At 40.6% G+C, this 902,500-nt stretch overlaps 32 protein-coding genes, 4 non-coding genes and 1 pseudogene across 56 annotated transcripts in view; 20 read left to right on the plus strand and 17 right to left on the minus strand.

Annotated features, from left to right (window-relative positions):
• The window catches only part of sesn1 (sestrin 1), a 52,517-nt gene extending 35,571 nt beyond the window's left edge, over positions 1 to 16,946 (minus strand). The window contains exons 1-2 of the mRNA XM_078274019.1: positions 16,850 to 16,946; positions 15,521 to 15,834 (exon numbers count right to left, since the gene is read on the minus strand). Of these exons, the coding sequence (XP_078130145.1) occupies positions 15,521 to 15,793 (273 nt within the window). The 5' untranslated portion in view covers positions 15,794 to 15,834; positions 16,850 to 16,946. The remainder of the gene's footprint in view (positions 1 to 15,520; positions 15,835 to 16,849) is intronic.
• A 1,642-nt stretch (positions 16,947 to 18,588) lies between these two features.
• Positions 18,589 to 22,424, plus strand: cep57l1 (centrosomal protein 57, like 1). The gene is made up of 11 exons (XM_078274022.1): positions 18,589 to 18,790; positions 19,525 to 19,693; positions 19,800 to 19,988; positions 20,080 to 20,201; positions 20,387 to 20,500; positions 20,595 to 20,672; positions 20,855 to 20,944; positions 21,032 to 21,106; positions 21,192 to 21,454; positions 21,561 to 21,705; positions 21,876 to 22,424. Exons 1-11 carry the CDS (start codon positions 18,770 to 18,772, stop codon positions 22,080 to 22,082), a joined length of 1,473 nt encoding a protein of 490 aa, XP_078130148.1. The 5' UTR covers positions 18,589 to 18,769; the 3' UTR covers positions 22,083 to 22,424.
• Positions 22,425 to 29,905: 7,481 nt separating this feature from the next.
• On the minus strand, positions 29,906 to 40,046 carry cd164 (CD164 molecule, sialomucin). 2 transcript variants are annotated; one of them, XM_078274003.1, is made up of 6 exons: positions 39,774 to 40,042; positions 39,052 to 39,123; positions 32,846 to 32,911; positions 32,404 to 32,502; positions 30,919 to 30,999; positions 29,906 to 30,805 (listed from the first exon to the last, which is right to left on the minus strand). In XM_078274003.1, the coding sequence occupies exons 1-6, from the start codon at positions 39,841 to 39,843 to the stop codon at positions 30,633 to 30,635; spliced, it is 561 nt and encodes a 186-aa protein (XP_078130129.1). In that variant the 5' UTR covers positions 39,844 to 40,042; the 3' UTR covers positions 29,906 to 30,632. The 2 variants fall into 2 exon arrangements, with proteins under 2 accessions (XP_078130129.1, XP_078130130.1); XM_078274004.1 differs by lacking the exon at positions 32,404 to 32,502 and having other exon boundaries at positions 39,774 to 40,046.
• A 790-nt stretch (positions 40,047 to 40,836) lies between these two features.
• On the minus strand, positions 40,837 to 44,096 carry ppil6 (peptidylprolyl isomerase (cyclophilin)-like 6). Its single transcript, XM_078274902.1, has 8 exons — positions 43,948 to 44,096; positions 43,743 to 43,838; positions 42,477 to 42,665; positions 42,132 to 42,194; positions 41,797 to 41,944; positions 41,336 to 41,395; positions 41,087 to 41,222; positions 40,837 to 40,992 (listed from the first exon to the last, which is right to left on the minus strand). Exons 1-8 carry the CDS (start codon positions 44,023 to 44,025, stop codon positions 40,881 to 40,883), a joined length of 882 nt encoding a protein of 293 aa, XP_078131028.1. The 5' UTR covers positions 44,026 to 44,096; the 3' UTR covers positions 40,837 to 40,880.
• An 85-nt stretch (positions 44,097 to 44,181) lies between these two features.
• On the plus strand, positions 44,182 to 52,796 carry gen1 (GEN1 Holliday junction 5' flap endonuclease). Its single transcript, XM_078275215.1, has 13 exons — positions 44,182 to 44,676; positions 44,767 to 44,965; positions 45,064 to 45,240; positions 46,367 to 46,477; positions 46,563 to 46,636; positions 46,784 to 46,869; positions 47,080 to 47,230; positions 47,793 to 47,829; positions 47,923 to 48,003; positions 48,084 to 48,214; positions 48,319 to 48,380; positions 49,251 to 49,400; positions 50,485 to 52,796. The coding sequence occupies exons 1-13, from the start codon at positions 44,516 to 44,518 to the stop codon at positions 51,804 to 51,806; spliced, it is 2,742 nt and encodes a 913-aa protein (XP_078131341.1). The 5' UTR covers positions 44,182 to 44,515; the 3' UTR covers positions 51,807 to 52,796.
• Positions 52,797 to 52,804: 8 nt separating this feature from the next.
• msgn1 (mesogenin 1) lies at positions 52,805 to 54,500 on the plus strand. The gene has a single exon (XM_078275217.1). The coding sequence runs from the start codon at positions 53,628 to 53,630 to the stop codon at positions 54,057 to 54,059; it is 432 nt and encodes a 143-aa protein (XP_078131343.1). The 5' UTR covers positions 52,805 to 53,627; the 3' UTR covers positions 54,060 to 54,500.
• Positions 54,501 to 54,908: 408 nt separating this feature from the next.
• On the plus strand, positions 54,909 to 65,086 carry LOC144533462 (uncharacterized). 4 transcript variants are annotated; one of them, XM_078274821.1, is made up of 6 exons: positions 54,909 to 54,994; positions 57,153 to 57,241; positions 58,001 to 58,186; positions 58,419 to 58,550; positions 59,561 to 59,686; positions 60,254 to 62,058. In XM_078274821.1, the coding sequence occupies exons 2-6, from the start codon at positions 57,153 to 57,155 to the stop codon at positions 60,342 to 60,344; spliced, it is 624 nt and encodes a 207-aa protein (XP_078130947.1). In that variant the 5' UTR covers positions 54,909 to 54,994; the 3' UTR covers positions 60,345 to 62,058. The 4 variants fall into 4 exon arrangements, with proteins under 4 accessions (XP_078130947.1, XP_078130948.1, XP_078130945.1 ...); XM_078274822.1 differs by lacking the exon at positions 60,254 to 62,058 and adding an exon at positions 62,609 to 65,086 and having other exon boundaries at positions 54,926 to 55,102; XM_078274819.1 differs by having other exon boundaries at positions 54,926 to 55,102.
• A 61-nt stretch (positions 65,087 to 65,147) lies between these two features.
• Positions 65,148 to 67,364, minus strand: mrps10 (mitochondrial ribosomal protein S10). Its single transcript, XM_078274824.1, has 7 exons — positions 67,254 to 67,364; positions 67,025 to 67,077; positions 66,294 to 66,363; positions 66,027 to 66,166; positions 65,819 to 65,927; positions 65,629 to 65,718; positions 65,148 to 65,527 (listed from the first exon to the last, which is right to left on the minus strand). Exons 1-7 carry the CDS (start codon positions 67,323 to 67,325, stop codon positions 65,447 to 65,449), a joined length of 615 nt encoding a protein of 204 aa, XP_078130950.1. The 5' UTR covers positions 67,326 to 67,364; the 3' UTR covers positions 65,148 to 65,446.
• A 6,248-nt stretch (positions 67,365 to 73,612) lies between these two features.
• On the plus strand, positions 73,613 to 110,788 carry tulp4a (TUB like protein 4a). Of its 3 annotated transcripts, none has more exons than XM_078274165.1 (14): positions 73,613 to 73,672; positions 75,946 to 76,938; positions 92,845 to 92,973; positions 94,422 to 94,583; positions 95,113 to 95,293; positions 98,058 to 98,165; positions 98,328 to 98,494; positions 99,041 to 99,265; positions 99,515 to 99,749; positions 101,266 to 101,410; positions 102,006 to 102,177; positions 102,464 to 102,557; positions 102,678 to 106,132; positions 107,886 to 110,788. In XM_078274165.1, exons 2-14 carry the CDS (start codon positions 76,687 to 76,689, stop codon positions 108,000 to 108,002), a joined length of 5,442 nt encoding a protein of 1,813 aa, XP_078130291.1. In that variant the 5' UTR covers positions 73,613 to 73,672; positions 75,946 to 76,686; the 3' UTR covers positions 108,003 to 110,788. The 3 variants fall into 3 exon arrangements, with proteins under 3 accessions (XP_078130291.1, XP_078130293.1, XP_078130292.1); XM_078274167.1 differs by having other exon boundaries at positions 102,033 to 102,177; XM_078274166.1 differs by lacking the exon at positions 73,613 to 73,672 and adding an exon at positions 73,678 to 73,721.
• A 900-nt stretch (positions 110,789 to 111,688) lies between these two features.
• tmem181 (transmembrane protein 181) lies at positions 111,689 to 117,654 on the plus strand. 2 transcript variants are annotated; one of them, XM_078274841.1, is made up of 17 exons: positions 111,689 to 111,938; positions 113,251 to 113,354; positions 113,614 to 113,681; positions 114,370 to 114,460; positions 114,593 to 114,711; positions 114,983 to 115,099; positions 115,276 to 115,356; positions 115,531 to 115,630; positions 115,786 to 115,916; positions 116,012 to 116,103; positions 116,197 to 116,254; positions 116,370 to 116,472; positions 116,560 to 116,611; positions 116,745 to 116,827; positions 116,943 to 117,032; positions 117,121 to 117,187; positions 117,303 to 117,654. In XM_078274841.1, exons 1-17 carry the CDS (start codon positions 111,805 to 111,807, stop codon positions 117,385 to 117,387), a joined length of 1,575 nt encoding a protein of 524 aa, XP_078130967.1. In that variant the 5' UTR covers positions 111,689 to 111,804; the 3' UTR covers positions 117,388 to 117,654. The 2 variants fall into 2 exon arrangements, with proteins under 2 accessions (XP_078130967.1, XP_078130968.1); XM_078274842.1 differs by lacking the exon at positions 111,689 to 111,938 and adding an exon at positions 112,803 to 112,923.
• Positions 117,655 to 118,533: 879 nt separating this feature from the next.
• dynlt1b (dynein light chain Tctex-type 1b) lies at positions 118,534 to 119,906 on the minus strand. The gene is made up of 5 exons (XM_078274844.1): positions 119,842 to 119,906; positions 119,576 to 119,617; positions 119,096 to 119,219; positions 118,933 to 119,010; positions 118,534 to 118,753 (listed from the first exon to the last, which is right to left on the minus strand). The coding sequence occupies exons 1-5, from the start codon at positions 119,866 to 119,868 to the stop codon at positions 118,683 to 118,685; spliced, it is 342 nt and encodes a 113-aa protein (XP_078130970.1). The 5' UTR covers positions 119,869 to 119,906; the 3' UTR covers positions 118,534 to 118,682.
• Positions 119,907 to 121,959: 2,053 nt separating this feature from the next.
• LOC144533907 (U2 spliceosomal RNA) lies at positions 121,960 to 122,150 on the plus strand. Its single transcript, XR_013503492.1, has one exon. It is a non-coding gene; the product is annotated as a U2 spliceosomal RNA (small nuclear RNA).
• A 2,288-nt stretch (positions 122,151 to 124,438) lies between these two features.
• LOC144533905 (U1 spliceosomal RNA) lies at positions 124,439 to 124,603 on the plus strand. The gene has a single exon (XR_013503490.1). It is a non-coding gene; the product is annotated as a U1 spliceosomal RNA (small nuclear RNA).
• An 836-nt stretch (positions 124,604 to 125,439) lies between these two features.
• LOC144533908 (U2 spliceosomal RNA) lies at positions 125,440 to 125,630 on the plus strand. Its single transcript, XR_013503493.1, has one exon. It is a non-coding gene; the product is annotated as a U2 spliceosomal RNA (small nuclear RNA).
• An 850-nt stretch (positions 125,631 to 126,480) lies between these two features.
• Positions 126,481 to 127,584, minus strand: gtf2h5 (general transcription factor IIH, polypeptide 5). The gene is made up of 3 exons (XM_078275266.1): positions 127,504 to 127,584; positions 126,995 to 127,080; positions 126,481 to 126,827 (listed from the first exon to the last, which is right to left on the minus strand). The coding sequence occupies exons 2-3, from the start codon at positions 127,027 to 127,029 to the stop codon at positions 126,647 to 126,649; spliced, it is 216 nt and encodes a 71-aa protein (XP_078131392.1). The 5' UTR covers positions 127,030 to 127,080; positions 127,504 to 127,584; the 3' UTR covers positions 126,481 to 126,646.
• Positions 127,585 to 128,881: 1,297 nt separating this feature from the next.
• On the minus strand, positions 128,882 to 136,671 carry serac1 (serine active site containing 1). Of its 3 annotated transcripts, none has more exons than XM_078275098.1 (17): positions 136,510 to 136,671; positions 135,780 to 135,880; positions 135,572 to 135,608; positions 135,323 to 135,465; positions 134,796 to 134,885; positions 132,711 to 132,842; positions 132,494 to 132,615; positions 132,135 to 132,263; positions 131,894 to 132,007; positions 131,308 to 131,470; positions 130,788 to 130,938; positions 130,543 to 130,684; positions 130,177 to 130,277; positions 129,805 to 129,902; positions 129,470 to 129,652; positions 129,240 to 129,383; positions 128,882 to 129,078 (listed from the first exon to the last, which is right to left on the minus strand). In XM_078275098.1, exons 2-17 carry the CDS (start codon positions 135,871 to 135,873, stop codon positions 128,942 to 128,944), a joined length of 1,980 nt encoding a protein of 659 aa, XP_078131224.1. In that variant the 5' UTR covers positions 135,874 to 135,880; positions 136,510 to 136,671; the 3' UTR covers positions 128,882 to 128,941. The 3 variants fall into 3 exon arrangements, with proteins under 3 accessions (XP_078131224.1, XP_078131225.1, XP_078131223.1); XM_078275099.1 differs by having other exon boundaries at positions 135,780 to 135,908; XM_078275097.1 differs by lacking the exon at positions 136,510 to 136,671 and adding an exon at positions 135,967 to 136,320.
• Positions 136,672 to 136,907: 236 nt separating this feature from the next.
• Positions 136,908 to 139,823, minus strand: myct1a (myc target 1a). Its single transcript, XM_078275246.1, has 2 exons — positions 139,473 to 139,823; positions 136,908 to 138,547 (listed from the first exon to the last, which is right to left on the minus strand). The coding sequence occupies exons 1-2, from the start codon at positions 139,525 to 139,527 to the stop codon at positions 138,000 to 138,002; spliced, it is 603 nt and encodes a 200-aa protein (XP_078131372.1). The 5' UTR covers positions 139,528 to 139,823; the 3' UTR covers positions 136,908 to 137,999.
• A 16,353-nt stretch (positions 139,824 to 156,176) lies between these two features.
• LOC144533844 (nesprin-1-like) lies at positions 156,177 to 191,311 on the plus strand. The gene is made up of 46 exons (XM_078275409.1): positions 156,177 to 156,261; positions 157,198 to 157,269; positions 158,675 to 158,736; positions 163,703 to 163,798; positions 164,475 to 164,558; positions 166,769 to 166,861; positions 168,074 to 168,255; positions 168,350 to 168,546; positions 169,192 to 169,304; positions 171,155 to 171,262; positions 171,707 to 171,844; positions 172,253 to 172,417; positions 172,659 to 172,771; positions 172,919 to 173,087; positions 173,373 to 173,469; positions 175,454 to 175,659; positions 176,146 to 176,310; positions 176,505 to 176,657; positions 177,081 to 177,224; positions 177,399 to 177,575; positions 178,063 to 178,221; positions 178,454 to 178,618; positions 178,800 to 178,934; positions 179,032 to 179,193; positions 179,333 to 179,541; positions 179,645 to 179,753; positions 179,861 to 180,025; positions 180,113 to 180,280; positions 180,781 to 180,945; positions 181,514 to 181,654; positions 182,063 to 182,223; positions 182,436 to 182,592; positions 183,392 to 183,619; positions 183,737 to 183,835; positions 184,157 to 184,344; positions 185,326 to 185,449; positions 185,629 to 185,795; positions 185,961 to 186,114; positions 186,252 to 186,907; positions 187,244 to 187,423; positions 187,797 to 187,950; positions 188,390 to 188,548; positions 189,297 to 189,479; positions 189,587 to 189,688; positions 189,899 to 190,102; positions 191,195 to 191,311. Exons 1-46 carry the CDS (start codon positions 156,177 to 156,179, stop codon positions 191,309 to 191,311), a joined length of 7,230 nt encoding a protein of 2,409 aa, XP_078131535.1.
• Positions 191,312 to 191,370: 59 nt separating this feature from the next.
• Positions 191,371 to 276,141, plus strand: LOC144533110 (nesprin-1-like). The gene is made up of 101 exons (XM_078274264.1): positions 191,371 to 191,574; positions 192,226 to 192,338; positions 192,795 to 193,000; positions 193,081 to 193,242; positions 193,341 to 193,620; positions 193,909 to 194,081; positions 195,325 to 195,634; positions 195,786 to 195,950; positions 198,060 to 198,419; positions 200,762 to 200,898; positions 203,640 to 203,817; positions 206,184 to 206,366; positions 206,505 to 206,648; positions 207,956 to 208,111; positions 208,969 to 209,133; positions 209,521 to 209,693; positions 209,884 to 210,037; positions 210,341 to 210,484; positions 210,924 to 211,088; positions 211,278 to 211,595; positions 212,364 to 212,519; positions 214,616 to 214,786; positions 218,112 to 218,438; positions 218,809 to 218,961; positions 219,243 to 219,410; positions 220,397 to 220,573; positions 221,757 to 221,903; positions 222,118 to 222,243; positions 222,343 to 222,519; positions 222,677 to 222,942; positions 223,184 to 223,340; positions 223,451 to 223,849; positions 224,090 to 225,697; positions 226,358 to 226,695; positions 226,825 to 226,969; positions 227,258 to 227,476; positions 228,823 to 229,103; positions 229,351 to 229,516; positions 229,703 to 229,858; positions 230,214 to 230,366; positions 231,169 to 231,351; positions 231,557 to 231,694; positions 231,996 to 232,181; positions 232,849 to 232,971; positions 233,199 to 233,381; positions 234,189 to 234,332; positions 236,528 to 236,758; positions 238,545 to 238,685; positions 239,612 to 239,725; positions 240,209 to 240,370; positions 240,826 to 241,020; positions 241,177 to 241,350; positions 243,994 to 244,185; positions 245,060 to 245,191; positions 245,442 to 245,542; positions 245,797 to 245,947; positions 246,169 to 246,297; positions 246,409 to 246,582; positions 246,716 to 246,931; positions 247,045 to 247,146; positions 247,268 to 247,387; positions 247,746 to 247,946; positions 248,064 to 248,237; positions 248,325 to 248,456; positions 248,613 to 248,809; positions 249,000 to 249,132; positions 249,254 to 249,436; positions 249,573 to 249,722; positions 249,860 to 250,036; positions 251,067 to 251,222; positions 251,329 to 251,484; positions 251,569 to 251,739; positions 251,910 to 252,043; positions 252,148 to 252,352; positions 253,165 to 253,347; positions 253,480 to 253,626; positions 253,852 to 254,006; positions 254,221 to 254,368; positions 254,458 to 254,552; positions 254,659 to 254,893; positions 255,378 to 255,572; positions 256,966 to 257,091; positions 258,384 to 258,539; positions 258,930 to 259,088; positions 259,395 to 259,561; positions 262,270 to 262,432; positions 263,158 to 263,345; positions 263,720 to 263,870; positions 264,582 to 264,764; positions 265,049 to 265,186; positions 265,398 to 265,589; positions 266,053 to 266,371; positions 267,783 to 267,916; positions 268,041 to 268,167; positions 268,261 to 268,472; positions 269,048 to 269,254; positions 270,474 to 270,602; positions 271,245 to 271,508; positions 271,643 to 271,732; positions 272,526 to 272,584; positions 274,644 to 276,141. The coding sequence occupies exons 1-101, from the start codon at positions 191,403 to 191,405 to the stop codon at positions 274,921 to 274,923; spliced, it is 19,410 nt and encodes a 6,469-aa protein (XP_078130390.1). The 5' UTR covers positions 191,371 to 191,402; the 3' UTR covers positions 274,924 to 276,141.
• A 69-nt stretch (positions 276,142 to 276,210) lies between these two features.
• On the minus strand, positions 276,211 to 287,427 carry esr1 (estrogen receptor 1). Its single transcript, XM_078274265.1, has 9 exons — positions 286,877 to 287,427; positions 285,579 to 285,811; positions 284,274 to 284,390; positions 283,466 to 283,647; positions 283,085 to 283,238; positions 280,814 to 280,952; positions 279,511 to 279,644; positions 278,700 to 278,883; positions 276,211 to 277,710 (listed from the first exon to the last, which is right to left on the minus strand). The coding sequence occupies exons 1-9, from the start codon at positions 287,308 to 287,310 to the stop codon at positions 277,407 to 277,409; spliced, it is 1,881 nt and encodes a 626-aa protein (XP_078130391.1). The 5' UTR covers positions 287,311 to 287,427; the 3' UTR covers positions 276,211 to 277,406.
• Positions 287,428 to 289,542: 2,115 nt separating this feature from the next.
• On the minus strand, positions 289,543 to 296,954 carry dcph1 (damage control phosphatase 1). 2 transcript variants are annotated; one of them, XM_078273951.1, is made up of 5 exons: positions 296,852 to 296,954; positions 292,565 to 292,670; positions 292,207 to 292,448; positions 291,610 to 291,775; positions 289,543 to 291,188 (listed from the first exon to the last, which is right to left on the minus strand). In XM_078273951.1, exons 3-5 carry the CDS (start codon positions 292,401 to 292,403, stop codon positions 290,400 to 290,402), a joined length of 1,152 nt encoding a protein of 383 aa, XP_078130077.1. In that variant the 5' UTR covers positions 292,404 to 292,448; positions 292,565 to 292,670; positions 296,852 to 296,954; the 3' UTR covers positions 289,543 to 290,399. The 2 variants fall into 2 exon arrangements, with proteins under 2 accessions (XP_078130077.1, XP_078130075.1); XM_078273949.1 differs by lacking the exon at positions 296,852 to 296,954 and adding an exon at positions 293,074 to 293,480.
• A 127-nt stretch (positions 296,955 to 297,081) lies between these two features.
• zbtb2b (zinc finger and BTB domain containing 2b) lies at positions 297,082 to 303,710 on the plus strand. The gene is made up of 3 exons (XM_078273948.1): positions 297,082 to 297,172; positions 299,253 to 299,433; positions 300,002 to 303,710. The coding sequence occupies exons 2-3, from the start codon at positions 299,261 to 299,263 to the stop codon at positions 301,419 to 301,421; spliced, it is 1,593 nt and encodes a 530-aa protein (XP_078130074.1). The 5' UTR covers positions 297,082 to 297,172; positions 299,253 to 299,260; the 3' UTR covers positions 301,422 to 303,710.
• A 2,059-nt stretch (positions 303,711 to 305,769) lies between these two features.
• Positions 305,770 to 349,818, minus strand: akap12b (A kinase (PRKA) anchor protein 12b). The gene is given in 5 exon segments (XM_078274089.1): positions 305,770 to 308,074; positions 309,304 to 310,597; positions 310,599 to 313,483; positions 326,456 to 326,531; positions 349,527 to 349,818. Coding segments are annotated over 4 exon segments (4,386 nt in total). The 5' UTR covers positions 349,662 to 349,818; the 3' UTR covers positions 305,770 to 308,074; positions 309,304 to 309,307.
• Positions 349,819 to 353,730: 3,912 nt separating this feature from the next.
• mthfd1l (methylenetetrahydrofolate dehydrogenase (NADP+ dependent) 1 like) lies at positions 353,731 to 391,321 on the minus strand. The gene is made up of 28 exons (XM_078274000.1): positions 390,885 to 391,321; positions 389,101 to 389,185; positions 388,937 to 388,987; positions 388,776 to 388,829; positions 388,380 to 388,504; positions 387,419 to 387,519; positions 386,281 to 386,417; positions 385,451 to 385,562; positions 384,680 to 384,747; positions 384,481 to 384,578; positions 384,145 to 384,318; positions 383,497 to 383,633; positions 382,904 to 382,950; positions 382,273 to 382,380; positions 381,788 to 381,862; positions 380,905 to 381,007; positions 379,516 to 379,592; positions 378,160 to 378,300; positions 377,295 to 377,363; positions 373,208 to 373,319; positions 366,578 to 366,717; positions 366,072 to 366,113; positions 365,063 to 365,166; positions 364,769 to 364,946; positions 363,083 to 363,190; positions 362,764 to 362,916; positions 355,776 to 355,894; positions 353,731 to 355,532 (listed from the first exon to the last, which is right to left on the minus strand). Exons 1-27 carry the CDS (start codon positions 391,118 to 391,120, stop codon positions 355,805 to 355,807), a joined length of 2,925 nt encoding a protein of 974 aa, XP_078130126.1. The 5' UTR covers positions 391,121 to 391,321; the 3' UTR covers positions 353,731 to 355,532; positions 355,776 to 355,804.
• stx11b.1 (syntaxin 11b, tandem duplicate 1) lies at positions 390,691 to 396,443 on the plus strand. 2 transcript variants are annotated; one of them, XM_078274002.1, is made up of 2 exons: positions 390,691 to 390,752; positions 394,775 to 396,443. In XM_078274002.1, exon 2 carries the CDS (start codon positions 394,897 to 394,899, stop codon positions 395,791 to 395,793), a length of 897 nt encoding a protein of 298 aa, XP_078130128.1. In that variant the 5' UTR covers positions 390,691 to 390,752; positions 394,775 to 394,896; the 3' UTR covers positions 395,794 to 396,443. The 2 variants fall into 2 exon arrangements, with proteins under 2 accessions (XP_078130128.1, XP_078130127.1); XM_078274001.1 differs by lacking the exon at positions 390,691 to 390,752 and adding an exon at positions 393,521 to 393,761.
• A 2,682-nt stretch (positions 396,444 to 399,125) lies between these two features.
• On the plus strand, positions 399,126 to 401,771 carry LOC144533647 (syntaxin-11-like). The gene has a single exon (XM_078275166.1). It carries the CDS (start codon positions 399,126 to 399,128, stop codon positions 400,026 to 400,028), a length of 903 nt encoding a protein of 300 aa, XP_078131292.1. The 3' UTR covers positions 400,029 to 401,771.
• On the minus strand, positions 400,998 to 403,662 carry LOC144533649 (uncharacterized). Its single transcript, XM_078275167.1, has 4 exons — positions 403,436 to 403,662; positions 402,139 to 402,294; positions 401,438 to 401,607; positions 400,998 to 401,350 (listed from the first exon to the last, which is right to left on the minus strand). The coding sequence occupies exons 1-4, from the start codon at positions 403,483 to 403,485 to the stop codon at positions 400,998 to 401,000; spliced, it is 729 nt and encodes a 242-aa protein (XP_078131293.1). The 5' UTR covers positions 403,486 to 403,662.
• A 1,277-nt stretch (positions 403,663 to 404,939) lies between these two features.
• Positions 404,940 to 405,022, plus strand: trnal-uaa (transfer RNA leucine (anticodon UAA)). Its single transcript has one exon. It is a non-coding gene; the product is annotated as a tRNA-Leu (tRNA).
• A 2,993-nt stretch (positions 405,023 to 408,015) lies between these two features.
• Positions 408,016 to 598,907, plus strand: utrn (utrophin). Of its 6 annotated transcripts, XM_078274047.1 has the most exons (79): positions 408,016 to 408,435; positions 410,069 to 410,225; positions 426,904 to 426,965; positions 428,082 to 428,174; positions 429,497 to 429,574; positions 431,333 to 431,425; positions 432,004 to 432,176; positions 433,318 to 433,433; positions 434,109 to 434,272; positions 437,886 to 438,116; positions 446,082 to 446,263; positions 446,464 to 446,614; positions 446,890 to 447,009; positions 447,379 to 447,480; positions 447,984 to 448,091; positions 448,234 to 448,413; positions 448,915 to 449,078; positions 449,208 to 449,331; positions 449,430 to 449,517; positions 450,274 to 450,518; positions 451,268 to 451,436; positions 452,649 to 452,776; positions 454,643 to 454,780; positions 454,874 to 454,987; positions 455,206 to 455,361; positions 455,558 to 455,728; positions 455,908 to 456,099; positions 456,826 to 456,960; positions 458,526 to 458,675; positions 459,304 to 459,465; positions 459,852 to 459,983; positions 460,200 to 460,373; positions 460,584 to 460,739; positions 460,850 to 461,020; positions 461,684 to 461,863; positions 462,925 to 463,053; positions 463,837 to 464,007; positions 464,159 to 464,215; positions 464,385 to 464,546; positions 465,231 to 465,371; positions 465,556 to 465,651; positions 465,872 to 466,042; positions 466,325 to 466,497; positions 468,004 to 468,154; positions 469,432 to 469,607; positions 469,978 to 470,113; positions 470,601 to 470,750; positions 470,990 to 471,142; positions 471,250 to 471,351; positions 471,538 to 471,658; positions 472,242 to 472,459; positions 472,638 to 472,755; positions 473,010 to 473,215; positions 474,120 to 474,274; positions 474,429 to 474,618; positions 525,332 to 525,504; positions 527,040 to 527,196; positions 538,564 to 538,693; positions 540,644 to 540,912; positions 541,928 to 542,074; positions 546,911 to 546,989; positions 548,324 to 548,384; positions 554,698 to 554,759; positions 555,613 to 555,687; positions 558,757 to 558,958; positions 559,170 to 559,255; positions 560,661 to 560,818; positions 564,783 to 564,949; positions 567,387 to 567,498; positions 571,273 to 571,409; positions 577,374 to 577,412; positions 577,951 to 578,016; positions 580,029 to 580,094; positions 586,967 to 587,128; positions 589,032 to 589,269; positions 593,512 to 593,587; positions 593,863 to 593,946; positions 596,341 to 596,366; positions 597,543 to 598,907. In XM_078274047.1, the coding sequence occupies exons 2-79, from the start codon at positions 410,153 to 410,155 to the stop codon at positions 597,549 to 597,551; spliced, it is 10,632 nt and encodes a 3,543-aa protein (XP_078130173.1). In that variant the 5' UTR covers positions 408,016 to 408,435; positions 410,069 to 410,152; the 3' UTR covers positions 597,552 to 598,907. The 6 variants fall into 6 exon arrangements, with proteins under 6 accessions (XP_078130173.1, XP_078130174.1, XP_078130172.1 ...); XM_078274046.1 differs by lacking the exons at positions 408,016 to 408,435; positions 410,069 to 410,225 and adding an exon at positions 418,804 to 418,981; XM_078274050.1 differs by lacking the exons at positions 408,016 to 408,435; positions 410,069 to 410,225 and adding an exon at positions 420,561 to 420,747.
• A 44,419-nt stretch (positions 598,908 to 643,326) lies between these two features.
• Positions 643,327 to 655,705, minus strand: epm2a (EPM2A glucan phosphatase, laforin). Its single transcript, XM_078275305.1, has 4 exons — positions 655,337 to 655,705; positions 654,012 to 654,186; positions 651,063 to 651,307; positions 643,327 to 648,159 (listed from the first exon to the last, which is right to left on the minus strand). Exons 1-4 carry the CDS (start codon positions 655,581 to 655,583, stop codon positions 647,876 to 647,878), a joined length of 951 nt encoding a protein of 316 aa, XP_078131431.1. The 5' UTR covers positions 655,584 to 655,705; the 3' UTR covers positions 643,327 to 647,875.
• Positions 655,706 to 656,736: 1,031 nt separating this feature from the next.
• Positions 656,737 to 664,050, minus strand: LOC144533845 (hydroperoxide isomerase ALOXE3). Its single transcript, XM_078275411.1, has 14 exons — positions 663,379 to 664,050; positions 662,569 to 662,773; positions 662,365 to 662,446; positions 662,130 to 662,252; positions 661,883 to 661,986; positions 660,523 to 660,695; positions 660,215 to 660,358; positions 659,849 to 660,052; positions 658,853 to 658,939; positions 658,518 to 658,684; positions 658,208 to 658,329; positions 657,965 to 658,065; positions 657,535 to 657,705; positions 656,737 to 657,415 (listed from the first exon to the last, which is right to left on the minus strand). Exons 1-14 carry the CDS (start codon positions 663,523 to 663,525, stop codon positions 657,236 to 657,238), a joined length of 2,010 nt encoding a protein of 669 aa, XP_078131537.1. The 5' UTR covers positions 663,526 to 664,050; the 3' UTR covers positions 656,737 to 657,235.
• A 133-nt stretch (positions 664,051 to 664,183) lies between these two features.
• On the minus strand, positions 664,184 to 671,621 carry LOC144533441 (polyunsaturated fatty acid lipoxygenase ALOX15B-like; annotated as a pseudogene). The gene is made up of 14 exons (XR_013503434.1): positions 671,475 to 671,621; positions 670,930 to 671,131; positions 670,652 to 670,733; positions 670,420 to 670,542; positions 670,218 to 670,321; positions 669,986 to 670,160; positions 669,756 to 669,899; positions 669,484 to 669,685; positions 668,693 to 668,773; positions 668,424 to 668,587; positions 666,967 to 667,088; positions 666,509 to 666,606; positions 665,479 to 665,646; positions 664,184 to 665,367 (listed from the first exon to the last, which is right to left on the minus strand). The product of XR_013503434.1 is annotated as a polyunsaturated fatty acid lipoxygenase ALOX15B-like (transcript).
• Positions 671,622 to 674,440: 2,819 nt separating this feature from the next.
• On the minus strand, positions 674,441 to 679,766 carry LOC144533440 (F-box only protein 30-like). 2 transcript variants are annotated; one of them, XM_078274794.1, is made up of 4 exons: positions 679,625 to 679,766; positions 678,499 to 678,587; positions 675,730 to 677,857; positions 674,441 to 675,229 (listed from the first exon to the last, which is right to left on the minus strand). In XM_078274794.1, the coding sequence occupies exons 3-4, from the start codon at positions 677,797 to 677,799 to the stop codon at positions 675,035 to 675,037; spliced, it is 2,265 nt and encodes a 754-aa protein (XP_078130920.1). In that variant the 5' UTR covers positions 677,800 to 677,857; positions 678,499 to 678,587; positions 679,625 to 679,766; the 3' UTR covers positions 674,441 to 675,034. The 2 variants fall into 2 exon arrangements, with proteins under 2 accessions (XP_078130920.1, XP_078130921.1); XM_078274795.1 differs by lacking the exon at positions 679,625 to 679,766 and adding an exon at positions 679,373 to 679,467.
• A 4,551-nt stretch (positions 679,767 to 684,317) lies between these two features.
• Positions 684,318 to 714,764, plus strand: grm1a (glutamate receptor, metabotropic 1a). The gene is made up of 9 exons (XM_078274766.1): positions 684,318 to 685,047; positions 688,327 to 688,576; positions 704,358 to 704,593; positions 704,788 to 704,796; positions 706,005 to 706,251; positions 706,885 to 707,053; positions 709,560 to 709,686; positions 711,358 to 712,291; positions 713,948 to 714,764. The coding sequence occupies exons 1-9, from the start codon at positions 684,318 to 684,320 to the stop codon at positions 714,762 to 714,764; spliced, it is 3,519 nt and encodes a 1,172-aa protein (XP_078130892.1).
• A 1,944-nt stretch (positions 714,765 to 716,708) lies between these two features.
• On the plus strand, positions 716,709 to 736,088 carry rab32a (RAB32a, member RAS oncogene family). The gene is made up of 3 exons (XM_078274045.1): positions 716,709 to 717,117; positions 730,413 to 730,690; positions 734,622 to 736,088. Exons 1-3 carry the CDS (start codon positions 716,904 to 716,906, stop codon positions 734,769 to 734,771), a joined length of 642 nt encoding a protein of 213 aa, XP_078130171.1. The 5' UTR covers positions 716,709 to 716,903; the 3' UTR covers positions 734,772 to 736,088.
• A 103-nt stretch (positions 736,089 to 736,191) lies between these two features.
• On the plus strand, positions 736,192 to 777,596 carry adgb (androglobin). Of its 2 annotated transcripts, XM_078274043.1 has the most exons (35): positions 736,192 to 736,963; positions 737,473 to 737,632; positions 737,805 to 737,897; positions 738,954 to 739,025; positions 739,269 to 739,445; positions 742,001 to 742,140; positions 743,923 to 744,012; positions 744,884 to 745,044; positions 746,875 to 746,951; positions 747,692 to 747,866; positions 748,280 to 748,373; positions 749,008 to 749,161; positions 751,575 to 751,617; positions 752,644 to 752,755; positions 752,908 to 752,971; positions 753,721 to 753,816; positions 755,087 to 755,195; positions 755,483 to 755,621; positions 757,256 to 757,370; positions 758,216 to 758,383; positions 759,796 to 759,934; positions 760,081 to 760,215; positions 762,247 to 762,340; positions 763,738 to 763,869; positions 764,135 to 764,288; positions 764,621 to 764,808; positions 765,131 to 765,297; positions 766,878 to 766,978; positions 768,599 to 768,710; positions 772,072 to 772,229; positions 773,222 to 773,377; positions 773,548 to 773,638; positions 773,735 to 773,837; positions 775,985 to 776,168; positions 776,760 to 777,596. In XM_078274043.1, exons 1-35 carry the CDS (start codon positions 736,893 to 736,895, stop codon positions 776,961 to 776,963), a joined length of 4,428 nt encoding a protein of 1,475 aa, XP_078130169.1. In that variant the 5' UTR covers positions 736,192 to 736,892; the 3' UTR covers positions 776,964 to 777,596. The 2 variants fall into 2 exon arrangements, with proteins under 2 accessions (XP_078130169.1, XP_078130170.1); XM_078274044.1 differs by lacking the exons at positions 736,192 to 736,963; positions 737,473 to 737,632; positions 737,805 to 737,897; positions 738,954 to 739,025; positions 739,269 to 739,445 and adding an exon at positions 740,338 to 740,559.
• Positions 777,597 to 788,100: 10,504 nt separating this feature from the next.
• stxbp5a (syntaxin binding protein 5a (tomosyn)) lies at positions 788,101 to 886,554 on the plus strand. 2 transcript variants are annotated; one of them, XM_078275083.1, is made up of 26 exons: positions 788,101 to 788,625; positions 790,994 to 791,091; positions 823,194 to 823,275; positions 824,537 to 824,637; positions 835,012 to 835,146; positions 843,613 to 843,676; positions 844,518 to 844,601; positions 858,294 to 858,417; positions 860,361 to 860,439; positions 861,066 to 861,220; positions 863,409 to 863,481; positions 863,725 to 863,872; positions 866,271 to 866,338; positions 868,252 to 868,292; positions 868,615 to 868,835; positions 870,351 to 870,532; positions 870,883 to 871,008; positions 871,379 to 871,530; positions 873,014 to 873,076; positions 877,057 to 877,106; positions 878,177 to 878,459; positions 878,621 to 878,990; positions 881,522 to 881,687; positions 882,039 to 882,150; positions 882,256 to 882,476; positions 883,606 to 886,554. In XM_078275083.1, exons 1-26 carry the CDS (start codon positions 788,488 to 788,490, stop codon positions 883,645 to 883,647), a joined length of 3,378 nt encoding a protein of 1,125 aa, XP_078131209.1. In that variant the 5' UTR covers positions 788,101 to 788,487; the 3' UTR covers positions 883,648 to 886,554. The 2 variants fall into 2 exon arrangements, with proteins under 2 accessions (XP_078131209.1, XP_078131208.1); XM_078275082.1 differs by lacking the exon at positions 877,057 to 877,106 and having other exon boundaries at positions 788,102 to 788,625; positions 878,220 to 878,459.
• Positions 886,555 to 902,500: the final 15,946 nt, after the last annotated feature.

A 902,500-nucleotide genomic window follows, 5' to 3' on the forward strand; every position in this document is an offset into this window, starting at 1 on the left:
AATGGGCCACTGACACTCCCTTGAAACAAGCCAATAAACAACAGAGCATGTCGCTGATTAATGTCCTGAGGGGAGCTCTTGAATAAGCTCATATGGGTCATGAGCGGATCTGTTCTTACAGCAGATATGGACTCCTTCTCTCCATTCCTGAGATTAAGGTTTGATGTTGGGGAAAGCTGATATAAGTTTAGGGCTTAGAGATATTTACCAGAATGTTAACCTCAGCGGTAAAAAGGAGGGAGAGAGGAAAAAATAAATAAAAAAAACTGACTCAAGGGTTTGTGTATATTTTGTGTTGGTTGGTTGCCAACCTTTAGATGCCTGGTTTTTCTACTGTAAGGGCCTCCGAGTGTTTACTGCAACATGACTAGAAATCTACAGAGGAACGAACAAGGTTATCTGCCAGCTTAGACTATACAGGAACCAGATGGAGAAGTTGTTTTTGTCTCTCTCACAATCGATCTCCCTATGGCTTCAAGACACTTCTGTTCTCTCAAGAGTTTAGCTCAGCTTGGCCTCTACTATTCTTGTACTTCTAAGCTCCCTAAAAGTCAGTCAAAAATCGGTGCTTTTCTTCCCTACATTTCCTTCTACTAGAGCCTGATGTGTAAACTATTGCTTTGTTTTGTCAAGATTCTTTTTCGCAGACCGACATATATATCTTCTTTTTCCAACTTTCTTTGCAAGTTTCCCTCCACCTCATTCCTTTCCCCTGTTTACGGTTTCTTCTCAGCATTCTTTTTGCTATATCTCACTGTACCCGCTCATTCACCCCCAGTCCAACCTCTCATTTTCTCTATCCTGCTCATTAAACAATGGATTGCATTGTTTCCAAATATTTCTACTTGTAAGAGCTCTCTCTAATGTGCTCTTTGGCCTCAGAGAATATACTTGGTACTTTCAAAGAGGGGCTCATTCTTACTTTCTAATCACCATGGCATTGGCAGAGACATACTGCACACTCACAGTAAGCCTACACACCCTTGGTGAAGGCTTTGTGCACTGTTATGCATTATCTGATGTATTAGAACCTGCAAGACCACACAAATGAATAATGATAAAGAATATCTATATTTTTGTTAGCTGGGCCTCCAAATAGACTTACACAGACCCTTATAAGTGAAATATTAATCTTCAGAAAAGTCCACAATGTCCATTTTCCCTGTTGTTGACCTTCGAGTCCAGCAGTTAATTGTAATCATCCTGTAATTGGGCTGTATGAACTTCATCTTCACTAAACAAATATAGGAATCAAAGAAGAAAAACAAATAGAACGGAAAAACTAGCCCCGATTTCCCTAAATAAGACTAAATGCATAAAACATTATATAGCACATCACATGTATTAACATTATAGATCAATAAAAGGAAATAGCATTAAACAAATCATGTCAAAACAGAATGAAAATATATATTTTAAATTTTTTTTTATTTTATTTTTTATTTTTTTTCCCTTCCAAAACAGAATGAAGAAGAATAGATGCCAGACAAAATATTATAATTAGAACAGCCACTAACTAAAAGCAAAGTTAACACATTTTTCTGAATGCATGAAAATATTCATTAAGGCCTGATGAAAAGTCTTAGAGTTAAGGAGCTTATTCACACCGTATGGTTCATGGTTTAAGGAAACTGACTGCAAAAAAAGAGTCTGCAAAACAAAGCTTTATTAGTCTAGCCAGCTGATTTTCCAGATTTTCTGAGTCATCCAAAGGGAGAGAAACAACCTGACTTTTGCAATGTTCTTCAGGCGGTAAAATGTATTTATAAGTTGCATTTCATGTGTGTGATTTAAAGTTAAAATCTCAAAACATCCAAATTTCTTCACTGAGAATGAACAATTTCTGAAACTGCAGTTACTTATAACATATAAAGCCTGCTTCTTTATGCCGATTACTTAAACTGACTTATCTCAGCTCAGCGGGACGAATGAGACATCCACTTCATTTCATTTATCTGAAATCTAAATTCATGTTGTAGGTCAAGGTGGCTAAAGCCAACATCTGGAATAATTCAAAAGGAGAGGACAACCTGAATTATTGGTGCAAACAACAAAACACCAGTATTTTCCCATGCTCATGGGTCAAAAAGGCTCAGCTTACAAAGGCCACATTTACATGATGCGTTCAGGGACTAGCTTCCTGCTTATATCCAACCTGATTTCAAAAGTGTGGAGTTGTTAGGTAATGTGCTATCAGAACATTCCAGTGTGCTTAGTGTAGGGTGTATGTGAGTGTGGGAGCAAGCGTGTGTGTGTGTGTGTGTGTGTGTGTGTGTATCGGGGGACAGATAAACCCTCAAGATGTGATAGATGACATCATGATGTAATGGTATCTCTTTGAATTACTATGTTGGGACATGTAGTACAAGCGTGGGTAAACAACTTTGCACTTGACCTTTAAAACCGTTGAACTGTTAAAACAAAAAAAGGGAACAAAAAGCATTTCCTCTTTGATACGCACACACACGCACGCACACACACACACACCTTCTGAGGGAAATATCTGGCTCTCTAGCTGCTAAATGCACCACTAGATTCACAAGCAAGTCGCTAACATTATCTGCCGTTTGATGCTGTAGAGTGTTTTTTTAGGTGAGAGTGAACTAAAACAGTAAAGTTGTGGGTCGGGCAGCTAAACAATGAGCTGAATATACTGTAAAAGCTCCGTAAAGCCAATGGGAGCTGCAGATTCAGGTGATAATTCACTGTAGGTTCATCAATACAAGTGATACATTGTAATGACTTTTGCTTTAAGTGATTTTTTTTTGGATTATTTAACTGTGTAATCACCAAATAACCTCCACCCAGATTTAGGGTAGACACACTGGTCAATGTGAGGGAGTGTTTTCCTACCCTAAGTAAACGCTGAAGTAAATTTTACAAACACTGCATGTCAATCACACACATTGACACACCCTCACTCAAACTTTGGCCTGATTTTGGAGCAAAAGTGCCAAGGTCAGAGGTGAACGACTGTGGGAACGTGGAGGTCCTGTAGCGTGAAACTGTCACCGTCCTGACAAACTGGCCTGTAACATAAACAAGCTCACACTCAGCTCGGGACAATACCCCCGAGAAGAGAGCACAATGCCACTCCACCACTCCACACTGGGCCTGGAACAATACCATACACGCTGAAACAACATCATAGCCGGGCCTCGGCTAAGCCAACATGGCACTGGGTGAACTGAAGCAACACTATTCGGTGAGCAGCACCATACAATGCCTGCAATGGGAAACGATCCATCATGTGCTGACCACAGCTAAATTCATGTCTCAAAGTGTGGGGTCTTTACAAGATCGGATGAGGTTGACAAGCCCTTGTGAGCACTGTGTGTGTACTGTTGCATGTCCACTGTTCTCCTTCAAGACGGAAGGCAGTTAGGGGCCTTTAAACTCACAGAGAAGCCTACACAATCAAATATACTGGAATGGCACAGGAAAAAAGCATTGGCGTAAAAATTAAATACGTCTTGATTTTTACATTTTGCCCTATTATTTCTGACGTACACATCCATTATGGCAGAACTCTCAAAACCTTAAACCTGTGTTGTTTAGGTGTACAACAATCTAATCTGTTAACAAGTATTTCAATAAACCAATACACCATCAAGGTGAGGCCTTCAAATTGTTTATTTTGTCCAATCAATGGTCCAAAACCAAAAGTTAAATCGATAAAGAATTGCAGATTATCAACTTAATTTTAGTGGTTACACAATATTTCCTGTTCAGAACAGGGCCGATTGTCCCTAATATTTTGTTTGTGTATTCCAGCTGGTTAAGCCTGGTGTTGAGCCTGTGTGGTTTGTATCCTAATAGGGGCTACCTCAGACTGAGGCCTGGACCGCAGCCACTGGGCTATTCATGCTTTGTGACCTGAGTCGCAGATGCCTCTAAATCCTGCATGCTCACTGCTATAAATCTCTCAAGACTTGTAAACACACAACACACATTCACACTCAAAGGCAGACAGACCAACACACACACACACACAGACAGACAATAGCACATAGAAAAAGACACACACTGGATGAATGCCCAGTGACTAGGGCAGAAGGAAACAATTAAAATCATGTGCAGCATTGCATGCATTCAGCCCAGTACATGGAAAATTCCCATCCAGCATCTTGAGGAGAGGAAAAGCAGGCTACAGACTGGTACAGAGCGCCATCTGGTGTTCAGATAGGTGAACTGAAGCTGCTTCAGTCCCTGTATGCTGTGTGAATGATGAAATCATTCAATTGGCGATTCTTTTTCATCAAGTAAAAAGCCGAGCATTAAAGAGCAAGAGGGTGGAGGATAAAAGGCATATATTGATTTTTTTCGAATACTGCTTCCACTGGACAATAAGCTTCATCATTCATTTATGAATTCGATCAAATTAATCCTGAACAGATGGCATGCAAGTCGATAGATGAAAGTGCCCAATACCACGGGCTGAGTGTATGAGACAAGCAGGGTGATATGCAGCCACTTCTATATCAGCAAGATTTATTTTGTGTGTGTGTGTGTGTGTGTGTGTTTGTTCCCTCATGATATCATAAGCCTACAGAAATATACAAAGGCTTTGGTTTGGTTTCAGACATAGGAGGGGCACAATAAAGTCAGCTTCTCAACAAAATATATTTACACATAAGTATAAGTAATATATTGCACTAACTCCACAAAACCCTACTGTTTAGTTTACTTGATAGAGACGTCATACTTTATAATAAATAATCTTATAATTGAATATTGTGTTGGGTGAGGGGTTTATAGTATAGAGTATACTGGTACCTTGAAGCTTATTTCTGTGAGGGCATAATGATAATTGAAGCCAATCAACTACATTATGGAAGCTGGATAGTAAGGACAATGTTCATAAATATTTAACTAATCAAACTGAAACTATAAATGTTTAATTCCACGCCCAATAGAAACTTCAGCTTTCAAAATATACATGGCATTTGGAACCCATTGAACGTTGCCCCTGTGGACGCTTCAGTTTCTACTGGGCTGGCAATATTAAACCAACAAAAAGAAAAGTTGAACACAATATTGTTAGAGACGTGCTGGGTAAAGAAATGATAATAAGAGCTAACAAAGCAGCAGAAGGCTTAACTTAAAAGGTGCACTATGCGTTCCTGCATGATTTCAGTGCGATTTCATTTTTATCTCAAATCATAGGCATCTGTCCTTGATCCATTAGCTGCCTGCCCCCTGAATACACTGTGAAAAAGCCCAGTCTCGGGAGACAACACAGGGGTCGTAAACTTCAAACAAACACTAGGGAGACAGGATCATGGATGTATTAAGATAACTGGATACAGTGTTCGGCGGGATACCCTGTACATTCCAATGAGAGTGCTCAAAAGCGCATAAAGCAAACATGGAGCTCAGCTCTTCCGCGTTGACTGGCCCATGACGTCACAATGGACATGCGCACCAACAACAGTTTGTTTATGTTGTCATAGAAACCGGTAGCAACATGCTCGTTCATGTCTTTCATGTCTCTTACAAGTGGCAAACTCATGAACTCGCCGTTTTCATTGTCTAAAATATTCACTAACGTTAAACATTGTGTTTTCGTTGTTCCTGATCGTTTACATGCTTATCTAAATAAACAATGGATGTATTTAGACAACCAAGGAGATTTAATCATTGTGTCGTGCTACTAGCTAGCGCTAGCTATTACGGTTAGCCTGCAGTTTCGTGAACAGAGCTCATCCATGGCTTCATCCCTCATCCACGTTACAAGCTTTACAGCATACAGCCCTCGGATGTATCATAAGAGAGAACCAAGGTGATGTAATCACTAGCTATGTCTGTAGTAACGTTATGTAGGCATATAGCTAATTATGGTATTACCGTTCTCTTAATACATCCATGCTAGCTACCGCTAATAGCTACTAGCCGATAGCCCCGCCAGCTTGGGAAACGCTTCATACATGACGTTACAAGCATACATACATCCCTCGGGTGTATCATAAGATAATACCATAAATGTATTAATAGAACACATGGTGAATTACAACCATTAGCGCTATCCATTATTACAGCTACAGGACCTCGGGAGAACAGTCACAGTCCCGCGGGTCTGCTTGCGTCCATTATGCACGTTCGTCATATTTAGTTTAATAACTCTGGATTCGGCTACTAGTGGATGTTAAAAATGTGACGTTTTAAACAAGGACCCTTCAATTGTTTGGGCTGGTAAGTTGATGTACCCCCAAACAAATTATCCGCTGAAATATAGAGGTTTCTTTCGCCATGCAAAGTCTATGTGAAAAGTCTTTCTGGGCCATGGGGTGCAGTACCACCGTTATCTGCTAAGCCCATAGTAGCTTTTAGACAAAAATAAAACAAACACGTTCCAGCCAATCACTGACAAGATGGTTGGGGGAGGGGGTGGGGGTTAGTGACAGTCAGTTAGTCATGACAGTTACGGAAACCTGGGTGGAGGGGCCAAGCCCCCAGGAAGAGCGTCAAGTCTAAAAGCCACCATGGGCTTAGCGGATAACGGTGGTACTGCACCCCATGGCCCAGAAAGACTTTTCACATAGACTTTGTATGGCGAAAGAAACCTCTATATTTCAGCGGATAATTTGTTTCTGGGTATATCAACTTACCAGCCCGAACACTGAAAGGGTCCTTGTTTAAAACATCATGTTTTTAACATTTTGAACATGCACTAGAAGCAAATCCAGAATTATTAAATTTGGCATGATGAACGCGCATAGTGGATGCGAGCAGAGCCGCGGGACTGCGCCCGCCCGCTCACATGACTGTTCTCACGAGCTCATGTAGCTAGCTGTAATAATGGATATAGCTAATGGTTGTAATTCACCATGTGTTCTATTAATACGTCCATGGTATTATCTTATGAAGTTATGATACATCCGAGGGATATATGTATGCTGTAAAGCCTGTTACGTGGATGTAACGTCATTAGCGTTACCCAAACTGGCGGGCTATTGGCTAGCTAGCTAGTTGCTAACATCAAGGGTAGCTAGCATGGCTGTATTAAGAGCTATACATAGCTAGTTATATGCCTAGCTACATAACGTTACTACAGACATAGTGATTACATCGCCTTGGTTCTCTCTTATGATACATCCGAGGGCTGTATGCTGTGAAGCTTGTAACATGGATGAGGGATGAAGCCATGGATGAGCTCTGTTCATGAAACTGCAGGCTAACTGCTAGCGCTAGTTATTAGCTAGCTAGCTAGCTAGCTAGCTAGTTGCCCAACATAATAATTAAATCTCCTTGGTTGTCTAGCTAAATACATTTATCGTTTATTTAGCTAAGCATGTAAACGATCGGGAACAACGAAAACACAATGTTTAACGTTAGTGAATATTTTAGACAATAAAAACGGCGAGTTCATGAGTTCGCCACTTGTACGAGACACGAGAGAGGAGCTCATGAACGCGCATGTTGCTACCGGTTGCTTCAACAACACAAACAAAATTGTTGCTAGTGCTCATGCCCATCGTGAGCCAACCAGCGTTATGGGCCAACAATGCGGAAGAGCCGAGCTCCATGTTTGCTTTATGCGCTTTTGAGCACTCTCATTGGAACGTACGGGGCTTCTCGCCGAACACTGTATCCAGTTCTCTTAATACATCCATGGGAGGGGCAAGCTTGCTCTGTTTTGTTTTAAATTTACTTGCAGGAATGCATAGTGCACCTTTAAATAATTAGGGAATTTAAATTCCATATGCAAGTTTTTAAATATCACATGGCAATGAAAGAGAATGAGGCTTGTTCGTTCCACAGCACCATGTGATCACCCTATCTCTATCCTTGAATCTCTTGATAGGAGCAACACAGCAAATCCTGCTCTACCTGAGGTTGAAACATGCACGCAGAGCAGACACATGGCTATTATTATTTTCGTGCACTGAACCTGGCCTGGGAACACCTCGGGATCCCCCAGTCAGAGCTGGTTTATGTGGCTCGGGAAAGGGAAGTTTGGGGTCCCCTGCTGCCCCCGCGTCGGATAAGCGGACAAAGACGGATGGATGGACTGAACCGATAACCTGGGCCTACAACTCTTTATTTATGTTCATTTTCTGTGTGCGAGTTTCTCTCCTTCAAAGAGTTTGTTATTCCTTTCCCACCTCCTGATACAGCACTTAGTTACTGTTGTCCACAGCCTTGCCTTCTCTCTCCTCCCCCTCATCCTCCTTCCACAGTCTAGGGGTATGTGGGTGAGACAAAACTACATGATCTATTCAACCGCTGTTACTTCCCCCCATCTGTTGCTCAACCTTCAGCGCATAGATATGTTTTGCAACATTTCCACTTTCTTTGGACAGAGCAGCTCTCCCACCCCTAAGTGGGATACCTGCTGGTTGCTATATAACCTATATAAATTAAAGTGCTATATAAATACATTTTGATTGATTGATAAGTAATGGTGTCTGTCACTACTCGATGTGAGTCGAGTGCAGATGTGAGTTGTGCATGCTCAGATTTAAACGGTTTAAAATAACGCATAAGGCATAACGCCAAGGGATCCGGATCTGGGCTGCAAGTAAGGTAGGTGTGAGTTCTCTTAATACATCCATGGCGCGAGGTGGTCGCGTCTGTGTCATGCTGAAATCCATAAAATAATAAACTTTTCTCATTACAAACAATAACAGAAGATGGAAATAATTTCAAAAACGTTTAAGCCATCTATGATTGATTGCTAACGATCCAGGTATTTTTTCCAAGTGACAGCCTTTGTCGTGTTTGATTGCTAACTTGTAGCCAGCAGTGAACGAACTTCGTCTTGTAGGTACATTTATTGTATTGACATTACAGAAGTCTCTCGTTAGCAAGTTCTTGTAGGCTACTTCAGCCTCTAATCTAGAACTGACATCAGGGATTATTGTCGCAAAGTGACGCAAGCACAACTCACATCTGCACTCGACTCACATCGGTTAGTGACAGTGTCAACCAACCCACCCGATTATTGCACCTCATGCCACTGGTACCATGACGACTGCTTAGGCTCTGCTAAAGCCCAGACCCACTAGCCCACCCTCCCTCATTGCCCGGATAATACAGCTTTTACATGTTTTTAGTGGAACAGCCGTTCCAATGAATACTGATGATTCTTACAGTGAACAAATTAGCAGATTCTTCTTTTTCCTGTCTACAGGAAAATGTTTGAGATTTTTTTACATATGTTATAATGGCTAAAAACAGAAAATTGTGCTTTTTTACCATTTACTCAACAGGATTGACAGTGACCTAGTTGCACACTTCCCTCATGCCCCCTCCTCACTAGTCTTCCCGGGTCTACAGCAGCCAGCAGCATGCAGCACTGGCTGGAAGGTGGGGGTCTGTCTGTGTTGTAGGATCAAAGTGGGGGCTTGTGTGTTGGCATGCTTTCCCAGCATGTTAGAAATGGTCTCTAATACCCTGGCTAAACAGGCATTTGGTGCTGGAAAGAGATATTGTATGAATCCTCTGATTCTTGCACAGTTTATTTTCCCGTGCAGTAAACTAGACACACTTTATAAATAAATTCAATTTGTACATTGAGAAAGCCGCTCAGTGTTTTTAGCCACAGACATTTGTGCCATAAGGATATGGTTCAACACCGTTCCCAGGATAAAAATGCCTTCAAATATCTCGATTTGTGCGGCCAACAGTCCCACACCCAAAAGATATTCAGTTCTCCTCACAGTGGAGAAGCTGGAGAAAATGGCTGAAATGATTAACCAATAATCATAACTGTTGATAGATTTTCTGTTGATTGAATCATTCATTATAGCTCTAAATTGCACCAAAACTTTGAAAAGCAACAGAAAAGAAGCTAAAATGCATCAAAGAAGCAGAGCTACGTCATTGTGCCACTATCATCGCCAGTATCAGCATCACCAGGGACAAAACAATCATATTAAGAGGCTTGAAGGAGTGTAGAAAAGCCTTAAGTGGCCACAATATGATTGCAACATAAAGCTTCATGTAGCTTAGCTAGATTAAACATCCCACAGATTGTACACAGTGCACACACCCACCCCAGCTCCTATCAACACTGTCCCATCATTCTGTCCAGCTGGCTGGCAGCTGTAATTCCACAGCTTTATTTCTCTAACACATCCTCCATGGAGCACTGTACAGTTACTGTACCAAAGGTCATTGCCTGCTGCTGCTTTCTCTCCCCCCTCAACATGCAATTTGTCTGACCTGGTTTGAAGCTGAGATCACCCATAATCCAGCAGATCTGTCCAGACCACAAGACTCTATATCCATGGTTTCTCACTATTTATAGAGGAAGCACAAGTAGCTGAGAGAAGACTGGAGTCATGCACACAAACACGCCGACACATACAGTACAGTTACAAAGACACAAGCAGGTACATTTACCCACACACATGCACAAAAGCATTTAAAAAAAGGTGACAATAAGCAAAACAACTTTAACAACTCCAAACTAATGTTACGGTCTACGAGTGGACTTCGACTCAGCCTTCTCTGAAGAGCAATGTTGCATCGGTCAACACACTCCTGTCTGTCAAGGTTGACAAGTCAAGTTTGTTTATATAGTCTTACCAGCATGGCACCTTTGAGACAGAAAATAAGCATTCCAAGACCAAACCGGATCTACAATCAATAACAAATGATGCAACAATATCTCAAAGGATTAAACCACTGCACAAGCAACAACGCAACACCAACCTCAAACAATAATGGATGAAACATTTTAGGGCCAATGCAAACAAGGACTTTATTACCATAAGTGTCCATTCATATATTTCAGTCTTGACAGATTTAAAAAGCAGTGCACAAGCTTTACAACCTGTATAACAGAGACCTTATGCACCTCCCATGAATAAATTAAATCCTGAACAAGCAATGTGATCTATATCTGATGTCATCAACGAGGGCCTGGAGACACTCCCAAGCTTTCCATGTGGAGACAGAAATGGGTTTGGGTTATTCTGGGAGGAGGCCAGATCCAGGAAGCCATTTCACTTAATTAATCACACATAAGTGTTTATTACAGGGGCTGCAGAGTCATCCTTAATGTCCATAATTAGCTAAGTAAGTAGGTGTAAAAAAATTAGGAGCAGCATAAAACATCCACAGCCCTTTGCCTTCCTCAGAGAAAAACAAGTTAGCTTAAGTTTCGTAACTACAAAAGCTCTCTCTCATTTCTTTAAAGCAGTCAAAGCTGCACAATCTGGATCAAAAAAATATTCTGTCTGCTGCACAGTGAAAAATATATTTAACCCATTTCCCAAGTTGCAATTCCACTTTCCTAAACCAAAACGAGATGGTTGCTCATTTTGTAGAATGAGAGGCTGGAAAAATAAAAATGCAGTATTATGTATGAAAATATCAAATTTTCTGAGAAAATAACATTAACTAATAGATAGTCTATATCCTTGATGTTCCACTTCCGGGATTGTTCTGGTGCCGCAGGAAATTCCGCCGGATGCATGTCTTTTTGCTGATGTCTGTTTCCTTACGCTTTCTTTGCATTGGAAGTTTAAACTCCAGTGGATTTATGAGGACTATGGTTAACTGCTCCTCAGGAGGGCTGGGCATCGTACAAAATCTTATGATCTGGTGCCAATTCCGATACCTCAGTTTCGATGCCGGTTCCTTAATACTTTTTTCGTTACCATATGTTTTAAAATCCATTTCAACGTCAACAAAAATACATTAAACACAAAACTTTCATTGTCTACCTTAATTGTGAATAAAAACAGTTATCAAAATAAAAAAATTCTGGTAACACTGCTCACTCAAGAGTAACATTAATAAAACAGGTTGTGTTTTTCGATACTTAGAATTGGTATCAATCCGAACTTTAAAAATTAACAAAAAAAAGAGAAACCTTTTTGCCACAACGTTAACATATTATAAATAATTAATAAACAAATGACATTGTGTACAGGCTAATATTGAACCAACTAAAATGCAAAGGAATGTAAAGAACAGACTTTTTAGGTCAAACTGCATAATGACACAAAAACCTTTAACAATAAACTTGGTGACTGCCCTGTTGTCAACATTGAACTAATGAAGAACTAACTTAAGTGCAAAGGAATGTAAATGAATTGCCTTGTTGCTGAAAGGTGCTGTAGAAGTTGCCTGTCCTTACAACCTCAGCCTGTCAGTCAGTCATCAGGGTACAGAAACCACTGTTGTGCCTGCTTGTCTCAGAGGAAGTGTAAAACAGCACGCAACCGCTTTCGGCTCGCCATTAATATCATATCGCAGCAAACGCTGTCTGCGTGAAGTTTTGAAAAACTGTAACCACTTTATCGACATTGCCGTGACACACTGTGACTTCAACAAAACTGCAGAGCCGACGTAGTTTGCTCCGTCCGCACCTCTGCACGCGGGTGTGTGTCGGTCAGAGCTCCACTCTGTGTCAATATGCAGAGAGAACAGATAAGCTTGCACTTAAGCGCTCAGACGCTTGTGGAACCGAAATTTGGCACCGAAAGATGAATTATTTTTCGATACGCATAGGATCCAGGTATTTTTTTCGGTGCCATAAAAGTATCGATGTTCGTGCCCAGCCCTACTCCTCAGATCGATGCACGGTAAATTAAGATTGTGATTGGTTTAAAGAAATGCCAATAAACCAGAGCATGTTTTTCTCCCATCCTGGAATGCTGTGTGGAGTAGCCAGACCCTCGTCCGCAGCGTGTGGAGAATGGTCTGGCAAAGCGAGACTAACTAATAGATAACTAAACCTGATAATTAAACATAGAAAACAAATCACTTACCATCTCTGTTTACATTTAGAAAAACACAGTCACAATTTGGAAAATGGGTTAAAAAAATATTTACTGCACAGCAAATATTTATTTTAATCTTCATGGACAAAGGAGTCTTTGAGGATTCGGGAAATATCTTGAAATATGCAGTTAATGTTCATTTGGCATTTACTGTACATTCTTTACTACATCATTTCATCCCTGTAGGCCGTAGATGTGGACAAAATCTCTGGAATCTGCGCAGCACCAGCCTGCATGACAAGAATATGTTGATCTTTTGAGAGTAACGCTTAATTCAAGTTAGGGTAGAGGGCTAACACAATGGACTAATTACATAACACAAAGAAATCCCTCTCTGTCTTTATCCAGCTGCCCAAGACTGCGCTCCTTTCATCCAGTGAGGGAACATGGTGACGAGAGAGAGAGAGAGAGAGAGAGAGAGAGAGAGAGAGAGAGAGAGAGAGAGAGAGAGAGAGAGAGAGAGAGAGAGAGAGCTCTATGGAGTTTGCCCACCTCTTTAGCTCTCTTGGTATGTGTGCATGTGTGTGCATTTGCAGGGTTTTCCCTGCCATTATAAGGCTTAGGCGCAGCACCCAAGCCGTTTTTGGTAGCACCTAAGCCAAATGAATGTAAAATCTTGTGAGCATCAAAACTAATTAAATGACTTGATTAAATGACTCAGATCGAATGATTGTAGCTGGTCCCCAATGGACTTCTTTAGCTTAAGTTTTGTCTTTAATTATCTGCTCCAGGAAGGACCGCTTTACTTCCCACAAAATACATGCACCTACAGTACGTCTTTCACAAACCTAGGGAAAACTGTTATGGGAGCCCAACCCCTCCCTGCAGACATAGAACCCTATTTTCAGCCGTGACCCCATAACCTCAGAAATATTGGGGCAACGTAACACAGAAAAACATTCAAGCCCACTCCTTTAACTGTGATCACAGCTTGACCTGCATATTCAGGGTGCCTTGAAAAACAAATGAGGTAACTGCTAGGGACATAAAAAGGTTCTGTGGCCTTTGATGAGAGATGCACATAAATCCCCAGTTAAACCAGAATTTGTGTTTTTTAAAGGATTAAACCAACTTTAGAGGTGTTGGTAGGTTGACAGCCGGTAACTGGTAGTTCTAGGGAATAAGCGTTTTTCCCAAAATGTCAAACTATAGCTTTAAGTGTGTGTGCCAATAGGCATTAGCATTTATTTTTTTAATGTACTAGCACATACTATTAAAGGCTTTTTATTTTCAACCATCTACTGTATATAAGTGTCTGGGATTAGATTTGTTTCATGCCACACAATGGACGAGGTTATTCCTCCTTTTTAAAGTTATTATTGGATTTACTTTCACATAAAATAAAGTGTACAAAATATACTGTGGATATGCACATTGGGGCAATAAACTAGCAAAATATTGTTCAAGGCAAACATTTTGCAAGCCCTGAGGGTATTGAGAGATGTTATTCTCTCCAAGCAGGAGGCCTTCCTCTTCTAGAGGAGGGGGGTGGCAATGAGGAAAGGACTGTCTGCGCTTTCAAAGATTTTGTCTTAAATCAGTGGATCTGCTGGAATTAGAGGTCTGTCTGAGCCCAAGCCCCTCCTCCCCCATCCCTGACGTGAGAAAGGTGTGTGTGTGTGTGTGTGTGTGTGTGTGTGCGTGCGTGTGTGTGTGTGTTGATCAGAGGGGGTCTTCAACTGTGGGACCAGAACAAAAGGAGCTGCCACATTGGGCTCATAAACACACCCTTTGGCAAGTCAACCGCAAATTCAGTTTAGCATAAATCAAAAATACCAGGCAGTGTGTACTGCTAAACCTGCAAAGCAGCTTTCTCCCTCTCTCATCTCTCTCTCTGTCCCTCTCCTCCACCTTCCAAAAACACTTCACACAAACAGGAATTAATACCACTGCTAAACAGTCCATTTCCTCAGAATAACAACATGGCAGGTCATCAAAAGTGGTTAGGCTTAGTTGTTTTGTTTGTTATTAGAGGACTCATTAAGTGGTACAGGCCACAGCTAACACCACGCTAAAGCCAGGATAAAACCAATATTTTGGTCACTGCAAATAAATTAGGACAATTTTAACTGACAAAATATAATTAATCCAAAATGCCTAAGCACCGAGATTAATCATCAAAACATATTAACCATGAATATAGATTTTTAAGTCCTGACCACTTCTTATACTAAGGCTGGTTCAGAAAGAATTGACAATAACATGAATACTGAATCAAATTGAGCTACATGCTGTGACCTGAATCCAAATCACACCGCACCACATTAGCAATAACAACAAAAACTGCATGGCATACTGATAGTGCTGACACTGATTTTAGCTAATATAAGAAGATGATGTTTATGTCAGCAGATGGTTGTGACAGACCACTGGTCTGTGTGAGGTCTCCCCTTTAGCCAGCCCCATTCCTTGTGATATTCCTATGGTGATATTATTAAATTGTTTATACAAATTCTTGACTTGCTCTTCTCTGTGCATGTATGCATGTGGTTGAAGGGCTGGATTGGTGAATACTTGGCTATTGTTATGTTTAAGTGTTAATGAGTTCAGGGTGTTTCATTGTGCCATTAAATGTAATCCACTTGATTAAACATGCATTGGATCTCGACGACGTTCTGACTCAACCACAATGTTTGCAATGCTTATGAAGAGGTGGAGAGGAGCAGATGGCAGTAGAACAATACCATAAGCACTAGTATGGGAGGACATATGACAGCACGCAGCTCAACGCAGCATAGAAAAAGAAGCTCGCTGGGGTCTCATAAGCTGTATGAATGTCCTACCTGGACTCCCTGTAGAAGCCGAACACATCGCTCCTTGACATCGTCATAGGGACACCGTTTGGACAGCATGAGGAGGTGAGCCAGGATGTCATTTAGGTCACTCTTGGGAGGGCTTCCTGAGGCTGGGGGGGCCAATAATGGTATGGGCCTGATGGCCTCCACTTTCCTCATGACGTCCTGGCAGATGTTCTCCATGGCTTTAGTTCTGGAGATGGCATCCCGGCTGCCCAGCCGGTCCCATCTCCCCAGAGACTCCTGGTCCTGCACTTCCATCTTTTGATGTAGGACTAATGTTTGTGCTGTCTTACAACAGGCTATGCAACAAATAACACATGAAACAGTCTATGTTTTACATCACAGCATAAAAAAAACAAGCTTTAACAATATGTTTTATGTTATTCTAATGGGGAACTGGGTAAATATTTCTTGAAATCACATGTGAAACTGTTAACAGATCAAAATGACAGGAGGGTCTGTTTTTAAGTAATCCAGCAAATTAAATACCCAATAAATCAAGGTGTTTCATCACAATGATGCAAAAGATCATATAAAAATTCAATATTGCTTCAAAGATGTATTGATTTGCAACACTGCCCACAATAGCCTAACGTTAACACACTGATATCACATCGATATTAAATGCATAGGTATAAATGGTTGACAAATATGCTGTATATTGTCACAGGGTATTGAATATTGACCGACCCTATACTCAGTAAATGTCTTGTTCACAAGAAAAATAATGTGATGATGAATTACATTTTTATGAATGATTTTTATCAATTGTTATGAGTTTATGTAAAGACTAAAACAAAAACAAATATCAGCCGATATATCTGTTATTTGATTTCTAAACTCTCAAATATCGATATCAGTACTGGCCTCAAAAAGCCAGTATCCATCGGGCTGTGGCAATGATACAGGGATTTAAACACAGATCATGCTGATAACAATAGGATTTTTGGTCGGTTACCAACTTCTAAGAAAAAAGCCTGGTTAACGTACTGAGAATAGTACTGATGTCTCAAGCCACCATAATCTGCCAATCAAAGTGTCATATAGCTTTTGCAAACGAAAATGAACCCACGTTGGTTTATGGTTAATGACTTTATAACCTAAATTTTAGACATATCATGACTGAAAATGTACACGCAAGTGGTCAGTATAGTGAGTCCATCAATCCCTGGCTTCTTTCGTGTCAAGGCTTTCAAGCTGCCCGTTAACAAAGACACGAGTAAAGTACAACAGAACCACGGTCAAAACAACATTCTTACACACAAACCTATCACTGTGGACCAAAAACAAAGAGTGTCATTCTGAAATACTCACTTTATCCACATTATTTGGTGCAGGTCTTCCGCCACGGGACGCCTTACCACAGCACTGACCAGTAACGTCAGTCCCAGAGTAGAAAAGATAGGAGGCAACAATTTGATGGTAAACATTTGATTGGCAGAAGGAGCCGGCCAATGAGAGGAGTCCCTGGGCATTCTCGGGCGGTGCCGTGTGGATTCTGACAAATTTTAGTTGTCATGCTCGCGGGGGAAGGTTTTATGGGAGTTGAATGCTCTTCGTTCTGTGTGTGCTCTTGGAGGGTAGCTCTTAAGAACTACAACTCCCATTATGCACTCCGTGGGCAGCAGCCCCCCCCCCTTCTCTTGTTTATCAGAAATAGCTAAGACTGGCCGAGGAGAGAGGAAGATGTTGTACATTTGATCCGCTTTAAACCTCATTTGTATTTAACTAAACTGCCAAACTTGCCACATAAACGGCCAATATCAGTTAAACAATATAGTACACAACTATCAATGTCAACATGTCAAATTGAAAGAAGTTAAAATTGGATTCTGGTGTGCCATGTAATGCAAGTCTGTTTTGGGGACAAAGGTGTTTTGCTAAATGAGAAGAAAAAAAACTAAATCTACATAAGATGCCTTAATCTGCAAAAGAAACACAAATACCAATGCAGGTTTTACAGAAAATAGCCTGTTTCCTTTCTTTCAGTGCAGCACACCTGCCACACTGTAGGCATGTTGCCTTTAGCTGCAGTAGGCTATTTGCATACTGCTGTGCAAATGTTTACAGGCTGATTGATTGATTACTGGCTAAAGACACTTTACTAACCCCTAAGTGATCAAAAAAATGGCATCATCTGTGTTTTGTTGTTGTTGAAAGTGGGCATATCTCAGCATAATATATATACTCCAACTTCCCATGTTGCAGACTAAGGGGTTCTTTCTTTATCACATCAAGTCAAGGCTATAGCTACTACTGAGGTCACATATATATATTTTTGGAGATGTATGTGTGGTTAATTCAAGAAAAGTGGTCACAGGGTGTATAATATGTGTTTTTTTGGGGGGGAGGGACTGTTTTCTTCACTTACATGCAAAAATTCTTTGTAAAATGTTACATTCTAAAAAATAAGGCCTTTAGTTAAATTTTCATCAATATGTCTGGAAATTATCACATACTATAAATGTCTAAATGCCTACATTTGCTTAGTCATTATTCTAACCAAACCAGGCAAAATACTTTCAATCTATAAAAGCTGCATGTAGGACTTGTGACCCTTAAATCCTGCTATAGCCCTGCTTTACATTTTTGCCGACAATTTTGCAAGGTTTTAGATTTTTGACTGGTTGTAGATTTTCTTGAAAGGTGAGCGTATTACAAACAGTGAACATTCACAGAACTTAATGTAACACAGATCACTTTTGTAAGCATCCTTATGGGAAGTAGCCAGCTTGCCAACATGTAGGCTACACTTGTATCAAATATGAAATGTCTTTGAACATTTAATCTGGATGTTATTCGTTTTCAATATTTCAACATTTTTATTTTATCTTGCTAAAATGTGTGTGTAGGCTTAGATTGTTTTTGGCTACTATTCTGATCAATTTCACTTTTTCCTTCTATCTAAAGTATATACAAGTGTCAGTTGGTGTCTCTGTGACAGAACCTTCATCAGATATAAGAATTCCTTGAAACATTGAGCGTACATTATTAATACATTGACAAGTCTGGAACACTATGGAGGGGGAGGATGAAACAGTGCGCAGGCGGAACCACTGTGATGAGAGCGGCGATGGCGAAGAGGAGGGAAATTTAAAAAGGCCGGACTGGTGACAGGCTCGAAGAAATCAGTTAGCTAACGTTACATAAAAACACAAGCAGCCTCAGAATATTAGCTAGCTACATACAAACATATGATTCGTTTCGAAACGAGTATCAACCTCAGCATCACAAATGGAGACCTATAACGACCAGGTAATGTTCGCAAATCAGCCGTTAGTTACGAATGTGGCTAACACGTAGCCAAGCTTTAGCAATGTTTACTTTCGCTAAATTGTCGTTAGCTGCTAGTTATCTGCAGCTGCTTTTCTACTGGTTTTGTTACGCACGTTTATCTACAGTAACTTAAGCGAGGGCGGTTGCAAAGGGCGTTACTGCTTTATGCTAAGATAACTAATTATGTCAACGTTATTTGTAACGTTAAACAAAACGGGTTGTTTTCGATTGCGTAACGTTAGCATTTTTTAAATTCCTAAAGCTTTAAGGAGCAAAACGGTGGGCTTGTTTGGAAGACAGCCCTCTTGATGCAGAAGGCTGGTGTAACGTTACAGTAGTTGATCGTCAGATATTTTACCAATAGCAATGTTGATCAGTTAACGTTAGTAATTTAGCGTTAAGTCTTTTACACAGGAAACATACTGAACTTGTCTGGTAACGTTACCAGCTCCACACATGTAGCTAGCTAAGAATTGTAAATTGAATATATTTATTATATTGGTATTGGGCTAGTCAAACAAAACAACACAACCAAGACCTCACCTTGGGCTGTGGGGACTTTTTTCTTATTAAAATATATATATATATATATATATATTTTTTTTTTTTAACTGTATGGACTAAACAATTAATCGATAATACTCATGCGTTGCAACCTTACAGTGTCTAAAAACAAAATTAAATGAAAGCAACCATCTCCTTTTTGTCTGTAGACTTTAGACTCACCCTCCAAAAACAGCTACATTGGGAGCTATTACCAGCCTCCAGACCGGATAGCAATAGCAAGACAGCTGGAGTTCCCTGCCCACTCATCCATCAGCATGGAGCCGCGGATGACCAGCCCTCGGGTGTCTCAAACCAAACTTAATATTGACAGCACAGGTATGCACCCATGATGTCAAGCTTCTTGTCTAACATAATGTTTTTTATGGCCACCTTCTGCTGGAATTATTAGGTATGCCTTTCTGTTCTTTTAACTCCTCTTCAGCTGTTGTTGATGCACTGAAGACCCTCCAGGAGAAAATCAGACGATTGGAGCTGGAAAGGAAGCAAGCAGAGAAGAGCTATAGTCAGTTCTCCCATGATGCTCAGAGACATCAACAGGTCACAGCATCTTACATGGTGCCCAGTCAACCTGCTGCCAGCCTGCCTGAGGCAGATAAGCCTAGCAGGAAAGGTATGTGATGAAGTGTCCAAAGGGAGAAGCCAATGCAAAAGTATTTTCTGTAGATGTTTTTTGATTGTTATATCTGTGTTTATGATAACAGAGCTGGACTCAAAGCTGCAGTCTGCAGAGTCTCGCTGTAAGGTTCTTGAGAAGCAGCTGGACTACATGAGGAAGATGGTTGAAAATGCTAAGAAGGAGAGGAAAGCCCTCATGGAGAATCAGGTAGTCCAAAAGGCTACAAACTCACAATTATTAAATGTAGACCCTATAAGACTATACGCCTAATATGATATAGAGAAATTATTTTCTGGGAAACATTCCATTACTTCCTAGTTTTGGAGGTACTGTAAGTGGCATAAATGCATGTTACTAAACTGCAATATAATCTCTGTTTACCTCCCCACTAGGCTTCACTACAGAAACAGCAGCCAAGTAGCTCAAACACCCAACCTCAGCAGGAGAAGCTGGAGAAACTTGAATCAGAGTGTCTCAAATTGAGTAGGACTCAAACTCTGGCAGAGGTATTTTACTATAAATTAATTTAACTTAAGTCTAAACACTTATCATCTTCACAAGCTGAACGATAAGATTATTTCAATGCAATTTTGCTTTCAGACAAAACTTGCCATTCTGGAGCAAAAACTACTGAAAGAAGAGCATGAGCGTAAACTTGTGCAGGAGAAAGCAGAAGAGGTCAGTCCATACACACTTCATCAGCTCAACAATGACACAAGAATCCACATTTTCACTTTGTATTTAATCAAAATATAAAAATGGTTACATAAAACTCAATGTCTAATAATGGTTAAATGCCAAAAAAGAATCTTGAAAAAAAGAGACAGAATTTAACCATGCTATTATTGCCATGTCCACAGCTGCAGAAGGAGTTGGAAATCAACTTTCGATTGTCGGGGCCAACTACTGAAGAAACAAAGCCAAAGAAGAAAACAAAAAAGACCACCAAGGTGTTTTTCTTACTGATTAAGCTAATTAACTGCCTGTATTTAGTTGATGAGTGATGATGAGTTGATAACAGCTGTCTTCTACCTCAGAAAACCTCCAGACTGAATGAAGTGGCATCACCAAGCGGCCCAAGGCACACAAAAATGCCCTTTGTTGCAGGAACGGTAAGTCAGCACTAACTCTCAAAACATGTAATATTAACTCTTTCCCTTTTTGTTGATTCCTTTTGATTTTCCCTACCTGTCACAGTCGACAAGCCCGAGCCATTCGGTCCACGCTAACGTACAAGGTATACTTCACATGATGAAGCACCATCAGCCCCAGCTGTGTGAACGAGTGAGCGCTCTGCACAGGTCTGGTTGTGCAGCCAAGAAAAGCCTCCAAAAGGACTTTGCTACATCTTCCACCACTTTTCACAACCCTGACAAGGAGCCCAACCGAGCAGATCAGTCACTGGGCTCGCTGTCGGACCTGCTCATGGCTCTGCAGGATGAGCTAGGACAAATGAGCTTGTGAGTAAGCTTTTTCTATTGTTTTGTTATGAGTTATTGTTTTACACATTTAGTAATGTGTGTGTGTGTGTGTGTGTGTGTGTGTGTGTGTGTGTGTGTGTGTCAGTGAACATCAAGAGTTGGCGCATCAGATAGATGCAACCCAACATCATGAGCAGAGGCGGGATCTGCAGAGAGAACTGGAGAGGTTGGTTGCCAGGATGGAGGAGAAGGGAGCTCAGATCACTAAGCTCCGCAAACACCAGCAGACGGTATGTGAACCATCACTCAGTACAATGCAGAGGCAGGCTTTGTAGATGTGTGAAAGTGTTGTATGCCAACAGAAATGTAAGTATGTCCAGTGTCTGTTTGTAGTGTCAGTTGATCTCCATCCCTAATTGTGTAGGTGTCTTATGTTTTCATGTCTTCGACTCTTGCACAGGTTCATAAATGGACCCAGAGTCAGCCGTGTGCTGAGGAACACGCAGCAAAGAAGTTGAGTGGGATCAAGCCACCTGTTCCCTCTCTTGTTAAGGCTAAGAAGAAAGGAAAGAAAGGTGGGATCACTCACAACAACCTGCAGCTTCTTAGAGAGACCCAGAAATTCAGAAACAGCCTAAAACAGGACGACCTCTCCTGGGAAACATGAGGTACTCTGAAAGACCTTTCTGTGTGCAGGCTTTGATGCTACAGCTGGTTGAACCACAAGACTCCCCTTGCTTCCTGGCAGCCTGTTTTTTTTTTCCCTCTCTTCAAATGGCCTCTGGGACATTTTCAGTAACAAATGTAAAGAGGGAATAAAGTGTTTTTGTGTTTCACACAGGACTTGATTATGTGTTACTCATAAAACCTCTTAAGCACTGGGTGATTAACTTTAAATCTTGCACATACAGGGTTATTCTAGGTAGAGGGTGTATAGTGTATGAATCATGACCTTAACCTGTCTTATCTGAAATTAATTTTTTATTTTTAATAAAGCTTAATCTCATTACATATTGTAAATAACATTTTTTCTTCACATTTTACTTCTGCCAACACAAATGTTTTTCTCTCTGTCATTGACTCCATACTGAGAACCACTAGGTGGCAGTGCTCATCCTGTCTATTTTACAAATGTGAAGGCTTTTACCCAACACACCGTACAGTTGCAAGTATAATAAAAGGACATAACTTTATAATGTTAAAGTATGAGCATCAAGCTCATACTGTCTGTCTGTAATAGAGATGGTCCAAATGCTTTGTGAACTCTGTTACAGCAGCTGGCTGGACAGCTGCGTAAATGTAGCCCTGACCACAGGACCAACGGATGTGGTTTTCATCGCTGTGCACAAGTGGGAGGAGCGGCTTTTTGCCAAAGGACTTTGCTATTTTACACTGCCAAAACACCTCAATTCTCTTTAAATTCAACTATGATGGCTATTACTCTTCTTAATTGTAGGCTTTTTGCTCTCGTTTATTCGAGTCAGCCACCTTTTTATGGGATGAATAACCACGTGAAACTGCCTCATAACATTCTTGCATTATCATGTGTGTTATCAGGTCTCAGTTAACATTTGTATTGTCTCATCAGGTCACATTTTTGATGCACAAGAAGCATTTTTTACCTTAAAAGCTAATCTCAGTCACTCCCTGTAGCACCAACTCTACAGTGATTGTTTGCACAGAAATGGTTGCGATAACAACTAAAATTAAAACTGCAACATCCCAAACTGCCCTGTCTAAGGTTCTGGGTCATGTGGGTCAAAAACGGCCGATTGTTATCCGCCCTCTGCATTCAGCCTTTCCAGTTTATTATCTAGCTAAAATTGCTTGGTCCTGGTATTCCTGGCATGACTCGGAGTTCACGACATGGTTGAATGGATTGAGGTGGCATATATGAGTGAGAGAGAGAGAGAGAGAGACTAAACCTATTGCATTGTTTCTATGTGCTCCCATATTAGATTACAGAGCATGACTGGACACAGCAATCAGGTTAGCTGAGGCAAGTCAAGACTCCTCCATGCCCACATACAACATCTCTCCTGACCCTGCAGTTCTGATACCTTGTGACAGCACACCCACCTTTTTGCTTGGTGTTGAATAGCAGCGGTGTGTTCGGAAAGCAGTGTATGTAGGAGGGGTGGGGAGATGTGAGTCTGTGTAAAGGGGTTTGTTGTGGATGTGTGAAAGGATTGCGTATAAAGAGCTATCATCATGTAACTATAACGATATGTCGACCCATTCATTTGCCTACAGTAATTCTTTGAGGTGTTACAAGTTTACATGAAGAAAAATTGAAAAGTAACATTCTCAGTGTGAATACAAGTTTATTGGTTATTAAAATGTTGGCTGGCTGAAGGATTTTCCACCTTAGTGAAAGACCCCATAGGAGATGTTCTTGATAGAGCAGCACAAGCTTTTCTATTTCTGTCCATTAACAGCAGATACTGTGAACTAGGGTTGCAGATTGTTTTTAATGGACACATGAGAGAAATAATGGTGTGGTTGTCAAAAAAAAAAGCATTCTCTCCTGAAACTCTCTTTGGTTCTAGGAAACTGGGCCACTGGAAGAATAACAGTCTGCTTAGCACAAACATACTGTATTGTACTGAACTATACGGACCCTGTTTCTTGAGTGTACACACGCACACTACATTTTCCTTTAGAGCTACCAGTTTGTGCTACATAAGCAGAATCTTGCTGTGACCTTGGAAACTGACCATGTGTCCTGTCAGGAGCATGAAAAACAAATAAGTTGTTTTGAACAGAGGGGTGTTTTTTTTTTTTTTTTGTTTTTTTTGTTTGCACATGGCTGCAATAAACTTTGCACCTCTATGCTTTACAAAAACATGTTGATTTCTATCATACACAGAAAGTAGTCAACATCAAGACAAAGCTAGAAATGATGTGTACAGTGATTATCATAACCAAAATAGGAGATCAGTTCAAGTGTTAGTCCACTCCTTAAACTTTATTATATACAAGAAAATATATGTAGACTTTATGAAAGGCTGTGGCCATACAGTTGATTGTAGGGCTATTAGTTTGTGTATGGCCAAAACTTCCCTCTATATTTTCAGGTAGAGCAGCACAACCTTTTTGGGCTTGTGACCCCTTAAAATAAAGCAATGTCTTCTTGTCACCCTTCATCACAGGTTATGGGATTGTGTGAAGGATTTGTAGAGGCCTAAAGAGGTGAAAGTGTGAAGTATTTCTCCTAAAAAACATGCTTATATCTAACAAATACAGTTATTCTGTTTTATCCCTTCAGTCATCTAGTGACCCCTCAGATTTATTTTGGGGGCCCATGGTGTGTCACAAACCCACGGTTGGGAACCACTACACTAGATCATCAGATGGAGATGGCAGGTATTGATGGAGTTGGTGTGGATACAGCATGTACAACATCAGAAATATATGTCAAAAACAATCTGATGGGCGCCTGGGTAGCTCACCTGGTAGAGCGCACACCCATATACCGAGGTTTACTCCTCAATGCAGGTTCGACTCCAACCTGCGGCCCTTAGCTGCATGTCATTCCCCCTCTCTGTCCCCTTTCATGTCTAAGCTGTGCTATAAAAATAAAAGCCTAAAATGCCCAAAAATAATCTTACAAAGAAAAATAATCTGATGCCTGTAAATTATATTGGTGTTTTTTCCAATAGACCTCAAGCATATTGAACAAACACACTCAGGCAGAGGAGCAGGTGAAGCAGAAAATGGAGTGAAACCATAGAAATAGAATGAATGTAGAACAAAAATTGTTTGCCATGGTCATTTGACTAGTTCAAATGAAATGACACTTAGCACTGTGCATTGACCATAGAAAACGAATGAGTTTGCCTGCTTCGATGGTCACTGTTCTTTGCAATGGCAGCTGTGCGTTATTATGAATCCCACTGCTTTTCTTGGCAAGCTTCGCCCAGCATAGCAGCTGAGTGGTTAGGCAGATGGTTGAGGTTAGGCACTGACCTTGAGTGGTTAGGGTTAGGATAGCCCACTGGTCAGGGGTTAGGGCCTGAACACGCAAGCATGGACGCGTGGCCAATCCTAGCGCTTGAGTGCTACGCAGGGCTTGTCTTGCCAAGTAAAGCAGTGAGATTCATAATAACGAGGCAACGGTACACATAAAGACATACCTCTCAAGTCTCACGCATTGAGCGTGAGACACACGCATTTCAACCCGTTCACACGCTCACACGCCATACCTTGTATTTCTCACGCAGAGAAATTACCAGGATAACGCCCACCAAGTTGCGCCGCTATTTTTTAAGCAGTGGAACTGGTAGAGGAATCAAGTGAGTTCCCCATAGAGTTCAGAACGCCCTGCCACGCACCAGCTGAGTGAGTGCGGATTTCAAGTTGCTGCTTTCGTCGCTGTTTGTGACTTTGCCTAAGATTGAGTGACAAGTGTACTCGCCCTGTTGTTTATTTGGTTGCCATGACTTCGTGAGTGATGACGTCCTGTCACTGTTCCAGTTGAGGGGAGAGAGATCGGATGACAGTTCGCTTGAGTTCAGTAGAGCACACGGCTCTGTAGAGTCGTGTAATTATGACTTTATATACTACATGGACATAGCGGAAACCCTGTTGTGCGACTGCCCTATTTCTGATACTGTGGCGGCAGAAATCAACAGAGGAAACACTGGGTAGCTTTTGCGCCTATTATTATTATTATTATTATTATTATTATTATTATTATAGCTACATGTTGAATCGGCTGCAGGGCTACTCTGACAGATTTATATTTTTATAAAGATACCCATTTTATAATAGGCCTACCCATAATACTTTTATAACAATACCCATAATAATTTGGAATATTTTTTCTTTCCTTTTATTGTTACTGCACAACCTCCCGGCCCCCATTGTGAAAACCTTTGGCCTAGGCTATTTCATTATATTTTATCCAGACAATGCATAGTATTAATTATTGCACACACACACACACACACACACACACACAAAGAAATACTGAATTAAATAAAAAAATATATATTTGTACGAATTGATGTGTCATTTATCAGATCAGACTCCGTTGTTTGGCATTTTGGTAATTAGGCTCATTTGCTTTCTTGCCAGAGTTAAATGAGATACCACTCTCTGTATACTAAATATGTAGCTACCAGCAGCCATTTAGCTTAGCCTAGCATAATGAATGGAAACACCTAGCTAGCGGTAAGCCTGGTCCTGTCCAAAATTAACAAAATACGCCTAAAAATATATTTACTGCCAAATCCAGATTACATGGGTAAATGCTGAATTTGGAGAAAATGTTTAGATACTGTAAATATGATTTGATGAAATGGTTTGTTCAGCACCACTTTTCTTCTGTAACAAGAGAACTTGTAGCATTAGCTACACACAGGGCAAGACAAAGCAAAGCCCGAACTTGATATCTTTTGTTGTCTAGGCAACTAGCTGTTCAATTGTAACCATGGCGATGGAGCCTGAGAGCTGAGATCTGGCTGTGCGTATCATAGTCCCACTTGTGATTTGTCATGTAAATTACCAGCTCCAAGAAACTTCAGCCCAATGAAAAGTAAATACAGTGATTTGTTTAACAATATTCAAACTTTATTGGCTTTACACTGTGAAACTAAAGGCAACACTAGAAAACAAGGCACAAAATAAAAAGGTTTGAGAGAGAAAAATAAGAAGCACAAAATAAGCACAAAACATTTCAGGAGGCTTTGTGGCACCTGCAAGTGTCTACATATGGTTGTGTGTGTGTCAAAGTAGGGTGGAAGCAAAGCCAAAAAAATATCGTACCTACGAGCCCGATGGCCTCTAACACAAAAGGTTAAAACAATATGGCAAAATGTGTGCACATAGAAATAATGCTGGGGAAAAGGAGGGAATCAAAAAGGTTTTTACTCTTGGAACTGAACACTGCAAGGCTGAAAACTAAGTCCTCCATGCAAATTGAAAATCCTATTGGACAGAAAACAAGTCATTCAATGCAACACTGCGAAATTACAACCAAAGTGGACTTCAAGTCATCCAATAACTGTTAACATTATGGAGGAAATGTTGCAGTAAAGAACACTAGAGATATGTGGCTGTGGTTACAACATTACTGGTAAGTTATTCTATTACAATGTGCTGCTGAGAAGTTGTCCAGGCTACATCCAGGCTTCATCTAGTTGAAAACTGTGACATTCATTAGCTGGTTATAGCCATTTCACCAGCATTTAAACAACTATAGTTCTATTGTGTGATTGGTTGAAATGTAGGCACTTAAATGCTAATGAAATGTACAACATAGCATCTAACAAACACACTTTTCAAACAAAAGCAGGAAAATATTTGCCTGGACAGCTTGTCAATAGCAAACGCTCTGTGGGTTTGATCAAGAAGTTAAGGCTGAGAATGACAAAAAAGACAAAGTAGAAAACCATACAGAAAACCACTTTGCAGGGGTCTGAAAGTGCTGAGTCACATTGAAATTGAATAGGTGTGGCATATCGTTGCATAAACTACAACTATATATGGATTAACTGAATAAGGCACTTTTCCTTAAGAGGTGCACGGACTGAGTTAGTAACTTGTAGGAGAAGCTGCAGAGAGGCAACACAATGGACATCTATTGGTATCAACACCACGATATCAACACGGGATGCTGTGTTCTTAAGGAATGCAGCTACCATGTCGAAAGCAGAAAGCACTCTGACTGGATTCAGTGGTTACACAGCATGCCACTCAACAGCTGTGAATAAAACTCAAATATTTCTCAAAATTTAGGCGAAGGGTCTCCACATGCAGAGAATGCACAAATTAATGCAGCTAAGGCAAAACTCTGGAGCCTTCTCGCCATAGTTGGGTCTTTGGGCTGTAGCCTAATGCCACCAGGTGACTAGGTTAAAAGGCGTGTTAATGGTAAGCAGCAGGAAACCTGTAATCCTAAATTATGAAAGCCAAAGCAGTAAGAAGAAAAAACCTCTGCACTCATGAATTTCTTACTGTTCGTGGTCATAAAAACAAGATTATTCATCCATTATCTAGTAAATATTCAAGACTGAGTATTTATACAAGCATCGGATTGTTTTTTTGGCTAAACCATGAAAACATTTACAAAGACAAAGTTACAAAACAAAGCTTGTCAATGCAATGCTCAATTACCATGCCAAAATGAGGACTTTGGCTCAATGCACACAGTTTCAAGGCATTCTTTCAACTAGCATATGGGCTAATTACAAATAATCAAGTGGTTTTTAAGTATCTAAATCCTTAAGAGCATATGCAATGGGAGGAAAAATCACAACTCCAAGCATCCAGCATGCAATAAGAAAAAAAAAGGCATTTAACAAAACATCCTTGACACCGAACAAGCCGCTACGAGCAAAATCTACTGATAAACACTCCTTCATTTAGCCTTTCCTCAAGTCAAAACCTAGAAGATGAAGAAAAACAGGATATGGCTATGTACAGGAAGGACAAAATGGAAAAAGAAATAACCTCACACAGTTAGCAGCAAGCTAATTAGAGAACTTCACGTGAGCTCTAGCACAGCCGCTTCGTTGTTGCAGTTCCGCACTTCATTCACAATCCTCTCATTTACACTTCAGTCAGAAATCAGAGGAGCAATGCTCATTTGACCAAACCAGCACTCAAACAGTCCTAACATTTTTAACTCAAAGCACTCTCCCCAATACTCAGTTTTTAAATTAAGCCCAATATTTTTGCCATTTCTTTAAAGTTACATTCCCTGATTTATAGCACCTAACAGTGGTCCAAAATTTCCTGCCAGCTCATTGTTGTTTTTATAATTCAACACAATTTACAACTGAGTTCTGAAACATAAATAGTGAGGGTGGGAGGAAATTTAGGGGTAATATTGGGCGCTGCAAAAGGGACAGCCCCTTTAAATTATTCATTTAGACAAAGTTACCAGTGAGAAGACCTCTACTTATAGGGAAAACTTCAATCTTGACTGATCAAGGCCCTCGAGTGACAACTATCTACTGTATTTTTCACAATAAAAGGCTATTCAGTCCAGCTGGGATACTACGGTTCTCACCAATATCAGCACAGCGATACCGTTTCTTTCTTACAAACAAACTAATGATAACACTTGGGCCTCAACTAGGAAGAAAAAACTTGTCCTCTTCCGTTTCACCATTCTCTCTTTAAGTCAAACTGGACATTAAAGGCACTTCACTGCTATCACTGTCCACATCAAGAAAGTGCATGTCATTTTCTTTTCTACCCCCCCCCAATTCTCTATATTATACACTATTAAAACAATTGAATTATTAATATTTTTGAAATATTCTACAATCTTTAATTTTGACCCACAGGCCTTTTTTTGACTTCCTCAGATAAATGGGTGGCAAATGGCCAGCTGATCAAATGAACTTGATACTGTATTTATTGCATTTAGCTGCTCTACTAGGAGTTGATTCTTTACAACTAGTATTGATTGAAGGATTTCCCCAGTAAAGTCAACAGCAGAAATCGCATCGCACTGCCAAGGGAGATACCAAAAATGGCTTCTTTTCCCCAAGTCTGACATCAGATGATTGGGCGTTGCTTTTATTCTCTCGTAAGTAACCCCACCACTTTTACATCATCTATGAACACATATACATGGTACAGCTGCATGGGGGAAGAGGGAACCTGCCCACGATTGAACAGGCTAAAAGCAATACTGAATCATCACGTTTAAGAATAGCTGTGAACTCAAACAGTGTTTCCAAATCAAATCAATGATGTAAATGCTACCAGTTTGCAGCTGTACTACTCCCAAGCATAAACAGGAAAGCTACTCTGTTTACATGACTAATTCTTAAACTCTCATGTGGTGTATTTAATTGAGCAAGCCACGAGGAGAGGGGCTGTAAATAACACGTTCCACCTCAATTCGCAGCGGTTTTCGCAAAATGACTAATGGCATGATGGAGGTGGGAGTAGCTTCCAGATGATTTAATACATATGCTCAAGGCTTAAAATGCCATATTACAGGAGATCTGTTTAGTTGTTCTAGTGGAATCATCATGCACAACAGGCCTGCGTGTGTGCCTGCCTAATACAGACTTCAACAGCAGAGCTAATGCAGGTCTAAACCACAAGTGGCACAAACATCAAAGATCTAGAAAACCTGCTTGAAAACAGTGTTTGAGTCTGTCGTGATGAGTGTGTGCCAAGTGGGGAGTCCTCTCTGGAAGGTTCTAGTTGGTGGGGATAGGTTGAGTGATGTGGATCAAAACGTTTGGCTGCTTCAAAGGGTGTGGTAGTTGCGGTCCTTGGACTTGCAGAACTTGTAGAGGAAGAAGATCACAGCCTGCAGGCCCAGGACCAGCACTATTCCACCAATGAAGCTTGCAGCGTCAAAGGTGTTCTTGTGAGGGGCAGGAGAAGGGGAAGTTGGTGTGGTACTTGTGCTGTTTCCAACTGTGACAAAAGACAGAGTAAAAGGAAAATGGAGATACATTATTCTTGTTTATGTACATGACAGGGCAGATTAAAAATGTTCTTGCTCCATCACAATGTCAGGTTGACAGTACCTGAAGTAGAGGATGGCGCTGTAGGGATGGAGCTGTTTCCACTGTGAGTGGGGGCAGGGGTGGGAATAATGGTTGAATTGTCTGTAGTAGGGTCACAGTAGGAACACATCCATTAGCCTTTACACTGGTTAACTTGTTTAAAGTTGTAATCCCTATGTAATCCCCATGTTGTGTTCACACCGGCTGCACAAATTTGTTTCATGTCGCATTTTTATTTAGGTTTTATTGCTTGAGTTCAAATATTTTAACTCACGCGGATATGAGAATGACCAAAATGTTGCGTGTTCACGTAGCGCCATTTGCATCATTTGCTTCGCCCACCTCAAATTGGACTGTGTGAACACACTTTCAAGAGATCATCTCTGGTTGATTTGCAGACACCTGCGGTTAATCATGGCATCAGTATGCATGGTTTAATACTAAAGCAAACACTCCTTGAGCAGATACTTTGTCAGGAATACAGATGCCGGTGTATCAGTTTACAGTACAGCCAAAGAAACATGTTTCAATAAAGAAGTCAGTCAATAATAATTGTGACCACTATCTGATTTCATGCTGCACACAGGCGGCTAAGCACAGCAGGGGACAGTAAAGTTGGTTGTCTTGCTTGCTGAGGAGTTGGAGGTGTGCAGCCTGTTGCCTGTAACTCTTCATCTAACAGCTCACTGTGGCTGCTCCCTCTTGTTTCATTAGTCCCTTGCCAAAAGAAAAAAAATATCCACCTACTTTACAATAAAAGCCTCCCTGTGTTTGAAGTCTTTTAATGTGAAGCAGCAGCAGTAGAAAGTGTTGGGTTTGCATTAACAGTAAAATTACATGCTGCATTGTTTCCTGTGAATCCCTCGCAGACTCTGCTACTAACAATGAAAACTATATGGAGAGGTAATTACTAGGGTTGGGCAACGAGAACCGATTCCTACATGGAATCGGTTCAAAAATTACGATTCCAGTAGAATCGTTTTTTTATTGGAATCATTTAGAGGATTTGGTTTCAAATCCGATCATTGCTTCCTAATTTAACATGCGCAAGGTTTGGTTTCCGAAGCGGCCAAACGCTTCTTGTGTTGCAGCCATGGAGCGCAGTAAGTGGCGCTCCAGTGTGGCTTTATTTTACATTGAAAAAGCCCGGTAAAACTGCAAACTACCATTGACTCAAAATAAAACTTTCCTCTTATTTGTGAAAATAGGCATGTGACTCGTTTCAACTCCACCCCTCAAAGAATCGGAATCGAAAGGAAGAATCGGAATTGGAATCAGAATCGTTAAAATCCAAACGATGCCCAACCCTAGTAATTACTGAATGGCTCCTGCTGAAAAAAAACGCAAACAATAAATACTGTAGTATCAAAAACAGGGTTTGATATCATGAAATTCTTAAAGATTACAACTTTAAGAGATCCCAAAACTATTAACAAGACCACTTCAAACCGTATATGCTGGACAACACAGACTAAGCAGTAGCAGAGGTTTTTCAGGACTGGTTACCTGGGGTGGGCTGAGGGCTGCTGTCGTTAGTGGAGGTGCTGGTGATAACAGGGGTAGGGGAGGCTGTAGCGGGAAGGGGTGGAACTGTGGGTCCAACAGCTGGACAGGGAACGAACATCAAGACAGGGTGAAAGGGGGAAAGCAGAAGAGATACAATGCCAACAACAATGGCCAGAAAGACCACAACTCATCCTATCTCTTGGGCAGGTGAGATTGATGTTTTACACCTAGCCAAGTCTTTTGGACACAAACAAAGGTGACAGAGACAAAGTGCTGAGACTGATACCTCAGTTAGAGCATAGCTAAACCCAAACAGAATCTGCAGATTATTTCATGTTTTTCTTTGTATACAAATATGGAGTCTAATGGCCTAAAAGAACATATCAATATAAAATGTTAATTTCCAGCGTGATATTTAGAACTACTAGGCTGTTTGACTTACCTGGGCAGCTAGCATTGGTGCAGGTCTCGTTTTCTGCCAGAGAGTAGTTGCGACAGCCAAAAGTTGCTGAAAGAGACAGAAGCATCATGAATTAAATGCCTGGTTTGTGCTTTATATGAATGAAGTTTCACCAAGCAATCAGAGTAGATTTTAGTGTGTTATGTTGGCAAGAGCAAAAAGCACTTCAATCCTGAGCATGTTATTTTGAGGTGAGAATGGCAATAATTATTTCTCTCTCACTGAAGTCTCATAGCAGCCTCATTATCCTGCTCACAAAGAAGAAGAATCACCAATGTTACTGCGGGTTTCCAGAACATAATGGCCTACAGTCTCTCAAGTTTTTATTCATAGAGCACACTCAGCTGAATCTGATTATCTGTCTCACACATGATCTGCAGTGGGGAAATTCTCTTATCTCGTCTTTTACACAGCAAGATCAGAGCATTTGCTCACAAAGGCCCACATCCTGCTGTCCCCATCATACCACTTGCTTATTTCACGTTGGGTATGTCTAAAATGCATTCGCATGTATGTTCAGTATGCATTTGTTTTTCATTTTTACCACACCAGCAGTCTATCTGGCAATACAAGATCAGGACTCAATGAATCATTTATTTATAACTAAAATAGTCACCAGTAAGAAAAAAGAAAAGTAACTTTAAGGGCGTTTTCACACATACCTCATTTGGTCCGGACTTTCTGACTTTTCAGTTTGATCTGAACCAAAATTACAGGTGTGAAACCTCCCAAAGACCACGGTCCGGATCAAAAGACCACATTTTGGTCCAATAAAAAGAGGTGGTCTCGGTCCGGACCAAACTGAACCATGGTCCGGTTCGTTTATAGTGTGAAAGTATTTTTTGGATGGGTCGGACTTTCAGACCAAATACAAGAAGCTCTGGCAGGCTCTCCTTGTGTTACAAGACCGGGGAAGCTCCTTTAAGGAATAGCTCGGTGCTTAGCCTGTACGTGAGAGAGTGTGTGACGGTGAATGCGCTCAGAGCAGACAGCTGTCGGCTATCGGAGCAGAGAATACATCAGCAGTTTATTTGTTAAGTGGTAGTAAATGTACAGTGTAGGTTTCCGTTTGTCTCTGAATAAATGCTCCAGAAAGAAAGTTCCCGTGGCTCGCTTCTCAACATCACAACAAAACAAAAAGAGGCGCGGCAGTAGGGGAGAGCAGCAGTCAGCTGAAAAAACTCCGACACAGAGAGAGGATACGAGAGGACAGGGAAGCCCGTCTACAAACCAATCAATTTTAAGTATCTGGAGACACAGCTCACGTATGTGATGACGGCAGGACGTAGTTTTGTCACATATAGATCTTTAGTGCGCTTGCTTAACTGCAGTGTGAAACCAAAACTTACCTGATCAAATGTATACAATGTAACAAAAACATGAACCTTGGTTCAGACTTTCAGGTGTGAAAACGCCCTAAATCAGTATTCAGATCACATACTTAAGTAAAAGTAGCAATACAACAATGTAAAAATACTCCATTACAAGTAAAAGCATGCATTACCAGCAAAATATACTTAAAGCGTCAAAAGTAAAAGTATTTAATATGCAACAGAAGAGCCCATGTCAGATTTATATTACTATAGGAATCTAATTAAATATGTTGTTGGTGAAATGTTTATCTGCCAAGTAACTAATGAATAAAAATGTCAAATAAATGTATTTTCTGTCTGTAATATAGTATAGTAGAAGTATAAAGTACCAGAAATTCATGAATTACAAGTACTTTATAACTGTTTTTGCGTACACAATTTAAGTACATTTTTTTTTTTAAAGATTTTTTTGGGGCATTTCAGGCCTTTTATTTGGATAGGACAGCTTAGAGTTGGAAGGGGAGAGAGAAGGAGAATGACATGCAGCAAAGGTTGGAGTCGAACCCGCGGCCGCTGCGTCAAGAAGTAAACCTCTATATATGGGCGCCCGCCCTACCAGGTGAGCTAACCAGGTGCCCAACTTAAGTAAATTTACTTAATTTCATTCCACCACTGTTTAAGACTGACGACATTTGTATTCTATTTTTGTATGTTTGCTGACTCATGGTTTGATCATCTAGGTGTATTCGCTTATATTGGAAAATCAGATTACTAATTAACCAGGACAGAAAGGGACTTTGCACCTTTAAGTCTTGCCTGTCCAAAATACTTTACAAGAAGTCAAAATAGAGATGTAGCATTGATTTAGTGATTTACCTAATGAACTAAATTTTACTAATTTACTGACATGATTAACTAAAGCAAGATCAAATTCCATAAATTAAACAACCAACACAGACTATCAATTTATGCTAGTTTCCTTTAATGGTACAACTCGGCCGGTGTCACAGTGAGGAAACCATGAGTCACGACAGATGACACCTTGTGACTAGAGATTCTTTTCACACCCAGTTCTACTGTGTGGTCTTCACTTTACTGCTACTGTACAAGCTAAACACGTCAGAAACTATTTTGAGAAATTATTTTTTTCAAGCAAAACGCCCCAAAAGATGCTGGTTCTAGCTTCTCAATGTTATGAGTAGATGCTTTTCTTTGTCTTACATGATAGTAAATTAAATATGTTTTGGGCTGTTTCGAATTGTTTTTAGTCACCTTGTGTTGGCTGTGTGAAATTGGAATGGGTATTTTCACTGTTGTTCACATGTTATAAACTAAAAACCATCATTTAAAAACCTTACTTATGGGCACCTGGGTAGCTCACCTGGTAGAGCAGGCGCCCACATATAGAGGTTTACTCCTCGACGCAGTGGCCATCAGTTTGATTCCGACCTGCGGCCCTTTGCTGCATGTCATTCCCCATCTCTCTCCCCTTTCATGTCTTCAGCTTAAAAAAAAAACGTACTTATTCCATGAATTACTAGCTGCTAAACAATGCTTTGATTTTTAGGATCCAACCTGCTGGACATGGATACAGTAACAGTGTACAATTATCCAGCATGGCCATACTTTGCCTTCACTTGTCTCAGTCCTCTCTGAAATGCCATTTTAAAACTAATCGTCTCAAGTGATACAGAAGTGGAAAACATTTCCCATAAAGGTTTAATAATGGTAAAATATAGTGATGGGGGAGGCCATTCAAAAGGCCTTTAACCTCGTCTTTGTGTTGATATAAAAACAAATGCTCTTGAATTTGTTTATATGAGCATATGGGGGCATTATCGCCCTGGAATACAGGAACATCGTAAAAGGGAACTGTGTCTACTCAATGTTTTACACCTGGTGCTGTAAAATGCCTTTCTACACCTTCCTAGCTTGTAATACCATAATCCACAGCAACCAAACCTAATGACTCCCAACAGATGGCTGCCCATAAATTACAGATACAGCAACAGCTTTAACAGTAAGGCTGCAGCCATTGTTGAAAGCATCTTTTGGCTTTCTCCAAATAGGGTCAAAAATGACTCAGCAGCCTTTCTTACATACTCCACAGCTCACAGGGCTACATTTTGTATCAGGTTATGCATCCCTGTACACTGGCCTTTGAGACAAGCAACTACCAAATGGCCTTCCTGTCGTAATTATTAGTTTGTGCGTCGATCTCGTGAAGATAATAGCAGGGCCGGTATGTGTGCGCGCGTGGGAAGTGTGTGGTAAAGCGAGTAAGAGAGTGACAGCAATTAGCTTCAGAGCGAATACTGACTTTAGAGTCATAGTGGGAGAAACAAAGTGTCTCCCCTGTGCTTTCTGACCACGAAAATCTGTATCCCGGGATACTGTGTGGACTAGCCACCCTAGGAGGGTCTGGCAAAGCGAGACTATGTTACAACTGACCAGGAAAGAAAGTGAAATCTAAAATCTAAAATAAGCTTTAAGTTTTAAACTGAAAGAGTGAAACGTTTTAAAGCTTGAATCTTAAATGTCTCACTGCACTTTGGTCACAGATCAAGTAATTTCATGTTGGCTGCATTATTTTTCACACTCTTTGTGTGATCCGACACTGCGATCTATTTATGTCGAAGCATGTGGAAGGAATTTGATTTTTGTTCACTCTCCATTATGTCTGAGGGCTGTTATCTCGCAGGCAGCTGTGAAAGGTAGGACTGACTCTCACCCTTTTTCAAGATGGTGACATCCTCATCACCACGAGGTACATCCCCAGCTTGCTCAAGCTAGAGTTGTGAATGAAAGCCTCACATCTTACCACAGAAAACTCTTGGCTAGAAGCACTCAACAAGCTTTGCCACAGACTACGACCTGTACTACTACCGAGCTTGCGTGTACACGTGTAAAGTTTTTAAGGGTTTAAACACTGGGCTGCAGGGAAATGTAGCTCTGACGCCAAAGGCTTGTTTACACAAATTCCCTTAACCAAAGATAAATCTAGCAATGACAATGTGGTAGGTTTTAGCCTGCTGCAGTAGTGTGGTTATGCTGTGCTTCACCAAAGCCATCTTGACTGGCCAGAGCTGACTTTCTGTTTTTTTTGCTGAGTTCATATGAAATGCATAATCCATTTTTGGGATTTATCTATAAAGATTTTACTTGGTGGGTGTGTGTGTGTGTGTTCAGCACTGTTGAGCCTGCTTGTATCCTGTGTCTCAATATAAGGAACAGAGCTCGATACATTTGTGTTTCTTTGTGTCTGTGGGTGGTGGGTTTGTTATTTCCTCATGTGTATGTAGTAATACAACAAGCCTAACTAGCCTGTCTCCCTTGGCTCTGAAAAGACGTACATAACTGTCATCTCACCTGTCCTGTTTAACCACTTAAGGAATCATTAAGAAATGTATCATTAGGAGGACCATTTAACAGAGACAAAGCAGAAAGAGGGTGTGGATCACCAAATCTCTACACACTCTTTTCTGGAGAGAATCAAAGCTCCTCTTTGGCAAAGTTGTTAAACAGGTTAACTCCCATGAGACCTAAAATACCTTGTGTGCTTGTCCTACTTACATTAACTGTTGTAGGAGCTAGGCTTAATGGTTTTGCATATACTAGACCAACTAGTAATACAGTTGAGATACAGAAGAGTTATATTCCATTCTTTGAGCCTAATGACAACTGAAATGTACGACGAGATCATGGTACACCCTGTCCTGAAGGCATAAATTATGAGAACAAAAAGGCACATGAAACTGATCTTTTATCCTCTCCTTCCTTCTGTTCCCCAGCGTGAGGATATTGCAGATTTCCTGCCACACATCCCCTCGCTTCCTCTCCTGTTCATCTTCTTCACAATCACTAGAGACCTGCGTGTGTCTGTCTGATTACACACACTGAACTCCCGCCAACATTGGAGTACGGCCCTCGAGAGCGATGTGGTCAATAATAACAAATACTCAAGAGGATTTTTTTTTTTTCACCTACAAGTTTCAGGTTTTGGCCAGAGGTCTACTGTAGCATTTACCTTACAATAAACTTAGCCAGAATTGTGCTTTCAAGCCAGTAAGCACAAGGGTTTATCACATAATCTTATTCATATTTTAAAATACTTTTGACACTTTACCGATAAAACCTGTAACCTCATTTCCTGACACTGATAACAACAAGTTCCTCTCCTACTTAAACCACAAACCGTATAGGGCCCACATAGCGAGCGGAAAGCCGTTGGTTGACTCAGGAAACAATCTCTCATGCAGTTTTGTTATGGCAGCTCATTTTTACTGAATGATGCTTATTTCTAAAATGCAACCAGTGGACTTCCTAATTAGGTTGAGAAATACCACTGCAGCATTTTTTTCCGCATCCTCCACTCTATAGTGCAGAAGTCAGAGAGAGTTCTCATACTCGGAGCCCTCATGTTTAGACAGACATTACCATTAACATAATGAAATTACAGGATGGCAAAAAAGAGATGTAGTCAAAGGGCAGCAAAATCACAATCAGAACAAAAGTGAGAATGAAATGTCCAAAAGACAATGTCCTCTCAATCCTCTATGATGAATTTATTGTGGTAAAAAATAGTGAGTCTATGCAATCACCAAGATAGAGCAATGTGCCAGTAATTGACTCCCAAACCAGCCTATCCAGATCCACAGCCTTTCCTGGTGTTGCCAGATGATTACGATACAGCTCGGGCTTTAGGGAAATTGGGATGACATCATCTAAAAGTCAGCATCCACTGCCATACATTCTCTCCATACCATAGGAATCATGTGTCCAATCAGTTCAGCTATCTGGACAATTTAGGACACACAAAGACCAACCTGTGCCTCTGGATCCACAACCTGCCACACATTTAGGACAGATACTCACATTCTGTGCAGTTAACCCACAGGCAGCCGCTAGTGGCTTCACATGAAGCACACGACAGAGAGGAACAATCATCTGTAAAGAAGTCATAAATCAGATTTAGTTGTGGTAGTTTTTAAGAAAGGTAAGGTCCTGCAAGTTATAGAAAATTAAACGGGTCTAACTTACAATTACAATGTCAAATATTTTAGTACAACCAAAGCAGGGTATTACAATGTTATGAATTGTATTACAATGTATTGAATTGTAAAATGTGACACAGCAAGGCAAAATGTAAGCAGTTACATAACAAGCTGATCTGGTTCCTGATTAACTGGATCTGACAATTAGAATTACACAAGGCTCCATGATTCAGCCTTTTGCCCTCTGATAATTGACATTATGAGAGGTATATTGCAGCTACACCATTTAAATTTAATTTGCAGGTCACATATCTTTCCAGCAGGCTAAAGCGTTAGCTGGTCCTGACAACTTCAGCGTGGAAATAAAACTGACAAGTTGCCAAAAGGATATTTTGTACATACATATTTTGTAAATAAAAAAAGGGATGAGTGACAACTATCAAACTAAGAAGCTATGCGTCTAATGGACGCTGTATTGACCAAAAATGGAGGCAGAGAAGTAGATTACAATCAGTTTACTGGTAGATGTCTTCACCGAGCTAAGGAGGGACAAGGCTGGTTGTAGCTAGCCGCTAGCTCAGCAGTGAGAGGTCGCAAACTTACCTGAGTCTGTTGCGGCTGATGCGCCAATCAGAGCCAGAACTACAGTGAAAAACACCACCTTCAAGTACATGACTGCTGCCAACTTATTGCTCTTTCTGGTCCGACAGGGAAAACGTATCTGCTGAGAAACGTCGAGAATGACACTTCAGAGATTTCACAGCTTCCTCGCCGTTTTGCGTCTGGTCGCTGCTATGCTGCTGTTGCTGCTCGCTAACTCGCTACTTCCTACTAGACAGGTCATGTGGCACTTTTTACTGGGAGGAGAAGTGTACGTGAACTGTTACCACGTCAAAGGCAAGAAGGAGAGGCGTTTCTTCATATTATCATTAAACAAACTGCGAGGTGTCGCTTCTGTTTGGCTGAGGGAGATGTCGCTAAAAAATACACTTGACGCGTCACGTCACTTGACGTGACGCAAAACATTGAATATTATTACGCTAAAAATAACTTCTCACAGTCACCTCCGTGGCATTGTTGACTCAATATAGGGCTCTGGGGCACAAATGAACCATGGCCCCCTGACACCTACTGCCCACCACCCAAAGTGGACTTTTAGGGAACATTTTTAGGGGATACAATTTGCACAGTATCAAGTGAAATAATGTCAGGAGTGTCCTATGTTAGCCTGCTTAGCACTCCCGAATAGTTTTCCCAATTGGTTTAGCCTACATAGAATAAATAGCAATTCAATCTGATATCCTATCTCTAGAGCCCCTTTGCCACTGGACAACAAAACACTAACATCTAGCTTTTGTCTGCAGTGGAAAGGTTACAATCTGTAAAATCTCTGCAAAAAACAAAACAAACTCTGCAGTATCACAGGTATTTAACAAAAATACCTGTGATTTTGAAGATTGATCCATTGACTTTAATGTAAAATAATTGATATTTCAATGTTTTTTGTAGCTGAACGTAAGCAGAAGTTAGAGGCGACCAAAGAAAGTTGAAGAATTAAGAATTGGATAACAATACTGTGAATGATGCTGAATCAGCATTCACACAAAAATATATTTTGAAGAAAAGCAAATGTAAATTGTATGTTACATGTATTCCAGGTTTATTTGATTACATGAAAAACATTGGGAAAAAATAATTTAAACACTAAGCTTAAAACTTAAACACTCCACAATCCTTAACTTTACATTCATACTTGGGTCTTTCATTGCAAGTCAGAGCTCCTTCTAATCTCTTGAGGACGTCGACACCCTCAACCACACGGCTAGAATGGAAAAAAAGACATTAGGCTTGAGCAAAACTGTATAAGAGATCTAAGATTATGCAGAATTGGGAAATTAAATAGGTGTGCTACAAACCCAAAGGCAACATAGGTCCTGTCCATCCAGGGTGTGGGCTGCAGGGTGATGTAGAACTGGGATCCATTGCTGTGGGGACCCTTATTGGCCATTCCTAGAGTGCCCCGTCTAATGTGGGACACGGCAAAGCTCTCATCTAAAAGGAGAAAGGACAGACAGTACAATTAAATCTACAAATATACATGCATGCACAGTGGGTTCTCATTGTAATACTGTAGATGTCTTGCACTGTTTATATGTTTTTTTTACCTTCAAAAGTTGGTCCATAGATGGACTCCCCTCCATCACCTCTCCTCTCTGGAGAAATATCTGCAAAATTGATTGATATAGCTACTGTTAAACTAGACTACAGTGTTACTGTAAAAAACTAATTCACTTCCTCAATCTGTGTTTTTATAATCTAAACAAGAGTTGGGCTGTAATAAGTAATGCAGATAGGAAGTTAGAGGAGCTCAATGCATATTCACTTACTTTAAATAGAGTCAGATAAGTTGTAACTAGTTTCAAATTCCAGCACTGATAATGTATTGATATATTCCCATTTCTACAAGTGCAATGTATACATCCCAGATGTATATCAAATGAACTGCACTGATGCTAAAGTTGGATGGGAGATTATGTAATTCTACTCTAATTGTATGTAATTTGTATGTGAAAACCAAGTAAATATTATCAACATTGCTACAGGTCTTGTGTGGACCATACTGTACCTCCTCCTTGCACCCAGCCATTGGGCACCACACGATGAAACACAGAGCCCTTGTAGGATAGTGGGAAGCCGCTCTGTGACGGACCACGTTCTCCTGTGCACAGAGCCTCAAAGTTCTCTGATGTCTTTGGACAAACATCTGAGAACAGCTGAGGGGAGGGAGGACAATGTGGATTTTAACATGGAGCTACTCTGTAATGGCCATCTAGTTTCTTATATCAGCAATTTTAACAATATCTATCTAAAATTTGACTATGAAGATTAAGCTTACATGGAGTTGAGATAACACAGGTGGTATCTGCAAGCAATGTGAAACTACATGGATTTGTGCCTCACCTCAAACAATAACCTCCCTACTGCCTCTCCTGCTATCTCAATATCCATGAAGACAAACTGATGCTATAATGAAAGGACACAGATATGTATTCTTTTAATTCAGATTTTTCATGGTCAAACAAATATAATAAATATTTCATAAAATACATTTTTACAGAGCAATATTCATCTAGAAAAGCCACTGATGATGACTGTAAGTATGACTGGTAGTTTGAAAAGCTTCCTATCATGTACAGATGTCAATGACCTGCTTCCTGATACACACCACAAACTTACATACTTTCCATCTACATTTTTTTTTTTATACCTATATTTGTTATTTATGTGACTGTGGTGTTGACTTGCCCCAGTGTTCCGCAGGTGTTTGGTGTAGTAGTCCTCAGTGAGAGCCATATAGAAAGCCTGCGGCCGAGTGAAAGAGAAACTCCACTTATTCTTAGCCCAGCTGGCGAGATCCTTCTCATTCCCAAGGAGAATGCCGTTCAGAAAGCACATCAGGCTGCTGGAGTACTGCCACGCTTCACCACGCAGCTCCTTTAATCACGTGTTGAACAACAGATGTGTTGTGATTGAGCCTTTCAGAATAACCATAACGTCAAACTACAGCAGTGTAGGTGTGTTTAGCTGTATCGTAGAGCATCGCAAACCTCAGCAACTGCTGCAGCTCATACAATCTAGAGCATTGGTGAAAAGGAACAAGAATATTTCCTCAAGGACTGTACAATTGTGATGTGCTTGTACTTTCCAATATTGTACTGTATTTCAGAGGCAAGCATTGTTTGTCACTCTTTACTCCACTGTGTTCATATGCAAGCTTTACTGAGAAGTTACTTTGCAGATCAAGATAATACATACAAGAGCTATGATCATTTATAAAATGCAATGCCCAGCAGTATACAATTTAGTTAAAATGAGCTGCAATTCAACCAGTTACAGTATTTTAATGTCTACACAGTCATGCACCACTAATAATAATATAATGTATTAATAATAATAATATAACAACAACAACAACAACAACAACCCAGTAGTAGTAATATAACACTGACATTGGCCATAATTCTGCCTAATGAGTACATTTTGTACTTGATACTTCAAGTAGGCTTTATTTTACTTCTAATACTACTTTTACTTAAAGCCTCTACACCTCCATGGTACACACAGGTGTTTTTTTATTTGGTCTGATTAGGCCTGTCTGTTTGATTGACATCTGTGTCACTTCCCTAATAGTGTTGTTGACCTAAGTTGTTAGGTTGGGACAACACAACTTACATCTTTATAATTCTTATAAGTAACGTTACATAATGAGTGGTGGTACCGTGTGTTTCCCAGCATAGGTCAGAACTTTAACCTGAGCAGTGGTCAAATTTGTAGGCAAATTGTTGTGAAGGCCTTTAAATCTGACTGCCTGAGTTGTACTTCTAATGGGGGTATTTTGTTTTTACTTACATTGCTACTTTCACTTAAGTAAAATATCTGAATACTTCTTCCACCACTGATGTAGCTCAGCACTCCTAACAACTCTCTATCCCTGAATGGACAGCAGTTTTGCTCTTTATGAATAATTTGCTTGAGAGTTGGACTTCAAACATATATAATCAGACGACTTACCATTTTCTTGTGGCACAGATATGTGTGCCAGTCACATTCGAGTAGTGGTTGAATTTTTGGATCCAGAAATGCGTCAGGAAACTTCTGTTTTAATCCCTGTTGTGCATAACGTTAGTCAAACGATGCAAGTATTGTTAACGTTCAGCTGAAAACATATGAATTAATTATGCTACATAAAACTGCAAACAAACGTTAAGAAATTAACCTCGGCAATACTTTTGGCAACATGGAAATTACAGTCTTTAATTAAACCGACAATTTCTATGTGTATTTTTGAGTCCATGGTTGAAAATAAAAACGTGAAGAAAAAAACAGTCGTCAGTCTGTAAACACGAGCCTCGTCTCCATAGCAACAAGCGTTTAGCGCATAGACTGTTACAGTCTATGGTTTAGAGGCGCTTTAATATGACGTTTGTGGTAAAAAAAAAAAAATCAGGCGTCGATCGATTTTGTGAGACTGTTCCCTTTCTTTCCACCTTGTTTTTTAATAATCATGTTAACTGAAACCATAAGTGCTATATTTACTACATAGAAAACCTAGTGATTACGTATATTCAATCAAAACGTCGAATTTACTTTCTTTTTCCACGTCGTGACGACTAATACAGCAACAAGGCAGCGTAGTACGGAGATGTTCAACGAATTGGGACACAGCCCAACGGCGCCACTATTTGAAAACTCCGCGTCGTTGTCCTGTTTAGTGTTGTTTATGTTTCACGTTTTCTACAAACTTCCTTTTTGTCAAATCAGTTTAAACGCATTTTGGGGACGTTATGGGTGTTCACGATTTGTGGTCCATCGTCGAGCCGGTTTGTGAGTCGGTGCCGCTGTACAGTTTGAGCGGAAAGACGCTGGCAGTGGACCTGAGTTTATGGGTGTGCGAGGCCCAGCATGTCCAAGCAATGATGGGGAGAGTTACCAAGCCCCACCTGAGGTATGTGTCACGTATTGTTCTTTAATTAATTCCTCATAATGTCAGCTTCGATTCTAATATTTAAAGCCTTATTGTATCTTTTGTGTCCAGGAATTTATTTTTTAGAGTGTCATCCCTCACGCTTATGGGGGTAAAGCTTGTCTTTGTAATGGAAGGAGAAGCCCCTCAACTTAAAGCAGAAACCATGAGCAAGAGGACGGAAACGAGATATGGAGGATTCAAAAAGGCTTCTGTCCCGAAGTCTACAACAAACACCAGCAGAGGGCGCTTTAAAGCTGTACTTAGAGAGGTTGGTTGGTCCTCCACTCTCCTGCATCTCTAATCATAGTCCGTCATAATAAATCCATTTTGTATTAAAGCACTCTTGTCCTTCTCTTACCTCTGTAGTGTGCAGACATGTTGGACTCTCTGGGTGTGCCCTGGGTGACAGCTGCCGGGGAGGCTGAGGCTATGTGTGCCTACCTGGACTCACAGGGCCTGGTAGATGGCTGCATCACTAATGATGGAGACGCCTTCTTGTATGGTGCCCGGACTGTCTACAGGAACTTCAATATGAACAGTAAAGTATGTTTGTCAAAGTGCATTTCAATCATTCACAGTTGACAACATTTTGAGAAAGTTGAACTCAAATCACTGGACTGGGGTTTGATAGAATGTGCTTCACTGTTCATTCGAAAGGCTTCTTCATTTCAAACTGTTCTGGGGATTAGTACTTCATTTATGCCTGGGATCAAAACTCGAATGAATGATTTAGACTAAACTTTCTCCAGACCACCAAAGTAACACTTGGGCACCTGTCAGAGCTGTGATTTTATTTTTTCAGGATTGTGTTTAAATACAAGTTCCCTGTTTGTTTTCACAAGTAAATACAATATTCCAGGGTTTTCCCTACTATTATAAGGCTCCCAGCCGTTTTGGGCACCACCTTGACCCGCATGAATGTAAAGTCAATGTCAGCATCACAACTAACTAAATGGCTTTTCTTAGATCAAATGATTTGTAGTATTATCTGCTCTAGCTTTTCCAACGTTTTATACAGAGATACAGTAATAATAATGGTAAAAAATGATGTGAAATTGCATTTATTTATTGAAAAACATCACATTTTCTTGAGGGAGGACCCCCCCCCACCATGCCAAATACGTGTACCTTAGTCTTCCACAAACCTAGCGAAAAAACACTTAATGTTTTTGCTCCTAATAGCATCACTAAAACTCAAATAAGCAATAGGGGTTATATACAGTATACTGTTTTACTTTAAATACTTCACTTATTTTAAGGAGAACACTTGTAACAATTTTAGTTTAGCCTGGCTATAGTTTTAGACTAATTCATTTCATTATAGATTAAACTCATTAATCATTCATCATTAGTAGTAATTAATGCAGTTCAATTTTGATCATCAGTGTTTTAATATAGTATTTATCAAGTAAAAATACAAACCGTTTGCTAATCAGCAAACAGGAAATGTGAGTAGAAGGTTGCTTTCTCATCCTTTTGGCTGTTGTCAAAACCAAAGAGGAAACTTTAAGGCACATGTTATGATTACTTTTAACATTTAACATGTATTTAGTCAATTACATAATAAAAAAACCATACATTCAATTCTGTCTATTATTCTACCGATGCCTTGATTGTAAAAAAAAAATCATCAAATCTGTATAATGTTGTTTCTCACTTTTCCCTCCAGGACCCTCAGGTGGACTGTTACAGGACCTCCAGGGTACAAACAGAGTTACATCTCTCCAGAGAGAATCTAGTTGGTCTGGCCATCCTCCTTGGCTGTGATTATATTCCTAAGGTATGGAGGGCAGTTGACATTTTTATCCTCAAAATCACTAACATGAATGACTTATGTTAACTGTACATTGTAATATTTCCATAAGGGCATACCAGGTGTTGGTAAAGAGCAAGCACTAAGGCTTATCCAGATGCTGAAGGGACAAACACTTTTGCAGAGGTATGAAACTCTCTCTCTGTGGATTATGTTCTTGGCTTTTTAATTGCAGATAAACAGTATTTTTCTTTCTGTATACTTCTTCCTCGCATAAAGAGCGTATATAGTGTTTGTGTTTTTGCACTTGTGACCTTTCTCTGGTCACCTCAGGTTCATCCAGTGGAAGGAGGAGAATGCAGATGTGTCTAAGGGAGTTATAAAGAAGGTTTCTCACTGCAACGTATGTCGACATCCTGGTGAGTGGTACCCTGCTTTGAACTTTGACCCGTGATCCTGAGAGGACATGGCTGATTTAAAGCCATTAAGTCATTTAGTCAGTTTTATAGTAATGTTAAAACATACACGTATGCTTTACACCCAAAAGTGTTTTAGATTTTAAAGTTGTTTGTCTTGACTTCTCCTGTTTTATCAAATATTGATTCTGATTCCTCTCCTTCCTTTTTCAGGCTCAGCAAAGGCACATGAACGTGGCGGCTGTGTGCTTTGCAACAGTAAACATTTCTGTCAACCCCGGGACTTTGACTACCAGTGTCCCTGTGACTGGCACCGCTATGAACAGACCCACCAGGCCTTGTCTTTTGAGGCAAATATCAGAAAGTGCGTGACTTTCTGTAAAATAATGAACAAAACAAAATGTAGTAAATGCTAGGCCTGCACAATTCGGGGAAAATATGAATCACGTTTTTTATTTTTATTTTTTTTTATTTAATTTTAATTTAATAACGGTTTAATAACTATTTATCGTGCAGGCCTAGTAAATGCAGAAGATGAAAAAGTGAAATGGCAAGCAGGAAAATAAAGGCAACATATTAAAAAGGAGATCAAGACTAGTTGATACTATACTTTTATCAATGATCATCCTCACTGTCTGAGGAGGTGAAATAGCTGATAATGCTACTTAAGCACTGGAGTTATTAATTGATTAGATAATTATAGATTTTGCTACTTTTTTATTTATTAATCAAAATGGCATACAGTTTAAATGGTTGTAGCTACTCAAATGTGAATATTTTCTGTTTGTATGATAGTAAACCTGATATCTTTCGGTTTTCGACTATTGGTCGGACAAAACGAGAGTTAAAGACATTCACATGGGCTTTGGAACTCGTAATGGCTGTAATGATTTTAAAGGATGGTTTGCTTTTCATTTACTTTTTAGGAAAACACTGGCAAGTCAACAGTTCCCCTTTACAGAGGTACATCTCTTTTCATCGGTTTTGTTTTTTAGTAAGTGGTATAATAATCTACAGTATCTGTTTGGGTTTTTATACTTAAATTGTATTTTGCAGATCATTCGTGAGTTCCTGATTTCCAAGGATAATCCAGTGTCCCATTTCAAGAGGAGACAGCCAAATATGCTGTTGATGCAGGTAATGGGTTTATTTTAATTACTTGTTCAGTTAATTATCTCTTTAAATTCATTTCATGTAAAAATGTGTTTTTTTTCCAGAAATTTGCCTATAACAAGATGGAATGGCCAAAGCACTACACCAGTGAAAAGGTTTTAGTCTTGATGACCTACGCAGAGTTGATGAACAGAAAATATGGAAGAGAAATGTCCTCCCAAATCAAGCCCCTTAGGTAGTCCTAAAAAAAAGTCTCTTTAGTGGCATTGTTGTTATAAATAATAATAAATAATTTCAGTACATGCATAATGAATAACACTTTTTTTTTTCTTACAAAAGAATATTGAAACCAAGGGTGAGGAATGCTGTTGCTTGCTTTGAGATCATCTGGAGAACACCAGGTCAGTGTAAATCTCATGAACATTTCTTGCAGCCTTCTTTTTCTCATGTTAGAAGTTCAGAGGGGGGGGGGGGGAAGCGATATTTAAGAAAACATCCTCTGTGTTGAATGAAGGGACTCCTGCATTAAGTAGAGGTTGGGGTGCGGGGTGCTCGTCACCGGGTTGTCTGTTGGTGACTTGCTGTGAGGTGGGTTCAGAGGTGACAGATCAGTCACAACAGCCACCAGGCGCTAAAACTGGCTTCCTCCCCAAGCTGGGAAATCTGTCATATCAAAGTCCACGTCACTAACAAGCCCGCCTGAAACTCTCAATCAACTAATCCAGAATGTGGTTTCTCCTATGTAATTTATATTTGTTACACATCAAAATGATTACATAATGAATTTAAAATGGTATATACCATAGAGATGACTTAATATTCTAAAGTAACAATACCTGAAACCACTGATTATAAATGTATAGTTATAAAATGGAAACATATTGTCTCTTGCACTTTAATGAGTGTTACTGTGAACTGCAGTCCCCTGGTTAAATATCCCTGATCATCCTTTCTTGGGTCCAAACATGCAGATATTCCTGAATTGGGTGGAAATTGAGGTTTATTTGTGATACATGTAGATTTGCAAAAGCTCATTTTATCTCACTACACTCATATGTACACCTGTATGTATTCCAAAATCAATAATCAAGAATAACAAAGAAAAGTTATTTGCAGCCCTAATGAAACGTGGTGCACCACAAGTCGCAATTCTCGTCTCTGGTTTAACCTTTTTCTTTTCTTCAGTAAAGAACCACATTTTTAAGATATAAGGTAAACGAGAAACTTATCAAGACCAATTTGGATCTGACCTTAATGTTTTTTTTCGGCAGAACATTACGTGTTTCCTGAGGATCGGCCTGCAGAGGATCAACATGAGGTGAGGACGGTGGAGGAAGAGTCTCTCTTCCGTGTGGCCTACCCAGAGGTGGTGGAGAGCTACCTGAGAGACAAAGCTCTGGCCGAAGAGAAAAAGACTAAGAGTAAGACAATAATATTCACTTAAATAAATACATATTGGTACATTTAAGTACCATATAATGTTTTTTTCTGTGAAGAGTTTTGTCAAATAAACCAGTTAATATAGCTACATTTTTCACAACAAAAATGGGAGCCCCAGACTTGACAAGCTCACAGTCAGTGTGAATATTACACAGATGAGCAGTTCAAAAACTACATAAAAATGAATGGCACAATATTAATAATACATTCTATTAGCAGGAGCCTTATCTCAAACCTTTCAAAAATCAAACGGCACCTAAAACAACTGGGGGGGGGGGAATTCACAGCAATTGCAATAACAGAGACTTGGCTCACAGTAGAACATCATGATTTGGTTAAGATTGAGAGATATGAACTGTTTTTTTTTTTGTTTTTTTTTATAGGGCTCAACCAAAGGGTGGGGGAGTTATATATTGAGAAAAGATATTGTGAAATGGTAAATAAAATGTATTTTGTTTTGGATACAATCATGGAATGCATCACAGTACAAATTGAAAGGGAGAAATAGAAAAAAAAATGTATTTCTTCCTACTCCTTTTCGAACATGGGAATCCTTATTTGAATCATTTACAATAATGTTGGAAGATTGTGCTGAAATGTACATTTTCTTATTTATGTGTTATTTTTTTTCATTTATTGACATTTTCAAAATAAACTAAACTGGAAAATAAAAGCTTCCCACACTGTTCTGACAACGCTGTCCTGATCAAAGGCACCTGGAACTTTGACTTGTTTTTCAAGGCCGTCTATTGCAGCAGCTCTGACACCTGAAAATGTAGAGTTTGGCAGCTCGACTGGTTCACACCAAAGGCTTTGATGCAGCCAAGAGGTGTCTGTCTCACAGGCTTCGCTGTCACTTTATGCAAGTTGTACTTTGCTCCCCCCTGGTCATAACTGCTTTAGAGCTTCACTTCCTTATGTGTAGGGAAACTAGCTACTGAGATTGAATTAGCTTTACAGTCAATAGATACCAGAGTGAATATGTTGCCATCATGTAGCCATTAACTCATGAAATCCTTGTTTGAGGTTTTGAACACTGACATCCGCTCTCAATCTTCTTTACAGAGAAAAAGCCAAAGAGTAAAAAGGACAAGCCATCTGATGGCTCCGATGGTATTTCTGACCTCTTGGCTCAGATGACCCTTCAGAGTGCCTCTAACACTCAACCAAAAACGCTGCTCGCTACCATTTCAAACTCCGATGAACCAGAAGTGGTGGTTTTGGACACTCCAGTGAACCATAAACAGCATCGAAAGTCAAAGAAAGACCACAGCAGTCTGGGCGATTGCCCCAATACTCCTCTGTCTCATGCAGAATCAGAGACTGCTGCTTCACCGTCTGTCTCTGCTGTTATCAATGCTCTACACCTGAGTGATATTGACTGGGATGCTTTGTCCTTCACATCCTCTCCGACTCCACAATCGGCTACAAACCACACCACTGAGCCACCCGAGCAGAGCAAAATCACAGACACTGATGTCAGAGAAAGGGAGGGCGTAAACACAAAGCAGAAAACCTCAGGTGACGTCAAAGAAGCTGACTCCATACCTATTCCACTGTTATGCTACACAGAGTGTCCTCTAAGGGACAGGCTGCTCATGAGGAACACAGCTAAAGCTATGAACCAGAAAGAGATCAACAACGGCATGGTCTCAAAACAACTAAACTATGAGTTGACCTCTTTCAAACACATTTCTTCTCATAACTCAAAACCAAGTGGACACGTCCCCAGTAAAGGTAGCAGTGGCAGTAAATGGTCAGGAATGGAATCTGCTGTTAACAAAAAAGAACCACTCACTGAGAAAAGGCCGTGTGCAACAAATAAGGCAGAAGCTGCAGCTCAAAGTAAGACAAAGGACAAATGTAATGAAAAGCCTCCTCAGAAATACAAATTTGTCCGAAAAGCCATTTCGTCATCGGCTGTCCCACCACAGAGATGCCACTCTGACCCAGGTCAAAGTGACAAGGACAGGAACGGGCCGCCGACCACCAAGAAGAAGAGCGTGTGTATGAGCATGTGTTCATCCAGCGAGGAAAGTGATGCAGAGAACCAGCAGTCTGGACCTCAAAGAAGAACTAAGATCAAGCCTGTGAACAATATCAAGGCCAACTTCCTTTCAGACTTCCCCCTGAAACCAAAAACATCCAAACCAACAGCGAAAACGGCTCTGACCGTTCATTTATTACGACCAATTTCTCAGAGCTACAGTGCAGACATCGAGATAAACGGCATACGTGTATTAACTAAAAGCAAATGCCAGGATGTCTCACCAGCTCATGTGGAGACTCCAGCATCACCTGTCGTGTTAGATAGTGATGATTCAGTTATTTGTAGTGAGAGTCCATTGCCACTGGCAGAGAGACTGAGACTGAAGTTCCTGAAGTGAGCAGCAAGATTATAGGATGATGGGCAAGAACATGTAAGCTATTTCATTTTGAATATGAAAATTTATTCTTGACATTTAGAAATGGAGGTTGACCACAAAAAAAAATCTTCTCTCAAGGTCCACACGCAGCAACAGTTAGTCGATCTGTCAATTGAAGGAAAATGAATCAGCAACTCTTGATAATCCAATAATCCTTTAATTTTTCAAGCAAATAAGTTAAACTTTCTATGGTTATAGCTTATTTTGCTGCTTTTCCTTGTCTTAACATTATTATTGCTTGAATATTTTTGGGTTTGGGACTGTTGACCAAGACATTTGATGATATTTAATGAAATTATGAAGAATTATCAATAAAATAATGTAAAACACAGCCTGTTACTGTGATCCTAAATAGAATGGTTTCTGTAAAACGGTGGAAAAGTTTAAACACTTTACACAAACAAGTTTAAACACAGTATTACAGTATTGCAGTATACACAAGTATGACATGCTGACTATTAGTGAGATGTGGTTTGAAAGCTCCAGAAAAAGCTACTGATTGGACCTTGAGTCAAACCTTTTTTTCACATTTCTTTTTGCAATATATGTTGTCAGATTGAAAAGCTTGACTGATTCATGGCAATGAACAAAATGTGAAATTGATTAAATACATATTTTTGTAATTGTTTTGTTGCACCAAAGTTCGCCTGTTCCTCTGATTCTGAAAGGAACAGTTTATGTAAATCAGAGGAAAAGGTTGTGGATTAGCAGTTTTCTCGATGTAATACCATTTAACAGCACCACATGTGCTTATTTTCTCCCACTGCTGTTTGACAAGCTACATGTCACTTCACATAGAAGGCACTGCCGCTGAGGGGGACACAGAGGACGCTGAGCCATTGGTTTTACAACCTGCCAGTGTTGGTCCCCTTGATCATGAGTGAGGCCTTACACACCTTTTCAGACATGAAAGGTCTGGCAGGAGCTTGGTGACAGCTGCATCCTCTGCCCAAATAACAACTCAGTCCTAGCGCTGGGTCTTAAATCTTATTTTTTCCTAAAGCAAGTGCTGAAAATGTAACAGTTTGTCAAGATAATTCAGCTGTTTTTTTCCGGTGTAAATCTACTTGTAAGTATATTTAAGTCGTTTTACTTTCTTGTGAAGAACATTTGCACTTGATGGAAACAGGAAAAACTGCATTACTCAAGGTGGCAAGTAGCAAAAGGTAAAACAGGATTTTAAGGTGAAGTAATCATAATATAGTAATATATAATATAAATGGTAATATATTATGTTGGCCTTTAATCAATTATTGTTGCTTATTCTGAACCTTTAGATGCTTTACTCTCTATAAGTTAAAAATAGTATTGACTTATGTTTTTTTATTATGTTTGCAAGATATTTATAGTATATATCTTGCAGACTGAAGACACACGCAGGCCTGAGTTGCCAGAGAGGTGTGATGATCTCAGGTGAAACAGCATCCTCTCATTCCTTCATTAGACGGATCACATCAAACTGATAATTGTCGTCGTGCAGACTTTAAAGAGTAATTTCCCACAAAAGGAATCTAATTATTTTTCTTTCTATCACATTATCCGTCTATTTAGCCTTATTCACACCCCAGTGATAACGAACGACGTCCTTCGGGAAGGTCGCATTTTGGCACTTGAGGTTTTCTTTGAACTTTTTCGCCTGAGCTGTGAACCCATAAACATCCGGAGATCTGCTTCTATATAAAAACGCTTTTGGCAAAATCACCTTCTCAGAATCTGTCTGTCATTCACCCCTGATGTCATCCTCGCTGCGTAAACGTCTGGACGTCTCGGGATATTTCTAACATGGACCTGGAGGTTGTTACAGCTAAAATACTGTCTGAGTGGAAGAGTCATGAGAGTCCGTTTGGAGAAGATCAGGACTCACTTCTGTCTACGTCACCGGAGTCCTCGATTGACTCCATGTGCTCTTCCCCGGAGATGTGCTACTCCAGCGGGCATCAGGAGATGAAGGACTTCGCTTTTGCTTTCGCGGGACGCAGGGCGACTCCAGCAACGCAGAGGCTGAGCAAGCCCAAAATGTCTACCAGAAGACGCATGAAGGCCAGCGAGAGGGAGAAGATGCGGATGAGGAGTCTTGCAGAGGCTCTGCACCAGCTCCGCGACTACCTGCCGCCGGACTACAGCAAGAGAGGCCAGCCCCTGACCAAGATACAAACCCTCAAATACACAATTGAATACATCAACAAGCTTTCAGACACCCTGAGCCGCGCGTAACGGACGCAGATGGACATTTTACGCATCAGGTTTACGCTCATCTGGACATTTATGGAGTTAGTTTTATATATGGGATGCGTTATACAACATCTTTAAGATAACTTAATCATTCAATTTCATTTAATATTTCTTTTCTTTGCCCTTCTCCTGATGTAAATATTTTTTAACGGGCACTTGGCAATTATTTTGTATATGAGGCTGCCTTTGATGGAGTTATGAATTCATTGTTTGGAAATAGAGTTTGTTGTTTGTTATGTTTACCTCATGATATCTTAATGAGTATGAAATACAGCTTTACTGATGAAGAATCTCTCCTATATTCCATGTTTGTGTGTTAACAGAGAACTTAATACCTTATCATACTTGTTGTTGTATGTTGCTGTATGTAGAGTTTAAGTAGCTGTATATTTTAAAGTGTTGTTGTATCTGAAATCTATTAAATAATTAGTCCTTTTCATTCTATTTCTATGGTCCTGTTGCTTTTTGTAACTGTCGAGTTTGTCTATCTAATTATTCGTATATTTTCCCCAGCTGTAAAATATATCGGGCTTGTTTATCATGTTTACACTGTTAATCTATTGGATACACCGTGTGTCAGAATCAGGTTATATACACAAACATGTTTTCTACTTACACATCTACAATAAATTAGTGATGTGTTGAACTTGTGGGTGGCCCAGTTAATTAATGAACCGTCTTCAGGATGAGCGGTACAATTAGAACGCCGTCAGCAGATTCCTCCAATCAGAATATCGAGATAAAGAACGCAGACTGACTGGCTTAATGAGTAGCCAATCAGACATCAGCATACTTTCTGGTGGGCGTAACCAAAGATCCTCTAAACCGTCTCTGGCGTAAGTCAGAAATTTTAAAAAACCTGGGCTGTCTAGTCTGACGAAGCCGCCATTTCAAAGCGCAAAGGAGCCACAGAAGCAGTAGGACATTTTGTAATTTATATTTTTCAAATATATATATTTATTTTATTACCAAGTAGGAAAACTATATTACTTTTAGAATCTACCTCGCCTGCATCACCAACTGAAGTAAGTCCCTTCTCTAACGTTGTATTTTCACCGGAGCACCAAAGCAGGAACGCCCCTTTTATACATGACTAGTTTAGCTACATTTAAATAAACACTTGTTATTAGCCTTATTTATTTCGTAATTTCAATTAGAAAAGTTCCTGTACAAACGTTGAATGACTAACATTATTTGAATAGTATTTATAACGTCTGTTTTGGACACAATAATGTGTGTCAACTCGTCTCTGCGATGTTTACTCCAGGAATTAGACAGAGGCCCTCTAGCCCTTTGCATTTAGCCAGCTATGCACAACATTAGCTCCTGTATGCTAAACATTATTAAGGAGTATTATTAAAGACTTAAAGTGTATTTGCTGCACAGGGCCCCTCTGATGGTGCTAGCTTAATATAAGAGCTCACACAGCTCCAACCGCCTCTCAGGATCAGGATAGAAATGTTTCCATTACGCTCGACGTCCCTGTGGCTCTGCCGGCTTATTTACTTTAAAATAACACTGTGTTATATGTAATTGACAGTCCTCCATGGCAGGGTTACTGTATTTAAAGTTTTACGTTTATTGGCATTGCCATATGCATTAGAACTAGTGCATTGCAAGCAATAACACTGCTCCATAAGTGTCTAGATATCTGTGAAAAGATATATATATATATATATATATATATATATATATATATATATATAGGGAGAGAGAGTATACCCTCATTGGTATAATGGGATGAACAAAATATTATAAACTGCGGAGATTAGTAGCTGCATACATTAAAACTGTGTATAAAGGTGCTGAAACTCATAGTTTACCTTATCCTTGAAGGATGGTAAATGATTCCAAATCTTAAAATGTTAGTGTTTTCATACTTGCATAGACCTTTTTTTGCTTGCTGAAAAGACTATAATGAAGAAATAATGTTCTGAGGTCTAAATAGAAAGCTCATGGTGACCTCATCCTTCCTTTGCCATGCATTTTTCATTTCATATCATTCATATCATTTCATTTTCATATCATCTGTAATATTGTTTATAATATGTGTTTCCTATGCTATATGTTTATGGTATCCTTTATAGAGCTTAGAATGTTGCTTCTTTTAAGAGGGTATTTGGCCATGGTATGTGTGCACCTCTTAAGCTCATTGGATTTGCTCGATCTTAAGCCAAAGTATCAGACACTCTGGAAGGAAAAAGAAGTTACAGATGCCTTTTTCAGGTCTTGGTATTCTGGGGCAGTTGGTCCTTCAGGCAAAATTTTGAATGTCACTACAAAAATTCCCCTTTTATTTATTTAAATTAAACTTATCACCAAGTTCTACTCTCCACACTCCACTGTCATGCAGCATCCCAGATGCTGCATTTTACAGTACTGATCCGGGCTTTGTGACTATTAATAATTTTCCCGCTATCAGCTTTGACTTGCAGTTGTCCGTGCTTAACTTGCAAACTTGTCACCTGCTTTAGTATGAGGCATGCACAATATGTCACACCCAGTGATGATGAAACAATGCAGGGAACGCAACACTGAGGTTTCATGTTTCCAAGATCTGCTGAGTGACATTTTAACAGCCTTGTGTGTGTCCCATTGTAGAAACGCATACCTAAATGTTGTTTTGTCAGTCAGTAGTATTATCATACATGATCTCATAAAACATCAAAGAGATATTGCAGGAAAGCAAAAAGTGGTAGAGATGGCTATTTCTATGCTATGTTGTCAAGATAACCACCATGTGAAACGTATCAAACTAAGTGGCCATGACTATCGAGTCTGTTGCTGGAGAATCTACTCATCATTTTTTTTCTTCATATCTTCGAATCTACACTTTATTTCTGCATTAAACTGTTTTTATTATTATTATTTTTTTCCCATTCGACATAGGTTGAGTGATTTATTTTTCATGTGGAAGGAAAATGCATTTTCACATGTAGAAATCTTTTTAATGTCAAGGCAGGTGTTGCAAATGTCTTTTATGGTTTGTGTGTATGAAACATGTTATTTTTATTAAATTATAATGTTAGAATAAGGCATTGTACTGTATATTAATATTACGCTGCATTATTTCAGATGGATGCAGACACAGAAGAAAAGGTGACAAGAACGTCAAAGATTTCCAAGGATGAATCTCAAAAACCCTTAATAGACAACAAATCTAGGTCAGTCTGAAGGTTGCAGCCTATACTGTATTTATGGATACTGGTTTTAATGCTGTATTTATGGATACTGGTTTTTAACTGCATGTGAATGGGAAGTAGAGATGTTCCGATACCAGTATCGATATCGGCTCCGATACTGCCTAAAATGCTGGTATCGGGAAGTACTGGAGTTCATGCACCGATCCGATACCACGTAATAAAGCCCTAAAGAAAATCTACATTAAAGTAGTTTATTGATGTTCATCTTCCGTTATAACTGACTGTCAAACTGGATAATAAAAGAAAGTTCTGTGTCATTCATGTTTCACAAATAGTTTAACCTGAGCCAGACCGATAACAAAGATAGAAATCACATCCATACAGGGATAGTAGTATACAGTTGTTAAAACATAATAAAATATATGACACATTGGTATCGGATTAGTACTCGGTATCGGCCGATACGCAAGTTCAGGTATCGGAATCGGGATCGGAAAGCAAAAAATGGTATCGGGCCATCTCTAATGGGAAGTGCCTCCGAAACAGCAGACAACAAACACGCCTTTCCAATGAAAACTGGAGTTGCCCATGTTGGGTCTTTTTCCTGTCTCATCTTACTAATATCTATTTATACGAAGCAGTCATGGAGAGGTTGGATTAGTAAACACAAGGATACTATATACAGTTCACTGTTGCATCGCAGGATTTCTGGGTTGAGTGAAGCTTATGTGCCAGTGTTAGCCAGCCAGCTAATTTTCAACTGTACTGAACTTGGACTAGTGGCATAGAGCCAGTTTTCCACTTTTTTCTCCTCAGGGGTCGTGGGTTTAAAAGCCGCGGTCGAGGGGGTCGGATGAGTCGAGGCGGCATGCGTGGTGGGCGGGGCATGATGAAAGGGTTTGGTCCACCTGGATATGGGAGGGGTCAAGCAAAAGATGGAATCTTGAATGGATTTGCACCCATGAGGTATGGACATTTGAAATATACATGGTATTAAGTATAAATAACAAAGTTTCTGCTTTTATTAATTGGTTAGTATGCAAACAAATAGTGCGGTTATTAATCATATAAGGGAAATGCATTTTAATTAAATAAATGTTTTGAATTATAAGATAAAAAACAACCTTTGTGTGTTGTATTTAAGATTAAAATGCTTAACTTTTATGGGTAACTTGCACTTCCTGCCCTTCCCTTGCAGAGCAATGAGGAGGATGCGACCTTACCCAGACCTAAGAGGTCATCGAGGTAGGGGTGGACCAATGGGCATGGGCCCTCCTCCTCCCCCACCACCTCCCATGCACCTCAGAGGCCCCTTTCCACCCATGCCCAGGTAACCACCACACACAATCATATGCACAGCCATGGGAGCCAAATGGACTGGATACAGGTTTTTTTTTTTTTTTGAATCTAAGATTTAAGAACGATCCTCCTTAAAGCTGTTTCATGCTTCTGCGTCGAATCGACGGCGTACCCCCGCAGATTGCCGCGATCCCCTCTCTGAGCCCTCCGCTGTAGCTCGACGTGCACCTTCAAAAATTTATAAATTTGCGTCGAGGCGATGCAGACCGCAAGGACTGTGATTGGTCAACTCGTCCTGTGTGTCGATAGTCGGTGTTTCAAGCAGCCTGCTGTGGGGAGTAGAAACATGCTAGTTCACTGACATAAGCTTTGCAAATACACTGACGACATATTTTGGTTACAATGACGGGGTTATCCATTTGTAAAGTGTCTACATGTCAGTAACGTTTTGAAATTAGCACTTCGCCAGCAAGCAGTACTTTGTGGGCAGTTGTGCTAAAGTTTGCTAACATAACAAACTGGCTGGCAGACACCTCGCAAATAACCTCAGACTTATTTTCTGGTTACAGTAACTAGGTCAACGGATTTTACTGTGTCTATTTCTCGATACTTTTTACAAAATCTAAGCAAGAAAAGGCCAAACAAATAAGATCAATATTTTAGCACGACAGTCTATGGGGTTTGCCATTCTGAGTACCGTTTCGGTGGTGAGCGACACAGACATAGGCGACACCCCCTAGCGTTATGGCGGTGAAATGCACCGCGATGCAAAGCTACCCGACGCAGAACTCTGAAATGGTCACGACGCTGTAGGAGCGGCGGCGTAGCTACGGTGTGGAGTTGACGCAGAAGCATAAAACAGCCTTTAGTTTAAAAGCTTTTGTTTGTCCTTAAAAGTAGATTGTTTTTATGTACGGTACAGACTACCATACATTTGAGCCATACCTTTTTTATGAAGCAATATGTCTTGCTTACATTTGCATTGACACTGACTGAAAATGTAGATAAGTGTATCGCTGTGACGCTTCTCCCTGTCTGTAGGCACGGCCCCCCTCCACCCCCTCCTCTAGGTCATCCTGGTTTCAGAGGGTGTCCACCACACCCTCGAGGCCGTGGCATGCTACCCCCAGGACCTCCACGCCACTTCCACCCCCGCAGTCCAAGAGGGTAAGAGCTGTTTGAATATTAATATCACGCTTAAGTTTTGCAAGTAACAATTCTCGGCGCTTCCTTGCACGCTTTTAAGATTCCTAAATAGATTTAAAATATATCTGGTGAGCATTTGAGACGTGCTTACACCAGTTATATTCCTTTAATTCTGTGATGCAGTAAACTGCGAGCCAAAAGACTGAGGGTTGTGACACAATGCACAGTCTTTTCTGTCCCTTATCTCTTATCTATAGCTCAATTTCTTTCACTTTAACTTGTCCTCTAATTACACATTTCTTTCTCAGTTTTCTATCAAATAGAATAAATAATATAGCTTGTTGCTTACTACAACAAATAGTGAGTCAAAAAATGTTAACTTAGTTTGTAAATATGCCAGACTCTTAAACAGTGCATGGAATATTAAAAAACAATACATTACACTGTATTTTGCCTTTTATAGGTACACGGTAACTACAATGGGATGACATCCCTGACTGGAATAGTTTAGATGGCTACTCTTATTAGAGTGTGCCCCCTATTGGCCATTGCCAAGAATCCAATGTGTGATTTTATCCTTTTACACAGCTACCACAATGGACCGGTCTCTCCTCCACCTCACCCCCCACCTGGCAGAGGCCAGAGGTGGCCAGGGCCCCCTGGTGGCCGACGCTTTTAACACAGCCTGCCCTAAAAACAATAACCAAACACTTGTTAATGTAGAAGGGGCCTAAAGTGGTGGAGTAAATGAAACACCCCTTAATCATGTGTTACACAAAGTCTCTTAATATCTTCATGACATACTCTGTGGCCAAATGTCTGCTTATTGATATTGTCTACTGGCAAAGAAGTAATGTGAACATGACTAATAACAACATAAAATGCCTCACAACTTTAACAATGTAAAGGCATTCTGTTGTCTATGTTACAAAAATACTGTTGGCACTGTAGGAACTATTTGACATTGTTGAGAAAAAACTCTTTGAAATAGCTGTTCTCAAAGGGAGGAAAATTATTGTCAAAGTTCATTAAATGTTCTGTGGTTCTTGTTACAGTCACCCTGTGAGCCTTAGGAATTGTTTCTGATCCCTGATAAAGAATTTAAAAAAAAATGGGAGACACTGTATATTTGAAGGTGGGGAAAGATGGCTGATGAAAGAGTGCACAGTAGCCCTCGAGCACCACTGTTAGTTAACTAGCTTAGTACACCTTGGACCACTCTAACCTTTCCTTTTGTTACATGGAAATAGTTATGTATTATAACCAAGCAGTGCAGTAAATATTGTTTAACACTTACACATTTTCAAGTGAAAAGACAATATTGTCAAGTATTGAAGTTTGAGTATTTAATTTGATATTTTTAATGTGCAACTATGTTAAGTTACCAGTATTGCTGTTTGGAACATTCATGTTTGTCTTCAGCAATCTATCTTGTAATGACAAAATGAAGAAGGCATTATAAATGAATAGTATATTGAAATATATATTTAGTAGATTTTATAAAGCAAATTTCATTAATATTTGCTCCAGTTAAGAACAACTCTTTACTGTGTTTAGTTTTTTTGAAGTGTTATAAATACTGTAATTAACATAACTTTTGTGAACATGTAAATGTGTTTGATGGAAACCGTCAAGACATAGGACATAGTCGTGGATAAAAAAATAAAATTAAAAATAAACTTAACTTCTCTTTTTTTGTGTATTCACAAACAAGTCTGAGAGTTTCCAACATATCTGTAATATATATGGAAGAGAATTAATTGTGTCAAAAGTAGTAATGTACACAGTGGCACAGTCAGTGTTTCATATTTGAAAGTGAACATTTGATCCATGTAAAGACCACTGCAAAAACGCACATAATTATTATATATGTTTTGAATGAGTCTGAAGGACCAAGAGCCCTTAATGATCATTCAGCTAGCTGACCACTGAAACTTACTGCAGATAAGAAAAGGCTTGGAAAAGTAATCCATGAATTGCACTTTTAGTAACTTGAAAGATGAACTTCACTCAATCCGCATCACTCATTACCATTTATGGTACCATGTCAATTTGACTGGAGGACTAAGAACCGCTCCACTTGAAAAGCATTTAAATGTTTTTGACTGAACGTCAAGTCACCGTTCAAATTCAGTGGTAGCATGTCTAAAAGGAGGACATCATCTGCAAAGGATAAACACTCTGATATGACCAATATTTCATGTTTTCACACTGCTATACTAAGATATTGTCAGAAATTTCAATCTGACTTCAACAAAAGGAATTTGAAGAATCTCACTGTTTTACGTATGTGTTTTTCTTTTATAATTCTTATAATTTAATATTCTATATAATTTCTCCCATACTCCTGTACATTTTTAATCTTTATAAAAATAAAAGTTGCTATGCATGTATGTATGTGCATATGAAGTTGCTGTACCTTTTATAGCAAAGAGGAGTAACAGATCATCAAATGAATGATTTACTCCAGAATCTGATTTACAGACACCATCTCATGGGACATGAATAAAGTTGACCCCAATTAAAAAACATTTTAGCTCTTCATTTTGTGAATGCATGTAGCTTTTTTTCCATAATGTGGTGCTAATTTAGGCCTACAGACTTTATAAAGATGTAACAAAACCCTGCTGTAATGCTTACACACAGTCTTAAGAAAAGGCATTTGTTAATACTGTATGTTGTATTTACTGCTGGCACGAACAAGGATTTGGCATTATTTCTGGATGAAAGAGCATTTTCTTCTCAGGGCCACTCACAAGTTATTGGTATTGCTATCACAGCTAATCTGTTTCATAAATTAGCCACATTAGTCTCTTTCCTCCTCTGTCCTTTTCCATCTCTTTAGCACTTTCAGTACATTGTGCTGCCCCTCAGTCTCTGCAGTCCCTTCTTGTTTCTCCCGTTGGTTGATTATAACAGACTGACTGTTGTTGTCTCCTGAAGGGGGGCACACAGTACAGTTAACATCCCGGGCCCCAGGAACCCAGGCCCTCCCTTACATCTCTCCCCTCCTTCATCAGCAGCGTAAAACCGGAGGTCTGGCACTTCACTTGAAAAGGTGAGCTTCCTCTTGTATCTTAATCCCTAAACCCCTCCCTCTCTGGAGATTCTCTCTTTCAGGATGGAAGTTGGAATGACTATGGAATCTTACCAAACTCGGTAAGACACAGAGGACTACTGGTTAATGGGTTATAGTACTTCATCTTTTACATCTGCACTGTGAAATCTTAACAAGAACAGACATCATTACCACAAGTACACCTTGTGGTAATGCAAGGAATATGCAGGGAAAGACCTATAAATCAGTATTATTGCACTACTAACTGGAATGATGACATTTTGACATGTCAGTTGGGAAAGCGCAGGTGTAAATAATAAAATGAATGGTGGCTGAATTCCATTTAGCTGCTCCAGTTCCAGGGCCCTGGTATTGTGCTTGCTGGCTCACAATCACGGCTTACTTAATTGTTGCATAGACTTAGGAAGTCTAGTTGTATCTTACACAATAGTCATGTATGAATCTCAGATGAACTTAAAAAAATAAGCTTAAATAAACAAATGTGAACAAGCTTTATAATAACTGTCTAGTGGACAGAACATCTTTAGGATTTAGGTGGTCAGGCATATTTGCGTAAGCGTGGACCACAAAAGGAAGGCCAATTTCTGCGTTAAAGTTTCAAACCTGCACTATCCAAACTAAACCAGGTGGAAATGTACTCAGGTCAGGTTTAGAATTTTGGTACAGTCATTGCTTTCACAGTATGGTGTTATAAATACCTACGTAACCCTGGTAGGTACATGGTAAAGTACGGAACAAAATTGATAATTACTGAAGAGAAAAGTTTATTATATGATTTTTGAGTGACATCTCTCCAAAAAGCTTAGGTACTTTCCCCATTTTCTAGTGTAGACATTCAATCTGGCAAACTGTTTTATATGAATTTTTTTCAAATTCCTCCAACCTAGCCATCTCACAAGGCCACTCCTGGATTGATCTTGAATCTGTCTGGCTATCATTAAACTAGTCTGGAGCCAGCTTCTTATGTTTATCCATCCCGCTTAGGACTGACCCATCTCCCAGAACAAGTCTTGGGCCGAATGGAACCTGGGTCCCTGCAATCTGAAATAGGTTATCATGTATCCCGGTCCAAAATTCCTGGACCTTATCACAGGACCATAGGACATGAAGTAATTGGCTGTCCTCTGTCTTACATTTCCAACAATTTGGTGTGTCTTTCAAACCAAGTCTAAACAATCTGGAGGGAGTCCAATAGAAGCATAATCTTGAACTGAATGAGGCGCACCCTCCCATCGCGTGACATAGTTTTAATATTCCTACAGATTCTGTCCCACTCCTCATCCAGTGTAATACTCAAATCTCTTTCCCATGTCTTCTTGAGGGCTGACCAGGCTCCATCCCCCAGGTTCTACATAAGCATAGAAAGATACCCAGAAGCCTCATGACCATTTCCATATTTCAACACATTATCTAAACATTCTGGTGCCTTCGGGGCTGAAGAACTGGATCCAAAAATCCCCACTAACAGATAGCGAAGTTGCAAATATCTAAAAACTGAGACCTATGGATTCCAAATTGGTATTCCAAAAAAGGGGAGATCCACCGATAGATGACTTTGGATTTTGCCAAATACTTGATGAAGTATTTAGATATGGATCCAGTTCAAACATGACCGCTCATTTTAATACAGGAAGCGAGGGGGGGCAGTCCTCAGCAGTCTTTAAATAGAGCAGTGGAGCAAAGTGTCTATGATGATAAATACTAGGGGTGGGGGAAAAAAATCAGCACAGCATAGTATCGTGATATTTTCTGTGGCAATACTGTATCGATACACAGACGCTAAGTATCGATCCATTATTATATATATGTTGGTCAGTTTGTCTGCTTGACAATCCCATTTTGCAGCAATAAGATGAGATGAACAAACAAATTATTTTTTAGATAAAACAGATGTTGAAAAAAGTTTCCTTTTGGGGACATAATTTGAAATTGGGAAAAAATTAGAAGTTGGAAAAAGGTAATAAATTGCAATATATTACAGAATATTGTGGATGTGACATAAGTATCGTGATGATATCGTATCGCGAGGACTCTGGTGATTCCCACCCCTAATAAATACGGGGACTTTTACCAGAAAATCTCCTTAAAATGACATGAAGTATTAGCCTTCAATCACAGAATAAGTACGCCGTGTTGTTTTCACTGTCACTGCACAGAGGGTGAATGTTAAATTCAGTGATTTTCTGTCTATGTTTTGCCCTACAGATTTTTGAACACTAATAATTCAATAAATGCAACAAAAAAAATGTCTTGTGTGCTGGTCTTGTGTTCTACAGACTCTGTGTTCATCATACAGAATACCAAAACAATGTCACTGGAGATAGTAAAACAAACCTTATCATATTAATGTAGAGTATAATTAGAATCACAATTCTGTTTAACTAACTGCACAAAAAGGATGAATTAAATTCTGAATATTTTAATGAAAAAATGTATTCCACAATGTTTTGCCACAGAAAAGACAATGAAAACGCACATTGATAGTAAATGAAGACTGGTACACATGGACATAATAAATGCAAATTCAACAGCTGGCCCTTTTTCTGTGGTGTGTTCAACTTCATCGATGATAATGTTGAAATCTATGTGATGAGTCCATGACAAACATATGTTACTATTGCGGTTTTTCCACGTCTTCCCATTTACCAAACATATTCTCTAAGAAAACGCATCCAATAAGCATCTGTTGCTCATCACTGACTTCACTGGCTGGGCTTGTCATCAGTGGGGTGGTCCTCCCACATGGGTTCAAGGATGTGATCTGGAACCTTCTCGATGGCGGTCTGATAACATGAACAAATGCAAACAAAAAAATATATATATATATTTATATTGAGTTAGGTGGAATTGTTACTGGTGTATGACTGGCTCTGCAGTAACTAACCTTTGTCACCTCCATGGCTACCCCTTCAGGGAGGTTCCTCTGGATGTATTCAAGGTAAACCTGCACTGTGCAGCCTGTTACATGAGACAGCTACAAAACCAGAGAAGAGACATCTTAGACTCATAACCGAATCATCACAAACCATTGTGAGGCTTAAATAACAACTACTTGAATTGTTCAGGCTCATTACTTCGATGCACCGGTAGTGTGTCCTCATCTCATACTGGACCCTGTGGTTTTTAAAGATGTGAACCGACTTCAGGAGTGTAAACCTCTCCATGTCCTTGGGAAGTTCATGACTGTGGCAGAGAAAAAAATATCAAAATAATGTCTGAGAAAAATATGTTATAATGTATGGCTAACATTTCTACTGTCTTGTGTGGCAGCTTAGTACTCACACTTTGTTGATGTTGATGCCCAGCTCTTTAGCTGCCATGGTGGCAAAGAACTCATAGCTGTCCAACACAGCCCTGTCATGGCCTTTGACCAACAGTGACACCTTTTGAAACAGTGTGTCGGGCTCTTCTGTTACAGTGATCTGCAAGGAAACAAATGTAAACCAGAAACAAGATACATGCACATGAGCGAACAACTCACTTTTTAGTGTTATTGTAATATTGAGCTGTTAAAAAGGCTGAGATGAATAAATTGTACTGAAAACTTACTGATGAAGGTGTTGATAAAAACACTGTTGCTGTGTGGAAGGAAGTGCTGGACACCAATGGGAGATGGGACCTGCAGGGATAAATAACAAATGATTCTGTAACTTTACTGTACAGGACTTGGCTTCACACTCAATCCTGTTTTAGTCCATTTAATATATCTGTTGGAAATTTAAACTTGGTGCATGCTGCATTGAGTAAAATGTTGACTAAAGCAGGACCATAACAAAAGCTCACAACACTCTTTGCCTTCCTTTAGTTTCAGGGCAGATTTTAGGATCAATAGCCACATACACTGACATATCAAAAGGTTAGACAGATACCTATGTTTCACCCTTTTGCACTTTTGAATGCCTAACTGGAATAATCTCCTTCATTACATACCATTCTTATTACTACTATTATATTATAATTACATATTTTGTCTTGATTTATTTTCCATTTTTTAAAAGCCCTTATGGGTTTGATTTTCTTCAACTTTTACCAATAAAATAGATAAACAGAGATGAAATCGATGTATGCTCTTTGTATATACATTTACTTATTTACTTACTAATGATAAACAACATGTGCAATGCTGCTTACACAATTTGACAACCTAATTGATAATAGGTAGATTTAATTGTCAAAAGGTTGTGATGAATCTGCTGCTGCAGAACCGAACGAGCACTGATGTTTATTACCGTTATTAATAAAATACTTAAAACGAGCGGAGAAGAAAAACTGTAGCCTACCTGATTATATTACATTTCCTGTGACCTGAACAGGCTCCCAAAGCTCTCGTTGTCTGTAAATAAACTTACATTAGTAGACATTTAGAGATGACATTTACTGCATAACCACCATGCAACAACCTGCTGTCAGTCACCAAATTATGAGATTTCCTGATTACTTCTCAAACTGTCACGTTAGTTAATTGTTCGCGGATGTTGTACAAATAAAAAAGCATGTTAGTTACTGTACCAAATGTGAGATTCCACTAATTTTCCTTGCCAGAGAAAACAATTCTCGTCTGAGAGCCATGGGAGCAGCCATGTTTTTGGAGAAGGTGGTAGGACAAAAGTCAAATTAACTCTTCAGTGCTGCCCTCGTGTGTACTGGAGTGTAAACTACTGTGGCAACTGGATGCTTTGGAAACCTAACCTAACGTTATAGTCTATGTGGGAAACTGGGAACCAGATTAAACTGCTGGATGAGCGAGGAGGACCACCTTCATTACTAAACAGATTTTTACATATATCTATAAATGGGCAAATAATTGTTTAGAGCTGAATAGTGACATTTTGATATTCATATGAAAGTGAATTTAAGTAAAAACCAGTGCCTGAAATGGGCCGGTACTCTGCAGCCTACTGGTGAGTACCGGCCCATTTCAGGCACTTCTGATGACTGTGATCACCTGGCCGGTCCTCCCTGACTATTTAACCCCGCCTGCCCCGAGACCAGGCGGCTGCATTCTCCCGACTGAGCACCAACGTGTTTTCTCTCTGTTTGAGTTTTCTCTTTGTTAACTACTGACGACATGCACCTCACATTCTCCATTACATCCATACACCTTCATTCATCACTGATACTGACAATCACACCTCATCGTTCTCGTTTGCATCATTATTTAATAAATGTCATTTTATTATTTACGTTGCTGTGCATCTCCCTCTTTTGTTGTGGCCTGTGAGCAGGTCGTAACAAGTTGGGGGCTCGTTTGCCGTGAGTATAAAACCAGGACCTTGTTTGTGGTTTTCTTTAATTAATCTTAGTTAGTTGCTGTTGAGGTAATTTAGTTAAGTTGAGCTAGTCTATTGTTGTTTAAATGTTAAGTTGCACTACAGTCATGTGTAATATAGTTTGATGTATAAATCAGGGGACAAACGCTCATTTGCATCCTAAACCCCCAAAATATAAGTTAGCTCAAATTATTTTATATGTTAAATATAATATACTAAATATAGGTTTTTGTCTGAAGGTACATGTTGGTCATCCAAAGAAAATAACTCAACAACATGGGAGCATTTCTTTCAGGGACATTTTGTAGGTTTACTACGACACCAAATCCCAGAATGCACTTGCTTCGCTGCTTTAGACTCCACTCCCAAGCCACGCCTACCGTTACAGACAGACAGTGAGGCAGCATGCAACTCTAATGTGTTTTATTGTCATTTCAACCATATAGCTACACGAAACAACGTTTCACCGTGGCTCTAGTGGTGTTACACATTTAAAATATATAAAAACGACATACGAAACAGGCTACATTTAGCTAGTGCACACACATATGCTCCATAAAGTTCAGCTAACGCATACTAGCATTAGCGCTTGGTAGACTGTAAACACGATTATAAACACAGTCGTAAATTTGCGTGGAATGTAGAATGGTCAGCATGTAATAGTCACAAACTCCACCAGCAGTTAGCATTTAGTTGGATACAAGCAGCTAATTTCTGCACAAGTCCGTGTTAGCACAGCCCATCTCCATTCGGCGACCCGGCGACAGAGAAACAGGCTGGATAGTCCGGTACACTGTTGTTTCCACAACAACAAAAACACAGCAGTCTCTGTTGGGGCGTTGGGAGTTTCGTTGAAGTTGGATGTAGTCCAGTTTGTTGTCTAATGAGCGGACAACAAACACGAGTTTGCCACCCGCAAACTCGTTCAACGTTCCCCGCTGATGATGTCCCTTTACCGGCCAGAGGCATCGAGCAACACCGCTGGTCTCCATAGCCGCCGGGCGAAGCTGTGTCAAGTATTCCGTCTGTAATAAAGTGTCCTGCATATTCTCCGATCTGTACCAATGTATCCCGTTGGTACACGTGTGCGGTAGTTTGAATGCACATAATTGTTGTTCTAAAATTTCCTTCGGGATGAATAAATCTATCTATCTAAAGTTTTCTACGCGAGGATTCAAGATGGCTGACACTCGTTTTGTTTCGTGAAATTTCGGAGAATGTCGGCAGCCCAACCCTCTATGGGCGGGTTGACAACATGCAGAAGTAGGTCCTACTACTGGCTGTAGTCCATAGCCTCTGGGCAAAAAAGCCTCTTATGACGCAAAATGACGATTTTTGCGTCATAAGAGGCTTTTTTCCAGATACACAATACAGAGATCTCTCGTCTCAGGGGGACATGAGGGAGGGAAGCATGGTCATTCAAAAATACTACCCGGTTTCTACTGATACAAAGCTTAATGCTAAACCCAAGGGTGAAGTATCCCTTTAATAATACAAAATATTGATCAGTGCAGCTTTAAGGATTTATTTTATTTGAGAAAGTCATTGGCCAGAGTATCTTAGATTAATTGAATCTGGCCTAAGTGTCCTTACAGTTTTTTAAATCACTTTTTTATATTCAGGTTTATCCGTTACTGCATGCTGTATATATGCTGCCTATAATAACGTGTAGGACAGCATAAAGCCTTTCTGCATACCTTTTTAATGCATAAAATATTAAGCTATTAAAATAGCCTAATAATTGTTGGCATGATTTTATAAATCATGTTTTAATGTTAAACATACTTGCTATTAAATTCAAACAAGACAAGAGAAAATAAGTCAAAATAGATTTTTATATAAGAAAAATCTATTTATATATTTATATATATATATATATATATATATAAATGATGAACTACACACTGAATCAAAGTACATCACCCAGCACCTCAGCTCATTCTCTGGAGCTATAGCAAAATGAAAACTGGACTTTTGAGATGCAGACTGATTGTAAACATGAAACTCTTCTGTCACTCATATCATATCTGCCTTACAAAACAAGGTAGGTTCTGCAACATTAGTGTTTACTCAAAAAAATATGTATTTATGTCTTCAGTTCACTAACTTTTCCATTTTAACCCTTGTGTTGTCTTCCCGTCGACCACGCAGCTTTTTATCATTCTGGGTCAAAAAAAACTTTTTTTCCCCCCAATGTTTTAGTCGTCTTTTTCTACACTTTTGTGGCTTTTGATGTTTTGAAGCTTTTTTTCCCCCAAGTTTTTGTCACTTTTATCAAGTTTGTCACTTTTTCTGATGTCTTTCTATTGAAGAAAAAGTTTTTCTTGTTTTTTTCCCCACGTTTTTGAAGCATTTTTGTCACTTTTTTCAACCTTCTTTCAACCAAATGCTATAAAATCTGATAAAATACCCAAATTAATTGAAAGTATTGAACTGACCATTTAGCTATTTTACACAAAAGAACGTTATATGGAACCATCCACGTTATTTTTTTTTGACAATTTGTTGAAAGAAACCCACATTTTTTATACAGACTTTTTGAAAATGGGTCAAATTTCACCCGAGGACAACAAGGAGGGTTAAACAGATTACGTGTCTGCCCTTTGGACTTCTGCGTTTTCTTATTAAAAAAATGTGCGATTGAAATGTGGCACAGAAAACGTCTTATCTGTTGTAATGTTTTATGTTTTGTGTGGACCCCAGGAAGAGTAGCTGATGTTCTGCACCAGCTAATGGGGATCCTAATAACATCAAAAATCAAACAAAGTATATGTCTCTAAATGTCACACTGATCCTTTAAAGCACTTGAAAACATAAATATTCATGACTAAATAAGTAACAAAGGTCTAAGTGAAAAAAAAACTCAAACAACATACAAAAACAGAAATCTGTCATGTGAAACAACCCAAACTGTTATAAAGTGTGTAGAAAATGTGTGCTCATGTAAAACCCCATCGCCAACAGTAAGTAGCTAATTGAGAAAATACATATTTAGCTGTGAAAGTACCAAAATCCCATAATTTGCTCCATAGTAAACTACTTTATCATAAATAACCACCAGATGGTAGAAAAGCTGCACATTTAAAGTCTTTGGCTGAGGAGTTTAATACTTAACTGACTTGAACTGAAACCAGAGCTGTTTTGTTTGAATCTGTCTTATTACTACCATTTAGTCTGAGTGGAGCATCAGGACATTAGGTACTTCGTGAGTCGGAGCCTTCAAAACAAATCCTTCAAAGCATATTGTGTTGTAGAAACAGTTTAGTACAGAGCATCACAGTTTGGGTGCAAAGTGTCCTTCATCAGCCATCAGATGTGTGTCCAAAACAGACTCAAAGGTTTTGTTCACTAGGCTTTCTATAGATGAAAGTTCACCCTTACTTTAGCTGATAACAAACTTCAAATTATTTCAATTTAAGTCTGGTCTATTATTTGGACTTTGCTATTTTGTTGTTCTTTAAGGTTCCAGTAAGGAGAAGCCACAGGATCTGATGAATAAGTTATAGTAACTGTTTTCTATAATTTACCTCCACTTAAAGGTGCAGTAGGTAAGACTTATAAAACTAACTTTCTGTCATATTTGCTGAAACTGACCCTATGTTCCAGTAGAACTACATGAAACAGGTAATTTAAAAACAAATCTGGCTCCTCTGACACCACCTACAGCCTGTAGTGTGATTTGCAAAAATCCACAGCTCCCTGTTCAGATGCACCAATCAGGGCCAGGGGGGGGTGTCTAACTGCATGTCAATCATCATTCTCCTTTGTGGGGGGAGGGGCTTAGGAGATCGTTTTGGGCTTTAGCAGAAAGGGGGAGGGACTGAGAAGTTTTTTGATGTTCAAATGTGTTGGCTAAGTCCTGGATCTTCCCAATCCTACCTACAGCACCTTTAACATAATGAGTTATGAAATTTCGACTTAATTTCATGAGTTATTACTATTCCAACTCAAATTTGTAAGCCAGTTCAGTGAAATGTAAATTTCAATGTGTCAACTTAACTTGGACCTTTTTTTTTTTTTTTTACTAGGGGGGCCAAGGAGGGGCCAGTGTTTAACCAGAGGGGCACATAAAAAAATAGCAACAAATGATATTTAAAGATTATAAACTTTATTTTACTTTAAAATCATATAAACATTTATTTTGTACAAGCGTGAGTGCAGGTGCAAGAGAGGTAGGGCAATAAAAAATAAAAAATTAAAAACGTCTACATGCATAGCAATATGTAGAGTCCATCATGACAGAATACTCAAGCCATGGATGAAGATTATACCAGTTTGGCCTGAAGCTCCGTCTTCTGTCCCCCATCAAAATGGTTGGGAATATATTCAAGTTGGGCTGTAGTGGTACATCATTCTTGGACTTGTTGATATCTGTAGAAAGATGTACAGTAAACATGAGCACAACCACAATATTTATTTACTTATGCATGTATATCTGCATGTATTTCAAAATGTAGGCCAAGTATTTACTTAAAAAAACAAAAAACAAAAACATTAGAGCTATATTGACACAAAAAAGAATTTACAGCAGAAAGCACCATTTTAAAGATTTTTGCACTGCTTTGCAAATAGTAAGAACCTTCTTCATCACAAACCTGATGGTGGATTACTTGATCCACATGGATCCACTTGCTGTCCCTCTGGCCGTTCCTCTCTCTGTCCCTGTATGCTTTATTCCTCCTCACCCTCTTCTTCATCCTCCTCACCCTCTGGAATTTCCCTCTTTGTGTCAGAGCCCTCACTTTCATCACATGCCCTCTCTCCAACCTCCACCGACTCCTCTGGCTCTCCCTCTTCCTGCTCCTCAACTCTCTCACTGCTGTTTTTCTGACTTCTTGGTTTACTGGGGCAAAAAAGGATGCTAAAAACGTAGGGGCATGCATTACATTTCGTTGCCTAACCATCCCTCCCTACTTAACGGGCAGATAGCCTGTTGATTACTTTACTCAAATGTATTTGTTATCGCAATGCAACAGCCAAGACGGATGAAGTTATGTGATAAATATTAGTTTATAAATAAATATTAGAAAAAGGAGAGACAAAAAAAGTATGCTATTCTTTAGCGAGTTTATCATAGCCTTGCAAGTTACATTACGTGTAAGGGTATCTATACAGTGCCATTGAATACATTGAAGTCCGTTTTTGTGGTCTAAGAATGTGTTGGTGGGGATATGGTACTTCCCAAAAATCAAAAGCAGGTTAACAATGTATAAGATATACACATATCACAGACTTTAAAATTGTCCTTCCCCATTCCAAACAGCACAAATGTAGTTATGCGTCTTCTATTGAAGAAAGTCCATCATGAGATACTAACTCATTATTTTGGAATAGTAAGTCATTATTTTGAGATGTTATCTAACTATTTTTCAGATACTAATTCATTATTTTTGAGATATTATTTTTAAGAAACGTAGCCTACTCTTTGTATTGACTTACGGGATCTTTTTTTTTTTTATCACATTTGCTGATATGGGCTTGGCTTTTATACATCCTCATTTGCGAGAAGATGAAATTATAGATAAAACACTTCAGTTATTGAACTGTGATAATTTAATTGGTCTTCACGTGCCTGTCACGTGACACCGTATCGGGCCCTGCCAGTGTACGGCAGCGAGCTGCAGGCAGAGGATCAAGCAGCAGCAGTACAGAGCAGAGGTAAGCACTTCACTGGCCATTGATGTTTCTCCGGCTTTGTTGACGACAGGTCTGATATTATTTTTCCACTTTATCCACTAGCCCACTGACACATGAACATTATGAACAGCTACGTGCTAATATGAAGGAAAAAAACGTTAGAATAAACAAGCGGCTAACGTGCTAGCCATAGCACGTTAGCGACGAGTGCCAGCGGCGAATGTACGAAGCCAGTCTCCGCTGATGGTGGCTCAGGTTCAGCTAGCTGGTCTGTTAGCCGTTTAACCATCACTGGCTGCTCTTTGTGGAGGGAACAACACAGGCAGCAAACGTTAGCATCTCGGTTAGCTAGATTAGCTTTACTGCACCCCGCTGCTGAAATGTTTTGATCCGTGGAGCCCACCCAGCTCTCTGTCTCGATCCAACATCCAGGATCCAGCTAGCTCTAGCACGGTGATGGGTATTTGGCTATCTTAGCATCATTTGACGGGCTTCAGCAGTATTTGAGTGTCAGTAATGTTAGTATCACTGGGTCTTTATTTAAATTAACGGTACAACAAACTGGCACATTATAGGCTACTCTATTTTTTTTGCTGGAGGTAACGTTAGGTTGAATGGGATGCTCTTATACCGTCACCTGTCTATAATGTAGTCTTTGTGGAATTGATGTGGACGCTATTTTTTCTCATTATGATAATTGACTTAATCCAAATGTCGATTATATTCTTATACACCAGTTGTGCATCGGATGTCATTTTATTGCCCGATGACAGTCAACAGCATCCGTTGGTGCCCACTGGTCTGTCTGTCTGTCTGTCTGTCTGTCTGCCTGCCTGCCTGCCTGCCTGCCTGCCTGCCTGTCTGTCTGTCGGACCTCGTTGGATTTCTTTTATAATTGTCACTGTCTAATTTTGTTTTCTCCCTGGTCATTTATCACATTGGTTCTCGAAACATTTTTCTATAATGTAGACTACCCTCTTTGAAATAATTTGTCAGCCATGTACCACTTGACCAGGGCAAAACATTTTTATATAAAGACATTACAGCACTGCACCATCAGTATCCAATTTATTAAACAACAACCTTGTAACTGGAAAAAACATTTAAATGCTATTTCAAATGTTTACAATCTGTCACCAAATTAATTCATTATTAGTATCATTATTTTTGGAATTATACATGACTGACATTTTTAAATTAACTAAACAAATATCTCTCGTACCCTCTGTAAGTACCCATAGCAGTATGCATACCCCTATTTGAGAAACACTTTATGACATTGTTTAGTTGTTGTCCTCTTTTACTGTTTATTTAACAGTTTTGCTGTGAGACGCTGCTTCGGTACATCAGTGTAGTAAAGCCTAATGAAACAGGAGCTAAAATTATACATGGTTCGTCTAAATAATTTAGCAGTTAGTTAAATATCCTTCCGCTGAGCAGGATAGTCCTCGAACTAAAGTGATTGCTCAGTTAGAGATAATAAGTAACAGTAAGTAAGGGGTAATTTTAGGCTTGCGCATTAATATTTAAATTTCCGGCTGTTTGCGGCAGGTGAGGGCTTCCAGCGCTTTTACACTGCTTGTACCCTGACACTGTCCTCTTGTCCGCTTCATAAAACAATTCAAACAAACAAATTAAAACACATTGCACAGCTCCTCTTCAGTACATCATTTTTTATTCACCAAATGTTCTTGACTGCCTTGCCTTCATCATCATCATGTTTGATGTGTAAGGTATTTGCACTCAAACTCACACTGGTCTGCACCTCGCTGTTTGTGCGTTCTCAAAGTTAGAAATCACCCCATACAGCTTTGTGTCTCTGACTTTACTGTAACGCTTATACTATTTACGAACCTAGGGGTTTATTAACAGATGTGTACCCACTCGATCGTTCTCTGGGACATGTTTTCATGCTAATCGAATGTGTTTGTAGCTTGAAAGACGCTAGTGCAGACCGCTGATTAGCTTACAACTAGAGGTGTGAATCTTTACTATTATATATTTTTTGTAATTTTTTGCATCTATCAAGATGCTTTTCACATTAGACACATATGCAACTGGGAGAGAAATGCCCATTTCCCCACTCTGACCTCATCCCAGCACTAGTAATGAAAGTAGTAATGTCCTCTACACTTCCACTCTAGATTTAATAATCAATAAATAAATGCTTTGGGAAATGAGAAATCCATCACTCGTCTACCCTGTGCATCATTTGGGTTTTTTTCAAATATTATATTAATCGGTAGCGACAATTTATATATGATAATGACATCCTCTTTTTTTGTATTATCCAGCCAGTCCTCAATGGGATCCCTAAGGCTGGTTGAAAAGGCAGATTGGCTGACGTGATGACGTTACCGGGAGAAGCAGCTCTCCTGCAGGCTGACAGCTGATGGAGTCCCTGCTCCTCCTCTCACACACACGGCCGGGGTCGTATGAGGAGGACACGGAGCCCTGAAATGACACACTGAACTGGACAGAAACGTTACAAACCTCAACTGGAAGCACTGGGACGTGTTGAGTGGAATGGATGCATCGCCTATTGATAAGTTTACAAGATAAAGCTTTCTTTTTTTTGGATCAGCAGACCGGAGTCTAGAATCATCTGCCACAGTTGATTTCTAAATAATCTTCCGGTACTCTCATCTGTTGCCTTGTCATTGAAACATCATCAACAAGGCAGCTCACTGATCAAATGCATCACAATGACTTGAATGAGTGCCTTTTGTTATGTATGCAGCCTATTCGGCTCTTCAATCCAGCATCGCTAAAGTCCACAGTTTTGTGACCCCATTTGTACTTTTGGGGAAGTGTTCACTGATCAACTTTTAATAATCAGTATTGCAAATCACAGAGATAGCCTAGGGAAAGGGCAAATACTATGCACCGTTGTCGCGGTCTCACATCCGACACCGAACCAGTAACCTCAGTGGAGGAGAGGCGCTCATAACAGTACCGACCCCTCCGAAGAACCCCCTACCTCCCTCTGGGTATTTTTTTTTTTTTTATCCACGGGGGTGTAGAGAGCTGCAGAGATGTTCGCCGCCGTAGAGCATGGCCCAGTCCTCTGCAGTGACTCCAACATCCTGTGTCTGTCCTGGAAGGGCCGGGTGCCCAAGAGCGAGAAGGAGAAGCCGGTGTGCAGGAAGCGCTACTACGAGGAGGGCTGGCTCGCTACCGGGAATGGTCGAGGAGTTGTCGGGGTCACGTTCACGTCCAGCCACTGCAGACGGGACCGGCCCACACCACAGAGAGTAAACTTCAACCTCAGAGGACACAACAGCGAGGTAAGAGGAGTTTCATGGATAAAACGCACGTAATTCCTACTCAATTAAAAATACTAATATTTGTGTTAAGGTAAAGAACAAACGACTAATCTGAGTAAAAAGTCAAGTCATTTTATTTATATAGCACATTTAAACGAACAACAGTTGACCCAAAGTGCTTTACAGATAGAGCAGGGAAGGCAAAACAGTATGCCATAAAGATACATAATCAATTGTGCAAGCTACCATGAGTTAGGCAAAGGTAGAATTAAATAATGTAACATAGAATAAAACAATGGAACAACGTTTGTAAATTACAAAAAGATAAGAAAAAGTTGAGTTCAGTTCATACCCCTGAATCTTAAAAAAAAACAAACATTAGGAATCAAAGGGAGTTAAAAGCAAGAGAGTAAAAATGCGTCTTCAAATTTGATTTAAAACTAGCAATTGTATTACATGATTTGATATGGGGTGGGAGGGAATTCCAGAGTTTGGGGGCTACTACAGAGAAGGCTCGGTCCCCTCTGGTTTTTAGGCGTGTCCGGGGGATGAGAAGGAGTTGTTGGGTTGTGGACCTGAGTGCCCTGGCGGCAGAGTAAGTGGACAGGAGATCGGAAATATACGGAGGGGCTTGACCATGGAGTGCTTTAAAAACAAAAAGTAAAACTTTAAAATCGATTCTGAATTTCACTGGCAACCAATGAAGCTCAGCTAAAACGGGAGTTTGTAAATCATTGTAAAAGTTGCAATGTGGCATCCTGACTATTTGTCTATTTATTATTGGTAGAATGAGCTCCCTATTGACATCAGGACGGCTGAAAGCCTGCTCATCTTCCGCCGAAGGCTAAAACACATCTCTTCCGACTGCACCTCGGGGGGGAATAAATAAATAAATGTGTGTATGTATGTATGTATGTGTATATCTATCTATCTATCTATCTATCTATCTATCTATCTATCTATCTATCTATATATATATCTCTTGAAGCTGCACTTTCATATGGTTCTTTGTAGTTTTGCTTATTTAAAGCTAATGTACTTGCACTTACTACTTGTTGTCTGGAGTTTGCACCTTCAGGGTTGAAAGCACTTAATTGAAAGTCGCTTTGGATAAAAGTGTCAGCTAAATGACATGTAATGTTATTTCAATATATACATACCCCACCAAGCAGTAATTGTCCATTTTCATGATGCTCTTAAGAGTGGCGATCCTATTTTGCTTACAAGAAACCTTTTTTCACACTCATTACATTGAATATTCTCCCAAGTGTGTTATAAGTGTACGCTACTCTGTTAATCATGAGTCTCCAAAAGTAGTTTAGAAATATGAATTAAGAAAAAGCAGATTTTTTTTAATAAATTTGTTCGATTAAAGAAATAACATAGTACAATAAAAAGCTTATTAATAATACAGAGGTAGAGGACTTGTAATTAGTAACTAGATTATTGTTCCCCTTCAAACTGGCTGCTCAAACCTCAATTCCATACACCTGCGATGCAGGGGAATGCAAATGACTGCAAAATATTATCTTTTCATTAGTAGCACTCTTGGCTCCCATAAATATGATTTAAGAGTAGAGCAGATTTCATGTTACTTTTTTCTTTACCCAGCTGCAGGGCCAGGTGCAGAACGATGTCCTTGAAGCTGCTAGGCTTACTTATTTAGGGCAGGTTGCAAGTATATGGTTTAGCACAAAGAGGGTTCACTTTAGTTGAAGGGTGTCTGACCCTGTGCCTTGGCACGCTGAGAGTTTTAAGTCTTTCTACAGCGTGTGATTTCACTGTTTTAACTAGAACAGTGGTGTAATTGGTGAAATCAACTTTTGTAGTGTTTGGATGGAAGTAAGACCTCCATACTCTCATGGTTTGACATCCCTGCATAAGAGCTCCCTGCTGCTCATAGTCAAAACATTTCTGTGCTCCACCCTCTGGTATTGCTCTTATCTCTCACCATGGTTATACCCTCCAAGGTTTCCCACCAGTAGTGTACTCAGTACATTTATTTTGTCATTGGAAAGATCAGCTAAATAATGTCGAGGTTTATGCCGGCCATGTATATGAATATTCCTGGCAGTATATAACAGAGCTGGCACAAGTGGAGATTGCACACAGGTTGTGTTTTCTCTTTCAGTGGGTGTAGCTGTTGGTCAGATGGAGCAAGGTGCTGTGTCAGCATTCCATAGGGCAGCTGAGGGGAGAGTGGATGAATCCCTACAGAGAGTGACTGAAGAGCAGCAGAAATGTCATTTAACTCTGCCCACTTGAATTCGGTCCAAATACTGACATTTCCCTTTTATTGTTTTGGTGCATGCAGTATGGAGGAGGTCAAACCTACATAACTCTAATTTCCCCACTTTTTTCATATGTGAATTTGACTTCATCCATCTATTGGGCAGATAAAAATTCATTATGACACATACAGTGGTGTGAAAAAGTGTTTGCCCCTTCCTCATTTCCTGTTCCTTTGCATGTTTGTCACACTTAAGTGTTTCGAACATCAAACCAATTTAAACAAAAAGTCAAGGACAACACAAGTAAACACAAAATGCAATTTGTAAATGAAGGTGTTTATTATTAAAGGAGAAAAAAAATCCAAACCATCATGGCCCTGTGTGAAAAAGTGATTGCCCCCCTTGTTAAAACATACTATAACTGTGGTTGTCCACACCTGAGTTCAATTTCTCTAGCCACACCCAGGCCTGATTATTGCCACACCTGTTCACAATCAAGGCATCACTTAAATAGGAGCTGCTTGACACAGTAAGGTCCACCAGAAGATCCTTAAAAGCTACACATCATGCCGAGACCCAAAGAAATTCAGGAACAATTGAGAAAGAAAGTAATTGAGATCTATCAGTCTGGAAAGGGTTATAAAGCCATTTCCAAAGCTTTGGGAATCCAGCGAACCACAGTGAGAGCCATTATCCACAAATGGCGAAGACATGGAACAGTGGTGAACCTTCCCAGGAGTGGCCGGCCGCCCAAAAATTACCCCAAGAGCGCAGCGACGACTCATCAGAGGTCACAAAGACCCCACAACAACGTCCAAAGAACTGCAGGCCTCACTTGCCTCAGTTAAGGTCAGCGTTCATGCCTCCACCATCAGGAAAAGACTGGGCAAAAAATGGCCTGCATGGCAGAGTTCCAGGAGAAAACCACTGCTGAGCAAAAGAACATCAAAGCTTGTCTCAATTTCTCCAGAACACATCTTGATGATCCCCCAAGACTTTTGGGACAACATTCTGTGGACCGATGAGACAAAAGTGGAACTCTTTGGAAGGTGTGTGTCCAAGTATATCTGGCGTAGAAGGAACACTGCATTTCATAAAAAGAACATTATACCAACTGTAAAATATGGTGGTGGTAGTGTGATGGTCTGGGGCTGTTTTGCTGCTTCAGGACCTGGAAGACTTGCCGTGATAAAAGGAACTATGAATTCTGCTGTCTGCCAAGAGATCCTGAAGGAGAATGTCCGACCATCTGTTCGTGTACTCAAGCTGAAAGCGAACTTGGGTTCTGCAGCAGGACAATGATCCTAAACACACCAGCAAGTCCACCACCGAATGGCTGAAGAAAAAAAGCTAAATGAAGACTTTGGAGTGGCCTAGCCAAAGTCGTGACCTGAATCCTATTGAGATGTTGTGGTATGACCTTAAAAAAGGCCGTTCATGCTCGAAAACCCTCTAATGTAACTGAATTAGGACAATTCTGCAAAGATGAGTGGGCCAAAATTCCTCCAGGACGCTGTAAAAGCCTCATTGCATGTTATCGCAAACGCTTGGTTGCAGTTGTTGCTGCTAAGGGTGGCCCAACCAGTTATTAGGTTTAGGGGGGCAATCACTTTTTCACACAGGGCCATGATGGTTTTGGATTTTTTTTCACCTTTAATAATTAACACCTTCATTTACAAATTGCATTTTGTGTTTACTTGTGTTGTCCTTGACTATTGTTTAAATTGGTTTGATGTTCGAAACACTTAAGTGTGACAAACATGCAAAGGAACAGGAAATGAGGAAGGGGGCAAACACTTTTTCACACCACTGTATATTTTGTGTATTAAAGTTACCAGCATCGCTGTGATGGAAGTTGTATGATATTGGTGTTTGTTGCATTTTAACTAAATCCCAATTTGGTGCTGCAAATGCAACAGCTATCCATCACAATTAAAACACATTGCATAGCTCCTCTTTTATACACCATGCATTATTCACCAAATGTTTTTGACTGTCTTGCCTTCATTATTATCATTATCTTGTTTGATAGGTAAAGCATGGTGTACTGGAGGAGAGATGTTTTAATTTGATGGACTTGCATTGAAGCTCACACTGGTCTGCACCTTGCTGTTGGTGCATTCTCAAAGTCAGAAATGGCACCATTCAGCTGCTTCCCTAAATCACCTGATATAGCTGTGTGTCTCTGACTTTACTGTAATGCTGTTGAGATAAATAATGCAAGTCTCCCCACTGCCCTCTGACCTCATCCCAGCACCAGTAATGAAAGTAGTAATGTCCTATCCACTTCCACTCTAGATTTCATATAAAGCAATAAATAAATGCTTTGGGAAATGCGAAATCCATCACTCGTCCACCCTATGCATAATTTGGGGTTTCTGACAGTGGTGGAAATCGCACTGCTTAATGAATTTTTAAGTTATGACCGATCTGTTCACTCGCCCACGACATTTTATATACCAGAGGAGAGAATGCTGTTTGCACTATACAGTCCAACCACCACCAAGGAAAATGACCCCCAGACCTTGGTATATAGTGTCCACTGTCAAGTCCTCACTAGGTATTAAAATATGTTTTTAGAATAAGCAAAACCTCTCCTCAAGCCAAGATGATTTCATTTTTTAAATTTAGTTTTTAAAGACCTATGTCAATGCATTTGGGTAACCTTTCCTTGTCTTCGAAAGCTGCATGCTCAGCAGTCACGTCCCCTGACAACCCTGTCCTTTAAACGTCAGCACCGCCATTGAACACTTGTAGTCATTGGTGACGAGTGTCCTTTCACGTAAATTAGCCCAAGTCATGTTGTGAATGACTACACAAACAAAAATGCAACATGAACTCATCCTGTCCAGTCCTGCCAAGATCAATACTCATGCCAGCATCCTTTAGTTTGGCCATTATTCCTGTTGATGTATCAGACCCGAGTGTCCTGTGATCATTCTAATGTAAGCGAGCGTCGGAATGGATGTGTCTTTTGGACTCTGCCCAATACAGGCAATGTAGTAAAGTACAGGGCGGATCTTAAGCTGTCAGACATCTGTTAAGAAGAGGACAGACGGGTAGAGGACTGTATTTTTCTCTCTCTCTCTCTCTCTGGAAAAAAAAAAAAGGTTTGCACTAAAAGATACTTTGGATAAAAGCATCTTGTGTTGTGGTGAAGCTCATTAGTTGTCCTGCTGGAGCACCTGTTTGTAGGCTCTCATGATCTTTTTCAGATAAAGAAAATGTTTTGCAGGTCCAAGGTCTGTAGTACATCTCTGATGAAGGTTTGTTCTCCTATGTGTCTATTCCCCTTCAGCCAGGGTGAGAGATGATAACACGGTAACAGCTTCAAAGGGAGCAAGGTGTGTGGGGCCATGCTCCTTTTGTTCTCTCCCACAGCCATCTTTTCACAGTGGGTGTCTGTAGAAAACTACTTTGTATTCAGTGCTTTGTGTTTTTCATGGAGCTTGGTTGCTTAGCAGAAATGCTGAGACCCATATTAGACTGTCAAGTCAGCATTCTAATGTTCTTGTTATACTCCATATCAACTTAGAAGTACACGGTCAAATATCTCAAAACAAAATTGTGATGTGTTTTTGTGTTCATGCTTACTACTATTATACTCCATGTCCACCCTTAATTCTCTTTCATTATTATTATTATTATTATTATTATTATTATTATTATTATAGATGTGGGCCTATTATATGTTTTTATTGTTACTTGTTAAGTTAAATATTGGTCTTATCTATGGCTGTATGATTATTTTCATTTCATCGATTTATTGCTTAGTCATTTGTTTAATCTTTGGAATGCTCATCACAACGTCTCAGAACCCAATGTGGGTTCCAATGTCTTCAAATTTCTTTTTTTTTTTACCAGCAGTCCAAAAAACCCCCCAATATTTAGTTTACAATAATGTAAAACCGAGAAAAGCAAATTGGTACATTGGAGTACTTGAACCAGTGAATGTTTGCCATTTTTATTTGAAATAGTTGCTGATTAGTTTTCTGTTGATCGATTAATCAACTAATCATTTTAGCACTAGTCTTGTCATTGATTTATTTACCATGGCCAATTTTTTGTTTTAAAATGATTTGGTTGATTGGATTGATGTTAAAGGACAATTCTGGCACAAAACGAACCTAGGGGTTTATTAACAGATGTATGTATGTGTACCCACTCGATCGTTCTCTGGGACATGTTTTCATGCTAATCGAATGTGTTTGTAGCTTGAAAGAAGCTAGTGCGGACCGCTGATTAGCTTACAACTAGAGGTGTGAATCTTTACTGATCTCCCGATTCGATTACGATTATCAGGTCTTCGATTCGATATCTCGATGCATCACGATGCTTCAAAATACATTTTTTCTATTAAAGCCATATAGGATATTTGACTTGACAAACTTGTCAAGTGCAATGCCCAAGCTGCAGTACATAACTTCAGACTGGAATGATGAAGTGTTTGGGTTAATTTCTTTAAGGTAGCTACCACTAAGGTTTACCTATTTTGGATTAGTCATATACCGGTACCACCCTACTTTTAACCAGCAAATCTATTGTGTTGTATTGGAATAACTGACCCCAGACAACTCTTTAACAAAAAAGGTATTGTTTACTGAACAATAACTTAAATGTACAAATAATATTTAGCTGTTAGATTGAATAACAAAAAAAAAACATAACACAAATCACACCCTTCAAATATGCTAACTGCAATATTTCTTCAAATGATATTACACACAACTACCCCTTTACCCGTTTCTCTATCAGTTTCCACTTAAAACACTCCAGCTACACAAAATTATTCCTCCTTACAGCAGTTTCAATGTAAAACTTACTCAAACCCTATTAAACCATTGTGTTACCACACACCCACCCACACACGCAGAGAGGAAAATAAAAAAAGTTGCGGGCCTGACGGTTAGGGGTGGGCGATACTGGGAATTTTGGTATTGATCCGATACCAAGTAAATACAGGGCTAGTATCGCCGATACCGATACTTTTTACTTGTAATGTCACGATCATTGAATAATTTTGTGATTTTGCCTTTAGTTAGTTGATTATGATAAAACACAGGAGAATGTGTCTAAATGTTTTTATTTACTAACTAGAACAATATAAAACAATGTAACGGTATAAACAGTCCAAAATTAGCATCCTCCGAATCAGCAACTCTCCGCCATTAGCTCCAACTTTAGCTAGTCCGTTAGCTTAAACTTTAGCCAGGCACACTAGCACAACGTTTGTTCTAAACCACTGCTGTTAGACAGGAAAAGTGCCGTAGTGTAGCTACACCTCTTCAGCTTCGTTATTCCACTTAGATCTTCTCCAAGCTAACTAGTGTCTCTCGATGTTTCTCAGTGTTTTCTTTCCTCTTCTTGATTTGTGATTCTCTCCACTCTCCCGTGTCTCCGCTCAGCCGTTTTGCGTGTGTGTGTGTGTGTGTGTGTGTGTGTGTGTGTGTGTGTGTGTGTGTGAGTGAAACGGGTTAGGCTACTGAGAATGTTATTTTTCATTTGAATGTTTATGCCGCGGCCGGAAAATTAACGAGCGACATCATTGCGTTATAATCGATTATGGTGGGCCACTGCATCGATGCAGCATCGTCCATGTCCGCATCCCGATGCATTGATTATTTGATTAATTTCAACACCTCTACTTACAACTCTAGTATTCAGGGCACAGGGAAAGTAAAAACAAATCGCTATTTTGTACTACTAAAAAGGCTCAAAATATCACACTTCAACGGTAGCAGAATGAGGGTTCCTAAATATTTACCGAAGCATTGAGAACTTTGTAAGTGTACAGAAAACATGTCCCAGAGAACGATCGAGTGCGTACACATCTGTTAATAACCTCTAGGTTTGTTTTGCGTCAGAATTGTCCTTTAACTCTCTTTTGTTCTATAGGAGTTTTTCACATTATGGCTATCACACAACTTTGTCTTACATCACAAAATAACAGTTAAAGTCTGTTTGAGTAAACTTTCTTTTTAGACTAAAAATAAATCAACCAGACAAAAATGTTGTATTGAAACAAAATGTGGCCCCGATTGTCTTAATACTATTTTTATGTTTTGTTTTTAGAATTTTTTAAACCAAGCTACTGACCTTTTAGCAGCGGGCGTGTCAGTTACACTACACTTAAAATAAAATTGAAAATAGATGAAAGCAAAAGGTTTTGCATCTTTTAATGTCACTATTCTGATGCTGCAGCGTAATTCCTCTGGGACAGGCATCGGAATAGATCAACGCCTCTTGACAATCCAGTGCTTTTTATTCCATTACAGTGCACTCAAATGCTTAACAGACTGAGCAGATAGTCACTAGGAGTCCATTCATTCTCCATGAGAGCTGAACATCCGAGACAGGCTTGAAATGTTGGCCCCAACGCAGGGTTTGGGTAAATTGTCTGTCAGAATCCCGTCAACTTCTAGCTTTGCTATTTGTCTTATGGTACAATTGTACATACATGCTTTACTAGAGGCCCTTTCACACATGCACTGCGAAACCTGAAATTATCTAGACATTACCTGGCAGAGCTGTATGTGAGAACACAAATGTCCGAAACAGTTGGATCGGACCTCAAACAGAGTTTACCCGGCCAGCTCTCTAGTACAAAGACTGTGTAATCTCCAATTGAGCCCATTTGTGAATAGAGGTGCTCATTGTGGGGAGTATTCACGGCGAGCGAGTGGGCGTGTTGACGTTTCTATTATGCGACTTGTGAAACCGGAAGAAAACAAACACGTAATCCACGTAATGTCCTGTCTCCTGTGTGCTCTACCCAGGCACCACCCCTCATCTAAACTAAACAGAGTATTTCCAGTAAGTGAGAATGCATCTGACACATAGAATCTCCTGTTGTGTGCTACATGTGTGAAAGGGAAACTCCAGACAATGTCTGCACCTGATTCTCCTGACATTGTCCGGAGTGAAAATATCTGCTGCTCCAATACTGTTCCATTGTAGATTCAGTGTGCTGTAGTCAGGTGGTTGTATAATGTTTCATTGTATTAGTTTTAATAATTTAGTTATTCTTTAACTAATTTTTTTAAGGTTTTTATAACTATAAAATCTTAATATATTGGTTATTTTGAAGATTAAAAGCCTCCTTAGTGCTGCAACGTCATGGCTCATTAGGTGTATCTTTGCTGCAGTAGGTATTAGTTGTTTTCAGTTAGAAAGTAAAGAGCAACTACAATTTCTTCAGCATGTACGCTGGGAGAGAAAGTAGAACATTAAGAGATTATCTCAAGGCAGGATGTTGCTCAAAATATGCATCCTTTTAATGTCCTTAGCACAATGTAATTGTGTTTATGTAATGTGACTAAAACCCCTTTTTAGTGATGGATTTAAAGTTTTGTGACTGCTGAAACAGTTGTACATACATGGTAGTTAAAAACACGTGTTCATACACACCTCGCTACCACTCCCATGAGTCTTATGGGTGTATTATTGCCCAAAGACAGGAGTCCCGTCTGTTGGTTTTCCCTTTGAGGCCAGATCCAGGCTCTTTACTCAGACAAAAAAAGGACTAAGTCTCTAAGGCGCTAATCCAAAAGAGACCAGTGACCCCAGGACACCAGCTCATGTATACCTCAGCTCATGTTTCGTTGCGCTGAAAAATGTTTGACTTTCATACATCGTGGGGTCTGTACACTCTTTTCCTAATGCTGCTCATCATGATAGATCAGAGGGAATTAACCACTCGCTTACCTGAACCCCACCACTAGGTTTTCCTCTCTGCCTTTCATTTTTCACTTGTGATGTTTTAATGCGTTTAAAGTTGTTTCCTGGCGAAGCCTCATAAATAAATCGGTGATCTCTGGTAGATGGCCGTGCAAGAACCAGCACTGACCTGGGACCTGTACAGTTCTTCTAAATGGCAGGAGGAGGAGGAAAAGCATATTAGATGACTTCTGTGGTGCAGTACAACTAACTTGTCTGTTCAGACTTAATGGGGACCATAATAATGGATTGCAAGACGGGCAAAATGCTGCATAAATGTCCCTGCTATACAAGCTAAGGAAAGTCGGAGTAAAGTCATCACTTTTTATGGACTGGGCTGCATTTCTGCCTCCGATATTTCCTTAGTGTCACTCACCTCCGCCCATCACCACCTGTGTACTGACACTTTTCCGTGTACACTGGTCTTGTTATATTGTCTAATTAGTTCCTATTTCTGCACCACAGCTCTCCTTCCTCCTCCTCTTCTATCATGATCTCCTCCCCTGTCCTGGTCACTGTCATGCCTTTATACATCTTCCTTCAGAGCACTATCTTCTGCTCTTTCCTTGTCTGGCCTTTTGACATTAAAAGCCCTGCTCGGGATTGAAGAGTACACAACCCATTCACTGCATTAAAATGGTCTCACCAAATGTGCTTATTGGAAATGGCCTTAGTGTGCTAATCCATCCTTGGAGAGGACAGGTTGCATAATACTAAGGCTTGGCTGCTTCTTCGGATCCAGGTGTACTTGTCTGCTCGCTAGAAATCTTCCAAGAGGGACGGTGTGGCCTGTACACTGCTGGTGCTCTTTGCTATGAGCGTTGTTTGTAGTCAGGGATCAGATGGACATATCTACACACTTGAGTTCACTTTGTGAACCAGACTGCTCTTCTTATGTATGTCGTTTTGTTTGCTACTTTGTTTTTTGTTTCAGATAGGTTCAGTATTTGCCTAACACAAACTGACACATTTCTCTACTTGTCAGTTTGATTCAGCTTAACCCATTGCTTTGACATTTTTATAAATTAATACAGTCCAGAAACACATCTCAGGAATGGCAAAAACTATTAAATACAACATAGTGAACTGTAGACAAATTGTCTTGTGATGCGACACATTTAGTTATGCATGTCATGTCTTAACGCACAATGTCCTTTTGCATTTCACATCACAACATATTTCAGTTTTTATAAATTTAATATAAAGAGCCAATTAAGTATCAATAACATCCTTGTGGCTACCATGTGAGCAGGGACATACAGTAAACTGAATATAATTATTTTATTAATCTTTTGACATTAAGTCTGATGTAAAGTCAGTCATATCAGCCATGTACTCAACAACTGTCAAAGACCAGTGTAGGGAGGAAATATGACCAAACGATCTGCATACATTAAATAATATTACATTTTACAAGATTTTTAAAAAACACTGTTGTACAAACTAGAGATGGCCCGATACCATTTTTTGCTTCCCAATACCGATTCTCATACCTGAACTTGCGTATCGGCCGATACCGAGTACTGATCCGATACCAGTGTGTCATATATTTTATTATGTTTTAACAACTGTATACTACTATCCCTGTATGGATGTGATATGATTTCTATCTTTGTTGACAGTCTGGCTCAGGTTAAACTCTTTGTGAAACATGAACAAACACAAACAATGAACGCCCCAGAACTTTCTTTTATTATCCAGTTTGACAATCGGTTATAACGGAAAAAGAACATAAATAAACTACTTTTAATGTAGATTTTCTTTAGGGCTTTCTTACGTGGTATCGGATTGGTGCATTAACTCCAGTACTTCCCGATACCGATACCAACGTTTTAGGCAGTATCGGAGCCGATACCGATGCTGGTATCGGTATCGGAACATCTCTAGTACAAACATTTAACTGCACAGACAAGTCAGTGTGTCTACCTTGCCAACACCCAGAGTACACAGTTTGCCTGCAGCTACTTTCCTCCACCCAGTAATAAGCAATGTAAATGCTATTATCAGATATTGATATCGAAGGTTTTATCACTTGTAAACATTTCAGATTCTACATCCCCTGAAGGTCCCGTCCCATTGCCCTTTCTGTCATTCTGTAAATCACTCCGGCCCTACTTTGCCCATTCTGTCTTACTTGCTTTTATATCAACGCAGCGCTTCTCTTTAATTGAGTTTTGCGTCTGATTTAATATCATGTCAGACCCAGAATCAGAGGAGAGGTTAAAGGCGGTTGTGGAGGGGAAGGGTAGAGTCTTTTCTTTCTCGCTTGCTCACACTATCAGCTTTTACTCTCTGCCAGGTGGTCTTGACTTTCAAATGATTCTTCTCTCATTAGTCAAGTGTGGGACTGCATTTTTCAATTAGTCTTTTTTATAACTGCCTTTACATGTTCTAATTTGTTTTTTTATTCTGTTCTGTTTATTCTTACTGATGGATAAGTCTGTTTGATGTGTCTATTATTGCCGTGCTGCAATCCAAATTTCCCATGTGTGACAAAAAAGACTAACTGAACTAGGTTTTTTGTATATGTGTAACTATGACTTTTTCTAGCTTATTTAGGATATAAACCCTTGAGAAGTGCATGTGTACCTAACTTTCATCTTGCAGTGTGTAGTGTCATTTAGGTATATGCAGGTATAGATGTGAGCAAAAAACAACAACACAATGGATTTGTAAAAATGTGACAAAACAATCTTCAGCTATACTTGAAGACATTGAGGTCCTATTCTACCACTCCAGCCTACTCATTTGTAACCTTCTTGCAAAAAAGAAAGGAAAAGAAGGTGCCAGAGACAAGTGTTGCCATGGACCCATGTGCTCCCGACTGCACCACTGTGACACTGCACTGTCACAGTGTCCTCTCACTTCTGCTGACTCCAATGCAACCCAAAGCTGTCCCTTGATTTGGTCTCCTCTGTTAAGTTGCTATGGTCAGCTCAGCTCCCAGTCTCCAAGTCCCAGCAAGAGGCCAGGGCTGCAATGGCAACAGCAAGGCACTGCAGGAGTAAAGACAGTGCCAACTTTCCAAAGAGAAGTTGTCAATGGCCGTGCACTGGCCAAAGGGCAGGATTAAAGGGATTGTAAACCTGTAGTCTTTTCTTCTCTTGCTAAGTATTGGTTTGCCTGGCTTAACAACATCTGGCTTTAGGCTTTTTTAGTCGTGCTGCATTTTTAAAATGTCAAATTGTGTTTATTCTAAGGTACTTTTTAATGGGTATTTGAGCACATGGGCACTCATTTCCTTGTGCATAGTGATTCTTTATGTCTGCATTTGTGCTTGTTTTTACCCATGATCCCTTAGGCCCTCGCTGTCCAGTGGCTTCCCTCTCTTATTCTGTCTGTCTCCATGTGACGTCTGAGCTCCCACATCACTGTGTAACAGAGAGGTGCTCAGCTGTCCCCATTGCAGGATGCCTGACCAGCTCACACTAATCTACACGCTGAGCTAAATTTACACACATACACACATTTTCTCACCTCCACAAGGCTGCAGATGCGAAACACAGCATGTGTAAACCTTATGCTAATTCCTTCTTTTTTTGTTTTTAGATTGGACCTTCTTTGTTAGTTTATGTACTGTGTAATTGATGTTAGAATTATGCAAACTGGTGCTCCTACCTAAAATAAAGTCTCATGTCTACACTGGCTGGAGCTGAATTAGGTTGTATAATGCCATCCGGAAAATTCATTTTGCTCACCAGAGGTTGCAGACAGTGCACAAGTGGAGTAACAAGACAGATTTGTATTCCCCCAATGAGATTCTTGAGCATGGAAATTTGTTATCTTTGACAATACTACTGCCGAAGCTTGTCAGCTTCACGTCCACTGAGCCTTGCTGCATCGGATGACTGCTGTTGCTGAATGATAGATGGCAGGCCTTTTTTAATGGTCCGTGAATATGGTCAACTCAGTCAGAATGATAGAGAGACCTTAGCTGCAGACCTGCAACTGGCCAGGTCTCATTGTGTCCTCTTTCCTGCGATTTGGCAGCTGAGACACACCTATAGAGCAACATTAGGATTTATACCACTGGGAGTGGGAGTAAAAACATGGTAAATCTGGCTCACAGGACACCTTATTGCTGAGGGAGCAGAGCCAGGAGAGTGATAACTCCTACTGTTCACTCATTACACTGGAGGGCTGCACATGGTGGATTCATATAAACATGTTTTTGTGAGTTACTTTTAAGTTCCCCTAGGATAACCCTGTGTTTTATCACTTCAGACATTTAACAATACACAGAAAGTGACTAATAGAGAATTGTTGGGAAACCCTGCAGAATAAATGTAATTGGTAATTGGAGTTACTTCGATATTGCTGCTGTAATTGTATAGGAACATCTACTGGAAAATGTTAAAATCATTTTCTTTATTTATAGGAGCATTACTCATGGACACTAAAAATTTACCGTAGAACTTGGACAAAAGCTCCATAATCTGTTGATTGTTATACAGCTGGTTAGAGTTTTTACTGCGAAGCGAAAGAATGATGTTATCGATCAATTAAGCACCTGCTAAGCTTAACTTGTTATTAATGTAGTTACAGATGATGGTTTCAACAATCGCCTCCCTCACTGTGTTATGTATCTTCAGTGTTCGTTTTCCCTGAAGCTTAAGCAGCTTAATGTTGACGTTGAAGATGTAGAGTATACAGCTGAAGAATGATTGCTTACTTTGGTTTTCTTTAACTTTTCTGTAACTTTCTCTTCTCAGAAGAATATACAAATGTTGTATGAACACATTATTATTAACACCTGTTCCACTGCACCATGGCTATTGGATTGGACTGTGTATTTGGTGTGCGGGGTGAGGAGGGGGGATGCTGTTGTTTTGGGTTGGGAAAGAACAAGACTGGCTGGGTTATCCAACTGTCAGCCACTGATCTATTGGATGTGCACTCGGAGAGCGTAAGCCCCACTAAAACCTGCCCTGTGTTGTGTGTTTGAACGTGTACAGTCCACGTGCTTCACTCAGCAAGAGCAGAGCTGCTCCCTGCTTAGGATTATTCTTCTGGGAATAGGCTGAGTCATGCTACAGAAGACCAGACAGATAGACGCGCAGTGAGAGGAGGAGGCTGGATGGAGATTGTAATGGGTGCCTTCGAGATGGGTGACACTGACAAAGAAAGAGATTATGAACAGTTTGACCTATGCATATGTCTGATCTTTAAACCACAATATATTATTTTCTGTTGGGACGTTTATGCATCGGTGCCCCTTTTTGCATCTTTTGCTGTCACTGTCTCTTTGAGATTAGATTTCCCTTTAATTCCAAAATGTATATTTAGACAAACTAAATGCTCTCCATAAAATAAAAATAGAAACATAACCTGTGCATTGAAACATACGCAACATCGGCTATCCGTTATTGACACTATAAAGTCCCAAACAAGGAGGAACGCTCATGTTTGAAGAGAAGTGTGGCATGGTTGGACAACAGTCTGATAAGAGATTCAATAATTGAATCTCATTGTCTGTAATATTCAGGATATAAGCAGCTCCTTTTGCAACTTTTTCAAAATGAGGTTAACCCACTTTGTGATATATTTTCATCTGGTTCGCTGCTAAATTTAGCTCATTGAAATGTGGGAACTTGGATTTTACTTTCTGGGTTTTAGCTGGCGCCCCAATTTATTACAGTGACTTGCAGTAAGTGTGCAGACAAGAGCTCAGCGTTTTGATCAAGGACATTCTGACAATGCATTGTGGTGTTGTTCATGATCATGTTGTGTTGTCATCTCACATTATCTGTTGTAGTTAAGGGGGCAAAGCTGTTTCATAGAAAGGCCACTGCTAAATCCTTTGCTTGTCATACTACACACAACACAATCTGGAATTATTGAATTTGCATAGCTCTCTGAAAATGCTTATCTTACTAGAGAACACTGACATGGTCACAGACAATGGCCATCATAAGGACACAGGACAGTCTCTAATAATAGTTTTTGTCCCTTTCCTCCCCTCTTTTTCTGCGTCTTTAAGGTGGTCTTGGTGCGGTGGAATGAGCCCTTCCAGAAACTGGCTACCTGTGATACAGATGGAGGGATATTTGTTTGGATCCAGTATGAGGGCCGCTGGTCCGTGGAGCTGGTCAATGACCGCGGAGCGCAGGTAAAATACATTACACAGAAATGGGACATAATTTAAATCCGTAATTAAAATGCAATTATACTTCGCACTGAGACAGAATATGGAAAGCATGTACAGAAATAAAATTTGTATTCATAAAAATGTAATGGCGTGCATATAGCAAGTATAAGCACAATATAAAACAGTAATGGGAGCAAAACAAGTACGTATCTGCAACAACAAGTATTTCAACAGAAAAAGTAGGGCTAAACAAATCAACCAGTATGGAGAGTTAAGATAACACTTGCTTGCACATTCCCACCATGTTGTGACTGACTGAGCCATTTGCTTCCAACATTTTCCCATTGGAAAAAAATAAAAACTCCCTGTCATAGCACGTGCTGATTTTAATAATCACTGCCAAGCAATGTACGATGGGTAGGCCTGATCCATCAATCACTATCATCTGCTAAGATGAGTCTGACACATCCTGATGACATTTTATCTTTTGTGATCAATTTAGTTAGTAGATGACAGTATAAACAATAGTCTCTCCCTTTTAAATACATGGCCTATACAGTTTTTAATTGCGCCTCTGCTCTTTTCCCCCAGAATGGTGAAAAGTGTATTCATTTATACTGATAATATATTATACCCTTTCGGTATTAACAGTCTGCAGGAGGGCTTTTTTTATTTAATTCTTTATTTTTTTTAAAACCATATTCTGTTGTATTCTGACAGTGCTGGTCATACTGGGAAAGACTCTTATCATCAACCTGCCATAAACCTGCTAGGGACTGCAGATGAAAATTAGCCTGCTTGGCTAAATCTGGCACATTTACATTTTTTGGACTTTGTGCTCATGTTGATTAATGTGCGTTGTCCCTTTTTAAATAAAGAAATCTAAATCTCAAAGTGTTTTGAAATTCTTATCTTTGCCATCATTACAGTTCAGCAAGTGAGAGTACTCAGGCACCTAAAACACTTGAACATTGATAATAAAGACCAGACCACCTCATTCTTGCTGGACAGATATTGCATTTTACATTGTTTACTTTCTTGAAAAAATGCCCATTATAATTCTCCAGAGCACAGGAAGGCATCCTCAAATTCCTTGTTTTATCTGACCAACAGTCCAAGGATAGTCAATTTACTATCATAAGACAAAGAAAGGCAGCCAATTAGTAATAATTTCACTATTGAAATTAGAGAATGTTGAATAAAAAATAGCTTATAAAATGAATTGATTATCAAAATAATGGCCAATTCCTTTTCTGCTGATCAACATATTAGTAAATCCAGTAATTATTTCAGTTCTTTACTAGAAAATAACAGTTAAAATGACGTCAGAGCAGCTGATGGTGTACACAACAGTTAAGGTGTATAAAAAGTTGGATTTGTTGGATAACTACTAGCTGTTTTTTTTATAATCCAGCTAGCATCTTGTTCTCATCATTTCATCCTTAACTAATGTGCCTGGTGCCCTGTAGGTGAGTGACTTCACCTGGTCCCATGATGGCACCCAGGCTCTTATTTCCTACCGTGATGGCTTTGTACTGGTGGGATCAGTCAGCGGGCAGAGACACTGGTCCTCCGAGATCAACCTGGAAAGCCAGATTACCTGTGGTATCTGGACCCCCGATGACCAGCAGGTAACGCACACATCCCACAGAATTGTGACGGGTACGATGCTTCCACCTACAGTAGCACTATGCCAGTCATTGAATGCTAATAGACGTAGTTTTAGGTTGTCATTTGCCACTTTTAGTATGTGGACTTGTCATCCCTCAGAGACAAGCCCTGAGGGAGGTTATCTGTGAGTGACAGCAACCGTCCTCCGTCTTGAATGTGATGTGGTTTGTTAGGCATTTGTTTTTGCCTTCATGCTGTTAAATTGTCAGCTCAGGTTGGACATCATCAAACTTTCAGTCTGTATATGTGTCTCTGTCTTTGTTCATTGCCTTCATCCCATTTATGTCTATTTCTAAGTTGTTTTGTTCGTAATATGCATTTCTTTTGGCTTTCTTTTCTGTCAGTCTTTATCTGTCACCTCCTTGTTTATTTTTAAGTGTGCCTCCCTTTCCATCTTTTTTCTTTGTCTTTGTGTCCAAGTTAAATGTCTGTGATTTTTTTTTCTTCCCTTTTTTGTCTCCCTAAAAACTATTCACTATTTCTCTCTAGGTGTTGTTTGGTACTGCAGATGGACAGGTGATAGTGATGGACTGCCATGGGCGCATGCTGGCCCACATTCTGCTGCATGAGTCGGATGGCATCGTCAGCATGTCCTGGAACTACCCCAGTTTCCTGGTGGAGGACAGCAGTGAGAGCGACACAGACTCTGACGACTACTCCCCACTGCAAGGTGAGCTGCTCAGGGTTTGATTTGAATAAACGGAAAAATGCATGACATTAAAACATGTCCATCGTAGACATGATGTAAGACTATAATCTGCTGTAGAATTGGAGAGTAATACAGGTTTATCTAGTAAGCAGTTGTGCCTATAGGGAGTGTAGTGCAGGGGTAGAGTAGTCCAGCTGTTTCTTGCGTAGACACCTCTGTGTAGAAGAAAGCAGATGTGGGACCATCTCTTAGCTTCAAACTCCTCCCACCTTTTACCTCTACCCTTTACTGCTCCATCAATTCTTTCGCATGCTCTTAGTCTAAGGGGAAAGATTTCCACCTGGAGGCACCAGGTGGTGACACAATTTATCGCTGGTAGGTCTGCACTATTTTGTCATTAGTAGCTCAGTCCCTCTGGTTTTCTGATGAATATTTTAGAATCGGGTACAGGTGGACATAAACTGTGCCTGGGTTCCCTGTCTAGTCATTAGATTAATATGAAAATCATATTATCTATGAATGAGATGTAAAAGAAAAAAATAATCATGAATAGCTGTGGCGATCAAAACCGTGTGGTTGTGTTGCTTTTCTTTTCATGCCATTTTGCCTGTGAAAATACGTTTTGTTTGGAGTATACTTGTGGGCTGAAGTGCAAAATGTATTACCATAATTGAAGCTTATAGTTGGAAGGATAAGTCATTTGTGATGCTGATCTCACAGGGGATTCGAGCCATTTAATGAAGCTTCAGAAGTGAAAAGGTGACTATTCAACTATTTTCCACTTCTCTGCCAGTTGTGGAGACGGGGAGGGAGAGGCGCAATAAAACAAAAGAGTGTGACCAAATGGAAGGTGGGTGGGGGGGCTGCGGTGAAAGATGGAGGGCAGGAGGTGGAGGAGGGGCATAGTGAAACAGCTCTCCTGACATTGGGCTGACGTTGCCACTGGACCTCCTGTTTGCTCTCAATGCTGCAGTAGCTGTTGTCATAACAGCAGCAGATGTCACAGTGTAAGGGTGTACATTACTAGATTCTTCATGTACAACACACTTACAGTATACTCAAGTGGACAATTAGGTGTGTAGAGAGAGAGAGAGACTCCACTTGTAGATTCTCCTCCAACTAAATTATTTTCATGTGCTGACAGCCTACAGATATATACAATGGTAGTAATTAAGAACAGTCACCAGTGAGCGCGTCAGTTCACTGTCCAATGCAAATACCTAGATGGCCAATGTGTAATGTATCCTGTGCACTTGGACATAAGCAGTCACATGAGAAGAGTTGCATGTGTTTAGCTTTCCCCACCTTTTGGCTAATCTCACTGTGTACACCAGTCCATGTAACAGCCTCATTTTTGCCTTCTTTTTCTCCTGAGCTTAATTAGTCCCTGTTGCTAAGGCTGTACTGGTAAGGGTCTGTCCTCCTCCTGCTGTGCCCCCCCCCTTCACTGTGGGTCAAGTGGTAAAGCTGAAAAGTGCTTGCCTTAGCTGGAACACTGATTATGCTCTAACTCACTAATTAAACCAGTCAATAGTAATTGATTGGCCCCGATAGAAATTATCTCACAAGTCGACAACCCTACTGAGACACCAGGCCGCCTCTTCCTCCGCCTGCCAGATCTCTCTATCATGATATATGATGATGACCCATTATCACTGCACTGCACTTCACAACACAAAACACTACATTTACAGCATCATATATCTCGTTTAATGCAAAACCCATTGTGAACTGATTACTAACCAGACATCAGAAGTACATCCGTAGTATCTACAGTATATTGGGCTGAAAGTCAAAAGCAGAGGTGTATATTTCATTTGTGTTGGTATTTGGGTCACTGCAGGACTATGTTAGAGGACAGACTCGAGGATGTTTTAATGGAAAACCTATGGGTGTTTCTTTTTTTTAAGGTGTTTTATTTATAGCGGTATGAATGAGAATGCCACTTGTTTGCAGCTATAAACTCAGCAGTGAGATGTGCTGGGCGTATGTTTGAGAAATTGTGTATTCTCATGAATAGGACACAATGGAAACTTACTGAAAATGAAATATAGCTGTCAAGGATGTAGAACTTTCCTTGTGTCTCTCATAACAACCCCCAACTACCTCTACACTAAACACAGACAGCCTCACAAATTAACACGCACACACACACACACACACACACACACACACACACACACACACAGTATTTTTACGTCCCACTTTTAAAGATGCATATTAATTATCTCATCCTCTGTAAAATGTCAGAAAAATGCTCATCATTGCTTTGTCCAACTAACACTCCAAAACACTTAATCACATAAGACAAATAAAAGGAGAACATTTCTCACAATTGAAAAGCTGGAACTGGGCCATGTTTGGCAACTTTGCTTTAAAAAAGAGTCAATCGTTAAAATGGTTGCTGAATGATTTTCTGTCATTTGACTAATCAGTTCATTGACTTATCTATTCAGCCCTTCCCTTATTTCATGTCAGGCTAGCTCGTGACTGTAATAAGTAATGTTACTTACTCTTTATGTTTCGCCGTATGAAGTTAAACCACCCGATAACATTGATGTAGAATTAATTATTGCATTTTATTTAGTGTACTGTATTTTGTGTGTAATTTCAGTTCTAGTCCTCCCTTGATAGATGTTGAATGACATCCATTATACTTAAATTTAAAAACATGCAAGTTATAGTTTTTGTTTATTTGCAGTTGATACTGTGTGTCTCACACCTCATTGTGTTGCTCTCACAGTGCCTGTTTAAGATGTTTGTGTTGTCGTTTGTCTCTTTCCAGTGCACAGCCAGAAACCACTGCTGACAGTCAGCTTCACCTCTGGAGACATCAGCCTGATGAACAACTATGATGATCTCTCTCCCACCCTCATCCGCACCGGTCTGAAAGGTGTGCGGATTGTTCCAGCAACTTCATCTGTTACTTTGTTTCATTGCTTCTCTCACTAATATTCTCAAATTAGGTCTCAAAGATCTTTTTTATCAAAATTGGCTGTAAATGTTAGTCTGCATAACATTATGGTTACTTTTTCTCCTGTGACTTGTGCTGTAGATGTGGTGGTCCTGTGGTGCTCGCAGGGGGACCTCCTTGCAGTGGCAGGGATGGAGAGGACCCTCCTCTCCCCCGACCCCTCCTGTCCTCCCCCCACCAGGAGCGCCCTTGTTAAGTTCTACAACGTTCGGGGTGAACACATCTACACACTGGACACACTAGCACAGGTGATCAACTTTAACAGGGCCAAACCTGGCTAATGATTAGTCTGAGTCACAGTACTCAGAATGTTATGTATTTTATTTCCTTCCCCATGATTTGACTCTACCTAAATATGTATTTGAAGGCCTAAGATGTTACTAGCTGGAGAAAATCCCGGGAAAAATACTTAAATTAGGCTCTTTGTAAAGTAAGTTGTAAAGTAATAAACTAACATCAAGTAAAAAGTGTAGTTACTAATATAAAATGTTGTTTAAAGTTAGAAACTTTACTGCTGTAAACAACACTGCCGTCTAGCATCTGTAAGTGTATTTAAACTTACAGATGCTTCCTTCTATTACAGAAACTGCCGTTTTCAGAACTCTCCAAGAAATATACTTTAACAAGGATGCTATGTTCAAGAAATACTTTTATCTCAGACAACCTTAACAATCACCCATCTTTCATGCAGGAGTCTGGACATTAACATTTTAAAAGGATGTAGTGCAGTATGTACTTAATACGACAAAACAAGCTTACCCTCTCTCAAATGTATCTCCTCCATCACCCTGCAGCGCCCCATCACTACGCTGTGTTGGGGTCACCGGGACTCTCGTCTGTTCTTGGCCTGTGGCCCGGCGCTTTACGTAGTGCGAGTGGAGCACCGCATTGCCAACCTGCAGCTACTCTGCCAGCAGGGCATTGCCACAGCAGTGAAGGAGGAAAAAGATGTTGCCAAGCTCACCATGCCTTCCCGACTCTGTTCTTACGTCACTACTGCTTTCATTCCCACCATCAAGGTAACACAGCCATAAAAATAAATGCGAAGAGCTTCCTGGAAATTTACTTGATGCATAGCATTGCTGTCGAAGATGTCACCTTCTGAGACAGCAAGTCATAATTTGACTGAGATGAACCTCCTCTACAAATAACCCGATGCAAAGTGTAGCTGAGCATACCAAACTTTAATGGCATTACACTTTAAATAAAATTGTTTTGGTAGCAGGAGTTTTTAAAACAACACTACAACCCCATGTTTTCTCTTTCAGCCCCCCATTCCTGATCCCAACAACATGCGTGATTTTGTGAGCTATCCAACAGCTGGAAACGAGCGTCTGCACTGTACCATGAAGCGTACAGAGGATAACCCTGAGGTGGGGGGGCCCTGCTACACTCTGTACCTGGAGTACCTAGGAGGTCTGGTGCCTATCCTCAAAGGCCGACGGATAAGTAAACTGCGTCCAGAGTTTGTCATTATGGACCCCAAGACAGATGGGAAAACAGGTGAAACGGAACTTCCTTTATATTGGCAACCTAACAAAACAATTAACATGTTTCCTGATTTATAGTGTATGATCGAAACAGTAAGACCTGAAACATTTAAGTCAAGTGTTTAACATAAAAACATTTTTATATACAGTAGGTATAAGAAGTGTGGGAATGATGGACAGTACATCCAGTGTAAGATTGTTTTCTTTCCATTTAACAACAGTAAAGTATATTAGAATTTGTTACTCCCATGTCCTTCAGTGAGCTGTTACTGCCCTCTGTGAAACTGACCTGGATTCTAATGGCTGTTCATGAACCATATTTCCTTTTGTTTTTGATAATACCAATTATAAGTGTTTTTTTTGTAATCAGTAGTTTGGGTTTTTTGAAAAAGAAGAAAAGACAAAACATCAAATAGCTTTCAACATAAGGCTATAACAAAACGGAAACAAGATACACAGAATGGACGGTTAAGTGGCACATAATAAGTATGTGTTTTAATCATAACATACATGTTTTACAGTTTGTAGAAATTCAAACAGAATTGCTAAATGTATTCCTCCCAGATATATTTGCCTGCTCCAGTACTTGCTACCAGTATTTGAGTTTCTTGAGTTGGCACTCAGAGTGAGTATGTTTTAGTCACATAGGGCAGACTGGACCCATGTTAATTAAAAGCTGCTTAATGGGGGCTCTGATGGCCCCTGGGTTTCTCATAAATCAACCTGCACCCTCCTCACATAGTGATAAATGAAGCCAGTCATGAAATGGTTCCAGCCCATTCACACTTTAATGTCCATCAAATAAATTAGCTTGACCTCAACTGGAGCAGCAGTGGTTCACAGACTCCATATGAATGAGGAAAAAGATCTGAAACAATGATTTGGACTGAATTGGTCTAAATGTTTATTTAAAGAAATAATGGAACATTGATGCTGCCAACATGTTAATATAAAAAAAAAAAAATATGAAGGTGCCGCCTGCCTCCAGGTTGTTAAAAGTAGATTTCCTGCAATGCCAACTTTATTGTAATAATTGCCAAAGACATCTCTTTTTTTTTTTTTTTTTAGCGTCAAGGTGGTAGAGGTTTGCTGCGTCATTGTAAATGAGAGAACAGAAAATGCCACATATTAGTTGTTTAGTTTAGCAAAGTTTTTTTTTTTTTTTTTTTTTATTTTTTATTTGTCGTAGACAGTCAGCACAGACATACATAGTAACATAGAGAGGTATCTGATCGGACCAAAAATTAGAAATAAATAAAATAAAGATAAAAATTAAGAAAATGTATTAAAAAAGGTTAGGGTGGGGGTGATCGCTGTCCTCTTCAAAACATTTTAAGCAAGACAGGGGTCCATCTCTTCAAAAATTTGTCCCTCTGGAGCCTCAAGTTGTGAGTTATTTCTTCCATTCTGTAAAGCTCCCACACCCGCTTGTTCCACCGCTGCAGCAAGTTGAGATCTACACATTTACAGTATATTTACTCAAAATTGACAACATTCTTTCTGTCCTCTATCTTGTTTTCTCTCCGCAGATGAGATATACAGCAACAGTCTGATATCTGCCATGATTGACAGCTGTAACTGCTCAGACTCCAGTGACATTGAGCTGAGTGATGACTGGGTTGGCAAGAAATCTCCAAAGATATCCAGGGGTAGCAAATCCCCCAAACTGCCCAGGTAACCAAACACCTGACCTGTGTATACTGTAGCATGCCAGATTTAACTACTATATTAACTACTACTTATATATATTTTTTTTAAACTTTACCATATTTCCTGTTTTTTATCATTTTAATATGGTTCTTTGACCCTTCAGCAGCCAATGGTTCATGTAAAATGGACAACAGGTTGTTTAGTTCTCTCCACACAATGTTACATAAATCACATCAAAGTGGTTTGGTTTACATATTACATCATTCAGAAGCAACAAGCTATTGTACCAATTTCGATTTTAACAAAAACATTTTCTCACATGATACCCAGTTATTGAGTGATAGTTAGACAGCAGAGAGCCAAAGGATGCATTCAGATGTCTTAGATTGCTGTCACTCCATCTTCCAACAGCATGAAAACATAAGTTAACCTTTCAATACATGTGTATTAATAGTTTTGATTAATATGTGTGCCAAATACACTTTTATAAGATTTGTTTGTAAATCTTAACCTTCCTTCCTGCACTTTACATAAACGTCTAATGAAATGTTCTACACCTGTTTGTTTTCATGGTTAACTGCATGCCTAAACCTTTTTTTATTTGCTACCTTCTCTGTAGAGACTTAGTTTGTCCCTTTACCAACAGGATCAACATTGATCCCAGAAAATCGCCCAAACTTTCCCGCGCTACACAAGAGATCTCCAGGTCACCACGGTTACCAATACGGAAACCCTCAATTGGGTCACCCAGTCTAACACGGAGGGAATTTCCTCTAGATGACATCACTCAGGTAACAGTCAAATTATTTGAGCTGAATTTGTTATTTTCCTCTGGATTTGTTGTGCTTAATAATAATAATACGAATAAGAATAATAAGTACATTATACACGGATCCATGTCCTTGCTGCTACACTGCTGTCACCTATGGATTGGTCAGGTCGCTTGTGTTTCCAGGGGTGGGGGTAGTGTTTTGTTTGAGGATAAGCTCACACATTTCACTTTTAGAAATGTATTTATTCTGTAGATTTTTTTCTGTTCTCATAGAAAATATGATTCTCTTTGTTCCTGCCTTGCAGCAAAATTACCTAGCTCAGGTCACATCCAATATTTGGGGAACGAAGTTCAAGATTGTGGGGCTCGCCACATTCTTGCCAACTAATCTTGGTGCAGGTAACAAATAAACAACTTTGCTAGTAGCATTTAGCAGTGAATTAATGAATCAATAAAGTAATTTTAATTAGTCACATTTATCTTTTTTTATTTTTCTCATTCTTACCCCTCTGCCCTCAGTCATCTATAAGACAAGCCTCCTCCATCTGCAGCCCAGGCAGATGACCATCTACTTGCCAGAGGTGCGTAAAATCTCCATGGACTACATCAATCTGCCCGTCTTCAGCCCCAACGTCTTCAGTGAGGATGAAGATGACCTGCCTGTCACAGGTCCTGCTGGTGGCACCGATGACAACCCGCCCTGCACTGTCAACATCCCTATTGCCCCCATCCATAGTCCCGCCCAGGCTATGTCCCCCGCCCAAAGCATTGGTCTGGTCCAGTCACTCCTAGCCAATCAAAATGTTCAGCTGGATGTCCTAACGAATCCCACAGCAACCACTACTGGGGCCACTGCTGCTGGGTCAGACCAAAGCCAGGACACCATGCTGACAGCCCAGTACACAGTTCCCACCAGGTACTCCAGTCCTGGTCAGGTCATCTTTGGGGGACTAGAAATGAGTCGCCTAATGGTGGGACCTCCACCTTCTCATCATCCTTCACAACAACAGCAACAACAACCACCAAGCCACCATCAACAGCAGCAACACCAACAACAACTGCAACACCACCACCAACAAATTCAACAGCAGCAGCACCAACAACAACAAATACAACACCACCAACAGCTTCAGCAGCAACAGCAACTCCAACTCCAACAGCAGCACCAACTCCAACATCAGCAGCAGCAGATGCTCCAGCACCAACACTTACAACAGCAGCAGCAGCTTCAGCAACAGCACATTCAGCAGCAGCTTCAACACATGCAGCAACAGCATCAACATCAGTTCCAGCAGCACATACAACAACAGCAACAACTACAACAGCAGCATCAACAAATTCAGCAGCAACTGCAGCAACAAATGCATCATCAACAGCAAACACAGCATCCGCATCCGATGCAACAACAGCAGCAACACCATCAACTTCAGCTCCAAATTCAAATCCCTGTTCCCTCTATGTCATCAGGACAGCCTTCAGGTGCAGCTGTGCACCAGCTCCAGCCGGGTGCGCTGCAGATACAGATCCCTCATTCACCTGCTGATTTAGTGGTTGAGAGAGCAATGGGGGGTGAACACGAGCACCTACTGAAAATCAAAACCACTCGGTCAACCCCACAGCTGGCTGAGGGTGATACAGTGGTGTTTAGTGCCCCTCTAGAGCTCAGCAAGATGAACCCCCCGCCCCCCTACCCTGGCACAGTGGCTGCCGCTGTGGCTGCTGCTGCTGCTGCAGCTGCTGCTGCCTCCGCACAAGCCTCCAATGCGGCATCTGGAACAGGAGGGGGCATCAGTGGGACTCCTCCCCCTAGCGACCTTTGTCTGAAGAAGGGAGAGTTCTCACTTTATCCTTCAGGTCAGCAACAAGCGCAGTTCTCCACACCACTGGGATATGAGAGGATAACAACATTTGACAGCAGTGGGAATGTGGAGGAAGTATGTCGTCCTCGAACGCGCCTTGTCTGCAACCAGAATGTCCACACACTCCAGGGACCTGGCAGCTCTGCCACTCTCAGGGTCACCTCCACATCATCCTCCTCCTCAGCTGACAAGAAGATCCAGTTACCCTACACCTCTGCCACACTCAACAGACTCACTGCACCTCGCTATTCCATACCCAGCGGAGACCCGCCCCCATACCCTGACTCAGCCAATCAGAACAGTGCTGTTGGCAGGAACCCTGGACAGAGGCTTGACAGCAGTTTGATCCATGCCACTCTCAGGAGGAACAGCCGAGAGGCCGCTCTCAAAGTTTCCCAGATGCTGGAGCCGCCCAGACCACTGCCTCCTAAGGCTAAAAATAGCGGTGCACTAGCAGCCTCGTTCCAGCAAAGGGTTCCAACAGCCTTATATACCTGCAGTCAGTGTAGCAGTGGATCCAGTGTTGGAAGCACTGCTCCAGGAAGCACTAATGGAATAGCAGGAGGAACTATTATCAGACAGGATTTCCCTGCAGGGAATGGGGCACCACACAGCACAGTTATTGTTCACTCCAACAGCACTACTCCTCTGGCCTCCCAGTCCTCTTACAGCCTGCTGAGCTCTCTTGAAGGATCTGGGACGGCATCAGCAGGAGGAGGAAGTAACCGAGACAGGGCTGATTATGTTAATTCAGCATTTACTGAGGATGAAACACTGAACCAGTCACTGAGGCATCTGGCGCTAGGAGGAAATGATGCATCAGGGCTGGTTGTCAAACGTCCACCTCCCTATCAGTGGGACCCAGCTGCCACAGAGGAGGTGTGGGTTCCTCAGGAACAGACAGCAACACTTAATCCCACTGGCCCCCCTGGACCCCATAAACCACCCCCACTTATTCTTAGCCCAGCTCAGCACTTGGATGTATCCAGGCTCCCTTTTGTCCTTTCTCCAAAGTCCCCCACCAGCCCCAGTGCTGCATCATTTCAAGCTGCTGCAGCAGCTGCAGGCTACCAAATCTCTCTCCAGTACCCTCCAACAACTGCCTATTCTGGAGCCCAGCTTCAGCCCATCCCAGGGTCACCACGCCCCTGCTCCTCCCCAAAGGAGATGGTGGCACCAGTACCCTTCTCACAGCAGGATGCAACCCTTGTCTTACCGCCTGGTTACCCTGCAAACCTGGCAAACCTAGCCTGCTGCCCTCTCCCACCCATGTATCCAGGAGGAAGTGCTTGTGCCGGGCTCCCCATTCCCCCCATTCCTCCCATTGCCCTTCACACTCCTTGGGGTACCTATAATTCTTGCCCGCCTATGCCTAGTCCTGCAGTGCCACTACCACCCAAAGCCTCCCACATGGCAGTAGACAAAAATGTTCTCTCTCCGCCTCCACCACCCCCTCCACCACCAGCAGCAGATCTGCAGAGCCATGGAGGATTACAAGAGACCATGGCAGAGTCTGGGGAAAGTTTTCAAGAGGTTCTCTCCTTGACTGAGAGCCCTGTCCCACAGCGGTCTGAGAAGTTCAGCAAGAAGAACCGCAAGCGGGTGGATGGGCGCGCCGAGGAGGCTAACGTACCACCGTTGGCTGAAGGGAGCAAGTCGAAAAAGGAGGGCAGGGCTTTGGGTGACTTTAACTCACTCATCTCCAGTCCGCGGCTGGGAGGAAGGGATAAGAAGAAGCTGAAGGGACAGAAAGAGCAGCAGTTAAAGGCCAAGAAGCTGAGTAAGGCCACTGCCAATAGTGAGTTCCAAGATAGTTCAGAAAGTGAGCCAGAGCTGTTCATCAGTGGGGATGAGCTGCTCAATCAGTGCCAGAGTGGTAAGAAGGGCTGGAAGAGTAAGAGGAACTTAAGAGCTGCCAGTGAACTGGATGAGATCAAGTGTCGAAAAGCAAATGAGAAGGAGGACCGAGGGCTGGGCAGCCAGGGGTTTGTGTATGTCATGGCCAACAAGCAACCACTGTGGAATGAAGCTACGCAGGTCTACCAGCTGGACTTTGGTGGGCGTGTCACACAGGAGTCTGCCAAGAACTTTCAAATTGAATTGGAGGGCAGACAGGTAAGAGAGCTCTTGTTCAAGAAATATCACTCACTGCATGTTATCTGTATACTGAAAAGATCATTACAAGTATGTAAGTGTTTTTACCTTCAGGGATAGATGCTAATAATTTTTAGCACGGGTCACTAAGCCCCTAAATTTGGAGGCCAAAGTACATTTTTGGTGGCCCAAATGTAAACCTCCCTAGTTCAGTCAATCTTTTTCGCCCCCCTTCCCCTTCATGCCTCTGCATCATACAAGCTGTTCCTTCCTTTCTTCACTTTTCTCATTCTTTTCTGTATTTCTTTTGTTAACGCTGAAATAACAATCATCTTTAAGGTTATTAAACTTCCACGGAAAGGGGGTCGATTTTTCTTTTAAGTATCTCACACCCAGTGTGGGAAAGATTGAGAACACACAAGTACTATTTTGTTTTGACAAGGTAAAAGGTTATATATTTAATCTGCAGCTGTGTATTCAAACTCCAAATTAAAGTAACGTGCCTTTTGCTTTTGGCCAGGCAAAGCGGCCTAAATGTATTTTTTTTTCATAAGCGGTCCACTCTCTGCGGTCACATTACTACCTCTCTCATCTAAGTAAGGGAGCGGTACTGTAGCGTGTGGCAAGCTGACATTAGCGTTGATGTAAAAATCTATCTATAAATTGCAGGAACGTTTTTCTGTCTGTCTGTCTGGGTGTTATGCGCATATCTCTCGAACCGTTAGTCCGATGGATTTCAAACTTGACAGGTTTCTTGCTACGGGCATGAGTAAGTGCAGTGCCAAGTTGTCAATGTTGACATTGTTTGGATTAGAAATGCAAAAGACATCGTCGGTAAAAGAAGCACACATTGGCTTTTGCCGCTCTAGCCGCTGGCCACTCTCTGGCCCCTCTCACACTGCTCACTGACTGAGCTCAGCGCAGGACCAGACACAGAGAGGGTCATAGAAAGCAGCGGAGCTTTGGCAGCTAAAATGTGACATACACCTCAGACCCACAAAAATGTGCAAAGTAGCACTGCTTTGGGGTGGGGGGTGGCGGGTGTTACAGCCTTTTGACTCTTTTCCTGCATTTATTATTATGCATTAATATCTATTAAATTGCTGTGAGCAGGCAAAACATAACGTAATCTTGGAGATTATTCCTTCACATCTCAGAGTTGAACCAGGCAGACACATCACCCTGGGTCGGGTTAATTAGGTCCACTGCTAACTTACAACACTAATAACATTACCGTTCGGGTCCGACACCCGGTCCTTTGCTGCATGTCGTCCCCCCCCCCTCTGTCCCCTTTCCTGTCTTCAAGCTGTTCTGTCAATAAAGGCCATAAAAGCCCCAAATTATGCGGTCGATTTCGTGACAAGACTGCGTAATACAACACTGACGGGGTCTACCAACATGACTCCGCATCCCGTAAGTACTGGCAGGCGGGATTAAGATTGTAAACCAAGACGGTGTAAGAGAGGAGGGCTAACGTTAGGCTCAAGCTAACTCTTTAGCAGTCATCACTATGCAGCATTTTCCTCGGCAATGTAAGGTCTCTGGTGAACCAAACAACATCATGATTTTTCCCAAAACAACATGGTTACAACAGCGGCGTTCCCGATAGCGCCATTGAGATTAAAGGGACGCTAGGTCCTCCAGTGTCATTCTTCGTGGCCACAGGGGCCACCTACTGTGGATATTTGGTGGCCACAGGCTAAAGGGCTATGCTTAATGTCAAACACTGACCTTCTACAATCTGTATTAACTTTTTGTTTGTTTTTCTACACAGGTGATGCAGTTTGGCAGGATTGATGGCAATGCCTATATCCTGGATTTCCAGTATCCCTTCTCTGCTGTGCAGGCCTTTGCAGTGGCTTTAGCCAATGTTACTCAACGCCTCAAATGAGATGTCCCCTCCTTTCTTACCCTGAGTTATATCTGGGATTAAAATGCAATCTGTTGAAGGGGCACAGTTGTTTCATTTGAGATTAATAAACTTTGATTTTAGAGAAAAGACTTAAATTAGCCCTGGTCATAGAGAGAGATACAATCATGCTGCACTACACAATGCTGCCACTAGAATTGGTGCAATAAGCATTGGCTGCATTTGCCAAGGATGCCCTCAGATATGCTCCGTTTGGCAGTCAGTGGCACCTTGTAATGCATGTAGGGCCAAAGAGCTGAGCTTTGGTAATCATCATGCAAATAAATGCTGCTTTAGCTAGAAGAAGCTTATAGACATGATAACCAATCGTTAAACTGAGAGAGAGGAACTGTCACGATGCAGTTTTCAAAAGAAGCAGCAGTAATACTTGAAAACCACACTCTGGAGATCACAGTTGTTTTTTCCCAGGGCACACAGGTACTACTGGGCACTGAAATCCATTGCTGTACAAACTTCAGTGAAACAGTTACCACTTTATTATACTGCTTTTGCTTATAGGATTTTATTAAATGACTAAACATGGTGGAGGGTAGGAGGGTCTTTTGTTTTTGCTCTCTGCCATTCCTTTTGTTACTTTCTCAACCTATCATGGCTGGAATTGAGGCTTAGATATATGCATCATTTAGGTGAACAACTAAAAGGTCACACTTGTCCCTGTAGTAAAGGGAAGGTCAAGGAGTAAATCTAGATGAGGTGAACTGCAGTCTTTTCCACATAGTTTCCTGGGACTTTGAAGGAAGAAGAAATGTTACTCTGCTACATGGATTAATTTATATGTACATTTTGTTCTTTATTCAGATATGAATTTTAACATTAATGTTATTGTTTGTGATATACAATCTTCATACCCTGTCAACATGGTTTCAACTTTCCTGCTTTAATTGGGAGAAGTGGTGGCTGAATTTGAATATTGCTGTGTAGTCTGGAGTAATTCAGTTGGGAGGGTTATACTGAATAGCTTTGACTGATATATCCTGTACTTAGTGAATTATCTATGGTGACATGGGCGCAAAAGAAGTCGCCAAGGCCTGGATTGAACAATTTAACCTCTGGCACGAAGTGATTTGTCACCTGCTGTCACTTCTGTGAAGTGAGTGTAGTTGGATGGGGCTGTCCTTGCTCTTTAAGACCACACTAAACATGTAAGGTACAGGAAATATTTTTGTATATTTCACCTATGCCATTTCATGCTCTTTTCAGAAGTCATGTAAATACATATCAGTCATATGTAAATGTTGTTAAGAAACTTTGACAGATGTCTGTTTACACCTGTCTCCACTGTGTTTTAAATGTAATTTCAGGTGTGGAGCAACGCTGTACTGTTTTAAACAACAAAAGTTAACAATTAAGCTGAAATCATTGTCACTGAAACTTTGAAGTCAGAACTCCAATGAATAATGAAGCTATTGAAATCTGTTTATTTAGCAAGCTGACACTGAAATCTGAAAAGCTATTTTATTTTTTTAATTTTTTTTCAGGCAGTAAACCTTGTGTGGGCAGGCATAAATTAATAATTAAGGTTTTATCTGTTTAAGACAGTAGCCAAAAATCAATACAAAGGGCAGTAATATTAGGTAGGTGTGATTAGGGTCACCTCTAACCTATGTGCCAAAATATGCATTTGCTAAAATTTGTTGTTGAAAAATATGGGCCTAGAGAGAAGTGTCACTTAATTCTTGATGTAAAAAAAAAAAAAAAGCTTTCACTTCGGACCTGCTCTAGTGGTCCAGTTTTGTTCTCTGAATTGATGAGATTATTAAATTCTTTAGTGTGATCTTTCCATATCGCAACAAGATGCATGTCTGTCAGATGGGGGTTGTTGGGATGGGGATTGAAAAAGAATGTCAAAAAGAATTTTGATCCTAAAGAATGAACAGAACATGAGCATGTCATAAAGAAAATATCCATCTTTTTGTTTTAGTTGTGCAATATTTTCTTAGGTGATAAAAAAAATCCTTTGTCATCACTTTTGACCACCATTTGATACCATTTATTTTAGTTCAGCATCTCAGTTTGCTGGTCTGTACATTTTTATTTATGAAATTATTTCCTGAAGGAGATATAGTATCTATACATACTGTATATTGTGGAGCTTTCTGAACATTTCTTTGTGTTGATAAAAATGTGTTACAAGTGTAGCCCAAATTGTGAGATGGGAAAATGGGGTTATGGGGGAGGGGGTTGGGAACATGCAGATTTTCTGTGTTTTGTGAAGTTTTCATTGGATGGAAAAGATGTGAATGAATAAGTGCCCAGTTTAGTGTAGTTGGTAGACTAGTTATGTAGAGTGTAACTGTCAAGTCAAGGTGTGTCTGTATTCAACTGTGCAGTCTACCAATCCCATCAGTGTTAAATCTAGTATCTTTAAACGTGTGGTCATGGCTTCTTACACACATACACACACACACACACACACACATACACACACACACCCCATCCACATAAGTTCACAAGTGTAAGCCACTGAGTTCATGTTCAGAATTGCCTATGGACTTTAGTTAAGGATTCACTTTAAACTGATTTCATGAGATGACCTGTTGTAGATATTGTAGGATTTGGCTTTTCTTTAGAAAAGGTATGTGCTTTGTATTTGTAGATGTAGACTTAAATGACAAAAACACTTGAAAAGAATTAGAGTCTGATTTGGTGACTGAACGTTTATAGTGAATGGATAGTAAGGCATGCCATGTAAATTATTTTATAATTGTATATGTCACGCATCTTTTGAATAAAATGTCATTGTTTCAGAAAAATGCTGTCTTGTCTCCTAAATATATCCAGTATTCAATTCAGAGATGGCATCAAACCTAACCAGCTATTGGATTACAGTTTACACAAGGTGGCTCTATTATCTCAAACAGCAAACATAACTTGTCATAGCAGGAAACGTAAATGGGTAGAATTCTTACTTCAAACAATGGCCCAATTCAGTTGTCCCAGTAAGGCAGGCATGTGAATGAACATGCACAATACCAGGACCCTGAAAATCCATAACGTAGGCCTACTGTCTCAATTATGAGATTCTTTCTCATGATTTTAAAATGATATATCGCCAATACCGGTGTTACACCGAAATCTGTGACCCATCAAGATCGGTGTCCCCCTACCTCAACCTGAACCAAACCCTTGTCCCTAACCTTAACTATGGAGGGATATTTGTGGATATTTAACAGGAGGGACACAGATCATGACGGGTCACAGATTTCGGTGCAACACCGAGGTCATACTTGTGAGAAGGTTTCTTAGGGTAGGCCTATAACAATATTGACTTACTATAGTCACATTTATACTCATTTATAAGAAGAATTACCATAATTATTAGGGATTCTCCACACCACTAGACTTTTATTCGGGTTTAGGTATTTAGAAAAGGCTTTATATGTGCTTACATTTTAATGTAAAGGTAGTCACTGATGGGTTGTTATAAGCAAAATACAGTTTGTGAGTGGAAGACTAATATAATATATAGCCGCACATCCACGTTGATGTCTGTGGTATCCCTGCTGTCATTAAAAGGCAGCTGTCTGTCTCTGTCCGTGGTGCTGAACTCTGATTACGTGCCCCTCCTCCCGTGTGTTGCCTATGTGCTTCCGCCCCCTCTTCGTTTTTTTTTTCTTTCTTTGAACCTACACAAACAAAACAGCTTCGGCTGCATTTTCAATTAAACGACGTAACAATACAGATAGATCATTGTGCTGTATTCTATAGGCAGCGGACTGTTTCCCCATCGCCATTTTCAGCCGCCAGACGGCCCGGTGTAATAATGGACACCGACTACTCGTCCGGCTTGGAAAACCCTCTGTACAGCGAGCTGAAATACTTCTGTAGGAAGATAAAGGAGGCCTATAACGAGCTGAAGGAGGACCTGACACCTTACCGGGATGATCGCTTTTACAGGTGGGTCTCCTGTAACACAATGGCAGATTCAATTTGCCGCAGCGTTACAATATCATGGCTATTTTGGCGTTGTAGCCTATGCTGTGAATTATAATTTAGCAATCTGCACCTTGAGGCAGAACAGTTGTATATTTATGAGCCTGTTATGTTATGATGGTAGATGCAAACGAAAGTTATTAATCATATGTGGAATTATACTCGTTTATATCATATGTTGTTGCTTTATATTTTAGATGATGCCAGACTAGAAGGGGTAGAGCAGTCCTAAAATAGATACATTTAAGAAAATATCAGTGGAAATGGGAAAAATTGGTTAATATTTTGCATTTAAAATATTATCAGTAAATGCATTTATATGCACAATTTTAGTAATCTCACAATTTAAATAAACAAGGTAGAGGCCTCTTGATTCCTATGGAAGGCAACAAGTGCTGTCTTGTGGAAGGGAATTTAACCATTGGCTAACTACATCTGCATTAAAAGGTGGTGAATCACCATATGCCTACTTTAAAATGTCAATGTTGTCGTTCAAATTTGAAGAAATTAACTAAAATCGTTTTTATAGCTCATTCGACTTTTTTATTTTTATCTCATTACAAATGAAAAGTTGACGTATGACGTAGTAGTGCTACGCATGCGAACCTTCTTGTAGAGGACGTTCAGCCGTTCAGATAGCAGTTACCATCGAAGATTTTTTTTGCAAAATAAAATAAGTCTCAGCCACAAATTATATCTATAGACCTAATGTCTGACATTGAAACACGACAGCTTCATAGACAACAACAAACACGTAACGTCCTATATAAAAAGGGGGACTTATTTAGGAGGAAAGCCCCGTTGGCGTCACGTAACCAAAGTCCCTCCCTTTCGATGACGTTGCACCCCAGTTGTCGCAGACTGATGTTGATACACGGATGTGGATTCACTGCAAAATTGTAACGTTTTTTTCTCGGCACCGAGACTGCGAACCGAAAGAAATGGAGCTGTAAGTGTAGCGGATACGCCCGAGATATGTCACCGATGTTTAAATGTGTGAGGGACAGTGATAGAACCACTGTTTAGCTCTTTTCTGCCATCTGTTACTGCTAGCATAAACTAGCATGAAGCTAGCAGTGTTGACATTAGTAGGCTAACATTAACCACAAAAACTTTCGTTCGTTTCGCTCACTTTCTGCTTGCGTCTCTCGCGCTTTCCCTGTGTGTGTGTGTGTGTGTGTGTGTGTGTGTGTGTGTGTGTGTGTGTGTGTGTGTGTGTGTGTGTGTGTGTGTGTGTGTGTGTGTGTGTGTGTGTGTGTGTGTGTGTGTGAGACAGATTGGCCCCTATGCGGCTCTACACCCTGTCCAAAAGACATTTTGTCTTGGTCTTCGTGTTTTTCCTGATCTGTTTTGGCCTCACAGTCTTCATTGGGATTGCAGGTATGGCTGATAAACATTTCTGTGACACCGGCCAAGCTGGGTGTTTGGCCACAAGTCATTTTAACACAGACTTTAGGTTTTAAGATACAGAGAAAGTGAGGAAGTCATTCTGCTGACTCCATCACTTACTGTTATCAAGCACTGATAAAAGAATACTTAAAGAATGTCAGCTGTTTTTTGTCACTATGCTGCTCCTTTCTGGATAGGAGTGGTTCAGTTTGTGAAAAATGTATTCATTGTGTTTTCTTAATTTCTGTAGGTCCTAGGATTATTGCTGAGCAGGAGCACAATGGTGATCAGTTACTTCTCAAAAACCTCTCAGTTAAGGTAAGATTAAATGGTGTGTGTCACTGTAATAGAAAGCAGTGAACATCAGTGATATTTAATGTCAGGGATATATGTAATGAATGCAAACACTAAACGTTAAAAAAAATTATGGGTGGGTATTGTTAAAATTGTTTTGATACCGTGAAGTCTATACTGGTTCCTGAACTATACTTTTTCAATATCAATTTTATCAAAATCCATTTTAACAAAAATAAATTACAACTTTACACATCACTGTCCTGACAATTCAGAATTTTTTACGTGTGTGTGTGTGTGTGTGTGTGTGTGTGTGTGTGTGTGTGTGTGTGTGTGTGTGAGAGAGACATTGCATCATCTCATCAAAATCTGTACTGAAGCCATTTCTTATTGAAGGGAATGAATAGCAAATAATTGATTTTAAGTGTTTTACTATTTTATTTATTATATTTGCTCAAATTTAATATAATTGTAATGTTAATATTTTGTTAGTATCACATTGTTCTTTACCCTGTGATTCCAACCCTTCCCTTCCACTCATAATTTAATGCACCGTCTTGTGTCAGGAGAATATCGTTGGGTTTTGTGTTATGATCTATTAGAGATGCCTTCTTACTGGAAAATCATCTTGTATGTTTTATGTGCTTCCATTAATAAGTATCTCTTATAATGATTAGTAAATTAATTATGTCATTCATTGTATGTTTTTCAGACTGGGCCCTTCAATCTAGTTTCTCCTCCTCTCACCACCTACAACCAGCAGCTATGGCTCACCTGTGTGATGCAGGCTGAACACAGCAATAGTAAGAGCACAGAATGAGCTACAGATAACAACTGTTTACTATGACAGTTGAATGTTGAGGGTGTATGACATTAACCTGACAATTTTGCAAACATGCTTTTTAATAACATGTTTTTACTGCTTTTTGTATCAGTGGGAGACTTCCAGCAGCCCTTCGAAATCAATGTTGAACTAAAGGGAGTGATGCAGGACGCCAGCGTGATGCACATCAACAACATACACCAGAAATCACGAACACTACATTGCGGGGCTGTAAGTGTAAATCAGCGAACCCAGCCACCTTCTGCGCTCACAGTATGCTGGATTGCCATTAATCATTTAGTCAGGCAGCATCAACCAGCACAGCAGTGTGAGTTTATGAAATGTCATTTAAGATATGAAATGAGGTTGCAGTATAGCGAGTGCCGAATTGAATTTGATCATTATCTATAGTAACATCCTCAGAGCAGTTTATTTATGCACAGTACAGTTGGATTGTTTAATGAACCGACAGTGACGCAATGTTTCTTGGCTCTACTTGCAGAAATGTGATGAGATCATTGTGCTCCACCTTGGCTATCTAAACTACACCCAGTACCAGGTCATGGTCAGCTTCAAAGGCCTTGAAAACATCACATATGAAATCAAGATCAAGTTTGTGGTAAGTGACAAACACTGGCAGAATATTTCTCCCAGCTCATAAAACCAACTCTGTCATTCGGTCTTTTCGTTGCTGCATTGGATGTATTTTAATTTTTTTTCAAAAAAAGCTTGAGCTCGCAGGTGAGCACAGCCTTTTCACTCTTTTTGTTTCTTTCCATTTTTTCTCGTTTTTAGTGGAAAACCTACAACCCCACCTTCTCGCAAGTGGAGATCTGGTTTCGTTTTGTCTTTGTGGTGTTGACCTTTTTGGTGACGGTAAGAGCACGGATAACTTTTTACGGTTCTTTATCTTCATTAATATCACATAACCAGTATTCCAATCTGACCAAAACCTGACAGTGAACAAAAGATAACTAGTGTAAATCAGTGACTAAAAATCTATATTTACCAAATGCAGGATTAACATTTGTTTTTCTCTGCATGTCCAAGTGTATGTTTGCACACTCACTGAGGAAGTTTTCTATGAGGGATTGGGGCATAGAACAGAAGTGGATGTCTATCCTGCTCCCTTTGCTGCTACTCTACAATGGTGAGCTTCAGCATTTTTTACCCCTAAAACACAACCTGTACAATCTGGCATCCCCATTATAGCACCCTTTTTTTTTAACCGTTACAGCTACACCTTTTTTATGTTCATAGTCAAAGAGCTGTGGTTTTATGTGTCAACTGCAACTGTTTTTCCAGATCCATTTTTCCCACTGTCATTCCTGGTGAACAGCTGGTTTCCAGGCACCTTGGACACTTTCTTCCAGGCTCTGTTCCTGTGTGCCCTGCTGCTCTTCTGGCTCTGTGTTTATCATGGCATCAGGGTTCAGGTGGGTTCTTTACTAGACCTACACTTTAATGGTCTTTCTTTTAATTTATAGCGCATTACGAATCTTGTTTCTTGTGTTTAATGTTGTTTCTATAGGGTGAGAGGAAATGTCTGACGTTCTACCTGCCTAAGCTGATCATTGTAGGTCTTCTGTGGCTTTCAGCAGTTACACTGGGCATATGGCAAACGTAAGTCTGACCCCACTGGCCACTAGCAGCCTGATTCAAATTTTGAATTACAACATGACTGAAAATATCTACTCTCTGTTTCTGAATTCACAGGGTTAATGAACTCCAAGACCCTACGTATCAGTATAAAGTCGACATAGTGAACTTTCAGGTGAGACTGCTATTTTTATGGTACAGGTGGTTGGACAGTATTGTTATATTTAGTATGTCAGTGTTTGTTTTCATTTGCACAGCAGTTTAATGAAGCCCCATGTTATTTTTTCCAGGGCATGAAGGTCTTCTTCCTGATTGTAGTTGCCCTCTACATCCTCTACCTGATCTTCCTGGTGGTCAGAGCTTGTTCTGAACTCAAGAACATGCCTTACTCAGGTATCACAGCATACCACACCTCTCTGCATTTGATTCAAGTCAAATGCTTTTACTAATATTGATGTGCTGTGTGTTTTCAATCACTAGATCTCCGGCTCAGGTTTTTGACAGCGTTGACGTTTGTGGTCCTTGTTATAAGGTGTGTTCTTAAGGAAAATCCAAAACCTAAAAGGGGAAACTTTGTGTGTGTTTTATTTAATTTATGTAAGAGTTTGATAAGGCCCTTTGTGGTTAATTTGATCATGTCGTTGTTGTTGCTCTTTCTTCTCTAGCATGGTCATTCTCTACCTGAGGTTTGGTGCCAAGGCTCTCCAAGACAATTTTGTCGCTGAACTGTCTACTCATTACCAAAACTATATCCTTTCAAACAATATTTCTTTTCGACCATGATTTCACTTAAATATGTACCATGTGAGATGCCATGTTTATGTGTTAAATAGTGAGAAATGATTCCTTAACTCTAGACATACCAGCTGAATTTTTATCCTTCTATGGCCTACTCAACTTTTACTTGTACACATTGGCATTTGTGTATTCCCCCTCCAAAAATGCACTTTTTGGTAGGTAATACACTACAGTTTCAATTCAGTAGATAATTAAGATGATGAATTAATGTATAAACCCAACTGGCTTTGTTTAATTTCTCAGACTCCCAGTTGAAGGATAATCCTGCTTTTTCCATGCTGAATGACTCAGATGATGAAGTAATATACGGGTAAGCGTTTGTTTACTTAATTGCTTTTGTGAATTCTTACTCGTTGGTTTGGGAGGTAGTGTTCAGTGTGAACTTGCATAACTAACGAGCTTATGTTTTCTTTGTCTTTGTAAAGGAGTGATTATGAAGATATGCCTTTACAAAACGGACGCGCTATCAAAGCAACCACGAAGTACCAGGATGAGAGTGACAGTGACTGATGAGATCTCTGACTGGCTTGTTGGCCCTCTTTTGTGTCCTGGTTGAAAACTATGAGAATACAATACAACACACTATCATGTGTATGTTTAAATAAGAAGTACCTGCATTGGCATTAGGAAATGATATACTGTAAGTGTACATAACTATATTTTTAAAAAAAAAAAAGTTCAATGTCTACTGAATGTACTGTACTTTTACTGGAAGTTGGGGGATGTTGCCCCTCAAACTTTTTTCTTCATTCTTTATGCTTTCAGTCTCATTGAAAACAAGACACAAAACTCTGATGTAAAACAATACAATTTTTACCTGTTTGTAAACTATTTTCCTCCAAATAACCAGTATTTCTTCACAACGTGCTAGTTAGAAATGATCGGGAAAAGTGCTAATATTAATTGGGGATTTTTGTTGTGTGAAGTCAATTTTTTTATTTTTAATGCTTTGCGTTGAACCACTGAAAATACAGAGAGCCTTAGCTGGAATAGGTACCACTTCTTTCTTACCACTCCTTTTTCCAGTTCTTTTCTTGAAAAGCAGCTTTGTAATTGCTCTTGTTTAAGAATTTAATTTATTTAGCTGAAAACACATTTGATACTGTATTATCTGACTACATGGATGAATGGCTTTTGATGAATTGTGTGGATTTTACACAACTTTATGTAAATGGTCTACTGATTTATCATGTAACACATTTCTAATCTCTGCATATACAGTAGTTATACCATTGGCCAAATATACTGTATTTTGCCTTATGTAGAACATATTATTTTAAGTAATTTTTTTTTTTTTTTCTTCTTCTGTAACTTTCCTATATTGCTTACAATGTGTGACTTGCTGTCCTTTCAGTTATTTTATAAAATGGGAGTTATGGACAAAAATGGCAAAAACAAATGTGTTTCCATTCTCAACAAATATCTCAACATGTATTCTAATCAAGATGGTGCCTTGTCTTTAAATTTCTTCTTAACAGGCTGCAGTCTCAAATGTATAAATGCTTTGACATAAATGTACATTTTTTTATTATTTCAGTGTGAATGTAGTTTACAATGGTTTAAGGTGTTTAAATGAGATTGATTTTTGTCACTTCATGCGATGAAAGCTGTACATGTAGCACTCTGTCCTGTCACATGTAAATAAAGCAAAGTATATAAAGCATAATATTGTTTTAATTAATTGCACTTACTATAAAAACAAAATGTATTAAAATATAGGCAACATGACCAAACATAACATGCTGGTTCTGGAAAATACACAAAATCCTAAATAATGCAAACACTTCAGGTACATTGTAGTTGGTTCAGAGGGCCAGTCCAAAAACATTGACGATACAGTACATGGACTTGTTCTCCCATCTCACGGCACAGCTTCCTGTTGGGTGTAATACACAATACATTTAGTATCACATCTGCATTAAAATATTTAAAGTCAGTGACAAAATATTACCAGTTTCTGAAAGCTGACCACTCGAAAGCTCAAGAACACACTGATAGTTGCTGACAGAAGAGAAAACATTCTATTAAATGAACAACATTACTACTGTATTTTACCATCACTTGAGTTGTCCCAGAAGCATGTGCTGGCTGTTTGCAGACCTGCTCCATTTTTCTGCATGATGATACAGGTTACTGTGGGAAAACACACTATCTTTTAATACCAACTTCATAGCTTATGAACCCTGAGGATATTATTGTACTGTAGCAGCGCATGTACCAATATATTTGAAAGGCTTTCCCAGCTTGCTGAGTTGACTGAGGCACTGCTCCACTACACTGGTGCTCCACTGGTTAACTCTGCTGTGCTGGTAGGCATTTCCTCCTATGGCTGCTTCTACTGACTACAGAGACAATTTAAACAAAGTGGTATTAAACATAAACTGATCAACACGTCATTCATTTAATAGCCTTACAATTATACTGTAATACAGGTAGCTAGTATATGTTACCGCGTATATGTAGTCCGCATCATATAATACATCTTAACTAGCAAAATATTACATTAAATTGCTCTAAATAAGCGTTAACCAATATTGTATAAAATTCTACAAGTACACTGACAGTGCCTAGCAACCGTTACAGTGTCCTTAGCAACCAACAGGTCACTCAACATAAAGTTGCAAGCTAGCGGTAGCAATGAGCTGATAAAATCTAAACTTTGTGGATAAACCGAAAGGCATCAAATCTTTTTGCTTACCTCTTTTATGATTTTGCTCACTTCTTCAACGACAAACGCAGTCTGGTGGGATACAAACAGTTCAGTTTAAGCTAGCCAGTCGACAACAAACATTAACGCTGTAGCTAATACATCCATGGTCGACATGGCTGCTTGTCTTCTCATTAACGTGAACTTACTTTCTTGCCAAACGATTATAAACCTTCAAAGGAATTCTTAGGTAATATCTGAGCGTTGTTTCTAGGTGACAAAAAACAGCAATAACTAGTTTCAAGTATGAAACCTACCTCCTCTTCTGTCTGATACTCGTCCATTGCTACTGCCTCCGATGTGAAAGTTACCCTGAAATAAGACTTCCGGTCGTTTTCCTTCAGAATAAGTGAACCGACTCTTTTTTTTCTTCTTTGTTGTTGCAGAAACACGAAATAATAAGTGATCTTCGGCAATGTGAAGTCATACAGCAGCCTTTTGTAAAACAGGGAAAACGTGAAATGTTTTTTTTAAATTTATTTATTTATTTATTTTTACCTATGATTACCTATGATTTTTACTTGATAAATTATATCATTATTTTTTCATTTGATCAATAGTAAACCATTGGATCAGTGCTACACATGACTGGTAACGTTATACTGAAAAAATGGCGGCACTCCAGCCAAAAACCTGTTATCTAGGTCAAGGTATTATACATCCATGGGTTAACTGCATGTCACATTGATTGCACTACTGTAGCCACTCTAAAAAAAATAACACACACAAAAACAGATACTTGGATGTAACTGTATTTGAGTTGCCAGTAAATGTCTTGATAAGAAATTTCCTAAACATATATTACAAAAAAACGTAAACAGGGAAGACACCGCCCCCTGCTGGTCATTTACCGAAAACGTTATTTAACATCAAAGTGAGACATATTTTTCACTTGCTCGCTGGCTAAGGTTAGATAATCGGTTGTCCTCGCCTTCTAGAGGACAATTTCAGGTATGTTAATGCTTTTAAAAAAACAGCTACTTTTAGATAGCGACCTTTAACATGATTCTCACAGTCTCTTGCATTAAATGTAATGTTCAGGATAACATTATAGCGTTTGCTAGTCGAGTTAATATGTTAACATTACGACGCTAACTGCTAGCTAGCTTCACTCGGCTGGGTTATATGGTAACGTTAGCTAAAGTTGCATGGGACAACGTTAACAGAAGGTGTGAGATGTGTATTAGGAGTAGATATTTACACTCGTTCTGCTAAAGTTAAGCAAACTTAAGTTAAGTTTATGCAAACTAACTAAATCAATTGCTATCTTAACCAGGAAGGAAGCGCCCACTTGTAAAGTGTCAGAATTGTCTCAGTGAACTTGGACCAGGTAACTGCGGTATAGTTACGCATTTACTCCTAACATTGCCCTCTACGTAATGCTATTGCTACTAACTAACGCGTAATATTAACATAAGAAAACTTAACCTTGTATTAACGTTAACGAGGTTCTCCTGAAATAACGTTACAGTGCGCTTTTTAATTGTGCAGTTTAGTTTGTGCATGTTTAAGTTCGCGTTAAAAGTCCAAATCAAAATCGGTTGTAATTTGCGTAGTTTGGCATTACATGTCTCACAATTTAAACTTGTTTTAAATCCAGAAACGTTTAACTTATTAATGAATACCATTTGCCATCAGCTTCCAAATTGAGACTTCAATTACTGACAGTACATTTATTTTGACAACAAAAAGACCGGAAGTTGAAACGGTTCTGTTGCTAGCTTGATACACTATGTCTGGTGTCCACATATCGATGGTTTTATTGTAACGTTACTGCTAACATTGTGATATTTTGATGGATTTTACACATTTTCTTAGATTTCCATGGGCTCTAAGTTGCCAATATTGAAATATGTACTTGAGTACAATGCAAAGTGTATGGCGTACATGAGCTGCAGAAGTTTTAGACTGATTAGTTTCCATCACCAGAGGGAGACAAAGCTTAATGTATCTTTGTGAAAGGGATAACTTTAGCTCTCGAAGGTAAACTTCTGTATTATGTTCATTTTCATCCATACACATAATCCCGTAATTAGACATATTTATACTAAATCTCAATTATATATTTAACTGAATAAACAAACAAGTCTGGCTCCATTAAAGCTATAAAGAGGATTTTAAGGTACTCTTTCGTAGTGATAGCTTATTGGGCAGTAGCACGTCACGTGATCAGAAATAGCTTTAACCTGCATTCACTAAAATAACGTTTCTAACAGAAGTCTGCGATGCAATATGTATTTCTTGTAGGTGCAGCCGATTAGTCATTGTTTGCAATTTGTTGGTATATTTTTGTAGTTGTTGACATTATCATGTTGAACCGTGAGTGAGAGTAACCGTGCGGCGAACTACTCCTTTACAGCCGACTCATTCACGGTATCGCTTCTCGGCCTTTTGGCTAAGATCAAGTGTAGTATCTGTTCTTATCAGTTTAATATCTGATACGTCCCCTACCCGGGGACCATATATTAAATTGATTTTTGGAACTGGGAGATGGAATAGGGGCTTGCTCCGTCCACTCCACGCATCGACCTGGTATTGCAGTATCTCCAGGAACGGTGCACCCCCCTCTAAATGTTTAAGATTAAAATACTATGTCAGTTAGCGAAGGCAAGATAAAGCTTTAGTAGAGCATTGATATTTTTCTAGGAATACGTTCTTCGACATGGTTTTTTATTCGCGGTTAATTTGTCGAGTTGTTTAAAGAGTGTAATCAGGCATATAGTATAAAAAGCTATATTGCAGATGATCTCAAACATCTATGATAGTATTTTGCGCCAGAAAGGGCTGAATGAAATACATTTAGATGTAATCCATTTATAGCCTGTGTATGTATATATATGTATATATGTATATATATATATATATATATATAGATAGATAGATAGATAAGTAGGCCTATGATTGTATAGCATAACTGTATCTTTCTTGTGAGTAATGCATCAAATGTGTGTAATCAATCCTTTGGTAAATAATTGTATCATAATAATGGCAGGAGGGGCAATGTTAGTGTTCTAAAACTGGAAAGTAGCATCTGTTTAACCGGGAAAAGTGCAGTGAATGAGCTTGTGTAATTAGGAAAATGATGTAGAGGGGAGACTTTATTTGTTTTATCAGGAACAATAATTTCTCAACTGTGTTAGGGCTTCGGGCAATAGTATGTTCCTGCAGTACTGGAGACTGCATTTTCAGGACCGCATTTCTAGGACTGCATTTCAATGAACCTAGTTTTACGTTTTAAAGGTTGATTCCACCCAAATTCTACTTTCTGTCCAAGTTCTTATAGTTGTAAAGGTATATTTTACCCAAATACTAGGCCTACTTTCTGTCCAAGTTCTTATAGTTTTAAAGGTTTAATTCACCCAAATTACTAAGTAATTCTATACTGTATACTGTAAGTACTTAATACTAAGTATTAAGTACTTACAGTTTTTCAAGCTTTTATCATCTTTTGAAGTTTAATGTGCTGGCTATGATCAATTATTATAGTCATTAAATCAACAAATAATATAATACACCTAGTTGAGCTTACCAAAATAGCTATACAGTTTCATTAAAGCAATAAACAAATAGCCTACAGAGGGCTATCACTTAGCAATATATCATAAGCTAATGTCAACAGATGATTGTATGTAACGTCAGTGCCTTTAAGACTATCAAAGTTAACGTTAGTTAACTTACTCACACTCTGGCTAGCTAGCTAACGTTAACTTTGCTGTTCATTTCAAGACACCAGAATTGTTTTCAACAGTAGGTCATGTGGTCACCCACTTCAGTAGTTTGCGCAGTCGCAAAAGTCCTAGAAATGCGGTCCTAGGATTGCATTCCTGAAAGTGCAGCCTCCAGTACTGCAGCTTTATGCTACTTGCTTCGGACAAAATCAATGACGTCATTGGTCTAAAAAGATACTGCCCTTTACCCCAAACTTCCTGGATTATTGATACACGCTCCGAAGCCTTAGCACACCACGTAACATCACTAGTGATAACATGTATTTTATATTTTTTTACTGACATGAGTCCGTGCAAAATAGTAAGTGCAGTGTTTATAGTCCTTGATTTGAGAATGCATATGACTGATAAAAAAGGACGACATTTTAAAACATGCTGAGTTCACTGTCCTTTCCACGTGTAAGAAAAACTAAAAACATCAATTTATTCTTAAATCCTCACACTGATAGATTGGATTGAATCTGTTGTTAGGCGTCATTGCCGTAGTTCTGCTCATTCCCCAACAGTTTTGTTTACTGTGGTTTCACAGCCTGAGAGCACTGTATATATGTGTGTTTATTCAACTGCATGATCATTTTGGAGGCTACAGTTGCTGTTTAACTAGATTGCGTTTGTATTTGCAAAACAACCAGGGTTGTTCTCACTCCAGACCAATAGGTGGCAGTAGCAGGAATGTCCGTAGCCTACCAGAAGTAAACAAAGAACCCGAAAGTGGTTGTAATGTGAGAAACAAAAGTGTGATGTGTGTTTTTATTCTTTTCCACAGATTTCAAATGTGGATCAAAGCACTTTTGATTGCAGCTTTATTTAGCTTTGTCTCGTTTGAACATGCTGTTGGACTGTTACTCATTTGTGGGAGGTAAAATAGATATAACTGGTGAGCTTAGGTTGGATTTTGATATGGAAATACAGCATTGCATGATGGGAAATATAACCATTATATATCAAGTAAAATGTAAGTAATCTTTGTAAGCCTTAGAACAAACGTGTTTCTTCTATATTAAACTCCTGTAGATTATCAGACCCTTTATAGACTCTGATTCTGGTCATTTTTGGATGGTCAGCTCCATCAGTCAGCATGGTGTGTGTGTGTGAAAGACTCCCCTGCCTCTGAGCTGTACAACTCATACTTACCTGGCAGGGGAGATACCATGATCAACAAGGTGGTTCACCCAGGTTGAGGCTTAGCCATTGCACTCCGGCTTGAGCTGACATCTGCGAATTCCCCAAATGTGGGAATCTCGACTGCATAATTTATGGTAGTGGGGGACTGCGTTCGCGCTCTCCCCTGATAACATGTGAAATGAAAATACAAATTACTTTACACATAAACCTAAGGAAAACACTAATATAACTCTCCCACATATTTAGTTTAAGTTAATTCAGAGTCAGTGAATCATGCTGCAATAAATGTGAAATCACAGTCACCACGGCTCTCCGTTGTTAATAGGACAGCCATGGACGTAAACTGTAAGTCAGTGAAGAAGAGAAGAATCAGACAGTTCACATTGTTCTGATGAAACGTCAATGTCTTGAACTAATCTGAAAGTTGACAATTTGCTGAAAAAAATCAGCGAATGAACGCATTGTGTAGTACGAGATAACATTAGGAAAGTCCGTTCTAGCTCAAATGTTCAGTATAGGGTTGAATCATGCTGTCAGCTCTGTTCTACACTAGAGGCTACCAAAGCTCTTTAGTTGTTGTTGTGTAGCCTAGTTTGTCGCCAGACCGTAAAAAACACATTATATTCTCCCACAGAGAACTCAGTTCGGATGTCTCAGTTGCATGTTTTAACATTTGCAAATGTTTCCGACATTTGTTCTCGGTCTTTTTATGCTGCAACTTTGTTTAGCTGTAAGTTAGATCCATGTTTCTGATGATTTATATTGTCGTTGGACCAGAGCATGCCACGTGACCAAGACGATTCCCACGCGCCGCATTATGAATCCCCCCGTTTATAAGTTTACTTATTTTGTGCGTTTTGCATGGTATTTAACTGGTAACACGTTTATTGAGCTTGTTTTCAGTTTTACCGAGTGTCGCTTAAACACATCATTCACTGCCAGACCTCTCAGTGAGAGTAACCGTGCAGCGAACTACTCCTTTACAGCCGACCCATTCACGGTATCGCTTCTCAGACTTTTGGCTAAGATCAAGTGTAGTATCTGTTCTTATCAGATTAATATCTGATACGTCCCCTACCCGGGGACCATATATTAAATAGATTTTTGAAACTGAGAGATGGAATAGGGGCTTGATCTGTCCACTCCACGCATCGACCTGGTATTGCAGCACCTCCGGGAACGATGCACCCCCCTATAACTGTAAAAATAATGAGGCATCGGTAAATTCAACGGAAACTCCGAGCAGACAATAAAAGGTATTTTGTGTTATTTACAGAGCCATCAACATGTTATACACGACTCATACCTGAGCTTGATAGCAGCACTACAAGGGAGCATTCTTTAGCATTAATGTCACAATACAGTCTGCATGGATCGGTAATCGTTGTAGAATTTTTTTTCTTCTTTTGAACGTAACTTTTATAACTTACTAGCCAAGAGATATTAAAGGCATTTTATCATTACCCTCAAGTGCCTAAGATTCCTTCCACAGTATTAATGTGACTGTTTCAGGCAAATAACATTTAAAACAAAACAGAAGCGCTTCTCCTCAAGAATTACTGTATCCTGGCAGTGTGTGTGTGTTACATTAAGATCATCATGTAGAAAGAAAACAAATGATTGGTGAAATAAACTAAGATAATGTGGAAACAAATTCTGGGCAATGGCCCTGAACAATGAGATTTATTTATTTCGTCCTGCTTGTATTTTTCAGTCTTTTACTCAAACATGACATTTCTTGTGGTCATCAAACATTAAGTGATGTTTTGGGGTTAAATGTTAAACAAAATGACTTTAAATTTGAAAAGGTCACAGTTATTGCCAAATCCACTGAAAGCTAACACCCAACCTGTCTCATTATAGCTCTTTATTTTGGTTCTCTGTGCTTTCATCAACCCTCCATAAAAAAAGATGTATGTAAAAAATTTAATGTAAAAATGGCAACTCAAAATAGCTATTTAAACTAATAAAGTAAAAAGCAATGAAAATGTATTCAACGAATTTCATAATGGACATAATCACAATAATCACAAATTAAGCCAACACAGTACACACATTTTTTACTTACGTTTTTTCACATTATTGTAACAAAAAGAGCAATTGCTCCATTTCAGTCTGCAGTTAAAACATTGCAAACCATGTTCATCTAAAGACAAGTCTTAAACTGTCCTAAGTCCAAGAAGCAAGACTTCTTTGAAACAGTTGAGTATTATTTCTGCGTGACGGTGAATGAGTTCTGGTCCATTAACTCGCCAACTCTCTCCTGGAGGGTCTGAACCACCTCTGCCAGGATGAAGAGGTGTGTGTCGTCAAGGTCCTTGAGGATGAACTTCTTTCCCAGGGCCATTTTTTCATCCAAGTAGAGGAGGAACTGTTTCATGGCAGGATCACTGGTCCAGTGACCAGAGGGGAGCAAGGGGAAACAACTATAAGTTCTGCACAAATAAACCGTATACCGTACTTAGCTTGATAGTACATTTCATCATACGAGTTTTATTTGCGTGTAGCAGCATCAGTAGGGGCATATCATTTTCATCAGATTTACAATTTCCCTTACCATTCAACAAGAACACCTTTGTGTACGTTGACCATGTTGACAGGTGCAGAGAAATCAGCAGTCAATCAAATGTAAATGCTCAAAACCTGCAGCACAATAAATTATGTGTTAACGTTACTTTCCTGACCGTAAACATGATAAGCTAACTAAGCAATAGGTAAAGCCAGGACTGTAAATTGCAGTCAAGAAACATAAGCCAAAAATAACAGAGTTGGCCTGTTTGGGTCTCGCTTTTTAATGAGACAGTTTTCTTAACATAACGTAACCTCAGAAAAAAAACAAAAATAATGGCGGTGTTTAAGAACACATCTGCTAGCGTTAGCTTTTGATTTGATCCCGGCTAGCTTGTTAGCCCTAACGTTAGTTCAAAAGTACATTACCCTGGGGATATTCTGCTAAGTACAGCGATTTTTACATATTAAACAGAACACGCTACCATTAAAGAGTTAGATACCTAGCTAGTACATTCAAAATGAGTTAAGAAGGACGAGAGACGGACTTTCACCAACCTGATAGCTGGCTGCGGCTGTTTGCTAACCAGTTTCAAAGCATTGTGGTGACGTACGGTCTGTACGGAGGGACAATCTTCTGCAATCCAAATATGCGCATGTGCCATAAAACTAGTATATTAAAGTATCGTCAGAGACGGTTAAGAAAGAGGATCTATCGTAAGTTATTTTTATGGTTCCCACTTGCTTGGAGAAAGCTTTGTGCTTTCATTTTAGTACCACTTATCATAGTTACACTGTATTTATCAATGATGATACAGGTTAATTTTGTGGTGGGTAATATGGATAACATTTCTATCACAATGATGTAATAATTACATATCTTTGTATCGTTATATAACATTATAGAGTACATTTGTATGAGCATCCATTGTAAAGCTGTTGATAAATAAAATAAAATTGGTCAATCCAGTGTATTAAATAATTGACAAACAAAGGTACATCATCACATTGATGCAAAAATTATATAAAAGTCCAATATTGCCATAAAGCAGTAATGCTAAATGACTTACATGTCCAACAACAGTCTAAGGGTGTAATAGTGTGCACTATATACAGGGTGTAATAGTGCACAATAATATAAGTGTAGTATTAATTTTGTTTAAAAAAAAATGAGAGAGAGGGATATGCACTGCAAAGTGGCTTGGAGATGAAAATGATGCAGCGCATAGACAAGTCCGACTCCAACTTCATACATTTATTCATTGCCAGCATTGCTATTGGCAATTTGGACTAAAAATCCATGGATATTTAAAACCAATTGCTTGATTAGTCCCATACAAATAATTCAAGCAACCTAAACTAATATCAATACAGGTCCATTTGAGGTAAAGTTCAGGAAGGAATATGTTTTGGCAGACAATAGGACTGTGATACGGTAGTTATAATAAAATACATATATTTAAAAAATAAAATCTTAAACCACTGTGGTCAAAAATACTCGAGTGGCAAAGACATGTCAGTGCATCTGTAAGTAAATATTGTATGAGCAATATGTGTCATATGGTAAAACAGTAAATCAAAGATGAAATGGAAAAAGTGACAGAAGATTAAAATCTAGAAAAAGAAATTCAATTATTTGAAGGTCAGAGTAGTAATTATGTTCTTTAAAAATGTGAACGATCTTAAAAAATCTGACTCACTAGAGAGAGACCAATCTAGGAGGATGGTTCTTTTTCATCACAACTTACAACTCTTCACAGAAATCCACCATTGAGTAAAATACAATTAATTTTCCTAATTATACTAACTATGATCAAATTAGTGGTTGTGTTTTTTGTGATCACATTTTTTTATTTTCTGAAAGGAGCAAGGACATGTTTATGTTAATGTAAACAAGGAGAGGCAGTTATGTTTCCATTTGGGGTTTTTTTGGGGGGATCAGTGCTCTCCCCCATTTCAAGTGTTTTATCAGTGTGTTTGTGTTCATATATTTCAGTCAGTGGCTGATATAGCTCTGCAGTGCTTCTAGGATGAACTGGAGGCTGCGCTTGTACAGAAACGAGTCCTTCTTCTCCGGCTTGCAGATGTTAAGATGATCTACGTCTACCTCGATGAGCTCCCCGATGCCGAGATCTGAAACCAAACCAGAGCAGGCTCAAGGTAACAGCTAAAAGGACAATATTACTGTCATATCTATCTCAGATCTATGCTCTTTTTGCTAATGCATTCATATTTAAGCTATACATCATATGTATACACATGTCTTATTTCCCATGTGCTTTAATGTTACATACTTGCTGACTGTGTTGGCACCACTAGTATCTTGATCATGGGACCAATGTTTGTCGGCAGCGTCTCTGCAAAGCTCAGCACCTTGATTTCCTTTTCTTTTGCCATGTTCAGGAAGTTCTCATTCAGGTTGCGCAGTGCTGGTGAGTCTTAAAAACACATGGACAACGTCTCACAATAGATATTGAACAATTTCTAACAGTCTTTGACCTCAGAATGAATTTTATTCACTTACCTTTACAAAGTTCTCTGACTTCTACAGAGGGAAAGAGGAGATATCTGACATTGACTGAGTACTCTGCCATAAAGGTGCCATGGTGTGGAACACTATAGAACATAATGCCCTTGGTGTTTTTTAAAAGTCCCTGCATATCTGGGTCCTCTGAGGCATCCAGCAGCATTTTCTTCACGAGCAATCCTGATGGAAAAACACAAGAGGATACAAACAGACAGTGAGCACAACTTTTGTGAGGTATGAAATAAAACTGAGCCATTTGTTTTTCATGATGCATTCAAGGGATTTGAGTACAAATCTAACATGCTTGTGGAAAGAAAGTTCCGACAGAATACCTCCCATGCTGTGGGCTACCCAGACCACAGGCCTCTCTCCAACTCCTGCCAGCTTTAACTTCTTTAGCAGCTCTCGACTTCTGTAGGCCAAGGACTTCCTGAAGAGACCAAAGCAAAGAATGAATCAACAGTTCATTTATTGAGAGTCTGTTGGAATTGTGCATAATGAATACTAGAACATTTGAGATAACAAAACATTTAATTTGACTAAGAATTGTAGCCTAATTAGCTTTAAATAGTCCTGATGTTGGATGAGCTGTGCAAAATATGAAGGTTATTACTACTAGTAAGGAACCAAAGTCACTTGCACAATCCTATAATATTTTATACCGAATCACCAGTGGACACATGAAGAAACCCCTGATTCCTCACCTCTGGTTCTCAGCGGGACATTTGGCCATCCAGTCACTGAGATGACTGTCATACTCAACAGATAGTACTCTCAGATTTGGACAATCAGCAGCCAACCATGACTGTCAATAAAAGAGGACACAATAACAGAGAACAACAACAGTTAGAGATGATTAATACCCTCAACATTATTCAAAATCTTTGTGAGACCTCACATTTTATTGAGCAAAAACTATTGAGTCTCCCCTAAAGCCAGACAGACCAATCCATAGTTGTTCCAAAGATTTCATTTAATTGTACATGTAGGGGGGAAAAAAACATGAAAAGACACTTCATGGTGATCCGTAATACTCCACAGTAATTAGAGGAATTAGGTGGATTTATCACCTTTGGCCAGCACTCTGTGTAGTCGTCCCTGCTTTCTGCTTCCTTCTCTTCCTCTAACATATTGCGGTCCTTCTGCCTCCATGTCTTAAAAGCTGCCCCGAGAATCCCATGGATGAAGAGTACGTCTGCTTTGATTGGCTGGCTGGAAATCAATACATAGTCAAATATTATTGTTGGTGTACATATGAAACGAAATTAATACTTTATAAATAATAATGTAACAGTAGAATTAATCGTTTTCCTACTTGCAACGTGTTTGTGGGTGGAGGATATAGACACCGTCTTGATATTTCTCTTTTACCATCTCCCTATCCAGGTTGGCCAGAGCGCGGGCTGCATGAGATGCCTGCATAACATGAGGAGACTGCATCATCTCAGCCAGGACAGATACCCAGCCTGAAGGTGTTACATAGTTAATGAAGAAAGAAAAAAAATAATATTGGATGTATTATAATCTGTTCTGTTTTTAATTAATACAATTGGGACAGAAAGTATTAAAAACAGAGAAAAAACAAACAACTGTGAACGAGTATGAATACTGTAAAGCATGTTTTGGTTGACTAACAGTTGATAGCTGTGTGGACAACATTAAAACATTTTTTTCCAAGACATTTGGATGATGAAGTCTTTGGAATAGTGAATATGTAATCTGTGGATGAAATAACATTGTATCCACACATACATTACATCATTGTCATTAAACCCAGTCAAGATTACACATAACCAGAACCCTCTATGGAATAATCAGATGAGTTGCAGACTTACCAGACTGGGTTATGGCCTGGTGAACACCTTCATTGAGTGCCAAATTTCCTATGATACGAACAATGTTCCTCTGAATCTTCAGGGAGTCTCTACGAAGCTGATAAACCCTCTGGAGGAGCTGCAGACCCCCGTTGGCAACTATGTGGTCACAGTGGCTCTGGACCTGCAGACATGATGTGTTTCAGTAAGTTCAGAACATTTATTCACCTTACTTAGCAATCAAAATCAACCGCAGTCCCCGCAGGAGTTATTCCACTGAGATTGTTGTTCAGGTATTCACCAAATTAACTGTTGAGATAAAAGTTGTTTGTGTTCAGAAAACTATGAAATTCAATTCAGTTCAGTGTGCAGTGGACACAATTAAAGCACTGTTCTATAAATACTTGCATGCTGCCAAGAGTGCCTCCAACCATGAAACCATGAAGAATCCACTGAATTTACTGAACTAAACAAAAGGTGGTTTGTGTTTTTATTGAGCGTGTTGGGGGACGATGCACAATATGTGCTGTTAAATGCACTTCTGTGTTGTGTTTAACAGATAATTGGAGTTAGATCATGTTTAGATGCGTCATATGGCCATCATTACCTTTGAGTGCTGTACCAATGCCTGTAGGCAGAAGGATTCCACCTTCTCAGAGGGAACAGAGGTGAGGCTCTGGGCGTAAGGCAGCCCATTACCTCCAAAACACCACAGACCACCCTGTGACATAGGAAGGTGTATGCATTAGTAAGAGGATTTAAATATTTGAATTTTCAACCTTTTTTTAACACTTCACAAAAGACTATGTAGAAGTGCATATGTGAGTCCATGTTTCCGTCTCAATTACCCGTTGTGCTGCCAAGGACTGAGTGCTCTCTCTGAGGGCCAGTGAGGTGAAGTACTGAACACATTTGTCCACCTCAGACTGAGGCAGAGATGCCAGCAGCTGCCTCAGTCCATCCTCTGCTGACAAACCCTGTGAAGAAGTCAACACACCTAGTTATCATCTTATATACCTGTGAGATTTAATTTAAAGCTAAGGTAAAGGATCAATAGTGATGAATATCTTGTGCAGAAAATATAAATATAAAAATGTATATCCCATTATGTTTAGTATAGAAACAAAGTCTGTGAATAAGTGTGCTTTGCAAGTAATAGAGATATCGAGGCATTCTACATAATAGACAGATCAACAGAGATACTTACATCCTCAAGGTCAGGCAGTGCAGGTGAGCGCAAGAAGAATCTAAGGTCTACCTGAGGAGTCCGGGCCAGGCCCACTGCTGTTCCTTGGTCTATAACCTGGGCTGCTGTCTGGTACTGGTAGTCTGAGTTATTGACAACAGGTATGAACAAATCCCACTTTACTTGTTGTATATACTGTAAGCCTGAAGTGATGCGCAACAATTTCTATGTATTTTACCGTGCCAGTGGTGATTTTCTGCAAGTTCCTGAATAGCTTGTAGTCTGATGGCTTTGTTGGCTGACCGTGTCCTCTTTAGTAAAACCCATAATGCCACCTCATGTGGGTCTGCATCTACGTGGCTGAAGTGCTCTAAGACATACAAATAGAGAGCATACTGACTGGCTGAACATTTCACAGAACAAAGTGGATACAGGGTACTACAAATACTCCTAAAAGGCACTGTGAAATTGCATTCCAACTATATCTACCATGACTAACTACTAGTATCTTTACAGCACCAATTTCATATTATTACAACAGCCAGGAAGTTACAAACCTTGTGGTCTCAAACCTTGTGTCATCAACTTGGCAGCTATTTATTTTTAAAAAGTCAAAAGTTAATTTATTAGATGTCTTACAGGTCTCGTATTTCTATAATGTTAAAGGGATACTTCACCGATTTAGCATTAAGCTTTGCATCAGTAGAAACACGGTAGTATTTTTGAATGCCCGTGCTTCCCTCCCTCATGTCCCCCTGACACCAGAGATCTCTGTATTGTGGGTCTGGAAAAAAATCTTCTGATGATGTAAAACGACGATTTTTACGTCATCGGAAGATTTTTTTTTTTGTCAGTCATCTTGAATCTTCGCTACTGGCTTCTCAGCAGAAAACTTTAGATAGATAGATAGATTTATTCATCCTGAAGGGAATTTTACAACAACAATTATGTGCATTCAAACTACCGCACACGTGTAGCACCGGGATACATTGGTACAGATCGGAGAATATGCAGGACACTTTATTACAGACGGAATACTTGACACAGCTTCGCCCGCCTGCTATGGAGATCAGCGGTGTTGCTCGATGCCTCTGGCCGGTAAAGGGACATCAACAGCGGGGAACGTTGAACGAGTGGAAAGCTAACGCTAGCCGGACACCCATTCCATCAATCCTGCTTGCAAGTGTCCGCTCATTAGACAACAAACTGGACTACATGCAACTTCAACGAAACTCCCAATGCGAGTTCAGAGACTGCTGTGTTTTTGTTGTTGTGGAAACATTGCTGTATCGGACTATCCAGCTACTAGGCCAGCTGCTCTGTTGCCGGGTAAGACTAGCTAATGGAGGTGGGCTGTGTTAACACGGACTGCCTGGTGCAGAAATGGGGTGCTTGTATCTTGTAACTAACTGCTGGTGGAGTTTGTGACCGTTAAATGCCAACCATTCTACATTCCACGCAAATTTACGGCTGTGTTTATACTCTATACTTTATACTATACTGTGTTTACAGCCCACCAAGCGCTAATGCTAGTAGCTATGTGTTAGCTGAACTTTACGGAGCCTATAATGTGTGTGCACTAAATGTAGCCTGTTTCGTATGTCGTTTTTATATAATGTTTTTATATATTTTAATTGTATAACCACTTGAGCCACGGTGAAACGTTGTTTCGTGTATATCGTTGAAATGACAATAAAACACATTTGAGTTGAGTTGACTGTCTCACTGTCTGTAAACGGTAGGCGTGGCTTGGGAGTAGACGCTAAAGCAGCGAAGCGAGTGCATTCTGGGATTTGGTGTCTTTCATCCACATGAGCCAAAAACATATTTTCTGGCTTTTCTCAGCCTAGAAGCCACCAATTTAAAAAAAAATAAAATAAAAAAAAATAAATCACATTTCTACTACATAAGTGACCCAATTTAAAGATATATTCATCTTTCCAATGGTGAAATATCCCTTTAAACAAGCTGTGTATTTACAATTAGAGTGATTAATACAGAGCTAATATAAGGTGGACAAAGTATTCATGTATATTACAGACAATTGCCAATATGCACATTAGTGCACAAACTATGAGACATTCAAAACAGGATGTGAATGTACAAGGCAGGTGTTTCCTTTTGCCTTAATGTGCACACCCCACATAAAAATGAGTGGGCAACTGTAGTTTTCTGAGAATAAATGTTTGTGCTTCTATTAGCAGCAACTTCTGCTTTCCAATCTTAGAAACATGAGGGCCAGTACTACGATCACACACTGTGCACTTTTAGTGTGATTTTCAGGTGAACTGGTACAGTATAATGATAACCTTTGGTTTCTTACCGTCTAGTGTTTGCAGGAAAACCCTAGATGATATTTCCAGAAACCGCTTTGCTGCTTTATGAAGTTCCCTCCTTGCTTTGTGTGTGAGCCCTAGACACATAGTGTAAAAAAAGTCAACCAAGGTAACAGAAGCCATTTAGTAATGGTTGCTAGTAGGCATCTCAGTATATAGGTTGGTAGTTGATCGTTTCCATTAAATAAGAGAAACTTGACCAGTGGAAGTGAGATCACCCAACAGACTGACCCGATTATTCAAGCAGGAAAGATAGTAGAGAGGGGAAGGAAGGAAAGACAGTTATGATAACAGACAAACTGGTCACCTGGACATGGCAAACTCAGTACGACTTTGTGCTCATACAAGAAAAAAGAAAAAAAGAAAGCCACTCAGCATATTCCTGATGTCACCCAGCTGTTCTGGGAAGTCCAAAAACAAAACATCTAAAACTAAAACGAAATCTCAAAATGGTCTTAATTCTTTTCAGTTTCCCCAGTTTAGCAATAAAGTCTAGATGGAAGACATTCAGTACCTGCAGTAAGGTTTTCCTTTTCATCTGAGGGAGTGGCTCTCAGATAGATGTAAGACTTGTATTTCTCCTGAAGAATGGCACTAGTGTCAATGGTCACAGCCTTGTTCAAGGCCACCACTTCATATGTGATCAAAAGACAGCCTCTGTAGAAAGGGAATGGATAAGATGAGGCCGTCTTTTCGCACATTGTTTTTACCATTGAAGACGACAAGGATTAAAATCTGTATGCGAAATACTGTAACGACTTACCCCGAGACAACGGCACCAGTTACTTTAGCAACCTTCCCTAAATGTCAGCAGAAAAATGAATCTATATTAGATAAAATTGGATAACGTTAAGGGTTTTAAGCTGTAACTTTACTCACAGAAGCATTAAGGTGGAATCCATGTAATTAGATATCGGAGATTGCAGACAATAAGCAGTATACACGTAGGCCAGTTATGTCTAATAACTTACTTAAATCTTTCCACTGAAGCACTTTCCTCACTCCAGGCGGCCCAGCTGTGCTCAGTCTCCGACAGCGGATTAAGCGTAGAGCTGCACCAGACATCCTCCGCCTGCATGTCACCCAGTATGTTTAGGATACTATAATCAGTCCACCACAGAGGAATAACAACTTATTTCAAGCACACTAGAAACTTACATATCATAGGGCCAGACGTGAGACCAATTATACTTTTGCTAAAACTAATTTAACGCAACGCACGTATAAACAGCGGTCTAGCAGTTAACACTACGTTACCTGGTGCACAATTACCCTGGTAATCCAGCTACAAGGCTCTAGCTAATTACCAAACAAGCAGCAGTATCAACATTAAACCAATGTGTGAACCAACTAACGTTAGAGTAAACTAACTAATGTAAGACATAAACTCATTCACAAGTCCTCTTACTAACTGCTGTTCACTTGGAATAACTGCCACCTCAACTGTCAGTCATTCAGTTTGATGTCACACTAAAGCAAGCTGTGTGACACTCATAAACACTAAAAGAACACTAAAGTTATACTGTAACAACGGGTCAAGCTACGTTACCCGTTAGCTAACACTAACTAACTAAGATTAGCTTTTGGCTAACGTTTCACTTTTAGGGCTTTCCGCCAGTTTACTAACAGTTAACTACCCAGCTAGCCGATTACGGTAACCATTTTCGTGCCGTTTCATTTTCATTATTAAACAGACATTACCTTATTTATAGAGGACTACCGTGATGTTCTTGACTGCAGCGCCCGGCCCGGACCGTTGTTCATAAACACTTGTCTCACAAATAACACGTCATCAAACGCGAGCAGATTTTTAAATAGTAACAGAAAGATACTGAACGTATGCAGTAATAATTTGTGTGTTGCGTTATTATTTAGATGTACTCAACATGCAATAAAATATCTGTGAGGATGTGTTTTTGCTGTTAGGAGGGCGGGTCATCTTTTTGTCCTGTACCAAACTTTATTGTGGTTTACCATTTCCCCCATCAGGAAATAGTAGTCAGACTGGACATAAAAATAATCTGTCAAATATCTGTCAGTAAAAACACCTGCAGTCCATTACAACAATCATACAACAAATACAAACTATTGTAAAGATTATGATGTTCAAAGAAAGATGTTGATGCCAGATGCTAGTTTGTAGTGTTTTTTAAAATAAGGTAGTTCCTTTATTGTCCCCACAAATGGACACCACAATCTCACCACAATCTCAAAATACAATCAAAATTTTGTCTAGCACAGTCAACTAAAACTGCACTGGTTGACTTGGGTTGTAATATTTTACAGGTGTGCATGTTATTATGTCCATATACTGTGTAGCATTGCCCAGCAAACACCCTACAGACCACAGTTGTTATGCTTTTGATTCTAGCTTTTATTGCATTCATTTATGAGCAAAGTTCAGTAAATTACACTCAAATATAAAATACAAAAACTTCTGACACATAATGCCAAACTTTCTCAAGCTCACACATACTGTACTTGCAAACTCAGGCACACTAAATGCCACACACCCCCACATACCACAGCTCTGTAAAAACATGTGTGAGACAGCAATTAAAACATCAAATGAGATAAAGGCTGTCCCCACCAGGTTTTGCATAGAAACACAATTATTAAATACAAGTTAACAAACACACACACACACACACACACACACACACACACACACACACACACACATTGTCTTCCTTTGGGGTACACATACACAACCATGCTCTCTTTTGCATAGTGATTATGATCAGCAGGGACAAAGGAGAAATGCCCAGTCATCAGTATGTATTTGTAGATTTTTGCCTTGTCTAAACTAAACAAAGATTCTGTGCAAGCATACATTAGTGTCAATCACCACTAATTACAGACTGCTAATTTTCAAGACAAATCATCTCTGTTCATAAGCAGCCATTGCCACATTGCTGAGCGTGTGAACGGACTGTTTTAAAATATTTTTCCTCAATATTTATTAATAAAGGATGAAAGGCAATTATGCTTATGTGAACACTAGATATATATTAACAAACCAAAAGACATACAAAACTGATGGCTGCAGGACACATAATTGACCTTGATGTCTTTGCTGGCTCCACTCTGCTCCACCTGGTCATATAAAGCAGTACAGATTTAGTCCAATATCATTTGTAAATCCATTTACAACTCTCTCTCATCTAGTTAGAGTCAGCCTGGTGCTCTGTTCAGGTGCATGTTTCCTGATAAGCTCTAATAATGCTCTCATAAGCTGGAGGTGGGGTCTGTGTAGCATGGAAACCCCTCAGGCCATTGTTCCCCCAAAACGACTCCGGTCTGGGTGGGGTGGCAGCTGGCTGGGCTGCTGTTTGAGCTGATCTAGTTGACGTGGTCAGAGTTGGTGTACGGGGCAGCGTTGTCTGGCTCCCCTCCTCTGCCTCCCTTGCGATTTGGCTGCACTGGAGGAGAGGGTGGAAGGTGGAAGCCCTGAAGCTGGATTTGTGCCCCAGTGGGTCGAGGTGATCTGGGGAGGAAGTCTGGCGGTGGAAGCTGAAAGCAGCACTGACCAAACTGTTGTTGCTGCGCCGGTCATAGCTGCTGTTGCGGTTAAAGCCTGGGCGGTTGCGGGAAGACGTGCGTGATTGGCGAGGAGGGCGGTGGGTGATGCTGGCCGAGCCTGCTCTGCGTCGGGACATCCAGGTCAAGATCACGTAAACCAAGGCCCCCAAGACCAGGCCCACCGCCATGGACACACAGAAAGCAATGATCAAAGGGACTGTGAAGAGAGAAACGTATCCAAATTATATTTTAACATCTGTGCTTCAATGTATTTTTGATGGATCCTTCACAAACACCTTCCATATATTTGGGTTCTACTTCTACTTTTATCTCCTCTGCTCAATTCACTTATTTACTCTTCAGGTTCACTGTGAGGGACAAGAGTTTAATAATAGTTATGTACAGTACATGCAGTACAATCTAAATACACTTTAAAAGCAGTCTTTTTTTATCATTATTCTCTGAGAATGGAAGGAATTTTAATTAGAATATATGCGTTTATCAAGATAACAAAAAACATTTGTTTGTTAGAAATGGAGGATTGCTAACAGTGTCCTGCAAGATGATGCCCCTTTGACAAAATTTCTTCTTTCATGTTTACCAGAGCAACACACTGACTGAATTTCATTTCCACAAAAAAAGCACTGACTTTTTGCTCATTGCTTCTTTGCCTTGGAAGCAGTAGTAGTGCCCATATAAGCGTGCTTGAGAGAAGAGAGAGAATGCAGTGGCTAAGACAATTCACGTTGGACTTCTGCCAGGTAAAACGAATCAATTTCCTTTCAATACAGTTCAGCATTAAAAAGACTGAACCCACTTTGCTACTAGCCCATTTTTCCATGGCAGTTTTTTTTTCTCTAACTTTGGGGAAAGGAGACACTGGTCAAAAGTCATCTGGAAATGACATTTGGGAAAACTGAGGAAAGAAACACTACGAAAACATGTCCAGAACTTATAGATTTGGAGTGAGACGCAAAAGGTAATTTGTTAGATGAAATAATCTACAAAAGGAATCAAGTCCACATATTGAATCTATCCCAGAGGTGATTAAAGCTTGAATTCCTGAGGGAACAACAGTGCCGATCAGAGAGACCACATGAAAAAGACCAGCTAAAAGAGAAGGGAAGTTAAAAAAAACTCACCAGCATCAAAAGATTGAAGTATTTCCAGAAAGAGATTTGTGTTGTTCTCTGCCATGACTTCTTGGAGAAGAAGAGAGACTGATACTCAATTCAGTCTGTCTTTTACTCTCTCTTCTTTTCCCTTCTTCTCTTCTTCTGTCAATTCTTGCCTGTCTCTCTTTTCTTCTGATGGGTTTTCCTGTCTTTCTGTCTCCCCTCTTTCCTGTTTCTCACTTTCTCCCCCTCTCGTCCCTTGCTCACTTTTTCTCAGTCAGTATGTCTGTCTCCCTCAGAGGGAGACTCAGCCCAGAGGCACACAGAACTGGCGGCTAACTCTGGCAGTCGTCTTGTTTATGGAAGCGGAAAACTACACTGTCGCGTTTCCTGCTTTCCTGCTTGAAATTAGCAACAGGAGTGGCTTATCTATCTGGGACAGAGATCCTGGAGGTGGGGAGACGGGGTGTTGCTATAATCACTTCCTCTCCCATCATTTCCTTCAGGTTGATTAATGTAAAATGGTATCACCCCAGCGCCGTAAGACTCAGTACTCCACCATAGGAAAGTCCACCACATTCACCAATATGTTTGTTTCTTTCAGAAATGATAAATATTTCAATATCTCTCATATTTTTTCTTACACCGCAGAGACCACAGGCGACAGTTTTGCCGTAAGCCGCACTGGCAGTTACAGGCCTGAAATGTGTGTTGAAGACAAAACCACAGCTGGAATGGATGGTGGCAATACTGTAAGTGCTTTTAATACTTGGTTGTAATGATGCAAAACAATTATACTTCTCTGATGTATTTTTAAACTGTGTGATATCTGCCTTTTCTATTTCCCAGTGTATTTGTTAGTAAGCTCAGTCTTTCCACAGTGTCTGCCAGGTCAGCGGTGCCTACATTGGACGTCTGTTTTTTTCAGTTGGAGAGAACCAGTAAAAACATTGTAAGTTTGATAAGATAGAAAAGCAGCACATCTACTCTTTCAATGCACCAACATATTTTCTTACTTTCACAAAACGGGATACAGTGAATGAAAATGAAGCTCTTCATTTTACTCGTGCTTGATCCCACATGCAGCATTGTTTTATTCCCCTCCAAGCCAAATCTGCAAGGTCATCATTACAGTCAAAGGGAAGGATGCTAGTAGTAGTATTGGTATGCATCTAATGTAGACCAGCCTCATTTTCCCCATCAGCTTTGCAGAGTTAATTAATAAACCATCCTTCACCTTAAATTCAACCTTAACATGAATCAACTCAAGCTGTTAATCCTGTCCAGTAAAAAAGAAAAATGCTTAGATTTTGACACATAATCTTTGCGTGTATTATGCTAGGAAGTTGACAACCTTCAGCCTTCAGAGAGAGAGAGAGAGAGAGAGAATAGCACGACCAAAGTCTGAACTTCCTTTAATTGTTGGCTCTTCTGTAAAACCTGTCCAAAATAACAAGCAAACACCCCTGTGAAATAGTATCCGTGGCCATTGTGTTCTGTTGTAGAGTAATGGGAGCATAATGGGCTCAAAGGTGGAGACATTCTTTGAGTTTTACAGCTAAAGTTCATGGCCTTTTTAAAATGTCATTGGGCAGGGGGGTGGGGGGGTGGGGGGGGGATGTGTAATGAAGCTTTCTTTAAGGAATTCAAGGATGTAGGCAGCACAGAAGGATATATTTAGGAGTTTCTAAATTTGTAGATTTGATGAATCAATATTTTATTATAATCTCTTAAACAGTAGCTTTTATTAATGTGCCATTCCAGGACAGCACTTATATACCACTTATAAGTGATATATTATGGAGTGTTTATTTTCTACAGTTAATACCACCCTGGTCATTAATATTTGGATGTAAAGAGACTATCCCGACCACCAGGGAGTGGTAGTCTCCATTATGTGTTCCTTCTATTCCCTCCTTGACCAGTAGATGGAGTAATACTCCAGGAAACCTCATCTCATGTGTCCTGAAAGCATCAGGGACTAAAGACGTAGACTAGCCTGTTTAAATAGTCCAAATGAAAAAAACATCCAGCTTATCTAATCAAACTGTACTTTTCCACAGAAATAATGTAGGAGCTAAGGTAACATCTCATACACTCATCCCACAGTTTTGACTTCACATACATTCTGCATTGAGGCATGGCCTGCTATGACACAAGACAGTGATTCAACATCTAGTTTTTGCAAGATTCGCAGTTTTTCTCATAGAAAACAATGGAAAGGAAATTGGAGAGTTATACAAGCGCTACACACATCAGTGTAACTAATTTAACATCGTAAGTATAAAGAATTGATCCCTTTGTTTGAGGGGAAAATCTACATTAAATTGCTTATTTAAACAGATAGTTTTGCAGTACGTAAAAATAGAGTAACAGAACAGTATTTCTTACTTGCATTATGTTGATTATGACATGCAGGTTGACAACAAACTTTCTAATGAGATTTTACAAAACTGCTGACAATGCATGAAAGAGATTACCACACTGGCGGTCTTGGTCCCAGCTCTCTGCCTGTGCAATGATTAGATAAGAAAACGGATAATAACTGGGAAGACTCTGGCTATACTATAGGAAGATTTCCTATTGAACCCTGTGCTTTGTCTGTGCTCTCTGCTCCCCTCTGTTGCAGCAGAGTCTGCTCTCTCTTTTGCTGAATCTCTTTGGTCCTGAGGGGCTCTGGACGGTAGAGGTCACCCCCAGCGTAAAAATTTAGGAATCAGCAGTCCGTCCCTGCCGCAGAGGAGCCGGCCAATCCAACTAAATCCCACAATTTATCACACTGGCAAGTCAAACAGCTGATTCTGACAACGTAACTATAAAATGGTTAGAGTTTTATATATATTTATTAGGATGAAGTACTGATTTAGTTGTTACTGATTGGGTTGAGGTTAGATAACCAAGGTAATTGATTTTCCCCTGGACAGTTGCTATTGGGTAGGCATTTAATTTAGATGGGTTATATTTATTTCTGTCCTGTACATGGCATATTCTGGCCATAACATGTTGTCATTTTATATTGACAACAGATAAACTTGAGTATAGAATTTATTATTTAGCTTTGCCAATAATACCCTATAAACACAGTTTCCTGCTTTTGGGAATGAGAGTTTTTCACGTTCAACAATTCCACAATCCCCCCCCCCATCATGTTTACTTAGTCACTGTAGACAGGCGGTACACAGCAGAGCTTCAAAGGGGAGACTAGACAGTACAGAGATCAAGAAATCTGGACTCACAGACAGACTGTGGAGAGATGATCTGTTGTCCTGCAGATTCACGTCCATAAAACTAACCTCCTTCACCTGCTCCTAATGCCACCAGTTTATTAATAAAAACCCATTCAATAAATTAATCCTAGAAGCAGATTGCACTACACTGTCATCAAAGCAGATTGAATTCAACATGCACTACATTTGTGCATTTCATTCATTTGCCACAATTGAGCTGAGGATCTGCAATCAATAATAATTGATCATCTTTTACATTATTTTATCCCAGTCCTCTATCTCTCACTTTGTTCAATGAGGCTGTGGCCAGAGCAGTGTAGCTCCCCTTTCAGCTCCTCTAAGAGCTCTCCTGAGATGATGATGAAAGGACTTGTCTAATGGGATTACACATCGCGATAAGTGCTCAGAGCCTAGTGGTTCATCACACCTCCCTCCTACATTTCAAAGAGTGGCACTGATCTGCTGTGCAGTATATCAGATATAGAGTTTTGGAGAGGTATTTTATTTTAAAGGAAAAATCCACTCTTGTACAAAAATTGTCATTAGTTTTAGAGAAGTTGTTTCCCAGGTTTTGATTTGTGGATTGGAATAAATCCCCCTTAAACCCGAGCAGCAGTAGGACAGACAGAAATGATGAGGTCATGAGATAAATCGTGGAGCGGCTCAATAAGCATTAAATAATGAAGCAACCCATAACAAAAGCACACATGGTTACTTCTTTAAAATACAAGGACATTTTCCGAGTTACAGCTGGAAGCCCTACATCCAAGTGAAACTATTTAAAAAAAAATCTGTATACTTAATTACTTATTCATCATCAGTTTAGTACATTAATTATGTCATGATTGGGGTCAAGACCCCATATTCCTCATAACTGTACAGTTTCAAAAATTCAAATAATAAAAAAGGAATATAGAATAGAACAGAAAAAGTGGAAGAAAGGAAGAAAAAGCATCTTAAAGAAGCCAAGTAAACATTCACATTAACCCATCAAAATAGATATACTTTGTGTATTTTTATACATACTGTACATATTTATGCACACATACATAGTACCTAAATTACATACATATTTATACATGTATACATATATACTGTATACTGTATACATCCACCAATCTACATCTACCTTTACACATTAATTGCCTCCATGATTCAAATTTACATAGCACAGCCATTTAGCCAATCTTGTATTGAATTGTATGTGATTTTTTTCCTATCCTTTTTATTTGTCTCTACCTGGTTGTTCTCCACTATTTCTTTCCATTTGTCTATACTCAGGCCTCTCTTGTGCCTCCAACTTCTTGTCATGACTTTTCAAGCAGTTATTCTCTCAATATTCTAAGTAATAAAAAACTCACCCATTTTTTCAGGTGGCATTACACCTAATAAAATGATTTAGATGAGATAAGATTTTCATGTTTTGCTTCAACTACCCTGTCAAATAAAACAAATGTTTGATATTATAGTTCTAATAGCTCACAAAATCATAATTAATAATTTCAATCAATCAATAAGTCAATTATCAGTCAATAATTAATTTGCAACAACCCTAGAAGGTAAGTATCACATGATATCATCAATTCAATTCCTGATGCTCTGATTTAGTCGCACGAAAGATACAATGTCAATTCTGTTTTAGGGTGGATTTTTCCTTCGACAATTTTTTTCAAGTAAGAAATGTGTTGTTGCCATCAGAAGCAAGGTTTGCTGCAGAAAATTCGGTCCTCTCTTCTTCCCTTGTTGTGTCACTTACTTGCTGATGAACACTTTCTCTCCCACACTCACAAACATAACACACATCTCTTACAGTGGCACCAGTTGGCATGCGAAGAAACCTGGCACGCTATTGGTCATGATGTCTCCGTGAGAAGGAAGAGTCATCCCTTATGATTGGACAGCAGGTGGCAGTGCATGCAGACCAGGAAGCTGTCTTGTCTGTAGAAGTAAAAGGCTCAGGAATACTGTATGTGATTGCTGGCATACACATACAGTATGCACTTACATCATCGTCAGGGGAGGAGCTTCTCTGAGTGTGAGGATTGCACACTGCTACTGCAACAGGGATGACTTGAAAATAGAAACACAGCAACATGGACAGGATTCAGCCTTGATAACCTGCAGTCAGTGTGAAAACAATATATACTACTATATATATATAATCTGAGTCCTGATCACAGCATGAGAGCCATGCCAGGGTGACGCACAGGAGTTGGGAGTTGACCTCGGGACAGCAGCATGGCATCACCCAGACACTATGGACACTCTGCTCAGGATATTACCAATGTGATGCAGAGGCTGCAAGGTAGGTGCAAAATGCTTACTCACTCACACTGCTCCACCTCGGTTTGCAGCGTTTTTAGAGGTGACCTAATGCTTAGCATGACACAGCAAAACAGTATGAGCTAGAGACACTTTCTCTTACTCAAAAATGCCTTATATCTTATCCCTTCTGCTCATGACCCTGTAAGTCTTATCTGAGGAGTGTTGTTCAAGTTCATATGGCTTATAAATGTGTGTTATGGGATGGACATACCTGAATTGGATATGCAATATCACAGCATGCAGTTTTCAAGTACATTGGACATTTTTAGGTTATAATCAGTTATGTTTTGTCTAACATTCAGTTGCTATCAGTTTTTCCTCATGATTGAGAATAGAGATGGAGATGCATGCAGGTGTTAGTCTGCATAGAACAATACAGTATGGCAGATTTAATGCCATAAAGCTTTTTATTTTTTTTGTAGGAAAGAAACAACCAGAGCAAATGACATTAAGTGAGCCACCATGTGAGAGATTTTACTATTGCATTGTTCTTGTATGTATTGTATATACTGTCTGTGTTTATGTGTGCACATGCTGGCTGCATGTTTGCTGTGTGTGTGTGTCTGTGTGTATATTCTTGCATGTGCGTGCATATAGTGCAGTATGTGCATGCCTTTGTCAGTATGTGTTTCTGTATGTCGATAGACTGGAAAGCAGAAAATAGGAAAGCTAATCCCCAGAGAAGCGGACAGGATCAAGTCTATTCCTTGTTGTAGACAGTTATATCCTCAGCCTACTGTACATATACTTACTGTGGCAGTAACACTGGCACGAATTACAGCCATATGTTTATTCTTTTTAACCTTTGGCACATTAAAATGAGAAATTCTGCCTTTCTAGTCTTATCTTACCTCAGGTCTAACTATTCTTTCATTTGTACACTGTATTTGCAGTAGATATCCACAACATTTATTCAGTCCTTTCCCCTTCCTAGAAGTCAAATAATGTGGGTGTACCTTTTTTGTACTATAACTATTTCACAAGCATCCAGTGTAAAACGGTGTATCTCTTTGTGGCAAAGTCACACAACGCTCACTGACGGAATCAAATTGATGACACTCGCAAAGTAGCAAGAAAGTCAGGTGACACCAGAGCTGAGATCCAATATGGCTGCTCCCTGTGTGGCTTCTGAGGTGGCAGTTTCTGTGAAAGCTGAGAGAACAGCATCACCAGACACGTAGCTCCTCTGCATCACTGTGTGCAGGTGTGGGTGCACACTTTGAATCCTGATTGTACTCCGATTGATCTAATTTAGAAGCTTCCCTTTAAGATGTCTCTGCAGTGCAAGGACAGATTGATGTATTAATCCATATGTGTGCACAGAATCAGACAATTGATCACATTGCAGTGGTGGAAAGTTTTTCCATTATTTATGTATAAGGATACATTACAATCATCCCTGTTTTGGGAAGCTGCAACATATTTTATATACACTTTTATATACACAATAAATGTTTGCATTTCCAGATATCTTTGCAAACTAACAAGGTATAACTATAGAGAATATGTAGCCATAAGGGAGTCCACTGCTTGTAGATACATTCAGGACTCTCATTTAACACTACAAGGCAGTAAATGACATGAGAATATTGCAGCTTTGTCCCAAGTGTGGTTTGTTCCAAAAATACTCTTCTGCCTGGGTCCTGCTGTTGGGGGTGTGTCCACATTATCTAATTACACCAAGTAGTCCCTTTAACAGCCTTATTTTATTGTTGATGTCTTGTGGAATTTCAGATAAGACAAGTCTTGTGCCGTGGTCATCCTCACAGAAGGTTGGACTGGGGATCTGTGGGAACTACTGCCTTAACATTGCCACATTTGCCCTAATCACAGAGACACATAGACAGTGTTAATGGCTACTGAATTACATGGGGTATCTTTTCCTCGTAACCTTGAGTAGAGATGAACTACAAGTCTGACATGCTGCCTTTGGTGTGAATGGATTTGCTTGGACATCAGCTACGTTTTTTCTTTTTCTTTTTTTTTTCACAAATCACTCTTTATGCTATATGTTCTCCTCTGAGTACACGATCATATTTACAGGGGGCACGTGGAAACTAATTTGACGTGACATTTTCTTTGATGTGTTCTGGTTGGCATCCATCTCCTGGGAGACGAGAGCTGAACCTGTGATGATATCATCAAGACATTTTGTAAGAATCAAAATGAAACACTCATGTTTTTATTAGTCTGAACATGAAACAGCTCACAGCATAAATAGAACATACTATGACAGCTCTTAATAAATTCAATGTCGCCTTTGTTCAAGGTGGCTTGCTTTACATTTCTCAAGGTTACGGTAATTGTGTCTCTCCAGCGGGATAAGTGTTCAGAAATGTTCACACGTTATTGGGGAAAACTTGCATTCTAATTTGTTATCACCTGAGAGTTAAATATGAAAATCTAAAACCATTTGTGTGTCTTTTAAAGCCTGATTAGATTAACATATTTTCTTTTACGACAAGACAATGTTCTCAAATTAGCCACATTCCACAAATCACCAGCTACCATGAAATGAACTATACTCCCTTCAGGCTCAATTTGAAAGCTGTTAGTAACCACTCAGTGCAACATCAAAACAATCAAAAACTTTTGCCCCAGTTTTGGGTCTGTGTTTTTCTCCTTTCAACCATCTCTTTTGGTGTACTCTCTGTCGCATTGAAAAAACAGCAATTAGTGACACCATATGGCAGAGAATGGCGAGTCCGCTTTGAACACCTCCCAGCCTGAACTCCTCCATATGCTGTGGAATTTGCCTGTTTGTTGTCTCTCATTAAGGAGAAAAGCAATGCACTGATTTTCCTATTTCAGTTTCTCACCTGTTTCCTTCGTCATGGGTGGCAGAGGCATGCATTCCCGCCCAAGCTTCTGGGTTTTACCGTCTGCTAGCCTATCAAGCAGATAAGTTTGTTAAGTCTCATTGTGTTGGAAGCACCTGGTTGAGTTTTCTGTGCGTAGGCTGTGTGTAATCCTACACTGGCAATTTGCCTATGATCAGATAATACAGGAGATTGCTGCAGACTGAGTTTCTCAATCAGTTCAGGCTTTGCGTGTTGTGTTATGTTTAACATGGTGACTGCATTTAAGGAATTTCTGCAGTATGGCCTAATTTATGTAAGCACCTAGTGTAATTTTAGTCAAGGAGGATGTTGAGCAGAAGGAAAGGTGAAGAAGAGGGTAAAGGGCAAAGGCAACAGAGTTTAGCAGGTCTGGAAGACATGAGTGCCACACTGAGCGTATTAGATGGATGAAATAGTGATGAGAGAGGCAGCGGAAAAAGCAAGAAAATGAGACTGGACATGCAGGGGGGAGAAAGAGAGAGAGCCCACACACCAGTTTTTAAGCTCTTGATTGCTGGTGAGACTGGCACAGATCCTCAGGTTGGCACAGGGCCAGGGTGACATCCTGTTGCCAGGGGCGACATTATGGTTCAGCCGCAGCCAAGGAAGGACCAAGCAGACGGTCACCTTGAGCCATGCCAGCCTCCTGTTTAGTTCTGACACCACCATTTATCGTCTGCGGCTCGATACCACAGTTTCACACAAACACTCGCACACAGATATTGAAACAAACCCCCCCCCCCCCCATATCATACCACTTGGAATCAGCAGTTTAGCTGAGTGGTTAAACAGACACAGAACAAGTCTTTATTATGATTATTATTATTATTATTTATTTATTTATTTATTATTTTATTTTATATGTATTTTTATTGGAAGAACGAATCTTTAAGGCCACCAACATGAAGCCATTACTCTGTTGTAGCCTCAGAACTGTGGCAGGAGGGCCAGTGTGGGATAGAGTTGAAGCATTAGTTGTTATATATTCTGCTGCTTCTTTTCCTTGTTCTTCCAGATTGTGTTTATGACTTGTTGCCATAGCGGCAGTCGCATGACAGCCAGCACAGTTTTTTTTTTTTTGCCCTGTGGGCTTATTGGCCATGTCTTGTTCAGCTTCTGCTTTTGTAACAGGACAAATTAGGACAATTATGTTTGTAAAATTGTGTGTGTGTGTGTGTGTGTGTGTGTGTGTGTGTGTGTGTGTGTCTGTATACTAAGAGGTATTTAGTCCATGCTAGTTTCTCAGTGACAGCTTCTATTGCAGATCAGATTATAATCTATTTTAACCTGACAGTCAGTGAGGGTTTGAGTGACAGATCACAAGATTGGGTCACTGGGGGTCCCACCCATACAATATGGAGAATGGGCCTTCTTTAATTTACTCGAAACCCTCTTTTAAAGATCGCACCTTCATGAAGGTCAAAGTGTATTCCAACATTAGTTCAGCGAAGCAAAATATCAAACATAAGTGTCTCTTGTTGTATTTAGTTCAAACCAGGTGGGAAGAAATATTGGGAAGTAACTCTGGAAGTATTGATTCTTTTTGTGTTAGCATTTCTGCCAAGTTGGATGTATGTTGATTTAGCTGAACTTCACAAGGCAGATTGCCTCAACTGTAATGAAACTGACAATAAAAAAACTACAGATTAAAGAAATTAAAGAAATATTTACAGAATCTGGCTGTTCAAGGTGTTGTTGACCCAGTATGGACCATTACATTCAATGTGAAGCAAAGTTACAGCTTTAAGCCACACATTACTGTAACATCTCTGATTCTGTCTGTCAGATTGAGGCATCAGATAGTTTTGATGGACGTACAGAACAATGTCCTCACAGATAAAATCCTGACACCTCAGCTTGTAACCCCAAGACACATTCAGCCTCTGTCTGTAATACTTTGAGTTTCATGCATGCTCTTATCTTTAACCCACAGACACCTCTGTCCCTTTTTTTCACCTGTCACAATGTGATTGGATAGTGGAAAATTCTGCCTCTGGCGGTCCATTTAGCACTCGAAGGTTTTTATAAAAGAGGTCAGATTGTGATGCCCTGACCTCTGAGAGGTCAGCTGGCCAGACAATGTGATTATTTCATCTTACCTGAATTAGTAGTGAAATAAGTAATTCCCAGCTTTTATTTTAATCAGCATGGAGAACCAGATGGGTTGGGTTTATCACATCAGTAGATATTTAAAAACAAATCTGTCTTTCACAGAAAAGACCATTGACATTCAAAATACACCTAAGCTAGCCTGAGCCTTTCATTACTCATTTGATTATCCTGTTTATACAGTAAAAGCCAACTTACATATGTCTCCAAAATGAGGCACTTTCTCAGCTTTTTACTTATGTAGTGTCATTGTTTACCCCTCCTGAATTCAATTACCATGTTCCCATGTTCCTGGTGAGAAGGGGTCTGAGATCCCTTTTCATTTACCTTCAATGGAAAACAAAGCAATGGAGGTGCTGTATCTGTGTAATGTATGTAATATATATGTAATATTGTTTCCTGTTGGTATGCTGACATCTGTCCCCTCAAGCCCTTTCTCGCTCTAAGGGTTCCCTCTGCAGACAAACACAACCTGCCACCTGACACAACAAACCCTGTTTTCCTACTTTTAATAATTCAAGAATGTTCAGTGAGAAAAGTGAGCATGTTAGAGTAAAACAAAAGGCATACATCTGCTGGTTGCAAAAATAATTGGTTCAGATTCACTTTCAATAAGACCCCAGCTGGATAAGAATAAATACACTCAAGTGGTTGTGTGTGCGACAGGATTTTGTAGATGATTGTGGCTCTGTTCCAGTCAGTATTTTTATTTCACAGCAAAGACGGGAGTTATAACTGAATTTACTGCTCTGGCCACAGTGATTTATTTAGTGTGCTGACGCCAGTCCTTTTACTTTACTCGTCCCTGTAATGTGTGGCAGGCCACTGAACCTGGATTAAAGAGCTTAGACTGTCTGCCCCCCCCCCACACACACACACACACACACATTCATAGAGAGAGCAGCATAGAAACATCAAGCTGAAAATATTTTTTCAAAGCCAAATTGAGTCTTTCTTATGCTCTTAGTGCCACTAAGTGGTGCTTTGATATGACCCCCGGTGCCTTCAGTGGAATAGATGCTTTGTATCAGCTGCATGTTCAGTCTGTTTGTGTATGGTGTTAAAATGTGGTTTTGTTCAGCTGAATGTACTGTATTCACCTGATAAAAGAGCCACTGAAAAGTAGGAAGAAAATTGCAGCTCAAATCCAATAAGGTACGATGTAACACTGTTTTGCCATATTATACTATCTGACTTCCTGCAGTATCCCTGTCAGAAATTAGTAAAAATAAAAATAAATTCGTTTTTTTACCCTAGGTGATAATAGTTTTTTAAATTTATTTGTTCAAACTTTGTTATATTTTTGTATTTCTTTCAATTTTTACTACACAATGTTCACAATTAGTTTCTGTTTAACATTATAAATGCCTTTCCTTTTTCCCTTTAAATTATTCGCATGCTTATCTGTTTCATTGCTGTGTGTGTGTGTGTGTGTGTGTGTGTGTGTGTGTGTGTGTGTGTGTGTGTGTGTGTGTGTGAATGTGGTCAGGGGGATCCAGCTAGGGGGGCTGCAAAAAAAGGAGGCTAAAAGACTTTGATGGTCTGACTGATGGTTTCTGCCATCATAGGGAGCATGCAGATATGGAGATGGAGATGTTTTGTTTACCCTTAATGTGTGGAGTATTATAAATGAAAGACTTGTAAAGTATGTGCTTATGTAAATCTGTCACCTTGTCAATAACGCTTCTCATAGTATTTGGATGTTGTATGTTTTCTTGCGATGCCTTTTAGATCCAAATAAAAGAATTCAAGTGTGTGTGTCTGTGTGTGTCTCAGTATCGCAGGTGCTGAAATTACTGTATCAGTGGCCTAGCTTTAATGAATACTGTGATATTTGGTCATTTTTGTTACTGACAAAGTGCATTCTCTGCACATCTGGTGCTGAAAAGGGAGTGATGGTGCTTGAAAGAGGAAAGGGGTTGTTTTGATAATCATTTTGACTTGTTCCCCCCTTCTTACTCTCTTTAATGTGGTGTCATTATTACTGAAATGTAATTAGCTATGCTAATGGTTGGCATTTGGACTTCCGTCTCAGCACTTATGTTGGGACTGGTAAAAATGTGCTGTAAATGAAGTGGGATGGTGAATAGAAAAGGCTGAATGGGCATGTGAGGGTTGAGTGGATGTGCTGAGGGTGTGATAGAGGGTGTTATTGAGTGTTAGGGCGAAAGTACTCTGGCGGAAGTGCAGAGAAGGGTTTTTTTTAAATTAGGAATTGTTGGGGTGAAAGAGGAGAGCTAGAATTAGGAAGTGGATAAAGAAGCTGTTGGGAAGAGTAGAGGGGCAGAAAAGCCCCCAAAACCTGTTAAATCACTTTGTGTGTCAATGCAGTGGATTACGAATGTGTGTGTGTGTGCATGTGTTGGGTGTGTGCTTGTGAATGTGTTTGTGTGTGTGTGAGTATGGAGCAATTTAAGGGTACCTTTCTAGTACAAAACAAAGTCATCCATTTAGTGCACGATAGCTTTAATATTATACTGCAGAAGAAAATGCATCATTGCTAGAGATGGTATCAACAGTGCCATTGTGACTCTCACCAGATCTATTCATACTTTCATGGTACTGTTCTTTGAATTGAAATACCCACCAGCATGAATAATATTAAGATCATATAATTGAATGAATGCATTACTAAATTAATACTTGACAGCAGAGTGTGTAACCTTGTACAGTACATGTGGAGTGCCTGTCCATGTCTGACCAACCATAATCACGGCTGATGAGTTGTGGAGTCATTAATAGATTAAGAGAGATCAGAGATGCTCAAGTGCAGAGCAGGGTCATCTGGGATGCTGCATTCTAAAAGCTGAGCTTGTTCATGTTTAGTGTGTTGTCTTCTCTTCTCTTTGTACTGTACTTCTTCAGACCAGACTTAAAAAGAGAACTTTACATACATTACTTAAATCTTTACTTATCCACTAGGTGGGGCTGTGTCTCTATACAGTCCTAATAAGGCTAAATAAGAAGTCTTGGCTGCTCAGGAAGAAAACCCAAATATCCTTGGGGTGAATAGATTATGATACGAGCAGAAGCAGCATTATTCAACCCTCCAGGAGGCTGTTTGTTTTTCCTTTAATGGCTGAAAAGAGACTGTTTCTCCTCTCCTCAGGAAGCCTCGCACCCCGCAGACATACCTGTGTGAGCGCCAGGCGCTGACCCAGGTCCAACCTCCACAACCTCAGAGAGGGATCTAGTGTTTTGTAGGGTTGCCAGGGGCACCACTAGGGATCCAGACCAGCTGAGGTTCAGTCTGTTTTAACCCTTCAACCAACCCCCCCCCACCTTTCTCTCTTGGAACACTTCTGAGGTCTGATGCCTCAAGGAGTCTGTGGGTTTATTCTTGCACATACAGTAGACGAGAAGATGATTCTGTCTTCATTCAGCTTATTTTATTGTGTGTGTGTGTGTGTGCGCACCTGCTCACCCTGCATTTCTTTCAACTCCCATGGTGAAACCTAATAAGTTCCATGAATCTTCACCATCTTGTTTTGATTTTGTCTTTGTCTTTGTCTTGGTCTTGTTTTTCTAAACAGCTTAGCTCTCCAGGGAAGTTCAGCTCTCTCACTTTCTGCCAGACGGCTGCTAACTGGAAGAATTCTCAAAAACATACAGACAAAAACAAAAATGTTGTGTTTTAATAGACTATTTGGAGTTCCAGTATGTCGATAATCAGTCTTCATTTTCAGTTTCTTCCTTGTAGATCTACTGTATTAAACGTAATTATTGTCAGGCTAAAAGGAGTCTCGTCGGTGCGTTCAGCACCTTGGATAGTTCCGTTACACTTCTAAATTGAACTGTAGCTCTTCAGGAATGATTTATCAGACACCAAAACACCTTTAACTTGGCAGAGAGACTGGTATAAATAGAAACAAATTGTGCATGGGCTTATTAGTCAATATATTCTGTTCCAAAATTTACATCATTAATATTGTGTGGGCTACACAAACAGCAGTACGTAAAAGAACAATAGATTTTTGTCTTTTTGTCTGGCTGTAGTTTGGCTCTTGCAGTAATATTATTGAGTGTGTGTAATGTGAATGTTCCATTGGATTCTGCTTTCCACTGGAGTAAACATTATTTGTAATTTTTTTTTAGAGTGCTTGAGTAAAGGCACTGTATATGTAAATAAGAAAAACAGGACATCATGAATTTTTCTTTGAACTCTTACTCTTAGTACCTGTACGTATACATACATACACACATACACACACACACACACACACACACACACACACACACACACACACACACACTCAGGCACATACACAGTAATCATACAGACATGTAGAACGGACCATCGTTTCAAAGGCAGGTCTGTGGAATAGGCTCACAATGGCACTGTGACGGCCAGTTTCACGGCTGTTAAAGGGAGGAGTGTCAGCAGTGTGATTATCAGCAGACAGATAGCGGATGACAGCTACCATTATTATTGATGACTTTCATAATTAAAATCCCTTATGGGGAGAACCCAAAGAACAAAAGGGAAAATCACACAAATGATGAATGGTCCTTTCATCTTTAAGGCTGATATAAGACTCACCAGGCTATTCTGCACAATTATTGCTTTCCTGAAAACTCTCTGAATATGGTTTCAAAGAAGAGCCCAGTGTTTTTAATATTGCCAGAGTTTTTGTGTGTGTGTGTGTGTGTGTGTGTGTGTGTGTGTGTGTGTGTGTGTGTGAGTGATATATGTGAATAGAGAGGGATGAAATAAAGTAAAATAGATAGACTCATTAAGAGAGAGCATAGGTTAGACAGAAAGACAGAGATAGAAATCAGACAGTGAAAAGGAGAAGAGGTCAATATACTGCAACACTAGTATTTTCTGCTAAAATTTTACTGTAGCAGGGGAGGGGGTTGGGGTAAGTTTGGCTCCATAACACGGGCGTGCTTCTGATCCAGTTCCTAGTATCAGTTTTAGTAACCCTTGCGGTTGGAGAGTGTCTCTTTAGATGCTGAATTCAGAGCAGTTGGATGAACAATACTACCATTGTCTGCAGTTTGTTTTTCGTCTTGTTTAATGCAGAATTTTTACAAGCAGTAGCACAGTTTCCACTGCAATACACATTCATTCAAAGTGAATGAAGGTTAAACACTCTTAACATTGTTGTTCCTATTGTATTCACCTCTCTTGTGTTGAATACAGTACTTCCTCCCTGGGAGAAAACAAACAGAACTACTGAATGTGCCTGTGGTTCAGATGAAAGCGGATCCCTTTTGAAGAATGTACAGTAGCAGATCAGACAGGATGACTGCCAGTGATAGTCTGTTCCCCTGCAGGCTCTATAGAGTAGAAAGCTGCAAGCCTCAGAGCACTGCATGGTATCTGTGTGGATGAGAGAGAAAGCAGGGGTATTAGAGTGCCAGTAACACATAGGGAATTCCTGCACGTCTGTCCTGATGCTGTGTTAGATTGTGTTTGTGTTTGTGTGTGTGTTTGTGTGTTTGTGTGTGTGTGTGTGTGTGTGTGTGTGTGTGTGTGTGTGTGTGTGTGTGAGATGCTCGCCGAGTAGAGCTCACACTTCCACCCCTCCTAACCTGCTAAACGATCCCCTTCAACCCACCCACCACCCTCCTCACCACTCAGTTCTCCCTTTCCACATCAGTATGGGGCTGGTGTGACATCACTCATTCCCACGCACTCTGATTGGCTGGCCAGTGGAGGGAAGAGGATTGTTCCCGCAGCCTACAGTGAGAAATTAAGAGAGAGAGGGAGAGAGAACGTGGGAGGGGAAGACAGAGGTAGAGAGTGTGTGAGAGGGAGAGAGAGAGAGAGAGAGAGAGGGAGAAAGGGACTAAGCAAGAAAGATTGATGCTGAGGCAAGCCGACACTGCACTGCTCTCATTCACTCACACACAAACACACACAAACAGTATCACACGTACACTCACATCACACTCCAAAGCTGCTTAACAGGCAGGAAAAACACTGAGTCTGACTGAGTCGGCAGCCCGCTACTGCAGGACAGGACAGAGGACAGCAAGACAAGAGGAGAACAGGAGGGTGAAACATTCCTCCCTGCTTTGCTTCAGAGCAACAGTTTCACCGTTGTCATCTTGGGCGGTTCAGTGCTCCAGGGAGCTCTTTGAAGACACCTCCCCAAAAAAAAAGGGGAGGCAGCAAGGGCAGGAGCAAGGGCAAGTGTAGCCTCTCCTGGAGGTTGCCGTGAATGTCCTCTCAACGTCCTCATGAAAACAGGCGGGAATCAAGGTGTAGTCTGGGGTACAAGATGGCACGACGAGCAGGGGGCGAAGGCTCCCCGAAAAAGAACACATCCCTCAACCTGGTGACGGGGTTCTTCCACTACCTCCGTGGTAAGTGGGACAGTGTGTGCATGAATGTGTGTTTCCTTCTGAGATGGAGAGTGTGATAAAAAGGCAAGTACAAAGTGTGTGTATATTTTGCATGTGTGGTAGAGTATTCTGTGTGTGTGTGTGTGTGTGTGTGTGTGTGTGTGTGTGTGTGTGATTTAGCGTGGCACTGCAGTATGGACTGCATGTGCCATGTGAGTCTGTGCATTTGCAGTGTAATTTTCTTACTAAGTGTTCCCTGCAGGGGAGATTTTTTGGGCTGTGGCCATGGTGTGTGTTAAGAGAAATGTGCAGAAAGGGGGGCGTTTCCACTTTGGCAGCGTGTGTGTGTCTGTCTGTGTGTGTGGAGGTCGCTGAGCTCTGAGCCTACAGCAGGTAAAAGCAAGCTTACCCAGCAGACAAGTACCAGCTCACTGCATGTGTTACAGCACAGCGGGCAGACTGTCAAAATGTTTGATTTCTTATCTCTCTGTTTGACCCTGTGGCAGTCCGCCTGTCTGCTCATCTGTATTTGGATACTATGCATTCAGCATTCTGTCTCACTGTCTGATATATTAGATTAGATTGCAAGAGACATTACCATAATGTTTCTTTGGATTTGTGTCCTGTCACATTAGCTATCTATCCTATGGGGAAATAAGCAAAACAGAGAATGGGTCAGAACCACAATTACAATTACTCTATAGACACAGCCTCTGAGACAGCAAACCAGATTTTAATGATATTTCATTAAGGTCATCTTCACTGTGGGGGGTCAAAGTGGGAACTCAGGGGCTGCGGATGAGACTAATGAAGATGATACAAGCCAACTCTAGGCGAGAAGGTAATCAAGTGTGTTAAAAAACGCTGCTGCGAGGCTTGGTTGCTGAGGACGGCTGTTTCCCTTTGTGATATTGAAAGAATGTGAATGTGTGTGCATGTGTGATTGTGTGTGCGCAGAGTTCAAAGTCACCTCGTCCCTGAGACTGAGAGGCTGGCACCACGCTTGTGCAGACATGTTCTCCGTCACATGTTCCTGCTCCAGGATGTGGGGGCAAAATCGTTCTTATTCTCATCCAATATTACAGTCCATGAATATTTGATTACTCCTGGACCCAATCAAAAGATTAATTCATAGAATGGGGACCTGCTCAGTGGCACGTATGACTTTGCGTGAATGTATCTGCATTATGTATGAACAACTCCCCCCTCCCACCTCTCTGATGCACACACACCCCTTACTGTTCACGTCTGCCCACAGTACCTAGTGACACACTAACCAACTTGAGTGTAATCAAACCGTCAGCATATTTCATTAGGTAGAAGAAAGCACTGTGTCAGACGTTCTCTCTCACTGATAACATGCTTATCTCAAGGATATTGCTCTGTGGCTTAGACGGGACAAAAAAAAAAATAACATTGTCATACGTGCCAGTCACTGTACATGATTAGATCCTTAGAGACTCAGGCAGACTATACATCTGGTTTGTGTACATTATAAAGGGATTCATGCAACAGCTGCACATGAATTTGTCGATTACAGATGGAACCGTTGCAGAAGTCCTGATTGTTATTGCATTGGCTGCAAGCAATAATGAATTATACTGTCAAAAGGGAATCACGAAGGAAAGATTACAGCAGTAATGTAGTTGGTTTTAAAAAGCCTGCAGAACATATACAATTCTCAAAGCTATCTCTATACTATGTTTGCCTGTGTGTGTGTGTGTGTGTGTGCGTGTGTGTGTGTGTGTGTGTGTGTGTGTGTGTGTGTGTGTGTGTGTGTGTGTGTGTGCGTGCGCGTGTGTACCATGTTTGCTTGTGCCCACGTGAGAGACAAGGCTTGATTTATGTCTTGTCCTCATTTAAGTTAAGTGGCTTTTTAGGGGACATCGTCAGCAGACATCTATGCTATTGATTGTGCCTTTGCTAAATGGGCTTTATCGCTGTAGCCATCACAAACAATGCCCTTTCTTATATGTAGGTAAATCAGAACATTTGGTGTAATGTTGGCTCTATGTGTGTGAGTATTGTTGCAACAGATTGCAAGCTTGAACTGTGGTCAGAAATGAATAAAACCCTCTTATAGATCTTGACAGAGGTACATGTCATCATATAAGAAGAACCACTGCCCTTCTATCATCGAAAGGGCATTTTTGAGAGCAGGATTTTTTCTGTCCACACTAAGAGGAGTCCAGCTAGTGAAAATGTCATCCTTAAATGTCAAATGCCTTCTCTTACCACATCAGTGTAAGGTATGATGTGGTGTGACTGCGTTCAGACACATTAGACCGACAGTAATAATATCAAAGTTAATTAGAGTTGCCATACAGCTCTACAAACCCCAACCAACTCTCAAAACAATGGACAATGAGAAGATTGTGTTTTAATCCCCTCTTTGTTTATGATTGCATGTGACTCTCTGGGCTCTGATTTACAGATGAGCAGGAGGCTGTGCAGAAAAGGACGTTCACAAAATGGATCAATTCCCACTTGGCAAAGGTAAGAGAGTCTGGTTGATTCCCACTGCTGCCGCCAGCATTGTGTGTGTGTTTACACACACACACTGGTGGTGGTGAGTCTGGGTTGAAAACTTATCCATCTCATTGCTTTTCCACTTCCAATCACTTTGGTCTTCTATAGTCCATCCTCTGTGCTCTCTGTGACATTTGCTCCATTTCCAAAAAACACACCATATGGGGCTGACTGTGCCAGCTAAGACCTCGCATGCACTCGCTCATGCACGCACACACACACACACACACACACATATACACACACACACACACACACACACACACACACACACACACACACACACACACACACACACACAGGCATTCTTACTTGCATGCCTTTCATATTCCTTTTTATTCCTCCAATCTCATATAGCTTGTAGCAAGGATTTACTCTCACTCTAATTATCACTTTTACATTACAGCATTTAATACACTGTATATCTTTTTTCCTGCAAGCTACTGTCAATAATTTAAGTCTCAGTAACCTGTAAGCTCTCTATCTCAATATGGGCCAATTTAGATTGTGCAGGATAATAGTTTTTAGTTAAAGACTGCCCTTCCTTTGCTTCCTCAATGAGCTTGGACAGCAGTATATCTGTCACTTATACTAAACAATAACACTTGATGCAGCTGCATGCTGAGGGGCCATCATATGCATGTAATTATTGTATTATACTGCATTAGGCTCCTCAATTTAACCCATTACTGCTTGAATAGTGTGTCAGGAATGGGTGGACAAGGCTAATATGGCACGGTGCAACACAATTAAGTGTTATTTTAATCTGCAACGCTCCTTTCAAGGTTTCCTATTTGATTACGACAGCTGTGGAGGCCTTGAACTGCGGTGACGTGGAGCAGAAAATTCATTTGAAAAGCACTCTGGAGGGAATAAACCTTGACGTAATATTAAATATCATGTCTCAGGACCGTGCCAGCAGAAAATTACATACAGCCCAATACTTAAATGCCTTGAATTTTTAATACTGTTTAGATAAGCACATAGTTTATTTATTAAGTCATTTTGACGCAATAGAGTAGAGCCTCAGTCCTATTGCTATTTCATGGTCACTGAAAATGTTTGAGTGATAAGAGAAAGACGATGAGGATTCAAATGGATACCAAGGAAAGGGAATCCTCAAAACGTCTGGATTAAAAACTGTAAAGGAATAGTTCAACATTTTAGGAAAAGCACTTATTCACTTGCCAAGAATTTAATGAAAAGATTATTACCACTCTCTCACATCTGCACGTAAATATGTAGATGGGTCTAGCAGCTTAGTTTAGCAGCTAGCTATGCTGAAAATTAAGACAAAATATATATACAAAATAGCCCTCTAATGCTTACTAATTAACACATTACATCTCGAAAACCGAAGTGTAAAAACAACAATTTGCTGTTTTACCTGAGGTTGTGTGCGAAACGTGAGCAGTGACTTCCTGGAGTCTCCTTTGGTTGCTTGGCAGCTGCTCCAAACCGAGAAATAGTCCGGCACATAACCCGCCGTAAAACCACAAATTTTTACATTTTTCTACTGATGAAACAAACAAGATACAACATGCTAATTATTGAGCTTTAGAAGTGCTGGCAGGCAGATTGTGTTACCTTCAGACTGAGCCAGGCTAGGTCTCTCCCGCTGTTTCTAGTGTTTGTGCTCAGCTAAGCTCACCCATCTACTTGTTACACCTTAATATTTACCTTATAGACGTGAGAATGGCATCGATCTTCTCATGTACCTCTCAGCAAGAAAGCAAAACAACATACTACCAGAATGTCTAACTATTCTTTTAACTTAACTTAAAGTGCAATAACATAGTGTCTGTCTGATGGACCAATAGTTCTGAAGCCCAATTCTTTAGAAAAAAAGCAATAAACAAAGACAAAGATCTGGGAAATTTCATTTGAATTCCATTTAAATTCACTTTAATTAGTGAATTCAGCTAATCAATAGATTAGTGATGCTATCACACAGGTCCATCAGAGGAGATAACAGTATTTGTTCCCCACGCTTCTGTCCCTGCCTTGTAGATCAAATTAGTTGCTCTCCTCCTCCTCTACCATCATGAAACTGTTTACCCTTTCACCTGATGCCTGATGTTGCCATAGGGACACTGATGCCTATATCTGTCTTCAAAAATGCCTTGGTCGTCATGGCAGCTTGGTAAATGTTCGGAGAGCGTTGTGATGAATAGGGGGTAAAAATCAATTCAGCAGGTGCGGAGCACATGTTGTAATAAGAAGGTTAATTTCTTAAAGAGGTAATTCTGTAAACTAGTAGAAATAAAATGGCATCTTATGGGCTTGTCTCACATCTATAAATACTCAAAGAACCATTTAAAGAAACAACAAATGTGTGAGAGAGACAGACAGAAGGATAGAGAGAGGGGAAAAGCTTTAACAGTTGGTTTAGCTTTGGTCTCAGAAGGATAGATCATGCCCTTGGCTGTGCACATGATTAGGCCACTCCAGTTATCACAGGTCTTTAATTCAGCGCCTAAAGGTATGTGATTAATCGTTAGGTGAGTTGAGACGTGGCATGAGGGCTTCCTTTTACTATCGCTCCCCTCCCCCTTACTTTTCCACTCCACAGGTATAACAAAAGAAGTCTTATGAGCTCTGACAAAGAGTTTCTATGAGAAGACGTACTGAAGCTGGTGATTTATACGGAAGATTAATGACTCTCATTACTCAGAGTAGTTCACCAGATTAAGTCACCAGTTGAAACTGTAAGAGAGCAGCAGGGCAGTACTTTTTACAGGTTGTTTCTTTCATTTAAATAGAGGGTGATGTTGTTTAGACCTCGCTATTACATATATATTATATAAGAGGATATTGTTTGAATTTTGCTCAGAATGGTAGAATTTTGATTCTCATGTAAGTATCAGGCTTGTTGCACAGATGCACCCTGCACTGCAGTGGAGTGACAAGGGGGGAGAATTCAGTGAGCGGCTCCCAAGTTTCCATTTTGACAAATCCTTTCTGAGGAGGTTAAAGCTTAATTACCAAGTGACCGGTGTGAGCGGCTGGGGTCTCGTCATCAGGCATTTTCCAGGCAAACAGTTTTAGTACAGTAATCAGTGAACCAAGTGTTCTTAGAGATTACAGCAGCGGTAAAGTAAAGCGCCCCACTCCTCTTCCCTGCTCCCCCTTCTTTCTTTAGTGGGGGAAGAGGTGGATTGAGTGGATGCACTCTAGTGCACACTAAATTCAAACCCGGCACATCATGGTGCATGGTATTTGACAATTACAGTCCGGTTATCCTTTTTTGCATTTCCATGTGATGACTTAGCCAAAAGTATTTTAAAGAGACATTCATCCTGTGCTTCGTGAATTGGCCAAAGTATAATGTAACTTACTGTGATTCTAAAATATATTCACATTGTTGCTTTTAAGCACATATAATGCCCTTTCAGAAGCTTGCAAATAACTTCACCTTTAAAATGAAACCCCTCAGTCTTCTCTTTGTTTCGGCCCCTCTCTCTTTTATGCTGTTGATCTTTTGGAATCCACTGAGTCAAGTGTACCAGGGGAATAACATGAGAGCACAGACAGACCCACATCCTGAAACTCCTCTTCTCATAATCAATTATGGCCCAGACACTCATATGTAATTAGCTCATTAAGACCTTGATTTATTTTTTTAGCTCATCTGGCTGAGCAGAATAAATGGATATTACTTTCTTATTTTGTAATTAGTCAGAAACTTCCTCATTAGCTTTGGGATTATAATGAACAAATAGGTAAATTTAACTTCAATTAGCTCATGGTATAATCTACCCCTTTGAAGGGGTCTTTGTAAGTGTTTCTTCTGTCAGTTTATGATAGGGGCACAAATGCTGTCTGAATATTCTAATATCCAAAGCCATGAAATGACATTTGAAGGGGAATTAGCGAGAAGAGCTACTGTATTTGCTAATTAATTTTGAAAGACGTGAGGTTGATGTCCCTTCTCTTTTTGCCTTCTATCATTTTTCTCGCTGCCACTCTTTCTACTCAATTATACCCCTCTCGCGTATCCACAATGTTGGGGGTTGTGTATTTTTCTCTCTCTCACCACACACACTCCACTTGCACGTGCTAACATAGACACACTCATGCTCACATCTCTGCTTCTGCCGTTTCTCTCTTTCTCCTTCACTCTCTTTGCCACTAATCTCCCTGTGAATGGCTCGCTCGTCTGAATGCTTCCCCCCCTCTAAAGCTCTCCTCAGCCCCAGCATGTGACTGTACTTTAAGAGAAATCCTTGATGTGGTGCCGGCAAAAAACAGAGATATGTGGATTTCCCCGAGTCTAGAAGTCTGTGTCAGGTCAGGGAGAAAGTCAATGAAGTTACAGTTTGAAATCATCAGCATATTTTAGGATTTGAAGACCCCATTCAGATCCTGCTGATCCTCTGCTTATGGCTGACTCTAGCTGTCAGTAATACTTGGCACAGCCAAACTCTTTTGGGGGCTTCAAGTAAATTTTTTTTACGAGGATTTCCTTCATCCACGTTTCACAAGTTGAAGTTAAAGTCTTACAATGTAATATATTTATTGTATTTTGGTTTATTTAAGTTTGAGTATGATAATGTTGAGAAAATCCCCTTCTTGCCTCATAGTTTCATGTACATTGCAAGAGCTATTAAAGCTTAAATCCCAGGTTTTTGCATTCCAAGAAAACAGAGCAACCATTGTATGAGTTTATAGCATGCAACACTCATTTAAACAGTGAATTTATGTACCTAATTATGCCAGGGCACCTACTGTATTTAGAAATGTCTCTTACACACCAAAAAATGTGTTCCTAGATAAATTGGGAAGTTTTACTCATTCTCATTCCATTTTCAATGTCAAAAGCCAAATCTTTGCATTCCAGCAGGCATTACATAATTTCTATGTGTGCTTGTTTTAACAGAAATCAAAATCATTTTACAATAAAATCTCTCGGGTATACTTGTTCTCTCTGTAGCGTGTTCCGCCTCTGGTGGTGACAGACCTCTTTGAGGACATCAAGGATGGCGTGATGCTGCTGGCCCTGCTGGAAATCCTCTCTGGACAAAAACTGGTGAGTCTCATGGTCATTTCTAAAGCATGTGATTTGGACACAGACTTACAACACTTCATATCCTCTGATCTTTCTGGATTAAACTTTAACTTAAATTGATTTAACGAGGATCAGGCTGGTCAAATAACAGAGAGATTCAGTCATTTTTCAGTTGTTTATTTTTGGTTGTTTTTTCTTTACATAATAACGGTCAGTGTTTTTGACAAATCTCAAAAGAGCGTAATGCAGTGCATGTGAACTGAGCCCCAATTACATGGAAATGCTCATTGATCGGCTTTTATTAGGATGTTTGAATTGAACAGAAAAGCCCAGATTAACAAGGACAGATCATAGTTCACAAACACAGACAAAGACATTCCCACATACATAGCTTGAGGATTTTACTTGGCCAATATTGCCTTAGGTCTAAGCTGTCTATGTCCTATTGATCAGGCTGTTTATAGTCAAACACAGCTCTGATTGGACCTCTTGGTCTTTCTCACTTTATCAGCAAACACAAATACAGTTAAAAAGAATAAATGAGAAAATCAGTGTGTGCTCCTCCGCCGTCATTCCCACACTTGTGCTATATACCTTTTCTTCTTTCAATTGCACTGTTTTATTTTATCTATTTATTTCCCTCTCTGTTTCTCTATTTCTTTTTTTCCATCTCTATTGTTCTCATTTTTCCTTCCAGCCATGTGAGCCAGGCAAGAAGCTAAAGAGGATCCACTGGGTCACCAACATCGGTACAGCTCTCAACTTCCTTGAGGGTAGGAAGGTAAGAGTTCAGGGCCTTCTTTTTATGTTTTTCTTCTTCTCTGTTTCGCCCCTCCTGCTGCTCTCCCTGCTTAGCTGCTGCCTTGTGGGTGCAAAGATTGAATCCTGACCTTGTGTGACCTGTATCCCCTTTGTCCCCTCCTCTTACTCTCTCCACCTTCCCACATCCCTCATTTATCCCAAAAACAATAACATAACATGCCTGCAAAGATTTTGTTGGATAAATAAATGGAGAAAAAAAATTCAAACACAGGCTTTATTATATTCTGCTGAAATGGCATTGGTTTATTTATCTATTTATCAATTTATTTATTGATCTATAAATGATCAGAAAAAGTATATATATTATTATATATTATTGAACTATGACTTTACCATGATATTAGTACTCCAGTTTTCCTTCCTTTTAGCAACTTTATTGACAAAATTACATCCAAAAAATGCTGAAATGGATGTAAAAATCTAACTGCATCAACTGCCCCTCCGTGAGATTAGTAAAGCATTCTCAAAGCTTCAATCAGCTCGTTCTTGGATATACATAAATAAAGCCATAAGTATGAGCTGGTGTCTGCAGGGACATTGATTTGTCTTCCTCAAGTGTGACAGGGTTAAAACCTTAAATCCTACACCAGTAATCTGCAGTCTGGAGATGAGACGTCAGTGGGCACTTTGCTGTATCTATGACAAGTCTATGTGTGTAGAAAACTAAATGTAAATACACTCTGTGTGTAAATCGGATGTATGTCTAGACCATATTTACATCTTGCTTTAATGCCTGATGTATGTTCGTCTCTTGTGTCTGTATCATAGAAAACGTTGTTGAATGTGCAGTGGCATTATGATGTTTATCATTTCATCAATTATATTGGTAAACTGTTATAAACCTTTAATACAGTATATGTATTTAACCGGGAGTTTCAAATCTGTAGCTGTAATTTCAACTAGGTAAGCAACTAACAATTCTTTACTTTGTCGATGAATCTGTGGATATTTTTTTTTTTTAAATGAATCTATTAAACCTCTAACTCTAAGAGCAAAGGGAAAAAATCCCATCACTATTTCCTAGAGTCTTTAAATCCCTTGCCTTGTCTGACTAATGCCCCCAAACCCAAAGATATTAACTTTATAATGATATAAAACCAAGAAAAGCAGCAAATCTGCACTTTTGAGAAGCTCGAACCAGCAAATGGTTTACATTTTAGCTTTATAAATGACTTAAACAATTGATTATCAAAAATATTTGTGAATAATGTCAACTAAACTGTTTACCTAGACACTGTTGGTTCCAATGCAACTACTACTGTATGGTGGTTACTTGTGTTTTTTATGCTGGTGTCTGTGGTCAAAACACAAAACACTTCCATTAACCATTCCAGCTTCACACCACTGCGTTGAGTTGTCAGGATGACCTGCTGTGTTTTCTAATATGAAACCGTGTATTGCATGTATTCTTATCAGCCACTATCCCATGCTTACCCCACCCTGCCCTAGCCTGCCCCCAATCTCTTCCTCCATTCTTGTTCACATATACGGAGTGGCTTGTATTACCATATGATGACCTGTTGTGTTGCAGCTTCACAGTAATATTACCCTCTGTGTGATCATATAGAATACTTCATCATATCAGTAGATACAGCCCTCTCTTTCTCCCTTTTCTTGCCCCTCTCTCTCTCTCCCTGTGTCACTCTCTCTCTGTCCATCTCTGCTGGATATAATCCATGTTGCCTGTGTGTGGTGATAGATTTCTCCTCTCAGCCAACCACTCAAGTTCTCTCACCTCAGTGATGCTACAGTATCTGCTATCTCACAGTCAATGAGGCGTCCTCCCCTTAATCAAACACAGTTAAATGCTCTCTCTCTCTCTTTCTCTCTCTTCCTCATTTCTTATCTGCCTTCCAGTCTGCCTACAGAGGATCTCCGGTCAGTATTCATAACGTTACTGCACTGGTTTGTTCAGGACATGCAATAGATAGGGTCAGCATTATCTGCTTCCAGTAGTGCAGAGGATTATGCTCATACTATATATTGTTCATTTTGTGTAAACATATGTACGAGACCAAGGTTACCAGATTGAGGGAAATTGTGTGAATTTAATCCATATGTATGAGATTATAAAGAAATGTAAGCGGATAAACTGGAATTGATTGCAATCTGGAATTATTAGGTCCTGTTATGAGATATTAAAATACTGAATATTGTGTTTTGACACAGATCAAGCTTGTGAACATCAACTCCACAGACATTGTTGATGGACGGCCATCAATTGTATTGGGTTTGATGTGGACCATCATCCTCTATTTCCAGGTAACATTGCCTTTAGTTAATTTACATAAATGCAATGTACATATTTCAGGATATTATATTTTTAAAATGAAAGAAACAAAGCAAAACAAGGAGAGACAAAACACGGAGAAGAAAGTTAGTGCTAAATAAGTTTCAGTGTTGTGAATGTCTAAGTCAATCATGTCATCAAATCACCACCAATAGCTCACTACAGGACTTCAAATTGATAACAACATGGCTGCCAATATTGTCCTACATATTAATAGCACACCCCAAAACCAAGCAATTTGAACAAATTAAATTTAAGAAATTTAAGATGGGAAAATCAATCTTCCGAAGCATCTCCACTGAAAACGAGCAGTTGCTACCTCAGGCATTTCAGACATGAACAGATCAACAAGAACTTGATCACGACGCTACAGTCTCTTAGCAACATCAGCACATAGAGATGTCTGCTATTCCAGCAAACATAAGGATATTAAATAAAGGAAATGTATAACAGTGGGAAATGTACTTATTATTCACTTACTGACATTTTGATGTATTTCATTTCACATTGATGTTTATGGATTTTCTGAGTTGTGAGCAGCCTTAGTTTGCTGGCAGTAGAGAGGAGAAACTGAGAAGTAGATTATGTGTGCATAGCAATAAATCTTCAACTTGACCAGCTAATATATTTTGTAATTGTTGTCTCAAGTCATACACATATTTTTTATTTTGTTTTCACACATGAAAGGTTCTGGGTTGGTAAATATGTCATTTTTTTTCAACTAAATTGATATTCTGTACAATCATAGTTACATAATATATTCATTATTCAACATTATATGGATTAACAAAAAACTAAATAAAAATAGAAGGGCATTCAGAGAGTGCAGACCTCTAAAATGTATATTCTGTAATTTGCCTTAAGTAAAGTCAGATCTCCTCAAATCTATTATTAAGTTTCCCTTAAACAAGATTTCAACTCTCAAGTCTTCCAGTGTTAAGCTGCTCATTGGAACAACACTTTGATAAATAAAGCTTAATCATGAGCAGTGGGAAACTGGTCTATAGAGCCATATGGTCATAAGAGATTGTGTATCACTGAGGGATGTCAGCTGCATCAGTTGCAAAAACCAAACACAAAGATTAAGAACTATTACAATGATAAAGCTTTTCAAAAAGTTGAGTAAATGGTAAATATGTCAGTATGGTGGCCTGATTTATTTCCTGGTTTCCTGCTCTTTTCAGATTGAGGAGCTGACTTGTAGCCTACCAGCACTTCAGGCCTTGTCCAGCAGCACTTCTTCACTGGACAGCTCCACCAGCAGCACTGAAACCACCAGCCCACCTGTCAAAAGAAAACCCCTCCCACCTATGCAGGGCGGAGCCAGAAAGGCACTACTAAGATGGGTCCAGCAGACAGCCACCAAGTATGTAGTCTCCCTTACAAATTGTATTGCTCTTCAAAAACACCATTAACAGTGAAACTTTTTTTTCATTCTGCTTTTGCTATGTTCTTTGTAGACGTCTGGGCATTGAGGTAAAGGACTTTGGCCCCAGTTGGCGCACAGGGTTAGCATTCTTTGCAGTTATCCATGCCCTTCGGCCCAATCTTGTTGACATGGAGCGTGTATGGGGGAGGCCCAACCAAGAAAATCTGCAGGAAGCCTTCTTATTGGCTGAGACAGAGCTGGGCGTTCCACAACTTCTCGACCCAGAGGGTAAATTACATTTTGTATTTTTTTGTGACTTTGTCATCATATTGATGAAAACTAAACAGAGCAACTAACCACATATCTACAACATCATGGGATCAAATTGATTCTACAGTCATTTGCCTCTGTATTACCTTTTCTTTTTCTCTTGGCTATATTATCTTCAATAGAAAACAATGTGCGCTTTGTGTTACTCAATTAATAAGAAATTACTTGTCTTACACATAATTTAAATCTGTAGCTTTTCATCATATAGAACAGTTTTTTTCTCAAGAATACTGAAATACAATAGTGGGCATCTATCACAGCATCAAACGTGCACCTCATTGTCACTTCCAAACACCAGCTGTGCCCCTTCACGCCTGCCCTTCAGAATGAACTCTAACAAATCAAGCTTGACATCAATATAATCGAGTTTCATTAGGCCATGAGATTCAGCATGGTGGAACCTCCAAACAAAACTTGGACGCTAATCTTAAGTGCTGAAGGTTTTTTTCATTTAAGGTGGTTGTCTGTTTCTGAATAGATGTCAGTCAAACATTCTTTTCAATTCCAGTTATTTTCCTGTTTGAGAGAAACTGTGGAAGAATTATCAGCTTGCCTCGACTTGATATAACTTACTTAATTACGTTAATGTGGTTCCCTCCTTAGATGTTGATGTAGACAAGCCAGATGAGAAATCCATTATGACATACGTAGCCCAGTTCCTGAAGCATCATCCTGAACGAAAACCGAGCGACTCAGACGGACAGCCAGAAGAAGAGGTAACCAGCTCAGATTCATCTCAGTCTGGATACGTCATTCATTGTCTTCTCTTATTCTGCATCCTGTGTGTTTTGTCTTTCTCTTTAGATGTCACAGATAGTGTGTCAAACTTCAGCCATGGCTTATACATAGATGTTAGTTTAGTTAGTGTTGTGTCCTACAGCTGGGTCCTTCTTAACACTGTTTAAACTTTAATGCTTGTTTTAATTTATGCAAGGGCAAGGTGGGTGAGGCTTTTTTCATGGCCAAGTTCGGTACAAGTCAGAGCAATTACAGGAAGTGAATTACCATAATTTATGATTACTTAATTCTTTCTCAAATTTTCTGATGCAGTAACCACCACCAGTCTGCTATACAAAGTAGGTTAAAACAAACAGTAATTTCACTTGTTATGTGACTCAGGTCTGGCAGTGTGTTGCCTATTTTGTGTCTTTTCTTGTTGCACATTTCTCTCCTTGTCTTTGTCTCTCTGGTGTTTTTGTGTGGTGACTGCTTTCCTGTGGTTGTTGTGCTGGCCTCTGTCCTACAGCAATGTCTTGCTCCTCGGGATATAGAGGAAATGTTGGAGGTAGGTTATAGAGTAACTTAAAGGTCCCAGGGGCAGGTTTTCCATCATTTTTCGCAGCTCAATGCAATTAGCACCCAGGCACATTCATAGTTTCCATATAAATATGATTAATGCTTATTTTTCAGGCTCTATTATTGGATTACAGTATCACTGCCTACTGTACAGTGTATGGGTGAGATCAAACATTGTTTTATTATGTCAAAATAGAGCCTATGTGCTAATATTGGCTCTTTATCTTACCTGATGTCATATTCCTGCCGCAGGGTTTCTGAGCCATGATAACAAAAGGGAAGTCCAGTATAATAAGACGTGATATTACCATTTATTAACGTTACCTCCCGCCATGGCTTCTGGTCCCATTAGCATGACAATGAAAGCCTCTGGCATTGGCAGTGTGCATTGATACAGCGTATTTGATGGAAAGCTTGTGAATAGAGGTTGCCTATTTTTAAGGTTAACAGTGGCAGGAACATTGATGTGCTTTAAAGCCACGCTAACCACTTGCTTTCAGTGTTGCACTGTGTTTTGTTGTCTTACAACACTGACTAGGCTTTTGGTGGTTGTTGTGTTTCACTCCCGTTTGGTTCTTTGTTGACAGTTCTTGCTTACCGCTAATGTTTGTCCTGAATATTCTCTTTTATTGAATAAAGGTCAATTGGCCCTTGTGTTTTCACAAAAAACAACAAAAGTGTTGTTTTATAAAAATAAATAGCAACTGAAACACTGGTTGTAACATGATTTGCAGAAGTTGAGTACAATGTAACAGATAAAAGTCTGCTTCCATTTGGAATTAGCTTAATTTATTTTAAGGCTGTCATAAAGAATAAAGTTTGATATCCTTACAGGAGCTAATGTGAAGTGATTAAACTGAATAGACAATCTCACAAGCTTTTGAGCAGCATAGTATTATCGTCATGGTTACTCAAAATCCAATGAAATGTTAGTAGGGGGTCTCAGACAAAGTACCCTGTTTAAGTTGAGTGTTTTTGGCAGCTGTGGGTTTTTTGACGTTTTGTCCTGCAGGGAGACACAGAGGATTAGGAGAACACATGTTTAACAGTACATGCCTCTCTTTCACCCTCTTCCTTTCATCAATCCCTCAAACATTTATTTGGTTAATCACCCTTTCTCTTCATCTTTCTGTTTTACCCTCGCACTTACACTCTTCCGTCCTCTCTTTTTTAATTTGTTTTTCATTTCCTCGTTGCACTTTCCAATTTCCACAACCATATTTCCACCCGTTGTTCACCCCACCACCTCTCACCCATCCCGGCCTCCTAGAGAGAGCAGCGAAAGAGCCTGAGGGAGCTCAAAATGTGGCTCAACCAGCTGGAGAGAGATGCAATACAGGCTCAGGAGACTGAGGGCAATCTCACTCAACAGTACCAGGTTAGTGTGTGTGTGTGTGTGTGTGTGTGTGTGTGTGTGTGTGTGTGTGTGTGTGTGGGGGGGGGGGGCAGGGGCAGTTTAAACTGGGCACACTGGGCACAGACGCTCCTATTATTAGCTTAATCAGTGGCATTACACTGTGGGGATCAGACGGCAGCCGCCATATTTTCAGTCAATCTGGCTTATTCCACCAGGCCTCGGGATACTTTCCATATTCAGCAGCATGTGGGATACCCCCATTTTATTTGCACATTATTCAGAGAGTCTGAGAATGTAAAGCCAGAAAGAGGATTCAGCATTCAGAGACAGTAGGCCACAGATTTTAATGAGGTTCTGATTGGATACCAATAGGAAGAAGGTGTGACCCATGAGAGAGAGCACATGTCTGTATACTGTAACTTTAATATTTTTGAAAAACAGATTTCACTTCTTCTTTCTTTTTAGTTGTTCAAGAGTCTGCATGTCCAGTTGGAAATGAGGAGGAAGCAGGTGGATGGAGCTTTGCAGTCCACTCAGAAGGATGGGATGTTGACTGTGGATCAGGCTCTGGTCAAACAGGCCTGGGAAAGAGTCTCTAATATGGTGAGAGAAGCAGGCGGGACATTCAATCTCTTAAAATGTTTCCAGACAGATTTGAACCCAGGATGTCATGGTTGCATGTGTTTTTTAGAGTGCCAGGGCAACAATAACCAGTCTGTCAGTCTGGTTTGTTTGTTTTCAAGCAAGTGTAATGGTGATTTGTCTCCTACTTATTCATAATTTAGCTCTATTCAATAAGGACACAAACTGAAGCAAAAGCAATGAATATAAATTAGCTTTACAGTCTGTTTATTTCCAGTGCGTGATTAAAAGTTTTCATTGTAATTGTTTTATCTGTAATGTGTTTTCACTTTTGAGCTTTAATTGGGGTTGTAAGGTGATTTTTGTTCTTGTTGTGCCATGCAATAAGCAGAACAATCACAATCTGCTCAACTGTGTTTCTTATTTCAGCTCTTGAACTGGCATCTGCAGCTGGACAGGTCTCTGCCGGCTCCTCTGGGTATGGTGGGGGCGTGGCTGCATGAGGCTGAAGGAGCCCTGCGACAAGAGATCATCGTCCATCAGGCACACGATGTGACAGCTACCACTGTGCACAGGGCTCTGGAGCAGCACAAGGTTAGCATGGAGCCGTAGACAGGAGAGGCAAAATGCTGAAACAAAGGACAACTTGGCGCTGGACAGAGCGGTGGCTTTGTTCAGTTTATATTTTAGTCAAAAGTAAATTCAGTATTAGGAGCACAGGTTTTTTTAATGTGTTATCAAATGCTCTGATCAGAAACCTATTTTTCTTCAGTCTTTACAAGTATTTGTTTTTATGTGCTCATGTGCTGTATGTATTTTCATGTACACTGTGCAGGATGTGTTGAAGAGCCTGGAAAGTCACCAGCAAGTATTTCAGAGGATCCATAAAGACAGAAGTGTTGATGGAGTCCCTGTTCCCCCAGACCAGCTCCAAGACATGGCTGAGAGGTAATAAAGGCACCTGCCAATCTCTCTGGGAAGTCTGATATTAACTAGCTCACTTGGCATGATTTCACATTTTGCTTTTCTGAGGAGAAATAGAATGTGAGGGTCAAGCTGTAAGTCTGATATCGTTTGTAAACTTTGTCTTTTTAGGATGAACTTTGTCTCTACATCTTCTAACATCCACTTGTGTAGAATGGAATTCCAGGAGAACAAACACCACATGCAGGGCTTCCTCACTCTAGCCGAGTCCAAGCTCAAATCCTGGATCATAAAATACAGCCGACAAGAGTCCGTGGAACTGATGCTCCACAACTATGTTGTAAGCTCAGGCTTTGTTTCACTCTGTAAACGATGTGCTGAAATGTTAATTGAATCTTTAGGGTTCCTGTGTAGATCTTGAAACTTAAGAAAAGTATGGAAAGTATTTTACTCTATTGTTTAATTTTAAGATATTATTGGATAAAATTCCTAAGGATTTAACAAATAATTCCTGCTACATAGTGTATGACTACTAGATTTAATGCTGTATATCCATTATGATGTTACTGTAAGCATTGTCTCCTAACATGTGGTAATAGTTTCCATTTGATTCTGTCTTCATCAGGCATTTGTGGAGAAGCAACATTTCTTTGAAAATTACGAGGCATTGTTCCAGTCCCTGAAACTGTCTGCTGAGGCCTATGTCAATGCTGACAGCTCAGGTGAAACATTAAAATGTATACAGTAAATGTATGATTTGATATGTAATGTACACAATAACCTTCCTGGATCAGGTACATGCTGTATGTTTTTATGTACATATGTTTTTTGATTACTGATAACTGTTAAAAAAAATGGCATTTAGGAGCGGCTGATGCAGATAAAATCCTCTGTGAAGGTCTAAGTAATTATATATCATTATATCGTGATATAGTTATTTTTCTGGAAAATCAATTAAAAGGTTTAATCTTGATCTCCTATGAAGCAGAAAGGAACAACCTTGAACACTTTTTTATGCATAAAATACAGAAATGTCTTTTTTTTGTGGCTATTCCGGTAAATGAAACACTTGGCAAATGAAGGTACTTAATCATTTCAATGCCATAATCACATAAAAATACAATATTGCAATAAAGCAGTCCTGCTCAGTGATGCAGTGAATAAAGCCATGTGATTGTCCACAATGGTCTAATACAATTAGAGATATTACAGGGATAGATATCTCAATATAAATGGTATGGCAAAATCTTCAAAAGTTTCGTTCACACATTTTATGGTTCGCCAAAACCTAATGGCATTCTCGTCCTTTGGATGATGCTTTTAACTAAAATTGAGTGGCCCTAAATATCTCAACATTGTACACATATCTTAACTTTATCCTCCCTTGTCAACAGCTCAATAACCAACGAGGCTTTCTATTCCAGCAGCTCAGTCTGCCCCTGTCTGGTTTTAATGCTTGGTAGAAGGGAAGAGTCTGCAGGCTACAGCTAAATGAGGTTCCTCCACTCCCAGCTCTCAGTGGGGAATACGACCCCATTTGCTAGTTAGGGGCTGCTCCACTTCTGCAAGTCTCTGGGCGCAAACTGAACTAGCTTGTTGGTTTCATTAAGTTTCAGGGTTGTGCTCCTTTAGGGTATGCAGAGCGGAGAAGTGAGGTATGGCGAGAAATCAGGACATCTGATGCTTGATTGGTCGACCCCACAAATTAAGTTGTCCTCCTCCATGAGCCTTGCATGTAGTTAACACCCTCGGCTCTGATTGGCTGGATGAGAGATCATTTGGATCTTTTTAAAGGGCCAGTTTGAGGTTATAACAAACTGAGGCAGGAGAGGATGATAAGGGGGATTGATATGTAATGATCTGCTATTTAAAGGCATAGTAGTATGTGATTAATGTGTATTTGAAACTGGATAATTGTATTTGGTGGAGTCATTTATCTGCCCCACACTGGCTGACAATAGTTTGTGGCACACGAGTTTTGAGACCTGAGCATTTGTACCAATGATATGGAACACAAGCAAAGATAATACATCTCCCTGTAGTGAGAGTTTTTGAGGTCAGAGGATTGTCTGCAAAGGCATGTAGCTCCATCAGTCTTTATGTGCTCTTCATCTGGTCTTTCTATAAATATGGGTACCATATGTCCTGTGCCTCAAAGCAAGGCTATGTAACTTTTCCTGAACAGCGCCAAGTGACAATTGTATAATAGTATATGTAAATGCTAAAATGTAAAACTAGACTAGACTAGAGTACACAAGTCATCAAACTGACATAATAATAATAGATACACAACAATACCTATCTAAACATTAGATTACATTAGCCACCATGTGCCCCCTGTGATACCAGACCAAGTAAGGCTGTGGCTGCAAAGCCCCTGAGTGTATCAAATTGAGCAAGATTGTGTTGCTCAAGAAATCAGCTTTTATTTATAAGATTGTGTTGTTTGATAGTGCATAGTCTCACTTAAACCCCAGACAAAATCCATATAAATCGACAAGCAATTCAATCAATGTTTTAATATTGAAGATAAGTATGTTTATGAAGTCTCCTGTTTACACTGTTTTAGTGTGACTAGTATTGTTAGCAGCAACTGCAGCAACAGTAATAGTAGCAGCGCTGCTAGCAGTAGTGCTGGTAGTACTAGTACTAGTACTAAAGTAATACTTTACTTTTGCTGTCATTGTTGATTTATTTCTGCTCCAGTGGACGAGGGTGAGATGGGAGTGCGCAGGTTCATGCAGGAGGTGGTGACACAGTGGAGGAGTTTATCCATGGAAGTGCGCAGTGTGAGGAGCATGCTGGAGGAGGTGCTGTCCAACTGGGAGAGGTATAGCTCTACTGTGGCCTGCTTACAGGCTTGGCTGGAGGATGCAGAGGAAGCCCTGAGCCGGCCAGAAAACACAAAACGGGTATGAGATTAACTTTTAATATCGTAAGGAACCCCACCATAGTTTCTTTTTTCTGTGCACAGATTAAAAGTTCCCTCATACATGTATTTATTTGATAGATTCAATGCCTCACAGTAGTAGCAATCAAAACCACGTCAGCCCAATTTCAAGCATTTGGTCTTCTAAGTGGAATCCTATTAGCAGTCTCCACTCAAGTATCAAATGATCTCCTTGACTTACAACAAGCCACTAAGGATATTCCAGTTGTCGCATTGCCATGGTTACCTCAGATTCACATCCCCACCAAGGATTAGACAGCTAATTACCCCAGTTTTTTTATTGTCCTTTCTTTGTTTCTTTCTATGAATACCTTTCTTTGTCTCTTTTTTGATTAGCTTTCTTTGTTTCTTTCTTTGACACTCATTCTTTGTGTTGTTCTTTGTTTCTCTTAATTTCCTTGTGTCTCTGTCTCTTTCTGTCTTTTTAATGAGTCTCTTTCTCATCCAGGAGTTTTTCAGGAATCTCAGCCACTGGATAGATCAGCATGCAGCCATGAATGACTCTGGGAATTTTCTCATTGAAACGTGTGATGAGAATGTGTCGCTTGATCTCAAGCAGCAGCTACTTCTTTTGAATGGACGATGGAGAGACCTCTTCCTCCAAGTCAAACAAGTAACAAACAAAAACATCCTAAAAATACAACTAAAATACAGTCAAGAGAATTTAATTAAATTCTATTTCTTGGTGAATGTATTGTTTTTAGCTGATTACTTTATTTTGAATGTTACTATTGGTACTATCTGACCCAGAACTGAGGAAGGTACATCACTTGATAAAAATCAATCCTAATCTTTCCTCCGTTGCAGTATGCCCATGTAGATGAGCTGGAGAAGTGGAGAAAAGACCATCTAAAGGCTGTGTCAGCCCTCAAAGAGCTGCTGGACACAGCAGAGGCCACGCTCAGTGTTCCTGTCCAGGTGTCTTTCCTCAACGTTAGAGCCTTTCTGCAGGATGTGGAGGTGAGAAAAGTATCATACGTTAAAGACTAGCACAATAATACAAGCACTTATTACCAGAGATTCTCATTATTTCAGCTGATACTATTACATTATCACATTACATTTTCTACAAGTGTGTTTTAGGTTGGTAACATTACAACATCAGCCCAACCCATTGTTCGTTAACAGTGATTATTGTGTACCATCTAAGTCTAGCCAGCCATTTAGCTTTCATCATCTTTCCCAGTTGTTTTACTTTTAGTGAACTTGAGCTCTTAAACTTTAAAAAAAAGTTACTTAAAGCTTTATGTCACTGCTGTTTTGAAAACAGAGCTGCAGAAAACCTTGTTACATGTTTTTCTATTGCCAAACTCAGTTTAGATCAAACTGCATTCAACTTAAGGACATCTAAAATGACCCTTTGCCTCTTACCTCTCATCTCAGAATACCAAGCAAAAGGTTGTTGCCATGGAGACACAATACAAGTTGGCTGCCCGCAGTGCTCAGCTACTTGCCAAGGATGCGCCACAGGATGAAGCTGCCAGGGTCATGGCAACTATGGCAACAGCCAAAAGTCAGCTGAGTAAGGTAGGTATCGTTTAAGTCCGAAACATGAGAAGTAGTACGAAATCTACCTGAAGTCTTTCTTTGAAATCAACACAGTTATCTTGTCCTCTTTGGGACTTTTTTATTATCTTCATCACACATTGTTTGACTTTCTGTGTCACTATTCAATGGCCCAGTTTGTTATTTTGTTTCCAGGTGAGAGAGCGGTGTCCCTCCCTTGTGAGGGAGTGTCATGTCCTTCTGCCACTGTTGGAGGAGATGGAGAAACACATCACTGCTTTTTACCAAGCCCTGGAGCGGGCCAGTCGCATCACTTCTGCTGCCAGAGACCCAGAAACACAGACCCAGGCCCAGCAAAAACAAAAGTGGCAGGTTAGATATGATGACAATGAACAGATTGAACTTAAATGAACCTAAACCATGTGGAAGACTGACTGGTTAAAGGAAAATTATTTTAGTAGTTTTGCTCATCATTCTGCACACAATCAGTTTTACAGTGCAATTGACATATACCATGGATATTTCATGTACATTCACATACATTTTTACTATCCAGTTAGTGGTTTAGATAATTAAAGTCTGTCTGATCACTTATGTGACTTGTGACTGAAGTCGAGGGGTAATATGTTATTATATTCAAAAGGAATGATGGCAAAATCTACAAAAATAAAAACCTACATTCAAATATAACTATATCTGCTCTCTTGTGTGTCTATTTTATCTCTACCATTGATATTATATTTATCTTCATCTTTACAACCGATTTTTACTATAACTGATATATAAGAAAAATGATGATATATTTGAATGTACCATTATCAACACACTTTCATATTTGTCGTTTCCACAATTTCCTCAGGATTTGTTAAACCAGCAGCAAAGCTGTAAACGCTGTCTGTCTGTGATTGAGAGGAATCACAACACACTGCAGAGGGCGCTCTCCACCAGTAAGGTGCTCCGAAACTTCGACCTGTCCCTGCTGCAAAAGAGAGTGGCTGAAATACAGGGCTCAGCGCAGGTTAGTGTTAAACATACACATACCAGAATGCCACACAGTCACTGCATTGCCCTCAATGCTGATTATATTAATGAGATTACAAGAACATCAAAACACCCAGGAGGCAACAGTGCAGATTAGACTTACTCGTGTGTCTCATTATTCATTTGCTTGACGTAAGATAGATAATGTAATTACACTACTATACCGAAGAGACTACACAATCACTATTTCCTACTGTCCATCCTCTCAGGCTTTGCTGAAGGAGGTTGGGGAATGGCGAAGGCAGGAAGAGGCCAACAACTGCCTGAGGAGGAGGTTTGAAGAATCAAGACAAGAGCTGGAGAGAGTGCTGAAGAAAGCTCAGGGCTGCTTGAGAGAGACTGGAGACGCTGAGGAATTACTGAAGAAACACAGCGTAAGATCAAACCTGTAACCTTCTGATGTAAACAGAGGACGTACATGAAGGGTACGGCTAATCTGTAGAAAAGAATACTGGCTGCTAAATCTTCTCTTGACCACAAAGACAAACAGATATACTGCATAAGTATCAGTAGCAAAACAGAACTCAAAATAAACTTGTATGTTTTTCTGCACAGGATGTTTTGGGCCATCTGGACCAGCGGTTGCTGAGCGTGTTCTTGAAGGCGTGTGATGAGCTGACTGACATCTTACCACAGGAGGAGCAACAGGGGCTGCAAGAAACTGTCCGCAGGCTGCACAAACACTGGAAGGTCAGGGGTCACAATGCTATGAGACTCGCGTATATTATACAGGCTATCTTATCTACCATGTCTCTTATGCTCTGTGTCTTCTCTGGCTTTTCCACAGGACATCCAGGGCGAGGTACCGTCTCACCTGCTCCGTCTGAAAGTGGAGGTGGAGCGAAGTCGAGTTGCTGTGATCATACAAGACTGCAGAGCAGAGCTGGACAGAGAAATGCAAGCCCTGTCTGGCACCTGCACCAGTGAGAGAGTGATCAAAGAGCACAGAGTGAGCCTCGGATTTGGTAGAAATTTATAACAGATTAAACCAGGAGAGAGAGAAGGAGAAAGATAAAATCACTAAATGTAATCTTTATCATCATTCTGGAGCATCCTAAGTTCACCATTTCCTTTTCTCTTATCTCCAGACTTTTTTCAGGGAACGCAAACCTCTGACTTTGTGTGAGAAGAGGATTAGAAACATGGAGGATCTGTGTCATAATTTACCTGACAACGACGCGGCTCATCGAACGCTAGACTCCACCAGGATTGCTGTAGAGGAGGTTACAGAGCAAATCAAGAGCACCCACCTCAAACTGGAGCATCACTCTGATAAATGGAAAGAATGGAACGAAAGGTAAAGCTCGAAAAAACTAAAAATCCTTACAGCATATCCAACATCTTCAAGTCTGATATTTCCATCCCTGAAGGGACTTCAGAGTAGTTGTTCCTTTTTCTAGGTTCTGTGAGCTTTCTGATTGGCTCTCCTCTCAGAAGAGGCAAGTGAGGCTTTTGCGAGAGACATCGAGAAATTCCAGCCATCAGGAGCAAGTTGATGTTGCCGTTCAGGTGGGCTAGCACTTTATATTTGCTGCTTTAGGCACAGAGATTAGGTTATAATTCAAATCATCCTTCGTAAACATGCATTCCCTTTTTCGTGCTATTACTATTTCCAGGCACTGCAGGAAGCAGTAGATGCCCGAGAGGAGAGCCTGTTGTGGCTTAAGAGCCGTCTTGCTGGGCTGTCTGAAGTTAGCTCTGAACTGGAGGTCCAAAGACAGAGAACAGCCCTGGCCAAACTCTCAACTGACTTGCGGGCACTCTTTTCTTCACTCTGTCAGGTATTCTAAGATATTCTTAATGTCTTTCTCCTGTGTTTTTTCTTAACATAATGGTTTTGTTTGATGCTTTGTCTCCCTCATTCACAGTGGGGTGAGGAGGGCTCTGCTATGTTCCAGTACAAGGAGCTGAGGGAGGAGGTGCGTGGTGCTCTGGAGGAGGTTCTGAGAGTGCAAAGGGAGGCTGAGGAGCAGACCAGCAGGATCCTGGATGCTGAGGGCCTGGAGGAGGCCAAACAACTTTATTTTATTCACCAGGTGTGTGTAGTGCAGAGACAGGAGAGTGGTGATGTTCAGATGTTTGATTTACAGAAGCTTACACCAAAATGATACATCTGATACCATGGAAATTATTTGATTAATACAGGCAGGCATGGACATTATAGTGCGTTCAAATCAAATAATTTCTAGCCTCTTCAATTCCTGTATTCAAATGTCTTTTAAATGAATTTTATGTCCCTGTGGAAAAATACATTTTAGTTCAGATTATGTCTGGTTTAAGTTATATAGAGAAAAATAGACATCTCACTAAATATTTAGAATTGATGCTTCTCACAACTTAAAGTGTAACTTAACAGTCCCTGAAAGACTTCTTTTGTTGACCTTCAGTGGTTTAAGAGGTGAAACAGGCTTGAAAATGTCATCTAGGGAGGGCAGGAAAACACTGCTTTTCGGATTGTGTTCCATTTCTTATGTTGTAATTTTTCTGCAGAAAGCAAATATGTCATCTGATTTTCTTGTCTATGTGTTTGTTATAGCACCACCTAAAGCGCCTGCATGCTAACCGGAGAGAGGCGGAGCTTCTGGTGGCCCACTGCCACCAGCTGCAGAAAGGGGAGGGGCTCAGTCAGTCTCTACGGGAGTTGGAGGGAACTTTCAGAGATGTCGACCACAAATCAGGGACAAAGGAGCACAACCTGCAGGTAGACCAAGCCTGTTTTTTTCTCACGTTTCAGTCAGTGTGCTAATGTTTGCATGTCTGTGTCCACACAGACCCCTGCAGTGATCATTGATTGGTCCATGTTGAACCTTAACCAAATATTGATTGTTATGTGGTATGTTAATTTTGTTTGCGTCTGTTGTCTTGGTATGTGTTTACACACTTCTATCACTTCGTCTTCGAACTGATCAGAAAATCTGCATTTCTGTAGTTTCTGCATGGAAATGTCTAAGATGCCTGGAGTGCATAAGTTCATTTTTAGAAGGAAAACCACCGTAAAACTCCTTAAATCAAAACTCCAAAACATCATGAATATATTGGAGTTAAAGATTCATTTTAGACGGACCCTATTACACCAGTAGTAAATAATAACATAGAGAGCGATTGATGCTAGAGGTTGCTGATGCATTTTGTTGTTCCTTGTTACAATTTACAGTAGTGGGGTAATCTAGAGTTAAATTAGAACCCATCAACTCTTTGTGTACATGTAGTATTTTCTGTATAAAACTTTACCCACTGACATTATTCTGCTGTTTCTTCGTCATCTCAAGGCAACTCTGAGCTCCTGGCAGAACTTTGAAGCGGAAAGAGAAACGGTTTGGAGGTTTATCAGTAATACCAACAATGAGCTGCACAAAGAACTCATTTTTAACAGCCTGGACAGCCTGAAAACTGAACTGGAGCAAAACAAGGTGTGTGTGTGTGTGTGTGTGTGTGTGTGTGTGTGTGTGTGTGTGTGTGTTCTCTTGTTTAGCTATATTCGTGGGGTCCAAATAACGGAAATACAGTATACTTGTGGGCTCCGGACAGCTTTGTGGGGCCAAAATGCTGGACCCCACAACTTTAAGGGGCTGTTTGAAGATGCTTGGTTTTAGGATTAGGGTTAGAATTAGATTATGGTTAAGGGTAAGGGTTAAGGTTAGGCATTTAGTTGTGATGGTTAAGGTTAGGTAAGGGGCTAGGGGATGCATTATGTCAATGACGGGTCCCCACAAAGATAGTGCCACGCACTGTGTGTGTGTGTGTGTGTGTGTGTGTGTTCATGTGTGTATGGTCTGTATTTTCTCATACAATATATTTTGTTGTTTTCTTGCCTGTAGGAGCTCCTCACAAAGGTTGAGGAGTGTTCTGTGCGAGCAGATCTCCTCCTGGAGAAGGCAGCAGATATTCAGCTTGGTCCGAAAAATCGGACTCTTCTTCTACAGCAGGCCCAGTCCACCAGAGAAGCTGTCACACAACTTCAAGACCACCTCAACAAGAAGTATGTCCCATCCTCATCCCAATTATACTGTAACTTCCTCAAAATTAAGTCATATTTTGAAGTTTGATGAGGAAAAATAAAGTGAAGCAATTTTAACCATGCTAAATGGTATACTTGTGTGCTTGTTCTCATTCCTAGTATTCCTAGTACATCTAGATATGCACACAATATATTTTACAAAATGGTTTCTTGTCTAATCTTGTGTTTTCCAGTTTTGTCCACCTGGAGATGATGTGTATGTGGTGGGAGCGCTTTAGCAGTGAATCAGAGGTCTTCTCTCTGTGGATCAATGAGAAAGAGAAGGAGCTGGAGGCTGTCAACTCCACCTCCTCCTTAGATCCTCTGAACAAACACATCAGCACAGTGAATGTATGTCATGTATCGCATTCTTTCTTAAAAATGTCATTCTTTATCTTGTTTTTTTTATCCCTAATACTGACTGCATGCGGTATTGCTAAAAAAAAATTCACATCTTCCTTAATCATCTTCTGATATTCAAAAATAAATATGCATCATCCACACATTTTTTTTCAGTAGCTCCCTGTAAAATTTGTCAAAATTGCTGTCTGGCCTGTAGCAGTGCCTGTACAGTATTAGTGTGGCCTGAGGGTTATTAAGATTAAGATGAAATAAGATTTAAAATGTACAGTATGTAACCCTGAGGAGAAATTGGGTCAGAGCTGCAGCAAAGACGAGGATACAGGAAATCAATTGATAACATTGAAGAAAATATAATCTTGGCTTGCCAGACCTCAGCCTTGTCAATCTTATGGAGGTTTAGACTCTAGAGCAAAAGAATGTCAAAAAACATTTGGGATAACAAGACTTAAGAAGTCCTGCGGCAGCCGTTTGATTAGTTATGGGTTTGAAAACCTTTGCCTCCAGAAACAGTACAGTCAGTTTTATTTTCTACCCAACTCCTGTGCTTGAATTCTTCTAGACCTCCACGAACCTGAAGACACACAACATGTATCTATGATAGACTTAGGAATTAATATAGATAAAACACAACAATATCTGTATCAAGCCAATAAACAGAATTGGCAAAGTGTTATGAAGTCTTTTTTTTCTACTGTTTTTCAGTTTGTCTTGTTTATTGTATTTTTTCCAACTCATGCCTTCCATACTTTTCCTGATTAGCATTCCTCTGCTGTTGCATGCCCTACAGGCTGTGGCAGAAGGTTTAGAGGAGAGAAGGGCAGCTCTGGCCCACATGGAGGCAGACTGTGAGGCCCTGTCGAGTTGTGTGACCCCTGGAGAGACTGGACGTATCCGGTCACGACTTGCACAGATGAGGCGCTACTGGGAAGAGTTGAAGGGAAGAGCAGAGCAGCTGGGAGGACAGCTCAACCAGAGCGCCTCTTACTGGCAGAGATACAACAATAACCTTGAACAGGTATACAGCAACACATAATGGAATAGTGGTGCAAAAATTGTAATTAAGACAGTGCGTGTTAAATGCGTGCAAGTGTGAAATACATTCTTGAATAAGTAAGGTTTTTGTCATTATCAGGTCAAGAAAGCAATGAGTGAACTTAAAGAGAAGTTTGACTGTTCAGTCACATACTGTTCATCATCATCTGAGACCTACAAAAGCCTGCAAGATCATGTGGTAATAAAAAAAACACAAAGAATGCCTTAATGTGACATCACTATAGCTATATGGAATCATTTGTTTGAAACTTAAGGTTGACTGAATCCTCAGGAATCTGGAGGGTCTACCTCCTGTAAGTGTAATTTTTTATATTGTAGTTTTGTTTTTCATACCTGAACCGTAATTGAGTTTTAAATCAACCTTTTTCCTTTTAAGGTTAGGCTGTAATTTCCACTATGGCACTGTATTCTGTAATTTAGCACATTGTTAGTTATAATGTTAGTAGGATTTATGAGAGAGTTGCCAAGCTGATCATAACTACATTTCTGTTTCCTCTAGGAGGTCTGCCAGGCTGTTGAGCAGCTGAACCCCAGGCTGATGGCTTTGTGTGCGGCCATGAAGAGGCTTGGAGAGGGCAGCCAGCTGGAGGAAGAGGTGGCTAACCTCCACAAGCAACAGAGAGAGTTTATGGAAAAGGCAACAGAAAAGCAATCTACATTAGAGAGCCTTCTTGCACTGTGGCAAAGGTAAACAGTACACAGTACAACAGTTATGGGTTTGTGAATTGTTTTTGAAAATTTGGGCACCTGCAAAAGAAATTAGTGAAAAAAATAATACTTTAACTTTATATTTGTCTGAAAAACATCAGTCTGTGTTAACATCATGCATCTTGTACACCTTGTGTTTTTTCATTACTGTAAATACCCACATATGAGCCTTCCTTTCTAGCTTTTAAGCTACTGTGATGCCTTGCTGGGCTGACTCTGTGTGTGTGTGTGTGTGTGTGTGTGTGTGTGTGTGTGTGTGTGTGTGTGTGTGTGTGTGTGTGTGTGTGTGTGTGTGTGTGTGTGTGTGTGTGTGTGTCCCTACAACACCCAGAAGATATGTGTTTGTATATGTCAGGGGTTGTCACATTGCATAAACAAATGTTTTTAGCATAAACTGCTCAAAAATAATTTTGATTACATTATTTCTGTCAGCTTTGGTCCGTGGTCATACACATTTCTTATTCTGATTGTATAAACATGGCTATTTCCCCTTTTATCGTGCATGTGCTCTTAATGCTGAATCCTCGTCTCTATGCCAATTTCCTCTTTTATTCCCTGAATCATTCCCTCATCTTAGTGTGATGTAGAGGAGCAAGATCTTGTCTTTGACATAATCTGTCTGTGCCCCAGTCAGCCATCGTCGTTCAATTATAATAATATGCTTTTCTTGTCTATGTCTTCGATCACACAATAGACCTGGACAATAGACTGGAGCCATTGTTTCTCACTCTTCTGTATTGGTCTCATGGTAGCTGTAGCTGGTGTATGTACTGAGGGATTACTTACAAGCACTGGGGGCTCTTGCAAGATATGGTTGCCCCATTCTGACCCTGTCTCTGATACTGAGGCTTGGTCAGATAATAATAAAATAACACACAGACTGTATCACTGCCTGTGTATACTTTCAGATCACAAGTTGCTGCTAATCTATTGTTCTCATTGCCACCTTTGTATCTACAGATTTGAAAAGGAGAGTTCGTCCATTAAAGGCTGGCTGAACAGGTGTGAGTCTGTTTGCTGTCCAGACACAGACCTGCTTTCTGCAGACAAAGTAAAGCTTAGGAATGAACTACTAAACGTAAAGGTAAGTAATTTTACTATTCTTCACTTGGTTTTCACTAACCTTTACATTTAGATTTTTTTTCCTTTTATGTAGTGTTTATCTTCCCTTTTCAGTTTTATTTTTACCTCACCTATTACACAATGTGTGTTTTCTGCTATTTTTGTGTTGCATCATTTTTGAATACTTATTCACCCATTCAGGAAATGCAGGGGGAGATGGCATCCTATGAGGTTCTTCTGCAGGGTCTTGTCAATCTTGCGCTCTGTCTGTACCCCACGACGCCTGAAGCTCGTATCGAAGAGCTCAGCAATGATCTCGCACAACTACAAGGAAGATGCACTTCTCTGAAGAACAGCACATCACACAGGCAATTCTCTTGTTTTACATATCATACAGATTATTAACTATGTTTATCTTTCCATGAATGGACTCCATACATTATGTGATTCCGCTTTTGTTCCCAAGTTGTTGCTGTCGAGACAGTAATTGCTGTCATGTTCTTAATCCAAACTGCCTTCCACCGCTCTTTTAGGCTTGAGCTGCTGGAGTCACAGTTGTCACAGCTGGAGCAGTTTGATCAGGCACTGCTGACTCTGACCCAAAGGGGTGAACACTTCCTGTCTGGCTTGAGAAGTTCTTCCCAGGTTGATATTGCCCGTCTTGAGGGTGCAATTAGTAGGATGAAGGTGAAAAATCAGTACTTTGCTGTCAACAATGATGTTCTTTATAGCTTTTGTATATTGGAGTAGTTACGGTAATCAAGTTTGTATTGATCGCTGTAGGAGCAAATTTAAATTTGTCTAATTGAACCATCTTGTTGCAGGAGCATGAGGTGCAACTGCAGGCACATGCATCGCTAAAAGACACTCTTCAGCAAAGAGAGTCCTCCCTGCTTCGCTGCTCCACCTCAGAGGCCCAACAGCAGCTCCAGGGCTGGAAGGAGGATTGCCTACAGCCCCTTAATGAATCCCAGCGTCTCCTGCTCCTCCGTAAAGACTGCCTGACTGAGTTAAAGACTTTTCTTGAGAAGCATGAAGCGGAAGCTATGGCTGTGCGCTGCCTTCACGAGGCGGTGGAGGGCAGTGGGAGCTGGGACCGCTCCAAAGTTGAAGAGCTGCACCGTGGAATAGGGGAAGTGGCTAAAGACGTGGCCAGGCTTGAGGCTGAGGCAGTCGGGTTAGACGGGCAGCTAAGCAAGGCACACCTTAACCTGATTGGTGCAGAGTGGCGAGGCTCCAAAGACGTGAGTCATCCTCAGGGAAGAACATCTTGCAGGGGACAGGCAGTGGCCCTAACGATGGCTCTAGAGGAGGTGCAGAGGGGTTTGGGATGGAGGCAAAGTGAAGCAGACTCTTTAGGGGCATTATGGAGCTCCTTCAGGGAGAGGAGAGAGGAAGTGATGAAGAATTTGAAGAAAATGGAGGATGAAGCGAGGCAACACGGGGCAAGAGGGAGCTCTGTACAGGCCTTTCAAAACAGGTATGTAAATGGTAATCAACACACTTCAGGCCTCTAGATATATTACGAAATTATATTTAACATCAGCATAGTTTGTACCAGCTGATACTGATTACAGGGTTATTGTTTTCTTGTACCTGCTGTTTGTTGTTCTTAAGATATATTGTTGAATATACTTTGTCACTTTCAAATGCATCCTCAAAGCTTTTCATTTAGACATCTACTGTAAGTCAAACTCTGAGAATATACTGTATATGAATAAAGCCAAAGTATAGATCCAAACAGAAAAATGTGATATAATATGTTGGAATCAGGCTAGTAATCCCCATTGTTTTCTTCTGCATGTATTTCTCCCAGGCTGCGTTTTTTCGTCCAGCTGGAGGATGAGCTCCAGTCCCTGCAGCATTCCCAGCGGTGGTTAGAGGAGAAGGGAAGCCAGCTGGCCCAGAGAGACAGTGAGCTAGCTGGGGAGGTTCTCAGAGAGGTAGCACTGGTGAAGACAGCCTGGGAGAACGTCAGGACTCTGATCAACATTGGGTAAGGAGGCGGGATGACATAGAGGGATTTTGACTTATTCATCTCATAGACATCTCATCACATTTGTTTTTAGTCCTACTGTGCAGAGGCAGGAAGATTAATGTTTTTGTATTATTATTTTAATATAGAAACACAACAGTTAAACAGCAGTTGCAGAGTCTGTTTTTCAATCATTTAATATCCATTGCCAGGCCATCTCCACAGCGCTATGGAGTAAGGTCGGGCTACACCACACATACATTATAGGATAGGACAAAAATATGTAACATGTATCATGACATGTATCAGGCTTTATCCTGAAAATGTATTTCTGTTGATCCGACTATATACCAAGTAATAGTCTTAACCTTTTTCCTCTCTTTTCTCAATGCAGTCAGGAACAGAGTGGAGTTGTGGTAGATCTTCTCCGCCAGTTCAACCACCTGAAGTCAATCCTCACCACTGTTGTAGAGAATGCTCAGGCTGTTGCTCACACTCTGCCCGACCACAACCATAATGCTCAGGAAGCCAAAAGGACCTACACACGAGTCAGTTCCTTTTGTTGTTCTACGAAAATCATTAATGGTTGACTTTTCTGCTTTTTGTTTTCAAATGATGCATATGATAAACAACATTTCTAGCTATGATTGATACATCAAAACACATGTGTGTCATAGTCCACTGAGCTATGTCAGGACAGAACATCCAATTGTCCAAATTATATATATTTCCTAATAAACCCAAGTTGAAGATTCATAGCTTTCACTGGGCGACTGGGCCGTTTTCTTTTCTTCAAATCACTGCACTATGTAATTCTGCAGTTATTGATTTGCAAGTATTAGACTGCAATGTGCATTGTTTTTCTTGCATATCAGTCAATAAACTAATCTCTAAAATAAAGGATTGCATTTCAACAATAAACCCCCTCTGTCCTTCCCTAGCGGTGGTCTGTTGTCATTCCTTCTGCATTCTTCTCTGTCCCTCTAGCATGACATGGCCCAAGCCGAGCTGAGAGAAAAACAGGAAGACATGGACCAGCTCATCAGCACAGTGGAGGACCTGCAGAGAGAACTGGAAAAGGTTCCCAACTCTGATGCGAGCTCCATCCAGAGAGACATGGAGACATTAAGAAACCAGTGGCTAGAGGTGAGTGGTACTTCATAACACATGTTGTGCCATGTACTTGTTTTGGTAATGAGGCCCTGACAGCTGAAATCACTGAGTTGTTTTTTAATCAGACAAATACATGATACAGTCACATCCTTGAACTACCTGGTCAGACATGGTGAAATTATACTTAATAATACTGTGTTTTGTAACATTAATGATTTGTTCTCATCCTGACAGCCGAAACGACTATGAAGAGTATGAAGAGATTTTTGGTGTTGTTTATGTGGGAAAAAAAATCAATCATGATTTCCACATTAAAGCTATGCCAAACACTTGCGCTGTTCCTCTTTTAATGATATTTCTGTTTTTCCCTTTTTCCATTTTCTCCTCTTGAGGGATTTAGTTGGCTGCTCAGCTGTCACAAATGAGACAGAAATATAAACAAGTCTAGACATGTTATCTGCCTTTCTCTTTCTCTCTCTGTCCCTCTGTCTCTCTCTCTCTCTCTCTCTCTCTCTCTCTCTCTCTCTCTCTCTCTCTCTCTCTCTCTCTCTCTCTCTCTCTCTCTCTCTCTCTCTCTCTCTCTCTCACACACACACACACACTTCTCATCCCCACATCTGTCAATCCAATTAAGCCTTTTTTCCATCTCCTAGTAAAGCATACCATCCCTTGTTACAGAGAGAGAAAACTAAACTCAAAGAGGGAAATATCCTACCTCTCCTGTTGACTGAGATGTAGCCTGTTCTATATTCAGATAGACTGCTGGTCTCTGTTCCTTTAGGTCTCAGAGAGAATTCAAACCAACATAGAGAGACTGGGCTACTGTGTAGCACTTTGGGAAGACCTCAAGTCTATGGAGCAGGACATTAACCAATGGGCTGCCAACTCCATCGCTGATCTCACTGACAGTGTTACCAATCTCAGTGATAAAGAGCAGACAGAGGCCCATCTTGCCACCTTTCAGGTCAGAGCTGCTGGACAGTCTGCATAAAAGAGTGTATGAATGATGTAATATTCAGAGTGAGTTCATAGTGGGTGCAATTTAATTGAAATGTCCTGCACTTTGGACAGGCTGAGGTTGAGAAGAGGGAGCAGAGACTGGACGCCCTGCAGGAGAGAGTGACTGAGCTGAAGGAGCGAGCCAAACTGCAGGAAACCCCTTTACAAATGCAGGTGAATATGGTGGGGGAGGGAATTTGCTGAAATTATTACAGCAAAAGAATATTTTTCCATTGTCCTTTATGCCAGGGATTTCAAATATTATTACAAACTCAGAATGCTGCGAAAATAAAACCACAAAGACCTACATACATGTACTTAAAAGGTTGTGCATATGTATTATTTGTGTTTCTATAATGTTGTTTCATTTCTTTATTGAACCAGGTCCTGGAGTCAGACCTGAGGAAGAAAATGGCCCATGCGCAGGAGGTGTACAACCAGGCCAAACACACACTGACCTACTTCAGTTTCCAGAAGCAGCGATTGGAGGACCTCATGTCCCAGATGGCCGAGCGGCTGGTGGCAGTTGAGGGTTCCTTATCTGACCTCACTGAAGCTTCTTCTCCTGAAGACATTGGTACAGTTAAGGTATGATACCTTTAATGTCATACAAAAACCCAATAATTCAAGACCTAAAAATATTATACAGTGTATAGAAAAATAATACTTACACAGAAAGTTTCTATCTAGTTCTATATTTCAATTGCTATCCCTGTTGCTTCATATTATTACCAACCATGCACTCTATGAGGACACATAATAATACAATATTAGATCGTGATGCCTTAATTATTTAAATGACTGCCCTCATGAACATAACTAGGCAAGGCAAGTTTATTTGTATAGCACCTTTAAAGCACCCATATTATGCTCATTTTCAGGTTCATAATTGTATTTTAAGGTTGTACCAGAATAGGTTTACATGGTTTAATTTTCAAAAAACACCATATTTTTGTTGTACTGCACAGCTCTCTCTCACTGCTGCAGATCCTCTTTTCGCCTGGTCTCTGTTTTAGCTACAGAGTGAGACCTCTTTTCTTCTTCTGTACTATCTTTGATTGCACTTGCACATGCGCAGTAACTCAGATGTAGATCATGTCAGCTAGCTAGCTCCATAGACAGTAAAAGAAAGTCCGTTTCTCCAACTTTGGTCAGTTACAAGGCAGGATTAGCTGGGAGACTTCTAAATGAGGGCACACATGTAAGTAGTTATTTTGTAGATTATGGTGAACTTGTGTGTGTTGTAGCAGTGCTTTGCTATTGAGAACGAGGTAGCATGCTAGCGTTAGCATTAGCATGCTAATGCTACGAGCTAACGGTTGCGGTCAGCCAGCTCGTTTCGGCTTGTGACGTCACAAGCCATGCCGATTTTGAACAGCTCACTCGAGACTGAAGGCAGGACACATTCAGAAACCGTATCTCACTCAAAACAGCATGGATGGATTTTTTACAAAGTTTGTATGCGTGTGGAAGCACCAGAGACACAAAAGAACACCCCAAATCCCAGAAAAAGTGTTTTTTTCATAATATGGGCACTTTAAAACAACTTTAAAAAGTTAAATTCTAAGCACTCACCTTGGTTATAGTACTCTTCCTATAAAGTCATACTGAAGACAATTTTTGCATTGTGTGTCCATTTGCCCTATTGTAACTTCTGTCCTCATTTGTGACCCTGTTTAGGAGGTCAGCTACATAGCAGCATCCTATAAGCTGGCAGTAATTCTAGCTATAGGACACATCTGCAAGGTGCAGACAGTACTTGTCACTATCTCTAATCTCTCCACCACCCTGTTGTAATAATGAATATACATGAATTTGTATTCTTTTATTTCTCACCACTTTTCATTTACAGGACCTGCAGAGCATCGTGCAGCAACAGAGGGCAGACATGGACTTGGCTAGAGATGCTCTGAGTGCCCTGTGCAGGTCTCATCCCTCTCAGGAGCTGTCATGCCTCTCCTCTGACCTCACCTCCATTGCCAAGCGAACAGAGGCTGTTGCCCAGCGCTGTGCCAAGACCAGAGGCAGCCTGCAGGATGTGCTACAGCTCCACTTCAACGGTAAAACACGTGAATGTGTAGTTTGGATTTTGTGGAGTTAGATTTTAATCTGGATAGTCTCTGTTTGACGGTTAATTAAATTATATCCTAGAGTTCTGTACCTTTGTCAAATATATCAAGTAATTTATGTTACAGTAACAGCCACTATAACTTCTTACCTTATGAGGAGAAGTATACATTTTAATGGCACTTAAATCATCATAATCACCCAATCAAACTGCGCAACTACATGACGCAATGTCATTTGTTCATGTAGTGGTGCAACAGATTTAGTGTTGATTATCCTACATTTTTCCCCAGAGCACACTTTATCCGCCCACTACAACCCACACTCCATTGACACACACTGTCTGGTACACTGGTACGCTCTCATTGCTCAGACACACACCTGTGCCTCGGAGAGTAATGGTGCTCTTGTCACATCTGCTCTCATGGGAGTCATTTTGGGCTTGTTGCCAAGGCAACCCAGCGCTGCACAGCGTGGACACGCCCACACTTCCCATCTGCCTCAACACATCGCCTCTTCTCACTCTCCTCCTTGACTTTTAAATCTTCTCTGCCTTTATTTTACACACATCAGTTTTCCTCAAGTTGTCACCATATATTTATTTTGCTTTAAGCTTACCTGTTTTTTTCTGTTCCTCGAAGCAGAGCTCGTCCGAGACTTCCACTCCTGGCTTACAGATCTGAAGTTGGAGCTGAAAGAATGTTCCAACCAATCAGGAGATGCTGCCATCCTTAAAGCCAAGCTACAAAGGCTAAAGGTACTGTTATATTTCATACTTTTATATTGTATTTCTCATGGTGCAGTTGTCAGGGAATTGTGGTAAATATAAATATTCAGGTCTCTCAGTTTTCAGTAACTTCACTTGTTGATACCTGCATGCTATCACACTTTGACACACCAAAATCATTTTATATTTTAATGATATGGATTAAAGCAAGGAATAATTATATCATGGTACAAATTCAATTCATATATTCCATGCAATCTTCTAGAAAAAGGTCATCATGATGAAATACTGTACGTCATCATTATATGCTTTATTGGACCAAACTGAATCTGGGCTTGTATTTAACAAACATCTCAGAATCACTTTTATTCAGCTTCTTAGGAAGGTATAAAGAGTGTGATAAGTCTAGATCTGAGGCTTGTGGCTCTTTAAATTTGCAGAGATATCTCACTTTTTATCAGTAACGTGTTCCTCCTACATCCACAGGTGTCAGTCGAGCGGACATCAGAGGGTGAGGAGCGTCTCTCTCAGGTTTTTGAGGAAGCCAAGAGGCTCCAGCTCCACCTGCCTAAAGCTGGAGCAGCACAGGTCCAAGAGCATCTCTCCTCCTGTCAGAGACAGTGGAGGAACTACCTGGACAGCTGCTCTCAGAGCCAACGGGACTTGGAAGAGAGTATTGACCTTCTGAAAAAGTAAGTCTTCACTCTTGTTGTGTCATGTGTTTATGCAAAGGAATTTCAATTAAATGGAAATATGCCTCCTCTCTCTCCAGCTTTAATGACTGTGTGGAGAGTATAAGAGATTGGCTGAAGCAGATGGATCTCAGCCTCAAGAGAGAGCCTGTTCTTGGGGCAGAGTGCCAGCAGGGAGCCCCAGACACCACAGAAGAGCTGGAGAGAATGGAAAACCTCCATATGGAACTGCATGCAAGAAGGTGTGTATACAGTATGTGGGTGTGTAAAGCCATATGTTATAGATGCCATAGTGTGGGCTGTTAAATATTCTTAAGAATAACATATTGTCTCTTGCAAGGGACTCCATTGAGCGTCTCTGCCAGGAGGCTCAGTCTCTGTCTGAAGATGGCCGGGGGTCAGGAGGAGAGGTCAGAGTGACAGGCCAGCTCCAGACGGAGCACCAGGCCCTGCTGAAGGCAGCCAGGGAGAAGCTGCGAGGCTGCCAAGAGAGCCAGGCCTTTGGAGAGACCCTCCAAGGGGTTTGGGCCTGGCTGGAGGAGATCCAGGAGAGACTGGGGACAGTAGACAGCACCATGGGGACCAAAGAGCAGTTAGAGCAGAGGCTGGAGACTGTGCAGGTGAAAGGGGGTTTTAGCCAGTAGACTATACATATCTGTAATTTCCATGAAATATTATATACGATGAAATGCATAAAGTTGTTGGAATCTTTAACAATGTACACATTTATATTGTTATTTACCTAATCAATCTACTATAATATACTATTTACTATTTTTGGACATACTTCTATTACATTCTACAGTTGTTCTGGTAAACACAAGAGGGGGCTGTTTGCTTGAGAAAGTATTCATCCAAAATTCTGATGTCTAAATCCGGTTCGCTCTGACCCTGCTCTGTTTGCACAGGACATCCTGCTTTTGAAGGGGGAGGGGGAAGTCAAGCTGAATATGGCGTTGGGTAAGGGGGAGTTGGCCCTGCGCAGCTATGGAGCGCCCGGACAGGAAGTGGTCCGCTCTCAGCTACAGGAAGTGGAGGATGCATGGGCCACGCTGCTTGTGACTGCCATGAGCTGCCACAGGTAGACCGCTCACCTTGTTCTATCACCTGGAATATAATTTGATGGCTTAGTCTCCATGTGTGCAATTAAAGCCATTTGCACACCGTCATTCTAAAGAAGTGGTCCTGCCTTTAACTTAATATTCTCGTAATTTAATTGTACAATCAATTTACAGAACCTGGACAAACTGGACAAACTGCAGAACTGTGAACACATTTTCGTTAAACCATTCTTGACTTTTGCTTTTTTAATGTGCCATTAAAACATTTAGCCCTGGACATTTTAGAAGCCATTTACCTGTGTGTCTCTTGTGAATAGGTTATTTTCATCATGATAGATTGATGTCTCAATGCCATTAATTACCATTAGGTTAAATATATATTGAGAAGTATTTGTCTCATTTTGTAACTCTGATTGATGTATCTATTTATTTAGTGTACTGTGTGTGTGTGTGTGTGTGTGTGTGTGTGTGTGTGTGTGTGTGTGTGTGTGTGTGTTATATTGAGCAATTATGGCCCCTCCTAGAAAAAAAATTATGTCATTAGGGACTAAATGGTGGATGGCAAACAGTGGGTCACACATGGGGTGTGTTTGTGTTTTAAGAGAAAAGTGATAACAGGAGGCGATGGGTAGCAGGTGAAATAGAGGTGTGTGAGAGTGTGCGGATATTGGCGTTATTTGTACATGCAGGGGTAACAGATGGCCAGGAAAATTGTGGGTGTGTATCTGTGCCCGTGTGTATTTGAGCCAGGGGATAAAGGGGCTAAAGGCACTAAGCCAGTATTACAGACAATTTAGATTTTTTGGCCATATCATGGGTATGAAATATATAAACCTGTAAACCTGTAAATGACATTGAAAAGGTACACAGTTTTGTCTTGCATTATATGAACATATTTTATGTGCCATAATGATCTAAGTTTAGAATAACCAGATTACATATAAATCTGTATAATGTTCTTGTTGGATTACTCATAAAAGGAAATGTTATTATTACTTTTTGCTTACACTTTACACATTAGTATACATGTGCATACTGTATGCTTGATATCACTTACAGACCAAAGTATTCAAATTAGAAAAAGCTCCTTTAGTGTTTTACAGTTTCAAATTGACGATTTGTATTTTTTTATCAGGTTTAAAAAACCCTGCCTACATGTTGGATACTCTACATATTTATTCAGTTTTCTCTATTTATCCAAAATGTATAATTCCCATATGGCCAGTCATAAACTAACACAGAGATCTACTGTCTTCCTACTAGTCGACTAGAGTGGACCGTGTCACAGTGGGGAGGATACCTGGAGAGTGCTGCCCAGCTGCGGTGCTGGATGGAGGCTGTAGAGAGGGAAGTGTGTGCCCCTCTCACCCCCCAGCCAGGGCCCAGAGAAAAGGCCTCCCAGCTAGAGAGACTCAGAGCCCTGCTGGCTGATCTTGAAGACCACCAGGTGGCGCTGTCCAGTCTGGAAGAAAAAGCCAGAGAACTGTTCAAGAAGACTGGTGATGCCAGCTTTAATCATTGTGCTCGCACCCAGCTGCAGGTGCAGTTTGATGACCTCACAGCCTTGGTGGAGGTACAACTTTATCTTTCAGTATATTCAGTGAAAAACCTTGAAACTCCTGAGCTTACCAAACTATTTCATTAATATTATGAACTTTTTATGTGTTATGTGTTTTTATTTAAGGGTCATTGTTGACTGTTTTGTCCATTGTCTTTGTCTGTAGGAGAGAGTACGTCTAGCGCAGGCCGTGGTGTTGGAACACCAAGAATACCTGGAGGCTGTTAGGGAGCTCACTGATTGGCTAATGACTGCTGGAGAGGAGCTACATCATTGGTCTGATACATCAGGAGACTCTGCCTCAATCAAAAAGAAACTGTCAGAAGTGAGGGTAAGGCAGGGTGTCAACATACAAAGAAATCTCCTTGTTGGTGCCGGCTGACACTCCTTTTGTTTTCTTTGTATGCACTTTTGTCAAGAAACAAATTCCAAATGTGACAAATCCAATAGTGTACCACATCTGACAGGTGACAAGCCTATTGTGCTGTAGAGGTCTGCTGTTTTTTTAATTAATTTGATATTATTGTCAAAGCAAAGCAAATTGTTTTATTTGAACTTAATCTATTTAAAATCAAATGTGCATCTCCATGTTAACATAGTTTGGACCATTTGAGACAACAGTCTCTTCACAAGGTCTATTTAGCAGCTTTTCTGGAGTTTTCAATATTTCACATAATCTTTACCAGCAATTCAATTCAATTCAATTTTATTTATAGTGTCAAATCATATCAGGAATTATCTCAGGACACTTTACAGATAGAGTCGGTCTAGACCACACTCTATAATTTACAAGGACCCAACAATTCCAGTGATTCCCCCAAGAGCATGCATGAATGCATAAGTGCGACAGTGGCAAGGAAAAACTCCCTTTTAGGAAGAAACCTCGGACAGACCCAGACTCTTGGTAGGCGGTGTCTGACGGTGCCGGTTGGGGGTATGATGAACAATGGCAATAATAGTCACAATAAAGATATTGTAATAGTTATAATAGTTCATGGTGTCGTAGAGCACAGCAGGGCGTAACAGGGCGTGGCAGGGCGTTGGCCGGACATAGCAAGTCGAAGCCGGGCATTGCAGTGCGTAGCAGGGTGTAATAGGGCACAGCAGGGCGTAGGGCAGGACCACGGCGACAGCTGCCACCATGATGTAGGTGCCATCATGATCCAAGATGATGATGCTGGGCGGAAAAAGAACATAAGGACTCCGGGGAATAAGCTCCCCGGAGCTTTGTTCATTTGGAGTTTGGAGATGGAGTTTGTCCAGTTGTCATGGAATTTTTGTGAGCACTTCAAGGACTGAGATTCTGCTGAACTTTAAAGTTAATTTATGATTGATTCCTAATGTATTCTACTTTGGACCATGTGTGTAAAATGTTGTGATAATTGTAACATTTTTAAGCAGTCACTAATTACATGTGCATTGAAATAGTATTACCTCTATACGCATCAGTATTCCACACCTTAAGTGTACATGAGAATAATAATCCAACCCAGTGTCAGGGTCCTCTGTTTCTCTGAATCAACTCTGCTGTCAGTTTAAGTTATAGGCATGCCTCAAGGACATGTTTTGTGTTGGTGAAACTACATCCAGTTTATATGTTGCTAAGGTAACTGATTGGTGAATTATCTGAACCCATCTAATCTTAATGGATTCCTGCTATGAAGAAGGGCAAACTATGTGGGGAATTGGAATTGGTTCTCAGTTTGTTCCCATATCACAGCCAAATATCTCAATCTCTTCTGGCACATTTTACTGCCACTAAGTTGGTCTATTACCGTTTAAAAAAGGCAAAAGGCGGAGCAGTGCAATTAATGCCTAAGCTTTTCCCTGTTCAATAATTCTGCAATTACAGAGGAGAGAAATATGAGGAGATATTGATTTCCATTTAAATTTCACACATGGGCCCTAATTATCACATTATAAATGTGTGTTTGTAGACCCATGGTGTGAAGCATTTCAGTAGAAGAGGAAATCTAATTTGTTGTATACACAAGCTAGTTGCACCATTTTCCATTCCCATTTATGATCTCAAGGTTAATGTTCATATCCTTATACTCACAAAAAATGATTAGCTGCCGTTTTCTTTTTCTTTTTCTTTCCCTCCATCAGCTCAATGCTATCACATCAACTCAAGTGTTTGCTTTTCACACCCTCTGCCTTTCAAGTCCTACCTTTCCCACACAGAATGAGAGATGGAGGCTGAGAGTGATGGAGGCGAAGGATGAAATTAGTAATAGTGAGAGAATACTGAGATCGCAAAATAGAGCACATCATAACTAATGCTTCAAAGATAGAATGAAAGAGATTAAGACAGAAAGTGATGGAGCAGTAGCCTGATGAAGTCTATGTAGGCAGCTTTAAATAGAATCAAAGTTTGCCGTTTCCGTAGCCACAGTTTCCGTAGCAATTTTGTCTCCTATTTACCCCCCTATCTCTTCAGGAACGCGTGGAGTGTCGGCTACTAGAGGGCCGAGAGCGCCTCAGCAGGGTGCGTCGGAGCGCAGCGTCGACAGCGGAGCACACGGCAGCGGGTGGTTGCGAGGCCATGGACCGACAGCTGGGGGCGCTGTCCCAGGCTTTGGAGCAATGGGAGGGGGCTGCCCTGAGGGCCAGGGACGGCCTGGAGGGGGCCCTGGCCGCTGCTGCAGCTTCAGAAGAGGAATATGACCGTCTGACTGCCCGGCTGGAGGACGAGTTGAAAGAGCTGGATGGACGGCTAAGGGGGTGGAGCCAGGAGCTGATTAAAGCTGAAAGGCGGAGCAACAGTGAGGAAGCAGTGGAGGGATGGCAGCTGGCTAAGGTATAGTAGCATCAGATTTAAATAAATAGCAGCTTAACGTCTAAATTATTGACTGTTCATCTGATCACAATAGTTTATTCAAAAAAAAAAAAAACTCTTCTGTTCGACTGAGATTTGGGTTGGCGAACTGTGATGTGTAAAAAGTGGCTACTGTGCAGCACCATACTATGTTAATTTTAGAGAAGGTGATTAGCATTGTTTAACGGAAAGTACACACACACACACACACACACACACACACACACACCCTGTGCAAACATACATCCTCTGCATTCAGCTATGCTTTCTCTGTTGGTAATTATCCATTCTATTTGTAAATCCTAAAAACAGATTAGTTTGTAAATCAGCTTTACTGGGATGACAAATGAGTGACAGCTACAATCCCTTGTTTTCTTCTCATTCTGTCTTCTGTCCCCTCTACCCCTCCCCCTTTTGTTAATTTTTGCCATTATTTTCCACTATCTCTCCCTCCCAAACATTTTCCCTTTCAATTTCTTGCCCTTTCTGTAGTTTGACTTGTTTGAACTGAAGTGTACAGTGATTTCTTTCCAGACTGCAGGGATTGTTTCTTAGATGCTCTTGCTCTTCATCTCCCATGATGCTCTCTTAGCATCTGGTATCCAAAAAAGTCATCGTCCTTCCAGTGCTCCGACACATACTCTGGGACAAAATAAATTATCTATTTTTACAGAGATGTTTTACAGAGAAGTAAAACATGCTGTACTGAGATTCTACCTGAGACGGGTGCCTTTTTGAACCATGAGACCACCTTCATGGCCTCTAAGCTTTCAAAGTGCTCAGTTATCTTTCTGACCTTTCAGTTTGAGCTCTGCCAATCTGGATAAAGTAAAAAAAAGTATTTCACTTTTGTTTATTGCACTAGTTATTTGTGTTAGATTGTTCAGCATTGGCTTTTAGAATAATGGTAGGTTGGAGCACTTATGTTGCTCCTGATGTTTATCTAAATTCAAAGGCTTTTGAAAATTAGAAACTATTTTTCGCAAGAATATGTGCGTGCGTGCGTGCATGCGTGTGTGCATGCGTGCATGGCAGAATTTGGCCTACTATAGCGAAAACTACAACAGAGGCAGTTTTGAGTACTTTGCCAGGTGATAATATGTCTGCAGCCAGATAGCAAATTCACGTAGCGTCACCAAGATGCAGATACAAAACTTTACAGGTTTGTAGTTGATTTAAGTCAAAGCCAAGTTCAAAGATGGGTATGGTCCGAGTAAGGGTGCTGGCCCCATTTGGCATAGCGGCTGGTGTGATTCCGTCACAAGACTATTGTGAGCATTATAAATGGAGAACAATGCTTAAAAACATCAAAATCACAAAAATTGCACTTATCGTCCCTTCATCTCTGCAGTCAAAGAGCTTCCAGAAAATGTTTCACCAATTCCTCACTTACAGGGAAGTTGGAGGGCAGCTTTGAGCAATGTTGGATCATAAAGGGGTTGGCTCCACTAACCTCCACATGATGTTTACAGTGTGACAGTTACTCTGTATTGTCAAGGCAATGCCAGCATGTAAACCATCATACTCCTCCTCTGGTGTCTTCAGCCATGCCTTTCTCTGGTTTTGCTCAATTTGGGGCTGTCAAAGAACAGAGGAGGAGTCTTCCCCCTCCTCCGCTTCTCTCTCTCCTCCTCCAGCCTGTTTCCTGTGTCCAGCCTTGTTTTCATTGCACGCTTGTTTGTGTGCATTTGAACCAATCCTGCATCTGTGAGGGCTGACAGCTGAATTCCACCGGGAGAGAGCGCGAGAGAGGGAGAACGAGAAAAATGTGTGCGAGGGAATACGTGCAATGAGTGGGAGGAGGGAGAGAGAAAGACGAGAGAGGAGGGAAGAGAAAGTATTAGAACGATAGGAGGAGGGAAGGAGAACAGGGAGAAGAGACCAACGGGTCCAGGAGAACAGGGAGGGAGGGTTGTTTATTGGTCATACGTCAGAAAGAGAACGAGCGAGTCAGAGACAGAGAGAGAGAGAGCTTGTACATATTTCATGGGACAGGATTTTATGACTGTGAGGCACGCTGAGGAGAGCGGGAGAACGTTATCTGCAGCTCCTTCCTGCAACACTCCGCGAAGAACAGAAATGCTATTGTACAGGCAGCACTGTGAGTATGTGTGTGTGTGTGTGTGTGTGTGTGTGTGTGTGTGTGTGTGTGTGAGAATGTGAGAACAGCTAAAAAGACGAAGCCAGGGTGTGAATAGGAATGCGAGCACACTTATTGAAGGGTGTCATGCAGATCCGTTGGGTGCTTGTCTCTCCTTGACACACACACACACACACACACACACACACACTGAGCCAGCTGGTGTCTGTTTTGTGTTGTTTAGGATATACTGGAGGGCTTGCAGAGCGCCGAGCCGATGGCAGAGAAGTTGAAAGGCCAACTGAATGACCTGGTGCGATACTCCAGAGACCTCGGCTCACAATCAGACCGGGTCACCGCGCTTATCAAACAGCACAACAGGTGAGAGGAGTCTTTCTGCTTAAGTAAACAGTGAGTAGTGGGAAATACTTTGGTGTTTGTTTTCTTTATTTGGATTTGAAATGAAACTGAGATTTGTTGGCTAAGGCTGGTAACTTCATATTGTGATCTATGGACCTTTAGCAGATTCATATCATCATATGATCTTACCATGTTTTTATTGAATAATTCAGGTCAAGCTTTAATTAAAACCGCTTGATCTGAACAAAATTAGTTAATACATGTTTTTATTTTATTTTTCCACAAAGTTTGGACACGCTTTCTCATTCACTTGAATGGGAAAGTGTGTCCAAACTTTTGACTGGTACTGTATATATATTCTCATGCAATGCATAACAGTAAAACATTGCTGCTTTGTATAGTTTGTTTGAATGTTAGTTAGCTTATTTATATGGTTTTGGCATATATTTGCCTTATCCTAATATCTCGGAATATATCTTTAATAACATTGTGGTGAAGATTTCAACCATTTTTCATTCTGAGTGTGATTTGAGGGGAATCAGATACATTTGGATGTTTTTGTTCCCATGCTGATACATTGCATGCCTTGGTCTATTTACTGAGCTTTAATTGCCTGCTTTTAACCCCACAAGTGAGCCTGTGTTCATTAAGCGCTCGTTTGTGAACACACCATGCAATAATACCTATTCAAAAGAACAGTATTGCATCCAAAAGAACATGCATGCATACAATCATACATACTCAACACATGAATACACAAGTATGAATGTCTATAGTAGCTCAAATTATCTACTTAATTTCAATGGACGTCATATTAACTTTTTGAGATAATGCAGGGTAGTGTGACAAAGTATTGGCAGACAACCTGAGTGAAGTCAACTTGTTGGAGATGTTATGGTGGGTAATTGGCTTTGGCTGCTGATTGGCAAAAACAGCACCCTTCCTCATATCATTCAGTGGGCTTTTTAGACTGTAATAGACTTGGCCTGTGTGCTCTTTGCACCTGTCCTGCATTAAGCACTGCGGAAAGAGGAGCAAGGAGAGAGAGAGTGAAAAAAAGAGTCAGAGGAGAGGAGAAAGAGGAGGAAAAGGCAGTTACTCCCTGTCCTCTTCAAAGCACATGCCAGATTGTCTGTCACAGCAGAAAAAAAGTGCTTCTTCCGCTCCCATGCCATCCCCTTTTCATGCTCTCATCGCATCATTAAAACTCAGGGGTGTGTGTGTGTGTGTGTGTGTGTGTGTGTGTGTGTGTGTGTGTGTGTGTGTGTGTGTATGCGTGCGTTAAAACGTGTGTGCGATAGAAGGTTGTGTGTGCTTTTGGACATGTTAAACAGCTGCGCACCTTGTTTCCCTGCCGTAATCCTTTCCATCACTTCTTCCCGTCTCCCCCCTTTAACCTTCACCTACTCCCCAATATGTATGAAACCCAATGACTCTTTCCCTTTGTTGTCCTACATCTTCCTCATTTGTGTTTTATGCACATTATGCTTTTGCATACTATTAACTGTAAATATTGTTTGTGCAATGTAAGGTATCTTTTTTGCCTGGTCTATAAAGAAAAGTAATTTTACTGGTTGTGTCATGTGAAATCACATAAATTACCTAACATTACAAGGGCCAGTATCCCTAGAAATTACCTCCATATTGTACAGTTCTTTCGGTGCCAATGCAATAGCGAGGCGAAAGTGTGGATGTCAAGGAGGTGGATGGGAGACAAGAATTGGTGTCTCATCTTAGACCAGCATTTAATGTTTGCAAATCTTTCCCTACATACTATAGTCGCCATGTGCAGATATTGTAGAAAGTGAAAAGAATAAAAACACTCGCATTGGACATATAACATTTTTACCATTGAACTTAATTCCGGATTTGGTACAATAGTCTAATATCAACGTTCTTGTCTGCCAATAGGGCTGCATTACTCTTGACCTGTAAAATGTCACTTGCAGTATTGCGGTTCATGGTTTTACTTCCTTTCTGTCTTTATTTATTCCTTCTGCCAGAAATCTTAGCTGTCACTTAAAGAGGAACTTCAACATTTACATTTTCAGTTTTATTCAACAATCTGTTGAAATCCTTTTTAAACTGGATACTAAATGTTGTTCACTTTGCTTTAAATACCTATTATTATCAGTCTGTATTGTTGATGTGCTTCGTGGTTCCAGCTAAAGATTCTGAAGGATATGTGAACAACAGAAATAATTTTAAGCATGTGATAGTCCCCCCTTTATAATAGGTATAATAATAAGTATCAATTAATTAATTAATTTCCCCTTCATTCATCTCCCTCATATACTGTACCCCTGTCATATCCTATCCATCTCACCCTTTTTCTTACAGCATCAACCTGTCAGCCCTCGTTCTCTCCATCTTGTCACCCCTGTGAACTCTTGCCCCACTCATATGTTGCCTCTCAACCCCCTCCTACGCAGTACCCCTTTACCACCATCCCCCACTCTCCCTCTTTGCCCCAACGCTTATTCCTTCCACTTCACCCACTTTGCCATTTCTCCACCTGCCCGTTTCTCACTCCTGCTCATCTCTTAGGCTTCCCTCTCTCTTTCTCCTTCTCTATAATTTGAGGACAGCATGTACAGTATCTGAGCATCTGCACATGTATCCTCTTTGTTTGGATGAGCACATGGGCAGTAGACAGCAAACACTTCCTCTAGTTGTAACTCCTTTCTTTTTTTGTTCATTTTTCAAGATGGATTTCAACCTGTAAACAACATGTTCAATCAGTCCTCTCTCTTGTCCCCCAGTCTGAGTCTTCGTGCATCCAGGGAGTGTCAAAATAAGGAGCGCTTGTTGGAACAGAGATTCCGTGCAGCATTGAGAGACTTCCAGCAATGGTTGGTCAACGCCAAAATCAGCACGGCCAAATGCTTTGATGTGCCACAGAGTGTCGCCGAGGCCTCCGCCGCTTTGGAGAGGATTCAAGTAAGAGATATCTTTTTCTCCGCTCTTATTTAGAGTGGACATTTGTTGAATTCTTACTGTGTTCTTAAAACATAAAATTGTGGTCATGTGACACCGTGGTGTTTTTGCACTGCACATTGCAGATATCACTTGGAAATTAGCCTGTTCAGATATTACTGCTTTTACCCAGTTTTGATTCTCTTTATTGCTGCTGGAAATATAAAGTGTATCACCTCCTGTGCACCAGAGAAGTTTCCCCAGGACAGGCCTACCAGACACAGAACAGCAAATATACAGATTGAATCACATTTTGTTTTGTTATTCAGGGGCACAAAGTAGAAGAATTGATATTTATTTAAATGTCACTGAATATTACTTCCGATCCAGCCTTTTGAGAAAGACCTACATTTGTAATAACTTGCTTTGGTTGCAAGATATGTAATAATATTTATTCATGTCTGACTGCCATCCAGAACAGTCATATTCTTACACTATATCATTAACTAGCTCCAGGGAGACAGTGATGATTTCAGAGCATGTAGCTGTTGATAGTGGAGTTAGGGATGGTTAGTTTATTCACGTACATAAACCAGAATTATTCAGCCTGTTGAGGGAATGAAATCAACATCTTCTTGTCATAAACCAACTGTGGGCTGTCACTGCTACTTGAGAAGCTCAAATCCTCATATGCTTGGGTACTCTAAAACCACTGTTACAAATACAACAAACTAGTGCTAGCTTTTAATTTCTGTGCATGGATTGAGCAGGCTAAGCAAAGATTGCTACCACAACGAAAATTGCTGAATATGAAATTATGTAATAGTTAAAGAATCAATCCACTTTCATTGGGAGATGGCTCAAGGGGATGTCTGTATTGACATACCCACTGTTGAGTGTCCTCTGGTGGGCTTGTTGGAGTAGCGGGACCTGCTGTAGGCTGCATAAGCTGAAAGTTGGCACATAGCCAAGAGGGATAAGAGAAAGCTCCACAGAAGAGTCTCTGTGCCATTCTCTTTAAAATATCTGTCTCTTTTTCTGAGAAGTCTCATGTCTTTCTCTGAGAAGCTGGCAGGTGAACAGTCTGGCAGCTTCTTTAGAGCACCCCAGGGCCCTGGCCAAGAGTCAGGTGTCAATTAAGGTAGTCCCCACATCCTTGCACCAGACGCTTAATTACCTCTCAGACACCTGACCATGTCCACTACAGGAATTATCATTATTGCTTTGACCTGAGCTTAAATAGTAAAACGATAGTTCTGCACTTATAAAGTGCAGAACTTGATTTTACTTCAACATTTTTATTCAGTGCGGGTAGTACATGTAACACTTAAGTCATTTAACAGTCAAATGAAGAGGCATTTCTGAGTGTCAAAAGAACATAAGGTTACTTGAAGAGATCATTTTCCAAAAGCATGTCAAAGAAGGGAAGTCCTGTGCAGGGGTCTTTGTGTGTGCTCCTTCAGAAGTTTCTAGTGTAGCCTTGAGGATGAGAGGGAATGTCATAGAGTATACGACAGTGAAAGGGGAGAGGAATACAGAGGCAGACCATCTTTTATTTATTATTGACTTGGTGAGGAATGTGGAACAATGTTTCCACATGGCTGACCTCTAGGAGGGCCAGCGTGGGAGGGGCAGGGGCATCCATTGTGTCACGCTTAATTGGTGGTATATAGTTACATTAGCAGGAGGAGAATTAAAGTAAGTGTGAGAAAAAAACTGAATAAACAGAGAAGAGAGAGAAAATAAAGAGACACAGAGATGAAGAAAGACACAGACTTACTATGCTTGTGTGTGGCTGTACTGTATCGTGTGTGTGTGTGTGTGTGTGTGTGTGTGTGTGTGTGTGTGTGTGTGTGTGTGGAGGCTGAAGCTGTAGTGTGTGTAAGTGATGTGCTGACTGCACAGATGGTGGAGTGGTCCCTGCTGTGCTACTGTCATCGACTCAGCTCCGGGGGTGTGTATATGTGTGTGTGGGTGTGTGTGTGTACATTTTCTGTGGGTGGGTACAGAGGAGCTATGTAAAAACCAACACATTTCAGGCTCACTGTACTGTCCTTATCTGTGATTGCCTGTCAGGGTAAAGCCCCTCCTTCGGCCCAGTGCCCACACATGGAATTAGTAATTGCTCGGTCTAATTACTGCTTTTGACAGTGTAAAGTGAGATCCTGGGACACTGAAAAAAAACAGTTGGCCTTGTAGAGAATGGCCATATTGATTTCAGTTACCTATCAGCCATTGCATCAGAAGTAAAAGATACAAAAGAAATTGTGGATTGTCATTTAGTCCATTTCATTTTTTTCCTTCTTTCATTTTCACAACCTCCTTCCTTTGTGTGTGTGTTTGTGTTAAATAGTCACAGTTCCTTTGTCTTTGTCTGTGTATCCCCACAGGAGTTCTTGAGTGACAGGGAGCATGGCCAGGCCAGGCTGAGTACAGTAGGAGCCAGTGGGGAGCTGCTGATGGCTGTGGTATCCAAAGACAGAGTGGAGGGAATCAAGGCCAAGGTGGCAAACGCCAGAGAAGACTGGAAGAGCCTGATGAATAACCTGCAGATGAGGGAGGATGCACTCAAGGTTGGTTCAAATTCATTTTTGTTTGGATGCTGCTTTTCTGGCTCTGAAAAAACTAACTGAGTTGTATCAGCTTGTGCAAAATCAGTTTATATCAGAACTTATCTAGTTGTATTTTAAAGTTATGTGTCACATTTCCAGAACCTGCAGTCCCAGATGACAGAGTTTGAGGCCAGTGCTGAGCCTCTGCAGGACTGGCTGAACAGCACAGAGGTCAGAGTTCAGGAGAGCAGTGCTCGGCTATATGACCTTCCAGCCAAGAAACAGGAGCTCAGCAAATTACAGGTACTGTGGAGGCCAAACGGATGCTGCTCACACAGTTACACCACCCTACCCCGACTGGGGTTCTTTAACCAGCCGATTTTTGATTCCTCACATTATTCATTAACAGCTCTCTTAAAATTACGTTACTTCTTTAATTATTGTGGTTATTCATGGGTCTGTTTCCTAGTATTAACAGAGTTTTATAGCTACTGCTTAAGCAATCTGTTTCCATAATGTAATCCATTTTCTGTTTAATTGTAATATTTCATACTGAGAGTGTGCCTTTTACAGTTCTCTTCTCAGTTGCTATCACTGACACTCTCTCATTTCCTCTCTTCACTTAAGTAAACCCTGTTATTATACCATAAATTGAATATTAAGTCGATATTCCAAGGATACTAAATAGTTGTAGCTCTCTAGCAGATATGCATCCCTAAAGTACAATCCCAAATCAGCTGGGAAAAGAGAAGGACCTAATTACATTTGTCGAGCACCACTGGATCAAAATAGAGCCGCGTCTTGACACAATAGTCAGAGGAAAAGTCCAGAAATCTAATTAATTCTCTTTCTGTCGCAGCTAAAGCGCTGCGTGGCTAAAAGGCCCTTTTCAGGATGTGATAACAGCCTCTGCCATGTCTGACAGAGACAAAAAAGGAAGAGAGGCACGGAGCGTTAAAAAGATAAAACTGACAATAGAGAAAAAATATATCAAGCCCATCTCAAAGCTCTGCCGTTATCGTTGTTGCTATTTTTGTATTTACTCTGTCGGCCACTGTGCCACTTCTCCTCATTGCCTTTTGTCTGGCCCTGCCAGCAATTCAATTTCTTCCCCCAGCACCTGAAGTACAATACAAAACATGCAGGCTTCAATGTATGGAGCTGTGTTGGCAAACCCCCCCCCACCCCCTTGCAGTATTTTATCAGGCATGTCTCCTATCACTGCTCTGAGCTGTGGTGTCCAACCCGAATAACCGCATTTCTATTTAAAAATGAACATCAAGAGAAATGCTGCTGATGCTGCTTTTTTATGACGATCTTTCCCCCTGTCTTTATCCATGTATTTTGATGTGCTGTCTGTTCTTGTGACATGTTAACCCAACCTTGTGTCCCTCTTTTGTGCCTCTCACATCTCCCTTCTCTGTCATTGCTTTCATCTTTTTGTGGTTTCATTTTCCCCTTGACTCAAAATGTTGTTGTGCTTACACACAACCATCCTCTCCAATGTGCTCCATTTCTTTTCTCTCCCAACTGCGCTTACCCACATCCTACTGCTTTTTCATCTTATTTCTCCATTTTCCATCTCCTCATCCTGCTTCATACTGGCCCAGTGTGTACTAGAGGAGATGGCCAGTCGGGAGGCAGAGCTGGGCAGGCTCAGGGAAAGAGCTCATTGTCTCTGGGAGGGACAAGCTGCCGGCAAGGGCTTCGTCCACCGTGTATCCCAGCTGTCAGCACAGTACCTAGCCCTCAGCAACTTAACCAAGGTAACACCCTGTCCCTCTCCTATCTTGTCCCTTTCCTGAATCTGTGCTTCTGTCTAAGAAATGTTGCAGCATGCTGAAATGTGCCTTGCTTAATTAATGTACTGTGTGAGCTAAAACCCATGGAGCCTTCTGTCCAGCCACTTACTGTTGTTATCTGTTATTTGCTGTGTCATGCATTATTCCGCAGTCGCACATCAGTCACAGTTGCTGTAATCAGCTTGCCTTGGGTAAAATATTGTGCCCAAGAAAGTCTCAGTATGCACAGTTATTTACCTGAACACAATATTCTATCCTTCACCTCCAAAAGGTCCTCGCGGCTGCAGCCTCATCAACATAAAAAAGGCAGAGGCTGTGGGGCTTACCTTTTATCCACTGAAGCACTTCTAAAATGCCAGAGCTGAAATGTGTCAGTGCTTAAGAATCTGACCTTTTTTGAAGCTCTCATTAGATTGGTCACACTCTTATGATTAATTTGATACAGCAGAACAAAACAAAACATTACACTGACTGTAAAGCACCATTCTTTTACCTCAGGACAATGAGAGTGCCCCAACAATGATGAATGAGATGTATTTACTTTTCCGGCTAGCTAGTGGAGTGCTATTTTTAGGTCCTCTTCCCTGCCAGACATGGAAACAGGAATGAAATCATTTAAAATTGCCACTTGTAGATTGTTATTGTCGCTCTGCTGGTTGGAAAGTCTGTGGATATGTCTGTGAGGACAAAAAGAATGCAAACAGAAATATATAAAGACACTGTTGAACCAATTGTGTTCTTAGTTTTCAACACAGTGCTAATCTGATTCTCAGTACCATTGTAAGACATGTGATTACAGTGCTCTGCTCTGATCTCTAAAGGACAAGGCTTCCAGGATTGAACGTATTGTAGGAGAGCACAGCCTCTTCTCTCAGGGCCTGAAAGAGCTCCAGGATTGGGTGTGTGAAGCCCAGAGGGTCCTCAACACCTGCATCTCCACCACTTCTGACAAGAGCGTGTTAGAAGACCGGATGTTACAGCTGGAAGTAAGGAGGGACAAGATGGGTGTGGGATCCCTTAAAGGAATACACCACAATTTTCAGAGATTGGATTATTGGTTAATTTTAGATTCAAAAACTTCAGTGATTCATGTGAACATTTTCATTGATTAAAGTGAGAAAATCTCACTTTTAGCAGCTTAACTTAAAAGGTAAATAGCCAAGTCTGGCAGTTTTGTGTCCAATTTTACCCCTATATCAAGCAATCCTACTTTATTTATATAGCACTTTTCATACATAAAAATGTAGCACAGAGTGCTTCATACAATCCCCTTTCTAATCTAATCTTCCTTTAGTAGTGTGGAAACCAAAATTAAGATATTTATTTTAGACTTCAGAGTTATTTTCTGTCTGTTCGTTCACCTCTGTCTGTAGGCCTTACTGGCTGCTCGTCAGGAGAGGGAGATCCAGCTAAAAATGCTTCTGACGAGGGGAGAAGCAGTCCAGAGGAACACTTCGGCTGAGGGGGTCCCAGTGATTCGCAAACAGATCCAGGACCTCAAAGACTCATGGGACTATTTGCTTTCTGCCTCTATTCAGTGTAAAAGGTTGTGATCATAAACAAATGAATCTGTCAGTCAGTTGATAAATGGGACTGGGAGCTGTCTAGTTTCACTTGATTGATTTCAGTTGGTTAAAAGGTTACTGGTGCAATTAGATCTAAATGCATGTGTACGTTGTCTGTGTGTGTTTTTGTGTTATGTTCCGTGTGTTAACATTATTATGTTGCTATAACAGCCAGCTGGAGGGCGCTTTGTCGCAATGGACCAGCTACCAGGAGGACGTGGGTCAGTTTGTGCTGTGGATGGACCGTGTTGAGGAGACACTTTGCTGCTCAGCCAGACAGTACTCTGAGATGAGAGACAAGACCGCCAACCTGGGAAAGACCAAGGTATCACAGATCGCTAATCATGGCTAGCCTTAAAAAGCCAGACTATATTTTGTAAACTTGTTTTTTGCATTGAGATTAAACCCTACAAAACATCCACTACATCTACAACTATATGGCCTGTTTTTTTCTATTGCTAAAAGAATGGTAACACTTTTTCTTTTTCCTCCACAATGTAAAAATTACTTTTTTCAGTGAATGTTCTACTCTAAACTCATGCAGTTAAACACATTCATACCCCAGAGCCTCCTGGTGGATTTAGATGTACTACACTGTGTGTGTGTATGTGTTCTTATTTTATTCCAGCTTCTCTATGAAGAAGTACTGAGTCACAGCAGTCCTCTGGAGACCATTGCCACAAAGGGGTCCAATATGGTTGAACATTACACTACCCAGCAGGAGGTGCAGCAGCTGCAGTGTAGATACAACACCCTCAAAGAAAAGGCCAAGGTACTTAGGGTACACACAAAATATGGTTTAATGTTTTCTTCTGCATGCGTTTGAATAATAAATGACTTTTGAGAATATTTCTCTGAACACCCACTTTATGTTGTTTCATAAATCACTATTTTATTCTAATTATTATATTATATTATATATATATATTATATTATATTATCTATAATTATTATTCTATTGGACAGTATGACTTGTATGTTGAGCATTTTAGTAACTTCTCTAATAATCATTTTGAATTCATTACAAACATGTTTCACTTTCTTGTTTACAAATTTAAAGACAAATTATTTATAGCTTCAGAGTACATCACATACATTTTTGCTTACTGCTCAGATATATATATATATATATATATATATATATATATATATATATATATATATATATATATATATGTGTGTGTGTGTGTGTCCAAACTGTTGTTTTGCAGAATGCAGTCAGTAAGGCCAAAGGGCTGGTGCTGGTCCATCAGGAATATCAAAGGGGGTTACATGTATTTGAGGACTGGCTGGAGCAGGAACAGGCCACTCTGGCCTCGTTGTCCCATCCAGAGGGAAGTGTGGATACACTAGAGAATACACTGCAACAGCTACAGGTATTAATACTGTGGAGTTTTGTGCATAATATAATTGTCATGAACAGGGAGTGTACAAATGTAAGGGAAAGCTTCCTTGTATCAGTGTGCACACAAGGCATTAGACACCCTGGACTTTTGGTAACTAAACCACTATGAACTCTTCAATCACACTGTTTCTTTGTTCTTCCATTTTTTTTTCCCTTATAGCTCCTACAGGAGCACTGCTCAAATGGCCAGTCTTTGCTTTCCTCTGTACTGACCAGCAGAGAGAGAGTAATCCCCTGGGGTATACCTCAGATCGAGGACCGAGCACTGGACACTGCTCAGCAGGAGTGGGGGGTCTACCAGGGCCGCCTGGAGGAGACACAGACTCAGCTGAGCTCCACACTGACCAGACTGAAGCAGATGGGCCAAAGGTTCCTGAGCCTGGCCCATTGGCTGGAGGAGATGGAGAAGGTCGCAAACATCAGACGTCATCGGCGGTCAGACAGAGGCACCAAGGAGACTCAGCTGAAGAAACTCAAGGTCAGGGAGAACAGGGAAAGAGCTTTCAAATTTAATAAGCTATGTGCTCTTTTTTTGTGCAAGTGATAATGGTTGAAATCTCAAAAGGAAGACAGCACACTATATTAATAGCAGCAATGCACTGTTACTGTATTTGAAACACACATTTTAATGCTAATTCTGAAGTATTATTTCTTTCCTGATTAATATTATTTTCTCCTGAAATATTTTCTGCACACCTTTTTCTCTTTCACTGGTATGCACTTACAGTAACACATAACTTTAGTCAGCAATAACGCCTGGTTTTACTGTAGACCACACATTTACTTTAATTTAATATTTTGGACAACAAGAGGAATACTGTAACAAGCAGCTCACCTTTATTCAATACTAATTTTAGGCCCTAAGTAGCTGCTAATTTACTTACTCAAAACACAGCCACAACAATATCCAAGCATAGTTATGCGGCATCCCAGGGTCTTGCACTTTAATGCATCACTTTTCCTACTTATGCATACACCTCACACAACATGCGTTTGAAAGAAAATAGCAGGGGACAGAATATATCCCTACAGGGTCACCTATCTTTGGAGCACGCTTCCTGCCAGTGTCAGGATGTCAGACAGTCTCAGTAATTTTTCTTCCCTGCATTTAGAAGTTTTCATTTTACCCCTGTTTGCCCTTTTATTTCATAACAAAAACATCATTTACAATTAAATCATGAATATTTTTGACTGGATTTCACTAGCATGATGCTAATTATACATTTTCTATGCCCCTTTTGAACAGGGGTGTCTTGAGGCAGTGATTGCACGGCAGGGAGAAGTTGATGGCCTCTCCTCTCTGGCCCAGCAGGTTCTGGAGGAAACCTACATCAGTAGTCGTGTCAGCAGTACTGCCACCCAGCTCACTGCCCGCTACCATTCCCTGCTGCTAAACATACAGGTTAGGCACTGTCTGCTGTTAAATGATTTATATAATTACTTTGAGTTTCACAGATGCTTTCACTTGTTTTAAATCAGAACTATTTTGTCAGAAAAACAAGCATCAGTTCTTCCAAAATAAACCTTTTTTTTATATGTTCATGTGTAGGGAAGACCTACTTTATCTGTGAAAGCACTTAATCATTAAGATAGTACAGGGTAAAAAGTAAATTGCCCTACAGCATGTTAAAATGATTCCCATATTTTTTATTTTATTTTAGCGAGATGTTAAGTCCATACTCCCTATTTTCTGAGATAATTTGGCTAGTTAACAGTGTTTCTAATGAATGTTTATTTAGAAGTTTGAGCTTCTGTAGATAACAGTGTTCTCATTATCTGTTCAGTCATTTCTTCTATGCTAACAACCCAGTTCTTCTTTAGATATTCTAAAACTACTAAGACTTAGGAAAAATTAAGTTGTATGACCTGCATTCTTGAAGAAGTACAGCATGTACAAGTCACTGGGACCTGTTATACCTAACCCTTATAGTAACCATTCTGAACAATGATATGTATATTAGCGATAAAAAAAAAAAAAATGCCCCTAGTAGTCAGGAAGTCTGGACACATACAATACCTAATTTCCTGTCCAGCAGATTATTTTCCTGGAAGATACCAATCTGTCCTTATGAGTTAAGATAAGCAAAACAAAACATAAAGCCTTAATCGGCTGGGTGTAGGTTTAATTCCTTTTGTGTTATACTGTCTCAATGATAAAGATAAAGTGTGTAGCTGTGTGTATTGGGGTCTCTGCCCACAGTGGGCTTCTCACACATGGTTATCTCTCACCATGGAAGTTGCTCCAGTGAGAGTTTGGACGTTGTTTCTGTAACACCCCCATTGAAGTAGCTTTGAGAGTTATGCTCTGTATACTCAGATCCAGCCTCTCTATTTGTCTGCTCTTCTGGGTGGGGGGGGGGGACTAAAGGAAAATCAATGGGGCTCCTCTGGTCTGGGGCTAAATCTGTAATTAAACGCTACAGAAGGCAATCTCACACTCTGCACCAGGAGTGAAAAAGCTTTGCCTGCACTGCATTGATTTTTACACCTTCAATAACACATAGGAGTTTTTGTGTGAGTGTGTCTCCCCCTCACTCCCTCACTTTGTTTCTCTCTCTGTTATACCCACACCCTTTCCTTCCTCTCTCAAAATTGACTCAAGCATGAATCTATTTACAGTCATGCCAGTACATATGTATGCAGACACATGACATCCCTCTCATACCAAGGATGCCTGTAATTATACTCTGTGAAGTGGAGGCCACATGGGCTTGAGGTGGGAAGCTGTTACCTCTGTCTAGTCAGAAAAGGTGTGCACTCAGCACTATCTGCTAATTGGAGCTTCTCGCCACAGGATTTGCAAGTTGAGTGAATAATGTGTCAAACCTGCAAGAAACCCTCTCCATCCTCATGGTGCTATTGACTTAAAATCTCAGTCAAGTGGATAACATGTCAAAAACATAAAAACCCTCTTCACCTTCTAGTAAAGCTATTGACATTCTGCAGATGAATGAGGAGGGGAGAAACTGATATTTTCTGTTTTGATGGTTGATAAGAGAGCTTTTGGTCCTTGGTGGCCAAGGTAAGACAGTTGAGGTACATCTCACAGCTTCAAAGAAAGCGATACATGTTTCCTGAATTTTCCCCTGACCAAATACAGTCTGAAGAGTCTTACCAACAATTCTAACCTCTGAAACAAAACGGCAGCAGTAGTTGAAGTGAGGGTTATTCACCTTCACCTGTTAAATATAACTATACAATTAAATATAATGTCAATATGGTCGGGTAGCTTAAATATCTAGTTAATTGCTAAGTGAGAATAAAAAAAATTCTAAATTTTTTTGGACTTTCTATTAAATATCAGATATACTGTAGATATTCAGTCTTGTGGTCTACAGACACGTATGGAAAACCTGGCCTGAAATTTGGTGTTCTTTACATATTTTATTTACAGTCAATCATTCCACAACAACAAAAACCTGTGAAACACCTAAAGTGAGTTAAAGTGAGTATATTTGTTAAACTTTGCTTCTGACCTCTCATCCATTCATTTTTCAGGACACCATCAAGCAGCTTAAGGAGGAGCTAAAGAGCATCGAAGAGTCTGAGAACCTTTGCATGTCCTTCACTGACTGGCTCAGCTTCACTCAGAAAAGCTTCACAGCGTTAACTGACACTTCTGAACCCCTGGACCGGGTCGCCATGGAGAAGAAGATGAAAAAACTAGAGGTATTGATTTACCTACATCTGTACTGTACTTGGCTTAAATGGTTTCACAGTCACAGTTCTGAACCTCCATTTATCAGTGAGGCATTTGGATGCAAGGTGCAGTGCAGCGCTTAATACACCTCCCTGAGCAGGTTGCAATAAATCAGGACAGAAATTGGGTATTACCATAGTAAACTGATGAGTAAGCAAGATCACTGTTCGTAGTGGAGAATTTGAGCACAAACTCATATGAGTCTAATATCCAAGCCACCCAAAATGTCCTCATACGGTACCTGTTAGTGACATGAATTGTGAAAATTTCTTTTGGCAGCTACAATATGCTTGGCCAGTAAAATATGCATGAAGCTTTCAGAACATTCAGTGTACTTACAGTATACATTTAGATAGAGCTTTAAAAAACTCACTGTCGTGTCCTAATTGTCTTTGTGCTCTTTTTATCAAATGGGCCTTGGTCAAATAGCCCTGCTCAAAAATGCACAGAGTGCAATAAAAAGAAAACCAACACTATGGCTTGCTTGGCATAGTTCATATCGAGTGTGAAGTGTAAAGGATTGGATGAGTATGTGTGTATCGATCGGCTCATTATGAAGACAAAGCGGGTGCGGCTTTAGAGGAAGTGTGGTAGCAGGGAGAGACCTCCCACTGTGAAGTAGAGGATGAAGAAGCGCCGGTGTCAGGAGCCTGCTGGCACAGACACTGTAATTGATGCAGTGCCCTTACCGCTTCACACACACACACACACACACACACACACACACACACACAGACTTCTCTCCTCTAACACTCGCTTCATATCACAAAACCAATCCAAAGTACTAACTAACAAAGCTGCAGCAAACTCAAACCCATGAATCCTCCATTCTTTCCACTGCCTTTATTTATGTATCACTACATCACATCTCTCTTTGTCTTCGTCACACACATATCCAGAAACGCAGTTACAGACACACACATAGACATTTACAATGCATCATCTGGTGTGGGCTTTGCAGTAATTCCTGTCTGGGATCAATGCTCTGTCTCTGCATAGGGACTGAAGACATGCTGTCACCACGTGTCCTTCCAGCACTGCAGATAATGTGCAAGTGCTCTCCCATAGTGAGAGTTACAGGGCTTTTCAGTGAGAGATGCAATGACTATGCATTGACACAAAGACCAGTAGTCAATAGCTGTGTCAAGGGCCATTAGTTGGATTTCGACTTCATTAGATCATAGTTGAGTTGAGTTGTAACTGTAAAATTATGGTCATTAAGAGCTCTAAAAGTGAAAATATACTGTACCATGGTAAGAAAGGCATCGTTAGTCCCCTTGAATTGGACAATTTAGGTAGTTTTGTGTATTTAAATAACTAAAATCCTCACATTTTACATTTTCCCTGACTCTGTCCCTATCCAGTGTATCTTTTTATTTCTTTAAAAAAAAGATATTAGTTGTATATTTTTTGTTTTATACAGTAGTTTTCCCCTAGAGTGCTCTAAATGCACCCTTCAATCACTGGCTCCTACAAATATTAGAGTGCAAAATGCAAAAAAAAAAGCTTTCTCCTTCTCCTAATTAATCCCCCTCACCACCTTCCTCTTCCATAATTTAGATTTCACTGGTATTTCATAAATGTTTAAAGTTTTTTTCCTGTTGCTTTATGATGCACACAGTCAGGGTTTCTCTCCAAAAGGTAAAAGTAAACAGGTCCATGTTTACATTTCTTATTTGGCATTACAAATAGCTACAAATAGCACTTGAACAAAAAATAATTATTTTACAGTTTTGGCTCACCCGTTTATGCCTATGGAAATACAACGTGACGCTTTGGTGCTGCAGTTTGCTGCAGTCCATACATTTAAAGCAGAGATACAACAACAGCAGAGCTAACTGCTGCTCACAGGTTCACCTGGGTAATGTCTTACTTGTGTTAGTCATCAACTGTAACTGATGAACATGATTCAGCACCACGTTAGACGTGTTACAGTTGATAATGGAGCCTGAGAACTGAGGCAGAATAAGAAAATCATCATTTACACTAAAGGCACAAGACAGTTTACATCATAAAGGGCACACTGTGTTCAGGACCTTATATATAATGTTCACCAGACTGTAATGTCTACTACTGTACTGTATCAGTACTACTACTCAGTAGGAGCCTAAGCAGGTTTCTAGCCTTCTATCAGTGGCTAATTTCATCCAAAGATAAATTGTGAGACCAAACTATATAAAACCACTGAATTATTATTTTGTCTTTGCTTGAACAATTCAAAGTGAATTGAAATGTGAGCATTTTTTCATGTAAAAATAAAGATCATTCAGAGGTTTGAATGGTTCCTTAAATAGTCTTGGATCTAAAATACACAATTTGAACCAAATCAGATTCTGCAGAAACAAATTCTTGCAAGTTTAATTCAACATGTGGACAACCAGTAGTGTTGCTAAGGATACTCATTGTCAGGTGGGAGATGAGAGAAGATGTTTTGATATGAAGTGAAGATAATGAGTCACACGGAACTAAATCTACTGCAAATGGCAATTACTGCAGACTTCCTTGTTTTAGCTCACATGTTAACCACACAGAATTATATGGAAATGAGATGCATTGAGTGTCTCCTATTAAGGCCTAAGGCAGGGACATCGGCATTCTGACTGGAATGATAAACATGCCATAAGCTCCATATTACAGTAAGCAGCAAACATGGATGTGTGTGTAAAGACACAGCTCTTGTTATATTATATTATCAGCTGCAGTAGCTGGAGGTCTGGGGTTGTTGCAATGTGAAGCTACTCTCTACTTAAGCAATAATAGACCGATGATGAAAGCTAGATGGCGTCCCATCGAGTGAAGGTCTGTGTGTGTGTGTGGTGTGTTGTGGTTGCCCTGGAAACCCCCGCAGCTATTGCTGCCCGTTAAGGGTCCTTATAATTGGGTCCTCCTTTCATATTATTCACTGTGGTTTCTCCACAACATGACCTCCAAGTCTTCTCTACATCTCACCATGCAGGTGTCAGCTTACCTGGTGGGTTCAAAGCCTTTCAAACACACTGCCAGGCTGGTCTGGGTGACTGGGGCAGCACTGGAGGTGAAAGACAAATAAATCAGTGATAGTGTGTTTGAATGTTAACCTCAAAGTCATGGAAACTATGATAGTATGATTCCCTTATCCTAGAGCATATACTGTATGCTACATTTTTGGTACACTAGAACAGTGAAGCAGTATTTATTCTTTAACTCAGCAGTATGTAAAGTGTCCCAGTTAAAGGTTATTTTGTATAAAGTAATGGTGATAAAACTATAGCAGCAGCCATGCTGAGTTGTATTTCTGCTCTCTCTTTCACCCAGACTCTCCAGTCTGAGCTCCAACATGGTCACAGTTTCCTGAAATCACTGAGGGAGCGAGCAGAGCAGGCAGCAGGCTTCTTGGATGAGGCCGGAGCTGAGAGTTTAGGAGGGGAGGTAGAGGCTCGTCTTGCCCAGCTGGAGGAGCTCGCAGGTGGGCTGAGGCAGGAGCACAGCTTTCTACAGCGGGCGTTACTGCTAGCGAAGGAGTTCCAGGACCGATATAAGGCTCAGGCCCAGTGGCTGGTGGAGACCAGGGCTTTGCTCAGCTCCCCTGTGGAGCCCAAGGCTGAACTGTACCAACGGAGAGCACTGCTGGCTAAGTATAAGGTATAGCAGCAACTATGTCATTTCTCAATCAAACTGTATATAAATTGAAATCACGAGTATTATATGTATTATTTGCACTGGTGGGTCCAAATGGCAGCAAGACCTTGAATATTTTTAGCTTTATGGACCACGTAAGTGTCCTTGCATGTCTTAGCCCATTAACTCCAAAATTGAATATACTTTCCATAACTGCTGACCATTTTCTTGACTATACCATTGACTACCACCAATGTCCTATAATCATTTGATATTGAGCAATGATCTAATGCAACAATAGTTAGTCCACAGAACATATTCACATGTACTAAGGATGGTCTTTACTCTATAGTAGACGATATTAAAGATACATTTTGTCTGTCTGTGTCCCCAGGCTCTGTTGCAGATGGTTCAGTCCCATGATGGATCGATCAGGTCAGTGGTGGAGAAAGGAGATGCTCTGTTAGCCTCCGTCCACTACCCCTCCATCAGAGACAAAATGAACAGAATGCAAAGGGACTACACCGAACTCTGTCGTACTGCCATGGTGAGAACCTGTACTCAGCCGACAGTAGTAATGATATACAGAGAGGAAAAAGGAAATGCTCTTTATATGTAGGATACTTCGCAGATGAATTGAAGCAAACACAGATAAAGTGCATGTAACTCTGTTTCAGGAAGTTGGTTGTAATGGTTTGTTGCATATGCTGTTTGTAATCAGTACTCTGTGTGTGTGTGTGTGTGTGTGTGTGTGTGTGTGTGTGTGTGTGTGTGTGTGTGTGTGTGTGTGTGTGTGTGTGTTCACATTTCGGAAATGATGTGGTCCAGGCCCATGTGGAGAATCTGGAAGGCCAGGTGAAGGAACAGGAAGCTTATCACAACGAGCTCCAGGAAGTTGAGCGCTGGCTGCTCCAGATGTCTAGCAGGATGGTGACTCCTGATCCCAGTGTGGGTGGCAGCCTGGAGGCAGCCACTCAACAGCTGTCCAGGCACAAGGTGACCAATCACATCTCTTGATTTGTTTGCAGAGTTTGTAGCATATGATAGAGCTTGAGCAATGAGCCTTGATTAGAGAGAAAAAGTGCTCACGTACGCCTACTAGGAAACTTTAGCTACTTGGTATTTGCTGAACTGTCAGATGTAAAGTGTTATCTAACTGTTGGTGTTATTGTAATAAATCAACACTTCTTAGATCTAGTAAAACCTACCTTTGTTTAGGAGGTATGTATGTTTCCGTAACTGCATGTTGTAACAAAATTGCTGAAGATTTAACTTCGTTTTTGAGATTCAACAGCTTTTGTTTTGCTCAATCAACATTACTATATGACCTTAAATAATACAATATGGTTGAAAGTTATTAATCATCATGATTATGTCTGCTGCTTACTTAAATCATGTTTTTCCATTAACTACTTGCTGTTAATGTGTGCATACCTGATGACCAGAGTTGTAGCATAGTTTTACATGACTGTACGCAACATGGACTAAAATGAATTACTTAATAGAATGAATTACAAAAGTGTGACACAATACATTTGTAGAAAAGGTTTGTTGGGTAACATAACAGTTTAATCCATAATGATATTTCTTGTAAGCAAAGTTTGATTTCAGTTGGTTCTTGTATGAGAAGCCCCATTTAATTTTTTTCTGCTTTTGCGGACATCAATTTATTTGGACTGTATTGTATTGTATTAATTCATGATTAATAATGTAAATTATTAAAAAAATCTTGATGATTCAGTTACAGCAAAAAAAAGAAATTTCTCTCAGTAGTGTCAGTCCAGATCTATAACAGACTTTGTTTTTAGATAACCAAAGGGGCTGAGTCCTAAATTACAAAGCTACTGTGCTCTGCAAATTCTCTTCTTCTTTCACTCGTCTTTCAAAGTCATCCATCCATCAAAGACAGACTCATTCTGTAATACGTCTCCACTGGAGACTCTTTCTAACATGATCCTACTTTGTTACTTTGTCCTCCACAGGCCATCATGGAGGAAGTAGCGGGCTTTGAAGATCGCTTGGCAGGCCTGAAGGAGCGAGGAGACCACCTGGTACAAGGCTGCAGTGACCGTGTGCAGAGCAGGCTGAGACAGCAGGTCCAGGCTCACCAGCAAGGCACCAGAGACAGCTACTCTGCCATCTGTAGCACAGCACAGAGAGTGAGTGAGGAGGAGATGGAAAGTAGGAGGGAGGGGACGCAGAAGAGGAGGACGAGGGAGGGATGGGAAGCTGACATGTGTTCTGTATTTAAAGTAGTAAAATGGTTCTTACGCATTTATAATGTAAGACATTGGTGCATTGGATGCACGAACATTTGCACATGCATCCATGGACGTGACCACACATGCACAGACAGACACACACGTTCTCTGTATCAGTGCAATAATATTCCAACAGCCTAGGCATCCACTTAATCCTAACCCATTCTGACACTTAAACCCATCTCTCAAGACAGCCCTTCACTGCCAGTGTAGAGGGCACAACCAATTAAGGCTGCCAAAGTGGAGCTCAACAGCCGCCATACGCAGACAGACCCCACCAGCCAAAATCACTAACTCAATCTCCCCATATTAATCTCTGCATATCCCCTGTCAACTCTACTTTTTCATGCCTGAGCCAAAAATGGTCACACACCACTATTCAGTAGATCTGGCGAGCCCTCTAATCTAGGCCCACTCTGTCATTTTGGCAACCTCTACTCTGTCATCATAGCTCACCTCCCAAGACACCACCTCCACCAGCACTCGCACATCCAATCTGGCATTGTGTGATCCAGCCACACTTTACCACGACACTGCTGGCTTCTCTACAACTGCGCCTCCAGTGTTACGATGGCTGCCAACTGTGTCCCAGCACAACACAGCTCTAATATCCTGCCTGCCACTTGCCACCATGCCAACCTTCTAGCCTTTGCCAAAAACACTTGGCGGTTTGCCAATACATGCCCCCCTTCTTTCCCTGTTTCGGGCTCTCATATTAACACTGTCAATCAGACCTTGCTGTTTCGCTCTCCCCTGGAAGGCATGGACGCCTCCACATTCAACACCTGTCAAATACAACACTGTAACTGCCTACTCGTTCGGGGTTTATCCGTTAATGTTTCTCAGTGTTTGGCCATACTATACTGTCTTCAAAGCTATGCAGTCGTCTAGTAGTCTTTACCTACAGCTTCACTTTATATTTGTGTTATTGCATGTGCGTGTTTTGCTGTTTTTAGGAAACATTTTGTCTTCCCTTTAGTTTCTAGTTTTGGCTTGATTTTCTGAAGGGTTTTACTATATGGAAGTTTGACTGTTCAGTCCAGACATATAGCACTGAAATATATCTGTCCATGTCTTACAGGTGTATCAGAGTCTTGACCATGAATTACAGAGACATGTGAGTCTTCAAGACACACTGCTGCAGTGTCAGACATGGTTAACTTCTGTCTCAGAGGAACCCGAGCCTCCTCCACATCCTCCTCTCAGCCTGGAGGAGGCGCTACAGCAGGTCAGTAAGCCAGGTCCCCCCGAAATTATAAACACTGAGTTAATAGTAATCATTTACATGGCTGTCATGTGGCAATCACTCGGACAGTTAGCTCGATGTGTTTAGATGGGGGCCAAAATTTGGGCAAAATACATGTAGTTTTGCAGATTGTCCTAAAGGGTTAACATGATCAGTCAATAAAACCATAGGATCAATAACACTCTTTTTTTGGCAGGTGAAGCAGGAGCGGGCTCACCAGGAACAGGCCAGCACTTACCTCCAGCTTGTGTGCTCAACATGTGACCTGTCTGAGCTGAGGGTCAGGGGGACCGCAGCAGCTATCCAGCAGGTCAAGCTGCAGGTCAGTCACCTTTAACAAACCTGTGAATTAAAAAAACATTGAATATATTGTTTGACAAAATACTTAATGGTAATTGATTAATTGTGTTTTTGTGTCTAGATTGAGGAGCGGATGCTGCTTTGTGAGGAGGTAGCAGACAGCTGGAGGGACATTGAGGAGCAGAAGGCAGATCTGGTGGTCCAGCTGAGAGAGACAGAGCAGCAACTTCAGAACCTCATCAGGAGACCTGCAGAGCTGGAGCCCAAGATTGCACAGAACCAGCTGGACAAGGCACAGGTCTGTGTTTGGTTTGTAGGCTGATGATCAATGATTTTTTTTGTTTTACAAGTTTATTCTACAACAACACTGTATTGTTGTAAAATGTGTATATGTCATTGTCTAGGCAAACTTCTAGACGAATAAAGTAATTGAAATCCCATTATCTTTCTTACAGGAATTTCTTCAGCAGATTAGGGACAGACAGTCTGGGGTAAACCATTTGAATGAAGCCGTTGGTAGGCTGACAGATGGACAGGTCTCTCCTGCCCTGGAGGAGATAAGGAGACTGAGGAGAAGCTGGATGGACCTGGGCCAGCGGGCAGAAGAACTGGAGTCTCAGCGGGGGGAGGACATGCAGCGAAGTGGGGAGTACCAGGAGAGTGTTGTTGCTGTGGAGGAACTCTTCCACCAAGTATCAAGGGAATGGGACTACCTCGCCAGGTATCAAGCTGTTCTGTGGATGTTGTGATGTTTCATTTTTGTGTAGAATTTTAAACACCTTGTACATTATTTTAACATATATGTATTTATTGACAAGGCTATATATACACATTATTTACTATATATACACACATATTTCCTTTTGTGTTACAATCATTGCTATCTCAGCCAATACAACTACTATATCTTTATAATTATACTACTGTATAGACTGTTCCTCAACCCATCTCTGTGTACCTAGGGCTGACACAGAGAGTACAAGTGAGCATCTAGAGGCTCTGAGGAAGCTCTCCAGTGACCTAGAGGAGCAGAGAGCAACTCTAGAAGACCTCAGAGACCAGAGGCAAGCTATCCTGCCTCGACTTAGCCTGCTAGACAAGGAGCTGATCAAGCAACAGGTGGAGCTCCATTCTCGTAGTTCTTCAGCTGCTTCTTACGATGGAAACTTATGATGATGTAGAATATAAGTAGTGGGTCCAGTTTTATACGGCGTTCTGCCTTTCACTAGGTTGGTCATTTGGAGCAGCGCTGGACTCAGCTTGAAACCCTGATTCAACAGAAGATCCAGGACTCTGCACAGACTCTAGAGGATCTTGCCCGGGTTGAAACCCAACTGAGGGATGCCCGGGAGTGGGTGGAGGAGCAGCGGCCTGCATTTACCTCTGTGCTGAAAACCAGCCCACCCCCCGATCTGGCCCAGAGTTTCCTGTTTGATCACCTGAGTGTGTGCGTGGAACTGGAGGCCCGTCAGCAGCTGCTGGGCCAGGCAGTGAGCGAGGCCCAGGCTGTGGCTTCCAGACTGGGGCTGAGTGAGAAAAGATTCCTACAGGAGCTTGTTGAACAAGCCCAGACTGAGGTGGAGGCTCTGGGGGCTCGGGTGGCCCAAAGGAGGAAGTACCTTAGTAAGGTAAACAGCTGGATTTTTGTATTGGATGCAAGTAGAATTTTAATTATGTCCTAAAGGACCTAACTTTTTTCTGATCTGTTAGTCTGGTGAAAACAAGAAACCAGGTGGTCCAAGAAACAAACTGTAAAATGAGCTCATGTTATTACTGATTAGACTTGGTGTTGTCAGAAAAATATGCTACATCTTTTTCAAGCTGGTAAAACTTTTTAACTAGTTAAATCTTTAATTCTTCCTGTCTAGGCCTTCACAGAGAGGACACAGTTTCTTCAAGGCCTGGGGAGAGCACTGTCGTGGGTACAGCAACAGGAGAGGAGGGCTTTGATAGATGACCATATAGCGCTTCTCCCTGAGGACCTAGCCAAACAGGTTGCTGCTTGTCGGGGCGTTCAGAGTGGTTTACGAGCATACCAGAGAGAGCTGGCATCACTCTGGGTACAAGGGCGAGAGCTAGAAAGAGATGCCACTGACAAAGAGAGAGCAGAAACCCTGGCGAGACTTGAGAAGCTGCAGGCAGTGTTTGAAGCTGCCCTCCAGAGGACCACCCAGCGTCTCACAGACTTAGAGAAAGCCTTAACCTCCAGGAAATACTTCCAGGTTGACCTGGATAAGACTTGCCACTGGTTGAGAAGAGCAGATGCCATCACCTTCCCTGAAATCAATTTAAGCAACATTGACGATAGCTCAGAGTTGCAAACACAACTGTCTAACTTTCAGAATGTACTAGAACAAGCTTCAGAGTATGAGAACCTGCTTCTTATTGTCCAAAGAATAGGCCAGGAGATCCTCCCTACTCTGAATGAGATTGATCATTGCTACCTAGATGAGAGGCTGAATGCCCTGCCTCAACAGTATAATGCCATCCTAGCTCTTGCCAAAGAGAAGAAAGACAGAGTCCAACAAATAATCTTAGAGCGAAAAGAGTTCAGCACTTTCTTTGAGATCACTCGTAATGCACTGGAGGAGCTTCAGGAGCAGTTTGACAATCTGGAGAAGCAGACTATCAGTATTAGAGAGGAGGAACTTGTCTTTCGTCTAATCAATGAATACAGAAATATCAATGAAAGTTTATTCCATATTAGCCCCGCTGTGAGAGAACTTCATGGCAAAAATGAGGGGTTTCTCAGTCAGGGTCAGCAATACAGAGTTGAAGAGACACTGCAGCTAGTCAGTCTGCACAAAACACTGAAAAGGATGAATGATCAGAAAATTCAACACTTAGATGATTGCTTGAAACCACTAGTTGAACACAACAGAATATCCATCAAGTTGGACTCAGAGTTTAAGTCTGTGAAAGAGGAGCTTGACAGACTTAAGTCAGACACAGAACTAGGTGCCATGGATAATATTACAAGTCTTTATTCGCTGCTTGAACGTCTGGATTGTGTGAGCTCTCAGGCTGAAGAATGTAACCAACAAACTAAAGGCCTTGGTCTGAAGTTTGATCCCGCTGCCTTTCAGGAAACTACACTGCAGCTTGAATCATTGCAGTCTTTACGGTGTGAAGTGAAATGTTTTGTTGATGAAAGTGAAACGAAGGTCACAAAGAGTGAAGATTTCACAAAAGAGACTGAGAAAATGTTGGAATGGCTGAGGACTATCAAGGGCAAATTGGAGGAGCCTTTGACTCTTTCAGAGGTCAGAATTGAGAGGGTTTATGAAGAAGTGCGCAAACTGAAGATCGTAGAAGAGGAAGTAAAAAGTAGATATAAGATGGGAGATGCCTTAGGTAGCAGAGAGAAGCAAAAGAATCGTAGTAGGAAAAAAACGGTTCCTGCCCACATAGAAGATAAACTACAGGAGCTGGGAAAGCTGGGAGCTGAGGTTCAACAAGGAATTAGCAAAAAACAGGTATGTGTATATATTATTCAGAAATTATAATCATCGGGACATTTTCTATCCCTTAATTTTTACAAAGTGATACAAATTTGATCAATTACTGCCTCAGCCAAGTTCATATCCAGAACTCATCAGGAATCCGATCCATCATTCTTTTTCTATTTCCTGTTCGCCGATACTATCAATATTAATAGGCTAAGGGAAGCTGAAATATTTAAGACAGTTCAAGAGATTCCATGAAGTTTGAATAAGTACTTAAGTTAATGTTAATGTATAACTGTTGGGGGATTTAATGTGTTTAAATATCCCAAAGATTGCATTATGTTGAATAATAAGTACAAGTTATAATGACATAGCAGAGCATTTTCTAATCAGCAACGTTTTACAGAGAAAACATGTAAATATCCTTCACTCCATTCCTCGCTGATGAGAGTTTTCTTGTTGTAGACCTATTTAAAAACTTGAATTCCATATTACTATGGTTAAAACTAAAAGTTAAGTAAAGCTCTGGAACAGAACATTTTTACACATCTGCAGACATATTGTACTTTTTGCTGACAAGACCATGTTTGTTGTAATGCTTTATGGATGCATTTCTATTTTCATTTGTATGACAAAAATCATATAAAAAGAAGCAAAAACTTAGATGAAATCACCTTCTGCATATTCTAGCTGGCTGTGGATCAAGCATTTTCCCTGGTCCAGAGGCACCACTTATCTCTGCAGTCCATGCAGAAATGTCTGGACTCTGCTGCAGCTTTCCTCCAGAGGGCCAGCTCGGGGGTGGATCTTGAGAACCAGACAGATTGTGTGTGGGACCTGGAATACATTTCAGCCCAGGAAAAGAACTTCACAGCTGGCTTAGAGGAGCTGAGGACTTTGGACCCTCTGCTGGAGGATTTTATAGAAGCAAGAGCAATGGATGAACTGAGAGAAAAAGTTGAGGCAATGCTGCTAAGAAACACAGAAGGCAAACAGCAACTGGGTGCTTACAGTGAGCTGCTACAGAGGTGTGTATTAGTGTTAATGGGCAGTCACGTAATATATGCATAAACAGTTGGCATGTGCAGTCCATATAATACATTATTGAATAATAAATCTCACTCAATAGTAGTTTGTAATTTGCATAATGTTCTCAGTTGTGCAGCTCTATGGACCTCCTTCCAACATGAGAAAGAGACACTAGTTAAACAGATGAATGACGCAGAGGGCAAGATGGCCATGTTCACTACAGCTAAAGCCATTAGTATCCAGCAGGCAGAGGAAAAGTGTCAGAGATACAAGGTGGGACACTTTATTCTACTCATAAAACAGAGATACTGTAGTAAAGATTATCTGATGTTTATAGAAACTGTCAAACTTACATTAGTTATATTACATTTGTTCTTGTCATGGCAGCAGATGCACGTTAATATTTAAACAGTGTGCGTATTTGTGCAATTTTTTCCTTGTTGTGTGTCTGTAAAGTTGTTTCTTTTAGGGGAGAATTTTAGTTTCCCATAGTAGACATGCTTCAAAAGACTGCATTTATGAAATGACTTGTGTTAATGTGTTGTCATATTTTGGCTGTAGTCTCTGGTGGCTCATGTCGACCTGCTAGAGCTGCCTCTAAATGCTTTGAAAGAGAATGCAACAGCGTTAGAGCAGATCATCTCTGAGTCCAGCAAAGCTGTTACCAGCCACTCTGTGTCGTCACTGTGGCAACGGTGGACTAGACTGCGCAGTGTGGCTCGAGCCCAGGAGAGGGCACTGGAGGACACTGCGAGGGAGTGGAGGAACTTCACGGACAAGGTAAGAGAAGATACTGTACATTTGTTGGTAGTACAAACTGTACGTTGCTCCCTGTGTGAGTGTATGTTCTGCATGCTTGACTGCATACTGTATATGTGGTGAGTGTGCTTCAATAATGCACATGTTCAGTGTTAAACTAACCATCACCATACCTACAGTACACAGAAGATGTTTATACTCAAATGACATTTACAGTTGCCAAACACACAAGTCCAGAAAATTATTCTTGCTTCTACAGATTTAGGTCAAACGCAGCAACAACTGAATACCAGTTGGTGTGCTGTGATGTAACTCCAGGCTTCAGGCCAGTTCTTACCTCTTGCCAAAACACTGTGTCATGAAGCGTTTTCCCGCTTTTTGACCTATTTCAAGTGTGAACGCTTTCAGCTCTCAAGAATTCCTACAAAGCACTGCTCCTGAAAAGGGAAATTAGGTCAAACTGTAGGGAACGTTGGTCACTTCCTTATACAGTATGTGGCACGTTTCCTGTTGTCCACCGGTTCTCTATGGTTTCTTTGTTCAACTGGACATGATGTAATTCTCTGCACTAGTTCCTTAGAACCTTTAGTCTAGACTCTTGTTTCTGCCTTTGACTGCCAAAGGGAATACTGTACTGTAGACAAAACTTTGAAAGATTATTTGTGAAATGAATTAATGTCACAGATGGGGTCACGTGTAATTTTTTTGTTTCTTAGATATTTAGATATCTTAGATGTTTTATTTGAAGGATTTCAAAGAGAGGCCTTAAGAGGTTGAATTATTCAGTATTTCCAGTATTCAGAATCCAAAAAGAAATAATTTCTTCTTTTATCCCTTTAATCATTTTGTGGATCTTTTAGAATTCTGTGTCCCAGCCCTAAATGCTCTCAATGCCCACCATTATGCTAAAATGTGACTGTTCTTTGACTTTTCACAGTATAATTCATGAAATCCATTCTTTCAAATCGGTCCTCTAGTCCTCAGAAACAAAGGGTCTGTGAACACAACGTGGTAGATCACTTTAATAGATGTCTTTGACATCTTTAAATTAAATTGAGATGCTGGAGTCAAACTTAAAGGTGCTCTGTGGCATTTTCTACTAAACATACAAAAGGTAAGTTTATTTTCAGCACATAACATAAGCACAAACACATTTAGTATAGCATTGAGGTCTACAGGTAACTAACATGTTGAATGTGTTTCCTTCCTCATAGAGCATTTCCAAAGCAGATTTTTTTTTGTACTTTAAATTCAATAGTGTTTACATTCATAGTGTTTACTAGCTTGTAAACAGCTAACAGTAAATTATTAACCCTAAATCTGCTGCATCAACTGAACCTGAATCTTTGCACATAAACTTCCCTCAGATGGAGAAGGTGCGCTCTGTGTCCCAAGACCTCCACAGTCGTGTCCCAGACAGCACAGTTGAGAAGGCTGCCACCAGGGCGGCGCTTCAGAGCCTCCTGGAGTACCATGACTCCTTCAGCCTGGAGGTGGAGCGGGAGCAGTCCATCCTCGCCCTGCTGGGGCAACACACTCGCAGCCTCAGAGGAGAGGAGGTGGAGGCAATGGAGAAAAAGTCAGAGAATGGACATGAAGAGACTCCTTGCCTACAAATGATCAGAACCATGCAGCAGCAATATGAGAGGTAAGTCATCCAGTGCTGTGGCTGCTCCATGACTTTGTAGAATCTAAAAATCTCTATTATTAGCATTTTTACAGTAAATATCAGAGAATGCTTCAAACATGTATGATTAACTTTGAAATAAATATATAGTTTTATTTGTACTCTATTTTTCATGCAAGTTACATATTTTGTAAGAGCAGGGAACAACAAATAAAATGAATATTCCATTTAGATTGATTTTTTTTTTTTACTGCTGTGTCTTGTCCAGCCTGGTGTTGCAGGTACGAGCCAGCAGGGCTCAGGTACAGCAGGAGTTGAGGGAGAGAGAGGAGGTTGAGAAGGAGCTGGGCTTGGTCAAGGGCTGGATCCAAGATACTCGTGGCTTACTGCTGAGTCCCACTGCAGACCTGGATTCACTGCTGCAAGAACTAGAGGTAGGCCACCATATGTACACACACACACACACACACACACACACCTTACAATTAAAGACAAACCGACATGTCTTTGTCAACTAGGTAGAGAACTTCTCTGGCATGTTTAGACATAAATACATTATCATGTCATAACAGAAAAGACTATGATTTGCAGTCTGTCGTGTGATGTTATTTCTGTTGTAGACTGCACATGGTGAGGTCATCAGCAGACGTCAGAGTGTTGAACGCATGACAGAGTTGCAGCAGTCCAAGTACCAGGACCTCCAGGCTGGTCTGCCGTCTGAGCTCAGTATGCAGCTGGCTGAGGTGGCTCTGGCTCTGGGCTCAGCTGAAGACCAGGTGACCTCTCTCGGCTACAGTTTATCATTTTATTAAATGTTGTAGTTTCATCAACTTATTAGGGCTGTCAAATGGGTGTTTATTGTGTTGATGACACTATTGCATGCATTTATGTTTTTACTGAACAAAAAATTGAAACAGTGACCGTATGACAGTATGTACCATTGTATAGCTGGCACTCACTTGTAATAGTTCTACTGTGCGGTCTGGTGTATGACTGTATTTCTTTGCTGCAGGGCTCTTAGTGTGTCCAGAGAGTGCATGCTGAAATATCCATAACTGCATAGCACTGTTAAAAGGCTCGTTAGTTTTTGACAATATAGTGAAATGTGTGTATTTCTGCCATCTGCTTTAGGTCCAGGCGAGAGAAAGGGAGGTTCAGCAGACCAGAGATGTGAAAGAGGACTTTAGCGTCAGACTCCAGGACATTGAGGCAAAGCTGAAGACCATCGCTCTGAAACTGGAAGACAAGGGTGCCGACCTGGAGGAGGCCAAAGAAGAGACCAAAGTAATCAACCAGACAGATTGACTAATTAACAAGCAATTAACCCCTGTTAAATTGGCTATTCATTTTGCAGATGTTGAGGTTAATGAGTGTGTGAGAGTTGGAATGGCATGAACTGAATTCTGCCTTTAATCTTGACCTACTTCTGAGAGGAGTATCCCAGATGGGAATGTGAACCCCTTCCCTCCTGTTCTCCTTCTTGTTGCCCCAACTTTTTTTCTTCTCTCACTCCTCTGCCCATCTGTATACCTAAGAGCCTTGGAGTGTGTGTTGTTAAAGGAATAGTTTGTCATTTCTTGAACTATTCCACCTACCAGCACCTCTGAAGCTCACTAATTAATCACTGCTCTCTTGTAAAACTACAACTGGACGTCTATACACTTAGTTTTTTTGTAGAAATTAAACAAACAAGATATAATGTGTTAAATTAGGGAGCTTTAAAGATGCTGGTAGGCAGATTTTGTTACCTTCGGACAAAGCCCAGCTAGCTGTATCCAGTCTTTATGCTAAGGTCACCTACTGCTGGCTGTAGGTTCATATTTATTGTACAAACATAATAATGGTATCAATCTCCTTACCTAACTCTTGGCAAGAAAGCAAATGTGCATATGTCCTAGAATGTGATTTTTTTGTTAGTTCAAACAGACCAAGATAGCCAACTGGGATATAAAGTTTACTGATGTTCATTTTTTAGTTTTAACACACACTTAAACTTCCCTTGTTCTTTGATTTTTCTCCGCTTGACTTCACGTCCTTTCTCCTCCCTTATTGTCTCACCTTCTTACTCTCCTCTCCTCTCTTTCAGGCTCTTTGTGAAGAGTGTGAATGCTGTGGTCGCTCTTTGGCAGAGTTAGGAGTAGCAGTGCAGGAGTTTGGGGAGCAGAACCCTCTGCTGTGTAAGCAGCTGGGCGATGCTGTGGCCAAACTGACAGAGGTGCAGCGACACACCATGCAGCAGGTCCAGGACAGAGCCAACAGACTGAAGAAGGTGAGATGTCCAGTCAGTTCAGCATGTCATGTAGTCCTCCCTAAAGACAAAGACAAGTTCCCAATATTGTTTGCATGAACGAACACCAAATATGTACCTCTTTTATATAATTGTCAGAATTCAGTGGCCAAAATCAGCTGATTCTGTTTGAGAATGCATTTTATTTCATAAATGTATTATGTCTTGGTCTTTCTCTTGTGAGCAGGCAGAGAGACAGGTGGAGGAATATCGGGGTATGAAGGCGTTCATTTTGGGCTGGACAGAGAAGGCAGAAGCTCTGGTCAGTGGTAGTATCATCTGGGGCTCTGCGTCCCAGCTGCAGGAGCAAATTCGAGCACACCAGGTGAGTCTTAATGAGTCACACAGCAGGGAGTGGGAATGACTTTAGGATGTCTGAAAATTGTTCCAAGATAAAATTGGGTTCTCATACATTTTATATTTATTTTCCCACAAAAATAAATATGAATATTTCCTACATTAACCTTCTAAATCTTAAGGCACCCCACAAATTAACAGCTAATTAGATTCACACACTTCACAAATGTAATGTGCTGTACAGTGTGTTGGCTGGCCTTAATTAGTATAATTGCACAACAAAAAAGGCTCCTCTTTTTGATTTGTAATTTATGTTCCTATTGTGACAGGCATTGCTGCGGGAGTGTCGGGGTCTCCATGGTGACTTGGAGGCCATGGGGGAGAGGGAGGGGCAGCTGGGGGAGGTGTTGCAGACGGAGGGGTGGATCCAGCAGGTGAAACACCTCAGCAGACGCACAGAGGAGCTGCAGCAAACTGCCAAGACTCGCCTCCAGGGTCTGCAGGATGCAGCAAAGGTAAACAACTTTCACTTCCAGGCAAGCATTACAGGAATCAGACATCAAAAATACTTCACCTCTTAATTGTTTTAGGGCACTCTGATCAAACTATCTTCATTAAGAAATGTAGCTAATTTAATTTCTTTACTACAAACATTTTGGTGCACATCCCTTTAGAGTCAAATACACCAGAGCTACAACCCAACAGTGCCCCCTTATGGTCATTCATCAAGCATTACACCATCATAATGGAATGCACTGTTTTACCCTTTGCAACAGTAATCTGATATACTAATCTGTTTGCCAAACAGCTGGTACCCAGATGACAGTCTGTTGCTGATTGTTGCTAATAACATTGTGTGTTTTGAAATGTGTTTACAATTCCTCCAGTGAGTTTGGATGATTTTTAGGTCCAGAGTGTAGACATAGTACAACCTTTATTTGTAGCAACTGGTAATTCAGTTTCCTTTCACATGAAATACATCTTGTTCAATTAGAAATTGCAAATGAAGAGTTTTGTTTTAAAGAGATGCCTACCTTGACTGGTGTCATTTGAATATCTATTACTGCAAGCAGGTCCACATCAATTTTTACCTCCTGTGTATAGAATCTACAATATATGTATATGATACAAACAGTATTAGCTGCTCCTATACTTGTTTTATTTGTCTGTGTCTCTCCTTAGGATATGTTGCGTTTGGAGGCAGAGGTGAAGATCCTCCATGCTGCTGTAGACCAGATCCAGATCACAATTGCCTCCCCAGACCTCAACAGGCTCAGCCTCAGAGAGCAGCTCACACAGAGACAGGTGAATACACATTTAAAGTGCTTTGTTTATAATCACAATTTAAACATAGAGAGAATACTGCACATACACACAGTGCATGCTGACAGATGCAATATGACATCCCCAAACAGTCTGCATCTGTCTACATGCAGACTAACTTAAAATGAACTAGTCTCAACACAGCGTTGCTTTATCACACACCCAATAATTCGTCCTTACTCTCTAACAACCCTTCATTCCTTCTTAAGCGTCTGTTGGTGGAAATGGAGGGCTTCAAGCAGCAGGTGGCGGCAGTACAGCAGTGTCAGAGCGCCCTCCGGCTACCAGAGGAGGTAGTGGCTAGCCTGCCTATCTGCCGCACAGCTCAGACTCTGCAGCAAGAAGCCAGCCAACTGCAGCACACCACCATCCAGCAGTGCAACATCCTGCAGGTAGAGGGCAGTCCTCATATTGCAAATGCTGGAGAAGTGTTTGTATAACATTTTGTTTATTAGTCCCCACACCTCCCTAAAACCAAATTATCCTGTCAAATTCTAAACTGTAGAACTTATATGTATAGTTGTTAGAAGAGTTATACAGTTCTACATGACTTGTCACTTGCTGCTTTGAATTCTGCTGCAGTGTCCAAACAGGCCGTCTCAGGAATGTCTGTGTTTTTGTTGAGCCCCCATCAGACCAGTATTATCCTCCAATCCTTTGGTTCTGGACTGATTTTGCTTTTAAGCTCATTGTAGTGAAGATTAGCCCTTAGAGGAAGAAGCAAGTAACCTTCTGTGACTATCTGGAGGTCAAACAACTCAAGCATCTTAGCCATTTTAACCAAACACACCAAGATTTGAAACAATTAATCTGTCTGTCTAATCACAATAGCCACATTATTATGAATGTTATCATGAAAAATTAGCTTAAACTGACTTTAGAAGCCCACAATGAACAGAAGAGGTGTTTAACATACCTCATTGCTCCAATATCAGCAGATCTCAGATGACTTGTTTTAGAAGTTTGTATATTTTGTATACTGCATGTTTATTCTGTTCTAAATGTCATGCTGGGATATGCATGTTAACACACTCAGTGACAGATACTGTGCATGTAGGAATCAATATCATGGAAGCATTGTGACAAAGAGAGTGGAAGAAATGACTTCACTCAGAAAACATTTGTAGGTGACACTCACCTTTGACCTCCCTGGAGGGCGAGGCAAGAGAGATGATCATTTATGTTTTTCTCTCTCCCAGGAGGCTGTGGTGCAGTATGAGCAGTATGAACAGGAAGTGAAGAACCTCCAGAGATTAATAGAAGAGGCTCACCGCATCATTCAGGACCGGCCCGTCTCCACCAATAACATACAGGAACTTCAAGCTCAAATACACCACCATGAGGTCAGAGAAGACACACACATTGTCTCTCATATGCTTATTAAAATATAAGTATGTGGACACCCCAGCATTGCACCCATATGTAATTTTCTTAACATATTCCAAAACTTTGAGGTCAGGGCTCTCTTGTGATGTTGAAGCATGAAAGAGCCTTCCCTAAACTGTTGCCACAAAGTTGGAAGCATACTATTGTTAATAAATAAATATCATTAAATATCATTGTATGCTGTAGCTTGAAGATTTCCTTTAATGGAAGCTAAGGCGTCTAGACTGCACCATTAAAAACAGCCCCATAGTGCAATTTAAGATTAGTCGTTATTTGCTGAAATAGTCTTATTTATGTAATGCACAGCTTATTGTTACAAGGACCTAAAGAGCTTTTAGAGTTTGACTGTAGATGAGCATCACATTATAAATCTTCAAAAATCTAACCAACCATGATAACAGAATGAGGTCCTTCAACACTCTGGCTGCCACTTGTCTCAAAGGGCACTTTATTTAACATTTAAAGATGATAATATGCTGATGTCTACAAATGACTTTTTGAATGAGGCCAACATCAACATCAAAGAGCGAAAATTGAGTCATTATGTATTTCCTGTACTTTGTAATTCTGTGACATCATAAAAAGAGAAGTTGAGGCAGCAGGAAATATACTGTATGTCTTAGAATAGTTGTGGGCAACTCTTACGACTGAATCAGACTTAGCGTGAGCAATTTAGTCATTGAGCCAGTATTGTATCTGAAGGCATCAAAATGATTAGTTCATCACTTTTCTGCAATTTATATATATTTGCTGTCCTTGCTCTATGTGTGATTTGTTTCCTAATGTTTTGATTTGAAATGCAAACAACTAGCAACTAATTTAACATTGTGTTATCAGAGCAATGCTTCCACATACAGCAATTCTTGGAGAATATTGTGTTGTGCCTCTACAAGCCCAACTCACGCACATTCCTCCTTTATCTGATGGAACATGGACATATAATCTGCATAGATTCCTGTTGCATGCAGTGTAGATGGTTTTTACCTGTGTTAGTTAAGGCCTGTACTTTTGTAACAGTTTTACTTTGCTGAGTAAGTGTATTTGATCTCCAATGCAGAGAGAAAGAGATCGAGAAGGAGGGGGTAGCAGACTGAGAAAGGCAAAGCCCTGCAGAGAAACGGATCAAATATCTCCAACACAGTTCTTATTACATTCTAACTTTCCCTGTGTGGTCCTGTATGGCGTATTTAATCTACTTCCAATACTTGATAGGGAATATATAACCCCGGATGTTGGGAGATATTTTCTTGTTACTGCAATCTCTCCGGTGCTGCAGAGTGACTTACATTGGCACTGTGTTTACATCTGAGTTTGATCTTTAAGCTGAGCAGATAGCCGCAACCCCACTGGCCCAGTTAGTCACATGACCTGATTATCATTGCATTGACCATCTGCAGGACAGAGGGGGTGGAAGGAGGAGGAGGAGCTGGACCCAGCCTGCAGGCTCATACCATAGCTGTAATTTGACACCATATCTGTCGTTCTTCCTCCCTAAACACTCCCTCTCTCCTTACGACTCTCTTTTGTTGAAAGGAATCTGTCCCGAGGATTGGTGGAGGAGGGAAGCGGTAGGCAGAGGAAGGGGGGGTGCAGGCAGTGAGATCACTTCCTGTTTTTCCTTGCCATTTGTGTATGTGTACGAGAGGGAGTGTCTGACGGATTTTGAACTATTTCTGCGAGGGTCTCTCTCTCAACCAAACATCCTGTCTGTTGGCTTCACCAATGCTCTGAGTCACCCGCCTCTGTGCTGTTCTGATTGGCTCAGAGATATAGACGAGAGCGAGAGAGAAAGAGAGAGAGAGAGAGAGAGAGAGAGAGAGAGAGAGAGAGAGAGAGAGAGAGAGAGAGCGAGAGAGAGAGAGAGAGAGAGAGAGAGAGAGAGAGAGAGGGGCAGTGTGAGGCAGTGCTATTCTCTTTCTAGCTTTACACACTGTGAAGCTAAAAGCGAGAGACCGGGGAGTGAAGAGAATGCGTCCACTCCACTTACTCCTCTCACACCGGCACCACATTCAACGCTGAACTCACTCAACCACCCCCCTTATTTCAGGATCTTATTTAACCAGGAACTATTGATCTTCCATTGTGGACTGAACCACACTCCTGACCCTGGGGGTGGTGGTGTTTTCTGTTTGGGGGGGGAATGTTTTGACAGGAGCTAGCCCAGAAGATCCGTGGCTACCAGGAGCAGATCGCCTCGCTCCACTCCAAGTGTAAGATGCTGACAGTAAAAGCCAAACATGCCACCATGTTGCTGACGGTCAACGAGGTGGAGGGCCTTTCGGACGGCATGGATGAGCTGAGTGATGAGGAGCTGCCTAGTTCTATGACAACCACCAACGGTGCCACAAACAAGCAGCTTCCAGCACACCCCTCTGTCGTCATGGTGAGTTGCAAAGCCTTTTTTGGACACACACAATCACCCAGACACTCACACATGTACATACTGCATCGCTGTATGACTGTCTGGCCCATGTTTGTATGTGTAGCTTCTATCCCTTCTCCCTTTCTGTCCAGATCACTGGTTCTCAAAGTGGAAAACAGGGAACCCCAGGGGTCCTGTTGGGATTTCTAGAGGGCGTTTACAGTTCATTTCACAATCATGTAATTACCTTAAAGTTATCCGAACTTGGAGGGTGTCTGCGGATGACAGTTATGATTACAGGTTTAACTCTAGTACTCTTATTTTCCCAGTAACAGTGTACAAAGTTATATCTGTGCAATTCAATTCCAAGTTAACAAAATGTGGACCCCATTGGGATGACATTTAATCTTAAATTAGGCTGCAGCGCCTCATGTGCATCTATATAAAAGAACTCCAGATTCAGAATAGGTTTATTCTCTATATTATTACCCTGTATTACCCTCGTCTTCTATTTCTTTCTGTGTTTTCTATTGCACAAAATAACCAAAGCTGTTGTACCCCTTACACCTTAAGTGTTACTATTCTGTCTGTCTCCTCTTGTGTATTACTGCACCGATATTGTGCTGTGTCTCTTCACTTTGCTTCGTATTAGCTTGATTCTGTCTGCCTGCTACTACAGTATGTCATTCTCAGCCTGCTCGTTCATTCTTATGTCTTCGCACATAAGAAACCGCCTCACTAGTACCCAATCTTCCTACGTGTGTTTCATTCTGATTCAGATTTCTTCGCTTCCTTGCTCTGTTACTGCTGTTTGTGGTGTTTGGTCTCAGCAGGCCAGGAAACAGGATATAACTCTGTGTGTGTGTGTGTGTGTGTGTGTGTGTGTGTGTGTGTGTGTGTGTGAGCATGATACGTTTGTGTGTATGGACTAAATGGGTTGCTAGGACTGCTGATATCCTTGATTTGTTATTGTTCAACATATTTAGTACTGCGTCATTGTTACCAGTACTGCTCAGGTTCTAACTAATCTCACCATGTAAAACCACTGAGATTCTCTTGCATGCTGGTTTGCTGATGCTCTTTGTTGCATTGCATTGCATCATAAAGCCCGGGAAAAAGTCCTCCTAATATAACAAGGTTCTGAGACAGTTGGCCAAGTTCTGCATTAACTGCCAAAAAGCAGCCCAGTAGGGCTTTGCTCACATTTCTGCTCTGCCTCTCCACTGAAGCATGCAGACACACAGACAACTGTGCTACTTCTAGGACTGCTGTTGCTGTTGCTGTAATGGAAATTACTATGGTTCTGAAACTCCACAGTATGTATGAGTATGTGCTCGGCGTGAGCAGTGTCAGTGTGTGTTTACTGTATGTGTGTACTTACTTCCTGGTAATGGCCATTCCTTTCCCCTGATGTATCCTGTAAAAAACCTGAATGGCTCATTCATTGCCAGTAGAATCCAGTGTTTATCCATTAGCTAGCAAAGAGCAATGCTACAGTAAATTATGTTTCTTAAACACTGTGCTATGGCAAAAGCGTTGCAGTGTTTGATGTCAATAGCAGTAATCTGATCTTACTGGTCTCCTCTCAGTGTTATTTGATTACTCACTGTCTAATTAATCAGCAATGTGCTCATTGCAATCTGCCTAACCTGCACTCCTTCATTAATTTTTATGCTCTCTCTTCATTTTTTTCTCTCTGTCTACTCACTCCTTTGATCTGGGCGTTTTCTTTTTGGTCTCCCTCCCGTTTCCTCCACCTGCTTCTTTTGATGTGCGTGTTTGATGTGCGGGGTGTATGTGTGGTCAGATGACAGCCGGTCGCTGCCACACACTCCTCTCCCCTGTGACGGAGGAGTCAGGGGAGGAGGGCACCAACAGCGAGGTCTCCTCTCCCCCTGCCTGCCGCTCCCCCTCCCCGGGGGCTAACGCTGATGCTCCTCTTAACCAGGTACTGCAAACCCCACTGTGGTTACCTCCAGAGCCCTCCAGCATTACCTGACCTGCCCAGCTTCCATACTATCACCGTCCGTTTTACATTTTACACCTCAAATTCTCAGTCTTACATCATAAGAAACCACCACGTTAACCTGTGCAGCAAAAAATCTCTATCTTAATGAGCACACCATCCCATCGCCACCACCTGATTCCTACCACCAAACAATTACCTCCCCATCACACCACTGTCAAAACAATGGATGTTTGAAACAGCTGGAGTTTTGGTGTGCTGTCCCAGCTTTCCCCGTTTATCAGCATTATGTTTGCAGATTTATTTTTGCTGAAGAACATTTGTTTGCTTCCAGCTTTTTTTGCTGAGATGAGAATGAGTAATGTGTCATTTTCTAATTTATGACTTACTGTAGAATGATGCAGCAGTGAAACAGAAGCGTTTTGTTGTTCTGGGAGACACAACGAAGGTCATAGTTGTTTTTTTAGCTATTATTATAAAATTAAAATGCAGTTATGTCTGTCTTGTGATGTGTCATGTGAGCCGTTCAAAGAAGACTAAACATATAAGGCAGTTGGAAAGTTGGAAAGTTAACAACGGAAAGTATCATGGGAGAGAGTTTGACTAACCTGAAATGGTTGCCCCTCTGTACTTACAATAAGAGAACTACAACAGATTGAAGACATTTTATTTCAACTGTCTATATTAGTTTATATCTTAAAGTGTTACTATGTAGCACATATGTTCTGTACTGTATGTACAGAAGATGTGGGCATATTTCCTCCAAATGTGACAATTCAAATTCATTGTTGACAGTATGTTTGAATACATACGGACATATCAGAACCAGCACACCCTCTTCAACCATATATTGTACATCACTCTCACACACTAGTTAGACCTGGACTCACTGTGCTGTTGTGCCACAGAGTCGAGGTGCCTTAAGCCGAGCGCCCCTCCAGGAGCTGTACGATCCGTCTATGGAGACCAGTGCTGCTAACCTGGATGACCTGCAGAGATCCTGGGAAACACTCAAGAACGTGGTATGTCACATCGTCAGCCACAATAAACTTAATTAGTTCACACATAAAATAACTGTTCCTATATACTACAGATATAAATGCCGTTGAACAAATCTATTTGGTATGACTTGGCCACTAAAAAACAGCTATAGAGATAGATTTTAATTTATCTGGCTTATTGTGAACTTACTGTGAACTCTGCACAATTCACAGTTGTATAGGGATAAAGTTTTAGGATTTGGGACACTATTTGCACAGTTATGATCACACAATCAGAGAGCAGTGTATCTTTGGTAACTAATAAAAAATGTAGGACTGAAACTTGAACTGATATTTAATTAAAATCAAAATATACCTCCCACCCACTCTGCTACAGCAAATCTTAAGACAAATGATGGAACAGTGGACTTTTTCCCTAACCTTTCTTCTCCAGTTGCCATCTTGACTTTGCCATCATTAATTTCTTTCTTTTTCTCTCCACCCCTTCTCTCTCTTCTCTCACAGATCAGCGAGAAGCAGAAGAGTCTGTACGAGGCTCTGGAGCGGCAGCAACACTATCAGGAGTCCCTCCAGTCCATTTCCACTAAGATGGAGTCCATCGAGGCAGCACTCAATGAGGGCCTGGAGCCTAACAAGAGCCCAGAGAGCCAGATGGCTGCACACCAGGTGAGAGAGAGGGGGGACAGAGCGGTCTGGAGATATTGGGGAAGTCATAGAGAAAGAGAGAGGAGTAAAGTGCAGTACAGAAAACATTGAAAGTAGTAATACAGATAAGTTTAAATTTAAAGGCAGACAGAAGACATCTCTTGAGTAAAACACAAAGCTGACAAAAGACAAGCCTTCTCTGAGAAAAATGATTATGGGGTTCATTATCTCACTAGCCCGTGCAACGGTTGCACAGACTGCATGGCACTGTTCTACGTTGCTATGCCAACTTCACAGCGAAGGCCGATCCAGCTCCTTTTTGTAATTCTACTGTCAGGCACTTTGGACAAACTTTCTTTTACTGCTGTCTCACACCAGCTCCTTCCTTTCCTTCTACTTGTTCTTCAAATTTCTCTTTTTTTCAGACAATTCTCTTTATTTCACTTCTCACACTTCTTTTATCTCTGTCTGTCCAGGCTCTGATGGATGAGATCCTGATGCTGCAGGATGAGATTGGTGAGTTACAGACGTGTTTCTCCGAGGAGCTGGTAGACAGCGACAGCGATGGGGAACCTGGTGACCAACTGGCTCTCCAGTCCACTCTCACTGTGCTGGGAGAGAGGATGGCCACCATTCGAATGAAGGCTTCTGGGAAACGGCAGCTCCTGGAGGTGGGCAGATGAAATTAATTTACATTTCCCAAATTTGCATACTTTCATTCTTGTTTACACTGATCTTTACTAGTGTTATAACTAACTACCAGTTATTTAGTGTCAGAACGGTCTCATCGGTGGAATCTAACGCGTCTGTCACATTGACCACTACAGGAGAAACTAAGTGAACAGCTAGAAGAGCAGCGTCAGGAACAGGCTCTGCAGCGTTACCACAGTGAGGCCGAGGAGCTCGATCATTGGTTGCTCAGCACTCGTGCAACTCTAAGCTCTGCCCTTCAGCCCCAAAACGAGGACTTGGACATGGAAGAGCAACTGATTGACTGTCAGGTAAGAATGACATTTCTGGTTTCATCTAGGGCTGGACTGACTGGTTGAATGAGCACTGAAAGATTCTGAGCTTGGTTTATTAGGATTCCCAAGGATGACAATGTTGCCCAAGGTAGATTGTGTGCATCTTGCTGCTCTCTTAATATGTGCTGAACTTTTCCTCCACTGACGCAGTTGAGGAAAACTTTAGAATAACACTGCCCTAGGCACTGTATGAAAGTCTGTATGCTACTGTTTTATCAAGAGGGAGCTGTCAAAGGCTAAAGTGAAGTATCTGGCTGCATCACTGTTCCAGAAATAGTGCCTATCCTTGGATTCCTTCCCTCTGTATTTTATTGCTATTACTATTTTAGTCAGGCATAAGTTCAGTTGATCCTTAAAAACCAAAAGAAATGTACAGATCCTACACTGAATATGGGACAATTTCAAAACAGAGCAGAATAGGAGCCCTCTATTGTCTAAGGTCACTTTATTGTCTAATGAAGTGACATATTTTTAGACACTTATTTTAAGGACATTGTGATTAGGATCCGGGTCTGACCCTCTGATCAATTGTCCTCAAACGTTCTTCCTCCAGCCTAAGTGTTGTTTCCCCACTCATCCTGTTTCTACGGTAACATAACCTTTATCTGTGCGGTAATTAGCATCCATGGCTAAATTGTAGCAGTGATCACTGATCCACAACCATGTGTCCTTATAAAATAATTTTAGTGGCAGTATTTAACTTGTGCAGTGTCATCCGAAAGGCTTTCTAAATCAGTGCTACTGGTTTTCATTGGCGTGCCTATCTTACTTTTTCTGACAGTTCTGTCACTGACAAAGGCATTTATGTGTATGTACCTTGACTGATGTTGCACCGAAGTATTCATTTTAAATTAGTTAAGGTCTAACACTGCATTAAAAACAAATGTGCTGTTTTGGCAGCTTTTTGTGGAAGAATATAATTTGAACTCTTCAATACATAAACTGATGTAATTACATATTTATACATTCATCCTATCATTCACCATAATTGGCTTCTCAGTAGTAATAATGTTAGTTCTGTTGCTCAGGCAAAGGAAATCAGTGTTTAAAGTGGGTGGGTTTGTAGCAGCTGGGAGACAGTAAGCTGATTATAGCTCACATATGGCCCCTGTGGAGCTCAGGTCTAAAGGTCTGGCCCATGGGGATCCTCTTCTCCACAGGATAAAAACCGTCTGCATTGTAGATTATTACAGTGTTGATCCAATGGAAAGGGCAAGATGTGAGAATGAGGATATGAGGTTAGAGAGATGAAGCGAGGAAAAGTGGCGAGAGAGAAAAAATTGCTGTGGAGCAACTCAGGCAAGAAGGGAGCAGTAAAAATCAAGGAGTGAAAAGAAGAGGATTTTTCAGGTTAATACTTTAGGATAGTTACATATTTAATACACCTTATTTTTACACCTCAGATTTGTTTGGCTGATTTAACTTTGTCAGCTGTTGTGAATTAACACTAAACAACCACATTCTGTTCATTCAAACACTCACACACCACAAGAAAAGTACCACACTGTAAGCAGCTCAAAACTCTCACGGGTCAGTGCTTAATCAAAATACTTTGCTGAGTCTAAACTTTGTGCCACGCATTTTATCGCCCTACATACCAAACTCTACCTTTTTTGTAGCTGTTTTAGTCAAAGCAAAACATTAAATTCCAAAAACATTCTAAAAGCTATTTGATTCTAGACCAAAACAGAGGAATTTGAGTTAGAATACCACAAAGAGGCTATTTTGTGGTAAGAAAGTGTAGAGAAATGTTCCACAGAAAAGAGTTATATGGCGGCACTCTGCATTGTTTGGAAAACAATTCTCTGTGGAGAATTACCTCCCCATCTCTGTCAAGGGCCCTTGTATCCTTGTGTGAAAGAGGGGGATTAAGGTTGTACCCCCCCTGTTCTCCCATACAGTTGTACCACTTTTTACACACAGCCTGGATATGTAAAAGAGGGTCTTTTTTTCTGTTGTTTCTCTTGTTAAGAAATGTAAGAGAGAAGTGAGTGGGATATGTTGAAAAGGATTTAAAGGGAAACAGAGTAGGCTTGAAAATAATAATAATGAGAAAATAAGTTGATCTTAAGTGTGAGATAAGAAGAGGCAGAAACAATGAGGGAAAGATGCTGCATGCTACGAAGAACTAAAAGTTCCAGTCATTATATTTAATGGAAGCCTCTAAACCACTGGAATTACTGCACAATTTTACCTTATTGGGCATCTAAAAATAATATACATGAAAAACATCACATTTTGGTTTTACTGGTCGCAACTAGTGATAAGGGGTCACAAGTAAACATTGCTTTACTTCATTGGGTCACAAGCCAAAAAGGTTGAAAAGCTCTTTTATGTTAAGAAATATTTGTTTGCACAACACACTGTGTGATTACACATTTTAGTGCTGAGATAATACATTTTGTTAGGCTCTCTAAATTATAGTTGCATACCAGTGGTAGATATATTAAGCATGGTATATGATGTAGGCATATTCCAAGTAACTACACAAGGAAGATTTTAATTCTTTTTCCACATGGGTGACTCTTTAGCCAAGTTACTGTAAACAGTAAGGAGTATGGTTACTTAACATTTTAGGTTGTAGCTCATTGTTATCAACTGTTATTCTTGCCTTTCCAGAACATGCTGTTTGAGATCGAGCAGAAGGTGTCATATCTGTCTGAGCTGTCCGTCCACAGCGAAAGCTTGCTGTTGGAGGGTCGAGCCGAAACCAAGGGAGAGGCGGAGCAACTCACCTTCAAACTGCACTCCCTCAAAGACAGCCTGACGGAGCTGCAGCAGATGCTTCAGGACAAACAAATTGGCATACAGGTGAGATCAGAGGTCACGTGTGGTCTATGGTGCTCTCCTGTTACATGCCTTCAGTTCCCTTCCCCTCTGCATTCCCACACATTTTTCCATTTCGCAGCTTTTCCTTTTTCCCTACCTCTGTGTCACGTTAGTTGTACTGTGCCGCATTATGTGACACTGTGTAACAGTATCAATGGTAGTATTGTGTAAATACTAAAGGTTGTGTCATGCTCCTTCATAAAAGTCCACTGTTTTCCACTGTGGAAAAACAAGAGCCTGTCTGTCTCCCACTGGGCCTCAAACAACAGACAAAAGGATGCTACCTCATCACATGCTAACACTAAATGTACTGCATAAGGTGTGTTTCTGATGACATAACATTTAGTCTTTGTCCCCTTTGGAAAAACAACTAAATTCTCTTCCTAAATCTCTGACTTTTTACTGAAAATGATTATCCCTTGTAGCTGGCCTTTTAGTGAATAATGAAATTCATTCATTAACAAAGTCACTCTACAACACATAGGAACTACAACAGCTTATTTGTCTGAGTATATTTGAAATGCTGACTGAATGAATGAATGTACATATATTTTTTTATATATATACTTTTTTTTTAATATATCAATTTATTTTGAAATTATTGGTATTCTAGGAGTTGACATCTCAGCTAGAGATCAGTTAACTGAAATTGACTTAATGAAGTAGATGTTGTTATGAATTTTATATACTGTACGCATATGTACAGTATATAAACTGTCACTGCTATGTGAGAAGGTGCTGTATTCCAATTTCTGTTCTTCAAAAACTCACAAACCTTTTCACCCCTTCCTTTTCTCTCATGTTAAATATTCTGAGCATAAAATTAAGTGTTGAGGTCCCTCTGTCTTTCTCCCAGGGTTCATTGCAGGAGCAGGAGGACAGTGAGCCAGACTCATCTCTGTCCCAGAGTCCTAATGTCCAGGATTGGCTTTCCCAGGCCAGATCCACACGCACACAACAACACCACAACAACCTTCTTCGACAGAGGGTAAGTAGCTGAACTTTTGCATAGTTTTTATATTTAACAGGCCTGGGATAAGTCTTTTTTGACCACTCTAAGTTTGACTCAAAGTCATGTTTGGTGCAAATCAATTTGATTGAGTTAGTGCTATCGGGCTGAACAAGTCACATCTTGAAAACAGGAATTGAATCCATTTCAGATAGGAAGTGGATCGATTAGATAAATCTGAGTTAACGCCTACATTTTATGGCTTAAATGCTGTATGTTGACCTCCTAGGAGCTGCAAGAGCAAGTAGCCGAACAGAGGAGGCTGCTCCAGTCTGTAGCCAGTGTTGGAGAGGAGTTACTCAGCCAACAGACCACACCCAATGGGGACAGGTACTTTTTCTCATCTCTCTATTCTTCTCACACTTAATTAGTTATCCCATGCACAGAATGGACAAACATTTCTCTGTCATACATTCATTCTGTAATGAGGAGCTTCTGTGATTTGAGTTTTGGTGTGATTTTATTCATTTTCATGTGTATATTTGAAAAAAGCTGTGTAAACATTTAATAACAATAGTAAAATAACACTCCAGGGACCAGATATATACGTCTATTTCGACGACTCACCCCTCTTCCCTCCACAGTGAGGTGTCCATCCCAGGAGGAGTGTTGCTGGAGTCTGAGAGCTTGTCTCTTTTGGACCAGATTAGACAGCGCTGGGAAAACCTGAATAAAGATCAGAGCACGAAGCTGCAGCTCTCCCTCAGCTCCCTGGAACAGGACCAGCTTAGCCCGGTACACATGGCATAGATCATGGAGTGTGAAGTTTTTTTTAATGAATGTTGTTTTATGTTTACTTTGACCTATGTTATGAGTTGTCTTAAGCTCATTACTTAAGACTGATTGCATTCTGCTGGTACTTTTCTGTCATGTAATTTCACACCTTCATTGTTACGTTTGCTGCCATTCTGACTTTCATTTGTCTCTTTTGTCTCATTTGTCACACTTGTGCGCAGGTCCTCCACCGGTCCCGTCTGTCCAGCCCCAGTGTGGTGTTTAGAGGCGTGTCTGCCAGCCAGGACTCTTGCTCTCCCAGAGCTTTGTTTGAAGGCTGCAGTCAGACTCTGGAAAGAATTGCCCATGAGGTAAAGCACATATTTTTCCCAATGGGAATGGTTTCTGTGTCTTTAATAAAGAACAAAAACTTTCTTACAGCTTTTAATGTACTAGTAAATATTTTTTGTTCTTCCTCACAGACGGCAGGTGGTGACAGTAAAATTATAGCGTCTTTAGGAGAGACAACAGTCCAGCAGGAACTGTATGCTGCAGTTTCAGCAGCCTCCTCCTGGTTGGATGCTGCTGAGAATCAGCTGCTCTCTGGTCCTGTGCTGCTGTCTGAAGATACAGAGACACAACTTACAAATCTAGAGGTAATAAAGACACTATTGTATTGTAGCAACACTGCTAACAGATGTTGTTATAGCCACAATACGTGGACAACACAAATAAAACTCTTGGAATAAGTGTACTCCCTATGTTACTGACCTCAGCTCTTCTGTTCAGGGTCTGAATAAACAGCTGAAGGCGATGACCAGGGAGGTAAACCAGTGCAGAGACCTTCTGGTTGGAGGAGCGGGCCGACTGTGTGGAGGAGAGGAACAAGCCCTGATGGAGGACACACTAGAGGGCCTGCAGGAGAGGATGGGGCTGCTGGACTCCACCCTGGACCAACACTGTTACTCCATGAGGGACAGGCTGCAGGAACACTCAACCTTCCAGGTACAATGGCAAGAGTGTCAAACTACCATTCTGATTTTGATTAAACTTGGAGTATGAAGTATCTTTTTAGGAAGCTTGCCTTACTTAGTGTGAACATTGTTTCTGATTGCCAGAATGAAATGAGGATGCTGTTCACAGCTCTGAGTGAAAATAAACACCTGTTGCTACAGAAGATGGCTATAACTATGGATAGACCTGCATCCAAACAGATAGAGGTATGATACTTAACAAGGGCAGAAGGACAAAATATACAAAATATATAAATCCTACAGATGCAGTAAATTGGCAGAAGCTTCTGAGAAGACATTTTCATTAAATGAGTTGGCTCTTTTGTAGACATTATCAGAGGTGGAGGACAGTCTGAGAGAGTTTGAGCAGAGAGTGACTGAGCTGAAGACCAGAGCAGAGGGACTCCAATCTGACCAGATCTCCAACCAGGAACTTCTCAAACTACAAGTAATATCAAATTCTCTCAATTTCTTTTTATCTTACATTGTGTCCGAGCACTATAATATTTCGTGACTGATATGTTTTTTGTTTTGTTTTTTTGATTAATATTTTTGACAGACAGTACAACCTATGTCACCATCACAACTAACAAAACATCTATATCATCCACTGTCCCGTTTTAAGAATACAGAAAGAAGAAAAATTACATTACATTATTCTACCAGTCAAACGCTATATTGGATTGGATCAGAACCAGTGCCTTATATTCAGACAGACAACCCCTCTATTGCCATCAGGAAGGAGCCCCAGACTTGATTAAAGATATCCTCTCTCTCGTGACTGACATGTTGATGATTTTGTGCAGGATGCATATGAGGAGCTGGTGCTGATGGTGGGCTCCAGACGTAGCAGCCTGAACCACGGCTTGTCTCTCAAGGCTCAGTATGAAGCTGCACTTCATGACCTCACAGACCTGGTGGACACCGCCCAGGACAAGATGGCTGCCGATCAGAAGATGACTGTGGCTTCTGTCATAGAGGTCCAGATGTTACTGGACAAACACAAAGTAAGGAGGGTGGTAAAAGGGGGTAGTGTTTCACTGAAATGCAGTATAATTGTTATTCATTTAGAAATTCTCTTTTTTTCTAACAGTGTCTTTCATCTATTTCTTCCTTAAATACAGGAGTTTTTCCAGGGTCTGGAATGCCATATGATCCTTACCCAGACATTCTACAGTAAAGTGTCTGGCCTGATTGCGCAGAGGGAAAACCAGGCCCTTGAGGAAACCATGGCCTTAGCCCACAGTGTGCTCAAACAGGCCCACAGGAGGGGAGTGGAGCTGGAGGGCATACTAGAGGTGGGAATGAGTGATTAATAGAATGATACTTAGGAACATGTAGAATACAGTAGCTTAGCCACTCTCTTCTTTCTCCATCTTTGACAGTCATGGAGCAGGCTTGTAGAAGACTACCAGGCTCTGTGTAGACAGCTGGAGGCTGTGGAGTGTAGCATCCCCACTGTAGGCCTGGTAGAAGAGACAGAGGAAAGACTTGTTGACAGGATCGGCCTCTTCCAGGTAAGAAACTTTATAAAGACTGGACACACATAGATTCACAAATAAATGCATGCATGCAGAATCACGATGTAATCTTACTTTCCCTAAAAGATGTAGTACAGCATGCTTGTTAGAATACTGAATTTGTAATTCATCATTTCTCCATCTGTCCTTTAGCGTCTGAAAGCCAGCCTGACGGAGCATCAGCCCCAGCTCTACCAGGTCCTGGAGGAGGGCAAGAGACTTCTTCTGTCTGTTGGCTGTTCAGACTTGGAGAACCAGCTCACCCAGCTGGGAGAACACTGGCTCTCCTCCACCACCAAGGTCAACAAAGAGCTGCACCGCCTCGATTCCACGCAAAAACACTGGAGCAGGTCAGGGTCTAACAATAGTCTGATTTTGTTTTGTTTGCCAGTGTGCCAAGAAATAAATCTCATATCAATTATATAGCAGTGTGAGTCAGCCATCCTGTTTGTGTTCTGAATACAGAAAGAAATATCCCTTAAATATTTTAGAAGCTGGCAGAACTAAAGTATCATATTGTGTCCTGTATATACATTTCAGATACCAGAGTGAGTCAGCAGAGTTGAGCCACTGGTTACAGTCAGCTCTGGACCAGCTAGAGTTCTGGACGACCCAGTCAGTGACAGTGCCTCAGGAGCTAGAAACCGTCAGAGACCACCTCTATGCCTTCCTGGTTAGTTTGTTTATCACACGAGCAGCAAAAATATGCCAAACACCTAATAATAACATATATATTATTAATGAATACACAATTAGATTCCAACTTTTCTCACTATCATTTTTGCTTCTGATAGGAGTTTTCGAAAGAGGTGGATGCTAAGTCGTCTTTGCGCTCATCTGTGCTGAGTACAGGCAACCAGCTTCTGCGATTGAAACGAGTAGATACAGCTGGTCTCAGGACGGCGCTGGGCCAAATTGACACTCAGTGGGCTGAGCTGTTGACTCGTATTCCTGTAGTACAAGAGAAGCTACACCAGGTCTGAGAACAGAAGCTGTTACACTAATGGTTGTCAATTCTCACACAATTTGTCTTCTCAAGAGGTGTTGTCCTCGTTGATGATACTGTATTTTGGCTTTTTGTAACATTGTAACCCCTCTGCTCTCATCCCTTAGTTGCAGATGGAGAAACTGGCATCCCGGCACGCCATCACAGAGCTGATGAGCTGGATTTCTCTCATGGAGAACATTATAAAGGAGGACCAGGACAAAATCATGGGAGCTGTAGGCTCAGAGGTGGTCCAGGACTTCTTGCAGAAGTATAAGGTAGAAAACTGTTATCTGTTAACACCCAAAGAGTTCAATACTTGTATCATTCTGGTCAAGCTGCAAAAACATGTTATGTATGACATGATTTTTCTCTATTTTCCTCTTTCACATCATGTCTCATTTGTATTTTACAGGGTTTCCGCATAGATCTGACCTGTAAGCAGTTGACTGTGGACTTTGTAAACCAGTCAGTGCTGCAGATCAGCAGTCAGGATGTGGAGGGAAAGCGCAGTGACAAAACAGACTTTGCTGAGAAGCTGGGAGCTATGAACAGACGGTGGCAGATACTACAGGGGCTCATTGCTGAAAAGGTAATGTTTCAGTCACTGTGTAGTCAAGAATTAGACCTGAAGGTTTTCTTCTTATATTTTTAGTTTGCTGTTTCTTAGTTCTTAAATGGAAAAATTGCCACCTTTTAATGTGGATTTCCAATCAGTACTGATAGTATATGTAGTCTATTGAAGAAATAAAGTCCCCATTGTGTGCTATATTGATTGAGAAAGTGAATTCTCCTCTCGCAGAGCCGTGGCAACTGTGGCTACATGCACCTGGATGCGTTGCGCACGAGCGGCGACTTTGCTTAGCTTTTTTTAGTTAACAAAACAAACTCACAAAATGTAAAGAAAGGAAATATTCTTACACCTAAACAGAAAAATACAATCGTACACCTTCTGAATTCAAGTTTGTCTATTTCACTAAACCGAGACTAGATTAATTACCTCTTAACTCATCATAAAACACACTCCACATTCCTGTCCAAGTAAACACACGGTAATGCACATACAGCCCAGTTATGAGCTGTCATCTGCGACAGTATCCAGCGAAAACTGCCCACACTGTCATTCATTGCAGCAAAATGATTTAGTTTCTGTTGGCATCAAAGGGGAATTTAAGCAAAGGCTCTCTGCAGCTCAGGTTCTGGAGGCTCCCTGCATCCTCACTGTAGCCTTCCTCTGCCTCTCTCTGACTGAATATGGCTGAGTCAATAAATTGAGAAATGTACGCTGTAATAAGATCTCGTCCATAACATCCTCTCGCTGATGGAAACATAGCTAGTTTGCAATACAAGAGAAGAGGACAAGGAAGTATGTGAACAGCAGTGCGCGCCAAGCTACTAAATCTGATCTAGCACTCTGTAGTTCTTCCATACACCAATGACGTCACTGGAGGACGGAAGTAGAGCAGATTTTGCAGCTGTGACTGGTTGAGACCCAGAGACCCAGAGAACATTGGAAAGAACTGCAGGCTTTTTTTCACACCATATCCCTAACCCAGATAGGTAGAGATAAGGTTTGCCGAATTATCCCTTTAAGTTTGTTCTGAATTCTGTTTGAATTTTAGATTCAGCTTTTGGAAGGACTTTTGGAAGGTTGGTTGGAGCATGAAAATGGAGTTCAGGCCTTGAAAACCTGGCTCACTCTACAGGAGGAGAAACTGAAGAAGAGACACAGGATAGAGGATGTAGCATCGGTGCAGAATGCACTTAAAGACTGTCAGGTACACATACTGTATACTATACAGCACTGCTAAGCATGCCACACACAATTCAATTTTAATGATGTCTATATTTATGACAATAAAAACAATGATTTGTTTGTTGCAGGAGTTGGAGGACTTAGTGAAGGAAAAAGAGAAGGATCTAGAGAAAGCAGAGGAACGAGGAAACACTCTTATCCAGGATAAGAAAGGAGCAGCCTGCTCTGTTGTCAAGGAGACCCTCAAAGGACTGAACCAATCCTGGGCTCATTTGGAACACATGGTGAGCTTCTTGGATCCTTTACCCTCATGGTCTACATTTTCCCATTGTGCTTTAAACCATTTACAAGTTTTGTCTTCCTATCAGATAAGTCAGATGAAGGTAAGCCTGCGGTTGGTACTGGAGCAGTGGACGCTGTACCGGCGAGCTTCAGAGGAAATTAATGGTTACCTGATGGAAGGGAGGTACTCTGTGTCCAGGCTGCGCCTCCTTAATGGGTCTCTAGAGGCAGTACAGCAGCAGGTGGAGAGTCTGGAGGTGAGGAATGCAGATGTGTGCAGAGTGGCACACCCCTGAAAAAACTTAGGAAGGAACATCTACACATTGTTCAAAAGACAATCTTGAGGTAATAAATAGAATGTGTTGAGAGACAAAAAACATTGAAGATGAAATCAACTTTACTTTTGGTGGATGTCTGTGTTTTTAAGAACCTGCAGGAGGAGATGGATAAACAGGAGAGCAGCCTGAGGAAGTTTGGCTCTGTAACACACCAGCTACTGACAGAGTGCCACCCATCTGTGGCTGAAACACTCAACACAGCCCTCCGGGACGTCAACATTAGGTAGGGATAACAAAAATCAGTCCCTGAGTGACTTCAAATCAAATTGCAGCAACTTCTGAGGTGAGGTCAATGTGTAACAATATGTTTCTCCTCCTCTGTTATAGGTGGAACAGTCTACTAGAGCAGATCTCAGAGCAGCTAAGGAGCAGTAAAGCCCTGCTGGGGTTGTGGCAGCACTACAGGTCATTGTGCGGCCAGTGCGTGTCAGCAGTTCAGAAACAGGAAGAACGTGCTGATCGCCTGCTAAAGAGCGCCACCGACAGGGAGATCACAGAGGAGGAGAGCAGTGCCTGGATAATGGACTGCAATGTGGGTAGAGATGGGACAGTGTAACACAGAAGTCCAGTATATGACTATATGAACGTTTTTTCAGACAGATGTTGGAGCTTACCCTCAGCCTTCTTTATGGGATTTTGTGAATAAGCTCCGAAACGGCTTGTCAGCTCACTATGAGGATTCACAAAGCCTCTATCCCCACTGCAGAATACCAAATTGCACCCTGCCCTTTTGTCTGCTTGAATGTCGATTCACAGCACAATCTGACAAAAGCCCTTTGAAAAGGAGGCTGCAAATGGAAAGACAGGCCCCTGATTTACACTACAGGGGTCCCCCCCCCGGTATCGCGCTGGGTTTTTAGGGCCATGCTGGGTGATGTCTAGAGTCACACTGTCCTAATACTGTAAGCAGACCTATTTTGACTGAGGATCACTGATGCAAACTGTTCCTAGAAACTAAGTAGTTGAGAACTCTTACATGTTATTGGTGCATGGGCTGTTCTTTCTGGAAAGCTATTTACAATAGAGCTTTACACAAAACATTTAGCAAAAGGATCACATGGCTCTCTTTGGGTTGTAAAAATGTTTACCACTCTTTGGCAAATGGAGCCCTTTCAAAACCCACTCTTAAATATAAAAACATGCATCAGTTTCTCTTAAATTCTGAGATTTTGGATATAAGGGTTACCTTACTAAATTGTCTTTGTCTTTTATTGCCTTTAGCATTGAAAATGCAGTCCTGTCTTTCCTGTGCCATAAGTGTACATGTAAAAACCATGACTTTTTCTAAATTCTCAAAGCATTCAGTAATTCTGTGCCTAACCTCTGATGACATTACTGTTGCAGGCGTGCCTTGATGACCAGACCTCAGTGCAGCAGTCCCTTCAGCAGCTGCAGGCTATAGGGGAACAGCTGAAGAGCCAAGTTGCCGCCTCCTCCTTGGCAGCCCTACAGTCCGACCACCTGTCACTCACACATAGCCTAGCAACACTGGAGCACGGCCTACACAGGCAGCAGGAAGTACTGCAGGTAGGAAAGCAGGGATTGGTGGGCATGGGCTGAATGATATACACGTCACTGTTTCCTATATAAAACCCCAATATATGAATACAGTAAGCCTTCACTTCTGTATATTCACTGTGTCTGTGTGACAATTTGTAGTCTGGATCTCAGGCCTGTGAGGGTTTCAGAGAGCAGTTGGACATACTGATCCGTAAGGCTGAGGAGGCTGAGGAGGTGCTGAAGGAGTCTGACCCAGTCGGCTCTCCAGAGCTCACTGTGGTCCAGACACATATGGAAAAACTGAAGGTATGAAAAACGTTACTGTCTAGGTTATTGTTGTATTATCTGTTTAAATGTGATGCTTTTCACCAAAAAGTCTGCTTAAATTAATCATGTAACCAAAAGCGTCATCAAAAAAGATTTGACGACCAAAAACGTAATTAAATTCATTAGATTTACTTTAATTTGATGGACAAAGCATGTTCGTTCCTTAGACTGTCCTACTGAAAACGTGTAATAATGTCTTTCCAGGTTCACCTGTTGAAGCTGAGCAGTCTGTCTCCAGACCTGGAACGTGTTAACGAGTTGGTGTACAGACTGCCAGTCAGTGACAGAGATGTTAAACGGCTGCAAAGTCTCAACAGAGCGTGGACCACTCACTCCGCTCACCTCACTGAGAGGTTCAGGTGCCTGAAACCTTCAAGTTTCACTTGTTTAAATAAATCTAAGAAATGGCATTAATTCTCTTTTATATTGTATAACTTCACAATGACATACTTTAAGAAAGTGTTTGTAATTTGTCACTAAAAAACCTATTAATTACATTAGTAGTGACAATGTGTAAAATTCTTATGTTAATGTTGTTTATGTTCCAAACGACTTCCCTCTGTCCCTCTTTAGTAAACTGCAGGCAGTGTTGCTCCAGCAGCATAGTTTCCTCCAGAAGTGTGAGGCGTGGATGGACTTCCTGTCTCAGACTGAACAGAAGCTGGGTGCTGAGATCTCAGGAAACTACCAGAGTCTGCTGGAGCAGCAGAGAGACCATGAGGTCAGAGAAGCATTAAAAGTGCATATGTACTAAGACAGCAATTTTTGTATGTACAGTGTTGTTATTAATATATTTATATTTGCTTATAGTTGTTCCAGGCAGAGATGTTCAGCAGGCAACAGATTCTCTACTCCATCATCAATGATGGCCATCATATGTTGGACCAGGGACAAGTTGATGACAGGTAAACAGACACACACAATCCTACAGTATATAACAATTGTACCTCTCTAATGAAAATTCAGTTGTGAGGAGGATACATGCTATTCCTGCTCTTGTCTCCTTAACAGAGATGATTTCAGTGTAAAGCTGGCCTTGCTAAGCAATCAGTGGCAGGGTGTAGTGAGGCGGGCCCAGCAGCGAAGGGGCATAATTGATAGTTTGGTCCGCCAGTGGCAGAACTACCGGGAGATGGCAGAGAAGCTGCTACAGTGGCTTCAAGAAGTGACCCGTGATCCAGATGTACATCTGCCAGGAGAACCAGTCGCCCTGCAGCAGGCCAGAAACCTGTTAGATCAGATACTGGTAGGTTTCAACACTACGGAGGAGCTTTTAAGGTCCTTCACTCAGCACCTTCTTCAAATTTCTTATCTTCTTTGAAATTAGTTTGTCTTAATATTTATGCTTTATTATCTCCGTAAGGCACAATTCTAATTAAAATGAATTTCAAGTATATAGCAGCTGCATGAGGTTGGAGCTGGGTTCAGTCACTGACACTCCCACTTCGCCATAAACTAATGATCTTCTCATAAAGCTTGTTTAAAAAGTTTGCATCATTTATGAAGTCACTGGAAGAGGACTCTGAGCTCATTTAAATAATGCGGAGTTAAATCTTTTCAAAACCACTTCTTGTAGCTCTTCAAACATCATATTTTAATTTAACACTAAATTGCCGTAAGCAAATCTAAAGCTCCTACTAATAAATAATAAACACACCCTTTTCCAACCTTAGACTCCCATAGTAAACCTGTACCCCCTCTGCCCACTGTCCCTGTCTCTGCTCCTCCAGCTAAGGGAGCGAGTTCTGCAGAGGCAGCAGGGAGGCTACATTCTGACGGTGGAGGCCGGCAGGAGCCTGCTGCAGTCAGCCGACGCCAGAGCCGAGTCCACCCTTCAGACAGAGCTGATGGATATTCAGGAGAGGTGGAGGCACGCCCACCACCGCTTGGACCAGCAGAGGAGGGAGCTGCATGGCTTGCTCAAGGTAAGACAAAAGTACACCTGGAATATTAGTGAACATATATTCATAGTTCTTTTTTTGGTTTGTTCTTTTAGTCCTTTCTTATCCAAGCCATAGTAAAAACATATGACAACATAACATAAATGCAGTGTCTTTTTTAATTTTACCCTCATTATTTCCTCTCATTGTTCAATGCTTAGGTTCCTATACTCATTGGCATGCAACATTAGAAAAGTACATTTGTTTACCCTTATACATAGATGGCAGTTTTTAGAGTAAATACTGATCAGTGCTGTATTATGGGACATTTTGTGCTATTGCAAGTATGTGAATCCTCATTTGAGCCCAGTCTGTGTTGAAGGCTAAGCTAGCTGTGTCTCTACAATTCTTCAGTGTGAAGGTGCTTTTAAGGGTGCCAAGGCCTTAATGAGCGTCCCCGATTGTACATGCAGGACACTGAAACCACATGAATTATGCAACGCTGCATTTTAAGTCTTGAAGAGAAGTACAGAGATGGAGCATACTAACTTCTGTCTTCATACAATGTCTTCTACATTTCTAAGCATCTGCGCACACTCGTGCTGAAGCATTACAAAATGGCAAAAATGCACAAAGATAATAGTACCAGGCCCCCCCCACACACACACACACACACACACACACACACACACACACACACACACACGAGTGTAGATGCTGTCCAGTGAGCTGTAATGATTTGAACCCTGCAAGGTAACACACACACACACACACACACACACACACACACAAGCACACACAAGTGTGGACGCTGTCCAGTGAGCTGTAATGATTTGAACCCTGCAAGGTAGATTTTGCAGACAGGCATAGTGCCCTGTTTTGAATGGGACTGAGTGACGCAGTTTAAAAGATGCATCTGGGAATTTTTTTTTTTTAACATGGTTCTCTCCTCTCTTCCTCTTAATCTTATTCTCCCACGATCTTAGTTACTCTCTCTCTCTCTCTTTCCTCCTTGGTTTGCACTAAGAGCGGCTACTGTAGCTATTCTAGTCCGATCCTGGCTGTTCTTTTACCATGACTCTTGCTTCAGGTATGCCACTTTGCTGCACTATTTCTTACCAAATATTACCCTGTTTTATCCTGAATTGGACCGTTATTCAGACTCTAAAAATAGCTGTAATCTGCGCCCTTTGGAGCAGAACCTCTTTATGAAGCTGTGTTAATTCTCTTCTTTGGCTGTTGGATTGTTACTGTATCACTGTTTCTCATGGGGTTTGCGTGCAAGGTTCGGGGCTGAGTGAACTGTCTACGGCACGACAATTGGTGTGTGCGTGTGTCTGTTTATTCCGCAGTTCACCTGTACTAATGCTGCAGGAAGAATATTTTGTGTGTGTTTTATGCTCTAATTCTTACTGTGTGCATCTTTGTGTGTTTGTAGAACTGGGAGCGATGTGAGAAGGGCATAAATGCGTCACTGGAGAAACTAAGGGCCTTCAAGAGGAAGCTGTCCGTGCCACTGCCTGATCACCACGAGGAACTGCACTCAGAGCAAATCAGATGCAAGGTGAGGAGAATCTAATACACACATTAAAAATGATTTCTTCCTTCCAGGTAATTTTTTTTTTTTTGCATCTATGCATTATACATGTACACATGCTTACTCTCTCTGTCTCTCTTGGTCTGTCTCTCTTTTACACATGCAGACTTCTCCTCCCTCTATCCCTTAATCTGGCTATGGGGACAAACAGATAAACAGACAGACCAGAAGCAAAAAAACAAAACAAACTTGATCTGTCAGCTGCTGTCTCATTGCGTGACCTTGTCACCTTGCGTTTGCTTTTCAGACTGTTGGTATACAGTAAATGTTGTTTATTCTCCTACAAGGGGAAATCATTTGAGTCTTTATCTAATTAAAAAATGATACTTGTTATATTTGTAGTCTTGCATATAATTAGTTTTCTGTATTTATTTTTCGAAAACTAGCCTGTCCTGATCAAGACTTTTTAATATGGCTCAGGCTGAAATGATGCCACGAAGCTGCTGGAATGAGCTCTTATTTTCCTTGTTTGTTCCCACAGCAGTCTCACATCTAATTTTTGTGTGTTAAAAATCACATTATGATATTTACAGATTGTTGTTAACCACGGGACACTGTGAGCAGTCATGTTTCATGCATGACATGTCCTCAACTCCTCAGGGAGGAAAGGGCTGTTAGAGTAGCTGCACATAGTTCGCAATAGCTGAAGAGAGAGAGGGGGTGGGGAGAGAGAGAAGGAGAGAGAGAGAGAGAGATAGAGAGGGTGCATGCGCATGAGAAAGAGAGAGAGAGCATCTCTGCTTGCAGTGGGGGTGTTTTTCTGTATGCGTGTGTGCTTCCTTTTGTGCGTGTCACATAATGGAGACATTCTCCAGGTCCACAAATAATTACACGGCAGCAAAACCGTCACAGTGAAGGAGAAGATGCAAGGTTTGATGTTACCTTATCTTGCCTTTAACCTTGACTGACAATGTTTTATTTCAATATACTGTATAAAATAATAATAATAAATGTAACATGTTACTGCTTTATGCTTTTTTTCAGAAAATCGTAGTCATTGCATTTAGAAGAATGTTTTATGCAACATGTTTTGTTGTAATATTCATCAATCGTCATTGTCAGTTTAGCGTTTGCTTTTCACTATTTCTGAGGGTGCAGCAGCTGCAGTTGAGCTTCAGTAGTTCTGCTCTGTGGTTTTCCTGCTCTATTTGACTATGGCTGTCGGTTAGTAGGCTAGTCTAAGTGTATCTTTGCATTTAAGGTTAGGGTCACCTCTCTGTGTGTTGTAAATCATCTCTTATCATGTAATCTGGATGCAGGAGTTGGAGAGCAGTGTGGAGGGCTGGACCGATGACCTCACTTCCTTGTTCCTGCTGAGGGACTCCTTGGAGGGTGTGGTCAGTGCAGATGACATCACAGTCCTACAGGAACGTCTCCAGCTGCTACAGCGCCAGTGGGGGGAGGTCTGCCACCAGGTAGATTCACACAGTACACTTGACCATAATCCTTGAGTGTTTTAAAAGGCTGATGTTATTTTATTTTCCAATAAGTACTCAAAGTGCAGTGTTATTGTGAGATTTGTGTTACTGTGAAGGAGTGTTTTGTTAAGATTGAGAGAGGTTTAAAAGAATGAACAGGACTGGGCATATTCTTGTTGCTCCTTCAGTAGGTTTTCGTTTTTTAGCATTGGGTGTTCAATCAGACCCCTAATTATTTTTAGTTTATCTTCCACTAATTCTGTTTTTTTCTGAATCTTTCCCATTACTTAACCACCAAATTGTCACAAATTGCTCATATTTTGACTCTTTTCTCATCATCCCTTTTCATGTCTTTTCCCTCCTCTGTCCTCCCCTTTGTCCCCTCAGCTTTCCCTGCGCAGGCAGCAGGTGAGCGAGAAGTTGAATGAGTGGGCAGTGTTCAATGAGAAGAACAAGGAGCTATGTGAGTGGCTCACACAGATGGAGAGCAAGGTCTCTCAGAATGGAGACATCAGCATTGAGGAGATGATCGAAAAGCTGCGCAAGGTGATTTAACACACAGACGCACAACAAAAAACGTACCTGAAAAGCACATGTGTAGAAATTAATAAACACAATACATCTATGTGCACTCGGTACAACCAGAGTCAAATTGTTTTGACATTTCCAGATCTTGGTCACTGCTAAGCACTGAGTAATTGATTTACTTACATATTTTATTTACTGCAAATCATACCTAAAACTTTAATCAGTTTTATCAGGATGCTTTAATGCACAGTTGCATGGACACACATACACTGTACACCACACTCATGCCTCCATATGTTAACCTGCTTGGTGTCTGTCTCCCAGGACTACCAGGAGGAGATCAGTGTAGCTCAGGAGAACAAGCAACAGCTGCAGGTTATGGGCGAGCGCCTGGCCAGGTCCAGCCAAGACAGCAAGGCGGCCGAGATCCAACACAAACTCAGCAAAGTCAGCGAGCGCTGGCAACACCTGCTGGACCTCATCGCTGCCAGGTGGGTGTACACGACTCAAAAGAGCAGGTGGAGAGTGTTTGATAGTAGAGTTTGAGTGGGTTCTGTGACAAAGGTAACTGCTTACTCTTCACCCTACACCCCCACCCCCCCGCTGCATTACTCCTCTTACTGGAGAAGAGTTTTAATTAGTGAAGGCATGCCTTGGCCTCAGTTCATTACCATGGTATCCTTCATGACACATGATGGGGAATTAATTTCCCCACGATGCTGCTGAGGCATTTTTCTGAGTTCCTTGCTGTTGGGCTTCCACCAGCTGCAAACCAAGAAGACAGAGGTTACATTCTTCATCCCACCTCAACTCTCTCCTTTTGTCTTCATCTACTTTTTTGGCATTCTGGATGCTGACACTTACCAGAGTTGGAACCAGTCTTGTACAGACTGAGTGTAGAGTAGTTGGCGACATAGTATTCTTTCTCATTTTTGTGTTGATTAACATGAAAAATATGGAAAACATAAACTCCTCTTTCTGTATGTTGTGAATGGAAAGTGACCTGACCCAAACTTTGACTCTATCTACCCCAGCTGTCCCTTCCCCCCTGGCAGTCTTCCGGCTGTTGCCCTCTGGGACTTTAGTGGACGAGGGAAGAAAGGGGAGAACAGTGTCTGACCTCATGCAGACAGCTGCACTCACTTTGTCTCTTATATCCGTCCTTTACTAAAAACCAACAGGACAGACAGACAGAGTTTTTAGCTGTCACAGAGTGCAGAATGTTGTGCTTTCTTTAGAATTTAGATTTTGTGGATTAATTTATTAACAGTTTCTGGAGTTTTAAATTTTCTGAGGAAACAAGGATCTATTATTCTTCTGTAGACATGTTCTACTGGAAAACTTGTTTTTCGTTGTGCACTATCCACTGAGATTTACTCACAGTTTATAGTCCCTTTGGTTTAAACTTGGTGTATGATACTCAGACACAGGCTAACTCTGCGGCACATGCCTCTGACTGTAAGTCTCTTTTTAGAAACAGCAGCATTTGTCACTCTCAGGCACTCACACTCTCCCTCCCACACACACATACACACACACACACACACACACACACACACACACACACACATATACACTCATGTCTGTTTGGGGTCCCCTTTTTTAACCTTGGAGAGCAACAGTTGATAAGTCACAGTTGTGCCACCCCACCACTACCTGCTTACCCTCCCCTTCTGCACAGACAGAGTTTAGAGAAAGTCCCATGTGGAGCACGCAGACGATAGAGAAGAGTGTTTGGATCGACACCGTTACGCTTCCTGACGTTATCTTTGGGAATTCCACACCCCCATGGTTTTGGATTTAGGGACGGATAATATGGCTGGATGCCCGAGCGAGGATCTACCGGATTGTGACTGCGATGTCAACAGGCAGGACAAACTTGAGAATTGATGTTGAAACCATGTTTGAAGACTGCACTGTACAGTCTACAGAAAAGAAGCCTTATGTTCTTTCCTCATGCGGAGCTAATTTTTCTCATGCACTTTACATTATGTTACATTGTGTTTTTAGCCAGCTCCTGATCCCTAAATAATTTCTAGATATATTTATGTGGATTGCTACAGCATCAATATAAGAATGTTAGTTAGATAATGTTATAAGAACTAGTGTGTAAAAATAATTTCTGAAGTTGTTTTAACTAGCCTGGGTTTCCAGCATTGGGTGGAGGTTACCACACACGACTGTACAATAAGACAATAGCAGGAGTCATACTGTCGCTGTTAGTGTGAGTGTAGCATAATTGTTTGATTGACAATGAATGACAACTAAACTAACCTGACCCAATGAAGCTGTGCAACCTCATACAATAGGTTTAAACAAATGCCTACACATTTTAATTATTTGCAGTTTGTATTTGACCAAACGACTGGTGTGTGCAGTGGATTATGTGTGATGCAATGCAATATATTGCCTACAGTATGTAACATTGTAAGATGCCTCATAGCAAACTTAGGAATTTTGAGTATGTGGTGTGCAGCTGATACCATGCAGCACATAATGCCACAGCACATTAGTGCTGCAGTGATAGTAGAGTAGATGTGCTAAACGTGTCTATTGTTTTTAGATTATGGTCTTTAGTTTTTTTATGTCATTTTGAATAGCCAGCCACAGTTCTTTTGGTAAGACAGTGAGAGTTGCATTGCTTTGTTGGGTGGAGAGTTGGGCGTTAAGCTGACTGGATGTTGGCTAATTTAAACATGTTTCACATATCATTGATTGCAATAAGGGTAAGGGTTTGGAAATGTCAGGCATTAGCCAAGCCAAAATGGTTCCCAGTTGTTGTGTAAGGTCAAGTAAGGATTCATCACTTCCCAACAAAAATATCTGTGCAGATCTGAAATAATACTCATAACTAATACTCATGTTACTCCTCTGCTCCGTTTAGCTGAACATGGCACTCTTTAACTCTTTGTTATTTTGTGTCTGCAGATGAAAGTGGGTAAGAGAGTGCCTTTGTTGGAAATGTTTTTGTTTTCATTCTTACTTCAAATTTTACAATCAGATGCAAAGCTGTGTTCAGTATGTTTGTCTAGTGAATTAAGAAAAATGTCCTTTTCTGCATTATTTTTGGTTTGTTGTTGAGAAAGTTGTACAAGAATCTGTCAAGGAATTTCTCCCTTACCACACTGTCTTCCTTAGTGTTTACAGTTGTCCCATGTGTTGACTCTGACTCCCTCTCTGACTCTGGTTTCTCTACCAGGGTGAAGAAGTTGAGGGAGACCCTGGTGGCGGTGCAGCAGTTAGATAAAAACATGAGCAGCCTGCGTTCATGGCTGGCTCACATCGAGACAGATTTGTCCAGGCCCATCGTCTACGAAACCTGCGACGACCTGGAGATTCAGAGGAAACTCAACCAGCAACAGGCATGTGGGACAACACACAAACAGTCCTGCACTACAAAAATGTGAAGCAGAACAGCGTATTGATATTTTAAAGGGCCTTTGTGTTGTGCAAAATGAACCACATTCAACCAAATTAAGCACATTCCCTGTAAGAGTTAAAAAAATGTTTGCAGCGTTTAACCAATATGTGGTAATGACATCCTGTCTTGCACACATACTACAAGACATGTGCACACTCAGATGTACAAGCACCTTCACAGACACAAACAAGCACACATACTTTGTGAGTATGTACTTTTCTGTAAATACTAAATAACAGCAGAATAATATGACTCAACTGAGTTGGTGGAAAATGAGTGACACTGAATCACAGGAGGAAATCGCAGCATGACTAATGCATACATATCTGGCTGTTTGTTTAAAGCTAGCCTACAGTCACTATGTTGCTTGCTGCCAAGATGCCGCTCTAAATGTGGACTGGATTCTAACACCCCACTGACCTCCTTCCTCTCCAGAGCTGCAGAGTTAGCTAACACATGCAATTACTGTACTTAAGCAGGCGGATTGTGTTCCTTCTGTACACTATTGGAGATTTAATTTATGGCATAAAAGACACATGGACCAAAGCCAGGAAGGTGCATCAGCAGACATCAAGCTACATTAACAACATTTAGAGAATGCTAAATGCTACACATACAACCTTTTAGTGCTGCAAAAATTAAGTTTTTATTATGACTCCCTTACAGGAGCTGCAGAGGGACATAGAGAAACACAGCACAGGTGTGGCGTCAGTGTTGAACCTGTGTGAAGTCCTGCTCCACGACTGTGACGCCTGCTCCACAGAGACAGAGTGTGACTCCATCCAGCAGGCCACCAGAGGGCTGGACAGACGCTGGAGGAACATCTGTGCAATGTCCATGGAGAGGAGGCTCAAGTCAGTGCCTCTTTGATAAATTCAGTCTTGTATACAGTATCTGCATTCATATGCACGCACTGGTGAACATCGTTAACCAGTGCTATCTTTTATGGTGTATGGTTAAAGAGTTATCAAAGTTGCACTTTTACATTTAATCATACATAATTGAGATGCTTATATAAAAGATTTGGCCAACTGTCCTAAATGAACAATCCAATATGTTAGATATATATATATAAATATATGTATATATACAGATGCACTTGATGCCAACCAAATCCTGATATTCAGCATACTGAACTGTAGTGAATATACTACTACTAATCATACAATCATATGTTTATATTTAAGAAAATCTAGCCATGACATTACTGAACATTTTTTCTGTGCAGGATTGAAGAGACGTGGCGGTTGTGGCAGAGGTTTCTGGATGATTACTCCAGGTTTGAGGATTGGCTGAAGACCTCAGAAAGAACAGCAGCTCTGCCTAACTCCTCTGGAGTTCTGTATACTGTCGCTAAAGAAGAGCTTAAAAAGTTTGACGTGCGTACATTTAACTTGTATTATGAGAATGTGGAGTAAATGACTGAGCTGCAGTTGCACAGTGTTTGCATGTATACATAGCTGCATTTGTATTTGAGCCAAATGCATGTCTTGTTTTAAACATAATGTTTTTATAAGTTCATGCTTTGATGTTTTTAAAGTTTCCTGTCATACATTTGAATTTCTCCGTGTAAGCAAAATACATTTCAAGACCGAGACTGTCACTGCAGGGTAGAGAAAAGTGTTTCATGTTCCTTAAACTCGTCTACACTGGTCTGCTCAGCTGCTGCAGTCCATCACTGTGCACGTGCACATTCCTGCTAGCTGGCTGTCTGGCCTGCGTCATTGGGATCTGCACTGTTTGTGCCTGATTGGAAAGTTAAATATAGATTAACTTTGCATATTTCAGCTTAAAGCTCATATTTTGAGCTTTAACATTTATTGACCTCTTATTAATTAGTGTACCATTGTTTTTGGGTTATATATATATATATATATATATATATATATATATATTTCTTTCTCACTGTAGAACAGAAAAAAATGTGTTTACAGATTATATGAGCCATCTGTAGTCTTTGTTAATTGTTTGTTTTCTTTGTGCATGCGCATAAAAACGTTTTAATAAAAATATAATATTGTATGTGTGTTTCCAAATAAGTGTGTCCTATTCAGAGCTTTAATTTGTGTGTGTCTGTTTTTTTGTCACAGGCCTTCCAGCGTCAGGTGCAGGAGTGCCTGACCCAGCTGGAGCTCATCAACAAACAGTACCGTCGCCTGGCCCGGGAGAACCGCACCGACTCTTCCTGCCGACTCAGGGAAATGGTGCATGATGGGAACAGGCGATGGGATAACCTGCAGAAGAGAGTAGCCGCCATCCTACGCAGGCTCAAGGTAACATTGTCTTAGATTATTGGCTCAACGACTGAAGTTTGCAAGAGTTAGTTACAGTATACAGCTGATTTACTCTTAATTAGTTCTAACCAACGCTTATTCTATTATTTATAGGTAGTATTTATAAACTATTTCCATATTAAATATCCAATAATATCTTCCTACTTCAGTCCATTCACTTTATTAAATTAATGAATTTCCTGAATTTATTGAGAAACAACCTAGTTAATATAAAAAGATAAAGAAAAACAATAAAGCTTACATGTCTCCCTCTATTCATTCAGCACTTCATCAGCCAGAGGGAGGAGTTTGAGACCGCACGAGACAGCATCCTGGTGTGGCTGACGGAGATGGACCTCCAGCTGACCAACATAGAGCACTTCTCTGAGTGTGACGTACAGGCCAAGATAAAACAGCTCAAGGTAAGACAGAAATATTAATTCTTAGATGACACAACAGGCCAACATGATACATAACACAACTGAGATGCAAAGATTTTTGTCTGTTGTGAGGCCTCACTTTGAGCTAGGCGAAACTGATGGAAATTTTCTGTAATTTAAACATTTTATTGGGTACATTATTAATTGAAATACTTTTTACATACGTGTGTGTGTGTGTGTGTGTGTTTCTTAGGCATTTCAGCAGGAGATCTATCTGAACACAGGGAAGATTGACCTGGTGTTCAGACAAGGTGAAGCTCTGATTGAGAAGAGTGAACCTCTGGACGCAGCCGTCATCGAGGAAGAGCTGGAGGAGCTGCAGAGATACTTCCAGGAGGTCTTCGGACGAGTCGACAGATACTACAAGAAACTCACACGACTGCCTGTGAGTAAAGATACACAGACGACACACATTAGGTAGCATACAAAAATACTCTAAAAAATACTTTGCCTGACTTTCTGCTGAAGATATGTTCACTCCATATGCGACAATCTGTAAACACATTACAAAATGTACACTACAGCTGTCTTCCTTTACCACCGATGACATGGTAAAAACGTGTCCAACATAGTTTCACGCTGACAGCTGGTAAGGAACAGATCACACACTCATGTTATATTTGCATGTTAACAGTAAGTGCGTCACACACGTTCACCTCACAGTACCTCACTAATTGCACTCTCACACTTCTTAGTTACACATATTTTGAAATTCTATAACCTTTACAGTGTCTGACCCTCCATTTTTCTGTGTTATTTTGCATTTTCTCCCATTCTTGCATTATGCTGTTCCTCCTATCATCTTGCTTTCCTTCTTCTACTAACATTTTCCTGTCCTTCTCTCTCAGCTGGCCGATGATGACCTCGATTGTTCAGACAGAGAGCTGGACATGGAGGAAGGTGGTGAGCTCTCTGAGCTGCAGTGGGGCGACTCCTCTTTGCCCCGGACATCAAGCCGTCAAGCCTCGGGTACGACCGCCCTCATTAGGGCAGAACGCTCAGGACGTGACACCCCTGCCAGCGTGGACTCCATCCCGTTAGAGTGGGACCACGACTACGACCTGAGCAGAGGTCTGGACAGCCCTGGAGGACGAGGCCATGGGGAAAGGAGCCGAGGGCAAGAGGAGGAGGATGAGTATTTGAGGACGGCTGTCACAGTGCTGTCAGGTTGGTACAACTTTACTACTGTGTGATGGATGATTTGCTTAATTGATGTTTGCTGATTGCTTGTGGATGTAACCGTAAGATGTTTTTTTAATTTAAAGAGGTCTGAAATAAGACATTTCCTGAAAAGAACTATATAACACTTATTACAAGGAAAACAGCGACAGTGTTTTAACATATATTTTATGTTATATAAGTTTCCAATAGTAAATGAATAATAAATTATTTGGTTTAAACTGAGCCTCTCTGTCAGGGAAATTCCTTTAGAAGCAAATTACATTTTTTTTTTCAGGAAACTTTCTAGGTCATTATTAAGAAATTACAGAGACATACAATTAAGCATTACCAATGTTTTCTATGAAATGAGATCAAATTGAGTATATGTATGAATGCTGATAAGCGATTTGAAAAAATATGAATTTATTTTTAGTTATATGGCAACAGCATGGGAACTGATGTGTTTTGAAAAAAAGATTTAGGTTGTACCCTCAAGTATGGAAAACAACATGACACTCAGTCTACCACTAGAAAAATATAAATCATAGAGCAATACATTATTACATAAACGTGTGTTCTCAGTATTGTAATGTGTTTGTATTGTATTGTAACATTTTTCTGTGAAAGCTGTCTTAAAAACAAGGCACCGATTGTATCTTTTTAAAATAAGAATCTCAACCAACAAGTATGCAAATGAGGTCCAGCCATTTCTTTAGATGTGGCACCAGTTAACGGTCTCAGTGGCACTCATTTAAAACACAAAAGAAACACAAAAAAGTTAAAAGAGCTCTGAGGTCAACATCCAGATCAGTGCCAAATCATTATAGATTAGCACAGATATCACATTCAGTCATGCCCACATTGTAAGTAGTATATGTGTTGTATGTCTCTCTTCCCAGATGTAGTTATCCCAGAAAGCCCAGAGGCCTATATAACACTGACCGAGAACACATTGAAATCATCCTCTGGTAGGAAACAGCAGCCCCCCTGGTTTGATAAGGAATTGTGGCGAGAAAAATGAGAGCATGCCATAAACTATAACACGCTTTTTTAATTTTTCTACCACACGGAGGCATCATTTAGGGTGCATGTTCCACCATCCAGAAACATCCTTGCATATTAAAAGTGCAAAGATGACATCATTGCATGCTGACGTCCAGATCACTAATCTCAGCCATTGCATTTTTACTTGTGTGTTGTTGTTTTTTGGTCATTTATTTCACAGCTAATATCGTTTTTAACAACGTAAAAATCTGACTTTGTGTTCTTTTCTGCCACGTCTTGCCTTTATTTTGCATTTCAGACTAATGCATGCCATCACAGCATCAGTCTACACCAACAGCATGCTAATGAAATCTTTGTCATCGAAAGCTTTACCCTCCTAGTTTTCTTGACCCTGTCGTGGGCCTCTGTGCAGGTGAGCCGGACCAGCTGGAGGCCAGTCTTAGACAGTTGGATCAGGCTCTGGATGCAGGGCGATACCACCTCCAGCAGAGAGAGGCCACCGCCAACAGCTCCAGCCCCGACATTGACTCCACATACATGGGCTATGTGAGTCCTGTTCATTTGACATTTGATGTCTTACATTACGTTCTGACATGCACATTGGATCAACATATACAGTAAACTTTTATTGCAAGCCAAAACATGAATTCCACTAACATCATCCCTCCAGATGCGTCTGATGGGAGAGTGTCGAGGCAGTATAGACGCAGTGAGGAGAGCAGAGGGAGAGCTGACAGAAGACGAGGATGACGTGCCGGGACTCACCAACCCCACCAGCACAGACACTCAGAGTGCAGGTCAGTTACACACGAACACACACATATCATGATAGATGACCTCCTCCTGTAAATACTGTGTGAGTTAAATTGATCTGATCTGTTTCCCTCAAGGTGTGATTGAGCGCTGGGAGCTGATCCAGGCTCAGTCTCTGAGTGAGAAGCACAGGCACAAGCAGGACCTGCAGCAATGGCAGCAGCTGATCTCAGACCTGCAGACCATGAGGGCCTGGTTGGGTCAGTCTGAGGCTGAACTCAATCAGCTGCGAGGGCTCGATCTCAGCACCGACATACACACCATCCAGCAAAGAATCAAGAAGCTCAAGGTTTGTTTACTGTGTGTCTGTTTTTAGTTGCTGTATCAGAGCAGCAAGAGTTGGTAATTGTTTTATACAAAATGTAGATTAATTTGTCCGCTGTCTGCGTCTAATTTCTAGGAAGCTGTCATGTACTCTCTTTTTTGCATTTGGAAAATGGAACCATCATTTTTGCAACATCAGTTTTTGTCACCTTTTCTTGTTACCTTTTCTTGTGTACATTTATCTGTTTCAGTGTCTACAGTATATTTTTAGGAACTGTACATGAAGTACATTTGTCTGCATTAATTTGACCCCACTGGCCTTGATATGATGTCCTACTTCATATGCAGGGCTCTGAAAGTTTTGACCTTCCACTCACCCTTCCACACACACTCACTCCTTAATACTGAGTCTGAGTAGCATTAGGCAAAATAACACTATTCTATAAATACACTCCTCTGAAGCCTAATAGCTTACATCAAACAGCCTCTATCTAGTAGCCACCTACAGTCTGGCCCAGTTCATGGTTCAGTGTCATTATAAATGGTTTCCCACATGAAGATGCTGTTTTGAATACTTTCCTAATTGACTCTTCACTTTAGGAGCTGCTGAAGGGGGTGGATGCCCACAAGTCAGAGGTCTTGTCCATCAATCTGAGCAGTGCAGACTTCCTCCAATCAGAGCCTGACTCTGAGGAGGCGTGGGAGTTGAGGGACAGGCTGAAAGAGATGAATGCATGCTGGGATTGGCTCAGTACCTCCCTGGAGGACTGGAGGGAAGAGCTACAAAGGGCACTGATGCAGTGCCAGGTACGAAAAAACACACATAATAGGCATCCTTAGCATGGTTCTCTTATTTTATGTTGCAACTTCTTTTGTACATAGTAATGAAAATAAACTTGTGTATGTATGTCAGGTGCTTTATAGCTATAGAATTTTGCAGCAAAGCAAGTTTTAAAAGGTGGTCCACAAACATCAAAACTAAATACATGCCATGTCTTGAGGTATAAAAGTCTTTCATCTCCTTGTATTTTTCATTTATGAAAAGAGAATTAAGAGATTATTTTTATGGCACACTCTTTTATGACTTCTTATGACATACTGTACTGTGACTTTTTATGACATACTATACTAGTATGGCTTTTTATGATATTTTTATGACCTACTATACTATAACGTTTTTATGACATACTATACTATAACTTTTTATGACATACTATACTATGACTTTTTTGACATATTACACTATGAATTTTTCATGACATTTTTATGACATACTATACTATGACATTTTATGACATACTATGACTTTTTATGACATACTGTACTATTACCTTTTGTTTTGCTTTTGACATAGTACACTATGAATTTTTTAATGACATTTTTATGACATACTATACTATGACTTTTTAATGACATAACTTTACTGTGACTTTTTATGACTTTTCTATGACATACTATACTATGACATTTTATGACATTTTTATGACATACTATGCTATGACTATGAGTCTTTTCGACATGTCATGTCATATACTTTTATGACTATACGATTACTTTTTTATAACATACTATACCATGACTTTTTTATGACTTTTTATTTATTTTTTTAGATAAACTTTTTATTGTTTTTATATTTTGGAACATACAGAACAGACAAATACAATTGAACAAGAACAAAAATCTTTTATGACTTTTTATGACATACTATACCATGACTTTTTTATGACATACTATGACTTTTTATGACATACTGTACTATTACCTTTTGTTTTGCTTTTGACATAGTACACTATGAATTTTTTAATGACATTTTTATGACATACTATACTATGACTTTTTTTTTACATACTATACTATGACCTTTTATGACATTCTATACTATGACTGGTTAGAACTCGAAGTTGCGATGAGGTCTTAAAATGTATGGAAAGGGTCTTAAAAAATGCCTTAAAAGGTATTAAATTTAACTTCAGGAACCCTGCTTATACCCTGCAATCACTATTAATCATGCTATCTTTCCTTTCAGGAGTTCCATGAGATGAGCCACGGTCTGCTGCTGTGGCTGGAGAACATCGACCGCAGGAGGAACGAGGTGGTGCCCATCCCTCCCAAACTGGATCGTGATACATTAAGAGCTCATCACAAAACACTGACAGTATGTCTCTCTAATACGAAGTTTGTGTTTAGCAGACTTGTGTTTTTTATCTCTGCATCTCCTCTGTTATTGCTTTTATAATAATCACCATTAAGTAAGTGGATAATTCAACTCAGTAGTTCCTAAAGTGGGGTTTAGGTACCGAAGGGGTTTTGAGAGTAAAGTGAAATTCTGTTTTTTTCGTACTTTCTTCACCCCGTTACCTAAAATATAGCCATATGATTATGTTCTAAGCCAGATCTAACAACAGCAATCATATTAGATTTGGTTCTTTTGGGGGAAACAGTGTAAAATCTGAGTCCATTATTGTATGTTGATTGGTTTAGTGGTTCTCTGTGTTCTGTAAAACAGTTTAAGTCTGCTCTAAAGATAACAAATGTTTACACTCTATTAACTTTAAAAACAGGATTAGAAACAACTAAAACAAAGATAAACATTTAAAAAAATCTCTGATAACATATACAAATAATCTTAAAAATGATGAATCATTAATGTTAAAGCATGAAAGCCAAGGTCTTTATTTTTAAAATACCACAAAGACTAGCCATTTTAAGATCAAGAGAAAAATACTACACAGTTCAAAGACAAATATGTTGTACACATTATATTGCTGACTCCTCTGTCTCTTTTATTTTCTTGCAGCAAATCAAGCGTGAGCTTCTGGACTCGCAGCAGAAGGTGTCGTCTCTTCAGGAGCTGTCGGCTCAGCTGCTTGTTAACACTAAACCTCAGACTCTGCTGCTGCAGTCGCAGGCCTCGGAGCAGATCCAGGCTCAGGGCAGCGCGTGTCTGGAGGCCCAGGAGAAGGTGCATGTGATCTTGAACAGGCTGAGGCTGCTCCTCAGGGAGGTCAGCTCAGACCTGGAGGGGTTGGAGAGGAGGCTGGAGACCACGGACACACCGCAGGTCAGAAAATGCTAAATATAGAGTGAATGAACTAGTGGCCCCTTAATGTTGACAACAAAATCTTCCTCGCCATTAATAGCATTTTTATGATCTAAATATTATAGTGACTGTTGTTGTTTTGATTTATTTTTCAGGATTGCTTACCGTTTCCTGTTAGCAAATCAGAAATCTGTGGATCAGCTGGTCCTGTGTCAGAGGTGACTGTCCAAAGTCACAAACGATTGGTAATGTTTCCCCTCATAATGTCCATGCTCAATAAGAGGCCCCAAATAATATTGCAGTCAACTTACCTTCTCCCTTTGGTTTCCAAGTAGACATCTCATAGACATGTGCCTACTACCCTTTTATTTATTTTTTATTGTTAATATAAATGTTTTCCGTTTTTCTATTGCTCTGCTAACATGTACTAGAAAAGATTTGTTGCTGCCCCAACACTCCTGCCCCCCCTCCCTTTTTTTAGATGTTTTTTGCTGTCCACACCATGTTGATCTGCCAAAAATGTACAAGAAAACCTGGCTTTTCGTTTCCCACGATAAAACTGTTCTGTAATGGCTAATTTCAGATCTCATTTTGGATTTCATGTATTAAAGAAATTACATTTGTTTTCTGTTTTATTACTATGTAAGTAATACTTAAAGCAACAATATGTAACTTTTCCCTCTTCGGTCCCCCTACAGGTTGTCTCATTGGAACTGCGGCTGTAGTTCCAATGAGACAACTTGTAGGGGGACCGAAGAGGGAAAAGTTACATAGTGTTGCTTTAAACATATTTAATTTGTCAGTTTCTTTTGACTTATGATAATTTAGTCTTGAGAAGCCAGATTTCTTGGTTCTTAAAGTCAATCACCATCATTGATTATGTTGCTGCTCTTCGGTTGTTGATGATTCCTTCTCTAGCGATGTTATGGCTCTTTATGTTATTTGTTTTTTCTCTCATCTGAGGCTTTGTCTTTATTTGCCCTTGACTGAAACATTCTTTTCTTTCTTTTACCCCTCCCTGCTCATTACGTGGTACAGCCCCGAGGCAAAAGTAGTCAGGCCCACCCAGGACACCCTGAGAGCGGCCCGCGCCACAGGTACCTCTCTCCTGGACTCTAGAAACACGGGATGATAATGGAACCAAAGCTATGCCTGACTAGAAACTTGATTTTATTTAGTCAACCCATGAGAAAATCAATTAATCATAATCAGCTATGTTTACTCATTGTAAAATATATTATTAGATGATTTTGATTTTTTGCTTCTTTAATTGATTGGTTTTAAGGCTTTAACCCTGCGTTCCATGATCCTCCCTTATTCTAGAGACCATGTTACAAGCTCTTAAACGAGTGGGGAATCGCCTACATCAGGCCGCTCCCTTTCTCCTTTAAATGTTTTATTTCACTGCTTCTCTTTGCCCTGCTGCTTTTTGAATGGCATCATGAAATATTGCATTGTTATACTTTTTGCTTCTCCTTTCTCAGAGTGGCTGTAGCACTCTCCTCGCCCACTAGATGGCATTATCTGAATCCCGGTGACCCCTCAGCCCTCGTTCCTTTAGCTCTGTTTTTCTATCTTCCTGTTTCATTCTTTTCATAGTTGAAAGCAGGATATGATGCAATAACTCCTGCGTTTTTTTCCTTCTACCTTAACTCCCATTTTCTTTCCTGTTTCCTTTCCAGACCTCTTAAATCACCCACCTCTGACTCTGTCTTTTCTGATTTAACTTTCTATGATTTCCATTAAATGCCAACAACAACAACACACAGGCCTGGTGAAGACTCTAAGCTAGTCTTGCCGTGAGTTTTGTCGTAAAAATTATGTCTTTGCTTTCCCCTGATAGCATCCTTTATATGAGAAGCAGGGACTCTATCACATATTAATGGGCTGTGGAAACTGAAATCCAGCAAAGCAGGAGGGTTTGCCATGAGCCACATATATAAACACATACACAGTACACAGCAGCCTTATGGTAGCATCCAGGAGGACTAAACAACTAAATGAAATCAGCAGGCTACAGAGCGAGAGGCTGGAGGATTGTCAGGGTGTCTGACACTCCTTCAGCCTCCTCGAGGATGAGTCGCAGTAAGAACATGCTGTTCCTCCCCTTAAGTCTAACTGTGGAAATCTCAGGGGCATTTGGCATTTCTCCTGAGTCTGTCTGGAATGAGATGTGGCATTGAACTCACACATTCTGCTCTAAAGCCAGAACGTTTCCTCCCCAGTGAGATACGGCCGGCTATCTACGAGGGCTTGTGGTTTTTCTAAGTGTGTTTGTGTTTTGTGCGTATGCAGGTCTGCTGTACATGTGTGTCTCTGTTCAACTTTGTGACTCTCAATCTCTCCAAAACTATTGGATCTGGATCTATTTGCCGCATTTTTGTATTCTTGCTTTCTTTCCTGTTGAGTGTTTGCTGAGTCTTCATTCTTTTGCCAGACATGGGTAAAATAGTATTTGCAAACATGTTTAAATTCAACCTACTTTAAATGTCAGAATTGCCAGATTTACTGTAACTAGATATAATTTTCCTTATTGATTAATCTGAGTATATTCTCAATTGTTTAGTCTATGAATTGTCAGAAAATGGTGAAAAATCACAATTCTCTAAAGACCACCGTGATGTTTTAAAATGTCTTGTTTTGTCCAACCAACAGTTCAAAACCCAAAGATATTTCATTTACGATTACATAAAACACAAAAAGCAGCAATTCTCACATTTGAGAAGCTGAAGCTTTTTGGTGAGAAAAAAAAAAGATTAATTATTTATCAAAATAGCTGATCAATTTTCTGTCGATTGACTTCTTAATCGACTAATCCTTTCATCTTTAATCTGTAATCTAATCAAATCTTATTTGTCTTCATATGCTTCCCATTGATTGTATTAACTTTCTGGCACTTTGTACACTTCAACTACATTCCAGCTACCAAAGCAAACCAAAATGAACACTGAAAAATGTTTCTGATTAAACAGTCTTAGCTTGAACATCATGCGTTTCTGATTTAAGCCCCTGAGGTTTGAGCATTTTTCACACTATATATCTAACTTTGAACAATTAAAAAACGCTATCAAGGGGTTTTCACAAAACATGATTTGCAAATACCAGTGAACTCAGGTCTTTTCTTTGCTGTGTTTAATTTCACTCCGTGTCTTCCAGCAGCCGGAGCAGATCTCCAGGCGCCGCTGGCTGCGTTTCCTCCCATTCTGACCTTCCAGACAGCTACTCCTCGCCGACCTCCTCCTCCTCAAAAGGCCCGTCCTTCCTGCTGCGGGTCCTCAGGGCTGCACTTCCCGTCCAGCTGCTCCTCCTGCTCCTCATTGGCCTGGCCTGCCTGGTGCCCATGACCGAGAAGGACTACAGCTGCCACCACGCCAACAACTTTGCCCGCTCCTTCCATCCAATGCTGCGCTACACCAATGGACCACCGCCCATATGAGAAGTCGCTGAATATCTACCTACTGCTTTGCCAAGGACTCCACTGAATGTTTCCTCTTCACCCCGTGCTCTAAAGCAACACACTGTTCCCATGCTCGGGAGCAAACATGCATTATGAAGTGATTCAGAGGTGATATGAAGACTCCTCTGACGAACATTGCACACCCACTCTCCTGAACTCACCTCAACCCTTTAAACCCACTCTCCAGAATAAATGGACCATCATCTGGAGACCCCCCTCTCCCCCAATTTAAATATTCCATCTTGTTTTAACTTAAATATGTATTATTTTTTAAGGTTCCTGAAGAAACCTGAGAATTCAATGAAAACAAAGCACTATTTATATACTGTATGTTGGGAGCCAAAGTCGACCGTGCTTTCTGTCCATGATATCCAGTGCTGCTACTATTTATTTAGCGTTCAATCAGTTAGATTGTTAGTATTGATGAAGCTAAAGCACCACCTTGAGTGTGGGATATTGTACCTGTAAATTGTACAGTAGACTTGCAGTTTGAGTAGCAATCATTCACAGTCTCAGAAGCAAAAGACACATCTGAAGAATAACTCCGACATAACGACTGAAACAGCACAGAAATCAGCTCAACAGGAGTTCTTTCTGAAGGATGAACATGTTTTCTGCTTGACACATTTCAGAAGAACATGCTTGAATTTGGAAAAAAGTCTTCATATGACGTTAAAGCTAAAACCTGAATCTATAGCACTGACATGAGCACTGTTGAAAGGTACTGCACTGAAACCGTCCAGCAAAGATGGCCGACTTCTTTCCCCAAAAGCCAAGGCTTGTATTCCTGTTTTTAATTTCAGTATTTAATCAACTGGGGAAATTATAAAAAAAAAAAAAAAAAAAAAAAGATTTGACCTCTCAACTGATTTGTATATTTTTGTTGAAATGCCTTTGAATAGGCAGTTATTTTTTTAACTTTCTGTTTGAGCATGCAATTGAAAGTCCCCTGCTTTTAAGAAAGCCAAATAATCACTAGTAGTGTTTTAGTGGACGGCTGCAACATGAAATAGTGAGCTTTGTAATACCTGCGATAATTATTCTGCTGTGATGAGACATCGGAATCCCTGCGTTGTTAAAACAGAATCTGTAAAAAAAAAAATATGATGGAATATGATTATTTATGTATGTACAGTTTGCTAATGCCGACTTCATGAAGAATACACTCTTTGCAAATAATAAAACATGAAATATTTACATTTGTGTATTCTTGGTCCCGATTTTGGGAAACAAACTTACAACAAACAGTGATGAACAATATTTTCTCAGTTAATGCTTTTATTTTTATGCACAGTAAACAAATGACAGTCAGTTCAGGTTTGACTGGACTTTCAGCTCAAGAGGCCAAATCCTATTGTATCCTGTATGGAGGCTTTTCATACATTTTAATTGCCTATATTTTTTAAGTACAGAAACGATTAGTGAATTAATTGGTAAGTCAACCGACAGGAAAACAATCCACAACTATTTGGACCAGCAGTTAGTAATTTTTCAAGTAAAAACGCCAAATAGTCCCTGGTTGCAGCTTCTCAATTCTGACCTTTCAGAAAGAATGCGAGACGAATGTTTGAGGCGAGTGCGAATTGAGCAACATATTCGCGCCATTCCCAGGGCTTATAGTAGATCTCTTTCATGAACGTACAGAAACGAGAATAAGTAAGTAAATAACAACAATCGAATATGTGCAAATACATTATGATAATTAGGTTTTTGGAGGTGTCTAAATCCAGCCAAACTCAACATGTAAACACTGAATTACTGGATGAACAATAACCGGTAGTAGCTTTGAAGTGGTTGAACAACTGCATCAAGACAAAAAACAAAAAAAACAGACACACACACACACACACGCACACACACTTCAGAAAACTTGAGTTCAAGTAAGCATAAAGAACAAACCGACTACACACAAAAAGCTGCAAAATTCAACAGATGTATCCTCATATATTTCATCATTAAAATAATTTTATTCCCAAATATATCAAGTTTAAACTTTTGTGTGTGCAGAAAACACAATACCTGATGTTAAGTCCTTAATGTTGGAATTTAAACAAAAATAAATTACACATTCATTTGAACCCTTAAAGCAGGGAGGAAGTGCACTTTGGTCGAGGCGAATAACAATTAGCTGCTCGTCATTTCAAAGCTGCCACAATATGACCTAACACCTGCCGTTTTGTAAATAATATTTAATAATAAGCTGTACTGTAAAGCTGTTAGAGACTCAAAATCACATAGAAGACAGCATAGAAGAGTAACCGCATTAAAGCTCAGATTGTAGTAAATTGGAGTAGTGCAAAGAAAAACTGTCTCCTTAAATTCAATTAATTTATAAATTATTATCTCATGAAATCAATCAAAAACAACCATTATCTTTTATTCCCAAACCTCTCTCCTCCTGTACTAAACACATCACCCATAAAAATGGCTTTTGACCTTCATGTTGCTTGCCGTGCTCGGTCTCATAGCATGTGGGTGCAGTCAGAGCGGGACCCTCCATACTGCAGGACTGTGGGGGCTCTGCTCGGGCTCTCACGGCTCACTCGGGGTCCTGAACTGGATCCACCTGAAGAGGAGCCGCCGCTGCTGTTGCTGCTGTTGTTGCTGATGATGGTGGAGGGAAGCTCTCCATCAGCCTGGGACCAGGGCTGATCTGGTCTGTCTGGCCGCTGGACGCGGTGAGCATCCAGCATCTCCAGCAGCAGGTCATACAGAGGCACTTTGTTCTTGCACTTAATGCTGTAGAGATGCTCCATGCCTTTGTTGCTGCAGGGAGATGAGGAATTTGAATGAGTTTATGCATCAGTCAGTTAATGAGGGCTGCTACAGATTTCTTTCTACATCCCTAAAGGCTCTGTTTGATTTTCTAATTGTATGTGTTTAATATATTCTGGAAAACACACTTGTTCCCAAGCAATAGCTTGTATTGGGATTTTACTCATGGTCTATTTTTTCAGTTTTTTTTTGCCCTTCAGTTGCTTTTTATTCATTGTTAATTTATTGTTCTGGTTTTTATTCACTACTTTCTTTGGAGAATTATCTTGCTACATAATTTAAATGTATTAAGGCTGGTGTTTCCTGTCCACAAATCAACTATGTGTTAGTTTGTCTCTCAGTACTTTCTGATCTTCCTACTTTGTCTGTATTCAGCCCCATTCGGCCATCTTACTAGATGGAAAACGTTTTTGTTGGGGACTACTTTCTGCTGAGGAATAATACACATTTGGTGCTCTAGTCAGTATTTACAGCAGCAGAATTATGTATGTGGGATCATTGTGATGAAGAACAATGTCAACCGTATAACAGCATAGCTCACTGATGTGTGAAAACAATTATCTATATTTGGCTTTGGATACACAACACAATACTTTGTACTTAGTAGGATCAATTTATTGTTGCTTTTGGTCTTTAAGGTTTTATTCTTTAAACTCTGGATAGACACTTAACTAAACAAATTGTTTTAGTGTGGTTTATATATTGTGATATACTTGATATACTCTACAGCAACAACTCATCAGTGAAGAGGAATACATTTAACTATTTACTTTACTTATTGATGATTAATGCTTATACCAGCTTACCTGAAAAGAGACCATCAATTATGTTTCTAAAAAGAGCCCAAACCCTTTTAAAGCATTTATCTTTTAAATTCAAAGAACCACTGTGGATCACTGAAGCAGATTCTCAGCAGAACATGTTGAAAACAAAAGGCTTAATGTTGTAAACAAAAACAAAAAATTCTAATTTAATTTCACCTCATGTGCCTGATGTGGGAGAGCAGGAGGAGCAGCTGTGCCTGCCGTCTCGACTGCTGCTGAACTGAGCATCCTGATTGGCTGATGTGATGTATGAGAGCGTCTGTGATGGTGTCAAGCATGTTCTGCACTGCTGCAGTGTCGTGGAGGGGCTCCATTGTACCGGTGCAGAAATAGAAGGCACCTGACAGAGGAAAAACATAAGCTTACAGTAAATTTGTCAAGCTAATGGACCTTTCTGTTCTTAAACAGAGACTTCAGTAAAAGTAATTCACCTCATATAGACATTTTTACTTTTACTTGATAAAAGATCAAGACTCAAACACGCATATAAGAGAAGAGCATTGACTGCAGATGCAGTATTGCCCACACAGCAATCAAACATTCATTCGGCTCTAGCAGCTGTGCCAGTTTTGTCATCCCGCTGGTATTTGAGTTTCTATATAGAATATCTCAATCTCCGGGACAAACGCAATCCTCTGTGCTGCCTCATGTTGTCATGGGAACAGTTATCGGGCATATTGAGGGTACACTCTGTTCGCCTAATGGGCCTGAATAACGTTCAAAGACATCTGTGGGTGTATTTTGACACTGTTCAATATTTACTCTTGAGGACCAAAAAATGTAAACCTGTGAGAAAGTGGTGTGCATGCAAATAAAACTGTGTGTAATTGAAAAATTAAGCTAGAGAGCTTATATTTTGATTAAATAATTGTCTCTGCTTTCCACTGTCATTGTTTCCAGGCATCACTTTACACTTAGTTTCTCTTAAAATGTTTCACAAGAAGGTCTCTCACACGTGTTGCCTCACCAGAGTTGAGCAAGATAATAGCTTTGAGACAGACAAACTCCTCGAGCTTCAGATTAAGCAAGCGGAAGCGGGAAGCAGTGGCTAGCAGCATGTCAAAGATCTCAGCCATGCCTTCGACACAATCGCCTTCGTTCCTAGAGAACAGAATAAAAGAAAACATGAGGAATTTTGTTTAGATATTTGAAGTTCTCTTTTCTTTCTTTTTTAAGATTATTTTTTGGGCTGAAGACATGAAAGGGGAGAGAGGGGGGAATGACATGCAGCAAAGGGCCGCAGGTCGGAGTCGAATCCGGGCCTGCTGCGTCGAGGAGTAAACCTCTATATATGGGCGCCTGCTCTACTCAGCTAACCAGGCGCCCAAAGTTCTCTTTTCTTGTGTGTTTAAAATTCTGTAAGTCACACATAGACTAAGTTCTGAGCTGCAGTGCACCATCAGTATTCAAAAAACATCTGTTACCATTAAGCTATCCAAAGAGTGGCCAGATAAACAACTAATGGACTGAATCACTGCAGTGCTCCATTTGTCAGCACAGTTGAAAAGTGAGGGAAAGATGGATAATATCCAGTGGTTGGAGTGCAAGATGAACTTGGACAGCACAGAGCCAAGGGGATTTTTCAATCCTGACCAACAGCGTTTTAGTCATCATGTCCAATTGCTGAGGACACTTGGAGGTTTTAGAGATAATACTATGTAATACACTTTTGAATCAAATGGGACCATCAGACACATCAGAGGGTAAAAGCTTTGTTTGTCTGTCTGCATGTCTCCCTCATGCCTCTGTCTCCACCTTCCTCTCTTTTTCTCACTGAGGTAGATACTGAGGTCTGGCCAGCTTGTTTACTTTCAACACGGGGGAAAATGGAGGGAACCAGCTGTGCCTGCAAAGCAAAAATCCATGCCTCACGTCCCGCATTTCTAGTTTTTGTCCTCTCTGTTCGTCATTTTGCTCTCTCTCCTCCGCCTCCTTTCCCATCATCTCTCCCTCAATAGTTCTTCCTTTGTCATCACTCCTTGCATTGAGTCTTTGAGAAATCGCTGTCCTGGTTGTCAGCTCAGTACTGTAATGATTAGAGAGGCTGCTCTCCTCTCCATGGGGAACCTGTAATTATCATTTCACTCTATGATGGTGGCACAATGGCTGGCAAGGTGTGAAATGGAAAATCTACAATGCTGATGTATCATTCTTAAGATGCGTGTGAGAGTGAGAGATAGAAAAAAAGGTAAGAAAAGCACAGAAAGAGAGATGAAAAAAATATAATAAGGTGAATGTCACAGAGAAGTCAGGTGAGTATTCCAGGCTACCTGTCCAGTATGAGGTCCTGTGCGAAGATGAGTTTGCCGGGGCAGTGGATGGACCTCCAGCTGAGCCCGATCATCAGCACCTCCAGCCATGAGCTCTCCAGCAGCTGTGCCTGGTCATGGAGGCCCAGCTGCAGGAAACCTAGAAAAAACACACACACACACGCACGCACACACACACACACACACACACACACACACACACACACACACACACACACACACACACACACACACGTGTTTTATCATGATCACAGCAGTTATTTGGAATCAAGACCAAATCCAAACACAGACAAAAACCTGGTGTCAGCAAGAGTTGCTGTATCAGTGCTGATTACTCTGAGCGTTGGATGTTAACTGCGGATTTATAACACTCCCAGAGTTAAATGTTTTCTGTGCACCTTCATCCCACTCATAAAAATAGAAATATGCATTCCCTTGTTTTCTGGCAGGGACTGGCTACTTAAATGAAACCATCTACAATCTCTCTCCTCTTAAGCCTTATCACTGGCACTCAGCTGTCACAATTCATATGTAATTACAGCCAATTCCCTTCCATTGTCCCTCTCTCTCCCTCTGCTTGGGACCCCTCACAATTAAAACTGTGTGCCTTTGGGCTTTTAGTACCACACAAGGTTGTAATAAGGTGGGTGTGTGTGTGTGTGTGTGTGTGTGTGTGTGTGTGTGTGTGTGTGTGTGTGTGTGTGTGTGTGTGTGTGTGTGTGTGTGTAAATAAAAAGGGTGATGTATCCTATACTGCATTTAGGCTCTATGGGGTGCCAGGGGACAATCCTCTCAAAAGTGATGACTGTAATAACCATCACTGTAATGGCTCTGTGTGCATGTGTTTGTGTGTCCACAATAAAGGTCGCCCATCACCTTGCTGTTGCCTACGCAGTCAAATAGACAACCATCGAAGACCATCACCTCTGTCATATCTGTATATTTAAATGTTTAAGAAAGACACCATTTCCAAGCTTTAAAAATGATATGTCCCAATTTGGACAAAACATGTCATGGTGCTCCAGCAGACCTGACTCACATGTTTTGCACCTGCCCTCACCCGGCAAGTATTTTTTAATATCTATCCAAAGCTACAGACATCAGCAAGAATGTTATTAAACTGGAATTTATCCATCTGGCCTGATGATTTTAACGAACCTTGAAAAAATAAAGTTTGCACTTAGAATGCTACAATCCAACACTTTTATAACCTTAATATATGTAATATATTTTATAACTGACAGTTTGTGACGAAAATACATTAATTAACTTTCTTTATTTTTTTGTTTTCAGTAACTGTATCACTTTGATGGGCTATTTTTTATTTATTTATTTCTATTCTATTATTTAACTGATCACATGCCATTTTGTTATCCACTATGTGATACATTCAGTTTAAGGGCAGTTGTACAAGATTGTCTTTTTGCTTAAAGGCGCACTATGAGTTCCTGCATGGTTTCAGCACGATTTCATTTTTGTCTCAAATTGTAGGCATCTCTCCTTGATCCGCTAGCTGCCTGCCCCCTGAATCTGTCATCTGTTTAGCTTGCCTCTGGCCCGCCTATATCAGATACACCGATGTGATTGGTTCAGCTCGGCTACAAGGGCATAGTTAACGAGAATCATTGCTCAATGCCAGAGTGACTCGCTGAGCAAATTCAAATTGTGCTCTCGCTAGAACTCTGGATTTCCAGGGTAGGAAAAATAGGGTCCAGGTTGAAAAATACCGGAACAACCCTTTAAAAGTGCACTATGAGTTCCTGCATGGTTTCAGTGCGATTTCATTTTTGTCTCAAATCATAGGCATCTCTCATTGATCCGCTAGCTGCCTGCCCCCTGAATACACTGTGAAAAAGCCCGGTCTCGGGAGACAACACAGGGGTCGTAAACGTCAAACAAACACTAGAGGGACAGGCTGTGCACCAAAATACAACAAACCACGTTCCAGCCAATAACAAGATATTTGGAGGAGGGGGTGGGGGTTAGTGCGTCTTTTTCACTGACATTAAGGCTGCTGCTCTAAAAGCACACCCTCCCCCAACCATCTTGTAGGTGATTGGCTGGAATGTGGTTTGTGCACTTATAATAACAATCTGAGTCTGTCAGTGGCAAAAACAAGCAAATCTGTCAAATTTTTAAAAAGACATATCTTTAAAATGGGCCTGAAAAATACACTGCATTATACATTCAATATATAAGAAGGTTTGTACTGCTGAAAAGGATTAAGAGTATTTACTGGTGGTGTGGCTACCTTGCCACTCTATGAAGTACCTGGAAGCTTCTTGGCCCATGCAATCATGTGGACCAGCTCCTTATCGGCCATGCTGGTTAGCAGGGTCATCATGGTGACCTCAGTATAGGGTCGGTTTAGCTTCTGACGGGAGCACAGTATTGGGGGCTCGGCACCCTGGAGAAGGAGGAGCACCTGGGGAAGCAGCAGAGAAACAAAAAATGTAACCAGAAAAATAAAAGCTGCTGTGTTTCAAATTGATTTAAAGTAAGTACAAACAGATTTTAACATCCACAAGCCACATTGCCCTGAAATTTGGTATGTGGTCCTAATATTTCTTTAAGATCCAAATTTCCACCAGGCCAACAATTTGCACCCCAACAAGGTATTTCAAAAACATATGTCTCTACATGAATAAGCACCTGGTCAGGAGGCATGCCAGTCAGCAATAATTTTCCTCCTCCACCACAAGCACTACTGTGTTTCCTCCCGTCCTGAGGGGGCACTGTCCTGTGCGCCAGGACCTTAGAGGCCTTGTTTCTGTCATTGGTGCCAGTCCGTCGTTTGTCATGGCGCAAAACACGCCCGCGGTCCTTGCGCACACCTTAAGCACACAGCAAGTGTTTAATAAAAAATAACACGCAGATAAACAGAAAAAGCCACAAACATGCATGCACACAGTCGCAACAAACCCGTCAGGCTTTTTTTCTTGATATCACTCACACATAACTTCATATCCTGTTTTTACCACAAAGTCCAGCAGTGCAGATTATATGGATGCCTGTGTGATTCAAGAAGTATGAAAACAAACCGGGGGTGTGTTTTAATCAGTAGTTGTACTCCTTAAGAGGAAATCACTTCAAGGCCATGTTAAAGTTAGTCTCAGGCTTATCTGCCTCCACCAGCACTCTCATATTTGTGCCGATCCTTTCAGCAACAAGTAATGGTTGATAAATGGCAATTAGTTTTGAAATTTGTTAATAAGTGGGTAATCAAATTAGTTTATTTAGCTGACATAAAAACAATATACTGAAAAGCTAAATAGTGCAAAATGAAAAACTAGTCATAAAAGACTGACATGCAGACAGTAAAAACACAGGATAACCAATACCAACTAAATTTAGTAATAGACAGCACATTGTAGAAATGAAAATTATGTAAAATAAAACAAGAGAGATTGGTCTTGGAAAAAAATGGGAAATCTGCTGTATGCTGGCGTTTTCTACCCACCTCCTTTCATCATGCCAACTTCGTAACACTTCCTAAGACGGCAAGCCTGGCAGCTCTTCCTCCGATTCCTGTCAATAGTACACTGATTGGTTGCTGGGCACATATAGTCATTGTGACCTGAAATGGAAGAAAATCTATTACTTCAAGCCCCCCACTCCATTGTTCAGTTCAGATGTATGTTATTTAATAGCCAGGAACACTCTATTCCCATTAAACGTGGCATCTTGGCTTTGTCATTGTCATAGACTATTGGTTTTCTTTATGAACAGTCTTTCATTGCAAGACTTGTCAATATGATGACATGACAAATTGAATAAATACAACAGTAATATACCTGGCCTTTGTTTTAAATGCACTGTGTCTGGGAGTGTAACAAAATTAAAACATTCTGGAGAGAGGTGATCAATACAAATATGTTCATCTTGTCTGTGAACATTCCCCTTGACCCTAAGATGATTTTGCTGCACATGTATCCAACAAATCTGAATCTGAAGCCCCAAGAATATAAATGTATTGATTTTGCTATACTACAGGCAAAAAGAACTATAGCTCTAATTTGGAAGAAAATGGAGGCATCTACAAATGGTGTTTGGATCAAGAATATGGCTAAATGTATGTCCATGGAGAGACTGACATACTGTATATTGAAAGGCAAATTGGGGATGTATGAGAAAATCTCCTGACATTTGGAGGGGTTGTTGAAAATTGTATTTCCAATTAAAATGAATAAAAACAATGTTAAAAAATAATAATAATGACATGATTAAGCCACCTACAGCAGATTATGTTTTTATCTGCACACAGAGGCAGCAGTACATGAAGGGTGTACACCATGTCATATGAAAGACATGAGATGCAAACAGAGAGGAAAACGGTTCAAACTAATAGAAACAAAGTCAAATCAAACTTGAAATTTAAATTCTATTCCCTTAACTTAAAATCTGTTTCACAATGTCATCATTTTTCCATATAAAGCTCAAGTGTGACTGCTAATTTCTCTGTTGAAGTTACAGGCAGTTCACTTCCGTACCATGAGCCTACTAGATCTGCCTGATTACACCACACTACATTTTTTGAATTTGTTGACTGATAGCAAAACTTATTTTTATGGGGCATGTTGCTCCATTTACGAAGTTGACTAGTGTACTGTTAATTGTGTTCTTTCATATGGTTATAAGTTTGACTGATACAATAAGAAACATTATTCAAGTCTAAGCATTTGTTAGACATAATCTCTCACAAACAGCTAACGTTTGAGAATTACAGCCATTGGTCACAAATGGATGAAACAGAGAGATTACCTACCCTGGATGCTCCTCTTAAAGAAGGCTTTGCAGCCCTCACAGGACCACACCCCGTAGTGGTACCCAGAGGCATAGTCACTGCACACGGCACAGAAACGCGTCTCTTTGACAATCTCAAACCCCCCGGCCCCAGCCCCGGCTCCAGCTCCTGACTCCCCCACGCTGTATGACTCGTCACTGGTGTTGTACTGGTCCTCCATGGAGACTGACTGCTGACTGGATGGGACACTGGACCTGCCACAGGACGTGGATTTCAGCTCTGTTAAATTATCTCACATATTGACTTAATGATAAAGTGTGTTCATAAAGTAGTAGTAGTAGTAGTAGTAGTAGTATTTATTTATTTCTAACATGTAACAATTTAAAAACAAGAAAGCAAATAACAAGAATAACAATAAAATTAACAGTAAACATATAACAAACCCTCAATATACAAGTTCTCATAAACAACATATATAAATATTACATGTCCGAAAAAGAGTAGGAAGAAGTTGTACTTAAGGATAATGATTATAATTTGTGGTGCAGAAGAATTGCTCTAATAAATGTCTTTAACCATAAAAATTTGGAGCCGGCAACTATTTATTTACAATTCTTACATTCACCAGACCAATATTAATTTTAAAGTGGCAAAGACAAAAGCAGAGTACTATTTTCCACCTGAGACAGGAAGCAATCTCTCCGTGTACTTCTGTTGTTCTTACATATTGTTCCTTTCTCAAGGTCTTTGACAAAGTACTTAATCTCTGGAATTAGAAACCAGGACAAAGCCTGATCCTTTCCATGGAGATAGTGGCAATGTTTTGTATAAAGTAAAAGATAAAAATGCCGTTATATAATTATGTTTTGTTTATAACTACATAGTGAGGACTGAACAGAATGCAAATGAGTGTCATATTAAATCTCGTTATGTGGCAAAATACCATACAACCACTTAATAGGAAACACCAAGTCAGTAGAGAAAATACAGTAAAATTAGGAAATAAATAAATAAATTATTAAAAACAAAATACACAAAATGAAAATGTATTTTGTCATGGATATTATTCTTTAACTTTGTATTCAAATCATGACAGAACCATACTAGAGAAACAAATCGGGTATATCAATGTTTTGTTTGCACTTCTCCTTTTAGTTAAATAATCACTGAAGCACAAACAAAACTGGCCAATCGGACTCAAGCTGAGGTAATGGCAAGAAATACATAACATTTTTACAATCACACAACACAAACTTTTCTCCTCCCTGTTGGTAAAGAATAAAAAATAAAAAAGTAAGTAAAAAATTGTATTCCCTCACCTGTAGACGGGTGTTGAGGAAGTTTCCAAATAGTGGTGGCTGGGTGGGTGCATAAAGGGGCTGAATCGGGGGCTGGAGGGCACAAACACAAGAGGACTGGTAGGCCCACTACCCAGGGACTGGCTGCCATCTGAGGGTGGTCCGTGGGCGTCTAAAGGAGCAGAGTAGTAGCCAGTGGTAAAGTGGCTGTAAAGAGGAGTCGGAGCAGGGGTGGAGGCAGCATAGTCGTATGTCCCTTCCAGGAAGTCCACAGTGGCTACCCCTCCAGACCCCCGACTCTCTTCGTGGTACATGTCACTGGAGAGGGCACGCGGTGGAGGTGAGGGACGTTGTGGGGAGAGGGTCTCCAGTTCTGAGAAGGCTGTGCTGATCCTGGGTCTGAGGACTGGTCCACAAGGCTGCCGGCTCTGTGCCGGGCTCTGTCTGAGCAACATCACAGCACAACAGCACTGATATGCAACATGAATTAGACTTCCTCTCCCATTTGCTGGGAGGAGGAGTGGAGGCGAGTGCTGCTTTCTCTCTGTCTCCCGTGCCTTATTTCCAATAAAAAGTGACAGACAACTGGAAGGGTCCAGTATTCTTCTCTTTTGCTCTATCTGCCTTGATCTTCCGCCCACCAAGCTCCAAAAAAAAAAAAGGCACCAAAAAGACTCCTCCCAACCTCTAGCAGGTTTTTTCTAATACATCTCCATTAATGTGTAGGCTGGTGGAATAAAGAAAGAGGAAGATGGACAGGGAAATAGTGACTCCTAAATAACCTTCCTGTCCTCTCTCTCCCTCACACCACTATTAAGGACTCTCTTTAAACTTCACAATTATCTTACACTGAACAGCTTTCGCTGATGGCAGCTGGTACCCAGAGAAAAAACATCTGTAAACTATCAGTAAGCTGTTTAATTTATCTGACACTCAGCACGCTACCATCGTGACGTACGGTATGACCGGTCTATTTGTCGCCAGATAATTGAATACACCTGAGACTCTGCAATAAATCAAATTACTGTTGAAATGAGAAACATTACGACAATGGTTTAAAACCACGGTGGCTAAAAAAAAAAAAGGCAAAATCTACCATGATACACTACTCACCTCTCATGTGAGAATCATCCTCCTATGTGCTGTGCAACATGGGGACTGTTTTAGTCTTCTCTCTCGCTCTCTGCTTGCCTCTCTCATCTCGCTGACTCTCAGAAATCTAGCTCATTGGACACACTGGAAAAAAACTTTAAAAAAGAGAATAAACAAATTAAAGATGCGGCCAAATCGATAACCAAACCACGGTGTGTTTTAGTGCCAGGTCACCATAACACAGCAAACAGAGCAGGAGGTCAAATCTCATTCCAACAGCCAATAATTACACAATCAATCCAAAATGAGAGAATTGATGGTTATTTTAATCAGATGCTGCATGACTTAAATATTTTAATAAACATTACCAAAATATTGCCAGAAGTAAAAACAAAAAATCATAATTTCCTAGTGCCATTTCATTGAAAGGATGCCATATATTATAGGACCACAATATGGACTAGTTAATCATTACTTTAGGTTAGGTCAAGTCACAGATGAAATAGAAACTATATTTTAAACAAATCAAAGGAACAGGGCAGAGTACTCACGGACTCACGTCACAGATCCTATTAGTCCTTGCATGTTTTGGGAGCAGGCGTCAAGGTAAAAAAACAACCTTGTGAGCTGAAACACTAATAAACTAAATATGTTGGGATTATTTTCTAACATTCATTTACAATGTGTAAAATAAAACCAGTTACAAAAGGAGTTCAATGTAGAAATAACTTAGTGCACACATTTGCAAGAGGTCATTTTCAAATGATCAATTTCAGATCCAATTATACAAACGATGCTGATAAAAATCATCAGATAATTTGGGGCTTGAATTAGAATATACTTATTTACATGTGAAACTGTGAGCTGACACACAGTCAATAACGCAAGAAATTCATGAAGATAAAGATCACAAGCAACAACCTCCCCCACTGAGGACAACCTGAACATTTGGCACTTTATTTTCTCTTCTCTGTGCAACATCTTTCTTGAGTAAACAGCCCAATTTTCAGGACATGTCAGGTCAAGTAGAAAACAAGTAGCCCTGATGATGATACATATTTTTTTTTATCATTTCCCCTGGAATAAAATGAAGACGCTGTTACATTAGAAAACAAAGGGTGACAAATGAAACCAGTACCTAAACGGCTCAAGAAGATAGGTTGCTTCTTTCCGTAATTGACTTTCACATTCACAAAGCATATCAGCAACCTAAATGACGCCATTTCATTTTGCCAACTCATTCTGTAATTGGAATGTACATGTTGGCTGTTTTTCCAGGTCCACCCTGACACTAAGTAGATGAAAGGTCAACAGTTGTAAAACATCAATAAAAAATGTCACACTACTGGTGAACATTTAAGATATCTACTGATGGATTATAATATGTACAAATGCATTTGCTCACAATTTTAGGTGAAATGATTAACGATATTTGGAGGGTATATGCATGTAAATAAAATATTGTTGCTGCACTTGACTGAGATTAAACCATCTGGATGCATATAAGAGATACTAATTGCCAGTCACTAGATAATGTTGATAAAGTCATTATTGCTCATCTCTCATGCTTGCAAAGTACAACAGTGGGAAAGAAGACCAGTCAATGCAATTCTTTATTAAATCAAACCCAGTTATGAAAATTATATAATTTCCCCCAGCAGTACTGAGAGGAATCCAGTTCACATTACCTCTGGAGGTACTGACAATGAGAATTTAGATGACATAACAGCGTGCACAGAGACATCCACTTTTATCTATGAAGATACAGGGGTCTGGGTTGTCATTTTAAAGAAAATAAGCACATGTCATCAGTTATTGTTACACTGCATGAAATAACAGTCTACCATCTTTCAAACTGATCAAAACAGTTATCAAATGAATGTCATGAACTTAAATGTTTCGATGCATGCATATCAATGACACTGAGTGCAACAGTAAATCAACCTGAGCTAAAATAAAAATAACTATAGATTACATTTATCATCACTTTCCTCAACTGCATGCAAAAAAAAGAAAAGTATAAGATTTATAAAGCCCAATTCTTACTCAACTGTTCACAGCCTCTACACTAACCTGTAAACATTATGACTTAATACATTGTGCACAACACATAAGCTATTTGCAATAAAAAAGCAACCCTAATTTGTTACCTCGAAGATAGATTTGTCACTGTAAACATTGTGATGAAATCATTGGGAATCATTAGATCTAAGTGCTAACATTTTAAGGATGACATGATTCAAATATGTTGTGAAAATAGCTAATATATATTTCTGCTACTGTGCATTTCTGTATCAAACATGATGAAGTACTAACTAACAATGAGAACGAAGATACCATTTAACAAACTCATGTAACTTAATGGTCTTATGGTTTAAAGGCAACTCCTTCTTATGGTACTTCTTACTGTAACGTTCTTATGAATCCACATCTTGCCAGTGAGATCCTGGGGTCAGTCCTTCTGTTCTGACTTGGAGCTGTAGAACTGAATGACAGCGTATTTGCCGCTGGTCATCCAGTCTGGATCTTGGGAGCCGAGCTTCTCCCCTTGGCCCGGCTGCAGACCGACCTGAACGTTGGCCTTGAGAGTCCTCAAGCTACACAGTGGTGCAGGTCCAAAACCTCGCAGTGCAGTATTGAAGCCCACTGTATAATCCCAGTCCCTGTCCCCCGTCAGCTTTCTGTAGTTGAGATCACCTTTAAACAGCAGCAGGTCTGCCCCCTGCAGGGTCGCATACAGGTCCGGAGCATCCGTTGCCATGTCACAGAACTCATGGGGCTGTGTCCAGAAACGATGATCATGATAGAACCACACGCCCTCCTTCAGGTGGCTCTTCCACTGGACACCATTCTTTGACATCCACTTGTGATTGGCCGCCATGGTCTGCTGGATGGTCCACTGAAAATCGTTAGCTGTGACATCAGAGACAAACCATGGAATGGATTTGCCGTGAAAGTGGATCTCATGGGCAAGGCCGGAGGAAACCAGGAAATCTGCTAGGACCAGGTCAGTGAATAACTCAAAGCCAGCATTGTCTAGAACAATGTCCACTCTGACTGCAGTAGTTTTCTCTGACTGTCCTGGCCTCTGGGCAGAAATAAGAGTTGACCATACCATGTTGGAATCATTCACCAAGATGAAGGGTTGTAGGCTGTTGAGGGAATCTATTGGACTGGTCTTCTGTGAGTTGTCTTGGCCAGCAGAGATAGACAAATCACACTTGTTCCCCCATAGAGAAACCTAGGAAGAGTCAAATAAAAAAAACTTAAACCTGAACCTATTGTAATGTGTTGACATATGACCCCCGAATATGATTAATGACATAGAAAATGGATGGACAGATTATTTTGTATGACTTTATTCATTCATCACATCCTTTGTCAGTTTTTTTATTGAAAACGGCAGTGGCCAGAAAGGAGGTTGATTAGAGTGGTGAGACTTAAAAAAAACATTAAAATTACAGGCCGTAAATGACACTAAAATGCTCCGCAGAGCAGAGGGGAACTTAAGAGTCAGGTAATAAATAGGCCTATCTATGGGTTTGTCAATACAAGCACGGTTTACATTACATATCACATTTGAACCATCGTTGATATATAAATATTGATTAGTGCAGCTTTTAACTTTACTTTCTTGATTGTCATGTATAGAAGATCCTTACCTGTAGCAGTTTGTTAAAATGCTCCAACAGCTGATTCTTGGAGAGATCCTCCATGTTCTTGTTGACGCCCTCCAAGTATGTACATAAGGCCATCATAGCCTGCTGAGACTCAAAAAAGCTCTGAGTCTTGCCCTCATTAAACACGTCATAGTCACTGATGGGAGGACTGAAATATAAAAGTGCAAATAAATCACGACTAGAGGAGAACTAGAACACAATATACAGTAGAAAAACAAGAAAAGCTGCATGTACTTCTCCTAAGGCTGCAATATTCCAACACTTACCTTTTTTATCATTAAGCGAACATTGTAATTTTGAAGGACGTAATATCCTTGAAGACTTCTTATAATAATGAGAATGATAACACTCAATTTTGCAGTAACAATATACTAAATTATTTTATAACAACTAAGAGTGGAAGCAGAACTGGACAGCTTAAGTTGCCATTGTTTTGCATTCCAATGTGACCAACTATTAAAAAAGACTTGTCCAATGATTTTGCCTTTGCATCTAAACAAATATAGTGACATATCACATATGTCAATACATATCGCAGGGCAGCAATAGTTCCTGTTAAAAGATGAAAATACTTCTCACTTGAGCCACAGGGCCTCCTGTACCCTGCGGTACATGTAGCACTCCACATAAAGCCAAGGAGACTTGAACCAGCTGACGGACTCCTCGTCTCCTTGCAATTTCTGTTGTTTCTGCAGGTACTGGTTCCAGTACTCTGTGTCTTGCAGAGTGTCTGTTAGTGCTAGTACTGGCTTATCAGTTTGCAGCTCATTCCTCATCTTAGACAGCAGAGCTATTGTTTGCTTCTCTGCCTGAATACCCTCCTGCATGAAAACAAAGAGGAAACACGCAGGACCGAATTCAAGTTTTCAAATGGGCCTCATAATTCCGGATGTAGTTAAAGAAAACATCTCTCATTCAAATGATTAACAATTCTTACCTCTCCATATTCTTCAAAAAACTTGTTTTTGTTGCGATGTATTGTGTCTATAACTTTAGTCAGGATGGTCGGCAATCTGTCTCTCACGGTCAAATAGGCAAATGACCTGTAGATAAACGATAGGTTAGCCATTGATGTTACACCGACACTTCTTGATACTATAGCAAGTGTAGCTATGCACTAGTAAGCTAATTAACCTAGCAAGATGCAAAGTTAACGTTAGCCATACTTTTCAGACATTTCGACTGCAGAAATGATACTTGCTGGTATAACGAACCGTGAACAAATAATTAAGTTTACCAAGTCAGCGTTATATGTTACATGTGTACAACCTGCTGTGTAACGTTACACTTAGCTGGTTATTACCAACTTAATGAATTTCTGTTAACAAGCTAACGCTACTGCTGGTTTGAACACGACAGTCCTAACTTAGCCGTTTTAATACAGCAGTGCAATTAGCCAAATTATTTAACATGGTGACAAAGGTGTTAGATCAGCTGTCAACATACCCAACCACCTTAGCAGACAATGAAGGAGGAACTCCGTGCACAGTTTGATCAGTCGCCATCATTTTAGCAGTGGGAGACGGTTCAAATTCAAACTTTATTGATACAATTTCCAGGACAGGAACAATGTTTAGGGGTCTGCTTAAGGCATAGACAGTTAAGGCTTGAACGCGACGTTACGTGGCAAAGCAGTTTGTATTAAGCTTGCCATCCTCTTTTTCTGGTAACAAATATTTAATATTTAAATAATTTTGACTTTGATAAACATATTTAATATTTAAATATTTGCTTCCTGGTTCGTTCGTTGTTTTATTTATAATAATAATATTGCAATATTGCAGCCTTAGGAGAAGTACATGCAGCTTTTATTGTTTATCTACTGTATATATTTGATAAACAAATATTTAAATATTTGTTTCCTGGTTCGTTGTAGACTTGGGTTTTATTTAGGATACGATGCTACCATCTAGCGGTTAATCTGTAAACTGCAAATTTGGCAAGTTGTGTGTCCTATGATTATCAATCAATCAATCAATCAATCAATCACTCAATCAAATTGTATGTTTATTTGTCACATCATGTGACAGATAGCCTACAATTTACATGTTGCTGCATGGTGCCTTGTTTAATTTAATCAAACTCGCTTTCTGTGCCACACATCAGCTTTCAGTGTTAAAGACTTCAAAATGAGTCTTTTTAGGGCTGGACCAAAGAGCGGTACCCGCTGCCGCATTGCGCATGGGAGTCAGTTGTTGCGGCAGCACCCCGAGCATCCCTAGTTGTCCACAGCAACGGTTGTCATGGAGACTTTGATTCGCTCTATCAGGAAAAAGTGCAGCCCCCCCATCCCACGGCTTTTTGGCGGGAAAAGAAGGAGGGGGTAGAGTAACTAGGCATTACAGTGTGTCTCTGCCGAAGACTCTGATTTAATAGGCTATTGGACTAATATATAATAATTTATATAATTGAATGTAGGCTATGGACTATAGTGTGCACAGTAGGCTATGGTAAAGACATTTGTGAGTAAAATAAATAGCCTAGGCCTATGTTGTATATCTTAATAATCTATCTATCTAAAAACTATATCTGTTTTGAAGAACGTTTTTTGTTGCAGTCAGTCAGTTTCCACTCCAATATAAAGTCCTAAAAGAAAAGGATAAAACACATTGGCGCTAAGTAGGCCTAGCCCACATTGATCCTCCCTTATATTAGATAATGCAACAAAGTAATCACATGAGGTTTACGGTCCATTTGAGAGTTTGGAAACGGGAGGGTCTCTCCATTCTTGGTTCTCTATTTGAAGAACATGACCAATTGATTAGCTGCCTGCACCCACGATTAGTAGCCTAGGCTGGGAAAATACGCGTAGCAATTCATGTTGGCGGTGTTTTTTTCACTCTCAGATCAGCCCCGGTCACTATGGGAACAAGGCGGGCCGTTGTCAGGATGTGGGGTCCTTGGGAGTGGGAGTCCAGCTGCGTCCACCTCCGGTGTTCATCCACCGCCGGCCTCCCATCCCCCCGCCGGGCCCCAGCCTGGCCGGATCTGTTTTTCTAAACCGAGAGAGGAGTGACTCACCACTCCGGTTTCAAAACAGGCCATGAACGTGGGGGTGGGGAGGGCGGCAGCTAACGTTAAAGGTCCTGTTTAAACAGGTGTTTCAGCTCACTACACAGTCGTCTCATGCAACAGTGGAGTAGGCTAGGCTATTTATTTTGAGCAACTAAGTTAGCCTATGTGTAAATTCTGTCCTGACGTTAGGATTGGCCAAATCTAATGCAATTCTTGCTATGCCTTTTTATGCTTTAAACAATTACATGCAGACTGTGTTGTATTTTTTGAATATGCATTAGGCAGGAAAAATTTACAATTTAGTGGAAATCAGTGGCAGGGCAGTCATTTGAAAGGATTAGGGCGTAAGAAAGCCATATGAACAGAGGCAGACAGGATTTCCTCATTTATCCTAAATCCTAATGGTATAGAGCATTATTATAAAAATCTATTGATTATAATTGATCTTGATAAAAAACAATGAGCCAGCGTGGTAACAGTTTGTCTTCTTTCAATAAACCCCTGCTGTAGGCCATTCAGCAAAGTGAACATTTTGTACCCCACTGGCCTATATTTTGTTTAGCTTATTCGTTTCAGTAAAATTGTGCAGGATCAGATCTAGGTCTGTTGTTTGTTGACAGGACAGAGACTTTAAGGTTCTAAGACCCTGTTTACACGTCTCATGTCTTCGGTTCCCTTAAAAACTCTCCACCTATTCTCTGCCTGTCGAGCAAGCCTTTTCAGAGAGCTACAATGTGCTTAGTCTGGTCATCCTGTGGACTCCCTGTCCAAAGGCTGAAATGCAACTCTGTAATGACAGTTCTGGGAAAGAAAAATGGTGTTTACACAGGGGCAACATCTGATGACAAAAAATTGATGTGACTCCAAAGTCCATTTGTGCAAAAGGTCCTCATACACTTCCTGTGCCAGGCAATGTGTGGTTTGTTTCAAATCTATTTCCAAGACCTCCACTGCATACTACCTCTTCTGGCACTTCTTTCTATTCAAAGAAAAAAGTTTGAGTTGCTCAATTTACAGGCTTTTTATGGCAGGCAACCCTTTGTTGGATCGCAAAATGACTGTAGCGTTTACAACAAGCAGATGTAATTACTCTTTTCAAAATCAAAAGCAACGACTCACAAAAATTGGTTTGGTTTTTTCAAGTGCTGTTGTGCTGCTCTAACATCAGCTTTTGAGAAAATTTATTTTTTCCGATGTAGATATCGGCATGGGTTTATAAATTTCTCTGCCATTATTTGCACTCTTACACAGGTGCTTGGAAACTTCACTTACTTCACAAATTAAAGAAAGAAAACAGTTAAGGGCTGGCCAGACAACAGATAATCTGACATCAAAACATAATAATCTTGTTACAGTGACACGTATAAACTACAAACTAGTATTTACTAGTGGTCCACTGTCGAACGAAGGTTGAACCTGTAGCTATTCAATATCCTGTATACAGTTAATGAGAGTTTTATGGGCATCACATCCTGGTTCCCCAAGTGGGCCTATTGTAAAATAAAAGCCTTGTCAAGGGTGAATCCAGTTCCACCAAAAAACAGAATAAATATGAGCTTGATCAATTATCCTTTAAAATCTTAAGTTTATATAAAGCACTTCACAACTGCATATATAAACCTTGTTTTATTGCCTTACTGTAGTTTTCACATTACATTTGAGAACAAAACATCAGAGAATAAAATAATTAAACAACGTTACTTATCAGAAGAAAAAGTTCACAGCCAAATTTACTGTAAGCTTGTTGAAATGTTATTAGAGATATTATACATTTGTATCAATATAATCATAATTCTTGTGTCTGTTAGCCTACTCATTAGTTATGTATTCAAAAGGGGAAATGTCACATATGGTCAAATAGCCTAGATTTTAATATTTGAATATCTTAATATTCGTGTTATGAAGGCTACATCCTTGCTTTTATGTTGGCATTATATCCACTGAATATATTTAAAAAATAATATGCATCACGTTGAATAATTGTAGGTTAGTTCCTTTTAACTTGTTGAAAACCTGGTATCGGCTTAGCTTCAACCGAAAATGCAGATGCAAATGTGGGAAAAGCTATGCTATTTCGTTATTTCAGTGTGTCAACATGATACACTCACAGCCACACTTCGGTTTCAGGTTTAACGTGTCGTTAACGGCGGATGCAGAGCGATTAACTACCATACGGCGAGTCAGCGTAGCTGTTAATGTTCAAACTCACCGGCTGTCAAAAAAGCTGGATAGAGGGGGTTGATCTCGCGGCGGTTACAGTGCGGGAAATTAACGTTAACTCAACCGCCCCTTGCTCAACGGATTTTACAACGGCTGTTTTTTGGCTGCTTTTTACCCACAGTCATGTGATTGTAACGTAAAACCCCTAACCGGAAAACAACGACGGACGACCCTCTCCGCCGCCGACAACGAATGCTGCGTTTGCAAGGAACAGTACAAGCTGCTGCGAGCCCAGAGAGGACGAACGAGTCCCCGGTAACAAACAAACAACGGCGACACGGCAAACTCCACGGATTTAAACGGCTTGCAGGTACGTTGTTTGTAGCTACATACTTAAGTAATTCGTTTACTGGTGGCGTTACGTTATATAGTTACTCGTGTACGCTTCGTCTAACTGCAATTGTCACGGGGAAGTTAAAAGAAACGTATTCGTGACCAACCCCATCCCCCTTGCGTCTCTCGCGCTTTCCCTGTGTGTGTGTGTGTGTGTGTGTGTGTGTGTGTGTGTGTGTGTGTGTGTGTGTGTGTGTGTGTGTGTGCGCGCGCGCGTGCGTTTTCTCGCGCTAGCAATAGCAACCGAGAGAGACCAGAGGCAGGAGTCAGTCTAGGCTTGCTCGTTTTGTATGCTCTCTGTTATGCTTTATGTGCTCTAGCTTGCTTTTCTATTCGCATCATTTAACTGTTTTATTCCGCTAACGTATTTACCTTCCTCGCGTTCTTTCCTCATAAGCAGTTTTAACGGTGTTTTCAGAATAACACACAATCTCAGTACGGAAGTAACTGTTCCACGTGTCTACATCACATCAAGGGCGGTGCTTTATTGTTGCAAACAAGTTGGTATTGATCTAGTTTTATACAGTCTATGGTATTGATTTACACATGGTCCTGTGGCTAACCTAATGGATCATGTGCATACAAGTTGAATTCGCATGATCAATTGTTCAATCGGGCACATATACTTTAGATCTGTGGGAGCCACCAAAAATGCTCGTGTGTTCTGACACTACCAAACTAAAGCCTTTTAGGGGAAATACCATAAAAGACAGTAGTAACATTGAAAATAAACTTTATTTATATAGCACTTTTCTTAATGTTATAAAGTGCTTTACAAAAGAAAAACAGACGAGGCAGATTAAATGAGAATACAGCCAAAGGACCTGAGCACGGAGGAAGTAAAGGCATTAAAATGAATAAGATCAAATACAAATGAATAAAAACAGTATGAATAAAACATCAAACAGTAACTGTGCAATGCCATCCCAAACGATTGGAAAACAATACTGACTTTACAGGGAAGAGACAGATAGCCTACAAAAGCTTTAACAAGAAATGCAGTAAAGTTGATATGGTTATGGAAAGTGCCAACATCTTTGCACCCTGACCTATCTGATGAAATGCATATGTGCAGGGGGCTTTTTCAGTGTTTTTGTAACCAGCAGGGGATATGCAGTTATATGTTTCTGATTATCTGAGGTAAATTGGCTGAGGTATCCATCATCTTCCCAGTCTTCGTAGCTTCATACCTTAGGCTGTGTAGTGTGGAGAAAGTGTTTGGAGATTCATGAAGGGGGTAGAACCAGTTCTGCTTCAGGAATGTGTGTCGACACCCATAACCCTGATCATGTGATGGCCTGAAGCCCTTGTAGTCTCCCAGTGACCTTTTAGGGTCAACTACACCCATCTTATTGGTCAGCAGAAAACACATAGCTCTGAAATGTCCCTTTAAGATTGAGTTTGGACGGCTTGGGCTCTATCTGAACCAAGTCAATGCAAAAGGATGTTTCCCCAAAGAGAAAAAGACGAGCTGTAGTGAAAATAAGCTACGTTATCTACTTGTTATCAGTGTCTCACTGATATTTAGGGGCCAGAACCCTCTGTAGCTCAATTTTTTAAGAACCAAAGTGGATCTCTATTAAAGCAGGGTGAACATTAGAGGGTATTTAGTAGGAACCGATTTGAACACAGTGGTTGTCATTGATTAAAAAAATCTGTTGTTCAGAGTTTATTTAGACACATTAATTACATTAATATTTTGCATCTCTGATGTCCTGGTAGAAATTTGAATCAAAAAATGACTTGTTTTTGCTCTTATGTACCATTGCAAAACATTTGCAAATACCCACTTGTACAATGAACAAATACAATGGAGATGTTTTTGTTTTGCTGAGCAACATTATTAATTGGCATAATTTTCTGACATTAGTGCTAGATTTATTGTGTCCAGTTTTACAAAATGATTCTTCACTGTTGTGTTAAAAGCTGGCCTTTACAAGGCTGTTAGATCTCCCTGTCAGCCTGAGTCCTGACACTTTGTGGTCACAATAAACTCTGGTCTCCTTCCAGACAGGAAACTCATTGCTGCATGTGTGTGCGTGTGTGCCTTTGTGCAGGTTGAAGAATGGAGTTGGCCAACCATGGTCTTATCCTGCTGCAGCAGCTTAACGCTCAGAGGGAGTTTGGCTTCCTGTGCGACTGCACTGTGGCCATAGGAGATGTCTTCTTCAAAGCCCACAAAGCTGTCCTTGCTGCCTTCTCCAACTACTTCAGAATGCTCTTCATTCATCAGGACAGGTACAGGAACAATGTAGCCTATTACTAGTGACTACCTATGACTAGCTCAATACCAAGCTAAGATACTTTTTGTTGTCATATCTGAGAATTTACTGAACACCAAATTCCGCTTCCAAAACCTACAGATAGATAGATAGATAGATAGATAGATAGATAGATAGATAGATAGATAGACTTGTTGTCAAGCACTGGACTGTATCTAAATCTTTTTAGTTTGATGACCAGCAACTAATGTCATTGTTTGATCAATGGAATGGATTGAGGTGACAAATTGGAGGATCTGTAAGGGCATTACGATCAAAACATGGTATCTGTTGTGATTGGTTTAAAGTAATGCAAACAAGCTTTTTCCCCTATCCTATAATAGTAGCCAGACCATACTCCAGCTCTGACACAGCACTTTGGAGATAGGTCTGGCAATGCAAGACTAGTGCATCCATGATAATGTGTTATGGCGAGGTTCCCTCACTGAAGGACATACAGACCAAAACAGATTTATTTACATGCAAGTTTTTTTCAAAACTTTGGACATCGTATGTAAGTTAACTGTAATGTCTTTGTGTTTCAGTGACTGTGTGCGCCTGAAGGCTGCTGACATACAGCCAGATATTTTCAGCTACCTACTCAACCTGATGTACACGGGCAAGCTTGCACCCCAGTTAATAGACCCTGCACGGCTGGAGCAGGGGGTTAGATTCCTGCATGCCTATCCACTCTTGCAGGAGGCCAGCCAGTCTGTGTATTCACACCCTGAGCAGCACAGCATCAACCTTTCCACTTCCCTCTACGGCATCCAGATCTCTGACCAACAGGTAGGGCTGTCAGCTAGATTGTCCACTCGACGGCAGCTCTCCTCACCTTTTGACATGGAGCAGCCAAGCTCAGAGGGGAAGTATCCGTCCACGGCAGCTGTCGCAGCTTCATACGCAAATTCCTTACTATCCAAGCTAACTTCCTCACCCCCAGACATGGAGGCCTCAACCAGCGGCACGAAGCCTACAGTTGAGGAGGGTGGAATGGACTTGCTAAGTGCAGATGGTTCCTCAGCCAGTGCCATCCTCCATGTAAAACCCAGCATCATGAAGAGGAATTCCTCCTTTAGGAAGCATTACTCCTGTCATTTGTGCAGGAGTCGATTCACCCAGAGAAGCCTGCTGAGAGAGCATCTCCTCCAACACACCCATGCTCTACAGCAGGCGCCAGCTGAGCCCAGCAATGCACTCTCACCTGTCATGACTAGAGAACATAGGATGCTAGAGTTAGAGGGGGTCCTGAAGGGATTCAAGGCAGGGTCAAGTGCCTTGGCTGCCACTACAGCAGTAGAGATAATCAGTGACAGTGAGCAAACACCTGTTTCAGGTACCAATTCGGACTCTCCCCGAGCAGAGGTGTCCACATCCAGCTGGGGGGTGGGAGGATTACATTCTCAGGCAGACACGCCACCTCCGTCAGACATTGCGGACATCGACAACCTGGAGAGTGCCGACTTGGACAGGGAAGTTAAGCGGCGGAAGTACGAGTGCTCCACCTGTGGCCGCAAGTTTATTCAAAAGAGCCACTGGCGTGAACACATGTACATCCACACGGGCAAGCCCTTCAAATGCAGCGCTTGTGGCAAGAGCTTTTGCCGGGCCAACCAAGCAGCCCGCCATGTGTGCCTGAACCAGGGGGCCGACACCTACACCATGGTGGACCGACAGAGCATGGAACTGTGCGCTGCAGGCGACGACAGCAGCCAGATGGAGGCGATGTTCTTGGGCTCATCAAAGCCTTACAAATGCAACATTTGTGCGACCACCTTCTCCAGTCCCAATGAGGTGATCAAACACTTGTGTTTTACTCAAGGGGGATTAGTGGGGCTGCAGGGAAACACGGGTGCAGGGATGCTGCTCCAGCCTGAAGAGTTCTCCAAAGATGAAGGCTCTGATTTGTCCAACTCGGGCACCCCACTGGAACCCATTAAGACTGAGGAAATCCTAGTAGAGTAGTGCCAAAACTGTGTATTTGTCCTTTTTAACATGTATGTTTGCTTTCTAAATTATGGTTAATAGGTAAGCTAAAGGTGAAGTTTGTCAGGTTATGTATGTTTGAGGTTCTCAGTCTACTAAAACTGTTTTTCGGAGGGGGGGTTTTGGTACAGTATTTTGGACTTGTTTGGCCCTGAGTATGACAAAAAGTGAAATGAATAGTAAAGTAAATCACCTATAGCTCTTTGAAATTCAGTCCAACATGATCATAAGAAAAGCAAATAACATTAGACTCAAGCCAAAGTTGAATACCAATGAGGGAGATAAAGTAACTATTATCTTGTTTCATCTCATCATTTTATTGTTGGTGTACATTGGTATTAGACTCTCACATGTCAGGCTGTACCACGTTGTTTTTTCTTAACAGCTAAAGTTGTGGTAAGGCTGCACATGCATACTTTGAGTATAAGAGGAAAAGGAAGCTGAGACAGTTCCGGAGGACACAGCATGTTGTGAGATGACTTTGCTGTGCTAGATTTGAGGAGGAGAAAGAGTTGCGAACTATTAACAATCCCTCTGGAGCTGCACAGAAGAGTTGTTTTTTCATGGTCATAAATGAGAGGCTGAGTCAGCAGATCAGGTATAAATTATAATACACAATATACACACAAATATATTCAGACCTGAGACAATCTGTACTCATTTTCTTTCTTTCTTTTTTTTTTTTTTTTTTTTTTTTGAGTAGATGCCCAATATGCAGGGAAGTACATTTGTCTTCCATTCATGTTTCGGTTGGCATTTTGGCTCAGCAGAATGATTAACTTGAAATGTAAAGTAATGACCATTATTTAGTTGTGTTACTCTGTGTTTTGTTGACTGTGCTAAATGTGTTTATAGTTCCTATGTCATTACACCTAATTAAAGCACAATTGCTACTCATAATAAGAGTTTGGCCACTGAAAATTGGTCACAACAAGCAAGAGTGTTCATTGTGTTTACAGTTGAGCCACTTTTCTTTTTTTTACTTTCTCATTTTTACTTGTGTTGTCTAACTCTTTGGTTACTGATTGAAGAAGCAACATGTTACATTCAGACAGACACCTTGATGGGAGGCTGACCTGTACAATATTGTCTTTATATAATTTGCTCCAATCTACTTCTAAAAGCCCTTAATTTTTGTTTGACATGCTTTTTAAATTTTTATATACAATGCTATATTTACAAAGATTACTGTATATTGCAAAGGTTTATGTATATTAGTAGACAAATAGTTTTCAAAATAGGATTACATTTGGTTAAGCAAAAGTATGTATTAGGAATGGGCATGATACATGTATCTTTAATTTCTTCAAGAAATAGGTTAGGATTAAAAATATGATTTGGGATTTTGAGTCTATTCCCCTTGCCAAATTTGAGCTAATTGCTAGCCGCCTCATTCCATTTGTGAAAAAGGAACATTTTCATTTTCTCTGTATTGTTAAGACCATCTTACGTTTATATTTGTTTTTTAAACAGAAAAAGAAGTAGTTATTGCAACAGTAGTCATTTATAGAAAAACATTGTGGGTGCAGTGGATGCAGGTGAACACGTTGAAATGTATATGATGCAGAGGTAGTAGAGTTTGAATGCTTCACCTGTCAGTGTGGAGGTCATATGAACTCAGGCAGGGATGGGGGCATGACACACGGAGAGTTAGCTTTTTTAAGAAATATGAAATGACAGGGTGATATCTCTATATATTTGACTGTCTGGGTGCATATGTGTTAAGGGAATATAAAATATGCTATTATAACTGACAAGAACATCAATTGTTTGTGGTAAGAGAAACCCTTTCTATGAACTACTGATAACTGGAAATTATTTTTTTTTTAAAAAATCTTAAAAAAATGTAATCTTTACATGCATGTTGACTTAATGTGAAGCAGTTATATGATTTGTCAGGCTGAAACATGTCCAGTGTAACAGAAGCACAGGCAGCATATTACAGGGTGTTTGTTTTAAGGTTTGTGCATATTTAAAGAAATCAGTGAGCTTGAGTCTTGAGTTTCTGTTTTTTTTTATCGTTGCAAAAAACAAAATGATTAGTCTGACATTTGTCTTCCAAATTTCTCCCTGACACAGCAGTGATAGCTAGACTACTAATATAATTTGCAATATTATTTTAAAGCAGAGTTGTTAACTAAGGCACACAGAAGCTCATTCATGTGTATTGTAGAAAGTATTTTAAATGTAGTCTTGTTGGATTTATTGACTTGTTTACATCTTTTAATCATTTTTGTTTTGTGAAAATATAAAAAATGCCCATCCTTAGTATGTTTATTATATGTGTAGTTGTTTTTTTCTTCTTCTTTGAGCCAATTTTAGCCGACCAGTTACAGATTTATGACCGTAAAGATGAAGCCCAGCTCCAATTCAGTTTTAGTGGGATTTTTGTACTGTAAATCCTACTATATTAAGTATTGAAAAGCAGCTGCTGCTTTGATGCAATGAGCCCAGTGGTTAGCTAGAGGGAGCTGTTTTCTTATTTGTCTACTCAGGTTGAGTGAGGGGGAAGGCTGTCAAATTCTAAGTAATATCTTTATTAGTGTTTTTCTTATGCGGTTGCCAATTATATATGACCATATTGATATTTGCCATAAATCAATACTCCATCCCATACATACACCCACAAGTGTTTAATATTGCCAAGGGGGAGAATTTGTGTTTGTGTCTTGATTTCAAGCTTTTGTTGAGGCAACTGAAATACTGACATTCATTTCTTAGAGCTCAATTGATACACAGAAATATGCACAGTACATGCACAAAAGTCCAAATCCTTCCTCAGCTCAAATTGTAATCGTTCGTATGCCACACCAGTCTTAGTAACTTAATGGTTTGTGTATGTGTGTGTTTAAACATCTCAGGAAGATGAGAAGTTTGACATCTTTTGTCTTTATCAAAAACAAAAATGTAATTTCAAACTAATGATCTTACTCCCCAGTGCCCATCTGACATCTCTACTGTGATCAATCTGTGTTCTCAGGAATGTGAGTAATTTTCTGTATAAACATCTGTTCTTTTCAATGAAGAATGAACAATAAAAACATGTCTTTTTATAGTCATGGGTCTTTTGTCTCGTCTTTACTTCAATAAAACAGGAGAGGTCATTCAAACATTTAACAAATTATTTATAGCACACTTTAATTGTAGGCAGGTAAAAGAAAATTTTAACAATTTTAACTACTGCTATGAAGATTGTTTTACCTGTATTGTCATTCGTTGTCTGTACAGCCCCCACTTATGGGGAGTTGTTGACAAATACATTAACACTTAAATCTGCTTACAACTACGTTTGAGGCTGATGATGTTGTATACGACAGCAAACTAGACGTTTTATGTCATATTCAATACATCCAGATCAATACAGTGTAGAGACTTACTTTTTTTGTTTAGAAGCAGGAAGATGCAGCATTTCAACTAAGTCTTCCCTGCAATTGTAGGCCTTTTAGAAGTTTCTTCATCCAGCCGGGAATTACAGTGTCTTTGTACAATAAATCCGTAATGATGAATCCATTAATCGAGTTATATAATGCTTGATATCTCTGCATCGCTTCAAGCTGGCATTGTTCTGTTTGTTTAGCATGAAGGCTAACACCTGGGCCTTTCCAAAGAGGTCTCCTGAGTTATCTTAGGTGTTTAGAAGCTTTGTAATCCGGCCTGGATCTGTAGTGTCTTCTCGGAGACTGCACAATAATTCCTGAACAATATATCCACAAATGAACGGTTATTTATTCATCTTTTCATATGAAAAGGTATCATTTTACTACTAAGTTCGGCCATTTTGACTCCCACAATGCAGTGGGGTGAGTGTGTTGACCAATCAGAGCCTGTCTTTTCTGACTATCTTCTTCTTTGGTGTTGTTGCAGATGATGCCACATTCCTGACTGTTTCTGTGCTGCTACATAAACTAAACGTGGAACGAACGAGCCAAAATAATGAAATAACAGTGTAAATATAATTGTTCTCTGTGTGATTTCAATAATGTTTTGTGAGATTTCATTTTTGTTTAATCTTTTCTTTATAGTCATATAACAATTTATACATTCATGTGACATCCCTGCAGCACACATATCCTGATAGCCCAGTTTGTCCTGAAAAAAAAAATGTTCAAAACTTGATTGTGCATTACAGGGTTGATATTATACAAGCATTATTACACAAGGAGACCAGGCGAGGGCTGAATGTTTCTACACTGCTTATAAATGCTATATGGGGTGGGTAGGGGTTAAAGAGTCAGTGGTACATTTTCTTTCTAATCTTTGCTCCAGAGGTAATTAATGTCTTTATAGTGATGTAATAAAAGATCCAGGGACAAATACAAAGCACACACCAATTTTCTCTACCTTTATTGAATGAAATATAGACAAGTTTCTCTATATCCATACTATTAACAGCTTGGACAATATAAAAGACCATTAAGACCATGCTACATGAATATGCTAAATGGCTGTAGGTTATTAGTCAATATTACAACAATATGATTTGTAAGTACATACAGTAGGTATACAATCTGTACAAATGTTAACAGGTTCACAGTAAGTGTGTTACAAAAAGCAGGGATGACTGAAGTGGGCAGGTGCCCCAACTAAATGCTTTACAATAGGCAACAATAGCAGTCTTTTTTTTATCATTTATTTTTACATAAAGCAAGTATAGACGTGACACACCCTCTAGGGTCAAAGTAAAGGGAAGTGGTGACCTAAAGGTGGTCCGTACTTCCTGATCTTTCTCTCGTTTGGTCATAAAGCTGAGTGAAATGTGAGCCTCTAAAGCTGCTTGGGTCAAATTGAAATCAACGGATTATAGAAGCACTCGCAGTTAATTCTCAAGATATCTGAATAATTGACAGTGCAACTTTGCTAAATTTGGTAGTACATGAACAAATACCAGTGTAACCCACATTTTCCTTTGGTGCTAAAATTGGACTCCAGGAATGTTTCAGATATTCCTCCACCGTAAAACATCTCCCACTTTGCCAATGAACTTGCAAAATAAGCCTTGACCTTGTGATTTAGGTTTGATGCGTAACTCAAAGCAGCTGAATAGATGCTTTTGGAATTTAATTGGAAACAACTGATGTCTTATCCTGTGAGCAATGGAAAGACCATGACTCCCTGATTGATCCAAACTCAATTTGGTTTCTAAATGAAGAGTAAGATGAGATTTAAGTTACTTCTGGTACAATGCAGTCGGTGTTTGTGCCTTTCACCTAAATCCCCAACCAGTGCCAGTTTAATGAACCTGAGCCATCATGCTGAGTAAAGAACAAAGGGTAAACGTGCACTACTTTTGTAGGCCACAGAGGGCATCAACATAGGCATTACATACCATTTCTTTTCATCAAGAAATATAAATATACTGTAGTAAGGAAGGTGTTCAAAATTTTCTGAAAATTGTGACACAAATAATACAAACAGTATGTCACACAATAACTCAGAAGCATTGCTATTGAACACCGTGACACATTAGGCTTTGTGTTTCTTACATACACAGTCTACCCAGTCCAACTCTTCCAGTGCCAAAAATTTGCTTACGCATCCTTTGCACGTCACTGTTTACCAAATACCTCTACCACATGATGGTGTTATAATAGTACTTTATTGTTTTTTTTACATGAAACAATGTGTAACAATGACTTTTTCACAGTAAATCAGGCGATTGTTTGTCTTATCTACATGGAGCTTATGAAGTATTTTGTTGGGGTGCAGAGTGAGAACACATTGTGACAAGATAATGTGTCAAAAGCATTTCTGGTAGATATTATCATCCTCTCTCTGCCCTCTTGTTGTTTTTCTTCAGTCAGTGTCATCACTTACTGTCAGTCGAATCCCACGTGTACCATGGTTTAGTTATAATTGCTACAGAGTCTTGAAATAATCATTGAATATGACTATTAAAAGCTGTGATACGCCGTAACAGTCTCACATTTGTTTGGGTAGATTTTACAAGAAACTTTTTACATGTTTATCTGCATCAACCGTTAAATTTACCGTCACAATGTTGCTCAAAAGAATACCTGATGTATCACAGCTTAATGTGGGAATTTTAAAAACAACAAGGCAGCAATGTCCAAATAAAGAATGAAAAAATAAAGACTTAGGGGTGAATAAAAAGAATACTCAAGATATAAATACAATATAGAAGATAATAATCCTCCATCTCTTCACCTTCTGACACCATCTCACTCTCCCTACTGTACACATACAAACACACGCGCACACACGTATGAACAGATACGAACTCGACCAGGTTGCAGACTCTCGTCTTAAGCAGCAAGAGCAATGGAAAGTCACAGAGACACTGAACTTACATCACACTGATTACAAGCCAGACGGGATGCTTCTGAGGCACAGGACATGCTTTAGTGTGTGTGTGTATGAGAGTGAGTGAGCGGGTGAGGATATGGCGGTGGGACGTCATATTGGGGTGACAGGGCTGCAGGATGTGGTTGGAGTACAGGTGGAAGGGGAGGTGGAGGTCATTCAGTCTCTCTGGGCAGGATCGGCCCAGTCTCAGTGTGTTACCACAGAGCAGCCTCTTTCTCTAGCTCTCTCTCTCGCTCTCTCTCTCCCCCTCATCACGTACTTCCTGGTCCAACCAGTGCGTCTCCCAGGCATCAGTCTTGTATCTTCAGCTGTGGTGGAAAAGAACACAAACAAGATATGAGGAACAAGAAAAGACTGCATCTTTTCTTCTCTGGAAAAAGAAACCATCTTAGATTGACATTACACTTGGAAACCACTTTGTCCCTCAGAGTGTTATGTTGTAAAAAAAAAAACTGAATATAATTAAATATTTGTATTTATTTTTAACAAAATATTGAGCTCCTCTCTGGTGCACTACGCAATTGGTTTATACTGTACTGTATATTCTGTGTCAATCTCAATAAATCCTTAGACATAATATATAACATGGCAAGTTGATTATATACTGTACATATAAATTATGACTCCCTAATAATTTCAATTCCGCTGCAATATTCCTTATTTTTCATTCTCACTTTTAGTTTTTAGTTTTCTCTTTTATTGTTTCAAGGTTTGTTTATATGACTCAGCACACACTTGGTGTGAGAGTGCTGCTGTAACCTATCAAGCTCTTTCCTGCTGTTCTCTCCCATTTCTATCCCTCTCCAGACTTTCCTCTGCTGCAGAGATGCATGACTGCGTAATAAATATTAAAAAGGGAACTACGCCCAAGATTCTCCCTCCTCCACATAGAACATCAGACATCAGATAACATCAGTGTGTCACTGAAACATTGCACATTAAAATTGCACTATCCTTTACATATTAAAGATATAATTTAGTCAAAATAAAAATAAAAAAAACAACTTTGTAATTAAATCTAACATATGCATACTCCGACATGGTTTCTTGACTCCATACTGAGCCTGTGATAGAAGGAAAACAGGAGGAGGGAGCGGAGGAATCATAATCAGTCTTTCAGCACAAGTTCATCTGCCCCTCACACACCGCTTCCCTTTAAGACCCCGGCCTACAAAGAAGGGGTCAACGGCGGCATTCCTGCTTTGATATCAAAGGTCCCCTGGTTACTCATACCCCGAACAAAAGCTTTTTCATCTGGTCAGTGGGCAAATCCCCTCCCCTACTCCCTAATAAAAGTAGGGCCCATTGATGTTGAAAAAAAACACTATGAGAAGATTGTTTGATAGGCCAACAAAGGAATTTTGAAAATAACTAACTTTTTTGTTCTTTACTGTTCCATCCCTAATTTTACAATACTGAAATACTAAAAAGCACTACTTTCATTTACTTACATTTTTGATTACCTGCATTTTGATTTGTTACCATATGAAACAGTTGTCATAAACATTCAATATCAATGTTGCAAGCTCAGTCTCACCTGCTCATGATGCCGCTGTGATCTCTGTGGACACAGGCTCGATCTCCTTCACAGCCTCCTCGATCACTTCGATCACCTGCGCCATCACTTCTGCGCACTTTCCCGACGGTGTTTCTGGTGTCTCTGCCCCTGTGACTTGGCTGGGAGAGGAAACCTCTGCTGAAGCCGTCTCTTGGGGTTCTTCTGACAACGTTGAGAGATTGTTTACAGATGGAGCGATCTCAGCTTTTACCTCGGTGTCTTCTGCCACAGGGCCGCTGCTGTCAAACTCTTCCACGGCCTCTTCTTCCACTGACGGTTCCTCAAACACCTGCGCCGTCTGCAGGACCATTTGGACTGGCATGTGAACTTCAAGCACTTTCTCTTCTGAAGGGGTCTTGGCCTTTGCTTCCTCTGATTGTGGTTCCACTTCCTCTGCTGCTTCTTTTACATCTGGTTTCTGAACCTCTGCGTCTTCTTTGCTCTGTTCCTCCTTGACCTGTTCAAGCTCCTCACCTATCTGACGCTCTGTCTTTATCTCCACCACTTCTTCCACTACGACTGTTTCTTCACTTGCGTTTACCTCCACAGCTTTCTTTAACCCTTCTTCTGGTTTCTGCATCTCTACAAAGGCATCAATGCTCTCTGTGACCTCGACTGGGATTGTGTCAATGACCTCCATGGCAACACAGAGCCGCTGAGGTGACTTTGGTGCTGCTTCTTCGCAGACAGCAACAGGGGTTTCAGTGATAACAGGGCCCTCTGTTGTGATTTCAATCTCTTTCTCTGTTGTTGCCACAGCCTGGACTGGTGTCAGCGTGGTGGGCTTTTTGGATTCAGGGGTGTCTTCTGAAACTTTATCCATGGCATCCTGAATGACAGCCTGGGCAATGACTATGCTCTGAGCCTCAATTTCACTGGTCTGTTGGACATCCTCCTTGATTTCCTCCATCTTCTCGCTGGACTGCTCAGTGCCTGAGCTGATCTCTGACTCTGCTGTTTGAGCGGTAGTGGCCTCCACAGTCTCTTCAACTGTCTCCTCCTCCTTGGTTTCCTGCACCTGGATTGGTTCATCGCCGACAACTGCCTGAGTGATAACAGAAACCTCCTCGCTTGATACAACAGGGATGGCTGGCTCAGTCTCCTCTGTGTTGGTGGTCTTTGTGGTTTCACATATGGTGGAGGCTCTCTCTTCGGTCACATACTGAGCTACCTCTTTTACAGTATTTTCTTCATTGGCACTAAGCTGTTCAACATCCATTTGCACTTCCTTGGTTTCTATAGTTGGCTCAGTGACTTCTATGCTCTGGGTGCATAACATCTGGTTCAGATGTTGGTGTAATGGGATCGATTATAACAGCATTAATACAGTTCTGGCTCATGGTGGTAGGCTGAATGATTTCCGCCTCCTCCTGAACAGTGCTGACAATTCCAGCCCTCTCAATCTCGGGTTCATGGTTCTCCTTGGCTGCTTCAATGTCTAACAATCCACCCTGTGAACTTTCAACAACAGGCTCAAAGTTGGTGGTTTCTACTTGATGCACTTGGGCCTTGAACACGGCATCTTCTGTAGCAATGGCCTCTGTACTTGCTGTATTCTCTTCCACTGACACCTCTTTGCTTACAGCATCATGGATCACAGCCACACGTGCTACGATGGGCATTACAGGTTTCTCCAGAGCTACTTCAGCAATCTCCTTGGTGTCTAGGCCAGTGCAGATAGCCATGGCCTCGTCGCGAGCGTGTGGCTTCAGGATAGTTAATGTCTTTGACTCTGCATTCTCAGTTGGTGGTTCACACTCGATTTTCTCAGAAACTACCTCTACTGGTACATCTTCAACAGTTACATTGGTCTGGGGTGGAATTTCACTAATTTGGGCCTCTACACCCTCAATAACCTCCTCTGCGCTCTCTGGCTTGGGTCCCTGAGGAACTGGAGTGGTATTTGCAGATGGAGCTGGAGCGACAGGCTTCACCTCAGCCGTGGACAGTCTGCGCCCTGTTCTTTTGGTAGCTTTAGGGGACATATCCTTGTCTTCTGTTTCATCCTCTGCGATGTCAGTGTCAACAGACTTTGGCGTGGCAGCATTCTCAGCCTCCTCTGGAATGTCACTCAGCTGATCATGTTGATCATCACCATCTTCGACAGTGGCTGGGATCCAGGAAGGGGATCTATCTTCAGCGGATTCTTTAATCTGGACTTCAGCCGGTTCTGCTGGTGCTTCCTGTTCAGCTGTAACTTGGTCATCATACTCTGAGAGAGGAACCACAGCTGGGGTGTCAGAGTCCTCCTCACATGAGCCTTGTTCAGTGGAGGCTTGTTTTTCAGTCTTCTTCTTTCTGCGTCCAGGGAAGAGCTTCCTCAACGAGAATGACGACTCATCTTTTGGTGCTTCACTGTCTGACTGGGATTGTTCTGGAGTCTCCTCAGGCTTTTCCTCATTTTTGGCTTTATTCTTTGGCATAACCATGCGTTTCAGTGTGTCCCAGGTGGACTCTCTATCAGGGGGGGTGCTTAAAGGTTCAGTGGAGGAAACAAATTCTCCATCACTCTCTGTGTTTTGGGAGCTGACAATGGCAGCCTCAGTTTTTCCCTCCTGCTCCCCTTCTACTGCTGCTGCTGCTGCTACTGCTGCTGTTGACTCCTCTTCAACCTTGGTTTCCTCATCGTCAGAATCAGAGGTCCTCCTAGTCCTCTTTTTGGGTCCACCCATACACATGAGAGCCTCCCAGGAGACAGAGGTGTCCATTTTCTTTTTGGGCTCCTCAGTGCTGCTGACCAGTTTCTCAGTGTTTTCAGTCTTTGGCTCTTCCTCAGTTGGCTTATCCTCCTCCTCAACACTCTTATCTGCTAACGGGGCACTCTCAGAAGAGGACAGGGTGGCTGACTTTGCTGGTTTCTCAACTGTGGCTTCATCTTCGCTTTCAGAAGACCTTTTTACACGCTTCTTGGGTGTTACTAGTTTCTTGAAGGAGGACCAGGCAATGATACCCTCTTTTTTCTTTTCTCCATCAGAGGCAACTTCACCATCAGTCTCTTGGCTAGACTCATTCTGGGTCACCTCCACAGCAATAACATGCTCTCCTGACTCCTCGGGAGATGAGGGCCCACTGTCAGTTTTTGGAGCCTCTGCTGACTCCGTGGAGGATTGAAGCTGCTCAGATGCCTGCTCCCCAGACTCAGTAAGCTTCGTCTCAGTGGCTTTCATGGTCTTTTGTTTGTTCTTAGTTGAGAGCTTCTTCAAGCCAGCTCCAGCGAAAAGCTTCTTCAGGGGGCTACCCTGGGGCTTAGCCTTCTCCTGTGATGACAACAGCTCAGCCTCAGAGATCACCTCTGCTGGAGCCTTCTCCTCTTCTGCACTAGATTCAGCCTTTTCCCCTTCTTGTTTGGTTTCTTCAGTAGTTGCTGCGGCAGGGGTTTCAACAGTGACCTCTGGCTCTGGGGTAGTCTCTGATTTCACTTCCTCTGGAGTTGCTGGTGCCTCCTCCTTAGTTTCTTGCTCCACTTCATCCTTCTCCTCCTTTTCTTCCACAACAGCAGCAGTTTCTTCTGTCTTAGCTGTCTCCTTCTCAACAGCTGCCTCCTTGTCTTCCTCCTCTTTTGTCTTTTTGATGCTGGCTTTCTTTCTCAGGTTAGAGAAGAGTCCTCCACTGAAGAGCTTCCTGAAGGGGGACAGGGCAGTCTCTCCTTCCTTCTCAGCTCCTTCCTCCTTGACTGCTTCATCAATAGCTTCAGCTGCAGGGGCTTCAGCCGGGGCATCAGTGGTTTCAGCTTTGTCTTCTTTACTGACTTCGGCCTCTGCAGTAGATTCCATTGTATCAGCCTCCTTTTCTTCAATTGTGCTTTTCTCCTCAACAGCGGCAGCCTCTTCCTCCTTTGTAGGTTCATCAGTCCCACTAACCTCCTCCTTCTCTCCTTTATCTTTGACTGTCAGGAGCTTCACAGGATCTTTCTCCTCACTTTTGTCCTTCTTCAGTGTGAACTTAAAGCCCACAAAGCGGAAGATCTTCTTGAAGCCCACTTCACTGGCATCATCAGGTTTCTCCTCCGCTGCTTTCTCCTCAATAGCAGAGATGTCATTGGCATCAGGAGACTCTTTCTCCACTTTCTCGCTGTTCACTTGAGGAGCCACGTCACCCTGGATGGCGTCCATAGTGTCAGAAGCCTCCTCCTTCTGAGCCACACCATCTGGCTGGCCAACTGAAATGACAAGAAAAGAAAGAACTTTGATGAAGATTCTGTTTTACTACTTCCTCTCACAGCTCCTACCACACCAAAGAAAGATCCCTAACAATATTCACATAAAAATGTTTTGAACAGAGCTACAATTTGTAACTTGCAATTTAATATATTTGGGTAATGGTAAGGAAATTAATCTGTGTTCAATAAAAATCTCTATTTGTTTACTCTGAGGAGAAACTCCATTAAAAACAGAGGCTGTCTCATTGCCATCTGCATTTAATCAGAGACGTTGTACAGAAAGTATTTGCTGAGATCCTGACCTCCTGGGCAGATTTGATCAAACATATGACTACTTAATTCCAATGAGATTACAAATTGGCCCAGCTAATCCTGTGCTATGTAAACATGCCAAAAAAAAGGCATTGAAACAAATAAAACGGTAATCTCCAAAGTGAGTTTCATAGAAAACGTTGCACCGTAATCATTTTGGCAATTTCTAGATCATTGTCCCAAAACATAGTGTGAGCAGACCTATAAGACAACAACGCAATGGTGCATTTTGTGAACCACTTCTACTTTCTTTTATTGGTTAAGCTGGATCACTTATTCCATCATTGTGAGTTGTACAAATGTAAGACAAATGTTGTATTATCAGCTGAGTTAAGAGACAAATACACACATACAACTAGGGCTGGATATGGCAAAAATGTGATCATGATGTATTTTCCTATTTTGATCGATATTTATCACAATATCTCTCATTTTTTTGCTGATACTGCCTGTTTGAAGTGCATCCTGACTGAAGCCTGAAGAAACCAGAGGTTTAATTACAGAATATAGTTAATTAAAATATGCAACACATACACACGTCTGCCTGCCATGTCTGTGTTTTGACAGAGGAAGGTGGAGGGGGATGACAACCTTTTTTTTCTCTGCTTTTCTCCTCAGACCTCACTATAGTCTGGGAAACCTCACATCTGATAACCCTGGACTCTCAAAACAAATTCCCAGGACTTTTAATGCCTATCTGCTTACCTGATTGCACACACTGGAAAACACAAAGACGCACATGCACTCCCTAAAACCATGCACACTGTGGGAATTACCTCCTTCACAAAAATGCATGAGCACACTGTAAAAAACAAGGTTTTTGATCCCAATTGCCATTTTCATTGTGGTATCTGCTATGATAATTGGATTCAGTTTGGAAAGGAATCTGTGAAAGATGACTGTGTTCTTGTCTTACACAACAATGTAAAATTATGCATCCACATCTGTCCACATCCTTTCCCTAAATTATAGGCTTCACTCAGTAGCACTGCAGTCCTAGAATATTTTAGCTTTTAAATAGAAAAACTATTGTTTCTACAAATGGGATAAAGCCTCACCATACACTGCAGTGTTTTACACTAAATTAGTATGATAAATTAAAGAAGTGCTTTCATACACTATATTATTAGTGGGGGCACACCCATATCTTATGTATAGATTTGACTTGAGAGGAATGTGAGCTATGCTGTTGACTCCGTTTGTGGAAATTATTTTAGGATGCTCTAAACAATCTGATTTAAATGCCAGTGGAGTTCAAGAATGTTTATTTGTTTTTCGGTTAAACTATCTCAACTGTGCCCATGTAGGATTCAAACCAAACAATACAAGCCTCCACTACTACCCCTCCTTAAAATAAGAAGTCCCAATCTCCTTGACCCAAATTCCACCACAGCAGGATGGATGGGGACCCACCCCCATCCCAAAGTACACACTCATGCAAACACAATAGCCTTCCCTCTCTGGCCCCTGAAAATAAAGGAAGGGGGGTGGTCAATTATTTTTATTATCAAGACACATTGCAGCTTGGGGGAAGTTTGCTGACTTTACTTAAATTGTGTAAACATGAATAAAGAAAGACCTGGGCGATTTATAAAATACAGCAGTGTCACATGGCAGTGGGCTCGCTCTCTCACATAGGTGTTATTTTCATGGCGCTTGTGGGATGTGTGTGTGTGTGGCCATGATTTATTCCAAGATGGACTCACTCAGACTGCCGGACAAGGCCATGTGTATCTACATGGATAATAAAACAGGAACCATGTTGATTTAACAGACTACTGGCATCTCTCACGTCTTTTTGATCTTTGTTTTCCTGCCCAATTTTTTTTTTACAGGCACACAACTGTTAACATCCCTAGATTGATTTGGTTTGTGGCGGGGGTTAATATGTGGTGGAGGAGGGTGGGTGAGTGTTTTAAATAACGACTGTACCAGAAAGAATGTGAGTGTGAAGGGGGAGGCTACAGGGGGCGAGGATGGGACAGTAAAGAGATGAAGGGATGGTGTTAAGGGGTAGGGGGGCAGGGGTCTGCCCTAGGGCCGAAGCCCTAACTGACTTTAGAGGGTGTTACATATCTCTGACACACACTCATAGTTAAAATGCTTCTCTCTGCTGGAGACAAGCTTTGTTTATGTGCGAGAACATGTGGTAAGGCTATGCTCCCATATTAAATATCATCTCTGCAGCCAAAAAACGAACACTCTCCAGTGAGATCAGATAATGTTTCTGTTGTGGCTGTTTCAGCACTACTATGCATTTGTGTGTTGTTTGAGGAGGGGGAGCAGTTGGGAAGATAAATGGCAGCTATTTACAAACTTTGCCAAATGTATGCAAATCCTTGTAATTATCATAGTCTGGAGCAGAAGCCCTTTAAACAAAAGAAGTCAGTTAAAAAAAAGAGGGCAAAGAGACACCCACACCCTCCCCCAACAGACCCTATACTAGCACCCCCTTTCTGTATGAAAGGTGTGGTCACAGTGTCTCTGAGGCATCAACAGCACTGATAACACCCACTGTTACACCATTTATCTTATAGTATCTAGTCAAAGTCTGAATTAAATTAGCCCAAAGCCAAATATACACAACATAATATGTATCTATTTATATGCTTATGTATCCTGTTTATGTGCAGAAACCAAAATCTGAGGTCACCACGAAGCAAAACATTCCAGACCTGCGCATTTGGACCTTCTACTCCCAGTTATGAACCGAAGAAGAATCAGTTTCGGCATGCAATTAATTTTATACGCCCCTTTTCTCCTCACTTCCTACCCTCTGCGGCTAAGCTGAAAAACCCCGCTGGGAATTAGGATCCCACTCTAATCTAATGAAAAACTCCTCTGATGGGACATAGGGGGCTAGCTTGGATGGAGATATGAGCTAAAAGCAGGCTTTGAAAGAAGTTTGACGGTAGTAAAAGGATGTATACTTCAGAGTTTAGCTTTGGGCAGAGACGGTACACTGTGAGTGGTATCTGTTAGTACAGTCCATAAACAGGTTTTCACTACAGGGCTACTGTAAAACGGCGATGAAAAAGGGTAAACATTTTGTAAAGCTACTGGTGATGTACACGAATGATGAACACTTGATACACATTAAATTTAACCAAAAAACAGAGTTGAATGAAAATTAATGAAATAAGAACACTACAGCATTAAATCATTGTTTTACTTTCTACATGAGGAGGCTCTACAGCGGCCAAAGCAAAACCATCACCCAACAACCAAAGCCAGGACATCTACAAACCACAATGCTAACTAACCACACCCTCAGGACAACAATGCCTTCAGCTATACTCACTCATGTAAGGAGAAACCACTGCTTTGGGTTTCATACATATCCTAAATAAATGACTAGTTTTAACTTAACAAATTATATTGGTACGTCACAGTAAAGCTGCCACACGTTTAGCAAAGTTAAAGAGAACTCTAAATTGTTAAAAATGTAGATAATGAGACCTTTTTGAATCATTCTTCTTACCTGTTAGAGTTATTGTTCCAAGCATTGGTAAAAGTCCAAAAATCCTTCTTTAAAAAAAAAAAATGACAAAAATAAAAGATTTGTAAATTTTAGACAATTACAAAAATATATATTTCAAAAGTGAGTCTCTCTCTTGTTTCCTTTCACTTCTGTGCACACTCAGTAAAATCTATAGGATTTTCTGCTTGACTCCGTCTTCACTAGTGAACTCTGTGTGAGGGCACAAGCCGTGTCTCTCTCTCTTCCAGCACTTCTCAGTCAGTATGACCAGAAGAGAGGGCTCCACACACATTTCAACAGACTGACACACATGTCATGTTAGGACCACCCCTCACTCCCTCTTCCTCCCACCTCCTTCTCCTCTCTTCAGCTGTTCTGAATGGGACCCCTCCTCCACCTCCTCCTCCTTATCCGCTCACCCTCCCCTCAGACCTCACTGTTCAGCCGGGACGACTGGAGCTCATCATGGAATCTTTTAAGGATGCATTTGTCACCCATCCCTCCAAAAAAAGTAATTGTACATGTTCAAACTCCGTACAACCCCCCCCCTAATTTCTCAAACTGTTTCATACACACAAACTCATACACATTGTTTCTTTGAAGCAGATTGGGGGATGGCTACAGTCTCCTTCCCTGGCCTTAATACCCATGCGTGTCCTCAAAAGCCTGTTTTTTTGTTTAACTGAAAATTAAACTCCCACCCCACCTTCTATTCCTTCTACTACTCCCCTTTTTCAGGAGGCAACCAGGCTGTCCCCCATATCTTATGGTTAATATCACTAGTCATGTGGAGGAATGCTGACACAGGGGGGACACCCAGAGGGAATTTCAAGATTTTACTTAGAAATTTTGCCGCCTGCCCCCTGTGAATGTTAACAAGCCACTCTCAATTGCTCCAATACAGACACATTTAATTCAGCTTTTGTCTGAGGGAGGGTGGAGAGACTAGAAGGAATGCAGATAAATCCTCAGGTAAATACCAGCATAATCAGATCTGTCACACTTCAGCATTGTCCCAGAGGAATGTGTGAATTCCATCCAGAAGGCTCCCAAATGGGTGATAACAGCGTTAATCAAGTACTGTCTGAAAGTCCCCCCCACACCCAAAAGTGTATGCTTTGAAATGTATAGAGAGGACATGTATTGATAACAAGCATAGCTGCAATAATCAAGCGTCAGCTCAAGGCGCTATATTATTGAAGTTACAGCAGTGTCTTTGCATACAACAGAATAACCGTCAGCATGTACAATATTTTTGTGTTCATTTCTTAGTTCAAGATTTTCCTAAAACTCTTAAACTGAATATTTTCTCCATTTCTAAGGTGCAAACAGACAACCGCTTAAAATCAAACCGGGTCAAATCAAGACAAAAAAAGATAAGCTCTGGGACCATAATTTAGAGAGTCATCAATACCGAGATCTATGCCCATGAATGGAAGGCTTCATGGTTTTTATCAGAGCTGGCAGGAGTGATACATAAAGAGTTGAGAGGGAGAAGGAAAGAACAGCCACAGATCTAATGAGATATAATATTTTCAGGAGAAAGTTCCAGAGAGGATAATAAAATGAATCTTCATAACATTAGGGATAAACGCTTGCTTTTATTTTGCAAAACTAGGCTCTCTATGGCTGACTTCTGCTCTTTTCTCTAGTCTAAGTAACTTAGTTATGTGTTTTTAGCATATAATTTAATTCCCTACATGCATTAACAGGTAGCAGCAAGTTAAGAGTGGAATCCTATGGGTATATCATGGAAGATCCTCTCATTTGATCACAGTCATTTACTAAGAATTTCATTCTGACACACCAGTGAGGCTTTCTGTTACTGCAGTGACTCATATGGTGGGTATTTCACTATCTGTACTATACTACATAATGACCACTATGACAGTACTGTATATTATGCTGAGTAGACAGTGAGTCAGACTGAAGGGAATTTAGAGTTTAATGAGAGTACCTCTTTTGGGTCGGCCCACATCTTCCTTTCCCCTCCCAACTTCCTTCATATGACTCACTCACATCAGTCACATTCCTGGACTTCCATACATACTGAAGCCTTGTCCTCTTAACTCAAGGCTGGCATTTTTACTTAAATTTACTAAATTTTAATTTAATTTACTATCATAGGAGACAAAGAAAACAAAAAAAACAATCACATTTGAGAAATGGAACCTCAGATTTTGCTTTAAGAAATCATTTAAACGATTAATCAATTATCAAATTAGTTGTTGACCAATTGCCTCGTCTCTAAGGGTGAGAAATGTGAATAAAAGTATGCACACGACATCTGGAACATGTCCATTTGATGGAATAGTGCAGCCATATAAATCTGGTTTGAATTTTTCACTCAATGTAAACATCATAGCTTCAATTAAAAGCTTAAACTAGCTGATACATACGTTGTATATGATACTGTCAGACAGAGTGGAATAAGAGGATTTTAACAACCTTAAAGCTACTAATGTAAAGGAGTATATTGAAACTACTTGAGAGGAAAGACAGTTCATTAACGGGTCACTTTAAAAAAAATTCTTTCAGTACATGCTTATTTTATTAAAATATGTTTCCATCACAACACTAAATGAATGGATGTGTATTTTGTACATGAACCTCAGCTAAATCAGGACAACATACGGCCAAGTCTGGGGGGGTGACGCCCCACATATCTCGATAAATCAGAAAACATGCCTGAGTTCAGGAATGTTTAAAGGAGGGGTCTTCAATAGTTGGGGGGTTGGGGTGCTGGGAGGGCGGAGGCGCTTTTTGTAGCCTGTAAAGAAGTGAATGACATCATCGGACACAGAAGAAAACGCCCCCTACTCTTCCAAGAACTGAATAGGATGATGTTGAAATAATTGGAGGAAAGGGAAACGAGGACCGTGAGTGTGTGAAACTGCCTGAGATCAAAGAGTTTTCATTCAATACCTCTCCTTTCTTCTCCTCTTTTTTTTTATTACGTTTTGCTCCTTTCATACTGTCGTTTTTATCTCCCGAATCCACACTCCAGTCCTCTTTTAATCCTTCTCTCTCTCCACCACTTTCCCCTGTCTCTTCTATCCTCTTGAGCCCCCATCCCACCCCTCCTCCTGGTTTGCGTGTGGGCCGGAGGGATGCTTAACAAGGTCAGACAGGAAACGCAGTCATTCCTTGACATCACGGTTTCCTCTTCCTTTTGCCGTTTCCTCGAGTTACACTTCATTCTGTACTCTGCACAGGCCGTCCAACAACCTTTCCGCCTTTTCTTGCTGACATTATTTCTGTACATAACGTGATGCAGCGTGATGAGATGAACACTGCCGATGTGACATCTCAAATTTGGGTATTTCATGACCATCTTTTGTTTCGTTTTGCTGTGAAATAATGGAGGATCATGTTTACAGCTTTCAGAATTGAGAGAGGTGGTGGTGTTCCGAAAAAATCAATCTTATCTAGCACGCAACTGGAAACAATTACATTTGAGATCAAGTGTGTGTGCTTGTTGGTCTTCTTAACGGTCCAGTTCAAGTCCTACGACAAAAATTTGGGTGAAGAATAGCATTTCTTCCAGAGGGGTATGTTTAGCCAGTTTTACCATCTGTTATACTTGAATTCCTGGAATATCTGCACCAACAATTTGGCATTCCAGTTGTTGTTACGCATCATCTTGTCGTTTAGTACAGACTAAATTGTGAAAATGGGGAAGTGTAGATCTCAATCCTGGAGCTTAAAAAGGCCTTGGAAATAGTCCACATGTACAAGCTAGTGTAACAGTAAAGAGATGAATGAAAAGGACTTATCAGCTTGTTAACTTGTCGGTTCGACACAATCTACAGAAATGCATGTTTCAAATGAGTATTTGTCTTCAAAGGTAGTCTAGATGGAAGCTTTTTATAATATAGTAGAAACAGGCTGGTTTGCTGTTGTTCAACCCGAAAAGTGTCTCATCTCGCTTCTGAATTAAAGAGTCTCTAACCAGCTGTATTTCATGAGAACTTGCCCAGAAATGTTCTTCACAATTGCTCTTATCCTTAACGCTCTTCCTTACCTCAGTATGGTTCTGCTTAACATTAGGGTTTGGCAGAGATCCATTAATGTGTGCTTCATCTACACTCAAAATGATTCATCTTAACAAGTCATTTAATCTTAACTCGAGTGTTTAAATAAAAATGTTCTCGTCACGGTCAGAGGACATAACTCAATAGAGTGAGTAAATCCACTTGTTTCCACACCAATTTAACTTGTTTTCAGACCTTTCTAAAAGACAAATGTGGGTAACTTAAAGCAGGGCGGGATAAGGAAGATCGCTGAAGTATCGAGTATCCAGCACCAAGAAGATTACACTTAATTCTTGCATCGGAGACAAGTGAAAAACCTCACCTCACTGACACATTCTTGGCAGTTACTAAAATATTTTATCATTAATTGCAAGGTAAAACTGGCGTATTATAGTATATGGCTACTTGCTGAATTGTATAACAGCCATAATGCTATTAAAGAAGAAGGAAAAAGAGGGTTCAGTCACATTCCTGGTCCATTCTCTTAATCCTCCATATGCCAGGGGGAGGTTAGGGGTTGAGGAGGAAGATTAGGTTCCCTGATGCTGGGAAAGATGAGAGAGAAGCGCCTGCGGAGACAAGAGGGTCCTGGGGGGTCCGAGAGCCCTGGTGGGAGTCTACCATGAGTTTGACCTTATTACTGTAATTTTCAGGCCCTCTGTACCTGGGACACTCCTTTTTTAGTACTCCTAAGACTTTTGAGTTTAGTTTAGTTATCTTAAATGATTTGCTTGCGACAGGGCTGCACTCCCTACAAAATATATTAGCATGCTGACGTTAGCATTTAGCTGTGGCTGTGCCCAAGAGTAGCCTCACTTAGCTGCTAGCTTGTCTTGTTACACCAAAACCAAGCAGTACAATTATGTTTGATGATATGGCTCAGTTCAGAATCTGTTCATCATGACAAACATTTATGGAGTCTGAGGTCGAGGGGAGGTCAGTGTTTTGGCGAGTACAGTCAGCTGAGAGATTAGATTTTTTATTAGCTTGCCATTAACTAATCTGGTTATTGCTGATGCTGTGGTCTGTCAGAATATACTCAAGCTTCATTTCAATAGCTAAAACGTTGAGGTTGCTTCTGTTACCAGAAACACAGAGCTGCACATTGGGGAAAAAAAAGGCTTTCTGTTTCTGCAGTTGACAAATGACAGCTTTCTAATAGAGCTCTCTTATCCTCTCTCTTGCCCTGAAGTGTATCATCAAAGCACTTCATAACAAATGACTGAATAAAACATGCTGCACTGATAAACATTGACTGGACAATGATGGATCTTAAGGGGCTCAGGGCCTTTTCAGCACTCCAATCTAAAACTTTGCCTCCCTAACACTTTCCTCTGGGATAACCTCCTTTCTCTGAGGGAAAGAAATAATTCTGACGTCCTGCAGCAAGTTGATGGAGCAGCATCTGCAGAGAACAAACCAAGGACAAAATAATTCCTCCCAGTAGTGTGAGTACAGTAGAAAAATCCACGCACGGATATCTTAATAGGAATGAGTATTGTCAGTTGGAATGTAAAAGGGAATATGGGCAAAAATCCAAAAGGAACAATCCAGCGGCTGGTTTGTGTTACGATGAGTGCATAGCCTTATTGGCAGAGATCAGACAGAGCTTAAGTGAAGGGAGAGGTCCCTTTCACAGGCATGATGAACGTTTTGGCAACATGACTATGTATGTCCCCTAAGCCGAGTCTGAGTGAGTCCATCCTGGAATTAAATCATGGACGGACACGGACACACACACCCCAATATGTTCACCTCGTAAAAGTTAACACCTGTAACCACAAAAGAAATAAAACTGTAGTTCACTCTAGTGAATCATTTCTGACGATTCATGACACACCTGGTATTTGCCTGACAATTTGACGCATTTTACAAAATTGGGTTGCAACTACTACTTGCTTTCATTATTGAATTCTGCACTGCACATAACACATTTTTTGTTTAATCTATAACATGTACCTAAAGGGATTCAATTTCTAAAAAGAAATGACAGAGAAACACTGCATCCATCTGCTCCCTTTAGTAGGATGAAACAAACAGACATGCAGGATTTGACCTATAAATAATGTCCAGCGTTACTACAAATAAACATCAACTGCAGGGAACACACAAACACAGTCAGCATTCTCTCTCCCCCTCAAGCCTTCAGAAAACTTTATCTGTCCTCTCTTAGAGCCTGTAAGCCGTCTGGGAGGGACCTTCAACGCTCCGGCCAGTGAATTACATCAGCTATGATGTCAGTCTTTGGGCTCCCACTGCGCCTCAGGTGCCACACCCCTGAAACTAGCAACCCAAGCACATATGCAGGCTTCAGTTTGCACATCTACATGGACGCAACACAGCACACAACAAATCTTACTGTTACTAATGAGATTAACGTGAAAAAATCGACATTAGACAAAAGCTGAAGTGATATGTCTCATTTTGATTCAATTTGTAGTAATGATGCACTATGTAATCTGACGCAATCAGTGCCTGCATCATTCGTGGATGACTGTGTGTTAATGTTTTTCTCTCTCTTTATCCCTATCTATTCTTTCTCCTGCTGGCTCTCGCTCTTTGCTTGCCTCTCCCTTCTCTTTAGCAAAGAAACATTTCCCCTCAGTACTCTACTTCTATGTAATATTTATTCCATTTCTTTCTGTCTATTAAGACTGCATTCTTAAGCCTCAGCTCTCCTGCCTGGGCTTTCTCAGCCTATCTGGCACCAAAATAGGGTTAAAACAGACTTTAAGAATGATTTTTAAACCGTATCTGAGCCAATTGATCTATGTTTTATGCAAAACTGAGGGCCGTAAGGGTTTCGGATTTACAAAGGGGTCGACGACTGATTAAGCACTGGAAAATGTAACTCCACGGCATCCTCATTGCCTACTTTAATACCATTTTAAACAAATGCTTTTGGTAATTTAATTAAATACTCCATGACAGATGATGATCAAGTAAAATATTTTTGCTGCAACATACAGCATATACTTGCACTTCACTTTCCATACAATTACACCGTCAAACTAGACTTTGACTAATTGACTTTCCCTCTACAAAATGCCCATGAAAGTCTGCAGTGAGGTCTGATATTATACGCTTTTTAAGTCTTTTAAATTACACTTGTCATGTTATCCAGGTTGGTGTGGGATGTGCTTGGGGTGTGGCGTTTTACCATCAGCCTGGTCCTTAAACTGTAAACATTCTGGTATACCTGATAGAGATCATTGTTGTGTATGCCTGGGCTTGCACGTGTGTGTGTGTGTGTGTGTGTGTGTGTGTGTGTGTGTTTTTGCTTATGAGTCAGTCTTTTGATCTGCAGCCTGTCCTTCGTTGTTTTCCGTTGTTATCAGAGAGATTCCTCTCCTCTTCCTGTCTCCCACAATGCATTGCTGTCTTTATCAGGCTGCACAAGAGGTAGAGAAGTGCTGGGATGTAAAACCCCTGCACACCTTCCACTTCCCTATCTTCTCTCTTGTTTCCCCATTGTGTATCTTTCTTCCTTTCACTCCTCTTCTCTCCTTTAATCTGTAGGCTTGAAGCTCTTTTACAATGTCAGTTGTTTTTTGTTTGTTTCCAGTGAAGGGCAGGAAAAACATGTATTGCTTCTTGTGTTCAAACGGTTTTATTATAATAACCCTTTAAAGACAATACAACTTGGTTTCGTGTACATGAAAGCAAATGGTCTGCAGCTTCTATATGATCTAAGAATTCCCGACAAGGTAAATATGTGGTTACCCTCTTTTCTGTTCAATATCTTTTATCCACGTTACTAATTAACTTACAGTACTTGTCTACAGAAGCAACGATTTCAACAACCTAATTATTCTCTGTTAGTCTACCATGCCACATCAACTCATACACTCTGTATCTCTGCTCTGAAGAGGGTATTGGGTTACTCTATAAATGGACAGAATCGCTTCATTAAATAGCTTATTAAATAGGTTATTTGACAGAGTGGTATGTGACATATCTCTGTTTTAAGCAGTATTAGGTTACCCCTTGCCTTGAGCCATAACATATTATGAAGTGCGCAGGTTGCTTTGTGCAGGGCCCGGGTCACAGCCTTCTAAATATTAAGGGAGGGTGTACAGGCCCCTGCAGCCCTCCAGCCCTCCCAGATTGAGGGAGACACGATAGAAATGGCAAAGAAAATAAACAAACGCAGCCTTGGAGATAGGAGGGTGCTGCAGGAGATGGACAGGGAAGGTTGGTGCACATGTTAATGGTAGAAATTAGTGCTGTCAGTTAAACGCATTATTAACGGCGTTAACGCAAACCCATTTTAATGGCGTACATTTTTTTATTGCAAGATTAACGTTCTTTAAGTAGTTTTTTTTGCAAAGCGCAGCGCAGGTATACATCATTAAGGTCAGGGGCAACAAAGTCAAAGTTGAAATAATTTGAACTTTAAGAGCAGCACTCAGCAGCAATTTCGAGTGGCGCACCACGCCATGAGTAACCCTTTTGTCTCCACCGCTCTCCCCATAGGAAAACAATGGGACAGCCAACGCAGAGCAGTTTTACTGCGGATCATGTGTAGGTGGCTTTAGAGTATTGTCAACAACCCAACAGATCAGTCTTTTAAATATTTTATGAGAACAACGTTTTGGCAAGTCTATTAAATTAGGCCTACGTCTGTGTTCATTAGCTACAAATTTAAAGTGATATTTCCGCAGCCGATCACACGCAGGATTGTGATTTGAGCTCAAATTCTTCCTGCATCTATCCTGAAGTACAGCATCACACTAAGACCAAGTACATGTTTAGAAAATGGATGTATGTATGCGAGGTAACATTTACATGCAATGATGGGTTAAGGAATGTGTGAGGGAAACAGGGAGGGGGTGTTGGGTGTGCGGCTCCTGTGTGAAAAGCCCATATAGGTGTCCCCTATGTGTTGACAAAGGGATTAGTTAAGGATCAAGTAAATCTTGCAGAGCCATTAAAAGACAACTGCAGACAAGAATCTACACACACACACAGAAAACTGACCCCACACAAACAAGCTTACCTTTGCCCACTGCTGAAGAAACCGTACAAAATCCCAGACACAAAGACAAAACCATTACTTACCCCAGCAACCACAGGAACATCACCCAAAGTCACACACTGTAAATAAACAGAATTGACAAAACAGACGCACACATATACACACACCTTCTGCCAGCGTATTGTCCTCTGAGTGTCCATTCAGACTGGTCATGCTGGAGATCAGTCCATTTTTCTCCAAAGGCTGAAAAAGACACAGAAAGAAGAGAGACTCACACCAATCTTCTTATGAAACACTCAGCAATTAAGTAAATAAGGGTATTTTATTAAAAAAATGTTAAACTATTTCTTTATGGCAGACAATGACAGCCTTTACGAAAGCACCAAAACTACAAAAAAGGCCAATCCATCCGACAGCAGCTTGTCACCATTCACCACCATACATACACCGTATAATAGTTTTCAAATAATGCCAACCACCAAATATATTCCTGTATCTCAACGGACCCATCATGTTTTATGATCAGTGTCTCAGCCTGCAAGGATTAGATCCTTGAATGGTGTCACTACGATACACAGTCTTAAATAGTTTTAGAATTAGCAGGTGGTAAAATTCATCATTAAAAGACAAAAACATCATGACACAACCAAAAATGGGTAAATTCACTTCAGGTCACATTCACAACACCCAAATAAAATCATTCCTCAGTCAACAGTCAAATCTCTGGCAAGTTGGCAAACGACGCTGAAAAAGAGCTACACAAATCCGACAACAAACTGAGTAATATACCAACATCACAGCAAAAAGTTATATTATAAGAATATTAATGATACAAGATCCTGACAGTTTTTTCTGGTAGTGACCAGCTCCGACTGACAGTCGTACAATAGCAGGCAGGCCAGAGCTTTGTCTGTCCCGGCCAGGCGAGAGGGAACCAGAGCCTCCCCACAGAGCTGCTAATCTAACTAATGGACGACTCAGGCTCCATTCCCATCAGCCCAAACTCCTCTAGGAAAGCCCTGAAAAATGACACCACAAAGGAGACACTCCGTTTGGGACAGGTTGGGAGGGATGTACTACAAGATGCGAAAAAGAAAGTGACAAACAAAGATAACAAAGGCACACTCTCTGAGGACAGCAGATAACAGGCATTAAATGTATAGTAATCATAAGTAAGTATGATCAAGGAAATTCACTGCTATATTATTTTTACCTGTTCGACCAAGTGAATTATGGTCAGCCAAACCAATGTTTTGACAGGGGGCAGCTACATTTTAAGTCCCACAACCTTTATCAGTCCTTCCTTGGATGCACAGATGTCGGATTTTGTTTGCATTGACTGAAGCAAACAAAATACCAAACTGATCTGCCAGATGAAATGAGGTGGTTTGGATTATATTGTGGTCATAATTGGTTGTCTATGTAATTAGACATTTTAACAGAATGCAAGCTGCAATTTACCACATGAGATTATTTCCCCTCCCTTTATTTCTGACACATTTTACTAATAAAAACAAACACCATACCCATGCATGAGCATGCAAGAGCCCTGTAGGACTTGGAAATGTGTCTGCAACTTGAAAGTGACAGTTATTTATGAAATATGATGCTGCCATTATTTGCAATCTGCATGTAAGCATTACAAACAAACCGCTTTGGTTAAACTGGCCCCTGATTTACATTTAATTAGCAATATAATTGAAGCCAGACAAGATCCTTACTGTATTTATTTTTTTTGTCTTTTATAACTCTAAAATTTCCCTCGGGATGAATAACGTATCTATCTATCTATCTATCTATCTATCTATCTATCTATCTATCTATCTATCTATCTATCTATCTACCTACCTACCTACCTACCTACCTACAGTGGGGAGAACAAGTATTTGATACACTGCCGATTTTGCAGGTTTTACTACTTACAAACCATGTAGAAGTCTGTAATTTTTTATCATAGGTACACTTCAACTGTGAGCGACAGAATCTAAAACAAAAATCCAGAAAATCACATTGTATGATTTTTAAATAATTAATTTGCATTTTATTGCATGACATAAGTATTTGATCACCTACCAACCAGTAAGAATTCCGGCTCTCACAGACCTGTTAGTTTTTCTTTAAGAAGCCCTCCTGTTCTCCACTCATTACCTGTATTAACTGCACCTGTTTGAACTCGTTACCTGTATAAAAGACACCTGTCCACACACTCAAACAGACTCCAACCTCTCCACAATAGCCAAGACCAGAGAGCTGTGTAAGGACATCAGGGATAAAATTGTAAACCTACACAAGGCTGGGATGGGCTACAGGACAATGGGCAAGCAGCTTGGTGAGAAGGCAACAACTGTTGGCGCAATTATTAGAAAATGGAAGAAGTTCAAGATGACGGTCAATCTCCCTCTGTCTGGGGCTCCATGCAAGATCTCACCTCGTGGGGCCTCCATGATCATGAGGAAGGTGAGGGATCAGCCCAGAACTACACGGCAGGACCTGGTCAATGACATGAAGAGAGCTGGGACCACAGTCTCAAAGAAAACCATTAGCAACACACTACGCCGTCATGGATTAAAATCCTGCAGCGCACGCAAGGTCCCCCTGCTCAAGCCAGCGCATGTCCAGGCCCGTCTGAAGTTTGCCAATGGCCATCTGGATGATCCAGAGGAGGAATGGGAGAAGGTCATGTGGTCTGATGAGACAAAAATAGAGCTTTTTGGTCTAAACTCCACTCGCCGTGTTTGGAGGAAGAAGAAGGATGAGTACAACCCCAAGAACACTATCCCAACCGTGAAGCATGGAGGTGGAAACATCATTCTTTGGGGATGCTTTTCTGCAAAGGGGACAGGACGACTGCACCGTATTGAGGGGAAGATGGATGGGGCCATGTATCGCGAGATCTTGGCCAACAACCTCCTTCCCTCAGTAAGAGCATTGAAGATGGGTCGTGGCTGGGTCTTCCAGCATGACAACGACCCGAAATACACAGCCAGGGCAACTAAGGAGTGGCTCCGTAAGAAGCATCTCAAGGTCCTGGAGTGACCTAGCCAGTCTCCAGACCTGAACCCAATAGAAAATTCTGTGGAGAGAGCTGAAAGTCTGTATGCCCAGCGACAGCCCCAAAACCTGAAGGATCTGGAGAAGGTCTGTATGGAGGAGTGGGCCAAAATCCCTGCTGCAGTGTGTGCAGACCTGGTCAAGAACTACAGGAAACGTATACCTGCAAAATCAGCAGTGTATCAAATACTTGTTCTCCCCACTGTATCTGTATCCTTTACACCCACACATGTACTCACACATAAAAAAAAACCTCATGGGTTCAAATGCTTTCACACAGAGGACGATGGTGTTGTCATTTTTGTAACTTAAAGCCAATCAGCTAATAAGAATCTCTGATCATCTGACCTGCAGCGACCCCGCCCTCCCCTAACCCAACTCATGACTGGCATTCCCAGCATTCCATGACAATAATGCAGCGAGGTGCTGCTGAAAATGCAAAAGGAGGAAAACGTACTGTTTAATGCAGCTTCAAATTTTCCTAAACTTTTAACCATGCACAAATATAATGAAAAGAAAAAGTACAGTGTCACTCTCATTCATTTCTGCAAGTCTGCTTTTTTTCTGAATGACTAGGTAGTAGTTTAGCAACACGAGCAATCACGGAAGGATTATTCCCAAGTGAACATATGCACACACAAGCAAACTCGCAGTAGGAGATAACAGGCTTAAAATCTCTCTGTGGGGTCGTAGTTTGTACGTGACAGTTAACCTCGCAACCTCTGACCCCTGAGGAGTGGACAGAGTCTCGGAGCAGACGAAAGGAGGATGACGCCGTTGGAGGGGGCGACTAGGAGAACAGAGAGATAAAGGCAGAGGAAAGGAGGAGTTCAAGGAGGTGAAAGCAGATATGTGAAGATAGAAAGAGAGAGGAGATGAGAAACAGAGCCAGGATGAGGAGAAAAAAAGGCAAAGAATGTAGTCCATTTTAATGGCATATTATGTTTAGTCCATCATCCTTTTGGAGTCTTTAGGTAAGGCTTATTGGTTTTGGTTCTTATTGATTTGTTAAAGAGGAAGATTCAAAGTCATTTTCACCCAGATTTTACACCATTGCTGGATTCCCTGCTAGAGGAAGACTCCATTCTCTGCAGTTTACTGTAAAAAGAAAAGTCCTCAGAAAATGCTTCAGGTAATAGAACATGCAAATAAGCTGTAGATTAGGCATCAGAGACTCTTTCAAAGCACTTAAAAACATTTTGGGAATGAGAAGATTGATACCACTCTGTGTGATAAATATGAAGCTACAGCCAGCAGCCAGTTAGCTTAGCTTAGCGCAGTCACAGCTCCCAGCCAGGAAATAGTCTGACCCATAACCACTCGTAAAACTCCAACTTGTCGTTTTTATATTTCAAATGTTGTACAGACTAAACAAATGGGATTTGGGAAGTTTGTTAATTTTGGAGAGAGCAAGGCTAGTTGTTTTCAATAAGCTAATCTGCTGCTGGTTGTAGCTTATTTACTGTACAGACAATAGAGAAACAGGAAACAGTAAATCAGTCTGTGGGGACTTGGCTTGGGAAACAACAGGTCGCTGGTTATATGCATTCACCGGAAATATTTCATCTCATGCAGATACGAGAATGACGCGGATTTGCGTCTTGCATGCATTGACTTTGCATGTACAGTAATTGCACTGCGCAATTCCCGCAAACACGGGCAGTGTGAACACAGCATAAGAGAGTCAATTTATTTTGGGGTGGGGTGACCGTAGCTCAGTCTGTAGGGAGTTGGGTTGGGAACTGGAGGGTCACCGGTGCAAGTCCCTATATGTACCAAAGTATGGTGGTAGACTGGTAGCTGGAGAGGTGCCAGTTCACCTCCTGGGCACTGCCAAGGTGCTCTTGGGCAAGGCACCGAACCCCCAACTGCTCGGAGCGCCTGTCCATCTACAGCTGCAGCCCACTCACTCTGTCATCTCTCCATTAGTGCATGTATAGGTATTGAGCATGTGTGTTTCAGGCCTGTATGTAATGTGTATACTAACAACAGAGTAAAAACATTGTAATTTTCCTTGCGGGACTAATAAAGTGTAAATTATTATTATTAAACTAGATGCGAAAGGTATTTGCCAATATATATATTTCACCCTGGTCTAACGGGAGGTTTCAGGAGCCTGTGTGACCATCATGGCTGTCTCCCTCTCTCTCTCCCTTCATGTCTCTTCACCCCTGTCAGCCCCCAATCTATTATCCCTGACCCCCACATTCAGTACATACCAAAGATCAAGGCCTGTCACACCCCCAAAGAGCACTCTCACCGTTTCCACAATCCTTTAACTCTGCTCAGGTGCATTGACAGTGAGTACCTGTGCTTCTGTGTGTGTTTGTACAGTCCAGAGCAGTTGAAAGTGAAATAAAGAAACACTGAACAAGCCAAACAAGCAGGGACGTGTACAGGTACGGGCTATTGTTGCCTGGGCAACTGCCCGTTTGCCCTGATTGGCTTAGCTGCCCCTCTGGTGAAAGAGCCTAAATAAACTTTTCTCTTTCTTTTTTTATTTTTTTGCTGTGGTGGTTGCATTATTACGATAATACGCCAATCATTACTAAAGTTAAATCAAATTAAATCGCTATATCATCCTATCTTGCCCTCAGCGATGCCCTCTGCCCCAGTCACTTGATTTTGTTTATATTCCCACACACGGAGCACCGCAAATGAAAGAGGGAAAGCCAAGCCCTTCTGCCATCACGTGACTTTTTAAAGTTATGGAGATTATGACAAATGCACTGTGAATAGTAACCAAAACAATTTGAATAATGTGCAGCTTCAACTTGTAACGTTTGAATCACGTCGCGCAGCATTGTCTTAGCTATTGTAACATAAAATGCTACGTTATAAACCAAAGCTAATGACAGCCAATGTTGCAGCAGCAGGCTAACATAGCAACGTTACGTCCATTAACTGTGCGTTCTGTAGAGAAGAGAGAAGCTCAGGGATGGGATGGTTTGGGCTCTGGAATCATACTAGGTAATACGTTACAGTCAATATCTTACATGAGTTTTCAACCAACAATCAGATGTGACGTTAGTGAAAGTCGCCTTATTTTGTTATTAGATGATAAATGAATGTCCCAATTGGTTAATGTAATACACTTTGCATTTAAAAGAAAGAAGAAAAAAAAAGAAAATGTATAGCCTAATGTTAGTTTTGTGTGCTTAAGCATGCCTTCACAACAAAGACGACTGAAGCTCAAAGAAGCAGCTAAAAGATCTGCAACTTTGCAGAGCTGGATTAAAACTGCCAGCAGGCCAGCTGTGAGAGAAGCATTTGATAATGTCAAGCAACCATCCTACATTATTCATTTCATGTGAAGTTGGCCTATTTTATATTATCAGCTAATAACTCATTAAAACAAATGTTTCATTTAATAATAAATGCACAGTAAATTGTCTGTGCTGTGTATAGCATTGTGAATTAGTTATTATTTTATGTATATCAAAAGTTCCAGTTGAGTAAAATACTTTTACTAGCTGTAGTCATGTTGTAATTATTCTTTATTATATATATAAAAACTTAGCACAAAAAGTAAGGAAACGTGTGTTTGGTAGATTATTTCTCTGTGGTAACAATGCTTTTTGGCAATAAATCTTATACCGTTGGAAAGCCTGTTTAGTTCCATTTCAAATGGTGCCCCATTTGTAAGGAACATGCATTTGTGGGATGAGCAGCAGCACTGAGTATGTGGGTTGCGCCCATGAAAAATTTGCCAAATCTTCTCTGCCAATGCCAAACAGCTTATTCTGCCATTGACTCGTTTGGTGGATTGGATGATTGAAGTTTGAAGAAACAAGACATATTTATTAATTAATTTATTAATTTCACAAACAGGAGCCTCAGTAGCGTGTGGAAGAACCATACACAGCCACAACAGCCTGGCACCTCCTCCTCATGCTGGTCACCAGCCTGGTCACACAATGCTGTGGGATGGCATCCCATTCTTCAACCAACATTTGTCGCAAGTCAGCCAACGTGGTTGTGTTGGTCACTCTGGCACGAACAGCACGCCCAAGCTGATCCCACAAGTGTTCAATGGGGTTGAGGTCAGGACTGCTGGCAGGCCATTCCATCCTCTCCACTCCCACATTCTGGAGGTAGTCTCTGATAAACCCCGCCCTGTGGGGGCGAGCGTTGTCATCTTGGAGGATAGAGTTCGGTCCCAGAATGTGGAGATATGGGATTGGCAGCACCTGGGGGTACCAGAAGCTCAAAACAAGTGTCAATAGCAACAACAAAATAACCTGTTTGGCAAATCTTTCATGGGAGCAACCCACATACTCAGCGCTGCTGCTCATCCCACAAATGCATGTTCCTTACAAATGGGGCACCATTTGAAATGGAACTAAACAGGCTTTCCAACGGTATAAGATTTATTTTCAAAAAGCATTGTTATCACAGAGAAATAATCTACGAAATTTATTTATTTATAGAAACTTCATCCTGTTATATCGCGAGATCATACGTGAATTCGCGAGATCTCGTGGATCCTTGTGACTTCAGCTGTCAGTCATGACCGCAGCTGTTCCGCAACAAATCCGGACCTGGTGGGTAGTGAAGGACGGCGGAGCACAGAGCCGACACGCAGCGGAGCCGACACGCAGCGGAGCCGATCCGCAGCGATTTCGCAGTTGGTGGAAATTGTGGGTAAAGGTCAACTGGCAGCACTAGTGTCGGTGTTCAGTTTTTTAGCAGTGAAAAGTACAGTATACTGTATAAGTTACTTTTTCCAGATTAGAGCAATGGCCTCTCCAAATGTCTGTGCACGTCCCTGCAAACAAGTCCTGGATCAGTAAAGAATTACCACAAAGATTGTAAGACTCTGTGAAGTCATGCTCCCTAAAAAAAAAGTTAATTTGTAGGAGCCAAATTCATAGTAATCTCTCAAACATTTGGATGGGGCCAAATCTGACTACGTCAAGTCGTATTTACCAGATGTATTACAGATTTACAACGATATGGAAAGTAAGCATCTCCTCTTTTCCTTTTTTCTCTCTTTCCCTCTTTCATTCCGGTTGTCTCATCCATTTCTGCTCTATACACATAACAGGTTTGTGCTTTTATTTATGGTTGCTTTCAGGAAGAGAGGCATCCTATTAAAATAAACCTGTCAACTCTTCACTCCACACTAGCTGTATGTGGAAAAACACTCAATGTGTTTGTGTCCAAAAGAGAGGTTGCCAATTTTTCTATTAGTTTCTTTAAATGGATGAAGCTCTTTCCAGTCTGGTGTTTGTCTGAAAGTTAAAAACTGTTCTGCAATTCATGACAAAATACAATTTACCTGTTCAAGATCGGATTACTCAAACTCATTAACAGGATGGTTTTAAGATACTTTTGAAAGTCACAAGAGGAAAAGTCAGGGGATAAAGTCATTAACATTCTGGTAACCATAAATACCTGCACAACATTTCACATTCCAAACGTTTTTTGAGATATTTCACTAACAGACATTGCCATCCTTAGAGCCACACGGCTGCACACCTTGAATGTTTAATCATCAGGCCTATGCATTGAAAGGACTCGGTCTCAGTTATATAAAACACTTCTAACACAGTATTTACACAGCACAACTGTTCAAATAATGCTGTGTTATTTTACTGTAATGGTAAGACAGAACTGTAGAAAGATTTTAAAAAAAGACTGTGTGAGAGAGGAAGAGACCGAGTAGAAAGAAAGAAATGCCAACCAAAAGACTTAGTGACCCTAAAGAGTCACACACCTGTTAGCTGCTATTTTAGGCTAATAGATAAAGCCAGGTTGTCCTCCTCTACCTACATCAGTGCATCACTAACCCCTTAACCCTAAGGCTCAATACCTCCCACAATTTGTCTGTTTTTCATCACCCCCCATCCCTTCATCTGTGCGGCTGCTACACTTGAACAGCAAAGGGAGCCAAACAACAACAACAGCCTGCATGGTCGCAGGAAAGACCCCCCAGGACACGATCATAATCAGGCCACACTGGCCAGTGTTTAACCCCAGGGGGTCTGCCTTTTTAACTGGGTTGAAATAACAAATCCACTCCCTTTGCTGACCCTCCTGACATGAATCTCTAAATATCTCAGAGCCCCGATAAACATCTGAGCTCCAGAGTCATATGTGAGAAAAGAAAATGACTAGTGAGAGAGGGTGTCTGGAACGCATACAACGCTATAAACATGGCTTTAATTAGTGAGACATTAAAACCAGACTGTTGTTTCTAGCTTTATGCCTCAAATTATTGCCATACTAATGTCTATATGTGGCACAGAAACAACATTCAGGGTCAAATATGTCACTTAAACATGGAGCTTTCCAAATAGTTTGAAGAGCAGTTTCCAAAGTTGGTGTATGTGGTTGAGAAGCATTGGCAAAAAATTACATGAAATGAAGTTCAAAATAGAATAAATAAAGTGAAGAGAATGATAACTTGAGCATAAATGGATTCTGGCACATGATCTCAATCTATTATTTAAGTCCTATTATGTTGCATAACTTCCTGAAAATGTTGCAACATGATCATGTTATTCTGTTCATGTGCAGAAGAAGAACAAAATTATATTGTTATACCATAAAATAAATTACTTAGACGTAATTTATAAATTTTTCTTACATTTAAGCCAATAAACTAGCTAACTTAAAGTTTGTGTTGAAGGTCCAGGGTTACTTCTATTTTCTTGGATTAATGTTATTACTGAATAGAAAACAGACGTGTCACAGAAACACTTAAAACCCTTCGGAGGTCTAAGCCATTTTTTCCAATCTTTGGTTCGCCTGGTCTCCTTGTGTAATAATGCTTGTATAACCTCAATCCTGTTATGCATAATCAAGTTATAGACATCATTTTTTTCAGGACAACCTGGGTTATCAGGATGTGTGTGCTGCAGGGATGTCACATGAATGTATAAATTGTTATATTACTATAAAGACAAAAGAAAAGACTAAACGGAAATGGAATCTTACAGAAATGTATTGAAATCACACAGAGAACAATAATAACTAAGACTTTTGGCTTTTGAAAATTGTTATCCCAAGTCTTGGCAATCAGGGGAAACAAAAATATAAAACTTCCCAGAAAAGTCCATACTCTTTTATCCAAAAAAGTTAGTTGTGTCATCTCTAATGCATTATCTGTCTGCTACTTGACATCAGTAGGCCAAATCACACTCATTTCATCCTCCAGGGGTCCTTCTGGCCTCTTTGTGTCAGTTTTCCAATACACACACACACACACACACACACACACACACACAGAATACAAGGCCCACCTCGCTAGGGTTTTCTATTGGCTGACTAAGCGCCCCTTCAGCTGACAAAACTGCATGTGATTGGTCGATACAGCCAACAGTCAGCAGCCATTTTGTTTCTGTCTGCGGCTAGCAGAGATTTATTTTATAATCATACAAAAAGATGAATAGCCGTTCAGTCGTGGATTTATCGCTCTGAAATTCCACATGCAAAGTCTCCAAAAAGCCACTGACATTCTAGGAAGGATTACTAAACCTCCAGAAGGGCTACGAAGGCACCGAAGGTCTTATTATAAAGGTCCAGCTGTTAGCTACAAAGTAAAAAAAATACGGCGAGAGGCTGGTTTCAAAGTTTGCGAAGCAAAAGGAAGATAACGTAAATTGACTTTTGACACTAATTCCATGATGGATTAAAAAGCTTCTGGGTGGCCTACAATTTTAAGAGGACCTCGTTGAAACGGTGCATTTCTCTGATTCTAAACAAGAAAAAGTAAATCTCTACACTCTACTGATCTGGAGATATTAAATAAGACATAAAACACGTCGTTTCTGCATTGCTAAACAGAAACGACCAAGCTATTCACAAAAATGTGCGCACTGTTAAAATTTAACAACATAAAGCTGGTTGTTTTTGGTCGTCTAGATATCATTGATAATTCTCTGTGGGTGTGTCACTACAAGCAACCCCTTTCACATTACATGTGGTGGTTTGATCCATTCTTAATGTAAAACTATTGAATAGTGCAGCTTTAAACACTGGGGCAGATATTTACCTGTCAGCCAGACAAGAGGAATTTCAGAGGAAATTTTAGTCATGTCTTTTTATCAAAGTGTTTCTTACATGTTGTTGGGTGCCGTTTGATTTTAACAGTTAAAAAAGAGACGTGTAAAGATGTGTAAGAAATCAGCTTTAAATAGAAGTCTGTTTTATTTGCCAGAATACAACCAACTCATCAGTGTTGTTATCCACATCTTACTACTTATGGTCTGCTTAGCAGGAACAGTATATGGGCTTTAGTGCCTTAATACAATTATCTAGTCTAAAAAATGTGAATAGCTTAAGCACAAACAGGCACATGTTAAGTCATGGTGTCTTGTTGTCTCAGTAAACCATGCAGATCTATGAAAGTCTGTCAGCTAGCATTTGTGGAGGTGGTGGTATATGAAAAATCAGGACATATTTTATTTTATTTTTCTATTTCAATAAAGCAGTGAGCAGTTTAAAACAATACCTCCATTGGCCTCAAATGAGTAAGCAGTGACCACCTAAATCACTGTGCCGTTTGTTTCTAATTATCCTGAGACAGCAGCGGACATCATAAGACACCACTTACAAAGTCCAAATGCAACAGCATATACAGTAAAGTATGTGGTTTGTGACGAAAGTGATTTCACTTCGTGAGTTGAGTCACGACTCTTCCAATTACAGTTGGAATTAGTTTGTCAGACGAAGTGACATGTTTAGCATTTTTGGATATCTGCCACCTTTAGTTGGAGCCATAAACCTTAAAATGCTTATTTGTGTTAATAAAACCAGGTCCATGAAGGCAACTTTGTCCAAATAATCCAATATAAATGCTGCACTCAAAATTGTACATAAGTAAAAGTACGGTATTTAAATATTATGAGCAAAGTGTGCTTGTATCAAAAGTAAAAGTTCTCATATTATGCAGCAGAATGGCCCCTGTCAGTGTTATATTACTCCATATTATATTTATCATATTATATAAGCAGCATTTTATGGTTGTATCTGGTTGAAGTGGAGCTAATTTCAACTATTTAATATACTGCTGGGCAGTTTAATTTAGAGCATCACAAAAAATCATATTCTACAGCCTTATTATACACCATAATCTGCAAAGTAACTACTAACTATAGCTCTCAGACAAATGTACTTGAGTAAGAAAGTACAATATGTTTCCTGACGTGGGGTGGAGTAGATGTATAAAGCCATATAAATGGAAATAGTCAAGTAAAACGCCAAAAATTGTACTTAAGTACAGTATATGAGTACATACTTTCCACCGCTATTGTCAATGGGATTTACTGTTATTTAAAAGGGGATTGTGATATGACTCGTGTGTTTGGTCATTACAGTAAATCTCAGGTCCCTCAGCTGTAGAGATTAGAGTGGCTAAACCGTCCTGCATGAGTATGCTAACCAAGAAAGCAGCTGTAGTGAGGCTATGATTCACAGTTTGTCCTTCAAATGCTCAGACTCCCACCAGCACTGTAGAAACACCGGTACACATCATCCACTGTGCTCTGTGGAGCAGTTAGTGCTGCATCAGGACCAGAGCTGATGAAAAATGGATGTGCATAAAAGAGCAACAGAAGGCAGCGAGAGAGGTGAACAAGTTCATGAAAGAGGGGATAAACATACCTCTTCAAGTTGAAAACTCAACAATGTAGGGAGAAGACTCTTTAGCTGACAACAGAGAAACAATGGGTTGGGTTGGGTTGTTTGTGGGAATGTTTGTTTTCCTGACAAGTGACCTCTTATGGTCTGGAAAATAATAAATGTTCATTCTCAACGGCGGAAGTAACACGTCGTAAAATCTCTCTCCATTAGCACTTGTAATATTAAGGCCATATACAATTCAAGTGCAATTTAATACACTTCTTCTCAAATCTTGCTTTTGGCTACATGCAAAACAAGGTAAGCCATACTCCAGTCCAGATGTTGGTGGTCATGCATGTGAATCAGTTTGATAAATGCTTAAAAAAACAAAAAACATTTTGGTTAAGCTGATGCAAGAAGTGATGTCACACAAAATGGACAAACCTGGTGCATTTCCACTCTTGTTTTCACAGAGTGCAGAGCAAAAAGCTAACATGTGCCTGGCAAGATAACAGGATGAATAATGGAGCTAAAATGGAAGAGGGAGAAATAAAGTAGAGGCAAGATGGGTGAGAGAATCCATAGAGGCTTGTGATGTAATGGAGGTAAGAGAGGTTATTTTGAGCACAGCACAGACTTAAACAGAAAATACACCCATTTTTTAATTCTGAACATGCAAAAATCACAAGACTCCTCATTCCTTATCAGTTCCATCTTACAGACATCGATAAAGGAGTAAATATCTGAAACTCCTAAAATCAGCCAACAATCCACTGTTTAATGCACGATGGGACAGATAGGAGTAGCTTATATCTATAAAATTCGGAGCAGTCCCTGTGCGAGACAAACAGTAATTACACTGTGATCAGATGTCACTGTGCAGGATCACAATCTAATTATGCAAGGAGACACCCTAATTTAGGATTTGTATCTGAGGGCCTTCCAGCCTCCTTTGCATTTGCATGACGACATAAAAAACTCCCAAACTGGTGAATCAATAAAGAAAGGCAGTATAATAAAGACGCTGATGTGGCAGAGTCTTCCAATTGTAATGATTGATTGGGACGGAGTAGCTGCAACAGTCCCTGTGGGGCCAAGCTCTGCTGGCCAGTAGGGTAACGCATCATTACTACAGGACAATGCTTCTCAGGGAGGAGTCCCCTCTCTCACCTCCACCATCAATACTGAGGAGGAGCCCTGATACTGGTGTGCTTGTGGAGCACAAAGTGAATCTAACTTCTAAATTGAATAAAAGGCCATTTTCCAATTTGTGTTAACACAATTACAAACAAAGCCTCAATATTATGTAATATATAAGAAACACGTCAATATAAAAAATTAATCTCTCTGGCACCTTTCTTTCTGTGTCTTTTTTCAACAATTTTAAACCAAGAGTCTGTCCAGAAGGAAGGAAATTGGAAATACCGGAAAATAAACACACTTTTGTGTAGCAGAAATATGTCTTTCAGCTTTTTTGTCCTGTTCGTCAATCATCTCGCACAACACGACACAACACCTCAGATTTATGTTGCTGCCGTGACCCACAGCTTGGGACCCATTGCCCTTAATCACATGAATTAGAATGTAATATGGTAATTTATAGTCTCACTGCATACACACAGAGTATACGTATACTGCAGAGTTATGGGAAAATAAACACTATCCTTGATTTTTGAGACATCAAAGTTGAAGTTAATAAGATTTTAAACAGAATTTGCTCTGGTACATTTGTACAAACTAACAGCAACAATCTGATTTTTTTAAAGCAAAACATCAACATTGTTATATAATACATGAGTTAATTAAATGCGGTTCTCTGATTACTAATATTTTGTGGAACAATGAAAAAAACGTACTGCAGTTTAAACAATTTAACGGATAACTAGGCTGGAAAAATGAGATGGGAACACTACACAGACACTGTTAAAACAAAAACAAGCAGTGTAAACAAAAAGAAATATTGTCTTTTGTAACATTATGTAACATTTTGATGTTGATGCCATTTTGGGATTTTATAATGTCCAGTGGATTCATTATTGAATCAAACTATTGGAGTGAAGTCTAATTTGTAGGGGCGGAGAGAGGAGAGGAACAAAAGAGCTCTGGTTTTTCACATCCTCAAACACACGTCTGTTTTTTTACTGGCAATGAATCTGGGAGATGAAAGATAGGAAGCTGGCTGAGGGGCAGATTAATTAGCAGAAACCTACTTCCTGTTTGTCCTCGACAAGAAGGAGAAAAAAAAAGAATCATAAATCTGGATTTCCTTGGATTTGCCATATTCGGTTGAGCAGTAAATTTGATGTTTTGGAACATTTTTACCAATTTTGTGACTTCAGATGTATAATTTATTACAAAGCTTTTACAGTCAATGATATATAAGAATAGCAAGTTTAGACAATAAATTCCTGAGAGAAAAAAATTTATCATTACTGTTTATAAACAAAACTGCTCAGTCTCACAGTATGCACACTGAAATTACAGTTGCGTTTCTAAAGAGACTTAATTTATTTTGGTAGGGAGAGTATATTTTGTCCTCCATAAATTTCACCGTCTTCTCTAACAACGTTCGGGTAACCTACGTCATTTGACTTTCTCCTCTAACAACGTTCGGGTAACCTACGTCATTTGACTTTTTTTCTCTAACTCGATTAACTGAATTACTTTGACCTCTCTGACAAAAACTTAATGTAAAGGCGTGCTGGTTGAGGAAGAACGTCTGGAGCAGTAAACTATCCCTTGGCTAAATAATAGTAAATCATTTTCTAATATTCTGTATTTTATATAATACTATAACTAGCTCTACAGAAGGTAATGACTGTATGATACAGACCAACAGGAAAGTCTTTTAGTATTTTGATTTGATCTGACATCATTTGTGAGTTTAGATCTGCTTCCATTTTATTTGGGCCCGTTAATCATATGTAGATTCTTTGCAAACACTAAAACAAAAACATTTAGTTATTTATTTATTTTATTATTATTATTATTATTATTATTATTATTATTATTAATTATATTTATTATTTAGTTAGTTATTGCATTTTAGGAATCTCTCATACAAGACAGCTCTGGGCATGTCAATAAGCAACCTCTGAAGTTGTTCTATTTGTTTTTCTTTATGTACACTATTTTATGCTTTATGCTTTCATGCTTACACAAAAGACCCTGCCATTTCTTGCTTGATATTGAGTATGTAGGTGTAGGTCAGTGAAAATGAAGTTTTGATTGGAAATAACTGATTTAAAGTAAACAAAGCAGTTAGCTAAGAGTGCAGAGTGGTTATTTTTTTTCTGATTTGCGATCTGATTTTAGTTAGAATTACTTTCTATACCTCCACTTTCAACACACTGCCCTTTATTTTAATTTTTACCTGAGCCCATTTTCACTCAACCTCTGTGTCCCTTTTACAACAGCCAGGAGGGAGAACAATCGGCTGATTCTTTTGCCTTTATATACACCCTTTTTTCCTCTTTCGGGGATCCACACCCAAAACACTGCTGCCCCCCTACATTTCATAACAGTAACAGCGTTTTCACAGGAAGCTCCTGTCTAGCTGGGGTGCAAGAAAGGGAAGTGGATTAAGAAATTAAGGAACAACCGGCAGAGAGAGAGAGAGAGAGAGAGACATGAGACGCACGCACTGGGGCCCGTTTCAGGAAGGAGTTTTAACAAACTCTAGTCTGATCTAATCCCTGATCTTTGAGTTGATTTACCCTGAGATGGGAAACTGAGTTTTCGGTTCCAGAACAGCTGATATGAGTTGGTTAAATCAACTCAGAGTAGGTTCACTCGCGTGCACCACCACAATAAAAAGGCAGCATGAATGGAGCCATGATACTACGATTCACCATGGCAACAACCACAAACCAACAGGTCGGCGGAAATACTCATGCGCACATACAGCGAGTTTGAACATATATTTCGTTAAAAAAGCAACACAGCGGCTGCTGCAAAAGAGAATTTTCGTGGGAGAAAATTGCTGCTAGAGTAAATGTCCATATTCCAATATAGTGTATATCATATTTAATCATAAGTATAATATTATTGGTGAAATGGTATTGAGCCTATAATCTATTTCATTTAGGTGCAATACTGCGGGCGCAAAAGTCCTAGGCCTACTAATCCCATTCAGGCTGCAGCACCATCATTAACAGAATTATAATTCATAATCTTTTATTTCAAAGGGTTAAATCAATTTACCTGCAATCATGTGGAACTCTTTTTTAATGGCTCTTACTGGTTTGTGGCCAGGGAACACTACACAAACATTTAAAACACCTTTCAGAGCGAGTCACTCTTCTGACGGCGCTTTGCTATACAGTGGCTTTACTAAAATGCTCCGCATCACCAATGTTGTAAAGAAAACTGCCATTTGCAAAAAAAATGTAATGCGACACAAATAATCTACTGGGATGTAGAGCATGTCCACGATGGGTGACGTTAGTGATATGAAGACGGATAAGGTTATGCAGGATACATAACTGGGAAGAAAAACGATACCGCTCAAATAGGAAGTTATCTGGAAACTAAAATGCGTCGGGGCCTCAATATCATCTCCCGACGTATGTTTAACACCCTGTGAAGTAATACAGCTTCATCATCAACGGGATCGTCGACAAAAGGAAATGCCATGTTTTGAGAAAAAAAACGTTTTATAGTCTTAGTCTTATTAGTTGTTTTATAGTAACGTGGTTAATAAACAGACTGAATGAATGAATGAGGAAATGAAAGAGGGCTGTGTCAGCAGGCTGGGCTGGTGTCAGAGGAAGGAGACTGAGAGAAACTCAAGGTTTCTTGAAGAAAACCTGCTCCCGACCAGGTTAGGTTCACCGACTCAGTTGGTTAAATTACCTCTCTTTCTGAAATAGAAAACCCAGTTTCCCTCATCTCAGGGTTAACAAACTCAGAGATTTCACTAAAACTGTTTTCTGAAACGGGCCCCAGTTATCTTGTCTGTCAATTATACAAATTCTACATGTTGGTCATTAAAAATGTCTATAAGTAAAAAAAAATAAAGTCACTGTAGTAACATTACCGTAAGATTTTTAATGTGGCTTTAAGAGCAACTTAACACCTGCGGAAAATCTGGTTTTTGCCATCTACAGTTTTTTAACTTCTCTCCTTGCTACAGTGTGATGGACAAGTGAAAGATTTCCATAACACTTGCAAGACCTACAACCTGTGATGAACCCAGCATATCATGTCTGAAAGTGGTTTCTGACGCTACGTTTACACGTGGCCAGCTATTTTCATAAACATTTCAACCTCTATGTTTTCAAAAATAACATTGTGCACAGCTGTCAGTTTTCAGAAAAGTGTTTGTTTACACGTACCCGTGTACATATGCCGTCAAGAGCATGCCAAACCTGTAGGTGGCAGTGTAACATGAAGCTCAAGCCCACGTTAGCCAATCAGAATCCCGAAAATAGCAACAGCAACGAATCACTTCCTCCCTCTTCTCTTCCTCGGCTGCCTAAACTTCTGTTTGTCTCAGTTTACATGCAAACGAAGATTTCAAAAATCTCCACTCTGGCCCGAGTTTTTGGAAAGACTCGTTTTCAGAGGCGAATTCTCCGTTTGTGTGTAAACGAAGGGCACAAACGAAGGAAAATGTCTCAGGTTTTCAAAATAACCATGTACGTGTAAACAGGGCCTGAGAGAGAAGAGATCTCAGAGATTAATTTGTCTGTTTGGGAAATAAAAGGATAGTATAGACAGACAGAAAGAGAGACAGATTGAAAGAGGTCATGGCAGCATGTATGTTGTAAGTATAAGTGTTTACATACTAATAATTCCATTGTAACAATCTAATGAAAAACTGATTATTGAAACCCATTTAAGAATCTTAACCAGATTACACATTGGCATAAAACTAACTTATTGCATGATTTATCTCCTTGATTTGTATCTATGCAGTAGTACATAATAGCTAGAGGTGGGGAAAAGCAACATTTTGGCAATGAAAGCAAAATGTCTTGAAAATATTTTCAAATATTTAGACCTAGATAAGTTAAAACAGCTTTCGTTAATTTAACATTAATACAATGTTTTCTGTACTGTAGGTTGCAACAATACAACCTTCAGGAAAGTAACTCTGTAATCTATGTAAAGACCCGCTTGTATTATGACCTTAATGGGATTATTTTGATAACACTTGTTAGGTTGACAGAGACAGGAAGGCGGGTCAGTGGTGGAGGGAGAGATATTGCTAAAATTCCTCTGTGGAGTGAGGAGGCTATTTATTGTCTATGTATCAAGCAGGAAGGCCAAGCACACACTGTCACCAACCAACCCCCCCCCCCAAAACACATCATCTATACTTAATACACCCTTTAGACTATCCATTTCACACGACTTTAATGTATACGTTTACCATTTAATCTGATGATGGTCTTACATTTCAGATTTCATTTCAGATACATGTGTATCAGAAAACCTGGCTCAGTTAAATCTGCAGTTTTCCAGCTACTCCTCCCAGTCCCTTTCTCTGGGATAGTTCAGGAATAAAATTCTTTGTGCTACAACCAAGATCATGGTCCTCCTCTGCAACAAAAATCTTTATTTAAACTTTAAAAGTATTATCAGTCAAATATACTTACTGTACTCATTCTGCAGGAAAATGCCCCCTGTGAGTGATATATTGTCATTATTAGATTGGTTATTCTGATGCGTTACTGTGTGAGTAACATTTTACTGATGTAAGCTAGTTTTAACTACAGTACTTTATATACTGTATAGTTAGGTAGTTTAGTCCAGTGGTTCCCAACATAGGGGTCGGGCCAATGTCTCCAACATTAGCCTACTAAAACCGAAAAGTCACAATATATTTCACGTCAGTGTCTCGTCTCGGATTTTTTCAGCACCGGGGAAAGGGTTTTGTTGTACTCCCCACCGCTGGGAGACTTACTTTTTAATGTTATAACGTTACCATATACAGTGTGTGTGCGCGTGTACACATTTACATATATATATATATATATATATACATATATACACACACACACACACACACACACACACACACACACACACACACATATATACACACACATATACACACACACACATATACACACACACACACACATATATATATACACACACACATATATATATATATATATACACACACATATATATATATATATATATATACACACACACATATATATATATATACATACACATATATACACACATACACATATATATATATATATATACACATACACACATACATACATATATATATACACACATACATATATATATATATATACACACATACATATATATATACACACACATACACACATATATATACACATATATATATATACATATATATACACACACACACACATACATATATATATATATATATATATATATATATATAGGCTGTCAATCGATTAAAAAATTTAATCTAATTAATTACATACTCTGTGATTAATTAATCGAAATTAATCGCATACATAATTAACGGAGCCTGAACCGATACTTTTTAAGAAAGTAAAAAAAGAAAAGAAAAAAAAAGGGTACTAAACAACAGTTGGTGACATTAAAGAACAGCTTGTTTATTGCTAAGGCCATATGGTCAAAATGAAATGATTTAATAATAATGTATAACAATAACAATAACTAATTTCAGTAGTAAATTGCTGTTGAACCATCAGATGGGAAAAGGACATTTACAATAACTTCAAATGCCACGAGGCTGTAGTTTACCAGTTTCATTGAACGCACCGTCTGTGTTGTTTCTCCGACGGCAGCTGCAGATTGTTACATCCCGGTGTTGAATCCTCTACAGTAAAACACAGTCAAACTTTACACCGTTTAGCGTTAGCTGTCAGCATTGTAACCGTGTTTAATCCAGCTACTAGCTAGTGGTAGGCTAACGTTAGCTGCTGTCGAGTATAATGTTAACTAGCGTCATGTGCAGCGGTGTTTGTGTTTCAGAGCATCAGAGAGAAGCGCAGACATATCGGTGGCACCAGATTTCGGTAGCCAGGGTTGGCAGGAAGAAGATTTTTACAAGTAAATGTTCCAATTAATAATCCAGGCAGAACATTCTCGTCTCCCTCCTTCATTTTACAGTCCAATGGTGGCTAGAATGGCTCCGGGTCAAACGTCAATATGGAATGGATTAATCTGCGTTATTTTTTTTAACGCGTTATTTTGACAGCCCTAATATATATATATATATATATATATATATGTATATATATATATATATATATACTGGTATTAAATCTGGCAGCAGCCAAGGACAGCGTAGTCATTGACTAACAACCTGCTACACGGAGAATCATTTGGTCAGCGGTAGAAGCGTGGGTCTAAGCACACAAACTGTATCTCCCCCCGTCACAGCTAGAATCACAAAGCACAATAGACATACTCAAGTTGGACTAGCAGCTTTATAACACTTCATTAGGGTTGGGCATCGAGAACCAATTCCTACTTGGAATCGTTTCAAAAATTACGATTCCATCGGAATCGTTTCTTTATTGGAATCGTTTGATCATAGGTTTCAAATTTAACATGCGCAAGTTTTGGTTTCCATCGCGGCCAGGCACTTGTTGCGTTCCAGCCGTGAAGCACAGTAAGCGGAGCTCCAGTGTGGCTTTGTTTTACGCTGAGGTGTGGTAAGATACGAGGTGTGGTAAGATACGAGCGCAAACACTGCCTCCGCGATGATGCCTGCGATAACAGCTCAAAGCATAACAAAACATCCAACCGCCACACATGAAGTCACTTCACTAGGAAATGACTACATGCACGCCAGCATGTACAAACACAAGCAAACAAGCCACATTCTGAAGAATAAACATGGATGAACAAAATTTAACTTTGATTCAAATCTTGACCAAATGTTAAGCCCCATGTGCTTTCGGTCTGATTTAATGTCTCGCTTAGTATCATTTGACCTTTCAACACCTTTTGTCTCTCCAAGCCATGAAATCTGACCTGTTGACCTCCAGCCCATAAAGAAGTCAATAAATCCAATAGGTCATATGAAGTGTGAATAGAGCAGGTGGAGAAACATACATAGTCATTAGCAGGCGCTTTCCAAATATTCATTCACACAATGCTGAGCAAATTTACACCGAGGTAACAGTGCCGAGTCAGCAAGATCCCTCAGATGATGGTAGATGGACCCAAACATACTGCACAGCCAAGGAAATGAAAAGGGCATGTTGTTATATTATTTAAATGTAGCATTCCATACATTTATAATCTGGTATTCTTCATCAATAAATTGTCCGTGCTCACAGTATCCTGAACTGCTATTGGGACTGGTAAACAGGCTCAGGTCAGCTGTCTGAAAAACTGTGTCAAGGAAAAGGTGTTCATACACTGGGTCTCCCTTTCAAATATGCTGCCAATGTATTTTAATTTATTAATTGAATCTATTATTCATTAATGGTTTATTGAACTCTGGGGTCATGAGGTCAAAATGCTCAACTTGACAGGAATAGTGTTGTGAATACTGACTGGTACGTATCAGCAGAGGATGAGAAAAATTAAAATCCTAATAATTATGACATTATTACATTACATGGCTTAAAGCTCTGGAAAACCACGTGAGTAGACATTGTGATATGATTGTAATTTTTTTTATGTAAAGCTACTCTATTCTGTCTAAGGTTTTACATTTTTATAAGTTTGTGACTTTTACATCACATTGAGATATATATATATATATACATACACATATATACACACGCATGTATATATATATATATATATATATATATATATATATATATATATATATATATATATAACACATATGATACCAAATTTCTGTTTATTTTCACATATTACTTCTAACACTTTTTTTCTAGGATTTTGATCCCATTTTTTAGGTTTACTCTTCAAATAAAGCCACTTGACACACCTCTTTGCTCTCCTGGCCCTGCACACTGTCATGACTTTGATTTGTTTGTGTTTTTTAATCTGTCCAGATTTTGCTGTGATTGTTTACCTCGTTTTATACTTTAGGATATATGCAAATAAAAACGTCCATTTAAGATTATTTTTTTGTGATGAATTGTAGAATTGCTTTATTTGATTTTGTGAGCAAAATAATGTAACAATCGTAGTTCTTTTGGGGGGGAAAACATGAAAACTGAAAAGTGCACGATAAAAGGAGTGCAATCACTAGTCACATGTGTATACTGCAGTCTAAAACCATTCACTGCTCATGTGCTTCGCCCAAAAGCTCCAAAACTGTCTAAAGGAAAAATGTCATTGTGGATGGGGGCCTGTGTGGATGTACATCTCGACAGGGCTGAGCTGCTTTCGTTTTATTACTGCGGGACTGCAGACAGCTCGACCCATTACTCAGCAAAAACAGCGTCAGGCACACATGGAGGCTGTGCGCTGCAGCACGTTACTGATGCGCAAGTGGGACACTATAGAGGGAGTGGGTGACGACAGGTATGTTTGCTAACACACAGGTAAATAGGCCTACACAAATAACTTAAGTAGCGTTACAGCAGTCCCCAATAAGCACAATAAACGCCACTAAATGAACATGCATTGCTCTCTCAGGTTTGCCCACTGCAGGGAGCTCTGGTAAACAGCGATACAAAAGCCTCAGTATCGGCTTACCTTGCTGTCAAGGACGCTGCTTCCCACCTGGAGCGCGTGTACCTCCGCACTCAGCTCCGCGGCGGAGGCTGAAGTTGAAGCGGAGGCATCCTCCTGGCTCTTCCCGTCCCGCTGCGCTGAGCTCTCTGCTCCCATGGCGAACAATCACAAAAGGTTAACTTCTGTCTCAAAAAAATACAACCCTCCAAGATGGCACGACTGTGTTACTGCAAACGAGTATCCAAAGCGTCCAAATTACGAGCTCTACAGTGCAGCTCCGCCCCGGGATCGCCTGGAGTGATGTGGAGTGTGAGGACCAGCTAACTCTGTTAAGACACCCCACCTCCTCCACCTCCTTCAGTATCACATGGGGCACGTCTTGCAGCATCAGAGACGGTGCTGATGGAGGACAGAGTGAGAAAAGAGGAGGGCGGTTGATCAATTAAATGAAATCTTTATAGCCATCCATCTTCAGCAGAAATTAGATCTATCCTGAGGGACTGGTAAATTAAACTAGAGCAGTTATAAATCACTGACACATACATGTAGTAAGAAAGCCTGCAAGTTTTGGAGTGATCCACTGCAAACATCAAAACAAAACCTACAAAAGCCCCAGGGGAGATACAGGGGACTTTAAAACCAGATTATTGGGAGAAAAAAAAATCTTGCACATGCTGTAAGAAATAAGAATTGCATTGTTTGATCATGAGAGAATTACAAGCATTACTGTATGCTGATTTGGTAGCAGGAGTACACAGGTAACAGATAAAAGTCCTGCACAGTTGTACACATTTAAGTACACTTGTGTTTACATATGAGGCTTTATACTTTTACTGAATTGCATTTAATATGACATTGTTGGACTTTTTTCTTCACCACATTCATCTGATGGGTGTATGTATTCTTAGCAGAATAAAGGTTTTATGAGCAAACCACACAATAAGCTATAAAATATAATGCCTTGCAATGCATTGTTAGATTCACCTAGGAGTGAGTGGAGTCATCAGACCATCTCTTCATTGTAGATTCTACAACATTAGCATACAGGTAAACTTATTATCAAACATAAAACATTCTTAACAATAAGAACAATTTTTAGAGTAGAGGACAATTTCAAATGCAAGACTTAAATCGTAATTTAACACATTTCAAATAAGCTACTTTTATATTTATTATCCATCACTTCTACCATTTTGAAGGGGACACAAATAATTCAGCCACAATTATACTCGTAGAGGACATGTGTACACAGATGAAAGCCTTAATACTATCATTAGTGTAGCATGGAGACTGTACCATTATCCTTCTTTTCAGTGTTTCTCTTGATTCAATAAAAAAGCTGACTAAATTGACCAAAATATTCTTCTTTAAAACTATTTATTTATTTCTAAGTTGTTTACAATCAAGCCACAAAAAACTAGGGCTGTCAGCGTTAACGCGTTAATCGCGATGCGATTAAGCGCCAACGCGATTAATTTTTTTTAATCGCATGCCGCCATTTATTAATTTATTTTACACTTCACTCGGCTTTGCGCCGTGCCTACTATTTTGACCCTTTGCAGCACCGTTACTTATCATCAAGGTGCCACTTTCTCGTAACACATCCTGCTGCTGCAGGCTGCAGGCATGATGGAGAAACACAGCAGCAATAACTCTGAATGGAGCTTTTTATTTTCCAAAACTCCCGGACGGCTCGTAGACAAGTCGAAAGCCATATGCACGTTGTGTAAAGCCGAATTAAAATATCACCGAACACTATATTGACTCTAGTAAGGATAGGGATTTTTAGTTAGTACTTGGAGGAATTGTGCAATAATGACAGATTAACACATTTTTCTTTTGTTTACAGTAAATAAATAATTACAAATCTTAAAATCAAGTTCATAAAGTAAGTTTCTTTGCATTTATTTGATTCCGAATCAAGATACACTGGTAAAAATTGCTTTCCATTGTTAATATGTACTTAAAAACTGCAAAATAATAGAATTTTAATCATGTGATAAAATATGCGATTAATCGCGATTAACTATAGACATTCAGCGATTAATCGCGATTAAAAAAAATTTAATCGTTTGACAGCCCTACTTAAAACATAATGACTTATACAATGCTTTTGTACACTTGTTAAATTAGCTGATCATAATGTAAATTAGTGAGCCACTAGTAAAGCTCATCTGCTCACACTGACAGCCACACACCTCCAAAAATATGAACTAAGCTCAACACACTTACCTGAGACTCTCCACCTGACTGTCCCTGGTCTCCCTGTTCCTCAGCTCTTTCTGTCTCCTTTGCCTGTGACATAGTGACGTTAGTATTTCCATAAGCACCCATTCTTATAAAGATGTTACCAAATTACCTGACCCTCCTGACCCCCCTGGGATTTACGCCCTTGAACCAACCTATTGTATTTTGCTGACTACAAGCATTAAAATACAAACCAGAATATATTTGGTAGCAAAGATCATCAGTCTGCTTAAATGTGATGAGATAATAGAGAGTTTTGAGAAGGAAAAGCCATCCAAACCATAGATAGAAATGACAATTGGCTGCATTAGCTGATGGTAAAACTGCAAGAATCTCTAAGTTTTTGGCACAAGAGATATCACTTCATCAGCTACAGCTTGCAAGTCCCCAAATGGATAATAGGTATCTACGGAAAACATTCCCACAGGACTTCCAGTTGATACATGGACTGCATATTTTTTTTAAATGCAACAGTGAAATGGTGGGAAGTGTCTTGTTTTTTAGAGACAGGGTGAGTTACAGAATGTGGCCCTGAGGGTTGATGTCTGGCGTGGGCACAGAGTGAGAGCTCGCCCAGACACAGCAGGGGGTTGACACATTCATACTTTGCTAGAAGAAGCAAATTAAGGAGTTTGTTCCAAAACAAGATGGGTAAAAGATGACAGCTATGTTTGCATAATGATTGTTGGACTAAATATTGCATATGATGTAAAACAGAGTTTTACTCATAAAACTGCAATATAAAGACAAAACCTCTTAAATGCTGAGTAATACACTTTTTTTCCCAACAATTATATTACACACCTTTGAACTAGACTATAACATGTAAAGTAGTTTAACTATTACTGTATGCAATACATAAGTCATACTGAACAAAGTGTTAACTTAACCAGGGAGGAATGTGGGTAGTATTCTGAAAAATTCAGATAAACTGAGCTTTAACAAAAATAGTAATGCTTCTCTCAATAAATGCAAATCAATCTTAGCATTTATCCAGAGCATCATCTATTCACTCATGGCCAGTTCCCATCAAGTACAGTGCCCAAAGCACACAGATGGTAGTTTCATTATATTTTGCAAAAAGACCCAGAAACCAACCAGTACTCCTATACTGGAATACGAGACCCACTTGATATTTTACTTTAGTGGTGCACATTTATAAACACATTTGCAAGTCAACAAATTAGCAGACCCAGGAGCAGCTGCCTGCTTTGCCCAGTTGGTAATCCAGCCTTGGATCATTTGAGCCATTTTTTGAGTTACACTCACACAGACATCAAAGTGACCTGTCCTTGGTACTGAAATTAGCCAGTCTATTAAATAGGAGTGCTTAAACTGCTTAAAGAGCTCCAACAACTGGATGCTTCAACAGATCAAGACAGAAGATCAACATAAATAACTCCAACCTGACAAAATGGGGATTTTCCAGCACATTACAAAGCGATGACGAAGCCCCCTCCTCATCAACACCAAGTCTTCAAATCTGTCATCAGCTCAAAACAAGGGGCTTCAGTCTCACACACACACTACATATGCCGTTAGCGCACTACTGTATAAATGAGAGCATTCCTGCAGCCTCAGCTGTAGTTAAATGCCAGAGAATAACAGGTGTGGAATGCCAGCTATGACAGGCACACACATGTATGTTGGCTCCATGTTGCAAACTGAAACACCTTATAATGACAGATGCTGCACCTTGGGGTGCTGCTGGGGGCTCCGACTGTTGGCTTTCAGGCACACTTCCAACACCACTGGAGAGGTAAAGCTGCACTCAGGTAGAAAAAAACTGAAGAAAATGATGAAAGCATTCAAGTTTTAATATGTGAGCAGAGTGAGAAAGAGGAAGCTTTCTTTGGTTGTGACAAAAATAAGTTCGTATTGCAGCATCACAGGATAACAGGAAGAGAGCGCATGTGTCCAAACAACAGATGGATTGAGCCACATCAACTGCTGGGTGTGAAAACAAACAAACACACAGTTTTGGAGTAAATAAAAGGTTTATTTGAAAGGCACTCACGTTTGAGAATCAAATGTTTAACATACTGTTGTAAATGAGAACCACACCAATTTTTTTTCAGAGAAATGTGTTTGCTCCACACTGGTTACATGATGTTCATATTAGACTTTGTACAATAAAACTGTAACAATTTAGTGACAGCCGTCATTTCTTTGAGATGTGGTCAGGACACACAAACACTGGATGTTAATCACATTGCTAATTAAAACAAGATTACAAGTTGGCCAGCAGCTGACAATGCAAGTTTCAGCTGTGTGAATGCAAACCCCAACCTGAGCATGAAATGTAAAATAAAGTTATATAGAGAAATTCAGACCACCTTCACCAACATTATAAAGTAATTGTAAATGTTTCTGAAACCTTCAGAGAAAATAGCAGAAGCGCTATTTCACACAGCTAATGCCATATATGTAGTGAGCTGTTAAAGGCTATTGTTTAAGTCATTAAAGTAAGATTCAAGATTAAAAAAACAGACGTGACAACTTCTGAAGTGCAACATACCAAAAGTCAAACTAAACTTGTGTTAAAATGCATCAGGATGCATCACCTCTGCTAAAACAATTTCAATTTTGAGCTTTCTCAACACATAATAGGTAATACTTGAACAATATCTCAAAACTGTCTTTAAACTGATGATTCTAACTTGTGTAACTTTTCACTCCAGCAGCTTGGACGTTCAGCAGCATCCAGCAGGTTAAGACATTTATGGCGCTTTTCCATTACGTGGTAAAAAGCGACAGACGGGTGTCCTGAACAAACCCGCCATTTTAAAACAGTTTAGCCAGCTGTGTTTTTTTTTTTTTGCTGCCTCCAGCTTCATTTGAAACTAAATGTGTCTTTTGGCTGTGGCAACAACAACACACCTTCCACGTTCTGTGTGTGTGTCGCGTTAGGTCATGGCGGTTTACTGCGGCGCCGCTTGTTTTACAGTTCTGCGGAGGCTCCAGGCAGAGCTTTCGCCGTAGTCTACGTACACACACACACACACACACACAAATGCTGGCTCGCAGCACACACCAGCGCACAAGTATAAACATCAGGCCACTTTTACATAGGCTACTGCGAAAGCTCTGCGTGGAGCCTCCACAGAACAGTAAAACAAGCTCAAGTGGCCTGATGTTTATACTTGTGCGCTGGTGTGTGCGTCGAGCCGGCATAGAAGACGACCAGCCACGCTGAGGCGGTACTAAAATCTGCAATGGAAAATGGACGCACAGTGTGTCGAGTCGAGGCGAGTCGAGCAGGTACCATGTAGAGCTTACATGAACACCATAATGGCTTTTTGTGCGTACAACAGCAATTTAGTTAATAAATACACAAGCTCTGCCCATTTCAGTTTAAAAGCTTAAGAGATGTATAAAAAAATGCAGCACCGTTTTATAAGACATTTAAGTGACTTTTTCCACACAAAAAAGGAAATAAGTTGATGTAAACACAACATAAAATTCAAGATGGTTTTAAAACTAACTCTTACATACTCAGAAAACATTATACAGAGAGGTAAAGCATAAACATACTGCATATATGATATAGACGATATGGCTGTAGAAGGTCATCTTTGGCATATCACACAGATGTGCAAATACAGCATTGAACTAATTCTCCAGTAATCTTTCCCCCCCCCCCCAGAGCATGTTAATGTGATGTGTAGAGAGTTTGGGCTGCTGGTAAGTAAGAAAGCATTTCCTGTCAAAGATGCAGGGGATGGATGCGTCTGATGATGCACACGAGAAGTTGAGGATTCTGAGAACAGAACAGGAAGCCTGGGAAAAAAACAGAAACAGGATGATGATTTTAACTATGTGTGTAAGTCAGAGTAGAGTGTAGCCTCACAGACTGGAGCCTTGGCACTGAGTGAATGAGGTAGTAAACTAAAAACTCCAGGGAGGAAATAAAGGCTAGTTATAGAGACAATAGCTGCTTGTAAAATATTTATAATGACACAATGGATGCTCCCTCAGATGGCTGGAATGGTATATTTTATGTTGATGTGTATGAGAGGATACCTGTGAGAATAGCATTTACTGAAGCATGCTCAGAAGAGCCCAGTGATCTCCTCTGTGACCGGGTCCAGGTCAATGTCATAGAAACAGGGTCGGGTTGGCAGGCCAGGCATGGTGCTCATCTAAGGGAAACAACAAAAGCAGAGGGTAAGTATTTTATTGGCAGGCAGTGTAAGAAAAAATAACTCAATATAGTCAAAATCCAGGTGTAATCAAACTGTTTAATGTTTTAAATGATGCTTTTGTTTCAAAGTTGTTGGGTCCAATTAATATGGTTTAAAAAAAAAAACTAGCCACTGCAGGACATTTTGAGGACTAAAACGATCGCCTTAATGTTATTTGATTTGAAATATTTTCTTTTTCAGCTCAAATGCAATGTATCATAAGACACAAAAAAAGCACACCGCAAACATTTTTTTCGGATCCTTCTTGTGCTGTTCCATTTTAGTGTGCTACAGTCTCCTGGGAGGACACCGTGACTGATATTTGTTCACAACATGATTTTGAAATGATAAAGGTTGATTAAAGGTGAAACAACTCTCTCACACTGTGTAATTGAATATTTACAAACAAAACAATTCAGCTACACTGGAATATGCTGCACAATAAATGTATTAAAAAAAAATAAACTGATACGTCTGAAATAAATCATTGCACAAATGAGCATAGTGTTTTTTTATATCTCTACCCTAAAACAAAGACACTGTATATATTTAAAAGGCAATTAAGCACTCTTGAAAGGTGTACAAATGTACTATTAAACTCACCACAAATGAACTGAAACTGGGCATTGCTAAATTAATTTAATATTAGCAGCTGGTTCATATTTTGTGTATGTCTTTAAACAGGAGTCTCATAAAAATGTCAGTGACATCAGAACCAAATAAGAAGATTACAATGTAGATAATTACTTAAACCTCATATTAAAGCCTTTGCCACAACACAGATGTTCTGCAATCCGCTCAATAAGATCAACCCCTACAGGCTCAATGACTATAATCAAGACTCATTTAACTCTGGGAAGACAGATGATCAATGTGTGGACAACCTTCACTTTAGCAGTGATGAATTTAGCCATAGACAACGGTGGCTTTGTTCTCACTGTCGTCAAAGTACAAATAACAAAAGGCTACCTCACAGATTGAGACAAAAGTTAAGAGGCTATATACATAGTCATAGTGGCAATACTGACTACCGCTCTGATGGATCAATGGTTGTTACTGCCAGAAGAACAGGGTATGGAGAAACTCAATGAGTTTGGATTTTCTCCAATAAGTAGCATTTTATATCTAAAATAGTGAAATAGCCAAAAAGATAAATTATAGAAAGTTTACTACATGAAGGTCTGAGGACTGAAACGTTATTAAAGTGAGCGTGAGTGATTTTTTTGGGGCATTTTTTTTCTTCTTGTGGCATTGTGGAAACTCCTAATACTTACAGTAGCTTTCCTACACTGACGATAATCAAGTGTGTGAAGCTTTGACGATCATGTAATAATGAAAATTATTTCAGAAATTGGTGGATTTACTAACTCTGTATAGGTATAAAAAACGGAAAGCGGGATAGATAAGCACACAAGAAGTTGGGTCCATGTGTGCGATGTATGTTTTGTGTTAAAAATAAAATGCTATGGTTAACAGTGTAATTGAAGGCTTTTTTATTTGGTTTAGGTGCCAAAACTAATCTGAATCTAACATTTCAAGTCAATAAATGTGCAACTCCAGTGTCTGTTGTATGGCAGATAAAAAGAAGGAATTGTTTAGCACAGTACAATTCCCATCCAAGCTGAAAACTAAATTATCTCTCTCATTAGACAGGGAGCAACATTCTTTGCATGCTTCCTTCCTTCTGATCCAGGGCCAGTGTTATGGGCCCATTAGTGAAAATGAGACAGGGGGAAGTGACCAGCCAATTTCCTGTCTGAGGAAACGTGGCTCTGCATGTAAACGAAGAGGCAAAATGAGGAGTACATGCTTACATAATCCGACAGAGAGGACGGTAACTGCTCACTCTCATTGTGGGATGATCTTAACAGTAACTACTGTTACATGACCCTGCTCTGACCACGTCCATCAATATGACTCAGACTATGAGCAGACTTAAAGGAATTCAATATCAATGCATCACTTTTTATTTTAATGGATGCATTAAGATTAAGAACAATGAAGGGATTGCTTAATTCCTCATTTTAGTGTGAGATCACAATGTCCGAACACTATTGCATGATGTCACTAATGAAATTGCTCAGAGTGAGAAGCTATTTCAGGGGCCCCTGGTGGCGGAATTAAAAGTCACTTTAATTTTTCCCATGGACGATGTTAGGTGACTCACAGTTGAAGCACAATCTACGGCTCTACCTGTTGGATCATCAGTCCAAAAGACTAAACTGCGTTAGAAAATATCTGGTTCTTTGATGGAAAGTCAAAGGTACAAGCATGTGTATATAAAGAGTAAAGGGAGAAGTTAGCTATGACTCCCAGGGTGCATTTAGGCAAGAAACATCATAAGGACTATAACTCTCAGATCACAGGAAGATATGACTCAAAACTTCTAAACTCACTCAAAAAACAACAAAAAAACAGCTTTAAAGTAATTTGATTCTCAAAATTCTCTTAGCCTGTTGGTATAAAGCATCAGGCAGCACATTTAAATATGAAAAGATGCTAAAATGTGAAGACTAACTGTCAAGGTTTTGGAAAGCAACAAAGGATGCACTGTTCTGCTGGTCCTCCTCGCCAGCCTGAGAACAAGTTGGCACTCGCAAAAACACTCTGTGGCTAAAGTTGGAAACTCCACTCAGCCAAATAAGTCCCTCTATTATGCCCAAACACAATGCGTCTTTGTCAGGGGAAACCCTAGAGGAGACAATGTAGCTAGATTTCTACCCCCCACTGATTCTGTAGAAGAGCCTCGGGCAACAATAGCACAGTTGCTACAGACGAGGACTGAGGAGATTATGAAATTGTGACATTTAAAATTAAATGCCCATTAGAGGGAGGTAAATATTAAAATTGCAGTGCGAGAGTAAATATTACAACAACAAAAAAAATAAAAGCTAAATGGATGTTCCTTATGTTGGGCTGTGAGACAATTGTGAAAATGAATGGATAAAATTACCAAGTTACATTGAAGAGTTCAAGGGTCTCGTTTGAACTCTCCCCTGTGAAAGTGAATTTCTTCCATAAGGCAGCACTTTGAACTTCATGTGACAAGATGTAAACATCAGACACTCTCAGAGTCTTGTTTAGGACTCAGTTCAAGTGTGACTAAATAAATCTTCAGCACTCGCACAGAGAAAAATTAGTGTTGTCAGTTAAACGCGTTATTAACCATGTTAACGCAAACCCATTTTAACGGCGTACATTCTTTTTATTTTGCAAGATGAACGTTCTTTTTGGCCTAGCAAACTTTGTAGTTTTTTTCACATGCTGTTGCAACAACTAGTAACGTTAGAAAAACTACAACACCACACCGGATCTAGCTAGACTGGAAACAAAACAGGCACGGCGCACACACTTGTTTGGGCTTGCGAGCCGGCCAAAGAGTAGTAGGCTAACGTTAGGTTTTGAGTGGATGGCGAGCGCGAGACGCCGAAATGGATGCCAATAAGATTCTGAATGGAAAGTTTACTTTTAAAAAGTTGCCAAATGGTTCCATTGACAAGACCAAAGTGATCTGTGTGTTTTGTCGTTGTGAACTGAGCTATCGTCGCAGCACGTCCAGTCTGAAATACCACTTGATGACCAAGCACACAGCTGATGCAAATTCTCTGCCCCCTCGTCAAAGCCAGGCGACAAAAGCACAAAGCAAGCCAATCCACTTTTCCATGTTGATAAGAGCATTAAAATGAGAAAAAAATAATGGGACAAAAAGAAATCTAGGGACATTTAGAATAGATAAAAATCTGTGATTAATTGCGAGTTAACTATGACATTAATGCGATTAATCGTGATTAAATATTTTAATCGTTTGACAGCACTAAGAAAAATATATTGATACAACTGCAGTTTCGATGCACAGGGACAGAGCTTCAAATTTGGGCACTGTAACTCGTTTATCCATCTCTGCGTCAGATTTACTGGAACTGAAGTAAAACTACAGTTGAAGTACAGGTCAGTTTCAAAAGTAAAAACATGGCTGGATTTACTGAGCTCGTTGTCTTTGGCTCAATAACGTGATCAAAGCTAGCCAACATGAATTAAAGTCTACTTTTGTCTCATGTGTGCTTTCTCTTATAGATGCAATCACGGCCCTTTAAGCGATCTACAACTTGTTTAACATTAACCAGTTGTGACCATGTGGAATATCCAGCCATGGAGGGGGGAATTCTATATATCGGAACAGTTTGGGGTTTAAAGATGCAGTGGAGGCAGCTCTAACTGGATATGAACTCTAAAGAGGTCTATTGTTCTGCTTACGACCCCTCCCTCACATATCTGAAGCATGACATCAGCCCCTTTCTGATTCTTCACCCTGTAAAGACCCTTCACCCCCTCCTCTCACACCGCCTCAGGAGTTTTGTTGGTGAGATCTTTCTACCCCTTGGGAGTCATGTGTGACCTGAGAGTTTGTCAATGTTTGACAGATTTCATTATAAAAAAAGCAAAACATACATAGCATATTATGAAACAGCAATGTAAAAAAAAAAAAAATACTACCTTTAATCAAATGTAATGAACTGATTATTGCTTCATGTGACAGTAGAGAGCATGTAGATGCTCAGTCCTGCCCCCTTTACATGCTAGCCTCTGTGCCACTTGCCTCGCGCAACACATTTTTTCTTTCAACATCCTTTCTAGAAATCTGAAACATGATACTGGGGTTTTCTGTCCAGCTTCTAGTGCGCTTCTAGAACTACTGTAGAAGACAGTAAAATGTGAGACCCATGTCATTATAACCAAATAACCATTTTAAAAATTGTTGTCTGGCTGAGGCTTGAAAATATCTATGGAGCAGTCTGGTAGACGGAGGCTAAGCCAAAGAGTTCAAAGTACAATTTGGAGACTTCCTTTGGCTTAGGAGTCACAGTTCAAGGGTTGTCAACGTGCCAGTGGCTCTGTGGGCCACAGCAGATCAAAGGCAAGGTTGGGAGACTGGACCGACGCCACACCAAGACACTGCCATGCCTTCCCAGCATGCCCCGTGCTTGACACCTCTGCCTCATCGTATCAAAGCCTTTCCCTCAGGGCACACTGGTGAAACCACAGGAGGCAAAACGCTTAGGAATCTGCTTCCTTCCTGCCCTGCCCATCATCAACCAAGAGGCTCCAGCTCACCTCTAACCAGCTCAGTATTATGGTTGTCAGTAGAAGCAAATATAAATTGTCGTTTAGAGACAAAATCAGGGGAAGGAAGAAGGAATAGGAGAAATGGATACAGCACCTGCATGCTATGTGGGGAGACGGCAACAGGGCTGTCAGGACCAGGAGTCATGAACATAAAGTTTGCCATAGCTCTTGAGAGATGCTTGAATTAAGATGCAAACCAGACAAAAAAAAGGAAAGTCTGTGACTCAACAAACCACCACAACATCAACATAAAATATCACAGAGGTTGTGGTTCCCAGAAGTAATGATTGGGCTTTAAATTAAGTTTAAGTTAAGTTAATTAGTATAGCCAGAATTAATTTCTATCCACGACCTTGAGAAATCAAAGTGAGCAGCTGGAGTCATCAATGTTTGAGCTGGATATTAACAGTAACGGGGTAAAGGAAGGAAGCCAAGCTGTACAAATTAAATTCAACGTGCTTTAAGTAGCCATTTATAACTGCTTTGTCACTTTGAGACCAGGCTACAGAGAAAACATGACGTTTCAACGCATACCCACAGAAACACCGAAATACATCCATACAGACAAACGCACAAGAAAACAAACATGAGGCCGTGTGCACAGGGTCCAAATGTAAGCTCATCATAAACACTTTGCTATGATTCCCTGTGCGGCAAAAATGCAATGGTTCTCAGCCATAACACTTATTAAGCCCTCAGGGTGAAGCCTAACATGTTCCAGATTTGATTTTAAACCTACAATAACTGATTTGTTTTGGCCATTTGGGAGCAGTGAAATTACGTTTTGAACACAACATTAACATATCATCATCTTGTTGATATGGTGAACTTGTTAGCAAACAGCTGCTTATTTACTCCAGCAGTTACGGAGCAACTTTATCATTCATTTGGGAGTCGTGTTTCTGTCCATCTGATAAATGTAAGTCCAACATTCACTCTCCTGTTAGCTTTGTTTTTGGTCTCTACCAACAGGGAAATTTGGCTCTTTCGCTGCTATACACTCCATTATGTTCACTAGCTAGTCTTCAACAGTGTCTGTCTGATGTTTTGTGCTAAGCAGGAAGTGTAGAATCGTTTTTTTGTTTGTTTTTTGGGCAATTTTGGCCTTTATTTTGATAGGACAGCTAAAGATATGAAAGGGGAGAGAGAGGGGGGAATGATATGCAGCAAAGGGCCGCAGGTCGGAGTCGAATCCGGGCCTGCTGCGTTGAGGAGTAAACCTCTATATATGGGCGCCTGCTCTACCAACTGAGCTATCCGGGCACCCGTAGAATCGTTTTTTAGAGATTTTTGTCGGAACGAAGTCAGTTGCCTGCTGTGGCCACAAACAATGCTATGAAAGCAGCAGAGGCACAATATATTTTAAGTTCCACAAGTTATTTCTGCTCCATCCACATACATACATACAAATCTTTGTTCTACAGCCAAATATGAAGGTGGTCCGGGTACACTTCAATGTATTGCACAGTACAGTATGTAGTATTTTACTATATGTAGTCTACAGCTCCCATAAAGTGTTTGCTCTTAACAATGATGGCACAAACACATTAGATACACAGTAAAATTACAGTATATGCGTTTATCACATCTATTTGTAGATCCAGTCACTTTCAAAAAGCTCTGTGACTGTGAGCTATAATGCACAAAGACTGAAGTTAGCATTAGCCTTCTGCTCTGAACTGTTGCAGACTACAGTTACGTACCGTTCCCACAAGTGGGAAGATGAAACCAGCCCCAATGCTAGCACGAACATCTCGGATTGGCAAAATGAATCCAGTGGGTACACCCTTCTTGTCAGGCATGTGGGACAGGGATAGGTGAGTCTTGGCCATGCAGATGGGCAATGAACCATAGCCCTGGTTTCAGGAAAAAGAAAACAAGAGCAGTGGTTAATATGCGTGTGGGTGTGTATTTGTATAAGTTAGAGAGAAAGTGAGACACGGAGACACAGAAAAAGGAGATGAGCTGCATGAGTCCCGTCAGTGTGTGAGTCAGTTGTTATTGCAGCAGCAGTGATCTCACCTGTTGATTGTAGTAATCTATCTTGGCCTTGGCCTCTGGAGACAGCTCAATGTCATCAGCTCCATACACTTGTTGGGCGATTGTTCTGATCTTCTCCACTATCGGCACCTATGGGAAAGACGGTAGACCAGAGACAAGTGGAAAGATATGAGCACTCCAGTCAAAAGGAAATAATTGAGGAAATTACATTTAGTGAATACACATCCGTATGACGTCAGGGTTAATAAGAGCTACACAGAGTGAATTAAATAAAAAAACTCATGTTTGACTTTTACGGTTTGACTCATACTAGATACTGCATTCCTTTATTCTCCTCTGCAGTCAAAAACAAACCATTACTATTTGACGACCCTTGCACACAGGAAGTGGCACACCATTGTGTCAACAGGGCCGCACAGCAAATGAACCATACAGTATATATGTATACGTACACACACACACTATATATATATATATATATATATATATATAACCTTTTAAGTGAATTTGGAGATCTGCCCTAGATTGAGGTATTTTGTTTTGGTTGTTATCTCACTTGGTGACATACCTGACAAGCCTCCTAAACTGTTGCTTATCAGGGAATATTTTTTTTTAATATACCATTTATAATGCCAGAACTGTGGCTTAGTGAGTTTTCTCTTCCTCCTAAGACATGTTGAACTTCATTCCACCAGGCAAAAAACCTCTCAAAGCCCACCCCCCACTCAAAATATGTTTTGCTTATAATTACTTCACTTTGGTGTTTGAGTTTTGTATGTGCAGAGTTTAACATAAGAAGTAGCAGACATCTTGGCCACTTTTAAAAGGTACAGTGTTATGTTTGGCAATGATACTCAATACAGGAAACATGACGATGCACAACATTTTTATTTATTCTTCAGGTTTTCGTTTCTCTTTTAAAAGTGTCGTTAATGGCCACAAGTGAACAATGAAAAAAAGGGCCCTCATTTATCAACCTAATGTAAGAGATTGCAATATAAGCCTATATATTACTATTAAGACTATAGCATATGTCAAGGATGTATAAATGAAGTAAACTTCAGCTGGAGTCCGATTGACCACGGCAACACTATTGACGGCATCAGTGATCTCTTTCCATTCAGCATTCTTTCTACAGCCTTTAATCCCAGTTTTCAGGCTGCCAAATAGTACACACGTTGGTGCAAATGAACCTGAGATATCAGGGTTTCAATCTCCACCTCTGAAAAGTGCTGCTTCTCAGCCGGATTACATCTCGCCATGTCGTAATTGTAGGGGCGAGGCCTCAAAACCGAGAATATATTGGGGCGTGAAATTTAAATTACGATCGTTTCCAGCCGCTGCATTTATCAATGTCAGACCATTCTTACGCTCTGATTGATGTGATACGAACGTTTCATGAATCACACGTGAAGCGTGTAGATGATTCCTGCGCTTATATCTGCGCTGGTTTCTACGTTAGGTTGATAAATGAGGGCCCTTATCCAGTAGTTCAATTTTTGAAATACAAATATTTATATATTTATAGATTCAGGATTTTTCTTTGAGGAAAAATGAGTAGATGAAAATTTTAACAGTGTAATTTAACTTTACTGTGGAAAATTCTTATCAGACACAAATTATTATTATTATTTTCATGTCTTAAAAATTGTCTGGAGGGGATCTTAAATAAAATGCAGATTTTCCATCTAGAGTATCTGCTCTCACCTCTATGTTGTACAGGAACTTGAAGTGGCTGGGTCTGCTGGCAGCCTCATTCACAGCTTGGGCCAGCTCTAATGAACCCCGGCCGCCCTGGGCCCAGTGGTGACATGGCACAGCATCAGATGCTCCACACTCTTTTGCTATCTCACACACAACGTCAATCTCCGCCTGGGTGTCTGTCCTAAAGGATCACCAAGGGAAACATTAGCAGTGCTTGTTGATTAATTACGCATTTAGAGACAAAACGGACTATCCCATTACTACTCTTAAGTCCATTAATGACTGTATGCATCTTACTTGAAGACATTGAGTGCCACCACAACTGGTACCCCGAACAGCTGTGCTATCTGGATCTGCTTCCTGAGATTGCTACGGCAACCCCCTGCAACAAGACTCAGATTCTAGAGGAGAAAGAGACAGGAACAAGGAACAAAGCAAAGTTTAGAAATGTATCATTGTTAACTCAACTCAAACAGCTCGACTGCTCGCCGGTCGTTCAGGGCAAGGCTCGGAGCAACACCCTTCGCTACTATGGAAAAACTGTAATAGAATAAGACTGGTAGTATCCTACTGTGTGCAGTTATGGATTTATCATTCTCACATTGTATACCACTGAGTGCAGAAGTCCAGCTACTCCAGAGCACATTAATAGCATATTGTGCAGCAAACTCCAAGTTTGCCTGCAGTAATCCAATCTTTCACTCTGTGCGTGTGTGTAGCCCCAGGCTCAGAGCAGAAAGGCCATACAGGTCCCATAAAGTCATTTCCATGGCTCTGTTTTCCCCAGTACTTCTGGTTCTCATTACAGGCTACACAATTAACTTATACTGCTTCATTATTTACTCAGCTGAACACACACACACACACACACACACACACTTTGATAAGTGTTATATTGTGTTGCACCAATGTGTCCTGATCTCTCCCATCTTTACAGAAGGTCAGAGCTGCAAGGGGCCTCAAGGACATGTTGGGAATGTCGAGGAACACAACACACAGGCACACCACCAAACAGTGTTATATTAATGAGCACATGATCGTTTTATAATTGGAGCCTTGCACTGGTCAATGAGTTTAAATATTTTCTTGGAAACATCCTGACCTTTATGACTAAATGTAATTGCACAGGATCAGTCAATTTTCTTTTATTTGATTGGAAGTGATTGTTACCTAACCCTACCCCAGACTCAAACAAAAAACAATTACACGTTGTCATGTCTCTTGTTTATCTTTTTGTCAGAATGGCTATGCTTATTATGTTTTGTGTACCTTTGTGTGCATTTATGCATATTTATATGGCTCATACCTCATCAATGTACTCTTTGGGAAGAGGTGCGCCTGCCGACACCTGAAAACACACAAAGATGACAAATAATCACAGACACTTAAGTCATAAATTACATTCAGCAATAAATTATTTTTGGACCGATTTATTTGACCACATGGAGAACTTAAAAGTCCATAAAAAGTGCATTAAAAGCTTCATGCAACCTTGTAATGTGTCTTAGTAGGGTGCAATGTATACATCTCTTGTTTATATATGGATATGCACAAAGACAACTTTCAGTTATTGTATTAATTAAAGTTTTACTGAGTTACAGTTCTTTAACAGCACAGCAGCTGTTTTCATGACCATTTAAAGCATGCCACTGTTTATGTGGGGTAATTGAGAATGTGTACATAACAGTGTCGCTAGTTAAGACATGAAAACGTCTATGCCATTGATTGTTTAATTCTACAACATCAGAGAAAATGTGTGGGTGAAAGCCAGGCTGTCTGTGATGTTTTGTTGACTAGGTTATGTCAACTTACATTTGGGCCACCGCCATGCATCTTTAACGCTCTGACAGTTGCAACTAGCACCACCACATTTGGCCTCAGCCCTGAAGCCCGACATTTGATGTTGAAGAACTTCTCCATGCCGATGTCTGCACCAAAACCAGCTTCTGTCACTGTGAGGAAAGATTTCCATTTCAAAAATTAATATTTCTAACAACAATCTATTGAGTGCATGTTAAGATTCTGGCCAGCATTCAAACATTGCATACGCGGACAGTGATCAAGCAGAGTTTTTTTTTTACCTGTATTTTGTTTGTGCTCTTCAAGGTAAGACTTAGGAATTGCCAAATAAATTATCTGCACTGTACCACAACTGCAGCAGCAGCACTTGGAGAAATTAAAATAGGTAGTGAGGTTCATGGTGATAGCTGACATGGGCTGACCTAATCTTGAGCTAGTCCTCGGTCTACATTCATCATATTCTCTCTACCTCTGTTAACCCTAATACCTTTTGAACCATATTTGTCATTGGAACAACTGAGTTGAGTCACACAAGCTTGTTGACACAGCCCTGAGTTGGGTCAGAAATCTTTAGCAAATCATGGGAATAAGAGGTGGGTCTGACTGGCTTTCTGTCTGAACAGCAACACTGTATTGAGTAATGGGTTCACTATAAGGGCTCTCAAAGAAACAGGGCGCATCTGATATGGGCGGCCTTACACACAGGCCTCTTGAACAGGCTCCAAACACAGCAAATAGTCGACCAGGAATGACGGCCTTGTTAAGATAAGGTTTTGTGTTACTTATTGAGTGTATGTGTGTGGGACTGCTTGCATATGTGTGGCATCATTGTACCATTTGCTGTTTGGCCAAAGCTAGAATTTTAGAGGAAGACTAAGGTTGATTTTCACGCCTAACTTTTGTGAGGTTTTTAAAGACTCCAGGTGTATTTTGCTTCATTTAGTGCAGCCTGGTGGGAAAACTATAATTTGAACCCTGGATTGGGGGAAATAAACTGCACATACACCACCAAAAAGGTGAATCTGCTTCTTAATGTACTCTAGAGGGTTTGTTTGTAATGAAGATGTAGTCTCGCATTGCCAGACCTAGGAGTAAGGTCTGGCTATACCGCTTATCTATTCTGGGATAGGGGAAATAGGCCCTGGCTTGTTTGTATTTCTTCAAACCAATCACAACTGTCCCCAGATGCAGTGACGGTGCCCTTGCAAAATAGATAGCGGAGAGAGCGGAAGGGGAGGGACATGTCATGTTTTAATCCAGCAATGTACATCTAAGGAGCCAGACTAGTGTAGATGCAACATGATGTCACCATGTCATGTCTGTTGTCTAATTGCTCCATGTGACTATAACAACTCATGGTGCATTACTAACAGCTGAACTCCTAAACATTTCTTCTTATAATACTCTTTAAATGATGATTAACTAATGGCAGCCATGAGTGAAGTATTAGTTTTAGCCCTTCTCTTTTAATGTACTCTGATTAAAACTAAAACATTAGTCAAGCCTAAAAAGTCAATTTCATAACTTAAAACTATAGTGTCGTTTCTGTCGCCCCCATAAGGAATTCTAAGTAATGACAACACCAATGTTGCATCCACATGAGAAGCCTTCAGTAATCACGCACGTGCCCCCACCCCTCCTCCACACAGTTGCTTGTAGCCAAGGAGGACACAGAGGATTGAAAAAACATGACGGACGATTCAGAAAAGTTAATTATCTTCACTCTAGTTTCTGCACACGACACCATGTTCTAAACATAGCCATACTGAGAAATAGTGTTTTGTGAAGCTGATAGTCTTACTTCGCTTTGTAGCAACACATTTGACAAAGGCTTGAATGTAACAGACGTTCATTAATACGCACTAAAGCTTTGAGAACAATACAATATGAACTGTGAAAACGAGAGAGAGAGAGAGAGAGAGAGAGAGAGAGAGAGAGAGAGAGAGAGTACAGTTACATTAAAACTAGGCATGTCCAGTGATAAAGGCTGGTTTGGTTTAAAAGCCAAGCCAGCCAAAGACCATTTTACTTTTTTTAATAAATATATATTAGTTTCAAAGTTATCTCCCTCTAGAGCATCAGTTGCTCACTGCAACTGGGCAGCTGGCCAAAACATTACTCACTCTGAACATCTTCCCTGAATCCACTGGGCAGTCCAGGACAACTGTTTCCACCATAGACTGTAAGGTTTCCACCAGTGAGAGGTGTGCGCTGTTAAACACTAGCCCAAGCCAGTTGCATTCACCTTTCTGTCTTTACAACATTTGTGTGGGCAGCCTGTGTAAAGGACACAATGGCCATCAGCTAACCCTCTTTTTATTCAATTAAAATGATGATGATGATGATTAATAATGATGAAATGTGACTAGGAAGCATGTCAGGAAAGAAATTCAATAAACGTGATAAATGATGCCTTTTGTGTTGTGTCTTTACGTGCTTGTGTGCAAAGATTTTATCTTACACAGTAAATGCTGCCTTATGGAGTGAGGTTAAGAAATGATTTGTTAAAATTACTTTAGGATGGGGAAAGTAAATTGTATTTATACACAAATCTGCCTCGGGGGCTTTACAATCTGTACAGCATACGACACCCTCATATTAGTCTATATCCTTGACGTTCCACATCCGGGATTGCTCCATTGCCGCCGGAAAATCCGCCAGATTTCACTCATTTAGGCCGGATATCCGTTGTCTTGGGCTTCCTTTGTGTTGGCATTTTAAACTCTGGTCGATTTATGAGGACTATGGTTAACTGCTCCTCAGATCTCTGCAGGGTAAATCCAGACAGCTAGCTAGACTATCTGTCCAATCTGAGTTTTCTGTTGCATGACTAAAACAACATTTAAACGTACACATGGTCCACCAAAACAAGTTCCTTCCGAGCCTATTTTGCAGCGGCACCGCAGATTTTTGCTGTTGCTTAGCACCGCCCCAGACGATTGTGATTGGTTTAAAGAAATGCCATTAAACCAGAGCACGTTTTCCTCCCATCTCAGAAAATTATTGAAAACATTGTTTGGTAACAAGGGCACATGCATAGGAGGTTTTCAGAAAAGGAGTTATTCACTATAGCTCAAAGTGCTTGTGGCTTACACTTGATAAAGCACATCTCTCTGAGACTTTAATGAGAAAAATGTTTCCATGAAGAAATGAATCACTCTGCTCTGTGCGGTTCTCTGCATTATTAGTGAAAGTACGATTTATTTTACCAGAGATGCATGAAGAGTAAAAAGACTGCAAAGAAGGGAGGAGAGAAGAGAGGCTTTTAGAGAGAAAGGAAGAAGAGGAGAAGGTGAAAGAAAGAAAAAGCACAATTTTATTTCTAGGACCTAGCAGTTTCTGGGAATATAAATGGCAAATTGTGGTTTGGGGGGCCATGGCTGCATCATCTCCATCTTAAAAGTCTCCATGAGCAACAAATAAAGCCTGAGGGATGAGCACAAGAATGCAACTACAGACCGCTGACAGAGCGTAGTGTTTCTTGTTAGCACCACATCAGGCTCTGAATACTGAACCAGCCTGCCAATGAAAATCACATTCTTAGGTTCAGGATTTTTGGATATTTCCATAAATTGTGTGATCTTCCACAAACAGAAGTACTCATACAACACAGCACAACAAGGCAGAGCGAAGAATAACCGGAGGGAAAAGAATGGAGACAAAAACTGTGAGTATATAATGACAGTAGCAAGTATGACAAGCCTTCCACTACGATATTACACCTATCAGGAGATTAGCCCCAGAGGATGTCATGAGGAAATACTTGCAGGCTTCCTGTTCTGTGTGACAACCTTGAACGGGCCAGAGAGCCAGAGGGGAAGAAGAGGTCGATGTTGTTGTGAGTGAAAAGAGAGCTGGATGGTGTTACTACCAGTCAAAGCATTGGTATATTAGCACCTATGCCAATACAAACAGTAACAGAAAAGGCTGGAAAGTAGGCTACATGAACACGACCATCTATTTCCTGTTAGAGCTGTTACAATTAGTTGTGCTGCAACTAAATGATTATTTTCATTACTGATTCATTCTTTTTTTTTTTCTTCAATTATTCAGTCTTTTCTTTAACATGTCATAAAACCATTAACCAAAGATATTCAGTGTACAATAATATAAAACTACAACAAGCAGCAAATCTCTATTTGAGGCTCATTTTCCAGAAATGTAGGATAGAGAATTTAAAAGGCCATTTGACTAAATTATATAAACCTTCCAAATAAATCTTCAAAGTTTAAGACAAGTTAAAGCAGGAACTGTATAACTTTTAAAAAATTGTCAAAAGGGAGTAGAGCTTGGACTGTGTTACATACTGAATAACACATACATCATCATCAGATTTCTCGGTGGCCACTTCTCTAAAAGCCCAAACGATGATGATGTGGGAAATCTTACAGTAAAGCAGTGTCAGGGGGTTATCTGCCTTCAATACTCCAGACTGTTAATGATACAGGAATCCCTCACATCTGGCATGAGGAATTCACCCCCCAGCAGCCCCCTCTAATAGCAGTACTTCTCCGTTTTAAATCAAGATTCCAAAGTAACTTGAAAACCCCACAATAATACAGAGCATGATAAAGCATGGCCAAGAGTATGGTCATACACATCCCAACAACCCACACTGAGTTCACAGCAAGTTCACGTACTTCCTTTGCCACATGAGGAGTTTGCAAAGATAATTAAACTGGACTGTATATTACTTGAGATTAAGTAGTAAGACACTGTGGTGTGGAAACAATGTCAAAAACAAAGAATAATTCTAGTTTATTACAATCAGTTTGGGTTTTGGCCAATATATCTTTATTGTCCTTTCCATTTCTGTAACAACACTACAGCACAGAGTTTGTCTTCATCCAATTTAAAGACTTATTAATTTGAGAAAGTGTTCATGAGATTCGTGATACTGGGAGATATAAAAAAAAAAAAGAAAAAAAAAGAACTTGACATGTATGGTTTTAAACCTGCATTTACTGATTTTAGGGCCACTTGGGTGCTGCAGAAATAAGCTGTAAACCCAATGTTGACATATCACCATATAAAGTTGATACGGAAAACTTGTTAGCAAACAGTTGCTTATTTAGACCTTCAATAGACATGGAGCAACATTAGCATTCATTTGTGTTTGCGTTTCTGGCCTCATGGAATATGCAAAACAAATGAACTGCACAGTTGGGTGATCATAGTTTGCGGGTTTGTTACTACGAGTGATCCCTTTCACATTTGATCCAATGTTAATATTGAGCCAAACTTATTGGTAAAGAAAAGACAACAGTCTGTTCCATTACAGTCTATCCTGTTTAACTTGGAGCGACATTTTGAGTGCACTTTCCGTTTCACCTCCAAATGAAGAGGTTTAGCCAATCTAGCTAAATCCCGTCAGTTTGTTGGGATGTCATCATGTCTCAAGATTTTAGTAATTATTTTGGTGTGTGTAATGTTTTCATAACCAATAAAATGATTACCAAAACAGAAAATAAGACCCAAGCTGTAATAAACTTTATGATCAAACAAACAAAGAGCTTACTTGTCTTTCCAGACTGTATTTGCAGGAATATTAATTTTCTTATCTTCACTGTTGCATTATTATTATTTTCAGTGGTGCTAGTTAAAAAGGCAAAGTTTGTAGCGTCAGAGAAAAGAGCCTGAGAGGGAGGGAGTGGGAGAGAGGGGAGGTACATGCATCCCAGCTGCAGAGGGAGGTCGCGTTTCTGGCATACCTAAGAGTCAGGTAACAAACACACAGACAGGGAAGGGAGGGAACGAGACGGACAGACGGAAAACAAGTGGGGTCGAGAGGTGGAAGTATGAAACGCATAGAAGCCTCCTTGCTTCTCTGCTCCAGTGTTGTGAAACCCAACTCTCTCATGCTGCCTACACATTTGCCCAGCTAACAGATGACAGCTTGTGCAAATGTTGTGTATGCCCAAAGCGTTCTCCTTTTACTGCTCTCACACAGAAAACTCTTTTACATACACATAAATATAAGCCTTGATGATTTGCATGTACATAAAAATCACCTGAACTGCTCAAAACACACACGCAAACACACGTACATTCCAAACATATATCTGCAGCCAAAGTAAATGACAGAAAGCCAGCAGCGGGATAGATAGACAGATAAAAATGGAAATATTCAAGTATGCTTTGACGTTGAAGGGATTAGTGTGGTTTACTCTAAAGCATTCCAGCGGCTTTTAAGATTATCAATCAGCTTCCTTCCTCTCTCCTGTGTTTGTTTTTTTTACGCAATCTTTCCACCCGTTTCCTAGAAAGTTACGCAGCAGCAGCAAGACACCTGAGCAGCACACCAGTCAACCAGAGGCAGTTAGACCAGAGCCAGCAACAGAAATAAGATGAATGTAGACCAAAGCTTGCAACAGCAGGGGAACAAGCTGAAGTTCAAGACTGGAGTAAATTATAAGTTATGAGTATGTATGAGTACGAGTTTAATCTGCCCTGATAAGGAAGCTTACGCTTTAAATTCCTCCACATCTGGGGCTCCTAGACTCAACATCTTGTTGTCTGTCGTCCCCAAAGGTTTTGTGGTTGTGCACCAGCTTTAGCTTGTGTGTGTGTGTGTGTGTGTGTGTGTGTGTGTGTGTGTGTGTGTGTGTGTGTGATCTGTATGCACAGACTGTGTGTTCTTACCCACAAAGCCGTCACGTCCAACCAACTTTAAAGCCAGCTTGTCTGCCAGCACTGAGGAGTTGCCATGGGCGATGTTGGCAAAGGGCCCAGCATGGACAAACACTGGCGTACCCTGCAACAATTAGAGGGGCACACAAACATGCAGGAGGAGTTGAGAAATGTGTGTAACCCACAGCAACTCACCCGACCAAGTTTAAATAAGGACTTACTGGTTCTTTCATACTAAATTCAACATCTTTCATTAAACATAAATAAATATTGAAGTGTGAATGCACTTTGGCTGGCACTGTGATTGTCTAAACAGTAGGCACAAGTTAAGAGGTACTCAACTGGCATGACAGCCTGACTGTGGGCCAGGCTTCCTTCCCCTGCTGATTTGGATTACTCCCTAAAGGCTGGACACACACACTAACTAAAAGAGCACTTCAAGTTTAAGTTACTGCCTATGGCAGACACTTAGGCCAGTACTCACTTTCAGTGAGGCAGTGCAAAGTGCAATACATGTGATGAACATGTCATATGCTCAGTATGAACAGATCAAAGAAATGTGAAAGGTATCATCTTTAAAAGTAGAGCTTTGACTGTGGACTTCACAGTTTAAATGGTTACTTCTCCATAGATGTAAGAGATCAGTGCGTGATCAGAACTTTTGAAATATCTACCATATACAACTTTCATTCAAAAGGTATTTTGCTGTGTGCATCCAGTTCAGACAAGGCATCAAAGTATACAGTTGCAGAGGAAAGGTCTACTGCTCAAGATCACAATCCTTCCGTTGCATTCATGACAGACTTAAAAAAAAAAAAAAAAAAAAAAAAGGAAATTACTGAGAAAACCGTTCAAGAAGAAAACTGGGGTAAGCAAACTGACCTATTGTTACACTGTATGTGAATTCCTTGAGAGGGAGGAAAAAGGAAGGATGGGAAGGACTTGCATGATTTTCTAAGCTTTTGTTTGCATACCTCTCCCTCTGCCTGCATAAACAGCCTCCCCTCAGAGGAGTAAATCAGCCATTCAACAAGGCTCTGACAAACGCTGCCACTTGTCTATAACAATTAGTAGTACAGGTCACAGCAGCATCTAAGTGCATTAAAGGACAATTCCTGCGTAAAATCAACCTAGGGGTTAATAACATATGTGTACCGAGTCAAACGTTCTCTGGAATATGTTTTCATGCTAATCGAATGCGTCTCTAGCTTTTAACAAGCTACTGCAAAACCGGTGGTTAGCTGCTAACGCTAGCTTTCGGGGCACAGGGTAAATCTATTTCTACACCACTAACAAGGCTCAAAATAGCACCACACTTAAACGGTAGCATAATGAGGGTCCCTAAATGCAAACCAAAGCATTGAGAACTTTGTAAGTGTACAGACAGTTTATTAAAAAGATAGATTATAAAGAATGTGCGTTCGTGTTTACATTCGGCCGCCATCTTGGAAAACAGTCATGAGCAGTCGAACCACGAACGCCGTGCAACCAGTAACCAGTAACGTAACTCAAATACAGTTCGTGATTCGACTGCCTCTGCTGACATTTTTAAAAAGCAGCTAAAGACGCATCTTTTTAGTCAGGCGTTCGTTTAACAACATTGTTGAATGTATTGATATGTAATCTGTGCTATTGTGTTTTACTGTGACTTACTATGATTATCAATTTTTTTTTTAATAATGTATTTATTTATTTGGCCTGTGAAGCACTTTGTGACTCAGTCTGTGACAAGCGCTACATAAATAAACTTTACTTACTTACTTTATCCATTCAATAACAATAACATGTTCCTTTTTTATTCCAATAGAAAATGAACATACGTCATAAATTACGTGGATTTCCATGCATATTTGCAACTCCTGAACTTTAACTGGACCCAGTTCACGCTTTCCACATCCGTACATGAGGGAAAGCGATTCAGCCAATAAATAAGCCACAACAGGGTGATGAAAGTGGAAATAAATGACACGTTGAATGTGTCACCTCTTCAACTGGTGAACAAGAGGACTATGAGGAGTAGGGAAACGAACAAAAACAGGAAGATGGAGATCATGTCATCGTTTCCTCTTTTTGTGCATCTCTTGTACTGTCCACTACACCAGCTGTAGACCGGCTACTACAGTAATACAATTTTCCCAGATCCTTCAAATCCCATTTTCAGATAGCACAAGGATTCAAACAAGAGGGCCTGTAGACACAGGTCTGATTGTCTAAACTATGGTCTACTGCCTCTCCCCAGGAAAGATGCATGCAGACGGTTCGGTAAAACGCCACGTAGACAGGATGTTTGAGAAACACAGAGAATGACCGAGGTCTGCTTTATAGACACGTACACAGGGAGCGAGACGTGGGTTCAAAAACTATCCCTTTTCCTCTTGTGCTATGTCTCCTCCAAACCCCATCTGAAACAACACAGAAACGTATGCTCACACACACACACACACACACACACACACACACACAAGCTTCCCTATGCCAACTATTCTCATGTGTGTCTGTATTCAACACAAACAATCACAAGCGAAGAGGGCACAAAGGGCACAGGCGGTCAAGCTGGATGGAAAATTCTCATGGAGCTCTGAGGCCCGGTCGGTGCCGATACCAGTTCCCTGACCAGAATCACAGGAAACCCACACAGGAAACGGTTTCACACAACAGGACCGCAATGCTTCCTCCAAAAAAACAGAAAGTAACTAAATCTCTGCTGCATGCAACACTCCACCCCCTCTACACCCTTGAAAACACCCAGTCTGTGTTTATTTTCCCCACCCAATAGCCGTGTAACCAAGCTTTCTGTTCAAAACCAACAAAGAACAAACGAAAAATAGCCCTACAACAAAAACACAAAGCCGTTAACAGAAGCATGACTGCTAATATTAATTACTGTTAACTTTAATAACTTAAAATCAACTCAACAAAAGAAATACACTTAGCTTGTGCAGAAAACCGTTGCTCTAACTAGCCGTATCTCAAAAGTGATGAGACCATTTCTAACATTTACACTAGTTTAACAGATACATGCCAAGTCAATTTGACCAAGAATGGTAAATAAAATATAAACAATTCTGATTACACTTACTGTACATACTAATATAGGGATGTAAATGACAAATATTTGTATTACCAATTTGTATACCAATGTTTTAAAATTTCAAGTCTTGTTTTGTCTAAATGCCAAATATATTCAGTTTAAAACCATAAGTTTAAAAAGATTGCAAATATTGACATGAATGATTAGTAGATACAAAAAATAGTTGGTAATTAAGCTCATCGTCAAAAACAATGTGACATATGAACTACCATGGATTAAATTCCTGTATACAGCTGGATACAAAAATAGTGTTGGAAAATATCCAGTTAATGATAAATTCAAATGAACACATTTGGAACCTGATGGGTGGTGTCGATGAAGAGGTACTTGGGTTCATCCGATAGGGGTGTGGGGGTAGGTCTTAAAGAAAAGGTTGGGAACCACTGCTTAAGTGAAAAAGTTAGTTATTGGGCCGGTCTTTTATAAACTTGGTGCTTCTTTCAAGTGGGCTTTTGCTGTACCAGAGAGGCCAAAGATCAATGCTAGATGTCTGGATTGTTATCGGTTCATTCAATCCTTTAAACCACTAAACTCCTCTCCTCTCCATTTCTCCATCCATCATAGTATATAGTGTATGTGTGTGCGTGTTAGTGAAAATGGAAGAATTGTTTATGTGCCTGTGTGATCACAACGGTAATGTTGTAAAAGCTAAATGAAAGCCAGATGTTGTGAGAGGCAGTTATGGTATAAATCGTCAGATTAAGGACTTGAGGACAGTATGAATCTGGATGGGACAGCCTCTGAGAGCGCCACCTGTCCTCTACACACTGCTAAACTGTTATTAAGATAAAGAGCCATGGGAGGAAAAGGTCAATCTATCATCCTTTCTTAAAAGCTCTCAGTGGAGCATTCTCCTTCTTTTCTCTGACAGCAGAGGTAGAGGTAGGTCTAGTGCACACTCAGCATCCCTGTGGACTACCAGCCTATTTATTCTACAATATATTCTCCAGAAGAGACTCAGTTGAGCAGCATAATGACTATTTAAGTGGGGTTATGTGTATGTCTCACCTCTAGGGTCTGCATCAACGTGGGCTTGATGGCATCTTTCATTAACACCGCCAGTGCCCCACTCACACCCTGACAGGGAGGAAGAAAGAAATACAAGATCAGGTTATTAGATCAGGACAAAAATGTAACCACACTAACACAAACAGCTGATATTTATGTGAAGAATGGTTAAATGGTTCTACTACAGAGGATATATTGCACTACAGTCCATTTGTAGGTCTCTGTGCTTGCTTCCCATGTAGTATACATGCAGTCGTATACCATATTCCCACTGGGGTTGGCTCTGAGGTGTGGTGATGTTTTGGCATCCAGCCTAATCAAAAAGACTAATGTAACTTAATAGGGGATCCTCCTCTACACCACTGAAACAACACAGGCCCGCAGTCTTCTATGGGAAACCAGAAACAGCTGACCCCACAAATGAATCCGGTGAGAGGTGCGAAAACTCTGCTTAACATCTTAATCGCAGGTTACACCTAGATTAGAAATGTTTTTTTTCAAGAGGGGAAGTGGTATGTTAGTGTGTCTGGTCCAAGTGGGAATTTGGATATTTCTTAGCTGCAAGTTTGACAGACGATTATGATGATGATGAATTATGTTTCACATGTTTTGTCACGTCATGTGTCTCGAAATTCTCCCACGAGGGCCCAACACTGCAGGTTTACCTACCAAAAATGTAGGACACACCTAACCATCACACTTCTTTCTGCATGGGAATGACAGAAAATGTCTCTTCATTTATCTGAACTGCAGCTGACTCAATACTTTTCATTGCAGAAATTCTGAGATGTAGTGATGAAAAGTTAACTGTGAGATTGATAAAATTCCCACACTCTGAATGACAAGACCACACAGTAACACACACCAGGTCCTCTGCGGTGACAGGCTGTCCAGAGCGGCTGGTCCCCACCACCATGCGTGCCAGTCTGTTTTTCATGTCCACCAGGCTGTCTGCCAAGGCCAGGATGGCCATGATCTCACTGGCCACTGCAATGTCGAACCCAGTCTGGAGAGTGAGAAAAGGAAAATCATACACAATGTAAACAACAGGGGCAACAAATTGCAGTATTTGTTCACCGGGCTGCAGAATATTGTGAAAGCAATTTGACTTTATCTTTCAATAGGTAGGGACTGCTTAGTAAAGAATAATAGTATCCCTGACTGACTGTCAAGCACAGCACTGTAGTAAACACACAGTGACTAGAAGACAGGAAATTATCAAGACGGACGCCAGTCACCAGCTTTATCACATGGGCAAGGGAATAGGAGTCTTATGATCATGACCTAGTAATGGGGTGATGGCTTTGGGGCAATAAATTACAGGATTGTGAGTTTCTGTATTGATTTATGTCAAACAAATAAAAAAAAATGAAATGAGACAGAGAACACAAGGAAGAATGAGGGATTTACACATGGAAAACCAAAGCAGTCTTCATTCCACGTCACAAGAAAAAAAGAAACGTAACTTAAACCACATTAATCCACCAAGAAACACACCATTTCTACTCCCACTCCCAGTGATAATACCCTGAGGGGCTATAGTCTATCAAGCACTGGAGGAAGGTGGACAGAGGAATGAAAAGGGAAACGGAATGGATGAGCTGATGGCGGTAAATGTAAACATATGCTGAACTAGCTCTGTGTGTGTGTGTGTGTGTGTGTATATGTGTGCATGGGTGGGTCACTTTTCTCCTTCTTTAAACATTTGCTTTCACTTAAGCCTGCTTGCTTCCCATTGAGGTGAAGTGTTTATTTACAGGATTTCATTTAGCTGTCATTACTACAGACATATGGGCGAAATACATCTGGGCTTTATCATGAGAGAGAGAGACAGGACAGGGAAATGGAAAGGAGTGTGTGTGTGTGTGTGTGTGTGTATGCATGTGAAAGTTTTTACACTAGTTTTACTGTATAAGTACCTAAAAACACAGGCATCTCATGCTACCTTACATCCATGTTATCACACCCACCAGCAAGGCCTCTGCAAGGGAAACACTGCAGTGATATCACTGTTTGTCATACTAGGTAGGTGTATGAGAAAATATTTGCAATGAACTGGAATGTAACATATTAGGATTAGTGGATAACAGTATCCAAATCCGGTACTGCAGAAGTGTGCATATTCTGGTTATCACACAAAACAAAGCCGATGGGTAACATTTTCAAAAGAACGTCATAAATTCAGGGGAATGAAGATTGTGAAGGCATGAATGCTGCATACCTCTCTGATCTGTCCTTTTTCAGTGCTCGCCTGTCCTACTGTGATCTTCCTCAAGAAACGGTCATTTGTGTCAACAACTGGAAAACAAAGACAAAAGACTAAAAATCTAATTGTAACATTTATTATAAAATATACTACTTTGGCATAACATCAATGAGACAAGAACCTGACAGACTGTAAAAACCCAATAACTGACTAGAAGAGAGATTCTTATCGCTTAATGTGAGTAGGCAATGACATACTGAAAGTGCTTATGCTACTAGGATTTGCTACCTAAAAGTTTCTTCACAGAGCACTTCGCCTATTCTCTAATAATGTGGTTAAAAATCTGTGGCTATACTGTTACAATGAGCAAGGAAACCACATTAGTCAAACATTATCCTCATGCTGGTTTGATATAATGAAAGGGAACATGAAAAACATGGTTTGTTTCATTAACACATAGACACACAGTCAAACCCACATAACATTAGGTAGTAAATCTGTTTTTAATCTCCAGGGTTCGTCTTTTAAGAGTGCCCTCTGGAGCCACTGGAGTAAATACCACATCAGTCATAGCAGCACCCGGCTGGTTGTTCTCACTGACAACTTCAAACCAAACACAGCTTCCACTGAGGTAACTATTCCCACTCCTACCATACCCACATTTAATTCTCTGTGACTGATGACTGCGGCGATTTTAGTTGTGTTGAATCCATATGAACACAAGGGCCATAAAAGAGTTTTCATATCCAATTTTCAGTGACGAGAACACACCAACATATAGTGCAGTGAATATTAAATTCAGATTGTGCTTTATCAAACATTTTATTTTAATTCAATATTGCACGTCACATTCTTCAGAGTTTATGGACCATTGGATGTTTGTCAAAACTTCTTTCATGTAATTAGATTTGCGTGATAGTCATACTGGTTGTTGTGTAGCAAGCATTACAATTTTATTCTCAAGGGAAATGCGTCAATGTGAAAATGTAAAATAAATTATATATATATATATATATATATATATATATATATATATATATATATATATATATATATATATACACATACATACATATATCATACATCACAATTTGTAATTATACACAATTTGACATAATTTGACAATGTGACATAATTTTACTAAATATTTGACCACATTGCTTGGAATGCCTAATATTGTCATTGAATACCAACAACTAGGTATAAACGTTTTGCTGTAGTTCAAACGTGGTAAGTTGAAGTTACAACCCGCTGCATCAAGAAGAAACACAAACCCTACTGAATATTTCACAGACATACATTGTCCTCCTTTAGTTTTGGCTATGGGGGGGAAATGCCCTTCAGTATTAGAAGGTTGCAAATAGAAATCATTTACAGAGTGAATTTCTATACGTCTATAGCTACCTCTCTGCCAGGTGATCTTGGAGGGGTCAAGGTCAAGACGAACAAAGGTGCTGACTTCCTGGGGTGTGAGAGATGCAGGATCTATTTTATTGATCCCTAAACGCTGGAATCAAAGAGAGAAAGAAGATTAGAGGATCACCTGTAAGTGTTTTTGGAGATGTGATACTTAGGTGCCATTTTTTGCACTTTGGTTCGACACATGCCCACATTTCTGTCCCAGCTGCGGCACTACTGCTAGATACAGCAATGTATTTGATATTTTAGGATAATCTATTTCTATATTTTATTTTAGACCAACGTAGTGGGACTTTTCTTGCTATGTTCAAATCAGCTGGACACAGCATCATCCCAGCATGAAAAAACAAATCAAGACTAAATGACTATGAGGCGATCAACTCACTGTCAGGTTCAAAAGGTTCACTGGGAGTGCACGGTTTAAAAAACACACATGATGACTCTTCATCTCTCACTCTATCCATTACGACTAATGAATATTTTATATTGCTTTGAACCTCTCATCCCAGAGACTTTCATACAACAGGACAGACAAACATTCAGTTGGCTTATGTTCAAACTTTGCATGTGCCATATGTATTTTATCTGCCAAGACTTGATATAAAGCATTCTTCATCAACACTACAAGAAACAGCCTTACTCTTAGACATAAAAACAAATAGGAGCTTCATGAGACATAAACAAATATTTGGAGATAAAGACATGCTGAGGGGAAAGATGAGATTTTAAAGCTAGGCTCACTGAGGTCCCCTAGTGGACAAAAACAACAACAACTTGTTTGTTTTATTAAGAGCTCAACACAGCAATGCTTTTGGCTAGTAATAATTGTTGATACAAGTGATTCTGGCACTGCAGTGTTTGGACTTACACGTAGCCTGGAGATTTGGATGGGTGAAAATCTTCTGACTCCATTCACTGAAGGGACCAGTCTATTGAACAGGGCCTTGGAGGTATAAGACAAACATAAACGTGTATATGCATATAAAGTTACTTTAAATTGCAATAATTATGTTTTCTTGAATAGAATGCATCACAATCACACCATTGTTGTAACTGCTAAATGTTATTGGAGCATAAAAAGCATACCCTTCTTACATATATTCGACACGATTGAGGCTTCCGTGTAAATATTCAGTGACATCACTAGATAACAAGATTGCAATATGTACACATATTAACATAATGCATCATTTCCTTTCTTAAATCAAAGAGAATAACATCTAAATGGCAAATCACTAACATTTAAATTTTGTGCAAAATCAGGATTGTCATTATACAAAGTCAAAACAACAGTTTCACATTCTTGGGGGTGTAAGAATGAGTTATTACTGGGCGACATCATCACACGGTCACCTTGTCTGATTGAGTCGCCTCGTGGAGCATTCTGGCATCGATGGCTGCTGCCACCAGGTTGTTGGCTGCTGTAATGGCATGAATGTCACCAGTCAGATGGAGGTTGAACTGAAGGGTAAAAAAAAAAAAGAGGAAGAACAAACAATATTAAAAACAAGAAAATGTGAAAGAGGTGAAATAAAGAAAATCTAATTATTATTCCTGTAGTGTAGTGGTACACATTGTGAGTTCAGATGGTCCCAGTGGAAATAAAACTTCTACCAAGGGGGGTTAAAAGGTAATCACAAAATTTGGTATCACATGTGGCTTCAAACAAAGTAACCTTCTCATGGTTTAGACTTTGTGCCCTAGGTCTTTAAAAATATTGGAGGTAAATAGCTGGTGTTTTGGTATGAGAAAAGGAGGCTGCTTCATTGAAGGCTATGTGTCTGCAGCTTAAAAATCACTCTCCTTCCCTCTCAGCCCTCCCTCCCTGCCTTTACGGACAGTGATTTAGTCACAGGCAATATTATGCCACAGCTCCAGGGGTTGTGTGTGTATGTGTAAACTAGTGTGAGTCTCTGCATGTCTTCGGTCTTTGAAGCCTGCGTCAGTCCTGCTAGGGAGCAATGAGAGTGTCTGTGTGTTTTACCTCCTCCATAGGGATGACCTGGGCATATCCCCCTCCTGCAGCTCCCCCTAGGCACAAAGAAGAGGTAGCACAGTCAGAGGCAGACCAACAGGACAGGGACACACAAAAGGAGGAATGCCGAGTGGTGGACTCTGAGTGAACTACTCCACCCCTGCACAAAATGTAGCAGGGTATGAAACACTAGCCTCACACTGACAAAGATAGCTTATCACACAGTTAGTTGAGACATTCCTAACTGCTAGTTTGGGCGCCTGTCTCTGGACTTCAAAATTCCACTCAACGTATTCAATCAGAAGAAAAACAAAATTAAGAGTTGCATTCCAAAATAACAGTTGGATATCTTTTCTAACATGAAAATACATCTCCTTAAAAACATGTAGGTTGTTATTTAATGTAAAAAAAAAAAAAAAAAGAGCATTAGAGAAAACAATTAGTCTTGGAATGATTATCTTTAAAATAAGAAACTACTGTATCACATTACCATGAGGTCAAGAGAGAGGTAAAGAGCACAGAGAAGGGGAAAGCATACTTTTCAGATCAAATATGTCATGTACAATTAGCATAAGGATTCATAGTATGTATTCATTGCTGACCTTTAACCCCAAAGGTGGGTCCCTGGGAAGGCTGTCGGAGACAGGCGAAGGAGTTGAGCTTAAGGTGGGCAGAGAGGGCCTGGACTAGGCCGATGGTCACCGTGCTTTTACCTTCACCCAGTGGGGTGGGAGTTATACTAGACATACAGAAAGTAGAGAAAAAAAATTTTACTTCATATTTTTTGGTTAGAATAATGTGACTGAATCTATGTGCATTATTGTTAGAATCACATACAGTATGCAACCAAAAAATTGATACATTGCTTTAAAGACCTCATATTATGCTCATTTTCAGGATCATAATTGTATTTAGAGGTTGTACCAGAATAGGTTTACATGCTTTAATTTTCAAAAAACACCATATTTTTGTCATACTGCACATTGCTGCAGCTCCTCTTTTCACCCTGTGTGTTGAGCTCTCCGTTTTAGCTACCGAGTGAGGCATCTCACGTCTACTGCATCTTTGTTGGGAGTCGCACATGCGCAGTACCTAGGTAAGGACGACTAGCCAGTCAAAAGCAGAGTAGGGCGGGCCCTGACAAGCAAGCTAACGTGATCCAAAACAAACCCGCTTCAGCCGGTAACCATGGCTTCGGTTCAGCCGTACATGTTCGAACCTGAGTCCGAGTCTCAGTAAGTCACACGTACCCAGCAACCAGTACATATTTCCCATCCGGCTGTTTGTGGAGGCGGTCCAACAAGGAGAGTCGGACCTTAGCTTTGCTCCTGCCATAGGCTTCAAGCTCCTCTGGCAGCAAACCAATCTCCTCAGCCAGCTGGTCCACTGGCTTGGGCGTCTGAGCTCTGGAAATCTCTATGTCACTGGCAAACATAGAAAGCATGATTAATCATTCAGATACATTTCATTTTAAAGCACCACCTATATGGACAATGTCTCTAAAGTGCAACTTAGAGAATAGTATGACATGAGAAAAGGATGTCCAGATAGATGTAGTTAAATTCCTCACAGAAAGTAGTCTATACCTTGGTACAGGGGTCATGGGCTGCAGTTTGAGGCTGTGCAGATGCCAGGGTCGGTACTGCTGCTCCTGGAGCCACCGACTGCAACTACCCACCACATTCTAGTAGAAAAAGAGGAGAGACAGAGAGGTAGGTAGGTATGAAGGTAAAGAACAAAAAAGACAAATGGGGCGAGACTGGAGACAGAAACAAAGAGGCACACCTGTATTCTGTAAGCTGCTGTGAGGTATCCCAACCCAGACTTTGAGGACATCTCAATGGCCTGTTCATCTAAAACAAGTAAACACTTATGATAAATGCACATGTTGAGAAATAAAACATGCATATCCAAATGTTAAGTGTTGGACAGAGTACAACGATACGAAAAAACAGAGGACACATGCTGTGTCCCACTATACGGTATATGAGTGTAACCTCACAACTGCAACACTTGCTAAGTCTGTCTATATGATAAACTGCAAACTTATACTTCATTCTATAATGCTGGAAAAAGCCAAATACCCAATTTTTTTTATTTAACTACACTAGTATGTCTATGAAAACTCAGATGCATTCTCAAGCTTTTTTTTTTTTAAGATTATTTTTTAGGGCATTTTTAGGCCTTTATTTCCACAGGACAGATGAAGACATGAAAGGGGAGAGAGAGGGGGGAATGACATGCAGCAAAAGGCCGCAGGTCATAATCGAACCCGCGGCCGCTGCGTCGAGGAGTAAACCTCTATATATGTGCGCTTGCTCTACCAACTGAGCTAACCCGGCCACATTCTCAAGCTTTTTAGTCAGCTATAATCCCATTAAATGCATTCTGAAAGGTCAACAGCAAACAGGATTTATGTGCAGCAGCAAGGTTTAAATTCCAATTCACGTGCAACACCCACGGGTGCGGTGCCAGGAGGTTAAGAGTCATTTCCTTTCTCCTATAGATCAAGCCTGTACAGGGTGATTGTGACTATCATAATATATTCAACAATACCTGTCTCCAGGGTGGGCTCACAGCGGATGACAGCAGCCCCTGGTCTAATCCAGGTGGGTGGAAGATGCATGTTCCCTGCCCCTAACAGGACCACAGCATCAGCCTGCATCACCTAGGAAACAAGGAACGAAGAAATCAAATATCAGGAATTTCAAAGAGAGGAAATAAAAAAGACAAGCGCTTAAAGCAAAAAGAAGTGAAGCAGATGGATGGATGGATGGATGGATGGATGGATAGATAGATGGATGATGGATGGATGGATAGATGGATAGATGGATAGATGGATATATGGATGGATAGATGGATATATGGATGGATGGATGGATAGATGGATAGATAGATATTATTATTCCCAAATTGGGAAATTATGACAGGCATAAACAATTTTTATGTTGAGTAAACCAGAAATACCTCTTCAGAAAAATGTGACTGATCATGAAAAAATGTATGGCTTTCAACTAGCAAAAACTGTTTGAGTTACCTCTGTTGCAACTGATCACATTTTATGACACCGCATTTGAAGAAGCAGAGACTGACTCCATGTGGTTGGCCACTAAAACTGCACAAACTGTAGCTGGCGCAACTGAATAATGACAACAGATGTGTGAGGATATGGAGCATAAAAAGGCTTTTCATTTATAAAGCCATGGCTTTAGCGGTACATCTGTGCAAACAAATGATACTCAAAACACAAAAAGAACATACTCAAAACAAACAAACTGTCAAGCTGACCACAAACAAGGACCTAGTGAAACTGGTGATTTAAAAAAGGTTTTTAAAAAGTTTTGAAAAAGAAAAGGAAAAGATGAATCATATGAACAACACCACACCTGTCTCTGTAGGCTTTTTGAGCTCCAATGACCCTTAAGAGCTACCATTCCACAACTTTCAATCAGGCACTGCAGGGACACCCCAAGGGGTCCTTCTCCTCCAACAAGCAACACCGTTTTCCCTTCCAAAGCAGAATCTGCAGAAGTATTAAATGCAACATAAGGCCATGCAGTTAAGTATTCATGATACATATTAAAATGCTGACAATCTGGACATGGATGGAAATTAGTTTGCACACCAATCAAAAAGTAGGTGTTAAATAGCTTTGTGCAACACTGTGGTCATAATTACAGATAGGGTATGCTGATATGTGGCCCATTTTCAAATCTAACGCCCATACACTTTATATTTTGGAATTTACCACACCATATACTACTGCAACTAGACACAAATTATTTACTCAGAATAACAGTGACCTTATGTACATGTGAACTTTGACCCCCTACCCTCTGAACCCCAGGGTGTGTCTTAAATTGGTCCTGAACTCAATACTTAGTATGATGAGTCAACCTTTTTTGTGTATCTTGTGTTTCCCAATTCAGATCACCACATAATTCCCAAAGATTCCCAGTGAGTATCTTAGCTTAATGTTCACACTGACATCGTGACATTTTCACTTCTCTGCATTTGCAAAAGACTCTTCACACACAATTGCCCCAATTCTTTACCATACGCTCATTTTGATAAGGTTTTTAAGCACATGGTGTGTTCATTCTGATAAAAAGTATGAAGTCTTTGTCTTCTGCAGTTTGCTTGACATTCATTAATAGTATCATTTTCTGTTCTGCAACATCTAGCAGCGTTCAAAGTATAGAATTGGTAAACAGGAATGTTGTCATGCCATGTCAAAAAAGCACTCCAGTATTAAATACATCCAATTTAGACATTTCTCCAGCATGAATGTACTACCGACACAGCTGCATCTAATAACATTAGTAACGAGGAATATCTGGTGTGCCACAATAATACCGATTGTCAGTGCTTGCTACAACGGTAGCTTACCGTAATCAAACTCTCTCACTCTTTAATTTAACCAGCTACACCTCATGTCTCTAAAAAAAAATAATAATAATAAAAAAAAGACCCTTCAAAAGGAAACGTAAGTGCCATTACAGCTACATATATCAGAGTGTATACCATGTTTCTCCAGCAGATCCAGCACAGCGCTGGCTATGGGTGGCACAAAGCCTTTGCTTAGGTCTCCTCGTACCAGACGGCCCATATTCAAATCAGATATCCTATAACAAGACAAGAAGGGACAAAAATATGATACATTTCATTTTCAATATAAATCAAATAAATTATTCTTCTACCTGGCCACGGCATTACGTTTATTTTGTAAACTGCTATGAATGACAGTATCAAGTACCTTTAGAAAATGTAAAAAATTGCATATACACATGAGGCACACGTCATTTAGTGAGTTACTGGTAAAGCCACAGAAATAAAATTTATTTCTATGAGTAAGCTTAACATTTTTAAGTTAATAGTATAGTTACTTTATTATTGAAGAGAGATCTAGGATTACTGGTCATTTTATCAAACACCAGAAATAAACAAAGTAGCTTGTTGCAGTAAAGCAAAAGCACCATATATCTCAGTTTTTCATGGGACAACCTCAACTATTTTTTTAAAATAAACTTGCTTTACAAAATGTGTCCTCGGTTGAACCAGCTCTCTTTAATTTGTGATGATTATGAAGGGTGCCTTGCAAATGTTTTCATTCACGTGTCTGCTGAAGTCACACACTCTGCATTTAGACGTCTTAATTCTGTGCAGCCCTTTCTGATTTGGTGTACCATGTGAGTAAATGCATTTATCTCTGTTGGGAAAGAGAAACACGCACAGCAGATACCTGGCAGACTGCTGCATAAAACTGTCTATCGCCAACAAAAAAAAGGCAATTTTAGGGAAACAAATTATCAAAGAGGAACAACTAGAGAGACAACCAATTGTAAATATACACAGTAAAAGATCTTTTAACAGCATGTGCTATTTGAAAGAGATATACTCTTCACTGTTATGTCTCTCTATGTGAGATTAGAAAATCCAGCTGTTTTAAATGCAATGATCCTATTTGGCTAGAGCAGGTTTTTACCCGTCTACATCCTTCTCAGGTTTGATTGTGTTCAACACTCGACTGGTGATGTAGGCAGGGGGGAGGTGGAGGTAGACTCCGTGCACCCTGGGGTCTTCATTCAGCTTCAACACCTCCTCTATAATCTACACACATTCACACAAAGACAAGAGAGCAACAGCTGAGAGGCTGCTTCCCATTCCCACTCACACAATGTTGGAAAATACCATGAAATAAAAAAGGAATACAAACAGGACCCGAAGGAGTGACTAAGGAAATTAGGGATTAGTCATGTAACAGTGGATATATGATGACTTACAGTCAAGAAACGTTTTAATTAATTACTTGCTAAATGATGACAGGGTGGGAAGAGTTTTCCTGGTTTTAGGTGCAAATTTGTGAGTCAGCTTCACTTACTTCATCTTCACTGCATTCCTTTGCCAGACAAATCTGGGTGATGTTTAAGCCAATCTTCGGACATACAGACAATGAGAGGGTTAACTGCTTGAAGTATTGTGCAGATTTGTGAAAAAGACAAAATGGATAAAATTCAGAGGATCAGAAGGAAAGGAATTTACCCTTCCTGCCATTTTCTTATTGATCTCCAACAAGTGGTCATCTTCACCTGCCTTTGAGATAAAATAAGCACACAGACCTGGCCTTACTTTAAGGTTTGACAGTATTTAAGGCAACAATGGAAATTACAAATCCTACATAGCTGTTATGTTTTTGCTTAAAATACCTGTATAATGACTAACAATGGTTGGACAACTGGATTTCTTCCCTGCAGAGCCAACATTGCCTCCTTGGTGCTTTGAACCACTTCCCTGTGAGAGAAAGTAAAACTGGTTAGCTATTTCCAATAATCCATTTAGGGCTACACACAGGGTTTTTAAAATCAAACACATACATCAGGTCAAAGACACTCATTCTGTAAGATTTTTGGAAAAGGTACCCTCACCAGAAAAGTGGATACCATTTAGAACTGCTTATTCTGTGTTTGTTGGCTAACTGGGGAGAGGGGTGAAACTTGAAATGCCTCAGTGAGGGGGTGACACGCAGCAAAGGGCCGCAGGTCGGATTCATACCCAGGCCGCTGCAAAGGACTCAGCCTACGTGGGGCGCACGCTCTACCAGGTGAGCTAGAGGTCACCCTATTTATTTATTTTTTACCAGTGATTGACCTAAATATTTTCTGTTTATACAGTATCGCCGACTACATCATATCAGTTTCCAGCTAAACAGAGCGAATGCAGAAAAAGCAGAAAATCCATGTTATGTGCTTCTTAACAAATGAAATAAATGTCAGACTGAATGACTGACATGTGATGTGCATTCTTTTAAGAAAACAATTAGTTTTTAGAAATGTCTCATGATAAATTGTCCCTAGAAGTGCGTTATTCAACTTTTGTTAAAGAAGGAAAAGAAAATCGCAATGTTCAAAACTATTGAAACGCAATACTTCTAGAATCACCATGAATGAAAATTGCAATACAAATTGAATCGGCACCCATGTATGCTGAAAGAATCGAATCAGGGCAAAAGCATATCGTCCCAGCCCTAATGGAAATGTAGAGATGTTCCGATACCGATATCGGTATGGGCTCTGATACTGCCTAAAACGCTGGTATCGGTATCAGGAAGTACTGGAGTTTATGCACCGATCCGATACCACGTAATAAAGCCCTAAAGAAAATCTACATTAAAGTAGTTTATTTATATTCTTTTTCCGTTATAACTGACTGTCAAACTGGATAATAAAAGAAAGTTCTGGGGCGTTCATTGTTTGTGTTTGTTCATGTTTCACAAAGAGTTTAACCTGAGCCAGACTGACAAAGATAGAAATCATATCACATCCATACAGGGATAGTAGTATACAGTTGTTAAAACATAATAGAATATATGACACACTGGTATCGGATTGGTACTCGGTATTCGCAAGTTCAGGTATCAGAATCGGTATCGGGAAGCAAAAAATGGTATCAGGCCATCTCTAATGGAAATAAGATTTTATTTAATGGATTAAAATAAAATACCAATTGTGAGATTGCACCGATTGACCACCTTACTGCGCTTGTGATAAAATGTGGGAGGGGCTGATATGTTAACACATTTAACACAATGACCTACACGTTGTCCAAAATGTAAACATTATCTAGATCAAGCCCACCTCTAGCTAACTAGGATCATCATTCAATGTACTTTATTGCTCACGATGGTCTATAGTAGTAAAAATAACATAATTTAAATATTTACACACACACACACACACTTTAGCCTCATGTGTTTGGCAACAATGGAGAGAAGTTACATCAGCAGGCGTCCCTCTGAGGATAACGAGGACACGTGCGGAACTGGCTGCTATTCATGAGTAAAAACCATGGATGTATTAAGGTAAAAACGCCATCAAGACCAGAAATACGTAAACGTTAGCTACTGTTCATCACTCGATTGTGTTTTATTTTCAGTTCAGTGTAATACAAATATGACAATAAATCAGTCATGTGTGGTCACAGACACACTTACCTCAAAGAACTGTCGCAGTCAAACCCATCACCCTTTTGAGACTGTTTCCCAAAGCTGACGGTTAATTTTGGGCTGGTACCGCCGCTGCTAGTAGCGCTTGCTGTCCGGAGGATCAACCGGTTGTTGGCAGGACCAACCGGTAGGCTTCTCCGTGTCAAACCGCTGACCCTGCTTCCTGGACAGGCTGGATGTATCCAAAGGCTGCCACAAGCACTACGAATTATAGACAACTTCATGGCTTACTAACTAAGTAACTTCACGTTACTTTTAGTTTTGTAATTGTGGTGTATAAGGGTTTCTTGTCTTGTTGGTCTTACGGTGGGTAACGAGGGATTCAACCTCCAGGAGGAACAAAAAAAAAGTTGAGGGGGCGAGTCAACACAGGGTCCTGATGGAGGTGTACTCTTCAGGGGCAGTCGGAAATGTGAAGACATCGGCATACACGAACAAAGCACAAATGTGACGCTTTATTATAACACAAGCTGTATGACATTTGGGGCGCGGAAATGTGGAAGTGACGTTTTCTACTGCGTTGGCAATCGTTAACATGGATGGATTGTTCATGTAATAACTACAATATAAATTACATAATGTAATGCGTAGCCTACCCATTTGTCTTTCCTGTCCAAACGTTACTACTAAATGTCGGCTGGTTGCTTTGTTAAAAGACCGCAAGAAAATATAGCCAACATTTGGCATAGGGTGTATTTTGTTATTAACCAGGCACACTGGAATAGTTGTTTTGAATTTCCGAGGTACACCTGAATGCAGCAGCCCCATAAGAGGGCGTGCTATATTGACACAGAAAGATGGGAGGATGTCAGTTCAGGCCAAGTAGGTTCACAAACTATGACCTGTACTCAAAAGATGATGGCCTATAAGGCCTGGGGTGCATATAATAGAGAGAATATGTGCATGCGCATGAGAACTAACACTTACATTATATCTCAGCTCATCTGGAACCACCACTGAACCTGCAATGAAAAACTCTTGGAAACAGTGCAGCTAAGGTCACTTAACAAAGTCTTGTCACAGTAAAAGAAATATAGGCTGCACTGGGTCCTGGAGAATGGCCACCCACCACTGAAGTTACTGGTCAAATCCCAAATAGTCCAGAAGTGTTATTGCTGAGTTCTGAAAATGGAGGAATTAAATAAATAAAGAAAACAATAGAAACCATTAAACCCAGTCATTATAAAGAACTGAATGACATGCACTGCTATGCATAGCACTGCCACAAGGTAAAACCATGAGACCACAATGATGCCAGCTACACCAAATATTAACCTATGGGCATTATCTTAAACCATACGTACAGACTACATTTGAATACAGAAATACAACAAGTTTGCAAATGACATATGACAGAAGAGAGGCGCATTGAATGTAGTAACATTAAGTATAGGCTCTAGCTACACAGGTGGAACACTGCAGACACTCAATTGACCACCAGTAGCCGAAATGAAAAGGAGCAAGAATTAGCCTACCTAAAAGGGATGAATAACCATACAATCATATTAGTATGTGACTTAATGTACTTACAGTTCAATGGATGCACACAACATTAAAAAACAAAGGCAATAAATCAGTCACATTGGAATCAATACAATGTGATTGACCAGGCACCCTCTAATAATGACTTCACTGCAACATGTATTTAAAAAGTTCAACAAATATTTAAATGTTAAAGCAAGGCATCCCCAAGAATTAAAGACTTGCTACATTTATATGAAAAGACAACAAACGTTATTCCCCACTGTATAGCTTACTCATGCTTATATATAGCCTACTGATTTTGCTGCGGGTACAAGGCTAATACACAACTTCCTGCTGCAAGTATCCTAATGAACCATAATTTGAGAAGGTGCCTCTCTGCCTGGCCCCTGACTTGCCACCTACAACCATTTTGTTAAATGATGGAAAATACAAATGTATGCTAACATCTAAGCAAATGTCAGTTAATTTCAAATCTGCCTTAATTGGACAATGGGGCTGGCAAAACCACATTGGTCTGTGTGTGTGTGTGTGTGTGTGTGTGTGTGTGTGTGTGTTCTTGTTTAACTATATTCGTGGGGGGAAAAAACGGGAATACAGTATACTTGTGGGGTCCGAACAGCTCTGTGGGGCACAACTTTAAAGGGCTGTTTGAGGGGTAAGACTTGGTTTTAGGATTAGGGTTAGAATTAGGTTATAGTTAGGGTTAGTGTAAGGGTTAAGGTTAGGCATTTAGTTGTGATGGTTAAGGTTAGGGTAAGGGGCTAGGGGATGCATTATGTCAATGACGGGTCCCCACAAAGATAGTGAAACGCAGTGTGTGTGTGTGTGTGTGTGTGTGTGTGTGTGTGTGTGTGTGTGTGTGTGTGTGTGTGTGTGTGTGTGTGTGTGTGTCTCACAAGTGAGTGGTTGTGATTTGGGCGTGGATGGGAAAATGTTGACGTTAATTCACATGGGCTTGGCTCTATGCTCTATACCGGCCACATCAGGACCGTCTGCTAACTCACAAAGAAATCCTTCCGCGTTGGTTGCAGTTCATGAGTCAGGGTACTCATGTCATGCATTATACACACCAGCTGCTTACATTTCGTCCTATCCAATTGACACTCCGGGGATGTAGCGTCACTGCAAAGGCCAAACCGACCGGACTTCATTCCTGAAGTCACATCAAAACAGACGCATGGCGTGGTGCAATCCAACAAAGCCGCAGTTGAATACCTGTTTGGCTCCAAAGATAGCTGCGTTACGCATGTAGGGCCCTAAATTTGTTCCTGCTCACAGCCGGAGCAGTCGACTTCACAACTGTAGGATGGTGCTGTGGCACCATGGTCACCTTACATTAAAGGACAACGTTTGATATCTGTGGACATCAGAACACAACAGGTAAGAAGCTTTCCTTAGAGCTTCTAATCCTGCATCAAATTGAGACAGTGGATTGTGGCCGATATTATTGTAAATTATTAATATAGGACCGTAGGTTACCCGGTGTGGTCTATCATAAAATGTGCCTGGGATTTATGTGGTAATAAATACTCAGTATTGTATTCAATATAAACACTTTATTTAGTGAGAAAATCCCATTGAGATCAATATCTCATTTACAAGTGAGACCTGATTAAGCTGTATCTGAAAAAAACATCTAAAAAATAAATGCAGATTTGATATAGTTTACTATTTGTAACATACATTTACCACATAAAGTCTTAACTGTATGTACCCAAAACATAGCCTTGCCATTTACTTTTATAATATTTTGACCATGAGACCGAGCAGTTTCAGATCATCTGAATAATGAACTATCAAAGTAGTGTTTCCCAGGAGCATTGTAATAGTCTACAATAAATAATATTCTTAGCTGAAATGGTTACTGAAGTATGGGAACTTTTGATCTAGTAGCCTTTTGAAATGCCCTCTAATGATGTCACCAGCCTCCTTATTTCACATTGGAAATATATATATATTTTTAGTTTTAGGTATTTTAGTTTTTTATTTTAAATCGCTCAAACTGGAGATCCAAGATATTCCTGTATCTGCTTAGTCTGATGCTCCAGTTAGATTCAAAGTCAAAATGAGTTTCTGGATAAAGACGTCGGACACATCACAAGTTACAATAACTAGTTTGGTGAGGAGCAACACCTTTGATTATTCTCTTGAGAACCTGTTAGGCCAGTGCTGGGTGGGTGACAACTGAAGGAAGAAGGAAAAGGCGTTTAAACATGCATGCCAGCTTAAATGAGACACTGGTTGTGTTTAAACTTGCAAATGTTTTCTGTTTGGATCTTGAATGTAATCTGTGTCCCTTTTTTACATGTTGTTCAGCCATCTATGGTGAAAAAAGTTCAATTCCATGTGCTGTGAATCTTAAGATTTGTTGTTGTTGTTGTTTGCCCTTTCAGTTCATTCATTCATTCGATCTTTACGGAGTCCTCTTTACCAATGTGTGTTAGAAGAGGAAAGATAACCAGACAGAGGAAATCATCTTGACATCGATAACCTTGACTTGTTCTCAAGACCAACCATGAGGGACAGACTGAGCAACCTGCAGGAAGTTTCCAACAGCCATGTGGAGCAGATGGAGTATGCCGAGTCCACTGTCTCCGACACCTTCAGCAACATTGACCTGGAGATGGAGTTGCCCCATGAGGCAGTGGTGTTTGAGGACAACAGCCCTGCTCTGGAGGATGTCTTGTCCCAGTCGCAGGATATCCACAGAGAGATCCAGCTCATCCGTGTGGAGATTAAAAGGCTTCGTGAGCAGAACTCTCGCATGCTGGGTGTCACCACCATGAGCACTATCAAAAGGGACTCCAACGTTATTGGTGCTGATATAAAGGCTCGGGCTGAGGGTGTGCTGGCACGCCTGCGGGACATGGATGGCGAAGCTCACAAGCTAGAAGAAGAATATGGCTCCAATTCTGCCGTCGCACGTATTGCCAGAACCCAATATGCTTGCCTCAGCAATGGTTTCCGCGATACCATGTTTGACTATAACGAGGCTGAGATGAGCCATCGGGAGAACTGTAAAGCCCAGATCCAGAGGCAAATGGAGATAGTGGGACGTGAGGTGACAGGAGAGGAGGTGGAGGAGATGATTGAGAAAGGTCAGTGGAACATCTTTAACGACAACATAATGGCTGAAGGCAAAACGGCTCGATCAGCTCTGTCCCAGATTGAGAAACGTCACCAAGAGTTGGTTGATCTGGAGACCCGTATCAACGGCATCCATGAGATTTTCCTGGATATTGCCCTGCTGGTGGAGGAGCAAGGCCCCATGCTGACCACCATCCAAACCAACGTTCAGAAAACCGATGAAGGCATAAAGGAGGCCCTCGTCAAACTTGGCAGAGCCAAACGTCATGACAAGAACAACCCCTTTAAAAAGATCTTCTGCAGCTGTTTCCCATGTGTAGACTAATGACTGTACAGTACAGAGATTGGCAACGGGATGGCAAAATATGCATTGTGCTGTCTCCAGACAAAGACAAGGACATTTTAAAACAGCTATTGTATGTTTCATTAGTACAACATTCTTATTGTCACAAAGTCTTTATCAACATGGCCTGGGGAGCTATAGATAATGATCCAATTTCCAGGATGTAAAACAAAGGTTTGAAGAGGAAGTTAAAACTATTTTGTCTAGATTGAGAGACAAAAATGCTCGAGTAAAATATTTTACAATTGATGTCAAATCTGAATTAATTCCCCCATGACTCAGATGTAATGCAGGAAAAACATTTTAAAAAAAAAGGTGCAATTTTCAGGCATGCTGCCTGACACAATGGTTCCTGATGCAGTAAACGGCCCTAATAGTGAAGCCCAAAGAAACATTAAGATATGCATGTTGTTCTCATATTTACCATCTCTTTTGAGGACACCAGTAACTGAGGAGTGATGGGAGTTTAAATAGGATTTATTCACAGTTTTAATGTTATGCAGGGATCACTCAAATTATGTTTTGTGATGTACCCTAATCTGTTACTTTTCACTGCTATTTCTCTGAATATATGGATGATAAAACTTTTCTTCTGTGGTGTCATGTATATTACATAAACAGTTATATTAAAATCGGCGTGAGTCTGTCTTCATTCTTGTTTGTTCATGAAATTTACATCATATGAACATAAAGACCTGTTGAGATGTAGTGTTTAGTATACAAGGGGCAGATTATGGCTGTCATGGGCCCCTTGGCTACTCTTTGTGTGGGCCCCCCCTCTTACTCATCATGCTTTACCAGAAGGTATTTAGTGCCATGCTTGCGTGCTAGGAATATTAAATAGCCCACACACACACACTTGGGGTACACTGGCATAGACTTTACACTGAGATAGCTTTTACTATAAGCAGCAATGCTACAGAAAAAGGCATTCACAGTGCATCTGCAAGCTGGTAACAGCATTTAGTTTTCTAAACCAGCAGCTACAACATCTGCAGAAGGACATAACCCACTGCTTTGTTGTCAATTTAGGGATTCTTTTTTTATTTTATATTTTTTGGGGCATTTTTAGGCCTTTATTTTCACAGGACAGATGAGGACGTGAAAGGGGAGAGAGAGGGGGAATGACATGCAGCAAAGGGCCGCAGGTCGGAGTCGAACCTGCAGCCGCTGTGTCGAGGAGTAAACCTCTATATATGTGCGCCTGCTCTACCAATTGAGATAAACCGGCCACAATTTAGGGATTTTCTTTAGTAGATCTTGGTTTCTTTCAGCTGTTGTGCTTTTAATTTTTTCGCTCCGCTGTCATATTTCATTTTTTGCTGTCTTGCTGTCCAGTAGCAGTGATGTATTGTTTAAAAACCAAATTAACCATATGAATCTTATGGCCACATCTAATTAATCATCTGCTTCATTTAAAAAAAAAAGTTTCTTATGGGCCAATAGGGGTCCAGGTCTTTTTTCCCTCTGAAGTAAATGTATATAATTAGAAACAGTCTGGCCAATCCGTGGCCCTTGTATATGTGGGGCCCTTGCATATGTGGGGCCCCTAGGTAAACCTGTGCATTAATCCACCCCTGTTCCAGGTTCTCTGTCCAGTCCTGGCCCTTCTGAATCATCCAGGGTCCTCTCCACCCTAATGGTACCCGAGACACACACATCTACTCACACAGATGTTATCACTTAACAAATATATGGCAGCTTGTGCTGCATTAGTGCTGTGGTGCACTGATAGGTAATTAAGTCAGATTTCCTCAACAACTTTCTCATGAACACTTGTCCTGGATGCATTATTTGACGGGAATGTTGTCTTACTTAATCAACATTGCTTTCTAACCAAAAAAATGCATCTTTCTTTAAGGAGTGTTGCAGTAGTGGGAAGGCCCATCATATGTCTGTCACCTGAAAGGGGCGGCAGTAACACACATGCTAAACACAAATCAGACTTCCTTCAACAGAATAAAAAGATGTGTTTCACATCCACCTTGGACCAAATAAATCAGTGTGAGACACATTGAAGGGATTTATTGTATTCTGATTTAGTGGGAGCCAGTCACAAGAGGTAAGATACTTTGAATTGATAGTTGAATTATATTTTCTTATGTAATATGTGTTGCAGAAGCACCTGGAGACAAGTGTATAATTGGACTTCATTAGTGCAGGGCTGATTCAATGGCCATCAAGAAGAAGACTTGTTTTTCTTCATACATTGAGATAGCTTCTAAAATAGTTTAATGATTTTGTTTCACAAATATGGTATAAGGAAATGGATATTCTGTGTACAGACTGAGACTGAACGAAAGAATCCGTGGCAGAGATTTAGGCAAGCACCACCATTTTTAAAGTTTTGTGCAGCATGTGGTTGACAAAATGAATGTACTGAAGAACTACTTAAACATATTTTCTGCCCTAACTCTACTTTCAAAGGTAATGTCTGTTTTTCAATAACATAGTGTCTTCCTTGTTCCTGGTTTGAAAGAAAATGCTTTGAGCTGTGATTGCTCTTTGTTGTTCACCACAGAAATCACACCTACTGCAGATAAGCAGAAACTGACCAGTCATTGTTGCAGTAGTTGTATAATAATGACATGTTAGTTTTGGATGGGTGGTGTAGTTTCCCTGGGTAAATTACCTATGAACCTGTACATGCTGTCATCACGGTACTCAATGTGTAATGTCAATCTTTTTTTTTTATTTCTTTTTTTATAGGGAATCCTATATATCTTCCTTTTGGAAAAACATTAATTTCACATTTATCATTTTACATAGAATCAGTATTACTGCAAGTAGATTCACATAGTATTGTGCACACAAAAAACGTGCAGTACATTAGGTAACCATTTTACATTCAGGCTCTTCCAAAGGTTTTCTTTTTAACATTGGCTTATTTACAATGGAACATGGGAAGCTTTCACTTTAGATGAAAAATGAATAAGAGTGTTGTTGGATGCAATAAATAATATAATTCACATTATATTCATACTCATTTATTCTATAAAGTCAGCTAAAGTCTGAACATGTAGGTTTAGTGTGTAATGTACTGAAAAACTTTTGGACCTTGAAGGGAAAATGACAACCTTTTTATAATATATTTGGGAAACGCTGCATTTCATCACTATGAGGAGGGTTATACCATTAAAAAGAGACCTACAACCCAACTTGTAGAACACATGATACTAATTTTGCATTATATATTGTATCTATTGTATGTCTTCAAAAACCTGGAATTGTTTCAACACTACATCAGACCAAAAGCTAGACAAGAGATGAGCACAATAACCAACACATTGTTTTGCACTGGTCTCTCAGGCAGAATGCGGGACATGCTGGAGAGGCTGCAGACCATTAGGGAGGAGCAGGAGGACTGCGAGCCAGAGTTTTTTGGAGCAGAGTATAATGTAGACAAGGAGACTTTTCCCCAGCAGGCAGTGGTGTTTGTGGACTCCTCACCTATTGACAACATCCTCAGAGAGGCCCACTGCATACGCAAGGAGATCTCCTTTCTCCACTTAGAGGTGGCGCGTCTGAGCACACATAACGAACGCTTTGGCACCTCTGTGCGGCGTCTCACCCTACTCAAAAAGGACTCTGACTCCATTGCCAGGGGGATCCAGCAACGTGGGGAGGCTCTGCACGTCCGTCTTCAGGCCCTGGGTAAAGAGAGCAGCGGGTTAGAGGTAAAAGAAGGTCCCAACTCGGCTGTTAGTCGCATTGCCCGAACTCAGTATGACACGCTGACCCGTGCCTTCCATGCTGCCATGAGTGACTACAATGAGGCAGAGGAGATGCAGAGAAATGCATGTCGGAGGAGGATCCAGAGACAGGCCTCCATAATAGGTACTGAAATCACCGATGTCCAGCTGGATGTGATGGTGGACAAAGGTGGTGAGGGATGGGCTGAGCTGTCCCAGAGCCTGCAGACCCAAGGTGCATGCTCATCCCACTGGGTGATGTGTGAGATCAAGGGCAGACACAAGGAGCTGGTGGAGCTGGAAGTCAGGCTGAAGGAGGTCCATGAACTGTTCCTGCACATGGCCATGATGGTGGAGGAGCACGGATCCATGCTCGATAACATTGAGTCTAATGTGTGTGGCACTCAGGAATGTGTTGACAAAATCAATGTTGACATCAAGAAGGCCCTACAGTACAAGAGGAAGAATCCTTTTCAGCAATGTTGTCCCTGTCTACCCTGTTGGAGACACAACCAAACTTTTTAGGGCTTACTTTGACTTTATGCAATTTTTATGTATGATTTTGAAAAATTAAATAAACATTTACCTGTGTAAAAACCGTTATGAACAGCTAAAAAATGTTATGCAATGTGTTGAATTCACAGAAAACAAGCACCCTCATGAGCAGAAAGTGTAAGAGAGAGTATAGCACACTGTATTTCTCTAAAGATCTAAGAAGCTTCTTCAAGCATTTACTGTGAATTACACACATTGCATAACATTGGAGTTATCAGCTGTCTAAAATATAATTTTGTTATGTGGATCCAAAACAATCCAACTGTGGATGTGTGTACGACAGAAGTTTACAGTTGAATGTGCAATATGTAATTTTCTGCCGCTAGGGGTAAAGTCTATGATGTAAACATGGACTTTTGATGATGTCATGACGTTGCGTGGGATCATGGGAGTTGTCTTCTATCTTAAATAATAAAGTACATCATCCATATAAATATGTAAATCTTTACTTTCAGGATAAGCTTACAATGCCAGTTGCAGTACAGGAGTCACTGACTCAGCAGCATACTGTAATATCTCCCCACGATGATTACTAAGTGTGCTACCTTCATTTTTGTTTTAATCCCAAACCATGTGTTGACCATATACATTATTTGATTATTGTAGTATTTATTGTTTGGTATTTATAACACAGTTGTGCTTTTTTTGCATTTGTGTGAGAGGATTTTTTTTTTTTTTTTATAACCAGAACAATGTGCATGTTACTGCAAGTTACTGTAGTTTAGATATAGCATTCACTCTAGATGAAAAGGCAAACAGAAATTATGGTTTTGCTGCCTCTGCAAAGTCACTCGCTAGCAGATGTTTCAATTGCAAATATATTATACACACAACATTCATTAATTGTTGTGATAGACCGCATTTAGCTGTCTAGTATCATTGAGGTGCTTAATAGTATTAAAAAAAGCTGCCATTACATAATGTCAGGGCTTTTTTTATTTATTTAATCTCAGACTTTTTGTCTTGGCTGTGGAACTGGTTTTCAAGGGACCAGGTCTTGAATTGCTGAAAAAATTCACTGGCTTCGTCAAAAGGTTCTTGGTTTGTGTTCCAAGCCACCTTTGGCTTCAAGGACACAGCAGGCTCTAACGGCAGACCTTTGGTTTCATACACAGGCTTCTCCCTGCACCTCCTGGGGGGCAATTGATGGGTGACATAATCAGTTGTGTAGCTGGTGACATTTTCAAAAGGTTGTGGTTCTTGCACCTTTGGGACTGGTTTAGAGTTGGGTGCAACTTGAACAGAAGTTTTCTGGGAGCTGCACTTGTTTGCTTTCCATGCTCGGAAATCATCTGAAAACAAGAGACAGCGAGAGTGGATTTGAAACAGGATGTGTATATTTGTTGTTTATTATTTCTGCGATGTACGACTATACTAACCTTCAAATTGTTTACTTTGGTGAACTGATGTGTTGTCCTCCAACTGGGATGCCATTTGGTTTGCGACTAAGTGTGTAGGACTGTGTAGGGGGTTGCTGCACTGGTGGCCTACAGGTGGCAAAGATGGCTGCGGGGCCTTTGGGATCCTTTTTTGGACCAAATAGTATGATCTGAAACACATGTTAATGATGTGAGATTTTTTTTACTTTAGAACTTTTTTCATTTCAAAACACTTCCAACATCGAAAATTCTCCCGATGCTCCGTAAATAATGTGCTTCCCTAAATCCTGTTCAAAAAAAATAAAGTTTATCTGTTAGTTATTGTGATTTTCAATGCATCTCAGGAATTATTTTGTGTCCTGTCCTGTCCAACTCCAACTTTCACCACCACATCTAGGGCAGCCTGAACATGTGGCACCCAGGTGGGTAGAGAGCCAGCTGTACTGCATCATGGACTATTGGCTCTCACAGGTGGAGAGACACTAGCATCACTCTGCCTCACCCACCAGGAACATCGTTCTTCACAGTTTAGAGACTATGGCTTGGGCCATAGGCTCAATCACCACTGTGTTACCTCCTTCAGCGGAGATAGTGACTTAACCAACATTTATTTAAATGAAAATATTCGGGATTACACCTTTAAGTTATGGTATTTCACTAAAATGTGTCTAGAGAGATAAGACAAATACTTTAGATCATACCTCACATCTGCACTTGTCCCTTTCAGTGCATGGTAAGGGCCTTTCTGTGACGGGGCTGAGACGATAGCCTTGTAGCAGAGTGGGGAAAGGAACCTCTCCTGGTACTCTGTGGTCATGGAGGCCCGTTTCTGGACTGTTTGAGAGCCTGAGTGCTTCCTGGACATGAAGGCAAGGCCAGTTTACAGTTTCAACAATTGTGCTTTAGTTAACCCACATCATTCAATGGCATTAAGACCAGGTATAAAAGAAACAAGTCAAAAAAGCTAAAATTTAACAAAACCATATCCCATATATCATTTTTTTTTTTAGATAATTCCATTGAAAATTATATATTAAGAAGAAGACAAATGAGAAATACAATTATTATTAAACCTTTCTGATCCACACAGTGCCTGAGTAGGGATTGCATTATTTATCTTTTACAAAAAAGATTGCTCCATAAGTGACAAAACTGATGTTCAAAGATGCTTTGTGTCCATTGATCGAATAGCTTACACAAGGACAGAATTCCAAATATTGTAAAAAATTCAGTTTATGAGATAATATTCTGAAATTTACCACACTACTTCTACCACAAGATCACCATTTTGTCATGAATTTACATGAATATTGGAGATTTATTAAGGGAGAATTAGCAGTATTTTTACAGGCTTTTACAGTAGCCTGATTGTATAAGAGTTAAAACTGTGATAATTCAAAAATCTTGCTGGATTGTTTGTAAAGGACAGTCTGAAAATGCAATGGAGAAAAGTTGGTGTCAATTGAGGAAAAAAATGCTCAATGGAGTTAGGTTCAATAAGTTTGACAGTTTTTGAGAAAAACTGTAGCTAGTGACTGAGTGATGGACTCCATAATTCTTCGAAGCTCGAAGAATTATAACATGTTTTGCTCAATTGAGCCTACATTTGGGTGAAAGTTGCAAAGTGGTAGCACGCACGACTAATTATGAATTTTCAAAGTTTAAAGCTTAAGCGTCAGACGGTTGCTGTAGCGCCAGCAGTTTAATATTAGCCCACAAATCCAGTTGAGGAAGTTTAGCATGAGCAAAGTTTGGTGATGTTTCATGCTAGGGAATGCAGACTTCCTGATAGGAAGAAGAACATGAGTAATAATAATTTCCCCAAATTCAAGACGACAATATCCTATTTAAAGAGAAATAGAAAAGGACAATTTGAAAAAAAGAAATACAAGCAGGTCACTAGCTAACGTTAACGTTAGCATTTGTTTTTTCTTCATGAAACCCCAACCAAAATAGCAATATCTCCATAAATAAAGCATTGTCAATAGATTACCTCACCTCTTATATGTGGCTTGATTGCCGTTTTGCTGCGTATCTTGCAGCCTCATGGTTTTGAGGTGAATTGCTCGTCAGGCGGTGTGGATGGGCAATGTGTTAAACGCAGACTACTGAACGAGAGTAGCACGCAGCAGCCGAAAGCTTCTAAAAATAAACACCAGTGCATTCCTCTGATGCACAGCTGGTTGTCAAGGACGCTGCTCGTGGTGATGCGCTTTTTGGCGCGTAATAAGGATTCCAACCCCCATGTAGTAAAGTAGTCGGTCACCCTGTGCAAGATTATGTTGATTTTACAGACTTTTTTTTGATATGCTGAACATGCAAAGTGCAGATGGATCGTACATTTTGCAACACGTACACACTACGGGGAGTAAGATACATTCTGACCTCGTGAAGTGGTTCCAGGTTTATAGGGCTTGGAAATAGATGAACGGCATAATGCACTTTGATCAATGCTGGAATTGGGCCTCTGCATGAATGTAATATCAATCCAGGTATTAGTATTATAAGTGTATGTAACGCATAGACTATATGATTTCTGGTAACTAGGCTACCATGTGAAAACGCAGAGTCCTTTAGTATCTCGAGTCTATCCTCTCCCTTCATAATTAAAGAAGTGCACAAGTGCATGCTCCCAACTCAACTTAACGTTTTGACGCTTGGTCAGGGCCCCTGGCGTCACTGCTTAACGCACTGGGTACCCCTTTAGTATTATATTTCAACGTGCAAGATAGTAAAATATAATATAATATATTATACTAGTCATATTGATTGTATTCCAATCGCCCTTCAAGACGAAAACAATTATTTCAAATTACACAAACAAACCGACCCAATACGAATGCAATGGTCATCTATGCATACATGCAGACTAAAAACTGTAACCTTATAGTTTTGTATATTGTGTTTTGTTCATGGTTTTCTTCTAAATCATTAGCGTGGTGAATGGTGACGTCATTGTATGCGCCATAATGACAAACATCCGACCTTCCCACTTGCTCTGAACGCAGCAGGGTTGACGTACTGGATGTGGGCGGAGCTGGACCGAAGCACGGTGACGGTGACGCACTGAATGTGAGCAGATCACCAGTACCTTTTCCGATTTTCTCCGAGTAGTTAGTAGCTAGTAGCTAGTTGGTGAAGCACACTAGCCCAAATTATGCTACAAATGTCTCTATGAAGTGCCTCTCTGTAACGTTAGCTGTTAATAGTTGTCAACAAGCGTGACATCTGCGAGTTCGCTCGAGTCTGCCACTCCACAAGTTAACGTTAACTGCTAGCTGCTAACACTGCGCTATAGTAACATAGTTCTACTCATGAGTCATCGTTGATGTGGTACTATGTAACAATGGTGTGCATTGCCATCCCCGTAGTCATTTGAAGATTAAACACGAAGCTCATTTAACTACAACCTTTGTTGTTGTTGTTGATGATGATAATAATTATAATGATGATAATGATTATGATGTTTTCAATATGAAATGCAGCAAAAAGCGGTGTATACACCAGGATGGCCGAGTGGTTAAGGCGTTGGACTTAAGATCCAATGGACATATGTCCGCGTGGGTTCGAACCCCACTCCTGGTATAAACTTTTAACGTTGTTTATGTCATCAGGAAATTACCTAGAATAACCATAAGGAGCGTCTCCGAAAAAGACGAGCCCTGAGTGGCGTCATAAGCAGTACATGCCAATTAATGTCGAGGACAGGGAAGTATCCTTATATATTGTCTATGCTTGTATTGAAGGCACTATATTGTAGATCTGAGGTAATAATTGCAGATAGGAGAAAAGTAGCCTACATTATCTTCCATAAGTAGTGGTAACGTGACGAAAGTGAAAATATTAATGAAAAAGACAGCTCCTCTGTGATATTGTAAGTATTCATTCTTTACTGTGATACAACGAATGCACCTAAACTGCACTTCTTTATAACACTTCTCAGTTTTTCTTAGTCTATTTTCATTTACTGTAAATACAACGTTTTTATACAATGAATTTGTAGGAATTGAGTTTTCTACGTTAATTGGTCAAGATTGGCAAGCAACAAATTGCTGAATAATCTGAGATGTAGATAGGCTATTTAGTGTAATACAAAATTGACTGTTTAGATATGTTTTACAGTACGAGCCCACCTCCTGCTTGGCTCATACAGTCAAAGTATGAATATATGTCGTTTTACGCTGTGTTTGTTTAGTAAAGTCCTCCAGGTAAATATGGTCTTTCGTTTAGGAGTAGTTGCACCTTTGGGGCAGAAGAGGGCACTCTAAGCCACCCTTGTAGTCTCTGGGCTGTAGTCCAGCTGGCTCATTGAAGGCCTACACACTCAAACCCCTATAATTTCACAGCAAGGGCGATGCCTTGGACTCATGGATACCCAGTCATCTGCATCTTCCACAGGAAAAGCTTCACAGCTCTTCTAAAGTGGTATTCAAAAGTTGTTTTGCAGTGAGTCACATGCATCCAAGAAATGTAGTCGGAAAAAATAAGCCGTTTGAAATTTTCTCAATCTGTTGATATTCAAAATAGGTCTTTTGCACTGGGGTGTTCACAAACACATTAACTGTAAACATGTAGGCTATTACATGTGTAGCAGGTCTGTGACTAACTGCAGTAGATAATTATGTGCACATAGGGCAGTTGTCTACTGGTGTCTTGATACCTCAGATTTCCTTATTTTACTCAATCTATGTCAACATGTCAGTGAACCATCTGTGAGCATTCCCACCTGTCCCCCTTTCTCCCTCCATACTCACCACTAAATAAATATGCTGTCACTTGATAGGTGTTTGAGAGCACTAATTTGTAAACTTGAGCTTCTTATTTAAGCTGTGCGAGGAAGCATCCACAAAAGAGCTCTGACAACTGAGAAGAGGGAGGGGGATGGATAAGGGCTTACAATGGACGATCAACATCTCTGCATCCCCAAAGCCTCTTTCCAATGGGCCTTAATCTATTATTCATTCCTTTCAGTTACTGGAAAAGTTGTTGCTTTTCAGGCCAACACATCACTCAGTATAATAAAATGAAACTTGAGACAAGAGGTGGCGAAAATGGTTTATGGTCATGATAATTGCTGTTATTATTACTGTATTATGGTCATTTATATTGTAACTGCTATTTTTTTTATTATTATTTTACAATGTTACTTCCATCTGTGTATTGTATATTAACGTTTTAACTATCAAGTGGTCTGCTCTTTTTTGTTTTTGTTTGCGTGTCATGTTTAAAGTTGCTATATAAATAAAGTTTATTATTATTGAGTGAAATGTTTTATGAAATGTTTATACATTCATTCTAAAATAATGGAAATTAAATGAATTTATAGTGAGACCATTTTTTATGATGTGAAAATTTGTGTTACAAGCCGTGAAGTAGGCTATGTATGTATTATAGTTTCATCTACAATCTAGTTAATTCATTTTTATTTTTTGTACTCCAAAAACATGGCAAAGGATAAACTTTAGTGCTAGTTTTGAGATGAAACTAGAATACATACAGTACATGCATATTTCATGGCTTACTGCACCTTGAGGTTCCCCAAATTCATCAAATCATTTGCGGGGGTATGTTATAGGCAGTGTGCCCTAACCAAATGATAAATAGCTGCAAATTATATATATATATATTAATATTTACATGCACTGTATCTGATCATATTTACTAGTTACTTTACAAAAAAATCATTTACATAAAACACAGTTATAGATTCAACTGCCTAACAGCGTAGAAAGTAAGTTAATGCTGCTTATATACATATATCAGTAATAATAGTCCAATAAAATATGATATAGTGAAATTCTGATATAGTACATTTTTTATGTTTTAGTAAAATGTTACTGGTAATAGCCTAACTCTGCACTTATACTTAAGTAAGATTTTGACTGTAGGACTTTTACTCCTATTTTTTTTTGTACTGTAATATTGCTACTTTTATCTTGGTAAAAAACCTGAACAGTTATTTTCACCACTGCAATAGTTCATCATTCAAGTGAATAAAATAGGCTAATCTATATATTATAGATATTTTATATTGCAATAAAACAAATATGTTGGATTAAAAGGCTTTGTGTAAATAGCCAATAGTAGTTCCTTTACATGGACAAGTTTCGAATTCCCTTATAACACTCCAGTTATTATTCCACAGTTAAAGTTTCTTGTAAAGTGTTGTGTTTCCCAGTGGGAATCACTGGTTTCGTTGATTTTACGTCACGTGACGCCCACCGCGCCATGTTTCCATCTCCGCGTCAGGAAAACTTTTACAGCCAGATGGAAAAACTCAAGCCCAGTGTCAAGCTGCCCAGGGTGAACACTGTTATTCCGGTCAAACCTTTCAAAATAAATTTGATTGGCGCTACACCTTCCTAAAATGATGACTATCGTGAGTGAAACGGGGATCAAATGACAAAATGACTGATGCTGTTTAACATATACTTCATATCATAGACTATAAATCATTTAAACGTAATTCATGTAATGTAACGCCGGGGTGACAGGGTATCTGTTTTTACTTTGAAGGACCTGTTCTAGCATTTCCGTTATGTTTAGCCAACTTTGTCGAGTTTAACATCGGTGAAAGCAGCAGGGACTGAAAGAGTCAAGTAAAGCAACAGGAACAAAGTTGTGGGACCTGAGTCCACCGTACCGCGGTGTTCACCAGTGAAATGTAATAACCATCTATCCGTTTCCAAGAGACAGCCTGCCGTGTGCTTTAAAGACTACGGTAGGACGTGCTTAACGTTGCGTTGCAAAAAGGCGTCTTTGAAAGCTTTTTTTTTGGGCACATTGTGGAGACTGGATGCGCTTGAAGACGGTTCTATTCAGTTAGCTTACGTTAGTTAAGAAGAGTGCCTCGTACCGAGTAGAAAATGCCTTAGATTAATTGGATTAATGTACTTCAACTTTACCAATACATTTGACTTTATTTGTCTATCCATACTCTACACGCCTTCGACTGGTTCTGAGGGAGCTCGTCTTCTGACTCCTTGGTGACAGCAGAGGTGAGTGTGTGATTTGGATCTATGATATGTCTGGGACCCACTGCTCGGACCGCAGTCAAACCTAAGAGATAAAACATTAACTACGACAAGGCCACCAAAGAGCTACAGTTTAAAAGTCCCTTTACGTGTTTTGTAGCAGTATCAGTGTATCAGTGTTTTTTTGTCAAGAAGGCAGTAATCTCGTCAGATTAACACAACACAGTACTTTAAATGTATCTCAAGCCATGAGCCACTGCTCCTGTTGAAATCAACCAATCTTGAAAGTACTAAACTACACTTCTGCCTGTTGAAGTTCAAAGATTTCAGATTGAACTGGTATCCCTTCACAGTCGTTTTGCCTCGGTTGTCAAAACTACTCCTTTCACAGTGAGAGGAACCGAAAGACACTAGCAAGATAGATGGGTCTGTCTTTTTCTTGAGTTTACAGTTGTTATTTTTGGGTCTTACGTCATCCCTCAAGAACTGTAACTCACCAAGCACTGCTCGATAAAACTGCACATACACGCCTTTCATGGTAAAAGCAAGCTATTTTGGGAGTGAACATGGTCGAGTTTTTTATCAAAGGATACCCTGAATTAAAACAGACCACACGCACAAGCATTGACCTCCACTTAAAAGTAGGCTATAAAAGCTGCAAAAAGATGTAGAAAGATAACCTGTGAAACTGCAGCACCAGCTGACCTATAGGTCAAATGGAACATTTGGAATTATGACAGATGGTGTTTGATTTTTGGAGCTGCTGACAGTTGAGCACACATCACAGCAGCCTTTATGAAACTGAAAAACTACAAATAGAAAAGACAGTGCCAATTGCAAATATTAGCACATTAGAAGACATTCAAATTTCAGTGCAATGTAATATTTCATTAATCCCCTAAGAGAAACTCTCCCCACTTGCAAGAAATCATAGTCCAGGGTTAGCTGCTCTGGACAAGGGACTTTTGAACCCTGAAAAACTGAATTATATGAGCATCACTTGGTTGTATGGTGATAAACCTACTGCATGCAGTCATGCTGTGCCATCCTACATAATTCTGTCAGATACCTCTGATATCAGTGTCAGGGTCTGAAATTAGTAGCTAGTAGCTCGTGACTAAATGGAATCCAACTCAGCATAGTTGGACTATGTATTTATTGAAATCTTCCGACTTATAGAGTGCAAAAACTTTGTTCATCAGAACTGAACATTAGAAGAAAGTTTTAGATTTGACTGTGTGTGATGGTTTGTTGGGACCCAACCAGGTAGGTGTTTTAAACTCTGACATTATTGGCTAGTTTGTTCCTGAGCCTTTACAAAAGTGTACACTACGAGTTTGCAGTATTATTACATCATCAATTACTATAATAGGAATCGTTTTACACATAAGTAAGCCTAAGGCCAAGGTGTGAAACCAGTTTGTTTATCCCTAGCGTTGTTTAGCAGACATGGAGGTGAAGTCTCAAACAGCTGTTAGTGTTTTAATGACCTAAGGTGTTCCTCATGAAGTGCCAGATCTTCCTTTGTGTGACCATGTCTGAATGTTTTGTGTCTGCAGCTCAAATGCATGTCAGCTCCACTCTCCAGGCCTCCTTTTGAGATTATTTCCACTGCTTAAAGTCACATTAATGCAGAAAGTTGTATTCTTACTTACAGGTGCTGCAAGAGGGCTGTTACACTGTGTGCCTGGATCTGTATCACATCTTTTCAACTGATAAAACATTGAATTTATTGGCTGCCATGGCATCACAAGGTAACATAGCGGAGGGCGGAGCCAACGAAGAGTTCAACGACATCATCAAGTGGAGATCTGGTATGTTTTTAGATTTATTATCTTGTTTGATGTTCCATGTTGGACACACTGCTTGCAGAGTGTGTAAGCATGTGTGGGTCTTCAGCAAAATAACTGGTTGTCTTATAACTACACTGATAGATGATTTAGTTGTACTGTGCATAAGACCAGTCACTGAAAGGAAACACTGACAGAGCCAGAAATCCTGTTGTGCATGGTTAACCTCAGTTCCCATGGAGGCAAGGGAAAAGGGACAGAGGCAAAGCAGAGCAACAAAGGCATGGAGAGAACAGGAGATGGTTGAGTGTAACACGTTTGCTAAGAGAAAGAGAAAGTCACAGGCAAGGTGATCAATGGCAGCGGAGAAAATGGAGACAAGAATGCAGGGATAGGTTTAAAGAGCTGCACTCTGTGATCCCTTTCTCTGTTGATCATTCCATAGGTTAATCTTTTGTGAGAGAGAGAGAGAGAGAGAGAGAGAGGTTGAACATGACATTTCTTGCTGGAATAGGATTTAACTGTATGTGCTGTACATTTGCTTAAAAACTGTGTTGGTGGGCGCCCGGATAGCTGAGTTGGTAGAGCGGGCGCCCATACAGTATACAGAGGTTTACTCCTCGACGCAGCGGTCCCGGGTTCGACTGCGACCTGCGGCCTTTTGCTGCATGTCATTCCCCCCTCTCTCTCCCCTTTCATGTCTTCAGCTGTCCTGTCAAAAATAAAGGCCGAAAATGGCCAAAAAAATAATAAAACTAAAAAACTGTGTTGGTGTGAGGATAAGTGATTGAGGGAGACATGGAAAGAAAGAGGTGGAAAAAAGGACCTCCTGTTTGTCATCATTTTGCACTCATCTTCTTAATGTTCAGGACTTTAGTCTAATACTCACAAATGTGTATTTATCAAATTAATATATGAATAATTGTATGTCAGGCTGAAAATGTTGATTAACTATTTCACATTTAAAATGTTTGGTGAAGTGAGTTTGGTAGATTATATGGTACGTTCATGATATGGATGATAATTATGTTTTTTATTATTATTATCGAATGAATACTTCCATTTAGGTGTCATGCACAAAAGTGGTACCCAGCCTACATCTTGAGTCTTGCCACTGTATTACGTTACATACAGAGGCAAAGAGGAAAGCAAGCACACATATGGTACTATATTCACATGTGTCAAACATAGTATGTTAGACAAGTTAAACTTAACAAAACAAAGCATGTAACACTGCCATCCAGTGATGTTATGCTTTAACAAAAACTTAGCCTTGTATGTAAATTGATTTATAGCAGCAATCAAGTTAAGGCAGACAATCATTGGTATGTAACTCATGTAACTTTCATTGTTAACTGTAATGTGCACCTAGAATACATCATATAAATGCTTATGTTGGAATCAAAAAGTGGTGGCATGTGCGTTAGTTGAAATCTGTTGGACACCCTTCCCCAGTCCCCTGCCAACTCCCCATCCTTGCTGTTTCTCTCTTTCTACTGCAAACTGTAAAATAGAAAAAAGTAATAATAAGAAAAGTGGGTAGAATTATCCATCCTGTCCAGTCCGTGTGCCAGCTTTCCACACCCGTCCAGCCTCAGAAGGCTGGCAGATTCTGTGCCAGGAATTCCACCGTGCCGATGGAGTTTGTAATTTACAATGCTTGTGTCCAGACCACAATGCTTTTCTTACAGAGATTCAGGTTTCCCTAGCAACCCCAAAAGTAATGTTTTCTTTTATGGCAAAGAGGGGAAAATTTAGCACGTAGCTTAGCTGCAGACTAAAACAACCCACAAAAAGCTGCATGGCACACTTTGTGCAGTCGGTGGCCTTACAGAAATATGGATGAAATTAGGTGTTCTATTTTATAATTCATAGAGTATGTGAACTATGCACAACCAGGTCAAACCAGGTTTTCGAATTTTTCAAATGTTATTTTACACCAGGACACATGCATTGCTCCACCTTGAACTATAGAGGCTGATTGTTGAAACGGATCTCCTGACAGCCTAACAAACCCGGGTTTGTCTTCTGTGGTGTCCGAAATTGAGACACGAAGATATATGGTGAGAAAGAGAGAGATTTGTAGCCTACAAGGGGCTGAAACATGGGCTTTGAGAGGTGATTGACAAGCAGGGGTGTGTGTGTGTGTGTGTGTGTGTGTGTGTGTGTGTGTGTGTGTGTGTGTGTGTGTGTGTGTGTGTGTGTGTGTGTGTGTGTGTGTGTGTGTGTGTGTGTGTGTGTGTGTGTGTGTGTGTGTGTGTGTGTGTGTGTGTGTTGGGCAGGTGGAAGGATGTTTTCACAGCTGAGACGAGCCTTGTGAGAAAAGCATTAGCGCACTGGTCAATCTGATCTCCATACCAGCCACCCTGGGTGCGAGTTTGAATAGCTGAAGAATTTACAGTGAAGTGTATACTTAAACAGCATACGCGCACACACCTCTCTTTTTTTTTTTCCATCATTACTCATCGTCCGAAAGTAAACACTGGTCGTCCTGATCTTGTAGAGAAAGTTCTGTTATTTTGAAACTCCGTTTCAGTTAATTCAGCTGCTGTGTGTATCATACAGTATGTAAAGTGTTACTACAGTGACAAACTACAATGCGTGCTGAGGCAAGGGGGGTGTGTGTTGTCGCTCTGCCTCCCATGATGGAGGAGAACAGCAAGCTAGACATTCTGTCCCTTTCACAGACATACGTATGCACACTCATGCCTCTTGAGGGGCGTGGGGGGTGGTTTATGTTTTCCAGTGTGTCAAGTTGTTATGCAAGCTTGCAATGCACCAGGGAGAGAGAGAAAAATGTGCAGGGTAGAACAGTGTGAAGCTGGACAAAGTAGTGCATCTGGGGAAAATTACTCTACTTTGGGAAGAACTTTATTGTGTGATTGACAGGTTTAAAGGACAAATCTGGCGCAAAATGAACCTAGGGGTTAATAACACGTGTACCGAGTTGACCGTTCTCTGGGATCTGTTATCATGCTAATCGAATGTGACCAGTTTCATAGCAAACTGCAAATTAGCTTATAACACTAGTCGTCGGGGCACGAGTAAAGTAAAAAGAAATTGCTATTTCTGTACCACTAACAAGGCTCAAAATAGCACCACACTTCCACGGTAGCATAATGAGGGTCCCTACATGTAAATCGAAGCATTGAGAACTTTGTAAGTGTACAGACAGTTTATTAAAAAGATACGTATACTTATATATATATATATATATATATATATATATATATATATATATATATATATATATATATATATATATATATATATATCTTGGGAAAACAGTCACGACCAGTCGAACGACGAATGCCATGCTTGAGCTATGTAACTGGTTACTGGTTGCACGGAGTTTGTCGTTCGACTGGTCGTGACTGTTTTCCCAAGATGGCGCCTGCCGGTTCATTTTGCGCCAGATTTGTCCTTTTTAAGCATTAAAACTCATGACCAACAGTTACCTGTCGTATTAGGCTTACACTCTTCAAATAATCTTTAAAGCTTTAATGCGGAACGTTTTGATATTAATGAACGTTATTAACCATTTTAATATCTACCGTTGTGTCACGGAAGGCTTGTATCATGTGGACACGCCGACAGTTTTGTTGTCATTACAGAAACTACAGCTTTAAGTACTGTTTTTCCTTTGTTCTCCTTTGCTGTTTTTCATGAATATCTTTAATCAAGCAACTTGAAGACATCACCTTGAGTTTGTCTCACATATAATAGACTAAAATTACAAACAATCTAAAGAAATCATCTACAGGTAATCTATATTGAAAATAATCATTACCTGTCACCCCTAAAATTGACCTAATAGGCTGAACTCTGTTGAGAAGCAGATATGTGTGGTTTGCCTCATGGCACGGCAGTTCTAGTGGCTACAAACCTTTTCTTTAACAAAGTCCTGGTTGGATTACCCTATAACAACCTGAAGCCCTAACTACCTATCCAGCCTGTGCACTTCCCCTCCCCCTACCCATTCCAGAGTGCGGACAAATGTGAAAGGTCAGATATCATCCACAGGGTTAGGGGCTGTTGTTTAACAACCATTACACAGTAATGGAAACTCACCTGACCTGATTTCCTCTCTGTGTATTTGTCACTTGAAAGCTCTGCCATTGAGGAGCCTTCTCAAACCCTCTCATACTGCTCTGGTTACTTTTCCTTACTGGTTAAAAAGTGCTAATATTCTCTGTATCGTTCCAATTTTTCACATGTACTGCCTGGTTACCTGACCTGCTCTTGTTCTTCTCCATCTTTCTATTGTCTGTTGTCACTCATTACTCTCTCCTGTAATTCAGTGTATCTGTGCATTTGTAAATGTGAGAATAACAGCATCAGTCCTAACATACTAAAGATTTGGTGGGTGCCATGCAGCTCTGTGAGTGTATGCAGCTTTGAAATTGTTGAATTGGAACTCTTAAGAAATCCACCTGTCTTTGTTTGATGTTTTGCCTATTTGCCATTACCACATGCAAAAGCTTATAACAGAAGAACTGCAAGGCCAAAATGCGTGTAGGAATGCACCTGAAACCTTGATTCTTCTGGTTTCTGACAATGTGCTTCTTTAGTATGTGATTAAAACCTATACTACATCTGTTCAAACATGGTTCAAAACAGTTTTTTTTTGGTCCTCATCTTTAATAGTTCATACCAATAACTAAGACGTACTTTATGCCATTCTATGGAAAACACCACATATACCCAGGGGCGTCGGACTGGGGGAGAAAAGGGGACTGAGTACCCAGGGCCCTCATGTGAGGAGGGCCCAAAAAGATGCTAGAATGAATAGCTGTGGATGCGGGGAGGGGCCCTTAGAAAATCCCTTTCTACAGGGCCCAGCATTTTGTGCTACACCCCTGCACATACCTTCTACATCTTGTCAACACCACATGTATAAAGTTTCAGACCTCTCGGCCTAGCTCTCTCAGCTATGCCTGTTTAGCTATACAGAGGAAGGGCCATCTACTTATGCATTATTTATGGGCGTGACACGCTGTATAATAAAATTACATATTGTTTTTGTATTGAATAAGAGAACAGGAATGTGATTGTCACCAAACGGAGGGTGTGGAAGGTGTGGTAAGAATGTTTCTCTAAAGATTTGTCACCATACTAGCTCAGCTAGTCGTCATGGATCCTTGGCCACTTGTAGCAGGGTGGGCCGGGTACTTTGAAGAGTTTTAGCTGGTGTGTGAGTGCATGTTTGGAAAGAGATTGGATTACTCATTCAGAAATAATTTGATGAAACATTAAAGTTATCTGGAGTGATATTTGCCACCTAGCCATGACAGTAAAACCTTTTTCTAACTGTCAGTGAGTGCAGTGGTATGCAGTGTTATGCCAATATGTAACGATGGGTGTGCATCTGCATGTGTGGGTAGCATGGAACACAAATCAAAACAAAGCTTTCACTGTGGCTGCCCCCTCGTTCTGAGATGTCATGACCTGAATTAGTTTTTTGTTTGGCTCTGGTGTTTGAGCTAGACTTTCTTGTATGGGTATATGGTCAGGGAGAGTTCTCATGAGCATCTTTTGACTTTAAGGAAGCAAAGTGTCCACAGGGAATGCAGCTGGATGTGTCTTTCACAGCAATATATAGACACATGTGTGTTCGTCTCTTTGCTTGTAGCTGGATGTGGCTGCATGGGAAGTAGGAGGAAACAAGCTCTGATCCTGGCTGGAAATTTAGGAATGGAAGCACTGGCCAAAACATCTCCCCTGGGTGCGGTTGTCTGTGGGACTCTGCCTCGTGTGTGTGTGTGTGTGTGTGTGTGTGTGTGTGTGTGTGTGTGTGTGTGTGTGCGCCCAGCAGCATTCACACACCCCACCCAGCCCAGATGATATTTAAACTCTCCTAAAGAAGGCTGAAAATGGCAAGAAAATGATCAGTGTTGAATGTTCCTGTGGTTGTTAAACACACACAACCCGGTCTCCTCTTGCTGTGAATCTCCCTTTTCCAAAGCATGCCCTTCCAGTTTAAATCCCTCTTTTAGCCCCTTTTCCTAGCTCATTAGGGCTACAAAGCCATGTTGCCCAATCTACCTTCTGACCCTTCGCATGACAGGATTTACTAAAACAAAAAAACTGACTGAGGCCCAGAGAGAGTTTAAATTAACCCTTTAAAGCTACACTGGTATTTCACCACTGAGTAAATAACTTGAAGGGATTAAATCCCACTATTAGGTTTTTTTCATCTGTGTTACTTGTTGTAGTACTTATGGGGCTAAAACTATGTGCATAGTGCAAACATTTGAAAGCTTTTCAACTCTACAGTTGGGGTTTTCACTACCGAGCCCTGGAGGGAGTTTAGAATATTACCTATCTGTCACAACCTGTTGTTTTTGTGTTTTTACAATGTTAAATAGAGTGGGCTGTAGAGATAAACAGGACAGACTGGGAGAGACACAGAATGCACCTCCTATAAAGAGATGGTGAGAATTTAGACATGGGGAATCTTCCGTTTCCAAGGGTGGAGGGCCCTGTGGCATTGTGGGAGATTTGCATTTTCCATCTCCTTCTCTTGGATGTTGGTCGGACCACTGACTCATCTGCTCTGTATGTGTGTATTTGTGTGTGTAAGTGAGAAGCACAACCATGATTACCTCCGCCACTTCTGGAAAGGGATTTTCTTTAAAGGAAGAAATTACCCTGAAACACATTTAAAAGTAGCCATTTTCAACATATCCTGCATTTTGTGGTGTGTGTTGAGATAATAAAGACATTTACCATAAATGGGAAATCCCTTGTTAAACAAGAAGAAATGCCACTTGTGTACATGTAGAAGTTTGAGTAAATGGTGTGAATCTTGCTGATTCGTGACTGGTGGGGATCACAAACAGAAATCAAAGTTGAGAATCGCGACAAGACGCTGGGAGAAAGAGGGCACAACTTAAAAGTTAATTACACTTTTTCATCCCACATTTCTGCAGGACATTGAACATCAAAAAGTGACAGTAGTTAAGTTTCAGTGGAAGTACAGTGGAAGTTTCTGTCTGGAGAATGGGTGAAGTCTATTAGTACAGCTAGAAGGCATGGGGATGTGACTATCCTTGATTTTAAATGATTTATTTTAGATTTAGACTAAATCTTGTGTGTTTCTTTTGAGCTTGTGGGAGAGGAGGCTTTGGTGGTCAGCCAGAGGAGGATACACAGTCTTTTCATTCAGGTCTCAGAACTTTGTAGCTTGACCTAATTAGTATATTTATAAGGCTGTGTGACATAAGAATTAGTTATTTGATTAATCTATTAATAGAAATACTATATGTCAATTACTCAAGTTCAAATAGCAAACATCCAGTAAACAAGCAGCTCTAAATGTCATATAAACTCGAGCAATGCTTGTGGTGAGACATGAAAATAAAAGGTTTAATTTTTTTCCAACCAATAGTCAGACATGGGATTTTGATATGAAGTACCACAATGAGCAAATTAAGTGTGTGTGTGTGTGTGTGTGTGTGTGTGTGTGTGTGTGTGTGTGTGTGTGAGAAAGAGACACACAGAGAGATGTTTATGATAGTACATATGCACTCGCACGGCTTCATTCAAGCAGCACGATGACGGATGCTCTCAGGGTGGTGTGCGGAGACGGAATGACAGAGGGGGACGCCTGTCTCTGGGTTCATGACTGATGCAGCCCAGTGGAAAGTCCCTTTTGGTCTCTGATTCCTTCAGTTAGTGCCAAGGCCAGCCTCACCCAACCCAAGTCATTCCTCTGAGTTGTGACCAGACCAGCTGCTGCAACTCGCTATGGAAGGAAGTGGATTTAATTCAATCAGGCGCTTTAAGTCGGTCACAAGGGGACTGGGCTGTGTATTCCTCCTTTACTTCCTCTTTGTAAAGGAAAGGAAAAGGAAAAAAACAAAACACAGGACAATTAACTTTCTCTCTCTGTTTTCCCTTACCCTCTACCCTCGCTCCCATCTTTCCCTATTTTACCCTCTCAGTGAGAATATAGTCAGTTGTTTGTTCAGTTGCCCCTCATTGACTAAATATGTCAATGAGCAAATGGACTCAGGCCTGTTCCCTGTTCCACTACCCTGGTTCACAGACTGCATTAAATGTCAGGAGCCCTGTCACAGTTGTGACTGCATGTCCTGCATTTATTCCAAGTAATTTTGTTTTGATTGTCAATGGTTTAACTTTCATTTAAACAGTAGCAAAGGAAGTGGATGCTGTAGCCCAGGGTGTCAGCAGTATGTTTTAGGGTTTAGGTCTGTCTGGGTCATGTTTTTCTGCTGTCCCTCTCTGAGACGTGGGAGAATGAGAGCTGTTGTCCTTGCAGTACTTTGTGTTTTCAGAGGAGAATCAGCTGTCAGTTACAGCAATACACACACACACACACACACACACACACACACACACACACACACACACACAAAAATCAACAAACCAACCTCTACGTCACCTGTCACTTACCGTTTAATTGACACGCTCTCACTCACTTTTCTCACCCTCCCGCCTAGTGTGTGTGTGTGTGTGTGAGTGATGTCACATCTGACAACCCAGCCCAGCACCCCAAATAAACACTTGCATACTCGAATAATTCTCTCACACCTCTACTTCCTCTTTCTCTTTACTCTTTGTCTGTCTCCCACCACCACTTTCTTGCCTTCCTGTTCCGGTCTCTGGACTAGTTTTTTTCTTTTATTTCTCGCTCTGTTTCACTGTTTTTTTGTAAAAATACTTGCTTTCCGTCATGAATTTGAGTCAGTGGATGTCGTGGAGAAAACATAGCATTTTTAGGAGGAAGGGAAAGCCTGAAAATAGTCTTGATCTAGGTAAGTGAATAAGCACATCTTCAGTCCATCTGTGGAGGAGTTTAACAAATAATTCAAAGAAGCATTACAGGAAACTAAGCGGTTTATCCACTTAAACTTACAAAGTGATCAGCTACTTTATCTTTTTACTTGTAGAAAGGTCTGGCTTGCAAAATTGCATTGTGCAAATGTGCTTCTGTCTGAAGTCATCCATTGTCGCCTGGCTTTGACGAGGGGGCAGAGAATTTGCATCAGCTGTGTGCTTGGCCATCAAGTGGTATTTCAGACTGGACGTGCTGCGACGATAGCTCAGTTCACAACGACGAAACACACAGATCACTTTGGTCTTGTCAATGGAACCATTTGGCAACTTTTTAAAAGTAAACTTTCCATTAGAATCTTATTGGCATCCATTTTGGCGTAACGTTAGCCTACTACTCTTTGGCTGGCTCGCAAGCCCAAACAAGTGTGTGCGGCGTGCTTGTTTTGTTTCCAGTCTAGCTAGATCCGGTGTGGTGTTGTAGTTTTCCCTAATGATACTAGTTGTTGCAACAGCATGTGAAAAAAACAACATAAAATGTACGCCGTTAAAATGGGTTTGCGTTAACATGGTTAATAACGCGTTTAACTGACAGCACTAATTTGTAGTAGTTTTTAATGATGTGCTGGTCTGTATCTTTAGAGTCTTTGTGTGGCTCACAGCCTTTGCTGTATCCAGCTTGTCAACCACTGGCATCAGGTGTTGTCTTTGAAATGAAATGTACAGACAGATTTTCATCTAAAAGAAAGGAGGCGCGTACTGAACTAGAAGAACATTTTTAAATGCAAAAAGGTGTGTGAAAGTGAATAAAATGTGAATGTTTTGGGTCATAAGACTATGGTCCTATTTCACATTTTCTCACACTGCATCACATTTGTATTGAAATAAATTGACCTCTTTTTTGCATCTGAAGAGCCTTTTCTAGTTTTTTTGTTAAAGTGCATGCCTTTTTACATCAACTGTTCACTTGAGCTCACCACTTCTTGTTGAACCTTTTTCCCATTGTTGAGTTCATCTCTCTTACTTTATGTCAGACTTATAAAATCACTGCAGTTATTTTATAACCCAATTGCTTACATTCAGGCTCCTGTGTATTGTGTGGCTTGCAGCAGCTACATTGTAGCAAGGTGAAAAGTCTATACTACATATGTAGGATTAGATCTGATGGCGGTGGGCGTGTGTTGTTTCCCAAACTTTGAGTTGGGAGATATGATCTGCAAATGCAGATCAGAAAGTTAAAGCCTTTGCCCCACCACATCGCCTCCACAACAGCCCTGTGTTGTGTCTGTATTTTTACGGTGATCTCTGGGTGATATCTTTTTTTGTCTCTTTTCCCCATCTTGTCATGGCACATGCACTCTGCCCTATTGCACGCAGGAATGGTGTCGAACAGTGTTTTCTGTGTTTACCTGTGTTCATCCCCTATCCCATTATGACTCCCCACACTAGGCTTGCCCTGTCCTGTTCTGCTCTGCCCCCAATCTGTTTTCCTTTCATTGGCAGTGTCCCTTTTTCCCTCCCCTCTCTCTTTGCTGCATCATTCTTCTGATCTTTTACTCCCTCGCTGGTCAAGGAGCGACAGAGGCAGAAGAGAGAGAAGGAAGCAGGAATGTCAAACTCTCTTTTCCGCCTATGCTCTTGGACTATCTCTTCCTACCTTTTTTTTTTGTTGCTTTTGCTGTTTCTTCGGTTCAGCATTGTGGCGGTTTATGGTAAAAGATGGCAGAGTATGGGCTCAAACTCAGAGGTAAGAACTTTTGACAGGTGTTTGCTGAATCTCTGAATTGACTTACTGCTCACCGTTCGTCAGCCTGCTCTGACTTCACTAAATTCCAGCACCCCTCATCATACCATTCTTGTTTACCTCTAATTACATCAATGCATGCACACACAGACACACCACAGAGGTGTTTTTTAGGCTACTAAATGGGGATATGGGCTAATCTTTCTGGACGTTCAAAGTGTTTTCCTTACAAATTCCCAGATCTTGGCAAGGGAAGAGTGTCAACAAGGCTGCACCAGCTGGGACAAGCTTAGACAAGTGACCACTGGAGGGAGGAGGGAGGAATGCATGGGGAAATGATAGGAATTCTATGCATTCCTCTCAACCTACATAGTAAAAATAAAACATATCTCTGCCATTAAACTGTTATTAGGATTGAGTTTTATGTGCACCTCTTTTGTGTGTACATATGAGGAAAGGTGGACATTTGTCAGAGGGCTTTTCAGTTCAGTGATGGACAATGGTTGAAAGCCTAACAGTGTGAATGATTGTTGTGGGACTGTGCATGTGTGTATGTGTGTGTCCTGTGTAAGGATTAGTGCCCCACAACAGGCTGTGGGTGGTGCTGTACTGAAAGACAAGACAGCGAACAGCTGAGCCTCCTTTCAGACTCCCATCAAGGTGAAGTTCACCCTGGGGAACTTTTTCATGAGTGCAGCTTCTGCTTGAGAGTTGTTTCATAAGCCTTCCTTCATTTTTCATGACCCAAGTAAAGCATGCACAAAGAAAGTTTATTTTTGGTGCAGTGACTTTAAACACTGACAGCTTCCTAGTTGGTTTTCTGCCAATTAAACTTTAACTTGCTTCAGCTGATAATGGGACTAAATGTATGGCTACTCACTTATTCATTCAGTGGCCACACATGCATTTTAAAAGCTTTATTGAAACAATGATTGGAGAAATCTAGAAGTTTCTAATCTATCTAGCTTTTAAGTATAACTTGGCTAAGTGTAATTGCTGCTCACTGGTGCGGCTAAACTTAGTAAATATCTCTATTTGTCTAAGCTCGAGCTCTCATGTTTACTGTGTGATGCTGCTGTGGAAACCATGAGGGTTTGTTTGATTTTCACCTCGGTGCCTCCCACCGTTTCCCCCTTCTCCCTGCTGTGTGGTCACAGGCTCTCTCCACCTGTGAGGGGGGAGGGGGAGGGGGGGTCTGCTCGGTGTCTGCTCTGTATTCCCAGCTGGCTGCTTTGAGGAACGTGTGTATTTCTGTGAATCTTTTCCTTCCCTATTATATTAGAGGTTTGGTTGCGGTTCATTTTTCTCAACTTCTCACTCAAGTCTTGCTTATGTATTGTCGGTCAACACTGGGTCAAGGAAATGGGAGCAGCCAGACAATTTAGTAGATCACGATCATATCTGAGAAAAATAAACTTGTATCCAAATGCTTTTTTTGGTTTTGCAGAATTATTTGCCTTGGCTGTTTTTCCATCCATTCGTCATTTTGGTCGACGCGCTTGCGTTAACAGAAAGCTCTGCAAACAGTTTTTTTTCTTTTCTTTCTTTTAAAAAAAAAATGTGTTCAAAAGGAACTCTGCACAAGACTTGAAACACATCACTGTAGTCTGTTGTGGTGCGAGCGTGCATATGTGTACATAACAATACATTGAGAGCATGTGTGTGCTCAGTGAACTGTGAGAGGACACCAGTGGGATTACTCTTCCTGATGTAATCACCTTCCTGTTTGGCTGTTGAGGAAGAGAAACATTTGTTTCTCAGCACATTCACTGTACATGACTGTGCTTAAACTAATGTGTGAGTGTGTGCCGCTCAGTTATGTGAAATATGATGACTAATTATTTGACAGGGGTGACATTTGTTCTGCAAACAAATGTGCCTGTGACTTTCTTGCTTCATTTTGCTAGTGCAGTTTGTTCATTTCCACTCGCCTAAAAGACTGGTTTCTTGTAAAAGCTATACTAGACTTCAGTAATGGTTCTAATTCCTCAGTAATAATTAACAGAACTAGAAGGCAGACTATTTATCTTGAAAGAAATCCACCATTTGATATCTCCAATGCCTCTATTGACACCTTTTTTTTGGTTTAAATATATACCAGGCCAAGATGATACGTCGACAGGCTTCAATTAGCAGCAGCAGTGGATTTAAATTATAATTTACATATGAGCTCTAGACAATGTCCGAGGAATCAGGTCCCGACATTGTCCGGAGTTTTACTTTCACACATGTAGCACACAACAGGAGATTGTCTGTCTGTCTGTCTGTCTGTCTGTCTGTCTGTCTGTCTGTCTGTCTGTCTGTCTGTCTGTCTGTCTGTCTGTCTGTCTGTCTGTCTGTCTGTCTGTCTGTCTGTCTGTCTGTCTGTCTGTCTGTCTGTCTGTCTGTCTGTCTGTCTGTCTGTCTGTCTGTCTGTCTGTCTGTCTGTCTGTCTGTCTGTCTGTCTGTCTGTGTCAGATGCGCTCTCACTTACTGGAAATACTCTGTTTGGTTTAGACGAAGGGGGTAGCGCCTGCAGAGCTTCAGGTCAGGTCTCGGTGAACAGCACAAGCACACATACCACTTTTCAGTCACACAGAAATTTTTTTTTAGGGCCACAGCTGATTTGACAATTTGTTCACAACCAACTTTAACTGTGTATGTGATTTGATCTTATAAATGTCAGCATGTAAGTGGTACGTATAACATCCATGGCTGAAGTACTTGTGTGTGCATAAGCAAAGTGCCATACTGTGAGGGGACATATGTTTTATTGGTGATATACTGTACAGAAGGGTACACACACACACACACACACACACACACACACACACACTTGCACACACACACTTGCACACACATCCCTGTTGCTGCTTTGATCTGTCCAGCAGTAAGACATTCCTGTGCTGTGGTGAGTAGGAGCAGCAGACAGATTGTGCTGGGGCAGCGTGTATGAATCGAGTGTATTGTCCTGTCAAGGTGGTAAGGTGGAGAGCCCAGGAGACCTGAACCCACAGGGACCCTCTCCTCAGGGGCCTCAGAGGCCCTCCACAGGGGAGCTGATAAGGCTGTAAGGACAGTAGGGCCTCCGCATGGGGCTTTTTATAAAAGGAAAATTGATATTGTGTTGAAAGCATGCCTGTACTATACCCGTTCAGCTCATCATGCCCCTCGTGAGTTGTTTTCTCTCCCTCTGGCTGCCTCTCTTTATCTTTGTGACCATCTTTCCTGTTTTTGTTGTTGTTGTTTTGTCTTGTGGTCTGCCTGTCTTTCGTTCTTTCTCACTCCACCAACCATTCCACCTGTAAGTTATTTACTGTTATTGATTGTGTTCAGTTATTGGGGCCCCTGTTATGCCATCTACCCTTTGTCAATCATGCTGTTGTTTTATTCTTCAAAGACTTCTTTGTCTCCTGCATCCTTTCCTCCATCATCTTCTTCATTCAGCATCGCCTTCAGCCATCACCTCTTTGTCTTCTTCACCTTTTGAGAAAGAATTCTTTAGGTTTTATTGTTGTTGTCGGAGATTTATGTGGAAGAATAGGTCAACATTACTCTCAGGAGGGCCTTTTACAGTGTTATGGTTTGAAAGCACTTTAAAGACTATGGCAAATAGAAGTAGTGTATTCCAGGCTAGGAAACTAGCCTCTCCTGCTTTTGTCCCCATCTCAAACTCACCCTTCCAGTTGTCTCTTTCCACAGAAATAACCCTCCATACTTCCAGCATACGTCTCAGCCCCAGTCATCTTCTCCTCTGGTCTTCATGACATTTTTGCAGCATTTAGATCACACAGAAATTATGTTTCCCCATTTTCTACTGTGAATGGCACACATAAACTAGAAAAAATGTAACCTTATTCAGTCCTCACACACATTGTCATGCATTTATACATATGTATGCATACTGTGACACTGGATATTAAAAATACTTGACAGCAACTTTGCTGCGTTCAACATGTGGGACAACTAAAAAGTTTTAAAATGTAGTCAATAAATGAGGTGGATATTTAGGGATAAAATGCAAAAGGTAGAAACTCTGTCTTGTCTTCTTCCCAATTATGTCAAGTCTTTTTGTTTTGTATAGCCCAAAATCACAAATTTCTCTTAAAGGGCTTTGCAATCTGTATAGCATACAACACCCTTTGTACGTAGACCCTTTTTATAGTTCCAAAAAAACAATCTTCCACCACCATTAATCTCATATCTCACCTCTCTCATCCCCACCTCTGGCCTCCTTTTGCAGTACATTCTTGTTTTTATGCCCCTTCTCACCCAGCCAGCGGCTGTGCACACACACACACACACACACACACACACACACACACACACACACACACACAACATACACTCCACACACCCCAAACAAAGAAGCTGACGACTGCTGGGGCTCGTGATCATAACCTTTGACCTTTTGTTCAGTTCATGGTGCTTTACACAGCGGCTAGTTGAATGACCGTGGCAGTTAAATGCTCACGCACACATTTTTTTTACCACTTCTCTACCCCTAGATTACAGTCTTGGACCCCCCCAGGTGTACAATTCTGAGACAGACTGACAACATAATTAACTGGTTATTTAGGAGGTTACAGTACAGAAAGGGCACATGGGGAAAAAAGGAAACTAAACATAACCTTAACCTTAGTCTCACTTTGCCAGACCATCCACACGCTGCAAAGCGGAGGAGGGTCTGGCTAGTCCACACAGCATTGCGGGATGGGAGAAAAACATGCTCTGGTTCATTGGCATTTCTTTAAACCAATCACAATTGTCTTGGGCGCTGCTAAGCTCCACACAGAGCTGCTGCAAAATAGTCGTGCGAGAGAAAACTCAGATTGAACAGATAGTGTAGCTAGCTGTCTCAATTTACCCTGCAGAGATCTGAGGAGCAGTTAACCATAGTCCTCATAAATCCACTGGAGTTTAAAATGCCAACACAAAAGAAAGCGGAAGGAAACGGAAATTGGCGAAAATACACGCATCCTGCGGAATTTCCTGCGGCACCGGAGCAATCCCAGGAGGGGAACGTCAAGGACATCCTAAACTAAGAGCATGGCAGGCTGAAATACTAGTGTATCGGAGGTGCTGGTTCTTTGACACAATGACAGATGGCACCTGTTCCCTCAGGCGTACAATTCTGTATCTGTACAATTCTATTGTTGATGCTGTTGGTCTGTATTTGGCTGTGGAAGTTCATACTGCTGCTGAACTTTGTTTATGAATGTTATTATTTGTCTGCAATGATTTGATGTACTGGTCTGGAATTGAATGAATTATCACTCTACATCCTGTGGTTGTTGATTACGTGACTGTGCAAGATGAATTCTTTTCATGGCCTGGTCAGTCCTAAGTGATGACTTACTTATTTTGTCTGTAAAGTATCTACTCACAGTTTGTGCCACCAAATCTGATCCCCAGTTATGTTTGTAAAACATTCATCTTTATTCATCATCATTATGTAATTTTGTCCAATTCTAAATTTGTCACAAGCAAAAATACATTGTAATGGATTTTCCTCCATATTCTTTTAAATGTGGGACTAACAAAGTAAAACAAATATTTTTTTAAGTCATGTCCAAGGCTTTGTATGAGCTACTCTGATCCATTACAGTAGCCAGCCATCGCCCAGGCACATCAAAGCAGCTGACCCTCTGCCTGACACACAATGAAGCTTTATTAGAGAGCCATGTTGGAGAGAATGAAGAAGGAGCAGGGAGGTAGGGAGTCAAGCGGGAAGAGAATGTGAAATATTTGTACAATTGGATTCAGAGACCAGGGGAACATTATAAATGGGCAAGAGAGGTGCACAGGTGCAGATAGGCTTCTTTTTACGTGGCGTGTTGGCTTTACTAAAACGGCATACCTTTTTTTAGACATTTTGTACACATTATCCAAATACCCTTCTTGCCTGCATTTTGTTGCTGTACATTTCTGATGTTCCAGCCACATTGATCATGATGCTTTTAAGCCGTGACGCCTCCAGCTACAATTACCATTTACCAGCATGTCGGCATGAGAGTGAGTTTGGCCAGTGGGCTCCTGAAATAAACAAGTGGAAATGGACTCAAGTGTTTACAATGTTCTTTGCTGTCCTCATTAGACCGTACATACTGCCAATTGTCGATTTAATTTTTGATACACCTGTTCACCTTTCTAACAACCCCTTTTCTTTCTGTTCCACAGATGAGCATGATGCAGTACAGAAGAAAACATTCACCAAATGGATAAATGCACAGTTCTCCAAGGTAACGTGAAAGATGTAGACCACTTCAAATGAATGCCAAACTGCACTACTTAAAACACACTAGAAAATGCAAATGTATTTGGAAAACCCATGAAGCTGAGTTAAAGATTTTAAAACTAGGTCTTCATCTGCCTGATATTGACATAAAACACTTTAAAGAGTGACTGAAGTGGTGGGACTAAATGAAATGTTAAGTCTGTTTCTGATATAAATCTGTACCTGGAGACTTTGATTTCTGTATCTTGACAGTCCCCAGCAGCCTGCTTTGCTGCTAGCAGGGGCGTGGACATACTACTTACTAACTTATACTATCTCATCTTAATTTATTTAAAACAAAGCACAAACCCTAATTGCAAATGTTTAGAACAAAGAACTAAACATATTATTTTGTTTTAATGCAAGTCCATTACTCTACCCAGCAACAGTTTCTCTCAGAGAGTGCTAATGGCTTTACGTGTGTGGTCCTGTTTTCCTATCTCATTTATTTTTCTCATAAGCACACCATTTACAAAATTGTGTTAAAAATGTTTAGTCAATTTTGCAAACGGGTCTTAAATGTTTGCACTCCTCAGACCTAACATAACCTAATCTCTGAAGCTCTTCACTGCTCTTAGTTTCACTTTCTGTTCTCTTTTCTGCCTTTGATGGTTTCAAATGGTTGAATGTCTATGGCTATGATAGTGGTTGTTATGTCCTGCCCAACTTCTCTTTGTCTTTTAAATATATGGCACTTTCTGATTCCTACCAAACTAACCTTTTAAAAATAGCTGCATCATGTTTCATGGTCATAATCATTTTTATTAAAATGCATGTAACTGTTATAAATCCTTCTCAAGGGTTTTAAGTCAACTTTGACATGTAGAGTTTTCTTACAGTGACAATTTGACAGCCCCTGTAAAAACATAATAAACTATGTAATTACATAGTTGATCCATGGTTAATATCTTAACTCTGAAATACAAATATCTGAGTGTGTTTTTGATTGGCTTGTTTATTGGTTGCTTGCAGCAACATCTGGATTATTGTTTCTGAGCCACACTCTGCAGCTCTCATCTTTTGGTGTGTACTCTACAAATTGAAAACAGAACCTACCAGTTGTGCTCTTTTCTCCAATCAGACGGGGAAAACACCCATCAAGGATATGTTCTCTGACCTGAAGGATGGGAGGAAGCTGCTGGACCTGCTGGAGGGTCTTACTGGCACTGTACTGGTGAGTTTGTACATACGTTTTGTATTGTATGTGTGTGTGTGTGTGTGTCAAGGTTTGCAGACCTTTGTGTCACACGGAAATCAACAAATTATTAAGAAATTAGTCATCTGACCCTAAAATTTCTGAGATTTGTTTAGCTTCACTATTGGTTTACCTTATCAATATTTTGTCGACACACGCTTACCAAAGTTTGACTTAATTTGAAACTTGAGCTGTGGCATGAAAATAAACATGTTTGCTGTATGAATACATTTTAGCAAGCTGGACAACAAGGGTGACATTTTTAAAACACTGATTTCAGGCAAGGGTGGTAGCAACACTTAAATGTTTCTGAGTTGTTTGGCAATGCATGCAATGAAATGAGCGGAGTGCAGTGTTTTTGTAGCTGTAACATGACGGCTGCATCCACTCAGAGCAGTACAAGCACTGGCATTACCTCACGTAAACTCAAACGTTAAATCTAATGTAAACATTAGAGCCACACAAGGGACCTCTGCAGATGTATTTTGGATGCTTGAATAGAAACAGCTAAAGCAAGAACAGATGTTTTGCAAACACATTACATCTCCCATTTTATTACTAGTAGAGATTGTAGCATTTTCTGCATGTAGCTTATTTTCAGATTTGGCAGTGAAATTAATATTTTATGTACCGTTTCTCCAACAAACATTATCTATAAAAAAAAATTGTAAAGAAACAGATAAACATTTGATTGATAAGCAGAATTGATAAATTTTTTCAGTGTCCATCACTATGTATGTATGTCTCCAGCTTACGAGCACACATTTTTGTTTTTTTCAGTGTTCCTTTTTTATCCGTGTCACCTCACCGTCACCCCTTCAGCAGCATATCTGCTTTCTAGCACCTGCAGCCATACTAAGTGCCAACTGTCACACATGCAGGCACACTCACACACTCACACTCTCTCTGATACTAATACTAATTCTATAATGGGGTGCTAATGAGTGGTTGAGGTATTTGAAGATTTAAAAAAAGATTTGTAGTTTGCAGCTATTCTTTCTGCCATTCTTTCCATAAGTTGGCATATGGACACTGCTGATAGGGTAATGAGTCTGATGAATGTTTGAAGAGCAACACTCTGCTGAGTGATGACATACCTTTTCTTGGTGTAGCAATGCCTCACATTTTTCATTAGTGTGAATGAATGTAAATAAAATATGTCATAGCCTTAATTTCTAAAGAACTATTCTATGTATCTCTGATGATTTTACGAACTGCCAAAGATTCCTGCAGCCTTATGATTGGCTAGTAAACACTAAACATGTCGTCACCTGATTTGTGTTGTGTTTCCTGTTCCTCAGACCAAAGAGAGAGGCTCCACCAGAGTGCACGCTCTCAACAACGTCAACAAAGTACTTCAAGTTCTGCATCAAAATAATGTGAGTATCTGGAGTTTTCTGCTGTTTTTTGTAGCTATTGTCATATCAGCTGCTGTTTGGTGAATTCTTTTAGCCAAATCACGTACATCAGTGCCATTTAAGGTCAAAGAGTCTGCAGGGTTTCAGTTTAGCCGCATATGACAGCATAGTTCAGTCAGAAAAGCAGGAACTATAATGAACTGTAAACTTAGCTGCTGTTGGGTTTTGTTGAAGTAAAAACCCACAGTCTTTGGCTATGGTACATTTACAGTATTACATAACACTATCAGAGATGTGTACATTTCTGGCCTAATTTTTTCTACATTGAGTTCTGTATTTTTTGTCTGTCTGCCTCCCTCGCTCCTTTGCTCCCTCATCCCTCCTCCTGTCTCTGTGCAATAGTTGGTCTTAATGCCTTGACCATGCCTTGAAGTGCATGCTTATGGGAAGTAGCAGAGGCTGTAGTTTGCATGCAACCCCTGCTGGTTTCTTTCCTGCAAGATCCAGAGACTGTCAGCTGGCAGGGAAGGCCAGAATTCCTTTAAAGCGTGATTTATGGTTCTGCGTTAAATCTACGCCATGGCTACATACGTAGGTACGTGGAGACACGGACCCTACACCGGACCTTACGCCGTAGCCTGACGTGCACCTCTCGAAAAATGTAACTACATGTCGCTCGCCTGTGGCTTGGTAGCGTTGCATTTCCCCCTACTCATTTCCTGGTTCTCCTTCTCCATAAACAACATGAAATCAAGGAGAGGGTTAACTTTTCCTGCTACAGATTTCCGAATGTGGTCAGAAAGCACAGGGGAGACACTTTGTTTCTCCCGCTTTGCTTCTAGAGTCAGTACTTGCTCTGAAGCTAATCCACATCACTCCCTCACTTGCTCTACCACACACTCGCCATGCACACACACACACACACACATGCCGGCCCTGCTATTCTCTTAAAGACATTGACGCAGACACCAACGCACAAGTATAAACTCTGCGTGGAACATCCGCAGGACCATAAATCACGCTTAAAGGCCGCTGCCTGGAGTAAAATAAATAAGCCCTTTTAAGAAGTTTTTGAAAATACATGGATATCAAAATAATACGTGATGTTTGTAGTTTAAAGTATATTAACCACATTTATCATTGAAATGTGCCTCACTTTGATGTCATGTTCTAGCTGTGGAAAAAGCTGCATCTAAAGAGCTACTAGAGTGATAGTGTTATTGCAGTATCATTTATTCCCTGGGACTAGAGAAAGGTCAGCTCTGCCGTAGACAGAGAGGTTGCTTTTTTGACCAGGCACTTGACCTCATGTTCCACTCTGTGCCTTGGCCACTTGGCCTCACCTCATATTGTGTCATAAGTGTCTGGCAAGGCTGCAGACACACTTTATAGGTAACATTGGAAGGGTGTAATTAGGGTAGTATAATCCACTGTGTGGTGAAAATGTATGCTTCAGAAGTTTTCAGCTAACAGTGTGGACACTTAAAGATGGGAAGCCATTGCATGTGCTCCACTACATGAATACTGCTAATGTCGGATGTTAATGTGTGTTACTTTAAGGGTTTGTAATAGCTGTAATAAGCTTCATTTTGAAAAGATGTTATGATTGCAGCAAACATAAAAAGAGTTTCCTTGCAACTGGGTTGGCTTTCCAACTAATCTGCTCAAAACAGGAAGAATTTCTACTTAACAATTAATACACAACTTTGTAGCATTACTTGTATTATTAATTATTTATTTTCAATGAGTCTTTTTCATCGTCATCCTTATTTCTTGCAGGTTGATCTAGTAAATATAGGAGGGACAGATATTGTGGATGGGAACCACAAGCTGACTTTGGGCCTCATCTGGAGTATTATCCTTCACTGGCAGGTGAGCACACACATAGAGACACATGTGCTGTTCCTTTCTTTCCACCCACATACTGCACATACACACAAAGACTCATTAATGTTTGCTCTGACTGTGAACTCACAATCCCCAGATGGATTAAAAATACAGATGATGGAAAATCAGTATTGATGTGCACACAAATGCGAGCATGCATGTCAACATGCTTATCATCTACTGCTTTTAAATTTAAACCAGCCATTTGAAGGCAAATTGTTAATCTAGAGGTTTAATTTAAAGGGGTTGGGCACTGTCACGTCTTTCAATATTAGTTTTTCATTATTAATTATAATTTATTTACTATTAATGTCACTTCTGTTTGTTGTTGTGCATGCTTGACATGCTGACATCATCCTCATGTCATTTCTTATATATTTTAAAAATCTGTGCCAATCACAGTGGGCATGATGCTCTAATCTGCCATGGCCCCCTGGTAATAAGAGGATCATTAGAACAATTATCACTTTCCATCAAAAAAATATCTCAAAATGTGCAAATTTGCACGTTTTTACTTCTGTTTATTCGCTCATACTAATGTGCGTTTTTCCATGTTCGTTTAGGTGAAAGACATCATGAAGGATATCATGTCCAACCTGCAGCAGACCAACAGTGAGAAGATCTTACTGAGTTGGGTACGCCAGTGCACCCGCTCATACCCAGAAGTCAATGTGCTGAACTTCACCACCAGCTGGGCTGACGGCCTGGCTCTCAACAGCATCCTACACCACTTCAGGTGAGGAGAGATCGTAGATTCTGGGGGTGATGATTCTCTCTCTACATTCAGGTTTTTGTGTTTCGATACATTTAGTCTGAATTGTATTGACTTCTTGCTTACCAATTTTGTGAGACGGAATTTTCCATAATCTTTTATGTGCCATGTTGTGATATTTGTTACTGTGAGATAATTTGTCCGCTTTAAGTTCACATTACATATTTGACATATGCCCTTTGGCTCTGAACGTAAATCACCCCGAGCCCAGACCAAGACCTTCAAATACCTTCAAGAAACCAAGGCCTCAAAACTTGTGTGTGTGATGGAGAGATTGTGAGGATACCCACGCTGTGTAAGTGGCGGGAGGTCAGGTTGACAGGTCAACGCCTACTGGGTGTGTGCACACTACTTGACTTGATCTGTTTACGCCTGCCATGCCACTGTTTGGTGTGTGCGTGTCCGCTGTTGTGTGTGTGTGAAAGAAAGAGAGCGAGAGAAGCGTCAGGGGTGTTTTTCCCGCTTTCTGTAACCCCTTGTCCTTACTAGTTACATACACGCACACACACACACACACACACACACACACACACACACACACACACACACACTCACACACAGGCCTATGAGCTGTGACAAGGGCCAGTGTTGGTTTAGACCTGGCCCAGGGTTTAAGGTGGATCACTGAGCACACACATTCCACACCCAACTGGCCTCAACACAAGTCCCCCCTGCACCACTAAGAGAAGAGTCTTTTCTGTACGGAGGACAGATATATGTTTAAAACATTTGGCCCTTTTTTTTCTGCAAAAGGGATATGCTCAGGAAAAGGTCATTTATTGTTGAAAAAATTTATCTAGAAACCTAAGTTACTATCACATTGTTGATATGTACAAAACACATTTTTTACATAAGTGAATGTAACACAGAAGCTGTGTTCTTAAAACCCAATGATTGACGTAAATTCTGCTCAATTCAGGTAAAATGTTTATCAGTGTTTGAGATTTACCTTTACTCCAACAGCACCAGCGCTTAGAGAAATGTGCATATTTAGGCAGATATGTGTATTATGAATTATGTGAGAATGTAACCTTAATACCGGAAATCCTGAATGTTATAGTCTCCATGTTGCCGCTCTAATCGCCACTGTTCTTTGTGTCTTCAGGCCGAATGCATTCAGCTGGGATCAGGTGGTCAGACTGAGCCCTGTGGAGAGACTGGACCATGCCTTTACAGTAGCCAAAGACCAGCTGGCCATTGAGAGGCTACTGGATGCTGAAGGTACGGACATTCTGAGCTGTTTTAAACACTTTCCTACATTGTACACATAGGTCAACTGTATTTATTTGGGCAGGAATAACTGTAGAAAGCTTTTATGAAAATGTAAAAATTGGTTACAAAAAAAGCCACCTATTAAGTACCTTTTTTATAGTAGTCCCAAAGAATAGTTGGCTGTGGAATTCTCCTCTGTCTGAAATTCCCACATAATAAACATAGTCTGTCTTCACGAAGTCTTCCTTCATGTCCTGCCAGCAGTTGGACACACTCACGGTGGAGCAAATACCTTGGTGTTTTCTTTTGCTGAAGATTTGTAAGAAGCTGTGTTTGCTCAGAATGTTTTTTTTCTAGTTCACAGAGCACCTGTAGATCCTCAGTGTGCATGTATATGAGCTGTCTATATTCAGACACTTCTTGTTACACCTGACCTGTGTCAAAGCCAATTTTATTCAGTACAACTTGCCTCAACCTGCCTTTTTTTTCCTCTGCCTCTCACCTTCCTTCCCATCTAATCTTCTCCTGTCACCCTTAACTGCCATCTCACTCCATCTACCATGATGCTTTTCTCCTCTTTATCTCCCACTTTCTCCCTCCTGCTTATCATGCTAAATTTCTATCTCTGATCTTCCTGCCCTATACATCCACCTCCCTTCCACCATCTTGCCCCCTCTCTCTCAGACGTGGCGGTGCAGTTACCAGATAAGAAGTCGATCATCATGTACGTAACATCGCTGTTCGCTGTGCTGCCCAAAGACGTGAGCATGGAGGCTATCAGAGAAGTGGAGACCCTGCCACGTAAATACAAAGTGTCTGAGGACTCAGGTCCAGGCATCAGTGCTCAGGTAAAACACACAACACAGTAGGTTTGTACTTCATGTGATATGATACAGGAGGGAACAAGATAAGCCTGCAGAGAACACCTCAGGCTTTTCTGAATTATGATTTTGGGGCAAAGTAGGTAGGACCCGTAGGTCTAGACCAAGGGGAGAATCACTGTACTATTCTCACAACCTTTAAAAACGCTCACACAAATGGTGCTCATTGAAATCCATGGATACATCTGTTTTGCAAGGAATCCAAGGTGCTCTTTTCTGTGCAAACTCTAAAGATTCACAGCTGGTAACCAGCATTGTAGACAGAAGCACAGTATGTCCAAACCTCGGGAATTTATAACTGGAATAAAAAAGCGTGTTTGGTAACAAATAGCTGGTTCTTATAAATTTGGAACAAGATGCAGTTCAGAACTGGTTCTTGATACCCTAACCCTAGGTCATGGTTCACTATTTTTTTTTAGCACAGTGAGAAAAACACAAGATGACATTCCATTCTATTAAAAACCTAAATATTAAACACTTGCTCATTGGATATGATCTTTGCTTTAAAAATGAAGGCACAAAAACAATTTGTCAGGAAGGACTTCACCTCACCCTTTTGCTATAGTTTAACAGGATCTAAATCATATGGTAAGGGTTCTTTATAACTGTGCGTTCTCATGCGTGTTTGCCATAACGATGATGCTAGCTATGTTTTATATGAGCTGAACAGCTGACACCCAGCCAAAACTTTCTTTATTGGAGTTCTGGATGTATGTTCTGCACGTGCCAACTTGTAGTATAACAATATGTACTGCAAATAGATTGTACTATACTAGACTGTAACTATTTGGTTCATAAGACAAAACGAGTTGAAAAAGCATAATGGATGTCCTACACTAAACTGTTCATGATGAATTTGTGAAAAACTAAACAAAACAGTGTACTACCTCCTTAATCCCCATGGTGCAGTTATTTCAGTAGTGACATAGTGCATTAGTCTAGCAGATACATCTCTCCTAGTGGCTGCCTGTCAGTGCTGGTGTAAACAAACCGTTATCTCTTTCTATGAACGGAGAGATGATAGTTCAGCTGTTGAACATTAGCTTCAACCACTGAAAAGCTGAAGTTGCATGCAAATCTGAACCCATAACTGCTTCAACCTTTGCTGCAGTGTTGTGTTTCTGATAACATTCAGTTTGAAGGCCACAGACGCTGTTATGTGCAATCATAAGGAATATTGTGAAGTGTCTCATTGTGTGTTGCCATATAGATAGAATAGAACTCCCACCCTGAAAAAGCCATCTCCTTCATTCTCTCCAGCACTGCTCATGAAAACACAGCAGGCACAGGCAAATAGGAAGCAGAGCCATGACTCACCCCTCTGACATTAGCCAGCCGACCGAGCTGCATGCTTTTGGAAACACAGAGCTGTAAATGGGTGAAAGGAAATTAGGGAATAAATTGGTGAGAATGGGAGTGTGTGCGCAGAGAGTTGACAGGGAAGGTTATTTGAGCATTAAAGATGCTGGTGTGCTGGTGGACGGGTGGCGTAAGTATGTGATTGACATGCACATACTGATACTGTTCAATGTTTAACATCTGTGATCAGATTATTTCTACACCTTGATTCAGTTGGACTTTCCTGCTGTTTTACTAACTTGTGATTGAGATCCTGTTCATGTTCTATTCCATAGTAACTACAGCAAACCAAGTTCCATACCCCCCAAAAAAATGTAATTTCTTTCAAACACATCCCTGGGGCAGCTCGTTTCAGAGGTTTTTAGTCAGAAGTCAGAAAAACCCCAAACCACCTCTTAAGTTTTTATTGCCCATGGGCACATACTTCACACGTCCTGGAACGAGTGCTGGAAAAGTCTTTTTAAATAGTGCCTTGATTGGTCCAACACGGGGTTTACTTTCCTGGCACAGTTCCTCTCTCCATAGGAAGTGATGCGTAATGCTGCTGGAAGTGAGACTGGGTAGAGGAAAAATAAAAGCTCTTTGTTTTTGATGACTGTGTTTGGTTCCCACCTTAGTTTAAGGTCCATTATATTGGTTCATGGTATTGTTGTGGAGTTCTTAATGTTAGTTTTACATTTTTTTCAATATTGATATCTAATATCATTTTGTTGCATTATCGTCAAAGTTGGAATATCACTGATGATGAAGTGCACTGACATATGCATGATGATGCAATACATGCTCCAGAATCACAACTGCAAAAGTGATGAATGGAGGCATCGAGTTGGGCTTATCATCTGGTGATAATAAAGTGTTTTGTTGAGCCAGACCACAGCTATTTTACAGCCATTCAAGTCAATAAATAGACCAAGGCTGCAGTGTTCTCTCTCTCTCTCTCTCTCTCTCTCTCTCTCTCTCTCTCTCTCTCTCCCCCCCCCCTTGTCTTTCTCTTGTTGCTTTGTCTCTGCCAGCCTCTACTGGTCTAACACAAGGCCTTACAGTATTTTTGTGACTTACTCCAATATATCCAAAATGTCACCGAATATTTTCAGCAGGTGACCTTTTCTAGAGTTTGCGACACAGACATTACCATTGTGTAATTGTAGCATGGAAAACAAAGGTCCAATTGACTTGTTACTGTAGCAGTCTCTAAACACCCATTAGCATTTCTGTCATCTTTGACTTGGCGTGGCTGCCGCTGCAAAGATTTTATCTCCTGTTCATTTCAGCTCCAGACAGATTTGTTGAGCTCTGTCGAACTTTTTCCTACTTTCCTTCAGAAAAATGGAAACCTGAAATAGTTTGTTAATTCAGTTGTCTGCAAAGGATGTCACATGTGCACATAGTGTGCATTTAATGGAATTTAAAAGTAAGATTGTGTTAAAGTAAAAATAAAAAAATATAAAGGAACTGCCTCTTTTATGGTGGAAGATTTCGGAACTTATTCAGGGACGTTGCACTGACAAGACTACTGTCATTACACAAAAAAGTTATCTTTCCATTTACATCTAGAGTGTTTTCTTTTTAAATTACATAACATGTTACATTTCAACATGTTTTCCCTCTTGTCCTTAAAGCAATTCATAAGCTATTTCTTCTTTTGAAGTTGCACCATCCATCTCTCTGACTGTACGCCCAACTTTACCCAGGATACTACTGTGTTTTAGACCTACTGCTATTCCTAGAATGAGGATTGACCTACCCAGCATGTCAGGGGCACCTCCCAGCATCCAATAATAGGCCTGCAGTTGTTTTGTTTTTTCTTAGCTGAGCAGGGCAGGTCGCTGTGTGTACTCCACAGCAGCATAGGCCCCTCCTGGATGTCTGGCTCTATTTTAAAACTCACAAAGTGATGTGCACTGGTGAAAATTTGAGTAAAGAGCAAAAAGAGGTTCTGGGCATGGCTGTGTTTCATAGAAGTCAATGTCCTGAGAGCTTTTTTGTGTTTGAGTTTTGATGTGGCCATGTGAATGTGACATATCAGGGAAGCAAAAATGTTTCTACTACATTCCTCCTGTTCCATGCTATCTGTCAATGTTAGACCTAGTACAGGACAGGCCTAGTACAGTACTTACTTTTAGTAATATTTCACTATTATCACATTGACGCCCCAAGATGTAAACACATTGTCTACAATATGATCAACCAGTGCCTTCATCCCTTGCCTCATGTCTTTCAGAATGTGCAGATGGAGGAAGCAGGCAGCAGCCCCCGGCCTGAGACCCCCAGCACCCTGACAGAGACGGAGGGGGAGATGGAGGGAAGCCTTCTGGAAGTGGACCTGGACAGCTACCAGACCACACTGGAGGAGGTGCTGACCTGGCTGCTGTCAGCCGAGGATGCCCTACAGATTCAGGAGGAGGTGTCGGACGATGTGGAAGAAGTCAAAGAACAGTTTCACACACACGAGGTAGGAGGAGAAATGCAGGCTGGCATAAATATAAACATGCATGCACACATAGACAGAGGGGCAAACAACACTGTAGAATGGAGATAGTATCCCAGAGAAAAGGAGGCCTCCCGCAACCAACTGTACATGCTTCGTACATGTTGGGAATGCCAGGAATTCTGCTGAGAAGAGTGGCGCACAGCACCCCATGGTGCCCTGGCCCAAGCTTACTTGCTTGCTTGAGAAGGCGTAGCTGCAGGGTTTGTGTCTGTGCATGTGTGTAAATGGTCTTTGGCTGGATTCCCTTGGCTGAAATGTGAATATTTGTGAAGTCTAATGTCTGGAATGCAGGTCAAAGCTGAAAGCTGGTAGTGAGACTGAGAGCAACAAAACCAAAAGCCTCTTTAACAGCCAGGCTTTTCAGGAGGTCTAAAAGAAATCTATCCAGTTTGTTTCAGCCTTGTTGTTCACATGTTCACGTTACTCCAACTTCTCCCGCAAAGCCTTATTAAAAAACAATGTGCTTACAACAAATCTCCAGGAGTTGATGGGCTTCCTGGAGAATTCTATAAATGCTTCATAAATGACTTAGCGCCCATACTAACCAAGGTGTTTAGATACTCCCTCTCCAAGAACAACCCTCCGGAGACATGGTCACAGGCCATTATATCTGTGATTCATAAAGAAGGGAAGGACCCAACACTCTGTGAAGGATACAGACCCATTAGCTTGATATACAATGATCAGAAATTACTAAGTATCTTAGCACATAGAGTTCAAAGATATATTACTGATTAAGCCAGACCAAACATGATTCATTCCTAACAGGCAGGGTGCTAACAATATTAGAAGAACTCTAAACATCATTACTTGCGCTAAAAGAAACAAGCAAACATCAATGTTAATAAGCTTTGATGCACAGAAAGCGTTTGACACTGTAAATTGGGACTTTCTGTACAAAACGCTATCTGTAATGGGATTTCACCCAAAATGTGTAAATTGGGTCAGGGTTATCTATAGAAATCCAAAATCACGTGTCAGAGTAAACGGATGCTGTTCTGAGTTCTTTGACCTACAGAGGGGGGTGAGGCAAGGGGACTAGCCCCCTACTTTTTGCTATAAATATTGAACCCCTGGCAGTATCTATAAGACAGAATGAGGAAATAAAAGACATGGGAAATAAGGAGCACAGGATATCTCTTTATGCAGACGATATCCTGACCTATATAAGGGATCCAGTCATTTCTGTCCCTGCATTGATAGACACCTTAAAAAAATATGGAGAACTCGCTGGTTATCAAATCAACCAATCAAAATCAGAAGCAATGATGTTAGTTGGACATTGGCCAATTCAATTGTCAGGAAGGCTTAATTTCCATTGGTCTCGAGGATTTAGATATTTGGGAATTATTCTAACGACAGAACTATCAATTTTTTTTAAAAACTAACTATGGGAACATAGAAGCGGTCCTTACAAGATGGGAACTTCTGCCACTCTCCCTGATAGGAAGAATAGAAACTATAACAATGAACATTTTACCAAGGTTGCTCTTTCTTTTCCAGTCACTACCTATCTATGTTCCTGCTTCCACCTTTACTATATTGGATAAATGGCTGTCCAAGTTTATTTGGCAAAGCAAGCGACCCAGACTTAAATTTAAAAGACTACTCTGCACAAAAGATAATGGAGGCCTGGACTTGACTAGCCTGAAAAAATATTACTGGGCAGCCCAACTCAGATCAATGGTCACTTGGATAGCCCAAGACACTGACACTATATGGGTTGGAATGAGCAGAGTGAATGCCCAAATTTGCCATTAGATTCAATCCCATTCCTAAACCAAGACAAATGGGGGGGAAAAAGAAGATTGCTAATGTATGGAGTAAAAACACCTTCAAATATGGTCAATTGTGAGGAAAAAACTACAACTTCCCATGACCATTTCCAGAGCTATAAAACAACTGTGATTTCTCCCCAGCTAGGCTGGACAAGGGATTCCTGAAATGGAAGGAAAAGGGGTTAGTGGTTTTGGACCAGCTGTTTGATGGAGCAGTCCTTAAATCATTTGAACAGCTCAAAGAGAAATAAGATTTACCAAACCAAGACTTCTTTAGGTACTTACAAATTAGACACTATTTACAAAACCATCAAAAATGGGAAAAGCTCTGCTCCTTACCAACAGAAATAGAGCACTTCTTTATATCAATAAATGAAGGAATAGTGAAGACAAAGTTCATATCACATATTTATAAGATATTGCAGGAAGAGTTTAAAGAAAATAACTTTGATATTAAAGAAAAATGGGATTTAGAAATGAACACACTAATCCCAGATGAGCAGTGGGAGATTGCATGCAGTCACGGACATAGGGCAACCAGTAGTCCAAACTGGAATGAATTTGGATTGAAAATTTGAATGAGATACTTTAGAACTCCATTTATAACATCAAAATGGAGCAACACCCCAGATTACTGCTGGAGGGGTTGTGGCTTGGTGGGAGACCACACACATATATTTTGGGAATGCCCAAAGGTATCAGAATATTGGCAAAATGTACAAAAGAAATAAAAAAATGTCTCTGTATAGATCTAACTCTTGAACCATCACCCTTTGTGCTAGGGTTACTGTCAGCTGATCTTGAAGAGAACAGCCAAACATATTTGCTGAGAGTCCTTCTTTATTTTTTTTTAATTTTTTTTAATTTTTTAATTTTTTCAAAGTATTTTATTTTAACTTTATTAAAATAAAATACTTATTATTTTTTAACTTTTACAAAAAATAGAAAAAACCTACATACAAGATGGGTATACAGCATTTGACATTGTTACGTGAAGTAAACGAAGTAATAAAAGAAAGACCGAGGCTATATGAGAATATATACAATAGCCAAAGTAGTCCAGTGCTTCCTGTCCCATGATACCGTCAGGAGTATAAATAGAAAACAAAACAAAATGAACAAATACACACACACACACACACACACACACACACACACACACACACACACACACAAATTAAAAAATTAAAAAAAGGCCCAGAGAGGAGAATCAAACCCTTAGTCAGTGCCGAAAAAATACAAAAGAGAAGAGAAAACAAAAACCATAAAAGCCTGTTTTATATGTTGGTCATTTAGGTCTCATCAAGTAAAGCCAAAAATGGTTTCCACGCTTTCTCATAATAGTTTGGTGCATCCCCACTGCTAAGGCGAATCTGTTCCATCCTAGAAACACAAACCATTTCGTTGAGCCACCTCTTAAAGCAAGGAGATGATGGAGACTTCCAGTTGAGTAAAATCAATTTCTTGGCCGCTACCATGCCTGTTTTGAGTGCCTGCTTACAGTGGGAAGGGAGGGTTGATGTCCTTTCAGAGGAGCCAAAGATTGCCAGGTTACAGTCTGGTCGGCTCCGCCACATCGATCACGTGGGAGACACTGATTCAAATATTCTATTAAGTTTAGTTTTGGAATAATGCAGTCTATGTATGACTTTAAATTGAATTAACCGATATCTAGAGTTTATAGAACACTTCTGTATACCGGACAGGCCCTCCTTCCATAATTCCTCTGATAGTGGAACTCCCAGTTCTTTTGCCCATGCCTCCCTGAGATGACCGGTACCCGCTGGTGTCTCCAAGGCAGTGATAAAGTGGGAAATCAAGTGTTTGGAGTTTGGTTGTAAGAGAAGTGTATCATAAAAATGATAATTGTGTGGTCTGTTTGGGAAATGGTTCAAAAATCCTATGAAAAATCGAGGAAGGGATGAAGTGACCCTGCCCAGAGGAAGCCCGGGGCCCCCGTCTGGAGCCAGGCCCAGATGGAGGGCTCGTCAGCGAGCGTCTGGTGGCCGGGTTTGCCACGGAGCCCGGTCGGGCACAGCCCGAAAAAGCTACGTGGCGGACATCCCTCCATCCCATGGGCCCACCACCTGTGGGAGGAACCGCTGGGGTCGGGTGCGCTGCCACATGGGTGGCAGTGAAGGTCAGGGGCCTCGACGGACCAGACCCGGGCAGCAGAGGCTGGCTCTGGGGGACGTGGAATGTCACCTCTGTGGGGGGAAGGAGCCGGAACTTGTGCGGGAGGTGGAGCGCTACCGGTTAGATCTGGTGGGGCTTACCTCTACGCACAGTCTTGGTTCTGGAACCATACTCCTGGATAGGGGTTGGACTCTTTTCTTCTCCGGAGTTGCCCAGGGTGTGAGGCGCCGGGCGGGTGTGGGGATACTCACAAGCCCCCGGCTGAGCGCCGCTATGTTGGAGTTTAACCCGGTGGACGAGAGGGTCGCCTCCCTACGCCTGCGGGTTGTGGGGGGAAAACTCTGACTGTTGTTTGTGCATATGCACCAAACAAGCGTTCAGAGTATTCGGCCTTCTTGGAGACCTTGAGTGGAGTCCTGCATGGGGGCTCCAGTCGGGGACTCCATAGTTCTGCTGGGGGGACTTCAACGCGCACGTGGGTAATGATGGAGACACATGGAGAGGCGTGATTGGGAGGAACGGCCTCCCTGATCTAAACCAGAGTGGTTGTTTGTTGTTGGACTTCTGTGCTAGTCATGGATTGTCTATAACGAACACCATGTTCGAACATAGGGATGCTCATAAGTGTACTTGGTACCAGAGCACCCTAGGCCAAAGGTCAATGATCGATTTTATAATCGTTTCATCTGATCTGAGGCCATATGTTTTGGACACTCGGGTGAAGAGAGGGGCGGAGTTGTCAACCGATCACCATCTGGTGGTGAGTTGGGTCAGGGGGTGGGGGAAGACTCTGACAGACCTGGTAAGCCCAAACGGGTAGTGCGGGTAAATTGGGAACGTCTGAGGAGGCCCCTGTCCGACAGACTTTCAACTCACACCTCCGGGCGGAGCTTTTCGTGCATCCCTGTGGAGGCTGGGGGGCATTGAACCCGAGTGGACAATGTTCAAAGTTTCCATTGCTGAAGCTGCGGTGAGGAGCTGTGGTCTTAGGGTCTTAGGTGCCTCAAGGGGCGGTAACCCACGAACACCGTGGTGGACACCGGTGGTCAGGGAAGCCGTCCGATTGAAGAAGGAGTCTTTCCGGGATATGTTATCCCAGACGACTCCGGAGGCAGTTGCAAGGTACCGAAGGGGCCCGAAGGGCTGCAGCCTCTGCCGTGAAAGAGGCAAAGCAGCGTGTGTGGGAGAAGTTCGGAGAAGACATGGAGAAGGACTTTCGGTCGGCACCAAGGTGCTTCTGAAAACCGTTCGCCACCTCAGGAGGGGGGAAGCGGGGAACCATCCAAGCTGTGTACAGTAAGGATGGGACGCTGTTGACCTCAACTGAGGAGGTAATAGGGCGGTGGAAGGAGCACTTTGAGGAACTCCTAAATCCGACTAATACGCCGTCTATGGTAGAGGCAGAGCTGGAGGATGAGGGGGGGGATTGGCATCAATTTCCCTGGTGGAGGTTGCTGAGGTAGTTAAACAACTCCACAGTGGCAAAGCCCCAGGAATTGATGAGATCCGTCCAGAAATGCTTAAAGCTCTGGGTGTGGAGGGGTTGTCTTGGTTGACACGCCTTCAACATTGCGTGGAAGTCTGGGACGGTGCCTAAGGAGTGGCAGACCGGGGTGGTGGTTCCCTTTAAAAAAGGGGGGACCAGAGGGTGTGTGCCACTACAGGGGTATCACACTTCTCAGCCTCCCCGGTAAAGTCTACTCCAAGGTGCTGGAAAGGAGGGTTCGGTCGATAGTCGAATCTCAGGTTGAAGAGGAACAATGCGGATTCCGCCCTGGTCGTGGGAACAACGGACCAGATCTTTACTCTTGCAAGGATCCTGGAGGGAGCCTGGGAGTATGCCCAACCAGTCTACATGTGTTTTGTGGATCTGGAGAAGGCGTATGACCGGGTGCCCCCGGGAGATACTGTGGGAGGTGCTGCGGGAGTACGGGGTGAGGGGTCCCTTCTCAGGGCCATCCAATCTCTGTACGACCAAAGCGAGAGCTGTGTCCGGGTTCTCGGCAGTAAGTCAGACTCGTTTCAGGTGAGAGTTGGCCTCCGCCAGGGCTGCGCTTGTCACCAATCCTGTTTGTAGTATTTATGGACAGGATATCGAGGCGTAGTCGGGGTGGAGAGGGGTTGCAGTTCGGGTGGGCTGGGGATCTCATCGCTGCTTTTTTGCAGATGATGTGGTCCTGATGGCATCATCGGCCTGTGACCTTCAGCACTCACTGGATCGGTTCGCAGCCGAGTGTGAAGCGGCTGGGATGAGGATCAGCACCTCTAAATCGGAGGCCATGGTTCTCAGCAGGAAACCGATGGAGTGCCTTCTCCAGGTAGGGAATGAGTCCTTACCCCAAGTGAAGGAGTTCAAGTACCTTGGGGTCTTGTTCGCGAGTGAGGGGACAATGGAGCGGGAGATTGGTCGGAGAATCGGCACAGCAGGTGCGGTATTACATTCAATTTATCGCACCGTTAGACTAAAAGAGAGCTGAGCCAGAAGGCAAAGCTCTCAATCTATCGGTCAGTTTTTTGTTCCTACCCTCACCTATGGTCATGAAGGCTGGGTCATGACCGAAAGAACAAGATCCAGGGTACAAGCGGCCGAAATGGGTTTCCTCAGGAGGGTAGCTGGCGTCTCCCTTAGAGATAGGGTGAGAAGCTCAGTTATCCGTGAGGAGCTCGGAGTAGAGCCGCTGCTCCTTTGCGTCGAAAGGAGCCAGTTGAGGTGGTTCGGGCATCTGGTAAGGATGCCCCCTGGGCGCCTCCCTAGGGAGGTGTTCCAGGCACGTCCAGCTGGGAGGAGGCCTCGGGGGAGACCCAGGACTAGGTGGAGGGATTATATCTCTAACCTGGCCTGGGAACGCCTCGGGATCCCCCAGTCGGAGCTGGTTAATGTGGCCCGGGAAAGGGAAGTTTGGGGTCCCCTGCTGGAGCTGCTACCCCCGCGACCCGACCCCGGATAAGCGGATGACGATGGATGGATGGATGGATGTTTGGGAAATTAGAAACGTGTTCCCTAACAAAATGTCTCACCTGTAATGAGAGTCCTTCTTTTAATAGCGAATAAGGTGATCACAGCCTCCTGGCTGAAGCCACACCCTCCAACAATTACACAATGGAGGGAAAGAATCCAAGACGTTTACAACATGGAGCATACAACAGCATTATTACAACTGAAAGCAGATGTATTCCTAAATAAATGGTCATCCATTGCCCTACATTTTCATCTGATATGAATGATATGCATCATTTATTCTTTATTCTTATCTTATTTATTTATTTTTCCCTATATGGATTTGTGCACACTTTTATGTTGTGTGTGTTTTAATTTTCTTTTCGTTTCTTAATATTATATATTCTTTTTACTATTATTTAATTCATTTATTTTAATGCAATGGTCATCTGCAATGTGAACATTACTTTATTATTTACCAAATGTAGTTTATAGGTGATATTGCTGAGATAAGGTTCTTACCTCACATGTATTATGGTTAGGATGAAAGATATCTATGGACTGTTATCCTTTCTGTAGACTTACCCGTTTTGTGACATACTGTATGACTGCCCTTGATAAAAGGAAATAAAAAAGTTTAAAAAAAAAAAACATCCAGAGAGCTCACGGAAAACAGACATTAACTCATTTCATTGGGCTTCATATTGCTCACAACAAAAGCAGCTCCTCTAAGGTGTTAAGAAGTATTCAAACTCTTTTAAAGTTGCTCTTATATTCCTTCTTAAAGCTTTTTCTTCCTTCTCTTTTGTTTTGCAATTGGCCTCAATTGGTTGCTTGGCAGACTCTGCTCTTCAGTTTGTGCTCGTGGGCTTGTCTGACTGTTGCTACAGCAACACTTGCAAACTCAAGGGTGCAGAGGTGATGCCAAGTGTTTCTGCAGGGCATTATTAAGTGTTCTACCAAGTGAAGCTAGTATTGAGTATTTAGTATGTGGGTGCCAAGTGCCAGCGTGCTGATTATATATATATATATATTTTTTTTAATCAAAACTGTTTACCTCTCCTCCCCCAAAAGGCCTTTATGATGGAGCTGACAGCGCACCAGAGCAGTGTGGGTAATGTGCTCCAAGCGGGTAACCAACTAATTGCCCAGGGCAATCTGACAGATGAGGAAGAAGAAGAAATCCGGGAGCAGATGAGCCTCCTCAACTCCCGCTGGGAGAACCTCCGAGTGGCCAGCATGGACCGCCAGGCCAGGTAGATGCACATTCATAATCACCTGCTTTAGTCCTGTAGAAGTATTTCAATACCTTTGGCTGTAGTTCACCTGATAGACACCTGATAAGCATTAAAACCTCTAAATCCTAACAAGTATAACACTCAATCTGTGTTGTCAAGGTTTCCCCTTAAAGATAATTAAACTTCCTCTACATGTGCATCTCACTGTCTCTCTCCAGGCTCCATGAAGTCCTGATGGATCTTCAGCAGCAACAGTTACAGCAGCTTTCTGATTGGCTGACACAGACAGAGGAGCGAATCAGAAAGATAGAGACAGAACCGGCAGCTAAAGACCTGGAGCTCTACAAAGAACAAATAGAGAAGCACAAAGTAAATGCGGTTTTCCCCATTCAAATGTTTTCTGTCATAGCTCACACCAATCTAATAAGTGAGGAATTGATTATAATTGACTCAACGTGGACAGGATCAAGTACAATTTAAAACTAATTGTCACAGTCTCACTGCACTGCTCTTGTGACCGCGTTGTCACATGTTTGATCCTGTACTTTCCTGAGTCATTCACTGTCTTGAGAAAGCTTCTCTGCCAGCTCTGTTAATGGGTAATATGTGACCGTGCTGAATTCACCTTTTGCGTTTCCGTTCAGGGGCTTCAGAGCGACCTGGAGGCGGAGCAGGTGAAAGTCAACTCTCTAACACACATGGTGGTCGTGGTAGATGAGAACAGCGGTGAGAGTGCCACCGCTGCCCTGGAGGAGCAACTACAAGTGAGTTGTCAAATGTCTTTGGGACTTTGTCAGTTCAAGGAGGAGAGTCTTCCTCCAGTACATTACATCTGCCTTTTAATGCCAATTCATGAATAATAACATGGTAGCCTCCTTTAAGTTTTTAGAACTTTATCTACAAACACTGGCAGTGTGAACATATATTTTATATAGATTGTGAGGCTGTAAAAAGTGTCTCTATGAGCCATGCCTTCTGTAAAACAGATCTGTATCAGGAAGCTGTTTTTGAGTGTAGCCATTTCTGCACATAGAGGTCCAAATGATATGTTTTCAAATGTTTCCTCTCCTTTACACTGTGTTTCTGAGAACCCCTTTGTTTGTATTAACCGTTGTCTTTATCCTGCATTCAAGTCTTTGGGTGAGCGCTGGGCGGCTGTGTGTCGCTGGACAGAGGAGAGGTGGCACAAGATGCAGGACATTTCCATGGTGTGGCAACAGCTTCTATCGGACCAGGTATGACATGCAGCATGCTTTCCCTCTTACACATACATGCACACTGTCTTCTTTTCCTCCTTCTAATTAAATAATCAAGCATAATGGACCACGTCAACACTCTCATGTCCACATTGAGCTATATTGAGATGCAGAGAAAACCCCACGTTGTCATTTACTGTATATCTTTAAAACTGCTCAGTTTTTAAGGCCACGAAGGAGCGTTCAGTCCTTCACTTCATGAAGTTAACTTGTGTCATTCAGTGTTTCAGATGCACTGTTTTTGGTTTAACAGAAGCGCTTACATCAAAACTTTGTTTCCTCATCCTGCAATTCTCATTTAACCCTAAACACACTGTTGTTTGAGTTTGAAATGTGTCTGGTTTTGAATTTAGGTATTGATCAGAGTGCTGAAATTTAGAATTCAAAACATTTTACACTGGTTAACTAGGTTCACACCAAGACTGTTTGTAATGTTTGCTAAGTACTACTAGTTCATGTTATTTTTCCCACCTCTTCTGTAGAGTTTGTTTAGAGCGTGGTTGGCAGAAAAAGAGGAGGCCTTAAGTGAAGTACAGACTGGCAACTTTAAGGACCCAAGTGAAATGAATACCAATGTGCGCCAATTAGCAGTAAGTAGTCTGCCAAGTCTCGTATAGTTTCCATGCTGCCGCAGCATATACTTTAACAACTAACTAAGCTCTCATTTGTGAACTTTATAAAGTGTCCATTGATAGTGTAGGCTTTGATTATTTTTGTGATTCAATCCTGTAGATTTTAAAGGAAGACATGGAAAAGAAGAGGAGGACTCTCGACCAGCTGTCTGATGCAGGACAGGATGTGATATCGCTCCTGCGGAGCCCTGAGGCGGGAGCCAAGATTGAGACAAACACAGAGGAGCTGGCACATAGATGGGACAACCTGGTGCAGAAACTGGAGGACTGCTCCTTCCAGGTGTGTGTGTTTTTTGACATTTATTCACATGTAACTTTATTCAGAATGGGTTTTGTCTTCCTGCTTGCTGTTCTTAACAAATGTCACAGTAAGTAGCACATCTGAGCTAATAGAGATACATGGTTACCAACTGTGGCAATTCGAAGAAGTTTATTTCTATTTTATTCTAAATAGTCAGTTTTAAGTGAAGTGACGTGAATAATAAATGACCAAAACCACTGTTTTGGATGTCAAATTCTAACTTAGTCGGACCATCATGCTGTTCAAAAGTGCAACATTTAATTTCTGACTAAAATCACTGCTGTACATTGTTATGAAGTGAATACAGTACGTTTTTAGATTGCAATGTCAATGTGTGTGAATTTGTTTTTCCCAAACAAGGCTAGTAGGGTACATATGAGAAATATTTGTATCTGTAGTTTTTAAACTTGTTTGGTTGTGACTTGGTGAGTGTGGTAGATTTCTGTCCCATTCTCACTGATGCGCTATCTCACTGCTAAGGTAATGGAAGCTGTGACGGATGCTGGGATGACTCAGGTAGAAGAGCAGGTCGTCGTGGATACAGTTGCTGTGGCTTCGGCTGCTTCGATCGCTGACCAGGAGCTGGCCCCACCTGCTCCCCCTAAGAAACGACTGGTGGAGACAGATGCAGAAGTCAGACGATTGTAAGAACTGGGACACGCACAGACTATACCTCCTTTGCCAGAAAAGTGTAGGAATGAAAGATACACACACACACACACACACACACACACACACACACCAATGCACACATTGTGTTCTGTGTTCTGCAGGTTTGAAAATAAGCTTTCTGACCTCCTGAGCTGGATTACAACTTGGAAGAAGTCCGCCCAAGCGCTGGCCTCCACACACCCTGACACTACACCTGACACACCAGACCTGCAGGAGAAACTTATGGTAAACCGGCAGATGATACGGCTTAAAAACAAACAATTTCAAGTTAGAGCACATGTTTTGAAATCCCAACCGTAATATATGTTAATCAATCACTGCAGGGTTTGGAGTTGGACCTTAGAGCAAAGGAGGCCACAGTTGGTCAAGTGATCCAGGAGGGACGGGTCTTGATGGACCAGCTGGAGAGAGGTATGAAGGAAAGAGGAGGTTGCTCACCGACACTGAAATGGTACATTACTACGTATACACAATAAACCAAACAATTACTTTACACAAATCTATCTGAGTTTTGTCAAACACTTTCTTTCAAAGTGTTCTAAGATAGTGGCTGATATTGATCATTTCTCAGAGGTTCACGACTAGTGGCTCTAACAGAAATCTTCCTTTTCCCTGTTAAATTGTGTTCATCTCATAAGATTTTACTATTTTTCCACAGCTGCTTGGTATTTTCTGGGTATTTACAAGCCTACATGTTGTTTTAGATGCCGTGTGTGTGTGTGTGTGTGTGTGTGTGTGTGTGTGTGTGGACAGAGTAGTAAAAATCTGTCAGCCTGCAGGGTTACTGATTTCATATAACTGCTCAATGAAATGAAGAGGCACTCAGGGTTTTTATGTTTACACTGTTCTAGAGGCATTGAGGGGTAGTGTAGCAACACTGCTAAGTTGGAGTAGATTTGTTAAACAACAACAACTTTCCACTAAACTTAACTTATTTTATTACCTCATATCTGCTGTTCTCTCATCCTCACCGTCTGTTTTCCAATTTTTCTTCCACTAGTGTTTTTACTCTCATTAGGGTCTCTTACTCACACCAAAAACTCACAACACAGGCTGTGACACATTCAGACTAAATTATGTAAAGATCCATTCAAAGTATACTTAATTATTTATTAATTACATTTGAAGTGAGCCTTTATATCTGTTGGTTTCTGTCTCTCTCTTAAGAGGGAGTGTGTGTGGACTCAGTGAGGGCAGACATAGATCTGATCCAAACCGAGTGGGACGCATGTGCGAGGGAGCTGCAGGCAGCCCGTGAGCGTGTTCGCACCCAAAGCCGGGTCAGGGCTGTGTCTGCAGAGCTGGCAGACCTGGACCAAGCCTTTGAGAAACAGGACCGGTGGCTGGACTCAACTTCGGCTCTAGAAACGTGTGACAAGGCCGAACTCAGAAGCCTGAGTGGAGAATGTCAGGTAACATTGTCATTGTCTCCGTCCATGTTCACCCTCCTTTGTGTGACTTAAATCCTCAGTTTCACCTCTAACCCTTTCTTCAATCCTCTAACATTCAGCTCATGCAGTTGTAGTTATTTCATAAACTTTTCAGATTTCACATCAGAGATGAAACCCTTTAAAAAGTCATAGATCAAAACAACCATGAGAGCAAAAAAAGGGATCTTTTAAAGTTAGGGAGTGCCTCAAATGCTTGGAAAGTCAGTGAAAGATGTACAAAGTAAGATGGATAAAACCCTTCCTGGTTGTGACCTGTTAAGCATTTTCAATTTTGAGACTAATTGACTGTCGGTGTAAAGCATGACTCCATCCAGTAACCTGTGAGTTTCTCTCCTCCAGACTAATTTATTGTTGCAGTATGTTTTGCAGGTTTCCCTCATTTTTACAGAAAAAAATGAGTTATTTTACGGTGACACTGATTATGCTTAATGGCACAAAATAGATAAAATACAAGGAAAATGGATGGCTGAAACATACACTTTATATCTTGTCTCATCATTCTGCATCATTATTAAATGAGTCAATGGAATGTTCAAGAAAACCACTAATCATAGGCTTATTTTTTAAGTCAAGGAACTGTACTTACCTAGTTTATAAAATGTCCCTTTCTGATGTACAGACACAGCAACATTTTCCCCTGCTGAGTTATCCTTGAATAATTCTCCACTTGCAAAATAATGAACTTTCGTCTTCCTCTTGTGTTTTTACAGTCCCGACTTGTTCAGCTCACTGCCTTAAGTCCGCGATTGGAGCAGCTTTCTGCAGAGACCGGGTCACTTGGAGCCATGCCCTCTCTGAAAGACAACATGGTGGTGGTATCAGCACATCACGCCTCCACACTGCAGCGGCTACAGAGCAGAGAGCAAGAGGTCAACAAAGGTACCTTTTTAAAATATAAAAATGATTTGTCAAATCGGAAACTGGATCCATAACAGCAGATTCCTCAGTCAGTATTAACAGTACCATATGCTTTTCAAGGGACCTGACAGCCTTGAGGCATCCTCCAATTTCCGAGAGCTGCAGTACAGGAGATTTAAGTCTTCCTTAAAACAAAGACCCATTTCTCTCTCCTTACTCTTGGCTCAATACTTTCAGGTTTATAGGGAGGCTGAAATAGTGATAGCTAAGATCAGCAAAGCTCAATCCCACAGGGGTTGTGTAAATTTGACATCAGCTTTTATATGAATCCTTGGCCAGCCACGAGTAATGGATCATGCCCTTATATGGCCTCCAAAAGCTCACAGATGCGTGAGTGTATACGTGAGTGATTGAGTGTAGGATCATCTCTCCGTGCCAGCTCCGTCTCTACCTGAGGACACGACTTGGACCTGGAGTGGTCCTGAAAATCAGTCACCGTTTTACCTCAGGAATTTACATGCACTCCTATTGGCCAAAGACGAGTCTGTAAAGGGAGACTTGAATGCTCCTCTCCACTCCTGACCGTGTGTGTGTGTGTGTGTGTGTCTCTTGGGCTTTTATGACTGTGAGGATTTGAATGAAAGCCAAGAAAAACCATTTTGTTTCTGCTTGAGGGCAGTTTGCTTCTCGCCGGGGCCACTCTTTATTTCTCCCCTCCCCTTTCCAAGTTACGCTCCATCTCTGCTCTTTGTGTATATAAACATATCCAGATTATGTAAGCATTAAATCACCTAGTAATTAAAACGCGGACAGAGAAGGAGAGGGGAAGAGAGACAGTCGAGGAGAAGAGAAGAGCAGGAACAGAAAGAAATGTAACAATCCAATATAAATGAGGTTGATGTTGTCACAAATAGGCACTACTTAACTTTTGTTACTTATGTAATTACCTTCGCAGCTTAGCCGTGATTTTATAGTGTCATTTTTTAAAAAATTCATCTGGCATGATTGACATGTATGAGTTGGTTAAAAGAGCACAGCTAAACTTACTTTGAGAAACCAATTGTCAAACATCTGGCATCCTCTTGCAGCCTTGAGAACACACTAATCCCAAACCTGCACACTGCCCCCTTGTGGTTTAAAACCTGATGCAAAGGTTTTGATACCTTAACTTAATATAAATTTTTTTCTCCCCCATTATTCACACATCTCCCCCTCCTCTTTGTCTTATTCCAGCTTTGGCCAGTCTTGAGGCCAACCAGATGGTGTCGAGCCAGGTGGAGGGTCTAGAGGGCAGGCTGGCCACTCTGAGAGAAGGAATAGTGGACATCCCTACAGCTCAGGGAGCAATAGAGCGGGCACAAGTGAGTAGTGCGTGAGTGAGTGCGTGAGTGAGTGCGTGAGTGAGTGAGTGAGTGAGTGAGTGAGTGAGTGAGTGAAAACCATAGTCCAAATCTGTACACATATTCTGATAACTACCCGACAGACAGCTGAAACCAAAAACATGAACTCCTAGGTGGAGCTCACTACGCAAAGTATGATCACAAAGCTTTATTAATTAATGTTTGACAGTATTAGAATAATCTTATTTCATTCATGGTTTTAGGTTGTCTTTGAGGTGTCACTTTAGGTTGTCTCTAGGATACAAGTGTTACTATTACTACTATTACTCTTATTTTTCAAAGACTCGTATTCAACTGTCACAGAATCACTTCTTCTGTTTTTCTAAATGGCAATTATATTTATGCTTTTATAATCCACATTGTTGTTTAAGGCTGATCTTGTATTTTATGTTAGTCTGGTTGGCCAAGACCCCCCTTAAAGATTTTTAATCATATAATTAATAGAGATTAAAATAAATAACAACATTAAGTGAAAACCACAGACACAACTGCATACTAATGTGATGGACTAAACAAATTCATATTAGTTATTTTGAATGGTTGTTGTGGTTTATCTGGAGACTTTATGTGTATAACACATGTGCCCTCTGACATCTAAGCTAAAAGGATTTAATTGTTTGTGTCTGTCTATGTGCTTGTACGTATATCAGAGTGAGTGTTAACCTCTGTCTGCTGTCAATTTTTTTCTCTCCAGCACACAATCAGCTTCACTTCTTTCTGCACTGTATCAGACCTCTGTGTAGGAGAAAAAGGGTGTGTGTGTGTGTGTGTGTGTGTGTTTTGGTATGTAGCTTTAGGATATATGCGTTGTTCTGTTTCGAGTGTGTAGCTGTGTGTGTTTCTCTCCTCCTCCCTTCTTCAGTGGAATGTGGTTCAGTCCGAGCCCTTGTTATCGTGGCAGATAGGGCATGGTGCCGGGGAAAGGGGTGGGGACTTGGCACATTCTGGGCAGCATGCCCATGCATGCTGCGTGGAGCTCCTAACAGCTCATTGTGGGGCCGCTCAGCCAGTCAGTCAGCCTGACAACCACCACACACAATCCCATGGCAGCATCTCTGAGTCCCAGTAGCAATTAGCCTAATGATAGAAGGTTGATAGTCATCTGATTGGCTCACAATTGTTTCTTCATGTTTAAATGGATTCATCTTTCACTATACACTAATGTGAATTGCTTATGAAATGATCAATAAATCATAAACATGTGGTAGCAATTTAATCACCACCTGTGTTCAAGAAAGTTGATGTGATTGCTGTATTACTATATCATATGGAGATTTTGACCACCAGTAGTACTATGTAGCAATGTTTTTAGGAACAGATAACCATTTCTAACTTAAGTAGCATTCACATCAACATCCAAGTTGTAATTACAAGTGGAAAGCTAACATTTTTGAAAGCTTCAATATGACTTGGCGCATAATAACTCAGAAGTGCCAAACATGGATGCTCCATGTCTGCCAAAGTCCGTTTATTCAAATTAATTAATCCCAAATGTGGTGGTATAGCGTTATATTGTCAATGCAAGTAGTTTTTAACCCTAACACTACATCTCTGCAGTGAAACAATCTTCTTGAGTCGTCCAGTGACTTAAACGCTCATAAAGTCATAAACATTGGAATCTTTCTCATCTCAACCATCCTACTCGCATGACATGAAAGCTGCATATATTCTTTAATAGTGAAGCCTCAGTCAATCAAAGAGATTAAGGACCTCTTATCTTCTTCTCAACAAGGGGATGATATGCATGGCAAATTCCTTCACAGACAACAAGAGTTTCCCACACAGCTTGGACGTGTCATTGTAAGCCTGAACTCTTGTTCACCTCAGGGCCTGTGTCTGGAGATTGAGCAAACACAGCAAGCCTCAGATTCTGCAGAACTACAAAGATGGAGTCAGCTCTCCTCCAGGGCCCGTGAGGAACTGGGCACACTGCAGTGCATCCTGGGTAGCATGAAGGACAATCAGGTAGAATAGCTGAAATTAGTGATATAGAAAGCCTACAAGTGTTTTTGTCTTTTCTTGAATGGTTTGGATACATTGGTTTAATGCTGTTGCTAGGTGCGTTTGGTGGAAGTGGAACGTTGGTTGGACGTGGTTCAGGAACTGTTGTCTCGTGATGCCACGGGGTTGGGCGACAAAGACAGTCTACAGGAAGAGCTCAACCAGTGCAAGGTTAGAGGGCAATGCAAAACATGAAAACATTGGTTGTTGTTTTTCCCAACACACCAAAGACACCACGACTTTATCACTTAAAAGTAACTTTTACTGTTGTTTATGTGAAGACTGCAGTCATTTGACAATATAGATTTTGACCTGATTTGATTACTAAATAGAATTTTGATATTTGAAAAGTATTATTCTTTACCTGTCTTTCTCTTTCTGCTAACAAGGAGTATGTGAATGAGATGGAGTCTGTGGAAGGTTCATTGAAGCAGATGGGAGAGAATGTGAGTGCTGTAAAGGCGACTGCAGTCCCAGGACTAGCCAAGTGGGGGCAGGATAAGTTGGACAAGTGCCAGAGCAAATGGGACACGCTTAGCAAACAGGTGAGGAAAAACTTTTGTCATGTTTGCATTTTGTGCTGTTCTGTCCTGCAAATCATGTGTGTATGTATGCCTGTTTTCATCACATAATTACAGTGATATTTTAGTCACTAGCAAGCAGATAAGACATGTTCTGTTGTACAGAGTCTCGTAGGGTCTTGTTTCACTTACAAACCTGAAGTCATATGCTTCCCTCCAGCTGCTGAGACATCAGGAGCGTGTGGCAGAGAGTCGGGAGAAGCAGGTGAATCTGAGGAAGGACTTGGCGGAGATGCAGGAATGGATGACCCAGGTCGATGAGGAGTTTCTCATGAGGGACTTTGAATACAAGAGTCCTGAGGAGCTGGAAGCGTCGCTGGAGGAGATGAAGGTGGGAGGGGAGGCGTGCATGTGACCTAATGGGAACACCTAAAATGAAACATTTGGGAACCATTGGGAAATATGGCGATGCACTGATAAACGCAGTGATTTTGACTGCGCTTTATTAGTGTGTGGGTCTAAATGTCTTCCTCTGGTACTGTCGTCATTGTCCTCTTACCTCTCTCACAGAGGGCTAAAGAGGATGTGCTACAGAAGGAGGTGAAGGTGAAGATCCTGAAAGACAGCATCAACATGCTGGTGTCCAGAACATCGCCCCCTGGTGGAGGCAATGCACAGGAGCTGACCTCAGAACTAGAGGGGGTTCTATCCAACTACCACAAGCTCTGTGACCGCTTCAAGAGCAAGTGTCACACTCTGGAGGTAATGTGTGTGGGCCCTTCTGTGTTGGTATGTTTGTGAATGAGAATATTTCTTGTCTGACAAATGAAGTGTACTGGCTTCAGTTAAAAATGATGGCCACCTATGCTTTTATTGTTGCAGAAATATACTTGCACCACAGCTTCGCAGTTTATCATTTTAACGATGGAATAAAAAATAAAAAAGGTTAATCATTTCATGCTTGAATGGCCCAATTTGTCCTACTTGCAGCTCCCATGGTTCAGTATTGGAATAACATGTTGGTTTATGAGATGTGTCATTTTTTTGCGGTCCCTTTTGTTAATTTGAATGCGAAGAACAAGAGAACCTTAAAGGACTCTGGTGATTCTGGTTTTCAGAGCTAATCTGTGAGCGTAAAGTCGTAGTTTGGGGCACTGCTTTTTATTATCTCCCAGACTCTGCAGGGTAAAGGTCACACGCGTCACTGAGTTGTGCTTATGTTCATGTATACTCTTTGCCTGAAGTCCATTAGTCACCATCCTATCTTTGTGGTTGGAATTTTGCTGTTTCATTTTTTTTATAGCATGGTTTTGTTTGTAAAAATGCCTTTTGAAATATGTTTTTTCATATTGTCCTTGAAGATTGTGAGTGAGGGCATATTTAATACAGCTGTCACTTTGTGGTAACATTTGTGTTTCTCTGGTTGTGCACAACTGTTTGCAACTTTAAGTGTTTCTGACTGAGGGTTTATGTGTCTATACTGTGTAGGAGGTTTGGTCCTGTTGGATGGAGTTACTTCAGTACCTGGATATGGAGCAGAGTTGGCTTAACACTCTGGGGGAGAAGGTCCAAGCTACTGACAACTTACCAGAGAGCACTGAGGCCGTCAATGAAGCTCTGGAGGTACAAATGCAGAGACACACACACACACACACACACACACACACACACACACACACACACACACACACACACACACACACACACTTACTGTATTCCCATTTAATTAATCGGCCATCTTATACTTGACCGTTGTCTTCTTATCTTTCTCTCCTGTTAATTCTCTTACTCCTCACTATTTGGCCCATCCCACATGTGAATCAAACATATAACAAGATATCCTCTGGTAACACATAAAACAAATACAAAAAATCTAAAACCTTATGTGTATTCATCTACAATTATTTCAGGTGCAAAATTTCACATACTGTATATACATAGAAAATGCTACTATATTTGAACTACTGGATTACTCTTGGAAAAACCATTTATATTTCATAGCTTGCTGGCACATGTCAACAGAAAGTGAAATAATCTTTGTTTTTGTAGAAATGACTACTACTACTACCTCATAAAAATATAACTAATTAATTATATAGTTAGACTAGCCACTCATCTTTGAATATGTTAAGAATTGCATTTCTTTTAACCTACATTATATTTGGGAATTTACCTAGCTTCGATAAAATCACCTCATCAAGCAACATGCTTTCAAAAGGCATGAAGATGCATTTAAAATGCATCATTCATATCAGTATCATTGGTATATTTCATAAACCAAACAAGCCATTAAATATTCTAACTCTGTTAATATCCTCATTGTCTTTGACTTTGTCTTCTAAATATCTTCTGCCCTGTTTTGCTCCGTTGCTATATCTGTAGACTCGCCTGCGGCATCACTGTCAAACTCACTTTAATCACAGTGCTGCTTCTGTAACATCGCATAGTGATGAAGGAACTTGAAGACCCTTGAAGACATTGTTTCCCCTTCTCCTCTTTGTCCTCATGTGTTTTTGGATTTTTTCCCTCTTGCCACCCAGTCTTGCTCTTTTTCTCTCTCCCTCTCCATTCTTCTTAACCTCCCTCTCTCACTTTTCACCCTGTCCATTCTCCCAGTTTCCTAATCAGACTCACCCCTCTGGAGGGGGGCTGTCTCTCTCTGTCTCTCTCTCTCTCTCTCTCTGTCCATTACCTCCGGGAAGGATAAGCACATTTAATTACCCTACATAAACAATGACTGTTGGATCCAAACAAGTGCCATTGCTCGACAAGCTTCTCTCCCACTTGACTCTCTTTTCTCGTTTAGTTTTTTCGGTTTGCCTCCATCTGACACACCCAACGTTGCAATTTCTGCATCTGCACTCTGTTTGCTCAGCTATTTGGTTCTTTTGCAGTCTTTCACACACATACACTTTTCACTAACACACTGGATTTCTTTTTCTCTTTGGTGTTCTTTGTTCCTCAAGTGTTTGGTTTCTAGCTTTAGTCAATCTTTTCGTTTTTTCTACTTTCTGTGGCAAATCTTTTTAAGTGGTTTAACTTTCTTGTTTTTTGTTGTGGCTTTATCAAAGGACTATTTTATTTGATCACTTCCTCGCTCTCACTTCTTTTCCTCCCCTCTTTCCTTGATTTTTCTGATTCTTTGCTTATAACTTTACCCTTTTCTCCATCGCTCCATTCACCACCAGTCTTTGGAGTGTGCGCTTCGCCACCCCGGGGACAACCGGACGCAAATCAGAGAGCTGGGTCAGACGCTGATAGACGGAGGCATACTGGACGAACTCATTAGCGAAAAACTAGAGGCCTTCAATTCTCGTTACGAGCAACTCAACCACCAGGTCAGGACCTTGGCTTTGTGTGTAAGCAAATGTGGGATGTGCGAATGTGTGTTTTATACTGTTGAAAAAGGCATCCATTATGTGTTGAGCTTGGATTTCTTTTTCAGTAAATTCAGATATATGCAACTGTAGGAATTTGTATTTTATTATATTCTTTGCAAATATGCAAAACATAAAACATTCTAGTCTATACACAGAACATTGTCACCAGTTATTGTATTGAAATGTATATTGATACCAAACACATTTATGTTTTATCATATTGATATTAAACACATTTTCACTATATGTTACACTATATCAGCCCAACATTTATTTTGTTATTTTGCACTTAGTACACGGTTATATTTATAAGCATCTTTAAGCATTTGGTGTACTCTTTGCATTATCACATCAAGTCAAATACGACAGGAAAAAATGTATTTCAGATAGGTGTTCACATTCCTGAGTATAATTGTTAATAAATGAATATACCAGCTAGTATATTCTTTAGTCTTTTCCATCTACAATTTTAGGACATGAACTTCCACATACAGTAGTTGCTTAAATTTCAAATAGGCTGAATATTGACATCTTTGAAATATTCAAACCCATGACTTGATGTCCGTGCTTTCTCCCCCCGTTCTAGGCGGTGAACCGGCAGATCAGCCTTGAGCAGCAGCTGCAGACTTTGAAGGAAAACGAACAGGGGCTCCATACACTGCAGGAGTCTCTGAGTCAGCTGGACCACAAACTCACCTCCTACCTCACTGACCGTATCGACGCCTTCCAGCTCCCACAGGAGGCACAGGTACAGTACACATGAGCGCAGCACACACTTTCACACACAGAGGAGTTTCCAGACAAGACGCGACACTTGGGGGAAGCACCCAAACTTGATGGATCTTACTTCATGCTGTATCATCTAACTTGTCTAAAGGCTCTCCCTTCACCTAGAGGCCCAAGGAACGGAAGTAAAAAAATGAATATATAGTAATGATAGTATGGATATAATATACACATAAAGACACATCATGTTGTCCACAGATGTTTTGAAAACTAAGCAGCAGTCTGAAAAGCTAAAACACATTGATATTTTTGTGATGAGAAAAATATAGCATCAGTAGGTGCAATAGGGCCTGTCCGTATGAGTGCACATATTTATGGTGCATGTGTTCATTTCCACTTTTCCTTCAGACCATCGGGGCAGAGATCGCAGCTCACGAGGTGACAGTGGAGGAGATGAGGAAGAGGAACGTGGCCAACTTGCCTCCTCCCAGCCCTGATGGCAAAGCTGCTCGAGGTGGGACCATGCTGGACCAGCTACAGGTAACACTGACTCCTGCTGGAGAACATCACAAACTGCAGGAAGTCATGTCAGAATAGTTTCTCCTCCTGCCACCATCACTACATATTCATACTACAAATACCTTCACCTTTAAAACAGTGTAAAAAATATAATAAATCATGGTAAGAGAAGTGTGTGAGATCTGTGTTGTGACATAGATGTATGACTTTATTAACCTCTGCCTTTACCCAATGCAGAGGAAACTGAGGGAGATCTCCACCAAGTACCAGCTATTCCAGAAGCCAGCTAACTTTGAGCAGCGCATGTTGGACTGTAAGAGAGTCCTGGATGGTGCCAAGGCTGAGCTGCATATTCTGGATATTAGGGACGTGGACCCGGAAAAAATCCAGTCCCACCTCAGTGGTTGCATGGTGAGAGCTACAACTTTCTCGATCTTTCTATTAGGCAAACACAAATGGTGTATTTGTTGCTGATTGTGTGAACTGTTCTGTGTGCACATTAAAGGATTTAAGAACACACAAACAAATATCTGCCGGCCTACTGTAGCTACCTATTTATGCAGACACAAACACAAAAACTCTATCTCACTCATAGGCTCTTTTTCCTTTTTTTTCTTATAGAAACTATACAAGTTGCTGAGTGAGGTGAAGCTGGAGGTGGAGACGGTGATAAAAACTGGTCGACAGATTGTGCAGAAACAGCAGACGGAGAACCCCAAGGCCATGGACGAACAGCTCACTGCTCTCAAACTGCTCTACAATGACCTGGGGGCACAGGTAACTTAGCTTTAGATTAATTCTCCTTGTTCAAAATGCAGCTTATGTTGGATTATAAATAATATTCCTGAGACCAGTTTAAGACACCTTTGTTTTCCTTCTCTTTACAGGTAACAGAGGGCAAGCAGGACCTGGAAAAAGCTATGTCTCTGTCTCAGAAGTTCCAGAAGGAGAGCGCTGCCCTGGAGGAGTGGCTGACCACAAATGAGGCTCAGCTCCAGCAGAAGAACAGCTGTGGAGACATGCCAGCTGACATTGATGCCGAGATTGCATGGGCTAATGTGAGTAACTGTCCACACCTTTTAATCAAATCTCTTCAGCAGGAGCAAAGAAGTGCCTCTGCTTCTGGCCAGAAGGTGGAGCATTGGGACAGTATAAGGTTCCTGAAAATACCAATCTCTCTCTCTAACACTGGAGACAAACTGTATCAGCACTATGAAAAGAGGATGACTGTGGGACTTCGGTGTAAAAAACAAACAAAAAAAATTATCGAATCCACATCCACCCTTTAAAAAGTGAAAAAAAGTGTTAAGAATTGTATTGATGTATTTGTCTCTCCCTGAGATCCAAATTCAGTAAAAAAGGACTAAAACCTCATCATGATCCCACTGAAACAGTATGAATTTTCAGTCACAGCTTCACATTACAGCACATGAAAGTGTAGGTTTCTTCAAATGTACTTACAAATGTGTCTTAAAATGTACATTTCTTTTTAAGTTTTAAAATGTATATGCAGTTGAATATATGAATATTGACCTGTAATTCATGACTTGTGTTTGGTGTGCATTAGTGTGTGTGTGTGTGTGTGTGTGTGTGTGTGTGTGTGTGCGCGCAATAAATCTTGCTAACTGGCAATAAATTATTGAAACATGAAGGTCATCACATCAATCTGTTTAATATACTCTATATTGCATTGTGTGTGTGTGTGTGTGTCCCTCCTCCAGGGCCTGCTGAAGGAGTCGGAGCGTCGTAAGGTGGAGCTGTCCAGCCTGATGGAGACCAGCGCCGGTCTTCAGACTCTGGTGGAGGGCAGCGAGGCTCAGTTGGAGGACAAACTCTGTGGTCTTAATGAAGCCTGGGGCCGCGTCCGCACCTGGACCGAGGACTGGCTTAGTGCTGTGCTGGTGAGTGCAAATATTTTATACAGTAAGGATTAATAAATAAAGAGTTGCTGTGTTCTTTATTTTATGTTCTCTGAGTAAGTAGAATCTCCCACCTGCTTTTTATGGTTTTATGCTTAAACAATACTTTTATTTGCCATCATTGGCAAATGAACAAAGGCCACTATATATATAACTGGAGGGTTGCTGGTTCAAGTCCCCATACAGACCGAAATACGGAGGTGGACTGGTAGCTGGAGAGGTGGCAGTTCACCTCAAGGTGCCCTTGAGCAAGGAACCGAAACCCCCCCCCCGAATCGCTCAGGGCGCCTGTTCAGCAGTCGCAGCCCACTCACTCTGACATCTCTCCATTAGTGCATGTAAAAGGACCTGTGTGTGTGTGTGTGTGTGTGTGTGTGTGTGTGTGTGTGTGTATTTCAGGCCTGTGTGCAGTGTGTAATAACATCAGAGTGTAAATTGTAATTTCCCCATTGGGGATCAATAAAGAGTATAAATTATTAAATTATGTATTATTATTATATATATATATATATATATATAATTTTTTTTTGTCTTAGCTGAGCCTTTTTAGCATGCACTTTTCTGGGAAATTAGAATTCTTTTTATCAGTTATGACTGCATTTATAATACATATCCAATGTGCTGAAATGTTTTAGTTTTGAAATTCAAAAAAGTTCATTGGCTTTTAAAGTATTTTTCCCAACCATGGAAAGATAAAAAAAAAAGTCATTACAAGGTTATTTCTCTACTACCCAAGTAAAAAGAATTTCTCATTATGTTGTGTAAATCAAGAGATTGCAGTAACAAAACAAGGACATGCATATCACCTCTTCAATAAAAATATATTTACCTTTTGAAGAGACTAAGAAGTGTTTCTTCTTGTAATTGTGCACTGCAGCAAGTCATATAAATGTAATGGAACACTCAGAGATCATAAAAATGCCTTTGTTTTAGATCAAGCAGTAAATGGGGAAAACACAGGAGGACCTTTAACAGTAATGAATGTTTTTTATTTTCCTAATGGAAACACTGAGTCCTTGTTTTTTGTTGTTGTATGAGTGCAGAGTCACCAGAATGAAGTGGAAATTTTTGATGAGAACTTGGCTCACATCAGCACCTGGCTCTACCAGACCCAGATCCACCTGGACGAGGCTGAGCGGCTCGCCCCGTCAGAGAGGCAGAAGGTGGTAAAGGTAAGGCAGAGGGAGTCATTACATTGTGAGAGAAAAAGCATCAGTATGAATAAATGGAGAATGGCCCTAAAGTATGGATATAGTACACACGGTACATAAAGTATAGTTAAGATTTATGAGGTTACCAGTCTGTCTTTTTCCATATTATCATTACAAAGCTATTAGTTTATGGCAAGGAAATGCGTTTGGCTACCTTCTGGTATACAGAATGTTTAATTGAATCTACATGAAAGGAATAGCAAGGTAAGGATCAATCATTTCTAAATGTCCCATTTTATATTGCCCACTGATGCAGCAGAAATGTTTTATGCTTGGTTAATATATGAATTTTCAAGAAGCACATATATTTGAACACTATTTTGGACATTTTCTTTCGTGTAGTTCTTAATAATAATTGCCCAAATTCACCGTGCGTCACCGAATGGGAAAAAAAAAAAAGAGTGTGAGCTTGTCGGGCAACAGAGGGGTTTGTTGATGTTTGGGAAAGAACATGGCTCAATGAGAAAATAAGGTAAAAGGGAGAAGCAGAGCATTTTTATGGTAGTTTTAAATAATTTATCTTACCGTTCTATTAAATTCTTAACCCTTTCCTTCCAATGGCCATGACTGAAGGTCTCCCTTAAATATTGACTGGTGCCTGGCCCCGCTAACCTTGATCATCACATACTGTGCTAAGCTCTTTGGTCTGAACCAAGGCTGCACTGCCATCCAGTCTGAGAGAGAATGACTGATAGCATGAACTGATTTAAGTAGATGACAAGCTACTCTGTGGTCTGTCCTCAGCGCATGCTAGAGGAGCTGGAGGACATCAGTCTGCGCGTGGACAACGTGAGGGATCAGGCCATCATCCTGATGACCAGCAGGGGGCCCGCTTGCAGAGATGTGGTGGAGCCCAAACTGGCTGAGCTCAACTGCAACTTCGACAAAGTCTCCCAACACATCAAAACTGCCAAGGTACAAAAGCACAGACTGTATGTGAACCTAAAATCAATGTATGCACAATGCAGTGTGGAATTTAATCCTGCTATACGCAAAAAAAGGGTTAAACGGTCAAACAGAAAGCATGTGGTATAGTCTGTATTCGTCTATTCCTTTTTACATTCAGATGATGATGAGTCTGGAGTCAGGTGGTGTTGAGTTGAACCAGCAGATACCTCAGCAGGTACAGCAATTTCATCCAAACTACACAACGTTTTTAGAGCTCTATTTGGAGTCAGTGACTTATCACCACATTATACCACAGCTGAACACTCTCTTTGAGCATGCAGTCAGATAATTAAATACATATGACTTGTTTTGACATGAGGTGTGTTTCTGCTCTTTCTCATCAGGTCATTTACAGCCAGGAGATCGGAGCAGAGAGTCTGAGTCAGACTGACGCTCTGGACTCCAGTGAGATGAGGGGCCTACAGGCAGAGCTCCAGGACACACTGAGGGCTCTGCAGCAGCAGCAGCAGCAGCAGGACCAAACAAACATCCTGGATGATGACAAGGTAAACAAGGTCACCTTTCAATTTCATCCTTTTGTGGCTTTTTAATTTTGTTTTTAAAACTCTCAAAGAAAAAGTACTTGATTTCAATAATGATGATTGATAATTATGGTAATGAGATATGGGTATGAGAATGAGATACGTACACATAGACAAGACATCAGCAGCAAAGTAGTAATTGCTTCATCAAAATAGAGCTCCAAATGTTGTTGTATTGTGGATAGGGAAATAGGCACCCCATCTATTGTCTGGCCAAAGATTTCCATTAAGGTTTGCCAGCTGGAGCAATTCTCCACAGAAACTGAAAATGGCCCCAGGTTTCCTATTATTCTCTTTCTGAAGTTTTAGGAGATAAACCTGCCCTGTGATAATAGCTTTGATTGGGCATTTCAAGGCCTAACAAGTCTGGAATTCAATCTGTTATCAAGGTTTATGACGGTAAACACACTGCCTGAACAGACCTGACCAGTCCAAAGCAAGGTCAGTTTGCCAGTCGGGAAGCTCTTAGTGTGTTTTAAACAGTATTTTCCTGAGAAGTGTCCACATCGTCTCCACTCTGAACATGTTGCTTGTCAGTTTTTGGTGTGTAAGTTATTTCCTTGGAATTGATACATTTAAGATGTATTCAAGACGGCTGTTAGCAGCCTCCTGAACTCTTCATTTGACCTGTCTGTCTCTCTGCACCAGATGGATGAGGAGAAAGCCAGTGTGGAAGACTTGCTGAGAAGAGGAGAAGAACTGCTGCAGCAGCAAACTTCAGACGACGGCCAGAGGGAGGAGTTAAGACTTCTACTGCTCCGCCTGCAGAGCCAATATTCTGCTCACAGGGTGAGATGCATTAAAAATATGTTGTCTTGCTTAAGCCGGGCTTATATTGTATGGGAATCTTATTTTAATCTAAGAAACGCAGCTCTCTGTCGTATTGTGTTTGCCCGTTTAGTCAATGTGTGTGTGTGTGTGTGTGTGTGTGTGTGTGTGTGTGTGTGTGTGTGTGTGTGTTTGCCTGCTTTAGGAGTTAAGGGTGCTACGAATCAGGCAGGCCGAAGTCTCTGTGGAGTCGTCGTCTACTCACAGCTTTACAGAACAGATAAGAGAGTTTTCAGCCGAGGTGAGGGATTCACACATGCTTAAGCACATGGTCACTAACTAAGATATTACTTTAGTCACTGAGTTGTCTTTAACCGTAAGTACTTGATTGGATTGACTGTAGTGTAGTTTTAGCATAATGTGCAATGCTGTATTATGATGTGGCACAATAGGTTTTAATACAGTTTTTCTCTCTCTCTTCCTTCTGCCCTGTGTTTTTCTCCACCTCATCTGTGGTGTAGGAGATGTCCTCAGTGGAGCATAGCAGCACTCCCTCACTGAGTCCCTCAGACTACCTGTTGGACATCAACAAAGTGCTACTCGCCATGGCCGACAACGAGTTGCTTCTGAACTCCTCTGAGCTCAGCGGGGGGCTCTACGAAGACTTTTCTAGCCAGGAGGACACACTGAGGGTGGGTCGTCAAAAATCTTCATTGTAAACGTCACAAAAATTATCTGTGATATTGTACTGTATTAACTTTCTGTGTAGCAGTTTTCACAAAGTTAAACAAGAAAAAGCATTTTTTATAGAAAACACTAGTTCTACACCTTGGGGAGAGCTTTCCAAGTAAACATAGTGTTCTGGTATCAATCATTCTACCATCATTCTGACATGTGTGAACTTTTCTCCCCCTCTTCTTCCCTCTCTCACCGTGCTGTCTATTTTCCTTTATCTTGCATTTATCGTTTTATAGAATATTAAAGAGAATCTGGAGCATGTTGGTGAGCAGGTCTCAGGGATCCACGAGAGGCAGCCAGATGCCATTGAAGATGCTTCGTCTGCTGAGGTTGCCCTGATCGGAGACGCCCTCACACAGCTCAACGCCCAGTGGGACCGCCTCAACCGCATGTACAACCACCGCAAAGGGTGCGTGCACCAACTTCACACACAACCAGTACAACTGATCACACCGTACACACACTAATCGACCAAATTGACGTGTAGAATCAAACTTGAATAAGTCTTCCACAGAAAATGTTCCAGCAGGGGAAAGAAGCGAAGAAGCTGCTATTTTCAGATGTGAACGTGTGTGAATGTGTGTGTCAGGAATTGTGGTCTAAGCTGCAGGGACTAAATGCCAGCTGTGCGCTAGTCAAGAGACAGCAGGAACAGATAATAGACAGAGATAGACCATGGCACACAATCAAGCTCGCGAGACACACGCACACAAACACACTGACCCTGATTATTCTCAAAACGTTCCTTGGGCATAAACAATCTCATGCCGATTCACATTTTTACTCACTCACTCACTCACTCACTCACTCACTCACTCACTCACTCACTCTCACACACTCACACACACACACACACACACACACACACACACACACACTGGATGACCTTGACTACCATCAACACAATTCCTTGGGCATCACAGTCTTTATTTGCTGAGTACAGTATGTGCACATGCTAGAATAAACTAGTAAGCTCATTTTATAGATTGCACACAAATGCTGAAGCTCTCCGTCTGTAATCACAATATCCTCTGGGCATCATTTGAAATCAAAAGAATGGAGTATATTTTGTAAAATTGCTCATCCAAAACTCATTTCCTCACCTTGTCTCTCTCATCAGATTAGTTGGGCTCCAAGCGGTGCTGTAAGAGGAAATAGCCCTCATGCAGACCATCAATGAGATAAAGATCTGTTTTATTTTTTTATATTAGGCATTTTGTGTAATCAGCCTCTCTATGCTGATTTATTCAATAGCATCTCTGTGAACATTTGTGTGTTGCCAGGGATTCCTGATTGTTATGACATTTCTGTTGTTTAATAGAGGTCAACCGTGGTATTACCCAGTGGGTAAACCCGATTGTAGACCAGAATTCATTAATCTCTCTTTCTGTTCTATATTAAGCCCACTCATACCTAAACAAGAGCAAAGACGTAAAGAAAGTATTTGTAATTGGTAATTAAGGAGCAATCAAAGCCAGAATCCACTGTCATCATTCAAATCGAGAACTCTACAAAACTAACTGAGCTTTGATTTAAAAATAAATAAACAAAAGATTATGCTGGGTTATTGCCGTTAGTATTTGTTTCACTTTATGAGGGAAATTCATCTTCACTTGAAATTAACTCCCACAGTGTGGAGCTTTCCATTTGCGTGTTTGATGACAAAAGAAACGCGTCAACCAATGTTTGCTATATGTTTAGCTTTTGTTTTGGTTTTACTTGAGCATATTGAATGTTTGTAAGATTTCCTGTTATATATTTCCATTAAAGATATATGCAACAGGTGAAGTTGGTAAAAAATGTTCCAATGTTAGTCCTTCCACTTTTTCAAGTTCACCTTACAAACATTCTTTACAATTTTGGATATAAATGATCAATTATCATGAAGAAAGTGTGTGTTTTTGTTCTGCTGCAGGAGTTTTGACCGTGCTGTAGAGGAGTGGAGGCAGTTCCACTGTGACATGAATGACCTGAACCAGTGGCTGACTGATACAGAGACACTGCTGTCAGAGAGCGTTGGCCCTGATGGACAGCTGGACCTGAACTCTGCACGACAACACCAAGAGGTCAGTTGAGTGTGATGGACCATGTGGAGGTCTGAATATGTGTTTCGTGTAAGTGCGTGTGACTGCCTGAATTTACATATTTTAATGACATTATAGAAAACTTTCATGGCATTCCACCTTTGTTATTGTAAGCCCTAATTAGTCAAATGTAGACTCACAAAAACCCATATGTTTTACAAGCTCAAAGCAAGATTAAAACCTTCCCATGGTGCAGTAGTAATATGTTTAAAACATTAGCAGCTAGGTGGTTGGAAATGGGTGCTATACTGTACCTGATAAACAAACACACCGCACATCTAACTATTTGTTATGCAGAGTGAGAAATGGAGAGAAGTGAACTGAAAAGTAAGATGAGAAGTAGAGATGGCCCAATTCCATTTTTTGCTTCCCGATACCGATTCTGATACCTGAACTTGCGTATCGGCCGATACCGAGTACTGAGCCGATACCAGTGTGTCATATATTTTATTATGTTTTAACAACTGTATACTACTATCCCTGTATGGATGTGATATGATTTCTATCTTTGTTGTCAGTCTGGCTCAGGTTAAACTCTTTGTGAAACATGAACAAACACAAACAATGAACGCCCCAGAACTTTCTTTTATTATCCAGTTTGACAATCAGTTATAACGGAAAAAGAACATAAATAAACTACTTTAATGTAGATTTTCTTTAGGGCTTTATTACGTGGTATCGGATCGGTGCATAAACTCCAGTACTTCCCGATACCAGCGTTTTGGGCAGTATCAGAGCCGATACTGGTATCGGCTCATCTCTAATGAGAAGGAGCCTTTTATTTAGCTTTGTTTGATTTCTAAAGCGCTAATTTCATTTCCAAGGGGAATAAGATTCTCTGAAGCTGCTGCATTAGCGCCATTAACACCTTTAATAGTGTGATTTGCAAGGCTCTAGCTACACTCTGTCTAGCTCTTTTACATGTTTTCACAGTCGCTGAGATTGATACGAGGGATCAAGTGGATAGGAATTGAGAGATCAATTAGCTGACTAACCCTTTAGCGGACTTCACAATCCCTCACCCTGCTTTACGGGTCTGTCTTGGCAAGTTAAATCTCTCTTGGTGGAAGTAGAGACATGGCAGCTTAAAACGTGATGTGTCACAAATCATGCCTCTGTGTCAATCAAGAGATTTGCTTGGAGAGATGGAGTTGAGCAGGGGATTTGGCCCTGAGTAAATCGGCTTATGCTGTTTGATCGATTCCTGATTCCACCTTTTTTGTGCTCCTGCTCTCTTTCAATCCTTTGTATGTATTTAGGAGCTGGAGGAAGGTCTTGTCAGCCACCAGCCCGTCCTGGCTGAACTGACCCACACTGGGGAGCAGATCATTGGGCAGCTGTCATCCCCTGACGGATCCCTGCTTGAAGAGAAGCTAGACACTCTCGGTCAGCGCTGGAGAGCTGTCAACCGCCATGTCCTTGAGAGACAGCGCAGGTAATATAACAAACAGGATGTTACGTCACCTATGAATCGAAAAGATTAAGTGGATGTTGTCAAATGTGGATTTAGACACATATGATAGATATCATTGCTGTCTTGGCTATACTGTATAACATTTGGTTTACAGTATAATGTAGCACAGAGGTTAGCACCTCTCCATCGCTGACGGTCTTAGTTTCTTTATCAGTGTTTGGCAGGTTAACATTATCAGTGTGGTCAATCAGTCTATAACAGTAAATGTAAATTTTAGGATTAAGCCTGCAACCTGCGGAAAATGGAGATCCTAATCTGAGTACAATTGTTTGTGTGTGTGTGCGTATGTGTGTGTGCGTGTGTGTGTGTGCGTGCGTGTGCGCGTGTGCAGGCTGGCTGGAGGAGACCCAGCCCTGTCAGACCTGGTGAGGAGACGCGAGGAGCTGGCTGTATGGTTGGAGCAGGCAGAAAAAGCTGTCAGCTCCTTGCCCGTCACTGCCACTGACAGCAACCTCAAAGAACTCAAGGTACAGCAAGGCCCAAAACATGCTCATGTTAGTGTGATTCATGGGAGCATAGAGATTTCTATTTCTGCTCCAGAGCTGGAAGATTCAGCTATTTTTATGGTCAGCTCTGACTATATTTTCCTATGTTCTTTTTCCCTGTTTGCTTCCCTGTATCCACAAGTTGCTCTCTGTATCGCAATCACAAGCAACATCTTTCAAACATACACAAAGAGAACCTTACTCTCACATGTCTTGTTTTGAACAATGCAGTTTTATTGAAGGGAATACAAGCAGTGTTTTCTGTCTTGATTCCTTATTGACAACAACCATAGCCAAACTTTTGCTCTGTGGAGACTTATTGGGAAAAGTTATGTGGCTATATGGAACAACTGTTCTACTGTGTTACTTCTTGATTTCCTTTTACTTTTTTTACTCACATTTGTTAATACATTAACAAATCAACCCATCTTTGTGAATCAATTAAGGAACAGTGCCTTTTCCCTTGCAGGCCCTTGCCGAGGAAATAGATGCACAGAATGAACGTCTTGGATGGGTTAACAAGCATGCACCACAGATTCTGGCCAGTCCAAGTGTGAGCCATCGGAGCAGAGATCAGCATGTTGGCAAACTGAGAGCCATCAATCTCAACTGGAGCAAGGTGCAAACTTTTCTTAGTTTATTATTCTGCCTTGTCTTCAAAGTTTTTGTCTTGGGTAAAAGGTGAAAGATTTATACTGTAAACATTGTAATACTGTAATATTTGCCACGTTTTACAACACTGTGACAGCCACAACACGTCCTGTCCTCCCTTTTTCTCTTCATTTGCTTTTTGACTTCTTCTCTGCTGTCTATCTTCCTTCTTTCACAAATGTTTGTACTCCCCCCTTTTCTCTGCAGGTGACCCATGAATTGTTGGACAGAGTGGGTGAGGTGGAGACAAACCTGCAAAGCCATGCCCAGTTCCAGGACAGGATGAACAGACTCACTGATTGGGTTGTCGTCACACACCAGACAATCATGACCAGAGGCCTGAGCCCTGGCCAAGCACAGGTAGCGTTTGACTACATCACAGGAATCAACACATCTAACCTCACTTAAAAAACATTTTTATCACGGACATAAATGTTGTACCTAAAATGAGTTCTTACCTGTTGTAGGCTCTGGAGGCCTCCATGAAGGACAGGAAGAAGGACCTGGAGGACCTATTGGCTCATTCTATAGAGCTACAGAGACGACAGCAGCTGTTGCCTCAGGAAAAGGTCTCAGTTTTTATAGCAATATGATTTGATAAAGACTAATTGTAACATATGATTTATACAATATTGCTTGTTCAATCACCACACGTTTAATTGGCTCTTATTAAAAGCTGGATACACTCTGTTTCCTGTTCCTGATATTTTGTCATTAATTGTACATTCCTATTATCTATGTGTTCATGCGTGTAGAGTAAGGTAGAGCAGCTGGCAGGGGATTGGAAAGCTCTGGACGGTCGACTGAGGGAATCTCTCCAGCCTCCCATCTCTCCATGGACACAGCACCAACATGTTGTCCAGCACCAGCAGCTTGGTAAAAACATCTAGGAATGCACTTCAAGTTCAAAGTTTTAGTCACAGTAGTCATATGCACAGTAAGGAAACACTTATTTAGATTTGTGATTTTTCTGTTTGATTTGATTGATTTCTGTATCCCTAGCTCTACTTTTATAATACATCAATGGTATAGGGATGAAAGGATTCAACACAGTCCCAATGATGTATTAAGCCTTTAATGAGACAGAGAAAATAAGATATTGGATCATTAACAGGAGACGACAAACATATAACCATCCACTTGTATTAGAGGTAATAAGTACTCAAGGGGCAGATTTGAGATTCCTATTTTTGCTTGGCTTAATCTTGTGCATGAAAATACATGATGAAATAACAAACAAGAGGTAAGCAACAAAGTCCTGCAAAACACTAAAACAAGCCCTGATGCCTCTTTCATCATGATTTAGTGGGGATGCCACCATCCCCTGAGTGCTGTTTGACAGCACCACCTCCCTCGCTCTAACATCGTTAATGTTCATTGCATCATTTCCCCTTAAAGAAGCTCTATATGTCAACATTACTTGCCTTTAGTGCCCTGCCTTTTTTCGCCCCTGCTCCAGTGTCTGCGGTCCCCTCAGCTGTGCAGATGGCCAGCCTGGTGAGCGAGGACCCCCACCACCAAACCCCGCACACACCGGACACTGTGGCGCCCACCGACCTCAACGAAACAGCCACCGAACTGGCAGACTGGCTTCTCCTCATTACACAGATGCTAAAGTCTAATATTGTCACTGTGGGGGACACGGAGGAGATCAGGACCACTATGGGACGTCTTCAGGTGAGAAATGGGGAGCAGAGAGGACAGACGGAGAAAAGTTGTGGATAAGTTTGTGTGATGTGACATTTTTTGATGGAATAGTTTTTTTTGGGGTCAAATTTAACTGCCAAATACAAACATATGAGCTATACACTTTTTCTGACAGTGCCTGTGTGTTTTTGTGCCTCGTCCTTGGCAGGTGACGAAAAGTGACCTGGAACAGCGTCATCCCCAGCTAGAAGACATTTTCACCCTGGCACAGAACATCAAAAACAAGACCTCAAATCTGGACGTTCGCACATCCATTACTGAGAAACGTATGTGGAAAGCAGGATGGCCACACTAGAAACCTACTGAACAGTTTGAAAAAAGAAAAGAAAAAATATTAGCTGCTCCAACAGAAACAGGATTTTTGAAAATGTGCAGCTTGTTTTTTTAATTTCTAATTGGTTTGGTTTTATCTAACATAATTTACATTTGTGCTCTTTACCTAACAATGTCTTGTTTTGAAGGCGCCGACATTACTGTGTTTGTGTCCTCCTGTTGAATATGCATCTGTCTCTGTCACAAGTGGAGAAGGTACGCAGCCAGTGGGACAGCACTCAGCATGGAGTCGAGGCACGGCTCCAGCAGCTGGACAACATGATTGGCCACAGCAACCAGTGGGAGGAGCAGAGGAAGGAGGTGAACGCTTTTATCGGGCACAACGAAGGACGTTTCCACAACCTTGTTCAGCAGTCCAGCGATCCCCTGACTAAACAGCTTGCTGACAACAAGGTTAGGGAAAGGTTTCACTGCTAGACTTTCTCTGTAGGTGTCTAATGCCTGTCCTTCCTCTGGTCATGTATTGTGATTCTGTATCCTTGTCATTATAGTAGACTAGAAATATACTCGAGGGAATTTGTCTGCTCACTATCCTAATTGAGAGAAAAATCTTAGACTTAACCAAACTTTACTTCGAGGTCATTTTGTACAGCCTTATAAGTCTGTGCAAGGTGGGAATGAATAAATCACCTCTCTGGAGTATCACTTTAAACCCTAATAACATCCGTACACCCACATCATCCATCATTTTAATTTGAGATGATGACTTGTGTGAGAGTTTTTAGAAACAAATTCTGCCTCATGAGTGTGCCCGACGCATTACAGGATCCAAACACTAGAGGGCAACTGAGTTTAACAGAACCCAGCAGGTTAGATACACAGCTATCTGCTCCTGGTTTGTGTGGTCTTGTAACGATGAGTAATTGTCCATTTAAAATAGTGATGTGTACCTTTTGTTAAAGAAATAGATGCCTGGGGGTCATATATGGATGAATTATTTGCTAATGCCAAATTTAAAATAATAATATGGCCTCATGAATAACAGCTGGGTCTTATATAACCTGCTTGATTAAGTAGAGGTTAAAATAACAATGTCAGATTGTTGAGCAGTAGAATAACACATTTCTTTTGTGTTTAAGGTGCCGGAAGTTTAATTTAATAACGTTTAGAGAAAGGGTCATGAATATTCTTGCATAGCAATATGTCTAATGAAAGCTGATACCAAGCCACAACAATATATAGAAAACTGTGCATGCTAATTTATAATATTAAAAACGTTATGCCAACAGGGCCCTTCACAGTGACACATTTTCAGTGTTCTGATGATACTAATGCTACCGTGTCAATTGTTTTATAGGCGTTCCTCCAAGACCTGGGCCGAGGCCAAGCTACAGTTGTGGCCTTCAACGAGCTGTCCAATCATCTTTTGCGGGAGTATTCTACTGACGACACCAGGAGGATCAAAGAGGTCACAGATAAGCACAACGCTGCCTGGAACAGCATCAATAATAGGTGCGCACAAACTCGCCTGTTTACCTCTACATACAGTTTGATTGTGTCACATGAGGGACTGATATTGCTGCCAGTATTTAATCATGTAGTAATTGCAGTTGTACTCAAGTCTTTTACATAGTCACATATTTTAATCATCGTTATTGATTGGCAGGGCGAGTGACCGCCACGCCCACCTGGACAGTGAACTGAAGGGCCTGCAGATGTCTCTCAGGGAGCTGGAGTCCTTCCTCAAATGGCTCCAGGAGGCAGAGACTACAGTCAACGTTCTGGCCGACGCCTCCCAGAGGGAAGACCTGTCGCAGGACTCCGCCCATGTGAAGGAGCTGAGGCGACAACTGGAGGTAGGACTGTAATGAGATAGAGAAACTGTGTGTGTGTGTGTGTGTGTGGAATCTATGCACAGGTGCTAGCCTATTATCCCAGTGGCATCCTTCATCAATACACCCTTCACCAAAGGACTGAGGCAGGGGTGTGTGTAGGTGCATCCACGTGTAAGCGGCTGGTTTAAGGTGTGTGAATGAGAGGGCATACAGAGGGCGTGTGAGTGCTTGTATGCATTGAGTGCGGCTCATTGATCCTCTTGTTCTATGCTTAGGAATTCAGTGTGTGTGTGTGCGTTTGTGTGTGCTTGCACTTCCTCTCACTAGCTTGTCATTTACCCAGTCCTTCCCTCAGGGATCTGTTGACCCACATCATCTTATGCTTTATGTAATGTTTTAATCCCCAAATCGCTTCACCTCTTCCTTTCAACAGGTAAAACAGGCACTAATATTCTTCTTTTTTTTCTTTTCTTTTTATAATACATCATAGTAGAAGTTGAAAGGTCTTTCCTTAAATGCTGACCCTGTAAGTCTCCTCCTCATCTCCTGTTGATTGTACACTGAGGGGCTGTCATTTGGACAACCTCCTTTTTCAGACATTGTCAAAGATTTGGCGTGTGTGTGTGTGTGTGTGTGTGTTTTGAGCTTCCTGTTGCTCTTTGGATACATTTCCTTGTCACTGAGAACTTGATGCAATGTCGTACATCTTTCAGAACTGAAAGCTTAAGTCCAATAATAACGTTCTTGGTTTCGTCGTCTTGAATGCCACATTGCTACTACTCTCATTTCCAGTGTCCAATTGTTAAAGCAGGCCAAGGTTATGGAGAAAAACAACAGTGAATGCAGTGAGCACGAATGGCCACAAAGATTTCTGAGGATTAATTAACTTGGTGTGGACGTAAGGCTTTTGGAGCTCATTGTTGATCCCCGGCTGGATTTGGTCTAATACAGAAATGGATATTATTATCACGTTATGTGCCCGTTACAGTGATCTATATTTGTTGTATTGAATAGAGATGGTCCGATACCATCTTTTGCTTCCCGATTCCGATACTTGAACTTGCATATCGGCCGATACCGAGTACCGATCCGATACCAGTGTGTCATATATTTTATTATGTTTTAACAACTGTATACTACTATCCCTGTATGGATGTGATATTATTTCTATCTTTGTTGTCGGTCTGGCTCAGGTTAAACTCTTTGTGAAACATGAATGCCACAGAACGTTCTTTTATTATGCAGTCAGTTATAACGGAAAAAGAACATAAATAAACTACTTTAACGTATGTTTTCTTTAGGGCTTTATTCCGTGGTATCGTATCGGACCCGATACCGATACCAGCGTTTTAGGCAGTACACAGTAGAACATCTCTAGTATTGAACATAATCCATAATTTTAAGCCCTTTAAAAATGTATAAAGGATAACATATCAGATCTTTCTGAGTGGGTCATCGCCCATTGTCTTCATTTTTTCCATCTCTCTGTCTCAGTTGGAGTCCAGATTGAAGGATGGCACTCATTTCTCGAAAGTGGGATGATAAAACGGCCTTTGAGCCTTAGAGGACATGTGCTGTCTCCTCAACCCTTTTATTAACTCACAGTGACTGCTCTGCCACTGTTGAGTGTCGGGTTACTTTAATCACAATTCTTTGGCCACAGGCCATTGTCATTCTGACTGCTGTTTTCATATTAAGCCCACAGTTGGTGAGTGGTTGCGAGCAGTGACAAATACAAATGTGGCGCATTAACTGAAATGACCTAAAAACCGTGGCTGAATGGATATTGAACAAAACTTAAACCGAGACACGTGCTGCTGTTATGATAGACTGGACCACAGGAATTGACAACTTTTGTTAAAAATAAACTGTGGTGGTGTCAAATGAATAGATTGACACGTGTGTGTTTGTTACTGACTTTGGTAGATTGATTACTTAAAACACTTTTTAAACATAGTCGCTTTAAAGTGCTTTACTGTAATATTATTTCATGATCTTAGCATTGGGGTTCCAGGTGGGAAATATGGATAAAATCCTTTATTACTGTATGTTATTTTATATTGCATTATCTATATATGGTTCAATAACAATGTGATGTAGTTTATTTTCTGGAAACGTAATTGAGCATATTATGTGTAAAATCCAATCTTGTCATAAATTAGTTCTGCTTATTAATCAGCAACATTGTCTGCAATGGTCCAATACAACCAGAGACATTAAAGGGATACTTACCTCTGACTAATTTTCTATCATCTCATAGTACATATTATCAAATCGCCTAACTCTTACTAGAGCTGGTATGTGTGGTATATGTTATATAAGTCCCCCCCCATCACATCACATCACACCACACGTGCGCACATGGTGGAAGGTATAGCAATAGTGGCATCAGCAGAGAAGTGCAAAGGTGGAGAAGCTGAATTTTATCAAGCTCAACTTATACGTTTGTGTGTGTGTGTGTGTGTGTGTGTGTGTGTGTGCACGCGCGCCTGTGCACACCATAGCAATGTAAGCAGCAGAGATATACATGGCTCCTACGACCTCTTATTTGAGACCCGGCTCTGTCAGTGCCATTAAGACTGAGCCAACAAAGCACTCAGTCTCCCTTGTAATTCCCTCTGAAGCAGAGTCGATACTCTGTGGAATGACTGGTATGGACGCTGTAGCCAGTTAAACCTTGTCTAAACAGAATAAGCTCATCATGATCCCCTCTCCTAGTGACTGTGTATGTATATCTGTGCATAAGCCTGTCGGTAAATGATGATTACTCTAGCTGGCTGCGTAGGTAAGCTGCATGTTGGTTTAAAGGAATGTTTGTGTTAATTTTTCCTCCCTGACTCGTGGTCTCCCTTCATTTGTATAAAGAGACAAGGCAAGCAGGGACCAAGTGCTGTAGTGCTACACTAAAAACACTATTTGTGTATGTGTGTCAGTTTGTGCTTATCTTAAATGCATGAGTCATAGTTATGGGGAGCCGTCGGTGTGAAGCGTGCTGCTGTTGGGCAATTTAGAGATTTTCATCTACACTTTAAATAGATGCCCCTTGCCTTGGTTGGGAGAAAGATATGTTTTTTTTCAGCAGCACTTAAAATAAAATTACAAAAGTCAAGATAAAGAGTCAACATGAATAGGTTTAAAATACCAAATGTTTGTGACACTGTGTGGTCAGTGGCTCTGCAGGAGCTGAGCGGCTAATCTCGGCTGATTGTGCACCTATCTCTGCTTTTACGTGTGTTTTTTTTCCTCTTTTCATCTCTCTCCTCTCTTGGCCTCCTACCTTCTCTCCTCCTGCTCTACTTTGTTCCCACTATTCCTTTTTGTCATCTTTTATCTGCAGTTTTCCATTAAGGCCTCCCTCTTTTCTTCTCAGTTAATCTTTTGAAAGCTGCATTCGGACCACACAAACACAACACATTAACACACGTGCTATCCCTCTTTTCCACACATAGACACAATCAGAAATGTAAGCTCTGTGATTGGATGTTTCCAAAATGCTCCTTGTTAACTTGTCTATGTACACAGGCTTGTAGTTTTGACTTTTATCAAAGAGACAGATTTTTTCAAATTCAGTTACTCAGCTTTTGTCCTCATGATTCAACCAGGAGAGTTTCATGTCCATCCAAGCCGTGGAAGTGCTCCAGCTGTCTGTCACCAACATTGCCTAGGCAGAAAATGAATTCTTCCAGGAAGCCTGGAAGGTTGAAATAACTCCTCCCTCTTTGCAACTCTATGTGTGTACGTCTCATTTGTGCACTTGTGCATTTGAGTTCTCGCTCAGTCCCCTCTCTCTCTGTTTCTCTCGCTCTCTTTTGCTTTCTCTCTTTGTCTGTCTCTCGCTCATTGATCTGTTGTTAGTTTTGCGTAATGTCATTCTGCCTTCACGTCAGAGGCTGATTGTCGTCCCTTACACCGCTGCTTTTGATCCTGCTCTCTCCTCCTTTTCTTCTCCGCTCTCTCTCTCTCTCGCTCTCTCTCTGGTCCAAAAGGAGTACTATCTCTCTCTCCCTCTCCCTCTCTTACTCATTCCCTCTCTGTCTCTCTTCGGATCAGTGGCAGTAAAAAGTGAACCGCTTACGATCAGCGATTCTTCTCGTCCAGTGCAACTCGTGCCTTCCTTTCTCCTTTCCCTGCTGCTTGCCGGCACTTTATACTCTTCTCTCCCTGTTGATTTTTTTCTTTTTCTTCTTCTTCTTCTTCTTTATTTCCTTTTCACCCTCCTCTGACTCTGCAGGGTGTCGTCACAAGTGATTTGTTTGATTCTCTTCTGGCTCTGCAGTCGGGGTGCGCGTGTGAATGTCCGCGTGGAGGAGAAAGTGAGTGTCTCGTCTTGTCCTGCTCGCCTGCATCATCGTATGTGTGTGTGAGAGCGTGTGCATGCTGAGATCTGTGTGAGAGTGACTGTTTATAAAGAGAGAGAGAGAGATAACTGAGGCTGCACTCACTGTGTGTAGTGTGTGTATATGTGACAAAACATGGGGGCATGCTGAGCTGAGTACGCTTGCGTGCTTGAGTGTGTGTGTGTTTTTTCCTCTCTCTCTCTCTGTATGTGTGTGTGTGTGTGCGCATCACGTCAGCTTGGCTGGGGTCTGGTCGGCTGGCTAGGGAGAGGGAGAACAATATGAGCGGGGTAGGGCAGTGCTAGCATGCGGACCAGAAGCAGGCTGTTGCAGAGTTGTAACAGTGTTAAGATGATGGCCATGGTCCGGACCTCCCTCCAGAAAGTGGTGGTCTTCCTACACAGGCTCCAGAGGATGGCCATCTCCTCGCCGCGCTACCAGAAACTCTGCAAGGTACGTGGACTCCAGGAGAGAGCGTGCTGGAGGACTGAGAGTTTCTGTTTTGTTTTTTCTTCTTTTTCTTTAATTTTTTAAGCTTGTCTGCAGTTGATTTTTTTTTTTTTTAAACTTTGCTCTCAAAACTTTCAAGGCATTTTTGAGAGTCTGCTTGAGGCTTTTGGATTTGTTTTTGATTGTATCAATGTAAAGGTTTGTGTTTCTGTATGCCTATGAGATGGCCGCAAAGTTTTTGTTTGGGTATTTTTTTCAATGTAAATGTCACAAATCAGGAGTGCCTCACCAAGCAGTCTGTCTTTGCCACATTCATAGTTTTATTCTTTATTTTTGGTCTGTTTTATTCACAAGTCATTTGATTGTCAAGACATTCTGTTCCAGGACATTGTGTTATGGGGAGTCTGTCACCTCCACAGTATGTAGTTTTAAATATATATATATATATATACACATACCTCACTGACTTTAAGACTTTTGGCACTTTTCTGCATAACAAATAATGACTCCAACTGTGTGTGTGTGAGTGCGCGCACGCGCACGCGATATTTTTGTCTGTATAATGTCAGTTTGAAGTGAGGTTTCACACACTACTTGTGCAGGCATAAACAAACTAACAAGGCAGAGCAGAATATGTGTTGCGTTGTGTTTGATTGAGTACATAGTCTCTATTTTTGTGGTTAATTTTTGTAATTAACCACAAAAGGCGGTCAATATATCCTGTCAATATAGAAACTAAGGAGACTTGAGTTTTTCAGTGGTCAGAGGATTGATGTGAGAGTTTACTCTATAATGGCCGTAATGAACAATTAACTCTCCTAATTAAAGTCATTAGCTAACGTTCTTATGGTGAAGTCATTTAAATGCTAAAATCACACACAGCTGGACATTTTGCTGCCACACAAATTCATTTGAAAAGAGTTTAACAGACTTGTGTTCTTGATGTTTAATGAAAAATCTAAGTCAGTTGTATCACACTCTGTAACCTGTGACAGCCGTTTGTCAGCACTATTGATTTCACCTTGGAGGAGACAACTACTGCTCTGTGTGGACTTGTCATTTTTTTTTTCTTGGGACTTTTCCGCCTTTATTTGATAGGACAGCTAGGTGAGAAAGGGGAGAGAGAGGGGGAAGACATGCAGGAAATCGTCACAGGTCGGATTTGAACCCTGGACCTCTGCGTCGAGGCATAAACTTCTCAGTATATGTGCACCTGCTCTACCCACCGAACCAACCCGGCCACGACTTGTTGTCATTTTTGATTGCTGATCTTTGTTGCTCTCTCTCTTGTGTTGCACAACACTGACCCACTCTCAGTCAGAGGGCAGAGGGGACCAGCTGTTGAGATTTGACTGTGAGAGACTAATGCATCAGACCAGTTTCTGATTACTTGCCTACTTTAATCATGCCTCATCAGTCACCAAACGTGATGGTTTGACTTAATCCATCCTTAATCCATGAATCCATCGCTCTTCAGTGCTCCATCCTTTTTTTCTACTGCGTGTGTTTAGTTGTTTGTCTTTCTTTGTACTTTTGCCAAAGTGTGGTCACAGATAAATTCCGTTTACTGTATTTTACAGGTTTCACTTGCCTCGCTAGTCTTTTCAAATAGGGGAAACGCAGAAAGGAATAAACAGATGGCACAAGGACTAGACTTGTTGAAAAATGGAGTGTGAGAGAGAGCGATAAACAGAGCATTAGGCATCAATAATTTTCCTGCTCTTTCTCAGTTATTTATTGGGTGGATGCTGTGCTTGCTTTTGCTTGTTTAACCAATTCTGGGGGGAACAAGTGAAATCAGATCAGTCCTGCAGCCCGGCATATGTACAATATCTGCTCAATCAACACTTTCTCTTTCTTCCATTGTAAACTTTGATTCAACTCAAGAGTTGAATTGCTCATTTGCCACTGTTCAGCATCCTTAGAGGCCAGACCTTCCTGAATTGGATCTCTACCGGTGGGAGGCATCAGTCATTCCACACTCGATTACCCTCCCCTGGGCTGCATCAGTCATTCCAGCTTCGATTGGCCTTCCCTTGGGGGAATCAGTAATGCTGGGCTTGTCCTGCCTCCCTAGGGTGAGCTCACTGGCTGCCAGACTGGAACAGTGACTTCTGCATGATGGATTTGCTTGGGGCTCACCCTCTGGGGTCTGGCCATTCTTTCTGCTTCAGGACAACGCTGGTCCTAAAACAGCCCACCTGGCTGTTGTCTGATTCAGGGTAATAAATACTTAAACTAGTGGCCCTTCTTTAAGCAGATTATAGTGATTTAATATATAATGTAAACACTGTAATTATTGTAGGTGAGGAAAATACCTCGAAAGAAGTTACGAAAAGCATCAAATTTAATATTCTTAATTTTCCTGGGGAACATAGTGTATTCATACCATCCTGTAGCTGAAAGAAAATCAGCATATGCATAATATTCAGCTGATATGACTGACCAAGTTAACATTTTGTGATATGCAGGCTGTAGTTTACTCTTGGCAGTCCAATTAAGCTGCTAAGCTTATCTTCTAGAACGTATTGAATCATACCATCATATTGGTTCTCACTATGTCTGTACTGTGGCAGGATAGAGCAGGGTGACCGCCGTGCCAGCTCTCCAAGCTATAAATGATGGGAACCTTATACAGTCTCCTGAGTCATAACCATCAAGTCGTCTGTTACTGTTAATCGTGCTTGGCTGGTAGCTTTTGGGTGTTTGTGTGCCCCTTTAACAGCACTCATTACGTTGATGTATAATACTGAGCTTAGCAGAAGCCATTTAACTTCAACAGCTTTTAGAATTGCATCTATTATTTGGTATGTAAATTTTTTTCTTCTCGCACTTTCCCAATTCGAAGCTATAATGTTTAATGAGCTTGTAGGCTATTAGGGACATTTTACATCTATGCAGTGCTCCCTAAGGCTTTGTTTATGTGTATGGTCCTATAGTGTATTTATCCCACACACAGAATCGTACTCACTCCCATTGAAGATGCCAGCTAAACGCCCTAAATGTAAATGTGACTCATTGTGATGTCGTTTGTTTTCACCTCTTTTAGCTTTTGTGTCCTTGTTCTCGTTTCTTCTTTGCTTGCATGCTCATGACATGAATAGTTTACTGGTAAAGAGTACTTCTGAGTAACCCATGCGCCCAGTGGTTGGTAGAGTGGGCGCCCATATATAGAGGTTTACTCCTCGACGCAGTGGGCCCGGGTTCATCTCCGACCTCCGGCCCTTTGCTGCATGTTATTGCCTCTCTCACACCTTTTAATTTCTTCAGCTGTCCTGTCAATAAAGGCCTAAAAATGCCCAAAAAATAATCTTAAAAAAAAGTACTTCTGAGTAGCATGCCTGGTTAGCTTATACTGAGGCATACAAGGCCCCAGCAGCTTATTTCATCTCTCCACTTTTGCTCTGCTCTTTCTTTCTGAGTGTAATCACTAGCTGAGAATTGGCTGGACCCAGCTCCCTCCTGAGGAGTGTCCTCCTACTCTCATTACTGTGGTATTGGCGCCTACTGTGTGTATGTGTGTGTGTGTGTGTGTGTGTGTGTGTGTGTGTGTGTGTGTGTATGTGTGTGTGTGTGTGTGTGTGTGTGTGTGTGTGTGTGGTTCTCCAGCCAAAACCTACTTTAGAAACAGCCCTAAAGCATTCACAGTGTGTAGTCATGCCTTCTCTTTCCTATTGTTTGTCTGGCAAATACTTTGGCCTTTAGGCTCCACACTCCATCCACCTTTTCTTGTGGCTCACTGCTACCCCAGGACAGGTGACTCAGGCATGGGCATGGAGCCCAGCTGTCTGACCTCCCTGTCCTTGAGCTCCACTGGGGTCCTCTGGGTTATTAGCAAGTGTTAGCATTAGCAGTTAGAGCCTCAGGTGCACGCAGATAACCCCCCATTTCTCCCTCTGTAACCTGGCTCACACTCAAATCACAGACTTTTTTGTTTCATGCATGCTTAGACACTTTTAGTTTACGAACAAACATGCCCACAATGCATTCTGTTCTCATGCGTGCGTGCGTGCGCACACACACACACACACACACACACATACACATACACATACAAGCACGCGCACACACATTTACTCACTCAACCACAAGTTAACACACACACTTATTTGCAGCCTGAGTGATGAGTCACAGGTGGGAGCATTATGGGGTAAGTAACAAATTCATGAATGTAGATCATTTAAATTCATCGAGACGATATTGGGAGAGAGTAGGGACAATAAAAGAAAATGAAGACGGGATTCCGCTCCCAATCAACATTACATGTAAATCACCACAGATGGACCTCCTATTGGCAGTGGTGGTGATTTGAAATAGCACTTAAATCACTGATACAGCCCAGAGTTAAGCTGCTCTCCTGTGCTCAATTGCTTTTACTGCAGCAAGTGAGCGTTCGATTAGCAGAAGATGAGGAGAAACTTGCAATGTGACTGACAAATGGCATCCTCGTTCTAGATGAAATATGTAATAAACTACATTTTATACTGTATTTTTAGATGCAAATATAAATGGAGAGAAAATCCTTCAACCTTTCTGTCTCTCCTCTCCTCTCTCTCTCTCTCTCTCTCTCTCTCTCTCTCTCTCTCTCTCTCCCTGTCCCTCTCTGTCTATCTCTCTCTCTCTGTCTCTCTCTCTGTCTCTCTGTCTGTCGCTCTCTCTCTGTCTCTCTCTGTCTCTCTCTCTGTCTCTCTTTCTCTCTCTGTCTCTCTCTCTCTCTCTCTCTCTCTCTCTCTCTCTCTCTCTCTCTCTCTCTCTCTCTCTCTCTCTCTGTCTCTCTCTCTCTGTCTCTCTCTCTTTCTGTCTCTCTCTCTCTCTACACTTTGTCTCTCCCACATCCAGTAAAACCATTTATTGAGGCAGTATTGCGTGTGCGTTTTTTAAAATTTTTTATTTGTGCACTACAGCGATGGATTTTGTGCACACACTTCCAGTAGTGGCTTTCAGGCAGATCCCAACAGCAAGCTAAACCTGCTAATGCATGTGCGGTTTATAGTCAGGACGTTATGGTGCTGGAAAGCTCTGTAACCACCAAGCCCCTCAACGTGTGATGGTCAGAGTAAACAACAGATTGCAGCGACAGACGCAAACCTACCTATGGAAAATTATATGTTTATTTATATTATGGTTGCATTAATATTGCTTTACAGTGCTCTGTATTGGTTAGATATCGTGATTGTAACGTCTACTTTTCAAAGCAGTTTTTTTTGTACTTTTGGTTTCTTTGATTACCAAGTAAACAAAGTAAAAAAAAAAAATCATTCATTGGTTAGTTATTATTGCCTTGAGTATGAAGAATCATTACATTTTAGTATGGGCTAGTGTGTTCAGCCCTTTGGCATTTAGAGCTGGATCTTTACTGGAAATGTTTCAATACTGGTGTCAGTAAGTTACCTGGGTTTAGGGCTGGAGCCAATATAGAGCTGAAAAGATATAGACTGAAAGACTGAAAGCAGGGGGAAACAGATAGCCTGGCTCACTGCAAAGCTTAAAAAAACACCTATCAGCACCTCTGAAACCCACTAACCCATTGTATATTGTTTGTGTAATCCATATACAAACAGAAATGTAAAAACATCAACTTGTGGTTTATTGGGGAGTTGCATGCTGTAACTATTTTGTTTACACAAACAAGCCAAACTCATCACAAACAGTTATGCAAGAACTAGAACAGTGTAAAATTGTAAGATATATGACTTAAATCAGGAAATCTTTGATCAAAGAGTATGAAAAAGACGAGACAAAGCAATTAATTTACCTTTAAGTACAGTACTTATACTTGATGCTATAAACACATTTCAGGTGTGTACCTAGCCGACTGGCCAGAACTCTCTGATACCCCTGACATCATGATCTATGGCCGACCCAGACCACACCGGCTCACATGTGGAGACAGGATAGAGATTACGACGTCCTGCAGGCTCGGTGGCCAAAAGGCACATACCACATAGCATTCAACTCCATCTCAAGATTTTTGCCCTCTTTTTTTCTCTCCCTCATGTCATGACCATCTCTCCCTCGACTGCAGCATTGCTGTAAAAATGAATGTTAAAAGTACTGAGACATTTCTAGAGACTAATACAGAAAGAGAGAGAGAAAAGGGGACACATTGACCTCGAGGCGGTGATGTTGCCAGCTTCAAGTCTCTCTGACCTTCCAGCTCCCCGTCACCCTCCCTTCTGTCACCCACACTGTTTGCCACACCGAGTCAGGGGTCAGCTTAAATGGAGGATATTAAATGAGGCATGCAATCATATATACTTTGCTGCTCTTTCTATTCCTGGCCTTACGATCAATCTACAGGGACAGGGTATGAGCTCTGCACCCTGCTAGTATCCCACCCTGCCAATATCTATGGTAAGCACACAAACATAGTGCTGACTCACAGTCCATATTGTTTTTTTCTCTGTGTGTTTGTGAATGCATCTGTGTACCTCTGTGGTCTTGACAAATATCACAGTTTCAGATTGGAGGAGAGATTGTGGTGTGTAATCCTTGCTCTAACACACATAGTGGCCCAATCAATCGGCCTCACACACACAATCAATAGCATTAGGCCAAAAATAATGATCAGAAGAAGATTGACCCAATTATTATTATTATGCAGATTTGACCTAGAAATCCTATTTTTTTTTTCTCCCTCCTCTCACCGTTTCCTCCTGTTAATTCTTTCCTCTTTTCTCCTTCGTTCATCCTGTCCTATTTAGCCACCTTAACTTTAACACTCATTCTTTCAACTTTGTGTTCTTCTACCTTTGGTCATTTTTTCTCTCCTTTAAAGGGTAATTAATTCTTTAAAAAAGAATGGCATATTTGCTGGAGGAACATCTGCTCCTATATGTCTCAGTCATTTGGTTTTATTTCTGCAGTGCACTGAGTCCAAACAATTTTGTATTTCTTCTGTGGAAGACAGGCAGTGCACATTTTCAGTTATCTCTTCAAACCACTTCTTCACATCTGAGTGAATGTCTGTTTTGCTGTCATTCTGTTTCTGAATGTTGCCCTTTTTGTCGAGACAAACTTTTATTTGATCAATTCAGCAACCTTGTAGGTTCCTTGTACAATCACACTTAAGGTAAAATAACTGGTTTAACTGAGCAAGCTTTTTTTTTTTTTGCTGAGAATTATGAAGCCACACTCCTCCCTTGCTGTACCTGTCTTCTTCCTTTTCTGTTATCACTCCTCTCAGTACCAATTTCCCTAATAACACCCATCAGTAAGCCAGTAAGTTAGCATATGCTCTGGCTCATATCCTCCTCTTTCCGTTTTTGCCGTCATCTGCTCCTCGCATGCCACTCTTAAATCATTCATGCGCTCCCTCTTTTCCTCCCATCCTCCTAAAACCTTCTGCCCATCTCTTTCTCAAGTCTTAGACAGATGGCTTACATGCTACTTGAGCATGCCTTGACGCCACGCTTATGGAGCAGATCATTACATGCTGCTAAAACATTTATCAAATGCTTTCCCTGACATGGCAACATCTAATTATACAAGGTCAGATCCTTGGGGGCCAGTTTCCATCACTGAAACTACGTCCACTCACACACTGTATGTGATTCTTTTTGATCTGATTTCTTTTACAGTAAAGCTTGATTTATGGTTCTGCGGAGGCTCCACGCAGAGCTTTCGCCGCAGCCTACGTAAGTGGCCTGATGTTTATGCTTGTGCGTTGGTGTGTGCGTCGAGCCGGCATGTGTGTGTGTGGGGAGTGTGTGGTAGAGCGAGGGAGAAAGTGAGAGCGTGACGATGATTAGCTTCGGAGCGAGTAGTGATTCTAGAGTCATAGCGGGAGAAACAAAGTGTCTCCCCTGTGCTTTCTGACCAAGGTGGGAAATCTGTAGCAGGAAAAGTTAACCCTCTCCTTGATTTCATGTTGTTTATGGAGAAGGAGAACCAGAAAATGAGTAGGGGGAAATGCACCGCTACCAAGCCACGGCCGAGCGACGTACGCCGCCGCGACGTACGCCGCCGCGACGTATGCCGCCGCGACGTGTAGTTACATTTTTCGAGAGGTGCACGTCAGGCTACGGCGTAGGGTCCGGTGTAGGTTTGTGTCTCCACGTACCTTCGTACGTAGCAACGGCGTAGATTTTACGCAGAAGTATAAATCAAGCTTGTGTACTGTGCATGTTGCCATAAAGACTCTGTCCTAGCAGCCTCTTGAGGTAAATGTAAACATCTGCATGTAGATGATAACATTATGAAATATGTCAACAGTTTGTCAGACAAGACCTTAACTAGGGAATCATCTGAATACCTTGCTAATCAAAACATTGGAAATTCAATTACTCTTTCAGTTTCCTGTGATGGGCAGACCAGTGACTTGTGGCTGTCAGTGGCCTAAATGAAGAGGAAAGGAGTTGAAAGAAAAGCATCACCTATAGTTAGAGCTGGGCAATATATCGATATTATATCGATATCGTGATACGAGACTAGATATAGTCTTAGATTTTGGATATCATAATATGACATAAGTGGTGTCTCTTCCTGGTTTAAAGGCTGCATTACAGTCAAGTGATGTCATTTTCTGAACTTACCAGACTGCTGTAACTGTTCTATTATTTAACTTTACCCACTTAGTCATTATATCCACATTACTGATGATTATTTATCAAAACTCTCATTGTGTAAATATTTTGTGAAAGCACCAATACTCAACACTACAATATCGTTGTGGTATCGATATCGAGGTATTTGGTTAAAAATATCGTGATATGTGATTTTCTCCATATCGTTACCAAGGAGAAGGTATAGGCAGTGTGCATTGGTTGAAGGAGGAGGATAGTGTACGGAGTATGCCCTCAGAGGTAAATACTGTGGTGCGGCAAAAACAAGAGCAACTGAAAATGGTTTCCGCTGTTATATCACAGGGAGATTAAAGACAAATCGTGCTATATATAGTCTGTAATCTGCAAGAGGGTACAGCCTGCAAGAGGAGACAGAGTCAAATGTCACAGTAGTAATCGTGTGGAAAAATAGTTTGATCGGTACGATGGGTAGTCAGAAGCACTTCACAGAAATATTAGGGAAGAGTTTGTTTCAGATCTCAACTTTGCCCAAAAGAGTTCTTGCTGTCGACATGTTGTTTTTGCACTAAGCAGCTTTTTGTAACACTACAAAAAGACACATTAAATCAGAAATGTCCTTTTCACACAACATGGTTAAAAGATTAGATACGAGACAGCTCCATCAAATGTGTGATATTCAAGAAAGTTGAGAGAGGGATCAGAGATGACAGGAGAAGGATCAGTGTGAGCCCTGAAAATGTTTGTGATAGTCCAACATAAGCTTTAACTCCGCTTGAGTGGTACCTTCACACATCCGACCACAGACTTCAAAGAAAATTCAGAGCTCTTAGATATGACGAGGAATCAAATTAGATTTACTACAGTGCTGCAAGTGTGGGTGTTCATTGGTTCAGCATATTTCATAGTTATCACCCAAATGTCTGAAAAGAGGGACATTTTCACTCATCACCCCGGAGGAAATGAGTCTGGCTGCCAAGTTTTTTTTTAATGTTTATTTTACAACAAAATAAAACTAAGATGAGGAAAGAGACAAAAGAATGACATTGTAGAAGGACAGAAAATGGGAAAAAAGGGATACTTTGACAAGAAGAAGTGGGAATTGAACTTGGTGAAAGGGTGGGAAAGATAGGAAGAAAGAGGTTGAAAAGACAAGAGCCTGACGGAGGAAGAAATGGTCGATAGAAGTGTACGATTGTTTTTCATCTTTGAGGTTTGCAGGGCTTATTTGAGGGTCACTTGAGAGACACACACACACACACACACACACACACACACACACACACACACACACACACACACATATTAATGTGCACACTGTCCAGGATCGATCCAAGTGCTCATTTTCAGTCTGAAGGATATTCTCAGATTGGACATTGGGTAAAAACTCATTTATTGCTTCAGTACATGAACAACTTAATTTTCACCGGCAACCTTGCTTCCCAATGTGGACAAAAGGAAAAATACCAAAAAAGCCTATTACACATTTGTGCAGTTTACAGCTGGGTGGGTCTTGTTGAATGTCTCCCTCTTTTAGTCTCCGTCCCCTCTTCAGCATATGTCTCTGTGTGTGTGTGTGTGTGTGTGTGTGTGTGTGCGTGTGCGTGTGTGTGCGTGTGCCAGTTCGTGCCTGCTAAATATCATTGGGATTAGCACTGCGGGCTTAATTAAAAAGCAATTACCTTTGGTCGCTGTGGGCGACGCTTGGTAGAGAGTAGCTCAACTAATCTGGTGAATGGTGTGAGGGACCCTCAGCGTGCAACACACACACAAACCTGCACACAAATTGTGCAATTGTCTGCAGAAAAGGAGGATTAAAACAATTGTTAATTAGTGAAGAGGGGTGGAGGCTAAAAGTGTAGAGAAAGGGCTGTAGTGCCAGACTCACTGCATCCCCCTCTGCCTCTCAAAACCTTTTGTATGTTTATTTATGAGGTTAAAGAGGCAAATGATAAAGAAAAAAATAATTTTCTGTGATGGGCTTGTAAGCATGCTCTCTCTCCCTTTCTCTCTCTTCCATTTTTGCTTTCTTTCTCTTTAAAACCCTGAAATAGGTTAGCACAGTTAGCACCAGAGCTAATCTTTTAATTTTAAAGCTCCAATTAGATGTTGCTAATGACAGTAATTACATCATCTCTCTGAGACTCACTGCAAAGTGCCCTTGAAAAAAACCCTGTATGCTTGGAACAGTAGAGGGAAATCTGCCAAAAGAGTGTGTGTGTGTGTGTTTGCTGTAACACTGCAGGATGCTTTGTGTTCACTTGTAAAACTAAAGATTTACGTGTGAGGGTGGTGAAAACCTCGGGTGGAGTTTGGGTTAAGAGTACAGCCAACATTATGTTGGTTGAAGCTCAAGGATAGGAAATGTAAGTTACTCCGAGTGGCTGAGTTTGACACCCGGACCCGACCCAAGACGAGGCTAAACAGGCTTTTGTAATTCTTCAAAATGTTTACTCACAAATAAAAAATAATTAAAATGAAAATATCAATATACCATCACATTGTATAGCATTCGACCCACCAGCACAAAACATGTATACCTTCTTCTAGCGGATAAGCCATTGGTTTATTGGAAATACACATATTATTTAGCTACCAGCATGTAACACTAAAGCATTTTAAAATATTCAGCCTTACCAGTTAATAGATAAACTATGCCATTTCCCAATATCAGCCAGATGAACGTGGCTGCTAAACTCTAAATGTTTTTCCCAGCTGAACTTGACAACAGTTCAAACAGTCAAAATCCAGAACAGAACTTTGTGCAGGCATGATTGTGATGTTCTTTAAGAGTAGGAGTTGTGGAGGAAGAGAAGCGATTCACTGCAGGTGGTTTCAGTGCCAGCCTCCTCTGGTCAACCACATTGGCTATGCTCCGTCTCTTGCTCTCCAGTGGGCATTGCGTATCTACTTGCACCACATTACACACATTGACGCAGGCGATTTGCAGACTCAGGGAGCGAAAGAGAGAGAATTTTCTTTACAAGTTACATTTGAAAATAATCCAAACAAAGCCTGAAGCAACAAAACGGACCTAATACCCACCCTGTTGTCTTGACCCGTCGGGTTTGAGTCAGGTTGCTGAACTCTTAGTTGAGGTCTGTGGTCAGTTTTTGTATGCATGTGTGCGTTTGCTCTGCGTTTGTGAGGACTCTCAGGATTCTCACAGCAATAGTCAAATCAAGGAAAGCCTCCAAATTGAGGTAATTTGAAATGATGTGTTATGAAGTGTTTGCGGTCAAGGTTAGTGTTAATTCTAGGGTTTGTGGTTAGAAAAATAGGATTTAGTCGGTTCTCATAAACAGAGCTACAAATTCTGTGTGTGTATGTATCCTGCTTGCCCTCAGGTTCTTCGATTTTTGGTAGTTCATCAAGATTTAATTTTGGATGGATGTTTTCCATTCCGGAGAGAGACCATTAATTACCAGTAACCATTCTGGGAAAACACGCACGCGCACACACACACACACACACACACACACACACACACACACACACACACACACACACACACACACACACACACACACACACACACACACACACACATACAAACCCCTCTACCCCTGGCTGATGTATCATAATTGTCCTCTGTTCTCTTTCCATCCTGCCGTGCTCTATTTATAGCCCATTTTAGGCCCTGCCCTGCCATGGCAACTGAATGATTGACAGGGCAATCGACGAGCATGCTCAATCCATCTGGCGCTCACCTTCCTCCTGCTGACCTTCTCTGTGACATCACCAGTGTCTGACTGTCTAGTTTGACTCCGTACTGTCTGTGTGTGTGATCATAACTCAGTTTGGATGGCCTTACACCCTGCTGCTAAATGTCCCCTGTCACACAGAGAGAGTACCCAGCTCACAGAGGTGTGGGTCACAGAACACTCACTCACACACTACATTTACCATATTTACATTACATATTACATTCACATGAATTACTTACCCTTTAATCCCAACCTTTGTTTCTGTATATTAGCTGGACTGTCAGTTTTTATTCAAAGTTTAAAGTACTGTGGAAAAAATTAAGTATTACATCTGTTATCAGTTGTGCGTATTGGCTTATCATGACAACATCTCGGATGAGTTGCATGTGTTCGTTTGAACTCGATTTTTGTGAAAAAGCATATATTTATGCTTCAGATATATTTTTAACAAGCGTTTTGACATTTTCTCAGATATCAAATTTGCCTTTTAATCCTCCTAGATTGTTGAGAACATCAGCAGTCAAACTCATAATAACTCAGCGGTTCTTAGCCTCCAGTGTTTGCACACAAGAGGTCAAGTGCTAAATTTGCAGCAGCAACAGTGTTTTGTTTATAATAAAAAACGAATGTCCGAGGAATGATAAAATGAACACTAACAAATAATCTTAATCTAAAAATGCTGTCATTTGGATCCTTAAGGAAAAAAATAACATTTTACACGATTTGCAAGCCATATTTGAGTAGTGCAGTGCAAACTAACAGCAAAGTCGGGAGAAGTCATCTATGGAATTTTATTTTAGAAAGTATCAGTATCAAAGGTTATTTGGTGCAAGTTTGAATGTCACCTGTCACCTTTTTTTATCACAAGCCCAAAACAACTTACCTCCACCTCAGGGTTTGAGTCCATCTCTCCACATATGCTGCCATGGTACTAAATACAAATTGATTCTCACATGTACAGCAAAAACAGACCAAATACTACTTTCACAGTATCTCTATCTTCCTCTCTGTTTGGCAGGAAGATGTATTAGTGCCCTGGAGTATAGCTGTACTCACCACTAAATCTCCACTCCTGTTATAGCACTACAAAGATATTAATTCTTAACTTTATAACGTTTGTTGACAGCGTGGGGAGCTTACTGTCTCAAGATCAGCAGAAGTAGCATTCTGATGTGTGACAAATTTGAATTTGGCGTCATGACTATATGAAAGTACATGCTTTGGGAATCTAGCTGATACTATTTTTTTGTCTCTGCTTAGCTGCATCTCAGTGTGCCTGTCAATTGAAGTATTATCATTCATTCTCTCCATCTTATCCACCAGCTCCAGTATTCTCTTAAATATTTGCTACATGCTTGAGTGGTTTAATAAAGACTTGTAAGAACATTTTATTTATTTTTCCACGCATGTTAAGAGCGCTGTTTACCATGAAAAGGCATCCATCTATCTGCAGCAAACAAAGTGGAGGGGCTCTAGTGTCTTTCTCCCCAACTCAGATCTTTCTTTATTGAAATACTTAACATCTAATCTTTGTATGAAAAATTCTGACGGCATTAACAAGGTGTGGGCTTCATTGTGTATGGGTTACAATACCATACAGCTAGCAAGCATGAACTGCAAGTGCTGGTTGCCATGACACTGGCAGCGTGTTGGAAAAGAAAAAGGATCACCGTGCGGGCAGGCGAAAGGAAATAGAAAGGAAAAATTATGAAGGAACAAGAAATGTCATCTTACCCTACACATGAAGCGGAGATATACTTCGGCTGTATAGTCACAGTCAAAAAAGTGGCAGTTTGTGTAAAGGTTGCAGTTTCATAACAGCAACTAAGGCTGACCACGAAAAATAGTCCTGACACAAGTTGTACCCCTCGCGACCTCACCACTGCTACATGAACCACGCTTGACCTTTTACCACTCCTTTCAGGCCTCATGTCCTCATGTTCCTCAGAAAATTATTTATTTTGTATGACATAACACCTACGCATGGACAACAGGAACCGCAACCAGCATGACGTCACTGCGCTTGATTTAGTTTGAGGTTAGGTTGAAGTAGGACTAAACAGGTTTTTAATAATGATGGACTTATATTTTAGTCAGCGTACCTTTATAAAGATAATGCAAAATTTGAAAGCATTACTTACAATTATTACAATGCTGACTGGTCCTCAGTAGCACAGGCTAATCAAAAATTCCTGTTAGTCAGGAGACAGGGTCCAGAAAGCCCAGGTAACAAGACCTAAGTGCATGAAATCAATCAAAGTTAAGTGATTTATTATGAGCCCAGCAATTATAGGAAAGTTTCCATTTTTATGACAAATGTCAGTCAAGCTGAATAAAGGCCAGACTGCCAATAAAGCGAGAGTAGAGACAGCATTCATGCTCATTCTACAGTCTGGCTTCAAGAGGCTGTTCATTGTTAATTCCCAGCCATTCAAATCGCTGGTACAGATATTTTAATGGCTTCAATTATGATAAAACCAGCTTGCACAGTAAATTGCATGCATTAGAGTGATTGTATCTGGCTTGTGTGGTTGTTCTTAAAAACTCCTGCCTGCTAACCCTTTCTATGGTTGTGATCTTTGGTTTCTTATTAGAAACAAGACAGTATGCAGCTGTAAGGAGTTTCAAATGCTTACCCCTCGTCTCCATTGTTATATGTATACCATAGACTGTATGAAAAAAAGGGATGTAGCCTTCAGGTTTGAAAAATGAAGAAAATACCGGAAATGCCTCAAACCTGTCCTGCATTTTTTCTAAAGGCCACTGGTTACCAAAAGAAGTCCAATTATATAGAAGTCCATGAGAAAATGACCCTACATATCATTTGATTTATTACCTTAGTAAATATTTTCATAATGAGTTTAAGGTTTCAGTCGCTAGTTTCAAGTCTTCCTCAATACAGCATGAAGTTCATTTAGTAAATTATGGTCCCATTTAAAGTAAAATAGCCAATAAAGCAGGGGATGCTTTAGGTTGTAGCTAGTTGCTGCTATGGCGACCTGTCAATCAGGATGGAGGCTTAGCAATGTCTATCCATGGCACTGAACGTTCACCCTTTCACAGTGTGTTTTCAGTTCATCAAAGTTAATTGTAACATTTTAGTCTCCTAAAAATGTCTTGTTCAGGGTTTGGTGGTACTAAAAGACACTCTAAGGAGTTGACTGTTGTTTTTTTTTTTTCACCAAGTACATTTTGTTTTAAGCCTGTTTTTTCGCTAGCCAAAGTTAGCATTGCAGTTATATTACGCTAACCAAGCTAGCGTTAGCTGATATCTTAGCCCCACCCTCTCATCCAAATGTGGTCACTTCTGGCTCCAAAAAAACAAAAAAACAAGACATTGGCCAAAATGCCAAACTCGAGGCTTCAACACGGTAGTTCACAAACAAATTGGTTACGTCACGGTGGCTACGTCCACTTCTTTTATACATTCTATGGTGTATACACACTAAGCAGATTATTGTTTGACCAGGCTGACCTGTGATTCGCAAGATGAATACTCCAACACTGCCCAGAGTTCATCTTTGATTCAAATTAACAAGGCAGCTCTGCACTGCTCTTATAAAAATACAATAATACAAAAGAGCTATAAAAAAAACTCCACAGCTGAGCAAGGCATAATGCTTTTATTACTTGGATGTGAATTCACACTGAATCGTAATGTCCAGCCAAAGCTCTCTTGGGCATTGCAGGCTATATTTCTGCCACAATGCCATTTCATCATATGAAACAGTTGTAAGTCTGATTGGATGCCTCCCAAACCCCAGAATTGTATTTTCCAGGTAGTATAAAGGATATTGGGCAGATGTGCTGTGTTGCTGTATTGCTTTTGGAAACTGCATGTATTAGGAGCTGAATTGGAGGGGACAAATAGTCAATATAATGGAAGATGGCCTTAGGCTATCTGTGGTATAACTCAGTTTTTCCCAGGCTATTGTGGATTTTATTCACTTCTGTTCTCCAATTTCAGTACAGAGCAATCACATGCGGCAGAGCAGTTTTTCTCTATTTCGTCTCTGTCTTCTTTTTTTCTTTTTCTTAGACGTTTCTTTGCGAATGGCCCAGCGGGCCCGATGACTTAAACATTGCTGGTGTGAGATTACACGTTTTCTTTTGTCTAAGACCACTTGTTTCTGTTTATACACTTGCACTGACAGGCCTGGGCCTTAAGCTAGGTGGTAAATCAATTTTGGGCCATGGACGTGTCACTCAGCACCTAATTGCTCAGTTCACTAGTATACTTTAATTAATCAACACACACAGTTGCACAGACACATTCAGGCGTGCACACACGCAGCAGCTTTGCCACTTTTTCTGGTTTGTCACAGAGCAGACTAGATTGATAAATGGCTTTAACACTGGAGGTGCTGACTGGTGTTTGTGAATCTAATGCTGATTGGCTGCACATTTGAGACGTCACAGACACTCGTCTCTACGTCATACGTCTCTAACTCCCAATTTTATTGTTATCCTCTTTCCTGCTTCTACCTTGCTATCTGTACTGAGTGTACAGAGTGCCTTGGTACATGTAATACTGGACTGACAATTATAAGTGCAGCTTCCTTTATAAGGTCAGGCCACGTTTACTGGAATCAATGAAACTGTGATTATATTCTGGACACTTGTCGCTTAAATGGCTTTCTACAATATTGTTTTGTCTTTTTTCTTATTTGAGTGAGATATGTACTGGGAAGATAAGGAAATGACATTTTACACATTATTCAATTAAACTATATTTAAAAAGAATACGCACTCTTGTAGTTTGTCAAAGAAGCCAGTACATGCATATTAACAGGATTTTACGCTTATTTTCTGTCCATGAGGGCTGTGTGTTCTTTGGAAACTCTTGTGATTAAATCGGACTTACAAGTGTGATTTAAATGCTGTCAGCAACATCGCAGATGTTTCCTTCAGGGGTGCATGTATCAAAACATTGCCCATTGCATGGAAAATCAATCTGGAAAAAGAGTAACACCCACCGCAACACTGCCAGCACAAATAAGAAAGCTGTTTTTGTACTGTATATTTAGCCACATTTCCATGGTCCTGTATTGCTTTGATCTCTCAAAATAGACCCATTTGTAGCACTATGTTTGTGAAAGAAAATCCCTATTTAGGAAAACTTTCTTTGGAGATGAGCTAATGTTGGTGTACTAGAGTTGGTATGTGTTCTTAGTTCACTTTGCCAATAAAATATGGTGACTCACTGTTGGCTCATTGTTGCTCCACTCCTACTACAGAATGTACAAGGCACATGTACAGACTAAATGCAGACCTGCAGTACATGAACAGACTCATTTTCCTGCTACAGATGCTGGTTTTATTTTGTTTTCTAAACTTTTCTGTTCTGCTTTCCCTACTCAAGGACTCACCTTCCAGCTCCTCATCGTTTCCCTCTCTCAGTAAAGGATTGTTGTAATTATGTGTGAAAAATTATGGCTTGATGTTATTTTTTGTTTCAGCCTGGGATATCTCACATCTTTTATCGATGTTGAAGGCTGGATCTGGTGAGATTGTTTGTCATGTTGCCTTGCGGGCATTTTGTTTTATTGATGCAGTCTAGTTTTATGGGATGACCTTCATGATAATATCATGTGCTGGATATTTCTGTTGGCAGGTGACTTGCCAACTTTGTTATTTTCAAATTTTCAGGATCACCTGCTTGCTCTTCTGTGCACTGAGAAAAACATTTCTCTAATCTTTGATTCAAAACCTTTCCATGCTGATTGGTTATTATTAGTAATACATTGCCATCAAGCTGCAAACAAGGCAGATTATTCTTGAAGGGTTGACATTTTCATTATTAACATTATTACCATTTTTGAATCATTTTATGTAAGATTAATTAAGAAAACGTGATCCATTTATCTTTAAGCTTTGACTCAAACCCACTGGACTTTACATTCTCCAACCTGTCTATTAACGTATGTCCTGTTTCTTGATAGATCCCAAAGCTGCAGAACTACATTTTAGAGAAACTACAAGAATTTTGAAGAAAAGGTTCAAGTGTATACATGTCACACTTGATAAGTCCCAATCATTTCATGCAAACACAATGTTGTTAGCTCAGTGTAGTTGGAAGTAAAACATTAACAAATAGAGTAGCCAATGCAGCAACTTTATGGTATATGGTTGAGTTTATGGTTTTAGAGACAAAATTCTAAATTGTTAAAATATTGTATGGCCTTGAATTTCTCTCACTGTAGTTTAAAGTATCAGAACTAGGGCTGTCAAACGATACATCTTTTTTTAATTGCGATTAATCGCTGAAGTTCTATAGTAATCGCGATTAATCACATATTTTATCACATGATTAAAATTCTATTATTTTGCATTTCAGAACAGTTTTTAAGTACATATTAACAATCGAAAGCAATTTTTACCAGTGTATCTTGATTGGGAATCAAATGAATGCAAAGAAAGTTACTTTATGAACTTGATTTTAAGATTTGTAATTATTTATTTACTGTAAACAAAAGAAAAATGTGTGAATCTGTAGTAGTACCTAACTAAAAAACTAAAAATCCCTATCCTTACCAGAGTCAATATAGTGTTTAGTAACTCCTAAATAATGTTGATTACTCACTGATGTCCAGTGATCACCGGTTAATGAGACAGCGTTTGCAGCACCTTGCAGCAGTTCCACTGGCTGCTTTTTCCGTGTCATACAGGCTGTGTATCCGTGAAAACTACTGTCCCCCTCGACGGCAACGAGACAGGTCAACCGTAGTACGTCTTTAAGACCCGAGTCCTCTACGATACTGACAGGTCTGCAATTAGTTGCCACCCGTTTTGCAAGAGCTGTAGTAATTTTTTGAGATTTGGTTTCATCCACAGGTCGGCAAGTAGCACTCTCCAAAATAGTGCTTTGCCTGAGTGGGTAGCATGCTAGCGGGTAGCATCACGTTAACTGTACTACTAAGCTTAGCTCCGTAGGTGGTAGCTCAAGCTTAACGTACTTCGGTGATATTTTAATTCGGCTTTACACAACGTGCATATGGCTTTCGACTTGTCTACGAGCCGTCCGGGAGTTTTGGAAAATAAAAAGCTCCATTCAGAGTTATTGCTGCTGTGTTTCTCCATCATGCCTGCAGCCTGCAGCAGCAGGATGTGTTACGAGGAAGTGGCAGCTTGATGATAAGTAACGGTGCTGCAAAGGGTCAAAATAGTAGGCACGACGCAAAGCCGAGTGAAGTGTAAAATAAATTAATAAATGCCAGCATGCGATTAAAAAAAAAATTAATCTCATCGCGTCGGCCCTTAGTCGCATCGCGATTAACGCGTTAAAGCTGACAGCCCTAATCAGAACCAATCAACCATGGCAATTACTCAACATCTTTTCTTAAAAAACAACATGCAATCTCTAGCTTTAATTGCTCTCTGTGGTTTTTATATAGCAGTGCCCTGGGACATTTATATTCAACATGTTATGTCTCCGGACATGAGGCTGGCATATACCTAGTCTGCACCACAGTGCTGTTAATACTGTATGAAAACCAGTCTTCCATTGATCCCAAGCATGCACCCATATTGTCGTGTCACAGCTGGGCCAATCACAGTCACATTTTTACACAATGAAGGGGTTATCTGAGTAAAACACATGTCACGGAGGCAAAATGTCCTTTTAAAATAAACCGTAAACATCCTAAGCCGCATCTTTTTTAATTTTGTCTAACAAAGGTACTGTAGAGTATAACCATTGTACTTTTCCACTGTACATCCTTATCTTCCTTGCTGAATCCATCAAAAGAGTCACCTCAATTTGTTTTTCAGCCAGTGTTGTATTTAGGCCACAATCTTTTTGTCTCCCTTCCCCTCAATCTGTTCAAATAGTTGCTGCACATAAATTAAGTTAACATCTGAGTCAATGAAAAAAAAGGAAGTGCTATAGGACAGATAAATAGAAGAAAGACACTCGTGGAAAGTAGTGGGTCACATCAGATCATCTCTGTTTATCTTTCCCCCGTGCATCTCTTTCTTCTCTCATTTGCTTTTTTATACTTTACTGCCAGGCACATTGGAGGTCATTGCTAACTAGCATGCATCGCTAATAGTCTCTTTTTCCTGAATGCCTGTCAACATTACAGAGTCCTTACCTTAATTTCATCTTAATGTTCATAGATTGATGGTAAAGGCTTTTAAATATCTGAAAGTCAACCTTGTGATTACATTGCACTAGACATTGCATTAACATTTTAGCACAGAACAGTATGTACCCTGTCTGTATGTCTTTCTTCAAAATCTTTAGCTACAGGTAGAGTTTGGAGCTTGTATTTTGCCTCACTGTGCTGCAGTGCCGAACCTTTGCATCTGCAGGACTACAGTATGCAAAAACTGTAAAAACAGGTGGAGAGATGAGCCTCACTGCAATTGTCCTAAAGCTTTTAGAGCACCTCTTTTGGATTTGAATCAATACTGGCTTCTTAGGAAGAGAAACTCTTAAGAGAAACTGTAATGCTGACCATTACTCTGGACCACTGCATTTAGTACATTTACTCTGTGTAAAAATTAGCTTGTATATTTGTTGTTTGTGTGTGATAGAGAAAGAGCTCTCAGCACGGGCTGCTGTTAGCGTCGTGTCAATTTCGAAACCTTGGAGCATCCTAATATCTCTAAAGAATGCGGTATCAGGAAGAAGTAAAATAAAGTAAAATTAATGTTAGATTGTGTGTGTGTGTGTGTGTGTGTGTGTGTGTGTGTGTGTGTGAGAGATTGCATAAGCACACCACTTAAACACTGGGATATGTCTGCCACATGATTTAGAGAATGGGCTTTAAAGTGCTCATATTATGCTCCTTTTCAGGTTCATAATAAAGCTAGGTGAGCATTATAACGTTTTACAAAATGACGCACATTTGTCACGGAAGTAAAGGCTGGACTACAATAGAGCTGTTTGGAGCAGTTTACGAACGGTGTTTTCTGTTGGAGATGGTAAGTCCCTTTGGGGTGGACTTTAGGCTTTTTCACTTTGTAAACCTATAACGTGCACAAAAAAAAATATATAACACAATAAAGGAAAGGGGAAAAGCCAAAAAGCATAATATGAGCACTTTAAGTCAAGCCAATTACTGCGTCACAACTCTCCCGGTCAGGGTTAAGTGGAATAACAGAGAGGCATGAGGCGCAAATCACATCCTGTCATCAGACTCCAAGCGGATCTGGTGACAGTCATGGTGGTGGAGAGAGAATAATGGGAAAAAGAAGTGCAGTGTTGGAACCTTAAATTTGGTTATAAAAATACAATCCAGTGTCTTTTTTTTTTTTTTTTTTTAACCTTTACTCAATCAGATTGTTGAGTGCAGATTGCCTCAACATCAACGGTAACTCAGTTGTTTGTTTTTTCTTTTCACTCAGAGATTTTTTGTGCCCACTGTTCTTTCTGCTTTTAGCCAACTCGGTTTAAGGCTGTTACACAGTGAATAGAATTTTGAAAAAAGTGTGTGTTTGGAAGATTCGCGATGGTAAACATCTATCACCAGGATGTCCTGGATTCTTCAAAGCATGTTATTATTTAATTATTTTAGCTGGAAAAATAGGATCTCAACAACATACTAGGTTCAGTTACAGAGGCTGCTATCATTAGGGCGGATGGTTCAGCAGTTCAGGCTTCATTAAAAAAGGGGACCTGTATTCTTATTTTTTTAAGCACTACCAGTCAGAAACATGCATTATGCTAATATACGGTACACAGCTGTCCAAGGAGCTGTGCTGCTGTTTTAACCCGCAACAAACTGTGTGCTAATCATGTAAGGCAGACTGACCCTTTATAGTTTACAGTATGTTGTGGACAGCATCCACTGCTGGACAATATGTACACACTTCTATAATTGCAGAACTACAGAACCAGTATGTCTTGAATTTTAATATAGATGTCATGTTATGAATATATTCCATTTGCTCAGCAATAGTAGATTGTGGGACGATATTCTACCTCCCACAGATGACTAATGACCTCATATTACTCAGACTTGACTTCTCATTCTCTCGAAGTTCTATCTCACTGATTAAGTGTGTAATACAATGCATTTCAAAGGTCTAATGTTGCAGCCATTGCAGCCTCAGTGCTTTTATACTTTTACTTGGTTGCTGTTTTCATTCTGATTTACAGTATCTGTGTTGGCACTATAAAGTTAGTAGTTCCCATCGTGTCTTCGGCTGGCTTGTGTTGCCATCAACCTTCTGTTGCAGACTACTGAATCTGTCAAGGCAACAAACAAAAATGAAACTCTTTTTTTCACATTGAATCAGTCGTGCTCTTTTCTTTTTTTCTTCTTCATACAGCTGCTAAATGTATAGCGGGGGTCAGAGTGGGTTAATTAGGTACCAAAAGTTTAGATGCTGCTGACACCACTCATACCCTCAAGCATTAAATAGATGCAAATCATAAGCATCAAAATGGATCTTAGCGGTCATCTTGCACTTAGTCCAGATGGATATTACTATCACTTAAAAGCAACTGCATTAAACATGTTAATGCATTTCTTAGTATGTTCTAGAGATGGTCCGATACCATTTTTTGCTTTCCGATACCGATTTTGATACCTGAACTTGCGTATCGGCCGATACCGAGTACCGAGCCGATACCAGTGTGTCATATATTTTATTATGTTTTAACAACTGTATACTACTATCCCTGTATGGATGTGATATGATTTCTATCTTTGTTGTCAGTCTGGCTCAGGTTAAACTCTTTGTGAAACATGAATGCCCCAGAACTTTCTTTTATTATTCAGTTTGACAATCAGTTATAACGGAAAAAGAACATAAATAAACTACTTTAATGTAGATTTTCTTTAGGGCTTTATTACGTGGTATCGGATCGGTGCATAAACTCCAATACTTCCCGATACCGATACCAGTGTTTTATGCAGTATCGGAGTACATATCTAGTATGTTCTACATTAAAGTGCTTATCATTGCTGTTAGATGACCATATTAAATGAAAGGTTATTTCATTCCTTCCCACTGTAACGAGCTCTCAGGAAATAAGCTCATGCCTTGAATGAAACCACTACCCACTAGTTGAACAGCTGCATTATATTGTATGTTTTTAGCGGCATGGCTCTAGGGATGGCAACATCTTTCTGTCCACTACTTTAGTCCAGACTGAAAATATGTCATCTAGTACAGCCATGCATGGTTCCCAGAAGATGTGCCAAATACTAATGACTTTGGTGATCCTTTGACCTTTTGACTACCAAATGTTAACATGCTAACAAGATGATGAATATGGTAATAGTTATGCCTGTCAAACATCAGCATGTTAACTTTGGTGATGTTAGCATGCTGATATTAAGATTTCGTTCAAAGCACTGCTGTGCCTAAGTACAGCCTCACAGTGCAGAGTGGCTGTAGACTCTTGTTGCATGACAGATGCTATTTATAGCAAACTTAAGTAAACTTACTTCCATTGAAATCGTTTGTAATGTTACATGTGCTGCTTTGGTAATTCTTTACTTCAGGATTACCAAATACAAAATGTCCTTTGAAAACAGGACTGTTTTAGTTGTCATTGGCAAGTCAGCTTTTTTGCTCTATTTAAAGCATCTCTACAGCTATATAGCAGAAGCCTCAATGATTAGAATAGCCTTTGAAACAAACCATAAAATTGATGACAAGCTAACACATAATCCACAGAATCATTTGAATGAAGAACAATCCAGTCAAATTATGCATAGAATTGATGCCATGCCAACAATCGAAAGTGAACTATATCCTACACGCTAAAGTAATTTGGTGTACATGAGTAGCTTATTGTATTTCTTCTTTTTTATATTTGTAAGAAGCTCTGAGGATGTGTGTTTATAACACTTACGTGTGTGCTGGTAATTTATTGTATGTAATGTCAGGATGGTAGATATGTTGGTGCGTAACCAAGAGGATTAGAGTGTAAATGGAGGAGTATAGTGTAGTTGCAATAATAGACAAGCCAGTCAGTCCAAACAAGTGTCAATAAGTAAGCTTCATGAAGACACTTCACTTAGTTATTACCATGTCTCCTAGTCTATTATTAAAGTGTTGTTTTTCTTTGCAGCCACAATGTTCTGTATTAATGATGTGTCAAACTGTGCATTCTCTCTATTTGAATGATTAACAGGATTCATTTCTGTATTCGTAACGATTTCTGATGTCTGCGTTGCTGTAAATATGTTGGCGTATGGACTTTTCGCAGCGTATCAAACTAATGTGTACAAGTGTTTTGTGAACAACTGCATATTTCAGGGATCGCTTTAGTTCACCATAATTGGACAGGTCTTTCATCTCTCGCTCTTGCTGCTTTTGAATATGCGTTTCCTCATTGAGGGAGATCAAAGGCAGCACTTACAGATTAAAAAGATGACAGTATGAGTGTGTGTGTGTGTGTGTGTGTGTGTGTGTGTGTGTGTCTGTGAATACTAAAAAAACATCTGAGGGAACACTGATATCAGTCCCCTCTGTTCTGTGTTTATCACTTTCTATCGGTTTGTCTTAATCCTTATCCAACTTAAAGGCACAGCATCCAACTTGAGTTATGTCATATCTGAAACACTCTTTTAATAGTGGGGTAAAAAATAGTTGGGTCTTTTGAGCTATATGAAGTGATTTTGACCACTAGGGTGTAGAAAGTAGACTCCAAAACAAACAACATTTTTATATATATATATATCTCTGATATATATGTATCAGAGAAACATTCTCTGATATATATGTATCAGAGAAACATTCTCTGATACATGGTTGCGATGTCAGCGAACATTTACCCAACATTACTTACAACATTACAGCAACAGAGAACACAGATTTCCCATTGGAGTCTTTATTTATTTATTTATTTTTGCTGGTTGTGTAGTTCAATTCCAACATTTACTCACATTATAAACCTGTTTTGGTCCTCCAACTCAAAGAAAAGTAACTGTGTCCCTTTGGCTTCACATATGATTATTCCATTTTGTGCTATACTGCTAGCAAACAAAATCGTCTTGTGTGAGCTTGTATGTGTGAAGGTGCTTGCCCACAGTTTTGAAAGGTGAAATGTTTTGTAGGCTGGGTGTTGATTCTCAGTTGGATTGACACTACCAGCAACCCTTTTGCATTGCAGGGAGTCGCTTGATTCAATGTGAATATAACAAACACTGCTCAAGGATTTAAAAAAAAAAAAATTGTGTTACTGTGCAGCTGTTGGTGCCTTAAGATAATCATCTGTGTTATGTTGAAAAAGTGTAGACTTTAAGAGTAATGGATTGTATGAATGACAGGGCGAGTGTAGAGAGGGAAAGTAAGTGGAAACCCTCGTTGTCAGCGAGTTGGGTTGCTCGATAACAGAGATGCACGGTTTGTTCCCTCTGGTTAACGATGAGACGTGACCGCATAAATGTGGAGCCAGTTTGCAAATACCGGTAAAGCCACTGGGCAAAAAAAAAGTTTTCAATATTCAGTTCAGATGCAATAACGATCTAAAAGTTACTGCTGTCTGTTAATGGCATTGGCCCAAAGTGATGAGTAATGGTCAGAAGTGTTCATATGAAACCTGTTAATGTTATATATTTTATAAAAAGAAAATTGACTCATGAGATGCAATATCTGTCACTTCTTTTTCTAACTTAATCTTGTTATGATTTAATCTATACTTGGACTTGCATTAGATGTACAAAGTCTCTGATTCATGACAGGCATGCTAACTAGCTAATTATTCTGTTATCAATTCAATTGTTATGTGACTGGTCTCACTTCGTCATGATATGACCCAGCACGACACGCACAGATCTCCCAGGCATGCAGAAAAATGTTTAACACAAACATCCGCATCCATCTGTGGCTTTGAAGTCAGAAGGCACACTTACATAACATTTGTGTCTCCTTCAGTGCTGTTTGAGGAGTGTGCGGTGCAGCCTCCACGGGGCTGGCCCAGTCTGTGTGTGTTTGCCACTGTTCTCACCCTATCTAACCCCCCCCCCTCTCGTCTTCATTTGGTTACTGATCCATGGCAGACACCACAGAGGCCCAGACGAGAACAAGCAGTGCTCCTTTCCCTTTTCTCCTCATCTCTCTCATTTTCCTCCCACTCCTCATGCTCCTGCTCTTCGGTGATGGAAGCAGCTGTTGTTTGTTCATTAACTTCTTTTAGGTAGCAGACATATCCCACAGTGTTTAAGTGGTGTGCTTATGCAATCACACACACACACACACACACACACACACACACACACACACACACACACAGACTGCCATCCGTACACACAACAGCATACCTCTCTCTCTCTCAATATTGCTTTTGCCCAATCATTAGTTGTGTCTATCTTTCTAATTAGACTAATTGAGTTTTCTTTGCTCTGAAGAGTCTCACTCGTCTTATGACACCACTCCTAAGAGTGACTTTTGTTTGATCAGTCAGAAGAGAAGAAGAGAAAACGGATCTAACTGCAGGATGTGTATATTTTTGTTCAGGCTCAAAACGATCTCCCTCTCTGCGAATCGAGGCAAAAAGGAAATGTCAGTCTTTTCAGGCCACACACGCTCTGTCTCTCTGATCTTTACGTCTCTCTCCCCACATTGCCCGTCCCTCTCGCAGATTCATTTGAATAACCCTCTGGTGTACTTGCAAGTGCAAGTTCAAAGCGGTGTCACCATGTCCTCTCCTCAAATGAAAATGGATTGCATTTGCCCTGATTTCCACATTGAGGTCAGGTGTTAGTGTAATGCATACAGAAACAAAGTTGGACAAGGTTATGTTTTCATCCCTTCCTGTCTGTTTGTCGGGTTATCTTATATTGTTATAAATGGATCTGCACAAACTTTGTTAGGATAAGGAAGGAGTGAACTTTTCTCATTGATCGATCAAAGGGTGTATGACTTGTGATTAAAAGGCCTGTAACTTCAGAACAGATTTATGTAACACCATCAATCTTTGTGTGCTTATACACAGAAGAGGCAAATCCTCTATAATTGGCCCTGTCAAACACTGTGTGGCCCCTAGAGAGCTCATTTACAACCTGTCAGTTTTTCTTAAATTTGACACTGCACTCTGGTTCAAAACTGTCCTTTCAGTAATGGCTACAAATATGTGCTGATTGGGCATATGCTGCTGCAGAAATCATCCAAAAGAAGTGGGTAGAATGGAATTAATTGTTTATCTCATGGCTCATTTTATGTATAATCATGAAAATATGTGCACCTCCTAATGTTAAACTGTGTGACTATCCACTTGATAATTAGAATAACTATATAAAAAACACTCCATGGCCACATCCAGGTCTATAATTTCTTTATTTAAAATCTTTTATTTACATTTTATTTTTGAACTTTGAGCTCCTCTCTTCTATCCTTTGTTGTTCCACAAACAGTTTTTACAAGTGGAAATGTACTGGATTTTGGAAACCCTAAGAATGCCACTGCCAGGATTTTAACAATGGCTGTGAAGACGCCCATATAACACATGACAGCTGATATTGTTCCAGAATAGATGCATTTTGCATCACAGCTTTTCATTTAAATGAAAAAATGGCTGTTGAATGTATTCAACAGCTATTCATTTGAATAATTTAGCTGTTGAATGTATTCATGCTTCCATTCTGATCTGACATCTGTGCTTCTGTGTGTATTGATACCCTTGCTTGTCCTCGATTGACCCTGTCCCCATGGGAAAGAAAATGATTGAGTTTTATCATGAAAACTGATAACAGCCACTGTCCCATCACTACATGACATGAAAGCTGTGTGTGTGTTGTGTGTGTGTGTGTGTGTGTGTGTGTGTGTGTACACACTTTGTAGGTGTTATGTCATTGAAAGGAATGATGGCAGCACACACAATAGTGTATTCTGTAACTTCAGTTCAAAGAGCAGCAGAGATAAACAACTTTAAATTTACATTTCCCCAAAACGTCGTCACATCAACATGCCACACCAAGAGACAACCTTTCGAACCCATTAGAAGATAACGTTTACGTAAACCTATAGTGCGGCAGATTGTCTGGCTTTATAGGCATGATGCCTGTCTACAGTATATGACTATACAACTTTCACATTGATATTTACTGTTATGTCCCACTGAGTTAATGGGCTCTAAAAACTGATTGGTTGTCAGATTAATGATACCCTGTCTATCTCTTTTTTGGGACTTAGCCCTAAGCGCCCCTTAATGACCTAGGCCACATCACTGACTTGTCTTCTCATCTTCTTGATTAGAGTACGTAGGCGGTTACATTTTTGGGGGGCATCAGGCAGGATACCAAACTAATGTAGGAGTTATTCTAGCCCAGTGAATCTGATTTACTTCTGACAGAATACGTCTCATTAGTAGCAGGACCAAGTTGTGTATGCAGTCAAGTGTAGCTAATTAGTTTGATGAATAATTGCTGGAATTTAATGTTAAGAGTTTTGTGAAGTGATAAAGCTCATCAACTGCAGACAGATATATCTGCATGAAATCTACATTTCATAGCATCTGGATCACCCTGTACCTCAGACAAAAGGAGTTTAAAGTACTCTGATCTGTGAAGGAGTGCTGATGCATTATTATACAAAGATATTTACTTAATAGAACATGCCTCAGCAATTGGCCAACTAGCTTTGAAAAATGTTTGTGTTGCGAGCTCAGTAAAACTGCTGAATGCTGTAAGTGACAGCATAGCCCTGAGGCTGCTGGTGTTGTTGGTCGACTCCTCTAACGAACTCTAGTAGAGGTATTCATGCTGAAAAGTGAAAATCGTTCTTTCAAGTGGTCCTGATTCCTCCTCTGGAGGGAGTAGTAGTACAGGCAAGTTTGGATTGGAGTGTGCTGTCCTGACTTCATGGTTTACAATTATAGAGCTGGATCTGATCCCTGTAGAGAAACCTGAAAATGCAATGAAGAATGTTTGTAAACTGGTGTTATTCCCCCATGTTCTGTTGGTGTGAAAGTCAACAGGGAACAACCAAGATCTGTGTAGTGAGAATGGAGAAAATGGGCAAAGATGATTCATTTAAGGATTTTTTTTGGTTATGGTGACAACTAAAGAACATTGCTTTTGTCACTGATGAAAATGATACAGTTATCGTTGGAGATGAAAAGCTTTGAGAGAGAAACCATAGCGACCGCAGGGGACACACTCTCCTGAAAATAAGGTTTCTTATTTTCACCTAATTCCCAGTGGAGTGAAAAAGGCACCTCAGTGCTCATCCATAGGAAGAAAATTGAGCTCAGGAGTCCACATCATGTGCTAAGGGAGCATCTTCAGGGAGTGCTGTACCGTAATGATATTCATCAAAACTGGTAATGGTTTCACAGTGGGAGGCTGAATATGGAACTCCAGTCATGTACATGACAATTGAAGCATTTTAGACAAGGGCAAAAAAATGCGCTCCTGCTGAGACAACACTGAGTCAAATCTATTCCAAATCTGACGGGTGCACTGGATATCAGGGTGCTGTAGATTACACGCCATGAAATGAGTAAATTCACTCAACAATAGCGGCTTCAAAATGGTTGACCGAAATAGCAGCATGCAGTGGATGTTAAGACAGAGAGAGAGATATGAAAAGGGAAGTTAAGGGAAGCGGAGGATAGGAAAGAGAGAAGGACAAATAAAGAGATAAACTCCAACCTGAGTCATGCATGAGTGATGGCTGAAGTAATTTAGCTCAGCACAACAGAAAACACTGTGATGCTATAGGCCTAGATGGCTCTGCTACAGTAAACATTCCAGGAAGTAATAAGCCAAACGTCAGCCAGTTGTTGTGGTGGTAGTAGCGAGGGGATGTGGGGGGGGGTTGCTCAGAGGAAGGGCAACCTGTGGAGGTTAGATAGCTCACTCACCTTCCCTGAGCAATAAACTAACTGGGAGGAGGATAAGAGAGTTAAAAAAAAAAAAAGATGAGTGGGATGAAATAGAGGTGCTGAAAGCGAGAGATAGAGGAGGAGGAGGGAGAGGGGAGGAAAGAGGAGTTGGAGTTAACAGGAGCAGTGGAGGAAGACGAATATGACTAAGAGAAGGGATGAAAAGTTTATATGAGGGGTAGGGTGGAGAAGCAGGGGTGTGGAGGAAGCACATAGGCTGGATAACCATAGACCGCACTGCAATATAAAGAACTCGTCATACACTTACGCGCCTACTGTGTCAGTGTCATCACTGACTCCTCACTGTCTCGTATCCTCAACACAGCTATTCCAAACTCTCTTGTGTATTCACTGAACACCGCCGTAACACATAGTATCAGATACTTATGTATTCTACCCATCATCTCAGCTCACATTTTATTTGACATTGACTCCGAGCCCAACAGGGATGTGTTAGCTGCTTTCTTATAGACATCTTTTTAGTTTCTGCAGTCTCCAGTCCTCACCTCTGTCAGGCCAGAGGAGTTTGTTTTGAATTGTTTGCGCAATCAAGTCTCCTCACTGATTCTTCCTCCTCTTGACCCTTCTTTCACCTTTCATCAAAACTTGTCCTGTTGAATCCCTCCTCTTTGTCATCTGTGTGTCTTTTTAAAAGTAGTTTTTTAAAAGCTATTTTTGGGGGATTTATTTTGTTGCCTCTATTAGACTCAGCTCAAGAGGGGGAACAACAAAAGTCCCCCAGCCAGACTCAAACTGGGGATGCTGCAGTTCACGGTCAGTGCCTTAAACCCAGGGACGGACTGACAATCTGTGCGTTCGGGAAAAGTCCAGAACGGCCGTCCAACCAACCGACGGCCGTCGGCACAAAAAACATCTAATAAAGCGATATTAACAGCCAACAGCAGGGGGCGCTAATACGATTACTTATATGCTACGTGTAAAAACTGAGGAAGAAGAGTAAGCCTACTAGTCTGGCTATCACCAGACACTAGTAGAAAACGTAAGGAGAAAGGTGGATGGGAAAAATTCAAAGAAAAGAGGGCCAAATCTCTCGAGACTGATGCAGCAGCAGTAATGTTGTAGTCCTTGTCGACCAAAGCAGCACTGCATCACTTAGCCAGAGTGTAGAGGACCAAATGGAAGCTGGGCCTGAGCATCCACAGCCTGGTCATGATGAGGGACAGACAGCAGAGTTAATTTCACATCAGCAAGAGGTACTGGTAAGTGCCAGGAGCAGGACACATTATAATAGGCTGCCTTTATCCCTATCTTAGCGAATTGCATAGTCAGCTATCAACATGGGTGTGTGCATCATGATTATGAAAATGATCGTGCCATTTAGTGCTGTCAAACTTAATGTGTTTAATAATTTCTGTTAATTTGAGACATTAAACGTGTTAGAAATTAGCCGTGGGTTGACCGAGATTTCACTTTGTTGTATATGCGAGGTTGTAGTGAGCTCACTTTTACTGCTAGGAAGAAGACTATGGTATTGAATTAAATGGGAAAATATCAGGCATGCATTGCTACCACTCTAAACGTGCTAACAAACAGGGAAGGGGGCTAAATTATTTTACCAAATCTAACCAAAAGTTTAACCAAAAAATCCTAGCTTGCACTTTCTGTCTGTCTTCCATCAGAGTGCAGTTTTTTTTTTTGGTTCATGTACAGCAAGTAGCCTACTTTATCTCTGAAAGTGTTGTCAGTAATACTTTGTACTGTTTTATAATTATAAGTTTGTGTAATTTGGGGTTTCTGTAGCCAGTGACATTTCATTATTTGTATTTTATTTTCAATGCAATGTTTTTATTTGAAGGCTGAGGCTTCGTTAATAAACGCAACCCCAATTATGATAATTGGTTTTGAGATGTTATTTGCTGTGAGTACCTTGTCTGATAGGCTACAGTATTGTGGCATAGTATCAGGACATCCTGGCTAGTGTCTGTCGCGCACGGCTAGGGGCGAATGGCCGGATGATGGCCTATTATTTAGCCCCAGTCCGTCCCTGCTTAAACCCTTAGACCACCAGGGCCCCCCAAACGTTCTTTGTTAAAGCATTTTTGAAAATGTTCTCTAATAGTAGTAACATTTACATAGACCTATTTTCTGAGTTTTATAAATCTTTGAATAGAGCTTTTGGTCTCTAGAAACATCACAGCTGTGTTGTACTGTAACAGCGTAGCGGTTGGCGTTTGGAAACTCCAGGGTCTTATCGTTCCCCCTGAACCGCGGCACTGTTGTGAGTCCCACCCAGTGGTTCCTCCCAGAGGGGCCGGGCAGGAATTCTGTCTGTGTGATTTTTGGTTCATGGAAATGTGATTCATCTGTCATAAAATCTGTGCCGTTTTCTCTGCATGCTGTTTGAGTGGTTGATTGTAGTGACATGGTATTCTTCATTAAATAGAGACTGACACAGCATGGAGTGGAATGTTCGTTGTGGTCATCGATCCAAACAATGTTCAATTAACAGGAACCGTATTATATATAGATTTTTAACTGTAATGAAGCTCTAATTTGTATCCAGATGTCATCTCATATGATCGATAGAGCATTTATTTCATCTTCCGACTTGGACCGTGTGAACTCAATAAAAACACCAGATCTAAACAGCATGTCTCCAACTTCAATAGGCAATGGTTAACAATATGTGAAGAGGGGGTCAGTTTTTCCGAGCTCACAGTATCCAGGGTTTTCTTTTCATATTTGTATCTAGGAATGTTTTTTTTTAACTTTTTTTCAGTTGTCTGCTTGAAGGCAAAGATAAGGTTTTGAAGAGGGGGAAATACGGGGCAGAATTAATATTTATCATGCAAATGTATCAGGAAACGTTCTTTCTTTTCTTTAGAAACCATAGTGAGTTGATATAGGGAGTATATTAAAGAGGATGTGTGGGTGGTAGTGGTGATGTTGATGAATATGTGAGCTTACAGGAAAGTATATGATTACCAGGTGGATTTTGGGGCTGTTATCAGAAACTTCAGTGGAATGTTTTTTTTTTTGGTGGAGGTGGGGGGCAGAGAGATTTGAATAAACCCGTTCCCGTTTTTCTGATCTCAAAACAAACAATTAAAATAGAAGCAGAAAAATAACCTCATAATACCGGCTTGCCTTTTTAACTAAATGCTTCACCTTCTGCACATTTGTCTTTACTGTTGCTTTCCTGAGGGTATGACACTATCTGTTCTTTTACTGATATTGCTGTCTTTCTAACTTTTTCTTCATTACTTTTTTTCCCCTTCATTCACTTAAGCATATACTAATTCATCATCATCTCCATTCATTGCTCTCATCTTGTCTGCTGCTCCAGGCCTCCTGCAATAGTATGATGACAGTCATTTTCTTTCTTTTCCATCTGTGTGTTTGGGTTAAATTTTCAGATATATTCAGAGAGTTTATTGCACCACATATTGTTAATGCTTTTCTATCATCACTTATATTTTTTTCATCTTTCCACTCCAACTGGGAGGTCTCAGTTATGAGAGTCCATTATTTTGACATCCACTCCATAACTCCTCTGTGTTTTTATTTTTCACACCGTGGTCTTCTACAGCGGGAAACAGCACTTTGTTAGCGCAACCGTCTAATTGGTGCAGTCACCTAACCTTTCGAGGGCCCGTTCGTCCCCACCAAACGCAGCAGGTGCCGGGCTCATGGGACAATTGTACTCCTATCTCTGCCCGTTGTGGAGACGACAGCAGCTTTAGAAGTGATCACATCACAGAGACTTGTTTTTTCTTTTCTCTCCTGTGGTGTACTGCGGCTACGTGCTGACAGACCACCCACCACGGTCAGGTCTTCAGGTCCCATGAGGCAGAGCACTTGAAATAGTTGTGAGGAGTGGAGAGAAAGTGAAAGAGATGCCCTACAGGAGGAAAGCAGCGATAAAAGGAAAGAGGGCGGGGCAGAAGTCTTTGAACACTCGTGAAGAGCAGGATGATAATGGCCCTCAGCAAGCCTCTGGTTTTAAAATCCAGTCAATTCAGCAAGTTGATTTTCCTCAAAATAAATGACTGGAAATCCATTGCTTAAAAAGGTCCGTTATCCTGGGATTCATTATTTCCTGACATATTCAAGACCTCAGGTTCAGCGTTGAACTGTTAAAGTTTTAATCCTTAAGATTCTTATGAAATCAAACCTTGTTTCATCCGTTAATGGCTCGCATTTTTTCAGCAATAAGCATTCAATGTATTTACATTGCAATTACCTCTGTATATAATAGTTTTAATTGTTTCCTGACTTCATGTATTTGATCCAGCGTGACTGGTTGTAATTTTATCTAATTGATATCTGCCTTAATGTTTACTTTTCATTTAACCGAGAGCTATATTAATTTAACACAGTGAAACCCAGCGTGGCTTTTATTGTTAAGCAGAAACAGGAAATGCAAGGTATTTGTTAGTGCCGACCGCTGACACTGTCTTATACACACACAACCCCAAAGCCTCTGTGTTCATGTCTTGCACAAGGATTAGCTTCTAAGAGCCTCTGTTTGTACCGTAATCTTACGGTCATCTCCCAAGAGTCTTGTAGACACACAAAAAAACACAAAAGGCCCACCAGAATCAATAGCTGATTATTGGACCAGAGCACACAGCGCTTCTAATCAATTTCAATTTCCCTGTTCAGGAGCTTACATATGAATACAGGATGTAATTTTTCTTGCTTACGATTACAAGGATGTGACTCAGGGTCCATTATTGGATCCCTGGAATAAATTATTAATGATATGCGTGACCATTTACTACAGTTGTCTTTCTCTAAGGGCAGCTTTGTCACACCACATGGAGGTCAGCTGTCAATTGAGTGGCATACAGTGTCTTTCTAATGGGCACATTAACAATTTGCAGACTCAGGGACATGCTTTATTGCTTTGCCTCTGCTGTTCACAATGTGCTCATTTCCATTACACTTTACTCTTTTTTTGTTTTTGTTTTTTAAATGAAATTATCGCGATTTTGATCTGGAGTTGTGTGGACATACAGACTAGATTAGTAAATCCTTCACTCAAGTCATGTGGACAGGCTTTGTCAGATACAGGTACGTCATCCTGGATCTCTATGAGCACTGAGATCTGAGACTGCAACATGAAGAGAATAAGTTGCTTGAAATACTTTAGTCTTGTCAGCTGGCATATACATATACTCTATATATAAGGTATATGTACATGTGGTCCAGAATAGGTAGGCCTATGTCAGATGATTCTTTTCCTGGTAGACACAGGATATGAAACAAATGCAGATGACGCAAACATGCTACTGTACAGCACCATTTTGTCAATGCTGTTTCATCTACCAAACTATTATATAATTAATATTTAAACTAGGGCTGTGCAATGAATCAAAATTGTAATCGCGATTACAATTTCGGCTCACAAAAACTGTAGTTGAGAAAAAAGATTATTTTGCACATTACGTTTTGCAAGTTAACTCTTATTTTGTCTTGTGCTCTGAATGGGAAAAAAAGAATTTCAAACAGGAAAAGTATAAAGGGAAATGTCACAGTTCAAAGTGTTTTAACTGTTTCACTGTTTTAACTGTTTAAGTTCAATAATTGCAACATCTTTCCAAAAGACAAGGGGCAATCATGTTAAATAATCGTGATTTCAATATTGACCAAAACTAATCGTGATTATAATTTTTTCCATAATCAAGCAGCCCTAATTTCAACTGGGAGCTGCACTAACCTTGTGTTGACAAAAGCAGAGCGCCTGCAGGACGTAACGGCTGAAGCTACATTAGCCTATTACAGTATACAAAATCAGGGCCATAATCTTCACAGAAGGGTGCTTCCCTTCTAACAGGAAGAGGAGTGTCAGTGATAACCTGGGGCACAGGATGTGACTTCATTGGATGTGGCCTATTTGTGAGAATTATAGTGGAATGCTACATTGATTTTTGACTCTGTACATTGCAGAGTAAGGAAGTCTGGATTAGATGGGATTGAATGAATCTTAAGTGATCTGACTGGGGAATAGCCTCTGAGCTATACCATGGTAGATAGGTTTGCTCTTGTGTATCTGTGTTAATATGGCCACGTTTGTGTTTGTGATCCAGTGATATGGTTGCCCAACTTTATTTGGACGGTATAGCCTCTGCTCCCTCCTGATATCATCTGGGACAGCAAAACTGTTTTGCCTCTGCCTCCTTTCTTTCAGCAGCTACTCTTTGAGTCTTTCACATTTTCCTCTTCTCTTTATTTTTTGTTTAAGCCAAAGTGGTTTATAGTGAGACAAGGTGAGCTGCATTTGTTTGAGGATTTGATCAAATACATTTTAGATTCAGTATTCTTGCTCGTCTTTTAGTTGTTTCTTTTGTCCAAATTGTTCTCTTTGAGTAGCGTCTCTTCTGCTTTGACTTCTCTTAGTGGAAGAAAAAAATGCTTATCTTTATATGCAATTGGCCAGGATGAGTAAGAAAGTAGAAAATGACTGACACGATTTAACAGCTTTTGCAGCTTTATGAACTACTTATTTTAATCCTGGTACACTGAAGTTATTTTAAACTGCACAACATAGTTGCATTTTATATTACACAAATATGTCTCTACTTAAAACAGCAATAAATAATTTTCTGCCACTTAAAAGCAGGAAGTCGATCTGTAAGCACAACATTGACATATTATATATATATATATATATATACACCTTATTACAGTAAGTTGTTGTGTGCAAACAGTTTCCTATTTACATCTGGAGTCATTTTTCTGTCCAATATTTACTGTCCTTTTAGCTCTGTTTTTCTCCACCAACCAACCAAATATCTGGCTCATTAATCGCTAAATGATCCATTATGTTCACCAGTTAGTCGCTAACTTGCTGTTTGGTGCTAGGCAGGTAGCGTGCAGCACGTTTATCAAGAACTTATTTTTTAACTGAAAACTGCTGCCTGCTGTGATTGGAATGAGGTTGATAAGAGCAGTGAGACGGAAAACAAGAAAGTGGTGGGCGATAAAACCTAAATAATGAGCTAAAAGATCCTGAAACACTCCATAATTCTCTGTGGCTTTGTCGCTGAGTGACACCTTTCACAGTACACATAGCCATTTGATCTGTTGTCATTGTATGAATATTGATTTGTGCAGCTTTAAAGGTTGAAATAAAAAGCACCTGTCTGTCAGAGTCAAAGGCCACTGCAGACAGAAAAGTAGAGCATCCAAAGCCATGATGGAGAGGACAGAGAGAACAGGTTTGACAGTTGACCTGTACATAATCTTACGCTCATCTTTGAAAAAAATGTCCCTTCACTCTGGGTAATTCTGATTTTACACTATGTAAATCTTTCAATTTCTAATGAAATACCTCAACCTTTTCTTCCCTCTCAATCCTTTATAGGAATTATAGGCAGATGTACCCCAAAAAATCTCATTCTGGAGTCTCTCTTCTCTTTTATTTTTATTTTCTTCTCTCTTTCTCTCTGACGTCTTTCCATTTTCTGTCTGTCTCTTTTGACTCTCCATCATACACTTTTATCATTTATTTTTCACGTTTATTTCCTGTCCTCCTCTTTTTATACGTGTTAAGGCAGCTACGCCGGCCTTTGGACAGTCTGGCGAGGTCCGTGACTCGAGTCTGTCGTCGGTTGGAGGAGCTGTCTGCCTTCATTTTAGCCGACCTGACATGCGCAGTCAGAGACGGGGCAGTCGGGACTCACCCGGAAATGGCAAGCGGGATGACCGTGACTAGAGCCTCTCAAAATCTGACGAAAATCTTTTAAACTGACCTCTGTCGATCTGAAATGAAGACAGATTCAGCAACTGCATGGCCTATTTCTCGCTTAAAATGTTTTCAGAAACATGTTTCGGTGAACTATTTTAGTACAATATGAGATCGTATTCTGAATGAGTCGCCAGTAATGGCCGGTTGAAAGCGTCTCGTCGCTTTGATGTGTTCTGAGGCACTTTTTTGACCAACTCGGGGAGACTGATCAGTCCAACTGCCTTTTCTGCCAACGGTCGGCCGTCTGGTTGGTCTGTAACAGCCTTTACTCCGTGGTTCTTGTCATCGCTGCCTCTCTTTTCTCAATCAGTCAACTTTTCTCTCCTCTCCTCTTTTTGCCTGAGGGACTGGAAGTATTACATTCTTACCCCTGTAATGGTACTAATCGCTTAGTTTAGTAGCCCAACATTTACCCCCACGTCTCCTGCCTTGAGCACCATATGTGTGTTTGCATCTTAATAAATGCCTGTTTTTGTGAATGAGTTGCTTGCACAAAGTTTAATTATCAAATACATGTACCCTAACATGTTTCACAAAAAGGTTGTTTGATCTCTTTTTTCCCTCTTTAATCTCATCCTCCAATCATTGTTGAATCTGTTATGCTTGTCAAATGTGTCAATTTCCACCATTTAATATCAAATCCTTCGCTGTAGAACCCTCAAATAGTATATATTTGTCGGCATACATCCAAAAATGCTGTTTAAGGGCCTCGAGTATGCAATGTTTTTAATTAGCTAAGTGCACTTCAAAGTCTTTCTGTTATGAATATGCAACGTTGTATTGTATAACTTTTTTTTTTTTTCTCACTTGACAGCCATCTGTCTGTGTCTTTGATGCACACCACATGTCTTCCCTGCTGTTCAAAATGCCAACACACACACACTCACACAGTCACACAAACACTTCCACATACAGGCTTAATGTATGGAATGCATTTTAATGTAATACTTGCATCTCTTTAACATAGACCTCTGCCGCGACCCAAGCCTCTCCAAACATGTTATTTATAGACTCATTTAAAGCATTTGGCCTTTGTACTACCTTTGCAGTCTTCTGCAGGGTGATGGTATTCAAATTATGGGACCTGAACTGTAACAGGCTTCAGTAGTTCTCGGAGTTGAACAGCTCTTTGAAAAAAAAAAAGAGCTATCAAGGAGAGGTTTTGCACATTGACTAGTGTATCTGCCCTGTCCTGACACCCAGCCACTCCATAATTCTAAACTCTCATTGCTTTCTTTTAATTCTTTAAAAAAAGCAGCCATGGTTTTGTCACCCCTAAGCTAGACAGGTAGAACATTCTACTGTTCACTTTCTTAATTTTTAACCGTCCCAACACAGTTTTTCTTTTTATTCCTCTGTTTCTGTCATCTTACACTGTGCCCACTTTCTCACATTCATCACTTCCATCTTTTAGCCATTCTTTCTTTTGAAAACTAATCCTTATTTTACTACACAATTTTATGTGAAGTTCTCTTTTCTCCTCTCTCCTCTCTCTGCCATGCTCTCTGCCCATACAGGCCTCAGGAAGTGGGTGTGTAGTGTGTCGAGTTAGTTTAGAGGAGAGAGAGCGAGGTAGAGAGAGGAGGGGAAAGGGAGGATACTGATCAAAATAATAAACAGCTGTGTGAAAGAGTGGGGTGAGTGGCCAGAGAGAACGAGAGCAACAGAGGAAGAGGAGAGAGGGATGTGGACACCAGCCTGGGTGTTTGTGTGACCCCCGAACGGCACAAAAAAGCCAAAGAAGAAACGTAACTTTTTAAGAAGTTTTCTCAGCCCAGGGGGGGGGGGGGGGGGGGAGAACAAACAGAATGACAAACGCATCAATCTCTCCTCCTTCTCACGACGCAAAGAGAAGATAATCGACAGACGTTCGACTCAAAGAGGCCAGCGAGTCAAACTCCCTACCCAGGATCGCAACGCTGAGTCTTGAGGCAGCTCCCTGCGAACACGTGGCTCCAGAAAGAGAAGAAGGCATTCTTTGACTAAGTGACCCAGTCATGGCAGTGATTAGGAGGGTGTGATAGAGCGAGACCAGACCGGGGCTGGAGTCCCGATAGGGGGGGGGTAGTAAGACAGACACTGAGGTGACTCTGTCTCTTTGAGCCTGTTTTCTCAGGGGAACGACAAGGTAACGATGTGCATCTTTGTGCTGCTGGATCTACTCTTGAAGTGTGTAGAGTTGTGTGACTGGAAGGAATAGAGTGCTTTTTATCAGAGTAATTGAGAGCAAACGCTCCCGCCCTGCCCTGGGTTGGACTGCCGGACATCGTGTAAACAGCTTCCTTCATGCCCAGAGGGGAAGTGAAGGAAGGATAGCATATCAAAGTTAAAGGAGAGAGCCAGAGCTGTCCTCAGCCATTCAAAGGTTTACATCAGCCGGCCCGTCCCTCAAGACACAAACCGTTATCTACACTTTGCAGACCTCCACCCAAGATTTGTTGGATTTCTGTCATGGTTTTAGTGCCACATAACTGGCCAGAGGAACTCAGCTGTCAGCCTCCAGCCTCTCTACCTCTACCTTGTCAAACCTCCAGTGGCACCAATCGTCCCATTAATCCTAGTCCCAGCTCTGAACCATGACTGCAGGGTAGCGGTCACCCCCCTTTCTCAGCTTGGCTGCCTTTCCCAAGAGGATGCTACGAACATGTGGCGGGAGTGGGCGAGCACACACCCCGCCATGCATGCACAAATGCTGCCGAGGAGTGTGTGAAGTGTGTATATTGCCTGTTTTGGGACTGCACCCCCAATTTGACCCTCTTGCATTTAAAGTATCCGGATTTCTCTGTGGTTGGATTCAAGTTTGTTCGTACTTTGGATTTAGTATTGATCCGAGCCCTGAACTTGAAGGTACTGTTTTGACCGTAACCACTGGAGCCTACAGTACCTAGAGTACCTGTGCTGACTCCTTGCCGACCTTCCACCTGTATGACAGTAGAGAACATGTAGGCACTGGAGGGAGCAGGAGGAGTCTGTGCACACACTCCAACATGATTGGCTTGAACTTCAGCTTGCAGGAGCTGCTCAGAAAGCTTGAACAGGTATATATCTACTGATTTTAGGATGCATTTTTGATGAGAGCTTGCCTGCTGTGATTGGAATGAGGTTGATAAGGCTTTTGAGTGCAGTCTTTGAAACACTATGAATACAAACACCATCACCGTTCATTCTCGATCTCCCCTTGTGTTTGTAGTTGTCAACCTAATGTAGTGAGCTTTATGAGGTCTGAGTAGTCATTATCGGACTCATTAAAAGGAATAATCGGTTCTGGCCTGTTTTAATAGTTATTAGAGAGCGCTACCATGCAGAGAGAGAATTAGTATAGAATGAGACCCAGAATTAGGCCCAATTTGTCAATGTAAACCTTTACAGTCATTGTGTTATTAAAGGCTAAAAACAAAAATGGCTTCACGTAAGTAAGGGCCATTGTATTTTGGACACAATTATCATGAAAAGGACCGTGTATTTGTGTGTATTTTACTTAAGCCACAGCTTAACTGTGTGTTTAATGCTTTATCCTTCATGAATTTCTAAGTAGCAGTTGTAACTTCAGTTACCATTGGAGAGTTTGTCACATCCTGTATGCGCTCTAACCAGCCCACAGCCAACAAATCTTTATCACTCATTACAGTGTGCATGAGATTCAAAACCCATTGATCTTTCTGCTGCCTAACACACACACACACACACACACACACACACACACACACACACACACACACACACACACACACACACACAGACAAAAAGACAAACAGACAGAGTCAGTAGCTGATTTGCTTTCATAAATGCAGAGATGTTTCCACTGTCTTATGTATCTTCACAATTAGCCTAAAGGTTTGCTTGCTTGTGTGTGAGTGTTGTGTGCATGTAGGTGTCTGGAAGTTAAAGAGCTACATTTGAGATGCTTTGCCAGGACTGAAAACCCCATAGTGAGTTAATTTCTCTCAACAATACCCATAAATTAAAACATGGAACAGTGGCAGAAAATAGGTTTTTGTTGCTGATACTGTGACCTGTGGCACACAAATGTTTTTTTTGTAGTGTTTGTGTATGTGAGTGTTAAAGCGCAAGAGACAGAAAGTGATCCATCAGCACAGTTAAGCGCCCCAGGATACATATTGACAAACATTAACCAGTGGCTCAAAGTAGTCTTTCAGTAGGTAAAAGGAAATTAAAATGGAGCTTTGTAAATGGATATGTGTCTCTGTATGCCCACACAGTTGTGTGTGGGTGTGGGCTTTTGGTGTTTTAAGCCCCCAACATTGCCTTGCAGGCAGCACAGCAATGGTTATGTTTAGGGTTAAGGTTAGGGTTAGCTGCCTGGAATACGTTGGAGGTTTAAAACACCATTAAGTGTGGAAAGTAAAGACATTAAAGGGGTTCAAATGGGACGTGAAGTACATAAGCTTTTTCGGTACGCTGATGACATTCTTTTGATTACAAGTAACCCAAACACAGCAGTATCCAGGATCTCTTCCATTATTGACGCATTTTCAGAGATCTCTGGCTACACAATTAACTGGGCTAAGTCAGAGGCCATGCCTATCTCTAAAATATGTCCTCCGGACATTAGGAAATCATGGCAGTACAAGTGGATGCCAGCAAGCCTGACATATTTAGGGATCAAATTGACACCAGGATTGGACAAGGTGATGCAATCTAACATTTCTCCGGTTATTCAGGCTATTCAGCCTCTTTTACAAAACGGGGCTAAATTGAATATATCTTTGTTAGGTAGGATTAACTTAAATATAAATCAAGATGATCATCTCCCCTAAAATCCAATATATTCTGTACATGCTTCCATTAAGTTTTCCCCCTAGCCTCTTGAAACTATACAATACTGTCGTGGAGAGTTATATATGGGCAGGCAAAAAACCAAGCTTTAACCGATCAAAATGATATGCGGCCAAAGAAAGTGGAGGCTTATCATTGTCTAAAATAGAGTGGTATCATTATGCCTTTTCACTCTCCCAGTTAGCTAAGATAAATAATTCGCAGGAGCAGATGCCTTCCTGGGTTAAAATAGAAGAGGAACTGGTGGCTCCAACCTCCCTTGAGGCGTTTCTTACTCAGATGGGAAGACCGGTACCCTTTAAGGACCCAGTTTTGACCTTCGTACAGGAAACCTGGATGAGTGCCCATCAACATATAAAATGTAGCCCGCATCTTACCTCTAAATCTTCTATTTGGTATAACAAAAAAATATTAATTGGCAAAAAATCTATTATGTGGGAGAAATGGGCAAAAGCTGGAATAAACTTGCTTTGTTACTTGCTTAGCGAAAATGGATTGAGGTCATCTGATGAAATTAAGCAAGAATATAACCTTACACAAGAGGACTTTTGGAAATTCCTACAAATTGGGCACTGCATTAAAGCTACTCGGGGGGGAGAACCCTGACCCCGTGACCAGGATTCAGGAGTTATTCCAGGTAACTAAATATAAAAAATGTGGAGCCTCTAAATTTTATGAGATTTTCAGGGAGGCTCGTCCACCCTACATGGAAGGGTTGAGACTGTGCTGGGAGAAAGATGTGGGTGAACAGATCTCAGCTGATAGATGGATGAAGTTGGTTGCGTCCTGGCATAACTGTTCTCGTGTTGCACAATCTCAGCTTATTCAGTACAAATTACTTAACAGAAACCACTGGACCCCCAGTAAAATGGCCAAACTAAAACTTAAGGACAGTTACACGTGTTGGAGGTGTGAGAAGGAAGTGGGTACTCTGGTACACATGTTGTATTCTTGTGAAAAAAAATGCACATTTGTGGGATAGGGTTGTTACCCTCTTGAATGATCTATTCGGATTACAACTCACCAAGACCCCAGCTCTGTGTATTCTGGGTCTGCTGCCAGACAATAACACTCTGACCGAAAGACAAAGACTTTGGATACGTCTGGCTACTACAACAGGATGTAGAATAATTCTGAGGCACTGGAAGTCATCTACTCTGTGCTGTTTTAGGGAATGGACTGAACAAATGACAAGAATGGCTACATATGAGCGAGTCACTTACAGAGTAATGGGGAGAGAGGATATCTTTTTTCAAGTCTGGGGCTCCTTCCTGATGGCAATAGAGGGGTTGTCTGTCTGAATATAAGGCACTGGTTCTGATCCAATCCAATATAGCGTTTGACTGGTAGAATAATGTAATGTAATGTAAGGCACATGATGTTGTTGTTTTTTTCTTTTTTCTTTTGTTCTTTCTGTATTCTTAAACCGGGACAGTGGATGATATAGATGTCTTGTTAGTTGTGATGGTGACATAGGTTTTACTGTTTTTAAATATTAATAAAAAAAACAAAAAACACCATTAAGCGTGTGTGTGTGTGTGTGTGTGTGTGTGTGTGTGTGTGGCCAGTATTGCTACTAGTGGAAGTAGAAGTGCTTAAGAAAAAGAAAAGGGAAGCACTTGGATAATGACTTGAAACATGGCCAACTGGCTTAGTGACAGAATGACTCTGTTTTTCACTCTTTGTCTGTTCATCTGTCTCTTTTTCTGTATGTCTGTCTGTCTTTCTCTCTCTATCTCTCTTTCTATCTCTTTCTTCATATGCCTGTCTGTCAGCCTCTCTCTCTCTCTCTCTCTCTCTCTCTCTCTCTCTCTCTACTATGACCTTTAAAAGGCATTTGATTTGTGTCAAAAAGCCAGCGGGTGATTATCCTTGCAGATCACAGAGGAGTGATTTGCTTTAGCCTTTGTGAAATGGCCAGTGGCATTCAGAAAATTGCAGCACTTTTCCACAGATGACTGTGGTAATTGATAGTTGTTTTGTGTGTAGTCTGGTTTTACTGTAGCTGGACTGTATTTGTCCACCAAAACACACAGTTCAGAGGTGTGGTCACCTAACATACATCCACAGTGTGTCTCCCACGTGTTGTACCATATTCTTAATCCTGTGCTGTTGTGGTTTTAGGTGTGTGTGTATGTATGTAATGTTTTTCTTTATAGTATTTTTTCATTAGTGTATATGATCTACATTAGTATGTAGCTATTTGTCACATGTGTGTGATTTGGCTGGTGATGAACAGCCATTTTTTTCAGGCACATTGGGAACACACTGTATCCATTAAACAAACGTCCTTCACTTAATCTACCGATTTGTGAAAGCTGAGAACACTAACGGTTGATAATCTGTTTTCGTAATTGTAATTTTTTTTTTTATATTGCAGAAACTAAAAGAACAGTGCAGCAACATTCATTTCATTTTCCTAGATAAGGCAGTTTTACACTAATTGTAAAATGAAAAGGTTGATTGCATACAGTGATTTCCAATCTGTAATGCAATAATGAGGAGGATACATAGGCAACGACTGCAGGCACCGTAGAGAGGTCATTTTACACACAATGACCAAAATATATTTCTTGTTACTATACCGTTGTAGGTTATAGGTCTCATGACACTTCTCTTATCTACACTCATTTTGTCCCATTTGTAAATCTGTCTCTGCGCTGCAGGCAGTGTTACACTTAATCCATATGGGAGGGAGAGAGAGAGAGAGAGAGAGAGAGTTTACACATCTAAAAATAAAATATTTGACAGGATCCTCTGCTTGCGTCATATCCCCTTGTGGTTCCACCCTTACACACTAATGCTCACACATAACCCTTTGAGATGTGGTTGTGTAATAGAGCTGCCTTGTTAATGACACACACATACACACACACATGGAAAAATATTACTTTGTCACAGTATTGAATGTAGTGGGCTCCTGCAGCCGCACCAACATAATCACAGTATTTTGGAATAGCACTGCAATACACTAGTATTGCATACTGTATCCCAGCATAAAATTAGCAAAGCTTGCTTTGGTGTTGCCCTGGTACAACCTAATGCAGCATTAGTATGAAGGCAGATATTACCTTGGGACTTGCTTCTGGTTGGTGTGGGCCTTCGAAATCAGTTAAAGGGTGGAAGTTAAAATCGTATTAGTCAAAGAGTCAATAAGTACCTCAAGGACATGTCATAACAATTTAAACTTCTCTGCCTTCTGGAAATTTTGCGTGCAGTACACTGTGGACTCCCTCAAGACTAGTCCTTGAGACAAAATCCAACATTATTTTCATTTCATAATCAGCTGTGACAGCCTAGAACACGTGATGTGATGTTATGAATTTGCTTTACTGCTGCCCTTGACTGTAAATTTGCTCAGACGCTTCCCTGAAAAAGTGTTCACCTGTGACAATTCTTCTTTGTGTGTGTATTTGTAGGACATCCAGGCTGAGATCGATGCCCACAATGACATCTACAAGAGTGTGGACGGGAACAAGTCGAAGATGGTCAAGGCACTGGGCAGCTCAGATGAAGCTGTGTTCCTCCAACACAGACTGGATGACATGAACCAACGCTGGAGTGACCTGAAGGCCAAATCAGCCAACATCCGGTCAGTAAAGCATCATCCAATACTTACAAATAAAAAATGCTTGTTTGCTCTAGTGTTTGTTCTCATGTAGCTCAAATTGCAGTGTTCTGCTCTTTTGCTGCTCCAAATCTGTAAAGACAAACATTTTACCTCTCAGTTCACTATTTGAATTATCCAGTGAATCGCACATTGCAGAAGTGAGTTTCTAAGCGTAATTCCCATGTATTAAATTAGAAAACAGAATAACAGAAAAGACAGCTCATGAGCTTAAGTTTGCAAACACTGAATCCCAAATGAAACGCCAAGCACTCAATCTCTAAGAAGCCAGAAATATTTAAGATTTTTCTCTACTCTAAAGTACATTAAGCACAAATCAATAGAAAGACTTAGTAATGGCCACTGTACCCTGCTAACTCACCAATACACTTTACTTTGCATTTAACTCATAATATATCCCCCTTACTGTTGACTGGGGCATTCACTACTCTCAGCTCATGAAAAGAAAACATAGTCCTGTTCATGATGGAACATGACTCACGTGTCTTGGATTCATGGAAAACCACACGTGACATACAGCATGTTGTGAAATATTAAAATAGGCTGTTGTTTTACAGTAGCTCCTGTTTTCCACGTGTCCATTGTGGAGCACAGGGATGAAACACAGCTCTACCACAGTGGCACATACAGTTCTGAGGAGAAGAGCCAATGCCTCATCAGGCATCAATAAATAAGATTGGCGATGCAGTGGGTGAAGAAAGTAAAGGTGGAAGTGAAGTTGACAGGGCCAGATGGAGATGTTCAAAGACAAAGATGAGGAGGGAGGATTAAGAGAAGCAGCAGAGGAGCACAACAAAGCTTCAGGGGCAGGGGGAAAGGTTGCAGAGGCTGAAGAGAAACCGGAGGGAATAAAAAAAAACGTTGCAGGAAAAGATTCTGCGCTGGAAAGAGTTTGTGGGTCAAGGTCAAGCAGTGCAGACATAATAGGCTGGACTTCTTCCACAGGAAAACAAGCCGGAGAATAATAGACAGTGAGAGATCAGTCTGTGTGGGAGGTGGGGCATCGTGTGTGTTGATTGTATACAGCCCATTATGCCTTAATTGCAGTACATGTGTAATTATGGCTAACTCGACGAGCAGCAATAGGAGGTCTCTGTACACAGCGTTCACATACATTAGAGGAGAGGAGAAAAATAAATCAACACTTATTGAATACATGCTACCACCCACACAATATCAGCCAACTGTGTTCCCTTTTATGAATAACATCTACTGTACTCCAGAAAGGCAGCAACCTCTCTTGAGTGGTCAGCGATTACGTTTTTACAGAGGTTTTTGTAGTAATTTTTTGTTGATTTCACCTTTTTATGTTTTTATAAGCTATAAGCCTTTTATATAATCTGTTTCCTAAAATTTGTAAATATATGTGGCTTTACTTCAGTGCCTCTTAAATAGACTTTTAGTTTGATTTGTCAGTATAAGACTGGATATGCTTCAATAGGGAGTCTGAAAATACATACAGTATAATAATAGTTTCAGCGAATGGTGTATGTTGACAGAGCCCATCTGGAGGCGAGTGCTGAGCGCTGGTCGCGTCTGCTGGGCCTCCTAGAGGAGCTGTGGAGGTGGATCTGCATGAAGGATGAGGAGCTGGCCAAGCAGATGCCCATCGGAGGCGATGTCCCCACCCTGCTGCAACAGCAAAACCACTGCACGGTATGTTCTGTCGCCACAGGCAATGCTCCTGCTACTCTGTACAAGATTGCTCATACCTTGTCCCTCATTGTTTTCTTCTGGTTTCCAAAGAGTTACTTTTTGAGTTTTTCACAGAAGAGCAAGCGTTTCTAGTGGTATTAATCGTGTATTAAAGGCCCTACTTTAATGTGCCATTAGACCTTTCTTAAAGACTCTTTGGGTGCGTACAGACTGTGACATCCTATTCATTTTCTGCTCCTGCTAGGGTGGAGAAGTTTACCATTCTTATTGTAAATGGAGTTTGGTGATCTCACATAATTACCACCCATCTTTAACCTGAGCAGAGTTCTAATTAGCAAGAATAAAACAAAACACCTAAGTGGGTTAGCAGGGCCTTTAAGTCAAAGGCAACTGACTGAGAATCTAAATAAGCATCATGTTGATAACATGACATGTTGCACCAAATGCTTGCTCTTGGGGGGAATTGTTGGGTCTTTGTAAAGAGTGTGGTCTAGACCTACTCTTTCTGTAAAGTGTCCTGAGATAACTTCAGTTATGATTTGACACTATAAATAAAATTGAATTGAATTGAATGACCACCACAGAAGAAGCACAGGCATGATTAATTATTCTAACAATGGCTCCGTTCTAATCAAGTGTCCCAGTAAGCCATGACAGTGTGAGCCAGCACGCACATTACCAGGACCCTGGAATTGAAGCAGTTACATAGAATTAAGCTGTCATTCATTTATTATTTACACATTATTTGCTCTTCTACTGTGACAAGCCAAAGTGTCTTCTGTAAAAACAGCCATTATAAACAGTACATAGTAGTTAGTCTATAATAATTTAGAATCAATCTGGTCCCAGACTACACCAAGCAAAACATCACTGGATTAGCCTGTCTGAGATTGCTTAAGAGACAAAGTGCCTTTATAATAGAAAAGAAAAACCTGACTGAAGTTGATAACCCAGGCAGCTGTACAGTATATTATAGTGCTGGTGCAAGTGTTCACATCCATTCAGTTACTGTATTCAGAGTCTACACATCTGCTGAACAGTCAGGTCTGAAACCACAGGAAGATACTGTTATCGTAAAGCGGTAGAAGTAATCACTCTGACATTATTAAGCATCAGGCTGGTCAACACTGTGGCTACAGTATGTGTAGCTAAACTACAGATTGCAGCAGTCAAGCATAACAACACCATGATGTTGTTGTGTCTCCATGAGTAATAATAAGCAGTGTTGTTATGGTCACTCAGCAGTCAACATGCACACAAAAAAATTGTATCAGCTCATAGTTAAAGACGAATATCAAAATCAAAATCACTACTACACAATCAGTGTTGTTCCTTCTATTTCATTCCTAGAAATGTTGTTATTGATCACCCTTTTACTACACTGTGTCATTTATTCTAACAAGCAATCAATACCTTCATTGTGCCAACCCATTCACACCTTTGTCATTGCTGCTATTTGTCATGTGTTCCCCACTGTAATATTTATTGTAACTACTGGTTATTGTGATAGTGCATTGGCATGCAATTGCTTTTAGATAGATGACTCACCCTGTGGCTACGGTTTACTCGCAGTCCGCTGCCTGCCACCACTGTTGTTGTCGCTCGTGACATTGTAATGCATTTCTCCGCACTCCGTTCGACACACTATTATTTTGTTCCCAAAAACGCCTTGAGAGTAAACACGTGTGCTGTTGTGTTTGAGCGCAGGATCACAGACACATTGAGACAGATCAACAGTCACCCTCTGGGACACGCACACACCCGTTACACATATCCGTTAAGGTGTATATGATGCTTACTACACCTAACAAAAGCACATTTATATCGTGTGCATGTGCATCTACTTTAAGGATGTGTAAGGTTTTATTACAGTTTCACAAACAATTCTTAGCACAAGCATTACTAAATTGTTTATGTAATTATAGTATGAATCAATTTCCAAAAAAGCTGAAATATGATATGTCCTCAATTATAGGGAGGTGAGTCAAACACACCTCAATACTAATACATTGAGGGAGAAGAAAAAGGAGTAAAGAAATAAAATGAAAAAGGAAAATAAGTTTTGACATGGGAAGATAAATGGAAACAGAATAATTACACATTTAATAAAAAGCTATAAACTTTAGGAATTCTAAACCTCATCCTTCATTAATAGAAAAATGAGCCTGGTGCGTTCTCGCAGCCTCTGACTTTAAAGACAAAATATTGAGAACGGCAGATAACTGATCTACTTTAGAGACAGAATGGGGCTTTTTGTACTTTTACAATCTTTGTCTTCTTCTTTCTTGGCCACTGTAATGCCTGCTAAGTATAGTCTTTTAATGATTTAATGAAGAATCATCATTCAAAAGCAGAACAAGATCATGGTTATAAGCTTATATTATCCTATTTAAATATTGCTGCCAGGGCAATGCCAGACCATGTCAATATACTTTATCCAGGGAGCAAGTAACTACAATTTGATTAGGATCTGGCCCTCATTATATATGTCATCTGTGAACAAAAGAGATGTATCAATAAAAAAAAAAATAATGTTTTATTACAAGATTTTTCTAATATTATGGGAAAAAAGAGATATGCCAGTTAAGAGCTGGAAGCAAGGACTCAATATCTGAGTTTCAGTTATGTCTGTGTTTTGCGGCATGAGACGACGAACAACTGTCCAGGTTAATCAAAATTTGTCCTGTCTGAGATGATGTTGAGGCGCGCACTGTGTCTTGTTCTCAGAACCTGACAGAGAACAGAGACAGGCTTCAACCCAGCAGATCAGACAAGGTCCATTAGCTAAGGAATGGGACAGAGAGCACACAATAACCGCAGGAGAATACAATCTCTACTTTCACCTTCCTTTTCTCATTACCCTCTTTTAGCTCTTCTGTCTCGTTTTCTCCTCTGTGGCGTCTGTGCTGCTGTTGGACTCCCTCGCCTTTACATCTCCTTTCTTTACAGTCTTTTTTTCTTGCACTCTATCCTCTCACCATTCCTTTGTTCATCTCCAGGTCTTCAGCTTTGAGAATGCTGGAAAAGAAAATAATGGAAAAGGGGAGTTGACGGCTCACTTTTCATTTTGACTATGGTATATCTTTCCCTCCTCTCCCTCCTCTCCCTTCTCCTCTGTATTCTTAATATATTGGTCTTGAGGTCTTGCCGACCCTGAGAGGGATGTGGGGGCTGAGCAGCACAAAGAGCTGCAGCTTTGAACACGTCATGCTCTATTACTTGCTTACACCAACAAACACGCACACACATGCAATTCCCCTGTGCTCACGCATACATACACACACTTTCGTCACTCAGTCAGTGTGATGGGGCAAATGTGTATAGCTTTATGGAAATTGGTATCTATGAGGTAGGGAGGGCTTAGAAGGTTAAAATTGTCTTTTTTACCTCTTTCTGTTCTGGGGGACTTGGAGAGATAAAAGAGGAAGGCTAAGCCACTTAGCCCAACAGAGAGAAACGGATATTGCTGTTATTAAAGAATCAGAGGGGAGAGAAATATGAGAGAGCAGTGGTCTGAACAGTCGAAGAAAGTGATAGACAGAGAGTGGCAAACAGAGACACATTGAGAGCAAGGAAAAAGAGGAAGAAAGAGAATGAAAAAAGGTTTATACTGTATGGAAGAAAGGATGTTATTAGACGTAGAAATGTGGTGCACTTTCACCTGTTTTCAGGATATTCAGTTTCGAACACAATTGTTGCATTAGATTCTGCCTGAAAGCAGTTCTTATCATTTGGAAACTTGCAGGAGGAATTTAAAAAGTGTGCGAGAGAGAGAGAGAGGATGGGGGGGGGGGGGTGTCCTCTCTTACTTGAGTGACTTCCTGCCACCTCCTCTATGTATTGATCTGTGTCTGTGTTTTTCCTGCTATAATGGCTATAATAGCATTTATTAATCACACATTCAATTATCCAATAAAAGGCCTCCGTCAGCATTCAGCTGATTAAACTCATCAATCTACTTCATTAAATTAGCAGCTTCAAGAATTGGGAACAAGAGACCAAGTGCTTGTGGGCATTTTTAACAACTCTTATCTTTCAGCAACAGTTGGCTTTTTGTCCACATTGCCTGGACAGTGCAGTCTTTTCAAACGCTCCTCCAATTGTTTCAAAATGAATAAATATGAAGACAAACGGGCAAAGTGAAATTCTATTTAAATTTATTTCACTTGGTTTCCTTAGCATTCTCAATATGCTTATGCAGGGCCCAATTAACCTGTCTAACGTGAAGAGGGTCTAATAATCCACTACAGAACCCATCTTAATCATTGTGCCTGCATGATTGATTAGCACCATTTGCAGCTGAACGGACAGGTCGTAAAGGAGAATGAAATGGATTAAAGTGCTGTGCTGGACTTTACCTTATCTCTTAGGAAAGACGGAACGTTTTATTTAAACTCACAATTGCCTCGCCTCACTTATAATTGTTTTTGTCTGCTTCCTTTGCATTTGTTGGCAGACTTGTGTCCTGACAGTCTGTAGCCCTGCTGGCTGAATACAGTTTTGTTTTAGTTGAGTCAAGGGCATGGCTTATTAAATGTTATAGCTTTATTGTCCACTATAGTGGAGTATGTCACTACATCTCAATAGTATAAAACATTAAAGCTGCTATAATCAATATTTATGGAAAAGGTGTCTGTCACTCGCAGTGATGAACCCACAGATACTTTAAATATCACCCGACTCTAAAGTTCCCTTCAGCTCTATGGAGCATTTTAGTGTCTTTCAGCGCATTGTTTTGGTTTTACAGCCTGCACCTGTTTTGTTTCAGTCTGTCACTGTTCTCATCAGCGTTGTTTTCAGCCACAGTATGCAGCTGTTTTAGCAATATATTCCTAATAACCAACTCTAGGCTGTGCCTGTCCAGTACCAAGCAGCAGACAGACTACATAGTGGAGCATTTAGGAGCAGCTAAAGAGATCTTTTCCCTCAGGAGTTGTTGTAGACTAAAAAAAACATTGGACATACATTCAGGTGGACAGAAACATAACTCTCAATTGCTCCGTGTTTGCTAGATGTGTAGATAGGCAAGGCAGCTTTATTTGTATAGCACATTTCAGCAACAGGGAAATTCAAAGTGCTTTACATAAAACAATAAAGAGCAGTTAGAAAACGATTAAAAAAATAAATTAAAACATTAAAGAGCAGGTAAAAATGATTAAAAAAAAATTCTCCGACCACAGGTCCTTTTGGCTCCGGTGACTTGGTGTTTTCGTTACCCATTACAAGACTGCAGTAGTTCTACTTTTCACTACGATGTAGCCGTCGCTACAAAGCTTAGTTTAATCTTGGTAAACCTTGCTAAATCCGGGACAGTTCACAGTCGGTCTCTTGATAAGTTCACAGAAATATCTGACAAGTTCACAGATGTTGTCTTTCTTATTGACCTAGATCACAGACTAAATCTGCCCAGTTCACAGACGTGGTCCTTGTATGGATAATCTATTGTCACACCCGTGTTGGAGAGGTAATATCAGAAATATGTCCCTTATCTGCCGGTCCATATTTCTCCGTCATTTCTCTGACCACAGGTCCTTTTGGCTCAGGTGACTTGGTGTTTTCGTTACCCATTACAAGACTGCAGTAGTTCTACTTTTCACTACGATGTAGCCGTCGCTACAAAGCTTAGTTTAATCTCGGTAAACCTTGCTAAATCCGGGACAGTTCACAGTCGGTCTCTTGATAAGTTCACAGAAATATCTGACAAGTTCACAGAAGCAAAGTTTCCATAAGATATTTGAGTACATTGGAATGAGTCATTAAACAAAATGGCGACTCCACCTCCTTTCTTATTTGCTCTATTCTCACTCATAAAACTGAAGTTAGGGGGAGCTGACTCTATAAGAACAGCAGGTTTCAGTTAAAAACATAAAATCAAGATTGTGCTTAATAATAAAATCATTGATTAAAAATGATTTACCCGCCAAAGACCTGACGTTTAGTAAGGCTAGTGTTAGTGTGTTAAAATAATTATCTGTCTCTGTTTTTTTGGGACAGGCTGTGGCTGACGAGGAATGGATGCTAGATTAGCTAAATTGGCAGTTAAGTGCTTCTTTTTCTTACTTAGCGGATTCACCATTCTTTTTCTATTACTTATCACAACATAGATTGAAGAAGAATTTAATACACAGGGCCCAGGCTTGTCCTGGAAAGAGTCATGAGTGCCACTAGGTGTGCAGCCTGGAGCCAGCACATATCAGTTAAAGCTTGTTGCATTTTGTACACAAGCATACTTATCAGTCTGGGGAGAAGGAGTTAGCTGCCGTCCTTGAGGGGGCAGAGGTGCCCGGCGTTTTACTTTCAGTGGTTGAGTCAAAACGGGGTCAGTTTGATGCTGGGGGCAAATGATGGGAGAAGGAAGTGGGGCAAACTTGATTCCAGCATCTACCAGCTGCTCCATCCTGTCAGTGAACCCCAACATGTGGTAGGGGGAAACAGGGGAAAGGGTGAGTGGGGAGAGCGATGGATCCTCAAAGTCGTCGGTGTTGGTAAGGGGGTTTGAGGAGTGTTGGACGGGTGAAAAGGGGGGTTGAGATTTCTCGTCTCCGCTCTGTGGTCTCCCATGCTCAAATCTTTGTTCAGGTGGGGGCTGTGGTGGATCACTGCCGCACTTTGTTGTGTCTTCCTTTTGTTTTGATTCATCTTGTCTCGTGTCCTTGGCCGTTGGAGCAGATGTGTGGCGCAGAAAGTAAAGTAGGCTAGCGGTGAACAGCCTTACTCCTGGCTTGTTAAGGAAAAGTCCATCTGCTTTAAAAAGATGTCTGCGGTCCCAGAAGATGTTAAAATTGTCAATGAACCGCAGAGAATGGACGGTACAGGCAGATGAAAGCCATTTGTTCAGTGCCAACAGTCTGCTGAATATTTCAGCTCCTCTTCTGACTGGTGGTATAGTGCCACTGATAAACACCTCTGCGTTTAGGGAGCTGACTGTGTTCAGCAGATCCATAAAGTCACAGAGTCACCCACAATCAGAGTTTGAGGCCCAGTCATTAGCTTTCCCTGTAGCTTTTTACTTTTTAAATTGCTCTCAGTCCTTACCCTGCTGTGTGACGATGAGACGTAATCCAGGTCATCAGATGGAGGTCCAGGGTCCTGCTGCAGTGGAGCATATCTGTTATCCACTTGCATACTCGGTTGTTGGGGAGGCATTTTGTTTCTAATTTCCCCTTTTGCAGCTGTCCACGGCTGTGTCCTACTGAGTACAGGGGTTGAAGAGGCACTCTGCCTGGATGATAATGCAGGCCAGCCGTTCATATCACAAATCTCAGGGCGCTGTGTCCTGCCTCGTTCTTCCATTTCCTAGGAAAAAAATTTACTCTTAGGCTTTGCACCAATAATGTTCCAGGGAGGACTACCACTTGTTGATTTATTACCCGTTCCACAACCCCCCTGTTTCTTTGTAGTCTTGTTGGTGCTAATTAGCCGTGTGTTAGCATACTTTTGTCCATTGTTTTGGGTCCATGGTAAAGTGGTGTCATTCCCACATGATTCGTTCACTTCCACATTTACTTCTAACCGGTGAATTTTGGTTTCCAGAACTGCAATCTTCTGAAGGAGTTTGTAGTAGTCATCCATTGAGAAGGGAGGCATCTTGCTGCTAATTAGCTTTAGCTAAGTACCACGTTTCCAGTCACTGTAGGACAGGCTTGAGCTATTGGTAGGCCACGCTCACGCAGAAAAATGTTGAAATATGGCAATAGCCTACTACGTCTACAAAAAATGTATACTCCAGTGATTTATAAGTATCCAAGAGGCACTGCTCATAGTTTCTCTCAGAGGAAAAGCAAGATTATCAGCAGAAATATGCAAGCAGAGGCAGGAGCAAGCAGCAAAGCGTCCGCACTTTAAGAAGCAGGAAGTCTAAAAATATCTAAAAATACTTTTTTTTTGCCAGAGAAAAATTTGACAATTTGTAATTTCTTTGAATGTTAGTGAACCCTTATTTTAAAGGCTCATTGAGTCCCAGTCAGATGCTATTCTGATGTTGACAGCTAGTATATTGTAGTGGTTCGTTCGGGAGGCTTATTTTCCTCCTGGGAGAAGATGAGGGGTGTGGTAGTATTGCAGAGAGCCTGAGATAGCAGGGTTTTGAGAGCAGGAAAGAAGCATGTTTGGCAGAGCTCTGAAAGTAGCTGTATTGTGATGTTATCTTATCTCCGCCACAGCACAGGGCACACAAGGATAAGAGTTTTCTGTGTTACTACAGCCACACACAAGCCAAGACCTAGACACAAACACCCCCGCACAGACACAACCATCAAGATACACAAATGCACACCCAACAACCAAGGTCACAGTCACTCATTCGAGAGCTGCCGTAAGTATTGTGGGACTGACGGGAGTCCTGTCTCCTCTGGTCTTCACAAATCACAGTGGCCCAGACCATATTCTGTACTATTAAAAAGAAGGAAAGCATATTGAAGACTTCCCACCTTTTATCTTTCACATAGACAGCCATGTCTTATCACTCATAGGCCACCTGGGAAACTTTTTTCTTAACCTGAAACCTGTACATGTGTTTGATATTTACCTCTCATGCTCCCTCTGAAAAGTGTGTCCTTGTGTGACGCTGATAGTGTAAGTACAAGCATGAAGTTTCACTAAAAAAGACTCGTTTAAGTATTGGGGCAAGGTCTTTGGTGTTTTTAACAGAGGGGATTACTTGGCAAGATTTGGGTTGCCACTGTTATAACCGTGTCTTTGTCTGTGTCACTTTGGAGCCAGTTAAGTATTTATGGGAGAATTGTACTGTCATACATTTTCAACATTTATTGTAATAGTACAAATAATACAGTATTAAGCAAACTAGGGCTGTGTGATACAGTTATTAATATGATTATGATAATATTACTTAGGATTGAGTTCATTCTCGATCTTGGACTCTGCAGTTGACAAATAAATCTCACATCAAGCTCCATTTTGGGAATAACTTATTTTGGACAACTTTTGTAGAACGATAAAACAAAAAGATCAAACCATCGCAGTATGATTCTACTGAAAGTTGATAAACAATAATATTAATGCTGAAACAGTTGATTAATTGATCAGTTGATTGACAGAAAATAATAGATAATCAATTAATCATTCAAAGCATTTACAAACTCTGGTTCCAGCTTCTCAAATATGAGGCTTTGCTGCTTTTCTCTGTTTTACATCAATGTAACTTGAATATTTTGGGGTTTTGGACTGTTGGTCTACCAAAACAAGCAATTTAAAGATTTTTTTTATTTTTTTTGTTTTTTGGCACAAAACGATTAATTGTATCCAAAAACAAATCAGCGCTCCAATTGAAATTGAAAATAATGTTTAGTTGCAGCTGATGATATTGAATAATCACACAGGCCTAAAGCAAACATTCTGAAAATTTGCTCTGCACGCTACATAATCTGTATTGTCTTTGTACTACATACAAAACAGAGCCAAAGTACATATTTTGTCAGCAGCAGCAGTTTGATTTTCTTTTACATCTGGTTGTAATCAGGCGTCTCGGAGATGTTTCCACCAGGATGTTGTTTGTGCTCACACCGAGCCGCTATCTGTGATTTGCAGGGAAGAATTTATTGTGACGTTGATATTAGACTATTTTCTCAATATTTATTATTTACTCAATATGTGAAGAAAATTTGTGAGTAAACAACCTCTCCACATTCAATTAAATCCCTTTTCAAACCCCAATTTAAGCCACCAACAAGCCTGTGAGTGTGGGGAAAAAAGCTGGAGGAAAAGGTTTGTTTATACTGGTAGTTGTCCTCGCAGCTTAGCTCCCAACCTTTCTTTTCTTATCTCTGTTCCACATACACACCTCTTCTCCTCCTCCTCAATCACCTCTCATTTACTTTCTATCTCTCAGAGTCCCCTCTCTGAGCTACCTGCCTATTATGTTTCCTCCATGTGAGCTGCTAGGAAATCATTGGAACGGAGCAAACCATTTATTAGGTGTAATTTAATTTGTTTTCAGCAGGATTCTCCATTTCAGCACGAGGGTACATTTGTCGGCAGGAGGCTGTGTGAAATTGTCATTGCAGTGGTCCAAAAATGTAACTTTTACAGAAACTTACTCCCTGAAATAAGCTTCTTTTTTTTTTTTTTTTAAACTAGAACAAAAAGGAGGAAGTACATCTCAAGGCCTGTGAGCAGACTGTTACATCCCACCCTCATATTTTCCACTTCTCTTGTTATCTCTCCAGATGGTACTGTATTTACGATCCCACTGAACCCAGCATGTTGTCATCTGCTGCTCAGTCAGTGTTGCATGGCTGCACTCGTCTGTTTGATAAGTCTGAAAGTGTGAGACTATATCAAAGTGAGTCGTTCCATCTAATCAACTTGCCTCGTAGCATCTTAAACTACATTGCCTCCTCACAAAGCAATCACACACTCCGATAGGCAATGAAGTCCTCAGGGGTCACACTTATATTAAAACAAGAATAATTATACTGTTACACGCCATGCTTACTCCCTTTATTTAGTGTTATAACCTGCTTTGAGCTGTGGCAAGGATGATTAGTTGACATGAGGTTAAGAAAAGTGTCTTCGACTTTTCGTGTCGGTTTTTCTGTACTGTTGGACCTGGAGTATGTGTGGATAGCTATATGCATCTGTCTACTGCAGTGTGAGCTCCTTTTTAAGAAGATGAGCAGGATATGCGGCATTGCTAATTGCCGGCTCTGTAAAGATAATTCCTGCAGGGTTATAGCTCCCAGCAACTCACTTTATTCTGCCGATCACTCAGCTAATTTCACACCGACCCCAAGGAAATGCCCGGTTTGACCCCGTACTCTCGCCTTCAAACGTTGCTCTCCCGCTGACACTCCTAACATAGCTGCTCTCTACCTCTTGCTTTCCCTCTCCTGCAGGGAAGAATGGGAAATCGTTTTGTTTTGCAGCAATCACCTAATTAGCCGTTGAGAGTGTTGTTAATCTCGTCCATAAATTGAACGTAAACATCTGCTCTTGTTCTTTGTTTGTACGTCTGAGTGTGAATTAATCATAAGTGCCTCTTTCATAATATGACAAAAGTCAAAGCAGACTTAAGCAGAACTGGTTAATTAATAGATATTTCTGTGAGGGGACCAGCCAATTGGATACCCCACCTCGTTCAGAATACAGCAGGTTCCTTCGAAGTTCATTAGCGCTGACAATATAAAAAGACAAACAAGCACATACCTGCAGAGAAAATGCATTAATTATCCCTTTCTCAAATCTATTGTTGAAAATAAACTCTGCATTGCAAAAACTTAACTGGATAACTCGCACTGTCTTTTCCATTATAATCTTAACAAAGGAACAAAGTCATTCGTTTTTGGTAACACTAACCTTTACATACAAGTCAAAGCCCCTTTAACCCATTGCTTTGCATTTCTCCTGCAGGTACTACGGTCAGAACTGAAGGAACGTGAGCACTTGGTGATCACTACTTTGGATCAAGCACGAATGTTTCTCGCTGACCAGCCCATCGAGGGTCCCGGAGAGCCACGCAAGAACCTGCAGCCAAAGACAGGCACGTTTACACTCTCCATAAAAACTGCTAAAACATACTCCCTATATAATAGACACTGTGTCATTACTGACAGGTGTAGTGTTGCACAACTGTAATTTACACATCTATAAAATGCAACTAATTGTATTGTGGGATTGTTACCAGGAAGTAGTGAGCATGCCATGGACACTCCTTTTTTTGTTCCACTGTGTGAATTTTTCAAGGCACTATAGTAGTGGATACATTTCACACTCAGTGGGTGAAAAAAGTGCTATTGTACATACTTTATGAATACATGTCCTGTGTCTTACACCCATAGGTCACCCGAATGTCCTTGTAGACTCCCTTTTAACCAGCTGGGAGAACCAGATCCACATGGTGTCTGATTCAGCACATTCTGTACCAAAGAGCACTTAGACATTCACAGCAAGCCTGTCTGGTTGTCTTAAAACCAAATGTAAGGACTTATTTGGCCCAGTTTTGAGGTTAAGTGATCTATAGAAACACCACTCAGTGGTAATACCACTGAGCTGATGGTAATACCAATATCTAACAGAGCACCCGAGAATGAAATATGCACTGACTCATTCAGCATTCCCTCTCTGTATCTGTCGGATGCTGCAGGGAAGTCTTGGTTAAGTCAGCACATTTCACTTCAAACTAAAACCCTACTGTGTAAATAATTAAACCGACCCAAAGGTCTCTGTAGGGGTGTGGCAAGACTTCAGAGCGCATTCTGATAGGCTTCTTGCCTGTGATCATTGATATGGATATCAAGGCCTCGTCTCATTGTATAAACAGATAAAAAGCTGATCTAAGATAAGGGGCTGCAGTTGTTTAATCAATGGAGATGGGATTTCTTATAGTGACTATGTAGCAAAGTCTTAACAACTTCAGTCGTCTTATATTGTCTCTCTTAGTAATTAAAGATTGTCTATTCCACTAAATTGACTTTTATTGTTTTGTTTGTACCCCACATTCTTCATCCCAAAAGACAGACACCATCACATTGTGTGTGTGTGTGTGTGTGTGTGTGTGTGTGTGTGCGTGCGTGCGTGCGTCTTCATGAGGCGCCATCTGCAGTACATCTCATAGATGTCTGCGTTGTGTGTGTATGCATGTGAGGGAGGGAAAGAGGGAAAAGAGAGGTGCAACAGGTGAAGATGGTAATCTGTATCACTACCCTAGAGATGAGACCTTCAAACTCCATAAAAGCTGCTCATCTTTTTTGTAGTTGAAATGGGTATTTTGGGAGCACTCTTTTCTTCTGCCCACTCTTTTCTTTCCTCTATTGTCTGCATCCTGCAATATGTCTCTCACCCTTTTTTTTCTTTTCTTTTGGTCACTTTCATCATGCCTTGACTGCCTTCACTTCCACCCTCACTGTTATTAAGATCATGTTTCTCTTTTTTAAATACCTTCTGCCCTCCTCTTCTCCCTCCTCATCTTGAGTTTTACTTATTTGCGTAAACTGAGCTAATATCAGACAGAAACGACACAAATAATGGAAACTAATGTGCAGGAAGAGGGGAAATGCCCAAGCAAGGCTTATTCTGTACCTTAAGATGTTATTTAAAAAAAAATACAGAGCTCCTCCATATGTTAGGAACTCTATATCTTATGGAAATTGAATGGTGAGAAACTAGGGGAAATGAAAGTGACTTTTGAGTTGAGTCAGAGAATCTGACATGAAATTATCTGGAGAATGTTTCTCTCTCTTTTTTGAATTGTAACTTGTATATGAAAGTGTATAAATAGAAAAATGAATATCATAATATTGAAGAAGTTCAGGTTTCTAAAGTAAAAAGAGCCAGTTGGATTCAAGGATTTGAATAGGTTTTGTTAAGGGTTGTAGAAAATATCCCTGGCGATACCATGTAGTATTATGGAAACTAAATATATATAAGAGGCATGAAAACGGTCTTTGTCAACAAAATAAGTTCCTTCTCTCTCGTACTTTTCTTCCTCCAGACCTCACCCCGGAGGAGAAGGCCCGAGGGTTGGCCCGGGCCATCCGCAAGCAGACCGGCGAGGTGAGGGAGCGGTGGGAGCGTCTAAAAGGACACATGGGTGGCTGGCATAGTCAAGTGGAGCAAGCCCTGGAGCGACTCCAGGAGCTGCAGAGCTCCATGGACCAGCTGGACCTGCGGCTGACCCGGGCAGAGGAGACCAAAGCTACCTGGCAGCCTGTGGGGGATCTGCTGATCGACTCTCTGCAGGACCACATCGACAAGACCATGGTGAGTCAGAGAGACAGCACTGCTGTTGTGTGCATTATTGCCAACACACCATACACATCAAGACATTAGGTCAGAAGTTTGACACCCCCACCCTTCTGTACATCATTACAGCATGCAGCACTGAATCAACTTGAATAAATCTAATCTTTTCTTTAACTTGTGGGATAAGACCAACTGATTTAACAGTAAAGTCGGTGCTGCCAATTGTGATTTGATTCAGTAAAAGTATCAGCCGAGACTACACATCCATAAGATATGTGCGTGCAATAATGCGAGTGGGATGAGTTGAGTTTTTTTTTTTTACATAATTTCCACCTCTCTGTTTTTCTTTTTGGAACAAAACCATTTGATTTCAGGATTTACTTGGTTTGATGACTCTGTCATTGTTGTTTGCAAATGCCACTCATCAAATTTGAGGAAGTCTTTTCCAAGTCTAAGAAACAAGTAATACATATAGTTTACAAGCAGAAAAATGACAATTAAAAAAATGTTGTGACGAAGGAGAAATGGAGAACAGAGGAGAAACAGTGGCACCAAAAATAGTCAAATAGTGGTTCACAGATTTCAGAGCAAAGGCAACTCCTTCACTGTTGCATCAATTTGGCTGTCTTTTAAACCACCTTACATCTTAATGATTGCCTCCCCATGGTATGGACAGTCTGGCCATTTATATCTCCTAATATCATTATCATATAGGCATCCACAACTATTAATGTGGACGCAGTCTTCTCCAGTATATGACACACTTAAAGTATGTAGGCATTAAGTTTATATTGACAGCCACAGTAGATATGGATATTAATGGTATAATAATATTAATTACAGCACAACAAAACTCAATATACAACTTAAGATGAAACTTAAGATAACCTACATTCTGTGCAACAGGACCTCAGTTATTGTTTGTGAAAGCACAAACATCATAATTAGGTAATTAGTTAGCCTAAGTTTCTAATTGTTATACAGTTACAATATAAGTGTTTCACACTGCAACAACATTAAACGTTCTGTTCAGACCTTCAGAGAGGAGATCGCCCCGTTCCGTCAGGATGTAAGAATCGTCAATGAGCTTTCTGCAGAGCTGACACCGTTGGACATCCAGCTGTCCTCCACCGCCTCCAGACAACTGGACCAGCTCAACATGAGATGGAAACTGCTACAGGTAGTTTAAATCCTTCCGAATCATCTGCAATCATTTGTCCACACTTGCCTAAATGAATGTCGTGTCAATATATCTTGATCCTCTTTCTTTCTTTTCCTTCATTTTCCTACTGCCTGCCTGTGTGTCTCGCTGTGCGCATGCTGATTTCACTTTGTGTCAGCCAAACACACAGGGGACTGACAGTTGTCCCTCTACCTGTGTGCAGGTTTTATTTGAACGCAGCTCTGCGAACACTTTGTCACTGCACATCAGTGGACACTGTCACAGAACACCAGTCACATTCTTGGTAGTCTCGCTTTGCCAGACCTTCCTCCGAAGCGCGCGGGAGGAGAGTCTGGCTACTCCACACAGCATTCGGGGATGGGAGGAAAACATGCTCTGGTTTATTGGCATTTCTTTAAACCAATCACAATCGTCTTGGGCGGTGCTAAGCACCGGAGAAAAGCTGTGGTGCCGCTGTAAAATAGGCTCGGAAGGAACTTGTTTTGGTGGAACGTGTATGTTTAAAAGTTGTTTTAGTTGTGCAATAGAAAACTCAGATTGGACAGATAGTCTAGCTAGCTGTCTGGATTTACCCTGCAGAGATCTGAGAAAAGGTTAACCATAGTCCTCATAAATCGACCTGAGTTTAAAATGTCAACACAAAGGAAGCCCAAGGCAACGGATATCTGGCCTAAATGAGTGAAATCTGGCGGATTTCCCAGCGGAGCAGTCCCGGAAGTGGAACTCCAAGGATATAGACTACATTCTTGGCTCTTCACGCACCTGAATGTCTTGGCATGATCCGCTGGGGGACTCGCTGAGTGTTTGTCAGAGTGGAGCATGTCTCTGTCCTGGAGGGAAATGTGTGGAGGAGTCTCTTTACAAGTCATCAGAAGGAAAGAGTGATGTTTGGTGTGAATTAGGGAGTTAAATTCCTTTATCTTAAATTTGTATGTATGTACAATTCAAATCAGCGGGCATGTGAGTTGTGAGTTTATGTACTTTCCGACACTTTCTCCTTATTAAGCAAAGTGAATGGTCCCATGTCTTCATTTGTTTACACTGTGTCCTCATTAGGCCTGATTTAAACATTAGCTCTGGTTTTCTTTTAGTGATTATCAAGTTATCTGATCTTTAAAATATGTGCAGTCCTTGTTTGGATTATAACAGAGGTAGGTGCAGAGCAAAGGTGATGTCAAAGTATTTTGAGCCTTTAAGATTATTGACCAAGCTGGCTGGTGATGCCTTTGGTGCCCAGTGGTAGGCGGATTGAATGCAGACCACACCACCATGGCTTCAATTTGAATGATACCAGGCAGCCAAAGATAGAAGATGATTTCAAAGACACTGTCATGGAAACTTTTGCAGACTTCATTTAAAGTTTTTCTCGTATACAGCCATGCAGCATTGTTGCTGTCAATAAATGAGCTGGGGCAGGAAAAAAAGCAGGAAAGGGAGTTGTGTGTTGAGAAAAAAAATGAAATCTTGGAAGGAAAGTTAAAGTCATCCCTTTTTAAGCGTGACACTGCCGCAGAGAGAAACTGGGTAGCTGGGCTAATTTGTAGCCTTGTGATATTGCCCATACTGTACAGACACCCACTAATAGTCTTTCTGCCTGGAGAATGACCATAACTCAAATACTGAGTCAGAGGAGGGCAGAGTTTCAGTGGACTGCACACTTCTCTCTGTTCGCTCTTTTTATTTATTTCAGTCTGCAGGAAGGCGACAGTTTCACTAATAAGCCAGGTTTGACTGTGTAATTTGATGATATGGTTTTAATATGCAGACAGCTCCCATCTTTCTCTCGGTGGGACAGTGGCCATGATAGCCATTAGTGGCCAAAAAGAAACTGAGCTACTGGCCTTTCTGTGCCTATTTCCAGGATCCCTGTGTGGACATCTGGCTGCCATAACGCCTGAGGTGTGTGTGTGTGTGTGAGTCTCAATATTACAGACTGCCAATACTGTCCTGCTAGTCAGCCTGATGGAGTAAAGTAACCCCACAGCCACGTAGTGCACAGGTGCACTGAATGAGAGGTCAACCCACAGCTTTCACAGGGGTACAGGAGTGATAACTTAAAGCTGTATGAAGCTCACATTTCACTGAGTGCACTGCATGCAAAGTTGTACTGGCATTATTGGGAATGATTATTACCGTAATAATTCAAGTTTCTGATCAATGTTTCATACCAACATGTTTTTGACTACTGTATATCACAATATGTATCTGTGAGGATATCATTCAGATCGCCCACTCCTAACTTGTGCACATGGCAGTTAGGGACTGTTCGTTATTTATTTAAGGGGCCACCGGAGGAGTTTAGAGACCTTTAGTCAAAATAGACCTGACCCTCCCTTCACCAGCAATACATTTTGGATGACCCTCCAAAATGATATGGAAAAAAGGGATGACCCTCCCCGACAATTTATTGAAGCCTTCTGTACTGGTTTGCACTTGGCATACCAGATATATAGATAGTCATTGTTTTTTTTACAGCCATGACATACGTGACTAAACCTCTGCATTCTCATCTTATACACCACACTCATTTGGTATGGTGTGGTGGCCATTTCAGTAGATTTACTTACTAACAGTGTTGTGGAAACACAATTAGCATGGAAACTAAATGCACACCTTCTGCATTACTGCATTACTTCAAATACTAAGTTACTCATCTAGTAAACTAGTATTCACATGAAATAAAACAATAAAACATTGAGACCATTCAGCAAAGCACACTGGGAAATTCAACACTGGTTGCTATGGTCATTGTATATTTTAGCATAGGTAAAGCTGCCAAAGGTGAATATTATCCAAAACTCCATTTCTCAAACGCACGTCAATTTGGGAGCTTGCATGCTACCACTCCTTCTTCTCAAATGCCTTGAAAAGGCTGTCGTTTATATATATATATATATATATATATATATATATATATATATATATATATATATATATAATAATATCACCGGGAGCGAAAAGATATTTGAGTCGGGTATGGCTGCAGCCTGGAGACCTCCTGTCTCATGCCCTCCCGGCTTGGTGCAGTCCACAAGCTTTGACTTTTCAAAATAAAAGCTTGCGTCTGGACCGTTATGTTTTCGTACGGTGTTTTGGATGTTTTTGAACTAAACAGTACAGCAATCATGCTAATGAATAAAATTATTTTTTCAGCAGATGTCTTAGTTACAACACGATGGAGCTAGCAAAGCTGTTTTGTGTTTATATGTGCGAGCGGGATTTATTCAGTTTGGGAAATCCCACGGTCTCTAAAGCTACAGTTCAAATTGTCTGGCTGACTAAATAGGGAGGGACTCATCTGCTAGCGATAGGGGCCGAGACTGAGAGAGCTACATGGATCTACATGGATAAATATGCACCAAACAAGCCACTTTGAAATGTTGCTGTTCTCACGAATACAAAAGTTGGATGACCCTCCCCTTAGACTAAAAAATGTGGATGACCCTCCCCTCAACAAAGAATTAAAAAGACATGACCCTCCCCTATTTTCCTCCGGTGGTCCATTCCATAAATACAGAACGGTCCCTTATCTGCTTATGGAGTCTGTTGAAAGCAGGATATGATGTTTATTATTTAACGGAAGTACATTTCCAGGATAAAGCCTGACACCACAGCTTTGCCCCTCACCTTCCGCTCCTTGTGTGTTGCCATTCTCAAAATCCCTTCACTATGGGAAACAACAACAAACTTCCAGCTGGCAAGCTACATGCTGAAAATGGCAAGTTTAGAAGAAAATATGGACTATGCAACCTGGTTCTTTCGGTGAATGATTGTAAAGATTTACAAAGAATATGTTTACAGCATTTACTATCTAACTGGGATTTTTTTCGGGACGGATTGGTAGGATTGCTGTAGATGTAGAAGAAGTACCCTTGGTAAGAGCAAATTACGTTTAGCCATGTATCCAGCTAATTTAAGCTTATGTTTCTGTATTGTGTGGACAGTTAACTTTAATATTTAATATTTTATGTGGCGTTTTCTTTTGCGGGGTGCAAATGTTCCACCAAAAAAAGTTCCTTCTTGGGATTATTTTGCAGGGCCACCATTTCTGCGTCCGGAATGAAGCGCAAACGACGATTGTAATTGGTTTAAAGAAATGCAAACAACCCATCATTACAGGGTATCTACACCGGACACACTTCTGCCTAGTTTTTTTCAATCGTCTGTCTCACACACATCTAAAAATAAAGGCTTTAGTTTTTATCAATACAGCTGTCCAAATGTATTGGCTCGCAACTGTGAACATGAGCACATTCTAGTTTATCTTCTTCTACTAACTTACATGTGAAACTATACATTGTAGCTCTTTCAAACCACTCCTGAATGCACTGCAATACTGTGACTGACTGCTTCCAGTGTAAATACTGATGAAGGGCTGCCACTGCTGCTGCTGACATGCTGCTTCCGCTACACGGCTGGTGTAGACGAGGTGTAACCAGGATAGTGTGCATGTAATCACACTCTGTGTTAGCTGCAGTGGCTAGAAACAATGGGAACTAGAGATTGGGCAAGATCTCTTCAGTTCAATTAGTTCAAAGTGATTTTCAACTGTGCTATATACTTTCTATACAATGCTATACACATTGGTGAACTGCTCTACAAAGGTAAATAACAATAAAAAATACATATATTAACTGTATACTCATTTAAGATAGCTTTGGGTTTTGGAGCAACTCCACTTCCAACTTAATTACAGTGAAATTGAATTCATTCCAACCATGACGTGAACTCCAGCCAATGTAAAACAGTTTCTCTGAGTGCAACTTTCAGGCTCACAGCTGACTGTCCTCTCTCCTGTCTGTTTGTCCGTCTGTCTGTCTGGTCATCGTGCAGGTGGCAGTGGAGGACAGACTGAAGCTTCTTCGGGAAGCCCACCGAGACTTCGGCCCCTCATCCCAACATTTCCTCTCCAGTAAGTACAGAGCCAATTACCACTCTTAGGCAATTGGAACATTTTGAGGGGGTTTGTTTCCACTACACTGTTTCGCATACCCCTTAATTTTTTTCCATAGGCTTCACAGTTATGCTTCACCAGTGGATGTGTATTACTCTCTCTCACACACACACAGACAAGTTTGCAGACGAGGCACTTCACTCTTGAATAATGCAAGGCTTAATTACAACTCTCCACTGACTCCGTTCCTCTTTCTCCCTCTTTAGAGTGGTCATTAGCAGAGAGAGAAAAAACAGAGAGAGTTAGAGACAGCGCTATAGAGAGAAAAGATAAATGCACGAGTGTGAACATTAAACAAAGCAGCCAGTCTCTCTCTCTCTCTCTCCCTGTCTCTCTCTCTAATGTCATTTTCTATAATCATACAGCCATTAGTGTTCTTTCTGCTCCTGCTGATTTGCTTTGCTGGCTGTCAGACACAGACAAAATGGACGGTGTTTGATTCAGAGCAGGTGGTAAGCTCGGCCTGCCGTGCCATGTCACCATTAGACATGAATTTACCCAGTAAGCCCTGCTGAGAGCTCAGCAACCACACCAAACAAAACAGCTCCGTCTCTTCTTTCATCTTCCGGGCACTATGACACTATCTACTCCATCATACATTCCCTCTCATTACACTAGTAGCTTAATATTCCCTCAGGGATCAATAAAGTACTGCGTCATTATCTTGTCCTATCCATCTCGTATATCTCCCAATCTCGCTTAATCTCTTTCTTTTACTGTCTTTTCATCTCTCTATCTGAGCGTAGAGAGGCGGGAAAGTAGGAGGGCGATAAATCAAGCAACATTTCTGCTCCGTATTGCTCTTGAGAGCTTCTCATGTCTTATATCTGGCAGGTTTTAACAATGTCATTTTTAAGAAGTCCTTCGTCTGTCAGAATTTGAATGTCTTCTTTCGTGTCCACACAGTTTAAACATAAACCTGGACACGTGGCACCTTTTATCAACAGTTTTTTCTCTGTTTTTTTTATTGTCTCCCTCCTCCCTCTTTCTGCCAAGAAAGCAATAACCATTTTCTTTCAATTTCATGCACCGTAAGAGTCTCTTTTACATAGATAGACTATGTTGTTATGGAAGTGTTAGATGTGAGAATTATTTCAAGTCAAGCCCAAACACTAAATGGATTACTGTATAGCATGGTAAAAATGTGCAATGTTTACAGTATTAAGATGGAGTTTCGATTTTGACTCCTTGAATTTTTTTCTTTCTCTCCATCTCTTTTTTATCTGTCCTCTCTCTCTCGCTCTCGCTCTCTCTCTCGCTCTCTCTCTCTCTCTCTCTCTCTCTCTCTCCAGCTTCTGTACAGCTCCCCTGGCAACGTGCAGTTTCTCAGAATAAGGTTCCATATTACATCAAGTAAGTGGACTTTGATAGCTATTTTTGTATGTATTTGTGTGTGTGTGATGATGATTATTCTACACTGGTTGGCATTCAAGGCAGAGCAGTCAGGATATAATGTAAAAATGCTTTTGCTTAAAAAAAACCCACTTCCTTTGATTTTTTGGTTATTTATCCCCATCTCCTTTATTGATGGTTTTACATTTGTTTCGTGTGTGACCCCTTAACACAAAGCATTGTCTATTTGTTGTCATAGGGTGCATGTCTGTGAGGTGTGAGTACTTGAATTGAAGAGTGATTTTCTTGTCTCAGATTGTTTTGACAAATTGTTAGAGGTCAAACTATGAAGTGTTAATGAAAGCAAAAGTTAGAGAAAAGTCTGAAAAATGAATAAAGTATGTGTAGCAGAATTTAGTCTTTTTCCTTACCCCGGGTACATATCTTTTGACCCCTTGGATTTTGTGATCACTGTTAGTGTCTCGATCCCCAGGTTGGGAACCACTATCCTAGAACTGTTACCTGTAGATTATGCAAGTTTGTAAAAATATCAGCAAAAGACTTTCCTGATTGAATATGCCTCATGAGGCCAGGACCTCTTGGCCACGCAAGTTAATGCAATCAAGCCAAAATATACTGAATTTAATCTTTTGATGACTTTAACTGGCATCTTGGAGGGAAAATGTTAAAAAAACGTTAAATCCTTCTCAGTGTAGACTGAAATGTGGGCAGTATCATGCAGATGGAGTCGATATTTTTTATTTTATTTTGCATTTCAAAAATTGTTATAGTTTACTGTGAAATAGCCCATTATCTCAAACATGTTTGTGTGGAATCTAATACTTTTTAACCTTTTTACATTAAAGCTCCCAATTGCAAGCTACTTTCTGCCCATTTGCTCCTGTGTGTATTTTAAAATTCAAGCCGTTTCACCTGCACATTTCTCATTCAGTCCAGCATTTGTACCTCCGTTTGAATAGATAACACCCAACTAAATCCCAGGGGCAGCTTCCAACACTGTTCTTTTAGTGACTATAACAACTTTAGCTCAACGTCAATTTTTCTTGCCAAATCAGGCCAAACAGCAGGTTTCTAATAAAACAGGTAGAGAAAAGATTTCAAGACAGCTTCTCTACCGTTCAGGAAGTGTCGGTTCTGAAAGTTTATAGGACCACATTATTCAGAAATCATGTAACTGTATGTCAGTAAACTGCTGACTAACTAAACCTGAAGTCATCCTTGTTTTAGAAAAAAGCTTTGGGTAGCAGTTTCAGCTATCACTTGTCAGTCCTGCTTTCTTTGTTTCTTTCTGTGGTTTCTGTTGGGATTTAGGGATTTGTGATTAAGGATGATAAAACTGGTGTAATTTATAAGGCTGCACCCTTAAATCGCCTTGTGCCCAGAGTCTAAATGTCACCGTCTCAGTTAAATTGTCAACTAGCCATTTTTTCTAAAAACTCCCCTTGTGCCATTGTGTTGTGTTGAGTTGAATGTTGTTATGTCTTATTATTTTTGCTGTTTTTCTTTCTGTGATGTATTGAATGTTGTTTTGTTTGGTGGTTGTATGGTATAGCTGCACAAGTTTTGGGTGGACTCCAGGAAGAATAGCTGTGGCTATGGAGATCCCAATAAATCAAATCAAATTGTCCATAGAACAACCCAAAATAAAAAGCTTCAGCCACAGACTTGTCTCAGTGATAGGAAAAACGTCTCCAAAAAGTTTTAATACAAAGCATTTATGTTTAGTATTGTCAAAACTTAAATTGGTAACGTTATATTATTATCTGTTAGTGTACAGTTGAGACTGTTTTCGAAGACTCTTGCTTGGTGGTGCATTTACGTGCTTCTGAACAGCTAATAAAACATGAATCAATCATAAAACCAGCAATTTAAAACCGTTGATTCAGTTCATTGAATCATTGAAAATCATGAGTTGAGTTCATTTAGAATGAGTTCAAGACTAAATGTTTTCTGACAGCCTATAAAGACACAGACAGAGATGGAGAAAAAAGGGATTTAGACAATGCGAGAGGGGGAGGGACACCTGCGCTGTGTTTGGGCCTGCAGCTTGGCACTAGAGGGGGATCAGAAATGAAAGCCAGAGACGAGCAACAACTTGGAGGACAGGCTTATAACTTTAAAGTCAACAACAGCCTGTGATCACAGATGTGCCCAGCCAATGAACCTGCATCCACCCACTCGCTCAAATAAAACACATGTGCACAAGGGCATTCGCACAAAACAATACACACACACACACACACACACACACACACACACACACCCGTGCATTTAGACACACATATAGAGATACACATCCTTTCACTGGCAAGGAAACGCTCACACACACCCAAAGATGCATATGAACTCCAACTGGAACCAAACTCAAACTCGCTAACCAAACACACACACACACACACACACACACACACACACACACACACACACACACTGTTCTGAGCACACACCATATGTTCAGTCGATGCCTTTAGGTTGGTTGGACCAGGTTTTTCCTCTCCATGGAGGCTTTCACATTAAATTGCCTTTCAGGAACAGGAAGAAGACAATCAATCCTCCTTCAAATTTTCCCTCAGTGTGTGGCTTTTCATTCTCATTTCATTTTAAAATGAAGCTAGTCTGCTGTGCTATACACTGCCCTCGCTACGATCCTCTCTCACACACAACTATACATGCAGACTGGTGCACACTCATGCAAACCCACTTAATTTGCAACTTGAAAACTGAACTCTAAATCCATCTCCAGAACTAATCATAGGTTGCTTTCAGCTTTCAGTGACATCCTTGGGACACCCGTCTTGACACATTCATTTCCCCAAGCCCCTCTTTGCCTCCTCTACCATCTCCTCTCATACTCTGCCTCTTTTCTTTGGGCTGACAATGGGCCCCTGATTAAAACCGCGCCTTGTCCACCCCCTGTAGTGATGAGTTTGGATGACATACTGGGGTGGAAAATCAAATGGCTTCATGCAAGTTCTGTGCCTACCATCTCATGCTGGCAAACTCACATGCTGTCCCATTTCACCCATTCTGACACTTCTGGGGAGGGCTCACATGCCTTGTAGGCTTTTTGAGGGGAAATATAGCAAGACTACATCTCTGCAAAGATTAGAGAAAGTCTCCTTTGAGTTCCAGGGCTTTTCTGGATGTACTGTCTGTCTGTGTTTTTCTCAGAAAATATTTGGTGGGGTTGGTTGGACCTAACGGAACAGACAGCCTTTACATACACATGAGTGGACTTTATGCATCCCTTTCTCAGAGTGTTGTGTAGGACGAAGAATGGTTTTAAGAAGAATCCAAAGCAGTTTGAACTGTATTTCAAAAGCAGAATACTGATTAAGAGTAAAAAAGAGGCAGGGGAGGAGACGTGAAACCAGAGAAAGACAGAGGCTGTCAGTTGGTGAATGCAGGCTCTTCTCAGCTGTCACCAAAAAAGAAAAGTTCCTTAAATCTTCCTGTTGCTTACTCATATATTTGACTAATTATGTCCCTTAGGACATATTGATTGTCATGATTATTGATGGCACACTCTCAGTGTGTGACAGCTGTGCAGAAGAAGTTGCAGCCAACAGTTTGATGGGATACTTCTACCCCTTGTACTATAGGGCATTGACGTTTTCTGATCTTTTAATGTACCTTTTGTAGGAAAGACAGAAAGACAGGCATAGTCACTATTTGTGGGAAAATTGTGGTTATGGTTAATTATGGAGCAGAAGAGAAGAAGTGAATAATTAGCAAAACCACTTTAACCTTCTGTTGGACTTTGTGGCATGTACATGTAAACGGCAACGCTACACTGAATACGTCAAAGGAAATAGCAATTATTTTTGATAAGATTAATTGTTATCGTGGTGATCTGTTAGTCTGAGAGAGTCAGACAGTGCACTGCCAGATGTTTTCAGCTTCCCAACATTGCTCGCTTGTGAGAGAGAAATTTCATAAAAACATATTGTAGAAAGTTATTTTTTTCCCCCTCACAGTACCCTAGTGACTACATAAATGTTATCCTTTCTCCGCCTGCTGCAGTGTCCCCTTCTGTGACCTCATTTGATTTGTTGACGCTTACTCTGGGATATCATTTAATGATGTTTATGAAGGCAAATGCCACAGGAAGTACACAAGACCCAAGCAGCTTCATCCCCAGATGCCCTCGCTCGCAGTTAGCCAGCTCCTGAAGTATCAGGAAAACCGCCGTTTCTGATCAGCAGTCCAAAACAATTGAATTATTCAAGTTACAATCATATAAAACAGAGAAAAGCAGTTATTTTGTTATGCTCAACCAATCAAATAATGTCCCTTGATTTAGGAGGTTTTATAGGGTGCTTTCACACCTTACCTCAAGTAATTCTAGTGAGTTTACTTGTTTGGTTTTGGTTCATTCAGGCTGGTATTAAAAGCTGTCAATCACACAACTAAACTGGGACTGCTTGAAAACGTGGGTCTCAGTCCGCTCCCAATTGATCTCTGGTGCCTTTTAAATTTGGGGTGTAAAAGCAAAACGGTCCCTACACGTGATCTGTTCATTTGTAAAAAGCCAGTGTTAACACAAACCAAATTTACGGGTGTGAAAGCAACCTTAGATTGAGATGGCCTCATTCTGGGGTTGTGGTTCACCGAGGATGTACTGCTGTAAACCCCAAGAAGCTTTCACATATCTGCCCAAAAATCTCTGTTTTTGTCCCCTGCTCTTTAATATTCTCTGATTCCTCTCCTCTCGCCTGTGAATGTTTCCCGCCGTGTTATCTAAACTGTAGCAGCTTTGTAGTAAACGTGTCAACAGTTATGTTTTTTCCTCCTCCTACAGGACAACAGAAAGATTGCTTAGGCATTACAAAGGGAATGCATTGAAGGGAAAGTGTTGAGTACAGTTGAACCTGACAACTCAGTCGTCCTCATTATGGCATTCATGAGTTATGAGTGATGGAAATGTGTGTGTACATAAATATGATACAGATTTGTGTAGTGAGTGGAATGTGTGTCCCATCCCATTATTGTACCAGTTCTATTCATCTCTGATGATCTACACTTCAATGACACAAATGTTTATGGTAATAGCTGTCAGCCAGTTGTGGCCTGGATATCCAACATTCTAAATCCTTGTTGTGTGTTTGTGTGCAGCAAATAACAGTAAATCCCCTGACTTGGATTCATTGAAACCATCATTCAGGCAAGCTCTTTGTAATGTAAAACACGAGCCTGTCCTCAGCACTGAAAGACCCAGGCATTAGCAATGCCCATGCAGGTGTGAAAGGGTTCAGTCTGTATGGCCATTGAATAGCGATGAACGTCTGTGTACGAGGAGGGCTTCTGTCGGCCACCTCAGTTCACTGTCAGCACTACACTTCACTTCCTGCTGCCTGTCAGTGGAGAGTGAGCCATCACAGAAACCACAAGAGAGCCTCTGCATTCAAAAACACTTTTATTTAAAAAAAAAAAAAATAAATAAAAAAAAAACATCTTCCAGAAATCTTCTCAAACATTCCACGCAGATCTGAGTGCGGCCTCTGACAGCCAGATGCCTTCTTGAAATACACTCGCAACCACATCACGGCCAGCAAAGCTCAAATAGATGCACTGATTGGCAGCCGCAGCTTGAGAAAAGTCTGACTCTTTGCTGTCCTGTGTGTGAAGGCAACCATGTTTGATCAGTTGTAGCATGGTGTTACTTTATTTATTTTTATAGCGTTGGTTTTTCAGTAGATTTGGTTTGTTCATGTTTTCTGTGTGTTTGTCTGTGAGGCTTCTGTCAAATGCAGAAATGTAAACAGGGAGTGGAGACTAGGTCCCCATATATTTATGTCCCATGGTGTTTGAAAAGACAGATTCTGTGGTGATGAGAGGGATTCAGAGTATGTGTAATCTTTGCTTGGTTTGTGTGTGTGTGTGTGTGTGTGTGTGTGTCTCTGTTTCATTCAGAGGGCATTTTTGCTTTGTGTGTTATTTATGATTTATGGCGGAATCTGTAGCCTCTGTCCTAAATTTGTGCGCGATGACAATAGAGTTTGACAATGTTTGCACACATCAAGCGATGGTGATCATAGTGATGTTAGCTTGTGTGTAATTTCAAGTGTGTGTTCATTTGGCTAGGTTTTTGTGGCGTGGTATTTTGTATGTATGTTTTTGTGTACCTTAGGTTTCAAAGTAGATTTGTCTGTAATTTTTTCTTCTTTTGTGATAAGTCTTGAACGTGTGTGTGTGTGTGTGTGTGTGTGTGTGTGTGTGTTGACGTCAGTGGCTCCTGTTCTGTTTGTGTGTCAGCTGATGTGTTTTTGTGCTTAATGGTCTAATGGTTCTCCTCTGTTGTTGTGGTTTTCAGTCACCAGACACAGACAACCTGCTGGGACCATCCAAAGATGACAGAACTCTACCAGTCACTCGGTAAGACACACACACAATCACTGTGTCTTCAAGTCCTGAAATAAGTTTGACCCAAATTCTTGTTAAAGGGTCAGTTTAAGCTTTAAAGCATTTTCTCAGTTACCTCTATTGATACCGTATCAGGCCAATCAGATAGTTTGGCCATGTTTTAAGATATTGCACATACCGTCATTAAGCTTTCCTCCACTGCGAAACAACAAAGTCATTTTAAAAAATTGAACAGCAATATTTCTGACTAGAAACTATGTTCCTGTCACTCTGGATAATCCACTGAATCTACTGTGAACTGTTTTATAGCATTTCCATTGTAAAAAAAAGTTCCAATGAAAGATTTTCACTGTGTGTTCTCGGTTTTCTTGTGAGGGGTCGACAAAATCTTGTAGACCCATTTCTCTCTTGTCTAGTTAGTTTACTCCAGTTTACATTTAATTTGATGAAAATTGCAACTTGATCTTTTCGCTCTCTCTCCTGTTCCCTGTTCATACCCATATGCACGTGTTTGTCCCAGTGGGGGGGGGGGGCTAGTATGACCGTTCTTTAATGAGCAGCCGGATAAGTAATAAGCTGTGAAACTTTGGGAGTGTTTGCTGCAGGCCAGCAGCTCAACAAATAGCACCGGCCCCCACTGAGACAGAAATTACTAACCTAATTAAGCAGTCCACATTAGCCACCGCTCTCCTCGGTCATCTCCGTAGACAATAACTAACAAAAAGTCAGTTTTCATTGAAGACAGAGGCCCTGCTTGTGTTGCCCAGTAGGCAGATTTCTGTTGCGCTTTGTTTTCTGATTTGCTGCCTCTTTTTTCTTTTTGTCCATCTACCCTTCATCTTTCTGTCTCTCTCCCTGCCTGTAGCGGACTTGAATAATGTGAGATTCTCAGCATACCGAACAGCCATGAAGATCCGCAGACTACAGAAAGCACTGTGCTGTAAGTAAGATGCACACACACTCATACACACCTTAAAACCTACAGTCGTGGTCTGCTTCCTTTGAAGTCTGGGTGCAACGAGGGGATGCAGTAATGATTTGAAGCTTTGCCAGAACTGCGCAGGAGCCAAGGATATTTTGGCTTTAAAATTACGCACACTGTGTCAGTATGCGTGTGTGTGCATGATTTTGACTATGCACAGTCACAGCTGGTGCTTGTGTTAAGCCTGTTGAGCATAGCCTCATTTTGTGTGCACAGGTGGAGTTTTTTAGGCTGTGCTTTAAAAAAAACAAAAAGAATTCTCAACACGAGAGCTGCTGTTTTGATAAAGGTGGCTATTACCTACAGTCTCAGGTGGAAATCAACCCCATCCACACACACACACACACACACACACACACACACACACACACACTCTGCAGGTGCATACAGCCTCCCCCTTTGTGAGGTTTCAACCAGCATGGCAGCAGCTACTTGTGCTCAGCACAGTGTAATAATGGTGACAAATGTTAACTATTATCCTGCTGTTGACATTATTATAGCAACACACACTGCAAGCTCACACTGCTCATTTACATCCTGCTGTTTGTAGGAAGTTTGCTCTGTGTGCATGTTTGAAACAAACAGATGATGTATACTATGCCTCATGTAGTGTGTGTGTGCAGCGTAGTCCTGTGTACCTGAATAACCGTGGGTATCAAAGTGTGTTATTGTGTTTGTTGGTTGTTAATGAGTTTGAATGATTTCAGGCGTTTTAGTTTGCTATCTCATATTGGCTCTCTGATCGCATGCGTGTGTTTGTGACAGGAATGCATTAGCCTGAGTGATTTTGACTTGGGGCACTGCAATTCAATTTCATACATTAGATTAGAACAGTCACAGCGCAAAACACGCACATACAAACACACACATGCCAGCACGTACACACAGCAGAAAGATCAGTAGTTATTAATTATTAGCCTGGATTCATGTGGAATCTTTGCTTGGAGACCTCCGGGTGTGGGTGTGGGTGTGTGTGTGTGTGTGTGTGTGTGTGTGTGTGTGTGTGTGTGTGTGTGTGTGTGTGTGTGTGTGTGAGAGAGTGTGAGAATGGCTCACACACACATGACAGGGATACTATAAAACGTCTAATTGGGTTAAGTCTGTACCAGGGGGCTGGTGAAGCACAAATGAGCTTGCGTGGCATCCGGCTAATGTGCCACGGCCTCTCATATCTCATTGCTTCATATCTGCGTGTGAAGTGAGAAAGCTAGAGAGAAGTAAAGTCGTGCTTTCTGACAGCATGGCTGCAGTGCTGTGCCAGCTCCATGTGGATACACCCCAGTAATTAGAGCTGTCTGGGGAGCAGGGGGTAACATAAGACAAGGAGCTGTGGAGGGGTTGACTAGGAGTACACAACAGGGCAAAGGAGACTTAAGTGAGGAGAAGAGGTGAGCAGGATACATGCTGCAGGAGAGGGAGTTTAAATGGTTTGTGGAAAAGGGTCAGAGGGAGAGATGCATATAGAGCAATAGAGGCTTAATGCCTCATGAAAACCTTTTGTCCATTGTTTCAATTTTAATATATCTGTAAAACATTTTTGAACCTCCTGCATTTTAGTATTTGTTTGATGGAAGTAGTGTACTGTATTCAGTACCCTGAAAATAGAAATGTAAAAAATGTTTATGTTAAGTCTAAATAAATAAAATGTTTGTGACATTTATTTAAGCAATGCTATATATCTATTAGGTATAAGGTAACAGATTTCATTTTGGTCATGCTAATGAAACACCTGAAGCAAAGAACACACTGTGTATTTGTACACTGTCCACATGTTTTGGGGTTAACTGGTTGACCTTTTCAGTAGGCTGTGATTAAAACACTAATTAAGAGTCCCATCAGGATCTGAGCTTGGCCTTAATAAGTCTGCAAATTCATGCAAAAACATAGCATCTCAAGTGCATATTTGATAATAATTCCACCAAGTTTTGAGTCAGCAGTACATTAAGACAATCTTGTTAAAGGAACAGTCCAACATTTTGGTAAATACACTTATTTGTTTTCTTGCCAACACAAAAAAATACTTAATTGCGTGACCTATAAGCAGATTTGTTACTTTTAGACAGAGCCAGGCTAGCTGTTTCCCCCAGTTTCCAGTCTTTGGGCTAACCTGAGCCAACTGATTGCTAGATCCAGTCTCAATTTAAAAACAGATGGATATAAGAGTGTTATTGATCTTCTCATCCAACTCTCAGCAAGAGTGTGAATAAGGCAATAAGCACATTTACCAAAATGCCAATCTATTCCTAAAAACTAATTTTGTCTCATCACTCCAAGGAATGTCATTATCTCGATACAAGACAGAGAATACAATAACAATGCACTAGAATAGAACACTTGAACTGTGTCCCAAATCTAATATATATACATATACATATACATATATATATATAGCCTGTCCTGCATACTGTGAGATAGCTGCACATTGCATTATGGGAGAGTGGCGTGCATAGCAGCACCCCTTCAAAAACACACACAGTGATAGCTACAGTATAGAAGTATTATTGAGATATTGATATAAATACATTTATTTTTTTTCCATCATTGAAGATGTAGCCAACAAATTAAATTAGAAGAAACCCGACTACTCTCAGTCTGACATTTTTTCCTTGTTTGTCTTTTGCTGTTCAGATTTCTCTCTCATATTAATATTTCACCACAATGATTTGTCTGTTCTCTGTCTGTACTTCCTGCAGACTCTCGCACTTAGTTGTTTTGAACTATTTTGGACAAAATATCAGTCAAGTCTGCAGTTTTTAAGTGCCTCTATGAATAGTCTGTGCCATTTTTGGCATTTTCACTGCTGAAAGCCCATTGAACAAGTTGGAGGGGTTACTAAGGGTTCTAACTCCCTCCTTTTTCCCCCCGTCCTGTCACCCCTTTTTTTTCTTTGTTTGTTCCCTCTGTTCTGTTTTAACTTTCCTCCATTCTCATCTCTTCTTCACATTCACTTTTCTCCCCATCCTCTATCCACCTATCTAACTCCTCTCATCCTGCCCACTCTTACCTCCATCTCTCTCTCTCCTACAGTGGACCTGTTAGACCTCAGTGTGGCCCAGACCACCTTTGAGCAGCACAAACTCACCAACAACAATCAGCTGCTGTCTGTCCCCGAAGTCATCAACTGCTTGACGTCCATCTACGACGGCCTGGAGCAGGAGCACAAGGACCTGGTCAACGTGCCACTCTGCGTTGACATGTGTCTCAACTGGCTGCTCAATGTTTACGACACGTACGTTTGCCATCTGTCCTCTGTTTCGGATTTAGGGCAGAGGATTATGAATGAGCTTCCTTAGTTTCCTGAATTTGTCACAGATTATGACAAAACCTGGGAATGGTGCATGTTGCCACCTGTATCCTCGCCTTTTGGGAATGTAACTGTGTGTGTGTGTGTGTGTGTGTGTGTGTGTGTGTGTGTGTGTGTGTGTGTGTGGTCTCTGCAGTGGTCGCAGTGGGAAGATCCGCGTCCTATCCATGAAGATCGGTTTGCTATCTCTCTCCAAGGGACACCTGGAGGAGAAATACAAATGTAAGTGCCAAGATATCTACTGATGTACACATGCACTTAAACGCACCGCTGTCCCCCCCCTCTACAGGCCAGTCTGCAGCGAGTCCATCCCAAACTGCTCCAGCATGGCTGTAATCCCAGCAGTATTAATCAAACTCACAGAAAGAGAGAGATAGAGAGGAGCTGGAGAATGGGTTGTCTAATAGCAGGAGAGACCTCCTACGCGTTTATTTTATTTTCTGTTCTGATTTATTTTTGGGGATTAGCGAGCGTGAATATAGGCTTGCTGCACTTGGAGGAGACTGTCATTTTGGCTTCCTGCTCTTTGTTTCTGCTGCTTTATCTCTCTGTCTATCTTCCTCTGCTGTCACTGCTCACACCACTGTTCATCCATCCAACAGTGCCACTTTGTCTTCTGTCTGTATCTTACTTACTCCTACGTCCCTTCTTTTCCTCATCCTCCTTCTCCTCTTCTTCTTCCTCCCCTTTCTTTTTCCGTAGAATCCCTGAGCCTATTCGTTCCACTGGCAGTTTCTATTAGCCTGAGAAGGGAATCAAGTATGCTTGATTGCGTTCCTCCTTTCCTCCTTTACTCTTTTAGAGTCTCATTGGCTGTCAGTTCCATGCACATGCACATGCACACACACACACACACACACACACACACACACACACACACACACACACACACACACACCCCTAAACAGGCGTGTTACCATTCAACACTTTTTTTGTGACTGTTGCACATGTCAAATGGAATCTTGTTGCAGAAAGTAGTGAGTTGGAGATGTGGGTGTTCAGTCAGAGGACACACACACACACGCACGCACGCACGCACGCACACACACACACACGCACATACTTAACAGGAGCTGGCATCAGGGCCAGGCCTCACACAGAGATCAAAGTCATCCCTTCATGCCCTTCGTCTCTCCCTCTCCTCTTTCTCCGGATTACCCTATCTGCTCTCTTTGCTCAGTTTGTGCACGAGCTCTGGAGATGTTCTATAACTTCATCTAAAATATAACGTGTTAGCTGGCCGAGCCTGCGTGTCACTGGGCAGGAATCCATATCCAGCACAGCTCTGTCAATCTCTGGGAGAATGTGGCGAAGAGTTGGAGGCTTGGAGAGTGAGATTAGAGGAGAAAAAGCCTGGCATGTAAGAAGTAAGACAGAAAGATTAAAAATGCATAATTTCCCTGATTTCTTCTGTGTCCTCCCTACCACCTCCCACCTACATATACACACACTAACACCTTCCCTACCACTACGTGCTATACCGTCACACTTTCTCCCTCTACATCTATTTATACCTATATTTTTCATTTTAAATATCACCCACATGCTTTGACTCTTTCTTACTCCCTCTTTCTCTTTTTATCTCTTTCTCCCTCATCCACCTCCACCCTGTCTCCCCCCTGCTCAGACCTCTTCAGCCAGGTAGCGTCAGCAGGTGACACATGTGACCAGAGGCAGCTTGGTCTGCTGCTACATGAAGCCATCCAGGTCCCGAGGCAGCTAGGGGAGGTGGCCGCCTTCGGAGGCTCCAACATCGAACCCAGTGTCCGCAGCTGCTTCCAGCACGTATGTTCACACACAGACACACGCAATGTAGATGTGCACTGAATGCATAGATGTCAGTCCGTTAGATTATAGGCATGGGGAAGAAATCTTAAAATGCTAATTGTATAAAGAAATGGATGCATGCATAAGAACGCACAAATACATTTTTACTTTCATTATAAAGTCATCATTTTTTTATCTATTATCAGTATAAAACAGTCCATGGCACATTTATATATACGTATACACTATATTACATAACTCAAAAATAAGAAGGACAAATCTCTCACCGCATGGACAAAGTGAATCAATTTGCAATGTAAAACTAAAATAGATTATTCAAATAGTTTATTGACAATACAAAAACTACATGGATAATTAATTAATAATTTGAATACTTTTTTGAGCGAAATGCCAAAATAAATACTACTACCAGCCTCACAACTGTGAATATTTTTTGGTTTTCTTCACCCTCTATAGGAGTACAACTGAGTACAGTACATTGGGATTTTGGGAGTGTTGGTTGCACAACGCACAATTTTATGACATTTTATAGACCAAACTTCTCAATCAAGAAAATAATTAGCAGGTTAATCGCTAATGAAAATAGTAGCTGCAACCCTAACGCAGCCCAAGGCTAGTTAAGGTTAGGGCTTGCATAGTTGGCTCGAGCCAGAACTAAACAAACTAAACTAAAACAACTCTTCTCAAAATGGCCTACAGATTTCCATAATATCTCAAAAAACTACATTTTCAGGGGACATTCAGGTGTTGTTAGTCCTGCAGTCAGGAACACCCTCTCCAGGCACAGAGTTCACCACTTTGTATCTGCTACAAATAGCTGAAAGAGATTTGTAAAACAAAAAAGAAAAAAAAAAATATTATATTTCACTTTTATCCAAAGAAGATTTCATGCATGGACTCCTTCTTGTCACACTCTCTGAGCCAGTTTGTGACATGAATCAACACCTGTCTGATACAATGTTCATAAAGCTGAACATTTTGAGATTCAAAAAGATGGAATTTATTGTTGGGCTGTTGTAACAATGCAGAAACTCTGCCAACGTTTCTGCATTGGCTTCTAAATTACCCCATGGCTTTGTCTAGCTTCATGTAAATGTAAAGGTTTTAGAGTCACAGTAACCAAAGGTACTGTAGGTCAAAGTGGTCAGTATGTTTCAAGTTACATTATTGATAATAGTTTTTGGCAGGTAATCAGTACTGTAAAAGATTAAGTTTCGGTGCATCTTCCCAAAGCAGAAGTCATTAAGCACCTCAGTCTCCTCTGTCTCCCCCAGCCACCTAACACCTGCCTCTCTCAATCCTGTAAAAGTGCTTCAATATTTAGGCTCTGCTGACCAACCATGAAGCCTCAAATGGCCTCCAGTCTTCTGCTGGCTGTCCTCTAGTGTTTTACCGCGGCCAGCTAACCAATTTCCCCGGCTTTATCTCTGGACGTTACTGGCATTTAATGATGTCTTCATCCCCTAGGATCACGGTTTCATTTTTCACACTTTCTCCCCTGGCTCATGCTTCGGCAGTCATAAATGGGATCCAAACATTAAAATTAGGAAGCTATAAATTTCACTGATCTCCTGTGCTGTGCCTCTCAAAATAGCAGTGATGCAGTTTTAAGCCTAATCTCGCTCTCCTTTTTTCTTCTCAAAGTAATGATAAAAGCCAAACACCTTGCCTATTAATACACACATGCAAACGGAGAGGTCAGCATGCACGCAAGTACATGTACTAATTGCTCACCGACTTGATCATGAATTGCTGTGCCAGCTGTAGTCCAGTTGCTCATTAATCATTCAATCATCAAATCAACTTGGCGGGTAGAAACCACACACACACACACACACACACACACACACACACACACACACACACACACACACACACACACACACATACACACACATACATACACATACATACACATGCATACATACACATGCACACACACACATACATACACACACATGCACACACACATATAAACACACACACACACACACACACACACACACACACACACACACACAAACTCTCTCATATACACAAACACAAGCAAAGTGCTGTGCCACTTGTGTGTCAGTCTGCCCTGCCAGTGACACTGCAGTCAACCAGTCCATTTAGTTTAATGGGCCTGTGATGAACGAGTAGCACCGCCATAAATATGGCCTCTTTAACTGTTCCTTTGTCACTCTCCTTCATTTATCCATCCATCCCCCTATCTAGCCATACTTTCAGCCATCTCTCCTCTGCAGTAATTAATCTGTAAGTGCTATAATTCTGCCGTTAGATGGCACGTAGGAGGGATGGGAGGCGAAGATGCGTATGGGGAAAAGAGAGACAGAGAGGTACTCTGATTGTTCAGGGGAAGGTCAAATGTAAGAGTGAAGGATGTCATCAGGGTGGAAGTGTCATTGGCAGTGTTCTCATTTGTCAACTAGTAACTCACAGAAGCCTCCTTACTGTATGCCCTTCAACCCATCTAAAAGAATCACACTTAACATTTTATGGTTTACAGGTTTTTAAAATGGACATATAATTTACTGAACATTAAAAATAATCAATGATTGATCAACTGAAATGCATATACCCAGGTGATCTTCAGGGCTGGGTATCATTTCAGTTTCAGAATCAATACCAAAACAATACTCTCTTTGATAGGAATATAAACATGTTTTTCTACAATTTAACTAAAACTTCTCAGGAGTTTGACATTGTTTAAACACTGGCGCTGTACAAGAACTTTGAAATACAGTCAACAGTTGGCAAATTTCAGATGAGAAACTTTTCATGAGTAAAGAAGACAAACAAATCTGAGTAAATATTTGGTACTTGACCTTTTTTGATATTCGGTGCTATGCACACATTCACCCTTATCACACACCAAAGCTTACTGGTGAAATTTAATTTTTAAAAACAACTGCAAATATTAATTATAAAAGCCAATTCCTGATTCCAATTTTAAGGTTTGAATGCGCCTCTATTTAGTTTGTTTTGGAGCATGAATTTATTTTCAGGGGGATATGCTAATCAAATTGAGACACTTACAGTCTAGCACACTATAAGCCTTGGGAAGGGATCAGGGAACACCCACACATACACACACACACTTACTCTATTTCTTTTGATTATTCTCTCCTATTTCAAATGTATTCAGCCCTTTGCTGCATTCACTGCGCTTTTTCTGTGAAGGGATGATGGAAAGGTCGTCTTGGATTTGTTTAGCGGTAACAACAGCTACGTCAAAGCTTCTCCCCCTGTGTTGGCTTTTCCAATGGGCTCATTATGATCTGCAGTCGAACAAATATTCTCCTGAAAGATAATTTGTAGATGTTTTGTTTGTGTCTGTAAAGTTTCTTCGTGTTGACAAGTTGGTTTTTGAATTGTTGGAAAGTGGACACTTGATTTTTAGCTAGTTGTTCTTGGAGAAGCCAAGTTTCACATTCAGAGTATGTAAAACAATAGACAAATACAGGTTACATAAACAATTACACCTCCAAACGTTTAGAGCAGCAGATAAGAGTAGGAGTTTGGTGGTGTTTTTCATAGCTACTTGCACAGAGCATTATGGCTGTTAGCTAACAGCAAAGCTATGGGTGTGTAGGAGAAGGGCAGTGAGGGTGTTGGCATCAATCAATGTTTATTGTTAGGTTTTTCAACCAATAAACATGAATAAGGAGCTCGTAAATGTTATTTAGTCTTGGTCCACAGTTCAAGGCCGTAACGCGCCTGAGGGAATCGCCACTTTAATATGTATGGTCATCTTAAATTTGTCTGCATCTTTATTAGGCTTTCAGTAACAAGCCAAGAGTTACAGCCGGCTATTCATTTATGGGAATGATGTTCTACATGTTTCTCTATCATGCTACAAAGTGCCTTTACAGTTTGTCAGCTTTGTTGAACTTTTTTAGAAACTGTAAACTTCACATGGTTGCTTGGTTGGTCTTGGCCCTGCCTCTTTTGTTCCCAGGTGACCAATAAGGTGGAGCTGGAGCCCAGGCAGTTTGTTGATTGGATGCGTCTGGAGCCCCAGTCTATGGTTTGGCTTCCGGTCCTGCACAGAGTGGCTGCTGCAGAGACGGCGAAACATCAGGCCAAGTGTAACATCTGCAAGGAGTGTCCTATTGTTGGCTTCAGGTGAACACACACACACACACACACACACACACACACACACACACACACACACACACACACACACACACACACACACACAAACAAAATAAAGAGACAAGTCTGCAACATGTAACAGGCCTCACACACAAACAGCAAATGTGGCAGTGCTCTGTGTTGTTCTCTCCTGGTTGAGCATAAAGGGCAGATCTGCTCTGGAGGGCAGGCATTTACCTAAATGTCAACAGCTGATACACCACTGACTAAATACCATCCGGTGGTTTGCAAGGAAACGCACATACTCACAAAGACAGCAACACACTCATACACACACTGCCACATCCACAAAGTTCACAAAGAGCTGATTGGCTGGCAAACAATCCATAACGGACCACCCTGTGATACTGTGGAGGACTGACACTCACACACACACACACACACACACACACACACACACACACACACACACACACACACACGCGCGCACACCCATATACAGTAACAACAGGTAAGAAAAATGTGTGTTATGCTATAGTCAAGTTATCATAAAATGTAGTTTTTCACTGACCAGTTGTGCAGGGAAATGCTTTTTCTGTGGCTGGAGATATATGTATCACTATCCCTTCACTACTAAGTGAAGTAGGGTTGCTGGAATGTCCCCTTCAGATCCCTTGCTTTGCCAGCAGAAAGAGAAATACAGTCAGACATATGATGAAGCACACGTCTCCCAAGTTCTGTCATTGATCGATGAGAGGGAGCGATGGAGGGAGGGATAGGCAGAGAGCAAGCGAGAAAGAAAGGAAAATGCATGGCAGGCATTTTGTAGTGTTGTTTCATCCCCCCCTCCCCCCCCCCGCCCTCCTCCCCCTCCCCCCTTGCAAGTCGGTGTCGTTTTAAACTAGCATGGTACATGGGATCATCCAAGATCCTCAAACTAAATTTAAAGAATAATGTGTCAGCAGTTATGTTTACATTTGATACATTTCAACTCAAACGTCGCAATTGGTGGGATAGCTAACAAGCCACCTAGCCACATTCAATATGTACCATTTCCTGTGCATTCAAGCAAACTTGTTCTGAGCATGTGTTGCATTTGCATACTTTTAATGTTGGCCAGCAATATTTAAAACATAATGGCTGCAAAATGCCAGTGAGACAAAAGTGTGATAATTTGTAGGACTACATTGGATGTTGACCTTTATTTATTTAAAGCGGTTTTTATTGCTCTACTTTTGTTTTAATATCTTCTTGGTCATGGCATCTTATGATTCAGTGTTTTCCAGCCAGGGGTACGTGTAAACCTGTGAGTACTTCTGCAGTTGCCACGGAGTATGTGGAACAATTGTGGAGTAGCTCAACTAATTTGAAAAAAAATATTTATAATTATAAAATTGTGATTTGATTAAACATTGTTGTGTTTAGGTGGAAAATAACCATCAAAATAGAACCATCCAAATTGCTGTGATGCTGATCTTAAGTATATTTATTGTCACAATAACCAGTAAGCTACGTGCTACAATGGGCTGACTGCAAAGTACATACCTCCCACCAGTCAGTTCTAACATTATTATGTCATCATTACTATTGTTGTCCTTTCTATTGGTATTGATGCTTTCATTTTTATCCTTTATTCCTATTTAAATCACTGCTTGCATTTATTATATATTGATAATTTCTTTGTAAAGCATATGTAATGGAATCTTGAAAAGGTGCTTAATAAAAAGCACGTTTTAACAGAGAAAAGGATGTCAGCTAAGAAGACCAGACAATACAGGTTCCATCATTAACCAAAAATGGATGAACTCATTAATTAAGGGCCATCTCAGTACCTCCGGCTATGAAGGTGAATTAACGCCCCATCCTTGTACTAATATGCTGCGTGTCAGTATGTAATGGTGCATTTGACTTGGTAGTGTCGTGTGCACTGTTGCATCCTTTTGATATATGGCAGTCTCTCGTAGCTCATCAGTCAGCTAACCTTGGGAGAACTGGAGAGGAGAGAAAGATAAAAGACTAAAGCTATTATGTCTGAACGGCTCCTGTCTCAATTGAGCTGTTAAATGGCCTTCTGGCTACAGCTGCTGCTGAGGACAACATCCTGACAGTTGTTGTGTTTTGGTGAAAATCCAACTGTCTGTCACACGTCAGCATTTTGAGAAGGTTGTGTGTGTGTGTGGATGGGTGTGGGTGGGTGGGTGTGCGATTGTTAAGAGTGACAGGGGAAATCGACAGCTCTCCAGGAGTCCTCAGTATAGCCTGGAGATGAGTCATGTTGTAGGTCTACAAATGTGTGTGTACACACACACACACACACACACACACACACACACACACACACACACACACCTTGAGAACATGATGAAAGTGACATCTACACACTACTTCTCAACTCAACTTACCTCACTTTTCACCTCCCTTACTCCTCTCCTCCCCCCCCCCACCCCTCTCTCTCTCTCTCTAGGTATCGCAGTCTGAAGCATTTTAACTACGACGTGTGTCAGAGCTGCTTCTTTTCTGGGCGCACAGCCAAGGGCCACAAGCTCAACTACCCCATGGTGGAGTACTGTACACCGGTGAGGGAGCAAAACACACACACACACACACACACACACACATACATAGGCGCACACGTTGTTCAGCAGCTCATCTCAAATCTCTTTTCCAAGTGCTCACAAACTTTACTCATCCATTTAATGAAGGCAACACATTTGTACTGATTTTCAGTTTAAATCATTACCTTACGCTGAACACATGCTGTTCCAAATATTTTGTAATTCAATGAATTGTTATTTGTATTTGAAGCATGTGGACAGCTAAACTTTTCATTTGTATGTGATTGGTTAACATCTCGTTCCAAAACCATGAGCATCAATATGCTGCTATAACATTCATTTCATTTGAATGGGATCACTGTCTTGATTCAGTAGGGGTGCCTGAGGGCTCTGGCAAAAACACAGGTCTTCCTGCAGAAGAAGCTCAACGTTTGTCGCAAAGCAACGTTGACGCATCAGCCAATCAAATATGTGCAAGCGCACATTCCTAGTAGATTATTTTGTAACATGAATGCTGTTTTTTACTGTTAAATTGGCGATCATCGCAACAAAAGATAAAATGAGTTGTAAAAGCCATACATAGAGATGTGCAGCATTTTGGGAGTCTGATAAGTCTTCCAACTCAACTCAAAAATCTGTCACTCAAGCTGAATCTTCTTGATAGTATTTAATCGTTTCACCAGTACCTGATCCAGCACGCCCCCGACAAGATAGCCCCTTGCATTTTTTTTAATGCCTATTATAATAATATAGATTATAATAATGACTATTTTCGGTCTGAAAGCCCACTGAGGCCTGTCTCGCAGTCTGCGTTCCAATTTATCCTAAAGTTTGAGGTCAAGGCTCTCAGATCAAATGGAGTATGGTCAAGATATTCCAACCAAACTCAGGAAACCTTTTGGCCTTATAGTGTTGTTGTTAAGGTGTTTCATAAACAGTATTGCAAGCATAGAACAGATTTTTATCCCCTCGCTGTGATTAATGCAAGTTGACATTACTCCTGCCACTTGCCTCTACATCCTACTTCCCATGCAGTTGATTTCTCCAACTTGTTCCACAATCAACCCTCCCGACAGACCTCTGGCTTCATTTGAATTTTCATGACGAAATGGTAAAATGCTTGTGGCTCTCTGAGGTCTTTTTATAATTTCTGCTGGAAAGCAATATTTCACTTTACTACTACACAGAGAGAAGAATATTAGAAAAGGGGGAGCTAGGCAAAATTGAACATTGCCCTGTTTCTCAATTAGAATCGCACACTTGTGGGCAAACTCGTTTCAATATTGCTTAACGTCAAATTTTGAGTGACTTGAGTGGAGACATTTCTCATTTCTGTCTTTTAATTTGCTTTTTCAATTTTGCAAATGGGATAGATATTGACTCTGGGAGAGCAGCTATAGGGAGTAGTGATCATTCTTCCCCCAGTTAAGATGCCCAGCAACTGCCTGCCATGACTTTGAAAAAAACATTATTTTATATGTGCTACAGCAACCAACACTTAAAATGTTGGTTAAAGATTATTACGCAGCTATAGGGCACGTTAATCACTCAGGAGTTTAATGATCGGCAGCTTTACCGGAAAGGAAGGAATAAACAGTAACTTCAGAGCGATTCTACATTTCTTTGACTTTTTCCATATTTTTTTGTCACATCTTAAAACCAAAGTGGGTTTTATTAGGATTTTTGACAATGAGCTGCACACATCCCCTTAAAATGACTGGTACAAACCCTAAAACACAGTTAAGGTTAATCCAAATATTCAAGATATTCAATCTTCCTGAGATGTCTGTACAACTTAACCCACTCTGTGGCTAGTTCAAGTGATTTTTAAATGTGATTTAAAATTGTCTGTACCTCTGTATATATCATTATGTATCTATTAGGGACACTATAGGGATACTCTTAGTGCTGGTCGCCCAACAGTCTAAGCAGCTAAGCACGGCAGACATTGGTTAGATGAGATCATGAACATAAGAGCCATGCTGAGCTATGGGGCAGATCTTGCTAGAAGGACAATAATCACTGTGGCAGAAATCTGGTGTGTTTGGCAGAAAAGAGGCTCATGACAGCTGCTTGGAAGCTGCAAAAAGTCCAGTGACAGACTGAGAGCAAAAGACAAAGGATTTTAAGCACTGACTAAATGAATATGTGAACTTCCTAGCCATAATGTTAAGCTCTGCGTCTGCCAGAAAGCGGTCACAACTTATCACCATCACTACTTTGAAGAATGGCTGTGACAGCAGCATACTGCCTGCAGGCTTTTCAGCACCAACAAGGATAAAAGGGGCAATGAATGGAGCCAAATACCTGCACATTATTGGGGACAGCTTTCTTCGCAGTGCCAAACACCTTAGAGCGGTACAACAGCTTATATTCTGCTCGAACAATGACCTAAAGTACACAGTACAGTGAGATCAATACTGAAATGGCTGTAGAATAAAAGTAAGAAAAAACTTGACTTACATCCTTGCTGAGAAGCTGTGATATCACATGACACTTGCTGTTCATAAACACCTGTCGGAGGGAGATCAAATGAAAACTCATCTGAAGCAACTTATTGTATCATTTTGAATCCTTCAGTTCAACTTAACTTTATTCAACATCTTTGAAGTGCAAGTTTTTTTCTCTTTTTTTCATCTAAACATATCAGCATGATACATCATTATATTTACCCTTCTCCCCATACTCAAACCAAATTGTGTTTCAGTTTCATACCTTTGAAAATATCGAGTCCATATTAAATAATGATTCTACAAAAAACTGATTTTGCAGAAAGTTAAAGACTGATAGCGGCTTTTGTGTGACTCAGTGCGGCCATTTGATAAGATTTGTTCTCTCATCTTTGTCATACTGTGTACTTTATGGCCACAATATTGCTTTTTTTATTAGGTTTTCAATTTTATGGGAGTGACATTTTTATAGAGCCAATTTGATTTTTCAGTGATATTTAAGAAGCCAAATTTGGTGGTGTGTGCTGTATTGATTTCTGTAATTTAAATGTTTTTACCTTTCCTAAGTGGAGATGTTGTTTGGGTCTGACTGTGGCTGGTGTCTCTAGTGTCATTTTGTTGTCACAATCCGTCAGGGAGAATCCTGGTGGCCTTGTGGTTATGATGCACACCATGTAACTTAAACATCTCCCATTTCATTTCTCTCTCTCCCCCATTGTGTCCTGTCAATATCCACATTGTCACTATGTAATAAAGGCAAAAAGCTAAATCTTAAAAAGAAAAATAAACCTGCCTGGTGAACCACACAGAAAGGAGCTTACATAAAAACACACATAAACTTGCACAAATTATCCTTCAGCCTAGTATAATTGTTTAGTAATTGCTGTTGGTTTGCTCAAGCTACCATCTTAAATTGCATGGATTAGTCAATAAGTGAATTTAGTAGTCTGTTCATTTACGCATATCTGTCAAGTGTGTGTGTGTGTGTGTGTGTGTGTGTGTGTGGCAATGGTTGTCTGAATCCTCTGCAAAGGGATTTTCTCTCCCTCTGGTCAGACTGTTGTGTGGTAATTTGTTGAGTGCTTGCAAGGCAGAAACCACTTCTGCAGGATGAACACCTTTGCTAAGTACTGTATCTAATTAACAAAACATTCTCTTCCACACAAATGCATATGCTGCTGATGTGTGCACAAGAGACCATGGAACACACACACACCAAGAGACTGTGGAAATATACACACACACACACACACACACACACACACACACACACACACACACACACATGCACGCACTGCAATAAATAACACAAAAACTTTGTCTGTCTGTCTCTCTCATACTGAAGACGACATCCGGCGAGGACATGCGTGATTTCACCAAAGTGCTGAAAAACAAATTCCGATCGAAGAAGTACTTTGCCAAACATCCTCGGCTGGGTTACCTACCAGTCCAGACAGTTCTCGAGGGCGACAACATGGAAACGTGAGTAATACTTTAGTGTCTTTATGAAACAGAACATAGCTGCAGATGTTCAGGTCTCTGTTTTAGCTACAGAGTGAGACCTCTCACTGCTGTAACATCTTTGTTGGCAGTCGCACATGCGCAGTAGCTAGGTAAGGATCACATCATCTAGCTAGCTGTTTGTTTCTCTATGAGCTAGCATGCTAGCGGTTAGTCCCCTAGTTTCAGCTAGTGACGTAAAAAGCCCTGCAGATTTTGAACAGCTCACCCGGAGACTGAAGGCAGGACACATTCAGAAACCGGTATCTCGCTCAAAACAGCATGGATGTTTTTTTTTTCCCAAGTTTGTATGCGTGTGAAAGCACCAGAGACACAAAATAACACTCCAAATCCCAGAAAAGTGTTGTTGTTTTTTTTTAATAACATGAGCACTTTAAGGAACAGTGTGAAATACGCTATATAATCATTCATTCATCATGTCACAGTAAAAGGGACGATGTCTTTAGCTTCAGTAATGTCACGTGTTTGTGAGTGAAAAGAAATATGTTTAGTTACATGAGTGATTAAAATCAAATCCTTAAAATCTAGTGAGCTCTAGTGAGTTTTTGAAGACCACACATCCCTGACTTGCCCCTGACATATTTTTGGATGCTGTAAAGGGTGAGATATCCTGACCCTAGCTCCAAATACTTTGGATCCTACAACTTGATAGCGTCTTTTGACAGAACCTCTCTGCTCGGTAAAGCTCTAAAGTCTCTAAAACTCCACACTCTCAATTTGTAACTCTGGCTCTCATTTAAGTCAATTCAAGTCTCCAGGCCAAGATTACTCGAGGGATAACACTTGAAATATTAATTTTCTGAGACTTGACGAAGCTTCTCGAGCCACACAAATCAAAAATAGTTACCCCCATGATTTTGATGTGTAAAATAGGTGGTTCCCCTTTAATCTTAATGTCAAGTCTCTGTCATAAATATCCTCAGGTCACAAGTTATAAAAAGTCTCATGCCTGACACACACGCACACACACACACACACACACACACACACACACACACACACACACACACACACAGCTGTGCTACAGTATGTGGGGAGTGTTAATTTTCCACTCAGTTTATGTGTTTATTTACCTGTAGGACCAGTCATTACCAGGTTCCGTCGCTATACTGTAGATCTTCTGTCTGCAGCACCTGCCCGTCTGATTTATGTCGCTGCTCCTGCCAGCCGTAAATTCCCCTGGAGAGCTGTTTAACTTGGCCCACATTATGCAGATGCCCCAGGTGGGCTCCTGATCCTCCCCATCGAATTGTGTGTCTGAGTTGTGGCCCTTTGGAATACCAGGCCCGCCTGCCCTGTGTTTTCTCCCCAATTAATCTATCTATAGTCTCATTTTCTCTGCCTGTCAGACATTTCCTGCTTATGCTCTCTTATTTTTGAACAGTGTAGTTTTGCATTTCGTAAGCACCAAAAACAATGCCTCACCTGTTCATTTGCGATAGATTTTCCCCGACATCCAGTTGCACACAGTCACCGCTAAGATGGATTACACCCCCTCTTTCTTCCCTCCCATCCTTGCCCGTCCTCCCCTCACCTCACACCTCGCTCCACTCTCACTTCCCTTCCTCTCTGAAAAATGACTCCTGCTGAGATGCCTGCTTGATAAATGCCCCTAAAAGGTTGAGGAATTGTGGCGAAACGCGGGAATCTTTTCAAAATATGCAGAAAGGAAATGGATACTTAAAGAAATTTAGGACCGTTTCATCATGCCATGGTCATAATTTCCCCGCCTCTCTCTTACTGCATTAGAACTCTCCTGTGAGCTGTGGACTATCCACATGTTGCCACAGGCTTGACTACTCTAAAAACAGCTTCATGTGCAGAAATAAGCCTGAATGTTTTTTCCGCTTTTGCGCGGTTTATAAGATGTGGCTTAAACATACAATCAGTGTTAAGACATACTGGGCATGCCACATTCATTTTAAACCTATATTATCACACTTGCCATCTCCGTGTCACTAAAATGAATACTGTGACCTAAATTGGAACATGGTTCCTGCTAAATAAGCAGAATTTTACAGATTAGGTAAACATTATAACATTTGCTGCCATGTTTGTTGTAATGAAAATTTGATTTTCCCCAATTTCAACTTCAAAATATTGCATATGTAACATGTTTTATTTGTGTTCAATACAAATCGACTAAATCAGTAAATTGAAAAAAAGACTACTAACATCCTGAATATTAATTTATTAAGTTGTTCTTGCTGTGTACAATTCTGAACAATATTATGAGATTTTATTTCTTTTAAATATCCCCCCAAAACCATATCAATGCGTTGTCAGGCTCCATTGGTCATCTTAAAAAAGTGAACTAAGAAGTTGTAATTTGTTAAGTACTGTAGCAACGGAAGAGAAAATTGTCTACTGTATAATTGGCCTCACTTGCTGTCTTTCTCTTTCCCCCTTTTGTATCACCATTTCTCTTTTTTATTTCAACCCACTCTGTTTCTTTCCACCTTGAGAGAGCAACCCCCACCTACTCTCTCACCTCCCACTTGTATCTTTGCAAGGCTGTATTTCCAGACCTTGAAAATGTTATGATATATGCACAGTATTAAAGACATTTAGATATTTAGGTATTTACACTGTGTTCTGCAGTTATCTAATGGTAGGGTATTTGATGCCATCCTGTATTCCATGCAGTCGGGTCATCTCCTCCTCCTGCGCTCCGTAGCGGACAATGTGACGGTGAGACAGCGCCTATTAAACATTAATAACGGATTTTTATTAAAGATTTGAGTTGGATTTTACAAGGTGTTTATGGAACAATTATCACTCAGTACCAGCACAAATAAGACTGCTGGATTTAATCTTCATGGTAACGTGGATGATATGGAGTGAAGAAATGTGCGTGAGACATCAATACTTGAAAATATTACGAGTAATCGTTATTCCCACATTTACTTTCTGCAGTCTGACTTCAGTTCACCACCTCACCATCTGCGTCGCCAATTTCCATTGTCTCCAAAATGTGCGTACGCATGGGTCAGAGTTTGCGTGGAGGACCGCACATTCTCCCGTCAAGTTAGTTTTTTATAAATCACAACCTTTGCGTGGAAGTGGCGTACGCATTTTCAGCCCCGTTTTGTGCGTACGCCACGTTTATAAATGAGACCCCAGGTAGAGTAGACAAGTCTCTGTTGCATTAGGCCCTGCAGAGCGGTTAATGTGTTTGAACGTGGATTTGAAAATTATTGGCTAAATTTTTTTTCCGAATCCAGTTTCAAAAAAATTATTTTGTTCTGTGGCGAAAAATCAAACAAATCCTTTGTGGCAATGTGTGCATTAGCAGTCAAAACTCAGTAACAAATACATTTATGAATGAAAAAAGTGAAACAATTTTCAGTTGTTAGCAAAGTAGTTTCATTTATAATAGAATAAGTTTTAAGTTTAAATTTTTTTCTGTTTACTATATGTAGCTCAAGTAAACATACAGTACACACCACACACGCAAGCACGCACACACACGCACGCACAGACAAAAGCTGTTTCTCTTTCTAGCTCTTTAGCTGTTTTCCTGACAGGCAGGTAGAGGTGTCAACATGCACAGATGGTTTTTGTCCCTGATAGAGAAAATGGAGGAGAGGGAGAGCAGAGGGAAACAGTACTTACTGTGACAGAGTGACTATGACAGCATGATAGACTAAAATAGATTTTTAGAAAGCTTTCAGGGCAAAAAAAAACAACAACCAACAACTCTGAACATAGACTGCACAATTTTGACAAATAGAAAGAAATGAGAAAAGACATCAGCTCTTTTTGCAGTTTTTTTCTTAGTCAGCGGTTTCAAGTTTTCTTAAATAGCCAATGAGAACAGCAGTGCTCCAAGTAAGTTTGGTAGCTTTATAGCTTCATGCCCTTCTACATGGCTTTTACAGCTTTTGACTGGGTGTTTTTTGCTTAACCATGGTCCATTTGTTTACCCCTGGCTCAACGTTCACCCTACTGGCAAGACATTGACTTTCATTTTTTAAAGACTTTGTTAAAATGTTAAAAAAATCTTTATTCTGTTTGTATATTTGGAATTTGCTGTGTAATTGAGTTTGACTCATTCAGGTCTGTGCCAAATCAATAGGTGAAGATGCAAAAATATAATATTTTCTTTTCATTTTGAACTAATCTCAGATTTAATAGAATAGGCCATATTCTTACTAAAAAGCATTTTTTTTAGATTGACACATTAAAATTAAGATATTCATAATAAATTTGAATGATGGTCATGCATTTTGACCACGGTTTAGCCTGTTCAGACTTTTAGCACAATACCAGTGGAAGGGCTCTGCTCCCTGTTGTACTTCAACAAGCACAACAAGCCTTAAATAAAAACACACCCTTTACAGCAGCCACATTTGTCAGGCCCAAAATACTCCCAAGGGCTCTGCTGTCGTGATTTCTCCCCTCCCTCTCTTTGCTTTAGTCACCTTTCCTTCACTCATTTTTTTCCTCCAATTACCTCTCCCTCTCTCCCTCCCTCTCTGTTATAGTAACTTGTGTTTCTGTCTTTGCTACAAACTACGTCTCCTCAAGTGTATCCAGGGTTAAAGGTTAAAGTCATTTTATGCGGGTCTGACAAATTTAGGTAAAAACAAAACCATGTACACTCTACAAAGCTGTACATTTTTTTGGCAAAGATGAAAACTGACATCCCTCTCCTGAAAAACAAAATGAGCAAACTGACTGTTCCTTCAGGCAAAGATGTGGGCGGGGGCGCATAAAACTGCCGCACCACCGTCTCTGAATAGTTAGCTCAGTCTGCCCTGCCGACCCTGATCTCTTTTTCTCTTATGGTTTCTCTCTTTATTTTCTCTTTTCCGTCTAAATCCCCGGCTGCATTTTCAATTCTCCTCGCAGCTACAGAAGTGTGACTACACTGGCTGCCCCGCTGGGAGGAACATAACCACCAAGCCGCACGTCTCCCTCTAAATTTCCCTGCTTTAATGTGGAAACAAAAGCACGAGGCGAAAAAAATGTCAACCTCAACTGTTATCTCACCAATTTTTAGCCAGCTTCCTCAGTGAAAACAACACATTTCTTTGTATTTCTTTGAGATAAGACTTCCCATTTGCTTACAAATAGCAATTGATGCTCTGCATTACTAAGTATAGCTGCAATTATCACAGACTAGAAACTGGAAACTTCATTAGCTTGGTTCCTATGCACCAAACACATCTTTTCATAACATACAGCAATGTACTTAATAGCAGATTAACTAGAAAAGAGGTTCTAATGTTTTTGCTGGCGTGCTATTTCAGTAAATCCTGATGGAAATAAATGAGAAAAAGGAATGAATTTGGGCCATATCATTCTGTATGCAGGAGGAGTTGTGAAAAATAAAAACACTATTTTTTTTTATTTGACCTCATTTTTACAGGCAAGTCATTAATAACAGGTTATTATTTACAGTGGCAGCCTGACAAGTGGCATATCCACTTCATGAAAGGGAAAATAAATACATTAGAAATACATACAGTTTAAAAATCACATACAATACAATTTAAAATACTACACAGACAACAGTAAACACTTATAACAAGATAAGTGCTCAGGTACATGGGTGACAGCAGCAGCAAGTCAACTGACATAATCAAATATTTTCTGTGTGAGCTTTCATACACGTAACCTACATATACTATTACAGTGTGCTGACAGATCCACTTGTCCATATTGACCCCTTCAAAACTGACTGTCAAACTACACATTTTCTATGTAACAAATTTTGATGCAGGTTTCAGAGAATGTCACGGGGTATAATCATAACCACATGTGGTGTATGTATATTGGTGACTGTATGCGAGTCCGGCCACTCAGCTGTTGGACAGACATTTCCTTCCATGTCTTCCTCCAACTGCTGAGTTTTTGATCCTGAAATGTTTTGTGGTACCTTACCTCCCTCCCCCTTCCTTCCCTCCAATTCTCTTACAGTCCTGTCACCCTCATCAGCATGTGTCCGGAGCAGTATGAGTGAGTATCTACGGCACCAGCAACAACACGTCGGCTGCAGACTGGAATGCCTTTTAACGACACCTCCTTTACTCCCTTCTCTCCTCACTCACCTCCCCCTAAGTCCTCACTTCAACTAAGCCATGACTGCACTGCATGTAGCCTTCCTGCCTGCCTGCCCGATCCACTGGCTGAACATGCAACTGAAAAAAACTCACCCACTGTCTCCTTACCGTCACCTTCTCCTCTTCTCTAAAGCATCCAACTTGCATTCAGTTGCTCATCCCAGCAGTGGCTGTCAAAAACCATCCACCCTCCCCGTAGATCATCCTGCTCCCCTATTTCTCTCTCTCTAGGATCATCAGATTTGTTTTCTAGGTGATGTTGTGAAGGGCCATTAGTGTGTGGGTGTGGGTGTTTGTGGGTGTGAGAGTGTGTGTTTGTGGGTGTGAGAGTGTGTGAGGGAGCATGTGCATGTGCCTGTGATTCTCTTGTGTGTTAATGAGGTTGTGTGAGCATGCAGAATCTCATTCATCTCCATTACCCCATTCATTTCCAGGCTGCCCCAGTCACCTCAGCTCTCTCATGATGACACCCACTCCAAGATAGAGCAGTATGCCAGCAGGTACGCATCGCATTCCCCAGTCCTCATCATCTCATCATCTCAGATGCCACAACGAACACACACAAAGACTTGCTAACTGCATTTAAATGTTACACATTTAAAAAGCTTCATTATAGAATGAAAAATCCACTTTTAAAGGACCTTACTAGTTTTAGCTCATTTACCAAATGAAATTTTTCAAAATCAAATGAAAACCAAAAACCTCATAATATGCACCTGTAGTGCAATGTTTTCAGGAAACATTTAAAGAATTGTTGAACTGTTATACTTATACTGTAATACATGTTGACTGTACAGTAAAGCTTCCAGACAATCAGACAAATCCAGATTATGTTGGATGTCTTTATTAGTTGCCCTTGTGCTTCTTGAAGAGGAGGTGTGCTATATATTCTCATAACAGTATGAAACAAGTATCAAATTGACACTTTTAGGTCAGAAACACAAACGAAGCACATTCTGCCTGTATCTATCAAAGAACCCTGTTACTTATTTTGGGCTTCATTGAGCTGGGGCACAGAAAGATGGATATTAAATGAGAGAAAAAACAAGCATTTTGGCTTCATTGAAGTGTCATTTTGAAATCCATTTCAACATGCAGTTATATACAAATAGAGAAGCAAAAATGTTATTCTCCAGTTTCCCATCAGAATAATCAGTAATATCTGAATTTCTCTCATGGCCTCGCTCTCATCTGTACAATGCTCCACAAATGTTCAGTGTAACTTTGAATATGGGGTCATTACTGTCTGCTGAATTTAAAAAAATATTCATACTGGAAAACACTGCATCTCTAGATATTTTGTAAACCTTGAGTGCAGTGGAAATATGCTGTGGCATAAGAAGTTCTGTTAGGTTTCAGTAGACTATTTGCATTTCTTTAATTGTTAAGTGTCAGGGAAGTTACAAACAATCATGAAATACACTTTTGAACATTGTGTATTACTTTTTATTTCATGGTGATCACATACATTAAATGTCAGAGGACTGAGCCATGCAGCCACCCACGCCCGATAGCTGTTTTCAGCCACGCACTTCAGATGATCCTGCTGCGTGCATCAACACATCCATGTACACAGTGTGTGATCTGCAGTTAATCATCACCCACATCGCCAAACTAATGTCCTGCTGCAGTGAGATTGAAAACCTGTCGTGTTTGATTTTAAGACAAGTTTGACTATTAAGTTCCCAAAGTTTCACAAATCCCATCTTGCCCCTTGAATGAATCTCTAATCAGTCCAAAGCTTATCTCCTCTAAAGCGGACAAGGGTTATTCGTGTCAAAACAGAACACAGCGTCCTTCCGCAGAAAGCTTTAATCATGAAGGCTCTTCTGATGCAGCGCTGCTCTGTCTGGCCTGTAACCTTTCATTGGTCACACACCATTAACCTCCGCTCAGCGTTTCTGCTTGCATTGTTTTATCAGCAATGACACAGACATGAGCCTTGTGAATTACAATTTTTACTGAAATATAGACACTGACATAGTAGATTATAGCGTAACTTATACATTTGCATGGAAAAATGCACACACTGATGAGGTTTCACCAGTGGAATAATAACTTAAAATGTCTCCCTCCATGCATATTCTGTCATAGTCCAATTTCATCCTAAAGTTTAGTGTGTGGATTGTGTTCTTACTCTGCTGGACAACCCTGCTGCCACACTGTCAGAGTTCAGTAAATACAGGCTTTGATCTGAGGAACCGGCCTCATTAGCATGGCTGCTTTGATATGACCAAAAAAAGACAATTGCGCATACTCACACACTCACACATCTCTGCTGTACATCTCCAAAAAATGTAATTGTGCACACATATACTAGACCACAAAGTTGTCATTTACCTGCTTTGAGACTACTATCTTTGATTTTTTTATTGGTGTGCTACTGTGGCGTTGAGATCTGCATTTGTTGCCATCGCTGTTCTGCAATTTGATGAGATGAACACAAGGTTTATATGCTTCAGTTGTAATTAGTAATTTAAGTTGCAGCCACTGATGAGGGTTTCTTTCTCAGGTTGGCCCAGATGGAGCGCTCCAACGGCTCTCTGCCCACAGACAGCAGTTCAGCTACAGGAAGCATGTAAGTCACCGCTGGTCATTTCCAACATTTCTATACATAACACGATCACACATTTCCAACCAACTTTGTTTCACAGATCTTGGTCAAAAAGTAAAGTAAAATATTTGATATTTGATTTCGTTATAACTCTGAGACATCTTCCTGCGCACTGTTTACCTGTCAAGGTAGCCCCAAAAAACTTGCCTTTCCTGCTTTCAGTGTATCAAAACCAGCTAAGGAAATAACAAGGTGGCTTCCCACATTGCTGAAAAGAGATGAAGAAAGAGTGTGAGAATTCCAAATGGTTTTGAGAGAGCAAAAGAAGTGTGGAGTGAGGGGGAAAAAGACAATGGGATGTAGTTGAATTCAGCAGGAAGGACAGGACTTTAGTAGAAATGTAATGGATTTGAGTGCCAACAATGAGAAGTGAGTGTGATTGGTTTCAGCATCTCTGATAACGACCAGTTATCTTTGATCAGAGGAGATGAGGACAAACTTGAAAAAGAAGAAATTACAAAAAAAGGGGAAAAGCTGATGAGCACGAGCTCTGAAGTCTTCGGCAGGCTATTTGATTCGAAGGGCGTATTTGTCCCTTTTCCAACTGAGATCCTAATCGGGGGAACGAGCGCATGAGGTTCAAATGCCCTCTGGGCTCATGGACACACTAACATGTGTGTTCAAACAGAAACACACACACAGGCACACACTTTTCACTGTGTTCCTGTCTTTGGAGGGAATAACTTTCCGCCTGTTTTGATAAGAGATCACAAGAATTCCCAGATCCTAGATCTTCATCATAGATTTGGAAATTAACCATGTGTGAAATGAATTTGTGCTCGAGAATGTAACAGAAGAGAGAGTGCAGTTTTTGTGTTTTTAGTTTTTTTCCATCTCAACAACAACTTCAAGTAGCACAAAGCCAAAAATCAACTTATTTTTTATTTATTTTTTTTACACAAATGTGTTTTCAGAAGTGTTAAAAAGTGTGCACCTGGAGCAAAGAAATTCCCTGTATGGCACATAAAGGAAAGCGAAAACAAGTTTTGAGATTTTTAAAAAGAAAATTCTTAAAAAAGAAGTATTACAGCACAACAGTGACAAGGCACATGGGAGGATGGTGAAAACCTTTGAGAATATTGAGTGAAGATGAAGTGAAGCATCAAGCTTCATTCTGTAGGAGGTTGCATCCCCTGCTGATGTGCCTGCATCATGTGGACCACTGCTCCCACACTTCACCTACATCCAACCTTGCTGTGTACAATAGCAGTTTTAGAAACAGGAGGTGTTCGATGGTAGACTCTCAAAAGCTCTCTCTGCTTTTCTGCTGATCAGTAGAAGGACATAAGAATAGAAAGACAAAATATGTTGGTGAGCAGGAGAAGGTGGATTTATTTTCCTCTCCGAGCTTTCATAATGCGAGACAAACACATTATTCCCACTCCTCCTTGCTCTTTTGTGCTTTGTACTCGGGCTTATTTAAGAGAAGAAGCCATTATCTTTGCCAGCTCTGAAACAACACTGACGCACATACACAAAAGTGTATAGCGCGCTAATGAGGTGAGGGAGATGATGGATTGATGAAGGCTAATGGGTTTAACAGCAGAGGGAAAAAACACCCACCAGGGCACATTTAGAACAAAATCATAGTTCTTGTGCTTTCACTCACTTTCACACCCGTGTCATTTCTGCAAGATTTCCATTTGGCTTTGCTGCAAAACAACAGCCACAATGTAGCTGGGAAGATAACAAGTGCACAATCCTCCAAGAAAAAGAAAAAATGAAATGCCAATCGCAAACAAAACCACAACTAGTGTGTTTTTTCAGCACACATCTTTGACAAGAATGGCTTCATGCTTATCAGCATGGAGCACACCATAGTGCCTGTGTGTAACTTCATACTTCACATTTCAAGTAAAAAAAAATCATCTTTTTTTTATCTAATGTGCATTTTTTTGTAATGCAAAGCCACATTACGTTATTTGTATATAAATTGAATAACCAAGCTCTAGATAAGGAACATTTAAGTCTGAGACATGATATATATACACTTTTATATAACATATTGACCAGTGCCACTAATTAGGAAGAGCAATGAACTATATTCAATTTGTCTGCTGTTGTAGGCTATTTTTGGTGGTTGTGTGCACAATAATTAATTTGAATGGATTTCCAACATATCGGCTCTTAATTTCGAGTTAGTTTATTATTTATTTAGTTTATTAGTTGTGAATTAAGTATGGGCTGTTTTTAAAAGGCCAGAATCAGCCTGTAGTTTATTTTGTATACACCAATGTATCCATCAAGCCCTACTTTTAAGGGAAAAAAAGTAACTTAAAAAACATAAAGCAGTATTGTGCATTAGTAGATACCACTAAAGTAAAACAGTCCACTCAGCTATATCTCTTCACAAAAGAGGAGGCTGTGCATTGTGTTGTTAGACTCCTCAGCTACAAGTCCTTCTTCCTTTTTAATGCCCTTGGTTTGCAGTGGTTGACTGTCTTTCCTCTCTTTTTATAAGATTTATTATTTCACCCAAGCCTCTTGTCTATCACACCACTCCATCTGGTCGTCTGTGTGGAGGGGACACGCACACACACACGCACACACATGCACACACACACGCACACACACAGACACACACACACACACACGATCCCCACGCTTGATACGGTAGGAGAAGCTGCCTTCTTGGCAGTGTTTGTGCTTATGAAAACACGCATAGTGTAACATGGATGACTGCGTTTGCCAATTACATGCATGTTTGGCTTTTGGCTGGTATATTCTGATCGCTCAAAGCCTGCAAACACTGATTTGGACTCACTGCCAGCTGTGCAGTGATATCAATAATTAGTAAACATATAGTACATTAATTTATTCTTGCTGCACTTTTTTTGGCTCAGCTTTTTTGTTTGGTTATCTCTCGCTTGCCAGTGTTTCCCCCAGTGCTGTCCCTTTTTCATGTCTTTTGATATTTTGCCCTTTATTCCTGTCCCTCTCCCTTTCTCCATCCCTTTTCTTTTTAAACTTCCTTTCATCTTTTTTAGTTGTAGTCTAATCATGTTTTACCTTTGGGCCCAGGCAACCTTCAGATTGAACACTAAGCACAGAGGTAAACATTGAAAGATTTTACATCATTAACAATACACCCGGACTTTACTGTGATCACTCCCCAAATGTGGAGGTCCTACAGAAAGCGAGGTTTTAACACCCCACCAGATGGGAGAATGAAAGCGAGGTTTTAACATCCCACCAGAGGGGAGAATGAAAGACTTGTAGACCTGTTTCCATCTGTCTTTATCCCTCTCCTTTTCTCTCTGAGCTCAGTGTAGGCAGCTGCAATTCAGCTTGAGAGGAGCTGCCTGCTTTGTGATATGTTAGCTAGGCATCAGGCCCAGAGACTATTGTTGTTTGAGGAAAGACTGTAAAAGGCCCCTCAGCCACGTCCCTGCTCACCCTCACCAAGCACCACAAGCATAGTCACAATGCGTAGCAGCTAATAGCTTTGGCATTCATCACATTTAATTCTTCTCCCACACTGATGCTCTCTTCCTCTACTGTCTCTTTCTTCTCTGTGTTCCGTCCTCTTCAACCAGCACCACACTGCGCGAGCCTCCAGTCCTTTCACTACACTTCCTCTTTCTCCCAATATTCCCAAGCATGTGGTTTGTGAGCCAGCTCTGCCTCCTGTAGTGCCCATTTCCACACGTAATGAACCCCTTTCTGCTGTCCTCTGGGCTCCCCTGCCAGCCATAATGTCCTGCTGCAGCTTCCTGTTGCCAGGGACCTGACTAATTGGTCACTCAGTTTGTGCCGGACCCTATCCCCTAACCCCAGCAGACAACAATGCCAACAATTTCAAGTTTCTCTACAGGAACTAAGCTTTTTTTTCATCATCCCTTTCTCCCTTGTTACAGCAGACCCATATTTCAAATAGAAACCTGTGTGTGTGTGTGTGTGTGTGTGGGTTTATTGCTGCATGTTGCAGTAGCAGTGTGGAATTTGACATCCTGTTTCTGCCATCTTTCTCTGTGTTATCAGTAACTCAGCAGTTTCACCAAGTCACCATGTTAGAGTGAAATTGATGAATAACTATGTATATGTGTGTATGCATATGGAGAAAGCTCTATAAGAGTTTTCAGAAAGACTAAAAGTTAATTTGTGGAAAATAAATAGTAATGACTGTATAAAGAACTTTACGAAAGAACAGCATGAAAGAAAAAGGCAAGGAAGAGCTACTGGTTACATTAGATAAAAAACAACAGTGGAATAAACATTTCCTTAATTCAGAGTGGTTGAGTTCCTTGTTTAGAAAGTTTTAAAAGTCTCTTTTATCATTTGTGCCTTTCATTTTTAACAAAATATATGAAAAGGTTGAACTTGACACAAATCTTGTTCTTTAAGAAAAGAACTCTCTAAACTTGTGCTTTAAATCACACAAGGAGCCTGGGCTGGTTAATGATAAAAAACCTTTTTTCTCCTCAGCGCACACAGAAGGCGACTGGCTTAGCATATTGTTCCTTTTATGTGAAAAGAGGTGAAAGCCTCATTCTGTGTACCTTTCATTAGCTTTCCGCTCACCCCAGTCCTTGGTCATGAAACGGCATACTTATTTCATCTCTGAGAAAGAAAAAGCGTCCTATTCGTAGCCTCTGGTATTATACACGTGGTGATAATGGTATTCTGAACCATTTCTGAATACTCATTGATTGTCTCCTCTGGTGAAATTCAAGGGTGTCTTATGTAAAACCTGAGACGTTTCAGTGTGCCAGTTAGCTCTCCAGAGCGTATTTGATTAACTTACTCATTATAGCCAGGGATTATGTACTCAGTTATGGTCTGGCCCTGATAAGAGTGTGTGAACCAAGTTTATAGCGAGTCACCACTTATTTGAAAAGGTGCCAAGAGTTCCTGCTTGGATGTCACTGATTGAGGTGTGGCTTAAAGTACAGCACAGTTTTCAGCTGATAGAGGTCAATGCAGTGTTCTGTCCCTTGAAGCTCATTGGTCATTGCTATTAGGGATGTGAAGTGGGGCAAGAAACAAGCAGTCACAGGATCAGACAAGACTCCAAATTAGACCAAAAGTAAATGTATTACCCAAACAGTTTGCTGTCAATGTCCTCCACACTTTACGACATTGCAGTTCAATCCAACCCACTGTAGTTAACAAAGTTGTGCATGCACACAGTTTTCTGTGCAATGATGGATTAGTAATGACATTTCCCGGTTTGGTCACTTTCGCTTTTACTTTCACATTAAGTCGTTTTGATAATCTGGCCAAATTATTAGTTTGTTTATTGTCTGCACGCCTGTGTTTGTTTCACTGTTGGATTCTGTTGTAGCCATATCCCCAAATCTCAATGATTACTGTAGTAAGTAACATGTTGTCATAACTGATAGAAACAATGGCCAAAGCTGCAGAAATAAGACCCACGTTGTAATAAAACGAAAATGTATTTTAAATCTATAGTATATATTGTTATAATTGTTATATACTGTATATATTATGCTCTTATAGTCCAGATATATTCTTTTTAATGTTACATAACCACAGGATGTTAACATCACAGAATGACAGCCTCAGCACTGCTGGATATTTGGACATGCTGAATCCATAAATAAAAATGGCAAAATAGAGTCAGCAGTGGAAACTGTAGAAAGCCACATGTGGCATCAATACGCCACTAAACTTTCTCAGCCCAACTTTATTTCGAGCTGTCAAACTGGCTCTGGAAATTACTGTACCAATGGAAAGGGTTTTTAAATAACAGTCTGTCATCTTTTTTGTGCTTGTGTGGTTGTCAGGTGTTTAGTCCTCAAGGCTCAGGTTGTGTTTCAGAATGAAGGTGACAGCTGGGCTTTGGCAAGACCTGCCACCCTCTTTCAGATCACTGAGATAGCACACAAAGAGATTGACACGTACACACACATACAGATACACAACCGCAGACCCCAGCAGCCATTTCTTCTTCTTTCCTCCCTCTTTCCATCTGTCTGCCAGGCTCCTTCTCTTCTCTGCTCCCTCCATCTCCTCCCAGCCCTCCTTTATTCCATCTATCAGATAATAGAGATTGACACATCTGTTTTCCACCAGGGATGGTGGAACTAACAGCGTAGCAGACCTACAATAGCTGAAGCTCTTATATATCATGGCAGCTACCACAATCTTTGTTTAGATTAGGGTTCTTTGGAAGCTGTTGTTTCTATTTGTGCAGTAAAATGTTTGTTTTTTCTTACTAGTGCGTTTTTTATCATCTGATGCTGTTTGATGTCCTCTGACCTTTATTCTTGAAAGAAGACAATTAAACGGTGATTGGTTCAGTAACTTTACAGCCATTCAAAATAGACCTAAGACAGGAATCTGAATTTTTGGAATTTATTTTACCATAATAAATATTATTATGCCACAGAAATGTATAATTTCCCTGAAAACAGCATATTAAATTGTCGCAGACAACTAGACAGGTAATGCTAAAGCAGGAGAGATAAATCAAGTGAAAGCTAGCAGGGACATATGCATGGCTGAAACTAAACTAAAAGTTAATTTACTCACTGATTTTTTTTCCCAGCTGTAACCTGTATTTGAAAAATAGTAATTCATTTTTCTCAAGTTCACTGCTTCTATAGTTCCTGCGCGCTGCTTTGGTAGAGCAGTATTATGCTATATGGTAATTTCTAAGCATCCATTCCAAGTAATTTCCAAACATAATGATTTGCTATAAGTCATTTACCATAATTCTTTTAAACTGCAAAACAAGTTTTAAGTTGTACATTGTTCATGTGCTGAAAAAAGTCCTCCCTCCCCAACTGAACAGAAGGTGAATTGAGCTGACTAACGGGGACAAGATGTCTGGGCTCCTCACTCATCACATAACTCTGCACTCACTTCCACAGGGACGACGAGCATGCCCTGATCCTGCAGTACTGTCAGACGCTGGGAGGGGAGGGCTCCCCCTTCAGTCAGCCACAGAGTCCGGCCCAGATCCTACAGGCCGTGGAGAGGGAGGAACGGGGCGAGCTGGAGCGGATCATAGCTCGCCTGGAGGAGGAGCAGAGGTGAGGCAATACAATCGCCCATTAATGAAACTTCAGAGAATTCAGTGTGGAAAGAGGTTGAGTAAATATAGGAAAATATCATTTATGTTTGGACAATCTCCTTAAACTGGATAATCATGCCGCAGTTGAGATTTCCACAGGATCAATAAGAAGTTATCATTAAAAGTATTGAAATGTCTGTTTTATAGAAACTGAAATGTTCGAAATACTTGAAAATCAATGCTTATCTTTTTCTTTTCTTTTGTCGCTCTTATGTTTACTCACAGCTTCTGGGTGTCATTTGAGTCCATGGGCTCATTGTTACACTCCAGTGCACAATATATAAACATCAACACACTTCCCGTACCCCCAGTGTGTCTCACATGCCAAGTCCTTTTCTGGTTTGATTAGTAAATGGAGATGGCTTAGAGACAGAGTCACTCAACAATCTAGTGTTGTAGTGGTGCATTTGCGCAGCCAGTGGCCTCGACTGGACTGATTTAAGACTGATTACACACATACACAGGCACTCCAGGAGAGAGAGGAGAAGAGAGAGAGCTTTACTGCCAGGCTCATAAATGCCAACTAAGAAAAGCGTTGCAGCTTATGGTTCTGCACTGAGAGAGAGAGAGAGAGAGGGTGGGAGTGAAGCGAGAGCTATGGTGGGGGGTCCTTTATGTCTGTCTATCCACTTCAAATAGGATTTCACTGAGAAAGCAGAGAGCAGAGGTAAACATGACTGTGGTATTTTAACGTGGCACCCCACTGTGGGGGTTCAGGAAGGAGCTTTTGAATGCCCTTATGAGATTCTTTCAGTGATAATAATAAAAATAATAGTTAACCATATTTGTTAGTTTGTAATAATTATTTAATCATAGGAAGTATCACAGAGGAGAGAAGCCTTCCAAGACTAGCAGTTGCAGCATGACACAAAGGCACAGCATTGAGATGTGTGTGTGTGTGTGTGTGTGTGTGTGTGTGTGTGTGTGTGTGTGTGTGTGTGTGTATGTATGTATGTATGTATATATATATATATATATATATGCCTACTGTGCACGCTCAAATACATAAGACTGTTTATCTATTCATAGATTATATACTACATAAATACAAATATATGCACATATGCTGTACATACAGTTCAGTTACAAAAGCATATGCATTCGGTACAGTAGACACATATGTGCATAGTGCATAATGGCACCTGTGTTCATGTTCACAAGTAAACATGTACTAAAACATGTATACATATACCGATATAATATTGCATTTAAGGAGAGTCAGAGTACTGTATATGGGGAGAATGACAATAACCCTACCTTGACCTCGATGGATAATTAATTAAAGGAAGAACCAACCATTTGTTTCAAGTTTTTCCTTCCATTTGTCAGCTGTTTGAACATACATACACATAAATGTACATATGTACATTCAAGATCAAATAAAAATGATTAAAGATGCGGTGTATATTGTAGATTCATGTAACCAGTGGTGGAAAGTAACGTAAAAAGTATATTTACTCAAGTGCTGTTCTGTACTACATTTATCTGACAGCTGGGGTTAATAGTGACTTCACAGATTAAGATTTTACATACGAAACATGAACATCTGATAAAATATTTATTGTAAAGTACCCAGCACTAAGAAACATACACATGAATGCATCACTAGTATAATCCAATGGTATAATGTAATAGTATAACACTCACGGGCTAGTACTTTTACTTTTGATATTTTAAATGCATTTTTCTGATAATACTTTTTTTTACATTAATACATCGTTTTAAGTAAAATTTGAAATACAGGACTTTAACTTGTAACGGAATATTTTTACATTACTTCTACTTGCAGTAAATGATCAGAATACTTCTTCCAGCTTTGGGTGTGACAGATGCGTATTGTGTTTCTAACCATGGTTTCCCAGGAGCCTGCAGAGGGAGTATGAGCAGCTAAAGGAGCAGCATGGCCAGCGAGGAGCCCCTGCTGGAAGCCCCTGGGATTCTGAGGGTTCTTTTGCCCATCCTGATGAGGCTGATCTTCTAGCTGAGGCCAAGCTGCTACGACAACACAAGGGCCGGCTGGAGGCCCGCATGCACATCCTGGAGGAACACAATAAACAGCTGGAGTCTCAGCTCCACCGCCTCCGGCAGCTACTGCACCAGGTGACAGAACACAATTGTTGGGCAGTTTTATCCCAAGAAGCCACAGGTTATGGCTAAGAGGCGACAGAGATAGATATTCATAGACTCATACGTTACAAAGATAATCGTCCTCAGGATTGGGCTGTTTCTTATTGTTGTGGACTTTTTGTGACAACTGCAAAGTGGGCTTTTTTGAAATGGATTCAAACTGCAGCTGTGGAGGGGCCATTTGCAGAAAGAATGGCTGTAGTTTTGGTGCTTAGCAGAGAGAAAACAACATAGATGTTGTTAGTTGTCTATTAATGGAAAAGGACTTGAAGTGGCTAAATCACAATGCCGTGATATAAAAGCAAGTTTGCCAGCTTTAAAAAGCTTGGTATGTAAGCTTTGAAAGTAACATGAGACAACTGACATTTTTCCCCCAAGACACAGTAATACAGATTAGATTAGAGTTTGCACTGGTGATTTAGTCGTTATTTTGGTGACTAGTGCAGTGCCTGTTTGGAACGGGCGATTGCTTGGCCTTTGGTATTGCTGCCCCAAAATTACTTACAGAAGGACCCCAAACCACTTAATATGCAACTCCACTGTATAGCCTACTACTGACTTACAGTGTAGGCTACATCTACATCAGAGGAAGACATTGTAGGCCTACCTACTACTGTAATGTAGCAGATTCAGAATGTAATCACAAAATATCACAATGAAAATGTAGAGTAATCAGACATTAGCTTCATGGACTCATGGCAGTGTGCTACCCACCTAGCCTGCGTGCGTGCACGCAGAGAGAGAGAGAGAGAGAGAGAGAGAGAGAGAGAGAGAGACGTATTATCACTTCAGCAGAGGTGTTCATTTCCATACAGTTAATGGTGATATGGATTTGATTCGTGGGGTATTTTGACGACGGTAATGTTATTAGTGTGGTAAGTTAGCATTAGACTTAATTAACCCGAACCAGGGTGAGTCTGATGAAAACTGCTGTGTCTGCCCGGTTCAGCTCTGAGATTTTCTCGCATTGCACAGCGCTGTGAAAGAATAATCTCCGAGATTACGTTATGTTCTGCCAGCTCACAGCAATTTATTACAGTAGCAGGAATAGGTAAACACAGTTCACAGACTGACTCACTCACAGTGAAACTCATAAAATACAAACACTCATTTAAAAAATGCAAAGCTGATGATACAAAATGCCTCCAATAAATTAAAGGATTCTTTAAAGGTTCTTCAGGCCTACTTTTTCACCTATGAACCTCCACATAAACATCCACACGTTTTGTATATAAATGTGCTAACCCATTCAGTTTTTAGTTTTAGTTTGTTGTGCCTTTGAATAACCAAATCTGTTCATCAACCGCTCAGATAAGATCCTAATCACATCATTACTATTCGATCCAGGATTCTCGCATTCGCTTCCCGTCCCTCTATCAATAACTTCCAGATTTGTTTATGCCCAGCCTAATTGCTCACGGAGGTTAGATTGTTTGTGCCAAGTGAAAAAAGCCCAACCCTGAAGCCAAACAAACAGCAATCCCAACAAATCAGACTGAGCAAACACAGGAGCAGGTATTGGCTCTCTGGTAGCAGTAATAACTCACAACAAATATGGCCTGAGGAAGGCAGCTGACATGACTCTGCAGATTTTTAATGGATGAAGATTAACATTTTGACAGAAAAACAGGTTTTGTGCACCCATCCTTCACGATATTGGAGATTTCCCTCTATTTTAAACAGTAGATCGAAATGTCATAAATTCGATTTTTTCATTTTTTTCTCAGCTGGTCAATGTTAAACTACTTTAACTACTTCATATACTGTTACGTACAATTCTTGATTACTCTAAAAGACAAAAAAATGGCACGCACATCTACCTACATACATGTGCCCACGCTAAATGAGAACTTCTGTTTTCTGACATTTAGGTGCCCAGAGTCCTGATGATATGTCAACATGTCTTTCCATCAACTGCAGCATTACTGCCAAGCTGCAGAATAATAAACCCAGCCAGCTTGAAGGCACGCACTAAATTCATACTCCTGAAGGCTGACCAAAGCCCTGACCTTAGCTATTCTCAGACGAGCCTCAAGACAGTGGCTGTGCTCTAGAGACGTTTCCAACATGTTAGCCTTTACTGGCGCCAGGGGCACCAGGAGATGAAGGAGAAGAAGAAGGAGAAGAAGAAGGGGTGACGAGGGAGGGGAAGGGAGGCTACATTGATTTAGTTTCTTGCAGTTGAAAAGCTGAAGGGAATGTGGGAGTCTGCCGTAAATGTCACCAGGCATCAAGTGTTCCCTTCTGTGCATCAGAGCATCAGAGCGTGCTTTCACCAATTGATCAACTGTCCACAGTACTTCACTTACACAATCCTAATCTCTAATTGATGGATTGGGATACAGCTACTGTTTTTAGAAGTAACTGGGTTTTTAACTGTCATTGTCTTCTCTTTTTGTTGGTTTGACAAATTGCTTTCATCAGACTCTTTGTATCAGCCATGACATGAATCTTTATTTTAATCACGAAGAATGAGAACAAAAATGGGATTGCACATTATCACTTGAGCTGTGAATCTCTGTGTACATGGCTAAATTCTGCCCTCTGTCTGTTTTGGTCTTCACATCACTTAAGAGATCTTGGGACTTGGGTTTTCTGTAATCATAGTGCAGACAGTGGACAGTGGATAGCAGTATGAACCAAAAGAACAGTGTGCGGATATAAAGGCAAGACAAATATGCGTCTTCTCCCACAGAAACTTTGATCTTATGCTTTAGAGACACAGCATGTATTATGCATTATTACAGTATAGATTAGGGCTGTCAGCATTAACGCGTTAATCGCGATGCGATTAAGGGCCGAGCATAACTCGCATGCCGGCTATTATTAATTTATTTTACACTTCACTCGGCTTTGCGTCGTGCCTACTATTTTGACCCTTTGCAGCACCGTTACTTATCATCAAGCTGCCACTTCCTCGTAACACATCCTGCTGCTGCAGGCTGCAGGCATGATGGAGAAACACAGCAGCAATAACTCTGAATGGAGCTTTTTATTTTCCAAAACTCCCGGACGGCTCGTAGACAAGTCGAAAGCCATATGCACGTTGTGTAAAGCCGAATTAAAATATCACCGAAGCACGTCAAGCTTGAGCTACCACCTACGGAGCTAAGCTTAGTAGTACAGTTAACGTGATGCTACCCGCTAGCATGCTACCCACTCAGGCAAAGCACTATTTTGGAGAGTGCTACTTGCCGACCTGTGGATGAAACCAAATCCCCAAAAAATACTACCGCTCTTGCGAAACGGGTGGCAACTAACTGCAGACCTGTCAGTATCGTAGAGGACTCGGGTCTTAAAGACGTACTACGGTTGGCATGTTCTGACCCGTCTAATTGCCGTTGAGGGGGACAGCAGCCCCACACAGCCTGTATGACACAGAGAAAGCAGCCACACTGGAACTGCTGCAAGGTGCTGCAAACGCTGTCTCATTAACCGGTGATCACTGGACGTCAGTGAGTAATCAACATTATTTAGGAGTTACTAAACACTATATTGACTCTGGTAAGGATAGGGATTTTTTAGTTTTTTAGTTAGGTACTTGGAGGAATTGTGCAATAATGACAGATTCACACATTTTTCTTTTGTTTACACAGTAAATACATAATTACAAATCTTAAAATCAAGTTCATAAAGTAACTTTCTTTGCATTCACAAGATACACTGGTAAGAATTGCTTTCCATTGTTAATATGTACTTAAAAACTGTTCTGAAATGCAAAACAATAGAATTTTAATCATGTGATAAAATATGCGATTAATCACGATTAACTACAGAAATTCAGCGACTAATCGCGATTTTAAAAAAAATAAAAAAAAAATCGTTTGACAGCCCTAATATAGATTTGATCTTGTGGCTGGGTGTCATGACCTTGAGTTAAGTCATTCATGTTGCCAGGAATTGTACATGCCAATTAGCTAGAACACTAAAAATCAAACTATTGAAATGTATTAAAATGTAATTGATACTGTAGCATGTTAAACTGAAGTCGGAACATTGGTAGAGACATTTTTATGAGAAATGTTTTTGTACACAAAACAAAAGGCTCATTGTGCCGCCCTCTGGTAATCCCTTGTCTCTGCTTGGGGCCGTGAAGCATGGCTAATTTTGAAGTTGTCAAGCTGATGCCAAGCAGAATATTTATGTTATAATAATGGAGTTTTGTTTTTTGCCTTCTTTCCTGTGGGTGTATCTCTCTCTTTCTCTCTCTTTCAGCCGGAGATGGATTCAAGGGTAAATGGAGTGTCCTCTCCAACTGTGCAAGGTCCAGGTCCACTTACTGAAAACTCAGGTGAGACACTTAAGCTCAAAAAAAACTTCAGACACAAACACTCACACTCCATCTGATCTTGATATATGAAGATATGTCCTTTCAAATTCATTCACTATGGCAGGACCTACATTTGGCAGTGTTCAGCAGGTACACTGAACATTTGCTCTCACGCTTTTTCTCTGCAAATGGGAACTTGTTGCTCACTGTGGTATGGCACCATATTAAAGTATCTGTGGTAACTGAAATTCTGTGTGTGTGTGTGTGTGTGTGTGTGTGTGTGTGTGTGTGTTCAGATGAGCTGCTGGACTCCCACCATAGCAGCTCTGACCTGGCAGATGTAATGGAGCAGATTAACAACTCCTTCCCTGCATGCAGTCGTAAGTTTCCCACTCCTCCTCTCTCCCACCATGTCTTCCCAGCTTCTGAAGGCAGATTTGTGTTTCGCCACAGCACGCTGGTCAGCAGAAAAGTAGTGCATGTCATACCGTTTAACTGTTCATACTTCATCCCTCACACATGAATTAGCCAAGTTTGTACCCTCCTTTCCTTCCTATAGCGTCTTTCTACCTTGCCTTTACCTCTCATTCACTCATACATTCATACACTGATAGTGGCGAAGCCGCCATGCTAGGCGCTGGCCCTCAGTGTCTTGCTCAAGGACACTTCGACATACGGATTGGACCGTCAACCTTGTGATTAAAGGACAACTTGCTCTACCTTCTGAACTAAAGCTGCCTCTTGTACAGAAATGGCATTCTTTATCTATAACTTTGTCTATAAAGTCATAACTTTCTCCACCACAATTTCCTAAAAATTAAACATGAACCCTTGGAATTTGTCATGTTGTCACTTTGTTTATCTCTACCAATAGTGGGGTATGGCAAAGAAAAAAGCTGGAAGTAGAGAATGTTTGGCATTTTTGCTTAAAACGTGACTAAGGCGGTTAATCAATTGTCAAAATAGTTGCCAATTTATTTCCTGTCAATGAATTGATTAATGGACTAAGGGCCCTATTTTAACGATCTGAAACGCAAGTATCAAACGCCAAACGCAAGTAGCTTTGTGGGCGGATCTCGGGCGCTGTTGCTATTATACCGGCGGGATAAATGACTCTTGCGCCCGACGCAAATCTGAAATGGGTTGGTCTGAAGTAGCTACATTACTCATAGGTGTGGTTTGGGCGTAACGTGCAATAAACCAATCAGAGTTATCTCACATTCCCTTTAAAAGCAGGCGCGCTTGTTCCATGGGGGATTGCTATTACAATGGCGGATTTGCTAGGCGCACGTTCTTAATACATCCATGGACGCACGCCAGGAGCGGGTCACAGCCGAGGAGACCGACGTTTGCTATTGATTTTTCTTTTTGACAAAATGTAAATAAAGAAATGTCACAAAAACATACTTCCCGATGTTTTGGGCTCACTCTCACTGAATCACGAGGTTATGAATGCATGGTGATATTTTTGCAATGTAGTCTAACATTAGACCGAGATTACCTCACTATAGACGATGCAGCTCTTCTGTCTCTCCTCTCCCTGTGCTGCTGGGGCATTTGGGTTAAGTGGCATCGGCACATGCAGTTCAACATCACATCTCCTTAAGTCCTCTAATATTTCCTCATTTATGTCATCAACACATCCATGATTCATGGAAATGTTGTGTAAAACAAGGTCATATTTTTCCTTGTATTTATGAATGGTTTGCAAAAATGGGAACTGCTGGGTCTGTGAGATGAGAGAAGCAAAGTGTATGTGCGGTGTGCACACTCTACATTACGGCCAAGCATGCGCCCTTAAAATAGCATCTGAATAATGCGCCACTGACTTTAGACTTGGTTTTTCCTGGTCTGTGGCGGGATTGTTTTCTGAAACTGCAAAATAGCACGCCGGAACACGCCTCCTCTTTTTGCTGAACCGCCCCAGGGAGCGCAAGTTCAATCCCTAATTTACCGACGTGAGTCTGTGGAGGGAAAAGTCCGCTGTGCTTCAGGTGCAAAATAGGAATGATACATGCGTCGGTGTACAAAGTGAATTGCGCTGGGTGCAAGATAGGGCCCTAAATGTTTCAACTCGAAAAATTGTTTGCTATTTCAAGCTTAAATATTCACCGCTGTGTGTGTGTGTGTGTGTGTGTGTGCGCTGTGGATTGTCATGTATAAATGATAGCAGCTGTGCTCTTATCTGTAGTCATGAATTCAAAAGGTCTTACAATGAAGAGTGGTATATAAAGTGTACTTTTTCAAAAAGTGTAATCATGGTTTGTGCAGTGCATGCAGTCTCCTCTGCATTGTGACTTTGTGGTTTTTGATTCTGATGAATGCTTTCTCAGACACACAGATTTTAAGTACAGCCTTGAGCCTTTTTTTTATTATCATTTAAATTTGATATTTAATATATGATATGATCAGGAAAAACCTTCAACACTCATTACTTTTTATAGCAGAATTCGAAAGAGTATCCACCTCTGGGAATGTTAATCAAATAGAAAAATAAATAAAAATGTTTCAAATAGCGAGTTAGAGCTTACTGACTTTAGATTGCATTCGAATATTTAGAGTCAAAACTCCTATGAGGGCTTAAAAATCCATTCTAATCTGGCAGACGCTCCGGCATTATTAGCATTTGGTTACTGCAGAGCTCCGAGGCACAGCACGGAGCTGAGTGTGTGCAGGAATATGTGGGAGGCTGATAATTTAGTGTAGACTTATAAAAACAGAGATAAACTGTGTGAGTTCAACTCTGAAACTACTCTTTGCTTTGTCTTCCACAGCCTCGAGCCTCTCCTCAAGACCACAGGTAAGCTGAGGTTCTTCCACTTTTTTAGATACACAATAGTTCTATAAATCAGTTTGTGTATTTGCAGCTTGTATGAAAGCTACTTTCTGCTTTGTTGTCTGTGTTTTCACGGGTTTTAGTAATGGCAAAGGTGAGAGAACTTTGAGCAGAGCTACATTTTAGAGGTAATTACAGCTGCTGCCACAAAAGTAGTCCCCTCCGTGTAGCCTTCACCTGCCTCAGCCCTGCACATTTGGTGGCTTGTGAGAAAGAGACGGCTAATGGATCTCTCCAGAGTCCCATTAGCTGCTCCTCTCATTCCTACAGTCTGCATTTTGGGACAGAGGTGTTGTGAAAGCCATTGCCACTGACCTCTTCCTGCTGTAATTTTTTTACTCCGCTCACACCATTCTTTCCTTTTTCTCACTATTTTAAAACTTCTTAGCTTGTCTCTTCACACACAGCTAATACCTTTACACGCCAGTTAAAGTGCTTATCTGCTACATATCTATTTGTGGTGGCCATTGCAAAAGAGACACATACTTTTCCTTTCATTTCTACTTCCCTCTTCGATGACCATTACACTTCAACTAATGGCTTTCAACATTTTACACCTCAAAATTTAATTTAAGTCAAGTTCATCATGATTTTCCATTATGCCTGTAATACACACTTTGTATTTAGTACACTCAGGAAATGAAGTGAACTAAAGTTCCTACATCTTCTCAGTCTCCTTTTACTTGTATGTAGTAGAGTCGTCCTTTTTTTTCATTGTCCTTGGCAAACACCGTGCCATATACTTTCTGTTGGTTTTCACACAAAGGCATGGGTGAATAGGTTTGAGTGCCTAAGTCCGTTTCTGAGAAGACAGCTTTGTTTTGTAAAATCTCCCCTGCATCGTCCACGCCCACCTCCTCTCTTTTCTTCACACTGAGCTCCTAATGGACTGTAACTGGCTTGAGGGACTGCAGTCAATTTAGTAGCTTTCAAACCCGATTACGTTCGAACATTTTTCATATTTCCACACAGTCATGTCTTGATGAAGAGAAATGAGGCGGGTTTACCTGCTGCACTTCAAAGACAAGAGTACTAACTTTCAGTGGGTCTACTTGAACCCAGGCGCACACCAGTTGTTTTAAAAGGTGTCATTTTTGTTGTCGACGTGATGTTTTCATGTCTGTGTTCTCTGTTTTGCAGGTGATGTGAGGACAGTCCCAACAGAGGATGGCATGTGTGTGTGTGGGCACACATGGAAGTGTGTGTGCACAGCAGGACCATTCCCAAACAAACAATCCCCCCGACCCTAAATCCCAAAGACGCAAAGGACCAGACAACTTAACTACTTTTACCACCTTGTCTTGTACTATGCAAACTGTACATTTTATGAACTGTAGATTGTACCTAAACTTGGTTCACCATTTGTCAATGATTTGTTTAGATATGCAGATGAGTATATGGACACGGGGCTTTGTATAGTAAAATATGCTCTTTTTTTTCAGAGGGCACTTTGAGATTTGTGTTTCGTTCTTTTTAATTCTGCCCTCACTGGGAATCAAACTGTTGATGTTTTTTGTTTTTTTGTCATTCCACGGCTTTGTACTCTCCAGCCCCCAGTTGCAGTTATTTGTCTGTATGGAAGTAGACACAGGTTTGGGAGCACGCACAGTTCCTGAGTAATAACATCTAGTGGTCGAAAAGATCATTTTGAATACTGTCACTTCTCAAAGCGTCTGTTTTGTTTTGAAGATCTATCATGTAGCATGCTTGATGTCAAGTTCCCCTTTAAAGCATTGATATGCCGGCAGACTTTTGTGTCGACTGCGATTTGATGTAAACTTTACTCCTTCTGTGCCTCTACTGTTCCACGTGTCGAAGACAAGAGTTGAGAGTTGATAAATGAAAGTGGAATTGTGTATAAAGAGAGACGTTTTGGAGAATAAGATTTAAATTTAAAGTTGTTCTGAATTTGGGTTTGTAAGAGGCCCGCCGTCATTATTTAGAATAGTTTTTTAAAAGATATATGTTCAGAAATCAGAGGAAAGCCATGATTGCCTTGCTACCTCAGAATCATAGACACAGTTTTGTTTTTTTTCGTGGTTTGTAAACTTGTTTAAAACAATTGTGATCATTTACAAAACAAGAACAACCTGGTTTAGCATTCTAAGCTTTAGCTTACTGTATTGGTGTACACCGCAACGAGGAGATACCAAGTTAAAAAAAAGTTACTATTACTGTACCACAATGTGTCTGTGGCATGCTGAAGCTTGCCACCAGTTATGATGAGTATTACTTCATCTGTTGGTTTTTCCACTGGCCTTCTAGCACTGGTCCCTCACTGCGTTGTGTTGTGCTATATGCTATCCTGTAAAACTTGTGAGACTGAACAACACTAATATAACCTCCTCTGACTGTCGACTAATGATGATGTTTTAATGATTACAATCATGATGAACCGTACCATGGCAGAACTGTGTCGCCTCTTCTGAGGTATGTAAAATAGATTGACCACACTACGTGTAATATGGCTATGTTTTATTCTAAATAAAATTTTTATAACAAGTACGTGTCCCTCCCCCGCCCTATTTTTTTACTTACCATCTGTTAATGTAAGTGGCTTTAATATATTGAGGATGTAAACATGTAAAGGTAATATAGATGAATCACTTAACAGAATTGTATAAACACTGATCAGAAATTCATCCCGCTACTTAAGTGTATTCATATGCCTTACACTTACACCTGCTTTTGAGGAACAAAGGCTTAATTATAGCCAACTCCTCAGTGCCATCCAGCCACGATCTTAGCATTATAATTTATCAAAGGAATTGATCATGCAGTGAGCGGTATCATTATTACATGTTTGCAGTGAGCATGCTGAGCTGTGACTGAGAACTCCAAATGAAGGATGAAAGGTAATTAGCCTCTTCTCCTTTTACTCCTGCCCTTCAAGCACCATTTTTTTCATTTAAGCAGCATCACTCTCTTGTGGCCGCATGCATTGATTATTCTTAAAGGTTGTGTGATGTTCGATTAAAGACATTTACATTGGTCTGACTTGGCCGTGCTGTTGCTTGTTGCTGGTTATAATATCTGACCGCATAAGTCATTTCATGGAGTAAAATCCTCTCATTTTAGCAACCTGTCAGATGAAATTATGTCCCAACAGAAATTGTCTGTACTTTCAAGTCATAGTTGTATAAGCATGTCCTCTCCACAACATTGATATCTGACATATCAATCCCGGATCATTTCTATTATTTTACACCTGTGCAAATTTGACACAAATTAAAGTAGTAACTTTTCCATGCCAAGTCTAAATAGCACTCCCTATCATCTATGGTCCAGCTGTTCCATAACACGCTTCAATAATGCAACAGTAGCCAAGTGGTAGTGCACCCTAATTGGATCTGGGGCTACTGTACATATTCTGACTCACATCCTGTGGGTTCCCTGAGGTGCCCAAATTAGTCTACCGCTCCCTGTAATGCACTGCAGGAATTAACTTGTTTGTAAAGGCAAAGAAGTTTAGGATAGGTGGTACGTATTCCTTACTGGGTCCCATTACAAAAAGAAGTGCACTGGTATTGTTATTAATATTAATGTGACAATAAGGCAATAGGTGAAGGATTTGGTTTAATTAATTACTGCAACAATCTAATGTGCTCATATAAACTGTTATTAGCAATCTTTTCAAAGTATTTTAATCCTGCTGAGACTCAGCTCTCTGTGATTTAGTGCATTAGACTGTCAAGCTCCAGTGAGGTGCAGTGTGCTTGCTAGACCGAGCAAAGATTAGTATTCTGCCGTTCAACAAAAACACAATTAATGTAGTGGATGTTTTAATAACTTAATGATAAGTAAAATTCTCTGGCCCTCCAAATGGTGATCACGTCAGGCTGAGCTACAGGGCAGTGCAGCCCTGGAGCTGGCAGGAGTTGGAAAATGCTTGTTCAAATGGAAGATTCAACCAAACCAACTCTAATCAACTGCATCCTGCAAGCTACGTGGCTGTAATGCTCGTACACCGACAAACAACATTGTTTAAAAATATTATAATACATTCATGATTATGAGACAACTTTAGCAAAGCAGTTGCTGATGCTGCGGTGCCTTCCATTTAGCACGGAGGTCGGAACTGGGAATGACGTCACACGAGTTCATCGCGTTCCACAGAGCCCTTCAAGGACTCTGGGGCTCTGGCCTACATGTCGGAAAATCAGGGATAGGTGAACTCTAGCCAGGTTAGCTATTGTTAGCACATACCAGTTGATGCATTTTGTGGTATTTTGCACGTGCAAACACCGTAGTAACATGTCCACAGATAGAAGATGGACCGTACTGTCCTGTACTGTGTGTTCGTCTGATTTAATGAGAGAAAAACAATGCAGAAGTGCTAAAAACAGTATATTCATACATATGTTACTACTGTTGATGCTCGGAGCAGCCATGTTGGATTTTAAGGTCGGGGTTGGTGCGGTTGGGTTCTCCCGAATTTCCGAGTGGGTAATCCGACTTCAAGAGGTGTTCCAAATAACATTTCCGACCAGGAACCATGCTTTCCAGTTCAACTGGAACGCAGCATCAAAACCTCTGATCAAAACGCGCGTCGGTAACAATATATATATATATATATATATATATATATATGTATATATATATATATATATATATAATGTGTATAATGTGTATAATATATTATATATAAGAATGTATTATATAATGTGTATTATATATATATATATATATATATATATATGTCAATGGTAACAATCAAGGATCCCGCGCCATCTTGGAATATATAATTGATTTTTTCTGCCTAATACCTTGCTAAATCTAACCTTCGGAGAATTTGTGTTTTTTAATTCTTCCCATAAATTTATAATGTCTTTGAATTAACGTTACTAACTTATCCTCTGGATCAGCAATGAAGGCACCTCAACTCTGCCCCAATCTCCTCAGTCAGTTGGACGTTTTTCTGAAGAAAGGTGCAGTGTGAAACAGCTGAGTTATACTTTTTTCAGGGGTTCCAAGTGTAGTCCTCTGTTGTTGAATGTAAAACTTGTTAACATTTGTTTAGTGTAGTATTTTGTTTAAACATAAAGCTATACTGAACATAAGCTTGCTAGGTAAATTAGCATCCTCATTTATTTATTTTTCCTTCAAAGATGTGCAGACCATAAGCCTAGACTCAGAGTCTTATGAAGCTGCTGTTTACTTAACCTAGTTTTTTTTATTTTATTTTTTTTAAGTAGGCTATACAATGTTCTCCCTACTTTTTTGTAGGCCTACTGCAGTTTTGTTTTCACTTTTGCCACTATTGGCTCTTGGGATGACAATTCCAGTTAGTGGGTCATATAGTCTGCCAATTCGTAGATCTACCACTTTGGTCCAGACTGGAAGATCCCAGCAACTGTTGGATGGATTGAAATGAAACTGTGTACACATATATAATCCCCAGAAGATGAATGTTGCATTGTCATTATGAGCATGCTGGTACACTGGCACTGCTGTGGCAAATATCCACACAAACATGGCATTATTTATGTATGTTACATTCATTGTTCAAAATTCTGTTTTATCACAAAACAAACCAATGGTGCATGATGACATTATTACTATTCAGACATGTTGATGTTATATATGCCAGTATTTATCTGTAATCTCTTACTCCGTTTGTGGGAACTCATTTATTTTATTTGATAGATTTATTGACAGCTGACTATTTTATTAAACTCAGTAGTGCACTGACCATGCTTGCTCAGTCAGCTAGAAGATTTGCTTGGAAGAGATATCCATGTTGAAGCCCAGTGTCTGAAACTGTTTTGCTCATTTTATTTCATTTTATTTGGATTAAACCCAAGCAGGTGGCAAGACAGTAGCGACCCTTGTTCCATTCAACTCCAAACTTCAAGCAACACAGATCTTGCTGTAAGGTGTTTAAGACCAGACCAACTACACATGCATGCACAAGTAAGTAACTAAGCAAGTAGTCTCGCTTTGCCAGAATCGTCATGGGTGGTGCTAAGCTCTGCACAGATATGCCGCAAAATAGTCGTGCGAGAGAAAACTCAGATTGGACAGTCTAGCTAGATGTCTCAGTGTACCCTGCAGAGATCTGAGGAGCAGTCAAAAATAGTCCTCAGAAATCCACAGAATTTAAAATACCAAGACAAAGAAAGTGGAAGGAAACGAAAAATACATGCATCCGGCGGAATTTCCTGCGGCACCGTAGCAATCCCGGAAGTGGAACGTCAAGGATATAGACTACTAAGCAAGTAACCTCGTAGGTGCCTGAAAGGGGCACAGCTCGAACATGTGGGACCCTCACCAAGAGCCTAACAAAATGTCTGATGTAATGAATATCTTAAATCCCTCTATTCTCTGTCCATTTTAACACCCTGGGGGTTTCCTCTGTTCTACAGTTGTCCCCAGTGCCTCCTTTTTAGTATAGGTGACCTCACTGGCAATCAAACCTTTACTCTGACACTGTCAGTGTCATCACTCTGCTCTACATGCAATGCATGAGTAAAACTGTACTACAGGCTCTCTCTTATCCTGTGTGTATATGAGCCTCTCACAGGATAACAGACAATATCTAATCTATTTAATTTCCTTGTTCTCTTGTCCTTATACTCCTCTGAGCATCACAATCTGTGATCTGCTAATTCTCTTTACTGTGGGTAAAACAGACTACGGCGTTTCCTCCAGGCTTTGGCCAAATGGCTGTCTACCAACCAACCAACCATCCAACCCATTTTTCTGTATGGGGCAGTGGTGCTGATGGTGCTGGATGTTTATTTTTTCCCTTCCTCTGGCCATTTCTCATTCATGCATCAACGCTGGCAGGCATGCAAAACCGTTCGACAGCTGTCCCCTTTGATCAGATGCTTGGCAGGCAGCAACAGAACCGGTGGTATGGGTGTCTTGGCGGGTAGCTGCCCTTGGCACAAGGCAAGGACTGGGAACAGATGTTGAGGAGGGGGGAGGCAGGACATTGCAGGACCTCTTCGTGATATGGGATACAGGCTGGACTCCAGAGAGATGGAGTCAGGGAAAGAGAGGAAGGGATGAGTACAAGGCAAGCAACCTAGAGGGGAAAAGTAAAAACAGATCAGGAGATTAGCCAATTTCTGTTTTCATCATTGTTGTTATGTCAGCAGATGAATCTCTGTTATGCTTACACAGTGCTCTTCTATGTAAATGTTTCAGCTCACACAAACTTGAGTTAAACTTGTATCCTAATGAACCTCCCAGCTTTAACAATTCCCTTGCAGTACTTATCTGCTAAAGTTTATTGTCCTCAGTATACTTCAGATCTCCTGAATATGCTGAGTCCACACAGTGAGTTAGCAATAGCACCATTTTAGCTCTCTCTTTGACAATTAATTTTAACTAGCTCACTGCACTGGACCTTTTTCTGGCAGGGCATCGACCTAGGGTTTTCATTTTGGATGCTTTAGGGAATATTCTGGGCATTTGTCCCATATCAGCATTTTATTCTGTTGGCTTTAAAAAAGAAATACAGAGCATAACCTGATGTATCAAATATATTTTCTTATATCACTTTTATGTACATCATTAAGAGCCAGCCAAGTATGGCACAGTGCATCCACAACTTTTGTGACCCTGTTACTCAGCTGCTGGCAGGTCATTGACATTTTTGGGCACAGTATTTAGAGCGCTGCTGCCAAATTGCCAGTAGGAACCAATCAGGCTACTTGTGAACACAGAACACAGGCGCTAATTAAATTTGATGGGCATTTTGTATTTGCTGAAAGATTTCTGGAAAATATGAAATGGACACATTTGACCACATTTTGTGCCAAATGATTGCAGTTTGATTTGCATATTTCCCTGTACACTGTATGTGTGAGTCGGAAAATTGTCCCACCCTGTACTTTCATAACAAACCGTCTGCAAGAGGCAAATCTAATGCTCATCACATCCTCTGTGGCTGACAGGTTGTGGTTGATGCACCATCCTGCAGATTGGGAATAAGAAACTCTGAATTATTAAAATACCGCTCTTGGCCATGATGCTCAGAGCCCAGTTTCCACAACATCAGCATATTGATGAGAGTAATATAGCCTACTGAAAGTATCGACCAAGTTACAGTAGAATCGGTTGAATATCAGAAGAGTCAAAAGGTACATCTCAGTTCCTTAAATTGCATCCCCGGCTCCTCCACTTGCCTCCCTTCCTTGCGTCTTAGTCCGTCCATTCGAGAATGCATGAGGGAGACACGAGGAAATTATGGGAGGAGTGAGGAAACAAGGAAATGCAATTTAGAGGGATGAGACGTCCTTTCCTCTGAAGCATCACATGAATTTTTCAGCTGTATGGGCGGAGTTAGCAACCCTTTCAGCTGCAAGGCTTCCGGGAAGGCTGCTCTCGTGTATCCTCGCCTATAGCTCCTCGGTGATCCCTCCTCGCTCCTCGGGGCAGAAATAAGAGTTTTGAGACAGCCTTCGCGAAGGAGGGACAAAACAACAAAACAAATAAGGGATGGAAGATGTCCTACCTTATGAAGGAAAAATGTGACCTGGAGTTATGTGGTCAATATTTTTGAAATTAGAGAAGACGTTACAAAAAATGTTTTTGGTACTGTAGGCACTATGATTTTGAATCACCTTTGCATAATGATAGTGTTTTAGTATGCAGATAATGTTCTGTTTAAATAAGGCTGAACTTTTGGCATGCTAAATGTGTTCGCAGGTGCTTATTGTCACTTTCATCAAACACCCCAAACAAGAGTGACTGAAACCCTGGCTTTACACAATGTTTTTCATGTTTATAAAACAAAATGCGCCTGCCGGAAGCAAATCCAATAATGATAACACCTCTATGCTAGACAGGTTCAGACAAACGATCCAAATTAGCCTGAGGATGTGTATATGAAATTACATATTGTCTGTCTTCATAATGGTTCTTTGTAATAATTCCATGCTGTCCAGTTTATTCATGAACCAACTATACATACTGCATACAGTACAGCTTTATCACAAGCGCTTTACAGAAAAGTGGGGGGCAAAATGGATACGGGATAGTGCTGGATAATGGATAGTAGCAAGCGACAAAGGCTAGAGGTTAGGCTGGGGCAATCATCTGTATTTTCAGATTGTCCTATCATCATTGTGTTTGATTGCCTTTACCTGAGATGATCGGGCCGTGGGGGCTCACCTATGATCTCAGTGCACAAACACCTGAGCCTTTTTTAACAGAAGACAAATCATATGAGGATAAGCACAGGTGGAAATAATAAAATGAATGATGGTTGAATTCCATTTAGCTGCTTTGGTCTCAGGGTCCTGGTGCATGCTGGCTCACTGTCGCACTGTGATGGCTCACTGGGATATAATGGAGCTATCAGTAACGCAGGCGCTTTTCCTACTATGACAATTTAAAATGTGTGCTGTGAAAAAGTCCTAAGATAACTGGCAGTGTGTTCTCATTTGGATTAAACTTAAAACTTCTCAAAGTGTGAATTTGACAACACAACAACCGCTTAGCGTTAGATTATCTACAGTAGATGTGTAATATTTATTATTGGAATTTAAGCCTTTCCATTTTCAACATCTGTCGCCATCTATTAACTTTCCTCACATGGAACGAAAACACTGTCTGTTTATATCGCATTGCGTAGAGCCACCAATTAATTTAGCTATATTAGGTCAAGAAGCGCAGTTTTTTCATGCTGATTGACATCACGTTCATCATTTTATTCCTGCCTAGTTAACAGTCCCTTTCCCAAAATATGACTTTATAGCAGTTTGGAGGAGTAGAGAGCAGATGGCAAGAGGAGCTTTCTGTCAGATGTGTGAAGATACCAACATACAGATAATACACTGGAGGGAGCAGAGCTTGTGTTTTTTATTCTATTATAGTTGATTATATTATATTCTAGTTCTAAATGTAATACAGATAATGTCTGTGGATTACTCCAGAAGACTGATTATGATTTCTATGCAATTCATAAATACATTTTGACCCATTGTCTAATAAATGAATAAATTAGTAGGGACATCTGCAATTGGCGATCAACTTTTCAATCCTCCATCATGATCATGAATCTGCAAAATCCTTATTAAGAAAGTGAAAGTGCAAACTCCATGAAACAGATATAAGTCTTTGCATCTACATTGGCGATATGTCTGGAAGTTAATACACTCTGAGTATACTTAGAGTATCTAGTTCCCTAACAAGAGCAGGAAACTTGCTCCACAGAGAAGAAGCTGCACGGGATTCAGCAAGTTCTTTTTATATCACATTCTTTTTGACAAATGGGATGCCAATGATCAAAACACAACTCACAGAGGCCTTTAAAGAGCCTGTCAAATTCAGCAGGCAGGTTGATGGGAGGAAGGGGAGATGTCATGTGTCAAAGGAACAGGTAACTACACTACCACCCGAGAAACAAGGGAGAAGATGTCAGTGAATAATGTAGGTATGAGTTTTGAATGAGAGTGGTTTGATATGCTCATTTGACTTGCCACTAAAGAGTGTATAAAGCTGTGAGTGCGTTTTTGAAAACCTTCAAGCTGCAATTTATTTTTTTATTGTTTTAACATTATCTGAATCTCAATGTGCTTCTCTTACTAAACCTGAAAGTGCATTGTGGTCCTTCTAAAAACAAGGCTGTTGAGATACAACTTTTTCACTTTCAAAGAAGATTGCAAAAAGAAACACAGGCAGGGAAGTAGCAATGATTCAACAGTACAAGCAGAAATAATAAAGTAGCTGAAGCCAAAAATACAGTTAAGCAGAGAATCAAGCTGTCAGCTGGTGGCAGCCACTTCTGATTCAGCCCATCATAATCAGCTCTATTGTGAGTAACTGAATACTGAATCACTTGTGATTCAAATTCCTCACTCACACTGCTTTGTAATACAGTATGTGAACTGACTGAGACAGAGAGTCTTCTGCCTGGGTTTTTTTTGTAATAACTGAAGGAGTAATGCTTTCAATTATCTTTATTTATTTATATGCTAGTGAGTCCAGGAGCTATCCATCATCACCTTTTGTTTTTTACTCTAATTGGCATTTCCAGTGGCTGCCGGTTAGAAGAAAACCTGTCTACTTGTGCAACCTGAGGTCCTTTTGCTAATCTGTTTTTCTTCGTGTTCTTTCTCTACTCTTTTACCTGTTCATCTCCAGCCTACTCTGCAGATGTTGCCCATCTTTCTGTATTGCTCATAGTTGGATTGAAGCTCCCTCCCTACTCCAAGCCAACTTCCATTTAGCATCTAGATCAGGGGTTGGCAACCTTTTCCATAATGAACCCTAAGATGATACTTTCAGCTGCACACATGCCTCTGAATAGTCTGTTGTGAGCCAAATGCAAGTCGTAGCATGTCAGTGATGTTCACGCTTTCATTCACAGCCACACTGAACACCTGTGCATTTGTCAGTGCAACAGTTTGCCTTTATTCGGCAGTCCATCAAACAAAACGTCTACTTATGTATTCTCCGTCTGTGAATGATTTCCCACGTTTAGCAATACACTGCAAAATATTATAGCTGCCCTCTTTAGTCTGATTTTTGCTGCATTGCTATTTGCATTTTGACACTGTGCTCTTGTTGTACTGAGCTTTATTGGACCCATCTTTTAAGTTCTTCTCATGCTTACTTTAAAAGTGATGTTTTTGGGTGGCCAGATTGGCTCAGTGGGAAGAGCAGCACTTTCAACTGAAAATGACATAGCATGCCCACACTGGCCCGCAGGTCCATTTCTCTCATATTCTATATCTCTCTTCCCCCGTTCCTGTCTATTTCCCAGTCACAATTCTTGATGAGGTTGACGACCTACATCACATCTTATCAATTCACTTTACTGTATTTCCCTTATACAGTAGTAAAACAGCAGAATTCCAATGTCAGATATTTCTTTGTTTGTTTCTTTGTTTATGATATAAATGCTCATAGAGTATAGGACATGGAGACCATGATCAGGGTACAACAGGGGTCATCATCTACATTTTTCCAAGGGCCAGACACTCCTGGAGCCAGACTTTCAAGAAAGAAAGTAAAATGTATTTATACCTAGTAAGCCTATCATTGTTTAATATTTTCACTTTCTTACTAAATTAATGCTATTTTTATTTACTTTTATTAGTGTGAACAGAGTAGACACCTAAAAATCACTGGAAATCCATAATGATAACTAGATAGGCTACTTAAAGCTTTAGTGCATGACATTTTGATATTAATGAACGTCCGTTACATTCAGGCCATTGCCAAATGAGTTGCTACAAAGCTAATTAAGACTATCACACAACTCTCTCTGTATTTCTCAGTATGGCTGTGTTCAGAAGATTGTGTCGTCCGGTGACTTTCAATCGCAGAAACTCAAGTGAAGATAATTACCTCTTCTGAATCTATCATGTTTTTTTAATTCTCCGTGTTCTCCTTGGCTACTAGCAACTGCGTGGAGGAGGGGGGCGGTGCGCGGTCATGGAAGGCTTGTATCATGTGGACGCGCCGACAGTTTTGTTTTCATTACTTAGAATTCCTCATGGGGGCGGCAGAAACTACGCACTATAACTTTAACTAGAAAATGATCCCAGACTAGGAGGCATTTCACTGAGGAGTGATGGAAATCTGTGATGACGGAAAGTCGTTGTAGTATGCATTGCTCCGATTGCTGATAAACGCTTGCAGGAAGAAAGGCCTGTTGTCAGGTAAAAATGTCACTCTCAAAGAGCCTGAAGCGCAAAGTTGACTTGGAAAACTGCAGCTTTAATGAAAAATGGACTGATACGAATTTGTCTTGCCGACTTTCAGTAACGCTTTACTTGTGTACCTTATTACAATAAAACAAATGTTGTTGCAAAAGAATTCAACCTTAACACAAAGCATGCAACTTTCAAAGAGTGGTCTTATACATCCATGGATTTACTGCTCCAGCGGAGAGGATGGTTTGTTTACGCGAGCAGCTAAGTTTACAAGAGTTTGTCTAAATTTCAAGATTTGTGGCAAACTAAGATGAACGGTTAGACTACAAACAGCTTTGCGTTTTGTTTGTAAAAATCTGCTATTTGCAGAGTAGCGCACTGTGTACAACTGCATGGCGATGAGAGGGAAGCTGCATGCAGATTTAGCCGATTGAAATATCGCTTCCTGCATGCCTGTTGAACAGGTAAGTATTGAAAAGTATTTTACTCACAAAGACTTTATTGCACTCAAACCGCCCAGACATGATCCGCTTCTCTGCTCTGCACCCTACCTCGCGGTTTTGCCACAGATCATGTGTAGGTGGCTTGAGTTGTCATCTGCGCCAGGGGCCGCTGATAATCCTCTCTGTATCGTTCCAAGTTTGGTACATGTGCTGCATGTTGTAACACACATACAGTAGGCTACCTCTCGGCTCTGCTGTGTGCAGCGCAGACATCATTGTTCAGAATCCCGTCCATCTTCCAAACTGCAACACTTGTATCCAGATGAATTGTGCTTGAAACTGCATGGTATTCTGTCTGGTTTATCATGAGCATAGTTCAGTGTGACTTAGATCCTCCCGCAATACCGAAACTATTCGGCATGTGAGATGCACATAGGCTACATAGGGCTGGGTTTGTGCTCTCCCTGTGGAATATTACCTGCTGTGAATGCTTGAAATGTTAAATACCAGAACGCATTTTTTCTTCTTCACAGTTTCTGAATTAATTATTATTCTGCGGGCCGGACTGGAAGCTTTGGCAGGCCAAATGTGGCCCGTGGACCGCCAGTTGATGGTCTCTGGCATACACTTTCTAGTCTAGCCTTTACATGAATTGATTTTGTTTGGATCAAAAGCACCTTAGCAAATTAGTATTGGACGGCATTATTCTGTCCTACGTTTGGGGAGACGTTATGAAGATGAATTAGAACTTTTTTTCTGTTTTTCAATCTAATGTAGAAAAGCAAGGGAGAAGCAGCAGGATAACAGCCTTCAAAATGAAAATCCCATGGTTGGAATCTCAGTTTCCTAATTTCACCCTCTCGCTCCCTCCACATGTCTGTATTTCATTATTCATGGATGACAAGAGTTGCCAGGGAGAGTGTTGCCCCACTTCTCCCCCTCCCCTTAAAATATGTTGAAATAAAGCTGAAACCAATCCGGCTTAAGGGTCTCTATGTATTTCCTCCATTGCTGTAGTCTTAATGAGAATTAGCTGGGAATCGGGCCTCTGTGTGTGATACAGATTGCAGTTGGAAAGCAGGTTATCCTTTCACAGAAATGGGCCTGGGATGACATGACATAACACCTGGTTTTTGTTCTCAAATCCGCAAGTGACAATGGAAGCACTGTGCACTGGCATCAGCTGAACCAGAGCTGCCAGCCTTGTCTCCTCTACACACTCTATTTTCTGCTGACGAGGGACAAGCCAAAGTGCAAAAGTGGAACAAACAGCTAAATATAACAAAAACCTGTTTACTGCCCCACAATCAGCAATGTGCTCCTGTGTGAGTACATGTACACTATGCATGGCTGTGAGTGGGTGCATGTTTGAATTTTTACTTGAATTAGGCTAACAAACATGAATGCCGTTGCATTAGCTTATATGATGTGCTTTGATGCGACGCAGAGCTTTGTTTAACTGTGTGTAGTTGTGTAGCTTTGGGGTTTATGAGTTCTTTTCTGGTATATACAGTACTGTATGTGTTCAGTCTTTCCATTAACTATTAAAAAACATCTGCTTCGGAGAATTCCTTGTCAAGCTCTGAATCCTGAAGCAGCGAAGAGGCTTGAAGAACCGTTTAATATAAGCTCCTGCTGCCACTGAACAGTCATAATATGCAACTTTTTGCATTGGGATTTGAATAAAATGACAAATACTGACGGCTAAGAGGTTTTCTTGACATGTTTTTGGGTGCCAGGAGATTTTTCAGACAAAAGTTTAAACTGACAAATTCCTTTAACTCCAGCTAAAGTTTTCTTGTCCCTAGTAGCAAACTAAGAAAATGTGTGGATGGATTCAATTTGCACATTAGCTGATAGTCTTCAAGGGAGAGCTTAGATATGGATTTCTTGGGAGGGTTCTCGGAACATGATTTCAGCTTTGTAATTAAAATTTCATCAAGTAATGAAGCGAACCAGAGGCTAAATGAGCATAAAGGTTAATCATCTGTTCAATAGCTAGAAGGTCAGACTTTGTGTACTTTGGATTATGTGAGATATTAAGTGTGTGCAAGCTGCTAATATTGCCTGTGCGCTGACATGAAACTAATGGACATGTAAAGTGTGAGCTCTGACAAGCATTGTCGATTAAAGGTTAATTGTTAATTATTACAATGCGTGGAAGAAACACCAATAGCACAGCAGGAAGGAAACAAAAAATAGTTTATGACCTTGACACAGCTTGAGAGTGAGTGCCTGCACTGAATAATCGATGTGTGCACACGTGTTTCTGGATGTATTCAGGAGAGTCTTATTTCCCATCCAGCCTTTGTGCCTGTGTTCAAACCCACTATAGGGTTAATGATTGCAGGTGAACTAGCCAGCCCTGAGAGTCTTATTGGGAAGCATTGCAGCAATCATCTAATGGTCCATATCCATCCCCTACATTAATTATTCTCTCTTTTTCCTGTTTTGCTTTCTCCCACAACCTTTAAGACTCACATATCTTCAGTTGAAATTGTGTTAATCCCTCTACCACATTTCTATCATCTCTTGGACTGATTCCTTTGCTTTCCCCCTTTTCTGTTATTGCACCACTTTCTCTCTCATTCTGCCTCTCTCTCTTGCTCCCACTTGCTCCTCTTTTCTTCATGCCATTGTTTTGCTCTTCCATGCATGAACAAAACGCCGAAGAGACAATCTCAGTGCATTTGTTCAATGCCATCCTTAAAGTACATATAAAGTACATGTTGCTTTACATCACTCAGGGAGAAATGTATTCAGTGGTCCAAACCTGGAGGAAATTGTAATGTTTCCATAAAAGTGCATAGCTATTAAATGTGTGTCCTGTAAATGTCTTCACAACTGTTTACAGTACGCATTTCCTAAAATGATGCTCCATTTCTGTGACTGCAAATACAAAACCATTTCAAACAAAGAGTCCAAAGTGCCCTGGCCAAAAGCTACAAAAAGCAGTCCCTCTAGGATTTCGCGATGTCGCGATCGCGCCAATTCACGCAAATTCAACCAATCACTGCAAATTTGGTGCGACTCGCAATTTTGACCTATCACCGCAACATTTCCACAAATTTGACCAATAACCTGAAGTTTCCTGCGACTTCAACCAACCACAGCAGTCCCACGTGCCAATGGCCAAGTGGGAGTGAGAACGGGTTGATAATTTCCTTGTATGTGATATGAAGACGAGACGTGTGTGTGACTTGAACATCTCACATTTACCAACAAAACGTACAGCGAAAGACCGTGCAAAACATTTCAGACCGTCCTGCCAACCTGTATACATTTTAACATCAATGTAGACTGTAACGATCTAAAAGTCGTTGAAGTTGCTGCCGTTTCAATCCTGGCTGTCGGCTCTCTGCAGCGGGTGGGGCTGCTGCTCCATTCCCCCTGCGACTGATGCTTGCACACACACACAAACACACACACAGACACACACACAAACAACACGGTGGATGCAGGAAAAAAAGGAGATGAGACGACACGATGACCTAAATTGAGGACAGCTGCGCTCGTTATTGTAAGTGCAATGATAAGTTAAAGTCAGTACTTTATCAAACCGTATGAATGTGTGTCCCAGGTTAGGAAATTAACTAACAATGTAAAGATCAACAAACCACTGACACATATGTTCAAATTTGATTCATTCAATAAATTATTATTTTTTGTCTTAAATCCACCAGCCATTTTCATATTATACCAACATTTGCAGCATCCTGAGCCTTTTTGGTAAGGTTACGAGGAAATCTCAGCCCAGAGTAGTTTTATTCTCCCCAAAACAAGTTTCCTTATTTTTAAAGAACTATATAAAAAAAAAAAAAATCGCAACTTTCACTGTCTCCCGCAACTTCATTGCAACAAACATACAAAAGACATCGCAACGTTTATCGCAATTTTTTACAAAAGCTCCTGCGAAATCAGGCATTTTGGGCCTCAACAATCTCAAAAAAAGGCAGCAAAATCCTGGAGGGACTGAAAAAGGCTTTGACTCACCATCACATAATCCCACAATAACAATCAACTGCGTCTAAGCTTATACATTTAGCTTTGTTTTAAGATTAGACAAACACAATCCAACATTGGCAGTACTGAGTACCATAAGAAGTGGGAGACCTGAATTCTTGAATTTGCAGTCATCTAGTGCAGGTGTTATTTGTGTTGGTGTCTTTTGCCTGGTGTCTTCTGTGCTTCACTAGTCTTCCTTTATGTCATCTTTCTAGTGCCAAAGTGTGAGTGAGAGTCTGGTGATGCTACGTCACTTACTACTGCTCTTCCCATGCAAGTGTAGTAGTCTTGATTGACAAGTTCATTGACCTGTGAGAATGCTAACTTGCCGACAGGGCTTTAGTGTTGGGTAAATGAGAGGAATATTTTGTTTCACAGGATGATAGACAAAAACCGGGACTGCATGCATTAGCTGGAATTTTTAACTGGCACATTCAAAGCCTAATTATAGCTTTTTAATTTGAATGAGAATCTGTTCAATTCACTTGAAACAGAAGACAAGTGAAACGACACATGCTGGTTTAATTTTTGAATGTGTGAGAAAGATTGGGAGCTCTTCTGTTGGGTATCCTCCTCATTTCTCTCACAAAAATCCACAGATTTACCTTTGCAACCTAAAAGCTCTTCCCCTTGATTTTGAAACAACACCTGGGTAAATGCACCCATGGTAGATGCCAGTTGCCATAACATGCTCACAGTGTGAGGTTATTATTGATTTAGGTTAATCCCTCCCTGTGTACAGGATTATCTCTGTCTGAGACAAACCACTGTTTACCAAAGACAACAGAATGTGTCAGAAAACCCAGTTGAATTCAATCAGACTAGCAGTTTACACTGACCCGTCCTAATCCGGCCAATGACAGGGTCTGTCAGAGCAGGTTGTCAATGGTGACACATGATATTCTGGGATGAAAAGGACAGCTTTTGTTGAATGAACAGCTGTGTAAAGATAATGATGTTAGGCCTTTTTTGTATTCTGTCCAGTACTCTACAGATCACTTTCCGGGCTGTGGGGGAGAATTTTACATTTCCTGAAAAACAACAAAGAACTGAGACAATAGCCTCAGAGATATAAACCAGAGAATGTACTGTATGTACACACATACAAATTCATGTGATTGTGCATGCATGTTCACATACAGAAAAAGCAGAATTACAGGCAAGAACGTAGACAAACTCATTCTTACAGTAAACGTATAGATTGTTTTAGCTTTATCGTACCTCTCCAGTTTCCCTCTTGCTTGCCACCACTACTTGACAAATTGGCGCCTTTTTTCTCTAAACCACTCTCAAGTGACGTACCCTTGGTGCTGTCTTTGCTCTTGTGTTTGCTGGTGCATTGTGTTGACCGCTGGTGTACAATGTAGTGTGAAAACCTGCACACCCCGGTGTGCTGTTTTTGTTTTCCAGCCATGCTGTGGAGTAGCACGGGACTAAGCCCAGTGTGTGCTGGGAGGCTGGGAACCCGCTGCTTTATTTTGCTGTTTTTTTTTCTCCAAAAACTGTTTCATGCTAATGCATTGGGCTCAGACCTCCTCGCTGCGCATTTCAGTTGTAAAAGATGAATTGATGTTACACTCCGTTCCCCCACATGCCTTGTTTCTGTCCATCAGGATGATGTCTGTAAACTAATAAGTGCTTGTTAAGTTTTGCTTTCTTTGAGTGTGGGTATATACCACATAAGTGACTGGATGCATGCTACTGTGTGTCTGGTTATGTGTGTATGGAGTGCTGAGGTCCAAGGAAAATACTAAAGTGATGTTTTTCCTCTGGCTTTGTTTTCTAACCATGTAAATTAGGTTTCTTATGTGTTCGAGCAAATATACTGCACACTGAGGTCTATTCATAATAATATCACATTGTGTCTAATTATGTGGAAAATGGGAAACACCAGCATCCTCTGCCTGCACAAGAAAATAATTAGTAGTGTTTGTTTTTGATTCAGAAGAGAAAATTTATCAAATGTTTCAAATTCTGGCATTAAGGTTAGAATGTGACACGTGAAGACAGTATAATTATGTGCCCCCTGTGCATAACCTGATGTTGATATTTTCAATGTTTATATGAAAAGTGTTATGAGTATTATTATTCGTATGATTGTGAGTATTTAGTTAATTTTTTATAATCTTGTACTTGCATCAGAAGATTCTTTAATACCATTTCTTATATGTGAATTCTTCTCTTCCCTGCCGTGGTTTTTCATTGCAGGTTGATGTGAGGTTTGAGGGTCTCCACACTGAGCGAGGCCTTTGGGTCTTCCACACACCAACATGACCAAATCCATTTCTAATCTTCATATTTACACATACAAAGACTCAAGGCAAAGCCATATTGAATGCCCTTTTCTTTGCTCTCCCAAGATTACCTGTCAGGCTTGCCATGGTTGGCTGATGTGGACATTGTTTTGTGTGTGTGTGTGTGTGTGTGTGTGTGTGTGTGTGTGTGTGTGTGTGTGTGTGTGTGTGTGTGTGTGTGTGTGTGTGCGCGTGTGTGCGTGCGTGCGTGCGTGTGTCAATTATGGTGAGGTGACATTCTTTATCTACATCTTCAGACATGTACCTTAGAGCTCCCTTTGCCACAGACCATGAATAGATCCTTAGTCCTAGATTGGTAACATTGCACAGCAACAGAGATCTTTTGAGACTGGTGGGCTGTATATATGTAATGATGGTATTCTACATCTGTTTATCCCTGAAACCAGACTCTTATGTATCTCATGCTTGAATGCACAAGGAACAAGCGAACCTACTTAAACAGATTAGGGTTAAATATTCTGCATGAAGAAAAGATGTACTGGGTTCAGTAGCATACCAGTTTCAGTTTCCTGAGGCATGTCATCGCTCAAGCCAAAGCACACAAGTCAAGAGGGAGCAAGAAAGAGGCACTTGCCCCCACCATTTTACATTTCCTATTGAATAAATGTGATGATAAAACAAAGGACAGGATAAGAAGCAACCATAATGGTACATTTATCTGGAGAGAAGATATCTGTTCTGTCCGTGGAGCAATTCTGCTTCACACCAATTTCATAGGAAAACACATACCTGCAAACTAGCTTTTCGTCGCTTTTTTGGTGAAAATCGCCGTTTTGAATGGGAAAATGTCATCCACGTGAATCGTGTAGATCCGAAGAGTTTTTATTTGGGGGGGGGCGTCCGAGATCCGGTGCTAATACGGCACCGGTGCCTTAACGATTAATCTACCGGACTGAATAGCAACGCATTTCGGTGCCTTATTTCGGTGCCACTTAAATGCCTGCGCTTCTCTCTGATGCTCCGAAAACGGACGTTAGAGGGAACTGAAACATTGCCGCACGGGACGCTAGTTAGTTAAAATGTTGTGTTTTCCCTTTATTTTCTTCTCGGGGGGGGGGATGTGTCACCTTTTTTGCAGGTATGAAAACAAGAGATGAAGAAATTTAGTTGATAGTGCTTCCAAACTATTGTCTGGGTAGCCAAAATATAACAAACCATCCAATTTTGAGAGTCTCAATACAAATGTGGATGGTGGTGGCAGCTTTGTAGATTGGAGAGAGAGCCCAAGGCACTGGCTTGCCTTAATAATCCAATTTACTTACATGGAAGAGGGCCAAAATACATCATTGCCACTTATTGCCTGTTCTGTATGTATCTTATTTGGATTCCCCAAGCTCTTTCCCTTAATGAACAATTTATCTGCAAGGTAGCAGTTTCAGACTTTGTTGATGCTGGTCTACTATTTCATAAGAACAAAAATCAATCCAAATTACATCCTTATTTGCAGGCATCACTGCAATGATCCTTAATTTACCTGTTAGGCATTTTACTCTTAGTTGGTATACAGCAGCATTGACAGGAGCCCAGGAGAAGAGTTGCCTTTATCACAATATCATTCAAAATAATATTCCTGCCCGGAAACTGACAACAATTTTGCTCTTCCAAACATTGTTTGAAGGTACAAAATGCAATGATTTCACTGGCACTAATATGTCTGTGGCAGCTGAATAGCGTTGTTGAATAACAATGATTTAAAGATTGTCCAATAGGCTGATGGAGCTGATGAATCTGTGAATACTAGCGGTAATGGGGAGGTGGATCAGAGCTTTGCCATTTGCGATGATTTTCACTGAAATGACGGCTGACAGCAACAGAGAGGTGAACAGATTTAAATAGCGTAACAGCCGTGAACGTACAGCAGAATGCATACTAAAAGCAGAGAGAGAATCATATTTAACAGAGGCAGCAACAGAATGATAGACGATGTAGGTGTGTTGCTGTGCTATTGGATAAATAAGATCAGCTGATGTGACCAGCTGATGAGAACAGCTGATGTCATGATTGACAGTCCCAAACAAGGACAGTAAGGAAATAAGCATTTGTTAGAGGAGTGAATGGCAGGATGCATGACAAATAAAACTACAGGCCTAAGCATGACCAAACTCATGCTATAGCTTCATTTCTTGAGTAACAAAAGTATATGTATTGCTAATCACAGACGAGATAAAACAGTAGTGCATATTGTGTGTACTCACCTCAAAAACTCTTTCTGAAAGACACCTAATGAATGAAACCAGCAGACAGCATTCATTATTCATTTTGAGATGCATGGGGTGTACAAGAATAATTGCAAAGTTATATATGTGATCAAATGTTGAGCAGAAGAGTTGTTTAGTGAATTATAGCGTACAGTTTTTTTTATTTGTGGTATTTTCTATTAGTTCCAATTTTTGTCCTGTTACCTTTCTAGAAATGAGGCTCTGAACAGCAGCCAGGAAACCTCCGGTTTTAAGCTACTGACAGTGACTTAGGAACTCTAAAAGCATGTATTTTACAATGGCTTCAAATACTTAGTGGCATTTCCCACATGCAATGAGAGATCCTAGCTACAACGCAGCGGCACTGTCTTACTGTCTTGTAAAAGTGTTAAATGTGTTTGTGAGGGTACAAGCAACCTATTTCAAATTGTAGTCCGTAAGATTTGAGGGTCGAACGCCCTCTCCGACCCGGGTGCAGCGCCTCACATTGCTAACGTTATTAGTCATGTCCTGAATGTTCGTCCCGAAAAGCGACTCCATGGAGAGAGGGTGGTTCATTACATGGAGGACAAACCGGAGTTTATTTTTTTGTTTATTTTTCTTTGGACAGTCTGTTGGTCTGCCATTGTGAGTCAGCAGTAATGAAATGTAGGCGCCTGGCCCGATTAACTTAGCTTACCGTTTCTTTGCATCTTTCCTTGTCGGAAGTTCCCAATTTCCGAGTACAATGAAACACAGCTTAACCAGCACTGTCAAGCTCCACCTGGGCAGACGGGGAGAGACCCACCCCTACCACAGACAATTAACTGGATGAAAATCTTACGGACAATACCTTTACCAGGAGTTGACATTGCTAGCAGCTCACACCTTCAAAGACTCACTATATACAGTATATGTTACTTGAAACCATTCAGTTAATGCTGGTATATATGACTAGTGGGTAGAGTGGGTATAGGCCATACTGGGCAAACTCTTTACTATTAATGGGACAAAAGTACTACATTTTTACACTATATTGCAGGTCAATAATACACCTTGCAATATGTACTGTGCACATTCAGTTATTGTGACATTTTCATCCTCTAATACAAGAAAAACCTGTATTCATTTGTTTTATGTGATCATTCAGCATAAAAGCAGTTTTGCAACCAAAATAGCTGTAGTGGTTGTTTTCCTGTCATTTCTGTTGAAAATGCCATTGCCTGTTTTAAAAAGGCACACTGAAACAGGTTGTAGGTAATTGTGAACAAAAAGCCACCATACATTGTGAACACTCAAACAAACTGCTTGAAGCTTTGTTACCTACTTTGGTGTTTGAAGTGTTTAAAACAACAACAACACAGAATAAAAAACTCTAAGCATAACAAAATGGATCGAATACAGTGGGGACTTTATAAAATGATTGGACAGATATCTGTTTTATTCATTACTGTAATAATCTGTAAGAAACAGCCTTTTTTACCCACTTAATAGTTAGATAGATTGCTTCCATTAAATGTCATGAATAAGTAATTGGAATCTTTGCTGCCGGGATGGGGAAGTTATGAGGAAATTGAATTTATACGAGCATGCACACACAGTAGCACACATAAAAACACACACACTTTTTTAATTGAGTCTATTATATTTCTGAGTCATCGAACTGCTCCTAGGCCACGACAGGCCAGCTAATAATATAATGTGATGGGTCTCTTCTCTCTGTCCGACACCCCCAGCCCTGTGAAGACAGGAAGGAGGTAATGACTTTAGTGTATCACTTCAGACATTATTGTGGCATTCCTCAAACCCCTAACAGCCGTTTTGAGGGCTGGACGCAAGCGCCAGCCAGCTTCCACCCCATTAACAGCCAAAAATAGGTTTCTAATGCCATCTTTGGACAATTTAATGAGATTTTCTAAGATTTGCCCAACCACAACCATTACACCCCCCTTCACTTGGTGTCTGTGCTGAGATGAAGCGAGGCGGGGAAATAATGGCTGGTAAAGGTTTCACAAATAGAATGAAACATTTTACCGGGAAACTGGAGCCATTGTCAAGAGCAGGATTTAATTACAATGCCAAACTCTGCCCTAATAAAGTTCTCACATTCTCACAGAAGTCTTTTTCTCCTTCCATCTCTAAATAAAGTCATTTCCACACCCTGTGTGAGCCATTTTAGGGACGCTTTCACACTCACTGATCCATATGGTGCTGAAACAGTCTTCTGAGAAATGATGCGAGAGGAACACAAAATGGCAGCCAGCGGCTGAGTCAGTGATGAACTAAGCTGCTACAATGTGAAGTGAAACAACTATGAAACTTTTTTTTGGATCAGGTTTTTCTTAGTCATTTTTGGATCATAATCTATATTATATTTATATATTAACTTTTTTGTTTTGAGACATTACTCAAGAATGTATAGCTTTGACTACCTTCACTTTTACTACATATTTAACTTTGATACAACTGAGCAGTTTGCCTTTGTTATTTGCTACAAAACAATAGCAGCAGCAGATAATTGTGGCTAAAGAAAGCAAGGGGGGGGGATTTTTGACTAATAGCAGGTTTTCCTAAACAATTTCAGTAAAAATGTACAGATGCCAGGTTTAAAGATTGTTTGGCTAACACCATGTGATTTCATTTTAGCACTCTGAATCCTAATCATTAATCAATCACGTAATTTCCTGCATCTTTGCAATTCATTAGCTCAGTAAAAAATTCAAATAAGAATCTTAAAATCAAATTTGTCATGCTTAGACCAAGGATTATGGACGTGTACTTCTCCTGTCCTTGGAGTCCTACCAGAACAGGGCATGTGCCAATTTTGAGTCCAAATCCATATTAGAAACCAGGCCTATAGCTTACCAGCCCAAGAAATGGAAGGTTTTACATTATTTTGGTCTACAGAGTGGCATTGTGTATGTATGCGCGTGTTTGTGTGTGCGTGCGCCCATGCACATTGTGTTCAGGCCTGGCTGCACAGAAATTGTTTCCGGTCCAGAGTTCATGTTTACCTGCAGGGTGAAAGTAGACTTAAAGTTTAAGTTTGCTTCATTGTCATAATGACTGGATGAATTGCTTATCCCGCCTTGGCCTGACAAAAGGAATGCATTTATTGTAAAGGTAATTTACTACCAGCATAGCTATTGAATTTCGTTGAACCTTGCCCTTTTCCTTTTCCACTCTCACAATGCAACACACCACATCAAAATACACACATACACATTCTTCAAACTGAAAAACATAGACACATCTTGTCCACTGTGGTCACATCTGGAGCACAAGTCTGCAAGGAAAATGTCAGTGTCCAGAGATACCAGAGAAACAACATTAGCCAGGCCCTTCTGCTGATGAATATAGAAGCAGACTGGACGAGATGGAAAGAGGACAGGTAGAATTGAAGGTGTAAATTCTGACAATCACAAAATGAGAAATTGGGGAAAACATTTCAGGCAGAAAGTGGCTGGAGGTGCTGGTTATGCAGGAGTATCAGGGTGTGACAGTAAAGGACTAAAGGGACTGCAAAGAATGACTGTGTTTCTTCATGACTGCACTTCCTGTCTGTCATTGCTCTCTGGACTACGTTGTACGTCTGACTCACCCTGTCCAAGGTATTATAGTTAACTAAAACTAAACTAAAAATAGGTGTGAAAAACATTTGAGATAATTGAAATAAAAATAAAAACTAGACTTTAGAAAAAATGAAAACTAACTGAAATGATATTTTGTACTTCACAAAACTAACTAAATAAAATATACTGGAAAAGTCTTTAGGTTTGGTCTTTGTCAATTTGGTCGAATTTGTCAGCATGAGGAGGCATATGTGCATATGTTTATTGAGATGTCTACATGACTGAGTCAATTGCCTTCACAAAGTGTTGTGCTTGTATTGTAATACCTATTCTGAACTTCTTAAATCTTGCTCCTGACAAATACCCTCATTATTATAATAGAAATAAATAAAAATTATATTAAAATAAAATTAAAACTAATAAAAAATACAAAACTATAATAACTCTGGTCCTGTCGTAGTACATCTAAGGATATGTCTCAGCAAAAGTATGCTTATAAACATAACAAATATGTAACAAATGTTACCTGAGTGAAACCAAGACACATGCACACTTATCTCAGAACCCACTCATCGCCTCATATGGATGTGTGAAGGGGATAAACTCTGCTCTATCGGTTAACCTTCTTTCCAGAGCTTATTTGCTCTTAATGAACACAGCTACCCGTTAAATCCTGACAAATGGACAGTAGGTCACCTAACGAGCACAGAGCCACATCTATTACCAGCAACACATACTCACCTAACTAATGCTAATGGGGAGAGAGCTTTAATGAGGGTTGTCCTGACGTCTTACAGAATGTTTTACTGAATCTACTGCCTGGTGCAGAATTCATAATAAGTCTCATGTTTCACCTGTACTGTACTGTTCCTACAGATTTTATTTATGATAAATACAATGCACTTCTTCATGCTACAGCTTTTAACATTCTCTTCACTGCCTATAATGAGTTGCATGCCTGCTTGAGTATTGTTAAATGGCCCATGCTGATGTAACAGGTTCAATTACTGCATGAGATGCCCAAACTGAATACTAAAAAGACAGGTTATTCACAAGCTGAGCGAAAAATACTTTGCAAGAAAGAAATCAATGTATGTAATTTAAACCCAGACGGAGACCCTATGCTATATGCAGCATTTTCAAATGAACCAATTTACTCAAATGCTCATAAATGAAGTCAAACCTACATAAAGGAGCTTTTTCAAACTGTGCGCCTCCACACAGAGCTTTGACCTGCACAATTATTCAAGGTGGAATGGATTCAAATAGCCTTCTGAGGAAAGTGGCACAGGCTTTAAGCAGAGGGAGCAATCATAGGCACAGAATGAGAGACCCAAGTAGGGCAGCAGCTGGCTGCAAAGAGAAGAGGATCCAAGCGGAATAAAGAGATCCTGCTCAGGGCCTGAGGGTGAGAGCACAGCCACTGTCCTGGAACAGTGGGGTGCTATCAGGATACTGTCACACTGACTTCTGCTTTCATTACTCCATGGGTGGAAAGAGGGGTCGGTGCACATTGACACTCAGACACCTATGGGACGATAAACAGTATCCCTCACTCTGCTTTTAATATTAGTATTTACTGTCTTGTACTCACTGTATCCCAGATGTCTTTTCCCCCTTTTCACCTCCAGTCCTAAACCTTAGAGCTGCTGTAACTTCCACGCTTCAAGCTGATGTTAAAGAGTAGGCACCAATTAGGCAGCAGTCTGTCCATTTCTTTCTATGAGTCATATGTTTCTTTTAAACTAATACCTGTTGCCTAACATATTGAGTAGAGCATTGTTTGTTTTCAACATTTGGGAGAAAATAGCTTACTTATTCTGAGCTTCCCACTGCCACTGGGTGCTACCCATGGGCGTCACTTTGGTTTGAAATGTGCTGGGGACAGAGATGCATTCGAAAGTGTATTTTCAGAAGTGATGGGTAAAATGACGCATTCATTTTTTTTTTTTCTCTTTCGCGCAGGTTATGTTTTGAAAGATGCTGTCCTGTAGCTTACTAATTTAAATGAATAAAAATGTATACAAAAATGTGATGATGTCCGACACGTTAATATTTTGATTTAATTCCCAGTACAATTGACCATATCTAGACACAACACAACTTCTGCAAGTTCTGCACTACAAATTTCGCCAAGATTGAAAAAATATGTGTCGCACAGATGAAAGCTATATCACACCATGAGCTGACTGCTCTCAATTCACAACAATATGCATCCATCCAATCTACATCAGGCATTTTGACCAAAACTTGAAAGCATGCAATCCCCATCATCATCATCATCATCATCACAACTATTCCCGAATTCAGCAATAGATTCAAGCAATAATTAAACAAGATACTGACTACTCCACGATCATCTCCACTATACCAATGCTTGCTGTACGAACGCAAACCGTAACTAAGTAAGTTGGTGGCTAAGGCTAACATTAATTGCAAGAGAAGAGTTAAAACAGCCGATCACTTGTTGTGAACAGAGATGCGTGTAGCCAGCACAACAGCAGAACCGCTGTGTCTGTGCCTGCCCTGTGGGGAGAGATTTTTGTGGATTTGTTGGAATCTGTCGCTCAAAAATTATATGTGTTATGAACTTTTTTTTTTTAACTAAAGTGAGCTTGAGATTTAAAAAGTGGTGGGTACAAAATGACTCATGACGAAATCTGATAGGTACGCGTACCCACCGTCCCCACCGAAATCGACGCCTATGGTGCTACCCTGCTCTTTTTTTAATTCCTTTACTGTTAGCCATTAGCATTCAAGTCACTAAAATTAAGTTTTTTGACCATTCAGTGTTTCACTCCTATCATAAAATAAGCAAGTGTTTTCCAGGGAGGGTCAGGCATTTCAAAGTAATTATATTATTTGATTTAGGCATTTTGTGCTTTCCTCATCTTGTGTCAGTTTAACAATTCCAAAATCTGTAGGCATGGTTCACCAGTGCTGATTGGCATTTCCTCCAGCAAGAGTACTGGGGTCCAGTCAATTTGTATTTATGCTTAAGAGTTTTAAATATTGGATTCACAAAAATTCCCTCTATTTCAGTGAATTTGTAGAAGTGTACTGAGTTTCCTAGGCTTGTTAATCTAGGTTTTAATTAAAGTTTACAGAGTGAGAGTGGTACAGCACAGATAGATGCTCATATTCTACATGTCTGAAAATGTTAACTCTGTATTGACTCTGTGATGTTATGAGATAAATATGGCCCTCAGTGGACAGTACCGATGATCGACCATTACTTAAGCTTCACAATTGCCAGATCAATGGTGTCTTGGCATGAAATGCCTGGTGTCATAATTGTTTGTATTCACCGTAGTGCACAAGCTGGTGTCCTCTTATTAAAATGGGAGAGATGTGGTGCGTCTACTGCCAATAGGGCCGTCTATTATTCAGCAGTATCTAACATCAATTCCTGGAACATATTCAGAATGTTCACTGATTTCCTTCCTGGAAACCATGCAATATGATTTCCCATGTCTATTTTTTCTCTGCCACCCTGGTCGCTGCAGAACATGATTGAATATTTAAGGAGTCTGGGGATAAACAACAGGCTTCACAAAGACATTAGAAATATGCATTTCTGCAGAAGTCTGACTGATAGGATGCACCAACGGGGGAGATTTGTCGAGGATCCCAAGATTAGGACAGGGTCCCAAAACATTTTTTTTCATATCATTTAATGGATTGTAAATTTTAAAATACTGAAACAATGAAGTCCAATGCAAATTTTAACATTTAAACAGTGCATCTACTTGTCTTTTGGTCTTTGAAGGCCAATGCAAGACTTCCATCGGACAATGCATAAAATGTGTTGTTAATTTTGAGTTCAAATTGTTGTCTGAAGGATTTTGGACTAAGAATTCTTAGCAATTTCTTTGTTTTTTTTACAAAGTAGTACTTCACCGAGATTAAACGTGCTTTCTTTTGAAATTATTTCTTTCCTAAAGACTTTATCTGAATATCTCTAACTCTGACTCAAATGTCATCCTCCATTCACAGTCAATCATGAGAAACTATGGATGTGACTTTGTCAAAGGTGTGGACCAGATTGAAAAAAAAGACAGCTTTGTGTGTTGTGGTATTTTTGTCTCTGTCATACCAAGACAGCTTTGTTTTTTCCCAATCTTGTTTTTTCTCTCATTTTCTACAACATTTAATTGAATATCCTTTTTGGACTCACATAGCAGCTTAGGAGTTTATGGGGTTGTTGGGTTGCTTTTGACCTGTGTAGCACTTATACGAGCCATCTTTAACAAGTAACAGCAGAGAGGAAATAAAGTTAGAACGATTCTTAACAACAGTCAATGCTAGCACTATCCAACGGGCCTATATATGTGTTTCTTAATGAACATCCACAACTCTGATGACTGCTTGTGTGTGTGTGTGTGTGTGTGTGTGTGTGTGTGTCCCTTTCTGTTCATACGTTGTTTTTTGGTTTTTTTGGTTCCTTTCTCCACAGCCTGTTTAGTTGCTGTAATTAGGAAGCACCCAACTTTAAGCAGCTAGGTGTAATGATTTTTGTATCCAAAGCCAAGTGTGTGTGTGTGTGTCAGTCAGAAAGAGAGAGGAAGAGAAGTTGAGTATTTTACCATATTCTTGCTTAAACAAAAACACACAACAAACAATCACATGCTGTATCCATCTCCATCTGAGCATGTGTAGTACTATGCTGATGACCTTCCTTAAACCGAACAGAGAAGGTGAAGAATTATAAAATGGATTTATACTTTACCACTGCGCTTTCTCCTGGTTTGAAAACAGGCATTGCCCAAAACAAACAATATTTTAAATCTCAGAATATTCTGAAAGTTTTATATACAGTATTGATTACACAGTGTGTTTATATGAAGTACAAAACAACAACAAATCCCTGTACTCTCTTTTCTGTCAAGTCTTTTATTCCAATGTATAGTTTTATTACTGCATTATTAGTTTAATTATGCAAATCAGTTGATGGAATTTCATTTAGGAGGTGTCAACAGACCACCCTTTTTTTTCTGTACTTACTTTTTGAAGTAATTTGCTCTGACAGTGAAATTAAGTGGGATATGCATGTTTAACAATCGTGCTATTTAGTGGCAGACAAATTGTGCAGTATTTAAAAAAAAAAATGGGGATCTTAGTTTACATACACAACTCATTAAGCAATAAGTAATCGTAATTTAACACACACACACACACACACACACACACACACACACACACACACACACACACGCTTATACACATGCACACAAACAAGCAGTCATCAGAGTTGGGGATGTTCATTAAGAAACACATATATAGGCCCGTTGGATAGTGCTAGCATTGACTGTTTTGTTAAGAATCATTCTAACTTTATTTATTTTATTTCTCTGCTGTTACTTGTTAAAGATGGCTCGTATAAGTGTTACACAGGCCAAAAGCAACCCAACAACCCCATAAACTCCTAAGCTGCTACGTGAGTCCAAAAAGGATATTCGGTCGGTTCTCATAAACAGAGCTACAAATTCTGTGTGTGTATGTATTCTGCTTGCCCTCAGGTTCGTCGATTTGTGGTAGTTCATCAAGATTTCATTTTGGATTGATGTTTTCCATCCCGGAGAGAGACCATTAATTATTATTAATTAATGAATCATTAATACCAGTAACCATTCTGGGAAAATACACACGCACGCACGCACGCACGCACGCACGCACGCACACACACACACACACACACACACACACACACACACACACACACACACACACACACACACACTGCATGCTCTGGGGACTTCCCAGATATGCCACTGCTGTAGCAGGAACAAGCTACAATAGAACTGGTAGACCATGGAGGGAGTATTGAAAATTGGCTTCAGGCTGCACTGAGGGAATGAACAACCTGAGTCTGGACTGTAGCTATTTTCTTATATATCAGTAGTGTGGACCTGCAGGCAGGTAATCTTTATTTGAAAACACTGTGATATAGTAGTAATATACATAATTTTATTTCATACTACACTGTTTGTTCCAGCTGTTTATTATGTTATTTTATTGTTTGTAATTATGAGTTATTGAGACTTGAGATAAAACCAACACCAATAAATATAACACCGGGGAAAAAAAACAATCTTCTAAAGTCATCTATCACTTCAAATATTTCATTAAGCACAATTTCCCTTTGTCCACACTAAAAGGCTTTATTTGGTTCTTGTCAGGATCATAAGCTGCTGAAGCCTAACAACCAAATTTCAGGCCATTTATCACCTGATGAACACATTATCAGGAAGAAGATTTTACTATTGCTGCTCACGCTTGCTCTGATGTATCCCCTCTAAAAGGTATAATCCTCTAGCAGACATCATGAAGCATACTTTCAGCTAATTAGTCACTCCATAGTCTGAGTAAGACACTTCTTTATGTTTTAAAGTTTCTTTTTTTTTTTTTATATATCCCAGCATGCATTGGGCAGACACCTTGGACATAGGACTAACAGCAGTAGACAGACAATCACACTCACAATGTAAAGTCCAATATTTCTGACTTAAATGTCTTTGGATGGTGGAAGGAAACAAAGCAGCTGTAATTTCTTGCAACTAATTAATACAGTCAGGTCCTGAACAACAGCAAGTACAATGTTAACCTAAGCAGCAGATTGTTAGCAGCATTATGTAGGCATCGTATTACATTAGCATGCGTCATTCTGTGAAATGTTGACATATTGAATTCTTTGAGCGTGTGTGCAATGTGCTGCGTTAGTTACGGGAACTGTGTGCTGATATATTGGTGGCAAATGGGGCAGATGCTTCCTTTCTCAGAGCATTCAATATCCTCCTTCTCTCACTCATTTTGTTCTGTCCGTAAAAACAACCACCAGACAGATATTAAAACCTGATGCAATCACAGAGAGCTGAAAACAGAATGAGACAGATGGAAAGGATAATAAAATACTGGCAAAAAGAGCAACATAACAGCTGTGCAGTTGTTACTTATGAATCTTACTGGCATTAGCTTGCTTGTCAATGAAAGAGACTCATTGAAGTAGGCCTCCTCTGGTGGTGCATCGTATCTAATTGCATGTGGGCAATGTGGGACCCATAACCCCCATCCCCATCATATCAAGTCAATTTGTTTATTTATTACCTAGTTTCAAAAATGTTATTTACTTAAAACAACAATAAAAAGAAGAATGAAAGATAATTTCTCCAGTTTCTGATAAATCAGCCTTTTTGTGATACAAGCACAGTGATCTGCCTTATTATGGCCCATATTGATGCTCATTTCTAGAAAGAAAACTACAGTGAAGTGAACACTTTACACCCAATTGGAAAAACAAACCTGAAGGCTAATTTTGTGACTAAATAACTTGTGTTATTTAAAAGTAACAATTCACCAGTTCAACAGGAATTTGTTATCAAATATCAGACTTCAGAATTCCTGGCAATAAAATGTGGTATTTAAATATGTCTTTTTCATAGTAAAATCTTGCCAGTTTTGTTGACTTTTATATGCTAAACAAGAAGTATTTTGTTTATAGTGAGCAGAAATCATGAAAACACTGGTTAGTGCACTGAATGTGTTTATAGTTTTGCATCATTAAAAGTGCACCAGACTATTGTTCTCTGTTCATTGTGCCAAGGTACACATGGTGGTTGAACAAGTGTAACTATAACAAACAACTCAAGCACACAGCATTGGTGTCATATGTGGTACAGATTGTAAAGCCCTCTGAGAAATATATGACTAAAACTGACTTGACATTGACACAGTGGCACACAAAAAGCTTGCCAAATGGTCTTTTTCATGGCACATATGAAAGTTTGTTTAACAGATCACTTAAGTCAGTTTGAATAGCACTGCCATTGCATTCAATGGTTCCTTCCGAGTAGTTTCTAACTCCCTCTGTCATCATGTCCTCACTCGTAGCCTTTGCTACCCAAATTTATTATACTTTTTTCATTTTAAAACTTCTGCTCATCAGTCAGTCATCAGTAATCTTCGCTTAGATGAAACTGGCCGACAGCCCCGGGACCAAACCAATCACTTGTACAAAATCAGCCCTTGTTTTTCCGTCTCTTCACTTCCTCCCCTCGCTCTTTTGTCTCCTACCTCCTGGCAATCAGAGCCTAACATCGTCTCTGCCCCCAAATTACAGAACTCAATCAGGGGCACTTTTCTGTTGAACTCCTGGATGGATCTCTTTTCAAGCACCATGCAAATGGATGAAACACTTCACACTCATCACCATAGTACAACGCTGTTGATTCTCCATTTCATCCATGTAGTGACTGTGAGATCCTAATCACTCTTTGAAGTGCATTGTGTCCATGAAATATGCCTGATAGTTGTCCCTCTCTGAGATCAAATCTATCTGCACCTCTTATCTTTCGTCCAGCCCAGCTTGCCTCTTGTTTTTTTCTCTTCTCAGGTCATTCATGCCAAAGTTGGGGTTCATGAATGTTGATGATTGATTTCCGAATCTAGATTTACATACATTTTTGCCCAATTTCCTCTGCAGAAAGATTACATTTTCCAGTCTCTTCATTTTATGTAGTCATGATTTTTCTTTAATAACTCTGAAGTACTTTCAGAGTTTGAGTTCCCATTCTGTTAGTCAGTAAGGAATATGTGTGTAATTTTCCTGTGGCAACTGTTTTCTCCACACCCTCAAATAATTAGCATTACTGAACCATTAATCACCTCTTTCAAATTAAACTCCAGTAGGGACTCAAAAATAGCAGAGTCCAAAAAGGGCTGTTGTTCTTTAAATGCATTCTCAACTGAAACCTACAGTTATTTATGGTGACAAAAGAAAATATCCAACTAAAAAAAATCAGGTTTATGTTCTTAGGTAAAATGAGACGTTTTTTCACAGTAGCAAACATGCAAAACGTATGAATAGTTGGACAACAGCATCCTCTATGCAACAGGGAGCAAAAGAGGTTATTGAAATGCACGTCCTGTTTTGTTCTAACACCAGCAATATCCATAACACAGAAGTGGGGGAACCAATCAGATCTTGTAAACCCTCCTCCCATTGCAACTACAGAGATGACTCGAGATTGTGTGAATTAATTTAGATTCATAGAACATCTTATTATCCATTCCAACATGTGTGATATTCAGTCTTGTTTTTATTTTACTTAAAGTGCCAAAGGATGTTCAGTTGTGATTAATGACCACCCTCATTACCCAAAACAGCTCTCTGTTGTTCTTTAAGGAATACAAGAACTACATCTACTTAGGGAAAATTCAGTCAACATACTTTATTGCCTGCAGGATATTTGCAGCGCTGCCACACAAGACGTTTTATGAAAAGAAGCACAGGGCTGTTGAGAATTGTTACGTTAACGGCTTGTAGCTTTGGAGCTGTTGTTGAAACTGTGATCAAATACAGCATCTCATAGTGGTGTAAGTGTGACATTGCCCTGAGCCATTTTGTTGCTATCAAGCCATCACCCACCATTAGCATCCCATTGACTGCCATTCATTTTGGTGCCTCTTTGACAGTGAATAACATTACATCTGAAGCGTTTAAATACTCTGTTTGTCCATTGTTTATGGACTAAAGAAACACGACAATGTATAAAAGGCTCCATTACCTTGTATCTCACGTTATGGCTCTGTAGTAGACGTTTTTGTAAAAATAGGCTAACGATTGTGTCATAACCACGCGACTTACTGTCGCATAGTAGAGGAATTACCGTACAGTACAGGAGAAGCTCACAGGCAGTTTCGACTTACATTAGCTGTTTAAGTTTAATTACTAATGTTAACTAGCATTTTAGTTAGCAATAATTAGCCTGTGTCCAGGTTATCTCCTTACATATACCTACGCTCTCCGTCTCTGCAAGATTCGGAATGATTGAGATTTCTCTTGGCACAGCTACCAGAAGACTTCCAACTTTCAGACAGGTTGCTCACGTCACATCTACGTAGTCAAGCTCAGTTAGAGGCTGCGCAGTAACGCTCAGCGCTCACCGGAAAAGTGCTTCTAATTCACTTCACTGGTCTCCTTTGTCCACTTCTTTAACTGTCTATGGTTCTCCCAACTGACAGCAAGGAATTGAACAGGACTGCAGTGCATTGCAGTGGGCGGACATGTCAGAACAGCATGACTGCTGAAGTAGCAATGCCACCATTCACAGTGGGCCAAGGAAATGGCTGTTATTGAGAGTGAGTGCCCGGGCCAAGTGTCCGGACAGCTCAGTGCATGGGTTGGAGTTTATAGTGGGCTTTTAAAGTGGACCCACCGAACAAGATCCCCTGGAGTTTATCAGCAGTGGTAGTTGTATAGAATTCTCACCTGTTCTGTTTTTTAAAGAGGGATACATCATAAAAATAAGGCTGAGGATGTTTTATCCGTTGTGTGCAAATGAAAGAGTGTACGTGAATACAACTGTTGAAAGATAAGTGCTTTGGGAGGACGTTTTGTTTTATGCCTCGAAAGTTGGAAATACAGTATACCATAGTAGTGCGTGACAAATCTTCTGAGACAAGACAACCATGCCTAAAATAAATACTGTGTATTTGTTTTTTCTTGTCAAAGAGTATTAAAATGATGTGGTTGGTTTCCAAAACACAGGCCAGGGTTTTGTTGAGAGAAGTAAAATGTACCCATAAATCTGGTATTCACTCACTCAGAGTGATGAGACTTGCTGTGTGATTTTTTTCTGACTCCATTGTGTATTGATACCATATTTCAACACACACTTGAATGCTTATTTTTAGTCCCACAAATGTAAACTGTACTGCATTTGCCTTTCTCATTCTTTTTTTTTTAGCATGGGAATACCCTTGTAGGTTTAAGCCATTGTTTTTAAGGCATTTAACCTAGACCTAATAATATATTTGTTTTAGCTCAAACTTGATCATTTTCTTCCTAACACCAGTAAGCAAGTGAAAAACATTTCCGTTTTTTTGGCAAAATGAAATTGTGAATGCCATGGCTACCTTCATGCCAAAGAATAAAATGTTTGAATGTTGTGTGCAAATAATTGTTTGTGTGTTAGATAGTGTTAGGGGTTTAAGGAAGCGGTGGTGAGGTTCATGTTAGGGCTGGGTCTTTTAACCCTGAGAGACCTGCAGGGCCGCTGGTCATCTCGGCCGACACTATTGTCTTAGAGGCTGTAGCTGGCTTCGTTTTAAAGTTCCTTGTATAATTTAAAGCATTAGTTCTCTGAGAATCTCTTTCATATCCAAGCAAAACTGGTATTGTAACTGAAATATCCCTAATCTAATTGATATTGAATCGGATATCTTATCAAATCACCTTGTGAATCAGAATTGAATCGATAGGGGAAAACATTGGTGATACCCAGCCCTAGTTCATGTTGACCGCATCTGTTTGTGTGTTAGGATGCATTATTTATTGTGTCCACAGACACAACGTTTTTCCAATTTTCTACCCGGGAAGACGCCAAACTAAATTAACAGCAGACACAAAACAATGAGACAGTGTTGTCAGCCCTGGCAGTCAATGAAGCACCCACTAGTCTTGTGTCTTGAGTCTTACTGTCTTCTCACTAATAGACATTATAATTAAAAATACAGCTTTTTAAAGGACATGTTATCAGCAAGACAATGCAGTGGTATGATGAATAAAAGAAAACAAGTGGGAAAACATGAGACGTGTGAGGAAAAAAGTGTATATACAGGATGAGGGAAAAGAATGATGACACTTAAAAATTTAATATAGTAATGTCAGAGTAGGGGGGGTAAAGGTGCAGGGTAAGAGGGAACGTGAGTGTGGTGGAATAGAGAATGAGGTTCATTGTCAGGCAGTAGAGGGCACAGATTAGATCACAAACTGTACTGTTTTACGAGTGCAAGACCAAAGAAAGAGACTGAGAACAAGAAAAGGGAGCAGGGTGTATACAGCAAGTGGATGGTGGAAACTAAAAATAAGTTTTGTGCAGAGACCAAAGGGCAAAACAGGAGTTGAGAAAATGGTTAAGGAGGATGCAACCTTGTTTCCTACGATTTACATTTATATGCAGCTATTTTATTTTATTTTTCTGTGTGTGGTTTCTTATTTCATCCAGCACTGAATAATGTAAAACATTTAGAAACTTTTTATTTTCCACCTTAACTGTGAATCAAAACAGTTATCAAAATTAAAAAAATTCTGGTAACACTACTCATAACATTAATAAAACTGGTTGTGCTTTTGGATAGGGGTGCGCCAGTCAGATACTCAGTATTGGTATGAATCTGAACTTGGCCAAAATTAACAAAAAAAGGGAAACCTTTTTTGCCACAACATGAACATATTATAAATAATAAATAAATAAACAAATGACGTGTACAGGATAATATTGAACTAACTAAAATGCAAAGGAATGTAAACAACAACTGAGCAGGTACGAGCGTAAGAGTAGTAAGTTGCAGTCTATGGAAAAAGAGCAAAGCAAAACAGCTGTTGGGGCGAAAAATAGAAAAAGAAAGAGGGAAACGGAGATGACGTGCAAGGATGAGTGTGTTGTCTATGTTATTTATGCTACTCACATGGTAATGTATTAGTAGCGGAGGCAATGAGACTAGCAAGCCAATAATGCCAATATTCAGAAAAAACAAGCCATTTCTACATGCCTATGGAAATTTATAAATTGAAAAAAATGCAAATATTTCTCAGAAGTAATGCATAGAACTATTTCTGTATATGTGGGGAAATGTAGAATATTTTAAGAGAGGGTACGCTATGGCTTTGCCTTTTCTGTCACTGTGAGCTGTAGGCTATTATATGGCCAAAGAGACATCAGTCTGTTAGAAATGTGAGATGAAATTACCCACAATCCCTTTCTGCCCTCCCATCAACTTGTCAGTTTCACAGCCCCCCAGAGTTGCAGGGTAATTTAGGTAGGGATTTTGTGTGTGTGTGTGTGTGTGTGTGTGTGTGTGTGTGTGTGTGTGAGAAAGAGATAAGTCGTATACTCAGGTTGAAAGATTGACATTAAATGGAATGGAACTTTCTTTCTGAAGATAAAGACAGATTGGTGGAGTCCAACAGTACAAACTTCTTGCTGTTACTTCTTCATTTGCAAAGTCATTACAGACTAGTCTTAGTGCAAGTGATTTGACAATGAAGGTAAACTCCTCAAGTGCCTCATTAGCTACTATATGAATTTCACCAACATTCCTCACTTAATATGACAGCTTTTTAACAATATATGACAACTTGTGGTATAATATTAGCCTGCTTTGCAAGACTAATTTGCCTTTGAATATTGCCTCAAGGCTCTGCAATCAAATTTGGGCTTACCAACCAGACACTGAAGCCTCTAAGGCTCTGCCAAAGGCCCTTACTAATGTCTTTCGGGACTTGATCGTACTAATAAATTCCTGAAGTAAGTTTTGAACACCTGGCTTAGTCCCTAGACTAAAGACAGGCCTCATCTACTTTCCATCTGTTTGGCTGTGGTGGGTTCCAGATGTGCTGACCAGGAACAGTAACGAAGGCAAGGTAGAGAGAGCAGACAAATGCATAGTGCTATACAAGCTAAACTTTTTCATAGCTACTGTACATTTCGAAAAGAGAAAAATAACATTTTGAGTTTGAAGTTTTAGTTCATAGTTATTTATACTTATTCATACATGGGCAGTGGCCCATGTAGTTCATGTTGAACACAAAATCTCTTCCTAATATACATTCTACCATCACTTCACAGAACTGATATAGAGATAGGCAAACTAATCTTCTCTGATAGGCCTGCATTCATTATCTGTTGTCACTTGTGATTTATGAGTCTGGCGGTCCGGGGTACTGGCAACCATATGTCTGCTCCTCCCTGCACACACAGGACCCGTTCTAGTAACGATGTACGGATTTATCATCCAAAGACACAATAAACACACCAAATTAACTTTTAATGGTATTGACAGCACCAGAGTTTTTCCTCTTTTCAACTCCCAGCTCTTCTAAACAAACAGAATGACTTTGATTTGGGTAAAGAAAAAGCTCTGTTAAACAATTTTGGTTTCCAGTGGGTGTTGTTGCTAAACGGGGACAAAAATACCCTATTCCAATTGTCAATCAGTCAGCTTGATGTCCATTAGCTGGTGGCTAATCTAAATTTGCTTTCCATTGTGTTGAGTGAGTCATTATCTGGTTAGTGCCCTAATACCATGTTAATGATAAGATGCACAAAATCAGCTTTCAGCACATTGAATACCCCAGCTATTTGTAATACATTTGCATAAAATATACCAACGCTACCTTTTAAATGCTTATCTTGATGGTCTGGTCAGTTGAGAGTCCTTTTCTTAAATAATTAGAGAAGACTAATTAAGCTGTGTGTGCATGTGCGTGTGCATGTGCGTGCTGCTCTGTAGTAAATGTTATCTGTTCTGGCAGGGAGTCCATGTCAAATGGTGTGAGGGTGATGAAGCGGGTTAGGGTCACGCTCTATCCCTTGTCAACCCACTTCAGGTCTTCCTTCATCCCCCAGTGGCCTGCTGGGTCTCTGTGATCATGTACATCAAATGGGATCAGGGCAGCCATGTTGGATCTGTCTTCCTGTGGAAGGGTTAGGGTTAGGGGTTAGCAGCTCCTTGTGGGATTAGTAATTGGACAAGGACATTCAGGAACATGGTTTTGTGAGAGCTGTCATCTCACTGTTTTTAAAGTCTACAGTTTTTTTTTCAAAGAAGTGTACACAGAAATGAAGTTGATTGTATTCCAAAAATAAAGAGTAATGATCTTGCTGTCCTTGTACAAACTGTAGTACTATCATATTGTAATGATACAACAACAAAAGTTAGGGAAGATGTGAGCGAAGTATAAATACCATGACAAATCTCTGTGCATGTACTGTATGAACAAACGTAATCATTCTGGTTTGTATTAGTATTGCTAGAGCATAATTTATCTTTATACAGCAGCGATTCAATTCTCATTGTTTTATAAATAAATAAAAGGTAAAGGTCCAATATGTAATATATTTACTGCAATAAATCCAAAAATGACCCCAATGCGTCATCAGATATTAAGGAAACATGCTAAGTTGAAATACTATCTTTTCTGACAACAATGCTAATGCCAGTATTTGCTCCTTTTGAAATTTCCGTTCCTTGACGGAATTTCTGATTGTGTTTTGGCATGTGTGTTGTTATCAACTGCCCAGTTTGACAGCCAGGCCGGGTTGCCAGAAATACCTGTAAAAACATTAACCCAGTGCGCTACAGCTGTAACGTTAGTACAGCCATGAAAGCAGAAAACAAACGAACAGGATCAACGGAGATAGAGTCTATCTGACCTAAAAAGAACGGCATGTTTCTAACAGTTGCGTGACCAGAGATGTAACAAACCCCGGTAAATATTAGAGATGTATTTGAAAAATGGAGACAGCTTAGAGCCCAAAAGGATACCGAGTAGGCCTGTCGCGATAGTCAATAAATCAATTAATTGCATGATAAAAAAAAATTAGCTTGATAATTTTTCCGGCCGCGATAATTTCCATTTGCATGCTTGTTTGTTTTCCTTGTCTGTCTGTCTGTCTGTCTGTCTGTGTCTCTCTCTCTCTCTCTCTCTCTCTCTCTCTCTCTATATATATATATATATATATATACCAAAGAGACTGGATGACCACTCTCGGTTCCTTAGTGTAACGAGGAGTGAACCCTCTTGTCAGTCGCATGGTCTTTGTGTGGGGAGGCGGGACTCCTGGCGGAGAAAGAGAAACAGAGAAAATGCTAGTTGAGAGTTGGAGCAGGGTTTCCCGCGATATCCGCCGTGTTACTCAGCGTCCTGTTTTCTCCCTTTCATTCCAAAGCCCACAGTTGACAACCTGCAGGTGGAGGCGGTGGAGACAGGCTCGGACATACACGCCGCTGTGGACTTGTCAGTCTCGCAAGCGTTTTCAGCAAAGTGGCTGCATGTGTCCGACAATGCACAGAACATTAACCGGTACAAGCCTACAGCTGTCTGCGGACACAGAGTGCGGAAAGTGTGTCAGAGTTGCACTAGTGTTTTTGTGCGTGTGTGTGTGTGTGTGTGTGTGTGTCGGCCCGCCCCCGCGAAGCTCCGACCTGCAGACAGCAGAGGAGCAGAAGAAAGTAGCTGCACCTTCGCCAAAATGAAGACTGAAAAAACTATTTTGGTACAAACATTTACTCGCCATGTGGCAGATAGCCACATAGATATAGATAGATATAATTTATTAATTATATATTATTTAAATTTAATATTTAGTGTTAATAATAAATTATATTATATAATAAATAATTGTTAAATGTAGTAGTAGTCTATCGCACTCTATAACACTCGAGGAATGCTGCAAACATTTGACAGCCAGTACGAATTGCCTGGGAGAACATACGTGTCACAAACAGCAATTCCACAACTGTACAACAGTGTGAAAGACGACATACTAAAGGAGATCAAAGACATATTGTGGATATTTAAAATGTCTTCCAGTTCCAGTGTTAAATATTCTTTAGAAATAAAAGTGTATTGATCTTTGAAAAGGTGTACCTGCATTATTATGCCATTATCATTATATTAGATGAAAATGGTCTCGGAACGACAATATTATCGTTTATCGCAATAATTTCTGGGACAATTTATCGTCCAGCAAAATTTGTTATCGTGACAGGCCTAACGCCGAGTTGGCTAATTACCACCTGAACAGGTAAGCATTAGCTTCAGGCTAATTTATCACTGCTACAAGGGACAGGCATTTTATGTAATTTCAACATTGGTGTACTCACATTGAATTATATAGCTAGAATACCCAAGTTGGTTACTTGCAAACACAATTGAGACACAGCCAGTAAAGTGATCCTGACTTAAGGTGACCAGATTTCTGAGACAAAATCTGGGGACATTTTCAGCTCAGAAGCGTAAATACCTCCAAAACGGGTAAAGTTTTTATCTTTGTAAAACTTAAAACGGGGACACTGCCCCAGGGGCATCACTAGACCTAGAGCTGCACTGGGGCACAAGCCCCCCTAAGGGGATCCATGGGCAAGCTCCCCTGTAAGAATATTTTGTCTACTTTAACGTTTAAATGCATCAATCTGGTGCATTTTGAAAAGAAATTAGGTTAGACTAGATTATTCTTATCTATGGATGGAAATATTTGTGCTGTAGCCTGAACTATTTAGCACTTCAGAATTATAACCATGCACACACAGGTGGAATAGTTTTTTCTTCATATTTTTGCATTAATGTCACTAGGAAGCATACCAGTAGAAATATATATATTCATATTTGTAAGTGGGATATATATAAGTAAGTGGAATTGTCTGGAATCTGGCAATATAATAACCAGTATGGTGGGATACAGTGGCTAAGCAATTTACAAAAATGGTTGAATACATTATAATTTTGGCCCAAAGTTGGAGACCATATACAAATTTTGTTGCAATTTCAAAACCGGATTACCTGGGAACCGCTTGTTGTACCGATGCATGTGTTGAGTTAAGAGTTTGTGAGATATTTCACAGAGAGTAATGGTGTGCAGAGATTTATGCAGAATGCAAATATGATAACATTTCATGTAAGTTCAATGTTAATTTTCTCGCAAACCATTTGTCACAGCAACTGACACTAATATCATTGGAAAGCTTAGATTCTGGTTGAGGTGGTTGTGCCAGACTCACGCCTTTGGCTGAGTCTCTATCTGTCAGAGGGAGAGCAGGAGTGCAGTTGTGAAGAAGTTGGCGCAGATTAACACTTTTGCATGCACTATATCCGTGTCACATTCTCATTAGGGGCTGAGCCCCCCTAAAGGTCTGATCCTAGAATCGCCCCTGCTGCTAATTCATACTTGTACTCCACTACACCTCAGAGGGAAATGTTGTAATGTTTACTGCACTACATTTATCTGACAGCTTTTGCTTTATTGCTTCACGCTGGGCTTGTTTCTGCAACAGCTCATTGAGTATCGGATACAATTAAAACTATTGAGGAAATATTTCCTTTGACATTGGTCCAGTATTAAACGAGATCGCTGCAGTCAGCAACGGCGAAACAAGCTACAATGTAAGTTAATAGGACAATTGTCCAGCTTGTATTTACGTTCATAAAAGTGCTTGTTTTGCCACTGACAGGCTCTAATTATGGAAAGGATTTCTAAGGAGGTCGACCTTTCTGTTAAAGAGTAAGATCCTTTTTTAAACATAAAAAGTCCGCGAAATTGCGTTCACTAAACCCACCAGACTCCATGTAAATAAACAGTAATTTTAGCATCGTAAAATGGGCATTCTAAAACATCTCTGAGCTCTGAGCAGCGTTTGCTCTGGCTGTCTTGAGCCTGCGTGTGTAAGGTGCACGACTATACGTTTGGTCAATGTTTTCTTTTTTTCATTCCAATTTCGGGTCTGTCAGTCACAGTGAAAGCCAGGGACATTTCCGGGAACAGCTCCAGCTGGGGACAGGTCACCGAAACCGGGGACTGTCCCGGAAACTGGGGACGTCTGGTCACCCTATCCAGACTGGTCCTGGCTAACGCCGCAATGCTAACCCTGCTAACTGCTAACGTTACTGGAGGGCCAAGCAAGCGGGCCACGGCTGTTAACAATGTGTAGCCTGTTCAGCGGCCGTAGCGTAACGGTGAGTTATTTTAAGCCAAGAGAGGGGGGCTCTAAATCGGGAAGAGAGGACCTTGAGTTTGCAGCGTGTTTAGCGATTGTTGCCGTAATTCTAAGCCAATAAAGTGTGTTCAGTCGGGTGGAGAGGATGGCAAGATAGTGTTATTTTTAGTGGTTCCTACCGTAATGTTAATTCTAAGCCGAGGAAGTGTGTCTGTCTGTCGGGTAGAGAGCTCCGCTTGAGCGTGGGCTTTTATGACTGTCAGTATAGCCAGCATCTAACGTTAACTACGCCGCTGTGCTGTGAAGTAATGTCTGGCTATGTGAGACAAGCGTCTAGCAACATTGTTGTGGATGCTGCGGTCTCAGTCTGGCAACCAACGTGAACTTTGAGTCTGGGGAGGAGGGGGCAGGGGAGACGACTCTCTCCAGTATTTTGAATTTGTACTGCAGTAACTATTTTAAACACTAGCTGTCAGTATTACATATTGCACCTTTAATGTTCAAAAAGTTTGAGTAAACCACTGATACATATCACATGGCAGCCTTTTCCCTGCAGACTCACGCTGAAATGATGGACGTGTCTTTCATTGGATCATTTACTGCTCATTGATCTCATGATTACCATGTTAACTGAGCTGTCAGCTTTGGCATCTGGCATCACTGATTCAGGCAGGGGGAAAGAAACTAGGGAGGCAGGCCCACTTATCATGCATGGCCACACAATCTCTATTGTCTTCCTTTGTAGGCTAGCTGGCTTAATTACTCACTAAAAACATTGTTCACAAAGTAATGTATACCTGTCCAGTCTTGTTTAGTTTAAGCAGGATTACCATTGATTGATTAGTTGATCAGGAGACAATTTACAAAAATGAACTGTAAAAAAAAAAGCATTAGACATGATTTGAAGAGCATACTGAGTGATTGTTTTGTAAAACATCCCTATTCTCCACCCGAATCAAATGAAGTGAGAAACTGTTTTGAATGTGACCACCAACAAAAGTTTAATGATACTATTTTAGGCACTCTAAGGCTCACATTTACTATGCTGTAAATCTGCTGTGCAACACAGAAAAAAAGGAGCTTGCATCATAAATCACTTATGCAAAAATATTTTCAGGGGTCCCAATTTTTAATAATATACTAATCAAAAGCCTTTTAGTTTGATTAGAACACAAACAAACAATGCAGGTACAATATTGATAAAACAAATCATAACTTCAACCCAATCAATTTAAGGAATTATATTTGGATTTTGCGGCAAACTAACTTGATTTTCGCCCCCAATAATACATAACAGTACAAGGCCATCAAAATGTTTGCTGTCATGGACAGCAAGAAGAAGTTTGTAGTTGAAGGTCTCATGGCATGAAATTTCACTTTATGAGGTTTTTTAACATTAATATGAGTTCCCCCAGCCTGCCTATGGTCCCCCAGTGGCTAGAAATGGCGATAGGTGTAAACTGAGCCCTGGGTATCCTGCTCTGCCTTTGAGAAAATGAAAGCTCAGATGGGCCGATCTGGAATCTCCTCCTTATGAGGTCATAAGGAGGAAGGTTACCTCCTCTTTCTCTGCTTTGCCCGCCCAGAGAATTTGGCCCACTCATGAGAGCAAGAGAGACATCATGGCTTAAAAATAAGCAGAGCATGGCAGTTGGTCAATGCCACACCCCCACCCTCCACCTTGCCCCCCCTCTCTCCTCCTCAATAGCATTTAAAGCTACAGACACAGAAATGGCACATCCTAAGTAAAGCTCATTGTGGGACTGGCTCTAGTGGCTGTAATTCTGCACCAAGGCTGAATTTCGGGAAAGAGACTTCAGATACAGTATTAGGGGACCATTAAGGCCTATAGAAAAGAATCCAAAAAGCAGCATGTCATAGGACCTTTAATGGGCCAAAACATACAAAACCACTGTTTTGGTCCTTTAATAATTTGTCATTTGTCTTTGTAAAAACAGGGGCTATTAAACCTTTGTTTAGAATTCAATAGATCAGCTTATTGTTGGGAACTAATAATGTTCACAAATATAGATTTATTTATTTATACTAGATTATAGTCAATTAGTGATTATAGTTTTCAGCTAACAATCAGTGACAGATCTTAACTAACCAAAAATAAGTCGTACAGCGGTTTCCTTCAACCTCAATGTGAATGTGAAGATATTTGCTTAATTTCCAATGTGAGAAATGAGATATAGAAGGAGATTAAACTACAGAGCCCAGACAGGACAGTGGGCACAGACCCAGAGCAGAGCCCCAGGTAACAGATGGAATTTATTGATTTGGGATATATCTCTATTAGCCAAGTCCATGGTCACTGAACCAAGCGTCCACCTGTGAAGGGTTGTCAGTCTATGCTGAGCATGATAAATTATGTTCTATCCATATAGACCTGCAGAACTTGATACATTGTTGTAACATTCAGTATACATAAAGATATTCAATATTTTGATCAGGGATTGTACACAACACACCCTTACACCTATAATAACTCTTGTTATTTACTATGGCTCAACAGCTTTGTATCCCCCTCCCTTGTTCTTATCAGAATCTGTCCCACTGACATTGATCAATGGCAGTGTCAACGTGAATGATTGAGAGAACAACTGAGGTATTGACAGCAAGAAAGGATTTTACAGAAAGCCAGTCAGTACAGTCACACAGTGAATAGCTGTGGTGGGGGCTTGTCAAAGCAAATGACTTACTTCATCCATTTCTCATTTTCTCTCACCCACCACTCTTCCTTTCTCTGTGATGAATAGTAATGTGCTGAAATTGAGTGCAGTGATTCAGTATCATAAATGGAGAAAGGCATTGCAACCACCAACAATCATATATTGCATGCAGTTGTGTCTTGAAATTAAACATCTCTTTGCAGTCCAGTAACAGTGAACAACACTCTGGTGCAATTACTTCAAATAACTTCAGACATACATGTAATGTGAGTATGAGCAATATTTTCATGACAAAGATTAGTCTTGTGAAAACTCACACACAAGATTCACAGATGTTGTCTTTTGGCTACACATTTATCAGCCAGCGCTTTTTTAAATCTAGCTAAGCAAACCATCCAAACACTGATACATGAAGTTCAGATACAACTACACTTCATCCACAATACATTTTTAAGATCAATTTCTGGCATTAGAGGAAGAGGAAGAGAATATAAAAGAGACTGATAAAGTCGATTGAAAACTAGACCATTGAAGAAACTGTTAAGTTGACTACTATTACATTTTTATTTGGATAAGACGACTATTCACAATCTGACAAACAAAGGATATGCATATACAGTAGGATAAATAACATTTTAAAGCAATGACAAAAACAAAATCAAACATAATTTAAAAAAGAAAATGACAGTTATTTCCATGTTTTCATGTTGTGTTTGTTTTGGTGCTAGACACCTGTTATACAGTATGCCTATGCTAACTAGATCACTGATGTAAAATGTCCAAAAAGATAAGATAAGATGAATATGAATAGGCATTGTGTGAAAATTGCACCTGTTTTGCATTTGATCAGACAAGGATTGTGGAATAATATACCTGTACAAAAAGTATATTAATAATAAGTGAAATCTCAGTAAGGTTATTGATAAAAAGGAAATAAAGTGCACCCTGAGTAAAGGCAAAAGCCCACCAATGGATTAGGAAATTAATTAGGTGCATACGTTATGTGTTAAAGAAATAAACAATTTTCAGATTGTATTCACACAGTCTACATGAGAAATATCAAGTCTGCATATATCAGCCCAGTCATTGTTATGGTTCCCCAGGGACAAAGGCTGGGTATTATTGAATATCAGTAGGGCACTGCCACTAGCTGCTTTAGGAATGACTCAGACTGCAAATAATGCATTAAAGTTCAGTTCTCCCTGATCAACACTTGGGCCCATTAATGGTATTTCATAAGTAATGGCTGGATTTCCACAGACCAGTACATCAGATGTTGGCTGCTTGGATAATCCCCCCTACTTGCTCTGGTGAATGTTTTGACGGCTCCTTCTCTGTGACTCTGTACATGAGTTACTGCTTTCAAATCCTTATAATTTAACACAGAATGCTTGCAAGTTCATGATGAAAAACTGCAAGAAATTTGATTGAGGTATCTTACTACTTAAAATTATTTACTCACAACATTTTCACCAGCCGTTTTGAAGGTTGCTACTACCACATGGGCTCAGCTTGGACCACATTGATACAATTAAGTTGCTGCTTGGCAGTTCAACAACCTCACTGTATCTATGTTTTCCATAAAATGGCTTCTGCAAGAGAGCATTTTTCTTGACTGCTACAGTGGAGGTGTGGAAGTGTGGAGAATGGTCAGCATTTTCCAACGATCAAAACCGGTTGGAAAAAGCTGCTGTCAGTGTCTACACAGAATTCATATCTATCATGTCTTGTATGCAGTGTGTCTGGAGAAACACATGCCATATTCTGGCATGGCACACACATAAAAAATGCTTTTCAGCCTCACACAGTCAGTCTATGTCTTGCAATCTCAGATGTATTTATTATTCAACAATGTTATACTGCATCCATCCATCCATTGTCGTCCGCATGCTGCAGCCTCTCAGATTTATTGATATAGCTTTTACTGTATTTTTAACTGTCTGACATTACTCATGTTTAGTCATATTTAACAGAATGCCTCATAGTCTGATGTTATTGAACAGCATAGATAAACCTCCCTCCTGTCCTCCGACAAGATGGGCTGCTGGTGCAAGCTACATACATAAACAAACATACTGTACATGGTAGAATAAGCCTGTAAATTTTGAGCTTTTTGGTCAAGCCACATCTCTTGACTATTCTTTCTACTGGCAGTACCTGCCAGGGTGTTTGGAGTTTTGCCCGGGAGCAAAGTCAAGAGCAATGACTTCATTGCTGAATTTTTCTTAAGCACACAATGAGCCTCCACCATGCAAATTGTATGGCTGGACTTGAAATATATTAAGTAAATTGACCAAGGGTGCCCAGACTAATGTGATGAATATAAATAATTTGTGTCCCTTTGTATGTGTGACTCGCGGGACTGTGCAGGTAAAAATGCTTTACCTCTCTATGGTGAATAAATGCCCAATGCAGACTGGTTTAGCTAATAGAAGTGCATGGACGATGGGTGGTAAACGTTTCAAAGGGTGGAGTTCATCGTTTAAAATCATTAGAAGGCAAGTTGTATGTTTTGTATGTTGTTAAAAAAATAAATAATTGTTAATCACAAAAAAAAAAAAATCATTAGAGGATAATACAATTATTATGTATTGGACAAAACATAATTCACTCTTCATAACTGGAATTGACCGGCTGGCTATTTTTAGATGATAATATCTAATACAAAACGTAAACAAATGTGTGTAACATGAGTGTAACTATACTACATGGTTATGTGGCTGAATTATGCAGAATTTGATTGGCAGCAATGTATTTCTTACCAGAATAAAATGTGTCTGCACTCCACAAGTGATTCTTTTTTTCAATGATGTGCAAGCATAACATGGGAGCAGGCTATGACTTTATAGATAGAGAAGTTGACCTAAGTATAGTTATCAAATACAATTGTCATTTCTACACAAGTTGATTGAGAGTACACATTCTTATGATGAAATGGACCCATTCTTTTCCCAAGTGATTTTAATGCCCAGTAGAAGCCTGACTCAGGTTAATGTAACAATCAGTGAATCAGCCTACAGTCTATAGCATCATCCTGGTTGCCTGTACAGCTCAGGTAGATCTTTTCTAACATTCTGCACCTGTGTGTCACGGCAGTTGTAAAGTGCCGATCCAGAGGCCACCAGGGATGCAGGCGCTGTCCAGGGTACTTGCTGTCTTTGATACACTGACAGGCATTATTCCCACTGCTAACAATAATGATACACATTTCACAGCTTCTTAGATTTGCCATTTCAGACATTCTGTAGATGCACAGCTCTGGTATTTTGTTTTGATCTTGGCTGGTGTCTCTCAGCTGATATTGGGCTGTGGCACTGTCATGAACTTGTAGTGGCATAGCATGTATGGAAAATCAATATTGCCTGTTATAATACACTAAATATAATGGGTCTAATTAGTTTTAATATAGGCCCACCTGTCTCCCACCCTTGCTCTTGCTGCATTGGTATCCTTCTCTAACCTGACCCATGCTTTTGATTAATATCCCCAACTTGACTGAAGCCGTTTTAATGGCTGAAATTATGAAGTTATTATATCTTTAATCTCAATTCAGCAGGTCAAACTATTTTGTTGGTTTCTAATATTGTATATACAATAAATGCAAATTGACAAGGAATGCAAGGATCCGGGGAATCCGGTGTAGGTGATTGTCAGATCCTGGAAATCATGTTGACTACAAATTAGGGCTGTCAATCGATTAAAATATTTTATCTAATTAATTACATACTCTGTGATTAATTAATCGAAATTAATCGCATACATAATTAGCGGTGCCTGAACCGATACTTTTTAAGAAACTAAAAAAAGAAAAGAAAGAAAAAGGGTACTAAACAACAATTGGTGACATTAAAGAACGGCTTGTTTATTGCTAAGGCCATATGGTCAAAATTAAATGATTTAATAATAATGTACAACAATAACAATAACTTATTTCACTTGTAAATTGCTGTTGAATGACAAAAACAACCACCAGATGGGAAAAGGACATTTACAATTACTTCAAATGCACCACGAGGCTGTAGTTTACCAGTTTAATCAGTTTCTACCCACCCATCTCCACTGACACCCTCATAAAGTGCTGTGTGAGGGACTCACTGAAAGGTAATTAAAATATGACTTGTGCTTGAGAAGTAAAGTATTTCCTCTTCTCTAATCCACTAACTATCTTAAACCAGGGACAGGATATAGCAAAACACTATCTTAAAAAAGCAATATATCCTTAACAGAAATCAAGGCAGACGTTCACAATTGACAACAAACACTATTCCAATAATCTTCTTATGTATGCATTAAAATGGTCTGGCAGGGATGTTGTTTTTGTTATTTGGGAGATGGGTCGGAATAGCATCTGTCGTATAAATAAATAAAGATGAAATGCTATCAAGCTCTCTGAGCGAGATGGGGCGGAGCTGTATTCTTCAATGTCTGGGAGCTGACAGAGGGAGAGAGGCATTGTTGTTATTTTGGTTTTAAGAATTGATTTGTTGCTTTGGCAAGGAGTGTTATTTTCATGCAGCATTAATAGCTCTTTCCAAAAGAAGAAAGGAATTTTTTTTCCTTCTGAAATAAAAAAGGGGATCCACTAACTTGATACATAATTATGCAATAGCAACTGTGGAATAATCCTTTACTGAGGAGCACAGCTTTTTGGATGAGAGCAAACAGCGGTATAGGTAATATGGTGATATACTGTATATATTTCTTTGCTGTTATTCATTGATCATTAGAAAAAAAGGCTAAACGAATAGGTCTTTCCAGGCACCCCTGCAGACATTTACTGAAAACGACTAATAGTGTCCTAAAGCTGACTTCAAGTGCACAATTTGCAACTGTATGTGCTAAATTGCAGAGGGTAAATCTTGAAGTAAAAAAAGCTAACACCTATCACAGTAGGATTAATTGCTTGGAACATCTATGCTGTCAGCCAGCGGAACTCTCTCCAGATACTTGGGGCTCAACCAGATTTCAAAAGCCACTCAGCTGAAATGGGTCATTTACTTACATTAGATTTAAGTAGAAAGAAGTTAATTTTCTTGCCACAGCTTATTTCACCTTCTGGCACCTCTCAAACTGACTATACAGTATATTTTTTTCACACATTCATTGTAGTTTAAAGGAGTCCAGTCCAGTAAAGCTTTCCATAACTGTAAGACTTCATTATTAGGACACTCAATGTCTCATGTCTCTGGATAAGAGATGGATGATTGGAGTTGTCCAAACTTCTGAATGAAGTCTGCCTGAGCCTGGACTAAAGCCTCCTCATCTATGTACACTGCCGGCCTTCTGGCTGCAACAAAGTACTGCACCTTCCTCAGGCTCCAGCCAAGGACGTACATAAGCAGGCCACACACAGCTGCCGTCGACCTGCCTACTCCAGCGTTACAGTGAACATAGACTGTGTGACCATTCTCCAAGAGACCATGAAGCAAGAATACAGCTTGGGGAAGCATCCGGATCCGACCTGCAGATGAAGACCATAACACACAATACACTTAAAGGAGGCTTGCGATATTCTATATTTTTCTTATCTCAATAAATTCCATTAAAAGACAAAAACCAACAATGCATTTGTTCATCTCAAGATTTTGCGTACACTTATTTGTGTACTCAATAAGTGGCGTATGTATGACACGCCAATTCGTATGCCATTTTGGCATGTTATCAAGACGCATAATCGCTTTTTAGCGTGTTTATCAACACCGTTTGGCCTCTATTGTCTTACATTACCTTGCGATTGCGTGTCAATTTACGCTGTAGCGAGTAGTATGAAAGGCCGAAAATCCATGTAGGAAGGTTGGTTGGGGTGGTGGATGGGTCAAACAAAACCGGACTTTCACCCAGGAGACTGGGGATCGTGTCCCGGGTGTCACATTTCCTAAACCCAACCGTGGCTTTCTTCTTTTCCTAAACCCAACCCCGTTATTGTTTTCCTAAACCCAACCGTCCGAAAAGCGATTATGCGTCTTGATAACACGCCAAAATGGCATATGAATTGGCGTGTCATACATACGCCACTTATTGAGATCAGTCTGCAACCCGTCCGCTGTATACGGCGTAGACATACATGCTGATAGCTCAAAATGCAACGTGCTGTATACGGCGTGCTGTATATGGCGTGCTGTATACGGCGTAGACATACACGCAGATAGCTCAAAATGCGTACAGATAATACGCCACTTTGCTTTAGAAAGTGGCGTGTATGTTTATGCGAAGTCATGATGTCACGTTGTCCAGGCCCATGAAAACAGCTCACAAGTGTATTTTTTTTAAAGGCTCAGTTATTATCTAGGCACTGTAGTAACAAACATTACTCAAACAGAAATATTTAGTGCATTTGTTGGGGACTATTTTTTAGCTATGGATTAATACAAATTTGTGTTCTAGTGAGTATTTACGGAACAAGAAAGGAGTATCTGGGTTTGACTTAGGATAAAGAAACTAGCCACTTAATGCAATGGTGTGGCTCATTGATGTGTTTAATCATTTTTGGTCAACAATGGAGGTCTATGGCACAGAGGAAAAAAGATCAGATCAGGCTTTGGATAGTCTCGCTTAACCAGACCATCCTCCACAGCACTGCAAAGGAGGGACTGGCTAGTCCACACAGCATTCCGGGATAGGAGAAAAATGTGCTGGGATTTATTGCCATGTCTTTAAACCAATCACAATCGTCATGCTAAGCACCGGCAGCAGGCCCTGTGTCGCTGAAAAATAGCCTCAGGAAGGAACTTGTTTTGGCGGAACGTGTACGTTCAAAGGTTGTTTTAGTCGTGCAACAGAAAACCTCAGATTAGACAGATAGTCTAGCTAGCTGTCTGGATTTACCCTGCAGAGATCTGAGGAGCAGTTAACCATAGTCCTCATAAATCGACCGGGGTTTAGAATGCCAACACAAAGGAAGTGGAAGGTACCGGACATCCGGCCGAAAGAGTGAAATTCGGCGAAAAATTCCGGCGGCAACAGAGCAATCCAGGATGTGGAACGTCGTGGACATAGACTAGTCTTTGGATACACAGACAATGTTTGTTAGTTGGATAAATGAATTTTTGTATGGAATTGGTTTAATGAAATAAGAAAATCATATTTATGATTAACATACTGTATGGACTCATGGTTACCACTTTGCATCACCTTTAGAAGAGAAACATAAATATATGTGGCATGTCGTTTGCCTGAAGGCACCCCATGCATACTTAAAATGTACATTTATCACAATCGTTGGGCAGGTTGCTGGATTCTAGAGCAAAATAATAAGTAATAAATCACAAGTATCGACAGGTACACATGTAGTAGAATCTCTATCTCGGATAATTTTGTTTGCACTTTGGTTTACCAAATGAATTATTTATTTGCTTTAATTCACTGTGGAAGCATAAATAGCACTTCTTTTGTGACTGACACATAAGACACCATAGATACTGTATGATCAATTATTAACATTCTAGTTAAAGGAAACCTTGGAAGGTGATTAGTGGTCATAGTTAGCTATAATTCTATTAATCACAGACTTCTTGCTGATCTTTTTACCTTTAAATATTTGAATGGAACCTTCAGTTAGCTTTTCTTTTCTTTACTGAGTAAGTTTAAGGCTTTTCAGTTGTAGGATCCAGACTCAAGACTGCAATATATAGTATATCCATTGCCAAGTGGCTATGAGGGAGATGTTGAGTCCCAAACAGCTACAAGCTGCATCTGTCCCCTCACTCTGACTTGATCAAATACTATTATTACCTCCATCAAGGAGGTTATGTTTTCGGCTTGGTATGTCTGTCTGGTTGTTGCGTTGTTTGTCAGCGAAAAAAACTACTTGCACGATTATCATGACACTTGGTGGAAAGGGTGTAGCATCCGTCAAGGAAGAACCCATTACATTTTGGAGCAGATCTAAATCATGGGGCAGATATACAAATTATTTTTCACTTTCGTTAACACTACGAGATAGAGCATTTATGCTGCCTTGATGTGGTGTCAGAATAATCAGAAAAATTACTTCCTGACCATATTTCATGGGTCACTTGATCCATTTCCTTTTCTCTTTGTTTTCGCGCAAATACTGAAAACAGCTATCAACGTGTTGTTTAAAGTAATAAAATACGACACAGCTTCTTTGTCGCATCCATGTTGTTTCAACATTACGGCTTAAAGCTAATGAGCAATAAAATACGACATCTTCTTTGCAGCATCCATGTTTCAACATTACGACTTAAAGCTTACGAACACAGCAAAGTCTGAAGAATGACTCAAAATAGGACCAATCGAGGAGCATGTGAATGCACCACTGGCCTTGTCGCCAGTCTGCGCTATCAGAGTGCCAATCTAGTTATTACTGTATTTATTCTTGTATGTCCACAGAATTCTCCTTACCATCAGTGCTCATGTCAGGTGTGGGTATCCACACATACACAAGGCCACAGTCTTTGTACAAATGCATCATGGTCTCCGGGGTCATGGCTTCCCTAGGGTTGCGCCTGCAGCCATTGGAGTTGTTCACCACATCCCACTCTGTCTGGAAGTTCATCACTGCAGTAATCCCCAATTCATGCTTCATCTTTATAGTCACATGTTCCACCTGTCGAGGGCAGCTGCCCAGCCAAATACGTGGCAGCACCCTGGGGGCAATAAACAGGGACGCATTAATCATTACTGTGTATGCAAGTCAATATTGAATGATATACATGCTGAACTTGTGAGCTTCATGACATGACTGACTACCCACTAAATTATGAACAGGTAAATAATGTACAGGTGAATATGATCATGTAACACAGGATCAGAATGGATCTGCTTTTCAAGAGCAATGTTTAAATGAAGCAACAAAGGATGAAAGGTAAAGATACAGAATAAAGAAAAGTGATGATGGATTACAACTGAACTGTAGCTATAATAAAGGATAACATGGTTAAATGGGTTTGAAGAGAGCATCAGACACTGAAAGAAAAAAACAACAAATGTGTAGCGAGAGAGAGACTGCATGTTGAATGCAAGTTACTCCTGAACAAAATGAGTTTAAAAGAAATCTGTCCTATAGGCAGATTAGAGGAAAGCTGACCTTAGCAGATCACTAATGAGCAAAATATTTCATCTCACTCTGTTTCTGTCTCCTACCTTCCTCCCTCTTTCCCTCATAGCAGTGATGTTTTATTGACCTCTTGTCCTTCCTCCTCCTGACCACTATGGTCTGAGGCAGGCTCCATTTAGTGCTCATTAGCATGCATTAAGTCAACAACCAGAGGAGGTGAAACGTAAAAGGAAGGAAGGACACCGTCAATCCGCGATGTCCCAGAGTCACACTGCAGTGAAAGTCCCTGGTCTTGACTTGCTGTTATCAGATGACCTCTCCTTTAAAAAAAAGCAGCTTTGATGTAGGTGAAACTGTCCTTTTTTGCCACTAAAGAATTATACACGTGTTTGTTCTTACTATCACACACTATCAATATATAACAATTGGACTAAAAAAAACTGAAAAACTGTACAAGTTGTGTCAAAACAAATTTCATATTATCCATCCAGTAAGACTGACAGTTACTACTTATCTTTTATGGTAAAATGAAAATATGGGAATTCTTGGAAGATTCTAGTAGTTCCAGTAGTTACATTTTCACTTAACCTAGTTAACAATGTAGGAATAATAAAGTATGTGTTATTTGTCCCCACTGTTCAGTTGTTCCAAGTTGATTTTATAAATTGACTCTTGTTCAGTTCAACAGTTATAAAAACTTGTAACAAAAATCTCTATATATCCTTAAGGCCTCCTCTCCCCTGAATACCAGCATGAGAGACGAGGCACCTGCTACACAGCGAGTTAAAAGTCTCTTTGAATCATATGATGAGTTATTGCAGAGGTGAGTGTGTATGATACTTGGGTCTACACGGATACCTCTGGAAGTCTGAGGGACTAATTTGAAAAAGCTATTATTAGGAAAGATACAAGGGTACAGTGATTCCTACTGAACACAGGTCCTTGACATAAGCCTTGTAAGGTCTTCGGACACAAATTAAAACATGTCACCAGCCAAGCCTGCTCATTCTTATGCAAGTTATGTACTCACTGCCTCAGGGGTCCTGGGCTCATTTCTGCTGTGCCTGGTATACCATGGCACTGAGTGTTTGCCTTACAAAAGGAAAGCATGCATGGGAAGGTTGATGGAGTATATGCTTGGTGTTGTGCATGTGACTATTTACTCATCAATTTAAGCCCAATTTACAGATTTCATTGAAATATGAACATGCATCCTCCAAACCATCAATATGAATTGCTATTGTTGCAACTAACTGACTCCTCAACAGACATTGCCATTCCATAAGCCAAATACCTCATACTTAACGTATGAGCTGATAATGCAACTGCTTGTGGTCTACGTTTTGAAAGGACATAAATTTTCAAGTGACCTATAGCATTTATAACTAAATGAGAGCGAGCAAGGTTAAAAAGCAATGGAGTGAGCAGGCCTAAGAGGGTGATTACGGCTTTGTCTGCCCTGTAAGAGAGGAACAACTTTCATCAAGAAAGGGCAGTGTGACATGACTGCCCTGCCCTCTTTGCAGGACACTGTACTGATAATAGACTTCAGATGATCAAGGCGAATTGAGCACTCTGCCCTCTGCATACAGGGGGAGGAGGTAGTGAGGGTGGAGAGATTCAAATTCCTGGTAGCCTATATCACGGCAGATCTTGCATGGTCTGTAAACATCTCTCACCAGGCCCAGCAGAGACTATACTTCCTTAAAAATTTAAAAAGGTATCACCCCCAACAGCAGCTGCTGGTAAACCTTTACGGTGCCACTATTGAGAGCCTCCTGGGCTACTGCTGCACAGTGTGGTACAGTCATCGGAACTACAACGCCTCCTCTGAAGGACTTTTGCACTGGCCAACTACAAAAGAAAGCCACACCCATCCCACCCTGGACACGCACACTTTTTGGTTCTGGTTGTAATTACCGTATTTGTTTTTTTTCCCTATTGATTGATTCATTTAAATAACCTTTATTTGTGTGTGTGGAAAGAGGAGACATACATGTGAAGCTTTTTGTCAGTCAACATGTTTGAGAAAATAACGGAGTAGCCCTCTGCAGCACACACACACACACACACACACACACACACACACACACACACACACACACACACACACACACACACACACCTACATCTTACCCAACATTGTACTTACTTTATCTTGTTTTTATCGCCTGTCTTTGTGTTATTCTTAAATCTTTTAGCTGAAACTGTAACTTTGAACTTTATGAAATTTAGACATTCGCATAATTCCCATACATCATCACGCTGATGGCTTTGGCTTTGTACTGTATTACCTGGAGAAATGAATGGCCTTCTGACCAGCCACACTAAAGTAAAAGTTGGTGGTGTGTTTCATCTCATCTGTGTGTCCTGTTTCCTCTATCCAGTGACCAATCGGATGGCAGTACACTCCATCCACCATGTTCCTCTCATCATATGAACAACATCTGTCATGGCTTGGACCGCTGCCTGGTGACAAAGAAGACACCCTTTCTGCAGGTTAGTGACCAAATACCCATTTAAGGATGTTTTGGGACATTGAGTACTCATAAATATGTTTTTTTATATAAAGATTTATTTCCTAAACAAATACAGGCAGATGTTGTCTATATTTTTCTTTGATGGACAAATGTACAACGTTGCGTTCAATAGAAAAACAAAGGGAGAAAATGGGTTTCTTCTGATCATAACAACTAGTGGTGGAGAGTAGGATTGGGCATTGAGAACCAGTTCCAACTTGGAATTGTTTAAATTGAAAAATTACGGTTCCAATGGAATCGTTTTCTTTATTAGAAACATTTGAAATTGTTTTGAATCTGATCATTGGTTCCAAATTTAACACACGCAAGTTTTGGTTTCCTTGGCGGCCACCGTACTTCCAGGCGCTTGTTGTGTTGCAGCAATGGAGCACAGTAAGCGGGTACTTTCTGCTACTGAATACTTTCATTTCACAAAGATTTAGAGGGAAATATTATAGTTTTTACCTCACAAAAGTACATTCGTTGGACAGGTACCTAGGTAATTTGCAGATCATAAAATATAATTAATTTTTACAATAGACTCTATGTATATACATATTTAGATTACAAACAACCCAAGCCTATATAGATTAAAAAAATTTGCTCTACTTCAACCAGTTACTACATTCAAATACTGCTTACATGTTAATGCTTCAACAATAATAATCCAGTTAACACTCTGAATGGGGCCATTTTGCATTCTGAGTTTATTTACTGTCTGAACTGTATCTGATTGCAGATAACATACAACTGTTATAAATACATTGTACTAAAGTATAACTTTGAATGCAGGACTTTTAATTGTAATGATATATTGTGACACTGGATTTGCTGCTTACCGACAAGTCTCAGTAAAAACGCATTTCTTTAGGTAAGGCATGTGTGCATTGAAATCCATAAACCGCCGAGCATTAAGTTAAAACCAAGTGCCACTTTACCGCCATCATGTGGCGTTAAGGATACATTACACACAATGAACCAAACATGGCGGAGTTATATTCGTCTTTTGCCTGAAACGTCGACGACATTAAATCTGTGTCACGTCTCAAAAACAATACGTTTGTACGCGGCTGAATCGAATGCACCGTATTGATGAATACCTTCCCAGATATAAGTGCCTCGGACTCTTTTGACGAACTTGAACCACAGTGTGTCTTTGAACGGCTCTGCCAGCTGCACGTCGCCGATCCACAGACACGGTTCATGTGTTGACAGGAGCTTCTGGGAGGCTCTCATCTCAACCGCTCCGCTCGGATCCCAGTTTCCCATTTCCGTACGCGAACCCAAAACAAAGACCTCTACATCCGAAGACTCTGGAGTGAGAATGATACCGAATTTGAATAACATTGTCGAAGCCTTAACTAAATATGTCCTCAGTCGTTTATTATGGCGGGTTTTGGTTAATATAGTATGAGGTCCGCGTGGCCCATTAACTGAATGGTGTTGTCTAAAAATAATCGGCTCGTATTTTGGACAGTGTAGGTTGCAGCAAAGAGGTGGTAGACAAACATGAAGTCCCACTCTGTCTGAATTAAAGCGCACCATTCCTCAGCCACATCAGGGCAAACTCTACATGGTCTAATTCGAAATACTCAAAATACTTTAATTTACAAAAGTATTGTACTCAAGTACAATGTAAGTAGTATTTCCATTTCCCGCGAGTTGGACTGCAGAGTAAAGGAAAATCAGCCTTCAAGTGCTCAGCATATATAGGAACTCCTTCAATATCCTACTGTTGGAATAGCATTCCAGGTGACTACCTCTTTGCTGGATGAACACTTATTTTGCTTACTACCATCTTACTACATATTCCTGTGTTACTTCATTGTTTTCATATAGTTTCAGTATTAATCTACGAATAAAAATAACTGTTTACAATCCTCATAGAGCTGTATGTTTAGCCTACATGTATGTATGAATATGCATATGTATAGGCTTTGTAGGCCTATATAATATACAAACATATGTAGCTACATAGTAGTCAAATGTTTTTTTTTTACCTTGTTCAGCTTTGTTGTCCTTGTTTTTAGCCGTATGTTTATTTCTGTGTATTTACTTTGAGAGCAACAAAAAGCCGTAGTCAAAATCCTTGTGCGTTTACACTTACTTGGCCATTAAAGCCAACACTTTTGACTGGTACTGTATATGGTGCTGTTGAATTGCACTGCGTTACATTAACAGGTGTTATTTAGGATACTACTACCATTAGGCGATGTGGAGTGTATCACAGTAGACTGTCCCCAATACCATTACATTTTGATGAATGCAACCTCTGCCTGCTAATGTATAGTCAGTTGTTAAGCCTAAAAAGTCATTGAGTAAAACTATATGGAGGTTGCCGATCTGAACAACTGAAGAACTTTACTGGATTGAAGTAGGAGACAGGCCACATGGAGGTCATTAATTAACATAAGACCACCTTTATTTTGATTACAACACAATATAAAAAAATGACAAATGTATGGATACTATATTGTTTTTATTTATTTAATCGCTGTCCTTATGATCATTTGTTACAGGAAAGAAACCCGGAGTTATATTGCTGTTTTTGATTGCTGATACAGAACTTGAGTGTTCCTGCTTTCAGGATTGATATATAAATATGAATGTTATGCACTTATAGAAGTCTGAAACAACAACATCAAAAGCAGAAATGTACACAAATGCAAAACACTTTAAATATAAAACCCATTCACTTTCACAATTATTTAGGTGTTTTGGGCAACAGCCTAATTGGTAACTAGTGGCCTGTGTTAATCAGTTAAGTTTCTGCTCAACATAGTACTGTAGGTCTATATGTCACCATTATATGGGCCCACTCATTGTGACACAACCAAAATATAGTCCTCTTGTCCCAGCATGCAACACCTCACTAAACTGTCTCTACCACCTATTGTATCAGTAAATGCAAAGTATAACACACCTCCCAGCCTGCAAGACAGGTGTTAAGAAATGCATGGATACAATCATCTCATGCAGAATGGCTCCCTCAGACTCTCCTAAATAGCTACACTGTTCTCTATCTCAGCAGGGTTCAGATATGTGTAGGGTACTTCAAGCTGTGAGTTTCTTGTTGTAATTTCTTCACTGAGGTAAGACAACTCTGCTTGAAATTCCTTAATAATCTGCTTAGGGGCAGGCTCATCGAATCGTTCTTCGGGGTATATACCCATCGGAACCTGCCACATTGACAAAAACAAGACAGAAAATAAGACTGGTAAAAAAGAAAGCATGTTCAAATGTGGCCATGGTAGACCATAATTAACTTACTTTAAGTATTTATTAACACCATACTTACAATATCTGTGTATGTCTCTGAAAGCAGACGGGCCATTCCGACAAAGCTGACTGTCTCTCCAACATCTGGGAGGGTCTCCAAAATGGTGTTCATGCTTGACTGCCCCTTAGTGGTTGGAGGAGGTTTGTGCAGCAGGAGCGAGCTATTGGGCACCCAGGAGTAGTAGTCAAACTAAAATGAAAGAACCTTCAATATGTATCAACTTTGATGGGAAACCAATTCAATAAACTAATTCTAATGTTAAACATTAGAAAAAAGGGATGTACATTTATCTAGGAAATGCAACATTTGCACCATTGTAATGCTCAACTAATGCCCTGCTAAAGGGAAAAAGCAGATGGCATATCTGCCAAATGTTTAATACATTTGATAAAACAAACTCAATACTTGATCAAACATCAATACGCATTTCTTTGTCCCAACTATTTACCTGCCCACTGTTTACTGCAGCATGTTGAGCCGTCACTGTGAAGATCACCATGGTGATGAACTTGATTACTTCCTCAACGGTATGAAAGTCTGCTGGAAACCCTGTTGGCAGCATAGTCATCCGTCATTCACATTAAAAACTTAAAAATACTACAGGCTACTATTAAGTTATAAATGTAATTATATATATATATATATGTGTGTGTGTGTGTTTACAAATAACTTCAGAACATGGGTTAATTACCTGAGGCTTTGTTTCCTAAGAAGCCATGTGTGAATATCTCACTGATCCATTCTTGCAGCTCAGTGTCCTTATACACCTCACTGTCTGAGGCATAATAGTACTCCACTACTGCCTTCACAAAGCTGGTAAACACAAAAAAAAAAATGTATTTAAAATTTTCATTTAGTAAATAGTTGAATTTGAATTAGGCTTGGGCCTGTGTAAACATTTTCAAACCAGTTTTTATCATATGTCTGACAGAAAGACAGTGCTCAAGGAAAGACACCAGAAGTATTTAACCAAAAACCTGTTGGTTGTAAAATAAATAAACCTGTTGACAATGTTCCACAGCTTCAGGCCATCATCTCTGTAGTAGAAGTTGGGGATGGACTCCAGTCCTCGTTCTCTGATGTTCTCTGGCAGACAGAGGGAGCTGTAAGTCGTTTTAGAGAGAGCCCTTCCCATGAGCTCTTTCAGTCCATCATATCCAAGTGAACTCTACAAATTAATAATACACAAATATTTATTATCAAGCAGGTTTTGTAAAGTAAAACATAAAAGTACATTGTAAACAAAAATATCAAATGCTAAAACTTAGTTTTGCAATGGTGCAATATAATTGGAATAGTTTGAATATTCAGAAATGTATATTTTAAAAAGACATACTTTACTAAAAGCCCCATCAGGCCCAATTAGAGATTTGCGGCCTACAGTGTTTATGTGGAGAGTGTACCGGAAGTGTGGAAACAGCATCTGTACAGACAGAGGGAAGAATTTTAAAAGTCCAAGTAAGATGCTTATTTGAACAAACAACAGGAAGCACATCCTGGGTGGGTCAGTCATGAAAAGAAGCCATTAGGGGTGCATGATATATCGACTCAATATCGTTATCGCAATATACCGTTGCGCAATATTATATCGAAAGTGTTGCAATAAGTATGCAATATTTTGTTTATATTGTGGAGCGCTCCGTCCCGTCCGTTGGCTGTGTGGTTTGGTTGGGTACGATTTAGAGCCCGCTTGAAACGCTATAATGATCATTTCAGTTGCCAGTTACCGTGCCACTTGCACATGTTAGTACACATCAGCGCACGGGTCCACTACGTGACAAACCCGTACCACGTATGTGCATATTTCGAATATCGTGCAACCCTAGAAGCCATGAGCAAACGAAACTGTGAGAAGTTGTGGGAATGAGATGGAACAAAAAACATACAGTAGGCGCTAAGGCTCAGAATATCCAAACTCAAAGATGTGGAGCCTTGTGCTGGTCTTCCACTACATGTGCATATAACCCACACCACCTTTTTTTTATACTTTGTTCGTCATATTTATGTATTAATTATGTATTTATTATTAACAATATGTTAAAGTGTGACTATGGTGAGATCAAATATAACTGTAGCTACAAAGTTATGTGGTGGCCTAGAGGTTAAGGGTGCTGAACATGCAATTCCAACATCCCTGTTTAGAGTTTGACATTTATTGCATGGCATGCATTCCTCATCTCTCTTTCCCCTCATTTCCTGTCTCTGCTCTATCGACTCTGTAATAAAGACATACTGTAAAGCGCCCCAAGAAATACCTGAAAAATCATCAGTTCAGATCAAGGGAATAGAAAAAAAGTGCACCAGTACTATCACCTCTGCTGCGTAATTATACCTTGTAGAGGGGATGAATCACAGGGAAGCTGCGGAGAGCGGCAACAGTATAGACCTCTGCCAGGAAGTGAGTGTTCATGAGGTGATGGACTGCTTGATGATCCATGGAATCTGCATTTTTGATAAACATCTTGGCTAGCAGCCAGTCAGTCTCTGGGTCACTGGGCAGAAAGATGGGGTTCTGCTCAGAAGGTTGTTGATGCAGCTAGAATGTGATAAATACATATTTAGTTTTTATATGATAAAAAAGTCCAACAGGGCTTCTGAAAGCATGCTTATGTATTGTGGCATGTAATATGATTATGTAATTAGAACAATGCTTTTACTTAAGTTTATACAGTAAATGCTGTCACGGATTTGCTGTCACCTGTATTGCAATTGGCATCAGTTTGTTTTCTGGGTTCATGTAGAACAGACAGAGACCAGCAGTCACGGTCAGAGGTTCACCATTATAGGCTCTAGGGGGTATTCCATCCATCTTCTTCTGGTCATAGAGGAATATATTGCCTTTCTGTTTGGGAAGAAAAGATCGAAGAAAGAAGGGTTTAAGACCTCAAGAGGTATCACAGATTCGTCATCAATTGAGGCAATAGGATTCACAAACTTTTCATTTATGCACAAATCATCTCAAAGCAAGGATTATCACCCATTTTAAAGCCCCTCTTATATGTATACCTCCATTTCCTTCCGCAGAGAACTTCCCTCTTCCAGGAACAGCTTCACCATCTCCTCTGTGACTGGAAAGTTGGGGGGAAGCTCTGAGCAGCGCTTGATCACATTGGGGTTGACTGCGTTCAGAAACTGGGATCCATAAAAATCATCTTCCTTCCAGTGCTTTGCAACATACTCTGGAAGAATAGCAATTGTAATGTCTAAAATGTTTTTCTTTCAGGTTTGAAACAACATGATCATCATGGTAATTTAACTAAAAACAAGACTGTTGGTTTGTTCCAAAAAGGCTTTTGTAGGAGCCACATATCGGATGTTGGTTATGGTCTCATTTATGTTGTTTGTTGATTATTGTGTTGTGCACTGATATGGCAGGTGGTGGGCGTTTTCATCGCGGTTTGAGCGGAAGTGATAATCTATTTGTTTGCTTCACCTGTGCACCTGGGTTTTTTGGGCATTGACAGAGAGGGGGTGAGCCTGGGAGCGAATACTTTCTGTTGACCGCATCATGCATTACGCTGCATTAATGCAATTATTCTACTCACTAGGTAACAATTACATTTGGTAACTGCAGTGCTAAGTGTATTATACGTGTGGAAGAAAAAGAATAAAAATCATTGCAATACAATCTCAAGCGCGTCACAGTGTGCATCTCTCAGTGTTTAGCCCCTCGCGGCAGCACTATTTTGGACTGCTTACAGCCGCAATAGCTTTTACTTTGTAGAAAAACAAATCATTTCAGGAACAACAATTAGTCTAATGTGATTTGACATTGTTAGGTCGTTTTCATAGATTACATTGAGTCATTGCTATTTGAGAAGCAGCAGATTGCAATCAGAACCAACAAAAGAGATGTTGGAATGGTGCTATCACACTGGGCTTGTGTTGTTTTTTTTTATTAAATTATTGAACCTTTTTAAACAGAATATATTTCAAGTAAAATGCATAATCATAGTTATACAAGGAATGTTTAACCAAATATATTATTGTTGAACTTAGAAATGTTTCTTGGGTTAGATCATCCCATATTGACAAATGTTAAGCTCACAAGAGTTGTCGTGCATACGTTTCAAGAGCCGAAAAACGAAGAGAAAACTAAAAGGTGAAAATAATTCTAAACTATTTGCACTGGACAGAATATGTGGTTTCACCCTATTTGTTAAAAATAAAAATAAAAAATGAAATCCATTATGGATTACAAAGATCTTATTGCCAAATCAATCTAATTAATTTTAGATGCAGTTTTATCAAAGTGCGTTCTTATTAACACTTAAATCCTTATATGCAGTTACTTGTTATGAAACTATGAAAATGACGTTGTGGTGAGTTATGCTGCTTAACTGAAAAATGGAAAATAAAAATCTACCTGACATTGCTGTCTTTTTCCAACAGAAGATCTTTTTCATGTCTTCAATTCTTTCCCATTTTTCAGTAGATCCAATCAGCCCCTTCAGCTTAAGTTCAATACCACTGAAGTAAGGTAGAAAAGAGAAACACAATACAGGCTTAAACAAAATATTGATATAAATGCTTCAAATTTACTTTTTGCCTCAAAACATAGAGAATATGACTATTTTGGAATCCGGTTGTGTTCCTCATATATGTAGACCCACATTCTCCTTTTTGTGTCATCTATTTCAGTTGTTTTGGTCTTGGAGAAGCGGATTTCAGCTGGGAGTTCAGACGCATTATCACAATGGTTGATGTGAGGTAGTCCTTCAGCCATAATCTTCCATCTAAAGAAACAGAGAAAGTTACTGAAAAGCACCTAAACATTTCTCCAGGTAAACTTTTGAGACCTTAAGAGCAGCTCTAGCTACACACTATTCTGCACACACGAAAACGTACTGGTAAGAGCTCTTGTTAAGTATCAGCTCTTTTTTCCGGTGGTCAATCAACAGGGGATGAGCCTCCTCAAAAACCTTCATGGCTGGGACATAAAAAGAACAGTTAAAATTGAATTGATAAAAATAACAATTGCCAAAACAAGTGATATCCATAAAGCTTAATATTAATGATCATAATCAACTATTTTGGGAACTTAAAGCAGACCTTTCCCTCCTCTCAGCTCCACCAGTTCTCCTCTGGAGATCCATCTGTAACAGGGAAAAAGAATGGCATCTCCTTCTGGAGTCGTCACCACTATTTTGGAGAAGTACCACTCATCGTCTTGGCTGAACAAAAACGGATCTTTCTCCACCTTGACAAGCAGGAGCTTCCCCAAAGACAAACTGGTTTTCAAGGTGTAGGTCCCTGTCTGGAAATAGGGATTAATGTAAATATGAACAAAGTAAGCAAAAAGTGTTGAAAGAGGTTGTTTTCAAACCGCAAATAAAATGCTAAAAAAAAAACTCCCAAATAAAATATAGTACAGTTAAACATGTATGTTATGGTGTACACATTTAACTCAAAATATTTAGTAGAACATGATAAAGGCAACATCTAAAGAGTGCCTATGTCAGCCAAAGTCTTCAGTCTTCTAAAAATTGTATTATATAAAATATTAATTTTATAAATGACATTTTCTTTTAGAAAGATTAACTGAATTAAAGTTAACTGTCCAAAAGACTGTGTCTAAAAGATTAGTTTTTAACAAACTGTAAATTTGCTCCTGGGCCTCTCAGCCCTTGAATTAGGAACTAAAATTTTAAGTGCTCACTAGATTGCCACATGCTGGTGCCATTTGTTCTGTATAATTAAGTGTAGTAATAAATTAAGATACATGTAATGTACTCTAGTTATTAGATAGACAAATTATACCCCGAAATAAATGTACAGTATGCACAAACAAAAGCCATTTCGTTGTCCCAGATCTAATTTGACAATCACTATATGATCAAAGTTCGACGTGATTCAACTTACTGTCCCAGTTGTAAAGTCGGGGCCAAAGTTGTCCAACTCCGTTCTCTCACTCTGCCCTTCAGTTCCAAATAAGGTGACATGTATGTGGTCCCATGTTCCTGCATATTGCATGTCCCCTGTTGTTACCTCTAGATTGTACTCAGCCATGGTCACTCCGTGGAAACTATCTAGATAAAAGAAACAAAATAAAATCTCTAAATTGCAGCGTGAATGCTCCAAAACTCTGCATAAGAAAACTTTAAATTTGCAAATATTTAATTTACTATAAGCCTTTATATTTTTTTTCTAGACTCAAAATTTTAATCCACAGGCACCAAAAAAAGCATGTTAATGCTTAACTATCTAGTATTATTCTGCATAGACTGTTACATGGACAGTGTTTTGATCAAATGTCATGAGAAAGTTCCTACTTACACCTTCAGATGGAGGCTGTGTTAATACCTCTTTGCCTTATAGGGAGCTGCAGGTCCAGGTTTTCCCTCTCTGTGGTCTGTGTTCTTGCCCTCAGTCTCTTTATGTAGCAAGCCCTCCACCCTAACTTTAATCTTTTAGAAACTACCTCCCCTGGTGTGTGCATTTACATAACAGGTCACGTAACTCTAAACAATGGGTTTCTGGTTTTTATGTATATACAAGTGGCTATAGAGGGTGAGGGGTATGAGCAGCACCACCCATTTTAGCCCCAGAGCAAGACTAACCTGATTTCTAACCTGATTTCTGAGGGGGGGGAGGAGAAAACCTTAGTAAATATAAATGTTTAAGATAAACCAGTCACTTGGTATGTTATACAGTAACTCTGCATTCATGAAGATTAACTGGTCACTTTAAAGCAACACCAAAGATTCCTTTGTACCTTAAACTAATGTTTCCAAAATCGTTTCACTGGGTCATCAACTCATAACAGGGTGAACGGCACTTCTGCATTCGCTTTGCAGCCCTCTAATCGGCTATAACCGCACTATGCAAGTCAGATCGGGTAGCGGATCTGTAGTTCAAATGAGAACTAATGGACACAATTCCGCTCCCAAACTGCTTTGGTGTTGTTTTGAAACACATCGTGGACTGTAGTGCTGTTATGCTTCGTACACCTACAGTAAATATGACCCTAATGCTCATTGTTAGAACTTCCATTGTTATCTGTAATCGTTCTGTTTATTGTACAATTTACGCATTCAAACCCACAATAACTGATAGAAAATTTTACCTCAATACTAATTTAAACCAAATAAAGCATGCCTCTGCCAAGAGTGCACAGTCCCTTAATGGTGTTAAGTGACTTTAATAACAGGTCCATCGGCAATACTAGACCCCACCCTTAATGTTCTAAAGATTGCTCACTGTCTTTTCTTGCCTAACCTACCTAACGTAGTGATATCCTGTTTGGTTGCACAGCAAATGTCAAAGAAAAGCTTTTTTTTTTTTTTTAAACAGCATAATTTCTTACATATTATACTAGTGATTTGAAGACCACCCTAGCTGCTCTGTCAGGCATTGTGATACTTTGAAAACAAATGTATAATATTCGTATGTCTGCGTTTACCATGTTAGCCATTTTTAGCATTACCATGTTAGCCTTTTTTTAACATTTGAACGGTTTACTGCAAACTATTGTACTTCGGACCAGTCCTATATATAACTTGACACACCTAATGGAACAAAGTACATCATCCATATAAATGTGAATCTTTACTTTCAGGATACGCTTACAGTGTCAGTCACAGTACATGAATCATGGCTCAATGTTTGCAGTACCTTGGACAACAAAGCTATGACAGCTTGTTTACTACAGTTGAAAAAAAAAATTCTTGGTCAAATAGTGACACTGTTTTCTATTTCTTTAGGGTTCAAGTATGTATAAGGCAGCTCAAGCTCAGAGTTCCTCTTGTTAATAGCCACACTGAGGGAGGACAGCTCTGCTTGAAAATCCTCGATCATCTGTAAGGCTGCAGGCTCTTCAAAGCGTTGCTCGGGATAAGTACCCAGAGGTACCTGACAAAGACAAAACCAAAATATCATGTTAGGGAATAGCAATCTATGAAAGGGAGAATTGCTAGTCCAACACCTGTGTCCGTTTTGATTAAGAAAACCCGTCAAACTTACAAAATCACTATACTTCCTGCTGAGCTGCCACACATTGGACATAACTCCTGCAAATGATTTATTTGGTAGAGTCGCCAAGATGGCCTCCATACTTGACTGTCCCTTTGTTGTTGGAGGAGCTTGGAACAACAACAGTGGAGCATTGGGAGTCCAACCTAGAAAATCAAACTTTAGAAGACACAGCAGCCATTAAAACAAGCACTATTGACATTAAGCTGTACAATTAAGGGATAGCTTGACATTGATCAATTATTCTAATCTACTGTAGCTAATGGCATTTGTTTTCTTGCTGGGAGTTGGATCACATGATTGATACCACGCTCATTTCTGTATGCTAAATACGTATGTAGCTGGCAGCGTTGAGCAAGTTACTTGAAAAATTGAATTACTCATGACAAGTTACTCTCAATTCATTTCTCAGTTTCTTTACTCAGCCCAGCAACAACTCCAAGCCCATATATTTCATCTTCTGTATTTAGCATGTGTAGAAATAGTATACAAGACATTGTGGTGTAACAGTCAGCTTATGTTTAAAACTTTGCTTGTCCTTATCCCCAGACACTGCACAGGTCCAGTTCACACACACACCATTCAAATCAAAACTAGCCTAGCCTGAAGGCTTACCAGTGAATAATGTTAGCTGTCTTGATAAGATCACACCACATGTAATTAAGATAAATTAGGCGTCTTGATTATATGCCATCTGTCCACTGAGCACAGAAACCAAACTGATATCAACCCTCTAACTCCCAGTAAGACAGTGGGATTAATAACTAATGCAATTCATTTTGGACAGAGCCAGGCTAACTGTTCCAGTCTTATTGCTGTGCAAGATAACCAGCTTCATGTTTACCATACAAACAAATGTTATCGCTCTTCTCATCCAACTCTGCAAGAGAGCAAATAAATGCATTTCCCAAAAAGTTAACTATGACCCTTTTTTAATTTCAACTACTGTTCAAAATAAATGTAACAAATGTTTAATTAAAACATGAACAGGTGTTAATTCTTAGCATTACAAAATGTTTACCTGTGCACGGCCCACTGCAGCATGCTGAACTGATGTGAAGATCACCATAGTGACAAACTTGATAAGTTCCACCACAGTTTGAAAGCTTGATGGGATTCCTGTCGGGAATGTTTGTTAAAATAAATCCACTACTGTACAACGTAACGCAAATCCCTAACAAAGCATTGCCCCCTTTTGTACAGTTTGTTATCTAAAAATAACAAGGACCATAATTTCAATTCTCATCCTATATCCTAATTTTACTTACCCATTTCAAGCAAGTTTTAAGTCTGTGTAGGTTTAAGTGCAATGCATGTGACATCATTTTTTAGGCTTCCATCTTCAATCTATCCCCTCTTGATAATTCAAGATAATTTTATAGCAAAAAAATAAATTACATTAGGCCCGTCTCTTGGGAAAAAAAAACATTTATGCAAGCATTTTGGGGAGAATATAGCCGACCAATAGACGTGAGATACCTGAGTCACCATTTCCCAGAAATCCATAGTAGAAGATCTCATTGATCCATTCCTGGAGCTCAGAATCTGCAGACACTTCACTGTCAGATGGATAATAATATGCCACTATTGCCTTGACAAAGCTGAGGAACGAACATACATACCATTACATATGTGTGTTCCAGTGTTTGGAAGTATCTGGTATCACTAAGTGCAGGGTTAGTTAAGGCAGTTAAAATTGTATTCTTTGACTCTGTTAATCAGCACCTGAATTTGTACATAAGATTCCTCAGCACAGCATGGAAGGTGGGAACATTACTCGTCACAAACAAATGACTAGCACTGGTCCATCTTGGACACTTCAACAAAATTCTAAGTGCATCATTGTATGCCACCTTTCTTATTTATCTTTGCTTATATAATACATTATATTGTGGCCGGGTTGGGTCAATGGGTAGAGCAGGTGCACATATACTGAGAGGCTTATGTCTCGACACAGACGTCCAGGGTTCGAGTCCGACTTGTGACGATTTCCTGCATGTCTTCCCCCTCTCTCACCTAGCTGTCCTATCAATTAAAAAGGCAGAAACCCCCCCCCCAAAAAAAAAAAAACCTAAGTTGAATATGATTCACAATAGCCATTGAGGGCTTTACAACATGTTGACTATAGACAGTTTATAATTACAGATTCTTAAAGCGTATCTAGTTTGAGTATTTGTTTCCCCTGCTCATTTTTATCTAATGTGCCAAACATTTGATCCTCAGTTCATGAAAGCGGGTCGACTGCCAGCTAGTCTATTGCGCGTTTTACAGTAGCTGCAGCCAAGCTGGCCGGATTTATAGTGCGCGAGCAGAGGTCGCTCCGTAGCAGACGTTTTGGTAAAAATAGGCCAACGATTGTGTCATAACCACGCAACTTACTGTCGCATAGTAGAGGAATCACCGTATAGTACAGGAGAAGCTCGCAGGCAGTTTCGACTTACATTAGCTGTTTAAGTTGAATTACTAATGTTAACTAACATTTTAGTTAGCAATAATTAGCCTGTGTCCATGTTCTCTCCTTACATATACCTATGCTCTCCGTCTCTGCAATATTGGGAATGATTGAGATTTATCTTGGCACAGCTACCAGAAGACTTCCAACTTTCAGACAGGTTGCTCACGTCACATTTACGTCGTCTCTCTCAGTTAGAGGCTACGCAGTAACGCTCAGCGCTCACCGGAAAAGTGCTTCTAATATCCTTCACTGGTCTCCGTCCAGAGCAACGGGATCTGTTGGTCCATTCTTATAACCATCTATGCTATTGTATAACGCCCTTTAAGCCTTGAAGTTCCACTTCCGGGAAATAAATGCCAATAAACCAGAGCACGTTTTTCTCCCAACCCGTAATGCTGTGTGGACTAGCCAGACCCTCCTCTGGAGCGTGTGGAGGATGGTCTGGCAAAGCGAGACTAACTGCCAGCAGGCAGAAGTTTACCTGTTGGTGATGCTCCACAGCCTCAGTGAATCATCTCTGTAATAAAAGTCAGGGATTGACTCCAGTCCTCTAGCTGCAATGTTTTCAGGCAGGCAGAGTGAGGTGTAGGTCATTTTGGAGAGGCCCCTTATCAGTTCAGTTACTCCGTCTGCTCCAAGTGAAGTCTGAAAAATTACAAGCAGTTTTATACTATACCACGTTATTGGTCATGGTCATAATATTTAATCAATTCATGTGAATTTCTAAAATGCATAATTTTTTTAAGTCACATTTCCAAGAAGTCTACCAGGCCCATAAAGACGAGCAAGGATATTTATATGGAGGGTATATCGATGATGGGGGATCAGCAGCTGTTAAAAAAGGACACTGAATATTGAGCCAAGTTAAGAAACATACAATCCTCATCTTTTCCAGCAACACTGCAATCAAGACTCTTGCGATGGGATCACTCCAGCCGCAAAGCCAAAATCGGACCAGGGTGAAGTGTGTGGGGGAGGGGGGTGAATGGCCCCTTCCCTACTTTCTACCACTCTACTTCTGGCGCAATTGCTCAGACCACACCCGTTTTCCAACTCGACCTTCATTTTGATTTCAACTACACACTTGCAAAGTTTTGTGACTACATGCTGCACTGTTGTGACGCTTTCACAGTGAAAAAATAGAAACATCTGGCAAACCGCTTCCAATTAGAGCAACACTAGAGAAATTTTCCTGCTTCGGTCCCTCTACAGGTTGCAAGCGGAATTGTCCAGTACAATATTGTCCAGTTCATTCTGACAAACTTGCATAATGTAATTCCGCTTCCAACCTGTAGTGGGACCGAAGCAGGAAAAGTTCTCTAGTGTTGCTTTAAAAACTTCTTCCGTGTTAGTTACCTGCCGCAACAGCGGTAACATTTGGGACCAAGTGTGTGTGTTATCATGGCAAAAACTATGTTTTAGACACCTACTACTGCCGTACACACACACACACGCGTCTTCAGGACATTTAGCCATGATGACACATGGTGAAAAACAATAGCAGCGTTGCTGAAGCGGCGTAGATAGAAATAAAGGCCTACCTTGTGCAGGGGGTGAATCATTGGGAGGTTGCGAAGTGTCACCATTGTAAAAACTTCAGCTAGTAGATGAGTGTTCTGCAAATGACTGATCACTTGGTTATAGAGGGCATCTGCATTCCTCACATATTTTGGCTAGCAGCCAGTCAGACTTCAAGTCGTTAGGCAGAAAAATTGGGGTCTCCTCTGAGGGCTGCTGACCGAGCTGAGGAAGGAGGCATATTTAAGTTTGCAGAAGGTGATAAGTGACAAGTAATTAATGAGATAAGAGAAACCTGAATTGCGATGGGCAGTAGTTTCTTTTCTGGATTTAGGTACAGCAAGCAGAGAGCAGCAGTCAGTGCTACTGGTTTACCATCAATAACTCTTGTTGGCAGACCATCCATGATCTCGTAATCATTAATGAATATATTGCCCTTCTGTAGAATAGAAATTACTATTGTTTAGGAAAAAAAAAAAAATGCTTTAAAATATCTAAAAATCACAGAAATTGTGCTCATCATACCTTAATCTCTTCAGTCAAAAGAGACTCCGTTGGCCAGAAAAGGTTTCACCATTTCCTCAGTTACAGGGAAGTTGGAGGGCAGCTTTGAGCAACGTTTGATCATAAAGGAGGTCGCTCCATTAAGGATCTGGTATCCAAAAAAAGTCATTATCCTCCCAGTGCTCCGAAACATACTCTGGGACATAAAGGATCTATTTTACAGAGCGGTAAACATGCCATTTCGAGAGCCTACCTGAGACGGGTGTCTTTTTGAACCATGAGACCACCTTCATGGCCTCAAAGCTTTCAAAGTGCTCAGTAGAATCTTTCAGACCTTTCAGTTCAAGTTCTGCCGATCTGGATAACGCAAAGTTGTTTTTGTTTATTGCACTAGTTATTTATGTTATATTGTTAAGCATTTAAAATGGTAGGAGTAGTATGGTTGGAGCACTTGCGCTGCTTCTGATGTGTATCTATACTCAAAGGCTTTTGAGAACGAGAAGCTGATTTCTACAGGAATAGCTTTTGGATCATCAATGTTTAAGATGTACGACAATCCTTCTGCATACTTATCCCATCTGTGGAGGAAAACAGAAAATTAAGGACATCCAAAAAATATGATTCTCAATCAACGTTTATAGAGGTGAACCTTGTTACACTCTAAATTGATATGGACGGAAAACTCACTTGTACATTAATTTTTGTTTGACCAATTCTTTTTTCCGTTGGTCTACTAGTCGAGGATGGAGATCTTCAAAAGCTTTTGTAGCTGTGTGGATAACAGCCCAGGGATGGATAAAAATTGAATATAGACATATCTAAACAAATATCTAAACAAAGATCTCATACAAATGTGATCAAAGCAATATTGCATCGTTTTTAGCTTTCACATAGCCCCTGTGACACTCCAAATGATTAACATTTAAAGAAATGGCTCCTTACAAGTGGGAATATACTTCACTGACCTCTCCCCCCTCTCATCACAAATTCCCCTCTGGACAGCCAACTGTGACAGGGGAATAGAATTTCATCCTCCTCAGGTGTCTTCACCACTATCTTGGAGCAAAACCAATCCTTTTCTGGGGATTCATGGAAAGGATCTTTTTCCAACTTGAGGAGGAGAAGACATCCTAAAGAAAGAAGTGTAGTCACAGAATACGTTTCCACCTGTGGTTGGAGAGGTTGATGCAAGCAGGAATATTAGCATATACCAAATGGCTCAATATTAAATATATGGGCATATAGTAAGCTTTTTCCTCAAAACCAAACAAAACCGTTCCCACGCCGAAGGTTTTGTTATGATTTCACATCAAGCGCAAAAAAACTGCTAATTAATGATTGAGCTTTTAAAAATAGAAGGGAAAAAAGGCAACGAAAGGAAATTTCCACCAGAGTTCAAAAAAAAAAAAAAAAAATTAATAATAATCAAGTCTTAGAGCCTAAAATTAAGGTTACATAATAAATGAACGCAAATCTGAACAATTGCAATTATTACAGTTTTACAACTTACCTTTCCAGTTTTCTCATCCAATCCAAAACTGGTCAGCGGAGTGCGCTCAGATTGCTTCTCAGTGCCGATCAGGGTAACATACAAGTTATCAAATGTGCCTGCTTGCAGCATGCTTCCTGTTGTCACTTCCAGAGTGTACACAGCCATAATGCCTGACTAGCTACAACAACTGAGACAAACAATAGCAACAAAAAAAAACAACACTAATTACATACAATAAATAGGTTTTCTCCACCCTCAAACTGGCAAATATGTTGGTATCAAAAATGCACAAACATTATGTTTCTATTCTTGGTAAACAGATGAAGCTCAATGAAGACAGAACACATTTGAACCACTAATCATGTCTAGCAGGAATCCCAGCACCACTTGAGTAATTTAACAGAAATCACAGGTGTTGGACATTCCCTAATTACAAGAGTACTGAGACCTCAGAGTGTTTCTCATCTAGGAGGTGATCAGTCCATCAAAAGGTAAGATGTGGACTTAAACATGTCAAAACAGTAATAATTTAATTTTGCTCTTATTCTCACAATTAAAAATATGTGCCATTCACAAATGTTCCTGAATGTTAAGCTGGTCTCAGCCCCCACATTATTTAAGAGAGCTCCAGGGGTTTCCTAAATCAGTTGGGAGGGGCCAGCAGAGGCAGCAGCTGAACTTGCCATATCTTGAAAATGATTAATAAAATAATTGAAAAATGATACAAGATCTATTTCAATACCCACACTCCTATACAACATTAAAACGTTATGATAATGATGGTTTGAGCAAAATTACAATCAAATGTTCACACATTTGTTTGATTCTTCCTAATGTTCACATTAACCATATGTATATTGATTATGAGGCTTTTTTTTTTTAATAATGGAAAGATCAACATTGTATTTTCAGAGAATAGTTCACATTAAAGAACAATGGGCTGATGATATATGGACTAAAGCAAAATGCTATTGTTTAGGATGATAATGTATGAATATGGTACTGATGTTGAATCATATCTTTATGTGCCTAGCTGAGATTACCAGTTGATGCTGAAACTAAACAGTATGTCAGTCTGGAAGAAGAAAAGTGGATTTGTTCAATGTGCTTTAATTATATGGAATTTGTTTCAGTTGTCCCTTTTAATGAGAACTGTTTTTCTTTTTTAGTAAGATAAAAACAAATAGATTTTGTACATATAGATGCTGCACAAGGCTGGGTTGGCTGTTCACATATATGCGTTTTAACTTTGTTTTTCTACTGAGAGCTATGCACATTTGTTATGGTGACAGGACTCATTTCAAACCTGGCTTTCAACAGAGACTTGCTCACTGGCTTTGTGATGGGATTTTTTTTTATGGTTAAAAGCTGGTAGATCCTCCTGTAATGGTTATTATTTACATATCTAAAATCTAATCTGCAAAATTGTTTTGCATAACTGGATCTGGGCCACAATGAACTCCAGTGAAGTCATAGTTCAACAACTATCCATCAATCAGTCAGAATTGCAAGGCTGTAAAAAAAACTGTCTCTTACTTATGTTTAAGTATGAAATACGAGTATAAATATTTTTTGTTTTTGAAAATATTCTGTTCAATGTCTACATTTGATGAACAACAAAGTCTACAGCCATGCTAGCACGTCCGTGAGGCTGTACTATACTGTCTATGGTACTAAGGTAAAGAGTTGGTTTGAGCTAAATGTAATGTCAGCATGCTCCCTATGACAATGCTAACATGCTGATGTGTAAGCAGGTATAACGTTTACTTTGTTCACCATCTAGCAAGCTGGTTTGCAAGCTAACATTGGGTCATACGCCCTAAACACAACGCACAGCTGAGGCTGATGGTAATGTCATTAGTTTTAAATGTAGAGTGTTTGGTCATAAACCAAAGTACTGGACAAATTAAAATGTGGACCTAAAACTAGAGGAATGGTTAGGGGATCACCAAAGTGTTTAATACATTTGTGGAACATGAATGTATGTACCAAATTTCCTGGCAATACATCTAATAGTATTTTAAATGTTACATTAAATCAAAACGGTCCACCTCATGTTGGCACTAAACTCAGTGCTCGCCAAAGTCATTAAGGGGCTTGAACGTAATGGCAAATCTCATGTAAACCATCTAATAGTTGCTGAGATATTTCAGTCTGGACCAAAGTGGTGGGTCGATTGATGATGTCATGATTTGTTTAATGTGGGTTAAATAGGTGGGTGAGTTCTGTTCAATATATATAAGAGCAACATCCCTTTCAACCACTTACAATGACTCAGGGTGTCCACATGGCTTAGGAGTTAAGATGCTGAACATGAACTGCAATATTGCTGATTGGAATCCATCTATCTATCTACAATTGATCTCGAGCTTTGCAGAATGTCTTGAGTAAACATTTATCTGTGCTGTCAGGTTGCCAGGAAAATGTAATTGCCATGTACAGTATATTAGCATCTCTACAGTCTGGAAGGTATGCTTTGCATGTGTAAATGTATCATGATTTGCAAATGTATTATTGAATGTTGGGCTACTTAACATAATCTTCGGTGCTTTGATAACTGTATGGTGTTTCACTACAAATGGGAATCGCCTCTCTGTGACCAACTATGCTCCACTGATACCACTGATTTGTCTGTGACAAACCAGTCAAACCAGGCTCAGGGGTTGCCATTCTAGACCAATTACTTTCTATGTATATCCAAGGGTGTGAGTGTCGGTGAAACTAGTCAAAATGCTATTGAGGATCATCATATCATTCATTATATTATTCATAGAAATCTTAAATAAGTCAACATAAGTGATCATTTGAGAAGGTCCTATAAAGTTTTGTACATTTGTTTGTATTTGAATCTAGTAATTTCAATTTTTCCAAAACAGGAAAAGGTTGCATTTTAAAGGCAGAGAATGTATTTCCAGGCACCAATGGATAATTTTATATTGAATAACTAAGAAGAACTTTAAAGATTAAACCAACCAGACCAACCATAAAAGGCTGTAAAGACTTTATTAAATGGTAATGGTAGCAAATCACATGCATTATCGGGCTATCCTCATATTAATATCCATCTGTTAAGACTCGTGTCCTGACATACATACCGAGACAGCAGACTTTCAAAGGTTGACACCCGCTATAGTGATCAGAAAGACTAGATCCTTTAGGGTCACATATCAACAGGAGGAAGTGGCAAATCTTGTTTAAAGTGCTGGCATAACTTCTGACACACAGAAATAATGCAATATAACCAACAAACTGCTTTTTCCCCATGGCTACTGCTAAAAGGCAAGATAGTGAACACATTTATACAGTATATCACATAGAATAATATAAATATATTGTGCATATTTGTATTCAAGAAAATATATTTTATTGTTTCAGAATAAGGATGCATTTTTAGCACAAATCCATGCAAAGCTAAATGCTTAATGTGTTTCTTTTCTCCACATAGGGGCCACCCACAACAACAGACCTTCATTGCGGCAAGTAAGGTGTTCTTTCATTAAGGCTTCTTCATAATCTAGTGTAATACAGGAGAAGTTATTTTTTTTCTCGTGCAGCTACGAGAGGTCAGCGTTGTTTGGTCAGGTGTTAATGTGACGCAGGACGCGACGCAGCGAGTGGCCATCTCGTGCAGAACACATGGCAGGAAGGGGTATGGGCTCGGTCTTGTGCTCCACTATGTTGAAGTGGCACTTCTTCAGATGGTCCGACATGCTGGGGAGATTAGTGAAACCCCACGACAACACAGGGCTGAAGGCAGTGCTGAATCTCCACACCTGCATCAGTAAATAAAAAAAGATATCAGAAAGAAGAGGACATTGGATAGCAACACGTTTAGAGGGGCTCCTGTTGATTTGTTAAATGCCATTTCCATACAATCCTATGTGAAGGCTCACTCCCTGCTTTTGTTAAAGCACCCCCAAATCCTAAAATGTCCTTCTAGCTCACTGCTTACATAAATTTACAAAAATTGAAATTCAAAACATACATGTTAAGCTTGGGGGGCACTACTTAACAAAATGAAATCTCTTTAAAACAGCTTTGTAATAGTTATTCTTTATTGTATGCGATTAAAAGTATGGGCAGTTATTTTCCATTGTGCACGATAATATTGTAGCATTTACGATAGAGCTACAGTGGCACATCACCTATTTGGAATGTTGCCTCTTGCAAAAGCACATTCGTCTTTTCAACTGTTTTGAAGAGATTTATGCATTACAAAAATCCATGAAAAACACTGACATACAGAAGTTAACAATACATGTTTTCTACTCACCCTATTTTTGATCTGCCATGTCACAGTGCCAGGGGAACCAGGACGTTGTCTTCGCTCCCACTGCAGCTCCACTATGCCCCTGGTCTGGAGGAGACTGGCACACACCTCCCTCATAGTCCGTGACACCAGTGACAGCTGACACAGGCTGAAACTGTCCAGGAACCCAGCTATGTGCCACAGTATCTCGATGGGAAGCCCACTAAATTGGTCAGACTGGAAGTCACTTGAAGGTTTTTCCCTTGGGCAAGGCTGAACCCCGAAGGACCTGAGGTACCTGTCATGAACCACTTTGGCCCCCTGGGTGGATGGGTAAAACCTCCGCTGAGAAAATGTGCAGCCATAATATGCCAGTGGGCAGCGGTGCTCCATCCAACCATTGAGACCAGCGTGAATGTCACCATGGACATTTGTGAAATGGGAAGAAAACTGGTCCCGGCGCAATGACTGACCACAGACGAAAGGAAACATGTGCTGGTAGCGGGGGTTAGAAGGGAGGTAGCGGTTATGTGGGACTGCCTCGACCTCCAGAGCTTCCAGGACAAGGCCGAGGCGGAGAGTGCGGAAAGGGCTTGGGTAGCAGAATTGGGGGGCAGCATGGTCGCAGGCAGATGCAGAGGCAATGTCACCCACTCTAGTGTTGGTTAGCAAGATTGCTGCAGGAAAAGTGAAAGTCTGTGTGCCAAAGTCAACACGGTAGCCATCAACATAGACTGTGTCAGAGATCTTTCTACACTCTCGGGACTCCTCTAAACAGAAGAGCAGCGCTGCTGTGATCAGATCAATTTCTCCGAGACCCATAGGGTCATCATCCTGTTCCAGATCCGAGGTATCTACGGCTTTGTCCTCCATTTTGGGTCGCAATCTATACAGTGACCTGTCTGGGATGTAACCTATCCGTCCATTAGATAATGAACATTGGCCCTGGCCCCTAAAAAAATGGTAGTTGTGGAACTTACGCTCAGGGCCATGGTTTTCTAAAATAACTAGCCCCCTATCTTCCAGGACCACATGACCAGCCCTCTGTGTCACACCCTGGCTGACATGCACTGGAGATGCCAGTAGAGGGGTAACTGGCTCCTGAGAAACCCCAGCATTCATGTCATCTTGTACCTCACCAGGGCAGGCTGTCTCCAGACAGGCCTCCATTGCTCCTGACGGTGATCCATTTGTTGTTTTTACAATTTTTAGATCTGTTCCTTTCAGAGTCCCATTTTCTCTCAAACAGCTAGAACAAACACTCTGCTCCTCCATCTCTCTTTTATTCAAACCATCAGCGGCTACAGGCATTTTGTCTTCCAGTCTAGTCTTCAGGTCTCCATTGTTGCTCTGTTGGCTCTTCTGCATAGCTTCTCCTCTGTTCACACACTCTACTTCACTACTGACAAAGTCCAACGCAGCAGCTAAGCTTCTTGCAGTCTCCACTGTGGCCTCGTAGAGTTTACTGAAGTGCTCCTCATTCAAGCCATTAATTCCACAGGCAATTCTCTCCTTCGCCGAGCCTGGTGGGGGAGGTTTTGGCTGACGTGAGGATACTGACTGCGAAGGTGACTCAATAATGGTGGAGGCCTCAGAGGCAGTTTTAAGCAAAGCTGAACCTGTTGCCCTATTCTCCTTACTAACAGGGACAAGTGGCTCTCCTTCTGCAGTTGGTGCCATGGCAATCACCTTGAGGGACTCGAGTAGTGTACGCTGGTCTTGAAGAGCAAGTGCCATGTCCAGCTGCTCCACCTCCTCCACCCCACGGCTCAGGCTCTCATAGGAAGTATAGTCCAGGCAGCTAACTGGCCATCTGTTCCACTCCATAGTGCAGCACACCACTCCAGCTGGACACACTTGAAGGTGTGCATACATTTGGTTGCGCACAAGGGTGGCGGGGCAACCATAGCCACTGTTTAGGCAGGGCACCCTCATCAGTGGGCACATAAGGTGGTGCTCATCAACTTTGCAGGAGTGAAATACAGCCCCACACACCAGAGGACAGGTGATAAGATCACAAGAAATGCCTGGTTGAGGTCTGACCATGCATCTCTGATTCAAACAGGACATACAGTGACCATGGCCCTCCTCCATCTTCAGACCTCAAGGGGTGGAAAAGCTTCTGCGGGCGACTGTGAGAAAATCTGCTGTCCTGCCGAATAAGCGGAAAGAGAAAATAACGTCAGTGTATTAGAGATGTGATAGGCAATACAAAACAAGCAGGTACAAACAGAAAGAAAGCTCCAAAACGTGTTCAAGGTGGAGTCTGCAAATCTGGAGAAAGATTGTTGATATTTGAACTCAACACCCAAACAAATACACCCCTTGCGTCAGTGCTCCTTCGGAAAGTTGACAGATTTACCATGCCTCTCGCTCCCACTGCCTCTCTCTTTATACATCCATGGCCTTTCCCCGGTTCTGTGCACCAGCACGAACCGAATAGTGTTGTGTGGCTCGGTCCGGGCATCTTTGTTTGTTTCCCATTTACAGAGCCAGGGCTGAGTATTAACATGGTAGAACTAATGGAACTGATGTTAATCTGTTGTCATTTGTGGTAAAAGTAATTCAACACTGACGTTATAACATAACAGCCTACTCATATAAATACATTAGCAAAGTCAGTACAACAGCACTACCAAACGAACTGAATGACTAAGCGAACCTACATTGTCTGAGGCGCTGGTGTTGGTCTCTTGCCAAGTCTAGAGCCTGCACAACGACAATGAAACAGCGCCCCCACACGTTTGTGGAAGCTAACTGCAGTGCACCTAAAAGGCTGTCTCATACAAATACCTTATTAGGAAGCTTCCCAGCACGATATCAAGGAGGTCAGAATCGTTCCTTTCTTACATTAGGAAGTCGTGAGCCAGCTCCAGAAAGACCTTAGAAAAAAATAATTCAGTATTAAATCTTTGAATTGGCAGTGATGGTGCCAAAGTTTAATTGACGTCTGATCGTTTATACATTTTATATTTTCCTATAATTAATATGCAATTGCAAAGTATAAGTTCTTACATACTAACCTTCAAAAAAGGTCTATAAAGATGTATATAATGCATATTATATGCAATTAAAATAAGTATTTGAACCACAGAAGTGTGCCCGAAGAACTCGATCAGGCAGAAAGGACACTAGTTGTGCATTTCTTTCAGTACAGCCAACATGCTTGCCATTGTATTTTGATAATTTTATGTGAAGACTGAGTACTGAGATCATGTTATACAACTGAGATGCTCATCTATGATAGCAGTGCTAAAGTAATTTAGCAGCTGCCTGTCTGTCTGTTTCCATAACCGCTTCATTAACCAATATATGAATATACGCAAATGCAAATTTGAAAAGGAATAACGTTTAGCTATTACTTCAAAGTCTTTCGCTAGATTTATAAATGCAGCTTGCATAAACATTAGTAACCGTACATCATGTAACTAGTAGTAGTCACTGAGCCATAAATCATACATTTTATCGTAACTAACGTTAAATCTTTAACTGTGGTTCCATGTTAGCTTTGGTTAAAGGAGTTTTAGCAGTTCATCAGGCTAGCTTAACAATTTGCCCAAATAAGGCGCATACACTGTTGACACTGAGGCAGCTTTCTACCAGGAATACACAGTAAGTTATTGTAGCTAACGTTAGTTAATGTTCCTGACAGTTAACGTTTACTTACAACAGACACCACTGTACCAAACCGAGGATGACAAGCTTGAGATATTATGTACAGTAATTATACACCCCAGTACTGCAAGCCAGTTGGTTGTCAATTTTTCTTTCGCTATTAAATCCACTTGTTTTTGTAACAATGGCAAGCAAACATACACTGGCCGGCTAATGTTGGCTAACAACAGTCAGCCAGCTCGGAAGTTCACAACAAGCTAACTTAGCAAGATAATGTTGGGTTAGCACGCAAGTAGCTTCTCACCTTATCGTTGTGTTGGTAGGAAAACGTACGATAAGATGTGTCTGTTTGTTATATATAAATACAACTAGCTGTTACTATAGTTGCCTTTCTTGAGAAACTGCTAATGATAGCTAACTACAATCCTTGTCACTCCGCCTCCCCTTTTTCTGTTCAAAACTTTATTGATCAAAATGTTAATCTGTTACATTTATCATTACAAGGCTTCATGTGAACATGAAAAAAAGAAAAACGACATGAACAGTAAAGGAAAAATTAGAATAAAATATTTTTGTATAGATAGACACCGCTTTGTAATTTTAAAATAGCAAAAATGTAAAGTCTGGAAGGTAAGTTTTAAACAATAAAATAAAATGTGTTAATACATTATTCACCATATACTGTACATACATTGTATAATATTACCCAAAAGATCAAATCGTTTACACTGAAATTCATTGTTGAGTCCTTTCATTTAAAATACATTTGATACCTCCAATTAACAATTTGAAATTGTACTTGTATATTACGAAAATTAGATTTATTCTGACTAGTAAAATTAGAAAAGAGATCGTTGTTTTTGCGCAGTTCATTTCGAATATACTTATTCCTGCATTTCTAATATTTGCGACATCTTTACCACCTATAAATAAATGAAACCATCCAAAATACCTTTGCAAACAGACGCATCTTCCCAGGACAGTTATGATATATTCATGATATGACAGTTGGCTTTAAAAGTAGGCTCTATGCGTCCATAAACAATAAATAAATCAGACACAAAACTTACTCCCAAACAACTCGCAGAAATCATTAATTTTTTGACCTGATTACATTGCCTACACACTACACATCCTTTTGTTTTCTTTTTTTTACATAACTGCAGTGACCAGTCACAAACAGGAGAGGCCACTGTTGTACTATTTTTGCCAAGCGGCCTCCTAGCTGGAAATGCTAAGACTCTGCCTAAATTCATTGTCGTTACCTGAGGGAGAGATCGCCACGTTTCGAGGTCGGGGTCACCTGCAAAACAGCACCCATGCAGCTGGAGGCGCTGACTCATGGACACATCAACAGGACAGTGCTTAGCAGTACCGAATACACTTGTCATGAGGTGTTGAAACAAACCCATGCAGTCAGTGGGATGGTATAAAATGTAAATATAGTCAAAATATAAAAATGAGTCCGAATTTGAAAAGACTTTTCCTATTAAAAGCTTTATAATTTTTTAGCTAAGTAAGAAAAATCAGTTGTTGTATTTATATCTTAATCATTGTATACAATTCAAACTCAACTCCGATTTCCAAATCCTTAATACTGTATCCATACGTTTATACTGTTACATAGATGGATTAAGTTATTATAAGATATATGCTGTATTAGAATGTTCAGTGGATTTTGCATGAGAACAAAATGCAATCATAGTGTTTGTTTGAGATGTTTTCTGTCAAACTGTTTAAGTTGTGTATACGATGAACCATGAATCTAAGAATGATGTTATGCAAACATTTTTGTTTCAATAGTTCATACTGCTTAAGCTGAGGTTTACTTATCTATAGATGCATGGCAGCGATAAAACAATCTCCTAAAAAGTCCTACTGTTAAGGCCAGCATTGAAAGCGAGAGAATAAGAAACCACCAAAAGGTCTACCATGACAAGACCGGACTCTAGAACACACACACACACACACACACACACACACACACACACACACACACACACACACACACACACACACACACACACACACACACACACAATGGTGCTATGAACTTCTCTGTCCTGTGCTGAAAACCATGCTTTTCCCATTGCGAGTTTAATGTTGCATGTTAGACAACTAACCATATATTTATATTATTTGTGCTGTTGTCTTGTCTGGAAAAAGCAATCAATCCCACGTTGATAAAAATGATAAATGTTGCCGAATAAGTGCCAACTTTCCTGATTTCCCTGGGTTGCATAAAGTAAGGTCTACGATGGAAAATAGGCTTGGCAAAAGATTGATTGATGGGGTTTATGTTTTGAGGAAGTAGAAATGTGAGTTTAATTTTTGGATCATCCAATTTTTCACAACCGTGACATCAACATTAGAGAGTAAAAGGGGGAAACACTCCAAAGCCCAAAAACATAATAAAGCATTACAATACCAACACATATTTAATACCATTTCGTTAATGAATAATTATATAATTGACAGGTCTCTCTTGACCAATACTACATCATCAAAATAATAATAATGCTTAAGTCATAGCTGGAAAGCCTTGCGGTTAACCCACGCAGATTGCAGTCCTAGAATAAACCGAGCACCGCCGTCACCCTTTGCCCTGAAGTGTGTCTGCAGCATCCAAGATGTCTCTTCTTCTCAAACATGTCACTTTTATTTAGGGTCAATATCAGATGCTCGCACCCGAAGCCCCGGGCACCAGCAGTGGCAGTGTCACAGATATTCCTATAAGTTTATTTGTGATTTGTACCGCCTGGCGTGAGTCACGACAGGACCTTACAAAGTAAACTGCATGCCTCCCGGCAGTGGGCCGTGGCTTTGCGTGGTATTACGCGCAGATAGATTATTAGAGGGGCGGAGTTGTTTCAGAAGTTCTATTCTGTGATTGTAGTTTATAGTGGCGGGTAAACTGCTGGAGTTGGCCATAAAACAAACAATCACTGATATGAACAAAATATACTTTTGTGTAATTTCTTTTCCAATGAAAATGTGTTTGCATCAGGCCTACATCAGTTTACTTAGCGATTTAGGCAGACCTTATTGCATAAACGTTAAACTCAGGCTAAAGTAATGAGTGAAGCTTTATTCAGCAGGTTAAGAACGATTTAGGCCTAAATGTCACCAATGGCCTTCAATCAAACACTAGATGGCGTGATGCAGACTGTTGACTGCTGTCCGTCGTGCTGAAAACATCCATCCTGTTTGAAGCCTTGGGGCCTTATAAACTCAAGGAGGGAACATATGAGATATAGCCTATTAGTCATAAAGGACAGCGGTGCTGCTTGACACCTCTGTCTGCTTGTTGTTAGCGCTTGTCAGTCTTCTATAAACTTTCAGTTATAGTGAGCTGTCACATTGCTTAATTCAAATCTGGCTATCGCCTGACACCGATAACTTATCTCACTTTTCCCCTCTCAAAATTATTGACACACGGAATTATTAAATTGCTTCAACTATTTATGATGGGACAGTAATAATGGCACACCCTCCATACACAATTGTGCACATAAACAAAGTTGTATGATAGTGCTACAGACCAAACAGAAGACAGGCCATACTGTCTCTCATCATTTCCACACCTGCTTATATGAAGTGGGGAGAATAGCGTGCATGAGATCATTCTCATGGAGATGTAATAAACCAACAGCCAACTATCTTGCACAGAAGGCTCCACTGAAATTATTTTTTGTAATGTGTTATACATGACGGCAGATTTCGATTTGCAGATGAACACTGCAGGTCTTAGGTAATGCATGTTTTAAAGACGTGCAGGCATAAGAGGTAGAATACTGTAGAAAAGGTGATGGTTGCAGGGGATCTTCGTGTTCACGAGAAAAGAGAGAGAGGGGGGTAAGAGAGAGAGAGAGAGAGAGAGAGAGAGAGAGAGAGAGAGAGAGACAGAGACAGAGACAGAGGGAGAGAGAGAGAGAGAGAGAGAGAGAGAGAGTGAGACAAGTGATACAGCCGAGGACCACGCGCTACAGAAGACGGACTAAGGCACGCGACATGTCTCAAGGATTCAGGTAAGTTTTGATGCAATAGACTCAGAAAAAAATCTGCTTAAAATATGTATGATGTAAATAGGAAAATAAAAACGATAGATAGAGAAAAGCTCATATTGGCTATTGAGAACAGACTCACGTTATGCTTTATTCTGCTGAATGATATATGCTTAGTTCGTGTATTATTATTTATTATAATTATCATTAGACAATTTTTTTTAGTATTATCAACCGATGCTACCTTAGGCTGCACGGCAGATAAGGAGAAGAATGTACGGTGCGTTTGTCTTACATCCATCCTCATGTAGAATTCAAATAGGAGTCGACTGTGGAAGGATGCTAGTTTCTCGGCTTTATTAGAAACTAGCTGTGTCAAATCGTGAAGAATGTGTCTGTGAGAGGATGACGAGCCCAGGCAACAGTCCCAAAGACGTCCTTGTAACGTGTTTGGAAAGCGCGCTGTCCACGGTGCTGAAATCTGGTTCCTGCCTGATTTTCTCAATGGGCAGCGAGCACAGGACTTCCAGCCTATTTGTATGAAACAAGATTGCTTGAGACATTTTGAAGTACCTGGCTGCTCCCTCCAGAACTAAGCACATGCACGGTGGGGCAATTCCCAGTGGATAGCAGTCCTGTTAAGCTACTACTGCCCCCTGATCAGGTGGGTGTGAGTTAAATGCCTTGCTCAAAGGCACATCGATGGTAGCTATAAGAGAGGCATGAGGACTGTTGCCAGCTGCAGGAATGTAAAAGGGCGTTGATGGAAAGGAGCATGCGTGCTTAGTCAACCATTCCCACATAACACTGTCGCACATTTGGCATCGTTTCTCTCAGCTTACATGTCACAGCAGCTTGTCTCATTTCTCTGCAGGTGCGCAAGGATATGCTCCGGGTGTCGTGCTCACAGATCATGGTCGCTGGGATAAACGTGGATGTAGCCTATTGACAGACAGCAGATAGTATGCCTGCACAGTTGGTACGGCTCACGCAATGTGGCACAATATGGCACGCGTAAAGATGGGTCTCTTCGCTCTCCTGTGTCTCCCCACGGTTTTCTTCCGTGTCCTCGTGCTCTCCCACAGCAGCGGCATCAATGAGCGGTCGGCGGTGCCTCGCGCCGTGGTCCGCTCCGTGGCTCGTATGGATGGAGACGTGATCATCGGTGCGCTCTTCTCCGTCCACCACCAGCCGTCTGCGGAGAAAGTGGCTGAGCGGAAGTGCGGGGACGTCCGCGAGCAGTATGGCATCCAAAGGGTGGAAGCCATGTTCCACACGTTGGACCGGATCAACGCTGACCCGAACCTGCTCCCCAATATCAGCCTGGGCTGTGAGATCCGAGACTCCTGCTGGCACTCCTCTGTGGCCCTGGAGCAGAGCATCGAGTTCATCCGGGACTCCCTCATCTCCATCCGGGATGATAAGGACGGGTCCAAATGGTGCATTGACGGCACCCCGTCCCACCAGCCTCCACCGTCCAAGAAACCTATCGCAGGAGTGATCGGACCGGGATCCAGCTCTGTGGCCATTCAGGTGCAGAACCTCCTGCAGCTCTTCAACATCCCGCAGATCGGCTACTCTGCCACCAGCATCGACCTGAGTGACAAGACTCTGTTCAAGTACTTCTTGAGGGTCGTGGCCTCAGACACCCTCCAGGCCCGAGCCATGCTGGATATTGTCAAGCGGTACAACTGGACCTATGTATCAGCAGTGCACACTGAGGGTGAGACCCCTATCACTGTCCTCTCTTAGTGGAAAATCACCATAATGTGCCATCAACAATGTTGTCTGTTAGTCTGGTAGTGGATGAAAGTGAGTTTAGTGACCCCATCATTGATTATGGAATCTAAATTACCCATAGCATCACTACAATGTTCTCATTGATTGAAGTTTGAGAGAGACACATACATTCCATATTTTATGCTATTATTTTGAAAATAGTCAGGATTATATATTATAGACTTTATAGTCTCATCGGGAAGAATTGTTGGGTCTCTGTAAATTATAGTGTGGTCTAGACCTATTCTATCTGTAAAGTGTCCCGAGATAAGTTCTGTTATAATTTGACACTATAAATAAAATTGAATTGGAATTGAGTTACATTTATAGAGATTCTAATCATTTGATGGAGTGACTTAAAGTTGAGATATACTGGGAAACCTGGAAGAATAATTACATATTTTATGGTAAACCACTGGCTTATAAAATAATAATTCGATAAAATGACAAACAAAATGTGCGTGGACCAACTAAATGGAGGGTTTTGGGGCCTACATCCTCAAACAATCCCACTTATATGTTTGTCACTGAAGAGGAACTGAATGTCAATGAAATGTAGACAACTCTGTGTACGGTATCTGCCTGTCTCATGGCTCTCATGTTTTTTAGAGCAGACGTATGTACGTACGTATATCTTGATTAGGATTTTATGCAGTTGTCTGGAGTTGGAGGTTGTATGGATATTGCTTCAAGCATCTTCCCACACATCCTATGCATCATCATACATAAGTGTTTGCATTTGTTAAATAACCTGCACTAGGATATTGACTGTAGAGTGTATGTTGAGTAAACATTGGCTGGTCTCTCCTTTTGTTTCTTTGAGAAATAGGCTATATCGCATGTGGAACCAAAGGTGGAGGTTCTTGGCTGTGTTATTAGAGTCCTCAAAGGAAGTTTTAAAAGTCAGTATCTAGCCAAACACACAAGGGACCATTTCAGCATTAACAATGTATGTGTATCTTTTGGAAATGTTAAATTAATTCCATGGTTAAGGCTGGGATGAAAAATTACATGAATGTTTTAAAATTCACCAGATACATACATGTCTTATCTCCACAGAAACCCTAACAATAATAGCATTTGGTTTTTCACCACATTTTTCTTTTTGATAACTCTTGTGCTAATTTGTTCAGCCTAACAGCACAACAGTGTATTATGTTGGAGACATGAGGTAAAAGGAAGAGAGGGTTTGGGTAGAAAGAGTCATTACTGTGAAGTGAATTATGTCTATAGCTTTTCATTGAAATCTTAGTGAAACACATTCATTGATGTGCACCCAAAATATGACTGACAGGCGACATTACCAAGCATCCCCCCCTTGAGGAGCTGTGGACTCATGGGGAGTGTGAAACATCTTTGGAAAGTCCTATTATAGTCAGGTGTTGGAGCGGGGCTTTGACACAAGTTGCTATCAGATACTGTAGATGAAGAGAGGGAGTTAGGGAGCTGTAGTACCTGGAGACATTACTAGGTGGCGTCAGCTGTCTGACCTTCAACATACAGGAGGTGCCTCTGGGACTGAAGTCATAATTTAAGAGTAATGAAAAAACAGTCAGGGGAAGAATGGATTTGATTGCCAGCAACATCATTTACTCAACAGGCTACAGTGCGAGTGATAAAGTTAGGATACTTTACAAAAAAGTTTAAAGTACAAACGTGTAAGATTTTACACGCTTTTACATGCAGACATTACGTAAATGTAAATCCTTACACTGACTATAGGTTCAGTTTTGTCAGAGACAACAGAGACGTTTGGAGCCACAGTAAATGTTTCTAACTGAGACTTCACATCCTAATTTGGCTGACCTTTGAGGAGTCATATGTAAATCCACTCTATCTTTAGTTATCTCTGAAAAAGTGGTCACGACTGGCTTAAGCTCATGAGTTTTCTCTCCCGCCACCTTAGACAAGTTATGAATGCAGCTTGTTCCCGTAGCAACAGCTAGGGCTGTGAAATTGCATAAATTACCTGTTCCGATTATCATCAGTCTGGTAGGAATACTCAAAGCAGGTTTTTGGTAGTCACTGTCAAATGGGCTGTCAACTAATGCACCACCACCCACCTGTCTCACAGTCTAGATGGAAAGAGTAAAATAATTGGATCATTATTTCCATTTACCAGTGGGGGAGTAAAATGAGGCAACAGAAAATATCATCAAAGGACTATTGGAAAACCAACACATGGGCCCATTGTGTGCCAGAGTAAATGCATTACTGTGATGCCTATTTCAGCTGCTCTATAAAGCCATGCCACACACAGATAGAGTTTTCGTTTTTCATCACTCATATAATGGGAAAGCAGCATTAGAGGCCCCCAGGAACCTGGCCTCTCAACAATGCATTTGCACAACAAATGTTCTCAGATTGTTATGGATAGGGGCTCCTCATTTCCTTTTGACAAAATGCACACACACACGCACGCATGCACGCGCACACAGACACATGTTCAAGCATGCACAAGTGATTGGATTGCCTGTGTAATCCAGCTCTTATTCTAAAGAGCTGTGGGCTTTATCAACAATCTAGATCGAGGAAATAGAAGATTTAGACTCACACACAAACAGCTTTGCAAGGCCCTTGATTGGGATAGTGTGCAGTTAAACAAGGATAGCTATCGTCATCCCTTTTGGCTTTGATTGCAATCAGTAGCCAGAAAACTCTGTGACACTCATTAAGAGAGGATCAGACCTTCATCTCAGTCAGGACTTGACGCACTAAACAAAATCAACATCATTGAAATAATTAGAACTCTATGGTTGTGGCCGGGTTGGCTCAATGGGTAGAGCAGGCACACATATACTTCGAGGTTTATGCCTCGATGCAGAGGTCAAGGGTTTGAATCCGATCTGTGGTGATTTCATGCATTTCTCACCTAGCTGTCCTGTCAGTTAAAGGCAGAAAAGCCCAAAAAATAATCTTAAAAGTGTATGGTTGAAAGCATTTATGTTTTCGCAAGTAACAAGGCATGTAATGCTTTGTTATCACAAAAACATGATTGTTTCACTTACAATAAGGAAATAATGCCCCATATTTTGAGCTCACAATTAGTGAAAACGCCACAGCCAGTGTATTATCCATATCCACAAAGGCTAATTTAAAAAAACTGTGAAAATACACTTTACAAGGATAATGTTTTATTGTTTAATTCCAGTAAGGTCGGAATGTTTTCCATCTGAATTCTCACTATTTAATAATCTTAATTTATTTTCTTCATCACCTATAGGAAACTATGGGGAGAGTGGTATGGAGGCCTTCAAGGAGCTGGCCTCTCAGGAAGGCTTATGCATTGCCCACTCGGACAAGATCTACAGTAACGCAGGGGAGAAGCACTTTGATCGCCTTCTGAGGAAACTACGGGAGCGTCTACCCAAAGCTCGTGTAGTGGTGTGTTTCTGTGAAGGCATGACTGTTCGAGGTCTCCTGATGGCCATGAGGAGACTGGGGGTGTTCGGGGAGTTCCTCCTCATCGGCAGGTATGGATGTGGTTTTTTTTACCTTCTGATTCACAGTTGAGAGCATCTCGCTGGATGGCAAGACATCAGTTTACAGGCTAGAAGGCTGGGATATGCTGTGTTGTCTTCCTGATGTGAATGTCACCAAGGCAACCAAGAAGACTTAGACCTCATACCATTAGCACTGAATAGAAATGTTCTCCAGCAATGAATAATTGGTATTTCTGTCACAGACACTAAACTAGAGAGAGAAACAATGCTTCTAGTCCATTATCTCCCTTTGGGCTGTCTCTTATTTGCCTTTCTAAGGCAATGGCAGTCATTTTGCTTTTAGCAATCAAAGATATGTTCACACACATCTATTTGTGCATATAAAGACCATATTGAATCAACCTGAATTGTAAACATCTTTCCTTTTTGTGATTGATATTCACATCATCTCTTCCTCTCCATTTTCCCCCTCTTCCCCTCTTTCTCTGTCTGTTAGTCAATGTTGAGTGACAGTTACAATCTTAGTCATTACAAAAGGGCAAGAGTCATCTCACACACTTATACAGTGGCACATTACACCATGAAATAGCCCTGAAGGAACTTTCACACTTGTCATTAAAGTCCAAAGAAACCTTGATGCTACTTTTCAGTTCACTCCTCCCCAATCATTTCAGTGAGGGAGGAGTTTTTTTTGGCACCGGTCTATTGTAGGGCAGTTGTCCACCAAATGTTAAATGAGGAGGACATTAATAAGACAGCTAAGGATGACCGAGACTTGTAGCCTAGCTAAGCAGTATTCGATTTGCATGAACACTGCGTGAGTGCAGGTCAAATTCTCAGGAAAAACCTGAGAGACAAAATACAGTACAGTAACTTCCATCTTTACTCTTTGTTCATTCATTTAATGGTTCGGATTTTGGCACATAGCACCCTGAATGTTTAAATACATTACATACATAAAAAGATGTGCATGCGAAAAGTAATTTTATGATGAAGACTTACGGGCTATTTGTTTTTGAGCCTTTTTGGTTTTTTGGGCCGCATTTTCAAGAGTTTTTGACAATGCACAATCTGGAGTAATATATACAATGCATAAGATGTAAATGAAATATGTTGTTTTACCTTGTTAAAGAAAAGGGTACTAGATGAACAATTCAATGTTTAAACTACAATAATGTGTAAAGTATTAACAGCAGGTTTTTAAAAATACAGTGGTAGTCTTGCATTATGTGTGTTGAGGTTGTTGTCTCTTCCTCTTCAATGGATTTCTCCACGTGTGTTTGTTGTTTGTTTATAAAGGAAGGAAGGAAGTCAGCCTCTTTTTTTAAAAATTAAAAAAGAGAAACTATATATTTGTGAGCAGTTTATAAAGATTTCCAGCTTCAGTGTGAACCAATAGGCTTTAAGCTGAGAGCTGCAGGGTAGGGAAGTTGGAAAGCATTGCGATACAAATTAACCGTTTTTTTGTCTTGGGATCTGTTGACAGTAAGAAAAATGCAGAAAACCTTAAAAGTGTCTTGTTGAATAGCTACAGTATCTAAAATATGTGAGTAAGGACACCTTGTTGTGTTAGATAAAATCTGACTTAATTTCCTTGTATGTAGTTAACACACATACAGAAGATTTCCAGTCTAATAGACACTTCTCTATTGGCAGGCACAGAAGGATTTGTTTCTTGTCATTGCCATTATCCTTGAGGAAGCCTTTCTTATAATATCTCCCAGTGGTAGAATCAAAGAGAAGACAAGTGCTGCTCTTGGCAGCCTCCGTTTATGTTGTATGTGATGCATACGTGCATATTTAGGTTTTTGGCAGGGGAAGGCACTCTTTCTTTTCAGATGCAGAACATGCCTTTTAAATTATCCATTATAATGACACTCTAGGGTTACATTCCTTCCCATGTCTCTCCTTTTCTTTTTCCTCTATAGGAGATGGGAAAGTGGGTCTTTTTTTAGCTTTTGTGGAAGTCTCCATGGGCGGAGGAAATGATTTTGGGTCAGAGAGAGAGAGAGTGAGAGAGAGAGAGAGAAAATGATGTTGGGCCAACACAGATGCCAAGCCATGTGTGTGTTTCCTGGCATGTAGTGGACAACTGAATGAGGCTGTCAGACAGGTATAATCTCATCAAAGGGGAGCTTGTTTTCTCTTAAATCACCTCTAAAGAAGCCTCTTTCGTGAAGTGTGTGTGTGTGTGTGTGTGTGTGTGTGTGTGTGTGTGTGTGTGTGTGTGTGTGTGTGTGTGTGTGTGTGTGTGTGTGTGTGTGTGTGTGTGTGTGTGTGTGTGTGTGTGTGTTTGTGTTGAGTAAGGTACACAAGGACAAAGAGTGAATGAAATAAAGTGCCGGAGCAAAAAGAGTACTGACAAGCCAATCTGTCGTTCTTACATTTAACATATAACGCATTGGCTACTCAGTCTCTCTTTTATTACTGCAAATGCCAAAGTCTGTTGTCAACAAAAAGATAATTGTATTAAAATTGCTAATATAGGACAAAAATGCCACCGAAAGACAGACAATTTGCAACTGAAGTCTTTTGCACCTTTTTGACTTTTATGCTGCTGTAATCAATATTTTTATATTAACAATGCATTAAATAACTATGTGTTTGTAAAAGGGGTCACTCATACCCACAGAGAATTATCTCTGCAGTTCCCCTCAGCTCTACGAAGCATTTAAATATCTTTCACTGTTATGGTGTCACGGCAGTACCTGCCCAGCACCAAACAGTAGACAGACAAAGTTAGCGACAAGCTGGTGAACATGGAGCATTATTCATTGGGTGACCAGAAACACAACTCCAAATGAATGCTAATGTTGCTCTCTATCTGCTGGATGTATAAATAGTCAACTGTTTGCTGACATGTTCACCATATCAACTTAAAATGGTAATAATAAATGTTGTGTTTACAGCTTGTTTCCACTGTCTTAGAGTTGCTAAAAATCAGCTAATACAGGTTTAAACAATAAACTTGTGCTGTCTGGTGCTTGCAGATTTTGTTCAATCAAGAAACACATACATATGTAATGGTAAAAACATAATTTCCATTACTTTTAAACAAAGAAAACATAAATTACTGTGCAGCACTACAATTTCACAACAGTGTACTCTCTGGTAACACAACAGATCGCAATAGGCAATTAGGAAGGGTCTTAATATAAGCTTCATTACATTCAGCATGAATCAACTACAATGATGATACAAATTAAAAGTTAACTTTTTGCCCTGAGAAAAGTCATCATATACATCTTTAAAATCCACATGGTTCATGCCAGAACAAGCAAAATGTGCCAGGAACAGGGTAATTACAACATAACTTATTAACTTTCGATTACAATATTCCCGTGAGTCCAATCGGCGTAATAATTTAAATGTCAAAGCACCATACCAAAATGTACATAAAAAGCAGGCAGTGTGTTTTTTTCATAGAACACCACAGAGGCAGACAGAAACACTATACAGCAGTAGCTACATAAACTACAAGTAGACATGCAGAGAGTTTTAAATCCGAGAGCTTTTGTTTTAGCTCTTCAGTTAACCTGCTCTTCAGATGAGGGCCAGGTGTGGCAGCGTGCTCGACCCACTTTATCCCTGACCTGCAGACTCTACTCTGCGTCACTTCAACACTTTACATCTACCCTGCTTTGCTATTGTCAGTCAACAGGGCTCTAGTCTTTTTCTCTCTGTGATGTCAATCATGATTTTGCCAATAAGCGCTTCCATTACCCTACAACTGCACACACACACTTGAGAGGCTACATTTATTCCATGCATACACTCCATACATATCTATCTATCTACTTCATTTCAATCAGAAATACATTGATTTCCATCTTCTTATTGTGTTCAAGTACATTTAAAAGTGATTCTGTTACATCTGGGCATCAGGCACATGGATGTAGGCTTAGTCAGAATGGAGCAGGAAGCACAGGAAGTGTATTATATAACCTCAGTTATTTTTTAATAACACAAAATTATTGTATGGCTGAGCTGGAAGATGGTTGGTGAGTTGGAGAGTCAGTCAATTCTGCAATAGGAAGGTTAAAGATAGAGAGGAGTAGACTTTGGATTTTTTGACTGTGGAGTCCTGCTGGTCTGTCCTCAGATTAAGGCGGAGACCGCATCATGAGAGATGTAACAAAGACAGAGACAAAGAGAGATGAAGGTAGAGGCAGAGAGAGACAGGGAGGAGATAAGAAAGCTAGTTTTTTTTTAGTTTTTACATTTCTAGACAGGTTGAAGGATGACATGCTTCTCAGTAGGCTGAGAAATTCTTCCACTTCTCAGGCCCATAAAACAAGACCTTTTGGACCCTTGTCTTTCAGTAACAAAGGTACAGTGGAAGTAGCAAGTCGTTTCCATGGCACCGCAACACCTCACATGGAGGAGTTTGAGATGGATAGACGGGTCAGTAAAACATTTGAATTTGTTGAAACTTAAAGTCAAAACTGTACTAATCAATATTTAATATATTACGTTGGATAAAACAGCTATGTGTGGTGTGAGAGGTGTTGCTTGTATGCCTGTACGAACAAATGTAATTTCCAGCCACAGTTGTTTTCAGCACAAAAACCTAGAGAGTCTAAAGAGGCAGATATTTCCCTCTGGAGTTGGTAGAAACAAAAAAACAGAAACAGAGAGAATATTGGACCTACATTCATCCGGTGGCCAACTTCAAATGAATGCTAATGTTGCTCTCTGTCTGCTGGATGTGTGACTAGTCAACTGTTGTCACCACATCCCCATACAAAGATTCGTAATATAACCTTAAAAAAGGTTATGCACTGTTTTTCGTGCATTATCCTACGAATTTCCAGCAACACGAGCGATCATTGGAAAAGTTTGTGTTCTGGGTTAAAATAAGTACCTTTGTTATGTAATTTAAATATGTGACGATAGTTACAGTAAGTACGTAAATGATGTAACAAAAGTAAATAAATAAACGTTTTGCTTTCACACAGGACACAAACAGCGGTCTCCTGGGTGAAAGCCCTGTGTTTGTTTGACCTACACTTCGTCAGCCCTGCCCATCCTGGCTCACCATTACGTGGGTTATATACTACTAAAATAGTCCATTACATTTGGTAGGTATACGAACAGTGAATGAGAACAGCTTGAACAAGTTCACCTTAACAAGTTGTTTGAAGCTTGTTGTGCTGCCCTCCACTAGACAACAATCTAGACTTGTTGCATATAACACATTGGATGATCTCATAAAAGCATTGTCAAAAAAGAGATCTCATCTGATAAAGCTTGTAATTGAAGCCTGGGGGAGTTGATGTATTTGTACATGTACAGAGCAATTTTTTAAGGAAATGTACAAAGTGTTGCTTTACCTTTCATAAACTATCAAAGGCGTAATTCAGTGTATGGCAGTTCCATGACAAATAAACCTTGCCAAAATAAATGATCACATAACGCCTTTACATTTTTTTTCTCAAAGCGTCTTTGAAGTTGGAATAGCTTTTCACCCAATGCGTTTAGGACATAACTCAGAAATCAGTCTCACCATAGGGAGGAATCATTTTAATGTCCACTGAAAAGCAAGCAACAGCTACAGGAATGTAATAGACACTATGAGCTGAAAATATGTATGAAAATAAAATCATTGTTCCACTTCATCCTAAGAACAGTCTTTTGAGTCCAGCCACACAATTTATAGAGGAGTAGAGTTATTTCCCATTAAGCTTCATTGGTTAAACAGGAAATTAGTGTGTGGACCAGTGTGAGCTACACAGAGTGCCCTTGACGCAGCAAAATGGCCACAGACTCCATGCCTGTTATTTGACCACAGATGTACAAACAGCTACAGTATCTGATGCACATTGGGCACAGTATTCAGTCTAAAGTCTAGAGTATAATCATTAAGAAGTTTAGAACAAGCTCTCTCTCCCTGCCAACAATTCTATCAGTAGTACCATTACATACCTATTTTGAAATTCCCTGTGGCTTCTTTGACATTTGTGCTGTCAAGTACACCAAACCCAGCTACATGTAAAACAAAAATGTACTAATCTTTTTACTTCAGCTGTAAATTGCAGCTGTGGCTATTGAAGACAGACGAAACACTCAAAATAATTCACAGATTTTGCAAAAAGGCCAAAGAAAAGTGTCCACAATTTCTTTCAGGTCTCCAGGTCATGCTAACTCAAAGTAAAGGCGACACACGGCCTTATACTGCTGATAGCTACGAAATAGGAATCATTCATAAAATGGGTTTTCAAATTGTTAGTGAATGTAACAGAATATGTCTGTGAGCTGACAGGAATGCAGCCATGAAAATATCTGGCAGTGTGTGTTTTAACTAAAGTTTCCCTGAGGCAAATCCCATTAAATTCTCTTCCAGTTAAATGAGAGTATTACAGTAAATATCTGAATCCTGACTAAATTTCCAAATCCTCAGTGATATAAAGAAAATGCCATGAATATTTTTTTCAGCTTTGAAATTTAGATATACATCTACTGTACAGTGTCACCATAGTTTCTAAATGGCAGCAGGGAATGAACCCACCTACCCATTTTCCCGCCTGCTAGCTCTCTTGCAATTAGCAGCATTCACTTTCTCTCTCTCCCTCTAATGTTGCTTGAATGCTGTTATTACTAAACATAATTTGCATAAGCTGCTTTTCCACATTTAACACTCATTTCTGCCCCAGTCTTGCACACACAGTTTTGGTCTGGGTCCCATTTTGAATGCTTGCTTCTTGTTTTATTTCATTTTATTCCTGACAAAATGGACACTGAGACAAGAGTGCAGATGTTCTTGTGTTCTTGGTTTGGCATAAGTCGTTAGCACGGTATGACTGTGTCTTTTGAGGTGCAAAGAAAGCTGTGACCCCATATTGTATGTGTCGCATGCATTTCTGCATTTGGCTGTCCTATTTGATTTCCTGTAACAAGGGGACTCAGGTTTTGCTCTGAGCTTGAATAAATGAAACGTTTAGAGCACCTGAGAGAGAGAGAGAGGGGAGTTGTGGTGCTATACATTTAGCTGCCTTTTTCCTGTCATCTCTAAGGCTTTCATCTCCTACCCATCTCAGGAAGGAGAGCGCGGAGGATATGGAATTTTGCCTATTGACTTGCAAGTAATTTGGCAAATAGCAGGGCATGAGCAAAAAGAGACCTTATCTCTGGCAACAGCATTGGCAACAACACCATCCAGAATTGTAGATGTACAAGGGGTTAGGACTAGATTTTTGTTTCTCGGCTTTGGTGTTATCCATCCTTCACAAATTCTTCTGAATCAAACGTTAAAAGATATATTCAGATTTCTGAAAACTGTTTGGATAACAAGATCAAGGAAGTTTGAGGGTGCAGAAAAGGATTTCCATTTAGTAGTTGATGGACAATTTCAAGCTTTAATGCTTTACATACTACTGGACTGTGTTTAGCCCCAATTTAGTAGTTTTTTTCTGATCATCTACAATTCTCCTCTTCCCCATTTCAGGATTATTATGAGATGTGTGTGGCGTGATCCCCATAACCGCCAATGTGCTGCACTCTCTTGCTATAGGCTCACTCTCCAGAAACACACTGTCTTTTGTTAAGCTTCCAGTGAGAGCACAATAGCGACTGATACATTATGAATGTAAGGAAGAGAGAAAGTGTGGTGGGCGGTAGAGGGGTGTGCTGGGACTGAGACAAAAAAGCAGATGAGGAGTGATGTCGAGCACCGAGGCTCCATCTTTACGTTACTCTCTCTGTGCGACATTACTCTGTCCTTTTGACCCTCTTCACGAAAGCAATCTTCATGCAAGTTTAGTGAGAGTTTACTGGGGCATGTCATGCAGGAATCAAGCTCAATATGATTCTTGTTAGCAGGTCAGGATTTACTGTACCTCTGAAATGAAAGGCTTGTGTGCTGCTTGTGCTACAGTCACCATGGAGATTTTGTTTTGGCTCATGATAGAGTTGGTGTGATCGTCTCACTGCAGATCTGTCATTCAGTCTGTCAGTAGGGCTCCAAACACAATAGTCCCTTCTTGGGAAATATGGCCGACATCTGAAAAATTCCTCCCAGCAACAACAGCAACAAAGATTATAATTATAAGATACGGACACACTGTCTACATTCATTCATTCATTCATGGAGCCCTGCTTGCGTTACTCGTACACACGTGGCTCTGGAAAGTATATTTAAGTTGAGTCGGGATTCGTGATTGCATCTGTTTGTCTTCCAGTGAGCAATGGAGCACGATAAGCTGCATCTGAATATTTATAACACGCCTCTGATGTTAATTGAAAGCAGCCACACATTGTCAAGGACATCGCTCTCTTTCCAATTGATGCCTTGTGTTCCCTTGTGCAAGGGGATGGGTGAATGACATTGGAGTGATCAAAAATAGCACACTGGCTTTGCATCTGGACATAGATGTCACATCCTGATTCACAGAAGCTGAAATGCTTTCTTGTACAGACAGACAATATTGAATATCGTATGAAAACGTGCAAAATTTAAATGACAAACACAACACATCAGTTAGGATCTGCAACAACCGAATAGTCCTAAAACAATAAGTAACTGAAATAGAAATGAATCAACAATATTTTTTAATACTCTAATTGTTTGTTTTCATGCAAAAATCCCAAACATTCTATGCTTTCAGCCTGTGAGGTTTTCTTGCTTTTTTTGTTTGTTTTACATTATTGTTAATTAAATAACCTCACATTTTGGACAGGTGGTCAGACAAAACAATCACCATCTTGTGGTCCTACTAATATAACATAATGTAAAATAATGGTAGAGTGCAGAGCGAACCCCAGATGCAGGAGCAGGAGAGGCAGCTTCTAAAAATGTAGGCTAATAATGCAAATATACCCAAATCACCAATAAATAATAATATACAGTAGGCTTCAGTGTTTAGTAAATCATTTTGAAATAGCGGGCATTATTTTGTATCAGTTGTTTATGCAGTTTTAGGTGGAGCTGTCATTTTTTTGGTCTGTTTTTGTTCAGGTGGATATTTGCCTGACAAAGACCTTCCAGCTACAAATGTTGCATTCAGTGAACTACCACTCATTTTCATTTCTAACATTTTATAGACTAAATGATTCATTGATCATTTAGAAAACAAGACATATTTGTCAATAATGTAAATACATCTTTGACATCAATGAAGTTTATACCTTCCCTTCCTTTAAGTGTAACTGAAAAATGGATCTTCATGGTCATTGGTAGTTATTATTGCAATAATGAGCAACCAAAATGCCAAAAAAGGAACATGGAAGCATTTTAAATGTACGAAGCCTTAAACAGCTGTGCTCTAACCAACCTTATGTAATGATTTTAACATTAAATTGACCAACTGATGATAAGATTCTGTCATCCATCAGTCACTGCTACAGCTGATATTAAATGCAGAGACTTTATCACGGGGTTTATTAGTGGATTGACGTTCCTTGGTGCTAAAAAGCAAAAAGGATTTTCTCCCAGCAGTGTTTCCTGTCAACGTAGAGGAGACTGATCTCCCAACTCAAACTGGGGCATGATGAATTAGTAAAAGCAGCTTGGATGGGCTTTTAAAGGCTCCCCGGCTCACCCAGGGTCCTCTGTGTCACCACAAGAGAGTCATGCTGCTGCCGCCATCTAGCTAACAAGCCACCACCACTTCTGTTTTAACTCCACAGAGTTGCAGAAATAAGGGAAATGGAGGAGAATGGGAGTGTAGGGAGAGAGAGAGAGAGAGAGAGAGAGAGAGAGAGAGAGAGAGAGAAAGAAAGGCAGTTTTTGAGATGGAACGTTAGTGTTCGGCTTACGAGAGAAACCCATGTATGAATATTTCTTCCACTGCCAGAGCAGTTTCAAATTAATTAATGATGTTGTGCGATCATAATAGAGATAAATGTAGAACAGAAAACTAAAATTACCCCAAAGAGCTCCTATTGTGTGAAATTATTGCTCAAAATGTACTGTGGGATCTGAGAGCTTCTTCCACCACTGAAAATGAGATGATTGTTCAATGATCAAAAGGAGAAAGAGAAACAAGAAGTTATGATGGGAGTAAATGAAGTGTGTGTGTGTGTGTGTGTGTGTGTGTGTGTGTGTGTGTGTGTGTGTTAAGATCAAAGACCTAAATCCTGATTTTACTTTTAAGATGAATGTAATTCTAGCAATTAGAACAGTTGACATTCTAGTGAATGACAGACAGATTAAAAGTTTTTTCCATTAACTACCTGAACTTTTATTTCACTCGCGTAGAGCAATTAGGAAACTCTTGACTACCCTATCCTCCCTTTCCTCTTTTTAAAGTAACTCTTCTCATTCATCCTCCAGGGGAAACAGCGCATGTGATTAAATCTCTGCCCTGCCAATTAATTCATGGCTTCATAAATATACAAATGTGCTATCAAACTAGAACTAGATCATCCGGGAGAGTCGGGAGAGCTCTACTCACTTTTGTATACTACTCTATAAATTATCCAGCTGTTGGCATGCTGCAGCCCTCTAAACAATGCCACACATCATCAAGTCTCAGTAAATCATCAAAATACGCACATCCCATTATTAAGCATGTGGCATCAAAGTATTAGCATCCTGCTGACTTTATTTAAAATAAATATATAATGATGATAAATACTGACTTAAATTATTCAGTATTTGGAAAGTTGATGGTAAAAGAGAAATTGAGTTGAGTTCAAACTGTCAGGATTGGCCTCAATCTTGTGAGTTTTACTTGTTTAAATCCACTGTGCCACAAATATATTTGTACTTGTGCTGTATTTACCTACTTACTTAAGTGTCTAACGTAACATGGGCACTGGACACTGTGGTTCATGGTTCACATCTACCAACAGCCAAAGTTGGTTTCTTTTAACTATGACACTAATCTTTCTTTTCAATCATGTTTTTTGTTACCAGATCAGAATAAACTCATGTGAATAGCTTTTGTAACAGTCATATAGGTCACTTTGGAAGGTTAAATAAAAACACTCATATGTTTTTAGGGCAACGACAAATTACCTATTTTGCATTTTAGGTATAAATATTGTTGGATTAACCATAAGTACTTATAGTGTTTGCATTTGTGATCCTTATTACTGCCAAAAGTAACTGGTATTCAGTATGTTGCCTTGCATCACAAACCTCAGCTTTCTTAAAACTAATTATTTTATTTATTTTTTAAATCGTATATATGTCAGAGGTATGCTCTGTTTTATAGCTCAGACCTGCTGCCTTGTCTGTCTTCAGTACGATTCCAAAACTAATAACATACTTGAACAGCGTTGACTCCTTAATCCTCTTAAACAGGTGTTCCTCCACTATATCTGACTCAGGTTGTGTAATAACGGGCCTTCCAATATGCAGTGTGAAGCTGCAGAACATTGAGGTGACATTAAATCAGATTTTGTCCCATTAGGCGTCTCTCTGATGGCCCAAGAGTTTTGATGAGCTGCTTGGAGTTCTACCAGACAGCGTGATCCTGAGAGAGGAGAGCAAGGAAGAGAGAATGTCATTTTTCTACATCACAAACTCCACTGTGAGAAACAGCCAAGCATGTCTTGCACCTCACTCTCTTTATCTAAAAAACAGTCTGTTTTCCACTGTTCTGTTAGAACAAATATGTTAAACACAGAATCGTATTGAATAGACCATATGAAATGTAGTTACCCTGTCAGTTAAAGTACGTTTATGATAAACACTCGGAAGAATTATGCACACAAATCTATACAGTGGTGTGTGTGTGTGTGTGTGTGTGTGTGTGTGTGTGTGTGTGTGTGTGTGTATCTGTAGTACATGTACTGAAAGAGAGCAGGAGGGACAGAGACAGCATTCACTTGGAACTAATTAAGGAAATGTGACTAGGACCAATGAAATTCACGTGTTTCGGACTCTAAACTCAATTAGGAGAGTGAAAAGGATAACTCAGTTGAATTGTTCTTCTTAAATATATAGCACACACTTTAGGAGACACAACGGGCAGATATCCTTGTCCAAAGAATAAGACATAGGTTATGTTGTGATCTAGACCCTATTGCTGTAACTTTGTCCTCTCAGCATTACCAAACATTGTTCTTGTCTTTGACAATAGTTGTTGCTGACAGTAGAACATACATGTATAATTTAATGGATCCTAGCCTACCTTTCTTACACCATTTATTTAAAAACCTTAAAAAATACCTTTTGCTATAAGCCATACGAATCGGCACATTGATATCAATTATTATAATTATTATTTTATTATCTTTCCAATGCATTTGTGCAAAGATGCAAGTATGCATTTTCTTAGCTGCATCCCACATGCCAAAACATATCCAGCTGGCTCTGATTGAACTGTGCAGGAGGAATAATTTAAAGACAAATCTCTATCAAAAGAACAATATATTTGCAGGTGACTATTAAATGTCAGTTGTGGGGGTTTCTAACTAAAGCTAACGATGAATTGATTCTACTATAAGTACCGTCTCTGTAGCAATAGCCTTCGTGCTAAGTGTCACAGAAATGGTAGGGAAGTCAGAAGACAGAGTAATACATGTTGATTTTGGCACTGTCAAGGGTTTTGTTGACAGTAAGAGAAATATAAAACAACGCCAGCCTTGTCCATTCAATTTTCACCTCCCAATGTGTAGGATAAGTGAGACAGATGTCAGGATCAGCTGGAGAAACTTCTGGATGATAATTTCAATACTGGCTGTCTCCTGCTGCCCAATATATGTAGGAATGCATATGTTCTTTAGCTTGAGCAGGGATATACATATGTTTAAAAGTTTCCTCTTTACATTCTCACAAATTTGGTTGAATGTCTTCCTTTTTCTTGACTGAAGATAATTGTGGACAGAAAAGGTCTGAGACTTTGACCTGCACACGCACACACACACACACACACACACACACACACACACACACACACACACACACACACACACACACACACACACACACATCCTTTTCTATCACCCAGAACATCCCATGTGTGCAAGGTAATTGGTTCTATGGTGAGTCATACCTAATTGGTGTGTAGCTGTCAATAGCATAGGTATTTCAAAGCAGTAGCCCGAAGCCCACAGTTCAGATTTAGAGAAAGGGCAGAGCTCAGACTGCTTACCTGTTAATTTGTTTTTCAGTGTCCCCTTTACTGATGTTTTCCATTTCTCTTAGAGCCCACTGGCAAAGCTATGTGTCCAAATTGGCTTGGTAAGGTAGAAATTCTCGCACAGTGTTACACAAGCCAACAAACAAGCAAGCTAAAGGGATTGTGTAAAGCCTACAATTACGGTTGAGGCACTAATGGTGAGATTTCTATCCTCTTTAAATTAAGGATTGCTGCAGTGGACTTGAGATAAGCCTCTAACCAGTGCTGCCACGCTAATTTAACATCGTACAAGAGTAGAGGCCATAGTCGACCTGCTTGTAGTGGAAGCTCATTATTTAAATGAAAGCAACACATGACTTAAAGTTTGGGTTTGTGCAATGATGTTGTTCTGTCATTACATTCGCTGTTGTTTGATAGAAACGTTCTGATTAGTATCCATCTGAACACAGACATAACAAACATTATTCAGCCCACAGCTGCTCTACTTCTGTATTGCCTTTTACTCAATGATACTGCTGCTCTGAATGTCCAAATGGCTTTTGCATGGTTCTGTTTTCATGCTGCTACTTCCTCTATAATCCAACTTCCCCTTTAGAGGTGAACATTACTTTTCAACTGATTCCGCTCAAAGATTCATAGTCACTGACAATGTTTGCCGACGCATCACCATTCAAATCCACAATCAGTACATCGATCAGTGAATGGATCACTGTTCATACAGCGATAAAGGATAAAAGATAAAGGATAAAGGATAACTCAGTTGGATTGTTCTTCTTAAATATACAGCAAGCACTTTAGGAGAACATAGGTTATGTTGTGATCTAGACCCTATTGCTGTAACTTTGTCCTCTCAGCATTACCAAACATAGTTCTTGTCTTTAACAATAGTTGTTGCTGACAGTAGAGCATACATGTATCATTGAATGGATCCTAGCCTACCTTTCTTACACCATTTAATTAAAAAAAGTTTTGGTGAAAGGTGAAAATTACTTTTTACCTGATTCCGTTCCTCTATAATCCAACTTCCCCTTTAGAGGTGAACATTACTTTTCAACTGATTCCGCTCAAAGATTCATAGTCACTCACAATGTTTGCCAACGCATCACCATTCAAATCCACAATCAGTACATCGATCAGTGAATGGATCACTGTTCATACAGCGCCTATGTTCAGTCTTCAAGTCATTTATCAGTTCAGTCGGTTGCTGGTACAAGCTGTTCAGTTCAGTTGGGTACAAAACTAGGCCTATGCAAGGAATGTACATTAGCTAGGTATTAGGTTAGTAGCTCAACAGTAGTTAGTAGCTCAACAGGTGAGTATTTGCAACAGAATTATAATCTTTTTTTATTAGTTTTTTAAGAAAGTTTTAATAAGGAACTAAGGGCTGAACTGACCAAGATGCTTTTGGTCGCTGTTGTGAATCTGTTACACTACATTCTCTAAAAACTCTGAACAAAGCCCCTCTCATCTGTTTTAAAGGTCCTATGACATGCTGCTTTTTGGATTCTTTTCTATAGGCCTTAATGGTCCCCTAATACTGTATCTGAAGTCTCTTTCCCGAAATTCAGCCTTGGTGCAGAATTACAGCCACTAGAGCCAGTCCCACAATGAGCTTTACTTAGGATGTGCCATTTCTGTGTCTGTAGTTTTAAATGCTATTGAGGAGGAGAGAGGGGGGGCAAGGTGGAGGGTGTGGGGTGTGGCCTTGACCAACTGCCATGCTTTGCTTGTTTTCAAGCCATGATGTCTCTCTCTTTCTCATGGGCGGACCAAATTCTCTGGGCGGGCAAAGCAGAGAAAGGGGAGGTAACCTTCCTCCTTATGACCTCATAAGGAGCAGATTCCAGATCGGCCCATCTGAGCTTTCATTTTCTCAAAGGCAGAGCAGGATACCCAGAGTTTGGTTTACATCTATCGCCATTTCTAGCCACTGGAGGACCATAGGCAGGCTAGGGGAACTCACATTAATGTTAAAAAACCTCATAAAGTGAAACTTTCATGCCATGGGACCTTTAATTGGTATCATACATTTGTATCATAAATTGTAACACCTTCCTTTCTAAAGATTTATGTGAGTGAACCTACCTTGAACCAATCCAACTTTTCTATGAGGCCTCTTTCTTATCTATCTACTGTCATGTCATCAAAGTGAATGCAGCGATTGTTATATTCTTGTGTGTCTCATTTAACCTTTAGAACATTGTAAATGGAACCCTGCTTTGTGTCATTTTGTTCAGCGAGAACTTGTAGCTGCTTTCACAATCAACTCACAGAGGTCAAGCCAGTAGATGATAGGATACAAACCACAAAACAATCATGATCGGATTGTTTCATAACAGTCACTAATGAAGGGAGTAACAGTTGTGATTCAGCACATAGTCAGTTTCGTTTTAAGATTGTTTCATATTTGTTTGTACATGAACTGAACACCTTTACTGCCCTGTCCCCCTAAGAAGAGACAGAAAATCATCAATGGAATAGATTATCATTCACAGTAAATCTGCATAAGTGGAATCTGTTTTGTTTAGGTTGTGTGAAATTAGTTTGACTGTAGTGTCAATGATGCCAACAGTTTTATGGGCATGTCAGTCTGAATCAGCAGTGTAAATCATAATTACTACAATCCAATATAAAAGACATGTGACAGTAACATGAGAGTGCCTCTCATTCTAAATGTTGACAATGTTTTATTCTTACTTAAAATATTTTTTATAATACTTTACTGCCCTTCCCCTGCGATCCTTATGTTATAGCCTCTTCTTCTTTCTCTCTTGCTCCTGCAGTGATGGGTGGGCAGACCGTGACGAGGTTGTGGAGGGTTATGAGCAGGAAGCAGAGGGAGGAATCACCATGAAGCTGCAATCAGAGGTGGTCAAAACCTTTGATGATTACTACCTGAAGCTGCGCCTGGACACTAACACCAGGAACCCCTGGTTCTCTGAGTTCTGGCAGTACCGTTTCCAGTGCCGCCTCGAGGGCCACCCACAGGAGAACAAAAACTACAAGAAAGTCTGCTCCGGTGGGTGACAACAAGAAATGTATATTTTTTTGTTTATAAATAGGAGCATCATACTCTATTTTTTCATTTTCTGTCAGTGAAAGTAGAGGGTTACATTTAAACAGAGTGCATAACTCATGAATAATAACAAAAACTGTGTATTTTTTTTCTTTCTGTTTTCCTCCCCGAATATTCTCTCCCTTTGCTCCCAAAAGGTGATCATGGTAAATTGTGTTCTGCACTTGTTAATGGCATTTAAATAACAATTCAAAATTACTCACAACAAATCCAATAAAAAGTAATCAAATCAACAATGCAATTTAAATGACATTAAAAATAAATTGCTCAGCATGCTTTTAATCAACTGATAACTAAAATCAATTAGTGGCTTGTACTGACTGTTGCTATCTCAGAGCAGAACAATCGTAGTTGCTTTTCTATTTCCACTGTATCACACTCTTATATACCTCTTTTATTCCAAAGACCTTCAAGGTGGTAAGTGCATTTTTTCTTGCCACTACTATGGTAATGATTTTATCAGAATTGCACCTGCACTCTGTGAGCATTTGACTCCTCCAAGACAGGAAGAGTTTGACTAATGCTCTCTTTAACACAAGACTCTCTGTAATGTCTAAAAACTGCTATTTCGTAAAATTGTGAGATGTCTTGATCCTGGCAGTCTCAGGCTCTCGACCAGAGTGAGGATTGCATTAGTCACACTCTGATGTGGAGCACTGGGCTTGTTTATAATGTATGAGGAATAACAGGAAATTGGCCTTACACTTTGAAAACTGCACAAAGGAATGGCTCACCCAGTACACACTGTTCACCCAAAAGGCTGAAACACCTGAAAAAGATATTATGTATTATGTATTATGTATTGAAATAGATCACACCTTCTGATGTATGTGCATGTTGATGTATATGATTTAGATTTGTAGACAATACATATCAGGATTTTAAATGCACTGTCTTAGGGGGCAAAGAAAATGGAAATTTAGGCTTAAACTTTGGGAGAAATATTTCCATACAAGGATGCAGAAATGTAACATTTTCTACTTTTATTTACATCCTCAAAAACATTAAGGTTTGACTGTTGGACAGTGCCTTTAGAGGGCTGACGGTGAAGTACAACTTGCTGTTCACAGCCTAGGATTTTCCCAGACAATGGTTGTTCTCCACATCTGTTTCCTATTGAGTTTTTGGACATCATATTGTGATTTCCTTGTATGCTAATATATTTTTCTGCAAAAGAAGGTTCTGCTTTGCAGTAGATTTAATTTAATCATGCATTGTGGAAAACACAATGGTTCTACAGTGTAACTGCAGTTTGAATACAGCACAAAACACCAGACAAATAACTTTCTTCAATTGTAAAAATTGTATAAATGTTTCCATTATTTTGATAGCATCTTCTTTTCCCCTCTAACAGGAAATGAAAGTCTGCATGAAAACTATGTTCAGGATAGTAAAATGGGATTTGTCATCAATGCCATCTATGCCATGGCTCATGGCCTCCATGATATGCACAAGGAGTTGTGCCCAGGGCAGCCAGGGCTCTGTGAAGCCATGGACCCCATCGATGGCAGCAAGCTGCTGGACTACCTGCTGAAGACCTCCTTCAAAGGAGTCTCTGGAGAGGACATTTATTTTGATGAAAACGGAGACACCCCAGGAAGGTAAGAGGATGAGAAGGTGGTAAAAAAAACATAGAAAAAAGGCAAATGGAAATAGACATTTCATATCACCAGGGTGGTTATAATCTGTGAATTTTCCCATCTAACACTCTCCTACTCATTAGCATGCATGTACAAACACACGTGTGCACAAATCTTGAGCACAGAAGGATGTAATTGGTTTGGACTGGAACAGATTTAGTGGATTGTCTGCTGTGGCAGGCACATTCTTCTCTCTTCAGTCCAACAGACAGCATTTGACAGTCAGAAAACACAGCCGTGTCATTCCTCCGTCAACTAGAGGTCAGGTGGAGCACACCCTGGTTCAATATAAAGATGAGGCTACAGTGTGCACTGGCATGAGCTCTTGATATTACACTAATGGGGTTGTAAGCTGTTTAAGTGACTTTGGTAGGTTTGCTAAGTTGCGGAATCGTTATCATTATATTACCTGTCACTCTCTCCTTCTCCCCTCCCTCTATATCTCTCTTTTCCTTCTTCTGTCTTTCTCTGTTTGTGATCTTTAACTCTCCTCTATTGTACTCCGTCCCCCTTCTAGTCTTTTTTTTCCCTTTGTCGCTTACTAAACTTGTTCTTGTTCATTGTGGTCCTCTGTCCCTCCCTCTGTCCAACCAGGTATGACATCATGAATCTACAGGGTGTGGGTGATGATCACTATGACTACATAAACGTGGGCTCCTGGCATGAGGGCATCCTAAACATCGATGACAACAAGCTGTGGTTGAACAGCAGTGACATGGTCCGCTCAGTCTGCAGTGAGCCTTGCTCCAAAGGACAGATCAAGGTAAGGGTTCAAATCCTCCAGCGTTAAATTAACTCCAACATTGTTAATTTAGTCTGAAAAGTCTAAAAAATCAATAGTCATTAACAGTGAAGAATTTGCTGTGTGACTCTGGGGGTCCAAAACTGTCTAGAAGTGTTAATTCAACACTGTGCCAGTGTATAGAAGTAAATACCAGCTGAGCTTATTTAACATTGATTCTGCTCTAACTAGCTCATTTTCATTGCAACAAGGAGATGAGTTTGGCCAGGCCGACTCACACACAATGAGTTTCACAAAGTACTAGTGGTGTGTCTTAATTCTGATACCTCGTGAGTTAAGGTACATGTAGTACACTGTGTACACTATGTACTCACTTTTGTAGTGCATACATTTTGACAGGGTAGTGTTGAGTGTTGTCGAGTCGTGCAAGACCCGTAGCCTATGCACTGCTTGGAAATGGAATTATTATTATTAATGGTAATTTGCAAACGAGCGCAGCATTACCGCCATCTATTGTTGTCCACCAACTTGGCTTGTTTTCTCACTATTCAACTACAGTATAGAGGTACTTATTGAAAAACACATGTATAAATTACATTTGTATTATTGTTGTTGTTCACCGTTTCACAATCGCTGCAGCTTCCTCCCCCACCATTGTCACAAGTTTGAAAATACGTTGGTGGTCCCCAGGGACATAGCACAAAATTCTGGGCCCTGTAGAAAGCTATTTTCTATTGGCCCTTTCCCACATCCACAGCTATTCATTCTAGCATCTCTTTGAGTACTGAGTCCCCTTATCACCCCCAGTCCGACACCCCTGGTGGTCCCGTAGCTTCTGCTCCATAGCAAAGATGGCGACCGTTGAGGACAAGTGGTGTCCAGTGTTCAACTTTTTGACCCTTTTGACTGCAACATCCGTGTACTCATAGTGCACTGCATTTGGCCATACTTTGTCAATGTGAATGCACTATGCATTCAAAATAGCAAGTTTAAGTACAGAAGTGCGCATTGGTCTTTATCAATTCCAAGAATGCCGACACAAGTGGTATACTTGAAGAATGCTCTCCTCCAGTTGTCTTAGAGTAAAACGTCTCATAACAAGACTGAGAGTCTATACCAGTACTAGCAACTCTCTGAGGCTGTACTAAGCTATAATGGTGCTTTGAGCTAAATGCAAACATCAACATGCTAACATACTCACAATGAGATGCTAAAATGCTGATGTTTAGCAGGTGTCAAAACAACAATTCTGCGTTTTGTGCTGGACTGTTTCTTGGAACTTATTTTTTTCTACAGAATGTACATTTGAGATATGAGGTGTTAATTTAGCGGTTTAGAGGTGCTGTTAGGGGGGTTTTGTTACCAAGCCAGGCTAGCTGTTTTCCCCTTTACGATAAGATTAGTTAGCTGCTGGTGGTGGCGTCAATGGTGCTGTATCAGTGTTCTCATCTAACTCTCGGCAAGAAAGCGAATAGGTGTATTTCCCAAAATGTGGAACATCATCAAAGTTATTACAAATAATCCTAAGAGGAACATGAATATCTGTACAAAATGTGATGGCAATCCATCCAAAAGTTTTTCAGATATTTCTGTTGTGACAACCAACATAGCCATCTCTAGATCCACACCGCTAGCATGGCTAAAAATAAGTGCAATCAGTTAAGACAGAGATAGTTTTTCCCCTGTGCTCTCAAAGAACTTTTTTTTCCTACTGATAACTGTGTCACTGCTTAGACGCAATACCCCATTCTTGCCATGAATCTCGACATTTCCCATTTGTTCTCTTTGATAATTATCCAACGCATCCTCAGTTGCCAAGTAAACTTTGGGGATGTTAGTTTGTCCTACATTTTGACATCCTGCTTCATCAATTAAATATTGTGTACAATGCTTCATAAAAGAGAAAATAATTTACACAGGCACGTTTTCTCAATCTAATTCAACATAAAAAAAAAAAATCCTTGTGCTTTTCATGATTACTTACGAGAAGTCTTATCAGTCTAAATTATGTCACACGCAATGCAATAAGTTTGCCAAAGGTGAACAAATCATTTCCTGTGCCTTTCACCCTATCTGCCTGAGGAGAAAGGGAGTTCGGGACAGTAAATAATAAAAACTGGTATTGAGCCCAGTTTGAAGAAATGCCCTGATTTGCTTCATCTTGAGACAATTGTTTTCACTCTAGCTATACCCTAAATTGCCCTGAGGGAGGCTGCTGCTCACGTTTCCCCCTCTATCTGCTTTGTTTCCTGCCCCACTTATCACCCTGCTTTACATATCACAGTGCTGGTAACAGTGTTTTAGGAAGCAGAATGTAAAAGCAGCTGGCCTTGTTTTATGTCTGGGGCTCAAGGAAAAAAGAAACTGCACCAACATATCCTCGTGTTTGAAATCCCCTTGATGCTGATTACTTATTTAGGTTGCTTTGGGTGTGATGTGCTTCCTATCACTGTTAGATTACTGTTGTGACTGGTTACTAAGATGTCTGTGACCCCTCATCGTTGATGTCTGGCCTCTCTGTGTGCAGGTGATCAGGAAGGGCGAGGTGAGCTGCTGTTGGATCTGCACCACATGCAAGGACAATGAGATCGTCCAGGATGAGTTTACCTGCAAGGCATGTGAGCTGGGATGGTGGCCCGATGATGACCTGGAAGGTAGGAGAGACAAAACCAGACACTCTGAGCCAATCTACTTTTAATTTTATCAACAATGTCCATTGATGCTCTTCATATTTCCTATCCCTTGACCAACCCTCATTAATTATTTCACCTATTTCATGTGTTTTCTCTGAGCTAATCTACCTTTTGCCTGCTCCTTTGTCAGGTCATGTAGATCTTATAACACCAATCTAACTGAAACAGCACAAGCTCTTTTTCTCAAACTATTTTCTCTGTCAAAAATCATCCTCCCCGCATAAGCCTGTTAAAACTTCACACCCTGAAACCTCCTTCCGCTGATGCTTTTCATCATCCAGGTCCTATGACCCTGCTCTCTTAACTTTCTCAACCTCCACACTACTCCTTCCCTCCTCCCTGCTCTTTGCCTTGTTGTGACCCAGTGGTTGTTTTCACAGCAATTTATAGAGTTGAGAGGAGCTCTCAGTTCCCAGGTGTAAAATCCTATTACTGACATGAGAGGCTTGGGGATACATCTCAGCAGTCTGTCGAAGAAGAAATTCTCCCTTCACTCTCATTACATGTCCCTATCTGGAGAATACTAATAGAGAGAGTTGGTATCCTATTCATAGAGTTAGGTTGTACTGTCCATATGCTCACTCATTTGCTCATTTAGGGCAGGATTTCTTTTGTCATAATACCTTTATTTTTTTAACATAATTTCATTTTGGTGCTGGCTTCTCTTCGAAGTCAATGTGAATTGGCCCAGAGACAATGTACAGCACAAGAGTGGGCTTTGTTTTTGAATTATGTCTGGGTCTTCCCAGCTTAGATATGACAGCATGGGTTTTATAGGAATAAGGATATTGAGGATTGTGTAAGAAGAGATACAGATAAGAGCAATTCATCTTTGCCACCGTTGTCCGTTTGCTTGCAGTGGGGCTGATACCTCGGTGAACTTAGCCGGGTGGGTGGTCAAAATAAACCAGCAAGAGTTCACTGCAGTGGGCTTCAGACACTTTACCTCAAGTGTATCTCAGTGTGTTTTTGCAGAAGTGCTTTTAAATAATATCTCAGTCTGACAATTGCTTTATACCTTCATATTAACATTAGTAAAATTGTGTGTGGAAAATACCCAAGCTTCCTAGGGCCAGAAGTTATTATAACATTTCACATTTCTCATGATTTGACATATTGGGAATTAGCAATGCAGACCAGCAGTGTGTTTCATACATAGGCATAGTCTTGCTTGTGATGGCAGTGACTGTAATGCTATTAGTAGCAGCATGTAATTTATAGAGGGTTAAGCAGGGGAAGTCTAGGGATGTCAGTTTTCTCCCATTAAGCTCTATACACTTCCTCTGGGTGTTGGGTGGCAACTAGTGCATCATGACAGAGTTGACACACATACCCACCACATGTCTGCACATACACATTTGGCATTAAATGAAAATGAGAAATCTGACAGAACTGGAGCTTTGACACATGCAAATTAGTTCCTGAGCAATTTTAGGTCATCTAGATAGACTCTGATCTCTGCTACACACCTGACTTCCCTTGTGTCTCCACATTTGTGTTGCTCTCCTCTCTGCCACCTCTCTTCTGTCTGCTTCTTGGTTCTTTTCACCTGTTTTAATGTACCTTTCATTCACAAAAAACTACTACAGTACCAACAAAAGATTAACCTGACATCTCCTCTGCTCTTTTCAGGCTGCCAGCCCCTGCCTCTGAAGTATCTTGATTGGGCGGATGTGGAATCCATGGTGGCAGTGGCTTTCTCCTGTGTGGGCATCCTGATCACTTCCTTTGTCACCTTTGTGTTCATCCAGTACCGTGATACACCTGTGGTTAAGTCCTCGAGCAGAGAACTCTGTTATATCATCTTGGCAGGCATCTTCATGGGCTACATCTGTCCATTCACCTTAATCGCCCGTCCAACAGTGACCTCCTGCTACTTGCAGCGGCTCCTGGTGGGCCTTTCATCCGCCATGTGCTACTCTGCCCTGGTAACCAAAACTAACCGTATTGCCCGCATTCTGGCAGGCAGCAAGAAGAAGATCTGCACCAAGAAGCCCCGTTTCATGAGCGCCTGGGCCCAGGTGGTGATTGCCTTTATGCTGATCAGTATGCAGCTAACTCTGGAGATCACACTCATCATTCTGGAGCCTCCTGAGCCCATCAAGTCCTACCCGAGCATACGTGAGGTCTACCTCATCTGTAATACTAGCAACATAGGCATGGTAGCGCCACTGGGCTACAACGGCCTGCTAATCATGAGCTGCACCTACTATGCCTTCAAGACACGGAACGTCCCAGCCAATTTTAATGAGGCTAAATATATTGCCTTCACAATGTACACTACCTGCATCATCTGGTTGGCCTTTGTGCCAATCTATTTTGGCTCAAACTACAAGATCATAACCACATCCTTCTCCGTCAGCCTGAGTGTAACAGTGGCACTGGGATGCATGTTCACACCTAAGATGTACATTATCATTGCCAAACCAGAGAGGAACGTCCGAAGTGCCTTCACCACATCTGATGTGGTGCGAATGCACGTTGGAGATGGAAAGTCGCCTCAATGCAAGAACAGCAGCATTCTCAATATGTTCCGCCGGAAGAAGCCTGGGTCGGGCAATGCCAAGTGAGTGACCTTTTATGTTGTTCATCCTGCTAGATTGTTTTTTCTTAGAGACAAAACAATAAGATGCCTAAACACTCAAATGTTACAGTGAGTTGTCCAAAACTAGTCGTTTGGCATTTCTCTAAATAAATCATCAACAGTAACCTGTAGCTGCTTATTTTTCACAATAATATTTGAGTGCTTATTTGTAATGTTATTGGTCCTTTCCAGTACCCCAATCTATGTAAAACTAAACTGATAGGCCTACAATGATTTAGAAACAGTAAGCAGTGAATACTGATTGATATGGCACATCCCCCTCCCCCTGAAGGACATGAAATGTTATCAATGAAATTAAGCTAAATTTAACAGAAAACTCAGGGTGGGACAATTTGACGTCATTGATTTAAACAGGCCGTGCTAATGCGTAAGTGATTATTAAAGTATAGATGTCACACATCTGAACTAGATATAAGACTTGCATATAACTTTTTTGAGATCCACAGCAGTGACACATGGACAGGTGTCTAAAGTAAGGAGTGGGGAAGAGTATGAGAGTGATCCCAATATGTTTGCGTGTTGTCTCTCACCCTTGCTATGCAGCCTTTCTAATCTTCTAACCCTTTAACCTTCGTAACCGAGCAGCGTACTGTCTGCAAAGTGTTGAGGCTGGCAAATGTTTTTGGCATGGTGGTCCTTCAACTCCTTTCCTGGAGAGCTGCACTGTCAACTGAGACATATTTTACTATACATACAATCAGGGGAGACATTTAGACACTCCCCAGCCAGATGATCATAATTTGCCCAAAAGTCCTAAAGCTGAAGATTTTCTGCACGACACAGAGGTGGCATCATTTTGGCACTGTTTATTCTATTTTAGATATAAGATATTGCATTGAATTATGCTTGATTTTGATGAGTGACACAAGGGAAAAGTTGTAGCAAGTATCAATTCATTATTTGGCTTGCTCTCACCTTGAGTTTATTGATTTTTTTTTGTATTCAACAATAAAGTCTATCTGGCTGGTTAAAGTGTATGATGAATTAAAGGAATCACCTCTGTGATCCTGTCACTCCTGATCGGCAATGGCAAAAATGTTTTTGACACTGCAGCCCTCCATGAAGGAGATCTGCCACCCTGCTGCTTTTGGTTTATCCTGAATTAACCTCACATTTAACTTTTCTCAGCATGAACGCCCCTCCGCACCTCTCCAACTAATCACATTAGAACTAGTCCTAGCTCATTCTGCACTAAACTCTGTGTCGTCTTCAGACCAGTTCAGGCACCAGCTGAAATTCCCCAAATGCATGCGTCCCATTTTAACTATATAAGCAAACAGTTAAGACAGGAAGAAATGATCTGGGTGGCTCTTAATTCTATAAGCTTAATATTTGAAGTAATTTGAAGATCATAATGCTGTCTGCAGCACATTATGACTCACTATGTTTGTGAAGTGCCACAGTTGATAAACGTAATGCTCCTTAGAGCTCATGTGTGAACCCCTTAGCAAAGCTGTTAATGTCAAGTCATGTGGATAAAAAGTATTTTAACATGCATCAGAAATGTTGAAATGCTGCTACTCTGTTGTGTTGCGTTGCTGCTATGTTGATGTTGTTTTTCTGCAACCACCTCCCGGTTTCCTGTGATAGTAACTTGGGTCTTTATCTCGTTCATAGTTCTAATGGCAAGTCTGTGTCATGGTCTGAATCAGGTGCAAGACACCCTCCGAGGGGGGGGAATGTGTGGCACAGACTGTCTGTGCATGTGAGGAAACAGGAAGCCGGCTTGAATCAGACGGCGGTCATCAGGCCCCTAACTAACACCCCCGACCCCCACAGTTGTGAGCCCTCCACCTGCGACCTTGGCACAGAACCACATCCCCCCCAAGAACCACGTGGTGCTAAGCTTCTGTACAACCTGGTGGAGGAGGAAGACGAGGGCGATTCGCAGCGCCCCCTCTGGACTCCGACTTGCTCTGGACAGATGCAAGGGCTGGAGTCTAATTTAAATAAGCCGGCTTCTTATTTGCCCTCTCACTTGAAGGGCTGCACTGCAGAGCGCTTACAGGGGGCTGTGGTGGACACACACAGCTCCTATGTCCCTGCACTGAATGACCACGCCACCGGGGAGGCAATCCCTGCCAACGAGCCTTTGAGCTTGACCCCCTCTCAGCTTCCTTTGGCCCCACAATTGGGGACGTTTGAAGAAGAAGGGTCTGAGGACGAGGAACTGGATCTCTTGCACAGCTACATTTATGATGCCAAGGAGGAGGGGGAGGGGTTGGACAGGGAAGGCGAGGATTTATCTCAGAACAAGCCAACTCTGGAGGATTCCCTAGCTTTGTCGCCCCCCTCCCCTTTCAGAGACTCTGTGTGTTCGGGGGAGTCTGTCAGCGACTCCCCCATCATGGAGTCGATGCTCAGAAGCCCTCCGAACTCAGTCTACACCTCAAACATCCTCGAAGACTTCGCACACAGCTCCTCAACACTGTGAGAGCAAAACAGGCGCTGACACACTTGTGCATCAACAGATGTGCATTTCCACATACAGACACACAAACAGACACACACACACACACACACACATACTGTACAACAACAAGTCTTTTATTATCATTTCAGGTTTTTAGCATTTATGCTTTGCTGTCATTTGCTTGCTTGTATTTATTACTCTGCTTTTATAAGTAAGGGGTTAATCAAAATTATAAGTAGAAAAATCATCCATGAGTGCTTACATTTCTGAAGGGTTTGGGATTACACAAAGCCTTTCTGTAACATGTTAAACTGGGAAGAGTGCCAAAACGGGTCAGCTCTCATGCCCAATTGTGATAAATTAAGCAACATTGATAATCAAAATGAAGGATGTAACTGTGGTTCTCATAATGGCAGTGCAATTAAATGGTCGACGAGAAACAAATGGAAAGACAAACACATTTCTGTGTATATATATATATATATATATATATATATATATGTGCACTGTAAGATACATCCAGAGTCCAACTGGCTCTAAGCTCAAGTGCATTTCATACCAGTTTTGATTAGCTCTGCTTCTCTCTCCTGCACATGTACAGGTCTGTTCATGTCTGTAGCAGTCGCAGCTGCATCGAAAAACTATTCGCCTTTTTTCAATAATTGATTTCACCTCAGCTTTTTCTCATCTGACCTCATCGTAAGTTTATTGAATATTACTTTTACGTGTTATGAGGTGTGCACAAAAATATTATCACTAAACTGAGTTTCTGCTGAAGACTTGCGCTGTATGATATATAATATGGATATAATGTGCCAATCAAAGTTGTTATCAACCTACATCCCTGCTTTCAGTTTTTATAATGCAGCTGATACAGGTTAGTGTGATTGTAGATGATGGCGATGTTGTTAACTCAGCTTCCACTTGATCATAACCCTGAGAACAAGTTTCATGAGCATGGGATGTGATAAAAGAACTACTTTTGCTTTCCAATGCCGTGTTGATATTTCTCATGTTTTCTGAGTTTGCTGTGTCATTGTAATGAAAACACAGTACTTGTACAAGTTCTCAAAGTTTGTAATACTGTTAAGCCATCTCTTGTTTTTCACACAGGTGGTATGTTTGTAATACTGATAAATGTTTATATATTTAGAATGTCAACAGAAAAAAAGAGTTTATACATTTTGAAACTGTGCTCAGAAACTTGTCGGAGCAGTGTGTTTGGTTTTTGAGTAACATTTAAGCTAACTTGAGTCAACTGTATCCTCTTGAAAATATTCAGTTGTAAAAGTAACCAATAATTAGTTGCTTCTTGTAATGAGATTATACATGTTTCAATTTTGCTTCAATCTTGCATTATAAACTTAAGTAGTTTACTTGAAGTTAAGTTCCTTAGTTCTTTATCTATAAGAATGCAAATTATTTTAAAGTACATGACTATACAGTACATAGTGCAATTGTATTGTATTTCCAAATGTTTTTAGTCTATTATAGTGTAAGTTGCTAAATGATTTTAACCAATGTAAAATATACAAAGGAGCCACCTGTTTAACACTGTCGAATCTAGAGTGAACTAGGCCTTTATGTTTTGGGAAAGATGAACAATGCTGTAAAATAAAAGCTATTTATATTAACAAGACTGATTACTGCCTACAATAGCCAGAAAAACTGGTTGTCATTAGGTTCGAGTGCAAAAATCCTACAACTTGCCAAGCTTAACATTAGTTAAAACCAATGTTTCCAAAACAGTGTGGTAACAATCAGGATCCCTGATTAGATGAGGTTTTTAAGGCATCTCAAGCAAAGTTACAACGTTTTAAGTCCCCTTCTACTTGATTGTTATTTCACTTCCACGTTTTCATCAGTTGAATGGGCTAAGTTTTTCTGAGCTCATTTTAAAACCGCAGCAGCACGAGGAAGCTTCGGGAAGCTTGAGCATTTTTTTTTCTTTTTTGTACATTTCCGGGTCCTATGACTTATCAGGTGGTTGCGGCAGCAGGAGGAGGGCCAGGAGAATTAGAAAGGGGGGGAGAGAAATGTAATTTCTGTTGCATCTGGCCCTTAGCCCTCTGACCAGGCCAGTCCTCGCAGGAAGCCTACATGAACGAGAAAGCAGAAGCTGTCTGACTTCAGAGAAATTTTGTCAGTGTCAGTCTCAGCATGGCCGGGGGCTCGGTGTTTGAGTGTAAGGAGTACTTGTTCAAAGTGCTGGTCATCGGAGAATTAGGCGTCGGGAAAACCAGCATCATCAAACGCTACGTGCACCAGCTTTTCTCGCAGCACTACAGGGCGACGATCGGGGTCGACTTTGCACTTAAAGTTATCAACTGGGACAGCAAAACTCTGGTTAGGTTACAACTGTGGGATATCGCAGGTAAGCACACGCGCATTCACTGTAATAGCGCGATATTTGGTGTTACAAAACTAATTCAGATGGTTTTATTGTCAATGGATGTCAAGCTCAACGTGTGTGTGTGTGTGTGTGTGTGTGTGTGTGTGTGTGTGTGTGTGTGTGTGTGTGCGACGGGGAGGTTTCACTTTCACAGATTGCTTGCTCAAGAGTTTAGAGAGATACTTTCATTTCATGATGGAATTGTAGCCTAGATTTAATCATGGACACAGTTTTCAACCAGAAATACCCATACTCAGTGTATGGACAATATGTAAAATTCACACGAGCTCAAAGAAGCAGGGTATGAATTTCCAGCAGAAAAGACCGGTTGATCATGTCTGCTCTTTGTTTTTTCCACTTTATGATCATGGCAGAGCATAATTGTCAGTGGAATGTAGGTCACGTTGTTATTATCGACTGAGCGCTGCCCCCCTCCATGCAACTCACCATAATATTCTTGTAATATTTTCTCTAGGGATTAAACATGTTTACTAAGTGACTTAACTGGCCCTTATCTTTATTTCATGCTGTTGTTCATGTTGCAATGTCACTGTAATATTCTTCAAATGTCCCTGTCCCATGCTATCTTTGTATTTATGAGAGGATTTGAGTAAACTTCAGTACATTCTTCCTCAGACTTTCTAAACATGGAACACACAGCAACTTGTGCATTCCAGCAGCTTGAGTAAGCAAGCCGAGAGAGAAATCACACATGCAGGCGGTTCTACTCAAACTCAGGGTTTGTTCATCTCCCTGGCACAAAAATATATCGCACTGCAAACAGAGGAGTCAGAGAATGACATGCTGGGAAGGACAGGTGGACAGGAAGTGAGACAAACCAGCAAAACATATAGAACTTGTATGTTAACCAAGCTGACAGAGTCTCTCTACAGTTCAATCAGCAGGAGGGAGGTGTGTCTGTGATGTCCCATTAGCCTTTATCTTTTCGTGTTGCATCTGGAGTATCTTCATGGGCAAAAATAAATCTCACATTAGGGGTTGTGAAATTGCTTGGTCACATACTGTATACTGTAACACATAAGGCACATTTACAGTGGATATTTTTATGTTTTTTTTGTGTGTGTGTGTAATAGGAGTTGTTAATCATTCTCTGAGAAGGTGGCATTCGAATAGAGGAGTGTGGCTTAAGGTTTGTCTGTGTGTAAATCATTTTTATTTCATTTTTAATAATCTGCAGAGGATGACCTCAAGTAATTGATTAATTGTTAGGTCTATTATATGTCAGAAAATAGTAAAGAATGGTCATCACAACATCCCAAAACCTGAAGTTAATGTATTTAAAGTGGTTGTTTTGTCTGACCCTGAGTCCAAAACCTCAAAGTATTCAGTTTATCATAAGAGACCAAGAAAACAAGCAAATATTCACATTTGAGAACCTGCAAGAAAACTTGGCAGATTTACTAAAAAAATAATTGATTATCAAAATGTTCTATCAAACTAATAGTTTCAGCCGGTCACTCTAAATCTCTTGCTACTGTAATACAGTTAGGTTGCAGGCTATTTAACCTGCTAACATAGTTACCAAGCTCTCATTTTGTTTCCAGCTTGTTTCCAAAATATTCAAGACAGTTTAAAGTCACCATGTGCAAGTGATTTAGCACCACATGCAGCACAGAGAATAGGGATTGTTTTCTAGTTGGCCTACATGCTGTTCAGATAGTCTAGGCCTGAAGTGGTAGTTATAGCATTCCTATCTGGCCTTGCCATAAAATGTTTTATTGCCCGAGTAGTCTGTGAGATTTTGATTATATGTTAAAAAGTCAGCTGCTATAGGTCATATCCATTGTGTACATACAGTATGTAAGGTCTGATTAAAGGTTATGATTACATATTTTCAAGTCTGTCTTTAAACAAAACTGCCCATACTGTATATACATGTGGGCATGTGAGTACTGTGTTTAGACAGACTTGAAAATGTGAACCTATCCTTTTTAAATATTTTTTATACAGTTGAAAGAAAAATGATTAACGCTGCCTCTAGATATGTTCTATTCATACTTTTGAACGCCACCATGGTTGTGCAGGTTTATCCTCTCCGTCAATCAAACAAACCTCACACGCTGAGACAGATCAGGTCAGAACAAGACTGCTGTTTTTATATTTATTCCATTGCTTACAGCAGTGACAGAGTGTGGACAGTTGGGGGGGGTGTGTGTGGTGATTGGCAGTGTGGCGTACATTCCCCCACTGTTACTTGGGCCCTGGCAGCACAAGCTCGGTGTGCAGGGGCATCTGTGACTGAGTGCCAGGGAAGGCCGTCTGCCTGTCACAGCCAGACAGCACTCGGTCACAGAATCTTTTGAGGCTAAATAAAACACACACACACACACACACACACACATTTAGACAGACTGATATCATCCATTGAGACAAAGGGAACACGTTTACACATATGGATAAACAGAAAGTGCACACAAACTGCGACCAGAAAGAAAGTTTGAGGTACACAGATACTAAAACCTAATTATTCACACCTACAACAAGGCTCTGAGGATAAAATAAGTAACGAAACATGGGTGTAAAAGAGCAAAAGCTGGAGGTATATTTGCGAAGTCATTAAGACCAGCCATTAAGCCATTTTATCGGGCAGAAAAGGAAGAGGAATTATCTTATTGGCAACACTAAGCAAGAGCAACTTCAGAGTTGCGTTGTCTTTTACCAACCCTCCTAATGATTACATTCTGGGAGGAATGATAGTAATCAGAGGCTTGTACGAGATGGGGGCACTATGGAAGTCAGCGTGAAGCTTGTAGCTCTCCCACCCCCTTTACCCAGAATTGCTACTCTCTCCTGGATTTGTCTTAGCCATTGGACAGGAAGATTACCACCATAGCATACTGTAAAAAAAGCCTGCACCTTGTAGGACCAAACATTCCTGTAGGAGCAGGAGGTCGCACATTAACAGGATACATGACCCCTGACACTTGCATTAAAAAACTGTCTTTCGTACTCGAACACTGCCATTTTCCACCAGTAGTCAAAACTTTCAACTATTTCAGAATTTTGTCTAACAAGACCTTTTGTGTGGAATACTGAATACATTTACCTTTTTCGGCTTCTGAAAATCCTGTCCACACTAAGGCCATAACCTATAACAAGAAGGTCACAAACCAAAAGATAAGGGAAAGAGCAGAAAGTAATTGATGAGTAATAGATTTCATTATCTGTTAATTAAATTGAATTCTAAATATTAAATAATATACTTATATTAAATAGTATATTATTTAATATACTTATAAAAAATTTATAATTTTATTTAACCTTTTGAAGCACACAATGTGACAGACGGCACCACAGTTGAAGGAGCAATAAATGTAACAAGGACAAGGTGCCTTGTGCTTGACACCAATGATGTCCATTAAGAAGCTCCTATTTTATCTCTTTAATTTTCCCCGCGTTTAAAGTAAGTCTTTGCAATAGATTTTCTTGGTCGCTCCACTTTACTCTGACAATGTCGCGGTTGTAAGTTGATCATCGGCTCTGTCATTATCTGCTAATGTATGTGTCTTGTGCATTGTAGCTTGTTAGTAGTAGTCTTGGTTTATGTGTGCACGTTTTTGGCACCAATAGTGATTAAGACCAAAAATGTTTTCCTTTCCTGTTCTTGATTGTTACACAGATTCTCCAAAGAATCTCGGTAGATGAATAGTTTAAATGGGTCACATGTTCTTATTCTACAACAAATATGAGTATTTTGAGCTAAATCCCTGCAACCTTGTGCCAAGGCTTTATGTTGATCAGCCCCCACCAACCCTTGAGTGGAAGGTGAAGGGAAACGAGTCATACCACTTAAAGGTTGCGGATTTTCCCTCAATTCAGACTCTGTTCAGTGCTAAAAGCCGTAGTAAGCTGTAAGTATCTTCTCACATGCTGCTCAATGGAATTTGAACATACCAGTCATGTGTTGTTCAGTCTCTATGCCGTTATATATGTGCCTCATTCCCAAGCGAGTAATTGTATGTTTTGAGCACAGAGAACTATATTTTGCAAGCACATTACATTGCAATTTGAACAGAAATTAACACTTGCAAAAGAGAATTTAGTTTGAGTAAACAAAAACCTATTGCGTGCTCAATAAATGTATTTGCATGTCTTTCTCTGCGCACAGGTAGACGCTGCTGAGCTCCGGTCATGTCTCCCTCGCTCTCAACCTCTTCACTCTGCGCGCTCAACTCTGGACACACTCGCTCAAATTTTCACAGCATTATAAGTGTGCCACAAAACCAACCAATTGGAGAATTGAAGGTCAATTCTGATTGGCTCTTCGTCTCCAATTAGATTGCAAGTAGCAGGAAACAAAAATCTAGGAGGAACAATCTTTTTCAGTCAACACCTGTTGGTCAGCATACTGGTACAGCAAATACTGACTACAGTGGAACTGTTCGACTAACGTTACTGGATTAAAACACATTTCGGTCAGTATTTTGTATTATTGACTTATATCACAGAAATGTCTTAATATTTGTGTGTACTATAATGCCATTGTTTTGTTTGACTCACATCTCCTTGTGTGACTAACATTAGTTTGACTCATCCTTCACAAGCAATCTAGCTAATTTGGCACACAGCAGCCGACATGTCATCTGAACAGGCCTCGCAGCACTGTAGCTAAGTTAGGTCTCGCAATGCGAGACTGAACAGCAGTAGGCCTACCTACATGTCACACTATAGCCACATGTAAGTAGTTTTTAATACTTTGGTTACATTACTGTATTTTATTAACCTGAATTTGGCTTACATGCAGTTTAGTGTCACAAAAACTGAGTGTCCCAAATGATGAGGGTCTTATTTGAGACAGGTTAAGGTTAGGGGTAGGGGAAGGGTTAGGATAGCACAGGTAGTTTAGCAGGTTCATAATTACTTAAGGACATTGTATGGTGAATTTGGACACTAAACTGCACGTATACCCCTGAATTATGTTGATATATTAGCTTGCGAAGGAGCTGTCCGTTGCTAATGCTAATTTATCTCAAAAAGCAGAAACGTTAGCTAACTTCTGCCAAGATATGGTTTCACTGGAGACCAGAGAGGTGTTGTAAGACTCGTCAAGTGTTGACATGTGTTTGCACTGTGCATAGTATATCCTTATTTATTTTTTAAATGTCTTTAAAATGAAACCATATCTTGGCAGTAACGTTAGTTAGCTACTGCTTTTTGACATAAATTAGCTAACGTTAGCATTAGCAACGGATAGCTACTTTGCAAGCCAATAAAATATAGCCTTGGCAAACCGAATTAAGTTTAATAAAACACGATAACTATGTAACCAGTATTACAAACTTCTTACAAGTGGCTGTATTGTGACATTTTAGGTGTGTTCGGATGACATGTTGGATGCATAGTCTTTATCCATGCTGGGCTAATGTTAGATTGCTTGTGAAGGTTGACGTTAGTCACACACGTAGATATGTTATTGTAATTCAAACACAACGGTATTGTGATTAACATAACTATTAAGGCATGTCTGTAATATACCGGTCGGTCAATAATGTAAAATACTGTAGATCAGTGCTTTCCAACCTTTCTGGTCTGAGGTTCCCCCACAGCCCTGTCATATTAACTCACATACCCCGCCCTATCAATTCCCAATGTGTTCTATTTGGTGTTCACTATTTATCATATTAAAGTGAATATTCTTACATTTTCATGCAATTGAACTGTAAACATTTAGGTTGGTTTGGTCAGAAATTCTACTAGCTAGGCCTACTACTTGTAGTGTGGTTAATGTTTCAACAGTCATCCATTACTTTTAGCTAATTATTTGAACTGTTGAGTCAGTAGGCCTACTTTTAGCTATTTATTTCTACCATTGATTACTTCGCTATATGTTTAAACATCTGTGTTGAGTTGTTTTAGCTGATATATTGTTTTAAATAAATCATCACTTCAATTATTATTTTGATTAGTTAAGCTGCTCCACAATCTTTCCAAGTACCCACTGGCTACAGCAAAAATAGCCCTTGCTGGGGAATCACTGCAGGTGTTGTGTCAAAGACTGTTTCCCTGTAGATATGTGTTTCCTGCTACTTACGATCTAATTGGAGACGAACAGCCAATCAGAATTGACCTTTGATTATCCGATTGGTTGGTTTTGTGGCACCCTTGTAACTCTGTGAAAATTTGAGCGAGTGTGTCTAGAGTTGAGCGCGCAGAGTGAAGAGGTTGAGCGCGAGGGAGACATGACCGGAGTGCAGCAGCGCCTACCTGCGCGCAGAGAAAGACGTGCAAATACATTTATTAAGCACGGAATAGGTTTTTGTTTACTCAGACTAAATTATTGTGTTAGAGTGTTAATTTCTGTTCAAATTGCAATGTAATGTGCTTGCTAAATCTAGTTCTCTGTGCTCAAAACATACAATTACTCGCTCAGGAATGAGGCACATATATAACGCCATAAGTCTCTCCTTTAAAGCTTGTGCTGAAGACTACCTTAATGACTGGACCCTGTGTTGTCTTTGTTATTTTAGTTGTTGGGAGGGCGTAGGGGGAAGTTTCACAGCCAGTTGCCTCCTAACAACAGACGGAGACTGCTGCTGTTGCTACTGCCGTGTCTGGCTTGGACAGTTTCTATGGTAACCCACCCACAGGATAGCAATATGTACGACCGTAGAGGAAACTGGGGTTGCTAGGGCTATGGATAATGATGAGACTTTTATTTCTGTTTCTCCCACACAAACAGACATGATACAGTGGCTGTAACTAAACTGTATCTTTTTAATCAAGTAGTTCTGTAACTGCAGATTTCTGAAGATTTCACGTGTTCATATCTAGAATCACCTAACCGTACTTTAGGTCTTGCAGCAGTGTTCATCGGTGTGGTAGATTGAACTGAAATGTCCTCAGTTAAAGCCTTTGGAATTCCACAGTAGTTCACGGTCTCGCTTTACAGACAGATTCAGACACATTTCTTTTTAGTTTGTAGGCATTTTGAGCGTTTGAGGCAGCAGCACATGTCTTTGTTCTCTTCTGCAGTCTCATGCTCCTCTGTGGCATTCAGTGAGTAAATACTCTATTGTTCAGCTCATTCCATTCCTGTGTTTTCTGCTCATTGGGTTAGCAGCATATGACAGTCATTAATGCTTTTACTATGATTTTATTTGTCCTTTTATTTAAATGTAGATTGCTTCATTGAATCCCCATGTTTGGCTTGCTGGTTCCAGCTTCTTAAATGTGAGGATTTGATGCTTTTCTTTGTCATACATGATAGTAAACTGAATATTCTTGGGGTTCTGGACTGTTGGTCAAAAACAAGACCTTTGAAGATGCCACCTACAGGCTGTGGGAAATTATACACAACATTGCACTAGGTTCAGCCTGTTCATTAGATTTCGATGAATATAGGCACTGTAGTTTTATTTTCAGTAAATTCCACATTTACTGTGCTGCTGTTATCTATTAAATAATTACTAGTGGTCCAAATCCACTTCTAAAAATAGTCCCCAACACATGTATTGTTTACTTCTATTTGAGTATTGATTGCTAAAAACTGCATTGCCCAGATGTTTTAGGAAATTATTGTGAAATGATGATGTCAACAACAAGATGCACGCGGAGAACATCAGGACTGTAATGTAGAATGTGCTCATTGTGTTGTTCATAAGCAAAAGGACTGGGTTTAGTAAATGCAGCTGAATGTATATTAGGACTTACTTAGGCCACTCTAAATGTCAGGCATCATAGGATTTGCTGTCATTTAATGTTAATGACTTCTGCGCAGAACCACCATATCGATACCCCAAATAACTCATTACACCATGCAACAATCAGGTATGTATGTGTGAGTGTGCGTGTATGTGCATGTGTGCAACTGCAATGTCATCGGTATTGTTGATTGATATAATCACCCCACACAAGTCTTTTCCACCTAGCGGGTTCTCTCCCAGGAGGAGTGAGGTTAACACCCCCAGACTGGCTGTGCTTGCACATCGACCTAGCAATAAGGACTAAACGTCATAAAAGTGAAGTGTGTGCTGTAGACAATGACACGCTGTCATGGCCTCTTCAGTGGAACAGTTTGTTCTCAGTTCCAGGACATAAAATAGTCGTTTTTAGTATGTTATGAAAGTCGGTACATAATAATGGGTCTACTCACCTGTCCTTGTTGCTCTGACACAATTTCATTGAGCTGAATAAAACATGGTATACTGTATTCTTTGCCTCTGTGGTCAATAAATGTTGGACTCAGTCAGACCCTGCAATAGGAAGAAGACACGTGCCTTGAAAAATGATTAAGTCATAATTTCTTTCTGTACACTGCCTCTGCTTCCACTCGGCTGGATGTATGAGCTCTACAAGACCTGGAAATGAAAGCCGTATTTCAGTCTATTGGCTCTTTATCCCACTGTGTCGTGTCTCTGGTGAATTCACCTGGGGTTATATCAGCTAAAATTAGACTCTCAATTATGAGCAATTACCGCCAGGGCTATGGGCCCCACAGTGTATTCACTCTCTCGCTCACACCCGCACTGCGCCACGCCACTCCAGTACCTTGCGTGGTTGGGTAAGTACCCACAGTAAAGTGAAAGTATGCTGGGAGAAGCTGTGCTCACAGTTCCTCAATCCTGTTCTTGGTTCATTTTCTATTTTGTAACTCAGCTCTAGTGGAGGTTAACTGTCTAACACACTGTACAATTACACTTGCCCTGTAAACTTTGCAGAGATTAATCTAAGTTATGTGAGCAGGTGCATTACAGTTTATATGTGATCCAATGCAAATAAGTGAGCAAAAATCTAAACCCAATCTGATGTCACAAATTTAGACAACTTAATCTGATTTATAGATGGTTTTTTTAATGCTGCTATGTGTGTGTTCACATCAGAAATCTAAAAGGGACCTATATTTTTAGTTATACTTGGAAAATCTGCATTTTGTGAAGGTTTAGGATGGAGAGTGGTCATACAAAATAACTGACTGCACACAAAAGCTCAAAAACGGGAACCATATGTGGAAGCTTACACAAGATCATGTGTAAGAGGGTAAAACCAGTATAATCCTCCATTTTACTTTTAATGTAAGACTGCTTTTGTTGTATGTGGATAAAGAGTTCTATCTCTGAATGGTCTGAAACATATAGATTTTATTGAAACCATGAGCTCCGGGCAGAAAAACGATGAAATCTTTCAAAGATTCTCTACAACTTTCTGCCTAAAGATGTTTTTTATTTTGCATTTGCAACCCAAACTGTCTAAGACACAGATTATGATCACAGCTTTAGCCTGTTCATGCTTGTAGTCAGTTCCTCTAGCTGCAGGCAGCGTCAACACACCTAACTGTCCCGGGATCCAGTAAAAGAGTGCGCATCAGCCCAGTCAAAATGCCTGTTTTTTAGTTACCAACTAATCTGTTCTGGTTGCAGTTTGAGGAACCAACTAATCTGTGTATCCCAGTGGTTACAGGATAAGTCTTGCGATACTCTGTATTTTTTATTATTATCAACAAATCACATGAAACGACCAAAACCAAGTATTTTCTGTATAGCCAAAGCCTGATATAAGCTTCTTTCCTGTGCCATACACCAACACAATGTGAAATTTTTCTTCATTATAATGAACTTGGGCAATGTGCATTTATTTAAAATCGATCCCACAAACTCTTGCTGCTGTAAATACTCACTAGCCCAACAATTCTGTAAATACTCGTTAGTGCACCAAATGTGTATCCATTCACAGCTGTAAAAAAGGTCCCAATAAATCCACTTGACATGAATCCACACTTCCACTTTACTCCTATTTGAGTAATGTTTACCAAAAACTACAGTGCCCAGCTGTTTAAGGTAATTATTTAGTCTTCTGAAATGAATGAAAAGTTTATATTTGTGGTCTGTTTCTAAGGACCAGAAGAAGGAGCAAGTCGGCTTATGGGCTGAGAGCAACACAGGCAGGGGAAGCCTGAAAGTATCGAGAGAAGATTGTTGGTTGTGGTCTTTTCATGGAATAGGAAAACGTAGAATATCGCCTCGTTTAAATTTAGGATATGTTTTTCCTCCGAGGAACACTATAAGACAAAAATAGAGTGGTAAAAGTTGGAGGCAGTCACTGTTGCTATTTACCATGACCAGCAAAAAAGCATAAGGGCTGAACAAATACAAAGGAAGGTTTAATGATAGAAAGATACCTTTTGCCAGTTGAACTGCTGATCACAGCCCCCCCAATGAGGCACTGTGCTGCAAGCCTCAGTGAACACTCGGTGATGCGGGCAAAACTGGAAGGTATGTTAGAGCGCTGTTCTTGGAATCTTTTTCTCACCACATTATTGTCTGTTTCCTCTTAAAGGTTTCATTTTAAATGTTCTAATTAAAGTATGAAAATTCCAATGGAAATTTAAATTAGTTATGACTATAATAATTAAACCATACACCTATCTGTAGTCATGATACGGCGGCATCTAAAAAAAAATCCTTCATCTTTAAGCAGTTGGTGTGATGTGAATACAATTAGTAGATTTAAGAGAAGTATAAAACAGTCCAGTTGTGTTTAAGAGACCTTCTCAGATTGACAGTGACACCAAATATCCTGCTGGTAATTCCCCTTGCTTTGCCTTTGTAAAATATGATCTTAGATTTTCTCAGAGAATGACTTCAGAGAAAGGGCTTGTTATTATGACAGATTACTTGTGCCATTCTCTGTGCAGATTAGGTAAATCGGTCATGACCCAGCCTTCATGACCATAGGTGAGGGTAGGAACAAAAACTGACCGGTAGATTGAGAGCTTTGCCTTCTGGCTCAGCTCTCTTTTCGTCACAACGGTGCGATAAATTGAATGTAATACCGCACCTGCTGTGCCGATTCTCCGACCAATCTCCCGCTCCATTGTCCCCTCACTCGCGAACAAGACCCCAAGGTACTTGAACTCCTTCACTTGGGGTAAGGACTCATTCCCTACCTGGAGAAGGCACTCCATCGGTTTCCTGCTGAGAACCATGGCCTCCGATTTAGAGGTGCTGATCCTCATCCCAGCCGCTTCACACTCGGCTGCGAACCGATCCAGTGAGTGCTGAAGGTCACAGGCCGATGATGCCATCAGGACCACATCATCTGCAAAAAGCAGCGATGAGATCCCCAGCCCACCGAACTGCAACCCCTCTCCACCCCTGACTACGCCTCGATATCCTGTCCATAAATACTACAAACAGGATTGGTGACAAAGCGCAGCCCTGGCGGAGGCCAACTCTCACCTGAAACGAGTCTGACTTACTGCCGAGAACCCGGACACAGCTCTCGCTTTGGTCGTACAGAGATTGGATGGCCCTGAGAAGGGACCCCCCTCACCCCGTACTCCCGCAGCACCTCCCACAGTATCTCCCGGGGCACCCGGTCATACGCCTTCTCCAGATCCACAAAACACATGTAGACTGGTTGGGCATACTCCCAGGCTCCCTCCAGGATCCTTGCGAGAGTAAAGATCTGGTCCGTTGTTCCACGACCAGGACGGAATCCGCATTGTTCCTCTTCACCCTGAGATTCGACTATCGACCGAACCCTCCTTTCCAGCACCTTGGAGTAGACTTTACCGGGAGGCTGAGAAGTGTGATACCCCTGTAATTGGCACACACCCTCTGGTCCCCCCTTTTTAAAAAAGGGGGAACCACCACCCCGGTCTGCCACTCCTTAGGCACCGTCCCAGACTTCCACGCAATGTTGAAGAGGCGTGTCAACCAAGACAACCCCTCCACACCCAGAGCTTTAAGCATTTCTGGACGGATCTCATCAATTCCTGGGGCTTTGCCACTGTGGAGTTGTTTAACTACCTCAGCAACCTCCACCAGGGAAATTGATGCCAATCCCCCCCTCATCCTCCAGCTCTGCCTCTACCATAGAGGGCGTATTAGTCGGATTTAGGAGTTCCTCAAAGTGCTCCTTCCACCGCCTCTATTACCTCCTCAGTTGAGGTCAACAGCGTCCCCATCCTTACTGTACACAGCTTGGATGGTTCCCCGCTTCCCCCTCCTGAGGTGGCGAACGGTTTTCCAGAAGTACCTTGGTGCCGACCGAAAGTCCTTCTCCATGTCTTCTCCGAACTTCTCCCACACACGCTGCTTTGCCTCTTTCACGGCTGCAGCCCTTCGGGCCCCTTCGGTGCCTTGCAACTGCCTCCGGAGTCGTCTGGGATAACATATCCCGGAAAGACTCCTTCTTCAGTCGAACGGCTTCCCTGACCACCGGTGTCCACCACGGTGTTCGTGGGTTACCGCCCCTTGAGGCACCCAAGACCCTAAGACCACAGCTCCTCACCGCAGCTTCAGCAATGGAAACTTTGAACATTGTCCACTCGGGTTCAATGCCCCCAGCCTCCACAGGGATGCACGAAAAGCTCCGCCGGAGGTGTGAGTTGAAAGTCTGTCGGACAGGGGCCTCCTCCAGATGTTCCTAATTTACCCGCACTACCCGTTTGGGCTTACCAGGTCTGTCCAGAGTCTTCCCCCACCCCCTGACCCAACTCACCACCAGATGGTGATCGGTTGACAGCTCCGCCCCTCTCTTCACCCGAGTGTCCAAAACATATGGCCTCAGATCAGATGAAACGATTATAAAATCGATCATTGACCTTTGGCCTAGGGTGCTCTGGTACCAAGTACACTTATGAGCATCCCTATGTTCGAACATGGTGTTCGTTATAGACAATCCATGACTAGCACAGAAGTCCAACAACAAACAACCACTCTGGTTCCTCCCACAGGTGGTGGGCCCATGGGATGGAGGGATGACCGCCACGTAGCTTTTTCGGGCTGTGCCCGACCGGGCTCCGTGGCAAACCCGGCCACCAGACGCTCGCTGACGAGCCCTCCATCTGGGCCTGGCTCCAGACGGGGGCTCCGGGCTTCCTCCGGGCAGGGTCACTTCATCCCTTCCTCGATTTTTCATAGGATTTTTGAACCATTCTTTGTCTGGCCCCTCACCTGAGACCACTTTGCCTTGGGAGACCCTACCAGGAGCACAAAGCTCCAGACAACACAGCCCTCAGGTTCATAGGGACACACAAACCTCTCCACCACGATAAGGTGATGGTTCCCGGAGAAGAAATTGAGGAAGATATGAGAATGAAATACTCACAGTTCGCCATTTAACACAATCAGAGCCAGACATTTGGTTTCATCCTTAAGATAATGTTTTGGTATTTTGGTTTGGATGTTCTGCTTTTGAGGGAATTATCACCACATGTTTTAAATCGTTCACAATCCCCACACCCTGTTACTCATCTAGCTTTTAGCTGCTTTGTAAAAATGCAATTCAAATAAACTCTCTTCCTATCCCCCCAGGTCAGGAACGATTTGGGAACATGACGCGGGTGTACTACAAAGAGGCTGTGGGGGCATTCGTGGTGTTCGATGTGACAAGGGGCTCCACATTTGAGGCAGTGTCCAAGTGGAAGCATGACCTGGACAGCAAGGTGAAGCTGGCTAATGGCAACCCCATCCCCTCAGTGCTGCTCGCCAATAAATGTGACCAGAAGAAAGAGAGCTCCAACAACACATCCCTAATGGACAATTTCTGCAAAGAGACTGGCTTTCTGGGCTGGTTTGAAACCTCAGCTAAGGTGAGAGATCAATACATTAGAAGTATAAGCTATTAGTTGCACATATGCGTAAAATAGATCCATGCTCTTTAACATACATTACTATTTATATCTGTTAACAGGCTTTTTTTTCATAAATACTCTCTTTGATGTTTCTTTATGTTTTACTCATGGTTACTCTCTTGAGCAGCATAAAACTACCAAAGTTAGGGCTCATATTAATGCTGGCTGAAATATGTTGCATACTGGGGATACATATTTCCTTTAAAGGTAAAGAGTCCAAACATGACTAGTAATGTCTTCAAATCTTATTTTACGCATGAACATGACTTGAGTTTGCAGCAACTCAGATGTGATAAGAGTTTCAAAATGCTCACACAGCCAAGTCAAAATAAGAGGAGCCACTGGACTTTTATTGTGAAGACATTTTGCCGTGGCTTCTTCACTTCTCATGACAGGAAATCTTCCAAGCCCCTTCTGAATGGTGTAATCACACTGGTTAGCCTGTGGCAATTGTGAAATAGTTACGATTTGTAATTGTTTTTTGTTAAACAGATTGTAGATAATTGGTATAAAATTGAGACGAAAAATCTTTAAAGCTTTGCCAAATGACTGAAGTTGGTTTTTTATATTGTACAAATGAGACAGGTTGAATTTTATTTTATTTTTTTTATCCTGCTGTCTTTGCCATTCATGCACAACATTTATGGACATTTATCTTTCCAGCCAGTGAAAAGATTTGTTGGACAGCTGGTGCCGTATGGTATCGACGTTGATTGATGTTGCAGGCTGTGTGGGTTATAGCGGCAGGGCTCTGAAAGATAATGTTCGGTGGTGTTTCTCCTCAACTCTGGTTACTGGGTTTGTGTGTTTACACTACTTACCATCTCCAACAGAAAACAAACAGCTCTATTGTAGTCCAGCCTTTACTTCCGTGATGAACGTGCGTCATTTTGTAACACACGTTATAATGCTCGCCTAGCTGCTAGGGTGGCACGCCCTCATACTCTGCTTCTGACTGGCTAGTAGTCCTTACCTAGGTACTGCGCATGTTAGGGCTGGGTAACGAATTTAATACTTTTTAGGCACCGACCAAACTGCCTCCTTTAGTATCGAGTATTGAAAAATGCCTCGTCATTCAATTCCAAATTTCAATACCTAAGGAGTAAATCTCGTCAGCGTCAGTGAGCCAGTAAGAATGCAGCATGCTTCTACAAAGATCTAATAATCCTGCTGATTAGCTGTCCAACGTTACATGTAGTAGAGGCACGCAGGAAAAACATTATGTTATGCATCCATAATGTTGTAATTTCTTTTTGTTAAAATGGATTTTATAAATTGGTATCAATCGTTCAGGAACCGGTATCGAATTTACGGTATTGGTATCGGTACCAGTATTGAAGGTTTTAGAACGATACCCAGCCCTAGCGCATGTGGACTCCCAACAAAGATGGTACAGAAGTGTGATGCCTCACTCTGTAGCTAAAACAGAGAGCTCAACACACAGGGTGAAAAGAGGAGCTGCAGCAATGTGCAGGATGACAAAAATATGGTGTTTTCTGAAAATTAAACCATGTAAACCTATTCTGGTAGAACCTCTAAATACAATTATGAACCTGAAAATGAGCATAATATGAGCACTTTAAGCAATACATTTGTAAATGTAGGACTAAAATATATCTGTTTAGTCTGCAGTGATGGAAGAAGTTTTCAGATTATTAACTGAAGAGTAGCAATATAACACTTGCTCCTTTGCAAGTAAAAGTCCTGCATGCAGCATTTTATCTAATAAAAAGTACAAAAGTATTGGCAACAAAATGTACGCAGAGTACAGTGTTATATTATTATATTATGAGATCATAATTCATTTAATGCAAAGCAGTACTTTGATATACTGTTGGGTAGTTTAATCTATAAAAATGCATCACATTTTCACATTGTATGTTTTATATGTTAAATCTGAAAAGTAAATGCCAATTTATACTTCTGTGTTAAATTGACGCCGTGGGTACGTACGTGGGTACACAGACCCTACGCCATAGCCTGACGTGCACCTCTCAAAAAATGTAACTACACGTCACGGCGACGCAGACCGCAACACCTGATTGGTCCGCTTGGCTGTTGCTTGGTAGCGTTGCATTTCCCCCTACTCATTTTCTGGTTCTCCTTCTCCATAAACAACATGAAATCAAGGAGAGGGTTAACTTTTCCTGCTACAGATTTCTGACCGTGGTCAGAAAGCACAGGGGAGACACTTTGTTTCTCCCGCTATGCTTCTAGAGTCGGAAGCTAACCCTCGTCACTCTCTCACTCGCTCTACACACACTACACACGCACACACATGCCGGCCCTGCTATTCTCTTAAAGAGATCGACGCAGACACCAACGCACAAGTATAAACTTCAGTCCACTTACGTAGGCTATGGCGAAAGCTCTGCGTAGAGCCTCCACGTAAGCTTAAATCCATGTTAAGTAGTAACTCTAGCTTTAAAACAAATGTAATGGAGTAAAAAGTACACATTTTCCCTTTGAAATGTGGTTTCAAGTACCAACAAATTGCACAGCAGCACTTGAGTAAATCTTCTGACTTACTTTCCGCAGCTGTTAGTCTGTGTTGTGAGGCTTGTTTTTTGTGATAAAGTGCAAACTGTCAATGCTATAATATGAGATTATTCAGTAGGTAACAGAGTGAGAGCATGAGGCAGACACAAACAAAAGGCTGCCTGCAGTCTGCATGTGCCACTTCATGTTCAGTGATGAATCACTTCCTTTGAAAGATGCAGTTGTGTCTGATGAGCACAGCAAGTTAAATGTTTCCCTTACCTTCTGTTCCTGTCACAGTTGTGCCGTTTTCAAACTCAGCCTTATCCTTCTAAGATAAAGTCAATGACCCAAAAGACGTTTTCAAACACATACTTCTGCATTTTAAACCGTAACCATCTTTTCTACTTTTTGCAGCCGGAGTAAACTTTGTTAAATCATTCCAAATAACCTAAGGCCCTGCAGCTATGTCACGTGGTGTGTCATGTGAAGTGTGTGGGTGTGATGTGTGCAAAGCCTTTCTGGCCATTTCCTCTGTGTTGCTGTTTTGTGTGCCTGTCACGCTAACAACCTGGAATTCTGTCAATGAGTACCAAACGTTCTTTCAGTTTGAAGTGACAAAACACATTCCTTCAGGTCATACAATATGCACAATAATCATGATGGATTATAGATATGCATTATTTTCATCAAGTTTTAAGAAGTTTGTGGCTGAGGTAGGTCACTTGGCCTAATGCTGAGGGGCTGTCAACTTTCTCTCGTCCCACTTTTTGAAAAATTGTAAAATTGAAAAGTTATAAAAGTTTAAGTGATGTAGACAGTACTTGATAGTATTCACATGCACTTCCAATTAACTCACAGATTTGAACAGTACATGTTTTGCAAATAATATACCACATTGCTCCTTGCAAGATTTGTAATTATTTTTTAACATAATAAGCTTAAAGACTTTTGGATCTCTATTTTCTTTTCCACAGCATTTTTTTAATAATATACCTCAGTAAAAAAAAAAAAAAAACTCTCTTTGCCTTTACCCAAGATGCACATGCCTCTTTCTTATTATAGAGCCTGGAGAAAGACCATTAATATTCAATACGTCTTCAACCCACCGGATGACAGCTTTTGGCCACAGTGTGAAGGACAAAAGCAAATGGTGGTTTTTACCTTGTCTGTGCTGATCTCAGATCTCTGTCTCCCAGCTTTAACAGGCTGGCTCATAAAAATGGGTTTAGTGGACGTCTAAACCAAGTCTGAAAAGCTGCATAAAGACCATCCTATTAAATGTACCTTGGCAAGGCAATGGAGTAGTGTCTTAATTGTCACTGTGTTAATGTGCAATATTTTGTGCAATTATGTTTATTTAATAAGTGTCTTATCACCACTATGACATACTGTTTTGATCTTATCCTAGGACAACATCAACGTGGACGAGGCAGCACGTTTCCTGGTAGAGAATATCTTGGCTAACGACAAAGGTTTGCCATATGAGGAGAGTAATGGAGACCGGATCAAACTGGACCAGGAGACTGTGGCTGCTGAGAGCAAGTCAGGCTGCTGTTGACAATCAATCCATTCGTATTAGCCATCCGCCTCCCTTTGGCAGGGTCCAACCCGAGGACCCAGCCTGTGGCTCTCAGCCCTCTCCTGCAACCTCTCTGAGGAATATGAATTATTGAGTCTTCAAAGCTTCAGGATCTTCTCCTCTCTGCAGTGATGCCCGTTTGTCCTGCATATCCAATTTTCTCATTGTAGTTTTCCCTAGGCCAGAATAAAAGCCCAATTTTATCTTGATGTTGCAAATGTTGTCACTGCCTCTATCAGGCTGTTTCCTTTTTTGTCCCACACCTCTAAACCACGACATCTTTATTATTGTGTTTGTCTCACTCCATATTTCCCTGATTGTGTATTCAACCACCAACTATGAACCCCACCCAGCCCTCCACACTTGAACCCTTCTGCTCCTCCTGTTGCCCTGACAGCCTCTGAAGCTCTGGACTATACAACGCCTAGGGAGGGGTGCCAACTAAGCAGAGATTTTAAAACTGCCTGTAGCTTCTTAATTTCTGTCACTTTGGTCTATTCTCTCTCAGTATCCTTGTCATTCAACATTTATCTGTGAAACAAGACCCTTCATTGTTCAAGTATTTCTTTAGTTAACATGGATGGATGTAAATGACAATAATTATTTTCAGCACACTCATGTTTGTGGTTACAACTGTTCTTTAGACTACTGTGTAAAAGTAAGAAGGATTTAAAAAAATTTTTTTTAGTTGAGATTATATTTTCTTGTTAAAATACTTCAAATCTAAAAGACCAAAATAGAATAAACATTTTAACATATTTGTGTGGTCTATTAGTGATTAAACTGCCTCTTTAGTGTAATCTAATTTATTTAAATGTATGAAACATTTTGTTTCCCTGTGTGGATTTTATGGTTCATTGTCCTAAGCAAATGTTTCAGATTATAAAATGAATTGTTTTTTACTGGCACAAATATGTCTGGGTTCAAGCCATCTGAGCTGGGATTATACTCAAATGAACACATTTCTTATTAGCATACTGCACAAGCAAAAATGCCTGGTGCAGGTGATTTCAGGTTCTTGGGACTTAGATCTAAAGTGGGAGCACGCTGGTATTGCCATGCTGTATAGCATGTTTGCTGCAGCAACACTACAGAGTGACAATAGACAACAGATGGTGCAAATGTCTTTATTTATGTAAAGGAAATTATTCTCTTGTATTGTTCAAAACTTTCTGCATATTCAAAACATCACACGTGTTTCGGGATGTTTTTTTTATGAATCATGTACATCTCAACAAATTGTGAATGAGACCTTGTAAAGCCATAAGCTCCTAAATTAAATCTACATAAAAGACATGGAATCACAAGAAATTATGTATTATTTTTCACTCTCCTGTCGTATTATTTAACCCCCTAATGTTGCAAAGTAGACACAGTTCTTGTTTTGAGCCTCCTGAACGTTATTTTTTTTTGTTTTACTTTTTGGGGGTTGTCTTTAATAATTTGTGTGTGTGTGTGTGTGTGTGTGTGTGTGTGTGTGTGTGTGTGTGAGAGAGAGAGAGAGAGAGAGTAAGAAACAGTGTGTGATAGTCATCACCACTACAGCTTGTGCTCTTCCACTCACATAACTGTTCCAAAGCATGAATGCAATAGGCTGCCAGTGTGGTGTATAAGCATTTCAAACAATGGACCTTGACAGCATATTGGTGTATTGCTTTTCATCTCAGTGTATTTTTATGAGTCTTGTGCAGTTTAAAAGTATGAACCATGTGTGCATCACATGGTGACACACTTGAGGCACATTTTGAGGTCATGAGTTACACACATTACACATTGGGCCTTCAGGAAAATTACGTTACAATTTTTATTAAGATGGTTCCAGAAAGGTTTTGATATAAATCTGCACCGCATTTTGAGGCTATATTTTGTGGTGGTATTATTGGATATTGCAATATATATATTATATGTATTGTAAAGGAAAATATGTCCATCCCTCCACTAAGCTCGAGACCCCACCCACATTATAGGTCCGTTGCTTCGCAACGAGTAAACTCTCAAGAGCAGACCAAACCAAACAAATGCAGCTCCTCCCGGGCAGGCTAACGCTACCTAACTTGTTCTTGGTCAATTAGCTTTCAGATTTGATTTAAACCAAGTGCAATGTCCAAGACACAACCCAAGAAAAAGGAGTCCTCCTCCAGTAAAGTATCTTTATCCGACCGACAGACGGAGTGAGTTTGGTTAGCTAATTTTAGCAATTAGCGTAAATTAAGGCCAGTTTTAGTTAGCATTAAAGTTAGCAACGTATTATCAAAATAAACTAAGCTAGCGTTAGTGAACGTTAGCATTTAGGAAGCTTGCTAATCGTGACAGAACATCATATTTTAACTGTGATTGGTTTAATTCGGTTATGTACGTAAATACATATATGTAACGTTACTAAGTTATCTATATCTATCTACTGTATCTATCTAACGTTATCTAGCAATCTGTCTGTCTGTTTTGCTTTAAGTCATACGGCAAGTGTGTAAAAAATAACCCAGTCTGTGATCATTATGGTGAAAACATTCAGCCATTAAGAGCTAATATCACTTCCACTATGAGAGGGTAAACAGGGATTTGGTGCGTTTACTCTTTACTGAATCTTTGGTACTGAGCTGTCTAATTTTGTTGCTAAATATTGACAAAAGGGAAGCCAAGAACAAATAAAGAAATGAAGAGTTATGTGTCATTATTTCAGAGCAGCGTCGCTAGTAGCCACTTCCTCTGAGAGCCTAGGAGGTGTCTGGAGATGCAGATTCCCCAATTGGCCTGAGTGGAATGATGCAGAAGTCAACAAGGAGAAATGGGACTCAAGTAAAGGAGCTGAAGATGGAAAGACGAGCAAGAGTCACAATGCTGTAAATCTGGAGTATAAAATAATGAAATTTGCATCAGCAACGTATACTGTACAATATATTGATAAATGGAAAAAATGCTTCAAATCCACTTTACAACTGACTGACTAATTTTGGCATTATGTTGATCTCTGTTTCTGTATGTCACATTCACTTTGTTTGCTTTTGTCTGCAGCCATTTTTTGAAGATCCTGAGGGAAAAATTCCCCTGCCTCCATCTTTGAAAGTGCACTCCTGGAAGCGTCCTACAGAGTTTATTGTCAACAAAGTATGCTTCTATGTTAATGATATGGTTTCTGTGGTAGTACTGTACATGCCAAATTTCTACCTGTCTACAACAATGACAGTTATTCCATGGCACTGTAAAATTGATAAAAATGGTTTATGCTTGGACTGTTATAGTATACCACACTATATAGCTGTTCAAAAACATGGACTTGCAAAGACTAAAGCATTCATCTCCTTATCAAAAATATAGATTTATTGTTAATTAACTGTTGGTTGCATCAACAAGTGCATTTCTTTGCCACACAGTGTGACATGTAGTTAAGGAAATCTGCTCTCTAGTCGCCTCCAATGAAGTTTTAATTGCATCACTCCACTTTTGTGTTATCCGTCGCTCAGTGCAGTATTGAGCAATTACTGGAAGCTTCCTGCTTTTTGAATTAGTCCTTGCCAGGTCACAAGCTGCCTTTCCACTAAAGATGTCAGAAGCATTTCATTAATTTCATACAAGAGGAATACAGGATAATCACAAAAGCGATCAGCTGTGCAGATGCAGGCAACAGCTCTACTGTGAAACTCTCTTCATCAGTCTATACCAGTCTTATTGACGGAATTAATTCAAAATTTGGTTCTTACTTAGAGTTGCTGTGACAATGGGAGAAAACTCAACCTCCCTTGAGGTGAGATCCCCTGATCTCTCTCACCATCACCTGACCCATTAACTCATTTTTAATTAGTAACACTGTAGAGTCTATTAACTTTGTTGTGAAATATTCATCGCAGACACAGTCTTGGGAGTATCATGGCAAGGTTAGACCAGTTTAAGACCTGGGATGAGTAGAGAAGTATTAAGTAGGTTAAATATTCATGTCTATTTTAAACAGGTGAGGCATGACAGCAATATTCTAAAGCTGGTTGATCACTGTGTTATTATACTGAATAATACTGCTATGTACAGATGCTACCACACACTATATAACAACCTGAGTGCATAACGTTTGTCTGTCAGTCATCTGGCTGTGAAGGTGCTAAAATTCTCATGTGCATGTATTAATTTATGCCTACAATGAATACAATGATCTGCTTTATTTTACTGTAGGGTCTCACCGTTGTTGAAAACCAAACAGCCTTTGACCTAATCTCCCCCAATGATCATCTGTTTTGCAGTGAGGTTAGTTTTCAACTGTTGTTTTCTACTTTTCTATGACCAGTATCAATCAGCACTTAGTGTAATTCATATGTCAGACAGGGTAACGTTTTACTGACAGAAATAAATTAGACTGGGGTAATGCAATGCACTATTGCTTTTGTGAATGATAGATCAGATAATTGATGATTCGTCCAATACATTGATTGATAGTTGTTAAACTCATGATTCATTTTCTCCCCCTTCTCTCCTCCATCTTTGATCAAGCTGATGAGGTGGATCATCAGTGAGATCTATATTGTTTGGACGCTGCATAACAGCACATTTACAGAACAAGATGCTTGGAGACCTTGGGAGCACATCTACTCGCTGTGTAAGGTGGTGAAAGGTCATGAGCCGCTCTACAACAACTATGGGAAATACGTTGTCAGACTGTACTGGATGGTGAGCCTGACATGCACACAAACATCCATTCACACATCTACTGTAAGGCTCCTAAAGATTACGTTTTTAGTTAAACTCAAACCTGACATCACAATGCCTCTTTGTTAATAATACATTTTTTAGAGGCACACTTGAGGCAACGGATAACACAATATTGCATTTTATTATTCAGCAGACCCCATAGGATGCAGCATATGAGAGGGAAATGAGGATGGACTGAGGCTTGGAGAGGGGAAGGGATGAAAAAGCCTTATCCACTCAAAGCTCAAATCAATCAGTCTTACTACTGTGCCAAAAGTGGCCTGGCTTCATATATTGCCTGATTTGATAAGGCTTAACAGAAGTCAACTGCCCCTTATGGAGAGCAAGACTCAAGTTGGGATCTATAACTCTTAAGACCATTAGAGCAGGAACAACCCTGGGAAGGCTTTATGCACCGCGGTGTCATTCATATTGATTATGTGCGAGTGTAAAGATTTTACAGGTTTTTGCCTCTAAATAAGGCTCATCATTACTTTGGGATACAGCTTACAGCCTGAGAGTTTCAGTATGTGTGTTGCTTGCCACAGATCTTTAAGTAGTGGACAATACATCATTGTGTCATTTCCGAAAGGAAACTTCTTCCAGCACAACAATTTGGGTCAGCGAGAGATTGAAAAAAGGCAGAGCTAAAAATGATGGGGTTCTGTAACACTGTGAGTCTTGCCTTGACAAACAAGCATGACACGGTTGTAGGCAGCAGTCCCCGTGCCAACCATAGCACGCTAACAGATGGTTGTTGAGATGGCATTAAGCACCCAGCCCCCAACCACCCTTCCCATTTCCACGCCTGTTTTCGCTGATAGGCTACTCATTTTCTCCCCTGCTCATATGATTCTTTATTGTTCCACCCCAATCTTTTTTCTTCCTTCATGCCACTGTAAATATCTATTCCAATCTCATTTTCTCACCCTGTTTTCCACCGTCCTACAACTCTGTCTCTCCTTTCCTCCTTTTCTTCTTCTCTCCTCTAACTTGCCATTTCGCACTGTATTTTACCCCATCTGCGAACACATTGAGCTCCTCCTCAGGGCGATGGTTTGACAAGAAAGTGGAAGAACAAGCAAAACAGAAAGTAAGCCTGCCCACACTATGCACACTGCTCTGATAGATAGAAAAGATAGAAAGGCACAGCTGTGAACAATCAGTCAGCTTATCACCTGCGTGTGCTGCTTTTTCTTACAAGCAGTGTGAAACTCCCTCAGACGGCCAGTAGACAGAGCACACCACAGCCGGCACGTAACAAGCTCTGACACCAAACAGGATGCAGCATAATGTAGCTAATGCTAGGAGAGGTGTTAGAATGTGAAGCCCATAGATCTGAGATTTTGAGGTCATGAGTTACACATAGGGCTTTTAGGAAAAATGTTGATGATCTGAATCACACACCTATTGCACACACTTTAAAATGGTAGGAGAAATCAGTTTACATTAGCAGTGGATGTGTTAGGGGCTGGTATCAGTCATGGCCAATCACATCAGCTCCTCTCATTACCTCTAAATGCAGTTGTCTCCCCCACCACAATGTACAGACTGTTTGGTAAAGGAGTTGAGAGTTCAGACAAGCTTCCTCTAACATGAATCTGCTATTTCAGTCAGAAACATTTAAGTCGAGGAATTCACTGCAAATGGTTATAGAGTTCAATTCTGCAGAAAATGCTCTGTCCCTTTAGGGAACTTTAAAGGAATCTGAGCAGTGTTGAGAATTATGCTGGGAGAACAAATTACATAACACACTGTAGTACAGAGTCAGTGAAACCTGTTTATGTACATGAACATTAGATCCTAGTAGAGTCAACAATACCCAAAGCTTAGCACATTTTGGAGGGATTTGGGGTGGTGGAGGGAGTTGACTCTGCAGGCAGTGTTGGCATGAAGGTATCAGCAAAATAAAAGTATTGTAAGGTTGTGAAAGCTGCCTAGTACACTTGAATGTGATTGGATGTTACTACTCAGCTGATAGCCGACCAGAAGATGCATCAATGAGACAGTGATAATGAGCATGGATGAAACAGCTGATAGCTGATCAGCCGATGCCAGCGCTGCTTCAGTACTCGGCCTGAGGGCAACACTCCATTCTGGTGTGAGAGGTGCAAGTGTAAATATATAGCAAAAAGCAGTATTCCATCATTACAAATATCCTGTGAGATGATGCCTCTTTTTAAGCTGAATTGATTTTTTTTGGTGATTCTGAGACCCTGGTCAACATGTCTTGTCTTTTTTCTGTGTGTAATCATGGGTGTTTCTTTTTGAAAACACAGTTATCCACATGTGCCACTCTAAAAAAACATTAAAAAACAAATTTGCCTTTATTTTGTTTTACTTACAGTAAGTGGTTAATAAGGTGGTGATCTGAGACCTGAGAGTGGTATTGTTCTTCTCATCTAACTCCTGGCTAAAAAGGAAATATATGTATTTCCCGTTAAGGTTTACATGACTTGCTAGAACCACTATTTGAGGTGCATTGATTGTTATACCGTATCTTCACTCACTATGTCTTCCTTCCTTGCTTTTAGGGTTGTTGGAGGAAGATAACAGTAGATGATTCGATGCCATTTGATGAAGAAAACAACCTGCTTCTTCCAACCTCCACCTGTCAGTCAGAGCTGTGGCCAATGTTGTTGGCTAAGGCTCTTATTAAAGTGGCCAACACAAAGTGAGTTACTGTACATTCCATGAGCATATCAGTACAGCCACAAGGAGTTGGGAAACAGTTATAATAGTCTTAAAGTAAGAGGGCGGAAGAACAGAGTCAAGCTTATTCCAAGTATATACCCACTATGCAGTCTGTCTCTAATAGGACCACTGTACAAATACACACTATGCACACTTCCTCTTTAATCTAACACTGTACACTGACCCTGCTTAGGTAAAGCAGTATACAGTATAGGATGTTACTATTTCTCAATACCAATTGAATTTAAATGCAGTGATTAACCAGTAATTTGCAGTGAACAAAATGAAAGTAATTTACTAACTGATTTCTGAGAACATTTTGACCCTGTCAGATCAAGGACATTAAAAAAATCCACAGAGCTTTATTTCAAAATCTAGTCAAGATCACAGTGTTTCCAAAGATACCAAATGTTTCATGCTGAACTATCAGGAAATGTTTGTAAAATAATGCACAACACACTTAGAATTTCCACATTTCATGTACTGTCAATATACTGTACGGTGTAGGCTTTACTTTAAAGTTTCTGAAGGTAACTTGTTAGTGGAAATCAGGGTTCAGGAGGTTAATTTCCTGGCTGACAAGTATGTACTGTACATGCTGAATGAAATGAACTAAACTATTTAAAGCTCACATACACATGCACAAGAACCCCCACACAGAGTGTGTTCTGCTGACTTAGCCAAACCTTCACCTGACCTAATCTCTGCCCTGAGCTGTCTTGAGTTTGGTGACAGACAGGCAGTGTGCGTGTCTGTGATGGGGAAACATGGCGTGTGTAAAGGTGGCTGTTTCAGTGTCCACAGAAGGTCGAGAGATACATTTTTCATCCAAGACAGGAAACAAAGGAACCTCTCTCCTCGTGAATCATTTATGAACCATAGTGAAAGTTCTTTGTACTGAGCTAGTACCGAACTTTGCTCAGGTGTCTGCTGGAGCTCCTCAGAAAAGCAGTAGTCTTTTATTTAATAAAAAGATGAATTTGAGGGCTCCATCACTTTGGGGCTGAGTAGCTTTTTTGTAGTGGTTATGGGCTGTGGCATTACTGATCAAGTTGTATTGATTTCACTTCCTTGGGTATCATGACTGTGCTGTGGATTGGACAAGTTGGCAACAGAATCCCAAGAGGACCAGTTAGAGCTGCAGCAGCCATCTGTTTCAACTAGAAATTGTGTGCCAAGACACACACACTCCTTCAAATCAGTTCTAGAGACTTAAATAATAGGTGCAATACACATAAGACACATTTCAAAATGTAGAGCAGAAGCTGAGCCTATATCCTTGCAGACTTGTTAAGATAACACCAAACATTTCTGTTGACTTGTTGACCGATATATGCTTGTGATGGTGCCTTAAATGGTGATTGTGTTTATCAATTGACCAAACCACAACGAGAGTCAATTTTCACATCCAATTGTTTCATTATTCGTGAAGTTTACACTTTCATCACAAAAAAATGGCAAAGTTCATGGATGTCAGTTACCTTGTCTTCACTGGTGTCATCCCTTAACATCATGATAAAATAAAGACAGAGAACAAGAGAAAGTGACATCCATTTTTGTCAATTACATAGAAACAGTATTGTCATGAGTTTAACCACTTGAGCACCAAGCATATTATGTGCAATTTAACAAATTGAAACTGTGACCTCACAAGTTCCATTTGAGAACAGTGCCAATGCCACTATTGGTAGTTTGAATGGAGTCTCTGGTTTGTTGCAGAAATGTCTTTTTTTTAACAGTTCTTTGTATTGTTGTTTCTCAGTGTAGTGTCGCGAGAGGGTTGCGGGCAGATGGGCGAATTGACCTTTATCCACACCCTGACCGGCTGGATCCCAGAAATCCGTCCTATGAAGTAAGGTCCTCATTGACTCCAATCTTGTACGTCTGTCTTCTCGTCTCTTAATGTAAATATTTTCCATAGGTGTTCCCATTGACAGACTATCTAATCTCTGGTAGTTTATCACAATAAAGGCTGTGGCACTAAATGCACTCACATAGTCTGACGAGCTGTGCATTTTTTCTTCTCAAGTGTACTATTTTATAAAGTATACTGTAGCAAAGGGAGAGAGAGAAGTGTATCTGTCTACAATCGTATGGGAAGTCTGAGGTTTGGGGTCTAAAATGGATACAGAGAAATATAATAAAGGGGGAGGAGAGGCAGCATGGAGTGGAGAATCTCAGTTTGTCAGTGATGGAACTTTAATAGGACAACAGTGTTTTGGAGTGGAGCTGGGAAGTGTTATTCTCTCTAGCTCAGCAGGTTAGCTGCTGTTAGTGGGTCGCCTGGGGAATCTATCAACACGTACAGGCACTAAACATGACATTGTTTGTGTTTCAGATTGATTCATGACACATGAGTTTGCAGTCGTATGTGCATGTAACCACACCCACATACATTTTACAGGATTACATAAGTTAAAATTTCTGCTCACTGTCTAGTTACGGGGGGGGGTTGGAGCATCGACGACACACACACACACACGTTGTAATGTGCCCGCCTCACATTAGAATGACAGGATCCGGCTGCTTGCTCAAAAGTTGTAATTTTGAATTAGAGAAGTAGATAGTCACAAGCAAGCACATTTCGGTCAAAACAGGCTAAAAAATGCAGTTGGTTAACTTAAAAAAAAGTTATTTTAAGGAATAATATTATTTTGAAACTTAATAATAATGTCATCCCCTGTACCTTGTAACCAATTCAGGTTTATTTAACCTCCTATCAGGTCTGTATACTTGGGCAAAACCTGGGATTTCTTACAAGACACCATTCCTATATTTACACACCCAGATGAGAGTTTGATGAAGCCACCGACTGCAGATTCAGCTGCAGGGAGAGATTCCAGCTTTAATGACAACAAGCGTCAGCTGCCAGAGAAAAGTAAAGGTCTGAATAGTGCCACAGTTAGACACACACACACACACACACACACACACACACCAGGACACACAAACATGGAAAGGCATACAATAATGCACACATGCATACCCGGAAACATACATCTTAATTACACACATTGTTTGCACATTTAATTGAGTGAGTCAATTAAATCAATGATCCATTAGATTGTAATCATTTGTATGCACATAATATTTCACTACAGCTTGTTAATTTATCAGCGGGCTGTTTGAAAAATTAAATATATCTGTTGTGTGTCTGTATATGTGCAGTACTATATATTTGTATATATGCATGTGAATGCAAAGTGTGTGTAAATCTGTATTTTCCTCCCTCTGCATCCATAATTCAACTACTATGGAGCATGACAATGAATATTTTATTGTCCAAAAGAACCTCACGCTTATCAATGATTCCATTGCCTTATAGCAGTAATAACCCTTATACTGTATATTTGCAGTATTTATAGTATTCCTTGGGGATGTACTTTAGGACTGGGGAAAACTCAAATTTCACTATCATGCCATTCTTACACATACCTCCATTTCTCAGCCAGTGCCCTGCTGCCTCTTTCCTGTTCTTTCAAGCATCACTTCCTGTTTTCCCATGCTCATGTATTATGGAGCATGAGATGGTTAATGTGTGTATGGTGGACTATAAATAAACCAGCAGAGGGAGCAGTGGCAGGGTGAATTATTTGGTGTTCCCGCAGGACAGAAGAGCCTCCCAAGTCAAATGTGGTTATGTGATGAAAGATGGATTGAAACGTCCTAAGAAAAGAGTGTGTGGCTTGGAGTTGTTTCATGTCTTTAAGGTAGAGAGATACAGTAAAGGCTTTATTAAGGTTGTACCCTTGATATCAATATTTTGTTTTTTTAATTGAACACACCACATTTAAGGTATAAAAAAATTCCCATCAACATAAATGGGTTTAAATTAATTACATTTCCTCTCTTGCTGTCTTATTTAGCCACCTGCCAATAATCTGTCCCTCGGTCTCTCCTACAGTTCCACTTGTTTACAAATTTTTTTTTAAATTATAAAAGTGTTGGATATTACTAACATAATGTAACAGCATGCACGCACAACGTAGTAATACCTCACGGAACATTTATCCTTCAAGGGAAATGCATCACACAGTGCTTACATACAAGCATGCAAACACAAAAAAAACCTACACATTCTTTCTGTCTCACTGTTTTGGTACCCACTGTCCAATGAAATACATAAATTGGAATGCATAAATCACTATGCAGTTTGAGAACCACTTCTCTGTTCAATTCTTAATGTGTAGCCTTTGTATTAGTCTAGCAGTGCTCCCATCTCTCTCTTCACCATGTCCTTCAAATTGATTTTCCATGTCCCCTGGCCCATGTAATCCTTATACCATATTCTCTAAGATGCACCATACAGGGGCAGGGCCATCCATAGATCACCTAGATTCTCTGTTGTTGCCTTATTTATACCTGTGGAGGCCAATAGTGCTTTCACTCCTCCATGGTTGCACTTTACATTGATTTATACATACATTTTTACAACTTTTTATTTATCAGCTTTACTTAACATTGGTAGATGGCACTACGTTTCACTATATCAGTATGTTCAATCAGGGTCTGTCAATAATGTCTTCTCTCAGTAAAATCTATTATGTACTGATACAGTGCAAGTTCTACAATGTCAGTCATACTGTCAGAGCATAACATTTTTGCATGCATGTCCATGTTAGAGTGTGTGTTTATGTGTGTTTGTGTGAGTTTGCATATGCCTACGAGGTTTACCTGTACTAGTGTCAGTTTTGTGTGTGTGTGTGTTTCTCAGGTTCCCGCGAGGTAGTGGTGTGTGCGAGCTACTACCCTTTACAGCCGCATAACAATTCCTGTGGGTTTGGACAAATGGTATGTCTTTTCTCTATTCCTCCTCTGTTGCTGGCTATGCATACATGTGCTCATTCAGTGCAAGTTTTGTACTTCCGTCACACCGTCATGAGAGACATTTGCATCCATGAAAATTTGATTTCACCTTCTGTAGATTGCAGTCAGATATTCATTACAGATTTGGAAGCTTACAGTAGAGAGATTCACATTGTGACGCAAATACTATATAGTCTGAAGGCAATCTGGCCAGAATGTCTACATAAGCATTTTGGATCCAATTCAATATAAAGACTTACAAAAAATGGTACTCACACAAAATAATGATTCTACCCTAAACGTGAAAACATATAATTGTGTTTCAATACCTTTTTAAAATATATACTATCTTGGTCATCTGTGTTATATAGCACAGTAATGTGAAACATGTACTGAAGTAACAGTGGGTGGAGATGAAACATAACAGTGCTCATGACCTGGGGGCATAGTGTGTTCTTTTTGGTTGCTTCGCCTTAACAGGCTTGTTAAATTATTTACACCCATGCTAGGGCTAATTGGTGGACAGGATTTTCACCTCCACTCTCTGATCTTGGGTCAGAATCCCCTTTTGACAGTTTGACATGATTAACCTGTAGAGCTGGTTACATGTGACAGTAATGGGAGAAAAACTTGTAAACTGTTTCTTTTTCTTCTTCTTTAATTTTCATAAGTGAGTACTGCATGTATGTTTATTTCTGTGCATTTGTCTATATGCGGGCACACAGGCGAATTCCTCAGAGTATCTTCGTCAGTACGGCCTCTCCTTGCTGTACAGCCACATTGTCCTGTTGACCAGAACCCGGGCATGCCAGCTGGAGGCACCCCCCAAACCTCCACCTATACCCCAATGGAAACTCATCCGCCCGCGGAAGGAGATCGTGGTCACCGATGAACCACAGAGTGCGTGAGAGACAGAGAAGGAGGCAGGAAATAAAAAAAAGTTAAAGTTTGGAAAAAAAGGTGGTCAAGGGGGACACCAGGAGGAGGATGCAGGGGAGGATATCAAACAAACGCACAAATTATGTGATAGAGTGTAGGTGAATGTTCTAAATAAATATGACTAGAAAGGAAAGCGAGTGCTAATGCAGGAGATTTATAACCTGCAATACAGAGGGCAAACAGTACCGCAGGCTGAAATGAAAAAAGGAGGAGGATAGCTACAATAATTCTGTAATGAAAATAGCTGCTGGCTCGGGCATATCTGACATCAGCTGATTTCTGGGTGAAACAAAAAATGCAGTAAGAAAGAGTCAGTGTGTAAAAAAGCAGTGCTGGCATGATGTGTGAGTTTTTTTTTCTCTCTCTTTTTGCAGAGCTTCCTTTATCAAAACTAGAACAGTTCATTGAGGTTGCCAGCCCTTTTCTCTTCTACCGTGTCAAGAGCAGCGCTGGCCCCATCCCGGAGCTGTATGTACGCTTAAATGATCTAAGACTGAGAAAATGAAACGAGATGAGTCTTTTCTGTCGTCCTGCTCTTCTGTTAATTTAAGTGTATCGTATTGGTTAAAGAGTATTTCAATTTTCTATAGCTGACCTTCACTCTGACCTCACTGTAGAGGAAGGAAAGAAAGAAAACACCCTCCATCTGGGGATCAAAAAAGTATATTCTCATGATCACATTAGTCTTATCCCCATCTTCCTACTGCTCCCCCCGTTCTCCCTGCAACAGGGCAATGAAATTCAGGTAGCAGTTGAAGAATTCAAACTATATGGGCATATTTCTTTTTATACTTTTAATACAATGTTATAAAGATCGTTTTGTTCCCACTTAACTATAACTATACGCACTGAAAGAAATGTTTGCCAACATTCTTAAAATTAAAACAAATCACAGATCAAAGCAGTGTGATGGTATAAATACTATTCCAGTGTCATTTGATGCCTATAATGTGACATGCATGACTCACTTGTAGATGATCTGGTGTATCGCTCCTAAATGTATTACCATGAGATGAGATGCACATATGTCATGATTATGATATGATGCATGTGCAGTATGTCCACATAGCATGCAGCATGAATACATGTCTTTGTGTGTCAGAGAGGCCAAGCAGAGTGCTCAGAGGAAACGTTCCTATGGATCCTCTCTGGTGTGCATTGCTGAGAGAGAGGAGACTGAATGCCGAGAAGGCCTTGAGCCTGATGCTGTTGAACGTACCACTAACTCACCAAACAGCACAACAGACAAAATAGAGGTACACAGAATTACTGTTTCCTGGGGCATAGAGTTGATTTATACATTCAGTGTGTGTGTGTTTAACATGTTAGAGCATTTTGTTGTTGAACCTCAATTAATTATGGTAACCCCAAGCCATTTATTAAAATAGATATGAGGCTCTGTGAAGCTCAGCCTAATGCTATTTATCCAAGCACTAAGATTGTAGCAGTTGTCCGCAAAATGTTGTTGCATCTTTTTATTTCCTTGTTTCATTTTTTTTCTCTCTCACCCCTCTGTCTACCCTGTAAGTATGCAGTTGAAGGCTCATCAGAGTAGCTCTGTGAGTCAGTGACAACAAGGCTGCCATCCCCCAGTCTCAAAGTCACTTCTGTTGTCTCCCAGCCAGGCCACCACTGACCAGGGGCACATCTGCACTAAAGAGAGAACCAGTGAGGGAAGGGAGATTGGGGGGTGTGTTCAGAGCAGCAGCAGAGAGACACACAGACAGACACAAAGACAAGGATAGCAGCAAACATAGAGGAATAAAGAAGGGGGCCAACTGTACAGAAAAAGAAAGGAGGGGGATTGAAAAGTAGGAAGAAAGTGACAGTTGGACAGGGGGAGATGAAAGCGGAGCAGAAAACAGAGGGTGATGGGAAAAGAAAATGGCTGGTGTGGGGTGGTGGTGAACGGGGTGCGTGGGTTTCATTCAGGGAGAGGTCGTGTACTGTGCTGATGAAAAAAGCAGTGCAATTAGATGGTGAGCCATCAGTGTCTGCGTCTCTTGGGGGGTTCATTATTACACTTCACTCCTAGCATAGAGAGAAAAAATAGAGTTCATATTAATCGCCCTCTTGTGTAACTGTGACCAGTTATGTATAGAGCGGTTAGGCTAGGGCAGTATGGACACGCTAATTTGATGTGTCGTTTGATGTCTGTGTGCACATGCACTCATGTTGATTGGTTTGTGTATGTGTCATATGTGTGCCACATTTTTACTCAGTGTGTGTTCCCACTCTTCACAAGCACGTGCTGGGTCACGTGCTGAGGGGACTATACAACAAGTGAGAAGGTTCTTTTTTTTTTTTTTGCTGTTTTGACCCCTCCCTCTGTTTCTGTCAACCCTGGCCAACAGTATCAACCTCTGTGTCTAGCTCCTAGAATATAATAAGGTGGTTTCACATGATGTCCCTAATACCCTCAATGGCCTACTCACTCAAAATTAGTGTTGAATGAGTAGCTGTTTTAGTCTCCAATATGCTTGGAATGTGGTTAATCGCTAAGTCACCAAAGCCCATTTGTGGTTTCTGTTTGGGCTCTGAGATCAATGGATATCCTTCTGCCTGATCTTTAACTTAGTTGATATTTTTCATGTATGGAAAATGTGATATCTGGAGAGAGTTTGTTCTGGCTGTGTAAAATAAAGCCCCATGAAGTGTGGGATTAAAGTAATGCACCTTCTTCCGCGCATCAACCCGTAACTGTGATTTGATCACAGAAAAAAATAGTTTTTTCCTGACAAAGGAGCATCTTAAAATCCCAGTAGCATTGTTTGTAAGATCTATCAAGCTCAATGTCCTCTTACTGTACACAGGTAAGTGACCTAATAAATAGCATGTTCTGGGTGGACAGTACATGCCATGCCTTTAAGCTTGACTTGATCCTTTACACACTCTTGTGACAACACACACATTAACATGTTTTAAGTGTTGCTATTGTGGTGGAGAGGAGGTCAAGTGTGCCTCCCAATCACAATGCCTCTCTCCATCTGTCTGGGTCTCCGGGTACTTATTCAAAGAGGCGGTGACTCACAGACACACACACTCAGAGTCTTGGATGGGGTTGTTTTGAAGTTACACAAAATAAAGCCATATTTCTTATTCAGAGCTGGTAAACTGTTGGACATTCACCAGGGTTTTTCCTCAAGGGAACTTCAAATGAAGGGGCCTGGAGTAATGTTCAGCTACTTGATACAGGTGTACCACGTTTTGCACTTGAATCTAGCTTTGTAATAACAAAGCAACAGTGATTGCCTTTTTTCCAGACCGCATCATCCCGTGCCTTGCTCAGACAGAAGAATGTGGTATCTGAAGGATTTGATAAACTCTTTAGCTATATTTCTTTAATTTAGTTGGACAGGTAAGCATCAAATCAGAGCTGTTGAGTAATTTCCCTCTAAGAGAAGTAACATGCTAAACAACATAACTCCCCATCTGTCACTGACAGTCCAACTAAATTAGAGCTGGTATTCCCTGGTGGTGTTTTTAGCAGGAGAGGAGCAGCCCTTGTCACATTAAACCGTGTCTCGTGTCCTGTGGTGTTTGGCGAGAATGGCGCGACACCACAGCTGGCATGGAATCACTAGAGGGCGGAAGCGTATCTCTGGCAGTGTTACTCTATCAGCAACTCACTGTTTATCTCTCTGTAACTCTCTCTCTCTGTCCCTTTAGGTTACTGCAGAGGACAGGAAGAAGGACGATTACATCTCCAATGGTAAAAGCTGTTCCTTTGCAATGCTGAAAATAATCTGCACTGTATCCAAGATCGCCTTACCTGAAGTGAAATATTAGGCTACTAGAATGGGCATGTGACCATTAATTTTGTTTAATTGGACATGATGAATGTAGTGAAGGTCTTTATTATTGGTTGACCTGAGCAGCATCTGTGCAGCATTGTCCAATTAATGTGATTACAAGTATTTCCATCTCTCGCTTCCACTCCCTCCATCTTTCTCTCCACGCTTCTGCCGGTTGGCCAAGACACTATTGTGCCTTATGACAACTATCCAATTGTTGGATTGAATTCCCTGCCTTCTCTCTGCCCCCGTTTAGTTGCTTAGTAACCCCTGCAGTTTAAGTTAGCGGACCACTATTGCTCAGCAGAGACACTGGCCCTCGCTGCCTCAGCTTTTTGATCAGACTTCTCTCTTTGAGACGAGCCTGGGGGCAAAGCAAGTGTGTGTGTGTGTGTGTGTGTGTGTGTGTGTGTGTGCGCGTGTGTGCGTGCGTGCGTGCGTTTTTTGGATGGAGAGTGTGCACATGTCTATGACTTTGTTCTACATGCATTGAGATAGTGAGAGTCAGTGAGTGGGAGTATGGATGTGCATGTGCGCTTACACTATGCCATTATGTGGGAGTTTGGCCAATTCGGCTCACTGTGTTTAAGATAACGATTTGAGTCGAGGATAACTTGTTATGAGTCACAAGAGGAAAGGCATTTTGTTACTCGCAGAATTTTAAAATGGGAGATTTCACAGGCAATTCTATATCTATTTGGTATTAAGCGTGGCATGAAAAGCCCCAGTCAACTTGGATGCTACTCAGTTTGATAAGGACATGTTGAGATGCTGCAGATTAGTATTATCAATAATGAATTATATTAAATAAAGTACTTTGCTTTATAATCCATCTCTCAGCTAGATGGCTGTATACTGCAGACCTGCTACATTTAACCAAATGTCTAACCCAACAAAAATATTATTAAATAACATTATTAATCACAAATGAATCTCCCTTCTAGATTGGCCCAACAGTGCTTTGGAGAGGCCTGTAACTGTGGAACCCTCAGCTCCTGTCAAACCCATCCTGCAGGAGATATGGGTGGACCTGGATGACTTTGCCAAATGCTTTCAGTGAGACACACACAGACACAAATATGTACTTAAGTACTGCAAACATACTGTGCCAATAGAAAAACATAGACAGTCGTGAAAAAAGGATGGTTGAGGGGCCTGACGTGATTAAGATAATGGTTATCAAAATTAACTGACTTTTCTTTTTCCAGGACTCTCTTGGTATTCCATAAACCACAGATCTACCCACATCATGTCCAGAAATCTAATTTTAAGGTACAGTATGTCTCACAAAATAAACCAGTGCCTTATTTCTGCATGTTCAGTTTCCAGTGCTGGTACTTTCTAAGCTTTCCAATTATTTTCCCACATGATTCCATGGGCCCACGTCGTTTAAATAGCAAATGCACCTCTGCCCATATTTGTGCCCATGGGCGTGCTGGTCTTACAAGGAGGTGTGTTCAGGTGAATTCTTGGCGTATTGCTATCTTGAGGCAGCGGGAAGTGATTGCACCATTGACCAACAAAAACCTGGTCTAAAGTCAATAGCGCAACATTTCATTGTTGTTTTAACAGCTCATTGCCTAGGCTTATGTACAGCGTGCACACACTATGCTTGTTACACCCACACACACACACACAGGGAAGCGCAGCAGCACACAAACATGCAAAAGATTACAAATAAAAATATTATGGTGCAAATCCGCCATCATAATTGCAATGTGCCAAGGTACAAACGCGCCTGGCTTTTAAAGGGAATGGGAGATGACACTCTGATTGGTTTATTGCATGTTACGCCCAAAACACACCTATGAATTAATGAAGACACTAAGTACAACCCTTTTGAACCATGCGCCTAGCGCACGGACCCTTTTTTCCGCCGTCACACTAGCAAAAGTGGATTTGGACACGCTCTAAACGCACCTGCACCATGTGCTTAGATCGCCCCATGTGTTTGTGCTTTGACCCATTAATGCTGTTAGTATTGGATATATTGTCATTAATTTAGCTGTTGTTGTCTGCAGAGCACCGTCTTGCCCAAAACAGGCACCAACTGTACTGGATCATCGACACACTCCACTGGTTCCCTCCTTCTGACATCTACTGCAGCAAGCCCTGAAGTACACACGTGCAAACACACGTGCAAACACACACATGCACCAATTGCACAGGAGCACACAATTCAAAAAAGTGATTCAAACTTTTAATGAAACTTAAAGGTGCCCTGTAGAGATTTCTTGGAAACAAACAATGATGGTGTTTTGCTTCATTTTTTGGCATGCCACCTGTAGATCAGTGGAATAGTGTAAAACCATTGGCCTAACTGCATGCGTCCTTGTGCACATGCACAAGAGAAACAGAACAGGAATGTCTTAACTAGTCTAGTCAAGAGTGTTTTTGTCAAACTACTATTTCCAAGGCCAAAAATGAACCATGCATAAAAGACTAAAACAAGATTTGCTGCCCTAACATTTAGTGGAAGTCTGTCAGAGTCTGAAGCCGAGTCTGAAACAGTAGGCTATAGGCACAGGTCATTTATCTGAGGACCAATAGAGACAATAGCTTCCTGAGGGGTCAGCAATTCACGGATACCTAGTGATTGCGAGCTGTGCGAAGCTTTGTAAGTGTTAAGGAGGATCTTAGGATACATTCTAAATGTACTATAACTGTGATCTGCCTCACTGAGGCCAAAACAACCAGATTAGGTGTCTGGTAAAAGTAGTCCTTGGCTTGTGCTAGTTGTTACTGCCCCTCTGCCTGTCTTCAGAAATTAATGAATATGTTCTCAAAGTAAACTGTCTGTGTCATATGCATCACATATAACAGATCTGAAGTTGTCTGAGAGTGACGGTGTGCATATGTGTGTGGTGCAGGTTTTTGTCTGATCTTTTGTGTAATTGTGTATGTTTTGCACATCTGTGTGTATAGACCTTATTTTTTACAGTCTATTGTATATACTGCTGAGTCTGCTTGTCATGCCGAACATGTATGCATTCTCTCCCTCTTCCCTTGATCTGTCTTTTCTGCACCCTGCTTTGTCTTTCTCACCAGCTGCTTTGTCTTACATTACTAAGTTCACTGTCTTGGCCTCTCCTATACAGGTGCCACCTTTTAATTTTTCTTTAAGTCACTCAGCTCTTTTCTATCTCTTCTTATTTCCTTCACTTACCTCCCTCCTCCAGGTTCTCTTGCACTAAGCCCCCCTTCTGTCAGTTTATCCATCTTCCCTCCCTATGGCGTTCTGCTCTTTTTCTCTTTCACTTGTTCTTTACCTTTTTCTGCCTTCATACTGGTGTGTGTGTGTGTGTGTGTGTGTGTGTGTGTGTGTGTGTGTGTGTGTGTGTGTGTGTGTGTGTGTGTGTGTGTGTGTGTGTGTGTGTGTGTGTCCAGTGTCAAGAGGTGCGAGGCACTCACTACCTGTGTGTGGACAGCCTGCAACCCCCCCAGATCCTCATTAGCTTCTCTGCTCTGCTTCCCTGGGGAGATACAGCTGAGGAGAGTAAGGATTTATCTACACACACACACACACACACACACACACTTACACACACACAGAGGAATGTACAAAGCTTGACTCAAGTCTCTAACATCAATCATAACTCTCTGTATGAGCATGCACACACCATACACTATAACCTATGTGGGATATACAGTATATGTAAAGAATCATATAATTACTCAAAGAAGTATGAACATTTCATGAATGTGACCTACTGTGTTTGTGATATTTCACTGTGGTGTGTGTGACCAGTACACATTTTCTCTCCGCTCTCCAACACCTCATAGAAAAGGATATGTCAGCAGCATGTAGGGCTGCAGTTCTCATCGCCCAGGCCTACTCCTGGACAAGCCTGCAGTCTCAGCTGCCAGTTCTTACCATCAAAACCACCTCCTCAAAGGCAGCCATACTTAACTTACCCCCAGGGTAGGACAGCATTTATGAATACTTTGTAGTGTATTGATCAAAATGAAAAGCTTAGACCAAGTTCATGAGCAAACTAGGATGTCACACATCTATGTTCCTGTGTAATGAACGTTCATGTTCATCAGGATCCCCATTAGCTACTACTGTACCACAGTAGTATATCCTTTAGTATGCCATTTTTTATACTTACAATATTTAATATGGTGGTTTGATTCTTGTATTGTTAGTAGAAATATTGACATCTTGATATGACCATGCAATGCTAATGTATCTAAACAAAATGTGATCCCTTCTCACATTTAATTTTTCCACTTTCACACTTATACCTCATAACCCTGAATTACTCTAAGCGCTCGTCAGCATGGGACTAATCGTGCCAAGGTTAGAGCTTTAATTCCCATCATGGGAACCTGTTAAAAAAATGTATGCATTTTTTGCACAGCCCCCTGGGGAGCTTTTGATGAAAGGAAGCGGTTCACTCTTGTTGTGATTTTTAAAGCTATGCAGAGATCCACTTAAAGCTATCATAAAGTGAGCAGAGGATATCTGCCTACCTCAGATGCTCTGAAAAGCATTAAAAAGCATCTGTCCTAGTCTCTATTAATGGGTGCTACTTGGCCTAGAAGCAGAGGGCCTAGTTTCTAGGGTCAGGTGCAGGTATGCAGCAGTGCAATTACCACTGAGCCATAATCACACACATAGCACTCAACTTATCATGCCCAAACGCTCCATAGTACACTCTCTCCAAGAGAAAATAGCTGATATGTCCATGCTTTTGGGCAGCATTTATTTTTAAAACACTTTCAATCTTTTTTCATGTGGTATTTTCTTTAGTCTCTTTACTGACTGACCTGTGTGCTTTTCTTCTACATTTATTGAACCTACATTCCTGTGCTAATCTATTCATTTCAAAAAGTTTTTTGTCTCTCTTCCTTTGTACATCTCGCCTTTCTTTCCCTCATTTTCATGTTTCTCTTCTTCCTTTCTTCTCTTTTGTATGCTGTCCTCTGCTGCTACAGCACTAGCCCAGCTCTGCCTCGGTGCTCATCCATCTAGTTAGGCTGTGATGGCTGAATTATGTAAAGCTAATGGGGCCAAGGAAGTGGGGTTCCACTCTCCCATGCCTGACCAGGCCCTGTGAACTCAGCTTGGCACTTGGCAGACAGGACATTAGGCTATAGCACTTCTGACTGTTTGACCAATTCAGTATTACTTGACAGAAACATTGTTCCACTATTAAGACTAAAAAGGGATTTAATTCAGTGTTATTTCATGCATGGTTGTGCAGTTATTATTACCAAAAACGGTGAAGTCACAGGGACGTTGTTGGAGGGATACCTTTGTGCTACTTACTTTTAGTTTCATAAATGTAGTAGCCTAATATTTGGACATTGTTCTACCTAATATTTGCAATGACATTTTTTTTATATTGTCTAGAGCCCAACTGCAAGGGGTCACAAGATAAATCTGAGAGGTCATGAGATAATTAGTGTTTTTCTAAGATGGGAAAAAACAACAACATTTTGCTGCTACAAAAACTCTTTTTTCCCAGATGTCAATCAAAGAGTGATCCTTTATCCTGGATGATGTGTCCCTGTTTTAAAAATACTCTGTTTGCTTTCTCTCCCCTCCAGGCGGCATGTCTTGTCCTTCCACACAAAGGCAACACTGGGCTACCACATTCACCTGTGCAGCAAGACACCTTTCATCTTTGGAGATGAAGAAACCATCATGCCACACCTTTCCAAGGTAACCGTGGCCCTTAGTTTGTTTGCTGAATACGGAGTGCTCATTTAATTTTTCTTTATCTGTGGATGCAATTTTCCAACGGAGGGGTCTACCACAGCGCATGTACAGCAGAGGAAACTTTTCTTGACATTTTCCTTGTTCCCTCCTTTTTCTTATGTCTAAATACACACAGACCAATCAAGATATGGACAACACATTCAACACTCCATCCTATCTACCCTTTTTATCTTTTCAGTCATCGGCTGCTACGAGATAGTTACACCTTAACATGTTCGTTTCTAATATAAGGGGTGATATGCATATTGCATTACATTCCTTCTCAGTCTCCAAGTCACTTCCTTGCTCATAAAAAGCTCAAATCGGTCACTACACAAAAACAAAAAGACTCTGACAGGGGCATGTACAGAGAAATACAATGGTGACTAAACAAATTAACTAGAAAGCATGCACGAATACTTTTACCAAGGTTGCATAATCCTGGAGCAGAAACAAAAGAAATACAACCTGTTCAATGATATGGTAAAAAAAGTAAAGAACAGAACTTGGTTGAACAGAGAGACAGACAGGGTGAAAGTGGCCTCGTTGCAATGTCCTTGCTGTAACATTTTTTTTCAAGGTTTACTCCAGCTTCAATTTAGAAAATCACATCATGGTAGTTAGACGACGCCTCTGCTTTCTTACTTTTTAGACCGAGGCCTAAAACACAGAAGTTCACACTGAAATGTATTGATATTTTGGCCGTTCTGCTTTTCTCTTCTATTTAACTTGCATTCTGTTTAATTTGCACCAGTTAACAGAATTTGAATGCTACCTCTTTGCTTTTTTTTTTTTTACATTTTAAACAGGAAAGTGCTCGTTTCACTGAGCAGGCCTCGTCTATATTGAGGGCCCTGTCCAGAGTGGTGTCTTCCTTTAGCGATGAGCAGGACCAGCCAGCAGCCAGAAGAACCCTAGAAGAGGCTCACTGCCCCCAAAACATCAACACCACCCTGGGAAAAGAGGAACACCGCAAGGTAGCATGTGTACCTATGGCCCTATGGTAGCACACCTTTGTGATGTACATACAGTGAATAGCTCACCTTCCTTTATACTTACTACTACTATTTGATTGACATTTGCTACGTCTAGATACAGTCTGTAGATACAGTCTTTAGTTCAAAATGGATAAATCACATTTTGTAGTGACCATTTAGCATGTAATTGAGTTGATTAATTAATGAGTAAGAAATACATCACCATTCATACTTTTACTGCTCATGATTTCCTTAACAGCCATGTTGTTTACTGTAGCTACTATGCATCAAGTGTTTGACTTTCATTCAATGTTTGAGTTGTTTTAAGAGGATGCATAATGCCACCGCTTTGCAGTGATTTTAGAATATTTTTCAGTAAGCTGCTTCTTCTACTTTTTGGAATAGTAAAATGACATGTTTTCTTAGCCTGACAAGGTTTTTATTTAAAGGAACACACCAACTTATTGGGACTTTAGCTTATTCACCGTATCCCCCAGAGTTAGATAAGTCCATACATACCCTTCTCATCTCCATGCGTGTCGTAACTCCGTATACATACTGGGAACTATTCTCAGAAGCCAAAGCACTGTTACTTTGGCGGAGTGATTTGCTCTCAGCACCTGAGAAGACCCTTGGTGAGGAGCAGAGAGTTCGCTCAGAGTTGGAGTAATAATCACTCCGCCCAAGTAGCAGTGCTTTGCCTTCTGAGAATATAGTTCCCAGTATGTATACAGTTAGAAGATGGCTGTGTCTCATGTGACCTTGTTATTTGTACACGCTGTGACTATACAAATCAATGTATCAAATGTAAATAGGAAAATGTTGGCGTTATTTTGTCACTTACTGGGAGTAGTAGGCTAGATGGAGCCGGTTCCCTCCAGGATCTGTGCTAAGCTAGGCTAGCGGTGGATGCTTCAGACAGAGTTGATGACATGGAGATGAGAAGGATATGTATGGACTTATCTAACTCTGGGGGATACGGTGAATAAGCTAAAGTCCCAATAAGTCGGTGTGTTCCTTTAAATACCACATTGCTTCAGTTTTGAATTTACACTATATGTCTGTCAAGCTTGAAAGTTCATTCTTATCAATGTCTGTAGCTTGTAGATTGCTGGTAAAAGACAGATACACATATATCATAGTGTCATATGACCTATGTGGTTATTGAAAAAGTAAGTGATGTGGATTGTAACCACCTGCCTACTGTACTTGAGGAACAGGGGGGTTTGTAGGAAGGGTCATGAATTATCTCTTATATAAACTGTTATTCTCATATACTTGTGAGGATTTAAATAACAAAAATTAAAATACCTGGAAAAATAAGCATCGCCACACACTCAACACTCACATGCAGTCACTCACATACTGCACACAATTGCTAACACCCTTGTGCACGTTTTGTGTGTGTATAGGTGTTTAACTCTGCAGTTTACACCATGCTGTGTGAGGCTCTGGGCAGGAATCTGACATCAGAGGAGCGTTTTGCTATACTGGCCCTCACAGCTGACCCTTCACTCTTGGCCACCAACCCCAAAACACACTCCCCTACATGTAAGTGCCAATTAATCCTAAAACTACAGTAAACTGATTTAAATGAATTTAATTTAAATTAAATAATTTCACTTACACCATAGTTAATAGTTTTCAAAGTCTAGTATTTAATATTAATTCACAATGTTCTGCTTTTACTTTTTAAGTGGATGCAGAATCAAAGCCTCCAGAAAGCTGGAAAGACAGGGAGCCAACAGACCGCGAGGTCAAGGCAGTCACCATTCTGCAGGCTGGATTCAAAGGGCACTTGGTGCGAGAGATCTTTAATGCCTCAAAACCAGGTAAACACACTCATACACAGATAGAAAATCTATTCATTCAAGTATCATGGTCAGGTTTAAATCTTATCTTTCATTTGTATAGTTGAAAATTATACTAACTAACTTATTATTATTGATTAGACGGTTATAAATTCAGCTTTCTCCTTCAGTGCTCTATGTTTGAAAGACAAACACATATGCAGCAATTGGAATAGCTAAAAGGGCCAAATAAGGAAAAAAATAACAACCAAAACAACAGAATACATGTGTATTATTTGTAGATTATTTAGTGTCCGAAACATACACAAAACACCTTCTGTGTCTTATATTTACTGTTGTATTTATTCTGATGGCATATATTGAGCCTCTGAGCAGAGGCACAAATATGAATTGATGAGACTGCCCCTCTTACTAATAGACCCTGACAGATGAGGGGTGGCCACAGAGGAATATACACACACATCTAGGAAACGCACACACGCATATACACATTTCTGCATCAATAGCCAAACCTCTCAATAGTGACAGCAAGTGAAAGATGGGGAAAAGAAGACATGGAAACGTTGGACAAAAATAATGATAGATTAAATAGAAAGACATAACTAAGGACCTCTTCCCTTGTAAATTGATTTGATATAATATTTTGTTTTTGTTTCTTGTACTGTTTCACTGCCAGTTATGCTCTTGTGCAGTTTGCAGGCAATTTACATGTTTCCTCTGTTTCAGTTAAATTATTTTTAAAATCAAATTTTCTCCAGAAGTGGTGATGAAGGTGCACCGCTGTTTGCAGCATTTTATTGGCCAGACATTCTCTATTTATTTCCACGACCTGAAGCTATCTGTGTCTTCTCCAGACACAGCGCATTACACTGTCACCCTTTGAATAACTTGCACTTGCACATATGGGAGTATGGACAGCCTCATTTATGCAGTATTATGCTGTACAATTTGCGTTGATGGAATTAGTCTATTTTTTATGGCTTGAAAATGTGGTTCGAGCATACCAAAATATCCAGATCATTATAGGACCCATCTGCCAGCAACATTAAAATATTGCTGGTGGTTATGTGGCATTAGCATTAGCATGAACACTCTCACACACACACACACACACACACACACACACACACACACACACACACACACACACACACACACAGGCTGAACAGCTTGACTTCTATGAAATAGGCCTGTCATGGTTAAGTTCTCTCAAATTGTATTCATTTGCTTGTCAAAGAACAAAGTGTGCAGCTTTCAGAGTGGCACTAACAGTAATGGCAAAATACCAATCATATTTTAAAAACACTGCCTGTATGACTTCACTTTAAAAAGCCATTTGTTTAAAAAAAAGTTAGAACTTGAATCTGTTTATACAGTACCACATATTTCTGCACTTTCCTCCTTGCTCTTTCCCACTTAATGTTTCTTTCTGTATGTCTGTTTGTCCCTCCTTGGTTCTTAAGATGATAGGAGGTCATCATCTCTCAATAACCAGCCTCGACCCTCTATAATGGCTGTATTGATTTGAAAAAGTAGCCATTTGAAAAGCGAGAGCTGAGCGCCATGTGGGGGGGGATGTGAGGACACCTATGCCACATGTCAGATGTGAAAACGTCTGTCATGCAGCTGTCTCTTCAGTGCGTTTCTCTCACTTAAATGCATAAACACACACTTACTGACACACGCGTACTCATGAACACACAGTACTGCATCTGTTATCAAATGTTGTTTTGTCAGAGTGGTTAACTGTCTGGTGAGATGAGTGTGAAAGTAAATGTCAAGGTGTGAATAATCTCCTATCACCTAACTAAATGAGGCAAAAATGCATTTTGCAATTTCTGTACCCTACCCTGAACTAGGTCAGATAAAATAATTATTTCATGTGGTTGACAGCAACATGGATTGTCTTTCATCTTTAATGGTGGTTACCTTTGTGTGTGTGTGTGTGTGTGTGTGTGTGTGTGTGTGTGTGTGTGTGTGTGTGTGTGTGTGTGTGTGTGTGTGTGTGTGTGTATGTGTGTGTGTGTGTGTGTGTGTGCTTATGTCATTCAGGCACGAAGGAGAACCTCAGTGCATCTAAGATCCTTTTAGACATGTGGCCGAAGGTTGAATCAGATGCAGAAAAACATGCTGCCCTCTTGCTACGGTAAATGGATAAAAATGCATATTCGTAATTACTCCGTCTGATAATAAATAATGTGCACACAATGTATGAATTGCATAGACAAAGACAAAACACTGCACACCTTATTAACCTAACAGTTATTCATTCCTATGAATGTCATTATATCAGAGAATACGAGGGCTCCGACTGCAGTTCTGTGTCAATGATGTGTACGTTGAATGGGCATGCGTTTAGCCTCTCTGTTGCACCACATGCCCAGAATCTGCTCTCTCTTCTGGTTGTGGAGGCCTGTGGCGGCCAGGCAGGGAGCATTTTCCACATTGTGTTCCATCTTTTCCCAGTGGTACCATCTGCTGTTTATCCTTTCCCCGTTCCAATCGGCTAGCAGCGTCTGCCGAATGACCCGCTGCCTGGGGAAGTATGTGTGTGCATGAGCATTTAGAGCTTCGTCAATGTGCGTGTGTGTGATGAGGGTGGAGTGGGGGTTGGTAGGGTGTAATGAGCCTTTGAGCATGTGTTTTTTTTAACGGACATCCACTTCAGTCAAAGTTCAGGCTGAGTTGTGTAGTGCATCTACTTTCCTTTCAGAGTTATGTTTTCTCTAAGAAGTTTGTGTAAATTATTTTCTGTAAATAGATTTTGTCATGGTCTTTTCTCTATGTGGTTTTAAAGATGACCTATTATATACTGTTTTCAGATTCATACTTGTATTTTGTGATTCTACTAGAACATATTTACATGCTTTAATGTTCAAAAAACAATTTATTTTTCTCATACTGCCTATGGCTGTTGCACCTGTATTCACCCTCTGTATGAGATGCTCTGTAGGAGCGCCTGTCTCTTTAATCCCTCCTCCCGACAAAGCCCACTCTGCTCTGGTTGGCCAGTGTGTTCCCGCATCTCTGAATCTCCTGGAATCTCCCATGGATGTATTACGATAACCTCTGCTGTTGTTGCACTCGTTGCAGCTGGAGACTGACTGCAACAGAGTATATAGCAGGACAACATTGGTAGCCAAGATTACAGCTTCTCTGGCGTTAGCATGTACCTACAGTACATGTGACAATAAACACTGCAGAAACGTTGAAAAAAACCCCGCTTCAGTAGCCGGCTTGGACCAGATGACCAATCGTAGAAATCCAGCTCTGTGTTACGTAACACAGAGCTGAGAGTAGAATTTTTTTTAAAAAGCAAAGCATCCAGAACATTGGGAAATCTGAGGTTTTTGCTCGCTGGGATTTCTCAGAAATACGTTTACCTCACTATTTGAAGCTTTGGCCACGCTTAACATGAAAATCCGGCATTATAACATTATAGATATGACAGAAAATACGGAAAAGCATAAAAGATCACATTTAATTCTTCATTTGAAATTGAAGTTTTTAAATGTGCCTGCCTTTCTGTGTTCTTCTGCACAGCTATATCATTGACCACTCTGAGAGGAAAGCAGAGCTCTACTCCTGTCAGCAGGATGAATGGACCAGAGTCACCTTCGCTGATTACTCTGTCTCTCTTCAAGACACAGCCAACTCCTGGGTCTTGGTTTTTAGGTAAGAGGACATTGTAACTTAGGGCTTGTTAGGCCTGTCAGTTAAAGACAACCTGACTTGGAAAATCTGGATGAATACAGGTGTAAACGACTGATGTCCCCTTTCCAAAAAATTTTATGATGTTGCCTTGATGAGCCATGCACTTATCTCTAATTTCTGCTGTTAAAGCTAATATTGGCAAATGTAGATTTAACATTTCAGAATGTCTACAAAAACAGTTGAAAGTGACAACTTGGTTAGACCTGATATCTTGTTGTTTGTTCAGAGAGGTGTTCCTGGTTCCTGAGGAGATGGTGCTGATACCAAAGGTCTACTCCCCAATTCCTAATTGTCTGCTGCACGTCATAAATAACGACACAGGAGAGGAGCTGGACATGGTCTTCAACAAAGTAGCAACCCATGTTTATCAACCCAACAAGGTCTGTGGGATGCTAAAAATGCACTTGCACTTAAAACCTTCATGTACTTGACATATTGTTTGGGTAAGTGTGGAATATTAGCATATTTTCCTAGTTTTTCTATTACCATAATACATTGGTTTTACTTAAGGAATGACTCCTGCCTGACTTAATTAAAAACTGGGTACAAACCTGTTGTTTACCATTTGTGGCTGCCTAGTGTAACAATGTTGGGAACATGTCTAGTATTACACATTAAAAAAAATCATAACAGCAAGAAAACTAAATTAAAATGTGTGAAAATAACAATATTTAGATTTCAGGATTAAATCTCTCTGTATTTCTTGTTCCAGCTTGGTTATACCTTTGTAGCAGAGGCTATCACACCTGAATCACCCCCTGTTGGTGCCAAGTGGAGGATGCGCTTGATTGGCTCAAGGGAACTCCTTCCAAAACTGTCCCGTGAGACTCCCCTCAACATGTTCTCAGTTAAGGAATTCAGGGATTATTACATTCCCAATGACAAAAACCTCATCTGTCGGTAAGAGAATTATGGGCTATATATATTTATCAAATTCATGATTAGAGTCATATTTATACTGGTCAGTTGAAATGTATTATTGCTTAGGGTGCATCAGAAAAATAATTGCTGTCAAATAGCACTCACTGATTCTCACTTACACTACAGTATTTGAGATGTTTGATTAGAAACAAGGCGTGGCAATAGTCAAAGAGCGCATACTTTACAAAACATAACAGGTAACCCCTCAAGGAAGCTTTTGAAAAAGCATCATTTTCTAACAAAAGACAACATTAACGATACTCTGAGAAATGACCCACAGTCATTTGAAACCTTTCCACAGTTATCATGTGCAGGTGACGGCAGATGTCCTAGGAACAATTCAGTTTCAGACTTCCAGGTCAGATGTGTTGATCCGTCTGTCCATTCTGGACCAGGAGAAGGAGGTGGCCGGAATCACTGGGAAGGGCCATGTGGTAATTCCTGTGTTCTGCTTCCTGCCCAATAAAGGTGAGTCATTAGGTGTAGTAATTGAAGTAACTGAATGAAAGCCATCTGGATCATAGCAGAAGATTTTTTTAATTGCCTCTTATCTGAATATTAGAAAAGTTACATGTACACTATCTGTTTTCATCTGTGATAATTTTAGCTTTATAATTTAACATATTTAAGCAATGTAACTGTGTCACTGTATTATCGTTGTCAAATAACTGAACACCTAACCAGATTTTTTAATTCTGTATCCCAGTCTTAGCTTGGTTTGTTTTTTTCTAGTTTTTCTACTGACAATAGCATTTTTTGCAAACCTAATATACAACATACACGCACATATCAAAACAGCAGGGCTCCCATCTGCAGCCATTTCCCTTACAGTGGTGATTGAGTGGACATACTGTATGAGAGAGAGGGGCGAAGTAATGCAGTTAATGTCATAAGTGAAATTCAGCCCACAAAATGATTTGGTGCATTTAGAAACATATCAAACAACATAACAACATAACAACATGTCCACAGATAGAAGATGGACAAGACTAGTGTACGACTGATTTAGTGAGACACAAATAACACAGTAATACTGTACGTTACTACAGCTTTCACAACTGTTGATGCACGGGGCATACATGTTGGATTTTTAGCTAGGGGTACTTGGTGGTTGCCAGAGTTCCGAGCTCAGAAATCTGAGGTCAGAAAATTTGGCTAGCTGGATCAACCGCGACCAAGAAAATGATAGCTCAGTGCTCAGTTACTGGGATTTTCACGCACACCCATTTCTAGGGTTTACAAAGAATGGTCTGAAAAAGGAAAAACATCCAGTATGCGGCAGTCCTCTGGGTGAAAATGCCTTGTTGATGCTAGAGGTCAGAGGAGAATGGGCCGACTGATTCCAGCTGATAGAAGATCAACTTTCACTCAAATAACCACTCGTTACAACCGAGGTATGCAGCAAAGCATTTGTGAAGGCACAACACGCACAACCTTGAGGCGGCTGGGCTACACCAGCAGAAGACCCCACCGGATACCACTCATCTCCACTAAAAATAGGAAAATGAGGCTACAATTTGCACGAGCTCACCAAAATTGGACAGTTGAAGACTCTAAAAATGTTGCCTGATCTGATGAGTCTCGAATTCTGTTGAGACATTCAGATGGTAGAGTCAGAATTTGGCGTAAACAGAACGAGAACATGGATCCGTCATGCCTTGTTACCATTGTGCAGGCTGCTGGTGGTGTAATGGTGTGGGGGATGCTATCCTATCAATATGGGCCAACATTTCTAAAGAATGCTTCCAGCATCTTGTTGAATCAATACCACAAAGAATTAAGGCAGTTCTGAAGGCGAAAGGGGGTCAAACACGGTATTAGTCAAACACGGTATTAGTATGGTGTTCCTAATAATCCTTTAGGTGAGTGTATATGCTAGCCTGATCTACAGTAAAACACACAAGAGCTCTTCAAAAACCCACCTCTCAAACTCTTTAGTCTACTTTTTTACTTGATGCTTCCACCAGTTACAAAAGCACAGATTGCTTACCACTCTCGTCTTCTCTCTGATTTTTTGGCTTAGTTTAACATCTCTCTTTCTGTCACAGCCCCCAGTTGCACAGATGAGAAAAACCAGAACCAGAAGGGATCCCCATCCCAGGACAAGGGAGTCACAGTGGTAGACACTCCCCAGCAAATAGCTGAGGAGGTGGGCACAGCTGGGAAATCAGACTCCTTGTGTGACCAGTCCAAGCCTCCCACAGAGACTTTGGTATCACTGACAACTGCCTGTGTTGTATCTGCTGTTGCTCAAACACTTTACAGATCTCACTTGCACAAGCACACAAGCGTGCATCTCACTTTTTCCTCTCTTGTCTTTCTCACCCACTTACTTGCTGCCTGTGTTGATATCAATTTTTCACCGCCAGATACACATGCCTTACTTGCAGGCAGGCATGCACACACACACACACACACACACACACACACACACACACACACACACACACACACAACTTTGCAAGAGGAGAGCAGCAGAAACTGGAGGTGTGGTTTTGTTGTTACTGTCTGATTTATCAGTGCTTGTCAGGGAATAGTGATTTGTCCATGATTTATGAGTCACTAGATTGTCTAAAGACCCCCCATCTAACAGACCTGTTGTCATAGTTTGATGATTGCCAAAGTATACAGTATAGTGCGAAACACACCACACACCGATTGTACAGCGTGAACTTGTCCATAAAACTACGAAAATCAAATGAAGTTTATTTGTTTTGCTGTGGTGACTGTCAGTGATACCAGCGATACGTCTGGAGGACAACCAAACATTTTAATCTCAGTAACTACTTACATCTCATACATATCTACAATCAATTTGACATTTACGCAGTGGATTGAGCCGTTAAACAACAAAAACATATCTTTTGTGCAATAGACCTATCAAAAAAGTTTGTTTTGGTAGCAACCTGCATGTGTTACAAATACTTTTTAATACAAAGTCTCTTCAACAAAATAACCCAACTGTGTAGTGACATCAATAGCAATGAGACATATTATGTCAGATCACATTGATCAGATCAGCAGCAGACCAGAATAAACAGCTATTCGTCAGGACTAAGACCACTGATCAAGACTTAGGGCAACGGGTCACTGATTAAAGGGCTGTTTTGCACCACAGGGACACACTCTAGTGATATAGATGCTCGGTAATGGTAAATTAATGGTAAAGACTCCTATAGTGTAATCTGTTTGGGACTTAAATACATGAAAAAAATTTTTTTATCAATGTGGCCTTCATTTTATTTATGGAGCTGTACCATAGTGTTATAGGAATTCATAACAACACAATCACTTGCTGCAAATTGTATGTATTAGGCTCTATTACAACTATAAGCACAACACTGGACAAATGAATACTGTTTATATGTGACTAATTTTCTGTTTTTGTAGAAAATGTCTTAATCTATTAGGGATTTTTGAAATTCTGTCCTTTCTGTTCAGTGAGATGGATTTGGGAGTTGCCACCCCTGATATAAACTTGGCTAACACACCCTCTGCCTTGTCTCTCCCATTGTGCCAAGCATGTGCTTCTGTCAAAGAGGGCAAAGTGCAGTTCTTTAAGATCTCTGCGTCTCTCTCTAAATATCAGCATTAGTAAAGTTTACAGCTACTGTGTATGTTCACGAAATAGCATCCATCTCATGTTGGCTGTGCATTTTATGGTGTTGTATGCCACATGCTGTATAATTTTGTCTTTTTTTGTAATGAGTGTATCTGTCTATCACTTTGTGTGTTGGTTTTGTGCACTGATTTTGTCTGTGTTTTACAGGGTCATAAGTATGTGTTGCAGGCAGAGGTGCTTTATAAAAGCTGGAATTTGGATGAATCTCAACTGGCTTTTGTCCATATGCTCAGAGACTTGGAGAAGAATGAAATGAGAGGTGCATACTTACATACATCACAAACCCAACATCAAACAGTCAGCTACACTCTCGCCCAAGTCGCCCAAGGGAAAGACCGGAAAGAAAGTCACAGTTTTTATTTTGCTCCCACATACATTTTTTTATTTTTTTATTTAGTAAAGTAACATGAATCTTGATCTGAACATCCAAATAAAATATGCATTATCATGCAGGGTTCAGATATCTGCAAATATCCCTATAATGGGTCAGCATTTTTATTTAACCATTTAAAAGTTTAATTCAAAATTTGAGCCCTGGGTTCTGAATGGATTTTCTGATATGGCCTTCATGTTTGTTTTTGCACAGCTTATTTTTGTGTTCGGTGTGAAATATTGCAGATACTAAGTAGGCAGTGTCAGGGGTTTGTTCTTTGCTTCCACTAGCCAGGGGTCTGTTAATCACAAGCCTAATGAAAGCCAAATTAATGCAGCTGCTTTCACAGATCACAGAATGTGATTTCTTGTGCCCACTGGTTGTTGGCTGAGGCAGTAATCCTGTCCTCTGCCACCAACTCTTCTTCCCTGCCTTTAATCATGCTGGACAAATTGGATCGATTGAAAAATCAGGGCTTTCAAATTTGCGGACGCTTCCTAAATATTCTGAGGGGATGAATTAATTGCGACACTGGTGGGTGTTGATGTGGAAGAGGTGCTGCATGGGTGACAATTTGCATGATTGCCTGAAAAGAGAGGCCAGCCTGCTCTCATTGAATTCTCATTCTCTTGTCTCTGTGGCTACAGACAAAAGTGCCCGTATTTACCCATTCAGTTTGCATGGCATGAAATCTGAGGAGAGTGTGTGTGTGTGTGTGTGTGTGTGTGTGTGTGTGTGTGTGTGTGTGTGTGTGTGTGTGTGTGCGCGTCTGTGTGGGAGGCAGTCCTAAACTAAAAAGCCAGATATCAGATGTATTTTGACTACAAAGGAAGACAATCCGTTGTTTACATATTTACTAAAGTAATTGTCACTTGCAAGATGAGCAGTAATGATTAGTCACTGCTTAGATATGCTGTGTGTTATCATGTAGTCATTTGCATGTGCTTTCTGTTCATCGTACGTGAGCATGTTAAAGCGTAACTCTCGCCAAAATGCAACCTAGGGTCTTTTTGTGAATGTACCCGAGTCAGACTTTAATTTAAAAGCATAATTAGGACGGAAACGCCTAAGATTTACCGTATTTTCGTTTTTCGGTCAAATGGCCTTTTGAATGGGAGTGCTAGGGGCACTTCTATGATAGCATCAAAATCACTAATTTTAAAACACTAAGAAGGCTCGACACAACATGAAACTTTGCTCGATATATCACCAGTGTCTACACATGAACTCGAGCATTGAGAACATTGTTTGTGTACATAGAGTTTACTAAAAAGAAAGGTTTTGAACAACTCACTGTAGCTGTTGCTTTTCTGGTCGCCGTCCATCTCGCAAGTCAAAAATAGTTGAGGGAGGAGAGTAAAGATGGAAAGCTCCTAAAGCTTAGTTCCATATAAATGCACGGATGATTTGTTGTTTTGTCGTTAGTGAAACACAATATTGACCTTATAGTTGAAAAAGGAGCCTCATATAAGAATGACATTTCCTCCTATGGAGTCCGTTCACTCGCATTCGGAGATCGACTATTTTTGACTGAAAAAATGGCAGATAGCGTAAACAACAACTGCTAACGTGAGTTGCTTAAAACCTTTCTTTTTAGTAAACTCTGTGTACACAAACAATGTTCTCAATGCTCGAGTTCATGTGTAGAGCCCCTGGTGATATATCGAGCAAAGTTTCATGTTGTGTCGAGCCTTCTTAGTGTTTTAAAAATAGTGATTTTGATGCTGTCATAGAAGTGCCCCTAGCACTCCCATTCAAAAGGCCATTTGACCGAAAACGAAAATACGGTGAATCTTAAAAGTGGCATTTCTGTCCCAATTATGCTTTTAAACAAAAGTTTGACTCGGGTACATTCACAAAAAGACCCTAGGTTGCATTTTGGCGAGAGTTATGCTTTAAGGTTTTTTCCCCCCCAACGTTTGTTTGGGTTTGTCCATGTGTGTACGTGTAGGCCAATGTCCACACAAACCTCCTGTGTGTTTTCCAATAAGCTTGTGAAAGTGGGTCAATGGGAAGTCAATTGAAGTTGGCTCTTGCCCCCTGGTGCCCTGGGAAATATCTTAGCAGGAAAGTGAATTAATTTCACCCAGTTTAACTCTGTCTCAGTGGTGAGGCTGTGCCCTTGATCATGCTCCCCACATGCTATATGGATACACACGCACTACATGCCACGCCAAGCTTTGAAACCGCTTAAACAAGCTGTTTAAAATGCTGCAGTCAAAATACTGTACTGCGCATGTTTAATGAATGCACATTTACCCATTTCTGCTTCAAACCCCAGTATATACTGTTAGAGCAGTCAGCAGCAGCTGTGCACGCTGTTATGGCAGCAGTTTACAATCACTTGCAAACCTTTTTAACATTTTCTTTATTGTGGTTTCAGGCTCTCCATGATAAAAAAAAGAAGCTTTTTTGATACACTGTAAAGTTTAGCCACCTGAAAATCAGTTTTCAATACATGTTTCAGCCTGAAATTACAAGATTTACAAGATTGATATTTAGATCCAATTGGAACATTGAATGTTTGTACGACTTGAGATAAGAGTAACTCAATGAGCATGCTCCAAAGCTGTTTGGGCAGAATGGCAGCGTGTCAGCTAAATGATGGATTATTATGCCTCTCTATTTCACAGGAGTGAAACTCATAGTTAATGCTTCATCTAAGCTGGGGGTTGTGTTCACTCTCGCTATAAAGTGCAACAGTGCCATCTAGCACACATGTTACCACACAACACATGCAGTGTTTGCCCACTTTGTAACACTCACACTTTAATGGGATTTAAATGTTTAAATGTAGAATAGCTGATGTTTATTGTGAAGATGAACGTACTCTAATGGACATGGTTTGTGTTTTAATTTTACACTATAATTAAATTGATCTAAACATGGCTAAGGTTTTGGCAAAGAAATGTTAATTTTGCACAAATGTAAGGTATGTTTGAACACTCCTAAATGCTCTCAGGTATCCATATTTTCCATATGTAATTATTACTGACTGTAATGTTAAATACATTTACGGTATGCTTGTCAAAGACATGTACAACTTCAGAATACTAAGGCATGCTGAAAAAATTTAAATGTTTAAAATCCCTTTTCAACTATAAAATATTTAATTAAGTGATAATAGTCGTGCTTTTGCATCACATAGTAATTAACACCAAGTTGCCAGTATTGATCACATACACAGCTGATGTTGTAGATGTGATAGAAGAAGTGAATCTACCTAATCTCTGTTTGCAAAATGCAGTATACAAGCTTGAGGACTTGAACCGTTCATCCACCACCGACACACCGCAGCATCGTGGGCAAAAATCTGACATACCCAAAGCCAACCGCAAAGGGGAAGTTGACAAGGAGAAGGGGAAGCCAGCTGCCAACTCTAAATCTGGCTCCAGGCAGGAAACGGTAATACTTCACTATAGAACACTATTATTATTATATTTATATATATATATATATATATATATATATATATATATATATATATATATATATATATATGAACTCAAAGGTGAGTTGTTGCAGAATAATTCTTTAACTAAATACCAGTGGTCGCCGGGTAGCCAAGGATACGTCTGAAAAGCTTTTCATCATATCTGCCAAATTGCATTGCCAAATGATTATTAGATTGCAAGAGGAAATTGTATTAGTGTTACATATGAAAACAATTCATTAAATGAGTTCTAGCCAGGCCAAATGCATATTGACATATTCCCTCAAACTAAAGGCCATGCACGGCTTTTTGAATCTTTATGTAAGTAAAAAAAATTTCCAAAGTCTATTTTCCACAGTATTCCATGTTAAGCAAGGTACAGTGGTACTGATAGAAGAATTACTAATATTAACCTTTTTCAGAGGAGGGTGTTGAGGCACTTCAGTTAAGAGTAAACTCTTAACTCCTCTTCACAGATTGTTAAACGCAGTCCTGACATCGCGTTTATAATTGTATTTATTTATTTGTTTTATCAGGCAGATCAGATTTACATATTTTATTGACTAATGTCAGTAATTGTTCTCTACTGCGCTACGTGTCAAATCTTGAAGACAATGAAATTTGAAAGGCAGATTTTCAGAAAAGTGGTCCCCATCAATAAATTTATATTTTTGAATATTGTTTTCTGCATTGGCAGCAGCACATAGTTCAAGGTAGAGGACATAATGATCTGTAAATAAAAGAACTAAAAATGATCTGTCATTTAGGATGAAGACAAGACAGCTAAACAGGACACATAATCCGGGCTGGCTGTGTACCAGACTGTTTGAGTGCCGGCTCAGTGAACGATACATTCTCATAATGTATTGTAGTACGGTGACCTTAAACTGAGATGTTTGTGTGCTTGAGCATGTGCAATATGTTTTCATCTGTGTGTGCTTTGTGTGTGTACATGTTTGTGCAGAGCCTTGACCTGACTAAGGCGAACTGGACTCTGCGTGTGGTCAGTGACAAGAGCAAAACTGAGAGCATTGAGGTGATGAAGGACACGGAGAGAATGGACCATATTAAAGCCATTAAAAAAGCCTGGGAAATGGCTGAACCAGGCCGCTGTGCTAAGGTAACCCAGAAGTTTTGATTTAATCTAATTACTTCTCAGTTAAAGTCCTTTTTAATGAAGTGTTTCCAATATTATCTGCTGTAGAAATGTGAAATGTATGATTTAGAAAATGTCTTTAAATACTATTCTATACACACACGCACACTGCAGACAGAATGTATGTCTTTTAGGCTTTAGAGTCTCGTCTCAAGTTTCTCAACCAACTCCAACATCAAGCAGGCGATGAAACAACCACAGATGGCGCAGAGAGCAGAGAGCCAGGTACCATACTCCTCATACACACACTTGCATATTGATTGTATCTGGGCACTTTCTGTTTCCACTACTTGAGACATTTTCTGATTGGTTCATTGACAGCTGCTTCCAGATCTGATCCTGGCACTGCTCTCAGTCCATTTAATCCACAGCTGACCGATGCCTCATGCTCCCATTCTCCCATGGACTACACTCCCTTCATCAGGTGCTCTGCCGCTCTTACACTCCTTCTTTTTCCATCTGTTTGGAATTATTATTATTATAAGACAGTACAAGTCTAAAGATAGAATGATAATTAAAGCAGATGGTAGCCGTCACACCATCATTTGTTAACATAGTTATATAGTCACATTGCAGGAGTATCACTATGGTTGGTACTGTAGAGCACTGTAACAGTCGTCTGTTCTAACACATTCATATATCTGTACTTAGAGGGCAGCAATGTAGAATAATACATACTGTAAACAACCAAGACAGACTCATCCTTTTTTCCTTCTTGAAGTATGCAGTCCAGTTGCCTAATGTAGTTGTTGGATCACTTTGCTTATCTAGCTTTATGAGCCTGAATTAAGTCTTAGCTGTGAGGACTGGTTGCACTAGGGGATTGTGCGTGTGTATTTTGAGTATGCATGTTGCTATGTTGGTGGACATACCAGCATCTGTATCCTCAGCAGATTGGTTCATAGCGTCTGCAGGACATTGCTAGTGATTTCATGTGTTTATGACCTTTGCTCCCATTGGTGCTGTGAACAGCAGTGTTACAAAGCTGTATACTTTGACTGGCCTGAAAGGGAAATGACTCCAGAGGACAGTGATTTATACTATGTAATGTATAGACATTAAGGGGAGGCTAAGTGGAGAAAAAGAAGAAAAAAAAGATTATTAAATGAAAAAATCTACCTCCAGATCAAATGTTCTCCATAAACTATTCTACTCTGGTACTCAAATTTGGCAATTGTATAATCATAATTATCTCTAATATCAATACACAGTTAGTTTCAGCTGAGTTCAGCTGATGAGTATGAGTATTCTGTGTAAAGTGTCAACTTTGGACTTTTGTCGGCGTCAGTGGTCTCAAGGGAGAAGTCTCCCTCAACGGTTTCCCTCAGAGTCTCCCATTGCTCTCCCTCACACTACCGCTCAATTAAAGTTTTTCAATTTTATTTATAGTGTCAAATCACAACAGGAGTTATCTCAGGACACTTTACAGATAGAGCAGGTCTAGACCGCACTTTATAATTTACAAAGACCCAACAATTTCTCCCCCAAGAACAAGCATCTCCCCTCCTCCCTCCATCTATCTCTCCCTCTGTCCGTCCCTCTCAGTGATAAATGGGATGACATTTGGATCTGTTAATTAGAGAGCTATTTCAGGACCCCAATGAGCTCGTCGCTCCAATGAGATGTGCCCCTCTTCCATCACCTCTCCATCCTTTCCTGCTGCGTGCGTTCGTGCATTCATGCGTGTGTCCGCACTTGTGTCCGTGTCCAGCTGCTAATGGCTGCTGACAGTGTGGCCTGCAATCCGAGCCGAGAGAGAGAGAGAGAGCCGAGAGAGAGAGAGAGATCCCGAGGAGTAGTCTATTAGAGGTGTCTGCAAAACACCTCTTTCGCACAACACCAGGTGCACCACAGGACACAAAATGGATTCACAGTCATGCACACACACACACACACACACACACACACACACACACACTCATGCATGCCATCTTTATAAATGGCATTATAACCTTAAAGAGGTTGAACAGGGCAATTTTCATTAAACCAAATGAACTCCATCATCACCTCCACTGGCCTACCCTCATTCATTTAGGTCAGCTTATAGGAAATAGGCAGCCATATTTAGCACTTTTAACTCTCTAACTCTTTGAATTCCTCCCTGTGTGCGTGCATGTGTGTCTGTGTGTGCGCTGCAGAGGGCTACCCCCAGTTATTTCTTTTTCTCAAACACATGTTGACAAAAGGCTTCACTCGTTCATTCCATGTATGTCTCCTCTTTCCACACACACACAAATACATGTTATTTAAATTAAACATCAAAAGGAAAAAATTAACAAATACGGTGGTTACAACCAGAACCAAATAGACCTCTCAGATATCAATCTGGATATACAACTTGGGATATGAGATGAGGCCTGGGACTGCCTATCTCTGCATTTATCTCCCACATTTTCATTTATATTCATCCTACCTTTGTCAACATTGTTAGTTGTCCTATCTCACAAAATAGCCTGTAGAATTTAATAACATTTACTATAGCTTGAGCTGATGATAGTTGTTTATATTGTATATCTGATCCTCCTAACATACTGTATACACATTGTATCAAGTTCTTGTGTACGTCTGTAGACGCCAAATGGATTTTCCAGTGCTGATGGACTCTCAGATAGAGGAGATCCGGCTGAGGGAGCGCCTAGAAAAGATCCAGACTTACCGGTTGGTCCGAGACAATGTGCTGGAGCATCAGAAGCAGCAGGAGCTCAACAGGAAGGAGCTAATGAGACACCAGCTGGAGATGTATGAGAACATTCAGGTCAGTTGAGACAGAGAGCGGACTGTGTGATATGTCTAAAGGTGAAGATGTAGACAGTAATAATAATGAGTTCTGCCTATTAAAGTAAAAGAGAGTTGGTCATTCTGTAGTCTCATTGCCAGACCTTCCTCTACAGCGCTGCGGAGTAGGGTCTGGCGAGTCCACACAGCATTCCGGGACAGGAGAAAAAGGTGCTTTGGTTTATTGGCATTTCTTTAAACCAATCACAATCGTCAGAGCAACGGCGCCTCAGCAAAAAAAGCCTCGGGAAGGAACTTGTTTTGGTGAAAGATGTGTACGTTCAAAAGTTGTTTTAGTCGTGAACAGAAAACTCAGATTAGACAGATAGTCTAGCTAGCTGTCTGGATTTACCCTGCAGAGATCTGAGGAGCAGTTAACCAGTCCTCATAAATCCACCAGAGTTTAAAATGCCAACACAAAGAAAGCGGAAGGTACCGGACATCCGGCTGAATTGAAAGACATCTGGCGGAATTTCCGGCGGCACCTGAACAATCCCGGAAGTGGAACATCGTTGATATAGACTAGTCATTCTTTAACTACTCTCTTTTTACCTCTCTGTCTTGTCTCCAGGCAGCCTTGTGGCAGCGGCGTAAGAAATTCCTTGATGCTTGCGAGGCATTTAGAAGCCGTCAGATGACGGTCACAAAAAAGGAAGTGGATGAGAAACAAGCTCTGGAGGAGGTCCAGCAGCCACTTGTAGAAAAAAAAATCTCCACCTCTGCTGCCACCCAGCAGCCCAACAAAGGTGCCAAGAATGCTGTCAAGAAGAAATGATGATCATTGGCACTAAGTTCCAGTCTCTATTCTCCTCAGCTGACTCTTCTCCACAAGTCTGTTTAAACACTGAAGAATCTTCATTTAATCACATGTAGCGTACACTTGATGATATAATACCTGACCAAAAGATTGTTGCTGCACCTGATTCAGAGCTGAATGCTTTTGCCTCTTGCTTATGTTTTTTTACTCTATTGAAACATGAAACTAAGGACTCTAAAAAATGTGTTTGTTTGTAATAATTTTTGTTTTCTACCAAATATGTTCATATCTTCATTTTTACTGTATTTTGTATCATTTAAAAAAAATATATTGTCCATAGCACACATCTATATCCTTAATCTTTCATTTATAACCTGTATTAACAGAGCCACTGTTGACCCACAAAAGCAATCTTTGTAGCTTTTGTTTATTTCCATTTAAATATATAGAATATAATAAACCTTACTGGCTTTGTGCATTGTTCATTGCACTGAGAATGTCAAGCCATCTCACTTGCAATGCATGGCTTTGACTTTTTTGATGCCCAGAATGCCTGATTATATTCCACAAATCTTTTGTTTTCTTTAAGGTCACTGTATTGACTCTACGACTCAAAGCAAGCTGGATACAGCCAGCCACCCACAGGCTGTATGTAGGAGGGGTACTGATTCATTAATAAATATTCCTTCTGATTGAAGCCCACACGGGTCCATTCCTACAAGACAAAGTGTTTAGAAAATGCAACATAGGTAGGTGGCAAATCTTTTCAGCAACATGGCTACTATCGATTACCATGATCCTTAAGGTTGAAGTGAATATATTTAAAAACAGATGGTTAGGTTTCTAATACGCATACCGGTTGATCAATCAGGTGTTTCTTTGTCAAATGAATTTGACATAGTAAAGTAAGTGCCCTTTCTTTTAGCTTAGTATTCTGAGTGCATCTAGTTGCTCTCCATCCCTCAGAGAGGCAGCTGGCCAGCTGAGGAATGGGACTCTAAATTGGAAATGAAAGGGAAGAGGCTGCCATCTAGTGGCTGTGGACACAAATACATTTTCATTACCATTCCTGCACTATGCTGTTTTCATAGCTGACAATAATGAATAGTTCAATTTTGTGCTGCGGCATGAAGGAAATTATTATTTTTGCTGTGTGTGTTGAAGTGTGTAGATGTGCGTGCGTGTACAAGATAGCAGGGTGAGAGGAATTATTTGTGCCTGCTTGTATGTGTGTGCATGTGCAAAGTCATCCTGCAGTAATCCACTCCTGCTCTATAGCTTTTGTACTCTGCTGCTGACAATTGGTTTATTAAAATTCTTCTTTGTAAGGAATGATTTCCTTTCATTATGATATTGGAATTAAATTAGGAATATACAACAAATGAATCCGGACTCTTATAAGGAAGCTGTAGACACACACAAGCAAACTTTAACACTAATTGTTTCTCTGTGAGCACAAATTGTTTAATATAAATGTTTCCACCTGGTGCTGCTCTGCTCTGCATGTGTGTATTTTTTCTGCTTATAAAGGTGTGCTGCTGCGTGATGTGTATTTGCACATTGAATTTTGAGTGTCTGTTCAGTCTGTAAGGCTAGCCACTATTTCTACTCTTGTAACTGCATGACAGAGATAATCCTGAAAGCCTTGTTCCTGGCACAGAACATTTTCTCTTGACTCTGCACTGTTCCCTCTCGCCCAATTCCTTCCTCCCCTTCTAAAACATTAGCTGTTTGCTGTTTTCCGTACCCCTAAACCTGCCCTCCTCCTCTGTGCATGACGTATAGTTGTTGAGTGTAAGTATGTCGCACCATTCTGTTGTTAGAGAGATCACACAACACCCTAATTGGCAGTGACGTGTTTGTATTAACGGAGAGGCTGTTTCTTAATTGGCAGCTGTTGGCTGGTGGTTTGATGCAAATGTGTTGTGAGCGACAGAAGAACTCTGGTGTAACCTTGAAAACGTGGGGACAGTTGGTTTTTGTGTGTGTATGTGTGTGTGTGTAATTGTGTGTGTGCATTTGACTTCCCACAAGTAATAAGAAAATATTTGATCCTTAAATGGACCCGCATAGAGGGATGATGAAATTAAGTGAAAGTAGATACACATTCCCTGAGTGGAGTGGAGACTGTGGTGGCTCTTTAATTCACTTTCCATTTTAGAGGTAATAATGTCTTCATCAATTTCTTTGCTTTTACTTTTGTGAATGACAAGAAGGACATTCTAACTACCAGGAACTGCCTGTGTATTCATGGTTTTCGCTCTTCATTTCAATGGCAACATCTCTGTCAAATACCTACTGTTGTTTTTCAGTGAGCTATGGTGCTGTCCTTTCCCATTTTCCTCAAATCTCATGTGGCTCAGTATCATAAAGACAGCTAGCCTGACTCCAGGAGATCACTGGCCTGGCCAGGAAATAGTTAAAGCATGTCAATCTTTGTGAAACCATAAGTTGATGTTTTTACATCATAAGTTTTGTGGGGATTAAACTAATGAGATATAAAATGATAATTAGTCAGCTTTAGAGGTGGACTTTGTAACCTGTGGACAGAGCCAGGCTAGCTGTTTCCCCCTGCTTCCAATCTGTATGCTAAATTTAGCTAATCCTGACTGTAGCTTCATATGAGAGTGGTATTGATCCCTTCATCTAACTCTCAGCAAGAAAGCAAGTAAGCATATTTCCCAAAATGTTGAACTATTCCTTTAAGTGTACCTCTCTGAATTATGCACTAGCCAGTGATGTTCTTCCATAAAAAGGGTAGGCTTGTTTTGCACTTAATCTATATATCTGTATAGTCTGCAAAGAATATGCAGCACCCTTCAAGTCTTCAAGAGCCTTATGCTCAGTTAGCTCCTTTTCATTCACCTTTCTCTGTGCATTCCCCCACACATCAATAAACACACACATACACACATCCAGACACAAACATGCACTTCCAGCTGCCACGGGGTGGATACAGGGTCCTTTGGCTTATTGGCTCAACATGCTGCAGCCTTGTCACATTGTTGTTTCTCTCTCCCTCTGGGACTGGATGTCTCTGGAGGTCCATCCTCAGAGCCTGCTATGCTGATAAAAGACAAATGAGCAAGACTTGATCCTGTGCTGCTGTAGCTAAGACTCAGCTCAGACGATAGGGAGCAAAAGGCCAAGCCTTTACTGTATGTTGACCGAACGATAGCGCTGAAGGGGGAAAAGGTGAGGACTCACAGATTGACGTTCAGGCTTTACTGCAGTAATCCAAAACCCCTGTAACTCTGTCTCTAACACACACACACACACACACACACACACACACAAGCCCGGACTTGCAGACAGAAATGCTGACCTGGTTGCAGCCTCACTCTTGTAACCCATCTATTTCCCTCCCCTGCCTCACCTTGCATTGGCTTCGCATTCTCTTTACTCTTTTTTGGTCTACTCTCCAGCAACGCCATCTCTCTCTTCAGCCAACACAAGGCAGCTCTGCAGACACCAAGGGGGGGAGATGTGAAAATCAAATAATCAGTCTGTAGAAGTTCACAAAAAAACTGCAACACTTCAGTTTCAGAGGTGCTGAGTGAATAAAGCACTGAACACAAGGTCATCATCACCATAGAAAAACGGTACCTGTCATCAGATTTAAGAGACCAACTGTAAAGCGTGAGAAATCCTGTGTAAGAATGTGTTCTATCGTAACTTACTGTGTACAGATTAGCTTTCTTATTGTATCTTCCTTATTTCCCTACAGCCCTCACTTATCAATGTCTACAACCGCCCCCCGGACTACCAGTTAATACTGTGTAAAGATTATTCCTATTTGAAGGTCAGACCGAGTCAATATTTTAGCAGGGCTGAGGAAGCACATGCCGGGATATAATGTCTGTGGTCCACTTAAAGATTTGACAGTACCCAAATCACCAGTATATCCATTTCAACATATGTCATAAGACATACTGGACTCCTCAGAAGAGATAAGTCTCTAAAGTCATTCACACTCCCTATTGCACGTTCTGTCAACCTGAACAAACTGGAACTTTCCTGCATATGGTCTGGGAGTGTGAACAGGTGCATGAGTTCTGGAATAAAACAACATCAATAATATCTGATGTGATAGGATGTTGAATCCCTACTGATCCGATTGTTTTGTTACTTAATGACGACTCTAAAATACACCTGCTTGGGAGACAGAGGAAGGTTTGGCTAGCTGGCTCAACTGCAACAAAGAAAATGCAACTCGCTTTGTATAAAACAGTGGTTGGCGTACTTTCTAGACATAGTTATGCTTGAGCTCTCTACAGCAAACAACAACAAAGCTAAATCATCAACTATCAACTTATGGAAAAGCGCAGCAGCACAAATATCAGTCCTAATGACCTCAGCGTCACAAGAACTAGAGGAGAGTGATTAGGCAAGGTGTGATTATTTTCCTCGAGACCGCAGAGGGTGGGGGGTGGGAAAGGGTTGTTGTTCTTGTTCAGTTTGTGTTGCTCTGTTCTGTATGTTTACATATTAAAAAAACAAAAACAAATTGATCTTAAAAAAATTATTTGACAGTGACAGCAGAGATAGGCAAGTTGCTTTTCACAGCACAGGCCTGGTTGACAGCTGTCGCTCACTCAGCATAACGCTACACAATTTTTACAGTGGAGAGATCAAGGGATTGTGTGTATGTGTGGGCACATTGCTGTATGTGTGTGTGTGTGTCCAGAAATAGTGATCAAAGTTGGCTTTTGCATTCGAGCTGTCCTCTGGGATATTTTAGTCCCTACTACATCCCCTGACAGTTATACTAACTACTACTGATATCAGGGAACTTCTTTTGGTGGCTGCTGTTGTGTTTCGAAGTTGCACATGTCCATAGTTATTATAGAGAAGTCACTGTGGTTGTCAGGATGCAGCTGATGTAACTTCCTGTTGTGCCACAGCCTGTCCAAAGTGTTTATTTCAAAAGATCTTTGAATGGTGATTTAAACTGCTCCAGATGTGGTTATCTTTGTGTTTGTAGCTGTATATAAGGAACACTTTTGTTTAGCACAGCCCTAATCATGCATCATTTGATGTCACTGCTTCACAGCTCTGCCTCAGCTGATAGGTGGATACAGGGTAAGATAATAGATAGCTGGATGGAAGGATACACACAATTTCCTTAAAAAACATCATAGCGACTGCTTGAATCACAACCTAATTGCCTTGTGTTGGAGATAATTGCATTAATTCAGCGGTGCAGACTCAGTATACACAGCAGAGCCAGGAGGTGTCAGGTTGCCAATAAAACAAGAGTCATCCCACTTTATTGGGTTGTGCAATAGCTTTTGCCAATCACAGGGGATAATTGTGCGGCATAATTCATCATCAGATGCTACAGAATGAGAGGAGTCCTGGGTAAGCTGGCTCACCATCATGCCACTGTAGTCCTGTAGGAAAAAAAATGTAACTTTCCTCAGAATCCTCTTTTCAGTTGTAATTTCTCAGCACTATTGTGTTTGGCTTCAGATTCCTTTTTAATTTGAACACATCAGCTCATGATTCTTTCCTGAAAGACATTCACCTCTAATGTGTGGACAGAAAGGACTCCTAGCAGTTCAGCGACACAGGCATGGTCATGGTGAAGGGCTAATTTGATACAATGAATTGATTAGAGCTGAAACCAACAGGGTGTGGCTGTACAAGGGAGATATCAATAACCTGTCCTGTGCTCAGCATTGATTATTGCTATCTTAGATATGTAACAGGACAGGAGACTTGTCCCACACACACACACACACACACACACACGCGCACACACACACACACACACACACACACACACACACGCATACATGCGCGCATCCACGCACACACACACACACACACACACACACACACTCCCTTTGAGCCTAATTTTCCTTGCATTTATAACCATATGTATGTGTAATTAGTTAAGCGGGTAGTAATACTTTGAGGTCCCTGTTCAACCTAATACCAGTAAAATCATGGTAGCCTTTGCTTTCTTTGACTGTATTGGATTTCCCCTCTGCTCCCTCAAACGACTGAGACTTATAGTAGTGGTCTTGACTCATTGAGTCAGTGACATTGAACTGAGGACGAAATGCTCCTTCACCTCCCATGTCTCTTTCTTCAATCTCCGGATGACTGGTGTATGAAACTTAATTTTGGCTGCACGCCGACTGCAGCTTCTTTCTAAGAATCTGTCCTCCCAGTCGCCTGTGTCACTGGCATTCATCTGCTTGTGTGTGTGTGTGTGTGTGTGTGTGTGTGTGTGTGTGTTTGTGTGTGTGTGTGGGGGCTGATTATTGTAATTGATACCAGCTGTGCTGCCCCAAGTAAAGACAAGCTGACGTTGTGTCACGTCCATCTCTTGAGCTGTTTTCACAAACATGCCTGCGATCGCTGCGGGACGTATGACTTTATGACCTTGAAAGCTGATCCAGCAACATGTCTAGCTGGTTTTACACGCCTCTCTTCTCTCACACGTTTGTCAAAAATGAGTTGTGATGCCAGGATCATAAACTCATGCTTCTGTAAGACTCCAGCATTTGATTAGGAGTGCTATGGACGTGATGAGGGCTTTATGGTATTGTCAATTTCTTCACCCCCATCTCCTCATCTCTATTATCCTCCCATCAATATTTATAAGCCCTTATGTAACCATAATGACTGGTAGGTGGGTGGGGGGGAAGGAATCTGTGGACGCATCTACATGTGTGTTGCAGGGGGAATGTTTGACATTGAAAGCATCCTCTTATTTAACCAGGCAGAGACAATCAAGTGTTCTCTCAAGGGCATTGACTCATTAACTTGCTACCCCTCTGGGATGTGTGTGTGTGTGTGTGTGTGTGTGTGTGTGTGTGTGTGTGTGTGTGTGTGTGTGTTGTACATATTTTTGTCAGCTTGGTATGTTTCTCCCTCTGTCTTGTGAGTGCACTGCACATTCTTGTGAGAAACATCTTGCGTGAGCACCTTCTGCTTGTTCCTTTTAATCACAAGCCCCCCAGCATACAGTATGTGTGCAGGAGCTATATGTGTGATGATACTGTATGTCCTCTCACTTGTTAGCTACAGTTAGTGCTATACTGCATACACTTGCTGCATAAGGACACAGTGGTTGAATGCGGCAGGAAGCCCTAAGCTCAGGTGTGCTATGATTTGCTTGATTAACTACAGCTGTCAGTGAGGGCGGAAGGTCCTTGTCCCTCCAGTCCTTCTGCATGACAGGCAGACGCCCCGACTCTCTGCGACTTGCTGTTGTCCCCTGTGTCCCCCTGGGTTTTTCACTTTCTCCAGACAGCACAGGGACTTGCTGCTAGAGGGTCAAACAGGGCTGACTGTGATGCCGAGCTCTGTTAGATGGATCTGTCTTGAGTGTATGCCAGTGCGACAAGGTCTATCCCTGTTAGGTTATCTGTTAGAATTTAATTGGCTAAAATCCTCAAGAGGTGAAACGTCTGTGTTTAAGGACATTTATTCCCAGTTCATATGTACATTGTTGTGAGCATTGCCTGTTGCTGTGACTCCAAATGTATTTTTGTCTAGCTTTGTTTATATTTGTTTAAATCATTAAAGATACAGAATTACATAAAGAAATGGAAATAGAATGCAATTCAACTACATTCTTATATAGTCAGAGAACATACAATCCTATACTCTAAAATCAGAGTGATGAGATACATGTAGATGCATGTATATGAAGTATGTAGATGCATATTCATACTCTATGCAAACATCTGTGTAATGTATGCAAATGTGCATGTGTAGGTTGCTGTTTTCATTCTGCAGTCTGCTGTCCAACAATACACTTTACCCTCTGCTGCACCACTGTGTCTTCAAAACTAGAGGGAAGAAATGCATACAATATACATTAAAATTAGCTGGAGTGTGTTTTTTTCCGTGTTAACTGGTTAACTCAGCATTGCCTTTAACAGTCTTGTGCTACTGCTGATGTTTACTGTATGCCCAGTGGGCATTATGCTAGCACACTAGCTGCTTGATACAGTCAGTCATAGTTATCATGTTGTAGATGCTCCTGGCTCATCCACACTCACCTAGCATTAACACTGGATTAGTGCTCCGCTCGTGTGCATGGCAGCTAATATTAGTAGGTAGAAGCAGAGTACTTCAGTGTGTCTTTGCAACTCTTGTACTTAAGACCATTGTTCTACACTTACATTTTCAAGCAAACAAAAATATGACAGCTTATGAAATGAAACCATCATCATTATATCTGTATGGCTTAAAGACCTTTGGTCAAATGAACAGATATTACCATATCACCTTGACTTTACATGGGATTAACACCTCTGCTTGACCACCCCCCTCTCTCTTCTCTCTCTTTCCTTCTGTCCTGCTCTCTTTACAAAAAAACAAAGAAAATGACACTAATACGCCTCAGTGGAAAGCCTTATCAAAGAGCACAAACACAGCAGTCAGACTCAAAATACAACACACACACATACATACAATGCAGCCAGATGAATGGCCCTGGCCACAACACAATGGTGCTAAATTAAATCACTGATGTCAGAGTCGCCAAAAGCCCTCCCCTCCAACATCACTCACTCACTCACTCACTCACTCACTCACTCACATGCAAGGACTGACTAATAAGGACCTCTTTGTTTGCCTGTATAATGTATTCTGTATCAGGCGATTTTAGTAGGGTTTTGAAGGTGTGTATGGTCAATTTCAATTCATTATACAAATCAGGATTGTTCTCAAGCCACCCTGATTGCTGAATTAATAATTTGCTCCCTGGTCCTCTTCATATCTTTTTTTGTCTTTTATTCAATAGCATCTTCATTTCGTTGATGCATCCTTTACATCAGCTGCGTCTCAACAAAGGACTGCTTATGTGGAAACACATACAGACAAGCTCATATAATCAACATTGGTTATTACAATATCCTCCTATGGTGGACATAGAAATGCCCTTTTTTGGACTTTCTCCAGGTTAGGCTTAGCATCAGGTGTTGTTAGCAAGAGCGCAAACACAAGCTATTACTTCTGCCGCTGCACCCCTGTCCTTGCTGCCGGCGGCAACCTGTCGAAGATGAGCGTGCAAACAGCCCAAACAGGTGGCTACGTCAGTGTCACTCAAGCATGAGCAGCCTCAGCTGAGCTTGTCATGGCGTGTACTTTTCATCTGTGACATTACAAACATACACAGCTGCACTGAGGTTCTGAACTCTACTCACTTAAGCTTTAAAGGGAAACATAACCAGGGATGAAGTTGTCTGAGTGGTAGATCTTTATACATCTTTACAGCAGCTAGTCCAGGTAGTGAACAGCCTGAGGGTCATAAGTGGAACACTCTTTGGGGACCCAACTGTAAGCTCATGACCTGAGCCACCAGAATTATGGCAATTCAGTGTCACCAAGTCGGCATTTAATTTGGATTGTGGCAGGAAATTGAAAAGAGTAAACCCACGCAGGCATATGGACAACATTTAAACACGATACAGTTCTGGATCTTTACCCAGGCCTTTCTGGCTGTGAGTGCTAACTAAATGCACCACCAAGCCACCCTCTAATATGTCCCCTAGATAGCAAATAATATTAAGGTGCTTGTAGAGAAGAGACATTGCTGTCTCAAGTTAGCTGAAGCACTAATGCAAGGTGAATGTTTTTAAGTTCAAGTTTTTAATTTAATGGATAAATATCACAGCATTTGCTGCAAAGCAGAAGAAAAATATAGCATAATTATCTTCTTGACATGTTCGACGACTGGTACATGCAAAACATGACCATGGATTTTTTCCTACTATTGACACTACTACTACTACCACATGACATGATTGCTGCCTAGCCTGTACCTACTGTGTTAGGTACCTACCTGTGTTAGGTACCTACCAGGACAAATCAAGTCAGTAACTGTTGACCATTTCTGCAGAAGCACCATACAGAACAAACAACTACAATCAAACAAGAACCAAAACCCTCTCCCACCCCCCACCTTCTGCAGTCTCGGGGAAAACAAAACAAACCAATATACAAGAAAACAAAACAAAACAAAAATCATACCTTGCCTAGAAGCACATGTTTTGATGTTAGGATGAACAAAGTATATAGAAACGTCTTGAGCTCATTAGCAGGGCTTTAAAATAAATACATTATATTGATTTTCATTAAGGGGGGACATGCAATGTCACCTATTTGGAAGACACATGGGCCTTTCCCAAACCCATCCCTCCTCAGTAGCTCTTCACTATGTAAGTAAGTATTACTCCCTCATGCAAGTCACACTTGCAGCTGCGGAGGTTTCTCCATATTAAGAGGGAGGGTATAAATAACAGGTAAACTGTGGGACTCCATCATTAGCAGGAAACACCCATCACCATGGATATTGATAGAGGCATTGCTTGCTCAGCTGTTGGGTTGTTTTAAGGTTTCCATGCAAATTTTTAAAGATTTTTTGGGGGCTGTTATGACCTTTATTAACAGAACAGATTGAAGACAGGAAAGGGGAGAGACGGTGGATGACATGCAGCAAAGTGCCATGGGTCGGATTCGAACCGGCAGCCGCTGCTAAGGGGCGCATGCTCTACTGGGTGAGTAGAGTTAGAGGTCGCCCCTGATATGTTTTTATTTTAAATTGATGACTAGACATATACGTCAAACATAAAATAAATTCAGGGACAACGTAATGCTTTTATGTCCCCGTTTTGTTTTAATGTCACCACATTTTCTTTGATTTTTTCTTAACACACCATGAAAAATATCGTGTAGGAAAAATGCAGCACATCTATGCAATGTTTGTCCAATTTCCCAGTCCGGCACAGCAAGGTTTTATAGTCCACTTCCACTATCCACTGTGGTTTGGGATGGCATTTAATATGGCGAACCTCTCACACAAGTACACAAGCAGAGGCGGAGTGGACAGGGCGAGGGTGTAGTGGAAAGAATGGGACTGAGCAGAGCACCCGTCTGTCAACTCGTCTGTCTCCACAGACACTCACAACGCTGCAGCAGCATCCCAACATCACCAGGTGCAGTGGAGCAAAACCTACTATGTGTGCGTGCGAGAGAGGGGGGGGGGGGGCGTTGTCGCTGGGGGCAGATGAAAGGAGGAGAGAGAGAGAGAGAGAGAGAGAGAGAGAGAGAGAGAGAGAGAGAGAGAGAGGACTGGCAAGGTGGCGGGATTTGTGTTGAAGCCTCTGCTCTGTCAGACATGCGCAAGAGCTTCAGCAGCAGCACCAACACCACCGCTGCGCTGCGTTTCCGCCTTGGCTGAGCGGCGCACACAGCCGAGAGGGGAGGGGAGGGTAGCCGAGAAGAAGAACGGAGCCACCGAGACGCAGTGGGGCACAGCACGGACTCCGAGCAAATTACACTGACGCACCAATATCCAGGCAGCCCGTCTCCAAATTTACACGTCAACAAGCGACCTGTGCCGTGGCGCGCCAGAGCCTTTCAGCATGGAGACTGCGCTAAAAAACAAGCACTAAAATGTGAGATTTACGGAAGAAATCAGAAGAGCGAGCGTGTGTATGTATGTGTGTGTGAGAGAAAGTGGCTATCCCCTTTATCTTTTGCGGGTGATCTCAATTCTGTGCTCTGCAGTCTGAAAATGAAGAAGTTCAACATCAGGAAGGTGCTGGACGGCTTGAAAGAGGTGTCCTCCTCCACCCCGTCTGTCCAAGTGGGGCCACAGGAGAACCATCTGATCCAGGAGACCCTCCAGTCCGACCATTTCCAGCTCTGCAAGGTGGGCGAGCCTGATGATTTTATATTATCCAGCTGTTTGCATCACGGTTGGCCCCTTTCGCATGTATTTTGTAATATTCAGTTTGTACTGCGCGTATCCCATCTCAGGATACAGCAGGTGCAAGTGAGCGCCACACAATAAATAAATTAATTAATTAATCGACAAAGCATTTCTGCTCTGTGGTCTAGATTACAACGATCTCGTGCTGGTTTAAGGTGTATTTGACATCTGATAAGAAGCTCGTTTAGAAAGAGAACGATTAAAGCGCTCTGTGATTGTCCAAGCCATGGTAGGTAGCCTGTCACGCACCTAACTACAATGCGCATACTGTATGGCGAATGCGCTCTGGCGACAGGACAATACACATTAGTAAGTTCCTGTATGGATGCATGGATTTGTCCTGTTATTTTACTCGGATATCTCTCAAAACCAACTAGATATTTCGGTTATGGCAATAGCATATAGAACATCATCCTCTGTGAAAATACCATCGTTTGCTGTGTGTGTGCTTGGCATGAACTGTCATATTGAGGGGTTGGTCCAAACTGATCCCCTCTTGCATAATCTGCTTGGTTTGGATTAGCAAAAAAGGTAGTTTCTAGTTAATGTATGTGTGCGTATGTGAGTGTGTCATCATCCCCTTTCGAGTTGTCTTTTTCCTCGCAGTGTCTCTCCATCCCCTTTGTCGTCCCCCCCCTCTCTCATCCTCTCACACTCCTCTCTTTGTGGCTCTGTCACACACACACACACACACACACACACACACACACACACACACACACACACACACACACACACACTTTACCCCAGATCATTGATCCATTGAGGACTGATGGCGCCTGAAGTGAGTGGGGGCCTGTTTGAAAAAAAAAAAATGGCTTGCCATCCTCCAACTGTCTCAATTGGCCACAAAGATGGCCTGGGTTAATAAACACTCATGCAATTCACATATTATGCAATACACATATTATGTTTGCTACATCTTAGCCCACTATAATGTTAAATCATGATTTTCCCATGTGTGCCCCAATGGTTTGGAGTGGCCTTTTTATAGACATCACTGTGTGCTTGCTATTTATTTTTCCACATATTTAACCTGCACAATCATAACTAGCTTGTTTGTGGATTCTTTTTAATATTTTTAACTGTAGAATTACTCATAGTTCTATCAGGTATTTGTAGGTAAAATGTAGGCTTGTGCAGTTGTTTTTCTTATGGGTAGTGATGCTGAAAACACAACCTTAATGTCTGGTATAGCTACCACAGTCCATTGCTATTGATAGGCTTCATGATATTTTACATGGTGGAGTCTCATGGAAAATTCATGCGATTGTTGACCATGTCTGTTTTAGAGACACCACAATATATGTTGCCCAAGTCCAAGGCTAGGGCAGTTGAACTTTATAAAACTGCAACCATTTTAGCAGTTGTCAGAACTAATACATTAGAGTGCCTGAAGTAATACCTAGAAAACTAGAAAACGTAATCTAGAGTCAAGTCAACACAACTGAGGGCTTAGGGGATATTGTGGTTGGAAAGACTATCTCAGAGATTGCCGGTTTGATTGACACTGCAGTCTAAATATGTCTATCAACAGCCAGGCATCTGATGGAAATCTCTTTGAACAAGACTCCATCCTACTTCCTGCACCTTCACTGTCTGTCTGGACAGAAACTCTCTGTAATGTTTCTCTGCAGAGAAGGCAGAGTGCTTCTTATGTAACATGCTTTAGCCTTCTGCCACCAAACAAACAAATCCAACAGCCCACCACCAGCTGACTGATGTCATAAAGCTACAGTCAGTCACACACACACACACACACACACACACACACACACACACACACACACACACACACACACAAATATACAAGGGTGGACAAAAAAACAGAAAGACCTTACTGTACGTTACAATGCACTCCAATAGAAGGCCCATGTAACAAATCATAACCAAATGATCCTTATTTGTGTGGTTTCAGTGTTTTTTATATCCAGACTTCAGTGAAATCACGACTTCATGTGGGAGGCAGTGAGAAAAGGAAAACGAGATAAAAAGAGTGAAATGGGAGAGAAGAAATCTCAAAATAGGCCTGTGATCATAAAAGGATCCTAAATAGCGAAGCCAAATATCAGCTATCGAGAAGAATAGAGTAACGGTGCATCGAAAGAGCATTTGCCTCTCTTTCGTTTTCTCTTGTCTGTGCCATTCAGGCTATACATTTCTATTTCATAACACTTTCCACATCCATCTGGGCCGTTTGTTTACCAAAGTCATGTGCGTGATATCCTTTTGACAAAACAACACCCCTACTGTGAAATGCAAATTAATAACATATTCTCTTTTTTTCATCTTTCTGCACATCTTTCAGACTGTCCGTCATGGCTTCCCCTACCAGCCATCGTCCATGGCTTTCGACCCCGTGCAGAAGATACTGGCCATTGGCACCCAGAGTGGAGCTCTCAGATTGTATCCTTTCACTTGTCATTGCCAATGTTATAGGTTACTGTGGCCTGTGGCAGCTCCTTTGGGTCCCTCCATCCCTGGGAGGCAGCAGCAGGTAAGTGAACAGATGTCTGAGCTGCCATAGTCAGATGTTGATGTGGGGTTTCAGTGTACTTTTAGAGCATGCTGAAGAATTTTCGGTAACAAGCTCCAGATGTTGTCGCATGGTAAGATAATGCTTAAAACATAGACCGAGAGCAAGCTCATCTCGGCATCCCTTGAATCCCACATTTTTGTTGCTTTTACTGATAATGCCACACTGCTGCTCACACCTTTTAAATCACAAGACATGTCACTGAAAAGTCCACGTTTAGCCACATATTGAAGTATGTGTTGCTATTGAGCTGGAGAAGTAAGTGGTTGAGGTAGCCTGCGTTGGCTTCCTTGCAATATGAGGACGTTAACACAAACAGGGACAACAGCTTGTGATGAAATGGCACCGTGGGGAGTCGTATAGCTTCAGAGAACACCCGCAAACTCGCCTGTGTCAGGCTGCTTTTACAGGTCCTCCATGTGTTCTCATTCCTGTCCGACAACCTTTGCCAGCTCATTACGGCGTGATGAAGAGCTGTCCACCTGGCTGTCCCTCGTTCCCACCTGCTGGCAGCTATGACTGTGACTCAGTCTCATTCACTTGCAGTGGAGGGACGAGGATAAGAGAGTCTACGATCCATGTTTACCAGACTTCTAAAAAGACAGCAGTGTTCAGTCCATACCTTCAGTATGTTTTCTGCTCTTTAAAGCAGAGTGACAGAGACAGAAGAGATAATGATGCACCACTTTTTCAGGAAATGACTGAACGTTCCTATAGATTTACAGATTCAACAGCTGCTCTGCTTTGGATGAAGAAATTCATGGTTTCTGTCAGGTCTCCACTAGTCTATATCCACGACGTTCAACTTCTGGGATTGTTCAGGTGCCGCCAGAAATTCCGCTGGATGTCTTTCATTTCAGCTGGATGTCCGGTACCTTCCGCTTTCTTTGTGTTGGCATTTTAAACTCCGGTCAATTTATGAGGACTGGTTAACTGCTCCTCAGATCTCTGCAGGGTAAATCCAGACAGCTAGCTAGATTATATGTCGAGTCTGAATTGTGATTGTTTTAAAGAAAAGCCAATAAACCAGAGCACCTTTTTCTCCCATCCCGGAATGCTGTGTGGACTTGCCAGACCCTCCTGTGCAGCACTGTTGTGGAAGGTCTGGCAATGTGAGACTAGTGCTCCACATGCATTAGGAGATGAAATCCCTCCTCTGGTAGAAGTACAATGTCAGGGCTGATGCTTGAACTGGTGAATAAGCTTAATGGGGCTTATGTCTTGCTGGCTGGTACATTACTCATGTGAGCTTCAGATTGGGTAAACTCAGTATAAGAAAAATAGCTTTACTCAAGGTGTAAAAGAAGCCTATACCCAATCAGCTTAGAGATCGGAACGCATTCTCCCGTCAGACTATCCCGAGTTTGGCTGAAGTGATCTTGTCAGATGGTTCCTACTGGCTGAAACTGGTCACTTTGAAATTGAATGAACAGAGCAATCTCTTGTGTTTGAGTGATGTGGATCAAATAGAGTCTTATCGGAGTCAGGAGAAGGTGAATTGGGAGTCATCCATCTATTCTTTGGTTCTGGTTCTCTTCCCTTGTCATTTGCTGTTTAGTCAGTCCTGTCTCTTTATCTGATGACAACGATACCAGCGTGGCACAGATGAATGGAGATTATAATAGAGATTTCATGATTCATGCGTTGCTATGCTGCAGCTTGTGGGTTTTTCTGTGGTGTGTTTTAGTTAATGTTTTATCAGGTTGCATCTTTTGTGTAAGACATCCTGGCACTCCTGCGCCGATACTCATCTACATGTATGTCCTGGAGGTCATTATCTTGCAATGTACGGCTATCGGTGTCTATGCATGCTTGTGTGTATATGTGTTTGTTTGCCTGGCTGGCCTGCCAGGACATTTGGCTGCACCCCTCTCCCATGGAGGATTACAGGAAGTGGCAGATCAAGGGCCTCAGCCTGGCAGAGGACTGAGAAATACAGCAGGAACAGGAGGTGTGGGTGGATGTTTATGTGCGTGTGAGTGAATATGTGCGTACATGTCTGTCTGCGTGCGTGAGTCCTCCGAGGAGACGAATGATCCCTCTAGCCACAAAGCCAATCACTTCTGTGATCCCCCCCAAAACCGTCCCGTGTTTGATGCTCGCCACTGACTCTGCTGGTGCTTCCACTGTCCAGCTGGGAAGATGACAATATCCCTTTGGTGTTGTCTGGAGGAGGCAAAAAAAGGGAATAGAGAAAGAGGGAGAGCCAGCGGAGAGGACAGGCCGATAGAGCAGAGAGAGGGAATAGGTCTGTGAGTGAGAGAGGCAGGCTATCCCCTGCTTCAAGATCTAATGGCCAAGAATAGAATCCTTATTGATCTGTGTGTGGTAATGCACTGAGACAGATATGGCCAAGTGCACACACACTGCTGGCAATTGTTTTTCTGTACAATTTCTCAGCAGCGAAAATAAGTTGTGAGCATTTAGAACAGGTTTCGTTGTGCAAGCAGTCCACGCATATTAGCTATCCATCGGATTAGCAGTGTAATTTAGAAAATAAGCAGAAATGCTGTGTTCGAAAATGCTGAATTATAAAAGCTTCTTTTCATTTTGAGTGTTACGACAAAGTGTTTGTGATAAGAGGCAGGGCTGCAGAAAGAAGAAGGAACCTTCCTTATTTCTCTATTGTATGTCCCTTATTTCTTGACCAGACTGATCTGAATATGTCGCACTGATGCCACTTGTCAGTGTGTCTAATATGGCTCAAACCCAACACAAGACTAGTAGTTTAATGGTTGTGCTGTTAACCAACATCAGCAGCAGGTTGTTGACACACAGCGTTGGTATTATAAAGCCAGCAACAACAGACAAAAAAGGTGGGGCTAATTAAACATAATGAGCTGCATCTGCTTATCAACCATATAATGTGATGATACTGTGAACTTCTATCAGAGCTAAAGATGATTTGAATCCATCAGCCTCTAGACAAAAATACTACATTAACCAAAGCATACAGCCTAATCTAAAGGGGAAACACTTGCTACATTATAATCGTAAACATAAAGGAAAGTCTCTGCTACACCTTCATAATAAAATTATAATCACCATCAGTAACATGTAGGGCGGGGAATGGAACCTCAATCGTTTTCCAGTAGCAACCAAAATGAATCTGTAGGATTGAATATCAAGTGGTTTACTTTACTTTACTTATTCTTTGGTCCGATATTTCCTGTTTTAAATTGGGAAATCAGGAAACTTTGCTAATTTTAGACGGTAGGCAAAGTTCTTGTATGGCTTTTTGTGTTAAAGCAACAGCAAATACTAATGCATTGGGGAGTTTGGCATCATTGTAAATAAAAGCACATTTATTCCTCAAACTACAGTAAGGTATCTTATGGCAATGGTATCGAAAGATTTCAAAAAATACCCAGAGTATTTTGTACTTTTAATAACAGCTTTCCAGTATTTGGACAGAATCCATTTAGAATATAAACAAGAGGTTTTTTTTTCAACAGAAAAAAGTCACCACCCTTGATAATTGAAATTTATACTCTGCTGATTTAGTTTGTGTGTAAAAGAGAAGCATAATGTGGGTGGAAATGACCATTTTTTCCAGAGCACTACGTAATGGGAGATTCTGTCTCTCCCTGACAGAAAACATGGTGCAGGGACCTTATGGGATAATTTTGTCAGTTTACTGCCATCAAACTAGAGTAATTTGTATGTGTATGTATTTTTGTGTGTGTGTTTATTTGTTGGGTGGTCTGCAGCTGTGTGTGTAACAATGTGGCGGCTCATCTCTGGGGAGAGGCGGGTCTTTACTGGTAGTGGCCAGGAGAGATGGCAGCACTATAACTCATGTCACTCCATGCTCTGCCAGATTATCTCATCGGCAGGCGCAGGACATCATAGGACTCACACATACAAATGGGGGCACACACACACACACACACACACACACACACACACACACACTGTCCTCAACAAGCGCTGTGGTTGAAGCTGCTTCAAGCATCGTGGTGTACCAGTTTGTTTACTGATACATCCAAGATTTCTCCCAAAAATCTAATTTTATAACAATCTCGTAGGATTAATTACTGTTTCCTCTATGGCTAAGTGAATTTGGACAATTTCAAATTCACATTGTTTAAACCTGCAATAATCAGGCTGTGTGGGCAGTGGAAACAATCTGTTAATCCAACACTGACATATTAGCACTTTTTAAGTTGGTATGATGAACTCCATCAACTCCTGAAAGAAATATCTGGCTCTAAATGCTCCACTATGTTCATCGGCTAGTCACGCACACACACACACACACGCACAGGCACACGCAGTCACACCCAGAGTTATTATTTTATTTTAAGTCGGAGATGGCAGAGGTAACACACACATATGTGCTTTCACACACAGGGACACACATAAGCATATGATGGTCGATGACTTACACAAATGTTAGTGGATGTGCACACAAATACTGTATGTGTAACGTATACAGGAGGCAAATGTTTGGACAGAGGTGCACACGTTTGCAGAGACAACGTACACACACACACCCACACACACACACACACACACACACACACACACTAACTGCTGTGACTGGCACTGGCCATGTGCAGCTTTTGGTCGTAGCACAGATTGACTATGACATAGCTCCATCATTAATCTTCTTTCTGATTCACTCTGTAATTGTTCTACCCTCCGAGCTTTGTCTACAGTCACAGGAGAGCCTCGCTGAGCCATTAGTTTTCTGACTGGACTACTGAATGGGAATCGTTTTAAAGAAATTGAAAATGTAAACCAGCAGTATATTTTGGAATTTCATTGATATAGTACGTATAAATGAAAGTACGATTGTACTGTAGCTTATAATCTCTACAGCTTCACAATGTGTGTGCTTGCATATTTCTCTTTGTGAACAAACTTTGATGGGAATTTCAATGTTTGTTAGAAATCTCCAAAGAATTGTAATGTGATATAACTCTAGTTTTACAGAAAGTTCACAGATGCCTGTATATAATTCATACTGTATGTCTGTGATTATGGTAATGGTTTTCTGATTGTAATCAACGATTACAGAGGCTCTCTGGCTTCTTCTCTTTGCATGTCTTCAGCATCTTCAGAGACAGAGGGATAGTGAAAAAGTGTTTGCGTCAAGCTCTCTTTCCAGTTTGTTGTTTAAAGAGTGTGGGAGCTTCTTTTCAGGTCACAGATCATTTGTTTATTCATTTATTCTTCTATCTGTTTTTCATCTTTAATCGCTTCCACATTTTTGCTCTTCTCATTGGGGTTGACTTCTAGATGTTCTCCATAGTGCAGTCCATGCCTGGTGTTGTGTGTTTGTGTATGTGTTCAGTTATGCAATGCGCCAGAGCTTGGCGCTGACAGAGACAGCAACAGTCTCATCAAAGGAGTTAAGCTGTTGCTGCTGCCACTGTGCACATGTATGATCAATGCAAGTAAATGTAATTTACCATACATCTGACAATGTTGCATCTGTGCTCCTGTGGTGATATCTAGAAAAAGTCATTACTTTGTCATTCCTGTGTCAGTGGTTAGCGGGTTAGCTAGCAGTAACATATGGGGGATGAAAGACTAGGAAAGAGGAGAGGTATCACAAAATCAAGAGGGATTAGTATCTCATCCTAGTTGACCTCATTTTACTTTTCACACACGTGGGACAAGGATTGGGGAAGAGAAAAGCTTGAAATGAAGTCATCTTAACGCGTCTGATGAGAGAGTTTAATGGGGTGTGTTTAAAGAGCTGCTGGTAGGGTTGAAAAAGTCAGCTTGTGTCGGCCACATGGCTTTTTTTTTTTTTAAATGGATAAAAGTAGAGTCCGTAGTGAGGTCACCAGAGAGCTGGCGAGGTGCGGCTTTCATGTCAGTTCAATGCACACAAACTTTTCAACATTACTGGAACACACTGTGTGCATGCCTGTGTCTGTGAATGATTGCACACGCGTACCTGTTTCACTGTAGTGAAGTACTCTTAATCAAAGACTCCTTGTGTACCGTGTTTCATGTTTCATGCTCTCCAAAAAGCACTCCGCTGCCTCTGTTAGTTAGAAATGGAAAATTTTTTTGCTGCATCACTACCACAACAATGCAGTTACTGCCTCTCTCTGTCCAATATCCTGACAGTGTGCCCTGCTTAAGTCCTTTAGCCTTGACAAGTCCCAAATGGGATCCGGGTGTAGGATGATTAAAGTTGTGCTGCCATGTTGTTCTCTTAAATAATTTAGTGTACATTTAACTCCAGCTTTTACTCCTCTTGCTCCCTGTCCTTTATCTCTGCCAGCTCCTTTCTGATTTCTGATTTCAGCCCCAAGTAACCATTTTGTGTGTAGAGTTCTTGGAAACAAACATGCTGCACACCTCAACCTTGCAGACAGTGACAACCAGGGACACAGTTCTGTCAGCCTGTTGTGATTTATGACAGGGTTTCACACATCTGCATTTTCAGCACTGCCGGGGTCACTTGTGAGGACCATGTACCTACTGTATTGATTTGCACTCATATTAGTCCTCTATTGTAACAGCACTCTCATGACCAAAGGGTTTGACCACTGCCCAGTCTCCATACCACAGAGGTCCCTCATCATCAGGAGTCACGTTTCCAAAGTAAATGAGCATGTGCACTCAATTCAATTTAGTTTGTGTCACTAAGCACAGCGTCTGATTCAGGAGTTATGGGATGCGTACATCAGCAACACATGGTAACACTATATCTTGTATTGATTTCAAATTGTGCTTCATTTGTAAGTCTGAGGCTTTCATTATCATGACACGGGGAAATCTCCAAGGATTAAATGCTAGTACTTCTAAAATCATATAAACGGCCGTTTCTTTACAAGTGTGGGAACTAAGACAAATGACCCTGGTTGCCCTTTGTCTATAAATAAGGCAGTGTAGTACTAGTTGTTGTTTGCGACTTGTCCTGAGCACATTATGGCATGCACTGGTAGCTCTTGCCTGTCCAGTTATGTAAATATCACTTTATCATACACACTGTAAATCTAGCGTCTCAGTGAAATGTCGCTGTCATGTATCAAATCATACATGACAGCGACAGAGAACTCCCCGAATTAGATTCATTTAAATACAGTTTTGAGGTTAAATCAGAATGTGATGTCTTTGAATTACCTTCAGTATCTGATCTGTAAGCATTTGTTCGTCCATAGGTCTGGGACTGAAGCTTTATATGTTTGCTGCTGTCTAGAGAAGAATTGAAATACAGAGTGAGGCATAGTTTAATGTTGGAAAACGTCATAACTGAATAACTGTCTGTTTATCTCAAGGTGACCTGAATGAAAACACTGCATTTGATGAGCTGAAAAGAAAAGAATTTCTTTTCAGGAGCTTGTTTGAATATAACATTAGTGTCAATGGCTGACACTTGATGGTTTTGCTTGAGGTGTGGAAGTGTGGCGGGGTTAGGTCTAACGGTTGCTGTCAGGTTGGCACAGTCCCTGTGGTGCTTGTAAGGGGACTGGCTTACAGAATGCAGTGAAGCACAAAGATTTTGTCATCTCGATTTTCTCCCTGCTCTTCATGTGACCTCCAGGTCTCAGCAGGGCCACAGCGCTGAAATAACTGAAGTATTTCTCCCTTTTTTATTCTTACTCTACCTCATCTCCTGTTTTACAGCATGCTGCTTTTTAAGAAATCCCTTTTCAATTCACATTCCCAGAGATATAATTGTTTAGTTGTTTTAGGACTGTAGGATTTCTGTAATGGGATTTTACTTATTCTCTGTGCTCCTGGTCCCCCTGCTGATTCTCTGCAGCTCATTATTTTTTGTCGAGTTGCTGTAATCTTCCACTCCGTCTCAGGGGGCTCTGCTCCCTCCCCCTTTTAATGTTTTCATATATTTTCTCATGTTAACTTTCTTTTCTTATAAGTTGTTTTTGTAACCTTCTCCCTTTCTATAACTATCGTTCTGTCGAAGTGTTGCAAGAGGTTGTTTGTTTTAATGTTCACCACATGCACTTAATGCCCTACCATGATAAATTAACTATAATTAATTAGCAAACATTAACCTTTACGTAACACATACAGTAGGTGGTATTAATATGATCCTCATCTTTGTATGATAAAGCATTACAGAGTTTATTTTGTTCTTAATGCACACATTTATGCATTGAGGTGTGCCAATGTCTAATCAGATCATCTACGCTATGCATTTAGGGGTACTTATAGTGTAGCTGTTAGGATGTGATATCATGATGCTCTCCATAGATACGGTAAGCATAATGAATTGAGCAATTGCTGCATGTCCACATGCATACTAGTAGAGGAGTTAATCTTTTATCGCTTTGGATAAAAGCGTCAGCTAAATGACATGTAATGTAATGTAATGTAATACATGTGGAAGGCAAAGTTAATCCTTAAAGGGAACACGCCGACTTATTGGGACTTTAGCTTATTCACCGTATCCCCCAGAGTTAGATAAGTCCATACATACCCTGCTCATCTCCATGCGTGTCGTAACTCTGTCTGACGCACCCACCGCTAGCCTAGTTTAGCCCAGATCCTGGAGGTAACCGGCTCCATCTTGCCTACTGCTCCCAATAAGTGACAAAATAACGCCAACATTTTCCTATTTGCATGTTGTGATTTGTATAGTCACAGCGTGTACAAATAACAAGGTCACATGAGACACAGCCATCTTCTAACTGTATACAAACTGGGATCTATATTCTCAGAAGGCGAAGCACTGCTACTTTGTACACGCTATGACTATACAAATCACAACATGTCAATAGGAAAATGTTGGCGTTATTTTGTCACTTATTGGGAGCAGTAGGCTAGATGGAGCCGGTTACCTGGGGGGTACGGTGAATAATTTAAAGTCCCAATAAGTCGGCGTGTTCAATTTATCTTTGCTATTAATATGTTGGATTCATATTAATGATATAGTTTATAAAAAATAAAAAAAAACTTTCAAAAGGATATTTTTTTCACATAATTTGGCAGCCCCCCAGCACCAACTCTGAGGACCCCCTAGGGGTCATGTACCCCCTGTTGAAGATCTCTGCTCTAGATTGAAAGCCAATAGTTTAAGTCCACCTTTGTTTGAATACTGCCTCTTATACTATACTTATTTTCTTATTCCCAACAGTCTGGATACATAGTAAGGTAACTGGTGAGAGGATCATACACTATTTACTGTTTTAATCTTGAAATAATATTTCAGTTTGAGAAGTAAAATTCCTTGGAGTCGTCATATTGACACCTTAACAATACCTATGACTGCAACAAAGAGGCAACTATTGCAAAAATCCAAATTCACGGTGTTTACAGTGAAGGTCATGCTGAAGACATTATGAAAAAAAAATGGATCTCAGTATGCAAGATCAAATAGGAGATTATAATTAGGGCTTCAACTAAGGTTTATTTTCATAACTGAAACATCTATGTATTGTTTTCTTTAATCATTAATTGCTTGTTTCCAAAACCTGAAGGTATCTAATTCACAATGATATAAAACAGAGAACCTGATTGACTGATATTATGTCACTTAGTCAGTTAGTATGGTATACTAGTTCAGGATAACATTGTACCATTGCAACAACCCTTTTCTAAGCTGCTGTATGTTTGCAGTATAACAGGTGTGTTAAGAGACAGAGACTGTTCTGGTTTGAAGGCTTACAGGCGACCATGAGCACCTAATGGCCATGGGCGGTGTAAATGGTTGGTTATGACCTTACTAAATGCCCTTATTCTGTCTGCAAGCTCCTCCACACACACACACACACACACACACACACACACACACACACACACACACACACACACACACACACACAGGAGGAAAGACAGAGAGGTTCCCGAGGTACCAGACCTTGAGGAATTGCCTGTCACCATGTTTATGTGTGCAGAGATGTGGGTGTATGTGTGTGCCAAGGCTCCTGCAGACATAGACAGAGCTGTATGTGAGTTCAGCAGCATACATACAATAGACGCGTGTCCTTGCCTAAGGTTCTATATTTATGTGTAGTAGCCTCAGAAAGACCTTACTGTAATATCCAGCAAAACGTGCATCCAGGTGAACCATCTGTTATGGCAGACACACACATTTTCTATAGTTTTATTCTTTCAAAGCTAAAGTCCCAGATGTAGTATTACACAATTTGAGTGTGACTGTTCTATTTCATGCTTTTTTACCTTCTTTGCTAAAGGGCTAATTTCTACATACTCAACTAAACCAACTCCAGCTGGAGAATATTAGTGTCTCTGTCAGCTGGAGCTAACAAAGGCAGTGTGGCCATGTGGGTAATGTTGCTTATAGGCATATTATGGAATACATACTGTACAATAACTAGATATTTCACTTGCTACTGTTTTAACTGCACTAAATTCCCTCAAGCTGAGAAGAAGACTGCCCTCCTTGCAGCACATACACCTTGTTGCACGCTAAATGTTAGCTAGTATTAACATTTGTACACCAGTCTAACATATGTGCTTATTATTACCGTAAGAAAATATTTGGCACAGTCATGGCTATGTTCTCTTAACAGAAATATTTCTCAAGGTGGAAAGACCTCTGAAACAACATTTTACAAGTAATCAAACATTGCTGACATTTTTTACAATTTGGTCTAATTTTTCATTTATGATTTATATAAAAACAGCTTTAAACCAGTTTGGGTTTTTGGTATTTAAATACTTTTAAAAGCTACTATAATGAACATTACCCATGGATTGCATGGCTACTTGTGTGTGAAAAGAGTTGCTCGTTATGGTGAACCCACAGAGGGTTATCGCCCACTTCTGTAGTTCCCCTCAGCTCTATGGAGCTTTATAGCTTCTTTTAACACTTTCGATTAGGTTTTCTGGCCCACAACATTGTTTTGCTTCAATCTCTCATCACAATGTTTTCAGCAGAACCGGGCACCTCTGAAAACCAGCTTTCCAGCATTAAACGGCAGTCAGATAAACTTAGCGACTAGCCGATGAACATAGTGGAGCATTTAGAGCCAGATATTTCTTTCAGGAGTTGGTGGAGTTCATCATACCAACTTAAAAAGTGCTAATATGTCAGTGTTGGATTAACAGATTGTTTCCGCTGCCCACACAGCCTGATTATTGCAGGTTTAAACAATGTGAATTTGAAATTGTCCAAATTCACTTAGCTGTAGAGGAAACAATAATTAATCCTACGAGATTGTTATATAATTAGATTTTTGGGAGAAATCTTGGATGTATCAGTAAACAAACTGGTACACCACGATGCTTGAAGCAGCTTCAACCACAGCGCTTGTTGAGGACTGTGTGTGTGTGTGTGTGTGTGTGTGTGTGTGTGTGTGTGTGTGTGTGTGTGTGTGTGTGTGTTAGTGAAAATGCAGCTGAAGTCATTGCGATCACAGCCTCACTTTGGGATCTGCCCTTATTTTTTCTCCCTCGACTGACAACCCATCATGGGCCTGTGGTGTTTCTGTACTTTCTCCTCTTGCTGACAGTGGCATCACAAACAAATTTCTGAAAAAAAACAAACAAATCCTCAGCTCAAGAGAGAGGGCTCTAAATATCCACTCAGTGACTTAAGCCTCACTGCTGTCAGCCTAAACAGATGACATTTTGAATTGGGCTTTCCTTGAGTAAAGCCAATGTCCTGGACTAACTTTAGCCGGCTGAGACTGTGATTTTGCCCAGAATTTGGCAGCATATTTGCTTGTCAATAAGAGCTACGCAAATCTTGACATTTGTTGTCTTCCGCCCTGCTGGTAGCTGCGATGATATTTATCCACCTGTTGCTCCTAGGCTGCCCTTTCATATGCTGTCATGCTGAGCACCTGCAGGGAAGACACACGTGTCGCGTGACATGATGACTCAGGCTTTAATACCCTGCCACATGCCTCCCCCCCCTCCTCAGCTCTCGGCCTGTTGGTGTGTGTGATATAGGCCTACAGTATGTTTAAGTATGAGTGTGTTTAATGTCCAACATGTGTGTGTCTGTGTGTGGAACGTGACTGGCCGAGGGGCTGTTTGTGCTTTTCCGTCTGATTGAAGCAGAATATGGATTATGTTGTGATGTGAGATGTGGGAATAGCTGGAGAGGGGCAAAAGGGCTGAGACAGACATCTCAGGACTTGAGGGGACGTATAGGGGGGAGGGAGGATGGGGGAGAATAAGAAGGGAGTTAAACTTACTGTATGTTTGTCCAGAGACAAAGATGGTACGTTGTGTCTGTTTGCTTTAGCATCATCCAGAGTGGGAGTTGGCAGACTCAGCAGGAGTGATGTCCGCTGTGATGCCGGAGACGTCTAAAATATCACAACATGGTGCAAATCTGCAAAGATACAAATACCTAAAAGTGCTACAGATGTGTCCTTGGTTTGTCATTTAGTGCAGCACAACCAGGCCTGAATTCCTGCAGCTGTAGCCAAGAAACAGGAGGAAAAGCAACAGGAAGAGTGGAGGGATGAAATCGCCGTAGGCTGACAAAGTTGGATCTAAGTTTAAAAAAGTGAAGAGGAGGAAGAGAAATTAGAAGGAGATAGAGTATACTGTAGGAGTGTCTGCATATGGAGGGGAGCCAAAGTGGTCGCAGCCATTCAGCTCTGTGATTCAGAGCCCTACTGTTATGTGGGTAGGATTTACAGAGATTGGAAGGGCAACAATTGGCTCCTGACCCACTTGTAATCAGACCGCTGTCCAAGCAGAAGTCACCACACGTTGATTTTTTTGCCCGCTCTATGAGCAGGATGAAGTGTCAGACCCCTAGGAGGTGGGAGACGCCCATTATTTTTTACCCAGCACACGGAGCACTGCAGATCTCCCCCTGTCTCTACCAAACCACATAAAAAGCATCCTTTCTTTATGCATTTTTACTTCTTTGATCCATAACATAATAATAAGGACAGCCTGTGTAGGAAAGGACAACCTTGCAGCTTGTGCATCACAACTTTTATTTCAGTGATGAAGCAGCTAATTTGTTTGATAATCCAGAAGCCCTTGCCATCTCCCAGACACCAGCGGGAGTGAATGATGAACAGGCAGTGTGAGAGGTCTCAGCTAGCCACGCCACTCGGCCCCCATTAAGCCTCGATTGGGGTCTATTGCCGTGATTTCTCTTCCTGTCTGGTGCTTGGCAACACTTTTGCTTTCACATTAGAAGCGGGTGCCGATGATTGCTGATAACACGATGAGGGAGGACAACGGTGAACGCATTAACCCTGGCTGGCACTGCCGCAGACCTGACAATATTAGCATCTTGAGAGATAACACATACTGTTAACCCATTTGCTGACAGTTAAACCACAGACAATAAAGCAAGGCTTTAATGTAATTGGCTATACTGTGTGCTTTATTGGAGTGTTTTTTATTGTCTTATACTAAGATGACATTGTGGGAGAGATTTCACCTTCACTCTCGGTAGGCAGTTCTCTGCACCAATCAGCAGCTGGCCTCTGGTGCTCATTTTTAGAAACTGTTGCTGCATTGCCATGCATTTTTAATGGCTAAGACCATTGTAGCAGGCTGTGTTATGAGTGTGTATATTTACTGTATGTGTGTCCTTTGCGAGTGTTCATGGGTGTTTGTACATAACTTGTGCGTTCTGTGTGTATGAGGAAGCTTGAGCCCCAGTATGTGGAAAAGAACCAGGTAAGAGGTGTGTGTGTGTGTGTGTGTGTGTGTGTGTGTGTGTGTGTGTGTGCATGCGTGCGTGTGCCTCTGTCAGCATATGCATATATTTGTACATGAGCATCAATTTCCATTTGTGTTTGTATATGATGTTGTTTGCTTACAGTGATTTGGAGACTGACGTGATGTGACAGCTTTGGGACTCAGACACACACCCTAAATCATTTTGAATAAGACCTGTGGTGCTCAGATTTCCAGAGGTCTCCCTACTAATGCGTCCATGGCTCGTGTGCATCTTTTTGCATCGTTTTGTGAAATCTGATAAATTGCCTCAAGTGATGTCACTTAAAGTTTGACATCAATTTTGAAAATGATAAAAATCTTAGGGTGTGGAGCTAGAAAGGAGTCAGCTTGCCAGACCTCTGTAGCCTGCTCCTTGTCTCTGTTTGAGGCTAGCGGCTACATTAGCCATGACTAGAATAACACATCTGGATCTCTGACCAAACTGTTGGTGGTCAAGTTGCATCTTGGGTAATGTAGGCACCATCCAGGTATTGACTACGGAGAATAATGTGTGGAATAAAAAAGATGATATCTCTGGTTCTGCTGCATCAATTTTGATATTTATTTTTAAACTGTCAATTGTTAGTCCGACAATGTTATTGCAATGCTAAATGGAATACTCTAGTTCAGTTGTTCATTTGTTCTTACACTTTGAGTCTGTACTTTTTGATTGTGAAAAAAAGGCATTTTCAGTATTTTTGTCTAGAGATGGTCCGATACCATTTTTTGCTTCCCAATACCGATTCTGATACCTGATCCGATACCAGTGTGTCATATATTTTATTATGTTTTAACAGCTGTATACTACTATCCCTGTATGGATGTGATATGATTTCTATCTTTGTTGTCAGTCTGGCTGAGGTTAAACTCTTTGTGAAACACGAACAAACACAAACAATGAACGCCCCAGAACTTTCTTTTATTATCCAGTTTGACAATCAGTTATAACGGAAAAAGAACATAAATAAACTACTTTAACGTAGATTTTCTTTAGGGTTTTATTACGTGGTATTGGATCGGTGCATAAATTCCAGTACTTCCTGATACTGATACCAGCGTTTTAGGCAGTATCGGAGTCGATACCGATTTTTGTCCACCTCATTGAGGAGCAATATTATGTGGATGGGGCAAAATATAAGGAACACTTTACAGTATAATGCTCACCAAAAATCACAACTGAAAAAGCAGCTTGTTATTTGAATAGCTTTAATTGCAGTACTTTGATCAATTGCATTTATTTAGAAAGTCATCCTTATAAATACATTTGACTTGACTTGTCCTTCCTGTTCTCTCTGAGGGCAGAGGTGGAGAAATAAAACTGCTCCCATGGAAATGTCTACTACGCCCCTCTCGAGGGATGCTAACATTGAAAATTTCTAGAAAGAGAGGACAAGACAGATGATGCAAATACCTCTGTTTACACACACACACACACACACACACACACACACACACAGTCCTATGTTGTCCTGGTTTCAAAGAACAGTACCAGTGAGGTGACAACACATAGAAGTCACATTATTGCCTTATTATTGCATTATCATGTGTACGCACAGCTCACAAACTGGGGTGTAGTTACAATATACATTTGTGTGTGCTGAATATCAGCCGTCATGGTTGGGCTACCTAGCAGGCACCCTGGAGAAGCGATGGAATATGAGGGAGGAGGAAATAAGAAGAGAGAGAGAGATCAGACAGAGAGGCGATAGAGATGAAAATGACAGAGATTGTACTAGGAAGAGAGGCGGAGGGGCGACTGAGGGGATTAGTAGCAGAGCGAGGAAGATGCTCTTTCTTTTTCTTGCTCTCACTCCTTCGCTCTTTTTCCTCTCTTCCACACGCTATAGGCACTTTGCCTGACACACAGTGATGAAACGGAATACATCCTGTCCTGTGTGCCCTCCACGCTGCATGACACATGTATATAAACACAATAACATTCACAAGCAGGGACAATCCTCTTGACTTATGTAACTGCCTTTGTTGCACTATGCATTCACTATAGACCCATCCCTCTGAAGGCCTGTATATGGTGTGTGATGAGATGTGTCTTGTCTCTTCCCCATTCTCTCTCTTCTTTCTCAACTCGGCAGTTATAATCCCTAGCACTACAGAAATAAAGTAACACACAAACATGTAAGTACGGTGGTGTTTGTGCGTGTGTCATAGGCGCACATTTTTATATTGCACAGATGGACTAGTGAGTCATCAAAGCGCTGTTGTTTAATCAAGTGCGTGGTGTGTTTGTCTGTGTGAATGTGTGTTCTTTTTATTAGTCCTATCACTCAGAGAGAAGGTCCTCCTTCCTGCACTCCTGAATTACTTAATCCAATCTAATTCATCACCTGCATTAATCCACAGTCCCTGTTTCTCTGCTATCCAGCCCCTGTCTGTTCCCCTGGCATACTCCGGCATACACATGTGCGTGTGTGTGTGCAACCAGTGACATGTTGAAATAATTTCCATCATTACGACATGCTAATCTGGTATTTTATAGTTGTGCATGTGCTGTATTTAAATAAGATGTACTGTGTCTAATACTAATGCAGCGAAAAGTAGGCTATGTTTTTAATCTCTGTAGAAAGTAATTTACAAGTGTGTCAGGGGTCTTTTCATCCTTTAAAAGTATTAATATGAATTTTCATATGCTTACATTCATCCAAACACCCATTAATTTTTGGTCAGGGTTTGGATTTTAATGCATTAACTAGAGGATAATTCTTCATGTTTTTCATGACCCCTTGACTTTTCCTCAGGCCAAAATGTTTACTTGTACAAGAGTAATATAAACATCAAAAGACGAGGCTAGATTGCCATCACAATTGCAATGCAGAATAAAGGCCCTGATATACGCCAAAATGGACATAACCAGAAGGGTGGACAACAGACATGCTCACAGATTTGTTTACACGTTGGGTGTCTACGTAGGTGGACATGTCGCAGTTGGTGCATCAGTCTGCGAACTACCCAGGTGCCCCCTGTCTGCACAGTCTTAAATGTTGCGCTGCATGCAGACGTATTTTGAAAAATGTATGCCCATGTCTGCAAGTGGCTTAATAAAATATACGTCATGCAGACCCTCACAGCTATTTAGTTGAAAGCATAATTTGCGCTCTGTGCACCAAAGGGAGGAAAGCATCTTGAGCTTAATGACCCCTTAACCCTTCATGTAGTGCCATCATGCAAACCTAATTTTTACTATTACTTGTGTGGCTCTAACAACAGCATATCATCAGTATGATGTTTGTTCTGCCAAACACTTTTTGTCTTTTGTTCTTCACACTTGACAAATATATTTCATTTATTCATTTATTGCATCTTGCTCAAGGACTTCAGCAGTGCAGATGCTCACCAACACAGGGCCTTCAACCTCTGTCCTCCTGTTGAAGGACATCTTCTTGCTTATGCCACCCAGCTGTCCTTCGTGTGCATGTGTGTGTCAGAGATCAGAGTAGAGAGAAAATGCAGATGCTTTACAAAGTGCGTGTGTGTGTGTGTGTGTGTGTGTGTGTGTGTGTGTGTGTGTGTGTGTATGCTAGTTCTCTGGCAGCCTCCAGTTTAGTGCTGGGTATACTTGGCCTTCAGTCTTGCATTAATCTAAGAGCAAAGGACAGCACTCCGATTTATATGTTATATGCTGCATGACACTTGGCAAGACGCCCTTCTCTGGCGTGCTATTGGCAAAGTGACAACCATACAGTGTACCAACAGTGTGTTTAATTAGTCCAAAAGCAGACACAACAGAATTCATGCCAGCAGGGAGTGCTGTATAGATAACTCAATCCATCAGTTTGAATAAATCTATCGATGATGGTGTTGTAGTTCTGTAATATGATGGTGTCATTAAGAAGATGCATACAGAAATCAGCAATCTGGTATGTTTTGTTCTGGCTCTAGTGTCTGTTTTCCTCTTCTAGGTGAGTCTCTCTCAAGGTTACCTTTCATCTGACTTCCCTAACTATACTAATGATTCATCTCACTTGTGTTTTTTGTTTTGGTTTTTAACCTTTATTTAACCAGTGTTTGAGTAAGATGGCACAAAATCAGACTAATCCTACCATGACCAATTCTTGAAAGACTATCCTATTCTCTTTCTCGCATTTCTGTGCACCGATTTGTAGTTTAACAGCTGATCTCTTACACGTACACCAGTTACTGAGGTATATATACAGCCAATCAAGTGTTACTGCACGGCTGGCATTATACTGACTCTTGCTGCGCTGGCAGCTCACAGGTACCTGTCCTTGAAAGTAGGCCTGACTCTGCATTGGTTGGCACATTGAAATGCATTAGAGGCCAACGGTGGCTAATCTCCCGTGGTCCTACCTATGAAAAGATTTGTTTGATATCAATGCCAGAGGGTGCATGTGTGTTTGTGTCAGGATAGAGGAGGGAACAACAGAACACACACACACACACTCACTCACACACACACACACACACACACACACACACACACACACACACACACACACACACACACACACACACACACACACACACACGAATACCATAAATATTGTTGTGTTTCAGCTGTAGTGGAATGGTTCAGGAAACAGACTTATCAGCCAACAGTTAGGCCCCTTTAAACATTAATCCAAATATTACATTTTTATGACATAATGTGAAACAATACTACTATAAATAGTTCCATTGCAACTTGCTCCATTTCTTGAACCCTGAAACGTGATGAAGATGACCACATTCCCAAATGGACCTGATCCCGGGTCTGCACTCCATGGGTGAAGTTATATTGTATTACACATGTTACCGTATACTGTCTGGAAAAGCTAAAGCAACTCTTTGGCGTCAGAAAACATATGGCCTCTCTCCTCCTCTGTTGCTTGAGCAACCTCGACATTTACTTTCCAAATATGGAAATAGAAACGAGATAATAATGAAGGTGACCGTTTCTGACACCAAACACAACAGGGAACAACAGAACACACACACACACACACACACACACACACACACACACACACACACACACACACACACACACAGAGTACAGTACAGTACACTTTGATTGCTTTGAGGTGGTGACGAGAGCTCCAGGGACTGGCTTAATGGCTGTGTTGGTTTGTCAAATGTTTTCAGCTTTGTAAATGATGTAACATTCATTTTAATGTTCCTGTTTCTCATTATCTAACCATATATACCTGCCAATGTACAGTATAGTACCTGGCAAGCTTCTATTTAAGATTAGATTAGTGTTTGATGGTCCTCAGTCCAGATGCATTTAATTGCCTTTTGGAGCTTGTATTAAAACAGAGACTCATGATCTCACAGTGTAAATGTGTTAAAGGTTAATTTGGCATTAAGTTATATTCTAATAAAACACTTTCCTTCTTACCACTTTGAGAGGGTAATACATAAAGCCATCTAAATACATATGCTGGCTCACATTCATCACATCCATTATTCATAGACAGGAGGAAACCCAGTCACAGGCTTTTAGTCCTGCAGTTGCTTGTGTCTTCCTCCCCACCTCCCTGTTTTTCTTCCTCTTCTCTTTCTGTATATAGCCAAACCATGTTCCTCCTGAAATTATTCTCCCCCTTGTCATTTTAACTTTCCACTTGGGTTTTGTCTTTGAAACTGTTATACTTGTTTTCTCTTCCTCATTTTTCTCTCCATAATCCTTATGGTGTCTGTAGTCTCAGTCCTTAAATTGATCAGATGTCAGGGATGGTTTTGTACCTGCATTACAAACCCCATTGTTTGGACTATCTAGTCTGTTTACGGATTGGAACACATAGTTTTCATAGCGGGCATGTTCAATATGTGCAATCCGATGAGAACAGTGTGAGGCGAGAAAGAGGAATGAGCTGTGTGTGCGAGGGAATTACAAGGTATCCCTTTAGAGACCTGGCGGTTCATGTTTCATTTGTATCAGAGATGTTGCTTGTTACCTTACAAATTAGGTATAAGTACATACACAAATGAAAAGCCTTGCCTTGAAAATCATTGTGTGGGTGGGTTTTGATTATGCACAACAAAACATGCAAGAATTAAATACCCCTTTCAATACCATGGATATAGTGCCACTCGGCCCGCCATGCCAAAACACGTATTTAAAGAATAATCTCAAAATGAAATAGCATAACATGTCAACATGAAACACAGCGCTTTCAAGCCGGAGAGTGGAGTTCACTTCGTGGCGAAAACTAAATATTTTCCCCCAGGAAACGCTCCTTCGTTTTAATCCAAACCACGATCTTTTTCCTAAACTTAACTAGTCATTTTGGTGCCTAAACTTAACTGTCATCGCTGCATGACGCCCACTTTTTCTGCCTAAACTCTACTACCATGGCCCCTGAAAGGGCCGTCATCTGGCGGTGCCTGAAGCCGGCTCACAGTCACCTATTGGCAGCTAAACACATCTACCAACTGCCACTGGTAAAACGAAGCTCTGATGGAGCTCTGTATAGCGGCTTAATACAACCAGCAACTGCCACACGGATTTCATCGTTCTATTGCACTATAGACTGTTCACATTACAGCACTTTACTTAGTTTAAAATAGGCTACTTCTATTGTAGGTATATAATATATGGTATATTGGTGTAGTATCATTGATCCCTTTGAGGGGGGATACATTTTGTTCCAACTGGGGATAAAAACAAATCAGCAGAGGCAGGGATATATAGACCAGCAAGGGGGAAATCCTACGCATACCCCATTGCAAATCGCACCCTGATAGTGGAGCATTTAATAGCTACAGAGCCATATATTTATCTCAAGAGTTGATGGAGACCAAAACTGAGTCTTGAATTTACAGTTGTCAAGTGGCCAGAAACACGACTCCAAATGAATGCCAATGTTGCTCTGTGTATGCTGTATGTTTAGTAAGCCACTATTTGCGAACAAGTTATCTCCATCAAGTTAAAAGGTGATAATCTCTGTGTTGTTTTCACAGCTTGTTTCCAGTTTCCAGCCTCCAAGTTGCCAGAAAATCAGTCAAAGCTAGTTTAACATTAAACAGCTAAACACAGGAAATACCTGGTTGCCAATACTACAGTAGTGCCAGTACAGTAGTTTAAAATCCCAAGTTAAGTTTAGTTCTTATTCTTGACAGATGATGGATGAAGAACATTGGAAAGTAGAAAAAGACTGAACACAATAGTTCAGGTGGGATTTAATCTGAGGCCAGCAGGTGAACATGCGGCAGAGGAGATAGACTGGATTTACTGACTCGCCTTTGCAAAGTGATACATGATTTCTGTGATGGTTTGCAGCACAGTACCAATGTGTTTTGTTGTGTTGCCAACTTGTGAAGTTCTTTCCTCTCCGGTCTGAATGGTACTCACACACACAGACAGACACTTATAGGGTTTTTCCATTAGACAGGGTTGGTCCGCTATAGCCACGCCACAGGCTCACAGCAGTGGATAGCCGCAACGTGCTGTTATGGTCCTGCTTGGTCGCATGGCTGACCACTGTTGACACGTGACGGTCTCTTCCACTTAGCTGTGTCTTTGGCCAATTTACATACAATTTTATGTTGCAATGTAATTTACGTCATAGGCTATATTTTGTCCATCTTGACCAAACCAGACTGACCAAACATGGCAGAATTTTCTGTTTTAGGCTAAATAACGACCACAAAATCTGATTTAGAAAAAACAAAAAACGTCATGGACTTGGTGGTTCATAGCTGTAAGAGTCACCGGGTATTGTAGCTAAGATTAAAACTACATTAAAGGTTGAAAATCACAGAGGGCAGATCTAATGTAGACTGTAAAGTGAGTTGAGAGCCTCTGCTTCTAGCACAGGTCATGCTGTAATTGGCCAAGTGGGGCTCAGACCGCTAGGGTGTTATCAGCAGATAGAGTCAGTGTCCTTGCACTTGTCCACAGGCCAGAACTCATGTTTAATACATAGTTGCCTTGTACCCAGCTTATTATGTGCGCTATTTGAGATATGCACATAACAATGACTAAAACATAACCAGTGTGAACTGTACTCACCCAAAGGCAAATAGGTAATCTCCACTAGAATTGTTTCCTGTGAAAAACATAATTTAGAAGTAGCAATGTATGTTCAGAATCGGTTCAGAACAGACCACAACAACACTAAAGTCACTTTTAAGCAGTAATTGCAGCCACTTGTCACTTGCGGAGACATTGTTTAACTTCGTCGCCTGTTGGAACATAATCCTTTAACAACAGCAGAACTTGTGATTTCTGTTAAGCCGCTGTTTGTCACACACTGTAAATGAGACTATTAAACAGTTTGACAGTAGCAATAGCAAAGCATAGTTAAAAATCACGTCTGTCCCATCCAAGATGATCAGGTTTGTCATACAAACTGAATATTCTTGTATTTCTCTTTTTTTATTCATACAGTATCTCTCCCTCTCTGGTGAGTTTCCTTCTCTTTCTTCTGTCACACTCTCTTTCATCCTCCCGTTCCGTTCTATTTCATCCCCCCCCATACATTTCTCATTTTCTCTCCTATGCTATGCATGCTTTTGAAGGAGGGTTTGACCACCAGCTGTTCTGCTGACTCAACATTTGTTGCCCCATAGTTCTTACCCCTTTACTCCTTCCCACATCCCTTCTAGCTCATCCTCGCTCCTTCTTCTCTCACACCCTCCCTTCCTCTTTACCGCCTTCAATCTCTACATCCAGGGAATATCCAAACCTCTTTCCCTGCTTTTATTCTGTTCATTTTTCCTCTCTCTCCCTCTGTCTTATCTCTCAGGTATTTGCCTCTCAGTTGTTGCACAGTAACTCAGTGCTGAGTTGTCTTGCTAAAAATAGATGATGTACTGGGTTATTAACACCCCACTATTGGGCAGAACTGGCCATGCTCCAGACACCAACAATCCACATTATCCGTACTGTATGTGGAGGCGGGGGGGTTACAAGTTTTATTGCGCATCACCGCTGTGCCTGCCTTGCCTGTACTGGCTCGGGCCCAAACTAATTTATAGGCAATATGTCTTAATAGAGCTGTGGTTTTTTGTACAACTGGCCACCCTTTGTGTTACATCATAGGTCACTGCAATCTTCACAGATCAGTAAGGGAGACTATAAGAGCTCAAGAGGATGGTGGATATTTCGTTTAATATTTCTTCTGCAGTAAACTAATCCAAATATATATTCAAGTTAAAAGTTATCTGTGTAATATGTATATCTTGCACTGTGCGGTGTCATTAAGACCATGCATGCTCCTGTTGCTACGATTTTGAACCTGCACATTGAACCTGCCAGTGCAATCTTCATTTATGCAGCATTTTCCCGCCCCCTAATCAGCCTTCTACCTGCAAACTCTAAGAACAGGTCTCATTTGTTATTTTGTATTTTGGATTACTGCAATGTTGAACTGTGCACCTCAGCAAATGGCCATTGTCAAGAATGTCATAGAGATGAATGTAAGAGACAGGGGCTACAATAGATGTGTGTGTCGCAGTGCTTCCCAAGGTGAGTGTGTGGAAGCTGAGGCAGCGACAAATACTCAGTGGCCCCATCGCAGTTTAATTGTTTGCCTGCATAATAAATCAAATGTGTCAGGAGAGATTATTTATACAAGGACTGTGTTAAACAAATGAATCACCAGTTTGCTCAACTCTTGGTTTTTCCTTGGTGTGTAGCTATGTGTCGGTGCCTCAGGATTGCATTTGTGAGCTATTTGCTTGCGTTTCAGTATGATTGCATGACAATACTTTACTTTTTTTTTCATATGAGGGAGCCTGAATCTCATGGCTTGCTCGCGCTCATCTCTGTCATTGATGGATTTGGTGCTATCTGAATGCTGTGGCAGAGGGAGGGGACATGAAAACAAATTAACACAAATAAGTCTTAGGGGCCCATTTAGAGCTACAATGTGTAAATCTCTAAAAGTCAGAGGGTAGACCTGCGCTTTTTAAACTTACAATGTGCACCAGCACCTTGGTAGGATGCTTGTCATTGTTCCTGCTGTTGCTAAGCGACAGCTGAAAACCTGTTTAAAGGACATTTTTTCTCAAGTTGAGACGTTTTCAAATTTCACTGACCGGTGTGCTGCTTAGCGCAAAAAATGCCCTGCCCTATTTGTCCAGAGCATGTCTTCCATACCATGTAAACCAAGAAAACCATGTCAGCATTGTAAAGAGAGGTCCCTGCTGGACACACAGGATATGCTTTCATTTCTCCAATGCTGTAAAGGCATAAAAAATATAGAGCCTTGTTGATCTGATGCAGTACATTTCTAAACAAATGTTTTGTGGCTAAACCTATAAGGCTGTATGGAAGCTGCAATGTGTCAAAACAATAATCTTTTAATTAACACATGTATTAAAAAGTTTTTAAAACATAATTATCCCTTTAAATTATGCACTTCAAAAAGCTATTATTGAAAAAAGAATTTAAAAAAACCACAAATGTGCCAAGTCAGGGTGGAGTGACAAAAAGGCTGACTTCAGGAAGGTAGAGCCAAGTGCCTGGTAATGGCAGAGTGCCAGCCACAGTGCAGGGAGAGATTGTGGCCTGAAGGAATGGAGATGCAGTTCCCCTCAGCAGCCTTTTAATCTGATGTAAACAGCTGCAAGCAGCCAGCGGGAGACCAGGAGATGGGTGACATGGGAGCTTTTAGGCAGGTTAAGGTCAAGATGGGTTGCAGAATTATGGATGATTTGTAGGATATCACGTCCAAATGGGAACTGAGTAATGTGCACAAGCAGCTGAGCTGAGTCCTTTGTGGTTGCGCTGGGGGTCTTTGCACGATTGTTGTTTCTCGAGGCTTATTACTGTATTGTTTCCTCTGTTTTTTGTTGTAAAGGCATTCTGGTTTTCCCCTGTCTTGCTCCTGTCCTCATTTCGTTTTCTTTCTCTCTGTCTTCCTTTGACTATTATTTTTGCATTGCCTCCCTTCTGTCCCTTCTGTTTTCTGCCGCCCAGCTTCCAGCGCCTCATGGCTGTCTCTGGGTCCGGTGCAGAGCAGCCTGTGCCCCGTGGTCCCGCCTCCCTCTCGGCAGGGTGATGTATGAGTGGCTAGCTTTGACGTCACTTCAGGCCCAACGTCATAGCAACTCAGCGCTCCCAGGCTTGCTCTTTCTGGTGCTTTCTCTCAGTGCCTCTCCCTTATTCCTTATTATTCCTTCTTCTCTTATCCTCCATTAATCACCTCTCTTTTCTGTGTCTCCTCCTCTGTGATGTCATCTCTGTTTTACTGTTTCCCCTTCCCCACATCCGTTTCTTTATCTTGCCTATCATTTTTCATCGCTCTGGCTAATGTTAAAACGTGCCTATCTTCTTTGTCCACCCTCCTTCTCGTTCTTATCTCTCTGGAGCTTTCTATTCTCATTTAGAGCTGCATCCTCTCCTTCATTTTTTTCTATTTATTCCTCTCAGACAAATATACAGAAGCATGCTATGTTTGAAGAAAGCAGACGAGCAGTGAGCCAACCCTTCTCTCATGTGAAATACAGGCTCATCCCTATTCAATTACACTTATCAGGATCAACTCTATTCCTGGATAATGTGGTTTCATAAAACCTGCAGTCTGTTTCCCACTGTACCCAGCCAATTCCCTCTATGAAAACTTTGCTTTGCCAGATGCCCAGTGACTCACCTTTATTAGTCAGGAAAGTTGCCTGTGGCTTTGACAAAAATAAATAGAGGAGCAATATACCATAAATGGGAATTATCAGTCAACTTTGACTTTCAGTCAACTTTGACTTTCATCAAGCTTGACATGACGTGAAGCTGACCCACTTTCTGCTCTTGCTCTCTGTCTTCCTCTCTTTTCCTGTCTTCTTGTCTTGCTCCCATCGCTGCCTGCGGTCAGTCCGTCGACTTTAGCATTGGTGCAGTGTGGTAAGAGGGATGCAGAGCAAGATAGAGACCTCGCTTGGTAAGAATGGAATGAGGAATGCTCTTGTCAGCCATTGAGACACATTTTCTACTGAGCCTGTCCCGTGTGGATGGAGTCGAGGCACTTCAGAGTTACTTTGGGTCATGTTTGTTAAAATAATGGAAAGAATTTGACCATGGCAACAGAGATGTCTAGGCATTTTTCTATAGAGAGATGCGTGTCATTTTAAGATTCAGGAAAGGTCATGCACAGATTTTTTTATTTTTATTTTGCTGGCATTTGTAGTGCTCAGAGGACTTGAATGGAAAATTTTGTTCAGCGGTTCGATATTACTTGTCTATCACAGTGTGACCAGTAATTTCTAATCTCATTCCATCTTACTATTTTTGTTCCAAACAAACACTGCTACCTCTTTATAACAACATAACAATGTGAAAATAATCTATCAATATGTTTTCCCCCGGAAATATTGTGGGTAACATGCATTTAGTTGATAACATGCAGGCTAATGCCTCTTCCATTTGGTTCAAGGATCATATAAAAAGTATGATTATGTTCATTAAAGGCTCCCTGAGTCTCATACTGTCTTTTTTTCTTTAATCCTGTGAAAGATTTTGTAAATGGTTATTATAGCGTGTGATGTGAAAACAACCCACAGAAATGGAATTCATGTTATTTCCCTCCCTGGCATGAAATCAAGGCAAAGACACACCGCCAGAGGAAACATTTATTCTATAGGAAACACATTTTGACCAAACAGTGGTAAATAGCTACCCAGTGTTAGAGGTTTACACAAACAAATGTAAAAGCTTTCATGCACTGGGTAAAGATTGAATTACCATCACATATTGAGAGCAGCAGAAAGAGCATTCAAATGAATAACAGAGTGTATTACTTTTAAGATGGAGCAGTCGTTTTTATGGTCACACTTTATAATCATGTTTTATTTTTTTTGAGCTAATTTGAGTCATTGATGAGCTAATCATTTGGCAAATGATTAACAAACAATTTACTGGTTCATCATAAAACTATTGCAAATCATTAACCTTTAGAAATATTATTTAACTAAAAATTGTTAAATAATTCGTTATGTGTGTGCCATTTATTCATTATTGTAAAACGTTTCTATACAGTATTAACTTGGATAGTCAGTTTCACTCAATTGCTGTTTACTGCTTAGATAACCCTTCCTACTGGCTACTACTCAGTAGTCGGCAGTTGACAGCCACAAATAAATGTAATTTTCAAGAGACATTTGTTGTCCTAAATAGTTTAATATAGGGGCCAAATCCAAATTTTAGGAGATATATTAGGAGATTGCTAGCCTAGAAATCTAGACGCACCCTAGCAGCAGCAAATGTAATTTGCAGCCAGGGTCAGTCTAGCAACTCTCCGTTGGCTTGCGAGCTGAAAAAAACCAAATTCTAGTCAGGCCAATCACATTGTGTATAGAGTCGGTGGGCGGGCTTAACATAATGACGGCAGAGTTACGACGGTTCCGCATGAATTCCCTACTACTTGAAAACAAAGAAGATGGCTGCTGCTGCTTTCGAACAGCAGCCTTTCGAATCGGGTTTGGCCGCGACTCTGGAAGACTTGGAGTTAAGCTTTTCTTTGAGAAAAGAACAAAGAACGGCACTGAAGTCATTCTTAGAAAAGGAAGATGTTTTCTGAGTTTTGCCGACCGGATACGGCAAAAGTTTAATCTATCAACTAGTGTTGCTCTGGTTGGTTGTAGCGCTATCCTATTGCGTGCAGAGGGAATTTGAAAGACAACCATTTATCCCGCCCCTTGGATTGAGCCCTGCCAATGGTGAGTTTCTTGTTCCTTGTCAGTCTAGGAGATTGCGGCATTGAGATAAACAGTTGGTGACATTAACCTAATGCCAAGTAAGAAGAGGCCGCAATAAAATGACATCATTATTTTTGGCTTGTGTGATGTTTAAGTCCCATGCTTCATGTATGTCATGGTTTATTCGCTAAGTCGATTTCCACTGCACTTCCTAGTATTTTCTTTTTATCGATACCAACTACTTCAACTTAGGCAAGCTCAAAAAAACGTTTGTAGTATTTTAACTCTTTTTCTCTCTCGTATTTCCAGCATTTCCACTGAGGTTGTTTTATGCACAAATTGAAATGTGTATAAAAACAAGTGGGTGTAAACACACACATTGTAATCAAATAACATTCTTTAAAGCATTTAGACATGTTTTACTAAGGTACACATGAGCTTAACAGCCTCCTTATGTAAAGTGTAAGTTATTCTGCAAGAACTAGTGTCTCTTAGTCAATGCATGTAAATGTAAAGAGAAGAATGCAGAACCTGAGTCTACCACAACTATGTTGCTTGTGGTGAAATTCATTCTTTGCACACCTCTTTATACACTGATCCGAAGTCTTTTCCAATTGGACTCAATAGCTTGTTGCGGCCTGCTGCATTTCTATGATAATTTTTGTGGCAACATTCACTTGAAACATAAATAAAATCCACTTTTCCTTCTTTGAAGGTTTGACTTTATGTTGCAGGGTGTTTTTATGATTTCCTCTGTGTCAACACGTATGTGCGTTTCATGATAATGTGCTTGCGGGATGGCTGCCTGTCTTCAGAGAGAAGGCAATGTGAGTAGTTTCAAAAGCACAACCTTAAATCCTTCCCTCTCTCTTTCTGAGGCCATGGAAGATTTGGTTGCCAGGAAACATAAGGAAAGAGTTTTCAATTAAGTCATTTTGAGTGAGACCGACTATATTGTCACGGATCACAAACTATCCTGACTGCACAGGCACTGTTGCATGTATGAATGTTACACAAACAGGATGCTCAACAACTTCCTCAACACAAACCCAAACTATATACAGAGGTCGTATTGTCTACTAGACAGATGGGATGGTTTTGAGTCGTGATATTTATATTTAGTGCCAATTGAAAAATTCATCAGGCGTTATGGTAGACTATTGTATGATTTGGCAAACCACAATAGCAGAGGCGCCACTTTCTCTTCATCACTTTTGCCCGTCTGAGCTCGGAAACAATTAAAAGCCAAAGCTGAAAATTAAAGCTTTTAGGCATACCACATCACAATCCTCATTAAATGAGCTGATCTAAGCTAGCTTGCTCTCCCTTACTTGCACATTTTGGCCTACATGGACATCAGCGTGCCTTTCCCAAGTCTGTGACAGTTTAGCCAGCAGCAGTATCCTCGAGAATCGCAGCCATATAGGTCAAGCGGAGAGAGCATTAGGGTCCTCTGTCCTCATCCACTGGGTGTGACAGTGTGTGCTGATGAGCTTTTTTGCTTCTCTCTCATAGTCAGAGTACTTTTCATGTTTTAATTTCCTGCAGTGTATGAAGCTCTAAACTTTAAATGTCCAGTGCCGCAGTGACCTTCTGTCACTGTACATATTTCACTTCTTATGTTTAACAAATACTTATAGACATTTTGTTACTATTACAAATGCCACTACAGGACAAACTTGAGTATGGAGAAAGAAATGCAAATAATACCTATACCTTTTATTTCTCACTCTATCCCTCTGTCTTCAAAGCAGTTACTCAGTGATATTGAATAAGCTTTCTTTCCTCTCTCCTGTTTCTCAAATCCAATGTTATCGACCATCCATTCACACTGTTATTGTCAAGTGATCGACTTGGTTTGATGTGTTCAGGCATCATTGACCCATCTGTTTTGGTCACTGTGTTAACACGCAAGGCATACACACACTGACTGTTGCGTTTTTGCTGTACAGAACCCAAACAGGAAGCTGCAGGCTACATGAAGAATGCACATCCTCTTGATGTTCTTGCTGTAGAACTTTCTAGTTGCAGTTTATTTCTTCAATCACTTAAGAAATGGAAGATACGTACATTTGATGTACATACACACATTGGTTTCCAGGATACAACTTTATTTGGATTACACCTTTCATAAATTAAGACTGGTTAAAGTGTTATTATGATACATAGTTAAAAATTTGGTACAGGGTTGCGTCCTTTTTCATAAACATTTTAAGACCAATGAGTGAACTTTATCCCATTTATGTATAAGTGAAGACAGACTACAAGCTTTGCTTCCTATAGATCCCATGTAGTGTTTGTTTAAGCGAAGGTTACACCTCCATTACTTTCAGAAGTGGAGTGAGACAGAACTTAAGGGTTCGAGGGTTAACAGAGAGGTGGCTGGTGAACATAAGAAGTTTTAAGATTTTAAAGGCTAAGCTAGATGTCAGATGTTGTATAGGGGAAGATTCGGATCATCATTGACGTTTTCAGGCAGTACAAATGCTACTGAATCACACTGATACCTTGTGGTCAAACATAACTATAACTGACATAGTAGCCAGTGGTGATGGCGCAGTAGATATGACACATACCTTTGGTGTGGGAGATCTGGGTTCGAATCCCACTGTGGTACATCAACCAATGTGTCCTTGACCAAGCAAATCTTCAGCTAAATGACATGTAATGTAAAATGGAGATTAAAGGTTCTCTAAGTGATGTGACACATTTTTTTAGGCTACAACATTTTTTGTCACATACAGTAAACATCTCACTATCCGCTAGCTGCCTGTCCCCTGAACACACTGTAAAAAAACGCGGTCTCTGTAGACAGCCCAGGCTCCACAAACGGCAACAAAAACAAACCGCGCCAACCTGCACAACGAACCATAACAAACAGTGTTCCAGCCAATAACCGACAAGAAGGAGCTGGTTGAGTCATGAATATGCATTGTGGAAGTAGCTTCCGTGCTAACGCTGCTGTAGTGATGGCTCAACCAGCTCCTTCTTGTCGGTTATTGGCTGGAACGCTGGAAGGCTGTTTGTTATGGTTCGTGGGGCAGGTTGGTGCACTTTGTTTTTGTTGCTGTTTGTGGAGCCTGGGCTGTCTACAGAGACTGCATTTTTTTACAGTGTGTTCAGGGGACAGGCAGCTAGCGGATAGTGAGGAGATGTTTGCTGTATGTGACGAAAAATGTTGTAGCCTAAAAAACGCGTCACATCACTTAGAGCACCTTTAATAAATTGGACCAAATGATGCAAACCGTGAAAAAGAAGGGATGAAAATACATATAGTGTGTGTGTTTACTCATAAACCCCTTATTGTGTATTCAAACCAAAGGATAAAAAATGCAAAGGAAGAGTTGCTGGGGTTTTAGCTGAGGAGAAACAAGGTGTGTGGTGCTGGCTCGTTGATATGGTGGATTTATTTATTGGGATGGTCACAACACACCTCAGGAATGATTACATGCATTACAGCCTAATAAATTACACCAGTGCCTGTCTAGGGGCTGAAGGTGCAGTTTTCACCATGTGGAGAGGAGGACTTGATTATTGGTGTTTGAATTAGATTGTTATGGCTTTGCTTGTTCTGTTGTTGCTGTTGCTACCATTGCCAACGTGATGCAGCTTATTCTGCTGATATTCAAATATATATATATTTTCATTCTCACTATTTTCTATGTGGATGCATGAAAGATACTCTTGTAATGTTTGATTAATCTGTATTCATAAGTCACTGCGCGGTGGTCAAACTCTGTTTTAGCTGGAAACCTCTGCAGGCAATTTATAGTACACACACACACACACACACACACACACACACACACACACACACAGATGAACAATAGCGTTGTCCCCAGGGTGTTACATCTCTATGTGCCCCCAGTATGAAAAATTGCCACCCCCCACCTTAGTCCTTCGAGTCATGGGAAGAATGAATGGATATAATCAGTAAGCTCACCCATTCACTCTCCTCAGGGAGAGAAGCCACTTATTCTCTGTCAGTCCCTTCCCCTCATCTCTCTTTTTTTTCCCCAGCCTCCACCCTTCTGCCCCTCTCTGCATGTTTTCTCTCTCCTCCGGAGCTTTTATCAGAGTTGCCAATCTCTGTTTAACTGTATCCTCTCTCTGCTATTATTTTCTGTGTGCTCACATAATATCTAATATCCACCTCTTCTCTGCTGATTCATTTTCTATATATTTAAATATCTGAATGATCCCCCTCCTTCCATTTTCTCCCCCTCCACAGTACAGTTTCCTTCCTTCACTGCAGCAGTGGCACTGCCAATGTTCCCGTTTTGTTTCCACTATGTCTATATGCCTCGCAAGCCCTCTAACATACTACTACTTCTGTATAACTGCAGTCATCGACGTGGTTCAGCAATTCCAAGTCATTATAAACACCTGAATTACATATAGTGTTAGGTACTGTAAGTGGCTCTTAAGTGCCTTTTATTCTATGACAAAGGAATGTAATTCACAGGAATGTGAGGTGTCAGAAAGGGTGAAATCCTGCAATCTTGTTGTAGGTGATGAATATGTTCAAGCTCTGTTGGTAGACCATTCAAATGTCACTGTGGATGTTCCATTTTCCTTCCTAGCAGGTAACCAGGTAGCAGATGTCATGACTTTTGAATCAGGTGTAGTGAGGAGCAAATGACCTTCAAATGCTGAAGCTGTTGTCCTGGGCTGCCTCATGTATATTCAGTGCATACTGGGCTGCCTACACAAACAAAAACAAGCAGTTTGGTGAAACATCCCGTTGGTGGTACTGTAAGTTCCTTGACAGAGAACCTTTCAGGTTTGGTCGTCCAGGCGTGGAGTGTTACTGTCAGCATGAGAGTGGAGCAGCCGTCATCCATCTACAGTTTCTCATCAATGAGGTAGGTCACAAAAAACACAAGAGACACATTTGGAGTCAGCAAACTGCGTATGACTCCAGTGAGGCATCTGTACTCCAGCGCTGTCTTACAAAGCCAAAGACAGGTAACTCTGTGGTTAATAGTGTTATCGGAAAAAGTTCACTGTGCTGTATTTCATTTCATTTAATAAAACATATGGGCAGATTCATAAATACCCATCCCTGGTAATCGCATTTCATCCCTTAAAATGTTCAAAAAAGTAGTTCCTACTGTTTACTGTGTAGGGAAGGATGTTTGATAATGATCATATTGGTATCGTGAAAATAACTCACATCCCTTTTCTTCCTTATCTCCCTCCTGTCTTTCCATGTTTTATGGCAGTGAGCAGTTTTTTTTCCTTGTATGATACTGTACCAAGAGTCATTTGACTGAAGTCCCCAGTGGGGCTGGGTAATGCTGGTAATCCTCAATACTTTTTGAGTACTGTGTACTACAGTGTTCATAGCATTGAGTATTTTAAACTGTCAACACTTCTTGGTGCGCAAGAACTTTGTTGAATTTTATTAGCAGCAGTATTGTCAGTTGATTCTCACCAGAGATTCATAAACAGCCTCTGTTGATAGACATTGCATGGGGATGATGTTGTTTGACTTACAGTTATTTGTCCTCTTTTTGAATCACAGACAATCTCAGATGCGAATCAACCCACAACTCTTATAAGGCAATTGCTCAGCTAAAATAGGCAGTTCTATCTATATGTCATGTAAAACAGGCCACAGGGAAAGCATTTTCTTTTTCATTTCATTTTCTTAAGCATTTTGTCACGTGTCAATTGACAGGCTGGACCCATCTTATGAATATTGAATATCTACAGCACTTTCTGAATCATATGAAAAAGAAACATGAGTTTGATTTACTTCAATTTTATGAGAAATGCAGTATTTCATACTGAGTCGTGTGTGTTTGCTGCGTGTGGGTCAGCGTCTGTGTGACTATGAGTCAGCATTTTAAACAAACCCTCAGAGAGATGGAGACGATTTTTAGTGCCGCCTACACATGCACATACACTTATATACATCTTATGAGTCATCATGGTTACCTGGGAGAAAGCTGCCTGATTTAAAGTCAGTTTTCAGGGAAGGCAGTCTGACTCATGCATCATGTGAGAGCATGTGCAGTCTGTAGATATGTTTCTGGACAATGCTGCAGTTATAACCTACATGTATGTCAATGATGATACCTGTGATATCTTTGAATGTAAAATGTAACTCTTTTGTGACAGGGAGCGCTGGTGAGTGCTCTGGCTGATGACAGTGTCCACCTGTGGAACCTGAGGCAGAAGAGACCAGCCATCCTCCACTCCCTCAAGTTCAGCAGAGAGAGGTAAGAGGGACACACAAACACTGCAAATGATGAGAAAGACCTTCTGCTTTCCTTCTTTTCCTTCTCAGTTAGGCCCTCACACTTTCTCTGGTGCAACATGAACTGTGTCTTTCTGAGCAGGGGCAGTGTCACAGTTTGCTGCCTGTGTGAACTGTTAGTTTTCACTGTCTGTCATACTGAATGCAAACAGACGGCATTTCATTTGGCAAGTGTGTCTGCACGCTTGCAAAACTCTGCACAGGGCATAGAAGGTGTCTCTCTCATGCTCTCTCTCTCTCTCTCCCTTCTCTGTTGGTCTCTAACTAAACACTCATTATTTGGGTCACTTACTCTGCCTTTGAGGCTTTCCCATCGCTGTGGCACAGGTGTGAACCTACCCAAACACCTGAAGGTTTACACCAGCAGGTTGTTACACGCACGCACGCATGCCTGCATGCATACACGGACACACAAACAGAGCATAAACATAAACACACACAAGCAATTATTATACACCAAGGCACACACTTGCACATGTACACAAATGCACAAACACACCTATTTTGAGATGGCGGCTGGTGTGCCAAATTAAAACTTCTGAGGTTCAGATTAGTTCGATAATCATGAGATATACAGTGTACTTTCATCAGACAAAGATTTGAGTCCAGGAACTCTTGTTGCATGTCATCCCCCCTCTTTCTACCCCTTAATTTCCTGCTATCCTTCTTTCAAAAAAAGTGTAATTGCACGTGTTTATACCAGGGGTTGATGAATAGACTGTGTAAGTGAATCCAAAACATTTCACATTTCAATCCCCTGCAAACATGCTGCTACATCATCTCTGTAGAAAACATCCAGTGTAGGCTACTCATCCATTCCACGGAACGAACCCGAGACAAGGTAGACTAACTAACTAGTCTGCTGCTCTCGTCCAACGCGCTGTTTTACACAACTAGCCTACAGCATGCTACTCTGCAAATAGCAATGTTTTACAAACAAGCTAAAACGAAAGCTTCCAGTTTGTAATCTAACTGTTTATTAGTTTGCTACTAATCTTGAAATTTCTGTAAACTTTTGCTGATGAGACAAACCAGCCCCTCCCCCCTGGAGCATGGCCACTTAATATGCACGTGAATGACGTCACTGGACCATGCCGGTGATGTCTGCATTCTTTATTCTTTCTCCTCACTCAGTATATTAGCCTTCTTAAAATGTGTCCCTCTGAACAGTGTAGTTGAATAGCCCTGCTGTAAGCTTTGTACAGTCACATTTACCTGGGCTTAGTGAACAGCTCTTTTGCATATCCAGTGCAAAGAGCCAGAGGCAAGAAGGGGAAGGGGGTGAAAAAGATTTACATTTGGACCATCAAAAATGTACTTTTGCCAACAGAATAAGGGGCTTGGTGGCCCATGCGGCCCTTGCTTAAAAATATTAGCACATATCCATGTTATTGTATGAAATGTAGGTAATAAAAAAGGTTGCTTTTTCGAAAGAAGGAAACCTCTCTTTTATATATTTGCTATTGCTGTTTACTGTAACGCAAAAGTATTACTTATCCGATTAATCAATGAAATAATCGGTTGAATACTCGATTACTAAAATAATCGATAGCTCCAGCACTACTGTTTTCTTGTATTTCATTTGCCTCATGGAATATTTTCCATGTGTACTCATTTGTGCATAAGGTGTCTGTACATACAGAGGAAGGTTCACTTAGTTTGAAGTAGTTATAATGGCATCAGTGAATGCTTGTTTGTTTGAACTGCTTTAATTTATCATTTTATTTCATCTATTAACTTTATTCTAAAGGTGGAATAAATGCAATATGTGTGTGATGTCTCAATCTCTTCTGTTGACTTTCCCTATCTGCATTGTTCTATTGGCCAAGATGGTGTAGTTTTATAAATCTCAAACTCTGTTTAATGGTTAGAAATGTGTTGCTGTATAAACCTGCAACTCAATGGCGTGTTGGTTTTAAAAAATATTGAGAAGGTATTAAAAATGGTTTTAAAAGGTATTGAATTTAACTCCAGGATTTCTGTATATACCCTGAGTTGGCACCAGGGACCATTTTCAAAACTCTCCTTGGTGCTACATCAAGGACAATCCAATATCCAATAACTGGTATTTGGCTGACAAGCAAAAAAGCATTGCATAAAAAAAAAATCAGATTTTTTCATTTGCAAATGTTTTATTATAATTTAAGTCAATAAACCTCACCTCAATAAAGTTGCTGTCCACTGTCTCCTCCAAATGCAGATGCAGTGATTACCCATCAGAGCCAATCATATCATTGGCTAGAGATCTGTCTCAGTTAAAAGTGGTGAATGGGTTAAATGTCAGAGCCAATGATCTGAGACGCCGCTGATGTGATTGACAGTGGCCGGCAGCGGCTTTTAGGGCGCGTTGTGTTCTTGCGGACGTGCTTGACCGCTTCTGACATTTAGTAAATACCGCGATCCAACGCAACAACCTCAAGAAACCGCAGCAGGAAGGAGCGGAGTTACTGCATCTCAAACTTCAAAGTCATATGAGACAAGAGGACGAATGCTTGCTTTCAGTCCTCATCCATACATAATGTGTAAGATATGAAAGTTTGGAGGAGAAAATGCAAATACAGTTCTTCTCAGCCTCATGAGTGAGACAGTCTTAATCTGAGCATTAGACATCAGTCTGCTGTTCTGCAACTGACGATTTCACCTACAGGCTTTGTTGTCTCACAGCATACCAATCGCTCTGTGACGTCGCAAATCATTGCATCAGTTGACGCCCATAGCACACAACGGATGTGTCATATAGACAGAATAAGCAGTCAAAGTACAGTAGCAGGGATGTGCTCATCCAGGAAGTACATGTGATAAAATGGTTGCTTTGATGCTGCGTAATAGAACATTTGCTTATCCTTTAGCCCTGCAGCTTGTCAATGGTATTTCTATGTATAAAAGGTAATTGTATCCTACATTGGTATCAAATTTTTGTAGAACAGCACACATTTTCCCTTTCTGTAAACTAATACACAACTCTGAAGTCCTCCATAGCTATTATTTAAATAGCAGCTCCAAATGAGCAGCCTCCAAAGTTAATGGGACCATCAGGGTTTCGTTGAGTCCATCATATTTCAACTTTCCTATCACACGGTTTAGCCAAGTGTCTTACACCCTGAGAAGCTTTTAAGATCTCTTCTGGCTCTAAAGTCTCCAAATCTATCTCTGCTTTGTTTATTTTTTATAAAAGGGGTGCACACTGTTGTTGCTTGGATCAAGGCTTCTTTTTTTTTTTTGTCGCAATGATACTATTATCAGTAGTATGGTGCAGTGTTTTAAAACTCTAAGTAAAAGACTACCTGAAAGACTACTAACTGATCATACTTGTAAATCATTAAATCTTGCATTCAAAGCAACTGATTCTTCTTTCATTTGGTTTGTAAACATCTTTCACTACAAGATCAATATTTCAACCACTAAGTTTCTGGTGAAATACAACAAGTACATTTGTTAAGTCACTAAACATATAGTACAATTCTTTCAGTAAAGTAATTGAAACGATCACTTAGTCCAAGACCAAACAATGTAAGATACATGTTTCAAAATTCCCCTTTGAAGTGCTAAAGATGATATGTTTGCTTCACTGGTTTCACATTACAGTAGGCAAAATGTAACTGTACATTACCCATCAAATTCAACAACAAACTATTTCCATAATACCTATCCCATAATCAGAAGTGTGATCAATGAAGTAATCTTCCCCAATCATCGATGCAAGAAACAAACGTTTATTGCAACAATACTGTAAGGTTTTGTCTAATCAAATACTGTAAAAAAAGAACTGAAAGAAAATTGATTACTGTAAATACTGTAAAGGTTTTCTGTAGTATACACTACAGTAATCTGCATCAATTGGGTCTTCTGGATTTGGCAATAAGTTCTCGTCCACATCACAATGCATGTTTTCACTGTTCATGCACCCTGGGAAAAATCTTCTTGAATGTCGAATCCAAGCCTGACATTGTTCAGCAGTGATATCATCACAAGCCTCATCCACACTATTGTATTGTACAGTACCCACTGTAATCATTGCAGTGGTCCTTTGTGGCCCTGATTGTTTGTGCACTGAGTTACCAACACTAAGGTTGTGGGTTCAAATCCCACCAAAGTCATATTAAAATCACACACCATAGGGTGGTTATTCTGACATTTTGCACCGGACTATATCAGACAAAATAAACAACCATACATACAGTATATGACGAAAATGTTTTATTGACTATCAGTTATGAACAATGAGCATAGTGTTAGTAAAAGGTATTTTACTATTTAATCAATAGAGAATTAAATCTTGTGTTTGATGTTTTTTTGTACACAGTCAATGTCAGATGTATTTAGAGTTGTGAAAAGAGGTACTTTTTGATGATCTGTTGGTTTATTTGTACTTCAGGTAGTGAAATATTACCACATACTTGAGAGAATAGTACCATAGCATCAGAAAGTAATATAGTTTTCAAAAGAAAAGCATCAGGTTACATTTCCAAATGGTTATTAGAAGATCACAGTTTGAAGTGCCATCTGAAGGTAAGAATAGCTGTCGGAAGTGAAGCCAAGAAACAGCATAAATGGTTTTTAAGACAATTGTTTAGAGAAACGTTGAATTATTAGTATTATTATAATTAGAGAATTGAATCATAGGACACATTCTGTAAAACCTATAACATCTTAGTCACACACTGCCACTCTATCCCATCTCCCGCTTTTTTACCTTTGCTAATTTGTTTTTCCCCATTATGACTGTTGGTTCAAAGCTTGACATTAAGGAAAAGGCAGCCATGTCCTAGTCACCCAACCATCACGGCACAACAGAAAAAAAGAAACAGCCTGTCACAAGCCAAATACTAGAGACCGTCTTGCAATGTGGTCACACCAGACGTGACACCAAATATTGGCATTTGCCTGTATTTTAATGAATAGATCTTTCTTGCTGTGAGTTAGTTGAGAAGATTGATACCTTTTTGTGTCTGTGCGCTAACTATGTAGCTAGAGCCTTGAGTCAATTAGCTTAGCTTAGCATAAAGACTGGAAGCTGGGGGAAACGGAATTCTGAGAATTAACTCCGGAAAGTTTCAGCATGTAACTCTCCATAAAACCACAAATTGTTGTTTTTACGTTTCTCTACAGATTAAAGAAACACAATTTAGTGTGTTAAGTTTGTGAGCTTTAGAGGTTCTCGTAGTTATTTAACTTTGGAGAGAGACAGGCTATAGCTGTTTCAGCGCATTTTCTAATCTAATTCTCTTGCTTCAGCTCTATTGCTAACATCTTTCTTTAGGCCTGCTAGCATAAAAAAATGAAACTGTAAGTATGGTATGGCTAATGTTATGTTTTTTTTTACACATTTATATTCTACATAGTCCTGTCATCTTTTGAAATCTATAGGGTTCCTATCATCTGAGGGCCCATTCCAATACTCCAAACAGACCCTTCTCTCCCACTTTCCTTCCTTCTATTCTTGGTCCTTCCCCTGATCAGAATTTGAGTTGATGTTTGAAAGTAGTGTTGCAGAAAGCCCTCCAGCGTCAACATCCATTCACATCAGATCACAGGCAATAGGAGCGAGGAAAGAAGAGAGGAGAGGAGGAGTTGAGACAGACTGGGCCTCAGCCAGAAAGCAGTGAGTCAGTCTGTGGGTAGGAGTGTGGGGATGGAGGGAGCGCAGAAGAAATCCTGCCGAGTCATTCTGGCGTAGGATGCTCTCATCACCTCCTGGCCTCACAGGAATGCACTGCAGATGTGGAAGCTATCGTCAATGCAGGGTGATATGATGGGAGATAATAAGAGGGTGGGCAGTGTCACCATACACACATACACACCACTACACATAAACACAAATAAGACCTGATCTCTTCACTTTAACTTGGTCATTGGTAAGGTTTGTAGACGATTTTGTTTCTGTCACAACAATAACTAATTTCATTCTTGATATATTTGACTTTAGCTGCTCAAAACCTCTGGAAGCTCGTCAGAGTCACTTAATATTGGAATTTAAATTACCTGAATCTCAGGTTCAATCTCAGCAGGAGTCACAGCCTGTCAGTATTTTTGAAAAAGACACTTAAACCTTAAAATATCTCTTTTTCTAAACCTTAAAATATATAATTAGTAGTTTGTAAATGAAATGGGTTACTTAAAATAAAAAAATATTCAGCCGATTAGACTTTACTCAGAGGTATTTGACTGATTAAGGTTGCAGCTGGGCAGAAAGTTTTTTACCTTTCTCCCTTTTTTCTCCAACGTTACCTTCTAACTGTGCAAATGTATATTAAAAACTGTGAAGGTAAATTAATTCAGCATTGTTTTAATTATGAGGCCCAGACATTGATTAATATCACAGATGCTTTGTCTCTAAAACACAATCACACTCTCTCTTCGCTATACACACACAATGTGTGTGTTTGTGTGTTTGTACGCAGTCTGTTATCAGATTAGATTGTTTTTAATTGAGACCCTGTGGGTAGATTGGGGTCTCTGGCCCCTCTCAGATTAGAACAGACTCCTCCATCCGGTCTGGAGCTTTGCTGAATGGATACTGTATGTTACTAACTTCTATTTCATTTGTGTTTTCTTATTTAAAAAGTGATGGGAAATCTCTCCAACAGGCTATTCAGCACTTAATCAACTTTCTTTTTTGTTATCTGCATTTTGTTATCTGCATTGTCATTGTCCGAATCAACAATTCCAAACAATGCCGAAAGGAATATCTGTGCTCTCAGTGACTCTAAAACTCCTTTGTATTCTGACAAGAATATTGGCCAGATAAGATAACAGAGGATTAACAGATATAGTACAGCTGTGATTACTATACACTATACAGTAAATGACAATTATTATATTTTGAAACCTAACCAGCCATTATTCTTTTTTGTCTCTGTCAGCCTCTTCCCCTGCCATTATTGCGCACACCAGCATGATTCTTAAAGAAATATTTGGATACATTACATTGTTGCATTCTATTATAAGTCCTATTACTGCTTTGCGGCAGCAATGACATACTAATTACTGTAACCAAATCATATTCTTTTCTTACTACATTATGGTCTTGTCAGCTATTCAGTGGTTAGTGGTCAGTGCTTTGCTCCAGGGCAGTTTAATAAAAAGTGTTCAGAAAAGTAGTAGTATTACTAAATCAAAGCCGTTTAGATTCGAGCTGGTGACTTTCTAATGACAGGCAGGCACAGATTACTCCATCTGGAGCAATGATCATCTTTGATAGGAACATCACATAAAACCATGCTTTGCAAATTATGATTTCCTAGAGTATCCCCTCTCTTCAATTCATTTGCAGTGAACCATGCTCTCATACGTCTAGCCCACAGTGCAGTTAGCCTCAGAGTTGTGTGTGGCAGGCGTCTGTCATTTCTTTTCTGAGGCAATGAGTTTTGGCCCTGAGCCGGCAAGCTGGCAGCTGCCTTTGTGTGTCGTGACTACTTGAAGCTGGAGATTTCACCAGGAGACGTGTGTGCACAACAAGTGTGAACACAATGACTCGCACATAAGTACACTTGCAGAAATGATCAGGTGCATACAAACACACACAGAGAAATGGACACACACACACACACACACTCTTCTAAAGTGCGAGCAAATTTGTATAATTATGTTTCCTGACACTGCCTCTCAGCCGGCCCGCTCATACCTACTCTCAGAACAACATACAAGCAAATGATCACAAAACAAGCATGCACAGGCACATGATTATCTGTTTGTGCAGATGGAAAAGGACATTACATGCATTAGACAGTCTGCCTACTGGATATAAAGAGGCCACAAGTTGTCATGAAAAGTCATGTAGCTCTTAGTCATCTGTAGTTAGTCTGTACGAGTGCGGGCATCTCAATGATTAACTGCCCATGTTACATTAGTAAGTCAGCTCATGCTGTTGCTACCCTGTCTCCTACACATCATGTTCATAATCTTCATATACAAATAATTATTTGGCAAATACATTTTTTAAACACAAGGCTGCCTGGATTACGTTTTTACGTTTCCTCCAAAATGTATTTTGCAAAACACATTGATAGTCTATATAAGAAGATTTGCAAAAAAGAAGGAATTGCAAAAAAGCGACGTTGCTCTTAGTTAACTTGCCTGGTCAGATGAAACTTGAGCATATTTAACTTTTACTCTCATATTTGACTATGCCAGTCCATATTCCTGCCATATGTAAATGTAGGTTAGTGTGTTGTTTTGTGAGTATCTTGGACTGTGTGAATGAAATTTATGTCAAGTAGCCCGATGTCTCTCCTCCAAAAAAATTAATATATTCATGTTCTAGAGCAGAGCACTGGGGCAGAGTGGGATGTGTGTGTGTGTGTGTGTGTGTGTGTGTGTGTGTGTGTGCTGTTGTAGGAGCTGCTACTCTCAATAAAGCCCTGGAGCAACAGTGTGAGATAGTCTCAGAAAGAGAGAGAGGGGGAGAGAGAGGCTTTCTGAGCATTAAATGACACAGAAAAGACACTCAAAATCACTGCAAATCTGTGTTTTGCTGTGTTAAGTATATGTATATCAATACAATATAAATGCAATGTTTCTGTTTAACCATTTCTCCTTCAAAAGACATTCATATACCGCTAACGTCCTTTGCCAAATATGTTTAGGATAAAACATAATTTCTGCCTGGATAACTTGCAACATTTTTTCCAGTCCAGGAAGTGTCATATTCTCATACTTAACAGATGCAAATCACGTGGCTTTCATACAAGGTACTTGGAGTCCTGTATCCATCATTTTGTTAGTTTTAGGCTACTAAAACATGTGGTTAAGGGAAAGAAGAATTTTTCCTTAACCATAACCAGGTGTTTTGAATTGCCCTTAACTGTAAAAATGTTAATCATGCTTTAGTTGCTAGGAGCAGATATTGTTGGGAAAACAAATGAAATATGTTGACAGTAATTGTTTTGAAGATACATTCAATCAAAACTAGTGTAATGCTTGTTCAAAATGTGCCTGTTCAGAACAGGTTAATTGCTTGACCTCCAGTATTGCCGCTTGCAGCTTTCTCAAGAACCGCCCATCCAAACAACTTACTTCACACTCGACACTGCGCTTCCTCAAGTCCTGAGCAATACACCTGCCGCAACATAGTTGCGTCACCTAGCAATGCTAGAGTATAAGCATCATTTGCTAACAGCTAGCTATTTGGGAGCAGGTTATTTCAGGGAACAAAAGCATTCATTCTGAAAGTTGCATCACTGATGCTTCAAATGTTTGAGTTTGCTAAAGCGTAAGATCTCCAGTCTTTCTTTCTTTATCTGTTCTTGAATGTACTGTAGCGAGCTGTATCTGGCATGCTGTTCGGCCGTTGATATTTACGATGTCGATAAAAATAATATTTGCTAGGAGACAGGGTTGGTATGTTATGTAATTTGGAAAGAGTCATTAAAGCATGGGAAAAGGGGGTTATTTTGATCTCCTGGGATACTGCATGGGGTCTGGCCTTGAGTTTAATATACTTTATTTTATTTCAATGTAATATATTTCTTTACATACTGTATCTACTTAAAGCGTCTTTGACAGCAGATATAACATTCAGATATTAAACTTGTTGTGGAAGGATTCCATTGCTAAATATGAGCTAATCTGTCATGAGCAAAGAGGAAACACTCCAGTGTGTCCTTCCTGTTGGAAATAATGGACAAAAAAGAAAGTGCTGTCAAAAGGGATGGATACAACTTTATTTCTCTTCCTACTTGGATGGTGTGTCCCAGGTGATGAGCCAGAGCTGTTGTCTTATAGATACAGGTCGCTGAAGTCCACAGGTGTAGCTCAAACCACCGTGCAGAATCAAAAGTATCACTGGAGGAGCTCGACAACCTTGAAATATTAGCAAGCCGGATTACCAAGGTTGTATATTATTATTCCTCAGACGGATTGGAGGTTGATTCGAAGAATGGATGAAAGAACAAAATGATGAAAAAGGGATGAGAAGATGAATGGACAGCCACTGTTAAGGAGGGAAAGGTTTCTAACCTCTCATTAAACTTAAGTCTGATGGATGGATGAAAGGAGGAGACGGGGGAGAGATGATGAAAACAGGAGAATTATGGGTGTCTCTTTGCCCTCATGTATCCTGTAGGTCTGGAGGGAAGGTGCCTGATTGAATGACTCAAAAATCTCTTTGGTTTGCCACTCTCATCTCGACTGCTTCGACCTGATGGAGTGGTAAATAATCCTCTCAAAGTTTTGCATAATTTGTCTTTGGTTACAATAGAACGTCGAGTGATTTTCGAGAAGCTTGTGTCTCTCGACTGTCTGTGTCGTTCTCCCTGGTCCACCCTTTCTCTTCCTCTCCTTTGTCATTTTCTGCTCTACTCTTTTAACTTGTGTCTCCTTCTCCTTCTCTTTACAGAATAACTTTCTGCCACCTGCCCTTCCAGAGTAAATGGTTATACATCGGCACAGAACGAGGGAACATCCACCTCGTCAACGTGGAGTCCTTTATGCTCTCAGGCTACGTCATCATGTGGAACAAAGCCATTGAACTGTGAGTGTCACTGCCCATGCGTCACCCTCTGATGCTGCCTCCCACTCTTAATGCCCTGAAAGTTCCTTATATTTGTATTATGTATTTGCTCTCTTCTACTTCTTCCTCTTCTTCAAATGCTACAAAGTTTAAGCATGCTGATGTATAGGTTCTTGTGCTGTATGGAGGGGGGGGGGTTCTCATCCACAGTGAATCACTGATACGCAGATCAATCACTCATATCGCCAGCACTGCAACATTGATCCCAGGGTCTATTTACTCACCTTGCTGCACTTAAAGGGGGTAAGGGATGCTGTGTAATCAACATCTTACCTTGCAAAAGGTTGTTGTAGCTTAAATGTAATGAGATAAGAAAGAATCATCAGTCAGTCTATCATTTCCAGGCACAGTATCAGACTCCAGGTAGTGAGCGACCTGTCTCTTTGCTCTTTCAATGGATCTGTCAGTTTGACAGGCTCCATTTTGGTTCCCTGCTGTAGAGACTTAAATTATTCACTGGAGCGTTTTGCTTCACGCTTCCCCCCTCATTCCCTTTTGTGTGTGTGTGTGTGTGTGTGTGTGTGTGTGTGTGTGTGTGTGTGTGTGTGTGTGGAGTGAGGGAAATAGGAGGAAGGAGGGAGGGGGTGGAACAGGTGTCTGCCCAGATCAGTGTATGGTACACACAGACGTCTCGTCTCGTCGACAGGGCTGCAGGGAAGAAAGTGTGTGGTGGGAGAGAGAGAGGAGGAGGAGGGGAGGACGGTGAGTGTATGACAGAGAGGAGACGGGAGTGAAATGGATGAGACAGGGCTCTTGCCTGGGGGAGAGGACATGCAGAAGAGGAAGAGTGATGGAGGAGAGGAAAGGAGTGGTGACACAGGGATAAATGCAGGTAACAGAGGGCACAGCAGAAGAGCAGTCGTGCAGATAAGTGAGGATAGACAGGTAGCGGGAAAAGGTTTCCAATTAAAGAAAAAAAAGAGAGGAAGGTAAGGACTGGAGTAATAATGAGGAGATAGAGGGTAGATGTGGATGATAAGATAGAGAGGTAGATACAGGAGTTCTTCTTGACTAAAGGAGAAGCAATAACTTTCACTTTTCTTTGCTTAACTCTATTCTCCTCTTTTTTCCCCTTCACCTTTACAGTTCCTTTCACTCCTCTTCACCTTGTTTTATCTAGAAGTCAAAGCTTTTTTTTCCCCCCTAACCATCCACACATTATTTCAACATATCACCTCTATTCCAAAGTTGTTCCTGTGGTCACAAAATAGTTATTTCTATGAGAGGTTAAAGGTCCCATGGCATGAAAATGTCACTTTATGAGGTTTTTTAACATTAATATGGGTTCCCCCAGCCTGCCTATGGTCCCCCAGTGGCTAGAAATGGCGATCGGTGTAAACCGAGCCCTGGGTATCCTGCTCTGCCTTTGAGAAAATGAAAGCTCAGATGGGCCGATCTGGAATCTCCTCCTTATGAGGTCATAAGGAGGAAGGTTATCTCCCCTTTCTCTGCTTTGCCCGCCCAGAGAATTTGGCCCGCCGATGAGAAAGAGACATCATGGCTTTCAAACGAGCAAAGTGGCAGTTGGTCAAGGCTACACACAACCCCCCCCCTCTCCTCCTCAATAGCTACAGACACAGAAATGGCACATCCTAAGTAAAGCTCATTGTGGGACTGGCTCTAGTGGCTGTAATTCTGCACCAAGGCTGAATTTCGGGAAAGAGACTTCAGATACAGTATAAGGGGACCACTAAGGCCTATAGAAAAGCATCCAAAGAGCACCATGTCATAGGACCTTTAATACAAATCTCTGGAATATAAGAAATAGTTGCTTGATTAAAAAAATACTCCATTTGTTTATAAAAAATGTCTGCTGCAGGTACAGCAAGTGAATAATAATTTAACCGACATAGCCTATAATTATTGAAATAATGGACTCATTCACCCATTCGCACACATACACACTCAGCATGTAATTGGGAGCAATTTGAGGTTAAGAATCTTCATCATGTGGAAATGTGGATGAGAGAGCTGGGAATCAAACACCCAAACTGCCAAAGTGGACTTTTTTATTATTATTCAGAAAATCTTAAATTATGTTTTAGAATATATTTTCTGGTTTGATGACAAATGCTTTTACATCAACCATAACCTCTGGCGGGACATTGCTAAAAGGTAGATTAGTCCTTTCCAAAATGCTGGAGTTTGTATCAGAATTATATTAGAATTAGTAATAGAACCTTATGCCACTTTCACATAAAACAAAAGGTCACACATCCTCAATATCCCCTTCTCCACATCACAGATTGCAGAAGTGATAAACATTACAGCAAATGTGCCATATTGCTAGTCCAAGATAATAAAAATCTAAATTTCCATTTATATTTGCAATAATACAATGACAGTGACAGTGTTTAAATAGTTATATAGCAATATTCTGGAACCATAATGACCTGCATTACCTGATATGTACTGTATACCTTTCCAAATCACCTCCATTTCCTCAACCTACCCTAAACCAAAACTAATTGCACTCATCATCAATACATCATCCATCTATCTCTGCTCTGCAGCTTTGTTAAGCCACAACACTTTCATTGACATGTTGTTGTTTCCATCCAAAGTCTAGCCCTGCATAATTAGTTTGAGGGAATGAGCTTTCCATATCTTTTGGTTCAGGCCTCAATTGCTCACACAGCCATTCTGTGGGATACTCTTGAAGATGGCGGCAATGCCAGGAATTGATTCCCGGATTTGTTACAGATGCTCTCAGTTTGCATATCTGTTTGAGTGTATGTTTGTGGTTTGCTTTGATGCAGATCAGAGAGGTGTGAGGTGATTCTCTTGTTCTCACTCCTTGTGTCTCTCTGCCAGCTGTGGGGTTGGTAGGCTTGCAGTCCACAAAAGCTTCTGTACCTCTCCCATTGTTCTCTTTTGATGCTGTCATCAGAAGAAGAAAGCGCTTGATCTAAATTAACTGGAAATATTGCTGTCACGATTGGTTGAGAGACAGAAAATGTAATCCAGAAAATTCATTTATCAAGCAAAAATGCCAAATCACTGCTGTTTTGTAATGTTAGTTGGACAAAATAAGCATTTTGAAGATTGTCACTTTGGGTTCATGGAATCTGTGCTAGGCCTTTTCCACAATTTTGAAGATAATTTTATCAACTGAGCGTAATGTTGTTGGCCTTATTTTCACTGTCATAATCCGGCCCTACTACATACCATTCTATTGAAAGCATTATTAAAGATTTTATGTTAAGCCCTGCCTGCTACACCTCTGTTCTATTGTGAATACTGTAATGAGGCTAGAATATGGTGTGTACTGGGGTCATCATCCCTCGGGCCCTGCTATTTGGAGACAAGCAGCAGTAGTTGTGCCAGTGGCCCCAGGCCTGGCCAGGCCCAGTGCTCTGTGTGTTTGTATGACTCAAACCTCTGTTCCCAAGCTATTGTACTTGACAGACTATTAGACAAACACATATCCTACAGTACATAACTAAATGCATGGCGTTATAGTTCAGTCAGTGCTATAGGCATTAAGGACATTGCCATAAGTCTACTTGTGAATCTGTGTTTGTTCACATGATGCATAATTTTACGTATGCACTATATGCAAGGCTGTTTATATATTTGTACCTGGCAACGTCTGTGTGCATTTGATTTAATTCAACTAGATGGTCATTGGGTACAGAGAGCCGGGGAGAAGTGGGACAGGAGTGGTTAAATGTTTACAGCTTACTATGACACATCGTTCACGTGAACATGTTGGCCTGAGGAATTTTCTGTCCTTTTTCATTTTCTCCCACTCTCCAACTTGGGACCCTGAAGCTACTGTCATTACTTGTTAGAATTTTTCATGATTCTACGTATGTTCCTGCTTACTGTGATTTTATGCATATGTAAGGTCCTCAGCTGGTACCTCCAGTATCCTAAAAGCCATTTAAAGTTCCACGCTCCCGGTACAATGACCTTTCCTGGTTAACGCCTGAGGTGGACATTACAAATCACTTTGCTTATTTAAATCTTGTTGTTTAGAAGAGTACAAAGTAGTCACTTCACATCAGTAAGCAATCATGTCACTGCTCAAAAAGCTTCTGATTGTCTTTACTTCAGTCTTGAATTCATCTAACTAAATTCAGGTTTTTCCAGTTTTTGCTTGTCTGAACTGCTTTTCAGTTTAATACAAAACTAAACTTATATAAGTAGTGTTTATATAGGTATATATATTATATATTAATAGCTCAGCAAACACTGAAGATTGATGCCATACTCATATCTGTCCGTTAAATATGAAGCTAGGTACAGCCAGGATATGCTTAACTTAGAGACAGCAGGAAGGGAAAACAGCCAGCTTGGCTCTATCCAAATCCATATTTTAGGCCTCTAAATCTTACTAATTAACATGTTATTTCTTCTTTGTTTGTCCGCACAAAAACCAAAGTGGAAAAACAACATTCTCCGGAATTATAGGTGAGTTATAACCATGACCGAGCTATGTCAGCTGTTCTCCTGTTTTCAATCTTAGTGCTCAGCTAAGCTTATCGGCTGCTAGCTGTAGCTTCATATTTAACTGACAGATAAGTAATATGCTCATTTCCCTAACTATTTATTTAACTGCGACACATCACATAATGTTGTTTTTGTTGCTCTTGCTGTCTTTCAGTAAGCTTTTAGCCAGTAACCAACATTCTGTGTATCAAAGCTGAGCTGACAATGGCACTGTCAGTCAATAGGAAGTTGGGATCTAAGCTACTGTTTTGGTCAGTTTGAGGATTTAGTATTAACGTTTTGTTCATTCATGTACTGAAAACCTTAGTTGTACTCAGTACAGCTGGCCTAGCACTTTATTCTGGAGCATGTTTTTATGCTGGAATAGCCATACACAGAGTGCGATTTTCCGGGGGGAATTCGTGGGATTTCCCCATTTCCCCAGAAAGTATTTTGTTTTCGCTGGGAAGTGAACTCTGCTCCCTGGCTTGAAAGTGCAGCGTTTTATGTAAACATCACATTGTGCTATTTGATTTTGAGATTATTTTCCATTGAATATTGAAGTTCATAAATACGTGTTTTGGTATGCCTTGCCGAGTGGCACTATCCATGGTATTGGAATGAGGCTTTAATTCTTGCATGTTTTGTTTTGTTGTGCATGATCAAAAAACATCCCCCCCTCGGTTTTTTTCACAAATCCCACCCTGGCCATATGTAGGCTAGCAATCATCAAGTATGAGCTGTACTTAAGCTATGATGCATTAAGACTTACAGTCTACCAAGGTGACATTAGGCCACATACGGTATGGGCGTGCTGCAAACGGGCTGTTCGAGCCATGTTGCTGCGGAGACACTGTCATGGTGACTGCGCCTGTGTTGCGTCACGGAGTGTCACCAGATGTTCAGGACTTCACTGTGCATGTGTGTTTCAGTGTACATGTGTGTATGTATATCTAGTTATGCCCTTGAATATGTATGCTGAATGAGTACCTGTGCTTTTTTTCACACGTTCATAATTTGTCTTTATATCACTTTTTTTTTTGTGTATGCGTATGGGTGTGGCTGCACTGAAGAGATGTTTTCAAATTCAGTGAGGTGTTACCTTTCCTATTGCTTAAACATCCCCCCTGCGTCATCTACACACCCACAGACATTTGCTCTATGGTGCGTGTATATGCACTCAGTTTTGTGTGTGTGCTTGCAACACATACGTAATGGTCCATTTTTGTTAATGTACTGAGGGCATCACTGGTTGGGATGACTATTTGATATACAAAGAAGGATTTGCTGCAGTAAAGGTTTATAACAGATTACTTTTTGTACTGACGCTGCCAAGGGGGCGAACATTTTCAAGATTTTACGATGTACCGAACAAGCGTTATATTTGCCATGAAATATTTTGTTTGACTCTAGTAGTCGTGTGTTTGTGTGTGTGTGTGTGTGTGTGTGTGTGTGTGTGTGTGTGTGTGTGTGTGTGTGTGTGTGTGTGTGTGTTAGAGACAGACATGGAAGACCTTGAATCAGTAGCTGAAGACAAGAATGTGATACCCGTAATTGTGAATGATGCTATGAGAGTAATGGAATGCTAACAGCAAAACAAATAAGCATAGTAACAAATACAGTAGTACTCATGCACACTAAAGCACCTATCTGTATGAGCATGCAAAAGCTATCAGAGGCACAAATGCACATATATACACACATAATCAAATGTTCTTGTCCCCGAAGACATTTTTTTACTCTGTATGCAAAACGCAGAGTCATTAGCACACAGGCAGAGATGTGTGCTTACAGGAGCGTGTTGAAGTACTTAGGCAGACGTTGTTTGTGTGTGGGTGGGTGGGTTTGTGTATTTGTGGCAGAGTATGGATGATTTTTGGGAGTCTGTCTGCGCTCTGCCCATCCTGCCTCTGTTGCCATGGTGATTCCTTCATCTCCAAACCTGAACATGTATTTGTGGACTTTGTGAATGTACCTGTCAGATTTATTTACTGTATAACAACAGGTTTTAACAAAACATTTGTTAACAGAGTATCACAGGGGACGATGGAGAACATTGCGCATAAAATCAGAAAACAAGAGGAAATAAACCATGTGGGACGGGCGAGCGAAGCTTTTATGCAAAGTGCATTTTGTAATTCAGTGAAAGGGGAATTGTTTGTCATGGATGTAGGTTTTACAAATGGGTGGATGCTAAGATGTGTCTTAATTGTGCCGCTGTGTGTGTGTGTGTGTGTGTGTGTGTGTGTGTGTGTGTGTGTGTGTGTGTGTGTGTGTGTGTGTGCTGATGTGGACGACTGAGTGACAGGCAGTGAAGGGGGATTAGATAAATCAACAGCTCCAGCTGCAGCAGAGCTTAGGTAATAAGGCTTCGGCACAAACAGGCTAAATATAGAGACAACTGACTGACTGCCTGCCTGCCCACTAACTGCTACCCTGTAACACACACACACACACACACACACACTCTGTTGTAGATGCTTCCCTTCTTTGGCCTTTTGTTATAGTGATGTAGAAATGCAGGATAGGAGTTTTAAGTAATCATCAGATTTCAATCCAAAACATGTATTACAGTTGGAATATATACAATTTGTATACTTTATATTATCACCAGCATGTCCAGAATGAAGATGAATAAAAAAAACTCACAGCCTCCTTTTGCATTACTTACATTTGGTTGCAGCTCCTTCCTTTTCCTCTCCTTGTCAGGCATCCCTGCCCTTACTCCCTGGTCCTTGGGTTATGTTTCAGGCTCTAACCGTCACTCTTTTTCAGCTGTCACCTTCTCTGGCTTTCCGCAGCCCGCATCATCTCTTAAAGGCAGGAAGGTTAGGTAAATTCTGCAGCCACGTGGCACGCAGAGAGAGGAGATTTGACATAAGGCTGTCTGGAGGGTAAATCACAGACAGGAGGGGGAGGGGGGGGCAGCCGAGCATTTTGTGATGTCTCCGCTGACATGCAAATGGTTACACACACACACACACACACACACACACACACACACACACACAGGTTTGTGACACTATCTTTGTGGGGACATCATAGGTGCCAATACCGTGGGTGCTCCGGGGCTCGAGCACCCACGGAGAATACCGAGCACCCACTGAGCACCCACGTGTGCCAGACTGCCAGTAGGCTACATACATTTTAAAAATAAACATTGTAGTTGGTGCTAAGTGGAGCGTCTGTCATAGTGTGATTGGTTATGTCGCTGTCAGTCCTCTGCTCCATATTCTATCCACCAATCACAGCGTCTCTCGGATAAAAACGCCTCTTTAGCCATCCCCCCACTATACAGTGTGTGTATGAGCGTTCGATAGCATAGTGGCGGTCCGCCACGGTAAAATTTCCAGCGCCACGGTATCAGAGATAGGGCAGACGCACAACAGGGTTTCCACAATGTACACCGCGCACCACCGCTCCTTCAGCTGTTTATGAAAAGTCATAAACTCATAGCGCCGTCTGCTCTACTGAACTCAAGCAACTGTCATCCGCAAAAATTCTAGAGGAAATACTGGAAATGCAAACATTTTTGGACTACTTTTTTTTTAAACAGTGTACGCCTGTGAGCACCCACGGAGGAAAACATAAATCGGCGCCTGTGATTGACATAATGCATTCCCTAGCCTCTTACCCTAACCTTCACAACTAAATGCCTAACCTTAACCCTCACCATAACCTAATTCTATCCCTTATCCTACAACCAAGTCTTAACCCTCAAACAGTCCTTTAAACACGCACCCACATACATACACATGACAGAGCCATCCATCACAACCTTAAGTAAGCTTATGTCCTTGAACAGCCTTTTAGAGACTTGGAGTGATTGGCAGCTCTGTCCTCCCTTGGCGGACCTCTGCCACAGGTTCAAAGACATTTGCTTCCCAACTTAATGCTCCCCATGTTCTATAAGTTTATGACCTTTTTTGATGTAAAAAAACTTAAAGAGAAAAAACACTCCCTAAATGTCTCTCTCTTTGTCTCTCTCATAAGGTCCTCCAAGGCTCACCCAGGACCAGTTGTCCACATAAGTGACAACCCCATGGATGAGGGAAAGGTAAAGGACAACACTTCTCTGTCCACACACACAAATGGAAATTCACGCAAGCTTGTAAAAATATACTTGCTGATTTAGTAGTACCTAATACATGTCATTCTCATTTATATAGCAGTCACACAGAGCAAATCCATAAACAGAATTACATTCCACACCCTCACAAACAGAAAGGTGTTACTTTGGTGACAGTATTTGACGTTGCAGTGAGACTAGACAGTATCTGACTGTATGAAAAGCTTGAGTTGGAGAAGCTGATTTGCTCTTTTTCTATAAACTGGTTAAGCCATTTTTCTCATGCACCACTGTGATTTGATTAGCTTTTTAAACAATATGAGATAAGTAAGGTGACTGGCTGAGAAGACAATGATTACTCAAAACACCCACCATCCACTTTACCGAACTGTGTGTGTATTTGATCACAAACTGTGCTTCAATACAGCCTCATTGTCCCCAGCACATGACGTAGAGCTTTGTGGGGTAATTCCCACTGCACAGTTAAAATAGGGCTCATTGATCTGCTTTAGTGACATAAATTAGAATTTCTATAAATAAGTCTTCAAAAAGAAACTTACACTTTTTGTAAAAAAAATAAAATGGTTTATTTTAGAAACTTTTTGTTTCTAAAATAAAATCTTTTTAGCATTTTCTGTCATCATCTCCTGTGAACCAGGGTGGGCAGGTTCTGAGCCACCACAGTCTGCTGACACCTCACTTCCTTTCATGCTGTGCGAGAATGTCAGATGTATTACTTCTTTTTCCACCCATCATGGGGTCATTTCTATCTCCTCTCTGTCATCTCTCCTACCTATCTCACTGACTGCCTGTCGCTCTTCCTCTCCAGCTTATAATTGGATTTGAGGCAGGGATCGTGGTCCTGTGGGATCTGAAATCAAAGAAGGCTGACTATCGCTACACTTACGATGAGGTAGGCAAATCTCCCCTATTTCCTTTCTTCTCTAACAGCTTACAGTCATTCCTCCCACTTCTTATCTACAGCGCATCTTTTAATACAAATACTGGGAATTAAATCACATATTCATGAACTGAACTGTATACAGTGTGTGTGTGTGTGTGTGTGTGTGTGTGTGTGTGTGTGTGTGTGTGTGCGTGTTAGAGTTTATTCCTAGAACAAACCCAGAATACACACACACCATACACAGACACACACCTCAGAACGTTAATGTCTTCTTTCATCTTCTGATGATGGTACGAAGAGAGTGCTGACTGGGAAGCAATAGGACTTGTTTCCTGTTTCATCTCAGTATAGATATAGAATGGGGCAGGTCAGTCTGTATAGGAAATAGCAGCTCTAATGTGCAGTTTAATGAAGAGAAAGATGAGGTTTGGCTTGCCAGAGGAGAGTTTTACAGCCAACTCTAACTGGATTTCTGCTATCCAGCCACGAAAAGAATTAAGATGCTCATTAAAGTAATACCTCAAGAAATGTGTTAACTAGAGATGCTTCAAAATGAAGCATCATGAACGTCTTAGACTTTCCGGAACCCTCTTGAGGTGGAGCTGGTCAACCCGCCAGTTAAAGATCATCAAAGTGTACCAACTGTGACTTCCTGTTGCCAGTAGGGGGCGCTATGATTATAACAATACAATATTGATATGTACATTTCCTCAGGCCAGGACCCCCATAAAGCCTGAGCAGTTTGGGGCAGATTGGACAATGAACAGGCTAGTTACAAACCATTTCCACGCCCACACTGTATGATAAAAAAAAACTTCGCAATTTAGCTTTGCAAAGGTCTTTAGATTGTACTGACCAATTTTGAAGTCAAAATGGCTGACTTCCTGTTGGGTTTAGGGTATGGCTCCATGAGGCTTTTTTGTATGTCCGGATATGAAACAAATGCCTACCAAATTTCATTCCTCTACGTGAAAATTAAAGGAGGGGGCTTTAACTTTGAAAACTGTAAGGGGGCGCTATCGAGCCAATTTGCCACGCCCAAGCCTGAGACCCATATCAGATCGCAATTTGTTCGCAAGTCTGACATGCGTACCAATGTGGTTTTAAGTAGCCCAAGCACCTCAGAAATACGCTCAAAGACAAAGAAGAAGAAGAAGAAGAAGAAACATTTGAAGAGCAATAGGGCCTTCGCTAACTGACGTTGTTGGTGCTCGGGCCCTAATAAGCAGATTTCCCAAAAAGTGAAACTTTTCGTTTAACATTAGTTGCTTTTCTATAAATTATGAAGCTATCATCGTAAAATAATCTCTTTGCTTATGCTGCAGTCACAACTGGAGAGGATATTTTTTCACATGAATAGTGCCATTTACAAAGAAGAACAGTTTGTGAAATGCATGTTTTAACAATGTCATGATTTATACAGTAGAGTGCCTTGTGTTCATGTCTCTGGAGTGATGTTGCAAGGTTGCACAGTGATTGCGCTTGCATATTGCATTTGTAAGAAGGGCAACATTTCGTAAAAGGTCCACTTTTGAAAGCACTGAGTCATGTGGCTTTATTGGCTTCCCCAGAGGCAATAGTGTGTGTCTATAAATAAAAGACGACACTACAATAAAAAAGAGACCGTGTCAGAGCTGCTCAGATCCCCTCTTGACCTGGCATGTGTCACACCTAGACTGTTTCTGTTATCTGTTACCAGATTAGTTTTTATACAAAATCTTATTCCCACTAATGTAGTTGCTGTATTTGGATTGTTTTTATGATCTATTATAGATGTTATAAAATGTCTGACAGCTTTGTTTATGATGGTTTTGGAAAATCTTTCCATTTACATTTACTTCATGTGTTTCTGCTTATATGACTATGAATAGGAGATCTCATTCATAATCTTGTCATTGAGGTTTAATCCGACTGAATGGTTGTGGGCAGACATGCACACACACACATGTTCAGCATGTACATGGTCACACAGTTGTGTCCGTAGTGCTTAGATACAGACCCTAACCGCCCGTTTAAGATAATGAGATGCTGGTGCTTACCTTATATGCAGTGTTGTGGTGTAAGCACACTGAGATAACAAGAGTCACAGAGGACTCCATAGACACAAAAGTGTGAGTGGATTTTGTATGTTCAATCTGTATATTTCTCTCTCTCTCTCTCTCTCTCTCTCTCTCTCTCTCTCTCTCTCTCTCTCTCTCTCTCTCTCTCACTCTGTCTCTCTGTCTCTCTCACTCTGTCTCTTTGCCTTTGCCCTGTCTCCCTCTCTCAGATAAGCTAATATCCTCCTGCTGCTCCCAGGGTATTACAGTCTCTAGTATTGAATCTCCCAAGGGAGCTCATCTCTTCTCTCCAAACCCCTATAGTTACACCTCTCCAGAGACCAGGGGTTGAGTGGGTGGGGACTGTTCCTCATTTCGCTCACTATGATATACACTGACGAAGAGAAAGATCCTGCAACAATCAGTCGTTCTTTCCTCTCTTTTGGAATGTCTTTGGGTTATTCCCCCTTTTTTTAACAATATCCAGCCCTAATCTTGATATCAGTGTGTTAAGATAGTCACTTATGTAATCAAAATCACATAATAATCACATAGTAGAATTTCTTTATTTTTTATCAGAATAGCGAAAAAATCCTACATTTATAACTGTGTTTACATTTAAATGCCATATCCAACATCCAGATGGTTGCTATGGAAACTTAAGTCTAATTTAAGGCGAAGATATGTTTGATGTTTTGCAGTGCCTAGCTCGTTTCTGCCATTAAACATATATTTAACATTAATTATAAGCCACAGATATAGCTATAGATATTGCCTGGATTAGTTGGCACAATTGGAATTGTTTGACGTAATCATGAACGTGTGCAAACTCTATCTCTGTTTAGCTTCTGCTGCTGACAATACTGTAGGGTGAAATAAGTTTTTCCAGCTATTAAATCCGTTGCAAACTATAGCTTGCTGCTGTGCGCTCTTTTTCCTTCTATGTGCTTTCATTCAAACACTATTTGCCTGGAAGCTTGCTGCCAAGTATCAAAGTTGTCGACTGAAATGAACAAGGAAGCTTTTCCTCTTCTCCATTTCAACAGCAGACCATGCAGTGATGGATTCAGACTTTAGAATAAGCATGTCTTAAAGAATATTTTAGTTTTGACTAAAATGTGTGGGTGTTTAAACAAGTGATAGTCAGTCTATGGTCTTGGATTTCAAAAGGGTAGAGATAAATGTTTATTGTGAGTAATGTCGACTCCTGTCTTCTTGGCACATTTGTAACAATTCTTGCACACTTTCTTACACAATGTCAGCAAGTAGTGCACATAAGGGAAAACATAAAATGGTTTTTACTTGAATGAAGGCAGCTTTTGTTAGTTATACATGCTGTCAAACTGCAGATATGTCAGCAAATCTGAACTTGAACCTTGCCCCCAGACAACAATAAAGATTCCGGCGGAGTTCAGACAAACAGCAGAGGCGATAAAACTTTTGTTTTTACAAGCTTTGAAAGAGCTGAGAGAGCACACCTTCCACTCTGGGTCTATCAGTGGATTGTCTATTATTAGCTGTGGATCAGCAGTATGGGTTCCCAGTGAGTGCTAGCAAGAGAGCATCAGTCACTCTGACCCAGCTCCACTCTGCTCCATCTGACTCAACACCTTGGTCTGAGTCCGGCACTGATGAATGGCCTATATCACAGTGGCCAACCTTTTTTCTTATATCACAACTCAATCTCAAGCATTTTTCTTTAACTACATTTCTTTCTGTAATGTGTTTTTTTGTTTTATTTCCCTTCCTAATGGTTTTAGTATTTCTCTTTTTCTTTTTATATCATTTTGACTGTTGGTCTGTTGTACTTTGCCCTGATTGTTCCTGCCTTTTCTTTCTCTTCATCTCTTTTTCTCAATATCTCTTTTTTTCTCTATGATATCATGGAAAGGGACCAGCAGTTTTTTGCCCAAAAGCCCAGTAACTTTCTTGCAGAAATTGTTATCGTGACTGTGATGGCGATCTAAGATGGCGCCGCAGACGGTCGACTCGGTGTGTCTGTGCGTGTTGTTTTGTTTTGTTTTGTGTTTTAACTTTGTTTTTTGCGATGGTACCCGGATCTCTTTCTCCAGAGAAGAGCTCTTGAACATCAGGGGAACAACGCCAGAGGATTTATTTCCTACATTTCTTCTCCCTACACTGGAAATTTTGGACATTCTAGTCAAAGGTGCGCTTATGGAGCTAAATCAGGGCCAAATGTTTTGTTAATTTGAAAAAAAATATATATAGTTAAAAAACTAAAGCTTGAAATTGAAAATTTAAGTTTTGGTCTAAAACTTGAAAAATAAAACCATGTATTCAAACTAAAAATAACTTAGAATAAAATTTAGATTAAATTCTGGAATTATTTTGAATAAATTATTAATTTTAATTTTTCACTTTTATATATATTTTCAGTTCCACATTTCATGTTTTCAGATTGAAAACTTTGGATGCTTCATTTCCAGCTTTGTCCAGCTGTCCACGTATTTTCCCTTTATGGGTTAATGACAAAAAAAATGCCACTGCGGGGATAATGTCCCAAAGTATCTATTCAAAAATGCTAATATCTTTCACATGTCTTACCTGTGTGCTGGCACCATGGTTGCCTTGGCGGAGCGGACGCCATGCTGACTGCCGAGTGAATACTGTGGTGCATACATTCAAAGTCGTACGTGGAAGTGGGAGAAGTCATTGTTCCTGCTGAACTGCACAATCTGGCACAGTTTATTGCTCTTATAGTGTAATTGGTACCACGTGTTGTCCGAAACAGTTTTTTAAATGGAACTTTGTTACTGGCATCAGTTTGTTTAGTAGAAATCACATGTATATGGTGGATAGAAAGCATTCAGTCATAGTTCTCGCAGTAACACAATTTCCTGAAGGCAACATGACTGAGGAGAGTCTTCTGCCTTCTTTGTTAGGCTGTCACTCATAATTCCACGCCCCTCTGAGTTGAAGCCACGCCCTCTACGCAAAATCGGGGCCAAAAGTCTGAAACTGAAAAAAACTGATCTGAAACTGAAAAACAGATCTGAAACTGAAAAAAAAGATTTGAAGCCGTAAAAAAAATAAGTTTTGAATCTAAAAACATGAAATGTGGAACTGAAAACAAATATAAAAGTGAAAAATGAAAATTAATAATTTATTCAAAATAATTCCAGAATTTAATCTAAATTTTATTCAAACTGAAAGAAAAATTGGTACACTTATTTTTAGTTTGAATACATGGTTTTATTTGTCAAGTTTTAGACCAAAACTTACATTTTCAATTTCAAGTTTTTCAACTATATATATATTTTTTCAAATTAACAAAACATTTGGCCCTGATTTAGCTCCATATGTGCTCACCTTTGCTCACGCAGCGAAACGTCGGAGGAGAGGGAAACGGGCTGGTGAGGATTCCGCACACCGTTACCGGGCATATTTCTCTCTAACATGCGTTCACTGCCCAACAAACTGGAAGAATTACAACTGCTGTTGGGGGGAAACAGGGACTTTCTTCATCTACTGTTTTGTGCTTCACGGAGACGTGGCTCTGTGGATTAATACCGGACCTTTCCGGCAGAACTAAAGGTGGAGAAATCTGTTTCTACATCAACAGCGGTTGGTGCAACGACGTGACAGTGATCCAGCAGCATTGTTCTCCTGACCTGGAATCTTTCATCATAAACTGTAAGCCTTTTTATTCACCCAGTTCCATTCATTCATTCTGGTCGGTGTTTACATCCCGCCGCAGGCCAACATGCAGGTTGCACAGCGCATGCTCGCCGACCAGATACTGTGTGTGGAGCGGACCAACCCGGACTCCCTAGTTATTGTCCTTGGAGACTTTAACAAAGGAAACCTCACTCATTCTCACTTCTGTGAGGACTGCTGTGTTCCATCATGCACCAGGGTGAGTTTCAACAATGACAAACCCTGGTTCACAGCCAAATTCAGAAGGTTAAGGTTGGATAAGGCAGAGGCGTTCAGGAGTGGGGACAAAGACAGACTTAAAGAAGCAAAGTACAAGTTTAGCAAGGCGGTGAAAGAGGCTAAACAACGGTACTCCGAGAAACTCCAAAACCAGTTCTCAGCGAACGACTCTGCTTCTGTCTGGAGAGGGCTCAAACAGATCACCAGCTTCAAGCCCAAAGTCTCCCACTCCACCAACGACCGACGCCTAGCCAACGACCTTAACGAGTTCTACTGTCGCTTTGATGGACAATGGGTCAGTCCTGTAACCATCCCCCTCAACACCTCCCAACAAAGGGTCTTCCCTGATACCATCCCCCGTGACACCTCCCAACAGCTCCAGCTACAGTGCATCACCTCCACCTCCCCCACCTTAAAGGTCCCCCCCTCCACCTCCCCACCCACCTCAGTGACGACTCTCTCCATCAATGAGGAAGACGTCAACAGACAGAACCCCAGGAAAGCTGCTGGACCGGATGCTGTCTCCCCATCCAGCTTGAAGCACTGCGCTGATCAGCTGTCTCCAGTGTTCACAGACATTTTCAACACCTCACTGGAGACATGCCACGTGCCAGCCTGCTTCAAGTCCTCAACAATCATCCCTGTTCCCAAGAAGCCAAGGACCACAGGACTTAATGACTTCAGACCCATTGCCCTGACCTCTGTGGTTATGAAGTCCTTTGAGCGCCTTGTGCTTTCTCACCTCAAAGCCATCACTGACCCCCTCCTGGACCCCCTGCAGTTTGCCTACAGAGCCAATAGGTCTGTAGACGATCAACCTGGCCCTACACTACATCCTCCGGCACCTGGACTCCGCAGGAACCTACGCCAGGATCCTGTTTGTGGACTTCAGCTCTGCCTTTAACACCATCATCCCGGCTCTGCTTCAGGAGAAACTCTCCCAGCTTGGTGTGCCTGACTCCACCTGCAGGTGGATCACTGACTTCCTGTCTGACAGGAAGCAGCATGTGAAGCTGGGGAAAGACATCTCCGACTCACAGACCATCAGCACCGGATCCCCTCAGGGCTGTGTTCTTTCTCCTCTGCTCTTCTCCCTGTACACCAACAGCTGCACTTCCAGTCACCAGTCTGTTAAGCTTCTGAAGTTCGTGGACGACACCTCCCTCATCGGACTCATCTCTGATGGTGACGAGTCCGCCTACAGGTCGGAGGCTGACCACCTGGTGAAGTGGTGCAAGCAAAACAATCTATAGCTCAATGCTCTAAAGACAGTGGAGATGGTTGTGGACTTCAGGAAGAATTCAGCCCCACCTGCCCCCATTACCCTCTGTGACTCCACAATTAACATTGTGGAGTCTTTCCGCTTCCTGGGAACTATCATCTCCCAGGACCTCAAGTGGGAGCTGAACATCAGCTCCCTCGTGAAGAAAGCACAACAGAGGATGTACTTCCTGCGGCAGCTGAAGAAATTCAACCTGCCAAAGACAATGATGGTGCACTTCTACACAGCCATCACCATCTGGTACGCTGCCAGCACAGCACAAGGGCAGACTGCAGTGTGTCATTCGGTCAGCTGAGAAGGTGATTGGCTGCAATCTGCCACCGCTCCAGGACCTATACGCCACCAGGACTCTGAAGCGTGCTGAAAAGATTGTGGCTGATCCCTCCCACCCCGGCAACAAACTCTTTGAGACACTCCCCTCTGGCAGGAGGCTGAGGTCCATCAGGACCAAAACCTCACGTCACATGGACAGTTTTTTCCCCTCCGCCACTAGCCTTATTAACAAGGCCCGGAAACCACCCTGACACTCTCCACACCCCACCTCTGGCTCTACATGCCACTGTACTTAATCTGCTCTTTTTATCTTAATTCTTACTCTCTTATTTTTAACACATTCTGTGTGTGTGTGTATATATATATATATATTTATACTTATATTGTTTGTTCTGTTTAACCTGTTTGTTTAACTTATTTTAGAGAATGTGTGACATGCACCTACAACATCAAAACAAATTCCTTGTATGTGTAAAAAACATACTTGGCAATAAAGCTTTTCAGATTTTGATAACCAGTTTTTGTGTACACAAATACAAACCGTAACATCGTGTGTTGAAAAAATCCCACAGAAAACTGGGAAAAATGTTACAGCTGCAGTTCTCAGAGCGACTATTAAAGGCTAACAATAACACAGTAAAAGTGCACTTATTTCCACAACTACTAAGCATTAATTACTTAATTTCCAAACAATACAAAAGCTTCCTCTGTGGAGGAATTTGTATTTGAATTAATATATTTTAACACCAAAATTCATAAGCAACCTTGAATGCTAGCTGCAGGTTCAGTCAGATTTAAAACAAGTTTTTTTAAACAAATGAGTAGCACTTAAAAAAAAAAAAACTAAATTACAACGGGTGAGGTTACATTGCCAGAAAGAAGTTCCTGAGGTATTCTTTTTGATGGACAGCTTAGCTGACTCTATTTGATATGTCCGCATGCAGTAAATCTCTCCCATCTGGTTGTCTGAGAAGATTAAAAGCAAATGATACAAATGATTGGAAATCTCTGTCTGACAAGAGTCTGTCTTCATTAAGAAGTATTTTCTTTCCCCCTAAGACCTGTTGAGAATACAGACAGATAACTTTAGTATTCATTGCTGATGGGTCATTTGGCAAGTCTGGTGCAGCATCCATTAGATGGATATACTGTATATCACTCTTTATATGATGGTCAGTCTCTGTGGGGCTCTATCCATCAGGACGTTTCTCTTCATACTGACCTTGTTAAGAAAAAGTAAAAAAAAAATAGTTCTTGCCAGACTTTTGTTGATTAATTTATTGTCCTAGTGTGATTCTTAAAGCTGTAGTACAAACGTCCGTTACATTCAAGCCATTGCCAAATGACGCAATCACCGAAGGTTTGCGTCATGTGGATGCGCCGACAGTGTTGTTGTCATTACTTAGAATTCCTCATACGACAGATACAACGCACTATAGCTTTATCAAAAATAAAGATGTTGAAGAACCTATTGTGAGTTTTTAACCATCAACTCTGTTGGTCCAATGCTTCGGTCCAGAGTGACATTTCTCAACCATTATTGGATGGACTGGATAGATGAAGAGAATGATGGCCCTATCTTGCACCCCGCACAGCGCAGCGCAAAGTGTCTTTGCTATTTTAAGACCGTCCAGCGCCCGCGTCGTTTAAATAGCAAATGCACCTGTGCCCATCTTTGCGCCCATGGGCATGCTGGTCTTACAGGGAGGTGTGTTCAGGTGAATTCTTGGCGTATTGCTATCTTGTGACAAAAACCTGGTCTAAAGTCAATAGCGCAGCATTTCATTGTTATTTTAACAGTGAATTAGTAAAATGTGCCTAGGCTCGTGCACAGCGCACGCACACTATGCTTGTTACACACACACAGGGAAGAGCAGCAGCACACAAACATGCAAAAGATTACAAATAAAAATATTACGGTTCAAATCCGCCATCATAATAGCAATGTGCCAAGGCGCCTGGCTTTTAAAGGGAATGGGAGATGACACTCTGATTGGTTTATTGCATGAAATGAATGAAGACACTAAGTACAACCCTTTTGAACAATGCGCCTGGCGCACAGACCCTTTTTCCCCCGTCAAACTAGCAAAAGAGGATTTGGACACGCCCTAAACTTGCGCCATGCGCTTCATGCCGTGCGCTTAGATCGTTAAAATAGGGCCCTAATTCTTAACCTTTAAGCCAGAGGCAGAGCCTAAAATCGTCAGGGCTCAGGCCAGACCTATGGGGGTCTGGGGGAGATTTTTTTGCCTATTTATCTTATAAAGCCATTTAATAATAATAATAATAATAATCATAGAATGCCTAAAATGTGTACATCATTTGTGGAAAAAAGATTTGATAGAAAGCTTTTGCTAATTAGCGCTAAACACATGAGGCTGATGGAATGGCATTCATTTTGTGGGTATTTAGTCATAAACAAGTATTGGATAAATACATCTTTGATCTGATTATAGTGTTAGATTAAAAGTCAAGTGATCATTAAAGTTATTACAGTCAGACCAGCATTACCATCCCGAGAGCCATGACGCTAGCCTGGCTAAAGATTCTTGAAAACTTACGTCCAAGTTCATTACAAGGGTCTAAAAATCACAAAGTTTATTTCTAATTCAGGCGGATTTAAGAGTAAATGACTTTTCATCTAGCCCCACTAACAATGTCAAATTTCTCTAACACTTTTTGACAATATAACTAAAAAAGACAAAGTCTCTGTTGTACTTTGAGAGTCCAGTAATAATAACAGCATTTTTAATTTGGCTCTAATCATAACTGATGATGGTGCTTAATCTTTTTTAATATGTAAAAAGTCTTGATTTGTAAATAGAAGCTTACACAGGCTTGTTTCTTTCAGGGCTTACATAATAAGCACAACACAGAAACAGAATGGATTTCACGTTCCAAAACAAAAAGGATTTCTCTATGGAAATAGCTGTTGACATACTTGCCCCCAAATGCTTGTTTTTTAGATTACGTCTTTTTTGGTTGAATGTTTTTCTACTTGAGCTGAATTACCACTGCAGTGAGAGCCCCTGTGTGTGTAGTATGTGTGTGTGGCACTTCAGGGCCAAGCTGTCTTTGTGTCCCAGTGAGACAGCTCTGGCAAAAGCTTCTCTAATTAGAACTGTGATATGCATGTTTATGTGTAGGTCTATTTTCCTTTGCCAATCTAAATTTGTGTGTTTGTTTTCATCTTTGCCGTGACTTCGTGTGTTTGTGTTAGGAGTGTGTGTGTGTGTGTGTGTGTGTGTGTGTGTGTGTGTGTGTGTGTGGGAACACACTTGCTTGTGTGTGTGACTCTAATAAGTGTTGACTTCTCTCTGAGGAATTCTCTCATTCCCTGAAGACCAATCTGTGAAAACTGACCTAATGTAATAAATCATAAAATTAGTATTTTTAATTATTATTGTTTGATATGATGAGTACCATGTGTGCCAATTAGCCTACTCAATTTCCAATTAAGCACAGTGCATTGTTCCGTATTGGGACTGTCACAGCGAACCAAGACAAATTTCCCACGATGTGGGACAATAAAGTTAATCTTGAATCTTGAACAATACACCGATAGATTTATAGAATTCAGTCTCTGTCAAAGCATCTCTGTAGGGTGATTTGAGAGCGAGTGAAATAAGTTTGAGCATTTTCCTGAATATCTGCAGATCATATCCTTCATCTGGGCTGCAGTCAACATAAAGAAAAAACACATTAGACCCTCCCCCACTGGTATCCAAACACATTAATATCTGATCTTTATTAAAACTTTATTTATCCATAGATAACATGTGAACAAGACCATTTAATGACTCCCAATGCTGGGTCCCAGATAACCAGGGATATGCTTTATACTGTCTACTTATGCAGTATAGGATAACACACCTCAGTTCCAGAGTGTAGAATGCTAAATATTTTACAGAATCTAAAAATGTGTTGACACTGTGTTCAGCACACCTGGTGCAACTACATCCACACCACCTGGCAGTGCACACCTGTGAATCATTTCTGGCAACAAATCATTGACAAACTGCATCCCACCTGTCCCTGTCAGTCTGCCTACCAGGACTCACATCCGCCAACAGCTTAGATAAGACACCTAAGCCATGACTCATTACGACTCTAATTATTTCTGAGGAAATAATCCTCATGAACCGAAAATCAGGAAACTCCATAACTAAAAAATACTTGAAAAGAGAACTTTAGTCATGTTTCATTTATGCGTCTTTGTGGGAGTGAGAGGGAATGAGTCATTAACTGTGTAATGAGCTAATGTGAGTTGTGCGTCTATGCAGCATGATGTCACATAGCTCTGTCTCATCAAGTTCACGGTGACCTGAGTCTTATTGAGAAAACCAGGATAGTGAGACCTTTGGAAATCCTCAAGGCTATGCGTCCAAAAACACCCACGTCAGGAGGTTCTCCACAGTATCACGTTATTCATCTTTGTGAGTGTAAGGAAAAGCAGAACAAATCTTGTAAAGCAAGATGCATGTGTCATGGGTTACATACTTTATCAGCAAGCAATAAATGGAGTTCATTACCCCTCAAAACATATACAAATATGACAGAATTCACTCTAGGACAGATACGATTAGATTTGTTGTGGTGAGCATATGACCGGTGTGCCACGAGCTGACATTGGTTCCCCACAGTGTCTCATTTTGCCTTTTTCTGAAAAACTCAGCACATTCTCTGAGCCTGACACGCAGCACCATTTATGACTAATGACACACCGAAGGCAAAATTGATACACACCTAAATAAATAGCAGCTTCAATTGGAAGAGATTGACTTAACCTGACCGTGTGCTCACTCACATTGACACACATTGACAGCCAGGTAATCATTCTGGTCAGATGAGCGATGCGAGGCAAGGAGACAAGGAAAACTATTCACACTTAAACAAAAGAGCTTTAGCTTGAATATTAAAGAGTGCAAGGTGGAAAAAAATGTAGAAGCATGAAAAAGAAGCACATTTTTTAAGAAAAGGTTTTACCTTATACTAACCATCACGTCAGAGAATATGTCCAATCATTGTCTCTGAAAGAATATTTCCCCTGACAAAGCACTGGGCTCGTGGCGCGACATATTATGGATGCTGCAGGTATCCTGGTAAGAACATGCCCCTGGATGAAAATGAATGTGACAAGCGTCATGAAACTGCTCTGGAAGCTGTTGGGAGCTTCACACAGATTTGGTGCGTCTTTGTCATATTTACTTAATGTCCTAACGTTTCGCTGAGTTAAATTATGAGCTATTAAAAGGGCATCAATAAGCAGGGTTGCCCTTTACCATCATACTTTGGGCAAGATGTGTTTTTGTTTTCAATGATTGCTTGTCAGTAGATAAATTATTGTGAGCTGGGATTACAACAGCAACAAGACTGTTAAGATGACAGAGAAGATAAGAGGACAGAACGGGCCCTATCTCTCTAACTCTTTCCTGTCACTCCGTATTCTTCTCTATATCTATTATCTTTTCTCTGATTCAATTTCTCCATTTGGTTCTTTTATTTTTTTTCACCTTTGTCGTGGCGTTAAAGGCCTAACGCAAAGGTAAGTGGTATATAATGTAGATATTAGAATTGGGATTACTTTAATTTCCTCTTTTAAACTTTTTGCAATTGTTTTAGAACTTCCTTGCTTAGTTTTTAAATACACATTACTGACAGACTTTTTTTTCTTTTACCCTCTCTGCTTCTTCTTTGCTTTTTGGGTTTAACAGACAGACTAACTAAATACGTTTATCTTAAATCCACTACTCCAAATGACACCAGATGAACCTGAATGCACCAGAACAACTGTGTTTCAACTATTGACCTTTTTTTCCTTCTGTGAATTTGTGTCTTTATGAAATAGAATTGTTAAAATGGTTGCCATGGTACTAAAACCTTACTGCTGGCGATCCTGAATAAAATGACCAACCCATTTCCAGCTTTTCTCCACATTCAGCAAATGGGTCATATAAAAGCTTCTTCTAATATATGCATTTATGCCGCAAGAAATGTTCTGAAGTCAGGAGCCGTACCCTTTTATCTAACTTTCACCATCTGTTGAAGAGTGTATAATCCAGAGTCAGGGGCGTTTAACCCACATATGAACACTGTACTGTGTACCGTATGGCTGCCACAAAGCAACCAACTTGTAGGGAGATGGTGGCACATGATGTTTCATCCTGCTGAACCACTGACCCCGCCTGCTTCCTGCATGTCGTTTCCTAGGCGATCCACTCAGTTGCCTGGCATCACGAGGGCAAGCAGTTCATTTGCAGTCACTCAGATGGAACTCTGACCATATGGAACATCAGAGGCCAGGGCAAGCCCATACAGACAATCACCCCACATGGTAAGGAGGTGGAAACACACACAAATACAAACACACACTCACACACAGTGTCTGAAATCACTCCCTAACTCACTCAAATACTACTCTCTATAGAATAGATACTCTGTAGTGTTCACATATAGTGTTCCATTGTGGCAATTTTGGGACCAGGAGGATATTTTTCACTATTCTATAGTCCACTATTGGCATATAGTAAACGGGGAGTGATTTCAGCCCCAGCCAGATGCATGTTGGACCTCAATCCAACATACCCAAAATATGTTGGAATTCAACAATTCTGGTAGATTACATATCATGAGGATCTAATTTTAACTTTACACTTAACTATATAAGGTAATTATTAATAACCCCCATACTTGATCTTATTCATAATATAAGCAATTTAATCCCTCAACAATAGTAGTGCCTTGAGAAAAAAACAAAATCTGAAACATGATTTCAAAACTTCCTTTTCAAAAATAAAAACATGCAGATAAAGACATCCCAAGCCAAAAAATATGTTTAGCAAATATATCTTTTACCTTAGAAACTTTTAAAGTATTTTACTTCACCAATGATATTAATTGTAATTTATTTACTGCTCTTTTTAATATGCTTTTTGCTATGTTTGCAGTGTTTCTTATTTCTTGCATCTGTATTTTTACGTGTATTTTTCATCTATTGTGAAGCACATTGTATGGTATCTTTTTCTATGATGTGCTAAATAAATACAGTTTTTTATTATTATATTATTATTGTCATACCCTGAGACAAACTGATTCTTCTTACAAATACTTGTGGGCATCAAACCTTATGTAAGATAGGCCATATCGAGATAAAAGCATCCATTTCCTTACATAAAAAAACAAACAGATTTTGCCTAGTCTGATTACTTTTAAGGTCTTATAGTAGAGTTTTAGAGTACAAGTTTTACAATACATGATACCAGTGCCTTCAGCCACCTTTGTCTCTATACTCCTCAAATCCAGAGGCTCCTGCACATGGCTCCCTCATTGTTTCCCCATTTCAGTCAAGAGGATTACTGTATTGTCAGTTCAATTATGTCCTGCCTCTGTTTACTTTGTGTCTGCATGTGCATACATTAATGCAGGTGTTTATTTCCTGTATAAAAGCAAGTCTGCTCTTTTGAAGATGCATTTTAATCCATACAGTACTCCTCTGTCTCCCCATACACCTACTCACCCCACAGAGTACTCTGACAACTCACCCAGATGAAGGGCCTGGAAGAACTAGACAGTGTGTGAGTGCAACAAATGGACAGAGAGAGTCAGAAAGAGGAACAAAGAAAGAAATTAAATGAAAGGGAAAACGTCTAACCAGTTTCTCAAGCTGGTTTTGTGTGTCGGGGATTGCAGAACCACCACACAGGCTTTTTAATTAGTTGTTTCTCCCACTGCTGCATACATAATTAGTTTACTATTTAATTGACAATTATGCAAATTCCTTTGACAGGTTTAAGTAAGGCGTATAAGTCCTCCTTTAATTGTCTTTTTAGATATCTGTTATTTAGATGTAGTTATTCAAAGCAGTTCTTTATTATACAGACCTGCTTTGTACAACCTCCCTTAGGGCTCACTGTGACTCTTCAGTTATAGTTCAGATATATATTCAACCACTTATTGTGCATTCTGATACAAAAATATGCACACCTGTGATGGATGTGCAAATTTGCCTGCACACGGAGCAACCTTGAGGTTTGAATAGATGGATTCTGTAAATCATCCACGGTCGTCACACCTTCTTTGCATGTCCCTACCCCTGCATTTGTCTTTATCCTTTCTGATGAATAGCCTTTTGTTATTGTCTGGCTGCTGTTCAGAGCTGCAATTTAAGTGCAGCTTCTGGGGAGAAAAAATATGAGATGACAGGACAAACAAGAGAGGAGAGGAAGTGAAGAGAGATGAACTGGCCAACTAAAGTAAATTTTGTTTGTTCTATTTTAGGAAAACAGCCCAAGGACGGGAAGAAGCCAGAGCCTTGCAAACCCATTCTCAAAGTGGAGTACAAAACCACTAGAATTGGGTAAGGTCTCTCTCTCTCTCTCTCTCTCTCTCTCTCTCTCTCTCTCTTATACATAGGTGTCACATAGATTCTATACTGTACTCTATAGAATCTTTCTCTCTCTCCCTCTCTCTCTCTCTTTCAATTCAAAGGGGCTTTATTGGATTTTTACACACACACACACACACACACACACACACACACACACGCATTACATTAGTAATTATACATCACAGTCAGGGGCGTAGCACAAACTACTGGACCCTGTACACAGGCATCCTGTATGGGCCCTCCCCGCATCCACGGCTATTCCCTCTAGTATCTTTGTGGGCCCCTTTCTCACATGAGGGCCCTATATCCTGGTACTCAGTCCCCTTTCCCCCTCTCAGTCTGATGCCCCTGATCACAATAATAGCAAAAGACACATCAAAGTTATTGACACAGGTTAAAAGCTGTTGCCAAGGCAATGTAAGTAACACATGTGCTTCAGACTAGCTACCCAGAACTCATACATAGTTTTACGTCAATCTTCTCCTCTTTGTATCATGGCATAATGTATCAGGGCTGTATTCTCCAATACTTTGTTCAGTTACTACAGTAAAAATTTGCCAGTAAAATGTTTATACCTATGTGTGTGTACGTTCCAGGGAGCCCTTTATAATCCTGTCTGGTGGTCTGTCCTACGACACGGTGGGCCGGCGGCCTTGTTTGACGGTAATGCACGGGAAAAGTACCGCTGTGCTGGAGATGGACTATCCTATAGTAGACTTCCTTACACTGTGTGAGACACCATACTCTAATGGTGAGTTTGTGTCTATTTTGTGGTGGATGTGCTCATAAAGTGTGTGCATGTCTGAGCATTGCATTTGTATGGGAATTGTCATCTTATCCTCCTTTCGTCAATGCATTAGAATCACACCCGCACACACACCTTTCTATTTTTTTTGTTTATTATGTCGGATTGCTTGCCCCCGTGTTAGTGTTTCTGTAATAAATATGAAATTCCCCAAGGGGAAGGATCCTATTCCAGTTTCATTATCTAACACGCCACATTACTTTTTCATTTCATCTCTTTGAACACAATAGCCTTCCATCTAAATTAAATTAATATCTTATTTCCTGTATTGAGGAGTCAACAGCAAAAACAAGTCGAAGTGGAGCTGAATGGTACAGTATAGGATCCTGACTGTATGTAATCCAGGATGTAAACTCTGGTGCAGCGTTATCTGGCACATATACAGCGTCAGAAAGGATTAGTGAATTATATAATAATGGCGACTTCTCACTGGCAACCTGATGTCACCACCCCCTGATTTCATATGGTAATGGACATTACTGGGTCTTTGGATTAAACAATACTTGTCTGTCTGGCTGATGATGTGTATGCTTGCACGCTTACAGTAACTAGTGTTAGTACGTAGAGGAGGTGGATAATCCATGATCATCTGGCTGCAGATGCAGACAAAGTATCGTAACACATACTAGTACAGGCACACAAAGTAGCAGAGAGGTACAGCATGCAGACAGAGACAAAGATTCAGAGGTGAAATACAACTCATAAAAATACATACAGTCATTCTGAGTAAATTCTATTAGATCTTAAGCTTGGAGATTCATTTTTGACCATGAAAATAGCAGTTTCACAAAATATTCTTACAACAAGGTCCACTTACTTGGTTTTTCAGAAGATTTCAGCCACACCTCATGGCCTTCCTCAGTAGATGGAGTTTTCCTGGTGTTGCTCCATTCACATCCTTATTTACAACTTTGACCAACTTTCTCTTTATCATAGAAAATCATTTTTTGTTTTACTGATTACCTTAATTGTAATTAGTTTGTATCTTTAGGTAAATCAGCAGTGAACTTGGCCATAATTACAGTTCAGCATCTCCTAAATGCCAAAACGGACAGACATAGAGATACTGTTCAGGGGTTTAAAGTTGCATAATGAGTCACAAGAGAAGGTGAACCACTTGTAGACCAGTGCCTGGCGAGTAAAATGAGAAGGACAGTGAGAGATGTAGTGGTGACAACAGTTGTCAAAGTGTTTTAACCTTGGTGGACTCTGACAGCCTGAGGCCTTTCAGCTTTAAACAACAGATCTAAATGGTCTATGTGGTGTGTGATGCTATTTCCAAATCAAACATCCAAAATAGGAAGTGTAGCTACTGTCTGCCATAAAGCAGACAGGCAGCTATTGACCCAGACCAAGCTTTTTAAGGGTGAGAAAGGTAGTTATTTATGTTATTGTTATGTGCCCTAAAGCTAAGCATTTAACCCCCTGCTACTTCAGAGGAGGCATTTAGTGGCTAAACATATAAGAAAAAACTGGGCAGCTCTGATGTGATCCATGCAAATCTATGAAAGTAAGGAATTCTTTGCACCCTTTTAATTAATTATTAATGAGCATGAATTTTCTTTGTATTATGTTTGTATTCGCAATTTATCTGTCCGACCTATTTATTTATTTATGTTATTGCTGGATGTGTGTGCCCCCCTTATTAGTATTTATGACTTTTATAATGCTTTCAGACTGTGACTAGAATCAGAGATATGTGCAAATAGCAGGGTGATCTGTGCTGGTTCCAGTGCTGTGCCTTATAAGTTAAATATATATCTGTGGATGGAATCAGTGCATTCCTTTTATCAATTAATTAAATACAAAGGTATAAATAAAATCTATTATAAGGGAGAATCATCTTAAGGTTTTATATGAAATTCTACTCCCAAATCAGACTGATACAAATATTTAAACAAGGCAATATCCCCCACAGACACAAATCACATAGATTAATGAAAATGAAGCGTTAAACATTCCTGCCCTCACATCTTCAGGGCACAGATATGATAATAACATTTGCCATATAAAGTCTGAGAAATTCCTCCCCTGTGGTTTTGTAGATTTCAGGGGAGTTCTCTCTCTCTAGGAATTACAACACTACTGAAAGTATGGTGTGATGAATGACTTGTCTCGCTGTTTCTCTGTGCAGATTTTCAGGAACCTTACGCTGTGGTGGTCCTTCTAGAAAAGGATTTAGTGGTGATCGACCTTGCACAAAATGGGTGAGTCTGACTCTTTATTAAATACCTCTTCATAATTTCTTCCTTAAATGTGGGCTAAAATGACACAGTTGGTCTATTATCACTCGTTATCTTCATGATATTTTGCCTCTACATGATATAACTTACTTTCATTAATCTTATTCTTTAGTATGCATGCAGTACTGAATGAGATTAATGCACTGATACTTGGTAGGCAGACTAATTGAATTAAGAATGACTTTATCTGTGCCCTCTTGCTAACAGTTACCCTATATTCGAGAACCCCTATCCTCTGACTATCCACGAGTCTCCTGTGACCTGCTGCGAGTACTTTGCTGACTGCCCTGTGGACCTCATACCTGCACTTTACTCTGTTGGTTCGCGGCAGAAACGACAGGGCTACAGCAAGAAGGTAATATATAGGAAAGCTTTATGTTGCAACACTTCATAGTGTTATCTGTAATATTGACCCCCCCTCTGGCCCCCCTAACTGTGGAAAATATTTTCATACATTTTAACCCCACCTTTATCCCTAAAGAGGGGATATTATTTATGTGCGGTGATAAATAAAATGTAGGTTAACACTGAATGAGTATTCTTGTGTTTATTGTTATATGCGTATCGTTAGTCTTTTGTAGGACCAAACCTATGGAGGCTTGGTGGTATGTTACACTTGTGGCTCGTGGCCCCAGCCTGGCCCCTCCATTTGAAATAGTCTAGAACCGCCACTGGGCTTTCTTACTGTTGTGGGAACCTTAATGGAACAATCTTTCACATATAACATAGCATTGGTAAATGTCAGGCTTTGGATAGAGACCCTCAGAATTAAAGAGCAAGGGCTTCTTTCCAGGTTTACAATTTTGCAAGGAAAGGGAGAAATAATTGGTTGGAGAGGAAGTGATATTTGTTTCTTCTCAGTAGATTAGAAGCAATGCAAACAAAACATGACATGCATTTTGAGTTAAGGTGTAAGGCCAACGTAATGTGGTACTAATTATAGGAAAAATGGGAATTTCTTAGGAAGAAAAGCACCAATCAAATCCAAGTAAATATTATACAATACTAATTTATTATTATAATTTTCTGTAGACAAATGTTACACTTTGGATGTTAACCTGTTGTGCACAGACTAAAAGACTCTCTTAGTTACACTGGCAGGTGTACCAACTGAAAAAATCGCTAGTTTTAGCAAATACTAGAAAAGCTAAGACATTACCATCAGCCTCAGCTGTCTTGTTCCTATAATTAGTACCAAATTACAAAGATATTTCTGGGAAATTATTAGGAAATTACAGAACTGTAAAATAAGCGCTACAGAAATTGCTTACTCTTTGTTATGATTGTTTGCAACCATTTCTTAAAGCTACATTGTGTAAGCATTTCTCCCATCTAGCGGTGAAATTGTATATGACAACCAACTGAATATTACTTTCTAGCCCTTCCTCCTACGGTGGCCGAACGCGAAATTAGCTCTCTCCATCATTTACACGCAGCTGTTCTAGCCACTCCAATATTAACTTTGGTCTTGTTGCTTTGCCTGTCGCGTTGTCGTTTTAATTCTCTTTTTCGCTTCCCTGGCGAGTAATCTCCCCTTTGCATTCGTCACGGTGCCAATAGGTGTAAGAGGGCGAAATGCGGAGGTATGTCCCTCTTTGGCTAATGTATTTTAAAGATGGAGGCGCTACATGGCTGCCGTCATTCAAGCGAGTCGCTCCTATGTATTCTGAATGATTCTGAATGTCAGATTCTACGCTTACGAGAATATTTGTTATATTAGTTGGTGGAAGTAATTACACATGAATGAGTACATATTTGTGAAGGAACAAAGGTTTTTTTTGCTAAGAATATAAAAAATTACACAATGTAGGTTTAAGCAGAATCAGACTTCTGTTTAACTTAAAATAAATAAAAAAAACATAATAAATCACCATTACTCCATCGTGAAGTAACTGTTGAACACACCTCCCAGCCAGAGGGTGGAATTTTCCTTCATGTCATTCTGGATAGCAGTGTCGTAAAAGAGCTTAATTTCTAAATTAGAAATGTAAATGTTCCACACTACACCCTCTAACCATCTTGCCGCACTCCAAGAACAACAAGGTCACTTAACAAAGGACACATTAATACATACATGCATGTTTTTGCTACAAACTGCATGCAGCATGAGTTAATTTAGTGCTAAAGTATCTTTCTCAATGTTTCCGTGAAGCTAAACCGAATATATACTAGTGTCACAATACTTAACGATCATCCTCTCTCTTTGTACACCTCCTTTCTCTTCTCATTCTCATCTCCTATCCCTGTATCATCTAAGACAGACCCCCTGCCCCTTCAGCCATTATGTATGCTTATGTTCTTTTCCCTGTCGCCTTGTTCTAGCTTTCTGTCGGAAATGTCAGCATGTACTGACCTAAACTGGCTACCTGGCTGCTGCTTTTTTCCCTTTTTTTTGTTAAGCCAAGGCCTAGCTGAGCTGCGGGAGAGCATTCTCACATAAAGATCACCATGAGTCATGATAACCTTTGTATGTGTCAACGTGTTCAAAGCCAAACCCCCTGCCAACACACACACACACACACACACATGCTCTCAGATGGAGACACACACTCATTGAGGTGCATAATGTATAATTGCAAGACGCGTTGAGAGAGGTACACAAAGAATCTCTGCCTTTGTTTTCCCATGCACAAGTGCGATTTTATCATGTCATCTTTTCTGAAATCAATGTTTCTATTGACGTGCTGTTTGTTAACATTCTACCTGTGGTCTCTCATTCATTCTAATGTAATGTGTGTGTCTGCTGTATCCAGGAATGGCCTATTAATGGCGGAAACTGGGGTCAAGGCACACAGAGCTACCCAGAGATCATCATCACTGGGTAAGACAATACTGATTTCATTAGCATTATCATTATCGTCTTGCTGCAACTCAATTACTTTCACCTCTCCTGCACTGTCTGGTTTCCACAGCGAAGGAGATTGGCTTAGAATATTTACTGTAGGTCTTTATATATTCCAATCATGTGCACCTCGCTCCATTTTAATGTTTATTAGCCCGCTCTAAGCTGTCAACAAGGGGAGAAGGGGTGTTGTTGACAGAACACACACACACACACACACACACACACACTGAAAAATTGACATTGAGGTATTGGTTTGGCTCCTTTTCCTTCCTCCCTCTCTCCTCACCCCTACATGCCGTATTACTATTCTGTACAGGCTTCTCTCTCCTTCTAAGAGTGCCACAGCCTGCAAAACGTTCCTCTCCCAATCCACTCAGCTGAACGATAAGTGTGAGGGGAAGAAATGGCAACCAAAATACATGTTTTTTATGACAATGTCCTTTTCCGTGACACCTCATGGAGAAGCTGTCATACTCAGCACCTGTTGTTTAATGTAATCCTGTGCACACTAAATTCATTTTTAGGCAATTAGCAATGTGGACGTTGGTGGATGTTCTGTTACTAACAGAATTTACACTACATGTAGTGGTTGTGGGTAGTGATGGTGCAGTGGATCTGACACATGCGTTGGTGTGGGAGACCCCGGTTTGATTCCCACTGTGATACATCAGTCAATGTGTCCCTGAGCAAGACACTTAATCCCTAGTTGCTCCAGAGGCGTGCGACCTCTGACATATATAGCAATTGTAAGTCGCTTTGGATAAAAGCGTCAGCTAAATGACATGTATCATGTATTACATGGCCAAAAAATATGTGGATATCTGAGCATTATGCCCATATGTGATTGGAACATGGCTGCAGGGATTTGCTCACATTCGGCCACTAGAGCTTAATTAGTGAGGTCGGTCACAGTCGGTGTTCTAGCTGAGGTGTCTGATGAGGTTGAGGTCAGGGCTTTGTACAGGCCCGTCAAATTCTTTTACACCAAAACAGAGCAACCATTTCTTCATGGACCTCACGTCGTGCACAGAGGCATTTTCATGTTGAAATAGGACAGGATGTTCTCCAAACGTGTGCCACACAGTTGGAAGCAAACTGTTGTGTTAAATATCTTTGTATGCCATAGCATTAAGATTTCCCATGAGTTGAACTAATGGGCCGAGCAACCGGAAAAACAGCCTCAGTTACAAAAGTATAAAACAAGATTGTGGACAGGGATGTCATATACTTTTGGTCATATACTGTATATAGTCAACCTACTGGTTACCTTCTTGTTAAAGGTCAGTGGTGGCCTAGGGGTTAAGGAAGCTGGTTCAATCCCCAGACCGGCAGGAGAAAAAATCTGGGTGGGGAAAGTGAAAGAGCAGCGCTTGTCCCTCCCTCATTACCACCACTGAGGTGCCCTTGAGCAAGGCCCTTATCCCCAACCGCTCCAGTGGAGCTGCTCAGTGGCCAGCAGATCAGACTGTGGTTGTACTGGGCAGCTTCCAGGTATGAATGTGTAACTGTGAATGTGACAGGTCGTTGTTGCAAATGAAAAATTGTTCTCAATCGACTTGGACTACCTGGATAAATAAAGAACAAACAACCTGAAGTCATGAAAATCATTAGTTAAATCCCTCTAAAGAAGAGAGATATGGTTGTGTTAAATGATTAATTGGGGACCGAACAAAATATTTTAGTTTAATTTTGATTTACTACCTAGACATCGGGTTTTGTGTCTTCGATTGTTATTCTTGTGATGTTTTAATGCTGCAAATTGTACAACATTATTTATTTTGATCAGTCTAGAATTCAAAGTTGGTAGTCAAGACAACAGGACACAAATGGAAAGTCACCTCTCTCTTGTTCCGCTACTTTTATCTTGTCTTTCTCTTCCTCTCTTCCAGGCATGCTGATGGAACTGTGAAGTTCTGGGATGCCTCTGCAAGTGAGTTCACTCAACGGCTAAGCTTTGTATACGCTTCAGAAATTATAATTATTGTTTAGAACAAACAATAAGCAACAAAGAGACCGAAAGGGAAGCTCACGGAAAGGAAGCAACTTTAAAAACTAATATAGAAATGTATTTTTTAATAAATGTTTCTAAATTTGAGCACGAGCCTTCACACAGTCAATATCAACAAAATAAGTATTATTTAGATTTACTATTGTACACGTAGTAATAATGGATGATTTCAATATTCTTGAAAGTTATATTCGATTGTTTGATTTCCCTGGATTGCAACTGATACTTTCCTCTTTTCTCCTAGTAATGCTCCAGGTGCTCTATAAGCTCAAAACAGCCAAGGTGTTTGACAGAAACCGGTCCAAGGAGGACAAGAGCAGCACCGAGGTGTCAGATGAAGACCCCTTTGCCATTCAGATCATGGCCTGGTGCCCTGAGAGCCGGATGCTGTGTGTGGCCGGGGTGTCAGCCAATGTTATCATCTACCGCTTCAGCAAACTGGAAGTAACTACGGAGGTGGTGCAGGTGGGTAACAGTTTGCAGTGCAATCGTAAGACTCTTGTAACCATACAAGCACAAACACAAATAAGGGACATGTGTAACTTTTCATCAAGAATACATTTTGCATGGGTTTGTTATTATTTGCCCTCAGCACTCACTTTCTTTACTGTTTTAAGAGCACAAACACACACACACACACATGCGCTCAAATATCTGCCTAGTCAAAGGCAGTATGGTTGCCATGCCAACAGACGGAGCAGTGAACAAGCAAAGCTAGACTGTCATTATAATCTGCCTTGATAGCGACGTAAGTGCTTATGGGGGTGTGTTGGGAGTCTGTGTTTAATGACATAATGTAAAGAGAAATGCTGTTTATCTGTGCGAGAATGCTTGCAGCTCCTATAATACAAGTGAGAGGGTGCATGTATACTGTTTATATGCGTAGTTTCTGCTTTTTTCTGGAGCAGTGGAGTGTTAAATTGGTAAACCAGCAAGATACTTTATTTATTTATAATTTTGGCAACAATTTTTCTTGTTAAGCAGTCACTGCTGTGGTGTTGTTGCTCTAGACTTGCTCTAGAAAGAGATCACTTGTCAATCATAGTGCGTGGGAGGTGCGATGATGGATTTTTCCTCACAGGTCTGTAAATTAATTTAAATTTTTGTGTTCAGCACTGTTTATCCTGACTATTCAATTATTTTGTTCTTCCAAACAAACTGGGCTTACAGCAAACCCTAAAAAACATCTACATCTGTAGAGTTCATGTGCCTTGTTGCAAATCAGCCAACTTCCTGTTGGAAGCGTTTTCTGTGGATGACTGGTGGATGTGTCAGAGAAATGTCCTGCACTTTTTCCTACGCTCGAAGCGTGTGTCTGGGATGTGGATCAGGAGTAGATATGTAGTTGCAGCGAGCTGTAATTAGGAGAACAGTCTCCGTTCCCTCAAGGTAAAACACCTCTATAACCTCACAGAAATCACGGTAGAAGAGCACAGAGGCAGGCGGGAGTGAGGAGCCGAGGAGAGGGCACTGATCACTCTTCACTCCCACATGTCAGTGGGGCTAATGAGAGTGAACATTGTGTGTGAGTTTAGGTAGTATGTGTGAGTGTGTGTGCGTGCGTGCGTGCGTGCGTGTGTGAGTGCTTGTGTGAATGCGAAGGTTGCAGAGAAGTAGCCTGAAGGAGGACTTAGAAGGAATGGAATATTTCAGTATTGGAGAACCTCTTTGACCCTCAGTCTGCCTACATACACAAGCACACACACACGTCAAACAAATCTCTATTGTTGATTATCAAGTGACTCTGTGGATGTATGTGGATGTCACTCCCGGTCATATGACTGTTCCCATCCTCAGAGGAATTCATGAAGAATTGTTTTCAAGAGTTTTGTGTGTTTATCATGATATTGATGCGCTCCTCTTTTATAAATCTGCTAAAATCTTGCATTTACACTTGCACCTGTGTGTGTGTGTGTGTGTGTGTGTGTGTGTGTGTGTGTGTGTGTGTGTGTGTGTGTGTGTGTGTGTTGTTTTATACAGTTACTAGAGGTGCGAATGCAGTACGAGCTGAACGACATAGAGTCTCCAGACGGCGGGGGTGGAGGGGGAGAACAGACATCAGCGCTTCCCACCCCTGGTGCCTCACCTCAGACAAGCGGCCCACCTTCACACCCATCCACGAGCAGCAACAACTCTGACGGAGGCAACATGCCCTGCCTCAAGTATGAAACACACACACACACACACACACACACACACACACACACACATACACAAACCGATTACATAAACTCTCAAAAGCGCTTGCACACATTCTTATATACACTCATACACACAAGAGTCTTGCCTTTCGCCTCAAGCACTCTAGCACAGACTAAGTCAGCGCCTGAAGCATTTTCAGCCACGGCCTCCCATCATCCCCTTGCAGCCACTCATGCCAGACTCTCAACACACAACAGCTTCAGAACTGCAGCTGCACCACTTGTCATTCTCTTTATGAAACCTTATTTTTTTCTCAGTTTCTCTCGCTGTCTCTACTCTTTTCCATTCAACTCTGTCTTCTTCTCTCCAGAGTGCGCAGTACTCCTCTGAAGCAGTCTGCAGGTTACCAGGTAGATTTGGTGGTCCAGTTAGTGTGGGTGAGCGGAGAGCCTCCACAGCAGATCACAAGTCTGGCGCTCAATTCCTCCTACGGCCTGTAAGTATACAGACAGGAACATCTTTTCTGAAAAGTTCCCACTATTTATTCTAGTTCATCATCATCTGAAGTTGAGTCAAATATATCAAGACAAAATATGCAAAGTGGACATGCATACAATTTTGCAGTTCAAGCAGTAACTGCTCACTGCTACAGAGGCAACCAGGCCTGTCAACACGATTTATGACTGCTAAGAATATTTGGAGATTCCAGCTGTTTTTGTGCTCTGACTACAGTGTTTTTAGCTCTGAAAACTAAGTCAAATCTCATGACCATGTTTCTATAACCCATCTCTCCTTTACTCTCTCCCTCCCCCCTCGTCCCTCCTTCTTTTTCCACTTCCTACCTCACTCTGTCACCCCCTCCCCAGTGTGGTGTTTGGCAACAGCAACGGTCTGGCTGTGGTGGACTACGTCCAGAAGACGGTAGTGCTCAACTTGGGGACGGTCGAGCTTTATGGCTCCAATGACCCCTACCAGAGACAGCCCCGCTCGCCAAGAAAGTCACGACAGCCTTCTGGAGGTAATGAGGAAAAGGGATAAGATGAAGAAGACTAAGTTTGTTGTTTCTTGCCATTACAGCTCAGCCACAAGACACAACTTGCTATTATTTTATGTCCTCAGCTGACTAATCATACAGTACATCCAAGCTTTTTGTGCCCAAACTCAAAAGCTAGATGGCTGAACACCAAACTTGCAAGTCACTTGTTAAACTCCAGTGTAAATGGAGCCTAGTGTAGCTAGACAAACACACGGCAGGTTGAGGCAAATTGGGCTAAAAACTGCTGAAATGCACGAGAAGCAAAATCATATTTTGTATTCAAGGATTTTTTTTTCAGTAAAGGTCTGCATTAGAATTCTAATCAGTCTTTCAGTGAACATTATAATGGGATTTTCAGTAACCCCACATGTCCAAACGTCCCTGAACTGATCTGTAAACTGATCCAAATATGAGAATGAACGAAATCATAGAACAACACACGGTGCATCTAAAAATGATGCTACCCAGTCTTAGTTCAGAAGGCTGATACACAACAAAGCACAAAGCAAACAAACTCTTTCTCTGTCCATCTTCCTCTTTCTCTGTCTGTCTCTTTGCTCCTTCTCATTCACACACACCCTCCCACAGCCCATCCCTTTACACACATTGCCACTGCAGCTTCATAGTACCACTGATAGCTAATAAGATGGATTCCATATGGACACACTGCCACCCTGTGTTAGAGGATGGCAGTGCAGCTACTTAAAGGATGCCGCAGTGTCATGACGATGCACTGCCCATACTTAAACAAAAGTTTGATGGATGCATTAGTAAGCTGTGGATGCTGAAGGATTTATTATTAATGTTTGTGATTTATGCACAGATAAGCTACGCAACTATATATTCAGGCACACACAAGCAAACCAATGTACACACACAAACGCTCAGACATACACAAATACGTGCACATGTAAGTACACTCAGAGCATCTGGTGTCATTGACTGGTGAGCAGTGGGCTGGCACCTGTCAGAGCTTGGCGACTGTGAGCAGTAATCAAGCGTCCAGCTGTGTTTCTCTGCCAGACTGCTGTCTGCTTGGCTTTCTCCTCACAGGACAATGTCACACACACACACACACACACACACACATACACATATTCATACACAAACATGCACATGGCAAAAGGAGGAATTAGACTTAGAACAGGATGAAGAAACATTAAAGATGCACAAAATCTTTATCATGTTTAAAATATGAGCAGAGTTTCTGATGGGCTAGTCTGTTGGTCAGATTACGTGTCAAGTAAAGAGAACATTCGACATGGAAACCATCCATTTATTCTTATGGTCCAGTCCAATCTCCCAAAAAACAAACAGCAATCCCAGTTGATATCTGAGGCTCTCTATGAAATGGCAGTGCATGATACAGTAAAGAGTAGTGTAATACTTTTACGAATGAACTCCCCAGTGGTTCTTTTTTTGGTATTATTTCTGTATGAATTGAATTGTATGATCTCTGCTACAGGTCTGTGCGACATCAACGAGGGCTCAGCCACATCAGAGGACCGCTGCAAGTCCCCTACTTCAGGTAACATGTCCTTCAGCGTCTTATTAAAAGAAAAATGGGAGAAACATAGCAGCAGGCTTTGTGTTATCTAGACATAAAAAGCCAACAGTGAACCAGTCAAAAATATTCCTATAATACCATGTATTAAATGCAAGAGGGGCTTTTTGTCAGGTAGAGAGATTCATGTTTCAAAAGAGCCTCTACTTTTAATACTGTTTTATTGAAATTGTTGCTCATCAAACTGGAACTATACAGAAGGTTTTTTTGTTGAACCGTAAAATTGTCTGGCTGTCAATTTCATTCTGCCTCAGTCTTTAGAAATGCACTGTTTGAATGCACTGTTTGAGTTTATTACCATACGTTTATGGGTTTTTGAGAGTATTTTCCCATTTGTGCATGCATTCTTTTACCACTTTGCAGAGTTCAATAGACAGGAATAAATTTGTTTTAATCTCACACGGTATCGTGGAAAAATGGGTTATAGGCTGTAAACGTATCCAATCTCTGTCATGCTAATTCAGTGTGACAGCTAAGAATTATACATTGAATGAAACAAAACTCTAAGAGAAACCCATTAATTTACCTTAATCAGAGAACAAGTTAAAAAGTAAAAGTTCAACCTGAAGTGCCTTGGGTATTTTCACATATTCAGTAACTGCATAATTGTAAGGAATATTCCACAGTTAAATGTATAATATCAGTTGCAAGATGATATGAATTAAGTTTTGACTTGGATTTTGAGCAGGGATCTTCTTTCAGTTAAAATGTGTCTGGGTGCACTCACTGTGCTGAAGCAGATTTGCACAGAACATTATCATATTAAGCAGTTTTCATATCGGTGAATGTGACCAAATGCAAACCCACAAAATCCATTGTCACTTAGAATTGTATGCACCTCCACCACAGAAGAACTACACTGTGTTGTAAGATGCTCTTTTGCTCTTTACTAGCCGCCTTCTTACGTCATTAGTATTTCAGCTGAAGGTGAGAGAACATCCCAGATCCATCTCATTAGGGGTAACTTGGCACTGAATAAGGAGCTTTTTAAAAAGGTCAGACAGAAAACAAATCCCAAAGTCTGGAGTCCTGCTGCAGGTATGATGACTGCCTCAACCCCCCATGTCTGGTGCCACCAGACTGTGGTCTGATACATCTGTCTGCTCTGCATTATTCATAGGACAGAGAGAGAGAGATAAGGTGCCTCCCTGCAAAAAATATATCTGTTTAACAGTCAGTCTAGGGCGAAGCTTTTTTCTCACTGTCTTGCAGTAAGTGATAAAATCTGCCAGTGGGAAAATATTATTTAGATTTGTTTTTCGTGCAGTTTTACCTTGAAATAAGTTGCAGTATGATGAATTAAGACTCCAGTAGTGCCAGGAGAGTGTCATTTCATTCGAGAAAATCCTAGGAATTGTTTGCATAAAATAACGGAAGGGCTTCTTTGCTCATTATGGTACCCAAATGAAACTGGGATTATTTTGATTAGTTTTTCATTTTGGGCACAAATGCAATACAAAGTTAAATGTCATATAGACTTTTATCCTTAGATATCTGTTAAAATAAATGGTATCAGAGCCTCCCCCTGACTTGATTTACCCGGCCAGTTGTTTTTATTATAAAAAAGCAACAAGTTGTAATACTGTACAGTACAGCATTCTCTCGTCTGCTATTAGGGTACAAGGTTTTTACATCAGAAAACAGGGTATTTGAGTCAAATCAGTGTCCTGAATTTTGAACCAGTTTTATTGAACTAAAAGGACAGTTTGATGCTCAGGATAAAAAAAAAAAAAAAAAAATCAAATAATCAGGGTAAACAGTGACAGCGTATGTGTAGTAACAAGCCAAAAGGTGTTTCTAACTGCACATTTACTTTACTCTACTTTACTTTCCCCTTTACACCCCCAAAAGTGTTGATGTCAAACAGCAATCTACCGCAATTCTACAATGGAGGTGGTAGAGGAGGTAAGATTGGCCAAAGATTTTCATGAGAGGCTGTGTAGGCAGGACAAAGTGTGCCCTCCCTCCCCCCCCCCCCCTGTCTCTGTCCTCTGTGTCATGGTCACCACAGTGGGAAGAAGTAGACTAGAGCATAGAGAGCCAAAGTTCAGCTTCACTTATGGGTTAGCTTCTATTCCACTATCTTTTGGTTTTCACTGTATTGAATTATAAACAACAGCATTTCTTTCTTGGTTAAATGACAACATGCTCATATGTTACATCTGTACACAAGTATATAGTTAGAAAGGTATAAGCCGAGAACTGAAAGCTCATGGAGCAGAGGCTAACCTGGAAGCAGGGCAGGAATTCAGCTGTCTGTGTATACACAATACAGCGTAATTGCCTTAGACACACATTGCATGCTACATGTAAGTAGCACGAGTGTCATATTGTAAATGTGCCTGTGATATCTGTCCTGACCTCCTACAGCAGATTCTTCGCGTACATTATGAGTTACAAGATTGGCTCTGTCCATTGTACAGTATGATGACACCACAGAGCAGGGGAGCAACTCATCTGTCTAACTCTGTCTTTGTGTGCCTTCAGTGTGTGTTGATGAAGTAGATAATTACATATAGTAATGATTTTTGTCTGTGGAAGGCAGGGGTTCTGGATCCTACCTTCATTCTGATTCAGGTGACAATGAGTAGGTGTCTAAAATGACAGCTACATCAGAGACTCGAGTTTTAGACCAGTCCTTCTTAAACCAACGTCGTAGATTCTTTTTAACTAGCCTGACCTCGTTTAATTAGTCTGAACCCCTGAAAACATGTTTTTAATATTCTAAGCCTCAGAATATACTGCACATAATACTGATCCTCCTATTAGCTTTGTTGTACCTGTGAGGGCAGAGACATCATTTTTTTATTTTAATTGGTTGATGAAGTTGGTGACCTCACATACTTCCCATAACCCGAGCAGAGGTCTAATTAGCAAGAATAAGTGAAAACCCTTAGATTAAAGTAAATAGAAGGTAAGAGTAATCCATAGTAGATTTGTGTGTCTGGACAACTGCGAGCTTTAAAAACTCGATTATGCGTAGTGTCGGACTTTCAAATTATACCTCTGGCTCTTTATTTTTTTAAATGGAAACAAAAAATGGAATCAAGTTACACCCAACCTAATGTGGGCTTGAGGGTATTAAAGGATGTCACAGACTTTTCAGGGTTTTTTGTATACATTTCTTCATTTGTCAAGGTGGGTTTCTGTCAGTTATCCAAACCTAAAAAAAACTTGCTACCATTAATGAACATAATATCTACTGTAAGTAAATGCATGATGAATGTCCCCTTTCATCATATAGATTTCCTTTTAGTTCTTTCTCCTACAGACAGAGAAATAACACCTACGACATTCATTTATTGTTGTTTATATTTATAAGTTCACTATTTTAAAAGATGGAATGATTTGAGCACCAGAGCTAAAAACCTAATGTGTTTTATATTACATGCACACATACATTAATCAAGTGTATTTAGTACTAGTTGAGACAGTTTTGGGTGTGCCTAATACGGTTATTAATGAATGAAGCAAAAAACAACAACAAAGTTCAGCTATCTTACAGTAACTACTTCAGTAATCATCTTTTCAACTGTCTTCTTCCATCTCCTGTTTGTAATTTCTGTTTCCTTCCTGTTCTTGGTGCATGCTCCTGTGGCATGAGGGTCCTGATTGGCTGTGCAGTTTTGATGTATCTCACTGTACCAGTCCTCTCTTGCAGGGCATTGTGCAACCAGAGGTCACCTCCTTTGTTTTGTCTTCCACAGCATGCCTCTGTGATATACAGGGTTGTCTCTGAGTCCTTACGCAGTGTCTTCTCCTGTGTTTTGGGACCCCTAGACAATGTAACAATCCCACGGCACTTTGTTTCACAGCCTTTTGTCATTTTCGTGTATTGTAGCTTTGTGCACAATCCTAGCCCAATGCTAGTTCTCTAGCTTTGCATGGCATTGTGTGTTAGCGTAGACATGTGTTTGTAAAGAGGGATGTTCTCTTTTTTCCAGCAAAGATGTCACGGAAATTAAGCTTGCCTACTGAGCTAAAGCCAGACTTGGGTAAGCCATGACTTCGTGTCTCCAAACAATTTGTGTGAAATGCAGTATATCTTTCTCATTTTACCTGGACTCTAACCACATCCCATTAGTCTAGTTGTATCTGCTTATTAGCCTCAAAATTGGCATGCTCTGCAGATATTCTCCTAAGTTTGCATGAGATAAAAGTAGCATTGATCTGACCAGAATTGAAATTTATTGAGCTAAATCAAAGTGTTGCAATTAAATTCAGTCTGAAATGTTCTGCTCTGACTCCCACTTTTTTGATCTTGGTGGGGGTTGTACTAGAGGTCAATGGTGCTAAGCTAAACTATGCACACTCCATCTCACCGTAATGCTTTCTGTTACTTTTGCAGCTTTCTCTTTCTCTTCTGTGTTCTTTATGTCTTTCCTTTCTCTGTCTGATTGGTACCTTAAAAATTGCCCAAACAGAAATATTGTCACTTTGAAAAAAGGAGTACAGTGTACAACATTCTTCTAAAGCACCAAGAACATTGGATGGGACAAAAATGTGCAAGTGCCAAGACGTTTACCTGTATGTTTGTTTTAAGAGTTCCAGTGTTATAACCAAAGTGCCTGATAGCTGGTTCTTTCATACTAATAAAAATGCTGATTGGAGATTTTGAAAATGTTGGTCGGCGTGTGAAAATGTGCAAATGCGTAATTGCACTGGATTTGTTTCTGTTGTATAATATATGATATGAAGTATGTATAATATAAAGTCACCATCAATACGGTTTCAGGGGATGCTGCTCTGTTAACCAATCCATCAGAGAGATAAATTAGACCAGCCTTTTATATATTTACCCACTGTTAAGAATACTCTTGGATTTCTCTCCCAGTTTCCTGTATCTACATCGTCAATATCGTACAGAGATCACTCATAAACATATACAGTTGTTACTCAATTGGTATGTCTTGAGTTTGCTGTAAAATGTCAAATGCCTTAAAGACACTATGATGTTTTTATGTATCACTTTATTTTGTACAATACAGTGTCCATATCGGTGTTGACTGCCTTGTGATTTTACTTCTTTGCGGGTGCTTTACCTCTCTCTGTTTTCTCCTTACTGTCCTCCTGTCTGTATGCCCGCCGCGGGGTGCCAACCCATTAGACCACAGGGACAATTCTTTCAGCCGCTCGCGCTCCTCCAGCGTCACCAGCATCGACAAGGAAGCACGAGAGTCCATCAGCTCCTTTCACTTTAGTGACACCTTTGCCCGGAAGGGGGACAGCGCTTTGACACCCTGCCTGTATGTGGGCACTACTCTGGGCACCATGCTGTCTCTAGCTCTCACATTGCCACCTGCTGGGGAGCAACGGCAACTGCAGCCAGTTATCATTTCACCCACGGGTGGGTAATGGGATCAGAAGGGATGGAAAGTAGAGTGATGCATAAACTGTCTCTGATGTTCACAATATTGTCAGACTTTTAAAAACAAAAGCACCACTCTGAAATACATTAAGCCACTGAATTTAAATTTCAATAACAAGCCTTTTCTTTCCATTCATCAGGCATTTTGGTGCGGCTGAAGGGCAGCGTCATGCGGATGGCTTTCCTGGACTCAACAGGTTCCATGCTGCCCCCTCCGTTTGAGCCCTGGTTTGAGCCCAACGTTATAGCGGATGGTGAAGAAAGAGAGAAGGTCCGTAAGCGCCGGCCTGTCTCAGTATCCCCTTCTACCTCCCAGGACCTCAACGAGAGCCAGTATGCTGTGGTGTGTTCCGAGAAACAGGCCAAAGTCATTTCCCTCCCCTCCCAGACCTGCATCTATAAACACAGTATCACAGAGACCTCCTTCATCCTAAGGGCAGATGTGGTGCAGATGAGCCAAGGTGTGTCTCTGGCTTGTTTCTGTGCCAATGGCCACATCATGACCCTCAGGTGAGAAACATGTCAGTCTGTGTTGGAACTAGCTGGTTATTATAAAAATGTGTCAATCAAAGTCTTTTTGAATGATCATGTTCATTGATTAGATGTAAGTAGATTTAATCTGCCTTCTGTTGTGCTCTGTATGTTTTGCTACTTTACAGCGAACAGTATTCACACTTGAGTTTGTGTTTTTAAAAGATGGGTCAGTATTTTTGCCAATTTTGGTCAGTATTGCCATGACAACCACACAAAATCTGGCTTTTGAGTATGAAACACTTTAAAACAGACACATGTGATTATGAAGAAGTGCAGTGTCCATGTGTAAACTAGCCAATAAGAGAGCTATGCTAGATTAGTTCTGACCAATAGAGGAGTAGGAGGTGGGCACAGGTGCCTGCTTATGAGCTCATCAGGGTCCTGCATGAGGATTGAGATGGGATTTAGTCATATTTGAGACATCATGAGCACACATACACTCACCTAAAGGATTATTAGGAACACCCTACTAATACCGTGTTTGACCCCCTTTCGCCTTCAGAACTGCCTTAATTCTTCGTGGCATTGATTCAACAAGATGCTGGAAGCATTCTTTAGAAATGTTGGCCCATATTGATAGGATAGCATCTTGCAGCTGATGGAGATTTGTGGGATGCACATCCAGGGCACGAAGCTCCCGTTCCACCACATCCCAAAGATGTTCTATTGGGTTGAGATCTGGGGACCGTGGGGGCCATTTTAGTACAGTGAACTCATTGTCATGTTCAAAAAACCAATTTGAAATGATTCAAGCTTTGTGACATGGTGCATTATCCTGCTGGAAGTAGCCATCAAAGGATGGGTACATGGTCAGAAACAATGCTCAGGTAGGCTGTGGCATTTAAATGATGCTAAGGGGCCTAAAGTGTGCCAAGAAAACATTCCCCACACCATTACACTACCACCACCAGCCTGCTCAGTGGTAACAAGGCATGACGGATCCATGTTCTCGTTCTGTTTACGCCAAATTCTGACTCTACCATCTGAATGTCTCAACAGAATTCGAGACTTATCAGACCAGGCAACATTTTTAGAGTCTTCAACTGTCCAATTTTGGTGAGCTCGTGCAAATTGTAGCCTCATTTTCCTATTTTTAGTGGAGATGAGTGGTACCCGGTGGGGTCTTCTGCTGGTGTAGCCCATCCGCCTCAAGGTTGTGAGGGGGTCTCAGTCGGCCCATTCTCCTCTGACCTCTAGCATCAACAAGGCATTTTCGCCCAGAGGACTGCGGCATACTGGATGTTTTTCCTTTTTCAGATCATTCTTTGTAAACCCTAGAAATGGTTGTGCGTGAAAATCCCAGTAACTGAGCAGATTGTAAAATACTCAAACCAGCCCGTCTGGCACCAACAACCATGCCACGCTCAAAGTCGCTTAGATCACCTTTCGTTCCCATTCTGACATTCAGTTCAGGAGATTGTCTAGACCTGGACGACACCCCTAAATGCATTGAAGCAGCTGCCATGTGATTGGTTGATTAGATAATTGCATTAACGAGAAATCTTACAGGTGTTCCTAATAATCCTTTAGGTGAGTGTAAGGGCTATGACGAAGTGGATAAGGCTGCAGAGATAGTTTGAAAAGTTTATTTGGAAGTTTTTTTTTCACAATGAAACTTGTCACTATTGGAGTCCATTTTAATCAATGTAAATCCAAGCGGAGAACAGCCTTCACTTTCCGTTTGAGCTGCTGACAAACCTACTGCACATGCAGGGAACGCTTAAACTCAAAAGACAGATTTCAATATTCAATATCATATCACTTCAATGTTATGTGACGATGGAATTATCCTTGATACAATGTTGCTCTAAGTGCTACCTTTGTTATGTGTCATTTATTCATTCACAATTCCGTATATTCTACAAGTGTAAAACAACTGTTGTTTGTTTTTTAACAATGTTATCTGGGTAACAGATTGCCTGAACTTTTAAATGGCAGAAACAAATGCTGTCACCACTGAGGTGGACATGCTCATCATATTATATCCTCAATTAAACATTTCTTTTTGCTCAAGTTGTCATTCAAAGTCACGACACAAACGTTTGTCCTCTTGCAAAACACACAAACAACACACACAACAAACACACCCAGACACATCCTTAGACCTCTCTCCTATCATCCTTTTAACCCCAACACTAACCTAAACCTTCAACGCTACACTACAGCTAAACGTCCTAAATTTAACAATGTAAACCAAGGTGACACAGGCATGCACACACACATGCAGACGTACCAGGTTAATTTTCATGCAGTGTGTGGAAGGGTTTAAGTGAGGAGGTGTTTATAACTTTGTCACTCACCCTCATTAATCTTCACTTCCATAGAGGAGAGAGACCGAGGCAGAACACTCATCCATATGGCAGACTGACAAAGATAGGATGCCCAGCTGTCTGTCTGTGTGTGTGTGTGTGTGTGTGTGTGTGTGTGTGTGTGTGTGTGTGTGTGTGTGTGTGTGTGTGTGTGTGTGTAAAATCACATAAGTCATTTCTGTGCCCCCCCCTCTCTAGTGTGCCGGGACTGAGACCGCTCATGGATGTAAACTACCTGCCTTTGACAGACATGCGGATAGCAAGGACCTTCTGCTTCACCAACCTGGGTCAGGCCATGTACCTCTGCTCCCCCACTGAGATCCAGAGGATTACTTACAGCCAGGACACCTGTGAAAACCTACAGGTCAGTTTAACTTCTATGTACAGTACAGTATGCATATAGATTTAATGCGGCATGGTTCAGGATTTGAGGGTTTTAATCATAAATAAAGTTTTGCAGATTATATTCGTTTTGGGAGCATACAAGAACTGCATAGAAAACATTTCATATTAAAGGCAATTGATATGATCATGTCAAATAACTGGATTACATAAAGGAAATATGTTTGGGAATGTGCATACAAGGTATGTACTGTGCTGTATATTCATATGTATATGTATTGTACTGCAGTGGATACCAAAACACTGTATAAATAGACATGGGCAGTTAAACTGTACAGTATGTAGCAGGATGATGTGTTTGTTGATGTTTCAGGAGATGCTGGGTGAACTTTTTACACCAGTGGAGACACCAGAGGCACCCAACAGAGGGTTCTTCAAAGGCCTCTTTGGGGGAGGAGCACAGTCACTGGACAGGGAGGAGCTATGTATGCCAAACCTACACATGCCCAGATATACAGCAGTTCAGTCTTTTATTGATTCAACCTCTCACTCACACATCTCTCCCTGTTCTTTTTCCTTCCTTAACTTAGTTGGTGAGGTGTCAGCTGGAAAGGCATCACGAAGTCTGGCCCAGCACATCCCAGGCCCGGGTGGCATTGAGGGCATGAAGGGGGCAGCGTCTGGTATAGTTGGAGATCTGGCACGCGCCCGGATAGCACTGGATGAAAGAGGCCAGAAACTGGGCGAGCTGGATGAGAGGACAGCTGCCATGATGGCCAGCGCAGACTCCTTTTCCAAACACGCCCATGAGGTAACAGAACATGTTTAAAGGTGCTGTAGGTAGGATTGGGAAGATCCAGGACTTAGCCAACCCATTTGAACATCAACAACTTCTCAGTCCCTCCCCCCTTTCTGCTAAAGCCCAAAACGATCTCCTAAGCCCCTTTCCCCACAAGGGAGAATGAATGTGTGTGCATGAGCAGTGATTGACACACAGTTAGACACCCCCCCTGGCCCTAATTGGTGGATCTGAACAGGGAGCGGTGAATTTTTGCAAATTGCACTACAGGCTGTAGGTGGTGCCAGAGGAGCCAGATTTCTTTTTTAATTACCTGTTTCAAGTAGTTCTACTGGAACATAGGGTCAGTTTCAGCAAATAGCACAGAAAGTTAGTTTTATAAGTCTTACCTACTGCACCTTTAAATGTCTAAAATCTAGAGAAAACATTAAACCCCATGAGACGTCACAGCAAGGACACCATAGCTGCTCGTGCTTGTTTCAGTTCTGATTTGATCATCAGAGCTGGTTACAATATCTGGTAAAACTGCATAACAGCAAATATTTGTGAGAAATATCAATCCTCCCTAAACACAATGTATAAGAAAAGCATACAACACATCTGATGTAGTGCAGTGAAATACTGTATGTATTTCCGAATACTGAGAGCTTAGCTTTCTCAATTGATTTCAAAAATCTTACACACTTACACTATTTACCCACTAGCTGGCAGTAGATGCCTGTAGAAAGTTCCCAGTACCGTGGCTAGGGAGTCTAATTTTCTATTCATAAATGAGAAAAAAAAGGAAAGACAAGGACATCATTACAATTAATTTTTTTATGATCTAAATTATTTAGGGTCCAGCACCCAGACTATAAGGTCTGATCCTGAGTTGTGTCATATTTATTATAGACAGAATTAATATATGTAAGGTCTCCTGTTTCCTGCAATGTTTATAATTTTACCAGGTGATCCAAAGTTACAGCAAAATTGTCATTCTATGACATGACATGAACTTCAGCGACAGCAGAATAATTAGTAGCTGATGAGGGACTTTTAAGCCTTGAATTAATCATGAGAATCATGGATCATGTAACTCACCAGTCTGAAAGGTATTCCTCATATTTTGAACCATGTTCTCAGTCCAACATTTCGTTTCCAGATGATGCTGAAGTGCAAAGACAAGAAATGGTACCAGTTCTGATCAGTGACAGTGGAGGAGCAGAGCTCCATGGACACAACTGTCACCTTCCATTGGCCCATTTGGACTCACCGTGACCCCCACCCATGCGTCTGTCCATTCATCCATCCTTCCAAGCCTTCTTCACTGGGACACTTGGGATTTTCTTCCCTAGCACAATGTTGACTACTGTTCTTACCTCAGTCTAAAGGGTGGAACTGAGGGGTAGACAGGGGAGAAGGACAACCTCAGAGGGAGCAAATAAATGGTGTCTTGTTGTTTTTGTCTCTTAGTTTATCTCTGTTCAACTTCTCTTCCGAGGTAGCCAATTGGCCCAAGCACCTGGAGATTCATCATTCTGATTTGCCAAAATGTCCTTTACTGTTGTCTCCACTCCGAGCCCATTGGGGCCAGTATTCAAACCGATGAACATAGCTGAAAAAAAGACAAATACCTAATGAAGAAACAGACTACAAACATTCTTAAAATGTAAAAAGAAGGAATAAATACATCATTATATATACATAAAGCTAATAAATGTGCAACGCTGTATCCACCTCTGAGTGACAAGTACAAAAGTAAGGAATAACTCATCGAGGAGACAGGAGCAGGGTGTGAAGGCCGAAGAAGGAGGCGTTGAAGTGCCAGGGGAAGTGTTGCGTCAGCGATGCCTCCTCTATGCAGAGTCACAGGGATGAAAACAACGTATTCTGATGTACACTGGATATTTCGTCATCTCGCTCAACCTGTAGACTCTCCTCTGTATCTTACAGACTTTCATATCGTTACCAACAGTGTGTGCGTGTATGTGTTAATTTCTGTTTTCTTGCCATTCCTCTATTTGTTATTTGTTGGGTTTTTTGCTCTTGTCTGTATTATTGGAAAATCTCTTATTTTTCTATTGTTGTGAAAGTGGATGATATATGATTTGTTGAAAAAACACATTTTGTGGCTTTTATCTAACAACTCAAATTAATTTCTCCTCACGAAAAGGGCTGGAATCTAAAAAGGAGGGCAAGGATATAAAAGGCATATATCGTTAAGTACTCACTGACATGGCAACATCAGCTGTCTTGACTCTGAACTCTCAAAGCAAGTGCGTATGAACCAGACATGTTTATTGTTTACCTAAGGATTTCATTTATTGACCTGTGTGATGTGATGTGAACTGCCTCCCTCACCCTCTAATGTCATAAGCTTCCACAGTTTGGCTTAGTCTGTGAGTGTGACTGTACAAATGCTGATGAGATCAGTGTTAAATACGTCCAGCCAGATTTGGTGGAGTTTCCAAATTCTGGAGTCAATCAATGTGGAGATTACATACACATGAGTAGTAACCCTATTTATGTGTTTTCATATATGCAGGATAATAGAGATACAGATGTATAATCCTTTAAAGGCATACATTTAAAACATATTTCAGGTTTTGCAGACAGTTGTCTGTATGAGAAAGTTGTCTGTGTGATGTATTTGTTAATATTTAATTATTGAGGTGCAAGACAGTTGTGTTTGGTGTCAGAAACGCTCACCTTCATTATTATCTCGTTTCTATTTCCATATTTGCAGTGAAGCTCAAATGTGGTGTATCTCTCTGTCTACCAAGCTTTTAATCTTTATTTGTATATAAGTAAATAGTTTGACAATCTAAGACCAACTGGAAAGTAAATATCGAGGTTGCTCAAGCAACAGAAGAGGAGAGAGGCCATATTTTTTCTGACGCCAAAGAGTTGCTTTAGCTTTTCCATTGCATTATCGTTTGGCTTGTCACTCTACCAGACAGTATACGGTAACATGTGTAATACAATATAACTTCACCCATGGAGTGCAGACCCGGGATCAGGTCCATTTGGGAATGTGGTCATCTTCATCACCTTTCGGGGTTCAAGAAATGGAGCAAGTTGCAATGGAACTCAGCCATTTATAGTAGTATTGTTTCACATTATGCCATAAAAATGTAATATTTGGACTAATGTTTGAAGTGGCCTAACTGTTGGCTGATAAGGCTGTTTCCTGAACCATTCCACTACAGCTGAAACACAACAATATTTATGGTATTTGTGTGTGTGTGTGTGTGTGTGTGTGTGTGTGTGTGTGTGTGTGTGTGAGGGTGTGCTCATGTAAATTAATGGATATCATTTAAGATTTGGGTTGTTTAATAATTGATATTTATGTCCTAGTCTCACCAGTCAGCAGACTGTGTCCAGTTGAGTGTCTGTTACACTAACTAAAACCAATGACGATAAAAAGATAACAATTGGATAATGTACAATAGAGGATGATCTCTAAACTATGGTTTAATTTCACTGGCGCATGTCTGGGCCCATGCTTCGACTCTGCTTCACTTCAGTCTTTGCCTTTCTCTCTTCCTCAGTAAGTGTACCACTGACTCTCTTGGTTCCACAGCGACAGATATGGCCTTCTCTGTGTTTAGTCAGCATTGTAGTGTGGATGTTGGTAGGTAGCTCTGTCTCTAACCCCTAAAGTGAAGAACAGGAAGAAAAAAAAAGAACTTCAGGAAAAATAACTAGTTTTAGCTAGAAGTCATCCCTGAAAACCTGTTCAATGTCTTTCCCTCTGACCCAACTGTTATTTATGTGTTTCAGGTTTTTTCTTTGTCAATGTTATACTTGGTTTTCATCTTTGTGTGATTTGTTTCTTGTCCATACACTACAGTATGCAGTATTCTTACCCAATACAATCCACACACTCAAGCAACAAGAGGGAGTCTTGTCTATCTGTCATATGCCATCTTCTGTCCTGGATTCAACAGCTATCAGTGGGTTGCAGTATTTTTCTCATTGTAGCCAATTTTCTTGTACAGTTTTATGCAACTTTCACATGGATGTTTATGACTTTATCTGCTGCCACACAAATTTAGAAATTCTGTAGATAGAGATTACTGTGCAATGGAAAATAAAAGTTTAAAATGTTTTTTTTGTCTTTTAACATCCTTAAAAAATCTTTTTTACTCTGTTCAGATTAAATAAAAGCATATATTTCAGCACTGTAATAGTCGGGTGAATACAAAGGATAGAGAGTACTGACAATTGTAATAGTATAGGTATGTATGTCCATACTAAGACCTATACTGTAAGTAAAGATGAGGCTCTGAATGGAAATTTGGTTCAGATTATTGCCATATTTGCATCTGTACACTAGATGGCAGCAAACACACGCGGTTGTCTCTACATGCAATTAGACTGAACAGGAAAAAGATAAAGACTGGTCAATGCAATCTAACCTGCGAGTTAGTTGATCTGAAAGGTAAATTTTGACTAGAATAAATGTATAGATAAAGCAGAAATTGTTCATTGATTTCAACTCAAAAGCAGGAAGCAGATCTGTTTAATTTTTCATTTTAAGGTTTAATACAATGCATTTTCTAACAGTTACAGTAATAGCTTGCTTTGTTAGCTTATGGTCTGTTCTTATACTGTTTTGCTGCCTTTCTTAGAGCAACACAATCCTGTATTGATTACGCTAAGTGACTTCCGAATGTGCTCTCTGGTTTCTTTGAAGTCATGACACAGGTGACGAAGTAGTCAGTGGAGCTCCTGAAGGTCACATTTTTTCTGAAAAGGTTTTTTTTACTCTTGGCTGTTTTTTTTTCAAGATTTTTATACTTGAATTACAGCAATGGCAAAGTACCTCTAGGCGACCTTGATAGTTATTTTTGGTAAAAGAAACTTAGAAATTATCTTACACTTTCTCTTGTATTTTTCAACTTAACTGACTTACAAATACACCACTAATATTAACTAATATTCTTGAATCAGAGACATAATTGTCCTAATCTCTGTGAAGCTGCACATTTGGGTTAGTAAGTTCACCAAGTGCTGTATTCACAGTTGAGTGGATAATTTACTGCAGCAATCAGAGAGGCTTCCAGCTTGGCAGACGATTTCCTGTCGGGAAGAAAGATTTACACACTGTAACCGTACATTGTCATGAATGCTTCCTGACGTCATGTGTGACCACACTTGGTGACTCAAGTGACAAGCAAAACAAAGCAATATTGCATAAAATATAGACATTGAATTTAGTTTTAAACATGCAGAGGAACTAGAATTCTTAAGCTTTCTCAATGTCTGCAACAATTATAAACCAACACAAAAAACACAGTATGTAAGAGTAGTAAAAGTAAAAGTATTGATTGTTGGCTGGAGGGATACAGCAGACTATGATTATATGTCTTCTCTGTAGCTGTTTTATGATGAATCTATAAAAAAGCAGATATACTGCAGTTCCGTAAGTTGATTGTCTCTTGGTCCATACTGTGTTATAACCAATTCTGTACAATTGTTTATCTGGTCTGCTAATCTGACAGGAACAAATTGGGCAGAGTTGTGCTTCCCCTCCTCCTAACCTTGTACTCTCTCTTCCAATGTATAAAGAATCGGGGTTATGGCCTTGTGGCGCGTCATCATCACTTCTTTACGTAAACTAAACTATCAAAGTGGTGTCATAATGTTATTATGAAGGATGCATGTTTTTTTATCAAAATACATGCTTGTGTGCTTATGAGAGGTTGAAGGGTAAGTTAAGGGGAGACTGAGACACAGAGACAGAGGGAGGGAGATTGGGTAGGTGATGAAAGAATCATGTTGATTCGTTCAATTTGACTGGAGCCACAAAGAGAAGGTCACCGGGGAGAAATGTTTGTTGATGCATACTGTTTGAACCACTGACCTTGTTAGCACATTGGCAAACACACACACATATAGGGTTAGGTGATTCAGAGCTGAGCACACTGCTCAGCGAATGAAACGTCAGTGTGACTGTTGCCGTGGTGACTGGAAACATGAATGACCTGAGCCATGTCTGCACAGCAGGAATCAGCATGACACCTGAGGGAAACAGGAGGAGGATGAGCTGGATGAACTGGTAGATTTAAACCATCCCTACAGTCACATTACATGTTTTATGTGTTTTCTTTCTCTTACTGTGTCATATTTAGAAAGATAAACCATAAACTGAGTAATGAGAGGCTATAGCAGGTTTTGTTTTGAAATATGTCTATTCATTTTATGAAACCAAAACACGATGTTTATTGTTTTAAATCTGCCATCTAAAATGCTACGGTTACCTGGCCAAAAGACCATAGGCTAAGCAATCCAGTTTTATGACATCAGTCATTTTTTAAGGAAGGTGTTACATTTTCCACTTAGATATCTCATTTCAGTAACATAAGCTGCTTAATTTCAAGTTTGGATATCCTGTGTTATTTGGTATTTATTGGATGCTTTTATTTATACTGATATGTTGAATCAAGCCTAAAGATAAATAGCAAAAATAGTACAAGTTTACAGATATGCTTTTATTTTGTAGATCAAATGTATGGGTTAACCATCTGTTCAGTTAGATAACACTTTGTATCCTGATCAGATCTTTTGAATGTATTTAATTAAGTACAATACAATACTTTTATTATGGGCTTATCTAAATTTGGCCTACAGCACATTTAATCATCGTTTATTTGTCCAATAAATGGAGAACAGGCGAGCTACTGTATTTCTGTCAGTCTCCAGTGTGGTTCACATGACACACTCTACAAGCTGTAACATTAATCCATTGCACCTTTCCCAAGAAGGCGGCCTATTTAAACCTGCCCTGCCCGCTCTAGTGCACTGCTAGCCGGCTCAGCCGGCTGTTGCACTTCACAAACTCTGCTTTAATTCTTATACAAAGAATTGCTGCTAGTCTTTGTGCTAATTATGTGGCACTTTACAAGAAAGATCACCGGCTAAGGGCATTATGAATAAATAATTCCATAGACCTGTCTGACAAAAAAAAACACAGGTGTAATTATGGCCACGTTCCATCAAGGTTTTAAACCAGTTTCTGTGCACTACTATTGTGCATGGTTGCTAAGAGCGGCTTCAAGTGACACTAACTGGAACCCAGCCATCATTAACCAAATTACACGTGCTTTTCCTGCTGTTACAAACAAATCAAAATGACTGCTGTGGAAAAGTTCGTTTGGTAACTCTGTTACTCTTCATCATTTTTTTATTTTATTTTGTATCGTTGTATCAGTTGTAAGTTAGGCAGACAAACAAAGAAGTTGGAGTTTGCTATTAGCATGGGACCTCGAATTGACTGTATGACATCTTTACAACAAGGTAAGCATTAGCTAGCTAGCTGCTCGTGCCAATATACTTAATATACGTTATGCCTTCCTTCTGTCTGTTCAGTTGTTTTCGGTGCTCGTCAACATTATGCGGTCTTATTTTATTGAAATATGTTACTGCATGCAATGTATTTGTGTCTGTTGGCTGCTAATATCGGCTGTTTTTATGCTGCTGCAATCTTCCTGTAGGCCTATGCAGTATTTGCTTCATTTGTTGTCAATGCTGAACTCGTTTGTGGCAAATTGGCATGCACAGTATGGTGTTTTCCTGTTGACTTACATAGTGATTAAATATGAATACTAGCTTGAGTAATGAATGAGCTGCATTGTTTTTGCAACATATTTCCCCCGGCTGTTCCTGCTGTCTCCTGTTTGCTCCTTCTCTGAAGTTAGTAAAAGGTAATATTGTATTTTAGCTTGGATGTAAACATGATTGTTGTCTTGCACACAGCATATTCCCATAATAATTTCCCTGTAATATTGGCTTCATGGGAAAACTCGACATGGCTTTTGTCACACATTCACATTTTCTACAAGCATTTCTTCTTCAGTTAAGCTTTGGACAATTTCAGTGAAGGCTTTATGTGTCAACTTGCTTTGCTATTTATATCGCTTGCATCTGACTGCCAAGCTCTTTTGTTGTTTGCAGTGCTGCCACACTCAGCCTAACGCATTGCCAACCTTCATCTTATGAAGGAATATTGTCTGCTACAGGAATGTTTTGGGTGAATTTAATGTGTAATTTTTAATAATCACCGACTGCATGAAGTTAGCCTTGTTTTTGGATTGATGTTCAGTCTGTGTTGGATGAGTTCACTTTCAACTGGTTCAATTGAGATTATAATTGTAAACCCACAGTAAATGATTACTGTATTTGTGGATATATGATAATGACATGTTGATGCTATTTTTGGGACCTTTTTATAGGTCATAAGTCATAGTTGGTTAAAATTGTGGACTTGTAGACATACAGTGACTATTTTTGTCCATCACAGTCACCTCCTCCTTACAGTAGTAAAATACTGTATGGAGGCTCGAGTTTGGAAACATGAGTATCTTAACTTACTGTACTTACTGTGCTTCTATAGACTTGAGGCCAAAAGGATGACTTTATGTTGATTGTGTTCTACAAGGAAATAAGGGAAAGAAGATACACTATTAAATGGTGCCTTTGGATGTTGTTTCATCTCTCGTTCTGTTAGAAAAATATGCACCATATTCCGTGATCTCTCTCATTTAAACCAATTTTCATTTGCTGCTGAAAAGGCATCTATTGATCTGATGATAAAGAGGCAGAACTTGAGCTCTTAGTCAAGGCTCATTTTAAATACATGTTTCTGTGTGGTTTAACTGTACCTAGTTAACACCCAACACACACACGACAGAGAAATGTGTTCAAAGGATAATTTGCTCCAATCTGTCAAAGGTGTGTGTGTGTGTGTGTGTGTGTGTAACAGACATGGGTGTGGTTGGAACCTTGACCTTGTAATTTTATAATAAATTTAGCACAAAAAGTAAGGAAATTTGTGTTTGGTAGATTATTTCTCTGTGATAACAATGTTTTTTGGCAATAAATCTTATACCGTTGGAAAGTCTGTTTAGTTCAGTAGAACATGCATTTGTGGGATGAGCAGCAGCGCTGAGTATGTGGGTTGCGGTTGCGCCCATGAAAAATTTGCCAAATCTTCTCTGCCAATACCAAACAGCTTATTCTGCCATAGACTCGTTTGGTGGATTGGATGATTCTGCCTACGGCAGTTGGATCGTAGGATCAAAGTGTGGAGAAGACGTGTAGAACGCTATGCTGATTGCTGCACTGATAGAGTAACACCTTTTTGGTGTGGGGCGGCATCTCCCTCACTGGAAAAACAAGGCTTTTCATCATTGGAGGCAATCTCAATGCAGAGAGAGAGATGGAGATGAAATTCTGCAACCAGTGGCAATCCCATATCTCCACAGTCTGGGACCGAACTCTATCCTCCAAGATGACAACGCTCGCCCCCACAGGGCGGAGTTTATCAGAGACTACCTCCAGAATGTGGGAGTGGAGAGGATGGAATAGCCTGCCAGCAGTCCTGACCTCAACCCCATTGAACACTTGTGGGATCAGCTTGGGCGTGCTGTTCGTGTCAGAGTGACCAACACAACCACGTTGGCTGACTTGCGACAAATGTTGGTTGAAGAATGGGATGCCATCCCACAGCATTGTGTGACCAGGCTGGTGACCAGCATGAGGAGGAGGTGCCAGGCTGTTGTGGCTGTGTATGGTTCTTCCACACGCTACTGAGGCTCCCGTTTGTGAAATGAATACATTGTTAAATTGCCAATATGTCTTGTTTCTTCAAACTTCAATGATCCAATCCACCAAACACCAAACGAGTCAATGGCAGAATAAGCTGTTTGGCATTGGCAGGGAAGATTTGGCAAATTTTTCATGGGCACAACCCACATACTCAGCGCTGCTGCTCATCCCACAAATGCATGTTCCTTACAAATGGGGCACCATTTGAAATGGAACTAAACAGGCTTTCCAACGGTATAAGATTTATTGCCAAAAAAGCATTGTTACCACAGAGAAATAATCTACCAAACACAAATTTCCTTACTTTTTGTGCCAAGTTTAGCTTGAACTCGGTACTTCTCTCCCTGGTGGAGTGAGTCTGAAGGCTCAGTGATGGAGCTGTGACCTACTGCCCTGTGGTTGGTCAATCACAAGCTTTCCTCTCTGCCCTTAAGACAAGACTCCCATTGGGATAGTCTTTTGTACATGTGCTGTCTACCTTCACTCACAGGCCGAGAGGGCCGCTATTAAAATGATAAAATAAAAACCAAATACATGTACGCACATTTAGCAGAGAGGCAATGGACGCACACATGCAAAAGACGTCATGGAATGCAGACCAAAACAAAATGGCCACCATCCAAACCCTCAGCCTGTGCAATTTCAATTTTCTGTAATATGTGGTTTTGAAATACCACAGCACTAATAAACACAAATTGAGGTCTTGTGTGTATAATTTCAGTGAAGTTTAATCAGTATGGTTCTGTGAGCCATGACTAAGGGATGGAAGACCTATTCCTAGAGAGTAGAGATGGTGGAAAACGTTGGACGTTGCGGTCATACTATAGCTGGTCCATTTTAATCAATGACCATAGTCTTTGATTTTAAGGTACAGACATTCCACACGTGATCATTCTGTGTTCTTTATCAAATTACAATCTCCTCGTGATCATTCTGTTTTGAGACTCCGCTCTCCACGTAAAATTGAGAGCTGTATTATTCCATTCAGTGTGGATATATTCTGCCACTACATGAAGACAAGGTTTTGATGCATTTGTCCTGTAGGGCCCAAGTGCTTCTCTGATAGCAACAGGTTCTGTACTCTTGAAGGAGAGAAGGCACTTAAAAAAGAAAAGAAAAAAAAAAGGACATGCCTGCCTGCCATTTGAGTCCATTTGTTTAAGGATTTGATTTGTTGTGTGTCTGAACAGTCCTTGAACATTTTACTCGTCAACATATTTGATGCTGCCTAGGAAAGAGTGGCTTGGCTTCTCCAGGAGAGGTGCCGTTTCAGTATGCAAGGCATGCCGTGTTTTTAGCATAAAAGGAATGAAACTTTAATGGCTGGTTTGAAAGCAGCCTCAGAGCTGCAGCGGCTAGCACAGATAATTTCACTGCATGAGATAGTTCCATCATTAACTCGTAACAGCATTCAGGAGAGTTTGCAAAGTTTCTTTTTAATCGTATGTAATTAATTTTTACTGCTTCCTTTTTAATTATTGTTCTAATTGAATGTGGATTAATATGAAGAGGAACACATCCTCCATCTGCTTTTAAAGTCTCCTCCCTTTCTTTTCAAAAACTGATGGGCACTCAGGTGAAACACTCAGAGGTGCAATCCCAGCCACACTGTAACATCTGGCAACTACTTTCATGTGTCCTGGTTACCGTAACAAATTCATCAAGGATGTGCTCTTTCTGCCATTATGCATATTTGATCATACCAGGAGATCTAATCTAGTGGTTGCACCTCATCAATAATTAACAGTCTCAGCAAGTTATGTTTATATTTCCTGTATGGCAACATGAGAGTGTCTGTATTACTGTGGTTAACATGTGGATGGACATTATTTGTTTCTGCACAGCAGCTTTGACTGTATTGTGCACCATTTTGTATAACGAGTGACTGACTGTCTTATCTACCAAGGTGTAAATATCCAAGCCCATTTTCATATATTTGTTCAGTATTCCCATAAGACCCATAATCCAAAGGTGCCGTCAAAGGGCTCTTGTGGGAGTAATAAATACCCATGATCCTTATCTAGGCCACACAGATCCCCCGTCTGAGGAGGATAGAGGCTATCTTTTCTCTTAGATTTAAACCCACCACTCATCTGTTCATACTGGAATGTCTATAATTTCACAGCAGGGAACAATGTGGAGTTTAAGAGCCTTCGCCTTGTGCGGACTACTGCTGCACGCACCATTAATAATGATTGAATCCTGGAACACGCACACAGCATTTATCCTCAATCTTTCATAGACTAAGGGCCATTTGCAGAACCTCAGCTAAAGAGACACATTTCTGTAAAGTAATCAACTCGCATTAGGTGTCCAGTTGTGTAAAATATGTTCTTGGATAATTATAGCATAATTGGAAATTGTTAAAAATAGATTCTGACCTGTTCTGTCGGAAGTGCCCTTTTATCAAAATGCCATAAAGCGACTCACCAACTGGCAGGCAACCCATTCATTGTCCTAATTTGGCTGCCCAAGGACAGGCTGTTCCAAATCTGGATAGTAACTTGCTGTTCGGGCAATCTGTGGTCCTTGAGGTTAGGACGAGCTACAATTAGTGCAGTCTTTGCTTTAATTCAGTAGTACAGTGTAAGCAATAATTTGGAGAAGTCTGACAGTGTCGTGGTGACACGCTTGTCTTCCTAGAGGTGTGGTCTGAGGTCTAAGTGAGACAACCAGGGAGCTGTCTGTGTAATTTACTAGACACATTATTCAACATGTATTTGTGGATTTTTTTTTTTTTTTCATTTTTTCCCCCCACTCTTAGTTAAGTCACAGAGATTACAGAGGATTTGCTGTATGGCAAATCAAAGCCAGCGACTTTTAAACAGACGGTAGATTGAAAAGCAACATTGGTGGCATTTTCCCACAAATCTTACATTCCACAAATAATTTTGTACCAGTGTAAATTGATTTTCATTTTAATTTTTTTTTTAATTTTTTTTTTTTACCTTGAAGTTTTCTTTTGTGGATCCTTGGTAACAATGTCTCCAACAGTAATATAAGTTGTCTGGGGACACTAAGCAGCCCAGCTGTACTCCCCTGTGATGGACTGGCTCTGTCATTCATTGAAGTTTCAGGCTCTGCAGGATGAACAGTTGAGAGAGGCAGGCTGTGATGACCTTCTGCTTTTATTAAATACAATACGGGGGAGTTAACTGAAGCCATTTGCTGGCCTTCAGGACACGTAGCAGTCTGAGTGATGTGAGGTTACAGAAGGGCAAAACTGTAGGTGTGAATAGCCAAATCTGGTCAGCATATTTCCCACCCCAAACCTCAATAATGGACCTGGTGAGCTGAAATGTAGGCTTGGAGAGGATGAAAGTATTGTATTAAAGGTCCCATGGCATGAAAATTTCACTTTATGAGTTTTTTTTTAACATTAATATGGGTTCCCCCAGCCTGCCTATGGTCCCCCAGTGGCTAGAAATGGCGATAGGTGTAAACCGAGCCTTGGGTATCCTGCTCTACCTTTGAGAAAATGAAAGCTCAGATGGGCCGATCTGGAATCTCCTCCTTATGAGGTCATAAGGAGGAAGGTTATCTCCCCTTTCTCTGCTTTGCCCAGGGAGGGAGGGAGGGAGGGAGGGAGGGGGAGAGAGAGAGAGAGAGAGAGAGAGAGAGAGAGAGAGAGAGAGAGAGAGAGAGAGAGAGAGAGAGAGAGAGAGAGAGAGAGAGAGAGAGAGAGAGAGAGAGAGAGAGAGAGAGAGAGAACTAGCAAAGTGGCAGTTGGTCAAGGCCACACCCCCACTCTCCCCCTCCCCCCCTCAATAGCTACAGACACGGAAATAGCACATACTAAGGGAGGCTCATTGTGGGAATGGCTCTAGTGGCTGTAATTCTGCACCAAGGCTGAATTTCGGGAAAGAGACTTCAGATACAGTATTAGGGGACCACTAAGGTCTATATAAAAGCATCCAAAAAGCACCATGTCATAGGACCTTTAAGAGATGGATGAGATGGCATGTTAATGGTGGCTAACTCTAGCTTCACTCTACCTAGTCTATATCCTTGATGTTCCACTTCCGTTATTGCTCTGGTGCCGCAGGAAATTCCGCCCGGTGCATGCATTTTCCGTTTCCTTCCGCTTTCTTTGTGTTGGGATTTAAAATTCGGTGGATTAATGAGGACTATTGTTAACTGCTCCTCAGAAATCTGCAGGGTAAATTGAGACCGGTAGCTAGACTATCTGTCCAATCTGAGTTTTCAGCGCGCTTTGGAGGAGGGTCTGGCAAAGCGAGACTACACTCTACCTAATGTAGTAACATATTTTAGATTTATTAATGTAAAGTGACTTTTGTTCTGCTACCTACTGTCAATCTTTCCCATCAGGACTCTTAAAACGTAGTTGAACTAGGGCTGTGGTTTCAGTACGTATGTCATTTTTAAATATTTTTTTTTATCCTCATGCTTGATGACATATTGCTTTTCACTGAACCAAAATATTGTGTGATCATAGGCTGCCTAAATTATTGTGAGATATGAAAAGTCTACTCCATTTGCCTCATATTACTCCATACACAAATATGCATTTTTAGTTTTTAATTATATAATGAGCATTAAGTAGGCAAATATCTGCTGATAAATATGTTTTCTCAACAAAACATTAATTTCTTCTTTAACTGACACCGACTGTTGCCACTTTGTATGGAATCTTAAGTGTTTGTACACACTGGGACTTTATACTTCTCCTATCTGTTTGAATAGCACACAGGGTCTAATTAAAATGTCTGGCCAGTAAATTGCCCTGTTCTCCCGCAACAGCAGTTTGGACGCTGTGGTAAAAAACCTAGAATGAAAAAATCAGCAGCACAAACAGGGAAGATGGTCTGGAGTAGGGCTGCACGATATAAGGAAATTATCTAATTGAGATTATTTTGACTGATACTGCGATATGATTCACGATATTGGAGGGAATGATCATTTTTGTATAATTATTCTCATTTTCATTGACAAATATTAAAATCTAAAAATTGAAAATGATTATAGTGTGATTTTTGCGAGGATCTGTACCAAACAGGAAAACGGGATAGGATTTGTAGGCCGGGACGTCTCAGCAGCAAAAACACAAGCCACTAAGTACACAGCTTAGCCCTGCTTCCTCATTCAATTTTCCTTTGTGTCATTTCAGATCACACACGGTAATTGTTTAATGCACCATTTCACAAAACTAGGTGCTACAGAAAACAAATCAACGGTATGTGGTGTGGTTTGTCATCTTACTTTGGACCCATGTGTCTTTGGCTGAGGATATTCCCCCGCTGGAATTTCCAGAGATTCAGGCGCTTCATTTTGGAATTTTTTAACAACTGCCTGGCAGCTGCTGGTGTTTCCAAGGCAACTGTGTGATTGGGAAATGGGATTTGAATGGTGACTGTCAGTGAGGAAAATTGAGCGCTGCCACAGGGATACATTTTACCCTGTGAGAGTTTACGCTAAATGTGGGTCAATCATAAGCTTCTATTAAGTCTTCACCCTGGTGAGGCATATTAATTTGCATTTTGCTTGACATGTCTGTATTCCATTAAGAGTAGTACTTGCTGGTTTCTAGAGCTGCAGTATAATGTGTGGCACTATGATAAATAAAAAGAACTTCCCGTGCTTGCAGGCTAATGGAGGCAGATGTCATCCTGCACTTTGCTTGCCTTTTGATCACAGTTTCTTGATCAGGCAGCTCATTAAATAAACAATGTATTGACATGTACAGGGACTGAACAATAATTAAGTACAGCAATGGTTTGCATTACTGGCACTTTCTAAACAATACTTTATTCCAAGTTGTTGATAAATGCTGTCATTAATGCTCCATTGTGTTTAGTCTGCCCTGACAATGCCAGTCAGTGTGATCATGTTTATCTTAGCTGCAAATAAATATCATGGCTTCCAAAATTAAGTAAGTAAAAGTCACCATTACACTGACATGATGTTTAAAGGCTTGAAGCATATGGCTTGTTAGTCTAAATTCTATGAAATCTAATGTCTTATTCTTTAATAGCCTAATTTGATTTAGATAATAGACTCATAAACAATAAGTAACATTTCTGAGAACATTATTCTGATAAATAATTTACTTGTGCTTGGTCATTTAATTATAGGGTTTACATGAAATAGAGCTGATTTGTTTATATATTCAGTCAAGACCCAACATTACATCTTAAAAGACTGGAATACAATTTCACCAAGACAAGCTCAGGCAGCTTCTATCAGTCTTAATGACACTGATCTGTTAACATTTTTACTTATGACACATTGGCAGTGTGATGTTATGAATATTAGATATGTGCCATATCTAATGGCATGTTTCAAACCAGATCCTAATGGATTCTTTGCAAAGGCATTACCAACTAGGCAGAGAGGAGCATCTGCATACCAGGTTATAAATCATGTGATTACAGCTGTTTAATAGCTGTACCTTTTTATTAGCCAATTTGTGTGAACCATTATCAAATAAAGAAGTCACACACAAGCCATCAATGTATCATGTCATGTATGATGTATTTAAGCTTATTGTGGGTGATTTGTAAACTACTAGTGCAGTGCCCGTTCAAAACGTGCCTGTTTTGGAATGGGCTGACTGCTTGGCCTCCTGTATTGTGGCTTGCAGCTTTCTCCAGAACCATTGTACCTCAACCTGTAACTAGAGGTTCGCAATAATAAAACATAACGATATTTCTTGTTGAGGTGAAAAGTTGTCTCGCAATATCAGTACTCAAGTGCAGAGCAGCAGTTAGCATGACGGAGTCTGGCTTTGATCTTGAAATTAGCATAGAAGAGATCCCCCTGCTGTTTCACCAAAGTTGACTCTGAGTTAACTTTTGCGGAGTTGCGTTGGAAAAAAAAAGCTGCCTGTAAAACCCAGCATTAGAACGTTAGAGGGTACCACCTCTCTCTCTCGCGCCCTCGCCCGAGACACACGTCCGCTGCCCGGCAGCAGTTCAGTGTGGCTACTGGCTCACGCTCTCTTTTTTTTTTCCTTCTTTTTTTAAAATGAGTCGGGAAGCTGACCGATCGGATGAACAGTGAAAGACAATGGACACACACACACACAAAGGTTTCTTTATAGAATCTAAACATCAAATTATTTGTTACTGATTTAGGTTGATTTTATTCAAAATGATCTTGAACTCACCTCACAAGTCCCTTCTTTTTGCATCAGCTAAAACTTATGTTTGTTAATCTGTTCAGTTTCCTCCAGATCCTCAGATTTTTCATAGAGTAAAGGGCATACAAAATCTTATAGGATGACAAGAGGGATGGGTGATACTTGTTCATGTCTAGTTGGGAAAATAATTGAGGTTGTCATATCACTTGGTTGCCTACAATACACAGGGGCAGTTCTCTGATCTACTGAGATGCTGACCACACTCACGTGCCACAGGGGAAGAGCTTTCACTGATCAGGACAAAGCACTTGTACAGAGGAAAAGTGACTGGGAGGGCAGGGAACGCAATTACACTGCCAGCCATAGCTTTGCCATTAGACATACACATTAGAGCTGTCAGTATTCTTCTATAATACCATTCAAATTCCATTTGTTATTTTTTTAAATATTCAAATGCTCAAATACAGCCTGTTAGATATGTACTACACTACTCATAATTGTCAATGACACTATAAGCATGTGGTTGTTGTTACACGTTCTGTCCACTAGAGGGACTTCCAACATCAGCCTGGCCTTGAAGGGGACCTACGTCATGGCGCATTGCATTTCTGGCACGCCGCTCTCGGTTTACATTATATCCCACCATACACACAGTGACAAACACAAATCAACAGAGAACTCTGTAATTAAACATTATATAACAAGTGTATTAAAGCGGTTGTGACATCAATGACATTGTGTTAGAAAGCAAAGCCGAAATGATTTGTCATAAACTAAGTAACAATAGTGTTAGCCACGAACGGCATTGATAACTAAGCCAAACGGTGCTGCCACTACAGGGTGTCCGTGGGGTTTTAAAAAGTATTAAAAGGTAGTAAATCAAATTAGTAAAAATTAAGGCCATTAAAAGGTATTAATCGCCATTTTACAAGGTATTAGTTTTTTGAATAATTGTTGTGCAAACTATGAGTTGTCAATTTGTTTTATTATGTCTATTTAAGTTGATCTTGTAAAGTTTGTGTGATATTATATCCTATCCCGCATCGGTGATAGGCTGTCTTAGCCTGACAAGCCAGACCCACATCAAGATGTTGGGTCTGGGAACACACCATTGGCAGGGCTCAAGCCAAGGGGTGGGATAAACAGTTGGCTTTCAAATTCCCTCTGCACGCTACAACCAAGCAGAGAAACGAAGAAGATAGCGGCGCTAGTTGATAGATTAAACTTTTGCCGTATCCGGCAGTATTCGGCAAAGCTCCGAACAGCAAGCCAGCAGCAACTCTTCTTGTTGTTTGTATCCCACAAAGATGAACAGAGATCCTTAGTGGTGTAGTGCGAGTACAGTGCAATCATTCCTCCAGGGCAAGCAGTTGGCAGGTGGCATCTCAGCTGGTAAGAAAATATTGTATAGGGAAAGTAGACGTGGATAGGTTATTCAGATTGATTAAGGACATGTGTCAGCGGTCTCAGTGTGCAAGGTGGTTTTGTGCATTCTGTGCGGAACAGTGTGGAAGCTTTTACCTAAATAATTTATTTGAACAAGTTCTGAAAATATATATACTATGTACTCCTAGCTGTCTATGTAGATGCTGTGATGGTTGACAGTATTTCCTCTAGAATTGTTTTCAGCAGCGGGGGTGGGGGTGTTGAATGTCAAAAAGTATGTTACCTGAAAACAGCGTGTAAATTCTTTTTAGCATCTCACATCACACTTTCAGTCACTATGACCACTACTACTATGGTCAGAAACATTGATTGTGCCAAAATATGAACAATAACGTCGCTGTCAATGGGCTTATCTGCTAATGTTAGCTACCGACCGTTACCTTAAAACCATCCAGCAAATAGACAGTGCCGGTGATTTAACGTCGCCGCTCATTTTACACACAGTTTAACAACAAAACAAAACGCTGACTGAACATAACTAGCTAAGATTTTCATGTTGCTTTTGAGCGGTATGCACCCCTTGTGGGGAAGAAAAAGCTATTCAATCGGAGCACCTACCATGAGATCACAAGTTCACTTAGTTTCAAATGGTTGTAATGGCATCACCAACCATCAAAGTTCAAACGGTGAATGCTTGTCTGTATGTATGTCTGTTTTCTTGTATTTCACTTGCCTCATGGAATATTTTCTATGCGTACTCATTTGGGTGTCTGTACATACAGAAGAAGGTTCACTTAGTTTTAAGTGGTTATAATGGCATCGGTGAATGCTTGTTTCTTTGAACTGCTTTAATTTATCATTTTATTTCATCTATTTATTTTATTCTAAAGGTGGAATAAATGCAAGATGTTTCCGAAGTCAGTGAGTCTCAATCTATTCTGTTGACTTTCCCTATCTGCGTTGTTCTATTGGCCTAGAGCAGGGATCGCGGCTAGCAGCGCGGCTAATGTCGGTGCTATCTACGCGGCCACCATCAAGTTACCGGACTTTTGGCAGCACAACCCACGGCCATGGTTTTAGCACATCAAGGCTCAGTTCCAGCTGAGAGGAATGACACAAGACGTTACAAAGTATTTCCACGTGGTATCGGCCTTAGATGCCTCAACAACAGCCAGGGCTATGGCGCTGTTAGAGGCTCCTCCGGCTAACGGCAAGTACGACGCACTCAAAACATTCCTGTTGGAACTCTTTGAACTGTCGGAGCTGGAGAAAGCAGACCGCCTGCTGTCCCTGAACGGCCTTGGCGACAGCAAGCCGTCCGAGTTAATGGAGAGGATGCTGGCTGTGCTGGGCGCGGCGGATCCCTCATTCGTCTTCGCCCACATTTTCCTGCGGCAGCTTCCAGCACCCGTGCGCACCGCACTGGCCTGCTCCCCCCTCTCTTCCTCCAGAGACTATTGGGCGCTGGCTGTGGAGGCAGACAGGATTTTCCTCGCCAACCGGCAGCAGTTTGTCCACGCGCTGCTGCCCCCCCCAGCACACAATTAGTCACGGTAATACCGTATACCGTGGTAAAATAGGGAGGAGGTTTGTATCAAAATCAAAATTTGGATATCGCCCAACCCTAGTTTACAAGCAAATACATTTACAAAAAATAATGCCCATAACAGGTTTCAATATTAAGGGCTGCCTGATATTTGTTTGAATATCATTATTTTTTTAAATATTCAAATTATATTCGCATAATGAAGTTCGGAGTCAAAGCCCTACTAACTATTGATAACATAAGCATTTTGGCTCGGTGGAGGTTGATTTTAAAGTCATGTAAAAACTATTTCCCATCCTACCGATTTCCAGCCGCAGCCTGTCACACCACCCTGTACTAACGTTACTCGGTACGTAACGTTAGCTCACAATACCTTGTGTTTCTCACTCACATAACTTGTTCATCAGACCTGAC

The sequence above is a fragment of the Sander vitreus genome, chromosome 18, assembly GCF_031162955.1.
Source record: "Sander vitreus isolate 19-12246 chromosome 18, sanVit1, whole genome shotgun sequence".
Classification (NCBI taxonomy): domain Eukaryota; kingdom Metazoa; phylum Chordata; class Actinopteri; order Perciformes; family Percidae; genus Sander; species Sander vitreus.

Bases quoted from the DNA above. Each gene is read 5' to 3' on its own strand.
- cep57l1 (XM_078274022.1), top strand. From the start codon at position 18,770: ATGGAGACCTATAACGACCAG. The intron at 20,202-20,386 runs GTAGTCCAAAAG...CCTCCCCACTAG, and splicing joins AAGCCCTCATGGAGAATCAG to GCTTCACTACAGAAACAGCA. The intron at 20,501-20,594 runs GTATTTTACTAT...TTTTGCTTTCAG, and splicing joins GGACTCAAACTCTGGCAGAG to ACAAAACTTGCCATTCTGGA.
- cd164 (XM_078274003.1), bottom strand. From the start codon at position 39,843: ATGTACTTGAAGGTGGTGTTTTTCACTGTAGTTCTGGCTCTGATTGGC. The intron at 39,124-39,773 runs GTAAGTTTGCGA...ACTTCTTTACAG, and splicing joins ATCAGCCGCAACAGACTCAG to ATGATTGTTCCTCTCTGTCG. The intron at 32,912-39,051 runs GTGAGTATCTGT...TGTCTCTTTCAG, and splicing joins GTGGGTTAACTGCACAGAAT to CAACTTTTGGCTGTCGCAAC.
- ppil6 (XM_078274902.1), bottom strand. From the start codon at position 44,025: ATGGACTCAAAAATACACATAGAAATTGTCGGTTTAATTAAAGACTGT. The intron at 42,666-43,742 runs GTAAGTCGTCTG...ACGTGATTAAAG, and splicing joins ATCTGTGCCACAAGAAAATG to GAGCTGCGTGGTGAAGCGTG. The intron at 41,396-41,796 runs GTACAGTATGGT...TCAATTTTGCAG, and splicing joins TGGCTGGGTGCAAGGAGGAG to ATATTTCTCCAGAGAGGAGA.
- gen1 (XM_078275215.1), top strand. From the start codon at position 44,516: ATGGGTGTTCACGATTTGTGGTCCATCGTCGAGCCGGTTTGTGAGTCG. The intron at 46,478-46,562 runs GTATGGAGGGCA...TATTTCCATAAG, and splicing joins GCTGTGATTATATTCCTAAG to GGCATACCAGGTGTTGGTAA. The intron at 47,830-47,922 runs GTACATCTCTTT...TGTATTTTGCAG, and splicing joins AACAGTTCCCCTTTACAGAG to ATCATTCGTGAGTTCCTGAT.
- msgn1 (XM_078275217.1), top strand. From the start codon at position 53,628: ATGGACCTGGAGGTTGTTACAGCTAAAATACTGTCTGAGTGGAAGAGT.
- LOC144533462 (XM_078274821.1), top strand. From the start codon at position 57,153: ATGGATGCAGACACAGAAGAAAAGGTGACAAGAACGTCAAAGATTTCC. The intron at 58,551-59,560 runs GTAACCACCACA...CCCTGTCTGTAG, and splicing joins CCCTTTCCACCCATGCCCAG to GCACGGCCCCCCTCCACCCC. The intron at 59,687-60,253 runs GTAAGAGCTGTT...CCTTTTACACAG, and splicing joins CACCCCCGCAGTCCAAGAGG to CTACCACAATGGACCGGTCT.
- mrps10 (XM_078274824.1), bottom strand. From the start codon at position 67,325: ATGGCTGCTCCCATGGCTCTCAGACGAGAATTGTTTTCTCTGGCAAGG. The intron at 65,928-66,026 runs GTGAGTACTAAG...TCTCTGCCACAG, and splicing joins GGCATCAACATCAACAAAGT to TCATGAACTTCCCAAGGACA. The intron at 65,528-65,628 runs GTTAGTTACTGC...TCATGTTATCAG, and splicing joins TAGCCATGGAGGTGACAAAG to ACCGCCATCGAGAAGGTTCC.
- tulp4a (XM_078274165.1), top strand. From the start codon at position 76,687: ATGTTCGCCGCCGTAGAGCATGGCCCAGTCCTCTGCAGTGACTCCAAC. The intron at 76,939-92,844 runs GTAAGAGGAGTT...TGCGTCTTTAAG, and splicing joins TCAGAGGACACAACAGCGAG to GTGGTCTTGGTGCGGTGGAA. The intron at 102,178-102,463 runs GTAACAGTCAAA...CCTGCCTTGCAG, and splicing joins CTCTAGATGACATCACTCAG to CAAAATTACCTAGCTCAGGT.
- tmem181 (XM_078274841.1), top strand. From the start codon at position 111,805: ATGGACACCGACTACTCGTCCGGCTTGGAAAACCCTCTGTACAGCGAG. The intron at 113,682-114,369 runs GTAAGATTAAAT...TATGTTTTTCAG, and splicing joins TCAAAAACCTCTCAGTTAAG to ACTGGGCCCTTCAATCTAGT. The intron at 116,612-116,744 runs GTGTGTTCTTAA...TTTCTTCTCTAG, and splicing joins TTTGTGGTCCTTGTTATAAG to CATGGTCATTCTCTACCTGA.
- dynlt1b (XM_078274844.1), bottom strand. From the start codon at position 119,868: ATGGACGAGTATCAGACAGAAGAGGAG. The intron at 119,220-119,575 runs GTAAGCAAAAAG...TTGTCTCTGTAG, and splicing joins TGAGCAAAATCATAAAAGAG to TCAGTAGAAGCAGCCATAGG. The intron at 118,754-118,932 runs GTAAAATACAGT...TACACCCAACAG, and splicing joins CTGGGACAACTCAAGTGATG to GAAGCTGTGCCGTGAGATGG.
- gtf2h5 (XM_078275266.1), bottom strand. From the start codon at position 127,029: ATGGTCAACGTACACAAAGGTGTTCTTGTTGAATG. The intron at 126,828-126,994 runs GTAAGGGAAATT...TCACTGGACCAG, and splicing joins AAAGGTGTTCTTGTTGAATG to TGATCCTGCCATGAAACAGT.
- serac1 (XM_078275097.1), bottom strand. The intron at 134,886-135,322 runs GTACTGAATGTC...CTATGTGTCTAG, and splicing joins AAAGGAAAACCTTACTGCAG to GGCTCACACACAAAGCAAGG. The intron at 130,939-131,307 runs GTAAGTCTGCAA...TAACACCTTCAG, and splicing joins CCAGGCCATAACCCAGTCTG to GCTGGGTATCTGTCCTGGCT.
- myct1a (XM_078275246.1), bottom strand. From the start codon at position 139,527: ATGGCAGAGAACAACACAAATCTCTTTCTGGAAATACTTCAATCTTTT. The intron at 138,548-139,472 runs GTGAGTTTTTTT...CTCTCTTCACAG, and splicing joins ACTTCAATCTTTTGATGCTG to TCCCTTTGATCATTGCTTTC.
- LOC144533844 (XM_078275409.1), top strand. From the start codon at position 156,177: ATGGCACGACGAGCAGGGGGCGAAGGCTCCCCGAAAAAGAACACATCC. The intron at 164,559-166,768 runs GTAAGAGTTCAG...GTTTTGACACAG, and splicing joins ACTTCCTTGAGGGTAGGAAG to ATCAAGCTTGTGAACATCAA. The intron at 184,345-185,325 runs GTAAACAGTACA...TTGTATCTACAG, and splicing joins CTTCTTGCACTGTGGCAAAG to ATTTGAAAAGGAGAGTTCGT.
- LOC144533110 (XM_078274264.1), top strand. From the start codon at position 191,403: ATGGACTTGGCTAGAGATGCTCTGAGTGCCCTGTGCAGGTCTCATCCC. The intron at 234,333-236,527 runs GTCAGAGAAGAC...ATGTTTTGACAG, and splicing joins CTCAAATACACCACCATGAG to GAGCTAGCCCAGAAGATCCG. The intron at 265,590-266,052 runs GTGAGTAAAGAT...CTTCTCTCTCAG, and splicing joins AGAAACTCACACGACTGCCT to CTGGCCGATGATGACCTCGA.
- esr1 (XM_078274265.1), bottom strand. From the start codon at position 287,310: ATGTTGCTCAGACAGAGCCCGGCACAGAGCCGGCAGCCTTGTGGACCA. The intron at 283,239-283,465 runs GTGCTTATTCAT...CTGCTTCCCCAG, and splicing joins CTGGCATGCCTCCTGACCAG to GTGCTCCTCCTTCTCCAGGG. The intron at 279,645-280,813 runs GTAGCCTGGAAT...TCTGTTCTCTAG, and splicing joins CAGGACCTCATACTGGACAG to GAACGAAGGCGATTGTGTCG.
- dcph1 (XM_078273949.1), bottom strand. From the start codon at position 293,135: ATGATGGCGACTGATCAAACTGTGCACGGAGTTCCTCCTTCATTGTCT. The intron at 292,671-293,073 runs GTATGTTGACAG...GTTTATCTACAG, and splicing joins TTGTCTGCTAAGGTGGTTGG to GTCATTTGCCTATTTGACCG. The intron at 291,189-291,609 runs GTAAGGATCTTC...GACTCTTCCTAG, and splicing joins ATTTTAACAAACTGCTACAG to GTTTCTCTATGGGGGAACAA.
- zbtb2b (XM_078273948.1), top strand. From the start codon at position 299,261: ATGGAGTTGGCCAACCATGGTCTTATCCTGCTGCAGCAGCTTAACGCT. The intron at 299,434-300,001 runs GTACAGGAACAA...TTTGTGTTTCAG, and splicing joins CTCTTCATTCATCAGGACAG to TGACTGTGTGCGCCTGAAGG.
- mthfd1l (XM_078274000.1), bottom strand. From the start codon at position 391,120: ATGAAGTTGTCTATAATTCGTAGTGCTTGTGGCAGCCTTTGGATACAT. The intron at 388,505-388,775 runs GTAAGTGAAGCT...GAATGTGTGTAG, and splicing joins AGGAATGCAGTGAAGATGAA to ATTATAGAGGAGGTGTTGAA. The intron at 381,863-382,272 runs GTGACCGTGTGA...TATACCTCCAAG, and splicing joins AGGCGACTCAATCAGACAAG to GCCCTGTTCAATAGACTGGT.
- stx11b.1 (XM_078274002.1), top strand. From the start codon at position 394,897: ATGAGGGACAGACTGAGCAACCTGCAGGAAGTTTCCAACAGCCATGTG.
- LOC144533647 (XM_078275166.1), top strand. From the start codon at position 399,126: ATGCGGGACATGCTGGAGAGGCTGCAGACCATTAGGGAGGAGCAGGAG.
- LOC144533649 (XM_078275167.1), bottom strand. From the start codon at position 403,485: ATGAGGCTGCAAGATACGCAGCAAAACGGCAATCAAGCCACATATAAG. The intron at 402,295-403,435 runs GTGAGGTAATCT...CTTCATGTCCAG, and splicing joins AATCAAGCCACATATAAGAG to GAAGCACTCAGGCTCTCAAA. The intron at 401,351-401,437 runs GTTAGTATAGTC...TCTTGTTTTCAG, and splicing joins CCAAAGTAAACAATTTGAAG to ATGATTTCCGAGCATGGAAA.
- utrn (XM_078274046.1), top strand. From the start codon at position 418,900: ATGAATTTGAGTCAGTGGATGTCGTGGAGAAAACATAGCATTTTTAGG. The intron at 452,777-454,642 runs GTGAGTAGTGCG...TGTTCACCTCAG, and splicing joins GAGCAATAGAGCGGGCACAA to GGCCTGTGTCTGGAGATTGA. The intron at 527,197-538,563 runs GTATGTTCTGTC...TTTCTCCTGCAG, and splicing joins AACAGCAAAACCACTGCACG to GTACTACGGTCAGAACTGAA.
- epm2a (XM_078275305.1), bottom strand. From the start codon at position 655,583: ATGTTATTCAAATTCGGTATCATTCTCACTCCAGAGTCTTCGGATGTA. The intron at 654,187-655,336 runs GTATTCATCAAT...CTTTGTCACCAG, and splicing joins AGGCACTTATATCTGGGAAG to GCAGCGGTCCAAGCCATGAC. The intron at 648,160-651,062 runs GTAAGGAGAATT...CTTCATCTGCAG, and splicing joins ACCTGACATGAGCACTGATG to GTCGGATCCGGATGCTTCCC.
- LOC144533845 (XM_078275411.1), bottom strand. From the start codon at position 663,525: ATGGCTGAGTACAATCTAGAGGTAACAACAGGGGACATGCAATATGCA. The intron at 658,066-658,207 runs GTAATTAACCCA...TGCTGCCAACAG, and splicing joins CTTAGGAAACAAAGCCTCAG to GGTTTCCAGCAGACTTTCAT. The intron at 657,706-657,964 runs GTAAATAGTTGG...CTTTCATTTTAG, and splicing joins CTGCAGTAAACAGTGGGCAG to TTTGACTACTACTCCTGGGT.
- LOC144533440 (XM_078274794.1), bottom strand. From the start codon at position 677,799: ATGGAGGAGGGCCATGGTCACTGTATGTCCTGTTTGAATCAGAGATGC. The intron at 675,230-675,729 runs GTGAGTAGAAAA...TTACTGATGCAG, and splicing joins CATGGCAGATCAAAAATAGG to GTGTGGAGATTCAGCACTGC.
- grm1a (XM_078274766.1), top strand. From the start codon at position 684,318: ATGTGGCACAATATGGCACGCGTAAAGATGGGTCTCTTCGCTCTCCTG. The intron at 707,054-709,559 runs GTAAGGGTTCAA...CTCTGTGTGCAG, and splicing joins GCTCCAAAGGACAGATCAAG to GTGATCAGGAAGGGCGAGGT. The intron at 712,292-713,947 runs GTGAGTGACCTT...TCTCGTTCATAG, and splicing joins CCTGGGTCGGGCAATGCCAA to TTCTAATGGCAAGTCTGTGT.
- rab32a (XM_078274045.1), top strand. From the start codon at position 716,904: ATGGCCGGGGGCTCGGTGTTTGAGTGTAAGGAGTACTTGTTCAAAGTG. The intron at 717,118-730,412 runs GTAAGCACACGC...CTATCCCCCCAG, and splicing joins ACAACTGTGGGATATCGCAG to GTCAGGAACGATTTGGGAAC. The intron at 730,691-734,621 runs GTGAGAGATCAA...ATCTTATCCTAG, and splicing joins GGTTTGAAACCTCAGCTAAG to GACAACATCAACGTGGACGA.
- adgb (XM_078274043.1), top strand. From the start codon at position 736,893: ATGTCCAAGACACAACCCAAGAAAAAGGAGTCCTCCTCCAGTAAAGTA. The intron at 748,374-749,007 runs GTATGTACGCTT...TTTGTGTGTCAG, and splicing joins GCTGGCCCCATCCCGGAGCT to AGAGGCCAAGCAGAGTGCTC. The intron at 758,384-759,795 runs GTAGCATGTGTA...GTGTGTGTATAG, and splicing joins GAAAAGAGGAACACCGCAAG to GTGTTTAACTCTGCAGTTTA.
- stxbp5a (XM_078275083.1), top strand. From the start codon at position 788,488: ATGAAGAAGTTCAACATCAGGAAGGTGCTGGACGGCTTGAAAGAGGTG. The intron at 835,147-843,612 runs GTGAGTGTCACT...CTCTCTCATAAG, and splicing joins TGGAACAAAGCCATTGAACT to GTCCTCCAAGGCTCACCCAG. The intron at 882,151-882,255 runs GTATGCCAAACC...TCCTTAACTTAG, and splicing joins ACTGGACAGGGAGGAGCTAT to TTGGTGAGGTGTCAGCTGGA.